General features: G+C 42.9%; 1 protein-coding gene, 1 non-coding gene and 1 pseudogene across 4 annotated transcripts; 2 read left to right on the top strand and 1 right to left on the bottom strand.

Annotated features, from left to right (window-relative positions):
* Positions 1 to 268,862: 268,862 nt before the first annotated feature.
* On the top strand, positions 268,863 to 956,224 carry LOC126187919 (nephrin-like). 3 transcript variants are annotated; one of them, XM_049929278.1, is made up of 15 exons: positions 268,863 to 269,535; positions 659,802 to 659,934; positions 701,278 to 701,489; positions 811,536 to 811,649; positions 837,915 to 838,118; positions 889,110 to 889,261; positions 907,619 to 907,763; positions 910,280 to 910,410; positions 914,626 to 914,785; positions 919,536 to 919,832; positions 923,759 to 924,055; positions 927,019 to 927,396; positions 931,106 to 931,239; positions 947,303 to 947,674; positions 954,373 to 956,224. In XM_049929278.1, the coding sequence occupies exons 1-15, from the start codon at positions 269,421 to 269,423 to the stop codon at positions 954,448 to 954,450; spliced, it is 2,922 nt and encodes a 973-aa protein (XP_049785235.1). In that variant the 5' UTR covers positions 268,863 to 269,420; the 3' UTR covers positions 954,451 to 956,224. The 3 variants fall into 3 exon arrangements, with proteins under 3 accessions (XP_049785235.1, XP_049785236.1, XP_049785237.1); XM_049929279.1 differs by having other exon boundaries at positions 927,022 to 927,396; XM_049929280.1 differs by lacking the exon at positions 268,863 to 269,535 and adding an exon at positions 437,507 to 437,740.
* On the top strand, positions 435,676 to 435,793 carry LOC126189734 (5S ribosomal RNA; annotated as a pseudogene).
* Trnas-cga (transfer RNA serine (anticodon CGA)) lies at positions 747,892 to 747,966 on the bottom strand. Its single transcript has one exon. It is a non-coding gene; the product is annotated as a tRNA-Ser (tRNA).
* Positions 956,225 to 1,153,433: the final 197,209 nt, after the last annotated feature.

Here is a 1,153,433-nt window from a genome sequence, read left to right on the forward strand (position 1 = left end):
TCAATAAAAGTGTCAGTTGTGTCCATATCACTGTGTATTTCATTCAGTTACCTTCTGTACTATATTGAGCCTTCCTACGTATGGTCCAAGTTTCATTGAAGCTGTGTTTCTTAGCAGTGACCTCATGCAAACGTTTTGTGGACCAGCGTGTACGCTCATCTCATAGAAAAATAGTTCAAATTAACTTTGGTATGTAGTCAAGCTGAAGAAAACCTCCGAATGCATATCAAAAGAAGCTAATATTAAAATAAAATTGGTCAGTAGTTCTATTAGAAGGGATGCCGGTGTGGCCGAGCGGTTCTAGGCGCTTCAGCCTGGAACCGCTGCGACCGCTATGGTCGCAGGTTCGAATCCTGCCTCGGGCATGGTGGCATGGTGGCATGGTGGCATGGTGGGATGTCCTTAGGTTAATTAGGTTTAAGTAGTTCTAAGTTCTAGGGGACTGATGACCTCAGAAGTCCCATAGTGCTCTGAGCCATTTGAGCCATTTCTTTTAGAAAGAACTAAGTGATTCAAGTGTAATATTAACGATGGTTATATACTGCTTATTTGCACTCATGACAGTAGATAGTCACTACGAAGTTGAGAACTTAAGGAGCTTTCATCAGAGTGATTCATGTCGCAAAGCAGTAGATGAATTAGTAGAACGAAACAGACTGTGCAGAGAGAAAAAAATAGAGTGAGAAACGGTTTGTGCAGTAAAGAAAATGAAACAGAGGTGGGAGAGTCATATAGCAAGGCAAACGGATAGTGGACGGGCAAAAGAAGTTGAATAGTTGTTTCTTGGGTGGGAGATGGTCCACGTCTGCCAAGCCCTGTTGGTAAGCAGGCTGCACTTAACCCCTCTGAGGCCAACAGAGGAGCTACTTGATCGAGAACTAACGGCTTCGGTCACGATCACTGACAGCAGCCGGGAGAGCAGCGCGCTGACCACGTGCACCTCTATATCAGTATCCACTGACGCCTGTCGGCTGAGGGCGAAACGGTGGTCGGCCGGTACCATTGGGTCTCCCGAAGCCTGTTCGCACGTAGTTAGTTAGGAGGTAAGAGAATACTGGAATAAAGGGAAAAGTGTACATGATGCTCTGTTCAACAGTGGATGACACGTGGTCGTTGTTGTTGTTGATGATGATGATCATCATCATCATGATAATAAATCATGAAGTGCGAAACTACTTTCACTTGTGCCTGACAGACGCATTTCATTCCACTTATACGTCGGGTCTGCTGTTCCGCACGCACGTAGTTTAGTTTACCAGTGGAAACACTAAATTGTACCCCTCTTTCCAGAGACAGGAACGTACCATCGACTTACGTCCCGCTATCTCCACCCTCTGAAACTGAATGGATAAATAACGACCTACGTTTCAAACCTATCGCACAATTTGGGCAAGTTAGTTGATGTATTAAGTCTAAAATTTGTGAGCAATCTGATCAGTGCCCTGCAGGAGGAGTTTCAAATTGTTCCTCAGGTCAGGTGGACCCGTCTAGTCGCCCGGAACTCGTATTCCGCCGTTAGCTGCGCGTCATTACGACTCCGGCCCGCGCTAGTTAGGACCGCCGCAGGCTCTGCAGCGTCGCCTCTATCCAGGCGCCTCGCTCTTATGCCTAAACTGCCGGTCTGATAGCACCTGCTTCCAAAAAGGCGTTCTGTTATACTCGTTAAACTGTACAAATGCCGCACCAGATACTCCCAAATGAAGGTATTTTCCTTATCCGTAGAGCCCCGCGCGCTCCCTGTCGCTTGCACCACTCGTGATTACAGGGAGGAGGGAGCCGCAGGAAGGCCTCTCGAATCCGTGTGAAGCTGTCCGACCAGGAGCCAGGTTACCCCGATACAGATCAACAGTCCCCGCACCCGAGGTCGCCCGTGGCGGAGCGGCGGGCGCGCTGAAGATACAATCACAGACACATTGCCCTCCATTCTTCTCTGTTCCGGACGCCGGTCCGCCCGTCGGCAAGAACGCGGCCTGATAGTTACAGGCCACATGGCGTGTTTATCTCTGGAAACCGCATTCCCTTCTCACGCACTCTCGAAATCGTCACGCAATATACCACAGTAAACGATTTTACTACAGAGGCACGAATACTCGTACTACTCGCACGACTTATTGACGTTAGCATAAGCTCACAAATCTATCACCAAAAGTGCTATCAGCAACGTGACCAAGGTTTTATACTGTAAGGACCATCAGATTTTGTAGATGAAGTAACCTCAATATGATAACCGAGATGTGTTCAATGAAGAGGTTAGAATAGCAAATGCTTTTGAGTGTACGAAGTCTGTGCTGTGGAAGACTTGAAAAATAATGAACTATTTACGGATGTTCTATTCACAACTGTTCGAACTGGATTGACTTAACAACAGTTCAGTCATTTCGACTACTGTGACTTGTCGTCAGGGCCAGTATCTTCTTGCAAAAGAAATAAGTGAGACAGTCACTTAATCCCCAACTTCAGCACTTGACATCCAATCAGATCAAGTGACTGAGATGAGCTTTAGAAAACTGCTCGACGCGTTGATTTTCTGATGGTGGTTCATAGTATTCGAAGCTGGTCAACTTTTGTAAGTCCATCCAATGCGATAAACACTCTTCACATGTAATAAAAACGTAACTGGCCAATGTCTGCACGTAACAGATATTTAAGAAAGCTTTTATGAGCTATCTTTATAAAAGCAATAGAAGCCAAAACAATTATTTTTAGAATTTTTGTTGGTTTGTCTGTCTGTCCAGATGTTTGTACGTGCATCACGCAAAAACTACAGCATTAAATTGGATGCGGTTTTTACAGTTGTATTGTTGGAGCTCTAACCTTAAATCTGGTACATGTTTCGTCTGAATACGCCATTTAGAAGCCGAATTATCTGTACATACACAGTGTTTTCTTTAATTGGGTCAGTACGGGGAAATACGAGTAGTAATCCGTTGAAGATACTGCAAAAATGACTTAGGAATCTTTAGATGCTTATTTACGAAAACAATTTTACCATAGTAAAATTTCTGGTCAAGCCTGAGTTGTCCATTAAAATGAGTAAAATAGCCAATTTTTTTATGTGGCTCGACTCAGTTTCGTGTTACCATCATCTCTTAATACAGGATGAAAAAAATCTGGACAGAAAAGTTTCATAAGACTAAACTAAATAAGCCAGGGTAGAAATGATAAAATGCGTAAAAAGTAGTATTTTCGAAAGTTTTATCGTAGTGGTTATAATGTTAACAGTTTAATCCCATTATCCATAGACATTCTTCAATCCATTCTTGAATCGGCATAACTATTATTGTCGGTAAGTTTGTCGAGTTGACACAAAACATCACTTTCGTATATTTCTTCAGAGTCTTTTATCGTGTCTTGTCGATATAACTGAAGTGACACAATTACTATGATTTTGTATTAGTGCCCTCATTTGTTTAACTTCTTTCACTCTTGAATTCATTCTTCAATTGGTGTAACTGTTGTCGTTGATGAGTTTGTCGAGCAGTAATAATGGCTTTCCCGCGAATTTGTTTGCGTGGATTTCGAACGCTCATGAGTTTTGAAATTCCTGTACTTTATTATCGGTGAAAAAATGGATATTAAAAACTGAAGGTGAAGCTGTGAAAAGGGTGCAACGCTAAAGAATTGATGTTCTTGCAGGCACAGATTCTTTAATTTTCGTAATTTCTTTAAATACAGCACTTACTGTTCCCCCATCCAGGGCCATTACTATTTCATACATCAAATGTTTGTATCTATGAGTACAAACACATCAGTTCTGTTCCACTACGCCATTTTGACAACTTCACCTACAGTTTTTTATATTCTTTTTTCTCACCGATAATAATCTGAACGATTTTTCAAAATTTATGAGGATTCGAGATTAAAGCAGACGAAATGCAAGAGCTAGTTGTGAATAGAAAAGTACGAGGCTTATTTGAAAACTAAGTTCCGCTAATTTATATAAAAAAGCGCATACACCGAGTGGTTTTTTACTGTAGACAGATTAAAGCTATAGCTGTCAGCTGTTTTTCACATAACTGCCTCCCACCTTAAGGCATTTTACATGTCGAGGAATGAATTATTCAGTGCCCTCATAGAATTCTGCGGCGTATGAGCTAAGCCATGTTTTGACACTCTACTTTAGGTCGTCGTCATCTTCAAACAATTTTTCATTTACGGAAACAGGTGACAATCAATGATTGATTAATCAGGGCTGTACAGAGTGTGGGCAAACAGTTCCCACTCAAAAAAGGTTAAATAACGTTTGCGTACATGTGATAGCAAACGTCGAGCGTTATCGTGCACAGAAATGGTGCCACAGCTCAACATACCACGCCTTTGGTTCTGGACGGGTGCTCCGAGCTTATTTATGCTTTCAGAATAAATTTCGGAGTTCATTGTTGTACGTCTTTCCATAAAGTCAAAGGAGTACTCCCTTTCTGTACCAAAAAAACAATTGTCATTAATTTCGCTACTGAATAGCTACTGTACGGTTCTAGGGACATTTTCCGGCCTCACACGTTAATGAAGTACATATGGAAACCGAAGCTATTAATCAAAATTTGTTGCAAGGACGAGATTTGAACCCAGGTCTTCTGTTCATTGGGCAGATGCGCTAACCACTACCCCACTCTGGAACAGTGGATTTGCACAAGGTACCCTAGCACGCCTCTCTCCTCAATCCAAATTCCCATTCACGCCTCAACCCACATCGTATTCCCCCCAAAACTCAAACAGCATTGCAGAGGCTAGTTGTATTTTAATTGCATCTCAGCATCGAACGAACTGGCAATGCAGACTGAGGTGTGCTAGGGTAGTCTGGCAGGGATGTAAAGCCACTGTGCCAGGATGGTGTAATGGTAAGCACATGTGCTCAATGAGCAAGAGACCTGGGTTCGAATCCTAGCCTTGGTTCAAATTTTAATTCGTCGCTCATTCTGCATACATCACACAAGTAGGTAATTTCGTCTGCATACCACGTTCTTCACATTTCATCTTTGGAAGACGGAGAACGTTAACTGGATTCCGCGGTACTGTGTAATTCTGGAACCTGCACAGACATATACTGTTACATACAAGAAAATACAATGTATATCAATACAGTTTTATATCTCCACTGTTACCAGTTGTCAAAATTCGCTTTACAGATGTGATTGTCTTTTGTAGAAAATTCGCTTTACAGATATGATTGCGTTATGTCGTGTTACCTGTCTATCGATTCGCCCTTACCGTGTTGCGCACGCACAGTTTGCCACAGCTCTGGTAATAGCGTACGCTTTTCCAGCCACCAAAGGGTCAACAATTTTGCCAATTTTCACTATTTCGTAAACAATTATTACAGTTCGTCTTATTAGTTAAAATGTTGACTTTTTTTTTATATAAATATTTGGTCTCCGTTCTGTCGGGCTTGATCAGGGAACTTACGGCAACCATTCTTAAGGAGCATTTGCGTTCTAGAAAAATCTGACACAAAGTTTCAGCCTTCACCGTTAATTTATTTCACTGTCTCTATACCGGTGAAGTCATTACTTCTCGTAAAATAATACCCTTCTTTAGCGGTATACTTCCTGTATAAAAACTTTCGGGCTGGTTTCGATAAGTCGGACAGAACCATTCCCTGGTCAGCTTCCCCTCCTGCATCGCTATACATGGTTAACAAATTAAACACTCCCAGATCGTTATTAACCCTCCTTGCTCGTGGTAAGACATACTGCCCATATTAACCGGGTAAAAGCTAACGTTCGTATTCACACATCCCAGAACACGGTCTTATTTACTTGCCACACAACACACATGTAAACGAAATTAAACATCTGGCAAAAGATCGACTGACTCTCCATAGTACTTACAGAAAAAATAAGAAAAGAAAAGGAACTCCACTTCTTATCTAGATGCTAACAGACGCGGCTGTGTCGTTATGCTAGCTCCAGCTGCCAACGATAATCTCTTATCTGACATCAAATGTGAAGGCTCAGTTTGGACGACCTCTACAGTGGTAAGGTTGAGTTGAGGTGGGGATTTGTCTGAAACATGACCGATCACTGCTCAGAGACCCCATCATTATTAGTCGCACATTTTATTTAAGAACAAACAACAACAGCAGCGGCACTCTGTGGTGGCAACGCCCTGCAGGGCTTGTATTGCAGATAGCGATTGTGGTTAACGCTGAAATAACATAAGAAATTAAAATCAAAGATCTAAGACGATGGTCCTTGTCAGTTCTAGTCAGTAACCATTTTATTACTGTCATGCGATCACGTGTTCCACGTTCGTCCATAGTCTAATGGTAAGCAATAGGGACATGAAAAGTGTAGTACGACGAAATAAAAGTTTAGATTTTTCATTGTGGTTTGATTAGAGTCGAGTCAGTACAGCGGTGACGCCACGAGTGGCTTTGTGTAGGGGATAGCTGGTCACAGTACTGATTTAGTTGCGTAATTTAAAAGTAAAATTACAATCTAGAATTTATAGTTCATTTGTTTCGGAATTGTTAACAGAAAATATGTTGTTCTCAATGACGCTATGTCTGAGACATCGATCTGACACATCATAGCTGGTATATATACTTGCTCGTCAAGTCACGAACCTAGTGGTTGTCCCATAATTACGCAGGAGACCCAAGGAGGTAAGATCTCGCAAGCAAAGTGACGTCTTCTCATTTTTCAGTGTAGTAACGTGATCAATGTAAGTGTTGCACATCGTTTACTATTTGATGATGCATGAATGCAATAACTCAAAAATTATACAACTTGTTGTATATAAATTTGCATGTTTTGACAAATTAATGGGAATAGCTTCACGAAAATCAATTAAATGAATATAAATTTCATATTTTTTACAATTCTCATTCATTGAACATCAGTTTACTTAGAATCTGTGGAAGGAAAATTATCATTATTCTAAAGTTATGTGTCAAGTATGAAACTTCCCGGAAGGTAAAAACTGTGTGCCGGACCGAGACTCGAACTCGGGACCTTTTCCTTCTGCAGGAAAGTGCTCTACCAACTTTTTTTAATCTCATTTAGTTCGTTTCGTTCGTTTCATATGTTCGGGATGGACGTCGTAAGACACCCGTTTAAGTTCCTCGTTGATCCATTAACTGAATTGTTTTTTTTTTTTTTTAATTATTACCGAGAGCAACTAAACCTGTGACCGAACATGTTGAGCCACCGTGCCGGCTGCCAACTGAGCTGCCCATATAGTACTAGGGACAGAAAGTTGGCTGAAACCAGACGTAAACAGTAATGAAATCCTAAACTCAGATTGGAATGTATACCGTAGAGACAGGCTGAACAGTGAAGGGGGAGGCGTGTTTATAGCGATAAGAAGTGCAATAGTATCGAAGGAAATTGACGGAGATCCGAAATGTGAAATGATCTGGGTGAAGGTCACGGTTAGAGCAGGCTCAGACATGGTAATTGGATGTCTCTATAGGCCCCCTGGCTCAACAGCTGTTGTGGCTGAGCACCTGAAGGATAATTTGGAAAATATTTCGAGTAGATTTCCCCACCATGTTATAGTTCTGGGTGGAGATTTTAATTTGCCGGATATAGACTGGGAGACTCAAACGTTCATAACGGGTGACAGGGACAAAGAATCCTGTGAAATTTTTTTAAGTGCTTTATCTGAAAACTACCTTGAACAGTTAAACAGAGAACCGACTCGTGGGGATAACATATTAGACCTTCTGGTGACAAACAGACCCGAACTATTTGAAAAAGTTAACGCAGAACAGGGAATCAGCGATCATAAAGCGGTTACGGCATCGATGATTTCAGCCGTAAATAGGAATATTAAAAAGGGTAGGAAGATTTTTCTGTTTAGAAAAAGTGACAAAAAGCAGATTTCAGAGTACCTGTTGGCTCAACACAAAAGTTTTGTCTCAAGTACAGATAGTGTTGAGGATCAGTGGACAAAGTTCAAAACCGTCGTACATTATGCGTTAGATGAGTATGTGCCAAGCAAGATCGTAAGAGATGGAAAAGAGCCACCGTGGTACAACAACCGAGTTAGAAAACTGCTGCGGAAGCAAAGGGAACTTCACAGCAAACATAAACATAGCCAAAGCCTTGCAGACAAACAAAAATTACGCGAAGCGAAATGTAATGTGAGGAGGTCTATGCGAGAGGCGTTCAATGATTTCGAAAGTAAAGTTCTATGTACTGACTTGGCAGAAAATCCTAAGAAATTTTGGTCTTATGTCAAAGCGGTAGCTGGATCAAAACAAAATGTCCAGACACTCTGTGACCAAAATGGTACTGAAACAGAGGATGACAGACTAAAGGCCGAAATACTAAATGTCTTTTTCCAAAGTTGTTTCACAGAGGAAGATTGCACTGTAGTTCCTTCTCTAGATTGTCGCACAGATGACAAAATGGTAGATATCGAAATAGACGACAGAGGGATAGAGAAACAATTAAAATCGCTCAAAAGAGGAAAGGCCTCTGGACCTGATGGGATACCAGTTCAATTTTACACAGAGTACGCGAGGGAACTTGCCCCCCTTCTTGCAGCGGTGTACCGTAGGTCTCTAGAAGAGCGTAGCGTTCCAAAGGATTGGAAAAGGGCACAGGTCATCCCCGTTTTCAAGAAGGGACGTCGAAGAGATGTGCAGAACTATAGACCTATATCTCTAACGTCGATCAGTTGCAGAATTTTGGAACACGTATTGTGTTCGAGTATAATGACTTTTCTGGAGACTACAAATCTACTCTGTAGGAATCAGCATGGGTTTCGAAAAAGACGGTCATGTGAAACCCAGCTCGCGCTATTCGTCCACGAGACTCAGAGGGCCATAGACACGGGTTCACAGGTAGATGCCGTGTTTCTTGACTTCCGCAAGGCGTTCGATACAGTTCCCCACAGTCGTTTAATGAACAAAGTAAGAGCATATGGACTATCAGACCAATTGTGTGATTGGATTGAGGAGTTCCTAGATAACAGGACGCAGCATGTTATTCTCAATGGAGATAAGTCTTCCGAAGTAAGAGTGATTTCAGGTGTGCCGCAGGGGAGTGTCATAGGACCGTTGCTATTCACAATATACATAAATGACCTGGTGGATGACATCGGAAGTTCACTGAGGCTTTTTGCAGATGATGCTGTGGTGTACCGAGAGGTTGTAACAATGGAAAATTGTACTGAAATGTAGGAGGATCTGCAGCGAATTGACGCATGGTGCAGGGAATGGCAATTGAATCTCAATGTAGACAAGTGTAATGTGCTGCGAATATACAGAAAGATAGATCCTTTATCATTTAGCTACAAAATAGCAGGTCAGCAACTGGAAGTAGTTAATACCATAAATTATCTGGGAGTACGCATTAGGAGTGATTTAAAATGGAATGATCATATAATGTTGATCGTCGGTAAAGCAGATGCCAGACTGAGATTCATTGGAAGAATTCTAAGGAAATGCAATCCGAAAACAAAGGAAGTAGGTTACAGTACGCTTGTTCGCCCACTGCTTGAATACTGTTTAGCAGTGTGGGATCCGTACCAGATAGGGTTGATAGAAGAGATAAAGAAGATCCAACGGAGAGCAGCGCGCTTCGTTACAGGATCATTTAGTAATCGCGAAAGCGTTACGGAGATGATAGATAAACTCCAGTGGAAGACTCTGCAGGAGAGACGCTCAGTAGCTCGGTACGGGCTTTTATTGAAGTTTCGAGAACATACCTTCACCGAAGAGTCAAGCAGTATATTGCTCCCTCCTACGTATATCTCGCGAAGAGACCATGAGGATAAAATCAGAGAGATTAGAGCCCACACGGAGGCATACCGACAATCCTTCTTTCCACGAACAATACGAGACTGGAATAGAAGGGAGAACGGATAGAGGTACTGAAGGTACCCTCCGCCACACACCGTCAGGTGGCTTGCGGAGTATGGATGTAGATGTAGATGTAGGTGTACCCAAGCACGACTCACGAGCCGTCCTCACAGCTGTCTTCCAGGTGTGCTAGTTCTGCAAGGTTCGAAGAAGAGCTTCTGTGAAGTTTGGGGGGTAGGAGACGAGGCACTGCCAGAATTAAAGTTGTGAGGAGGGGTCGTGAGTCATGCTTGGGTAGCTGAGTTGGTAAAAAAAAATGAAAAAAAGAAAGAAAGTTGGTAGAGCACTTGCACGAGAAAGGCGTAGGTCCCGAGTTCGAGTCTCGGTCGGGCACACAGTTTTAATCTTCCAGGAATTTTCATATCAGCACACACTCCGATGCAGAGTGAAAATCTCATTCTGGAAGTATGTAGATGTTTTCTACCAAGTAACAGTATTGTAATTAAAGCACTACTTTCAGTAACGAAAATTAAGCTTTGTCTTCCGATTCCGAATATAATCTAAAAGCCTTCTGCCTTCACAAAACACAGGAAATGGCTATGGAATAGATGACAGGTCTGTTTATATTCATGTAATTCCATAGGTAACAAAAAACGTTATGAAAAGAACAGACAGAAAAATTGTTTAAGCATCAGTCATTTCACTTTATAATCAATATACAGGGTGGTCCATTGATCGTGACGGGGACAAATAACCCACGAACTAAGCGTCAAACGAAAAAACTACAAACAACGAAACTTGTCTAGCTTCAAGGGGAAAACCAGATGGCGCTATGGTTGGCCCGCTAGATGGCGCTGCCATAGGTCAAACGGATATCAACTGCGTTTTTTTTTTTAAATTGGAACCCCTATTTTTTTACATATTCGTGTAATACGTAAAGAAATATGAATGTTTTAGTTGGACCAGTTTTTTCACTTTGTGATAGATGGCTCTGTAATAAGCACAAACATATGGCTCACAATTTTAGACGAACATTTGGTAACAGGTAGGTTTTTTAAACTAAAATAAATACAGAACGTAGGTACGTTTGAACATTTTATTTCGGTTTTTCAATGTGATACATGAACCTTTGTGAACTTATCATTTCTGAGGACGCATGCTGTTACACCGTCATTATCTGTAAATACCACATTAATGTAATAAATGCTCAAAATGATGTCCGTCAACCTCAATGCATTTGGCAATACGTGTAACGACATTCCTCTCAACAGCGAGTAGTTCGCCTTCCGTAAAGTTCGGACATGAATTGAAAACGCGCTGACGCATGTTGTCAGGCGTTGTCGGTGGATCACGATAGCAAATATCCTTCAACTTTCCCCACAGAAAGAAATCCGGAGACGTCAGATCCGGTGAACGTGAGGGACATGGTACGATGCTTCGACGACCAATCCACATGTTATGAAATATGCTATTCAGTACCGCTTCAACCGCACGCGAGCTATGTGCCGAACGTCCATCATGTTGGAAGTACTTTGCCATTCTGTCATGCAGTGAAACATCTTGTAGTATCATCGGTAGAACATTACGTAGGAAATCAGCATACATTGTACCATTTAGATTGCCATCGATAAAATTGTGGTCAATTATCCTTCCTCCCATAATGCCGCACCATACATTAACCCACCAAAGACGCTGATGTTCCACTTGTCGCAGCCATCGTGGATTTTCCGTTGCCAAAGTACATATTATGCAGGTTTACGTTACCGCTGTTGGTGAATGATGCTTCGTCGCTTAATAGAACGCGTGCAAAAAATCTGTCATCTTCCCGTAATTTCTCTTGTGCCCAGTGGCAGAACTGTACACGATGTTCAAAGTCGTCGCCATGCAATTCATGGTGAATAGAAATATGACACGGGTGCAATCGATGTTGATGTAGCATTCTCAACTCCTACGTTTTTGAGATTCCCGATTCTCGCCCAGTTTGTCTGCCACTGATGTGTGGATTAGCCGCGACAGCAGCTAAAACACCTATTGGGCATCATCATTTGTTGCAGGTCGTGGTTGACGTTTCACATGTGGCAGAACACTTCCTGTTTCCTTAAATAACGTATCTATCCGGCGAACGGTCCGGACACTTGGATGATGTCGTCCAGGATACCGAGCAGCATACATAGCACACGCCCGTTGGGCATTTTGATCACAATACCCATACATCAACACGATATGGAACTTTTCCGCAATTGGTAAACGGTCCATCTTAACATGGGTAATGTATCACGAAGCAAATACCGTCCGCACTGGCGGACGAACGCAAATCACATGGGAAACATCTAGCTCCATATTTGGAGAATGGACAGAGAGTTTTCTTCACCAAAGACATCGCCAAAAAAGTTGCAACCGAACGACCTCAGAACACTACATTATCAGCATTTTACCAATCGTGCCAAGCGGATCGATTGACGAAACATATTACTATATGTGAGTTTCCCTGCCTCTTAAACGTGGAGCCGGCCGCTGTGGTTGGGTGGTTCTAGGCGCTTCAGTCTGGAACCGCGCTGCTGCTACGGTCGCAGGTTCGAATCCTGCTTCGGACATGAATGTGTGTGATGTCCTTAGGTTAGTCAGGTTTAAGTAGTTCTAAGTCCAAGGGACTGATGACCTCAGATGTTAAATCCTGTAGTGCTTAGAGCCATTTGAACCATTTTTTAAGCGTGGAACACGACAAGAAAAATCTTTCAACGACGAAACGAATGCGAGCAGATCATCCTGGAATCATGAAAACTGCCGCACTAGGCTCAGTATAAACCGTACATCCGAACAACACCGAATGTTTCTATTTCCCGATGTTGCTACACGAAAATGTTGACCAACAAATTCCACATATTTCAAGACTGTTGACGGATACCTACATCCGACGTACAGAGAAACATACCAACGCTTAGGACTTCTGGGAAACGACAACCACAGGAAATTGAGAGCACAATAAGCCCCGCTCACAATTTCAACTGATCAATTGAGAGACTTATTCACCATAATTCCAACACTATGTAACCCATCGATGCCAAAACGACTACGGGACTCCTTCAAAGAGAGTGGGAATGATGACCATCGAATTCAACGGCGACATCTCCGATGAAACACACATACGCCTAGAAATTAAAGTTTAACAACAAACAACCAGACCTTAGTACAACTTGAGATGTAAGCACCACGAAAAGATGCAATTATCGTGCTAAACGTCGACATGACAAGGGGAAAAGAGCTCCAGCATCAATGAACTACACTGAAGGGCCAAAGAAACTGGTACACCTACCTAACATCTAGTACGGCCCTCGCGAACACGCAGAAGTGCCCCAACACCACGGGGCATGGACTCGACTAATGTCTGAAGTAGTGCTGGAGGGAATTGATACCATGATTCTTGAAGGGCTGTCCATAAATCCGTAAGAGTACGACGTAGTGGATATCTCTTTTGAACAGCACGTTGCAAAACATCCCAGATATGCTCAATAATATTCTCACCTGGCGAGTTTAGTGGCCAACGGAAGTATTTAAACTCAGAAGAGTATTACTGGAAACGTTCTGTGGTAATTGTGGACGTGTGAAATGTCGCATTGTCCTGCTGGAACTGCCCAAGTCCGTCGAAAGAATGAATATGAATGGTTGCAGTTGATCAGACAGGATGCTAACGTGCGTATCTAGAGGTGTTAGGGGTCGCACATCACTCCAACTATACACGCCCCACACTAATTCAGAGCTTCCACCAGCTTGTACAGTCCCCTGCTGACATGCAGAGTCCATGGTTTCACGAGGTTGTCCCCATATCCACACACATCCATCCGCTTGATACAATCTGAAACGAGACTCGTCCGATCACTTAACGCCTTTCCACCCATCAGCAGTCCAACGTCGTTGTTGGCGGGCCCAGGTGAGGCGTAAAGTTGTGTGTTGTGCAGTAATCAGTAGCACATGAGTGGGCCTTCGACTCCGAAAGCCCATATCGATTATGTTTCGTTGAATGGTTCGCACGCTGATGGCCCAGCATTGAAATATGCAGCAATTTGCGGAAGGGTTCCACTTCTGTCACGTTGAACGATTCTCTTCAGTCGTCGTTGGCCCCGTTCTTGCAGGATCTATTTCCGGCCGCAGTAGTGTCGCAGATTTGATGTTTTGCCGGATTTCTGATATTCACGGTACACTCGTGCAGTGGTCGTACGGGAAAATCCGCACTTCCGCGCAGTCGGAGATGGTGTGTGCGCCGACTATAACACCACCTTCAAACTCCCTTAAATGTTCATGACCTGCCATTGTAGCTGCAGTAACCGATCTAACAACTGCGCCAAACACTTGTCTTATACAGGAGCTGCCGACCGTAGCGTCGTTTTCTCCCTATTTGCATATCTCTGTATTTGAATAACCATGTCTATACCAGTTTCTATGGTTCTTCAGTGTATTTCAGTACATTGCTCACAACAAACCACTCCTCAACGACAATCAAAAGAAAAATTATGTTATCATCGACCGGATCGACAGCAACAGCAGCGGAATTACTTACTTGGACGCACAAGGCAGCACCGGGAAAACGTTTCTAATAAATCTATTTCTGACACATCGCACTTGCATCATCCGGCACTGCAGTCACACTTATGGAAGGCGGACGAACTACCCATTCCGGCCTACAACTACTGTTGAATATAGCCGAAGAACAATTTTTGGTATGTAAAATGTCAAGAGAATCTGGACGGGGTGAACTTCTAATGGGAGCTAAAATCATCTTCTGTGACGAATGTACAATGGTACATAAAATCATTCAAAGCAATGGACACAACGTTGCAAGACTTGCGAGGAAACTCTGAAGTTACGGGAAGAGACGAGATCAATCCACGCTAACAATAATTCTACCTCTGGCCACACACACAAATATTGCGCCTAACAATGAATATGAGAGGTGAACTATCGAAAGACGAAACAACAGCACATTTTTCTCAACAACCGTTACAAACAGACGAAGGCACATATCCTACTGACCAGACGATCGGATCATTCAACAGTGATTTCTGTAACATAGCCACTGCTGAAAACGAACTCATCGACCATATTTATCCAAACATTGTTCACAACTATATCAATCCGGGCTTTATGTTTGAAACGTCAATCTTGTCTCTCATGTTTTGATATTGCTGTGTGAAATGCACTTCAAACCAAACTTCTTATCAAAATGATCATCAGAAGTCTAAACAGCTTTAGAAGATACTCCGTAACACGGAAAAAAAAGACAGAAAACAGAGTACACTACATACTGTCTCGCCTGCCCGATTGGCCGTGCGGTCTATCGCACGGCTTTCCGGGCGGGTAAGAGCGCCGGTCCCCGGCACGATTCCGCCAGGCGGATTTGTGTCGAGGTCCGGTGAGCCGGGCAGTCTGTGGATGGTTTTTAGGCGGTTTTCCATCTGCTTCGGCAAATGCGGGCTGGTTCCCCTTATTCCGCCTCAGCTACACTATGTCGCCGATTGCTGCGCAAACAAGTTCTCCACGTACGCGTACACCACCATTACTCTACCACGCAAACATAGGGGTTACACTCGTCTGGTGTGAGACGTTCCCTGGGGGTCCACCGGGGACCGAACCGCACAATAACCCTGGGTTTGGTGTGGGGCGGCGGAGGAGTGAAGTGGACTGCGGTAGTCGTCGTGGGGTTGTGGACCACTGAGGCTGCGGCGGGGACGGAGCATCTCCGCCGTTTCTAGGTCCCCGGTTAACATAACGTGACATACTTTCTCAAACACGTGAGACCATTTATAGTGGTTTTTTAGTTTTAAAGCTAAATAAGCGTGTTTTTATACTTACAAACCACTTTCGCAACCAAATTTCAGAACACCAAATCGAGAGCATTCGATAGTGATCACCCAGCTGCACTAGAGCACGAAAGCTAGTATTACAGGTGATTAAAAAATATTTCTGTTTCCTGATGACACCAGCTTGGCAGTGAAGGATCTTGTGTGTAATATTGAAACAGTATCAAATAATGTAGTTCATGAAATTAGGTCGTGGCTTGTGGACAATAATTTGCTGCTAAATCACAGTAAGACTCAGTTATTACAGTTTCTAACTCACAGTTCAACAAGAACCGATATTTTGATCAGACAGAATGGGCATATTATAAGCGAGACGGAACAGTTCAAGTTCCTAGGCTTTCGGATAGATAGAAAGCTGTTGTGGAAAGCCCATGTTAAGGATCTTGTTCAGAAACTAAATGCTGCTTTATTTACCATTAGAACAGTATCTGAGATAAGTGACACTTCAACACGAAAAGTAGTCTACTTCGCATATTTTCATACGCTTATGTCGTATGGTATTATTTTTTGGGGTAATTCTTCTGATTTAAAAAGGGTATATTTGGCTCAAAAACCGGCTGTTCGAGCTATAAGTGGTGTAAGTTCGAGAACCTCTTGTCGACCCTATTCAATAGTCTGGGAATTCTGACATTGCCCTCACAGTATATATTTTCTTTAACGCGGTTTGTTGTTAGCAATATTTGCTTATTCCCAAGAGTTAGCAGCTTTCACTCAGTTAATACCAGGCAGAAATCAAATCTACATGTGGAAAGCACTTCCTTGACGCTTGTGCAGAAAGGAGTGCAGTATTCTGCTGCATCCATTTTCAATAAGCTACCACAAGAACTCAAAAATCTTAGCAGTAGCCCAAACACTTTTAAGTCTAAACTGAAGAGTTTCCTCATGGCTCACTCCTTATATTCTATCAAGAAGCTCCTGGAAGATCTGAAAAATTAAGCAAATTCCAGTGTTACATTGTCGATTTTCTTTATTTAAACTTACGACTTGTCGCCTGAATATGTTTCTTATATTTCATTTTGTAAGTAGGCTGTTTAGGTTCTTATATTGGTAACGCCGCCGCCACGTAGCGCTCTCTGTATGAAAATCACTGGCTGTGCTGTGTGCAGTCTGTGGCTAGTTTGCATTGTTGTCTGCCATTGTAGTGTTGGGCTGCTGGATGTGAACAGCGCGTAGTGATGCGCAGTTGGAGGTGAGCCGCCAGCAGTGGTGGATGTGGGGAGAGAGATGGCGGAGTTTTGAAATTTGTAACACTGGATGTCATGAACTAATATATATATTATGACTGTTAAGGTAAATACATTGTATGTTCTCTATTAAGATCTTTCAATTGCTAACTATACCTATCAGTAGTCAGTGCCTTCTGTAGTTTGAATCTTTTATTTAGCTGGCAGTAGTGGCGCTCGCTGTATTGCAGTAGCTTGAGTAACGAAGATTTTTGTGAGGGAAGTGATTTGTGAACGGTACAGGTTAATGTTAGTCAGGGCCATTCCTTTGTAGGGATTTCTGAAAGTCAGATTGCGTTGCGCTAAAAAATTATTGTGTGTCAGTTTAAGCACAGTCATGTATAATTTTTCTAAGGGGACGTTTCATATGGGGACCCTGCCAGGATACTTCTCTGGAATCTTCAGATTTTTTTCTTGTAGTTTGTGTAATTAGTGTAGCTATTGTTTATTGCTAGTGCGTAATTGTAGAGAGAATCTCCTTTGTAGTTGCAGTCTTTCATTGTTGTACAGCAAAACAGTTATGTCATGCATGTAGATTTGCACCAAGTATTTCGCAGCTGTGCTTGCAATTAACTACATATTATTTTCAGTGCTATGTTAATGTGTTCTCTTATTTTTGCTCTTCAAATTGTGATTTTCTGTGTTATCGTGTGAAATATTGTGACAATAATGGCGTGTGAAAAACGTAACACTAGGCTTCAAAGTGAACTGAGAAATAATAGTGACGACGAGCGTAGCTTATCACCACCACTGTGTAGTGAATTAACAGACATTCGAAGTAGTAATTTGGTAATCGTGCATAGGGAAATGGAGCGGGCGGCAAATAATGGGGTAGACAGTGAAACAGGTAGTGAGCAAGGAAGCATTATCGATCGATCGGTCGGCAACAGCTCGCCTCAGGAATCCGAAATTACAGAACACAATATTGCAAATACTGTAGACTTAGGTTTTGGGTCCTCACCGTTTTCTCAAATGAGTCAAGACACATTTTCTGCTTGTCAAAATGTGAATGTTGCCGGTGAAAATGCACTGCCAAAAAGCATAGAGAAACAGTACCAGACACTAATACATTATTATTGCAATTAATGCAACAAATGGAACAAAATCAGAGACAAATGGGACAAAGGCTTCAAAAGTTAGACACAATGGAACAACACCAGAAACAAACACAGCAACAGTTAGACACAATGGAACAAAATCTTCAAAAGTTAGACACAATGGAACAAAATCTTCAAAAGTTAGACACAATGGAACAAAATCAGAGACAAACACAGCAAAAGCTTCAAAAGTTAGACACAATGGAACCAAATCTTCGGAAGTTAGACACCACACTTGAACAAACACGTGAAGATTTAACTACTGAGTTACATAACATTGAATCGAAATGTCAAAAAGTCTGTAATGATGTAAAAACACAAATTTGTGAGCATTTTCAACCTATTTTTTTTCCGGCATGAAAATGCATTACAGAATCACGAAGCAGCCATAAAAGAACTGCAAACCATTGTTCACGAAAATCATGAGACCTTGTGGGCTAAAATTGACTCAGTTGCATCTACCGATTCGGTTACGCAACTTGCAAAAACTCAGGAAAACTTAAAGGACACAGTAGATTCGATTTCAACACAAATGGACACTCTGAAACTTGGTTCAGAAAAACACACTGAGGAAATGTGTTCACTATCAGAGAAAGTAGCCGAACTTTCGGATCAGGTCACTAACTTACCTACAAAGGTAGATGATGATCTGAATGACACAAGACCCGTAGCCTTCACTGACACAGAAGAGTATGAACAAATAAGAAAATTCAAAAAAAATCAAAATCAAATCAATACACAGTACAAAACAGAAATCCGGGAAGTACAAGATCAGCTGTCACAGGTAATACGAGAATTACATATTTCAGAGGACACTCGCGACCCAGTACGGGAAGAGGGACATAGAAATACGCAACAGCCACAAAATAATAACACAGCGCATTTCGGAAATTATGAAAAAAATTGGCAAGGCGCATTGGATTTTGAGATGGAACCGCCGAAACGAAGTAACAATGAGCGATGTGCGACTCGCCGACACGATGATTTCGACTATAAGCTGTTCATTACTACAAGTAAATTCAAATCATTTAAGAATTCTGACTCCAACATTCATCCACAAGCATGGCTTCATCAATTTTCTCATTGTTTTCCTCCCAACTGGTCATTGGAGCACAGGTTAGAATTTATGTGTGGCTACTTGGAGAATGAACTAGCTGTAAGAATGTGATCGGTCATTCACGATGGTCAGAGTGAAGGAGAATTTTATCATACCTTCCTCTCAGCGTATTGGTCTCAAGCTACACAAGACCGAGTAAAACATAGCATCATAATGATGAATCGTTTCGAACAATCTGAATTTTCCAGTCTTATGAAATATTTTGAAGACATGTTGCATAAGAATCAGTATCTTTCAAACTCAAAGAGCCCCTCAGAACTCATCCACATTTGCTTAATCAAACTACCTGCACATTTGAAGTAGTGTCAAAGAATATGGTAAAGAATAATGAGTAGTGGTTAGGGATTCTAGTTTGCGAAAAAGGATGTTGGAAACCAAGAATCATACTTTAAGAGTTATGAAATGTGTGTAAATGCGTGAATGTATCACAATGCCGGCGAAAATTTTTTGGACACTTTTATATTCATAAGATTTTGATTCTACACATTTGCAACGCAAATTCTCGACCCGTGAAATTTTGTATATGAGACTGCCACTGTAGCGGAAACTGCTGTCGTAAATATTTCCGTAATAAAGTTAAGTGACCACCTGCATGTAATGCGTTGTGGGCACCCAGCTGCGTCAGACGTCTGGAGAAAAAGCCATTAGTGCGTGCGTTTTCAGAGGCACAGGTAGAAAACAAAAAGGGAGGCCCTTTTCCTCGCTATTGACATTCCTTTGTAGGAAGCATCCCAAATATGACACGCTCAAACTTGAAAACATATGATTACACTGTGGAGCTCTTAATTTATGATTTACTGAAATGCCTAATGAAATAACGAGAAATATTTTATGTCTATACACCTGATTATGACTACTGTCTTTATAATTGAGAGATTTTTTACTACATTATGAAATGCCATATGGCTAATGAATGATGTTTCATGCCTTCCTCTGTACATATTTTCATTTTTTTTAATATCTAGTTTCTAGCTGCACTGCAGCATTGGTTAAAATAGAATTTTATAGATGTACTAATGTAAATATTTTCTGTCTACAGATCCAGTAAATACTAATTTTGTAATACATTTTCCAAAAATGGGGGAGCACAAAGACATTTCCCTTCACAGGAATTGCATACGGAATTTTCTTTTCAACTACTTGGTAATTTTTTTGTAGAATAACTTCTTGTGGTGCACCACTTTAATTACATAGACATTAAGATGTGAATATACATTTCCCTTGTCTGCGTTGTTGTCTTTAGTGTAACGTTTTTTTCTGCTTGAGCTATGTCATGTTTAGATATAAGTTATTTCATTTGCTGCGGCTGTTTGCCAGGCATAGTGCTACTAAATTTCACTTTGTATTACTCTGTTAAGCTAGTTTTACTACTGATTTATTTTTCTTGATTACTGCACAGTGCCTTATATTAGTTGTAATATTGCAATTGCTTTGCCTATTTAAATTTTTTGTCATTGATGTTTGTGTTAATCGTTTTGTGCTGTTGCATTGCCTCATCCCTTAGTTTAGCATCTGAGGTCAGTAGATTAAAGTTAGCTTAAGATGGGGTAGCCTATAAGAGAATGAGTTGCGATGAATTTGAAGAAATGCACTGAGAGGTTATACGAGAAAAATACAGAAAGCATGCTTGGATAGGATTTTTTTGGCTGGAGCAAATATCGAAATAAGACGAAAGATCTATGGAATGAAGTTTTGGGTTGGACTGCAGTACCAAATATTATTATCCCACTATGTGTTTGTGTACCCGTGTGTATTTGTTTTCTTCCTGTCTCTGTGTAGTTTCATAGATTTTTTCTTCTTCTAATACTAGGCTACATTCACTATGATGAGGAATACTGTTATCCTCAAATATAATTGGCATTAATAATATGTTATTTACCTTGTAAATATGCTTAGACATTATTTATTCTGTTTTGTTTTAATGCTCTTTTGTAAAGTTGATGTTTCAAAAGTTGTTCTGATCTTTTATGTATTTACTTCTGTCATAATTCCTGTAACATTGATGTATATGTTTATTTCTATTCTGTTGTAAAGCCTGTACTACAAATGTTAACTGTATTATTATGTTTTTAATGATGTATGTTGTACCTTTGTAATTGTATTCTATTGTTATAAAATTGTAATTGACACCAGTTCATCAAATTAAGTAACTTGTAAGTTACATTTCACTGCACACATTTCTGTTGGTCATAGTATATGGACAATATGTGAGAAGTAGGGACTGTTAGTGTTTGCACGTGTGTTAATAATTCAGCAAGGGACTGGATAACAGCATTGTTGGTTCTAAGGACAATTCCAAAAACTTTGTGAGTGCACAAGTGGAGGTTAATGTTAGTCAGGGCCATTTCTTTGTAGAGATTTCTGAAAGTCAGATTGCGTTGCGCTAAAACAATATTGTGTGTCAGTTTAAGCACAGTCATGTATAATTTTTCTAAGGGGACGTTTCAATTTTATCTGTTTCTACTGTCGTGTTATAATTTCATGTATTGACTGGTTCCATGACCATGGAGACTTCTGCTTAATTTGGTCCCACGGAACAATAAATAAATAAAAGCTAAAGCTCGGGATGGTTAGTAGACCCGCAACCGAGTGCCTCCCCAGGTGGCGGATAGGGGAATGCCTCCTAGATACAGGCGGTACCAAGGAAATGAAATACTCGGGGCGGACCAAAACTACTAGTAGCGTCTGTTCCCACAGTGGGCGGCTACAAAAGGCGTCTGCTCCACATGTCAGTGGCGGCCTCAACCAACCTCCTGATCTGGAAAGTCAGGTTGTAGTCGGCAGCATGCCATACATCCAACTACTAAACATCATGATGGTACAATGAGAAAAATCTCATTACCCCGGGCCCCAGACAATAGACTGGGTTCGTCGTGAGTATCAGATTCCGGGGGCTCACGGACATCATGAGAAGAACACACTGATGAAGACAGGAAAGATGAAACAACTGACAGACACTCTCGAAAAATTTCTAATCAAAATATGTGCACTGCAAGAAACACGATTCATAGACAAAGACCATTTCAACACGGAGAATTTCAGAATATACAAAGGAAAATCATCGAGACAACTGAAAAATCTAAGGCTTTTTGGCACAGGATTTGCAGTACACAGGTCCATCACGGACAGCATAATCGACTTATCGTCACCAAACGAAAGAATCAGCACCATCACAGTGAAATCAGCCAATAAATCCTACACAATAATCAACGCACATGCAGTGACTAATGACTACAACAGGAAAAACCCGGACGAAATTGATGACTTCTGGACGACAATGGAAGAAACTATCAGAAAAATTCCTGCACATAGAGTCAAAATAATACTGGTAGACTTCAACGCTAAACTCGGAAAAGAAAAGATATACAGACATATCACAGGAAAACATACTCCACATAAGGACACCAACAAAAACGGAAAACATCTGATAGACTTTTGCAAAAGCCACGACCTCGCCATTATGTCAACAAAATTCAAGAAACCAACACTAAAACTTACCACATGGGAATTCCCCAGCGGAAAGCAAGAACTACAAATCGACCACGTAATAGTCCAGAAAGACTCACAAAAAGAAATTTTGAACATAGACACCCGTAAAGTTACTTCGACTCAGACCACCACCTACTACAGATCAGGATTCGTCTTTTGCCCAAGAAAAAGCTTCAGAAGAACAAAATTGTTAGACCAGATCCAGAATACGTTACTTTCAACCAGACACAAATGTTATACAAAATTAAGACGGAGAAAACGACAGACTGGACACAACTTTCACGAAGAATCCGAGAGGCCATGAAGCTAGCACTAGCACCACGCACACGGAAACACCGTTGGTGGAACCACACATGTGACCAAGCTATTGACCAACGAATCAGTGCATGGAAAAAAATTTAGTAGCCATAAATCCCAAGAGAATTGGATGAACTTCTTGAAAACACAAAAGTAATCAAGCAAAATCATTCGCAGTGAAAAACGACAGTATGACAAACAGCGACTGACAGAGATCGAATCGGACTTCATGAAGAACAATACAAGAAATTTCTACAGAACGTTCAGAGAAAATATGACTTGATATCAACCACCCAACTTGTGCTTCAGAAGACCGGATGGAACCCTAGAAACCAATACCAAAAACAATTGTGACATTCTGGCAAAGTACTTTGAAAAACTGCTCAACACGGACCCCCCTATGGAAGAAATGATGACAGAAACGAGCACATACAATCCAGACAGTGAACCTCCAACTCTAGAAGAAGTTAAAGAAATAATCAAGTCACTCGAGAATCGTAGAGCACCAGGAGAAGATGGCATCATCGCGGAAATCAGGAAGTTACAAGACCCAGAACTCAGCAAAGACATCCACAGGATCTTGGAAGACATCTGAAGCCCATGAAAATTCCTGACGACTGGAAAACTGCACTGATACACCCACTACACAAAAAAGGTGACAAGACTGACCCGAACAACTACAGAGAAATATCCCTACTACCGGTCACATACAAGATCCTCTCTAAAGCTTTACTGAACAGACTAGAATGCCAGACCGACCACTTGATTGGGGAATACCGAGCAGGCTTCCGTAAAGGGCGGTCTTGTGCGAAACAAATTTGGAACCTGAAAATGATTTTACAACACAAACAGAACCTGATCATTACCTTTGTTGACTTCAAAAAGGCGTACGACTCTATCGACCGGAAAACTCTCTTCAAAATTCTAGCAGAATACAAAGTAGACAACAAAACACGGGCTATCATAGAGCAAACTTTAACCAACACGACCTCCAAAGTAAAGTACTGTGGAGAACTATCAGAGCCCTTTGAAATTCGCACAGGTGTCCGACAAGGCGATGGCCTCTCACCTCTCCTGTTCAATCTGGTGCTAGATAAGGTCATAAAAGAATGGGAAACATCACAACAGGGGATAACCTTAGGAAACCTACAGATTAAATGCCTGGCTTTTGCAGACGATTTGGCGATTGTCACGAAAGGTGTAAAGGAAACAAAAGACGCTATTGAAAAACTGCACGAAATCGCTTCCAAAACTGGACTACAGATCTCTTACGAAAAGACACAGTTTATGGGCAAGAAGAAACTCTCATCTCTGGACACAAAGTATGGCACGATTTACAAAACGGCAAACTTCAAATACCTCGGTGAAACACTACAAATGAGTGGACATAACAGAGACAGAGACTCAACCGAAGAAAGAAAGACTAAACTGGACAAGGCATACAAAGTAGTGTGGAATCATTACAACAAGAAGTCTATCTCACAAAAAGCCAAATTACGCCATTACGACATGGTGGAGCTTCCCGAGGCACTATATGCAGCAGAGACCAACTAATCCGAGGGCATACACGTATCAGACATTTAGAAAAAGTAGAACGGAAAATGCTTAGGAAAATATTTGGCGCAACTAACAACAACGGAATATGGATCAAGAAACCTACAGAGGAACTGTACAAACATACGGAGACAATCACAGAAAAGATTAGAAAACGCAGACTACAATTCTATGGACACCAATACAGAATGCCATCACACAGACTGACCAAACAGATCTTTGACTGGGTAACCACTAGAAACAACAAATGGGTGGCAGAGGCAGAAAACGACCTGAACCAACTCAACATAACAGCAGACACAATAAACGACAGAATAAAATTTAGAAACATCATTAAGAAAAGTAAACTACATGAGATACAATGTGACAAACGAGCAGGCATAAAATGGACCGAAGAACGCAAGCAAAATCACAGCCAGAAGATGAAAGAAATATGGGCAACCAAAAAGGCAATCAAGATGAAGCCGAAGACACAAAGCCGACAAGAAGCATGGACAGAGGACCGGAAACAGAACACAGCGAGCGAATGAGGGAATTTTGGGCAGCAAGGAAGGCAGCAAAAGGAACTGGCCATGTAGTTTAGTCCAAATGCGCTCTTTAAGGGCAAAACACCAATAATAATAATAAATAAAAGCTAAAGCACAACTGTGCGTATCGACTAAGTCTATTCGCGGCTCATAGACTAAAAGCAATTACATTCCCATGAAATACGATTGTTCCAAACCGACATCTTTTCAGATATAATTTAAAGAAAGTAAAAGATTTATTACTTCATTCGGACCAAGACTAGCGAAGTGTAAAATAATCACTGAACAAATAAATTATAAATAGTTTGTTAGTTGCTTGATAACAGTTTCTTTGCAATCACACAAATTACTACAGGAAAATATATCCCTTAATGAAGGAAACAGTATAATGCAGCAGTTGGATTAGAAATGGAATTCAATACTTTATAAATGTCAAAGAATAATTGCGAGCTATTTCTGTTGTATTAAAAGCTTATGGTGTGTCTTAGCGCATGATATTGCCAACGAAACTGGGGATCTAGTCAGCTGAAAAAAAAATCTTTACCGTAGTTTTACTAAATATTGAAGGAGGTACTGATGTTGTGTAAATAATGTTGACCATAGTGCGTTCTAGCATTTTAGATTGAAGCTCAAACTTCTTTTGCAGTTTCTCATGACGTGAGGGTAAGTAACACATTGTATGATTGAGTGAAAGAATCCGTAAAGCAGGCGTCTCCCCTTGTGCTATTTCAGAGTAATAAAATGCGCACCGGCTTCGAATTCCACACTTGATTCGGGCGTTTAAAAATGTACACTCTTCTCAAGCTTATAACACTTTCAACGTGAAACAGTGACACACACGAGATGTAACATTCACTCAGCACGCAGGAAAGGTGCCAATATAGACGACGTACAAAAAGTCACTGATATCAGCAACTACCTTTTCCCGTAATCCTCCATCCTCTCCCACTCTCTCTCTCTCTCTTTCTCTTTCTCCCTCTCTCTGTCTTGGTTTAAAGGAGATATAACTCTTTGTTTCCTGAGGTCTTACAGCTCTTGTGAGCAGTAATTTTACGCCTGCGTATAACATAGAACTGTTGTATTAATTCCGAAGAACGTATTTCTCGTAAAAATCATTTATACACAGTAGTCGGGTATATATAACTATTACGTCTCAAATAAATATGTGTTGTGTAAATTGAAGTCCGTTGAATTCCATCTTTCTTCTTGTAATATACTTTTTCTCCCGACACCTTAAAATTATTCACCTTCCGTAAAATCCAAGATAAAGTTTAGTAACTCTCGGTAAGTAAGAGTGAGACATGTGTGAAGATATGCTGCTAAATACACTCCTGGAAATGGAAAAAAGAACACATTGACACCGGTGTGTCAGACCCACCATACTTGCTCCGGACACTGCGAGAGGGCTGTACAAGCAATGATCACACGCACGGCACAGTGGTCACACCAGGAACCGCGGTGTTGGCCGTCGAATGGCGCTAGCTGCGCAGCATTTGTGCACCGCCGCCGTCAGTGTCAGCCAGTTTGCCGTGGCATACGGAGCTCCATCGCAGTCTTTAACACTGGTAGCATGCCGCGACAGCGTGGACGTGAACCGTATGTGCAGTTGACGGACTTTGAGCGAGGGCGTATAGTGGGCATGCGGGACGCCGGATGGACGTACCGCCGAATTGCTCAACACGTGGGTCGTGAGGTCTCCACAGTACATCGATGTTGTCGCCAGTGGTCGGCGGAAGGTGCACGTGCCCGTCGACCTGGGACCGGACCGCAGCGACGCACGGATGCACGCCAAGACCGTAGGATCCTACGCAGTGCCGTAGGGGACCGCACCGCCACTTTCCAGCAAATTAGGGACACTGTTGCTCCTGGGGTATCGGCGAGGACCATTCGCAACCGTCTCCATGAAGCTGGGCTACGGTCCCGCACACCGTTAGGCCGTCTTCCGCTCACGCCCCAACATCGTGCAGCCCGCCTCCAGTGGTGTCGCGACAGGCGTGAATGGAGGGACGAATGGAGACGTGTCGTCTTCAGCGATGAGAGTCGCTTCTGCCTTGGTGCCAATGATGGTCGTATGCGTGTTTGGCGCCGTGCAGGTGAGCGCCACAATCAGGACTGCATACGACCGAGGCACACAGGGCCAATGGTGTGGGGAGTGATCTCCTACACTGGCCGTACACCACTGGTGATCGTCGAGGGGACACTGAATAGTGCACGGTACATCCAAACCGTCATCGAACCCATCGTTCTACCATTCCTAGACCGGCAAGGGAACTTGCTGTTCCAACAGGACAATGCACGTCCGCATGTATCCCGTGCCACCCAACTTGCTCTAGAAGGTGTAAGTCAACTACCCTGGCCAGCAAGATCTCCGGATCTGTCCCCCATTGAGCATGTTTGGGACTGGATGAAGCGTCGTCTCACGCGGTCTGCAAGTCCAGCACGAACGCTGATCCAACTGAGGCGCCAGGTGGAAATGGCATGGCAAGCCGTTCCACAGGACTACATCCAGCATCTCTACGATCGTCTCCATGGGAGAATAGCAGCCTGCATTGCTGCGAAAGGTGGATATACACTGTACTAGTGCCGACATTGTGCATGCTCTGTTGCCTGTGTCTATGTGCCTGTGGTTCTGTCTGTGTGATCATGTGATGTATCTGACCCCAGGAATGTGTCAATAAAGTTTCCCCTTCCTGGGACAATGAATTCACGGTGTTCTTATTTCAATTTCCAGGAGTGTATGTACATTAAGCTGCGTTTTTCTTTTATTTTAATTTCGTCGCGAGTGCAGAAACGTTTTAAGAATAGAGAAGGAAAGTCATGTATCGCAAGTCGTAGTTTGTGCAAAGAAATAAACAGGAGATGGAAACGCATAATTAAGTATAATAAGTGGAAGAGGAACGACTAAAAATGCAAACGGAATTCGGTGCAACCCTATTTCGATCCACGATAAGAAACCAGCGGGTGGGAAAATCGACGGTGAACAGATGGGTCCAAAAACGTTGTAGGCCAGTCTAACGACGGGAAATTCATAAGATTAACTGTAGATTTTACATTTTAATGCACTGAGAGGGATGTTCTATTTGCCATGAATTTCAGGATGTTTTGACCATAAATGTGAATGAAGCTGCGAATTTGGTGAGTGTATTCAACTTCTGTAGTATCTAACCACAATCTTTGTGAGACTGTATCTGAGACCAGAGATATTGAGCAGAATAAGTCAGAGAGTTGCAGACTCAGTGTGTGTTGGGCAGTCTGGCTATGTACTTGGTTTCAAAAGGACGGGAGCTGACCTGCCATGTTGTGGAGACAGCGCTATTTAAAAAAGCAATTTTGTAATAACATGTGTTGACGAAAGGAATGAAATTATATTGATGAAAGAATGACAAAAGCCAACTTTCAAGGTAATCCAGTTTTTTTGTATGTGTAACTGTGTAGCTTCTTATTTTTACAACGCAGCGTATGGGTGAAGTTTGCTGTAGAAATTTTATAATGCAATATGTAGTTTTTTGTCTTATAGTTGAAACAAGTGTCAAGGAAGGCAGTTGTACACAGTAAAGTTATTAAGGAATACTTTACAAGCTTGTCTAGGTGTGAGAACTTAATTAAAATGCGTAATGCTGTCGTGGTTTAATGAAGCCAAGTTAAGCTTGAAACCTTTATTCTCTTTTATATTACGTTAAGATTAGTTCCCTATTTTCGTTTACTTTCATGACTTTGTTGCACACTCGCACTGGACATCGCCAGTAGTGAGTGGTGAGATACTGTCTTGCACTGCAAATCGCAAGTACATCAAATGAAATTAGATTATTGACAGTCGCATCATAATTCCTAATAGCGACGGGTTGCAGAGCAGACGAGCGTGCCGTGCGCACGAATGTACCAACCAATTCAACAACTATCAAAGTTCATGTCCACTGTAAGGCACTGTGATTTTCTGAGTGCATTTGTTAAAATAATATCATACCAGTTCAGACGCTTTATACCAGTCAGTGGAGTGTCAGTAGAGTGTCGTCGTAACTGCCGTCTGCTTCACGTCTGCTGTGCAGCGAGCTACCTTAATTTAAGTATTAACTGTATTTTTCTTACTTGTCACTTCTTCTTCCGTGTGTATTTGCTTTAAGGAAGCTTTAATTTTCGAGTGCTCTTAATAGTGTTCCATAGATTTCGTGTTTGTTCTGAATACAGTCAGAGAGAGTCCCTTTAGTCAGCCATAGTCAGTGTCAGTGTCGTCGTAACTGCCGTCTGCTTCACGTCTGCTGTGCAGCGAGCTACCTTAATTTAAGTATTAACTGTATTTTTCTTACTTGTCACTTCTTCTTCCGTGTGTATTTGCTTTTAGGAAGCTTTAATTTTCGAGTGCTCTTAATAGTGTTCCATAGATTTCGTGTTTGTTTTGAATACAGTCAGAGAGAGTCCCTGTAGTCAACCATAGTGCCAGTAGTGCTAGTGTTTGTTTTCAATACAGTCCAGAGACAGGTAGTGCTATTTTCATTGTTTTCTACAAGAAGTGGCTAGCAACCACAGTTTAGTGAATAAGCAGCCGCCTTTAGTGAATTATCAGTCTAGTTAAAGGTTGATTAACTCTCTTCAGCAAATTGTTTCCTTAGGATGGATAGGATGTGTGACTGCTGTGTACGGACGCAGGAGGAGCTGGCCACTGTTCGCGAACAGCTGAGCGTGTTGATGGCCGCGGTCAGCCGTCTTCAGGCTGCTGCCTCGGAGTGTAGCGGCAGTGGGGAGTCTGGTGCGTCGCAAGGTACACCCCAGGTGTTACATGCTTCACCCACTGTCCCTGCTGTCGAGACATCTTCGCGGGTACCGGGCGCGGTTGGGCCACCCTCTCCCCAAGGGGAGTGGTGGGTTCAGCGGCGTTCGCGACGCACGAGGCGGAAGGTCAATGTGGAGGCTGGCCGTGTGGCATCGCCCGCTCTGCCTGTGAGGGGACATGTGGCTGCTCCTTCAGCAAGGTCCGAGCAGGCACACGGGGGGAGGGGTTTATTAGTTATTGGGAGCTCCAACGTTAGGCGGGTGATGGAGCCCCTTAGGGAAATAGCGAGAAGGTCGGGGAAGAAGGCCAGTGTTCACTCTGTCTGCTTGCCGGGGGGTCTCATCCGAGATGTGCAGGAGGCCCTACCGGCGGCGATAGAGAGCACTGGGTGCACCCGACTGCAAATTGTTGCTCATGTCGGCACCAATGACTCCTGCCGTCTGGGTTCAGAGGTCATCCTCAGTTCGTACAGGCGGTTGGAGGAATTGGTGAAGGCGGAAAGCCTCGCTCGCGGGGTGGAATCAGAGCTAACTATTTGTAGTATCGTTCCCAGAACCGATCGCGGTTCTCTGGTTTGGAGCCGAGTGGAAGGCTTAAACCAGAGGCTCAGACGATTCTGCGGAGATCTGGGGTGCAAATTTCTCGACCTCCGCTATCGGGTGGAGAAATGTAGGGTCCCCCTGAATAGGTCAGGCGTGCACTACACGCCGGAAGCGGCTACAAGGGTAGCGGAGTACGTGTGGAGTGCACATGGGGGTTTTTTAGGTTAGAGAATCCCCTCCCTAGGCCCGACAAGACGCCTCCTGAGACGCGGCAAGATAGGAGTATGCAAAATGCAACAGGGAATAACAATATTAATGTGCTAATAGTAAACTGCAGGAGCGTCTATAGAAAGGTCCCAGAACTGCTCTCATTAATAAACGATCACAACGCCCATATAGTACTAGGGACAGAAAGTTGGCTGAAACCAGACGTAAACAGTAACGAAATCCTAAACTCAGATTGGAATGTATACCGCAGAGACAGGCTGAACAGTGAAGGGGGAGGCGTGTTTATAGCGATAAGAAGTGCAATAGTATCGAAGGAAATTGACGGAGATCCGAAATGTGAAAAGATTTGGGTGAAGGTCGCGGTTAAAGCAGGCTCAGACATGGTAATTGGATGTCTCTATAGGCCCCCTGGCTCAGCAGCTGTTGTGGCTGAGCACCTGAAGGATAATTTGGAAAATATTTCGAGTAGATTTCCCCACCATGTTATAGTTCTGGGTGGAGATTTTAATTTGCCGGATATAGACTGGGAGACTCAGACGTTCATAACGGGTGGCAGGGACAAAGAATCCTGTGAAATTTTTTTAAGTGCTTTATCTGAAAACTACCTTGAGCAGTTAAACAGAGAACCGACTCGTGGCGATAACATATTAGACCTTCTGGTGACAAACAGACCCGAACTATTTGAAAAAGTTAACGCAGAACAGGGAATCAGCGATCATAAAGCGGTTACGGCATCGATGATTTCAGCCGTAAATAGGAATATTAAAAAGGGTAGGAAGATTTTTCTGTTTAGAAAAAGTGATAAAAAGCAGATTTCAGAGTACCTGTTGGCTCAACACAAAAGTTTTGTCTCAAGTACAGATAGTGTTGAGGATCAGTGGACAAAGTTCAAAACCATCGTACAATATGCGTTAGATGAGTATGTGCCAAGCAAGATCGTAAGAGATGGAAAAGAGCCACCGTGGTACAACAACCGAGTTAGAAAACTGCTGCGAAAGCAAAGGGAACTTCACAGCAACCATAAACATAGCCAAAGCATTGCAGACAAACAAAAATTACGCGAAGCGAAATGTAGTGTGAAGAGAGCTACGCGAGAGGCGTTCAATGAATTCGAAAGTAAAGTTCTATGTACTGACTTGGCAGAAAATCCTAAGAAATTTTGGTCTTATGTCAAAGCGGTAGCTGGATCAAAACAAAATGTCCAGACACTCTGTGACCAAAATGGTACTGAAACAGAGGATGACAGACTAAAGGCCGAAATACTAAATGTCTTTTTCCAAAGTTGTTTCACAGAGGAAGATTGCAGTGTAGTTCCTTCTCTAGATTGTCGCACAGATGACAAAATGGTAGATATCGAAATAGACGACAGAGGGATAGAGAAACAATTAAAATCGCTCAAAAGAGGAAAGGCCTCTGGACCTGATGGGATACCAGTTCAATTTTACACAGAGTACGCGAAGGAACTTGCCCCCCTTCTTGCAGCGGTGTACCGTAGGTCTCTAGAACAGCGTAGCGTTCCAAAGGATTGGAAAAGGGCACAGGTCATCCCCGTTTTCAAGAAGGGACATCGAACAGATGTGCAGAACTATAGACCTATATCTCTAACGTCGATCAGTTGTAGAATTTTGGAACACGTATTGTGTTCGAGTATAATGACTTTTCTGGAGACTAGAAATCTACTCTGTAGGAATCAGCATGGGTTTCGAAAAAGACGGTCATGTGAAACCCAGCTCGCGCTATTCGTCCACGAGACTCAGAGGGCCATAGACACGGGTTCACAGGTAGATGCCGTGTTTCTTGACTTCCGCAAGGCGTTCGATACAGTTCCCCACAGTCGTTTAATGAACAAAGTAAGAGCATATGGACTATCAGACCAATTGTGTGATTGGATTGAGGAGTTCCTAGATAACAGGACGCAGCATGTTATTCTCAATGGAGAGAAGTCTTCCGAAGTAAGAGTGATTTCAGGTGTGCCGCAGGGGAGTGTCATAGGACCGTTGCTATTCACAATATACATAAATGACGTGGTGGATGACATCGGAAGTTCACTGAGGCTATTTGCAGATGATGCTGTGGTGTATCGAGAGGTTGTAACAATGGAAAATTGTACTGAAATGCAGGAGGATCTGCAGCGAATTGACGCATGGTGCAGGGAATGGCAACTGAATCTGAATGTAGACAAGTGTAATGTGCTGCGAATACACAGAAAGATAGATCCTTTATCATTTAGCTACAAAATAGCAGGTCAGCAACTGGAAGCAGTTAATACCATAAATTATCTGGGAGTACGCATTAGGAGTGATTTAAAATGGAATGATCATATAATGATGATTGTCGGTAAAGCAGATGCCAGACTGAGATTCATTGGAAGAATCCTAAGGAAATGCAATCCGAAAACAAAGGAAGTAGGTTACAGTACGCTTGTTCGCCCACTGCTTGAATACTGCTCAGCAGTGTGGGATCCGTACCAGATAGGGTTGATACAAGACATAGAGAAGATCCAACGGAGAGCAGCGCGCTTCGTTACAGGATCATTTAGTAATCGCGAAAGCGTTACGGAGATGATAGATAAACTCCAGTGGAAGACTCTGCAGGAGAGACGCTCAGTAGCTCGGTACGGGCTTTTGTCAAAGTTTCGAGAACATACCTTCACCGAAGAGTCAAGCAGTATATTGCTCCCTCCTACGTATATCTCGCGAAGAGACCATGAGGATAAAATCAGAGAGATTAGAGCCCACACAGAGGCATACCGACAATCCTTCTTTCCACGAACAATACGAGACTGGAATAGAAGGGAGAACCGATAGAGGTACTGAAGGTACCCTCCGCCACACACCGTCAGGTGGCTTGCGGAGTATGGATGTAGATGTAGATGAAGAAAAAAATGGTTCAAATGGCTCTGAGCACTATGGGACTTAACTTCTACGGTCATCAGTCCCATAGAACTCAAAACTACTTAAACCTAACTAACCTAAGGACATCACACATATCCATGCCCGAGGCAGGATTCGAACCTGCTACCGTAGCGGTCGTACGGTTCCAGACTGTAGAGCCTAGAAGCGCTCGGCCACCCCGGCCGGCTCAGTAGAAGATTTCAGTACAGTGCTATATTGTGAATTCTCAAGCAGTGATATCAGAAAGTCAGATGCGTTTATTTTCATGTTCGTTTTTTGTGTAATTACAGTAACAGTTCTGGTACCGTGATTGTTTACTAGACGAAAGATTAAGATTAACAATATTTAGGGCCAACATTGTAACTGCAGTCAGATGGCACATGCAAAATTTCATTGAAAACGCACTGCTTTCTCTCAGCTTGCTTGCTTGAGTTTCATATACTTGTACTCGAAATTTAATTTTCAGGTAATTCTGCCGCCTACCACCGAGCCGAGTCAAAATTAGTAAAAAACTTGCAGCGTAGGAGGTTGCTTATTATCGTCTGTATCGTAATTAACTTTTCCCACAAATACATCTTGCTGTCTTTACAGATTACGACCTGTAAATATAAATAGCAGTGTAGAGCACTAATTTCGAAGGTCGACAAAATGCTGTTTGAAGAATTCTACAATTTAGACTACAATGCAGAGCCAAGCTTGGTGTGCATTGAAAAAGCGGATATCACACGCACGAAGACTGAGGAAGCCACTGCACGTTAACGCTTATACTTTTTAAGAAGAAATGAAGAACAAATTCAGGGGGTATGTTAAAAACCCATGTATATGTAGTACCACTGCCCACTGCACGTTAACGCTTATACTTTTTAAGAAGAAATGAAGAACTAATCCAGGGGGTATGTTACAAACCCATGTATATGTAGTACCACTGCCAGATGTCCGCAATTTCACCTAGAGAAGATAAAATTTGACGTGCCATTCGAAGACAGAAGAGGTAAGCATGAGAATCGTCCGAACAAACTGCAGGAGGACGTGAAGGATTTGACAAGAAACCACAATGAGAAGCTACCAAAACAAGACAACATCTAATCAAGATAAAGGAATGATTTCAGATTTGTATGTTATTAAACTTTATCATCTCTTTAAAAATGAGCATCCTACATTATTATGCAGTGAAAGAGCATCGGATATTTTCGTGGGAGAATAAATTTACGCTTTGGAGTACTATGTTAGGACTCATGCAGGTATTGCGACAGACTGTTCCTTCACTTAGTTAGCACTGAAAATGAAACAGAAAGAAAGAAAGATGAAGAAGAGAGCAAACTTCACCATACGCAGCGTATTCAGTGCTGTGGTAAGATACAGGAATGTCTGACATTAACAAAATTGTGTTTTCACATGCACCAATGTCCAGCAGGTTCTGTGCTATCTTACCTTTAACCATTCTTCAGTATTCTGCCAACATGAGCTGTAAATCTACAATCAAGCAACAAATAAGGCTGATTACAAGAATGTGTTGTTAAGTGTATGACTTGAAAATGTAGCGAGACAGGGATAAGCAGAAATTACCTCTTGCCTCTTGAAGTACATAACCTTTGAAGTTTCAGTACTAAAATAGAATGAAGAAGGTCTTTAGATTGCACAACAGTAACCAGTAAACTGTTGTTTGGTATCAGTATCTGCTGCTGAACTTACGGCAGATCACATCTGTGGAGCAATAATTTCTAATCAATGGGAATTCCTTTTGGCTTTGTAATACCAAATTGTGTATTAGCCATTAAAATGGGTCCAGGTTATAGCAGCTGCAAGTCCAAACAACTCATTTTTGGTCTGTTACAAGCAGCTAGAGGATTTCATTGATCTGAGCGCTAATGAAAAGCAAATTCGCAAAGATTGCCAACGCAAAATGAAGGATTGCGTTCGGATGAAGGTATCCTCAGACTCTCCAACAGTACTTCAGAGCCCCTAGAGTCACAACTACTTTCAAGCGTGTTACTTCGCAGACAGCAGAACTTAGTAGGGGTAATGACATCATCACCGTTCTATTTATGATGATTAGTTTGAGCTGCCTACCCAAACTGTGTGGAGACTCATTGCCTGTACCTTCGGAAAAGATAACTATTCTCATAGACATTTGTAGATAAGTTTCTGAAAAATATCGAGACTTTTATGAGAACCAAAAGATAAAGTGAAGTGACAATGAGATGCTTACTCACTGCAAAACATTTCTTGCAACAATATTTCAACTGTTCGGTGTGTTCTGTTAAACAATGAGAAGCTCTAACAACGATTGAAGCAAATCGAAATTATGTTTACTGCTTCATTATTTTTGTACAGAATGAAACCAAGAAAAAGTATTAAGAGCTGTCCAAGCCTCTTTAAGCATTTTCATTTAATAACGCTCGCCGTAATGGAGCTTTTCAGTACCATAGATGTAACCCGCAAAAATGTGCCACTTCCGGTGGTGTTCAATATTTTTGACGGACGTCCGACGATCATCTCTCATATCTTCAAAATTGTTCTACGATAATAGCTAGTGAAATTTAAACTGATTACCAGCGGCAGAATAAAAATTTAAATCTCATCGCTTGTTTGCTTTTTTTTTTTTTCTCTAGTGGTTTAAGGGTTACAACGTTTCTACCCTTTGATATTCAGTCAGGTATTCATGAGTAAATACTAACAGGAACATACAAAGACACATAATAAAATTTAAAATTCAGTCACATTTCCTCAATGCTGCTTACAGATAAGAGCGTCGCCTATATAAAAGTATTTATTCAGTACTGGTCATACCTAAGGCTTAAGCGTTTTCGCTTCTAATAGCTTGTGGTTTATGGTAGACTGTTCATTCCAGGAAACTATATCGTCCTATACAGTGTCCTTCCTTCGTATCTACATTTGCAACAACGCAAATAGACTTCCAAAGTTTTCAAAAACCGCAACAAAGTTTCGTTCGTAGAATCACAACTCTTACATGACGTTTTCTGTACTCGCTTCCTCGATACCAGCCACGTAAGCTAAAAATTTTTTTGTCTCTTTGACGATTATTCATCTAAAATAAATGCAGACAGCCCAGCTATATTTCCCGAGATCGCCTTATCTTTGTTTACAGTAGACGCCTGGTGAGGGCGCGTCCGCTCCCAACGAACCATGGAAATCGATTCGCCGAGCATTCTTCTTCTGTATCGCTCGTCGCATCTATAATTCAATGAAAAGCTCCATTACGGCGAGTGTTATTAAATTAAAGTGCCTTAAAGTGGCTCGGCCATCCCTTTGTACTGCGGAGCCGCCCTTTCTTTTATAGCCGCATTAATACAGAGGAGCTCGGTTATTACGGTAAATCGCCACCAGAATCACACCCCACACTGCATCCCGTGCTTCGCCTTACCTACGCTGCTATAAGGTCGGCTATTAGAGGCGTGAAACCTGCGCATTCCGTCAGTCATTAGGCGTGATGTGGAGACTTAAATAGGTGACTGATATACGCAGTGCCCGGTTAGTGTGTAGCTTGATTGATATCTTACCGAAAGCACGAGGCAGGTTTTATGACGCTGTTGCGACACATCCTCACTGGATACTGTTAAACTCTTCTTGACAAACTTCAGAGTTAAAAACACTTGCAACGAGCATCAGTCGAGAAGAGAAACGAAGACACACATGAAATTTGGAAACGTAACTTTTACCACAGCTTCCAGATTTTTCTTCACGTGATTGCATAGATCAATGACATATTTATTAAATCTTCAGCAGTAGGATAAGTGACCACACACACACACACACACACACACACACACACACATACACACACATAGACGATCCGCCTTATGTACTCACAGATAGGCCTGCTTATACAATTATTTCTCTGTACTCTCCCTTTAATTATGAGTTTCAGCAGTAATGTAGTATTATTGTCCGACCATGCTCCCCCTTCTTTTCATTTTTTTGTATACTGTACTTTTTCCCTCATTAACTCATTGCAGGACGTATTTCTTTACTCAATCAATCCGACTAGTCTTCTGCTGACATCTGTTATACCACATTTCACTGCCTTTTTTACGTGTTATTGCCTCCACCATTGCACATGAAGCTTACCCTTACAGAACTATCTTCTAAACACAGCTTTTCATGAATATTTTTCCACACTCGAAGTTTATAGTTTTTATGTTACCGGTTGTTTCTTTTTGCAGAGAGCCTTTCACCATTATGCAGTCTCTGCTACTGACTGAATGTGGCATCCTTCTGCGCTCTCTGTTCTGCTGCCAAGATAATAAAATTCGTCCAACCTTTCAATAATCTCTCGCCCTAGTTGAAAACTTAGTCATCCACCTTCATTCCACACCTTAGCCTTTGTTTGTGTATAACATACTTGTCAATAGAAAACTGCTGCTATCTGTTACAGTTAAATTTAGGAGTGCGTAGCAGTTACGGCTCCGGTATTAATGACCTGAAGATATTCCCCTCTGCATAAATTTACGCATGATTAAACAACGCAATCTGAATACTGTTAATGCAATGTGGGGTTGTAATAAATTTTCATAGAGCAACGGAATATGTAAAGAGGCTTTTAACATGAACTAAAGGGAACCAAATCATAACCAAGATTTTCAACCATCCCATTAAAACCTATTAGCAGAAATGTATCTCTTTTTGTAGAAAAGACGTGTGCAGTGCAGATGTTACTAGGCCTTGTATGGCTCAATAACTGTCAAGTAGCATGGACCACTAAAACGCAGACTCTCTATGTATTATGGCTGCAGCATGTCTCCTGAAGTTCTGTGGAATTTAAATCTATCTTGTTTGACTGAAAAATTGCGCGTAAAGGGGAAAATGCATGGCCTGTTGAAGGTAGGTTATAGCACTATTAATTCTGCTTAAGGTAGATCATTTACAATAAGTTTTGCTTGTGCCTCCTGCAAATGTGAACAAAGACTAAATGAGTATATGACAAACTGAGCATAAAACGTCATAAGACTGAGGGATGACATCAGGAGGAAAATAATTAAAGAGAGATTTAAAATTAACTTCACTTATTATTCAACAAATAGACGCGAGAGTACAGGAACGGTAGACACAAAATGTCCTCCTACGGACAACGTGGATGTACGATACCACATACTCACAAAAGCAAAACATTAAAACCGCATGCTTTAAAATCTTTGTAATTCTGTTTAGTGAGTCGGATAGTAAAATGAAAAACGACTTCCGTACGTAGATGATTCAATCAAAAGTAAATACCAATTCTTGCTCAGTTAGGCAAAGACGCGAACCAAACAAAGGCTTGACCTCAGTTGTATGAATACACAATTACAACGTGAAAATGTACAATTACCTCAAAGCAACGCTGTCGACATAAACGCTGAAAGTTTCAGTCTAGAAATACTTATCTTAAATCAGTTGCAAGACAGAAATCTGAACAATAGAGATCTATATAGATAGTGTCTGACTGGTACCAAGAGCGGCAAAAGAGGAAGAGCAAGTGTGCTTTCCCTGGACACCACGACATCTAACCGAACTCAGATCTCGTTACTTAACTACCTAATTGGCAGTCAGGCTTCTGCGTTCAAAATATTGCTTGCAGATACTATTCTCCGTACACAACCAAAGATAAGACTTCTCTACCAAATGAGAGCAAGGACTACTTTAGCCTTAAACCACTCGGGTGACTCACAACCCATTTACTAGTATATAATATGAAAGTCATTTCTAACAGATGGCTGTCACAGTTAGTACACATTCAATTTCAGTTAGCAGAAAACTCATTTGCCGACCACTTTCAGCGACAACTGATATATCAGCAACGTTTCATATCAAGTTGCTTTCCTGTCGTAAACATCAGACACCTTATCAAGACGAACTTTTACTTCCATACACATTAAAAATCAGTGGTGACAATGAGCAAAATTTGCCTTCTACTATTAAACACAGAGCTGATATAGTTTCAACAGTGCCCCTCGATCAGGTCCTTCTTTGGCTTCAACTTTCCGTTCCATTTTTTTCCACAAAGTACACTTGCGACGGTTTTTACGGATGTGATACTAAAGTGATAGTGATGTAGTATTCACAACCATCTGCTCATACTTTCTTCGAATGAGCAATACTTACTTTTGTTTCAAAATCTTTTGGAACTTCCCCATTTACATAAATTTCGTATACGAGCCTGTATTATCTTGCGACGCCCCTTTGCCTGATAACCGAAGGAGCTCCGCTGTTAGTCCATCAATAATTGAGAATTTCTCTTTCTTTTTTTTTTGCTGAGTTTAAGCTAAACCGAATGCGTCCTCAGTCATCTTCTTGCACTCATCTTCTTGCACCTTATCTTCATTTTCTATTTGTCCAATTTCTCCTGGACAGCTACGAAGTTTCACCAAGTATTACGAGGTGCATTCAAGTTCTAAGGCCTCCGATTTTTTTTCTCTGGACTGGAAAGAGATAGAAACATGCGCATTGTTTTAAAATGAGGCCGCGTTCATTGTCAATACATCCCAGAGATGGCAGCACAGTACGGCAGATGGAATTTTACCAACAGCGGTGAGAATGAGAACCTTTTTAAATACTTAAAATGGCGACGTTTTCCTTACTTGAACAGCGTGCAATCATTCGTTTTCTGAATTTGCGTGGTGTGAAACCAATTGAAATTCATCGACGGTTGAAGGAGACATGTGGTGAAGGAGTTATGGATGTGCCGAAAGTGCGTTCGTGGGTGCGACAGTTTAATGAAGGCAGAACATCGTGTGACAACAAACCGAAACAACCTCAGGCTCGCACAAGCCGGTCTGAGGACATGATCGAGAAAGTGGAGAGAATTGTTTTGGGGGATCGCCGAATGACTGTTCAACAGATCGCCTCCAGTTTTGGCATTTCTGTCGGTTCTGTGCCCAAAATCCTGCATGACGACCTGAAAATGCGAAAAGTGTCATCCAGGTGGGTGCCACGAATGCTGACGGACGACCACATGGCTGCCCGTGTGGCATGTTGCAAAGCAATGTTGACGCGCAACGACAGCATGAATGGGACTTTTTTTCGTCGGTTGTGACGATGGATGAGACATGGATGCCATTTTTCAATCCAGAGACAAAGCGCCAGTCAGCTCAATGGAAGCACACAGATTCACCGCCACCAAAAAAATTTCGGGTAACCGAAAGTGCTGAAAAAATGATAGTGTCCATGTTCTGGGACAGCGAGGGCGTAATCCTTACCCATTGCGTTCCAAAGGGCACTACGGTAACAGGTGCATCCTACGAAAATGTTTTGAAGAACAAATTCCTTCCTGCACTGCAACAAAAACGTCCGGGAAGGGCTGCGCGTGTGCTGTTTCACCAAGACAACGCACCCGCGCATCGAGCTAACGTTACGCAACAGTTTCTTCGTGATAACAACTTTGAAGTGATTCCTCATGCTCCCTACTCACCTGACGGGGCTCCTAGTGACTTTTGGCTTTTTCCAAAAATGAAAGACACTCTCCGTGGCCACACATTCACCAGCCGTGCTGCTATTGCCTCAGCGATTTTCCAGTGGTCAAAACAGACTCCTAAAGAAGCCTTCGCCGCTGCCATGGAATCATGGCGTCAGCGTTGTGAAAAATGTGTACGTCTGCAGGGCGATTACGTCGAGAAGTAACGCCAGTTTCATCGATTTCGGGTGAGTAGTTAATTAGAAAAAAATCGGAGGCCTTAGAACTTGAATGCACCTCGTATTTCCATCTTTTCGGCGTTTTTTCTGCTTATTTTAATCTGTATGCAATACATTTGTTCTTTATTAAATGCTCCTTCAAATGACTTTTTATTAGTCTGCAGCATCTACATTACTCTGTTTCCATTTTTCACCTACCTGACGACGTCCCTCTATCAAATTTCCTCGACCATTTCTATTTTTCTACATTTTCAGATAATTTGATTTCTGATTGACCTGTTCACATTCAAAACATTTCTGTCATTTATTTATTAATTCCTGTGACTCATCTGCCATCCATCTGTCCTTTTCTGCATTCTTCAGTCCAAGTTCTATTTGCAACTGATCTTTTAAGAGCATTCCAACTTTTCTACATAACAGCAACTCTTCTAATTCTGATTATTTATTTTGTCAAAATTTATTCCAGAGTAGCCTGCATATGATTTCTCCCACTAGTTTAGGATGGAAACTTTCAACTGTTTTATCTGTAATGTCTTGGATTTCAGTTGTCATTTCGTTCGTTCTAAATTATGGTCGCTGTTAGCTTCAACACCCGGTATGATGTTGTTGTCCTTAATTTGATTCATAATTCTTTATTCTACTAAGAGACAGTCAGTCTCATATCTTCTTTGATTCTCTACCCTCTTAAGGGTGTAGGTCCTTCTCAAGGGGTTTCCGAATAGTGGTTCACAATAAGTTTCTTGTGCACCCCACAAATTCTCTGAAACTCTCCTCTTATCACCCTTGATATATTGCAGTACAATGTCAAATACTTTTATCATCTATACGTGCAGTTGGCATTTATACCAATACAATTACAGTGTCGGTTGGATACCCATTCAATTTGGCATTTACATTTTTTCTGTGCTCTTCGGATAATCCTTAACTCCCCAGGCAATTTCACTATTTATTATTACTCCTACTCCTGCTCTGTCATTATCGGGGGTAGTGTTAATAGTACTCTGATCTTCTCTCCACAATACCCCTCTTTTGGCCATAATAGGCCTATCGCACTTTTTAACGGTATTTGTCTGTCATTTCCTTTCCTGCCTTTAGATTTGCTATTTTCCACACGGTCTTAGAGTTCTATCAGTCCAAGGGTCCACCCTAACCAACATTATCTTATCTCCTCACGAGCAGTACCTGCCTGAGATCTGAATGAGGGATTATTTGGTATCTGGGATACTTTATCGAAGACAATGCTCGCCACTACTTTTAGCAGCGACCTGCGTGGTTTCCCGTTGCCTTCCACATCACAATGTAACATTCAGCATTCGGAAACTGAGGATGGGTTCTCGTATTCACGCATCTTACATAAGAGACCTACAGGAAATGGACAAAAATGCGGGAACACCGAAAACGAAACACATTACGATGCCTAACACGGTGTTATAGACCCTTTGGAATTGAGAACATCTTACAATTGTCTCGGAATGGATAAATCTAGTTCCTGCATGGTTTTCAAGGGACTCTTGTACTATTCACCCAGCAAAATAGAGGCAAGCTCAATTGATGATGGATGAGGATAGCGATCACTCATTCTTCTACCCAAAGCAGATCACAATGACCAAATAATATTCAGATCTGGTGACTCTGAGGGCAATGATTCATCCTCACGTTCGCAAAACAGATCCTGAACGATAGGAGCTGTGTTAACAGGGGCCCTGTCGTTCTGGAACACAGCACCACCATTGGAATTTGAGTGATGGGACAAAACAGACACATAATCCTTGACGGTAATGCGACGTTGCAGAGCAACAATGGAGCCAGTGGAACATGTAAAGTCAACGCCAATATTTTGTGTCGACAGTGTATGCGACGGCGTTCGAGATTTACGAAGTGATAAGTGATGAATATCTTTCCAGAGCCGGCCGGGGTGGCCGAGCGGTTCTAGGTGCTTCAGTCTGGAACCGCCTGACCTCCACGGTCACAGGTTCGAATCCTGCCTCGGGCATGGATGTGTGTGATGTCCTTAGGTTAGTTGGGTTTAAGTAGTTCTAAGTTCTAGGGGACTGATGACCTCCGATGTTAAGTCCCATAGTGCTCAGAGGCATTTGAACCTTTTTTTTCCAGAAATGACTTTAAAGCTTATGTGTGAGAACTGAGGAAAGACTTATTACTATATTGTGACTTATTATTACATTATGCATTGCAGATAATGTCCAACAACAATATGTTTTATTATTTTTATAACCAGTTTTCTACACAGACTAATCATACAACAAAAGAAAATACCTCTAAAAGAATGTATTGGCATTGTATTGTCTATGAAAACTTTTCCTTCTTCTATTGTTCTCTATGATGTATGAAGCGGATGAGATCGAAGATAAACTGAGATCTGTCCTTTTAAATACTGTAAAAGGTAGTCTTAAGTGATCAAAAGATAAATATAACGTACAATTTACTAAATGGAATTCTGGTGCACAGACTTTTATTTGTAACTAGATAACCAACTATAAATGTTTTAAGATTTGTGTCCGCAGCAAACAGTAAGGAATACTCAGTCCAGATTGTGTTTCGTCTGCCGCCATTATGTGGGCGTATGGAGCGGCAATTTCAAACTGCAGAAATAATCAGACATTAATTCTTTCGATCGATATTACAATATTTGAACTCCGAGGACAAGAACCCATAGGAATTTATTATTTTTCTATTCTAACAGTGAAATTAACATTCCAGTAGAACAATGTTAGAATTAACGTAAATCAAATAATTTTATGTGGCTGGTGCGTGAGATTAAATTTTCTCACAGTAATTTATCAGTGACTTTAAATAAAAATATTTAGACACCGGTGTTGTTATGGGAAGAGGTTGTGGTGTGATATATCAATTTTGTTGCATACATTTTAATGTCACTTACTGAATCAGTGAAACAGCATTTTAGTGTTTATTTGTACTGATAAGCTATGACAAAATAATGCATTATAGTCGGGCTCAGAAGCATATAAATAAGAATTATCAGATATTATTTATTTCTTTCAAATAATGCTGTTATTCCTGCTGCTACATTTTGATGTGTTTTACAATAACAAATACATACCACCACATCTTTAAACATAACCAAAACCTGTTACAAACACAACGGTATTTCTGTCCAAATCATTACCGAGCCTGCGTCATGTTTCAGTCTTCGGATATAATCTGAGCTAGAAGTTGAAAATAGTGTGAACCAAAACTCATCGAACCAAATGACATTCTTCCATTAGTCCAAAGCCCAGGTTTTATGGCTTCGGCACCGCGTTTTCCTGTTACCGACATTTGCATCACTGACGAGTGGTTTAGGAGCCCCAGCTCGCCCGAAATTCCCTGCTTATGGAGCATCCTCTGAGTTGTTTTGGTGCTGACAAGATTCGTGAGTGCAACATTCAGGTCTCCAGTGACTTTGGCAGCTGTCATCCCCTCATTTTTCGTTACAATCCTTTTCAATGACCATCTACTACAATCATTCAACACACACTTTCTTCCGCTTTGTGACTTAGTGGATGATGTGTTTCTGTTTTGCCTGTAGACGGTATAAATCTTCGATATCTTGACTCCTGATATTGTGTTAGCAGAAGAGCCAACACCGTGTTACGAATGGAGGCCGAAATGCACGCGTTTTAGCTCACGCAGGCAGGCGTGAGGAGGGAATAACTATACTGACGTGAGGTCTGGTACATGACAAGGAATGAGAATTCAGAGAGCGGATGTCATTAGTTTGATACTTAACTTAAATCCATTAATAATGAACGTCGCTCTTGACGGTACATGACTTACAATACTGTCTGTTCAGAATACATTCTTGAAGTAATTAAAGTAATTGAATATGGCGCCTTGCTAGGTCGTAGCACATGACATAGCTGAAGGCTATGCTAAACTGAGGTCTCTGCAAATGTAGACAGTGAACCATCGCTAGCAAAGTCGGCTGTACAACTGGGGCGAGTGCTAGGGAGTCTCTAGAATAGACCTGCCGTCTGGCGGCGCTCGGTCTGCAATCACTGATGGTGGCGACACGCCGGTCCGACGTATACTAACGGACCGCGGCCGATTTAAAGGCTACCACCTAGTAAGTGTGGTATCTGGCGGTGACGCCACACCTGACACTTTATATCGGCTCCCTTAGTTACGTTAAGCACCTACCATACAGGTACCGCCTATTTGGCTCTGAACACTATGGGACTTAACATCTGAGGTTACCAGTCCCCTAGAACTTAGAACTACTTAAATCTAACTAACCTAAGGATATTACACACAGCCATGCCCGAGGCAGGATTCGAACCTGCGACCGTAGCGGTCGCGCGGTTCCAGACTGAAGCGCCTAGAGCCGCTCGGCCACACCGGCCGGCACCGACTATTTGCCCAGCTTCGAAGTCACTTACAGCAGCTTCAACATAATGCACTCACAACTACACAGATCACTGTCTGACCAGTACTGACACTTGCAACGTGTTGGTGCCGATGTTGGTCAAATACAACGGGTCAACCAGCAGGCTTGGTTATACTCTGTTTTTGTGTTAAAGCATGCATTTCTCGCGTTGTCTCCCTATTTTTGTCCAACCTCTGTATTTCAGTGTGCACTCATTTAGAGTGTTATTCAGTAGTGACATCTCTCCAATTCTACATCTAAAGGGTATATAATATTTAATATCGAAAATTAACATGGGTAAATTTATATTATAATGTAATCTCAAACCCAAACGTAGAAGTAAACATGGGGCCACCAATTACCTGTTCGTTCGACAATACCATCATCCTACTGGGGCCTTCAGGATTCCAATGGTGGCCTTGGACGGCTAAACCCTTCAGAATTCTTCGAGACTCGACGTTTCGACCCCTTTGCTGGAATTTACAGGTTTCCTCAGGTGTTCCTGGATCGTTGTTCTGTTGAATCCTGAATATCCCTGCAGATGAATTGATACATCAAGCACTTGTGAAATTCGAAGAGGAATACGGCGATGTCTAACAACTCACGAAATTTCACCATAAAATCAGTGACACCGGCTGCGAAAGCTAGTAGACTGATAACTTGGACCTGCTGCTGGTTTTAAGCTGTAAGACGTGCAGTGCAGCACTCCCGACGATAACTTCGCCGCACAGAAGCAGCTGTTGAAACAGAGAGCAGCACGCCTTTTGTATTTGTCAGCGCTACGTCGGCTCGACGAACACTGGGTGAGGATCGAGGATCCTATAACAACGATATAAAAGGGCCATCTTACAACTGCTGCCAAGCCATACTTTTAGATTCGATGCGTGAGTCAGTATTCAATCTTAGTTTTGAGCTTCATTCCGATGTTGTCTTATGAAATCGGAAGAATCTTTTTGATACACTCATGTGTGTGGAGAATAGCAGGGCATAAATACATTTTTATTTGCCTTCCCATACATTTAAGGCAAGAGAGGCGCTGTTATATTAAGGTAGCACGCCACGTCACACGATCGAACGCGTCTGCCTTTATGCTGTAGACGTCGTGTCCAGATGCAGTGGTGGTGGGCTCTGTAATACACCGATGTCGGGTTACCTTAATCGATATGAACTGACACAGATCGAATAAAGAGCCTTATTTCGACAAGACAGAGGACACGTATGTCCTTAGTCTACACATTGTTCAGAGATGAAACTGCTTCGATTATATTGAGTTCTAACAGAAATTGAAGAGCAGTATTAATGGCATTAAAACAGAAACAATCTCAAAAATAAAAGTTATGTCGTTCTCTTAATGCTCTTTTATACGGATTCGTTAAGGTGAGTGACTTCATCAGTTCATTTTTCATTGTCACTGCATTATCCTTAGTCGGACTTTAAAGACTTTAATTTGTTCCTCCCAGTACTAGTTATCTCACTAGTAATAGCTTACACATGCTTATTTTCACATTTGCCTCGTAAAACCTCCTTTAATTGTGACAACAAAATATTAGAAATTGGTAACAAAAATGGTTCAAATGGCTCTGAGCACTATGGGACTTAACATCTATGGTCATCAGTCCCCTAGAACTTAGAACTACTTAAACCTAACCAACCTAAGGACAGCACACAACACCCAGCCATCACGAGGCAGAGAAAATCCCTGACCCCGCCGGGAATCGAACCCGGGAACCCGGGCGTGGGAAGCGAGAACGCTACCGCACGACCACGAGATGCGGGCAATTGGTAACATTCAAGGCTCATTTCACGTAAGTATTTAATAATGATTTTTTCATCTATCATATTTTCCCGTTGAGTATGATTGTGGTGTGAATGTTCTGATACGAATAGTCATTTGTGACAGCGATTTTTTTCAGCTTTTCTTTGCCGTGTAGTCGACTGTTATTGCTGCTTTGAGCTGCGCTGGAAATGGCATCACCGTTGTTATTTCTTGGAATTTGTCTTATTCTAATATTCGCCTTTTCTTAGTAAACTCTGTGAAAATCTTAAGTGAATGCACAATCACCTAGGTGCCTCCCAAAACACAAACATTGAGCTTAATTTTGCTGAATCGAATTGTACCACACAGAAAACTGACTTAAGATTCTCATACAGTTTACTAAGAAAAGGTGAAGCTGATATTTACTTCACCTTTTCTTAGTCAACTGTGTGAGAATCTTAAGTGAGTTTTGTGTGTGGTAAAATTCGATTCATCAAAATTAAGCTCGATGTTTGTGTTTTGGGAGGCACCTAAGTTATTTTGCATTGCTGGTAACACTCCTCCCTCGTTTCAATATAAATTCTGATTACCACAAACAAAACCAGACCTACATTTGTGACCTTCTATTTGGAAACCAGCTCTACTCAAGCTTCACTGCTACTGTTCCGTAGATTCAAAATTACAGAATTAAGTATAATGGTAATTTATTAATACAGATAAAAGACTCCGGGTATGAGTTAGTGATCGTAATGAACTTAACGAATAATTCCATCTTGATAGTATGATAAACGTTTTTACTACTTTACTTCGTTTAACATTATTGAGCCAGTTTGGCGCTATCTCGATCTCGAGTGCGATAGCTCGATTTGATTTTAAGTCTGCTATAATTCGCATAAAGTTGGCGGCCGCCCTCTTGGATTCTTCTAGCGCTGACCTGAGGCGCTCGCAGGGAGTCGACCCGTAAAGCGAAACGGCGGCGTTACGCCCCATGCCAGTAAGTTGTCGCCAGCAGTCAGTGTTGTTTATCTGGGGAGTTTCGCGCAGAGTCCGTGAAGAGTATAGTGCCAGCCGTGTTAATGCTTATGCCCGAGTCTGCTAGGTGCAAAGAGCAGACCAGATTCTCAGTCAGGTATGGGCAGTCTGTGTGTTCTCGCGCCCGGCATCATTCGAGATTTAGGTGACGCGATGGTGTCACGATAGAGCTCAGTCATTTGTTGGGCGTCGAAATTTGTTTGACGTCGAACGTTCTTGGTCATTTTGGGACGAGGTGTAACCCGGGGCACTCTGCAGTTTGGTAGCCGCAGATGAGGGGGTCGTTTGGTAGGGTGCTGTTTGCAAGAGGTGAGCAACGCCCGTGTTGATGCGTGAGCTATTCGCTTGAAAACAAGCTGTTTGCCTTTACCACTTTCTCCGCGTGTTATTGTTTTAAGGATTCACCTTGAATACCATTAGTACATTTTATAGTGGTTTTAATTATCAATTTCTCATAGCAGTTTTGCTCTCTGCTTAGCTTCTAACTTGTTGGACACTAATCTTACCACGAACTATAAGTTGTAGGAAACAAATTTCTTGTTTACGTCATTGTGAACTGTTGCGCACTATCACAGCTTCATGATTTTGTTTATTAGTACGTAAGCTATTTGCTATAAATCATTTGTCTGCTGTGGTACAGCAACAGAGTTATTTGGCTTAGCTTAGTTAAATTCATGAAGTTTTCGAGTAGGACATTGCTATTTATATATTATTAAGGAGTTCATTACCTATAACTGGGATCACGAATCTTGAATTATTCTCGTTGCTTAGTTTTCTTTAAGGTTTCTTGATTGAAGATTTCGTGTTATCTGCAGCTAAACTAAAGGCTTTCATCATTCAAGGTCTTGATGCTCGGTCGTTGAAACGAATCCTTAGAATTTCACTATCTACGTTATTTGTGGCCGTTTCTGTTTGGCCTTAAGATTTTATGTTTTACGTCTTTTACAATGTACGTTCTCTCTGTTCTAATTGTGCCTTAAACGTTCAGGAGGCCAATCTGAGAATCCGTTCCCTGTGGGTCTGCATTACATAATTGTAAAATTAAATTTGAAATGTTCTTCCCGTTACGAAATGCTAAATTTAGTAATGAAATGTTGCCCTCTTTGCTCATTGATTCACTAGAACTACGTGTATTACATATTCTCTAGGATCAATAAATACACTTTTTTTTATTAAATATTTTCGTGGCGTAGACGCTTACCGCTAAACCTAAATTCTTGCTCCACGTCAATTATTCGACATTTGTCAGAATCCACCAAATTTAGAGCTTTCGAAATGTCAGTATCAATATACCAGATGACAAAGGAAGATGTTAACGAAAACCGAACACTTTATTCACTTCAGTAGATTATATCGCTTATGCTACATTAAATGCTGAACAATTGAGTTACATCTGGTCATTAAAGAAACAATATTAGGTTTACGTCACAGCGTCACTTACGTAATGTCTGGCGACTACCTGTTCTGCATGAAAGGAGCACCGATGACTTCTTTTAAGAAAAGAAAAAGTCACAATACAATGACGTAAACAAAATTCTTCCCAATCAACCACTGTACCGGTAGATTTCGTCTAGGTAGACCTGGAGAAGAAAGATAAGGCCTACTACCCACTGGTCATCTGACACTAAAGTCACAGTTGAACTGCCTCCTTCATTCGCACATTTTCTGCTATGAAAAAGTTACATCAAAAATTAGATGCCACACGCGGCAGCCGAGCTGTCTGAGGGGCCTTGCCACTCTTACTTTTGGTTGACAATACTGTTTGCACAGTACAACTGTAATCAAATTCATCCACTGTTTAATGTATGGACACTCGTTTCGCCTTTACATCTCACATTTAATTTTCGCGTAAAAGTGTTGCTTGAAACTATGTCATCTTGCCGCGAATCTCATAGCAAATTTTGACTGCAAGTAAAGCTCCTGCCGCAACATTCTACTGCGTCAATCGTGCTAACATATTAAGTTGTTCGGCGTGTGAAGTTACGTCGGATGAATTGCAGGGTAGAACTTAAGAGATCTGCTTACCTCACCTCCCGGTGTCCCATTGGTTACCTTCTCTAGTGGCAACAGATTCCTAGTTGACAAGCAGTGATATCTAGGCTGATAATGGAGATCACTATTATTATCTTGACTGCTGAACTGCAAGTCTTCTACTTTAAAAGAAGGGATGCCATCTCACTTTTATTGATGTACACTCCTGGAAATTGAAATAAGAACACCGTGAATTCATTGTCCCAGGAAGGGGAAACTTTATTGACACATTCCTGGGGTCAGATACATCACATGTCCGCAGCACGTGGTCGTGCGGTAGCGTTCTCGCTTCCCGCGCCCGGGTTCCCGGGTTCGATTCCCGGCGGGGTCAGGGATTTTCTCTGCCTCGTGATGACTGGGTGTTGTGTGATGTCCTTAGTTAGGTTTAACTAGTTCTAAGTTCTAGGGGACTAATGACCTTAGCAGTTGAGTCCCATAGTGCTCAGAGCCATTTGAGCCATACATCACATGATCACACTGACAGAACCACAGGCACATAGACACAGGCAACAGAGCATGCACAATGTCGGCACTACTACAGTGTATATCCACCTTTCGCAGCAATGCAGGCTGCTATTCTCCCATGGAAACGATCGTAGAGATGCTGGATGTAGTCCTGTGGAACGGCTTGCCATGCCATTTCCCCCTGGCGCCTCAGTTGGACCAGCGTTCGTGCTGGACGTGCAGACCGCGTGAGACGACGCTTCATCCAGTCCCAAACATGCTCAATGGGGGACAGATCCGGAGATCTTGCTGGCCAGGGTAGTTGACTTACACCTTCTAGAGCACGTTGGGTGGCACGGAATACATGCGGACGTGCATTGTCCTGTTGGAACAGCAAGTTCCCTTGCCGGTCTAGGAATGGTAGAACGATGGGTTCGATGACGGTTTGGATGTACCGTGCAGTATTCAGTTTCCCCTCGTACTGGTGTACGGCCAGTGTACGAGATCGCTCCCCACACCATGATGCCGGGTGTTGGCCCTGTGTGCCTCGGTCGTATGCAGTCCTGATTGTGGCGCTCACCTGCACGGCGCCAAACACGCATACGACCATCATTGGCACCAAGGCAGAAGCGACTCTCATCGCTGAAGACGACACGTCTCCATTCCTCCCTCCATTCACGCCTGTCGCGACACCACTGGAGGCGGGCTGCACGATGTTGGGGCGTGAGCGGAAGACGACCTAACGGTGTGCGGGACCGTAGCCCAGCTTCATGGAGACGGTTGCGAATGGTCCTCGCCGATACCCCAGGAGCAACAGTGTCCCTAATTTGCTGGGAAGTGGCGGTGCGGTCCCCTACGGCACTGCGTAGGATCCTACGGTCTTGGCGTGCATCCGTGCGTCGCTGCGGTCCGGTCCCAGGTCGACGGGCACGTGCACCTTCCGCCGACCACTGGCGACAACATCGATGTACTGTGGAGACCTCACGCCCCACGTGTTGAGCAATTCGGCGGTACGTCCACCCGGTCTCCCGCATGCCCACTATACGCCCTCGCTCAAAGTCCGTCAACTGCACATACGGTTCACGTCCAACGCTGTCGCGGCATGCTACCAGTGTTAAAGACTGCGATGGAGCTCCGTATGCCACGGCAAACTGGCTGACACTGACGGCGGCGGTGCACAAATGCTGCGCAGCTAGCGCCGTTCCACGGTCAACACCGCGGTTCCTGGTGTGTCCGCTGTGCCGTGCGTGTGATCATTGCTTGTACAGCCCTCTCGCAGTGTCCGGAGCAAGTATGGTGGGTCTGACACACCGGTGTCAATGTGTTATTTTTTCCATTTCCACGAGTGTAATTAGAGAAAAAAATACTGTATGCTTCAACACGATGCCAATTGAAAATTAATAAAGCCAAGAATGTGGTGTCAGTTTGTAATGTCCCCACATAAAATACCCTCTACCACGCACCAATTAATCATTTTCAATCAAACCATCCACATTCATTCACTTTGGAAAAGTTATCTGATCTGATTTTCTTGTAATATATGCGGCGACAGCTCGACGACGCCAAAGTATTTTCTAGTGCGTTTATTCTTTGAAATAACAGAGATGCATATATGCATTCTCCATGGTTGTTAAGAGTGGTAACTAGGACAGTTTCTGGAGTATCTTTTGAGGGATTGACGTGTTTCTGAGAGATACATATTCTGCTTTTCTTCTCGCTAAAGCGAGCCAATTACCATTTGTGCCGCTAGCAGTTTGTTTGAAGAGAAAGAGACTGCAAAAGGAAAATAATTAAGGCGTGGAATCACCGGAGATCTGGATATGTAATGGAGATGGATTTAATACACAATTTCCTCCATAAATAAGGTTTGTGACTTTTTTGTTCTGGAGTGAATGAACGAATGAGTTTTTTCTGAATCATTTGATGATCACGTTGGCCCTGTAATTAGTGGGGAAGTTTCAGCTGTGTCGAAGAGAGATTGCAATCACTAAGTCTGTGTTAAATCGTCCACAAAGGCTTCGTACACATCTGGAATTCGCAATCATTCGTAAAAGGAACAAATTGTCCAAACGATTGATTCTCCCGACTGACTGAAGTGTTTAACAGTAATAATAAATGTAAAGATCTCTTACAGCAAGCCAACCGCTGATTACCAAGACGAAGGATTCCACCAAAGATCCTATTTGGCTGATTTCACGTAATGAAATATTATATTAAAACTGTACGTAGATAAAGGAGAGAAAGGGAGAGAGAGCGAATGAAAATAGAGATAATACTAATAATCCTCCATTAGTCTAATATTTCGCCTGTCTTATCACGGATCAGCCAAGAACTGGGAGGGCCTTACTTTACTGTATAGATTTATGTGTGAAGGTGAAGGGATCTTAAAGGCAACAGATACACGCCTATACAGACAAGACATTACACAGAGATAGCGGCTAGCTGCATTCATCATCTATTCTTAGATAAAGAGACGGCAACTTATTATCCGAACATTTAAAAATTGTTAAAAGTTCACAGCTTCGAACACCGCAGCAAATTAAAAATGTTGGTGTGCAAACCTAAAGGACTAAAGTAACTTTCTTATATCATTTCCCTGCCAAGTAACGTAATACGATGAAGTTTCGATCATACAAAAAAAAAAGAGAAATGACATAGTATAGTATAGAATGCAACAGACAGAAATACGCACTGTGGCACACAGAAATTACAGTGTTCGATGCATTCGCGCCTCGTCATCCACATACATGAAGACTGGGTCGAGTTCATCCCTGAAGAGACGCGCTTGAGGAAGGAGTACAGCATCATAACAACATTTATCCGCGAGTACAGGCGGAGGAGTTCTAGAAACGAGAGCATTTTCAGTGAATGGGTCTGCCCTTCACCCCGGTTTAAACCCCATGCTTGGAATGCGTTGGGAAGACGTATTGCAGCTCATTCACATGTGCCTGCGATGATTCAGCAGTTGTCAACCGAGATGGTTGAGCAGTTGAATGCCCTCGCACAAGAACTTCAAAATGGTTCAAATGGCTCTGAGCACTATGGGACTTAACATTTGTGGTCATCAGTCCCCTAGAACTTATAACTACTTAAACCTAACTAACCTAAGGACATCACACACATCCATGTCCGAGGCAGGATTCGAACCTGCGACCGTAGCAGTCGCGCGGTTCCGGAGTGAGCGCCTAGAACCGCTAGACCACCGCGGCCGGCGCACAAGAACTCGTCACCAACGTTGTGGCCAGCATGGTAGCACGTTGAAGGGTATGCACCGCCGTCCGTGATGATAATACACTATTACGAACTATGTTCAGCCGTTTGTAATGTTGATGGGCCGGAATTAATCGCCCTGACTTCAGGGTAGGTGTTGTTGTTGAATAAAAATCATTTCAGCTCCTCTCATTGCGGTGACCGCTACGGTCGCAGGTTCGAATCCTGCCTCGGGCATGGATGTGTGTGATGTCCTTAGGTTAGTTAGGTTTAAGTAGTTCTAAGTTCTAGGGGACTGATGACCTCAGAAGTTAAGTCCCGTAGTGCTCAGAGCCATTTGAACCATTTGAACCTCTCATTGCGTATTCCTTTCAGTTACGTTCTGTAATATCTGGTTGCAACTCTTTCGATCTATAGTCCTCGAATCACTGAGCTGTGTTACTTGGCACTGACAGTTCATCGTAAAGTCAACGTACATCGTTAAATTTTGCACCCCAGTGTATTACCAGCAGTCTTTCGTCATATTACATATATCTGTGTCACTCCAAACAATGTCAAAGACACTTTAAACACTAAAATATTCACTACAATAAACGAATTGCAAGCAGAGTATAGTGAAGCCAGCCTATGTGGCTTATGGCTACGGAAGAGTCTTTGAAACTGAAGACTGTAAGAGAATCCTTTGCTCGCGCGAACTATAGTGTGCCAGCGCTCGACTATCACCGCCGAAGTTTGTTTCTTAACACGATTGATTTATCAATATTATCAGAAAGATGAAATGGCTTAGCTTACAGCCAGATCAGCTATCGATTTCAATGTGCTAAATGTGAATTACTGAGATTTAACTTTATCAAACTTGCCGTCAATTTTCATACTGGTGTTTTCAATGTACACTATGTGATCAAAAGTATCCGGACACCTGCCTGAAAATGGAGTTCACGGCACCCTCCAACGGTATTACTGGAATTCATACCCACACCCCGCCATCGGATCGCCACATTGTGTACCGTGATTCGTCATTCCACACGACGTTTTTCCACTGTTCAGTCGTCCAATATTTACGCTCCTTATACCAAGCGAGGCGTCGTTTAGCATTTACCGGCGTGATGTGTGGCTTATGAGCAGCCGCTCTACCATGAAATCCGAGTTTTCCCACCTCCCACCTAACTGTCATAGTACTCTGCAGTGGATCCTGATTAAATTTGGAATATCTGTGTGATGGTCTGGATAGACGTCTGCCTATTACACATTACGACCCCCTTCAAGTGTCGGCGGTCTATGTCAGTGAACAGAGGTCGGCATGTACACTTTTGTGCTGTGCGTGTTCCTTAACGCTTCCACCTCACTATCACATCGGAAACAGTGGACCTAGGGATACTTAAGAGTGTGAAAATCTCGCGTACAGACGTATGACACAAGTGACACCCAATCATCTGACATCGTTTGAAGTCCGTGAGTTGCGCGGAGCGCCCCATTCTCCTCTCCCACGATTTCTAATGACTACTGCGGTCTGATATGGACTACCTGGCAGTAGATGGCAGCAAAATGCACCTAATATGAAAAACGTTTGTTTTTGGGGTTGTCTGAATGCTTTTGATCACATAGTGTATGTTTTATTACAGTGTCACGTCTCGGCCCACTTATTCCCACGCTCCTGGTTCCTTTGCTTGAGCATACTTCGTGCTGTGCACGTCATCGTCTCCTCGTGAGAGGCTACATTTGAAATCAGACCCCATAGAACCACTTTCCCCCGTGTCCTTGCTACCTCTGTAGTGAACTTACGCACTGCAAAATCTGTAAACTATTAGCAATTACATTTCCTTGTATTCCTTATAATATCGCAGAAATTGTTGCCTCTTAACATATGTAGCCATACTGCTAATTGGACATTTATTGTAAGTATTTTTCTTCTTTTTTCTGGTAGGTAGTAAAACACATTTTAGCACCGTGTTGTGTTCCTTGTGTCGTAATTTTCACATCTTTGATTAACTCAAATTTAGCCATTTCTATACACACTCCGCCACCTTATCCAGCAGCACCAACACTCCTGCCCCCTCTTCATCGTCAAAAATATTGTGACATTAGAATCGAAGAGTCGAAGTAGCCCTCCACGAGGACATTTCGCCCAATTACTTTCCGTGCTCGCACTGCCAGCTAACAACGCACGCCACTTTGACCTGCAACGTGGCGGTACCCTGTCGCGTGACAAAGCTACGTTTCGCTGAGGGCGATTCTAAGAATTACTTCGTCGAATAATAACTGCTCTATGCACTGTGTACATCGTGAAACGAAAGCTGAGAAAACACATATACCGAAGTAACTCAAATAGCTAGCAGATGACGTTTAAACTGGTATCATTATTGGACTGTGGACGATAACAGCTATATATTGTTATCAAAACGTCCGGTGTAGTACTAAACTGTTTGTTGTTGTTGTGGTCTTCGGTCCAGAGACTAGTTTGATGCAGCTTCCCATACTGCTCTATCCTGTGCAAGCCTCTTCATCTCCAAGTAACTATTGCAATCTACATCCTTCTGAATCTGTTTAGTATATTCATCTCTTGGCCTGACTCTAAGACTTTTACCCTCCACGATTTCCTCCAGTACTAAATTGGTGAGCCCTTGATGCCTCAGAATGCGTCCTACCAACCGATCCCTTCTTTTAGTCAGGTTGTGCCACAATTTCCTCTTCTCCCCAATTCTATTGAGTACCTCCTCATTAGTTACGTGATCTACCCATGTAGTATTCAGCATTCTTCTGTAGCACCACATTTCGAGAGCTTCTATTCTCTTCTTGTCTAAACTATTTATCGTCCATGATTCACTTCCATATATGGCTACACTCCATACAAATACTTTCAGAAAAGACTTCCAGACATCTAAACCTATACTCGATGTTAACAAATTTCTCTTCTTCAGAAACGCTTTCCTTGCCATAGCCAGTCTACATTTTATGTCCTCTCTACTTCGACCATCATCAGTTATTTTGCTCCCCAAATATGAGAACTCAGCACTGCAGTCATAGGCTGTGCGGCTGGTCCCGGCGGAGGTTCGAGTCCTCCCTCGGGCATGGGTGTGTGTGTTTGTCCTTAGGCTAATTTAGGTTAAGTAGTGTGGAAGCTTAGGGACTGATGACCTTAGCAGTTAAGTCCCATAAGACTTCAGACACATTGAACATTTTTGAACATCAGAACTCATCAACCTTAAGTGTCTCATTGCCTAATCTAATTCCCTCAGCATCGCCTGTTTTCATTCGACTATATTCCATTATCCTTGTGTTGCTTTTGTTAATGTTCATGCTGTATCCTCCTTTCAAGATACAGTCCATTCCGTCCGTCCAACTACTCTTCTAGGTCCTTTGCTGTCTATGACGGAATCACAATGTCATCGGCAAACCTTAAAGTTTTTATTTCTTCTCCATGGATTTTAATTCCTGCTCCACGTCTTTCTTTTGTTTCCTTTACTGCTTGCTCAATATACAGATTGAATAACATCGGGGATAGGCTACAACCATGTCTCACTCCCTTCTCAACCACTGCTTCCGTTTCATGTCCCTCTACTCTTACAACTGCCATCTGGTTTATGTACAAATTGTAAATAGCCTTTCGTTCGATGTATGTATCCCTGCCACTTTCAGAATTTTAAAGAGAGTATTCCAATCAACATTGTAAAAAGCTTTCTCCAAATGCTAGAAACTTAAGTTTGCCTTTCCTTAATCAATAATTCCTCGGGTGTTCCAGCATTTCTACGGAATCCAAACTGATCTTCCCCGAGTTCGGCTTCTACCAATTTTTCCATTCGTCTGCAAACAATTCGCATTAGCAGCTGCTGGGGTAAAGCCTCCCATTCTCTCACCAGCGCATGCCGGATTTCCGGAACTGTCGTAGGGGTTTGAAGGTGTGCACCAATACGTCGACTGAGAGCATCCCAGACGAGCTCGATGGGGTTTAGGTCTGGAGAACAGACAGGCCACTCCATTCGCTTGATGTCTTCTGTTTCAAGGTACTCCTCCACGATGGCAGCTCGGTGTGGCCGTGCGTTGTCATCCATCAGGAGGAAGGTGGGACCCGCTGCACTCCTGAAAAGGCGGACATACTGGTGCAAAATGACGTCCCGATGCGCCTGACCTGTTACAGTTCCTCCGTCAAACACATTCAGGGGTGTACATGCATGAATCACAATCCCACCCCACACCATCAAACCACGACCTTCATACAGGTCACTTTCAAGGACTTTGAAGGGTTGGTATCTGGTTCCTTCTTCACGCCAGATGAAAACCCTGCGAGCACAGTTCAGACTATACCTGAACTCGTCCGTGAACATAACCTGGGACCACTGTTCCAATGACAATGTACTGTGTTCTTGACACCAGGCTTCACGGGCTCTCCTGTGACCAGGGGCAGTGGAATGCACCTTGCAGGTCTCTGATGAATAAACCGTGTCTGTTCATTCGTCTGTAGACTGTGTCTCTGGAGACAAGTGTTCCAGTGGCTGCGGTAAGGTTTCGAGCAAGGCTACCTGCAGTACTCCGTGGCCGCCTGCGGGCACTGATGGTGAGATATTGGTCTTCTTGTGGTGTTATACACTGTGAACTTCCCGTGCTGTAGCGCATGTTTCCTGTCTGCTGGAATCGTTGCCATAATCTTGAGATCACACTTTGTGACACACGGAGGCCCTGCGCTACGACCTGCTGTGGTTGACCAGCCTCCACTCGCCCTAGTATTCTACCCTTCATAACGTCATCAATATGTGTTTTTTAAGCCCTTTTCAACACACAGACACAATTAGCACGTCTGAAAACTTTTGCACACTTACTCACTGCACCGTACTCTGACAAGCACCAACACAACTCTACGTATGTGGACTGCTGCCAGCGCCACCGTGCGACGACCGCAGGTCAAATAGACCGCATGGTCATACCCGGAGGTGGTTTAAACCCGCAAACCGCCCACCAGAGCGTTGTTTCACCATGTATCGGCATTATCCTTAATTTATGAGCATGAGTGTATGTGAAGTCTTCCAGTATCTCCGGGCTTCTTCCACGTATATAACCTTCTTTCATGATTCTTAAACTAAGTGTTAGCTACGATTAAGGTATGATCTACGCAAAATTCTACCAGACAGCTTCCTCTTTCATTCCATACCTCCCAGTACATATTCCCCTATTACTTTCCCTTATCTTCCTTTCTCTACTATCGAATTCTAGTCCCCAATGAGTATTAAATTTTCGTCTCCCTTGACTATTTGAACAATTTCTTCTATCGCATCATACATTTCTCCAATTTCTTCATCATCTGCGGAGTTAGTTGGCATATAAACGTGTACTACTGTGGCAGGAATAGGCTTCGTGTCTCTCTTGGCTACAATAATGCGTTCACTATGCTGTTAGTAGTAGCTTATCCGCTTAATTAATAAAAACTAGTTCTTAAACCTACTCCTGCATTACCACTTTTTGATTTTGTATTTATATTAGTATTAAGTTTGTATTGATATTAGTAGTAAACTATAGATTACAAATTCAATGTTTTCATTTAATTCACAGCCACAGTGTAAGTATAAAATATTTAGTGTGTGAGACATCTGCTATGATTGGAAAACGGATTACCTACGAAAGTAAATCCGAATATGCCTTGAATAAAGATAAATGTCCCGTCGTAACCAATGCTTAGACCCATGACACGAACCAGTAACGCGATCTGACTGCACAAATGTTATAGAATATCACATAGGTAGAGAACGCTTATCTCAAGTGACGATTTTTTAAAAATGTAGTTTGTGTAGAATAAACAGCCGTGGCTTTGGTTGCTGCGGCAAAACCGAAATTTACGTTTCATCCCGAAAACTCATGCACAGAACTTGAAGTACACTTTTCACAGTAACCGGTGACAGTTTTTATGTTAGTTGCTGGAAGAAATCTGTAGAGTCCTCGCAGTTACTGAAGGAAAGTAGCGCGTTCCGCAACCACAGAAAATGTGTTGACTGCAAGTCTGCACGAACTCACTTCATAGGAAAGTGACTGGCAAGAGGAAAGTTATTTCTAAGAATACATAAATTGAAGTTCATATAAATGATTTTCGAAAAGTAATTGAATCACAATTTCACGTGCATTATAAGTGCTCAGAAAACAGGTGGCACACAGAGTTCCGACACGTAAGAAAATGAAACAAAGCACTTCAATATGAGTGACCAATCAGGGAGTGTGACAATATTAACTTTGCCACTATTCGGTTAAATTAATAATAAACGTATTCTGTAGCGAACTGTGAAACACTATATCCTCACAAAGAGAGAAATAGCTATTTTCCACACGTGAGATACACGTCCAAATCATTAAAGTTTCACGAACTTCGAGAATATAGTTATGCATTAACCATAGGCTCGCTGTGAATCATTAACAAATTCGTTTTCAAGCGTGCTCTCCCTGCACACAGACAACCATATTACCACCACAGTCCGCAGCTCGTGATCTAGCGGCGAGTGTTGCTGCCTTTGGGTCACGGGGCCCCGGGTTCGATTCCCTGCCGGGTTGTGGATTTTCTCTGTCCAGGGACTGGGTGTTTGTGTTCTTCTCATCATTTTATCATCATCATCATCATCATCATCATCATCATCATCATTCGTGACAATGGCTAGATGGGATTGTGTAAAAATTGAACTGTGTACAAATTGGGACTTTGTACGGGCGCTGATGACCTCGCAGTTGAGCGCCACACAAACCAAACATCATCATCATCTGACCACCACAACTTACAACAAACAACAAATACTACCATCAGACCCTAGATAAGCCTTCTCCCAAGCTCACCAGGTCACATAGAGTTTATTCAGTCTCCTGACCCAGAATTTCCAGCGAGGCAGGCCGTGACTTGATGGGTCGGCGCAGCAGTAATTCAAAATATAGTTCCTGAAAGCGTCATAGATTGAACCAAAGATCAATAAAGTTGCTCGCAATCGACGAAATTGGTGCAGAATTGCATCTTTGCATTCAGCCTGCGGCAGATAATACGCGAAAATATTAAATGGTGAAATTAGGTAGTTACGTATTGAAAGGTACAGTTGTAACAGCTAACTACCAAGTTGCGCGAAATGACAGTCTTGAGTTATATCAGCACGCCAGTAAATACTCAGTAATGTCTAAATTAATCCATCATGCGCTTTCAAACGCATGGAAGCGCTAAATGTTTATTCAAATATGTTTTTATGAAATCCTGAGGCAGTTATTTTGGCCTCTGACAGCGGTGCACGAACTGCAATTAGGGAGGGTGACTACCTTATCGACTTTAATCAAGATCGCTATCTTAATACCGAAGTTTTAATTGGACTAATAATGACTTAATAATGGAAGAGAGGCGCCCTCCTTGACGTACGGTCCAACTCGATCGGTGATCCCCGGAGGAAGGAGGCAGGCGCCGTGGCAAGAATGCGGGGGTGCGGGCTGATTGCTTTCGCTGCTTAACCGTGTCTGGCGCAGCACGGCCCTGATAGCTTGTCAGCAGCGGGAGCGAGTTTACTGTGCTACTGGCTCTCAGTTCTTAAACAGGATCTATATAAATAATCGTGTGTCCCCGTTTCTTAACCGTACACACAGTGGACGCTAACTCCACCGACAAAATTTAGGAGTAAAACCTTGAATTATAGTATCAATTCATGTGCTATATTTGTTGCTAAACTACGTGTTTCGAGAGAAGAAGGTGTCATCTTCAGGCTCAATGCAACTGAACCGCATTAATAGTTCGCTTCCCAACCCCTCCCCCTTCCCCCCAAAAAAAATCAATCCCCAGCACAAAAACAATACCACTACACGTACACTATGTGATCAAAAGTATCCGACCACCCCAAAAACATAAGTTTCTCATATTAAGTACATTGTGCTACCACCTACTGCCAGTTACTCCATATCAGCGACCTCAGTAGTCACTTCACATCTTGAGGGAGCAGAATGGGTCGCTCCGCGGAACTCACGGATTTCGAACGTGGTCAGGTGATTGGGTGTGACTTGTGTCATACGTCAGTACACGAGATTTCCACACTCCTAAACGTCCCTAGGGCTACTGTTTCCGATGTGATAGTGAAGTGGAAACGTGAAGGGTCACGTACAGCACAAAAGCGTACGTTGACTGAGACCGCCGACATTTGAAGAGGGTCGTGATTTGTAATAGGCAGATATCTATCCAGACCATCACACAGGAATTGCAAACTGCATCAGAATCCACTGCAAGTTCTATGACAGTTAGGCGGGAGGTGAGAAAACTTGGATTTCATGGTCGAGCGGCTGCTAATTAGCCAAACATCACGCCCAGTGCCAAACGACGCCTTGCTTGGTGTAAGGAGCGTTGACATGACGATTGAACAGTGGAATAAAGTTGTATGGAGTGAAGAATCACGGAACACAATGTGGTGATTCGATTGCAGGGTGTGTGTAAGACGAATTCCCAGTGAACGTCATCTACCAGTCTGTGTAGTGCCAACAGTAATATTCGTAGGCGGTGGTGTTATGGTGTGGTCGTGTTTTTCGTGGAGGCGGATTGTTGTTTTGAGTGGCACTATCACCTCAAAAGCCTACATTGATGTTTTAAGCTCCTTCTTGCTTCCCACTGCTGATAAGCATTTCGGGGATGGTGAATGCATCTTTCAACACTATCGAGCACCTGTTCATAATGCACGGTCTGTGGTGGAGTGGTTACACGACAATAAGGTCCCTGTAATGGACTGACCTGAACAGAGTCTTGACTTGAATCCTATAGAACACCTTTGGGACGTTTTGTAACACCGACTTCGTGCCGGGCCTCACCGACGGACATCGATACCTCTCGTCGGTGCAGCAAACCGCGAAGAATGGGCTGCCACTCCCCAAGAAACCTTCCAACATCTCATTGAACGTATGCCTGCGAGAGTGGAAGCTGTCATCAAGGCTAAGGTAGGGGCCAACACCATACTGAATTCCTGCATTACCAACGGAGGGCGCCACGAACTTGTAAGTCATTTTCAGCCATGTGTCCGGATTCTTTTGATCACTTAGTGTAGTTGTCAATTATCCTACGAATCACGGTCAGGTATGAAATAAAAATGTGAACGATATTTTAATCTTACTCCTGAGGTTTTATTAACATTTATAGCTGATATCGTCCATTACCCTTTTAACACAATAAAATATAGTCAGGCCTTGTTTTTATCTTACTGTAAGGCAGAACAGTGTCCCACTCTCAGTGAACGGCAGTATCCTGGCAGACCGCGCAGTTCTTCTTCCAATCTCCGCTCATGATGATTGCATAGTAGGCAGCGCCTGCCCACAAATCGTTGTTCCGCCGACCGTCAAAATATTGGAGATCCCACACGCCAAATGTACCACTGCAACAAACTAGCAGATATTAATCAGATGAAATTATATGTTCAAGAGACGTAATAATTCTCACCTTTGTAATGATAATGAATAAATGTCGTAGCAATGAATTACTTTTCGTACCAAGGCCCGAGTTCGAACTCTGTTATCCAGCTCACCAGGCACTGCCCCACCCTGGTACTGCGGCTACAAGGACTATTCCAGTACGTCTCATTCCGTTATACTATCTCCAGTTCATACGTCATCCCCTCCTCATGTTCCCCTTCTTAATACGTGTCGGTATTGCAGAGGCTGTCTAACACTGGAATTGCACCTCTACATTGAACGAAATGGAGATAATCCTGCGTGTACTTCCGGCGTAGGTAATCATTAATCTGGTGAAACTGTATGTTCCAGAGACATGTTATGTCTTAAACTTTGTCTATGATAGTGGATAGAGGCAGGTTTATACCCATTTTTTTCACTGTTATGGTACCATTCCAATGTTGGAGAGCCTCTGCAAAAGTGATACGAGTTGCGAAGGGGAACATTAAGATGGGCTGAATAAGGTGCTGGTGCTGCTGGGTAAGGTGACGTAGTCTGTAAAGAAATTATTGATGTCTGTGTTATGGAGGGGGACATAACATGATAATCAGTACAGGTGTTACAGTTACACTGCCAGGGCGGCGCGTTGGTTAGAGCGTCTGCCTAATGAGCTGAATACCCAAGCTCGAACTCCGGTCTTCGTACGAATTGTGATTCATTGTTTCGGTCTGTGTTCATGATCACAAGTAAATAGTAATGTTCTGGTACTTGACGACATCATTCGCCTTCTTTAGTCGTCCGCTAACCATATAAACTAAAACATAGTGTGTTACATTATTTGATTAATGGTCGTCCATCCTACGCTTATGTGTCCGCCCCTGTTAGCTGAGCGGTCTGCGCGGCGTAATACAACGATAAGAGGCCTGGGTTCGATTCCCAGCTGGGGGAGGAGATTTTCTCCGCTCAGGGACTGGGTGTTGTGTTGTTTTCATCATAATTTCATCCCCATATCCAACGCGCAAGTCACCCAATGTGGAGTCGAGTGCAATAAGTACTTGCCCTCGGCAGCAGAACTTTCCTGAATGGGGGACTCCCGGCCCACAATGCCGTACGCTCATTTCCATTTTTTTCCTGTCTTTTTTTAAATTCCTATTGACACGTGTAGTCAGTGGTGCTATAAAGGCCTTACGATCACAGATTGTTTGCTCTAAATGACTCAGAAAGCTCTGGCATGTAACTAACTGAGAGTTCTATGATATTGCCTTCTCCAGTTGCTTCTGCTCAAGTTATCTTTCAGGGAAGGCATTTAGAACTACTTTACATTGCTCCCTGTCTCCCTGCCTGCTACAATCTATAGGTAATAGTGATCATATTTTTCTCTATTTCGAATTATGACTTAATTTATCCAGCGTCTGGGGAGACTTCTACACCCAAAAAAATGTGCACGGCTTACGTACTGTGCGATTCAAGTAGTAGCTTTCTGTGTGCAGTACACCCCTGACCTATTAAGAGGAATCCTAAAATCCTGCATCCGATAGCGGTGAAGTTAAAGGGGGGGGGGGGGGCTTTTTTGTATGTGATCTTCTCAGTCCACGTATAATGATCCATTAAGAAACACAGCATGGTTCTTCGTTAATGGATGCTTCCCTGTTGGATATAAAGCTTAAACAACCAAAGAGGAAATGCTATACATTTCAACAAGCAAAAGTGGAATTTTCAGAGAGAAAGTTATAAAGGCCCTAGAAGTTCTAGTAGACGAAGAAACGTGATAAGATCTAATGCGCGTAACATTACTCTTATCACACACATGACGAACTGAATTACCGACAGTTAATTGAGAACCTACAGCATCAGTCGTGACATACGAACTTACACGACAGCAAGACCTGCCCATGTGTCTCGGTAGCGTTCCAGATTTAAAAAATACGGTAGAGTTGTGATGACATAGGTCGCACAATCCTCAAATTCTTCTGACACATTCCTTAGGAATACACCAAGTTCTTTGTTTTCTATGAGAAACATACGTATTACGTATGACAAGGAAGAAAAAATTACCGTTAGTAATTTTTATGAAGTACATATGCGCGGCATGTGCCATGATAACTTAATGCACGTTGACATAAGGCTTAGGTTACTACAGATATTCATCGTAGCACACTACCACACTTGGTCTGAAAATGTGTTTGTTCTTTGGCGACAACTGATTTAGTTTGTCTTTCGAAGCTCTTGCGTACGGCGAGCATGGTAGTCTGTGTTAATTTAATAAAAGTCCTGTATGCTGCTGGGCGTCGATGCCTATTCGCGTCTACGTAGGTCTTTGGAGTGAGACGGTGAGGGAGAGCCACGGAGGATCGAAGCTTGGTGCACGAACTGATAATTGGCCTGACAAGTAAATAGTAAAAGAGGTCTGTTACTGATAAATTATGCTGTAGGCGGTACATCATTGTAACACTATAGCAACAGCCTTAATACTCATAGAAGTAACCGTCTGGAACTATCTAAAGTAGAATGATATGAAACATGGGAAAGGAAAAGTAGACGATAGGCTGAAATTCATTGGTAGAATCATACTTAAATATAATTCATTCACAGAAAGAATGGCTTACGAAACACTTGTTCGACTTATTCCTGCATTTTGCTCGTCGCGTGTGACCTTTGCCAAATTAGAATAAAGAAGAGTTAGAGGAGATCCAACGAAGAGCGACGTGTTGCGTCACAAGTTCATTTAGTCGGAACGTGTGCTGTACAGAGATGCTCAACAAGCTGATGTGACAAGCTACAAGATAGGGCGTGTGCGTCACGGAGAAGCCTGCTGATAAAATTCTAGGAACGCATGTTCAAAGAAGAATCCCCACACATGTAAATGATGAGAAACATCAGAGAAATTAGAGCTCACACGAAAGATTACCGATAGTCGTTCATTCTACGTTCCGTTCGCATTAACGGCAGGGGGAGGGGAGTGTATGGGTGTATGTTAGTACGAGACTGGGTGGGGAGGGGGTGGAGATATCAACACTACAAGTACGCTCCTCCAAATACCGTAAGGTAGCTTGCGGAGTATAAGTTTAGATGTTTACAGGGTAATCAGAAAGACTCTGAATAGCTTGTAAGGGAGTTGCATGAGAGTTTGTGTTCAGAAACGATCGGTAAGAAAAGAAGTCAATACTTTGCCTCGTTTCGGAGCCAATAAGTTCGTCACGCGTGCAAATTCATGCACTTGCGTGCCCTAAAATGTGATAATGCTCAGACAACCCTAGTAGGCCTATGCGTTACTGCTAGTTAAAATGAGCCTTTACCGGATGTGAAAACTTTACGCTAAGTGACTAAAAGTTACGTTTGTTAGATTTGAGGAAATCAAACGAAGAACGCTATTGAGGAAACCGCTTCTGGCAGGCTACTTGAATTTGAGGACGCGATAACTTGATTCGCTAACTTCAACTCGGAAACGGCGCAAAGTACCGGAATTTTTTAACAGATATTTCTCGGCGTATCCAACCCTGAGACACCCTTACAAGTTTTTCAGACTGTTTCTAATCACACTGTATGCATAGAGCGCAATCTCACAAAGAAAAATAGGGTGTCTCTAATACGGGAGACACACAGATTTGTACAGATGTCTCAAATCTAAATACTGGGACCCACGATCTTTTTTTCTATTATTAAATATTGCTATAAAATAGAATCGTCAAACAAGTATCAGAATGCGCAATATAAGAACGTGAATGAGGCCGAAAAAAGAAGAGAGGTCAGTTTCGCCGGCCGATGTGGCCGAGCGGTTCTAGGCGCTTCAGTCTGGAACCGCGCGACCGCTACGGTCGCAGGTTCAAATCCTGCCTCGGCAGTGGATGTGTGTGATGTTCTTAGGTTAGTTAGGTTTAAGTAGTTCTAAGTTCTAGGAGACTGATGACCTCAGATGTTAAGTCCCATTGTGTTCAGAGACATTTGAAGCATTTTTTTGGTCAGGTTTCAGGAATTGTGTTTAGCATATCGTAACATCTTTCGGGTAATGTGATATACGCATGAAACCAGTGAATAGAAGATGTTTATTGTAGTATTGATTGGCTACTAGACCACGTAATGTCACTACAGAACAAATTGACAGCATTAGCAGAAACAGCCACTTAACTTCATCCACGTAGATTACTACGCGCTGCGCACTGCAATGGGTATTAACCTGATTGCATCGCCGGTTCTACGCCATCTGGTACAGGCTGGATTGATGGAATGCGTGTCATTGTGTCAGCGTCTATTGTCCATAATCCACAAATATCAGACTGCAACTGGCACGCCAGCACCATCGTTGGTATGGTGATTGGTTTAAGTGTTCTCGGACAAGTCTTTCCTTCGGTCTATCCTACTGTAATGACGCTATCTTGATGAGTGGAATCTCCCAATCTGCACTGTTAAGTGGCTTGCCAAGAGGCACTGATTTCGATGGCCACTGAATACCACACAGCGGCTCTAGCCTCTACTTAGAGATACTGTTCAACGAAAGGTTCGCCCTTCGTTCTGGTTATTCCATGTATAATACCTGTATTTCGGTATAAAAGTACCCAACTACATGTGATAACGAATGTTCATTACTTCTCCGAAATGTCGCCGCCCTGGATGCTCGTTCGTCTGATATTTCGGCCACCGAACGAGTCGGTTAGTGTGTATCATGAGGGTTCAGGAGATTCTGTGTATGACTGATGGACTAGTGCACAAACCAAGGTAGGGAGAAACCATAAGATTCGCGTTGCTATTCCGCGGTGTCAGAGATTATGATTGCAGTAAGCTTCACACCAGACTGCATTCTCAGGGAAACACCGCGCAAGCAGCTTTGTGTAACAAATCATTTCGTGTTCCCATGTCTGTTGTGCAAAGTTCATTTTAGTGAGATGTATCCACCTTGGGTTTTACGAAGGTTAGTTTTTACAAATAATCGTTTGCGTCGAGTCCGATAAGATTTACGTCGCATCATCACGCGAACTTGCTTCTGCAGCTAAAATAGAAAGACTTAATAACTGCAGTTACCTCTGTACTAGAAAGCCAGAACCGAGATACGAACGAATTTCTCTACGATTATTGGGTTGTTTCAGCACCTAAAATAAGTACTAACAAACAACTGACCATCTATACTTTACTCTCAGGAAGACTGAAAACTTGGCATCATATTTTAATTGTGTTTAGCCACCAGTGATGATACTGATCTGTAATAGTTAACAAAATGAACACATCATTGAATAGATGTTGGTGAAAGAAGCTCTGTTACAAAATGTTTAGTCATGCAGGTATGCTACACTAAGCAAAGTACATCTGTCTTACTCTTCAAGACTGCTTTCCTAGACAGTTACGGAATCAATTACCTTAGGTTCAAGACCACATCTGATAAACACAATGAGATTAAACAGCGGTTGTGCCCGTGCCTGACATGTATTTTTGAAGAAAGGAAAGAAAAATGGGTTATATTCTCTTCTTGGTTATTGTACAATTCACTAATGTAGAAGCAGTTCTACTTAAGTCAGCAGATTTCTTGTGAATATCTTCACTTCTTTATTGTAGCAGCTCTTCAAATTATCTTACAAACCTGAGTAATTTCGGTTCTAGTATATTATTTATTTATTTATATAATTATTTTTTTAACTCAGAAATCTTATGACCGATATGGTTTCTCCATCATTCCTACTTAATTAACTTCCTATTTAGATATACTACAACCAGTAGAATATATAATCCTTTTCATATTGTAAAATCAGTCAAACATCAACGTTAGTCGTCTATATAACAAATTAATATGAAAGCTAGGTGGTCTGATAAGTAAAGTAATTCTTTGCATATTATCGTAGTTCAAGGAAACTTTAGATATATGGATCACTCGCACAGATAGTTTGGCTTGAGCGGAAGAACATACGCGGTGAAATTGGCACACAAAACGATTAAACCCTAAATCTAGCAGGCATAAAAGCAATGCGATTCGCAGGCCTGTTTCATTGTTAATGAGCCAGGACGAAATTCAAAAGGGAAGGCGTTCTGCCGAGTCTAGGTGACAGTCATAACCATTTTCAGGTATTTAAATTCGATAAGACATTGCCGGGATGTCTGTGACACGATGGTTAAAGTGGCGAAAACCAAAAATATGAATGCAACAGTAATTAAAGGAGGCACATTCAACCTGAGGCCACCACGTTAGCAGCTTGGATAGAAGTGACATGACGTAGATCTAGTTTATACACTCCTGGAAATTGAAATAAGAACACCGTGAATTCATTGTCCCAGGAAGGGGAAACTTTATTGACACATTCCTGGGGTCAGATACATCACATGATCACACTGACAGAACCACAGGCACATAGACACAGGCAACAGAGCATGCACAATGTCGGCACTACTACAGTGTATATCCACCTTTCGCAGCAATGCAGGCTGCTATTCTCCCATGGAGACGATCGTAGAGATGCTGGATGTAGTCCTGTGGAACGGTTTGCCATGCCATTTCCACCTGGCACCTCAGTTGGACCAGCGTTCGTGCTGGACGTGCAGACCGCGTGAGACGACGCTTCATCCAGTCCCAAACATGCTCAATGGGGGACAGATCCGGAGATCTTGCTGGCCAGGGTAGTTGACTTACACCTTCTAGAGCACGTTGGGTGGCACGGGATACATGCGGACGTGCATTGTCCTGTTGGAACAGCAAGTTCCCTTGCCGGTCTAGGAATGGTAGAACGATGGGTTCGATGACGGTTTGGATGTACCGTGCACTATTCAGTGTCCCCTCGACGATCACCAGTGGTGTACGGCCAGTGTAGGAGATGGCTCCCCACACCATGATGCCGGGTGTTGGCCCTGTGTGCCTCGGTCGTATGCAGTCCTGATTGTGGCGCTCACCTGCACGGCGCCAAACACGCATGCGACCATCATTGGCACCAAGGCAGAAGCGACTCTCGTCGCTGAAGACGACACGTCTCCATTCGTCCCTCCATTCACGCCTGTCGCGACACCACTGGAGGCGGGCTGCACGATGTTGGGGCGTGAGCGGAAGACGGCCTAACGGTGTGCGGGACCGTAGCCCAGCTTCATGGAGACGGTTGCGAATGGTCCTCGCCGATACTCCAGGAGCAACAGTGTCCCTAATTTGCTGGGAAGTGGCGGTGCGGTCCCCTACGGCACTGCGTAGGATCCTACGGTCTTGGCGTGCATCCGTGCGTCGCTGCGGTCCGGTCCCAGGTCGACGGGCACGTGCACCTTCCGCCGACCACTGGCGACAACATCGATGTACTGTGGAGACCTCACGCCCCACGTGTTGAGCAATTCGGCGATACGTCCACCCGGCCTCCCGCATGCCCACTATACGCCCTCGCTCATAGTCCGTCAACTGCACATACGGTTCACGTCCACGCTGTCGCGGCATGCTACCAGTGTTAAAGACTGCGATGGAGCTCCGTATGCCACGGCAAACTGGCTGACACTGACGTCGGCTGTGCACAAATGCTGCGCAGCTAGCGCCATTCGACGGCCAACACCGCGGTTCCTGGTGTGTCCGCTGTGCCGTGCGTGTGATCATTGCTTGTACAGCCCTCTCGCAGTGTCCGGAGCAAGTATGGTGTGTCTGACACACCGGTGTCAATGTGTTCTTTTTTCCATTTCCAGGTGTGTAGTTCCATTTCATGGGTAAAGTAATACGAGAGCACTGTAGGGTTTGATTTAAGATTTTATGAATTGAGTAGAGATTAACAGATATACAGAATAAAGAGGATTCGATATCAGATAGGAAAAACACGAGCAAAAAATGGCTCTGAGCACTATGGGACTCAACTTCTGAGGTCATTAGTCCCCTAGAACTTAGAACTAGTTAAACCTAACTAACCTAAGGACATCACACACATCCATGCCCGAGGCAGGATTCGAACCTGCAACCGTAGCGGTCTCCCGGTTCCAGACTGCAGCGCCTAGAACCGCACGGCCACTTCGGCTGCCCAAAAAAAAAAAAAGAAAAAAAACACGTGCAGGGAGGTAAATGAGTTGGCAGTAATACTGTAGCACGGGTTGGGATTGCCTAAGCTCTTGCAAACAGCAGTTCCAAATGGGCGAATTACAAGCGCAGTTACATTGACTGTACTTATAGTTTTTACTATTCGCGTTTCTCACTTTTTACAGTTTGCTTCTCCTTTTCCATTTGGGTAATGCTTGTAGATCGCTTAATAATTTTCCGCACTTCACATAGCAGTTGACGGAAAAATAAGAAAGAGCTTGCTAACAGGATAAAACTGTTTGCTGGAGTAGGAATCAAACCCAGAACCTTGCCTGTCGCAGGCAATCTCACGACTCACCACCCACCCTCAGAGATTTCCTTCTGGTAGCCACTTTCACCTACTTTCCAGCCTTCGCAAAAACTCTGTTCCCTAACCAGTGGGACTGCCAGTCCTACGAGAAAGGTTATATTAAAGTGTTGTGTCTAGGAAATCTGGTTACTCGGTTAGCTAGATAAACTATCAGACAACTCGTATTAATGACTTCTATTTCAAAATACAGTTACAATTATTTAACTTTGAACTGTGTTGCAAGCAAAGGGCGACATGCAAAATAATCAGTCTTCTTCAGAACTGACGAACAGAAAGAAGTCTGTGACACATAGAGATAGCTAACAAAATGGCTAACGTTGAAGCTGCTATTGAAGTCGTTACACCAGTTCGGTGCGGCGCTTGTGTCGTCTTCACACCGGGGCCGCTGCTGTCACGTTGTCGTCCTGGAAGGAAGGTCGATCAACGTGCGATCGATTGACTTCTTACAGCCTTCTCTTCCCTGTCGTTCCTGACTGGCGTGCCGGTGCTGACTTTACGCCGTCACATAAAGAAATGGCTTAACCACATCCCAGGGATTGCAACCAGAATGAATTTTCATCGTGTAGGGACGTGCCTGAATAGCTGAGTCAGTAAGAGTGTTATTTGCGGAAAGCAGGTTTCCTAGTTCGAGACCCGGACTCGCGCACAGTTTTAATTTGCTCTGATGTTTCAGAAAAGCTCACACTTTGTTGCAACGTAAATGATTAGTTGTGGATGTAAGGAAGCATCCTGAAATGACAGAGTTACAGTGGGATTAATCAATAATCAAACAAGCCACACCGTCACTAATTAACCAGTGAATCGATCATCCCTTATCTGATATTAACTGTAACAGCACAGCAGGTGAATGAAACTTTATTAAGGAAGCTTGAAGACCTGACACAGTTCCTGCAGGATTAATCAGTAATCAAGCAAGTCACACTTGTCTGCCTGGGTGCTAATTAATCGATGAACTCAGCATCCTTCGTCTGATACTAAGTTTAATAGTTTAGCGAACGAATGAAATTTTCATCATACACTGACGCGCCGGGATAGCTGTGTCGGTAAGGACATTGTTGTAGAAGATAAGGTTCTTAGTTCGACTCTCAGTTCTGCAGACAGTTTTTACATAGCCTGAAGTTCCACAACAGCGCACGCTCCGTTTCAAAGAAAAAGGTTCGCTGTGGATCTGTATTGGATATCACTAGATTTCATATATACTGAAGAAAGCTTTCTAAGCTTTCTGGGTCTGTGCTAATATACTTTTGATATATTCCTAGGTTTCACCATCTTGTGTTATCCTGCTTCCTACTTCATTCACTACTACACTTACCACGATTTGGTCGTTGAGCAAGTCACTATTCGCGTTGGTTCTAGTTTTCACTTTACCCATATTGTCATTAACGTATGTTCAGTGCTAAATGTGTCGTACATTCCAATCCACAGATAGTTTTTCTACTTACGATCAAAAGAATGTTATAATTGATATCTCTTAGCATTCCACTTATCCTAATCTGAAAATTTTCTAGATCTTTTAAAATTTAGTTCTACGAGAAGCAACAGAAATAAAATGTTCGGATTCGTTAACCAGACATTGATGCTATCAAAATTTCATGAAAAGTACAAATAACTTCAGAGCGATCATTACACTTCATCCGCGGGTGGCTACTGCTTTGCATGTGACGATTTATATTTCCTTAATGTTTTTACTTGAGTAAAAGTTAACAGTAATCAACTATCACATCTAGTAGCTTCATTGTATTCCTTTGTGTTTTTAACAAACACTGGAATTAACTGTCCATTATTTACGTAACAAAATACTGCACCAGTCACGTTTTTTCACGCATAACAGGACGGTTTTGTAGAATTTATTCCAATTTCCAAGTGATACTGTTTACATTACTATTGTAAGCGATGTCTGCTTGTGTGATGTTTGCTTTTCTTGCCCTGCAGTCCTAGTTTTACTGTTATACTGTGTTCAGAGATTATCTCAGTCACACACACACACACAAACACACACACACACACACACACACCATCACTCACACTGCCTGTTACGCATAACTCTTTCCAAAGAATTTGCATGTATTCAGAAATGCTCCATTTTTCGTAGATTGCGTTATTCACATCAAATTGTCACTTATGTCACTAATGATTAGTTAATTTAATATTTATGCTCTACAATCTATTTTCATACACATTCTGAGTGGTATTTATGGAGGTGTGAACATATCCATGGATTTGTAGAGTTATCTACAGGAGAAACATCTGAAGAAATTAAACGAATCACTATACAGCTAGTCACTGAGAACTTTGTTTTCTGACCTTCTGTGGCCTACAAAAATCTTCAGCCCCTCCACTAAATACATTGTATATGATTTCTGGAAGAGATCAAATATCTTCAGATCATCTTCTGTGTCTGTGAATGTGTGTCCAGTATTTTCTAAATGTGTTGTTACGACTGATTCCGTAAAGTAGTTGTATGTGTAACTGTCGATGAGTTCAATGTATTTGTAGGAAAATTCCTCCTTAGGTAGTGGTTAGAGCAAGTTTTACATATGATTTTATACATCCTTGAAACTGAAAATCTATGTGTTTTCTTTTTTAAGGTGTGAACTAATTTCTGTAGTGGTAAGTTATTGGGGAGAAAGCTATTTTCCCTTTATGAGGCCCAAGTAGGTTTCCTTTTTTTTTTTTTTTTTTTTTTTGAAAATGTTACTTACAAAAATACGCTGCCCACACATTCAATTGAATTACTAGTTTTTTCCATAGCACCTGCAATCGGTTATCGGTTTTTGTATTTCCTGTCATGGAACTGGTAAGTCTCAAGCTAATGCACTTTACTTAATGACATCCAATTTCTTCTTCCAGTTCTCTTCGTAGGGAGGAACTTTGTTTGCTCTGTGTACGATTATTTTGTATGCTGCTTTCTTGGGTATATGTGGGTGCATGCTGAGGCCTGAATTGCTCTGGCGGAGGTTGTCTTTCTTCTCTTAATTTTGAAATAGCGCCTGCTGTCTTATTTTTTAATTTATAAATGTAGCAAATTAATGCTATTATTCTTCTGGTATTCACCTGGAAAACTTAATTTCTTGTGTACATTCTTAAACAGTTTATGATTACAGTTGTGTCATTGATGTCGCCTTTGAAGGACATTATGCTATCATCTGCAAATCTTTCGTAGTTACTATGATTTTAAGAAGAGTTCTAGGGTACTGAATATTTTCTGTACTGAGTGGTTAACGAAACTGTTTGCTGTAATGTCTTATGTAGATGAGCCCATGGCTAGACCATTTGGTCCTTGGTAAATATTACCACTGAATGCAAAGTAATTTAAGTTTAGAATTAGTTCTAAGAATTGAATAAATTCAAAAATTTCAGTAAATTGTTCTTTCGAATTTCAATGGCTTCTTTAATGTAGATACTAGAGTATAGGTGTGTGATTTGTAGCGATAATAGATGGTTACTATGTGGCTTATTTATTTGCTTCATTTCAATGATTAATTCATTACAGAACTAAGATTATCATATGGTTTGTGTGCAGTGTTGTTTATACGGCTCACTGTTGGTCTGATTGGACATCCTTCCTTAAGGGCTTTAGGATGGGTTTTAATACAAGAGCTTTAGCATTCACGTAGGCAATGTATTTCATTTCTAATCCAGTCTACAAGAAATGTACTTTCGTTAACTGTCGCTTGATTAAATTCAGAAATATACACCATTTGAGAAGCAATCAACTGATGATGTGAAAAGTTCATGCAGTTCATTTAAGACCTGTAAAAGCAAGAAACACAGCTTTCACGACATCAGTATTTACACAACATAAAGTGTGCAGTCACTGTTAGCACTATGGCAACCACCCACTTCTTTTAAGGCGGTAAATTTAATGAAAAGACTGGTGGAACGGCTACGGGATCTACATTGTCCTGAGCTGTGGCTTACTTCCTTGTGGAACAGGTCAGGGAACGTGTGTTATGTGGGTCTCCACCTTCATTTTCTTATTATGTTGACGGTACATCATAGTCATATGGAAGCAACACCTGGATTAATGCTTCAGGGAGCCACTTGGCACACAGCACAACCACTTCTGGTCTGTTACCATATCCAAACTGACTAAAATATCGTTTGGGCCAAAGCTAATTTGAATTTTTTTTTAATGAATGTCTCAGAGTTTATGTGATGTTCGCAGTGGTCATATAACGGAGACAAAGGGGCTTTAATCAGACTGATGTCGAACTGAGCTTGAGTGGCTTTTACGGGGACAGCATTCAAATCTGCATCAGCTCTGAGGCAGAGTTCTTCAGTCGCAGAGGATGTCGCGTGGCAGCATGTCAGTCTTTCAGTATCTCATAACGAGATGTTTTCAACGGGTTAGAGGTCTAAAAGACATGCTAGCTAAGGCTACTATCGAATAACCTTGCATTGACATATCAAGAGTTTAATGGCTGCTGTCCAAATTCCTGGCTACGCGGACCAGAGGCGGTTGCGTTGACTACCCAGTGGCTACCCATGTCATTATACCAGGTGTTGGGACATGTAAGGAAGGTAGAGAGATTATGGATTAACATCCGCAACACATCGATCTCATCAGAGATGGAGCACACGCACGACTGTCTCAAAGATAGGGAGAGAAATTGGCTGTGCCCTTTCAAAGGAGCTACCCTAGCATTTTCCAGGAGCAGTGCAGAGAAATCAGGTAAAACTAGTTCCGGATAGCCAAATGCAGATTTGGACCGTCGTCCTCCTGAGTGCGAGCCTGCTAAATGGCGGCGAAGCTCTTGAACAGTTCCTTGAACACAGAACAGCATGCACCCAAACAACCAGTTCACTTTCGAGACAGAAGGAGATCGTAAGTTTACAATTCTGGATGTCTTGGTACGTTGAAAGCCTGAAAGGTGTCTCGACCGCTGCGTATTCCAACGACCAGTCCAAACCAGAGTTACACTCAATACACCGATGACCACAACATGGATTCAGAAGTTAATCATCCCAAACAGGTAGTCTGGAATAACTGCTACCGTTCTCATGATATAAAGTCGGAGCTCTCCAAGAAAATATTGAATAATCGTGTTGAGCCACCTACTGTGCTCCTTCCTTTCTGCGTTAATGTATTTGACAAAATAGGCCAAGCCCTGAGAAGACAAGGAATAAAACTATTTTTCGACCACGTAAGAAGAAAAAGAGATCCTTTGCCCGGCTAGAGACAATCTCGGGCTCGAAAACTCACCACTCCTCCATTTTTCGCCCTCACCCATTCCTCAGTGTTGCTGAGCTCTAGTCGTTAATTTCAGTTCCACAGGGCATTATAGTCAACTTTTCATTCCACTTCCATCGTGATCAAGATCATTATTTTCATGCATCATCAGCATCACTAATACTCACAAAAAATCATGTATGAACTTAAACTATTTCAGAAAGGATATCCATTTATGCTTGTATGTGAAAATTAACAATTTGCAGCCACGGACTCTGCTGTGGCTAACTCTGGTTAAACGGAAAAGAAAGATTAAACACGGGATGGGATCGGATATACAGCATCATCTCCTTCTCTCTCCTGTTTCTGTCTGCCTCCTACTTCCCCTCTCTTTGTCCACCTCCTACTCATTCAGCCTCTCTCTGTCCATCTTCTCTTCCCTCACCCTCCCCATCTCTTCCTCCTCTCTCCCTCTCTCTGCCCATCACCTTCACCCTCCTTTCTATGTCCATCTTCTTCTCCCCACTGTCTCTCCATCTCCTCCTCTCCCCTTTCTATACCACTTCCTCCAATCCCTCCATCCATCTTCTCTCCTGTCCCCTCTCTCTGACATTTAGACTTGTTTGTAGTTACTGCAAATTCAGTTTCTGCATTTCCTTAGTATATATAGTTTGGTCCATTGATCGTGACCAAGCCAAATATCTCACGAAATAAGCGTCAAACGAAAAAACTACAAAGAACTAAACTTGTCTAGCTTGAAGGGGGAAAACAGATGACGCTATGGTTGGCCCGCTAGATGGCGTTGCCATAGGTCAAACGGATATCAACTGAGTTTTTTAAATGGGAACCCCCATTTTTTTTTTTACATATTCGTGTAGTACGTAAAGAAATATGAATGTTTTAGCTGGACCACTTTTTTCGCTTTGTGATAGATGGCACTGTAATAGCCATAAACATATGGCTCATAATTTTAGACGAACAGTTGGTAAGAGGCAGGTTTTTTAAATTAAAATACAGAACGTAGGTACGTTTGAACATTTTATTTCAGTTGTTCCAATGTGATACATGTACCTTCGTGAACTTATCATTTCTGAGAACGCATACTGTTACACCGTGATTACCTGTAAATACCACATTAATGCAATAAATGCTCAAAATGATGTTCGTCAACCTCAATGCATTTGGAAATACGTGTAACGACATTCCTCTCAACGGCGAGTAGTTCGCCTTCCTTGATGTTCGCACATGCATTGACAATGCGCTGACGCATGTTGTCAGGCGTTGTCGGTGGATCACGATAGCAAATATCCTTCAACTTTCCCCACAAAAAGAAATCCGGAGACGTCAGATCCGGTGAACGTGCGGGCCATGGTATGGTGCTTCGACGACCATCCCACCTGTCATGAAACATGCTATTTAATACCGCCGCTTCAACCGCACGAAGCTGTGCCGGACATCCATCATGCTGGATGAACATCGCCATTCTCTCATGCAGTGAAACATCTTGCAGTAACATCGGTAGAACATTACGTAGGAAATCAGCATACATTGCACCATTCAGATTGCCATCGATAAAATGGGGGCCGGTTATCCTTCCTCCCATAATGCCGCGCCATACATTAACCCGCCAAGGTCGCTGATGTTCCACTTGTCGCTGCCATCGTGGATTTTCCGTTGCACAATAGTGTATATTATGCCGGTTTACGTTACCGCTGCTGGTGAATGACGCTTCGTCGCTAAATAGAACGCGTGCAAAAAATCTGTCATCATCCCGTAATTTCTCTTGTGCCCAGTGACAGAACTGTACACGACGTTCAAAGTCGTCGTCATTCAATTCCTGGTGCATGGAAATATGGTACGGGTGCAATCGATGTTGATGTAGCATTCTTAACACCGATATTTTTGACGTTATCAATTTCGCGCATTTTGTCTGCTACTGATGTGTGGATCAGCGGTGACAGCAGCTAAAACACCTACTTGGGCATCGTCATTTGTTGCAGGTCGTGGTTGACGTTTCACATGTGGCTGAACACTTCCTGTTTCCTTAAATAACGTAACAATCCGGCGAACTGTCCGGACACTTGGATGATGGTTCAAATGGTTCAAATGGCTCTGAGCACTATGGGACTTAACATCTGTGGTCATCAGTCCTAGAACTTAGAACTACTTAAACCTAACTAACCTAAGGACATCACACACATCCATGCTCGAAGCAGGATTCGAACCTACGACCGTAGCAGTCAGGCGGTTCCGGACTGAAGTGCCTAGAACCGCTAGACCACCGCGGCCGGCACTTGGATGATGTCGTCCAGGATAGCGAGCAGCATATATAGCACACGCCCATTGCCCATTTTGATCACAATAGCCATACATCAACACGATATCGACCTTTTCCGCAATTGGTAAACGGTCCATTTTAACACAGGTAATGTATCAAGAAGCAAATACCTTACGTACTGGCGGAATGTTACGTGATACCACGTACTTACACGTTTGTGACTATTACAGCGGCTACCTATCACAAAGCGACAAAAGTGGTCCAACTAAAACATTCATATTTCTTTACGTACTACACGAATATTTAATAAAAAGTGGGGGTTCCTATTTAAAGAAACGCAGTTGATATCCGTTTGACCTATGGCAGCGCCATCTAGCGGGCCAAACATAGTGTCATCTGGTTCCCCCCTTCAAGCTAGACGAGTTTAGCTTTTTGTAGTTTTTTCGTTTGATGCTTATTTCGTGAGATATTTGGCCCGGTCACTATCAATGCACCAATGGACTACATCGTTTCAGCTGAACAGCAGTTTCATCTCCAGCCAGCCCACCCCTATACGGGGACTTGAAATGACATGAAACACGGCATGTTATTTCACATGCCTTTCTTTGAAATAATATTTCCGTTTTTTTATTACACATACTTAATTACATATCACATATATTTAATGTAAAATAAACTAGACTACGCCCGCGCAGGCCATGAAGGCCCAACGCTACCGACCGACCGCCGAATTATCCTCATTCCACAGGCGTCACCGGATGTGGATATGGAGGGTCATGTGGTCAGCACAGCGCTCTCCCAGCCGTATGTCAGTTTATGAGACCGGGGCCGCTACTTCTCAATCAAGTAGTTCCTCAGTTTGCCTCACATGGGCTGAGTGCACCCCCCCCCCCCCTGCCAACAGCGCATGGAACACCGGATGGTCACACATCCAAGTATTAGCCCAGCACGACGTCGCTTAACTTCAGTGTTGTGATGGGAACCGGTGTAACCACATTGCAGTAGGGCAATGCGCCATGGATTAAAAATAGGTATATAAAACATATGTGTAATCGAATGCAACTTTGTGTCAAAATTTGGAACCTACAGTTAATGAACTATCAGTGATTTAAGATTCTGAACGAATGTACAAATGAACATTTACATTTTTGCATAGATTTCCTTTAGTATATATTTAAACATTGTATGTACCACTCCCGTAACTATATAAAAAGATATAGAAATTGAATGTAACATTGTGTCAAAACTTCAAAGCAATCAGTAAAGAACATTTGGAGATTTATGATTCTGAACAAACGAAGACTTATGTTTTTACTCATTTGGGTGTAACCATTACTTGTTTAAAATCTTAAATCTCTGAAAGTTCTTTGCCAATTCCTTTTAAATTTTGATACATAGTTGCCTTAGAATACAATTAGGGGAGCGCCGTATTGCATATGAGTGCATAGATATTACACATGCACTGGAATGCAAAGGTTCTCTCAAAATTTTAAAGCAATCGGAGAACACATTTCGGAGATACACGATTTTTTCGTTTGTGTGGATTATAAATAATGTAGCAGTGTTTCCTTTTTTCTAAAAACTCATTCATTGGCATCTGCTTTTATGTCTTTTGAAACATCTTTCCAAGTCATGTAACCTTTAGCTGAGGGGTCTTTCATCTGCAGCTATCCCACACCTTCGTGGGGAACTGAAATGACATGAAACTCGGCAAGCTATTTCACACGCCTTGTTCGTTCTGTATGACATCGTTTAAGTGCTGAGAGAAAGATATCGGTGATGATTACATGTTCAATGTCTATTAAAGAGCATCAGATATCATGGACTAGGCATACTACACTCTTCCTAGCCTTATTATAAGTAATTTTCATTTCGTGCTAGGGCTGCCCGATTTCTGGGTGTCTTTTGATCTACATCTACATCTACGCGGTTACTCTGCTATTCACAATAAAGTGCCTGACAGAGGATTGAGTGAACCACCATCAAGCTGTGTCTCTCGAAATGCGCGCGGGAATAACGAGCACCTAAATTGTTTTGTGCGAGCCCTGATTTCTCTTATTTTATCGTGATGATCACTTCTCCCAAAGTAGTTGGGTGACAACAGAATGTTTTCGCAATCGGAGGAGGAAATTGGTGATTGAAATTTCATGAGAAGATCCCGTGGCAACGAAAAATCCTTTGTTTTAATGACAGCCACTCCAATTCACGTATCATGTCTGTGGCACTATCACGCCTACTTCGCAGTAATACAAAACGAGCTGACCTTCTTCGTACTTTTCGACGTCAGCTGTCAGTCCCATCTGATGCGGATCGCACACCGCACAGCAGTACTCCAGAATATGGTGGACAAGCGTGGTGTAAGCAATCTCTCTAGTAGACCTGTTGCACCTTCTAAGTGTTCTGCCAATGAATCGCAATCTTTTGTTGGCTCTACCCACAACCTTATCTATGCGATCGTTCCAATTTAGGGTATTGGTAATTCTTATCCCTAAGTATTTAGTTGAGTTTACAGCCTTAGGTTTTGTGTGACGTATCGCGTAATCAAAATTTAGCGGATTTCTTTTAGTACTCACGTGAATAAATTCACACTTTTCTTTATTCAGGGTCAACTGCAACTTTTCGCACATTACAGATATCTTATCTAAGTCATTTTTCAATTCGTTTTGGTCATCTGATGATTTTACAAGACGTTAAATGACAGCATCATCTGCAAACAATCTAAGACGTCTACTGAGATTGTCAGCTATGTCGTTAATATAATTCAGGAACAATAGAGGGCCTAAAACACTTCCTTGGGGAAAGTCGGATATCATTTCTGTTATACTCGATGACTTTCCGTCCGTTGCTGAGAACTGTGACCTTTCTGATAGGAAATCACGAATCCAGTCGCACAACTGAGACGATATTCAATAGGCACGCAGTTTGCTTAGAAGACGCTTGTGAGGAACGGTGTAGTTGTAGTAAAATACAGTGCCTCGGATTTGGGACAGGATGAATAGACTGCTGTGAAAGAAAGAGCAGTTCGTTGCCGAGGGCAGAGACTGTGGCCTCAGGAGTTTGTGATGGCGAATGTTGGGTCACCAGTGTGCAGCTAAGTGGCGCAGCAGCTGTTGTGTATTTTACAACCTGGTTCTGCCCAGCGACAGAACTGCAGCTGAGTCACCAAGCTAACAGTGGGAGAGTGCCGCTTTTCTATGTTTTCTAAAAAGCTTTTATAGACAACTGTTGCTCACTTCCCCAAAGAAATACAGATTGCATGGCGTCCTAATCTGAGACGACCTGTGATGTTAGGCTACCTTGGGGCGCGAAAATGTGCCATTGGCAAATTAGTCAGACATGTAACAGACATAAAGTTGAACCAACTGTGACTTGCAACGTGATTGGTTTGGTATTGTGACTCGTTACTTTGGCGGGATTGGGTCTGCTGGTGGGAATTCATACTGTTGGGCCATCGGATACACATGTTTTGCTATTGACGGGCCTGTACGCCTTTGTAGCAAAACACTGCTGGGAGTAGGACGATGCTACAAAATGAAGAGACGGTGGTGAGTGTTCGCGCTGGGTGGAGTCCAGAGTGCTTAGCCGGGACAGTGAAGTTACTGTTCAAAGAGCGCATCGTAGCGGGCCCCCGGGGCCTAGTCTTGCAGCTGTTGCATCGTGCCCACATCCTCTACAGCAGAGCTATCCGTACGCCAGCAGCATCTTGCACAGGTGACCAAGAATAATTACGGTCAACCTAAGTTGTAGCATCAGAATGATATGGCATTTGCTGCAATGAGTGCATGAACCTCTGGATTAACCAGCAGGTGTTCGTTTGATGTTGACGAATTTTCAGACCAAATTACTGTTTGATATTTTGCATTTAGAAGGGTTTAGGTATCCCAGTGGGGAAAGTAACTCTGTAATACGAAATACAATAGTTAAACTTACATGCACTGAGTTCATAAACAGCAATCTTGAATAATAAGATCGTTTTTCACTAAGTTTTATTGAACAAATTATTGCGTTTTCTGAAAGACTGTTTCTGTTAGAAGCCTTCCGCTCACATTAAAGTATAGTTTTGTGTAAATCACCACTTTACTTTGTCTAGCTAGGGCATCAGAAATCACGTTGTCTATAAAACTGCGCACCTTAAAATTCTCCACATCGATCTTTAATACGTTCGTGGGTCACAATTAGTTCCCCGATAAAGGATAGCCATTCTAGGTCAAAGATAGCCGGATGGAGTGGCCGAGTGATTCCAGGCACTTCAGTCTGGAACCGCAGGACCACTACGGTCACAGGTTTGAATCCTGCCTCGAGCATGAATGTGTGTGCTGTTCTTAGGTTAGTTGGGTTTAGGTAGTTCTAAGTTCTAGGGGACTGATGATCTCAGATGTTAAGTCCCATTGTGCTGAGAGCCATTTCAACCATTTTTGAAATATCTGATAAAGGATAGTTTGTCGCATGCAGTGGGTTTCGAAAACATAAAGAAAACACATCGACAACAATCAGTTGATGATGACAAACTTGACAGAGGGAATCGACGTAGCCTGGGAGTTTTAACGAGAACTTGAGAGGTGGCATGAGCCTCGTCTCATATTTCTCGTATTTCTATCTTACTCTGAGTAATTCGATTTTCCTCTCTAATTGCATGCAGTGATAACTTGCTATTCCTTCACACGCAGACTTCCCACGCAGCGTCTCTCGTCCCTCCGGTGACAGGCGGATTCTGCTGATATTGAAAGGGTTAAGCCGACGGGTCTGAGGGAGTTGAGTGGATGCTTTCCTGACGCCGACATTGTCATAAGAGTGGGAGCGACACGCTCACAGGGGCCTGACGGAGCAGCTGGGCTAGAGATTCCGTTATTCCGTTACTTCGCAGAAACTTAGTGAAAACACATTCGGGCGGGCTACCAGCGAGGTGTGGGAATAACTTGTGTCCCTAGGCAGTCTAGGTGGGCAAATTCGCGCGTTTTCTGCAAAATCATAACTGTGACTGGCTTGCTCAGGGCATAGCTCTGTGACGTAGCAAAATCGGCGCAGAAATTGGCGCCAAGTATCTCCACTGCTGGAATAGTAGTGCGTCGGCAATAGAGTGGAATTTTCCGCCGGTTTTCGAGTTGTTGATTGGCATGTTTTAACCATGGCCACTGTCGTGGGGGTGGGAATGTTCTGTGTTCGGCTTGTACGGGTGCTCTTGAGGGAGTCGGCTCTCGCCTTTTGGTCGGAGTAGGTTACAAGACTGAGCTCTCGCTGCTCTGGACATCCTGCCTTCCGTTGGCTGTCACTTTCATTTAATCGCAACTGTTTGACGAAGTTGCTCAAGTTTCGACTACAACATAACTTTCCGATTACAGTTGACAAATGAGCGTTCTGCGTACAAGCGACCTATGTTATCCATCTTTAGCACTTTCGGCTAAAGTTGTCTGTATTGGAGTTACTGTGTGACTTTGCTTGTTAAAATCAATCACTGTACCGTCAGTGAATGTGTGGCGAGCCTTCTTCATCTGCCTCAGAGGCGCATTTGTATTGATAGGAAGTCTTTGGTCTGGAACAACCTTACCAGGATAATTTGTTTTGGGCTATACTCGTGACATTATCACCACCACTATTGGACATCGAAGTAACCACCCATCGCTTCCGGTACGCCAGATTGTGTCCTTGCAGTTAAGAAGACAGCTTGGTAATGTATGTTCGCAGCACCGGCAGATTAGGGAACTTTTCTCTGTGATAATTAGAGCTCAGCAGAGCGCGCCTGTTCCCATTTTTTCTTACGTAGTTCTGTCTTGAGTGTTCATTGTCAGAGTTCTCACTGTTGCTGTGGTCTTCAGTCCTGAGACTGGATTGATGCAGCTCTCCATGCTACCCTATCCTGTGCAAGTTTCTTCATCTCCCAGTACCTACTGCAACCTACATCCTTCAGAATCAGCTTAGTGTATTCATCTCTTGGTCTCCCTCTGCGATTTTTACCCTCCACGCTGCCCTCCAATGCTAAATTTTTGATCCCTTGATGCCTCACAACATGTCCCACCAACCGGTCCCTTCTTGTTGTCACGTTGTGCCACAAACTCCTCTTTTCCCCAATTCTATTCAATACCTCCTCATTAGTTATGTGATCTACACATCTAATCTTCAGCATTCTTCTGTAGCACCACATTTCGAAAGCTTCTATTCTCTTCTTGTTCAAACTATTTATCGTCCATGTTTCACTTCCATACATGGCTACACTCCATACAAATACTTTCAGGAACGATTTCCTGGCACTTAAATCAATACTCTATGTTAACAAATTTCTCTTCTTCAGAAACGCTTTCCTTGCCATTGCCAGTCTACATTTTATATCCTCCCTACTTCGACCATCATCAGTTATTTTGCTCCCCAAATAGCAAAACTCCTTTATTACTTTAAGTGTCTCATTTCCTAATCTAATACCCTCAGCATCACCCGACTTAATTCGACTACGTTCCATTATCCTAATTTTGCTTTTGTTGATGTTCATTTTATACCCTCCTTTCAAGACACTGTCCATTCCGTTCAAGTGTTCTTCCAAGTCCTTTGCTGTTTCTGACACAATTACAATGTCATCGGAGAACCTCAAAGTTTTTATTTCTTCTCCGTGGATTTTCATACCTACTCCGAACTTTTAATTTGTTTCCTTTATTGCTGGCTCAATATACAGATTGAATAACATCGGGGAGAGGCTACAAACCTGTCTCACTCCCTTCCCAACCACTGCTTCCCTTTCATGTCCCTCGACTCTTTTAGTTGCCATCTGGTTTCTGTACAAATTGTAAATAGCCTTTCGCTCTCTGTATTGTACCCCTGCCACCTTCGGAGTTTGGACGAGAGTATTCCAGTCAACATTGTCAAAAGCTTTCTCTAAGTCTACAAATGCTAGAAACGTAGGATTGCCTTTCCTTAATCATTCTTCTAAGATAAGTCGTAACGTCAGTATTGCCTCACATGTTGCAATATTTCTACGGAATCCAAACTGATCTTCCCCGATGTCGGCTTTTATCAGTTTTTCCATTCGTCTGCGAAGAATTCGCGTTAGTATTTTGCAGCTGTGACTTATTAAACTGATAGTTCGGTAATTTTCACATCTGTCAACACCTGCTTTCTTTGGGATTGGAATTATTATATTCTTCTTGAAGTCTGAGGGTACTTCACCTGTCTCATACATCTTCCTCACCAGATGGTAGAGTTTTGTCAGGATTGGCTCTCCCAAAGCCGTCAGTAGTTCTAATGGAATGTTGTCTACTCCCGGGGCCTTGTTTCGGCTCAGGTCTTTCAGTGCTCTGTTAAACTCTTCACGCAGTACCGTATCTCCCATTTCATCTTCATCTACATTCTCTTCCATTTCCATAATATTGTCCTCAAGTACATCGCCCTTGTATAGACCCTCTATATACTCCTTCCACCTTTCTGCTTTCCCTTCTTTGGTTAGAACTGGGTTTCCATCTGAACTCTTGATATTCATACAAGTGGTTCTCTTTTTCCCAAAGGTCTCTTTAATTTTCCTGTAGGCAGTATCTATCTTACCCCTAGTGAGATAAGCCTCTACATCCTTACATTTGTCCTCTAGCCATCCCTGCTTAGCCATTTTGCACTTCCTGTGGATCTCATTTTTCAGACGTTTGTATTCCTTTTTGCCTGCTTCATTTACTGCATTTTTATATTTTCTCCTTTCATCAGTTAAATTCAATATTTCTTCTGCCACCAAAGGATTTCTACTAGCCCTCGTCTTTTTACCTACTTGATCCACTGCTGCCTTCACTATTTCATTCCTCAAAGCTACCCATTCTTTTTCTACTGTATTTCTTTCCCCCATTCCTGTCAATTGTTCCCTTATGCTCTGCCTGAAACTCTGTAAAACCTCTGGTTCTTTCAGTTTATCCAGGTCCCATCTCTTTAAATTCCCACCTTTTTGCAGTTTCTTCACTTTTAATCTCCAGTTCATAAACAATAGATTGTGGTCAGAGTCCACATCAGCCCCTGGAAATGTCTTACAATTTAAAACCTGGTTCCTAAATCTCTGTCTTACCATTATATAATCTATCTGATACCTTTTAGTATCTCTGGGATTCTTCCATGTATGCAGTCTTCTTTTATGATTCTTGAACCAAGTGTTAGCTATGATTAAGTTATTCTGTGTGCAAAATTCTACCAGACGGCTTCCTCTTTCATTTCTTAGCCCCAATCCATATTCACCTAGTATGTTTCCTTCTCTCCCTTTTCCTACACTCGAATTCCAGTCACCCATGACTATTAACTTTTCGTCTCCCTTCACTATCTGAATAATTTATTTTATCTCATCATACATTTCATAAATTTCATCATCATCTGCAGAGCTAGTTGGCATATAAACTTGTACTACTGTAGTAGGTGTGGGCTTTGTGTATCTCTTGGCCACAATAATGCGTTCACATGCTGTTTGTAGTAGCTTACCCGCACGCCTATTTTTTTTATTCATTATTAAACCTACTCCTCCATTACCTCTATTTGATTTTGTATTTATAACCCCGTATTCACTTGACCAAAAGTCTTGTTCCTCCTGCCAACGAACTTCACTAATTCCCACTATATCTAACTTTAACCTATCCATTTCCCTTTTTAAATTTTCTAACCTACCAGCTCGATTAAGGGATCTGACATTCCACGCTCCGATCCGTAGAACGCCAGTTTTCTTTGTCCTGATAACGACGTCCTCCTGAGTAGTCCCCGCCCGAAGATCCGAATGGGGGACTATTTTACCTCCGGAATGTTTTACCCAAGAGGACGCCATCATCATTTAACCATACAGTAAAACTGCATGCCCTCTGGCAAAATTACGGCTGTAGTTTCCCCTTGCTTTCAGCCGTTCGCAGTACCGGCACAGCAAAGCCGTTTTGGTTAGTGTTACAAGGCCAGATAAGTCAATCATGCAGACTGTTGCCCCTGCAACTACTGAAAAGGCTGCTGCCCCTCTTCAGGAACCACACGTTTGCCTGGCCTCTCAACAGATACCCCTCCATTGTGGTTGCACCTACGGTACGGCCATCTGTATCACTGAGGCACGCAAGCCTCCCCACCAACGGCAAGGTCCATGGTTCATGGGGAGGTCACTACTGTAACAGCAATTAATGTAGAGTTGGCTGGGTGTTTCTCTTAAGATCTGAGTTGCAAGGGATTGGATCCACATATCAATTGGTCATAAACTTCACAAGCTAGTTTACGGACAACTTCACCTTTATTTATTTGAGTATCCAATTTGACGTATTGTAAATGTTTCATGTGTTGTGTTTATTATTTTGAGTTTAGTTTCAATAAATCAAACTGTTATTTTGGACAGAACTTTCATTCTGTAGATCGGTAGAGCAACCCTTTCATATCTCACCACGTTAATGAAACTTACTTATCAAATTAATTTCTATCAAATTAAATTATTGCAGGTACCAAACTCTTAGAGTCAGTTCGCCCTTCATCTTAATACATGTGCAACAGCAAAAGTCGGTGTTAGGAAAGGGGAGGCTTAGAGCATCATTTCCATATGAAGAAGCCGCCCGCGGTGGTCTAGCGGTTCTAGGCGCGCACTCCGGAACCGCGCGACTGCTACTGTCGCAGGTTCGAATCCTGCTCGAGCATGGATGTGTGTGATGTCCTTAGGTTAGTTAGGTTTAAGTAGTTCTAAGTTCTAGGGGACTGATGGCACAGATGTTTAGTCCCACAGTGCTCAGAGCCATTTGAACCATTTGAACCATATGAAGAGTCTAGAAGAATTTAGTGTTAAATACACTGCTGGCCCCGGCACCTCGCAAACTGACGCTGCAAAAATTCCAAGAATATTTCGTACAAGATCCGTTGTTGTTTCCATACGTGTATACTCAACTTCGTATCCTGTATGCCCACAAATCATCTACGAAGTTAATCACGTATTCTTCCAGTTATAGTGTACACCCACAGTAAGTAATCTTTAGTTATTTGCTATTCCATGCTGGCGATGCACTTTTAATGACAGTGTATGTTGCAAAGCGGCATACGTTTCCCTCTTCCACTGCGGACTGCAATCCCGGCTCACAGAGGAATGCCGGCTGTCTCCACGCGGTGCGGCCGGTATTCGGCCCGAGACGTCGGCGCCGCGGGGGAGGGTGCGCTGCTGCGGGTTTAATCTGGGCCGGGGCCGGCGGCCGGCGGCACCCCGCCGCAGATCTGACAAATGAGAGCCGCGTGCTGGGCGGGGACCGCCGTAAATCCTGGCGCTGCCGCCGCGGCCGCCACCAGAAAAAGGCGAGTCCGAAAACATCGGTCAAGGGTCGGATATTGGCTGTAGCGGCGCGCGGCGTGCGACGGGCGCGCCCCGCGCTGCCACTTCATCTGCGGCCGCGGCTCCTCACTTCGGGATCCCGCCGACCGCCCCCACCTCTCCACGCTCAGTACGGCTGCGGCGGCGGCGGCGGCGGCGGCGGCGGCTTTGTCACACTGACAGTTTTTTTTTTTTTTTTATTTCGCTTCCATACCGACCCTCGACAAAAACGGTTGAATTCCCATCCACACTGATTTTTTATCACATGCTCGCCGATCATATCGTTTTTATCGGCTTTCCTTCCTAAGCTGCTTAGTAAATGTGTCAATAATAGATTCAATAACATGTTAGAGTCTTAATATCCACTTATCGTGCAGGGTGAAAAAAGGCTTGCAACGCGTTCCACATGGGAATAACATGAATCTGAACTAAAAAATGTAAATGGCCTGTGACTATAGTTCAATTCCTTTATCTTGGCGGATTGCGCGTGCCCGCCCTGACGCGGGAGACTGCTGCGTTGCCAGTTTGAAACGACGCACGTGCCAAGAGATGCAGCGCCATAGTATAGTATAGTTCGCAAACTTACGTTTAGGGGGGAGCGCGCAGTTTATGAAGTAAAGCCACCACAGCCGCATTAACCTTTTCGCTGCTACAGAGACTTGCTCCCCGCATTCCGCCCTGTGCGTGATTTTGTCATCACTGCACTGGCTCTGAGCACTATGGGACTCAACTTCTGAGGTCATTAGTCCCCTAGAACTTAGAACTAGTTAAACCTAACTAAGGACATCACACACATCCATGCCCGAGGCAGGATTCGAACCTGCGACCGTAGCGGTCTCGCGGTTCCAGACTGTAGCGCCTAGAACCGCTCGGCCACCTCGGCCAGCTCATCACTGCACTGCTCGGCTGTGCAGACACATGGTGTTCCGACTGCTTTGACACACTTATCATTCGATTTCACAAAAACTATTTGGCCCAAAAATTTTATTTTCATACATCATCTTGACTGATGCGTTTCCCCCGTAAATGAGTTAATTTTGTTTCGATATTCAACACAGTTATTGTAGTAAACCATTGTACGAAATTCTGAAGAGCTTTCAGAGGTAAATTTCCATAGCGTATACTTTCCGTATGGTCGATTTTAGTTGCCGCTATGTTGAGAATGAAATGTGGAGATGAAACCTAAATTTCATATAAGGTTTACTGTATAACAATATTTAATTTAATTTAAGTAACTGATAGGTGTCGTATATAATATTGAGAAATATTCCGTCTTTCGCGAGTGGAATAAAAGTTTTATTTACACTGGGCGCGTTTGGCTTTATTTTAAAGCACTTCAGTCAGTCAAAAGGAAGTAGGCAAAAGACAAGATATACAAACAAAACAGATAGCATGAATATTGTATGTGTACCCTTGCATTGTTTTTAATTGCTGTGAAAACAAGTATTGTAGGACAAAGTTAGAAAAACCGAAAACTTATTATGATTAAATGAAGAGAAAAAGCACAAGAAATTTCAAAAAATTACATTCAAACGAATAAAATTCATAAAGTAAGACACTTCGATATTGTTTTTAAATAAAAAAATATTAAGAACCTTCCACTTATTAGCCGAACACCTTTTTTTTTATTGACTGCGGTGCCTTAGTCCGCTTTTTTTTCTCACCGATTACGGAGCTTTTTTTTGCTGTAAGAAAAGAAATAAAAGGAAAATAAAAACGCGGTTCCTCCGCTTTATGGTCCAACAATGCGACCACTTTTTTTTGGGGGGGGGGGGGGGAACAGGAAGGAAGGGTAAACAAACAATCTTTATTCGTACAATTGTGCTGTCCTAGGGATAAGAAAAGTATCGAGACAGCAAAAACAATTTGGAAACTTTTTTTTTTGTAACAGGAATAAAGTAAATGACAATCCTAGTCACGGGCGGGAGTGAAAATGTAGTTATTATCTGCATCATAATCCCTGCAGCACGCGGTGTCGCATCATAAACCTGGCAGAAAGCCATATAATCTTGCCCATTTCTGCCAGTGTGGGTGGTAAGTATTTCTCCTGCGTCGACCATTCGAAGGACCATTATCTGAGGCGGTTTCGGTGTTTACCATCGTTGTGTGTGTGTGTTTTTTTTTCACGTTAACATAATCCAGTCATAACTGGCGCCAACAGGTAGCGGCCAGTTTTCTTCTTAGTGTGCTATATAATTGAACCGCGCAGTACTGTCTCCAGTCGTTCTGCTGCAGGAGTCTTCTCAGTTCTGGGACACCCCAGCTGTCGGGCGGATTGTGAAAAACACTTCCTAAAAAATTGGAAAAGTAAGTCCTGTATTTCGTATGACTCCGTATGAGCTCGTGTTGTTCTTGTAAATACATCCAGTAATCCATCACGGACTTAATATCGTACGAATATAAATATTTCGTCGCATGTCCAGCGATCTAATTGACCGCATACGTCTTTCGTTTGGGAAAAAAGATCTTGTCCGGTAGAAAAAGTACATCCGATGTGATTTCTGTGTAGTTAGTGCGCCGAAGGAAGGCCAGTATTCGACGCGTCAGCGTCCAGACGTCCCTCGCTGCGTCACACACTAAACCATGTTCTTCCGTTGCTAACAGTCCACAGTTTGTGCAAGGAGGAGAATCGACCATATGAATTGTATGTAATCGACTCCTGGTCAAAAGTTTACGGTTGATAAGAATATACCACATCGATCTCGCTGCTGTTGACAGTAATGCAGTATGTACTGCACACCAAATGTTCCACGTTCTCGACGGGTATTTGAATTCCATTACGTTGCGGCCATGGTGATCCATCAAGCATCTATAGATCTCCCGAGTCGTGGGTATTCTCGTCGAAGGTACTTTCAGACGAACATAACAGTAATCAACAAGAAATGAGGCAATGTGTGCAAGAGAAGGCGAAATATTGCCCACCGCAATAGGGGGTTCGAACGAAGGCGGAACAACTACTTTTATCAGAGCTGACGTTATGGTATGCTTTCTTTGTTGCCAATTTCGTATCATCGCTCGCATGTAAAGCGCCAGAGATTTGTTTCGCACGTTTGTGAGGTTGAGGCCACCGTTCCGGAACTGTAGCGTTAACGTATCATATTTGACCTTAAAAAACATCCCAGTACTAACATAGTAACCAAAGGCAGCCATGAGGCGGTCTGCAATACCCTTCGGTATTGGTAGGATCTGCGCTAAATGGGGCAGTCGTGACGCTATATGAACGTTGGTGTATGCCACACGTTGCATCATGTCAAAGGCTCTCAGTGAGTTGTAGCGTATCGTCAGACGAACATTATGCAGAAGCCGCCTAGAACTCGCCGCCGCTGACTGCCGTAGTGAACGGGTAAATGTAATCCCCAGACATCTCAGCGATTCCACCGTCTGAAACGGTCCCGGTACGTCTTCCAGACCCCGTCCAATGTGCATAATTTTCGATTTCGTCATGTTAACGACACTGCCTGCCGCCGTCCCGTAAGAGTCTAGATGTTGAACAGCCTGACGCACTTCATGTCCTGATCTGACAAGAAGGATCACGTCGTCCGCATATGCACGACAAACGAAAGAGTTCTCATTAAGCGCTATCCCAGTAAGTGAGCGCCTCATAACACACATCAGCGGCTCAAGCGCTATCGCAAACAGTATCATGGAGAGTGGGCGCATTTGTCGGACTGAGCTGTTAATAGGAATCGAGCCCGCTTCCCGACCGTTTACAATCACCTTCGATGTAGCCCCTCGTATTAGCCTCATAACGATGGAGATAAAAACAGGTGGAATCCCCATTCGGCTCATGACTGACGCCAAGAAGTCATGGTTTATCCTGTCGAACGCACGATCGAAGTCCACAGATATCATCGCTACTCGCATTTTACACGTTTCTGCAAGGGCAATAACGTCACGGTATTCACTTAACACCGAGGAGATGTTGCTTCGCACCCCTAGGCAAGCCTGATCAGGGGATGTTGTCCTGGATATCGCCAGCTTGAGACGAGACGCTAGTAGTCGTGTAAAGATTTTATAGTCGGTGCTTAGAATAGTGAGAGGCCGATATTGATTAACACTGCGACTCCCCGCCATCTTCGGGATGGGAAGAAGAAAGCCCGTCACAAAATCCAACGGTAGGCGCATGTCCGGACGCATCGCCTCATTGTACATCGACACCAACTGTGGCATCATGATGTCCACGAATTCTCTATAAAACTCTAGCGTAATCCCATCTGGCCCTGGTGATTTATGGGCCGCTCCTTTTGTGAGTGCCACCTTTATATCGTCTTCTGTGAGTGGCTCCATAAGCGCTGCCTTATTCGTCTCTGTCAGTGTCGTTTGCAGATGTTGCAGTATCTCTTCCCCCACCAGACGGTCCGTCGGTGTACCGGCATAGAGGTGGCGGAAACGCTCTAAAAATTCATTTGCAATGTCCTGTTGTGTTGTCAGTTGCGGCCATCTAAACAGTGGAGCACTGTTACCAATGCCCGGCGGTAACGTTTATGTTCCCGCGACACATGGTGCATCGAGGTACATTCCCCAGTGATGGTGTCGAGACATCTTGCCCGTATTGGGATGCCACCCAGTCGTCGTCGCGTAATCGATAGGATTTGCGCCTTGGCACGATGAACTTCCGCATGATGTTCTTCAGACGGCACCTGGAAGGACAGCTCACGAAGCATGGTGTAATAATAATCAAGAGTGTCTCTTCGCCATCTCGTCTTATCCCGGCCATACTGCATGAGAGCCGTTCTTATTGCCGGTTTAGTACACTCGAGCCACCATTGAAGCACGGAGGTGGACGGGGTTGACATGTGGCCCATACCTCCTCGACTCTCTGACGACATTCGGGGTCCACCAGAAGTGACGAATTGAGTTTCCATGTCCCGCGGCTTCTCCACACTTTGCCTAGGGAGTGACATGGTACAAATGTAAGCCAGATGATCAGTAAATGCCGCAGGCCATCGTTCCGCGGCGACTACCTTATCCTGTAGGCCAACCGAAACATACTGTATATTCGATCGAGTCTGCTCGCCGAGTGACTGGTATAAAAAGTATATCCCCCACGGTTCCTATGAATCATGTCCCAGGTGTCGCTTAACTCCAGATCGCTGCATAGCACATGCAATTCACGACAGGTATTGTAATGTGGGGTCTGGTCTATTTGGGCTAAAACACAATTGATGTCACCACCTATAATGAAATAATCGAATCTGCCGGTATATAAGAGCACAATCTCTTCCGAATAATATCTCGCACGCGCCCGTCTGTTGTCTGTGCCGGAAGGGCCATAAACATTGAGAATGCGAATTTCATTAACAGTTATCGCCATTCCTCGTGCCGAAGGTAGATAAGCCAGGTCGCGAACCGGAATCCCGTCCCGGACCAATATCGCCGTTCCAATGTCGTTGTTCGAGTGCGGCGAGGTGTAGAACATGTATCCATGGACTTCCTGGAACTCAGGAATGTAAATTTCCTGCACCATCAGTATATCCACATCCGACGCGTATATAATGTCCCTAAACAACTGCTGTTTCACGGGCGATCTAATGGTATTTACATTCACTGTCCCTATTCTGTATGCCTGGGGTCGAGTGGCTGTCATCTCCACATGATGTTAAAATGACAAAGTTTCACCGTATCGATAGTCCCTTTGCACATCCACAGAGGGTCGCCCAAGAGACGTGTCACTGCGGCATTAGGTTTCTTGAGATGCGGACGGATGCGAGTCCCCACCAGTAGAATGGTCCGCATCGGTGATTTCGTCGTCCTGCTCATACCAGCTGATATTATTGGGGTGATCCAAATTTTCCTGTGCGGCATTGATGTGTGACATCTGTTGTTCCTTCCCAGCTTTAGACTCCACCGCAGAAGGGGTAGCAGGCCCCTGAGCGGATGCGTCGTCTGAACGACATGACATCTTTACATTGTCCGAATTCATATGGTCTGTGACATCCGAAGCTTGTGGTTCCAAGTCAGACAGGTCCTTAGTGTTAGACTCATCTGGGCTCCCAAGAAGAGAAGGGAGCGTCTTCGCAGAGTTTAGTCGGCGCTTCTTGCGGCGCTTTGGCGAGCGTTGTTTGCGGGCCCTAACCTCGGCCTCTGGTGTTGGCGAATCTTGCATCATTTGCGTTCTCGCCGCCGCCACAACGCCCTGGGGCCGTTCCACTTCAGCTTCCATGCCTGTTGAGATGCTGCCATCCTCTTTCTGCTCCACCTGTAATGTCTGGGATTGGTGGTTGGTCGGAGTCATTCCTTCTTCAGTGGGGTCCGAAGGCACCTCAATCAACTGCGGCGTCGGTTGGATAGTGCGCTCCGACCTCGGCGTCACCTCCCCGCGAAGCGCCGCCACGTAAGTCATCGGCAGTGACGTTGGTGTAGTCGGATTCTGGAGGTCTCCGCTGGGGAGTTGCACGAGTCTCCTCTGCATACACGCAGATCGAAGATGTCATTCACCACCACACCTGGAGCATGGCCGGGGCTGTCCATCATAGATGACAATAGCTCGACAGCCGCCGATGTTGATGTACAATGGCACATGTTTCGTAAGGGCAATTCGCACCTGTCGGACACCATTGAGCACTGAATAGGTGCTAAAACTTGCCCAACGTTCGGCCGTATGACTGATAACTCTGCCATATGGCTGGAGCGATTCAGTGACCAATGATTCTGGTACCTCGAAAGGCAGCTCGAAGACTCGAATCGTACGCACGCCCAGGCCCGAATGAGCGACTAAAACTTCGCCAATATGACCATCGGAGTGTCGGATCTGGAATCCTCGTTTGGCGGCTTCAATGATCCTATCGCATGCTGCGTCGTCAATCATCTTTACGTAAAGAGTGCTGCTCCCGATTGATAAATGAATTCCAATAATCTCCGTGATGATGATGATTGGTGTTTTAGGGCGCACCCAATAATCTCCGTGTAATTAAGTTGCACTTCGTCCCTCAAGAAACGTTCGATTTCGAAAGCCTTCGGTCGTGCATACTCGTTACAGAACGTGAACTGTATCGTGGTTTTTCAGAAATTGTGTGCCATTGCGCTCGATTCAAACAGTAACACACGCGAGTGACGACGGTGTAAACACCGCTTCTTCCGCGAACGTTCGCAGCCGGGACGTAAACAAGTCCGAGCTGTTCCGCGGCTAAAGGCGGACTGTCACCCCTTAAACCATTACACTAACGCAGTTGGTCATTTTACAGAAATCCTGGAGGACTCTAAAATATCACGCAAAATACCGACAAACACTGTTGGTGTGACGATGAATTACTCACGTTTCGTCGAAGTACAACAGGAAATAAACAGTTACCGTTGTTCTTTATTGCGAAAAAGTGGTTCATGAGAATGATACAAAGACCTTTCCTTGATATCGCCTGAATTAGAAGGTTTATTGCTTGTTTGGTTTAATTAATTAATAGAAAATGAAGCAATTGTGAAAGAATGTATTTTCCAAACATTATATAAAAGAAAGTCTGCAATCAAGACATTACTTTTCTTCAATTACTTTATTTATGACTGAACGTTTCTAAAACTGAAGACACCCGTCCGTGCTCTGCACTGCAGTCGAGCTCTGGCAATGTTCTTCTCTGTTCATTGGCTGACTGTGTTTTGTGACGTCAGATGCGCAGAACGAACCTAAACTAGGCCGCCGTCGTAAATGACGCGCACTTCGGAACCTACCTTCGGGTAGACCGATAGCAACTTCCTAGTGTTTCGATTTGACGCCACTTCGGCGACATGCTCGTCGATGAGAAATGAAATGATGATGATTAGGACGACACAACACCCAGTCGCGGAGCGGAGAAAATCTCCGACCCAGCCGGAAATCGAACCCGGGCCCTTAGGATAGACATTCTGTCGCACTGACAACTCAGCTACCGGGGGCGGACAAATCTGAACTCATAATAAGGGAAGGAATAAACAATGCTGAAACCTGACAGATAAAAATAAGGTGCCCTACAGAAATTCGAAACCACAACCGTTGCACAATGAATGATTTTGTGCTAAAAATCTCTTAAATTCGATGCCCACAGAAAAGACTGACAGCGAATAGTTGATCTCTGTCTCAATGATTGTTTCTAGATGTTAGTTCTTTCTTCCAATGCCCTAACTTTTCACATACTGGAAGATCATCCTTACGTAATATGACACATACTTTCGACTGCACTAAGTACTTGAAATTACCTATTTTCATCCCAAATTTTAGAATATCTGTATTTTATTATTAATCATGACGTACGACTAATTCAAGTTTTTCCTTTTCGTTTTCTTTTTAGAATGACGGCTTACGTTAGTAACGTTAATTAAATGTCAGAATCACCTTTAATCCGCAGTAAAATAATAGGGTTTGTAGGGAATAGCTTCCCGAAATAATCACATCAATCACGTTATGGAATCATTGCAGCTTTTGTGTTTGACACTTTTTAGAAACTAGAGATCACTCTAGATGATATTTTACTTAGTATAAATTAAGTGCTTCAATAGCAAAAGATCGAATAAATTTCATGTTGACTTATTATCTACGTGACACCAGCTTCTAGATTTATGTTTCTCTGTTGTTTGGTACACCCACGAATGACAACACATTCAAGTTTCGTTTTAGCATTTTTACGGTGAGGTTAGTTCTTATGCATTGTATCGATTCTACACGGTCAAGTCACATTAATGTGACCACCTTTTGGATGCCCAAATAACCACCTTTTGCCGTGCTGACCGGAGCGAGACGTGCAGGAAGCGAGTCAGTCAGGTTCTGGAAGGCAGTGACATGGATCTAGATTCGTGCCGAGTCCAGTGCCTTGGCGAGCCACACTAGGTTTCTCGACTGAGGATACATAGCGCGAACACCATGATCTGAGTGGTCCCACAGAATCTCGATTGAGTTAAATTCTGGGAAGTTTGCTGGCCACAGGATTATCCCTGGTAAACTTATCCTGGTGCTCTTCGCTCAACGCGTTTACACTGCAATCTGTGCGACACGTTATGTTGTCCAGCTGGTAGATGCCATCGCGCTGAAGATAAACAGACTGCATGCAAGTGTTTATTTGCTCTCTAAGGATAGATGAATACATGTGTTGATCCATTGTGATTTCCAGAATGTCGAGAAACCCAGGGAATGCCACGAAAACATTCCGAGAACGACAACACTCCCTTAGTTACTGCACGGTGTTTGCTTTCAAACGTTCCACGCCGCGCGTCAACGGTCACCTGTCAGATGGTGCGTAACGTTTGATTGATCTGGAAATGCTACATATCGACTTTCAGTGCAATACTGGCGTGCCAATCCCAGCCTTCGTTGCCGATAAACAGCATTCAACAATGGCGCATAAACCTGGTAACTGCTGCGAAGGCTCATACGTAGCAACGTTCCCTGAACGGTGGTTGAGCAGACGCTGTTGCTAGCCCCTTGGTTCATCTCGGCAGTCAATTGCTAAACAATTATAAAGTCTATCGTACCACACACGTCTCCGCAGCCGTCGTAATCCCTGTTATCTACAGCCCGAGGGATACCACAGCTCCGGAACGGCGAGACTGCTACGGTCGCAGGGTCGAAACCTGCCTCGGGCACAGATGTGTGTGATGTCCTTAGGTTAGTTAGGTTTAAAATCGTTCGAAGTTCTGGGGAACAGATGACCTCAGATGTTAAGTCCCATAGTGCTCAGAGCCATTTGAACCAAATTCCACAGCTGCCTCGCCGCCGGTTTTGAATACCGCCATTTTATCATGGACGGTATACTTCAACCATAGCGGCACACGAACAGTTTACAAACTTATCCGTTTCGTAAATGCTTCCACCTATGGCCTGAAAAACAAAGATTATGGACATCACATAAATTACTCCGTATCCTCGTTACAGCATTGACTGGACTATCGTCCGCATGCCCCCCCTCCAAACACACCTTCCACTGCTAGTGCTGCTGTCTTATCTAGGAGTGGTTATTGCACGTTGACGTTGACGTATTCGGTGATCACATTAATGCGACTGGACCGTATAATAAATTACTAATTTACTGCACATAATATAAATATTTTATGAAAGCATACCCCCCCATGAACCATGGACCTTGCCGTTGGTGGGGAGGCTTGCGTGCCTCAGCGATACAGATGGCCGTACCGTAGGTGCAACCACAACGGAGGGGTATCTGTTGAGAGGCCAGACAAACATGTGGTTCCTGAAGAGGGGCAGCAGCCTTTTCAGTAGTTGCAGGGGCAACAGTCTGGATGATTGACTGATCTGGCCTTGTAACATTAACCAAAACGGCCTTGCTGTGCTGGTACTGCGAACGGCTGAAAGCAAGGGGAAACTACAGCCGTAATTTTTCCCGAGGACATGCAGCTCTACTGTATGATTAAATGATGATGGCGTCCTCTTGGGTAAAATATTCCGGAGGTAAAATAGTCCCCCATTCGGATCTCCGGGCGGGGACTACTCAAGAGGACGTCGTTATCAGGAGAAAGAAAACTGGCGTTCTACGGATCGGAGCGTGGCATGTCAGATCACTTAATCGGGCAGGTAGGTTAGCAAATTTAAAAAGGGAGATGGATAGGTTAAAGTTAGATATAGTGGGAATTAGTGAAGTTCGGTGGCAGGAGGAACAAGACTTTTGGTCAGGTGATTACAGGGTTATAAATACAAAATCAAATAGGGGTAATGCAGGAGTAGGTTTAATAATGAATAAAAAAATAGGTGTGCGGGTTAGCTACTACAGACAGCATAGTGAACGCATTATTGTGGCCAAGATAGACACAAAGACCATGCCTACTACAGTAGTACAAGTTTATATGCCAACTAGCTCTGCAGATGATGAAGAAATAGATGAAATGTATGACGAGATAAAAGAAATTATTCAGGTAGTGAAGGGAGACGAAAATTTAATAGTGATGGGTTACAGGAATTCGTCAGTAGGAAAAGGGAGAGAAGGAAACATAGTGGGTGAATATGGATTGGGAGGAAGGAATGAAAGAGGAAGCCGCCTTGTAGAATTTTGCACAGAGCATAACTTAATCATAGCTAACACTTGGTTCAAGAATCATGAAAGGAGGCTGTATACATGGAAGAAGCCTGGAGATACTGACAGGTTTCAGATAGATTATATAATGGTAAGACAGAGATTTAGGAACCAGGTTTTAAATTGTAAGACATTTCCTGGGGCAGATGTAGATTCTAACCACAATCTATTGGTTATGAACTGCAGTTTGAAACTGAAGAAACTGCAAAAAGGTGGGAATTTAAGGAGATGGGACCTGGATAAACTGAAAGAACCAGAGGTTGTAGAGAGTTTCAGGGAGAGCATTAGGGAACAATTGACAGGAATGGGGGAAAGAAATACAGTAGAAGAAGAATGGGTAGCTCTGAGGGATGAAGTGGTGAAGGCAGCAGACGATCAAGTAGGTAAAAAGACGCGGGATAATAGAAATCCTTGGGTAACAGAAGAAATATTGAATTTAATTGATGAAAGGAGAAAATATAAAAATGCAGTAAATGAAGGAGGCAAAAAGGAATACAAACGTCTCAAAAATGAAATCGACAGGAAGTGCAAAATGGCTAAGCAGGGATGGCTAGAGGACAAATGTAAGGATGTAGAGGCTTGTCTCACTAGGGGTAAGATAGATACTGCCTACAGGAAAATTAAAGAGACCTTTGGAGAGAAGAGAACCACTTGTATGAATATCAAGAGCTCAGATGGCAACCCAGTTCTAAGCAAAGAAGGGAAAGCAGAAAGGTGGAAGGAGTATATAGAGGGTTTATACAAGGGCGATGTACTTGAGGACAATATTATGGAAATGGAAGAGGATGTAGATGAAGATGAAATGGGAGATAAGATACTGCGTGAAGAGTTTGACAGAGCACTGAAAGACCTGAGTCAAAACAAGGCCCCGGGAGTAGACAACATTCCATTAGAACTACTGATGGCCTCAGGAGAGCCAGTCATGACAAAACTCTACCATCTGGTGAGCACGATGTATGAGACAGGCGAAATACCCTCAGACTTTAAGAAGAATATAATAATTCCAATCCCAAAGAAAGCAGTAAGTTGACAGATGTGAAAGTTACCGAACTATCAGTTTAATAAGTCACAGCTGCAAAATACTAACGCGAATTCTTTACAGACGAATGGAAAAACTGGTAGAAGCCGACCTCGGGGAAGATCAGTTTGGATTCCGTAGAAATGTTGGAACACGTGAGGCAATACTGACCTTACGACTCATCTTGGAAGAAAGATTAAGAAAAGGCAAACCTACGTTTCTAGCATTTGTAGACTTAGAGAAAGCTTTTGACAATATTGACTGGAATACTCTCTTTCAAATTCTGAAGGTGGCAGGGGTAAAATACAGGGAGCGAAAGGCTATTTACAATTTGTACAGAAACCAGATGGCAGTTATAAGAGTCGAGGGGCATGAAAGGGAAGCAGTGGTTGGGAAAGGAGTGAGACAGGGTTGTAGCCTCTCCCCGATGTTATTCAATCAGTATATTGAGCCAGCAGTAAAGAAAACAAAATAAAAGTTCGGAGTAGGTATTAAAATTCATGGAGAAGAAGTAAAAACTTTGAGGTTCGCCGATGACATTGTAATTCTGTCAGAGACAGCAAAGGACTTGGAAGAGCAGTTGAACGGAATGGACAGTGTCTCGAAAGGAGGATATAAGATGAACATCAATAAAAGCAAAACGAGGATAATGGAATGTAGTCAAATTAAGTCGGGTGATGCTGAGGGAATTAGATTAGGAAATGAGACACTTAAAGTAGTAAAGGAGTTTTGCTATTTAGGGAGTAAAATAACCGATGATGGTCGAAGTAGAGAGGATATAAAATGTAGACTGGCAATGGCAAGGAAAGCGTTTCTCAAGAAGAGAAATTTGTTAACATCGAATATAGATTTAGGTGTCAGGAAGTCGTTTCTGAAAGTATTTGTATGGAGTGTAGCCATGTATGGAAGTGAGACATGGGCGATAACTAGTTTGGACAAGAAGAGAATAGAAGCTTCCGAAATGTGGTGCTACAGAAGAATGCTGAAGATAAGGTGGGTAGATCACGTAACTAATGAGGAGGTATTGAATAGGATTGGGGAGAAGAGAAGTTTGTGGCACAACTTGACTAGAAGAAGGGATCGGTTGGTAGGACATGTTCTGAGGCATCGAGGGATCACAAATTTAGCATTGGAGGGCAGCGTGGAGGGTAAAAATCGTAGAGGGAGACCAAGAGGTCAATACACTAAGCAGATTCAGAAGGATGTAGGTTGCAGTAGGTACTGGGAGATGAAGAAGCTTGCACAGGATAGAGTAGCATGGAGAGCTGCATCAAACCAGTCTCAGGACTGAAGACCACAACAACACAACAATATGAAAGCATAAAAAACCGTCAGTCAGTGAGGGACGTCCCTTTTTTGTGATACATTAACTCATACGTTAAAGTAGCCATCAACACACATTGATATATACAAAATATTAACTGACTTTTATTTCTTGTCGCAGTTATGATGTAAAACTCGTTCCACGACCTAACAATGACGTCACAAACCATTATGTTACAAGAAACTGCCTAAGCTGAAAAACTGGGTGGCGTGAGGGGGGGACAGGATAACTGCTGCATCTAGTGTCAAAGACGAGTCCAGATAAAATGTATGCCACACCTATTACGTCAGTGCTTTCGTGTGACAAAACGTTTGATCGGTGCACAGATTTCAATCATTATCTGTGTTTGTGTATTTTTGGTCTACAAATGACAAATAAAAATTTACACAAAGTATCTTTTACATTATTCTTTGGTAACACAACAACGAAAAATGCTTCAAAACTTGGAGAGGAGAACTGGACTTGCACGTCTAGACAAAACAACCAGCTCAGAGGTCAAAAAGAAAAGCATAATACCCGCGCAAGCTGTAGATTCACCTAATCACATTCACCATGTCATCAAAAGTATGTTGACAACCCCCAAAACAGACATTCCTCATGTTAGATGCATTGTGCTGCTACCTACTACCAGGTACTCCATATAAACCACCTCAGTAGTAATTAGACATCGTGAGAGAGCAGAATGGGGCGCTCCGCGTAACTCACCGACTTCGAATGTGGCCAGGTGATTGGGTGACACTTGTGTCATACGTCTGTATGCTAGATTTCCATACTCCTAAACATCCCTAGGGTCACTGTTTCCGATATGACAGTGAAGTGGAAATGTGAAGGGAAACGCACAGGACAAAAGCGTACAGGCCGATCTCGTCTGTTGACTGACAGAGACCATACTCAGTTGAAGAGCTTTGTAATGTGTAGTAGGCAGCCATCTGTCGAGACCATCACACAGGAATTCCAAACTGCATCAGGATCCACTGCAAGTACAGTGACAGTTAGGCGAGAGGCGACAAATCTTGGATTTCATGGTCGAATGGCTGCCCATAAGCCACACATCATGCCAGTATATGCCAAAAGACGCTTCGCTTGGTGTAAGGAGCGTAAACTGACGGAACAGTGAAAAAACGTTGTGGGGGTGACGAATCACGGTACAAAATGCGGCGATGCAATGGCAGGGTGTGCAGAAAATTTGTCAAAAGTTATTCAACATCAGCTAGAAGGATATGGGCTAGATATTGCGTAGTACAGGGATCGAAGTTAGGACAACGCCAAGTCAGTGCCAGGTGTCCATGGTGGAGTACAGCAAAAAATTTGAGTAGTCACCGTAAAAGCTCTATTCACTTCCTGTGCTAAATGATTATGGGGTTCTAGCATTGTAACGCGTTTCCTCTCGCGTCACCAGTTTTGGAAATGTAGAAAAGTTACATTCATTCATATTGTTTGTGTTCTAGATATAGATAAGAGTGTTTGAAGAAAAGAAGAAATAAGTTAAAAGCATTGTCTGAAGCTCGCTACAGTATTTAGTTAAAGGTGTAAAAGAAAACATGAAAACAGTTGTGAGTACTCTGAAAGATAAGGAAGAACCATCCGAGGCAAACCTTGATAATAGACCTGCAGCGAGCTTGCGTCTTCCAGCTTCATGTGATTTTACCTGCCTGACTTAGCAGCTTTTGGCACACATACTGCAACAACATCTACAACTCCAGAAACGACTTTGGTTGCAGGCGTCGCCAAACTAAAAGCCCTGAATGAGGCTTTAGGGGCGCAATGAACTGCAATTTACTGACAATGCTGCTACTTTTGTCACTAAAAAGTGCAAAGATATGCCGATTAACAATCACCGACGAAGAAGAGGAGAGTAAAACAATTCCGGGTAAACTAGCACATGAAGCTCGATTATCGATTCAAAACGAAGTTAGTCGATCAGTTTTTGAACGCATAGACCAGTTTATATAAGTGTCACAAATACACGCAACTATGAAGGAAGTTACAAATATTTCCAGTTGTTGATTGTTTCGATGACGCTCTCGCTGCTGCACTCTAGAATATGGACAAATTTACGATGAATCTGATAAGGAGCAGGTGGTGAAAGAAATAAAAAGTTCTCGTAGGCATCTATGGGCAACCAGTACCAGTGTGGACGATGCTACTAGATGGACAGCCCAAGAATTCCTTTAATTTATAATGAAGTGGTACTTCAGTGAATTATTACACTGTACATCAGTCATTCCCTCTCCCTGCTCCCCTCACATGAACCAAGTGTCTAGCTGTGATGGAGTGGCTTTCGTGTCTCGACCATATAGATAGCCATACCGGGACTGGGAACACAACGGAGGGGTATCTGTTTGGAGGCAAGACAAACGTGTGGCTCCTGATGAGAAGCCCCAACCTTTCCAGTAATTGCAGGAGCAACAGTCTGGACGACAGACCGATTCGCTTAATAATAACACCCATTATGGCCTTTCTGTGCTGGTACTGTGGACAGCTGAAAGCAACCGGGAGCTATAGCCGTAATTTATTCTAAGGTTGTGCAGCTCTACTTGTGAGCTAACATCCCATAGATGTTCAGGCTCACATGCGGTTCCTCTTCGTCGAAATGTCTTGGCTCAAACTCATCTAGGGGTTGATCCGCACGTGTCGCATTACACGCCCTAAATTAGACACTTGTGACCTATTGGTTAAATTGTCTAGCTGATACAAAAATACAAAGTTAACATAACGTATAATAACAATAATAATAACATCGGGAACTAAATTAACGACTCATAAATTATGTAAGCCACACAGTTGCAATTTGGTTAGAATAATGTTTATTCAGAAAGCAAACTAATATCGAAAGGGGTCGAATTTAGAATTACTATTACACTTGAGCGCATATCCATTTGACACAATTCGATCGTTCACAACCTCATCCTGAATTAAAAGTCCAACACTCTGCCTCGTTAACTACGTGAAAAGTTAAGAGTTCACACCAGGCGCGCGGCTGCTTACCGCTCAGAGACTAAGTCCCGCAATACCACACAACGCGAAATTTTTCTAAGTCGTTTCACTTCCTATCTGCATAAGGATCGATTGTCCGCTTTAACTTCTCAATTCGAACTGTACTCTTTGGTGTCTCCAGCCGAACTGCACGCTCTCGCGTCTGCGCCAGCACTGTCTCTCCTCGTCCCCGGCCGCGTTTCCCGCGCGCCGAATATCCTCGCTCAACTGACTGGGACAGTTCCCTTTCTGAAGCCGTCCATCTGATTGGCTACAGCATATTCTACATTATTTTACATTTTAACATATTTAAATAATCAAAGCTAAACCACTTTCACGTTCTAAATAAAGTAACAATAATATCCATTACATAATAAACGTTAAATTCTTTTAAATAAAACCAATACAATTTCCATCTTAACTTTGAATGTCGCTTCCAGTGGCGTTGCAACAATGTACTTTTTGAGAAATAAATGAAGAACAAAAGTAAGTATTATGCACTAAACTTTACAACAAATATTCTGTTACCTAATGATTCAATAAGGTGTCATGCCGTCAGCGTTCAATGTGTTTTGTGTGGAGGAAAGGATGATCTGATGCTTAACTGAGAAATAAATGAAGAACGAAAGTAAGTATTACGCACTACTCTTTACAACAAGTATTCTGTTACCTAATGATTCCACAAGGTGTCGTGCCGTCACCGTTCAATGTGTTTTGTGTGGAGGAGATGATGATCTGATGCTTAACTGTAAATACTGATAATTTAAATTTGCTGTATCTTTCAAACAAATGAAGTTACACAGTTAATAGTTACAACATTTTTCATTTTATTCTATATGAAAAGTCGATCGTTAAGATCGACTAAAGCGTTCAGATTTTAGCATTCAGATCTTTGTTACAAAACTTGTGAATTTCACTTTAACAGTAAATCGTTAACTATTATAGATATGTTCAATATTCAAGTTTTGTTGGGATCACCATGAAAATTTATGAAGGATGGCAGATTAAAATTACTGTTGTTTCATTCCCTGCATTACTACAGAATTAAATAATTTCCATAATATTTCCCTTCATGGTCGATCTTTTGTCCGCCATCTTTAACACAGATACGTCTCCCTAGCCACAATCGGCTGTTACTGGGTTTTCCTATGACGTAGGTTCTCGTCTGTCTCACTCGCACATTACAGCGCTTAGACCTCAATGGACAATAGACGTCTGTGAGTTTCCCCATCTCGTGGTGAATCTGCACCCTTTGTGGCACCCGGTCCTTGACGACAGGGTTCTTTCCACAATTCCTGAAGGCTGACTTTTTGGGCCATATACTTAAATGAGAGCTAAATGCTCGTTAACCCACACACCGTATGATTAAATGATGATGGCATCCTCTTGGATTAAACAATTTCCAGAATGATGATCATTATCATCATAGACCTCATTCGGATTTCCATCCAGGAAGCACTCACGAGGGTGTCGTCTCAGGAGAAACAAAACTGGCATTCTACGGATTGGAATATGGAATGGTAGATACCTTAATCGGGCAGGTAGGTTAGAAATTTTTACAAAGTCAAAACCCACCATATTAGTACAACTTTCTCACCAAATAGCTCCATAAATCATAAGGAGATTGATGAAACGTGTGATGAGACAAACGAAGAATTTTTTTTTTATTTATGAGTTCGATGCGGTCCGCCACGAATTCGTCTCCTGTGACAACCTCTTGATCCCATAGTAACAATGACGTCCTCACTTATCTGCTGGATATATTCCACTCTCAGTCTTCCTCTACAGGATTTTCTCTCTACAGCTCCCTTTAGTACCATGGAAGTGATTCCCTGATATCTTAACAGATGTCCTGTAATCCTGGCCCTTCTCCTTATCAGTGTCTTACACATATTCCTTCCCTATCCGATTCTGCACAGAACCCCCTCATTCCGTACCTTACCAGTACAACTAATTTTCAACATTCGTCTGTAGCACCACATCTCAGATGCTTCGATTCTCTTCTTTTCCGGTTTTTCCACAGTCTATACGCCACTATGATACATACATTATCAAAAATTTATTCATCAAATAAAAGCCTATGTTTGATACTAGTGGACTTCTCTCACTACGAGTGCACTTTTTGCCAGTGCTGGTCTGCTTTTGATGTCCTCCTTTCTCCGTCCGTCATGGTTATTTTGCTGCGTAGGCAGTACAATTCGTTAACATCATCTACTTCGTGACCATCACTTCTGGTGTCAAGTTTCTCGCTGATCTCATTTCTGCTACTTCTCACTACTTTCATCTTTCTTCGATTTACTCTCAATCCATATTCTGTGCTCGTTACTCTGTTCATACCGCAGACCATGTAATTCTTCTTCACTATATTCAGGAAAGCAATATTATCAGCGAATCGTATTATTGTTTCTTCGAACAGTGGGGTTGAAATCCCCGTCTTACGCCCTGTTTTAATCCGAGCACTTCGATGTTGGTCGCCCGCATTTATTATTCCATCTTCGCTCTTCTACTTATGGTATATTTCCTGTCTCTCCATAAAGCTTAACCCTATTTCTCTCAGAATTTCGAACATCTATTTTTTTGCACCACTTTTTTTCTCTAACGCTTTTTCTAGGTCGACAGGTCCACTGAACATGTTTTGATTTTTCTTTAATCTTGCGTCAACAGCAACGCCAGAATAACTTCTCTGGCTCCTTTTCTTTCCTAACTCCAAACTGACCGTCATCTAACACATCCTCAATTTTCTTTTCCATTCGCCTGGATATTATTCATGTAAGCAACCTGGATGTATGAGCTTTGAAGGTGATTGTGCGATAATTCTCGCACTTGTCAGATCTTGCAACCTTCGGAATTGTTGTATTAAATTCTTCAGAAAGTCAGATGGTATGTCGCCTGACTCACACTTTCTACACAATAAGGTGATTAGCCGTTTTGTTGCCAGTTCCTCCAGTGATTTTCGAAATTCTAGTGGAATGTTCTCTATCCCTTTTGTCTTATTTAATCTTAAGTCCTCCAAAGCTCTTTTAAATTCTGATTTTAATACTGGATCCCATATCTCTTCTAAATTGACTCCTGTTCTTCGTCTCTAACATGAGACAAATACAAATCTTCCCCCTCATAGAGGCATTCAATGTACTCTTTCCACCTATCCGCTCTCTCCTACGCATTTAACAGTGAGGTTTTCTTTGTACTCTTCATCCCATTATATTTGCCTTTAATTTCACCAAATGTTATTTTGACTTTCCTATATGCTGAGTCAGTCCTTCCGACAATAATCTATTTTTCAATTTCTTTACATTTTTCTTGCAGCCATTTCGTCCTAGCTTCCTTCACTTCCAATTTATTTCATTCAGCAGTGACTTGTATTTCTATATTCTCGAATTTCTCTAAACATTTTTGAATTTCCTTCTGTCATCGATTAATTGAAGTATTTCTTGCGTTACCCATAGTTTCTTCGCAGTTACCTATGTTTCTCTTTCCAACTTCTGTGACTGCTGTTTTAAGAGATGTCCATTCCTCTTCAAATATAGTACATACTGAGCTATTCCTTATTGTTTTATTTATAGCCATCGAGAACTTCAAGTATATCTCGTCCCTGTTAGTACTTCAGTATCCTATGTGTATTCACTCTTCCTGACTAATCTCTTATACTTCAACCTAATCTTAATCACTACTACATTGTGATCTGAGTCTGTATCTACTCCTGGGTACGATTTATAATTCAGTACCTCATTACGGAAACTCTATCTGACCATGATGTAATCTAATTGAAATCTTCGCATATCACCCGGCCTTTTCGAAGTATACCTCATACTCTTGGGATTCTTGAACAGAGTATTCGCTATTACTAGCTGCAATTTATTTCAGAACTCAATTTGTTTTTCTCCCCTCTCATTCCTTTTCCCAAGCCCACATTCTCCTATAGCCATTACTTCTACACATTCCCCTACAACTGCATTCCAGTCCCGCACGACTATTACATTTTCATCTCCTTTCACGTACTGTATTTCCCTCTTAATATCCTCGTATACTTTCTTTATCTCTTCATCTTCAGCTTGCGACGTTGGCATGAATACCTGAACTATCGTTGTCGGTGTTTGTTTGCTGTCCCTTCTGATAAGAACAAACCTATGAACTGTTCACAGTAACACACGTTCTGCCCTATCTTCCTAGTCATAACGAATCCTACTCCCATTATACGATTTTCTGCTGCTGTTGATATTACCCTATACTCATCTGACCAGAAATCCTAATCTTCTTTCTATTTTACTTCACTGACCCCTACTATGTCTAGATTTGACCTTTGCAGTTCCCGTTCCATATTTTGTAGCTTCCCCACAGCGGTCAAGCTTCTGATATTCCACTCCCCGACTCGTAGAACGTTATCCTTCCGTTGGTTATTCAATCTTTTTCTCATGGTAACCTCCCCCTTGGCAGTACCCTCCCGAAGATCCGAATGTGGGACTATTCCGGAATCTTTTGCCAAGGCCCCGCGTCCAGTGGATGCACGTCATGTGTCTTTAATTCAGTGGTTTCCATTGCCCTCTGTATCCTCATGCCGTTGATCATTACTGATTCATCCGCCTATCGGGGTAGTTTCCAAACTAAAAGACAAGAGAGTGCCCTGAGCCTCTGTCCGCTCCCCAGCCCTCTTAGACAAGGCCGTTGGCAGAATGAGAGTGACTTCTTATGCGGGAAGTCTTCGGCCGCCAATGCTGATTATCAATCAAAATTTAAATGGCAGCGTGTTTCAAACGAGGTACCTGGGACTTTTTGGTTCGTAACCAAAGGCGCTACAGCAAACGAAGGTATTCAGATAGTAAAGGGAGATAAAAATTTCATTCTGTTGAGGACTGGAATCCGATAGGAGAAAAGGAAAGAGAAGGAAAAATACACTGAAGAGCCAAGGAAACTGGTACACCTGCCAAATATCGTGCAGGTCTCCAGAGATCACGCGGAAGTGCCCCAACACGACGTGGAATGGGCTCGAGTAATGTCTGAAGTAGTGCTGGAGGAAATTAACACCGCGAATCCTTCAGGGCTGTCCGTGAATCCGTAAGACTACAAGGGGGTGGCGATCTCCTCTGAACAGCACGTTGCAAGGCACCCCAGATAAGCTCAATAATGTTCAAGTCTGGAGAGTTCCGTGGCCAGCGGAAGTGTTTAAACATAGAAGTGTGTTCCTGTAGTCACTCCGTAGCAATTCCGGACGTATGGGGTGTCGCATTGTCCAGCTGGAGAGGCCCGAGTCCGTCGAAATGCACAATGGACATGAATGGATGCAGGTGTTCAGACAAGAGGCTTACGTACATATCACCTGTCAGAGTCGTATCTATACGTATCAGGGGTCCCGTATCACTCCAGTTGCACACGCCCCTTAACATTACAGTGCCTCCACCAGCTTGAAGAGTCCCCTGCTGACATTCAGTGTCCATGGATTCATGAACTTGTCCCCATACGCATACACGTCCATCCGCTAGATACAATTTGAAATGAGGCCCGTCCGATCAGGCAACATGTTTCCATCATCAATAGTCGAAGGGCGGTGTTGACGGGCCCAGGTGAAGCGTAAAGTTTTGTGTCGTGCGGTCATCAAGAGTGCACATGTGGGCCTTCGACTCCGAAAGCCCATATCGACGATGTTTCGTTGAATGGTTCGCATTCTGACACTTTTTGAAGGTCTAATACTGAAATCTGCAGCAGTTTGCGGAAGGGATGCACTTGTGTCACGTTGAACGATTCTCTTCAGTCGTCGTTGGTCCCGTTCTTGCATGATCTTTCTCTGGCCGCAGCGATGTCGGAGATTTTATGATTTACCCGATTCCTGATACTCACGGTACGCTCGTGAAATGGTCGTGCGGGAAAACCCCACTTCATCGCTACCTCGGTAATGCTGTGTCCCATTGCTCGTGCGCCGATTATGACACCACTTTCGAACTCACAAAAATTGTGATAGTCTGCCATTGTAGCAGCAGTAAGCTATCAAAAAGTTGCGCCAGACACTTGTATAGGCGTTGCCGACCGTAGCGCCGTGTCATGACTGTTAACATATCTCTGTATTTGAATACGCATGGCTATAGCAGTTTCCTTGGCGCTTCAGTGTAGAAGGTGACAGAATGAAATAAGAAGCCATGTGGGTGAATTTTGCACAGAGCACAATTTTATCATCGCTACCACTTGATTTAAAAATCATGGCAGAGTGTTGTGTATATGGCCGTGTCCTGATGGCATTTGAAGCTCTCAGACTGATTATAAATATAATACAGAGATTTTGAAACCCGGTTTTTATATGTGAGACATTTCCAGTAGCAGATGTGAACTCTGACGAAAATTTCCAGTGAACTGTGGATTAAAAGAGAAGCAATTGGAAAAAGGTAGGAAATTGAGGAGATGGTGAGTAAATTGAAGGAACCAGAGATTTTTTAGTGTCTCGGTGGGAGCTATAGGCAACGATGAACTACTACAGTGGAAACGAATATATTAGAAGACGAATAGAAAGCTTTGAGAGACGAAATAGTGAAGGCAGTGGAGGACCAAATACACGGTGTCTAAATTTAAAGGCCGGCCGAAGTGGCCCTGCGGTTAAAGGCGCTGCAGTCTGGAACCGCAAGACCGCTACGGTCGCAGGTTCGAATCCTGCCTCGGGCATGGATGTTTGTGATGTCCTTAGGTTAGTTAGGTTTAACTAGTTCTAAGTTCTAGGGGACTATGACCTCAGAAGTTGAGTCCTATAGTGCTCAGAGCCATTTGAACCATTTGAACCAAATTTAACGCAACAAACGGAAATTTTGCAAGGTTGCGATTATTTTGCCACGAAACAGTATAAACAGGCGATAGTGGAGTAGAAACAGTGTAAAGAATACAGAACGTAAACAACTGCAATAGATGTAGACAAAAATGTTTTTCATTTTTTTTCAACTTAACGGATTTGCACACACATTCCAACGGCTGAATAATGTTTTTAGTATAGTGTGTACCCATCTGTGGCAGCAGTACAGACCTGTCAAAGACGGTACACGCAGTGAATGATGTCATCAGTCTCATGTTGAGCCAATAACGCCCATTCATCCTGCAGAGCTGGTCGCAAGTCCTGGTGAGTGGTTGGTGAATGCTGATGTGGTAGAACCCTCCTCCCCAGTGCATCCCAGATGATGCTCTATGGGATTCAAATCGGAAGAGCGAGCAGGCTACACCACGGCTATAATCTTCCGTTTCTAAGAAAACATCAACCACCCATTGTATGTGAGGTTCACCATTACTGTCCATCAATAACAAGTCTAGCCCAACAGCACCTCGCAGCAACCACAAATGAGATATCGTCACGATCCTGACAGTTGTTAAACCTTGCCGATTCACCCGCACAATTTCATAAAGAGCTGTTTGAGTGGTCAACATTATCCCTGCCCCCACAATTAGGGATTCTCCTCGATATCGGTTTCCTTCCACAACGTTTGGGTCCCGAAATCGTGTTCCACGTTCCCTCCAGTGGCGAATCGATCCAGAATCACTCTCCAAACTCGTCTTGGAGTAGAACATTCGCCCACTGTTCGACCGGTCCAGGTGGTATGTTTTTCGACTCCACTCTAGACATTCCTTCTGTGAAGACGGGCCAGAGTTACACACATCAAGCCTCCGACAACGAAGGCCACTCTGCCGAAGCCTTCTACATACCGTTTGCTACGATACAACACGTCCAGAGGATGCTGCGAGGTCATATGTCAGCTGCCGTGCAGTACTAAGGCGGTACCGTTGTGTTCTTACTGCCAAATAACGGTCCTCTCTTTCTGGTGTCAAAAGTGGTCGGCCCTTTCCTGGCCTTTTGAATAGGGTTTCGGTCTCTACAAACTGTCGCTACATCCAAGAAACAGCAGTTTGCGACTGTCGTGCTTCCATTCTTCCTTCGGCTCTCCACTGCAAAGAGACTGGTAGGCGTCTTCTCTTTGTGATACTGCACCGTCTATGACAGTGCACACATCGATTGTGGATGTGGGACTACCCGAAAAAAACAACAATTTTTATAGGTGCCCTGACGTCATCGCTGACGTGGTTATCCTTTGACTGTAATGCCATCTTCTTGCAGGACACGATCGTGGTGATAGGTAGTATGATTATATAGTGACACACACACAGACCTGGAAGATAGCGATTTGTCATTTTAATTTTGGACACCAGTATAGATTAAAAGACAAGGATTGGTAGATATCCTTGGATGTGACAGGAAAGATTGAATTTTATTGATGAAAGAAGAAAATATAAAAATGAAACTAATAAAGCAGGCGGAAAGGAACACAAACATCTAAAAACTGGAGTGACAGGAAGGGCAAAATGGCTAGGCAGAAATGGTTAGAGAACAAATGTAAAGATATAGAAGCATATATTACTAAGGGAAAGGAAGATACTGCTTACAGGGAAATGGAAGAAGCTTTTAGAGAAAAGAGCAGCAGCTGTACGAATATTAAAGGTTCAGATGAAAAATCAGTACTAAGAAAAGAAGGGAACGCTGAAAGGTGGAAGAGCGTACAGTGAGTCTACATATGAGAGATGTAGTTGAGGACAATATTATGCAAGTAGAAATGGATGAGAACGTAGATGAAGACGAGATACGAGGATGCAAGAAGAATTTTACAGTGCCCTGAACAATGTAAGTCGAAACATGACCCCAGGAGTAGCTAACGTTCCGTCAGAAGTACTAATAACCGTGGGAGAGCCAGCCATGACGGAACATTCCACTTGGTGTGCAAGACAGGCGAAATACCCTCCGGTTTCAAGAAGAATGTAATAATTCCAACTCTGAAGAAATCAGGCGTTAACAGCTGTGAATATTCCGAACTATGAGTTTTATATATCGTGGTTACAAAATACTAACATGAATTTTTTGCGGAAGAATGGAAAAACTGGTAGAAACCTAGCTTGGGAATGATCAGTTTGGTTTCCGGAGAAATGTAGGAACTTGTGACGCAGTACTGACTCTTCAACTTCCCTTAGAAGGTAGCTTAAGAAAAGGAAAACCTACGTTTATAAAGTTTGTAGATTTAGAGAAAGCGTTTAACAATATTGACTGGAATACACTCTTTGAAATTCTGAACGCAACAGGGGTAAAATACAGGGAACGAAAAACTATATAGAACTTGTAAAGTAACCTGAAGGCACTCATAAGAGCCAAGAGGCATGAAAGGCTTGTAGCGTACCCCATGTATGATTCAACCCTTCCATTGACCAAACAGTAAAGGAAACCAAAGAACAATTTGGAGAAGAAATTGAAGTCCAGGAAGAAGAAATAAAGACTCTGAGATTTGCGGATGCTATTGCAAGTCTGTCGGAGACGGCAAAGGACTTGGAAGAGATGTTGAATGGTATGGACAGTGTCTTAAAGGAGTAAATAAGGCGATCGGAAAGAAAAGAAAACAGTTGTACTGGAATGTAGTCGAATTAAATCAGTACGTGCTGGGGCAATTCGAGTAGTAAACGAGACACTAAACGTAGATCAGTTTCGTTATTTGGGCAGTAAGCTAACAGATGATGGGCGAGGTAGAGAGGATATAAAGTGCAGACAAGCAGTAGCAAGAAAAGCGTGTCTCAAGAAGGACAATTTGTTAACATCGAATTTAGATTTTAGTGTCAGAAAGTCTCTCCTGAAGACATTTGTCTGGTGTGTAGCTTTGTATAGAAGGCAAATCTGAACGGTAAACATTTCAGAGAAGAAGGGAATAGAGGCTTTTGAAATGTGTTGCAACAGAAGTATGCTGAAGATTAGATGGGTCGATGATCTAACTAACAAATTTTGAGTATGGTAGCAGAGAAAAAAGATTTACAGCTCAAAACGAGGGGTACAATTGACAGGACACATTCTGAGACATCAAGGGATCCCACTTTGATACCGTAGAGAAGTGTGGAGAGTAAGAATTGTAGAGAGAGACCAAGAGATGAATACAGGGAGCAGTAAGTTCCTTAGCTATGCGGAGATGAGGCGGCTAGTACGGGATATTGTAGCATCGAGAGCTGCATTAAACCAATCTTCAGACTGAAGACCACAACAACACATATAATGCAATACCTCTTGACCATTTGCGTCTCTGTCACACCAAGCGGGAGACATTTTTCTGAACTGAAGCTACTAAAAAATTCACCTTCACTTGCGATAAAGCAAAAACGAATAGTCAGTCGTCCATTTTATCAACTGAAAGGAAAGTTTCAAATGAAATAGGTTTCAACGATGTTATGTATGGAGAATATCAGCAAAACAAATGCACAATAATAATATCAATAATAATCGCTACGTCGCACTAAAGATACGAAAGCAATCGATGTTATAACCGTAAAAGCTTTGTTTCGAGGCGAACAAAAAAAAATTAATTCTCTTACTCTGTTCTTTCCTTGCATTCTACTTAAAGGTCTCTGTGCTAAATGCTGACTTTTATTTTGAATTTCTCAATCGTATCTTTAAGTGTTGTACTATAGTTACTAGAGCGTACAGTTTATTCATTATATATACGTGATCTTGTTGCCAGACGTTACATCTACATTATTCATATTTTACAAAATGTTAAAGATATCCATTATGGGAGAACTATGTGGATATTCTAGAAAGGTGAGCTAAGCGAAAGGCACATATTGTTAATGACTACGTTGGGAATCAATGTAGGCTGAGTTAAATCAAAGACGTCGGCAACTATGACGGAAGGAATCAAATCAGCTATTGCTGGTATATTCTACCAATGTGCCAAGTACAAGAGTCGCCAGATGCCTGAGCATCAGTGATTAATGACCTGTAAATTGAAAGCCATCTGTTATTTAAAAGAAGAGTTGTACCACGAAATTGTCAAAGGAAACAAAATCCTTCACATAAAAGGGTCGCTGATAACCTTGGTTAATCTATATTCAAATGATACAGGGTAATCACCTGAAGAAGTAATATCAAGAAGAATTCGATTACGATACATTTAATTCACAAATATCTAAAGACGAGGAAAAGCTAAACATGGTGAATGTCTTAGTTCAAAATAACTAGAATGCTTGAAGTACGATATTAAATTGCCTCAGTTACAAGCAATGCACGTATGCTGGGTCCACGAGGTACTGGGAGAAACAATGTAAGAGAAGCGTTCCTTCCAGAGATCGCAACTGAAAAGACTTCAAATGTACCAGAAATAACGGCGTTACCCATGGTATTATAGAGAGGTTAGACATGCACCAGAATTAATTCGTGCACCAGGTGATTTAACGAGCAAGTCAACTGTAGCTAGATATTCACTCTAGCAAATATTGTGTCCCGAAACGCAAAAGATCTGAATTGGACACTTAAAAATAGTGGCTATGGTTGTGAAACGACTCTAAACTCATCACAAGTTTCCTAAACTTCAGACGACGCCAATCGTAATTAAATGCTAACACAGCAGCGTAAATGCTCACCATTCTGGCAGCCACCTCAGGTTTCAAATGAAGCCAGCAGCTCCCCTTTGTTCCTCTAACTCTGGCGTTTTAACAAAAATAGCTCCGCCAAAACCTCGCTCCAGCCAACCAGGGCGCGTGGTTATTAGTTTGCCCCGTCGAAAAGGAGAAAGTTTTCCACTCTCATGTTATAAGCTTCAGAAAGATCTGCGCCCCATATTAGCGGGCAATGAGAGCTCCAGCCAGTGAGACATGAGCAAATGGTCGTTTCTCTCCCTATCACCATGAATATTTTTCGACAGCGTCTTAACTCTTCCCATTGTTTTGGGAAACAATTATGTCATCGGTACGTATGCTATAGGGCAACTTCCTATTTAATCAGCAGGCTGTCAACTATCTTCTGGCGCCAGCGTATCGCCTGTCGGGGTACGTGGTCTTTAGTCTCTGGCCTGTCTTTTCAGGGCTGGAACCATCGCATCTTCAGGAGAAACGTCTCCACCGTTAATCAACGAAATGTCGTCCCTGGTCCATACCACTGAGAATGGACCATGACCAAGTCCTACCGGGCATGCAAAACGATCACACTGGACAGCGCCTCGTCTAAATGCATCACGCGAAGGCTCAACATTGGCCGAGTGCCGCCTTGCCGGAAAACGTGCGCAACTCAGCATGTAAACTCAGCCACCCTAACATAAACCTAGAAAAATTATTATTTCAAAAACATCTGATTTAGTTGTTTCTTGACGTGTTAATAGGAGTATCTAAATGTCTATCTAAACTCCATAAGAAAATACCACTTAAGAGGATGACTGCAATTGTTTCTGCTCTGTTTAGACTGAAATTACTTGTGGACACCAATCTTAACCGACTTCTTTTCGCAGTGGCGGATTTCTCTGTCAAAATGCAAGTAGTGGGACACCCAACCTCATCTTCTTGTATTATTTGAAGTAAGCCCTCTCTTTGCCGTTTGTTGTCGCATTGGATGTTCATATTAGTTGAAATAGGAAGGAAGTGAGGAGTGCGGCCTTAGATTATCACTTATCAAACATACAAACCTAAAGAAAACAGTTACACACTCCTTTCCGAGAGGTTGATTATTTTCGCAAGCATTTAGTAGGCCAATGGCAGGGCTAGCTCTCATTGGCCGCCAGTATGATGCGTAGATCTTTCTGAAGTACGAGAGGAGGACTTGTGTAGACAACTTTCTGTCTTCCAAAAGTCAAACAAATAAGCAGGAGTCATGGTTGTCTCAGGTGAGTTATTGGTAGAATTATTTTTGTCGAAATACCAGAGTTAGAGAAACTAACAATAAAGAGACATTCGCTGTCGGCGATCGGTAGACACCAGTTGGTTTCGTTCGAGATTCGAGGCGGTAGCAACAATTTGAGTATTCACGCTGCAGTGTTAGCATTTACTTGAGATCGACGTTGTCTTAATTTTAGGGAAGTTGCGACCAATTTAAATTTGTTTGAATGACGGTGTCGTAATTTTTGACTTTCCATACTAATTCTTTCGCGCTTTCGGACGCACCGTTTGTTAGAGTGAATAGTGGGTTACTATTGACTTGTTCACTAACTCGCCTGGTTCTCAAGAAAAAAATTTCTAGTAAGCATTGGCTCTAAAGTACGTGCGTCAAAAACTACTCGTACGAGCACCTGTTCATTTTCGTTAATTTCGACTTTATTACTAAGAACACTGCTCATAGCTCTTAAGATATGCATTTTAGAGCACATGTTTACGAGACCATTTTTTTTCTTGTTTTGGTCCATACCACTTCCAGCCAAAATATGGAAAGCACGTTGCTTGCAGCAGAACAGGTCTGCTGTCAGAGGTATCAGAACCATTTTCGCTTATAACTTTCATATCGGTCGTTTCTGGAGCAGGGTTCCTAATCTCGAATTGACACATTTAGCCTTCTCCATCATCCGAGAAAGTTTGTAGCACCATCATGGAATCCCCCTGTATAAGGATAAACGGGAAACTAAAATCGAAAGTAGGTACAGTGCGGGCGGCTGCCCTGTGAATGGCTGTCTCTCCTTAAGAAGATCCTGGCTACAAGACGTTGCCACCTGCCGATGATTCGTTTTCTCTTCTAGTGGAGTCGTGGTGGAGCTCACTTCTTACGTAGACTTGTTGACGATCAGTTGGAGCGTTGGTACGTGGACGATGTGGGATAGGCGAAGTGCTGTACAATTTTGGTAACTGCTGGTGATGCTGGAACTCGTCTCTGCCCTCAAAGTTTTAAACATTATTGATATTTCAGTTCCAATAAATTATGAGATATTAATGCCTAAATTGACATGAAGCCAACGGCCTTATTGCACTGATAAAGCCGGTTCGCGTCAGATCAGCGACGTTAAGCGTTGTCAGGCTTTGCTAGCACTTGGATGGGTCACCATACAGGTCTGCCAAGTACTGTTGGCAAGCAGGGTGCACTCAGACCTTATGAAGCTAATTGAGGAGCTACTTGACTGAGAAGTAGTGGCATTGGTCACGAAAACTGACAACGGCTGGGAGAGAAGAGTGCTGACCACATGCCCCTCAGTAACTGCATCCGGTGACGCCTAAGGCCACAGGATGACACGGCGGCCGGTCTGTACCGTTGGACCTTCAAGGCTTGCTCGGACGGTGTTTGTTTGTTTTTAACATAAGACACATGTATTTGTCATCCAGGAAAGCTCGTACGGCTAGGTGGTAATGTGGTGGCTCCCCTTCCTGTTGGTAGAAGACCATCAACTCCATAAAGCGCACGTATGCCTGGCAAAACTGATGTGCGAAACATTTCCAGGTACATTTCTGCAGTGACAGTAGCATCAATGATAAAGGGTCCTACTAAACCCCTAGATGATAATCCACACCACACATGTACCCCTGGCAGATTGACCGCTTTATCCACATAAACATGAGGATTTTCCGGTGCCGATTACACACTGTTATGCCGATTCACGGTTCCATCAAGTTCAAATTGTGCCTCAACAGCCGACACTACCATCGTCACAAATTTTTCGTCATCAGTTACCATTTGCTGATATCATTCGCAAAACTGCATTCGGCGATAAGGATCGTCATCATTAATCGTGTGCATTAGTCGAGGACTGTAAGGTTTGCACTTTGCAGCTTTCATAATTCTTCGTACACTTGTCCTGCTAACCCTCACTTCACGTGCACATTGTGTAGCAGACTTTTCCAACACGTGAGCCGACGAAGCAGGACTTGTAGCTGTAAGCTGTCTTCCTGATCTTCCTTTGTGAACAACACAAATCGTTCCATGTAATTGTTAATGATGGGTTTAATTGTTAGGTGGTTATGTTTCAAACTCCCGCGTCCACTGACGATTCACTTCAACGGCGTTATCAAACTTGAAAAACCACTTCACAATACGTTTTCGTTGCTCGAAAGTCAAGCGTGGTCCATCCATCCCGTTTTCTCGATACCGAGATGAAAGTACTAACGACTGTTGAGCCAAAGACCATACTACAACACATTCGTCACTTAAATCGAACGACAATATGCATATCTCGATAGAGCGTGACAAAGAGTGTATACATATTTCTGGCGGACTCTGTAGTCACTCCCATCAGCATCTGTGTCAAATGTGAACTTGATCTGCGCCAACAGTACGAGTTGCATCCAAGATGGCAGCTTCCAAAATAAATGCTATTTTGACAGTATAGCTTCAGAGGTTTTCACCCATTTCCTATCTCGTGCTACTTGACTTTCAGTTTCACCCTGTAGATACTGACATTGGAAATGCTCCTAAATGAATGAGAGAAGAGTGGAATAAGACTGCAGAAAATTATAATATGAAGCGATATTGGAGGCTAGGAGATGTACTACCCTTACTGGCTATTCTCTCTTCACCGAGCACTTCATGACTTTGTTCCAATTTATAAGAAATGCAACGGAGAAAAACAAGAAAGAGAACCTGCTGTATTCTGCGAATGCCGAATTACTGTCAGCCACATGTAGTTACATAACAACGTCATACGCAGCGGCTCAACAAAATAAGAGGATTGAAGCACAGCATGTTAATTTCGCGGTTTATTTAAGATCAATAATGGTGATTAACCAACACAATTGTGAATCAATTGTGCGCATCGGGTCCCATAAACCGCTCCAGCGCAGCGTGTAAGCCGGAAACGGCGTATGCTGTTTCGATAATGGAGAGTGCACTTTAATGAAAGCGGGCGCAATTCAGCGGCTGTGGCCGCCACTTCGGAGCCATATTGGCTGCGGTGACCCGCAACTACCGCCGCGAGACGCAAGACGCTGCCGGAAAGCGCTTTTATTACGGGCTGCGGGAGCCGCGGGATGGGCAGTTACGGACACAAGATTTAAGAAGCCCCTGGGATGCGGCGTGACTTACGGGCGATGTAATCGGTACCGCAGTTCCCCACAGAGGCGCAGCATAAAATACAGTGTGTGAAGCAAGCGTTATCACCTTTGAGCACGGAAATGTTAGATCCTGTTTTGGGATATTGTACTGCATATCGCAAGCAATAAAACCTGACTTGTGAACTCGTCTGGCATTAAGTTTAGCATCTTAAAAGTGGAAAGACTGCCAAAGGCATTACTGTTCCGCAGCAGTTAGTGAACGTGAGGTTGGAACTGAAAGCCATATGCAGTAGTATTTCAATAAAATTATTTGTCTTAGTCTGACACCAAAACCGGAGCACCTCTACTATTTGGTTTTCTTCTTTTCGAATTATCTACGGCTGGCGCTACTTCTCTGCCCCTCAGTCGGTATCTTCTTTTGCCTTAATTCTCCTCGATGTTCATATTCCTAGCCTCCATTGCCTCCTCCACATCATCTTGCCAGTTGCGTTGTGGAGGACAGCTTTCTTTCGACTGCGACGGTATCCATGGTATAATCCAATTTGGTATCCATTCAACATGGCCGAACCACACAATCTCTTGTTGTTGGGTGTTGTTACAGATATCTCTATCCGTTTTTATGCGTCATTTTTTTATCCTATCCATTCTATTATAGCTATAGGTTCGTCTCAAGTAATCCACCTCCGTGGCAAGGAGATATTCAGTTTTTTTCCATTTTTTTCTTTTTTCTAGCATCTACATTCTGGACTATAGCCTTATGCATTCCCTTCCTCACAGTTCTCATTTTTTTGTTCCGCGGAGCAGAGTTCATTGCTCTTGTTAAAGCTCGTCCTTCATTAATTTTACATTTGATTTAATTATTAACTGTGTCCTGTTTAATAAATACTATCTACAATTACTTCTCCTTCTGCCTCCAAATCATTTACTTTTTCGAGTCCAGCTGTACTCAAACTTCTTCGTGTTCATCTTCAGGCCAGCTTTATTGAACTCCATTTTAAGCTTTCTTGTCATGTAGCTCAGACCAGCTTCATCTTCTCCTATGACAATCCAATCAGGTGCAAAATACAGGCTTGCTGTGCTTTACTTACACTCCCATAACCTGACATTTTCTGTGCCTAATCTGCAAGACAGCTCCTAGGTACAGCTTAAAGGGTCCGGTGTCAGGCCACTTCTCTGCCGCGAACCCTTATTCACGACTAAATCTTCTCTCCACCTATTCCCAATCCTTACTCTCTCTGTGTTATTTCGTATAATTTCATAACAACTTTCAGCAGTCTTTGATGCAACTCAATCGCTTTCAACTTTTCCGTCTATTTGTTGGTGGATACATTACATACGCTTTTTCTAGGTCAGTCGATTCAACGTGCGTCTTCAAGCCGGCTTTCGTCCGTTTTTCACGTATTGGTTTCGTTGTGAAAATGTTATTCATCGCTGACCCTCTGTTAAGAACCCTGCTTGCTCTTCTTGCTGCTTGTATATTGTTTCTTTCTCTAGCATACCATTAAGTACCTGCGAGAGCAGTCTTCCAACGAAACGCATGACTGCCCCTATTATTACCTGGGTAAAGACCCTTTTCTTCTGCACCGGTTTTCTTCAAAATATCGTCCATTACGATGGCAAAATCTCCTCAATTTAACACTCTTTCAAACTGATTCCGTAGTACCTCCAACAATTTCGATAATCCATACTTCAGAACCTCTGGATATGTTAACCCATATCCTGGTGCTGTCTTCATCTTACAGCCTCTTGAATAACTTTAATATCAGAAGTTCATAACTCCTGTTGCACACACATCTCAGATCTATGAGAAAATTCAGATAGATATTCTCTGGAAGAAATCCTCAAAATAATCCTCAAAATAAGTTTTACTATTTATTATGTAACATAAAAGTACCCATTTTACTGTTTAAAGTCATATAATTTGATAGTTAGGTGTTACTTGGCAACTTTGATAAATAAATTTGCTATTTTCTATATTTCAGTTGTTTCGCGTACTATTCGATGCATATTCACTGCAGATATACAGGTTTTGTACCCATCGGACATGTCCGAAACAACAGATACCATCTTAGTATACATATATTTACTTAAGGCACACCGGCCACTTGACCATCTTGACAATACGTTGAGAATGTGGGTTTCGCGGGAGGCGTGCCAGAAATAAATCCCTGCAGTCGCGCTATCCTCTGTGTCCTCGGTGGCGCAGTCGTGTTCAGGCACTCGGCTTGTGCACATCGCGCGGTGACGGGCGGTAGCGCGGGCCAGTGTTTACGTCGCGAGCAGTGCTGAGGTGGAGAGCTGAGCAGCGTGAGCGAGCGCTGTTAACGTTTGTTTCTGTATAACGGTTGTAAGTAAGGTGTTGACAATTAACAGAGCGAACAGCGTTCAGTGTGTTTTCGATCGCGCTGCCTTGCGACCGACGGCTTTTGATATTCATGAGTGGATCTTTGAGGATCTGAAATTGCCTGAAGATATAGTCGACACGTTCCAGTTGGTCTTTGTCCAGTACTCGTTATTTATCAAATTTATTTCCAGTGACACTTATGAGAAATTCGTTGAGGAGCATGCTGGTGTGAGACCATTTCGTCATAATGATGGCAGTATTAGTAATGTCCAAATCGTGCCTTCGGGATACGGAGTGAGAACCGTCAGGGTATTGAATGTGCCACCTGAGTGCCCTAATGATCTGATTGCACGTTCTCTGTCACTGTACGGCGCTGTTTTGTCAGTTACAAATGAAAAATGGTCGAGTGCATATCGCTACCAAGTTAACAGCGGGGTGCGAAGTGTACGTGTAGACTTAAAAAAGCATATACCTTCGTATGTTGCCATTGGCGGTTGTGCACAGGTAACTTACATTGGACAGCCCCCTACCTGTTCGATCTGCCATTCAACAGAACATCTGCGGATGAACTGTACACGTCGACGTCCATTTCAACTTCCACGGAAACGTCCTGCAGACGGTAGTGAAAAGCTCAAATGGTTCAGATGGCTCTGAGCACTATGGGTCTTAACATCTAGGGTCATCAGTTCCCTAGAACTTAGAACTACTTAAACCTAACTAACCTAAGGACATCACACAACACCCAGTCATCACGAGGCAGAGAAAATCCCTGACCCCGTCGGGAATCGAACCCGGGAACCCGGGCGTGGGAAGCGGGAACGCTACCGCACGACCACGAGCTGCCGACGGTGAAAAGCTTGTTCCGCTATTGAGTGAGGTAGCCGCGGAACATGTTAGCGAGGCGGAGATGCCAGTTCAGGTGGAATGCAGTGCCAAAGACATTCGCGGTAGGACGGATGTCGATTCGGCACCGTCATCCTCACCGGGGCAGTTACCGCTGGATACCAACGATGCGTTACCCACCTCTGAAACTAAGCCGTGTGAGATACAGGAGCGAGTGCAGATCAGTTTGCCTGAACCACCCCTATCGGTAGAGACTGCAGTAGAAACTAAGAAAGGCCGCCGAAGGAGAAGCAAAGGGAATAGTAGCAAAGAGGAAAAGTCGGATGATTTGAGACCCGTACATATGTCAGAAAGTGGCAGCGAGACTGAACCTCAATCTTCTTGCTCCGTGCGCTGCGAGGACACCGCAAGAACGCATTCGTGAACAAACCAAACACCTGAAGGCACTACTGAGCGCTGAGAGGGAACAGGGCACCGTAACGGCTAAGAGGAAGAGCGAGCAGAGCAGCGAGCAGCTGCAGCAGCGCTCCCGCAGGAACTCGCTGACGTCAGTCGCAGCCCAGCTTGGTGGCCCGGCGGATGCGACCACGCTGACAGACTCAGCCGGCGGTGGCGGGCAGGGCGGCGCGCGCACCGCGCAGCACCCCGACAGCAATGAGCCGTGGTGGCAGCAGAACGAGGAGATGCAGCTGTAGCTGCTCTCGTGCATGACCATCGCGTTGCGACCTTTCCACTCCATGACCCGTTGTTGGTTTTGACATTTCGTTTCGTACTCCAGACGTTCCCAACGAGTTTGGTTCAAAGCCGTCGAAAAGGACGATCCAACACTCAGAGCTCATTGTCCACTGAACCATAATGTGCGACAGCCACACCTACAACATTACCACACTTAACGTCAATAGAATTCAAAGTGCGGTGAAACTTCGTTGGCTAACTGATTTCTTGTATGGTACCAGGGATGACATTGCCCTCCTACAGGAGGTAGTCACAGTCTTAGAAGTGCCCGGTTACGTTCTTATTGATAACATCAATCTCCAGGATGCTGTACGCACTGACATACTTCTGCGCGACGGTATACCCTTTACGGATGTGCAGCGGCTGCCTAGTGGTCGTGGCATTTCTCTTCGAGTGAATGGTGTGCAGATTGTTAACGTGTACGCCCCCTCAGGTAGCACTCATAAGAGATATCGTTCAAAATTTTATAAAAACGAGGTTCCCATTCTTCTTAGCGCTTATCGTGCACATCTCATCCTTGGTGGTGACTTCAGTTGTGTGCTTAACGACAACGACAGAGACCAAACTCCTATCACGAACCGATGTATCAAACTTGAACATTTAATTCATGGCATGCGTCTTCACGATACATGGGAACAACTGCACGGTGAACGGGTTGCGTACACCTTCGTAACTAGTCATTCTGCCAGTCGACTGGATAGGATCTATGTGTCCGATGCCCTCCAGCGACACACTGTGAACTGTGACATAGCTCCTGTCAACATCTCCGACCATTGTGGATATCAGTGTTACCTTAACCTACACCGCCAGCAAATATACCGCGGGAAAGGCTACTGGAAATTGAATGTCAGCCTTCTGCAGGATGCCCAACTAGAAGAGGAGGTGAACATAACGTGGCAACAGCTCCAGCGGCACCGACGTCGTTACGATAGCGTTCTCCAGTGGTGGATTCAGTGGGCTAAGCCTAAATTACTCCTCACCCTCACGAGCTACGCCCGACAAATAAGCTTTTGGTAGAAACAGACTACTGAGTTTTATTATCGCTGTTTGAGAGAACTGTACAGTCGCACTAACAATCCTTCTCGCGATATCGACGTAAAGATCAAACGATATAAAGCGAAAATCACGGCGATACAACGCCAACGAATGCAAGGCATCATCGTGCGAGCCCACCCCAAGGACGCTGCCGCCGAAGAACGGGCCTCTCTGTACCACATCCTGAGAACGAAGAAACGGTGTAAAGCCATGTTGATTGAAGCCGTCGTTGATGACGCTGAGAATGCCATCACGAAGCAAAGTGACATCATCTCGCACGTCTACGACTATTATAGCCAACTTTACAAGAAGCAATCTGTTGATGAACACTCGTGCGACGATTTTCTTAGGACCTTGAGCTGTCGCTTGTCACAACAGGATAATGTAAATCTCTTTTCACAGAGGACGAAATCCGACTGGCGGTCCACAGTGCAAAGAAAGGGAAATCACCAGGACCCGACGGTCTCAGCGCTGAGTCTTACCAGCGTTACTGGAACCTCCTCGGTCCGACACTCCTCGAGATAGCGAATGAACTCTGGCACCTGGAAGTTATACCCAAGGCATTTACGGAAGGTATCATCCTGCCCTTACCGAAAAAAGGGAACAGCAGGAAGGTCGAAAACATGCGACCCATCACACTCCTGAATGCCGATTTCAAAATAATCACCAGATCGATTAAGCTAAGGATGCAAACCGTTACGTACAAGGTTTTAGGCAGTTACCAGTACAGTGCAGTGCAAGGCCAAAGTGCAATCTCAGCCGCCTGCGATTTGAGGGACATCATCTGTTCATATGCTGAAACCAAAGGACAGGGCGCTCTGATCTTTCTAGATTTTGAGAAGGCTTATGACCGTGTACGTCATGGCTTCCTCTTTAAATGCATGAAGAAACTAGGATTTGGACCTCATCTCATAGAATTAATTTGCAAACTTACTACAAACGCCTCTTCACGGATTCTCATTAATGGCCATTTTACAAAAGAAGTTTCCATTGAGCAATCCATCCGCCAAGGATGTTCTCTGTCGATGATTTTGTACTCCATTGCAGTAGAGCCGCTACTGAACAACTTAGCGCATAGTGGGATCTGGCTTAGCGTCGAGTCTGTCACTGTCCCATGCAGTGCGTATGCTGACGATATATGCGTAACTGTGTCATCATCGCAACAACTTCTGTCAGCGGAAACTCTTTTACAAACATTCAAATTTCTATCATGAGCAATACTAAATAGAACTAAAACACGGCTTTGCAGATCGGTGGCGGTATCGGAGACATATCCCATGTTACCTGATGCAAGGTCAAGGATTATCACACAACCTTCGGTATTATCTTTGAGGCCAAACCAGACAACTTCCTGACGAAGAACTGGTCACACATGCTTAATAAATTACGTTCTGCTTTGATACTTCACTCCGACCGTGACTTGAACATACTACAGAAAGTTAAGACCATCGAGATCGCCATTAAGAGCAAGATGAATTATTTGGCGCAAATTCTTCCAATCTCCGACCATCTAGCCAAGAGTATAGAACAAGCGTTATGTTGCTTTCTTTTTAGGGGGCACATTTTCAAAGTTCAATTCAATACCTTAACCTTACCTTCGTCCAAAGGTGGCCTTAACCTCATTAAAGTACACAAAAAATGTGTCAGCCTGCTCCTAAATCGCATCAGGAAGGGGTTTCGCACCCGGAGGACCAGCATCATCAGAAACCTCATTCAGCGGTGGAAGCCTCATAGCCTTGACCCACCCATTAATATCGCCGGCATTCCACTTTCTTACCGACATGTGCGACTGTACTACATGGAAATGAGCTATATTCGACACAACATCGTCGATAACGGAAGCCTGACGACAGGAAGCTTTATGACCTTCTCATGACAACAAACCACAGGAATCGTCTCGAAGAAAAACATCCACATACACGTTGGAGTATAGTATGGCGGAATGTGCACAGCGACGCGTTACCATCACGCGTGATAGCCAACTGGTATCTAACAGTCAACGATAAAGTAGCAACGAATGAAAAGCTACATAAAATTGGCCTTCATCCAACATCCAACTGCGACGCATGAGGAAGAGTCGATACGCTTATTCATAGTTTCACGTGCGCACATGCAGAAGAAATTACAACATCTCTTCGTCAACGATTGTCGGTGATAGACCGTACGATGCCCAGTGGTGTAGACCTTTTAGAGATCATTCATCCACAAAAACTGAGATATCCACGAGCAAAAAACAACACTGCAACGTGGATCATGGGCCACACAGCATAGTTTATAATGCAGAATAGGCATGCTACTTTCCTCGACTATTATTCTTACATAGAAATTGAACACTTTCAAATGAGCCAACATTGTGACTACAGGAGGATATTTGGAAATATTCTGAAAATCATAATTAACGGTTAAATGCTTCAAATACAATATTTCGGATAGCAGAGGTTGCCAGTGACCTGTATGTATGAATCCTATTTGCTTCCTGGGACTTTAGTTCTTGTCGGAATCTTAAGATACTATTCAGATGCTCACCAATGCAGAAGGCATTTTTTCTTTCACATCTTCCTTCTCTCGCAGAGCAGCGGAGCAACTTTCCTTCAACTATGAAGTGATAGTCTTTTGTGCACCATAAAATTTTATGTTTACTACTTGGCCGAAAAAAAAAAAAAAAAGATGGATAGAGCGTCTGCCATGTAAGCAGGATATCCCGGGTTCCAGGCCCGGTCGGGGCACACATTATTTTCACCTGTCCCCGTTGACGTATGTCAACGCCTGTAAGCAGCTGAGGGTGTTCATCTCATTATAATTTCATTCTAACGAGCTGCATGGTCACCGATGGTATCTGTTCTTTCGGACATGTCCGAAAAGACAGATACCATCTTAGTATATATAGAGCTGTACTTTGTCTGTCGTCACGTCTCTGGCAAAAGTGGATAAGACCTAGGGAATGTAATGCCTGTCAGACGGGAAGTTGCGCTCTTCAAATATTCTTTCGGCTCCGGACCATGAAAGCGTCGTGTTTCTCCACTTACTGCAAGTCTTTCTCACCTAAATTGATTGTATAACTAAAGAAAAAGGGTCAGAGGGAAACCTACAGATCAGTAATCTTCAGTACATACGATTAACTTTAAATGTTTTGTGTAAGAGACACAAATGGGAGATAGTCTTGTCACAAAGTTTTAACCAGTCCCCTCATAATCCTGAGTGACTTGGTAAGCTGCCATCTCACATTACGACACGTAATGAGAAACAACGTCGAGAAACTCTTGGAAACTAAACAAGAATATGTCCAGTCCTAGAGAGAGTGAAGGTTGTTTAACCGAGATGTATGAAGATAATGAGGGATGGTAGCCATGAGTTCCGAAATACGACCCCAGACGCAGGCGCCGAATGACAAAGCTTACAGCATTACCATCAGTGGAGTCGTGATACCGTGACGCAAATGGCCTGTTTGCGTAGTAGCAACCAGTATAGTTGCTGCAAGCTTCCTATTGGACGGTTTTTGTACAAAGCTGCCGCCAAGGTAATGGAAGAGAATGCTTGCTGTGCGGTGTCAGTTGTGCTGTTTTGCACACCCCTATGCCGCTACATCCAATTTTTGATGACCAACAGAGTAGCGGACCACCCCATAAGATCACGTAAACCAAATAATGGAAATTATAACGTCGGATATCGAAAATGTCTTACCGGGAAATTAAGAGGAATGACCCAATAAAACATGACAAATTTGGGTGCCACACCATGCACACATACATAATTAGTGAGAGGAAGGATATTGTAATCTACCAGAAACAGGTGGTCACTATAAAAATTAGATTTATTACTGTCAAGTAATACAGATGACTTATCCACTGATATAAACAAATTAACCCTGGAAAGGTTGGACAAGGGAGTTCTAATGGTAAACTGTAACCTTGGCACGCAAGGATAGACACGATAAGTGGGAAGTTCTGCAGATAACACATGGATACAACCAGCGTCTGTAAGCATGGTCAGTAAATTACAGGAAGAACAAGGGAAAACAGGGTGACACGCCAGTGACATTTCCCATGAGCACTCTGGAAACAAACTAGCCGGCTTCGAAGTATTAAAACGGAACAAATGGCCTCTGAAAGGAGTGAACTAATTTCGCATCCCTACGAACTTGCCGACAGTAACAATGGCGCATTGTAGCACACTCGCAGCGTAATGCGTAAAGCAGCAAGAGTGGCTGCTGGAAGTATTGTGTTCAGCTCTCTCTCTGTTTACAGTACTCGAGTGGAAACATCTTCCTGTGCGACTGCAAGGCTCGCTTCACCTGTCTTGAATCCACCACCTCCTAACATGAAAAGTACTCTCTTCTCCCCAGCGGGAAGTGTTCTCTTCCAAAGCCTAAAGTGAAGAGCACTCCTCAAATGCGTAATGTATCGTGTGCAACTTGTGAACGCTCTGTAACTTAGCTGCATTTTCGCCAGAGTAGGAATTCGCCTCCGAATGGTGGCAAAAATTTCGATAGTCGTCCAGTAAAACTCAAGTAAAGATGTAAAACACTCTCCTGCTTTTGGTGACTTTTGCTGTTTTCAACCATTGCTGCTCTGAGGTGGGGAGGAAGACAGAAAATCTCTCCCATTACATGCCACAGTTTTGGAATGGACCTACAAGACAGCGGACACGAAGGCACAACCGAGAAGCTGCGTGCTCTACTAGAAAACAGCAGTAGGAATCAACCAGAACGCTATTTGGAGGCGTTGTAACGAAGATCATCTGGGAAGCAATGCTTGACCTGAGATCTCTTATGGTGCCAAAAAAAGTCGTGGGCAAACAGTTCTACGTTTTTGTGACAGGAGAGGAGACGAAATGAAATACTTCACTGTTTACGTGTGGCTGCGACTTCGCCTCTGATTCTGGACGATTTTATGGTAGCTACCTCCTCTGAAAAGGATTCTTATCTTTCGGTAGTCAGTCCATAGGCTTCCAGCTGAGCAGTTTCTTCACTGTACTAAAAAAGAGAAGTGAGCAGTAGTCAATAAAAGGAATAGTCAATCGGGGTACTGACTGTCTATTGCACCTCTTATATGCACTGTCAGTATTCGATTGTTTAATCAAAGGACATCACTAGACACCACTAGACATGGCCTGCACCTCAACAGGTATGGGAAGGGGAGGTTGGCAAAGCTTATAGGTGACAGCATAGGTGGGGTTGGTGGGATCACTCTTGGGAAAATTCCTACAGTAGTGGGTGCTGGAGCTGCACGTTTTTTAGATTGAAGTCAGCTGATATGTATTCCTGCTTAAGGGAAGGCTCTCTAACAAAGGAACCACTTTTGACAAAGCTTAGGTATCCGAGTAATGAGGGAATTAGTATATTTCATCAAAATATACAAGGTATTAGAGATAAAGTAATTGAACTGCTTATAGATGTTGACACTGAAATTATTGGTACATCTGAACACTTCTTAAATAAGGAGATGATTCAGAGGTTTCCTTTACCAGGATACAGGTTGGCTGGCAGCTTTTCGAGGAGCTCTTTGCGGTGTGGGAGAGTAGCCATGTATGTGAAAAACGGCATCCCATTTGAGTCAATTGATATTTCAAAGAACTGCACTGAAAAGGTGTTTGAATGTTGTGCAAGTGTGGTTAAATTTAACGGAGCTAAACTTCTAACTGTTGTTATTTATAGATCCCCAGACTCCGATTTCACAACATTTTTGCTAAAGCTAAAGGAGGTTCTTGGTTCACTTTATAGGAAATACAAGAAGTTAGTTATATGTGGTGACTTCAATATTAATTGTATAAGTGACTGTGCAAGGAAGAGGATGCTGGTAGACCTCCTTAATTCACATAATCTTATGCAAACCGTATTCTTTCCAACGAGAGTGCAAGGGAACAGTAGAACTACCATAGACAACATTTTTGTTCATTCCTCATTACTAGAAGGACATTCTGTTAGCAAAAAGGTGAATGGCCTTTCAGATCATGATGCACAAATTTTAACTCTAAAAGATTTTTGTGCTGCAACACGGGTTAAATATAGTCATCAGCTGTTTAGGAAAGCTGATCCAGTTGCTGTAGAGACCTTTGTACACCTTATCAAGGAACAAGAGTGGCAAGATGTTTATAGCGCTGATACAGTAGACGATAAATATAATGCTTTTCTCAAGACTTCTCTCGTGCTCTTTGAAAGTTGCCTTCCGTTAGAACGTTCAAAACAGGGTACTAGCACAAACAGGCAGCCTGGGTGGCTGACTAGAGGGATAAGAATATCTTGTAGAACAAAGTGGCAATTATATCAAAACGTTAGAAACAGTCAAAATCTAAATGCAGCAGCCCATTACAAACAGTATTGTAAGGTGCTTAAAAATGTTATTAGGAAGGCAAAAGTATGATAGATGCAGATAGAATAGCTAAGTCTCAGGATTAAATTAAAACCATATGGTCAGTCGCAAAGGAAGAGGCTGGTCTGCAGAGACAGGTCGAAGATATAGAATCAGTGCGTAGTGGGAATGTCCGTGTTACTGATAAGTCGCATATATGTACAGTATTTAATAATCACTTTCTGAATATAGCATGTGAACTATATAGAACCTTGTCCCAACAGGGAATCATTCAGCGCTCTTAGAAAAAAGTGTTCCGAGACTTTTACCTGAAATGTTCCTCCATGATACTGACAAGAGGGAGATTGATTTAATAATTAAATCACTAAAGACCAAGGACTCTCATGGATATGACGGGGTATCTAGCAGAATACTGAAGTATTGTTCTATGTATGTTAGCCCAGTACTTAGCCATATATGTAACTTTTCCTTTAGCAGTGGTCGGTCTCCTGACCGATTAAAGTACTAGGTAGTGAATCCACTTAATAAAAAGGGAGACAGGGATAATGTTGACAATTATAGACCTATTTCTATGCCATCGGTGTTTGCTAAAGTTATCGAGAAGGTTGTATGTGCAAGGTTACTGGAGCATTTAAATTCACATAATTTGCTGTCAAATGTTCAGTTTGGTTTTATAAATGGTTTAACAACTGAAAATGCTATATTCTCTTTTCTCTGTGAGGTTTTGGACGGATTAAATAAAAGGTTGCGAACGCTAGGTGTTTTCTTTGATTTAACGAAGGCTTTTGACTGTGTTGACCACAAAATGTTACTGCAGAAGTTGGACCATTATGGAGTAAGGGAGTAGCTTACAATTGATTCGCTTCTTACCTTAAGAACAGAAAGCAGAAGGTAATTCTCCGCAATATTGAGAGTGGTAGTGATGTTCAGTCCCAATGGGGCACTGTTAAGTGGGGCGTTCCCCAAGGCTCGGTGCTGGGGCCACTGCTGTTTCTTATTTATATAAATGATATGCCTTCTAGTATTACAGGTGATTCAAAAATATTTCTGTTTGCTGATGACACCAACTTGATAGTGAAGGATCTTGTGTGTAATATTGAAACAATATCAAATAACGTAGTTCATGAAATAAGTTCATGGCTTGTGGAAAATAGTTTGATGCTAAATCACAGTAAGACTCAGTTTATACGGTTTCTAACATACAATTCAACAAGAACCGATATTTTGATCAGACAGAATGGGCATATTATAAGCGAGACGGAACAGTTCAAGTTCCTAGGAGTTCGGATAGATAGTAAGCTGTTGTGGAAAGCCTATGTTCAGGATCTTTTTCAGAAACTAAATGCTGCTTTATTTACCATTAGAACAGTATCTGAAATAAGTGACACTTCAACACGAAAAGTAGTCTACTTCGCATATTTCCATACGCTTATGTCGTATGGTATTATTTTTTGGGGTAATTCTTCTGATTCAAAAAGGGTATTTTTGGCTCAAAAACGGGCTGTTCGAGCTATATGTGGTGTAAGTTCGAGAACCTCTTGTCGACCCCTATTCAATAGCCTGGGAATTCTGACATTGCCCTCACAGTATATATTTTCTTTAATGTCGTTTGTTGTTAGCAATATTAGCCTATTCCCAAGAGTTAGCAGCTTTCACTCAGTTAATACTAGGCATAAATCCAATCTTCATGTGGAATGCACTTCCTTGACTCTTGTGCAGAAAGGAGTGCAGTATTCTGCTGCATCCATTTTCAATAAGCTACCACAAGAACTCAAAAATCTTAGCAGTACCCCAAACACTTTTAAGTCTAAACTTAAGAGTTTCCTCATGGCTCACTCCTTCTATTCTGTCTAGGAGCTCGTGGAAGAGCTAAAAAATTAAGCAAATTCCAGTGTTACATTGTTGATTTTCTTTATTAAATTTACGACTTGTCACCTGAATATGTTTTTTTACATTTCATTTTATCTGTTTCTAATATCGTATTATAATTTCATGTATTGACTCGTTCCATGACCATGGAGACTTCTCCTTAATTTGGTCCCACGGAACAATAAATAAATAAATAATAAATAAGGAAATGTGCATAAAATATGCTATGGGACAGTTTCAGAGAAAAATTGCCACCTAACATTGTGTGTCAAAATGGCGGTAACTGTTACGGCGTAAGGTGAAGTGCTGGCACGCCAGTCGGGAACGATAGAGCACAGAGGGCTGTGGGAAGACGTCAGCCAATTACACGCTGATAGACCCCTCACCAGGACGACAACGCAACAGCAGCGGCCCCTATGCGATGAGGACATTAGCGCCGCGCCCGACTGGTCGCGGGATTTCTACAGCAGCTTCAAAACTACCAAGTTCTGTAGCAGCATCGAAACTAGTTACTTTGCTTGTACATTCTACACAGCTCAAACTTGGCTTTGTTATACTGAAGAAACATGCCACACATCTGTGTAATATTCAGATTTAAGTACTGTCATTTACTTTTTTGTAATAAAACTCATTAACATGATATTTCTGAATGTTGTCTAGCAATTCGAGAAATCAGGTTTCCTAGATACCCCATATTGACGACTAGGCTGGATTTAACAGTAACTGCTGCACTACTACTGTCTGCGATGTGAAGATGTCCAGAGGTCAGCAATGAGTGTCACTCAAGGCTGGAGGTGACTCTGCTGATGGTTAGGGGTGCATTTCTTTCTGTGACTTGGACTGATTCATTCAATTTACTTTGAACAGATGCAAGATATGTAAATTAAATATTCTCTGAGACTGAATGTTATCCTTTCCACTGATTCTTCAAGAAGACGGTGCTATAGACCAATTGTTCAAATGGCTCTGAGCACTATGGGACTTAACTTCTGAGGTCATCAGTCCCCTCGACCTTAGAACTACTGAAACCTAACTAACCTAAGGACATCACATACATCCATGCCTGAGACAGGATTCGAACCTGCGACCGTAGAGGTCGCGCGGTTCCGGACTGTAGCGCCTAGAACCGCTCAGCCAAAACGGCCGGCCGTGCTGCAGACAGTCCCGTCTTCCAAGACGTCATTAGCCATATTCACAGACCTGCACATATTTATCAGCGGTGTGATGGCCACCATCACTGACAGGCTTCAGATAAATACAGCACTCCTGAAGAGACTTCTGGACTCTCTTCCCCACTGAATTGAAGCAATCACACCTAGAAGTGTTGCTACAAGGTATTAGAGTGATGTGTCTTGCAGCTGACTAATTCGTTGTCTAGTGCGCTGATTTTATCTGTCTACATAATTTTTAACATTCCGATTAAGCTGCTTCATTTCAATAAATAGTTTTTAGAAATAAGTAAGAGAGCAATGGCGCCCAAGCTTTTGAAAAACACATGTCGCCTGTAAAATACTGAAAGGGCCGCTGACAGAAAAGTCATTCACAGAATGCAAAATGACTTTATTAATTCAGTATCACACATTTCGAAATTTGCCCTCAAAACATGGTCTAAAAACTTTCGTGTCAGCGCTCCAAACATGGTTGATGGTTGGGGTGCTGACACCAAAGTTTCCGATAGCCTGCGAAACCAGTTATGTTGGGCACTGATGCTGTATGTACAAGGATCGTGTCAACCCCTTCAGCTTCGACGGCAGTCTGAAGATGGTACACAGAAACGCCGAAACTGGTAGTACAAAATAAATAAAATCATAAGGACGGCGGTAGGCAATAGTAAACGATCGTCGTCTCCAAGACCTCCTGTCAAAAGGATGGACTTACAGAAACAAATTTTCACTGTCGTCATTCCATTATGCAGCTAATGGTTGTTCCTATTCGCAACTGCGAATATACAGGGTGGTCCACTGATCGTGGCCGGGCCAAACATCTCACGAAATAAGCAACGAGAAAACTACAAAGAACCAAACTTGTCTAGCTTGAAGGGGGAAACCAGGCGGCGCTGTGGTTGGCCCGCTAGGTGGCCCTATCATAGGTCAAACGGATATCAACTGCGTTTTTTTTAAAATAGGAACCCCCATTTCTTATTACATTTTCGTGTAGTACGTAAGGAAATATGAATGTTTTATTTGGACCACTTTTTTCGCTTTGTGATAGATGGCTCTGTAATAGTCACAAATATATTGCTCACAATTTTAGACGAGCAGTTGGTAACAGGTAGGTTTTTTAAATTAAAATACAGAACTTAGGTACGTTTGAACATTTTATTTCGGTTGTGCCAATGTGCTACATGTACCTTTGTGAGCTTATCATTTCTGAGAACGCAAGCTATTACAGCGTGATTACCTGTAAATACCACAGTAATGCAATAAATGCTCAAAACGATGTCCGTCAATACGTGTAACGGCATTGCTCTCAACAGCAAGTAGTACGCCTTCCGTAATGTTCGCACATGCATTGGCAATGCGCTGACTCATGTTGTCAGGCGTTATCGGTGATCACGATAGCAAATCCGGGGACGTCAGATCCGGTGAACGTGCGGGCCATGGTATGTTGCTTCGACGACCAATCCACCTGTCATGAAACATACTATTCAATACCGCTTCAACCGCACGCGAGCTATGTGCCGGACATCCATTATGTTGAAAGTACATCGCCATTCTGTCATGCAGTGAAACATCTTCTAGTAACATCGGTAGAACATTACGTCGGAAATCAGCATACATTGCACCATTTAGATTGCAGTGTATTTTCCTGCATGCATGTCCGAATTAACGTTGCATCGTAACTGGGAATAACAGAGGCACTGCAATATCGTATAATAATTACTTCTTGTAGAGGTAACAGGCATGAGCAGGCATTTGTGCTAGGTAAGGCACAAATACCAGGAGGCGGAAATTTCTTCTGTACGCGGTCCCACGCAGTGACTTTACAGCTGCTTCCACAAATTATTTCAGGGCATATCTAAATGAAATGAAATGAATATTGATTCCATGACCGGAGACTTGAAAGATGACAAAAATGGAGAAATAAAAGAAACTCATTACTAATTCAGTGTATTTTGTTAATATTGGTGAAGAAGCAGGAATTTAAAATGAGGAAGACACTTAAATCTGCTTTTCGTAGTTCAATATGCAAAGTGTCAGTTGAGCTCTTCAGCATACAAGATGCAGTAAGTCCAATCTACGGTGATCCCATAAGGACTTGAAAATTTAAGAAAACTGACGTTGCCCAAAGAATAACGACTTATTGAAGAAAAACTACTAGCATACGCTAATTAAATATGTAAGTACAGGTACAAAATTTCATGCAAAGATATATGAATGAAGGCGCTCATCTAACTATAAAAGAAAGTTAACGGTCACTATAAAAATTTGGTTTATTACCACAGGATGTCAAACAAATCATTTACCCACTGAAATAAGCGTGTAAACATTTAGTAAGCGATCAAATGGTTGTAATTATTGAATATAGTCTAGGCATACGTGGATGGACAAACGAAAGCATAAGGTGAAAATATGTTACAGATGCGGCAAATGACTGCAGAAATAATAAGTGATTTAAAGAAATAACCCCGGAAAAGGAGGTATGATAACCAATAGAATCGCCAAAGTGCATGATGGTAGCAACTAGTTGGCTGCGAACGTTAAAACTACTCAATTAAAGCCTGATAAATTAGTTAGCCTTGTGTCCTCCTAGGCTAGTTGACTGCATCGCCGGCTCCTGCTTACCACTCTTAAACGGTGTGAGTGTGAAAGATGGGAACAGTAGTGGCTGGAAGTTCTGAGTCCGGATCGACTTCCGTGATCTGCTCAAAGTCAGAGACATCCCTCTCTGCAGTTCTCTCAGATGATCTCGAGAATATGTTACCTTCGACCTCTCTACAGCATGTCTACTCATCAATCTGCTGACTGCAAGTCTGTTTGGACTTTAGTTACTCTCCAAAGCTTAGCTGGTTCTGTCAGTGCAGTAAACTCTCCGGCTAGTTGCAGCAGACCTTATGAGTTCCCGCCAATAATAATTTTATAAACAAGTTTAACAAATTCCTGCTCTCACAGATTTTGTTGGTTAACCGATAGTGGTGTGGCATTGGAAGGAGCGCAGGAAAACTCTCCTGTTGCATGTCAGGTTTCTAACCCCAGACAGCCAAACGGCTTGCATGCAACATGCGCACGAAAACGCACCTTCTACTGAAATAACTATTGTCAGTCAATCACAGACCGTGTTACTCAGATGTCAACGAACATTTCTTCATGGATTCATGGAATGGCAACATGACTGCAGACAATGGCTGATCCTACAGTCTCACGTTCCAAGTGCTATACGTGGTTTTCAGATTTTCTCAAGCTAAGATGTATACCTTCTAGTGTCTTGCACAATGCTGTTTTATGGCTTACAGGCCCTCTTCCTTGATGCTCACTATCCAGAGACGGGACACGGCAAATTCCTATCTATACGAGTAAGTGCTCGGGGGGCTTCTTTCCGTGATAAACAAGTTTATGATACTCTGATTGTCCTGAGTTAAATTTCATGTCATGAGCTAGCTAAAGAAAGCTCCAAAGGCTGCAGAACTAACACGTCCGCCAACCATAAAAGAAGGAAAAGCAGAAAAGTAGTAATAAAGTATCATACAGAACACTCTTGATCACATAAAAACACTTTTATTCGTAAGAAGTGACCGGCTTGACTCGCTGTGGTTCATCTTCGGGCCGCACTACACTGATAATTTGTGGATTGGACCTACTGTTGTCACTTATATGTAAAAGATTTTTCATTGGATCCAGATTGTTCTATATAATGTTTTATTACCAGCTCACTGCGATCTCTCCAGTTCCCAGTATGTTTACAAAGATTACCAGAAGCTGTCCAATCATTTTCAGTAGTGAATAATGTCTGCAGTTATCAAGCACAGTTGAAGAATCGACTATACGGACGGGATGTGCATAGTCCTCTATAAAATATGTTGTGGGCCAGTTTGAATATAAACTGCCATGTAACAATAATACACTTAAGTGTAAATGTACTATGATCCCCGGGCGTGTTTGCACGATGCAGTACAAGAATTAGGCGGGTTGAAACATTAACCGTAACTTTATCAGAGAAATCTTGAGAAAAGATAATGTTAATAATCGGGACATGTATTGATGTGACCCATATGAAAAAGAGTCATGAGGGCAACATAAAAGATGTTCTGCTATACATAACTATTAACAGAAATGTAGATTTGAAATAAAAGGGCCTGCTGTCGAGCGAGGAAACTTTATGATTTTGTCAAAAGCCGATTATTTTCTTTTGTTGAATGAAATAGTACAACGAACGCACACATAAAGTCACATTACTTGTAATAAGCAAAATGCAACGTATCTTATTGTAGCTTATTATAACGTGAATTTAGTATTACAGCTACGCTTTCATTTCCAATTATGCGGCTGTTTCTGTCCCTTGAGGTCACTTTTTTCGTATTTTAAATTTATACTTAACTTCTAGATTGACCGCGCTGTGTGTGGAGAGAGTAAATAGAGTACCAAGGACCACTATATATCACTCATGTTCTATTTTTGTGAGGTGCACAGACAGAAAAATTTTTCGGTACTGCTCTGCATATGCCCGAATTTTCTTTAAAATTTTACCCTCACTGGCGTAAGATGCTCTCAATTTGGCTCTTATTTTAATACTCCCTGTTTCTTTAATCCTCTCTGGTAATGCTCCGAGTGTGATGTGTAATGTTAAAGAACTGGTCCAACGACTATTTTATTCGTGGATGAATTACATGTCTATAGAATACGTTCGGCAGATCACCGTTCTTTGCTAAGATACCGGGAAAATGAGACGGTTTTAATAAAGAAACTGCTTCCGAAACACTAAGGCTCAAGTGCCCGATTCCCAAACCAGATAGGACTAAATGGAGATACTGACCACATAAAAAATGGACGGCACGAATGGCCGCCGAAATGACGAAAAACCCAAACTGGTAGACACTTGAAGAGAAACACCGACCAACACCCAAAGACTGGTTACAAAGTGCCAAAGAACGATGCTAGTAAGAACTTGAGGACTGTACTACAACCTCCTATACGCTATATCGATCATGTAGAGACGCTATGACAAGATTAGACTTACTACAATGAGTAAAGAGGCAATGAAGAAATAAATTGCCCCACGACCCCCACGCGAATAATATGCGAAAAAAACCTTAATACATGATGCAATGGGAAGTGCCTTCTGCCATTCACTACTCTTTTCTTTTTCAGAGAATAGATGTAGATTTAGACGCAGATATACAAATCAGTGTGGCACCCGACTTCTCCATGGGCAGACTTGCCTAACTCTTTCATGTATTCAACTGACATTACTTCCCACCGTCAAATCAAAGCGCATTAGGTAACATTTATTTAGGTTGTGTGTGAGCCTACACCATTTTGTTCCAAATATTTCGGCATTACGTAATTTTTAAACTCCACGATTTTCTAAACAGTGAATTGTTCCATAACAGTGATGTAAATTAGAACAACACACTTGCAGCAAGACCCTTAAACCATGCGAAACGTAAGACGTTCACTGACACTCTGCAGAAAGCTGGTTAGTCGTACTTTCAGAGCTGCCGCATGCCCCATTATCTCCACGGTGTTTGCACGCCGCAGCAGGCGCGACATCTGGCGATGCCATCACTGTACACAGGCACCACCCACGCACGAGGGGCTGGAGGCACCTGTGAGAACACGGCCGTCATGTGTTCTTGCAGCTTAAAAGGCAACCGCCGCGGCGGCAGAAAACCCAGGGCAGGGCACACCCCCTGCTTCTAATGCTTTTACTCTGCTGCCTCGCTGCCGGTGTTCCATCAAGCTCCCCAAGAAAACGCGTCGGCCGTCCTGTGTAAGCAACGCAGACCGGGGGGAGATGGATGTGCTGACTCTGGTGTGTTGGTTTCTTTGACAGTATTTAGTTTATTACTCTAAAATAATGATCTGGCGACTTGCGAATAGGACTCGGGCACTGAGTGTTCGGTACAAACTTAATTATGTATACAGATAGTTTATCCATTCCGAGAATCAAGTGTAATGACGATGTTTTCCCGTCTTATCGACATTCATACTGGGAAGATATCGATCCCGGTGATACAAAGACATTCCAAAATGTTCTAATTTCATGTCTGAAGTCGGATAACAAATAACAAAAGAAGTTTTTATTTCGTGTGATATAATTACAAATCAACAATTCCTTATTTTCCCCTTACTTATACTGTGAAACATTGACTCTTTCCGAATTCATGATTCTGGGCAACGAAAGGTCACCTATAGATTTTGAGGGGTAGTTTTCAAGTATTAAAATATATGACATTAATGGCCGTATGTTTTGGGTGAATTCACGTACAAGCTTAATGTTTTTACACCACCAAGTGACTTTCGGTTTTAGTATGTGACACAAATTTGAACTTGGCACGCCATCTTGTTCCATTGACAAGTGTCTTAACAGAAGGATATACACACAGACAGGCAGATAAAAGACGACAAAAAAGTATTTCTTCGGGTTATATAATTGCAAATAAAGAATTTACAATTTTTTCCGTTACTTATAGTGTGTAACCTTGTCTCTTGACGAATTTCATGACTACATATCAGCTGCAAATAGCCTACAGGTTTTGACGAGTGTGTTTTCCAGCCTCAAATTATGTCAGATAAACGGCTGCATTGGCTTAGAACCTTAAAAGTTTCACATCGCCAAGGAGCTACAAACCTTCAAATCTGATATAAAACTGGATTAGATGCGCCAAATTGTTCCAGAAAGAAAAGGGCCTTTGCAGAGGGACAGACTAGCAGACAGACGCACAAAAAAATGACAAAAAATATTTTTTCCCGTTATATACTTATAAATTAAGAATTTTCGAAATTTTTCCCCTTTACCTGTGCTATGAAACCTTGCTTCTTAACAAATTTCATGATCCTAGGTTAACGGGAAGTATCCTATACCATTTTTTAAGTGTGTTTGCGAGATTCAAAATTTTATGGCATAAATGGGCATATCTTTTGAACGCATTGACTTAGGGAAGGTACAGTTTTTACATCGCCAAGAGACCTTAGACCTTAATATTTGACAAATTTGAACTTGATACGTCTTCTCGTTGCTTAAGAAAAAGGTTCGTAACGGTCGGACAAAAAACCAGGTGTCAACAGACTCAACGGTACTGACCGACGGCCGTGTCATCCTCAGACCACATGCGTCACTGGATGCGGATACAGAGGCGCATGAAGTCAGCACACCGCTATCCCGGCCGTCGTCAGCTTTCGTGACCGGAGCCGCTACTTCTAAGCCAAGTAGCTGCTCAATTTGCCTCACGAGGACTGAGTGCAAACCGCTTATCAACAGCGCTCGGCAGACCGGAAGGTCATCCATCGAGTGTTAGCCAAGCCCGACAGCGCTTAACTTTGGTGATCTGACGCGAATCGGTGTTACCACTGCGGTAAGCTTTTGGTAGAAAGGCAACCAAGTGATCGTGTAAGGATTGCGTTTTTACAGACTGACGCTCGGAATCCTAAAAGCAGAACTATAGAAACATCGTGTTAGTGGGGATACTAATATGCTTGTTTACGTTGTGGAGCACTTAGTATCCTATATTTTGAATTTTAAAGTATCCCAAACCAAAACTCTTGAATTAGTTGAATACAAAATTATTTTACTCTTAGCGGAGCGTACTTGGGTATACAAGATAAAAAGCTTCTCGATCTATAAAATTTCTCAGTGTTTTGCGCGCGGTCTTCAGTGGTTCGTTACAGAGTGGTAACATAGGCCCGATTTATTCGGCTTGTTACCAGTCGCTTCTTTTTATGTAAAAATAGCTTCACACTAGTGAATAAGCTTGTAACATGTAAGCACCAAAACGTACAACACAAAATGCACAATAATGTAACAGACCCGACACAGGGCACTCTACGGCGGTGTTGCGACCGTCGTTGTGGAAAGAGCTGAGAATAGCGTCGTTGTGACGGTGCTCTTGCATTGCAGTGCGTGAACCCACATACGAAGTACAAAGAGACCAACTCTTCATTAGTAAACCTATCCATTACTGGATTCAAGTCTTAGAAACGAAGACTAAATTGCTTATTACTGCTGTCAGCAGCATATTCCATAAGTGAACGAAATAGCTAAACGAGACACACCGTATAACATCCTCATATGCCTTGTTGTGTAGATATTTTCGGTGTCGTACAAAGACAAATGGGGTAATAAATAAAACTAAATGTCATTAATGTGTTAGGAGGCACGGTAGAGCAAGTATCCCATATATACCAATACTTAGAAAATATCCCGTAACAAACTTCGAAAACTTGTCGATGAAGTTCACATGTGACAAAACTGTATTCGCATTATGAGACTGTTTTATGTGTGCAGAAGCTCTGCGCTGTCTACTCCCCGAGTGTTACTCCCAGTTAACTGCGGTACAGCCTATGTTATCTTTCAAACAAGGGGAGAGTCTATAAAGCTGAAGCACTTAGTTGATTTTCTCAGGTTTCCGAATCGGAACACCGCTGTCCTTGAGAGACAAAAATATCCAGGTTCTAACGTCAGTCTCGAACAAAATTTCAGATTACAAAAAATGATCATTTTCAAAGCAGGTCAAGAAAATTAGTGACCTGAGAATGTTACAAAATAGGATCAATACAAATGAGCTATATCTCACAGTTATCCACGATCGTTTGATCCCCATTAACAAACCTTGAAAGCCATTAGCCATTTGAAATAAGCAAGATGTGGACTGTACGAAATTGTGAGGTATCATAAATGACAGCTTCAAATAAGGTAAATAGTGATTGAAAATAATTGCAACAAGAAAGGGATCGACTTACTTTGGGAAGATCATCACAGGAAACTGCTTAACCAATGGAGTGCAAGTGACGACAGAACTGAATGAAGACTGTGAAACTACGTTAATGAAAGCAGTCTTGGGAGAATTCGATAAGTGCGGTGAACTAAATCGAGCTCCAGTCCTTACTGTTACAGAATGGCTTTGCGGCTACAGAACTGTTTATTGGGAGCAGAACACTGATCTCTGTAATGAAACACAGCATAGCGGTCTAATAGGTCGTATACCATGTTTTGGGTAACAGAGGCCATTTGCATCAATCCACACATCTACATACTTTCCTTGAATCTTCTTCATTCGCACATTCCACCGTGCCTGTGGGACTTAGAATCTATCGAACATTAAAGAAGTACATGAGTAACACTAGGTGCAACTTTTCGCTTACCCTTCTGAGTTACCGATTTCATTTGCACTGCTTCTGCATCTTAATCAGAAATTTTGTAGAATCCATTGGTTTTTAACTGCTTTTTAAGTAAAGCAGTCAAACATTCACTGTAGCATTAGGTTCTCCCAACAAGCGGCAAACGACAACGCACAAGACTGCACTTTCCATCATATTTTGAAAGGCATAGCAACTGACATCTCCTGTCGTCAGTGTTACCAGAGACGTCGGCATATCTCTGAGGATGTTATCCTAGTGCAGTGAAGACATATACACAAAAATATCTACCCATGCAATATATATCATAGTTGATACGTCCAGGGGCTATTTTATACATATACTGACGATATGAGGACAATTTAAACACAGCAAACCTACTTAAACTTCCTTCTGTTCAGCCATTAGCCTAACTTCTGTTGTCACCATAATTTTTGTTTAATCCTTCCCTATCTTCTCTATATTCAAATAAAGCAGTAACTCCTGCAATAAGATTTCTGGTCCAAACACGCATCCTTCGATCTCCAGTCTCACCCACTTATTGTTCAAGCTGAACAAATGTAGATGCACCATCTTCCTTGACTTTGATCACAGATACGGGAAATTCGGAGGTAAATAAGTAAACGAGTAAAAAAATTAAAAACAGAGTATTCCTTAGTAATAATATAACCAAGTAATTCATCATAGTCACCGATGGATGGAAAACGAGATTCTGTTAATACATCACCGATTGCTGCTCATAATCGCTCATCTAGTTCACACTTCGCTTGGAGCTCCTCCAGTTACAGGTTCAACCAGTTACTGTAAGACATCGAACCAAAGAAACATTCAACAGGTACGTTAGTAATACTAGGTACAGGTTTTACAGAACTCCAGAGGTTATTCCTCATTTCTGAATCCATGGGCCTAAATGACTAGCTCATGCGACTGCTGCTAGTAAAACTGTGGTCAAGCAGCAGCCCACATCAACAAGTGAAGGGCTGCCGGAATGTAAAACACGTAACTAGTCGAAACTCATAAGAAGACCGTCTTTTACTACAAAACAACTAAAGTCTCAACGAGGAAGTTATCACTGATGAACAAAAGCAAAAGAGCGTGTCACGGACAAAGCACTCGCTGTTGACGAACCTTATGCCAGGTTTTTAGTCCTGAAACGATATGAAGCAGATCGATATCCGGATCTCGCTTTAGCAAGACTTTGTATTCCAGTGCGACAATTATTACTCCTGAGCGGTCTGTTTCCAAGGCTTATGAGGAAAGAATTATTATTTGCCTATCATTATTCAGGCAAGCCTGAATAATATTTCAAGATTTATATTAAGAATTTCCTTCTGAAACTGTGCTTCAGCCAGGACTAATGCAAGATGTAATAACAATTGCTAGCAGTTTTGAATAAAAATCGTGCACGTGAGAATTTGCATGTCTGAATTTGTTTATTCAGTTATTCTTTCAATGTCACTAAAAGCGAGGGGTGCACATTTGTTGTGGCATACGATCGGATTTTCAACAATAAAGATAATGTGATACCGTTACGATTCCAAAGTAGCAAGGGATAGACACGATTTTCAAGAGATTTTTTAATTGAAAGAATGGGAAATTCAATTATTGAAACACGAAAGAAACGTAAGTAATGTCTAGTTAAAAACAAAATTAGGAGGCACAGTACGAGAGGTCTTAAAATTCAGGTTCCCACGAATGAAGATCATACAAGATGGCACCACGGAGGGATACACTATCAAACCAAGACGTTATGACCACTGCGCACCGTGACGTTGGATGCCGCCTGGTGGCAGTGCATGTGAGTGACGCAGTAATAAAACTGTGTAAGCGGAGCAGACACGGACGGGGGTAACCCTAGCGAAGATATGGGCTGCCAGTGGGGAAATCCATTGAGATAAGCGACTCTGACAAAAAGCAAATTGTTATTACGCAGACCCTGCGAACGACTATAAAGCAAACAGCGAAGCTGGTCGAATGTTCACGTGCTACTGTCGTGAGCATCTTCGAAAAGAGAAAGGACAGTGAAACCACCAAAAGGTGCTAAATCATTGGACTAGACGACTCGTCACGGAACGTCAGATTCGGAAGCTTGTCTGCACTGTAAAGTAGGATACATGGTGATCTGTGGCGTCTCTGCCGAGAGAGCACAGGAGCTCCGCAACAGACCATCCCTACATGTTCACATGTTGACCAAAATACATCGTCAGCTATGATTGCAATGCGCACGAGATCATCGGGATTGACCGTCGATCGATGAAAACATTCGGCTCTGCAGGTGAATCACATTTTTGCTACCCTAGGTCGATGGTCGTCTTCACAGAGTCTGTGAACGGTGGCTAAAAACGTGCAGCGCGTCACGCACGCAGGCTGTTGAGAGCAGTATTATTATGCTTTGGGAAACATTCTGCTGCGCTTGGATGGGGCCTGTGGTACTAATCGCAGATACGCTGACACCTGCATCCCTTCCTGCTTGATGTCTTCCCCGACGGCGATATCATTTTTCAGCATTAGAATTATCTGTGTCTCGGAACCAGAATCGTACTATAGTGGTTTGAGGAGCATTATATCAGTCCGGGGCCGCGCGACTGCTACGGTCGCAGGTTCGAATCCTGCCTCGGGCATGGATGTGTGTGATGTCCTTAGGTTAGTTATGTTTAAGTAGTTCTAAGTTCTAGGGGACTGATGACCACAGATGTTAAGTCCCATAGTGCTCAGAGCCATTTGAACTAAAAGATCTATGCGAGAAAAGAACTTACTGACTAAATGTGACAATACCAGAGGTTATCTTTTAAGATTAATTTTATTAAGCTTATCCATTACAGATGTTGTACAACATTTAACTGTGTATAGAAAATAAATGAGGCCAGACACTTAGCGAAACATTTGTCTATTCTCATGAAAGAGTCTTCGAGCCTTTTCAGGCTCCTTTTCAGAAGAGTCACATGGAAGTTACATCTGGAGTTCTTTATTTCCGTTCTTGATGCTTGATACTGCCTTGCAAAAACATATAGTTAATATGCACCTGTCAGCTTCTATTTCAACGGCCTGTTGGCTACAGATTAAATACTTTTCAATATAAGTATAAATACTGATTAATGCCATAAATTCGGCAGCTTTCAGTATGTGCTGACCAGCATGTTGGAACAACACCTCTGGTCCAGACGAAATATGGGTCAAAGTTCAGTGACTGGTATCCGTAGATTTCTTCTTAATGCAGCGATCGGCAAGTGATGATCGAAGGGATCGCTGTGTTAAAAAGAAATATATGTGTACCAGATATTGAATGTTAGCCCCTATTTTGACCCAGAGGTGGGATTCTCCTTACACGTCGACCAGAGGGCCTGAAGATGACGTAATGCAGCACTGAAACTGGTTGCTCAAATAAAATTAAAAAAAAAAAGGTTCAAATGGCTCTGAGCACTATGGGACTCAACTGCTGAGGTCATTAGTCCCCTAGAACTTAGAACTAGTTAAACCTAACTAACCTAAGGACATCACACACATCCATGCCCGAGGCAGGATTCGAACCTGCGACCGTAGCGGTCTCGCGGTTACAGACTGCAGCGCCAGAACCGCGCGGCCACTTCGGCCGGCCAAATAAAATAACAACTGTAAATTCACGCCACTGGAGATGTTTTGATTCGACATTTTATACTGAAGAGCCGAGGTCTTGCAACTACATGTATTAAGATGGACTCACGGGGACTCTCTATCAGGGCATTAAACGGAAGGGATGAGGGTGAGGAGGTAAGCGTAATACAACAGTTCTAAGGATAATTTTTTAAACGCTAAATTTTAAAAACACAAAATGATTGGTTTAAAACAATATGCCAAAAAACGTTTACAATGAAACGTTTAATTTAATTTAATGTGGTACCTTAGGCAAGGAAAACTCTACAACCTGACGTGAATATAACACATGTGCTCATCCTATCAAAATTACTGCAGTTCCTCATTCGTCTGTCTTTGCTCAATGCAAACAGTTACAAAAGAAAACACAACTATCGGAATATACACCATACCTGAGCCACGTAGAACACGCCCGGTATTCAGATCCCTGGGCGACGACCGTTCCAATCACCACAGCTCACTATAACTCAGAAACATTAATGATCGGAACTGTCCACGATGTCACCGATACCGACCAAAAGCATCTTCTGCCCGGAAGACGTCGTGTAGCAGGTTGACGCGGTCCGGGGCTCGCTCTTCAGTCTCGTTCCCTGGTTACAACCGTTCTCCCAGTAGCTGGCTCCGGCCGCCCCTCGTGGCAGTCGGCAGAGGGCGACACCTGAGTGACGCTGGTCGTACCACACTGTAGTACCGGCGCGAGAAGATTGCGCGCGGCATTCAAAGGCGTCGGACATGTGGCGATGATATCATCGGCACAACTTGAATAAGTCTGGGTGACGTAATGTGATGTTAGCGCGTTTTAATGTTTCCACAACTAATCTGGTCGTCGGTTTAAGGTTTACGATGTGTCTGTAAACCTGTATGGCATGTCTTTACAGTTCGGGAGATTTCCTCTTATATCTTTCTGTGGAACAGACTTGTATCATTTTAGATAGAATTTACATCTATAGCAATACTAAAAATAACTCACTAATATTGTCGTAGACGTCAAGTGTTCCTGCTACTGAGGATTTATGACTGAATAATAAACATGCAATTGAACGTATGTACGTTTTATTTCCGGTAACCTTATTACCGTTTTTATTTGGATGTCTCTCATGTCCTTAATAATTTTCTTAAACGCCACTGGGTGGAGTCAGTATCTGGATAGGCGATCGTCCGGATACGCCACGTACTGTTGACAATTTTCTTTTGGCCTTCACGGCAGAGAGGGCGGGAGGGCTGATAACATAAAGCACTGGTCGCCAGTCTATGCGTCAATGTCCTATAAGAAATTGCGAACCCCTCGGCAGTGTCTCATGAAGTGAGGGAATGTAACACTGTTGATGATCCGCCAGTTGGATGGAGACTTTAAGCTCGACGACCCCCTGTTGCTCTTCGGGAATAGTAGCCTCTGTGCCGGTAACATGTTTCGTTTTGCTTCATCTCTCATCGTTTCCAACACGAATACGATATCACACTACACATACACCGCTAGAATCACCTACTCTTAAAGGATGCACTTACATACACAGCTCTTATTCTGCGCAAAGGAAAAGAGTTTGCGGGTCTGGAGCAAGGGAAAACCTTTCCGATTAGGTGGCTGAACCTGTTCTTCGGGGTCTCCTAGCCATTCATGCCGTACGGCTACTTTCATGTATTTCTAATTCTGGTAGTAATAGCCTCTGGCCGCAATGCTGAGATTAACAGCTGGCACTTTGTAGAAACACTGATTGCTGATACCTTTTGTAAGTAAAAGAGCTTCATTTTATATCTCTCTCGAAAGTACTTAATGATTTTATACTTAACTAGTCCTTAGACATGTTGAAGTTGTTTCATATGTCCACTCTTACTGCTGAATTTAATATTCCTGCAAATTTTCCGGCACTGTAGCAAATTAGACGAAATTTAGTTTCGATCAGAAAATGAACACATCGTAGCACCAATGCGACTTTCTGTACTATTTTCCTGGACTGCATGTATTGTAGCAATTGAGTATTAGTAAAAGAATTTTAATAAATATTCAGTTAAATGATTTTCCAATTCAGCTTCTTAGTGCCATAGAAACACTGTATTGTGGTACCTAAAACGACGAAACAAGGAAGAGAAACTTTGGTGAATGATTAACCGTGAGCTTATGAAAAGTAACGTTCGTCTTACCCGAATAGAGAAACAGTAACATGGACCAGGATGGCCCGACTAGGAATTGAACACCGCCCTTAAACGTACACTATACGATCAAAAGTATTCGCAGTCAACTGCAGTACACCGTCTTTACTGAGGTTGTTGTCCGAGATTCTGATCTCGTTTATTACGCTATCCCAGAAGCGGTTTGTTCGTTTAAAAGCAGAAGTCCCCTTGAAACCAATTCGGTGTCTGTTTTCCAGCGCATACTACGCAACAGCTCATCATCGTGACAACGTGTGCGGAAACACCTTTCATGTTCTAAGCGGGGCTGCTCAATAGTGCGGACAGTCTGACCGGCATAACACTGCCCACAGCCACTCGGAATTATGTATTTTCCAGGTGTTCTGAGGCCTACATCGTCTTTCACAGGCTTCGTTACCTGCTGGGTCTTTCGTAGGGGCCAGAAGACTGTATATTTTACGTCTCGTCTGCCGGCCGCGGTGGCCGAGCGGTTCTAGGCGCTCAGTCTGGAACCGCGCGACCCTTACGGTCGCAGGTTCGAATCCTGCCTCGGGCATGGGTGTGTGTGATGTCCTGAGGTTAGTTAGATTTAAGTAGTTCTAAGTTCTAGGTGCTTATGACCTCAGATGTATAATCCCATAGTGCTCAGAGCCATTTGACTCGTCTTCTACATCACGTGATCAAAACTATCCGGACACCCCACAAAAACATTCGTTTTTCATATTAGGCGCATTGTGCTGCCATCTACTGCCTGGTATTCCATATCATCCACTTCAGTAGTCATTAGACATCGTGAGATAGCAGAACTGGGAGCTCCGCGGAACTCATGGGCTTATAACGTGGTCAGGTGATTGGGTGTCACTTGTGTCACACTTCTGTACGCCAGATTTCCACACTCCTAAACATCCCTTGGTCCACAGTTTCCGATGTGTTAGTGAAGTGGAAACGTTAAGGGACACGTACAGCAAAAAAGTATACTGGCCGACCTCGTCTGTTGACTGACAGAGGCCGTCGACACTTGAAGAGGGTCGTAATGTGTAATAGGCAGACGTCTATCCAGATCATCACACAGAAATTCCAAACTTCATCAGGATCCACTGCAGAGTACAATGACAGTTGGGCGGGAGGTGACAAAATTTGGATTTCATGGTCGAGCGGCTGCTCATAAGCCACACATCACGCCGGTAAATGCCAAACGACGCCTCGCTTGGTGTAAGGAGCGTAAACATTGGACGACTGAACAGTGTAACAACGTTGTTGGGATGACGAATCACGGTACACAATGTGGCGATCCGTTGGCAGGGTGGAAGTCATCTGCCAACGTGTGGTGTGTAGTGCCAACAGTAAATTCGGAGGCGGTGGTGTTATGGTGTGGTCATGTTTTTCATGGAGGGTGCACGATCGAGCACCTGTTCATGACGCACCGCCTATGGCGGATTGATTACACGACAATAACATCCTTTTAATGGACTGACCTGCACAGAGTCCTGACCTAAATCCTATAGAACACCCTTGAGATGTTTTGCAACGCCGACTTTGTGCCAGGCCTGACGGACCAATATCGATAGCTCTTCTCAGTGCAGCACTCCGTGAAGAATGGGCTGCCATTCCGCAAGAAGCCTTCCAGCATTGATTGAAAGTATACCTGCGACAGTGGAAAGTGCCATCAAGGTTGGTCAACACCATATTGAATTCCAGCATTATCGATGGAGGGCACAACAAACTTTTAAGTCATTTTCAGCCAGGTTTCTGGATACTTTTGATCACGTAGTGTACGTCTCGTCTTCTTCTTTGGTATATCTGCCTTACAGCAGGTATCTGCTAGACGATCTCTACTTACCTATGCCCTGTGCTTCTTCTTTAAACTGCCTGTAGCTTTGTCCTTTTTCAGTGCCTCACAGCGTTCCCCATCTTCTTCTTTCTCTATTCTACGTGATCTTTCCTTCAGTGACAACGCTACCTATAGCCTTCTGAAATAAGGGAATGTCTTTCGTTTCGAATTTATGTTTTCTGAAAGTGTAAGTCACCCTGCAGATCGTTTCTTACACTTGCAGTGCTATAGTACTATTTAAGTTTCCTCCCTTTGTGCCTCAGAATTCTAGTGGTGTTGTATTCGGTGCTTCATATGTTGGTAGTAGGTAGAAAGCTGTGGCGGGAGTCCTAGTACCCAGCTCCTAGCTGCACCAGCAGATTCAATCTTGTTAGGAGTCAATTAGCCGGCGACAACGCACACTGCTCCTGGGAACCACGCGGTCGGATTCTCTTCAGACGTCGCTAGAGCGTCGTCTTTATACCACCAACTTCATTTCCCTTCCTCCGTAGCTCTTCAGTGCTACTGAGAGTAGATGTCTCTTTCTCTAGCTCCCTTTCTCTGTCTGTCTCTCTGTCTCTCTCTCACTCACTCTCTCTCTCTCTCTCTCTCTCTCTCTCTCTCTCTCTCTCTCTCTTTCACACACACACACACACACACACACACACACACACACTCAAAAAATGGTTTTTCTGCGTTATTTTTTGTACGATATATTAACACCACAACTATTTCAGTGATCAATCAAGAAACCTAGAGAACGAAGAAAACAAAGGCCGTACACGAGACTTGTCGTCCTACACGTTCCTGGCCAGCGGATTTAAAGAAAATCATTTGAAATCTTAATCATTTGTACAACAAGATATACAAATAGTTCAGAAAAAAGTTTTATAGCTTATTAGTCGAGGTAATTTGAAAACATTATTCGTACTTTAGGCTATGCTGACTGAAAATGTCTATTGTCCCTCGATTGCTTCACTTTGTACAGTCGTAATTGTATGCACGATGAAGTGCTATATTGCTGTTGATTGAGATTATATTTCTGGAAAGAATTTCACATTAAAGCAAGTCCACACTATACATCACTCGCTGAATATCCCTATCAGTCCCATCTGGCCATTTCTTTTAGTCATGTCATATCATTGGTGTGAAGCGATCCGCCACCCCGCCACGAATTCTCCTCCTGTGCCCACCTTTTCATCTAAGAGTAGCACTTTCAACCTACATCCTCAATTATTTGCTGGATGTACTCCGATCTATGTCTTCATGTGTAGTTTTTACCCTCTACAGCTCCCTCTAGTAATGTAGAAGCTATTCCTTGTTGTCTTACACAGATGTCGTATCATACTGTCCCTCCTTCCCAGTATTTTCTTCGCAGATTCTGCAGAGAACCTCCTCATTTCTTACCTCACCAGTCACCTTATTTTCAATATTCTTCTGCATCACCACATCTCAAATGCTTAGAGTCTCTTCCGTTCCGGTTTCCCGACAGTCCATGTTTCACTAACATAAAATGCTGTGCTACAAATGTACACTCTCAGACTTTTCGTTCTCAAATTAAGGCCAATGATTGATAATAGTAGACTTATTTTGGCCAGAGATGCTCTTCTTGCTAGTGCTAGTTCGCTTTTTATGTCCTTGTTCCACCCGTCACGGGTTTTGTTGCCTACGTGGCAGAATTTCTTACCTTCATCTAGTTTCCGATCGTCATATTTGATATGAAGTTTCTCGGTTTTCTTGTTTCCACTAATTCCCACTACCATAACATTTATTCGATTTTCTCTCAATCCATATTCTGTACTCATTACACTGTTCAATCAAGAGATCGTGTAATTCTTCTTCACATACACCGAGGATACCGATGCCATCATTGATATCCATTCACTCGCAATTTTAATCCCACTCTTGATTTTTTTTTCCTTCCGTCATCGCTTCTTGGACGTATAGACTGAACAGTACGGCGGAAAGGCTATATCCTTGCCTTACACCACTTTTAATCCGAGCACTTCGTTCTTGCTGTTCATTTTTATTACTATCCCTTGGTTCTTGTACATACTGCGTATCACCCATCTTTCGCTATAGCTCACCCTAAGTTTTCTAAAACGTCTCACATCCTTTAACATTGTCTAAAGCTTTTTCCAGGTCGAACACTTTGCTCTGAAAGTCTCGCCGACTGAATGATCTGAGGAGAGCTTCGATTTTGTTAGGGGTTTAAAGAAGATTACTATGAAATTCAGAAACACAGGTGAGCGTATTGTGTCACCAGGAAGAGGAAGGCATCCTATTCCTGTGGAAGTAATTGATGAGGTTGGTATTGCTGATGGCTGACTACACAGTACGTGCCGCAGGTATTGCTAATGGTCGTGCAGTGTCACGATAATTGTATATCCCACAATCAACAGTAAGAAAAGTTTTGCGATCTGTTTTACACTGGAACCCCTACAAGATCCAGTCGTGCAGCAGCTGTAGCCTTATTATCCGCAGCAACTTTCTGAATATGCTTTTCGGTTTCTGGCATGGATCGAAGTTCATCTGTTGCAGGGCAACATTCTATGGAGTAACGAGTCACGCTGAATACACTCGAACTGCCGAATTTGCAGTACTATTAAACCACTTGTTGTGCACCCAGAGACACTGCACTCGCCGTGTAGGACAGTGTTCTGTTAATTCACAGGCACCTTTACTCTCAGTCCGTTCTTCTTTGAAGAGAATACACCCAGAAGGTCCGTGAAGTGTACCGTGACGTCTGCACCTTATTATAACCACCCGCTGTAAGAATGTTAATGAAATCTAGACGAAAACGTTTTGCACACTTAAAACGGAATAATATGAAGGAGAAACGGAGTTTTCTAATGTACATACATGTACAATCATACAGCTCCTTCTCAATACTTCTAAATGTTCTTTCTGCAGCAACGGTTTTCAGTGCAACCGTAGCTGCGCATGATTTCGTGTATGAATCTGCGTGCGTACATCAGGGAGACGAACCCGGTTTAGGTAGAATGAGTTGCGCCAGTGAGACAGCACGGCTCAATAAAGTAAGATTTCATAAGTCTACGTTGCTGATTGCTTGTACGATCGCTTTCAATAGAGACATGGTGTCCTTAACCCCGATCAAAAATATCAGAACATACTTGTTCAATCAGTATTCTGGACCAACCGCCAAATCAAGGTCTCTAGTGTGCAGCGGACAAAATCATATCGTTAGGACTGTATCATAAATCGAGGAATTTGACAGTACTTTGACGATTTCAGTTACTTTGTGAATCAATGTCTCTCGGGCAAGGTCTGAGATTAAAAATCGAATGGTTTGTGATTCAATCCTCACTCAGTGCCTCCATATAGTCTGTCCCTTATTCATTCAGTCATCTCTGGCAATGATTTCACTCTATGAAATATGGAGAAGTAGCAACACGGTCCTCAGTCTTTGTTGAATAATATTCCTAATATTTAACAGGCTAGTTAAAGTTAGGTAGAAGATTGGAGGAAGGCTATTACATACCACGTCCAAAACATCAGTGGCTACTATATCACAGTAGTGGTAAAAGCGGCGTCTAGATTTTGCTAGTAAGGAAGGTTGAGCGGAAACGACAACAAAACGTTTTCTATAAAACATAGAATATAAAAGCAAGGATAGTAACATTAAGAATGCAATAAGAATTCAACTGTTAAATACAGAGGTGAGAGCAGATAGGAACAAAAAGTACACTGAAAGCCACTACGAAGGGGAAGATTTGTCTAATGTGAACAAGGGGGAACAGGTATCGATATAGAAGCGGTAGGGTATCCAGTACCAGATTCAGAATTAAAAAGAGCTTTTGAAAACTTAAGATCGAATAATGCGGAAGGAAAAGATAACATTTAAGCAGAATTTATAAAATCAGTGGAGAAGTGGCAGAAAAACACTACGAGTCTGGCGATACACCATCTGACTTCCGGAAAACGTCGTCCACACAATTTTGAAGATTGCAGAAACCACAAGTGCGAGAATTATCGCACATTAGCTTAACTACTTATTCATCCAATTTGCTGACAAGAATAATATACAGAAGAATGGAAAATAAAACTGAAGATATGTTAGATAACAACCACTCTAGCCACAGTGAAGGCACGAGAGCGGCAGTTATGACTTTCTTGTTGATAATAGAAGCAAAGCTAAAGAAAAATCAAGAGACGTTCATAGGATTTCTCGACCTGGAAAAAGTTTTCCTCAACGTAAAATTTTGCAGTCTGCCTTAAATTGCCCATAAGGTTAAACTCCACGTTGTTCTGAATCTCACACTAGATCTGTTAGCGGTTTAGAGGTAACTGATGATACTATTCTGTTACGAGTGTTGAAATATGCCAGTTTTTTTTTTCTTAAGTCCGGAAAGAATCTTCTGAGTTTGTGACAGTTGTGAAGGGGACCCTTGTGCAGAGATGGAATGTGTTGACATTTCTTCGGAGTCCGAAACACTTCAGGTTGTGGACCTCAGAACAGGCTGTTCCAGAAGTAGGATCTATCCGCTACCTGCGACGCACTACTGGAAAAAGGCCACTTTGGGCGGACAGTTTCTACAGTTGTTTACACTTCATGCCGATCTTAAAAGTTCCTCGGAGGAAACAAACACTATTCCTGCTGTCTACACTTTGCTATGGAACGAAAAAGAGAGACATATGATAGTTTCGTAAACCATTAAAACCAACGTTCCTGGGTGGATTCCCATGTCTTTCACGATGAACTTCGAAATTCCTATCGTTCACCAGCTAGATTTTTATTTTCTGAGAGAGAGATTTTGGGTTACAATTATTTTAGTGGATCTTTGAGGAAACAAGTATGTTTTTGCATCCCTGTTTCTTCCAATAAGGGAAATGAAGAAATACGCTGTCACATAAGATTGTGCACTACCACATTTTCCCATGGAAATGTTGGATGACAGCTGGCTGTGTATTCAGGCGAGCATGCTGTGGCTCGATAACGAGCTTGTGCCAAAACATACGTGGAATTGCAGTGGAAGGCGCTATCGTGATAACGCCGTCTCTGAAGGATAGAACCCAAGGATAATATAATATCAGAAGTTCATCCAAATGTCGGGTCATTAGTAAAACAAACATTCGAGCAGACGCAGAGTCTTACGGCAACCAGTTTTAACTTTAAATTTCGTTGAGAAAAGAGAAAAGAGGCAGTACTTAAGACTGAGGAGACTATTGAAAATGTTTGAAAAAAGTTCAAATGGCTCTGAGCACTATGCGACTTAACTTCTGTGGTCATCAGTCGCCTAGAACTTAGAACTAATTAAACCTAACTAACCGAAGGACATCACACACATCCATGTCCGAGGCAGGATTCGAACCTGCGAGCGTAGCGGTCGCTCGGCTCCAGACTGTAGCGCCTAGACCGCACGGCCACTCCGACCGGCGAAATTTTTTGAACAAGACTCCAAGCTGACAGCTTAAAATAAGTTCTAAATTGTGCGGCTTACGTATAGACATTACAACGGTTGGAGATCATGTACATACTGAAAAGAAGTTTAAATGCAAGTCATACCCGTTGCCAAATATTGTAAATACGTTAAATGGTGACGAATAGAGACTACTTCCTCGTCGTCTTTCTTGGAAACGACATGAAATCGGCTATTTTTTTCACAATTTGTAAAATATTCACAAATGAAGATCGCCAGGACTACCTCAAAGACATACCTTTTCTAGGCAGTCATTATAGTACTCCCCTACATACTCTTAGAATTAAAGTCCGTATGGGGGTGGGGACATGGAATATAATGAACAAAAAGTACATTATTGCCTATGTTCTGTAGTATCAATTTGATATGTTATCCACTTCTTAGTTTATGTGGCCATCTTCAGACTGCTCTAAGCGAACGGTAATCAAACTGTTTTTTGTGAGTTTTAATTGTCTTATCCCGCGTTGTCTCGTGTGTATTCATCTATCCTTATTTCTGTAAGTGATATAACTCTCCGTGTTAAGTTACGTAATGTTTAATGTAATGATAGAGCCTAAGAGCTGCTCAAACCATGACAGCATCTGTAGTTTCAAACCACACGTCATTCAGTGTATTTAACGCAAGTGTATCAACACTACCCGGATGGAACACCGCCTCAGGCTGTCTCTCATCCCCCTACCCTCCTCAAAAGACGGGAGACTGCAAGCCTGAGTCCCGGTCGTGAGTCACTGCAGCTGCTTTGGCACAGCAGCGTCAACCGACTGGCGTTTCCGGCGACCCTTCGGCACTTCTGCTTCCTGCAGCCTGTTGTTACGTCAGCTACCTGTTTGGAACACTTCGGCGCACAGGGCGCGCAAAGCTGTTGAGCGACGTGATTGCCAAACACTGCGTCCGGGAAGTTGACTTTCACATCCTCTCAGTCTCCAAATGATACAAGCAACAGTACTTAGCCGCCATTCGACTTGTTTCACACTGGATGCTGAAGAAATTCGAGGTTTATTTCGAAAGACCATTAACAAAGGGGCGGGCGGGTTAGATGTACGTTCATTTAATTGTGATACCTTGCGAATTTTTTATTAATAAGACACTGCAACCCACGACAAAGCTACAGTCGGAAACTTACTTCTCTCTTCCTCTCTGATATAGCATCTGAGAGCTGTTTAAAGCAGAGAGTAACACATACGTGTTTGATTAAAAATTTATCGTAAGAAGGGTTCTCGAGGTGAAAACACTCCCAATTAGCTATTTTATCTTTGTCTACTTAAGGCCCTTACACGCAGATCATAGCGACGAGATGATTATCAGTGAGCGCAGCAATTCTGTAACTAATTCTTTTTTTCCATAAACGTGTGACATTCAGTGTACCTTCATTGCGACATTACAGTGCTTTGGCAGAGATTTCTTGTATTCAGGCACCAACGCCTCAGAACGACAATGGGCCGTATCTTCGGACAACCAAGCCGACTCCTCATGTTTCTTCCATCCTAATTAAACCTCGTAATTTAACCTTCTCGGAGGCAGTAATAGCTCAGTTCTACAAGTACGATGCAGAGTAAGGAAAGTAACAGCATTAGCTGGATACGATTTAGTGACTACCAAATTCAGCTGTGCCTCAGGAACATCCCCTGGTGCAATATCCTGCTGATTTTCGTAGTGGTAAATATCTGACTGGATGCAACGTATATTTCAAGGTCTCTGTTTTGTGTACTCTCCAAAATATGCTAAAGTATATTGAACGTAGTAGTTTATGTAATTCATGATGACTCACTGGTCTTTGTGGGAGACCACATTATTACTCTGCAACATCACATATGATGCGTAGTGTTCTAACTGGCACACGTTGAAGTGAATCTCTAGATTACGTCACATATAATGTAGTTATGTTGTTGTATATGACTCATGCTATCGAAATACTTCGAAACAGGCAATAGAAATCAAGTGAAATGATGTACTTGATTTAAATCATAATTAATTAATACTGTCACATGAAAACATTAATTACTCCATCAACATTCATCGCAGAAATCCCTTGTTATCAGACACAACCATTACACACATAAATCAAGTTAATCAAAATGTCCACGAACCCATTGGACACTGTAGACCGGCAGTTCACCCGTGGATATTTTGATTATCAAATACGCCGGGAGAAAGTCAATAATCACATAAATCAAAGTAATGAATTTGAGAGGAATATAGGTACTTCTAATTATAAATGTTACTTATATAGGCTTAATATTTCACATCCAACTCAATAAAGTAATTACAATTAGTGCCTGCATACCAAAAGAACAGACATTTTGCGAATTACACAATTTACAGTTGTATTTATTAATGTCGACAAGAAAATTACCGAATATGTTTCAACTCGTGTGTTCAAACTTAGTGGTATTTTGAAGTAGAATTTGTGTTAACTGAAGGTTTTGAGGTTTATACTTGAAGATACTCACTGTCATGGTCTTCAATGCAACCCTGATAATACTGAACTTGTGGTCTCTCTCCGTACCGTACAACTAGAATCACACACTCTCAGGAACTGGTGTCAAATTTCTTCCATTAAATATGGATTTTAGTATTTATTAATGATGAAAATGTCATCTCCTTTATTGCCGTGTCTTGTTTCTGTTTAATAAAATTTGACATCTTGAGGAAGCAGGTTCTAATGGCTCTGAGCACTATGGGACATAACAACTCATGTTGGTATCTTGGTCACCAAATTCATTTGATTTAGATCTAATGGAACACATATGGGTCTCTATCGAGGCCAATCCCTGCGTAAGCAAGTCAGAGGCCCGTTACTTATACTTACATGACCTGCGCATAGACATCTAATGCCACACACCGCTACAAACCTACCAACAAACTGTCGAATCCGTGATACGCAGAATGAGTGGTATATTTCGTTCCAAGGACGGACAAACGAGCTATTAAGGAAGTGGTGATAATGTTGTGCTCATCACTGTACACACGTACACGCACAGAATTTTTATACGTACAATCAGCGCAGCACGTGGTAACAATCTGGTTCAAATGGCTCTGGGCACTTCATCAGTCCCCTAGAACTTAGAACTACTTAACTCTACCTAACCTAAGGACATCACACACATCCATACCTGAGGCACGATTCGAACCTGTGACCGTAGCGGTCGCGCGGTTCCAGACTGTAGCGCCTAGAACCGCTCGGCCACCCCTTCCGGCAGCAGAATTTAAACTGTCATGAAGGCGAAATGTGGACACGCCCCATATCAGTGACTAGTAATCGGTGTCCAGATATTTTTGATCTAGCAGGTGTAATTTATATATCTTAGATAAATTTACGATACGGCTGTATTATACAAATAGACTTACTTGCAAGATTATTATATCACAAGCTGAACGATTCTGGAAACAAACAATGCACTATTCAACAGTATACGTCTTCGTGTTGTTCTGGTCTTCATTCCTGAGACTGGTTTGATGCTGCTCTCCATGCTACTCTAACCTTGCAAGCTTCTTAATCTCCCAGTACCTACTGCAACCTACATCCTTCTGAATCTGTTTAGTGTATTTATCTCTTGGTCTCCCTCTACGATTTTTACCCTCCACACTGCCCTCCAATACTAAATTGGTGATCCCTTGGTGCCTCAGAATATGCCCCACCAACCGATTCCTTCTCCTAGTCAAGTTGTGCCACAAATTTATCTTCTCCCCAATTCTAGTCAATACCTCCTCATTAGTTTTGTGATCTACCCATCGAATCTTCAGCATTCTTCTGTAGCACCACATTTCGAAAGCTTCTATTCTCTTCTTGTCCAAACTATTTATAGTCCATGTTTCACTTCCATACATGGCTACACTCCATACAAATACTTTCAGAAACGATTTCCTGGCACTTAAATCTATACTCTATGTTAACAAATTTCTCTTCATCAGAAACGCTTTTCTTGCCATTGCCAGTCTACATTTTATATCCTCTCTATTTCGTCCATCCTCAGTTATTTTGCTCCCCAAATAGCAAAACTCATTTACTACTTTAAGCCTCTCATTTCCTAATCTATTTCCCGCAGCATCACCCGATTTAATTCGACTACATTCCATTATCCTCGTTTTGCTTATATTGATGTTCATCTTATATCCTCCTTTCAAGACACTGTCCATTCCGTTCAATTGCTCTACCAGGTCCATTGCTGTCTCTGATAGAATTACAATGTCATCGGCGAAGATTTTATTTCTTCTCCATGGATTTTAATTCCTACTCCGAATTTTTCTTTTGTTTCTTTTACTGCTTGCTCAGTATAATACAGATTGAATTACATCGGGTATAGGCTGAAGCCCTGTCTCACTCCCTACCCAATCACTGCTTCCCTTTCCTGCCCCTCGACTCATAACTGCCATCTGGTTTCTGTACAAATTGTAAATAGCCTTCGCTCCCTGTGTTTTACCCCTGCCACCTTCCTATTATCTGTTATTTTAAAATTCTTGTCATTGTTTATTTAAAGCACCCAGAAGTAAAAATTGAAAATAAAGAAACAGTCGCTAGAAAAACGCACTTGATTAATTTTAGCACGAAATGTTGCAATAACCAGTCCGAGTTACGTATGAGTATGATCGCCTGGAATAACCATAATAATAATTTCGAAACAATGTATCACGACAAAATACTATCAACTTTTCTTTCCTGTATGAACAATGAAGAAGAAATTTTCTACAAAATAACGTAGTAGTTTTTGAAGAAAACATTGTACAACATTTTGTACTGACTAGAAATAAGATGAATTTTTTCTAGCATTTATTTTTCTAGCAATTTTCGCGTTAGTTGAATTTTCTGGCTGATTTAAATGCTCGCTCAAACAGCGTATCATTTTGTACAAGGATCGGCATAATTACGGTTTCGTATATGCTTTGTTTTGCACGATCAGACTTTTCGACAATTTTAACCATTGCTGAATAAAATCTTTGATGCAGAAACAAAGAAACGATAGTAAACTTCAATAACCAGCTCTTTTAATCATACCATATGCAGCACTTAAAATGCATCGCGTTTATACGAGACACAGTAACACGTGCAAAAGCGTGATTTTTCCCACGTATAAGCCGAACGATAAAATAGTATGCCAATGTTTCTTACAATAACCGTACGAATACATCCTTATGTCATCTGTAAGACTTTAAACAGTCCCATTATATACAATTCGCGAAAACCGGATTTTGAGTGCACTTTATGTGCAAATTTAGACTGCTGTATCGTGGCCATGTCTAAATCTACCACAAAACAACTTGACGACAGTTAATTGCATGTATCTGTCTCCTTCCCTACAAAATTTGAACCGGTTCGCAGAAGTTTGAAACATAGAAGTGGCGCTCGTAAAAATCTCACAAAAAAGTGCTTTTTGCATATAAAATGAATCTAGAATTTTGAAAGTGAGTTTTCAGTTTAATCGTAAGACTGCATTTTTTATTCATTGATCCAAATCACGTAACAACGAATTTTACATGTTACATTTAATTAAATTTATTTTAAAGCATAGTATCTCGACAGTGTATACAGATTATTGGATAAAAAAACTTCTTTTTTTACTTCATCTGTTTAACTGCCTTCGTGCAAAGTTTTAACTGATCCATACAAGTTCAACGTATCTAAGTGGCACGTTTCAGAAACGTTCCAGAAAGACGTGCTTCTTTGCACGTAAAATCCAAACGAAGCAAGATTTTTTTCGTTCGCTTAAAACTTATCTTTGACCAAGATCCAATACACCGTTGCACCAAATTTAAACCATCAGCTCGCTCCAGTCCGGAGTTATTTAAGGCTAACTGCTTTTTTCACATAAAATCCGAATGGTGAACATACAAATGATGCCATTATCTGAGCATTAATTTCGGCCTAATTAGAAGCTTTTCCAAAAGAAATTAATCGACTCGCAAAATCCGCCTGGACGCCAACTCCGATTCGTCGTTCAAACCTTGCTTAATATAATGTTACATAGGTACAGTAAGACCAATGTTCGAATGGCGATACAAATGTCCTCAGGACCGGGCTAAACGAAAACGTGCTAGCCCTTATTCCCAATGCAAGCAGGCGCAGAGCACCAAGACTCTCCAAACCGCGATTCCCCGCGTGGCCTGTTCACACATATTTGTTACAGTGCTTTCGCTCTGTAACGATTTATATGTGTATACTGAACAGCACAACGAATCCATGCAATTTTGCATTTGATCACATTGTAAGTATTCACCCTTAATGAATATAGGTACCTTCGATATTTTTTCCTTTACATCGCACGATTACCTAGCAGCAGTTAAAACACTTCTCAGAAAAATAAATACTAGAGCAAATGCATTTAACGCCGATAAGAAGGAGTTTTCACACAATACACAAAATGGGCTTGGACATTTCGCTTAAAGAGGTCATAAAAGAAAACGTTTATATAACAGTTTGAAGAGCGTTTGGAAACTAAAGGCTTCTTTCTGAATCAGTTTAAGTACTAAAGTCACTCGTCTTTGGGTATTCGTTGAAGTCACACGATGAAAGCCGTACATACCGAGGGTGACTCTGATGGATGCCTATGCTACTCCGAACAGGATTAGTAATCCTAGGTCTCATTCTATGTTTTGCAAAAACATGTACCGCAGGCTGTCTAATCAACACTTCCTCCGATATCGTTTTTCAGAGAAAGTAATAGATTTTCTGTCAGTATCTATGACACATAATTGGTTTCGCCAGCCGTTACAGTTGTTGACACTCTACCATGACTATTTCCTTTTCATCTTGAAAAAGCTTCAACCAATAATCATTACTTTTTCCACGGAAGGTTTCTGTTATGATACTTCCATGAACATCACATACATTTCGTTAGATGTTTTTCATGATTTATAAAAGGACCTGCTCCATTGTTCTTTGTCACGAATTTTCAAGCCTACTTTGTTTGACGAACTACGGGAGACGGATCTGGTTAAATCCTTGGCGGTGCTAGCCAACATGCCTGTTTGTCCAGGCATGCTTTTACCATATACACTGATGAGTTAAAACATTATGATCACTGTCCCCTGCGACGTTGGATGCCGCCTGGTGACGTTGCGGGCACGCAACGAGCTATGAAAAATATGTAAGCGTAACAGAGACGGATAGGGGATCACCCTTGCGCCGGCCGGAGTGGCCATGCGGTTCTAGGCGCTACAGTATGGAACCGAGCGACCGTTAAGGTCGCAGTTTCGAATCCTACCTCGGGCATGGATGTGTGTGATGTCCTTAGGTTTAATTACTTCTAAGTTCTAGGCGACTGACGACCTCAGAAGTTAAGACGCATAGTGCTCAGAGCCATTTGAACCATTTGATCACCCTAGCGAAGATATCAGCTGCAGATGGGAAAATTCATTGAGGTAAGCGACTCTGTCAAAGGACATATTATTATAATGTAGAGCCTGTGAAGTTGCATCTCGAAAACGGCGAAACCGGTCGAATGTTTACGTACTGCCGTCGCGAGCATCTACAGAACGAGGTAGAAGGACAGTGAAACCACTACAAGGGGCTAAATCATTGGACGTCCACGACTCCTCACAGAACGTGGGGTTCGGAGGCTTGTCTACTCTGTAAAGTAGGATAGATGTTGATCTGCGGTACCTCTGTCGGAAGAGCACAATGGTGGAGCACGCAGAAGTGCTCCGACGCACACGCTTCATTGTACACTGTTAAATCCGGAGCGCTGCAGAAGACCGCACCTGTGTGTTCACATGCTGACACAACGACGCCACCAGTTGCGACTGCAGTGGGCATGGGACCACCGGGATTCGACGATCCATCAATGGAAACATATCGGCTCTTCATGGGAATCACGTTTTTGCTACACTAGGTCAATGGTCGTCTCCACAAACGCCAACATCGAGGTGAACGGCAGCTCGAAATGTACTGCGCGCCACGGACGCAGGCTGGTGGGAGCAGTATTATGCTAGTGGAGACAATCACCTGCGTTTTCTTGGGACCTGTGGCAGTAATCGCAGACACAATGAAGGCTGCGCACCTCTTGCCTCCCTTCATGCTTGGTGCGTTCCCCGACGCCGATGTCATTTTTCAGCGGTATAATTGTCCGTGTCTCGGGGCCAGGACTGTTCTACAATGGTTTCAGGAGCGTTACAGTGAACTCATGTTGGTATCTTGACGACCAAATTCATCTGATTTTGATCTAATGGAACTCATCTGGGTCTCTATCGAGGGCCATCCCTGCGTAAGCAAGTCAGAGGCCCGTTACTTATACACTTACATGACCTGCGCGTAGACATCTAATGCCACACACCGCTACAAACCTACCAACAAACTGTCGGATCCGTGATACGCAGAATGAGTGGTATATTTCGTTCCAAGGACGGATAAACGAGCTATTAAGCAAGTGGTGATAATGTTTTGCTCATCACTGTACCCACGTACACGCACAGAATATTTATACGTACAATATGCGCAGCACGTGGTAACAATCTGGTTCAAATGGCTCTCAGCACTATGGGACTTCACATCTGAGGTCATCAGTCCCCTAGAACTTAGAACTACTTAAACCTAACTAACCTAGGGACATCATACAAGTCCATGCCCGAGGCAGAATTCGAACCTGCGACCGTCGCGGACGCGCGGTTCCAACCGAAGCGCCTAGAACCCTTTGGCCACAACTGCCGGCGAGGAAGCAGGTTATGACTGCTGATTATGACTGTTGATTCTGTTAACGCTACCTGATCAAAAGTATCCAGACAGCCCTTTGCAGTGCGATACTGACGACTGTTTGTAACGAGAAGCGGGCCTGCCATTGTAATAAAATGCGGGGAGCGTTGTGTTGACAGCAGAGAAGCAATTCACAGCAGAATTGATCGGTCAGAAGACTACTGTGACGCCGAACGAGGACTATTCGTTTTATGTCACCTGAGTAAGAGATCTGTAAGGCTGCCCAAGTGAACAGTTGGTCAAGTGATTATGAAGCGGGAAAGTGAAGTTCCAACCGCAGCTAAATCAAGACCAGGCAGGCCTCGTGTACGGACAGACAGGGGCTGCCAAGGATTACAGTGGTTAATTGTATAAAATCGCATGAAATCAGTCTCGGAATCATTTACAAGTTCCAAAGTGCTACCAGCGATCCAGCTAACGCAATGACTGTGCGTAGAGAGAACCAAGTTGTCGAGCAGCTCCTCACAAGCATCACATATCTGCAGCCAATGCCAAGCGGTGCTTCAGAAGGTGTAAGAAGCAACGCCACTGGACGTTGGATGAATGGAAACAAGCGATGTGATGAACGACGCTCTACCCTGTGGCAGTCTGACAGAAGAGCTTAGGTTTGGCAAATCCCTACCTGCCATCAGATGTAGTGCCAACAGTAAAGTACGGTAGAGAGTGTGTTGCGGTATGGCAGTCGTTTTCGTGGTTAGAGTGCGGTTCCTTCATTGCGCTTCAGAAAATATAATGTTGGAAAGATATGAACAAATTTATAGAGTTGTGTAATACGCACATTAGAGGAAAACTTCGTTTTTAGTTCATATGTATAACTGCCTTCGTGCAAAGTTTTCACTGATCCGTACAAGTTCAAAGTATATAAGTGGCACGTTTCAGAAATGTCCCAGAAAGGCTTGTTTCTTTGCACGTAAAATCCAAACGAAGCAAGATTTTTTTCAATCGCTTAAAACTTGTTTAGACCAAGATCCAATTCACCGTTGCACCAAATTTAAACCATCAGTTCGCTCCAGTCCGGAGTTATTTAAGGCTAACTGCTTTTTTCACATAAAATCCGAATGGTGAACATACAAATGATGCCATTATCTGAGCATTAATTTCGGCCTAATTAGAATATTTTGCAGAAGGAATTAATCGACTCGCAAAATCTGCCAGGACGCCAGCTCCAGTTCGTCGTTCAAACCTTGCTTAATATAATGTTACATTGGTAATGTAAGACAAATGTTCGAATGCCGATACAAATGTCTGATGGACCGGGCTAAACCAAAACTTGCTATCCCTTATTCCCAATGCAAGCAGGCGCAGAGCACCAAGACTCTCAAAACAGCGATTCCGCACGCGGGCTGTTCATACATATCTGTTACAGTGCTTTCGCTCTGTAACGATTTATATGCGTATTTAAGACAAGTAAACTGAACAACACAACGAATTCGCGTAATTTTGCACTTGATCACATTGTAAGTATTCGCCATTAATGAATACAGTTACCTCCGAGATTTGATCCTTTATATGTTAAAATTGTGCATATGTAATGAAAAGAATTAAAACCTGATTCTAGTAGATATTTCCCCATCCACTCATTACTCGCGCACACTAAGGTGACGATTCCCATACGAGTTCCGACATCCTGTGTACATTCGCGCAGACGAAGGTCAGTTGCTGGGTATCCTTTAACTGTATATGAAGATAGTGACTGTTCACTAAAGAACAGATACCATTGATGATCGTGGAGCTTCTCTAGAACAAATGAAAATTAATTTAAACCCTCAGCTGCCGACAGGTGTTATACCTCGATGGGGACAGCTGAAAATGTGGATGAACAAATAGCTATTAAAAATGGGACTTAACTTCTGAGGTCATCAGTCCCTAGAACTTAGAACTACCTAAACCTAACTAACCTAAGGACAACACACACATCCATGCCTGACGCAGGATTCGAACCTGCCACCGTACCGGTCGCGTGGTTCCAGGCTGTAGCGCCTAGAACCGCTCGGCCATCCCGGCCGGCAAATATCTTTTCGGTACATTACGTATGTAGATTGTGGACAGTTGTGAATGTGGGTCTCACTGGAAGCGTGCAAGGGACAAGTCCCTGCAGTCGTGCTATTCATCTGTGTACTCGGTGGCTCAGATGGATAGACCGTCTGCCACGTAAGCAGGAAATCCCGGGATCGAGTAACCGTAAGGGCACACATTTTCAGCTGTCCCCATCGAGGGCACCTGCCGGCAGCTAAGGGTTTCAATTAATTATCATTTATTCTAGTGAATCTGCATGGTCATCAATGGTATCTGTTCTGTCGAGAACTATTACTATATTCATATATATTTTTAAAAAATTAATTTTGTAAAATAATATATGCACCTCATTCTCAGAAACTATTCATGAGACTTCTACACAATTTTCTCTTTTTAATGTCTTTCCATACAATAACCTTCTCTCAAGATGATTCGTGAATATATCGAGTAAGAGATTTTTAACATTTTTTTAATTATAATACTGTAAGCATAATATAAAGTTCATGAAAAATTCCAAGAACTTTACCCCATTAACTTACACTCAGAATTTTGGAGTTTACCCTTGATAAAACATATATTGTGTTTATAGAAATTAGTGCACAAAATTTCATAGTTCTAGCCTTCAAAGACTCTGAGAGAAAGGTACATAAAACTGAAAAAACATTATTTTCAGGAAATGTAGTTTAAACTTTAACATTTTTCGTATGTCATCTCTACAGAAAGGCAGTTATTTCTACTCAGGGTCCTCATTCCCTGCATGACTCCTTTTCTGGTTTCTTGTTTTCTGCCTTGTTTCCCTTTAACTGAATTTTCAGCTGCAGAGAGGCGCTGTAAATTTACTCATCTGGATTGAGGGGTTTACCATGAAAACACTACTTGCCATGAACATACTACTTTAGAAGTTCAGGGTCGCCCGTAAACATTTAAGAGGGCTTGTCAATAGGCAGGCTACAATGTGGAAGCCTCTCTTCGTGAATGGAGGGGTTGTTACCCTCTGAGCGTGCAGACACTAACAAGAGTTAATGTGGCAGAGATGATGAATGCTGATTTGTTGCTGTTTCTCATGTCTTACATTCACAAACCTCTGCAAACGCAAATTTATCCTGTTTTCTGCACACTCATTGTGGCCGTGACCTTATTGACTGACGAGAGAATCGAACCCTTGCGTAAATTTCCGCCAGTAGCTCAAAGCAAAACAGGAACTGCTTCTTCATAAACGAAGCAAATGATTTGTTATTGTTTGTAAGTCGCAAATGACCTGTAAAACTAAAGAGAATGTATCACCGCCTTCTAGATTTATCCCGTGCAAGTTTACTGAAAGTAATCCACGGAGTCGTTGTTCACCGAGCTAGTATTGAAGTGTTGCGTCAAAAAGTGGCTGTGCAGGAAGGCCGCGTCACACATTTAATTATTTTTCAGGCATTTCTGATGTGATTTTAGCGTTGAAACTTTGGGAACTTATTGTCCATGAATTCTGCTGAAAAATAAACAGCAAATTGACATTTTCTGACAACTTCATGAACGTCCACCCTTAATGACAACAATAACAGAAAGCATAAAAAATGATCAGAACTTAAATACCGATTTGATACAAGATGTGAACACAATATGCAAATCACTGTGCGACATGTTCAGCCACTGATCCCTGTGTTTGACATGAAACTCTTCTGGACTAGCAGTGAGAGCAATCACGTAAGAGTGAGTTCCATCTTCCGCGGCAAGAGCGCGTTGTGGCGATTGATGTTGTAGCAGAGCGCCACCCACTAATTGACCGTTATCTGCGGGCGACGGTTCGGAATGAATGCGCACGCCCTACCCCATAAACGATATCTCCGCGGAACTGCCGTGGCAGCAGCGTCTGCCGTCGGATGAAACGTAATCCCAGGAGCGAAGCCAGACAAGCAGGCGGCGGTTTGTGGGGGTTGCGGGGTCGGCTCGAGTTCTGGTGGTGGCAGCAACGTTTACACAGGAAGCCGGCCCGACTTCTGTCTGAGAAGCGGACGCCGCGAGGTAGGGCAGCCGTGCGCGCGCCTGCTACGCCCACGCCACGCTGCAGCAGGATGGGCCGTCTCGCTTCAGCAGTGGGCGGGCGCTCTGTTTCTTCCTCCCATCAGTAAGCGATGATCCCTTCGTCCAGCTTCCTTTCAAAGCTATTCTAATCTGGCCACTTTTCCAAAATACTATACAACAAAACTTGCCACTGTCCAAATATATTTGTTTTCTAAATTTTCTGTTAGAAATGAAAAAGAAGAATGAACTCAGTTTGTAGTGAATTATCGAGAAAACTTCATTTCCATGTAATCGTGAAAACACCTATAAAATTACGGAACAACCGTGCAAAGGTACGAGGGTGAGACAAATGAAAACCATAAATACACTCCTGGAAATGGAAAAAAGAACACATTGACACCGGTGTGTCAGACCCACCATACTTGCTCCGGACACTGCGAGAGGGCTGTACAAGCAATGATCACACGCACGGCACAGCGGACACACCAGGAACCGCGGTGTTGGCCGTCGAATGGCGCTAGCTGCGCAGCATTTGTGCACCGCCGCCGTCAGTGTCAGCCAGTTTGCCGTGGCATACGGAGCTCCATCGCAGTCTTTAACACTGGTAGCATGCCGCGACAGCGTGGACGTGAACCGTATGTGCAGTTGACGGACTTTGAGCGAGGGCGTATAGTGGGCATGCGGGAGGCCGGGTGGACGTACCGCCGAATTGCTCAACACGTGGGGCGTGAGGTCTCCACAGTACATCGATGTTGTCGCCAGTGGTCGGCGGAAAGTGCACGTGCCCGTCGACCTGGGACCGGACCGCAGCGACGCACGGATGCACGCCAAGACCGTAGGATCCTACGCAGTGCCGTAGGGGACCGCACCGCCACTTCCCAGCAAATTAGGGACACTGTTGCTCCTGGGGTATCGGCGAGGACCAATCGCAACCGTCTCCATGAAGCTGGGCTACGGTCCCGCACACCGTTAGGCCGTCTTCCGCTCACGCCCCAACATCGTGCAGCCCGCCTCCAGTGGTGTCGCGACAGGCGTGAATGGAGGGACGAATGGAGACGTGTCGTCTTCAGCGATGAGAGTCGCTTCTGCCTTGGTGCCAATGATGGTCGTATGCGTGTTTGGCGCCGTGCAGGTGAGCGCCACAATCAGGACTGCATACGACCGAGGCACACAAGGCCAACACCCGACAACATGGTGTGGGGAGCGATCTCCTACACTGGCCGTACACCACTGGTGATCGTCGAGTGGACACTGAATAGTGCACGGTACATCCACGCGGTCTGCACGTCCAGCACGAACGCTGGTCCATCTGAGGCGCCAGGTGGAAATGGCATGGCAAGCCGTTCCACAGGACTACATCCAGCATCTCTACGATCGTCTCCATGGGAGAATAGCAGCCTGCATTGCTGCGAAAGGTGGATATACACTGTACTAGTGCCGACATTGTGCATGCTCTGTTGCCTGTGTGTATGTGCCTGTGGTTCTGTCAGTGTGATCATGTGATGTATCTGACCCCAGGAATGTGTCAATAAAGTTTCCCCTTCCTGGGACAATGAATTCACGGTGTTCTTATTTCAATTTCCAGGAGTGTATTTTTTTAATATTATTTATTGTGCAGAAGTGGTACAAAGCTGTATCACTTTTCAACATAATCTCCCCAATGCTCAATGCAAGTCCTCCAGCGCTTACAAAGTGCATAAATTCCTTTAGAAAAAAATTCTTTTGGTAGTCCGCGCAACCAATCATCCACCGCGTGGCGTACCTCTTCATCAGAACGGAATTTCTTTCATCTCATTGCGACCTTGTGTCATCCAAATATATGGAAATCACTTGGGGCAAGGTCTGGTGAGTATTGTAATATCTCTTTATATTCTATGAATTATTCTGATACAATTCTACCCTTGAATGACGTTGACTAATTTTCTATCTTCATACTCGCAGAATCCATGCGAAAAGTAGTTCATACAATAGCTATGCCATGAGCGCATTTCTTTGTAGTACTCTCTCTGGTGGTTGTTAGAAACAAAAGGAAGGGGAGCTTCCGAGATGGTCTTCGTGCCGATTAGCATGCGCTTGGTTTGGTAGAAATGTAATTTGATTATTGAGATTTATCACAGAAGATAACTGATACGAACTGTACGATTAAAAAGAAAAAATATATACATATATTGCTCCTTCAAAAAAAGGTGTGTATGTGACATTTGGGAATTAATGATATTTATCGATATATTGCGTAGTTGTTAATCAGAAGGGACTTCCGAAAGACTGGATACGAACCTGCATTTAATAATCCAAGAGCTCCATTACTGCTTCGGAAGGTTAAACTTCATCAAAGCCAAATATCCGCTTGATCTGAGGTTTTCCCGACTGATTATACAACGCTCCCAAAATTGCGAGGCATTTTATTCGTACAGATTAGCAGACTGCCGCAAAGCACGAGCCTGCAGAGAAGAAGAATCATCGCCTGATTTCATTCTAACAAGTAAAATTTCAGAATCATTTTGGAGTGACTGAGCTATGACTGTGTTTCCTATCATGAATGATTGATTGCTCGAACGAATTGAGAGCTACAGAATTACGTAGATAGGAGAGAAAAATTACAGTGGCGACCGTGACAGGACTCTCTTGGATTGTTATATAATATATGTATTTTTTGTTTCATGAAAACCAACGAGAACGAGAGGTAACTAATCTGAAGAGAGATTCGGTGCCCATAGTAAAAGATTGCTGATACCAAGAAACGATTTCAACTATTGGACAACACCGAGACTACAGAAAAAGGCCAGAGAAATCTAATTTTTTTATCCTGTAGTTAAAATAGTTTGAAATCAATTTAGAAAGAACTTTTTTCCAGATAGTAGTTAGATTGTAGAATTGTATATTGTGTGATTTTCGTATCTGGACATTGAACTTTATACCATCTGTGAAGTAATTTGAAGTTAAGTGTGTCTACGACAGTAAATTTGAAACTATATTTAATGATTAGAACCTGATATTGACATTTATTTAATGGTATTAACTAGAGCGGCATTTAAAATGTCATTGAATCAGCAACGAGACGTGCAACAGCCTTCAGCTGTTTGCACAGAAGCAGAGGCCACGGATAGCAATTGTGAGACTGTTGTGGCTAGCGATAGCAATATAATTAATCCCGCTAGTTCAGAAAACATTCATACAACAGCTGATCAGAGTGTTGTTGACACATTAGTTGTTATTAAGCAACAGTTGTCTCTATTAGCCGAAGGCCAAGCGGAGGTAAAACGAGACTTATCCGTTATAAAAAAGGACTCCAAAATCAATTAGCCGTAAATCAAACAGAATTACAAAATCAATTAAGAGCAACCTTTACCGAATTAGATCAGAGGTTAAATACCCAGACACAGGAAATAAAAGAACGGGCAGAAAAGACCGAACAGAATCTTATTGCTCAAATTGAGCAGGTCCGCCAACAATGCCAAGAAAACAATAGTAAATTACAAGCGGAACTAACCGAATATGTATCCGTCAAAATTGACACGATACAAAAACAAGTAGAACTGTTTCCTCAAGTAATACAAGATCAAGAGGACATACAGTGCTCCGTAGCTATGATACCAGAAATTATACAATCCCAAGATAATCTAAAGAAGCAATTTGACGAAGTGAAGGAAAACAGGAGACAGTGGAACATAGAATGAATGTACTTGTGGGAAAGTTTTCAGAAACGACATTAGAGCGGCAAAATTTTCCTTCGGAAACCATAGAAGAAACTGTGAAAGTAGCTTTACAGTCAATTTCAGAGAGTTCCGAGGAGAATTTTTTCAACAAAGGGTTAAAGGAAGTTCGAGAACAACTTGGCGAAGAATTCTCGCGTTGGAAAGAAAATATCTAAAGATCACTAAATCTCTCGCAGGTGGATTTAGAAACAGCGAGAAGTAGGAAACAACATTCTCAAAATGCGCGTGAAATTCCGTCCACGTCAAGATCCGATGTAGACAGAACTTGAACGTCACAAGTTAGATTCGATATAACGGATAGCCACAGGGAAAAGTACGCACAGGATGATTTTTGGAATCGTAGTACCGTTGAGGAGAAGATGATTAAACAGAGACAATTTCAAATCTTTAACCCTGACAAAAAGAATGGTCATCCTGTAGTCTTTATTCGAAGTTTCAGAGGTCTATTTCCACAATCTTGGACATAATGGCAAAAGATTAGTTTTGTATCTGGATATATACAAGGATCAGGAGCATTGTGGGCATCCGAACAAACATCTTCTTGTAAATACTATAAAGAATTTGAGCAGGCTTTTCAAACAAAATAATGGTCTGCTGGAATACAAGAAAGACTTAGGCAGGAAGTATTATATCCTGAGCCTTTCTCATTTTCTAGAGGATCTCTAAAGAGATATTTAGAGAAATACATTAATAAATCTTTGTATTGGAATGTACCGATTCCTTTGCCAGATATACTTAGGATACTCAAGTCCAGACTACCCACCAGTATAAAGAATCAACTGTTATATATAAATGATAAGGATATAAACTCATTTATGACTACGCTTGATCATATTGATATAATTGAGGAGGACAATAAAAGGGCAAGAGAAATGTCATATCAAAGAAGAGCAATAGAAGCGAATCCGAGCTGCAACTCGAGTGGGAATGGCAGTAATGGTAGCAGTAACAATAATCATAAACAACTACACTCTCCTAGGAGACTTAGCAATGGACAAAATGCAAACAATAATTATTACCATAATGGAAACTTTAGTAATGGTGCAGCGAGGGGCTATTTTAGGAACAGTAGGAATTTTAATCGATATAATCCAATTATGGCAACACAGGACGGTTCTACCAACACCAGCAGAACAATAACAATAATTACACGAATCAAGCAAGACAACATAGACAGAATTCACCACAACAACCGAGAATCACTGAAGTAGCTGAAGAGACAAATAACAATCGGACTAGCAATCAGTCAAACTAAACATGACCGCATCGTGCCCCGGAGGAGCGGTCAGGGGATCTGTTAGGGGCGAGACAGTAAAATTACAATTGTTAAGATATAATGATGGTGAGCTGTTGACTGAAGAGTTAACAAAGGATTTAATAACGTGTCATAATGACAGATCGAGTGTTCCGGTATCGGAAGTATTTGTTGAAATAGAGGAAGTTCCAACGAATGTGATATTAGACACCGCCGCTTCCGCCAATGTCATCTCAGGCGCTCTTTTTAGGAGAATTATTAGGAAGAAGAAGGTACCAATTTTGCCAGTACATAACTGCAAAATCATCGGAGCTGTTGGAGCACGCTCTCCCAATGTCAAAATACAAACACAATTAGAGATGAAAATGGAAAATGTAGCAATAAAATGCACGTTCCTTGTAGTGGAGAAGTTATTAGTGGACTGTATTCTTGGTATTGGGAGTATGCAGGAGTACGGTTGTCAGATTGATTTTTTGGAAGGAATAGTTAAATTTAGATTAAATGGAGAAGAGATAGCACTGGATTTAAATAGAAAGGAAACGCTGCATGAGAAATATTGTCGCGGTGCCATAATTCAATTAATTGACACTACAAACGGTTGTTGGAAGGAGCTTTTTAAAGGATTTGATACAACAGGAGGACTTTAACCAAACAACAATGATAAAAGCTAGTGAATCAAATCAGCTTACCGGAGAACAAAGGCAGCAGCTTCATTATTTGTTAGAGGTATATGAAGAGATTTTTGATGAGAAACCAGGAATTATTAAAGGGTATATTTGACACCTACAAGTGAAGCCACATCAGACTTACTGTTACACGCACTATCCGATCCCCTGGCGTTTAGAACAATCCGTTCAAAGGGAGATAAATAGAATGTTAGAATGGAACTTGGTTGAGCCATCAACTAGTCCATATTGTTCTCCGCTCTTAGTCGTCCCAAAACCTGGAGGTAACGTTAGATTAGTTCTGGGTGCGAGAGAGATTAATAAAATAATAGTACCTGTATGAACTCATCCTGAAAATATAGAGGAATTAATTCAAAATTTCCAGCATGTTTCGTACTTAACTAGTGTTGATTTTAGAAGTTCGTACTGGCAGGTCCAAATGGATGAAGAATCAAGGAAATATACCGCATTTATCTATGCTGGGACAAGTTACCAATTTAGAGTTGTCCCGTTCGGACTTAATATTAATGCCGGAATATTTATTTCAGCGTTGGATTATGTTCTTGGACCAGAATTACGTAGTCGTATAACTGTGTTTGTTGACGACTTATTAATAGCCACGAAAACATGGGAAGAGCATTTGCATATTTTGGAAAGGATTTTTGCTGTTTTCAAGAAAACCGGAATTACAGTAAACTTACAAAAGTCTCATTTTGCTTTACCACAAATTTAGTTCTTAGGACATATGATAGAAGCGAAAGGTATCCTGCCTACTGAGAAGATGATAAGTGCAATTCGAAATTTTCCATCACCGCGGAATAAAAGACAGCTGAAGGGATTTATAGGTATGGCATCGTTCTCCCGTCGTTTCATAAAGACTCAATCCATGAATTCTGAGGCATTAAACCGGCTTCTACAGAAGGATGTGCCATGGCAATGGACTGAAGAATGTGAACTAGCTTTTTGAGACATTAAAGACCAACTCGTTAACGCATCCTTATTATATCACCCTGATATGAATTGTGAGTTCTGTCTGTCCACGGATTCATCGGATGTTGGATTAGGTGCTTGTCTCTTCCAAATAAGGAAAATAAAAGGGGTGCCAACATTATGTCCGATAGCATTTGCTAGTCGAGTGTCATCGCCCTGTGAAGAGCCTATACGACCACAGAACTTGAAGCACTTGCGGTTATCTGGGCATTCAAGAAGTTTAACTATTATTTATATGGTTCGAAAACGATTGTGTATGGTGACCATCAATCACTAACCTTTTTGCAAACACGTAAATTATTACATCCTAGACTGTCACGTTGGACAATGACACTACAACAGTACCAATAAATATTATTCATGTGTCTGGCAAAGAAAATACACTCCTGGAAATTGAAATAAGAACACCGTGAATTAATTGTCCCAGGAAGGGGAAACTTTACTGACACATTCCTGGGGTCAGATACATCACATGATCACACTGACAGAACCACAGGCACATAGACACAGGCAACAGAGCATGCACAATGTCGGCACTAGTACAGTGTATATCCACCTTTCGCAGCAATGCAGGCTGCTATTCTCCCATGGAGACGATCGTAGAGATGCTGGATGTAGTCCTGTGGAACGGCTTGCCATGCCATTTCCACCTGGCGCCTCAGATGGACCAGCGTTCGTGCTGGACGTGCAGACCGCGTGAGACGACGCTTCATCCAGTCCCAAACATGCTCAATGGGGGACAGATCCGGAGATCTTGCTGGCCAGGGTAGTTGACTTACACCTTCTAGAGCACGTTGGATGGCACGGGATACATGCGGACGTGCATTGTCCTGTTGGAACAGCAAGTTCCCTTGCCGGTCTAGGAATGGTAGAACGATGGGTTCGATGACGGTTTGGATGTACCGTGCACTATTCAGTGCCCCCTCGACGATCACCAGTGGTGTACGGCCAGTGTAGGAGATCGCTCCCCACACCATGATGCCCTGTGTGCCTCGGTGGTATGCAGTCCTGATTGTGGCGCTCACCTGCACGGCGCCAAACACGCATACGACCATCATTGGCACCAAGGCAGAAGCGACTCTCATCGCTGAAGACGACACGTCTCCATTCGTCCCTCCATTCACGCCTGTCGCGACACCACTGGAGGCGGGCTGCACGATGTTGGGGCGTGAGCGGAAGACGGCCTAACGGTGTGCGGGACCGTAGCCCAGCTTCATGGAGACGGTTGCGAATGGTCCTCGCCGATACCCCAGGAGCAACAGTGACCTCACGCCCCACGTGTTGAGCAATTCGGCGGTACGTCAACCCGGCCTCCCGCATGCCCACCATACGCCCTCGCTCAAAGTCCGTCAACTGCACATACGGTTCACGTCCACGTTGTCGCGGCATGCTACCAGTGTTAAAGACTGCGATGGAGCTCCGTATGCCACGGCAAACTGGCTGACACTGACGGCGGCGGTGCACAAATGCTGCGCAGCTAGCGCCATTCGACGGCCAACACCGCGGTTCCTGGTGTGTCCGCTGTGCCGTGCGTGTGATCATTGCTTGTACAGCCCTCTCGCAGTGTCCGGAGCAAGTATGGTGGGTCTGACACACCGGTGTCAATGTGTTCTTTTTTCCCTTTCCAGGAGTGTATTATTGCGGATGCACTGTCAAGATCCCCAGAAGGTTTAACGCCGGAAATAGAATCAGTAAATACTTCGGATTTTCCAGTATTACTGTTGCAGGACAATATCTACAAGACTTATTATGTAAATCTTTGTAGATATATGGGAAATTTACAACGAAAAGACCCTCGATGGCAGAAGATAATTCAGCTAAAGGAACAACAAAATTCAAGGGCTAGTTTAGATCATTATAAATTAGTAAATGGAGTATTATTCTTCAGATGTGGGAAGGACAACAATCCACGGTGGTGTGTATGTATCCGAAAGGAATATGAGGAAGAATTAATTTGGTTTACCCACTTATCATGGGGACATTTTGGTGTAATTAAATGTGCCAATAAAATAGGAGCATACTGTTATTTTCCGAATATTCGGAGAAAAGTGCACCAAACAATACAAAACTGTTTACTCTGTCAAATGGCAAAACCGAATAATAGAGGTAGTAAGCATTTTCAGCATTCAATTATTCCACGAGATCCAAGGGCGTTAATTTCGTGTGATATCTGCAGCCCTCTCCCACGATCAAGAGGAGGAGTCAAATTCATTGTTGGATTCTTTGACGTGTTTACAAAATATGTAAAACTATATCCATTAAAGTGTGCTACTGCCAGAGCTGTTGTAGTGAGATTGGTGCGTGACTATCTTCGGCATGTAGGTTTACCGAAATCCATAATTACAGATAATGCCAGAATTTTTACTGGATTTAAATGGAAGCAAACATTAACACAGCTTGGTATGCGACAAATTTTGACATCATGTTACCATCCACAAGGTAGTCCAATAGAACGAGTTTTCCGAGAATTAAACCGATTTATGCGTACATACTGTCACAGTAAACAAACATCATGGGCTGATTATTTGTCAGAATTTGAAGAAATATTTGATAATCTGACACATACCTCAACTAACTTTACTCCAACAGAGCTTATGTTTAGTCAGATTGAAAAGAACTTCTGGATAAACCATCTGCCAAAGTATGAAGACCAGAATTTAAAATGGGAGGAAAAGATTCGACTCGCACTTGTCAATTTAACTAAAAAGGCAATACAACGGAAATTGACATATGATAAACGGATTCACCGGATTCAGACGTTTCATCTTGGAGAAAAGGTTTTATTGAGGCGACACATCCAATCCTCGAAACTGATGAAGAACATAAAGAAATGGAATCTTATTTATACCGGACCATATGTTGTTGTAAATATACCAAATCCTGGATCATACTTGTTGGCATATCCCGAATCGAAAAGAATAAAGGGATTATTCCCGCATAATGATATTAAGAAATGTTTTGAAGGATCGTAGATCTGTGATACCAAATATGGAGAAGAATTTAGAGTGTAATTTGAATATGAGTCGAATGTGTATATAAATATCAAGAAGTTTATGTTGTCTAGAGGTTGAGAGACAGTGAGATTACTCCTGTGATAGGTTAAGAGACAGTGAGATTGCTCCTGTGATAGGTTAAGAGACAGTGAGATTGCTCCTTTGATAGGTTAAGAGACAGTGAGATTGCTCCTGTGATAGGTTAAGAGACAGTGAGATTACTCCTGTGATAGTTTAGCACAAAAATTTTAAGATAGGTAGAAGAATTTGTTAATTACTAGTGTTTGTAAGTGTGGACTATGAGCAGAAGCCACAGTGATATACAATGAAAGTGCATCTACATTTCCTCAAGACACAGCACTTATGTGAGAATTGCGTGTGAAACTTGAACAGTGTGGGATATGTAGGTAAATACGCTGTGTGTATGATGTGCGCTGTTCGCGCAAGATACCAAATGAACTGTGAAATGAAGCAACAGTCGATAATGTCACTGTTGCAAACAATTGAAGAAACTCTCTGGATGCGCTAGAGAAAATTATTATAATTTTTAGATTTTTCATTATGCCTTCTTTACCAGGAGAATTAATTTAAGAATTTTAATTAACATATTAAGAATAGCAGTTTGTGTGTTTCATATTATGGACATAATTGTTGAAATATATTTCCATAAATGTTCATGAGAGGATGAAGAAGATTCTGCGAGTGGATGATTTGTTAAATGAACATACGTCATCATTAATAATATTTATTTGCAAGTGGATCTATAAATCAATTAATTATAAGAATAAAGAAAATTTTTCAAATTATTCCTTTTGTGGAGTCAGTGTCATATGCCTATGTTTAAAATTTTTCATCAGGTGTAAACTTAAATTTTATCCATAATTTCATAATTGAAAGCAAACCTCGGACAGATTCAATGCTCTACTTCCACCTGCACTATAACAAACCGAAGATTAGACCTAAAAACTTTTTTGAGAGGAATACATTCGATATGAGCTACAACAAAATTTAAATGCCCACAGTCTATTTGGCAATATTTTGGACAATCAGCAGTTGTAATTGGTATTGAGGACTACAAAAAAATTCGCAATTGTCAGGACTGATGGATGTTCCACTCTATTACAGATGGAAGAATATAAGAATCCACTCCAATTTTGAGTTCAACGATGAAATATGGACTTCGTTGCCTTAATCCACTCTCTTCCAGGGGTTTATTCAGTCAGAACCTTTTCTTATTCCACTTTAAACCTGTTTCATGTTCCTGAGATCATCTTCCTGTTTCTACGGCACATTACCAGCTTCTATCCTGTACCATAAGCCATCGCCTGTCCTCCGTGCCGCCTCCACTAAACGCTGTACGTCGCCTACCCGGTGTCCGTACCCAGTGTTCCTGTTCCATCGACTTCACAACGAGATCGCCGGCTACATCGTCGAAAGAAGAATTTTGAAAAATTTTTTTTGAGCAATATTGTAAAATTTTTTTGGCTATGAGGCTCTTTTCCTTTGATCTAATCTATGGAGCTTCTACATATTTCAAAATTACTGGATTTAGGCTTTCCTATCTTCTTTAATACCTGAGCTGGGGTCTATTCTTCTGGGTTTTCCAGGGTTTCCCTGTGAAGGCCAGTTCCCAAATGGGTAGACCTTTTCCGTAATTACACCAATCTACATCTGCCCTGGTTATGTACTCGGGATGCGGGTATACCTTGGTACATGTAAAAGCTACAGCTTAGGTATTCTCGTAACTTACTGTCTTAACATGATACCCATACTCTCTATAGTAAAATTCTATTAATTCAAAATATTCCTCTTTTGAATAAACAACCCAACAAATTTTTCCTGTTAGCTCGCAAAGTGTATTATCATTAACTTTGGTTCAAATGGCTCTGAGCATTATGGGACTCAACTGCTAAGGTCATTAGTCCCCTAGAACTTAGAACTAGTTAAACCTAACTAACCTAAGGACATCACAAACATCCATGCCCGAGGCAGGATTCGAACCTGCGACCGTAGCGGTCTTGCGGTTCCAGACTGCAGCGCCTTTAACCGCACGGCCACTTCGGCCGGCTATCATTAACTTTGCTCGCTGCGAGGGGCAATTGTAATTTCTCTTTATATTCTATGAATTATTCTGATACAATTCTACCCTTGAATGACGTTTAATAATTTTCTATCTTCATACTCGCAGAATCCATGCGAAAAGTAGTTCATACAATAGCTATCCCATTGAAAGGTCTCTGTTGGATTCCTTTCATGTTTAATTTCTTAAATCTGTTGCCATTTATGGAATAAATTCCTCTTCTAAATGTACTGTGGCGTTTCTGACTATCTGGGAGGAGACTGAACAGTGGAACGTGTTACTTTTACACATAAACAAGAACGATCTGTCACACTACTACACTTTAAAGCACAGTTTATACGTAATTCTTATATGTAATTCATGTCGCACAGTCTCATACGGAACCTACATCCGCTTTCTTTTATATACTGTATATGATAAGATACTGTCATCCCCCTTCCCTTTTGTGTGAGAGGATGAATGAGCATATGTATTTCTAGTTGCATGCTTGAGGGTAGCAGACAAGGCTGTCTGCTAGAGAACAGTAGGACCGACGTCGGAACAGGTAGCTACGCTTCCTAAAAGCAAAGAGGTTTCTATCCTTAGTATGGTCCTGTCCGTCCGTTGTCATGTTGGTATAGGAAGCTGCCCCTCTGGCCACTTCCGTTGGTCTTTGTGAGCCACCCTCAGGAAGCACGCTCGGCAGTAGGGAGTTGCAGTGTGGCCGTGGCGAGCGTCTGAAGTGGTAAGATCTCCGGCTAAGCGCGTGTCTGTTAAGTCCGTAGGACAATGGATTTCTTAAGTTCAGCCTAACTGAAAATTTAATCACCTTTATTTCGGGTTTAGGTCTAAAATATCCGATGTTATCTTAAATTGCAGCGCAGTATAATTCTCGTGTGAAGTTCAGATTATTTTCCGGTAGTTGCTTTGTTACTACTTTGTGAGTAAAGTGGAACTACGTGTTGATCAGTAACTCTGACTAAGATCAATCTTAAATGCGAATGCTTGTGTGATTATAACGTCTCGTCTTGTCTATATTTTCAATATAGCAACTTTTCTTTATGTTCAGCCCACGTGGGGTGTACTTTGCGAGACCACTACCACGTGCTTATATAACTGTTTGACCCATCAGGTTAATAGTAAGACGTTAGTAACCAGTTCAAGGTTTTTCTTTTGTCAATTGCTTTTCGATGTAATTTATTTTAATTATCAAAATTATTGTGGAGTTGTACGCTTTGTGTAAACCAAGTTGACCACGTGAAGCATGTGGTGTAATCATGAAAGTAGCCCTCAGCTATTCTTTTTGCGAAGATTTCACAAAGAGTTAATATGAATTTAGTATACCAGTGTGTGGTAATTACATGACGGACAGGATTGTGGTATGAACGTAATTTCTTTGGGTAAAAACTGAATCTGTTGGTTGTGATTAATTTCTTCTTGCTTATGTTTCAATGTTCTTCGTGTGTTATTTTATGAATGCAGTGTTGTACGCAGTCTCCCAATCTTGGCTCCATATTTTATGTGTTCCGTAAGATTACAATCTCACATTTTTTCAATCGTAAATAAGGCACCAGCTCAGTTATAACTCACGTATAATATGCTGAAATTTCAATGAACAATCTTAAAATAAATTTCCAAATATAAACTGATTTCTTTCTTTTTATTTAAATTCTCCTTTATATATATATATATATATATATATATATATATATATATATATATATATATATATATTACCGGTTTTGTATGACTATTAAAAGATTATCATTAATGTTAGTCTGCTTGGTAAACCTAGACTAAATATCTGATGAAACAGTTGCCCAGTAATCCACGGTTAACGTCCCCAGACAGATCACGGCTTTTAACCCACTTTCATTGACAATTAGCACCGATTTCAGCATACCAATTTAAAGTTACAACATTACACCATGAGCGTATTTCTTTGTAGTACTCTCTCTGGTGGTTGTTAGAAACAAAAGGAAGGGGAGCTTCCGAGATGGTCTTCGTGCCGATTAGCATGCGCTTGGTTTGGAAGAAATGTAATTTGATTATTGAGATTTATCACAGAAGATAACTGGTACGAACTGTACGATTAAAAAGGAAATATATATACATATATTGCTCCTTCAAAAAAAGGTGTGTATGTGACATTTGGGAATTAATGATATTTATCGATATACTGCGTAGTTGTTGATCAGAAGGGACTTCCGAAAGACTGGATACGAACCTGCATTTAATAATCCAAGAGCTCCATTACTGCTTCGGAAGGTTAAACTTCATCAAAGCCAAATATCCGCTTGATCTGAGGTTTTCCCGACTGATTATACAACGCTCCCAAAATTACGAGGCATTTTATTTGTACAGATTAGCAGACTGCCGCAAAGCACGAGCCTGCAGAGAAGAAGAATCATCGCCTGATTTCATTCTAACAAGTAAAATTTCAGAATCATTTTGGAGTGACTGAGCTATGACTGTGTTTCCTATCATGAATGATTGATTGCTCGAACAAATTGAGAGCTACAGAATTACGTAGATAGGAGAGAAAAATTACAGTATGGTGGATGAGGAAGATGTTGTGGACTGGCAAGACAGCCAATCCACTAGGAGGAAGCCGAAAGGCACGCGTTTAAGCTCACGCAGGCTGGCATGAGGTCTGGAACAGAACAAGGTAATGAGACTGGCAAAAATAATACGTAGCTGCTAGAATACTTAACTTTAATCCATAATTGGTGAACATCGCTCTTGACGGTACATGTCTTACAGCATCAATAGTAACTGGTAATGGCGCCTTGCTAGGTCGTAGCAAATGACGTAGCTGAAGGCTATGCTAACTATCGTCTCGGCAAATGAGAGCGTAATTTGTCAGTGAACCATCGGTAGCAAAGTCGGCTGTACAACTGGGGCGAGTGCTAGGAAGTCTCTCTAGACCTGCCGTGTGGCGGCGCTCGGTCTGCAATCACTGATAGTGGCGACAGGCGGGTCCGACGTATACTACCGGACCGCGGCCGATTTAGAGGCTACCACCTAGCACGTGTGGTGTCTGGCGGTGACACCACAGAAGACACTCAAAATGCAGGTCTGTGATTGTTGCAACTGTTGTACGGGCAGTGTGGGGCCTTGCATTGTCATGTTGCAATAGGACACCTGCTGGCAGCAATCCACGTCGCTTTGATTTGACTGCAGGCCGCAGATGATTTTTTTAGGGGATCTGTGTATGATGCACTGGTGACAGTGGTCCCTCTAGGCATGAATGCTCCAAAATGACGCCTTTTTCGTCCCAAAAGAGAGTCAGCATAACCTTCCCTGCTGATGATTCTGTTCGTACTTCTTTGGTTTTGGTGATGAGGAATGGCGCCATTCCTTGCTCGCTCTCTTCGTTTCCGGTTGGTGGAAGTGAACCTAGGCTTCGTCCCCAGTGACGATTATTACAAGGAAGCCATCACCTTCTCGTTCAAAGCGGCGTAGAAGTTCTTCACAAGCATCAACACGTCGTTCTCTCATTTCAGGAGTCAGCTGGCGTGACACCCATCTTGCAGACACTTTGTGAAACTGGAGCACATCATGCACAATGTGATGTGCTGACCAATGACTAATCATGAAACATGCTGCAATGTCATTGAGTGTCACTCGGCGGTCTTTCTTCACTATGGCTTCAACTGCTGCAGTGTTCTGTGGAGTCACAACTCGTTGTGCCTGACTTGGACGAGGAGCATCTTCCACTGAAGTCACACCATTTGCGAACTTCCTACTCCATTCGTAGACTTGCGGCTGTGACAAACACGCATCACCGTACTGAAGCTTCATTCGTCGATGAATTTCAATAGGTTTCACAACTTCACTACGCAAAAACCGAATAACAGAACGCTGTTCTTCCCTGGTGCAAGTCGCAACTGGGGCGGCCATCTTTATACTGATACTGCGACGGTATGTGTGCATGTGAACTATGCTACAATCTACAGCCCATTCTGCACGCTGTTTGTAGCACGCTTACCAACTTACAGGATAACGGAGCGAAATTTCGATTTGTTATTACAAATTTAAGGTTTCCATTTAACTCACCCTCGTGTATGCATAATGAACAAATTAGCAATAAACATATGTGTAAGTCCAGTATCCAAATTAAGAAACATGACACCGAAAGTCTGGGTACGTTGGGTGCAGCTGCTTCGCGTTTCCAACGTGATTTCGTAAACGACTCTATGGTAATGCCTCTTCATTGCTCTATATATGGCTATTGTTTTCGCCTAAAGCAGTTTGCATTTCGCAGTTGAAACCTGTGAAAGTGGTGCCAGGTATTAGGGATTTCCTTAAGTACACTCAACTGTAATAGTTACTTACTAAAATTAAAATTCCACGCATGATGCTGCAGTTTATCACATATATCGTTGCTTTTGATGTATCTCCTGGCCTACGTGTCGTATGAAGATATATATACGTACATTTAGCGGCATATGTGGGTACCGTCAGCGAATTGTGCTGCGAACAGCGTTAGCAGCAAATAAGCAATCAATTTAAACATCATGCACGAGCCGGCAGTTTTTCACTCATCTCAGAGTTTATGACATATCTTCTGAACTATGTGTGGTACATTGATATACATTTTGTACGTGCATTTAGCGGCATAAACAGGGTGGTCCATTGATAGTGACCGGGCCAAATATCTCACGAAATAAGCATCAAACGAAAAAACTACAAAGAACGAAACTCGTCTAGCTTGAAGGGGGAAACCAGATGGCGCTATGGTTGGCCCGCTAGATGCCGTTGCCATAGGTCAAAGAGATATCAACTGCGTTAAATAGGAACCCCCATTTTTATTACATATTCGTGTAGACGTAAAGAAATATGAATGTTTTAGTTGGACCACTTTCTTCGCTTTGTTATAGATGGCGCCGTAATAGTCACAAACGTATAAGTACGTGGTATCGCGGTATTTGCTTCGTGATACATTATTACCCTTGTTAAAATGGACCGTTTACCAATTGCGGAAAAGGTCGATATCGCGTTGATGTATGGCTATTGCCCAACGGGCGTGTGCTATGTATGCTGCTCGGTATCCGGGACGACATCATCCGAGTGACGGGACCGCTCGCCGGATAATTACGTTATTTTAGGAAACAGGAAGTGTTCAGCCACATGTGAAACGTCAGCCACGACCTGCAAAAAAATGATGATGCACAAGTAGGTGTTTCAGCTGCTGTCACGGCTAATCAGCACGTCAGTAGCAGACAAATTGCGCGAGAATCGGGAATCTCAAAAACGTCGGTGTTGAGTATGCTACATCAAAATCGAATGGTCTCGTACCATATTTCTATGCACCAGGAACTGCATGGCGACGACTTTGAACGTTGTGTACATTTCTGCCACAGGGAGCATGAGAAATTACGGGACGATGACAAATTTTTTGCACGCGTTCTATTTAGCGACGAAGCGCCATTCACCAACAGCGGTAACGTAAATCGGCATGATATGCACTATTGGGCAACGGAAAATCCACGATGGCTGCGGCAAGTGGAACATCAGCGACATTGGCGGGTTAATGTATGGTGCGGCATTATGGGAGGATGGATAATTGGCCCCATTTTCTCGATAGGAAGCTAAATGGTGCAGTGTACGCTGATTTCCTAAGTAATGTTCTACCGATGTTGCTACAAGATGTTTCATGCATGACAGAATGGCGATGTTGTTCCAACATGATGGATGTCCGGCACATAGCTCGCGTGCGCTTGAATCGGTATTGAATAGCATATTTCATGACAGGTGGACTGATCATCGAAGCCGCACGTTCACCGGATCTGACGTCCCCGGATTTCTTTCTGTGGTGAAAGTTGAAGGATATTTGCTATCATGATCCACCTACAATGCCTGACAACATGTGTCAGAGCATTGTCATTGCGTGTGCGAACATTACGGAAGGCGAACTACTCGCTGTTGAGAGGAATGTCGTTACACGTATTGTCAAATACATTGAAGTTGACGGACATCATTTTGAGCATTTATTGCATTAATTTGGTACTTACAGAAAATCTCGCTGTAATAGCATGCGTTCTCAGAAATGATGAGTTCGCAAAGGTACATGTATCATTTTGTAAAGGAACAATATTGTTACTATTGTGTGTGTATCTCATAGCGGACAAATTGCTGATATGTGTAAATGGATAGGTGTAAGGAGATGAAAAAAATTCCAATAATAATATTAATCAGTCTTAAATACCTGCTTCCTCTGACGTCCCTGATAAAGAGCATATAAAATAAAACTATCAGTGGTCTGCCCCCTCATCAGAGCGTTAAGAGAGTCAAATTGCCACGCAGAAGACACGGGTCTCACTCCATGTGTTGCCTGTAAGTGAAGGCCATTCACTCCGATGTTTGAATAGCTACTTGAATAAGATGCAGCAGCTCAAACATTGACATTACGTTTTAACGTCACGAAAAGTATTTCATAAACTGTACGTTCCTCTTATGTCGCTCCATAACGATGCCTTGCACACGTATTGAACTAAGGTTCCCTCAACATTCACACTACAGGGTTATTACAAATGACTGAAGCGATTTCACAGCTCTACAATAACTTTATTATTTGAGATATTTTCAAAATGCTTTGCACACACGTACAAAAACTCAAAAAGGTTTTTAGGCATTCACAAATGTTCGATATGTGCCCCTTTAGTGATTCTGCAGACATCATGCCGATAATCAAGTTCCTCCCACACTCGGCGCAGCATGTCCCCATCAATGAGTTCGAAAGCATCGTTGATGCGAGCTCGCAGTTCTGGCACGTTTCTTGGTAGAGGAGATTTAAACACTGAATCTTTCACATAACCCCACGGAAAGAAATCGCATGGGGTTAAGTCGGGGGAGCGTGGAGGCCATGACATGAATTGCTGATCATGATCTCCACCACGACCGATCCATCGGTTTTCCAATCTCCAGTTTAAGAAATGCTTAACATCATGATGGAAGTGCGGTGGAGCACCATCATGTTGAAAGATGAAGTCGGCGCTGTCGGTCTCCAGTTGTGGCATGAGCCAATTTTCCGCGGGCTACGCGTGAAAATTGCCCGCACGCGTTCAACCGTTTCTTCGCTCACTGCAGGCCGACCTGTTGATTTCCCCTTACAGAGGCATCCAGAAGCTTTAAACTGCGCATACCATCGCCGAATGGAGTTGGCAGTTGGTGGATCTTTGTTGGACTTCGTCCTGAAGTGTCGTTGCACTGTTATGACTGACTGATGTGAGTGCATTTCAAACACGACATACGCTTTCTCGGCTCCTTTCGCCATTTTGTCTCACTGCGCTCTCGAGCGCTCTGACGGCAGAAACCTGAAGTGCGGCTTCAGCCGAACAAAACTTTATGAGTTTTTCTACGTATCTGTAATGTGTCGTGACCTTATGTCAATGAATGGAGCTACAGTGAATTTATGAAATGGCTTCAATCATTTGTAATAGCCCTGTACTTTTCCACAGTGAAGCTAAGCACGCATGTATCATCTATCAGATGACCTACTATACTGTCCCTTCCTCTATCCGCTTTTAACGTCTTTCATAAGAACCGCTTTTCAAATGGTCACTTTCTTTCCTATTCTTTTCCCTCGACCGTCATTTCACTTGCAAGAAATACTGTGACACACACAAACTGTTTCACTAACGCATTTGTATTTCTACGATTCGGAAGAGTAGTTGCCAATTCTTAAGCAAAGTTTTTTCGCTCTGTCATATCTTGTTCAAATGTTAATTATATCAATAGCAACGAATTAGACTCTCTTCAATGTGATGAAATAACAATCCTTTTTATTTTCTCTTTAGAACAGCTTTCAAGGAGAAAGTTCCGGGAAAAGAGTGGATGTAAAGGATCACAGATTCATTCGTTACTAGCTTCACTAAATTGTTGCAAGTGGCAACGATTATAAAGGTAATAATGCAGTTCAGCTTCCACTGGATTAAGAAGCCGCGTTTGGTATTCTGAAAGGAATGCTAGCTGGCAGTAGCATTTCCTCATTTCATTAGTATATACTTTTTCGGTTTGATATGGCCCACCACTAATTCCTCTCCTATGTCAACCATTTCGTCTCACGGCAACAATGACAAGCAATCGCACCCTAAATCTTTAATTATCTGCTGGATGCATTCCAACTGCTGTTTTCCTCTACAGTTTTTACCCTTTATAAAAAATGTTCAAATGTGTGTGAAATCTTATGGGACTTAACTGCTAAGGTAATCAGTCCCTAAGCTTACACACTACTTAACCGAAATTACCCTAAGGACAAACACACACACCTGTCCATGACTGCAGTGCCCTAGACCGCTCGGCTAATCCCGCGCGGCTTACCCTTTATAGCTCCCTCTAGTACCACGAGGGATATCCCCTTGCCTTAAAAGATGTCCTATCATCCTGTCTCTACTTTTTGTCAGTGTTCTCCATAATTTCCTTTCCTCGCCGATTTTGCGGAGAACGTCCTCATTGAAACTTCCTGGCAGATTAAAACTATGTGCCCGACCGAGACTCGAACTCGGGACCTTTGCCTTTCGCGGGCAAGTGCTCTACCATCTGAGCTACCGAAGCACGACTCACGCCCGGTCTCACAGCTTTACTTCTGCCAGTATCTCGTCTCCTACCTTCCAAACTTTACAGAAGCTCTCCTGCGAACCTTGCAGAACTAGCACTCCTGAAAGAAAGGATATTGCGGAGACATGGCTTAGCCACAGCCTGGGGGATGTTTCCAGAATGAGATTTTCACTCTGCAGCGGAGTGTGCGCTGATATGATATTCTTCTACTACACCCCCCCCCCTCACAGCAGTATTCAAATCCCCCATGACTATTAGATTTTCATCTCCCTTTACTTACTGAATTATCCATTCAATATCATATATTTTCTTTATCTCTTCATATTCAACTTGTGACGTCTGTGTGTATACCTGAACGATTGTTACCGGTGTTGGTCTGCTGCCGATTCTGATGAGAACACCCTATCACTGAACTCAATCACTGTCCTTCCTTCCTATTACTGCGTCATAACATTTTCCCTTTTCAGATTTTCTAGCGTCCCTACCACGTTCAAACTTCTGACATTCCACGCCATTCATAGAATGTTATCCTTTCATTGGTTATTCCATCTTTATTTCATGTTCCCCTCTCTCTTGGTAGTCCCCACCTGGAGATCAGAATGCTAATGGAGAAATCATCATGACACTGTTTCAATTATAGGCCACGTGTCGTGTGGATACAAATGCGTTCTGCATCCTCATGCCTTTGGTCACTGCTGAGTCTTCTGCCTTTTTGTGCAGTTTCCCACCCCAAAGGCCAGTGAGTGCCCTGAACCTCAATCCGCTCCTCCGTTCTCTTCGACAATGTAGTTGACTTGAATGTGACTTCTTGCGCCATTAGTGTTGATTTGTATTCAAAATATAGGCGGTGGCGAGATTCTAACCAGGGACTGAGAATGCTTTGATTTCTCATTACAGACGCTACCCCTCCCCCACCCCAGATTTTCCCAGGACCTATTCCACTTAAGGCGTTGGCCCCTAAAAAAAACCCTATTACCCCCAAAAACCTATCTAATCTACAAACAGAAACAATTGCTAGTGCCACAGCCACTTTCACCCTAAAAGGAAACTAGGACGTATGTTAGCCACCATTTCAGGCTCCGCCCACGAAAATAATGAAATTCCCGCTGATCGGTTTGTTAAAAAAATTAAAAAAACAATAAAGGAAAGGGTGTAACAATTTTGTTACATTTTATTTGTTTCATTTTTTATTTATGTTACTTGTTTTTTATTTTTTTATTTTAATCTTCTCCGCAGCAGCCAGACGTTGGGATATCCAGGCCGTCTTCTCGTTCAACGAGAGTTTGACATTCTGTAACTACAATATTTTTAGCGCAACGCAATCTGACTTTCAAAAATCCCTACAAAAGAATGGCCCTGACTAACATTAACCTATACGTTTCACAAATCACTTACCTCACCAAAAATCTTCCTTACTCGAACTACTGCAATACAGCGAGCGCCACTACTGCCAGCTAAATAAAAGATTCAAACTACGGAAGGCACTAACTACTGATAGGGATAGTTAGCAAATGAAAGATTTTAATAGGGAACAAACAATGTACATTCCTGGAAATTGAAATAAGAAAACCGTGAATTCATTGTCCCTGGAAGGGGAAACTTTATTGACACATTCCTAGGGTCAGATACATCACATGATCACACTGACAAAACCACAGGCACATAGACACAGGCAACAGAGCATGCACAATGTCGGCACTAGTATAGTGTATATCCACCTTTCGCAGCAATGCAGGCTGCTATTCTCCCATGGAGACGATCGTAGAGATGCTGGATGTAGTCCTGTGGAACGGCTTGCCATGCCATTTCCACCTGGCGCCTCAGTTGGACCAGCGTTCGTGCTGGACGTGCAGACCGCGTGAGACGATGCTTCATCCAGTCCCAAACATGCTCAATGGGGGACAGATCCGGAGATCTTGCTGGCCAGGGTAGTTGACTTACACCTTCTAGAGCACGTTGGGTGGCACGGGATACATGCGGACGTGCATTGTCCTGTTGGAACAGCAAGTTCCCTTGCCGGTCTAGGAATGGTAGAACGATGGGTTCGATGACGGTTTGGATGTACCGTGCACTATTCAGTGTCCCCTCGACGATCACCAGTGGTGTACGGCCAGTGTAGGAGATCGCTCCCCACATCATGATGCCGGGTGTTGGCCCTGTGTGCCTCGGTCGTATGCAGTCCTGATTGTGGCGCTCACCTGCACGGCGCCAAACACGCATACGACCATCATTGGCACCAAGGCAGAAGCGACTCTCATCGCTGAAGACGACACGTCTCCATTCTTCCCTCCATTCACGCCTGTCGCGACACCATTGGAGGCGGGCTACACGATGTTGGGGCGTGAGCGGAAGACGGCCTAACGGTGTGCGGGACCGTAGCCCAGCTTCATGGAGACGGTTGCGAATGGTCCTCACCGATACCCCAGGAGCAACAGTGTCACTAATTTGCTGGGATGTGGCGGTGCGGTCCCCTACGGCACTGCGTAGGATCCTACGGTCTTGGCGTGCATCCGTGCGTAGCTGCGGTCCGGTCCCAGGTCGACGGGCACGTGCACCTTCCGCCGACCACTGGCGACAACATCGATGTACTGTGGAGACCTCACGCCCCACGTGTTGAGCAATTCGGTGGTACGTCCACCCGGCCTCCCGCATGCCCACTATACGCCCTCGCTCGAAGTCCGTCAACTGCACATACGGTTCACGTCCACGCTGTCGCGGCATGCTACCAGTGTTAAAGACTGCGATGGAGCTCCATATGCCACGGCAAACTGGCTGACACTGACGGCGGCGGTGCACAAATGCTGCGCAGCTAGCGCCATTCGACGGCCAACACCGCGGTTCCTGGTGTGTCCGCTGTGCCGTGCGTGTGATCATTGCTTGTACAGCCCTCTCACAGTGTCCGGAGCAAGTATGGTGGGTCTGACACACCGGTGTCAATGTGTTCTTTTTTCCATTTCCAGGAGTGTATTTACCTTAATAGTCATAATATATATATATCAGTTCATGACATCCAATCTAACAAGTTTCAAAACTCCGCCATCTCTCTCCCCACATCCACCACTGCTGGCGGCTCACCTCCAACTGCGCAACGCTACGCGCTGTTCACATCCAGCTGCCGCTGCCCAACACAACAATGGCAGACAATAATGCAAACTAGCCAGTGATTTTCATACAGAGTGCTACGTAACGTTGCCAATAAGAAAACATAAACAGCCCACTTACACGTTGATGTCTCTCATCATTCCACCATGTGCTATATCGTCAATCTCTTCTCACACACGGCACACCCCAACGATCTGGAGGGTGCGTAAACAAGACCCCTAGTAATTCGCGAAGTGCGAACCGTAAGACGCCTTGCGCCGTAAAACCATGCCGTTGCTCGTTAAATAGTGCCAGAAACCAAACAACTCTGCAACGCAATAACTAAAGAAGTAAGACAAGGCCACAACTTTAACACAAACCGTGGCATTGTGACGAGTAGCAGGGTCGGGACGGATCAGTTCGGTGGGCTCTACGGACTGAGGCGTCCGTCGCAGCGACAGTGCCAACATGCGACTAGTGAGGAGTCAGCAGTCGGCAGCCGTGTCACAAACGACAAGGTGTATGTCGATGGAGACAGCGGCACATCTGGGACAAAGAGGATCGTCGGCAAGATGTATGTTGTATAACCGTTGTCAGATGGGGAACTTTTCTTTCATTATCACATACCACAACGCCCTCATCGCGGTGGGAAGTAAATGCAAGTGCATGTTACTCCAAACCCGCTTCCAGCCAACCGCTGGTTATTGACGTTCAGTCACATTAGCAGGCAGCGTCCGTTGGAAGTAGCAGTTGAAGTCCTCAGATCTAGGAGTCCGAGTTTCTGGTAGGACATCCAAGAGATAACTCATGCCGACCAGACAGGTGCGAATGTGACACAGTGTTGGCACGGTATGTTCAACAGGAATCGGCGGCCGGAGGGATTGAGGCGCCACCTACTCAATCAGTGTACCAGTGAGCATGTCCTTATCCGAAGTACATAGGCGATGCATCATCCGCAGAAAGAGAGAGCGAACACTAACGTGCACGTTTAACATTCCAATGCCGTTTAAATGTATGGGTAACGTTAGTGTCTCGTAGCGGGTCTTGATCACCCTACCATTGGTGACGAAATGGCCAAAGGACGCCTGGAACTTGGCAGCCACCGTAGCGGGCATTGGGAGAACATGTTTGTTTGTGTGTGTGTGTGTGTGTGTGTGTGTGTGTGTGTGTGTTATGATTAAGTTTTGGGGCGAGGTAAACTTTCACAAAATGTACCCACGTGATCAAGTTAAAAAGGTATGTAGACGGTCCTGCATGCGGATCACATTAAGTAGTCTGCGATACGTAGCTGCTGCTGAAAGCTGCACGTTCTACTGGAAGATCACTCCCAAACATTTCATCACCGGGATCTTGGTAATGGGCACTGGCGTGCTGATATTCAGTCCTCTGCCCATATCCATGTAGTGTGACTTTTGCAGGTTGATACGGCCGCAACGGCGAAGACACGCGATCTTCGTACAGGTATCTTCTGCCGATCTCGCCAAGAAAACTACATCGCCACCGTAGGCAAAACATTTGAAACGCACATTGTAGAGGAGAACGCTCTGCCGAAATCGAAGGCGACGGCGAAGAGTAAGGCTAACACATGGCATCCTTGTCGCACTGAGCGCACAGTAGTAACGATGGCGAGCGGTAGCCATTTACCAGGACAGTGGAAGGGGCTCCATGGGCGAGACGGAGAACCACACTTGCCGATATTGGAAACCGATTCATCTTCTCTAAGACAGTCTGCAGGAAATCTTTCTCAAATCGGTAAAGTGTGTGGCCTAGGTTAACCGCCACGGGGGCGCCTTGTAAGCAACATGCCGACATGAGTTGTCTGTATATTACTGCAACCTCCCTGACGTGTTTGGTTGGCGTCAATGGCATCTTTGACAGTAGTGAGGAGGTGAGCACGATGTACGGATGCGAACAGCTTGTATTCCGAATCCACTAATGTCAACGGCGGAAAGTCGTACGGTCTGCACCCCCCCCCCCTCCCCCAATTTCGTTTTGGCACAGGGCTTACCATGCCCTCCAAGACCGCGAGGCAGCACATCTGCCGCCAAAATTTCCCCATCACATCAGGAAATATGCTATAAAATTGAAGCGGAAGGCCATTAAGATGGCAGGTGACGCAGGACGTCCTCTACGTCTTTGTCAGCTAGTTCACCTAGCAGATAGTGTGCACTAATAATCTGTGACAACTCGGGGGATGGCGTTGTGTGTCTCTGCACGTTGCCCGTTCGCAGCAATAACTGTCGTGATGAGTCGCCTCTTACGACTTCACCGTTCACTGACGATGTGGTAAAGAGAAGCACGTTCCTCCGGTATGAAATCTTGCAGTCTCGTCGAACACGGGTGCCTCCAACCCGGCAGCCATGTTCTGCAAAAGACTTGCCTGTGTCTGGTGGACAGCTGTTTGGCGCTCTGGCGAAGGTTGCTGCGGCGCTAGTTCCCTCAACTGTGTAGCGAAGCTCAGAAGTCGATCGCTGCCGAAGCGCTCTGAATCGTCCATACGCCATAAACGTGCAGTGCACAGATTGTTCACCATCGTATCGCGGAATCATAGGTACGAAGTCATCGCTCATATTATCAGAGACGGCTAGACGCCAAGCCTCTTCCCGGAAAATGTTGACGTTAAGAGCCCAAGGTCCTCTACTACGGGTCGTCTGTTGTCGTGGCAGGACCACGGCGCAGATGAAGGTACTTTTCACCATGTAATCCCTGAATCTTCTCTTCAAGATTTCCAGGAAGCGTCTAACCGGGGCCAGTACTCTATTTACTGCCCTTGCTTCTAGTACTAGGCATAAGCTACCTCATAGATTAGACACAGCTGGTGACAGACTGCTATGCAAACTCTTAGTGTGTTCGATAATTCTCCAGCCTAGCACTTTTCCTATCTCTTAGCCCAGGGAACACTGTAAGAAGCATGACAGAGGGTTTCGAGTGGATATACATGAAATCTGCATTCATATCCATACATGATACCAGGGCATTCGTCAACGTAGACGTTTAGTGCTCGCTCTAGTTCAGCTCACTATGAAGAATGGATGCAAACAAATTCATACACTCCTCATGGATGACACATGGAACATTTGCACACTGATTATCCTCATGTTGCTGTTAGGATTCGTGAACTCATCGAAAAAATCTCATCTTCATTCCATGGCTAAATTTAGCGTGGCTCATTACTGCAGTAATCAAATTCGTAGGCGCGTTACGACAGTTTACTTTAAGAAGTAGTTTCCTAGCAGGGAGTTCGATCATTGCATTTGTCTTGCTCCGAAAATCAGTATCTACGATGTGTTCAGTCATCATACCATCAAGGAACACATGAGAGAACATCCTGTCCCCTAACCTGATCTGCAACAAAGCCTGGATTTCCACAGATTCAGATCTGGGGCTCGCTGTTCCTACTATATACCACCACCTCACAAGAAGTGACAGTACTTTCTACGTCTAATTAATGTTTTTAAACAGACTGGGAGATACAGCACTTTGTCACACTCCAGTGTCGGGAGTAACTATCACAGGTAATCCATTAACAATGGTTGTAACTGCAGACTGCAATTAGTGTTCCCCGTGCTCATCACATTCGCTGTGCTCGTGGCACAACTCATCCCGCTTGTTTACGCGATTGATGTATCTAAGCCGGCCGGAGTGGCCGAGCGGTTCTAGGCGCTACAGTCTGGAACCGCGCAACCGCTACGGTCGCAGATTCGAATCCTGCCTCGTGCATGGATGTGTGTGATGCCCTTAGGTTAGTTAGGTTTAAGTAGTTCTAAGTTCTAGGGGACTGATGACCTCAGAAGTTAAGTTCCATAGTGCTCAGAGCCATTTGATTTGATGTATCTAATGAAATGCATGTTGTGCTGCACTGTCGTACTGCTCTCTGAGACTGGGCCAGTGATTACCTTCCTGGTCTCCTTTAGTTTGGTGATTGGTTGGGAGTAGCATTAGAGTGATGTTCAATGAGGCTCCTTCTATGCTCACGACTCCTGGAATGATATTCAAATCTGTCATTATGTCAGTTTTCCCGCCGACGGGTCGATTAGCAATAATGTTGGTTCTGATCAAGCGTGTTACCGCGATCATGATTTTCATTATGTTTGTCTCGCCTCTGACTCCATTGCTGCACGAGCCCTAGCGATTATTTGATCTTCGCTGCTCGCTAGAAATTCCAATTGTTTCGATCGTATGGTGGATTGTTTTTACCCCGTTGTGAAGGACGGGCACTTTGTGAATCAAATCTTGTTGTCTGTCATGGACAGGAATGAATCCAGTTCGTCATCTTGTGCATTAATTGACTTTTTGCCTATTCGAATGGGCAGTTTTGTTTTCACTAAGCGAAAGATATTATCACGGTTTGTGAAGTCCTCGTCCTAGTTTTTTGTTTATTGACATATCTTTCAAAGTAGCGCCTAGGCTACCTTGGCGCTCATTGTCAGCCTAAGGATTCAAAATGTCTTTTTGAAAGAGTCCCTGGACACCCCTCAACCAGCAGCACGCCAGAAACTACCTCTCAAAGTGTTCGTATGACTGGCATACATCTGCAGTCTCTGTCGCACAGAGATTTGCATCATCTTTAGCGATTAATGGAGCCGAGCCTAGCCTGTAAATGGAGTCATTATTTCTCCAATATTAGTCTGTGGTTGTGATCTCGGGGCACAAAAATGCCGTTTTTACAAAACAGATTGTTACCAGAATGCTTAACCTTAGTTATCTTTTTAAGTAAAGATTCTCTCCACTCTTTACATTCAGAGGTAATAAAATCTTTGATTTCCTCAATATATATGTTAAGATACTGTCTGTGAACCGTGCTCTTTTTTTAAGTAAATTAAATTATCTGATGACACCCTCACCTACACACTTACCATTTGCTTGTTTATAGGCTTGGAGCGTAGTTCTGCTCTTCGCCTGTGGTTCATTTTCCAAATGGAAAACTTTTATTCCGTAATATTACTTAATTGCTTATTCTTTTCAGTAAGCCCCTTGTCCATTTCGTGTTTCATACACTTTTGGTGGCAGTCAATTCTTCTTCTCTGTTTCGTTAGAAACTTTTTCGATTTTGACAACAAGGTCAGCCTGCGCCTTTGTGCTTGCTGCTGTCTATTACTCTTCTGAATGTGAGGACTCATGTGCACGAGAAACATTTTGCTCAGTGCGAAAAAATTTCTTCAGTTTTGATCTGTACTTCTGTTTTAGCCTTTGCATTATTTGTCAAGACAGTGTTCATAGCTAATGTATCAATTTCTAACTATTTTAATATCTTATCTATTAGACTAACAGGTGTTCTTCACTACCTGATTACATTTTGAATTAATATTAAAATTAATTACACATCCACAAGCAGATACACAACTGCTATTATACTAACCCTCACCAAGCGCTGTGGCTCATTGGTTAGCACACTGGACAAATGTTCAAACACCCGTCCGTCCATCGTGATTTAGGTTTCCCGTGATTTCCCTAAATCAGTTCAGGCAAATGCCCGGATGGTTCATTTGAAAGGGCACGGTCGATTTCCTTCCCCATCCTTTCCTAATACGATGGGACCAATGACCTCGCTGTTTGGCCCCCCTGTTTAGTACCCTCTCCCAAACCAATCAGCCAACTAACCTACAAAAAGCGATAATACCAACAATGACGCTTTTCCTGTAACTAGTTGCTACACACTGCCTGCTAACAGAAGCAAAATTAAAGCCAAAGCTTTTCTTCCACTACATTCTTGGCATACAAACCTGTTATTATATTCAACACGCAAATGGCAATCACAAATAGAAAAATAGTCTGAAAATTTGAGAAAGACTCTGTACACAAATATTTGAAAATGACATTACTCTGTGCAGAGATTCGACGATCAATAAAAGGAAAATCATGATTTCCTATATTGGAAAATCCTGATTTCCTATATTTCAGTCGTCGTCGTCTCTTAAATTGTCGTTCTTTATTGGTTGGTATACTCGAATTTCCTTCCACTTGTGTGCAGTCGTAGTTACAGGTTTCGCTAGATGGAAGAGAGAAGGATTACATGTATTAACACTCAGTAATTACTGACCTTCAAACGGTCACCAATCTAGCGTCGGCGAAATAAAAATAACGACTTTTTATATGCAGTAAAAATTCCATTAAATGCGAATAATTGTTAATGAAAATAATGATGAGCCTCAAAAATAAATCACTCACAGGCACTTTTATCACTGGAACAATCAACGCCATCTGGGAAGATCAAAGTTGCATCTGTTTACCGTTAGTTATATTCTCACGCAGTTGCTTAGATAGCCAACTCGTGGAACGGCACAATATTAAGAATAATAATTTTAACGGTGAGAGACACCTTTAAACAATGAATCCATTCAGGCGATTAGATGCAAACGAGACATATGCATTACTTTTTTTTATCATAATATTATAAAAACCCGTTCGCTCAGTAATACATGAATCTCTACGTTCCTGGACGTTTTACACCCCTCCGATATGTTATGCATGCAACCAGTACTCAACAGGAGCAGTTGAAAATTGTATTCTGCTCATATCACTGCTGAGAGTGGAAAGACTGAAGATATAACACACATAAATCCACAATACACAAATGATATACGACATTTAATCAGTAATGTAAAATTAAAAATTAGAGCAGCTTCTGTGCTTCAAAAATTAATCACTGACTAAAATAAATTAAAATTCGAAAAAATAGTAAATTATTCTTTGATACTACAATAGATACCGACAGTACACAATGTAACGACTGCTTCTTATTAGATTTTGAGCTTTACTTTAATATCTCAAAGAACGTACTGAGAATAAAAGGCGATATATGGAGCTTATGTAGTGCTTGCACGGACGAACTTTTGTATAAAATTGGACACAAGGATAGGCAACACAGGACAAATAAGCAAAGAAAATAAATTTGCCTTTGATGCAAATTTTATGTCTGACGCATGTTCCATGAATACAAAGAAAACTTTATTTATCCATTTTGGTTGAGTAACACCGCAACTGTTTTAATAAAATACACTGTAGGAAATACCGCAACCAGCCATAAGTTTTCTTAAAATGATTTTATTATACCATTACTAGTTTCGGGCCTGAACCCATCGTCAGTTCACTTCTTTGCAAGTTTACATTTGTGTCTTACTGAAAAGCTCTCCTTTACATATTATAGGATAAATCTCTGTCTTTTTAGGAAGACACAAATGTAAAATTTTTAAAGAAGTCAACGCTGCTGTCTGACTATGGGTTCATGACCGAAACTAGTAATGGTATAATAAAATCATTTCAAGAAAACTTGTGGCTGTTTGCAGTATTTCGTACAGTGTAATAAAGAATCAAATATGTTTTTGTAGCGAAAAGTCACGTCTAATCGAAAAAAAAAATTATGCACCTTCTAAATAGGTCCCAGGAACATAAGAAAAAGCGTTTTCGTAGCAAAAGGTTATGTCTATGTGAAACACTTTCTTTTGTAGATGTTAGCCAGAAAATTAATTTCTCTGTCAAGCGACTGTGGCTACAGCTCTCGTGAGAAGACGTTCTCAAGGCAACACAGTTGCTATACAGGGTAGATGAAATCTTCCCTTTGTGTGCCATCCAGGAAAAGATGTTCTCCCACTCTTCTACAGAGCTCACTTAGTTCACCATTCTTTTGTGTCATCAAAAATCAAATATCTGTACAGCAACTTCTTCCGCAGATCCTCCAGAAGAGCTGTCTCCAGATGACTTTTCGATGTGCTAAGTCCAGTGACTGCGTGTGCGCGCTTGTGAAGAGGAGATTTTCCTGAAGCTGCTGCACATCGAAAGCGGATTCTCTGATCCCCAGTCGATAATTAACTCAGAACAGGTAAAAGCTTTTGAGGCAGTAAATTGCGACAAATTATTAACGCTAACCTTTATCTTCATTTAATTCATGTGTATAACAATTCTCGAACTGCGTTTCCAATGTAATGGGTACATGCTTAATATTATTGGCAGAAGTGGGTTGCTGACATACATATAATCATTATAGACTGCCACTGGTATATACCTGTAACAACAGCACTTGCGTCTCTTTTTTGATAACTACATACATATTGTATACGTTTTAATTATGATTACATCAGTAGTGAAAAATTATTAATTTTTATCCAGACGGTTTTTTTCCATCAATAGCAACACTCGAAATTTCCTAAGGTATTGGTAAGTACTCGAATACTAATACCATTGGTATAGAATACCTAAGTAAGTTTCCTAGTTGGCCGGCTCGCTTACTAATAGGAAAGACGCACATCTTCCGTGTTTAAGATGCACGGCCGGATCGTGTGTAACAACTGGTGAAAATATGTCGCCCACCACCGCCGTTGTGGGACCGATGACCATCGCAGTATGGTCCCTTCAATCTCACAAACCAACCAACCAACCGCCGTAGTCAACAGCAATCAGACACGGTTCGCCGTCCCAGAGCGGTCGTCGCGTGCCGCCTGGCCAGCTGGTGCTGGGGTCGGATGACGTGCACCAGGTGTGCCAACCGTGCCTTCCCGTTTCGTACAATCTGTCGCCCGCAACCTCTGCGGCTTCCGTCACGCCCCGTGCCCAAGTAAACGATCCATATCGACTCCATACTCCTCCGTTTTCTGAGGGCAGTGAAAGATTTTGATGCTGAAGTGGGAACAAGGTAAACATTCCTGGTCAGCTGAGAATAGCCTAGTAACTAAGTTTTCAGTAAATGGCGTAATACGTGTGAGCTCTTTTATCGATTGTGTGTTGGTAATACGACATGACAGCCAGCACTATCTGTTGTTCCTAAGGCGCTGCAGTCATGGACTGTGCCGCTGGTCCCAGCGGAGGTTCGAGTCCTCCCTCGGGTATGGGTGTGTGTGTTTGTCCTTAGTATAATTTAGGTTAAGTAGTGTGTAACATGGAGGTAAGAATAAGGGGAGATGGTGCTACGTATCCCAGCCGTACTACGTTTTGAAGCCATGGGGGCGTGGCTCGCTGCCATGACACTCTGACCAAAACATTGCCAGTGTGCTATAGCGCTGCGTGTATTACAGTCGCTAATTGCATCATATACGCATATAACGTCATCAGCTTGGTTGTTTCAAAGTTTTTGTTTAAAATAAAATCTCGTAAAGGCGAAATTCCGTGATTCTTCTGATTAAAAATAGTTTTTAATGTAATATTACCAATAACTAGCCTTCAATGTAAACGATAAAATTTTGTTAATTCAGTAATAAACGTGTATCACAAACTAAATAATAGAAACTGAAAACTAAGTTAGCTATACCCTCCCTCCAAAGCCCCATAAATAGATCTTGTTTGTAATACGTACTGGGACATTTCAGTTACGTTACACTACTGGGAAACACTGTTCATTACCACCAATATTTACTGAAATACGGTACATAGAATGGCAAATCTACACAGTGTCCTGTTTAGGCCTATACTTTACGCCATTTAATGTAGTGTTAGCTTTTAATTTGGTACATGATGAAGACAAAGTGAGGTACTCAATACTTCGATTATCGACGATACGTACGTATTACGTGAACTTGAAAACTAAGAATTTAATTCTTTGAATTAACATACCTTTTGCAAATGTTTTGGGTGTGTAGGGAAAGCTGATGGTTCAGCATTTTCTCGGAGCATTACTGTTGAAAGGGAAGTTCGGTCTATGTCCTCTTCTCGGAAATGCTGAGAAAATATAGTGCTCCATTTAGTGGCACGCCAATTCTTCCTCCTCAAGGCATTCTCCCACAGAGCTTTCCGACGTTCATTTTTAGGAAATCTAAAATCATACAGGAGAAAAACACGCTATAGTACAAGTACCGATGTAGCACACCTTCATTCACAATGAAGTTGTAAAATCACACTTAACGAAACAACTTACACATGAAATGTTATTCCCTTCGATTTCGCATCACAATCAGAACGATTCGTACATCCGAACACCACACAAGTCACCATAATAGCGCAAAATCCTTCCAAAAGCGAGCGACAAGCCTATGCACACAAGCTTACAGCAGCAATGTTTTGGTCGGATTGAGATGGCTACCCTCGGCTTCACAGCTGTGACGTCACGGCGTCTCCCTCTATTCTTACCTCCATGGTATGTAAGCTTTGGGACTGATGACCTTAGATGTTAAGTCCCATAAGATTTCACACACATTTGAACATTTGAACTATCTGTTGTTCGTGCTGTACCGACATGCTTTCACGTAATTCTTCCATTTTCCGCAATGTAAAGGATGACTGTTTGATGAGGTTACAAACTTTCTGGGATTATGGAGGAGGATAAATGTATAAGTTTGAGGCAAAGGATCCTGGTCTGGAAACGGTTGAGTCGAAAGCTGTCAGTCAAAATCATTCTGATACCTCTAACAGTGGACCTCTTCTTCTGGAAGCTCTTTGCTAACCACATTTTTGGAGCAGGTACTATGGACGAAACATGAGCTCTAAAGTGCATACATTCCTTCTACTTTTGGTTCATACTATCTCCTCCCAAAGTATGGAAATAAAAGAGATTGCAATAGAAGACGTCCACTGTCAGAAGTACCAGAAAGATTTTCGCTTATAATTTTCGACTCGATCGTTTCTGGAGCAGAGTCCCTCACATCAAATCGACACATTTACCCTCTCTATCATCCGTAAAAAAATTATGACAGAATCACTGAATCACCCTGTATATCTGGTAGTGATAGTTGACTAAAACAGTAACAAGTAAAAACTCTATATTAGTTAGATTGTAATTTTTCATTATTTTTGTTGTTTTGACAATAGAATTTCCAGTTTCACTTCTTTTTAGCCGGTACTTTATCGACTGTATCCGTGATCAAAATCCTTTCCCGCCAGATGGCTAGTACGTAGAGAAACGGTCTTTGGCGCAGCGGAAATAGCGTTTATTTGCATTTATTCGTAGAGAAAATATAGTATTCGGAAATTTCTAAATAATTCATGATTACGCTAGATAGGGAAACGAAATTTAATCTCAGTGGAAAGCCGGATGATGTACTGAAATCTATTCCTAGTATGGTAGCGCACTTGAAGAGCCGCAGCGGAATTTTAAAACGGTGTAGCGGAACTGAAGGTATTTCGAAATTTTTAACTCCATTCGTAACTGATTTAAATGGACAGCTGGAAATTCACTATCTATGAATGCAGGAATCCTGATTAAACGGCGAGAATGGTACGTCATCATATCTCGTCAGAAAGATATGCTGGTTTGCAAAGATTTATTAGACTTTGAGACTGAATGTACATTGGGGGCTTGGTATTTAATGATCAGTCAAAATTATGGGAGACCCTTGTGCACTGGTCAAATAAGCCGGATTACCCACACACAGTTGCAGCTTCTTTTTTCTTTTTTTTAGGATTTCGTGGAAAGCTGAATATACGATGTTTTTATCAACGATCTGATGGATGTTGTTATCAGCTGTAATAGAGACTGAAATGTTGAATGACTATAGTGTAGTAATGTAGGTGATTATCTGAAGGGTTCGATCAGGTTTAGGTTCTCCCATCAGTTTCTTTTATTCTTTAGATAGCGTTTACTTTTCTTTATGAAACTTTTCTTGGTAGTCTGTTCTTCTAAACTATTTCACTGTTGTTGATCATTAAAATATATAGATTGGGTTACTGGAGCGACGGTCAGTGTCAAGTACTCACGAATGTGTAGTCGAGTTCATTCAATAGCCTGTTATTTTGAAATCATAACAACCTTTACTGCTTGAACTTTAATGTAGTTAGTTTCTGCAGTGGTATTCCCCTCAGTTGTGTTTATCACAGACCTTGCGGATGATACCGAGCGAGATGCCACAATGTTTAGCAATCTGCACTCAAAGACGACAGAACGGCGGTTTAGACCCCGGCCTGTCATCCAGGTTTGTGTTTTGCATGGTTTCTCCTTTCGCAAAGGGCACGGTGATGTCCTTCTTCATCTTACTTCCACCCCAAACAAAGGGTTCCATTCATAACTATCTCATCGTCGACAGGACGTTAAAACTCACACTTGTTGAAAACGTGGTTGACTGTTGATGGGACATTTTATTTATTTCTCGAACCAAAAACATACATCTTATAAATAATTATGACTATATTACTGTTACCCAAAACTTAGTCACAATGCCTCTTCTGTTCCTTGATGAAGTTCATCTGCTGTGCAGGAGGCACTGAAGTATTTGATGAACAGTATGGTCATCTCCACTGTCACACTGAATATCATCTTGATCTTGCCAAAGAAACCTTTCATCTGTCAACTTGAGGTCTCAGTCTATTCAGGGACTTCGACGTCGTCCATTCCTCATCATAGCCAAGAGGTAAAGTTTCATTAACTCTTTTCACGCCAGTCGGAAGGAAGGTCGTAGTCTTCCATAGTAGTAACCTAGCTTTCTAAGCAGTGGTTCTGAATGCTACTGATATTCTAAAGAAACTACTCGACGACTTTAGCCGTTGTGGGCAAAGTTCGTGTCCATACAGAGGATGGGCTCTCTCCTGCTCCACTGTCTTTCTTTCCTCATTAGCAGCTATTTCTCTTCGAACAGGGAGCGCAATTATTCCTGAGAAGTGGTAAAGCTAATCGACTGGAGTGGATCTCAAACAACCTGTTATGATTCTAATAATTTTTGTAGGTGACTTAACAGACATCAAGCAATTCATGAAATGCGTATTTGACCATCTACTGTTTTTATTGAAAACATTAAGCATCAATCGGTTTCTGTCCTAGACCATCATGAATGAATATCTACTCAAAAGTACAAGCGTAGACATATACAATGCACAGATATATTTTAAGAAATTATAAAGCGGTACAAAAGGAAGTTGAATACTTACAAGGTTAAAAACAGTTCAAGTAAATACATCTCTCGTGCCATTACTTGACAATGAATACATCTCATGTGCTATAATATGTAATATATTCCGGTATAGTAAGTTCTACAGAAAACATTTAGGGTGCACTCTGTAGTGATATCAGGTAATAGAATGGTATGTGCAATAATGAAAAGCAAGAGATGCAACTACTGCCATGGTACAAATACTGAAGATTTGGTCAGAGACCTTCACTGAAGCTTTTCATCATATGTCACAAAGTACATCGATTATTAGTTTAGTGCTGATTGCATCAAACTAGATTAACTTTGGTGAGGTTCTTTGATAATTTCTTATGTAAACAGATACTACCAGAGAAGTTCGCCAAAGATAATCTGGTCTCTTGCAATGAGCAGTGAAAATCCTTTCATGATATATTACAATGTATATCGATGGTGAGTTAACTGCTGGTTGCAGGAGACCAGATAATCTTTGACGAACTTCTTCAGTAGTTCTCATGTAAACAAAAATTAACCTTCTCATTAGTGTACATATTGCCCTAGTAACTGCAGTCATTACTATATGTACTGTGTAAAAATTACTATAATACAATTTGTTACATATTATATAGCACATGAGCTACATCCACTGTCAAGTAACGACATGAAAGATATATTTACTTGGACTGTTTTTAACCTTGTAGTCAGTCAAGGTCCTTTTGTAGCTCTTTGTAATTTCTTAACATATTTCTGTGCACTGTATTTATCTACGTTTGTATCTTTGGATGAACTCCGTTGATGCTTAAGTTTTGCAAGAAAACAGCTGATGGTCAAAATGCATTTGATATGTTATGGTACTGCCGGTGTCACTGAGAGCTATTTCCATTTGCCTGGCTTGTTTTGAATAATATCTGACAGGACATGCGCAGAATGGCATAGTGCCATTGCAGAAGTTCGTATACCTTCAGGTTGGTTACCACCTTACCCCTCACCCCCTCCCACCCCACATACACACACATACACACCAGTGTCTGTAGATTTTTCCTGGTGGAAACTTTTGCCTTGCAGTTTATTGCGGTGCTTCTTGAAAGTAAGAGAACTAACAGATACCAGTCTTAGATATTTTGGCGGCTCACAGTGTTCCAGCTGGACGCCTGATGATACTATCTTTAATTTGCCACTATCTTCACTGTTTCTCACACGAAAAGCACAGACTTGTGTCTTAGGTTGACGAACAGTCTTTTCCAGTACGAAATTGGTGGGTGCATTAGTGGCTATCTCATGTAGATTTGTAATGGGCGTCAGAATTCTGTTAATTGATAACCTCTAATAGATATAAATTTTGCTTGCAATTTATCCGTGATCTGTTTAAATCACATTCTTCTTGATTCTAGGAAGACATGACATGCGTCAAGTATTGAGAAAAGTGGCAGCAGCAATCACGAGAAGACTAATACCATAATTAAATAAGGTATCGATAATCGCGTTTTTTTCAGATACGGTACGTCGTCAGTTAATTAAACACCGTGTGCCCATTATTTACTACCACGACCCTCCACCTTCCTGTTGATAGTAAGTCTCGTTAGGAACCGGAAAGCACACCTGCTGGTTGTCGGCGGAGCCCCATCTGCTGCTTCAAGTGTCCGGCAAACTTGTTCATTGCCGTCAGCATGAGGTCCTCCAGTTCCGAAGCTGTAAAGGGAAGAAAGAGGAGTGAGAAGGACGGAGGGAGGGGCGAGGGAGGGGGCGAGCGGTCAACCGAACGTGTGAACAGAACAGGTCGGTCTCCGGCCATCCGATACGACGCGGCCGGAGAAATTATGTCTGTACACGGGAGTGGCCCGGTACTCTCAAGGGACCGATGGGGAGCAAAACAAAGAAAAAGAGAAGCAGGCCGAGGGACGCCGAGGGTGATAAACATAAAAGGAGAAGGAGCGGCGACCGGCCGAAACACTCGAGTGCTTGCTCACTTCAGCATGTGTAATTAAATGCTATAGAGCGCAGCCGGGCGGCCGGCCACCGGCCAGGGAACGGGTTTGAGCCGGGCTACTGAGGGCCGCCGCCTCCGCCTCCACGGCTCGCCACTGCCCCTCCACTCTGCTCCCTGCCCTCCCTCATCCCCTCCCCCCTCCCACCAGCGCAGCGACACTCTCCGTGCTCTTTAGCAAACTCAATTAGCCTTTGGAAATTGGGAGTGCCGCTCTCTACAGTCAGAGCGCCTCCTTTTCGGGGGCAAAACGCGTTCGTTTGCACTTGTAATTAAGATCGCTGCTCCCGTCCACTTGTCAACAAGGCCGGATTAAAAAGAAAAAAAGGGCCTTGGAAAGCCGCGGTCACTACAGTGTTTTCAGGGCGTTAGCTGGGACTTAAAGTTGATCCATACAGAAACAGACCCTCACAGTCATCAGCTGACGCTGATTATTTTTCAGTTTTTTGGACACAACCGCGCACATGAGTAAATAAAGCCAACGTATTCTCTTCTTCAGGAATGTTTCTGTTCATGACGAAGTCAATTCCTTTTGCAATTGAAATCCCTGAAAACAGGATGAGCTAAAAATGGTTCAAATGGCTCTGAGCACTATGGGACTCAACTGCTGAGGTCATTAGTCCCCTAGAACTTAGAACTAGTTAAACCTAACTAACTTAAGGACATCACAAACATCCATGCCCGAGGCAGGATTCGAACCTGCGACCGTAGCGGTCTTGCGGTTCCAGACTGCAGCGCCTTTAACCGCACGGCCACTTCGGCCGGCAGGATGAGCTAGGAGAAAGAAAGTATCGAAGGGCGAACCCAGAATACCGGAGTAATTTGTCGTTTGAATGGTTACATTTATTTAAGCACCACGTAATAACATGACTAAATAAATACAAGAATCACAAATAATTATGAACGACAGGGTAAGGTTAATAAGATGCTTACAGAAAATATCGGCTTAACAAATAATTTTACCTCACCAGTACACAAAACTCAGAGCCAGTTGTTGTTGTGGTCTTCAGTCCTGAGACTGGTTTGATGCAGCTCTCCATGCTACTCTATCCTGTGCAAGCTTCTTCATCTCCCAATACTTACTGCAACCTACATCCTTCTGAATCGGCTTAGTGTATTCATCTCTTGGTCTCCCTCTACGATTTTTACCCTCCACGCTGCCCTCCAATACTAAATTGGTGATCCCTTGATGCCTCAGAACATATCCTACCAACCGATTCCTTCTTCTAGTCAAGTTGTGCCACAAACTCCTCTCCTCCCCAATCCTATTCAATACCTCCTCATTAGTTATGTGATCCACCCATCTAATCTCCAGCATTCTTCTGTAGCACCACATTTCGAGAGCTTCTATTCTCTTCTTGTCCAAGCTATTTATCGTCCACGTTTCACTTCAAAAAAATGGCTCTGAGCACTATGAGACTCAACATCTTAGGTCATAAGTCCCCTAGAACTTAGAACTACTTAAACCTAACTAACCTAAGGACATCACACACACCCATGCCCGTGGCAGGATTCGAACCTGCGACCGTAGCAGTCCCGCGGTTCCGGACTGCAGCGCCAGAACCGCTAGACCACCGCGGCCCGCGTTTCACTTCCATACATGGCTACACTATATACAAATACTTTCAGAAACGACTTCCTGACTCTTAAGTCTATACTCGATGTTAACAAATTCCTTTTCTTCAGAAACGCTTTCCTTGCCATTGCCAGTCTAAATTTTATATCCTCTCTACGTTCCATCATCAGTTATTTTTCTCCCCAAATAGCAAAACTCCTTTACTACTTTAAGTGTCTCATTTCCTAATCTAATTCCCTCAGCATCACCAGGCTTAATTCGACTACATTCCATTATCCTCGTTTTGCTTTTGTTGATGTTCATCTTATATCCTCCTTTCAAGACACTGTCCATTCCGTTCAACTGCTCTTCCAAGTCCTTTGCTGTTTCTGACAGAATTACAATGTCATCGGCGAACCTCAAAGTTTTTATTTCTTTTCCATGGATTTTAATACCTACTCCGAACTTTTCTTTTGTTTCCTTTATTGCGTGCTCAATATACAGATTGAATAACATCGGGGATAGGCTACAACCCTGTCTCACTCCCTTCCCAACGACTGCTTGCCTTTCATGCCCCTCGACTCTTATAACTGCCATCTGGTTTCTGTACAAATTGTAAATAGCCTTTCGCTCCCTGTATTTTACCACTGCCACCTTTAGAATTTGAAAGAGAGTATTCGAGTCAACATTGTCAAAAGCTTTCTCTAAGTCTACAAATGCTAGAAACGTAGGTTTGCCTTTCCTTAATCTTTCTTCTAAGATAAGTCGTAACGTGTTCCAACATTTCTACGGAATCCAAACTGATCTTCCCCGAGGTCAGCTTCTACCAGTTTTTCCATTCGTCTGTAAGGAATTCGCGTTATTATTTTGCAGCCAGAATTAATATAAAACAGGTTTTTTTCTTCTTTTCTGACGTCAAGCTGTCCTGGAGAATATGTTGTAAATAGTCTTCACGGATCTACCGCCGGATGACGTCATGCAAATTCCACAATATGCCCTCAGAGCAACTGTCCGACATCTTCATGTGGTTGAACCTTGCTGGCGGCTACGTACGACTGACGGTATCCGCACGTCGACCCCCCCCCCGCACATAGACCACGCGCGCGAAGAATGCGCAGGCGCGGAAATCACGCATGCACGATGATTTGCAGACAGATGGTGCCCTCTGCCGAAAATCGCAGAGCGACCCTCCTGCACGTGTGCTGGAGGCTATGTTGCGCCTAGACATTACTCACTAAAAATCCGTACTGGCGGGTCTGTTATCGAAAAATCTTGGTTTTCTCGTCGTGATTTTTTTTTAGAAAAAGTCTTCTTTTCGCGTCACACAGAAGCTGCTCATAGGTCAACAGCGAAGATATTTTAAGACAATTTAAGGAAAAAACGTCATTTAAGACCTTCGAACTATTTTTTAAACACTAAGTTTCTTTCTTTTTAAATTAAACAGTGCCGTAACATACAAGAGAGCAAATACACTGCTATAATCAGCACAAAATCTACTGAAAATTTTATCAAGTACCAAAACGGCAAAATAAATATTGTCCACGGGTGAGACAAGTACAATCCTAATTTAGGCTCAAACCGGTAATTATGATTAAATGATTTGGAAATATTCTCGTACCTTGTGCTTAAGCAAGTTTAGAAGAAACTTAGCAATCCGAAATTCAAAACGCGAGCAATACAAGCATATTCCAAAGGAGATGTACAACTTCAAGCAAAACTTTAAATAAGGTTTCATAGATGAGAAGATTAAGTAATATAGCTACTACTCAACGTAAAATTTATTAGCAGCCAACGCGAACCTGCGCACTAAGGCAGTCGCGTACGATCCTCAAAGGCAGTGCGTAACAGCAGCAAGCCCTCGTGGCCACCAGCCACTGAAAAACTGGCCGCAAAGCCCGAAAGACTACGTAGTGCTGTTAACAAACACCATAGGCCAAACGAACAGGTTAAGCAAAAATTAATGGCCACCTTCTCGAGAAATGGTCAGCCAAATGCCTTTTAATATGCTACCAAGTCCCATAAATTTATCTTTAATCACATTTACAAAATATCAAGAATGCCTAGTAGTGGCGAGGGTAATGTCTCTTAAATCAATCAGCTGAATAAAATTTCATACAAGAAGACTTAATAAACGCCCAGAGAATAAGATCTGACAGCACTTTAGCCAAATCACAAGGCAAGTACCCATGCGTGAACCAAACAGTTACGTAATGAAAATAACAAGCTTACCTCTGTGAGGCGAATATTAATAATTACACTCCTAGAAATTGAAATAAGAACACCGTGAATTCATTGTCCCAGGAAGGGGAAACTTTATTGACACATTCCTGGGGTCAGATACATCACATGATCACACTGACAGAACCACAGGCACATAGACAACAGAGCATGCACAATGTCGGCACTAGTACAGTGTATATCCACCTTCGCAGCAATGCAGGCTGCTATTCTCCCATGGAGACGATCGTAGAGATGCTGGATGTAGTCCTGTGGAACGACTTGCCATGCCATTTCCACCTGGCGCCTCAGCTGGACCAGCGTTCGTGCTGGACGTGCAGACCGCGTGAGACGACGCTTCATCCAGTCCCAAACATGCTCAATGGGGGACAGATCCGGAGATCTTGCTGGCCAGGGTAGTTGACTTACACCTTCTAGAGCACGTTGTGTGGCACGGGATACATGCGGACGTGCATTGTCCTGTTGGAACAGCAAGTTCCCTTGCCGGTCTAGGAATGGTAGAACGATGGGTTCGATGACGGTTTGGATGTACCGTGCACTATTCAGTGTCCCCTCGACGATCACCAGTGGTGTACGGCCAGTGTAGGAGATCGCTCCCCACACCATGATGCCGGGTGTTGGCCCTGTGTGCCTCGGTCGTATGCAGTCCTGATTGTGGCGCTCACCTGCACGGCGCCAAACACGCATACGACCATCATTGGCACCAAGGCAGAAGTGACTCTCATCGCTGAAGACGACACGTCTCCATTCGTCCCTCCATTCACGGCTGTCGCGACACCGCTGAAGGCGGGCTGCACGATGTTGGGGCGTGAGCGGAAGACGGCCTAACGGTGTGCGGGACCGTAGCCCAGCTTCATGGAGACGGTTGCGAATGGTCCTCGCCGATACCCCAGGAGCAACAGTGTCCCTAATTTGCTGGGAAGTGGCGGTGCGGTCCCCTACGGCACTGCGTAGGATCCTACGGCCTTGGCGTGCATCCGTGCGTCGCTGCGGTCCGGTCCCAGGTCGACGGGCACGTGCACCTTCCGCCGACCACTGGCGACAACATCGATGTACTGTGGAGACCTCACGCCCCACGTGTTGAGCAATTCGGCGGTACGTCCACCCGGCCTCCCGCATGCCCACTATACGCCCTCGCTCAAAGTCCGTCAACTGCACATACGGTTCACGTCCACGCTGTCGCGGCATGCTACCAGTGTTAAAGACTGCGATGGAGCTCCGTATGCCACGGCAAACTGGCTGACACTGACGGCGGCGGTGCACAAATGCTGCGCAGCTAGCGCCATTCGACGGCCAACACCGCGGTTCCTGGTGTGTCCGCTGTGCCGTGCGTGTGATCATTGCTTGTACAGCCCTCTCGCAGTGTCCGGAGCAAGTATGGTGGGTCTGACACACCGGTGTCAATGTGTTCTTTTTTCCATTTCCAGGAGTGTAGATCTTACATGCAGTAGTTCCTTCTATGGTATTTCGACACGGAAATCTACAACACAATTTTAACACATATAATATACAACATATATATAACACATATATAACAAAATATAAAACAAAAGATTAAATGCAAATCCTTAAAAACACTTAAGATCACAATGCAACCTGCAAAAACTTTTTGCCACAGCTTATTCACAAAACAGCTTCCCATAATACTACTGCACAAAAAGGCGTCGTCTATACAAATGGTAAAATCTAGCATTAAGGTTAACCACTGAATTTAGTCTTTCACACTGCGTGTAGACAACACAGACACACCACAGTGAAGCACTAAGTGGTACACAGAAACCCCGAACGAATATTTCAGTAAGCCATCAAGTACAGGCAACGGAGTGTGAGAAATACTGACCATAAACGGATGATGTGGCAAATATTTGATAATCCTGGAAATATCCAGTGCGGCTTCCAATACCTAGTCCCATACAGCACGGAATTTCAAAGCCGCACAAATCAACGGGCTCACACATAAAGAAGCTGTACTCGGCACGGCGTCATAACTCTGACTTCATCAGTTACACCAGGCCCTGACATAAACTGAGCTAACGGCTGACTCACCCTTTACGTTCGGAACTCAGCCCGTGATTCCCTCTAGTCTGCTGTCATTAGCTGTCCGCTCTTACTGCCCCACCAACACTGCGCAGGGCCTATTTTAGAACTGGCTCTGCCAGAGATAATCATCGGCAACCTACAACGATTCGCGCTGCCGATAGTACTGCCAGTGAGTAATACCGGAGATCAAGCCCCCCGTGGCCGCGTATTAATTTACTAAATCAGTTGTGGTGCAGACAGAATTCTCTGTCAGAAATTCGTAAATTATTTTGAAATTTATCAACCAAAAAAAAAACTCAAATATGTATGTTCCACATTATTAATGTATTTCGTAAACCGGTTTTCGGTTTACAAGACCATCTTCACATCTTAAATGACTACCGTCTTCAAATATGTTTGAATAATGGCCCACGAAATAAATGAACGCTGCAGAACTTCCACAACTTGTGCCTTTCATTGATAAATAATACCCGTGATTTACTTTGGTGAAACAGATTCACAACTGTTAAGCTGCTGGGGGTAATGGGTGTTAACACTGTAAGAAGGAAGCTACTCTAGATAAATCTTTGAAACCACGCACACACAGAAAGAGAGAGAGAGAGAGAGAGAGAGACAGACAGAGAGACAGACACTCTTCACACACTCGCATGCATCACTGTTGCAGCCTTTTTCCTTTCATTATAAACCAAAGTTCGCTTTGGTTTCAGGTTTGAGTAGGGTTCTTACAGTACATCAGAAGAATTCCACCACCAAAACAACTGTTGACATCAAAAACTAAATGCTGATTAATATTTCACTTATGGAAAAGCAATAATTTGCAGAGGTTGAACAAATTTCACGTCACATTGGGAAAAAGAAAATTTTACTGAAGCTACTGTGCCGTTGTGCAGAGAAGGACAAGTCCATTGTTTCAGTAATAAATCAACAGATAAGTTTCCAATAGTATAATTTTAGATTACGTGAAACATAGTGACTACAAATAAAACCTTTTCCATACAAATAGCAGTCAAAATGTCTGAACATGGATGCAGTGATATAAACTAGCAAAATAACGTATTTTTAATTAGAGTGTAATTTCATGATAGTGATGACAATTTTCAAAGAAGAAACTAAACTTTTTAATACACACTGGAAATTTCAGAACAAAAGCATACAGAAATATCAGGCCAACGAATTAATACACGTTTCAGTGTTTATATAAGAACGACATATTTCTAACGTTTCGAATATATTTACCAGTTTATGAAAGTAATGTAGATACCTTAATTTGAGGCTCTGAATACTCAGTTACGAAATACTATAAATAGTTTGGCAGCTCCAGTAGTACAGTTGGAAATAGGTAAATTGGCAATGGAGTGTGGAAGGAAACTATTTTTCCACTTCAATACACAAACCTTGTAACATGAAATCTAGGAGTCTATAAGCAGAGAATTTTATCACTGTTGAACCTAATATTGACAGCGAAGGTAAACTACGTGGCTGCTGCCTCGTGAGGGGAGAGCTAAGAGAGATACGTTTAATTTCGCAATGCAAACGCCTCACTCTGTGACACCGACGAGGGGAACACGACAAATGCCATAACCCGATTTCTCAGACACTTCGCTCAGCGAAAGAACACTAAAAATAAGTGAGCATGTGTCTTGGATTATCTGTAGATGCTCGACCGTTTCTGAGAAAACGGCAGTCAAAGTTTTCGACTAAATTTAGAAGCCTCTTGGCGTGTAATAATGTCAACTGACATGGTGGCACAGTAAGCTGCCTAGCGCCCTTCATATTTATATCCCGTGTTCGAAACCCAGTATTTGTTTGTATTTATTTTATTTTATTTCGTTGACATAGTGTAATTCACGTAGCACACCCTTAAATGGTTCAATGGAATCGATGCACCGTCCGATAAAGAGCTTTCGGTAGTGCAGGGGTAATTTGACGTAACAGCACCTCATTTCCTTGGGACTGAACGGTTGGTCCAAAAATCGGTTCTTCTTAACTAGTGACTCAAATAACTTCAGCGGACTATGGAATCCTAATACTTCTAGGTCTTTACCCAGCGTAATCTCTTGCTTGATTCTTTCTTGCTTGTCCCGCGACCAATATGTGTTACGTTACGCATCCCTGAACTCCTTGTACAAGCGACAGCACTTAGCAACACGGCGCATATGTCCCGCGATTGACCTCTCTAAATATCCCCAGATAAATTCCAGCTGGTATTTCACTGGTCACGAAGCAGGTAGCATTTTGTCATATTGAGCCATCCAGTTGTTTGAATGTAATGCAATGTTATTCTCTTAGTACGCTTGAAAATTTTGAATGGATAAGAAAAACATTTGTGGTCTAGTGGCTCGACGTTTCCAGCAAACGGGTTTTCCCCCCTTTCTGCAGCACACGTCTCCAGTAATCAGAGTCCTAACGATCCGTGTGCACTGTTACGGCCTCCTCTTGTGTCGTCAGATTCCCGGAGTAATGCCTCTGTCCGCCGAAGACGTACACAGTTGTGTTCTGTTAGGGTTCCTGCATACTTTGCGTCACAAACGACGCCCGCTGTGTCGTACGCCCTATGGTGGCTGGTCTGTTCTCCTGCGGTATGTGCCTTTGTGCCGGTGACGTAGCCTCGGAAATATTGTAATACGAGCTCGTTTTTCTAGCAAGATCATGAAGGAGTACTGCCGTACCAGACTGTGATTCTAATTGCGCAATCTGGTTGGGTGTTTGCTGTACGTCTCTTGCTAGCTCGTTTTCTGGTGAGGTGATCCGGGTCTGCACTTCTACCTCTGATATTTCTCCCTGTTTATTCTCGATCTGTTCGATGCTCTTAAAGTTCTCGCTAATATTTCTTTTTTTTCTTTGCGTTTCCTGAACGATAATTCTTACCCGTTTCTGGAGCGTCTCAAGAACCTTTCTGGTTTTGCATATTTCCGTTTTGGCCTATATTACTTGTTCTTTAGCATACAAAGAGTCCTTGCGCACACCTTGGGCTACTAACCTTGCCTCCCTGGTATCGTGTTTTGCCTCCGTAAAGACGTCTCGTATCTATTGACGTATACTTGACGGTTCTGCCTCTTCTTTAAAACCAGGGATTTCCTTCTTAACCAGTTCTCTACTTTCAACAAGTTGCCCAACTACCATCTGCATCTCCTACGCCTCTTTAATGATTAATTCCCTCGTCTCCCATGTGGCTATCTTCCGTATTTCCTGCTTCTTTCTATCTGCTTCTTTTATATTCTTCTCCGCTTACTGCCTCTTCTGCTCCGCTTCCTGCATGAATCGCATGATGGCCTCAAATTGAGATCCTCCTCTTATACCTCCAGGCTTCGACGAACGCAATTCCATCGCTCTGTGACGTTTCGTTCGTGAGTCTGATCTCCCATTCTCACTAACAGTACGTCTTGCCATGCCGGCAGATTCCACATGGCGCTCTGCTGCGGTTTCAACTCCGCTTTCGTTGTCTAAATGGTTCACGTCGTCATAATCAGTAAATTCTGCTTTCGACATACCAGTAAGGTCAGATTCGGCTGAGACTTCTCAGTAACTTTCTCTTGATCAATATTACCAGTCTGCCATTGATCCATTTGTGACGAGATTTCCATATTCTCTCTACTCTTGAGCAAATGTGCATTGCTTCTAATAAGCATGCACCGACTTACACTTGTCTACTTGGCCATGTCTATGCTTAATCGATTCTGCCCTCTGACAATGGTTGTTTTTGCTAGCCGGTGTTGAATCAGAACGTTAAATAAAACTTGAATGCTGAAATGATTTAATGAAATGGTTACAAGTCATTTTTGTACTTAATTGTTCATGGTTTATATGAACAAGGGAGTAAGTTATTGTAAAATTTGCTAAAAATTTATTAATCATGAAATAGAGCAAACAACCGAAGTTATGGGAAATGATAAGTAAATCTTTAACTGTTGGCAACACAACTATAAGCAACAGGTAACTGGCACCCCACTTGGTGGCGTTTGGTTGGCAGAGACTAGGTTGATCTGTGTAATCTATTTACCCTGGCTCAAAACATAGGTAATGCAATCTGTAATTATCTGAACACTGAACAGACTTCGATGGATTTATTGTGCAAAGAAGTTATCCTACGTTGGTGCAGGTGGTAACAAGTGGAAAGGCTGTGATTTTGTTTGCCCTGACAAGCCGGAGCAGCGATATTATACCCCTTCCTCGATGCGTAGCACTGTCTCAGGTGACAGTCGTGGTCAGAGTAGCAATGTCCGGTGCCCGTAATTGATTATCGCGGGCACAAAATATGCAGAGTCACGGGTAGGCGATCTGTTAGACGGATCGCAATTAGCCTCTCATGATGGACTGAAATTTCGGTAGATTCACGCGTATGAATCTCCTGTTCACCTGTCATTCCATGGACCAATTTGAATCCCTTATACCGCAATGTGCACAAGGAGATACGATAAGAATTTCCTTTGTACAGTGAGTTGTTGAAGATAATTGAGGTCTAAATTGTTGGTACAGTTGAGACTTCATCACAGGTTCCCCAGTAAAGTCCAGCGCCAGTGGGAAGTCACACTCAGGACTGGTGTCCCACGTGCAACATGCTTATAACAAGAGTCAAGACCAGAATTTCCTCTCCAGACCAGAGCCTGCTTCAAATGCAGCATCCACCAACGAGGAGTACCGGTCAGTACAAGGATTCTCATTTTCAGATCCAGGATGCAGTACTCTTCAGCACCTTCCGACCCAGACAGCGATAGCACCTGGGGAGCATTTCGTGTTTCCTTGGTCACAACGTGTCCGTGATTTCTTCCCCTGCAGACTCGCTGTTCAAAAGCACAGAAACAAGCTTAGCCCTCTGACACTCTGTGATTCTATCGCTGTATTTCGTTTTACAGTTTCAGCACGAGCCAGGGGCCTGGGTCAATGCTATCTACCGCAGATCAGATGGCATCTCAGCTTGAGGCACTTCCCATGGAGGTGGACGCACCTTCATCACAGTTGCCCATGCCCTGGATGCAGGCGGGTGCTGTCTCTGCAGTTTGCCAAGCACTTCCTTGGGGGCTAGGGCACGGACGGGAGCCTGCACCCAGACCTCCACCTCGCCGTTGTTTCGCACTGCAACCATATGTGACCACAGCCAGGATATCTGGGGGGGGGGGGGGGGAGGGGGTAAGGAGTGTAATCTTATAAGTATAGCACGGACCATCAGGTAGCACCACAGGCGTCGATAGGTCGACATCCCACTCCAGAGATGACGTATACCCAGCAATTGCTGTACCCAGAAGCCGCAGCGGTGGGCGCCACCGGAGAAGTGGCACGAGCTGGTGCAACAACAGAGCAGGCAGTTCCAAGTCAGCTCAACATTCCAGAAGACCACTTCTATTTCTGTACTTCGCACCACATTGTCTGCTTCTATCGAGTCCATCCCAGCCCACCTACAGTGAACATTCTAGAGGGAGGATAACTGTTTATTATCCAACCTTAGCTTCTGGAATCGTAGCAGAACTTCAGAATCGGCTGCCTGAAGCGAATTGTATATAGCTGAGTATCCGTCATCAAATGTCTGTGTTCTTGTTACTAATCGTTATCGATGTTTCAGTTTATCCTCGTTCTCCTCTCTTAGTGCTTTCATCAGGACGCTATAAATAGTTGAGGTTGGAGACAAGTAAAAACCCTTTTGTGGTTGTATCAGAAGCATGACAACGCCATCCGCCACTGGCAACAGTTACCCACAGATCGCAGTACCAAAGTGATCAGGAATTACCATGATTAATAAAATGACATAAAAGAACTAAGCCCCTTTAACTAACATCATTTGTCCTTTTAACAACAGACATTTAATTTACAAACAAAAAAACAGGTCCCCATTATGAAAAATAGATAGGAAATTTTCAAGGTAATTTGCCATGATAAATTTACGCACTTTAAAATATTCAAAATGGTGAATAATACAGTTACTGAATTGCAATAATATCCTTTTAAGCGCCTTAAGCAAGATGCAAGAACATAAGACGTTAGCAATATTAGACTTTAAAAAATTGAAATTAAAAAAATTGAATAAACCAGTAAAATATTAAAACTGAGGTCTAGATAAAATTGTGCGAGAGAGCTCAAGACGAGGACATTAGGCAACCCCCCAACAACGCCACAAAAAAAGATAAGCATTAAATACTTAACAAAATATAACAGTTTACTTTTACAGCTTTCCCAAACGGTTTTTATCAAGTAATTTAAAATAAAATTTAGACCAAAGTTACAGTATGTGTTAAACAGAACAATAACACTAAGGGGAAAATTCTCTGGGTGTACCAGTTAAAGGCCTCTTGACCGATACCAAAATTTCATTTACATTATAAATCAGATAACATAAGGTATTCATCATCAGGGCAGACAGTCAGGACACATGACTGCAAACAAATAGCAAGGCACGCTAGGAAATGCTCCAGAGCCATCACATGGTCGCAAGCAAGTCAGGCCCATGTGGCAAGAAGCCACACACATGGAGCGCTATCCCAGTAACTTAGTTCGTGGTGTCAACAAACACTGAACATAAATGTCTCATCGAATTACACTACAACTGAAAGTTATTGTTTAACCACGATTGCACTTACCAAACCTTTCCAATAAGGTCATACGCCCTAGGAATTAAGCCTCACTAAAAATGTTAAGGGTAAAAGAGAAATACTGAAAGAGAGCTGTAAATTCTTCGAGGAACAGATATAAGTAACAACTTGGCAAGGTCTTGCCATTAGCTGGAGGTGGTAATACACAAAACTTAAAAGGCTGGATAATAATATTACCAGATAGCACACCAGCTTCCAAAACATACTGAAAACCAATAATAAAATTCAGAAACAGTTTATTCTATCGCATAAAATAATTTAAAAAGAAAACGCAAAACTTAAAAGAAAAACTAGATAATTTATAGGATACTGATATAATTTTTCATGAAAGCGGGGTACACTATATAATAACACAAACCGCCACAATAACCAAATATGATGGAAGGCACCAAATTTCGTACGCCACAAATGAACAGCCATGACGTTGAGTATACGTGTCGGTCCAATACAAATCGGGGATAAACCCTACAGCCTAAGGCCGGACTGAATATGGTAAATCCACATTACATAAACATGTCATTGCTAGAACAATTAATCACAGCAAATTTTTAGAAAGACACTGCCCAACGGATTGACACAAGTCTCTTCAAAAAACACCCAGAACAGGCAGCGCAACAATACTGTCCTAGAATCACGCAGACTCAAATAATGGAGCCGTGCATAACGATTCAGTGATATGAATTCGGAACATCAGCTCAAACAGCTTGCGGACCTGGAAGTTGGTGCACAGAGCTGAACAACCAGATACGCACAGCATATGCGAACCAAACCTTTACCTTCTAGCCAGTGCAGGCGATGGAGACTGAACGACGACACGGAAAAGACGTCGTGCCGACCCACATCGCGTGACCGTTGCTCCAAGCACTGCCACTGGCCCCAGTTCCACACTGCACGAAGACTACACGTAAACTGCCTGCAGTGCATTGTCGAAGGCCTCTTTCGACGCAGCTCAAGCGGCCGCCTTTGAAGCCTAACCGGGACAACGATAACCGCACAAGGGAGTAATACTCGCTACCTTGTGAGACGCCAGCTAGAAACTATCGATAGTGGGAAGGTGAAATGAGCCGCCGCAGCTCCGCTATCTTCGTGATGTGAGGCAGAAAGAATGCAGTAAAGGAATTAATTTACTAGACAGTCTCCCTATTCCCCTTAGTCAGTCTGTCTAATCTATAGTGCACATCACGACTGGATTTGTCGCATCTCTCGATAATCCCTGACTGAGTCCTGACTTTCAATAGAAACATGTTTATGGTCTGTACGCCGTACTCTCCTTGGAGAGTTGCAAAGAAACACTACAAAGAACAGTCACGGGAACCATACTACTTAGATTTTTTAGATCTGGCATCATTGATATTACGTTTTATTGTGTGCATAATTTCGGGCAGCATTAATAATTTATATGGATTGGATATCCCCAACGGAATAATTATATGTTAATAAGGTTACGGAGCAATTTTGGAAAATCTCTGCCGTAAGTATACCCTATCGCACTGGTAGTTCATACCTGCCGTCCAAAACCCACGTCTAATCGTACTTCATATACATGAATACATCAGTACAAACCATATAAATTGAGGTAACTGTGTCACAAGATACACTAAAATACGCATACGTTACCGTATGAAAACATCTGTTAGACAAACACTTAAGACGTCAGTATTTTGTCCGACTGCGCTCGAAAATACCCATAACGCTTGCAAGGTCTGCAGTATCACATTTTCAGTTAATTCAGCTGCATGGTAGTATCACATATATCATAAAAGTAGGTAACGTCCAACACACAAGTGGCTCTGTCATCAAACCTAGAGCATCGAATAATGTCGACCGACCTCTCCTTCAGTCTCTACCTTAGTAGCAATTGGAATCAACAAAGATACTCGTTGGCCAGCGTTCAATTCGGCTTTTGACATTCGGTACCAGAGGCATTATCAGGTACCTACTTAGTTCCCTTCACGAAACGTAGTTGATGCCTTTGCATTTCTTCCACCAAAATAATATTTGCCACTGAACCTTGGATAGAACACATTTTCTCCAGGCAGCAGCTACGTAGATGAATACATGAATACTTCATATTAGAAAATCTTAGCTAACTTGCGACTTCTAGGTTGTACTAAGGAACAGCCTTGCTTCATGAAATATTTTATTTCATCGCTGGAATTTCGAATACTAATAAATTACGTTGTTCACAGCTACGATACATTTGTACACCAAATGGAAATTGTTGCACAATTACCGAACACTCTTCATACTTACGCATTTTGAGCTTTTTTGAGAAGGAAAATCTTCTTTGAAAAAAATCAATACACATTCCACAGACAGAGAACTTCTGACACTCATCTTGTTCTGTTCCTCCACGAGATTGCATCCAAGCTGATACCATTTCCCTTCACTTTCAGAAGGCATTCGGCATAGTCCCTCATAATTATTTAGTGCATAAAATTTTATCAGAACAGATTTGTTACCGGATTGGTGACTTATCGCCAGTCGGAACTCAAATAGTCATCTTATTGAAATTAAAGTGACTTCGAGCAAACCCACAAATAATGGTATGGGGCCGTTACTGTCACAGTGTACATAAACGATCCTGTGGACGGTGTGGGCAGCTCCGTCTCTGTGAGACTGTTCACGGACGATGCCATTCAATACAGAATAGTTGCAACGGCACAACGCTACCCAAATGCAAGGCGATTTACAGAGGATCGAGAGTTTGTGCATGAACTGGCAGGGGACCATAAACATAAATAAATGTATTTTATCGTGACGAAAAGCCGAAGAGATCTGGAACTGTTTGATTACACTATTAGCGATGAATCACCGGAAACACTAACAGTTATACAGCAGAAGGCTGGGAAAAAAATTAGTATACCTTTTAGCGGTTTACAGTTCATTCAAGATTTATTGTTACAACAGCGCATATGGAATACTTGAAATGATTACATTTACAAATAAATACCACAAGCGGTTCTGAGGTACCAGCTATCGACCCAAGCTGAAACACTCATGTTAGCACGTGGTGTAGCCTCCACGGACTGCACTGCGGGAGCAGACTCTAGCATACAGTCTATCGAACAGATGTCGAATACTCTCCTGGGGTACATTATGCTACGACTGCGTAACCTGTTCACGTAGTTCTGTAAGAGTTGTTGGTCGACAAGTAGCACCAGTCACTTCTCGTCCCATCACACCCCACACTTGCTCGATTGGAAACTAGTCCAGAGATCGTGCTGGCCGAGGAAGTTGCTGCACGTCTTGCAGAGCACTTTGAGTTTCACAGACAGTGTGTAGGCTGACATCATACTGTTGGAACAACACATCAGCTTCCTGTTGCAAGAACGGCAAAAGAACTGTTCTAACAACTTTCTGCACCTCTGAGCGCTAGTTAGATTTCCCACCAGAAACAAAAGGTGAACGAGTGGTGTAGCTTATCGCACCCCAAACCATAATGGGACGGGGCCAGTGTGCCTTGGATGAATGCAGGCAAAGAGATAGCGCTCATCGAGTCTACGTCGTACTCGCAAATGACACTCACTCTCTTGCAGGCAGAATCTGCCTTCATCGCTGAAGGCCACGGCTTGTCATTTCATCTTCCAAGCGATCCTCTGACGGCACCAACCGAGCCGTGCATTAGATGCTGTGGCGTGAGTGGAACAAGGGGGTAGAGGTGCACATGCCCATAGTCCCACTGCATCGCGACAGTTCGTACTGACACGTCTGGGTTCACAAAGCCTCTTATCTGTGCTGTGGTAGCTGTACAATCTGCCGCTGCTGCCCTTACAATACCACTATCCAGCCGGGCGTCTGTGCTGTGTGGGCGTCTAGAGAGTCGTTTACGTGTGTGAGATGGTTCACGTGTTCACTAATATCAGCGTAATCGCACAAATGGCGCAACACATCAAACTTGTGTGACAATTCTCCGAAAGGACCATCCCGCTCCTCGGAAGGCCACAATCTGCCCCATTTAAAGCTCGCTCAGTTGGCTGTAGGAAACTAGAATGTGTCTCGGGCACGGCCGACATCCTTCCCCGTCCTTCCCTAATCCGATGAGACCGTTGACCTCGCTGTCTGGTGTCCTTCCCCAAAACAACCCAACCCCAAGAATGTGTCTGAGTGGTGTGGTTACCTGTTTGCTTCGCATGTTTGCAACACACTGGACCCTCTGGCTGTGACCATTCTCTGTTAAGGAGTTATCATTACGTCTACTACCAACCAACTATTCCGTTATCGGATCAAACCCGAAGTCGTTCTTCTAGCTGTACTAACGTTTTTTTTCTGACAGTGTAGTTAAGATTGACAGCCGGGAGCGACTTAAAGTTAAATAACCACACAGGACTAGTTGTAAAAAATGCAGGCCTTATGAAGGAAATTCCTCACAAATCAGTCGTGTAAAGTGACTGCATTCTGTGAAGTCTTTCTGCAGCACGGGAGAAGGAAAATCCAGCTTCCTGTAGGCCTACTGCACGACCTCGTTCAAACTCAGTGAGGTGTCGATAATGGTGTCCTTGTCGACTTAAAAGCGTTCTTGACTAACATCAACTCACCACGTCCAGTCTCAAAGATAACTAACCCTCGCAACCGTTACGGCGTGTATACAAAGCAATTCTGATTTTCATCCTCATAGAAGCGCTACTAGTGCCTCTCTCATGCAGTTGACACGAAATCTGAATATACAACATATTTCAGTTGTAGAAACACACTTATCAACCTCCGTTTATGATGTGTAATTCACTCATGGTGTTGAGATTTTTTCCCGTAAGTGTAAATGTAGATGCTAGCAATACCTGCAACTACACAAAGTCCTCAATACGTCGCAAGTGTCAGTTGTGATCATAAAATTGTTTTGTGTAGTTGTAAGTGCATTATGTTGGAGCTAACTAAATTCGAACGTGGACAAATCGTTTGTCGTCGTATAGTGGGTACTTCGTAATCAAGATAGCCAAAACGTTTCTAGTTTCAAGTTGCACCATATCGAATATGTATACGCATGATGAATGATCGTATCGGCGGTCGTTGAAGAGGACCGTGACGAAAAAAAAAAAAGAAAGAAAACGATAGCTTAACTCACTCCCACTCACGAACCCTCTCAATACCAAAGCAAAAGGAAGGTGGTTCCTCAAGGTGTGAACTGCAAGGCGAGATGGAATTCTGAAAACACACTGTAGTGATGTATATATCTACAACAGGAAATGGTGGTACCAAAGTCATAAAACGTGAACTGTGGAGCAATGGAAGAAACTCATTTGGTCGGGTGAGTATTGTAGAAAACTTTTTCCAAATTTTTGACCAAATTTAAATCCCAACGTGAAACATATCGTGGTATTACGGAAAAGAAAATTAAGGATATGTTAGATGATGATCAGTTCGGCTTTAGGAAAAGTAAAGGTACCAGAGATGTAATTCTGACGTTGTGGTTGATAATGGAAGCAAGACTAAAGAAAAACCAGGAAACGTTCATAGAATTTATCGACGTGGAAAAAGCGTTCGACAATGAGAAGTGGTGCAAGATGTTCGAAATTCTGAGAAAAATAGGGGTAAACTACAGGGGAGACGGGTAATATACAATATGTACAAAAACCAAGAGGGAACAACAAAAGTGGACGACCAAGAACGAAATGCGCGAATAAAGAAGAGTGTAAGACAGAGTTGTAGTCTTTCGCCCCCACTGTGGAATCTTTGCATCGAAGAAGCAATTATGAAAAAAAAAGAATCAGGAGTGGAATTAACATTAAAGGTTGTAACCTCCCCACAAAAATTTTGAAAGACAATAATTAAATGTTAGAAATAGCAATCTGACCCATGTATAAGCTGCCCACAAAATATGAAAGTCAACTTAATAAGAAATGAAATCTCATTGACAATGAAAACGCAAATAGACCGAAATGTCGATCCTTAGGCCCTGATTAAACTCAAATTCTTACCTCAGTAATACTGCATCTGCTCTTATTTTTCGCCATAGCTTGGAGGAAATGCATCGCAAATATAATTTTTTTGAATTTAAGGGAAACTTTTCTTTAAGGAAATGCAAGAGAAATATTACTTCAAAAAGGGATTCTTTGTTGAAATGCTTGGTTTGAAAACAAAATTATTATTGGGGCGATTCTTGAACAAATTAATTACAGTTAATTTACATTACATTATCAGATGTGCGCAAAGCTGCTTCATTACCTTATTTAACAATATACCTCGTCCTGAACCTTGACCAGAGCCATGTCGGCGCCCGCCGACTCCTCGCACACACAACCCGACTGTCTCTCGCGCGCTACTAGCACTGACTGCCTACATGCAACTGCACTGCAAACTCGCAACAAACTGCATACCCTCGCGGCTCGCTTCTAACTACTACTGCCTCGCAACAGAACGGAACTGTCGCGCGCTATTACTCTCTCGCAATTGAACTGACTACATGGTCTCTGGTCAGAGATTGTGCAATGCCTCACCATCGCTGCGTACGCGTTTCAAGGTGAAAGGTTATCAATAATACGATTTGCTGATGACACTGCTATCTCAGTGAAAGAAGAACTACATGATGCGCTGAATGGAATGGACAGTCTAATGAGTACTGAACATGGATTGAGAGTAAATCGAAGAAAGACTAATGTAATGAGAAGTAGAAGAAATACGAACACGATTTATGCTCACGAAATAGATGAAATTAAGGAATTATGAGGCAGCAGAATAACCAATGACAGATTGAGCAAGGAGAATATCACAACCAGAGTGGCACTGGCAAAAAGGGTATTCCTGTCCAAGAGAAGTCTACTAGTATCAAATATAGGCATTAATTTGAGGAACAAATTTCTGAGAATATGCGTTTGAAGCACAGTGTCGTATGGTAGTGAAACATGGACTGTGGGAAAACCGGAACAGAAGAGAGTCGAAGCATTTGGTATGTGTTGCTACAGACGAATTTTGAAGATTAGGTGGGCTGATAAGGTAAGAAATGAGGAGGCTCTGCGCAGAATCGGAGAGGCGGCGAACATGTTGAAAATACTGACAAGGAGAAGGGACAGGACGATGGGACATCTATTAAGATATCAGGAACTGACTTCGGTGATACTAGAGGGAACCATAGAGGGCAAAAACTGTAGAGGAAGACAGAGGTTTGATTACATCCGGCATGTAACCGAGGACATAGGATGCAAACTCTGAAATGAAGACGTGGGCACAGGAGAGAAATTCGTGGCGGGCGGCATCAAACCGGTCAGAAGACCAGTAGCTCAAAAAAAAGTGATATTCCGTGGGCCTCGTTGACACTCTGCATGGTTGCATTACTGTCAAGTATTATGTGACGATTTCGGGTGATCAGGTCCATTCCATGATACGATATTCGTTGCCCAATGGTGGCACTGTGTTCTAAGGCGAGAGGGGCCCCTGTTCACACCGTTCGCATCGTAAAGCACTGGTTTTGTGAGCACGAGGGTGAATTTTTGCATCTTCCCTGGCTACACAGTCACCAAATCTCTCGCTATTACTGAGTATTTGTGGCCTACTTTAGAGAGAAATTTGCATGAGTGATATGCACCTCCATCACTATTTTACACTATTTTGCAAGAATGGTGTCAGTGTAAGATTCTCTTGAAAACTAACAGGACCTCTATTTATCCCTTTCTGAGATGACTGGAAGCTGTTTTGAATACTAATGGTTTTCGTACACCAAACTCGGTATGGTAATGTGTTGTGTTGTTTGCATATTTTTGTTGGACTCCTGTAATTACATATTAGACCGCAGGAAAAAATGCATTTTCTTAATAAAACGAAATGATCTGTTGTTTACTTTTTACGTTTTATTCCATTTACATTGTTGTTATCGCAAATTCTAGTTGTTCCCTGACGCTTACTTGAAGCAGATCCACTGAAATCGCAGATAAAAACTGCAGCCGCTTGCGCTATTGCGGAGGTCTAGGTCTAGCTAATTTTCTGCCGTACCATTCAAGACACAAAATAATTTCTGCCACACAAACACATAAAAATACCTCTTGTGTCTGGTATGGTGTTCTACCGCTTCCCTTCTAGTACGGAGACCACAACCAGCAGAGAGCATTCATTATCTCGCAGGAAATCTGTGTTGTTAACGGGTGCTCATTAAATGCAGAAGACGAAGGCAAACACAATACCCATGACACCACTAATGAGCGGCTACTTGTTGCTCACGAACGCCATTACAGTATCGAAATACGAAACGGCCCCTCAGAAAGATTATAAATTACTGTGCTGGTAAACTTCTACGTTATTTGATACAAAGACAGCTGAGTAAAACTGAACCTAATCAGACATTTCTCTCTTTAATTATTCTGATCATCAATAAACGGACACACAATATTTTTAGCGCAACGCAGTCTGACTTTCAATAATCCCTACAAAAGAACGGCCCTGACTAACAATAACCTATACCTTTCATGAATCACTCACCTCACAAAAATCTTCGTTACTCGAACTACTGCAATACAGCGAGCACCAATACTACCAGCTAAATAAAATATTCTAACTACGGAAGGCACTAACTACTGACAGGCATAATTAGCAAATGAAAGATTCTGATAGAGAACAAATAATGTATTTACCTTAATAATGTTCAGAAGTCATCATATCTATATATATCAGGTGACGATATCCAGTCTTACAAATTTCCTCTTTCTGACGGACACACGTCCATATCTTCCGCTCTCAAAACTCTTGCATCTCTGTCCCCACATCCACCACTGCTGGCGGCTTACCTCCAACTGCGCAACGCTACTCGATGTTCACATCCAACTGCCCAACACTACACAAGTGAATATTCCAACAATGAGTCCATATGGCCACAGGCTGCACACAGCACAGTCAGTGATTTTCACCAACATAAAAACTAAACAGCCTACTTACAAATATATCTCTGCACAGATGTCTCCTTGAACTACTGGCTTCCATTAAGAAGGTATTGAGGTAAAATGAGGAAAAAAGCGCTTTAATATCATTTTTTTATATTCCTGATTCAGAATACCTGCATTTTTTTTAATTCAGTTCATAGTTACGCTGCATATGCTACTCAATCATTTTCATTTTAACCATGTTTTGATGAAAATATAATATGTTTCTCTAATATTTGTGTTTTTTTCTTTGTATTATCTTATTTTGGGACTCTGATACATATACAGAAAGGTAAATTTTTTATACGACAGGACATCACATATTACAGAAATTAATTCAGTAGCGGCATTGCGTCTGATAAAGATAACTCCTGAGAGAGAAGGCGTTATTTCCTGAGTAAGGGTGTAATTTTGAAACAAAAATGTGAAGACAGCATTTCCTACAACACTCGAGTTTCCTTAGGGACTAAAAAGAAGTAGCAGCCCTTGTAAAAATTATTTCATGTTTTGGAAAACCACGTGACACTTGGAAACTGTTGGTAGTTTCTTGCCGTTTGTCGTCAAACTCCTTTTGAAGCACTAAGCGTTTTAACGGGCAACTTTGACATTGATTTAGGCATTGCTGTAGTTAAGAACAGAACTTTCGATTCTTTGCACTATAGTTCCCAGGATATAATGTGATGCACACTTCTTAAATGGCAGCAAACGACCATTTCATATAATTCATACTGGCGCTAAAACTGATTTTACACAGATAAAGCAGACAATGACGTCATTTGAGAACCATAGTTGCACACACTGATATTTCAAATTACTCGTATTTAAATTTCCAAGAATGGATTAATTCTAATATCATGTTTATGTCTCTGTGCAGTTTCCTGGTGATGAGAAGGAATACAAGGTTATTAAAACCACAGCACAGAGTTGTGAAATTGTTGCCCTTTCTTATGGATGTTTGTTCCTTTGCCAAAGACTATATATATATGACGGTACTACTGAAGCAGAGCCACGAGTGACGCTGCGAAATCATAGCATCGCTGAATGTGCGGTCAGCCAGCGTCGGTTGCGGTTTGATGCTGGATGTGGTAAGCGGCATTCGGAACGCGGGATGAATTAATTAGCCGCGACCGTAAACCGTATGATTATTCCCGGCAATTTAATTGATGAAATACTTGATAAATGATCGCGACATTGGACACAGAACAGGAAGCATCAAGAGGATTTTTACATCGGTATTCCGCTCATCACTGGTGACAGGCCTTGATTGTAATGTAAAAGTGCCTGGTGTTCTGGCATTGTGAAGCAGAAGTCTACATTCAGTATTCCTAGGAATTGGATAATACTAACTGTGCCTCGTATATATTAACAAGGAAAACACGTCAGGTGCCATCACCCAATTTCCCAGGAAGCTCGCTAAGTGGACAAGGGGTCAAAATGAGCGACTTATCCGTAGGTATCCGCTCGTTTCTGAAAAAACGAGGGTCAAAGTTATCGAGGTACCCTATGAGCTTTTTGGTGAGTAAGCAGTTCAACCGAAGATTTGGTACAGCGGGTAGAATCGTGGATTCACACATTTGCGCACTCTGTTGAAAACCCGATTGTTGTTTTTAATTTTGTTTCTTATTTACCTACCAACGTCCGTAGAATACTACTACACGAATGTTTTCCTACGTATACTGTTCGTCTAGTAATTGTATTGCTGGTGAATTAACTTTAAAAATTTAAAGAAGATAATAAATGGTTCCTTGAAATCCTTTTCAGTGACATTACTGTAGTGTATCTTTACTCAAAATCAATTTCAAGGGTCAGTTTTCGGTAAAGTGATCCGTTATGTGTGGTTTAAAGTGAAATTATTTCCCTCGTGTGAAATCATCAGCAATGTTAACGACGTTTATTTCCCGAGTGAAATTTATAAAAAATGTCATGTGGCAAACCTGCCTTCACGCGATCTCGTGGTTTTCGTAATTTCGATGCATCCAAATTTTCTACGACCGGCTTCATCCAAGAGAATTCACAAACCCTCCTGAACAATAAACATAATAATAAAACATAAGAATTAATATAAGAATTCGTTCTTCCTTGGCAAGAACAAAGAAAAAAAAGAGGATGTGGGGTAATATCCGTGAAAGCATGGCTGAAAACGGCACTTGTAGGATCGAGATTGAAAGAGTTACTGGAGCACCACACTCCTGCTGACTTCGCTCTTCCCGGTTTATGGACGTACAGGTTGTTGTCGTTGTTTTCTTTACCCGCTAGGAGATCAATCATGCCAACGTCCTCACTTACGACTGCCACACTGTCAGAAACAGCAATTTGGGAAGTATCTGTTTCCACAGGTAATGAACCGGCATATTCTTCTGCATGTAGCACTTTGACATCTCCATCCTCGAATTTCCTCATGAGTATAAAAATCGAGTGGTTCTGATCGCTCTTACTTGTGAGAAATTTACGTGCGATTGCAGCCCTTGTATCTTCATGGAAAATATGTGAAGAAGACCCTGGTGTCTTTCAACGACGAGATCTTTCAGTAGACGTCCCCGTTGCGAAGCATCAATTGGGTAGAAAAAAATTCAGAGCTTGAACGTCTTCTTTCCCGATCAGTGTTTTGTCGGAGATCATAGCTGTGCATTGAGAGATTGCCATGATTCCTCCCATGGAATGGAAAGTATTCAGTTCGTCAATTGTGCAGATGTTAAAATCTGCGGTGTCAGAGATGAGCTGGACGAATCTTTGACTGGTTGTGTTAGAACGCTGAGGTCGTACAGTCGAGGAGGTCTCAAACAGGGAAGCTTCCATATATGGAGCTCCGAATTCAGTTGCACTACGAGCGTCGACAGTAAGTCTTGATCCGAACATTCTGTACATGAATGTACTGTCCAGTCAATAGTGAAGAAAAAAATCACTGCATGTGACAAGGCAACACACTTTTTTCCATTTATCTAGAGTTCATTTTGACTTACAAAACAACTACAAAATAGAATTTCTTTGACCAAGTGTAATAACGCTTAATAGTGTCTGAAAATGGAAAACTAGATGCATTTGTAAAACGAAATTTCACGCTCTGCAACTTTGATAACTAGGCATTTTTCATTTGGAGCAGCCGTTTTTGGATTACAAACGTTGGAGACGACTTTTTAGCGAAGTTGGTAAAATGAAGGAACTTCGATAACTCATTACAGCCAAACGACTGCACCGATTTTCATATTCAAATAGGTCATTCGACGAAAAATTTGAAGTTTTTCGTTTGGCACGGGAAACATGTTCAGTAGGATGCATAGATTTCGTGTAATAGGCGAATACCTGGAAGAAGTCCTGCCCCGAAATTTCTGAAGGCCGAAAAATTGGATTTAACATACTATATACACCAGGTAAAAAAATATGACAGAGGGAGGGAGAGAGAGAGAGAGAGGCAGAAACTGTAACATCACGTGAAATGTACTAACATTAAATTGTTTAATGCATTCGTAGATGAAAAGATGCTGAACCATATTTAATCAGCTCAGTTATGTATTTCGGCGTAACTGTGGGGATAAGTCATTGAATGGCTTTATTAGCAAGATGCTGAGAAAACGCTGTCAGGCTGCAAAGGTGTGTGCTTACAAAACACTTGTCCGTCCCATATTAGAATATAGTCCAAGGATAGTGAGACCCATAACGATCAGGACAAACAGAGGGAAAACTGAATACATTCAAATAAGGGTATAACGAATGTTCACATGTTTGTTTGACTCACCGAAGAATGTCACGGAGAAACTGTAACTGACAGCTGATAAACATCAGTTATTCCGTGAAAGAATACTTATATAATTTCAAAAACAATATTATTTATAATGTCGAGGATTATACTGCGGTCCCCTACGTATGACTATCGCAGTGGTCAAAGAAGAAATACGATTACAGCGTGCACAGGAAGATTCACGTCACTGGAAGTGGAAGAAACTCTAACATGTGACAGAATACCGTATGCAATGTACTTCACAATCATTTGCAGAGTACGTATGTAGGTGTAGATGGTAAAGAAGACCGTGAATAGAAGGATGAACTAATACGCATAAGATGTCTGTTCAGTAGGAATAAACCACTTGAAAAAAGGTGAAGTCCATGTCTGGTAGCATGTGGGCGCGCAACTGACCTGATTGCAGATAGAATACAGCTTTTTTCGCCCCAGCAGTCAAGAGGGAGGGTGGGCAGTTCATAGCACCACCAGCCATTTTCACCTATGGAAGATTTCCGGCACTCATTTGATAGCAGGATGAGTGGACCTGGGTCCGTCACCTACAACAGATGAACATGCAGACTGTCGAGGTCGTCTTCTCGTACGGTGAAGAGTCCTGTACCCTTCGTACAGAGGTTGGGATCAGTCGTGAATCCGTTAAGATCAGTCATTAACAGTGGACCATCGTTATCAATCTCTTCTCGCACCTGGAACACCCCAGCTGGCCTGTGTGTCCATAGAGAAAGAAACCCAGATAATTGGCAAATTAGGACTTGTAATTAGCCGGGCATTGCAATTCCGTGTGTTTGTCCATCAAGAAGAACCAGTAATCTAATACTTCTTTGACACCATCGTGGAAGAAATAGTGCAGCTCAATTTCTTTAAACCAACTGACTGCATTTCTCTAGGCGGGTGGAAAGTAGGCTGTATTCAGGTGCAGTAGACAGCCAGAAACAATGGGCGCGGGTGGCCGTCGTAAGAATAGGGTTAACATCCGTTCTGTGAGTAGCCGAAATGTAGCCGCCATACCACAGGTCAACCGATGTACGCAGGTATGCATCTGCAGTCAAGGTAGACATTGAAATCCTCGTGCCACGCTAGTTACACTGTGCTAGACGAACATAAAAAAAATGGCACGTAGTCCATCTCCGCTGTATCTATGGGCTGCACAGTAGCACAGTATTACGACAACGTGGCGGGGATTTCACTGTGCACCATGTCATTAGACATGTAACTACATACAAATTGTAAGGTGGCTATAATTTCGCACCTTACAAGCACTCATCTATCTAGTTTGCCGTGATCTACATCCACAATTAGGTATCATTTGATAGGTTGTACATATTATACATGAATATCTTAAGAAGACTGACATTGTCACGTACACCTTGTATATAATTGTTTACGCTTTTGCGTGGAAGGTGACGGAGTGTCTTCATTATCAAAACGGCGTTATGAATCATTGCCTATACTAGTGGAGATGAAACGGCACGCGGAACTCAAGCCCTGGGTGGAAGGCCCACACAGATGTGTTGATCCTGCTTAAACACAGGAAGTAGCAAGACGGACATTGGGACACCTGAGCGCTGGAGCACAATAGAGTCGCGGCCAGCCGGTATTGTAGCCGGACCGGAAGGATAACCAGGAATTCTGCAAATCCTGGACGCAGCTGAGAAGAACGAGGAAATATCACCTCGGAAATCACCCACGGTGGGTTATTTCCAAGGATTTTTACTCAGAAGCACACCATTGTACGAGTATAGTTATCTCCCCATAAACTTTCCGCGCTGGACGACAAAATACTAAAATATGGTTGGTGGGTGTTCAGAATAATCTGTAGAGAGGGAGAATATTCGATGGTTTCGTGAAGGAGATTCGCCCTCTGCAGTTACGAGGGAGGGGAGCAGAGTCTTGCTGCGAAGCCAGCGGTGGAGAGGAAGAAGTCTTCAGTTTTGAGCGCCCATGTGTGACAGCCGCTCAGTATCAGCTTTGTTGGTACATACCGACTTGCTGTCTTTGCTTTCAGGAAAGTTATAGTTAGAACGGTTAGGCACTGTACTGTTGCGAACTTTTTCGATTCTGGACTTCACCTCCGCAGCGATCAGTGATTGAGAGCACTTCTTCTGCCTGTACTGACGTTGAGACGTTATTTGAACTCCTTCCTTGTGGCTGGGAGTTCGCGTTTCTCGTCTGTTGAACACAGAGAGGAGAAGACAGTATTAGAGTATATTAGTCAGAAGACCACCTTTTGCGTCCTAGTGTTTGAAAGAGTTTTATTTTGTGTATGGAGCTCTTCCATCGTCGCAGACGTGTACGAGAACCATCACTCCGACGAACCGGACGCAGTACATACGGTGATATTGCTAATTGCTTGGGCTTATTAAGGCTATCAAGCTAAACAACTGTGATTACGCTAGTTAATTTCCACTGAGGTTCCACACAACCGTAGATCTTCTTTGAAAGTAGTGTCTTCTGGTGTTTGCTACGTAGATGTTATTTATGTTAGACTGCGTGGCCATAAAAAGGGGCAGAGTTAGACGATTGATCAGAAATTTTAGTTAGGAAATAAAGACATTTGTAATAAAGGGTTGTTATTTAATCTACAATAAATGTATAATAAGAAACAACGTTTATCATTTAGTAGTACTAGTTGCCGTAATCATTCATTTAAGTCGAGGTTGTAATTTATATGTTAAGGAGCATTAAGAGATCCTAAGATCTGCTTCATGGGGTAGCCAGAAAGGGCCAAATCATCATTTTAGCGGCCGGCCACGGTGGCCGTGCGGTTCTAGGCGCTTCAGTACGAAACCGCGAGACTGCTACGGTCGCAGGTTCGAATTCTGCCTCGGGCATGGGCGTGTGTGATGTCCTTAGGTTAGTTAGGTTTAAGTAGTTCTAAGCTCTAGGGGACTGATGACCTCAGATGTTAAGCCCCATAGTGCTCAGAGCAATTTGAACCATCATTTTAGCGTTCAATATCTTCCGTTGCGCACATGCATTCTTCACCCGCCTGGAGTAGCACCTTGGAAAATAAAAAATTAATTACGCAACTTTATTTCTTCGAGGTTATAATGACAACCTTATTCAGCGATCGTTCCTTTTATTAAACACGGTTACTTAAGTTGCTATTAGCGAAGATCTGTCAATTTATCTTATCTTCGATGCATCAGTTTAGTTCGCTAGTTTCTGAAGAATTTTTCTCAATCAGAAAATTCCTGAGTCTGGTGACATGCTTCCTTTGATGAAGTTTGTACGGAATCATTGTCTGCTTCGGGAAATACAACCCGCCTGTGCGGTGCTGTGGGCAGCTGAGAGGAGCTTCATTACGCCATCCCATGGCCATAATTCCTCCATAATTTCAATGAGAATTAAACGCTGAGCTTAATAGGCTAATCGAGCTTCTCGTGCACATCAGCCGAGATAATGTATCGCAATTACTGCATCGGCATAGCAATCTGTCAATAGACACGCTACATCCACTATTAACAATTATCAGAACACACAGCAGTCATAAATTAATTGAAATTAATGTGTGATACGCAGTTTTACGTAATCTACTACGCTATTAAGACAAACAGTTCTCGCTTCCTCTTGCTACATCCGAGCTGCCGTAATCCCATATTTATTGTAGGTTGCGTACCATCTTGGAAATATAACTTTCTCTCTACGTGTTCTGGTTTGCAATGCTGAAGAAAATCGGCAGAATACTTCGCAGAAAGGTAGAACGACAACGAAACAGCAATTATTCTGTTTGCCATAAGAAATTTCATGGTGTAAAAGTGTCATGTGAGACGGTGGCTATTGTAGAGCTACGTTATCTGTGTTTAAGTTTACGATTTTCAAGGTTGATTTATTTAATTTCCCAATAAAGAAGAACAATGTTTTTCCGCATTATAGCAATTAGCGACATTTAAAGTAACCATTAACAGTGTATAGAAGAAATGCTATCTATTTAAGTAAAATACAGCGTTTTTCATTAACTCTCTTGGTCCGGTAAAATGTATATAGTGATATTCGAAGGACCTATAAAAATTTGAAAGAGAGTTTAACGTTCCATCGATGATGAGGTTGTTAGGGACAGAGCCCAAGATCTGACAGTGTAGGAAACCACTGTGGTATGGTCCTTTAAACCTAAACCTGGAATATCGCTCGAGGATCTGAACCCTGCTCTTCCCGAATGCCGACTAAGTGACCCGAAAATTGCGTGACTTCGCATCAAGAATCAGAGTAACAGATGTTTCCTTACCAGTATTGATCATTTTAGTTCGCTAGAAAATAAACGTCTTTGAAAAAATCACGCACAGTTTTTTGGTTTCTGACTCACTATCTAAGGATCGACTGAACGTGACAGCTGCGTCTGATGAGATTGCATCTCCCCTAGCGAAATAGGATTGTATCTAGTTAGTTTTTTCATAACTTTCGCGAAAACTTCAGGTGTAGGAAGTCTACAAGTGGCAGAAAAGTCACATTTTTGGTACAGATCAATTAAAATGTCATTTTGAACATGATTTCGATATCCACCCACGAGCTACATTTCTGAAGATCAATGCATGGAATCAAAGACCTTCATGTAGTTTTTATAAGAGGACGCAGATCATTTGCACTGATTGTTGGAGAATCGTGGCGAAGTTTGTTTCTCAGACATATTCGACTGGTGAACTGACGGCTAGGGAAGACACAGCGTGCATGTGAATTCGTCGGCATATGGCTGGCATCGTCCTGTTGAAACAACACTCTTGTCGGAAAAATACAGGATGATGCGTGAGTAATTATGTGAGGATTTTTCTTTGAAATATGGGCTCCCCTCCCACCCTGGGTGAGGTTTGGTGAGATGTGATGCCTTCCCCATTTCCCGCCCCCCCCCCCCCCCCCAACCCTTCGAGGTTTAACTCCTAGTCGGGTAAATACATGTGTAGAACGATGTTTTTAATTTGTTTTAAATATTGGTTAAAACACGTTAATGAAATCATGTTTTGTTTACAAAGTGTGTCGAAAAGTGTTTTTGACACATGATTAAAAACACTTTATTTTAAAAATACCAACTCTGAGTAGTGATCGGATGGACAGACAGGCATAAGGACAAAAAGACTCCATGAGAATACTATCAACCATCTTGACGCGTCCATAAGACACTGACATTTTATTGGTATATTATATACATTAAATGTCAATGAACCCTTAACTTGATTTGCAGATGAGAGACAACAATGTAATCGCGTAGATTTTCCCGGCGTGTTATATGATTATGTTCTTCAAGTGTATGCTGCCGGATATAATCTTCTTCAATACACGATATTTCGGTAATCCATCTGGCCGCCATCTTCAGGTGCGATCACTGAGACAACCACGCCGGAACTATTGTGGCGTGATTGTGTCTCAGCGATCGTACCTGAAGATGGCGGCCAGATGGATTACCGAAATATCGTGTATTGAAGAAGATTATATTCGGCACCATACCCGTGAAGAACATCATCGAAAGACATTCCTTTGAACCATATGATTACGTAGCGTTTCATTCTCTTGATTTATATGGCCACTGAGGAAATTTTGTAGGTGATCGTAGCTTAGCTTCTTTCCACAAACGATTAACTTCTTGTCAAGATTAACTCAGTAGGGAAACAGTTATGCCCAGCGACTATACTCATGTCAAGCAGGGAAGGGTACAACAATCAGTCGCAGACGATGTTTATCGTGTATCTATATTTGGTCACTGGTAAGACCACATTTGTGTAGTAAATTTAAGTTAAAACATTAAAAACACTTGTATATGCACACAAATCCAAACGGACTATTCATGTCAGAGGTTGAGTTCGCGCTGTATGAGCGAATGTAGGAATGCCTTGGAAGAAGAAGGTATAATTTGTAGTATTCCGATTTCCCCGAAATTAAGAGATTTTTAACTTTCAGACTTCTCTGTCACAAATTGCTTCAGACAAGAGGTGATACGCAGCATGGACGACTGGTTTTCAGAACTGCTGTTAATATTGCTGCTGCCACGAAAATCTCCATATTCATTACACTTGCGTCCCTCAGAGAATTTATATTTTCCGGCGGCGGAAAGGTATAACTGACTTGATGTCTGTGTTTTGGGTGCCACGGACTGACAGAACTCAGATGTTTGTTGAAGGCTTGCCTCCTGACTGCTATCGTTGCCTTGTGCCCTTCCTTCATTATACGGTTTTCTAAATATTTTGCTGGCTGGGACAGATACAATCATGTTGCTAGTTTGTTATGTCGCCTCAAACTGAAGCTTAGCAACTGTGTGGGTCGCTGCAGGAAGCCACCAATTGCTGAGAACTGTGACGAGGTTCGTTCTTTACTCATAGAGGACAAGAGTAAAATAATCTCTACATAATTAAGATATCTATCCGAGGGTAACAGCAGGGGCGTAAGTAGGCTGGTAGCCCCGAGACCCCTGAGGACAAAGAGAACGAAGAAATAAAATGAAAAATTAAAATGGAATGGAAATGTGGAAAATTAGTAAAATCGATCTGTAAAATGAATTGTCTCGTTATGTTCAAATAATCAGAGATGGTTCTGGAAATCCTTCATAGGTAAAGATAAGCGAATTATTTACCTCCTTCGCCTAAGCCAAACGACAATCTATAGGAAGACTCTAACATAAGTTAATTCAATATGTAGAACGAAAGGGCCTAGATGTGAGCAAATTTTGCGACCAAAGCATTGGCGAGGCATCCGTCATGAGCAGCGTATACAGCAGCAAAAAAGGATACGGTCACAACTAAAATTTAGTTCCTAAAAGCATTGTAGAGGTTATTCAAGAAACAGCTTTTTATTTCGAAAATTGACATCAACGTATGTTCTGATCTCAAACCGTCAATGTGGTAGACTTAAAAATTTGCTTCGAGAGTATTTGTAAGAAAACGCTAGAGACACTAAAAACTTATTTTCAGGTTTTTCCGTTACTTCTTGGTAGAACAATTCCATATTGTAGGTTGACTAACAAGGGAACTGTTTTTGTTCTACTGATTTTTGTTTACTTCAGACTAGTTTTCGGATTATTGGACTATCTTTAGAAAACGACCTGAAGATGGCACAATAAGCCGAAAGCCAGTGTGAAACAAACAAAAATCAGTAGAACAAAAACAATGTACTTGCTATTCAACCTTAGATTCTAAAACTATTGCTTCGGTTTGGCATCTAGGCCTACTGGGGCAACTGTACACGTATATTCATTCGCATAATGCTGTACGAGTGTCTTAAAACATAACTGAGTCCCACGGCTTTGTTATTCAGTGTAACGTACTAGAAAGAATCGATGTTAAAACTTAGAGGGCGTTGGCATCAGAGTGAGGAGCCTTGCTGCCGCATATGACTTATTCCGAACTGTCAGAATTGATTATTTGACAAAGTGCTTGGTGAGACCTTCAGCATCCCTGAAAGTCGAAGCACTGAGAATAGTTTCTCTACCAAATTAATTACAACAATAAGCAAGGTTGACAAAACGCTTAGTTAAACTTAGAATGACATTTTATTTGCCCAATGATCATCAACATTTATTCGCAACTGAATAGGTGGGTTGAGTCATGATGTTAGCTACGGATGCATGCAATGCGGCGATGATGATACGAACTTCATTCAAAGTGTTCTATATGCAAGAGCTGATGTCGGGGTACACCGACGTATGCACGACCGTGATGATGTGTCTAATTGACCTTGTAACTGCTGCAAAACTAATTGTTTTTTGTTCCAAGTAAAAATGTTAAAAAAGTACAGACGCTATACACTGAGTCACAAATGGTTGTTTGGCTTAACAGTGCTGCCGTTAGGAGAAGGGTGGTGTGTAGGGTCACAAGATTATTTGACTGGCGAACGAGTGGAGCAGAAATCTAAGAAACATTAACTTGCAGAATTCGTAGATAGGCACCATAGATGTCATAAGAATGTACTTCTAAAATTCCGAGGCCCCTCTTTCGGCAAGGAAACAATGAACATTCCTTAGGCACCTACTTATCAATTCCGCTGAGATCTTTCAGATAAAACTAGATTTAAAATATCTCACACAGAGGCTACAATTAATCATTGAAACCACGCTGCTTTTTTCACGGAAAAGGGCAGGCTTTAATGAGTGATTCAATAAAAAGTATCCCCTGCTGTTCACTTTACAATGACTGGCAGAGTACAGATGAAAGTGTGGATATACACACACAAAAAATGAAAGAGCACGACATATTGGTTTTAAAAGAAAAGGAAGGTTGGGCGTACAGTCTATGTACAGTTCTCAATACTTACGTTAGAATAACTATTGAGCTTAGAAATTTGTGGTTTGTGACAAGTGAAAGAATTAATCACCAAGCTTTTGTTATTGTGTCAATAAGCCTTGCCCCTCCCTCCAGAGGTTCGTCCTCCCTAGGGCAAGGGTGTGTGTGAGGTTCTTAGCGTAAGTTACTTTAAGTAGTGTGCAAGTCTAGGAACCGATGACCTCAGCAGTTTGGTCTCGCAGGAATTCACACACATTTAAACATTTGAACATCAGTAAGACTTGCTCGAAGAATGTCTAATCTGTGAAGTCCTAAAGCATCGAGTGCACACCGACCAGCGCAACGTCGCGAAACGGCATCAAGAAGGCGCTGACCATCACGCCAGTGGAAAGAGAGGGCAGCGCCACACCTGCCAGAAGACAGAGTTCGGCCACAGACTTCGAGAGCATCAGTATTATTAGGAAGACGATACTTAGCCTGTGTTCTGCGAGTAGTAATGGCGACTAAATTACTTGCAGTTAGGAGGCACACGAAGCCACTTCATAAAGGGAAGTTACATTTCTTTTCTTATTACAAATAAAGTGCTATTTAATCTACAACTGTTATGTACAGATAATTTTGGATTCCTGCCACCGGCCATTGCAATTTCTCCCCTTCCTTTCTTGAGTTCGACCTGACTTCCGCAGTAGCCGACACAGCATAATCTATATTCGATTTCGCGACATACGTTTGACAACATTCCGCGTGTAATACCAGCAACACCATCTTTTATTCTTCTTTTTAACCTACCGTGGTAGGTACTTGTATAGCGAAAGCCTTGACCTTTGTTTAGCCCCACAAAACGAAATATTAAGGAGTTATGTCTGGTGACCTCGCAGAACGCAGTGGAATCATAACGCGCAGTACACCTGTGAGCAAATGTTTCATTAATAAATTATCAAACACGCAATCCCCTATGCGGTGGTTGCACCATCTCCTTGGAAAATCACAAAAAAAGTGGTTCACATGTCTCTGAGCACTATGGGACCTAACAGCTAAAGTCATCAGTTTCCTAGAACCTAACTAACCTAAAGACATCACACATATCCATGCCCGAGGCAGGATTCGAATCTGCGACCGTAGCGGTCGCGCGGTTCCACACTGTAGCGCCCAGAACCGCTCGGTCACACTGGCCGGCGAAAATCACATCAGGCTGCAAGCCTGTCAGCTGCGGTTCTGTAGACTGTTCTAGCAATCCTGACAGATGTTAGCTGTGCATGATTTTTAGACAAAAGGGAAGGACCCACGACTCAGTTATGCGCTGGAACAACCCCACATATTCATTTTAGAGAAACCCTTAAACGTGATCGACGACAATATGTGGACATCTCTAACTCTATATCCTTACATTTCGGTTGTTAACTTTACCTGATATGTGGAAAGTATCCTCATTTGAAAAACAAATTCATTAAATACAGCCTTTGCTAGCATCGATTCGATTCAATACCTCTGGCAAGAAAGTAACTCCCATTGAATTCTGCACTACACTTAAAAGTAACACAGACAGATGATAGCATTTTACAACTTACTCACAAAATCTCTGTAAAGAACGGTCGAGACGTTCTGCCAGTTGTTCAGTTCCTCTACAATAGAAGTGTGCTCATTGTTCACCGAACCATTCGAGGTCTGCTGTAAGACCATCCTCGTCGTTGGAAAATTCCTCTCCTCCCATACGTTCATTCAGGTTGCTGAAACGATAGAAATCGCGTAGTGCACTGAACTCCTCGATTAACAGCAGTCACGGTGGCGTTGGTCGAAGTGTTGGCACCATTTCACTACCGTGGACTCGAGGTTGTATTTGGTCCATACATTGCCAGAATTTCACGGTAAATCTGCGTCTAAATTTAGACGTTTTGCCGACGAGAATCACAATGTCTCGCGTATTTTATCTTTCAAGTACGTTCCCGATTGCCTTGGCACACTGTATTACACATGTTATCCCACAGCAGTAGATTGCGTCTGCAGGAAACCCGGAACATGTACTATCTTCCGCCAACGCACCGCTGTTTTTGTACAATGGTCTTAGCGCGATATGACGTGTCTAACTTATTTTCTGATGTCCGTACGTAGTATGTGAGTTGCGGTAAAAACGTAGCAGAAATAGTAGGATATTCTTGTCTATGAAGTACGTGTTTTATGGTAGATTCATGATTTAATTGTTGCTTAATTTCGACATAAAAATTATCTGGTTGTGGTACCGCGTCATAATGTAATAAATTACTGCTGGTGGAGAAAAACCAACGTTTCGGCCACGGTTGCAGCGGCCTTCTTCTGGGTCTATTGATGACCCAGAAGATGGCCGCTGCAACCATGACCGAAACGTTGGTTTTTCTCCAGCAGCAATAGTTTTTTACATTAAGACGCGGCACCACAACCAGAGAACTTTTATGTCGACTGACTTTGATTGAGGAAGCCTACGCAATTACAGTAGCTTAATTTCTTTGGCTGGATCTTTCTACGTTGTAAACAGCGTACCAAATTATTTATGACTGCCTTTTATAACACTAAATTAGACTAAACATTTATTTTTATTTACTCCAAATGATTGCCGTTTCTGGAACTTTGTTCTGCCATTTGCTTTTGAAGTCGGGCGACCGGTTTGGTGCGATCCTCCGTCTGTTCCTATGTCGTGATAACGTTTATTATCTCTTCGTCATTACAACACGCAATGTCATTCACACTAATCTGTTTTCCATTTCTAGACTTTGGCAGGTCTTACTGTTTTTCCTGCTCCTCCCGCTGCTGAGTGATGGATACCGTAACAGATTTCCGTCTGATCTATCCCATCTTCTACCAAATTAGTTCCACTAAAGGTTACGTGGCACTGAAAGGAAACCACTTTCTTGCAAACTGATTACACTCTTTCCGCGGGGCGGGGTATTGCGGTAGCGTTCTCGCTTCCCGCGCACGGGGTCCCCGGTTCGATTCCCGGCGGGGGCAGGGCTTTTATTTGCCTCGAGATGACTGGGTGTGGTGTGTCTTTCATCATCATTTCATCTTCATTCACTCGCAAGTCACCGTAGTGGCGTTAAAGAACTTGTGGAGCGGCGGCCGTGCCGCCCCGCGAGGGGTCTCCCGCGCACCAATGCCATACACTCATCATTATTATTATTCATTATTATTACACCGTGCAAGACAGCGAGCATGAAGTTCGCATGTCAGAATGACTGTGGGTGACACGCTGCTGGCAGCCTCGCTGGCTATACGTCGTGTAGCTGACAGCCGCTTTAAGCGGGCCGCCCCGCAGTGTCACGTCCTTTATGTGGTAGCCAGGTGTCCGGAGTGAAGTGTCCCCGATAATAAAGACATCTGGGTCGTACTTTACGATTACTGTTGTTTCCAGTGTTTTAGGGCCCCATTCCTTACGGCAGAGTGGAGGCGCGAGGCTAGAGGGAGGACTGAAGGAGGAAATATCCGACTCACTTACAGGAGAAGGAGCGGAACGATTACGGGGTCGGCCGTATAATTGTAGCCCATACGTAAACGTCGACTGTATCCAGCGTGCCGGCGCGTTTTTGTGCGACATGGCGGCGACTGGAATTTCTTGTTTTTGAAGCGGCGGCGCGGGAGACGATTAAAGGAAGGCGGCCCATTCATCGGGACAGCCGTGGTAAGGGGTGGGGGAGCGTGGGACTATAGAAACAGTGACAGCAAAACCAGGTGCTGAGTAAGGGATACAGGTTTCGATTTCTACGCCAGTAAGATAATTCCTTTGGTCCTAGTAAAATACTTTTGATACAAAAGCGAATCACCAGATTAATATACACTGACGGAAAAAGAATCGCAGCACCAAGAAGGAGTTGTGCGACATTAGCGAAAATTGGTAGGCGTCTTTTAGCATCTGAACGATGAATTATGTTCAAATTTCGTACCATTCGCAAACGAGAGGTGTAGTAGTAGAGAATGCAAATCAGGATTGAATTATACTCATGATGTAACGTTTGTGTGTTAGATACCCCTGCTACTGGACGTGGTGAGTTGATGTTAGACAAGAAGCCCTTTAGGGCGACAAAGAGGTCATGTAAAATGGCTACTATAAGCTGGATGTGCCTTTTGCGATACTGCAGGAGGACTTGGCAGGAATGTAGCCACTGTACATGACTGATGGCAGCGGCGGTAACGAGAGAGCGCAGCCGAAAGAAGACCTGGCTCTGGACGGCCACGTGGTACCACCGAAAGGAAGGGCGATCGTTTTCGATGTAGGGCATCGTACTGCATCTGCAGCAGCAATTTGAGCAGTAGTTGGCATCACAGAGACGCAAAGAACTGTTACAAATCTTCAAGGACAGCTTCTAGTCAAATGCTAAGTAGCATGCATTTCACTGACCCCAAACCACATGCATTTGTGACTTTAGTGATATCAAGCGAGAAGTCATTGCAAGGCAGAAATGAGGTCTATTGTGTTTTCTCGTGGAACCTAGCCCAGCATCGGTGGCAGTGACGGCCGTTCGTTGGTTAGAAGGAGGTCAGCTGAGGACCTGTACCCAACCTCTCTGACCTCTCTGTGTGCTAGACACACTGGACCTAACGCTGGATTTCATTTGAAAGCAGAAGCAGTCTCGTTGTTATCCCAAAAACACTGACTGCAAAACTGTACATCTATGAGGTGATTCGACCTGTTTTGCTGTCGTTCATGAACAGTTTTCCTATTGGAAAACACCCCTTGGACGCACACATACCACTGTTGTAACCCAATATGGTCCACAGAGTGGCGACATGTTCTCTTGGCCTGTTCGATCACCAGACCTGTCTCCAATCGAGCAAATATGGAACATCGTCGGATGTCAGCTCCAACGTCATCCACAAACATCGTTAACCGTCCTTCTACTGACCGACCAAAGTAACAGGCGTGGAACTCTATCCGACAAACTGACATCCGGCACCTGTACATGCAGGCTTTCATGCTTGCATTCAACATTCCGGCGGCTACATCCGTTATTAGTGTATGAGCATTTCACATGTGCAATGGCTTATTTCGCTCTTGCATTAACATGTGAGCTTTCAGAATCTCGCGCTTGCATTAACTTGTGATCTTGCGATGTTAATCATTTAAATAAGTTACCTAGATGAATGTATTCCCAAAATGTCATTACTCTATGTTAATTATATTTTGGTGTTTCGTTTTTTTTCCATCAATGCACTTTACTGAGTCAATTCTAAAGTCACAATGACGGTCAGTTGCAGGTGATTCTTTAGTATTTCAATGCCTGTGGAAAGGCCTGAAAATGATCGGGTCCTTGGCATAAGGGGTATGGCAGCAGTACCATCAGATCACTCAAAAAGTTGGTTGCAGTGCAGCGACTGAAGAATGAGTGATGACGCGATGTGGCAAGGCGAGTAGAAAATAAAACCTCATCAGTGGTCATTAATGGAAGATATTTACAATTAGGCTTATCTCCTAGATTGAAATACAGTTCGTAAAAAAATTTCGCAGGATATTTTATGGCCCGTTTTCGCGCACAGTGGGAAACGCCGTCTGCTTGCATGCGTTTGAAGTATTCTTTCGTTTTTACTGCTGTTTCTAGCTTAATCCCGTACTGATTAGGAGAACTACATATATCTTCAAGTGATAGACACTAGTGCTGTTTTTTATATATTTCTGGGTAAATAACTCTTCTGTGTTTCCTATAGTGATACTAACTTTACCATTAGTTTTTCCTTTGATCTAAAAATTTTATCTTTCGCATTTAATATGTATTTTACGTTTTTTAGTGGCGTTACTATGTATTTATTTAAATTCTACGACAAATAAAGCTGTAGCGGTGGAACTGAAGAGCTAAATTACGAGTACGTGATGGCGGTTTAGAGGAGGGGGGGGGGGAGCAAAAATGAGTAAACACCAATGCAACGTACTGGAATTAAGCATGTGTTAGAGGTAAAGGGATGAGAAGTAAGAGGTGAATTGAAAGTTGGGGGAGGGTATAGAGGGAGAGAGTGAAGGACAGGACAGGAAAAGATTCTTTCTTTCGTTACGTGTTTCTTCAGTTATTTAATATAGTGTCAGGATTTCAGTATTTTGATTGGTCACTGGCTAATTATTGAATACGTGTTAATGCATTGTGTATAAGGACATTTTCTTCAAAAGGGCGGAAGTGTCTGTCTCTACTGAGTTTTAAGATGCTCGTATCTTTTTCCATTGTGCTTGACCTATAGTATTCCTGTTTAAGGACGTCTGCAAATGTTGAGTGAATTCTACTGTTTTTCGGTGCCCAGATGTGCTCTTCATATCTTGTGTTAAATATCCTGTCAATGACAGCATTGTAGATTCTTTCGCAGACTATTGGCATCTGTCCGGTTTCGGTTTTAATTTAGGGTTGTGTCTCTCTATTCGCTATGTCATCATTTCACATTCGAACTCCTGCACTGACATACATCTCTGTGCAGCTGGTCCAAACCTGGCAAAAGCCTCACCATTCAAGTGACTGCTCATAAATTAAATTTGCTGGTGGATGTTTCAGTGACTTGGTAGACCAGATTTAAACTGGGCTAACCATGTTTTAATGTGGAACCTCCCACTGACACGACACATTAAAAACTTTCTTTATGAAAAGTAATGTTTCTCGTCGAGACACTCTGTGTTCTGGATGCTGACGCGGAAGCCACAGATTGTTCTCTAGTTATATTTGGTGGAGATAATCCAACTGAACCTCAGATTCACTGGATTCATTATGATTCCTGTTCCTACTCTGTACTAGCACTAAGTGCAGTACCGTCACTTGCGTTCGCCTTACTTCTTTCGTTAATGCCTTCATGTATGGCTTAACTGAGACAAAATCCTTTTATTCAGAAAGGGGCACTGGTTCAATCGTCTCTGAAACCGGACGCTTGTTTAAACTTTTCATTCCATCCTCAAGGTCTAAGTGCGAATTCTTTTTTTTTTTTTTTTTTTTTTTTACATGCAAGAGAAGTGTGAACATCTCCCTTCATCTCCCTTCAGTTACTTTCATTTCGGCCTGGCAAAGACTATCACTCCGCTCTGAACTGTTTTGCAAACATTACAGTACGTTTATCCATAGCTTCGAATTTCTAATCTATCACTGCTATCTTCACTGAAAATTACTTCCTATCTTTCTTCATTTCTGCCCTGTCCTCGTTTACCTCCTTCCTCTCGTTTTCTGTTGTTTCAGACCTTATCTTCACGTCAACTTCTCCTCTTCCAAACATTATTTTAACCCAAGGTGGCATACCTCCCATATCTTTCACCGTAGACTTACTGAACACCTCACTATTTTCACTTTCGTTTGGCTGTCCGTCACTAGTACATTCGCTACCCATAACGTCTTCCCGCGTTTCGAGTACGGTTTCCTTTTCTTACTAGTTCCTGTACTGGAGACTGAGGCAGCGCAGTTTTAAAATCTGCAGAATTTTCTACCTTCCTGATTTTTTTTTTGCTTCGAGGGATCGCGTTCTATATATAATGGAACAGGCAACGAAACAAGAAAAACGGAAAACTGACCGATGATCTTTAAATATTATCGAGCAAACACTGTGACTCAGAAACAAATTCCCTATTCAAATCTGAATAGATTTCACACTCTGAATATTTTTTCATCATTGTAAGAACACCCTCATAAAAACACACCTAAGACATTTATAATTAAAATTAAAAAAGTTGCTGCTGCTGAAAAGTAATTATTTAAGTACAGCGGTAGGCGATAGGTAGTCATCAAAACTCGGATCTGCACGCGAAAATGAGTCCCACTGTGCCATTGTGGTTGAATTTCAAAAGACTAACCAAAGGGAAGTATTCTGGATCGAAGCCGACGTGATACATTGCGGCTATCGGTGCTGTTGTAGGTGCGTGTGCGAGTCGATCGGGGTTCAGAAGTCATTAATGGAAGCTGCTTGCCACACTTGTGAGCTCAACACTTAAAAGACCAAACAATTGATTCCTTGCTCAGACACATTTCAACTCACTTGCACATCCGTTAAACTGATAATAAATCAAACTGTATGTACTGATGCAGCTTAAATTTCATTATCAACGAAAAAAATTAATTAAATGCATATAATTAAAAAAGACCCAGATAACTTTCAAGGTTAAAGAAACACATATGTTTCTCGTTAAGGCACCTCTATAACATTGGGAACACCGTTACAGTGAGACTACAGTTTAGTGAGTAAGAATCCACTGATGATATTTATTTTTTAAGCACTACCTCACCATTATCTTGTGGGAGAAAATGATGGAGTGAGAAAAGTTATTTTATAATACACTAATTTGCTTAGTCTCAATCAATATGGTTTAAATTGAGGTTCTATTTGTTCACAGTTAACTTTAATGAAAAGGGTAAGCAGCAATGTGCTAAAAATTCATAGGTCTTTTTCGACCGCCAAAATGATAATATTCAAATCAGTGAAAAAACTATCTGTGCAAATCCTGAATGCTCTCTCGAAGACTGTAGACTGACATGCAAATTAATTTCCAAAGTTTAGTAACTCACAAAATGCACATACACTAGATAACATCAGTCTAGATCCAAATACAGTAAAGCAATAACGAGAAAATGCAATCACAAGTTATGGAACAGACCAAAAATGCAATCACAAGTTGCGAAACAGACCCGAAAATTGTGAGTTATGCAAAGTAAAGAGAAATGCAAACGCTAAACACGACTCTTACTAGAAAACAGCTAAAGCAATTCTCCAAACAGCAATGAAATAGACTCGAGCAGCCACCGTCCACTCGCCCGGAAATCGACACCTCCACACTCCAAGTGAAGCCGACTAGACTGCCACCTCAACTTACCAGAGTAGGGTAGGAGATTACAAGTTTTACCACAGCAGCAACTGAAAATCTTCCTCTCTCTTGCTGCGTACAGGAAAAGCCTGCAGAATTTCCTTATGTATTATTTATTGTCTTCTCTGTTAACTAACTGATGTTGGCAGAATAACGCCTCTCACCTCATGATTGGGGGAATGATACCTGGGCACATAAATGAAGCTCGCTTCCCATACTTTTAACGGGAACATAGCAGTGGCCTTGCTTTCCTGCTTCCGTCTTCCGGACCACCTGAGGGGTTTGTTCAAATATGTCAGGACCTCTCGCAGCCAGCATGGCTCTGAAAGGCACTTTTATACCGTTCTGGCGCACTCATACTGGCTTACTCGTGTGACTGTTGCCGGTAACAATTTCTGTTGGGAAACCTCTCAGGATTCCATCAGTGTCAAGCCACTGCCGAAGCCTTGCAATTGGCTCTGAGCACTATGGGACTCAACTGCTGAGGTCATTAATCCCCTAGAACTTAGAACTAGTTAAACCTAATTAACCTAAGGACATCACACACATCCATGCCCGAGGCAGGATTCGAACCTGCGACCGTAGCGGTCTCGCGGTACCAGACTGCAGCGCCAGAACCGCGCGGCCACCACGGCCGGCCCTTGCAATTGCCAAGCTTTATCACATTCCATAAACTGAGGAAAACGTGAGCTAAGGTGCCATACATCATAGGTCCTACTTTCCCATTCAGAAAGTTTACGATAGTACAACATAAAATGATTAAATATATTGTCAATTAGTAAGATGTAACAAACCAGTGTCATTACTAGAATTATACAGGTCGAACCAAAACTCACACACTCGAACACCATAAAGCGATTCTTTGCATACTAAAAGTACAAAAATGACTAAAAATATTGTCCATCACATATTTTCGGTAGAAAATGGACATACAAAAAGATAACTTACAACACCGTAATCACATCTACGACAGGTATCTTTGTTCAGTATTACGAGCATGTAACTGTGCCGCTTGGTTAGTGCAGTGCGTGGAGTTTTGCTTTACAATACGGGAGTTCCAGGCTTCTAGACCGGGTCCTGATAAATTTTATGTTATAATTTTGGAGTGTGTTGTATAGTATATAGATTTTTAATCGTTATGTAGCAACTACAGTAGGTCTTATATAAAAAATGTGCAATTATTCAAGAGACATGATACTGGTAACCATGATAGTTGGTACTAATGGTCAGGAGCAAAAAAAGGAGCTTATACTCGAATCTGAGTTAGAATGTAGTTGAACTAGTGCGAAACAATGAAATTAAATGAGATGGCTATGTTATTTGAACAACTGCAGTGGGATTTCCCAGGATAAAAGAGGCAGAGATAGACCAAGGAGGAGGAAGATGGAGATTTCTTTTGTTTACCCCGCAGGTGAAGGGAAATATTTGTGGAAGAAGGAGGCAGTGCTGACAATGAACGCGATAGCAAGGAGCAGTGTAGAACATGGAAGTTCAAACAAAAGATGTGTCTTTTAACGATGATAGAAATGATCGTATTGTCACTTCGTGATGATACTGAAGAATTGCTAATGTAATGTATAATTCGCCAATGAAGAAGCCAAGTATTATATCACGCAGTATAAAATCTAGAACCATTATCGAAGCCTCGAGCTCTAGCATTGCAATGCAAAAATCTGCCCACAACACTAACTGGGCAGGACCATTTCATAGTACTGGATGGTTATGCTTATGGTATATGCCAAGAGTGTTTACCTCTTCAAAACATTTATCACTAGTTGCTGTATCATCCCGCCACGATTGGACGAAGGTTTGCAGCAGTTAGTTTCTTTGTCTGGTCCAGATTTTATTGAACTATTGTACTAGGCAGCGACAAATAATGTGGAAGTTACTTTGATCCGTAGATTTTGGACACCAGTGCATACATAAAAGGGATTATTAGACTATGTGGAACAGGGCGTAGTTCGCTACTTGCATCTGGCTTACAGCTGGTAGCAGTGGAAAACCGAGGCAAGTTGTAAAATTCGTCTGCGCTGTGGATCTGTCTATAATTCAGGTTCTCGGAAGTTTCAGACTTTTAGCTGTAGTCGGAATGAAGGGGCTGAAGAGGGAACACGGGGCTGAGCGCCGTATATCAAAACAAACGCCGACAGTAAGTTGCGCTCGAAGGAACAGGGGCACGGCCATTTTCATTAGAAACATCTGCGGCTACAAGGTCATTGATTTCTAGCGCAGCGCGTTTTAGGCGGTAAAGAAAATTTATAATGCCATTTTATACCTTCTGTGGCTGCCCTCGCGAGCAGAGTTTCCCAACTGTTGCCAAGTGTAACAAATGGCAGGGGAGGTTTTGGAAATACCGTAGTCTCCTCCGCCGGCCGCCTCTGTAGGCACGCTACGACGCTTCGCGCTGCTGCGCCCACAAAAAAGCTCCTTTTGTGGTGGGCGGCGTGACTTGACAGCGCCGGGACCGCCTCCCATTGATTGCCGGGGATGGGTGGCCCTGCGGAACATCTCCGTCCGACCGTACGCCCGTCTGAGTTGCTGCTTTACCAAACAACGGCAGCGAATCGGTCCACGGCCGTGAAATAAGGGGAAACTGTTTTCTGTGAAATTTTTCAGCACTGCTTCCAGTTAGTCGAGCTGTGCTCGTTTGGTCATTTTCATTGTTTCGATGTGGATTTAAAATATTTTCCTTTACAAATCAAATATAGATGTGAACGACATAATTCCGCTTCAGGCTATTTATAAAATCGCACAGCTTCCTCGTGAAATAAATATTGCTGCACTTCTCGTTAATTTAATAAAACATGACGTCACTAAATAAATGTGGGTATAGTAGCCATGGAACAGAGCGCGGTGAAGTTTTTCTCATGTGAAAATTTATTTTCTCCTGTTTCTATTCCACTAGTATATGCTCATAAGCAAAGAAACAGCATATCAGCTTTAGTATGTACGAAGGTGTTTGCTAGTTCATGGGCCACAATCCTTAACTGAATGTGTATTGAACCTGACAATATGTTCCTTGAACGCTTCATGACGTACAGTGATTTCCTGATAGTATACAACGGCACATTCGTGCAATCCAAATAAAACCACCACGTGCTTGTTTTAGAACTTCCCTTGCGAAACCCGCATGTGTGAACTTAGAAATCGTTAATGGAGCCAGAAAATAGACTCCGAAACACTCCTTAAGATCCACTGTTGATATACTTAACACAATGGGACTACGCTCCCTGAAGTTTGGGCCTAACATGAGATCCAAAGCTGTCCTCACAAAATCAAGTAATAACCACATTTTAAATACAATTGTTAATAAATATGAGATGAAGGGAACAGTATCTACTATAAATGAAATTCAAATTCAAATAAAGTTACTTTGTTAAAAGTTTCACTTCGCACAAGAAAACTAACATGTTGACTATACGAATATAACATGATAAAAAATCTAACATGATAAACAATTATCAGAATAGGTACGGTGTGCAAGGAAGGATATGGATTCAATGATGTGAATAAACACCACGAATCTGAGTTTGGTTACGCAGTGGTTGACTTCCGAACTAAACTGAAAAGAACACATCTCTTTAACTGATATCTAAAGACACTGTGGCGCCGGTGTATTCTAACAAAAAAGATAAACCCCAATCTAGCGAACCGGAGCTGTACAATAGGCTCCCCAATCTCTTGTCTTCTCGATGGACGCGAGGACGTGGGTCAGCACGCGATCTGCATCAGCCTGGAATCTGCAAATCGCGCTAAGTCGTCGGTACGACGTCCGCGCGCATAACACCGGAATGGTGGCACCCTCAGCCATCAATCACGTGAAGTCGCCTCTAAGACGACCGGCCCGGAGTACCCCGTTTGCACCAGAGCGACAGCAAACACCAATCACGCAAGTTGTTATTTACGTCTGCCCAATGGCGTGAAACTGAAGTGTTAAATAATGTTCAATTAGAGGAACAATCAGGGCACACTCTCCTCTGAAAGTCTGTGGCGGTAATTCCCGTCTGAACTAAGGAGGCGATGGACGAATCAGAGAGTTGTTTATACAACTCAGAATTTCCTACATGCCATGCGAACGCAACGGGAACTTCACTAGTTCCTGTCCCCACAGCAGCAAGCCTGGCCTCTTCAAGAACAGTGAGATTTCTACAAGTGATATCAGGTGGCGGGCCAGTCTTTTAGCCCCACAACCCGCTACCCAGCACCGGACAGTACCGTACACCATAACACTGAGAATCCTCTCCTTCTTTGAGTGACACGAGTGTCTCGCAAGGTTAACTCGAGTAGCTCTACCACCCACTTAAGCCAGGGATTTCATCCTCTGAGTGGCGAGTGATCTGCCCCGTTATTCCCAGTGTTGGGTACCTCGGCCGTTCCCCACCTTCTGGGGAAATGAACTACAAGGTCCCGACAAAGTTCCTCGACTGAAGCGACAAAAGTTTCGACAGACAACCTCTGTAAATTTTTGTCCATTACAGTTCTTAGAATCAAGTGCGCTAATCAAAGTGAAATAAAGTGATGAGAATTATGTGTCCTGCGTATCTCCAGTCATGGTAAGGAGCAAATAGAGTCAGCTTATTCATGGAAGGATGCAAGCCAAAGGGCTTGTAAGCTTTCACCCTTCGTCAGTATTCTGCACAAATCCAGGACGTAAGGAGTTTCCACTATTGACTGGATGATAATTTAAAAAATACATCTTGCCATCTTACCAGAATTACAGACATTTCAAACAGCACTGGGCAAACGAATTTTGTGTGGAAAAGGTCCTCTAATGGCCACTATTACTGCAACACCAAGAAGGATAGAAAATAATGAAATTTTACCTACATTCAATGCCACGTATAGTAGAATAATACATTATTATATTACGTGATTTACGCTGTATACAGAGTTCCAAACATAGTACACGGCTCTAATCTGACTGCATATCATACCGAACTGAATTTAAATAAAAATTACGGGGCACTATTCAATCGTGCTTCAGATCTATGTCAGAGTTCATCAAACGAAACGATTGGCGAAAGGTGGGTTACCTGTCTCACCAGTGGGTGAGAGAGATTTGGACGTCGTACTGGCCTGACCCGTGGTCGGACACCCTCTGTGTAGAAGTAGGTCAGGACAGCTGGCACAGCATTATATATTTCGTTTTTTGTTAAAGATGACGTCAAAGAGACCTCAAGGATAAAGATAGCCACTAACCTTACCATACCAAAGTTACTGACTATGCCAACCAGAGGTGATGACGTACCACATGTCAGGTGGCGTGACCGCACAACGACGACGAAATCAATCTACCAATATTCGTTCTCCCAGGAAGCTCCACACTTTCATTATGATGCTGTAATCTGAACTGTGACTCCTCTGAAAGAATGGAGTGGTGCCACTTCAGCGTCCAGTGCTAACGGTGGATGCATCGCTGTCGGCGCGCCACTGCATCGTCGAGGGTGGCCGCAACAATGGTCGTGTCGTTCAGACATTCCGTGTTGCTCCAGACGCTCTCGTACGGTTCACTTGGGTAGTTCATTTGCCGCAGACAGGTGCAGCCCCGTATTCAAAGTACATGACTTGGATGTACTACCTTGCACGGTCCAGTGGACTATATGTCAGTCCTCTCGGTCGCTAGGCATGTGAGGCCGCTGAGATTTTGTATAGCGTTGAGTACGTCCCTTCTGAACCCATCAGCACCATTTTCGCATTAGAGTCGTGATCTCAGACCAACGTGAGCAGCAATGTTTCGTAACAGCAAATCATAGCCTCCATAGACCATGTTAAATTACGACATGTTACGAAAGTGTGGCGTTCTTGCGCTTGTCATTACACTATCTTCTTACAACCAAACCAACATCCAAAAGATTTTTGTAAGAGAAACAGGCACCACAATCTTTCCTCATGTACAGAATGTAGATGGAGTAACTCTCACCTGCTATTATGGTTCTGCTGAAATGCTGAATGCATCGTGTGTCACGTACTGTATCTTCCAATATTAGTGACCAGCGATATGTAACGTTTCCGACATTATTGACAGCGTATCACATTTTATTTGTTTCGAACCATTAGTGGTAGATATTTGACCACCTTACACTGATGATTACAGCAACTCGATGTGAATTTGGATCGACGTAGGTATTTGTTAAAAATGAGGCACAATTATTAGTTGTTTCATCCAGCTTACTTAAGCTGCTCTTGACTTCCCAATTTTTCTTTGTAATACAAAAACGTGGCCTTATAGTCTCTCCTGTCCGCGGTCTCCCACATTGACAGAGTCACATTCATGTTTTTCCTATCAGTCTTCTGACTGGTTTGATGCGTCATCCCAAGAATTCATCTCTAGTGCCAACCTTTTCACCTCAGAGAAGCACTTGCACCCTAAGTCCTGGATGATACGTTGTGTACATTCTTCGTCTTAAGTTTAAACATTACAGCTAACTCTAGTATCACGGATTAATTCCTTTATGTGTTTACTCATGTACTATCACGTGTTCTTTCTTTTTGTTAGTATTTTCCGTGTGTTCCTTTCTTCATTCTTTCTGCGGAGAATTTCCTCATTCTTTTTACGCAGGAGAACTTGTCTGCTTTTGATATCCTTGCTTCGTGCATCACGTCTTCATTTTCTTCCCAGACAGCAAAATTTCCTCATTTCGACTAGTCTGTGATGACCAGTTTTGATATCTAACTTATCGCTAATTTTATTTCTGCCGATCCTCATTACTTTCGTCCTTCATCAGTATACTCCCAACCCACTGGTGTACTGATTAGACTCTTCATTCCATTCAACAAGTCTTGCAATTCTTCTTCACTTTCACTTAGGACAGCAACGTCTTCAGTGAATCTTATCATTGATATCCTTTCACGAAGTATTTTAACCCCCCTACTGAACCGTTCTTTTATTTCCCTCATTGTTTCTTCGACGTGTAGAGTGAACACAGGGATTCCTCTCAGAATATCGAACAATTTCCACAATTTTACACTGTCGATGTTTTTTACAGGTCGACCAATCCTTTGAAAGTATTTTGATTTTTCTTAAGTCTTGCTTCCTCTATTAACCGCAACACTCGAACTGCCTCTCTACTTCTGTACACTATTCTTGTCATGAACTTCGATGTATGAACTGTTAAACTGATTGTTCTATAGTTCTCTTACTTACCTGCCCGTGCTATCTCTGGGATTGTGTGGGAGATATTTTTCCGGATGTCTGATGGTATATTCCACTAATAACTCAAATAGTATTTTGGTTGACACTTCCCCTAACGATTTTAGAAATTTCGAGGGAATGTTAACTGTCTCTTATGCCTTATCTGAACACAAGTCTTTCAAAGTGCTGTAGAGCTGTGGCTATAATACTGGATCCCTACGTCTTCCACATCCACTCCCATTTATTCTTCTCTCACGTCATCAGACTAATCCTGCCTGTGGTAGTCAAAGATTTCTTCCTGATGATGATGATGATGATGATGATGTTTGGTTTGTGGGGCGCTCAACTGCGTGGTTATCAGCGCCCGTACAATTACCCAATCTTTGCTCAGTCCAATTTCGCCACTTTCCTGGATGATGATGAAATGATGAGGACAACACAAACACCCAGTCATCTCGAGGCAGGGAAAATCCCTGATTCCGCCGGGAATCGAACCCGGGACCCCGTGCTCGGGAAGCGAGAACGCTACCGCGAGGATTTCTTCCTCGCATTAAGACTTATGTTTGATATTCCAAGACTGGATTTAGAGAGGAAACTCTTCTTGGCCCCTGTTAACGCGCTCTTTATATCCTACTTGTTGTTTTGCTTCCAAGACAGCAGTATTCTTTCACCTAGTCTTGGCCCTCAACGTCAGTATTAACTTCAGAACTAATCTCACCTATTCTACGTCTTTCTGATTTCGACTTCCTTGCTTCATTGTCAGTCCATATTCTGTGCTCACTAGACTATTCAACACATTCAACAAATCTTGTAATCTTCCTCGAGTTTGTCGAACGCCAATATAAAATCGGACAACATGTTCGAAATTCTCGGGAAACTACGGGTAGGCTGTAGAGCGAGACGGGTAATAGAGTGAGACGGATAACATACAATACAATGAGGTGATGATGATGATGATGATGATGATGTTTGGTTTGTGGGGCGCTCAACTGCGTGGTTATCAGCGCCCGTACAATTACCCAATCTTTGCTCAGTCCAATTTCGCCACTTTCCGGGATGATGATGAAATGATGAGGACAACACAAACACCCAGTCATCTCGAGGCAGGTGAAAATCCCTGACCCCGCCGGGACAATGAGGTGACAAAAGTCATGGGACACCTTCTAATACCGTGTGGACCGCCTTTGCCCGGCGTAGTGCAGTGGCTCGATATGACACGAGCTCCATAAGTCGACGGAAGCCCCTTGCAGAAATTTTGAGCCATGCTGTCATGCTGCCTCTAAAACCGTCCATAATTGCGAAAGTGTTGCCGCTGTTTGATTTTGTGCGCCAGCAGACCTCTCGATTATGCCCCTTAAACATTCGACGGGATTCATATTGGGTGATCTAAGTGGCCAAATCACTCGCTCGAATTGTCCAGAAAGTTCTTCAAACGAATCGAGAACAACTGTGGACGGTGACATGGCGCATCGACATCCGTAAAAGTTCCATCGTTGTTTGGAAACGTGAAGTCCGTGAATGGCTGCAAACAGTCTCCAAGTAGCCGAACATAACCATTTCCTGTCAATGATGGGTTCAGTTGGACCAGAGGACCCATTCCATTCCATGTAAACGCAGCCCATACCATTATGGAGCCACCACCAACTTGTACAGTGCCTTGTTGATAACTTGGGTCCAAGGGTTCGTGGGGTCTGAGCCAAACTTGAACGCCACCAACTGAAATCGGCACTTATCTGACCCAGGCCATGGTTTCCAGTCTTCTAGGGTCCAGCCGAAATGGTCACGAGCCCAGGAGAGGCGCTGTAGGTGATGTGCTGTTACCTAAGGCACTGGCATTACTCCTCTGCTGCCAAAGCCCATTAACGTCAAATTTTGCCGCAGTATCCTAAAGGATACCTTCGCCGTACGCCCCACATTGATTTCAGAAGTTATTTCACTCAAACTCTAAGCAAGCGCCGCTGCTCTCATTCGTTAAGTGAAGGCCGTCGGACACTGCGTTGTCCGTGGTGAGAGGCGATGCCTGAAACTGGGTATTCTCTCGACACTGTGGTTCTCGGAATATTGAATTCCCTAATAATTTCCGAAATGGGACATCCCATTCGTCTAGCTTCAATTACTATTCAAAATCTGTTAATTCCCGTCGTGCGGTCATATTCACATCGGACACCTTTCACATGAATTATCTAAGTACTAATTACAGCTCCTCTCTCGCTGTTGCATGACAGATGGGCACCTATTGTTCGATGGAGTCCAAGCGGGAGAGCTATGCCTCCAAGGTAGCGAGCGTTCGTACGTTGTCCTGACTTCATGGTGATGTCCTTGCAGTCGGCTGCGACGGTGTCTTCTTAACGGATTTGCGACTTATTAGTCGTGAAGCAGGTGGCGCCATTTGGCTGCGTTAAGTCACTGCACCGGTGACCCAGTGCTCGGAGGAGCGGATTTGTGGACTCAGTGGACTGAGCGGACTTCTCATAGAAGAGCCGTGCAGCCTGGCGGAACCTATCACGGACAGTAGGTATGTTTGAGACCCGGCTGAGGTCAGCTGACGGGAAGTCCCGAGGCAGGTGAAGTGTCAGCTGCAGGATCCGGTTCTGTAGCCGTTGTAGTCATCCGACGTGAGTCGCTGCAGCGTTACCCCAAACCACAGCGGCGTAGTCGATGAGCGGGCGTATAAGGGTCATGTAAAGCGCAACACCCAATTCAGGTGGTAGTGCAGTCGACGGATTTAGGAAGGGGTATAGTTGTTTCATTCTACCCCTGATCTTTCTGACGACGCCGCCAACATGCTGTCGCCATGTGAGTCCTCAGTCAATCGTCACACCCAGGTACATAGCTGTAGTGCCCCAAGGTACGGCGGTTCCTCTGATGGTGATGAGGGAAGTCGGCTGGGATGCGCTTCTTTGTGATGAGTAGGGCTTGCATCTTAGCCCCATTAAAGCTAAGGCGCCACCTTTTCGCCCACTGACTAAGTGTGTCAGCTGCTGCCTGCATGCGTCGTTGGAGCAGATCTGCATTCATACTTCTTCAGCGCCGTATCAGCTGGATAGAGTACGTGGTGGACCCTGTCCATCGCCGGCCCTGCGATTCTAGGCGCTACAATCTGGAACCGCGCGACCGCTACGTTCGCCGATTCGAATTCTGACTCGGGCATGGATGGGTGTGATGTCCTTAGGTTACTTAGATTTAAGTAGTTGTAAGTTCTAGGGGACTGATGACCTCAGAAGTTAAGTCCCATTGCGCTCAGAGCCATTTGAACCATTTTGAACCCTGTCCATCTGTGGCATGTCCGCAGTGTAGAGGATGTAGAGTACAGGGCCAAGGACGGAGCCTTGCGGAACTCCAGCCCTGAATAGACGGCGCATCGACATGTCGTCTGTGCGTACATGGAAGCTTCTGTCGACGAGGTAGGATTTCAAGAGACGGACAGGAGTACACCGAGGTCCAGGAGTTTGTAAAGAAGCCGCTCATGCCATACAGTATCGTACGCGCGCGAGACATCCAGGAAGATAGCCCCAAAATACTCCCGACTTTCGATGGCATCAAGGGCCTCTTCAACCAGATCAAGGAGCTGGTGCGTCGTTGCGTGACCAGGGCGAAAACCATATTGTTCGTCCCGCAGCAGATGTTCGTCCTGAACGCGGCGCAGGAGGCGTCTCAGATATAGTCTCTCCAAGACCTCTGGCAGCACATTGATGGGCCTGTAGCTACTAGGCAGATTAAGGTCCTTCCCAGGCATCTGGATGGGGACAGCCTCGGCGTGTTTCCACTCCTGAGGATAGTGTCCTGTGCGGAGGATGGCACTGAAGAACCGAGCCAGGTGTTCAGTGGCCGGCGTGGCATCTGTCTGAGCATTTAGTTGGTAAGCTGGTCAGGGCCTCCTGCCTTGCGTTTATTTAGCCGTCGAAGTCGATCAGCGACTTTAGCAGCGTCCACTTCTTCGATGGTTTCTTCACCCACAGGAGCATTTAAAAATACTGCGAGACGTTGGGGAACTAGACGGACATGATCTGGATCTATGGGGTCCATAACAGGCTGTAAATTTTGCTCTAAAACGTCAGCAATGGCGTTGGCTTTGTCCGCAGGCCTGCTGACGATGGTGTGACCAACTTGTAGCGGAGGTATCCTCTGTCTTCGACGGAGGAAGAGCTGTGTGGCTTTCCAGGCAGTACCATCATCAACTAGAAGAGTGGCCAGGTGGTTTGACCAATCCTGATGGTGGTGGTCGGCAATGGCTACCTTTATCTCCCTCCTCATCTGGTTGAGTGCCCTCTTCGTTGCTGCATTTCTCGTCGGATGCCACTCACGAAATAAGCGGTTTTTGGCCGTTATCGCCTCGAAGATGTGTGATGGAAGTTGGCTGGATCGGTCAGGCGGTCTAGACAGCGGTCGCGGAGTGGCCCGGTGCACCGCCTGCAGAGCACTGTCGTGAAGGAATCGGGCACAGCCATCAAAGCCTACATCGTCTGCAGTTGGTGCATCATGGAGACTCTCTTCTAACAGCTCCTGATATCAGTTCCAGGTGGTATTCCTGGCCTGGATTCCTCTTTGCTTCACTGGCTGTGAATCGACGTCAGTATCAAAGATAACTGGGACATCGTCCGAGGACGACACATTGCGCGTTCTGGCGGAGATAACATAAGGCACCCCTTTGACCACTGCAATGTCAAGCACACCCGGAGGCCCACCATTGTCGGGAAAGTGGGTGGGGTCGTGAGATCCGAGGATGAGGGCGTTCCACCTTTGGGCTGCGTGGATGAGATTTCTCCCATGGTTGCTGGTAACACCGGCATGCCACTCAGAATGTTTGGCATTAAAGTCAACGCCAACAAAAGCATTTCCAGGTAGAGGTAGTAGCACTTCAAAGTCCTGGAGGAGTAACAGTCGTCGGAGCGGACGGTAGACCGCCACAAACCTGATGCGCCATTGCGATGTGTCGACAGCTACAGCAGTGGCCTCCAGCGCTTGTAGGGGCGGGAGTGGAACTTGATGGTGCACCAGCCAAGTCCGGACACAGATCTCCGTACCTCTGCCATGGGTGGGTCTGTCATTCCGGTAACACACGTAATTGGCAGCTCGAATGTGAACACCAGGTTTGAGGAAAGTCTCTGAAACCAGGCAAACATCAACGGCTTCGTCTCGTAGCAGCTGCTGAAATTCACCATCTTGGGTGCGGATGCCCTGGGCATTGCACACGCAGAGTGTGACTCCTCGTTGACTACGGACCATGTCGGGTGGGCAGTGGTCCAGTGGAGATTGCCTGAACGGCTGCAGTGATAGCAGCGATGAGTTGTCGCGGGATATCCTTAAGAAGCTCCCGAGGTTCTTGTAGGAGAAGCTTCATTTCATCCGTACTGGAATCGGCCGCCTGGGTGGGTGTAGTGGCAGCGCGTGGGCGTTGAGCCGTTGTAGTCACGACATCGGCCTGACGTCCCTGGTTGATGCGGTCGTGTTTTCCCTGGTCTTCACCCTGCTGCTGACCGGAGGCACGCCTTGCTGGTAGTGGCGCTGGGTCCTGCGGACGACGGTCCTTCTGGACCGCATATAATGTTCTATCCTCAGTGAAAGTAAGGAAGGCTTATAGGGATGTTGTATGAAATGAACAGTACAATGAGCGCACGCTATGGATTGACAGGTAACCGAAAGAATGTGATAAAAATGAGATTAGTGACAAACTTCATCAAGATTGAGAGGGACAGTACAAACTTAAATATACAAACACCAAAACAAGTTTTCCATCAGGCTAGTTCCTAGAACTTCTGAAGATTGACGTTGACTATGGATATTGTATTAGAGACACAGGGCCTTTGACTGGTCAGAGATTTCACTAATCCCCCTCAAAGATGTCAACAACCATGCATGAGCAGCGCCTGTTAGAGTATGGGGTCCGTCAGTCGATCAGTTCCAGGCAATCCACCAGGAAGGAGGTACATGGCTCCTGTTGTCTGTAGTTCAACCCCGCCTAGACGGTCAATACTGCGGTTCTTTGCCTTTTTTTTCTAATGGGACTTAACTGACAAGGTCATCAGTCCCTAAGCTTACACACTACTTAACCTAAATTATCCTAAGGACAAACACACACACCCATCCCGAGGGAGGACTCGACCCTCCACCGGGATCAGCCGCACAAATACCGCGGTTCGATCGCGTCCGCGCTGTTACTTTGTGCCAGAGAAGAGCTCTCAACAAGGCAAGTGTCCAGGTGTCTCGAAGTGAACGAAAGCGATGTTGTTCGGACATGGTGGAGATAAAGAGAGACAGGTGCTGTCGATGACATGTCTCGCTCAGGCCGCCCAAGGACTACTACTGCAGTGGATGATCGCTACCTATGGATTATGGCTCGGAGGAACCCTGACAGCAACGCCACCATGTTCAATAATGTTTTTCGTGGATCCACAGGACGTCATGTTACGACTCAAAGTGTGGGCAATAGGCTGCATGATGCGCAACGTCACTCCCGACGTCCATGGCGAGATTCATCTCTGCAACTACGAAATCCATGCAGTGCGGTACAAATGGGCCCAATAACATACCGAATGGACCGCTGAGGATTGGCATCAGGTTCACTTCACGGATGAGTATCGCATATGCCTTCAACCAGACAATTATCAGAGACGTGTTTGGAGGCAACCCGGTCAGGCTGAACGCCTTAGACACACTGTCCAGCGAGTGCAGCAAGGTGGAGGTTCCCTACCGTTTTGGGGTGGCATTATGTGGGGTGGACATATGCCGCTGGTGGTCATGTAAGGCGTCGTAACGGCCGTACGATACGTGAATGCCATCCTCCGACCGATAGTGCAACCATATCGGCAGCATATTGGCGACGCATTCGTTTTCATGGACGGCAATTCGCGCCTACATCGTGCACAACTTGAGAATGACTTCCTTCAGGATAACGACATCAGTCGACTAGAGGAGGCAGTACGTACTGCCGTACTACAGATATAAACCCTATCTAACATGCCAGGAATAGACTGAAAAGGGCTGTTTATGGACGTCGTGACCCACCAACCACTCTCAGGGATCTACGCCGATTCGCTGTTGAGGAGTGAGACAATCTGGACCTACAGTGCGTTGATAAACTTGTGGATAGTATGCCACGACGTATACAGGCATGCATTAATCCAAGAGGACATGCAACTGGGTATTGGAGGTACCGGTGTGTACACCAATTTGGACAACATCCTCCGAATGTATTGCTGTATGTTGGCACAACATGCAATGTGTGGTTTTCATGAGCAATAAAAAGAACGGAGATGATGTTTATGTTGATCTCTATTCCAATTTTCTTTACAGGTTCCTGCCCAAATCTACTGTTAGTAATTTACGATGCAACTTCAGCAACTAAGTTATGTTTTATTGTTACCAATGATGTTGATGTAGAACAAATTAATAGCTGAATTCTTTGTTCGTCATCGGCATCTGTTCCTCGCTCCTGTCTCCTCTAAGGAAACACACAAGTTTATTAAGGCACTGTTGGTCCAGATTTCCCTCTCCTCAACAGCGATTCGGCGCAGATCCCTCAGAGTGGTTGGTGGGTCACGACGACCATAAACAGCCCTTTCCAATCTATTCCAGGCATGTTCGATAGGGTTAATATCTTGAGTACATGCTGCCACCCTAGTCGAGTGAAGTCGTTATCCTGGATGAAGTCATTCACAAGATGTTCACGATGTAGGCTCGAATTGTCGTCCATGAAGACGAATGTGTCGCCCATATGCTGCCGACATGGCTGCATTATCGGTCGGAGGATGACAATCACGTATCGTACAGTCGTTACGTCGCCTTACGTGACCACCAACGGCGTACGTCGGCCCCACATAATGCCACCCTAAAACAGTAGGGAACCTCCACCATGCTCCACTCGCTGGACAGTGTGTCTATGGCGTTCAGCGTGATCGAGTTGTCTCCAAACACGTCTCCGAAGATTGTCTGGCTGAATACATGTGCGATACTCACTGGGGAAGAGAAAATGATGCCAGTCCTTAGTGATCCATTCGGCATGTTGTTGGCCCCAACTGTAACGCCCTGCATGGTGTCGTGGTTGCAAACATGGATCTCGCCATGGACGTCGGGAGTGACGTTGCACGTCATGCAGACTACTGCGCACAGTTTGAGTCGTAACATGACGTCCTGTGGTTCCACGAAAAGCATTATTGAACATTGTGGCGTTGCTGTCAGGGTTCCTCCGAATCATAATCCATAGATAGCGGTCATCCACTGCAGTAGTAGCCCTTGGGCGATCTGAGTGAGGCATGTCATCGACAGTTTCTGTCTTTCTGTATCTCCTCCATGTCCGAACGACATCGCTTTGGTTCACTCCGACACTCATGGACACTCCCCTTGTTGAGAGCCCTTCCTGGCACAAAGTAACAATGCGTAATCGATCGAGCCGCGGTATTGACCGTCTAGGCATAGTTGAACAACAGACAACACGAGTCGTCTACCTCCTTCCTGGTCGAATGCCTGAAACGGATCGGCTATCGGATCCCCTCCGTGTAATAGGCGCTGTTCATGCATGGTTGTTTACATCTTTGGACGGGTTTAGTGAAATCTCTGACCAGTCAGAGCGACTGTCTCTGTAATGCAGTATCCACAGTCAACGTCTATAGTCAGGAGTTCTGGGATCTGTCTATATACAGGTACGAAACATTTATAGATCAGTCGCTCTTCAGTACACTGTCTACGCAGAAAATGCCGAGGCCTGGCGACTATGAAAGTTTGTAAACGTTACTCATCTGGCAAACACACAAGTAAGGGGACAGCGCATGAATGATGGAACTTAAAATACACCAGCCGCTGGAGCACCGGAAAACGGATAGTTACATCTCATTGGCAGTGGCGTAATTGTTCGTGGCAGCTCCCTCGTGCCGCTGTGGTGGCTGTAGGAAACGCGGCGACGTAACTTGCTGCGCACGTATTTGAAAGTGCGGCCTATACCGCAGTTCACAACGCAGAGGAAGAGTGAAAAACTAGTAAGAAGTAGTCTGCAGACCGAAGAAGAATCACGTTTAACAGACGAAGAAAAGAATGGAGAAACGAGCAAGGAGATGAAACTGGCCTGTCGTCCTTAGTTGGCCCGTCCGAGAAGAGAAATAAAGTAAACGAAGTGAAGGAACTCTGCTGCCTTGAAAGAAAAATATTACATGACCAACGAAGCAAAGCAGACTAGTGTAGACAAAGAGGGTACTCCTCTCCAAAAGAAGCCTCTTAGTATCAAACATTGGCCTTATTTTCAGTACGAAATTTATGAGATTGGAGCCTGAGACCACAGCATTGTATGGGGGTGATTAAGAGGAGAACTGAAGGGTTCCGATGCAGTGGTTTTCAATGTTGTTGAATATTAGGTGGGCTGAAAATGCAAGGAATGAGGAGATTCTCTGCAATATAGAGCGGTGACGAAAATTTTCAAAACACTCACAAGAAGAGGGGACAGGATTTTGCGGAAACTGTTTGGCCTTTGCAGAATAACTTCTGTGGTAGTAGAGGGAGCTTTAAAGGGTACAAACTGTAGGGGAAAACAGAGAGTGGAATACACCCAGGTGAATAATTGAGAACGTTTGGCGCAATTGTTATCCTGAGATGCAAAGGGTTTCGTGGCGATCCACATTAAACGAGTCAGAACACTGTGACCGCAAAAAAGAGACCACTTTACCTAGATTTGTAATCTCAGATAGTCCTTACCTTCTTTTCGTAGCCTAGCCATAATGACAATGACTAAGCAAGGGCCCGAGGATAATTATTTAATTATGATTGTTAGTACGACTGAACAGGACAGGGCAAGTAGTAATTTTTGCAAGGTCACACGATATCTACATCTACATCCATACTCCGCAAGCCACCTGACGGTGTGTGGCGGAGGGTACCTTGAGTACCTCTATCGGTTCTCCCTTCTATTCCAGTCTCGTATTGTTCGTGGAAAGAATGATTGTCGGTATGCCTCTGTGTGGGCTCTAATCTCTCTGATTTTATCCTCATGGTCTCTTCGCGAGATATACGTAGGAGGTAGCAATATACTGCTTGACTCTTCGGTGAAGGTATGTTCTCGAAACTTTGACAAAAGCTCGTACCGAGCTACTGAGCGTCTCTCCTGCAGAGTCTTCCACTGGAGTTTATCTATCATCTCCGTAACGCTTTCGCGATTACTAAATGATCCTGTAACGAAGCGCGCTGCTCTCCGTTGGATCTTCTCTATATCTTCTATCAACCCTATCTGGTACGAATCCCACACTGCTGAGCAGTATTCAAGCAGTGGGCGAACAAGCGTACTGTAACCTACTTCCTTTGTTTTCGGATTGCATTTTCTTAGGATTCTTCCAATGAATCTCAGTCTGGCATCTGCTTTACCGACGATCAACATTATATGATCATTACATTTTAAATCACTCCTAATGCGTACTCCCAGATAATTTATGGTATTAACTGCTTCCAGTTGCTGACCTGCTATTTTGTAGCTAAATGATAAAGGATCTATCTTTCTGTGTATTCGCAGCACATTACACTTGTCTACATTGAGATTCAAGGGTAGAGTTTTACTACCTGACTAATTGAGCTATAGAAAATTGAAAGAGAGATGTTAATTCACCGTTCCATCGACAGCGAGGAGATTGGATACAGAGAGCAAGCTGGGATTACGAAGTGGTGGGGAAGGAAATCGCCCGTGTCCTCATCTAAGAAACCATCCAGACATTGGCCTGGAGTGAGCTAGAGAAAGCACAGAAAATCTAAATCTCGAAGGCTAATCTATTTGAACCGTCACCCTCCCGAAAGTGCGTCATGCACGCTGACCTCTGAGCCAGCCCGCTCGGTATTTAACTACTGTGCCACCTGTTGGGTTCTTTTTCTCGCTGGTACGCTGCGGAGAGCCACGATTACTTTGCTGTATTTGCTACAACGTAGGTATGAGGTAACGAAAGCTCTTGCAACTGCTGTATTACCATTTTAAGATAGTTGTGGTAGAATTACGCGTTTTCTTTCTTTCTGGTAGAGAGAAATGTATAGAGTTGTTCCCTGCAGGCGTTATCTCATCTGCTGGTCACTTTTCTACGAGCTACGTGTCACCAGACAAGGCCCCCGAATGTGTACCTGTCCTGGCGGCAGCTAGAATGCGTCGTCTCCAAGGATCACGGACAGAGTGCAGAGAAGGAAAGAGGCGAACACACCACGCCAGTTTCTTCGGGACCTCTCGGTAGCCCCGAAAGCCGCCTCGGGCGGCACTCGTTCGGGCCAGATCGGCAGCACTCGTCAGCACTCGTGCAGTGGCGGCGCGTCCGAGCTACCGAATCCGGCGAGCCCCGCCAGTAACCGCATCGCCTCCGCGCCGAGAGGTGCACGCCTCGAGTGGATTCGTTGGTGCGACGCCGCTGTGCAATAGACAGAGAGGGAGCAACTGCAGTCCCGCAACACACCCAGACACTGGTACAATATGTGTGAGCCCCAGGGCGGAAACTGTGGAACCGGCAGCAGTGCTCTGACCGATAATGACAGGTTGTCACGAAAATCAGGAACACTTTCCTCTCAAATACACATGGTGATTGACAACGTGATGTGCATCATACCCAAAGAAAAACGTTCCCTACATTTCCATCTCAATCCTACGATCACTTACATAGATAACAGTATCTGAATACAGACAATAATATCGCTTCGCACGTTTCGTTTGACACCAACAACTGATGGACTTTGACCTAGTGTGCAATGCATGAAATGACACACTTTCATCCGTATCATGTTCGGGTAAATCTTTCCTATCGTACAATTATCAAAATAGCTGTGTTATTTCAAAATAAAAACAAATGATATGCTGTCTATGAGTGCCGTAAATTTGGACTGATTTTGCTGGTGATTAAAAAATACGAAATGAGGTTGTTAGCTACCGACCGTCACGCAAGAATGAGATGGCGGTGGGTCTTCAGCATCGGTTTGCTGTTTTGCTGCAGTGCTGCTGCGTCGAGGGTTACGGAGGAGGAGACCGGTGAGTGATTCATAGCGACCACGAGGTTGCTGCAGATTTCATCTTCGCAATCTCTATTTCCGTGCCCACTGCTTGTTATGGTAACCGATGGTTGCAGTTTGCCATTAATATAACAACTTTTTCTTCAGAGACATCATGTTTCATCGTGTACTTTGCGGTTGTACAACTTTCCAGACTGCAACACACAAACATACTTAACTGCCAGTGATTGGAACAGCTTTCAACACGTAATGCGATCAGTTATGACAAACCTTTATTGTTGTTTATTGTGCTACGTCTTGATGTTATTTATCCAACAACTTCTGCAAGACGTAAACTAATAGGGACTCACATTCCTGAGTACATGTCCGTGCTGTATATTATTTCTGAAACCTTTCACATGTGACCTTATTATATTGTCATATTCAGACACGTTTGGCAACGATTTTAGCCAAATCGTATATAGCATTCCAGTGTCCACTGGGATGCGAAAATAGTATTACTTATATCATTCACACAAAAGTGGAACTTGTTCTCCCCAGATGCCATTTCTCTAATAAGCCTCAGTTTCGGTCGGATACCAGTATTTTCTTCAACGAAATTAAAGTACGAATTCATTGGACGATCCATCATGTAATAACGCATACTGCCCACTACCGTATAACTGTTCACTACTTTATTACAGTTCAGCTGCCTCAATGCGACTCCATAACGATGACAGCAATAATGATTGCTTTCATACTGGCGTCCTGGTTTCATTAGATTTTGCGAACCATTAAATACTGAAACATGGCCATGTAATGAAATCTGAATTACTCTGTAAAGGTCATCTGCTGGTACGCGTAACCAGCAATTAATTATAAATGACGCTGGCAGACAGTATTCGCTTCTGCAGTGTTGTCCTTTGACCAAAACGATCCTCGGACTGAAAATATTGAACACATGTCACGTACTCGCTCGTCATCGAATGCTCGTCATTTAGATAGGTTTGGTGTCGATGAGCATCTTTTTCCGACATTAATTTTTAATTTTTTAGTATGCAACTGAAGAGTTATTACTTTTTATATCATTCCTTTGAGCTACGGCAGTGACTAGTGCTATCTATGGAAAAATAAAACATTATCACTTTTCAACAAAACCGCCTATGATAGTGTACTGACAACATTTTCGATCTATATTAGTTTTCGATCTAGAGAGAGAGAGAGAAAGAGGAAGAGTATGAGGGGGAGAGATGGGGGCAGAGGGGGAGAGAGAGAGAGAGAGAGAGAGAGAGAGAGAGAGAGGTACAATAAATGTCACAGGTTGACGATGGTTTTCCAGATACCACAGACACCAAAACTGGCAAAAATATCGTAGTCTTGTTCTCCTTGAAAAATATATACGCGTTTGTGCGTAGCCATTAAGTGAATAAGTGCAGTTTTGTTCGTCATTAGGTACTAAAAGACCGATGCACTAATGATACGTAAACACAACCGATGTCCGTGACAGGATGCTGCGAGAAAGGAGAAGAGATGAAAAGGGGTTCCGAGCTCTTTGAGAAATGTCCTAATTAAAAGAGGACCCTCTCATTCTGTTTGATCCAAAAAGCTCATTTTCCTTTCGGGTCGAAATTTGTCACAGGCTGGACACCGTTAATTAGGGACTGGAGTTCAATCTAACAGCGGCGCCTGCGACATCTGAGGCTTTACAGCTTGCGTGTGTGCGTGTGTGTGTGTGTGTGTGTGTGTGTGTGTGTGTGTGTGTGTGTGAGTACGCTGTCTGGCCGCTAGCGGGCGGCGCCACCTGGGCCGTATAACCTACCTAAATATTTGCCTTCGTACCACCTTTGTGGGAGTCTGGGTCTGCGACAAGTGCTTGCCCCTCGGGTGGTCAGGTCCCCTTTCAACTACCGAAAACCGTTCCACGTTCCACGAGGACGACTAAATCTGGATTCACTGGTCTTGATGTTCCTTCCTACCGCTTTCAGGATTCGGTGTTATTCCCGCAACTTTAAATCAAATAACTTTAATTACAAAAATCAAGCCTCATCCGCAGTAGTGACTTACAACGACGACGTTTCAGGTGAAACTGCATGATATTTGATTTTTGCTGAAAAGTCAAGTCATAATCATCAATGTTATGTTCTAACCACATAATCAAGTTTCAACTGAACAGAACTCGTAATCTCCAACTTTTATCTGGGAATGACAATTAGCACGTAAACCACAGTCTCCAGTTTATCAAACGATAGCACGTACAGGATGCTCAGTTACCCGGAAGATTTCACTTTCGAGTGAGCATTCTATCCCTTCTCCCCTAGCCTCCATTCCCTCTCTCCCACCATCCTCGCCCTCCCCTTTCCCCTTCTACTTCCCCCTCCTGTCACCGCGAGGCCCCTGCAACACAAAACAGAAACATACTAGCTAGCAGCTGCTCAGTGATAGTTATTATATGTAAGGCATGTTAGAAATAAATTCGCTACTGATCTACATACATTTATTTAAGTAGATCCTTTAGATTCTTTCTTTCGTTACATTTTTTTAAATTTTGTAAAAGTTGTATTTGACGAAAAATGCTTGTTCTTACGGTATCATACGGAAATGAATCCCTTAGAGCGGCGTTGATTCGTCCGTAATGGAAATTCCTGTTTGGAAAAGAGTGGGCGTGGTAGGGGCAGGGGGAGGGGTAGAAAGTCATGTGAAAGTAATAGCTGATTCTCTTGCTTTGGAAGAGAATGCGTCTGAAACTATTGTTCACTGAACATGAAGTTCATTTCTCCACGAATCAGGCCAGTGCAATTGAGTTCATTGAGGTCCCATATCAGAATGCCTTATGGACACTCCCAAGGTTCCATTCTGACACAGCTTCTCGCCTTCCTTTCCCGAAATCTGTGGACAATGCTTTAGGCCTGCATTACGCTGTAAGAGAGAACTGAAGAAAATATCTTTAATAAAAGATGTTTTATAAAATCTTTGACGGTGTATTGGGGGTACATTTACTGTACTATAGCGCGGTGAAAGACTGGTCAGAGAACTCTGACAGTGAAATACGGGAATTTGACGCCAATCTGATATGAGAACTGACCAAAACGGCGGAAAAGTTCGAACTTTGATCCAGCAGTCCGGTAACCTTTCGGAACGGGGAACATTCGCTTATCTCCAAATGTTACGAGGGAATCTCCGGCTCCTAAGGAATATATACGTACAAGAGTTTAGTTGTCAATCGTGAATTCCGGTTAAGACGAAATGTGTTTCTAGCCTACAGTGTTAGTGTAATTTATAATCCAATAGATGAAATGAAAGAACTGCGATCGATGGAATCACTGAGATAAAGATCATGAGCATCGAAAATGAAATCATGTTCAATCTGAATAAGTTACAGCACAGGTACTGTTCTGAACAACGTCACCATCTACTTTTTCGTCTCCTTTAGTTTTCCTTCAGTAAAAGCAGGATTGTTCACAATATTAAAAATTGTTTTACATTTTTCTATTATTTATAATGTCATTTATATAGAGTGCTTGTTAATACATAATTTATCATGATGTGATGGTTTATCTGTATGTCAGCGACACACGCAAGTACACCTCACAGTACCGTTGTTACCTACCCACCTACAAATGAGTCGCATTTGTATAAGCGCGTTGCAGGACTACAGATCTAAAAAAATTCTTGACGACGTATTCCGTTGTATACCCGAAAGACTTATATTACACTGCATGCTTTGCCAGTGCGATGACGTGATCATATTTTCAGAGGATGCCGCTGACCGACTTTGTTTGGAAACACGCACCCTCAGTGCTTTGAAAAATTCACGTGTTTAGAAACTGAATTAACGTTTAACAAGCGTGCTCAAAACCCAATATCGGTTCCGAACATGGATTATCCATAGTAATTAGTTTACGCAAAATTGAAGCTATTATTGTTAATTAGACAAAGAGTTCATTATATTCTGTGACATTAACGAAAATCTAATTACCTCTGAAGGGTTTGCTGATGACACAGTCGAGCGTTTCCAGTCGCAAAAAAAGCTAACGAGTAGGTTAAGCGACGGGAAGCGTTGCCCGTCGCCAGGTTTTATTATCACACTTGCTTTAAATGCAGTCTTTTTTTTTGCGTTTCATCGTCTGCTTAGCACTAATGCGGCGAAACGTAAACTAAAACCAAGGAACCGAAAAGCTGATAGTTGCTGCAGTTATTGTAGTGCATTTACCAGTTGACTTCATGGGGAATACCATGTAAATGTCAATTTTACAGTCTCTATCGTTGTCACTTTCACGGCAGTGTACCTAGCTGCATTAGGACTCTCTGTTGTAAGCCTTACTTCTGTAGCAGTTCTGCAAGGAACATTTTCAGCTGGTGGCACGCCTTGATACTCATTTCTATGTTAGTCGTGCATCCAACTATTTTAACATCATTATAATGATCACAGGATAAATCAAGAATAAAGACAAAGTGAAAAGTTCATTTCTTTCACTTCAGTGGCTGGATACTTAGAGAACCAATTCGTATCCATCCCTACAGACAGCCCCTTCATGAAAGTAATAACTTCATGGTAAACTAGATAAGTGTGAAATTTGATACTGTCGTTAAAAGTTTAGATAAAGTTTTATTTCTGCCTTTAGATTTAATTATATTTTGCTTATTTGTAGTAATTTGTTCAAATAGTTGACAGTAAATGTTTTATGATCAAATGTTGTACATGGACAGACAGTTTCCGTGTTTTCATGACGTTTATCTATTTACCACCGCAGAAAAATCTATATTTTATGCGTTGTAATTGATTCCATCTCGCGCCGAAGACTAGTTTGGTGCACCATTCTGGGCTGGTCTATCCTAAGCTAGCATCATGATCTCTTCATAGCTACTGCAACCTACATCCACTTAAACCTGTTAATTGCAGTCAGTCGCTGGTTTCCCTCTACAATTTCTACCTCCGCCCTTCCCTCCCTCCTCCCCCCCCCCCACCACACTCACTACCATGTACAATTGAAATGCTGAAATGCTTGTTCCTTAGTGCCTCAGGATGTGTCCACTCAGTGGGTCCCTTCTTTTAGTCGCATTGTGCCATATTTTTTCCCCAGTACGGTGTCGTTCCCCTTCATCACTTATCCGATCTACTCATCTAATATTCAGCACTGAACTATAGTACCATATTCCAAAAGTTTCTATACTTGTCTTTATACTGTAATTTGTGCAAGTTTCTTTTCGTACAAGACTAAGCTTCAGATAAATACTTTTGGTAACTACTTGCTAACACTTAAACTTACGTTAGATGTTAAAATATTGCTGTTCTAAGAGAAGTCGTATGGTCATTTTTTTCTCACGTGTTTTTACGTATCTCTGGAAATTAAACTGATCTTACCCGATGTCGGCTTCTAACAGTCTTCCTACTCTTCTGTAAGTAGTTCTTGTTGGTGTTTCGAACCTTGATTTATGAAACTGTTGGGTCGGTAACATTCGCAACTGTGGGCACCTGCGTTCTTTGAAATTGTGTTTATTACATTCTTCTCAAGGTTTAGGGCATTTTACGTGTCTCCTACATCTCACATACCAGGTGGAAAAGTGTTGTCATGATTCGCTCTCTGAAGCACCTCTGTAATTCTGATGGAATATCATCTACTCATGGAGCCATATTTGAGCTTAATTCTTTCAGTGTTCTATCAGACTCCTCTGGCAGTAATATATCTTCTGTCTCGTCTTCATCTGCCTCCTCTTCTGTTTCCATAATCGTGTCTTGAATTTTTTCGCCTATATATTCACCCTCCGCCTATTGCTTCCACTTTCTTTGTTCACTAAGTGCTTACCATCTGAGATCTTGATATTCACATAGCTGTTCCTTTTATTTCTATCAAATGTTTAAATTTTTCCTCAAAAAATAAACATGTGTTGGAGCACGCATGAATACTATGCAACTTCGTCATCAGTTCCTTTGCTACCTCTGAAAAAAATTTGCCGTTTCAAAGGAACAATCCCCGTTTATGACTTACGGAAATCACGAAATACCTACAGCTGGATGGCCTGACGGGAATATGAATCACCCTCCTCTCGAATATGAAGCAGTCCTATGTCTTACAACAGCTGTGCTTCGTTCGTTGCTTTTTTATTGTTTCGGCTTCGTCTTCATTATGTCGTTGTTATATGACAGCTGATATTACACTGGACCCCATGGGGATCGTTGTCAGGAAAATATTACCTGCTACGCATGTTTCATTATACACTAATGATAAATTGTCAGTTTTTATATTACAAATTTCAGTGCTTACCAATTTCTGGTCGTGCATGCTTGTGAAATTAGAGTATAATTTTATTATGTTATGTTTAATATATCATTCTTACACACTTCGTATCCTAGTAAAAACAAATTTTACGCTTTATTAGAGATTAATGTGTTGACTCATACAGAGTGTGTGTGTGTGTATGTTTGTGTGTGTGTCATTGCGCGGTGAGAGGAGGGTGGGTGGTGGGGGAGTGGAGACTGTTCAAGATGACTTTAGACACAGATAGTAACTTAGTACATGTCATTTTTGAGCTAATTCTGTCCGAATGGGACTGACGGGGGGCAGTGGTTACCGTTTCGTACGTTGTGGATCAACACGGATACTGTATAGGTCGACACAAGGGCAACGTGTAGCGGCTTCCAGGGCGAGACACCTTTTTAAATCGGTTTGCAATATTATTGAGTTACGTCTGTACTGAAAAACTTGTCGAGTTTTAAAATCAACAGTAATGAGAGATAATTTGGCAACTACATTAAAATCCAGATATTCCTTTCCAACGTTACTGAAAATAGAATCTTAACAAATCTTTTTCTTTCAATGTTCCATCAATATGTTTGTTAGAATTTAAATGGGAAGTGTTTCACCCGACAGTTACAATACGCACTTTGTTCGCCATATTGAAATTTTGTCTACTCTTGCAGGCAGAAGTAACCGTTTTCAGTTCAAGCTAATAATCCATTTGCAGGAACTCTGAATACGTCGCCATCGTATGACTGCTTAGTAAGACGTAATTTTTACATGTCATTAATAAAGGCCAGATTGAAACAGAAGACATAATCAATCTCCCTAATTTGTAAATTTCCTTCTCAAGGACTTAATTCTCCTACTTAAGAGTGCTACACGAATACTGAATACATGATTACGTAATCCAATTTACTCCCTATAATATTACAAGTTCTTTAAATACCAAGTGTTACTCGTGATTTAACAATCCATTGTTTTCCTGAATCCTTATCGCTATGAAAGTTTCTTGTATTTTCAGTAAATCTCGAGCCCAATTCATGGTAAACTCTTGAAATTAACACGACGAATATCATCTTTGCAGAGTGAAGGAACACCAAACACTTCACTGTGAAAGCAATATTTGTATCCTCTCTTACAAAAATAAACGCACAGCTACGTGAGCATCGGATTGCAAGATGAACGAATGGTTTTCGAACGTCGTGATGAAACGAGTTTGGAGACTGCGAACTGGAACTGGATTCCGAATAAAATACGACGACCGCTGTAATTCTGTAATTGGCAAAGGCTTGCAACTCGCGATACTGGGACCATAATTTATTGGACATCGAACGCACATTGGCAATCAGCTAGAAGGGACGAAAGGCACTTAAACCTCATCCACCATTCAGCAGCTCTTTCGCCTACAGCTGCCCACAGTGACTAACCAAATGCCTCGTTCTGCGTCGACCACCTCGACAAACGAAAAATCAAAACTGTAAGACGCTTTACATTCAAAGTGTTTCATTTAAAAGAAATAGAGGACCACATGGCTTTCCTTTACAACAGACTATGTTACTCATTTCTTTTCTTTTTTTCTAAACATTTCCTTTTGATATTACATATCACGACAAAAATAAGTTAATTTTTAACGTTCCCCTTTCTTTTTGTTCATCCGTTCAGCTTTAGTTATTCATTTCAGATTTATACGCTGTCGATTTCAGAGCGAAGTGGCTCAGTATTCAGCTCGACTTACAAGGAGAGATCACAAAGGACTGAGGCTGTGGTCCAAATTAAAACGTTAGAACTGCAGTCTTTCCAGGCTTCTGTTTACTTCTCTGGTGACATCTGCATTCTGGGATTTGGTTACACTGTTTAGCCTATTTGTACAAGTAAAACACTGAATACATTCGTCCATGTTGCAGTACATGTCTGAAAATTTGATGATCGAACGCGATGATGCTCCACACAACAGGAAATGAAACGTGACAGAAAAATACGCCTATGGCCAAAGACTAAGGCACAAAACTAGACGTCACGTAAGATATAGATACTAGATCATACATAACCTACGCACTAATGACTACCAACTCCTATTTCATCTCTATAATTACTGCAATACTATCGTACATTTCCTGAACAAATACAACCATTCTATTAGGCGCCACATAAATTAAAATTTTTTGGGAATATATGAATTATACTGTCGAAAAACTTTATTGATTTACTTCTGTTAATGAACTTTTTCGTAGGCACGATGCAAACTCATTGATAAACTCCAAACTTGGAAGCACCAAGAGAAGAAGCTATGCAGAGCGAGCACATCAGTCACCGGCACTTTGCAATATCATACTTCTCCTACATATACTACTTCCTCAAATTCGTTGCAGGCCAACTACGGAGCAAGTCAGTATAAATGTTTATTTCTCTTATCATTCATCTTTCTCCAGAACTCTTTCATGTTCTCAGAATGTGCCCTTTCCCACTCATATGACCATCAGAGAACAGGTTTTTCTGTTTTAGTTACCTGAAAACCTTTGAATGTCTTCAATCCTAGTCTCGGTTTGTCTTTCCTGAGTGAGGTCTTCTGTTCGATCCGCATTTCTTCTAAGTCATTCTTTGTCTTGCCTCCCTACACACTTTCTTTGCCTGTTTTCTTGTTTTGGGAAAACGTGTCGATCTCCTTTGTTAATCTGTCTTCCATCTCTCCGTCTAGACATCCATAGATGATTGTATCATGTCTTTACCTAATCGCTTCTATTATTTTAGTCTAGTATTCTGTTATAATTATACTGTCCTATTATTTTATGGTGGAATGAGCATATTTGAATATTTCGTCTCAAAACCAAATTGCCGTCTGTTTCTCTTGAGTGTTCCTACTATTTTTCACAGGAGTGTTCTCTCTATCATTTCCAAATATTCTAACGCCCTTTTGAGTCCGGATAAAAGTAATACTTCCATTTCTTAACGGAAGTCTGGTTTCACAACTGCATTATAAAGGGTTGAGAGCAACCTGGGTATTTAAAAGAAAACAACCAGCACGCGATATTGGGTTTTTATGAGCTTTTTGAATTTTTTATTTTCGTAGTGACGGTTGAGTAGTTCAGTTTAGATCCCTATGATTCATTTATTCAGAACACTAACCCTTTGTTACAACTATGTTCTTAGTGCATCTTTTCTTGCCTTGCATACATTGATAGAATCCCCTCCACCCACTGGCCTGTTTGTCCAAAATGAAGAAATAATTCAGGAGAGAAAAGACCCTAGAAATTAGTCCAGATCTATATTAGTGCAGATCTATTCCTTTCTGCATGCTTTCAAAAAGTAATAAATTGTACTTTACAGTCATTCGATTCTACTTCACGTTAATTTTTTCTTTTTCTGGAAGTGTTAAAGTTATTTTGCTGTATTTCTTACATTACAAGAAACGGGAAAACACAAGATTAATTCTTGTGACAATAAATATTTTCCGTCGATAAATATAATGACTCTTTTTCATTTGTGTAAGGCTAACTATGTATACTTTGGATGTTAATCAAATTTTAGTAATTTAATTTAGTTGGATTTTATTGGTTTTTGATGAGTTTTTAAATGGTTTCCTTTTAAACCCATTTGGGGGTTTTTTAGTAGATTTAAATTACAACAATCATTATTTAACACCTTCAGAAAAATATTTTTTTTTAGATTTCTCGTTTTCATATATAGGCCTACTCTTTTCATTCCTTCGATCCTGATTTTAATTGTTTCGTACTTTAATTGCTTTTTACGTCTATATTTTCACCCAGATTCTGAAGGTGGCTGGGGTAAAATACAGGGAGCGAAAGGCTATTTACAATTCGTACAGAAACCAAATAGCAGTTGTAAGAGTCGAGGGGCATGAAAGGGAAGCAGTGGTTGGGAAGGGAGTGAGACAGGGCTGTAGCCTCTCCCCGATGTTATTCAATCTGTATATTGAGCAAGCAGTGAAGGAAACAAAATAAAAATTCGGAGTAGGCATCAAAATCCAAGGAGAAGAAATAAAAACCTTGAGGTTCGCCGATGACATTGTAGTTCTGTCAGAGACAGCAAAGGACTTGGAAGAGCAGTTGAACGGAATGGATAGCGTCTTGAAAGGAGGATATAAGATGAACATCAACAAAAGCAAAACGAGGGTAATGGAATGTAGTCGAATTAAGTCGGGAGATGCTGAGGGTATTAGATTAGGAAATGAGACACTTAAAGTAGTAAAGGAGTTTTGCTATCTGTGGAGCAAAATAACTGATGATGGTCGAAGTGGTGAAGATATAAAATGTAGACTGGCAATGGCAAGGAAAGCGTTTCTGAAGAAGAGAAATTTCTTAACATCGAGTGTATATTTAAGTGTCAGGAAGTCGTTTCTTAAAGTATTTGTATGGAGTGTAGCCATGTATGGAAGTGAAACATGGACGATAAATAGTTTGGACAGGAAGAGAATAGAAGCTTTCGAAATGTGGTGCTACAGAAGAATGCTGAAGATTAGATGGGTAGATGACATAACTGATGAGGAGGTATAGTATAGGATTGGGGAGAAGAGAAGTTTGTGGCACAACTTGACTAGAAGAAGGGATAGATTGGTAGGACATGTTCTGAGGCATTAAGGGATCACAAATTTAGCATTGGAGGGCAGCGTGGAGGGTAAAAATCGTAGAGGGAGACCAAGAGATGAATACACCAAGCAGATTCAGAAGGATGTAGGTTGCAGTAGGTACTGGGAGATGAAGAAGCCTGCACAGGATAGAGTAGCATGGGGAGCTGCATCAAACCAGTCTCAGGACTGAAGACCACAACAACAAAATTAAAAGTTTCTATCTTGTTAATGTTGCGGTACTTGATTTTTAAAATTCTTAGTGAGATACTTTTATAGATCACGTATTCTGTCGTTTCAAATGATATATATAGACCCGGATTCTCAGCTGTTTCCTTCAGAGTTCTGATTTTTTTCTTTGCAGTCTCTGATGTTCCTTCTATTGTTAAGAGATCGTCTGCAAAGGTCAAACAAATTACTGCTGCTTCCGATTTACACAGCTTTATGTAGTTATTAACTGTTTGTTTTCCCTCCTAAATAATAAAGGTGACAAAATCACCCCCTAATCTGACTCCTAATACAATGTGGAAGTGACTAGATGTTATTCCAAGAAATTTATGTTTAGATAATGTCTTCTTAGGTGTTTATTTAGTTACTTCCAGAGTTTTCGTACGTACTGCAAATTCCATCTGGATTTTGCGAAGGAATTCTCTGCCTGTTGAATCATATGCCTTTTCAAACACAACGAATATTAACGCTACCTTTTTATTTGATAGTTTAATATACTTAATTATTTGTTTAGGGCTTAGAATTTGTTCTGGACAGGATCTGTTATTCTTAATTCCCACTTTAGTCTCTCCAATTTGTTTATCTAATTGAAGACATAATGTGCCCAGAAAAGATTTTGTATTCTAATGATAGTAATGAAGTTCCTCTGTAATCACTGGTATATGTTTTGTGCCCTTTCTTCTGAAGTGTGTGAATGAGTGAGACCTGTCACATTGTGAAACTCAGTCTCCCAGATATTATACAGCATTTCTTTTATTACTGTGACACCTAGACCTCCACTAGCTTTTAGAATTTTTCCTATGAGCCCATCTTCATTGGGACTTCGTAGTGTTTTAATTGTTTATGTAGGTCTTAATCATATCGATGCTTGGTGGTTTTGAATTTTCATTTGGAATTTTATCGTGGAATTTCAGTTGTGTGGCCGATGTTCCTCAGTTCAATAGCTTTTCGAAATAAGCCGCCAATAACTTAGTTTCCTTCATTGTTAAGTGCATGTTTTGCACTTTCTTTCTGGAAGCATAGCAATTGCTTTTTTTGTAAAAATCTCTTATATTTTATAAAGTGTCCTCTATACTTTTAAACTGCTCCTTTTCAAAGAACTTCTTTTGTGCCCTAATAATTATCTGCACGCTTCTTCTCAAACAGACACATTTTTAAATTACTCTTTGTTTTCCTGCTATACCAGCTGTTCCAAGCTTTCTTTTTTGTCTAAGTGCCTCTTCACATTTACTATTCCACAACCTGTGCGTACTTTACTAATTCAGATGCAGTATGTTTAACTGTTTCTGTGAAGTTTTTGGCATCAGTATTCGTCTCCTTCAGCATCTTATGAAAATCGTATTCCTTTTCTTTCAGGGTTTCGTTATAGATTTTCTTAGTCGTACTGATTTTTCTATGACTTTATGTTTTGTAATAAATCCCACGTGGATGTCAGATGGGCAGTGGCCGTAATCAACTTCCATTCCTCTCTTGATTCTTCTGTTCTTCTTGCTTTTGTTATTACTTTTAATAATAATATTTTAGGAAGATTAAGAAAAATTATTTCCAGGTTCTAATGACGCATCCTTACATGATTCGTGACATATTTCCACATCTGTATCAATATCTATACTCTGACAGCTTACGATGTATAGCAGAAAGTACTTCCGATACCTCTCTCTTTATATCCCTATCCTCTTAACATTCGTGAAGGATACACGGGAAGAACAATAAAAGTTGCATGAGGTCTAATTTTCGTAATTTTCTCGACGTGGTATTTTCTCGAGACATATATGGGAGGAAGTAATATGATACCCGAATCTTCTCTCGAAGCGTCCACCACTGGAATTTGTTGAGCATTGTAACGCTCTCGCACCTACTGAATCATCCCACTACAAAACACACTGCTCTTCGTTGCATCTTATCTCTTCCCTTAATCCAAAGTGGTAAAGACTATATATGGATGACCAATACTCATGAACAGATCGAACATGAGTTTTGTAAGGCAGTGCTTTCACGGATGAATTAGATTTATATAGGTGAATAATCAGTGTTTAGCTAACCGGTAATAGCAGAAACTCCTGAAGAAGAACCCAGCACAAGTCTCGAAACGTCGACTGTGTAGAGGAAACTGAATAGGAAAATGACACGGCTTAACAGTCTAGAATATTTGATCTTGTTGATCTTTACCTGCTGGTACGATACTCGATAACCTCATATTCTGTCCAATAACGACAGGATGTCGTAGGGGAATGGTAAGTCTTCAGGGATATGACAGACCGCTCGTTTGAGGCAGAAAACTTTTTGTGGACCAAGGTTCCTTAGATAGAACACATTTAGTGCATTTGATGCTTTACTTTACACACGACTGGTTTGAATCATCCTTAACAAAGATAATGAAAAAGTTGTGCCGAATAATTCAAATGACGTTGAGGAAGTAGGTAGTTTTAGTGACTGGGTAGAAACCACGAAGTGAATCCAACAGGGTTCAATTTTTGGCGCACTCCTACTCATATGGCAGAAAGGTATTCCGAGATAAGCGGCTGAGAGCAACGAGGTAGATTGGGCTGGACTAAAACGTGAAACTGGTTGGGTGGGTAAGACAAAGACGTGCGTGCCACCATTCGGAATAGAGCGTACGTCCATACGAAGTTTTTTACTTCGAATGAGGATGCCTGTCATATCACTGGGTATTGATGATTCCTCCTGAAACACCCAGTGTGGAATGCAATACGATAATAAAGGAATAGAGTTTCTTCTAAGATGGCGCTTTGTCAGAGTGAACTGTGTGCCGATACAACGTCAGTTTTTGTAAATAAGAGATTCGTTGTCGAACACGTTATAACGCTCAATATAAAGCGGGTTCCGCACTTCTACAATAAACTGACGATAGCTTTATAGGCGTGCAACTATGTGTATTCTTCCGACGATCTTTCTTGAAGACGCGACCGACGTTCGCTTCTTGCCTTTGCTGCACCAGCGACCTACTATAATATGCTGATAGAAGTGGAGTAAGTTCTTCTGCATAATCACTATACAGTCGACAAGGTATCTCATCCAGTCCGAATGCCTTTCCACTGTTGGTGATTGTAATTGAATTTATTTTTATGTTACGACTACTAGGCTGTCTAGAAGCCACGACGGTTATGACAGCACATACATGTAAATAGCAAACAAACATAGGATTTTAACTAAGGTACGAGCGGTGTTACGAGACAACCTTCAGCACAGAGCCTGTTTGCTGATAGCGATTTGCATCCGCGCCCAAGCAGCGTCGGCTGGCGACCTTGAGCGGGACAGGGGAGCAGCGCCCTCTCCTGCCAAGGCCCCGGGCAATCTCCAGACGCCCCGAAATTGAGCAATATCTCTTGCGGTCCCGCTGCAAAAATCACTCGTTTCCGCTTATACATTCCGGACCAGTTACGGCCAGACACGTGGAGAGAGAAAGGAGGGCATGCGGCCTCCTGATGTATAATGCACGTGACTCTTACTTGAGGCCGCTCCGAGATGCTCTGCTGTCGATCTACACGAACAGCATCCATGTTGATACGCATCGTACGAGTAAGGGAAATTCGTTTGCTAAGAATGTACAACTGTTGTCTAAGTAAAGGACAGCAATCCTTTATCTCTCTCTCTCTCTTTCTCTCTCTCTCTCTCTCTCTCTCACACACACACACACACACACACACACACACACACAAATCAATCACAGGCCCACACTACTATATCTTCTACATCTACATCTACATACATACTCAGCAATACGGTGCGTGGCGGAGGGTACCTCGTACCACAAGTAGCATCTTCCCTCCCTGTTCCACTCCCAAATAGAACGAGGGAAAAATGACTGCCTGTATGCTTCTGTACGAGCCCTAATCTCTCTTATCGTATCTTTGTGGTCATTCCGCGAAATATAAGTTGACAGCAGTAAAATTCGACGTCACCTGAACAACATACCCCGTGAGTGTTCATCGGAGGTGAGGGTATCATCTGGAGTGCCCCAGGGAAGTGTGGTAGGTTGTTTTCTATCTAGATAAATGGTGTTTTGGATAGGGTGGATAGGAATGTGCGGCTGTTTGCTGATGATGCTGGTGTACAGGAAGGTGGCGTCGTTGAGTAGGAGGATACAAGATGACTTGCACAGGATTTGTGATTGGTGTAAAGAATGGCAGCTAACTCTAAATATAGACAAATGTAAATTAATGCAGATGGATAGGAAAAAGAATCCCGTCATGTTTGAATACTCCATTAGTAGTGTAGCGCTTGACACAGTCACAACGATTAAATATTTGGACGTAACATTGCTGAGCGATATGAAGTGGGACAAGCATGTAATGGCAGTTGTGGGGAAGGCGGATAGTCGTCTTCGGTTCATTGGTAGAATTTTGGGAAGATGTGATTCATCTGTAAAGGAGACCGTTTATAAAACACTAATACGACCTATTCTTGAGTACTGCTCGAGTGTTTGGGATCTCTATCAGGTCGGATTGAGGAGGACATAGAAGCAATTCAGAGGCGGGCTGCTAGATTTGTTACTGGTAGGTTTGATCATCACTCGAGTGTTACGGCAATGCTTCAGGAACTCGGGTGGGAGTCTCTGGAGGAAAGGAGGCGTTCTTTTCGTGAATCACTACTGAGGAAATTTAGAGAACCAGCATTTGAGGCTGACTGCAGTACAGTTTTACTGCCGCCAACTTATATTTCGCCGAAAGACCACAAAGACAAGACAAGAGAGATTAGGGCTCGTACAGAGCCAGATAGGCAGTCATTTTTCACTCGTTCTGTTTGAGAGTGGAACAGGGAGAGAAGATGCTCGTTGTGGTACGAGGTAACCTCCGCCACGCACCGTATGGTGGATTGCTTAGTATGTATGAAGATGTAGATGTAGACATTTCAACCATTCCCATACTGCCCAAGTCGACTGTGGCAACTTAACTGTGAAGTGGAAACGCGAATTGACGACCGCAGCTAAACCATGACCAGGCAGATATCATGTACAAGGACCGACGAACAGCGTGGCGGGTGGGGTAGGAGTGTGACGTAGAAAAGGATTTCAAATCAGTGGAAGGAATCACTCGTGAGTTCCAAAGTGCTGCAAGTAGACCAGCTAGCTCAATAACCTTACGTGGGGGGGGGGGGGGGGGGATAAAAAAGAATGGCCTATAATGGATGAACAGGTCCTCATAAGCCAATCTTGTGTAAAGCCAGTGTTAACGGAAGTTAAAAATGGTAACAGTAGATGGCTGGAGATAACTGTTTTGTTTTCATGCTATAACCTGTACCAGACTGATGAAAGGATTCTAGATTGGTAAACGCCTGGAGAACGTTATCTGCTATCACGTGAAATACAGAGGAGCTCCTGTTACGGTATGGATGTGATTTTCGTGACTGGGGTGTGCTCCCCTTATTTCGTTTAAGAAAACGCTAAATTCAGAAGCCTGTGAACACATTTTCACATCATTGTGTAATGCTTACAGCGGAGGAACAGTCGGAGACAAGAACTGTATCAGCTTTGCATTGCACCACATCAAAAAGGAGCAGGTATGATGCAAGGCTTGTAGACAATGTCGTTGTGGTCTTCATTCCAGACTGCTTTGAGGCAGCTCTCAATGCTACTCTATCCTGTGCAAGCCTCATCATCTAATCATAACTACTGCAACCTACAGCCGTCTGAACCTGTATACTGCATTCATCTCTTGGTCTCCATCTACCGTTCCATCACCCCTCCCACCCCCAACCCCTACACACATATATACACAATCCCTCCAGTACTAAACTGGTGGTCCCTTGTCTCTCGATGTCTCAGAATGTGTCCTGCCAACCGATCCCTTCTTTTAGTCAAGTTGTGCCACAAATTTCTTGGCTCCCCAATTCTATTCAGTACCTCCCACATCTAATTTTCAGCGTTCTTCTGTAATGCCATATTTCAAAAGCTTCTATTCTCTTCTTATCTAAACTCCTTAGTGTCTATATTTCGCTTTCATAGGTGGCTGCGCTCCCAAAAATACCTTCAGAAAAGACTTTCTAACACTTAGTTCTATATTCAACGTTAACAAATTTCTGTTCTTCAGAAATGCTTTTCTTACTATTGCCGGTCTACATTATATATCATCTCTACTTTTCATCACCAGTTATTTTTCCGCCAAAATAATGAAACGTATTTATTACTTTAAGTGCCTAGTTTCCCAATCTAATCCCCTCAGCATCGCCTGAGTTAATTCGACTACATTCCATTATCCTTGCCTTGCTTCTGTTGATTTTCATCTTATACTCTCCTTTCAAGACAATTCCGTTCAGTTACTCTTCTACATCTTTAGCTGTCTCTGACAGAATTACAGTGTCATTGGCAAACCACATAGTTTTTATTTCTTCTTCCTGAACTTTAATTCCTACTCCAAATTTTCTTTTGTTTCCTTTAATGCTTTCTCAATGTATAGACTGAATAATAACGAGGATATGCAGCAAACCTGTCTCCAGCCCGTCTCAACCACTACTTCCCTTTCATGCACATCGACTCTTATAATTGGCGTATGGTTTCTATACTAATTGTAAATAGCCTTCTCCTCTACTTTAGCCCTACTACCTTTAGAATTTCGAAGACAGTATAGCAGTCAACATCATCAAAAGCTTTCTCGAACAATCGTTATAAACATAGGTTTGCTTTTCCAATATTGCCTCGCGTGTTCCTACATTTCCTCTAAATTCAAACTGATCATCCCCGAAGTCGGCTTCTACCAGTTTTTCCAGTCATTTGTACAGAATTAGTGTTCGCATTTAGCTACCATAACTTATTAAACTTATAGTTCGGTAATTTTCACATCTGTCAACAGCTATTTTCTTTGAAATTGGAATTATTACATTTTCTTCTTTGGACAATACCGTTTGTGAAATTGATTGTCCTGATCAGAGTCCCGTCCGGAATCCAATCGAACACGGTTGAGGTGGATGAGCTGGAACGTCTAGCAAGTTTCAGACCCGGTTTTCGTCTCCCGTTCTGAATCTAATCGAAGATGGCTGAGGTGGATGAGATAGAGTGTCTACCTCGTTCCAGACCCGACTTTGGACTCCTAAGAAAGAACGGGTTGCTATTCCTCCACAGCATTTCAGACACGTAATTGAAAGAGTCCCAAGAATGTTCAATCCGTCATAATGGCGATCGGTGGACGCACACTATAAAACTGTCCACTGATAGGTGTCCGGATACTTTTGATCGGATTGTGATATAGGATAACTGTAGCTTACTGCTGGATGGCCCGGACGAAATTTCAGCTGGCATCTTATACCTGAAGTAGTAAACTTCAAGATCGCACTGTAAAATAGGATATTTAGTCAAATGTTTCAACACCATCTCACATCTAGATAAATAATAAACCTAAATTCGTTGTGAAAATCCATAGAATCATGCTGTATTTGCAAAAGAAAACGCGTAAGACTCCTGTACAACCCACAAATTCATTCTGCAGCAGTGTCTGGAATCCTCGTCAAGCCTGTTTGAAGGAAGAGGTTCAAAGTTTGCAAATAATGTTATGGCTGTAAAGCTAATTAGACCCATTTAAAAGCCACACGAAGATGATCAAGAATTTTAAATGAGGTTCAAGGCAGAATACATGAAAATTATTAATCGCAATAAGGTAAAAAGAGAGGTAACATTTCAAACCCCAGTACAACCTACTGTAGTAAATTCTCCCTTAATTCATCTACCGAATTCAGCATGTTATCCGGTACTGATTTGTGAATTGTGAACTAATCACCAGCATACTGGATTTTAGAGAGTTAATAAGTGGCAAGTTAGAAGAAATGACATGAAGTGTTTCTTAAACCTGCGTAATACGAGACTGATTAAGTGGCAATATCCATTTCATTACTATGAAACGCCGAATACGGGAACGTTACAACATCATCTGCCCTCTAAGTACTGATAGCCTATCAATAATGGAAGCTCCTTCCCAGACCAGACACCCGTGGATAAAGCACCAATGTTCTATCATGCGTTATTGATCTCGTCTGTAAATGTCAGAATTCCAGCATGTTATCTGGAGTTGATTTGTGAGCTATGAACCGACCACCACCACGCGGTGTTTCAGAATGTTGATAAACGTCTAATCAGGAACTATGACATTTATTCATCCATATTTTTCTGAAACTTGCGTAATAAGAGACTGATCAAGTAGCATTACCCATTACATTACGGATCAAGTGGCATGATCGATTACGTCACTGATCAAATGGGATTATCCATAACGTTCCGGAAAAACACTAAAAGTAAGAGAGAAGACACCAACCAAAAAGAGATGTTAATGGTAAGTAGTAATATTACAAGCACTGGGCAAGCACCAGCACGTGCAGGTACACATATGGTTGGGAAGAGAATTAAATCTGACGTACCGTCGGCGATGACGCAATTAGAAGTAGAGCAGAAGCTCTGTCAGGATGCTGTATGAGAAGGAAATCGGTTGTTTACTTTGCAAACCAACTACATCATTTCTTCATAGCGTTACGTACGCGAAACAGGAAGTTTTCAGTAATTTATTTTTTTCGCAAAGCCTTAGTGTAATTGTGATACATGTGAACCGAAGACAGAGAAATTTCGCATGCCATTTAGCACAAGCATGATGAGTTTTGTATAATAAGTTAATTTTGACTGCTTTCTCTGAAGTTAAACTTCGTGTTACGTGCACGCAACATTGGGAAGAAATGGGTTAATTTATGTTCGGAAATTACAAAAACCTTTACTCTGGATGGTCGGACAGGAATCTGTACTTCCAGAAGGTGACTCCAGTGCCTTTACTCGACTAAAGAGTATCATAAGGCAACCATCAACGTGAAGTTAACAGGAAGCACTAATTGTGTGACTGGCCGACTCGTTTCAATTGTTTGTGTACTCACTGCTGTCGTAACTGACGGAGCTGTACGCCACGCATACAGGACGGGTCAGCGACTGTGAAGTGAAGCACATCTGCAACCGTATGGGATGAACAGCGTGCTCCGAAATATTTGAGGGTTTTCTAGCACCGTTCTCTGCTCTCGCTCTCGCCTCATACTGCAGTCTGTTATAATTCAGAGAGCACGATTTTTTTTTTAATGTAAGTAACAGGCGCCTTACTCTACCAACCTTTGCCTCACATTCATATACTTCCGATACATTCGAACAAGCGGCCAGCGTCGACATCTCTGCAACACTTATTCTAAGCCAACAAGAAATAGTAAAATATCCGGAATAAAAATCGCTTACACGAGTAGCTTCCCTTACTTGCTGTGCACAGATTCCTCCAAGTGTTTCCTTTCGTCACAGCTGTTACATGCCTTGAGTAAGCGTTACGTGACTTCAAAGAGTTGTTATGATATGGTTGCGTCGGTTTCCTGCATTTACATTAATGTAGGTTATGAATGCTGACAGCACTTTTGATAGTAAAATGTTCAACATTTGATTGGTCCATAAGATAACGGTACGAATATTGCAGTGTCACTTTTCACTGTCTTTCCATAGCAGTTACCATCGGAAGCCACCGTTCATCTGAGGAGTGAAATACTATATTGTGAGTATGAATCTGCATTGGGAGAACAGTAATGCACTCTCACGTAGATAACTTACCCATAAAATCTGGAGTCACATGACTGAGGACGATATGTGAGACGTAAAACAAAGAGGTCCTCCATGAAAAAGAGCAAACAAGGTAGAAAAACGCTCTAGTAAATTGTAGCTCATTTACCAGCACCGCAATTTTATGGTGAGAGAGAGAGGAGGTGGGAGTACAATAATTAAATTGGGTTTAATACGACCCACCATTAATCTTGGGTTGCAGGTTTTGTGTAATCGGCAAAAAAAAGAATTACATCTATTGTGCGAGTAAGAAGCAGAGCCACTATAACGTTTCAACGAGAATAAAGTGTCTAATTAAGAACATAACGTAACGTTTGGCCACAAATTACAACAGGAGTCGTTTCTGAAAACAGTAGCTCAAGGGATGGCAGAACGAAAGAATCGTATAGGCACGTCTGGATATGAGCACATGAGGCACATCCTCGATGATATGGGATGGAGCAGCTACGCTGAAATGAAGACCTGAATCAGACAATCATACGTCTACATATTGGGACGCGTCATTAGTTACCGGATTCAAAATAAATGTAACGTATTATTCAACCTTAGCGAGCAATGGAAAATCTTTCGCACCGAACACGGAATATCAGATAACGTACAGACTGCGTGCAATATGTTTTCGTTAAACCCCTCCAATATAGCTAAGATCACTCAGATTATTTATCGTTTATGTAGACTTTTATATTCATTACGATTTACCAAGGTTGTCTGAGATACTACCTTGGCCAACAATCTTCTCCAGTAGGCTTTTTAACAGGCCAGATTTAGGCACAGACCATGTTGGCCCATGCCTAGGGCACCGACAAGAAATGACACGCCGATAGATCTCGATCAGCCTTTAGATTTTCGGTACACTTGATCACAGAAGCAGAGAGAGAGGGAGAGAGAGAGAGAGAGAGAGAGAGAGAGAGAGAGAGAGAGAGAAAGAGAGAGAGAGAGAGAGACAGACAGACAGAGAGAGAGGGAGAGAGAGATAGAACATGGAAAAACAGTGCAGTATCACTGCATCTAATATATAGTTTGGTTTGTTACGGCGTTCAATTGGGGGGCAAGTGTTATTGTAGCAAAGGTAGTAAGACATATTATTAATTACCGACCAGCCTCCCTACATACCTCTTTTTGAAAGATACTGCTAAAAATGTGGTATGTAAGAAGCATAACACAGCTCACATAACACAGCTTTCTCAAAATAAGATTCACATTCTCAATTTTGATTTCAAAAGGTTTTCAACATTATACGCTGTTTTCCAACTTACAGTCACATTATACAAAATTTAAAGGACAAAATACGGCCTAATGTCAGAAGAATTTCATCGTGCAGTTCACAGGCTTCTCCTACAGAAGCTATAATATCATGATATCAGTGGTCCCGACGATAACTTGTTTTTATCCAGTATAGCTGAAAGGATACAAACTGCTACGTTATGAAACCCAGGGAGTGTGTGCAACGAAACAGTAGCTTCATAAAGGAGAGTAATCTCTGCAGGTGTATCACAGTGACCGATACTGCGTCCACACTTGTTATACATAAAAGATCTTTCATTACATATCTAAGAAGAAGCAATGCTTCTCTCTGCTGACGATGCAAATGTTATAATCGAGCTCAATAAAATCAACAACTGAAAAAGCAAACAATATTCTAAGATTTTCTGATTCTCTGCAAGCAGCTGTTGTGACACTGTTAGATAGGTAAGCCCATCCACCACGGCAGTATTCTAGTACATCAGACGCTAAAAATTGGTTTTAATTGTTCTTAGGCCAAAAAGCGCATAAAATGCAAAATTACAACGGTTTTCTAATGTCTGTGGCCAAAAACCGGATGAAAAGCAAGGTGACATCGGTTTTTTAATTGTGCTGAGACCAAAAACCGCAGGAAACAAAAAAAATTAAATAGGTTTTTAATTGGCATAAGACTGGCGCAAGGCGTGTCAATATACCGTCCGCCGTTTTTTGCCACAAGCTGAGATCGAGAAACAACATTTCCATAACAGATCGGCCGGCCGGTGTGGCCGTGCGGTTCTAGGCGCTTCAGTTTGGAACCGTGTGACCGCTACGGTCGCAGGTTCGAATCCTGCCTCGGGCATGGATGTGTGTGATGTTCTTAGGTTAGTTAGGTTTAAGTAGTTCTAAGTTCTAGGGGACTGATGACCTCAGAAGTTAAGTCCCATAGCGCTCAGAGCCATTTGAACCATAACAGATCACAGCATCTCGAGACTCACGTTCAAAATGCTTTGCGCAATACATGCCTTCAGTTTAGCTACATTCGTAATTGCAGTACTGAACACCACATCTTATCACCCCACAGCCAGAAGTCAACTGAATTATATCAGGTAATGTGGACGACCAGGCTATAGGGAAACGACGGCTGATAATTCTAGCATTTCCGAAATGCCTCTGCATCAGCTTCTTCACTGACTGTACAACGGTCGGAGTAGCGCCATCTTCCACAAAATGATTCTACCGACACATCCAAGCTGTTTAAGTGTAGGAATGACGGTGTGCAAAAGACTATCATAGCGTTTACCAGTGATGCTACGGATAACAGGACTCACAGGACTCATCTCTTCCAAAAAATACTGCCCTACGATAAGCGACGTCGTCAACACGTACGACACGGTCACCTCCTGTAGAATGAAGTGTTATGTGCAGATTCTCTGTTGCCCATATCCTCAAATTCTTCCCATTGACTTGTCCTTGAAGGTTGAAATGTCCATTTATCGTCTACTTCCATGAGAGCAACATATTCCAGAGCGAATGTCTTGACGGCGGGTCAACAGGAAGCAACTCCTGAACGTGGGTGATTCTTCATCGATATCAATGCAGGATGTTTCGTAGCGCTTTATACACCGTGCACGCAGGCATGTCCAATGTTCGGGCATTCCCCGTGCACTGCATGCTTGCAGTCCTTCGTGCAATGCTGTGCCCACATCTTCAACAGACGTCGAATCATCTACTTTCCTCCCTTTGCCACACTGCAATTCAAAGAACTTGTTTTTTCGATTTTTGTAATCATTTTCTCCAGTTCATTAGCAGACGTCAGACGAATGCCGTCTTTCAAACCCTCGAGGGAACCGAACCTTAGCTGCGCTACTGGCGCGCAGTCATTGTTCTTACGAAAGAGCTTAGCCAACAGCGTGCGGTCTCCAGTGGTTAGGTAGGGCCTCTCGGACGCAAACTAAGAGACAGCTGTGTACCACGCCTCTCTTGCTAAGCGTATTCTAACGCTTACACAGCCAAGTACTGGTCAAATTTTCGTTAAACTCGTGAACTGAAAATTCGACATCATAGCGAGAGTTGCATTTCACATCGATTCGTGTGCAGTTTTATATTGCTGGTTGTCAGATGTCATCATCGTCCTGATAAGGGATACAGTAGTTACGCTGAACTGAAGAGAGTAGATGTGAAGTGACGAGAATGGATAGCAGTTCAAACCGTCCTTCGAGTTGACGATCAAAAAGTAACGCATCTTCTTCCTCCTCAGTAACTCGCTAAAAATAGCGCGCCAGAGCCAAGTGACCAACAATAAATGTAGCTACAATACAGAATTCAGTGTATATGTAGCCAAGTCTGTCTACCACTGTAATAAAGATGTAGTTGCATACCGTATTACATTATTGGCCATTTCCAGACGTTTTGCTTTGTCGTAATTAAGAAACGGCCACCACCATACTCGTATTCGAATGAGATCTGTAACAGCTGCTTCGCGGAGCGGAAGCAGCTGCTCTGAAGTTGAGTTTCCTCATTATGATTACCTGAACGTTGCTGCACACAAAGCGCTCTGCCCTTTTGTTCCGCCTCTACGATTGCGTACGCAGACTTTAACGTGAGGACTTCCGGAAGTTAAGTTGAGAGCGAGCCGATACGGAGAACAGTGTGCGAGATAATCTTGACGTGTGTACTCGCAGTTGTGCAGGCCGCCCGCCCGCCACTGTGCGTGCCGCTCGCAGCCTCCGAGGGCAGAGCAGAGGCGGCGCTCAATGGGAGAAGCGTGAATGAGCCGGCCCGCGGCTCTTCCGCCCTCATCGCGCGTCCAGAATACCCTCCGCCACCCACCTCCCCCCTCCCCCCTCGCGCTGCAGTAAGCACCGGACGGCCTCGCAGCACTTTTGCGCGTTTCCTGCTTCCCCGCCAGTACTCTACCTGTCTGGCCCTCCGGAGCCTAATACGGCGAACGCGGAAAGGAAAAGCCCTTCTTAGTGGGCCCTTCCGCAGAGACCCTCTCCTCTGCTCACAACGCGACCGCCGCCAGCTGCAAGAAATACTTCATTCGCGCGCACCTTGTTAAACTTCACTGCCTGAATAATCCTTTGCAACCTTTCAAATTCGTTTGGTCGCTCATGCTCTTCTGAACACCCGGCTGCACAGCTAATTTTACAGATTCTTCTCTATAAGGACGCAGCTTATTCCAGTGAATTATGACGAACTAGAGTCGCGCCTGCAAACACACTGTATGAAATCGGATTTTCCGATTTTAAATTTTAGTGGTGCGTTGTGAAAGAAAGTAAGCTAGAGTGAAGATATCAATTCATAAAATAAGTACACACAATGCGGTAAAAATTTTCGACAAATGCACTTGTGTACATTCCGAAGATGCCAGCTATAACTATTAGTAGTGTGCCTATTTGTTGCTGTTAGACCGTATCAATTATATTTGATCCATCGTAACGAAAATTATGCTATTAATTATGAAACTTGGTAAGCAGCTGTCGATATTCGCCTGACAATGGATCATATTGCCACTGACGTCTTCTGCCTGGTACAACACAAGTGCTCTGCAGCTGGCAACAACACTAGACTTGTAGTTAGTTCAGCAAAATAGGTTGGCGGTATCTGTCACTTGATTTCTCTGATCGACCAGACCGATGATTTACTGTCGTGCTTCCCTTGCGTTCCCAATTCAGTGGAAAACTCCCTAACAGGCGCATTTAATTCACGTAAAACTTCTCTAAGGAAACCACCAAACTGGTCCCTTTTTGTAAAATTTGGTACACCCAACGTCCTCGTTTTCTTGCTGGATACATTTTAATCATTGGTTTGATCTGCAAAGCACAAGTCGTATCATCTTGTCACTACTCAACAATCAAGCTTTTCCATAAATTCCTTTCCCCGTTGATTGTGCAGACGACTCTTCCACTTCTTGTCAGTCCACATAATTTTCAGAGCACCACATCTCAAACGCTTCGATTCTCTTCTCATCAGGTTTTCCCACAGTCCATAGTTCATTTCCATACAGCGTATATTCTCAGAAATTTTTTCCTCAATTTAAAGCATATCTTCGGTACCAGAAGCTAGTCCGCTTCTTAAATTCTCCTTGTTTCATCTCTAAAGTTTTAAGTTTTTCTTTGCTTTCATATAATTCCTTCATTCATATAATTCCTTCATCTAATACGTGACCCCATTTTCTTGTTAAGTTTATGGCTAATTTCATTCCAGCTATTAAAGATTACTTTCGTCTTTCTTTCAGTGTGTGTGCTTCCTACGCTGTTCATTCAATTCAACAGGTCCTATACTTATTCCTCACTTTGATGAAGATAACAGCGTTATCTGTGAAATTCATTATTAATATCCTTTCACTCTTAGCTTTAATCCTCCTATTGTTCCTTCTACTATTTCCATCATTATTCTTCATCGAACATGTTCAACGGTAGAGCAGAAAAACTGCATCTTTGTCCTTCTTAATGCGAACATTTCTCTCTTGGTATTCCAGTGTTATTCTTCGCGCTTGTTTGTTGTTCATATTGTATACCATTCGCTTTCTTTATAGCTTAGTTCTGAGAGAATTTAAAAATCTTGTCCCATTTTACACTGTCAAAGGCTTTACCTAGCTCTAAAAATCCTAAGGTCAAGGTTTACTGTAGTTAACCACCCAGTTGCCATTTATGATGTAATCTTGTTTACTCGTCTGCTTTCGACTCTATTACAATTCATTCTAAAGTGTCTTAAGTAGTTACGCCGAGGACAGTACAGACACGTAATGAAATGTATAAAATTGGACGACAGGTGTCGTTACCTGTTGGAAACAAAATTTTACTTAAATATTAATTTATTCCAAACAGTTTGCGCACAATTTACCGCACCAGAATTGTAAACTGGGACGCCTGATTTTAGCAATAGGCAGTCAATAACTGCAGATTAGCTCTGGCATTCGAAGAGTGACAGCTCAACCACACCGTTATGAGGGAGAGAACAGCATGGAACTTATACGCCTGTACAATCACAAGCCACCCAAACCATTTCTGTCCTTTCACTTATTCTGATAGAAAATTTTTGCGAGAAATGCGTGAATGATAATTATTTTGGTGTACATACAGCAGATTTACTTAAGTGACCGAAAAAAATTGTCCACATATTAGTAGTGGTCATCAGAAATGAACGGCAACCTAAATTATTAATAGAGTTACAATAGCGAGAACTGTATTTATTATTGCTTGTTGTGATTATTCCTCTTAAACTGTGGTTTTAGTCCCAACGACACTTTCTAAGTATCTTCTTCCGTACTTCCTATTCCCTATCTATTTGTAAGGATCTCTGAGGATTATTATGAAGATGTTCTCAGGTGATACTCAGTGGTACTGGTAATTAAACTAGACTCCTCGCTCCACCTGGCAGACGTCTATGCTAACCACCCAGCGGCGGAGGCAGACCAAAATGCAGGGTGTTAGGGCTACAGGTGCAGCTATTGTGAGTGTTGGTAACTTAATAAGTACCCACTTCAATGCGTTAGTAGTTTCTTCTCTGCATCTAACAGTCTTCCCACATACACATCACACAACTTGCTATCTGATGTTTTCTTCATGGTCGTGACTTCAGCATGAAATGGGCTACACCAGTCAATATGGACTACCCATTTGTGTTCGTGTGTGTACACTCCAACACGTGACCTCCTGCTCAGGGAAATTAAACAGTAATGGCTTGCTTGTGTTACGCGTAGGGGAAACCGGGGCTAGTTGGCATAGTTCTTACTTTACGATTTTGCTATTTTCTCCTTATATGATCGATGCTGCAGGTAGTGGTATCCCTCTGCTATTAATTAATGATGAAAATATCACTTAGAATTGCATGCTGAATTCGAAAAAATATGTTTACTGAAACGTTACATCTAAGCCAATTTACACCATATGTGGGGCAAGTTGGCTGGACTAGGTTGGCATGGTTAACAGATTCTAAGGAATAAACACAAGTTAATAAATAAGACACTTTTATTTCAGAACAATATGAAGAACAAATGGTGTTGACATTTTCTTACTTTTAAATCCTCCAACTACACTCCTGGAAATTGAAATAAGAACACCGTCAATTCATTGTCCCAGGAAGGGGAAACTTTATTGACACATTCCTGGGGTCAGATACATCACATGATCACACTGACAGAACCACAGGCACATAGACACAGGCAACAGAGCATGCACAATGTCGGCACTAGTACAGTGTATATCCACCTTTCGCAGCAATGCAGGCTGCTATTCTCCGATGGAGACGATCGTAGAGATGCTGGATGTAGTCCTGTGGAACGGCTTGCCATGCCATTTCCACCTGGCGCCTCAGTTGGACCAGCGTTCGTGCTGGACGTGCAGACCGCGTGAGACGACGCTTCATCCAGTCCCAAACATGCTCAATGGGGGACAGATCCGGAGATCTTGCTGGCCAGGGTATTTGACTTACACCTTCTAGAGCACGTTGGGTGGCACGGGATACATGCGGGCGTGCATTGTCCTGTTGGAACAGCCAGTTCCCTTGCCGGTCTAGGAATGGTAGAACGATGGGTTCGATGACGGTTTGGATGTACCGTGCACTATTCAGTGTCCCCTCAACGATCACCAGTGGTGTACGGCCGGTGTAGGAGATCGCTCCCCACACCATGATGCCGGGTGTTGGCCCTGTGTGCCTCGGTTGTATGCAGTCCTGATTGTGGCGCTCACCTGCACGGCGCCAAACACGCATACGACCATCATTGGCACCAAGGCAGAAGCGACTCTCATCGCTGAAGACGACACGTGTCCATTCGTCCCTCCATTCACGCCTGTCGCGACACCACTGGAGGCGGGCTGCACGATGTTGGGGCGTGAGCGGAAGACGGCCTAACGGTGTGCGGGACCGTAGCCCAGCTTCATGGAGACGGTTGCGAATGGTCCTCGCCGATACCCCAGGAGCAACAGTGTCCCTAATTTGCTAGGAAGTGGCGGTGCGGTCCCCTACGGCACTGCGTAGGATCCTACGGTCTTGGCGTGCATCCGTGCGTCGCTGCGGTCCGGTCCCAGGTCGACGGGCACGTGCACCTTCCGCCGACCACTGGCGACAACATCGATGTACTGTGGAGACCTCACGCCCCACGTGTTGAGCAATTCGGCGGTACGTCCACCCGGCCTCCCGCATGCCCACTATACGCCCTCGCTCAAAGTCCGTCAACTGCACATACGGTTCACGTCCACGCTGTCGCGGCATGCTACCAGTGTTAAAGACTGCGATGGAGCTCCGTATGCCACGGCAAACTGGCTGACACTGACGGCGGCGGTGCACAAATGCTGCGCAGCTAGCGCCATTCGACGGCCAACACCGCGGTTCCTGGTGTGTCCGCTGTGCCGTGCGTGTGATCATTGCTTGTACAGCCCTCTCGCAGTGTCCGGAGCAAGTATGGTGGGTCTGACACACCGGTGTCAATGTGTTCTTTTTTCCATTTCCAGGAGTGTACTAGTACATTTTGTATATGTGTCTGTCAAAAAGCCAACAATATTAAAACATAATTAAGTCAGTAAATGGACATGATAATAAAATAAAAAATAACAGAGAAATTATAGAATTACAGATTCATGTCCACCAAGAAAGTAGCACGATTGCTCCTTGAACTGGTGGTTTTAGTTTTCACACAATTTTTCTTCTGTTATACCAAACCGAGTCAGGAACGTCAGGCCATCTCCAAAATTTCTTTCCATCCATCACTGTGGAAGCAAATATTTCATCACCATCCATTTCCATTATCTTTCCAGGATACCGACGTGCACTATACTTCACCATCACGAAGTCTTCCACTTGACACTGCTCCGAGTTGTCTTCTTGAACTACATTCATGCTGTTCTCTTTGGTAGTCTCTGTTCGTGGGCACTCTCGAGATGGTGGAGGCTTGGGCCCTTGCTCCTGTTCAGTGTCTGTACTTAGTGGGAAGTCGAGGCTATCGTCAGAATCAGCATAGCTTATTACATTCGACCTTCCGTCTTCAGATTTCGTCATTTCTGAATCATTTCCCCGAGAAAGTTTCCCCTTCTTCTTTTTTGAGTTGCAGCCCTTTTGCCTTTCTTCTCTAAAGTAGGCCTACTAATTGACACTTGCTTACTTTTTGTCAGTACATGTTTCGTAGGATTGTCTGTCAAGATAGCAGTGTGTCTCCTTTCCTGCCACGGCTAGACAGTTTTCGTGGGCCTGCTTTTGGAAAAGGGCGAATTTCATCTGGTGTTACAATTAGGGACAATGATGGTGTGCTTGGAGTAGGTGCATCAGTGGAAGGCCAGATGGAACGTCTATATTGAGGACGCGGATCAGTTAGAACGTCGCAATTCGCAGTCGGGACACCATCAGGAAGCGGGCGATCAGCGACAGATGATGACAGAAAGTTGAATTCATGAAATATGTCAGGATTGGAAGGGCAAGTCGAGCTTACTCTAAACCCTGCGGTGATATGGGATGGAGTTGTTGCAAGCGGAAAACCTGTGTGTTAGGTATATCATAAATTGAAAGCATTTGGCCAGGATGATTACTCATCCAAGTATCACAAGCATACTGATATATTTTGTAAGTGGCCCAAACACACCACGGTCCAGAGGCTGCAATTTATGGCTGCATAGTGGGGGAAATGCTAGGACAACGACCCCGCTTTCTTTCAATAAATCAAGTGCTTCAATACACAAAAGAGAGTCGTTTTTGTCAAGTAGTAGAAGTGTTGGGCGATTCTTAGAGCTCCTAGAATAGCGAATAAAGTGCTTGGAGAACTTAACAAAATTTGTTTCTACTATACAACCTGACTTAGCAATACCATCAGAACCAGCTGGAGCGTTTCGAACAAAATGTGGTTTGTATTTTGATCTAGGAACTACAAAGAATGGGTGGATAGCATTACCTCCAGCTGATACACATACGTGTGCTACCACTCTGTCTGGTTTCTGTACAGCTGTGATCCCCGTTTCATCCATATTCCATATATATTGAGTTTGCAACTTCAGTCTATCCAAAATCTTTTTAAGCAAACTGAAGAAATATTCACATCGTTTTTCGTTAAAACTGGTGGCCCTGGCTAGGCTTGTGGCTTCAGGTGTTCGGATGGATAATCTCTGATGCCTCTTCATAAAATACGTGTACCAGTCACGGCCCGCCATATTCTTTTCCTCTCAAGAAAGTGGTGCGTTAACTTCATTTTTGATGGCGTATTGAAAGGCAAATTTTCTAACCTTCTTCGGGCTTAAGCTGAAACAAACATGTTAGGCTTCTTTATGGTATTCACTTAACAGATACTCCTGTTTAAGGGAGGAAACCTGTAACACAAAATAGGAAGTATGTCATCAGTTGCGAACCTGATATTATGACAAGCGTGTGCCGTTGCTAGATATGTGTCACTTGGCCGATACATACCGTCCTAGGAGTTTTATATCCACTTAGAACATCAGGGACTTTATCAGTGGAAGCATGAAATTCTCTCGCTTTTTGGCAATACCAAGCTAAGCTCCGTACAGGGATGTTGAATTCTTCTACTGTGACGGTTAGGCTCCTTTTGTTGATAATATGAGCACGTATGGTATTCTTTATGTTCCCAACACTATACTTTGCTTGTTCGCTCTTTCTCTTGTAATTGCTTCAACGAAATGTATCAGAAAGTAGTTAGAAAATGCCAGCAGATACCTATGTGAAGTGAAGGGTATTTGGCATATGCCACGTGGTCTACGCCAACATGCCCCTAAGCGAAGACGCCAACTTGCCGAAACAACACATAATAGACAAGATGGATACCTCACTGTAAACAAAAGTCTTACGAAGCAGTTCCATCTTGAATGTAATTATTATTGTCTACTCTATTCATCACAGCTGCTTAAAATTCCCAGACATATTCTAGAGCTTCACGGAATAACAAAAACGTAGAGTGAAAAAAAAATATTCACCTGTCTGAAAACCAGTAACACAATGTCTTCCTTACTGGGAGTTCTCATCAGACTGAAACTGCAGTGGAAGGTACAACGTCGTTTGTGAGTTCAACTGTTGCGACACTAGCGCTCAGTCCTTATAGCGGTAGAAAAAAGAATCAGTGTGCCAACTTACCCCATATGTCAACTAGCCCCCGTCTTCCCCTAGTTGAGGTTCCAACCAACCTAAAAACATTCTACTCGCAATAGCTATACCTATTACTCTGAAAATGAGGAAAATGCAGATGTAATGTTATTTAGTACAGTGTCCTCATTCATGAATAGAAACATCTGAACTTACACCACTAACATCCCGAATTTAACCAGTGAGCAGAAAATAATTGCAACGACGAAAGAATGACAATCTAATTACATTCCTGGCCACTTCACCATACATTTCTGTAACTACAGTCATTGGACTGTGTTTGACGCGATTTTCCATCGCCACATGACATAGTAGCCTGTAATCTACAAAAATGACGGGCTCACACTCCTGAACGACATATGCTTGATGTCACGACTGTCTGCGTCTACAGCTTACTCCACTGCACGCCAGCCTGTCCTGGTAGCACTCAAGCGTTTGCCACGACCGCCGCGGGTAACAGTTGGTGTTACGGCAGACACTTCAGTCTTCTAGGCAGAGCGTATCATACCACAACGCGCGTTGCTGCTCGACTCCGAATTAATCAAAATACCTGATCAGGTAAACTTCCGAAGCTGAGGTACATACTTATAGAATAAAAATCCGCTTCGGTTGCTAATAACTTCGTAAATTTATTCCACAACTGGCTTCGAGGTTTAAAACCAACTGGCCTGACTGCCACGCATTTGAGTTTTTGTAATTATTTGGTGGCACCTAAAGATCGAGCTTCAAGCGTAGAAACTAGTCGCAGAATAAATTTTGAAAATTACTGGCAACTGAAGCGGCTTTTTATTCTGTAAATTCGAGGTAGCGATTTAGAATGTTGGAGGAAAAATGAATTTTCATTTCTAATATTTGGCTGACAGGCGTGGTGGTAGCATATCCTTAACGTCATCGTTCTGTGTAAAATCTCAAAACTATAATAGTTCTATGAAGTTACAGCCACCGTCACGAAACTAGGCGACTGAAGGTCACAAGTAGCCGCTGACGTCTCGTTCGCGTCGCACCTAATCCTATGAACATGCTGTAGAATGTACCGACTGGTCTGTCTTCACAGTCTGCTACATCAATGTGTTTCGTTTCGCTTTCTTTTCATACCTTTGCTCTACTTTTCGTATACTTATGAATTATACTGAAGAGCAACGTCCTCAACGTACCCCAAGTCTTCTTAGTGTATGTCGGTACCAAATGGACATCATTCGAAAAACAACGCATGTAATATCTAATATTTTAAAGTTTTTCAACAAGTTTGCTCTTGATGAATATTCTAGACGAGACACAAAAAGTACAAAATTACGGCAGAAACGTATGTGGTCCCAGAAAAAAACAATGCAACATGTTAAAGCCATCGTAACTGTTGCAAAGCTGTAGTGCGATTTTCTGTTCGTCACGAAATGGGTATAAACGTGAAAGGATATTTACCAAAATGAACGTTTTTAATAAACAAGTGGTCAGCAAGACTTTGTTAAAACAATACAACGGTCGGTAAAGTCCGTACCTAATTGGGACACAAAATTGAATGTGACGGCTTGGAAGCATCTGTTAATCGCCTTTCAGGAGACATTATGAATTCAGGAATTGTATCGGTGGACACACATTTCTTATGGGACGAAGGGATACTGATGCATCGACAGCTTCAGTTTTGCGGGCTATGCGTTTACCGGGAAATGGGCCCGTCATTTATCTGGAAGAAACTGGCCTGAAAGAACCTACAGGCATTTTTGTATAGCGAATATCGGTGTGTTCGTGATGTTTGCAATGATGAAGAGTCTGCAACAGCTGCAAGTATAATCTCTCGGAGAGGAAGGGAATATCCTCGGCCCTATTAAAGAGAGCCGTCGGAACAAGAATCCTGGTGGCAGCATATAAGTCTTGCGCTGTCGAGCACGGAGCTCCTCGAAAATAAATCGCATTCGTAAGAGACATGATACAACAATAATATCTCATATAGGTTACCAAAATTAATTTTATAGTTTTCTTTAAAACCGTATCGTTGTTAGTCTCTACGATGTCTAACAGAAAGCAGTTTCATCAGCGACGACATATTTCGTTACACGGCCGAAACAGTTTCATATATCTTATGGCATTGAATTTTTTTTTCTCGGAATAGTTCTCCGTTGTAACTAGAAACTTTGTGTCGCATACATCTGTTATAATTGATAATGTTCATTTAGCTTCTCAATCCAAATATATTACTGCTTCTGGGCTTTTCTATGCGTTGAAACAAAAAATAAATGTCTTGAAAACTTCTTGTAACGTCAGTGTTTACTTCTTTCCTGATGACTGCAACAATTCTCTATCTGAAAGCACCCATTGTATTTTATTTGGTTACAAATAATAATAATATCTTCATTCGGAATTTTACTTACTTTTGATATTACCACTCACTGCTGATGTTGTAAGTAAGAAAGATACTCTGAACCCGCCTATTTTCGTGGCGACCACTATAGGAAATGCAAAATTGTCCATCTAAATTATGGTGGTGACGTTTTCTCGGCGTCCCACTTTCCCGTTATCATTATCAACAAAATCACCAACCCACTGCATTCCACGTAATTATCACAGTCATTTTTCCATTCGAAAATTATTATTTGCACCAAAGATCGCTGCTGGGATGCCTCTTTTGAATAGTTTTACTCTGAAAAGGGCACGCCCGATTTCCATCCCCATCCTTTGGTAATCCGAGCTTAGGCTTTGTTTAGAACGACTGCGCTGCCGATAGGACGCTAAACTGTAATCTTCCTTCCAAGATCACTGTCTCCCAAATGGCAGCCAGTACATAGCCTCATAGATAACACGATCCCCTCTCACATCTCATGCTACTTAATTACATTTCTGTTTATCAACCTGGAATTGTTTGGAAGTGTGGTTCCACCCTTCTACGCTTCCCTGTACTGTGACGCTGTTGTCAGTAAGCTTAGCTGCTTAAAGAGCCGTCTACAACTGATCAGCTGATTCTATAGTTGACATTACTCATTATTTGTATTGGACGCTTCTGTAGTACAAACATTGACTTCAACAATGACGAGAGACGCCACCTACGACGTCATTCGTATTAATGAATTAAAGTTAAGGAGAGAGAGTGAGAGAGCGGCAGAGAGAGAAATGGAGACAGAAAGAGAGATGTTGTTGTTTCTTCTGATGTTTACATTTCCAGAAAAGCTTGTCCTATTTTAGCTAACCGCAACGTGGACCACGGCAGAAGTCAATTTAAGCGCGGTCTTGATAGTACCTTGAAACAGTGTCCGAGAGTCGTCGTTGCCTTCCGTGCAGAGTGTCTTGCGGCAGAATTTAGGTTTACACCGCAGGACGGCAGTAAACCTCAGAGGCGGTCGTATCTGAGGCGGTCCTCGAGCTGCGCTTGCGGGAGCACCTTGTTACGGTGGCCAATGGGAGGAGAGGGAGCGGGCGCGCCCCGCTGCCGGCATGCACTTGTTATCTGCGGCTCCCCTGCCAGGCAGTCGCGGTTTCACGGCGGCCGCCCCCTGCGCAAATATTAGCTCGCCAAATGGGCAACGCCTGTGTACATTAATGCAGGAAAATATATGCGGCTATTTCCACTTCGCCACGCGGACCATATTTCAAAAGAAGGGACGTGAAGCTTGTTAGGCGATAGAAGCAGTTTTCTCCTGCACACTGGCGCCCCACTTCATTAACAGAGTAACACAATCCTTCTTAAATGTACAGGGCAATTTGAAAATAATGAGAGAGGTAAAAGTGTAGTACTCGAAAAGGGTCGTAGTTTACTCTACTTTCTCACAAATTCATAATAACCTTAGTGATTATTTTTCTCGGAAGTGGACGTTTTACTGAATGTGTGCACCTTTCGACTTTTGATGGCTTGAGCTCTGCTGCTAACACTTTTGCTGAGATGTCTGAATCCCTATGGATAATTTACAGCTCATTATTCCTCATGAACAGACACCAGAGAAATATCACATCAAATCAAAACATGAATTTCCAGTTTAATTTCATTCGCGCTATCAGTTTCAGCGTTACATTACGTCATCTTCAGGAACCATGATCGACGTATAACATGAATCCCATTTCTTGTGCAGTCGAAATGGGGGCAGATTTCTTCATAACATAGCGATCCCTTTGATCATCACCTGGAGTCTACAAGTCTACGGATATCAGCTATTGGACGCTACCCCTCGTTCTATTGTACAGGAGGTGGGATTCGTCCTACACGTCGATCGGGGCCCTGAAGATAGCGTGATGTAACGCTGTATTTAGAACAAAATAAAATAAAACTGGTAATCTCAGCTGCTTAAGATGTTTTGATTTGACATTTTATATTTCGCAGCCGGAGGTTCCGCGACCATCTTGTATAAAGATGGACGTACAGAAACCAGCAGGTAGTGTAGTTGAACGCTAGGGTCTGTAGCGAAGTCGACATCCTAATTAATCACAAAAGTTTTCCACTGGGTTCAGGTCTGTCCATTTCAGGATTGCCACAGTGTCACACATGCTACTTTATGACAAAGGGCACTGTCATGTTGATATAAACTATCGCCTTCTCCCAGGTGTTCCTTTGCTGTACATGGTACAAAACGCCGTAAAATGTGTTCATATCCTTCTGCATCTAGCGTTTTCTTAAACACGATAAGGGGACGAAACCCAATCCACGAAAAACGGTCCCAGACTGTAACGTCATCTCCTTTGTACTCCGCACAACACATGGTGGCATCTAACGTTCTGCAGGCATTCCCTACACCCAAACCCTCCCATCGGCTGGTACAGGGTATAAAGAGATTTATCCCTATAAACACTTATTGCCAGCCACCCGCGGTCCCGTCACGTCAATCTTCACACCACCTTACTCGATAACTTCACCCCATTCTTTTTAACTACCTACGCACACTGTTCTGGTTGAATTCCGTCCGCTCATTTCATGCGATGTTTTACAAACACTTTTCGCAGTGAAACTTCCTGGCAAATTAAAACTGTGTGCCCGACCGAGACTCGAACTCGGGACCTTTGCCTTTCGCGGGAAAGTGCTCTACCAACTGAGCTACCGAAGCACCACTCACGCCCGGTACTCACAGCTTTACTTCTGCCAGTATCTCGCCTCCTACCTTCCAAACTTTACAGAAGCTCTTCTGCGAGTTTCATATCAGCGCACACTCCGCTGCAGAGTGAAAATCTCATTCTGGAAACCTCCCCCAGGCTGTGGCTAAGCCATGTCTCCGCAATATCCTTTCTTTCAGGAGTGCTAGTTCTGCAAGGTTCGCAGAAGAGCTTCTGTAAAGTTTGGAAGGTAGGAGGCGAGATACTGGCAGAAGTAAAGCTGTGAGTACCGGGCGTGAGTCGTGCTTCGGTAGCTCAGTTGGTAGAGCACTTGCCCGCGAAAGGCAAAGGTCCCGAGTTCGAGTCTCGGTCGGGCACACAGTTTTAATCTGCCAGGAAGTTTCATATCAGCGCACACTCCGCTGCAGAGTGAAAATCTCCATCTGGACTTTTCGCAGTGCTCGATGTTCGACGTTCCCTGTCCGTCTGGACGTGATGTCTATCTGACCTTCGTTTAGCAGTGGCTGTTGCTTCGCGTTTCCACATCACAAGCATAACACCAACAGACGAATTGGACAGCTTTGGAAGAATAGAAATGTCCGTGATGTATGAGGGCCTGCCTCAGTATTTTTTATGAGAATATTCTTAAGACGTTTTAAATAAAACAAACGTCATGAACATTCTACATCTTTATTCTTCAGATCTGCATATTTATTTCTCAACAATGTCATCCTGCCGACGAACTCTCTTCTCTCAAAGAGAGACTAGTTTGTTGATACCGTCACTGCAGAATGTTTGACTCTGTTGCAGAGCCACAAGTTCACCTCTAATAGCATTGTTTCACCATTATCAAAGTGACGTTCTTGAAGATTTTTGTTAAGGTTTTGGAAACAAATGAAAATCGAATGGGGCCAAATCGGGACTGTATGTAGGATAATCGAAGACAGTGAACCCAAGATGTCGGATTGGTGCAGATATAGCAGCGCTTGTCATGCCAGTGGAGCGAGTGCCTCACGTTTGGACAGACTCTTCGAATTCGAAACTCTATTGCATCACGCTGTTTCTCGCGCACCGACATAGTTACGTTACACACCGCTATGTCACAAGCTACAGCTGGCAGCCCTCTAGCGGCAGAAGACTGCAAATACATACATAAGCATTAAATGTAAAAATGTAGAATGTTAGTAACATTTGACTTAGTTAAAGGATTTAAGAGTTTTCACATTACATTTGGGCATGCCCTCGTATTTGGAACTCATTTGATTTCCAACAACTGAGCCAATTTGGAAGTGACTACACTCTCTTGGTCGACCGACCCAGTCCGATGATGAATCTCGTTTGTTGGGCGCTCGACGGCGTAGTAATCAGCGGCCGTGCAAATTCCCAATCTTTACACTTTCCAGCCTCACCAATTGCTGTGTGATGAGGAAATGCGAGGACAACAAGAAAACCCAGTTTCCGGGCGGAGAAAATCCCCGACCTGCCGGAATCGAAGCCGGGACTCTGTAATCCCGAGGAAGCAGCGCTAACCACTAGCTGCAGACCAGGCCCAGTCTGCTGTAACTGCTTCCCTACTAACAGTACAATACTTCCCGCCCTCTTTTACACTCTCAGATTCGTCACTCGTGAGATCATGGTGTGTATTCCGCATTACATAGGGGTGTCTGGCCAATATTCATCAGGTAATGTATGTTACAAACTTTTATCGGAGGACTGTCAACTAACGCAAACACCTACGGCTATCTCGTGCAGGACGATTCCAGATCACACGCCGCCTATATGTCTACTACAGTATTATCAGGACTTCTTGACTGTAGTTTTTATTGTCTATATTTCGAAGACTGGCTTGATACAGCTCTGCTCGCTAGTCTGTCTCGTGCAATCCTCTCTGTGCAATTATCACAAACTATATCCATTTGAACCTACTTGCTGTAATGAAGTCTTTGCCTCCATCTAAAATTTTACCCCTCAAATTTCCTTTCACTATCAAGCTGACAATTCATTAGGGCTTCAGGACCTGTCCTATCAACCGATCCCTTCTTCTGCTCGAGATGAAACACAAAATTCTTTTTTCCCAATTCTATTCAATACTCCCTCTGTACCTATTCGATTTATCTATCTAATTTATAACTTTGTTCTGTAGCATCGCATTTTAAAAGTTTCTTTTCCCTTCATGTCTGAACTGCTCATGGTACACGCTTCACTTTTGTAGAAGGCTACACTCGTTACAAATACCTTCAGAAAACACTTCCAAACACTTAATTCATATTCTAAAATGATATATTTTACCTGTCTGGAAAGGCATATCTTGCTATTTCCTGTCTGCATTTTATATTCTCTTTGCTTAGGCTATCGCCAGTTATTTTGCGGCCAAAACAGTAAAAACTCACAGCTACTTTTCCAGTCTAATACCCTCGGCATCACCGGATTAAATATGACTAAATTTCATAGCTCTTGTTTTACTTTTGTTGGTACTCATCTTACAGCTTTTTCTTTTTTCAGGATACAATCCGTTTCGTTCAGCAGCTCTTCCAAGTCCTTTGCCATCTCCGGTAGAATTGTAATATCTTCGGCAAACGTATTTCTTCTCTCAGAACATTAATTTCTTTTCTAAACTTATCCTCGGTTTCCACTGCTGCATTCAGAAAACATAGGGAGACGGTAAAACCGTGTCTTACTTTTTTCTCAACTACTGATTTAGTTTTATGCCCTTCGACTCCTATAATGTCAGTCTGGCTTCTGGAGAAGCTGTAGATAACTTTTCGCTCCTGGGATTACGCGCTCGGTATTTTCAGAACTGAAAATATTATGTTCTAGACAACGTTATCAAACGTTTTCTTTAAGTCTAAAAAAGCTATAAACACAGGTTTTCCTTTCTGTAACCCATATGCTAACATGTGCCATAGAGCCAGTATGGCATTGTGTTCGTACATCTCACTATCTCTGATCTTTCGCGGATCGGTTTCCACCAATTTATCCAGTCTTCCATAAATAACTCGTGTCACTATTTTGTAACCATTGCTTGGTTCAGTAATATTCATAAGTTTCAGTAACTGCATTATTTGTAATAGGCATTATTACATTCTTATTGACGCCTGAGGCTGTTTCACTTGATCTTACACTGTAGATTTGCTTTGTCGTGGCTGGCTGCCGCAAGGGTCTCATTAATTTTGAGGGAACGTCACCTACTGCAGGGGACTTTTTTCGAGTATGGTCTTTCACCTAAGTCAAATTTTTCTCACGTTATTATAGCTCCCAGCTCATCTCCATTTATTTTCTCTTTCAGATTTCGCTTCTATGCATAGTACCTACATCTCGTTCGTGTGCTTTATATTCATATAACTGATTCTGATATCTCCAAAAGCCCAATATCTCTATAGACGTAACTTGTCTTTCCCTTAGTTGTTCATGCTTCTACAGCTTTTCATTTCTCGTCTAGACATTTCTGCTTCGCCATTTTGCACTCTCTCCCAATATCATATGTTAGACGTCTGTATTACTTTTTGTGTGCTCCTGGAGTTTTATATTATCACCTTCCACCAATTAGATTAAGAACCTCTTGCGCTGTGTATGAATTTCTACTCGGCCTTGTCCTATTGCATTCAGTAATTCATTTCTTAAGGCTACTCATTTTTCTATAGAGTTCCTTAGCCCTGATTCAGTCAACCGTTACCTAATGCTCTCTTCGGAACTCTCAATAATCTCCCGTTCTTTCAAGTTTTCCGGGTCTTGTCTCCTTAAATTAATACTTTTCTGCTATTTTTTTCGTTTACTCAACGAGCCTACAACTCAAATTGAATCAAAACCACAAATGACGCCAGAAACAAGCTTACTATACCGTGTCTGGTGAAGAGCGGTTCCCTCTTCTTGGACTCTACTGGGATACTAAATTTAGACTGGCCAGATAGGATGTGAAACCGCAGATCTGCTTCCGCTGCAGCACCGAAAGCAATCCCAGGCAGTTTAGTAGTGGCTGTTGAGCGAGATAACGAGGTCAAACAGAACCACTCTGCGACTCCCCAGTAGAATTCCCCGCAGTGCGCCTGAGAGGTATGCAAACCTCCACTCATGGCTGTTGTGCACTGCAGCGTGAACATATTGGGTCTAGCGGGGTACACCAAGTAACAGGCTCGGCCTGATACAGAAGACAGAAAGTATCAGTTTAGTCAGCTATTATATTTCCGAACGCTGTTATATCTATTGTTAACATAATATGATAGCGGCAATATGACCCACTAGCAGAATTGTCCGTAAGCGGGTTAATGTTAACATCAAATTAAGGAATACAATACGTGGACTACACTTTTATTTATATCTTTGAAGTTTTCATAATAGTTAAATGAAAAAAATATGTTGAATAATGGCGCAGTCATGTAGAAACAAACATTTTATTTACATAATGATGAAAAAGTAGAGCTGTAATCAACTGGAAAATTGGTTTGAACACACACTGGTTTACTAGGCATGGTCCTATTGGTGGTATGTTGCGCGTTTCTTCGACCTTTAAAATTACTTCCTCAGTGTAGCATCAAGTAAATATTAAATCGGGAGCCCGAGTAATAAGAATCGCTGAGATCGATAACTTCCAAAGAGTTTTAAATTCGCTGTCGACTGGTTGCCTTCTTGCGTCTTTAACGAAAATTATAACATTATCCATAATTTTTCGAGTCTCTCTCACTCTTACTGTGTCTCGCAATCGCGGTAATACAGAAGTCGATGACTGTATTTACAGGAGCATTGCTGCCAGTTTTTCTTGCGTTTTAATTTAACAAATGATCTGGTTGAGTCCATTCTCATTTGACTTCGGAGTTATTAAACACTGCCCCTAATATGAGCTCTGAGTTTTTCTTTTGAGAAATGAAATTTTCATTATATGTTTTAGAGAATCAGCAACGTATAGGATGTGTTCAGATGAAAACGAACTACAGTTAAATGTAAAGAAATGTTTATATCAGGCCGGCTGGAGTGGCCGAGCTGTTCTACGCGCTACAGTCTGGAACCGCGCGACCGCTACGGTCTCAGGTTCGAATCCTGCCTCGGGAATGGATGTGTGTGATGTCCTTACGTTAGTTAGGTGTAAGTAGTTCTAAGTTCTAGGGGACTTATGACCTCAGAAGTTAAGTCCTATTGTGCTCAGAGCCATTTTGTTTATACCAGTATAACAATTACAGTTCATGTACAGCAGTGCACATCTGCATCTACAAACATACCCCGCAACCCACCGTACGGTGCGGGGCGGAGGGTACCCTGTACCACTACTACCCATTTTCTTCTCTGTTCGAAAAGCAAACAGAACGAGGGAAAAACGACTGTCTGAATGCCCCGTATGAGCCCTAATTCCCTGTATCTTCATGATCCTTACGCGGGATGTATGTTGCTGACAGTAGAATAAAGCTGCAGTCAGCATCATATTCCGGTTCTCTAAATTTTCCCAATAGTGTTCTTCGAAAAGAAAGTCGCCTTCCCTGCAGGGATTCCCATTTGAGATCCCGAGGCGTCTCCGTAATACCTGCGTGTTGCTCGAACTTACCAGTAACATATCAAATAGCCCGCCTCTGAACTGCTTCGATGTCTTCCTTTAAACCGAAATAGTGTGGAGCCCAGATACTCGAGCAGTACTCAAGAATAAGTTGCACAGTTCACCTTCCCTGCCGAAATTCTCACAAGCTCGTTCAATTTCATGTCGTTTTGTAGCGTTACGCCCAGAGATTTAAAAGACGTGACTGTCAAGCAGGACTCTACTAATGCTTTATCTGAATATTATGTTTTGTTTTTTGTTACCTACTCAACCGAATTAAGTTACGTTCTTTTATATTTAAGGCCAGCTGCTATTCAACAACAGTACAACTATATTGTAAGTGCCACTGACATTGACATACCTATCCCAGCACGTAGCAAGGCAGTGGATGGTTGCTGATGGACCTAGCTTCCCGTGGTGCCCTTCACTTCCTTGTCACAAGTGTGCTGATGACTCTTCTGAGACTGGTTTAAGGGGCCGAAGAAATACGAACCAGCTGGAGAAATATCGGGGTTGTAAGGTGGGTGTTTCAAGACCTCCCACCGGAATTTCTGAAGTGGCTCTAGGGTCTTCTTAACCACAAATACTGCCTCATAACGCTGCCACTATTTGAATATTGTGCATCGTCTCCGTAATCCTCTTTCATCTTGCGATAGCGAAGCATGCTCCCTTTATGCGGGAAGAAACTGGATATTCGCTCTTTGTGCTGATCGGGAGGAATGTATCATACAACCAGCTGCAGTAAAAATTCTCCGGAAATGAGAAAAATTGCTTCTAGTCCATTAACCAGATAAACACACACAACGGCCTTACCTGTGGGAGCGAGAAACCACATACCTATAATAGAGCACAGGAGTGACCTTTCAAAATTGAACGTTTACTCTGAGGTGTCGTGCCAGTAAATGACAGCCCATTTTTCTTCGAAAAATTGTTGTGAAGACTACATTTTACAACTGGACGGTGTTCCACCCAATTTTCACTGGAATTTACGTGAGCTTCTTAATGGTCTCACAAGCTGCGCCAAAGTCGCGAATTGAACGAGACCCGAATACAGGATAAATTTCCTTCACTTTACGTCTATGGTCACAAATTTTTTGTCATCAAACTACCGGTTTCGGTCTGTAATGACCATCTTCAGATCTGTTTTATAAAAACATGTCTCAATCGTGTTCTTCACCAACGCTGGATTGGACGCGCTGCAACACCAGACATCTTTCTCCCATGTCCATCCCGTTCACCGGATTTAACACCCTGCGATTCTATCTGTGGAGGTTTCTGAAAGACCGAGTGCCAATGCCCGTGTTCCTTGTGGATGTGTGTTATCGGATAAACCATGATCTGTAGACCGCACGGAGGACTTGCTACACCGAGTTTGGGAAAAAGTTGATTACTATGTAGATGTGTGTCGTGTGAGTAAGGGTGCACTTATTGAAGGACTGTGATTAATACATCGAAAACCTGGACAAATGCCGCTGCTTACCCTGTAATGCTTGCTCATATTATATAATATCGATTTATTATTAATTTTAAGACTACACCACTCATTTATAAAAAAAAAGTTCAAATGTGTGTGAAATCTTATGGGAATTAACTGCTAAGGTCGTCAGTTCCTAAGGTTACACACTACTTAACCTAAATTATCCTAAGGACAAATACACACACCCATGCCCGAGGGAGGACTCGAGCCTCCGCCGGGACCAGCAACACAACCCATGACTGCAGCGCGTCAGACCGCTCGGCTAATCCCGCATGGCACTCATTTATAAACGGCCAGTATTATTACATTAAATTATTCAAGCCATTTACAGGAAGGACATACAGTCTGACGCGATCCTCGAAACACGAATTGTTAAAATAACCCTGCTGTATTTTTTTGCGCAGACTGCAGCAGTCTAACTCTACAGAAACAAAATTTAAAAATATAAAATTACCAGGGCATAATTTGAGTAAAATCAGTTTGGGTATTGGGCCGCTCATGATGAAACATTAAAACAACTAAAACACCGACGTTTCGCGTGACATTGCAGCGGTTCTCCTCAGAGTGAGTATTCAGTTACTTGATGATTTTGTTCATACTGACACTGGCCATCGTACCTAGGAAGTTACGAAGGTTGTAACCGAATTAAGTTGACATCGGAATTTAGGATCTTCTGGATGAAGAGAGGATGCTATTGGACAGTACAATTATGGGCCAAATCAATATGATCAAAGATTATCGGGAGAGTGAATGCAACCTGGTGGCGTAGCGGGTACTTAACGCGGTGTGGAATGTATGTAAGTGCTCTCTCTCTCTCTATCTCTCTCTCTCTCTCTGTCTCTCTCTCAGTCGTCTTATTTGTACGCACCACTCCAGGATGTGATCAGGCCGCCTCTAAATCTGTGCTCAGACATAACCGTACAGCGACCCCGCATTTGGATGCGCCCTTACGCATGCGAACCCAGCGGAACGTTGGAAGTAATATTGTCGGAGTATCGGTTACATATTTTGTGGTTCAAAAACACCGACAGGCTCATCTGTGTACAGCGGCTCTCGGACGGTGACGAATCGGCGAACGAGAGGCCGTGTTCGCCGCTTCGCGTGTCCCGCGCTGCCCCCGGCCGGTGCGGGCTGGCGGGCGCGTGCAGCGGATCGAGTGCGCTTTTGTGTGCGGCGCGCTATTGCAAGCCTGCGCCACTGCACGCCGCGCCGCACCGCCGCCTTTGTGCCGAGTGCGCCGGCAAAGCGTCGGTGGCCCTTATTCTTTCCAGCGCGCACACCGCTGCTCCGCTGAAGAGCTGGCGAAGGCAACGCCGGAATATTGCTTTCGGTGCTCCTGTGTTTTCTGTGTTGCTCGTTTTACTAGGGTTGACAAAAACCCCTGCGCGAGAGCATCTCTTGTTATTGTAGAGCGGCAAAGCAGCGCCGCTGTCAAACCGCGCCGAGTGTCCCTCGGATCAGACCCTGCGTACGTCTTAGGCAGCGCCGGCGCATATTACCAGGACTTTTTTCTGTCGTGAACTCGAAACATTTTACAATACAAACTAGACTTTAATATTCACCGTTGTGTCTGATGCGCTATGTAGCAATGTTGGTTGAGTTATGCCGGATTTCCCCTTTCTAATTAAGATAAGTCGAAACATCGCCATTCTGTTGTTGTTGATGTTGTGATCTTCAATTTGTTTTCTGTATAACTAGCCACCATTCTTTATGATTCCACAGTATCTATTCGAAAGCATCTGGGCACCTATTACAGGACATTAATATGAGGTTGTCCACCCTTCGTGATTTGCCTAAATTGCTCAGGCAAATGCCGGGATGGTTCCTTTGAAACGGCACGGTCGATTTCCTTTCCCCTCCTTTTCCATGCCCACCCTTCGTCTTTGTGACGAACTCTGCTGGGGACACTTTCAGTGAGCTGTCTATTTGTTTGTAGAGGTCGGAAGAAGAGAGGGCAGGAATGTTGGGCACTGAGGTCTGCAGCGAAGTCGACATTAAAGTTACCTGCGACTTGCTGCTGGTCTACAGTTTCCGTTTCCAACGGTTGCTGTCCCCCTCCAGGCGATGCCTATGCTCCACAAACGTCGGTTTTTCCTTCTGTAACCTACCTCCTAAGATACGTAGTATGCTAAGTATTTTCTCGCGTTCCTTTGGAACCCATACTGATTTTCCCTAAGGTCGGCTTCTACCTGTCTTTCCATTCTTCTGTAAATAATTCGTGTAAGTATCTAGCAACCATGTCAGCACCTTTCTTATTTGCAGTGGGAATTATTGCATCTTTTTCAAGTCTGACAGTATTTCGTCTGCCTCATATTCTTTGCAGAACAGCTGGAATATTATTTTCTTGAGAATCTCAAAAATTTTAATGTAATGTCGACTACATTTTGGGTCTTGCATTGTCTCAGAACCTTCAGTGTTCTAATTCTTTCCCATGTCATTTTCATGTGTTACCTCTTTTTCTGCAACATTGCTTTCAGGTTTGTTTCCCTTACGTAAAACTTTCGCATTTTGCTTCCGTCTGTCAACATTCCTTTCCTTGATAACTATCGGCCTGCCACCTAAGCTCTTAATATTCATACAGAAGCATATGTTTCCTCTTCACTTTTCCTATAGACGGCGTCAAATGCTTTGCATTTTTGTAACCATTCTTGTTTAGCCATTTTAGACTTCCTGTCAATTTAATTTTTAGACTTCTCTATTTCTTTTGCGTGCTCCATTCGTTGCATTTATATATATTTGCACCTTTCCTCATTTAAATTCAGTACCTCATATGCTATGTAAGGACTTTCACGGGACCTTCCTTTTTGCTTTTTGGATCCTCCTCTAACTACACAATTTAATCCCTCAAAGCTAAGCAATCGTCTTCTTTTGATTGTTTTCCCTGTTGCGTTGGGTAATGCTACCTTTACACCTCCCAGCACCACCTGATATTTTCAATTTATTCACGTCCCTTCTCGTTAATTTCCTAGCCTTCTGCGCTTTTACGTACTGAGTGCTGGCTATTCTCTCCGCATCTTCGATCGACGTGTTTGATGACTTTTCTGGTTTTTCCCCGGCATTAGTTGCTTTCATCGTCCAAAATTCACTCTCCATTGCCGGCGGTGCACTGGATTCGAAACTGGCGCTGGACATCATGTGTTTCTTTCGTGCCAACTTCTCAGTGTCGTTACTCTGTCACCTGCAACGTGTGTTTATCACAGGACAGAATTCAGAATCCGTTTACCTTGAAAGTTTCTTCCTTTTTGCTACAACTATTGCCGTGTTTGTGAATTTCTAGGTCTTTCCTGAACAAGCGAGCTTGGGAACTGTATTCACAGCGTGGAACTGCATACCGGCGAATTTTATGTTGCCAATAAGAAAACATAAACAGCCTATTTACAAGTTCATTGGTTACAACTTTATTTAAGCTGTAGCAGATAACGAAAAATCTAATAAATAATTCATTGTCAAAGAAAACAGTACACAGCATAATGACACAACAGAAAACCACACAAAATAGACCATTTTCAGTTATTACATTCATTACTCTAAGTAATTTCACTTGCGGAAGTCATACACATGTCGTACTTAATCGTTTCCTGCACATTCAGTTTACGCCCACATTTCGCACCTTACACACATTACTCTTTCTTCCACTGTCTTATCCTGCGAAAATTAACCTGAGCAGAAGAGACAATCGTCGTCTTCATTAGTGGGCACACTGTTGTCCGAGACGCTGCTCAGGGTGGACATAATACCTCTCAAACTAGAAACATCAACCTCAGAACCAGATCATTCCTAGTTCCTAGGCTTCGATGGTCTCTAGTTCCTTGCTCCAGTTTATTTGTTGCTGTCACCGATACTTCAAGAGATCTGTCATATGCAGGCATATTTTGAACTTGTGAAGAACCTACCTTTCTTTCGCTGGTGCCTGGCATCTTGTTTATTTATGGAACGGATGCTGATTTGCCGAGGTGTAATTTCAGATGTTCTTGCCTAGACTTCAACATTAGCCATTGCGTTTTCTGAAGCCACAGCTTCTGCACATGGTTCATTGACTGCGTGTCACTGTGTAAATCCTCAATTATTCCTTCATTGTTGGCAATGAAATCTTTATCCAGAGATATACTTAGGTTAACAGGTATATCCCTCTCATCATTATATCGTTTACTGCTATCTCCTCTGTCTGTCATTTGAGATAGGCCTTCCCAAACAGTTCGATCACATCCGAGTTTGTTACTGGACGTACGTTTTCCCTCCTCCATAAGCATTCCATTCCGGCGTAACAGGCTTTCAAAGGACTCACGTAAGTTTCATTCAGTGGTTGCACCTAGTGGGAGGCACGAGGAGGTAGACACAAGATGCTGACATGCGATATTTGTAACATCTAGATTTCAGGTGTGTCTGTAATACCCATCCATATTCAGAAGCACCGGTGATTCTGTTTTTGTCTTCATCTTTTTATGGAAATAGGGATGGCATGCAAGAATGGACCCAGGTGGTGCGCCTCTCACTAGCTGACTGCTGCGGTTCTTACGAAGGAATGTCATCATGGGCGCGACAAAATTTCGGGTAGCATTCTTACATGTGACAACGGTCACCAGTGATCCACGCTCTGCAGATGAGATGGATGCTGCTTGTTGCTTTCCCTTTCTTACAACAACAGGGGGAACTTTCTCTGCAGAATGCTTCGACCAATTTCCTCGACATTATATACTGTGTCCGGTGGAAAGCTGTTTTTCTACATCTCTTGTGAAAGCAATGAAAGTATTAAACTTCCTGGCAGATTAAAACTGTATGCCGGACCGATACTCGAACTCAGGACCGTTACCTTTCGCGGCCAAGTGCTCCACCAACTGAGCTACCCAAGCACGACTCACGCTCCGTCTTCACAGCTTTACTTCTGCTAGTATCTCGTCTCCTACACATTGTCATATTTTCTCTTGTGGGATCTAGACATCTGTTAAATGAGGTTGCTGTTGGTTCTCAAAATATCATTTTTGAGCCGCTTCAAGAAAATGCGTAATCAACCTCTTCCAGCCCGTTCACCAAAATATGTATTCTGGATATTAAAGGTTTTGGCAAACTAAAACGTCATCTGTTGTAGATCCTTACAGGAAAGTCCAAAATATTTACTTTCCATTGCCGTACTATATTCTATCATCTGTTTCTTTCCAGCTAAATAAGCTGGTAAATCTGATTTTACTAGCCTAAATACAGTGGCCGTAGAAGCGTGGGAAGTTGCCGCCTTCAGAAAGCTCAACTTCTCGTCTCTAACAATTTTAAATGCTGTTTTCAAGCAAACTCATCCCACTGTTTTCCAGCTCGTGAAGCCATTCCTGAAGCAATCTTTACATAGAACAGGTGTGAAAGCACAGCACAAACATGGAAAACTGCTGTCAAATATGAAATACTGCTATTCCATGTCAGTGATACATCGACCTAGAAATCTAGAATTGAAAATTAAACTGAACTAGGCAACAAGCACGCCAATTTAAAGATCACTCTATTAGCTAAACGTCTGTTTACAAAATGTATCAATAATTTATGTATTACGACAAGATTGAAAATGTAAACAACCAACCTGTAACAATTATTCCTCCTAGTGAATTCGTTGAAACAACTTCACTCACTCGTAATATCTGTCAGTTGCAATATGAATGCATCTCAAACCAGTCTACAGTTGCTGAAGGTGGATCTCAAGCAGCTCACCAGAGTACAGCACTTAGAAGGCAAGAATAATAATAAGAAATACTAGTTTCATCTCACTACCCGTATTCCACACTTGTACCTCTCCCTAGGCACACATAAAAAGAGTTTTGCATCACCTTGGTTTCAAGAGTTCCGGAACCTGTACAGAAAATTGGAATAGAGATCAACATAAACATCATCTCCGCCCTTTTTATTGCTCATAAAAACCACATAATGCATGTTTACTACCACACAGCGAGACTTTTAGAGGTGGTGGTCCACATTGCTGTGCACACCGGCACCTCTAACACCCAGTAGCTCGTCCTCTTGCGTTGTATGCCTGTATTCGTCGTGGCATCCACAAGTTCGTCAAGGCACTTTTTCTCCAGATTGCCCCACTCTGCAACGGCGATTCGTCGTAGATCCCTCTGAGTGGTTGGTGGGCACGTCGTCCATAAACAGCCCTTTTCAATCTATTCCAGGCATGTTAGATAGGGTTCATGTTTGGAACACATGCTGGCCACTCTAGTCGAGTGATGTCGTTACCCTTAAGGAAGTCTTTCACAAGATGTGCACGATGGGGGCGCGAATTGTCGTCCATGAAGACGATTGCCTCGCCAATATGCTGCCGATATGGTTGCACTATCGGTCGGAGGATGGCCGTTACGGCGCCTTCCAAGACCACCAGCGTCCTACGTCAGCCCCACATAATGCCACCCCAAAACAGCAGGGAGCGTCCACTTGCTGAACTCGTTGGGCAGTGTGTCTAAATCGTTCAGCCTGACCATACACGTCTCCCACGAGTGTCTGGTTGAAGGCATATGCGACACTCATCGGTGAAGAGAACTTGTTGCCAATCCTGAGTGGTCCACTCTGCATGTTGTTGGACCCATGTGTACCGTGATGCGTGGTGTCGTAGTTGCAGAGATGGACCTCGCCGTGGACGTCGGGAGTGACGTTGCGCATCATGCAGCCTACTGCGCACAGTTTGAGTCGTAACACCACGTGCTGTGCCTGCACTCCGAGACGCCTGGACACTTCCCATGTTGAGGGCCCTTCCTGGCTCAAAGTAAGAATGTGGACGTGAAAGAACCGCGGTATTGACCGTCTAGGCATGGTTGAACTGCAGACAACACGAGCCTTGTACCCGCTTCCTGGTGGAAAGATTGGAACTGATCGGCTGTCCGACCCCCTCCGTCTAATAGGCGCTGCTTATGCACGGTTGCTTATATCTTTCGGCGGGTTTGGTGACATCTGTGAACAATCAAATGGTTCAAATGGACCTAAGCACTATGGGACTTAACATCTGAGGTCATCAGTCCCCTAGACTTAGAACTACTTAAACCTAACTGACCTAAGAACATCACACACATCTATGCCCGAGGCAGGATTCGAACCTGCGACCGTAGCAGCAGCGCGGTTCCGGACTGAAGCGCCTAGAACCGCTCGGCCACATTGGCCGGCTGTGAACAATCAAAAGGGAGTGTGTCTGTGATGCAATATGCACAGTCAATGTCTGTGTTCAGGAGCTCTGGAAACTGGGGCGATGGAAAACTTCTTTGATGAGTATATTTTCATTCGGTATTGATGGATCGTCCTGTCATTTCAGCACAGACGTTTCACACGAGCGCGGTATACATTATATTTCCGATATTGCGAAGGGATTCCTTTTGTCATTTGCCGATCTGAAACACTTTGATCTTTTCGGGTGGTCTTACAAATAGTCTTCACTCGATGTTAGCGCAATATAGCGGAGGAGAATTTGTGCGTCGCGTTCACCATGATTAATGAAAAGTCGACCGAAGATCCCGAGACGAAAGCCAACTCGTTAAGAAGTGCCATGAAAGCCTCAACAACTTTTCCTCTGCAATTTATTCAGTTTTAATCAATGATCGATAACCAATAAATTATGATCAAAGTCCCCATGTGCCCCTGGGAATATTGTGCCGAGAATTATTTAGCATCGAGGGGTTGGGTTGTTTAGGGGAAGAGACCAGACAGCGACGTCATCGGTCTTATCGGACTAGGGAAGGATGGGGAAGGACGTCGGCCGTGCCCTTTCAAAGGAACCATCCGGTATTTACCTGGAGTGATTTAGGGAAATCACGGAAAACCTAAATCAGGTCGGCCGGACCCATTTAGTATCGAAATCTCTGTTACGCCATTACAGAATATGAAAGCTTCCGGCGTTTCCAAGTTCCTCCACATACATAATTTGTGTGATGTGAGAGGAAATTTACGTAGATGCTATACGGAGTGACAATGCGCAAGATTACAAGAGACTAAGGGGTGCGGCGACGGCTTAAGAACTGTTTCGTGTCACACGGAAAGTCCACGTTCACCGGATATAATACTGGTGTGCCCCTTGTTGGGAAGACGATCGCTGCCCACGGTGTCAGAGGATGCCAACCCGAGGTGGCAGGGCAGCTATTACCGACACGACTGGCGTTGGCGCCAGCACGCAGTGGGACGCGCGCGCCTGTGTTTTGCCCGGACCGCGTAATAATAACAGCCCTGGCCGCCCGGTACTCGCTACCCCTTGAGGCCGCGCCGAGACGGGGCGGTGCGTTTTTGTCGGCACTCGCCGCCGCCGCCGCCGCCGCCGCCGCCGCCTCCGCATCAACAAGTCGCCAGCCCAGCCAGGCGGCTTCCCGTAAACAGGGCCACCGCTCGAGGCAGCGGCAGCCCGCCATTATATCGCCATCATCTAAACACGGCGTGGCACACACCGCCTCCTACCCTTCCCACCGCCTCCCCACTCCACACCCTCTATACTGTTTGATTTTTCCCTGCCCGGCTCTGCTGTTGGTTTTATGCGCTCTGATGACTAGCAGCTCCGAAATTTCCAAGCAGAATTGATTCGTGTTCCCTTGCGAGGAATGTGAATCAACATGTACATGAAAAAGCGTTTTCCGCACACTGTGCAAAGTAAAAGTAACGGGACGGAGTTTCAAAATCCATTCAACGATCAGTAATCTCAATTCTCTGGTGCCAAAATATATAAATAAAATTAAAAAATTAACAAATTTTATCGAGAGAAAGCGTCCAAGGCATTGTAGTTGATCTTAAACCGAAATATAGTGATTACAAATACACTGACCAGTCCACGTTTTCCAGCACGGACGTCTGCGAGACATGCAGAATGAGAGTCAATGAGGTTCTAGAAGGTACCGACAGGAATAATGAGCCACGTCCACACCAGTGTCGCGGTTAGCTGCGCTAGGTTTTTCGGCTGAGGATCCATGGCGCTAAGAGCCCGACCGAGGCGGTGCTACATATTCTAGATTTGGTGTAACTACGGGGAATTTGGTGGCCAGGGGGTACGGTAAACTCGTGCTAGTCCTCTTCGAACCAGGCACGTACAATGAGAACTGTGTGACTCGGTGCATTAGTCTGCTGGTAGATGACATCGTGCCGAGGAAAAACAAACCGTTTGTAGGGATGGACATGGACCACAAGGATAGAAGTATGTGTTGGTCCATTTTACCTTCCAGGGAAAGCCACGAAAACATTTTCTGCACCATAACGCTTCCGTCTGGAACCGCGCGACCGCTACGGTCGCAAGTTCGAATCGTGCCTCAGGCATGGATGTGTGTTAGGTTTGAGTAGTTCTAAGTTCTAGGGGACTGATGACCTCAGATGTTAAGTTCCATAGTGCTCAGGGCCATAACGCTTCCTTCTCCGACCAGGACGTCTCTACGATTGCTGGAAGGGCGTACACCCCAACAGCCATCTGTCCGACATAGAACGCGGTTCATATGAAAAGGCCACCTGAGCCACTGACCGGAGTCCAGTTGCAGTATTGGCGTGAAAGTAGCAGCACTGGTAGTCCATGAACAGCAGCGAGGGTGCATGAACCAGGCACTTGCTCGGAGGCTTTTATGCAGCAACGTCGGCTGAGCGATGGTTGAGGAGACACTGTTGGTAGACCCTTTCTTCATCTGGGTTCTCAGCTGCTCAACAGGTGCCCTTCTATTCGCCCGTACACATCTCCGCAGCCGTCGTTCACACCTGTCATTTTCACCCCTGTCATTTATATACCATGGTACGCCGCAACAGCCTCGGCGCGGGTAAGCGAACAATTTAAAAACATAACCGTTTCGGAAATGTTTCCACCCGCGGACCGTCAGATAAATTTATGCGTTTCCCCATTACGGCAACGAACGCACCGTTTCCCGCGTCCCCCAGATCGTGCCGCGAAACTTTGTTGGGCGTCTTCGTCTATTTACGTGAGAATCAGTTGGTATTATTTACACGAAAAACAGACAAATTAACGTCGTCCTAAACTCTCTTAGCCGGCCGGTATGGCCGAGCGGTTCTAGGCGCTTCAGTCTGGAACCGCGCAACTGCTACGGTCGCAGGTTCGAATCCTGCCTCGGGCATGGATGTGTGTAATGTCCTTAGGTTAGTTAGGTTTAAGTAGTTCTATGTTCTAGGGGACTGATGACCTCAGCTGTTAAGTCCCATAGTGCTCAGAGCCATTTGAACCATTTTTAACTCTCTTAACAAAGTGACCTCCTGTCAATTACTGAACTACTTGCGCAAGAGCTTCAAATTGCCGAATGTTTACAGTAGTGTATAGTGAACAGTAAGATCCTACTATACTTCTCAGAGGAGATTCCCCAAAAACTGTTGAAAGCATTGACACATAGCAGTATTGTGTTGTCCCAAATTTGTCCTATTCCCTAACAAGTAAACCTGGTATGTTATCGCGAGTCAGATCAGATTTCAAAAAGCAGCTCTTTGTAAGCTCTAGAAATGTGAGATACGTATGTGTGTGTGTGTGTGTGTGTGTGTGTGTGGACGTTTGATGTAGTTCCCCACTGGTCAAGAATCTAGATCTTTGTAGTTCATATTGTTGCCAAAAGAGGACCGCAGTGATATCAGTCGCGTGGTCTAGGTGTCGACACGGTAGCTCAGCGTGTTCAGCCAGGTTAGCTGCCCTCTGCAATAAAAAAACTGAGTTAATGGATGAACGATGAACTCCGACAAGCATCATGAAATGTCCTCCCCGAACAAATACAACGAATACTAAGGAATAAAAGTGGTTAAAGAGGGCGGAGGAGCGGACGGAGTTTTAGGGCACTTTCTTGACCTAGGGGTTGGAAACTGCCCCTAAAGGCGGAAGAATCAGCAGTGATCAAGGGTATGAGGATGCAGAAGGCAATGCATTAAAGACACGCAACGTGTATCCACAGGACATGTGGCCTGTAATTGAAGAAGTGTCATGATGATCTCTCTCCATTGGCAAAAGATTCCGGAATAGTCCCCCATTCGGATCTCCGGGAGGGGACTGCCAAGGGGGAGGTTACCATGAGAAAAAGATTGAATAATCTACGAAAGGATAACGTTCTATGAGTCGGGGCGTGGAATGTCAGAAGCTTGAACGTGGTAGGGAAACTAGAAAATCTGAAAATGGAAATGCAAAGGCTCAATCTATATATAGTAGGAGTCGTTGAAGTGAAGTGGAAGGAACACAAGGACTTCTGGTCAGATGAGTATCGGGTAATATCAACAGCAGCAGAAAATGGTATAACAGGTGTAGGATTCGTTATGAATAGGAAGGTAGGGCAGAGGGTGTGTTACTGAGAACAGTTCAGTGACCGGGTTGTTCTAATCAGAATCGACAGCAGACCAACACCGACAACGATAGTTCAGGTATACACGCCGACGTCGCTAGCTCAAGATGAACAGATAGAGAAAGTGTATGAGGAAATTGAAAGGGTAATGCAGTATGTAAAGGGCGACTGGAATGCAGTTGTAGGGGAAGGAGTAGAAGAAAAGGTTACAGGCGAATATGGGCTTGGGACAAGAAATGAAAGAGGAGAAAGACTAATTGAGTTCTGTAACAAGTTTCAGCTAGTAATAGCGAATACCCTGTTCAAGAATCACAAGAGGAGGAGGTGTACTTGGAAAAGGCCGGGAGATACGGGAAGATTTCAATTAGATTACATCATGGTCAGACAGAGATTCCGAAATCAGATACTGGATTGTAAGGCGTACCCAGGAGCAGATATAGACTCAGATCACAATATAGTAGTGATGAAGAGTAGGCTGAAGTTCAAGACATTAGTCAGGAAGAATCAATACGCAATGAAGCGGGATACGGAAGTACTAAGGAATGACGAGATACGTTTGAAGTTTTCTAATGCTATAGATACAGCAATAAGGAATAGCGCAGTAGGCAGTGCAGTTGAAGTGCCATCACAGAAGCTGGGAAGGAAAACATAGGTAAAAAGAAGGTAGCTGCGAAGAAACCATGGGTAACAGAAGAAATACTTCAGTTGATTGATGAAAGGAGGAAATACAAACACGTTCCGGGAAAATCAGGAATACAGAAATACAAGGCGCTGAGGAATGAAATAAATAGGTAGTGCAGGGAAAATAAGACGAAATGGCTGCAGGAAAAATGTGAAGACATCGAAAAAGATATGATTGTCGGAAGGACAGACTCAGCATACAGGAAAGCCAAAACAACCTTTGGTGAAATTAAAAGCAATGGTGGTAACATTAAGAGTGCAACGGGAATTCCACTGTTAAATGCAGAGGAGAGAGCAAATAGGTGGAAAGAATACATTGAAAACCTCTATGAGGGTGAAGATTTGTCTGATGTGATAGAAGAAGAAACAGGAGTCGATTTAGAAGAGATAGGGGATCCAGTAGTAGAATCGGAATTTAAAAGAGCTTTAGAGGACTTACGGTCAAATAAGGCAGAAGGGATAGATAACATTCCATCAGAATTTCTAAAATCATTGGGGGAATTGGCAACAAAACGACTATTCACGTTGGTGTGTAAAATATATGAGCCTGGCGATATACCATCTGACTTTCGGAAAAGCATCATCCACACAATTCCGAAGACGGCAAGAGCTCACAAGTGCGAGGATTATCGCACAATCAGCTTAACAGCTCATGCATCGAAGCTGCTTACAAGAATATTATACAGAAGAATGCAAAAGAAAATTGAGAATGCGCTAGGTAACGATCAGTTTGGCTTTAGGAAAAGTAAAGGGACGAAAGAGGCAATTCTGCCGTTACGGCTAATAATGGAAGCAAAGCTAACGAAAAATCAAGACACTTTCATAGGATTTGTCGACCTGGAAAAAGCGTTCGACAATATAAAATGGTGCAAGCTGTTCGAGATTCTGAAAAAATCACGGGTAAGCTATAGGGAGAGACGGGTCATATACAATATGTACAACAACCAAGAGGGAATAATAAGAGTGGACGATCAATAACGAAGTGCTCGTATTAAGAAGGGTGTAAGACAAGGCTGTAGCCTTTCGCCCCTACTCTTCAATCTGTACATCGAGGAAGCAATGATGGAAATAAAAAAAAGGTTCAGGAGTGGAATTAAAATACAAGGTGAAAGGATATCAATGATACGATTCGCTGATGACATTGCTATCCTGAGTGAAAGTGAAGAAGAATTAAATGATCTGCTGAACGGAATAAACAGTCTAATGAGTACACAGTATGGTTTGAGAGTAAATCGGAGAAAGACGAAGGTAATGAGAAGTAGTAGAAATGAGAACAGCGAGAAACTTAACATCAGGATTGATGGTCACGAAGTCAATGAAGTAAAGGAATTCTGCTACCTAGGCAGTAAAATAACTAATGACGGACGGAGCAAGGAGGACATCAAAAGCAGACTCGCTATGGCCAAAAAGGCATTTCTGGCCAAGAGAAGTCTACTAATATCAAATACCGGCCTTAATTTGAGGACGAAATTTCTGAGGATGTACGTCTGGCGTACAGCATTGTATGGTAGTGAAACATAGACTGTGGGAAAACCGGAACAGAAGAGAATCGAAGCATTTGAGATGTGGTGCTATCGACGATTGTTGAAAATTAGGTGGACTGATAAGGTAAGGAATGAGGAGGTCCTACGCAGAATCGGAGAGGAAAGGAACATGTGGAAAACACTGATAAGGAGAAGGGACAGGATGATAGGACATCTGTTAAGACATGAGGGAATGACTTCCATGGTACTAGAGGAAGCTGTAGGGGGCAAAAACTGTAGAGGAAGACAGAGATTGGAATACATCCCGCAAATAATTGAAGACGTAGGTTGCGAGTGCTACTCTGAGATGCAGAGGTTGGCACACAAGAGGAATTCGTGGCGGGGCGCATAAAACCAGTCAGAAGACTGACGGGTGACGCCGCCCCCCCCCCCCCCCCCCAAAAAAAAAAAAACGTCTTAACGTCTAACTTGTCAGTCTACACGTCCCCCTTTACTTTTTTCCTTACAACACTGGGTGCCTAGCGGTTAGTTTATATCAAGCGCATCAGGAGTAAGTAATAGATGAAAAGAGAAGGAATTTCGTTGCGTACTTAGCACATAAATGACAGGAACGACAGTTTTCAATTGTAGCTGTTGTCTCTTTAAAATATGTATCCCGTAGATCTCACGCTTTCGGATATAAGGTGTTTGAAACAACTGTTTCCTTATCAAGTTAGCTGCTGTTCTGTGCTGTTACATAAATTGAGTTTCGGTTTATTATAAACGCACTAATTACCTATTGTGGTCCCTAGCAAGAAGGATCTGTGAAAAGCCGAGCATATAAATTTTTACTTCAGTCCGCTGTCTTCTGTATTCAGACAGGACCGGTCGATGAAGTGGTTTGTAAGAATCTTTGTAAGCAACTGAAGTTTCCCAACTTTCCTTTTGTGAAGACTTTTCAGTTTCTTTTACGGAAATTCGGTACCTGCAACTTCTCCTTCCTTTTTCGCTTTTGTACTTCACCTGTTTCGTTTCTCGCCTAATTTCATTGTGTAATGCGAACTGTTTTAAAGTGCCTTTGTAATGTGTTATCTCATTATTCTCTTTGTGACCCAAACCCTTATAACACCCTTCGTTATCACTTCAAGCATAATATTAAGTTTATTAAACTATGAATTTGTCACCAACTAACCTTTCTTGGCAGCTCTCTCAATTTTCGGAATCTTGAATAATGATTTGCAACATAGCGCAAATCTTTCACAATAATATGTGACAGTCAGTGAAATTATTACAGGTACTTGTGGTTGTGTATGCTTGTCGTAGCACTGTTAGACAAATTCCAGGCGGTAATTATTATCCAAAACTAACCATCTGTTAATGTGCAGTAGGTCCTTTTCAATATTCATAGGGTAAGACACTCGGTGAATGATTTTGTAGGGGCAGATGTTATATAATAATCAGAATGTTACGAATTAAGCTTCATCGCTGAGCAGTAGATCATAAAAATTAAAAGTGTTTTCCACATTTTGTGATAAAAGGTAACATGAGGTTTTCACACGTTTACTACAGCATGGATATTTGAAGAGACTCGAGGGACAGCATTTGCTCCAGGAACCCTTACAATTTTTGCCGTGGCATGTAGCATGCTTGGCAAAGTTTCGGTCTCTGTGTTCTCTACACAGTTGCTTTGCATTTGTTTGTAAAATGTTCTTATTTTACTTTCAACTCATTTGGTGATAAGAATACCATTCAGCTTCTAAGGAAATATTTTCCTTTGCTACGAATATTTCTTTTTCATTATGCACACATTTTCACTGCACAGGACACACACATTGCAGGTTATGTAGCTTTGGAATTTTTCTTTCTGAATGTCAGCAAATGACCACCTGACAGTCCTTTCCTTACACATGTACGAAGAAACAAGGTCCTTCACTGTACCAATAGTACCTATTGTCGCTTTACAAACCAAGATCGTGTTTGGTTGTTGTCGTGTGTAGTGCTTATTTCTTTACAATTCTTATAGTTATTGAACTACTGTTCAACTTACAACAGGGTCCTCACAGCAAAAACCAATTTTTTTTAAATGGTAACAATCTGTCGCACTGGCTTTCAGTGAATGGAGTGACACATCTTCCTGTTTTGTAATCACCACTAATGACTAGTTTCGATGTTCGTAGCTACTTTCGTATAGTAGTAGAATCCATTAAATGCTCTTTCACAGATTGTGCTCAAAGTGTTCATACAATGGAAAAAGCCGTATAACAGGAGGATACGCTGTTCAATCGAAGCCTTACAACAGTGCAGCCTCAGATGAGCAGTCACAACAGAGTGGGTCCATTTGTTACAGTTTTAGCCCTAAAGTAGAAAACGAGAAAATATAAGTGCAAATGTGACCTTATAAGTAGGCTGTTTAGGTTTTTATGGTGGTAACGCCACGTAGCGCTCCGTATGAAAATCACTGACTGTGCTATGTGCAGTCTGTGACTGATTTACATTGTTGGAATATTTGCTATTGTAGTGTTGGGCAGTTGCATGTGAACAGCGGGTAGCGTTGCGCAGTTGGAGATGAGCCGCCATATATATATAACAGAAGAGAAATTTGTTAACATCGAATATAGATTTAGGTGTCAGGAAGTCGATTCTGAAAGTATTTGTATGGAGTGTAGCCATGTATGGAAGTGAGACATGGACGATAACTAGTTTGGACAAGAAGAGAATAGAAGCTTTCGAAATGTGGTGCTACAGAAGAATGCTGAAGATAAGGTGGGTAGATCACGTATCTAATGAGGAGGTATTGAATAGGATTGGGGAGAAGAGAAGTTTGTGGCACAACTTGACTAGAAGAAAGGGATCGGTTGGTAGGACATGTTCTGAGGCATCGAGGGATCACAAATATAGCATTGGAGGGCAGCGTGGAGGGTAAAAATCGTAGAGGGAGACCAAGAGATCAGTACACTAAGCAGATTCAGAAGGATGTAGGTTGCAGTAGGTACTGGGAGATGAAGAAGCTTGCACAGGATAGAGTAGCATGGAGAGCTGCATCAAACCAGTCTCAGGACTGAAGACCACAACAACAACACATATATATATATATATATATATATATATATATGATTTTTGAAGATTATTAAGGTAAATACATTGCTTGTTCTCTATTAAATTCTTTCATTTGCTATTTGCTAACTATGCCTATCAGTAGCTAGCGCCTTCAGTAGTTAGAAACTTTTACTTTGTTGACAGTATTGGCGCTCGCTGTATTGTAGTAGTTGGAGTAACGAAGATTTTTGTGAGGTAAGTGATTCATGAAAGGTATAGGTTATTGTTAGTCAGGGCCATTCTTCTGTAGGGATTATTGAAAATCACATTGCGTTGCTCTAAAAAAAATATTGTGTGTCAGTTTACTGTTGATCACAATAATTAAAAAGAGAAATGTCTGAGTACGTTCAGTTTTGCCCAGCTGTTCTAAAATCTAATAATGTAAGAGGTTTACCAGCACAGTAATTCATTTATAATTTTCCAAAGGGGACATTTCAACCTGCGGAAATGTAGAACTATGGAGAGATAAAAAATAAGGAAGAAAGCATTGTTTGTTGCTGAGGGCTTAGTTTCTCTAAAAACTAAATGTTTGAGAAGTGTCTGCGCCAGTCTATATGTGATGTGAAAACATTTGAGATCGCCTTGACTGCTTTGCTAGTAGCATCATGTCTCACTGTTGTAGTGGTGAATATGTTACGTACTGTGCAGAATTTTCGTAGCTATACTAATTAATTGATGTTTAAATTAACAATTTTCCAGTAATATATAACGCTCATTATTAAGGCGAACACTATACGCTGATATGTTGAAAACCATTTGAAGTGAGTAGGCCTACAATCCGAGGCTCGTGAAGTACTGTGTATTTACGTCCCTGGTTACAGCATTAACTACGATATTTTGAAATGTGTTGTGACAGAGACAAGTAAATTTGTTGAACGTGGACATTGGATGTGAGAGATAAATGGCAGGTTTCTCGCAGTGTTTACGACATAACGGGAGGCGAGGTGGTAGGGCAGGCGTAAGGGGATAGCTCCTTCTCCGAGACCGCAGCGATGCTATCTCGACTGCCGGGGGCTGCGGACCAAGTGGCCAGGCTGAGTGAGACGTTCAAGGGCTCGGCCGGGCCCCTCTGAGGCTGGGAGGAGAAGGGGGCGGCTCCGACTGGACCCGGTCGCTAACGAGAGGCGAGGCGTGCTGTGTAGGTCTGATAGCGGCGCCTGCTGTCGCCGCCTGTCGGCTCCACTCCACCGCCGCTCACGCTGCCGCGCTCATCACGGTTATGCGTTAAGAAGAGGAAAGGCCTTCTCAGCTTATAACATCTGCCACGCAATTCCGCTTAATCTTCCTTATTCTGAGAACAGCGTTGTTAACACAGCGAGCGCTGGTACAATGAGCAAGTGCCGGGGAGGCGGAGCTTACATTCCATCCTGCTTATCCTGATTTACTTTTCCTGTGTTTCCATTGTTGTTCTCCTGCTATATCTATAGCATTCTCTAATTACTGATATGAACAGTTTTAAGGTAGTATAAATAGGGCAATTCCTCAGCAACTATCTGATATTTGCTTATCTCCTTTTTTATTTACTGGAATTGTAACACTTTCTTTCTCTTGGTATCCTACCTTCCTTCAAAACACTGTTAAATAGGGTACTAATATGTTTATACTTACACTATTCTTCTATCAATTCATTAAATATGCCTTCTGCCCCAGCAGATTTTCTGTCTTTAACTCTTTTTATTGCAATGCACATTTACTCCATTCAAATGTCAATTTGCTTCTCATTTTATGTACTTTTGTGCCTGTTCAGTTTCCATTTGTTATGTCCTTATACTCTACTTTAAAATAATTTTCCGGAGTGGCCGAGCGGTTCTAGGCGCTACAGTCTGGAACCGCGCGATCGCTACGGTCGCAGATTCGAATCCTGCCTCGGGCATGGATGTGTGTGGTGTCCTTAGGTTAGTTAGGTTTAAGTAGTTCTAAGTTCTAGGGGACTGATGACCTCTGACGTTAGGTCCCATAGTGTGCAGAGCCATTTGAACCATTTTGAAAATAATTTTCCCATTCAATTTTGTTTACATTTTGCTTCTGAATGATTTTAATGCATCCAGCACACTTTCTTTTGTACGAAGACAGTAACTTGTTCTCGAAAGAACAGTTACTGTCAATGACCGTGCAGCTTTTCCCTGGAATAAATGATGACTAACTGAAAACCTCAGCTGTAGACTGGTGTTGTTGATATACCTCGATGTGGACAGCTGAAAATAGGTGCCCCGACCGGGAAACGAACCCGGGATCTCCTGCTTACATGACAGACGCTCTATCCACCTGAGCCACCGAGGACACAGATGAATAGCACGACTGCAGGGACTTATCCCATGCACGCTTCCCGTGAGACTCACATTCCCAACTGCCCACAATTCTACATATGTATTGTACCTTATAGACATTTGCCCAACCACTCATTACTCGCGCACGCTTTGGCGATTCCCTTAAGAGTTTGGGCAACCTGTGCGCATTCCAGGGAAAAGCTGCACGGTCATTAACAGTAACTGTTCTTTCAAGAACAAGTTGCTGTCTTCGTATATATAGTTAAAGGTTACCCAGCCATTGACCTTCATCTGTGCGAATGCGCACAGGTATCCCAAACTCTTACAGGAATCGCCGAAGCGTGCGCGAGTAATGAGTGGTTGGGCAAATGTCTATAAGGTACAATACATATGTAGAATTGTGGACAGTTGGGAATGTGAGTCTCACGGGAAGCGCCGGCACGGTAGCTCAGCGTGTTCGGTCAGAGGGTTAGCAGCCCTCTGTAATAAAAAAAAAAACTGAGTTAATCGATCAACAACGAACTTAAACGGGTGCCTTACGATGTCCGCCCCGAGCAGATACAACGAACGAAAGCGAACAAAATGAGATTAAAAAAAAAAGATGGATAGAGCGTCTGCCATGTAAGCAGGAGATCCCGGGTTCGATTCCCGGTCGGGGCACACGTTTTCAACTGTCCACATCGAGGTATATCAACAACACCTGTCTGCAGCTGAGGTTTTCAGTTAGTCATCACTTTCTTTTATGTTCCATGAAGATGTCATTTCATATCTTTGTACATCGCTCCCAATATACCTCTTTTTATTTTTCGAGTAGCCGAGTTCACCCTATTACGAATGATCTTATACCTCCTGTAATCGTTTGTTGTTATTTGACACTGTGAAATATGGAGACAAGCGATCTGTCATGTTAAAATGTATGGATTAAAAAATGTACGTCAATATTGCAAAAATATCTTTATCGATACCTGGTTTCAACTCATTGATGAGCCAGCTAGATATCAATATGAAATTATTGCTTTGCTCACTGTGTATCAGTCACCAGGCATTACATATCGTCGTAATCTGTTGATCTGAATCGCTCTTATCTTTGACCTAAAAATGGTTCAAATGGCTCTGAGCATTATGGGACTTAAATTCTGAGGTCATCAGTCCCCTAGAACTTAGAACTACTTAAACCTAACTAACCTAAGGACATCACACACATCCATGCCCGAGGCAGGATTCGAACCTGCGACCGTAGCGGTCACGTGGTTCCAGACTGTAGCGCCTAGAACCGCTCGGCCACTCGGACCGGCTATCTTTGACCTAGAATTGCTTTATATTTTATGAATACTTTCTGCTTCTGAACAGGTAACTCTTTAATATCTTGGTTAAACCATAGTGTAGTACTGCCTCCTAGTATATTTACCATTTCCGTACCCAAAACAAGGATTTAGAAAAAAAGGAGCATAATATATGCTGTTTTCGCACTAAGACAGACTATTGAGAAAACCATACAGTTTAATACCCCAGCCTACCTGCGTTTTGTTGACTTGGCAAAAGCTTTTCATAAGATTAGGAGAAACCTTAATTCAAACCTTAATCGACGAGAGTGTCAGTGGATATAGTGAAACATCATAGACAGTATACATACAGGTAATAAAATGAAAATTAAAACACAAGAAGGATTGAGAGATGAAATTACGAGAAAGAAATTAGACAAGGAGGCTCATTGAGACCACTCCTCTTCATTTAATAATGAACCAAATCACTGATGCTATAACAAAAATGCTACTGTGTAAAATTGGAAATAAAGTGGTGAATATTATATGCTATGCTGATGATGCTATACTGACAGCAAATAATGAGGAAAATTTACAAAGGTGAACCATGGACCTTGCCGTTGGTGGGGTGTCTGTTGAGAGGCCAGACAAACGTGTGGTTGCTGAAGAGGGGCAGCAGCCTTTTCAGTAGTTGCAAGGGCAACAGTCTGGATGATTGACTGATCTGGCCTTGTAACAATAACCAAAACGGCCTTGCTGTGCTGGTACTGCGAACGGCTGAAAGCAAGGGGAAACTACGGCCGTAATTTTTCCCGAGGGCATGCAGCTTTACTGTATGATTAAATGATGATGACGTCCTCTTGGGTAAAATATTCCGGAGGTAAAATAGTCCCCCATTCGGATCTCCGGGCGGGGACTACTCAAGAGGATGTCGTTATCAGGAGAAAGAAAACTGGCATTCTACGGATCGGAGCGTGGAATGTCAGATCCCTTAATCGGGCAGGTAGGTTAGAAAATTTAAAAAGGGAAATGGATAGGTTAAAGTTAGATATAGTGGGAATTAGTGAAGTTCGGTGGCAGGAGGAACAAGACTTCTGGTCAGGTGACTACAGGGTTATAAACACAAAGTCAAATAGGGGTAATGCAGGAGTAGGTTTAATAATGAATAGGAAAATAGGAATACGGGTAAGCTACTACAAACAGCATAGTGAACGCATTATTGTAGCCAAGATAGATACGAAACCCACACCTACTACAGTAGTACGAGTTTATATGCCAACTAGCTCTGCAGATGACGAAGAAATTGAAGAAATGTATGATGAAATAAAAGAAATTATTCAGACAGTGAAGGGAGACGAAAATTTAATAGTCATTGGTGACTGGAATTCGAGTGTAGGAAAAGGGAGAGAAGGAAACGTAGTAGGTGAATATGGATTGGGGCTAAGAAATGAAAGAGGAAGCCGCCTGGTAGAATTTTGCACAGAGCACAACTTAATCATAGCTAACACTTGGTTTAAGAATCATGATAGAAGGTTGTATACATGGAAGAACCCTGGAGACACTAAAAGGTATCAGAAAGATTACATAATGGTAAGACAGAGATTTAGGAACCAGGTTTTAAATTGTAAGACATTTCCAAGGGCAGATGTGGACTCTGACCACAATCTATTGGTTATGACCTGCAGATTAAAACTGAAGAAACTGCAAAAAGGTGGGAACTTAAGGAGATGGGACCTGGATAAACTGAAAGAACCAGAGGTTGTACAGAGTTTCAGGGAGAGAATAAGAGAACAATTGACAGGAATGGGGGAAAGAAATACAGTAGAAGAAGAATGGGTAGCTTTGAGGGATGAAGTAGTGAAGGCAGCAGAGGATCAAGTAGGTAAAAAGACGAGGGCTAGTAGAAATCATTGGGTAACAGAAGAAATATTGAATTTAATTGATGAAAGGAGAAAATATAAAAATGCAGTAAAAGAAGCAGGCAAAAAGGAATACAAACGTCTCAAAAATGAGATAGACAGGAAGTGCAAAATGGCTAAGCAGGGATGGCTAGAGGACAAATGTAATGATGTAGAGGCGTATCTCACTAGGGGTAAGATAGATACTGCCTACAGGAAAATTAAAGAGACTTTTGGAGATAAGAGAACCACTTGTATGAACATCAAGAGCTCAGATGGAAACCCAGTTCTAAGCAAAGAAGGGAAAGCAGAAAGGTGGAAGGAGTATACAGAGGGTCTATACAAGGGCGATGCACTTGAGGACAATATTATGGAAATGGAATTGGATGTAGATGAAGATGAAATGGGAGATACGATACTGCGTGAAGAGTTTGAAAGAGCACTGAAAGATCTGAGTCGAAACAAGGCCCCCGGAGTAGACAACATTCCATTGGAACTACTGACGGCCTTGGGAGAGCCAGTCCTGACAAAACTCTACCATCTGGTGAGCCAGATGTATGAAACAGGCGAAATACCCTCAGACTTCAAGAAGAATATAATAATACCAATCCCAAAGAAAGCAGGTGTTGACAGATGTGAAAATTACCGAACAATCAGTTTAATAAGCCACAGCTGCAAAATATTAACACGAATTCTTTACAGACGAATGGAAAAACTAGTAGAAGCCGACCTCGGGGAAGATCAGTTTGGATTCCGTAGAAATACTGGAACACGTGAGGCAATACTGACCTTACGACTTATCTTAGAAGAAAGATTAAGGAAAGGCAAACCTACGTTTCTAGCATTTGTAGACTTAGAGAAAGCTTTTGACAATGCTGACTGGAATACTCTCTTTCAAACTCTAAAGGTGGCAGGGGTAAAATACAGGGAGCGAAAGGCTATTTACAATTTGTACAGAAACCAGATGGCAGTTACAAGAGTCCAGGGTCATGAAAGGGAAGCAGTGGTTGGGAAGGGAGTAAGACAGGGTTGTAGCCTCTCCCCTATGTTATTCAATCTGTATATTGAGCAAGCAGTAAAGGAAACAAAAGAAAAATTCGGTGTAGGTATTAAAATCCATGGAGAAGAAATAAAAACTTTGAGGTTCGCCGACTACATTGTAATTCTGTCAGAGACAGCAAAGGACTTGGAAGAGCAGTTGAATGGAATGGATGGTGTCTTGAAGGAAGGACCAGAAGAAGGGATCGGTTGGTAGGACATGTTCTGAGGCATCAAGGAATCACCAATTTAGTATTGGAGGGCAGCGTGGAGGGTAAAAATCGTAGGGGGAGACCCAGAGATGAATACACTAAGCAGATTCAGAAGGATGTAGGTTGCAGTAGATACTGGGAGATGAAGAAGCTTGCACAGGATAGAGTGGCGTGGAGAGCTGCATCAAACCAGTCTCAGGACTGAAGACCACAACAACAACAACAACGTCACTAATCTAATAAAACAGCTAAGCAATATAACTTGGAAATATCATCTAAAATATCAGAGAGTATTGAAATATCAAAGAGACCTGTTAGATGTAAATTATAAGTGGATGGTGTATCAATTGAGCAAATGATGAGTTTTTATTGTTTAGAAACTGTTATCACCCGCTATAATTGCTTAACCATGGAAGTGAAATACCAAGTGATAAAAGTAGTAAGGTTAGCCACATGCCTGCAGAATATTGTATTCAGAACTGAGGTGAAAGTGAAAATATAGAAGACAAAGGTGTACCTGGAACAGAATCTAGGGTGACACGAAAAAGACAAAACAAAAGCTAACAGAAATGGAAATGAAGGTACTAAGTCGTATCCAAGAAATGACCATGTGGGACAAGAGAACAAATGACTCGATAAGGGATCCGTGTAAAATACAAACATGGATTCCACAAGACTATTTAACATTTGTAAACATGGACAATCAAAAGGAAAACGACTGCCCGGACGACCACACAAAGAGAATGCGACAACAGTTGGTCCAGTGCAACCACGGAATGAGTCCGACAAACAGGGGAGACCCTAGTCTCCCCACAACTATTTCAAGTCATTGTCGATCCTGTCGCCAACGGTCTTGCAGCAGTGGTAACACCAGTTCCCGTCAGATCACCGAAGTTAAGCACTTTCGGGCTTGGGTAGCACTTGAATGGGTCATCGTCCAGTCTGCCGAGCTCTGTTGGCAAGTATGTTGCACTCAGCCCTTGTGAAGTAAACTGAGGATCTGCTTGACTGAGAAGTAGAGGCTCCGGTCAGGAAAATTGGCAATGGCCGGCAGAGCGATGTGGTGACGACATGCCCCTTCATATCCGTCTCAAGTGACGCCTGGGGGCTGAGGATGACACGGCAGTTTGCAAGTACCGTTGGGTCTTCCGCGACCTGTTCGGAACTAGTTAGAGGCGATCCTGTCAGACATCTACGGCCAACTGAGAAAGTGATCCGTCTCTAACGAACCTGTTGTCTTCGAGACTTTATAACTTGGAGCTCTGTCTCAGGCACGTTAAATTGACCGGTGCCACACTGCAGACTGTTAACGAAGGCCGGAGCTTATGGGATACGTTCTTATACATGTGAAGGACTCTAAGACTCTTTAAGGAATAGAACCCAGTACATTATTCCTGACAGGGAGTACTCATCGGAAACATAGGTACCGTCAGGAGCGCCCCAGAGCAACGCGATGGAACTACTCTTCTTCTCTATATACATAAAATGTCTGTGATTGTTAGCTGCTGACGCTGTGATGTGCGAAATAGTGTTATCTCTGACTGTAGGAGGAAAAAGGAATACTTGGACAAAATTTCTATTTGATGTGATGAACATGGAAAAATGTAAGTTAGTGCGAATGAGCAGCAAAAATAATCTTGAGCTGAGCCGCTAGTGTTAAGTACGGGTGTTCAATGATGACTATATACTGTGTATCCATTATGATTTGAAGATACTGCGTAGCTAAACGTGTCAGAATTAAACAATAATATTGCGACTACGACAAAAGGAAATTATTTAAACCAAACTTGGTCACGGATCCATAGAAGGATTTCGTGTCCACAGTAATGAGAAACAATCTTAAAATGTTCGACTACGGTGTCAGTGGGGTACTACTGGCAGAGTCACGTCTATTAGTTATCTCGGAGAAACGATGCGTAAAGACATGAAATGGAAAAAGCACGTAAGGTCGGTTGTAGGGAAAGCGATTTGTCGATTGTGATTCCTTGGGAGAATTTTAGGAAAGTTCAGCCCTTCTGTAGAGGAAACCGCTTACCTAATTTCATTTCTCCACCTAATGCGAAAATATTTTTTTCACACCGACCTACATATGGTGGAACGATCACCACGATAAAATCAGGGAAATCAGAGCTCGTACGGAAAGATATAGGTGTTCATTCCTTGCGAGCGCTATACGAGATTGGAATAATAGAGAATTGTGAAGGTGGTTCGATGAACCCTCTGCCAGGCACTTAAATGTGATTTACGGAGAATCCATGTAGATATAGATGTAATATTGAGCAACACGCTCGTGAGTACTGCTTGAGTGTTTGGAGCCCACCCCATCGGACTAAACGAAGAAACCAAAGCAGCTAAGAGGTACATGTTCTATTAACACACAAGTATTACGGAAATGGTACGTGAAATCAAACGAAACTTACTGGAGGAAACAAGACTTCTTTTCGCTAAGCACTATTCATAAAGTTTAGCAGAACCAAGCTGCTGCAGAAGGCTGCCGCTACCTCATAATACATCTCGCCTATTGACGACGAAGATAAGATAATAAGAGAAATCAGAGGTAGTACGGAAGCATAAAGACAGTCGTTCTCCCCTCGTCCTATTTGTGAGTGGAACAGGAAACGGAATGTCTAGCAGTGGTACAAGGAACCTTCTGCCATGCGCAGTATGCAAGTTTGCGGAGTATGTACAGGGTGACTCAAAAGTCCGTTAACATTTGGAAGTTCAACACTTCACGGAATAATGTAGATAGAGAGCTAAAAATTGACATACTTGATTGAAATGAAAAGCTGTTTCATAGAAACCAAAAGAAAAGTGCACAAAATGACCAAAAGATGGAACTTCATATTGTACAAAAGCAGTAATTGACATAAAAACTGGTTTCTAGTTAACACTTCTTTATAACAAAGGATCAGCGTGGCGGCTGTCATTCATTAGCAATACCTGTAGTGAGGGACAATGTTGTGAACAGCACTGTGCAGGTTATCAGCAGGTATGGTGAAGAACTGACGTCGGATATTGTCTTTTAGCAACCCTAATGAGGTAGGACGATCACAGTAGACTTTTGACTTCTGGTAACTCCGTAGCGTATAATCACACTGTCTGAGGCCTGGGGATCTGGGAGGCCTTGCACGAGTGAAGTGGTGGCTCAGCATGTGATCTTCACCAAATTATGTGCGCAAGAGATATTTTACAAGTTTAGCAATATGGGATGAGCGCCATTCTGCGGAAAGGTAGAACCTTCCAGCAAGCGCTTATCAGCCAGATTACGGATGATGCGGTTCTGTCACATACCAGCATACCTCGTGCCCGTCACTCTGACAGTGTCGAAAGCAGCCACCCGCATATCCTCGAAGGAAATGTGTCCGTTCATGATTGATGTGGCAACCTCATATCACACCGAGATATCCTCGCCACACGAAGCAGTTTCCATGAGAGTTCTTGGATTTTCGCTATCCCAGATTCCGCAATTGTGGATGTTGATAGACCAATGGACTGTGAAATGGCCAACCATCGTCTTCCCACAATTTTTGAAGCGCCCACACCGCAACAGTTCTCCCCATCACAAAATCGGTGTTAAGAATTCATGATGAGCAGGATTCTGTACGGATAACATTGGAGGGTACGCCTTAGTGCTCTCCAAACAACAAAGAATGGAATGCCGGTGCGACTGCACGAGCGCTGTTTTCACCAAAGGGCTTTCAGTAGAAGAGACGTGTTTCAGAGTATCAAAAATGGACAAGTGCTCACAGTTCTTAAGGTATGCTTTTTAGAGCCCACATTTAGTGGTCAATTTTACCGTCCATTCTACCACTACTTAAAGTTGTAAAATAGTACCAGCACATGTGTTCCCCTATCAAAGGTACCAGAACGATTTTCGCTCGCAACTATTGACTCGGTCGTTTCCGGACCACATTCCCTTACCTCAAAAACATACATTTACTCTTCTCCATCATTCATGTGAGTTTATAAGGTTATCAGGGGATCACCCTGTATATGCAGATGTAGATTTTCATGACCCTCGATCTCATAGACTGTTAAAGAATGGACCTTATACCATATAAGGTGGAGAGAAACAACTGGTAGTAGGGTCAGAGTACTTCGGGGACGTCGAAATGAGCGACATTTTCCAAATAACGGCAGTTCGGAACTGTAGCGTTGTGGAGCTACGGCTTTAAAATGACAGGCAATCAGCGATGGGCGTGTGAAAGTATATCCGGTGAGCGGAAGTGTCTGGATGTGTCTCAACAGTGCAACTCTGTCCCACTACGCTGCTGTATTTACTATGAAAATGAAATTTGAGGTAAAATTTGTGTTTAAAATGTAATATATGTTTCCTTTTTCATCGTTGTCTTAGTTCTCGGTTACTGATATACTGTACTTGTTAGCATAAAAGTTCATTCATTCTCTGCATTCATTAGCAAAAACTGGAAAACGTAGGCTTCACATTTCATTATTAACAACACCGCGCCTAAGAGTATCGGATGTCGACTACCTTACTGTACTCTTGTTGCTGTTATTGTCTAGAGAAATTAATGACGTTCCAGTATTTTTATCGTAGTTCATTCCTGAGGCTGGCTTTCCCCAGGAAAAATCACAGAGAATGCGAGACTAAGATCACAAGCTATGGTCAGTAATTTAGAGCTTGCCAACCTTTGCCTGTTCCTCTGAGACTATTATCTTCAGCTAATTACTGACTGCGCTGTTTAGCAGAAGTATTAGTTGGCGCTCGCCGCTGACGGACTAGATATTATTTTTCCCCACAACGTGCGTTTCCGACCAACGGTCATCCGGATGCTCGATACGATACCTGCAATCCTGCTCTGACTTTATTATCAATCTGTTTAATGTACATCTACATTCACATCTGGTCGAAGCGTTCAAGTTAACCGGAAAAATCCGTGTTCGAGTCCCAGCCCGGCAATAATTTTCAATTTTTCCCACTGATGAATATCAACGTCCACTGACAGCTAATGACATTATTTCACTTGGAGAGTAATTCCACTTCGTTTCGCCGACAGTGCATTCATCGCGGAGGTCCTATTCCATGGAGAGCTGTATCACAAGACGTCAACAGACTTCTTCTTCTGGGGACATGTGAAGAGACTAAGCTACGAGACAACGGTCGATACTGACATGGACTTTATGCTAACACTGTCTCAGACCTCGGAGTAGTACGCCAAACTCCTGCGATCCTCGGGGGTGTGAGAAGGTGCTTCCGAGATCGTCGTGGTAGACAATTTGGTCAGTACCTGTTCGGAAACGTTTCTGTATTTGCACGTACTGTATTGTACAGTGACAAAATAGACTGAAAACTCTGCGATAAAGGGGTACGTGTTTGATCCGATGCTTGTTTTCTATATCTCGCCGCTGATGGGCATGTGACCCAACTATTTGTTTGCCATTATAAATGATTATTCATATGAATACTATGCAACTGATAGCAACTTTTAGTCATAAAATTGAAAATTCTTGAGATTCGTGAGTGCTGTAGAGCGTTCTGTGTATAAAATATTTGGGAAGTTCATGTTTCATTTTTGTAGCTGTAATGCTATTGTCCCGCACAATATTTCAGTCACACATGCGCAGTAATCAGTCAAAATAATATTGGATACGATTAGAAATAATGGAAGCAAAGCTAAAAACAATTTATCAAAGGAGTTTTCATTGGCTATTTGCAGTTGCCAGATTTAGCACTTTTGACCTGACTGATAATTTAAAACTTGTGCTGTAGCAATAAATAAAAACTATTACTATTTCTTTCGTTTCAGAATGTTTGCTCAAAACGCCAGTAGCATCGTCCGAGTCGACACTGCGAACATTACTTCACGAGCGAAATGCAGCGACATCGCGAGGACGTAGTAATTTATAGGCGGCGTGACAAGTTCTTTTATGAGTGTTGGGCTCCCTGAATTAGCTAAATGCAGTCGGTCTTTCAGAAGCCGCTTACTGCGTTTTAATACGCCGGTGTCATTAGCCCCATGCCTCGGCCGATTACTGAGGCTGGGATGCAGGCGTTTATACAGGGGTACAGTTTTCCACAAAGGAAACGACTCCTCCCCAAGTTTGTTTAATGAGGTTAATTGCATGTCATTTATGGAGTGGCAACAAGGGTTAATTTTTACTGCAGTTCATTATCTCGCTTCGGCGTTTATTGTTATTGCCCTACCCGTGCACTTCTCGGAAACATAGAGGGAGCGTGACAGACATAAAACACCTGGCGTCCAGAGAATTGCCCGGGGCTTAATGTGAAGGGCTGTTGTTTTCTGAAGGGAGAGGGAAATCTCACCGTAACTGCCATTATCACGGCACCAACAGTTCGTGAGAAATTTCCACTGAAAATAGCTGAGATCGTTTTAAGCATAATAGCAGAAACGTCGTTAGGACAATATTGTCGAATGGCAACATCCAAAGTTTTTGGCTTCCTCCTTCAAAAATACTGAAACACAGTTTGTTCATAGCGTCTGAGATGCCCGTTACTTTGGGATGGAAATGAATTATTCTCTGATATTTAGCTGGAAGTATTTACATATTCCTCCATAATTAATAATCTGAACTGTTTTTCTTTTTCAGGAATTCACTTGCTCAAATGAAATATGTTTTCTATTCCTACAACTCAACGGCATCTGTCGTAGCTAACTGGAAAAAATAGCGAAGAAAACGTGTCGCCTCGACAGCAGATGGCGACGATTATCCCTCCTTGCTCATCGCTCACATCATCATACAACCGTGGTGCCACCGTTTATAATCTACAAGTAACGGGTCAGTTAATATCCAGCCAACATCGATCGTAACATGAGTAACCGTTATTTTCCCTGTCAGTGCGAAGGAATGAGAGACCGCATTTCAGCTACTGTTTTCCCTTGAAGACACTGCTGAAAGAGTGGCATCACCGACTACTCAACGCCTGAGATTTCATAAGGTTTCTGTGCCTGCTGATCGGCAAGTGAATCACCCAAGAAATCCCAGGTCATACTTATATCTCATCCAAAGTTAATCAGCCGGTACTTTCGCGAAACAGTCCCTCAAATACTCCTCAATGGTACTCAACTACCATACCAAAAAACAGTAAAAGACCTTGGAATAATCTTGGATGAACACCTAAACTGGGAAGAACAAACAGTCACTGCTTGCCGGAAATCGCTCTCCTCCCTACATGCAATTCAAAAATTTAGAAAAATATTTCCAACCCATGTTAAACAAAAATTAGTCCAAACACTAGTCTTGCCTAATCTTTACTACTGTGATGTAGTTCAGCACGGCACAAATAGTGAAAATTCGAGATGCCTCGAGCTAGTGATGAATGCTTGCGTTAGATAAGTGTGCAATATACGGTTGTATTATCATATCAGTCCTTCATACTCCCAGCTAGGTTGGACACGCCCACATAAGGCACACGATCTCCACACGATGTGCTTACTTCATCGGATTCAGATCAGCCGAAATGATGGCCAAGACGTAAGTGAGTTCGCTATAGTGCTTCTCAAACCATTGCAGCACGATTCTGGCCTTATGACACGCTGGAAGATACCATCGCTTTGAGGAAGACATCAAGCATATGGGGGTGACAGGTGGTGTCTAACAATTTTCACGTCGTCCACAGCTGCCTGGCGCCTTCGATTATTACCGCAGGTCCCATGGAAGCCTAGGTGAACGTTCCCCGTAACATAATACGCTCCCACCGGCCTCCGTCAGTGGACCGCTGCATGTTTCTAGCAGCCGTTCGCCTGGGTGACGGCGTATCTGGACAAAACCATCGAAATGGTTTAACAGTAAACGGGATTCATCCGACCAGGCGACATGAATCCACTGATCCGCGATCCAATCTACACTCCTGGAAATGGAAAAAAGAACACATTGACACCGGTGTGTCAGACCCACCATACTTGCTCCGTACACTGCGAGAGCGCTGTACAAGCAGTGATCACACGCACGGCACAGCGGACACACCAGGAACCGCGGTGTTGGCCGTCGAATGGCACTAGCTGCGCAGCATTTGTGCACCGCCGCCGTCAGTGTCAGCCAGTTTGCCGTGGCATACGGAGCTCCATCGCAGTCTTTAACACTGGTAGCATGCCGCGACAGCGTGGACGTGAACCGTATGTGCAGTTGACGGACTTTGAGCGAGAGCGTATAGTGGGCATGCGGGAGGCCGGGTGGACGTACCGCCGAACTGCTCAACACGTGGGGCGTGAGGTCTCCACAGTACATCGATGTTGTCGCCAGTATCGGCGGAAGGTGCACGTGCCCGTCGACCTGGGACCGGACCGCAGCGACGCACGGATGCACGCCAAGACCGTAGGATCCTACGCAGTGCCGTAGGGGACCGCACCGCCACTTCCCAGCAAATTAGGGACACTGTTGCTCCTGGGGTATCGGCGAGGACCATTCGCAACCGTCTCCATGAAGCTGGGCTACGGTCCCGCACACCGTTAGGCCGTCTTCCGCTCACGCCCCAACATCGTGCAGCCCGCCTCCAGTGGTGTCGCGACAGGCGTGAATGGAGGGACGAATGGAGACGTGTCGTCTTCAGCAATGAGAGTCGCTTCTGCCTTGGTGCCAATGATGGTCGTATGCGTGTTTGGCGCCGTGCAGGTGAGCGCCACAATCAGGACTGCATACGACCGAAGCACACAGGGCCAACACCCGGCATCATGGTGTGGGGAGCGATCTCCTACACTGGCCGTACACCACTGGTGATCGTCGATGGGACACTGAATAGTGCACGGTACATCCAAACCGTCATCGAACCCATCGTTCTACGATTCCTAGACCGGCAAGGGAACTTGCTGTTCCAACAGGACAATGCACGTCCGCATGTATCCCGTGCCACCCAACGTGCTCTAGAAGGTGTAAGTCAACTACCCTGGCCAGCAAGATCTCCGGATCTGTCCCCCATTGAGCATGTTTGGGACTGGATGAAGCGTCGTCTCACGCGGTCTGCACGTCCAGCACGAACGCTGGTCCAGCTGAGGCGCCAGGTGGAAATGGCATGGCAAGCCGTTCCACAGGACTACATCCAGCATCTCTACGATCGTCTCCATGGGAGAATAGCAGCCTGCATTGCTGCGAAAGGTGGATATACACTGTACTAGTGCCGTCATTGTGCATGCTCTGTTGCCTGTGTCTATGTGCCTGTGGTTCTGTCAGTGTGATCATGTGATGTATCTGACCCCAGGAATGTGTCAATAAAGTTTCCCCTTCCTGGGACAATGAATTCACGGTGTTCTTATTTCAATTTCCAGGAGTGTAGATGCCGCATGCCCACTGTAGTCATAACTGTCGATGTTGTTAAATCAACATGGAAACACGTAGGGGTCCTCTGCTGAGAAACACGAAGTTCAATACTGTGAGGTGAACAGTGTCCGCCAAAACACTTCCGCCTGCGCCAGCAGTGTATTCCACAATCAGATCTGCCACAGATCGCCGCCTATCCTACTCCGACCCCATGTTCTTCTCGTGTACACATGTCTTGAGCATTCCTCAATCACTTTGCGCGGATACTCAAGACAGCTATTTCCGAGGTGCTCGCTCCCAGTAACTGGGCCACAACAATATGGCTTTGGTCAAAGCCGCTTTAATTCGGTGGATTACCGTATTTGCACCACTTATCGTAGTTAGAATGGTTCCCCATTCGTCTCTGTTCCGCTCACATACCTCTCTTACAGCGTTACATTCCGTCAGCGCTACCAGGCAACATACAACCTCGACACAGGCAGAGGTTACGATGTTTTGGTTCATCAGTGTACATGAATATGAAATCTTGGCATGCTTACGCATCGAAACCAAAGGTTAACTTGAGCCGGTTCTAAGTATGTGGTCCATCTGGTTGCCAGCAGAGATTTCCCTGAAGCTCACTCCGACCATTATCCAACGAGCGTCAAGTCGAGATGGCGACTACAGAGCAACAAAAGTTTTTTGTTTACCGTTTCAGTAGGTGCAGCTCAGTTATCACTGTGCTGTCAGATTTTCGTGTAGAGTATGGCAATGTAACTCCTAACAATCGCTACGACGGATCATGCATGAGGATCATATGGATGTACATTGCATCACTGGCCTCCAAAGTCGCTACATCTCATGGTAATTGGTATTTCTTTGCGGAGATTTGTGACTGATTCCATCCTAAGACACTCTTCCACTTCTAACAACTTTGGATAAAATGTGATACCGCATGACAGCTGTATCATTTGAATGCTTGTCGTGCGTCCGGTGGAGGCATGTTGAATATTTGTGATTATGAAGAATGACCATGCTTGAGATCCAAATGGATTGCCCATAGAATTGTTCAAAAGCAGATCAGGTAAATTTCTCAGACTGATGGTTGTTTTTCCTCTACGTGAAAAAGTCTAGCTACGAACACATCACATAATTTACTACCTGATCTTTTATGCGCGACTAAGTGGACTACGTCCGAAGAATAGACTTGCCATTTTCGTCCATGCGTCCACACTTCAAAATCTCATGTGCTGCCCAGAGTAAAATTAGCATTTGTGGTTTGATCTCGCCAAATGTACTTGAGGTGCTAACCAACCTAAAAATTAGAATTTTTGGCTTGATCTCGCCAAATGTACATTTGCAGACTAACAATTATATCTGAGTAGAGGTGCTCACCAACCCAGTAGTTCCTGCATATAAACGGTGACAGAAAAAAAATTACAAACTATAGAGGACTATGAGTAGAGAATTCGGTCCGTAGATTATATGGGAAAATTACGAAGGCGAGAATCGAATCACAGATTGTGGACGAAGAAGAACAGAATGAGTTTGGTGCCTGAAGACCATGGACAGACGGTATCTTTTGCCTAGGACAAATCGTGAAGAAAAGACTGGCCAGGAATTTCGAAATCCAAATGTTTTTCATTGATCTTGAGAAAGCATATGATAGCATTCCACCTGTAAATAGTGGACTGCAATATTAGAGAACAGAGCGTGTATTTTATGTGTTAAAGCAATTATAGTTTTACATAGTGCTACAAATTGTCTAATTAAAGTAAGTACAATAACATCTAGATAGATTCATCGACCAAAGAGTCGTGACAAATATGTGTGTTAGGACCTATATTATTTAAAATACACTTGATTTCTGCTTTAACGTCATGGAAACGTTCCAGGCATAGCATGGGTGTGTCTACACATCATGATAAGCTCTTTGCTTTGCATTTTGATGTGACCAGTATCAGAAATTAGGTTCCACCATCAGTTTAGAGAAAGTGGAATGTTTGGCTACTACAGGAGTGTGTCAAGACCTAAGTTACATTTTGATGTAGTAAGGTCTACGACCTCTTATAAATATTTGAGAGTCATCATTAACAAAAATGGATGCAGCAAAAGCGAAATTAATAACTGCATTGCCCAGCATAGGCAAACAACCGAACAACTAAATGGCATTTCATTGAGCACACATATTTTATCAGAAACGAAGATTTGGATGTTTAAAACTATTCTAAAATGTATAGCAACGCATGGAACAGAAATAGGGTAAATTCATGAAAGAATTGAGAGGAACTATTTGTCAGTGTAGATGGCATTTGGAGATGTTGCTGCAAGTTGACACTGTAATGGATACAATCGAAGAAAAACAATTCAATGGATTCCAACTTGTAGTAGAAGAATAGGTCACCCAGTAACAACTTGTGAAGAGGGGGTCAGAAGAGCTGTGTCACAGAGAATTTTGCAGGCGGTGACTCGAAAGAGAGGAGGCTTTTGAAACTAGAGTGTGAGAAACGAGTGTAATGTTGTGTAAAATCGCAATAAAGAATCCTCAGCGAGTGTTATGTGCATCCATGTAAAAGATATACATTTATTTTGAAAATAAAACCCTTTGCTGTCCAATCCGCAACTTAAAATTCTCTCCAAGTCTCTACCTTCATTTGCGTAGAGGATATAGTTTTGTGAAATGGGATGAATCTTTTTTAGCTCCCTGTGTTATATGGTGTTTCACATGATTATGTGGTTTCACATACGTTCATGCTTTTCAGCGTGGGACTGGGAGTGCGTGGGTTTACTGAGATGAAATCTTTTGACACATGTGTATTTCCCATTACTGGTCGGGAAAACAATGACTTCAGCCTGTGCAACGTCAGCATGTTTAGAACGCTCTCGCGTGACGTGCAGCAGTTTGCAGCTCGCCTCTCCAGATCAATGACGTGCAGATAGTAGCTTTGCGATAGGACTGGCATTAAATTGCTTTGAAGTCCATATGCTTAATGGCACCATGCACTGTTGTATTTGCTCTGTGTCGCTGATCAAGGCACTCACAATCTGCAATGACCGAAATTGACACGTCCATTTTCCACACGAATTTTTTTCCCTTTCAGTTCGACTATGTACTTGATCCTTATCAGTTTGCTTGGAGTGTACAGTATTTCCTTTGTACAGTATTTCCTTTCCATTTTTTCCGTGGTCACGAAGGATTGTTCGCTGCCGCTATCCGTACGGTGAAGACGATGATCAACACGCACGATTTCACTAGCCGACGCATTTATGCTGCGCTACTGTGAGTAAACGAGTGTTATCGTGACATGGATCAACCACCTATACTCCACAATTTGTATTACATTTTGCATGAGGATCGTCAGTCACGATTTGACCTACACGTCGAATGACATTAGATTCCGCTTCATTGTCACTGCTCGGTTACAACGTGAAAGCATTTTTACTTCCAGATTCGACCACTAAACCCGAAATAATAGTCATTAAAGGGAAGAGATCAGTATTAATGGTCTGGCCGATGACGATACTATACAAGACAAATCACGTTTGACAATAATTGGGATGGACATGGGCTGTGTCGATTTGAAGGTACAGTCCCACCATTTATTTCAAGTGATTTAAGAAAAAAAAATCACAGAAGAGCTAAATATCTCGGTGAAGATTACAGGCATTTTTCACAAGGTATAGGTGCCATGAGCAGTTCTGTGAAAGGTCTTACATGAAAACATCACTGTACAGTATCGGCAGGTGATGAGGGATGTTCATGCCTTTCTTCAGTCTGGTTTAGGTTCTCATATATTTCTTCTAAGCTCTTCTAAGAAAGAGAGACATTTATGTTTGTCTGAAACTGTCAGAATTTCCTACTAATACGTGATTGGAGCCCAACCCACCCAAAAGACAAGTGCTTTCGTTTTTCAGTTTGAGGGCCATACCGAAAAACGAAAAGCCCTTGTGTCTTAGGTGGACTGTGCTCCAATCAAATATTCCGTATCCTTTTTGCGCACAGGCCAAGATATAAATTCTCCTCGTGTTAAATCATTTTGCACTTCAGCATCACTGGAGGTCATCTGAGTCGCGTTCGGCTCAATCGTCTAATAGAGGGTGCCTAGAAAACTGTTTTCTCGGATAGCTGGACAATATTTCAAGCAAATCTTATTAATGGAGTTTATTACAGGATATTAAATAGACAATACTTAACTTGCGTATTTAGGAAGATGGGTCGCAAGCAAATGGCGACATGCAAATAATCAGTCTCCTTCGAGATATATTATTTCCATGCAAGCAAATAATACAGTTCACAAGTCGCTGCTATAGTGTTTATATCACGACTCGTCTTCTAGTGCGGCCGCGGCTGGGAGGAGAGGCACTTGTATTCTCTTCGTATAGGGGCCGCTCCTGTCGTGGTGTCGTCCTAGTCATCGTACTATTGGCTGTCGTCTCACAGCCTTCTCTGCTGTAACGTTCCCGGCCGACGTGCCGGTGGTTAATGTTGCGCCGCAACAATCTGTATGCATGACGTATTCCTAGTGTGACAGAGCCAATGATTCGTCATTGGCGTACAAAATAGGAAATTATCGGACCTATTGACGACCACTGCGAGACGCCTGCTATCAACTGTTTCTATGGCGCCCTTGTGGTCCCAGACATGATATATTTTTAACGAAATCTCAGCTCGAGCGAAACAGTTGCACTGCATTTGAAGAAAAAGAATTAGGCTACTGATTCCTATTAATTACAATATTTTGTTATGAAAAGTTCGTTTTACGCCTTGGGAAACACACTGATGTTGAAGTGAGCTCAGAAATTCTATTATCAACACCGAGATAGCATAAAGAGTCTTCCCAGCTTTACGTATCTAACGCAAAGATAGTCCTATGTTAAATGAAAGCACTTCATACATACCGATGGATGCATGTCCCACATTCTACTCAACTTCTGCTGATTGTCTTAATGGAAAGAAAACTTCACTGAAGCTGTGTTGCCTCTCAAAGTGTTCTAATCGAGCATGCAAGCACAATTAAAAAGGCGTTGATTGCTCCGTTTGATCCACTCTATCCAAACAGTCCGAATTATTTTCTTTTGGGATTAAGGTCAGGTGATTTATTGACTCAGCTGGGGTACGATAGGGCGCCTCAGTGTTCGTCAAACCAGGAACAGACCTGTGAGCATGACTATTGTCGTTTTGTAAGAAGGGAAAGTTCTCGGCTTACTCTCCAATAAGACGTAGGAGAAAGGATAACACTTGGTCAGCGAAAACCTTGAAATACACACTCTGGTGTCATGGTAAACAAAAAGCTCCAACATCTCACATCACAGCCTCTTGTCTGAACTACACTCTTCACGCACATCGGCTTAAACGTGGGAATTGGGCCGTAGGTGCAGTTGGCGTCGTGCACTATTTGAAAAGAGGCAACTTCGCGATTTATCACACCCCTTTTTCCCTTTCAGATGGTGTGGTTTCGTTTCATATGTACAATAGCTACACCTATAGCCACCCTTTATGTCTCCCGTAGATGCTGCCCTGCAGTGGCTGCAACTTGAACAACTTCATATGTTTCGAGTTTCAGCAGTTGCAGGAGCAAATGCAGGAGCAATTTTTGAATGTAGTGCACGATTCTCTATATTTTTATATTGTCATTGAATTTATATCTATAACGCATATTTTGCCCATGGATTAGGTAGAGAAAACTGTCCTGTTCCAATTTATACTCTGTTTACTGCGATAATAATTAAATTTATGTACTTATTTTCGTAATGATTGCGGTAGTTTCCTTTGAGACCATTGAGGCTTTAAGGGCAACATGAGTATCGGTTGTTATATTTGCATTTTTGCACGATGTACTCTTGCAGGATAAAAGAAGAGGGAATTCTGGCGTGCCTTTCGGAAAGGATTACTTTTGATGCCGACACAAACTGATAGTAGCAGTGAAAGTGGAAATGTATTAGCTGAAGACAGTGATCTCGATTTTCTAACGAAAGAATCGGTGTTGTCTTCCATTTTTTCAGAGTGTGAGAGCAAAGAACTATCAGTAAAAAATGTGAAACTGTTGTCTCAGTTGAAAAACCTGCACCAGAGGCAAAGAATCTACCAATAAATGACACTTCATGGTACTTGGTACACTGTAGCACAAAGAAGCAGAAGTGTGCGCTCTGTCAAGTAGCCCTATGACTAAGTGCAGAAGCAAGGAAGTGTATTTTACCTTATCATGAAAAATAACATTTCATGCACAGTGGCTCCGTATGGGTTCAATTAATGTATATAACACTTATTTTCACCTTATTCCGTCACTATGTATGTCTAATACACTCCTGGAAATTGAAATAAGAACACCGTGAATTCATTGTCCCAGGAAGGGGAAACTTTATTGACACATTCCTGGGGTCAGATACATCACATGATCACACTGACAGAACCACAGGCACATAGACACAGGCAACAGAGCATGCACAATGTCGGCACTAGTACAGTGTATATCCACCTTTCGCAGCAATGCAGGCTGCTATTCTCCCATGGAGACGATCGTAGAGATGCTGGATGTAGTCCTGTGTAACGGCTTGCCATGCCATTTCCAACTGGCGCCTCAGTTGGACCAGCGTTCGTGCTGGACGTGCAGACCGCGTGAGACGACGCTTCATCCAGTCCCAAACATGCTCAATGGGGGACAGATCCGGAGATCTTGCTGGCCAGGGTAGTTGACTTACACCTTCTAGAGCACGTTGGGTGGCACGGGATACATGCGGACGTGCATTGTCCTGTTGGAACAGCAAGTTCCCTTGCCGGTCTAGGAATGGTAGAACGATGGGTTCGATGACGGTTTGGATGTACCGTGCACTATTCAGTGTCCCCTCGACGAACACCAGTGGTGTACGGCCAGTGTACGAGATCGCTCCCCACACCATGATGCCGGGTGTTGGCCCTGTGTGCCTCGGTCGTATGCCGTCCTGATTGTGGCGCTCACCTGCACGGCGCCAAACACGCATACGACCATCATTGGCACCAAGGCAGAAGCGACTCTCATCGCTGAAGACGACACGTCTCCATTCGTCCCTCCATTCACGCCTGTCGCGACACCACTGGAGGCGGGCTGCACGATGTTGGGGCGTGAGCGGAAGACGGCCTAACGGTGTGCGGGACCGTAGCCCAGCTTCATGGAGACGGTTGCGAATGGTCCTCGCCGATACCCCAGGAGCAACAGTGTCCCTAATTTGCTGGGAAGTGGCGGTGCGGTCCCCTACGGCACTGCGTAGGATCCTACGGTCTTGGCGTGCATCCGTGCGTCGCTGCGGTCCGGTCCCAGGTCGACGGGCACGTGCACCTTCCGCCGACCACTGGCGACAACATCGATGTGCTGTGGAGACCTCACGCCCCACGTGTTGAGCAATTCGGCGGTACGTCCACCCGGCCTCCCGCATGCCCACTATACGCCCTCGCTCAAAGTCCGTCAACTGCACATACGGTTCACGTCCACGCTGTCGCGGCATGCTACCAGTGTTAAAGACTGCGATGGAGCTCCGTATGCCACGGCAAACTGGCTGACACTGACGGCGGCGGTGCACAAATGCTGCGCAGCTAGCGCCATTCGACGGCCAACACCGCGGTTCCTGGTGTGTCCGCTGTGCCGTGCGTGTGATCATTGCTTGTACAGCCCTCTCGCAGTGTCCGGAGCAAGTATGGTGGGTCTGACACACCGGTGTCAATGTGTTCTTTTTTCCATTTCCAGGAGTGTAATTCAATAAAAGCAAGAAAATTTAAAAACAAATTATTTTTAAAATTTGGAGGGTGAAAAGGTTATACGCCTCCAGTGAGCTATTATCCAGTTTCTTTGCTGTTTGCTCCATTAAAGGCATGCACTTTTAGGCGCTACCATGAAAAATGGCTTTTTTTTAGAGATGTTGCGTGTAATTCCCTTCGCAATTTTCTCTCGGAAACGACTTGGGATGTATCTGCCTTCATAGATGGCAGCGATACCTCTCGCGCTAGAAATCGCTTGTCCTTGAGATGGCACGTCCTTAGTCTTTGCTGCGCGTCAGGATAATATTTTACGACCATATCTCATACAGTATTTCACATGGCTACGAATGGTACGCTTTCAGTTGTAGAGGCGCTGGTCAGTCTGCGATTATACATCAACAAATCGGGCAACTTCATTCACGGTGTAATCATTCGCACGTCCTTTTCGCCTTTCTGTCACGGCTGCACGTCGACCCATCTTACTGTGATGACTCCATACAAACCTCATATTTTTGTAAGTAGGCTGTTTAGGTTTTTATATTTGTAACGCCACGTAGCGCTCTGTATGAAATTCACTAGCTGTGCTGTGTGCAATCTGTAGCTGGCTGGCATTGTTGTAATACTCGCCATTGTAGAGTTGGGCAGTTGGCTGCTAATAGCGCGTAGCGTTGCGCAGTTGGAGGTGAGCCGCCAGCAGTGGTGGATGTGGGGAGAGAAATAGCGGAGTTTTGAGAGCGGATGATCTGGATGCGTGTCCATCAGAGATAGTAAATTTGTAAGACTGGGTGTCATGAACTGCTATATATATTACGACTTTTGAACACTATTAAGGTAAATACATTGTTTGTTCTCTTTCAAAATCTTTCATTTACTAACTATGCCTATCAGTAGTTAGTGCCTTCAGTAGTTTGAATCTTTTATTTAGCTGGCAGTAGTGGCGCTCGCTGTATTGCAGTAGTTCGAGTAACGAAGACTTTTGTGAGGTAAGTGATTCATGAAAGGTATAAGTTATTGTTAGTCAGGGCCATTCTTTTGTAGAGATTATTGAATGTCAGATCGCGTTGCGCTAAAAATATTGTGTGCCAGTTTAGTGTTGATCAGAATAGGTAAAGAGCGAAATGTCCGAGTACGTTCAGTTCTGCTCAGCTGTTTGAAAATCAAATAATGTAAGAGGTTTATCAGCACAGTAATTCATAAATTTTTCTAAGAGGACGTTTCATTGTGATCAGGAGTACATGGACACAGCTCTGTAATGCGTAACTGACCACTCGATGTCAAGAGAGGCGGACCGCCAGTATAAAAGGAAGTAGGGAACATTGTGGTGTCAGTAGAGAAACAGTAACAGAGGAACTGGTCGGTCAGGAGAGTTCAATGATTTCGAACGTGGGCTGGTCACTGCATGTCACCAGAGTAACAAATCTGTCACGGACAATTCAACCCTCCTTAATTTTCCCAAGTCGACTGTTGGACATACTGTGAAATGAAAGTGTGTAAGATCGACCGCATCTAATTCAAGATCAGGGAGACCTCACCTACTGACGGACAGGCTCCGTCGAGCTTTGGTATGCTGGTTGTAAAAAAAAAATAAAAAAATGCATGGATTCAGTAGAACAAATCACACGCGAATTCCATAGTACTGCAGCAATCCACCTAGCACAATGAATTTAATTAGAGAGTTAAAAAGAATAAGGTACAATTGTAGAGCAGCTCCTCATAAGTCACACACTTATGTAGTCAAAGATAAATAACACGTGAGATGGTGTAAAGACGGACGTCGCTAGACGTTGGATGGAAACTAGCGTGATTTGGAGTGATTGATCATGCTGCACCACGTGGCAGTCCGATGGAAGTGTTTGGATTTGTTTACTGTCAAAAATAGTCTTGATCGCAATTTATTTATTACGGTGACCGGTTTCGACCACTACTGTGGTCATCTTCAGACCAATGACTAAGGACCTCCTTCTGATTCTTCAGCAGAAGGAGGTCCTTACTCATTCGTCAGAAGATGACCACAGTAGTGGTCGAAACCGGTCACCGTAATAAATAAATTGTGATTAAGAATGTTTTTGATAGTAAATATTTGAAACACTTCGATCACTGTTCAGTCCCACAATGTATTCAAAAGTAATTTGTTTGGATTTTATTATTTCCTGGGGAGTGCCAACAGGGAAATGTGGACGATGTGATTCTACGGAATGAGTGTGTTTTTCGTTGTTGGGGTATAGTTCCCTCAGTGCGGGTAAGAAAATGCTAAAGGCTTAAGGACATGTGCACTTTTACATCGTTGCTTACTATAGGCAATAAGATCAGATACGGCGATTATACAGTATAAGCATGACAATGCACCCTGTCATAAAGCATCATTTCTGAGATACTAGCCTGCGAACAGCAACCACTCTGAAACGGGCTGACTGCCCATTGTCCCGACCTGAACCCAATGGAATCCATTTGGAATGTAGAATAAAGGGCCCTCATATCCAGGGGCAAGGAGGCCGCTCCACTTTAGCTCTCAAAGAAAGGAAAATAATTCAGTGTAATCTGGCTGTTTTTCTTTCAATAAAATGATTTAAAAGTCGGAATAACGCAGATTTTTAACACGTCGGAACTAGAATTTTTTAATGGCTACTTAAAAGTCGCAACTCGTCTTCCAAAATATTGCAAATGCTCCCAGGTCTAGCACACCCCCCTCCTCCTCCGACAAATTGGTGCCCTTGGTCTGAACGTCGGATTCCCTGTAGTCGCAATCGTGAAACATCACTACCTTTTCTGCGTTTGGTTCATGAGGAAGAATGGGCTGGCATTCCTCAACAGACGTTCAGATATTCCAGTGAATGCGCCCCCAGACCTCACGAGGGTATGGGTGGACACGCCCCACATTAATGTGTGTCCGGATACTTTTGATAAGATCGTGTACGCTCCATTTCACAGCTATGAATTTTGTCACTGGTAGAGGGTCACATGACCTTCTCTTACCAGTTCAACATCAACGTACATCACTTCAAGGATGGCTCATTTCCATTTTTTCTGCCAATCTTATTTAATCCAGCTACTACTTAAAATACTTTGCGGCCGGCTGCGGTGGCCGAGCGGTTCTAGGCGCTGCAGTCTGGAACCGCGTGACCGCTACGGTCGCAGGCACGAATCCTGCCTCGGGCATGGATGTGTGGGATGTCCTTAGGTTAGTCAAGTTTAAGTAGTTCTAAGTTCTAGAGGACTGATGACCTCAGATGTTAAGTCCCATAGTGTTCAGAGCCATTTGATCCAAAATGTTGCGGATACTACACTGTGATGAAATCCCATACACACGCGGTAGTGACATGCTACGACTGTAGCTCTCACAAGTGGAGAAGTCAAGCAATTCTCGTGCAGAAGGAACCTGGGCCTCCTCCCTACCGCCAAGCCGACCGCGAGGTGGCCAGATGCGTGCCGCGCTCTCGGCCGGCGCCCCGAATGAAGTAATTGCCGACAACCGGGTAAGTGGCCTTCAACGGTTGTGCGCACGGGGCCGGACGGGCCCCGCCTCATCATCCTATTCACTCCCAATCACGCGTGCCCACCAGGACGTGCGTGCGTCGAATGAGGAGAGCGGCCGCCGGCAACCGCTCAAAACTGCATGCACATGCTCACGCCACGACTTCACACTGTGCATTGTTAGACACCCCATCCTTACCCTTTCTTTTATACGAAACACAAAGTCGCTTCTACAGCATTATGAGTCTATACAGAACGAGAACCCGAGGCAAAGAGGGAGATAAAACTTCTCGGCTATCCAGGTATTTCAGTTTCGAAAATTAAGATAAGAATCGTTGCGCTAACGAACCATTGGCAACAAAATTTAGAATCTGCAAAATCTGTCGTCCATCTGAAACACACACACACACTCACACACATACACACACACAACACAACAAAAATACGTCCGCCGCTCGTGGTCTCGCGGTAGCGTTCACGCTTCCCGAGCACGGGGTCCCGGGTTCGATTCCTGGCGGGGTCAGGGGTTTTCCCCTGCCTCGAGATGACTGGGTGTTTGTGTTGTCCTCATCATTTCATCATCATCCAGGAAAGTGGCGAAATTGGACTGAGCAAAGGTTGGGAAATTGTACGGGCGCTGATAACCACGCAGTTGAGTGCCCCACAAACCAAACATCATCATCATCACAACAACAATAATGTTTCACTCTTTGTGACATTATAATAGACCTTTTGTGAGGTTCAAGAAGTAGGTGGATACATAGGCCTTTTTCTTTTATACACTGAACAGCGAAAGAAAGCGGTACACCTGTCTAATATCGTGTAGGACCCCCCTCGAGCAGGCAGAAGTGCCCGAACACAATGTGGCATGGACTCAACCAATATATGAAGTAATGCTGGAGGGAATTGACACCGTGAATCCTGCAGAGCTGTCCGTAAGGCCGTAAGAGTACGAGGGGGTGGAGAACTCTTCTGAACAGGCCGTTACAAAATATCCCATATATGCTCAATAATATTGATGTCTAGGGAGTTTGGTGGCCAGCAGAAGCGTTTAAACTCAGGAGTGTGTTCTTCGAGCCACTCTTTAGCAATTTTGGACCTATGGGGTGTCGCATTGCCCAAGTCCGTCGGAATGCACAATGGAATTGAATGGATGCAGGTGATCAGAGAGGATGCTTACGTATGTGTGACTTATCAGAGTCGCATGTAGACAAATCAGTGATCTCACTTCACTACAACAGAACGCGCCCCACACAATTACAGAGACTCCACCAGCTTGAACAGTCATCAGGGTCCATGGATTCATGAGGTTATCTCCATACCAGTACGCACCCATCCGCTCTATACAATTTGAAACGAGTTTCGTTCGACTAGGCAACATGTCTCCAGTCATCAAGAGACCAATGGCGGTGTTGGCGGGCCCAGGCGACGCGTAAAGCCTTGTGTCGTGCAGTCATCAAGGGTACACGAGTGGGACTTCGGCTCCGAAAGTCCATATCAATGATGTTTCGTTGAATGGCTCGTACGCTGACACTTGTTGATGGCCCAGCACTGAAATATACAGCCAGATGCGGGAGGGTTGCACTTCGTCACGTTGGACGAATCCGTTCTTGAAGGATTTTTTTCCGGCCGCCGCAATGTAGGAGGTCTTTATGTTTTACCGGATTCCTGTGATTCACGGAACACTCGTGAAATGCTCATACGGGAAAATCCCACCTCATCGCTACCTCTGAGATGCTATGTTCCGCCACTCGTGCGCTAACTATAACACCACGTTCAGTCTCACTTAAATCTTGATAACCTGCCATTGTACCAGCAGTAACCGATCCAACAACTTCGGCAGACACTTGTTGTCTTATATAGGCGTTTCCGACTGCAGCGCCGTATTCTCCCTGTTTACATACCTCTGCATTTGAATACGCTTGCTTATATCAGTTTCTTTGGTGCTTCAGTGTATACGCCAGTGAGTTTATTTTTGTGTTCCGGTTTCAATCGCATGCATTTGAGAACTTCAAAAAGCTTTCTGGGTCGCAGGTGTTTCGACACGGAGACAAATTACTACGCTGAAATTTCCTAGGTCTTTTATCAGCTCCGCACTGCGACTGACTGAATTAGCATTTGACTGTTCTGGAGCAATGCTGTTGTGTTCGTGTTGACTCGTCATCGTTACTATAGGTGTTATAAGTGGCGGCTTTCTATTTGTAAAGCTGTTGATAATGTGTCAGTGGCTACATCTTCTAGAGTTTGAGCACAGGTTATTTTGCTGGGACCGACATTTTTTGTTGTTCGTGTCTTGAACTTCAGTGTGACTATGAGTGGTGAAGAGCAACATGGTGATGATTGGACAACTGCTGCTGTAGTTCGTTGTTCTGATCCCAAAAAGATTTCTGTTCTACAGAGCTTCGACAGTCGTGATATGACTTCGTATAGTACATTTCACATTGCCCAGGTATTTAACAAAGATATGGGTCGTTTCTAGTATGCCTTTGGTTTTGAGTACTAGGAATCGTCGTAAGATAAATGAGTCTGATGGAGTTTCCATTTGGTTTAAGGGTGATTTAAATTACAAAAGTATTAATATTATTCACTGTAATGCGGTGACCACTCATGAAAAATAGGCATAGAAAAATGTAAATCTGGCGTAAATTCAATAATAGAAACACTGCCTTGAACCGAATTTCTTATTTCCCCTCGTAACAATCACCCACGACAGTGAAAAGCAAATTTAAGCTGATACATTAATAAACTCGGAAACCACAAAATTACTTTCAGCATCCGATTACTTGAAACACTTAATGCTTTTTTGGTCGGAAAATACAAATTGTCTTCTCACAGAGACGATGCAAGGTCATTTATATCTTGGAAGGGGGTGTCGTACGATCATTTTTATTACTATGGTTTGCCATTAAACTTACTCACGCTCGCTGAACAACTACATGGCCTGATATACACATTCACTATAATGAATCACCAGTGCTAGCTAATGTTCAGTGTTCCCAACCAAGAGGAAAGGAAGTTGCAAAGAGACAACTCCTAACAAAAAAAAATTAAGTTGAAGTATGTATTCTATAGGCACATTAAGACACAGTTACTAAAAGCAAGCAGAAGTAGTTGCATCGATTCTTGAAGGGGGGGGGGAGAGGTTTACGTGAAGGAACATACTACACGCTACACAGTCCACGCAGTGCGCCAAATTAGCTCAACAAGAGTAAATGTCGCACGTTAATTCTTACGTGAGAATGGAGAGAGAACCCGGCTTAAAGTCGGTCTGATCCGAGAACACGAACAAAAGAACACGTGGGCGGCAAACTCACTCCACAAATGTTGATAGTCGATAATTAATAACCGAATGAGAAGTGTAAAACAGCTACATTACCAACATTCAAGCGGATGCTTTTGCTTACTGGACGAACCAAAGAACGCGCACAGGCACCGCAACGCAGGCAGTATACCTCTTCCAGAGACGGCGCTTTTCGAGAACTTAGGTAAGGTCGGGAAACAGCGGCAAAGTGCCTTTCAGCCAGTCTTTTGCAGCTAAGGCGACTTTTAGGGCGCCAGTTATTTGTTCGTGCTATCAAATCCCTAAACTGCTCTTTCGCTGTTGCATAGCGAAAATATGTCGCAGGCTGGGTGCACCAGGTCATGAAATATTCTTCCTGGCATTCCGCGCATTGCTCCAGCTTCTCGAAGTGAACGCTGCTGGAGACTTAAATTCATTCAGCTTTGTGGGTATTATATGGAACGTCCCCAACAGACTTGTATCATCAGTTCTGCCACATTGATACGTTTGTATTCCGGAAAAGAAAGTTCTGCAACTCGCTAATTTAGAGAAGAATGTTCCGACTAAATCTCAGTTCCAAAAAGAAATCAAATGGGAGTTACTAGATTCCATATACTTTTCCCAAAACTAACTTCTTCTTCAAGTCAGCAGACTTTCGATCAGTCTGATGCACACCTCCACCTTTTCCTGTGTTGTATACATTTATTGTGATAGCCAAGACCTTTATTCTAATTACTAGTTTCGACAGAATCGTGCTATCATCTTCAGATTGTCATTACACTTTGCGTATATATTCACATATATTTGCAGTCAACATTTTGAGAGAAAAATATAAATACATTAAAAAACTCTACATAGTTTGTCGTTTATAAAACAGAGTGATATCAGGTGGGTTGTCACATGAATAATAGGTAAAAGTACAACATCTATAGCAGCAATAGAGTTAAAACAACTCGTCATGTCGACTCCACGAGAGGTCGTCGACAAGGAAGGTATACAAGGCCTTTGTCCCGCAAAATTTGCATAAGACTGTTGACTTAGGTAAAGCTTACGATACCCATTCTACATAATTTCAATGCGTACAACCCTGTAAGGTCTCCAATTGCAGTATGATCATCGAACTCAAACAGCTATTAAAAATTCTTACTCTGAAAAAGAAAAATGGAAAAAGTCAATGTATTCAAAGGAGGAAAGTCTGTGACCCATATACTCCATACTTTCCTTCAGCTAAAACAACGGTCATGTTTATCAGCTGCAAAACAGAAAGACCCGTAGCCTATGTTGTCATTTCTTCCTCAATAGAAGAATGAGTTTTATAGTAAAATTTGTAACATCTGGTCCAAAGAATGGAATTGTGTAAGAAAAAGGAGTCAGTTTTGAGTTCCTCTGTATGACTGACAATAGGAACGAAAACATTCTTATTTCTGAATGAGATTTTCATTCTGCAGCGGAGTGTGCGCTGATATGAAACTTCCTGGCAGATTAAAACTGTGTGCCCGACCGAGACTCGAACTCGGGACTTTTGCCTTTCGTGGGCAAGTGCTCTACCATCTAAGCTACCGAAGCATAGATCAGATTCAGTGATCAAACAGCCATCTCCGCCGAGATCCTGGCGCAGTAATTAATATAAACTGTACGCGCACTAAGGACATGGGTCCAGTATTGTTCAGCAGATAATCTTGGGGAAATGCTAGGATGTCTCCTTAAAACAAGGACGCCTGATTATTCTCCACTATTCTTCTGTTGGTTACTCCTATAATTATTCAGCAGCGAGAGAAGTGAGAAACGGTGTTCATATCAGCATCCAGATTCAGTGTTTAGATAGTTTTCCGTAATAGACTGGGTGATTTCTTTCCCCTTCCTTGTCCTGTTCCAGCTTGTGCTCGGTGTCTGCTGGCCTCGTCATCGGCGGGACGTAATACCTTCATCTTGAGCCCTTCCTTTTAATACACGAGACAACGACAAGACGATGATATCGAAACGGAGAGGGAGGCTGTGGTATGACTGATTCTACTAATCTGGAAACGAAAGGATTTAGAGAAACATCGATCTTTTGGCATATACTTGCTTACTACTGAGTGTTGTGTTATAAATTCATAGGATTCCATAGGGAGTATCAATTTGAATTAAATTATTTTGGGTGTTAGTCCACGCCACTATGTAAAACAACTAAACCGCCGACGTGTGCTTGCTCGGTAACCGTGGATGCAGCAGCGAAAAAAAAAAGAGAGGCTATCGAAATAATTAAACGACCCAACAGCAAGGGACAGAGAACGTGACTACAAGTTACCGACGGCCCGGCTGCTAGCGATCCCAGTCCCATGGGCAGCTGGTGTTCGCTGCCGACCAGCACCTCCTCATGACCAGAGTTCAGTTGTATAAAGAAGCGGGCGCAAGTCAACTGCCGTGTGGCATCGACGTCTCGCCGCAGGAAACGCTACCGCCGGCCGGTATGGCCGAGCGATTCTAGGCGCTACAGTCTGGAACCGTGCGACCGCTACGGTCGCAAATTCGAATCCTGCCTCGGGCATGGATGTGTGTGATGTCCTTAGGTTGGTTAGGTTTAAGTAGTTGTAAGTTCTAGGAGACTGATGACCTTAGAAGTTAAGTCCGATAGTGCTCAGAGTCATTTTTGAAACGCTATCCCAGGGTACAAGCTGCCGATTCGCTGTTGTGTACCACTTAACCGCCAGAGTAGCAAGGGAAATAGCTTACTGTAAAGCCGAACACTGCACACGAAATATAACCTGGCCATGGCAATGGCATTCCAGAATGAGACCTGACAGCAGAAATATAACAGTATACATGGAAGGCCATCCCCAGAATTAGAAATTGATTACTCTGAAGAGGGATGCCACAAAATCGGTGGAAACGTTGGTGGATTATATGTTTTAGTGTTTTATAATGACGGGGCCTAATGAAATTAATCAAAGAATATTGTACGCATCAGTAAGCTTATGGAACCACGATTGTGACTATGAAAGAGGAGACAATTGCAAAGACTAAAGGGCGCCAATGTGTTTATTGTTAACCCTATTTTGAAAAAGTGCTCATATACAGGGAATCAAACAAAAACTTGTGAGCAGGTGTACGATGGACACTTCTCGTTCCCATTCGCTCCTTTTTTCTCTTAAAGGAAGAAGACTTCGTCTTCTGCATTGATCCACCAGGCAACTCACAAACAATCAAACAATAACAGCAGTTCGCACGTTGCAGTCGTGTGATTTCATTAAATTTTTGTAGCAATCGCGCGGGGAAAAAACTAATACAGAGCCTCATCTCTCATTCCTACTCCATCTTCACGAGCTTAACTCTTGGTGGTAAATATTACTATATTTATTACAGTATATTTCATTATACGTAAAAAAAAAAATTCTGTTTTCCAAGCTAAATCACTGACAAACTGTTAAAAGCAACAGACCAATTGTCAACTAATTTCGCCCTACATTTCATCTGCATTACTTGATTTGTTTTAGAGATTACAATTATTTTATATATGGTTGGCACCATCTGAGTTGGCTTACATAAGGTAATGAAACGAACATTCTTATTTTGAGACAAGAATCGCTGATGCTCCTAAACTGATATTGATCTGCATTATTTATTTACGATTCTGTTTCCGTGGTCAGGATTATTTTATTGATTGTTGACTCTATACGAGTTGACTTACGTAAGGTAATTAAATGTACATTTTTATTTTTAAACAAGAATCGTTGCTGCTCCCAAAGTGATGTTGATCAGCTTCATTAATTTAAGAAACTGACAACCGAATGGAATAAATCAGTTGTTTGGGGAAATCGAGAGCGTAAACTTCGTTGTCTGGAGTTACTCCGCGATTTAACATACGAATTATCACCGAAGCTACGTCTAAAATAGTGAAAGATCAGTCAAAACTTCATAAAATTGATTTATACATATCACATCGCAGACATCGCAGAGGCGATGCTTCCTCTATACAAAGCTGATTTTAAACACAGCTTCTCTAAAGTTGATTAAACTGCACCAGTTTCATTCAACGCCTTCATTTGCTGACACCTTGTACTCACAGTCTACGCACGCCGTGCGTTGTTTGACTTCAAAATCGTCATCCAGCTGCACGCATATCTCTACTCCATGGTGTCTTATTACTATACCTAGTGTAATGTTCAGTAAAAGAAAGATATGTGGCTCTCTCTATCACAGAAGAGAGGAGGGAACCTTGGGTCAGAGATGCAGCGTAAATTAGGAACTTTTTCCGATCGAGAATTCGATGGCTACAGTGGCCCGGTTAGGAATTTGTATGGATGTGTGTTATGACATTTTTCACGAGTAGTGTGTAAGGTCAGTTTTCAATTTATACTCACTAGATCTTTAAAAAAATTACTTATTTTAATAGTATGTTATGAAGCACGACCCTTAGTTGGTTTTTCAATATATGATTATACAAAGATACCATAGTATCCATATGCTGCCCTTTTAAATACTGATGTGTACATAATGTACATAAAATCTTACCACAATTACATTTCGTATAGAGCAGGTGACGATCAGTTTGGCTTTAGGAAAAGTAAAGGGACGAGAGAGGCAATTCTGACGTTACGGCTAATAATGGAAGCAAGGCTAAAGAAAAATCAAGACACTTTCATAGGATTTGTCGACCTGGAAAAAGCGTTCGACAATATAAAATGGTGCAAGCTGTTCGAGATTCTGAAAAAAGTAGGGGTAAGCTATAGGGAAAGACGGGTCATATACAATATGTACAACAACCAAGAGGGAATAATAAGAGTGGACGATCAATAACGAAGTGCTCGTATTAAGAAGGTTGTAAGACAAGGCTGTAGCCTTTCGCCCCTACTCTTCAATCTGTACATCGAGGAAGCAATGATGGAAATAAAAGAAAGGTTCAGGAGTGGAATTAAAATACGAGGTGAAAGGATATCAATGATACGATTCGCTGATGACATTGCTATCCTGAGTGAAAGTGAAGAAGAATTAAATGATCTGCTGAACGGAATGAACAGTCTAATGAGTACACAGTTTGGTCTGAGAGTAAATCTGAGAAAGCCGAAGGTAATGAGAAGTAGTAGAAATGAGAACAGCGAGAAACTTAACATCAGGATTGAAGGTCACGAAGTCAATGAAGTAAAGGAATTATGCTACCTAGGCAGTAAAATAACCAATGACGGACGGAGCAGGGAGGACATCAAAAGCAGTCTCGCTATGGCAAAAAAAGGCATTTCTGGCCAAGAGAAGTCTACTAATATCAAATACCGGCCTTAATTTGAGGAAGAAATTTCTGAGGATGTACGTCTGGAGTACAGCATTGTATGGTAGTGAAACATGGACTGTGGGAAAACCGGAAAAGAAGAGAATCGAAGCATTTGAGATGTAGTGCTATAGACAAATGTTGAAAATTAGGTGGACTGATAAGGTAAGGAATGAAGAGGTTCTACACAGAAGCGGAGAGGATAGGAATATGTGGAAAACACTGATAAGGACGACAGGATGACAGGACATCTGCTAAAACATGAAGGAATGACTTCCATGGTACTAGAGGGAGCTGTAGAGGGCAAAAACTGTAGAGGAAGACAGAGATTGGAATACGTCAAGCAAATAATTGAGGACGTAGGTTGCAAGTGCTACTCTGAGATGAAGAGGTTAGCACAGGAAAGGAATTCGTGGCGGGCCGCATCAAACCAGTCAGTAGACTGATGACAACAACAAAAACATAGAGCAGTGGCAAACATTAGTATGTTTGCACGTTGCACCTACAATACTCATAGTAGCAATAGAAACGTGAATTGTGGTTTAATATGTTTGTTATAATGTAGTTACTTATTAAAGTTTTATATTTCCTGTAACTGATCCGAAGATGGTTCATAAGCTACCAATGACTGAGAATAATTATAGTAAAAGTGCCTCTACGAACATGGGTTCATGTTTGATACTATTACACTTCATTTGGCCAGGAATAATCAATTTGCATCTTATACTGTGCTTTTTAAATCTTTCTTTACTCATCCGTAACATTATTTTGCTTCCAGGGTTGCAGAATTTCTTCGTGTGTATCATAGTCTTCCATTTTTATTTAAAATTTAACGTTAATTTCATTTTCTGCTAATCCGCAGTTCTTTTGTTTTTATTCGGTTACTCTCAGTCCGTATTCTGTACTCGAAAGGCTACTCATTCCACTCAACAAGTCCTCTCAAAAACCACTCCGAGTGAGGGTAGTAATGTCATCAGCTAATCTTATAATGTATATCCTTTCAGTGAATTTTAATCCTCGTCTTCAGTCTTTCTCTCATTTTCGTATTACTTTTTTAATATATAAGTAGATTGACCTACCCCATCAACCATGCACCTTGCCGTTGGTGGGGAGACTTGCGTGCCTCAACGATACAGATAGCCTTACCGTAGGTGCAACCACAACGGAGGGATATCTGTTGAGAGGGCAGACAAACGTGTGGTTCCTGAAGAGGGGCAGCAGCCTTTTCAGTAGTTGCAGGGACAACAGTCTGGATGATTGACTGATCTGGCCTTGTAACACTAACCAAAATGGCCTTGCTGTTCTGGTACTGCGAACGGCTGAAAGCAAGGGAAAGTACAGCCGTAATTTTTCCCGAGGGCATGCAGCTTTACTGTATGATTAAACGATGATGGCGTCCTCTTGCGTAAAATATTCCGGAGGTAAAATAGTCCCCCATTCGGATCTCCGGTTGGGGAGGACTACTCAGGAGGACGTTGTTATCAGGAGAAAGAAAACTGGCGTTCTACGGATCGGAGCGTGGAATATCAGATCCCTTAATCGAGCAGGTAGGTTAGAAAAATTAAAAAGGGAAATGGATAGGTTAAAGCTAGATATAGTGAGAATTAGTGAAGTTCGGTGGCAGGAGGAACAAGACTTCTGGTCAGGTGAATACAGGGTTATAAATACAAAATCAAATAGGGGTAATGCAGGAGTAGGTTTAATAATGAATAAAAACGTACGTGTACGGGTAAGCTACTACAAACAGCATAGTGAACGCATTATTGTGGCCAAGATAGACACGAAGCCCACGCCTACTACAGTAGTACAAGTTTATATGCCAACTAGCTCTGCAGATGACGAAGAAATTGATGAAATTTATGATGAGATAAAAGAAATTATTCAGGTAGTAAAGGGAGACGAATATTTAGTAGTAATGGGAGACTGGAATTCGTCAGTAGGAAAAGGGAGAGAAGGAAACATAGTAGGTGAATATGGATTATGGCTAAGAAATGAAAGAGGAAGCCGTCTGGTAGAATTTTGTGCAGAGCATAATTTAATCATAGCTAATACTTGGTTTAAGAATCATGAAAGAAGGTTGTATACATGGAAGAACCCTGGAGATACTAAAAGGTATCAGATAGATTATATAATGGTGAGGCAGTGATTTAGGAACCAGGTTTTAAATTGTAAGACATTTCCAGGGGCAGATGCGGACTCTGACTACAATCTATTGGTTATGAACTGTAGATTAAAACTGAAGAAACTGCAAAAAGGTGGGAATTTAAGGAGATGGGACCTGGATAAACTGAAAGAACCAGTGATTGTACAGAGTTTCAGGGAGAGCATAAGGAAACAATTGACAGGAATGGGGGAAAGAAATACAGTAGAAGAAGAATGGGTAGCTTTGAGGGATGAAATAATGAAGGTAGCAGAGGATCAAATAGGTAAAAAGACGAGGGCTAGTAGAAACCCTTGGGTAACAGAAAAAATATTGAATTTAATTGATTAAGGGAGAAAATATAAAAATGCAGTAAGTGAATCAGGCAAAAAGGAATACAAATGTCTCAAAAATGATATCGACAGGAAGTGCAAAATGGTTAAGCAGGGATGGCTAGAGGACAAATGTAAGGATGTAGAGGCTTATCTCGCTAGGGGTAAGATAGATACTGCCTACAGGAAAATTAAAGACACCTTTGGAGAAAGGAGAACCACTTGCATGAATATCAAGAGCTTTGATGGAAACGCAGTTCTAAGCAAAGAAGGGAAAGCAGAAAGGTGGAAGGAGTATATAGAGGGCCTATATAAGGGCGATGTGTTTGAGGACAATATTATGGAAATGGAAGAGGATGTAGATGAAGATGAAAAGGGAGATACGATACTGCGTGAAGAGTTTGACACAACACTGAAAGACCTGAGTCGAAACAAAGCCCCAGGAGTAGACAACATTCCATTGGAAATACTGACTGCCTTGGGAGAGCCAGTCCTGACAAAACTCTACCATCTGGTGAGCCAGATGTATGAGACAGGCGAAATACACTCAGACTTCAAGAAGAGTATAATAATCCCAATCCCAAAGAAAGCAGGTGTGGACAGATGTGAAAATTACCGAACTATCAGTTTAATAAGTCACAGCTGCAAAATACTAACGCGGATTCTTTACAGACGAATGGAAAAACTGATAGAAGCCGACCTCGGGGAAGATCAGTTTGGATTCCGTAGAAATGTTGGAACACGTGAGACAATACTGACCCTACGACTTATCTTAGAAGAAGGATTAAGGAAAGGCAAACCTACGTTTCTAGCATTTGTAGACTTAGAGAAAGCTTTTGACAATGTTGATTGGAATACTCTCTCAAATTCTGAAGGTGGCAGGGGTAAAATACAGAGAGCGAAAGGTTATTTACAATTTGTACAGAAAGCAGATGGCAGTTATAAGAGTCGAGGGGTATGAAAGGGAAGCAGTGGTTGGGAAGGGCGTGAGACAGGGTTGTAGCCTGTCCCCGAAGTTATTCAATCTATATATTGAGCAAGCAATAAAGGAAACAAAAGAAATGTTCGGAGTAGGTATTAAAATCCACGGAGTAGAAATAAAAACTTTGAGGTTCTCCGATGACATTGTAATTCTGTCAGAGACAGCAAAGTACGTGGAAGAGTACTTGAACGGAATGGACAGTGTCTTGAAAGGAGGGTATAAGATGAACATCAACAAAAGCAAAACGAGGATAATGGAATGTAGTCGAATTAAGTCGGGTGATACTGAGGGAATTAGATTAGGAAATGAGACGCTTAAAGTCGTAAAATAGTTTTGCTATTTCGAGAGCAAAATAACTGATGATGGTCGAAGTAAAGAGGATGTAAAATGTAGACTGGAAATGGCAAGGAAAGCGTTTCTAAAGAAGCGAAATTTGTTAACATCGAGTGTAGATTTAAATGTCAGGAAGTCGTTTCTGAAAGTATTTGTATGGAGTGTAGCCATGTATGGAAGTGAAACATTGACGATAAATAGTTTGGACAAGAAGAGAATAGAAGCTTTGGAAATGTGGTGCTACAGAAGAGTGCTGAAGATTAGACGGGTAAATCACATAACTAATGAGGAGGTACTGAATAGGATTGGGGAGAAGAGGAGTTTGTGGCACAACTTGAATAGAAGAAGGGATAGGTTGGTAGGACATGTTCTGAGACATCGAGGGATCACCAAATTCGTATTGGAGGGCAGCGTGGAGAGTAAAAATCGTAGGGGGAGACCAAGAGATGAATACACTAAGCAGATTCAGAAGGATGTAAGCTGAAGTAGGTACTGGGAGATGAAGAAGCTTGCACAGGATAGAGTAGCATGGAGAGCTGCATCAAACCAGTCTCAGGACTGAAGACCACAACAACAACAACAGGTAGATTTAGCAGAATTGGGGGAAAGACTGCTACTCTGTTTTACACCCGTCTTAATCCGAGCAGGTAGTTCGTGATCTCCCATTCTTATTTTTCAACCTGGAAAAAAATATTTCATACGGCGTTTTACTTTTGGTTGGGAACAAATTAATTAAAACAGGAAATACACTCGTCTCTTCTTCTGCTTCCGATGCCAACGTGTATGGTGTACAGTTGTCGAATCGTTTCGAGAAACTGTCGAATGTTCTGTCCATAAGAGCAGTTCCGTTTGTACACTGTATTTTCTCCGCTTGTTCAAAACTGATTGGCTCAAATGGTTCAAATGGCTCTGAGCACTATGCGACTTAACTGCTGAGGTCATCAGTCGCCTAGAACTTAGAACTAATTAAACCTAACTAACCTAAGGACATCACACACATCCATGCCCGAGGCAGGATTCAAACCTGCGACCGTAGCGGTCACGCGGTTCCAGACTGAAGTGCCTTTGACCGCACGGCCACACCGGCCGGCTTCAGAACTGAAAACAAGGATTGTCTTGTCAGGAGGAGACACATTAGCAGTTTTCAAAAGGACTCTTACCTTCGGAAAAATAAGATTCATGGTTGTTCACCGAAAACTGCATTGTTAGGCTCTGAAATGGTTACAGTTACAGCCATGAAAACAGTGTTCCCCGAAATATCCACTTACGGTTGCAATATCACTTCAGCCAACGTCTATGTAAGAAAATACAGGAGCTGGTATCAACGAAGGTGTAGAGAATAATAATTAAAGATAAAACATTTAAACATGCGTTGTTTTGTGTACTTAGTTAGTCCTACGCTTGGCTTGTCCTTATTACTAAACGGTAGGCGGAACTTTCTCACCGTTGCGGCTTTCTTTGACGGTCGCAAAACCCACTGCTAAAATACTTGTCGGAATACAACGGCGAGATCAGTGGTCGCAGAGCCCACGGTGGGCAAGCCCACGACAAGAAGGAGGCGATGCGACTGCGGCGACCTTGGCGGCTGCTCCGCATACTAGGAGCGTGGCCAACGCAAGGGTCACGGCGCTCCATTGTGTCGGCACCTTTTTGTGGGACAGGTAGGCGCTGCGCTTCACGGCACCCCCGGCTTAACCCTGTCGGGCGCGGCTGTTCTCCTTTGAGGCGTAATCTGGCGCAGCCTTACGGCGGGCACGCGCGCCCGTGTTCGCCAGCCTGCCGGCGTGCAGGCCCGGCCCGTGGCTAGTGGGTGAGCTGGAGCTTATACGTACCGTATTAAGCCTCCGAGGCTTGTCGTCGCCTTCACCTCCTCTGGTCGCCCTGACCTGCTGCGTCGCAACGGAGAGCAGCAGATCATACTTCTCTATTACCTACACAATCTACATCTTCTTTCTGCTGTCATGCCTTAGACCTTGATCGGTCTGTTCCAGTGACATTTCATCTTATAGCTGTTCTTCCAGTAGTGTTAGTAGTCTTGACTCCTCTGTCCGCGACATTTGGGGTATTTATTTTTTGCCCTTTTTCTTCAAACTTTCCATTTATACCAAATGTTTAAAATTCCTTCTTAATATCTATATTTATTTCACAATATACGTTCTCGAGGAATTTCATTTCACTGGCCTTTAATATTATTTTATCTCTCATATTTTCATCATCCAAGATTCGCTCCCAAAGTGGCGGTACGTCACATAGTGTGAAAAAATAAAATAGAAGAACAACAAAACTGACGTCGTAACAAAATAAATGTTATCGCAGAAAAATCACGAAGACTATGTAATCAACTAATACGATCTGCAAATGTAATTGTAATCTCTGTTCCTTTTTAAAAAGGATCGGACTCGCTTCTCTTTTGTTTCTTGTAGTGTAAGAAGCTATTTTATGACGAGGGACGAAAACTTGTAAGTTTCATCTAATATTTAGTCTAAATATAATCAAATAGTACTTAAAAGTGTTGATAATTTTTTACTCTAACAGATCTATTTTCATGAAGTGAATGCTTTATGTCAATTTTTCAGGGGAAAATTGGTGCAGAGGTTAACGCCATTGTTCTAAATGAGAACGGCCGAGAGTCGTAATAAATATTTGCTAATTTTGGCAAATAACAATAAATGTAAATGTAGGAGGATTCTCTTGATTAGCGGTTCTTCCATTGAAACAGTAAAATTAAGCCGTTTTTCCAACATTGAATAATATTTAAGTGACTTTCGTCCCTACTTAAGGGAAATTGTGGGAATCTCCTCATATTGCAATTATACTTACGTCAAAGAAATAATTTACATAAATGAATTGCAGTAATAATTACAACTGATTATAAACGCAATTTAGGGTGTTGATAGAGACTTGTAGTCCGGGGTGATAGGTTACAATACAGCATCACCGGTCTATTGCGGTCTAACTGTGTTGGTGAGCCAGTAAATTTCCACTGTGCAGTGACTGCGTCACTGCAATTCACTTTGGAGGTGTGGCGGTGGGACTCGTGGTCCCGTACCACCCTCTGACGGTGATAGTACTACATGAGTCAGGCAGAATTTATTGCCTAACATGTGCAGGTGAAGGTGTGGCGGTGGGACTTATAGTCCCGTACCGTGCGATGAGGGTGTTGATTTTTTTTTTTTTTTAATGGACTTGTAGTCCGAGGTGATAGGTTACAATACAGCATCACCGGTCTGTTGCAGTCTAGCTGTGTTGGTGAGCCAGTAAATTTCCACTGTGCAGTGACTACGTCACTGCAATTCACTTTGGAGGTGTGGCGGTGGGACTTGTAGTCCCGTACCACCCTCTGACGGTGATAGTACTACATAAGTCAGGCAGAATTTATTGCCTAACATGGGCAGGTGCAGGTGTGGCGGTGGGACTCGTAGTCCCGTACCGTGGGGGGAGGGTGTTGATGGTTTCCTTTACTACAAAAACAACATGTCGGGCAAAGTAGCTGCGAGAAGTACCACAAATGAGTAACTGGCTTAAATAATTTTCCAGTTGTGAAGCAGGCAGAGTAATACTAAGTCCAATTCGTCATAACATATAAAAACCAACACATAAAAAATTAACCACCACACCATAGAACAGCTTCGTAATATTAAAGATAAGTTCCTATTCTTAATTTCTAATGGTACCGTTACCGTAACTGAACTTATCAATTCTGCCTCCTCAGTACGTTAGCATGGCCCATAAAAATTGATAGCTGCTTGCTCTGTGTCCTTGTTTTCTATTACTATTTCAGGCACGTCTCTGCAGTCCATCTACACTGTTCCAGATGAAAAGCTGATCATCTACTAATACGCCCCAAGACAAAAATAAATAAACTAATTAATTAAAAAAGCAACGCTCCACAAAAGAACTATCCGAATGCAAAGGAAATCAGTAGATGCCATTCACATCTACAGACAAACAAATGATTACAATTTTAGGAAAATTGGATGATTCGCTTCACACCTTCTGCAAGTCAGTAACGCGTTGGTCCACCTCTGGCCCTTAAACAAGTAGTTATTCGGCTTAGCATCAGTAGAGTGCTTGGATTTCCTTCTGAGGGGTAGCGTGCCAAATCATGACCAACTGGCACGTTAGATCGTCAAAATCCCAAGATGGTTGGAGAGCCGGGTCCATAATGCTCCAAACGTTCTGAATCGGGGAAAGATACGGCGACCTTGCTGTCCAAGATAGCATTTGGCAAAAGCATAGACAAGCAGCAGAAACTCCCGCCGTGTGCGGGCAGACATTATCTTGCTGAAATTTAAGCCCACGATGACTAACAATGAAGGGCAACAAAACGGGGAGTAGAATATCATCGACGTCCTGCTGTGATGTAAGGGCGCCGCGGATGGCAACCAAAGGCGTCCTACTATGAAATGAAATGGTACCCCAGATCGTGACTCCTGGTTGTCGGACCGTATGGCGGGCGACAGGTTGGTATCCCATCTCTGTCTGGGGCGTTTCCAGAAATGCCTTCGCTGGTCATCGTGGCAAAATTAGATGCGGAACTCACTGAAAACAATTCTGCTTCAGTCATTGACATTCCAGGCCGAAGTCATATCTGGAGACGCTTCAGACAGCGGTGGGATACCGACCTGATTGTCGCCTCTTGTATACGGTTCCACTACCAGGACGGGTGATGTGGGTGCCTTTTTCACAGCATCCCTTTGGTTGTCATCCGTGATACCCTTACTGCACAGCGGTACGTCGACGACATTTTACGTCCCCTTTTGATGCCCTTAATGGCAAGCCATCCTGGGCTTACATTTCAGCAAGATAATGCCCGCCCGCACACGGCGAGAGTTTCTATGCTTCTCTATGTGCTTGCCAAACCCTTCCTTGGCGCGCTAGACACCGGATCTCATCCCAACTGAAGCTTAGAGCATTATATGCAGGGCCCTCCAAACAGCTCTGGTTTTTGATGACCTGACGCGCCAATTGGACAGAATTTGGTACTGTATCCCTCAGGAGGACATCCAACAGCTCTGTCAATCAATGCCAAGTCGAATAACTGCTTGAAGAAGAGCCAGAGGTGGACCACCGCTTTATTGACTTGCTCAATTTGTGAAGCTGTTTCTCTTGAATAAATTATCTAGGTTTCTGAAACTGTTATCATTTGTTTGACCGTACATGTACATCATATCTACCGGTTTCCGTCCCATTCGGATTATTTCTTCGTGCTGCAGTTTTTTTTTAATGGAATGTAACTTGGTCATTATATAATCGTCTTGGTTAAAATCTATTATACTTTACTTCCTTATATGATATTACTACCAGAGACCCAGACATGGAGATCATAAGGATAAACAACAACAAAGCCGGCCGTAGTGGCCGAGCGGTTCTAGGCGCTTCAGTCCGGAACCGCGCGACTGCTACGGTCGCAAATTCGAATCATGCCTCGAGCATGGATTTGTGTGATGTCCTTAGGTTTAAGTAGTTCTAAGTCTAGGGGACTGATGACCTCAGATGTTAAGCCCCATAGTGCTCAGAGCCATGTGAACCAGTTGAACAACAACAAAAAAACTCCTCCTTAACTTACAGGAAAACTACCACATCCAAAAAACCATAACACAAAGGAAACAACTCATAAATCATCAGATCAGCTTGGCAAATCACACACTCTTCAAACTGATTGACCAATTAATATAACATTAAAAGTACAAATATAACCAAAGGCTCTATTTGCCATTACCATTTCCTCCCAGATGTGTCATATAAACACTGTCCAGGCCATCCCTATCGTTCCTTCCCACCCCCCACCCCCTCCCCCAGCCCCTTGACGAAGAAAAAAAATCGTTTCATAAGTTGGCAACACTCACAACCCGAACGAAAACAAATGAATAGGCATAAACACTGTGGCAGTGATGAATAAAAAACAGATAAGAATGCCAATCATAAATAGTGCAGCGCTGTAAACAGCGCAAAAAGCCAAAAACTGCAGATGTGAAATGAATCCTGTTGACACCGACCACTGCTAGCAAGAGGGGAAGATCCAGAGTATGTAAAGAAACACCGTAAGTAGCTTGCAGACCAACTTCATAAAGAAAACGCCGTCTTTAACATAAGATAACCAAAAAATAAATGTACAAAGGTCTGTATCCAGTTTACAGAATACCACAGAAGATGCTTTGAAATTAAAAGCGAAACGCGTCTGGTGTAATATCTTTAAATTACATTTCAATTAGATCAAGAGAGATAACCTATAATAACAGATGTTAACAGCTACTGCGGAAGATGGCCACACAAACAAATGTATTATTTCTGAACGGTATTTCCTTGATGGCATTGATAGAGATAAGTCCAACAAAACGTGAAAATGATTGTTTATAACTCGCAAAATATCGAGAGAAATCGGGTGTGTTATAAACCATTCAATGGATCGACTTCTTAGCTTACCAATGGTATTTAACATGTCATGCCATCTATTAAAAGAGAGGCCGAGGACTGTTGGCACATCGGGTGCACTCAGCTCTTGTGAGGCCAATTGAGGAGTTATCTGATTGAGCAGTAGTGGCTGCGTGCACGAAAAACTGACAACGGCCGAGAGAACGGCGTGCTGGCCACGTGCCCCTCGGAATCTGCATTCAGTGACGCCTTTCGGCTGAGGATGACATGGCGGTCGGCCAGCATCGTTCGGCCTTCCGAGGCCTTTTCGGACGTAAGCTATGAAAATATCATGTTTCGTTGTTGTATTCCTTGTGTTTCACGGTAATTTGTTCTTGTTTAAATTTATTGTCTGTACAACTTATTCCTATTCTGAATCCATTTTAGTTTTTCCTTTCAAAGAATGCTCTCGATTTGGGTTTCTGTGTTTTGGTTATTATTTTTGTGTACGTGTTATACGTTGAGTTCAATAAGGACATCCTTTTATAATTTTTGGGATTTCATCTTCACCCTTCTGGAATACTGGTCTTATAAGCGATATCTTCCGTTCTTTTGGTACTTCCTTCCTTCTCCAGTAACGATCCAGATATCGAAGAACCTTGGTTTCAATACCACTGAAGAGGATTTTATCAGTTCGCTATTTACACCGTCAGTTCCTACTGCCCTTCAGATCTTTCCGTATCTGATGACATGCTCTACTTGTTGGTATTCAGTGTCATCTGGATTTCATTCCAAAGCTTCTTGATTTTGTATATTCATTTCATTAGTCCAGATTTAACAGTAATAATGCAGCTGGTCTTTCTTCTTCATTATGAAACAGTGTGCCTAGGGTATTAAAAATAAACGAGTAAAATTTTATGTGGGCGGTTAGTAATAGTATAACGCAGCTTTACATTAAGTTTCCGAAATTTTTCTTCGAGTTTAGAAAATAATATAGAAATGCCAATTTTAATGCATGTACAGTTATTAATAATCCTTTTCCTCGTAAGCTATTAAACCTATCAATGTCATACTTAAACTGAATTATGTCTACATCCATATGAACAAACAAACAATTGCAATTTTGGATATATTTGACAAAAAAGACTTTATAAGGTTGTTCATCTTTTGTATAGGAATCGGTATAGGAACTTAAGCTCCTTTATCTATATATATCTCATCTTAAGCAAAACATTTGAAAATTTAACTGACTGTTTTTTTTAATGCGCTGTGAGAAGTATTTGGGCCAAATATCGAGGCATTATATCTCAGATATCCTGAGAAAATGTACGTAAGTGACAGAAAATGCAGTTTCCGGGAAAATGAATATAAAAATTAAATTTCTATTTTCTTGAATTATAGCTTCTCAGAATCTTCCAGACTTGTAATCAGGAATTTTTTTGTCTTAAAAACTTGTCTTATAACTTCTTTTATTTCGTCTTGTATTTCTTTACTAAGTTCTGCATAGACATTTCATCTCTATATACATGATGACTGTTAGAACCGTTAGAATGAAGGCCTCAGGCCTTAAGCTCAAATACTGTTAACACTTCCACTCCCCTTGCCTAACAACGATTAAAAACAATTACAGCATCGTATCTTCCAAGTTTTACAACAGTAGATGATGAATATATTGGGGCAACATTTCTAGAGAATCACATTCAGAGACTCATTTTTAATATTTGGAATTTCGTCTGAAGATACTTACCTGCTAGTAAAGGAATCAAAATGCGGACTTGATATCATTCGTTACATATTCAGGAACTCATTTCTTGGCGGTACAGAAACTGTTATTCCGCAGACATTTAGGTAAGGGAACGTGGACAGAAAATATCGAACAAAATAGATTTTTTTTATCTCTTCCATGTGATTTCGAACTTTGGGAAATAGTGGTCAATCATCATACATATATTATTACTCAAGTCAACATTTCTTTTTCTCAAAACGTGTAGTACAGGGATGAATGAGGTATCGTTAGAAATTTTTTGGAACCGGCTTTAGACACTGAGTTCCGATTTTGCCCTGAAACTTACGATTTGTCATAAATTTTAACATAAAAGATAGTTTTAACTATCATAGGCAAAATGCCATCATGGATGCCCGGACTCATACCTGTATTTTAAGAAGCTTATTAATCACCTATGAGAGACTCCCTTTTCATATTATCTTATTACAAATACCATTTTCTTTGTTTCATAGTACTGATTAAATAGATAATTCGTATGCAGCGTTGCCACAGTTAATAACCATGACCACAGCGGTAGTCTATTTTCTCTGTCCTTCGTACAAGCTATCTTTTATAAACGATTATACTTTCCGAAATGACAAACATATCTGCCTTTATCGACTTGCATTGTGATTTACCTTTTGCTACTACGGCGTAACGTGCTTACTGTAACTGACAGTCCCTGATCTCTGCCCGTCATACAAGCCGGGATAACCAATCTGAATGCAAAACATATTTTTGGACACATGGAAATGTATATACAAGGATGGGTCATAAATTATAATTTCACGTCGTTCCGTATATTTTTGAAGATGTGTTATTTTTATTCCCATAACTACCCTTATCTCCACGACCACACGTATTCCAAAACCTATCATTATTTGAAACTATAGAAGTGCGAAAGTTTCACACGGGGCACCTGATAAATTTTTCTACTGAATGGAAACAAAATACAAAAATGAAACTTTTGGTCACATTCCACATCTGCCTCATCAGAAATTATGTCAGTGAAATTCGTGTGAATGTGTGACCGATTCGTTATTTGATTAAGCTCCCGAGGTTTCAGCTGCTATCGCAGGAACCCATCCGGGTGATCACATGTGTGTTAAAAATTGCTGATTTTATCAAATCATGATGCGGTCACACACACAAAAGAATTTAATCGAACGTCCGCGAAAGCCTACGATCATATACAGCGTGAACCCGAACTTGGAGTTTGTTGGCAGATATAATCTAAGCATCGAAACGTGCCTTTTGTTCGTGACTGGGAGCTTGCGTAGCGTCGCGCGAGGTCACATTCGGTGGCCGCAGAGATAGTCCACACGCCTTTTGCGATATGTGGGGCACGAGAAAAAAATACGTGACGTATTGCTAGACATATTTAAGCGGCAATTTCTACTGAACGGCCCAAATTATCTCTCTGTTCTGCTACACACGTAAAAGCGCTCTAAATAAAGGTCGGCTGCCTCACTTTGACTGTTAGACAGCATTAAACTTTTCATTGCTCTGAAATCACTAATTGAGAGCCCTGTAGCTGTATAAATATTCTCAAGAAGATTCGGAGATCTGGTCACAGGACTGGAATACTTACAAAGCTTACTGTGCCTACACCGCCGCCAACTGACTGACAACTTCCTCTAATAACCTCGTCACAGGAATATACACGGTCCAGTCACATTAACGTGACCACCGCCTATGTTCGACGTTAACGTGTAATAACCACTCACAGACGGAAGATGGCAGCACTAGAGTGGAGGATAAGTAAAGCGCGTGGGGGGGAGGGGTAGACACAGTCGTTGTCGTAACACGGAAACAGAGCGATTTTTCCGACGTCCAGAAAGGCATTATCATCGGATTTCGAGCCAAATCTGGAAGCAGTTCAGAAACTGCTAAGTTTTTAGTCTGTGCTGCATGGTTGAAGTATTCCGTGCACAGAAAAATAACGCTATCCAAGACCGGCGTCAAGCTAACTGTGGTGCACCATGGCTCAAAGATGACAAATGTGAACGACAACTGCAGATAAGTGTACCAGAGAGTAGACGTACAACTGTTGAGCTCCTAGATGAAACAAGGGGCTACCAACACTGTCGCCGCAACGAGCGTTCAGCGAATGTTGCTACGTATGGGCTTCCGCCAGATGTGTACAAACTACCCTTCCAGCCTACTTGCCCTAACCTCCGGCGCAACCATTAAAGTAGCTCAACCTGCGCAACGGAAAGCCAAGTGGTTAAAGCACAGTGGTTGAAGCACAGGTTGTGTTATCACTCCAAGGTGTCTAGCAGGGTATATGTTCCCGTCGGTAGTTTCACTGAATCTCGTTTATCATAACGATGGCAGCAGCAGAATGAATAAACCAAACTTAAAGGCGACGAGGAGAAATTAAACATTTGGTAACCCATACCAGTCCGGGAACAGAGCTCAAGTCCAGCAGGGGAAACGTTTTCAAGTGTTTATGAGGCAGCTTCAAGTATATCGGTAGGTGTCCCGCAGTGAAAATTGTGTAAAAACATACTAAACACTCATTAGAGTATATTACCATATTGTTAAAAATCATTCAAAAGCCAAGATCGCACAAAATATTCCTCTTTTTTATTCAAGGCAACAGGTTTCAACAGTCTTAGCTGCTCTCTTCAGGTCTGCAACTGATTACAGAACATTGCGCTGAGTCGACGAGGCACTTTAAATAAAGAGAAGTAGACAACACAAGATTCCAATGAATGACACAGATACTTTAGTACATGCGACACCTCCAAGTATTAGGCCACTGTCATCTTGAAAATTATTCAGGTAGCAATTTAACTGGACAGTTTTGAAATGTACAGTTGCACGCAGTGAACAGGAGCCAGTAAGCTTGGAGGGCCCCTCTCCCTATCCTCGATGTGTCTAATGACCCAAAACGGGATGGGGCTGTGCCCGATGCGTCACTATTGTTTTGCTGGTAGTGGGAAGAATTACAGCTATAGCTTAATTGTCTCGAGCAGCCGGACCAACTGGCAGCGCTGCTCACACGAGGAGGTTATTTGGTGGTAGCACTGCAGAAAATTGTTCTGTACATGTGAAGTGGGACGGTTCGCAAAGGTTTTCATAGCAACATGGCGGGGATAAATACTTCAGGAATACTCTTTAGGATGCCATCAACTCTCATGTAACTGTGACGTAGAAGGAAGGTTAGGGTTCAACGTCCCTTAGGCAACGAGTTCACTAGACATGGAGCTCACGCTCGGTGTGTTTCAAGGATGGGGAAGTAAATGGGTCGTGTCTTTCCAAAAAACCATCTCGTCATTTGCCTGGAGCGATTTAGAGAAATCACTAGAGACAAATATCTGGATGACCGAACTCGAATTTGCCTCGCGGGATTAGCCGGGCGGTCTAAGGCGCTGCAGTCATGAACTGTGCGGCTGGTCCCGGCGGAGGTTCGAGTCCTCTCTCGGACATGGGTGTGTGTGTTTGTCCTTAGGATAAGTTAGGTTAAGTAATGTGTAAGCTTAGGGACTTATGACCTTAGCAGTTAAGTTCCACAAGATTTCACACACATTTGAACATTTTTCGAACCAGGATTTGATCCGTCGTCCTCCCTAACGCAAATGCAGTGTACTTACCGCTGAGCCACCCCGCTCTATGATATTTGTTGGAGACAGAAGTGAAGTTTAATTTGAGTAACAGCACTGCCTCTGTTCCTAAGACAGCTGGTGTGTTTGACCTGTCTGGTACGCATTTTGTGGCTGATAACTCCACTGACACTAGAAAACTGTTGTGGCGTATCAAGACAGCCACGCCACTCGGAAGTAGCCGAAATGCACGCGTTAAATTCAAGCAGGCTTGCTGAGGTCTGAAACAGGATACGTAATGAATGCTATAAAGAAAAGTACGTAGCTTCTGTAATACTTAACTATAATCCATCATTTGTATACAGCATCTTGATGATACAAGTGAGACTCTCTCTAGATATTGTTAATGGCGTCTTCATAGGTCGTAGCCATGGACTTAGCTGAAGGCTATTCTAACTGTCTCTCGGCAAATGAGAGAAAGGCTTCGTCAGTGTAGTCGCTAGCAACGTCGTCGTACAACTGGGGCGAGTCCTAGTACGTCTCTCTAGACCTGCCGTGTGGTGGCGCTCGGTCTGCAATTACTGACAGTGGCGACACGCGGGTCCGACATGTACTAATGGACCGCGGCCGATTTAAAGCTACCACCTAGCAAGTGTGGTGTCTGGCGGTGACACCACAAAAACAACGTGTTCTATAACGCAATATACTATGCCAGACCATAAAAATGACTTCCACGAACGGTGCATCGCAAGAGCAAGTTTCGTCCGGCTCTCAGCCAAAAGCGACAGTTAACCGTGTTCAACCTCATTGTTCAGGAAGTGACTGAAGACAACATGCAGATACAAGTAAACATTTCTTCCATATGAAAGATGCAGGAACGGGCGACTAAAAGTTAATGACCGGTCTTGATGTTTTCCAGCACGTTCTCTTTATATTCATTTACTTTTTAGCTTATCTGTTTCCATCTATGATAGTACTGTATTATGAAAATTTTCTTGAACTCCGTTTCTAAATCAGACTATCTATGCATCAGAACTTTTTAAAGTTGTTCACCAGCGTTGTATCCTCTTCGATGACGATAGACATTGTGTTTAAACGGCCCTGTAATCGCAAAAATCTGTTTACTGAACAAATTCTGAACAACATTTACGGTTTCTGTTTTTCATTTATGTTTTTTTCCTTTAATGAACAGGTAAAATGCTCGTACATTCCTGGACTGAGTGTGTATGACCATTTAGTAACATCATTATTTCTTTGAACATAGCTGCTAAGGTTTAGTGACCGTGTCAGAATTATATTGGAACAAATAAGCCCTCGGTCACAAATATTAAGTCAAAATTGACCTCGGTTGTGACCGAGGGCTTATTTGTTCCAATATAATCATTATTTCTGTTAGTGAAACTGTCTGGGCTACACTCCCCTCGTGAGACTGAGCTTGAAGGTAGTAGTTATGTTCTAGGAAGAAAACCTGATAGCACTGAAATATCTGCAGGGTGAAATAAAGCACATCGCATAATATGTTGACTGATAAAAGTGAGAAACAAGATACATTAATCGATCTACCTGATACTGAACGCAGGTAGTGCCCCTGTTCAGCAGCAACACACACTGATCAAAAATTTTAAGGTGCTAAAAGACGTTACTCGTCTTTTAAATAACGTGTGTCTTTACAAGGAGGAAAATTTGGGGGTGGGGGTGGGGGACTGATTAGGGGGGAGGAGAAGAATGATGATGACTTGAGAGGGAGAAGCACAAGGGCGCAAAAAGAAATACGTTACATTTACCCCTTACGCAATTGGTAGGGGTTTCCCCGAGAATAAATTGCAGAACGGGATGACTTTCATGAGTAGTATAGGTCCTACAACCGGAAAGACCTCGTACGCGAGTGTGCCATTCTGTAACATTTGAATCTTAAGGAGTTAGAAAAGGAATGTCGCGACGTTTGGATTCATCAGGCTACGCCTATCTGAGTGCTGCCACTATACCACGTAGCACGAATATTCCCATCTCTGGTGGAAGAGTTGTTGCAGCGTCTTGACTCAGAAATATAAATCCTTGGTGGGCTTTCTTGTTGTAGTAATATTCCAGACTGTCGAATGCTGTTATTGGAAGAAGTCTGCGCATGTCACGAAGCAAGACAAAAAGGGAGAACAGAGACTGAGATGGAGAAGTTGGCATCCGGTTGGCTTTTAGCGCCGTTACTTCGACTATCAAAAAATAAAAGCAACGAGGCGACGAGCGTCGGAAGTGTATTTCTGGCTGCCTCCTACTTGGCGGCTGCTGAATATTCACTAAGAAAATTGCTCGAGAGAAGAGCACCGTTATGGCGCAAAGTGTTCTCGGATAATGTTGTCGAAGCCTCTTACACCTAGCGATGTGCATTAGCGCCTGTCTCTTCTCTGCTGTTTCTTCTAGGGAAAATAGGTGCCACATGTGGACTGTTTGTGAAGTCATTTCAGTCTTTCAGTTTAATTAAAGAAGTACGGTTCTATCACTATATATTTTTTTTCATTAAATCGTACGCGTTATTTTCTCTAACCTAAGCGTTTGAAATACACAAATTACCTACTAGCAGTACATACACAAAACATATAGCTGCTTCTAGAACCATGATTAGCGTAACTCCCTGAGAATAGACGATATAAAGAGTTATTCTGATCACAAGCACCAAAAATTGCCTAAAGGACGAATTGTTCCACTGGTACTATTTTCCCTAGAGGAAACAGCAGAGAAGAGACAGGCGCTAATGCACATTGGTAGGTGTAAGAGGCTTCGACAACATTATCCGAGAACACTTTGCGCCATAACGGTGCAGGTTAGGCACTTCTGATCATAGTATAGGTTCGTAGCACTAAATAACTATGAGGGAGTGATATTGGGAAGATGCGTTGCTTCATTTTCAAATTGTACTAGACACACAGACCAAATAACTTATTAACTATCGACACTATCATGACTCGCCTTCAGCACATTTTTTCCCCAAGCATTATTGAAATCCTCGAAACAGAAGCACATATTTCTACATCTATTTAGAAATCATATACTGGTATGTCGTTAAGGTCAGAAAGCAGGCAGTTGGTAGAAGTGCGTTGTTTCGACGATGATCGTATGATGGATGACATGTCTCAATAAATGGTACCGCACTTAGATTACGAAAAAAGAAAAGTGAAAATAGAAGCCTATGTCATTCGCTTTTAATGAATAATGACTATTAATTCACCACAAAAGAGATGGATTACAGAGAAAACTTGAAAATGAAGTTAGCGATAGTACAAGTTTCTAAAAGCACACTAGGAGGTAACTCATTACTTGGGAATACAGTAAATCTTTTACAACTACAACAAGTATTTTCCATTGTTACTTACCAACATTGTTTATTGAGATACAAGTAAAGCCTCTAAGGTCACTTGATTATATCAATCTCGTTTTCCTTCGTTCAGCCAAATAGATTAAATATTACGTAAAATATGTTTTAAAATCAATCCCTTTACTGATCCCTCCGATTTCTTTACAAATATGATTATTTATTCTAGGTCAAGTAAATTTTTGAATCCATTACGTATCTCTGCACTTGGTAATTGCATCAGTTTTTGAATTTCTTAGTTTAAATGGTTTATTAATTAGTATTTTATTTGTGTTTGAGTCGAAGTATATTCCATTAATTGAAGAACGTTTGACTATAGTTTTCTGATCGGAAATCGAAATCTGACCAGTGCTCTTGCCATTAAGCATCGAAGAATTACCTGTAAAGGCTACAAGAGTAATGCTCACCAGCCTTTTGACTAGTGTGATGCTATTCGTCACCAGTTTATCTCACAATTAGAGGGGCAGTTGCACCTAACGTCTTCAGTTATTTGTTGCATACGTTCCAACGTCTATCTCCCCCCCCCCCCCCCCCAGTCTGTACCATACAGTATAATTGAAGATATTTCTTGATGTCGTTGCACGTGTCCTATCATGCGATCAATGTTTTCCACGTATTCCTCTCCTTACATACTATGCGAAAATTCCTAATTTCAGTCAACTTAATTTTCAATATCCTTCCACAGCATCACGTCTCAAATGCTTCGATTATCTTCTTTTCTGGTTTCCCCACAATCCACGACTCACGTCCATACAACGCTACCGAACGAGTGTGCGCAGTGATCGGCACACTTGACTCACATTCGGGAGGACGATGGTTCAATTACGCTCCCAACCGTCAAGATTTAGCTATTCCGTGATTTCCCTAAATCGCGACAGATATATGCCGAGATGCTTCCTGTGAAAGGACACGGCCGATTTCCTTCTCATCCTTGAATTACTCCGAGCTTGTGCTCCGTCTTTAGTGACCTCGATGTCTACGTGACTTTAAATCCCAATTTTCCTTCTTTTTGTTTACAACTCTGTGTTCCACACGTAGACCATCAGTAATTTTTTCCTGTATTTAAGCCATATGTTTGATATTAATAGACACCTTTCAGCGGGGAATTCCCTCTTCTCATGTTTTTAATGTTGTAGTCTGCTTCTTGTATCGTCTTTGCTTCGTCGGCCATGCATTATTTGTCATCCAACGCTGCAGAATTCCTTCACTTTCTGCACTTTGTGGTCCACAATTTAGTTGTTATTGTACGCTAGTCTCATCTCTGCTGCTCCTAATGACTTTCGTCTTCCTTCGGCTTACTCTCAATCCATATTCAGTACTCGTTAGACAGTCCATTTCATACTCTGAGGATCGCAATACCATCAGCGAATCTAATCATTGATACCCTCTCATCCTGAAATTTGATACCCCTGCTACACCTTACTTTTATTTCCGTTATTACTTCTTCGGTGGATAGATTGGGTAGCAAGAGTCAAAGATTTAATCATTGTCTTATACATTTTTTCTAATTATAGTACTTTCTTGGTCTTCCAGTGCTACTTTTTCCCTTTTGGTTCTTGTCCTTTTTGCGTGTTACTCGTCTTTCACTGTTTTTCTGATGATTTCGAACGTCTTCTGCCAGCTACACTATCGAATGATTTTTCTAGGTCGACAAAACCTACAAACATATCTTGATTTTTCTTAATTGTAGCTTCCATTATCAAACGCAGACACAGAACTACATTTTCCGAAAGTTAAACTGATGTGTCACTTAATAAAACCTCAAATGTCTCTTCTATTCTCCTGTGTATTATATTTGTCACCGACTTTGACACGATAGCTGATAAGATGATTGTGCGATGATTCACTCACTAATCTGCCCTTGATGTCTCTGGAATTGTGTGAATATTATTGGTCTGAAGGTCTGATGTTATGTCAACAAACTCATGGATTTCAGCACCTCCGGAACCTGTACAGAAAATTTGAATAGAGATCAATATAAACATCAATCCCTCACCCCCCCCCCCCTATTTATTGCTCACGAAAACCACACATTGCGTGTTGAACAACCATACAGCGAGACCTTCAGAGGTTTTAGTCCACAACGCTGTACACACCGGTACCTCTAATACCCAGATGCACGTCCTCTTGCATTGATGCACGGCATACTATCCACAAGTTCATCAAGGCACCGTTGATCCATAATGTCCCACTCCTCAACGGCGATTCGGCGTAAATCACTCAGAGTGACTGGTGGGTCACATCGTCCATGAACGGCACATTTTCAACCTATCCCAGTCGTGTTCGATAGGGTTCCTGTCTGGAAAACATGGTGGACACTCTAGTCGAGCGATGTCGTTATACTGAAGGACGTCATTCACAAGATGTGCACAATGAGTACTCGAATTTTCGTCCACAAAGGCGAATCCCTCGACAATATGCTGCCGATGTAGTTGCACTATCGGTCGGAGGATGACATTCACGTATCGTACAGCCGTTACAGCGTCTTCCATGACTACCAGCGGCGTACGTCGGCCCCACATAATGGCAACCCAAAACAGCAGGGAACCTCCACCTTGATGCATTCGCTGGACAGTGCGTCTAAGGCTTTCAGTCTGACCGGGTTGCCTGCAAACACGTCTGTTACGGTTGTCTGGTTGAAGGCATATGCGACACTCATCGGTGAAGAGAACGTGGTGCCAATCTTGAGCAGTCCATTCGGCATGTTGTTGGACCCATCTGTACCGCGCTGCATGGTGTCGTGGTTGAAAAGATGGACCTCGCCATGGACTTTGGGAGTGAAGCTGTTCATCTTGCAGCTTATTGCGCACAATTTGAATCGTAATACGACGTCCTGTGGCTGCACGAAAAGCATTACTCAACATGGTGGCGTTGCTGTCGGGGTTCCTCCCGTTATCCACTGCAGTAGTAGCCCTTTGGCGGCCTGAGCGAGGCATGTCGACAGTTCCTGTACTGATCGGCTGTCGGACCCCCTCTGTCTAATAGGCGCAGCTTATGCATGGTTGTTTACATCTTTGGGCGGATGTAGTGACATCTCTGAACAGTGAAACGTACTGTGTCTGTGATACAATATCCACAGTCAACGTCTATCTTCAGGAGTTCTGGGAACCGGGGTAATGCAAGATTTTTGATATGTGTATGATGTCAGTGAACAGTTTCTCACTTTCGTATGCCTTCACGATGTACTTTCCAGCTACCTGCTCTCTTTTCTCTACTTTATAATGTGTATTCATTTTGCGCTCTTAATGCTTTTCCTTTTAATTTCACCGAAGATTACTTTGACTTTTCTATATGTGGAATCACTTCTTTCTCCGACCATTTGTTCTTTGATATCTTCGCGTTTCTCCTGCAGCCATTTCACCTTGGCTTACTTGCACTCCGTGCTTATTTCACTCGGGTATTACACATTGCCGGATTCCTGAACATTTTTGTACGTCGTATTTCCGTGGATGAACTGAAAAAAGTCGTCGTTGCCGAAAGTTTCTTCGCTGTTACCTTCTTTGTACCTATGTTTGTTTGTCCAATTTCTTTCTGTTATCGCCCTTTTTAGAGACATCTTCTACTCTTCAACTGAACTGCTTACTGTAGTACTCATATCACAGTGATCTCTGTCTGCTTCTGGGTGCGGCATACAATGATTTCGGAATTTCCTTCTGGCCTTGAGTAACCCATCTCTATCACGTGTACCTCTCGCTCTTGGGAATTTTGGATAGTGAATTTGCTTACTATCTGAAATTTATTGTGGAACACAATTAGTCGTTCTTCTCTCTCACTCTTTCTGCTGCATTCTATTCTGATACTTCACCTGCTAAAGAGTTTCAATCAGCCATGTCCCTATACATACTTAATTGCATTTTGATTATCATCATATTCTTTCTTTACGTTTTCTGTTTGTGACGTCGATAAGTTCCCCTGGTGTGTCCTTGTTGCCGTCGTTTTGCTCTCGATTCTGAGGAGATTAATCCTATCGCTGAAGAGTTCAGATTAATTCACTCTTTGCTCTGCCTTCCAATTCATTATGAATCCCGTTCAACCTTTTTCTACTGATGTTAATATTACCTTATTGTCATCTGATCGGAAATTTTCATCTTATTTCCATTTCACTTAATTGATTTCCATTGTATCTAGACTGAACTTTCACATTTCCCGTTTCAGATTATCTAGTTTCCCTACCACTCTCAGACTTCTGACATCCCATGCTCCAATCAGCAGAATATTACCGTTCGGTTGACTATTTTGTATTTTTATCTGGTCACCTGACAATTAGCGCCCCTCTCCAGGAGCGGAAGTAATCAGGAACATCTTGTCATTGTAGAGACTTCATGATAGTTTTTCAGCAACAGTTCACAGAAACAGTTCACATGCCCTGTGCACACACGTTTTGTCTTCAACGCATAGATTATATTATCTTCTGCATCTTTATGCAGTTGATCACTGCTGATTCTTCCGCCTTTTGGGGACAGTTTCACACCCAAGCGCAAGATGGTATTTCGAATCTATGTCTTTTCCTGGCCCTCTTTAACTGGGTCGTCATATGCTATAAACACACAATTGTGGTGTTTGATTTTATTTCTTACCCTCGTGGCGCAGCTCTTTGAAATATTTACCTGTCACTTCCGTGGAATATCTGCTTGTAGGTCGTTATAACTAAAGGGAAACGGAATGAGTAAGGACTGACTGTTAAGGACTGACTGTACTTTCTAAGTGTGTTACAGTCTCATGACGGCATTTTTCTAGTGATTAAAAAGATACTTATGTTGTATTAAATCTGTAAGTAGTGCAACAAAGTTCGTACCACCCCACATTGCATTTTTGCCAAATTTATTCAATATAGTGGATCCAAGATGGCGGCGATAGAAGTGGCAATGTCACAATGACTTCATGGCGAGGAGTTCAAATTTTTGCAGGCAAATAGGTCAATTCGGCTACCTCCACTAACGTAACCCCCTCCTCTCCCCCCCCCCATCCCCCCCCCCCCCCCAGATAATGGCAGGAAGTTCAAATTCCATCAGGACAATGGAACATACCACGGCTACCTCCACTAACCTAAGAAAACGGCGGGAAAATAGGTCAGTTGGGCTATCTCCACTAACCTGTCATCCAACAGCCACCTTTTCGTAGGAATTGGCGGGAAAAGGACTCAGCCTGTGCTTGGTTGCTGGATAGGATGGTTGTAAGTCTGTATTTTGCAGACAGTCTTTATTTAAACAATTAAAGACAGAGCTCCATCCAGTGGCTTCAACATGAGGTCCGGATTCCAACGGACCTGGTACACAGTACTACCAAAAGAGTGTGTTTTCATCCCATGGTAGTCTGTAGGAAAAATGGCGGGAAAATGACTCAGCCTGTGCTGGGTTGCTGGAGAGAGGAAGGATTGTACTTTATTTATTTTGGAACAACTTTTTATGGACAGATTTCACGTGGTTTATTTATTACACTGATACAAAACACATGATCTGACGTGCTTGGGGTCACAAATCACAGCCTACAGACCTGCAAACTACCTGTGAATCACTGAAATAATGCAGTACACTGATGTACAGATACGCAAACAACTCGTAAATTGCCAAACTAATTCATGTATAATGCTCTGCAAACACTCTTGCTAATTGTAAACTATCGGAATAATACACTGAACAGCCTACAGAACTGCAAACTAAGCATAAATCACCGAAATAATGCAGTTCACTGATGTGCAGACACGCTGTCGAAATAATGCATACAATTCTTTTAGGGGCGGATTTTACCTACTTTGTTTATTACACTGATACAAACACCTGGAGTGCTTGAGGTCGCAGTAAATAGTCTACAGACCTGCAAACTAATCGTAAATCTCCTAAATAATGCAGTGTACTGATGTGCAGAAACGCAAACAACTCGTAAATTTTCAAAATAATGCATGTAAAAGCCTCTGCAAACACGATTGATAATTGTCAACTACCAAAACCATGCATTGCACAGCCTACAGACTTTTCACAAAATAATGCTACAGACACGAAAGTAATGCATATATAACAGTCTGCCAACACGCTCACAACGATTAAACAGCCTGAGCCACGGCGGGACAGGCGCCATTAGTATCTCTGACATGAATACGATCAATTTCCTAGTGCAGAGCTTTGTCTTTAGGCTTGGGCTGGCTCGAGATATATGGGTATGCCTTGAGCTTGCAATTTTTCAGAAATAATTTCCATGAGGGGACCTTTAGCTAATGGAAGCAACAGTGCCAATAACACAGAATGTTCTACCTTTAAAGCATCTGAGTAATTTTGCAACCACACTAATAACCACAACACCGATTGAATTTGATATAGCTGATCAACCATCAATTCCTTTATACCATGGAACAACACAATTATCAGATTGGACAATTTGGCAAGCTGGCCGTTGTGGCCGAGCGGTTCAAGGCGCTTCAGTCCGGAACCACGCTGCTGCTCTGGTCGCAGGTTCGAATCCTCCCTCGGTCATGGATGTGTCTGATATCATAAGGTAAGTTAGGTTTAAAGATGGTGGAGCACTTGCCTGCGAAAGGCAAAGGTCCCGAGTTCGAGTCTCGGTCCGGCACACAGTTTTCATCTACCAGGAAGTTTCATATCAGTACACACTCCGCTGCAGAGTGAAAATCTCATTCTGGAAACATCCCCCAGGCCGTGGCTAATCCAAGTCTTCACAATATCCTTTCTCTCAGGCGTGCTAGTCCTGCAAGGTTCACAGGAGAGCTTCTGTAAAGTTTGGAGAAGTAAAACTGTGAGGACGGGGCGTGAGTCGTGCTTGGGTGGCTCAGATGGTAGAGCACATGCCCGCGAAAGCCAAAGGTCCCGAGTTCGAGTCTCAGTCCTGCACACAGTTTTAATCTGCCAGGAAGTTTCATACCAGTGCATAGTCCGCTGCAGAGTGAAAATCTCATTCAGGTTTAAATAGTTCTAAGTCTAGGGGATTGATGATCTCAGATGTTAAGTCCCATAGTACTTAGAGCCATTTGAACCATTTAAGCAATTTGGCAAAATTATTTATAAGGTTAGAATTTCCTAATGTCTCAATAGGTGGATTATTGACATTGGGTTCACAACCCATTCTTTCCCCCTCTAAACTTAAGGCAACCACGCGAGACTGCAAGTGTTGAGTTTTACTGGTAAAAACCGAACGAGCTTTTGCCTGAACCGCAGTAAGTTGGATGGTGGATAAATCCGAGAGACAATTTAAATAATGCGCCATATAGGCTTGTAAACGAGCAATTAGCCTGTATGTCGCCTGGACTGACTCAAGGAAGGAAATGGTGGTTTGAACTTCCTCGGCTGAAGTAGTCAAACGAGCGAAAATTCCACCCACCTCTTGAGATGTTGTAGTAGCTAGCGAAACCGGGGTGCCAATAACTGTGTGAAGACGGGCAGCCAATTCAATGACACTACTGTCCGTCGGTGCGTCCCTGACTTTTAATTCTTAGAGAAGGAGTTCGCGCCCTAGGACAATCTCGTGAGAGTATGATGTGCTCGCTTCCTGAAAGTTCAAGTCAATATTAGAATTGCCAAAACAACATACTTCATATCAGGGCACATGAAAATTAACACAATTCAGAAATGAAATGTTCACACTGCCCCCCCCCCCTCCCCCTTCATAGGTCAAAGCTCTGCTACCATTGGTACGCTTATACTTAAACCTGTTTGTTTAACCTTTAAATCTAAAGGGCTGGGTGGAAGGGCTGACTCAATAAAGTGAACACTTCAATTCCAGTGGGTTTATTAGCTACCCGAAACAATTACATAAAATTTGACAGGCGCCATTCAGGCAAGATTATTTAAGAGACTTAAATTACATAAAATCATAAGCAAGTTAATAAATCACTAGGCAAACATTGAGAACCGCTACTCAGGTAAAATATTTAACACATTTTCATTACATAAAATCATAAGTTAATAAATCGGTAGCCAGACATTAAGAACCGCCACTCAGGCAAAATATGACCATAACTTTAAGAAAGCAAGGTCCACGTTTGTAAGGCCAAAGTTTAATCACGAACGGTGGAACCGACTGACAGAAGTAATAATTAACTTCGAAACAAGACGTGGCTTCGTTTGCAACACCACGTCGTGTAGGGCACCAAAATGTGAACCAAATAAACCAAAGAGGAACACACGAGCTCAGGCGAAGTCCACCGCCCATAAGCCAAACTTGTAATCTAAAGTGAAGCTCTACGCTTCGGTTGCCCGCTGCCTCATCTTACTGAAACACAGACCACACCCGACAACAGGAGGCAGGAAACTTTTATTAACTTTAACATTTAAAATAGACCAGTAAATTAACTATATAAAATCAAGGCTAAACAACAACTAATTTCACTCGCAAGTCCTTCAAGTGAAACAGTACTTGATAAACAAATGAACTGGCTCGCGAGAACTGACACTGACTACAACCTAAGGACACACATCTGCAAATACATCGATATTATGTGGAAGCAGAGCACACGCTTAGCAAGAGGCCTCAAATGAAATCAAGAAAACATATCATCACACGTGTTGCGATGTCTTACTGTACCAAGAGCAATCAAAATGACAGTTAACTAAGCGTTCTTAGTAAATGGCGTACTTAACTTGGTGTCTTGATGCTGGAGCGATTTTGCGAAGAAGTCAAACCATCGGTTCACAAGACCATAACAGCGTGTCCCTACAAGGAAGCGGGCACATCCACAGCTCACGAGGTTGCCGGAGAACGCACAGCCCAACTCCCGCAGACTCTAGTACAACCACGTGACAACCGCCGCTCGGCCTCAGGCACGCCGTCTTCGCTTCTGTCCGCCAGCCAATCGCTGACTCGAGCACAGCGGTGTAACGTTCTCAAAGCGTTGTGTCCTCTCCCCTACTCGCGGTCGACACATGGAGGAAACTGATATTTCCACCGCAAATATTGATGTCGGTGATGTAACAGGTTCCAAATCATCCATATAATTTCTAGTGTCAACTAAAATGTTTCTCATGGCTAGAGAACCAGCAAATGTGTCTTCCACCTGTCTTTCACCTGCTAGATGCACACACCACAATCGCTGTTCCCTCAACTAAATAAAGGTGCGAAATGTGCAGAAGCAGTCAACTGAACAACTTACATGTGAGGGAATAACGGTCTTACTGAATTTTTAAGTGATCACGAAAGCTGTCCTACACATACTAAGTATTAGTTCGCTATTCAGCCATCCAGAGAACGACACGGTTAAGTCAGCTACATTCCTGCACCCCCAACAGGCCTTTCCATTCGGACGCTCCTGCAGTTAACGGGATACGTGTATCATTCCCGCCATAGGCCACTAGCACTGCACGCCAAGCACACATTGGAAGAATCATCACCCTATGAAATCAGTCAAATATACACAGGGTGGCGCACGAAATGTGTTACCATATTGTTTTTGAATATAAACTTTATTGTCAGAACAATCTGATATTAACATATACTACAACGAAGAGCCGTCCATGGAGATATGTTCTAACTCAGCACATGCTCAATATGTCCAACATTTCGTTTCCTAACTTCCTTCAAACGAACACTGAAGATAGTGATTACCCTACGGGACATGTCTTCCGTAATTTCACTGCAAGCTTGAAAAGTAAGTCTTCTGAGCTCTATTAAATCTCATGGACGTTTCGGGAAAATTTTTTCCTTTTGGTACCCCGAAAGAAAAAAGTAACTTGGTTGAGGTCTGGACTATTGGGGAGCCAATTTTGTCCGTCATTGAAGCGACCTGGAAACTTGAGTGAAACGATCCGCATGTCGAAATGCTCGTGTAAAAACTCCAACACAGTGTTTGCAGTATGTGTCCTTGCTCCATATTGCATGAACCACTGCGTGTTGAAGGTCAGGCAGTAGGAAGAAGCTGTGGAATGAAGCTATTGCGAAGCATGCTCAAATAACGCTCGCTGTTCACAGTTTCTTCAAAGAAAAAGGGTCCAATAAGTCCGTGACTGGGAATTGCTGCCCACGCTGCAATCCTCGGAGCATAATGTTGTCGTCAATGAAGCACTTGTGGGTTTTCAGTGGCCCAGAAGCGTACATTTTGTTTGTTAACCACACCGTCTAAATGAAAATGCGCCTTCTCTGAAAACCAAACGTTGTTGAGAGTTTCTTCCCTATCCTCCGCCCACTGAGCAGTCTGTGCTGCTTGTGTTCTTCAGTGAGCTTCTGTGTACAGGTCATCTTGTACGGGTACATATGGAGGTCACTTTTAAGAATGCATTGAACGGAGCGTCTGGATATTCCCAGTTGCACTGCTGCGTGTATACACGATTTCCTGGAACTTCTCTGTACAGCAACTCGTACCACTTCAATATTCTCCGCCGAACAAACAGGCTTAGGCTGAGATCACTTCGCTTCCAGTACTGTTCGTTCCTGTACAAATTTATCGTACAACCTGTGGATGGTCTTCTGGCAAGGGACCCATAATGTGTTAAACTGTTGCCGAAAACGCCTCTGAGTCACAACAAGGCTTTTCGTTTCATGAAAAAGTAACGCAATTGCCGATCGTTGCTGTGTTAAACTGTTGCCGAAAACGCCTCTGAGTCACAACAAGGCTTTTCGTTTCATGAAAAAGTAACGCAATTGCCGATCGTTGCTGTGTCGTCAGTCTTCCATTGTCAACCATTGCTGCTTACTAGTCTCCTAGCGGCAGTAAGGTGAATTACACGTCATTTCGTAGCTCATTTTTTTTCCAAGCTTTGCTGGTACTGCTGTAGAGATCCCAGCGTGATATCTAATGTGCGTCGTAAATTGGAAAGAAACTGTTGGTAACACATTTCGTGCGCCACCCTGTATTTGATCGCTGTACTTACAATTAAATGTTACGATTGCTGTAACAGTTGAACAACATTCGACAGTCAGTGAAGTATCGGAAATACATCCTGCTGAAAGCTGTGGCTCTGCAAATAGAAATATCTGTACCATTATTATGACTCGACATACTTTCCCTCTCGCTGTCACAGTATTTCACGTCACGTCCGCACCTTCCTTACAATTGGACATAGTCATTTCCTTTGCACATGTCGAACACAAACACACACTTTTATAACCCTGATGCTCAAGGCGAACCAACACACATCCCCTATACCAAGTATAATACCCTGCCAATAACTGACTGCTGGCGATACGAAATAATACTGAGAGAAAATCAGCGATGGGTGGGCATGTCCCATAAGTTTTTTTTCTTGAGAGTGCTCCCACCTTGTCTTAGAAAGAGAGGCATAATTGTCTCACAACCCGCCATATGTTAAACAAAAAACATGCCCATATTACTATCACAATCGGTCTTGGTTCTACAGGTGCATACAAGTATTCATGTTAAAAGCTATACTGGCATTATAATCGAGGTATGGCATTACCTGCAGACAAATACCGAGTCACTGAATATACAGGGTGTTACAAAAAGGTACGGCCAAACTTTCAGGAAACATTCCTCACGCACAAAGAAAGAAAATATGTTATGTGGACATGTGTCCGGAAACGCTTACTTTCCATGTTAGAGCTCATTGAATTGCTTCTCTTCAAATCACATTAATGGCTTGGTTCAAATGGCTCTGAGCACTATGGGACTCAACTGCTGAGGTCATTAGTCCCCTAGAACTTAGAACTAGTTAAACCTAACTAACCTAAGGACATCACAAACATCCATGCCCGAGGCAGGATTCGAACCTGCCACCGTAGCGGTCTTGCGGTTCCAGACTGCAGCGCCTTTAACCGCACGGCCACTTCGGCCGGCAAATCACATTAATCATGGAATGGAAACACGCAGCAACAGAACGTACCAGCGTGACTTCAAACACTTTGGTATAGGAAATGTTCAAAATGTCCTCCGTTAGCGAGGATACATGCATCCACCCTCCGTCGCATGGAATCCCTGATGCGCTGATACAGCCCTGGAGAATGGCGTATTGTATCACAACCGTCCACAATACGAGCATGAAGAGTCTACATTTGGTATCGGGATTGCGTAGACAAGAGCTTTCAAATGCCCTCATAAATGAAAGTCAAGAGGGTTGAGGTCAGGAGAGCGTGGAGGCCATGGAATTGGTCCGCCTCTACTAATCCATCGGTCACCGAATCTGTTGTTGAGAAGCGTACGAACACTTCGACTGAAATGTGCAGGAGCTCTATCGTGCATGAACCACATGTTGTGTCGTACTTGTAAAGGCACATGTTCTAGCAGCACAGGTAGAGTATCCCGTATGAAATCATGATAACGTGCTCCAATGAGGGTAGGTGGAAGAAACTAAAATGAGCTCTAACATGGAAATTAAGCGTTTCCGGACACATGTCCACATAACATCTTTTCTTTATTTGTATGTGAGGAATGTTTCCTGAAAGTTTGGCCGTACCTTTTTGTAACACCCTGTAGATGGTGATCGCCGGAGTGTATAGTATCAGACCAACGGTGCGGTTACACATCGCCGACGGTGCAGCCTCGTAATAAAATTACCGAATTTTGAAAGTGCTTCGGCTAAGGAACGTGGTATGAAACTAGTATTTGCAACTCCCTCACGCGGCCGTCGCTAGGTACGTCTCCAGTATTTGTAACACATTATGTCTCGATGCCATGTCAGAGGTTCGGTGATATGTCGACTGGGTTATAGGCAATGGTTTATTGAGAAGGATCACAAACAGTAATAGATGGTATACTGATTGAGGTCGTAAGAAATGTGTACTAGCTTGTTAGATCTCCAGTATTATGCTATCCGTTACTAATGCTGTCTGGGATTTGGAATCAAGTCGCTCCATTCAACCACATACCTGCATTGTGTCCAATGGAGAAGTCCTTTAATGATTACAGCCACTAGTGAATCATATTTCTGGCACTCTCATATCTCGAAACGAGTCACGTCTTTCGAATCTGTCAGCCACAGTAAAATTTTAGATAGTTCCTATGCCTCTTGCAACTGCCGCCATTTCTGCAGCTTTATGCATGTCATCGTTCCAATTTAAATAGGAACTGAGCAGAAGTCGGAAAGTGCGGTATCTACCACCTTCTGCAACAGAGTGACCTGAGTCAGTGTGACAGGACCGTGCTTTGACCATTCGGTGGAAATAGGAACATGTTGTCGTAGCTCTGCCAACATTGTACGATGTGTAAGGTCAGCGCCAAACGAAGCATCCTCCTGCAACATGAGATAGTATAAAATACAATATGGGAACTGGGGGGAGGACGAGGATTTTCCTATTGCATTGTGGTACGCTCTAAACTAACATAAAAGTGCTACAGATTCGCACCCTCAGGGCCCATTCACGTCTCTCGCCCCGGCATTCTATCATCGTTATTCTGTACCATCCACCAGAGAAAAATTACGGATTATAAAAGCTCCACTAACTTTATCTGACAGAGAACCCTATAAGACATTTACCGCATCTCTCCTCCCATATACGGAAAACAAATACCGTCTGTCTGCCGGCATCAAGCACATGTAACGATCCTATTAAATATACAGCTATTGATCGATTGCACGGACCTGCGTAAAATTTCATCGCCTGTACTGTAGGAGGATGACAGCAGTTTGGAGACTCCCCAAACTCTTCCAGTTTCCTTATGTTGTAACTGTCTTTTACTTAAAATCATCCTGTGTGTGTGTTGTGTTATGGTAGCAGTGGTAACAACATGACTTACACCGTGTGACGTCCAGTTTTCTGCGAGAGGCAATGGACCAGACCGTGTCAATGTCAGTTTAGAAACTGACACAGACTTCGAAGTCGTGGTGAAAAACAAAATGTATGGCAGTGTACAAAGCGTTTTATCCACAAAAAAATGTATCAAACAACGACACAGGGTCATATGGAGTGTCTCTTCGACTTGTAGTATAGTTTGCGGGATACGGTCATCCTCTTCAGCCCATGTAGCTTCCATTATGGTTGCGAATACCACTATACTTTCTTGTTTTTTTGAGAAAAGTAGAAATCAGCTTTACATTTAGTGAAAACCTGTATTCAAGCTGTGTCTTTTGCTTCACCTCGCAACCACAAACCAACTTGCAGACAAAGACATTTGAAGAGCTTGGTAACTTCCAGCCCTACACATTTCTTTGTAGTGTTCTACCAAACCAAAAAAATTTACATTTACCAAGTCCTTACAGTTTTGAACATGGTTGCTACTCAGCAACCGTATACTAGTTTCAACGTAGGATTCAACAGCCAACCTGTTGCACGTAAACGGTAGGTACATTGATCTCGGTTTCGACACATACTAGGGGTGTCTTCATCGGAATGAAATTACAATTACATTGCACAAAGGCAATAGTCGGAATATGGAGCAGCTACGCTAAAGTGAAAAGTAAAATAAGACATTCTAGCCTTCGCCACATGTGCTCAGTTGGGAAAAAACATTAGCGATTCCCAAGGTTCTCTCTCGAGCAAATGTTGATTTCACTTTTCTGCCCGTTATTTCGACGAGTGTCCCAGTCATCTTCGCTAGGTGCAGCCAATGGCAGTCTTGTGAAGGAATAAGTGATAGCATATCACACTCGATCTAGACGCTCCAGAGATGTAGTTAGTGCCCAACATGATATTGAGACATGGTCTCATATTTCGTTGTGTTATTCCCGTTGGTGGTTGCCGCTAGCCTGGTTGATAACACACTTATGCTGCCACAAAGGTACAATATCTAATCTGCTGCGCTCTAGTTCAATTTCATCAGTCAGAACTTATGAAGCGGCCTCCTTGTGGTATATAATGGCTATTTGTAAGATACGGCTGTCCATGCCTGAATCTATTGCTTCCGTCGACAAACAAAATGGCGGGTATCTTCATGCCTCTTGGCCATTGACAGTGTAACTAATACACATCTAACAATTTACGGGCAGCCTGTTGGAACATATTCTGGAAATTACCTGAAACGCAAGACCGCAGCAAACGACCGCAGAAGTTTGGTTTATTGGATGGATTGTGGGCGTCTATGTTGTTCTGACACGACTATAAGATTTCCTGTCTATCTACAATCTTCAATGGAAGAAGCAAATGTTGTATTTAAACATACAAAGACATTTATTAAGCGTTCTTTGAATTTGTATTGTAAAGGTACAGATATCGATCCGGCATTCGACGGATAGAATCTGCCCCTTACTCTTCTTTGCTGCAGTACAGCGCGCCTCTCTGCAACGGTATCGCTTAGAGGGATGAGCTGTAGTTCTGGAAGATGTGAATGGCGGCTTTAGAGACGGTTGGCGGGAGACAGTAAGTCAGTCGCACTCGAAACATACCCAGAGCTGTCACGTGAGCAGGCCACATATAATGTACTGTATGGGAGCGCGATCGCAAGCTATTGTGTTAAAAATGTTAATTTGTCGACTATGAAGCGTTTAATACTGACCGTACACAAAAAGAGTGGCAGTGGCTAGTCATACTACACTCCTGGAAATGGAAAAAAGAACACATTGACACCGGTGTGTCAGACCCACCATACTTGCTCCGGACACTGCGAGAGGGCTGTACAAGCAATGATCACACGCACGGCTCAGCGGACACACCAGGAACCGCGGTGTTGGCCGTCGAATGGCGCTAGCTGCGCAGCATTTGTGCACCGCCGCCGTCAGTGTGAGCCAGTTTGCCGTGGCATACGGAGCTCCATCGCAGTCTTTAACACTGGTAGCATGCCGCGACAGCGTGGACGTGAACCGTATGTGCAGTTGACGGACTTTGAGCGAGGGCGTATAGTGGGCATGCAGGAGGCCGGGTGGACGTACCGCCGAATTGCTCAACACGTGGGGCGTGAGGTCTCCACAGTACATCGATGTTGTCGCCAGTGGTCGGCGGAAGGTGCACGTGCCCGTCGACCTGGGACCGGACCGCAGCGACGCACGGATGCACGCCAAGACCGTAGGATCCTACGCAGTGCCGTTGGGGACCGCACCACCACTTCCCAGCAAATTAGGGACACTGTTGCTCCTAGGGTATCGGCGAGGACCATTCGCAACCGTCTCCATGAAGCTGGGCTACGGTCCCGCACACCGTTAGGCCGTCTTCCGCTCACGCCCCAACATCGTGCAGCCCGCCTCCAGTGGTGTCGCGACAGGCGTGAATGGAGGGACGAATGGAGACGTGTCGTCTTCAGCGATGAGAGTCGCTTCTGCCTTGGTGCCACTGACGGTCGTATGCGTGTTTGGCGCCGTGCAGGTGAGCGCCAAAATCAGGACTGCATACGACCGAGGCACACAGGGCTAACACCCGGCATCATGATGTGGGGAGCGATCTCCTACACTGGCCGTACACCACTGGTGATCGTCGAGGGGGCACTGAATAGTGCACGGTACATCCAAACCGTCATCGAACCCATCGTTCTACCATTCCTAGACCGGCAAGGGAACTTGCTGTTCCAACAGGACAATGCACGTCCGCATGTATCCCGTGCCACCCAACGTGCTCTAGAAGGTGTAAGTCAACTACCCTGGCCAGCAAGATCTCCGGATCTGTCCCCCATTGAGCATGTTTGGGACTGGATGAAGAGTCGTCTCACGCGGTCTGCACGTCCAGCACGAACGCTGGTCCAACTGAGGCGCCAGGTGGAAATGGCATGGCAAGCCGTTCCACAGGACTACATCCAGCATCTCTACGATCGTCTCCATGGGAGAATAGCAGCCTGCATTGTTGCGAAAGGTGGATATACACTGTACTAGTGCCGACATTGTGCATGCTCTGTTGCCTGTGTCTATGTGCCTGTGGTTCTGTCAGTGTGATCATGTGATGTATCTGACCCCAGGAATGTGTCAATAAAGTTTCCCCTTCCTGGGACAATGAATTCACGGTGTTCTTATTTCAATTTCCAGGAGTGTATATCGTGAATGATGAATCTATCCAAATGAAGTGCGAGTGCGATTAGAAACAGTGTTAATGTGATTTGCAATCAAGGAAAGAATAAACTGGAATGTTACAAGTGTGTCAGCTAATTTATAAGCCAAATTAATTTGATAACTTTTGGATGGAATTGTTTTGTGTTAGAGTTAACGGAGTAGAGAGGACATGTGTCGTAGGCTACACGGTTCAGACTCTAACTAACGACGGTTGTACAAGTTTTCCCCTCAAGAAACTGGCTAATCTAGATGCATGATTTGTTTAAAAATATCGAAAGTGAGACTGTAGCTGAAGCTGGAATAATTGCAGGTCAGCAACTTTTGTTAATCGGTACAATAAAAAACATGACAAAGTGCCAAATTTCACTTTTTTGTATTTACTCGATGACTAGTTTCGGGCCGGGACGTATCTTTAAATCATCGTGCCTGATAGCCAAAACGATGTTTCCAAAAATACGAAAACCATGTCAAAAATCTATACGAAGTGCAAATGAACAGTTACAGAGTATTGATATACAGATAACGGTTCTTTTGCACTTCATACGTATGTGTTTTGACATGGATTTTGTATTTTTGAAAATACTATTATGAGCCGTGGTAAATATTGCTGTTTTGAAGAGCGCGCCGCAGCGCGTTGTGTGAAGCAGTCGCCCTCCGTTTCTGGCAGTGGCGCCGCTGTGGCAATCGCAGCCTTGGTGTCTCTCTCTGGTGGGAAAGGGGAAAGGTTGACTGTTCACGTGCATTTAAGGGGCGCTATGAGCGCGGCGGTTGGTCAGTGGGGGCGAGTCGGGCTCAATTGGTCAGCCGGGTCAGTGTGGGGCAGTCTGTCTGTCGTCGGGAGTGCTAGTACGAGTTAGGCCGCCAGTCTGCTCGAGTTTGCTCAGGCAATGACTATAGGCGGTTGGATCGATCGGTTGGTCGGTCGCGTACTGAGACACCAGATGACTTGACCGTTTGGAGCGTCACCACGTGAGACCAGTGGGCCGCGCCGTATAGCGAGGGGTAGTGGCTTCGCGGCCGACACTAGAGAAACAGGAGCCAACCCACGACATCGGTGTGGCCGGGGCGAGATGCGACACCGTGAGACGGGAGATCGGCGCGCCTTCCTGCGTCCGTTGAAGCGGCTGGCAGCGGACGGTTCGGGAGAGCGTTTTGAGGGTGCTGCGCCAGGTCTTCGCCAGACATCACAGTTTATTAGAAGTTATGTGATTCGTGATATGTTGTTTCATTTACTTGTTAAATTTTACTTGTTTTTTTTTGGTCAGTCTCTCGTCCCCAGCTTGCTCGTCTGTCTCCCGTCCGCTTTTGTTAGGCAGTTAGCGTCTGTCATTCGTTAATAGCTGCCTTTGTCATGTTTGTCGGATTCGGTGTTAACGAATTTAATGCTTAAGGTGTAAAGGCCGAATCCCTGAAATATGATTTTGAGAGGCGGTATATGTGTAATGTAGAGCATGTTTGTACATTTTATGTAAGACTGTATTTGATGGGTTTTTATTTATATGGTCATTTTAGTATATAAAGTTGCCACCCTTCCACCGTAAGGGTTTTATTTTAAAAACAAGTTGCACTTTCGGTGGCAAGTAAATTTTTTTAAATGTGAGTGCTTTGTACCATTTCCGTCCCTCCTACGGAGTTTATAGTTTATGTGTTTGTGTGAGTTTTTAAAATTTTTAGTTTAAAGTAATCTGGTGTGTTGCAGATTTGCAACAGTGTAGTCTTTCAGAGGTTGTGAGCGGTCGTGATTACGGCCGTGTGAAAAGGGAGCGGCAAGCTTCTCAGCCCGAAAGCTCATACTGCCGGAAAAAAAGAAGTTATTTCTGTCTCTGAATAAAGTGATATTTAGAGGGTGCTTTGTGACTATAATTTTTAAATCTGTTTTTTTTTATTTTTTAAGGGAAAGGGTTTTCAGGAATAAAATTTCCATTTGTTGAAAGAAATTTGTTTTCATCAGTTACCCACTGGCAACTGGTTCCACGCTCAAATAGTGTGATTAAATGTGTTAATGTTCTTGATGAATCGCTAGTAAATAAAGTAAATAAATTCTTTAACAAAAGATTTTGAAAGTAAATCCACAGTTCAATGACTATTTGGGACGATGATTCGGAAAATAAGTCCTGACCCAAAACTAATATTAGAGTAGAGTGAGATTTTCACCCTGCAGCGGAGTGTGCGCTGATATGAAACTTCCTGGCAGATTAAAACTGTGTGCCGGACCGAGACTCGAACTCCGGACCTTTGCCTTTCACGGGCAAGTGCCCTTCCACTGAGCTACCCGCGCACGACTCACGCCCCGTCCTCACGCACCAGGAGAGCTTCTGTAAAGTTTGGAAGGTAGGAGACGAGGTACTGGCAGAAGTAAAGCTGTGAGGACGGGGCGTGAGTCGTGCTTGGGTAGCTCATTGGTAGAGCACTTGCCCGCGAAAGGCAAAGGTCCCGAGTTCGAGTCTCGGTCCGGCACACAGTTTTAATCTGCCAGGAAGTTTCATATCAGAGTAGGTCTAGGAAAGTGAAATTGGCAGCTTGGGCTGGTTTTTCGCTGTACTGAAACGTTTTCAGCAACTGATATAAAAAAGGCGGAGCTCGCTATACGATTCCAATGAAGCTCACACCTCTGCCCTTGAATGCTCTAGAGGTAATGGAAAAGGTGTGGAGTGGGGTGCGGGGAGGGATGACGCTTGTGACCTCAGTGAAACCGTCCTACCCTTCCCGTGAACTAATGGGAGTTGGTAGAAAAAACTCTGGTGATAAAACTACACGTAAAAGTGACAAATTATGAACAACAGTAAGCAGATAAGTTTGCGACTTTGCCTAAAACTCCAACGTTGACTGAGCACGCTCGCGTTATTCATTGTCAAGTGAAATTAATCTTCTGCATGTAATCACCACCGCGTGGAACACACAGCTGCAAGAGATCACTGCGACGGGCGAAACGGCGCGGCTCACTTAGGCGTGCGTGTAACAGCGTGACGGCGGCTTGGCGTTTCCCCCGCTAACGAGGCGTGTGCGTGCCGCGTGCGTGCCGTGGCCCGGCGGGCGGCACGCGAAGCCCTGTGCTGATCGCCCCGCCAGGCAGCGATTACGGGCCTCGGGCCGCCGCACCAGATCTGCAGCTATCGCCGCAGAACGGGGCCGGGCGACCTGAGCGACACGGCGACAATGCCGCGCAGATTTACAGCCGGGCTACATTTGTAACACAGCTGTGACAAATGTACGCCTGACTCAGTGATACTTGTTACTGTTTATGATGGCGCGATACATCACCGCGATACTAAATTGAGTATTTCCGTGCAGGTAGCAAGGACAGATAAATGAATCTGAGAAAAAAATTTTTTTCGCCTTTGAAATTTACTGGGACTGTTTCCATTGCTGTAAAAACGTGCTCCATGCTTGTTTCGTCTGTAGATGATGCACTACACACGTATGCGTTTGGTGATCAACCACACTGATGAATAGGAGACAGCAAAGTCAATACAAAGCAGTTGGATGGGCATACGGTAGCACTTCTTCTTAGTCGTCTACAATATTAATATATGCATAAGAAAGAATTTAGTCAAAGAGAGCTCACAAACTAGCAACTCAATCGGCTTTTCTCTTTTATTTTATAAGCCAAGGGTTAACCAGAACAACACCGAAAAAATATCAGAAACCCTTCAATGATTTGGGAGCACTGTAGTATAAGGGACACAAGATCTCTCTTGTCTTCTAGGGAATAATAATTAAAGTGTGATTCTTTCGATATTTTAACCACAATCACCCTTCTCCTGTAACACTAGTGAAAATGCATTACTTCTTAAGTAATAGAACCCAGTACGTTGTACTCGATGGTGAGTGTTCATCGGAGGTGAGGGTATCATCTGGAGTGCCCCACGGAAGTGTGGTAGGTCCGCTGTTGTTTTCTATCTACATAAATGATCTTTTGGATAGGGTGGATAGCAACGTGCGGCTGTTTGCTGATAATGCTGTGGTGTACGGGAAGATGTCGTCGTTGAGTGACTGTAGGAGGATACAAGATGACTTGGACAGGATTTGTGATTGGTGTAAAGAATGACAGCTAACTCTATATATAGATAAATGTAAATTAATGCAGATGAATAGGAAAAAGAATCCCGTAATATTAGAATTCTGCATTAGTAGTGTAGCGCTTGACACAGACGCGTCTATTAAATATTTGGGCGTAACACTGCAGAGCGATATGAAGTGGGATAAGCATGTAATCACAGTTGTGTGGAAGACGGATAGTCGTCTTTGGTTAATTGGTAGAATTTTGGGAAGATGTGGTTCATCTGTAAAGGAGACCACTTATAAAACACTAATACGACCTATTCTTGAGTACTGCTCGAGCGTTTGGGATCCCTATCAGGTCGGATTGAGGGAGGACATAGAAGCAATTCAGAGCCGGCCGCTACATGTGTTACTGGTAGGTTTGATCATCACGCGAGTGTTACGGAAATGCTTCAGGAACTCGGGTGGGAGTCTCTAGGGGAAAAGATGCGTTCTTTTCATTAATCGCTACTGAGGAAATTTAGAGAACCAGCATTTGAGGCTGACTGCAGTACAATTTTACTGCCTCCAACTTATATTTCGCGGAAAGACCACAAAGATAAGATAAGAGAGATTAGGGCTCGTACAGACGCATATAGGCAATCATTTTTGCCTCGTTCTGTTTGGGAGTGGAACAGGGAGAAAAGATGCTAGTTGTGGTATGAGGTACACTCTGCCACGTACCGTATGGTGGATTGCGGAGCATGTATGTAGATGTAGATGAATGTGCAATCAACAACACGTACCTCACAAAATGCCAAGTAATGCAGGGAGCCTCGCGCGCAAAACTCATGTGATATTTTTGCCACCGCTGTAGGATAATCCCTCGGTTGTCTTGTTTTGCCGCTCATCTGTTGTATTCAGTCAATCCACACACGACATGCGTGTCGGCCAAATTTTCAGTATTAAACCTGCCCACACTGCTGCTTTTCACTGTTAACGTACTACTAAAATTACCAGAATAGCATACCCGAGACAGGACCGAGCAGTACTGAATACAAGTCTCAGGGTGAAGAGTAAACGTGGTAGTTACTGTTGGGGATATTAAGCAGCGCGAGTGAACGGAGCAATTCTTTCTTTTTTAACCCCAAACGACTTACAGCGTATAGTGTTGAAATTTGTAATGTTGCACAGAATTTTCACTTCAGAACGAATACAACATAAATGTGAGTAAGTACTCAAACTAGAAACGATTACCCAGTAGCTAGATCATGGTTACCTTATGACAAATTACCCTGAAAATGTCATTAATGGCTTCAAAACATTTTGTCGGTGGAGTTCGGTATCGCCCTAAGAAACTGGTTAGTTACGATTTTTATTATAGTTGTGGTGGCTATTTGAAAGCATATTACTTCACAAAATAATGACGGCACAATTAAAATGATTTGTGTAAAATAACACTAGTTAACAAATTTAAACTTTTTTTCTGCATCTGGTTTGTAAATGGGTGGATTTACCTAATTTTGGGGTGCTGAATGCACTGGTAAAATTAGTTTTTCTCTATGACGTCACATTTCCTAGATACTCAGCAGTATAAAAAATGTTAATAGGGTAAATTGACCCAATTAAGTCAAACAACAATACTCACTCAGAACGTTTGAAATCAGTGCTATTTTATATGTATATATGGGCATGATGCCAATAAAAAGTTCAAATTAGTTTAGAAAGATATTTTCGCCTTTAATCGTCTTTGGTTTTTGAAAAATGCAACGACGGAGCTCTTGTTTTGTTCACCGTGTCATCACTCTCCCTAACAAGAGACCAGTAGTAGTCACCCATCATCGAAGGATTGCAATGGCCTGGGAAGAAATCAAGGCGAAAAAGTGAAATGTGAATATCAAGCGACATTCTACAGCCCATGTTCTTATAGTTGTCCAACAGACCATTCACAGTGGTAACATAGTTTTTGTCTTTTCCGTTACCCAAAAAGCCTTCAAAAAGCCCTTCGCAATTGCTTTAAAAGGAGACCAAGCAGGTAATTGGATATCTTTAAGTTTGGTATCAAAGGTTGAAACTTTCAGCAATTTTCTTATTTGTGGTCCAACAAATATACCCTCTTTCAGTTTTGCCTCACTTAAGGTGGGAAACTTTTCTTTTAAGTGATTAAAGGCCTTACCTTCTTCATTCAGAGCTTTTACAAAGTTAATGATAACGCCCAACTTTATATGAAGGGGAGGCAAAATGACTTTATCGTGGTCAATCAATGGGGTATTGCTCACATTTATGTTTCCAGGAACATATGACTTCCTTATACGCCATTCCTGTGTAGTGGTTCTTGGTGTCACGGCTGTCCGAAAGGCACAAAAAGCAGCAATATTTCGTGAATCCAGCCTGTAAACATGTAAGGAGTACAAAAACTTTTAAATCCAGTGAAGCTGCCATTCATGATACTTATATTTCATTGCCTCTAGCAGCAAAGCCATGGTTTCATAAGTTTCTTTCATGTACACTGCGTAAGCCAGAAGGTACCGACGGAAATGCATCGCCGTTATGCAGCAGTACCTCTTTCAAGCTGGTTTTGCTGGAGTCAATAAATAGTCGCCACTCTTGTGGATTAGGTTGTACACCTAGCTGCATCATCAGACCATTGACATCCCTACATATACACATTGAATTCTGCATATCGAAATAATGAGCGAAGGAAGCACCTCTTAATCTGAAACAGGAAATTTTTGTCCCTGGAGCTAAAAGGTTCCGTTGTTGCAGTCTCGACCCCAAGAGTTCAGCTTGATGTTATGAAAGTTTTAGATCGCGAAACCAAATCGTTCAGTTCCTTTTGATTAAAGAGCTGAGGCCAAGTTTCATGAGACTCAGGGCGGTACCCTACCATATGTTCAATACTTTCTGATTCACTTGACATCGTGTCTGGTTCCGTGGTTTTCAAGTTACAGACAGGAACAGGCAACCCCTCATCATGGGGCACAGGCAAATGCAATGGAGATACATTTGGATACTTTATTTTATGTCTAGTTTTGCTTGAATGTCCCGAAATATTTGTAAGTAACAGTCAGAATAATGGTCATTAGGCTCACACCACACCACCAGAATAGCGATTAGCATGGCTCGGCGTTTTCCTTTCAAACACTCGGTTATGTTTGTAGTAAAGGTTATGCAGGCAATATGAGGTGCAAAATTTTTATCTTGATCACCAACAGGACAATCAAAATACAATTTACTTGCCTTCTTAACTAAATCAGAGATTGGTTTTCTTTGGGCTTTTGGAGTGGATTTCCCACACATGTAACAATAGTTGTCGGGGTGGCTTGGACAGCAATGAGATTTACTAGTTGACATTTTTGTTAGTGCAAGTTTCCACTGTCTTTCACAGGAGACAGTCACGGAGGATTTCTTTCACACCACTGGATAACCACGCCAACCATTTACTGACGATTTGCAGATCTTCTAACTCTCCCCTGCAAATCAAAAACAAACAACTGAACATCAAAACAGAACAACAAAAATCGAAATATTGAATACATAAAATAAAAACCTTTAAAAACTCAAAAATGGTGCTTGCTAGAACATTTTGAAAGGCATATTCGTATTCTACACACCAAAATACAAAGTAGTAAATGTATCATATCCCAGACGGCTGTTTATTAGTGTAACTGGTAAAACAACTGATGAAGTAAAAAAACTTGATAGTTTTGGTAAAGTGGAATCCTACAGTAGCAGACAGGAACGTCTTCAAATAGAGGTAATCCCCTGCTGGAAAACCAAAAAGTGTTTCAGTGACAGTGAAGATAAAGGGAACGAAAAATGAAAAGGAGGTATGAATTACACCACATAACACATTAAGACGATTTAGCCACCAGATATTGGCCGGAAAAGGGTACTCGATGCGGGTAAATATTTCGAACGTTGCCTCGCTGTTAAGAAGTATAAGGAACGAAAAACAGACGGAGGTGAATGGGAAACTGCTGACGGGAAGCTCAGTGCATTAAGGGCAGTTCAGACGAAGAGCTATGGAATATAATGATGAACGAACTAATTAATTAGAGAGACCGTCTGAAGTACTGGGAAGAGAGGTAACCGTCATAAATAGCACTTAACCAAAGTAAGAAATACTAGAACTCGATGTACTTTGTCTGTCTCAAACATTTTTTGAAATCCACTTTGAAAACAAGTACAGTATTTCTTTTCGAAGTTGTCCTCTTTAGAGTCTGTATATGGAGTGCAACGAATTTATTACTCTACGATTGGCTTGTTCTCTGAAGTTTAGGCGGTGTTCCTTCAGTATCTTTCTCTCTGTCTTTCCTTATCTCATCTATCAGAGAACTGTTATTGTTCCTGGTTGAGCAGTAATTTAGTATGGCAACAAAAATTAACAACAAAAGTACATAGTAACAAACAAGCAATGGCCAATAAAAGAACCCATTCCGATGTATATGACAACTATCTGAATATTCATTACGATTACACAAAATATTAACGAAAATCGTAAGCTATACACTGAGGTGGAAAAAAGGGTGGCGGAATAGCGAAGTGCAGGTATACAGATCTCGTACACAAGGCACAAAAGAGCAGTGCTTTGGCGGAGCTATCACTTGTATTCAGATGATTTGTGTGAGAAGTTTTCCGACGTGATTATAGCCGCCCGATAGGAATTAACAAACTTTGAACGCGGAATGGTAATTGGAGCTAGGTGCACGGGACATACAACTGCGAAAATAATTAGGGAGTTCAATATTACGACATCTACAGAAAATACAACTTTCAGGCATTACTTTCCACCAACACAATGGCCGACGGCCTTCATTTAAGATCGAGAGCAGCTGCGTTTGCGTACAGCTGTTAGCGCTAAAAGACAGGCAACACTGCGTGAAATAACTGCAGAATCAATGTAAGTCGATCGACGAACGCATCCATTAGGACAGTGTGGCGAATTCGGCGTTAATTAGCTATGTGCAGCTGAGAACGACGCAAGTGCCTTTGTTAACATCACAACACCGCCTGCAGCGCCTCTCTGGGATCGTGTCCATATCGGTTGGACCCTAGATGACTGGAAAACCATGATCTGGTCGGAGGAGCCTCTATGTCAGTTGTTAAGAGCTGATGGCAGGATTCGAGTATGGCGCAGAACTCACAAAGCTACTGACCCAAGTTGTCGACAAGGCATATGTAAAATGGTGGTGGCCCCCTAATGGTGTGGGCTGTGTTTAGATGGGATGAACTGGGTCTTCTGGTGCAACTGCACCGATCCTTAACTGGAAATGGTTATTTTCTACTACGTGAACACCACTTGCAGGAATTCATGAACTTCATATGCCTAAACAACGATGGATTTTTTTATGGATGACAATGCGCTACGTCACGAGGCCACCATTCTTCGCAGTTGGTTTGAAGAACAATTGGACAGTTCAAGCTAATTACTGGGCCACTCATGTGGCCCGACTTCATCGAACATTTATAGGATATAATCGAGAGGCCAGTTTGCCCCGGCAACACTTTCGCAATTATGGGCGGTTGTGAAGGCAACGTGGCCCAATGTTTCTGAAAGGGACTTTCAACAAATTGTTGAAGCCCATGGCACGCCAAGTTGCCTCACTACGCCGGGCTGAAGGAGGCCCTACACGATATTGGGAAGTATCCAAGCACTATCGTTACCTCAGAGTACATTTAGCGAGGATTTCCTTAGAGGTATTTGTTTTGCAGAAAGAAGAAAGAACAACAAAGTTTCGATTGGCAACCCATATAACCCGATGTTCTGTGACTTCATGAAAGACTTTGCTTGTCCGTGTAAGAGATAACAATCAGCAAGATACATAGTCGGTACCTGTCTTTCCCAGTCAGACCTGGCCACTGCTGCAACACTCGGCCATCACCACTCACAATTCTTACTCTTCTCCAGAACCCTGAAGGGACATTGTCAACCAATGGTACTTTACATGGTGATGACAGACGCTTAAACACTTCCGTGATACCGTGCTAGCGTTCCAATTGTCCCACAGCAATACTGAAACGCAGAGGAAGCTGTCTTGAGATGGTGTTATTAATAAAATGGACATCGCGTTTCTTCTATCAAACATAGTAATGTAATGATATTGTTTTGTAATTGCGTTTTGTCAACAATAACTGAAAGCAACTAGCTGTGGTCGAAAACAGAACACTGAAAATTTTAAGTAATGAAATGTAAGCTAATGGTATCAAATCGCCTTTTTAATATTAACTGGGAATTCTTCAGTGAACTGCAACTATTTTATAATTAATAACTCAGAGTAATATTAACCAGCGGCGAACCTTAATCGAGATCCGCCGCTACACAAGTGATATCAAATGTAATCTGATAAGACTTCATACGTGAAACACTGCAAGGTCATATTTATCTATATTCCTCGTTCAAATTCGTATCCTTGAGAGAGTGGGTCTTTACGTTCTCAAGACGTGTTTTCGTATCTCTGTATCGCTAACATAACTGCTAACTGTTCAGTTTTCAGTCTGACGAGCCATTTATTTTGCTCCAAACGACACAAGTATTTCACAATTCATTATATGGTTTATATATTGGAACGAGGTTTGTCTGCATGATTTCTGTTGGGATTACGTCTGCGTATTTTACAACAGGATACCATCGTCTTCAGGCTAGTTTGTTGACCCGAATGCTAGATCGGGTCCTTTTAAACTGTTATTTGCGTGTCTGCAGCGAAACAGCTGACTTGAAAGAAAAGTCTGTACGACGATTCACAGTTTGTTATTTACATGTCGTATAGATCACATGTGGAATATAATCTACGATACAAAATGTGAAATTTAGACGGTGGTTGAACTTCATATGTTTGGCATTTACAGATATCTAACAGGCAAATTATTTCAAACAGACAATTCTTCTATCGTACAGAAAGAAATTCACCCAGAAACAACTGTAACCTGCGCATACGAATCCCTTAGGTCTCTGTCAGAACTTTGTATTACTGTGGGCAGATTTTTAAGTAGCTTCATTCTTTTCTTTCTGGAACTAAGGTACACAGATCGTGATTCCTTCTAGTGTTCTATTTGCGAATGTCACTATTATTCTCACAACCGAATGGGTGTTGACAACATGTTTCTACATTGACTAAATACTCTGTGTTACTCCGTATTGATCAAATTGTTGCTTCCGCGTAATAGCAATCCTAAGAATGGTATCGCTGTAGGATTTTTCCCCAAAGGGCTATAAAACTGAGCTTCGACTATGTTGTGCCTTACATAGGCTTGGCCTTAAGGGAGTTTCCTTGGCCCGAGGTATCGAGCATGTCGAAAACCACAATTCCAAACAACGGACGAAAGCAACTAGGTCAGTGGTACATACATCGTTAACTTTTCAAGCATGTTGCTGTGTGAAGCAACGTAACAAGTGTGGTATGTAGCTTTCTTTGACACCATACAAAGCAGGTAGACAGGTTGAAAGGGAGCTCTGTTTCAAATTTCGTAAAAATTGAAGCTAATTCTGAACGACGCATGCGGGCAAGTGTCACACGAGAAGAATAAAACTGGAAGAGCAAGAACTAAAAGGGACAAATTCCTAGCTGGAATTAATTTCCACGTGAGTAGAACTTTATGAAAAGGGAATCTGTCTTCGCAGCAGCAGATGTGCAACCCACAATAGCGCGCGGAAAACGCCCACGACCAAAGGCCGCGTGTAAATGAATACGAGCCCCATTGTCTCAGCGGCGGCCGTGACACCCGTATGGGCATAAAACCTCATTCTGCTGTCATACGTCAGGCCGGAGCATATGCCGGAGGGGAGAAAGGGGACTCACGGCGATGTTCTCGTGTACTGCGACCCTCGCTGGGCCAACTCCCATCCCTTCAGGAGAGTCTCACCCCCCTCTACGCCACACACACACACACACACACACACACACACACACACACAAGCCCGCGCACGCGCGCGCGTATTTACATAAGTACATATAGACACACAGCCACTGCGTAGCGATAATCTGCTTCTATATAGATCTTAAGGGACATCAAGTATATTGCTCAACATGTAACTTGATTTCGTGAAATGCAGAAGATATAAAGGGATTCTGACTGGCTCTGTCCGACAGATAATTTGAGACTATCAAATGGCTTAAAAACTTACTAAGTCGGATAACAAAACAAATTACCAGCTGCAGTGAACCATTTTAAATACATAATGACATTTTTCTTGTGCCCGGACGTGGCAAGGATTCAACAACTCATTGGGCGTCCCCGGCAGAAATACTGAGCCACGCTGCCTCTGTAGTAGTCCATAATTATGGAAGAGTTGCCGGTGCAGATTTTTGTGCTTGAACTGATCCCTCGATTTTGTCGCATAAATGATCTCTGCTAATCTGGGTGGCGGAATCATTAGCTCAAATTTTCCAGAATGTTTCTCAAACAAATCACGAACAACTGCGACCCGTTGGCGTGGCGTATTGTCATCCATAACACGATCTCTAACATAACCATCCTGCGTTGGCCTGTCGTATGTGCAAAGCGTAAACATTTTATTTCATATCATATTTATCAGGATAAGACATGACAAGAGCGGACCAGTTCCTTCTGAAAAAATTACGGATTCTAAGTTGCTCCACTATGTAATGACACGGGTAGGGGCATGCGATCTCTCGTTTATGCCATCGATTTCCTTGTTACACATACTTGGCCATTGCGTTGTGGCTGGAGTCGTGGAGGAGGCAGTCTGTTTCCTACTAGCGCTGTTTTCGCAGCAGATATTAACCGCAACGAATCATTCAGTCAACGCTAAATGGCCCATCTGGCTGAGGCAGACAAGGGCGCTATAATAGCACTCCATGCAGCGGTATGTTCAAATGGCTATGTAGCAAGAACTATGGGTCTTCAGTCGACCTTAGCCAGGTGGATTAGACGAAAGGAAGAGGGTGGTAACCTGAATCGAAGGCCTCATGGCCGTCGCTGCAAAACAACAGCAGATCAGGATCGGCAGATACGCCGTTTCAGTGAGAACCAACCATTTGTCAACGCACGAAAAATTCAGCAGACTTTGGGTCTCATTGTTAGCAATAAGACCGTCACTCGTCGTCTAAGGGAAGGTGGACTGAGAGCAAGAAGCGCTGCTGTGAAAGAGACTTGGACTGTTTCCCACAGAGAAGCCCGTCTTGCTTTTGCTGCTGAAAATGTCGACAAACCTCTCCAGTATCGAAGACGAGTGATTTTCACGGACGAAAAGGTTTTCTGTACGCCATCAACTAGCAAAGTACTTGTTTACCGGCCAAAAGGTGCTAGGTATAATCCAAAATATATTTACAGTTGCCGAAGGAGTGGCAGGGAGTCGGTATGAGCATGGATATCGGCCGAAGGGTGTGGGCTCCTTTGGGAAGTGGAAGGAAGGCTCGATGCGCGCAGTTACATATCAATTCTGGAGAACGAGATGCTGCCTTCTGTTACAGCAAGATTTGTCGATGATCAGATTATGTTCGCTCGCCTATTCATATGACACGTGTGGTTAAGAGGTCGTTCGACGACCATAGTAATATTACTGTAATGGATTGGCCACTTAAAGGAGCTGACATGAATCCCATTGAGAATATTTGGATAGAAATGGTGAGAGTAATACAGAAAAAGGGACAGTCACCGTTGACTCGCCGGTATATCTTATATTTACGTGTCGTGTTTAACACACTAATCAGCATTAACATGATTGAAAACAATCTCACAAATTTCTAATAGTTTTTCAGTTTCACGCCTGTGCATAGTATGTTGGTAGCACTTCGTCGCCTTGCCTGTTATGCTGTGTAGCAGACTTTAAAGCTGTGCGGATCAGCATAACGAAAAGGCGAGGGGTCTCGCTTGTTTTGTCCACGACTGTACAATGCCTTGTTGACAACTTGGGTCCATACCATTGTGCGATCTGCGCCATACTCAAACCGTTCCAACTCTTAATAGTAATTCATCTGACCTGGCCGCTCTTTTTCCAGTCGTCTAGGGTCCAGCTGACATAACACGAATCCAGGACAGGCGATACCATGCTGTTACCAAAGACGCTCACGTCGGTCATCGGCTGCAACAGCCCATTAACGCCAAATTTCAGTGTAATGTCGTCGCATTTCCCACATTGACTTCTGCGGGTATTTCGTGCAGTCCTGCTTTTCTATTAGCACTAACAGCTGTACGCAGACTCCGCTGCTCCCAGTCGTTAAGTGAAAGCCGTCGACCACTGTATTGTTCGTGGTGAGAGGTAATGCCTGAAATATAGTAATCTCGGCGCAGTCTTGGCACTGTGGAACTCGGAATATTGATTTTCCTAACGATTTACGATATGGAATGGCCCCATCGTCTAGCTCCTGTTGTGTGGCCATGATTGCCTCGGAAATCTTTCACATGAATCAACTCAGTGCAAATGACAGTTTCGTCAATGCACTGCCCTTTTATACCTTGTGTGTGCGACACTATCGCCATCTGTATACACGCATATCGCTATCCCATGACTTTTGTCACCCCAGTGTAAATGCCACCACACTTTACCCCGGTTTCCATGAATTTGTTTTAAAAAATGGCGCTAACTCAGGAATACGTGACGTAAAATGAACGTAAGTTGTAAGGACAGAAGTGTTACACAGAATTAACGTTGTCAAGTATTTACGTGCATCTTATCTTCGTTCCGTACAACTCGCGTGAGCAGCCGTGCGTTTTAAAGCGTCAGCTCCGGGACGGTGTAGTGCGCCGGCTGCGGATCGAATCCGTACGGCGGATTAACGATGAGGGTCGCTGTCTCGGACGGCCTGGGCGTGGTTTTTAGGCCGTTTCCTACACCCTAAATGTGAATATGTACTGGCGACCAAATCCTGCCTCAGTTACACGATTCGCTAACATTTCGAAACTTTCGCATGAATAACACTGGACGCACATTGTTGCGGAACGCACTGCAGCTTCTGTGACTGAACTGCAAAGGGTGATGATAGTTCTCAATGTGGATCCATCTTGCTTAAGCTTGGAAAGTGAAAGCGTGTGTGTGCTACATTTCCGCCTGATTTTAGTATGTTACTGTTGGTCAAATGCTTGTGAAAGGAATACCAACGATGATGACAGCGTTTATGTTATGGGCCATATACATCTTTAGGTGAATGTGTAAACAGTGTCCATGGAAACACTGCAACAAATTCGGCAGCGTCGTTGGTTGACGTGATGAGGGCTCCACTTCAAACCCAACAACCGCCATTTATAGTAATTACCGTTCCTGGGAATTTCTCCAAATTCGTGATATGTATTCGCAATTACGAATATGGAATGCCATCAGCTGTATAATGGAATGACGACAATGACAATTTATGCCGGACCGGGCGTCGAATCCGGATTTCCCACTTATCGCGAGCGGTCGCCTTACCATGTGGCTACTCGAACACGACTCACGACCAGACCAAAAGTTCCATATGTCGTCAACCATGTGTCCACAACGTATACTCGTACATCCACTGTGTATATTCCCATACAGGGGAGACATTTTACTTCAAAGTCGCTTTCCCGATGTCGGCGGATAAAACGATATTGTGTTATTCTGAATTACGATGCAAAATTCCTTCGGATATGCATGCACTGGAGTTTTGGCTAATATTATGGATTAATGTGAACATATGTGTGCAATGTCACACGTAATGAAACCATTGAAGGTGGTAACTATGAGCTCGGCTATCAACTTGTATATCGACAATGCAACTTCTCGCTTTAATCCGTATCACGTACAAAAAATGAGTTACCACCGATTCAAAGTTATTTGTTTATAACACCATTTTTAAAGTACTCGTGATTCATTATCCTTACGATTTGGCTAAAGCTATAATAAGTGCTCTCGATTTCTGTGGCGCAAATTATACTATTATACTAACCAGCCTCTTTTATGTATTTACTAAGTTTCCACGTCACTGCTGTGTCGTGGACTTTGCTGGTGCAGCCATAATGAATGAATGTAAAAGTCTCCCATAAACAGATTTACCCAGATATCCTCAACAGAACCATCGGAGACCACGATTCGGACTGACACACAAGCACCCTTATTTCTATTCCACAATGGAAACTTGACTTGGCTCTTTTTGAGTAACAAAGCGAGCTAGAACAGGGGTTCTCGACACTGAATTCACATTCTAGAAAAGTAGGACTCAAAATGATGATGATGTTTGGTTTGTGGGGCGCTCAACTGCGTGGTTATCAGCGCCCGTACAATTACCCAATCTTTGCTCAGTCCAATTTCGCCACTTTCCTGGATGATGATGAAATGATGAGGACAACACAAACACCCAGTCATCTCGAGGCAGGGAAAATCCCCGACCCCGCCGGGAATCGAACCCGCGACCCCGTGCTCGGGAAGCGAGAACGCTACCGCGAGACTACGAGCGGCGGACAAGGACTCAAAATCTTATCCGGCCACCTGTAATTACATTACTGGTAGCTTGCAAAAATGGTGACACATGAAGATCATCCGACGACAATACTTTCGTAATAGTGCCGCCCTACACACACCGCCTACCCGAAATTATTCCGACGTTTCTTGTCAGATGTTTTCTATATGTATAGGTATATTTCTTAAGTACCTGGAAGAGTGTCGTGTGTCATTGAAGCTCGCATGTTATTAAAAGATCGCGAACGGGACATTGCAGTCGTAGTTCGCAGTATACAGAACATCATCCTCCACTGCAGCGTCCAGCTAGGGAGAAATATGTGATCGAAGCCCGCAAGCTGGACTGTAGTGTGATCACGGATGTGTGAGAACGAAAGCTACAAATGATTATCGTTAAATACGAAGGCCGGCAGGGGTGTCCGAGCGGTTCTAGGCGCAAGAGTCTGGAACCGCGCGACCGCTACGCTCGCAGGTTCGAATCCTGCCTCGAGCATGGATGTGTGTGATGTCCTTAGGTTAGTTAGGTTTAAGTAGTTCAAAGTTCTAGGGGACTGATGACCTCAGAAGTTAAGTTCCATAGTGCTCAGAGCCATTTGAACCATTTGAATACAAAGGAAGAGCGAAGCGAAGGAGAGGGATCATAGGAAAAGTCTGCTAATGCTAGTAATCTGATACCACTTATAGGTAACAGTCTCCTTAGATTATTGAAATTTCGACTTACAAGGGTAAACATATGATTGCTCGTTATTAGTCCTCAGAGTACCAAATATAGTCAGTCTGTCTTGAGCGAGGTGTTCTGTATCTCTGTAGTCATTATCATACAGACTGTAAAGATCAGAAACAGTATAATGTGAGATAAAACATCAATCGGCAGTCGACAGTTGGATGGAATTCACTCGCAGATGTACGCCGCGTGACTGTAATACCACGTAAAAGTACTATTATGACTTACACTAATAGCAAGTATGTCCACCTTTGGCACAGATAACTGCGGCGACGCATCGTGGCGTGGAAGCAATGAGGCCTTCGCAGGTAGCTGGAGGAAATTGGCATCACATCTGTACACGCAAGTCACCTAATATCAGTAAATTCCGGGGACGTTGGAAATGAGTTCTGATGCCACGCTCAGTCACACCGCAGATGAGTTCGATAAAGTTCAGATCTGGCGAGGTGAAAGGGCCATCACATCAATTGCAACTCGCACTGTGTTCCTTGAACCACTCCACAGCAATCCTGGCCTTCTGACATGTCGCATTATCTCATTGAAAAATGATCGTCATTAAGTGGTTTACGTGGTCTGCAACCAGTGTACGATACCTCTTGGCAGTCACGGTGCTTTTCCACGAGCTCGACTGGACCCATGGATGCCCACGTGAATGTTCCGCAGAGCATAGTGGAGCTGCCGCCAACTTGTCTCCCTCCCGCAGTATAAATGTCAAGGAGCTGCTCCCCTGGAAGTAGTCAGATTGGAGCCCTCCCATCGCCATGATGAAAAAAGTATCGGGATTCACTGCTCTGTCACTGCGCTGATGTCCGATGCCGATGGTCACGTGCCCATTTTGGTCGCAGTTGCCAATGTCTTTATGTTAACATTGGCATATGTATGGGTCGTCGGCGGCGGAGGCCTATCCTCAGGAGTATTGGTGCACCGTGCGTTCAGACATACTTGTACTCTGTCCAGCATTAAAGTCTGATGTTCGTCCTCCACAGTTCGACGCCTTTCCTGTTTGACAAGTCTACAACGGCCGACATCTGTAATGACGGATGGTCGCACCACCCCACGACGTCTGGACGCGGTTTCACCTTGGCTTCGACTGGTGTTGAATACAGTCACCACAGCTCACCTTTGATGTTTCTGGAGGGGGTGCTGACCAGCGCTCGGCACGTGCAAAATGTTATTAGACCTGTTCTTTTGCCGTTGTTGCAAGAGGAAGGTATTGTGCTGTTCCAACAAGATAATGCTTGCCCATACATGTCCGTGAAGTACAATGTGCTATGCAAGACGCTATAATGAAAGTGGTCTGACTACATCATGCCCTATGTACCATGTGTAATTTTCGATACAGGTGTTATATCACTCATTCTGCGATGCCCTTTTTTGTCATAACTTTCGTAAATATTTCTTATTAAAAAAACATGATGATGATGTTTAGTTTGTGGGGCGCTCAACTGCGCGGCTATCAGCTCCCGTAAAAATTCTCAATCTTTACTAAGTTAAATCTCGCAACTTTCATGAATGATGATGAAATGATGAAGACAACACAAACAACCTATTTTCATGAATGTAATAAATGTCAGAGAGGTACGTAAGCATGGAGAAATTTAATAATCTGTGACCAAAGTGTTGATATCTTTGTATCTACGGACTATCAGCGGGTAAAGTAATTGAGTTGCTGTGATGTAGTTTGTCGAGAGAGCTTGTGTATGGCAGTATGTGGTCAAAGTGGGCGAGTGTTGTTCATTATATCAAAATAAAAATGCTAAAAATCGTCTTTGAAGATGGTGAAATGCAAAGGAAATGTGTTATTTAAAATTTGTGAAATAATTTTAACAATATATCAACAAAGTGAAACCTGAAAAGTGATCATATTTTTGACTAGAGTTGATGCAACAAGATAAAACACGTGAACTCCTGCAAACCCAAATATTTCGTGAATATTCTACAGGAAAGCGAGAAAGAAGGCCCCTAGATGTGAACCACGAGCAACAGCAAAGAGGAATTGTGCCAGCTAACTACCAATTATTTTGATCAATCAACATTTCTGAACTTTCCATCCTATTTATGCTGTGTGCTCTTATAAAGGACGAAGTATATGTCCTGAAAATCAGCAGAGACAGAATTTAAATAGTTAATCAATTATTGTAGGGTAGGGGTCAGGTCGTACAGCAACTTCCCCGGCCGGCACAATCGAGCACGTGTCTGACATGATAGGACGAGAAGAGACTTGCGTGACTCGTCAACCAACAACTTACAAAACTACGTGAACAGGTCGAGCAGGCGCGGAATAACGATCGACTGGATGCCAGATTCAGCACCTACATTGCTCTCTGTGGTGGCTACATCATGTATGAATATGATTGTTTCAGAATGAGTCGATACGTCGTACTTCAGAACCGCCTCTGCTACTGACCTGTAAATGTAATCATTGGATGTACTCCATATGCACTGTTGCAACAATAAATCTTAAGTGAAATAGAAACAAGGGCGTACTAACTTCTTTCCGGCAATGTGTGTTACCTATGGCTGTCCGAATTTTTATTAGGTTATCGCATAAATGTCTGAAATAAAGCGATTAAAAACTTCACGAGACTTTTGCCAAAAAAGTTTCCCCTTTATTTAATATATGTGTATTTACACACCACACATGTTACAAAACATGTGGCCTATGTACGTCCGAACGTTTATTAGAGTATCGTGCAATAATGTGAAGTAAACCGGTTAAGCACATTTCAAGGTTTATGGCAACAAATTTAAACAACGACGTCTTTATATGGTACCATATATACAGATAAATATTTCAAAAACATTCAAAATTTATGACGTACACATGTGTAATAAAGCCAATGGAAGTTCTGCAAATACTATGAGGTTCATTCGTCAATATATTTACAAACTTGAAATAATTGCAAGTAATTCGTGTCTTGATAGTGCAGTTTCCGAAATCTGTGAATACGCCAGACGCCTGTCACTTTGGTTTAGGGGGAGATTTCAAATTTCATGTCAGTGGCGTGTTTACAGGAGGGTGGCAGATTAGAGGCACGATAGGTCTGGGACCTCATGTATCCGGATCCTAACGCGCACACTAATTGGTGGTTTGTGTAACGATGCGCTGAACGGCGCTTTAACTCAGTGAGCGGGCAGGACGCCAGCTGGCGTTGGCGGCGTTTGCCGTGTGTCAGTCCGCTTTTTATTTCGAGAGTTCGAGGGCGTAACTTCATCAGCGTGGTCACACTGACACTAACTCATTACTGAGCGGCAGGACAGCTCAGGCAAGAAGTGTGTCCTACACGGTACTGAGGTTTTGCCACGGCGTCAGAGAAGTCTGCGGAACTCTATGATAACCACCTCGTATTTGTCGCGAGTTGATTCAGAGTGTGGGTGAAGCGTAGAATTACATTTTGATCTTTTTTTTTGTCATCAGTCTACTGACTGGTTTGATGCGGCCCACCACGAATTACTTTCCTGTGCTAACCTCTTTATCTCAGAGTAGCACTTGCAACCTACGTCCTCAATTATTTGCTTGACGTATTCCAATCTCTGTCTTCCTCTACAGTTTTTGCCCTCTACAGCTCCCTCTAGTACCATGGATGTCATTCCCTCATGTCTCAGCAGATGTCCTATCATCCTGTCCCTTCTCCTTATCAGTGTTTTCCACATGTTCCTTTCCTCTCCGATTCTGCGTAGAACCTCCTCATTCCTTACCTTATCAGTCCACCTAATTTTCAACATTCGTCGATAGCACCACATCTCAAATGCTTCGATTCTCTTCTGTTCCGGTTTTCCCACAGTCCATGTTTCACTACCGTACAATGCTGAACTCCAGACGTACATCCTCAGAAATTCCTTCCTCAAATTAAGGTCGGTATTTGATATTAGTAGACTTCTCTTGGCCAGAAACGCCTTTTTTGCCATAGCGAGTCTGCTTTTGATGTCCTCCTTGCTCCGTCCGTCATTGGTTATTTTACTGCCTAGGTAGCAGAATTCCTTAACTTCATTGACTTCGTGACCATCAATCCTGATGTTAAGTTTCTCGGTGTTCTCATTTCTACTACTTCTCATTACCTTCGTCTTTCTCCGATTTACTCTCAAACCATACTGCGTACTCATTAACTGTTCATTCCGTTCAGCAGATCATTTAATTCTTCTTCACTTTCACTCAGGATAGCAATGTCATCAGCGAATCGTATCATTGATATCCTTTCACCTTGTATTTTAATTCCACTCCTGAACCTTTCTTTTATTTCCATCATTGCTTCCTCGATGTACAGATTGAAGAGTAGGGGCGAAAGGCTACAGCCTTGTCTTACACCCTTCTTAATACGAGCACTTCGTTCTTGATCGTCCACTCTTATAATTCCCTCTTGGTTGTTGTACATATTGTATACGACCCGTCTCTCCCTATAGCTTACCCCTACTTTTTTTCAGAATCTCGAACAGCTTGCACCATTTTATATTGTCGAACGCTTTTTCCAGGTCGACAAATCCTATGAAAGTGTCTTGATTTTTCTTTAGCCTTGCTTCCATTATTAGCCGTAACGTCAGAATTGCCTCTCTCGTCCCTGTACTTTTCCTAAAGCCAAACTGATCGTCACCTAGCGCATACTCAGTTTTTTTTCCATTCTTCTGTATATTATTCTTGTAAACAGTTTCGATGCATGAGCTGTTAAGCTGATTGTGCGATAATTCTCGCACTTGTCAGCTCTTGCCTTCTTCGGAATTGTGTGGATGATGCTTTTCCGAAAGTCAGATGGTATATCGCCAGACTCATATATTCTTCACACCAACGTGAATAGTCGTATTGTTGCCACTTCCCCCAATGATTTTAGAAATTCTGATTGAATGTTATCTATCCCTTCTGCCTTATTTGACCGTAAGTCCTCCAAAGCTCTTTTAAATTCCGATTCTAATACTGGATCCCCTATCTCTTCTAAATCGACTCCTGTTTCTTCTTCTATCACATCAGACAAATCTTCACCCTCATAGAGGTTTTCAATGTATTCTTTCCACCTATCTGCTCTCTCCTCTACATTTAACAGTGGAATTCCCGTTGCACTCTTAATGTTACCACCGTTGCTTTTAATGTCACCAAAGGTTGTTTTGACTTTCCTGTATGCTGAGTCTGTCCTTCCGACAACCATATCTTTTTCGATGTCTTCACATTTTCCTACAGCCATTTCGTCTTAGCTTCCCTGCACTTTCTATTTATTTCATTCCTCAGCGACTTGTATTTCTGTATTTCTGATTTTCCCGGAACATGTTGGTACTTCCTCCTTTCATCAATCAACTGAAATATTTCTTCTGTTACCCATGGTTTCTTCGCAGCTACCTTCTTTGTACCTATGTTTTCCTTCCCAACTTCTGTGATGGCCCTTTTTAGAGATGTCCATTCCTCTTCAACTGTACTGCCTACTGCGCTATTCCTTATTGCTGTATCTATAGCGTTAGAGAATTTCAAACGTATCTCGTCATTCCTTAGTACTTCTTTGCGTATTGATTCTTCCTGACTAATGTCTTGAACTTCAGCCTACTCTTCATCACTACTATATTGTGATCTGAGTCTATATCCGCTCCTGGGTACGCCTTACAATCCAGTATCTTATTTCGGAATCACTTTCTGACCATGATGTAATCTAATTGAAATCTTCTCGTATCTCCCGGCCTTTTCCAAGTATACCTCCTCCTCTTGTGATTCTTGAACAGGGTATTCGCTATTACTAGCTGAAACTTGTTACAGAACTCAATTAGTCTTTCTCCTCTTTCATTCCTTGTCCCAAGCCCATTTTCTCCTGTAACCTTTTCTTCTACTCCTTCCCCTACAACTGCATTCCAGTCGCCCATGACTATTAGATTTCCGTCCCCCTTTACATACTGCATTACCCTTTCAATATCCTCATACACTTTCTCTATCTGTTCATCTTCAGCTTGCGACGTCGGCATGTATACCTGAACTATCGTTGTCGGTGTTGGCCTGCTTTCGATTCTGATTAGAACAACCCGGTCACTGAACTGTTCACAGTAACACCCTCTGCCCTACCTTCCTATTCATAACGAATCCTACGCTTGTTATACCATTTTCTGCTGCTGTTGAAATTACCCGATACTCATCTGACCAGAAATCCTTGTCTTCCTTCCACTTCACTTCACTGACTCCTACTATATCTAGATTAAGCCTTTGCATTTCCCTTTTCAGATTTTCTGGTTTCCCTACCACGTTCAAGCTTCTGACATTCCACGCCCCGACTCGTAGAACGTTATCCTTTCGTTGATTATTCAATCTTTTTCTCATGGTAACCTCCCCCTTGATCAGTAGTATGAAAAGGGGGCACTTCAGAGTTTAGACCTCTACTCACGAAAGAGGAGATAGGGCGCTGGTAACTACAGCCCCTATGACTGATACCTGCATTTTAATTGCTGTCAGAACAGCAATGCACACTACAGTAAAGTTAGTTACCTCTTTCTCTAAACACAATGTATTGGCTGCTTCACAGTAAAGTGGTGGTCTTCAATGATATAGCTGATTACCAGCTCTTTTTGTGCACAACGAAATTTGGAAGCGCTTTGCTATACTGTAGGCAGTCCACACGACAACTGACTCCGCAATAGCCGACGGTAACCATTAACACGTGGTTTCCCCCATCATCAGATTCTAGCCGCCACTGTTCTCCGCTTGTCGAGGCAATCTCAGTACATCCTTTATGCAGAGTACCGTGAAAAGCCTATTGACTACAAGACCTCAGAGGTGAGAGTATGCTACTCGTTGGCCATCGCAAATATTAACACTGCCAACTGCTCTGATGTAGTGCGTCTTCACCCTGCATTGGACTGCTAAGCCGACGCCTGGTACAGTTACCACGTCCCAGTCCCGTGACATGCCAAATTATTCCACACTCTGTGGCGGGAAGAGTTCAGACATCTTGAATTCATTTGCTCGTGGGTGTAATTTTGGTTACAAAATACAAGATGCTCTCTCGTTCTCTATAATGTAAATATTCACGTCGTGTTCGAGATTACAGCTGCTAACTGATCTCTACTTCTTGAAGCTTTAATCACTAGTAATTGGTATAACAGTAAGCATTTTTCATGTAATATTGAGAAAGTATAATTTTGTCGTTCTCAACATTTGCAAATAATAAATTCGTTATTACGCCTCGCACCTCACGATTGTTTTAGTGCACTGCTCGTCCTGTTTCGAGTATGTCTCGATTCCTCGCATATTTAAGCTTGAAGAAACCAACGGTATAAACATCGATATACACTGAATGAGATATTCACTCTGCAGCGGAGTGTGCGCTGATATGAAACTTCCTGGCAGATTAAAACTGTGTGCCCGACCGAGACTCGAACTCGGCACCTTCGCCTTTCGCGGGCAAGTTCTCAAACCGTCTGCGCTACCGAAGCACGACTCACGCCCGGTCCTCACAGCTTTACTTCTGCCAGTATCTCGTCTCCTACCTTCCAAACTTTACAGAAGCTCTCCTGCGAATCTTGCAGAACTAGCACTCCTGAAAGAAAGGTTACTGCGGAGACATGGATTAGCCACAGCCTGGGGGATGTTTCCAGAATGAGATATTCACTCTGCAGCGGAGTGTGCGCTGATATGAAACTTCCTGGCAGATTAAAACTGTGTGCCCGACCGAGACTCGAACTCGGGACCTGTGCCTTTCGCGGGCAAGTGCTCTAACCATCTGAGCTACCGAAGCACGACTCACACCCGGTCCTCACAGCTTTACTTCTGCCAGTATCTCGTCTCCTACCTTCCAAACTTTACAGAAGCTCTCCTGCGAACCTTGCAGAACTAGCACTCCTGAAAGAAAGGATACTGCGGAGACATGGCTTAGCCACAGCCTGAGGGATGTTTCCAGAATGAGATATTCACTCTGCAGCGGAGTGTGCGCTGATATGAAACTTCCTGGCAGATTAAAACTGTGTGCCCGACCGAGCCTCGAACTCGGGACCTTTGCCTTTTGCGGGCAAGTGCTCTAACCACGTGCCCGCGAAAGGCAAAGGTCCCGAGTTCGAGTCTCGGTCGGGCACACATTTTTAATCTGCCAGGAACTTTCATCGATATACACTGTTTTCCATCAAAGTGTTTCATTAATAGTTTCGTACATCAAAGCATGTCTTTTAAAAGCGGTAGAACGCAAATAGGCGAATTGGTTGCTGCATGGTTAATATTTCTGATGTTTGCATTTAGCAAAGCAGTGAGGGTGTGCTCTCTTAAAATGATGTTGTACTTTTATTACCGACGTTTTGTATCTGCCGGAGAGAATGGAACTGTTGTATAAGTGATTTAATATTTGGGTAACAATTCACAAAAGTAGCCTGGAAATTTTAAAAAAGTGAAAAACAAATTTGATTACCCCGCCCAAGTTTCATTTACGTTGTTAAGTAAACATACGATAACGCGAGTGAAACTGCCTTGCAGCTCTGACTTTCGCATTGCATTTTTCACATTTCCTAGTTCTTTTAGCGAAAGCGTTCACTGCTGATATCAACATGAGTTACATCACTACATTCTTTTTCTAAATTTTGGATTTTTTTTTATAAACACGCAGATGTAATCTGGAAGTGTTGCGCCATGAAGCGCCACTCGGAAATTGACCAAACGTTATGAAAATATTTTGTCCATGACTTACCAAATTGTAACTGCTTCATTCCATTCGGAAGTTCGTCATCAACATCAGTATCAGATATGACACTGATCACATAGTCTGTAAATGTCTGCATGTCACTTAAACGTTGAGCGATCGACAGGTCGCGCCACGTTTCCTAAAACAAGATCTTTGGCGTTAAGGGGGCGTGGCATGTTTGCCGCGACTGGCTTGAGACCGTTTTGCGGGAGAGGCATTGTGTGAAGCAGCACGGAGAGTGCAGGTCTGTGGGGCAACGGGCTGGCTGTTTGTTCTACTGCCCGTGTGACTGTCAAGTATGTGTGGCTGGGCATCATCCGAACGCGAGAGACGTGCACCGGAATAGGGACCTATTATTCCTTTGGCCGACCAGATTTGGAGGCGAGCGGCGGGTCGTAGTCATGCACACATCTCGTGGCGACTCCATGCTTTTCCGATGTTCGTCGCCGCACAGCGCCTTTGGATGCTCGGCAAGCTACTCCTACTTTCATTTCGATACGTTGGCGCCGAGACCACGCAGCATTCGTAATGATTGACTTTGCTCTCCTCTTTGAGCGTGATAATTGTGACTGGCTCGCTTGCTGGCGTGTTTGTGTATTGCTGCTTCTATACCGGAATCGGTTCAGCCTCCCGTTGTTGTTGTTCCCTGTTCCTGTGTCTGGCCAGACGATTTAAGGAGCGTGTTGCCGTATGAAAACGTAATGACAGTTGTGATTTGATTGATTTTTTTAAATTATTGAGGTTTTGTAATTTTTTATTATGGTCAATGTGTCATTGTTCGTTACGTTCAAAATTTTGTTTCCCGGTACACTGTCTACTAAATTGTCAAGTCGTTTTCTTTAGATGTTTGGAGCCCTCAAGCTTGTACATATTACGGGGGAAAAATCTTGCTGCATGTATTTTGGTGAGTTATTATTCCAAGCCAAACCTGCGTTTAACGTAGGTGAGGTTCATCAGCCAACCGTTGGCGTCTTTCTTCCAACCAAGCTTTTAGTCGCGCGTGGCGGTTAGGTGTTTACTGTTTCCTCATTGATTTGAAGTTGAACCTCGGGTGGCCTCTGAACTTTTTTACAATCAGGTTTAAGTGGGGAGATTGCCTTGCCCAGTTACTTTACTGCCTATTCACGACTTATCACAAATGTTTTCTCTACGCTGTCAGGTTGTAATCTGATAACTTCAGTTTTTACTTATCTCACTTAGAAGTTACTTCGCTGTTTATGTTTGTCCCTTGGGGCGTGTATCCACTGGTCGCTTATAAAAAGGGAAGTGTAGCGAGTAGCATATGTCGGGGCCGTTCGTGCAGACCACATTTCCCGATGCTTAGTGGTTTAATATGAAACAGCTTTGTTTTTCTTTCTTTTAATGTACATTTTAACTAAGCCTGAATTACAGGTAGAGACGTTTACACCCTGCCTGTTTTGAAGACTGTTTTTCTATTTGGAAATTTGTGTAAGTTCCTATGGGACCAAACTGCTGATGTCATCTCCCTAGGCTTACCCATTACTTAATCTAACATAAACGAACTTACGCTAAGGACAACACAATAACCCATGCCCGAGTGAGGACTCAAACCGCCAACAGGGAGGGGGGAAGGTGGGGAGAGGGAAGGGGGTGCCTCGCGAATTGTGGCAAGGCACCCTAGATCACGCGGCTACTCCACGTGGCTGTTCCTCTATCACGCTAAACTTAGTTAAAACAGGATTATTTGCGGCATTCAGCTGCAAGTACTGAATGCAGGGATCGCTTTGTCAAAAATCTACGGATACCAGTGTTGTATGCTGGCTCTTACTCCAATTATACAAGAGGTGGGATTCTTCCAACCCATAGGTGAGGGAACCTGAAGATGGCGTAATGTAATGATGAAACTGGTAGCATGCAACTTTTCCGCGTTGCATAGGGAACGTCAGGGCAAAACTCTTGATATTCTCGAAGAACTAGAGATTTACCTTGTGTTAAACAGCCTCTTAGTCGTTCTCTCAACACCTAAGTTGGATTGAAACATAAATCGATCTTAGCTAATATTTAATTAAACGTTCGTCTGTTTGTCCATTGCCTGATTCTTTGTGTCTCCCTCCCTACCCCTCTCCCCATCTTTGAGTCTTTTGACGGTTCGATATTTTGTGGGTCCCTCTCCCAGTTTTTTCAAAGAGTTTCAAGAATTTTAGTAATTCCCCACACTACGTCATTTACGCCCTCCAACAATATCTAGTTTATATTTTATATTGTAACCCCGTATGCACGCTACTCCTAAGATTTTTCTCACTCTCATCTTTGAGTCTTCTTTCGATATCTGGAACCGTTTACGAAACATGAGGAATGTTGTGGCTATTTCACTCTGCCTTTATCACTGGCGCGGCGCGATCGTAAATGAGTATGCTCATTGTTGGTGACAGATAGATACCTCTAACCAAGTCTAAACAAAAATCTGTATGTTAGCTAAATGTCATAAGCAACAACATGTTATGTAATACGCACCAAACGCAAAATCATAGTGGCCTCGGTTTTTCATTCCACAGTTTTCCGAATTTCGCACAATGTATTACTTTCACGTAAATATTACGAAATGATGGGCACATTACCATGCATCTGACATGTAAAGCTATAAGTAAAGCAAAAATGAATATTTTTTACTGAATAATTTCTGTAAAATCGTTTGAGACAGATTGCAGGGTCCGCTTCTCGATTCTGTCATCGCTGACCGGCCGAAAGGTACAAAATACGTATCGGCCTCCCCTTCCAAACAAACGAATGTACTCGGGCAGCGCTTTGTACGAAAAGTGGTTATTGCGCATCGGACACAGTATCCTGCTCGAGCTATATCCGCCGGCAGATCCCCGCCGAGGAACTAAACCGAGCGACCCTATTTCAGGTTGGTTACATAGTGAACATATGGTGAAATTGTAGCAATCGCTTTGGAATTATCATACTCCGATCCTAGTGGCGCGGACAGGTGCATGAGTAACATTTATTGATGTTCTCTTTTTCGTACCGTTCACCCAGCCAACCTGATGGTACAAGCTTCTAGCGGCGTTTGGTAGTCGGAAATTTTGAAAGGTTCGACAGGGACAGATTTAACTTTCCGATACTGTTCAGTTCTTTGTTCTGGGTATTTACCAGTACATTTCCTATTTCTCGTTAATTTAATAACCAGCGAACCCGTGCGAAACTTCCACACTTTTACAGTTTTAGATAATGACAGTATTTAGAATAAATGCAATCGTTGCTATAAGGTACTTGTGAGAATCAGCACAAAACCGAACGACGTGAAGGTGAAATAATAATCATGAATTTATGATACATTCTTATATATACATTTCCATATCTCCAAAAATGTGCTTTGCCTTCGGAAAGTTTGTCCCGCCTTGTACGACGAACAGAGTTAACGGACTGTAAGTGGGCCACATAACCTGTAGGATTAACTCGAGAAACATCTTTAGTTACAGCAAGCACGTTAGAGCGTAATAGCAGTAGGTAAACCACAATTGAAGGCGAAAATGAAAATACGGTTGTAGTTTCGGAAATATATTCATTTAGAAAAGTCAACTTGTACGATGGGCAGAGATAATGGACCACCCAGTGTTCACGGTTATTATTTATGACAATGTTGTGTAAAAATTATCCTGTTAATAAGTACATTAAACAAAAAAATGGTATTTGTAATAAGATAATATTGACAGATAGTCTCTTATTTGTGATTAGGAAGTTAGCTTCGTAAAATATAGGTATGAAGCTGGGCATCCAAGATGCCCTTTTGCGTTTCTAGTTAAAATTTTCCAAAAATAGAGTTTTAGTGAAAAATCAATTTGCAGTGTCAGAAGCCGGTTGAAAACCTTTCTAGCGATATCACATTCATCCTTATAGGATTAGTACGTGTCGAGAAAAAGAGATGTTGACTTGAGAAACAATATGTATTACGAACTTTTGTGCATTATGAACGTTTGGGGGTTACGTAATTTGTGTCATCTCTTGTGAATTTTCTGCCAGTCAAGATTGCCTTCTATGGTGTCAACAACTTTTTTCCGCGTCCGACTTGTTAGTAGCAAATTCCTTATATTAAAAGTTTGCCCTATATTTGTAATTTTTGCTGATTTTCTGGTTGGTCATTAACCGTTTAGAAATTGTGGAGGAGTTGAAATTTAAGTGACTGTGTTATTTTGAACGTGAGAGTTTGTAAATTGGTCTTTCTTAAGCTGTTTGCTCACTGGATGGATCGACTCGTGTTTCTTTTTCACATGTTTGGGATCTGTTTTTGGAAACACCTTCTGTATTTATTTTAGAAGTACCCAATGTTGGCATCACTGGAACAGTGTGTTTTCAGGCGTGTCCTGACCAGGAGAGTAATCATAGTTTATGTGCTGTCTCTCGAGTTACAGTGGATCGTCTTGATTGTTTATAGCTCGATCATTTGCATTGCACCTTGCTACTATACTGTTAAAGTTGTTCTGATTGTACACCACACCGGGAGGTAAATTCTGTTGTTGTGAATGATGTTCAATTCACACTGCCGAGTCCTTCGACTTCCCAAGTATCCACTGATGGGCTGGCTGTGTATCACAAATAAAATGCAATTAGCCTTATCGAGCAATCAGACACTATTGTTCCCTCACATTAATAATACTAATATATTCGGAAAGCATCTCCGAACAGCTTCTAAAATTTTATATTTCTTGACATGTCAATTATTTGGAACAGTTATCTTGATTCTCATTGCCACATTTATTTGTGCACATCGCGAATTATAAATTAACAGGAGTGGTTTCGATTGTGCTAGCAATGATATTCATAATATATCGTTCCAGTATTAAACGTCACACGTTGTACAATCAAGTATTAAGTCACTACAGCGCTAAGATTCTGTCGGTGGGGTTCTGGTTCACACTGTTTATGAAAAAATTGTAGTTATAAAACATTTACTAGAATGCAAGAGGAATGTTTAATTTGTATTTTGTGGCAATTTTTTGCGTTACTGTGAACGCTGTTACAAATAGTGCTGACTCCGTATCACGTAATTTTCACCTTTACTTACATTTGTGTTTCATGTTACTGTGTAGTATATTACAGATGGCGCTGACTGTCATATCACGTAATTTTCATATTTACTTACATTTGGTTACGAGATCTCTCGTCGTAATTATCTGCATTGCTTCTGATTCGGTACGTACAGGATCCGGTAGGCAAATGTTACGTTTTAGAGACCACCATAACTTCAGTGGCTGGGAAGCAGCGCCTGCGCAATGTTTGAGATACATTCGTTATTAGTTGCCATTTCATTAACATGGAGCGTATTTTTCTACAACACATATGTTTTAACCGGTCATTTGGTAGTGCATACGCAGCGAAGACTTCGCAATCAGTGCAGTGTTGGTTGACACGGTGCTGCCCATGTCGCCCAACAGTAATAAAAGTCGTTCAAAAACTTCAGAACATGAGGAGCAGAGAGACCTGAAACAGTTCTGACAGTTATCACAGCAGAAAACGTCGAGGAAGTTCGACAAGCTGTGGATGCCAATCCTCGGCGTTAAGCACTACGACAAGGTCACGCTTTGCGCACTTCAGACAGGTCATTTCGCCACATTTTGCAGTTATACCTCACTTTCATCCTTTTAAAATCGTGATGGTTCAACAATTGAAGCAGAATGACGGTGGAATATGTTTGCAGCAAGGATGCTGGAAATCTTGGAAAATGACGCTATTCTGATAATGTGTCCCATGGACAATGGAATTCGCCGTCCGTGGGGTGGCTTGCGTGCCTCAGCGACACAGATAGCAGTGCAGTGGGTGCAACCACAACAGAGGAGTACCTACTGAGAGGTCGAACAGACGTGTGGTTCCTGAAGGAGGACATCAGCCTTTCCAATACTTGCAGGGTCAACGGTCTCGTTGGTTGACAGATCTGGTCTTGTAACATCAGCCAAAACGGGCTTGCTGTGCTGGTACTGCGAACGGCTGAAAGCAATGGGAAATGCAGTCCTACTGTACGGTTAAATGGTATGTTGTCTCCTTGGGTAAAATATGACGGAGATAAAATAGTCCGCCATTCGCACATCCGGGCGGTGTCTACTCAGGAGGATGCAATCATCAGGAGAAATAAAACTGGCGTTCTACGGAACAGAGCGTAGAATATTAGATCCCTTAAATGGCATGTAGGTTAGGAAATTCAAAAAGGGGAATGGATAGGTTGCTGTTAGATCCAGTGGCAGGAGGAACAAGACTTCTGGTCAGATGCATACAGGGCTATAAAACAGCACAGTAAACGCATTATCGTAGCCAAGAAGCCACGAAGTCCGTGCCTACCACAGTAGTACACATTTGTATGCCAACTATCCCCGCAGATCACGAAGACACCCAAGAAATGTATGACGATATAAAAGAAATTATTCAGATACCTAAAGCAGACGAAAATTTTATTCTCATATGGGACTAGAATTCGATAGTAGGAAAATGAAGAGAAGAAAAAATGTAGGTGAATGTGGGCTCGGGGAAAGGAATGAAAGAGCAAGCCACCTGGTAGAATTTTGCACAGAGCATAATTTAATCATCCCTAACACTTGGCTGAAGAATCATAAATAAAAGGTTGTATACTTGAAAGATACCTGGAGACACCGGAAGGTTTGAGACTGGTTATATCATGGTAACACAAAGGTTTCGAAATCAGACTTTAAACTGTAAGACATTTCCAGGGGCAGATGTGGACTGTCACGGCAAGTTATTGGTTATGAACTGTAAATGAAAACTGAAATTGGATAAAGTACGAAATTAAGGAAAGGGTATCTGGATAAGTTGAAAGAACCAGAGGTTGCTGGAAGTTTCACAGGGAGCATTAGCCAACAGTTGACTAAAACAGGGGAAAGGAATACAGTAGAAGACGAAGTGGTAGCTTTAAGAGACGGAATAGTGAAGGTAGCAGGGGATAAAATAGGTAAAATGATAAGGCCTTGGAGAAATCCTTGGATAACGCAAGAGATACTGAATTTAACAAATGAAAGGAGAAAAAATAAAAATGTAGCTAATGAATCAGGCGAAAGGGAATACAAACGTTTAAGAAATGAAATTTACAGCAAGCGCAAAATGGCTATGCAGAAATGGACAGAAGAAAAAAAATGTAACGATTTAGAAGCAGATTTCACTACTGGAAAGATATATGATGCCAGCAGGAAAATGAAAGAGGCCTCTGGGAGAAAGAGAATCAGCTGTATGAATGCCAAGAGTTCAGATGGAAAATTGTTCCTAAACAAAGAAGGAAAACTCAAAGGCTGAAGGAAAATATAGAGGCACTATACAAGGGAGATGTAGTTGAGGACAACAATGCAAAAGTGGAAGAGGACTGAGATGAAGATGAGAAGGGAGTGCGTGAAGAATTTGACAGAGTACTGAATGTTCTTAGTTGAAATAAACCCTCGGGATTACATGACTTCCTGTCAGAACTGCTAACAGCCTTGGAAGAGCCAGCCATGGCAAAAGTTCCATCTGGTGTGCAAGATGTATGAGACAGGCGAAGCCGCGCGGGATTAGCCGAGCGGTCTGGGCCGCTGCAGTCGTGGACTGTGCGGCTGGTCCCGGCGGAGGTTCGAGTCCTCCCTCGGGAATGGGTGTGTGTGTTTGTCCTTAGGATAATTTAGGTTAAGTAGTGTATAAGCTTAGGGACTGATGACCTTAGCAGTTAAGTGCCATAAGGTTTCACACACATTTGAACATTTTTTGAGACAGGCTAAGTACCTTCACACTTCAAGAAAAATGTAATAATTCCAGTCCTAAAGAAAGCAGGTGCTGACAGGTGTGACCACTACCGAACTGTCAGTTTAATAAATCGTGGTTGCAAAACACTAACACGAATCCTGTACAGAAGAACGGAAAAAATGGTAGAAGACGACCTCGAGGAAGATCAGTTTGGATTCCGGAGAAATGTACGAATACGCGAGGCAATATTGACCCTACCATTTACATTCGAGATAGGTTAACGAATGACAAACCAACCTATGTATCATTTGTAGACTTATAGAAAGGCTTTGACCATGCTGACTTGAATATTTTCCTTAAAATTCTGAAGGAAACAGGGATAAGATATACGGAGCGAAAGGTATTTACAATTTGTACGGAAGTCAAACAGCATTTATAAGAGTCTAGGGGCATGAATAGGGAGCAGTGGTTGAGAAGGGAGTCAGACAGGGCTGTAGCAATCTGTACGTTGAACAGTAAAGGAAACCAAAGAAAAATATTGAGTTGGAATTGAAGTTTAACGAAAAGAAATAAAAAACTTCGAGGTTTGTCTATGACGGTGCAATTCTGTCAAAGACAGCAAAGAGCTTGGAAGAGCAGCTGAACAGAATGGTCATTGTCATGAAAGGAAGCATATAAATTTACGTCAACAAAAGCAAAACAAGGAAAATGGGATGCAGTCGAATCAAATAAGGCGACGCAAGTGATTTAGATTATGAAAGGAGACACTTAAAGCAGCAGATGAATTTAGATATTTGGGCAGAAAAATTACTTATGATGGCCGGAATAGAGAGGATATAAATAGAAGACTAGAAATGGCCAGAAAAGCATTTATGAGAAAGAGAAATTTGTTAACACAGAAAATACAATTAAGTACTATGAAGCTTCTTCTGAAAGTATTTGTCTGGAGTGTAGCATGTATGGAAGTGACACTCGTACAATAAACAATTTAAACAAGAAGAGAACAGAAGCTTTTGAAATGTGGTACTATAGGAGAATGTTTAAAATTAGTTGCGTAGATCACGCAACTAATGAGGAGGTACTCAACAGAACGGGAAGAGAGAAGAAATTTGTGGCACACTTTGACCAAAAGAGGCAACGGCCTTGCCGCAGTGGATACACCGGTTCCCGTCAGATCACCGAAGTTAAGCGCTGTCGGGCGTGGCTGCCACTTGGATGGGAGACCATCCGGGCCTCCACGTGCTGTTGCCATTTTTCGGGTGCACTCAGCTTCGTGATGCCAATCGAGTAGCTACGCGACCGAATGGTAGCGGCTCCGGTCAAGGAAAACCATCATAATGACCGGGAGAGCGGTGTGCTGACCACACGCCCCTCCTATCCGCCTTCTAAACTGAGTATGACACGGCGGTCGGATGGTCCCGGTGGGCCACATGCGGCCTGATGACGGAGCGCTTTTGAACAGAAGAAGGGATCGGTTTATATGACACATTCTGAGACATCAAGAGATCACCAGTTTAGTACTGGCGGGAATGGTGGAGGAGTAGAAACTTAGAGGGAAACCAAGATATGAATACTGTAAACAGAAGTATGTAGGTTCCAGTGGATATTGGGGGATAAAGAGCCTCACACAGTATTGAGTAGCCTGGAGAGCTGGACCAAAAATCTTCGGAATGAAGACCGCAACAACAAACACCGCGTGGTGAGGCTCATTTTCACATATGGGATACAGTGAACAAATGAAGATACCGGTAGTGGCAGGAGAATAATTGACGGAAACTCCACGACAGGCCCAATTTGTCATCATTGGGCCCTACTTTTTCCGAGAAAATGGTCGCATTGTGACTGTGTACTCACAATGTTACCTTACGATGTTGCGATAATTTTTTATGTCAGAATTGAGGAGATATCACATTTACTTTGATTGTGTTTGCTTTCAGCAGGACGGGGTTGCTTCCCATACCTCAAAACCACCCAAGGCTTCTCTAAAGAAACATCTTCCAGATCGCCTCATTTCTTTGCGTGGGCACGTTAAGTGGCCTCCTCGATCTCCGGATTTTTCTCTGTGCTTATTTCTTATTGAGCTACCTGAAATATTTGGTTTACTTTGGCAAACCACCGACTCCTGACGATCTTTCAGACGTCATTCGTCGAGAAATTCCCCTTGCTGTGTTCGAAAGGTATAAGGACAATTTTTTCACTCGCCTTAACAATGCCTGGATATGAACAGCTGCCACTTTGATTATGTCAGTTCTGGCTCCTGAATTTCAACGCATTCTTGTTTATGCTTTATGTTTATTAAACAGCGTTGTATTTGTAATCTTTGAGAAATACAAAAACTATAATTAATTTTAAAAAAATGTGTTAAAATGTTATCCTGCCACCGGATCCTGTAGTTTGCTGTTGTCAGGAAACAGTGGATACGTTATAATGGAACTGAAAATCAGAATCCCGCACACCACAATAATAAAGGAGCTAGTGTGAGAAACAAAGATCGCCCTCCTCCCAATTTGGTAAACAAGAAGAAACGAAATCCCTGCTTCTTCTGCATCTGACGTGGGCTAGTGGTTGAGGCTACCGTCGGGGGAGCTGCGCTTACCCTTTTTACGAGGAACACGATACCGTGCTACTAATTTGGGCAGCGCTCTAAGTCAGGCCGGGAGAAGTCCGTAGCTGGGGAATGCCGGCCCGCGCGGAACGGAGCCTGCAACGTGATACCTTTCCACTCTGGACACGCCGGTCGTAGCGTCCGGGTTACGGCGGCTCTGCAGTGGACGTACCGGAATAGGGCCTTCCGCTTCTGTTTCCATTTGCCGCGGGCGCCGCTGGAGAGAAGGCGAGCCACAGGGCTGGCGTGGGAAGGAGACGGCAAACGGGGCCGGGCTCTGCCGCTATGCTGGTGGTTTCGTTCCTGGAAGCCGCGGCTATTTCCGCAGAGGGCGGCTGCGGCGGCGGCGGCGGTGGCGGCGGCGGCGGCGTTGGCGTTGGGCAAGCGGCTTGTTTGTGACATCATTGAGCCGAGCGGATACGCCAGTTAAAAAGTTCCCGTCCGCCTAGCCGTGGTCAGTTTGTGGTGGACCTCTGAGCGGCCGCGTGCTCGCAACGACCGCTCCAGCGCTTGCCTGTCCCAGCGCGATGACGTCATGGGGTGGTTCATGCCACCGTACAAACGGTTGCCCACCCCCTGGACAGAGGACGAAGGTTTGTGTGCAACACAGCTGATTTTCACCTCTCGGCTCAGCTTTCATTGCTTATTTTATTTGCTTGTGCCTCTAAGTACGAAACTGCTAATATCCACTCAATTTTCTAAAAAAAATGATATTTCCGGTTTTTCTTATTAAACTATCCGCTACTCATGGTGTTGTGGTAGTGTTCTCGCTTCCCAAGCACGGGGTTCGATTCCCGGCGGGGTCAGGGATTTTCCCTACCTCGTGATGACTGGGTGTTGTTGTGTCGTCTTCTTCATCATCATCATCATTCATCCCCATTACGGTCGGAGGAAGGCAATGACAAACCACCTCCACTAGGACTTTGCCTAATACGGCGGTGCGGGTCTCCTGCATCGTTCCCCTAAGCTCTGTCACGGAGTATGGAACTTTGTCATCTTATTAAACTGACATCCATGTTACAGTGTATGTACAAGTGCTTTATATTTTATTTTTATCTTGACACTTACCAGCATAAAGTCAGACTACTTTCCACGTGGTAAATGGAAAATACGGTCATCTGTTATGGTGTGACGAATGGAAGCATCCTTGTAGCTCGTGACCTGTATGCTGAAAAATATCCAGAACGGACGATACCATCTGCACAATTATTGTTCTTTTTTGTTAGTTCATTTGTTTACTGCAACCTGTAGGTCTCTCGTAATAGCAAAGAGGTTGCACTAGAAGAGATCAGTTTCACAGTAAGATGGACAAGTGCTCAAAGCTCTTAAGACATGTATTTTAGAGTTCAGTTTATTCGTCATTTTTTTCTTATCGTTAGAAATAAGAAATACTTCTTACTACAACTTGCATAAGAAGTTATTATGTCAACATCGCCTAAATCCTACAACCATCAGTTTCAGCAATTCATTGCTATCTTCAGATATCGTAATTAATCCTCACACAGCTTCAGACTCCTCAATCATATGACGACATAATTTGTAGCATTTCGTGATGATTTGAATGTGTGTAACTTGAGTTTTATTTATCATGGCAAGCTGTTATTTGATTAATTATTACATCTGACGATGGCAATAAACTGCCGCAATCGGTAATGTGAATGTAGTAGTAATTTGGCAATCTTGAAGTAATAAATTACTGTAGAAACATTTATAACGTCGTATGTTCCAGTTTGACAATATTTCAGTTTCTAAGCAACAGGTTGAAGCTATGAGTCGGTCCATGAGAGCTATCGGATATATCAGTTGCCTGTGTACTGCTCGACAAGAGGCTCATCAGATACTTGTCCTCCCATCCAGAACAAGGTTTTGTTGTTTCCCTGTATCGCGTGAGGCAAATGCCGGAACGGTTCCTCGCGAAAGGACATGACCTATTTCCTTTCCCACTCGTACTTGTGCCAGCTCAAAGTTCACTTCCAATTACCTCCTCGTGGTCGGAGCTAAATCTCCAGCTTCCATTTTTACGAAAAGCAAACGACTTGTTTCTAGTCCCGGTCTGGCACACAGTTTAAACTTATCACAGATTCTGACCGCAGCGTATATGCCACTAATATGAATGTGTGACCTCAGTTTGACCTTATTAGAGGCAAAGTTACGAAGAACGAAACGCAGTATTTCGCACACGCAAGTGTGCTTCTTATTCGATGATTGTTCAGCTTAGTATTCAAGATGTGCTACCATTAAAATTCTACTTATGTATTTCTTCCATACACATTTTTAAATAATATTTGATAAATCATGACGGCAGCACACTCTAAGGAACGACCAAGTCTGGTCCATACAAAATAAACGAACACGTGGTTAGTGCGGTCTAGGCGCTTCAGTCTGGAACCGCGTGACCGCTCCGGTCGCAGGTTCGAATCCTGCCTCGGGCATGGATGTGTGTGATGTCCTTAGGTTAGTTAGGTTTAAGTAGTTCTGAGTTCTAGGGGACTGATGACCACAGATGTTAAGTCCCATAGTGCTCAGAGCCATTTGAACCATTTTTTGAACACGTGGTTAATAAATTTCATAATAGCAATTGAAAACGTGGGTAATCTATCACGATAAAATGCGCTCCCGGTTACCAAGTACCTTTTTGTCCTAAAGAACAGAGTAACAAAGAAGGCAAAGACAACTACGCAGTATGATAGAACATCAGAGATTCACATGTATGAACTCAAAGTGAGTGAAACATAAAACTGGGCAAAACTATTGAATCCTATAAACCAGTGTCAAAGATCATCTTCTTATGGTAGAAGGTAAAGGATAAAAATGAAAATCATTCAGACGTTATTGCCGCCATGCCTTATTAACTTCGTAGAGCGCAACATTATGATGATCTTTGGTTTGTTTGGTTTATGGGGCGCTCAACTACTCGGTTATCAGTGCCCGTAGAAATTCCGAACATTTGCTGAGCTCAGTCTCGCCACTTTTATGATGATGATGAAATGATGATGACAGCACAAACACCCAATCATCTCGAGGCAGGTGAAAATCCCTGACCCCGCCGGGAATCGAACCCGGGACCCTGTGCTCGGGAAGCGAGAAGGCGACTGCGAGGAGCGCAGCATTATTCTCTATGTGTGTTTATAGGGCTGCGGCTTGTGACACAGCGAGAGACCTCAAGTGTTTTGTTTACAGTGATGCCGAAAGCGGTTCCCGACAGGCTCGGCTATTTACTGCTGGAATTTCCCAGAACAAAGATGCACTCAGTGGCAAACACTTTCTGCAACACACGAGAAACACGTGATTCCTAAGCAAAGCTACTGGCTAATGTTCATGAAAGTCCATTGCGAACGACAGGGAATCCGTAAAACAGCTAAAATCAATATTCACACGTACTGACTGCAACAAACTCTGAAATGAACTCAGAACAGCTGAGTCGTTCACGCGGCATTTTCATCCATTTGACTCCACGAGAACTTTCCAGTGTTTTTGAGTTAGATTTGTTTACTGATGAGGCCAGATTTATTCTAGATGGTCAATAAAATTCATATTACTTCAGTGAAATAAACTGATGAAAGTAAGTTATCGTACAAATGTACATGGTTGAGCACCCTGTGATGAAAAACTCAACTGGAACTGTTTATTTACTTATTTAATTTTTGGGCCATTCAGTTTTCTGACTGGTTTGTTGCGGCCCGACACGATTTCCTCTCTCGCGCCAACCTCTTCGTCTCAGTGTAGCACTTGTCCTCAATTATGTACTGTATGTACCTCTGTCCCTACAGTATTCACCCTCTAAAGATCCCTCTAGCACCATGAAATTTATATCTCAATGTCTTAACATATGTCATATTATCCTGTCCCTTTCCACATCTTCCCTTCCTCTCCGATCCTGCGCAGAACGTCCTTATCAGTCAACATAATTTTCAACATTCGCTTGTAGCACTACATCTCAAACTCTTCGATTCCCTCTGTTCCGTTTTTCCCACAGTCCACGTTCCACTACCATACATTGTTATATTCCAAACGTCCATTCTCATAAATTACGTCCTCGAATTAAGGCCCATGCTTGATACAAGTAGACTTCTCTTGGCCAGAAATTCCCTTTTGCAGTGATAGTCTGCTTCCAATTTATCTTCAGATGACCATCGAAGCTCGCATGAATATGATTGGCAGACGTCTGTTCGACATATCATAGTATGAATTAAACGACGACCGGATGCAAGCCAGAAATTTGTTTCAACATTCAATTTGCTGGGAAAGTGTTCATGTTCATTTAACAATGAAATAAATATAAATAGCTAAGAAGTGGAGGCCTACTTGTATTTAAACTATCTGCGAAGATTCTTGTTGTGGATTACGATTAGATAATGAAGTTGTACTAAAAAGAAAGATCACCAATATTGTACTGGAAAGTAACCTGAAAGATCAAAGCACTCTGATTTTCAAAGAACAGTAGAGTTATTGGAAGTTAAATTCAAAATTAGTGTTGCGACAGTGTAGGTGATTTACAGTTATTAATGCATAGACGACTTTTAAATGCCTTTAATACTCAGAAATTATGAAGTAGATACTTGTCAAATGTAAAAGTATCCATAGTGTTCCATATTTATGGTTACTGCATTGGATATAGTTTCGCGCTGTAGTCTAGAGTGGCGTGGGGAAGAGACGGGTGTTTAAGTTTTCTGGTGGTGGCTAGTTATCTTTGATCGTTTCTCTACGATTGTCTGGGATCGAGTTTACGTTCGCCATTAATTAAAGTAACTTATTATTTTTATGCGTGATGATAACTATTTATTTATAATCTACAGGCATCGGAGGGGAGGAGTTGGAGAGAAGGTGGCACCATGTATCGTATGTCATTTTTAAGTTCATTAAATTCCCTCCTAATCACGATTCCTTCTGGAGAAGTATCTTAGAATTTAAGATACACATATAGACTTCATGGGTATGAACACAGCACCAATTGGGAAGAAGGACTGTGCAACGTGCGGGTGCGTTAGAGTCAAAATATATTTATTAATCACAACGCAAATTAATTAAGCAATAATGAGGACTCGAGTCGATAAACAGTCAAAAGAACACTTCTCTACACATTGCCATACACTTATAAGGACAAGATGTGCACATTGTTAAACAAACACAAGAATCATGTGACAAAGTATTCTTTAAGTGGTCCCTTAATACATATTTACACAAGGCAAATCAGAAATATACTATAAAACATAATCACACACACAGCCTGATTCCAGGAGGTGAGAGGCCTAGGGCAAGGGGAACAGAGAACGCTCAATTCACTTGCATGTGGGTGCATAGAGGAAGATGCATAGAGGAACCCAACAACTTTTACGAGAGTACCAGTACAAGACACGCTGTATCTTTTGGCCCAACAGTTTACACCTAGAATCGTCAAGTTGTTTCGTCATGTTCTAACGACAACATGCTTCTTGTACCGCGATGAATGTTATGAAATGACGGATAGCACAGCAATGGGCTCACCACTGTCTCGTGCAGCCGCGAATTTTTTCTTGGAGCACCATAAAAAAAAAATTGGTTCAAATGGCTCTAAGCACTATGGGACTTAACATCCGAGGTCATCAGTCCCCTAGACTTAGAACTACTTAAACCTAACTAACTTAAGGACATCACTCACGTCCATGCCCCAGGCACGATTCGAAAGTGCGACCGTAGCAGCAGCAGCGCGGTTCCGGACTAAAGCGCCTAGAACCGCTGGGCCGAAACGGCCGGTGGAGCACTTTGAGGAGCAGGCTCTGAACTCTGCGGTGCTGCGTGCGTCTTGTTTCCTCAGGTACGTCGATGACACCTTCCTGATATGGCCTCGCGGTGAAAGTACACTTCAACAGCTCGTGGATCCCAACATGAAATTTACCATCGAGATGGAGAAGGATGGCAAGCCGGCGGATTTCCTGCCATACTGTTGGGCAAGTTATGACGCGTACTGAAGAGACATGGATGGAGACCATTTTAACAGAGACCAGGTGTACACACTGTAGTCGTGGGGGCGGGCTCTGGATGTCCCAAGGATGCAACGACGGATGCTTAACGCCTGTAGGGAAGCAGGAGCGACAGTTTCTAACGTGGCGCCTCCTCGCGCCACCCGAAGCCAGCGGGCCGTAGCTGCTATGAGCTGGCCAACTCAACTTCCGTGTACGCGTCGTCTCGGCCCTCTGTGATTGGTGCCGGAGGCCGTAACCGTAGGTATGTAACCGAGAAATCGTGCCAATCATGGCAGTCATTAGTTTTACTCCTGACGACGATGGCGGAGTCAGCCCAACAAAAGCTCGACAGTTTTATTTAGAATTGCAGTTGTTTGTGACACACGGCACCGCCACCGAAGTGCATTAATGTTCTACGTGATTATTGTTGTCACCATACCTGGTAGGCTATATAAGGGGCGTGAACAGTGTCAGATGTTGAGTGATGACTGTGAAGGACTCGGAGATACGTCATAGTCATGTGGAGAGCGTCAGAAGCAACTGAAGTAGTGACATTTTGGTTCAAGATGACTCTGAGCACTATGGGACTTAACTGCTGAGGTCATCAGTTCCCTAGAACTACTTAAACCTAACTAACCTAATGACATCACACACATCCATGCCCGAGGCAGGATTCGAACCTGCGACCATATCGGTCGCGTAGTTGCAGACTGAAGCGCCTAGAACCGCTCGGCCACCGCGGCCGGCGACCTTTTGGTCTGCAATATCTAAACCTGTGGGGCATTCGGAGTGACTGTGGCCTGTTGTTGCAATGCATGGAAATGTGAAGGCATGCATATTCTTCATCAAGTTTCCGGTCTACCAAGTCTGGCCACCACGAGAGTGGGTCACAGTATTGTGTACCACCCACACTGTAACCTCTTCACATCGGTGCCTGTCATCCTAGAACAAATAGTGGATTCACTACAACATTCTGTGACATACCGTACCGTTGGGTGGAGACTAGCTGCAGCCGGGCCGGGGTTTTACCAGCCCAAGGATAGGCTTCGGTGGCGGCTGACCGGAGAGCGTGGCTTACTATTGAATAGCGTGGCGTTCAGTTTAGTGAAGAATCGTTTTCTGCACCGCCCCGGATGAACACCGTCAGTGGGTGAGGCGGCGACCGGGTACTTCGTTTTTTCGGCCAGGCAGTATATTTACAGTCATATATTATTCTATTGTTGTGGACCTTAAAACTAGCATTGAGATTACATGCTACTGTCCATGGAATAACACCTTAGCTTCGAACAAAACTGGGGATGCTGCCTTAAACCCAGACAGATACGTGTTCGCTCGTGACAGTCTAAACAAAAAGCTATAGAGGGATTGTCAGCGCATTTTCAAGCGCCCGAGAAAGAAAATGTGCCCACCAGAAACCAAACGTTGATCTGCGCACTGTCATCAATCAATAACAAGCTGAATAGTCTACGGACAGCTTCTTTCCTGTCCTCTCCCTTTTGTCATTCTAGAGCCAAAAATATTTCACGAGTGTGGCTCGTTGACACCGATCGTGTGCAATAAACAGAGGCTCCTTCCCTCCACCAAAACCAGTCTTGACCTGAGGAAGGTCGTTGTAATACGGTCGAAACATCGGTTCTACAGTCTTTAATCAAAGTATTTTATAAAATAACGCGGTACAGCTGTAATTATCATGGCATCGACCTCGGAAGCCCGTGTAGTACAGTTTTTACAGGTTTTGTAAGTGTCTAACCAGCGCCGATCTGAGCGAGGTCGCCCCTCGCTACCAACAGCGCACAGTGCTGCAGCGCCCCGCGGCCACGCGCCATTTCCCTCGCGTCCTGTGCCAGTGGGCGCGCGGCTGGCGTCGGCCACGCGCTGCGGCGACCCGCATTGTGCTCACAAAGGCGGCCCGCTGCAGCAGGAAGCGGCGCCAGATGGCCGCGGCGCAGCCCTTGTCTGCGCGCAGCCGCCGGGATGCGCGCTAGTGCGCACTGTGCGCCTCCGCCGCCGCCGGCACCTTCTGCTAGAGATCAGAAGTGAACTCCGTGTACTCGCTTTAACCCTTTGAGTACCAACGTGACGTGTGTGTCTCACCATAAGTCATGATAGAGGCATATAAAATTTGTTACATGTTACTGCTATGTATCAGTGTCCCACTGGCAAGGGAAGCCTACTAATGGTTAGCAAAATTCTTATAACTACTGACTGCACCTGTAGGTTGTGCTGTCCTCTAGTTTCATCGTTAACCCTCGTCTCTGTATTGTCACATCGAACTAGTTCGCACCTGTAGTTAGGCAAACCAAACAGCAGATTCGCAAAGCGTGCTGCTTTCGCGCCTTTCCGGGCACATCGGTCACCGACTTCTATCCACGGTGAAGCTTACCACATCACAAATAAAGCCCATATTGAGCAGCTGCAGTGTGCGCTACATACTTGGAGACATACTCTGCCCTCTGATATGTGTCTCTTTTCAGTGTGTCATGTAGTTTTTGCGTAGTCGTCTTCTGAAACCCTAGAAGTACTTACGAGTAATCCTTTATGTCATACCCCAAATCCCAACCCCTTGGAAAAAGAAATGTCGAGAACTATATTGCTTCTAAGTAGGACTTTAATTTAATTAACCGTATATTAATGTTTTCGAAATGAAATTGGTAGCAAACGGTTAAACTTGCCAGCGAGACATGTGGCGTCATCTCCAAGCTCACCGCCTGTCTCCGCTGCAGTCCACTTGTCACATGAGGCTGCTGTTGGGTACAAGTGGACTCGGTTCGCTCAGAAAGGAGTACACGAGCTCGCAGGTATAACCGTCGACTCGCGAAATTCCTCCTACATACACCACAGTTTTGAAAGAAATTTCGGCCATTAGACTGTAAATTACTATTTCTTTAAGTTTCCTTTAGTTTACGTCTAAGGTCACAAACGTTTGTTAACAGATTCCCGGTTTCGGTCTTTAATGACCATCATCAGAACTGTTTCATAAAAACGGAGTCCTAATGTACTGCAGCCATAGTGGCATCGTCAAATGTTAAACGCGGAATGAGCACCAGCATCGTCAAATACATATAAATGACGTCCGTCCTACCTACAGAACAAAAGCAACCATAAACGGAAATGGTAAATGCCATTGATGTGCGGTTTTTACAGAACGGATTGGTAGTCAAGGCGCTCAGACTGTAATAGCACTTAGAAATTCAGTTTTTGAACATAACAATGCCTGTTGAAATCAACGAGCTAAAATACGATGTCATGTAAACGACTCGCACAGGAATCCTACAAAAAACCACTGACATTCTAATTTATCCTACTTTTAATCTGCTAGTGTCAATAGGCATTGTTCTGTTTACAAAAAGTGTGTGTTTGCACAAAAAGTACACTTTTAAGTATTAGGACAACCTGTTGATTAGATAACAATACGAGCCCCCTGACTGAGTCCATCCTGTGAAACACGTACGTCGATACCACTTCCGATTTCCGCAATATTAGCGGTGCAAATTTTGGGTGATTCACCCTGCATACCTATATAACGACTGACTGGTTTGCAGTGAATATTGCTCTATTTATACATGCATTTATACATATGAAACTGTTTCGAAGAGTGCCGTTAATTTATTTTAATATTTAATACATATTCAGAGAATTTCAGTTAACATATACAGACTTTCGAGGCGTTACCAGTCTGCAACGACAGTACCAGAAAACATGACATGAGGATGAAGTGTAATCTCTAAATGGTGATTAATTATTGAAATAAATCAAAGAAATGAGTGTTAAGCGACTCAAGTTGCTGTTAGTCCATAAACGCAAGCTGCCGGGACCAAATAAATACAGAAATAGTGAGCTTTCCATGAGACAGTGACGTTGCAATGAGCCCAGTTTCCGTTTGACGCAGAACATATGTTTTGTCGTGGTGGTGCTGGAATAAACAAAAACAAAACCTTTGCACCAATCACTTTGTAAGGGTGTGCATAAAGTCCGGGAACATCTTCAATTATTTATTGCACAAGAACTAAATATTGTACAGATGTCATACATATTGCATTTTGAAGAGAAACTCTGATAGTTTTTTTTTTTTTTTTTTTACAAACATTCGATAAGCGAACCATGAGTGACTTGGCAGACGTCAATACGGTAATGGAATTCTTGCCATACCCGTCCCAGCATGGCGTCGCCGACTGTGGCAGTCGCTTCCCATATTCTCTCCCGGAACTCTACTACATCACATGGTAGAGGCGACACATTTACCAGATCTTTAATGTGTCCCCACAGAATAAGGTCACACGAAGTAAGATCTGGTGATCGGGAAGGCCATTTCATGAATCAGATGTCCCCTTCTGTAGCGCGGCAGATCCATCGATGCGGCAGTTCGGTGTTAAGGTACCCACGAACTTGACGATGAAAATGGAGTGGAGCCCCATCCTGCTGAAAGATCAACGGAGAGTCCGATTGCTTCTGAGGCATCAGACATTGCTGCAAGATGTCTAAATAGGAATGTACGCGCTTCACATTCATGACACTCACACTAGGATGTCCGCTTCTCTTCGCCGGGCAAAAGCAACCCGTCGTAACGAATTTGTTGTGCCAGTGGTAAATGGCCTTCCTTGGTGGTGGCTTCTTACCATCCTTGGTTCTAAACCTCCGTTGAACAGCTGTAGCACATTTGTTTTTGTCAAACTCCAAGACACAGAGAGCTCGCTCCGCACCTGAACTCGCCATGTCTGCGACTAGCGCTGACTATCGGCAAATTACCGAACTACGCTGTGTTGGTATACATGGGAAAAAAAAGAAAACGTTCAAGGATTCTCTTCAAGATGACATATGTATGATATCTGCACAATGTTTGGTTCTTGTGCAATAAATAATTGAAAACGTTCCCGGGCAGTGCATTTGCACACCAGGCTCGAACTTTTCACGGCAGCCGACGACATGTCGCTAGTAATGAGGGTAATGCCCGAGGGGGCCTACATTAGTAGCGTGTGGATAAGTTGAGAATTATGGTCTGACAGAAGATACGTGGTTGTGATGGCCACTGTATCCAGACGGCGCAGTGGTCTGCACATTTGCCTGCTACGCGGAAGACCTGGAGTCAAATTACGGTCCGGAACAATTTTTCAACTTTCCCTATTGACTTAAATCAATGTCCTCTAGCAGCCAATGTATGTAATTCCTTTTTGTCTCAAATAATTTGCGTTAAAGCCCAGCTTCGTTAACGGCCATCTGATCTTGACAGCTGGTCATTTCCCCCAGTCAGTGGTCCTTTACAGCAGCAAGATCGTATGCTCGTCATCCGTACAAGTAGTAGGTCAATATTGGGCTTACACACCTGCTTGCTTAAGAAGAGAAAACAAGTATGAAGCGACCGCAATGCCACAGCTGTGTGACACACATTCTTGGAACTATAGCCGGAATGAAGGAAAAACGATCAGCGGCGCCTTGATTTGTGAAGTATGCAACCCGAACATCAGAGACGCATTAGGTCCGTTTTGGATCTCTACTTCCTGGTGGAGTCTCCATATCTGTCTGCCCCTCCATAGGGCCAAGCGGAACCTAACTCTATCAGTTTGTCGACTCAATAGGCTATGGCTTCGGTAACAGTGGCACCGTCATAGGTAGATTCCATCAACAATCGACGTCAGCCGAAGACCACCGATCTTCTCAACTCAGTTCGCTAGCGGGCGGCAGAAGGCAGCCTGTCTCATTGCCCGAACATACAGGCTTCGGACGACAGCCGACGAAATTAAAATTAGGTCTTTTTTCGGTCGAATCGGCCGACGTTCTCAAACACGAAATAAGGACTACGAGAAAGTGTTGAGTATAATCAAAGGAAGGAGGAGTTTGTGGCATCCTGAGAATAAAATATGTCTTAATCTGGATATAGATCGGGATTCATGGACTACATCGCAGTTTTATTGGAAACCACAAGTAGGAAAACCTTACGGCGTAAATTGTAAGCCAAAAAAAAAAAATATGTTCAAGTGAGAAAGCTGTCGTATCTTACGCTTACAGTTACATTAACGATTCACTTTTGAGCTGTGTTAGGTGAGTATTAGGTGCCTACAAATTATAATTGTTACTGATAACTGGCGTTTTTATGCTACTAGTGTGGCGATTCTGTTATACGAAATGGCTTGTAAATGTGGTGTACGTGTTTTCCACTTTTCAGTGCCTTAGATGTTCATTGCATTTTATTCTAAAATTAATGTTTGTCTTCCACACATATGCTGAAGGACACTCACTGAAGGTTAACTGACATACGTCGTTTGGCTGGATTTACTTGAAATTGTGCAGAGTGTTTGTAATCTTGGATTGCAATGTCACCAAGAATCATCTGTAATATGCAATAGAACGTTTCCCTCGTCACCACATATACCGAGCGATCAAAAAGTCAGTATAAATTTGAAAACTGAATAAAACACGGAATAATGTAGATTGAGAGGTACAAATTGAAATACAAAAGTTCAAAAAATGTCCGACAGATGGTGCTTCATCTCATCAGAATAGCAATAATTAGCATAACAAAGTAAGAAAAAGCAAAGATGATGTTATTTACAGGAAATGCTCAATATGTCCACCATCATTCCTCAACAATAGCTGTAGTCGAGGAATAATGTTGTGAACAGCACTGTAAAGCATGTCCGGAGTTATGGTGAGCAATTGGCGTCGGATGTTGTCTTTCAGCATCCCTAGAGATGTCGGTCGATCACGATACACTTGCGACTTCAGGCAACCCCAAAGTCAGTAATCGCACGGACTGAGGTCTGGGGACCTGGCAGGCCAAGCATGACGAAAGTGATGGCTGAGCACACGATCATCACCAAACGACACGCGCAAGAGATCTTTCACGCATCTAGCAATATGGGGTGGTTCTAATAAAACCCCATGTCATTCCAAACATGTGTGTAAATTTTTACCTCTCTATCTACATTATTCCGTGATTTATTCAGTTTTCAAATTTATACTGACTTTTTGATCACCCGGTATTTGTAAAATTTATAGTTATTCCAGTGACTGAGGAAACGATGCACAGCACTCACCACGTTCTTTAGCAGACAGATGTCACTCATTCGCATGCATTCGGCGCATTTTAATAGCAACACCTGCTATGCAGCAACTTCTCTCCAAACACTGAGGTGTCGAGGCGTCCATATCGCCCAAGATGGTTACAGTAGTTCACAACCTCGTTCATAGAGTAGATCAACCAAACTTCTTTTATCCCGCCAAAAAATGACGGAAATCGGACGTATTGCAGCTAAATAGTCGCCCTATCGGACGGCCTCTGGCGATTAAGTTTCATCTGAAAAGGGAAGCATGTACATAACTGGGCATCGATTCCTCTCATCTTTCGCAGGGTTCTTCTTGTGTTCGTGGAAGGGGGGGCGAGGGAGGGGTGGGCTCTTTTACCTCCAGAATATGTTACCTAAGCGGTTGTCATTATCCTTATGCAGTAAAGATAAGTACATTCGGCCAATACAAAAGCTGTAATTCCACCTTTCTGTCAGTCGTTTAAAGAACCAACGTAGCTAACCAATACTGCTAATGTTACAAGACCAGATCAGTCATTCAGACTGTTATCCTTGCAACCGTTGCAGAGAGTGCTGACCCTCTTCAAGAACCATACATTAGTCCCGGCCCTTCATAGATACCCTTGCAATCTAAAGGAAGTGGCAAAATGGGAACACCAATAACACAACACATTATTTTGCCTCATACAACGCAGAAAACAGTTGGCATTCAAAACAGCTCACAGTCGTTTAGCAATGGATAAATACAGGTCCTGTGTGGTTCTCAAGTGAATCATATCTTCCTTACCGCATAATAGTGGAAAGTTAAGGTAACGATGATGCACGTGGAGAGAGATCACGTGCTCTTCTCCACAAAGTAGACCACGAAGGCTCGATAACGTTGAGTGAAATAATACTAGTGAGCAGTGGACATGCGAAAATTCTCCCTCGTGATCACAAAACCAGTCCTGGACGATATGAGGTCTGTGAACAGAGTCCTTATCGACTTGTAATACGGCATCGCCAATGGAGAACAAATACTGGATGGACCTAATCAGCGAATGCAAGGTAAAGTATAAGATAAAATGTTGTAAGATGTGCGCTGTTTTTCATTTATAAGTCAGAGACATTAAAACCTGACTCATAATATGTTACGTACTCAAAGGTTGTAGTTAAAATGCAGTAACACCTTTCAGGGTTCAGCGTCCAGTCAGGAAAATGACATAAACTCGGACGGAAGAAGGATGGCAAAGGAAATTAGTAGTGTATTTTTCAAATGTCTGTCCGAGTATTTGTCTTAGGCAATTTAAGGAAACCATTCAAAACCTAAAGTTTTATGGCCGGACGGGGATCTGAATACATGCCCTTACGAATGAGAATTCACTGTGTTAACTATTTCGTCACATCTGCTTCCACATGTGCTTCATTCAGCATTTTGCTTCCTAGCGATTACATTTTTTTCCTAAACTATAAAGGATAAGGGTTCATGTCAAGGGTTCATGTCAAACTTTGAGGTTAGAGTTGGGATAAATGCTTATTTTTAAAATTTGTACGATTGTTACTTTTATGCACCTATTAAATAATTGGAAAGTCGTTGGAATGAACGGTCGTGTGTAGAAGAAAAACAAACCCTTCTCACGTCTCGTGTTTTGCAAAGGTCATTTTGAACGCTTCTCGTGGTTCAAAGGGCTATGGTACTGGTGGCATGGACTTCGAAACGCTGTAACTACACACTGACTCGACTAAGGATAGTTTGTATTACGTCGTTTACTTTCGTTAAATCTTAGCTGAAGGACAACGTAGCATGTTCACCCTAAAGCGGGTATTATACAGCTGTGGCAACAACCACCACAAAACTTTGCAATTTTTAAGATCGAACTATAGGGAGCTGAAGTCTCCAGACTAAACTGTTGCTATTCTATCCGCAACCTGCGAGGAGCTTCAAGGCTCTGATGCAGTTCCGGAGCCGCCCATGGATTCGCTTCAGTATGCACTGGCAGCGAGACCCGTGTGCCGAGCCAGAAATTCCCACGTGCTGCCCTGCCCGACAGGAAACGTCGCCACGCTGTAAGTTGTGACCCTGCATCGTCACGCAGTGAAGTGTGCTGCCGATTGAAACTATGTTAATACAGCGGGGAAGTAGTACTGTGACATGGGTGCGCAGCAGAAATCACCGGAAGGGCTTGTACGCATGGAAAGAATCGTGTGTTGTGTGTGGAACATGTACACGTATTTGAAATGTAAATCTCACCATGTGAGCGCATACAGTGAGTAAGCCAGGCGGAACTTGGGAATCTTCCCTGTGCTGATAATAGCTATGTCGAACTTTGCCTGTATGCTCTTCAGACACCAGGGTTTTTTTGTTCTTTTTTGTTTTTTTTGTTTTTTTGGAACTGGAGTCCTATTGTATCTTTATTATAAGAATTATTTCGGTCTATATTGGAACCACCTTCGGCTAACTATTCAACTGTGCATCCTTTACATTGTTTTAAATGTTCCGTTGCAGGCAAAAAATCTAATTACAATGTTCAAATGTGTGTGAATTCCTAAGGGACCGAACTGCTGAGGTCATCGGTCTCTAGACTTACACGCTACTTAAACTAACTTATGCTAAGAACAACAAACACACCCATGCCAGAGGGAGGACTCGAATTTCTGGCGGGAGGGGCTGCGCAATCCGTGACATGTTTCCTCAAACCGCGGGGCTAAAAATCTAATTATTGAAACCAATCTTCACAAATAAGTCTGCCAAGTGACTGAAACTAAACTATGTGACCTGTCGATTATTTGTTAGTATTTGTTTTTCAGTATTTTGTGATGTGAGTTTGACTATCATCAAACTTCTGTAGTACTTTACTTATCTCACATTAACAATCCCTTTTATTAATTGCGTAATATAGAGTTGACTCATTTCCCTTTCATGGCAAGAGTCTGATTATATTGTTAATGTTCATACTCATGCAAAACCGTCGTTACGGTACTTGTGTACTGCCAGGTTAACCATATTTCTTTATCTGCTGTAGTGCTGCTTATGCTTATGACCCACTGGATGCCATGTAGCCCTATAACTTGTATTGGACACCAGACTTCAAACACGCTGACTACGGCGCCGAAATTTTTTCTTTTAGGCCCTGTATATACACTGAGGTGACAAAAGTCATGAGATAGCGATATGCACATATAGATATGGCTGTAGTATCGCATACAGAAGGGCAGTGCATTGGCGGAGCCGTCAGTTGAACTCCGGTGATTCATGTGGAAAGGCTTCCGACGTGATGATGACCGCACGCTGGGAATTGAGGACGGAGCGGAAGTTGGAGCTAGACACGTGGGCCATTCCATTTCGAAAATTGTTAGGAAATTCAATATTCCGAGATACACAGTGCCAAGAGCGTGCCATGAATACCAAATTTCAGACATTATCTCTCACGACGGACAGGCAGTGGCCAACGGTCTTCACTTAATGACCAACAGCAGCGGCCATTGCGTGGAGTTGTCAGGGCGAACAGACAAGCAACACTGTGTGAAATAAGCACAGAAATAAATGTGGGATGTACGACGATCACATTCGCTAGGACAGTGCGGCGGAATTTGGCGTTAATAGGATATGGCAGCAGATCACCGACGCGAGTGCCTTTGTTAACAGCGCAACATCTCCTGAGCTCGTGACCACATCGATTGCATCATAGACGACTGGAAAACCGTTGCTTGGTTAGATGAGTCCTGATTTCAGCTTGTAAGAACTTATAGTAAGGTTCGATTTTGGCTCAGACTCCTTGAAGCCATAGACCCAAGGTGTCAACAAGGAATTGTGCAAGCTGATGGTGGCTTCTTGAAGGCGTGGAGTAAACACTCATGTCAAACAGAAGTGATCATTGATTGGAAATGGTTACGTTCGGGTACTTGTAGACAATTTGCAGCCATTCATGGACTTCATGTTCCCTAACAACGATACAATTTTTGTGGCTGACAATGCGCCATGTAACCCGGCCACAATTTTTCGCGACTGAAGGACATTCTGTACATTTCAAGCGAATGATTTAGCCACTCAGATCGTCCGATATGAATCCCATCGAACATTTATGGCACATAATCGAGAGATCAGTTCGTGCAAAACACCCTGCACTGTCGATTCTTTCGTAATCATGGACTGATGTAGAGGCAGCATGGCTCGGTACTTCTGCAAGGGACTTATAACAACTCGCTGAATCCATGTCATGTCCAGTTGCTGCAGTACCCACGATAAAAGGAGATCCGGAGATCTGGCACGCTATTATTTGATATCCCATGACCATTGTCACCTCAGTTTATTGACCTATGAATTACAACTTTGCAGGTATTCCCTGTCAAGATATAATACAAATCAGCTACTGACGATTCTTAGTTTGTCGATAAGTATGTTCTAACGTTGTGACTGCTCGTCATTGGTTTGTGTGGCACAGCTCCAGTACCATTCCAGCACAGGTCCGATACCGTTCCAGAGTAATAACTCCTAACATATGTTCGGTGACGTCTTTTTAATTACCATAATGTTCTCGATTTATGAAAGTGTTTCAGTTGCTTATTTTTGCAGTAATATCCTGTGAATTGGGTTACGTCATCATTATTCACATCCTTGGTTAATTATTGTTGTTGCCCCATCATCTTAAGAATCTGCGTACCTGGTACAGTGAAACACTTTCACAATGGAGTCCACTTTTATGAAAAGCAGCAAATACGAGAACGTATGTGGATATAAAAGGAAAATAAATTGGCTATTAGGCAGGATTTATCGTCGGAATCTAGGTGGAGACTTACACTTGTATTCATAAGGCCCTGTCATTTACATGAGCGCTCATGTGTTAGTTTACACCTTGGTGAAAGAGTGAAGTTCCCATGAATGAAATAGGAGGTGGGTGAAAGATGTAGTCGTGGTCGAGAGACAACGAGAAAGTAAATTAAAAGAGATAGAGGAACTGCGACTATGGAGAACAGCTGGAGCAAACAAAGTTCACAGAAATCTTTCCCTTCATTTTGGAAACCGACACTTTTGACCGAACATTGTGGTTAATTTTCTTGGTCTCCCTTATCTCAGTCAAATGTCAGTTTGAAAAAGGCGCACTACGCATGTGACATTCCTCAATAACTTCTTCCGTACTAGTATGATTGTTCTTTGAAGTGCACCTGTTGGAAAAACATTGGCCATGCAGTCTAACCGCTGAAGTAGAAGATTTTCTATTGCAGCTGCAAGTCACAGGTAAAAACAAAATATGATGACAGATAGCTTCTCTGAAACAAATCTCAGGAGACGTAGTTTAAGGGGGATAAACATTTAAATCTTTGGAGACTGCATTACTTGAGACAGTGTGTGCGGTTCGGGAAACTCCTTATTCGAAAGGCGCGCCACACAGCGGCCTTTACTCGTTGTTGGGTGCATTTTTTATTTTGAAAGTTAGTTTATTAGTAATAATGTAGTGGGTGAGAGAGGAGCTCACGTTCGCCTTTGCTACTTACTTTCCCGACGGCCGTTCGGTCATCGCAGCCTAGCGTGCATTCAAGGAACAGTTTAATACTGTGCACCCAGGTCATGTTCCTGATTGAAAATCGATTGTTATGTGGATGGACAAGTTTCTGGATGTGACTCTTCTAGCTTACTTGTTTATGGATACTAGTAGTGTGCAGAAAAGGAAACCAAGGACCTTCAATAACCACCAGATCAGGACGCGAACGCCTGAGAAGAGCATGAGGAATTCCTGTATATAGAACGTGTGAAGGTTTGGATTCCATTTTCCAGAACAGGAGTCATTGTCCCACAGTTTCTCAAAGTGAATGGTACCGCGGTTACGATCACTATTAATTGTTATCTCCAGATGACTGAGGAGTTTTTTTCTTCTCGATCTTGAAGATAGTGATGGAGGGTTGTCTGGTTTCCAACAAGACGACACCACAGCTCAAATGGCTCGAACGTCACTGACACTCTGGCGTGAACGCTTCCCCGACCGTCTTATCTGCTTGAGGGGCGATCTTCAGTGGCCAGGCGTTCGCTAGGTTTAACCCCCCTGCAATTTCTTCTTCTGGGGCTATCTTAAGTCCTTGGTGTATGCCACCAATCCAAGGACCCCGGGTGAGCTGCAGAACAATATTCGTACTGCTCTGGCCAACACAGACTAGGACATGCTGGACAAAGTGGACCGTAACTTCCGATTTCATCTCTCCAAATGCATTGAGCGGAACGGAAGCCGTCTTCGAGATGTCATCCTGAAAACCTAGTGATATAGAGTTTTAAACGTTCTTCTATGTAAAGGAAAGATAATTAAATTGATACATCCAATGCGCTCTGATTTATGATTGTTTTAAATAATGAAATTCCCACGCCGCCCCTTCTACTTATGACCTGCTATTATGAAATGAAACTGATCAGTTTAGAATAACTCATACAAACACTGAACCACCATCATACTGTTTAACAAAAGTGGACCCATCGTCAACATGGACACAAGTTTCAGCGCAACGTATCAAAAATGGTTCAAATGGCTCTGAGCACTATGGGACTCAACATTTTAGGTCATAAGTCCCCTAGAACTTAGAACTACTTAAACCTAACTAACCTAAGGACATCACACACACCCATGCCCGAGGCAGGATTCGAACCTGCGACCGTAGCAGTCCCGCGGTTCCGGACTGCAGCGCCAGAACCGCTAGACCACCGCGGCCGGCGCGCAACGTATCCTTATCAACATGTTCCTTCTGGATGAAATGGTTCAAATGGCTCTGAGCACTATGACACTTAACTTCTGAGATCATCAGTCCCCTAGAACTTAGAACTACTTAAACCTAACTAACCTAAAGACATCACACACATCCATGCCCGAGGCAGGATTCGAACCTGCGATCGTTGCGGTCGCGAGATTCCACACCGAAGCACCTAGAACCGCTCGGCCACACCGGACGGTCATCTGGATGAAGCATACTTTTCTGCGTACCTTAGAGATTCACAGGTTGACACTTCTTAGAAGAGATTCACCTAACAAATACAACCATTCACAGATTATTAGTTGACCATTGGATGTACTTCACGCAGAGTGTATAATGCATAGTTCTATCGTATAGCCTCTTCTGACTATTTTGATAGAAACTTTGAATTTACAAATACCCACTTTCTCAAATTTTTACCAAATATTTACGGCAAAGTGATATCTTAATTTTGGAATTTCGTTGCTGAACACCTTATAGTTCGGATTAATATACAGCCTACTAATTTTATAGTGTGTCGTAGTAAAAGGGCCCTTACCTTCCAAAACTATGTTCATGTTTTGTGAATCTATTCATTACGCGTGAACATCTTGAGTTTTCATAGCATTATGTTTGCATGCAATAGAAATTTGTTTAACGTCATGTTGCTGTTTGCTTTTTGGCTATTGTACCAGTACTTTCTATTCAAACTTTCTGGATACTTCAGATGCTGTGGCCTGCCACTGCAATAACTATAGGACCTATGTATGCTGCTGAATACTTCTACACTATCAAGTAAGGAACCCTGAATCAAGTATGCACGTGACATATTACGAAAGCATTTAGTTTATGAGGCATAAACGACACTAGTAAGACTTGAGCTCTGTGCACTTAATTTTGGGCAGCTTACTAGGTATTAGAAAAAAACTGCGACTAGTCTTTGAAAGACAGATACTCCATAACTTCTCTGTACCGTTTTTGTGTGAGAAAGTTTGTGCAAGAAAGAGTTTTGAATCCGGAAAAATGTAAGTGTGGCGTAGACCAGTTCGAATTACAATAGAGGCTTTAAAATGTTTAGCCGGCCGCGGTGGTCGTGCGGTTCTAGGCGCTGCAGTCCGGAACCGCGGGACTGCTACGGCCGCAGGTTCGAATCCTGCCTCAGGCATGGATGTGTGTAATGTCCTTAGGTTAGTTAGGTTTAAGTAGTTCTAAGTTCTAGGGGGCTGATGACCTAAGATGTTAAGTCCCCTAGTGCTCAAAGCCATTTGAACCTTTAAAATGTTTACAAAACGTATCGAAATTTCAGTCTCTGGAAACATTATGATGAACAGGATTTACTTTGTTTTCACTTATCATTTGTCTCACTGAGCGTAAGAATACAAAAAATCTCTTGAAATTCAGAGTCGTGGCCACAGACGTACGAAAAAACCAGCTGTTACATCATTTTCATTCTGTCTGAAGCATCTGACACAAAGCAGAGATAATTATAAAAATTTTTAAAGAAAAAGTAAAACCTTTTAATGCCTAGACCACAATTTTCCTGTTACACTTAAAGTTCGTAACCATCTTCAGATCTGTAACACGTGTAGGAAACTTACCCTAAGAAAATTATGTACAATCAATTAGAATACAAAAACACTGTACAACACCTGAGAAAAAGTTGTGAGCAGCCAATTCTAGATGTAAAAGTGAACAAACATGATAGGCATTACCATAGTTTATACTACACTGTTAAGTTGCTTTGTCAAATGTTAACTTTTACATCTAGAATTGGGGACCCATTATTTTTCCTCAGGTTTTGTAAATGTTTTTGTACTCTACTTGATCGTACATAATAATTGTGATAGGAAAGCTGCAGTCTAAGCATTAAAAGCTTTTACTTAAAAAAAAAAAATTATTTAATAAACCACATTAAGACCGCCTTCGCTCCCCCACCCCCGCCCTTCCCCCGCCCTTCGATCATGTCAGGCTTTACTGCCGAGTTATAAGAATTATAAAGAGCCAGAAACAGAGGTCGTTTCGACAGACCGTCCGCCTATGATAACTTCGAAAGTTCTGTGATTTTAGATTGAGTGTGGAGCAAAAGAACAGGTTAACGGTATAGTTATTGAAAAAAAATTGTTCTTGTTTTAATGATATTATTAATATCAACCTTTCGTATATTTGCTATAGGACTACGAGAAAAAAACAGCTTGTAAGTTTGGTTCCCTCCAAAAAGCTAATCTAACGTTTAAAATAACTGATGAGAGCTTTACATAAAAACTGTCACAGCGCATCCACTAACGACGATGAAGCTAAAATTACAGGAAAACAGATTGACACGAACGCTTACCGTTTATCTCAATCTTTGCTAGGGAGCACTCGTACACGACTGGAGCTCGTAACGTATTTGCTTACGGTACAAGGTCTTAGAAAAAGTGAACCAGTTGTCTGTCCTGACGATCACTATACCTGCTGTTCGCAAGTGACGCGGTTGTCTACAGGAAGATAGCAACTCCAGAAGATTGTAGCGAATTGCAGGAAGACCTACAGAGAACTGGTGAATGGTACACGGACTGGCAGTTGACCCTGAACATGCATAAATGTAACGTTTTGCGCATAAGTAGAGGGAGATGTCGGCTTCTGTTGATTCATTACTGGCTTCAAATCACTGTGAACTTTAACTACCGTAAAACACCTATAACGAGTTCGGTGGAAGATGATCCGTGGCGGTTTCAGAGGCCTTGGCGGGGCTGTTTGCCGCCTCTACTCAGTCACATAACAGGACTGTGTGTGCTCTTATACAGAAATACTTTTTTAAAAAACGAAAAAAAGCACTGTGCCATGTATGGTACAATTTTTGTTTGGTAACAAGGTTGGCACCGCTCTCATTCATTGAGTCGTTGGGCAGAGGTGGTGATTGATTCCTCTGGCGGAACCGATTTCGGAAGGTGGAAGGGGGACTTCGCTGTGATCCGAATGGAGTGGTCTTGACTGAGGGATGCGGGAGACAACTTAAGCCAACAGTGATGGGAACCCCATGCCCTATCGCCCGAAGTTATGCACCCAGTCGGTGTTTGGAATGCATGGCTCGCTGGTGTTGTGCTGTACTTTCTGACATATTGTACTTGCTACCTTACAGCGAGTATGGAAAGTAAATGCGGTTACCCAGTGCCTATAGAGCAATGCTTCGATTAGATACTGTAAGTTCACGTTTTAATAACCTTGCTAGCCTTTCGCTGCAGTGATTGCAGTTTTGGTTTCATGGGAACTGGTGTAACGTGTTGCTGCTGTACTGGCCAGGATATATACCGCACGCTGCCTTGCAAGTTCAGTGGGTGTAATCCTTTACAATCAGTTATTAATTAAATCAATTTAAACAGACGATGCAACGTGTTCTTGTGTCGTGTAGCTAATGAATTGTTCAGATGAACATTTTAGTGGTTCGTTACGAACTAAAGTACATATGCCAATGAAGACTGGTTGTTTACCACTCCACGTGGCAATGGAACCAGGTGGATGTCAATAGCAGCCAGGGTTTCAGCAACCCTGTCCATGATCCAAATCTGGAGAAAGCCAAGTTCATTGCAAAGGAAAGGTTTTAAATGTTCGATTTTTAAAATTGTGAAGTCCTGCGGTTTTACTGACATTGAGTAATATTTTTAAAAATGCTCTGTTAATCATTCCATTGGCAGGTGCTAGAGGAGATGTGCTGTGCATCGCTGAGAAGTGTACTACGGAAATTACGAGAGAGTACGTTCCGGTCGAGGACAAATTTATTCCGCCTGAATACTTCTCGGGAAATGGTCACAATGGAAGCATTACAGAAATTAGACCTGTTACGAAGGGTCGCCGACAATCATTTGTTTCACGCGCCATTCGTGAATGAAAGAGGAAAAAACGGTAGCAGGTAGTGGCATCGGAAGTACCTTCCACCACATACGGTACGCTAGACTGCCGAGTGGAGATGTAGATGTAGAAACAATGAACATAAAAACTAAAAGTAAGTTAAGGAGTCCATATTTTGGAAAAGCACGCATTTAACAAAGACAGAATATTGTGCGCGATTCATAAAATGTTTGCAATAACGGGAAATGAAGGAAATTTGTTGCATGATTATGTAGTAATTCAATACAAATATTTCTTATTTCGAGACAGTGACATTCCTTTACATTAACTTGCTGCACCAAAGCCTGTGTGCTCTTTGTGAATATCGGAACTTCAGGAAACTATTTGACGTCAAACTTTCTGGGGCAAGACATTTTACCTGTAAGTAACTTCAACTGACATAATCAAATACACTACTGGCCATTAAAATTGCTACACCAAGAAGAAATGCAGATGATAAACAGGTATTCATTGGACAAATATATTATACTAGAAATGACATGTGATTACATTTTCACGGAATTTGGATGCATATCAATACCCAGAACAACCACCTCTGGCCGTAATAACGGCCTTGATACGCCTGGGCATTAGTCAAACAGAGCTTGGATGGCGTGTACAGGTACAGTTGCCCATGCAGATTCAATACGATACCACAGTTCATCAACAGTAGTGACTGGTGTATTGTGACGAGCCAGTTGCTCGGCCACCATTGACCAGACGTTTTCAATTGGTGAGAGATCTGGAGAATGTGCTGGCCAGGGCAGCAGTCGAACATTTTCTGTATCCAGAAAGGCCCGTACAGGAACTGCAACATGCAACTGCAACATGCTGAAATGTAGGGTCGAATGAAGGGTAGAGCCACGGGTCGTAACAGATCTGAAATGTAACATCCACTGTTCAAAGTGCCGTCAATGCGAACAAGAGGTTACCGAGACGTGTAACCAATAGCACCCTATACCATCACGCAGGGTAATACGCCAGTATGGCGATGACGAATACACGCTTCCAATGTGCGTTCACCGCGATGTCGCCAAACACGAATGCGACAATCATGATGCTGTAAACAGAGCCTTGATTCATCCGAAAAAAAAAACCTTTGGCATTTGTGCACCCAGGCTTATCGTTGAGTACACCATCGCAGGCGCTCCTGTCCGTGATGCAGCGTCAAGGGTAACCCTAGTCATGGTCTCCGAGCTGATAGTCTATGCTGCTGCGAACGTCGTCGAACTGTTGGTGCAGATGGTTGTTGTCTTGAAAACGTCCCCATCTGTTGACTCAGGGATCGAGACGTGGCTGCACGATCCGTTGGAGCCATTCAGATAAAATGCCTGTCATCTCGACTGCTAGTGATACGAGGCCGTTGGGATCCAGCACGGCGTTCCGTATTACCCTCCTAAACCCACCGATTCAGTATTCTGCTAACAGTCACTGGATCTCGAGCAACGCGAGCAGCAATGTCGCGATTCGATAAATCGCAATCGCGATAGGCTACAATCCGACCTTTATAAAAGTCAGAAACGTGATGGTACGCATTTTTCCTCCTTACACGAGGCATCACAACAACGTTTCACTAGGCAACGCCGGTCAACTGCTGCTTGTGTATGAGAAATCGGTTGGAAACTTTCCTCATGCCAGCACGTTGTAGGTGTCGCCACCGGAGCCAGCCGTGTGTGAATGCTCTGAAAAGCTAATCATTTGCATATCACAGCATCTTCTTCCTGTCGGTTAAATTTCCCGTCTGTAGCACTTCATCTTCGTGGTGTAGCAATTTTAATGGCCAGTAGTGTATTATCACACTTTTAATTATCATATTGTAGAGGGCATCCATATATCCACGTATGTACTACCGTTTCTACTGGCATTAACTTACTGCACGCACCTCGGGGCCCAACCTGGCGCTCCTCCGGCGCCGCTGGTGAGTGCAGGAAGCCGTTCCTCGGCGCCTTTGTTGACAGTGGTGTTGTAAAAGCCCGCACTGCGCTCGCCACAGCGCCTGCCTCGGGCGGTTAATGCGGAAAACTTCCTCTTGAGCTACTCTCATCTCTCTTCGTAGCTCGCGTTAAAATTTCATCGAATTTTCCCAGCAGCCTCACAAGTGGGAGAGCACAGAGTGCAGGCTGAGGTGGTGCGCGCCTGCAGGCAACCTGCGCCCTGCTGCGCCGCACCGCGTTCTTTCGCGGACACTTGGCGCCCGCCCTCGTCTTTTTCTCCCCTTTGTAGATCCACGCGGCGGTTTCGGTTCAGGCACGAACCACTGCTTAGAGTGCACTTTATCGCCAGGCGCTATACACATATAGCTTGCTTCCAGGGCAGACTCGTGTTAAATAGCACTCTCTGGACAACTCCTTCGCCTTATAGCGAGTGGAGCCTAGATTGTCAATGATTACCATCTGGATTGCCATAAACTCGCACGAATTTTTTTACTTGTATGATACTGGATTAATTTTTTTCTGGGTTTTCTCTGTGATTGGGTAAAAGAAGTTAAAGTTTCTGTCATTCTTCTCAAATGTTGGGACTACGTAAAGGAAGTTCCACTCTTGCGCAATAAGCAAGACAAAAAATTGCCTCAAAAAATGGTTCAAATGGCTCTGAGCACTATGGGACTTAACCTCTAAGGTCCTCAGTCCCCTAGAACTTAGAACTACTTAAACCTAACTAACCTAAGGACAACACACACATCCATGCCCGAGGCAGGATTCGAACCTGCGACCGTAGCGGTCGCGCGGTTCCAGACTGCAGCGCCTAGAGCCGCTCGGTCACCACGGCCGGCAAGAATTGCCTCCCCTACCGCGTCAGCACCGACTGTAGCCTTCGAAATGGCCTCAGTTCGGCGACCAATAGAATCAACAAGTTTTTTCAGTTATGCCCTATTCAGTAAAAGCAACATTTTCATGATTATTTCCCTTGGAGATACCAAATTGCGAGATATTGATACCTACGTTCTACCCTCTGTTACTAATACTCTCAGATACTTTTATAAGCTGTTTTAGCGAGACAGGAGAGGTTCTATAAATCGAGTGTACGTCAAACCAGGAAAGTGTGAGTGTAGCCCTGTGTTCACAGCTTTTGTTGTCTTGCTACACAGACGAGTTGACTGTCTATCCATTACGAAGGTACAGAAGAAAAGGTAACCGTCAGTCAACGACAACGTTGAAATGAAGGTCCTAGTTCATGTTCAAGGCAACCATAGAGAAAGAAACATTCCCAAAACACCGCAGTAACACTTTTTGCCTGACGAGATGCAGTGGGTATCACTCTGGACTCGTATGCGAGTGGAAGACGGTTCAAATTCCCGTGCGGCTTTTTGTACTTTTCGCGATTTTTCTGACTCGCTCCGTTCAAATACCGGGATGGTTCCTTCCCCGTCCTTTAGTAATCCGATCTTGTGTTCCGAGTGTGATTACGGAGCTATCGAAGGGGCGTTAATCTTCGTTCTTTTTTTACCTCTTGCCTGAAACTAGAACCCTCTTGACACTGCATTTTAAATTCACTGTTGTGCCATGGGTAGCACTCGCTGCTGAGCGTCATTCTAGGACAAACAAAATCGCCACTCTTCGGACCTCACTACACTCGTCGCACCGGGTAATGTCTAATCTCTCTGTTGTAAGGGACATCAAAGACGTATAGCTTTATATAAGGCTTTGGCAAATTGCCTTTTGCGAGGTATAAGTCTCCAAATGTCCTATATAAGCTGTTGCTTTCGCTATGTCCTCACTGAAACGGATCTGCATTCATTAACAGCAACAACTCCTGTTCCGATTAAAGCCGATTGTCATTAATAAAGCGTGAAACTCGTACTGTCTGTCAATATCTTTGTACGACCACTACGCCCCGTGTTTCACGGCAGGCATGTGGTACACCGTTTCTTCTAAGCGTCTTGGACATTCCGCGGTCAGACAAACAAACATTCACGACGTGTTCATGAGGACACTAGGTCCCTTCTACCAATCTGTCTCTTCGCCATATCATCACCACCCTGATATCATACAACCCATTGGCTTGTACAGAGTGTAACGGGTGTAAGTGCAGATATTCCTATTGGTGACTGAGAACCGTGTACTGGAAAACATAGCATCAGTATTTACATCATTTCCAGACTAATAAAAGTCGTATGTTTCTAGGTCGGTAAGTCCTCGGGCGTCTGTTTGTAAACAGAGGCCGGCTGGTGTGGCTGAGCGGTTCTACGCGCTTCAGTCTGGAACCACGCGACCGCTACGGTCGCCGGTTCGAATCCTGCCTCGGGCATGGATGCGTGTGCCGTCCTTAGATTAGTTAGGTTTAACTAGTTCTAAGTTCTAGGGGACTGATGAACTCAGATGTTAAGTTCCATAGTGGTCAGAGCCGTTCTTTTTGTAAACAGAGAGTGATAAACGGTTACGTCATCACTGAAATAGGCTGAGACAGAGTGTATCCCAGAGTGCCCCAGAGAGCTCCAACACCAAGAAAAAGCGCTTCTCGGATTTTGGCAAGATAAGTGTGTAGTTCTTTTTTTTTAGATAGCGATAAGGTATAAGGAAGACATTAAACGGAATGTCTATTATAATGAGTGACATCACTTACAATTTTTATCTTTTAACAGTTGCCAACACCTTTGACCTATACTGACACCCACGTGGCAAGAGCAAAAGCTTATTCTCTCCTGGACAGCATGTCAGATGCTTAAGTGTGGAAGGCGTGGATGCAAAACTATACTGACAGACGTAATCCACTTAGTGGTGCAGTGCGACTGTGCAGAAAACATCAGGTCATAAAGTTCCTGATATGTTTGCTGGAAGACTGTTCGTGGCAGGGAAGAAACATTGATGTGGCTACATATTAAGGCACTACGTATACAAATGTTTGCACTTATACCTGTTACTCCCTCTTTGTAGACACACACCAATTTATTACTATGACTTATGTGAACGGTGCGGAGTATCATGACCTTCCGGTACCAGCTCCGCACCATCGGCCGCACAACAAAGTGACTACTGTACACCTTCACGGGGATGACGAAAATTTAGAACGGTGAAATGAAGTATATGCATTCACAATTCAGTCATTCTGGCATTTTACCGTCACAGTCTTACGCCATACAGAAAATACGTTTCTTCCTTTGAAAGGGGGGGTACGCGAGAGGTTGTCATCATGAAAAAGGTATATATTTACTTTACAGAATTTACTGGCGTGGAGGGTTCGATTTACGACAATCACGCGGAATTAGTATGTCGTGAGAAGGTCTGATAAGGTGTGCATTCAGCCTCGTAAGGCTGATACGGAAATTTTTTAATAAAAGATTTTCTCTGTCTCTGTCTCTCTCTCCCTCTTCTCTTAAATGAAGAACTGCCTCAAAATTGTCTGCTGACATCGTTAATCACTTTCGTTCAGGTGCGACCATCAGTAATTCAGCACGAATTGTGCAGAAAATACAGTCTCAGCTTCTCGGCAGAAAAAAAAATTCTTCGCTATCAAAGGAAAGAGCCTGTCGTCAAAAGTAAAATTGTAGTAATTTATGAGGTCCTTGCTCAAGTGGTATTTCATATGCCTCGCTTGTGTGTTAAAATCCATCGTCATTTGTAAAAGAAAGCAACACTCAGATAAACATTACACAAATTTCACGAGGCAATGAGTACAGGAAAAACTCTGCTAAATATGAATTAAGGACAGAACTGTCAAAGGCGAGATTCCCGTGAAATACTTCAGTGATATAATGATTTGATCTTGTTGACAGCAAAACATTCAGAGAGAACTCAGGATCTGCTACATAAATGATAATATTCCACAGAACAGAGAATAGTGGAAACACCACATTCACAGAATACAGGCCCAGGGGTAACCACAGCAAACACTGCCACTCGAACCTGACAGGAAGAGTCATCAGGGATTCGCGGAGACACACTGTAACGATCAGTATCCGGAATACCACATGGAGCCGGAAAAAGAGTTTTGTCCGCAGCTCGTGGTCGTGCGGTAGCGTTTTCGCTTCCCACGCCCGCGTTCCCGGGTTCGATTCCCGGTGGGGTCAGGGATTTTCTCTGCCTCGTGATGACTGGGTGTTGTGTGATGTCGTTAGGTTTAAGTAGTTCTAAGTTCTAGGGGACTGATGACCATAGATGTTAAGTACCACAATGCTCAGAGCCATTTTTGAACAAGAGTTTTGTCTTAGTTCTGTCGGCAACGGCTACTAGCGAACCCCTTCATAAAGCGCAGCAGCTTCGCGGTAGCGAAAATATCAGCAACAGGAGTAATATTAATTTTCACTGAAGTATGCCTATCAGTAGTTAAGGTCTAAAACACCGGAACCAAAGGAAATTCTTGGGATGGGCGGCAGCGTGAACATAAGCGCTACCTGCTGCCTCATACGTCGCTGCGTGCCGTATGCAGCATTCCGTATCGTTCCTTGGGGAAGGCCGTGTTCTGCCTTGCTGCTGTTTCTGCTGACGTCATACTCGACATGTCCGACGCCGCCACTGACGCAGCGCTTTCAGGCGACAGACGATGTTTTACATATAGATAACTCGCGCGCCTTCAATACGCTCCGCGATAAATATTAATGTCAGGGTTTTGTTACCGAAAAAGGCAGCCCATATGAAGCTTCATGCGACGTCCTATGTTTCGGGATTAAGCGAGCGAGGTAGACTGGCGCACTGAAAAGAACCATCAAATTACACATCTTGAAACACAAGGCATCAGGCGGAAAGATTACCAGTTCATCCACACTGTTGCTGAGTGACTTACAAGAGAGGGAGATAGAGAGATATCAGTAATCGGAAATGTGAACTCCAGAGGCAATAATGGTGAAAATACTTTTTCCTTTTATTTTATACGCAAAGGGTAAACCAGAACGCCATCGACAAAATTTCGGAAGCTGTTCAAAGGTTTGAGAGCACTGTAGTATAAGGGACACCAAGTCTCCGTTGGCTTCTAGAGAATAGTATTTTAACTGTGATGTATTCAGTTTTTTACCGCTGTCACCTCTGTTCCTGTAACAATGATCTTACCAACATTGAAAAAGCATACAATACGCAATCACCAACACGTACCACACAAAATACAAAGTAAGGCAGCAAGCCTCGTGTACAAAACTACTGTGATATTTTTGCCGCCGCTGCAGGATAATCTTTGCATTGCCTTGTTATGCCGCTCTTTTGTTATATTCAGTAAATCCATACACAAGGTGCAGAACGACCACGTTTTCAGCAATAAACCTGTTCATAGTGCTGCTTTTTACTGTTAACGTACTACTAAAATTACCAGAATAACATACCTAAGACAGCTCCGATCAGTACTGAATGCAACCTGAAGGTGAAGAATTTTACCATTGTCAACAGAAAGTAGCGTGAGTGAATGTAACTTTTTTTTTGGCCCTAAATGACGTATAACATATGTCGTTGGCATTTTCACTGTTGCACAGATATTTTCACTTCAGTACGAAAACAAAATAAATAGAGATAAGAACTCAAAATATGAGTACTTAGTAACGAGCCACAGAGGTCAAGGTTACCTCATGAAAAAACACCCTAAAAATATCGCTTAATAACCGCCAAACATTTTGTCCGTGGAGCTACGTATCGTCCCAAGAAACTGGTGATTCACGATATTTATTGTAGATGTGAAAATTATTTGAAAGCATATTACTTCATCATATTATGGCGGCAAAATTAAAATGATTTATGAAGAATAATTCGAAAACAATTGAGAAACTATAAAAATTTGATAAGAAAGTAGAATCCTACAATAGCAGACAGAAGACAGACGTCTTCAAGTAGAGGTAACAACAATGTAGGAAGAGATAGAGCGCTACTTACGGCAAAGAAAACACGTTAAGTTGCAAACAGGTACAACTGAAAGATACTTACATATAGCTTTCGGCCTCAGCCTTCATTAGCAAAAATAGAAACCATATCATTCATACACACAATGAAGCACACGTGTTACACACATGATCACCAACTCCAGCATCTAGGGTCGGAGAGCCCTATTTGTCTATTGCAATTTGCTTCTGGAGGACCAAAAAGTGTTACAGTAAAGATAAAGGGAAGATAAAATGAAAAGGAGGCATGAATTACACGACATAACACATAAGGACTGTTCAGCCACAAAATGTTGACCAGAAAAGGGTACCCGATGCGGGTAAGTATTCTGAAAGTTGCCTCACAGTTCAAGGAACGGAAAGCAGACTGTGGTGAATGGAAAACTGCTAACGGCAAGCTCAGTGCATTAAAGGTAGTTCAGACGAAGAGTTTTAGAACATAATAAAGAAATAATTAATTAATTAGAGAGATCGTCAGAGATACTGGGAAGGGAGATCGTAGTCACAAGTATGTACTTAAGCTTCTCCATCGTAAGAGATGCTAGAATTCGGTATCTGTCTATAAGGCATCGAGAATGAGTGTAGACAAATCCTTTATGTGAAATCAGCTTGGAAAACAAGTATCATTTTTCTAAATTCTCCTCTTGAGAGTCCATCGAGGCAGCTCAACGAATTAGTTTGGCTCTGAGCACTATGGGAATTAATATCTGAGGTCATCAGAGAACTTTCTTTTTTTTCCATCAGTCCACTGACTGGTTTGATGCGTCCAGCCCCGAATTACTTTCCTGTGCTAACCTCTTTATCTCAGAGTAGCACTTGCAACCTACGTCCTCAATTATTTGCTTGACGTATTCCAATCTCTGTCTTCCTCTACAGTTTTTGCCCTCTACAGCTCCCTCTAGTACCATGGAAGTCATTCCCTCATGTCTTAGCAGATGTCCTATCATCCTGTCCCTTCTCCTTATCAGTGTTTTCCACATATTTCTTTCCTCTCCGATTCTGCGTAGAGCCTCCTCATTCCTTACCTTATCAGTCCACCTAATTTTCAACATTCGTCTATAGCACCACATCTCAAATGCTTCGATTCTCTTCTGTTCCGGTTTTTCCACAGTCCATGTTTCACTACCATGCAATGCTGTACTCCAGACCCACATCCTCAGAAATTTCTTCCTCAAATTAAGGCCGGTATTTGATATTAGTGGACTTCTCTTGGCCAGAAATGCCTTTTTTTGCCATAACGAGTCTGCTTTTGATGTCCTCCTTGCTCCGTCTGTCATTGGTTATTTTACTGCCTAGGTAGCAGAATTCCTTAACTTCATTGACTTCGTGACCATCAATCCTGATGTTAAGTTTCTCGCTGTTCTCATTTCTACTACTTCTCATTACCTTCGTCTTTCTCCGATTTACTCTCAAACCATACTGTGTACTCATTAGACTGTTTATTCCGTTCAGCAGATCATTTAATTCTTCTTCACTTTCACTCAGGATAGCAATATCATCAGCGAATCGTATCATTGATATCCTTTCACCTTGTATTTTAATTCCACTCCTGAACCTTTCTTTTATTTCCATCATTGCTTCCTCGATGTACAGATTGAAGAGTAGGGGCGAAAGGCTACAGCCTTGTCTTACACCCTTCTTAATACGAGCACTTCGTTCTTGATCGTCCACTCTTTTTATTCCCTCTTGGTTGTTGTACATATTGTATATGACCCGTCTCTCCCTATAGCTTACCCCTACTTTTTTCAGAATCTCGAACAGCTTGCACCATTTTATATTGTCGAACGCTTTTTCCAGGTCGACAAATCCTATGAAAGTGTCTTGATTTTTCTTTAGCCTTGCTTCCATTATTAGCCGTAACGTCAGAAATGCCTCTCTCGTCCCTTTAATTTTCCTAAAGCCAAACTGATCGTCACCTAGCGCATTCTCAATTTTCTTTTCTATTCTTCTGTATATTATTCTTGTAGCAGCTTCGATGCATGAGCTGTTAAGCTGATTGTGCGAAAATTCTCGCAATTGACAACTCTTGCCGTCTTCGGAATTGTGTGGATGATGCTTTTCCGAAAGTCAGATGGTATATCGCAAGACTCATATATTCTACACACCAACGTGAATAGTCGTTTTCTTGTCACTTCCCCCAATGATTTTAGAAATTCTGATGGAAAGTTATCTATGCCTTCTGCCTTATTTGACCGTAAGTCCTCCAAAGCTCTTTTAAATTCCGGTTCTAATACTGGATCCCCTATCTCTTCTAAATCGACTCTTGTTTCTTCTTCTATCACATCAGACAAATCTTCACCCTCATAGAGGCTTTCAGTGTATTCTTTCCACCTACCTGCTCTCTCCTCTGCAATTAACAGTGGAATTCCCGCTGCACTCTTAATGCTACCACCGTTGCTTTAATGTCACCATAGGTTGTTTTGACTTTCCTTTATGCTGAGTCTGTCCTTCCGACAATCATATCTTTTTCGATGTCTTCACATTTTTCCTGCAGCCATTTCGTCTTAGCTTCCCTGCATTTCCTATTTATTTCATTCCTCAGCGACTTGTATTTCTGTATTTCTGATTTTCCCGGAACATGGTTCTACTTCCTCCTTTCGTCAATCAACTGAAGTATTTCTTCTGTTACCCATGGTTTCTTCGCAGCTACCTTCTTTGCACCTATGTTTTCCTTCCCAACTTCTGTGATGGCCCTTTTTAGAGATGTCCATTCCTCTTCAACTGTACTGCCTACTGGGCTATTCCTTATTGCTGTAACAATGGCGTTAGAGAACTACAAACGTATCTCGTCATTCCTTAGTACTTCCGTATCCCACTTCTTTGCGTATTGATTCTTCCTGACTAATGTCTTGAACTTCAGCCTACTCTTCATCACTACTATATTGTGATCTGAGTCTATATCTGCTCCTGGGTACGCCTTACAATCCAGTATCTGATTTCGGAATCTCTGTCTGACCATGATGTAATCTAATTGAAATCTTCCCGTATCTCCCGGCCTTTTCCATGTATACCTTCACCTCTTGTGATTCTTGGACAAGGTATTCGCTATTACTGGCTGAAACTTGTTACAGAACTCAATTAGTCTTTCTCCTCTTTCATTCCTTGTCCCAAGCCCATATTCTCCTGTAACCTTTTCTTCTACTTCTTCCCCTACAACTGCATTCCAGTCGCCCATGACTATTAGATTTTCGTCCCCCTTTACATACTACATTACCCTTTCAATATCCTCATACACTTTCCCTATCTGTTCATCTTCAGCTTCCGACGTCGGCATGTATACCTGAACTATCGTTGTCGGTGTTGGTCTGCTGTCGATTCTGATTAGAACAACCCGGTCACTGAACTGTTCACAGTTACACACCCTCTACCCTAACGTCTTATTCATAACAAATCCTACACCTGTTATACCATTTTCTGCTGCTGTTGATATTACCCGATACTCATCTGAGCAGAAATCCTTTAAATAACCAAAGAAGAAATATATATAACAAAAGACATGAAAATAAGAGACATTCAATCCAAAATGTCTTCCTTCCACTTCACTTCACTGACCCCTACTATATCTAGATTGAGCCTTTGCGTTTCCGTTTTCACATTTTCTAGTTTCCCTACCACGTTCAAGCTTCTGACATTTCACGCCCCGACTCGTAGAACGTTATCCTTTTGTTGATTATTCAATTTTTTTCTCATGGTAACCTCCCCCTTGGCAGTCCTCTCCCGGAGATCCGATTGGGGATGTTACGAGTTCTCGTGCGAGATGCTCTCAGGGAGCAAATGTACCGCCGGTCACTGGTCCCCTGTAACACAGGAGTCCCACATAAAGGCGTTTGCGGAGAGAATTCTCGGATACAGACCGGCCATAGCGGCCACATTGCCTGCACTCTGTTTCTTTGATGTGGCGCGCCTGTTGCTTCGAGCACTCGTGCAACATGTCTCTCCCTCAACCACTGGCTGTTATCAAGCGCAGCTCGCTTTACTGTTGTCACAGTAGATCTATCGCGTTGGATGGAATTCGTTGCAACCAGCCAAAGAACAAAATTTCAGAGGCTCTGCGTTTGCTAATTATTTGATCGGAAAAAAGAAAAATGGTTCAAACGGCTCTGAGCACTATGCGACTCAACTTCTGAGGTCATCAGTCGCCTAGAACTTAGAAGTAATTAAACCTAACTAACCTAAGGACATCACACACATCCATGCCCGAGGCAGGATTCGAACCTGCGACCGTAGCGGTCACGCGGTTCCAGACTGAAGCGCCTTTAACCGCACGGCCACACCGGCCGGCGGAAAAAAGAAACTTTGGACATATTTCAGTTATTTTTCATATACGAAAGGCCCGGACAAGCAGTATGTTCCGTCACACTAAGTAGAGGTTTGTGTAACCTTCACTATCTTAACATGTCTGTTGGGGAAACTTTGTCAGAAAAATATCACATACCTACGCTAGTCACTAATTTGTAGTAATAACATCTCTATTTTTCTTCCGAATAATCACAAGTTCAATCAAACCTTTTGTTTCCAAAGGTGTGAATCATTCATCGCACTAAATTAACATTGCAGATCTCGTTCTCGTACTGAATGTTAGACGGTCAGCTTGACTATTCTGAACAGAAGTCTTGTAGCATATCATTTTCTGGTCTCCCGTATTACTGCAGTGGTGCCGGCTAATTTCCGCTTGCAAGGGGAAGAAATGTTTATGCGGCCTCAAGTCGATGAGCCAGGCTTTTCCTAATCCTCCTAAGTTGGTGGTGCTCGAAGCTACCAAGGCTGACCTTAAGGACGAGTGAATTCTCCATGGCGGCCGGTGTTTTCGGAAGCGCTTGAAAGAAAAGTTTTAAAAAGTCGTGCTGGGATGCAGCATCCCACAAAGGCTCTATTATCGGGAGCAGGAAATTATGACTGAAAATGCCTACATCTTTATCCTGGATGAAATTTTCACTCTGTAGCGGAGTGTGCGCTGATGTGAAACTTCCTGGTAGATTAAAACTGTGTGTCGGACTGAGAGACGAATTTTGGGACTTCTGCCTTAAGCAAGAGAGCTTTTGTGGAGTTTGGATGGTAGACGATGAGGTACTGGCGGATGTAAAGTTATGAGGACTGGTTGCGATTTGGGTAGCTTAGTCAGTAAAGCACTTGCCCGTGGAAAGCAAGGTCCCGAATTCTAGTCTCGTTCCGGTACATAGTTTTAATCTTCCAGGAAGTTTCATTTCGATCCTGACTCTGATTGACCCGAAGGCCAAAATTTTAAATAATTCCGTGGAGCGGTTTGGAGTTCGTGTAATGGAAATTCTGGCAGCAGCCCTCGTGGGGCCATCTGGGCGGAGTTTGTATTTTAAAGTCGTTAATATACCGAAATACTAGCGTTAGATATCCTTAATGAACAACTAAGTTATTTTTTCGGTGTGAAAATACTGGAAATCATTCAAAAGTGCATTCCCGTGCACGGTGCAGAATTCTGCACAGGTGCTTTCCTGTTTTTCTCGGCCACCTTTGTCGATTAGTGAGAGTACGCTTGCAAAGAAAGAGACCAAGAGCAGAGAGTGGTGCATATTAGCTTGCCGAAGGTGCGGCTGGATAAAGGTGACGGTCTTGGCTATGGTCTATTTATGCCGATAACTTTGATTTGTCTCTGTGCAAAACTGAGAGTGGTGTTTTTGTGTGATCCTTTTCCTAACTACTTTCTGCTGTGTTTCTCTCTTGTAGTTTAGAATATCGGCGAAAGTTGTTAGATATTTGGGTTTGTGTATGAACTGTTAGTGGTAAACATATTACACTCCGTTAGTGGGATTTTGGACTCTTTCTTGAAAGTACATAGCTTCAGGGCTTGTAATTTATTCTGGAATTGCGAGAAGTTTAACCCTGTCTCGTGGGTTAAAGTGAGCGTGCAGATCTTTATTTAGAATGACTGGTAGTGTAACAGAGCAGAGGATTAAGTCGTTTCCAGTTCAACCTGTCAAGCACTACATCGCGTAATTTGACCATACATCGCTAAGAGCAACTGTTTCTCGCCTCGGCTGCGATTGTAATTCCGCGCGACGCGACAGAATCTCCAAGGCACGGAATTACGGGACGCTTCTGTGTCAGCTGACCTGAGAGTGGCATTTTTAACGCTTGCAGCACTAATGTTGATGAAATTTCCTGATTGGCTGAAAATGTACGTGGACCGGAGTCTGATTCTTGGGTAATGCTGCTACCAACAGAGTTACTCAAACACGACGCGCTAACCACCCGTAGCTTACATACCTGTCAGTATTTCTTTCCTACGAATTTCTCATCTCAACTGCGTACCGAGTTCGCTCAGCGCTTATACTTAGCGGGAGATTACAGAGTGACTTCTTCATAGCTAATGGTTTGTTTCCATAATGATGATATCACTCCACGGAAGAGTGAATTCGGTTATTAAACTTTCTGACACTCGAATACAGAATGAACCGAACTCTTGATTGTGCAGAAGTAACTCCACGGAATACGCTCTCTTCCACAAATGGGGTGGCGGATACTAGTCCAGCGACGTAAGCAGAGCAGCTTCTTAGGAGTTTATAAGTTAATGATGAAATACCGACTAATGGAATATTTATAATGGATCGTGGGTCGCTTTATACGTCCGTCGCATAGGACACAGAATTTACGCAGGCCTTGGATGAATCACAAACGCATGATTCTCCATTCGGGCGTGAATGAAGGATGCCACCAACTGAGAGAGGCAGCAATGTGAGGAAGCATATCCGACAAACACTTAGCTAAAAGTGAAATCAGCTGCTGTTAAAACTAAAGGAAACAACACCGACAAATGAAAACTAATTTACAAAGTTAATCAACCCTTGAGAAACACCGAACTTTTCAATATACTGAGAAAAACAAGGTGGTGTATATATTTATTTGCATAAAATATGTCCGTATACGCCAGTGAGGTCAGCTGGAAGTGGAGTTGTGAATAAACCTACACAAGAAACATAGAAATAACTGAAATTTTGAGTCTAGGAAAGAGATGCTGTCCTCTAAACACTAAACGCTATACGATGATGGGAAGCTACAACATGAGCGAAACCGATTAAGACAGTTTTTTAAAGTGATTGTTAAGGTATTACTTTACCGAATTTTAATGAAAATAACCTTTAAATTACCTCGAGACAGATTGGAATTATGTTTCTTCTTCTCACGAGTAGATATTTATTTCTCCTTTTTTGTTGTTGTTGTGTCCTTAACCCATAAAAAAGAAAGCATCTCATTCTCAATTGCATTTTCTGTAAAAAGCAAAATTTAGTGTTCGGGTTCCGGCCCGATGTACAGTCCACCAGAAAATTCCACAACATTGTGAAATCTACTGCCGATCAGACCATTAATTTTAGAATTTAACTATATTTATTAGTTGTAACAACAACTACTACGTCAAGTATCTTTTGCTGTAATTGCAACAAGTAGGTACACAGAAAATAGCTTCCGTCGTTTTTGTTCAATCAAGTGTATGATGTGTTCCTACACACTAAAAGGTATAAATGGTTTCAACTCGTTAATGTGGTAAATTCGGCGTATTCAGATTTTTTTTAGCTTTCTTAGGTCAATTAATACTTCCGGCCCTTGGTGGCCGCGATTGGTAATGTAGACAGGTGTAGCAAACGGCGAGTTTTCGCCGGAGTCCACATGAACTGGAACACAATTTTGAATATTCTATGGTCCGTCTGAGTAGCGTTATTCTGTCTGCGAACTCGACTTTAGACAACTTCTACAAAATCAACTATCGTGCAGCGGTAACTCAAAGTAACGGAGTTAGATTGTGTTAATATCTACTATTTACTTTACCATTGTCCTTTTTGTTCCAAAACTGCATATGTATTCTGAAAAAAAAGCTGCGGTTTCACCTATACTTAAAAATATTTGCTTTTTGCTGTAACTGTGTAGTCGTATCTGACGCTAAGTACCAGCATAAAATGAGTCCAACTGCCGAGAGATGGCGTGCACATTTGCCCAGTAGCTAATTCTCCTGCATGACTGGGAAAGTCAGTAACACACCAATATCAGAGGATGAAAAGCTGTAAGACGTAGCCTAACATGGACGGCAGCGCTTCCATTCTTCGTAGACGCTTAAGTGCACAGTAACAGCTTGTGAAAATGTGACATGTTGTTACGACAGCGATAATGTCGTAGAGCTAGCGCATAGATGGGGCCTGTTACCTACGCAGAAATAAACATGTGTTGAATTGTCCATTGAGACTACTGCACAAGAACCCGACGTTGAAGCAGTGAAATTGGTGTGGACCTGTTCACGTCGACAGCTCCAGACCGTCCTCTCTGTGTTACACTGGTACTACGCATGCTGTTTCGTCAGTTTTGGTTGTCCTTAAGAGTCATTTTCGCTAATGTTCTAGGTGGTTCGGGACACCACAGAACACAACCCATCTCTACTCCTAAATACTGAATGTTTTAGAACGCTGTATCAGACAATACTTTTCGACAACTGCAAGTACTATATATCCCATTAGTGCCCACCACTCGCGAAAAGGAGACTGCAAACGTTCTTCGGAGAAAAACTGCTAAAGCTGCTTTCTTCGCCTGGAAGATCCACCTACCTGTTGCTCGTTGAACGTGAACAGGATGTCTTCAGTCGGCAATTTGCCTGTCACAAGTCATCCGAAAATTGTAATAGATACAGCAAACGACTGTAGCATGTGCTGACTCTTGTAGTTACTCTCAGTAGGAATTTACCTGTTTTCTCTCCCCAGTTGAGAACGTCGGAGCATTAGTGGCAGTGTCATCCTATCAGATCGGGATTTTGATGATCTAATTGTTTATTTTGAACTTAATTTGGCACGATATTCCTCTGGAGGACATCCAACAACTCAATCGATGCATGCCGAATAATTGCTTGCATAAGAGCCCGAGGTGGACCAACGCTATGACACTCTTTTTGCTGAACAACTCATCCAAATTTTCTGAAATTGTAACCATTTATTTGTCTGCACAGGCACATCAGGTCTATTGATGTCCATCACATTCGGATAATTCCTCCGTGGTGTGCAGTTCTTTTTAGTGTAATAAGCCACTGACCTGGTCTTCTATGTTAGGAGTAGTCATGGACTGCGCAGGCATAAGCTTGTAGTGTGTAGCCCTGCTAGAAGTACTGCGTATACTGAGAGGTCAGACACAGTCTGCGAAGTTTGTGAAGGTGTTACAGAGTAGGCCGTGCTGAATTATCACTGTTAAGTAAAAAATTCGATACGCTGCGGTGTTTACGAGTTAATTAGCCTTGAAGTGACACCATCAGGCTGTTTCGCGCGCAAATTCAAGCACCGGCCGTTGTGCCCAAGCGGTTCTAGGCGCTTCAGTCTAGAACCGCGCGATCGCTACGGTCGCAGGTTCGAATCCTGCCTCGGGCATGGATGTGTGTGCTGTCCTTAGGTTAGTTAGATTTAAGTAGTTCTAAGTTCTAGGGGACTGATGATCTCAAATGTTATGTCCCATAGGGCTCAGAGCCATTTGAGCCATTCAAGTGGCCCGCCTCAGACACGATCAGTGTCATTTACCCTCATAACGTAGATGATAGCGGATGAGTCAGCATTTGGTTGGGGTTCGATCTTTACTACCGCCCCAAATGCAATTTTTGTACCGCGCTCTTGTTCCGTTTCAGGAAACCAAATGAAGAATACGTTTGGTGACACCTTGTCTGGTGGGCTGATTAGATTAGCGCGTGCAACGGCCTGATTAGCTAACTTCAATGCTAACTAACTCGGAAACGGTGACACGTTTCCAATGTTTTCTTGACTAATTCTTTCTCAGCACATCTACCCTGCAGCTCCCTTACGAGCTTTTCAGAGTGTTTCTGGCCGCTCTGTACAGAGAGCAGATCTTCGACTTTTGGACTACGAAATTTAGCACGCCTTGAAGAAACTGTCCTGGATAAAACAGTTTCAATATGGGACGTTTCCTGAAAAAGCCAAAAAGTCGATTTCTGCAGTGGAACTCTAGAGAAGGGCTAAGTTTCATGGACTCATCTTCATTTTCTCGAGGTGATAATCGAAACCTTATGACTACCCATCGTAGATCAGATCGTGTACAGCGAGGGGCCCAGGCAGTAGGTAGCCGCCCGAGAACACCGGAACGAGCCTGCACAGCCCTAATCAGCCGCCCGAGTTCTCTTCATCCTGAGCCCTCCCGTTAACGTGTGGATCGTGCCTCTCCCTCCTCGTATCGGAAAGACCTTGACGGACAAGGTGGGAACGCGCTGGAGGGCTTCGTGCAGGTTGCGCGGGGATTTCCCGGCAAAGGTGATAATAACGGCGATGAAAGGGGGCGTGGCCGACGCATTCCACCCCAGAGCGCCAGGGGGCAAGCAGCAGCGTGAGCGCTGACGGCTGGCACGGCACGGAGGCGCGTAGGATGTGCTGGCAGCAGACCACCGCCACATCAAACGTCAGCCCCAGGCGCTCCCTTCCCGCCTGTTTGCTGCGCCCTGTCTAACTCGCCTCACGACAGCTGCTGCATGCTAGAGCGTCTGACTGATAACATACTGGTTTGCTGGAATGTATTCGCGCAGTACATACACCCACCCAAGACGGAGAACATGTTTCCAGGAAACTTCCCCGACATTTTTCCACCGTAACCACGAGAGTAAGAAGGTTAGATTTAAGAAGTGCTCAACTGTCTCTTTATGTAAACTGAAGGTGAAGGGAGGTAAAAGGAAGGAAATCATAATGTCAACTGCATCGGTACTTGACAGGGAGTGTGCGGCGCCGAGGGATTTGAACCCATCTCCTCCTGCTTACTAGCCAGCTGCATTAACCACTGCGCCACCCGGACACTGTGTTTATTGCAATTGCGCGGACTGTCTCTGTACGCTCCTTGGCCGACCCATATTCCCACCTAGAGCCACATATCCTCAATCTCTGTCCACGTTGCTATTTTGAGATCCCCGCAGAAAGTCGAACGCGATTTTGCATTCTCAGTGAAGGTCGTGGGTTTATAGCCCATCGAGGAGACTCAGTTTTATGAATATGTGGTGTCTGTTCTTTCAGACATGTCTGAAAGAACAAACAACACGCTTTCATTTAATACCAGTACTCTTCTTCGTCACACTTCTCCGCGCTATTCATGAGGGGTGGAGGTCTTTTTGTCATCAGCAGCATGTGCACGACAGTGGTCACATGTTTTACGTGGTGCATCCTATTAGGACAGTCGACGATAGATACGAGGAATATCAGATGCACGCCCTACTACAACAGAGAAATCAGCTGTCGCTGAGCACAGCCTCGAGTATAATCATGAAATGAAATCCGATGAAATGAGAATAGTGGTGCAAACACCAATTTCCTAGGGCAGCGTAGCTGTAGGTGGAAATCAAACACAAAGGTTTCAGATAACCTAATAAACTAGAACTGATACTGCACTTTAAACGAGGCTGGGCATCCGGATTCAGTTTATTGAGGTGTCTGTGGACATCACATCTTTCACAGCTGTGAAACACTCAGAGAATGCGCATCACACGGAATTTCAGGGTGGGTTCTGAAAAAACAGAAGAGCATCAGAAGGCGTAGTGGGCGCCGGGAGTGAAACTCTCCTATAAATAAAGTTGCGAGACCAGCAAAAGTTCATAGTCAGTTTGGAGTCCAGCTGGCTAGTATACGTAAAAGACTGATGGGTCGGTTGTCGAAATATTGTGCATAAAATGGATGTTTCCGAAGAGCCGGAGGCACACCATTAATCACTCACGCCGAGAGAACCTGACGTTGCTTCACTGATGGTTACAATGTATGTGTTTATAACTGGCTGTATCTTCACACTGCAATTCTCCTTAGACACCATACATGTCTGAAGAACATTGTAAAGTGAAAACACAGACACTGTATAAAAACAGTCATTGTAACCATCAGTCCTGAACGGGCAAGAATGATAAAATATTTGTCTCTAGCTGTGCGAGAATCACGAAATGTGGGATCGTAAGGGTTTGTGGGCGTCATGAAACACGAAAATTTGGGTCGATCCTGGATACGTGATCGGACATCCGAAGTGGTTAAGGCGACCGCTCGCAATATGTGAGATATCTAGCTTCGAGAACCGGTCCGTCACAATTACCAAGAGTTACAAACAGATGACGTCAATACACATTCGCAAAATGCGATTCCATTTCGTAATATTTGCAATGCTGCTGGAAATGAGTCATCACGCGGTGCTCCACTTCGCAGCGGGCAGCGTCATTCTGTTTTTGATCCTCTGTTTATTTGTTTAAGTTGATCTGATTAGGGCCATCAGGCCCTTCCTTACATCGGATCAGGGTTTCACAAAGACATTACATCATAGTTTCCTAAGATATAACAATTTTAAAATGAAAAATAGGATTAAAGTGAATTGAGTGTCTGTAGTGGCTATGAAGTAATAAAGTTACACAAGCAGTACTTGTACTGTTCCAGCTTCTGCCACTGATAGTACTACTACTGCTAATAATAATAATAATAATAATAGTGGCAGATATAAAAAGTGTTTTCTGTATAACGAGTTCTGGAGAATGCAGATTTAAGGAGACTGCACCAGCTAAGAATACTGGGAAATGAGGCAGATTTGGTCAGAAAGTAGGATGTACACGAGTAACGAGTGCATACAGGGACAATGGTAATCCTTGTTCTTGCTTTCGTTGCTATGTCATTAACTGTCTTCTAAAGCTGGAGATGTTATTCAGTTCCCTAATATAATGCAGAAGCTTTTCTAGAGCCGTGTTGCTACTTGAGAGAACTTCGAGAATGCGGCTGAACATTGTGGGACACAAAAAAAAATTTTTTCTGATGGGAACGGGTGTTTCTGCCATGTTGTTTGGCTAAGAGCTTTAATCTCGAGGAGAGTTGTGAGAGACTATATTCATTGATAACACAGTTGAAAGACAGCGGGTATGGAAATATCTGCATTTGTCTGCAGTCAGCCGGGATAGCTATGCATATGATGTGAAATATGATCAAAGAGTCGAACATCACAGATGTAACGAACACAAGCATTCATAAACAATTCCGGGCGCCGTGAGCTTTCCTGAGAAAGACCTTGCAGGATAACATCACTGTAATCAGTAATTGGAAGTGTAAGTGCTTGAACATGTTCCTTTTTCAGGTCAACAGGGAACATCTTTTTATATTTTTGTAGTGTATGGAGAGAAGATGCTTATGCCTTCTTGCATCTGGCAGTTCGTCAGTCCAATTCATATTTTCTTCTGTTATTACTCATAGGCTCTTTGCTGAAGGAGAGAAGTTCATGATCGTCCCATAAAGGGTTAAAGATAATAGGTCGGTAACCAGAAGGTGCTGCAGCAACGTCCTTTTAAGGTAGTGGCTTAATTAGCCCCTGTTTCTGGGCCTCAGGGAAAACGTGTGGGGTTAAGGAATGATTGAACAGATCTGTTTTAGTGGGCAGTAGTGGGTCAATCACAGGCTTCTATCATTTGGACTGTCCTGCTATCATGTTCAGCACATGCTGATCTCATACACATGATAGCTTCTTGACGATATTTGAAGTAACGTGCTTTAGACAGAATGTTTCGTGGCTACAGTCGTTTACCCCTTGAAGTTTCCTTTGTGGTTCAGTTGTGATTGTAGGTAATGTGAAGTAGTGGTTTGATTCATTGGCTGGGCCTTGGAATCAGTTGCAGCTTTTACTTTGCCTGTGCCAAGAGAACGTAGGTTTTTCCACAGGACAGTTGGTCTGTTTCTGTTGTCGGTTAATGTATAGACATATCTGAGTTTTGCATCTGTCACACCTTGATCGATTCTGCTCTGCTTCTGCTTATAAGCAATAAGATTTTCAGGCATGGAGGCGTCTCTGTGATTCATGAATAGTTTAAGTTCCTCAGTTAAGCAAGGTGCAGATTTCCTTCTTACTTTCCCGGTCTTTAGGGGAGCATATCATATTTGTCGTGTAGTTCAATAAGTTTGTTAGTAAATCCATGAAGTTTTTCGCTTATGTCCGAGAAGGGAATAGAAGACTCCCCAAAACTGATCCTTGCGCCTAAGTTGAAAGTTCAAATAAATTAAAACTTTCGAAGAAAGGTATGTAGTCTGCTGCAGTTTCTTTCTGGGACATTAAAGCGAGCACGTCTTGTAAGTTATGTTATGCGAGGACATGCCAGGTGCAGATATTTTAGAACTACGAATTATTCTGTTTGGGTATTTCGTTGCAAATATACCTATGAGAGTATGACTATCGCTCGTATGATGGGTAGCAGCAAGCTGAAGTGGCAACATGTATTTCGTGCAGGGTACTGCGAAGTGGTTACGTAGGGCCTACACCAGGATTGCACATTCGTGGGTACTTGCAAACGAAAAAGATAACTACTCAGCTTTAAATTCCGAGGTGATAATTAAAACTTAATGATTGCACTTGTATACATTATCTATGCGGCAGTAATAAAAATGGGAAATTATAATAATTTTGCTAATTATGTGAGACAATTATTTAATTAGCCAGATGGAGACGCACTGAATGAAATGACTGAATCTGCGGACTGAAATAGCAGTGAAAAAGTGACGTAGCTATAACAAAGCTAACGTTTCAGGAGTAGATGGAGACTTCGAAGAATTACGAATTTGACTGAACAGGTTATTTAGAGTAGGACACGGTCTGGGAAAATAATAATAAACACGAAATTGATTACGACTAGTACGAAGAAAAAGCGCCAGATATTAAATACTACATAATTCAGCAATCATTATTACAATAACTTTCTAATTACGAAGCAAGTCTATGTATGTTCAGAGCTCTACTATTTTCAAACTACGACATGAGTTAGAAGAAGGTATGTGTGATAAAACGCCTGGGACACTGCGTTCCATTGAAGCGAATGGATACGTGTGAAGTCCGAAGAACTAAACTACGGGATATCCTTGAGAAGTAAGATCGCTCGTCCGCGGCTCTTGGTCTAGTGGCTAGCGTTGCTACCTCTGGATCATGGGGCCCTGGGTTCGATTCCCGGCCGGGTTGGGGCTTTTTCTCTGCGTGGATACTGGGTGTTTGTGTGGTCCTCATCATTCCATCATCATCATCGTTCATGACAGTGGCTAGACTGGACCGTGTAAAAAATTGGATTGTGTAAAAATTGAGACTTCGTACGGGCGCTGATGACCGAGCAGTTGAGCGAACCACAAACCAAACATCAAGAAATATTGCTCTTATAAACCATCAATGAAGGCACATGATATAAAAGAACAGAAAAAAGACTAAATAAATCACTTATCGCCGGAAGGACAACGCCAACAGAAATAGCGAGCTCGACATTAATCGGAGAAACATAGTGATTTCAGAATCTGCCAGAGTATATAGTATCTATGCGGCAGTAATAAAAATGGGAAATTATAATAATTTTGTTAAGTATGTGAGATAATTATTTAATTTGCCAAATGAAGACGCACTGAATGAAATGACTGAATCTGAAATTTTTTTCTGATTAGCAGCTGAAACCTGAAACCTACATGTCAACATATTTCAACGGTGTAATTGGCTGCAATCTTCTCACGAGACGCTGTTACTGAATCTTGTCGAACTCATTCGAAACCAGAGATGGCTCCCTACACTGGAAGCAAAAAGGGCTTGGCGCGTAAGCTAGAAGCAGAGTAGCGCCTGAGACATGTATAAACTGGGCGGATATTGATACGAAAACGATCTGCCGACCTAAGAAGAAGCACTGTGGCTTAAATAAGGTTAAAAAGTGGTCCGCGACTTGCTTACAGGGAAGCTTTTTCATACTGTGCAGCGCATGTGGGTGATAGGCTACAACCACAGTAGAAATTACTGGTGTTACTGTTAAGTCGTTGTGCACACCCATCCACCCCCCCCCCCTCCCCACCCACTCACACACACACACACACACACACACACAATCAGCGGACAAAGTTGTTATCGGATCCTGTAGACCAGTTTTTAAGGATAACAAATGAAAGTTTATGTGGCGTTTATCCTTCTGGGTGCAATGTTACTTTAGAAATAATACTTTGCTTCATGCTGCTACATCTGTACTCTTAACTGATACAAACGAATATAAAGGTATCACTAAATTAAAGACATTATGGGGATAAAACTGAATCCTAACAACGTTACTCCCTCCCCATCCTCTGAAATTATGTATATGATGTAGTTTTTAAAACTAGCGAGGATTTAAAATTGATTTTTAATCAGTCAGCTTATGGAAGAATTCACAAGAGGGAAAGAAAGACATTTCTTCCTTAATGGAGACCACCGTGTGATTTATGCAATTACATTTCAAAATTGTTTATTTACTGACAGAAGTTCACATGACTTCTCTGATAATTAGAGGCAGTCGTACATATCGGTCATCTTCAGACCGTATACAAAAAGTCACAGCATTCATAAAACCACGTACGAAACGTCATTGTTAATTGACTATGTGGTTTCCTTAGTGATTTTTTGAGCACGAGTACGATCTGAGGATGGCAGATGCCGGCTGACATCATTTTGTCTGTTAAAATGATATGGGATTTCACCATAGTGCACGGCGACCTACTGTAGAACGACGAGCAAAGTACGTATCCAGTATGAGCACGCGAACATGTTATTCTAATTTGCTTGAAGTTGTGATGGCAAATCTTTTTTGCACATTATGGACTGTGGTGATAAAACTCGTGGGATACCTCCTGATGTCGTGTCGGACCTCACTTTGCTTGACGTAAAAAATGGTCCAAATGGCTCTGAGCACTATGGGACTTAACATCTGAGGTCATCAGTCCCCTAGAACTTAGAACTACTTAAACCTGACTAACCTAAGGACATCACACACATCCATGCCCGAGGCAGGATTCTAACCTGCGTCCGTAGTGGTCGCGCGGTTCCGGACTAAAGCGACTAGAACCGCTCGCCCACACCGGCCGGCCGCTTGGCGTAGTACGACAACTCGACGTTGTATGGACTCAAAAAGTCGTTCGAAGTCCTTTTCAGATATATTGAACAATTCTGCGTCTACAGCCGTTCGTCACTGCGAAAGTGTTGAGAGTGCAGGATTTTGTGCACGATGTGACCTCCCGATTAAGTCCCATAAATGTTAGATGGGGTTTACGTCGTGTGATCTTGATGGCCACATCACGGGCTCGAATTGTCATTAATGTTATTCAAACAAATTGTGCACAGTTGTGCCCCGGTGACGTGACACATTGTCGTCGATAAAAATTCCAAGCAACATGAAGTGCAACAACATGAAGTCCACGAATGGCTGCAAATCGTCTCCAGGTAGCCGAACGTAAACACTTCCATACAATGTTCGGTACTGTGGGTCCAGAGGAGCCAGTCAGTTCCATATAAACACAGTCCACAACATTATAGAACCACTACCAGCTTGTACAGTGCCTTATTTACAACTTGGGTACATGACTTCGTGAGGTCTGCTCCACACACGATCCCTACCACCAGCTCTTAACAAATGCAATCGGGGCACATCTGACCACGTCCCGATTTTCTAGTTGTCTAGGATCCAATAAATATGCTCACGATCCTAGGAGGGGCGCTGCAGGCGATGTGCAGTTAGCAAAGACACTCGCGCCAGTCGTCTGCTGTTAATGTCAAATTTCACCGCAGTGTCCTGACGGATACGCTTGTCGTACGTCCTGCATTGATTGTGGTTAATTCAAGCAGTGTTGTTTGTCTGTTAGCACTGACAAGCCACGCAAACGCCGGTGCTCTCGAGAGTTAAGGCCATCGGGCATAGCGTTGTCCATGGTGAGAGATAATAACCGGCTGCAAGTCGAGATGACCTTTAAGGCTAGATTCTATAGACTTGTTGGCGAAACGCTATTCACCACCGCTAAGGTATCCGGAAAAGTCAGTTCATCACTTTATAATTGAGGGCTCACTTCCAGTGTTTCGAAATGAACGTAACCGTAGACATTAACGATGTTGTGGCAACGCCTTGTCTGCGCTTGCACATACAGTACATCGTATCGCGGAAACCATTGGTTTTCAGACTTGTGTGAATTATGATTATTTCCTTAGTGAATTGTCCTCTGGTCGCCCCTTTCGTTTGTACCCATAATAGTGAGACACTTTGTATAGTTTCGAAAGTCTGTTTCAGTATATTTCGTAAGTTACCATTTACGAATAAAATGTACTTTGATAAATTTCATTTATTCCTCGTCTCGCAAGATGGGTGGTCCATTGATAGTGACCGGGCCAAATATCTCACGAAATAAGCGTCAAACGAAAAAACTACAAAGAACGAAACTCGTCTAGCTTGAAGGGGGAAACCGGTTGGCGCTATGGTTGGCCCGCTAGATGACGCTGCCATAGGTCAAACGAATGTTTTTTAAATAGGAACCCCCATTTTTTATTACATATTCGTGTAGAACGTAAAGAAATATGAATGTTTTAGTTAGACCACTTTTCTCGCTTTGTGATAGATGGCGCTGTAATAGTCACAAACATATGGCTCACAAACATGGTTCAAATGGCTCTGAGTACTATGGGACTCAACATCTTAGGTCATAAGTCCCCAAGAACTTAGAACTACTTAAACCTAACTAACCTAAGGACATCACACACACCCATGCCCGAGGCAGGATTTGAACCTGCGACCGTAGCAGTCCCGCGTTTCCAGACTGCAGCGCCAGAACCGCACGGCCACCGCGGCCGGCTATGGCTCACAATTTTAGACGAACAGTTGGTAGCAGGTAGGATTATTAAATTAAAGTACAGAACGTAGCTACGTTTGAACATTTTTTTTTTCGGTTGTTCCAATGTGATACATGTATCTTTGCGAACTTATCATTTCTGAGAACGCATGATGTTACAGTATGATTACCTGTAAATACCACATTAATGCAATAAATGCCCAAATTGATGTCCGTCAACCTCAATGCATTTGGCAATACGTTCCTCTCAAAAGCGAGTAGTTCGCCTTCCGCAATGTTCGCACATGCATTGACAATGCGCCGACGCATGTTGTCAGGCGTTGTCGGTGGATCACGATAGCAAACATCCTTCAACTTTCCCCAGAGAAAGAAATCCGGGGACGTCAGATCCAGTGAACATGCGGGCCATGGTATGGTGCTTCGACGACCAATCCACCTGTCATGAGATATGCTATTCAATACCGCTTCAACCGCACGCGAGATATGTGCCGGACATCTATCGTGTTGGAAGTACATCGGCATTCTGTCATGCAATGAAACGTCTTGTAGTAACATCGGTAGAACATTACGTAAGAAATCATCATACATTGCACCATTTAGATTGCCATCGATAAAATGGGGGCCAATTATCCTTCCTCCCATAAAGCTGATGTTCCACTAGTCGCAGCCATCGTGGATTTTCCGTTGCCCAGTAGTGCATGTTATGCCGGTTTACGTTTTCGCTGTTGGTGAATGATGCTTCGTCGCTAAATAGAACGCGTGCAAACAATTTATCATCGTCCCGTAATTTCTCTTGTACCCAGTGGCAGAACTGTACACGACGCTCAAAGTTGTCGCCATGCAACTCCTGCTGCATAGAAATTTGGCACGGGTGCAATCGATGTTGATGTAGCATTCTCAATACCGACGTTTTTGAGATTGCCGATTCTCGCGCAATTTGTCTGCTACTGATGTGCGGATTAGCCGCGACAGCAGCTAAAACTCCCACTTGGGCATCATCATTTGTTGACATTTGACATGTGGCTGAAAACACGGTCCGGACACTTGGACGATGTCGTCCAGGATACCGAGCAGCATACATAGCACACGCCCATTGGGGATTTTGATCACAATAGCCATACATCAACACGATATCGACCTTTTCCGGAATTGGTAAACTGTCCATTTTAACAAGGGTAATGTATCACGAAGCAAATACCGTCCGCACTCGCGGAATGTTACGTAATACCACGTACTTAGACGTTTGTGCCTATTACAGCGCCATTTGTCACAAAGCGAAAAAAGTGGACCAACTGAAACATTCATATTTCATTACTACTACACTAAATATGTAATAAAAAATGGTGGTTCCTATTTAAAAAAAAACGCTGTTGATATCCGTTTGGCCTATGGCAGTGCCATCTAGCGGGCTACCATAGCGCCATCTTATTTCCCCTTTCAAGCGAGACAAGTTCCGTTCTTTGTACTTTTTTCATTTGACGCTTATTTGGCCCAGTCACTATCAATGGACCACCCTGTACATATCCGGCTAGTTTCGCCAGAAAAAGGTGGTGACGCGAGGAACAGCAGTGGTGTCCGCCAATCATATGAGTCAACAAAACAGAAAAACACTATAAATGAAAGAACTGCTCGACTATTTGGAAAAGCTGGTTTCGATGGAGAGTATTGAAGAGTCCCTACTCTCTCCGTGTCAGCGACTGCGGCTGGGATTAAGGAACAAAACTGGCCATATCGGGGCACTCTAACGGCACAGTACTCTCCCACTGCACCTTCTCCACCAACGCTTACCTTTTTTTCTTTTTTTAACTCCACCGCCCGTGCATCCAGATCGGACAGTGACGGCTCTCGCCGCCACACAACAGCCCTGGTGCCGTCCACTTACCGGCGCTGATCCCGCACTCTTGGCCTGTGTTTTTATTTCGCCACTCCGGCGTACTTTCCTATTTCCACGTGCCCGCTGGTGCGCGACAGCGAGCGCTCTGCGCCAGGCGAGGCGAGGCGAGGTGCGCGCCACGTGGCCGGCTGCAGCGTGCGGGGGCGGAAATAACGGGGGCGGATTAACGCCCGGCCGCCTGCGCGTCCCGATAAATCTGACGCCGCCACTACGGGCCGGGCCGACACGTCGCGTCGCTCTGTGGCACTCGCCGGCATTACTGACTCTGTCCGAGGGATTCGCGCCCCAACTGCTGCCGCCAGACACGTGCAAATTTCATTTACGGCGTCGTTCCGAAGGCACGTCTCCACTTCCGAAATTACGGACCGGTTGACAAACTGACTTTAAATTCTCAAGACACGTCATCCCATTCGTCCTTCTCAATTCAGTGACCATAATCCCGTATTCGTGGCATCACGCTAAGCTGTTACGATAATAACTCACCACGTCGAAAAAAAGGTACCTTTCTCAAACCACTATACAAATGGACGCATCAAATTAATTGTTGCACTAAAGAGATACAAAATTGTGGTAGGACAAAAGATTTTTTTTTTAAATATGTTGACAATCGCAATCACAGAAGGATTTGCCATGCGGTAATTCTTTTCAATTATCCAGTGGTCATCACGAGTATGAAATCATATGGTGCCGACTGTGATATAAGGTTTCCTTCGCTTTCTTAATATTAATATCAAGTACCGAAATGTCTTTTGATAGTCATCAGAAACGTTACATCATCATTATCAAAACGTGATTTCAGTTTCGTTACGACCACTTGCTGGTCTAAGGCAGGCCTTGTTTTGAGAAATTCGTTCCTGATTCTTTTCACAACGAAACAGGAGAAGATAGCCGTGGTTTAGTAGTTCAGTTTCACGAAGTGCTTTCTTCTTATAAAGTATTTTTTTATTGTTGAATTTTTGACAAGTTCTCATTTTTATGGTGCAATCATAACGCATGAACAGCTTCTGCGGATGGCCTTTGGACGGCGAAACCGTTTATGACTGTATTATAAAATACTGATTGCGTCAGAAATAAAAAATAGTACCCTGTATTAAGTCAGTCACCACCTAAGCAAACGGACTGTCGTTTAGTCCATAGCTTTATCTTTACTGAAGATCAGGTAATGCTACATGAGGTGGCCTACAACGAACTACCAAAATGGCTCTGAGCACTATGAGACTTAACATCTGAGGTCATCAGTCCCCTAGAACTTAGAACTACTTAAACCTAACTAACCTAAGGACATCACACACACCCATGCCCGAGGCAGGATTCGAACCTGCGACTGTAGCAGTCGCGCGGTTCCGGACTTAAGCGCCTAGAACCGCTAGGCCACCGCGGCCGGCTACAACGAACTACCCATCAGCTACTTAGGACATGTGACGTAACCCAAATATTTCAATGGGAAGATGCGTAGAAATACGAGGACTGAATGAAAAGGGCTCCACCTTCGTTAATTAGGTTTGGGTGCGAATATTTTAATAAATCAAACGCAGAAATAATCCTTAGAATGTGATCTTTAATTACCAGTACTGACTTACCCACATATTGTTCAAATGGCTCTGAGCGCTTTGGGACTTAACATCTGAGGTCATCAGTCCCCTAGAACTTAGAACTACTTAAACCTGACTAACCTAACGACATCACACACATCCATGCCCGAGGCAGGATTCGAACCTGCGACCGTAGCAATGGCGCAGGTCCGGACTGCAGCGCCTAGAACCGCTCGGCCACCACGGTCGGCCTTATCCACATAGTCACCCGCCAATTGGATACATTTCTGCCAACGATGAACAAGTTTTCTGATGCCGTCGCGGAAGAAGTCGACACTGTTTCCTCAACCACAGTCTCACAGTTCTCTCAACGTCTTCATCAGATGCATAATGATATCCCTGCTGATCGTCTTTAATTATCGGCAACAGATGGAAGTATTTGTCTGAATTCTTTAAACAAAAAAGGAATATAGCAACCAAAACAAGAGTATTTCTCCGTACGGCGCTTCGTGAAACAGTCGTCAAGGAGGTGGCATGCTCTTGCCTTCCTCCTACCATTGCACTGAATTTCTGAGCCGTTTATAAGGGGCCCTGTTGGTTAACATGGATTGCAAGTCACCCATAAAAACCATTGACACAGATGGGAAAACTGATACATGATGGAAAAAGAATGCTCAGACCATCTGATGATGGAAACTTTGATAATTAACCTCACAGCAATCGAGCTAAAGGAAAATAAGTATACTAAGCGACATGAGCTGAATTTTATAACATTTTCTCTGAGTTTATTCTGTTATTCATAACTAAACATGAACCACTCAACAAGGGGGGGGGGGGGGTGAAATGGAAGATAAGATAGCAGGATCGAGATATCGAGAGTATAAGCTCTTGAACACCATTTTACACAATAATGTAAGGGAATAAATAACTGTGAAGTCAGTGCAAAACCAGATCACAGCAAATCAAATTGGTTAGCTATAAAAGTTCCAGAGGATCGGATAGCGATATCTACTTACAGCTATAGTAACACTGCGATGAAACAGAATAATACACTGGTGTGCAACATTGAAGATCGAAGCTAGCTTTCGCATGATGTGTCACTGCCAAGTAATACGGTTCGATATAACTTGGACCATACATAAAGACATTGCAGTTATAAGCAATGAGACGAACAGAGACTGCTGGCTCTGAGCACTATGGGACTTAACAGCTGTGGTCATCAGTCCCCTAGAACTTAGAACTACTTAAACCTAACTAACCTAAGGACGTCTCACATATCCATGCCCGAGGCAGGATTCGAACCTGCGACCGTAGCAGTCGCGCGGTTCCGGACTGCGCGCCTAGAACCGCGAGACCACCCCGGCCGGCACAGAGACTGCACTTTTATTCAAAGAAAATTATTACTCTGAAGTCATAACGATTTGTGACAGTCAACTAGACGTTAGAAAGGCGGGACCTGGTTCTTAATAATGTGCATGATCACCACGGGCAGCAATGCATGTTCTGCAGTGTGCTCCCACGGTGGCCACTATATAGGTTGACCAGGAGTTCTTCTGGTAGGTCATTGCATTCCGCCACCAGCCTGTTGACACCAACTAGCTGGTCACTGGCGCACGTGTACCTGTTGCAATAAGTCTGCCCAACGCACCCCACAGGTACTCGATGGGATTTTAGTCTGGGAACCGGCAGACTAGTCCAGTTGCCTAACTTCCTCTCGTTCCAAGAGCTATACCGTCGCGCATTGCCATCGATAAAATTCTTGAGCAGACCTCGTCGCTACTGCCGTGGAGGCCGAGTTGCCACTGTTGTTACAGTACGCCGAATTTGTGAGTTCGTGAAACGGCTAGGGTGCAGTACGCCACTAAGACAATTTCTCTCTGCCACTAATACACAGCTATGCCCCAAGGTGAGGTAACAGGATAGGAGAACAAAGGTTCTACAAGACTACAACTAATATTAGTAACAAAGTCATACGAATGAGTTAAAAAGGTTTCCTTATCTTTGTGACTTGTCGAATAATCAAGTCTGCAACACTGCAAGTAATATAACACAAAAAAGGTCCTCAATGGCTAAGTGCTAATAATCGTAGATAAACGTCACAGTACATAACAAATCGAATTTGCAACAAATGTCTGTTCACTAAACGACTTTCCCAATCTAACGCAGCCCTGGACGATGATTTATAACCAAGTTGGCGAGAGCTGCTCTTCCATCTTCCGAGTAGGCTTTTGTCCGTTGTCGTCCACTCATTGACGGATTGTACTCGGCCCACAATTGGCCGAGGTGAAGTCGTTATCTTCATCCTCAGCGCCGCCCGCGGCGCTGGTGGAACTTGCACAAGTGGCGAATCTCTGTGGCACTGGCGCCAGCTCGCATGCTTGCGCCTGTGCTGCTCATGCCGCGGCCGTGTGTTGTTCGGATAGGACACAGCAAAAATTAAGCCAGGCCCGAAAGCACCGTCGAAAAGATGCGCATGATTAAGTACATCTACATCTACATCTACATTTATATTCCGCAAGCCACCCAACGGTGTGTGGTGGAGGGCACTTTACGTGCCACTGTCGTTACCTCCCTTCCCTGTTCCAGTCGCGTATGGTTCGCGGGAAGAACGACTCTCTGAAAGCCTCCGTGCGCGCTCTGATCTCTCTAATTTTACATTCAGCGACACAGTGAGTGTACCGTATTCAGGGGTTTGGAGGTCAGTACGGCTATTCAACATGATACCTCTACACTACATAACTCATGGACCACCATAACGATCATGTGCTGATATGACCAACAAGCTTTGTCGGATGCAGTCCAGCGTCTTAACCGTGTATCGTCTCATTCGGTTAAAAATTAATTGCTAAGACATCACAGAAATTTAGAGAACGTGTCTTTCTGTAATTGCGTGAAAAATTGGAAATTTGTGCTAAGGACTTATGGGACCAAACTGCTGAAGTCATCGGTCCCTAAGCTTACACACTATTTAATCTACGAGGGTAATCTCAAAAGTAAGGTCTCCTATTTTTTTATATGTACAGAACTCTGTTTGTGTGGCAGTTGATCACACTGTTCTGAATAGTGTTTCACGCGCTGTGTGTAAACATGCACACGCCGCGCTGAGGCGCTCAGTCTTGGCTTGGCAGCCGTTGAGAATGGAGCTCCAGTTGGATGTTACCGCCAAGTGCGAATTGCACGCAGTTATTCGGTTTATGAACGCAAAGGGCAGTGAACCGATTGAAATCCATCGCCAGTTGACAGAAGTGTATGGTGAGTCGTGCATGGATGTCAAAATGTTCGTAAGTGGTGTAGACAGTTTGCAACTGGTCGGACCGAAATTCACGACGGACGAAGGGGCGGGAGACGGTTAATTTCTGAGGAGACGTGTTGAAGGTTGAGCAAACCATGCTTGAAGATCGGCGGATCACCCTGGATGATCTATGCACGATAGTTCCTGAGGTTTCTCGAAGCACCGCTCACAGAATTTTAACGGAAACATTGTACTACCGGAAGGAGTCTGCAAGATGGGTGCCACGCGTGCTGACTGAGGACCACATGCGGCAAAGAACTGATGCTTCCCGCGCATTCCTTCACAGCCTTGCAGCCGAACAGCACAACTTTCTGGACTAAATTGTTACGGGTGACGAAACCTGGGTATACCACTTTACGCCTGAGACCAAGCAACAATCACGCCAGCATGGTGGCGAGCTGGTATGACATGGGGATACAAAAACTGCCACAGCGTCTACAAAAATGCATCGACAGAAATGGTGATTATGTCGAAAAATAGTTAAATGTTCAAGCTGTAAACTAATGTAAACCATTGTAGAAATAAACAGGTCTATCTACTTATAAAAAAATAGGAGACCTTAGTTTTGGGATTACCCTCGTGACTTAAACTAACTTACGCTAACGACGATACATGCACCCCTGCCCGAGGGTGGACTCGAACCTCCGACGGGGGAGCCGCGCGGACCGTGACAAGACTGCCCAGACCGCGCGGCTGCCCCGCGCAGCAATTGCATGATTCACGTGTTAACTACTTGACGTAGCGTTTTGACGTACGGAGCATTATCCTTGCATAGTTTTGTGGATAGCAGTAGTGGGATGTGAAACGGCCAAAACTTGAAACGCTGTCTTCATCTTAAATCAGATTCCCTCCCGTGTTACAAGCAGTTATCACCAAGGAAAGTCTTCTTTCCACAACAGTTTACGAACAACAATTTGCTCCATCCGCGTCATTTCGCACAAAACTTCCGACGGTAGAGGCAATTGTTAGTTTTCTTTATCGCCTGGCCGTTTCAGAGAACTTGTCGCTTGAAGCAATGTCATAAAAACAGAAGGCCGTTAATGTTGCTGTAAAATTTTCACTAGCGTATCAAAGAGTTTTATGACCACAGTTGTTTCCTCTTCAAAAAAGTTGCACAAATAGAGCAATACTCCATGCAGCCATAAACTCCTGGATTATCTTAAATCAAGAAACATCTTCATACTGAAACAGCGTAATAGAGTAATACTTAAAACTGATAAATGTTGTAGTAAAGTTCTCAAATAATCCTAGGCATTTATCACACGAAAGCATTGATTCTTTTACAATGTTGTCGACTGCGTGCGAAAACTGTGTGATTCATTACTAGTTATACATTCTGCATATTGCTCGGTAGATAACTATGATTTCTGAAACCACCTTTTCAAGTAAACTATCAAATAATACGATGAAAAAAGTTAAGTATATAGCTTGATAAGAAGCATTCGATAATCGGCAAACAAATCGGCATTTGAAAGGCAGCAAGGAAAAGTAACTACCATAGTTTTTTTAATAATGGACGTATCATAATATGTCAATAAACGTTTAAGGTGTGTGCACACATTATCTCTAATCTTCGGTTTTCTACTGTTGCTTTCTCTTGCTATAAAAAAGAAATTTTCTGTCGAAAGTATAGTTAAACTGTACTTTTTACCGCTCTAACACATTCATTCTGGTATTATACCTTTCCATCATAATCATTTCGTTTAAAGGAAATCCACGGCTGCCCGTTGAATGTAAGTTCTTAGATTTTATTGTTTGGGCAATGAACCGACGTTTTTCTATTAATATACGGGCTTTCACCTCTTTGATGAATCTTCGATCGTCTCTAGAGCCTTAAATATTTCGTGTTCTATTACATACCGATCCATTCCCCTTTCATACACCTTCTTCTCTTTAATTAAATAATTTTTCACTGTCGTGCATAATTTTTTCACTTCATCTTATTGTTTTCTAATTTGTCAAATATCCTACAGCCTAATGCTCCTTTTCTATATCACATCTCCCAATTGTAAGACTGAGACTTGTGTCTGTATCCATTCTTAGTGTGTTTTGAGATTAGTAAATTATTTCCGAATCTTTGATTGAGGCAGTCACATACCTATGTGCGATGTGCGATTATTTTTCTGTTTATTTATTGACAACTCAAGAAGAAGGCTTCTCGTAATCTTGTTAGGGAGGGGCGGGTCCAGATTTTCGTAATTTGACCTGACTTCACCGCAGACCAGTGACAGTGGCTTTAGAGAAGGGACCCCCAAGGGGCTGAAGTTTGCGAAACTCAGATGCACTAAACCTCTGCTTCACGCTTTGTAGGCAAATGCCAGCGATATTCTCTTTGGAGGCAGAGTGCCGCGAAGGGACGCAGAACCCAAGCTTCCCACAGTCAGACAAATTGGACCCTTGCCTCTCGGATCTTATAGTGAGCGCCTGGGGCGCAGAACCCAAGCCTCCCACGGTCATAGAAGGATCCCAGTCCTTCGGGTCAAAGAGAGTAGTTACATACATATTTGTAGTCCAGGCCGTAAAACATTTTTTATGTGTAAGTAACAACCGAAAACGCCCTGATTATCTTGCTACTCCATAAATGTGAATTAGTGATTTTTGTACTAGTTCATTTAGCCTTAACCAGGATGCACTGCTAGAAGGTGAACTGTCTCAGCTTTACTTTATAGGAGACTTATTTCAAACATTGCATTCCTGTAACTTTTCCATCTTTGAAATTGCCACCTGTTCCTTCCTGAAATTTAAATCCAGACAAGAACTTTACTTCTTCCTGTTTCTTGAGGAATTTGTTGCACTTTTGATGTTGAGTTGAATTTGTTTCATTACCGCTCTATCTACCTGGGCTGCAGGAGCACTGTACTATTGTATTAGCTGTGGAAACTTTCGCAAGCGTCGGTAGATTCTGTCTGTTACAATTTGGTCCTTGACACACGGACGGAGGGAAGGGCGTGTTTTTGTCTACATTAGCATCTGCTAAGTAGTCGCAGGACGTTTGTAGTTTTTTACACATCGGCATCACTGACATTAATTAAAATAGTCACCAGTCATATCAGGACCCAGCTCTGGCAAACCAAATATGTAAGACAGAAAATTCCCGATTTTATTTCTAGAACAGGAGTGAAGTGCAAGTCCCAAAGTTTGTATCTTTCGCCACCAGCTCTGTGCTAGATGAAATTTACAGCCTTGGATTCTTACTCACTTCCACCTTTCATCACACTTCCTTCACACTCGGAGAACATTGTTGAAGAAGACAATGTCAGACATAGATTATCACATTTATCAACGACTGTTGGAACGACGCACTAATAAGGGGAAGTATTCATATTGTTCAACAAAGAAAAAGCCATTGGAATATAATGTCCATTAGCAGCCCGTAAACAGCTGACAAAAACCTTTGGCAATATTTCAAAATTCCGTCAACATACATTGTGTAATATTGACGAAGTATCTTATGGTTTTTAGCTTCACAAAATATTACGTTGTTCTTGTCAGCGTCAATATCCAACAACAAAGCAGCTCAACCTGTGGTTTTTACACTTAATGTGTTCATAACAGCATGAATACTTTTAGGAACTTTCGCTAGAAATTTCCACTTTGCTTTGTAAATGGATTTACGAAAGATGTCGACATACTTAATGGTTATCTCTTCCGTGTGTCCTCGTTTCGGTTGTTTATACACTGCCGTTTGTGCAAAGTGCAACACCGAGAAGGAATTACCCGAATAGCGCCACACTTGGTGGAAGTGGCGACGGGTGTGCAAGCAATACGTGATACTTTTTGTAGCGAAATGGGGCACACGTAGGCTGAGCAGAGCCCTCTCGTGTCGGTCCGACAGGGTCGGTGTTGCGCCTAGTGTAGTCGGTGCAGAGCTGTCACACAAGGTGGAAACAATACAGTGAGTGCCAGTATGCATCGTCGACGTCAAAGGGCGGCATGTGAGTGAGTTCGAACGGGGCAGAATGATCGATCCTCGGGAAACGGGGTTGTCATACCGTGACATTTCGGCTCGCACAGGGCATGCTGCTACGATAGTGACGCGTGTGGGAAACAATGGATGGAGAAAAGTCGTACGCAGCGACGAGCGGGAAATGGACCACGGAAGATGTCCACAGCACGGGATGACCGTCATCTTGTCCGCATGGCCATTACGGACCGTACAGCGTCGTCCACAGTGTTGGCTCGTCGCTGGAACATTGCAACAGGCGTGACCCTGTCTGCATCGACGGTTCATGGCCGTCTGCTGCAGGTTGGATTCGTTACACGCATGTCATTACGTCGACTTCCATTGTCCAGAAACCACAAACTCCTCCGACTGTAATGGGCACGTGATCACCGTCACTTGGGTTCTGAGTGGCAACAAGTTATCTTTTCGGATGAGTCCCGCTTCAACGTGTCCTACAGTGATGGCCGCATACACGTCCGTCGGTACCGTAGTGAGCGCAACCTGGAAGGCTGAATTGTGGAGAGACATAGATGACAAACACCAGGTGTGATGGTTTGGTAAGCCATCGGTTACAGCAACCGACCTAGCCTCGTACGTATTGCGAGCTTGCGGGCACTTTGAACAGCAACCGGTACCTATCGGAGGTTGTGGAGCCTGAAGTACTCCTCCTGCTTCAGGCATCTGCACAGGCCACATTTCAACAGGACAATACCCGGCCACATATTGCAGGAATGTACGGGTCTTGTTCGAAAAACAACGAGTACCATTGCTTCCCTGGCCTGCACGTTCGCCAGACATGTCGCCCATCGAACATGTCTGGGATATGGTTAGTCGGCACCTGGTGCGTAACGATCCTCCAGTAACTGGTGACACGGATTTGTGGGCTCGGATAAAAACTGCATGGAGGGAAATCCCTCAGGAACGTATTCAGAACCTTATCGATTCAATGCCACGGCGTATAGCAGCTCTAATTGCGGCGCATGGTGGCCACACGACGTACTGAAAAGAAGGGCTCAAAGGACATGTACAGATTTGAAAAGGTAATCATTTGTTACTTGTCATGTATATAACCTGTGGTATTAAATTAATTGAATTCATGTGTTTCCTTCTTGGTGCTGCAATTTCCACAACAGATGGTGTATGTAGGTTCTAAAGGTGTCTCGCATTTACACTGATGACCCAAAACATTATGAGCACCTGCTTAATAACTTGTTTGACGGTGATTGGAACAAAATAAATCACTTATTCTGCGAATTAGGGATCGGACAGTTCGTTAGTAGGTTTGTGGAGGTATGTGGCAGTAGATGCATACGCACAGGTCATGCAATTCGCGTAAATGACGTGCCACTGATTTCTGTACGCGGTGACGGCGCCCGATAGCGACCCAGATTTGTTCCATTGGAACTTGACGCCGAGACATCAACGCGAGTTCACTACAATGCTCCCCAAACCATCACAGCGCGGTTCTGGCTCCGACACACAGTTATACTGCTAGAAGCTGACATCGCCGAGGAGAGAGACATAAAGCATGAAGGGATGCTGGTGGTTTGCAGCTGTCAGCGTATCTACGATTGCTACCACATGTCCCACGCAAGCGCAGGAGAATGACATCCATAGAATAACACTGCTCCCATCAGCCTGCGTCCGTGGCACGCTGCACGTTTCGAGCCGTAGTTCAACACGACGACGGCGTTTGTGGAGACGACCTCGACCTAGTGCACCAAAAATGTGATTCACCCGAGTAGATGACACGTTTCCATTGATCGACGGTCGAATTCCGATTGTGCCGCACCCACTAGAATCGCAACTGACGATGACGTTGGGTCATCATGTGAGCACGCAGAGGTAGTCTGCTGCAGAGCTCCATGTTAAAAAACGTACGATGAACGGTGCGCTCCAAAACACTTGTGCATGAACCAGCACTGTGCTTTATCGGCAATTATGCCACAGATCACCAATTACTCTGTTACCATTTTACAGAGCAGACAATCCTCAGAATCCCAGTTCTGTGAAGTGTTTTGGACATCCAACCATTTAGCGCCTAGTGGTAGTTTTACTGTCCTATTTTTTTCCGAAAATGCTCAAGACAGCAGCACGTGATCGATCTACCAGCCTCGCCGTTTTACAGACACTCGTTCACAGGCTGTACGTAATAATAATCTGCCCTTTGTCAAAATCACCTACTTCAACGGATTTCTTTCATTTGCAGCCCAAATCTTCACTAGGGTGACCCCGTCCGTGTCTCCTCCGCTTACATGCTTTTGTTACCGCGTCACGTGCCCTCAACGTCACCAGGCGCCTCCAGTGCCGCGGTATGCTGTGGTCATAATTTTGTGGCGTCTCAGTGTATATTCTACATAGCCTCCTTCTTCAAATCACGAACGATTTTCTGCCTCTGATTTTTATCATCATCTGTTTCTGCGTGGTTGTGGCCGTCTTGACTCTCGAACACATCGGTCTCTTCAGCTGAGGCAGTTTTAGTAAGACTCGCAATTCATAATGCTGCACGACCACCGCACAACACCACATTTTTTGGAATGTTTGGAACTGTAAAGAGTAGCCTTTCTGAAGTAGCATTTTCTTTCTCGTTCTACTCACAGTAACTGCAACAGCGTTGGAGCACATATTTACTATGAAGCGATCTGATGTAAACAGTAAACAGCTCACAAACTATCAACCCGAGAGGGCACGGTGGGCGCCTTGCAGGAGGCTCGCGTCCTGCGCCCCAGCGGTCACCTGCAAGATCCTAGTATACCACTGAGTGTGACGAATTCACCTCACTGCACGCACATCTAAGAACGAACCGCAGCTGCTCCGCTCGACCGCCCTCAGAGATTCGCTGCCTTTCACCCCATATTTCGTTATCCAGTGAAGTGGGTCTTGCCTACAAATGTTGATCAGCGAAAAGGGTCGGCCGATGAATGGAAAACCTCTCTTGCATGTTGAGATGCGCTCTGGATGGCGAGAATGGGAAATATCTGCAGGGTTTCCCTGTATTCACATAAATAAAATCTCGCTGGTCACTTTCGGAATGCCAGAGAGCCTTCCCTCCACGTATTTTCGAAAGGCGTGGACTTGTATTTGATAAGGGAAAACTGGAGAGAATTGTGGTGGTGATGCAATCTGGTGCACTCGTGGTCCTTAGATGGTCGGGGGCGGACGTTTTCTGCTGCCGTTTCGGCCGTTCTTATCCGGTGGTGATATGTGTACACACGTCAGAGCCAATATCTGTTAAATTAAATAAATCAAATTACTATCAAATCCACCTTTATCAACAGTATATCACCATCAAATCCATTATAAACAAAAATCCGCGCTGATCGACGCATGCTTGATGAGTTTTAAGAGTTCTAAGTGGCGCTCTTTCACATGGAGGCGTAATCAACTTTCTGAGCAGCTTACACCTTCAAAGATTTTACTTATACCACTTGTGTTGCTTGATTAGTTGTATTTTTCTTTGAGTCTTGTAATGGTTGAAATTGCATTTGCAAGCTCCACAGTTTAGGAAAGCTTGTTGCATTTTCCCCTGCAGTCTTCCAAGTAACTTGGTATCTCCACACAGTTTTAAAGAGATTCTGTAATTCCAGTTGAGATTCTAGAGAGCCTTCAACTCCTATATTGCATATGTCTTGGTACTCATTCACATTGTAGAAAATTGTCTTTCATTAATTGCGATACCTCATTAAGTGTAGTATCTCATTTTTGATATACTATGACATGCTGAATTTGGTTCGATCATGAGTGACTGTAGAGTATGTAAATTATTTTCCAGTGTTATTTGAATCAAAATAAATGCTTAGGTCACACAAGCAATTAATGTTGCATGAAACAAATTAAGATAAAACAATATTCACTAATTAGATAAAAAGAATTCATTTAGTTTCATACAGTAAAAAAAATATATAGCGACTTCATTAAATTAACCATACTGAAAGAAGTCAATAAGCTTTAGGAAATTCTAGTCATAATCAAAATATGTAGCTTTTTTATTTATTAGTGACGTGTTCCTTTCCTTATGAGTTTTTATTTGTTATGTTGTACAAGATTAGTTGTTTGTATTGTAATTATTGCTGGTTGATCTTCTAATTCAAATTATTATTTATTAGGCTCTTTACGTTACATAACAGTTTTTGGTGTTTTTATTTAGGCAAAAAGTATCATCGAACATATGTTGTGATTCACATATGTTTGCAATGTTAGTTTATAGTCAGACTACTAGGAATGCCACACTCTCTGGAAAATGTTTATTATACGAAGATGTATATCAACTCATTGTATATTTGCGTACGATATTTTTTCAACAGAGTAATTACACTTGTTGTTAGATTAATATGCCTGTTGTGAAAATTACTTGTTTCATACCTCAATGCTAATCAACAACATGAACAAAAAAAGTGTCACTACTATGCCATCAGCACAACTGAATTTCTTCGCGTTCCTCTGCTGCAGGAACAACACGTGCAGCTCCTATTTTCTTATTCTGCCTCAAACCTCTGCAGCGTAGACTGTAGCTCTGTTCCGGCAGACAAATACTGCGTTTGTTTGATGTGGCAGTTCTTTTCTCTGCTCGCTCTCGCTTTACTTTGTACAGGCGTCCTTAGCGACGTATTTGCTGTGAAATGCTGTTGGAAAATGCACTAACGTCACAGGCTCGACTTAACTTTTAAAGTGGCCTCCTTTGTGCAACGGCTTTACGATTCTCTTTGTAAACGCCCAAGTGATTTGGAACGTTTTTCTTTTGATAACATGACAAGCGCTTAGCCTTTCGTTGCGAAAGGCTTCAATTTTTACCTTTCGTCGGATTTGATGTGATTCTAAGGTTATGAGGCCTTTTTAGAAGGCTAACAGAAAGCTTCTGAGGTTTACATGTTTACGTAATATCCTGCGTTTCTATGCGCTGCTTTCCAAGTACATACTATTTTTCATCTGCCATACCACTCCCACAAGTTTGATATTCACAGAACTGTTGCATCATATATCTTTTCTTATATTGTTAAGTGACTCGAATTTGTGTATCGAAGAAATTGTATTTCGGTGTCATATAACTGTATGGACTAAATTCCAGACTATATTCCAGACTATATCTCCCAGGGAAAAATCTACGTTCGTTACCAGCAATCGAACGAACTACGCCAGGAACAAAAAAGGGTCAAATGGCTCTGAGCACTATGGGACTTAATATCTGAGGTCATGAGTCCCCTAGAACTTAGAACTACTTAAACCTAAGCAACCTAAGGACGTCACACACATCCATGCCCGAGGCTGGATTAGAACCTTCGACCGTTGCGGTCGCGCGGTTCCAGACTGAAGCGCCTAGAAGCCAGGAACACTAGCTATTACACCATGGACTTTATCACATTCAAACTAGAACTAGTACCTGAGTCACAATTCATTCAGAAAATACCAACAGAGCTGAACAAGTGAAGGGCAGTCTGGAAGCTGTAACTCGTACACAACGGATTTTTTTTTTCGTATATGAAGTAGCAGGACTGTTTTTTTTTAACTTTCTGACCAGATATCTTTTATTTTCACCTGTACAGCTAAGCAGCCGACCCGTCACTGAGTGAGGTGATGCAGTGGTTTCAAATTGGACCAGTTCAGAAGCTGAGTTTAGCCAGTGTGTCATCATGCTCCATAATTTGTTTATTGCATGTAAAGTGGTATTACGGGTTCATAGTTCGTTTGAAGAGAAATTTCAGTTCATTGAGTTCATATTCAACTTTCTCTATTGTCATTATTAACTCAAACGTGTCCATCATTTTTTTAATCACATTCCCATGTCTCTCTTGATATTTTGTGGAGGTACTTATAATATTTAAGAAATCATAATCACGCATGTTGCTCTGCTTTCAAACAACAAATAATTTTGGTCTCCGGTACACCCTGTACTCAACAATTTTAAATGTATTTCGGTTATATTGCGCGTTTATGTCAGACGATCCAGACTGAAGCGCCTAGAAGCCAGAAACACTAGCTATTACACCATGGACTTAATCACATTCAAACTAGAACTAGTACTTGAGTCACAATTCATTCAGATGCAATTTTTTGGACAAAGTGCCACTCAACAATCTACACCCATCTCCTAAATCTCGGTTGAAAGTGGGCTGACAAAGACGATCATCCAACGCCTTCAGAGTGACATACGAGCATCTGTTCATTGTAACAACCATTCCGTTTCCTACGGAGCACCATCGACTAAGCCCGAAAGAAGAAACGAAAACGTGATGCTGATGCTATTATTGTCTAAAAACTGTAGCAAGGTTACTATCTTCGTTGCCATTCAATAAGTTTTCTTGAGGCTCAAATAATTCTGTATAAAATGTAGCTAAAACACCAGGAATAAGTAAAATTAAATTACGAGGTGCCACTCCTCAGATGACACTATATCACACCCATTCCCATACTTGTCGTCAATCAATAAATTTCACAATTATCCAGGTGATTCACTAAAATTTACTGAACGTAGATAATTCTGAGGAAAATGTACTTACATCATAGTTAGTGAGCATAAAACAGTAAAACGATGCCACCCGTCATATCGATATAACACTTTCAATCTTATATTTATTATCCATCACTAGAAGGCCTCTACTTCACCTGTACATCTCTTTACAACTGCTGATATAACTAAATCACGTCATTACGTCCTCGCACTCTTGGACACTATTGAGAGAGTTTTCCGATTGGCAAACTATGGGGCAACATCTCCCAATGGCCCCAACAAATTCATCAGAAGTGTTTCACTTCATTATACAACACACGGGAGCTAGGCACCAGCCATGGATAAATTTCTTCATCTGTGATGTTCTCCGTTTTGTCCTTCCATCCGCACGTTCTCTGCGTATGTAGCTTCAGCTTGTGTCATATTTCCCCCTAAGAGTTGGAAAGCGATTACGCATAACAACACAAAGCAGAATATCTGCGCAATGGTATCATTGTCAATAGCGACAAGACACACGGAGGTGAAAAGACACTTCTGTACCTCCTATTTTAAACCTCCAACTATCTACCGTATTAGTCTTAAAAAAATGGCTCTGAGCACTATGTGACTTAATATCTGAGGTCATCAGTCCCCTAGAACTTAGAACTACTTAAACCTAACGAACCTAAGGACATCACACACATCCATACCCGAGGCAGGATTCGAACCTGCGACCGTAGCAGTCGCGGGGTTCCGGACTGAAGCGCCTAGAACCGCACGGCCACCGCGACCTGCTATAAGTCTTCAAATGACTAGACAGAGTGCCAACCAGGATAGTTTTTAAGGCACGTTGTATAACGAACTCTCGACATCTCACTAGTGGATGGAGCGTGCGATGGCTTCCATGCATCCATGCATTTGTGTAAACCGCAACTAGTCTTTATCTTTACTTTTTCAAGGGGGTGACTACAGCATACTTACAAATTTCTCCAGGAAACCGACCGGAACTATTTTCCAAGTCGGTATTCGTGGGATGTTATGCGTGTTTTCTAGACTACTTCAAAGTGAGATGTTGAAGGATTTGCTTCACACTTGTGCGCCAGTCGAAAGTGCTATACCGTTGTCGTATTTAAGCGGTGTAGCTACATCAAGAAGGATCAGGATCGCCATTTGAGCCTTTGATTCTATAAACTGCCACAGCGGTCCATTCTATTCTTGTATAGACTGTAATTGGTATGCAACATTAATAGTTGACACAACAAACGTGCTTGCACATGATAGAAAAGTTTCTGTTCAAAGGCCATGCAAGATGGGTATTGACATTATTTTAGTTAGCTTGATCGGCTAGAAAACATGCAGTAATTTGTGTCAGCGAACAGCAATGCAGCAGTGTTACCACTGGTTCGCATCCGGTCGCCGAAGCAATGCAATTCCGCGCTTCGCTAGCACTTCGATGGGTTACTGTCCGGGTCTCCTGAGCGCTGTTGGCAAGTGGGGTGCAATTAGACCTTCTGAAGTGAATCGAGGAGCTACTCGACTGAGAAGCAGCGGCTCCAGTCACGAAAACTGGCAAACGGCCGGGAGACCGGTGTGCTGACCACATGCTCCTCCATATCCGCATCCAGTGACGCTTGTCATCCGGCTATGACACCTTGGTCGTTCAGTACCGTTGGGCTCTTCGTGGCCTGTGGCCCTTCGAGGCCTGTTCAATGGAATTTAGCTTTAATGTGAGTTTCATAATATTTCATGGAATTTCTTCTACACTCATGCTCATAAATTAAGGATAATTGCAGAATGTGGTGCTACACAACGTGGTACTACACAAAACTGGCGCTATTAGCACAGGCACATAGGGAACACACACGACACAGATCTGTACGTCCACGGTATTGGTGATAAGTTGAGAAAACCGTCCCGAAACACATGTGCTACAAAACGCCACTGTTTCCGGCACATGTACCCCGACGTCAATAAGGGATATCAACACCATGCACACATACACAGGCTGCACAAGGGGTTAGCATACTCTGGATCAGGTGGTCGAGCAGCTGCTGGGGTATAGCCTCCCACTCTTGCTCCTGAAGTGTCCTACGGGTTTGAAGACGTGCAGCGATACATCGACCGAGAGCATCCCAGACGTGCTCGATGGGATTTAGGTCTGGAGAACAGGCAGGCCACTCCATTCGCCTGATATCTTCTATTTCAAGGTACTCCTCCACGATGGCAGCTCGGTGGGGCCGTGACGTATCATCCATCAGGGGGAAGGTGGGACCCACTGCACCCTTGAAAAGGCTGATATACTGGTGCAAAATGACGTCCCGATACATCTGATCTGTTACAGTTCCCCTTTCAAAGACATGCAGGTGTGTACGTGCACCATTATTAATCCCATAAAATCACGACCTCCATATGGGTCCCTTTCAAGGACATTAAGGGTTTGGTATCTGGTTCCTCATTCACGCCAGGTGAAAACCCGGAGAGAATCACTGTTCAGACTATACCTGGTCTCGTCAGTGATCATAACCTTGGACCAATGTTCCAATGACCATGTACTATGTTCTTGACACCAGGCTTTACGGGCTCTACTGTGACCAGGGGTCAGTGGAATGCACCTTGCAGGTCTCCGGGCGAATAAACCACGTCTTTTCAGTCGTCTGTAGACTGTGTGTCTGGAGACAACTGTTCCAGTGGCTGCGGTAAGATCCTGAGCAAGGCTACCTGCAGTAATCCGTGGCCGCCTGTGGGCACTGATGGTGAGATACTGGTCTTCTTGTGGTGTTGTACACTGTGGACGTCCCGTACTGTAGCGCCCGGACACATTTCCTGTCTACTGGAATCGTTGCCATAATCTTGATATCACACTTTGTGGCACACGGAGGGCCCGTGCTACGACCTGCTGTGTTTGACCAGCCTCCAGACGCCCTAGTATTCTACCCCTCATAACGTCATCAATGCGTGTTCTTTGAGCAATTTTCATCACCCGGTCACCATTAGCACGTCTGAAAACGTTTGCACACTTAACTCGCTGCACCGTACGCTGACATGCACCAACACACCTCTACGTATGTGGACTGCTGCGAGCGTCACCGCGATGACCGCAGGTCAAATGCAGCGCATGGTCATACCCCGAGGTGATTTAAACCCGCAAACCGACCACCAGCGCGTTGTTTCACCATGTATCAGCATTATCCTTAATTTATGAGCATGAGTGTAGTTACTGAACTGAATTTCTGCATGGTGTTTAATATTTACAGAAAAATACACGGAAACTCTTCGGGATACAACTGACTATGCACTTCTCAGTCTATGCAAAAAAAAAAAGCGAGGAAGGGAAAAGTTATGTCGAATTCAATTTTCTGGGAAGAAAACAAAAGGATATTGTTTTTCTTATGTCCATGCATATGTGCTCTTGTAACATTACATGTGGTGCAACAAAATATCTGAATCATTTATTAAATTATAAGAGGAGAACATGCCACTAAACAATAGAGGCATCTGTAACAAATGGCGTCACTAATCCGAACTCAGCGTATGATTTCCATAGATTCTCTTTTAGCTATACAGTCAAGGAGGTAAACGCACAGGAATACATGACCACGTAGCTCTTTATTCCCTGACCACACATTTCGAAAGTAACCTTCTGAAACCTGAAAGCGGCTTCGTCAGTGGAAAGAGAAGTGTCAAACTAAATCTGCAGATTAGTATAGAATGCATCCTTTCACAGATGTTACTCTGTGTAAAATAAAAACTTTTGCCTGCTATATTTCATCTGAGTTTATGTATGTATTTTCGCGTTTGTAGCGCCTACGCAACTCTTTCATAGAGAACAGACAACGCACATAGAGTTCACCGCATTCAGCGATTCATTAAGCCTGAAGCAACCTTATTTGTATGGCATTGTTTTATGTTACTACATTACTGTCGTCGCATTGAGCAGGGTTTCTCGGATAAAAGATTCAAATCGCGCACATTGAATCACTGGTACAAGAGCTGCAGAATTCAGCGAAACTTCATTGCGGGGAACGAACAATCGTTCACTGGTGTGTTGGAATCAATTTGAGGGATGTTAGCGTCACGAAATTCCTCCGCATAATTTGAGGTAGCTTACTTTTTATGTTCTTCAGAAAAAAAAGGAGGTCCTTGCTTTGAGCTGCGGCGTTTAACTCTTCCATCTCCCTTTTTTTCCCCCCCAAGTCTTTCTCCTCTTCTCTGTCTGCCTGTCCATTTTTTTTAATATGAAATTTTTCCCATGTCCGCGCCCAGGCAATGGCGCTTTGTTACTCCGAGGCCAGGCGGAATGGTCTCCCGAACAGAGAGGACAGGGAGTAGTCGCGAGGAGGAGGAAGGACGGAGGGAACGCGATGAAAAATGGCGGCGTGGACGTTCAGAGTTACAAGGAACATCCGCGTATTTTCATATTCGCTCCTGCAGGCACGTACAAAGCTCTGCCCGCCGGCTTCGCCCCAGGCCAGCCCTTCCGGGAGCCTTCCTGTGCCGTCCGCCGTTCCGTCCCGCGCTGTCCGCGGCCGACCGCGCATGCGCGCAGCCAGCGCGACGTAGCGGCAGCGGCGGTCCTTGTTTGTAACGTACGAGTGCCACAGAACAATATAGCACTCGCTGGAATAATTTTCGCTGCTGCGGACTCACAGACGTACGTACGTCCCTCCGCTGCGCTGAATTATGCGGCCGCTCCGCGTTTTCTGCTGCGACGATTTACGGTGGCTCCGCTTGCCGGCACAGCGGGCCGCGGGAATATAATTTTATTCTCCGAAATGTTCGACGCCACGTGCCGGCCGCTGCTGGCAGCGCGGAACCACCGCGCTGATGGAAGTCAGCGCCTGTGAACGTGCATCTGCGATTGACGGCGGACAACGGATGGTCCAGTTGAGGAAATACCGACAGCGGCGGACAGAGTTTGATGGACAATTGGAATGTTGTCGATGTTTTCCCCACAACACGAGTTTCTGCAAACAGTTCAAGCAAGAGCTGTCCCATTCTTTCCGTTTTATTCAGAAGGAAAACAGTATGCATCACAAAGACCAGTAACCGCTCCAGTTGCTAAAATGTTCCTTTTTTTAGTCAACGACTGTTTTTGCCTTTTACATTGAGGCCATTTTTAGTGGTTCTCAACCTAATATTGTATATGCATGATCTATTGATATTTAATTGAATTACAAAGCAGTACATGAAAAACTTTATGTTTACACATGCGCAGTACAAGTACAAAAAAGTGAAGGAAGAGAAGAAAAAAATTTGCATTGTGCTTTGGTGAGGCAACGTCAAAGGATTACGATACTAAATGTCAGGTAGGTTTAAAAGTCATGCACCCAAAAATACTTTAGGAAACATGGACACTTTATAATCATAAAAATTGTGTATTTTGATAAGTTAGAACACTGGTATGCTTCAGCATTAAAAGAATTAATATTTTGACGCGGTTGAAACTTTAAATTGCAAACTTTGCCAATGAAAAGTAGTTATTTAGGTTAAGTAAAATTTCAAAGTAAAGTACGTCACATGACGTTAACGCAACGTAAGTCTTAGGCGCAGTACCAAAATTTGCTGCTCTGACTGTAATGCGACCACCACTGGATAAATCACAAATCTTCACTGTCCTTTTTATTGCACGATATTTACATTAGGATTTTTATAAATTCTGTACATAGTTAGGGAGTGGCAGCGCCATCCAAACGTGGAGAAACTAACAACCTTTTGTGCTACTCAGCTACACGCCACGACCCTTTCCGCCTTATCTATCTTCCATTACCAGTTATTTGTTTTACTGTATTTAGAAAGGAGTAAAATAAATGCATATTATGAATCAGTCTTAATGCATAAGAAAGAAGTATATTTTACGATGGAGTGGATATGTGTACCAAAGTCTGAAGTGATAACCAGCAGATATAAAGATTCCCGTCAAAATATCACAAAGTAAAATGTATAAGGTACTTAAAATGTTTGGTGACAGGAAATGGAAGCTCTGTAGAAGAAATAAGAAGAATATCTCTCTCAAAAAGAAGAAAAAGTCTCATATTTGTGTTTAGCATTGAATGGTGGCGATCAGCGATTCGAGGACACTCATTCCAAACCTATCCAGTTATTTTTCCTCTTTCTTCCTGTGATTGTGGACAAAATTAAAATGGATCAAAGTGGAATTAATATTTAGCATCACAGTACTCCGTGTAGAGATGAAATTCGATTAATACGCGTCATACAACTATGCCCAGCGACATCATTTTGTGCAAGTAGAGGTATCGATCACAGCGTAATTTTCAATGATGACACCAACACTAGAAAAGAGTATGATGTTTATCTCTACCGATTCTAGTCAGTAGTCTATTGTTCGCTTTGGCGTTATTTCGTTATAACGCGCTAAAAACTCATATAAAGGTCTTGTCAGTCTTTGATCCTTACTTGTACGTAAACTGAAGGTGAATGGGGGAAAAGAAAAAGAAAAGGAAGGAACTATCGATGTCAGTTGCATCGGGAATTTACGCGGAATCAACGGCGACGAACGAAAATGCATCCACACCGGGACTCGAACCTGTGATTTCCTCCTTACTAGGCAGTTGCGCTAAAGACTGCGCCACCGGGACACACTGTTCATGGCAATTGCGCCGACTATCCCTGCACGCCTCTCGGTCGACACACACTCCCGTGTGGCGCCATCTATCAGCAGTCCGTGTCGATGTCCCCCGTGCTCACTACTTTCAGATTCCACAGGAGGTCAGACGTAATTGTGCCTTCGCATTGAAGAAGGTGGATCCGTGGCCCGTAGAGGCGAATTAATTACATGAATTCAATGTGCTATTCTTTTGGACATGTCCGAAAAAAACAGACACCAGGCATATTTACTTCTAATGACTTTTATTGACATCTTTTAGTAGACTGTTTAATCAAAAGTATCCGGACATCCCTATTTAATGCGGAAAAATAATACGTGGTGTATTGTGTCGCCAGTGGGCACGAAGCTTAGCCCCGTCGTCACGTAGGCTGAGGTGTTGGCGGAGCTCAACTCTCATCCCAACATCGAAATCCGCTGGGCCTGTTGCAACTTTAATGATGCCGGGCCGACTTATGCGGATATTCACCGAATCCTCCTCCTCCATTGACTGCCTCCTTACAGAGGGAGCCCCTATATACAGTCGCCATCATAAAGTGGACCCCTCACGTTCCCCGGTCCAATCCTACCGCTGCCAACGTTGCCTCAAGTACAATGACCATGTTACCTCCGTTTGCAAAAGCCCCCCCCCCCCACCTGTACCCACTGCAGAGCTTCGCACTTCTTAAAGAACTGCCCCAACCCCACCTCTCCCCCCTCCTGCAATACCTGTAATGAACCCCATCCTACCTTCTCCTCAAAGTGTAAAGCGAAACCTCCTCCTGTCACCCCTGAGCTCACTATCCCTGTCCACCCCGTTGATGACCCCATCCACCCCAACAACTCACTCCGCTCTCCCCCTACTCCAGAGGACATCATCCGTTTCATCACCATTGTGCTCCAAAACATCCACCCATTCCAACGCTCCCCCACCCTTTCCCAAATCGCCCTCACTACCCATTCTATCTTTCATCTTACCAAGTATGCCACCTATTCCCACAACCAGGCCCACTTCACCTTCACCTTCACCTCCCTCACCACCTTTGTCTAAATCTCCCCTCCCATGGCGCGACAACATTACAGTATCGTGTACCATAATATCCGCTCCCTGCTCACCCACAAACTCCGCTTCCTCCACACCCTTCATCAGAACCATATGGACGCCTTCATCAATGAAACCTTCCTTCAACCCCGTATCATCATCTCCACAGCTCCTTATACCCTTCACTACACCAATAACCCGTACACTCTGGCGCATGGCAGGGTTACTATCGGCCACCTCAAGCACCTCCCCGTTCGGCCCCAACCTCTCCTCAACAATTCTACCGAGCATCTCACCCTCAGCCTCTTCTTCCACAACCTTATCATTACCTATGCCACCATTTATGTCTGCCCTCATACCTTATCCCATACGATTTCCTGGCCCACATTGTCTGCACCTTCTCCACATACATGATTGCCGCTGACCTCATTATCTACAACTACATCTACATCCATACTCCGCAAGCCACCTGACGGTGTGTAGCGGAGGGAACCTTGAGTACCTCTATCGATGCTCCCTTCTATTCCAGTCTCGTATTGTTCGTGGAAAGAAGGATTGTCGGTATGCCTCTGTGTGGGCTCTAATCTCTCTGATTTTATCCTCATGGTCTCTTCGCGAGATATACGTAGGAGGGAGCAATATACTGCTTGACTCTTCGGTGAAGGTATGTTCTCGAAACTTTGACAAAAGCCCGTACCGAGCTACTGAGCGTCTCTCTTGCAGAGTCTTCCACTGGAGAGTATCTGTCATCTCCGTAACGCTTTCGCGATTACTAAATGATCCTGTAACGAAGCGCGCTGCTCTCCGTTGGATCTTCTCTATATCTTCTATCAACTCTTCTGGTACGGATCTCAAACTGCTGAGCAGTATTTAAGCAGTGGGTGAACAAGTGTACTGTAACCTACTTCCTTTGTTTTCGGATTGCATTTCCTTAGGATTCTTCCAATGAATCTCAGTCTGGCATCTGCTTTACCGACGATCAACCTTATATGATCATTCCATTTTAAATCACTCCTATTGCTTACTCCCAGATAATTTATGGTATTAACTGCTTCCAGTTGCTGACCTGCTATTTTGTAGCTAAATGATAAAGCATCTATCTTTCTGTGTATTCGTAGCACATTACACTTGTCTACATTGAGATTCAATTGCCATTCCCTGCACGATGCGTCAATTCGCTGCAGATCCTCCTGCATTTCAGTAGAATTTTCCATTGTTACAACCTCTCGATACACCACAGCATCATCTTCAAAAAGCCTCAGTGAACTTCCGATGTCATCCACCAGGTAATTTTTGTATATTGTGAATAGCAACGGTCCTATAACACTCCCCTGCGGCACACCTGAAATCACTCTTACTTCGGAAGACTTCTCTCCATTGAGAATGACATGCTGCGTCCTGTTATCTAGGAACTCCTCAATCCAATCACACAATCGGTCTGATAGTCCATATGCTCTTACTTTGTTCATTAAACGCTGTGGGGAACTGTATCGAACGCCTTCCGGAAGTCAACAAACACGGCATCTACCTGTGAACCCGTGTCTATGGCCCTCTGAGTCTCGTGGACGAATAGCTGGGTTTCACATGACCGTCTTTTTCGAAACCCATGCTGATTCCTACAGAGTAGATTTCTAGTCTCCAGAAAAGTCATTATACTCGAACACAATACGTGTTCCAAAATTCTACAACTGATCGACGTTAGAGATATAGGTCTATAGTTCTGCACATCTGTTCGACGTCCCTTCTTGAAAACGAGGATGACCTGTGCCCTTTTCCAATCCTTTGGAACGCTACGCTCTTCTAGAGACCTACGGTACGCCGCTGCAAGAAGGGGGGAAAGTTCCTTCGCGTACTCTGTGTAAAATTGAACTGTTATCCCATCAGGTCCAAAGGCCTTTCCTCTTTTGAGCGATTTTAATTGTTTGTCTATCCCTCTGTTGTCTATTTCGATATCTACCATTTTGTCATCTGTGCGACAATCTAGAGAAGGAACTACAGTGCAATCTTCCTCTGTGAAACAACTTTGGAAAAAGACATTTAGTATTTCGGCCTTTAGTCTGTCATCCTCTGTTTCAGTACCATTTTGGTCACAGAGTGTCTGGACATTTTGTTTTGATCCACCTACCGCTTTGACATAAGACTAAAATTTTTTAGGATTTTCTGCCAAGTCAGTACATAGAACTTTACTTTCGAATTCATTGAACGCCTCTCGCTTTGCCCTCCTCACACTACATTTCGCTTCGCGTAATTTTTGTTTGTCTGCAAGACTTTGTCTATGTCTATGTTTGCTGTGAAGTTCCCTTTGCTTCCGCAGCAGCTTTCTAACTCGGTTGTTGTATCACGGTGGCTATTTTCCATCTCTTACGATCTTGCTTGGCACATACTCATCTAACGCATTATGTACGACGGTTTTGAACTTGGTCCACTGATCCTCAACACTGTCTGTACTTGAGACAAAACTTTTGTGTTGAGCCAACAGGTACTCTGAAATCTGCTTTTTGTCACTTTTTCTAAACAGAAAAATCTTCCTACCCTTTTTAATATTCCTATTTACGGCTGAAATCATCGATGCCGTAACCGCTTTATGATCGCTGATTCCCTGTTCTGCGTTAACTTTTTCAAATAGTTCGGGTCTGTTTGTCACCAGAAGGTCTAATATGTTATCGCCACGAGTCGGTTCTCTGTTTAACTGCTCAAGGTAGTTTTCAGATAAAGCACTTAAAAAATTTCGCTGGGTTCTTTGTCCCTGCCACCCGTTATGAACGTTTGAGTCTCCCAGTCTATATCCGGCAAATTAAAATCTCCACTCAGAACTATAACATGGTGGGGAAATCTACTCGAAATATTTTCCAAATTATCCTTCAGGCGCTCAGCCACAACAGCTGCTGAGCCAGGGGGCCTATAGAGACATCCAATTACCATGTCTGAGCCTGCTTTAACCGTGACCTTCACCCAAATCATCTCACATTTCGGATCTCCGTCAATTTCCTTCGATACTATTGCACTTCTTATCGCTATAAACATACCTCTCCCTTCACTGTCCAACCTGTCTCTGCGGTATACATTCGAATCTGAGTTTAGGATTTCATTACTGTTTACGTCTGGTTTCAGCCAACTTTCTGTCCCTAGTACTATATGGGCGTTGTGACCGTTTATTAATGAGAGCAGTTCTGGGACCTTTCTATAGACGCTCCTGCAATTTACTATTAGCACATTAATATTGTTATTCCCTGTTGCATTTTGCCTACTCCTACCTTGCCGCGTCTTAGGGGGCGTCTTGTCGGGCCTAGGGAGGGGATTCTCTAACCTAAAAAACCCCCATGTTCACTCCATACGTACTCCGCTACCCTTGTAGCCGCTTCCGGCGTGTAGTGCACGTCTGACCTATTCACGGCAGTATCCACAGCCGTGCTCCTGCCGAACGCCAGCGGTGGCATTGGTTTCTCACCGCCCTCCGGGGAGACCTGGATCCCCCTCCCCCAGCACACCCGACCTGAATCCAACACTACTTCCGACATGATCCTCTTCCAACCTCCATGGGCGCATCACTGTGGATGTCCTTCACCTCACTGGCAGTGACCATGCCCCTGTTCTCCTCACTATCTCTAATGGTCACCATTCCCGCCCTGCTCCTCACCCTAACATCCCTCCTAAACTTTTCCATGATTCCTCCTGTGTCAACTGGGATGCCTACTGGGACTCCATCCTCATACAGGTCGAGCGCCAAGACCTTACCCTGCAATCTCCTGATGATATATCCCACACCACTGCCTTCCTGCACCAGACCTTGTTTGACGCCATCACCACCCATATCTCTACCAAAGGAATCCAACCTCAGCGCCCAGCCCTGCCCCCACAGGCCATCCTTCTCCTTCATGAATCCCGCTGCCTCTACCGCTCTTTTCTCCGAACTTGGGACCGGGATACAGTCACCCACCACCGGCAATGACAATGACACATCTGCACCATGCTTACTGTGAAGAAACGCCACTCTTGGTGACAGACATGTACAAAACTGAACACCATGCTCCCATAAACTCTTCCAAGTATTGGTCTGCTTTCCGCTGCCTTCCTGGGACCCACCCTACCTCCCAGTACCCTCTCCTCGTTGGTAACCATCCCTTTCCTGACAACCTCAATAAGGCCAACGACTTTGCCTCTAACCTATCTGATGTTTCTTCCATCCCAGATGATCCCCAATTTGATTATTCCCTCTTCCCTGACGTTCATACCCCATTTATAGAGGTATCAATCCTCTCCTTTTTAATGCCCAACAACTCTAAAAACTTCTCTTCCTCTCAACATTAATGATAGGAACGATCCTGTGCATTTCATCAAAGTCCTGATTTGGGGTTTGAATGGGACTTGAGATCAACTTACTTTCATTTATTCCACTTCAAACAAGAAATGAAAATATAATGATAAATGAATCATCAATTAAATATTTTATTGTGTGTTCCTCCCCTTGCTCTAGCTTCCAGTACTTGGGCCACACACCACCATCTGAACTTAACACTCACATCACTACACACGATATCAGCTTCACACTCCGCACTAAACACAAAACTGCTCCCGGCCACGACCGCATTACCTACTGCCACCTCAAACACTGCCCTGCCTGCTTCCTTGCAGTCCTTGCCACCCTCTACAATGAAATCCTTGCCACTGGCTTCTAACCCGACCTGTGGAAAACCTCCTGTATCCTGATGTTCACCAAACCCAAGAAGCCTCCATCTGATGCCTCTTCCTATCACCCTATATGTATTACCTTCGTGTTCAGCAACCTCTGGTATCCATCCTTACCCAGTGCATTCATCACCACCTCCACCAACACCATCTCCTCCCCTACACCCAATCTGGCTTTCGACCTTCCATCTCTGCTGGTGACCAACTCATAAACCTCCCTCATCTCCTCTCCCTCCGGCTTAACTCCTATCGCTCCACCATCTTTGTCTCCCTCGACATCAAAAATGCCTACAACCGTGTCTGGCATCCCAGTCTCTTGTTTAAACTCCCGACTTATGCCCTTCCTATCAGCTATGTCCATACGATTGCCTCCTTCCTTTCCCACCGCCTCTCCTGTGTTACCATCCATAACACCGATTCCCACACCTTCTATGCCTCCGTGGGCATGCCCCAGGGCTCAGTCCTCTCCCTTCTATCTCCTGTACACAGCAGATATGCCCCAATACCCTCCCCTCCAGTACACCTCCTGCAGTATGCCGATGACACCACCTTCCTTGCCCTCGCTCCTACCCTTCAACGGTCCCAACGCCTTCTCCAGAATCTCCTTGACCTTTTTGCTGCATGGTACAAACAGTGGTTCCTGAAAATCAATCCTTCCAAGACCCAGGCAATCATCATAGTTTGTACCACTCGCTCCTTCCAGCTCCTTGATTCTCCCTTACCATCTGCACCCATCCTGTCTGCCTCTCCCCCACTCTCACCTACCTTGAACTCATCATTGACTGTCACCTCACCTGGATCCCTCATCTCCGCTCTATCCAATCCAAAGCCCACCACTGCCTCCGACTCCTCAAACTCCTCTCTGGCTGGACATGGGGGTTGAACACCTTTATCATCCTTCACATCTACAAATCCTTAATCTGTCCCATCCTCTGTAATGCCAGTCCAGCCTGGATATCCACCCTACCCCCAAATTCTATAAGTCCCTCTAGATCCTTGAGCGCCATGCCTTCCACCTCGCCTTCTGTATAAGGCTCCCATCCCCCACGCAGATCCTCTACGATTTGATGCCCCCATCTGCTCTTCTTCCTCGACCATACCCACAACCTCTACACCTCCAGCCGCCTTGACCCCTCTCATCCCCTGGTTGCTCCTCTCCTCTCCAACCCCTGCCCTCTGTTACACCTTCACCATTGTGCCCACACCCCCCGCCCATCAACTCTACACCCTTTCCCAAGGTGGCTTCGTCGCCCCCCCCCCCCCCGCCTCCTGGATGATGCCCTCTCTTTTTTATATTGTTTGTTCTCTCGTCATTGTTTTGTTTAACTTTCTCTCGGCTGTAGAGTAGCTTATGAAGCTGCTTATCAGCCCGCCCCCCCACAGGTGTGAGGAATCGAAAATGAATAAAAAAAATTGCCAGTGCAGAAGGAGTAATAACAGAATGGACCGGTCAGAAAAGCTCAGAGACAACGAATGTAGACTGCACATAAATTGTCATCTGGGTAACATATCCATCATGAACTATTCAAACCACCTAAAGCTGCCCAAGCCGACTGTTGGTGATGCGACTGTGAAGTGTAAGCGTGAAGGAACAGCCACAGCCAAACCAAAACGGACAGTGACCGTTGAGGAGAGAAGGGGGAAGAAATCGCTCGTGAGCTCCAAAGTGCTACCATACGTCTTGCTAGCATGACGATTGTGCGTGTGGGGATAAAAAAGAATCGAGTACAGCGCTCGAGCAGCTCCTCGTAAGCCATATATTTATGTTGTCAGTGCTAAGCGATGCTTGAGGTAGTGTAAAAATCGACACCATTGGACAGTGGATGAACGGAAGTGAGTGATTTTGAGAGATGTGTCACATTGTACGCTGTGGCAATCCGATGGAAGAGTTTACGTTTGGCGCGTTCGGGGAGAACATTAGTTGCTATGGTGTGCAGTGTCAGCACAGATGTACAAAGGAGTCCGTATTATAGTTTGGGCGTCGTTTCCGTGATTACGATGTGGCCAAAGTATTACCCTTAAGAAAAGGCAAAATGCCGAAGGATATGAAGGTTTTACACCATTGTCTACTGCGACGGTGATCATATCAGCGTGCCAATGCACCCTGTTATAAAGCGGCATCTGAGAAGCAATAGTTTACGGACAATAGCATGCCTGGAATGGACTGGCCTGCCCAAGTCCCGATCTTAGGTCAAAGGAACGCCCGCGGAATGAGTTAGAGAGAAGACTTCACTCCAAATCCCAGCGTGCGACATGACCACTTTCTCTGGTTTTAGTTCTTGAGAAAAAATGGCCTTCCTCTCCTCCACAGATGTTTAGACACGCCACTGAATGTGTCCCCAACAGAGCTCAAGCCATTATAAAGATGAAAAGTGGACACACCCACACCATTAACAGGTTCCCGAACACCTTCGTAAACCACTGCATTGTTAATTCATCCTGTTCCCATTTGACGTAAGAGTGACAACGGGAGCACACATAGACAAAATTATCAAAAAAATGGTTCAAATGGCTCTGAGCACTATGGGACTTAACAGCTGAGCTCATCAGTCCCCTAGAACTTAGAACTACTTAAACCTAACTAACGTAAGGCAAACACAGACATCCATGCCCGAGGCAGGATTCGAACCTGCGACCGTAGTGGTCGCGCGGTTCCGGACTGAAGCGCCTAGAACCGCTTGGCCACACCGGCCGGCACAAAATTATCGCTCGTTGATGTACAATGAAGACAAGTTGCCAAAGTTGTCCAGTTAATGGTATTTTCTCGGGTAAAAATGCTTCTGTAAAGAGCATAATTACTCATTATTCGTAAGGGGCTTCTTAGCAGCAGCTTTTTACCGTGAAGTACGATGTTAAAGAACAGTTTCAATGATTCCTTCTGAGGATATTACTTTCAGTGATTGGTCCTTCCTATTACACCATCTCTCTCTTTAATTTACCGAGCGAGGTGGCGCAGTGGTTAGCACACACAACTCGCATTCGGGAGGACGACAAATCAAATGCACGTCTCACCATCAAGATTTAAGTTTCTGCTAATATCCCGGGATGGTTCCTTTGAAAGGGTACTTTCCTTCCCTCGATACAATGCGATATTGCAACAGGTTTCTAACGATGTCGACGCCGATCGGACTTTAAATCATAATAATTTTTCCACACTTCTCTTTTTACTTTTTCCATCCACGAATATTGATTTACGGTCACAACAGAGAGCAGCTTTCTTTTGTACTAACTCTTTTTGTCGTACTTATATTTATCGAAGTAAATCTCTTTAACCATGAAACGCGGCTTTCAGTAAGTAATGCAATACATTTGGTTTTATTCAAGATTACAATATACCATATGATTCCCCACTCTTTTGGCTAGGAAACCCATTTTTCAATATAGCCTCCGATCAATGTAACAGCCTCATGCCACCTTACTGGCAGGAAGTGTATGCTCGTATTGTACCACGAGATGTTTGCTTGTTCGTTTTGCGCCAAAAGAACCTGAATGACAGCTCTCTGTTCGGAGCACACCTCTGTTACAGACGCCATTTGGAAGGCTACGTATAGCGTCACCACCTGTCAGAACTTCATGAAACTGTAGGAGCTGAAGCGGGTGTATTCTACGATGCCTCACAACAAATTCCGAATTTTTTAAATCGTCACTGGCCGAGGAAAAAAATGAGTTGCATTGCTTACTGAACGCCCCTCGCATATTCATACTATTTGGCCTCCAGAAGCACTAATCACCGTATCCAGTAATATAAGGCAGTAAAAAAATTATGCTCCAAAAGATAGAGAGGGAACAGCTGGCAATACAGTTAACCGGAACTAAATCAAAACGGAGAAAAAAGACGACCGAAAATTCAGTTTTTAAAATTGTGAATCCCGGACACGCATGCTGCTTATGCACCCAGCACTGCGGCGACCATTGTTCGGGCAATCCATTGCAGGCGGGGTTCTCTTTATGGGCGCGTCATTTCCTATCGCAATAACACTTTTCCCTCGCCGCTTTTGGCGAGGGGTGGGAGCGGGGGCGGGTGCGGGGGCGGCAGAGCTGGCCGGGAGCCAGGGCGTGTGTCGCGCGCCCCGCCGCCAGCCACCGACCGGCCGGCCGGCGGGGAGTTGCCAGAACTGCAACAGGGGCGGGACTCTAATCTGGGACTCCATGTCGCCGTCGCTATCTGTCTGCCCACGTCCCCATTTTTACGGCTCTTCCAGACCGGCGTCCATCCCCATCTCGGAAACTACATACAGGGAGTTTCCGTGATGACTACATAATCTTTCATGCATAATGCAGCAGGGAAAAGTATTGATTTGAGGTAGGGAGCTCTGCACCAGGATCGGCCGAGTCGGAAGTTATAAATCGAAAAGAGAAATTTTCAAATTTGCTATTGGTCTAATGAATCTAACACGAACCCTAGCACACATAGTTTTGTAATAATTAATCTACACAACTTCAGCAATATGTTACATAAGGTAGGTGGGGGTAAAGCCCCGGGTGCGTTAAAAGCCCTCACCCGAGTTTCCCGGCGGGGTCAGGGATTTTCTCTGCCTCGTGATGACTGGGTGTTGTGTGATGTCCTTAGGTTAGTTAGGTTCAAGTAGTTCTAAGTTCTAGGGGACTGATGACCATAGATGTTAAGTCCCATAGAGCTCTGAGCCATTTGAACCATCTGAATCATCCGAGTTTTTTAACTAACTGCCATCGCCTCAAAGGTGAGAAAGTAAGGCAAGTCTGTTTTTTACTACTTTTTTGCTGAATCATCAGCCTTACGACTTGTTTGATGAGGCCCGCCAAGAATTTCTCTTCCGTGCCAGTCTTTCCATCTCAGAGCAGCAGTTTCAATCTACGTCCTCAATTATTTAGTGGATGTATTCCAATCTCTGTTTTCCTCTGAAGTTTTTACCTTCTATCGTTTCCTCTAGTACCATGGAAGCTATACCATGATGTCATATCATCCTGCCCAGCCCCTACTACTTGCTACTTACACTTTATTTTTCTGATGCTTTACTCGAACATTGTATAATGTTGCGTTTGAAAAGAACAATGAACGAATTACTCATTGATACTGTTGCATTTAACCTTCACTTTTACGTGGAAATAATTGTCCGAGTTGGTCCCGATATAAACACTGGCGCATTTGTCAGAAAATAGCTAAATGGGGCCAATCTGCGCGGGTGTTTTGGGTTAAATCCCCATCGCTCCAACACTTGCAGTAGTGGCCAAAACGTTGGACGATTTTCTATATTGACAACGCGGTCAACTGCCCAGGACAATAACACTGACAGTGACAAGTGCCGCGGAAAACTACGCTTACAAACGATGACAGTTTAGCAATGACAAACCAGCAAAAGATGACATTCATCTCACACTGCGCTAGATTACGCGAACTGATAATATAACCCCCCTGTCTAACCATCTGGCAAAGAGCTGAAACCTATTCTTCTAACGTCAATACACAGTAAAGAACGAGCGAGATGGCGCAGTGGTTAGCACGACAATTAACACCCGCGCCTGGCCATCCTGATTTAGGTTTTAGGGCACGGCCGACCTCCTTACACATCCTTTCGTAACGCAATGGGACTGATGACCTCGCTGTTTTATCTCCTCCCTGAAATCAACCAACCAACAAAAAACAATAAAGACGAATAGAAGAAGAATGTGTAGTATTAGAAAAGCTTGCTACTGAAAAAGAAAGACGCGCCAAACAAAGAATCGGGTGTGGTACAGAAACAAAAGGACATAAGCTAGATTTTACTACACCAATACCAGAAAAGGAAGAAAACGGGTCACACAGTCAGTTCATTATTCTTCGGAGAAAAAATCAGATTTCTCATATCATGACAGTAACTCAGATACAGATATGGAATAAGTAAACAAAGAAAGAGAAGAACGAGACCTTGGACTTCAAGAAAGACTCAGATGACCTACAAAGTATTCCATTTACTAGCTACATGGTCAAGTTAGCCTCCGTAATTGCGCTTTTTGCAGTTAGTCTAATATCCTTCTTTCGTAAAGAAGAAAGTATATTTTTTGTTCAAGTATTCATAAGCATTATGTTCAAATCTACGAGGCTTTCCAGCTCAGCAGTGTGTTGAGTAGCTGGATTATAATATCACAGTTTTACAAGTACTTATTTCTAGTGTTTTTACTATGCAGTAACCCAATTCTATCAATGTTTATCTCAAATGGGGCAAAGAAGTATTTTGCAAGATTTTATCTCATTTTCTGCGGCAAAATCTTGCAATTTTTGTTTTAGCTAAATTGTAAATTTCTCTGTAATTAATAATTAGAAAGAGTTGGAATTTGGATGGGTTATAGGTAACAGCCCAGCCTAGGTTTTCAATTTGAAATCGCAGGAAAATCTACCCGCCGTTGAACACAATATTAGAAAAACTGAAAACTGTGAGCTTTATCGCACCTACTCTACACAATACTTGTTCAGAGTGTCAACCCTCAGATCTTGTTTGGTCATGACATTGTCGCGTAAGATCCACCATACCCGTTAGAACATCACTGGTGTCATTCGATCAATGGCAGAAGCAGTGGTAGTACTTTTGAGGAGATCCACTCCTGACCCCACAGATATTTTCTACTATAGAAAATCGGTATGGCTCTACCTCAGGCGAAAGAAATGGTTACGAGACGATATCTTCTTTTCCTCTATTATTTACTGGTTAATATTGCTTGTCTGAAACGGTTGGCGCCAGTTACAGTTGACACGGAATACTGAACGCTGTCATGGAATGCTATATAATGACTGATGTGTGGCATAATATATTAAGCAACTGTAATTGATTGCGTTAAACATGCAGTCTAGATGGAACGTAAGTCAGTACAGGTGTACAGGATATAACGAACGCTGGACTTCACGGAATAATGGACAACAAGAGGTGGGTGTTCCCTTGTACTGCTACCACTATGGAGCATGAGGATCAGGTGGGACGTCTTCCAGTAACGTGGACAGTAAGTCTCTTAGCACGCTTGTGGAGTTACGGGTAGACCACAGCCTGTGCCCGCACCTTAGTTCGCAAGAAATCTGTGAGATGGTTCACAACTCTTTAAAAGACATTATTTCTGCTTGAAGCTGTATTTCAATCAGTTTGTGATACTACACATACAAATGCAGTTATAAGTAATGAGACTTCTGGTACATTATGTCACTTCATAAAACCATAAGAAACTACAACTGAGACACTTAAAATAACAGACCTTTTTACTTCACCGTTCGTCAACTTAAAAAAGGCGATGACCCCACAGATAGAGAAAGACTCTCCAGCACACTGTGAGAGATAAAGGTGTACAAGACCAGAAAGGTAATCCAGGAATGATAAGAAATACACATCCAAAGTGAAATTCATGGGTGAGATCTCGGAAGCATTCGAAATCAAGACGGGAGTGAGGCAGGGACATGCATTGCTACCCATTCTACTTGATTCAGTTTTAGAAAAAATAATCAGGATATGGTACAGTGGAGTCAATGGGTTAGACATAGGCATACGCAAGTAAAGAACCGTCGATGTCAAGCGTCTGACAATTGCTGATGACACAGCCAGCATAACGCATAAGAGGAAAGAATCCAAAGATCTAGAGACAATATGCGAAATACAAGCCAAAACAGGGTACAAATTTCGTTAGAAAAACTTAAAGACTAAAGAAAAATTAAGACACTTTCAAAGGATTTGTCGACCTGAAAAAATCATTTTACAATGTCAAGGGTAAGCAATAGAAAGGCGGATAATATACAATGTGTACAATAGCCCTCCCAGGGGACACCGTCTTATAGTACACACTTTCAGTGCCGGGAGGGAGGTCTTGCGTGCTTTCATGAAGTTGAGAGCTGCGCCGGCGGTAGCGTAGCTACTGGCAGGGTCACCCTAGCCGGACTGGTCTCGACTGAGGGACCAGACGAAGTGTGTCGCATAGCATAGGGCAGGGAGGGCTCTGGAGGCGTACTGAAACCAGCTTCCCTTGGGGAGTTAACCTAATACAAATCGTGATCCTCCAGGTTAGGGGTCGGGCGTGGGGCTAACAACCCCGCCTCGTAAAGATTTTATACCAATACTGAAACCCACAAGAGAGCAAACCAGACGGACACCTCGCTGATGAACTTTGGCTTTAACACAAGGAAAAGAGTGGGGTTTTGGAACGTAAGAACATTGTTCGAGTCAGAAAAACTGAAATAAATCTCGAGGAAGATGGAACGAGACAAACCGGCGATACTTGGACTAGTAGCGACCATGAAAATGGGGCGGGTACACTACTGACAAGAGAAGCAAGGAGAAGCTTGTTAGCGCGGAAGCCACTCTCAGAGCGGATTATTACAGCACATTTGAACACACGAATAAGAAATATATATCTTGTGTAGTGCTTTGCACCCACAGAACAAGTAGACACCCAAGAAAAGGACTTCTTCTATGGACAATTGGGAGACGTTCTAGCCAGGATAAAAAAGAAAGTCATAAAAATAGTGATGGGAGACCTCAGTACCAAGACTGGTTATGAAAATGAAGGATTAGAGAAAGTTATGAGAAAAAACGGTGCTTGAGTCCAAATGACAACGGAGAGCGTTTTATTGTATGTGCCTTAACAATAGGCTGGTTATTGGAGGATCGGTGTTCCCACACAAACTCTGCCATAAATTATCATGGCTCTCACCAGAAGGCAAGACACAACATCATACCTACCATTTTGCAATTGTGAGATGTGGAGGCGTTCCCTTCTTGATGTCCGAAACAGAATAGGTGCTGACTGCAGAAGTGACCACTGTCTTGTAATAACTGAAGTACGATTAAAGATTGCTGCTACTGGCCATCAAGATGCAAATTGCAGGCCGAAAATATTAAATATTAGAAAACTTTTAAAACAAGAACATTACAAAAGAGTTTGTGCTGGAGTTGAAAAACGATATAGTCAGTTGGAGGTGGAGGATCGAAGTGTGGAAGAGGCAAGTACACAAGTGGAGAGGGAATAAAATCAAGAAAACCTTCCTGAATTCTAGTGAGAAATGGAAATCTCTCACAACCATTCACTCTACATTCTGGAGTAAGGCAGGGTTGCTTGCTTTCACCACTGCTGTTTTTGCTGACATTAGGTGGTGTCATGAAGAAGGTAACCCGATAGAAAAGGAGAGTTATACAGAGGACTTTATATGACAGCGTGGAGTTCCTGGACTTTGCAGATGTCGCGCACCGAATCTGACGAAGTTAAAACAAGAGTACAAACCTTCATCAATAAATGTTTGGGGATTGTACTGGGAGTACGCCTTAGAATGGAACCCACAAGAAGCAAGGAGGAAAGGCAGACCGAGGTCGACCTGGCGCAGGACTGTTGAAGCTGAGGTAGCAGCCATTGGCCACTCCTGGAGTAACATCAAGACGATGGCAACGAACAAGGTCAGATGGAGAGCTCTAGTATGTGCCCTACGTTGAACATCGGAGTAAAAGGAATTAAGTAAAATAGGTCACAATAGCCATTAGGGAACAAAAAGAGTGGAAGGTCAAGAGCGAAGCGCTCGGATTAAAAGGGGTGTGAGACAGAGATGTTAACTTTCAACCTTTCCGTTCAATTTTACATCGAAGAAGCAATGACGGAAATAAAAGTAGAGTTCTAGAGTGGAATCAACATTCGAGGCGAAAGGAAATCAATGATATCTCGCTGATAACATTGTAATGTTGTTGCATTAATTTGTTCTGAAAGCGGTGCTGATATTCAAGACCATAAAAGTGGGTTAAAAGCTGTGAGCTATCTGAGGAAGTTAACCTTGCATTACTGCACAACTGTTTCACCAGGTATCCAGTCTAGCTTACCAAATTCCCAACCAGACTAATGTTAATTATAATCTTTTAGTACTCATTACACAAAGACAATTTAAATAAAAAGAAATGAATCAGTTTATATTCGGACATTTATGTTAACATTGATCATTGTTCCGTTAAAATTTCAGCATATCAAACTTGATTCATAACTAAACTGGTGCCTCATTTAGGATTGTGAAAATGTGAGTTTGTAATCTTACAGAACACATCAAACAGGGAGCCAAGATTGGGAGACTACATACAACATTGCATTCATAAAATAACACAAGGAGAACGTTGAAACATATCCAAGAGGAAATTAACCACAACCAACCGATTCAATTTTCACCCAAAGAAGTTAAGTTCGTAGTGCAATCCTGTCCGTCATGAAATTACCACACACTGGTATACTAAATTCATACTAACTCTCTGTCCCGAAAAGAATAGCTGAGGGCTACTTTGATGCTTACACCACATGCTTCACGTGGTCAACTTGGTTTACACAAAGAGTGTAACTCCACAATAATTTCGATAATTAAAATAAATTACATCGAAACGAAATTTACAAAAGAAAAACTATCGTCTTACTATTAACCTGATGGGTCAAAACAATTGTATAAGCACGTGGTACTGGTCTCACAAAGTACACCCCACGTGGGTTGAACATAAAGAAAAGTTGATATATTGAAAAATATTGTCAAGACGAGACGCTATAATCTCACGCACATTCGCATTTAAGACTGATGATCTTAGTTAGAGTTACTGATCAACACGTGGCTCCACTTTACTCACAAAGTAGTGACAAAACAACTACCGGAAGATATTCTGAACTGCACACTCGAATTATACTGCATTGAAATTTAATCTAACATTAGATATTTTAGAGCTAAACCCTAAATAAAGGTGATTAAATTTTCAGTTAGACTGAACTTAAGAAATCCATAGTCCTACGGACTTAGCAGACATGCGCTTAGCCGGAGATCTTACCACTTCAGACGCCCGCCGTGGACAGACTGATCTGGGCCCCTACCGAGCGTGCTTAACAGATACAAACGGAAGTGACCAGAGAGGCAGCTTCCTATACCAACATGACAAGGGACGGACAGGACCATACTAAGAATAGAAACCTCTCTGCTTTTAGAAAGCGTAGCTACCTGTTCTGACGTTGGTCCTACTGTTCTCTAGCAGACAGGCTTGTCTGCTACCATCAAGCATGCAACTAAAAATAAATTTGCTCATTCATCCTCTCACACAGAAGGGAAGGGGGATGACAGTATCTTATTATACACAGTATATAAAAGAAAGCAGATGTAGGTTCCGTATGAGACTGTGTGACATGAATTACATATAAACAGTGTTTTAAAGTGTAGTAGTGTGACAGATCGTTCTTGTTTATGTGCAAAAGTAACACATTTCACTGCTCAGTCTCCTATCAGATAGTCAGAAACACCACAGTAAATATAGAAGAGGAATTTATGCCGTAAATGACAACAGATTTAAGAAATTAACATGAAAGCAATCCAACAGAGACCTTTAAACATTGCTATCCTGAGAAGAAGTGAAGAAGAATTACAAGATGTGTTGAATGAAATAAGCAGTCTAATAAGTACAGATTATGGATTGAGAGTAAATCCAGGAACACGAAAATAGTGCGAAGTAGCGGAAATGAGAGCAGAGAGAAAATAAGGATTGCTGATCACGAAGTAGATGAAGTTAAGCAATCCTGTTACCTAGGCAGCAAAAAATACATGACAGACAGAGCAAGGAGGACACAAAAAGTAGACTAACATGGGTAGAGAGGGCATCTACATCTACATATACATTTACATTCATACTCCGCAAGCCACCAAATGGTGTGTGGCAGAGGGGACTTTACGTGCCACTGTCATTACCTCCCTTTTTTGTTCCAGTCGCATATGGTTCGCGAGAAGAACGACTGTCTCAAAGCCTCCGTGCGCGCTCTCATCTTTCTAATTTTACATTCGTGATCTCCTCGGGAGGTATAAGTAGGGGGAAGCAATATATTCGATACCTCATCCAGAAACGCACCCTCTCGAAACCTGGACAGCAAGCTACACCGCGATGCAAAGCGCCTCTCTTGCAGAGGCTGCCACTTGAGTTTGCTAAACATCTCCGTAACGCTATCACGGTTACCAAATAACCCTGTGACAAAACACGCCGCTCTTCTTTGGATCTTCTCTATCTCCTCCGTCAACCCGATCTGGTACGGATCCCACACTGATGAGCAATACTCAAGTATAGGTCGAACGAGTGTTTTGTAAGCCATCTCCTTTGTTGATGGACTACATTTTCTAAGGACTCTCCCAATGAATCTCAACCTGGTACCCGTCTTACCAACAATTAATTTTATATGATCATTCCACTTCAAATCTTCCCGCACGCATGCTCCCAGATAATTTACAGAAGTAACTGCTACCAGTGTTTGTTACGCTATCATATAATCATACAATAAAGGATTCTTCTTTCTATGTATTCGCAATACATTACATTTGACAATGTTATGGGTCAGTTGACACTCCCTGTACCAAGTGTCTATCCGCTGCAGATCTTCCTGCATTTCGCTAAAAGTTTATAATGCTGCAACTTCTCTATATACTACAGCATCATCCGCGAAAAGCCGCATGGAACTTCCGACACTATCTACTAGGTCATTTATATACATTGTGAAAAGCAATGGTCCCATAACACTCCCCTGTGGCACGCCAGAGGTTACTTTAACGTCTCTAGACGTCTCTCCATTGATAACAACATGCTGTGTTCTGTCTGTTAAAAACTCTTCAATCCAGCCACACAGCTGATCTGATATTTCGTAGGCTCTTACTTTGTTTATCTGGCGACAGTGCGGAACTGTATCGAACGCCTTCCGAAAGTCAAGGAAAATAGCATCTACCCGGGAGCCTGTATCTAATATTTTCTGGGTCTCATGAACAAATAAAGCGAGTTGGGTCTCACACGATCGCGGTTTCCGGAACCCATGTTGATTCCTACAGAGTAGATTCTGGGTTTCCAAATACGACATGATACTCGAGCAAAAAAAATGTTCTAAAATTCTACAACAGATCGACGTCAGAGATATAGGTCTATAGTTTTGCGCATCTGCTCGACGACCCTTCTTGAAGACTGGGACTACCTGTGCTCTTTTCGAATCATTTGGAACCTTCCGTTCCTCTAGAGACTTGCGGTACACGGCTGTTAGAAGGGGGGCAAGTTCTTTCGCGTACTCTGTGTAGAATCGAATTGGTATCTCGTCAGGTCTAGTGGACTTTCCTCTGTTGAGTGATTCCAGTTGCTTTTCTATTCCTTGGACACTTATTTCGATGTCAGCCATTTTTTCGTTTGTGCGAGGATTTAGAGAAGGAACTACAGTGCGGTCTTCCTCTGTGAAACAGCTTTGGAAAAAGGTGTTTAGTATTTCAGCTTTACGAGTGTCATCCTCTGTTACAATGCCATCATCATCCAGGGTGGCTGGATATGCTGTTTCGAGCCACTTAGTGATTTAACGTAAGAACAGAACTTCCTAGGATTTTCTGTCAAGTCGGTACATAGAATTTTACTTTCGAATTCACTGAACGCTTCACGCATAGTCCTCCTTACGCTAACTTTGACATCGTTTAGCTTCTGTTTGTCTGAGAGGTTTTGCTGCGTTTAAACTTGAAGTGAAGCTCTCTTTGCTTTCGCAGTAGTTTCCTAACTTTGTTGTTGAACCACGGTGGGTTTTTCCCGTCCCTTATAGTTTTACTCGGCACGTACCTGTCTAAAACGCATTTTACGATTGCCTTGAACTTTTTCCATGAACACTCAACATTGTCAGTGTCGGAAGAGAAATTTTCGTTTTGATATGTTAGGTAGTCTGAAATCTGCCTTCTATTACTCTTGCTAAACAGATAAACCTTCCTCCCTTTTTTTATATTCCTATTAACTTTCATATTCAGGGATGCTGCAACGGCCTTATGATCACTGATTCCCTATTCTGCACTTACAGAGTCGAAAATTTCAGGTCTGTTTATTATGAGTAGGTCCAAGATATCATCTCCACGAGTCGGTTCGCTGTTTAATTGCTCGAGGTAATTTTCGGATAGTGCACTCAGTATAATATCACTCGATGCCCTGTCGCTACCACCCGTCCTAAAGATCTGAGTGTCCCAGTCTATATCTGGTAAATTGAAATCTCCACCTAAGACTATAACATGCTGAGAAAATTAATGTGAAATGTATTCCAAATTTTCTCTGAGTTGTTCTGCCACTAATGCTGCTGAGTCGGGATGTCGGTAAAAGGAGCCAATTATTAACTTAGCTCGGTTGTTGAGTGTAACCTCCACCCATAATAATTCACAGGAACTATCCACTTCTACTTCACTACAGGATAAACTACTATTAACAGCGACAAACACGCCACCAACGGTTGCATGCAATATATCCTTTCTAAACACCGTCTGTGCCTTTGTAAAAATTTCGGCAGAATTTATCTCTGGCTTTAGCCATCTTTCTGTACCTATAACGATTTCAGCTTCGGTGTTTTCTATCAGCGCTTGAAGTTCCGGTACTTTACCAATGCAGCTTCGATAGTTTACAATTACAATACCGATTGCTGCTTGGTCCCCGCATGTCCTGACTTTGCCCCGCACCCTTTGAGGCTGTTGCCCTTTCTGTACTTGCCCGAGGCCATCTAACCTAAAAAACCGCCCAGTCCACGCCACACAATCCCTGCTACCCGTGTAGCCACTTGCTGCGTGTAGTGGACTCCTGACCTATCCAGCTGAACCCGAAACCCCACCACCCTATGGCGCAAGTCGAGGAATCTGCAGTCCACACGGTCGCAGAACCGTCTCAGCCTCTGATTCAGACGCATTTTTGTCCAAGAGAAGCCTACTAGTATCAAAGATAGGCCTTAATCTGAGGAATAAATCTTTGAGAATGTACGTTTGGGACACATCATTGTATGTCAGTGAAACATGGACTATGGGAAAACCGGAAAAGAAAAACTCGTAGCATTCGAGATCTCGTGCCACAGAAGAATGTTGAAAGCTGGTTGGACTGATACGGTAAGCAATGAGGAGGTCACGGGGAATCGGTGAAGAATGGAGCATATGAAAAAAATTGACAAGAGGAAAAAGAATGATGACTCAAAGAATAAAAACAAGTGAAGAAAATTAAAACCACAGTACATGGACGCAATATCCTCAGACGGACACTCACTGCAAATTAAGAAAAATTAAGAACGGAAAGATAACAAAAGTAGAAAGTTTTAAATACCTGGGAGTGATTAGACACGAAACAGGACTGAACATACAGTGAAGAAAGGTTCATAAAACCTCAGAAGGTGTACAGTCTTACATGGAACCACTATAACAGAAGAAATACCTCCGTCAGTCCCAAATTAAGATACTTACAAAAGACCTTTTAGGGATAACGAAGAATAGCAATCGTGACGACAGCGAAAATCAGGGAGACAGAAAAACAAGAGAGGAAAATAGTGAGAAAGATCTACCGGCCAGTTGTGAACTCTACGACACAAAAATCTACACGGGCAGACAGAGATGTTTGCAGACAAGATCTACAGACTAACGCACGGGAAGAACGAAGACAGACAGATTAAGAACTAATACACTTAAAACCAATTCTGTAAAGGAAGCGATGGAATACTTTAAGAAAATAAATATATTCACAGAAGACACGACAGACAGGAAAAATTACAAAGAAAAAATCAGAAAACTGAAATTTGAGAAAACGTCCGAAGAGAAAAAAAAAAAACGCGACAAAAGTAGATTACAAGAGTGGAGGAAGAAACAGAGTGAATATACAAGAGATTTTTGGGAAGAAACAAGAAAGAGACAGATAAAAAGTCAACGAAAATTGATTACGTTAAACGCCGTCAAAATGTTTCAATTCGAATGCCTTACAGTCCGGAATCGATATGCCAATCAAGCAAAATCCCGTTGAGCATTGAGACAATCATCCCACCGGCGCAGCAGGATGAAGATGCCCTTTTGGTAAAACACCGTGCCCTGCAGTGAGAAGAGGTCTGGAACTAACTGCTGCACAACACTGTTCGACAGCAATCGTTGATGCAGCCGGCCGCGGTGGTCTCGCGGTTGTAGGCGCGCAGTCCGGAACCGTGCGACTGCTTCGGTCGCAGGTTCGAATCCTGCCTCGGGCATGGATGTGTGTGATGTCCTTAGGTTAGTTAGGTTTAAGTAGTTCTAAGTTCTAGGGGACTGATGACCACAGCTGTTAAGTCCCATAGTGCTCAGAGCCATTTGAACCAATAGTTGATGCATCAAGGCGTTTTTCGGGGACATAGGGCATGATAATCGCATGGGGCAGATCAGGACAACAGTACGGGTGCTCGAGTATCTCCCAATCGATATGGAGTAAATTTTGCGTTACGACATCTGTGATAAGGTGAAGTGAGTTATCATGAAGCAGTAGCAGCCCATGTCGCTCACCGTTTAACAGCGGTGGCCTTCGACAGATCTGCTGCCCCATACACATTCTTCATTCTCCGATGGATGTCTACCAGTGTTTGTCTTGCGGTAACTGAGAAAAGAATATCGGCACGTTGGTCCTGTTTGGACGCATTTGGTATTGAAGTCCCCATGGGTCACGTTTCCGCATTTACTGCATGGACATCGTAAAGATACGAATGCCATACTGATCCCAAGCTACAGTATTGGAAATCAGTATGAAGGCATGGAGGAGTCTGTTGGAATAGTTGCCAACAGTGTATATGCAATAGTATGATTGTATGTTGACAAATGGAGTAAAATGTTGTCGGGTTTGATGGCAGAAGTACAGTATATAATCAGACATTAATTATTCAGGTGGCAGAGGATGGAATTCGATATAAAGGCAGTCGGTTCTGTGCGATGTTAGTACGGGCCTGTCCTGCAGACAGGAAACAGACACCATTAGTGACAGTGCGTACTGTGTACATTAACCAAGAATGTGATTAGCCACGTGGAGAACAGTTACCATGTGAGGAAAAAGCAAAAGTCATTGCGTAGAAGGAAATGGAGCTCCCTAATCGGCAAATCGCCAAGAAGCTCAACCACTCTCCTACAGTGACTTATAACTTCGTCAGATTCGGTGCGCGACGTGGACAGACGGAGACATGGGGAAATTAGAAAATTATCTGAGGTATGGAAACGGCTACTTTTGAGCAAAACAAGGGTCACAAACTGCTGTTCTTCTGATTTTTAGTTGCCACAAAGTACCACACATGTGCAATACATTTTCTCAAATGGAAACAACTTCCATTCCAGAAACGACTGCAGAAACCTGCTCTGATATCCAAACACAAACGGGCTAGATTGGAGTTTGTTGAAAAACATATGTAATATACTTGTGAGTGGCAAAAAATGATATTCAGTCATGAGAAAATTTTTAATTTAGGCAGCCCGAATGGGTTTTAATACGACTGGCATGGGCTGAGAACACAGCAACAGGTAACAATAAGCAGAAATTTTGGTGGTTGAATGGTATGATTTGGGCATCGTCCTGCTCTAAAAGTGTATCACGCATTACTTGGATGAACACTAGAATGAACTACAAAATGTACACTGAGATTCTAGAGATAGTAGGGATTAGAATGTATGAGGACATAGGGGACGAAAGTTTAATGTTTCAACTAGATAATGCATCTGTGTAGGTTTCTGCACAACAAAAAAGTTGTTTTAAAATACAGATGTAGATGTCTTACCCTAGCCTGCAAGTAACACAGATCTGAATCCCGAGGAAAACCATTGTGGAGTACTTGCAAGGCGTGTTTATCAGAATGGAAGGCAATTTGAGGCCGTACGTCAGTTGGAAGAGCAGTACGAGAGGAGTCGGCAACAGCTTCGTTGCAAGAAGTACAAACATAATTAAGTCAATGCCGATGAAATTTTTGAGGTAATTCGGAAGAACAGAGAATGGATAAAGTACTAACAATGTACACTATTGGCCATTAAAATTGCTACATCAAGAAGAGATACAGATGATAAACGGGTATTCATTTGACAAATATATTATACTAGAACTGCCATTGATTACATTTTCACGCAATTTGGGGGCATAGATCCTGAGAAATCAGTACCCAGAACAACCACCTCTGGCCGTAATAACGGCCTTGATACGCCTGGGCATTGAGTCAAACAGAGCTTGGATGGCGTGTACAGGTACAGCTGCCCATGCAGCTTCAATACGATACCACAGTTCATCAACAGTAGTGACTGGTGTATTGTGACGAGCCAGTTGCTCGGCCACCATTGACGAGACGTTTTCAATTGGTGAGAGATCTGGAGAATGTGCTGCTCAGAGCAGCAGTCGAACATTTTCTGTATCCAGAAAGGCCCGTACAGGAACTGCAACATGCAACTGCAACATGCTGAAATGTAGGGTTTCGCAGGGATCGAATGAAGGGTAGAGCCACGGGTCGTAACACATCTGAAATGTAACGTCCACTGTTCAAAGTGCCATCAACGCGAACAAATGGTGTCCGAGACGTGTAACCAATGGCACCCCATACCATCACGCCGGGTGATACGCCAGTATGGCGATGACGATTACACGCTTCCAATGTGCGTTCACCACGATGTCGCCAAACACGGATGCGACCATCATGATGCTGTAAACAGAACCTGGATTCATCCGATAAAATGACGTTTTGCCATTCGTTCACCCAGATTCGTCGTTGAGTACACCATTGCAGGCGCTCCTGTATGTGATGCAGCGTCAAGGGTAACCGCAGCCATCGTCTCCGAGCTCATAGTCCATGCTGCTGCAAACGACATCGAACTGTTCGTGCACATGGTTGTTGTCTTGCAAATGTCCCCATCTGTTGACTCAGGGATCGAGACGTGGCCGCACGATCCGTTACAGCCATGCGAATAAGATGCCTGTCATCTCGACTGCTAGTGATACGAGGCCGTTGGGATCCAGCACGGCATTCCATATTACCCCCATGAACCCACCGATTCCATATTCTGCTAACAGTCATTGGATCTCGACCAATGCGAGCAGCAATGTCGCGATACGATAAACCGCAATCGCGATGGGCTACAATCCGCCCTTTATCAAAGTCGAAAACGTGATGGTACGCATTTCTCCTCCTTACACGAGGCATCGCAACAACGCTTCACCAGGCAACGCCGGTCAACTGCTGTTTGTGTATGAGAAATCGGTTGGAAACTTTCCTCATGTCAGCACGTTGTAAGTGCCGCCACCGGCGCCAGCCTTTTGTGAATGCTCTGAAAACCTAATGATTTGCGTACCACAGCATCTTCTTCCTGTCGGTTAAATTTCTCGTCTGTAGAACGTCTTCTTCGTGGTGTGGCAAATTTAATGGTCAGTAGTGTAATAACACAACATTACAAAAGTACCTTTTACCAATTTCCATCCAGGAGATGCAAAAGTCTTATTTCGTTAATAGTGTTATGAAATAAAGTATGTAAATCCGTCATTGCTTTTTATGTCTAATACTTTCATAGTAAATTCGACATATTTATGCTTCAGAGATTGTGTATTACTTTCATAGGATTGTGGTTGTTTTGGGGGGAGGAGACCAAACTGCGAGGTCATCGGTCTCATCGGATAGGGAAGGATGTCGGCCGTACCCTTTCTAAGGAACCATCCCGGCATTTTCTGAGGTGATTTAGGGAAATCACAGATAACTTACATCAGGAAGGCTGGACGCGGGATTGAACCGTCGTCCTCCCGAATGGGAGTCCAGTGTGCTAACCACTGCGCCACCTCGCTCGGTTTACTTTCATAGGGACCCTGCCTTTATACTCCTTTCCAATACAGCATACCCACACCGGAGTCGCACTTCATTGCATACACGCTGCAGCAAAGCCATAAAGTGGAAACTTTTTGATCGCCCCTTATATAATAATACGGTAGATGATTCACAGTGAGTTTTCATTATCACTAAATCGGATAAAACATTTCGACGAATGTTGTATGTGGGTCAGATCCAGCCGCAAAAGATCTAAATTTGAGTTCATCCACAGCGCTAGTAGCCATTTTCGCTGGATTGACAGTTGCCTTTCCCGACTTAACGATTCAACATCGGAAAAAAGACTCGCATTACATAGGAGTGCACATGACCCGGAGTGGGTGCAGAGAGCAGTATTGGATCAAAGTCCGATAATTTCAGCCAGCAGGTCACGTACTGGCCGCTACTCTTTGCGGCGAGCCGCGAGCCGCCGGCGCACGAGCGCACGGCCCAGCGGGCAGCGGCGGGCGCTGTGAGGCGTGCGCCCTTTGGCGCGTGCTGCCACCGGGCTCCGGCCCGTGTGTTGTGGGGCACGCACGCGTGCGGCCGTGACAGTCCGCCGGCAAGCAGAAAACACGTGCACCGCAGCAGCCGCTGCTCCGTTCCCGAACTTACAGCGGTCGCCGCAATAAACGTCGCTGTAAATTTCTCTGGCTCCGCAGCAGCTTGAACGAGCAGAGAAAAGTGGCAAGAGTAAATAAAGACGGGAGAATAACGCCCCGGTGGGCCACGATCTGCGTCAGTTTTCCTCCGAGCTGCATATTTACTAATCTCCCGTATTTGATGGAATAATACAGTACAGCATACCATATTCTTCAGGTGTATCAAATACACTGTTCGGCTTCAAAATTCCAGCCCTGTGAGTCGACACACAATCAACTTCTAATTAGCTCGCAGTGAAATGAATGCAAAAACGCCATTTACTAGGGTGTGCTGAAAAGAAATGCCTTTTTACTAAAAGAAACTTTGTTATCATTCTGCAATTTTATTCTTCATGTTTATATATCTGTAGCCCTCTGCATCTAGAATGTTCCGAATCGTTCCGCGTATTGCGTTGGTGCACAGCCTCGTGGTGTTTTTGCGTAAGTTTAATCAACACAATAGATGGTTCAAATGGCTCTACGCACAATGGGACTTAACATCTGAGATCATTAGTCCCCTAGACTCAGAACTACTTAAACCCAACTAGCCTATGGACATCACGCACATCCATGCCCGAGCCAGGATTCGAACCTGCGACCGTAGCGGCCGCGCGGTTCCGGACTGAAGCGCCTAGAACCACTCTGACACAGCGGCCGCACAACACAATAGACAAACATACCAGAGACTTCAGTCAACAGTAACATATTCTCCTTCATTATTTATAACAGTCTACCAACGCTGGAGTAAATTTTCGATTCCACGATTACAGAAATCACGTGGTTTTGAGGCGAAGAACTCCTCTAACTCTGTTCATTTTTATCCGGAAAGTAAGATCCTTTAAGATTGTTCGATAGAGGTCGGAACAGCGCGACCGCTACGGTCGCAGGTTCGAATCCTGCCTCGGGCATGGATGTGTGTGATGTCCTTAGGTTAGTTAGGTTTAAGTAGTTCTAAGGGACTGATGACCTCAGATGTTACGTCCCATAGTGCTCAGAGCCGTTTGAACCATTTGATAGAGATTAGAAAATGTGAAAACTGTGGGCGCAAGATCACGTGAATAAGGTGGGTGCGGAAAGACTTCCAAACCCAACTCCTGCATAGCGTTTTTGACTGTCTAGCAGATGCTAGCGGATGTTATCCTGTAGCACCATAACTTCACGCAGACTTCCTGGTCCTTGTTCTTGAACTGCGTCTGCAAGACGTCTCAGTTGTTGACAATAAATGTCAGGACTGACGGTTACACCTCAGGTAAGCAGTTCATAATACACCACATCGTCGCTGTACCACCAGATGCATAAAAATACCTTTTGTGGATGCGGGCAGGTTTTAATGCGTGTGAAATCTTATGGGACTTCAGTGCTAAGGTCACCAGTCCCTAAGCTTACACACTACTTAACCTAAATTATCCTAAGGACAAACACGCACACCCATGCCCGAGTGAGGACTCGAATCTCCGCCGGGACCAGCCACACACTCCACGACTGCAGCGCTTTAGTCTGGAACCGCGCTACCGCTACGGTCGCAGGTACGAATTCTGCCTCGGGCATGGATGTGTGTGATATCCTTAGGTTAATTAGGTTTAAGTACTTCTAAGTTCCAGGAGCTGATGGCCTCAGAAGTTAAGTCCCATAATGCTCAGAGCCATTTAAACCACTTTTCAGCGCCTAAAACCGTTCGCCTAATCCCGCGCGCCAGGGCAGGTTTTTGTAAGGGGAGTTGCCCCTTTGGCTCAGTCATTCTTTTTTCTCCTTATATTAGAATTAAGACATCATTTCTCGTCACCATTGACCATGATGAATGCGAATGTTCGGTGTTGTTCACAAGCCAGTTGATGCGGTTGAACGATGTCCATCAAACCCCGAATGTCTTCCTAAACGTAACTAATGTTAAAATTATCCCCCCTTAAAAAGAGAAAACCATTTTCTTGCTGTGTTCTGTCCAACGACATTTTCTTCATACGAGGAGTACAAAAAAAAAAAAAGTACCGGAATAACATTGCCATGGCCGCAGCTTGTGTAGTACGTATTTCTGCCACTAGGCGTGTATAGCGCAACTCACTGCCAGTTCAGTACCGCCTGTGTTGTCGACCAGGCTCATTGTGTTCATCTACAGTGACTACTTTTGCTAGCGTTGTTTTGTTCTTGTTTGGTTTTCTATGATGACAAGTTTACGTGAACAACGTGAAGCAGTGAAATTATGTTTTCTACTTGGTAAAAATGCTGCTGAAACAGTTTTAACATTGAAAACAGTTTACCAAGATAACACTATGGCAACGCCTCAAGTGTACGAGTGGTTTGCTCCTTTCAATAATACAACGCAATAAAGCAGACTGTTCATGCTATCCTTACCTACCTGGATAAGTAGTTTGTACGACTGTAGCTCTTACCAGCACTCAATGAAGACACCTGATATTCTGTTACCAAGAGACAGGCACGCCACCACTAGTCAGCCACTGTCACTGATGAATCGCTGTCACAGCTTCGAATGACATACATCTATCTAATCTAAGCGCGTTTCGAATCGATGTCCATTCTGGTTAGAGTTTCTGTTACTGTCACAGATGGCAGGTCTTTGTACTAAATTGCACACCGTATACACTCCCAAATCGTGAAAATGCTTGATCATATTTTCTTCCTACTATGCTATACGAGAACAGTAAGTGAAATTACGTAATTTCTATCTTTCCTGGTACGGTATATTTTAATGGACAGCAATGTGCGAGGGGCGTTCAATAAGTAATGAAACACTTTGTTTCTGAACGCAGATTGGTTTTATTCAGGAAAACAATCCACCATATTTATTCCCTACTCCTTTTTGGATATAGAACTATATTTTTCAGCATAATTTCCGTTCAAACAGCCTTACTCTACCTTACTGGGAGGATCTGTGTGCTACCGTGGTACCACTCTACTGGTCGAAGTCGGAGACAAAGTCCTGGTGCATTAGTAATCTCCCCATCATCCGCGTACTGCGCCGAACAGATGGAAGTCGGAAGTTGCGAGATCCGCACTGAAGATTTGAGACATCGTCTCGGGTGCGCAGACTTGTGTGAGGCCTTGCGTTCTCACAGAGAAGGAGAAGTTCGTTTGCATTTTTATAGCGACGAACCCGCTGAAGTCGTTTCTTCAGTTTCCTGAGGATAGCACAGTACACTTCGGGGATGATCGTTGGATTATGAGGGAGGACATGGAACAGAATAACCCCTTCAGAGAGGCGGAAGACTGTCGCTGATGATGCGCCTTGAAACTTTTTCTTCGGAGGAGATGAGTGGCGCTACTCCATGGATAGCCGTTTTGTATCGGGCTCGAAGTGATAAATCTATGTTTCATCGCCTGTGTCGGTGGTCTACAAAAAAATGTCGTGATCGGCCTCGTATCGCGCACGCAATTCCACACAGATGGTCCTTCGTTGCTCTTTACTGTCTTCTGTTACGCGGCGAGGAAGCCAGCGGGCGCACATCCTTTGAGTACTGATGGACAAGTGTGAAGAACAGGCAACAGGAACATCCAGTTGTACTGGGAGGTGCGATCCGTCGATCGCCTCGAACGGGAGTGTCACCACGTTCCAACACTGCAGGAGTTAGAGCTGTGTGCTGCTGGCCGACACGCGACAGCTCGGACAGGTTCGCGCAACCAGATGTGATAGCAGACGACATGTCCAAAGACTCACCTTGCTTTTTTTCACTGCCAGGTCACCGTAGACACTCTGCAAGCTCCTGTGAATGTCTGCGATGCCCTGGTTTTCCGAAAAAAAAGAACCACTCAATAACAGCTCTCTGCTTGGAACGCATATCTGTAACAGATGCCATTGTGAAGGCTACCTATAGTATCACCACCTGTCGGAACTTCATGAAACAATAGGGACACAAGTGGGAATATTTCATGATGTCCCACAACAAATCCATCATTTTTTCAAGCGCCGCGTGTGATTAGCCGAGCGGTCTTGGGCGCTGCAGTCATGGACTGTGCGGCTGATCCAGGCGGAGGTTCGAGTCCTCCCTCGGGCTTGGGTGTGTGTGTTTGTCCTTAGGATGATTTAGGTTAAATAGTCTGTAAGCTTAGGGACTGATGACCTTAGCAGTTAAGTCCCAGCCGGCCGGAGTGGCCGTGCGCTTCTAGGCGCTACAGTCTGGAGCCGAGCGACCGCTCCGGTCACAGGTTCGAATCCTGCCTCGGGCATGGATGTGTGTGATGTCCTTAGGTTAGTTAGGTTTAATTAGTTCTAAGTTCTAGGCGAATGATGACCTCAGAAGGTAAGTCGCATAGTGCTCAGAGCCATTTGAACCATTTTTGAGTGAAGTCCCATAATATTTCACACATATTTGAATATTTTGTTTCAAGCGAAATTGGCCTTGAAAAAGAGAAGCTGTTGCATTACTTATTGAATGCCCCTCCTATCTGTGGGAGACGTAAGTAACTCGAGATAATCAATAAATACGCAAGGCACTAAATCCACTAAAAGAAATAACCATGTTGGACGGTACACAGTATGCTCGTCATACGTCCATACAACAAATAAAACGAAAAAGAACAATACAAGCATTCAGAGCTACAGAAAACTGTAAACAGTGTGAAGAAATTTGGCGAATAGTGTATTAAAACGGAACTGCATTTGGACAGCGCTTGACTGCGCACAAACATATCGTAACTAGCATAGACTACAATGGGCATAATGTACGCGCTGCGCCTAAGGAACCTAAGGAACGTCTGTTCACGTTTTTGGAAGGACAAAAGATTTATGGGTTAGGTAACGCCACCCTTCCACACTTCTTAATGAAAAGAACGAATTTTCACCGAACGCCTACTTTTCATAACGTGCCAGGCTGTTGTAAATCTTGCAGACGGTGGTCAAAACAGCCTGAAAATCATGTAAAGGTGCTGCGGGGGAAGTTCTGCTGAGAAATAAGTCAAGAAAAAAATTCTTTACATTGCATCGCTTCTGAGTTAATTATCACTGAAGGTAGCTTGTCAGGTCGCTGTGCACGCAAATTCAGGCCCCCGACAGAGACTGTATCACCACACGTGTTCTTCGTTTGGTTTCCTAAAACCGAAGAAGAGAACGATACAAAAATTTGTAATCGGGTGGTAGTAAGGTTCGAAACCAGCCAAAGACTGAGCAGTCTCGTGCGCTACCGTCTACACTATGAGAACCACTGACACTAATTGTTTCTGCCGGGCAGCTTGAATTAGAGCACGCAACGACCTGGCTGGCTACATTCAGTGCTAATAAATTCGGAAACGGAGCAACATGGTGACTGCTTTTCTTCATAATTATTTCTCAGGACAACCTACCCTGTAACATCCTTAAAAGTTTTCAGACTGTTTCTGACCGCTCTGTGTACTGGTGGAGCTTAATATCTACCGCGGCCCTTTGCTGCTCACTTTTCCTTGTCTTGAATTCGGCGAGTCTGCCGTGCTCGCAGCCTTTTTATCGTCTTTTGATACGCTGCTATGAAGTCACTTAATAATGCACTCTATACGTCACAGACAAGCACAATAAACCAGCTTTTATAATTTTGAATGACATATCATTATGATACATTTCTTGAAGCTTTACAGCTTTTATTAATTGTATTTAAGATCGTGTCCATTCGCATTTTGTCTTGACCCCCCGTCACCCGCGGCTTCTTAGATCCGTTCTTGGTATGCAAGTCTGTGCCTGTGAATTTTTTGGTCCTTTGGGATCCTGCTGTCAATTATCTTTTGTTGATGTTTTTTTACAACAGTAGGGGTGGAGATTTTCATCAATCCTGAGTATTACGACTATCTAGTATTGCGACTCTGGCGAAAAAGGTTTCATGCGTGGAATGTACTTACGCAGTAAAATGTGGATCGACTGTAAGATACTGCAGGAACCATTGGCTGAACAAGACACGAGGTCCGAAGGCAGCAGGAGTCAAAACATGCACTTTCTGTGGATGGCATGGGTGTGTCTGCATTTCCCGTAATCCTCGCCACACAGTTCTCTGCGGATCACTCATTTCACGTGAAAGTCATCGACTGCTGATCCAAGTGCCTCATCCGCTCGAGAAATAGCATCATGTTCTAAGTCGGGAGTCCGTGTAATTCGCCGTTCTCCTCGGTCGTTGTACTGTAATACCAGTTTCCTTGCTCCACTTAATCAATGGAAAAGTATTCGAAACACGATGCGAGCCGGATGCCTTCTACTCAGTCGCTGATTACGTCCTGCAAAACTTCTCTGCATTTCTGCTGCTTCCATTTGCTTACCCATATACGAAAATCATGTCTGCAAGCTTCGTCACCAGGTACGACTTCATCTGCTTAGGACTACAGTCTACTACAGTTCAAAAATCAACACAACGATTGCTTATGTCAGGAAACATACAGCATCAGCATTCGATTAGTTGTGTTACTATCCCAACTTCTACATTTAAATGCTCGTCGAGATTGCGTGCCCTGTAAATTTAGCAACAATAACGTCGGTAAATGTGCTACTCTGTCACAGATATCAGAAAGATTTTCGCTTATAAGTTCCAATCAAGAACGAAGTGCACAGGTTAAAAAGAGTGTAAAACGAGGATATATTCTTATGCCTGTGCTGTCCAACCTATAAATCGAAGAAGCAGCGATATATATAAAAGAAAGATTCAAGAGCGTGATTAAAATTCAAGGTGAAAGGATATCAATAACAGCATTCACTGATGGTATTGCTGTCCTCAATGAAAGCGAAGTAATATACAGTACGTGTTGAATGAACGAACAGTTTAATGAGTAGGAAATATCGATTGACTGTAAATCGAAGGGGTACGAGAGTAATGAGAAGTGGCGGAAATGACAACAGCAAGAAACATAGCATCATAATTGGTGATCAGCCGGCCGCTATAGCCGAGCGGTTCTAGGCGCTGCAGTCCGGAACCGTGGGACTGCTACGGTCGCAGGTTCGAATCCTGCCTCCGGCATGGATGTGTGTGATGTCCTTAAGTTAGTTAGGTTAAGTACTTCTAAGTTTTAGGGGACTGATGACGTAAGATGTTAAGTCCTATAGTGCACAGAGCCATTAGAACCATTTGAACTAGAGGGACCTGTAGATGGTGAACTCTGTAGAGAAAGACAGAGAGTGGGTCACATCCACTAAATAACCGAAGACATAGGTTGCAAGTGCTAATCTGAGATGAAAAGGTTAGCACAGAAAAGGAGTTCGTGGTGGGCCGTGGAACCAATCAGAGGGCTGATGACAAAAAAAAGAAAAAGTCTTGACTCGTTCGTTTCTGGACCAGACAACGTTTCACCTGACGTATCCACTTTGTAAACCTTCGTCTCATATTCAATAACATTCTTCCGAGTACGTGATTGCATTGTTAATGTGTAAAATTCTCCCAAGTTTCAGCTACTGTTGCAAATGGCAGTCCTCACTGTGTTTTTGCTAACTGAAAAATTCCGCGGAGGCCTATGCTCGTACTTCGTCGCATAGATAAAAAGAATTGCGTCAGAATAATTTGACACACGAGAGAAATTAGAGCTCATGCGGATGTTTTTCCAGAGCCACTCCTCTAGGAGCCATTCACCAATGGACCACGGAGAGTGGGGAAATATCTTCCGCCACACCCGGCCGCAGTGACCGAGCGGTTCTAGGCGCTTCAGTCCGGAACCACGCGGCTGCTACGGTCGCAGCTTCGAGTCTTGCCTGGCGACACGGTAGCTCAGCGTGTTCGGTCAGAGGGTTTAGCTACCCTCTGTAATAAAAAGAAACTGTGTGAACGTATCAACGAACAACCTCAACGAGTGTCATAGGATGTCCGCCACGAAAAACTTCAACGAACAATATAGACCAAATTAGATCAACGAAAAAAAAAATCCTGCTTCGGGCATGGATGTGTGTTATGTCCTTAGTTTAGTTAGGTTTAAGTTGTTCTACGTTCTAGGGTGCTGATGACCTCAGATGTTAAGTCCCATAGTGCTCAGAGCCATTTGAACCCTTTTTCTAAGTTTAGGGTACTGATGGCCTCAGATTTTAAAACCCATAGTGCTTAAAGCCGTTTGAACGTTTTTCTTTTGTACCTCCGCGACACACTGTAAGGTGGCATGTCTTTCTCTCTTTGGGTCATCTTCAGGTCTATGTGTTACTCTGATATGAGACTCGGACACAGGCACGATGGGTTGCTGACAAAACTTCATGCTCTGAAAACGATGCAGAGAGACCTAAACATTTAAAAATGTTGCGGATTCGCCACCAAGAAGTTCTGGACAAACAACGTTATTTTTGTTGTTCTTAAACTTTATACCACGATATGTCCAATATCCTTGTAAAGGGACCTACAGATGAATAAAACTACCAGTACCACTGCTACTATTACTACTACTACTACTAGTAATAGTAGTAGTAGTAGTAGTAGTAGCAATGGCAAACTGCTAAGCAACAGCCACCAGTCACAGGTTGCCGTGACTGCGCCTTTGTCAGCCACTCAACCCAGGCCGCTTAAAATAAAGCTGCCGTCAGCCGCTTGCGAGTGGAAGGGAAGGGAAGGGTGGCGCAGTTGACAAGACGCGCCAGTTGACGGCGGGCGGACACGCGAGAATTAGCCTGATTGGGACTAACAACGTGGCGGCTGCTGCTCCGCGTGGCAGGTGTACTGCTGGAGTGCCTGTCTCTGCCCAACACCGTGGGACACTGGCCGGCGCTCGGTCCAGCGGCCTGTTCCGGCTGCACGTGGCGGCAGTCTGGCTCGCCACGCGTCAGCAGCCAATCGCTTACAAAAACTAACGGCCGGGACTCCTGTCACGCCTCTTCCCTCGCTTCCCGCGAGGAGGAAGTGCATTTGTTTAGGGCAGAGTCGCCAGTTAAGCGACTCGACGACAGACGAGAAGCAAAGTATCAAGCGCCACCTCGACTGCAGCTCCAGAAAAGATCTCACGCAGTCCGCGTCTCTCCACTTCACGACCGTCAATCAATCATGTCGCTTAAGTTGGCCTAGTTAACATCAGAAGCTAAGCTTGCGAATCTTACGTTATACCCTGCCTTATTTAACTGCCACTCACGATCTATATGTGACATATTGGGTCGCTGCATGAGTTCGTATCGTTATTCTATACGCTTAATGCACACAGCATATCCACATAACATACTTTAGTGATCATTATTGTATTCTCCTTCATTATTTAAAACAATCTGCCGACGCTGGGGTAATTTTTCGGTTCCGCGAGTGTACAGGTCTCATGGTCTCGCGGGCAAAGGACTCGTTGTGCCATGTCCGGAGTCTATTTTCATCCGGAGATGAAGTTCCTTGAAGCTGTTCGATAGACAGCGGAAAAGGTGAAAATCTGATGATGCAAGGTCAGATGAATAAGGTGAGTGCGGAATGTGTACATTTTTTGTTAGTGTAGCAGAATGCGGGAATACATTATCGTGGAGTAGCAGCACTTCGCGCAGTTTTCCTGGTCGTTGTTCTTCGACTGCCTCTGCAAGAGTCTCAGTTGTTGACTATAAATGTCAGCGGTGATGGTTACCCCTCGGAGAAGCAATCCGTAGTACATCACGACGTCGGTGTTCCACGAGATGCTGTTCAATATCTTTTGTGCATGCGGGAAGGTATTTGTACTTGGAGTTGCTGCTTTTTTTGAGCACAATTATTCCTTTATTTACCTTATGTTTGTTTAAAGACACCATTTTTCGTCACCAGCATCGGTACAGGATAGCAATGGTCGGTGTCGTTATCAAGCCAATTGATGAGGAGCATACGAAGATGCATATACGGCCACCAGCCAGGCTGAGAGCATTGGGTAGTAAACGCCCGATATTTGAACCTTCGCCATTGCTTGCAAATGTCGCACTATGGTGGAATGATCACAGTTCATCACATCTACCGTTTGTCGAATACAGTGACGTGTATCATTTTGGATTAAAGTGCTTAAACGATCTTCATCAAACTAGGACTGTTGATATTTTTAAAAATATCGTTAATCTGATATAGCGATATTTAAAAGAACCATAGCAGCCTTTGGATGTATTGACATAGAGTATCGATATATCGAAGGGAAACTATCGACCTATCGGCCTGTACAAATATCGGTTGCACATTGTAAATATACTGTCAGTTTTAGACTCGTATATTTAAGTATTGATTTATTGTTAGATATTCTGTACATCAACAAGCTAGCAGCCTGCCGATCCCCCTTAGAGGAAGGACTGGAAGAAAAACACTTAATCTGAAAACCTTTAAATTATGAATGGGTTATTCTGTAGATGAAAAGCTTGTATTACAATCTTTTTTTTTTTTGGTCGGCTGTTGTGTTGTTATTTACCAATTGTGTACATGGTGCACTGTCATGCAATATTTCACTCCAGTTAATATCTGATACCTTGTTTTCTTAATTTGTTATTGGCTACATGACGAAATGAACCTTTGTTCATGCTGATGTAGGAAAATTGCGTAGTGAAGGTTAATCTTGCACTTTCTGTTGGTAGCGCCGAGCGCCGATACTATCGACATTTCCCATTACATGTCTCCACCCGCCGCAAATATCGATCTTGTCTTTTAGATTTTTGTTCATCATTTTCAGTAACTGCTTTTGAAGAATGCCGGTGTGAAGAAACAGCAGGGTAGTTCGATTAAAATTGTTTTTAACGCAGCCGGTGTGCTATTGCATTTCTCGTTATTCCATCCCCACAACCAACCAACCACACTTCCCCCCCCCCCCCCCCCCCCTCCAACAGTGCATCCAAAATACTTCTTTTCTACCTCCTATACTTGCTTCGCACAGTCAAAGAGAAAGACTGGACGTGATGAAAGCTGAAAAAGTAGTAAGACCCCTTCACACAGTGAAAGTACTATTTTGTTCTACTGCAACTTCAAAAGAACAATTTCAAATATTAACCGAAAACATTCGAAATATACTTGGACCATCGAAAACTACAGAGGTATGGAAATTAAGAAGCATTGAAAAACTTTATCGCAACATAGAAAACATAAATGAAACACTACGAAAGAGGCGACTGATATTTTTTGCATACTTACACAGGATGAACAGCAACAGGTTAACCGAACAGATTTTTAAATGTCTTTGGGACAAGAAATCAACAACAGCCTGGATACAAGAAGTTAGGAAAGATTTGGAAAGAAACAACATAAGTGAAAAAGATGCAACAGAAAGAGAGTGTTTCAAGAGGAAAGTGTTAAAAATGGAAGGATTCCAAGGCAGGAGGGAGAAGAAGACAGGGTCAAAATGGTCCGAGGAGAGAAAAAGGATACAAAGTGAAAAGACGAATCAATACTGGAGGAAAACAAAAGAAAAACAAAGTAGGAAGCATTGAAATTGGTGCGTGGTCCTTAGATGACCCAAACGAAAAAAGAAAAGGAAGAAGAAGAAGAAACAAAAAATGTCAGCACTCGATACTGCACTTTTGATATCGATGTATTGGGACTAAAGTATCTTCGCCATTAACCGATATTTTCTTGGGGATACATCGATATTTTGCCAACAGCTCCACATCAAACCCCAAAGGTCTTCCTGAACGTGGAGAGTCAGTTACATCAGAACGATCCTCCTTAAAACGAGAAAACAAGTTTCTTGCCGTGTTCTGTCCCCATTATGTCCCCATTATCCCCACATCCGGCGCAAATATTTCTGGCTGCCTACACTGCTGTCACCCCTTTATCGAAGACAAACAAACGATTTCTCCATTTGACACTCCATTTTCTAGCGTCCACAGTTCCACTCACTATCCCAAATGACTGAATAACAACATGTAAACTCAGGTAGCAACAGTGAACTACAAATAAAGAACGTCAGTAGATTAAGAAACCCATAGTAACCGGAATAACAACAAACAAAACAAAAACACCACGAACTTACGCTACAACCTAATAGAATACACTACCTGATCAAAAATATCTGGACACGCCTATGCAATGCGGAACTGACTACTAAATGTCACGTGCGGCAGACTCGCCAATATAAAAGGAAACGGGGAGAAGCAGGAACAGCAGAATGGGTCGCTCGGGAGACCTCAGCGACTTCGAGCATACACTAGTGTCAGTGGATGTCAGTTGAGTAAAAATCCACCAGAGACATTTAAATCCCTCTAAAGCTGTCCAGTTGGCTGTCGTGATTCCGAAGTCGAGATGCGGAGGAACAACCACTGCTGAAGCAAGACCAGGCAGACCTCATGTACTGACGAACACGGACCGTCAAGCAGTGCAGGAGACAGTTGTAAAAAACATCGAATTACATATGTAATTCGGACCTCCAAAGTGCTATCAGCTGTCCAGCTAGTACAATGACGTTGCGCATACAGTTTAAAAGAATGGAATACGACGATAGAGAAGCTCCCCACTTCCCACACGTTTCCGCAGTCAGTGCTAAGCTGCTCTTGAGACGCCGCTGAACAGTGGATGACTGGAGTTGACTGATATCGAATGCTGATGTGGCAGTCTTACGGAAGGACTTGCGCTTGTTCAATGCCTGAAGAACGTTACCAGCCATCAAGTGTAGTGCCAACAGTTGAATACAGAGGAAGTCCTGTTACGGTGTGGGGGTAGTTTTCGTGATTAAGGTGGGGTCCCTTTACTGGGCGTAAGAAAACGCTAAATGCGGTACGATAAGAACACATTTTGCAAAATTTGCTCTGCGTCAGTAAAGGAACAGTTTGGAGCCAATGATTGTATCAACGTGTCAATGTATCCTGACACAAAGCAGCGTATGTGAGGTCATGGTTTGACGACAAAAATGGACTAATCTGACGAGAGTCCCGGTCTGAACGCAGTGGAACAGCTTTGGCATGGTCTAGGCTCTTGAGGCAGGATGTGTTGCTATTCCTCCAGACATTCAGACACCTACTGAAAGTCTCCATACCGGACTTCAAGCCGTCAGAAAGCAAAAAGGTAGACACGTACCAAATTAATCTCCACTAATAGATATATGGGTATTTTTGATCAGGTAACGCACTTTCTTCTTATACCCTGTTTCAATTTCTATGCTATTTCGGCACCTCTACAGCATTTCTATTCGAGGGAGAAAGTGAAACATCTAGAATGGTCCATTATTATCCTTAAGTTGTAAATCAAGAAGGAGAAATATCTGGGTTTCCTTAAAGTTCGGAGCAAAGGCATACGAAATTAGCTGGCCGCTGTGGTCTAGCAGTTCTAGGCGCTTCAGTCCGGAATCGCGCTGCTGCTGCCGCCGCAGGTTCGAATCCTGCCTCGGGCATAGATTTGCGTGATGTCCTTATGTTAGTTAGGTTTAAGTATTTCTAATTCTAGGGGACTGATGACCTTAGATGTTAAGTCCCATAGTGTTCAGAGCCATTTGAACCATTTTGAGCGTACGAAATTATTAGCTGTCCGCACAGTTACTACATAGATTCAGACTGGGTGTCATATCATTTACTCCTACCTGTGAAAATCCATTTTGCGTCCGACTGATCACAGATTTCAGGAGACTATGAGGCAGACTTGACAGATGATAGACTGAACTGTGAAAGTGCAGCACCGGATCGACTTGTTTCGTGGCATTGGCGGCAGATAGTTTTCTGAACGTGCGTTCTCCGTTTCTTGTACTTAATTTGTTGTATGTGAATACTGTTCTTGGCGAGATCTAAGCTCAGAGGAAATTACCTTCATATCGACTCCTCTACGGAGTGCGTAGACCATATGAATAAAACTTCAGCAAACATGCCATATGATTTACGATCCATTACAACACAATCTCCGACTAGTTCAGCTGGGAAGCTGTGGGTCGTTGGAGCCTTGTCAGATTACCAGACGGATGGTAAATGCTTTTTGTCGGTGCCATAAAAAAACCTTGGGTCCAGCATGAAAACACGAGACGAACGAATTTTGCTGTACAAGGTGTATTAAAATGATAACTGGCTGTCTTCTTAGAAACATAACCTTTATTCATGTACATCATTGTTACCCCTTCACACACTTCCGATTACATGTAATGAACTTACGACAGTTCTTTTTCCAATCGTCGAAACAGTTCTGGAACTTGAGCTTCGGAATAGCGATACGTTTTTAATCTAGTGTGCGCGTTCCATCTGAAGAAATAGGTTAAAGACAGATTGGTCAGGGGTTAAACTGCAACACTGTCACACTCTAAAATACCTAGGAAAACACGTGACGGATCTCTAACGTTCAAAAAACACTGCATGAGTCTCAAATCAAAAGTCTCCACCACGAAAAACCTACTGAGAAAGATGGCCGCAACACAGTGGGGCAGTCAAGCTGAAACCATCCTCAATTTGCAATGGCATTATGCTACTCCGCTGCAGAGTACGCCTGGCCCCATGGTCATGATTAGAATTGGCCAACCTGGAAGTCCTTGATTAGGCTGAGGTCAGGAGTGGGAAGATCAAGGATTAATCTGTAAAAATGGGGCACACTGAAAAAAACAAAAACCAGTTGACAGCGGGGAAGGACAGACTGTTCAACATATGCTTCAGTTCGTGTGTCCAGCCACGTGCACAGCAGATGACCTTCACCAGGCAACGGAAAACGCATTGTAAGTGACCAAATTTAGGTCAAATATTATATAAACTGTTTTGTTCCCTCAGCAACTGTGTAAACTGTGTTTTATGTATGTTTCTGACACGAGAATAATAACAATCTTTTGTATGGCTGTTAAGCGAAAGACAGTTACATAAGGCCACGTATGGCAAATATGCATTATTGGAATATTGTTTTTGGCCGAGAATTCACGAACAAAGAACGATGCCTGAGACGGTAGAAAAGCCATGACTTGCAGTGTCACAAATCCGGGCTTTTTCTTTCTAATTGCTCCACGCAAACGGCGTTGTTGTTGTAATTAGTACTCCTTATTTAACATGCGAATTTGTGGCAAGAGCTTAAGGTGTACAAAATCTAAGCACACAGGAGCATAATCTTTACTTCTAACGGCAATTGTCGAATTTTTTTTCTCCATTGGAACGAATGTGTCGTAGTTCCGAAGTTATATCCGTAAATCCAGATTTCGTCGCCTGTTAAAACAGCTTTCAGTAATTCCGCATCAATGTTGGCTTCAACTGGCGGCTCCGAGAAAGTTGCGTGCGCCGCAGTTTTCATTGGAAATTCAGCAATTTTGGAAAAACTTCGTCACACATTTCACGAGTGAAACCTCCGAAAAGAAAAATGGTATGAGCCAGGTGTTGGGCCAATATCATTAGCGAATTCTGTGAATGAGACTCGACATAAGTATTCCTTTCACTTTTGCTACGATTTGATTGGTTGTTGATGTGCTGAGGCTTACAAGGTGCTCATCATTTTCAAGGTGTTCATGGCCTGTTCCGGAACACTTATACCGCGCATAAACCCTTCTTTTAGTCTTCTTTTAGTCTTCTTTTAGTCAGACTCAGCAAATGCGTTAATTAATGTTTCTAAAACTGTGGTACAGTTTATTCCTTTCTTATAGCAAATTTTAATGTCAGTTCTCTTAATCGTATTCATTAGTAAAATAATAAACGCTGATACTATCAAAGCGAAAACTTTTCCACAGTTGACAACAGACTAAATGTCCGATAAGGGTAACATTATACAGGTACTTGTCAGCCATGTTTACCAACATAGTTACGAAAAAGCGCGCAAATCCGGCTAAACAAGAGACGAAAATTTAAAATTCCTGTTACATTTTGAGCATGTCTAGTATTCTGTAAAACTAACTTATAATGACGTCACCAGGTTCCTTAATTAGTATCTCTCTGCTGGGGAACCAACGCGTGCAGAAAGAAAAGACCTACATTTCACAAAAGCATGTCCATAATGATTATCTGCCACACTAGAGAAAATTGATGCTTCTTAAATGTTAGTGTTATATTGCCTGGCAACAGACGTTATTAACCGGGATGACGGCTTCGAACTGAACAAGGCGATATCGGACCTGGTGGTGTTCCGCTAAGGCGCATGCTTGGAAACCAAGATCGAATCCCGATCAGACCTCAGAAAATCTCAGTCTGCCTTTCATCTATCCTTCACCTCTCAAGGAAGCGAGAAGCCACCAGGAACAACACGTGGTTCCAGTTCAACGTTACACTGTAAGTCCCCTTTCCCCGGTTGTATAACTGGGGTATGTTATGGACACGCAAGTCACCGAAATGGCATCCAATTGAAATAGTTATACCCAGCTACTGAGCCACAAGAAATTGTCACGATTAGATAAGGTCAAAGAGAAAATTATAAGGTTTACTGCCACGTCCAGCGACAACTGATCATTTCTATTTGACTACGGCGTTTAACACCATGGATGCGGAACCGGACAGAAGATACGCGTGACATAGCAGTGTCATGCATGTGCCGGCGCATCAGATTGCAACACATTGCAGAGGGCCCTAAGTTCGGAAAGGGTATTAAGGCTGACAAGGCGGATTTCTCCTACAAACTTGGAGACTCTCGCTAGTGTTCTCCGCCAGTAAAATTCACTTGAAGATGTCTGCCTGGTTGTCAGCCTAAATAGCGAGGCAAGAAGTCAGTATCATTTAGGTGCAATCCCGAATTCTCGCGGAGTATTCATTACCCCGCAAAAATGTCATGATGCGCGACTAGTAATTCTATATCTCAAGTTCCTGGCATAATTGCGCTCATTTAGAACGACATATGAATGACTGGCTATTAATTTAGTTATTTTCTCTCTGTAATACTTGTGCAGTATTTAACTGCGAGTAGTGAAGAGACAATATAACGTTCAGTCTTAGTATAGATGCGGACACAGTTACGTCTCAAAACGGCCTTGAAGAACTGAGAGACGAATATTGTCATCTGTGGCACCGGAAGCAGAATCCAGTTCGGTAAAGGGCTCCGGAATCGAACAATGACGCGCGATGGGATAAAATTGTGGGTAGAAGTTTTGGCTGAAAAAGAGCAGGGTTGTACAACTGCCAGCTCTGCACTCTTTGGTGCACAAAGAGAAAATAAATCGCCTGCGTCCACTCAGTAACCGAACGAAAGATCGAACAAGGATAGAAAACAATACAGATAGAGGAATGTGTGATGGCTTTGCGTAATGCAAGAGTGCTTTTGAAGAGATATCCGCCGATGACTCAACATGAAGCATGGCCAAAAGAAAACAAAATGCTCGACAGAAAAAAGAAAAGAAATTCTAAAGTGGGTAGTAATCGTAGCCTGTCAGGTAGTTAACTTTGTAAGAAGTCGCGGATCCAGTTTATTAAATGAATTTGTATTTTTACAGATATCAATTTCTGAATCTCTCAGGAAAAATTGGAAACTAATGGTAAGGTCTTACGGAACCAAACTGCGGTGGTCATCGGTCCCTAAGCTTATGCTAAGGACAACACACACACCCCCATGCCCGACGGAGGGCTCGAACTTCCGACAGGGGGGGGGGGGGGGCACACGGACCGTAATAAGGCGCCCGAGACCGCGCGGCCACCCTGCGCGGAAATCTCTCAGGAAGCTTTTGGAGAACTAAGTGTTACGAAAATTAAGAATCTCGGAGATTAGATTGGATTAGATGAATTTTTCGTTTCAATAGATCAGTGAGAAAGTTCTGTAGGATATAGAACATGTCATACAAACAAGAATACACAATAAACATTTACAAAGAAAAACAAATATCCCATTGTACCTTCCACAGATCCCAAATGCAATGGTCCTCATGAATGTAGAATATGTCAAAAAATCGTAAGCTTTTGTTTCATTTAAATGGTAATCAATAATGTGTCACAAATTAAGTAAATGTTCAATACACTGAGGTGCGCCGGCCGCAGTGGCCGAGCGGTTCTAGGCGGTACAGTCTGGAACCGCGCGACCGCTACGGCCGCAGGTTCGAATCCTGCTTCGGGCATGGGTCTGTGTGATGTCCTTAGGTTAGTTAGGTTTAAGGAGTTCTACGTTCTAGGGGACTGATGACCTCAGAAGTTAAGTCCCATAGTTCTCAGAGCCATTTGTGCCACTGAGGTGCGTATAATAAATCTTACGCTTTATGTAGCAGTGCATCATCAAATAGAATTATTATTTTACAACACTTATTTACAATGATCTCGTTACTGCACTGAATTTGTACAGAAGTCAGACTGTGCTAATGCATTATTTTATATTAACAGTAACAAAAACACATCAACTTGTTCTACTTAAAAATACATCAGTGGAGTAGAAGATGTTCACCAGCAAAAAACCTTTAAGCTACTCTTAAACGGAGCTGAAACAACAAGGATTCTAGAAAAAGCTAGCCTGGTGGCATATATACGTGTTTATACTTTCGGCCTGCCCGGCTAAAGAAACCATTCCACCTAGGAAGAGGCCACCTTCGCAGGCTAACCTTACCTGCCGCCAAAAACAAATCCGACATTGCTCGTTAGTCCAAGGCAGAGCTGGTAAACTACAGGAAGACATAAAAATAAAACTGCCCAATTACAAAACATAGTAAAAAGACTGGCTTTCCCTTTCGTGGCCGGACCATTTACGCACAAATGCTTACATTGCTACACTTCGCAGTTCCGTGTTCATAGTCATGGTGATAAAATATTGAAATTGGTAAGTGCTCGTATGGGTTTCGTATATTGTAAATTACGAAGTAGCCGAATCTCTGGGAGTCTGTTTCTCATATAGTTCTTAAATCAATTGCATGGCACGTGTAAATTTCAATTTTTCGGACAAATGTTTTTCAAATTCTGTTTTTCTCGAAATGACAGTTTCCTGATAGTTATGTTAATGTGATATACCAAGCACTGATTTAAACGAATTATTACTGTTAAACTACAGCAGAAGATACAGGTCACCTGCTTATATGCCTTCTACTGGTATAACCTTTCACAACACACGACTTGATCGATGCAAATAACTGACCAACCAGAGCGTCTATGTTCTCGAAATACGTATGAGATATTGAAATGAAATGAATGGTTATTATTATCGTGTTAGAACAGGCACCAGAAACATCTGATGATCCACGGTCTGCATTCAGATACACTATGCAATCAAAAGTATCCGGACACCTGGCTGAAAATGACTTACCAGTTCGTTGCACGCTCCATCGGTTATGCTGGAATTCAGTATGGTGTTGGCCCACCTTTAGCCTTGATGACAGCTTCCACTCTCCAAAGCATACGTTCAGTTCTCCTCTTGGGGAATGGCAGCCCATTCTTCACGGAGTTCTGCACTCAGGAGAATTGTCGATGTCGGTCGGTGAGGCCTGGCACAAAGCCGGCGTTCCAAAACATCCCGAAGGTTCAAAAAAATGGTTCAAATGGCTCTGAGCACTATGGGACTTAACATCTTAGGTCATCAGTCCCCTACAACTTAGAACTACTTAAACCTAACTAACCTAAGGACATCACACACATCCATTCCCGAGACAGGATTCGAACGTGCGACCGCAGCAGTCCTGCGGTTCCGGACTGCAGCGCCTAGAACCGCACGGCCACCGCGGCCGGCATCCCGAAGGTGTTCTATAGGTTTCAGGTCAGGACTCTGTGGAGACCAATCCATTACAGGGATGTTATTGTCGTGTAACCACTCCGCCATAGGCCGCGCATTATGAACAGGTGCTCGATCGTGTTGAAAAACAGTGGGAAGCAAGAAGGTGCTTAATACATCAATGGAGGCCTAAGCTGTGATAGTACCATGCAAAACAATAGGGGGTTGCAAGCTCCCTCCCTCCCTCTAAAACACGACCACGACCTAACACCACAACCTCCTAATTTTGCTGTTGTCACTACACAAGCTGGAAGACGACGGTCACCGGGCATTCGCCGTACCCACACCCTGCCATCGTACAGCCACATTGTGTACCGCGATTCGTCACTCCACATAACATTTTTCCACTGTTCAATAGTCCACTGTTTACGCCCCTGGTGTCGTTTGGCATTTACTGGCGTGATGTGTGGCTTATGAGCAGCCGCTCGACCATGAAATCCAAGTTTTCTCACCTCTCGCCTAACTCTCATAGTCCTTGCAGTGGATCCTGATGCAGTTTGGAATTCCTGTATGATGGTTTGGATAGATATCTGCCTATTACACATCACAACCCTCTTCAATTGTCGGCGGTCTCTGTCAGTCAACAGACGAGGTCGGCCTTTACGCTATTTTGCAATAAGTCTGTTTTCACGTTACCACTTCACTATCACATCGGAAAAAGTGGACCTAGGGATGTTTAGGAGTGTGGAAATCTAGCGTACAGACGTATGATGCAAGTGACACCCCATCACCTGACCATGTTCGAAGTCCGTGCGTTCCGTGGAGCGCCCCATTCTGCCCTCTCACGACGTCTAATGACTTCTGAGGTCGCTAATATGGAGTACCTGGCAGTAGGTGGCAGCACAATGCACCTAATATGAAAATCGGATGTTTTTCGGGGTGTCAGGAAACTTTTGATCACACAGTGTACATACCTAACCTCAAGGGCAGACTTGCCACGTGATGCGACAGCAGCGCTCCTAGTGCATAAAGTTAAAACTGTAGCGCCAGTGGCGTTTAATGTTTATAGAATAACGCACCGACATAAATGTAACCCCTTTCCCGACACTCCACGCCAACAAATTAAGCCTCAAAACATGCGTTTTTCAGCGTTCATTCATTCTGTGTTTACACTATTGTCAGCTGTTTAAAATTAAAGTTATTTACGCGTCGTGAACACTGTTTCTTTGCTTACGACGTTTTACAATGACAATTTTAAAAATTTCTGTTGTAAAATTCTGCAATGCCATTGGTAAAAAGACGGTGTTCACAACAGCAAATAAATGCAAACAACTGAAAATGGGAGGCTATAAATCTTGAAATTCCGTCATAGAAAACTAAACTCTTACTAAAGCAAGCGGTTGCAGCTAACTCGTTATAAATGGCCTTCAGTTTCAGCAACTGCATCGTTCTAACAGATCCACAAAGCACAAGAGTTATTTACTAATGTTAATACGAGAAAGACACATAAACATAATCCGGCAGTGAGATACGGCAATCCCAGTCGACAAGCAATTAGGAGTACTTTGCGATTTTTGGTCACAGGTAAGTCTTTAAAGTGTGTCAACATCCGCTAACATTACTAGCAAGCATATTTTAAACATTTGACAAAAAATACTTTTGATGACTGATCGCATAGACATGGGTTGCTTTTCTAACACAAAATTAATGAAGCCACATTTCTTTTTTAATTTCAAAAGTTTAAAAGTTCTAATCACTTGAACTTAGCATATAAGTTATCGGCTGTATTATACAGACGACAACCTGGAAGAATGCGAAAAACAGGAGATTAAGTTTTCAAACCGATAATAATAGCCCTCACAAGCTCGATATGTATTGGTAATACTGAGAATACTAGTGGTAACAGAGATAATATTTTAGTCGCCACCAGTACCGATTGTCAATATCTCTATTGATGACAACACGACAAAACCTCGCCGTCAGACGTTCATTACGTTGACTAGTTGACTACAATACTGAACGTGCGAAGGTCCGTAACTCGCTTGTTCTCTCTCTCTCTCTCTCTCTCTCTCTCTCCCTATTTTCTTCCACGGGCCGGACTGATACAAGTCACGGGCAGAATCTGACCCGCGGGCCACTGGCTGACCACCCTTGTTTTAGAGTATATTATATACGGGGTGGGCCATAAATCCAACAACAATATGTTGTTCAGGGATACCTTCTGAGTATTTTCGCACCAGCGACCGACAGTCTTCAGCGGGTCGTAACAGAGTTACTGCATTCCCTTTTGGTTTCTTGCCCAAGTTAGCTTTGAATCAATACTGCACTGACGATAGGAGACATCAGTGCAAATATTGACAGTATTAGTCGACCTCCGTATTATTGCACGTGGGAGTGAGGGCGCTCCAGTCACTTATCGTGTTTATCGTGATACAGTGGTGGTAATTTATATTGGTTATTTGTGGAGACAAAGATGTTTATTACCATGTTTGATATACCACGCATTTTCCTGTACAATTTACAACAAAGCAAAACAAAATACATTTTCGTTTTACCGCCAGGATTAGGCCGAGTACTTAAAAATTTAAAAAACGCTGGTCTTCGGGGCAGGAAGGGGTGGAATTTGCCATTGTGATAACACCCCGCGAAATGTCTCAGTGGCGTGAGGAGAAAGCAAATATTAAGGCGTACCAAGAAATGGAGTTGTATTATTGACAGTTTTGTCAAACTGGGTGCGCAACATGGCGAATATGCCAAATATGGCAGGGGACGAAAACTGTCAGCATCAAATACTATATTCTATGTAAAGCAAACGTCAATGATTTGTGTACCTCTCAAATCGTAGCTGATTTGCGGTTATCAGTCACTTCCAGACCCGTTAGAGAAATCCTGGCTAAAGACACAAGCTCAGCTGAAGATTGCGGAAAGACGTATGTCGTGGGCTATAGAATGGAACAAAGTGATTTTCAGTGATGAGAAGAATAATTTGGATGGATCAGATGGTTTTTGGTATTACTAGAGTTATTTCCGTACGGAAGAATATGTTCAGATGAGTAGAAACTTTGGCGGTGGCAGTGTTTTGAGCTGGGCAGCATTTCTTGCTAAGGGCAGGTCCATTACACTGATTATACAGGAATGCTGGAAATTAAATTGGTCCATATGTGTGAGACACTTCACGATGGTAATTTAGTATTACAACAAGACGTCCTTGGGATCCACGGTTCTGCCAAAACAAAGTCGTAGTTTCAAGATAAAAGGATTCCATTTCTGAGCTGGCCATCGAGATTTCCGGATTTAAATCCCATGGAGAATCTATCGGGCATACTAGCACGACGTGTTCAGTACAATGGACGACAGTTTAAGACGCTGACCTAGCTGAAAACTGCAATTCGATTGGAGTTGACATCAATCTCCGAAAGAAAGTTAACTTCCCTTATACAATCAATGCCTAAGAGGATTTTCGCAGCTTTTAAGAACAACGGAAGTTCGACTAAATACTAGGTTAAAGTTGTGATATATTTACTGTATACGTTAGGTTATTCTGACAACGATTCGTAAGTGCCTTTATATCACTTTCCACCCCCAAGGTTGCCTCATTTCTTTAAATTTCTTAAGTACCAGTGCTAATGGGAAAATGAGAATGTGTTTTGTTTTGCTTGTTGTAAACTATAAGGGACAAAGTGCAACACCAAATACGTAACAAAATTTTTTTATACAAATGCGTTTATAATAATTTCTACCATTGTATTTCATGACGACGCGCTGAAACACTTGATACTATCAAGCACAACTGTTTAGAAAGCATTCACTGGGCGATGCGCTATCCTGAGTCACCACCGTACTGGTTTACAGTATCGTCACTACGTGTTTCTGATCCTAGCTATTGGAGCCCAAGTGCAATAATATCATGGTCAGGTAGTATGCGCCGTGAGTCTTTCATTCATTTACGGTACCAGCTGTTGACAGCAGCAATGCCCTCTGTAACTCGTTGCCATCAAGTCTGTATTCAGAACTGCTCGATTCTGTTTAGAGTTTTGTTTTCCAGCAGAGTTAGTTGGGCGTCAACAGTGATACACAGCAGAACTGTTTATAGGTTTAGTAATGAAGGCCACCGGCCTTGCCGCAGTCGTAACACCGGTTCCCGTCAGATCACAGAAATCAAGCGCTGGTGGGCTTCTCAAACACTTGGACGGGTGACCATCCGGTCTGCCGAGCGCTGTTAGCAAGCGGGGTGCTCTCAGCCCTCGTGAGGCAAATTGAGGACCTACTTGATTGCGAAGTTGTGGCTCTGGTCACGGCTGGGAGAGCGGTATGCTGACCACACGCCCCACCTTCTTTGCATCCAGTGACGCCTCTTGGCTGAGAATGACAGGGCGATCGGTGACTACTGTTTGACCCTTTCGAGACCTGTTCGGACGGAGCTAAGTTTAGCTTCCTAAAGAATTTCCTGATGAAGAGTTGGCCGGTATGCACCCCATCTGAAAACAGTAGAAGATCAGCGCTACAGCCAATGCTGAGCTCTCCGCCCTGATGGCAACACGTGACAGCGTTTTGGTAAATGAAGGTTATTGCACTTCTCTCTGTTTTGTCTTGTGCGTTTTTATTATTACCTGTTACAAGGTTCTTGGCTTGTTACCGCAGTCTAACAAAGCAGTCGCGATACTCCGTTCGTTTCTGTTACCCGCTGCGATAGCAGCGCACGAAGCAGCCAGCAATCTACACTACTGAATATGATTTTGGATGAGTGCGAATAATGTGGTTTATACAGATTTGTAACTAGTTTTAGCAATATAGAGCGTAATTAGTGCTGTAAAAATCGACAAAAAAAGAAAAATGGCACCACATTTGCCTTCCTTTAGTTTCCAGAGGACTCTTGGAGGTGAGAAAGGGTACTATACATTACAGGGCAGTTTATTTACTATTCTCTTGTGCCGTTTACTGTTAAGAATTTTAAAAAAATGCTAGTAAATGCCAGAAGACCTGGCGTTTTACAGAAAGATGGCGTACATCCACTCAACAACGAGAAGTTTTGTTCAGTACACTTCCAGCCAAGTCAATGAATGTGGATGGTAGGACACTTGAATGGAGTGTAATAACTACATTATTTAATGTACCACATAAGTCACTACATATGTAGCACAAGGAAAAACTATAGAGAGGTATGATAAAACGTCAAAAGCAGTTTCCCACCACAGAAGAAACAAATTCCACAATTATAGCTACATTTGAACCACAAACGGCAAGAATCTTGAACACATTCGCTTTTAAAGCAAAAGTAATTACATTTACAAAATGTATTAGTGCACTTGGAAGTAAGAATGAAGTACACTTCATTTAGACTCCTTGCAGCTTCTCATGCATAAAATATGTATTTATTTTCTCTTACTTTCAGCGGAGTAAGCTGCAGTTATACACATACTCGGAAGTTTTTCCTCAAGAATAAGTTGTGGCTTTTGTCATTGGACCAGTGAGATTCGGCTCGTTTTACATTTATTTCACCGATAATTCATATCTCTTGGTAATTTAAAATGCATGGAATGCACAAATATAATAACTGTTTCGTTGATTAAGTAGAAAAACACATAAAGAGAAACGTTATCCTATTGTCGCATGTGTGCCTTCTCACCGCTTGGAGCGCTAGTATGGCTCGCAATAGAGAGTTTCTCATCAGACTGTTATTACTCTGCAACGATCCGCCAGAGACCTTAGGTCCTTTATATCAAAATAGTCAAAAGATATCCCAGGACAACCTCTGAATGTTTATCGATAGAGTTCTGGTTCTCCTTGTATATTATTATTATTATTATTATTATTATTATAGACGTCTGTGGAGTATTAGAGCGAGGATGACTGCATTTGCTTGTCTGGAGCTTTAGATTTAAATAAAACTCACATGTGTTCATGAAGAGACCCAATGACACCAGAGAAACATTCTCATATTGCTTGAAACAGTAATAAGTTTAATAAACGCAATATTCATCAGAATTGTGAAATTACTGTTCCATGTAAACACTGGATGTAATAGCTACGCGATGTACAAATTACACGGTGCTCCATTCCCTGCAAACATAAATTTCAATTCGAAGAGGATGAGCGCACAAATAAAAGTATGAACCGTTCCGTAAATTATCGCATCACGGATTGAATTTCTCCATCAGCAGAGCAAATAGTTGTATAACTCATTTCGGGCGCGGGTGGGAAGGTGTTAATAAACAGTACATTCAGATAGAGTGAGCGCCATATAATACCGGAGCGCATCGCCGCAGACTGTTAAATTAGCGATTGTACGGGCTAAACACTCTCATCGACATACAAATGTGGGTGATAGCCGGGCTGTGGCGGCCCTCGCAGGATAATGGCGCAATTTCCGGTCCGTCCAGCATGTGTGGCGCGCCCGCCGTACCTGCGCGCCTGCTTGTTGTGACGTCACACTCACCGTGCAGTTGTCCACCAGGGCGCAGCACGGTACTCCGCTACTTTCAGTTTGCATGGATAGCTCCGGTCGTAACAGTTATTGAGTTGTACGGGAGTTACCTCGACAGTGTTACCAAATCGCATAACTCTTTAAAGACGTTTATGCCATACAGTTTATTCTGTTTAAGCCAATCACACTTACACGTTGCCTTTTATCGTCGATTTCTGAATCAAGTCACCCAACCGCCAGAACAAGTTTTCTGAAAAACATCTTCACCATTGGCTACATGTATTTATCAAATATCCCAAAGCTGCTGGTACACCATACGATAACGCAAGCCGAGGAAACTCATATATGCTCGCCTCCATTTATTTCTTTTGCCTATTTTGACAGTTCGCGTTAGTATTTTGCAGCTGTGACTTATTAAACTGATAGTTCGGTAATTTTCACATCTGTCAACACCTGCTTTCTTTGGGATTGGAATTATTGTATTCTTCTTGAAGTCTGAGGGTACTTCGCTTGTCTCATACATCTTCCTCACCAGATGGTAGAGTTTTGTCAGGACTGGTTCTCCCAAGGTGTCAGTAGTTCTAATGGAATGTTGTCTACTCCCGGGGCCTTGTTTCGGCTCAGGTCTTTCAGTGCTCTGTCGAACTCTTCACGCAGTATCACATCTCCCATTTCATCTTCATCTACATTCTCTTCCAATTCTATAATATTGTCCTCGAGTACATTGCCCTTGTATAGACCCTCTATATACTTCTTCCACCTTTCTGCTCCCTTCTTTACATAGGACTGGGTTTCCATCTGAGCTCTTGATATTCATACAAGTGATTCTCTTTTCTCCAAAGGTCTTTTTAATTTTCCTGTAGGCAGTATTTAACTTACTCCTAGTGAGATAAGCCTCTACATCCTTACATTTGTCTTCTAGCCATCCCTGCTTAGCCATTTTGCACTTCCAGTCGATCTCATTTTTGAGACGTTTGTACTCCTTTTTGCCTGCTTCATTTACTGCATTTTTGTATTTTCTCCTTTCATCAATTAAATTGAATATTTCTTCTGTTACCCAAGGATTTCTACAGACGGATGGAAAAACTGGTGGAAGCGGACCTCTGGGAAGATCAGTTTGGATTCCGTAGAAATATTGGAACACGTGAGGCAATACTGACCTTCAGACTTATCTTAGAAGAAAGATTAAGGAAAGGCAATCCTACGTTTCTAGCATTTGTAGACTTAGAGCAAAGCTTTCGACAATGTTGACTGGAATACTCTCTTCCAAATTCTAAAGGTGGCAAGGGTAAAATACAGGGAGCGAAAGGCTATTTAAAATTTGTACAGAAACCAGATGGCAGTTATAACAGTCGAGGGACATGAAAGGGAAGCAGTGGTTGGGAAGGGAGTGAGACAGTGTTGTAGCCTCTCCCCAATGTTATTCAATCTGTATATTGAGCAAGCAGTAAAGGAAACGAAAGAAAAATTAGGAGTAGGTATTAAAATCCATGGAGAAGAAATAAAAACTTTGAGGTTCGCCGATGACATTGTAATTCTGTCAGAGACAGCAAAGGACTTGGAAGAGCAGTTGAACGGAATGGACTTTGTCTTGAAAGGAGGATATAAGATGAACATGAACAAAAGCAAAACCAGGATAATGGAATGTAGTCGAATTAAGTCGGGTGAACCTGAGGGAATTAGATTACGAAATGAGACACCTAAAGCTGTAAAGGAGATTTGCTATTTGGGGAGTAAAATAACTGATGATGGTCGAAGTAGAGAAGATATAATATGTAGACTGGCAATGGCAAGGTCAGGAAGTCGTTTCTGAAAGTATTTGTATGGAGTGTAGCCATGTATGGAAGTGAAACATGGACGATAAATAGTTTGGACAGGAAGAGAATAGAAGCAGAATTCATTCTGGAAACATCCCCCAGGCTGTGGCTAAGCCATGTCTCCGCAGTATCCTTTCTTTCAGGAGTGCTAGTTCTGCAAGGTTCGCAGGAGATCTGTAAAGTTTGGAAGGTAGGAGACGAGATACTGGCAGAAGTAAAGCTGTGAGGACCGGGCGTGAGTCGTGCTTTCGGTAGCTCAGATGGTCAGTTGGCCTTTGGCTGTGCTGCGGTGAGGACGCGCTGTTTGTGTTCCTGCCGCGGAGCGAGCGCTCGTGTTGTTTACATAGTACTCGGCCGTTTCGCGCGTGCCGTACTCAGCATATAGATCACTATGGCGCACCAATACAGAACATCGACGCTCAAATTTACGTTCCGCAACGAATTTGCACGGCCCAAAGCACTCGAAGTCGAACGATTTCTACAAGAAGAAGTTAAAATCCCGGCTACCGACCTTCTCGGCATTCACTTGTCCATTGTGAGTAGTATCGTATATGTCAAGATCATCAACGACGCAACATGTGAACGGATCCTTCGGGACACGAAACGGGCGTCCGTTTCTGCCATGCTGATGGCAATGTGGGGACTGTGCACGTCGATTATTCTGGGATGGGCCTTCGCACGATCAGAATTTTCGAACTTCCTTTCGAACTACCTGCGGAGGACGTCGTGACGGTGCTGCGCCCCTACGGCACGGTCCATGATCATATTGCGGAAAAATGGACGCAATTCCAGACATATACGGTGCTGAACGGCGTCCGCCAGGTCCGAATAGAACTTAAAAGACATGTACCTTCCTATCTGAATATCGGTGGCTGCCGTGCCATCGTCATCTACGATGAGCAACCGAAGACCTGCTCTGGTTGTGGGAAGGAGGGGCACGTCAGATCAGAATGTATGCAACGTCGAATCACTCAACTGCCGCCGGTTGAAGCGGACCCGCCATCGCAGCCGACGCTGCTTCCTGTGACTCATGCAGCAGCCCTCGCGACAGCTACCACTTCACCACGACAGCCGACATCCACTGTTGGGTCGCGGCTCCATGTTCCAATACAGGACGATGATGACACACCCGTTCCACAAGCTACGGATTCAACTCCGATGTCGCCGCCCCCGTCGACGGATCATAACATACATGACGATAGCATGGCCGTAGAGTCGCTTATTGTGCCTACGGCTGCCTTTGTGCCGGAACGTCGTGAATCTTTGCCATCGTCTGACACAGAAGGACACACCAGGAAGCAACGCTCTCCGAAGCGACGGAAGCGGAGGCGTAGAGCAACTTCCGAACGCGATGCGACACAGCCTCCAGAGGATGACGATTCCACCTTCAATGACGACGCTACCACAGAGGCAGCAGCCATTTGTTGCAGTGTGGTACCATCGAACGAAACTGCGGACAAACCACATCTATCTACAGTGGCAAAATCGGATGCTGAGATGCAGGACAGCTGCTGCCCACCACCTTCTGGAGTGCAAGCACCCATGCCGTGTCCTGCGGAAGCTAGGGAGGCCGATCTTGCTTTCAGTTCCCCGACGTGGGCGGACGACCACGACGACGATGGAACCATGCAAGTTGCGCCAACAGGGCCCACGGCATTGGCGCCGGCTCTCTAGAAAGGACTGCAGGTGAGGTTTGGGGGAATGCGGAGGTGTCAATACAGTCAGAAGCGTCATAGGTACTTCCAGGCTTAATGGATAACTTAACACCTGCGGTTCGGCAACAAGCTTATCGTATCGCCACGCTTAACCTCAACACGATACGAACGGCAGTGAAGATCCAGTTGCTGCGTGAGATGCTTCGTTCTTCGGATGTTGTCATTGCCCTGTTGCAAGAAGTATATATAGCGGCCCTCCCCGTTTTCTACGGTTATGTGACATATGTGTCACCGGCGGGCCGGAATGGCAGCGGTACGGCAATACTAGTGCGCGACGGAATTGCCATCGAAGAAGTGACTTACCTTCCGTCAGGAAGGGGGCTGGCGATCACAGCACTGGGCACGCGCATCATTAACATTTACGCTCCATCAGGAACTGACCAACGCCGCGAACGATCGCTGTTCTACTCGGAGGATATCGCCCCCCTCTCTATCAGCCGCTTCGAGCGATATATCTTCGGCGGCGATTTTAACTGTGTGCTCCACCCCAAAGACCAAGTCCCACATTTCTCAACTTGTCAAGAACTTCGGCTCCTGGTTCGAGATCTGCTTCTCACCGACACGTGGGAGACAGTGCACGGTGACCGTCCCGGGCCAACATACCTTACTAGTCACTCCGCCAGTCGCCTAGACCGCATTTATGTCTCACGAGCTCTAGCACCGGGAGTATTGGACGCCGAGCGTTGGCCGCTTGCCTTCTCCGATCATAGCGCTTTCATATGCACACTCACTCTACAACAGCAGCGGATATGGCGCAGCCGAGGACCCTGGAAGCTGAATGTGGCACATCTTCAAGCCCCGGAATGCCGTCAGATTATCGCCAACACATGGCTGGATTGCGAACGTCGTCTTCCCCGAAACCCATCGACTCTAGCATGGTGGGTGGACTATGCAAAACCAGCTTTTCGGCGTGTACTAACACAATTCGGAAAAGATATCGCAGCTTGGCATCGTCACACATTGGACTTTTATTACACGATGCTTCGCGAACTCGACAGCCAACCACCATCTCCAAACCGACAAATGGAAAGCCGCCGAATTAAAGGTAAAATATTGTCTCTTACGAGGAAACGTTTGGAGGGGGTCGTAGTGCGATCGCGACGTCAAGACCGAGTGGAAGGAGAAAACCCGTCTATGCATCACATCGTACTCGACAGCCGCCGACGCTGACAGCAGCTGATCACGGACCTCGTTCTGCCAGGTGGTAGGGTCGTAATGACTCAGGCGGCTGTTACAGAAGCCTTCTCAGATCACTATCGCCGGTTTTACGAAGAGGTGAATACAGAGGACGAGGAAGCGGCCGATCACGACATACTGCAGCACATGTCGCACACCCTCGACAATACAGCAGCGGCGACGCTGTTAGGTGGAATTACACGAGACGACATCGAGGAGGCGCTTAACAAGGGTGCACTCAACAATCTCCCGGGCCAGACGGACTGCCGCTCGAGTTTTATCGTACTTTCCGCGATCTCATGATGCCCCGATGGATCATCATGTACCAAGAACTGATGACCCCCGGTTCCCACGTGCCACCTGCATTTGTGGAAGGTCTCCTTATACCGATACACAAGCCTTCCAGAGGTCGGACGGTCGAGGACTACAGGCCAATTACAATGCTCAACTCGGACTACAAAATCTTTGCCCGACTACTCGCCAGCCGCATAAAGAAGGTTCTGCCCCTACTCCTCTCAATGGAGCAAACGACACAGGGCGGAGTGACCAACATGCAAACGGCAACCAGTGAATGCAGGGATTTAATAGCCATCGCCACATCCTGTCGCCTTCGAGCTGCTCTGATCTCCATTGATTTCGATCACGCCTTCGACAGAGTTCACCACGAGTTCCTTCTGTCCGTTATGGCCCGCATGGGCTTCCCGCCTGCCTTTCTCGACATCTTTCAGCGCCTTTTCCGTGGAGCTGCATCCCGTGTACTGGTGAATGGACGGATTGCGGGTCCCTTTCTAATCAGACGGTCAGTTCGCCAAGGATGCCCACTCTCCATGATCCTTTACGCGATTGCACTCGAACCACTTGTCGGAGGGTTGAAACACAGGCTCTCGGGCATGTCATTGAGGGATCACACCTTTCACTGAAGGATATATGCTGATGACCTTCTATTACTTGTCCGATCTGGTGACGAGGTACGGTCCGTGATACAATGGATCAATCGCTATGGTTTGGCAGCGGGCAGCCTCATGAATGTGGCCAAGTCGGCAGCGATGCCCATTGGGAGAGGTCTACAGGAGGACGCTTTAGCCCCACTCCCACTAGTTAACAAGATCCGGTTCTTGGGCATAACATTTACACAGGATGTGCGCCGCACGGCTGCCATGAACTATGCACGGTTACTACAGACAATACGCACAGAAGTTCGCCGGAACTTATTTCGACGGATGGACCTCCTACAGCGTGTAGAATACCTCAACCTTCACGTGGCAACTAAGATGATCCACATGGCCCAGGTCCTACCGATATCTACAGCGATGGCACACAGACTGCAAGCAGCGTTTGGATATTACCTTACCGCCGGACACCTCTTTAAAGTCCGCTACGAAACACTCACCCTGCCTCCGCTTGATGGCGGACTGGGACTTATAAATGTACGAGCGAGGGCTACAGCATTATACTTGTGCACAATGATGAAATTGTGGACCCACAAAGATGCTTCCCTTACGGGTCGTCTGTTAGAGGAATTGCTGCCGGCGTCTCTTCTGCCACCTGTCACGGTTGCGCACATTACACCCTCACTCTCGCACCTCTCGGCATTTATTCTTGAGTACAGTTACGTGCACCCCGACCTTCCCAACACTCGCACTCCCAAGGCGAGAGACTTTTACAGACTGCTGCTAAGGTCCATCCCTCCCAATGTGATTGAGAGGAAGAGCCCTACGACCCTATGGCCTGCGGTGTGGAGAGCGGTCCAGAAGCCGTTCCTCCCCACGCGGGTACGAGCCACGTGGTACCAGGTGGTGAACGGGAAGGTTGTAACACGACAAAGGCTGCACGCTGTTGGGATGGCGGATTCCCCCCTTTGCCCACATTGCCACCTCGTGGATACTGACGAACACCGTTTAACATGTGGATCGGCGTCAGAGGTATGGCTGCTAGTGCAGAAGATCCTCGCCTGCTACCTACGTATCGCGCCTCGCACAATTGAGCCACGGCTCCTCCTTTGTCCAGAGGATACTTATTTCCCACCTGCGAAGACTCACGCTCTCACATGGTTTAAAGGCATGTCCATATACTACCTCTTTCGAGATGATGAGAAGATGGTACTTGATTATTGGCAATTTCTCCAGGATAGTCATAGCACACTTGAGTGTACACCCCGATACCGACAACTATTTGCCAACTATTTGCGCAGTGTCTTCGATAACCCCCCGCACAGTTGGGGAGTACCGGGCAGAGGATGACCGCCTTCATGGGGCTCCACACGCTGCGAAATGTTGTACCAATTTGGAACATGGAATCTGTACGCAGATGGGCCATGCTTATGGAATGGCGTGCGGGATTTGGTTACATTTTTTTTTTCTTTATTATCTATCATCACACTATTGGTTTCAAATTCTATTTCATAGTTTAGAAGGAGCTCTTGTTCTGTTGTTGCTACGGATGTGCATTCTAATTTTGTTTGTCGTAACTGAAAGACGCCTTTTTCCATCTATTTATGAAAAAAAGATTGGCCGAGGGGAAAAAATTTAAAAAAAAACACAAAAAAATAAAATACAAAAAACAAAAAAAGAAAAAATTTATTAAAAAAGTTGGTGGAGCGCTTGCCTGCAAAAATACAAAAAAAGATAAAAAAAGATGGTAGAGCACTTGCCCGCAAAATTAAAAAAAAAGTTGCTAGAGCACACGCCCGCGAAATGCAAAGGACCCGAGTTCGAGTCTCGGTCTGGCACACAGTAAAAATCTTTTTTTTTTTTTTAAAAAAAAAGATGGTAGAGCACTTGCTCGCGAAAGGCAAAGGTCCCGAGTACGAGTCTCGGTCGGGCACAAAGTTTTAATCTGCCAGGAAGTTTCATATCAGCGCACACTCCGCTGCAGAGTGAAAATCTCATTCTGGAAACATCCCCCAGGCTATGGCTAAGCCATGTCTCCGCAGTATCCTTTCTTTCAGGAGTGCTAGTTCTGCAAGGTTCGCAGGAGAGCTTCTGTAAAGTTTGGAAGGTAGGAGACGAGATACTGGCAGAAGTAAAGCTGTGAGGACCGGGCGTAAGTCGTGCTTCGGTAGCTCGGATGGTAGAGCACTTGCCCGCGAAAGGCAAAGGTCCCGAGTTCGAGTCTCGGTCGGGCACACAGTTTTAATCTGCCAGGAAGTTTCAATTCTGAAGTTGTTCGCTAGTAATCACTAATGGTCAACAAAGGGATTTTTACTTTATGGAAAATCTGTGAAATTACGTAAGAGCTTGTAAGTTGGCAGGTTGGAATATTCGTTAATCATTTTCTTGTTATCTATGAGGGCGTGCTTAGAAGTAATGCCTCCGAATATTTATTTGAAAACTCTTAAATCATTTTGAAGAAAATAGACGTCATTAACATTCTACATCTTTATTCTTCATGTCTGTACATCTGTAGCCCTCTGCCGTTAGAGGTCTCCGAATCGTAGCGAATAACATAGCCTTTTGTAACGAAACTATAGTACGTCAGTGCGTGAGAAACAGTGTACTGTAATAGCGTTTCGGTTCGAAGAGTTCATCCACACACGGAGCACCCACTCCTTGATCGACACAATGCCGGACCACACACTAGCGCTGCGACATCTGCAACAATCCGACGCCCTGGACTCAATGTCATCGACCATACTTCATACAGTCCCGACTTGGCCCCATCTGATTGTCATCTGTATCCAAAATTTAAAGGATAGTTTTGAGGACCGCTCCTGGACAGTGATATAGGGGTGCAAACAGACGTGAGGGTATGGTTCAACTGGTTCCAATGGTTCTAAGCACTATGAGACTTAACATCTGAGGTCATCAGTCGCCTAGACATAGAACTACTTAAACCCAACTAACCTAAGTACATTACACAAATCCATGCCCGAGGCAGAATTCGAACCCGCGACACGATTCGAACCCGCGACCGTAGCAGCAGCGTGGTTCCCGACTGAAGCGCCTAGATCCGCTCGCCCACAGCGGCCGGCCGTGATGCTAAGGCTCCGTCAACCAAGTCCAACATTCTAAAGTGACGATACCAACAAACTGGTCTCTCTTTGGAAGAAATGTGTTCGTCACCAGGATTACTATGTTGAGAAATAAATATGTAGACGTGAAGAATGAAGAAGTAGAAAATGATGTTTGTTTTATTAAAAAAAAAAAGCGTTAAGTGTTTTCACATAAGAAATTTGCAGGCATTACTTTCCAGCACGCCCTCGTAAACGCTTGTTAAGCTTTAGTGTGTGTGCTCATTCTCGGTAGGAAGAGGCCTCATACTAGAGCTGCGGCCATTAGTTAATTGGAGTTGGTGTTTAATAAAGGTGCAGAATTCGTACCTGTAAAACTGAAGCCCCAAATGACAGTTATTTCGGTGCAAATTTAGCTTGTGACTTCTGACCTATCGACGAACAGTTATCCTATAGCTGCTGGTCCTGGGTGGCAGGTCCATTCCAGCCGACAGAGGGGCTCCTATTGTTCACTTGGGACCGGTTGTTGCTAGCACAGTTGCAGGCAGTGTACTGGTTGTTAACGGTTCACATTCTGACAGTATGCAGTCGAGTGGTTGACTCTCGGAATATCGCTGAAATACGTTAGATAGCTCAAAGACATTAACCTCTGGTTTTGGACAACTTCAGTTAATCCTTTTCGCTCGTCAAAGAGACGCTGGTGATCTGATTTAAGATGGTTTTCTAGAAAACAGAAGTGAGGTGAACTAATCCGGGGATCGCCAACGAAAGGGTCCGAGCAAATAGGAATCCATTGCGTCAACTGCCTCGTGAGTCATGAGACATGAGCGTGTAGAGTGCAGCCACGGCTGCTAACTTATAAGGATTATAATTAAATATAAAGGAGCTACAAAATAACACAGATATAGTAACTAGTATCTTTCATTTATTTTCTTACTTATGGTGTGCATGACAAATTTCTATAACATACAGCTCGTCATTGTAACAGCTCAAGTTTTACTAAGAAGTGACCTGTCTAGAAACATAACGTACTACCTATACGTAGTGAATAATGCATTCCTCGCAGAAAATGGGCTGGTTCAGCACACATTCAAAATTAAGGGCGCTCTTGAGGAAACTAGTCTCTGTAAACCCTGACTGAACTTGTTATTTTCCTGTATTGGACCCTTCCCGTAGCTTCGACAGCTGCGACGAGCCTCGCAGGTTGCTGGCAGACGTATGAAATGCGACGGAGGCGCCCAGGTGAAGCTGACAGCGCTCGGGAAACTTTATTGCATTTTGGAATCCGATTTCGAGACGCGACGTCGTACCTATAACGTTCCGAGAATCCCTCTAAATTTAAGACGAAGGCTTGCTCTTCAAAACAGCACACTTGGGTGCACTCTCCCATGCATCTTGACTTTGAAAACACACACACACACACACACACACACACACACACACACACGCACAGAGAGAGAGAGAGAGAGAGAGAGAGAGAGAGAGAGAGATGGACTGAATATTTTTCACATTGTTTGCGTATGTTTGCCGTTTTGCGAAGGCCGTGTGGCTACGAACGGCCTTACAAAAGTAGTAGTAACACCAAAAGCCAGTATGTCTTCTTTATATTACATAACTGTTCTTTCAGTCAGACGGAAACCGTGTCAGACCAGTATTCACAGTCATTTAAATCTTTGAATGGAAACATTTCCCGCTGTAGAATGTAAATATATACAACTTCACTCATAAATAAAGAAATTTACAGTGTGTATTGGGAAATATTTTCATTCAATCATTTCAAGTTGTGTAATCGTCAGGGAAGAAAATATTTTTATCCTACTTTCTCTTTCCGTATAGTTCTAACTTAGGAATACTATCACATTTCCATTCGCCTAGGTACATTTTATCTACTGCTGTATTTCCTGAATATGAACATAGCTTCATCATGATGCACTTAATATGGTGCATGATGTTGGCAAGTGAACATCAAGAATACTGGTTGTCGCTTCGTACCATTCAAGGTCACTACGTACAATGATTCCGTAGCGTCTTAGCTTCGCAGTCACAAGATATTCCTCTCACACATTATATCGAAGCCGATGCTTTACTTGAGACGCTAGCCTATTATGTTCGAGAAATCTGGAGCTGTTTTTGATGATGTCATCATCAAATTCGTCGGTTAGAGCTGCTGAATAAATGAACGGAGTGAACTTTATTCGGATATTGCCAGATCAGCAGCATAAGAATGATATAACTTAAGGATTAAATTTATACGAATGAAGAAAAATCTAAAGAAAGTAGTTAAGGATAGGGATGGGAAAAACCGACACGTTAAAGTGATACCAGGTATAATCAGTATTTTTCGGTATTTGTTCGGATTTTGTTGTAACAATTTTTTTTCATTTTTTACTAATAACTGGGTAAAAAACCGGCATACCAATGTTTCATACTAGCAGTGGTAAAATATTTTGTTTTTATATAGGACTCTTTTTAAAAACAAGTAATGTTTATTCGTAAAATTTCCAGTGCTATCAAATATTGGGTTAGTAAAGAAATTGGGAAGAGCAATCAGCACTACTTTAATAATAACGCTTACAGTTAGAAACTAGCAACGAACACATGACATAAGAATGGGTCCAGTATTTCAGAGGCGATAACGTGCCTGTTCCGTGTGGCGTGGCCTATTACACCGAAAGTGTGTACGTGCAATGTGCAATACTTGCCTCCTCCTGGTAAGTAAGATAATCTCTCGCTGTCGTCATGGAACATCACTTGTAGTGCAGTATGGTACCACTCCTAGTTTTGAAGTATTTTACGAAGCGAGTTTGCAATGAAGTACAATGTTCCCCATTTACATTAAAAGATTAAAACCTGGAGGAGGCAGTACAAACTTGGGAAATCATATAAGGAGAAAACATCCGCGGTTTTCCTTGGAAGTAAAGGTAAATTTAATTGATGTACCTATAATTTTACTAGCATCCCGTGAACGTGGGATAATAAACGAACCCTTAATTTTGTGGTTGCTTCAGGGTGAAAAAGGGTCAAGAGTGACGATGTAGCGAAGTCGTCAGTTTCTCACTTTTAGCTCTCGCTGTCACCTCTGCTTTCGCTATCTTTGCTGGAAACAATGAGACCGATTTCTGCCTGTATCGATAGTGATCTACTACTCCTTCACATTACAGGTTTTCAATCTTTTTCGAAGTCGTTGTTTATTACTGGGAGTTATAACAATAAAAACCAAAATCATTTATTTCAGAACCCGGTTATTTCGCGTAGTTTTAATAGTAGGTGAAATTGGAGAAGAAAAGAACTGATGTAACCGAAAATCAATTGTTTCGGCAGTAACCGCCATTCCTATTTCTGGATAAGTAACAAATGACCAGAAAAGGTTATTTAGTGTATTGATGACGCTAACAACTTACATTAATCCCAAAAACTTAAGATCATAACAGATGCGCGAAAGGATTTTCCCACCTCATAAATAGACATTTATCCCCAATTACAGAAATAAAAGAAGAGAAATTTCTATGTGAAAACGGTACTACCGTGGCGCTGCCAGAGGCATCTCTTTCGACTGACACCGGCGTCACTCTTGGATCCATATCAGCGCCCCGGGCCATAATGTGATTCTGGTATGCAGCTTCACGCGACGCGTGCCGGACACTGGTCATTACGGCTAGGAGGGCGAGCGAGCAGCTAATTAACGGTAACGAGCGGTTGGCGACCACGGTCGACACTCTTCCGGGGTGTCCTTCAGTGGGCTCTCCTCTGGAGCAACCAGCGCGCACGCACACACACACGCACACGCGCACACACACACACACACACACACACACACACACACACACACAGGCACGCACGCACGCAATGAGAGATGACTGGAAAGTCAACGTCTCAAGACTGTGGATTGCTTCTCTGCTTATAAATTAAGGAGAACTACTCCGTTTGCTTTTAATCTCTTTATCTTTGTATCAGGAATCTCGCGTCAATCGAGAAAGACATAAAGAATCTAGACGTGGCAAGGAAAGCTGAGAGAGTATACTACTTTTTTAAATCGCTGACTGTACTGAGACTGAATGACCAAGAGATGTTAGGGGAAGAGGAAGAACTACAATTTACGTTCAAGGGGCTCGTAAAAATAGAAACAGAGCATGAAATGACGATAAATGTAGGAAAGATCAAAGTGATGAGAATTGGTAAATATAAAGGTTTTAAAATTTGTCGATAAAAATCCTAGGTCGATAATGGTAAAATTCCTTTATTTGGTAACTAGTTGCAGCCCATTGACGAGGCATCTTCAGAGTAATAAAAATTTTATCACTTCATTCCGTGTACGCGAGCCACCAGGCAGTACACTTCGTCATAGTCCATACAGCTGCATCACTCTCATTGTCATGTACAAACTAAAGTAGGTCGTCATGTTTACATACAGTCTACTTATTACACACGGAATCAACTAATAAACATTTTATTCATCTGAAGATGACTCGTCAGTGAGCTGAAAGTTATTATTACATAAAGGAATTTTAGCTATCTTGACCTAGGATTTTTTGTGCAGATATTTTAACACAACAGATTGCATGTCTTGTCGTTTGACAGTGTCAAGAAACAACGATGAATGTTTCGTCAAAATGTCCACGGAAGGAAAAAAAAGTCTTTTAGGTAATTAAGGCGTTTGTTGAGAAGAAATGGAAGCTGTGTTGATGAAATGATTCAAATGGTTCAAATGGCTCTAAGCGCTATGGGACTTAACATCTGAGTCCATCAGTCCACTAGAACTTAGAACTACTTAAACCTAACTAACCTAAGGACATCACACACATCCATGCGCGAGGCAGGATTCGAACCCGCGACCGTAGCAGTAGCGCGGTTCCGAACTGAAGTGCCTAGAACCGCTCGGCCACAACGGCCAGCTGTTGATGAAACGAGGAGCAGATTATCTATGGGTAATACAGCTTTTGAAGAGGTGAAAAGTATGTAGACATCAAAAAGTCTTTCAATAGAATTTAGAAAGCGTTTCATCAGAAGTTCACTATTTTAAAGTATTTGAACACCACTCATGGATTAGGCCTTAGACGTGTTCCGGCTGGCAGACTCCTGCCTATAAGGCAGTACAAGGAGCGATCCATCATCATGTGACATGTCATCACCATGTTGCCAATCCCTCAAGAGGTCGAATGGACCCCGTACCAGATCCCACTGTCTCAGAACAAGCCGACAAGGTACTAGGAATCGAGCCCGAATCCTTCCGCAATGAATGCATTGACGCTGCCGTATCGGCTTCGGAAACGGTCGATTATCCTATGAAACCGAATCGTGGAAACACAAAGATAAAACTGAAAAATAGTTTAATAGTTTTGAAATGTTGTTTTGGAGAAATATTTTGAAAGTGAGGTGCACAACAGGTTGACCTGTTATCTTTGTTGTCGTTGACATACCGTCTTGGGGTATTTGTATGCCCATAGGCCATTATCCCAACAAGATTACTTACAAGGGAAATACGTACTCTCACTGTGCATTTAAGTCATATTCTGCAAGGGCGCTGATGAGCATGTCATTGAGTGACGTTAAACAGTCATCACTATAATAATCATCACTATCTGCTGATAGAATAACAAATGGAGAATTGCTTCTAAGAATAGGAGAGGAAAGAAACTAGTGGTAATCGTAACAATGAGGAGGCAGAGCCATTTACTGCTAATACATTGCCTGCAACGAGGAATTCTTACACAGGAGATTACAGAAAGAGACGGAGAAGAAGGAATACTGGATAACATTAAAAATGACGAAATAACCAGCAGATGAATCAAGATGTGCAGGACAGAGGAAAGTGGAAGGAACCCTGTCGATATTTGTCATACTACATATATGCCAAGGAAAAGTTTTGAGAGAAAAAGCTAGCGAAGACAACGTCTACCTTCAGCTAAGAGCAGAGAGCTACGCACTTCAAAACATTTTTTTCTACAGTAGAACTGAAACTTCTAACAAAATGTTGCGTTCCAAGAAAAAATGGCCATAGTTTCAGCACTTGCTCAACAATTATTAAAAAAATCACATCCAAAATAGGTAATACATTCAAAACACGGGTCATAAACATTGGCTGCAGAACGAATATTGCAATACAAAAGCAGGAATAAAAGTAGATAGACACGAACAGTCTGTTATCTACCAGCCCAGTTCCAGAGACTGTGATAAAATCTATTTCGGAGTGACTAATAGGACGTTTGATACAACGTATGACGAACACACCAGGATATGGAAATACAGTAGAAACCAGTCAACATTTGCGAACCATTTAAAACGGAGTATGTAAATTGTTACGTAATGACCAAACACTCTACCTATCGCGTACATTTCACTTTTATGGCTTGCCCTCCCCCGCCCTGTCCTCCTCCCGCATCTATCTATTTCGTAATGAACTGGTTTTAGATACAAAAACAAACCAAATTGTAAGTTTTATGTAAAGAAAAGGGAATTTTTATGAAAGAATAAACACCTTTTAACGGATTTAAAACACGTTTAGAAAGTATTATGTTGGCCTGCCAAACGAAGACAGAACTATTTAAAGTTCAAAGTTATTCAGGTGGTATAGCATCCTAACCACAGTACTTCGGGATAAGAAACAAATGTTCAGAAAAGGGCATTTAGTTTTTTGTTGACATTAACAAATTACCCCTATCACAACAACGTAAGTTCCTAGTGACTGTTCAATGTGACAACGGCCAGTTTTACCTCATGCACTGCAAAATAGTCATCTGAAAATACTGAATTCTGGATTCATAATGAATTGTCCCACTGCATATACATGTTTATTTACGTCAGGAGCATAATTACCGCTGCATACCATATTTTTCGAAGTGCACTCTTCAACTGTTAGTCGGTAGTTGCACTCTTCAACTGTTAGTCGATGGTTCATTATTCTCACCATAGAACACATTGCCCCAAAATCTACTGGATTAATTTTTTTCTTTCGAGAGCCCTGGTGCTACTCATACAGATTCTCAAAACTCTTTCCCTACAACTAATAATTCCTTCCAATTAACATGATAACCATTTCTAAACTATATTTTTTGGCTTTTCAGGCACTACATTATGCTACTCCAACAATAAATGCAAGGCTGTAAGTTACTGTAACGAGTAATACTGTATATTCGACAACCACTCACGACCTATAGTCAGTGGTAATATTCACCATGGACACATCTCAGACGATTATTAGCTAAGGCACGGACCCAGAGTCGATGTTGAGGTGGTGGTGGTGGTTTATTACGAAATACAGGGGTAGGAAAAACAAAACGTGCACGGGAAATATTTCAAGCACCTTAATCTAGACAACCCACCATCTGCCCCTAGGTAAGGAAGACGTAGTTCGGTTGCCTATCTTACAGTGCATGAAATATTTTCATCTACACTGTACAATCCTATTCCAAACATCTGTGTCACACACATGTCCCGTTAAATGTCACGCACTGCATTTCAAAATTCTTAATTTCGGATCCCTCACTATCTCAAGAATTTATCCTAAGGGTATAGGACAGTCTGTACAGCAATGAAGAATAAAAAAAGCTACATGTGACAGTTTAAACCTGTGCGCTAAGCACGAACTTTTCACATAGACTCTACGGAGGGCATTCTCGGCACAAACAAATTTCTTTCTTAAGGTAGTTACAAAACTGTGAAAGGGATATCAGGAGGTATTAGGCATTAGAACTATGGGTTTAAATGGCTCTGAGCATTATGGGACTTAACATCTGAGGTCATCAGTCCCCTAGAACTTAGAACTACTTAAACCTAAGTAACCTAAGGACATCACACACATCCATGCCCGAGGCAGCATTCGAACCTGCGATCGTAGCAGCCGCGCGGTTCCCGACTGAAGTGCCTAGAACCGCTCGGCCACCGCGGCCGGCTATTAGAACTATATCTCAACAATATCCATGACAAAAAGGTTGGGAAACCCTCTCAGTATTTTCCATAGTTATTTGTTATTTAGAGCCAAGAAAGTAAACGGTGAAAAGCAAATGAAAATCTGAAATGTTTTGGTAAGTGGCGATGAGCGTTTCTTTTGCTTAAAGAGAAGCAAACACTGTACTGTAGGGTGAACTTATTTATAGGAAAGGCATCGATGTGCCGTCGCTCTTTGTAAAACCGGGGTACAGGCACAATGGAACCCAGCCATTCTTACCAATAGGTTATTTAGAAAAATGGTTCAAATGGCTTTGAGCATTATGGGACTTAACTTCTGGGGTCATCAGTCCCCTAGAACTTAGAACTCCTTAAACCTAACTAACCTAAGGACATCACACACATCCATGCCCGAGGCACGATTCGAATCCGCGATTGTAGCGGTCGCACGGCTCCAGACTGTTGCGCCTAGAACCGCTCGGCCACCCCGGCCGGCGGCTATTTAGAGGAAAGCAGAAATGCTACTACATGGTTCGTAACCAAATCATAAAGGAATCCCCTAAGGACATTTTTCTGCTTCAAGATTTTTCAGTTTTACAGATTTCTGTTATTCAGTTTATCTGTCAGGTAACGTTTTGTAGAATCGTATTCTCTGGTAGTGTGGCAATGAAGTCAAAGCATGTTCCATAAGATCAGATGATAACAAGATAAGGCTGTTGAATCCGGTCATCTTCGTACAGTAAAAGTTTCAATACCGCTATCGAAGCGTAGGAAGAGTGTTCCTCATTCCAAAGCACGTTTCACACGATGCGCAATAGATTACGAGTTCTGTCGAGCCACTGACGATTCGGAAACTGAAATGACACAGAATGAAAGCCTCAAAAAGATAGTCCTTTTGCCCTATACGAGGCACTTTCAGCTAAGATCTATCAAGTTTTAAGGAAAAACAGTGTGAAATAAGCTTCTCAGACTTCGTCGAACAGGTCCATACTAGGTTACGGCTGCTTTTGGTTTTCACAAGCGTTAAATTTTCGTGGTTGGGCAGTTTCAGATTCATCCAAGCAGCTGAAAACACCAGAACTGTAGACGATCGGTGCAGGAAACATAAGCAACATAGTCCTTTACAACAAGCGAACAAATCTACAACTGCAGACTACTGCGTCACTAGGGTTTTTCAAATGCGGAAACATTGGCCTTAGTTTCAAGTTACCAACTCAGTATAAATAACGAATCGATTTACATTGGTTTACAAAAGCGCCTTACGAGGGGCAGAGGGCACTGATTAAATTCTGGATGGGTCTGTGTTAAAACAATGTAAGGGTCAAGAAAACATTTGGATGTGACAACCTTTGGCTCAGATCGTTGGATGATGCCTGTCAGTAGTATTTCGTGTTCTCGTTTGCTTTTTTCCACAGTCTGCACCGATGTAGTCTCACTCACACTAAATTTAAATCGTGGCACATCAGGCTTTTCCCTTGCAGTTCGTGCTTTGAAAATGAGTATGTGTTGGTCACCAGAAGTCACGGCCGTCTCAGACGTTTTCATCTAGTTGCATTCCTGCAATCTTTTCAAGGAGTAGATGTGCTGATAGTGATTTAAGTATTATATTGTCTAGGATATAACTGCCGTACTAACTGAAAAATTATAACAGCCTAGTAAGAAACAGCATATGTTGTAAGAACCACTGGCAAGTTGGAGTCACATTGTTCAGTCCAGCACACAGTTTTATTCTGACGATAAGTGGGGAACTGGGCTTAGCAGAATAACTAGTTAACAATTACCCAAAATTTGGATTCCTGTCCAAGTTAAATTAAGAACATTTTCCAGTTAAAGCTGCGTTGTGATGGAACTCTGAATGCTCCACAAAAGGACACCTCATAGAGTAGTGATTTTATCGACGCATAATTCTTCGGGACTTCTGAAGTCTAATGTATGTCAGAAGTGATCATAGTATGGATTTTACTTTTATATAGATCCACATACGGCAATTTCAACAACCTACAGTATATCTGCGCATGGAGATTTATCTGTTCTTGTTGGAAGTCCTGTATGTATATCGTTTCATAAAGTGTTTCTTGTTCTTCATTGTACGTATAAAGGAAACTGGGTTAATCAGAAAGAAAGGTTTGATCAGGGTCAAATGCTATAGATATAAAAACGTCAAGAGGTGCGCCCCATTCTATCACGAAAGTACTGCCTGTACGCTACCGGAGAAAGGTTTCTGTGATGGATTAGAGTTTTCCTCAGACTGAAATTCTTTCGCTATCGACGTTCCTGCTACACACACTGTTTGATTTCCCAAGGGGTATCTAGGTACGTGGACGACCGGTATATTGTCCGTACCCTCTTAAATTGGCCGTTCACTTCTAAATTCCTTATTTGATTCCTACCCGCTTACTTTTTCATATGTTGTATCTAAATTTTTTCCTCCACTGAAATTGGTTGCTGATGGTACTATTAAAAAAAAGCGGTATTACAGTCACACTAAATGTCTGTGGCAGAACGTGGTCGATCAGTGAGCACATCGTCTCCTGTAATATCTCAAGTACAATTTTTCTGTTGTACACGTTACGATGGCATGGATGTCACTGACTTGATGTTCACAGTTGCATATTTATTTTATTTTTCTGCTTTTTGTCTTTGTAGCGCCATCACACCGGCATGTGTCACACTGAATCTTTCTGGGAGATTAAGACTGTGTGCAGGACTGAGACTCGAACCCGGAATCTTCACATTCGCGAGTAATACTCTATCTTCTGAGCTACCCAGGTTTGAGTCAAAACCCGTCTTCACTGCTTCAATCCTTTTCTTTCAAACGCTACAGAACCTCTGCTATGTACCTGGAGGCACTTCCGTTCTCGGAAGGAACCATAAAGCGGGGAGATTGCTAAGCTGTTGTCTAGAGCGTTATTCCAAGATTTTTCATTCTCCAGTAAATGTCAACCTAGCGTTACGATTCGAGCTAATTTATCACATCCTTCCTTTCCTGAAGGTATCTGTTTAGAAGATTTCATATGTGTGTCGTGTGAAAACAAAGAGTTCAGCTAAGTGGGTCCTTCTGTTCTGAACTGAAGTCTACCACATTACAGCAGTAACATCCATTCCTTTGTACAGGCTTTTTTTCTGTATCGTAGTGTTTCCTGACGTTGTATGTCCTCATCGGAAGGTGTCACCCCACAAGTTTAGTAGAAGTGAGAATCATGTACAGCTTCTGTTTAAGACTTCTTCCATAACTAACAACCAACCCCCTGTGAAGTACGCGACAAGGTTTCATTCTGAGCACCTGAAAAATAAATAAGAAAGCCTATTCCTCCTTATCTAGATTCTAATTGGGAATCCTCCGTTGATAACACAGTTACCGGTATTGCCGAAGTGACGTGGCGTGTAAACTGAGAAAATTTTAATGGAAGTTATCCATGACTGCATTTATGTTCAGTAGCCGAAACATGGATTGTTTAACAGGGTCGAATGGCTTGTCCATCTCTAATGACCTACCCTTAGCTGGTATGTTTCAAGTTCCTGTCTCGCCAAATGCGGCTATGTTTACCATTGTGTCATTAACTCGTTTCAGGCGAGGGACGGAACAAATCCGTCCTTAAGGCCACAACCGTTTGTCAGCCGTCTCTTTACAACCCTAGCTACTGATCCATCACTAAAGGCGTCTGTCACGAAGGTGCGTTAAAGCCCTCCTTCCATCCTGTATTGGCACTTTTTGCACGCAACTGCTATAAGCTAAAAATACAACTTCTGATTTCTTTTACAAGTTTTGCTCCTTTCAGTTCGTATCCATTAAAAAAAGTATGGCAATTGTATGAATAATTTACACAGAAATATAAATGAAGCAAATGCAAATGACTGCTTCAATCATTTCCACAATGATCAGCTGCAACGTCAAAACGTTCTTCGTGACAATGAGACATGATTTCACCTAGACATTAAAAGCAGTATCGCCAAGAAAATATACAATAGTGTTTTATTCTCTGATATATCAGAACTCATCTACAATGGAGAGTTTTCATCAGCCTTAAACAGGGATACAATGAAATAGGAATTCAGTTAGCTGATAATAATAGGTATTCTTGGGCGACAGTGAACTCACAAGATCGAGGGCTTGAGATTAACATCGCTGTATGGGCCCGGGCCAGGAGGGACTGGTAGCGTTATAGACCCGCCAATAAACTCAGTTAATATGGGCGCTATCCCCCGGGCGTCCACGACAACTTAACTCATAACGAAGTTTCCTACCGATGGTGGTCACTCCGGGCAGTTAGGCTCTGCTATCCCACGGCCACAAGAGCTGGGGAACCCACAAAGCGCCATCGGATCCATTGCCCGATCTCAGATGGCGCTTTCAGCGTTAGACCTGCACACACACACACACACACACACACACACACACACACACACACACACACATCACCACGCATCGTATATTCATATACACTGTTTTCAAGTGGACTGCTATAGAAAAAAATCATCGAACTACGTTGTCACTAAACACCTCCTGCACCTCCTAAAGCAAGCTCCGTGTCCATGCTGAGTGTATATGTGCTAGGCAAACAGCATAATTTCTTACCAAAGGAAGTCTTATAGGTACGAATGACTTTAGTTACAAATATACTACCGGTCTAAGGGTTTTGACTATCTACCACTACTATGGATCTGTTGTTCAAACGGTGATTTCTTTTTGGTTATTCTATCATACCCTCGTTCTGGTAATAAAACAAGTACAAACATGTGAAGTCTAAGCGCCTCTGTTGAGTATTTGACTAGCTGTTTACAAATAACATATAGAGTATCAACTAATACAGTTCCAATCGAATAGATCGTGTTCCTTCAGCTGCTTGTGTAGCAATCAATTCGCGTTAGTTTACAGTACACTGTGTGCATCTAGCAGTGTGTTTGTATACCTATACCATAGTACCTCGTAATGGGTCGTACACAAGAGACAGGACATGAAAAATATGCCGTAATTGTAGCTCTGCACCGGGAAGGCTATTTTAGTAGGAGTGTAGTAACAAAAGCGTAGCCCAATGTACAGTGGTGGTTTCATTGCAGCGGTTCAAGCAAACTGGTGCCACTGCAAGTGTTTTGCGATCTGGAAGACTCCGAGTAACATCGTACAGGAAAGATGAATTCATAATTATGTGTACAGAGTAAACGTCAGAGCACTCGTATTGCACCTGAAATTCGCGGAGAAGTAAATAGTGTGTAAGCTGCTCGTACCTCTGTTTCAGCCGTGCAACGCCGCCTTCGTGAATGGGCTTTTAAGAGATGCATAACGGATAGAAGAACATTATTACGCCAACAAAATAAGGTGAAAATACTGCAGTGAGCACAGCAACATAAAAGCAGAAGCGAAAAGTAATGATCTAAGATGTTATTCACGGACGAATCTAAGTTTGTTAATCGACTTCATGGAGAACGTGTGAGGAGTTAGTGTGCGACGCCAGAGGTGAAGCATGGTAGAGGGTCCACGATGGTGAAGGGACGTTTTACGTGTGATAAAGTTAGTAGTATAGTAAGAATTAATAGAGCATTAGAGAAGAAAAGATATCACAGGATGTTTGTTGACCAACAGTGCAGTTCCGTCTGACAAGAGACATATTGGTCTTGGGTTTGTTACGCAACAGGACTACGATTCCGACTGACTTGGGCAGAGGGCATGTCAACAGAAAATAGAAATGTGGGGAAATGAAGAACTTGATTTGGGCAATTCAGTCATCTGACTTAAATGCCACTGACCTTACGGTTTGAACGTGACAGGGAGAGCAGGAAACTAAGGTCGTCTAATGGCGAAAATCAACGGAATAATTTACAGTTGTGTTGGACTGTGATATCTGCAAAATCGCAACAGTATCTTATCTCCACAATGCCAAAAGTTTGTGCAGCTGTTACGAGGGCAAAGGATGCATACTTCGAAGAGCCTAAAATATAAACCATAATGTACTGCACTCAGTAATAGAGTAAGTGGTTCAAATGGCTCTGAGCACTGTGGGACTTAACATCTGTGGTCATCAGTCCCCTAGAACGTAGAACTACTTAAACCTAACTAATCTAAAGATATCACACACATCCATGCCCTAGGTAGGATTCGAACCTGCGACCGCAGCGGTCACGCGGTTCCAGACTGAAGCGCCTAGAACCGCACGGCCATACCGGCAATGATAGAATAAATATTTATTTTGTTGGTCTATTTAGTTTGTACGACATGTTTGCACACTCAAAGGAAGTATATAGTTTTTATCATGGGTGATCGAAAACTTTTGATCGATATTGTATAGGTCTACTGAACTGGGCTATTCTTAAGGTTTTGAGAATCAAATTTGTACTAATTTATTGACGTCTTCACAAATATTGCTGCGTATATCGCTACATCACCCAAAAACTGTTCACGAATTGTCAACGACGAGTCTACTTGGGAATGTTACTCAAGAAGTAGTTGTAGATGTACACAAGTGCTATTCATAACACAAACTGAAAAAAATTAAGGCTGGAGATTAACGGTTCATCGCATGCAGGTCATTAGAAGCAATGGCATTTGCTCTGTCGCAAAGGAATCAATAGGACAGCATTATTTTACTTGCAGAGAAATGGGAGGGATGATGCTGGCCGCAGATCTTTTAAAGGAACCAACCCAGTTTGCACCTCAAATGAATTAGGGAAACAACAAAATTCGTTTCTTAAGTGGTTCAACTGGGTCCAGAACTCCTCCCGAACGTGCGCCACTGAAATCGGAGGACCGTTATTGGAATGATGTGTCAATTAATAGTATTTCTAGTTCTTGCGTGATCAACAGCTCTGAAGTATGTGGTTTGATAACGATTAGAACCGTACTGTGTTTCACTGAAGGACCAAAAACTTGTTAATTTGCTGTCATGTTCTACACCAACTGCCAGCATTGATCCCCATCACGTACCAATTGATCTCATTCAGCCGGCCGTTGTGGACGAGAGGTTCTAGGCGCATCAGTCCGGAACCGCGCTGCTGCTGCTGTCGCAGGTTCGAATCCCGCCTCGGGCATGCATGTGTGTGATGTCTTTAGGTTAGTTAGATTTAATTAGTTCTAAGTTCTAGGCTACTGATGACCTCAGAAGTTAAGTCGCATAGTGCTCAGAGCCATTTCTTCCTGTTCTAAATTCTAGGGGACTGATGACCTCAGAAGTTAAGTCCCATAGTGCTCAGAGCCATTTGAACCATCTGATAAACTTCCACGGCAAGTGTTTACATAGCTGAAACTTTGGAGAACACATTAAATTAAGAGCAGTTATCATATCAGTTTCGTAGAAATTCAGCAGTAGTATACCTTTGATTATACAGAAAATTTGCACAACTTCGCGTTTTTTCTCCAAGACTGAACCGAATGGAAAACGAAGCTATGTTGGTCCCGGTGCCTGTCCTATTATGAGCTATTACTTCAACCCGTGAACAAAGGAGGAGCTATTAGTATTTTCAGGCTGTCCACCTCTTTTTGATGTGTACGTTCTCCAGTATGTCAATGACCCTTCGTTGCAGTTTGTCGAAGTTGACCATCTCAGTTGACTTCTCTCAATCTCAAAGTAGTAAGTCTTCCTGAAATCGCCGGCCGGAGTGGCCTTGCGGTTCTAGGCGCTACAGTCTGGAGCCGAGCGACCGCTACGGTCGCAGGTTCGAATCCTGCCTCGGGTATGGATGTGTGTGATGTCTTTAGGTTATTTAGGTTTAATTAGTTCTAAGTTCTAGGCGACTGATGACCTCAGAAGTTAAGTCGCATAGTGCTCAGAGCCATTTCTTCCTGAAATCTGGAGAAAAACGCAGATTCCCAACATGCCACCAACTACAGAGGTGAAGTTTCGCTGTTCTACTTTTCTGAGCAGCAGTGAGGAATTATGTGGCAGTCCGTGTGACCTCCGGATACGCTGCCAGTGGTTTCCGCCGGCGACCTGTCGGCTGCGGACGTTGCAGCTCTAAAGCCGGAGGCCAGTGACGTCATCGCCGGACGCGCCGCAGAGAACCGCCCACCTGCCGGCTGGACCTCCTTCCTGTGCAGGTTTCCTGCACAGCCTCCGCTGCCTCCGGCCGCGGCAAAAACCACAGCGCAAGGCGGTCAGCGGATGCCGGTGACGGCAGTCAAGGCTCCAGAGACGTCCGCCTTATTTTTAGCTGTGATCTCAGCTTCTACGTCATTCACACATTATAAGCGATACTGAAGTTCGCAAGCTCTGCATGATGTCTGACTTCATTTCGAGTAAGAGATAAGTAATAACAACAGAAATATGCTCTCGCGGTTACATAAGTCAGTGTAACCTCCCAGATGGACTTAGAACGCATATGCATGAAGTGTAAATTTTCGCACGTGTAACTCTTCTGTGCAGAGTGCATAAAAAGAATAGAAAGTAACAAAATAATACTAATTATCTGTGTATTCCGAATAGTAGGAGACATACTTGATTAAATTTGTAGTTAATTTGGGGACATAAAGGATGAAATGTAGTGGACACTTCTGCCACCTCCGGCAAAAGCAACGGCTCAAATCTGGATGAGCATCGATTCGAATCGATCTTGGATGGCAGATACGTGTACGTCGTTGCATAGTTCTTCAGCTCTATGCCAGATTTCGTGCATCATAGTGGCTGGCAGCCGGTGGTATGCCGGTCCCTAGGCAACCCATGAACACATATTTTCAGTGGGTGAGAAACCTCTAGCGAACCTGATCACGTGGGCAACAGTTAACACCCTCTGCACAGGGGCATGTCAGGACAGCAAAGGCAACATCCCGTCTCATTTGTTGAAGGAAAACGTGACGAAGTCCTCGAAGAGACAGCACAGACTTTAGAAAAGTGGCGCCTAATGTCTAAATTTTCTCTTGAGCGAATCAAAGACGACAGTGTTGTCGTTGTACGCAATAGCAACTCACAATATCATTCGGAATGTTGCCCCCATATGGTGATGGCAATCCGGCAACGGTCGTTCTCCTCGAATTTTCCACACACGGGTACAACTGTGCGCAGAAATGGATTCATCTGAAAACAAGACGTAGAGCCACTGCTACGTCCAGTGTTTTCGCACCACTATGTGCTCGTGTCTCTGTTGCCGGGTCAGAGAAAGCCGCGACAATGGTCACCATTCGTGGTGTTCCAGAGTACGTGAATTCTTGTCTTGCAGCAAACGAGCAGATTTCCTGACCCCAGGACGCTGATATGGCTGACCCCGCACGGTCGAGCGTTTGGGATCATTGAGATCCTTATTTGCGTTCTGTATGGCCCTTCTGACCCAGCCGTATATATTTTCGCATGGCATACGTCGAAATTCAGCCAAGAGCAGCAATACAGCGGTGGGATGTCGATCGACCATAGTCTTGCCACTGCCAATTTCGGCATGCTCTGGTAAATTGTTTTCTTTTGTAGACGACGCCTCACACGACCTTCTCATAAACAAACAACGTTCTTAATAAATTTATGAATGAGATGGCATATCACTATTTATCTTACGCAGGAGCGCTGTAGCACCAATTATTTGAATATCGAAGCGTGTGGAACTATTCATGACAGTTTGTTGGTTGATGTACGCCACATTCATAGTGTTGTAGTTTCAATGGTCAGCAGTGTTTCGAAGGTTTGGATTCTGAAGAGCAGGTGGCACGTGAAACGTGAAATATGCATCACCTCTGAATTATATCAAGGAAACTTAAGTAGCGGAGTGGGAGCTCTTTCCGAGATACTTTCATTGTATTGTGATGATGGAGGTCTGTGCTGACTGAGATCAAGTACGCTCTTAACCCAGGCGTCTGATGACCATCGAGTGATCATCATACTGATTTGTCACCAATTAGATGGGTAGCTCGGTGAACGATATGACGTCAGCGAAATAACATTACGAATATGATGATATCTCTTAAGATACAATTACAGAATTCACCGTAGCGTATACATCTCGATAGCTGACAATCTAAGTATATCAGTTTATCTCAAATGACAAGTGTTTGCGCATAGCGAAAAATCTGTCGAGCATAATTATGGTTTGCCACATTTCGCCCCATCAGCGAAAGATCTTTGTTCCGCAAAAGGATGATTGTGGGTTTCTAGAGATGCCTCAGACCGTTGTGTCGTTGACAGAAAGACGACCTCTGCGAACTGGTCGACGCCTTCATGTTTTATTTGGTAGCTGCAGTTTAGTTTCATAAAACTACCGAATGTCTGGCATTACTTAATTAAAAATGACATAGGATGAAACTATAGAAAATACAGAAATATAAACTAGATGGCCAGAAATTACTGGACGGTAATACGTTGTTATTCTGTCTCCGTTTCAGAACGTACGTATTACAAATCTAGTATATTTAAATGAAAAATAAAGGCTACTTCAACTAACTTGTTCTTACAAAAAAAAATGTATCACACAGAACAGTATATTAGAGAATGTCAGAAATTTAGTTTTTTCCTACAAAATATATTTTCTAACGAAACCCTGGATTCACTTCCTATCTGACAGAGCAGGTGTGGACAACCTTTGATTACTCACGTGCCTGATTCACATACTTAAGCTCGAGGGCCACCTCGGCAGAAGACGCTACACAGAGCTCCTAGTGCATGAAGTCAAAACACTAGCGTCCATGATGTTGACATTTGTGTGGTGACGCACCGATATGAATGACACCATTTTACCAACACGACACGTCAAAAAACTATGCCTCAAAATACGTGTTTTTGAGATGTTTACATTAATTTGCACGTCATAAACGCCGTTTCCTTTCTTACAACGTTTCAGATTGGTACCTTAAAAACTTCCGTTGTGTAATTCTGCGACGCCGCTCTCTCCATTTCATGAATTTCTTCCGCAGGCCGGATTAAAACCAATTTTTCGATACTCTACAACACGTCAAAAGTCTCAACAATCACAGGCGGATGCTAGGATAGGAGTTTGACGTCAAATTGTTGGGGCAAAACACGGTTAATATAGTCGCTCCTTCCGGGTTTATTTCATCAGAGTGGGTACATTTATTTTACTGTTCACAAACGATACGTAAACTCTGCGAATGGCCCGAACAATTGGTCAGCTTCCGCAGTTTAAATTTCAGTCGATTACTTGAATGCGTCCTTAATACAGCCCTGAAGAACAAATCACAGCCGACCGCTGTGGCCGAGCGGTTCTAGGCGCTTCAGTCTGGAACCGCGCGACCGCTACGGTCGCAGGTTCGAATCCTGCCTCGGGCATAGATGTGTGTGATGTCCTTAGGTTAGTTATGTTTAAGTAGATCTAAGTTCTAGGGCACTGATGACCTCAGATATTAAGTCCCATAGCGCTCAGAGCCATTTGAACCATTTTTTGAACAAATAAATCACAGTCGATACGCTTCTGCATCTAATTAAAACAGTTCACACATCTCATCAGAAATTCTTAGTTATTAAATGTCCACCTCTCAAATATTCATATTTGCGAGCGTATCTTTTAATAATATTCATGTTTAAGACAGCAATTACCACCATATTCTTAATAATGTGGGGTAAAAAAGTAGCAATCCACAGCCTGCACGTCATTATCACAGAGTGAAGAACAAGCAAAGGTTCTCTGCGGAACCCGTTCCTAACCCAGGGCAGCCCACTGCGCGCTGAACTTCACGCGTGCAGCATGGGCGGGCTGCGTGCGCGCCAAGACCCGGGCTGTCACTCGGCTTTGCTCGGACCTTCTCGGAAGTACCCAGAACAGCGCCGACATTTCATGTTGCATTGCGGTGCGGCATTTTCGGTCGGCGTAACTGTCTTGAGTTCGGCAGAATCGTAGTGTCAGCGCTGTTTACTCCTCGCTGTTTGTAGTGGTATGAAGGACGTTCACATTCAGTGGTTGTTTCCCCAAAAAGAAGCAGAAGAATTGGCAAGCAATTTATTGTACTGCTGTGGTGATTTTACCTCATGTGACTTACTCAACGTGGCCTTTCCACCACGTCAGGCCACTGGGTGTGGATTGCATATTTGCATGTAACGCTTGAAATGAAATTAAAAATAACAATGCTGTAATAAGAATCACTCACAACGAAAATTCCTGTGCCTGCACTGTTTAGCAATGCTTCACATGCGAAAGATGTGGCTACGAATCAACAAATTTGTTTATTCTGTATGCATCAAACATCCATAAGACAAGGACATGTTATGAGAACATCATAGCCATGTTATAATTATCACCTAGGTGACAGATGTTCTAGCTCTTCGACATGGCAGCTCCCTCAGTAGTAGTTAGTTGTGAAGCTAGCAATGCTAGATGCCTTGTGAAAGTTCAGATGTGAACTGCGGGAAATGAATTCCACCAAAAAGTGATGACAGTTCAGCCGGCCGGTGTGGCCAGGCGATTCTAGGCGCTACAGTCTGGAACCGCGTGACCTCTACGGTCGCAGGTTCGAATCCTGCCTCGGGCGTGGATGTGTGTGATGTCCTTAGGTTAGTTAGATTTAAGTAGTTCTAAGTTCTAGGGGACTGATGACCATAGATGTTAAGTCCCATAGTGCTCAGAGCCATTTTGATGACAGTTCATTATATCTATGTAAACAGAGAAAGGTCAGTTAAGGGTTAGTTGAAGTCATCTTCCACGTTGCTGAGATGTTTATGTACTTGTACTGTGTAGCCACAAAGCAAGGACACTACCATAGTTTTGATAGCTGGGCACTACCCGACTCCGAAAACACAGCAATTATTGCTTATAGCTGGTCATTCTGGGACTCACAGAAGGTAGACCTGTAGCACACCATACAGGAAATTCAAAGAGATACAGCAAAAGAGTCATCGAGCATCGTGGAGAGCTTAACTTCTAAGTGTATGTTCCCATAGAATCATGTTACAGACTATGAATTCCCAGATAAATTTCGTGAAAGGACTGTAATGTGGAAATTAGTGTTAATATGGAGGTTTATGAGGCTTAATCAGTATCCCGCGCAGCCATTCGCTAATGGAAGAGGAAAAGGAAATAGAGAAAGAGAGGGAGAAAGTGTGTGTGTGTGTGTGTGTGTGTGTGTGTGTGTGTGTGTGTGTGTGTAAGAGAGAGAGAGAGAGAGAGAGAGAGACAGAGAGAGAGAGAGAGAGACAGGGTGCATGAAAGAGAGCGTGAGAGGGATAGGGGGGCGGTGGTAGAGGTACCTACGATACCGACGATAATTCTGCCATCGGCATTTTGATATAGACGTTATAGTGTTTTCAACACAATGCCAACCTTGCTGACTCAAGGTACGCTGCTTCAGAATGGTCGGTACGCAACTGTATAATGTTGTTGTTGTCTTCATTCCAGAGACTGATTTGATGCAGCTCTTCATGCTACTCTATCCTGTGCAAGCTTCTTCATCTCCCAGTACCTATTACAACCTACATCCTTCCGAATCTGCTTAGTGTATTCATCTCTTGGTCTCCCTCTACGATTTTTACCCTCCACGCTGCCCTCCAATACTAAATTGATGATCCCTTGATGCCTCAGAACACGTCCTACCAACCGATCCTTTCTTTTAGTCAAGTTGTGCCACAAATTTCTCTTCTCCCCAATTCTGTTCAATACCTCATCATTAGTTATGTGATCTACCCATCTCAGCTCAACTGTATAACAACTTTTATAATTTTTCTTTACGTTTTTATTTGATTGTGTCGTTCTCGTAAAACGGTAGACACATGAATTGGTATATTAATGAGCATATTGGTTGCTCACAATTCGGATTTCCTTGTATGAAGCAGTCCGTGCCTTTAGGTGCCATGTCGTGTTAATAGTTACGGTTAATAAATAGGTGTCTGACTTGAGAACGAGCGAGTCAACCCGTAGCACGTAACCAATGCAGCAACATCTGTATATTCATGCAACTGAGACGGATAAAATAAAAATTTATCAAATTTTCCTCACAATGAACTCCTCCAAACAGCTAAAAATGAGATGAGTGTGCGTGTGTGTGTGTGTGTGTGTGTGTGTGTGTGTGTGTGTGTGTGTGGATTTGTGGTACTCTACGGCGTGATTATTAGCGCTGAAGTTAAGGAACTCCGCTCTTTACGACAGCAGATGACACTTTAATTTACATAATTTACATATTAAGAAGATTGATAAGATATATTGTCTCATTTTCCATACAGTGCATTGTTTGATACTGACATATCATTAGTATTCCAACAAACCTCGGTTGACGGGTATTTGTTTCGTGAACTCATAACTTGTGTTCTAGCCAAGAGTATTGATAGGTGAAAGTGTGCCTCAGCAGATATTACGTACTCAGAATCTGAAAGTCGTGTCTCTGATTAATGTTACAGCCTATACAAACCTATATCATATATAAATAAAAGTACAATCCACCAGGTTTCCGGCAGCTTTGATTAAATAATTCTGATAGTCTTTTTCTCCTTTGTACATGCCACCAGCCTTCAATAGACGTAATCCGGTGTAGTGCCTGCACGTTTGCCTCAAAGAATTGCAGACAAAAATATGTTTCAAAATAATTATAACACTTTACATCGCAAGGAACATTTATTGAAAGGTGACTAGTTCCGATCATCACACGATCATCTTCAGACCTACAGCAGTTTTGATGGACAATGGACGTGTTCAGTCTTCAGCAGTTGACTATCGTCATTCAGCTGTTCCTGCTCCAGACACAGCCATTGTCCATAAAATGGCTATAAGTCTAAAGACGACAATGCTATGATCAAAATCTGTCATCATTCAATAAATGTGCCCTGCGATATAGACTGTCATGATTATTTTTAAAGACTGGGTTTGGATCGATGACATCTCCAGTAATGTTTATAAAAATAAAAAAAAAGTCACTTAAATTGGGAAAGAATCACTGCGTTCGTACTAGTTACTGCTACTGGAATTCATCAGTACTTGCTCATACTTCTCGTTTCAATCCTCCGAAGAAGATGAAGACAAAAAGAAAGTGTTTGTGTTCCATGTGAGACTTCCACACTTGCCCCCGGAGCTAAAACAAGTGGCGTAAACATCCCGAACACTGCAGCTGCTCGCTCTGTTCCTGAACTCCTTCTGGGAACATGTACACTACTGCTTGCTGCTGTCGGGAGACCAGAGCCACGGGCGCATTGGCCGATGGTGGTAACTGGAAACAATGGTTACTGATTTTGCGGAAGTCCTAAGAATGCGGGACAATATTTTTTTATTTCACGCATTTCCCTGTAACGTTTTCAGAATTATTATATTACGATTGTTTTACTGCCTTCCTGATAAATGAAACAGGCGGCACAATGTTATTTACCATAGATTTATAAGCTGTGAGGCGTAAGTGCTGCAGTCTGAAATAATCCGAAGTTCTTATTAACGAAGTTTATGACGAGGCTTACACCCTAAATATTGTCATTTTGATAATGAGTGTTTATGTATTGATTCTTCACTCATATTGGCACATAATTTCAATTCCTGAACTGAACTGAACTATAGCGTTTCACAAGTTCACCTAGCTTTGCAGTATAGAAGCATTGTTTACTAACTTGATAGAGTACTTTCATGTACACGCAGCTTATGAACATATTCGTTCTACAACTTTTCGATTGAAATCTTGAATCGTTGACTAAAGTCAATGTCTGAGTTACTTTAGAGTTATGAGAGACGTTTGGTGATACGAACATTAGGCCGCGGTCGGTGTCTGTGCCTAGTGCTCCTTATTATAATGCTGGAGACGTCCTCAGAAGCTACAAATACTTCGTCAGTTGACTTTAGAATTCATACGAGCTCAGAAAGGTGAAGTACTTATTGTTCATATTGAGTGTGTTCGAAAATCAGCCAACGAAGACGTTATAGCCTCTAAGGATGTTTCCTGCATTAGTAGACGAAACCTTACGTACAGACATATACACCATCCGTCATGCCCTGTGCCCATATAACTAAAATCAGCAAGAACGTAAACACCGGTCTTGAAATCCTGCATAGTATGATTCTGGGAGATTATTGTGAAAGCACAGTGGCGGAACACTTTCAATCGTATCCCTATAAAGAGACTTTAATGCTTCGTCGTTGTTGTTTTAACGATTTGTTTCAGTAAATTTGTTGTTTGTTTGTACTTATCCCCGCGTTGCTGAAGTCCGGGATTTCTCTTGCTTTTACCGTTGTCATCGCCTACGACTCTTTTTGTGTTTTCTTTTCACACCGTTTTGATAACTCTTTGTCTTAGAGTTTGCTAAATTCGGCGGAGACACTATCACCATTGTCTTGTCGACTTTCCATCAGTCTAACAGACATTTATCCACGCTACAGCCTTGTCCCTTCTCTCTAGTCATTTGATTCTTCTGTAGTGCTGTCATACCAAAACGGCTCTGCCTACGTAACAAGCCATGTATCCACTGCAGATGACTGGCCGAAACTTTGTAATAGTCAACTTCTGTCCCCATTATTTTGTTTATGCTCAATGTTCTCTTTGCTAATTGAAATCTTTCCACGATATTGCATTCTTTACCGTCTAAAACTCACAGAATCAAGAATGTACAACAGCGTCCGCAGTCCGCACTTCACCCGCTCGAATACAGTATCTGAGGTAACTTTGTCCAAAATTGTGTGTGGATCTTGCACCGAGTGGAAAGATATATCTTGAAGGAAGTCTTCACCGATTATTCTCATTTCCTTGCGCCATTTAGGCGATACTTTATGCTCTAATTTTCGTTGTTCTTCCTGTCTCCTGCCTGTATACTAGTGAATTACTTTTTATGTCACACAGAACAAGAAAGTGTCACCGGCATAGTGAGATGTAAACACTATTCATGAAGGTGAGACTGGTAGTATGACCATAATTTATTATTTGTAATTTATTAAGTTCCAGGAAATTCTCGATACAGGCTGATGAATAGAGCAACGTATTTCTGTGTAAATAGTAGCTATGCAGAATATTGCGTTTTGTCCGTGTATAGTAGATAACCAATGCCTAATAACAATGTGAGATTGGCATTCTTTGCATACTTCTTCATTGACGCTGTGTTGCTCAAGATCAATGAGTAGCCTCGTCGATGGGAATTAAGTTACATCACTTATATTAGACTGCGGCCCGCTCTGCTTGAAAGGAGAGATTGATTTCTGAATTGTCGGATTCATTTCAGTATTTTCAGCAAAGTTGTAATATTGAATGTTTACTTTCTCTCAGAAGTTGATCATTGTGGTTCTGTCCACATGTAAATTTAGTCATATACGGTAATGAGGGGGGACACACAGCAGCCACTTTACAGATCTATCTATTTTGACGTTCGCGCCAAAGTTTTATCGTTAGTAGTATGAAATAACGCCGGGCGCCTTTTTGTAGTCGCGACGAAGCAATATTCAATTTGCATACTGATGAAGCGGCAGAAACAAAACTGTGAAGGGAAGAGAATGAGATCGAAGGTATCAGAGGAAACTGCAGGTACGTAAACGAGTTCGTTAGGGAAAAAAAAATTAACAAGTGAATGAAAGGAAGTTTTTGGTTGTACAGGGAATCGAAAGGCAATTAAAAAAAGGAAACAATTTATTGCTAATCGAGCCAGACGTAACTGCGTCAACAAACTGCATTAAACGACTATCACAGGAGAAACCTGAATTAGTTTTTTTGTGAGAACAGCGTGATTTTTCGAGAACAACAATGTTTCAATAGCACTTGAATACTGAAATAAGACGAGGTAAAATGGAAATGAGCTTATGGAATTGTAGGCCAGGAGGCCTCGTGCGGGAAGTTCGGACGCTAAGTGCAAGTCTTATTTCAGTTGATGCCACATTGGGCGACTTGCGCGCCGGTGATAAGGATGAAATGATGATGAGGACAACACAACACCCAGTCCGTGAGCGGAGTAAATCTCCAACCGGGCCGGGAATCGAACCCGGGCTCGCTGCACGTTAGGCAAGCACGTTATCATACAGCTAACCAGGCAGACTAAAATTAAGTCATTAACTGATTACTAGCAAAACTTTGTCATGCGATTTTTTTTCCGGGTCAGAAATGCAAGTAGGCCTACATTATTACTCAAACTTTAGACTGTGAGAATGGCAAGAATTGTAACTTTTGTTTCAACACTAACCTTACATTTAACGTATGCATACTGTGAAAGTCACTGTGTATAGTTATTTACGCAGACAGTGGTGCTGTTTCAGTCAGTTAACTACTCACAACTTACATCTCACTGTTAAATCCAGCCTGGTCGTCAGTATGGGGTGTCTAGGGAACCTGCTTCCTCTGATCGCTAAACAACATTCAGACACATCATATTAATGAGTTTTATTACAAAATGAGATATTACAATACTTAACTTTGTTTTACACAGATGTGTCGCAAGCAAAGGGCGACTTACGAAGTAAGTAAGTTTCTTCAGTATAACAATTCCAAAGTCTGATATATAGAAGGTTCAAGCGAAGTAATGAGGTTTGTCGCATCTATCCAAGTCGCTAGTCTTGAGGCTGCTGTTCGACTCGGGCGCGATAAGTCGGGCGCGGCGCTTGTGTTCTCTTCACATAGGGTCCGCTGCAGCCGCGTTGTCGTCCTGGAGAGGGGTCGGTCGGTGTGCAATTGGCTGACGTCTTTCCAAAGCCATCTCTTCTCTCTGGCGTTCTGGTGCTTGACTTTATGCCCTAACATTTACAGTATACACTACTCAGTAACCCATGTCTACATTTGATAATACTGCAACATCTTACGTTGCGAAGTACTTACGAGATTTCAAAGAACTGAATAATAACATTGTACTATGATTTATTTCTAGGTATTTCAGTGTCTTTGGGTTAGTTTAAGATTTTTACTTCTTTGCTTGGGGTAAGGTCTTGATGGTACGCAATTAAATAGGTGCTACAACAGTGTGATGTTTTAATGTTAGCAAAAATATCTTTTTCCCTTCTAAAATCTGTAATAAAGCTTCCTGCGTCGGTTCAGCTGCTTATAAAATTCACACCTTAACTTTCATAACTTGTTAGGCTTTGAGACTTTAATTGAAAGTTATGACCGTGAATCAACTGTAAATTAACTGCCTTAACAATGTATTTTTCCACTTGAGGGTATAGGTTTCGTATACCGAACTGAACGAAGTGCATTAGCCAGGAGGAATTCATATCATGTTAAAACCTTCTAACCTCCGATACAAACTGATGGGTGTTACAAGTTTAACATGTGTATCTGAACATATCTGTAGCTCAACCACATGGGTGTTACAAGCTTAACTTTTGTATCTGCGTGTCTGTCTCTAGCACAGCAGGTAGCAAACGACAGGCGCGATTTTAGTGGAGTTTTTTTTTTCTTTTTAATTTGAAAGCTGATCTAATCGGTATTGTTCTCAGCTATGCTCCACAAAAGTCTGTTCAGCCGTTTAAATTTTGTGAGCTAAACTAAGTAAAAATATTTTCCGCCAGTGCGCTCTCTTGATATACACTGCGTAATACTGTGTGCTGCATCTAGTTACGTAGCACCAAATTGTAGAACTCAAAAAGATCAAAATAAAAGTGCACAACAACATGAGTTTATCTTTTACAGTTGATCAAGAATGATGACTTTTGTCTTTTGAAGTCGCTCGTTTCTGCACCTGCTAATTAGAAAAAGACTGATTGTGACTCAAGAGCAAGATATAAACGTACGCTCTCACAGACTTTTTTCTAGTTCTTTTGGGGTCTGTAATTCAGTACAAAATCAGATGATTTTTGTCCTAGCAGTTGAGGCAGCCTATTGTACGAGAGTGCAAAGGCAGTCCGCTGTCTTCAACTTGATTTAGAACTATCGCTACTGCTTATTGCCTATGTTACCTAAATTAGCTAAATATGTACTAAAACACAGTCAATGAATTGCTGTGTGTATTAAAAAAATAATAAATCGCGTAAGTGAAAAGTTCTCTGGACGCAATTTCGAGTTTCGTCCCGGGAAACATTTGCGTGAATGTGGGGTTAGAGTGCCGATCTCACCGAGTCTACTAGTCAAAGATAAGGTTTAAACAGCATGAAGTCAAACTTAAATTAAAAATTTAAAAATCTGACACAAGAAACCGGTAAAAAGTAAAAACAATAATATACATTGGACCCTTAAGTTTAAAATAGGTAGTAATATTTTGATCCAAGCGTCAACGTGCTGAGGGACCCTTAAGTAAATAAAATGAAAACGGAGTACATCTAAAAAGATCAAGTATGAGACTTAAATACAAATAAGCTACCTAGACAACGCAGCTAAGTATCTAAACAACAATAGCTAATCGTTAAGTATTAATTAATTTACTCCGAAAATTCGCAATACATACACAACCGTCAACCACGCCCTTCCTCACGCGTCTCCCCGTTAGGGTCGCATCATATTGTCACTATTCGGAAGACGCATACTGCGCACCCTGGGACTTGCATTTGCGGTTTAATGAAGCCTGAGTTAAAACGCTTCAACCCACTGCAGGACATAGGTCTCGTAAGGCAGAATAATGCATAAAACTAAGTCTGTATGGAATTATTTAAAAATATAAATAGGTAACTCTATTCTTTAACAGCGTTATGCTAATTAAAGACTAATTGGTCTCATATTTTGTAAAATAAGTAATTATAACTTCACTACGTATTCTGAGGTGTGGATTCGGGACGCGCAGGACTGGAAGAGATGACACCAAACAGAAGAGACTTATGATCAGCAATAAAGAAAGCATGCTGTTCTAGAAAGGGTAGCTGATTCTTATTTCTTTCTTTTTAATTTTTTCTTATTAGAAGTCTTCCCACTCGACGACGCTTGGATCAAAATATTAATACTTGTATTAAACTCAAAGGGGCAATACGTATGATTTCTTTTAATTTTAAAGGTTTTTATGTCGGTCTTTTAGAATTTTTAATTTAAGTTTCATCATAAAACATTTCAGAGGAATGCTGCTAATTTCCATACATTAATGAACCGCAGCTTGCATTTGTAGTTTATAACTACAGTCGATCCAACAGTTTCGATGTTAAAAACATACACCTGTTAAAAGAAATAATCCGCAATGGCTGTAGAATACTTTTAATTAAAAGTCACGACCGGTTTCGGGACACTAGAAAACACATCCGCAGGTGATAAAATCGCAGAAACGTAACTGCCTTAGAAGCACTCTCCGTCATCCACGCCATGTTGTAAACAAACAGCACGCTAAAAGCGGTAGCCCGTATTTAAAACGAAGGGGATAGAAGAACCGCGCCACCATCACGTAGGTGGTTGAGCGGCAGGGTAGACAGCACGAAATCTGTGCATTGCCTGCTGTCCTTCAACCATCTTGGTGCTTGTGATGCGGTTCTGCTATTGCCTTTGTTTTAAATATGGACTGCCGCCTCTAGCGTGCAATTTGTTTACAACATGGCATGGATGACGGGGAGTGCCTCTACGGCAGTTACCTTTCGGCGATGGCCTGTTAAAAAGAATTTTCCGGAACCGCGCTACTGCTACGGTCGCAGGTTCGTATACTTTCTCGGGCATGGATGTGTGTGATGTCCTTGGGTTGGTTAGGTTTAAGTAGTTCTAAGTTCTAGGGGACTGATGACCTCAGATGTTAAGTCCCACAGTTCTCAGAGCCATTTGAACCATTTTCACCTTAGGACGCGTCTTCTAGTGGCCGAAACCGATTGAGAATTTTAATAAAAAGTATTCTACGGCCTGTGTGGATTATTTCTTCCAAAATGTAGAAGTGTGGCTGCGGTTGCCCTTAATTTAAGTTAAAATGCACTTGTCCCCTAGAAACAGATTATTTCTTGCTCTTAGATACGGTTAAATAATTTTATACACCATTATTGAGTTTAGTTATCAAGTTGATCTATCTGGGGGAATACAACTGTGACTCCATTCCAATAATAATCCCTTTACTTCCTCCTCTCCAACCCTTCTGGAGTCACGAATTGTTTACCTGTGTTCGTTCTCTTATGGCATGTCATGGTTTTGGTGTCTCCAGACAAAATTGGATCAGACCACTGTAATGTCTTTAATTAGGATACTATATTTACATTCATCAGACATAAGCGCGAATCGTCGTTATAGTTGTCTGTTTTTCCTGCAGTTTGCACGCATCGAAGCAATCTTTGTTATTGACCTAGGAGGTAAACAATAAATAGCTTACTGGTCATTGTATGATATCGAGAGTTGTGTGACTCTTGAAACGCAGCACGGAAGACATGGGTCAGTATACCATACACGACGAGATTATCAGGGATGAAGCATGACATGATAGGGCAAAGATGGGGAAGGAAATTAGCGGTGTCCTTTTCGAAGGAAACGTCCTAGCATAAGTCATAGCTGATTTAGAAAAACGTTTGATAACATACATCTGGGAGACCGAAGAGGGATGTGAACCTAGCACTTCCGGAACAGAAGGACGTGTACGCTAATACCAGCGGCATCTCTCTACACTCACCACACCACAAAAATTTTTCGGTAGTGGTAACACAAATAGTAAAGTGTATAGCTTAACAAATATTATTCCAACATTCACGATGTCTGGAAGTCGACAGAGGAGAACCATCTTCATTGGAAATCCATGTCAGGGTGAGTTCTCCACATTGCTCCCACATGTCGGAAAATGAAGGAAGTTTGCCAGAGTTCTTATGCACTGTAACACCAAATGCAAAACTGAAATAATTAAGGCAGTACTTCTGTTCTGTGTCAAAAATTTTCAGGTATAGACGTTTCATTTTGTCAGGCGTTCGTGCTAAAGAATTAGCCAAGATTCTAGAGTTTACTTTCTTCGAACTTCGGTCCCTGTTAACGTATAATTATAAGGGCCTCGGAGGCATCTACTTGCTACCAGCACTACCCTTTAAAATTTCACACATACAAATTCTTATTATTCTTTCTCTCTATTCTCTTCATTACAGTTTTGATAAATTTAATACAGCTACTTTTAAGTTGGATGTAAAACTTGCGATGAATCAGAAACGGTAAACGTTTCGGAATGTTGATGGAAAATTATTAACTTCTGCATTCAATATGAAAGGCGGAGATGTTTATCGGTTTTACTACCAGCAGTGCTAGTAAACGATACATAGTATGGGCCCTACATTGGAAGAAGCTTTAAATAACAATACGTTTGCGGCAACATTTCGTTATATGAGTTTGGCTCTCTCGGTCCACGTTTGTTTTGTTGCCAACATAATTCCATAATATGTAAATGATAGCTGTCAGACTCGGCACTGCCTGGGTATTCATTATTCCATATTTATATCATAAATGAAACAAAAAAATGGACTGTGTATCGAAAAAGTTTCATTTCCTTGTATTCGTGAAAACAGCTTTGAAATGATGAAAGTCGTACTAAGAAATATGTATAATGTACAAAAGTATAAGTACGGTATTCAAATCGAAGAACATGATCCCGGACAGTTTCTGCAGGTGGGCGCAACTGCTTCGGGTGCCTACAACGCGATTTTGTAAGTGTCTCTATGGCTACATCTCTTCAGGGCTCTATAGACGGCTACTGTTCTCGCCAACAACTGTTAGCGCTTCGCAATTGAAAGTTGTCAAAACCGGTGCGAGGTGTCAGGGATTTCCTCAATTTGGCTCAACTGTACGAGAATCTAAGCAGGAAGAATAAACGTGTCAAAACTTCATGCAAGATACGACAATTTTTCACGCAATTCGTGTTAATGACGTTATATCTCTTGACCTACATGTCGTGCAGTGGGTCCGCAGCTCGTGGTCGTGCGGTAGCGTTCTCGCTTCCAGCGCCCGGGTTCCCGGGTTCGATTCCCGGCGGGGTCAGGGATTTTCTCTGCCTCGTGATCACTGGGTGTTGTGTGATGTCCGTAAGTTAGTTAAGTTTAAGCAGTTCTCAGTTCTAGCGGACTGATGACCACAGATGGTAAGTCCCATAGTGCTCAGAGCTGTTTTGTCGTGCAGTGGTGTATTTGTGTAGGTACATTCAACGCCATGTGTGAATACTGTCTGCGAAATATGTCGTGAATAGAATTAGTTGCAAAGAAAAAATAAATTTAAACACCATGCATGATGCGGCTGTTTTTCAAGCGTCTCAGTGTTTGCGAAGTCATGTTTCCTGATCTATGTTTCATACAATGATATAATTTTGTAGATACATTCAGCCGCGTACGGGGATACTGTCTTGTAAAATATGTTGGGAACAGAGTTAGAAGAAAAGTAATAAATTTCAACGTCACGCACACTGTGGCAGTTCTTCACGCATCTCAGTGTTATGACGTCATATTTCCTTAACTATGTGTGGTACAATGATATATTTTTGTAGGTGCATTTAGTGGCATATCTGGATACTGTATGCGAATTTCTTGCCAATACAGTTAGTAGCACAGAAGTAATACCTTTGAAGGACACGCATGATGTGGCAGTTTTTCAAGCATCTCATGGTGTATGCAATCATATTTCCGAACTATGTTAGCAGGTGCTTCTTAACCGCACAGCAATTGTTGCGTGGCGGCAAAGAATATTTGTGCCATGTTTGGTTGCAATCACTCCAGTGGTTTAAGAGGAGTTATGGATCACAGACACGCACACACACACACACACACATACACACACACACACGCACACACACACACATACGTATACACATATACACACCTGCACGCATGCACGGCACACCCAAAAACATACATACACACATTTTTATAACATTTATGGAATACAGACATTCGAGTGGATGTTAAAAGCTTTTTGAGATTATGTTCTCTGTCAGCTGACACCTTACACTAGATATTCAGTATGGATGCGTTGCTGGGAATTACATCGAATTGTTTCCAACAGGCTTGGAACGTGAGGCCGTGTGGCCGGTATCGGAGCGTCCGCTACGTCGCTCCGCCCCTGGAGCGATGCCTCGGCCGAGCACTTGTTAAGTGTTTGTAAATGTCGGCGTCTTACTGGAATTAGCGCTGACTTTAACTTGGCTATTAACGCTGGAGCGTCGAGTGGCTCGAGAGACGGAGCGGGATGGGCGAAGAGAAGAGAACAGACGAATCCGGGGCAACGAATGGAATGGGGAAGTAAGAAGGCGGTGAAGAAATCCCCGGAACATTTTTGGCCCGCCGCTGTCTTTCGCTAGCTACTCTCCAGCCCTGCCCTGCCCCCCCCCCCCCCAATCGCCCCCTTTGCTCCGGAGGCTTTTGTCGCCTGACGACGAGGGAGGTCGCGCTGGAGAGGCGCTCCAGCCTCCTGGAGTGGCATACGCGTGCTACAGGGGTGTGCGCGGCGCTACTTTCTGGGCTATCTCATCGCAAATCTTGAACTCCGTGCGAGCCGCTGTGGTCGCCTCGTAAGTACTTTCCTATATTATTAATACGCATTCAGGATAGCGAAGGACCGCAGTAAGAGACAGGGATCCTCACGTGAATGACAGACATGTTTCATCCAGTAGCTGATAAACGAATGAGTAATTGAATATGCTACATTTTATTCTTGTCGAATTTGAAGTGTTTGGTGCAGAAACCATATTCTGTGAGTCGCAAAAAATTATACTTTGACTTGCTGTTTGTTGCCTGTCGTTTTGAGTGTCTTCACCGATGACTGCTCCCCGACGTTTCACCACCACGGAAGACTACTACTGTCACAGATTCACTGCAAGCAGAAGAAGCTGAGCAGCAAGAGATCGTTCAAACATCTGTTTTGTTGTACCTTATCATATACAGTCAGTCCCACAAGAAAGTGTTGGCCATAATTTTAAATATACGAGTAATATCCGCAGCGACATCTCCGGTAGTGGTCTATAATCTGTATTCAATTTGTTTTTGCATAGGGTATAGATAAACAACGTGAGAGTGGAATGTTTTATTTTGTCGGTTGGAGTTCAAAACGAGTGCAAAGTATCTGAAGAGTCACGAGGCAGTGTTCCATGTAAATCATCGAAAGAGACCAAAGTTTTCTATGGAGCTGCTGCTGAAATTCTGAAGAAGTCAAAAATTCGCTGTGAAGTGGGTAAAACGATATTTAGAGGTTAGAAACGTGGATGATTCAGCAGAGAGAAGGTTAAGGTGCCAAACAAAATTCGATAACGGCGAAGATTGGATTAACTATTAGGTAATTGTACAATTAGTAATAATATGTATTTTCATATAAACATATATAATAGTGTCTTTTATTTCGTACAGATAACGGTGTACATTTTCTTGTGGAATTGACTGTTTGACGCTTATTTTCTTACCGGTTTGAAATAATATAACTAGGGCACCGAATACATGTAAAACTTTTTCGTGCTTCCTATGATCACTTTATGTATAAAACGTTAATAGCAATCGTTCAAAGGTACTATTATCCAGAGGTTAAATCGAAGAGAGTTACACAAGTGGAGCAAAACTTTTTGTGGAGTTTCTGTAAAATCAAATATGAAATGGTATATAACTCAAAGTACCGGGTGATCAAAAAGCCAGTATAAATCTGAAAACTTAATAAACCACGGAATAATGTAGATAGTGAGGTAAAAATTTACACACATGCTTGGAATGATATGGGGTTTTATTAGAGCGAAAAACAAAAAACAAATTATTGCTAGACGCGTTTGGTGATGATCGTGTGCTCAGGCGCCACTTTCGTCATGCTTGGCCTCCCAGGTCCCCAGACCTCAGTCCGTGCGATTATTGGCTTTGGGGTTACCTGAAGTCGCAAGTGTAGCGTGATCGACCGACATCTCTAGGGGTGCTGAAAGACCACATCCGACGCCAATGCCTCACCATAACTCCGGACATACTTTACAGTGCTGTTCACAACTTTATCCCTCGACTACAGTTATTGTTGAGGAATGATGGTGGACATATCAAGCATTTCCTGTAAAGAACATCATCTTTGCTTCGTCTTACTTTGTTATGCTAATTACTGCTATTCTGATCAGATGAAGCGCCATCTGTCGGACATTTTTTGAACGTTTGTATTTTTTTGGTTCTCATAAAACTCCATGTCATTCCAAGCATGTGTGTACATTTGTACCTCTCTATCTACATTATTCCGTGATTTATTCAGTTTTCAAATTTATACTGACTTTTTGATCACCCGGTATAATAAATGTCTCTTTACTTAAACGACTACTTCGCATATTTTTGTTACATAATCTTAGGTTGTGTGTGCGCGTTAGAAGATTAATGACATTCTTTCTTGTTAACTGATTCTGTAGTCTGTATTTGCCTTCTCCAGTTAAGTCGCTGTTGCATCTAGAGCGTGGACAGTTCTTGCCCGTGTGTGTCCTTATACTACTATAACTGACTCTAACTGTTACTATTTCTAAGTTCGTTCATCAGTAGGTACCACGTCGCACAACCAACTATATACATTGATACTGCATCAGTTGAAACTTTTGTAGCCTGGTTTTCAGCAAATTGGAGCACTTCTACTAGGCTTCCGTTAGTTACGCTTTGTTACTGTGCATGTAATTATAAATAATGCATCAAAGTACATATCTCAAAGATATTCATCTTCTTGAATTGAAGTTTACCTTTGGCACCCAGGTTGACTAATGACAGTCTTCTCTTCGTGAATTTCTTTAGCAGGTAACGACATCTGAAGTTTGTTCGAAAGTTTTCGCAGTCACAACCAGTTTCTACTAAATTCCTCTCCATCATTCTGTAAAATGATGAATAATCGGTTGGGCTGCTATTAAATTTTGTAGTATGGTGCAGTTTACATTCCAGAAGATTCAATTGGCTCTGAGCACTATGGGACTTAACATCTGAGGTCATCAGTCCTCTAGAACAGAACTACTTAAACCCAACTAACCTCAGGACAACACACACACATCCACACCCGAGGCAGGATTCGAGCCTACGAACGTAGCGGCCGCGCGGTTCCAGACTGAATGGCCTAGAACCGCTCGGCCTCACCGGCCGGCCATTCCAGAAGAATTTTAGGGAATATGGCATCATCTGTTGTCAGCAGCCCTTGTTTTCTCATGTACACATAGATGATTCGTCAATTTCTTGATGTCTCTTCTAAGAACATAGTTGCGGCCTTTCACTGCAAAGAGAATCTCTGTTGTGCGATTTGGTAGTTGTGTTACACTATCACTTACACAGAAAAGAGTTATCTGGAGCAACCGAAGACAACGTCTAGGTTCCTCTGCGGTTGGGAAGTACCGCACGTCATGCTGTGTACGAGACATTTGTGCGCTAACAGTCAGCGATATTGGTATGTAGGTGCAGGCTCTAATAGCAAGGCCACCAATGCGCAAACAGTTCCATCTCACAGAGCTCTCATAAAAACGAATAAGGGATATCAATTACGGCACTTGAAAGTCGGTAAATAAAAGATATGACCCTTTTATATTTTCTTAGTAATTTACAGATTACATTAGCACTTCTTGAGATCGTGGAAAAACTTTCTACAGATAGTTGAATTTCATAGCAATTATACGTCCAGTTTTTCATAAGCTAACAACAAAAATTCATATCAATATCTCTTCTTTCTCAGTGCGACCAAATTTGACAAGACAATTGAACGCTAGCACCGTCGCAGATACAATACCTGCTCTTTGCTTTACACTCTTTGCTGGATCGGCTGATAAACATACACTCTGACTAAACCAAACTCGTAATTAATATAAACAGACATTATAATGTCCTAGGCGTTGATAAGACATTTAGTGATTTTTAAAAGTTGTAAGAGGTTCGTTTCAGAGTCTACTCTGGTTATTTCGTAACTAGCGATGCATGTCTATCAACTGAATAAATAAATACAAGTCTTGTCACAAGCTGCGGGCGCACTGCTAACCTGTACGTGTGTGAAACGACTTGTCACTGCGTATGTGAACTGTCTCTTTATTGCGTCCGCCTAAGGAGCTAAACTCATTACAGGGAAATCGCAAGTTCATGGCATGACGCAATCTTAGTATGGATAAAATGTATCTGAACTAAATCTATTTTTTTGCTACGAAAAAAAAACCAATAGAAATAACAATCATAAAAGCTCTCTGAGGGCTCGGAATAATTCTCCGTCGATACCAGTGCCCCTGGCGGCTGACACAGAAAACCGACTGACAGCGGCGCCGTAACGATACTTAAGACGTCAGCACACGGATCGTGCTGTCGATCGTACACGTTGTGTGTGCCGAGTTCAGCATGCTGCATAACGTTCAGAAACGACGCAATTTGTGCATACTGTACGTGGGCCCCAACTAGATATATGCGATATCAACGCACCTCAGCGGCAATTGTCGGCGGTATCTGGCTCGTAAATCACACTGTTTACGTAATGGACTGGCGTGAAATTCCTGTAATAGTTTTATTAAAACGTACTTTCCTCCTTTGTCCACATGCTAGTCAGGTTGTTCTATCTGAGTATACATGTAAACTACAATATATATAGAAGCATGTTAAGACAAAAAGGAAATTACCATGTGCAGCCAATAAGTATATCGTCTTACAAATGTTTCATTACAATTACTGTGACACAAATTTATAGTAGGTATCCAGATAAAACAAAAATTATTTCATCATGCTCACGTTTTAGTAAAACCTTAAGGTCATTCTTACTTGATCATTGTTCCTATTGCGTAGCAGAATCTGTATAACGAGTCTACTAACAAAAACTTAAAGAAAAAAAAGGGCAAACTATCTTACTGCTAGTAGTGCAAGGTGTCCTGTAGATTAAGCCGATCGAACAAACTTACCCCTCAAAAAGAGCGCACTTATATTTACGTAACATCGAATATTGTAGTATATACTTATACTAAACAAATAAGAAAGTATCAGAACCTACTACAAAAGCGAAGACTAGAAAAAAATAGGAATTAAGTGGGACACAAACCGCCAACATTTCATTACTGTCACCACATACTAATGACGTTGCCCAGTGCTCTACAGCTACAACCGATTCTGGTTGATCATATCTAGCTTATTACCATGTCTTGAAAGTTTTAATTGTAGCTGTACTACTAACTGAAATTTAACTATAACAAATTGTACGAGGAACAAAACGTTTTTAATGAATCTTCAACATACCGTTGCCTTCAAATGGCATACTCTCATAACATGCAAGTTATAACAACCCTTTTACCACGATTATGATGTTACTCGTAATTTTATTACAACGAATCATATAATTAACGGGGGCTTTCGAGAGCTCCTCAGTTTGCAGGTACTCAAAAACGGCATATATACATACGGACTTCAGCTGAAAGCCAAACTGACGCTTTGCAACTCTGCACCGGCGGGAGATGGCTTGCTTGTCAAGTAGGTTACGTTGTGGCATCTCATTCATCAACGCTCAAAATATCTGAAATGTTCGATATTGATCTGCAGGTTCGGAAAGACTCGCCGAAGTGCTATTCCACGGTGTGACGTCAGAAACGCAGCACGCTCAACGTACAACGTTCGGACGCACGGCCCTTGTGCCGACTTCGCAATCACACCACACAACTCTGCACTGCACTACAATGCAAGAAAACTGAAGTTCGGATGCTACAAATCTTTTCAAGTTGGCGCCGTTTTGGTGGCTAGTGTGCTAGTTTCGCTTTTTGATGAAGCGTCTTCTCATTCTGCTTCACCACAAGAAAGTCTCAAGAAATCAAACCCGAAATCTCCAAGTCAGCAGCCAGTTTCTCTTATCAGTCCATCTGATTTTCAACATTCTTCTACGGTACCACATCTCAAACGTTTCGACTAACTTCTGTTCCGGTTACCCTATGCAATGTAGTACTCCAGACGTAAATTCTCAGAAGGTTCGTCCTCAGATTATGGTTAGTAGAATTTATCGCCCAGGGATGCCCTCTTTGTCTGTGTTAGTATTTTCTTTTATGTCCTACTTCATTAGTCCGCCATCTATTAGTCTGCTTCTAAGATGGCGAAATTTCTTCCTTCGTCTACTCCGTTGTACCTTATGTTGTTAAGTTTATCGCTAATCTCATTTCCACTACTTCGCATTACTTTCGTTTATTCTGTCCTCATTGGGCTGTTAATTCCATTCAAGAGCTCCTTTGATTCTTCATCATTTTCATTGAGGATTGTAATTTCATCAACGAATGTTATCATCGATGCCCTTCTACTACGAAATTTTATTCCATTCCCGAGCCTTGGTTGCTGCTTCGTGTATAAAGAGAACACTGAGGTCAAAAAACTACATCCTTGACTTACACTGTTTTTAATCCGAGTATTTGGTTTTCCATTCTTATTGTACCTTCTTGGTTCATGTACGTATTTTATATTACCAGTTATTCCGCATAGTTTACATTTCATTTTCTGAAAATTTGGAACACTTCGCACTATTTTACATTGTCGAACGAATTTTTCAAGTCAACAGACCCTAATTACGTATCTTCATTTCAAGCCGATCATTACGGTCTTTCCTTAAACTTGTAACGTTTTACATAGTTCACAGTGTGTTCTTCACGGACTTTCACCACAGTTTCCCGGGCTATCGGGCGTTGATATCTCGACTTAACTGTCGGATGCCGCCGCCTGCGGTAGTCGGATCAGTGATCGATCGGTCGCAGCGAAGCGCAAATTAGGTGGTGCTCCCTGCGAATGGCTTCTTCCGCGCTCTCAGCCCAGGGCTCTCCGGCGAGTAATGTGCATCCCGCAGAGATAGCGAATCGGGATTCCCATCAGTGATGCTGACTGTCGAATATTGAATAATGCGCGCCGACTCATTTGGAAGGCAGATTCAATGTTTGCCGGAGGACGGCGGGCACTCGCTGTGACAAACTGCATAAAACTTTGAAATGGCCCGCTCGTGTATTATGATATCTGCGCATTAGGAATTCCTGCGCTGTTAACTCCGATTTGCAAGTACAAAAAAAAGGGGGGGGGCAGGAAGTGAGGCTACTATTTTTTCAGCCAAAGGAAGCAGCATGCAATGTTTCTAGTGACACATCTTAAGTATTCAGAACCGCCGTGCTTAAATAATGTTCTCTCGCATGAAGAACATCAGCATTCTGCTCGTGATGGATCAACGAGCAACAAAAATACCACAGTGTTGACTGCTTACCTACCATTTGCTTTCAGCGGAGACACAGTGACATGAAGAACGTACTCGACTGCTTTGTTCGATGCACCCTTTACTTCACATTCGTCCAAACTCTTTGTTACGACGCAGATTATGTAACAAAAATACTCGTTTGCACATAGCTACTGTAAAATATCGCACTATATCACGAAGTCCTAAATCACGATCTCCTTTTCGGATGCTTCAGAGGTATTATTGTGATATATATATATATCAAAATAATACCTCTGAAGCATATATATATATATATATATATATATATATATATATATATATATATACCGAATCATGGCAAGGTGCCATAGGCCACACGGTCGACTTTATCTTTCCCAGACCAAGGTCCCATACCTCAAATTGATCTCAACCAAGCTTGGAAGCTTGTAAAATCATCACGGAATCACCCCGTATAGTGAGACTATAATGTGATCATCTTTCCGAAAACCATTAATCGGAAAAATGTATTTGTCGATCTGATGATAAGTTGGAAGAAACTATATATATATATATATATATATATATATATATATATATATATATATATATATAATAGTAATACCTCTGAAGCATCCGAAAAGGAGATCGTGATCGTGATATATATATAGCCGCGTGGTCTATGGCACCTTGCAACGGTTCGCGCGGCTCCTCCCGTCAGAGGTTCGAGTCCTTCCTCGGGCACGTGTGTGTGTGTGTTATACTTAGCGTAAGTTAGTTTAAGTTAGATTAAGTAGTGTGTAAGCCTAGGGACCGATGACCTCAGCAGTTTGGTCCCATAGGAACTTATCACATATCATACGTCTAGTAAACACGGGCTCTAAAACGCCTACCTTTAGAGCTATGAGCTCTTGTTCACTAGAAGAGATGTGTTTCACAGTAGCAAAGATGAATGAGTGCCCGTAGGTCCTAAGATATGCACTTTTTGAGTCCACGACGTTTCAGGACCAGAGTCCCTTATCTCAAATTGATAGATATACTCATTACCCTTAAAAGTTTGTGACATCATCACGGAATCACCCAGAGTAATTACTTCAGCTCTTTACGCTCTCCATCTTTTTAATCTCTCTTATCGTCTCCTCATTTGCTTCCCCTCCACTATATTATAGGGTACATCATCAATACAGTAACTGCGAAAACTGACACGGGTGGAAGTATGAGGTAAAGAAGCGAAGACGTTCCAGTAAACATGGACCCGCCAACGAGCTGTCTGAAAGTTAATTGTGAATCTATGGTTATCAGCCACTCTAACTGCGCTGTGAAATAATGTCCTACTCCGTAAAAACGCATTTGAAAAGTAAAGTTTTCGAATAAGTTCCTACCGAGAAGGATTGAAATTTCAGCCATGCCCTACGGTTCCGCTATACCAGTGCCGGCCACGGCGTGTCAAACTTCACGCACGCAGCGTATGCTGGCCGAGGCCCTGTCTGTCTGTCTTCGCTGGACTCTTCTCGGAAGTAGCCGGGGCAGCACGACATTTCATTCAAGAGAGCGGTGGGCATTTTTCAGTCAGCGCAATTTCCTGAGTTCGGATAAATCGTGGTGTCATTGCAGTTTACCCTTTTCTATTTGCTCAGGTCCTGTCGCTGTATGCACACAAAGAGGATGTCTAATGATCTGTCGCTGCAATCCTTTACAATAAATGGGAATGATAGAAGAGAGCAATTAGAATTCTGAAATTGCTGCGAAACGACATTACGATACGATGCAGAAAGTATTTAAAGACTTAATTCATAATGAAAGCGCAAAAAATTACGACGATCAAAAGGCAGGATTCACTGTTTTGTACATCGAGATACATTGTTTGCTAAATTTGCAAACGTGGAGCACGTGAAGAAGGTAATGGTACGAATTGTAAAATTTCTGAAGTCGCATGAATTATTCCATTGTCAGCTGAAAGTCTGCAACAGAACTGAACAAAGTATGGAGACCCCATGTATTACTGCAAAGTAGGTTGGCTAAGTCAAGGGGCATGCCTGGAACAGTTTTTCGATTTAAAACTCGCTACTGTTGATCTTATGAAGAAGAAAGGAGTACAGGGACGAAAATTAGAACATCCGTAATAGAGAGCAGACTTTGCATTTTAGGTGGACTTGATTGCACACTGCCACAGTAAGACATTGCAATGTAATTTCTTTCTGATTTGATGAGGATGAATTTTAAAAGAAAGTCGCGCTATAGAAGGGAGACGTTCTGATAAAAACAGCCCACTTCCCCAAGATCACTGGGGTTAAAGAAAAGGGGGTTCTGAAGAATTTATTGTTACCTTGAAAGAAATACAAGAATACTTTAATAAAGTTTTTGAGGACATTGTCGTTCGTACGTCTGTTTTGGAGGCCGTTTTCCATTTCAGTTGAAAGGGCCCGTGAAAATGTGCAGATATATTTCATTGATCTGCAAGTTAATTTCAGTTTTAATGACAAACATTTTTACGTTGAAATTGTGCAGGATGTCTACACTGCTTTTCTCTGGTAGAGTGTCCAAGTCACCACAATGAGGTTCAAAAAGCACTACAATATTTCGATCAACATATGTTTCTGAAATATATTTTTTCGATTAAGAAACTGAATAAGTCACAATTATGTAGCAACTTTAGTACATAAGATTGTGAAATTGTTTACATCTATCCATATGTCAAGAGCTTGTAGCCCCTACCAGATAAAAATTGTATTATGTATTCAACACGCCAAAAATAATTAAACAACACTAATATTTTCTCTTGAGCCGTACGCGCAGCAGCAGTGCTTATCAATAAGTCCGCTGTCGTACCATCTGTGGAGCGACCGATAGTATTTCCGGGTCGTCGTGTGTCCGGAAGCCAGTTGGACGCAGTTCGCTTGCAGACGCGGAAGTGTTAAAGACGTGCTACGCAGTCGCTCTTCCGTGTGACGCTTGTGTTTACCTACTAGTACACGCGCGTAACAGCTTTCGTTTGGTACGGTTTTCTGTTAGGCACATTAACACCTAACACTACTAACGGTGACGGCAAGCCCCGCCATGTATGGTGGGGTGTATGGAGAAGGGGGTGGTAACTTCGACGCCCCTATGGGACAACATCAACAACAACCATCTGCCCAGCGGCTACATCCAGATGCAGGAACTACATTGGACAACACGATGGATGTGATCAGCCACTCGTTAGCAGTTGTTCGGGGAGAATCTGGAATACAGCCGGCAGAAGAGCATATGGATTTATCGGAACAGGATTCCTCCAGCTTCTCCGCTACGAGAAACAAACGACAAAGTGAGGTCAGTCTGGATTAAAGAAATTCCAAAACCTTCATAGCAGACGCTAATCAACTCTTACCTGTAACTGACGTTTCAATTGTAGATGACCCCCTGTAGCAACTCCTTCTGGGCTCACTCCTAACCAACATGCTGCAACTAAAACCCCTCCTGTGGGACCTGCACCTACTCCGAGGTCTCTCAACTTTAACAAACGTACAGATAGGGGACCATTCGTAGTTTACATGGAATGTTTGGACAAAAACCTAGGCCGCTTGCACCCTATGGCACTAGGGAAATTATTGCATATTTCCTTGCCAGAAATGAAGAATTCTATACTTAACATCTCTTCAGCAGGAAAAACAAAAGTTAAGGTAGAACTGAAAACCCCAGACAAGGCTAATTTCCTAGTTACCAGTGAGTTATTAAAGTCAAAAAATATAGAAGCTTACATTCCTTCCTTTGTTGTCCATAAGCTGGGATTAATCAGGAAAGTAGACACCAACCTTGAAGAAGGGGAGATTTTGGAAGTCGTACAATCTTCCTTCACTGTTGTAGGCGTTCGGAGGTTTACGAAGAGATATGGTAAAGACCAAATCGTTAAATTGCAGACCTGTTTGTTAACCTTCGACTCTCAAACCTTACCGGAAGCCGTGTCTATTCAAGGAACAAGATGTCCCGTAGACCTTTATGTACCAACTGTCAGGCAGTGCTTTAATTGTCTTCGTTACGGGCACATCAGCAAACAATGTCGATCTCAGATGAGATGCATTAAATGTAGTGGTCCACATAATGTTGAATCCTGTGTCTCACCTATCACTGTTTGCGCTCATTGCGGGGGACAACACGCATCCACGGACCGTTCCTGCCCGGAATAACATATACGGCGACGAGCTCAAGAATTAGCTACGTTCAACAACATTGACTTCAGGGATGCGCTGTCTATTGCTCGTATGCCAACCTATGCATCCGTCACCGGGGTTCATCAACATCACTTGCCGGCTCCGATCATTCCTGCTCCAACAAATTTGAGCTCTCCGGACTTTCAAAACCCACAACTCTTCCCGCCGCTGCCCGCCGCAAGCATGCAGAGTCAACAACGCGGAAGTGGGGACGCAACTCAGTGTGCAACTGTGCCCCAGCAGACACACGTCGCTTACCGGCCTCCCCGGCGGCAGGCGCAAGTAAACAACCAACAACACGTGAGTGGTCTCAGTACCGCAGCCTGTTATATCCCATGCAACATTCATTCACTCTTATCATCCAAAATCCATACCAGCCTGCTGCTCACAGATTAGCAACCCGACAAGCGCCGAATCAACGACAGCCTCAAGGTCATGCTGAACTTATAGATAAGATAATAAATGTGATTGATATTGTCATGCAAAACAGGAGACAAAATAGTGCTATGAACAATTCCGATATCCGGCACCTCGTTACTGGCATATTTAAATCTCTCTCTCCCTAAATTATGACGGCTTTAAAAGTATTGCAGTGGAATGAAAGATCGGCTAATTCTAATAGAGAAAGCTTGCAACGAGAACTGTTCGTAATTCAGCCTGATATCGTTCTGTTATGTGAAACTTGGTTCAAATTCGAACGAACTGTTCGCTTTCAAAATTATTCTATAGTAAGGGAAGACCGTTTCGATGGGTGGGGCGGCGTAGCTATACTGGTAAAAACTTCGCTGCCGCATCGACCATACCCGTTACACGTACCTGTCACCAACCTTGAATTAGTTGCTGTGGAGATACGAACTGCCCACAAAACCTTTACAGTTGTCTCGTTGTATAACGCTCCCCACCACAGTATCGTGGAAGATGACTGGAGACAATTAATAAGTCAGCTTCGTCCTCCCTTTATCGTAGCTGGAGACGTACGTGAATGCCCACCATGTAGCGTGGGGAGCAGACGTGACAGACAGGAACGGCAGGATCTTGATAAGCGTTATCGAAGATAATACCCTAGTGATACTCAACGATGGCTCTCCTACTATGATAACTTCACCTCTCCGTAGACCCTCCGCAGTTGATGTAACTCTTTGCACCCCCTGCTTTACTGAAATATCTAATTGGTGCGTTAAAACGGATTCAATGGGATCCGATCATCTCCCAATAGAGTTTCACATTAACATCAACGTTGATACTACACACATCTGTTACGCTAATAGTTCGTGGAAAATCAAGGAAGCCAATTGGGCCTCTTATAAGGAAATGGTTCGGCGGGCACTCGCAAATACGAGACGTGACTTGCGGGACGAAGATGCATACCCAGTTTTACTCACTGCTATGAACGTCGCAGCTGGCATCAGCATCCCTAAGAAAAATGAGTTTACAGTAATGAAGCACCGTTCTCCTCCTTGGTGGAATTCTGAATGCTCTCGGGAAGTTGCGAAGCGACGACTCGCCTTTGAAACCTATCGTCAGAATCCTTCATTGGACAACTTCTTGCCGGCCGAAGTGGCCGTGCGGTTCTGGGCGCTATAGTCTGGAGCCGAGTGACCGCTACGGTCGCAGGTTCGAATCCTGCCTCGGGCATGGATGTTTGTGATGTCCTTAGGTTAGTTAGGTTTAATTAGCTCTAAGTTCTAGGCGACTGATGACCTCGGAAGTTAAGTCGCATAGTGCTCAGAGCCATTTTTGAACCACTTCTTGGCTGTGCAAAAAGTGAATGCGCGAGTTAACAAATTCCTGAAGAAAACCAGGAAGGACAGTTATAAACAATTTTGCCTGTCCCTAAATAATGAAACCAGTATGGCAAGCATCTGGCATAAAATAAAAGCTTTTATAACAAGAAGACTGTCTTCCTCCCCTCCTGCTACCACGGCCTGGTTAGAGGAATCATAGATACAATCGCTCCTCCCACGGTGTCATTTTTAAACCATCGGTTCCCTGCTGAAGAAGTCCGCTATCATGTTCTCCTTCGTCCTTTCTCTAAAGAAGAACTCAACGAAGCTATTAAAGTATCGAGCGACAGTTGCCCTGGCATTGATCATATACACTACTGTATGCTTGCACACCTGCCTATAGAAGCGAAAGACTTTCACTTGAACATTTTAATCAGTACTGGATGAAGAAAGACCTCATATCAACATGGAAGACGCAAGTAATAATTCCAATTCTCAAAAGTGGTAAAGATCCAAATGTCGGTACTAATTATAGACCTATTGCCTTGTCGTCGTGTGTTGCAAAAACACTGGAACTAATGGTAAAAAGGAGACTAGAATAGTGGCTTGAAAAAAGTAATTTGTTGCCTCGGAGTCAATACGGCTTCAGAAAAGGCAAAGGGACCATGGATAACCTGTTTTTGCTTAATATGGACACCACGTCAGCCTTTCAAACGAAAGAGACAGTAAAGTGGCAGCTTTTCTTGACGTTAAGGGTGAATATGATCACGTACAAATACCGATACTCTTGGACAAGCTGGCAGGATTCGGAATTCCTTCACGGATGATCTACGGTATCAGTACCCTGATTACTCAAAGAACGATCTACGTCAGTTTCAAACGTACCATGATCGGACCTTTTTATGTCTCCCAGGGCTTGCCGCAAGGTGCAATTTTAAGTCCTCTCCTGTATACTCTATATACGCACGACCTAGAACGCATACTTACTCCCCCCACAAAAATCCTACAGTATGCTGATGATATATCTGTTTATTCTACTGCTGCTTCATATCTTCAGGCCAAAACGGCATTAACCAAAACCATCGCACACATCGATGAGTGCCTCTCTATCAATGGGCTGGAGATCTCGGCTGAGAAATCAGCAGTCGTTCCCTTCTCCAAGTCGACGACAGCTCGCACTGAAGATCACATTACCTGTGACAAGTACACCTTCCAAATAAAATCTCACGTTCGATTTCTGAGGATGATTTTTGACTGTCGGTTAAGCTGGGCTCCCCACATCCGATCCACCGTTACCAAGTGTGAAGAGGGTTTAAATGTAATCAGATCACTCACTCGTGTCTGGTGGGGAGCCATGTACCGAGGGATAATTCGATCTCGATTAGACTATGGCTGTCAATTCTACCACACTGCGTCAAAGATTCATCTCTCCAAATTAGATACTCTTCAATATAGAGCCATTCGTACCCGTCTTGGAGCCATGCGATCGACGCCCACCAACGCCCTTTTAATAGAAGCAGGGGTTCAAATGGCTCTGAGCACTATGGGACTCAACTTCTGAGGTCATAAGTCCCCTAGAACTTAGAACTACTTAAACCTAACTAACCTAGGGACATCATACACATCCATGCCCGAGGCAGGATTCGAACCTGCGACCGTAGCGGTCTCGCGGCTCCAGATTGTAGCGCCCAGAACCGCACGGCCACTCTGGCAGGCAATAGAAGCAGGGGAGATGCCCTTGAGCATTAGGCGCCAAATGTTATCGGACAAATTCTACATTCAAGGCATGGCCATTATGGACAGTTCCGTCTATCAAAGTAGAGACTGCATTTATCGACTGTGGATTGCATCCCACAGAAGGAATAAAATGCCAGCCGTTTGTGCCAGCTTTGACACTTGGTCATCTGTCATATATTCTATACTGCGTTCTAAGCATCTACCTGTTTTTTAATATGATCTTCAAACGCTCTGCTCCCAGATCCCAATCCATTATTGAAGTACGACCTGGATGGACAGTACTAATGTCAACGTTGGCTTCAATCGTCTCGTTCAAGCACAATGGCCGGGTTTTCTCTGTGTATATACCGATGGCTCCAAAATTCCGCAATAAGAGTGTACAGGATGCGCTTTTTTCTGCCCTCAGATCCAGATCCGCAAGACCTTCAAAGTGCCTTCGAGCACTTCTATTTTTACGGCGGAGAAGTGGCAGTTTTGGAAGCACTTAAGTTTGTCTCTAGCACTTCCTCCCCCAAGATATTGATAGTATCTGACTCGCAAAGCGTTCTTAAAAAATTCAGTACAGTCGATGGCACAAAACAACCAACAGTTATATCTTGGATGTGATATCTAAATATATTCGCAGCACACGCACGGGTCTGACGATCCATTTGTTGTGGGTACCTTCCCACTCAGGTATCCTCTATAATGATGAAGTTGATGCATTAGCGAAACAAGCGGCAACCTTAGGCATCGTCCTGGATCTGCACCTTCCTTATACAGACTACTTACGTGAAGTCAAGGATCACGCAAGACAACAATGGCAGGAAATGTGGAACGTTTCTCAACAGACAAAAGGCGGTTATTACGCAGTGCTACAACCTCGGATTCCTTCACAACCGTGGTTCATGAGGACACATCTGGACCGATCCAAGATTTCTACCATCATAAGACTCCGCTTCAATCATGCCTCTTTCCCACAACATCTACATCCGATCAACGTTTACAGTTCACCAGCATGTGAGTGTGATCCTGAGTCGGAAGCTGATGTCAACCACATCTTATTTATGTGCCCCAAATTGGACCGTGAACGATTGGTCTTTCTGAAGACATTGCTGAGTATGGGCTACCATCTTCCTCAATCAGCTTCTTCTCTTTTGTGTACTAAAGACGTTCGTCTCTATAAAGTGACAGTTAACTTCATCAAGAGTACTGATTACAATCTGTAGGTTTTAATGGTGTACGTAAATTATAAATATGTCTTGCTGATGAAGATATTTCAGAATTGGTGTGAATTGTAACCCAAGACACTTTTAACTATTTTCCAATTCAATTCAATTCAATTTTTAAAACATTATGTACAAAACTGTAACAGTTAAGCTTTTTATTCTTGTAATTATCCATTTCTGTATTTGCTTATTCAATTATGTGTACATTGTCACTATGTGTTGCCGATGGCTAAATTGAGTACACACTCAAAGGCCAAATAAACAAAAAAAAGCCAGTTGGAGACGGACCAGGAGTGCAGTGGGGCATGGAGCAGCGTTGGGGACGGAGCAGTGAGGTGCTGACAGACAGTACTTGCCGACCGCTGGGGACACTCATGCACTGTCCGTCGGAAGGAGACAGGAGTGAGAACGACCGTTGGTTGGTCGTACGGTCGGTCGTCTCGTTGGCCGACGTGAATTTGGTCTTTTGACCGTTTCCGTGTGTGTGGCAGTCGGTCGGTTGGGGCACAGAAGCGAGGAAGTCTCCGTGGCGCGTCGTCAGGCCGGAGCTGCTGGCGGAGTGCACGCTCAGTTGGAGTTGTGAGGCGCTTCTTGGGAGAGTTACGAAGTTCATCGCTCACCGATCTTGGACTCTAAAGTTGAGTGCTCACTTAACCTAGTATCAAGCCTCAACTGCTATCACATCTCTTCGTTTGATCCTGGTTGTCGCTTTGTGGGAGATTCCCGCGAGCAACAACATGTGTGCATTGAAGTCGGCTAGAATTGCAGCTGTCTTCCTGTGTCGTGTTTAACTTAAATTCATTCTTTCCTTCATTAGCGAAGTATACCAGTGGCATCTTCTGCCTTATGGCCGTTGACGTTCCGGTGACCTGCCCTGGTCGTTGTCACAGTTTTTGGCAGTATATTTTCCTCGTAGCGTTGACGCTATTCAGCATACCGTGTAGATCGACAGCTGAGGTGCTGTTGGTAGTTTTGGGAGTTTATCCTGACTTTGCTGGATTGAGTACCAGTATCCAGAACATTGTGCTATTGACATCTTGTTGTCATTTTGCTGGTTGGGCGGAGCAGAACTGATCTTGTTGGTTGGTTCGTCAGCTGTCTTTCGGTTCGGCTGCCTTCCGATTAAGAGGTTGTTGGTCTGGTTGCTTGTCTCACCTAAACGTGCGTTAGTGTTACCTTCCCAGGCCGACCTTGGAACTTTCTGAGCGCCGCTCCTTGTGATTTACATAGTGATTTCCTTTTCAGTCTTAAATACTCTGTGTGGCCTTCAGCAGAGTTTTAGCTTATTAAAAGTGTAAGGCTTCTTCTTAGTCCTTAAGCCGAAAATTTGTTTCAAGTTGGTATGTGGCCTTCAGCTGAGTTTTCAGCCTTTTCAAATCAAAAGTTAAAAAAATTTGTCTAGGCCTTAAGCTATAAGAAATAATTTCTTGTTTGTGTGGCCTTCAGCCGAGTTTTCCAGCTTAAATTATAAACTGGAAATATCTTTGTCTGGGCTTTAAGTCGTGAGATTGTTTGGGTTTCATATGTGGTCTTCAGCCGAGTTTTGTGTGAAGCATTTTAGGATAAAGCCTTTAGCCTATTGTGGTTTAAATTTAGAAGCTCTTCCCTTTAGGCCTTTAGCGGTAAAAAAGTTTTCTGTATGGTGTGTGGCCTTCAGCCGAGGTTTAATTCTCTTAAATTAAACATTCAAAATCCTTGTCTTTGCCCTTAAGTCATAAGATTGTTATTCTTTAGTATGAGGCCTTCTGCCGAGTTTTACACGAAATATTTTAAGATAAGGCATTCAGCCTTCTCAAATTGAAAGCTCTTCTTCCTAGGCCTTAAGCCATTAAATCGTTTTGTTGATATGCGGCCTTCAATCGAGTTTCAGCCTATTTACACTAAACATTGAAAATCTTTGTCTCGGCCTTATGCCGTAACACTGTTCTTGATTAATGTGTGGCCTTCGCCGAGCTAAATTAAATCAAAGGAGATCTTTCGTTAAAACCTTGAGAGTTTTTGATTATTGCTTGTGTGATTGTGTATTTAACAAATACAGTTTGTACGCTGAATGCAACTGACAGTAACTTATTTTGGCCCCTTTCCACATATATAACCTCATCCACTCTGTCTTGCTAGTCCAGGGAATTGAGCTCTGTTTGTGATCTGTGATGTTGAGAAATGTGAAATATAAAATCAAGTCATCTGCTGTGCGACTGCACTGCCATTTAAATAAGACGCGTTCGCAGTATTCCTCTCTTCCCCTTCCTCGCACTCAGACAGCGTGGCATGGCGGTGGGGAAAACGTGAAACGAGGCTGAGCCGTTTGGCACTCTGGCCCTGGGAAGGCGTGCGAGCTCAAATCTTGGCAGCCCCTGTGCTATATGGTAGATGCATGGTGGTGCACGAGCACATTTTGCTGCTAATGTAAGACGACATTCAATGGGTCAATATGATCCAAAATGGACAAGCCGAAAAGCGCAGCATGGCCTCCGAGATCATCTGGCATCCAAGACCACCTCACCTCAATCTTCAAGATTTGTCTTTCTGTGGTCTTCTCAAAATTTAAGTGAACAGCACTTCCTTTAACACTTGAAGACCTGGAGTGGCTAATTTTGTAGTCAAGATTTATAAGATGATTTGGAAGTGTTTGAGGCCAGAGCAGTATTGCATCCAGATGCGAGGACGATACATGGAGTGCCTTCTTAACAGGAACGAGAGTACAGTAAATTGTAATAAGTAATATGCTAAATTAGTATCGTAAGGTAGCCTATGAGTGAAGTATGAACCAAGGTAAATGGGAAATACTCGAATGGTTTGAGTTCAAGTACGAGGGTGTGTTGAAAAGTAGTGCCTCCGAATTTCTTATGAGAAAACTCTTAAAACTTTTTCAATTAAACTAACTAAAGTTAGTTTACACATGTCTACACATGTCTACACATTTATTTCTCAACATAGTCACCGCAGCGATGAACACATTTCTACCAACGAGAGAAACGATCAGCTGTGAAGAGTGGGAAAATGGCATGTTCAGAGATACGTTAAAAGCATTTCTCCGACCGGCTGTACGATATACATTATATATATTGAAGGCATGATTAAAAATTTTATGAAATCTTGTAGCAATAACAAGGTCCCTTGTAAAATATGTTTCTACCGAACCACCTTTTGGTCTTACCTTTCGTAGGACATTAGTTTATGATCGTCCGATAGTATCTGTTCATACTGAAACAGACAACTGCTTATCTAAGAACGACAGAATCTTCACTTTAAACGGCATTTAGGTTCTCCTCTTCTGTTTATTGCTTCTTCGTGAATAAAACTATTAAATCTAGTAACTACAACATGATAAGCCGAAATTACCTTTTTCAAAACGAGATACAAATTTTTTTGTGAGAAAGAAACAAGATTACGACATCACTTTAGATATTTAGAATGGCAGGTTATTGTATGGGATTAAAAATAAATGAGACGAATTATCCTTGGAAGGCTGACTATGATGGAAGCCAATTTGTTGGCTGTTTCATTTAATCGCTTGGCCACAGATCACAGAACATTCTATTGAATCTGATGCCAGTGGACGAAGTCTAAGATCATTTATCCTCTTTCAAGCTCCACGTGGAAGGGAAGTTGAAAAATCAGTACAGGTAAGTTGTACAACAGGGAGTAAATATATCTTTTCACCAGATAGAGTCAAAAGGGCTGTGAAATGTACGCGTGTGCAGTATAAAGTGCTTATGTCTATTTAGTTCCTCCCCGTTACAAAAACTACATAAGGTGTAACTGGTATTTCTACCATCACAGGTCTGATGACGTTCGACGTTCCTCGGAAGAGGACTTCTGGGAGTGTGAATCTAACGTTAGGCATTTTCATTTCGTTCCGTTCTAAAGCACTGTTTTTCTAAACAGAAAGAGAAAGCTGACTGCAGTTACGAAAGCGTAGGTTCATAATAAGCATGCAATACGGAAAGAAAGACACGCCAACAGTCAGTGCTATATAATCACAATCCCAATGGGTCCTCCTCTAGCTAGGAAACTGCACTGCCAATTAATTACACTGTTTGATGGGACTTTGTTCAGAAAAGCAGCATTCCTAGATAGCTACAGTGTCTTACCGACTTGTGATCGTGGCCGATATCATTACTCCTGTTAAGACCGTGACGCGTAAGCCGTCTCACCAATGCTTTGGTTGAATTTTCTCATTTTGAGAGAACTTAAGGGCAATCTGTTTAATTTTTAAAAGCCATTCGACATCCAAGATGGCATAAAATATTTTTTTATCGAAGAAAACTGGTTTCAACAGACCATGCTATCATTTCAAGGTTTAAAATCTTTTGTTGTAAAACGCGTTCATTTTACGCTGACCTCACGCACAAGATGTCAAGTGGATAAAAATAGCACATTATATAAGGCTTTGAATCACTAAAATATTTAAAAACATAATGCGCCTTGTGCGACACGCTGAGTCCATACACAATTTGCTCACAGTTACTTGATGCAACAAGCATATATGAGCAATACATATGTGGACATACCCTGTTGCACAAGGTTCTTTAAGTTTTTAAATATTTTAGAGACAACAAACCTTGTATTATGTGATATTTTTATGCACTAGACATCTTGTGCGTGAGGTCAGTTAAAATGAACATATTTTTCAACCAGAGATTTGGAGTCCTAAGAATGACAGCGTACTCTGTTGAAACTGGTTGTCTTAAATAAAAAAAATATTTTATGCGATCGTGGAGGTTGAATGGTTTTTAACAATGCATTGGTCATCAATCTAGGTAGATTCGTCTACTTACACCAGTCGTCGGGCTGGCCGCGGTGGTCTCGCGGTTCTAGGCGCGCAGTCCGGAACCGCGCGACTGCTACGGTCGCAGGTTCGAATCCTGCCTCGGGCGTGGCTGTGTGTGATGTCCTTAGGTTAGTTAGGTTTAAGTAGTTCTAAGTTCTAGGGGACTGATGACCACAGCTGTTAAGTCCCATAGTGCTCAGAGCCATTTGCACCAGTGGTCGGAACACCCACTAATGTGTTTTATTATATTTCAAACACCTCGTGTCCTAAGGAGTGATGTGAGATGACGTTGATAGTGATACATTTCATCTATCACCTATAGTAATTTAGTTTCGCACATTATCCATTGACGCTTGGAAGACAAACGACAAAACGGTCCCATATTATATTGTCATGAGAGTATTTTTCTTATCGTCAAACAATGTGTTCATGTAACGGTTGGATTAGCTTTCCCGTTACGGCAGCTCACGTTGAAGTCTAATATTAATTTTGAAATTTTCGGTAATGAGTTGACGCTTGGAAGGAGGTGCTGGCACAGAAACTGTCAAATCACCATACACGGTGGTCCATTGATCGTGACCGGGACAAATATCTCACGAAATAAGCGTCAAACGAAAAAACTACAAATAACGAAACTTGTCTAGCTTGAAGGGGGAAACCAGATGGCGCTATGGTTGGCCTGCTAGATGGCGCTGCCATAGGTCAAAGGGATATCAACTGCGTCTTGTTTTTAATATAGGAACCCCCATTTTTATTACGTATTCATGTAGTACGTAAAGATTATGAATTTTTTAGTTGGACCACTTTTTTCGCTTTGTTATAGATGGCGCTGTAATAGTCACAAACATATGGCTCAAAATTTAGAGGAACAGTTGGTAACACGTAGGTTTTTTAAATTAAAATACAGAACATCGGTACGTTTGAACATTTTATTTCGGTTGTTCCAATGTGATACATGTACCTTTGTGAACTTATCATTTCTGAGAACGCATGCTGTTACAGCGTGATTACCTGTAAATACCACATTAATCCAATAAATGCTCAAAATGATGTCCGTCAACCTCAATGCATTTGGCATTACGTGTAACGAGTAGTTCATCTTCAGTAATGTTCGCACATGCATTGACAATGCGCTGACGCATGTTGCTAGGCGTTGTCGGTGGATCTCGATAGCAAATATCCTTCAACTTTCCCCACAGAAAGAAATCCGGGGACGTCAGATATGGTGAATGTGCGGGCCACTCCTCCTGTCATGAAACATTCAATACCGCTTCAACCGCACGTGAGCTATGTGCGTGACATCCATCATGTTGGAAATATATCGCCATTCTGTCATGCAGTGAAACATCTTGTAGTAACATCGGTAGAACATTACGTAGGAATTCAGCATACATTGCACCGTTTAGATTGCCATCCATAAAATGGTGGACAATTATCCTTCCTCTCATAATACTGCACAATACATTAACCCGCCAAGGTCGCATATGTTCCACTTGTCGCAGCCATCGTGGATGTTCCGTTGCCCAATAGTGCCTATTATGCCGGTTTACGTTACCGCTGTTGGTGAATGACGCTTCGTTGCTACATGGAACGCGCGCAAAATATTTGTCATCGTCCCGTAATTTCTCTTGTGCCCAGTGGCAGAACTGTACACGAATTTCAAAGTCGTCACGATGCAATTCCTGGTGCATAGAAATATGGTACGAGTGCAACCCGATTCTCGCGCAACTTGTCTGCTACTGATGTGCGGATTAGCCGCGACAACAGCTAAAACACCTACTTGGGCATCATTATTTGTAGCAGGTCGTGGTTGACGTTTCACATATGACTGAACACTTCCTGTTTCCTTATATAACGTAACTATCCGGCGAACGGTCCGGACACTTGGATGATGTCGTTCAGGATACCGAGCAGCATACATAGCACACGCCCGTTGGGCATTTTGATCACAATAGCCAAACATCAACACGATATCGACCTTTTCCGCAATTGGTAAACGGTCCATTTACCACGGGTAATGTATCACGAAGCAAATATCGTCCGCACTGGCGGAATGTTACGTTGTACCACGTACTTACACGTTTGTGACTATTACAACGCCATCTATGACAAAGCAAAGAAAGTGGTCCAACTGAAACATTCATATTTCTTTACGTACTACACGAATATGTAATAAAAAATGGGGGTTCCTATTTAAAAAAACGCAGTTGATATCCGTTTGACCTATGGAAGAGCCATCTAGCGGGCCAACCATAGCGCCATCTGGTTTCACCCTTCAAGCTAGACGAGTTTCGTTCTTTGTAGCGTTTTCATTTGATGCTTATTTCGTGAGATATTTGACCAGGTCACTATCAATGGACCACCCTGTGTACTTCTCATAGTGCATTCTAAAATGCAAAATATGAATTGAAGGAAAACTTTTGACTGCTTAAGTGTCCACGAATCTTTCATTTCGAACGTCTAATTGAGACGGGATATTCACATTATTTGCTCCGTTGTTTGGTTTTAATCTCTTTCACGTTGGTTAAAATTTTTTAATTAAAATCTCGCGGGTGGCTTCGTTATGTTTTTGTTTCCATTATCTGTGCTCTTTGAATTGACTTACCAGAGAATTAATGAAAAAAATCAGTCTCTTTGACTTTCAAACATGCAAATTGGTTCATTCTGCAACTGTCAGCAAACAATACATTTCTAGTAAATCAATTTAGTTTTAATAAATTACAGCGGCGCTGTTGGTCCATCTTTCATTACTTCGTTATAGAAGCCGTCTCAGAACAACTTGGTTTAAGAACAGAAATGGTTGTGTGTAATACATGTATTACCGCTACCTAGCAGGGAGCTTAAACGACTCACAACACACACAATATGTTACTTGATTATAAAATTTCTTCCTTCCATTGTCGTACATGTATATTGACGTCTAAATCTAGGAACTGTCTCCTTAAATGCAAAATAAATGTTGAGAACCCTGTGGTAGCGTAAGGAATGTACCAATAAAACATGTCCTTCAGTTACCAGGTGGTGAAATATTCGAGACTGGTACTTTCTTACCAGTGCCAGTGATACAATTGAGACATCCAGTAACGACTGCCGAATTTCATGACATAGTAAAATAGTTTGAGGGACCGGAATTCAGGCCGGCCGCTGTGGTCGAGCGGTTCTAGGCGCTTCAGACCGGAACCGTGGTGCTGCTACGGTCGCAGGTTCGAATCCTGCCACGGACATGGATGTGTGTGATGTCCTTAGGTTAGGTAGGTTTAAGTAGTTCTCAGTCTAGGGGACTGATGACCTCAGATGTTTGAACCATTTGAACCATTTTTGAACCGGAATTCAGTTGGCGCGCGGATTACGGGCAAACGCACAGTTTTTTTTTTTTCTTTTTTTTGTCATCAGTCTACTGACTGGTTTGATGCGGCCCGCCACGAATTCCTTTCCTGTGCTAACCTCTTCATCTCACAGTAGCACTTGCAACCAACGTCCTCAATTATTTGCTTGACGTATTCCAATCTCTGTCTTCCTCTACAGTTTTTGCCCTCTACAACTCCCTCTAGTACCATGGAAGTCATTCCCTCATGTCTTAGCAGATGTCCTATCATCCTGTCCCTTCTCCTTATCAGTGTTTACCACATATTTCTTTCCTCTCCGATTCTGCGTAGAACCTCCTCATTCCTTACCTTATCAGTCCACCTAATTTTCAACATTCGTCTATAGCACCACACCTCAAATGCTTCGATTCTCTTCTGTTCCGGTTTTCCCACAGTCCATGTTTCACTACCATACAATGCTGTACTCCAGACGTACATCCTCAGAAATTTCTTCCTCAAATTAAGGCCGATATTTGATATTAGTAGACTTCTCTTGGCCAGAAATGCCTTTTTTGCCATAGCGAGTCTGCTTTTGATGTCCTCCTTGCTATTATCCCGTTCCTCCCATTTCGCAAGCAAAGAAGCTATATTGGTTTTTTGGTATTGTTTTTGGTAATGTTATTGTAGGATTCTCACCGATATTTGCCCCAAGCGATTCTGTCACGCCTCGGATGTTTATCCGCTTGTATCCATCTGCATATGAGCAAGCACCAATTCTCATGCAAATATTATTCTTTCTTTCTTATGCTATGTAGTGTGATACGAAATGTGTTGATGTAACTCAGTCACACGTTAACAAATACTGGTATCTGTGGAAACATTAATTCGTCGAGTAAAATAGGCATGGTGTTAGAGAAGGTAAATGACTCCTTGCACAACCCCAGTGTACTGGGTACAGAAGGACAGCAATCCATTTTTAGAAAATAATGTAAAAAGAGAGAGCCAGAATTTCATTTATAATGGATGTTTATTTAGTAGCTAACTTGTTTCGGGTTACGCCCATTCTCAAAACAAGCTTTGCACAAAAGTCTAAATTACGGTATATCCAAACACATGTTCACATTAAGCACGAGTGCAAAGCTTAAATGGGCTGCATATCACAACCAGCACATACCAACGTTTTCCAAGCAACATGCCCATGCAAAATAGCGGTAAACAAAGTGCGTACATATGTTTGAGGTCCCAAATAACGGTAGTTTTCCTAAAATTATTTTATGTGTATTTACTGCAAATATTTATTGTAATGCAGAGGCTATATTTTTTTGTATTTTCTGCTCATCATTGCTTTGTACTTTTTTAAGTAAGCATTACAGCTTAATTTGCTGGAATTCTCAAATTTAGACTCCCCATTGCCACCTTTGGCCCCCTCCTTAGCGCCTCTCTCCTCCTGGGTTTTCCCACCCCTTTCTAATCCTTTCATGCCATCTATCTCATCCACTTCCTTTTCTTACTGCTTTTGTTTCCCCCTCCCCCTTTCATTTCCCTTCACCCTCCTCCCTCCCCCCTCCTCCCACCGCACCCTTCCACTTGTTCTTTACTAGTAATTGTATTGATGGTTCAGATGCTATTGTTTATATAATTACTGTTTGTTTTATTTAATTACTTCTGCAAGTGATCCTACTCTTGTACATCTCTTTGTACACGACGTAGACTGGTCTACTTTTTAATTCAAAAGTGTAAAAATAACTAGGCTTATGGATATCTTTTAATGACACGTTTCTAAAAGTTCTTTTAAACATTTGTTTGCGATTTATGCTCGTGTGTGGCGTCGTTGCCCCAATAGTGCGGCCGGCCGTTGTGGCTGAGCGGTGCTAGGCGCTTCAGTCCGGAACCGCGAGACTGCTACGATCGCAGTTTCGAATCCTGCCTCGGGAATGGATGTGTGTGATGTCCTGGGGTTGGTTAGGTTTAAGTAGATCTATGTTCTAGGGGACTGATAACCTCAGATGTTAAGTCCCATAGTGCTCAGAGCCATTTGAACCATTTTGAACCCAATAGTGCTAGGAAAGGGCAACGCTATGTAGACTAATATGTAGTAATGTTGCGTCGTAATTCTATGGTGACGTATTGACGTTTCATGCTTTACGGCACGTAAATCTTACCCTCTCTGGATCTGTAAGTTAAACTTTAGTATTAATCTTGTAGAAATAGTGAACAAGCAGTCAGTTGTAAGCTGGAAAATTTGTTAAGTGGTTTTAATAAACATTCCAATTTGCGACTGCTGGGCTGTTCAATATTCCTACAAGAAGGTTTGATTCTATGGTTACTGCTCCAGCCTTGTACAAAATTTTAAAACTTTAGGATTAAATTGTATTTTATGTGTGTAGATTAGCACCCTTACAAAACATATATATGGGCCATGTACGTTATTAATCGCCTTGTACACTGTTCGTTTATTTAAGAGTGTGAACTGCTGTGGAAACAACCTTTCCAAAATAAAAGAATCATGGCTCGAAGAGGGCAACACCTCTCCTAGGTTTTCTAGTAGCTTCCAGCTTGACCAGTATCATTCGTTAACGAGCATAAGTTGGGACCATTCACAAACGTACGCACTTCGTTTACTGCTATTTTGAACGAGCATTTTACTTGGCAAACATTGGTATGTACTGGTTGTGATACGTTATCCATTTATGCTTTGCACTTTTATTTAATGTAAATATGTGTTTTCATATATTGTAACTTTAATTTTTGTGCAGAGGTTGGTCTGAGAATGGTCATCGGGTAAACAAACGTCCATTTTAGTTGTAACTCTAGCTATCTGTTTTAGCATCATAAATGACCCCTGTTTATTATTTTTTTTAATTTACTTAATATTACGATTATTTGACGTGTAAGGAGAGAGTTTCTTTAGGTCATCATGGTGTGGAAATCTTCCAAGCAAAAAGAGCACAGTACAGAGAGAGATAAGTTATCCATAATATCTACAACAACCAATAAGAAAGTAGTTAAGTGAAGAATGAAGTAATGTCCACCGTAAGACCTTAACAAGACTGGTGTTATCGATTCTTTTACACGCACGTCGAAGAATGTGAAGAGGAAATAAATAAAACATTTATTGAAGAATAGAAGTACAACAGACATTCGTGCTAAGGTTTCCAGATCATGCAGTTTTTTTCGAAAGTAACGAAAATGGAGCAGACAGCTTGAGTACCACAGCAAGTGATTTAGCTTTGAAACAATACATAATCGTAATGTCTGAAAAACAATTGGAAACTGAAGAGCAGTTTTACGAACATAGGGGGAGACAAAGTAGAGAGAGGAAGGGAAAGTATTACGTCGAGGAAAAGAAACACGTGCCGGTACCTTCGACGATGAACTGGAGAAGTTAGAAACGAACTTCGGGTAATGGAGAATGCTTACATTAACCGAAGTAATTAAGAGAGTACCAATATGGTACTAGAATTGAGGAGATCGTTACTCAAAATGTATGTCTCACAGAGTGTGGGAAACCAATGAAAAATTAAGTGCAACTAGAAGATATTGAAAACATAAGATGTTGGTAAACTATGAAATGGACCGATTAAACAAGGAACAGGTTTCACAATAAATGGATTAAGTTACAGGATAGTGAGACAAGTGATAATATGTACGGAATATTTTACTTGATAGCCTAAGGAGCTTCGAGATCATGAAAAAAAGAAAGAATGACTGGAGTGTACATAAAGTGTATATGACATGCCAAGTAAATTAGAAGTAGTAGGTGTAGATCGTAACAAGTGATAAGATAATGACGGTAGAAGAGTTTGTGAATGCTCTGTCCATGAAGAAAAAATAGGGGCAGTAGAAATTTTAAAGTCCCGGTGCTCAGGTTGGCGCCTGACGACGATGGCGTAAGAAATGAGCAGTGACCTTGTGGAAAACATCATTCCTACATCAGCTTCGAAAAGGATCATCAGCCGGCAATAAGAAGAAGAATGCGAGTTCATTGTCTTCTCTCTCTCTCTGCCTCTAACCTGGTACAATCACTTACTATGGAAATTACTTAGCCTACTCTGAAATCTAATTCTACATTATAACCAACACACTAACTTACAATGTGCAGTGGAGTGAACTTCGAGTACAGCTGTAACTGTCGTCTTCTCCACCCCTCCTCCCACCCCACCCCACCCCCCAAAAATAAGTACCACCAACACCACCACCACAACAATTCGCTGCACTGCAGGACTGATTGATAGCTTCCGTGTGACAGATGGCGTTCATCAAAGCTCAGCCCTACCTCCGCTGGTCTTTGTTATCCGTTTCAGTCATCAGCTATGGTTCAAATGGCTCTGAGCACTATGGGACTTAACATCTGAGGTCATCAGTCCCCTACTTAAACCTAACTAACCTAAGGACATCACACACATCCATGCCCCAGGCAGGATTCGAACCTGCGACCGTAGCAGCGCGCGGTTCCGGACTGAGTCGCCTAGAACCGCGCGGCCACACCGGCCGGCATCAGCTATCAGCTACGAATCAAGCACAGGAATAACGGTTGTTGGCAATCCTCCGTGCGAGTATCTCATGGTCTTTTCGCGGGATAAAATTAGGATCGTACACTCTCTCAGTTTTGACAGTAAACCACTCTGTGATGCACTACATTTCTTTTGTGCCTGCCCAAAGGTTTGGATTAGCTTCCCCGTGAAGTTTTAACGTTCATCAGACATACCTGTTACAAAACGAGCTACCTTTCTTTTAAGCCTTCGAGAACCTCTGGCTACAATTGTGCACATTAACTTTTACTGTGTGTTAGCCGCAACAGAAGTATTTTTTCCCAATGGAAACCTGAGGTACACATTTGTCAGTGTTCAACCTTCACATCACGCAAAAGTGCTGCCAACTGTTGGGCATCACTATGAAAATATCCACTAGACAATGTAACAGTGCGCAGCGGGCTCGTAACCTCGCATTCGGGAGGACGACGGTTCAATCCCGCGTCCGGCCATCCTGATTTTGGTTTTCCGTGATTTCCCTGAATCGCTCCAGGCAAATGCTGGGATGGTCCCTTTGAAAGGGCACGGCCGACTTCCTTCCCCATCCTGCCCTAATCCGATGAGACCGATGACCTCGCTGTTTGATCTCTTCCCCCGAACAACCCAACCCCAACCCCAGGCTCGTAACCACCGGAATTCACGGGTGTGGTTGGTTCACTATATCCCACTGTATAATTGAATATTGTTATTTTGCATGGTAATTATTGAATGATCATTTTACCATTTATTACAACGGAGAATATTTGATTATTAGTTATTTTAGTCCATAAAAGGAAGCCAAATTTAGAAAGTATGTTTTGAAAACGGTTACTTATTTTTGTATAAATAAAAAATCATTAAAAATAACCTAAAGGCATTACCACACAAAGGAAAGATTTTTTTTCCTACAGAAAAAATTCTTGTCTGACAGGATTAATTGTCTCTAATTCCTCTAGCAATCCTATCTGCTAATTTTGCCAGAATGGCGAACAGTATTCAAGCATGTTTCGAACGAGGGTGCATTACGCTTACTCTCTCGATGAACTGAATTTTCTCCTGTTGAGAAATCAGAAGGAGCGATCTGTTTTACTTGGAAAAATTTTAGAAAGCCAAGATCACATAAATATTTCATTACTTACAGCAACGGGTTTCTACAGACTTTGCTACCATCTTTAGAACTTCAAAAAATTTTGTGATAAAACGTGTTCATTTTGAGTTGGAACCTCATGCCAAGTTGTCATGTTAGTAACTAAAATGTGGTTCTTACATAAGGCTTGTCATAAATAAAACATTTAAAATGAAAAAGCACCTTGTGCACATGGCACTGAACATGTACGTAGCGCTTACAGATGATTGTTACGGTATAGAAATCAACATCAACATCATCAAAGTGCATGTTGGATCTTCGATTATTAGAACATCTCCAGCTAACGTAAACAGATGTGTTACTATGCTTTCTAAGGTGTTCTGTGATTTTTATGCCTTAACAATCAACTCTGAACGCTACATACATGGACATGGCCACATGCACAAGGTGCTTTTTGATTTCAAATGATCTATTTACGACAAACGTTTCTATAATGTGCTACATTTTAGTCACGAACATGACAACTTGACGTGAGGTTCCAACTCGAAATGAATACGTTTTACAACAAAAATTTTTTGAAGACTTGAAGATGACAGCAAAGATTCTCGAAGTGGGTTGTTGTAAATTAACGAATATTTCGGCGATTTTCGCCTTATAAAACGTTTACTGTCGGTGAATCTGAGTCTGGCATCTGCCTTTTCTACGATTAGTTTTTTATGCTGGTTCTACTTTAAATTGCTCCATAAGCTTCCTCAGGGGTATTTAGTGGAAGTGGATGCTTTCAGTGATGGTTCGAAAATAGTGCAGTCATAACAGGACTTCAAGCTTATGTGAATGAACGGACGGTAAATTCCATGCCCACGAAGAGAAAACATCAGGGACGAGAGATCCAGAAGGACAGTGACACGAGTTTGGTTATCAGCCAACTGGAACCGCGGCGCAATCTCGACGCGAGCAGCCGGCGTACACGGGAGGCCGCGGTAAGTCTGCGCGCTCCTCGACGTTGGCGGCCGCATCGATACCCCGCGGCCCACCCTGGGCTGAATATTTCACGGAAACGCCGGCTGTCGTCGTGGAAGCCATCGATTGGTGCGTCGCGAACCGCCGCGGCCTGATAGCCTCGCTTCCAGCAGCGCCTCCACCCCCGCCGCCTCCGTCTCCAGGGCAGTAGCCCCGGCGGCGGCCGCTGTAAATTTCCTAACGGGTCGCGACAAAAACCGGCGCGGGACGGAAGCCGCCACTCGGCCGCCCGGCAGGGGCCGCATCGCCTCGTTACGGCCAGCCTGCCAGCTCCGGCGGCGGCTCGCACTTGACAGTAATGAGCTCAGCCCGAAGTCAAGTCCAATTTCGGCCGCGTTCCTACGAGTCGCAGTGCGACTGCGCTACGATTGCCTGTCAAAACAAAACTTTCTTTTAGTTAATCTTTTGGTCTCGTAATGTCTCCTCTCCCACATAGGAGATTTTGGTTTTTCGACGATCGATAAGAAGACAGACAGCTCGCCAGCAGACGCGATTCCACGAGGGAAGTGGTCGTGATGGTCATCACTATGTACTGGCTTGGAATAAAATCCTGAGAAATTTTCGTCTTATGTCAAAGCGGTAGGTGGATCAAAACTAAATGTTCAGACATTCTGACCGAGCGAGGTGGCGCAGTGGTTAGCACACTGGACTCGCAGTCGGGAGGACGACGGTTCAATCCCGGGTCCGGCCATCCTGATTTAGGTTTCCCGTGAGTTCCCTAAATCGCATCAGGCAAATGCCGGGACGGTTCCTTAGAAAGGGCACGGTCGATTTCCTTCCCCATCCTTCCCTAATGCGAGCTTGTGCTCCGTCTCTAATGACCGCGTTGTCGACGGGACGTTAACAGTAATCTCCTCCTCCTGCAGACACTCTGTGACCAAAATGGTACTGAAACAGAGGATGACAGACTATAGGCCGAAATACTAAATATCTTTTTCCAGAGCTGTTTCACAGAGGAAGACTGCAGTGTAGTTCCTTCTCTAGATTGTCGCACAGATGACAAAATCGTAGATATCAAAATAGATGACAGAGGGATAGAAAAACAATTAAAATCCCTCAAAAGAGGAGAGGCCTCTGGACCTGATGGGATACCAGTTCGATTTTACATAGAGTACGTGAAGGAACTTGCCCCCCTTCTTGCAGCGGTGTACCGTAGGTCTCTAGAAGAGCGTAGCGTTCCAAAGGATTGGAAAAGGGCACAGGTCATCCCCGTTTTCAAGAAGGGATGTCGAACAGATGTGCAGATCTATAGACCTGTATCTCTGACGTCTATCAGTTGTAGAATTTTGGAACACGTATTATGTTCGAGTATAATGACATTTCTGGAGACTAGTAATCTACTTTGTAGGAATCAGCATGAGTTTCGAAAAAGACGATCGTGTGAATCCCAGCTCGCGCTATTCGTCCACGAGACTCAGGGCCATAGACTCGGGTTCACAGGTAGATGCCGTGTTTCTCGACTTCCACAAGGCGTTCGATACAGTTCCCCACAGTCGTTTAGTGAACAAAGTAAGAGCATATGGACTATCAGACCAATTGTGTGATTGGATTGAAGAGTTCCTAGATAACAGAACGCAGCATGTCATTCTCAATGGAGAGAAGTCTTCCGAAGTAAGAGTGATTTCAGGTGTGCCGCAGGGGAGTGTCGTAGGAACCGTTGCTATTCACAATATACATAAATGACCTGGTGGATGACATCGGAAGTTCACTGAGGCTTTTTGCAGATGATGCTGTGGTATATCTAGAGGTTGTAACAATGGAAAAGTGTACTGCAATGCAGGAGTATCTGCAACGAATTGACGCATGTTGCAGGAAATGGCAACTGAATCTCAATGTAGACAAGTGTAACGTGCTGCGAATACATAGAAAGAAAGATCCTTTATCATTTAGCTACAATATAGCAAGTCAGCAACTGGAAGCAGTGAATTCCGTAAATTATCTGGGAGTAGGCATTATGAGTGATTTAAAATGGAATGATCATATGTAGTTGATCGTCGGTAAAGCAGATGCCAGACTGAGATTAATTGCAAGAATCCTAAGGAAATGCAATCTGAAAACAAAGGAAGTAGGTTACAGTACACTTGTTCGCCCACTGCTTGAATATTGCTCACCAGTTTGGGATCCGTACCAGATATGGCTGATAAAGAGAAAGAGAAGATCCAACGGAGAGCAGCGCGCTTCGTTACAGGATCATTTAGTAATCGCGAAAGCGTTACGGAGATGATAGATAAACTCCAGTGGAAGACTCTGCAGGAGAGACACTCAGTAGCTCGGTACGGGCTTTTGTTGAAGTTTCGAGAACATACCTTCACCGAGGACTCAAGCAGTATATTGCTCCTTCCTACGTATATCTCGCGAAGAGGCCATGAGGATAAAACCAGACAGATTAGAGCCCACACAGAGACATACCGACAATCTTTCTTTCCAAGAACAATACGAGAATGGAATAGAAGGGAGAACCGATAGAGGTACTCAGAGTACCCTCCGCCACACTCCGTCAGGTGGCTCCTCCAAATAATTCTCGGTAGAAGTATTTATATTTTTTTGTACTAGTCAACTTGGCAATGTGCCAACGGACTTGCGCAGTTGTAACACCGCTTCTGGTCAGATTACTCAAATTAAGCGCTGTCTCGACTGGCTAGCACTGGGACGGGTGACTATTCGGGTCTGCCAAGAGCTGTCGGCCAGCAGTATGCACTCAGCCCTTGTGAGGGCAATTGAGGAGCTACTTGACGGAGGAGTTGCTACTCCGGTCACGAAAACTGACAATGGCCCCGAGAGCGGTTTGCTGACCACATGCCTGCCCCTCCATATCCGCTTCCAGTGACACATATCGGCTGAGGATGACATGGCGGTCGGTTGGTAAGGTTGGGCGTTTCGAGGCCTGTTCAGACGGAGGAGAGATTCCGTAATGCTTCACAATTGCTAAATGTGTATAGTATTTGGGCATACGTCATAATCAACTTCTCCCCCATATCTCTGTACAAAAAAATGGTTCAAATGGCTCTGAGCACTATGGGACTTAACATCTATGGTCATCAGTCCCCTAGAACTTAGAACTACTTAAACCTAACTAACCTAAGGACAGCACACAACACCCAGCCATCACGAGGCAGAGAAAATCCCTGACCCCGCCGGGAATCGAACCCGGGAACCCGGGCGTGGGAAGGGAGAACGCTACCGCACGACCACGAGATGCGGGCTATCTCTGTACATCTCTTCCTCCCACTGTCAACACAAGATATGTAACAGACGTAACCATATAGGCAGAAGGTGTAAAGAGGAGAATTGTGACGTCACATGTAAGTCAAATTTCCATCTCTTACTTCTACCATCAAATACACTTTGGATTTTAATTTAAAATACATCCACAACATATTATGTATCTTATTTATTATCATTATCTAAGTTAACAACAAATTTAAACGAAATTGTGGATATGCATTTGTACTTACGTACAGGGTGAGTCACTAACTATTGCCACCAAGAATAACTCCGGAAGTATAATTGGACCTGAAAAGTTTGTGGGACAAATTTTGCATAGGACAACGTTTGCCATAATATAACGTTGGTTTTTTGTTTCTAGTTGTGGTCGCGTCAGAGATATGAAGGTCAACTTTGTTTTTTTAAATGAGATGGTTTAGATTGGTACTTATTTTCTGATAGCGGCTATCGAGACGCCTCCAATTATATGTAACAGTAAGGTCTTTGAAGGTCAACGAAGGTCAGGAAGGTGGCATGAACGTCCATTTACAGAAGGTGTTCGAAGTGGTGACCATTGGTATTAATGCAGTCCCGCCATCGTCTATCATGGATTGAGTGATATTTCTTATTACATCGGCACTTATAGAAGCGCATGTCCTGACAGTTCTCTCTGGTATATCTTCAGGTGTAGATGGCACGTCTTTATAAACAATGCCTTTTACGTATTTCCACAACAGAAAATCCAGAGACGTCTGGGAATTGTCTCTGAAACTCATTCTAGCCATCAGCGAAAAATGTGCCAGACACCCATGGTGTTGATACCACATTCTGTTCCTTGTTCCTAAAGGTATTTCTTCCAATAACAGACCTAATGTTTCTTGCAGGAATTTTGTGTACTACCTACCATTAAGATTTCCTTCGATGAAATAGGGGCCTATAATTCTGTCCTCCAGAATCCCACACCATACATTCACCGACGACGGTTTTTGGTGTGCAACTTGCTGCAGCCAACACGGCTTTTCAGTTTCTCAGTTATGCATGTTACGCAAATTAACATTTCCATGGTTCGTGAATGTAGCCTCGTCGATAAATAAAATCAAATTAATAAATGTGTCATCCTCTGAATCTTAACTTGAGCCCATCAGCAAATTCAAATGCGATGCATACAGTCCATACCAGTACACTTATATGGTAAGGATGATATTTATGGCGATGCAGAACACGAACAACACTACTCTGGCTCATGCCAGATTCCCTTGCGATTTGACGCGAACTAACACAAGGATCTCGAACCACAGTAGCAAGAGTACCAATTACCGTTCCCTCGTAAGTAACTTTCCTTTTCCGGATATGTTTCCGATGCGTTAAAGATTCATTTGTTCTCAATTTATCATACCAATATTTAAATGTACGACGTGTAGGTTGAGTACGTTGAGGATATCTTTCAGCGTAAAATCCTCTAGCTCTCACTGAATTTCGTTGGCATTCTCGGTAAATGAGAACCATATCGACTTGTTCTTCGATGGAATACATGATTCAGATTCGCTTGATTCGACGATACTAGTCTTATCGTTCCTATTAGAATTGTATTGCGAAACCATCGAATGGTGTTTACACGTCAATGGCACGTTAGATGGATACGTCGTATTCGGCGAATATTTACTATTTGCACGATATACGGGAGAGAATTGTCAGAGCATATGCTTTGATAAGTGCCGAAGTGATAAGGAATACCACTCAATCTATGATAAGAAGATTGCAGCACTGCACTGATAGCAGTGGTCATCACTTCGAACACCTTCTGTAAATGGACGTTCATGCCACCTTCGTGACCTTCGTCGACCTTCAAAGACCTTACTGTTACACTTCACTGGTTTCGTCTCTATAGACGCTATCAGAAAATAAGAACCAAACTATAGCATAGCATCCCTTAAAAAACAAAGTTGACCTTCATATCTCTGACGCGACCCCAACTAGCAACAAAAAACCGTCATATTATTTCTCCCGTGGTCCCATGCAACATTTGTCCCACAAACATTTCAGCTACTATTATATTTTTCACTGTTCACCTATTCCTCCTCCTCTCTCTGCTCTTCAGCCTTGTTTATGGTTATTGCAATTTCAGATTCCGTAGTATTATTCTAATCACACGCTGATAAGCCAAAAATACAACTCTGATTGTTGTGAAAACCGACTGCGAGGAAGAAAACAAAACAGGACTCTGTTGTGTATACAATTTTTGTTTAAAAAACTTTCGGTAACAACGTTTCCCTCTTATATATTAGATATTTATTTACATATTACGTGTACTACAAAAATATAACCGAGCCAGGTGGCGCAGTGGTTAGCACACTGGACTCGCATTCGGGAGGACGATGGTTCAATCCCGCGTCCGGCCATCCTGATTTGGGTTTTCCGTGATTTCCCTAAATCGCTCCAGGCAAATGCCGGGATGGTTCCTTTGAAAGGGTACGGCTGACTTCCTTCCCCGTCCTTCCCTAATCAGATGAGACCGATAACCTTGCTGTTTAGTCTCTTCCCTCAAACAATCCAATCCAAATCCAATCCACAAAAATATATAGCTTATCTCCGCCGGAATGCTCGCTGTAAAAATGTGAAGTAAATCGGTCAAGTATTTTTCGAGATTTTTTCCTCTTTCTATATTACAAATGGATCTTAAGACATATAGACGGTGCTTCAGTAGGTGTATACAAAAAAAAAAGTATTCGATTGCAGCATTGTGTCAAAATATCAAAGCAATCGGTGAAGAGTATCCGAAGATTTAAGATTTTGAACAAACGACCATTTAAATTTTTATTTATGTGGATGTATCTGTACTTATATTTCACAGCTTTCAGAAAAATTGTCGTGGAAACTAAGAGTCTCGAAAATTTTATCAATTGCAATCTACGTGTAACACAGTGTAGTTTTGAGTTGCCTGCATGAGGGCCTTGCTGCAACAAACACGGTCATACATAGCTGACCGTATCTGCCACCAAGAATAAATCCCAGGTAGAATATCTGACACCAACAACAAAATACCAGGTAGAACCTGCAAATATACCAGAAAAACTGACATCCTGACCGTAGGCGGAGCTGTGGCCAAGTGGTTGTAGGCGCTTAGTCCGGAACTGCGCTGGTGCTACGGTCGCAGGTTCAAATCCTGCCTCGGGCATGGATGTATGTGATGTCCATAGGTTAGTTAGGTTTAAGTAGTTCTAAGTCAAGGGGACTGATGATCTCAAAAGTTAAGTCCCACAGTGCTCAGAGCCATTTGTACCATTATTATTAGCGAATTGTTCCAGTAAACTGAAGACGTTAAGCAAATAACACAATCAAGTTTTCTTTAGGTTCTGCTTGCAGTGCCAACAGGCTTTCACTCTTTCCGAAGAGATTTGTTTCCGTTCTTCCGACCACTTGGGTATGTAATGTTTTTGTTTTGGTTGTTTTGATGTAATTTCCTATTTGTGTACTTTGTGTCTTGTGGTGCATCTTATTATTGTTATTATTATCATTAGTGTCATTATTAAAATCACATCTTTGGCACGTTAAAAGCGGGGGTGTAGGTAAGTTATACGTATCAAGAAAAAAAAGAAAAGAAATTAACCGAATTGGACGTGACTGATGGTTGTGAAATACATGTACAGATGTAAAAATTTGATGATTTATTGAAGAGAAAAAGGTTCAAAATTTGAATAAGTCAATAACGCGCTGCTCCATCTGAGGTCCTTAGGCAAGCAGTTATTCAGCGGGCGGGCATTATCTTTCTGAAGTTTAGGCTCAGGATGGCTTGCCATGAAGGGCACCAAAAAGGGGCCTGGAATATCGCCGACGTACTGCTGTGCAGTAAGGATGGCGCTTAGGACAACCTATGAGATGAAGTGGTACCCCGTACCATCACTCCTGGTTGTCAGGCCATATGGTGGGTGAGACAGCTTGGTATCCCTCCGCTGTCCCTGGCCTCACCAGACACTTCTTCGGCCTGGAATCTCATTGACGATCGTAGAATTGTCGCTCAGTCGCCATTGTGGCGTCAAGTGAACGAGTGCGTTATGATATCAGCACAATGTGATGTACGTTTTATGTTTATGGTATTTTTTGTTTAAAATGGTGATGTTCCCTGCCACCTTTTATTATAGAACGACGCAACATTACTACCTGACTTTCAAGTTTGTAAAGACCATGAACTTCTGTTACAAAATCCAATGACGACAGCACAAATCTGTCGAAATCAGCATTCAGCAAAAGATTTACAAGAGTTGTTGGCGCACCTGATATTCCAGAATAATAGAGAAATCTTGAGTTCCAGCCTTGGTACGGACCAGAGGCCTCTGGTTTTCAGGCGGTGCAGATAGCCTCGTGCCGCCTGCTTCCGTCTCTACTCCCTCCGACGGTCACTTTCTGTATTTCGCTCGCCGGCTCTCCTAAAATCCAACCCGGACGGACCCTTCGGAATTTCGTAATTTTCATAATACACCACGAGTTTCCTTTGATTCTCTCGTTGCATTTCGAATCGGCCTCTGTTAAATTCCTCTTCCATTATTGAAATAGGCCACTTCCGTTCCAGATGCGGTCTAGACGTACGTTTTCTTAATGATATAAGGGTAGTGACAATTTAATCGTTCCTTTCAGGTCAAAGCGAAACAGGCGATCCGTATTTAGAGTTATTTTTTGGCGTAGCAATGCAGAAGATTACTCCGGGTCCGCTAATAAAAGGTTGTGATTAAATCTGTGGAGTAATAAGTCGCGAAATTTATCTTGCACGTCACAGTTGCCTAAGAGTCTGTGGACACCCGCCGCGACCACAATTGGAACCGTGCGCGCAGTTGCGGAAGCTACGATAAGAGACGAAAGGAGCGTTTCAACAAGAATGGGAGTGCTGGAACATATGTCGCGCTGTGGAATCCTTTTTCCTTCTCTGACCTGATGTAATAATTCAAATGTCGGCTACCGGGATCGTATGTGGCGTGCAGTACCATGGGGCACACGGACGCTGCCGTCGGGGTGTTTTATAGTGCCCTTGCGACGAAAGTGTGAGAAAGATGATTGCAACTGGTCCATGTTTCGCAGTTAGGCCGAGACGCCATCATCAGGTGCCCCTAGCGCATATTGCTGGCTCCTCTGTCTGATAACAAAACATCATGCCTTTTGGAAACTTACATCCGGCGTGATATAAAGAACAGAGTATATCATCTCGCGCAGACTGCTAGAAGTAAACCACACTGCTTTGGTGACGTAGCAGCAGACTACCACCACTCTGCGCTTCTGTAGTCTGATAGCTGTGCACTGACGGGCAATCGCACGATGCGGACGCCAGGGAGCCAAGTGCGTGTTGTTTTCGTCGTCAGAGAAGCATGTTCTGCTGCACTGCGCTACGGGCGAGCGGCGCGGAGGGGCTGTTTCATTAGGAGCGGCGGCGGGCCTGGAAATTGACTTAATTGCTACAGACCTCCGCGCGTGAGTCACCGAGCCACGGGCACTGGCTGCGGGGAGGGGAGCCTCTACCCCTCTCTGCTCGCGCGGCCCTTCTAGAGCTCCCGGGCGCGCTTTATTGGCGTTTGCAGAGGGGGACGAAAAGTGGGCAAAGGCTGGTAAAATATTTATCGCCCCTCTGGCGGGATGTGCCGGGGGGACTGTCGTCAACCAGATGCTGGCTCAGCGGCGCTGGCTGGTTAGTGCTGCGGTGTCCGACGCATGATGGCTGCACTCTACCGGAATGGCCGGACACCATCTCTGTGAGGCACTTCAGGTACGCTTGGCAAAAAACTTCTAAACAGCTGTGCTACGAGCAAACTCTCATCTTGTTGCTAAAATAGGGAGTCAGCTGACACAAGCTTGTTGCAGAGAATTATTTTATTTTATTTTTCGTTCAGTCCTCTGACTTGTTTGATTCGGCCCGCCACGAGTTCAGCTCCTGCGCCAAGTTTTTCGTCTTAGACTGTCAACTTCAACCTACGTCCTCAGTTACCTGTTGGATGTATTCCTATCACTCGCTTCCTCTAAAGGTTTCATCCTCTACAGCTCATCCTAGACAATGGAAGTCATGAGGGTCGTTCAATAAGTAATGCTCCACAATTCTTTTAGGAAGCCATTAATATGCATAGACAAACGTCCTTGTTGATTCTTCACATATTATGTTTGTACAGTGCACCGGTGAAGTTTCGAATCGTTCTGCCAGATGGCAGAGTCATAGTACAGCATCAAAATGGCGTCTAAGTACGACTCACGTTAGCCGCGAGGGATTAGCCGAGCGGTCTAGGCGCTGCAGTCGTGGACTGTGCGGGTGGTCCCGGCGGAGTTTCGAGTCCTACCTCGGGCATGGGTGTGTGTGTTTGTCGTTAGGGTAATTTAAGTAAAGTAGTGTGTAAGCTTAGGGACTGATAACCTTAGCAGTTAAGTCCCATAAGATTTCACACATATTTTTGAACGACTCATGTTACATGTAGCGTGCTGTTATTGAATTCTTGTGTGCAGAAAAAGAAACTGTAGTGAACATCCATAAACATTTGTGTGCAGAGTATGGCCACGCTGCAGTTGATAGAAGCGCAGTTGGGCGATGGATAAAGAAAGTTACAGCCTGAGAAAATGCAGAAAGAGAGCTCTACGATCGGCCACGCTCGGGACGTCCCGTCAAAGGCACTGCTCCAGACATGCTGAATGGTGCGGATGCCATTATTCGTGCCGACCGGATTATCACAACTCGACAATTAGCTCTACAGTTGTTGGTCAACATTGGAAGCACTTCTGCAATGATCGAGACTCTAGGATATTCAAAGAGCTGCTCACGATGGGTTCCACCAATGCTCACAGCGGACAACAAGGTTCAAAGAAATCTGAATTGTTGGAGCGTTTTGAGATCGACAGAGAGGCCTTTCTGTCAAGGATCGTTACGGGGGACGAGAACTGGGAGTACCACTTTGTGCAGGAACCAAAAAGGTAGCCCATGGAGTAGCATCATCCTCATTCACCATAAAACAAGAAATTCAAGACAACCCCCTCTGCCGGAAAAGTCATGGTGTCAGTCAGTCTTCTGGGATTGTGATGGCGTCATTCTCGTGGATGTGATACCAAGAGGGTCAACCATCAATTCAGAGGCACACGTCAGGACTGAATAAACTCAAGAACCGTTTCCGACGTGTTAGATCGGACAAGACTTAAACAGAAATCTTGCTCCAACACGATAATGCACGCTCACACACAAGTCTGTAAACCCGGGAACACATCGCCAAATTGGGTTAGACATAATTTCCTCATCCACTCTACTGCCCAGACCTGCCACCCTCGGACTTCTATTTCTTTGGACCGGTTAAATATTCTCTAGGGAGAACACACTCGGAAGAGGACGAGAGTGTCAGTCATGCAGTGCAAACATAGCTACACCTACAGGACAACAGCTTTTACAGCAGGGAATACATGCTCTTCCACAACGTTGGCGTATTGCCATAGAACGCGATGGAGACTAAGTAAAAAGAAATAGGACATGGACATGATGATTTATATTGTCACCATATTCTGACTCTTAACAATAATTATGATCTGAGAAAAAAATGTGGGGCGTTACTTATTGATCGAGCATCGTATTATCTGATGTCTTAAAGATGACATATCATATTGTCACCACTGTTTTACATAAATTCCTTTCCTCACCAATTCTGCGGGGAATATCCTCATTCCATACCTTATCCAGCCACCTAATTTTCATCGTTCTTCTGTAGCACCACAACTCAGATGCTTCGATTCTCTTCTTTACCGTCTTTTTCACAGTCCATGTTTCAATACAATACAATATTGGGCAATAAACGTACATTCTCAGAAGTTTCTTCCTCAAATTAAGGCCTATAATTGATACTGGTTGACTTCTCTTGGACATGAATGCCCTTTTTGCCATTGCTAATCTTCTACTGAAGTCCTCCTTGCTGCGTCCGTCATTGGTTATTTGCTGCCTAGGTAACAGAACATTTTAACTTCATCTACTTCGTGACCGGATGTTAAGTTTCTCTGTGTTGCCATTTCTGCTACTTCTCATTACTTTCATCCTTCTTTGGTTTACTCACAATCCATATTCTGTACTCATTAGACTTTTCATTCCATTCAGTACACCCTGTAATTCATCTTCACTTGCACTGAGGACTGCATGCCATCAGCGAATCATATCATTGATATCCTTTCACCTTGAATTTTAATTTCACCCCTGAACGTTTCTTTTATTTCCATCATTCCTTCTTCGATGCATGGGTTGAACGGTACAGGGGAAAGACTGCATCCCTGTCTTACTCCCCTTTTTAATCCGTGCACTTAGTTTTTAATATTCCACTCGTATTATTCCCTCTTGGTTCAGGTACATAGAGGCTTTCAATGTACTTTTTCCACTCATCTGCTCTCTCCTCTGCATTTATTCATGGAGTTCCCATTGCGATCTTGCATTCTTGAGCTATTTATTATCTGTTTTGTGAGATCCAATTCACACACTTCCTTTAATGTTGTTTCTTAATCGCTACAGATTTCAAAGTGCTCAGTGCTTCATCATCCAGCACATGTGATGACCATCAACGTATTGTGCAACCACAAGATAAATTATCGTTTGTTTAATGATTTTTCTGATGTTACGTCAGCACGAGTAGCTGGCATTGTCAAAGTTTTATCCTCCGGTAGCGGCCGCTTTTTTACCAATAATAAGGGGCCTCTTCAGGTCTTCTCGACCGCGGGTTTCTCGCAGTGGCGTGAAATGTCTCTTGCAACCATATCCAGGCTATTTGTTCTAACGTTTGAGATATCTTGACTCATCAAGTCGCTGCTCAATACCAGCGAGCCTTTTACCCGAAATTATCCGTGACTGCCTGGAGACGTGGTCACAACAGGAACTACCTGCACAAAATCCCCGTTTTATCTCGTTTCCACATCTCATTGATCATTTCTCCAAACCCTTCCCGCTCTCTTCCCCCCAACGAATTTCAGAAGCTTTAAGTACTTCTTCTTTATAGCAAAATCAGGTTTTATAAGGTTATGAGTTCATTCTCCTATCTGACTATTCCAAGTTAGCAGAAACGAAATAAAATGGAGACGATCTGTAAAAGATAGGGCATCCAATACCAGAGTCAGAATTTAAAAGAATTCTGAGACTGGCAACGTACCATCAGGCTATCGGGAAAATATCATCCACATAATTCTGAAGATAGTGAAACGTCCCCTAAGAAACAATTAAAAATGACAGTGCTGGAAAACTTCTTACGTTATTTCAGCTGAGCAAAACTGAACGTGCTCAGAAATTTCTCTCTTTGCTTATTCTGATATTCACTAAACTGACACACAATATTTTTAGTGTAACGCAATCTGACTTTCAATAATCCGCACAAAAGAATGGCCCTATCTTCGTTACTCAAACTACTGCAATACAGCGAGCGCAAATACTGCCAGCTAAATAGAAGATTCTAACTACTGAAGGCACTAACTACTAATAGGCATAGTTAGCAAATGAAAGATTTTGATAAAGAACAAACAATGTATTTACCTTAATAATGTTCAAAAGTTAATATATTGTACACCAATTCATTACCTCCATCTTTACAAATTTCCTTTTTCTGGCGGACACTCGTAAAGGTCGTCCGCTTATAGCAACCTCTCAATAGCAAGGGCAGATAAGTTCGGGAACTATTGCACAATCAATCTAACAGCTCATGCATCCAAGCTGCTGACCAGAGTACTACACAGACAAATGGAAAAGCAAATTGAGGATTTGTTAGAAGATCGGTTCGGCTTTATGAAAGGTAAAAGCACCAGAGGAGTAATTCTCGCATTGTGCTTCATCATGGAAACGAGACTGAAGAGAAGTATAGACACACTCACAGGCTACATCGACAAAGAAAAACTGTTAGACCGTGTAAAATGATGCACGATGCTCGAAATTCTGTGAAAAATGGGAGAAAGCTACAGGGAAAGACGGATAATACACAGTATTTCTAAATCTTAAATACAAATTCATCAATTGAACGATAGTAAACATAGAGAAAGTCAACCAACTAGTTCAAATAAAGGCTTTTTATAATATATGCAGGTACCATAGTACGTTTAATGCGGAACTGGCCGCATATACACACTCACATACACAAAATCCGAGAGCTCACGTGTAATATAAACGTTTGCAAACAGTGTGAGTACAGCAGCAGCGTTTTGGTGTTGTTAAAAGAGAGTAGCCGATGAACATATTTACTTCGATTAAGCGGTAATTGGAGTCTGCAAATATGCTAATGCGATAGTTACATATTGCCCACATCAGAATGAAAGTAATTTAAACGAGCGAGCGAGTTATGACGTGGGCATAATAAATTTGTTCATGTTTTATCCGTAATCGATAAACACAGGGTGTTCGAAAATTATCATAGTATATATTGCTACTCTCTCATCATAATACTTGCACTCTGCAGATTCACATTGATCAGCACCAATTAGCTGTAAAATGCAGGATTCGGAAGATACACCTTTCCTGTGTTTCTAAGGACGTCGTTAGAGTTCCTTCCTTTAATAAAGTCGAATGAACAAGCGTCATATGAGAACTGCGCAAGAGAGAGTAAACGTAACTCCGTGATATGTGTAACGTAAATACTTTTTTCTACTTTTTTTAGAATACTGTTTTTAGCATTCTGTGCTTCCACTTAATGGTCCCTTATCTTACGAAGAAACATATAAGTCCAGGTATTTTCATAAAATTGTTGTAAGTATTAGAGGTAGTACTGTAAAGGGATCACCCAGGTTCGTGCACAGTCAAAAGTGGCGTTCACTGAGATATGTAACATTGCTGACGCTACACGGTATAAATACACTCCTGGAAATTGAAATAAGAACACCGTGAATTCATTGTCCCAGGAAGGGGAAACTTTATTGACACATTCCTGGGGTCAGATACATCACATGATCACACTGACAGAACCACAGGCACATAGACACAGGCAACAGAGCATGCACAATGTCGGCACCAGTACAGTGTATATACACCTTTCGCAGCAATACAGGCTGCTATTCTCCCATGGAGACGATCGTAGAGATGCTGGATGTAGTCCTGTGGAACGGCTTGCCGTGCCATTTCCACCTGGCGCCTCAGTTGGACCAGCGTTCGTGCTGGACGTGCTGACCGCGTGAGACGACGCTTCATCCAGTCCCAAACATGCTCAATGGGGGACAGATCCGGAGATCTTGCATCTTGCTGGCCAGGGTAGTTGACTTACACCTTCTAGAGCACGTTGGGTGGCACGGGATACATGCGGACGTGCATTGTCCTGTTGGAACAGCAAGTTCCCTTGCCGGTCTAGGAATGGTAGAACGATGGGTTCGATGACGGTTTGGATGTACCGTGCACTATTCAATGTCCCCTCGACGATCACCAGTGGTGTACGGCCAGTGTAGGAGATCGCTCCCCACACCATGATGCCGGGTGTTGGCCCTGTGTGCCTCGGTCGTATGCAGTCCTGATTGTGGCGCTCACCTGCACGGCGCCAAACACGCATACGACCATCATTGGCACCAAGGCAGAAGCGACTCTCATCGCTGAAGACGACACGTCTCCATTCGTCCCTCCATTCACGCCTGTCGCGACACCACTGGAGGCGGGCTGCACGATGTTGGGGCGTGAGCGGAAGACGGCCTAACGGTGTGCGGGACCGTAGCCCAGCTTCATGGAGACGGTTGCGAATGGTCCTCGCCGATACCCCAGGAGCAACAGTGTCCCTAATTTGCTGGGAAGTGGCGGTGCGGTCCCCTACGGCACTGCGTAGGATCCTACGGTCTTGGCGTGCATCCGTGCGTCGCTGCGGTCCGGTCCCAGGTCGACGAGCACGTGCACCTTCCGCCGACCACTGGCGACAACATCGATGTACTGTGGAGGCCTCACGCCCCACGTGTTGAGCAATTCGGCGGTACGTCCACCCGGCCTCCCGCATGCCCACTATACGCCCTCGCTCAAAGTCCGTCAACTGCACATACGGTTCACGTCCACGCTGTCGCGGCATGCTACCAGTGTTAAAGACTGCGATGGAGATCCGCATGCCACGGCAAACTGGCTGACACTGACGGCGGCGGTGCACAAATGCAGCGCAGCTAGCGCCATTCGACGGCCAACACCGCGGTTCCTGGTGTGTCCGCTGTGCCGTGCGTGTGATCATTGCTTGTACAGCCCTCTCGCAGTGTCCGGAGCAAGTATGGTGGGTCTGACACACCGGTGTCAATGTGTTCTTTTTTCCATTTCCAGGAGTGTACTATGACTCCCTCTACTCTGAAAGCCCGCAAGACAAGCGTAATCAAAATACGTCTCATGATGAATTTTTAGAGGTAGGTTAGTCGAGGGTATTTGAGACGGGTTTGTTGCTTATAACTTGTGTTACTAGCGCTTAACTGGCAGACAAAATTGAGGGCGAGAATGATCTGTGGCGTGATGCTGTTCTCGCGGAGTCCGATGGCGATTAGGGTGCGTCGCAGGACTGTTTGCGTTATACAAACTTGGTATTGGCAGTGCGTGGGTTGACAGCCTCGCGAGCGGAGTCTCTCTTCACTCCGGCTTCTGCTGGGAAATTTGATACAATTTCTTTATCGATTATCCATTATCGAGGTAAAGCCGATCACGACACCTGACAACAAACCGTTTGACCCAAACCAAATTATATCAAGTGAATTCCCATTTTTTTCTTGTGCGTAAGACATATTTATGATGTTTGCAGAAAATTCTGTTTGCTTGTTGATCTCACTGAAACCACATGATCCCACTGAAACTGTATTTTAGGATTACTATAAGAAATCCGTATTTTGTATGTTGAAAGCAATTTAATGCATTATCCAATTTTTCTCTACCATGAATTGAGGAAGTAAAGACCATATCAGGATAAAATATTTCATTAGGAACCGACTCATTTAGTTAATGTGAAAACTGTAACATATATTTACAAAAGAATATTCAGATTAAATCTTTTTTATTTGGGTCATCAGCTGGCTTGATGCAGCCCGGAAAGAACTCCTTTACTGCACCAGCCTCTTCATTTCGGAGTAGCATATACAGTTTACGTCCCAAATTATGTACTGGATCTATTATTAATCCCCGTTTTACTCTACAGTTTTTACCCTCTATAGCTGCCTCTGGTACCTCGAAGACATTTCCTAATCATTTAACACATGTCTTACCACACTGTCCCTTCTTCCTGTCAGTGTTTTCTATATATTTCTTTTCTCGCCGATTCTGTGCAAAATCTCCTTGTTTCTTGCATTACCAGTCCACATAATTCTAAACATCTGAAATGCTTCGATTCTCTTCTGTTCCGATTTCCATACTTTCAGTGTTTCAGTACCATACAATGCTGTGCTCCAAATGTACCTTCTCAGAAATTTCTTCCTCAAATTAAGGCCTACTTTTGATACTATAAGACTTATCTTGGCCAGCAACGCCCTCTTTGCCAGAGTTAGTCTGATTTCTATGGCCTGCTTGTTCCGTCTATCATGGGTTATTTTGCTGCCTAGTTAGTATTCTGCTTTTAAGTTTCTCGTTGTTCTCATTCCTGCTACTTCTCACTACTTTAGTCTTTCTTCAATTTACTCTTAGTGCATATTCTGTACTCGTTTGAGTTAAATTCCTGTTCCTTTTCATTGAGAATAATCAGTAGGGTATCTTATCACTGATATACTTTCAGTTTGAATTTTAATCCCCCTCTTTAAACTTTGTTTTCTTTCCGTCATTGCTTCTTCTATATACAGATTGAACATTAGGAGGGAAAGGCTACATCCCTGTCTTACAACCTATTTAATACGAGAACTTCGTTGTTGGTCATCAGAATCAATAAAAAGACCGTTTTTAATAGCAACAATTTATCAGAAGATGCTGATAATAAAAGATCATATTTTACACATATAATTTTAATACAAATGGAACACCTGAATTAGTAATGCTAAAATATAAGTTATAGTATTACATTCACCATAACATCGGAAGTATTACTTACTGACAGAATGTAGGACCAGTTTTGGAATCAGTCCAAAACTTCCTTTCAAATGAGTTATTTTAAATATTTTGTTTTAAATTTTATAAAAATTTTACTTGTTATATTTTTAAGATGGCAGACATGTCTGTGGAAATAACAGTCGACTCAAGTACGACTGCTGCTACATTAACATACACTGAAGTAAATTTAATGTATCACAGAAAACTTTTTTAAGTTAATGCTAACACAAAAAAACCGCAAGCCTTTCAGGCGGCTTGATTCGATTATGTAAAACTTGTTTACACTTCGTTTTGTGACGTCACAGCCCTTAAACTGACGGGGAGGCGGATATTTTAAAATACATTTCAGAAAGACGCTAAGCGTCCCTTGAGATTGGATTGATGTAGAGATACGGCACGTAGATATACAATAGTTTCAGTTTTTGTGAATGGCAGCTAGTTATAAGTTGACAACAGTGTATAAACGTGTCGGATGTCATCTGTGACTTTGAGCCTGTTTGTGAGTTGTTTACGAAGTAAATAATGAACTACGAAGACATGTTTTCGGTTTATTAAAAAGATATTCAAATGGTTCTGAGCACTATGGGACTTAACTCCTGAGGTCATCAGTCCCCTATAACTTAGAACTACTTAAACCTAACTAACCTAAGGACAGCACACACATCCATGCCCAAGGCAGGATTCGAACCTGCGACCGCAGCTGTTCCAGACTGTTGCACCTAGAACCGCTCGACCACCCCGGCCGGCTCAGTATTTCAATACCTACGTTGCACATACTTACAAAGGCCTCATAGTAAAAGTGAACATTGGGAGAGTCGACTTCAACTTTGCCGTAATCACTGGGATCCAGACTTCCTCTTTGTCAACCCCAGGTGTATATATATATATATATATATATATATATATATATATATATATATATATATATATATATAACAGAATTTAAATAAAAAGAAAGAAATCAGTTTATATTTGGAAATTTATTTTAACATTGATCATTGAAATTTCAACATATTAAACGTGAGTCATAACTAAGCTGGTGCCTTATTTAGGACTGTGAAAATGTGAGTTTGTAATCTTACAGAACACATCAAATATGGAGCTAAGATTGGGAGACTGCATACAACACTGCATTCATAAAATAACACACAAAGAACGTTGAAACATATGCAAGAGGAAATTAACCACAACCAAACGATTCAATTTTCACCCAAAGAAGTTACGTTCGTAGTGCAATCCTGTCCGTCATGAAATTACCACACACTGGTATACTAAATTCATACTAACTCTGTGAAATCTTCCCGAAAAGAATAGCTGAGGGCTACTTTGATGCTTACACCACATGCTTCACGTGGTCAACTTGGTTTACACAAAGAGTGTAACTCCACAATAATTTTGATATTTAAAATAAATTAGATCGAAAAGCAATTTACAAAAGAAAAACCTCGAACTGGTTACTATCGTCTTACTATTAACCTGATTAGTTAAACAATTGTATAAGCACGTGGCACTGGTCTCACAAAGTACACCCCACGTGGGTTGAACATAAAGAAAAGTTGCTATATTGAAAAATATTGTCAAGACGAGACGTTATAAGCTCACGCACATTCGCATTGAAGATTGATGATGCTAGTTAGAGTTACTGATCAACACGTGGTTCCACTTTACTCATAAAGTAGTGACAAAGCAACTACCGGAATATATTCTGAACTTCACACTCTAATTACACTGCGTTGCAATTTAAGATAACATTAGAGCTAAACCTGAAGTAAAGGTGATTAAATTTTCAGTTAGGCTGGACTTAAGAAATCCATTGTCCTACGGACTTAGCAGACACGCGCTTAGCCGGAGATCTTACACTTCAGACGCTCGCCACAGACAGACTGCCCTGGTCCCTTCCTGAGGGTGGCTCACAAATACAAACGGAAGTGGCCAGAGGGGCAGCTTCCTATACCAGCATGACAAGGGACGGACAGGACCATACTAAGGATAGAAACCTCTTTGCTTTTAGAAAGCGTAGCTACCTGTTCCGACGTTGGTCCTACTGTTCTCTAGCAGACAGGCTTGTCTGCTACCCTCAAGCATGCAACTAGAAATACATTTGCTCATGATTCCTCTCACACAGAAGGGAAGGGGGATGACAGTATCTTATCATATACAGTATATAAAAGAAAGCGGATGTAGGTTCCGTATGAGACTGTGTGACATGAATTACATATAAACTGTGTTTTAAAGTGTAGTAGTGTGACAGATCGTTCTTGTTTATGTGTAAAAGTAACACGTTCTACTACTCAGTCTCCTCCCAAATAGTCAGAAACGCCACAGTAAATTTAGAAGAGGAATTTATGCCGTAAATGACAACAGATTTAAGAAATTAACATGAAAGGAATCCAACAGAGACCTTTCAATATCGAATCTTTTCTCAACAGTTGTTTCTCGGTACAGCCTACGCTGCAGCACCTTTACCAGTTTTTCAGACTATTTCTGACAACCTAGTATTCTCACACTGAAATATCATACTCCGCCACCACACAAATAGAATATCTACTAAGCATCAGTTTGAAGGAAACCATAATTCGTAATAAATATTATATACGTGTGACGAGGGCCTTCCGTCGGGTAGACCGCTCGCCTGGCGAAAGTCTTTCGATTTGACGCCACTTCAGCGACTTGCGCGTCGATGAGGATGAAATGATGATGATCAGGACAACACAACACCCAGTCCCAGAGCGGAGAACACCTCCGACCCATCCGGGAATCGAACCGGGGCCCTTAGAATTGACAATCTGTCACACTGAGCACTCAGCTACCGGGGGCGGACGTAATAGATATTGATAAGTAGCAAGTGTACCGAGAGTCATTTGTAGTGCAGTCTCAAAACCGTCTCGCAATTCACCACTGATCTCTTTACACCTGAAAACGGCCAAAGGCTCCACGTTCCAAAAGCTACCAGTAACAATGTGCTTTCAATTCCTCACACTACTCTCGTCTTATCAGATAAAAAAGTACTGAAAAAACGAATACAAAAAGTTAATAAAAACTCTTGGATTTCAAGCCGCCTCAAGTGGTGAACAGTTCACGATATTTCGGCGGAAATGTCATCTGCCACAGTCAAGTGGTTGATTGTCGTATAGATGCCGCTGCCGTTCTTATACAGCCGCGGCATCCCCAGTGAAGTCGCTCAGGTCCGCACTATAGATGGTAATGATTCGGTGGCGCGACCCTCACACCCCCATCAACTCCCCAATCACAGGACCCGAGACCGTACTCATCTGCAGTTCAAACCGTTCATTGAGGGTAGCGTCCAATATTTTGATCTCTATTGCTTCGTTTATTGCGCTATCCCAGAAGCCGTTGGTCCGTTTAATAATAAAAGTTCCGTCGAATGCAATTCTGTGTCCGTGTTCCAGTGCGTGTTCCGCTACAGCTGATTTTTCATGGCAGCGGTCAATAGTGCGGGCAGTCTGACTGACATAAAACTGCCGACACCCACTCTGTATTTTGTATATTCCATGTGTTCTGAGGTTTACATCGTCTTTCACAGGCTTCATTTGTTGCCACATCTTGGCGGGGAACTGTGTTGATTTTTTGCCTCTTCAGAAGCCGGCCAATCTTTCCTGTTATTGAGCGACAAAACGGTAAAAACGCATTCTTATTCGTGTCTTCTTCGAAGACCTTCAGCTTTCGTGAATTAGACGAAACTGCTTGCGGAATTTGTCTGTTGTAGTAACCGTTTTTCTTGAAAGCTTTTCGTAAGTCATTTCGTGGACAGTTAATCACTTGACGCGGCTAGAAACCCGAGAATATTTTGTTGATGGATATTGCCGCGAGAGCAAGCATCTTACATAATATAAAAAGTATTCTCATGTACTGGAACGTAGCATGCCCTATAGCAAAATAATATAAATAAATCTCTTTCAAACTATACTGTCTCAGTTAAGCACATTGTAGGCAGTAGGTACCTATTATGAAATGGTAACATTAGTAGCCCGCATCTCGTGGTCGTGCGGTAGCGTTCTCGCTTCCCACGCCCGGGTTCCCGGGTTCGATTCCCGGCGGGGTCAGGGATTTTCTCTGCCTCGTTATGGCTGGGTGTTGTGTGCTGTCCTTAGGTTAGTTAGGTTTAAGTAGTTCTAAGTTCTAGGGGACTGATGACCATAGATGTTAAGTCCCATAGTGCTCAGAGCCATTTTGAACCCATTTAACATTAGTATGTTTTCTGCTTAAGCTTCTGAATAGCTATGAGTTTTATTTTATAAGAAATTATGCTTCGTTTGCTGTTAATTCCTAAAGCTCTCATCCTGGCCCCACACTTCTTTCTATGATGCATGTTACAGCAAATCGGTTTACACTTCAGCTGAAGCCGAGAACAAAATGTTACACAGGTCGTAACGGTAATAAGTGCAGATATTTTCGTATGTGTTACTTTAATATGCTCACACACCACTGTGTTGGTTATTTTTCTGTGTGTCGAACGGTCATACCGCAAACACTGCACATAATTTACTACATGATGTTTTCTGCACTGTCGTAACTGCACCACTAAATGAACTACGCCTGACGGTATAGATTATCCGTTTTGTATCTACGTGTCCACAGTTTAATACCTGACCTGTTGTGCAGGGGCAAATTAGTATTAATAGCTTGTTCTTGTAAGTGCTACTCAATTTAAAAACATACAGCTTGTAATAGCTATAGTTGTTGGTCTGCAGATGTAAATCTAATGTTGTTCAACACACCGTGCTCAGTCACTAATAGAAATATCTATACTTACGCTTGTCACACTCTGAATAAGAGCACTCATAAACTTTATCTCTCGGAAGAAATATAAAATTACCTGATTTATTTTCTGTTTGTTTGTTCATACACATCCGCAATCCTGGTTCACGCTGAAATCACCACACCACAGTACCACAGCACGCCGATAGAGGAGGTAAAAGCAAATATTACAGCCCACCTTCATTTTATCATTAGGGTGCAACATTTGGTTTTGGTTTCTCTAGCTGCCTGCTACAGTACTGTGGGGAGGGGATTTTAATGTGTACCAGGACTGCAGACGTGTACGAGCAATCAAACAGAAAATTAATTACGTAACTTTATTTTTCGAGGTGATAATTAAAACTTCGACATTCCCGCCTATTTTTACACTGGTTTAAGAGCTGCTTCTCAGTCTTTCATTTTATTTGATTACCAGTCATTGCGGTGTGTTAGTGAGCTGGTAATTCTGTATCAAACAACAGACACAGAAAGTTATTCACACTCAGAATACACAAACCAACGATTCTGTAAGGTTTTTTTTGAGAACTCAGCACCTTTAAACGGGAATTAAAAGCAATAAAAAAAAAGCCTACAGTGTTTAGCAGCCTAAGCAAGCAGAAACGCGAGGAAAAAAAGGTTCCAAATATTTTAGTAAAGCGCAAGGACAGCGTGTAATTTATAGGCAATTTCCGCTCGCAATTATACGGGAGTGTTAGCGAGCTCTCTGGCAGCGCCGTGTATGCAATAAGAGCAACACATTCTCAACTGCGCGCCGCCGGGCCGCCTGGAATTAGGCTATAAATTGCGGTGCACGACTCGTGTGGGGGCAGATCTCGCGCAGACTCCGCGTTAAGAGCCGCCGTGCTGCGGCCGCACACCTCCTCCACTTCCGGCTCGCCGTAGCAGGTGACGCTCCATCGCCGTACCGCCCCGTGATTTCCTTGCTGGAGAGTCGCCAGCCGCTGCGGCCATAGCACATGCCTCTGTGTTTCACGTAACCGGCGATACCGTGTGCACTATGATTTCATTTGTGCGTGCGTTTTAGAGTTAGCCCACTTAACACCTACGGATTCGCGCAGGTCTTTGAAGACTGGGTTGCTGCTTTGTTTGGGCTCAACCATTCCTTTCTTTTCCTTCTGTTAGCATAAAGACGCCACTTTCGTCACTAGTAATGATACAGGATAGAAATAGTCGGTGTCGTTCACGGTCCAGTTGATGACGAGCAAGCTGCGCTGCACATAGGGCCATTCGCTGATTTCTATGATTTTTGCTTAGAGCATGCGATACCCGTACAGACGATTTCTGAACCTTCCCTACTGCATGCAAATGTTGCACGATGATGGAATGATCACAGTTCATCAAATTTGAAAGTTCTCAATTACAAGGGCGTGGATTATTGTAGATTAATGCGTTTAAACGATCTTCATGAGATCCCGAAGGTCTTCCAGAAAGCGGGGAATCACTAATCACAACGAACCTCCTCAAAACGAGAAAATCATTTTCCTTCCGTGCTCTGTCCAATGACAGTACATGGCGCAAATGTTGTCCCTCTACTGAACTGAAACAGAAGAATAAGTCTGAAACATTCAGATTTTTTTCCATTTGGCACTCCATTTTCTAGCGTCCACTGCTCCACTCACTGTCATCAAATGACAAAATGACAATACTTAAACCAAAACTGCAACAGCGAACTGCCAATAAAATATGAAAGTCAGTATATATAGTCAAAGCAATCGGATTACCAAATGCAAAACACAAACGCTACGAAGTTACGCAGCAACAATAATAAATTTTCACATTTTCATATAACACCTGTTTGGATCAAATGACACGAGAATGGAAAGGCTTTGATCCTCCAGTGATTACCCCGAACGCCGCTAATTGCGTAGTGATCACCCGAAATAGGGAAGATGGACCTTAAAATTCAATGTTTACTTGATACAAAGTTTGTGAGATATACGCCGAAATAAGGTACTGAACGAAAAGACAATTATTTTTGCTTCCGAAACTATCAAATGATAAACTGCAGTTAATGGCCACATTCTTAAACAAGTGTCCCATTTCAAATATCTCTATGTGATATCAACTGCTAATGAAGGAAGGCTTAAGCCAAAAAGTTAATACGTCAAAGCATGTATGTGGGACTAGCCAACATCATCTGAAAAATTAAAGACGCAAACAGACAAGAATCAAATTTTGCAATGTAATGGCAGCTTTTTTTCCTACTCAACGGAAGCGACTGTTTTACTCTTACAGAGAAAGCTTAGTTAAGAATATAGTCTTCTAAGATGAGTGTGTCGAACAGGAATATATCAGACACGGAGACAGTCGACGGGTACAAATTGCGTGTTCCATAAATCAGAACATCTCAAAACCCGAAGTGAACACACCACATTGACAGAATGGAGGCTCTGAGATGCCCCAAGTAAATGATGCTTCACCAGTCTGCCGGAAAGGGATCAGGCCCCCTGAAATGGTGGAGTTATCAATAATGGGTACAAATTTCCTTTAGTTCACGTCTATGGTCACAATTTTTTTTTTGTCATCATACTACCGGTTTCGGTCTATAATGACCATCTTCGGATCTGTTTTATAAAAATACGTCCTAATGTTTAGCGCTGATTTTATGTTTAGCATTTGACGATGCCACTAAGGCTCCAGTAATTAGGATATGTCTTTATGAAACAGATCTGAAGATGATCATTATAGACCGAAACTGGTAGTCAGATGACAAAAAATTTGTGACCATAGACGTGAACTGAAGGAAATGTATTCTCTATTCGGGTCTCTGTTCAATTCGCGACCATGTCGCAGCTCGTGAAAATAACGAGTATGTCACTTGAGTTTATAACAAGCATTTTTATAGCCTTATAAAAAATAATATTCCTTCTACGGACAATAAAAATGGCAAAATTAGCGCTGTTTATGCGCTCCCGGGGAATCCTACGTAGAAACGAGGCACTTACACCTCATTTGTAAGATGAGTAGTGTGTATGATGGGTGAAAAAAATATTCGTTTTGAACTGTTCTGTCTACCGTTTCAAGTTACTAATGCAACAACCCAACCACAGTGCAAAAAGTGGTAGTAAATAGAACTTGCTAGACCACTAGAGATGAGGCAAAAATTCTACTTTGGTTGGTTAGCTAGCTGTAGATGAATGTTTAGTATTTATGAGGCCTCCTAGATAAGTGGACAAAACCACACTTACACAGTCGTCAACTTTTGGGTCCACGGATACTTAGGTAAACTTTGGTGTTGCTGTAGATAATGACAGAATATCAATGTTATATTCGTTTGAAGCTTTCATTTCTTCTCCTTGAATTTTTAGTTCCTTTTCAGAAATAATCCTTAGTTTCCTACACTACACGCTCTTGCTACAGACACAGTTACATGAGAGGGAGGCTACAACAGTATCTCATTTCGATATCAACCATTTGCGAATTTTCCTGTCGTTCGCCTCTTATATGTCGATATATTTTGAGAAATGTGACGTTCAGTATGCTCTGTGAAACCGCGTGTTGCGAAATATCAGTGTAGTTATTTAACTATGTTTGCAAGAAGTACTGTGCCTCCCAGTCATGTGGTGAGTAATGCGCGTCCTTTCTGTGTTGCAGTGGTGGTGACGGATACACAGGCCGTCCAGGGAGGAGTGGCCAAGCTTCCGTGCGACATCGTCCCACCCATCGCCAACGATACGGTCCACCTCGTCATCTGGTACAAAGATGGGCTCAACTCGCCCATTTACAGGTGAGTCAACATCACACAAAAAGCGAACAACTTGGCCGTCAGCGTCTACCTCGCAGGGAATCCATCCGAGAGCCGCTACGCATGACATTATCCAGTTCCAACAGTGCCTTTTCGTATAGACTACGTCTTTCCGTCATTTCCTTAACACTGAATGTCACCGGAAGAAAATGAATACGAAATGTTTTCGGACCATTGTCTCTAAAATTTACTATTACCGTTGCCGAGGATACTACGCCAAACTCCACAGATTCCGCTGTTTTAAGGTTCAATCATGATCTAATATACATTTTGTGAGTAGCATGGTAAGGGACGATGAAGTACACGGCGTATCATCCCTATGTCGTCCTCGATGATGTCATCGGAGATACGCTCTGTGCTTCAGCGTCCCTTACTACACCACTTATGTGGTCCCAGGTCTCACGGTTCCATAATGGCATCAGTTAGGAAATATGCAGGAGTGCAGGTATAACGTTCCATAGCAAAGATTTTTTTTGTTCAAGTGACACAAGAGTGTATGAGAGCCACAGAGACTTAACCCAGAGAAACGTGCTGCAACTAATCATTTCGGTAAGAGCCCACACACGTTTCGCTACATTCAGTGCACTGCAGTTGCACCTACTCACAGTAACGGAGAAGTTTCTGCGAAGTGGAAACGGTAACAAATAAGTAAAGTCCAGCATCTCTCTGGAATGATTCAGAAATTTATTGATATATAGCACAATCATACACTCCTGGAAATTGAAATAAGAACACCGTGAATTCATTGTCCCAGGAAGGGGAAACTCTATTGACACATTCCTGGGGTCAGATACATCACATGATCACACTGACAGAACCACAGGCACATAGACACAGGCAACAGAGCATGCACAATGTCGCCACTAGTACAGTGTATATCCACCTTTCGCAGCAATGCAGGCTGCTATTCTCCCATGGAGACGATCGTAGAGATGCTGGATGTAGTCCTGTGGAACGGCTTGCCATGCCATTTCCACCTGGCGCCTCAGTTGGACCAGCGTTCGTGCTGGACGTGCAGACCGCGTGAGACGACGCTTCATCCAGTCCCAAACATGCTCAATGTGGGACAGATCCGGAGATCTTGCTGGCCAGGGTAGTTGACTTACACTTTCTAGAGCACGTTGGGTGGCACGGGATACATGCGGACGTGCATTGTCCTGTTGGAACAGCAAGTTCCCTTGCCGGTCTAGGAATGGTAGAACGATGGGTTCGATGACGGTTTGGATGTACCGTGCACTATTCAGTGTCCGCTCGACGATCACCAGTGGTGTACGGCCAGTGTAGGAGATCGCTCCCCACACCATGATGCCGGGTGTTGGCCCTATGTGCCTCGGTCGTATGCAGTCCTGATTGTGGCGCTCACCTGCACGGCGCCAAACACGCATACGACCATCATTGGCACCAAGGCAGAAGCGACTCTCATCGCTGAAGACGACACGTCTCCATTCGTCCCTCCATTCACGCCTGTCGCGACACCACTGGAGGCGGGCTGCACGATGTTGGGGCGTGAGCGGAAGACGGCCTAACGGTGTGCGGGACCGTAGCCCAGCTTCATGGAGACGGTTGCGAATGGTCCTCGCCGATACCCCAGGAGCAACAGTGTCCCTAATTTGCTGGGAAGTGGCGGTGCGGTCCCCTACGGCACTGCGTAGGATCCTACGGTCTTGGCGTGCATCCGTGCGTCGCTGCGGTCCGGTCCCAGGTCGACGAGCACGTGCACCTTCCGCCGACCACTGGCGACAACATCGATGTACTGTGGAGGCCTCACGCCCCACGTGTTGAGCAATTCGGCGGTACGTCCACCCGGCCTCCCGCATGCCCACTATACGCCCTCGCTCAAAGTCCGTCAACTGCACATACGGTTCACGTCCACGCTGTCGCGGCATGCTACCAGTGTTAAAGATTGCGATGGAGCTCCGTATGCCACGGCAAACTGGCTGACACTGACGGCGGCGGTGCACAAATGCTGCGCAGCTAGCGCCATTCGACGGCCAACACCGCGGTTCCTGGTGTGTCCGCTGTGCCGTGCGTGTGATCATTGATTGTACAGCCCTCTCGCAGTGTCCGGAGCAAGTATGGTGGGTCTGACACACCGGTGTCAATGTGTTCTTTTTTCCATTTCCAGGAGTGTAAATCGATCTATGTAAACCATTGGTCAAACATTCCGGTCAGTTATTACAGACGTCTTGCTTTGCTGCTCAGGTACAGATTTCAGGGCCAGTAGGATCCGTTTGGCGCTAAGAGGTCTTTGTTTTCACTATTTGCTGGCTGTTTGGAGAGCGAGACCGACCTGTGCTATAGCGATGGCGGAATCCCTTGCAAGTGGTACAGTAACCAGTGGTTTCCGTCTACTATTTGGCCTCGGGCCATTAGTTTTGCCCGATGACCGGAAATGTTTAGGAAAACATTTTAGATAACAGCGTAGTTCCCATTTGTGTACCGTTTGATATCGTATCGATTATATGTCAGTATGCTAATTTTTCCGTTACAAAGCAAAGACTGCTGCTCTGTGTTATAAAATGTAGCCCAGTGGGATTGTCGATCAGCATTGCTAAAAACTTCAAAATGTATTTCTTTCAACATCTTAGGCGTGAGTAGCCGCGCAGGTTTAGCCGAGCGGTCTGGGGCGCTGCAGTCATTGACTGCGTGGCTGGTCCCGGCGGAGGTTCGAGTCCTCCCTCGGGCATGGGTGTGTGTGTTTGTCCTTAGGATAATTTAGGTTAAGTAGTGTGTAAGCTTAGGGACTGATGACCATAGCAGCTAAGTCCCATAAGATTAACACACATTTGAACATTTTTATGGATGAGTAATAGCGTCGACTGTGTGTGAGGTTATCCACCAAAACATGCTAGTAACTAATCACAACGTTTTAGGTACAATAGGTACAATGCTTATTAGAACTGAATGAAACGCCTACCGCAGGGTTTTTTTTTTTTTTTTTTTTTTTTGTTACAGAATACGGAGAGCTGACACTTTATAGGTCTTAGCTACACGGCAGATGTCTCTGGAACAAACAACAAAAAATTCTGGATGGCCGTCTTGCATATTAGGTATACTCATATGTACGAGGTGCATTCAATTTCTAAGGCCTCCGATTTTTTTTCTCCGGACTGGAAAGAGATAGAAACATGCGCATTGTTTTAAAATGAGGCCGCGTCCATTGCCAATACGTCCCAGAGATGGCAGCACCGTACGGCAGATATGAAACATACCTCCTGATACAGCCTTGTCTCGTACTAATTTTAATTTATTTTATTAGTTTATTAGTTTTGTTTATTAATAGAAACTGTTATGTAGGCATGCTGTTCCTGTTTTGTGCTAAAGGTTGTCCTGTCTTCTCCATTGTTATTTATGTAATGTTCAGTTTTTACTTTTTCATTGGAAAGATGTTACTTACTGTATGTTTCTACTTCAGTCTAGATGTGTTACTTCTCTTCCAATGTTGTCTGCTAACATTTAACTTCTTTGGCGATAATACTCAGTAAATGTCTGAAGATGACCTTGTAAGTCGAAAACCGGTTAACGGTAAAAGTTATATTGCAGAAAAAAAGCAAACTGGTGCTTTTCATTTATTATAATGCTGTTCTACCAAGAACCGACGGAAGATTCTGTTAATAGAGCCTTTATTACTTATTAAAATCTGCGGAAGTGTTAGAAATTTGTGAACACCACTTTATGCGTCCTTCAGCTGAACGTTTATGTCCTTCCATATTTTCGGTAACTGATTACTTATTTTATTCATAGGTTGATGTCAAATAAAACACTTCGTCTCCCAAACACAGACATTTTACTTACATTGTAAACGGTAATCAGTCACAACATCGAGAACACACATTAAAACGGTTAATGTTGATGTACGTAAATGAAAACCAGGTGGCGATTACGTTAAGACACTTCATTCACACTCGTGAGGAGCGGTGTTGAAATGCTTGTCAGTTCATACGAATGCAGGGTTTCTGTTGTTTCCCTGAATCGACTGAGGCTGACGCATGAATGGTTCCTTTGTGAAAGTGTCAGCTGAGTTTGTGCTCCATCTTTGTTGACCCCTTTCTTCTTTTTTTCCGAGTGTATGGTATCGTCCACACTTGGCAGAGCAAACATAAACGGGCTGTTAGCTGTCTGTCAGTTGGTTAATTTTGAACGACTTGTGGATGTCAGTATATTTAGTATTTGAAGCTCGTTGGGAATAATCATTTTGGCATGTTTTGCTAACTCAAAATCGTGTTTTCCAGCTGTAGCCTTAAACTTACTTTTTCGTGGTTACGAATATAAACAATGGTTTTGTCTTATTTTATAGGACTTGGGAATACTGATGTAAATTATTGTCACTGATTTATCCCTCATCTTCTCTACACTATACAAACGTGGTGAAACACAAATGGGACAAAAAATTAAACCGTTATTCATGGCAGAAAAGTGACCCTATTAGTCATCCTTTCCTCAAGTTCCGAGGACTTTTGTTGAGTACCAATTTTCTATTCAAATATACACAATATACCGTTTCTATTGAATAGAAGAACGAGCTTTGGAGGGTTGTGTGTCATAAAAACGAAGATTTCTATAGGAGTTAATTGTTCAAAAAGTACAAAATATTTAACAATATTTCTTGTAAGTACTATGCCTTGAAAAGTTACGATTTGGGTTAGCTGTTAGGTGAATCTGGAGAAGAAAATTAACTTCTTTCTATACATTAATGTAGGAATGTTTAAATGACTTCTGTTTCCTATGTATTGCCCTCTTTACACTTGGTTTTAATGCTGTAGATTGATGCCTCATATAAACGGGCGCTAGCCATACGAATAATCTTTCCAACCCCAGCGAAGACGGGATAATAGCTTAACTGGAAACGTTTGTTATAACGAGAAAGAACTCGGTATGGTAATTTATGTATGCTCTTTATCGAAAAGTGGGCTAAATGCATTGACTCGTCGAATCAGGTTTAACGTCTCGTTATGAAATAATTTAAAGACCAACATTACGGACACTTTCTTTGAACTCGCTCTTGTTTTAAAGTATGATGCAACCATAAATATGCTTGCAGTATTTAGACTGTAGTTACACATTTCATATTTATCCGGACCGAAAAATTCTGGTAAAGCACGTTATTAGGCAGTGAAATAATAAGAAATGGCTTACAGAGTGATTCGTATTCAATAAGCATCTAGATAACATTCATTAATCACTTCCGAAGTAATGCGGGTTGATAGGATAGCTCGTACCGCAGGTTAGCACCCATTGTCAGCGTAATTAAAGCGAGGCAGTGATAGTATCTGTTCAGTTAAAGTGGAAGGACTGACAAAGCATTCTCCTTAGTCCTTGCTGTAAGTGAAATTTCATTTACAAACATTAATCAACTTCGCTGCACGTTTATCTCGTCCCTAGAGCTTACTGCAGCCTTAGCTGCGAGCTGCATAGCAACATATATTCCTATCTGCTTTTCGACTCAGATACAAAACAAAATAATTTCGTTGTATCACGGTGCTTTGCTGATATTCACATATTGGTGGAGTACATTGTCGCATGATATCACTGATTATAAGAAATCACCGATCCAGGAAAGTACATAAAACAAAATTTAAAAAGAGAGACGTGAATGGGAGACTGGAGCATAATGGAATAAATTACAGCTGTGTATATAGGTCTCGTTTTTAACAAAGAACTCAATCTCCTACACTGTAGCTGAAAAGGTCAATAGAAAAGTAGTGCAAAAGATTTTCATCAAGGTTCTTTTCATTAATTTCATGCAATCATCAATGTCGTTAATATTCTAATATTCAATTTTATCGTATTAATGAATTTCTGTAACTTTTAGGAAACGTTTTCTTGCAATATTCAGTCCTCGCTTGTCGTATATGAAATGCCATTTTTTATGTTTTTGTACAGATGATATCGAAAAAGGGGGGATATGAAATGGTGAAAGTTTAGGAATGGTATTGCCATGTAGTGTGGAACTGCCCACAGTGCCAAACACATCGCTTAACAGACAAAGAAAACCGACACAGAAAACTACAGATATGACCTGCAGACTACAAAGAGTAATCACAACTGTCACATCTCGTGTTAATAATGACGTTCCTCTTAACAGAAGCAAAATGACGTATTTGAGATTTATGTTAGATGTTACTGGGATCTGTGAAGTTAAATGCAAAGGTGAGTAAGCCTTCTGCTCAGCGAAAGCATGTGACATAATGTGAATAGACGTTATCTTAAACAGGAAAGTGATAAACGAAACGACTGAATTCGAAAAAATCTGTCGTGTGTAAATTCCTGATGTAGCATTTACTGGTAAAGATTAAGGCTACCAAGATGCAGTAAGGTGAGGTATTTAGAAGTGACATGTAAATTTGAATACCTGTGAGAATAAAAATGAAAATACTGAGGACAAGTTTTTCAAGAAGGAATGAAAGTTACTGAAAAACAGAAATAAACGCTGTACTAAAACAAAGGTAGTAGCGATAGAATTTGATTTTTCTCTATTATTGCCTTCCACGTGACACCTTCACCACTAACAAAAGCAGCCTGCACTTAGTAAACATTATTATTAATATGCAGATTGTAATTGAAGCAATATCCTCCGGTAAATTAGTGTCATTGGTACGAGATGAAAGGGGTAATCATCTTTGGAGCCGTGACAGTTTTTGTGGCAGGCATCTGGATTTGTTTTCGATAAGAAATTCCTCCTACTGTGTGTTACTTAGCTGAACATTTTTTCCTAGTTTTGGAAATCGTAAATTAAATTATCTTGAAAACCGCTAGTAAATTAACCGCTTGTTGCAAAGACCCCTCACGTCCACTCTTTACGCAAATTGAAATTATGTGATCATATGATAGTTTGTGAATATACGCTTGAATTTATGTGAAAACCCTCGTATCAGCGGTACACAGTGGCTCCAGTAGCTGCTGGAAGTTTTCATTTGATGCAGGAACAGCTAATGTGAAACAGATAAGGGCTTCTCATTCCTGCATTTTTACCTGATGTACATTTCAGGATCTGGGCATCAATTTCGAGTGAAATAGCGTCCGGTAGTGTTGAAGTCAGTCAGAATAAAAGGAAGAAGGAATGCAAAGTGTTACAAACCAATGGATACGTGTAAAAGAAAGTAGAGTTAAAATCACAGAATATGTGAACTATAAATGTGAAACAGTTAAGCCTAAAACCGGTGTTTTGATTGCAGGTGAGCAGTTTGCATTAACAATGCCTGTGAAACTAATATTATTGTCTGGTTTCTTTGTTACTGTTTTTCATCTTACGAATGCACTGATCTGTTATTACTGGTGCAAGTGGAAACGCATGACTATTAAAATTACTGTAGTACAGTATGATGAACTTATATTCCAAGTTCTCAAGTTTCGATACTAAAAATGAGCGAGAAGGTTACCTACAGAGTCCAATACAAGTATATGACATTGTAAGGAAACTTCCAAGGTTGTCAGACGGCAGCAGGCTACCTGTCAAGAACAAACCCAATGGTCAAGTACAAATATTGGCTCTCTTCCTCTGATGGCCGTGTTCAAGTCTGCATTTTTATCCATGTTTGTAGTTTATAATGACAGATTGTTGAGATTAAGAAATGTACTACTCTCTGGTAAGTCCCCCAAAAGATATGCGACGAAAACAGCGGTCAGCAAATGCATACACAGCTGACGTAAAATTGTTAGTTGAGAACCACATCAATAACTATCCAGTTCATGAATAAAATTACACAAATAGAGACCACAAATACTTGGCTTCAGATCATAACGTGAAGAAATTTGAAATTTTGAAAGTTTGAAATTCGGTCAACCGCTGATTGATACATTTTGTGTCTTCGAAGAATAAAGTGTGAATATAAGAAGTCCCACCTTAAATGACAGTGTGCTCTCTGCCGCCGTTGGATAAGCAGCTGCCAGCAGAAAGTCGTATACTCGTAGCTCACTTATTTGTTACATAGTTTAATTAATTTTTTTGCATGTTTTTGGTACTTGCATTGTTTAATTCATAAATTTCGGGCGTATTATAGTATTTGTAAGTTGTGGCATCGCGTTTTAGTACCTGAATAGTGTAAATTCGCGTAGTCGTCTGTCTTCTGTTTTTGTTTTGAACGGCCAGTGTCGGGTTGGTCACAGCCAGTGTGCTCTCTGCCGCCGTTAGATGAGCAGCTGCCAGCAACAAGTCGTATACTCCTAGCTCAGTTATTTGTTACATAGTTTAATTCTTAATTTCTTTGCGTGTTTTCGGTACTTGCATTGTTTAATTCATAAATTTCTGGCGTATTATTGTATTTGAGAGTTGTAGCATCGCGTTTTAGTACCTGAATAGTGTAAAATCGCGTAGTCTCCTTCCGCCGCTGAGCAGTGTGTCGGCAATGCGCAAGTAGCAGCATCACTGCATATACTAGGCAATCTTGTATTTTACTAACCGTTTTAATTTTGTGTCGATTTGTTTGTGCTCTCTATACATTAGTTCAGACGTTCTTTGCACAACAGTTTTTAGCATGGATAGGGACTGCAACTGCTGTGTTCAGATGCAGGCTGAGTTGGCATCCCTTCGCTCCCAGCTTCAGGCAGTGTTGGCTTCGGTCACACAGCTTGAGGCTGTTGCCAATGGGCATCACTGTGGGGGTCCAGATGGGGATTTGTCGGGGACGGCCAGCTCGTCCCACGCATCCCCCGATCGGGCTACGACTGTGGTTGCCCAGGATACTGCCCGCATTGAGGCTGATCCCTCACCAGTGGTAGAGTAGGAGGTCGTCTCGAGGTGTGGCAGGGGGCGAAAGACATTCCGGAGGGCTGAACGGAAGGCCTCTACAGTCTGTCTGACGAACCGGTTTCAGGCGCTGTCTCAGGCCGATACTGATCTTCGGCCGGACATGGCTGCTTGTCCTGTTCCAGAGGTTGCCGCTCAGTCTGCAAGATCCGGGCGGTCGCAGAGGGTGGGCCTACTGGTAGTTGGGAGCTCCAACGTCAGGCGCGTAATGGGGCCCCTTAGGGATATGGCAGCAAGAGAGGGGAAGAAAACCAATGTGCACTCCGTGTGCATACCGGGGGGAGTCATTCCAGATGTGGAAATGGTCCTTTCTGATGCCATGAAGGGTAAAGGGTGCACCCATCTGCAGGTGGTTGCTCAGATCGGCACCAATGATGTGTGTCGCTATGGATCGGAGGAAATCCTCTCTGGCTTCCGGCGGCTAACTGATTTGGTGAAGACTGCCAGTCTCGCTAGCGGGATGAAAGCAGAGCTCACCATCTGCAGCATCGTCGACAGGACTGACTGCGGACCTTTGGTACAGAGCCGAGTGGAGGGTCTGAATCAGAGACTGAGACGGTTCTGCGACCGTGTGGGCTGCAGATTCCTCGACTTGCTCCATAGGGTGGTGGGGTTTCGGGTTCCGCTGGATAGGTCAGGAGTCCACTACACGCAGCAAGTGGCTACACGGGTAGCAGGGGTTGTGTGGCGTGGACTGGGTGGTTTTTTAGGTTAGATGGCCTCGGGCAAGTACAGAAAGGGCAACTGCCTCAAAGGGTGCGGGGCAAAGTCAGGAAATGCGAGGACCAAGCAGCAATCGGTATTGTATTTGTAAACTGTCGAAGCTGCATTGGTAAAGTACCGGAACTTCAAGCGCTGATAGAAAGCACCGAAGCTGAAATTGTTATAGGTACAGAAAGCTGGCTGAAGACAGAGATAAATTCTGCCGAAATTTTTACAAAGGCACAGGCGGTATTTAGAAAGGATAGATTGTATGCGACCGGTGGTGGCGTGTTTGTCGCTGTTAGTAGTAGTTTATCCTGTAGTGAAGTAGAAGTGGGTAGTTCCTGTGAATTATTATGGGTGGAGGTTACTCTCAACAACCGAGCTAGGTTAATAATTGGCTCCTTATACCGACATCCCGACTCAACAGCATTAGTGGCAGAACAACTGAGAGTAAATTTGGAATACATTTCACACAAATTTTCTCAGCATGTTATAGTCTTAGGTGGAGATTTCAATTTACCAGATATAGACTGGGACACTCAGATGTTTAGGACGGGTGGTAGGGACAGAGCGTCGTGAGACATTATACTGAGTGCACTATCCGAAAATTACCTCGAGCAATTAAAGAGAGAACCGACTCGTGGAGATAACATCTTGGACCTACTGATAACAAACAGACCCGAACTTTTCGACTCTGTAAGTGCGGAACAGGGAATCAGTGATCATAAGGCCGTTGCAGCATCTCTGAATATGGAAGTTAATAGGAATGTAAAAAAAGGGAGGAAGGTTTATCTGTTTAGCAAGAGTAATAGAAGGCAGATTTCAGACTACCTATCAGATCACAACGAAAATATCTGTTCCGACACAGACAATGTTGAGTGTTTATGGAAAAAGTTCAAGGCAATCATAAAATGCGTTTTAGACAGGTACGTGCCGAGTAAAACTGTGAGGGACGGGAAAAATCTACCGTGGTTCAACAACAAAGTTAGGAAACTACTGCGAAAGCAAAGAGAGCTTCACTGCAAGTTTAAACGCAGCCAAAACCTCTCAGACAAACTGAAGCTAAACGATGTCAAAGTTAGCGTAAGGGGGGCTATGCGTGAGGCGTTCAGTGAATTCGAAAGTAAAATTCTATGTACCGACTTGACAGAAAATCCTAGGAAGTACTGGTCTTACGTTAATTCAGTAAGTGGCTCGAAACAGCATATCCAGACACTCCGGGATGATGATGGCACTGAAACAGAGGATGACACGCGTAAAGCTGAAATACTGAACAACTTTTTCCAAAGCTGTTTCACAGAGGAAGACCGCACTGCAGTTCCTTCTCGAAATCCTCGCACAAACGAAAAAATGGCTGACATCGAAATAAGTGTCCAAGGAATAGAAAAGCAACTGGAATCACTCAACAGAGGAAAGTCCACTGGACGTGACGGGATACCAATTCGATTCTACACAGAGTACGCGAAAGAACTTGCCCCCCTTCTAACATCCGTGTACCGCAAGTCTCTAGAGGAGCGGAAGGTTCCAAATGATTGGAAAAGAGCACAGGTAGTCCCAGTCTTCAAGAAGGGTCGTCAAGCAGATGCGCAAAACTATAGACCTATATCTCTGACATCGATCTGTTGTAAAATTTTGGAACATGTTTTTTGCTCGAGTATCATGTCGTTTTTGGAAACCCAGAATCTACTCTGTAGGAATCAACATGGATTCCGGAAACCGCGATCGTGTGAGACCCAACTCGCTTTATTTGTTCATGAGACCCAGAAAATATTAGATTCAGGCTCCCAGGTCCTTGACTTCCGGAAGGCGTTCGATACAGTTCCGCACTGTCGCCTGATAAGAGTCTACGGAATATCAGACCAGCTGTTTGGCTGGATTGAAGAGTTTTTTAGCAAACAGAACACAGCATGTTGTTATAAATGGAGAGACGTCTAGAGACGTTAAAGTAACCTCTGGCGTGCCACAGGGGAGTGTTATGGGACCATTACTTTTCACAATATATATAAATGACCTAGTAGATAGTATAGGAAGTTCCATGCGGCTTTTCGCGGATGATGCTGTAGTATACAGAGAAGTTGCAGCATTAGAAAATTGTAGCGAAATGCAGGAAGATCTGCAGCGGATAGGCACTTGGTGCAGGGAGTGGCAACTGACCCTTAACATAGACAAATGTAATGAATTGCGAATACATAGAAAGAAGGATCCTTTATTGTATGATTACATGATAGCGGAACAAACACTGGTAGCAGTTTCTTCTGTAAAATATCTGGGAGTATGCGTTCGGAAAGATTTGAAGTGGGATGATCATATAAAATTAATTGTTGGTAAGGCGGGTTCCAGGTTCAGATTCATTGGGAGAGTCCTTAGAAAATGTAGTCCATCAACAAAGGAGGTGACTTACAAAACACTCGTTCGACCTATACTTGAGTATTGCTCATCAGTGTGGGATCCGTACCAGATCGGGTTGACGGAGGAGATAGAGAAGATCCAAAGAAGAGCGGCGCGTTTCGTCAGAGGGTTATTTGGTAACCGTGATAGCGTTACGGAGATGTTTAGCAAACTCAAGTGGCAGACTCTGCAAGAGAGGCGCTCTGCATCGCGGTGTAGCTTGCTGTCCAGGTTTCGAGAGGGTGCGTTTCTGGATGAGGTATCGAATATATTGCTTCCCCCTACTTATACCTCCCGAGGAGATCACGAATGTAAAATTAGAGATATTCGAGCGCACACGGAGGCTTTCAGACAGTCGTTCTTCCCGCGAACCATACGCGACTGGAACAGAAAAGGGAGGTAATGACAATGGCACGTAAAGTGCCTTCCGCCACACTCCGTTGGGTGGCTTGAGGAGTATAAAAGTAGATGTAAATGCAGAAATCGTGTGGCCACAGTCGTACTGTTAATTCATGAACGAAAATCTGAAAAGTTCCACAGGAAAATTCATGATGTGCTGAATATGTGCAGATATTCTGAAGATGTTGCCGGCATTTGCATTGATAAGACGCAAATTCGGATGCTTCTAGTTATCCCATTTCAAGATACATTCTATTTGCTTCTGCATACTTAAAATGTCTTTAATATATAATATTTAAATTCTGAGAAGGCTGTATTCTACACATATGATGAAACAGCAGCTAAAAAGAAAGTTACATAAATGAATGCGTTGCCAAAAATGTCCTGCATTTCCGTATTTTCTCTGACGGCTGCGCTGACCAAAACAAAAATCATCGTGTAATCTGACTCATGTTAACATTGATAGCCAAAGAAAGACTTGATTCAGTCCGTCAATATTTCCCCAGCGGAGGGTACAGCTACCTGCCTCGTGATAGGCACTTCAGTGTTGTGAAGGGAATCGTGAGAAAGACTGATAGAGTTAACGTGCCAGTGGACTATACAGAATTAATCATCTCTTCTAGTTCTAAGAGATCTTTCACGGTGCACATAGCGAATAAAGAACAAATTCGTGCCTTCAAACCAAGGTGGCCAGCGTATTACAAGAAAAATGTGGTGTCTGTGAAATCACAGGGAAGGCAAATTCCTCGAGAAAGAAAGCAGCATTGCTCAGTTTCAGACTTCATGGAGTTTTCCTGCAGCAAACTTACTCCTGATGTGGTGGAAACTCGAACTTCATTGGTCGGATACAAGAACATACCTCGAGACTTTCAGATGAAGAGCAAATTCCAGATATTCCATCACAATCACTTTCCCATCTGAAGCGTCAGCGTTTATTGACAGAAAATGGCAGATTAAAAAAAAATCAAACCTTACCTACCGCATTCCGAAGAAATTAAGCGATTCTACATTAATTTACTTCCGTCCGAAGTACATTTTTGCACTCTCACATCTGCATAAAGAAATTGGTAGTTGGCATCCACTAATGCCAGTAACACACGTATGTGGATAAAGAAAAGTGACTAATGCAATACTGTGGGGAAATATTTACTGTTAGTAATGGTTTTATATGAAATTGTTTAATTCACTGGGGATCAAGATGAATAGGTTTTCGTAGAGCACGAAAACAGATGACAGTATCACAAAGACATTTTCGACGACTCTTCGGGCTCTACAGAGTCTGTAATTATATACTTTTTCTTTGCTGCCTTTTTTATGGTTACCAGGAAAGGGTCTCGCTATGTTTTCGTATAGCGCAAACACGTCGTCAGCGACAATTACATAGGTGGTGGACACTTCTCTTCCAGAGAGAGGATCTGATACAGCCTGAAGGGCTTTGTTAAAAGTTGTTCGGTTAAATACACTTCCGTCCGAAATACATTCTTGCACTCCCACATGTGCATAAAGAAATTGGTAATTGGCATCCACTAATGCCAGTAACACAATGCTGAAAGTACTTTTATAGTTGTAATAAGTGCTTCTTGCATGAGCGGGGTTAACAATTCGTACATGTATTCTATCTAATGCCCCTATGCAGTGAGGGAAATTCCACCAGAACTTAACTTCTCGTGCAGTTTGTTTCCGTTGTGCTTCGGTTTGCGGTGCCTGAAAAAGTAAACAAAGATTCTGAACATTTTTTTCCCATTTTTTAGGGTACATCAGAAGAAGTAAGAGATGACGATGACTCACAACCGGAAGAAATACTAAGTATGAGTACTGCAGTACTTGTAGTACTTCTAGTACACATTTGGAGCCACCCAAAATTCCACCGCCGAAGAAAGCGAAAATGACTCAAAATAATTCGTATGCCGATGCTGCACTTAAAGTTTTAAAGAGGAAAAGTGAGCTCCTCCTCACGAAAAAAGAACATAAATTGACATCATTTTCAAAATGTATTGAATGTGAACTATGAGAATTTCGTAATAAGAAACGTCTTACCATTCTGCAGAAGAAAACACAGGACTTAATTTTCGAGGCAAAACTCGACGAAGTAGAAGAATTTGAACAGAGTAAAATTAAGGAAATAAACTTAATGCCAATAGATGTTCATGAGGGGCAGCAAACGGAAACAGAAAACGTTTTTATTTTAAGAGAAAACAGTTAAATTTCTACATCTGTGTCTTAGCTTCAGTGGTATTTTGATCTAAGTAATCAATAAAAATAAGATCTTAACTCAGTTTCTCTTTGAAGTGCCTTTATAATAGCCTGACACACTTTTGGTATTAATTCACTGATTTTGGGTTGGAAATCCTATGCATGTACATTAAGGAGCTGTACGAATCTCCAGTAGCTAAAAAGCGTAATGTAACGGCAAGTTGTTCAGCAGGGATTACAACCTCTCGGAAATTTGTATCCTTCATTGTCTAGTACTGTGCCGTCACATTTAGTAATACTTCAAAGTCCGTCGTAGACACAAGAACAAAATTTTTGAAGTCGTGTCTGTCTGGAAGTTTACGCATCACAGAAGTGTAAGCTCAATGACTACCCAGTTTATTGAGAACGTTATGCACCCACCACCTACGTTCCTTTCTCCGCTTATTCTCCGTATTCACTGCAATATTCACAGCGCTAGCGCAAAGAAATAGAAGTTCTGCTTCGGATGGCATGTTCCGTGAAACTGACTGCCTACATGTCGCCAGTGAGAACGCTCACGTTTGCTGCTTCTGCCAGGCAGTGGTCCTTGAACCAAGTCGCGAGATACATGTGCCGAGAAACTTTTCTCCTTGACTTGTGCCGGGCACGAATCTCCGCGACAAATCCCTCAGTGTGAACGTAGCTTTAATCTGCCAGGAAGCTTCAGTGTTAAAGACACTCTCCAATGGACCTGCTGACGATGGCGTTGTCTATAGGAAATTATCGACGCTGGATGATAGTAACAAAATGCATCATGACTTTGGTAGTCTGTCCCGCAAGTAGACTGAATGACACTAAAAACAAAAATCCGCCCGAACAGGCCATAAAGGTACCGATCGGCAGCCATGGCGTCCTCAGCCCACAGGCGTCATTGGATGCGGATATGGAGATGCATATGATCAGCACATCGCTCTCCCGGCCGTATGTCGCTTACGAGACCGGAGCCGCTACTTCTCCGTCAAGTAGCTTCTCAGTTTGCCTCACAAGGACTGAACGCACCCTGCTTGCCAACAGCGCTTAACTTCGTTGATCTGACGAGAACCGGTGTTACCACTGCCGCAAGGCCGTTAGCTGATTGATTGACAGCTCCCTTCAGATATGAAGACACGCTAAATAATTCTGATAAACATGTGAAAGGATCCGACAGCATCCAACTACAAGTGGACGGGAACCACTCGTTAAATACCTGTGGACAGTAATGAGAAATGATATGAAATATAACTAAGATGTGAAGCATCTAAACTGGTCTGCAGCACCTATATGAAACTGTATGGAGTATCGTCAAAAGAGACCGGACACTGTCTTCACGAAGCTTGGTTGGGCTAATTTAAGGAACTGGTTTTCGGCATATAGAGTGCTACAGTCCTATTGTGCCCATCAGATACCTCCCATAGGGTCATGAGTATAGGAACAGGGTAATTAGGAGCACAGGCATGCAAATATACATTTTTCTCTTGACTCTAACGAGAACGAAGGATACTGTAATTAGCAAGCGTGATGTACAGTGTTATATAGTCAATGTTTACTTGTAAACTAACGTCGAATGTCCACGAAAATACTACAAAATATTGTTAAATTTCCTTGCCATGCCGATGTGATGGATTAGGAATTGGCTTCAAACAAATCAAAAGACGTCTACTGAAAAAGCGCAGTTAATTTTATAAGAATTTCACGATATAATCTACTTCTGTCTTAGCGTCAGAGTCAAACGTCCCGATGTATAATAAATTATTGTTACGGTTGCGGCCGAAAGTCTTGCTTGTATAGCATAAGGCCCAGCGCTATAGCTTGCTTGACAATGCGTTGACCAAGTCTCGGATCAAAGCTGCGCAACAGTTTAAAGACCGTGATACAGTACAGTGACCAGGCTGAGTGAGGATTTTAGGCGATTTCCCACGCTTGTTGGAGAAAATGCTGGGCTGGTCCCCAAGTTCTCTGAGAATACGATGCATAACTTGTTAAAATACGGGAATACACAGAACGAAGTTTGCATGTTTCACAGTCAGATGCCGCGCGCAACTTCCCTTCCTTAGATTACCTAGACGACTGTGGCGTCCGATCACAAAGTTAGATATGAAAATGGAATTTGCCATATCATACCACTCACGGGATAAACTCTAGAAAAGAGAAATAAAGAAGAATAACTACGACCGAAAGATGATATTACGGAAATTACATGGCAAAAAGCATCTCCCTTGGAAGATAATTATTCCTTCAATATGTGTCTACCTGGAAATTATTTCGTGTTACACGCAGATATTTTTGTGGATTATATGTAGTTCATTTCGCTCGCACCGATAAAGGCTAGCGAGGAAAACTATTCAGCACACGTATTCCACATAGATTCCGTTAATTAGTTTGTCGACTTTTTGGACTAACGATAGCTTAATTTGTTATTGAACTAACATTTATGTAATTGAATTATATTGTTAGTGAATATCTTAACTTCCAGATAACTGACTCTTCTAAAATTCTAATTTTACCTGTAAGTATGGAGGACATTATCAATTCTTGTAAATTTGCTATGACCTATATTTTATAATTAGAAATCAGCGCATTATGTCGGCCTTTTAGACACTTTTGACACGGTTATAAGCACTGACTGATAAACTAGGAGAAACACAAAGGTAGGTTGAATATGCCTATTTTGCCATTGACGCTACCTTAAATTTACCGTCAAGGACAGACTTACCTGCTGCCCTTCTGTGGACATACCAGTTGGAACCAAATAGTCCTTTCGGTAGTTAAGTAGCATGATAAGGCTACTGACGCCTGTCATAACCAGACATCGTTTAGGAATTGTATTCCAAGCATATGTGCGGCAGTTGCATGGAGCGGACCTCTGCATAATCCACGCCATAGAGTTATCAACTTCCGCAGGACAAGAGGCATGAATTGCAACTGTTGTGGTTTTGTGTTGCATTTATCTTCACAACTTCCTAAGACGAAATCGAGAAGCTCGCCTTATTTATTCACCACCTGAAAACCTTGAAACAGGGACTGTAGGACCTGGGTGATGGAGAGACCATCCACCACTTATATCGCTATCAAGAATCGGCAGAAATGTTGCCGAAGACGCAAAGCAGGTGAGAAATGAGTTTGCAGCATATTTTGTCACCACTGAAGGACAAGTGGAGTGGCAACATTTGTTTGCTTAGTGTCGAAGATAGTTCAGTGATTGTTCATCGAAAATACTTTTTTTCAGGCACTATAGCAAAGAACACATTTACATTCATCAGAGTTACGTAAATAAAAGTTTGTGATAAAAATCATGAGAAGTAAATATGATCTTACTTATGTCAAACGTGGATAAACTCCTTCTTGGTGTGTTTATGTCCATCATGAAGAGCATTTTTTTTTTTTTTTTTTTTTTTTTGTCGTTGTGTTAGGTCGTTGCGGACGTCACATGACATCCGTTCCAGTTGGTTTGTTGATTCTTCCACTCAGTTTTTTTTATTACGAAGGACAACCAGCTCTCTAATCGAACTCGCTGAGCTACTGTGCCGGCATGTAGATATATAAACATCTTCTCTGCCCGAATCTGATGGCTTTGTCGTTGATTTATTATATTCCTGGAGGAATGGAGATCTTAAATTACGGAGTTTACGGTCCACTTATTTCTCAAAAACGCCAAATAAACACGCTAACTGATGAATTTAGTCCCGTTTGGCGTTGCGATTTTTATAATCATGGGATGATGGATCCCACAAAGAGCGCCTTTCACGAAATTCTTCAATTAAGTTCATTGTGCTGTTCTTCGTCCACTCTATCTGCGCAAACGAAAGCAAAATAGGACGATATTACAGGCTATAACACTAACTGCTACGTAGCGTACACAGCTGATCACGTGTACCTAACATGCAACACCACGCATCTGCCTGTGAAATGCGCACGTGCAGTAGAAAATGTATCTGCGATTTGTGCCGTGTTATCGCTCGGTGAACGGAGACAGGCACATGTGCCGGAACAGAGTATGTATCGGAATTCTAGCGTCGATGTTGCAGGTAGAAGTCGCAGGAATTTGCGACTTGTGCCACACCTCATCAGCTACATGTGCCGGGCACGACAAATCCCTCAGTGTGAACGTAGCTGAACACTGCGTGCCGGATCGTGACTCGAACTCGGAATCTCTACCTTTCATGACCAGGTGCTCTACCATCTGAGCTACCCAAGCACGATGCGACCTGTCCTGACAGGTTTACTTCCACTAGTGCAGGTCGTTAGATGTCAGTTCAGTTGATCTCCGGAGTGCTTTCCGCAACACCCCAAGCGGCTGAATCGTCCACGTTAGTAGCAACTGACATACGTTCCATTCCACCATTTTACAGATTCGATCCCAACGGTTATTCATACACACTTGCAACAAGACGTGCGTCGCTTATCTGCTGATACGTCGCCGCGACGCGAGTTTTATCCCGCTGCTTTCGAAGGCGAATGCCAGTCTTCGCGAAGACGTGCTAGAGCGACAGAGATGGATCAATACTAATAAAATATAAATAAAATATAAACAAAACAAAAATAAAAACAATTTAAAGAAGGTAAAGAATTTCCTTGCATCCTTCTATCACGTTTAGTAGACGTTCTTGGGGGTATTTATTGACTAGGGCCAACGGCTGATATGGTAGAGCTATTTTTGGGAGGCTTCTTCTTAAGTTTAGGATAAAAGTGGCGGTGGCACTAACTTCTCCTGTTTTTTCATGGACTTTGGTATATTCAGGAACGTGGAAAAAAAAAGAAATGAAAAAAGCAATGAAGACCCAAAAAATTGGTAGGGCAAAGGTCCCGATTCCGAGTTTCGTTCCGGCGCACGGTTTTTATCTGCCAGGAAGTTTAATATCAGCGCACAGTCCGCTGCAGAATGAAAATCTCATTCTAGTTTTAACACTATCCGATAAATCTTCTATGCATTTTGTTAATATGTCCCTATCATCATTTGCAATTCGGGCTCGATGTTTTTGTCTTTTCCGAAACCAAACAATTGAAATCTGATCGCACTATTTGCTTCCCGGTCGTTGAATCCTTATTTTACCCTTGAGTCTGTAGTCGTTCACGCGGTTTCCGGGTTTTTATCCATACGTAGTAGATGGTCGTGCAATTCTTTTCAGAAGTATTGGATCTCTTCTGCTATTCCCGAAACATGGAGCTCCTCTCTTACCTTATTGTTTCTATTCTGATTTCTGCCCAACCAAAGGTCTTGGACGTCTCATTCGGCTGCTTCAGTTATCTTCAAGTGAAATTTCCTGGCAGATTAAAACTGTGTGCCCGACCGAGACTCGAATTCGGGACCTTTGCCTTTCGCGGGCAAGTGCTCTACCATCTGAGCTACCGAAGCACGACTCACGCCAGGTCCTCACAGCTTTACTTCTGCCAGTATCTCGTCTCCTACCTTCCAAACTTTACAGAAGCTCTCCTGCGAAACTTGCAGAACTAGCACTCCTGAAAGAAAGGATACTGCGGAGACATGGCTTAGCCACAGTCTGGGGGATGTTTCCAGAATGAGATTTTCACTCTGCAGCGGAGTGTGCGCTGACATGAAACTTCCTGGCAGATTAAAACTGTGTGCCCGACCGAGACTCGAACTCAGGACCTTTGCCTTTCGCGGGAAAGTGCTCTACCATCTGAGCTACCGAAGTACGACTCATGCCCGGTCCTCACAGTTTTACTTCTGCCAGTATCTCGTCTCCTACCTTCCAAACTTTACAGAAGCTCTCCTGCGAAACTTGCAGAACTAGCACTCCTGAAAGGAGCCATCTCTCCGCAATTTCCTTTCTTTCAGGATTCTAGTTCTGCAAGGTTCGCAGGAGAGCTTTTGTAATGTTTGGAAGGTAGGAGAAGAGATACTGACAGAAGTAAAGCTGTGAGGACCGGGCGTGAGTCGTGCTTCGGTTGCTCAGATGGTAGAGCACTTGCCCGTGAAAGGCAAAGGTCCCGAGTTCGAGTCTCGGTCGGGCACACAGTTTTAACCTGCCAGGAAGTTTCATATCAGCGCACACTCCGCTGCAGAGTGAAAATCTCATTCTGGTATCTTCAAGTGTTTGGTTCGTTAAAATCCATAACCCCGATGCACAGGCAAGTAAAAGTACAGTCATAGCAGTGCAGAAGTTAAGTACATTCTGTTTCCTCAATTTGTTCAGGAAAGTCCTCTAAATATGTTTTAGTCCATATTTCAAGGGACATCAAATGAAAACGAGACATATAGAAAAAAATAAGTGAACTGTTTATTATTTCAAAATCAATCGCCATAAGTGTTTATACATTTATCTCACTCTGAGACAAAACTGTCTTAGCTCACATGGATAAATGTTCGCGGATGCCTATGGAACCATGACTGTGTCCGAATCAAATCGACGGATGCGAATGTTTCTTTTCACGGCTCCGAAAATATGGACATCTCACTGGGAGAGACCGTGACAGTATGGAGGATATGTAGAGGCTTCCCAGCGAAACTTTCGCAGCGTAGTAGAAACAACCTCGGCAACACGTAGGTGGGCATTGTCTTGCAACAGAATTATGCCGTACGTCAACATTCCTGGACTTTCGGACTTGATGGCGCGCTTCAGTTTTTTCAAAGGGTCCACGTACTGCTGTGCGTTAATTGTGGCGCCGTGGTCCAGAAGTCAACGCGCAGTTGGCCCTTGCAGTCATAGAAAAAATGTCGCAATGACTTTCACGGAGCTGGCGTGCATGGCTTTGTATTTTTTGCTGGGGGTAAATCCGTGAGCTTGCATTGGTGGCTCTGACACTTGCTCTCCAGCTCAAAATGATGATGCCCTGTTGTATGTCACGCGACAGTCCGGGATAGTAAGCGATATTCTTCGTCATGATACCGTTCCAGGTGCTGCAGTGTTGCCGACATCCTAGTCACCTTCTGCCTTTTGGTGAGGTTTGGGGATTCCACTACGCACAGATCTTCTGGAGCTTCAGATGCTCCGTCCTGATGGCGTGAGTAGTCCCGTGGCTGATGTGTAACATGAGCCGAATATCTTTCACCGTCCATCGTCGCTCAGCATCCACCACAGGAACGGCAGAAGGAGTGATAACCTGATGAGCCTGTTTTGACCGACTGCTGTCTTCCGAAGACACCCGGCCTTCTCGAAATCGTTTATTCCACGGAAACTCACACGCGCTCGACGCACTGTGTTCGCCATCGACAGCAGACATTCAGGCATGAATATCACTTGCTGACATTCCTTTCACAATAAAAAACCGCACTAGACTCGGTGTTTCTCTTTCCCAGGCTAAACTGTGAGGTCGAGTACGTCTAACAAAGTAATTTTGGAAATTTGTGGTAAGGTTCAATGGGACCAAATTGCTGATGGCATCGGTTCCACGCTTACACATCAACTAACGTAACTTAAACTAACTTACGCTGAGGACAACACACACACACCAATGCCTGAAGAAGGACTCCAACCTTCGACGGGAGGAGCCGTGCGAACCGTGAAAGGCGCGGCAGACCGCGCGGCTACCTCGCGTGGCTAACGACGTATAGCACAGCGGTGAACGTTCGCTGTGTTCCTTACTGATTCCCAATAGAGGGCACTCGTACAACCCACACCTACCTAACTTACCAACGTCAGCGACCTGCTCTTTATATGGTCTGCCTCGTTTCATCTGACTGCTCCTTATACTAAGTGACTATATCAGAATCCAGCAGTCGGAAAGTGGTATCCATTATCAGTTGAAGGGCGTCCATCTACGGGCTTCCAGAGGCAAGGGAAATTAGAATACCTATATTTCGCGTAATATTCTACCGAATTTAAAAATAAAAATTAACTGCTGTCGTAATCTTCTCATTAAGAGGTATATTCTTACGTTAAAACTTTAACACAACAAGACAAGCATGACAGAAATTCTATGTCTGTCGTGATGTAGCGTAGCTGACAGTGCGAAAATAACTGGAATTTATTCATCCTGTATTTGAGAGTGAAAGCACTTAGCAACTTGCAACCAACTTTACACATAAATTCAAGTCTTTACGAAACTTGTTCTCGCTGACACTCCGTTCAAAATGATGAAGGGAAAAAAGTGTATCTGTTTTGTTGTTCATGCAGTATAACTTCAGCAATAGACACGCCAAACACAGTTTGTACACAGTATCTAGACACACCACTGACTGTATCTGCAAAATTATATCATTGTACGACACATATTTCAGGACACATGTCGTCGCAAACATCGAGTTGCGTGAAAAAGTTGCTTTCGTTTAAAATGGTGCCCAAGTTATCTAGAGTATATTCAACCAGCGTTTCATAATAAGAGCCTAGCGACTTCCAACAAACTGTAAACATAATTTCAAATATTTTCTGAACTTTCTTCGGTTAAACGCTTAACGCCAAATATTTAAAGATTAACTCATCTGTAAAGTAGTCAGACCTTTAAAGGTGTTTTTACAAAACGGAGTTTTCAAGGGTTTATTGGTATATCCTATTGCACATAATTGTGTAGAGTGGATGTAACTTAGTTCTGTTAAACACTCCTCGTCAAGTATTGACGCGTATCAGTCAAAAATTCTTAGAGCCTATCGTATCTTGGGTAGAGATAGTGTGCTCGTACAGTATATTATACATATATCTTTAGCTAAAATAAACAGAATCCCCTCTTGCTAATATCCCAGATCATGTTAACGTAACAACAAAAAACGGTTCAAAAGGCTCTGAGCACTATGAGACCCCATAGTGCTGAGGTCAATAGTCCCCTAGAACTTAGAACTAGTTAAACCTAACTAACCTAAGGACATCACACACATCCATGCCCGAGGCAGTATTCGAACCTGCGACCTTAGCGGTCTCGCGGTTCCAGACTGCAGCCCTAGAACCGCACGGCCACTTCGGCCGGCTAACGTAACAACGTAAATAAGTCAACAGCTCATCTGAAGGTTTGTCATTAATTAAAAAAAAATTAAATATAAAGGTCCTAGTCAAACAGACAGCTAAATCACATTGCAAGTACAATAACTCTGTATCATTGATTCTTGGGTATGCATGTTAATGCCAATCATGATTAAAATATTTCCTATAAACAGCCTGCATTAGACGTTAATATACGAACAGAAATAATATATTAGATTACCTGAAGTTTGTTCTTGAAGTAATTTATTTATTTTATTTTGTGCTCTCGTGTTATCGCCAGTATGATGAAAATATTTGTCCTTATATCGACTATAATACATGTAAAAAAGAACAAATTACATCTCTGTGCAAAGTAGGCCTATGCCATTTCTTTTTGTCAACATCATTGTTACAAGCAACAGTTGTAAAGCGCATACTGAATGCTGGAAAAGTCTCGGTGTCAGAGTGTAAAGTAATATAGATTGTGTGGAAGTCTGTGTAGTGATATAACAACTGGACATCAAAATGGAGGCAGACAGATGGACACTAACCGAAAAAAGCCGCCTATAACTTTCGCAGTAGGTAAAAAACTAAATTTACTTCCATATCGACAGATAAGCAATAGTCATGGCGGTACATTAAAGCGTGTTACATCTTTTTGTCATAGAACCAGCACCCACCATTATGCTAGCTGTAATGATGTAACTTCCTGAAACCATCTGAAGATAAAGCTGAAAAGGTTCGGAAACCGGTTCATGGAATAAAACATAATTATTAAAAAAAGTTACATTTTGCAGTTTTGTATAACTTAAAGTCACGGTTCTAAAATATCCGAAATGGATAATATAGCAACACACAAATGTGTCTGTTACCCAGAATGATTTTTGTTTCACGTGAATGACGTTGACCTAATTCATATTGACTTTTTGCTGTTAGAGGCATACACTTGTAACTCTATTTGGCTGTTCTTTCATCCTGCTTATAGTCGAGAGTAACCAGCACTCCACAGGCAACTGCTACCTGCCCCTCTCGATCGAGGCCACGGAAGGGAACCTGCAGTTACAATTAGCTTCGACGCCCCAGGTGACCAATGTTTCGCCCAACAATCTTTCGAAGATAGGGTCGTAAATTGACATTGCCGTTAGGAAGCGCAATAATTTCACGGTCAGTGGCTCAAAGAGAGAACATCTGTTGTACCGTAAGGGTTGCCGCCTGCGTGGAACAAAAGAATTATATTTTCGAGACGATGTAGCAGGACGGCGAGCGCCGGTGTGAATGAACAACAGGTCATTACACGCTTGGGGAGCCATGGAGCCTCGCCTGCCTTGATCCGTCGCCAGCCGCCTGGCGCCAGCCATTGTGAGCCGCCCCAGCCAGTTCATCATTCCGCGACACCCTTCCCTGCTCCCGGCCTCATTCCTCCAGGGAGGGCGCGTTAATCCGGATTTGCACACAGCGTGCCGCGTCACGTATCTTCCAGTAGCGAGACTATCGAACATAGAAACGGACGAACGAGGAGCCCTTATCGAAGTTCCTGTTAGATCCTTTCAACCATTTTACTCCAGTTCTTCCGTCCACTTCGATCTCGGCTGGATGACAAATTATTACATTCGTTTCTACAGTTTAACAATGCCAGTGAACTTTTGTCTTCGCTTACGTTCAGAGACAATGTCTTCTAGTTCTTACCATTTGCACAGCATCGAGAGTAACGACCAAAAAATCAGGTCAGCCGATAATATGGGTGCAGATTCCGGATAATATATTTTTCAGCTACGGATTTTAAGGAACAACGTGACTAGAATGAGATTTTCACTCTGCAGCGGAGTATGCGCTGATACGAAACTTCCTGGCAGATTAAAACTGTGTGCCGGACCGAGACTCGAACTCGGGACCTTTGTCTTTCGCGGGCAAGTGCTCTATCAACTTTCTTTTTTTTTCTCGTTATTGATCGTTGTGTTTGGTCGTTGCGGACGTCGCAGGACATCCTGTTCAAGTTCGGTGGTTGATCCTTCCACTCAGTTTTTTTTTATTACAGAGGCCAACCGGCTCTCTGACAACTGAGCTACCCAAGCACGACTCACACCCCGTCCTCACTTCCTTTCTTTCAGGAGTGCTAGTTCTGCAAGGTTCGCAGGAGAGCTTCTGTAAAGTTTGGAAAGTAGGAGACGAGGTACTGGCAGAAGACTGTTTCCTCTTACATGAGGACAAAATTTCTGGACCGTGAAGAAATTTCTTTTTCTAAAGAACACTGCTGATGATCACCGGAATTTGTTTGTAGATAACGTACAAAGAGAGGACCTCAAGGCAGATTGCCAGATCTAGTATTCAAATGTAACTATATGGTTCCAGGGCCTTTTCAAGTCTCAAACATCTGCGATTCATGTATGCACACTGAAGCGATGAATGACAATTGATACTAAGACCGGGATTGTAGCCCAGGTTCACAAGACAGATGGGCTAAATACTACGTCACCCTGGTACAGTGGTTTTACACACTTGCACTGCCTGCCGTAGTGTGCCTGCCTCCTCAATCCAAATATCCACTGACACCTCAGCCCACTTCGTATTTCCCGACCAGCATTGCAGAGGCTCTCAAACCTTATTGCAATAGCGAGAGATCATACCTGAAACGCACACATATGTGCTTTCATCAAATGAAACTACACTCCTGGAAATGGAAAAAAGAACACATTGACACCGGTGTGTCAGACCCACCATACTTGCTCCGGACACTGCAAGAGGGCTGTACAAGCAATGATCATACGCACGGCACAGCGGACACACCAGGAACCGCGGTGTTGGCCGTCGAATGGCGCTAGCTGCGCAGCATTTGTGCACCGCCGCCGTCAGTGTCAGCCAGTTTGCCGTGGCATACGGAGCTCCATCGCAGTCTTTAACACTGGTAGCATGCCGCGACAGCGTGCACGTGAACCGTATGTGCAGTTGACGGACTTTGAGCGAGGGCGTATAGTGTGCATGCGGGAGGCCGGGTGGACGTACCGCCGAATTGCTCAACACGTGGGGCATGAGGTCTCCACAGTTCATCGATGTTGTCGCCAGTGGTCGGCGGAAGGTGCACGTGCCCGTCGACCTGGGACCGGACCGCAGCGACGCACGGATGCACGCCAAGACCGTAGGATCCTACGCAGTGCCGTAGGGGACCGCACCGCCACTTCCCAGCAAATTAGGGACACTGTTGCTCCTGGGGTATCGGCGAGGACCATTCGCAACCGTCTCCATGAAGCTGGGCTACGGTCCCGCACACCGTTAGGCCGTCTTCCGCTCACGCCCCAACATCGTGCAGCCCGCCTCCAGTGGTGTCGCGACAGGCGTGAATGGAGGGACGAATGGAGACGTGTCGTCTTCAGCGATGAGAGTCGCTTCTGCCTTGGTGCCAATGATGGTCGTATGCGTGTTTGGCGCCGTGCAGGTGAGCGCCACAATCAGGACTGCATACGACCGAGGCACACAGGGCCAACACCCGGCATCATGGTGTGGGGAGCGATCTCCTACACTGGCCGTACACCACTGGTGATCGTCGAGAGGACACTGAATAGTGCACGGTACATCCAAACCGTCATCGAACCCATCGTTCTACCATTCCTAGACCGGCAAGGGAACTTGCTGTTCCAACAGGACAATGCACGTCCGCATGTATCCCATGCCACCCAACGTGCTCTAGAAGGTGTAAGTCAACTACCCTGGCCAGCAAGATCTCCGGATCTGTCCCCCACTGAGCATGTTTGGGACTGGATGAAGCGTCGTCTCACGCGGTCTGCACGTCCAGCACGAACGCTGGTCCAACTGAGGCGCCAGGTGGAAATGGCATGGCAAGCCGTTCCACAGGACTACATCCAGCATCTCTACGATCGTCTCCATGGGAGAATAGCAGCCTGCATTGCTGCGAAAGGTGGATATACACTGTACTAGTGCCGACATTGTGCATGCTCTGTTGCCTATGTCTATGTGCCTGTGGTTCTGTCAGTGTGATCATGTGATGTATCTGACCCCAGGAATGTGTCAATAAAGTTTCACCTTCCTGGGACAATGAATTCACGGTGTTCTTATTTCTATTTCCAGGAGTGTATATGGTTCAGAAGACCTTTTCAAGTCTAAAACATCTGTGTATGTATGCACACAGAAGCAACGAATGAAAATTTATACCAAGGCTGGGATTCGAAACCGGGCGGGGCGTCATTGGGTATTCGGATTGAGGAGAGAAGCGTGCTGGGATAGTCCGTACAGCTGTGTAAAGTCACTGTGCCAGGGTGGTGGAGTGGTTAGCGCTTCTGCCTGGTGAGCACGAGACCCGGTTTTAAATCTGGGCCTTGGTACAATTTCTCATTCTTCGCGTCAGTCTGCATATATGAGTCCGATACTGACTAGTTACAAATGCGGACCGATCATTTGAAGAACTTAACTGTGCAATGGCTGTTGCAGAGAAACTCATATATTTCACAAATTTTCTGATAAGTATATGAAATTATCTAGGCAGAACATAATTTGACACATTTAAAAGAGACCATGCAATTGCCGTGGGATAAGAGCAGCGAAAACTTCAAAGGCTTAAAGAAAAGGAAGATTTTGATCTATCGTCCGGTCCATGTCGAGCTCATTAGAAATGGAGCATAAGCTCGGATTGTTTTAAGGACATGAAGGAAATAGGCCGTGCCCTGCCTACGGAATCATCCCAGCATTTGCTTGGAGCGAGTTAGGGAAATCACGGAAAACCTAAATCTTGATGGCTGGACGCGGATTTGAACCTTCGCCCTCCTTAATATGCGTCCAGTGTGCTAACTATTGTGCCACCTTGAAAAACCACACAGCTTTTGAATCAGTTCTAAGAGTTTCTCGAGTAAATACTCACCAACGTTGTGAAACTGAAATGCTTCCCCTCCCGTGCTGTCAAACCCTAATGTAACACAATATTTTAACTTTATGAAATAGGTACGTGCTGAAAATTTATATTCGCATAAAAACTATACATTCACTGCGACCTTGAATTGCTCACATGGACTTAGGCTATAGGGCTGAAGAGTTCGACCTCGTGTAGTGTTAGAGTAGAGTAATAACGTAATTCCTGTTTGCTTATACAGTAGTTAGAAGAGAGTCATGTAACTAAACACAAAGAATTTACAATAGTGTGAAAGCACACACAATTATAATAATATTTGGAAAAGTACGAGGTGCATTCAAGTTCTAAGGCCTCCGATTTTTTTTCTCCAGACTGGAAAGAGATAGAAACATGCGCATTGTTTTAAAATGAGGCCGCGTTCATTGTCAATACGTCCCAGAGATGGCAGCACTGTATGGCAGATGGAATTTTACCTCCAGCGGCGAGAATGAGAACTGTTTTAAATACTTAAAATGGCGACGTTTTCCTTACTTGAACAGCGTGCAATCATTCGTTTTCTGAAGTTGCGTGGTGTGAAACCAATTGAAATTCATCGACATTTGAAGGAGACATGTGGTGATGGAGTAATGGATGTGTCGAAAGTGCGTTCGTGGGTGCGACAGTTTAATGAAGGCAGAATATCGTGTGACAACAAACCGAAACAACCCTGGGCTCGCACAAGCCGGTCTGACGACATGATCGAGCAAGTGGAGAGAATTGTTTTGGGGGATCGCCGAAAGACTGTTGAACAGATCGCCTCCAGAGTTGGCATTTCTGTGGGTTCTGTGCACACAATCCTGCTTGACGATCTGAAAATGCGAAAAGTGTCATCCAGGTGGGTGCCACGAATGCTGACGGACGACCACACGGCTGCCGGTGTGGCATGTTGCCAAGCAATGTTGACGCGCAACGACAGCATGAATGGGACTTTCTTTTCGTTTGTTGTGACAATGGATGAGACGTGGATGCCATTTTTCAATCCAGAAACAAAGCACCAGTCAGCTCAATGGAAGCACACAGATTCACCGCCACCAAAAAATTTCGGGTAACCGCCAGTGCTGAAAAAATGATGGTGTCCATGTTCTGGGACAGCGAGGGCGTAATACTTACCCATTGCGTTCCAAAGGGCACTACGGTAACAGGTGCATCGTACGAAAATGTTTTGAAGAACAAATTCCTTCCTGCACTGCAACAAAAACGTCCGGGAAGGGCCGCGCGTGTGCTGTTTCACCAAGACAACGCACCCGCACATCGAGCTAACGTTACGCAACAGTTTCTTCGTGATAACAACTTTGAAGTGATCCCTCATGCTCCCTACTCACCTGACCTGGCTCCTAGTGACATTTGGCTTTTTCCAACAATGAAAGACACTCTCCGTGGCCGCACATCCACCAGCCGTGCTGCTATTTCCAGTAGTCAAAACAGACTCCTAAAGAAGCCTTCGCCGCTGCCATGGAATCATGGCGTAAGCGTTGTGAAAAATGTGTACGTCTGCAGGGCGATTACGTCAAGAAGTAACGCCAGTTTCATCGATTTCGGGTGAGTAGTTAATTAGAAAAAAAATCGGAGGCCTTAGAACTTGAATGCACCTCGTAATATCGTGGAGCGCAAAACATTTTGCGCGTAGAAACGGACCATCAGTGTCTTACAAACGTCATATTTAATTGTAGTAAGGTAATTTGCACTAGGCCCGCTCTGTGTGACGTGTTCTAATCATGTTTACTGTCGAATAGACAAACCTGCGGACCAATGTGGGAACTGGGACAGCTGCTTGGAATGTGATAGCTGAACCAAGTGAACGACGACTATAAACACGTACAGCGCAAAAAGGTGCAGCATGAAGATGGCTTAGGAAATTAATTCTCAGTAATTGCAATTGTGGAAAACTGGCAAGGATTATCGCCCAGGCGTGCAGAGCAAGTCTCGACAACACAGAGAAGCCCGAGAAAGGGCCCACTAATCCCCCTACTCGACTCCTCAACTTCCCTTTTTAGATAAAGGAGTGCGATTTCCGGCAAACAGGTGTGTCCGGCAATGTCACCTTATGCAGTTGGAGACATAGATGAAAACAGAAGTGTTGAATCTAGTGCCAAAAATGAAAGTTACTGAGAAGTTATGTTAGACATGTGGGATAACGAACATGAAAATACAGAATAATGTGCAGTACAAGGGGCCAGAGATTCCTCCTTATCGAAACAAAATTTAAATAGGAAGTGACTTTTGCACTGAATCATTTCAAAATTTACAATTTTACAAGTTACTCGAGAATAGTACGATCTAACTATTACAATCTGATAAATAACGTCGGCTTTCGTTCACTACCACAAACCCAAAATAAAAAGAAAACTAACGATATAGGAGTATTAAGCCAGAACAAAATTATACGGTGGAAAAATGGACAGAATATACTCTCTGAAGTGTGTTTCGCATTAAGCTTAAATATAGACATTGTCATACGGTCTGTGGGCTTCTGACTCGATTACTCCGACCGAAGCTTGTTTGATGATTTTTCTGACGTTTCGACAGCACGAGTAGCTCGCACAGTCAAAGCTTCACCCTCTGTTGTTGGTGGTGAAATGTGGTCGCGCTCGCAGCCGTAGATTACATATAAGCCCTTGGACGTTGGTGTACCAAGTACTTATAATCTGAGGCCGCGAGGTCGACTCCTGTCCGCCACCAACGATGCTGTTGAAGCTTTGACAATGCCAGCCACCCGTGCTGCCGAAATGTTGGCAGAAGAAACCGAGGCAGAAGCCCCCAGTCAGTTTGTCAACTGGAAACGAAATGGTTAGCAATTTTGTATTTTTCGTTATCAGTTATGACACATAAGACAATAATTTACATTTACATAAATTTTGTAATAAACATTTGTTAGAAATTTACCATTAGGTTAGAACTGTTTTCCTTATACAATACGGTTTACCGACTGGTTTCGGAGAACAGTCGAGTGAAATAGCGTCTGCTCCTTGTTGTGGGATTCGTGCATTGACGATAAGGGCAAGCTTATACAGTTACGGAGTTCTTGTGTCGTGCAGATAAAATTTGAGTAGTTAATGTGAGCCGACAGAGCACTTGCGTAGGGACGGACAACCACTTTCTACATAAACAAATTAAAATTCGAGTAGCACAATTTCAGATGTCTTGGCCGGGTGGGAATCTTCAAACTTCGTAGCGGCATAGGATAATGAATATTTTACAAGTATAAGACCCTCAAATTAGTTCCAACAATATCTCACAATAAGGGATAATTTGGTTTTATTGCTCATATGAGATACCAGGTTTGGGGCTGACAGCCTTGGCCTTGAGCCTCTGAGAAATGTCGGATCGTCAGATCCTAGGGAGACACACCAACAAAATGATACATCGTTTCGAACACTTCCCTCTCAGCATTAAATACGCACTCCTTAGCCAGATTGTCTATTTATATGTTCTTATGACTATAAGGAAATAATTAATGCATTAGCTCTCACAGTACAGGAACTGTTACGGTTCTATGAGAGAATTCCTAAATTTCAGTTATTCGAACTGAAATCACAGGGACAAAAAGTGCTCTCGGAGAATTTGGGAAATGATTGTAGTTTCACTGCGCATCTTAATCTTGAATTATACGTTTAATTGCTAAATCCTTCAGTGCAATCGTTATTCCTGAAGCTGACATCTCAAATAAATGGGCAGCGGTGTGGTATAAGACAGTCAGTTTAATGATGGGATGTTAAAGTATTCATCAACCCGGGAAAGCGCGCTGGAGCCCTTGAAGCGGGTCATTAGAGTCTGTGACTCATTCGATGTGCTCGCACGTCCCCTTGGGGACCTTTCCCCTTTGCTATCACCACAGAGACCCCCCCCCCCCCCCCCGGAATTATTCCTCCCGTTCCTTCTGGTGCAATTACGGCCCCTGCTGTGAATTTTTCTTCACCCTGTCGGCAGCCATCCTGCTGCGTAGCCATCATTTCGCCCCACGGAATTCATCTTCCAGGAGAGTCTCGCAAATAACAGTACTGCTGCAGTGTCATCAGATGTATAGCCCACGTCCTCTGCAGTATGCTCGGTATAAATGCTGGAAAATGGCAGATATATACTAGAAATATTAGAAGAACTCGTTAAAAGCTCCACGCCAGCAATACTGATCGTCCTAGCTCTCATAACTTAGTAAGAGTCCACCTCATTTTGTTTTTTATTTCACTTTAACGTAGCAGCACTGTATTTATTCTAAAACTTAAATTTCATGACATTTATAAGCCACGAAAAAGTCATATTATTTAATTTTTTCCTCAAATAAGGAAATCTGTTCGATAGCCTGCATTTTCACTCATTTAAGTCCAATATAGACTATTGTCAAGTACGAGGGACGTTCAGTAAGTAAAGCATTACATATTTTTTTTCGCCTAATTTCGGTTGCAAAAATTCGGAATTTTTTTGTGGGACATTGCGCTTCGGCTCTTATAGGTTCATTAAGTTCCGATAGATGACGACGCTGTACATAGCTTTCAAAAATGGTGTCTGTAGCAGATGTGCGTTCCAAGCAGAGAGCTGTCATTGAGTTTCTTTTCGCAGAAAACCAGACCATCGCTGATTTTCGCAGACGCTTGCAGAAGGTTACGGAGACCGTGCAGTGAACAAAAGCACGGTGGGTCGTTTGGCGAGGGCATCTGTCATCATCGCAACAAGGTCGTGCAAACCATTTCGATCACCCGCGGACCGGCTGGCCGCACAAAGATGTGTTCTTCCTCATCTCGCACCATTCGACTTCCATCGGTTTGGTCCAGTGAAGGATGCTCTCCACGGGAAGCAGCATGTTAACCTTCCAGTAAGGTGTAGTAAGGCTATCGTATTAAACGGAGGTTTTGTTGAAAAATAGGGTTTTGTCACCATAACAATGAGAAATAATATTAAGTATTGGAATCCTGAATAAAACAAACCTGTTTTCAGAAAAAGTAATGTGGTGCATTATTTACTGAAATACCATCGTACTTTCCAAACCCTACTATATACACTGTCGTTCAAAACTTAAGAACGAAAATAAATTTCGCATGATGTGTCACAGCTACTTAACATAGCTCCATGAAACATGAAACACACATGCGAACAGCTAGTACAGAATGGTACAGAAAGGAACGGAAAGAAATACGCAATGAGACCAGCAGCAATGACACTTTTATTTAAAGACAATAATTACACTGAAGTCACCGCGATTTTTATCGTCCCCTTGGCATGACAAAACGCGGGACATGATTATTAATACAGTCTGTGACATCTCGGATGGCAAAGCATGCTCTGAAACATGTTGCCATGCTGTCCACAGGTCTGGTAAGAAATTTTTTCGTCAGGGCGTTCAGTTCCTTAACCAGTGCGTTTGAAAACTGTTGGAGGGTCGTTTGTGCGTGTCGACATGGTTCAGAACGCCTTCCCAACGCATTTCATATGTGTGCGATGGGCCTTAAGTCAGGAGACGGGGTCCATTCGTCGAATACCCTCTCGTTCCAAGAGCTGCTCCGCCAGCAGTGTTCGGTGCGGTCGCGCATTTTCATCCTTAAAAATGAAGTCAGGCCTAGCGCAACCCTCAAAAGACACACAATGGCAACGAGTACAGTGTCGCAATAACGTTGGTCATTGGGTATGCCATGTTCAAAGAGATCAGTGCGGCATGCAACATTAATAGGTCCCACGCATCATGACACTTGGACAACCAAAACGATAATGTTCGACATCGTTCCTGGGCACACTGTTCCTACTTTTCGCCTGTAAGGGTACGCAATGCTCGACTGGACCAGCGGCCCACATGGAGACCACAATGACACCCCATTGAAAGTCCCTAAGGTGCTGAAAGTGCTGCCTCTCACGAATCAGTCAACACCTGACCCTGTTCAGCCTCTCTAACGTGCCTGGTAACAACACAAAACACGAACAACACTAACATACGCTGGTGGCCGTTCTACCTGTCACAAAGAATGGCTACTCTAATTATTTTCATAGCCGCCAAGGGTATGTACTTCTCTTCTAGCTGCTTAATTTATTTGTTGGGTAGTGTAAGTTTAATAATTTTCACTGACTGGACGAAAGTAATGAGAAGGCACTTGATGTGATTTTGGTTACCATCTGCGGAAGCTAATGCGGCGCATTTTTTTCCGTGCATTCATGGTATAAAAGAGTTTCTGACGCCCACATTTCAACTGGAGGCAATTACGATTTACAGAGGGCTGTCGATCTTTGTGCATACTGCACTGCGGAGGTAACTAATTTCCGTTCGTCAGACGCTTTTGGTCGACTTTGTGGCTGATTACACGTGTTCCAACACCGTCTCTGTGAAAATGAAAATGAATCGTATGCACTGTTGACCACGGGCACCCGAAGTCTTATGTAATCTACAGTATACTATGACCCACTCATCGTGTACCGATTATCATCCCACGTTCAATGTCGGTTGTCTGCCGGCGTACTGCCATGGTAATAACTGTAGCTACCTGTCTGTGGCAGGTTGCCCAGATATCGTATCAACATTCACGTCATTCGCCGCATCCAGCCACAACATTTGGACGTCATGTACAGCACATCTTCAAATGGGGCGACCTTTCCCGTGGCTTTTTATTATAGTTTAGGTCAACTGAAAAGTATGCTATGGTATCAGTAGTTCGGTCGTGTTGTGCTAACACATGTGGAGTACGCTACCAGTGAAACCCAGTTAACTATAATTTACTTTGTACTGTTCAAATACAGCTGACCCCCACATCTCCTTAAATTCTTTCCTTATTTGCCGACACAACTTTGCAGGTAACCAGTTTCGACCGTTTTGAGCAGTCCTCCTATACGGCATCTGGATTTGAAAATGGCACTATGTTAAAATGATATGGTCGAAACAGGTCGTCTGTAAATATTAATGTGATTGTGTCGGATAAGGAATCATTTTAAGCATTTTAGCAATCACAGACGATTTAAAAATAGTGTCGTACCTCATCAGTACCTCCTCCTTTGTGACGTGTCGTACAGGGGACACATCCGCCACACCGAATAGAGCACGTAAAACAAAATCAACGTAGGAGATGAGATATCGGTACTGGCAGAAGTATAGCAATGAGGCGTGAGTCTTGGGTCGTCCCTGGACATATCTGTCGGTAGAGCAGTTGCCTGCGAAGAGCAAACGTCTCAGTTTTGAGTACCGGTCCGTCACACACTTTTAATGCCAGAAAAGTTTCAACATTGCCTTTATTAAAGTTACCACAAACAATTGAAAATAAATATCCACAGTTAACTTTGTAGAGACATTATTCCTATCCTTATCTACCCTAAAACGTCTAGACCATGAATTGTTTCCTAACTGGCAAAGAAAGTAAATCGTACACAATGTCGTAATAATTTTGTATAATGCAACACCTATCCTGCGTCTGCCGGCCGAGCGTCTTCTGCTTCCGCCGGCTGCGAATCCTAAGGGGCAAGTATCATGTGGCCAGCTCGAACATCGAATGTTTATGTCAAGCAATAATGGACCGTTGCCTCCCCTCACGTCACTTTTGCTTTTAATGCAAGTTCTGTGTGGTATATAAAAATCGGTTAACGTTCCCAGATGATCTGATGAGACACCGACTTTCTTCGCCTATTTGTCCTGAATTTAGGAAACACTTTTCCATAAACAGGCGATACACGATTTGAATGCAGCGTTGTGGTTCGTTGACTCAGTTTTTGGTGGACTCTTTGTGTTTGTAGGTGCACAGGGCCTTTTGGACCGTTGGTAGTCACGGCAGAGCGGCCAACTATTTTGCCTGCCACCAGCCCATCGGCGGCACCCCCATCTCCCGCTTCATATCCTTGGCTTACATGCGGATACAATTTTTGAGTTAACTACAGCATGCGACATTTATCTCTCTTTATCTTAGTTACGTGTTTCGTTCGATTGCAAATGACATTTTACGATGGTTGTCTAGAAATTAAGCTTTGCTGTGGCCTCGTTTTGTGTTCGTTTTGATTTGGTGCACTAGAATAGACAGAAAGTGTTTTGTTCACTCATTAATTAAAATTTCCGGGCTGAATTGCCGTGGTCCATATATAAAACTGCTTCTCCGTTCTGACGTTTCGTTGCCTACTGGGGGCAACATCTTCTGAGGTGAGTCGCCTCACCTCAAAAGATGTTGCCCGCAGTGGGTAACGAAACGTCAGGAAGGAGAAGCAGTTTTATATATGGACCACGGCAATTCAGCCCGGAAATTTTAATTAAAGAAGACGCCGGCCGTGAAAGCTTACATGGTTTTTTGTTCACTATTTGGTAAATTTTACTACATATTTAGCTTTTTTGACCTCTGGCAAAGCATTCATAGAAAGGGTTTAATATTTTGAAACGAGAAGCACGTTGGAAACTTGCATGCCGTATGATTCTGCGCAACGAAATCGCTCTGTGTTTTGTTATGGATTTTAAAATCAACAGATTTGTGGGCGTGCACTATGTAAGTGCTGTTCCAAGCATTATAAAATACTTTACAGCAAATGATTCTCTTTTTAATGGCAGCACACACAATAAACATTTACAAAGCGTGGTCAATCTTCATATGAGTAACATAAACAGTATTTTCAAAGATTCTGTAGTGGTAAAGATGTTAGGTTACCGATGCTGTGAGAGTGTGTGGGCGTAGTAAAATACGTCTCAGCTAGTGCAATGGAATTAATTCTTTGCTAATGCAATGGAATTAATTAAAAAGCTAAACGATAAGTTAACTTATTTATAATAAATTCTAATATGATGAATAGTTAGGATTACACTTAAAAAGGTTATATGTAAGTAATACCAAACGCTGTGTGCAGTACCTGCATCAAACTATGAGTATCATTTAAAGGTGGATTTGATAACTAAGTTATAAGCAATGTATGCTGCTTTCAGACACGATGGGAAAAAATATTTTTATGACACTACTTTTAAATTATTGTGGCTATTTTAAACGTTGGGGAAATTGCATTGATTTAAGCAATGAAATGATTTCCCGGAAATTATTTAGGAAGGAGGTGTTGAGCGACTCTGTTTATTCATTCATAGTGAGATCAGGGAAAGTGTTCTTATGCTTACGAACGTCAACCGCCTACAGAAGACAAACCCGAAACCGGTCATAATTTGATTCAAATAATTATTTTTAAACCATACTTGTAGCTAGTTGTCGTTTTAGTTATAAGCCTTACTGTATTACAGCCACGGTCCTCAAAAAGTGAATTTTTGATAAAATTGCTTTAAGCTCCCTACTTGTCTTAAGTAAACTCAACAGAGCTATAAAGTAACAATCAGTGCTGCAGCTATGGCTGAAATTGGCAGCTTTTATTCTTTTTCCTGTCGGCTACAAGTTTAGGTCAGTGATAAAGTTTCTTAACGTACGAATTGTAGCGCTAATAGAAATGTCTCGTCAGCTGTGTCAGTTGTAATGGCCGAAAGCCCTGAGCTAACACATGCTGCAGCACCGGTGTAGGCATTTTTCTGAAGATCACCAAAGGATCCAAACTGAAAAGGGCCGTAGGTGATAGTCCCTTCAGGACGACCTTGTGGATCTGGTATGACAGTGCATCATGAAGAACCATCGCTCCACGATTATGGATCTCAGTAGGCATTTTCCACCAATATCCAGACCCTCGCTTTATGCAATTGATACTAAGCACCTGGTGTCGTAAGAAAGTATTTGTCAGTTGGGTACTGAAACACCTGTACTACGAATGAAGAATGAATCATTTACGAGCAGCACTGACATTTCTGCAGCCGTACAATGACGGAGTTAGTTCCTCGATATGATTGTCACAAGCCATAAGACATTGGTTGCTCTCTTTACCCGCAAACCAAGCAGCAGTCGTTACATTTTTACAAAGAGAAAGCGCCAAAGACGCTTGCCACACCCTAGTTCCAGTCTGAGGCAGCATACTTCTGCGATACAGTAATAAAGAGGTATCCCACGCTATGGCACATGTCTCAGTTTTGGCAGTATATTCTCTGAGTTGACTAAAGTCGTGGGACAGTGATGTGCACATATACATATGGCGGCAGTATCGCGTGCACAAGATATAAAAGCTGTCTTTTGAGCTCATCTGATCCATGACGTGATTAGGGCCGCATGATGGGAATTAACAGATTTTGAACGAGGAATGGTAGTCGCAGCTAGACGCATGGGACACTTCATTTCGGAAATCATTACGGAATTCAGTATCACGAGATCCACAGAGTCAAGAGTGTTCTGAGAATACCAAATTTCAGGCACTGCTTCTCACTACGGACAACGCAATGGCCGACAGCCTTCACATAACGACTGAGAGAGCGGCGTTTGGTCGAGTTGTGAATGCTAACAGATAAACACAGAAATCAATGTGGGAGGTATGACGAACGTATCCGTTATGACAGTGCCGCTCAATTCGGCGTGCATGGGCTATAGAAAATGAACAGCGACGCGAGAGTCTTTGCTAACAGCACGTCATCGCCTTCAGCGCCTCTCCTAGGCTTCCGACCATGTCGGTTGGACCCAAGACGGCAAGAAGACCGTGGCCTGGTCAGATGAGTCCCAATTACAGTTGGTAAGAGCTGGTGGTAGGGTTGTTTCCTACCCCACGAACCCATGAATCTAAGCTGTCAAAAAGCAGCTTGCAAGCTGGTGATGGCTCAGTAATGGTGTGGGCTGTCTTTACATGTTTAACACCCCACATGTCACTTATCTGGTTTTGGCGTGTGTTCACCCCAACTAATTGACTAACAGATCAACGGAGAGTGAAAAACTGGCGCAATATCAGATAAAGCAAAGAAAGTAATAAGGCCCTGTGACTCCTGATTGAACTGTGGTGGCAGTGTTGACATTAACTGATTCAGAATTGATCCCTTTTAATTAAAATGGGTGCACATTGATGTTATATTCAGCTATTGAACACAAGATGCAAATGTTGAACATAAAATTAATTAAGGAAGTGACTTAGGATGTCAACTATTACATTGAAAACAGATGCAGTCGATTAGCGCAAATTTATTTTAACTCACGACCTTCGATCATCACATTACATGACTCTCCTAACAGGCAATGGGAATAAATTGCATTTACATGGAGTCAAGTGCGATAAATCAAAATTAATTCCTATCGACTGACCCAGGCGTAATGCAAAGTGCGAGAAGAATTCTACAATACACGGCCCATGAAACCCTCATGGAAACTTCGCCAACGTGATCCAACAAATTAATCAGTAGCCTAACTCAAGCTGGAGTGGGCGCAATATCACCGAATTCAGCGTGGCGGGCCGACGCCACTGTGCGGATGTCGGCCAGCCTCGTGGTGCGGCAAGGCTGCGCTTGTCTATTCACTCCTAGCTATCTTGCTCAGTACATAGCTGAACAAAAACTTTCTATCTCCAAGCTCAATAGTTCCATTTGCTAAGTCATAAACTGCCGAAATGCTCACTCTCTCTCAGGCAAGCTGAGTAAAGAACGCTACATCCGCACTCTAGGCAAGCTGGGAATGGACAACCTCTACAGAGACTTCAGCCAGTCCGCTCTTTGCCTCGGTTTCCCCTCCAGCAAAATCACTTGCACCAATTGCAGCGCAAGTCATGTTAATTATGCGCCACTTCCCAGCGCCGACCAATGCCTGCTCTGGGAAGTGAACAAATTCCCACAAAATATCCCTTCCTCTCAACGTCAGCTATTTACCTCCTCCCAGGCCACCCATCAAGGTTAGCATCTGCATAAAACACCGATTTTTCCTAAATTCTGACTCCCAGGACAGTACTTGAAATTCCTTGGTCCTACGTTCCCATCGGAGGCCGGCGTATTTCATTCTGCCACTCTTCACCTGACTTACTTAAGACTCTGCAGACCGTCAATTCAGGGTGAAGTTGCTATAGTCACGAACACACATATTCCGGCCTCTGTTGACCGCTGAACCATAGCTTTGCGCGGCTTTCGTGCATGTTTCACTGAAAAGGGGACGATGAACATTTATCGACAGGCATATAAATTCTCTGTCTGCTTCCTGGTACACCAGCACGGGGTAAACCACACCCTCACTGTCACTCATCTTTAGGGCAGCTGGAGGCCATGCCCCATTACCGCTTTCTCAGAGTTAGAGCCGCCCTAAGCTGCCTATTGTCGCTTCCCCAGCCGCCTGCCGCCACCCGGCTGTGGTCAACTCTGAATACTTCCCTGGGATAAACTAGCCTCCAGTAAATTGACGCATTTCCACAAAGTTTTCATGTCACGTGAAATACTTTAAAACCATCACCCAACATTAATTATTCGAATATGTCCATACTGTACCCTCTACAAGATGCATTGTGCCGTGGCAGTCATTTTTGCTGCCCTACTGTTCGCTCAACGTGAGTTAGGTGATCTTTAATGACTTCATGTAAGGGGCATAGTTCTTGCCATCTGCCAGCCAGAGTGGCCGAGCAGTTCTAGGCGCTTCAGTCTAGAACCACGCGACCGCTACGGTCGCAGGTTCGAATCCTGCCTTGGGCATGGATGTGTGTGATGTCCTTAGTTAGGTTTAAGTAGTTCTAAGTTCTAGGGGACGGATGACCTCAGATGTTAAGTCCCATAGTGCTCAGAGCAATTTTTTTCTTGCTATCTTACACATGGAATGGACTGCGTCCTTTGGTCCAACTGAACCGATCACTGACTGGAAGTGGTCATACATATAGACCTATTTCCCAAACAAAAAGGGAATTTTTACGGGTGACAGTGCGCCATGTCACCGTGCCACAGTCTCTCTGATTGGTTTGAAGAAGTTTCTGGATAATTCGAGCGAAATACTTGGCTATCCAGATCACCCGAAATAAGTCCCATTGATTATTTCTGGGACATAATTGGGGGGTTCGTTCGAGCACAAAATCCTGCACAGGCAACAGTTCCACAATTATAGACGTATTTGCAGCAACATGGCTCAATATTTCTGCAGGTTATTTCCAACGACTTGGTAAGTCCATGTCACGCCGGGTGAAAGAAGATCCGACACCTTATTAGGAGGTATATCATGACTCTTGTCACCTATATGTGTTGCCATTACACTATATCATGTAACTACGTCTTATTTTTTAAACAGTGAAACATAATTTCTGGATTATGGCTGTAATTCTGGAGGTAAAGTACACATTTAAGTCAGCAGATGAGAGAAAGCGCGGCTGTGGTCTTCTGCCGGCAGCTTCGACGCGCGCGGGAAGAAGAGCCTGGAGCAGGGGAAGCACTGGACGGACGCGCAGGCGCTGGGCGGCCGCGCAAAGTTCCAGCCGCGCGAGTCGCCCGCCAAGCTGGCCGTGGAGAACGTGCGGGACGCGGACGCCGGGGTCTACCGCTGCCGCGTCGACTTCCGCAAGTCCCCCACCCGCAACTCCAAGGTCAACCTCGACATCATCAGTGAGTACACACACACTGCCTTCCGACTCAGTCCAGTCGCTCTCTGCCGTGCATCCGCTCAGCAGAAACATTTTCTTCTGTCGTAAAGAGTGAGGCGATGTTCAACGCAGTAAACGTGTTGCCACTGTTACAAATTACGACAATCGGTAATGTCCAAAGACCTTAGTCTGGTAGGGAGAAACTTCTTTTTGTCATCATTCTTCTGGGTGGTTTCATGCGACCTGCTAGGACGCCCTCTTCTGTGCCATCTACTACATCTCAGAGCAGCAGTTATATGGGGATTATTTGTTGGAGATATTCAGATCTCTCTGTTCCCGTACAGATTTCACCATCTACAGCTTCCTCTAGCATAACATGAGCCTATCTCTGACGTCTTAACACATGTCGGTCGTATGATTCTTTCTCTTCTTCTTGCCAGTTTTTTCCACATATTCCTTTCCTCGCCGATTCTCTGGAGAACCTACCTTTAACACCCACCCCCTTCCCCACTAATTTACAACATTCTTCCATAGCATCACATCTCAAACGCGTCCATTATCTCATTCAGCGAGATGACGCAGTAGGTAGCACAATGGACGCGCATTCGAGAGGATGGAGGTTCACACCCGCGTCCGGTCATCCACATTTAGATTTCCCGTGATTTCCCTAAATCGCTGCAGGTAAATACCGGGATGGTTCCTGTGAGTGGGAAAGGCCGATTTCTTCCCACATCCTTGACACAACCTGAGCTCGTGCTCCGTCTCTAATGACCTCGATGTCGACGGGACCTTACACGCAATCTTACTCCCGTCGATTACCTCCTTTTTCGGTTTTCACATATTTCATGACACGCTTCGATACAATGATGTACTTCAACGAATTGTTGTGAGAAATCTCTTCTTCAAATTAAGACGCTTTCCAATGCTAGTAGACTTCTGTTGGCTATGAATGCCCTCTTTGTCTTAGTCAGCTTTTTATGTCCTCATACCTTCATTCGTCATGTGTTATTTTCTTTTCAAGATAGAATTCATTCACATCGTCCAATTGTGCTCCCCAGTTTTGATGCCAAGTTCAGCGCTAATATCATTCCAAATAATTCTCATTAAAACAAAAACAGTGATCAATCTGAATATGGTTTTGAACAAAGTGCTTTACTAGGCATGATCCTTTAGGAGGTGGCGTGCCGTTGCTTTCCTCCGACCTTTGAACTAAGTAATGTAATCAGATATAGGAGGACCTACGATCTGAGTGGGATTCCGATCCATGGAGCAAAACAGCGTGTTTCAAATCAAGAAAGATTCCTAGAAGTGAAAGAATTAGTAAATGACAGAAAAAAATCTTTGAATCCGTGGGAGATCGATCTGGACGCCTCTGAATTTGTAGTCTGGCCCTTTACTACCGAGTCACACTTTTTCTGCCTTTGTCCTACTTACTCTCAAATCATATTATGTGCCCATTAGACTGTTCATTCTGTTCAGCAAGTCCGGGGAAACCTTCTTACCTTAAGTTAGGATAGCAGTTGGTAACCGCGTACTGAACAATTTTACATGAGTATTTACGTCATTTCCAGACTACTATTCGGAGTATTAAGTTTTTTGGACGGTTACAACTTCTAAGTAAAGACGGCAGGAGCTTTTAATGGTTAAATTCGCCTGGGCAGTAAATCAGGTGTTGAAATATGAACACATGGAGATGTAAAACGGTAAGTCTGTACTGGTCTGCAATAAAAAACGGTGGTTCCCATTGAAGATTTCAAAGTTTCCCCTTGCCACCCACGCAAGAGGTGCTTAGTGGTGCTATTACCACCGTGCGGAAAACATCTGTAGCAAACCATACGACGTGTCTGTGGGAAAACTGCTGAAAGCCTAGAAAAAAACAACCAACACACTGAGGCTTTGTTCATATTAAGGTACTCATAAAAAAATTTCCATTCATACCTGTTACACCTTGTATATATACACTCTAAGGCAAAAGGAAGGGCACACCCCTAAAGACTTATCCCAATGGCACGGAAGTCAGTAGATGTGATGTACATGTAGAGACAAGTAAATGATTAAATTTCGGAAAAATTGGACGACTTATTCAAAGGAAAGAGGCTTCACAAATTGAGCAAGTAAATAGCACGTTGAAACATGACTTTCTCCTGGTGTATACAATTTTCAAATAACTTCCGGGAATTCTGCCAGGTAACACTTTCAGCGACCGCCGATATTTCGGCGGGAGGACACCGCGCCATTTTCAAGGCAAACTGCAACGGACAGACGATGTACATGCAAATTTAAAACGTCGGTTCTCGGACTTTTGCAGGAAAGATATCACACACACTGAACACTAGTGTCACCAAAAATGACCAATGTCAGAGATATCAATAGACTACGAACTCGCATGTGAGTTAGCATTGACTCTGGCCCTCCGTTTTTTTTTATGATAATTCTGAGTCGACACCTATATCTACTGCCTTTTTGCTTTACGCAGGAAACACTTCCAACAAGATCGGTCGTATTTTACGGAAATACGTTCTGAAATGTGTTTTCCGAACTCCATTTAAAATTAGAGTGCTTTTGAGTTATGTTAACGTTGATCTCGGTCTGTGTAAGGGGGGTGTATATCGCATTCCTTGTAGCTGCGGCATGGCATATATTGGTCATACTGTCAGGACCGTGGAGGACCGATGTACTGAGCATAAAAGGCACACACGATTACAGCTGCCAAGTAGATCTGCTATTGGCGAACATTACTTGGATACTGGTCACCCCATGTTATATAATAACACCGAGATATTAGCATGCACGTCCAGCTATTGGGATAGTGTTATTAAGGACGCAATTGAGATTAAATTAGCGAACAACTTCGTTAACAGGGATGGAGGTTTTTGCTTAAATTCTGTTTGGAACCCGGCTCCCTCCCTTGTCAAAAACTGAAGGACAGAGTCAATGCTACCTCAACTGCGAGTTCGTACTCCATCGATATCTCTGACTTTGGTCATCTTTGGTGGCATTAGTGTTCAGTGTGCGTGTTATCTTGCCTACATCAGTCCGAGAACCGAGGTTTTAAATTTGCATGTACTAAGCCTGTCCGTTGCAGTTTGCCTTGAAAATGGCGGGTGTTCTCACGCCGAAGTATCGGCTGCTGTTGAAAGTGTTACCTGGCTGAATTCCCTGAAGTTATTTGAAAGAACACGTTGTTCCCCCTCGGCCTGGAATCTCATTAACTGAAGTAGAATTGTCTTCAGTGATCGGTCCCGCTTTGAACTGAGCCCCAACGACCAGCGAAGTCGTGTCTAGAGAAGCCCTGGAAAGCGGTGGGATACCAACTCGACTGTCGTACGCCATACGGTCCGACAACCAGGAGTGATGGTCTGGGGTGCCATTTCTTTCCACAGCAGGACCCCTTTTGTTGTCAACCGCGGCACTCGTATAGCAGAGCGGTCCGTCAATGATACTCTACGCCCCGTTTTACTGCCCTTCATGGCAAGTGTCCTAGACCTACATTTCAATGAGTTAATGCCCACCATCACACGTCGAATTTCTACTGCTTGTCTTCGCGTTTGCCAAACTGTACTGTGGCCAGCAAGGTCGCCGGATCTCTCCTAAAATGGGAACGTTTGGAGCATTATGGACCGGGCCGTCCAACAGGCTCCTGATTTTGACGATCTGAAGAGCCAGCTGGAAAGAACTTCGCTCTATATCCATTAGGAGGACATCGAATAAGTACATCAGAAAGCGTTAAGTCGAATAACTGCTTGCATAAGCTGCGCAGGTGGATCAAAGCTTTATTCACTTCCTGAACTTGTGAAGCTCGTTTTGTTGAACAAATCATTCAATTTTTCTGAATCTGTATTAATTTATTTATTTGTACATGTACATCTCATCTAACTATTTCCGTCCCATTCGGATAATTCCTTCGTAGTGCGTCATTTAACTGAACACAATAAAACTTCTCGAAAACTACACATCGAATGAAAAGGAAGTTATAATTCCAATTTGATTGTCTTGGAGAGGAACATCCAATGATACCACACTCGACACGCCACCCCACCCCGTACTTGGGTGGCGAGGGGAAACTTTGAAATCTTCAATGGGAACCCCATTTTTTTAATCGCAGACTGCGATTCTATGGAAAAATCTACATACGTTTTATCTGAATCATTTTCTTCGTTTCGCCAAAGCAATAGAAACGGGAACACAATAGTGATTTACAACACGCTACTCAATCGCCCTTGAATATACAGTGGCTCGTGGGACCCCACCGCTATGCTGCGAGGATACGACAGGCCAGAATTTCATAACTTCTAATTGGAAACGCCATTCGCAACGTTGTATTCCTCTGAGATATCGAACAGGGGACTACTCGTCTCGCCATCGTGGCCGTGTAGCGAACTACGACGTGTCACAATAGGCAGGACACCTATCGTGAAAATATAGAACAGAGAGCTGCTCCAAACATTACAATACTTGCGCACTGTTTGTTGCCTGCGCACCTGTCTGAACAGACGTGCAACTGGACAATGAATGTAGCAACCACTGAAGAAACAGTTGAAATGATCGTGATTTACGGAGAATGTAGAAGAAATGTTGAGGCTGTTGTTGCCATGTGTGTCGAGCGTTTTTCAGAGAAATCTCGCTCTCGTTCGTCCTTTTACAAGATTGTAAAGACCGTTATATCTGGTGGCAACAGAACGGCGAGAGAAAACAAAACAGACGTGTTACTGCAGAAGCTAATGAAATATCTATACCAGCGGCAATGCATCACAACCCATGGATAAGTGCCTGCCAATTCTTCAGCGACTCCGGAATGTTTGTAAATCGTACTATCACAATACTGCATCGTTGTAAGTACCATCCATATCACGTGTCACTGCATTAAGAACTTCATTGCGCCGATTTCCATAACCGAATAGTGTTTTGCGAATGCGCATGTCAACAAATGCAAACGATCCCAGTATGCTTTGTCGAGACACTGTTTTCTGATGAGTCTACATTCACAAACCATGATAGCGTTAACAGGAATAACACGCATTACTGCAGTCTAGAAAATCCCCACTGGTTACGGAAAGTTGACCATCAACGTCCTTGGTCTGTTAACGTAAGGCGTGACAGCATGGGAAACAAACTCACTGGTTCGTATTTTATCGACGGCAAGTATAATGGACGCAAATATCGAACGATTTTGGAACAGGAACAATCGGTACTACTGCAGGAGATTGCCCTGGACGTTCCAGATCGTAAATGGTTTCAGCATAACCGTTGCCCAGCGCGTTATACAATTGAAGCACGGGAGACCGTATTTACACTGGTTGGTGGATCGGCACAGGTGGCCCTATTAATTATCCCGCTAGGTCACCGGATTTGACGTCGCCAGATTTCTTTCTATGGTGATATTTAAAAGATAAGGTGTACCAGCAAGTGGCAGAAGACATGATCGATCGCATGAGAAATACCTGTGCTGACATTTCCGCAGATATGCTTCTGCCCCGTGTATGGTCATTTGAAAAGCAGATCACTAATTGTATTGAAGCTGCCAGTAATAAATTTAAAACCTTACTATAACTGGAAAGATACAGTAGCGTTCACCACGAGCCACAGTCACAGTGTCGCTTCCAGCAGTCCCCTGTTTGAGATGTCGGAGGAATACAACGCAGCGAAAGGGGTTTCCAATTAAAAGTTGTGAAATACTGGCCTGTACTACCCTCTCAGCATGGAGATGGGGTCCCACGTGCCACTGGATATTCAAGGGCCACTGAGTAGCATGTCGTAAATTACTATTGTGTACCCATTTCTATTCCTCCAATTACAGTCCCATGTTTGGCGAAACGAAGAAAGTGTTTCAGATACAACATATGTAGATATTGTTGTAGAACTGCAATCTGCAATAAAAAATGGGGGTTCTCATTGCAGATTTCGAAGTTTGCCCAGGGCATGGGGTGGAGTGGAGGGTCGAATGTAGTGTCATTGGATGTTCCCCTTCGAGATAAGCAAATTAGAATTAGAATTTTTATTTCATCTGACGTGCATTTTTCAAGATATTTCAGTGTCTTCTGTTAAAATGATCACCCTTTATATGTGGGTGTTTCAAAGTTCATTAATTCATGTTACACACTCCTAGAGGCTGTAGAGTGTACGTAGGAGACAAAGTTTTAAATAGGAACCCATGTCCGGAAATGTCATCAAACAATGCTATAGAGCGTCAAAGTTGTAAACGCCATCGCCTGTAAGTATGTGCACATGAAGGGCGATTCCGTGGTGATGTTACAAACTTTCAAGGATGACGGTGATTGATAAATGTATCAGTCTGAGGCAAGATTCCATGATTTGGGACGAACGAGCCGAAAGATACGAGCGAAATTCTTTCTGATACCTCTTATAGAAGAATACATGTAACGGTACTCTTGTTGCCAATAATATAGTGCATGCATCTGTCGGTGGTGGCACTATGGACCAAGGCAAGAAAAAATGTCTAGCAAACATTGGCTCCAAAATGTATGCCTGAGGAAGAGTACTTGTTCGTCTTCGTTAGTGTGAAACATCTCGGCTATTCAACAAGTACTCATAACTCATAAAGTAGGCATTTTAGAGCCCATGTTTATGGAACATTTTTTCTTGTTTTGGTAAATGCTATCACCTCTGAAAGTTAGTTACCCTACAATCTTAGTAACAACAGCCCCAGTACATATCTTCCACTGTCAGAGATAACATACCAGAAACCATTTTCGCTTGTAACTTTCGACTCATTCTTTTCCAGTACAGGGACCATTTCCTCAAACTGATACATTTTTTCTTCTCCATCATCCTGGAAAGTTTGTAACATCATAATGGAATCACCCTATATGCATACACTTACAGGCGCTGGCGCCTTTAACTTACAAACTCCGTAGTGTCATTGGATGACGTTTCCGGATACGGCTTATTATGTAAAACTCGATCCACTAACTCTCCTCTACCTACCTCTTCCTGCACGTTGTTAGCGTTAATCAGCAAGATATTTGTTTATTAACGGCCCAGCAAGCGAAATGACAGCTTTGTCTTTCGTTATGACTGGAAACAGTGTACGCCGTGGAAAACGCTCCTTGCACTTGTCTACATTTAGAGCGAGCAGTCTAGAGGGAGGGCGAAGTTTTTGGATTTACCCATCTGCATCAATCTTTAATGAACTATCTTAACTCAGATTTCAAATTTCTCTATGACTTGACATCTCATTTATGCCACTCTTAGAAGATATCTTTTAGGTAATGGCTGGCCTTAATTTAAAATCAAGGCCCTAGGGGAGATAAGGATATAATCACAATTTATTTGTTATCTCAGGAACATTCTTTATATTCGATTCGCTTTCTATGCTTGCAAAATTAGTGGTTAATCGCTTTAGATCTATTGTCAGTGTGTCTCCCGATCCTTAATTAAGGGCATCACACAGTAAAGGAATCAAGGGGAGCATTTTATCATGTGAAAGATATTGTTTCGGACTCAACATCCAGGCATGTAAACCGCGCGGTACTGCGCGAACTGCGGGAACTACAGGACTTGTCGGGTGTTTTGGCAGAGTGTTGCACGGTCTGATGAAACCCAATACCTTCTTCATCAAACCGATGGGAGCGCGCAAATGTGCCGCCTTCCAGGGGAACAGCTGTAATGCGAGACGGAGATACGTGGCGGCGGCTTTATTTTGCTCTGGGTAAATTCACGTGGGCGTATATGGGTCCAGTGGAACTCGTGCAACGCACCATGACGGCAAGGAGTATTGTACACCGATTGCCTACCACATACACCCCTTCACGACGATCATGTTCCCTGCAGGCAGTGGCATTTTTTAACTAGATAATGTGCCATGTCACCAAGACCAGGGGTGTGATGTACTGGTTCGAGGAAGACATTGGCGAGTTCCAATCGATCTGCCTGGCCCCAACTCCCCAGATATGAACCCCACCGAATACATCTGTGATCTGATTGAACGTGGCGTCGGAGCCCATCGATCCCACTCCCAGGCATTTGCGAGAATTAGGTACTTCTGTGTGCAGACTTGGTTCCAACTCCTTCCAGCGACCTACCAAGGCCTCATTGCTTCCATGTCATGACGCGTTACCGCTGTTATCCTTGCCAAATATGGATATGATAGCACTTACGTAGCACGACAAACCTCAGTTATGTCAATGTAATGGAAAGAAATTTTTATTATCCTATGGTTTGCATCTGATTGGTTATGCTATCATCTGGAACGCCACCAGTAATCGTGGATTGAAAATTATTCTTAGTTGCATCTACATCTACATTGATATTCTGCAAATCACATGAAAGTGCCTGGCAGAGGGTACCTTCACAATTCTCTATTATTCCAATCTTGTATAGCGCTGAAAGAATGAACACCTATATCTTTCCGTACGAGCTCCGATTTCCCTTATTTTATCGTGGTGATCGTTCCTCCCTGTGTAGGTCGGTGTCAACAAAATATTTTCGCATTCGGAGGAGAAAGTTGGTGATTGGAACTTCTTGTAATGATTTCCAGCCCATATCCTGCATCATTTCTGTGACACTCTCTCTCATATTTCGCGGTAATACAAAACGTGCTGCCTTTCTTTGAACTTTTTCGATGTACTCCGTCGGTCCTATCTGGTAAGGATCTCATACCGCGCAGCAGTATCCTAAAAGAGGACAGACAAGCATAGTGTAGGCAGTCTCCTTAGTGGGTCTGTTACATTTTCTAAGTGTCCTGCCAATAAGACGCAGTCTTTGGTTAACCTTCCCCACAACATTTTCTACGTGTTCCTTCCAATTTAAGTTGTTCGCGTTTGTAATACCTAGGTATTTAGTTGAATTTACGGCTTTTAGATTAGACTGATTTATCGTGTAACCGAAATTTAACGAGTTCCTTTTAGCACTCATGAGGATGATCTCACACTATTCGTTATTTAGGGTCAATTGCCACTTTTCGCACAATTCAGATATATTTTCTAAATTGTTGTTTTGCAGTTTGATTTGATCTTCTGATGACTTTATTAGTCGATAAACAACAGCGTCATCTGCAAACAACCGAATATGGCTGCTCAGATTGTCTCCCAAATCGTTTGTATAGATAAGGAACAGCAAAGGGCCTATAACACTACCTTGGGGAAAGCCAGAAATCACTTCTGCAACAGGCAATATTATTATTCTGAAACACTGAAACTACTGGGAGTATTATATGCGTCTGGTGTCCATGAGAACAGACTGACACAAGTGCTCAAAACCTGCCCATGAATTTTACACACGACAAAAGTAGCATCACCACATCGATTTATTTTCTCTATTATGTTCTCATAGCTAAAGCCTTTGCCCAGAAAGCGAAAGTGATTGAAACAAACTGACTGGGATGTAACTATCTTTAAACAGTGCCTAAACTTACATTAATAGACACACTGGAGGATGTGAGCAAACTCAAAATAAGTAACGGATGTGGCGCGAAGTGCGCTTGCATAAGTTAAGCGCATAGAAAATTCTATATCAAGTTGAGCTTGAATTCACAGCTATTTCTGCTGACTGCTCAGCTAATCAGCACCCAGGACAAAGAAATTCTCCAGAAATTTCAAATCTGCTGCATTAAACCAACGATAATTCCTTTTCTCAAACATGTAAAACCTTTCTAGTGCAGAACAGTTAAAGAAACTTTAGAATTTCCGTGGCTTAAGGCTCCTGTCCGTTTTCGTGCCAGTTGTTCTCCCTGCTATGATACAAAGAAAAATAAGTAAAATTATCGTTAAATCATTACAAAACGCGGCACGAGATAGCACCACTTCAATTGTTCTATGCATTGAAAGACCTTTAGTTATTAATTGACTTACCCGAGTACCAAGTTGGTAGGCGGTACTCCATCTCAACCACCATATTACCATCAATTAATTACCACAAAATTGCCAAAATAATCACATTATCACGTGTTTCTTCATTGACACTGACTGCAAAGCACACACTATTCGCGAGATTAACGATACTTTGGTTCACTGCCGAAAATGGCGAACCCCGCGGCCAACGTTCTCTGCTCCTTGGCAGAGCCGCCTGACTCCCTCTCAATCTATCGAGACTCGATACCCTTAAAGTCTGCCAGTTTCTTTGCCCAGTCTTCCCTAAACTTTCATCTTTCCAAACCATCACCCTCGCTGTCTCTGGTTAGTCTTTCTGCTACTAGTACAAACACACTGTCATTTATACTTTCATGTGGTAGGAAGGACAAAAGGGACAAGTAAGTGTGACCATTGAAATAAAACAACACTCTTTGCCTTTCCACTTGCTCATGGGGCTGGAATGTGAGAATCTTTACGTGTAGCTACACATTCTGCCATTAGGAAATTATTTCCACACATTGTAATTTAACTTCATATGCAAATAGCCTCACGAGCTTTAATAGAACGAAACATGCAATTACGTTTCGTCTGCACACAGAAATAATCTAAACTTCATTAATATAAAACTGATATCAGCCGAGGAATCGAAAAACTTCATTAAATATATCTCTTACAGTTATTTGTTTAGAACGTTAGCCATGTTGGAATTTTTTGTCACGACCCACAGAATTGATAGCAGACCTTAAAAGCAACGTTTCAATGTTCATCATGTTGTAACTGCGGTCTACTTCAAAATCTGTCAATTCTGAAGCAGGGCTGCAGAATTTCCTTGAAACCACAACAGTTTCACATTATTCCGTTTTCGCAGCGGCAACCTTTGTATGAGGACCAGTCAACAGTTTTAACAATAACAACAACAAAAAATAAAATAGGATAGTTACTTTTTTGATTATTTTCTGGTACGTATGTACATTTGCGGTCGCACTAAAATATGAGTGTCACATTACAGTAGTTCACCGTCACACGAACGAATGCAGTATAAGTGAGCAGCGTGCTACGGCACTGTAGCTGTAGGATTTCAATGAGTGTCGTGTACCTGCAAATCAGCAAAAAATAAATAAAGACGTAATTTCCTTTTTTCGAAATAATAACTAACACGTAATTAATATTCCTCGTGGTTTTACTATGAAAGGAACCCCAAAAGATTTAACCAAAGCACGTCCGTGTACTCTTGTCTTGTTTCTGGCCTCCTATACCATTCAGAAAATACTGAATCCCTCAATCCACAATAGTGGGACGAAAATACATCTAAATTTTTACGCACACATCAGATGCTTAACTCTGTGTGCACTTTCTGGGTTCGCGTAAGCGCTGCTGTATATTCTGGTGCCCTGCATCATTCTGTAAAGCATTACCTTCACATCATTCTCATTTACACTCTCCGACTGTTTATCTCCACTGTTTCCAAAAAAGAAGGCGAGAAAAATCCGCCTTCGTGTATTTTTTATTAGATTTCTGCAGTCATTTTAATAAAGCATTAGAGGGGAAACCGCATACACTATTCTTTAAATTATAAATGGAGCCGAAAACATAGTGACTCTTGCGGGCACCAACCGATGATCCGATTAACGACTTTGTATGGCGCAGTGAGTTCCAGCAAGCGGATTCTATATTGACGGTGAAAACTAGTGCACAAACTGTTTGTAAAACGTGACACTTCATTGTTGTCGCAGGGTCTAACTGAGTAATGTTTTTTGGAATACCTCACCAGCAGTCAGCAGTAAATTTTCATATAGCTGGTTCTGTTATGTCACTTGCAATGATAACAGAATGTTGTTCTGAAAGCCTTCTCAGCAGTTCTGTACCACTCCTATAATATTTCATCCTCGTAATTGCTGAGGTGCGCATGTGTTATTAAATGCATCATATTAAAATCCAGCGATGTTTTTCCTTAAATTAAAAACGGTTTCTCTCTTTTTATTCTGATAAAACACGCTATTATTTTAACATTTGACCCCTTGATTTTAAATTACGGTCTCTCGGAATGAGAACAAATCGGAAACATATCATTGTCTTTTTCCTCCCAGACGGGTAGCGATATTGCAGTACTGAAAATGGTTACTTTGCTGTTCACTGTTAAAAGCATCGTTCACGAAATGGAGAAAAAAGTGTTTTGCAGCTGAAGTCATTGTTGATCATGGCTTCTGCTGTTTTACAGCTCGTGTGGCTACAAAACAAAACCCAGTGACATTTACGCAAATGCTGAATGCTTAGACCTTATGAAAATATCAACGTAAATACAGTCACAATTTCTGCTCGTCATTAGGAGATTGAATTCTATGAAGGACAAGGTCAGAGTACATACAACAGAGAGATATTTTTATAGATCCGGTATGTTGCAGAACATTAACCCATTACTGGCCAAAACTCTATCGGATCTTTTTAACTTTTGTACATAAATACGTTACATTGAGTGATTAACTGAATAAAAAGTTGTTTTGAAAATTTTCAGTTTGTTAGATCAAAAACTACAGACTGTCCCATTCTTGCTATCCAAATTCAGAACCTTATTCTCCATGCATAATATTGTAAGAAAAAACACAAACAATAAATAAAGAATGTTTTAATATTATTGAATGTGTATTCAGTATGAAATGAAGCAAAACACTTGTCGTGTACACCAACATTGCACCTGTCACAAATTTTTGTTGTTTTTTTCTTGCAGTAAGTACATCTCTTCTGTGTTTTAATCTGTTCTGTGTTTTACTTGACACAATGAAATGATTTCCTGGATCTAGTTGTACATCTGTGCTCACCCGTTCTTCCATCAATTTGCTTCCTTGTGGTCCTCTGCGTTTTGGTACTGATGCTGTTTTCTTTGATAGGTAAAACATCACTGTTCTCTGTCGGACATTCAAAAGTGAGAGATTCTCTCTAAAGTGCCGGCTACATCTTGTACAACAGACTCATTGTTCAATAAATTTTTGTCAATGTCTTCTTCATCTGCTATTACATCTGCATCGGGTTGAATAATCGCCAATTCTACGTCATCATCTTCATCGTCACTCTCTTCATGGTTCGCTAGTTCTGCTAGAATTTCTTCAAGTGTAAGTCCACGCGGCATGTTTTTATCCTGTTGGAATCTTAAAATTCGAATAGAACATGAAAAAAAGCAGATATAAGGAACGTAAAATGCAATTCTTCTCTGTATAATACATGTATACAAGAATAGGGCACATCAACAATAAATGATAGTGTGACATGCCACTGTCCCATTATTGGGACGCATAAAATATATCGATATTGCACTTACTTAAAAAAATTTGAAGTATACTTAATCTTACATGAACATTCATATGTTCATAACAAACACGCCCAGACAACTAAATCACAGTTCATTGTCGTCCAGGAACTACCAGCAGACAGTGCTGCCAAGTGCGAGAACAAAAAATCGGCGAAATTATAATTTTCCTGACGTGAAGTACTTAGAAAAAAGTTATTTATTTTACATTTACAGGCATTACAGCAGTTAATTGAACCTACAGGTGCAACAATAAAGGCTAAAAGCTCCATTGCTTACGTAGAAGTAAGTAAAATATACGCGTCCAAGAAAAGGGACAATGGCCAGTAATGGGTTAATGAAGCTCCCAAGCACTTGGCCAAAAGTTGGAGAGCAGCCTACACTTGACCCATTTGTTTAGCCATCAATGTAACCCGTGATACAGGATGTACTAATTTTGAAGCTATGCATGAGGCTGGTAGGATTCGTAATAGTGAGATATACCTTTATGTTCGGAAGAAATAACAGCAACGCTAATAGGAACGTTGACTGTGGACATCGGATGAAGCGGCCGCAAAGTTTTTGAAGGAGCTATTGCGGCTGTCATGAATTATTTAAAGAACATATAATGCCAAGTTTTAACCTCAATTGAAACCCATATTTTTCTGTCCAAGAGATCTGTCAGATAGGAGTAAATTTCCTGAGATTTGTAACATCTTGTCCATTAAAGTAATTTAAAGCGTTAATCATAGCATGGAACAAGAAAATACCCAAGTCCTGTAAAAAAAAATCCGCCTCCTTAGCTGGGTGGTGACGTGCTTGCCTCCCATTCAAGCGTCCCCTGGTTCGATTCCCGGCCATGTTGGAGATTTTCTCCGCTCGTGGACTGGGTGTTGTGTTGTTCTCATCATCATTTCATCCCCATCACCGGCACGCAAGTCACCCAATGTGACGTCGACTGAAATAAAATTTGCACTCGGCGCCCGAACTTCTCCGGATGGGGCCTCCCGGCATGCCACACTGTCATTTTATTTCTGTAAAACAGTTACAAGTTTCACTTTACCTTGACGAAACTGAACAGTTAGTAATATAGAAGGATTCTTTGCCGAACATTTTACACATAATTACTCTCAATTCGACTCGTTACCTCTTTGTGACTGTTCTCTCAACGTGAATGAAGGTAAAGATATAATCTGTTTCACCAAGTAGAGTAAAAAACCATGCCAGAAAAAATCAAACTATATCTTCATATTTATTTACAATTTCCCGGAGTATTCGTGAAAGTTAAGTACTGGGCTAGATCCTTCCACGTAAACAAGCTGAAACTAGCCTTATAGACCATTACTATCACTTCTTGTGCTATAATATTAGGTTAGTGCATGACTTCGTAGCGTTTTCGTTGTGCATGTTCGTAATCGGATTGCTAATGGATTTTTTATTCGATTTTCATTTTTTATTTGTAGTTCACTATTGCCATATGAGTTTACATGTAGTCATTTTGTCATTTGGAGATAGTGTGTGGCGCTGTCGACGCTAGAACATGGAGTGGCAAGTGGAGAAATCGGAGCATTTCTGACACTTTCTCCTATTTGTGTTCAATAGATGGGTGACAGCAGCGGAGACAGCCATAAACACTCACGCAGTCTATGGGGATAATGCTTTTGGACAGAGCATGGCAAGGAAATAGTTTTGTCGTTTCCACAACGATCGTTTTGTCATTAGTGACTCTCCAGGTTCAGGAAGACATTCTGGATATAATGAAGATCGTTTAAGCGCATTAATCCATGATGTTGATCTTCAGTGTATTCGAGAACTGGCAAACGTAATGAACTTTGGTCATTCCACCATCGTGTGACATTTGCTTGCAATAGGGAAGTTCCAATAATCGAGTGTATGGGTACCGCATGATCTAAGCCAAAATCACAAAAATTAGCGCTTGGCCATACACGCACCTCTGCTTCTTCGTCATCATCTGACTCGTGAACAACGCCAACCATTCCTATCCTGTATCGTTACTAGTGACGAGAAATGGTGTTTTAATGCTAACATAAGTAAACTAAAGGAATGGCTGAGCCCAACAATGCAGCAACTCCCCGTATAAAGACCTGCACGCATCCACAAAAGATTTTGTCAATAACTGAGACGTCTTGCAGACGCAATCCAAGAACAACAAGCAGGAAGAATGCGTGAAGTGATGCTATTCCGTGACAACGCCCGCTAGCATTCTGCAAAAAACACTATGCAGCGATTGGGTTGAGAAGTCATTCCGCACCCACCTAATTCACCTGATCTTGCGCCCTCAGATTTTTACCTTTTCCTCTCCCTGTCGAACAGCCTGCAAGGAACTTTCTTTTTCGGATGAAAATGTGCTCGGAAGATCATTCGACGAGTTCTTCGGCTCAGAACCACGTGATTTATACATTCGTGAAGTCGAAAAGTTACCCCATTGTTGGAATATTGTTTTAAATAGTGAAGGGTTATTGTAAATGATGGGCCTATTTTTAAAAATTCGTATGTATTCAAATACAAATCCAAAACGAACAAACTTTATATCAACGAAAAGACGAAGTTTCGATGTCTTTGGCGGGCGGCGGCGGTGATGGTTTCAGAAGCAGCCGGTAGAGTTCTCGCTGCAATAGGGCCGTCATTCTGTTTCACTGTGCGTTGTGAGTGAGACGGCGACTGTGGAGTGCAAGGTTTTCTGCGTTCTTGAATTGCCGAAAATTGAGTCGCAAATTACAGTTCAGCGGGCATTTCTAACCAAATTCGGTATTCAACCAACAACTCGCAAAAGCCTTAGCCGTTGGTTTAAGCAATTTAAACAGACTGGGAGTGAGTGCAAAGGAAAAAGCACAGGCCGACGGCGTGTGTCAGAGAATGATGTCCGATGGATCCAAGAAAATTTTGTGCGCAGTCCCACGAAGTCAACCAATAGAGCCAGTCGAGAACTTGGAATACGCCAACCAACTGTATGGAAAGTTCTTAGACGGCGTTTGCTGTACAGGCCCTACCGATTACAACTTGTGCAGGCTCTTAACCCCAACGACAAAGACAAGCGTCTCTCATTTTGTGGTTATGTGCTAGCAAAGATGGAGGATGACGTATTTCTACAGCATATAGTTTTTAGCGATAAAATGACATTCCACCTTAGTGGAAAAGTCAACAGACACAATGTTCTCATATGGTGTTTGGAAAATCCACATTCACCATCGTAACACGAAGGAGACTGACCGAAGATCATTTACGGACCATTTTTCTTTGCGGAAAGAACTGTAATGGCAATAACGTAAGTGGACATGTTGGAACAGCGACTGTTCTCTTAACTTATGGGAGATTCGCAGGACTTCATTTTCCCAACAGGATGGAGATCCATCCCATTGGCACTGTGGTGTACGAGGCTTTTTGAATGACTCACTTCTTCGGCGCTGTATCGGGCACAGGGGAGTTGAGGACCTGGCTCTGCACTTCTGGCCACCGATATCTCCTGATATCACACCCTGCAACTATTTCTTATGGGTTATGTTAAGGAAACTCTTTAGGTCCCGCCTCTACCAACGACTCTGAACGATCTGCGGAACCGGATCACAGCTACCGTGCACTCAGTAAAAGAAGATACGCTTTCGCGTGTGTGGAGCGAGTTTGGCTACCGCAGCGATGTTTTCCGTGCAGCCAGCAGTGGCCATATTGAACATTTATAAGATTTATCACATTTCTAATAACTAAATAATTATTAAAAACCAATTTCTTACAAATTATTAAATTGATATCTAACATTATGAGCCGGCCTCGGTGGCCGAGTGGTTCTAGGCGCTTCCGTCCGGAACCGTGCGACTGCTACGGACGCAGGTTCGAATCAGGCCTTGGTCATGGCTGTGTGTGATGTCCTTAGGTGAGTTAGGTTTAAGTAGTTCTAAGTCTAGGGGACTGATGACCTCAGATGTTAAGTCTCATAGTACACAGAGCCATATGAACCATTTGAAACATTATGAAACAAAACTTTCACACTTCCTCTTTGCATCGGTTTACAGCTTGTTCATTTTGGATTTTTTCTTAAATAAACACGAAGTTTTAAAAATGGGACAATCATTTAGAATAACCCTGTATTACTGACGACTAAAGTCTCTGTTACGTGTATCTGTTATGGAAAAACGCTACGGATTTATGCAGCAATCCAGTATTCTACACTCCTGGAAATGGAAAAAAGAACACATTGACACCGGTGTGTCAGACCCACCATACTTGCTCCGGACACTGCGAGAGGGCTGTACAAGCAATGATCACACGCATGGCACAGCGGACACACCAGGAACCGCGGTGTTGGCCGCCGAATGGCGCTAGCTGCACCGCCGCCGTCAGTGTCAGCCAGTTTGCCGTGGCATACGGAGCACCATCGCAGTCTTTAACACTGGTAGCATGCCGCGACAGCGTGGACGTGAACCGTATGTGCAGTTGACGGACTTTGAGCGAGGGCGTATAGTGGGCATGCGGGAGACCGGGTGGACGTACCGCCGAATTGCTCAACACGTGGGGCGTGAGGTCTCCACAGTACATCGACGTTGTCGCCAGTGGTCGGCGGAAGGTGCACGTGCCCGTCGACCTGGGACCGGACCGCAGCGACGCACGGATGCACGCCAAGACCGTAGGATCCTACGCAGTGCCGTAGGGGACCGCACCGCCACTTCCCAGCAAATTAGGGACACTGTTGCTCCTGGGGTATCGGCGAGGACCATTCGCAACCGTCTCCATGAAGCTGGGCTACGGTCCCGCACACCGTTAGGCCGTCTTCCGCTCACGCCCCAACATCGTGCAGCCCGCCTCCAGTGGTGTCGCGACAGGCGTGAATGGAGGGACGAATGGAGACGTGTCGTCTTCAGCGATGAGAGTCACTCCTGCCTTGGTGCCAATGATGGTCGTATGCGTGTTTGGCGCCGTGCAGGTGAGCGCCACAATCAGGACTGCATACGACCGAGGCACACAGGGCCAACACCCGGCATCTTGGTGTGGGGAGCGATCTCCTACACTGGCCGTACACCACTGGTGATCGTCGAGGGGACACTGAATAGTGCACGGTACATCCAAACCGTCATCGAACCCATCGTTCTACCATTCCTAGACCGGCAAGGGAACTTGCTGTTCCAACAGGACAATGCACGTCCGCATGTATCCCGTGCCACCCAACGTGCTCTAGAAGGTGTAAGTCAACTACCCTGGCCAGCAAGATCTCCGGATCTGTCCCCCATTGAGCATGTTTGGGACTGGATGAAGCGTCGTCTCACGCGGTCTGCACGTCCAGCACGAACGCTGGTCCAACTGAGGCGCCAGGTGGAAATGGCATGGCAAGCCGTTCCACAGGACTACATCCAGCATCTCTACGATCGTCTCCATGGGAGAATAGCAGCCTGCATTGCTGCGAAAGGTGGATATACACTGTACTAGTGCCGACATTGTGCATGCTCTGTTGCCTGTGTCTATGTGCCTGTGGTTCTGTCAGTGTGATCATGTGATGTATCTGACCCCAGGAATGTGTCAATAAAGTTTCCCCTTCCTGGGACAATGAATTCACGGTGTTCTTATTTCAATTTCCAGGAGTGTATTAGTAGGCTCTAACAACCGGTGGTGACGATTGGTGTTATGCCACGAATCCTTTTTTCCCTTTTTTCATATTTGCCTGGTATACTACCGTCGACAGCAGACAACGTGCATGCAAACAACCTCAACCTTGCACAATTTGACAATCGAGGTTCAATTAGTAGTATACCAATAAACCCCCACCACTGATTCTTTAAAGATGCGAACACTTACGTATAAAAAAACTACTAACGTCTGGTTACTTTAAAAATGAGTTAACGTATTTAATATTTGACGTTAATAATATAAGAGAAAAAACTTATAAAATATTTGAAATTATGTTTAAAATTTGTTGGAAGTTTTTCAATGCTTTCATAATCAAACACTGGATGAGTAAAGTCTGGGTAATTAGCGCACAGTTTTAAGCAAAAGCTAGGTTTCCTTGTATAGCACTGTTTATGATGTCATATCTCCTGAACTATGTATCGTAGAGTTGTATAATTTTGCAGGTACATTCAGTGACAAATGTACATACCAATTGGAAAATGTGTCTTGAATATATTTAGAAGTAAAGAAGTTATCAGTTAACACATCATGTCTGAGGCTTATGTATGAACGACGAAAATGTAGTACAGTAAGTGATAACCTTCTTCCCTTTCATCTTTTTGTCCTGAGATAGGGGTGGTGGTGAGGGCAGGGGGAGGGAAGGGGAGAAGGTCGCTGTCAGTGAGAAAACGTTTCTTAAGGGTTTTGAAACTGTGTGTAAAGTTTGTTGGAAGTTCAGTTACATGTTCCCATCCTCAAACAGTGGTTGAATATATTCTCGGTAATTTGGAGACCTTGAGTTGCGCTACCCCAAGACGTAGGCTAAACACAACTTTTAAAAATAGTGCTTTTTCCTACTTTGTTAAACCTTCAACATAAAATTGTACCTCCGAATGAGAAAATTACGATAACATCTTAAATTTTAAAGTTCGGTCAGCGATTATACGAAATATTGGTAATCAAATTTTTGTCGCTACTGGAAGCTGATAGACGGGCAACCTGCAACTGGACTGCTGCCCCGGATTAGCCATTTAATAAGCCTGGTTAAACATTCGTAGTCGAAGAAAATATGTAACTTTCCGTTTGCTACTGCCCACATTAGATAGACAGTTCCGGTGCTCTGGAACGTTACGCCACCATAATTGCACCCTTCGTCTTTCAACGAAAATTTTATTGCTACCAGGCAATTCTAATCGGTTACCATTACTCAGAATACTACCGCACAAGGATGTGTTAGCATCCCGGTATGTGCCGGTGAATTTCTGAGAGTGGTATCAAACTTCGAAATGGAAATTTTCCGTCTACCACATCCCGACACTTTTAGTATACTGAGTGTAGTCTTTCACTCCACTGCTTAGATGTCTGCAATTAATTGAAATTATAGTTGAAGTTCTCTGCTTTTTAAAAATATTTTGTACCTCTGTGGGCAACTATCTGTAGATCTGTAATCAGTTTCTATGTCTTAGCGGGTGTAGTATTCAGATTAGGTGGTTTAGCAGGAAGAATTACTATATAAAGATCAAAACTATTTAATAGGAAATGAGGTAACTTTAGTCCCATCTTTTAGCTCCAACGGTCGGACAGAATTGAGAAAAAAATTTGACAAGTTTTACAAATGAGAGATTTCCTTCTCACATGTGGAGTTTACGCGGCATCGTACTCAGAGTAAAACTACAGCCACTTCTAAATAAAATCTCGCATCAGTACGCAGCCACAGCAGAGTGCTTGCTGCACTTGATGAGAAGTTGTTTTTAAATTTATGTACGTAACAAAAGAAGAAATATTATATTATTCTTCTACAGCATGCACCTATTTAAAATTGTCTCCTGCAATGGTGATGTTCTCGGAAAAAATTGGTTTCTTCTCTTTACTGTCGGAGATTTTTTGAGATAGTGCTTAGTCATCATTCTCACATGGTGGTAAGAATGAAGATAGGAAGAAATGTGTAGTAGCACGATACAACATACATTTGTGCTTTAGTACGCTCACTGGTTCAGTAAGCAGTTTTCCATTCATGACAGTAAATTTCATTTCAAAAATTCTCTATGTTTGTGGCCTGAGATGACAAGAGTGAAACGTACAAGGCTGAATAACACAGTAAAAATTCCTGTGCCATTAGGACAGAATTATTCAAAAAGAAATAAAATTATTTGTTGATTAAACACTTTTCTGATAATGTATCTATTTTCACCTTCAGAGTCACTTTCACCTGTCGAAAGCTTTTTCTGTTCTTTCCGCATTTGAAAACAATATGTTAGTATGATTTTTAAGATACAACGACATACAGCAAGCAGTAAAGGAAACCAAATAAAAAAAATGCAGTAGGAATTAAAGTCCATGGAGAGGAAATAAGGACTTTGAGGTCTGCCGATGAAATTGTAATTCTGGTAGAGACAGCAAGGGACTTGGAAGAGCAGTTGAACGGAATGGACAGTATCCTGAAAGGGGGAGATCAGATGAACGTGAACAAAAGCAAAATGAGGATAATGGAATGTATTCGAATTAAATCAGGTGACGGTGGGGGAATTAGATTAGAAAATGGGACATTTACAGTAGTAGATGAGTTTTGCTGTTTGGGAAGCAAAGTAACTGATAATGGTCGAAGTAGGGAGGACATAAAATGTAGACTGGCAATGGCAAGTAAAGCTTTTCTGAAGACGAGAAATTTGTTAACATCGAGTACAGGTTTAAATGTCAGCAAGTCTATTCTGAAAGTATTTGTATGGAGTGTAGCCACATATGGAAGTGAAACTTGAACGATAAACAGATTAGAGAAGAAGAGAACAGAAGCTTTTGAAATGTGGTGCTACAAAAGAATGCTGAAGATTAGTTGGGTAGATCACGTAACTAATGAGCAGGTAGTGAAAAGAACTGGGGAGAAGAGAAATTTGTGACATAACAGGACTAGGAGAAGGGATCGGTTGGTAGGACACATTATGAGGCGCCATGTGATCACCAGTTTAGTACTAAAGGGAAGCGTTGGAGATAAAAATAGCAGAGAGGGAACAAGAGATGAATACAGTAAGCAGATTCAGAAGTGTGTAGCCGGCCGCGGTGGCCGTGCGGTTCTGGCGCTGCAGTTCGGAACCACGGGACTGCTACGGTTGCAGGTTCGAATCCTGCCTCGGGCATGGGTGCGTGTGATATCCTTAGGTTAGTTAGGTTTAAGTAGTTCTAAGTTCTAGGGTACTTATGACCTAAGATGTTGAGTCCCATAGTGCTCAGAGCCATTTGAACCATTTTTTTCAGAAGTATTGAAACGTCCCCTTAGAAAAATTGTACAAGACTGTGCTTAACCTGGCACACAATATTATTTAGCGCAACGCAATCTGACTTCCAAAAATCCCTACAAAAGAATGGCCCTGACTAACATTAACCTATACCTTTCACAAATCACTTACCTCACAAAAATCTTCGTTACTGGAACTACTGCAATACAGCGAGCGCCACTACTGCCAGCTAAATAAAAGATTCAAACTACGGAAGGCACTAACTACTGATAGGCATAGTTAGCAAATGAAAGATATTAATAGAGAACAAACAATGTATTTACCTTAATAGTCATAATATATATAGCAGTTCATAATATCCATTCTGTACTCAAAAATCCGCCATCTCATTTCCCACATCCACCACTGCTGGCGGCTCACCTCCAACTGCCCAACGCTACGCGCTGTTCACATCCAGCTGCCGCTGCCCAACACTACAATGGCAGACAACAATGCAAACTAGCCACAGGCTGCACACAGCACAGCCAGTGATTTTCATACAGAGCGCTACGTAACGTTGCCAATAAGAAAACATAAACAGCCTACTTACATAAAGAAAACATAAACAGCCTACTTACATAAAGAAAACATAAACCGCCTACTTACATAAAGAAAACATATACAGCCTACTTACATAAAGAAAACAAATACAGCCTACTTACATAAAGAAAACATAAACAGCCTACTTACATAGCCCCCATGCTCCCCACAAAAAATTTTACAAATTTTTTTGGGTAGTGGCCAATACAGATTTGAAAATTTTTTTCATAATTACAGTAAGAAAGATATCAAATGCACACACTTATTAATACAATGTTGGTCAAAAGCTAAAATTTTCTCACAGTCCATAAAGGTAGTCCTGATCATTCATCATAATAGTAATTACAGTTTTTGTTTTTCACAAAGTCTCATTAGTAAAAGAAATTGCACACAGAAGTAGTGGATTTCCATGCAGTCTTGAAGAAGTAGTGTTGTCCTTCCAACAGAAAGACAGTGCTGACTCTTGACATGCAGACAGGTAATGGGCCAGAACAGAGCAAACACACAGCAGAGTCATTTGACGTTTTGAAGAAGATTGGTAGGTAGGTCATCACAGAGCAGACCCACTGTAGTCCTGGTAGAGAGTATGCTATTGGTGGGTCATTAGAGATGCAGACCCACTGCAGTCCTTGTAGAAATAATGGTATTGATGGGTCATCAGAGGTGCAGACCCACTGCAGTCCTTGTAGAAATAATGGACAGACCCACTGTAGTCCTGGTAGAGAGTATGGTATTGGTGGGTCATTAGAGATGCCGACCCACTGCAGTCCTTGTAGAAATAATGGTATTGGTGGGTCATCAGAGGTGCAGACCCACTGCAGTCCTTGTAGAAATAATGGACAGGCCCATTGTAGTCCTGGTAGAGATGGCCAGCAGCCATCTGTTGTGACTGTGCGGGTGCACAATCACCATTGAAGAGTCTTGCAGTTAATATAGCAAGTCCATGACCACCACTTCTGCACTCACAAAGTTTTTGGAATTGTCCTTAGAACCAGCAATGCTGTTATCCAGTCCCTTGCTGAATCATCAACACATGTGCAAACACTATCAATCCCTACTTCTCACATATTGTCCATATACTATGACCAACAGAAACGTGTGCAGTGAAATGGAACTTACATGTTACTTAATTTGATGAACTGCTGTCAATTACAATATTATAACATGAGAATACAATTACAAAGGTACAAAATACATCATTAAAGAACATAACAATACAGATAACATTTGTAGTACAGGCTTTACAACAGAATAGAAATTGACATATACATCAGTGTTACAGGAATTATGACATAAGTAAATACATAAAAGATCAGAATAACTTTTGAAACATCAACTTTACACATGAGCATTAAAACAAAACAGAATACATAATGTCTAAACATCTTTACAAAGAAAATAACATATTATTAATATCAATTATATTTGAGGACAACAGTATTCCTCATCATAGTGAATGTAGCTTAGTATTAGAAGAAGAAAAAAATCTATGAAACTACACAGAGACAGGAAGAAAACAAATACACAAGGATACACAAACACATAGTGGGATAACACAAAAGGAAAGGACAGGGTTCGTTTTCAGTGTAACATTTGGTACTGCAGTCCACCCCAAAACTTCATTCCATACATCTTTCATCTTATTTCAACCATTGTTTCCACCAAAAAAAATCCTATCCAAGCATGCTTTCTGTATTCTGTTCATATCCTCTTTCAAAAATTGTTTTTTTGGCCACACCATTTTCTCATAGCTTCTCAATGCATTTCTTCCAATTCATCATAGTTAGTTTCTTATATAGTCTACCCCCTCTTAAGCTAACTTAAATCTACTGAGCTCAGATGCTAAACTAAGGGATGAGGCAATGCAGCAGCATAAAACAATTAATACATACAGCAATGAAAAAAATGGAAATTGTCAAAGCAAGCTGCAATAAATCTAAATTACCAAGCAATGCAACATCACAACTAATATGAGCCAATGTGCAGCAACAAGAAAAATAAATCAGTAGTAAAACTAGCTTAACAGAGTAATACAAAGTGAAATTTAGTAGCACTATGCCTGGCAAACAGCAGCAGCAGAAGTATTAACTTATATCTAAACATGACATAGCTCAAGCAAAAAAATAGTACACTAAAGACAACAATGCAGATAAAGGAAATGTATAATCACATCTTAATGTCTATGTAATTAAAGTGGTGCAACACAACTTATTCTACGAAAAATATTACCAAGTATTTGAAAAGAAAATTCTATATGCAGTTATTGTTATCAGTCCCTTCTTATTGTTCTTTCCATTCCAAAAGCTCCTTTTTCGAAGAATGTGGATCATAAAATAATTATTTAATAGATCTGTTGACAGAAAGTGTTCATATCAGCAAATGCATCTAAGTTTATTTTATAAAACTAATGCTGCAACACAGCTGGAAACCAGATATTAAATGAAATAAGCAATTACGCAAACCAAAGCATAAAAATATCATTCAGTAGTCATGTGACATTTCATAAGTTAGTAGAAATTCTCTCAACTCTCGTAGAAAGATGCTTGTCATAATCAGGTGTGCAGATGTAAGTATCTTTCCAAGTAATGAGGGTGTCGCATTTGCAATGTTTTCTCTAAAGGAATGTCAATGGCGAGGATAATGGCCTCCCTTTTTTTTTTCACCTAATGGCTTTCTTTTGTGAGATGACTACCTCTCAGCAGGGCGCCCAAAACGCATTACGTCAAGGTCACTTACTTTTCTTACTGAAATATTTACGACAGCAGTTTCTGCTACAGTGGCAGTCTCATATAAAAAAATTCACAGGTCGAGAATTTGCATTGCAAATGTGTAGAAACAAAATCCTATGAATATAACAGTGTTAAAAAAGTTTTCGTTGGCATTGTGATACATTCGCGCATTTACACACATTTCATAACTCTTAAAGTACGATTCTTGGTTTCCAACATCCTTATTCACAAGTCAGAGTCCCTAACCGCTATTCATTACTCCTTACCTTATTACACACACACACACACACACACACACACACACACACACACACACACACACACACACACACACATATATATATATATATATATATATATATATATATATATATATATATATATTCGTCGACACATCAATCTTGTGACGTCACTTCAATATTTCATCCTAATAATTACATAGCATAATCAAATTCCTCATATAGCATCAGCTTATTGATCATAAACATACCTCAAGAGCATAATTCACATCGTTGTCATAATAATATCATAACAGATCAATCACATCTCAAAATCGTCGTAGCTTTCTGAATATTTTAAAACCTACAAAAAATTCTCTTCTCATTTCAAAAGTGTCATCTACCTCAAACGCACTTTAAAAATCATGATCTCATACTAAATACATCATTCAAAGCGCTCATAGTATCACAATGGTTCCAAAAAAATATGAAGAGTTCTCAAACTACAGACAAAATACAATTTCGTAAGTGTGAAGTTATACAATGGTGTAATTACGTAAACATCTGTCACTGATGTAGTAAAAAAAAATGTTTATCTCTCAGTTAAATGATCAGATAGCTGTGTAATTTATGTATTAGAGAAATATGGTACCGATGTGTAAAGTTGTATAAGCAAATACCATATTAGCTAGGGCTCCTTGTGCTTGCCACACACATGGTACACAAAGTAAGCGTGTACCCCCCTGAGGATTAATGTAATTATACCCTCAGGTGTTACAGATTACAGCAATGGAATGAAATGTATCACGAAAACTTTCTTTGTAATTCAAAAATCTTTAAAAATAAATGTTTTAAGTACAAAATTAATCACTCAAATACGTGTCCTGTAGCGCTAAATGTGCGTCTTGCTGTAAGATAATCTCTGTGGAAATGTCGTAGTTATCGTCCTCCAAAAGCTAAGTTCTGCAGAAGTCAATGTACTGACCTAATGATAAACAAAAGTGAAATGCTTTGCGTATAGATATCTTACTTATTATGCTTATTGCCGTGATGAAGAAAGTACTGTGCTGTAACGTATTGTTGTGCTACGGAAAAGGCTGTCTCATTGTAGCTGTACCACAAAAGTTACTATTAAACATGTTTTACTTTCCAGAAGAATTCAGAAAAACTGTGCAGATATGAAACAGAAACACCGCAAAAGCAACATTGTAAATTGTCACTCATTAGTAGAGTCGTGATAAAATCGTGTAGCTGTCGCATTAACTAACCACTGTGTCATCTGGTATCTCCCAGAAAGTACTTTAATTCAGAATGTATTTTCAAGTAAACCAAAATGTTGCATTAAAATCTCATTAGCAGTACTGGTAAATGTTCTAAGTATGTGAGCCTTATAGTCGTTACGTAATCGTGCAACTAACAAGCAAGAATGTACACACACAATAACACTGTGTCGCCTGTTCGCAATAACAATGCATTCGTAATTTCTGTTTGAATAAGTTCTCTTGGTTCTTGACTGGATATTAAATTTAAACATTGTTGCATGGTAACAGTTTCTAAAGCATACTAGTAACGTGAAGTGAAACGTTTTATGGCAAAGACAAAGTTAAAAAGCAGATTATCTTTCAATAAACGGTTTTACATGTGAAATGTGGTGTAACCCTTTGCTCTTCTCAGTACGCGAGTTTCAACTTGAATGCAATTATCATGCGGTATTCGTCCGTAAAGAATACTGGAATTTTGCTCAAGGTTAGCGTCAATGTTATTTTTCCCTGAGCCAGCAGGCGCAAGTGGCTGCCTGCGATGTGAGTCATTGTCTGTTTCTTTGTTGACGCGCGTCGTTACTGGGATTAGGAGGCCTAACTTCTACAAATTCGCCTTGCCGAGAGGGCTCAGCTCTGTTTAAATCCCGCCAGTTCTGATGCAATTCAGGTCTGTCGTTACGATCACATCGTCTGTGGTCATGTCGGTAGTTCCTGTAGTTTCTTTCTTGTCGGTTAAGTGGTGGAGAATTTCTCCCTGAATCGTAACTGCACGCTGGACCGTTGCGTCTAAAGTTATTCTGTCTCCCATTATAATAATTGTTTTGGTTCCCATATTGTCTGTTTCTATGAGTGTCTCTGTCATATTCATTACTACGGAAATGCGATCTCTCTCTGTAACTATTACTCTGCCAGTAGTTGTCATACGGGTGGTGTCTCTTTTGGTCACGATTTACGTTGTAAGAATAGAATTGTCGTGTCCAGTTATTGTTTCTATCGTCACGGAATTGTGACGGATGTGACCTGTAGTGATTGTTTTCCTGTTTTCTCATCCCGCGACTATCTGTGTCAATTTCTAATTCTTGTAAGAGTCCCTGAAAACCTTCAATGTCGTCTTTGCAACGCCCTACCAAAATAATATTTCTTAAATGTTCCGGCAATTTCATTAAGCAAATGCGGATGAGTTCTGAAGGGCTGTATGGGTTTGAAAGTTATTGATTCTTATGCAACATGTCTTCAAAATATTTCATAAGACTGGAAAATTCAGATTGTTCGAAACGTTTCATCATTATGATGCTATGTTTTACTCGGTCTTGTGTAGCTTGAGACCAATACGCTGAGAGGAAGGCATGATAAAATTCTCCTTCACTGTGACAATCGTGAATGACCGATCGCATTCTTACAGCTGGTTCTTTCTCTAAGTAGCCACACATAAATTCTAACCTGTGCTCCAATGACCAGTTGGGAGGGAAACAATGAGAGAATTGATGGAGCCACGCTTGTGGATGAATGTCGTTGGCAGAATTCTTAAACGTTTTGAATTTACGTGTAGTAATGAACAGCTTATAGTCAGAATCATCGTGTTGGCGAGTAGCATATCGGTCATTGTTACGTCGTGTCGGCGGTTCCATCTCAAAATTCGGTGTACCTTGCCAATTCCTTTCATAATTACCGAAATGCCATGTGTTATTATTTTGTGGCTTTTCCGTATTTCTAAGTTCTTCTTCCCGTGTTGGAGCGCGAGTGTCCTCTGAAATATGTAATTCTTGTATTACCTGTGTCAACTGATCTTGAACTTCCCAGATTTCTCTTTTGTACTGTGTATTGATTTAATTTTGATTTTGTTTGAATTTTCTTTTTTGTTCATACTCTTCTGTGTCAGTGAAGGCTACGGGTCTTGTGTCATTCAGATCATCATCTACCTTTGTAGATAAGTTAGTGACCTGATCTGGAAGTTCGGCTACTTTCTCTGATAGTGTACTTATTTCCTCCATGTGTCTTTCTGAACCAATTTTCAGGGTATCTACTGTGTCCTTTAAATTTTCCTGAGCTTTTGCAAGTTGCGTAACCGAATCGGTAGATGCAACTGAGTCAATTTTAGCTTGCTAGGTCTCATGATTTTCATGAACAACAGTTTGCAGTTCTTTTATGGCTGCTTCGTGATTCTGTAATGCACTTTTAATGCCGCGAAAAAATTGGTTGGAAATGCTCACAAATTTGTGTTTTTACGTCATTACAGATTTTTTGACATTTCGATTCGATGTTATGTAACTCAGTAGTTAAATCTTCACGTGTTTGTTCAAGTGTGGTGTCTAACTTTTGAAGATTTTGTTCCATTGTGTCTAACTTTTTAAGATTTTGTTCCACTGTGTTTAACTTTTTAAGATTTTGTTCCACTGTGTCTAACTGTTACTGTGTTTGTCTCTGGTATTGTTCCATTGTGTCTAACTTTTGAAGCTTTTGCTGTGTTTGTCTCTGATTTTGTTCCATTGTGTCTAACTTTTGAAGATTTTGTCCCATATGTTGCATTAATTGTAATAACAATGCATTAGTGTCTGGAATCTGTTCCTCTACGCCTTTCGGCAGTGGATTTGCACCAGCAACATTCACATTTTGACGAGCAGAAAATGTGTCTTGACTCATTTGAGAAAACGGTGAGGACCCAAAACCTAAGTCTACAGTATTTGCAATATTGTGTTCTGTCATTTCGGATTCCTGAGGGGAGCTGTTGCCGACCGATCGATCGATAATGCTTCCCTGTTCACTAATTGTTTCACTGTCTACACCATTGTTTGCAGCCCGCTCCATTTCCCTATGTACAATTACCAAATTACTACTTTCAACATTATTTAATTCATTACTCGGTGGCGCTAACACATTGCTTTCGTCTTTACTGTCATTTCTCAGTTTACTTTGGAGCCTAGTATTACGTTTTTCATACGCCATTATTGTCACAATATTTCACACGACAACACAAAAAAAAAACACAATTTGAAAAGCAAAAATAAGAGAACACATTAACATAGAACTGAAAATAATATCTAGTTAATTGCAAGCGCAGCTGCGAAATACTTGGTGCAAATCTACATGCATGCCACAACTGTTTTACTGTGCAATAACGAAAAACCACAACTACCAAGGAAATTCTCTCTATAATTACGCGCTAGCAATAAACAAAAGCTACACTAAATACACAAACTACAAGAAAAAATCAGAAGATTCCAGTGAGGTATCCTAGGCTAAGGGTCGACATATGAAACGTCCCCTTAGAAAAATTGTACAAGACTGTGCTTAAACTGACACACAATATTATTTAGCGCAACGCAATCTGACTTTCGAAAATCCCTACAAAAGAATGGCCCTGACTAACATTAACCTATACCTTTCACAGATCACTTACCTCACAAAAATCTTCGTTACTGGAACTACTGCAATACAGCGAGCGCCACTACTGCCAGCTAAATAAAAGATTCAAACTACGGAAGGCACTAACTACTGATAGGCATAGTTAGCAAATGAAAGATATTAATAGAGAACAAACAATGTATTTACCTTAATAGTCATAATATATATAGCAGTTCATAATATCCATTCTGTGCTCAAAAATCCGCCATCTCATTTCCCACATCCACCACTGCTGGCAGCTCACCTCCAACTGCCCAACGCTACGCGCTGTTCACATCCAGCTGCCGCTGCCCAACACTGCAATGGCAGACAACAATGCAAACTAGCCACAGGCTGCACACAGCACAGCCAGTGATTTTCATACAGAGCGCTACGTAACGTTGCCAATAAGAAAACATAAACAGCCTACTTACATAAAGAAAACATAAACAGCCTACTTACATAAAGAAAACATAAACAGCCTACTTACAGTATGTATACTGCAGTAGTTATTCGGAGAGGAAGAGGCTTGCACAACATAGAGTAACATGGAGAGCTGCATCAAACCAGTTTTTGGACTGAAGACCACAACAACAACAACAATAACAACAACAGCAATTCATTTATAAAACAGCGGAAATAAAAGATGTGTTGTATACTACAGAAACATTACCAATCAAAAGTAGTAGTGTTGAGACATACCTTCGGGATGAGGAGTTGTTCATTATTAGTAAGAGTACCAAAAATAACAGTACTGATACGTCTAAGAAAATCATTAAGGAAGCAATGGATGTGCGTCGTTATTCCAGTTCATCGTGTCGGTCGTTGACTTAGCGAATTGTCTTGAATTATTCAGCTGCTGGAAGACTCTACCTTGCCAAAGTACTCAAATTTCACCACAAAGTTCGCCACATAGCGTCACTTTCTAGAAGGACATGCACTAATAATAAACAGATTGTTGTTGTTTACAAGCTACAGTATTTCGTCGATATCGCAACTTTAGGAGGTTTGCCAATCGGAGAAATTTCGGCTTAATTTCACACGCCGTGTTATTAATTCGGAACGCACTGGCATTACCGGCCGTAGTCAACCGTAATTTGCGTCTGCTGACAACATGTTGCACGTTTAATTGACCATTAATTCGGGCGTTGATGTACTACTGTAATTTAGGCTTCGATGTTACTTCAAAATTACAACCTCGGTGCGCACCCGCTGTTAATGACAGTGACTTACGTTATGAGATTCGATAAAACGTTATTACGCTTGAGGCATACTGCTGACACCTAACACGCGTGAGGCCTAAATGAGGTAAAGTTCACTACGGCACTGACTGTGACGTGCGCATCTTCCTGAGCAGTTGGCCGAAATTGCCTGGTGTATCCCAAACACTGCTTAAACTGAACTCTCCGACGTGGCATTTGCTACCCACTTCTTACTTCGATAGACAGTAACACTATCGGAGGGAGTTAGAGCCTTCACTCCGATACAAGTCTTGACGTATTTTGTTCCTACATTATATTTCAAACAGTGGTTGGCTGTATCGTAACAGTTCTGCGGAAGCCTGTTCTAGCGCAGGTGAGGTAATAAACTTTCATAAGCAGAATATTGTCGCGAAGAGATGACGAAGTGGTCTACACTTGATGGACACAGTACTGTATGCGAATGCCGTGGTAATATCCTCGATCTCTCTGCAGTATATTGTGAAGTGTCGTTGGCAGAATGAATTCCGTCTGGCAACACAGCCTGGAAAATTGAAGGCAAACTAAATCGATTTCCTCTCCGTCGTCCGCATGGGACAGCTGCTCTCTTCCACACTACTAATCTGTCTTGACTCTTGGTTATCAAGTTGATGTTACCTTTTCCTATTTTAGCTGTAATGATCGTGTACATACGAATGCTTTACTCACTTACGTGCCGAGGTCCTGTTACCTGTTGTTAGGTACCCAGTTTTCTCTCAAACTGTCACCCATCATATTCCCATATATTTTTATGTTCATTTCTCTTGATCAATTAGTCGATCGCTAACACTACATAATAACGCAATCGAGTTTGAGTACCTCCAGTGAATGTACCTTTTTATTGCTTTCTTCTCTTTTTTCGTACTGTGAAGCTGACTAGCAAAAGATAAGAGTTATTTTAACAGGAGCTGGCTGCGATAAGCTTCCCTTCTCTGCAGGTCACCAAACACAGGACAGTAGCACCATCGCGTTACGCGAAACAACACAACAGACTCCTCACATTGTGAATGAACTCGCGGTACTCGATCTTCTATTAGGATGTGATCTCTCAGATTTTCTGAGCCTGACAGATTAATGGTGTGCTTCCGAGTAACCTCGGCGGTCTCCTGGGAGCACTTCCACTGGGATGTTATTTTAGATGTCTGCGTATTATAAGAATACATCTACATCGATTACTTTCTTAATGATCAAATGTCGAAACCCATCAGCAACACAGAATAAAGCTTTTATTCCTAATAAACAGCCTGAATGAAAACAGTTATAGCTTTCACTGCCTATTTTGGTGCCATTCGGTGCGAGCAGCGTGTATAACAGCACACATGTTCCTTTCTTTCATTTGCATACACTAACATGAAACAAAAACCAAAACTACGTCGCACGCAAATAATACCACCATAAATGTTCTTCTGGCTCGAGGAAAACAGCTGTACATTAACAACAAATGTCGTTTGTCATTATCAGTTAACAATTTACAAACAAAGGCACTAAATTGCTTCTTTAGCCTTCGTCGATACTGTGCTTTTCTGGTATTTATCTAGCCCCCAACTTAATGTCAACTAGAGAACTATCCATTACGCTGTCAGACACACGAGTGCATACATCCTTATAGTAAGGAATCTATGCCTATCATGGTGAATTATTGTGTGTTTTTTGTTACGTTTTCTAATTATGTTGGCCTTTATTATGATTTCAGTTTTGCCCTCTTACACTGAACATCGCAAATTTTTTTCCCCTTTCATTACTCACTTTCCTCCATGTAGTGGGTACTTTTATAATGATGTTGCAGAACAAAGTGCGCACACAAGCGAGCTGTCAGGATAGCGTGAAACGATACTAGTTCTCTGATTTCGAGATGAATTAAAGGCAACGACCGGTAGTAGACGTGCACGATTGGCTAGGAATCATACATTGAAATGAGTAAAGTAGCTCTAGAAATGTGAAAACTGCTGTTTTGTAAGTGTGTAAGAGAGTGATGGCGGGTACAATGTTTTTGTAAAATTTTTTAATAAATGTCAGGCAGTTCTGAATCAGTGCTTTATTTAATAAAACCATCGTTACCAAACATCATGGAAATTATAAAAATTTTGAATTTCATGCCACGGTTTGAACTAGTAGTTCAGTGAGTTATGAACCTTGCGAGGTAACGGGCGAATTGCGGCGCCCTGGAAATATTCTAAGTTCAGAGTTGACGGCCACCGCTCACGCCGTGCGGCAGGACCAATCTCGTTAGCAAACACGTGGTGCCAAACGTTAACTGGACGAGAGGGGCAGCCCCAGGGCATGGTCCAGCCGCGTGGCTGAGAATTCCGCTGTGACGAGGACGGTGCTTTGTGTCGATGAAGGAGATGTCTATGCCGGGAGTGCCAAAGATGGTGTACTTTGTGAAACCTTAATGGCAGACATTTCACAGCTCTTATAGATATTAATAGTAGCCAGAATCATGATACCTCAAAAAGAAACATGTACATTACCATTATTATCACGACGATTCTGATGATGTAATCAGATTTTTAAAACATCTATATTAATTTAAAGTTTAGAATATGACTGTAAATTATACAAGTAACACGCAGCAACGCATTCCCAAAATATAAACGCTTCATGAGATTTTGTCGATCATCGTGTCTTTAGAAAGCTATTCGTGTAAACCTAAATTGGTACGAATTACAGGCATGTAACTTGAATAGTACTTGAGTTATTGGAGGTCAAAGTGGCCGATTACTATCGATCGCGTCCGGCCATAAGTCCTCCACAGTTCCACGAAAAAACGGTAGCAGCATGCTTATAAATATATGTATTCGTCTATTTCTTTGTTTATATCCGATATATTCTACTCATCAAGAAATTGGTTAAATATTTAGTGTGTTTTAGAAAGCACAGAGACATTAGGCTACTGGCCTACCTGTTATTCTATTTCTTTTGATATATGTTTATTTAATTGGTTATGTGTTTAATGATGTGTATTTAGAGCGTGTTTATGGTCCAGCGGTAGGAATATTTATTTAATTTCAAGTTATTTAAATGTAAATCCAGTATTTAGAAAGTGTTTTATGTTTGTGAGTGTACGTTAGCTTGGAGACGTGGAGGGAGCGCTCTAGCCAGTCACAGCGCTCGGTACTTAGGGAGGCGACTACTGAAGTGAATGGTAGGGAGTTCGGGGAGAGTGCGACACAGGACGGGAGTGAGTGGAGGGCACGGACAGTACAGCGCGATGGACGCACAGTCGTGGGAGAGACTTGGAGAGTGTGAAGCGGTTTTGCGAATGGTCGCGGCATATAGAAAAACTTTGGAGTGCCGACTTGTGCACTTGTGAGATTTCTGTGGCTTCTACAGTGAAGACGTAGTGTGCGTTTAAAAGTGAATATCTCGCGACCTATGGCGTTGTTCACGACTAATTACGTGCTGTAGGTATCTACTATTTCCCTGTTATTCAACTTACATTTTATTTAATTGCTAGACCCTCGACACCAATAAGTGTTTTGCAGAAACATACCACATTCTCAAAAGTACTTCTACTATCGTACTCATCATTTAAAGTCGGTAAGATAGTACCTGCAGATTTTATTTAATTGCAATCTTTCATTTATAAATTTATATGTTACATCCATAATTCGCAATTGCCGAGTGATAGAAACCTTCAACCATTAGATTCATGTGTGCATTCTTATCGTATACCTTAGACTCAGCAGTATTGCCGGCTTTCAAATAACTACGCACCCTCCGACTCAGAGTTCAAACATTAAAAGTTTTGGCTGGTTACATTGTCTAGGGGTTGGGATACGTAGTTGCGCTTTACAGGCCAAATACTGCTGAGTCTACAGTACACGATACGAATACACACATGAATCTAATGGTCGAAAGTTTCTATCACTCAACAGTTGCGAATTGTTAGTGAGGCTTATACTCCTGAATTATTCCTGAAGTATTAATTAATCTCGACGCAAATTAACACAACACCAAAGTAAAATAACTGAAGCTCCAAACAAAATATTTAACGGCACTACTTTATCACAGTTTGTACCACATTATCTTGTAACAAGGTGCCAAGTTATAGAGTGAAGAATATAACAAACAATGTTTTCTCAAAGTCTACAAACTGCCAAGTTCAGAAGTGTCGTTTGGATGCGTTTCCGAGTTAGAAGTAACGCTACCAGAAATGACTTCATCCACATTCGCCGGGCTCTGCTTTCAAGTCTGTCGGAGCCATTCAGCTGAATGCCCGCCGCAAGCACGTGTACTTTCTTTCGAAGGTACTCCCAGTTCTCGCTTCGATGCCCCCGCGAGAAAGTGGACTGCGGCAGAGCGCTACCTTTCTGCCTGGTCCCAACCCCGACCGCCGGCCAGGAAGGTAATCTTGGAAGACGTAATATCCGGCCGGCCTTATCTGGGCAGTTGGAACTCGAGACGCCGGCCACCGGCCAGCCGATAGGGGCGAGGACGTGACCCGCGGGGGCGGCCGCCCCTGCCCGCCGTCCCGGCGCCGCGGCCACCGCCGCCGCCAAGGACGAGAGGCTCTCGTGCTATCTTGCCGCGCCGGCCAGTTGCTGGTCAACTGTGGCATCACAAATAGTTTGCTTGTGGTAATGTTCATTATTATTTTATCGTAAGAGATCTTACCGGATTAATGCCAATAGCACTGTTGCTCCCCTAAGTTTCCCTGAATCAGTACTACTTTATAAAGACAAATTAATAGCTTGAATACACAGTATTAATAGTCCATAATAATATCTATTTCATACTTCGTTATGAACCGGTTTTCGGCTTTTAATATTAAGTTATCTAATAACGTAACATTATACAAATGCTTCAAACGGCTCTGAGCACTATGAGACTTAACTTCTGAGGTCATCAGTCCCCTAGAACTTAGAACTACTTAAACCTAACTAACCTAAGGACAGCACACACATCCACACAGCGCCCGTAGCGGTCGCGCGGTTCCAGACTGTAGCGCCTAGAACCGCTCGGCCACACCGGCCGGCGATATATTATACAGATAGTCCATACAACTGCAACGAGAAATCGTAGTTTTTCAAAGATTGTTGTACAAACCTACCCTCCTCCTTAATAAAGTTGCAGCAGTCAGTTATTATTTCTCGCTCCATTAGATAATAAACTGTCCACACCCATATCCCATAGACTTCTCTCTCCCTCCCTGCCCCCCTCCCCCATCACCCACCCTCCCTTTTTCTGTTCATCACATTCACCAGTTTCGCCATATGACATGACAACCTGTGCCATTACTCACTTGCACAAAATTTTTGGATTATGCATACATATAATTTTAAAATCTGGACGTATTGTACTACAGGATTTATTTGTTCAGAGTCTCTTTAGATATTAAACAATCCCTGTGTTTCGTATCGATGCACCCATAAAATGCCCCACATCTTTGTACAACAATCTCTGTACAGTTAAGAAATCTCGCTGAAATTGTGTGGATTATCCTTCCAGCATTAAATTGTCTGACGATGGCCTAAGAAAACCAAAACCGGTTCATAATAACTGTTAAATAAATATCATTGTGTAACATTAATACTGTGTATTCAAGTTATTAACATGTCTATGTTCCTTCAAGAACCTACGGAATATTCCATAGATATTTAAGACAAATTGTAGGTTAACGTGGTTACCGCCGGCCGGAGTGGCCGCGCGGTTAAATGCGCTACAGTCTGGAACCGCGCGACCGCTACGGTCACAGGTTCGAATCCTACCTCGGGAATGGATGTGTGTGATGACCTTAGGTTAGTTAGGTTTAAGTAGTTCTAAGTTCTAGGCGACTTATGACCACAGCAGTTGAGTCCCATAGTGCTCAGAGCCATTTTGAACGTGATTACCAAAAATTTCGAAAACTACTTGACCGATTTGCTTCACATTTTTTCACGATGCTCTGACGTACATTCGGTTGGACACAGACTACACATTTTTAATGTATGTGGTATATAAATATTTATATATTACATAAAAAGGAAATGGTGTTAGCAAAAAATCTCGAAAAATTCTTACCCAGTTTAATTAAAATGCTTACATGATACTCTAATATGAATTCGGCTGGATACTGACTATTTATTTATTTTATGTATGTGGTATATGAATGCAAAATAGTACATAAAGGAGAAATCTTGTTAAAAAAAAGCTCAAAAAGTTCTTGAGCGATTTACTTCAGATTTTTATGCGATAGTGTTACAAAAGTTTGGACAGACAAAGGCTACTTATTTTTGAAAAATGTACGGTAAATAAATAAGTATGTAACACAAAAACGGAAATGCTGTCAGCAAAAGTCTCCAAACGTTCGTGACCAATTTATTTCAGACTTTTCTACGATGCTCTGATAAGCGCTAGGACAGATATTGACTGTATATTTCTTAAATATAGGTCTTTATAATATACCAGGTGAACGTTAATAGAACTCCAGTGGTGGATTCCGGATTGGTATTGGAAGAAAAAAGATCCGACGAATATGTTTCCGGAAGACCCGCCAGGATAGCCGAGAGCGCTGGACTCGGGTAGGCGCGCCGGCCCCGCATCGGATCCACCCGGCGGATTAACGACGACGGCCGGTGTGCCGGCCAGCCTTCATGTGGTTTTTAGGTGGTTTTCCACGTCCTACTAGGTGAATACCGGGCTGACCCCCATGTCCCGCCTCAGTTACACGACTCACAGACATTTGAAACACATTCACACTATATTACGATTTTCACTCGACGCATTCAGCTGGGGTACACGAATTCCGTCCTGCGGGGTACGGGGTGGCGGTAGGAAGGGCATCCGGTCACCTCTTAAAATTAACATGCCAAATCCGGTTAACAATGGTCGATCCTGCGTAACCGCAGGACAAGGCGCAAGTGATAGAAATAGAATATGTTTCCGGAAATGGACGGTGTGCGTGAAACAACAGTAAACAGTCCCAGAACACAGTACAGAGATGAATCGCGTCCACTTCACAACAGATGTTGAAACAGGCCTGAGTGCAATGCAGTTCACCCTTTCACACGTCGCATCACGGATTGCCACACTCTTTTGTACTTTCCAGCCTCTCCCCGAATAGTGTCGCAGACGTCGTAAATACACCATGAAAGGTGTGCACTTCAGGAAATAGGTCAGCATACATAACGCTTCCATATAATCCATGAGGAAAATTCGAGGCCATGCTACAGGACCTCCGTGCCGTGTCCCCTGTCCAACGCCCAGGAAAGATGTTATTGAGGTGTGAGCGAACTGTGAGGCGGAAGTGTTGTGGTGCTCCGTGATGCAGAAACCACATACCCTGTCGTACTGCCAAAGGCACATTATCATGTAGTCTAGGCAGAGTATCCCCCAGGAACTCTAGGGACGTTCCTCCAACGAGGCATTGTAGAATAACAACCGATGCAAATGTGTAGTGGCCAAGAAGGCTATTCCCACACAATAATGCTGAACAGATGCTAATGAGACTCCTCAACCATTCCCTGAAGATAGTCTATCGCCCACAGATGACGATTATGCAGATTGATGATGCCTGTTCTGGTAAACGTTTCTTCGTCGCTATAGAAGAAATTCCATGATTGTGATGGTCTGGTGCAAAAACCATCCACGAAATTCTATCAGCAGAAGGAAATCTGCCTCTGATAATCCTCCTACTCTTTGCAGGTGATAAGGATAGTAGCGTTTGTCATGCAGAGTACAAATAATCGTATTTTGGCTCATACCATGTTGGCGATCCATTTGCCTGGAGCTTGTACTAGAGTTCGTCTCAATATCGTGTAGAACCCGGTCCTCCAAATCTGGTGTACACACAATCTGCCGCCCACCTGCATGTTCTGTCTGAAAGGATCCATGATCACGCAAACGCTCAAAAATGGCTTGAAATGTCACATGATGTTGTTGGTGTCTGTGAAGGTACTTGTTTTGGTACGGCCGTGTTGCCTCCCGACCATTTCTACTTGCTTGGCCATACATAAACACCATTTCGGCATGTTCTTAACTTGAATACCGGACCATTAAGCTGCTTACAGCACGCTGTGTCAATCACACAACCTGCAACACACAAGGATACACACGGCACGTGGTTAGAGAAACTTTCATTAAATAGCGCCATCTAACGTTGCTACGATGCATTTTGGACACACATTCATGGGACCTTTTTTCCTCCTTTTCCAGTCAGTATTCTGTTCTTGCAGTTTGCATGATTTATTAATGTTCACCCCATATAAATATATATTATTTACTATATAGCAAATACTTGGTATATAGCAAAAATTTAGAAAAAGTGCTTGATCGTTTTACTTCAAATTGTTACATGATGGTCCACTAACATTCAGAAGGACATTGTCAATGTATTATTTTAAACAACAATGCACATATTTTCTGTTAGAAAGGACTGTGAGAAAGGAAACGTTGTGCTGCGAAAATCTGTAGTTTCGTTTCCTGTCTCGCATTAGACAAACTGTTTTTCCCCATATATTCTTCCTCCTTATATGTAATTGTAAACAAAAACTGTATACGCAACAGCGTGCTGTTTTATTTTCTTCGTCACAGTCAGTTGTAAGAGGAAAGCTGTATCCATGCCTTACCAACTTATGATTAGAATACTGCGTGGAATCTGAATCATCCGAAGCTTTGCAGTCCCACCCGTTAACAGCTTAAAACTATTAAAAATACTGTCACTGAAGCTTCTATCCCCACAGATCCAGCAGCTGGCGATGTCTCTCTTGTACCTTTTATTTTAAGAATTCCAACTGATTTTGCCATTCATTTTAAGTGACTTAATTTCTTCATTCCCCAATTGTGATTTTGTTTGCAAAAACAGTAAACAAGGCTCGAAATAAGAGAGTCAGAGAGAGGAAAATGAGTTGGACAGAGAGGGGGAAGGGGAGAAAATGGACAGAGAGAAGAGAAGGGAGGGGATGGACCGAGAGTGAGATTAGGAGGAGATGGAGAAAGATTGGAGGGGGAGGGAGAAGGAGATGGACGATGAGAGGGGGGACAAGGAGGGTACGGGCAAAGAGAAGGAAAACGTGGACAGAGAGAGATGGAACAAAGATACTAGGGCTTCTAAACAATTTCTGTACATATCGGTCCTCAAGTCTTTTGGAAAACAATAGAGACAGATTCTACTGAACTCATTACACTAATTTTAGCTACGAGAAGTGTTATGGTTACCGAAGACCAAAGTGACTGCTTTGATGAATACGATAGCTGCAGCTAGTTCTTCGATCTTCTGTAGTTTTCCTTTTTATCATGAATGAAATCTCATAATCACTGTAGCCACTGCAATCGGGGGTAATCTATTGCTCTGATCTTTGAGATTTTTTTCTCTGGGAAACAACAGTCATCCATGTTATGTTGGACCTACTAAAGAAACTGCTTATGATTTAAGTGTGAGTCTATACCATGAATGCAAGGTAGATTAATCTACCTTGAAAAACTAAATAATATGGTTTTCTATGGTTGTAATCGACTCTCTCCTTTATCAGTTGATAAATTTTGGGCCACAGTTTCATAATGTTTCACAAGTGAACGTCTCCCGCCGGAGGTTCGAGTCCTCCCTCGGGCATGGGTGTGTGTGTTGTTCTTAACATAAGTTAGTTTAAGTAGTGTGTAAGTCTAGGGACCGACGACCTCAGCAGTTTGGTCCCTTAGGGATTCACACACATTTGAACATTTTGAACAAGTGAACGAATTCTCCTCCACTTAAGTACTCCTATACAGCAAACAGTTAATGTACAATGTTATCAGTTTCTGAAATATTATATTAATCTAATTCAAAGATTTTTGAGTCTGTATCGATGTAAGATTACTCTGTGATAGTAATTGACATCTAAGGATGGATCTTTCTGATTAATAAATAGTTTGATTAAATAGACAACTATTTTTACATACATATTTGAAAGTAGTATAAACCAGTGACAGTCTTTTGATACATTGTAGTAGAAGCGCCTTTCACATTTCAGAGCACATACGCATGTATGTCTCTCTCTCTCTCTCTCTCTCTCTCTCTCTCTCTCTGTGTGTGTGTGTATGTGTGTGTGTGTGTGTGTGTGTGTGTGTGTGGTGTGGCGCTTGTAAGTGTACACGTGTGTAGAGTGTCATGTTAAACTAACCTCGTTAATGGCGAAAATAGTATTAGAGAGGCATTCTTCTTAAATAACCCGGTCCACAGGAAATCTAGGGTACTCCCAGGGGGCCACTGAACGTAACGATTCCATCTGGCAACCTGATGACTTCCAACTGAATGACAAGTAAAATATGGAGTTTCAGTCTTCGATCGCTATTCTTTATTTTCAATTACCGGTTTCGGGCTAGCTGCCCATCTTCAGATCATATGTTGTAGTTACAGAGTAACTTGTCCGTACAGAACACACAGTTCACTTATGACAGTGAACTGTGTGTTCTGTACGGACAAGTTACTCTGTAACTACAACATATGATCTGAAGATGGGCAGCTAGCCCGAAACCGGTAATTGAAAATAAAGAATAGCGATCGAAGACTGAAACTCCATATTTTACTTAATGAACGATCGCGGAATTCCCAGTGAGACAACTATGTCTAGTTTTGAATGACAAGTACTCACTCCATGAGACTGCTTATCTACAAAACACTGAATATTTGAAAATAAATTACATTTTCAAGCCAGTGCATTGCTTTCCGGGCGTGAATATTTCTTATCTTCTCTTTGAATGACAGTTATTTCCTTATGTCTGACCATTCTGAAAATCCCTTTTGCATGATGTTGAAGTTCGTCATATGTCCCAATAATGACGTTAATGAAAAGTGGGTAAAGAGTCTGACCCTCATGAACCAAGAAACTTCATGCGTCATATTATCCCATTTCCCATGAAATTAATAATGTTAGCTGCAACTTTCCTTCATGCTTCATATGATATTACAGGCGTAATACTACAAAGCAAAGGGCTCTGGGCTTGTCTTAACAAGGAATGCGTTGCATATCTCGGTTGCGAAGTGAAAATCACTACTTCTCCCCCTTTCCCTATTCCAATTCTGGTGAATTGAGGAATATATAGTCCACAACGTTGTCGGACGATACCCTGCGCCTCCCTCTTCCTTTTCAAAGCGTGTGCACTGACCTGGTAGTCAACAGAACATTAAGTAACTTTCTTCTGTAGGTTATGTCAAACATTTATCGCGACCACTAGATACCTCTTCACTTTTCTAACCTTACGTTCTAGAAAAAGAAGAACTGTAAGGTGAGGACTCATATTTGCTGCGTGTAATGTAAATTACCAGTAAAACAAAACCACAGATCAAGTGAAGACATGAAGTCTTTATATGAGTCCGCGATCATTTTATTTTTAGCACTTTTATTTTCACAAATCCGTCTTCATCACATACATTTCTTTACACTTTGTATCAGAATATTTTAACGATTTGAAGATGGCGAAAGGCCGAAACCGGTCATAAAGTGTAAAGAAGTCTATGAGATCAAAACGGACTAATAAAAGTGCTAAAAACGACAGATAATTATTCACTTTCTCTAGAACTACAGTCTTATGAATACATATGTAAGTTAACAGTAGATAAAAATATTTTAAATCGTAGCGTGCCCACAACGCTGAATGAAGAGCAGCAATTAGTTCGACCTTTATAAGAAGCTTTTTTTGATAAACTCAGCAACTGATCATTTTTAAAACCATATACGAATATACACTTATGTGATGAAACTCATGGAATAGCGAAATGCATAAATGCAGATGGTCGTAGTATGGCGTACACAAGGTACAAAAGGGCAGTGTATTGGCAGAGCTGTCATTTGTGATCAGATGACTCATGTGAAAAGGTTTCCAATGTGATTGTGGAAGCACAACGGAATTTAACAGACTTTGAACGGGGAATGGTAGTTGGAGCTAGAAGCATGGAACATTCCATTTCGGATATCATTAGTGAATTCAATATTCCGAGAGTGGGCCGAGAACACCAAATTTCAGACATTACCTATCACCACGGACAACGCAGTGGCCGACTGCTTTCACTTAACGACCGAGAGCAGCAGCGTTTTCATAGGTTTGTCAGTGCTACCAATCAAGCAACAATGCGTGAAACAAAGACAAAAAAGAACATGGTGGGAGGTACGGAGAACGTATCCTTTCGGACAGTGCGGTGACATGTGGCTTTAATGGACTATGGCAGCAGACAACCGACACGAGTGTCTTTGCTAACAGCACAACTTCGCCTACAGGGCCTTTGCTGGGGTAGTGACCCTATCGGTTGGACCCTAGACGACTGGAAAACAGTGAATTTCAATTTCAGTTGGTAGGAGCTGATGATCGTTTCGAGAGTGGAGCAGACTCACGAAGCTAAGGACCCAAGTCGTCAACAACGCAGTGTGCAGGCTAGTGGTGGCTACGTAATGGTTTGGGCTGTATTTGCATGGGTTTTACTGGGTCATCTTGTTCAACGGAACCCATCAATGACGCGAAATGTTTATGTTCGCCTACTTGGGGACCGTTTGCAGCCATTCATAGACTTCATGTTCCCAAACAAAGATACAATTTTTATGGATGACAGTGCACCGTGTCACGGGGCCCCAATTGTTCGAGATTGCTTTGAAAAACATTCTGGACAGTTCTAGCGAATAGTTTGACCACCCGAATCATCCGACATGAATCCCATCGAACATTTATGGGGCATAATCCTGAGGTCAGTTCGTGTATAAAACCCTGCACCGGTTACACTTTCGCAGTCATTGACTGCACAGCTCAGTATTCCTCTACAGGACTTCCAATGACTTGTTGAGTGCAAACCACGTCGAGCTGTTGTACTGAGCCACGGAAAGAGAAATTCCACACGATATTAGAAGGTATCGCATTACTTTTGTCGCGTCAGTGTATTTAAGCGGAACTTTGGCAGTGAAGCCCAACACCACCGTCACAAACATAGGCAGCAGGAAACTTCATAGAAATTATCTGTTTTTTGAGAACGTTTCTTCCTGCATCGTCAGTGGTCTTATTTTTATAATCTGGAAGTTTTCGATTAACGCGACTCTGATGGTTATTTGTCTTCATTTGATTAATGTTGGTGTTGTGCGTCTCACTTTGTAGCTCTGGTACTTTTTTGTAGTTAGATACGCTGTTGAACGCATTTTGCCTTTAATCCCTCACACGTCTTTAGAGTCTCCATTAACAGAGCGTTTGACGGTCATCGTGTGCAGTTTAGTTTCGGGGTAAGTTAATACAGAAGGAAGTACAGAATGTGACAGAGATTTCTCATTTCAGTAACCCTATTACAGAAGCAGAAGCACCGAAATCAATCAAAGCGAATGTCTGACGTGGCGACATGGTTTAAATTTGGAGTAATTAAGAATGGATGAGGTTTCGTAACCTCTTCAATCGATATAACCAAGGCTTTTCACTCCTTTGTTTCTCTATCGACAAAATGCCTAATTCTACAGTACATTCTCCCTAAATATTCCGCTGACCATTTCACTGTTTACTTCACTCGCTCTCTCTCTCTCTCTCTCTCTCTCTCTGTCTCTCTCTCCCTCTAACTCACTGACTTACGCACGCGCTCGCACACACACACACACACACACACACACACACACACACAGAATATTTCAGGGTACTACACAGAACATTCCAGGGTACTAATTCCCAAGAGTTCATCACCTTAAGAAAGCTATTACATCTATTTAAGAATCAAAGGAATAAACGTGCAGCATAGCTTTTCATGTTACACATATTACGCTGAAAAAAATCGCGACCGACGACATCCTGACACTTCGCCTGAAGATGATGGATTCGCATTCCATTGAAACGCTGCTACGAGACGACGACGACGCTACTCACCTGACAACCCGTGAAGACGTCATATATGAAATTCGCCGAGAAAGCCTGCACTCACATACAATATATGCAGTCTCCCAAGCTCCTTCATTAGGTGTTCACAAGGGTTTGAAGATGTATGATGCAAAGACAAGACAGGTTTAATTTTCCAGTTGCGTAATGTACGCAACCAATGCTGTAACGAGAACTGATGTTCATATCAGATATTACTTTCTCTATGTGACCAACTTCCTTCACAATGTTTTTAACAAATGTAGCAGGGAGAAATTTTGCTGTTGCTCTTTGTAGTGGGGTAAATGACACACATTTCGATTCACTGCCAAAAAAACAAAAGAGCAACCCTAGTTTTTTCTGGGAAGGGGTACAAATGCCTGACTCGGGCATGGATGTGTGTGATGTCCTTAGGTTTGTTAGGGTTAGGTAGTTCTAAGTTCTAGGGGACTCATGACCTAAGATGTTAAGTCCCATAGTGCTCAGAGCCATTTTTTTGAACACTATTAGGACTCCTATGTGTGAAAAGAATATTGTTCTGCATCAGATAAAATTGTCTCACAGTTACACTGTCCATGTCATTCCATTTCTCTTTGATTTCCCTCCATACAGGATCCTTACCTTGTTGCTTACAGAGGTCAGCAAGTCTAAGTTGATTGTATTTCTCAAATACAACCTTCTGAATGTATTAGATACTAAAGTCATTTTCCTGACAATCTTATTCAGTTGCTTTGAAAAGACCAAGAGGTCAACGAGACAAAGTGTCAACAACTGTGTTTTGTGTTCCCAGATTGTAAACAATGGTAAACTGGAACTCCTGCAAAGTTAAGACCCAATAATTAAGACGATCATGATTTGACTCAGATGTCATCAAAACTGGAGGGCACAGTGATCAGCATATGTCTAGGTATGCTTGCGATAGAGGAAGTAGCGAAATTTATCAGATTCCCAAACCACATCCAATGACTCCATTTTGGTCACTGAGTAATTACGTTCTGATTTACCAAAATGCAACTGGCAGATGCAATAGCCATTTGGTAATGACAGCATTTTCCTCATATTCTGGAAAAACGTGCATTCCTAATCGTAATTTTCAGATGTCAGTAGAAAAACAAAAGTCACTTGAGAGATCTGAATGATATAATATAGGCACTGCAAGAAGTGCATCCCCAAACTTCATAATTCATCCTGAGCAACCTTGTCCCAATGCCACACAATATTCGTACCAGTCAACTCATACAACATAGGAGCGGTCAGGTATATCAAGTTAATGAAATGAGGATAGAAATTGAAACTTCCTGGCAGATTAAAACTGTGTGCCCGACCGAGACTCGAACTCGGGACCTTTGCCTTTCGCGGGCAAGTGCTCTACCAACTGAGCTACCGAGGCACGACTCACGCCCGGTACTCACAGCACTCAGAGCACTTGCCCGCGAAAGGCAAAGGTCCCGAGTTCGAGTCTCGGTCGGGCACACAGTTTTAATCTGCCAGGAAGTTTCATATCAGCGCACACTCCGCTGCAGAGTGAAAATCTCATTCTGGAAACATCCCCCAGGCTGTGGCTAAGCCATGTCTCCGCAATATCCTTTCTTTCAGGAGTGCTAGTTCTGCAAGGTTCGCAGGAGAGCTTCTGTAAAGTTTGGAAGGTAGGAGACGAGGTCCTGGCAGAAGTAAAGCTGTGAGTACTGGGCGTGAGTCGTGCTTCGGTAGCTCAGTTGGTAGAGCACTTGCCCGCGAAAGGCAAAGGTCCCGAGTTCGAGTCTCGGTCGGGCACACAGTTTTAATCTGCCAGGAAGTTTCATATCAGCGCACACTCCGCTGCAGAGTGAAAATCTCATTCTGGAAACATCCCCCAGGCTGTGGCTAAGCCATGTCTCCGCAATATCCTTTCTTTCAGGAGTGCTAGTTCTGCAAGGTTCGCAGGAGAGCTTCTGTAAAGTTTGGAAGGTAGGAGACGAGGTCCTGGCAGAAGTAAAGCTGTGAGTACCGGGCGTGAGTCGTGCTTCGGTAGCTCAGTTGGTAGAGCACTTGCCCGCGAAAGGCAAAGGTCCCGAGTTCGAGTCTCGGTCGGGCACACAGTTTTAATCTGCCAATAAGTTTCATATCAGCGCACACTCCGCTGCAGAGTGAAAATCTCATTCTGGAAACATCCCCCAGGCTGTGGCTAAGCCATGTCTCCGCAATATTCTTTCTTTCAGGAGTGCTAGTTCTGCAAGGTTCGCAGGAGAGCTTCTGTAAAGTTTGGAAGGTAGGAGACGAGGTCCTGGCAGAAGTAAAGCTGTGAGTACCGGGCGTGAGTCGTGCTTCGGTAGCTCAGTTGGTAGAGCACTTGCCCGCGAAAGGCAAAGGTCCCGAGTTCGAGTCTCGGTCGGGCACACAGTTTTAATCCGCCAGGAAGTTTCATATCAGCGCACACTCCGCTGCAGAGTGAAAATCTCATTCTGGAAACATCCCCCAGGCTGTGGCTAAGCCATGTCTCCGCAATATCCTTTCTTTCAGGAGTGCTAGTTCTGCAAGGTTCGCAGGAGAGCTTCTGTAAAGTTTGGAAGGTAGGAGACGAGGTCCTGGCAGAAGTAAAGCTGTGAGTACCGGGCGTGAGTCGTGCTTCGGTAGCTCAGTTGGTAGAGCACTTGCCCGCGAAAGGCAAAGGTCCCGAGTTCGAGTCTCGGTCGGGCACACAGTTTTAATCTGCCAGGAAGTTTCATATCAGCGCACACTCCGCTGCAGAGTGAAAATCTCATTCTGGAAACATCCCCCAGGCTGTGGCTAAGCCATGTCTCCGCAATATCCTTTCTTTCAGGAGTGCTAGTTCTGCAAGGTTCGCAGGAGAGCTTCTGTAAAGTTTGGAAGGTAGGAGACGAGGTCCTGGCAGAAGTAAAGCTGTGAGTACCGGGCGTGAGTCGTGCTTCGGTAGCTCAGTTGGTAGAGCACTTGCCCGCGAAAGGCAAAGGTCCCGAGTTCGAGTCTCGGTCGGGCACACAGTTTTAATCTGCCAATAAGTTTCATATCAGCGCACACTCCGCTGCAGAGTGAAAATCTCATTCTGGAGGATAGAAATTAATGGGCACTGAAAACGCTCTGAGTTGACGGGTAGTTGTAGGTAATTTTTGCGATAGCTTCCAACTTTCATGAATCAGGTTGAATTCCTTCTTTAGATATGATATGACCAAGAAATTTAATACATGTAGCAGTGAACTGAGAAGACTGTTATGTTCTAACCATGAATTTTCTGCAACGAGAATATCATGAACATAGGTGGTATTTCTCTTCTTCAAGTGTTCAGGAAGAACTGAGCTTAATCCACGAATAAAGGCAGAAGATCAATTGTTAAGTCCAAAGGCCAATTTACAAAACTGGTAACAGGTGCCAAAGCAAAGAAAAGCTGTATATTTCCTACAAGCAGGGTAAAGTTGTACTTGCCGAAATCTAGATCTTATATCGGAAGCAGCTAACACCTTTACACCATGAAATTTGTGTAGTAATTCCTAAAGTGTCTGAGGACGATCTGTTTCAGGAAGAAAAACGATTCTGATCTGTCTGGAATCTAACACCAAATGTATTGACCCATCTCTATTTTCAACAACATGAAGTGGACTGTTGTAAAAACTCATGGTGACACTTTGAGCTAACATGGGCTGGATCTAAATCTTTACTCTTTCCCAGGATACGAATGGAAGAGCACAAGGAGGAACAAAAAACTTCGTATGGTTCAAAAATGGTTCAAATGGCTCTGAGCACTATGGGACTTAACAGCTGTGGTCATCAGTCCCCTAGAACTTAGAACTACTTAAACCTAACTAACCTAAGGACATCACACACATCCATGCCCCAGGCAGGATTCGAACCTTCGACCGTAGCGGTCACGCGGTTCCAGACTGTAGCGCCTAGAACCGCATGGCCATTGCGGCCGGCAAAACTTCGTATGTTCCTTGACATTAAATTCATACAGAAAATTTTGTATGGTACCAGGTTTGTTGACAAAGGCTTCAAAATGTGACCAATATCGAATGACTCATGCCTATATACTTCAGAAGCATCGTCTACACTATCTGCTATATCAAGTATAATTTCAGAGATATCAAAAGACAATTCCGTTTCCTAAGAAGTACTTGATTTATGACGAATAGCATCACTGGAAGGTTATGATTTGGACGAAAATAAAAATTTCAAACAATTCATGTCTTCTTTATGTTTTGTTATCCAATCCTCGAATTGGAAACACATAAACTTGCCATCGACTACAGATTTCGCCTGAGCAATGTTAAAATTCAAAATGGCTTTGCATTCAGCCATGAAATTGACACCCAGTGTCATTTTTGTAGTAAGCAGTAGCACAATTAAGAAGTTAGCAGATAACTGATGACCTTGGCAAATGAAATCTAAACGTATTTGGTTCATAACTTCTACAGTTTTACCGGTTTACCTTAAGTTCTGTTCAATGCAATGGAAATGTTGGAGAAAAAGTTGGCTCCTGACATTTACTGAAACCTGCCTCACTGTTAACTGTAATAGGACTATCCGTGTCTAATACCGCTGATAAGGAAACCTGTACAACGTAAACTGACAGTATGGGATGGATTAAGGTGTTCTGATTGTCTACTTCCTCTTCCAACAAGGTTTCTCTGATATCATCAAACTGGACATTTATTCGTCTGTTCTCTGAAACCACGTCACAAAATGTTTTTCCTAAGAATGTGTCACCAAAATCAACTACCATATCATTAGTTATGTTCTCTACTGTTTGTGGATGTACACTTGTTTCACATTCACTGTTGTCATATGGCAAAGTCATGCAATTAGTTGCCCATTCAAAAACACCGGTTTCCCTTAAGTTGAGTGCTTGGTCCTCAACGGTCTACATATTAACAGGATTATTGTCGGTTTCGCTTAACGTCTGTTCCTTATTTTGATCACTAATATGCTCACACTGTTCATTTAGTTCAGTAATGGGTTCAAATCGTATAATTTTTATGGTATAGATGGAGGAATGCTCTGTATCGACAAGCGAGTCTTTTGCCACATGTGCCATCAATCATCCCTGTGATGGCCCGTCACGTCTAACATTAGCACAAGGATTAGGCGGTCTAATGACAGCTACTTCAGCACGTCGTTCAGGACTAAAATTTCCACAAAGCGCCCCTTCTGATTATTTCGTTTGTAATAAATGTCCCAATCACGCGAACTATCTCGTGTTTGGTTGTGACGATAGTCATGTGATCTGAAATCAGTGTAATCAGTTTCTAGATTTAAAGTTTCGCCTTTCCCAATTAGCGTTATCTTTTCGTCATACTGACCTCTGTAGGAATCACAATTGTTGCCGTAACTTCCATTTTTCCTAAAGCCACGACCGCTGTTTCTCTCTCTGAAATTGTTGCGATTGTACGACTGATCTCTCGAATGTCAATAATTATGATCACGACTAATAAATAATTGATTATTCTGTTCATAGTTGTACCGATTCGCAAAATTCCCGTCATCTGATCTGCTTCGTTGTGACTGAAAACTTTGTATGTTACCGCCTCTGTATTTATTTCGTGAATAAAATTCCTCATAGACAACCTTGAGTTCTGGCAGTACCGTAAATTTTGAAAAGTCATCTTTACAGCGTCCTGCCGAAATAATGTCACGCAAGCGTGTCGGTAGTTTAGTCAAATTCTTGTTAACTCAGAGGGCCCACAAGATTTCTTTAAGAAGTGGATCTTGACTATAATGTGCTGAAAATAGTCTGCTGGGCTGGAAAAGTCTGATTACTCAAAATTATTTAGCATAATAACACTGTTCCTGATTCTGTCTTGTGTTGCTTCAATCTAGTATGCCAATGAAAATGAAATGATCGTGTGGCATTGATGGCCGGGAGTCCCCAACCGGGGAAGTTTGGCCGTCGAGTGCAAGTTTTATTTCAGTCGACGCCACGTTGGGAGACTTGCGTGCCGGTGATGAGGATTAAATGATGATGGGGACAACACAACACCCAGTCCACGAGCGGAGAAAATCTCCAAGCCGGCCGGGAACTGAACCCGTGCCCGCTGCATGAGAACCAAGCACGTTACCACCCAGCTAAACAGGCGGACAGTATGCCAATTCATCTCGCGTGTGGCATTCTTGTGCGATTGCTCTCATTCTTGGAGCTGGTTGAGGTTCTAAATAAGTACACACACATTCGAGTTTGTGGCCAAATGGCCATGAAGGTGGCAACGGTACTGGAATAATTGTAGCCACTCTCTGGTGTGCACATTATTTACAGAATTTCGAAAACTTTAAACTTTCGAACTGTAAGAAAATGTTTGTAACCAAATGAGTCATTATGATGGGAGGGCAATTTTTTTTTTCACACTGTGTAAGGCTCCATACTATTTTGTTTGCGTATCGTACACGGTTCGCGTGTCAGTATCCGCACTATTTTGTTTGCGTAACGCACTGCGTTCGCGTGTTAGTACACATACATGGCACGAATCAGAAAGTTCGTCAGGAGTGTAGTTAAAAAATGGCTCTGAGCACCATGCGACTTAACTTATGTGGTCATCAGTCGCCTAGAACTTAGAACTAATTAAACCTCGCTAACCTAAGGACATCACACACAACCATGCCCGAGGCAGGATTCGAACCTGCGACCGGAGCGGTCGCTCGGCACCAGACTGTAGCGCCTAGAACTGCACGGCCACTCCGGCCGGCCAGAAGTGTGAAAACGCAAACTATGGCTATCGGTATCATCATGCCCTTGACTGGTTTTCCGTTCACTGCGCTACAGTTCGTCATCCACTTTCCTTACTCCATACTTGTACTATTCGTTAATGGTCATCTGTCTGTTTAAAACAAAAAAGACATTCTTCCGACTCTGCAAAGGAAACAGGCTGTGTAGCTTGAGAATTTTTGTCTGCACTGCTAGTCAGTTGGGTCACGGTTAACGGAAATTCGTCTACCTGTTTGGTAACTGTCTTTAAATGTTCTAGGGCAACTGTTTTTTAGCCTTAAATGATCCGCTTTGCTGTTGAAGGCCTTGTATCTTAGTTTCAAACTGACTAGCCTTTCGGCCGTTTCAATTGGTTAAGCTCTCGATTTAGATTATTTGTTGCTGGATTCAGCTACTCACGTACATCTTGTCTAATCTGTTTCATCTCATCCTTGAAATGTTTAATCTCTTCCGTAACAATTTCTTTAATCTCTTCCTTAGAACTTTTATTGTTTTCCTTAACTCTTTTAAACTCCAATAATAGTAGCCGCAACACATCGTTGTCCCTATCTTTGGCACTTCATCGGAAGAAGTGGAGACTGGTTCAGTTTGATTAACAGCTGTGGGTGCAAAACCTGAATCTTGAACCACAAGAATTTACTGTCGCAATAAATTACGTCCCACGGACTCGCTGTATAAAGCAAAATCCCCAGCTGCACTTTCTTGTTCCACGTTCCTACATCTACATCTACAAAGGTACTCCACAAGCCACCGAACGGTACATAATGAAAATTTACTCTGATCAATAGTGTCAGGCACTGTTCTATCTGTATCAATTTAATCAGTATTGTGAGAGGATCCCCATTCAAATATCCCTTCTGTGTCTATAGAATTACCAAGAGCTACTTCAGCAGAAGCTCTATCATTTGACCCAGCTCTTGCAGCCTTTGAGGTTTTAATACAATTACCGTACAACAGCAAAAGAAAGGCGATCTCGGACTGAAGAGGAACACTGCACAACTACTAAAAGAACTTCCTATAAATTTCAATAAAAGCATAAAAATATTCAATTTCCCGCTGACAGAGTTCATCCTGTAAGTGCAAGTTAAGATTCTAGTAGTATCACTGTACAGTAAAATGACTCTACTTCAATGTAGGACACACAATAGTGTACCCCATAAAAAATCAGTCTACCACAAAAACCTTTTAAATGTAGATATATCATCAGTAAAAGAAAAAAAATTGTGTCAGAAACTCTTATTTTAAACACATACAGAACACTATAAATGAACGAAAATGAAAGTATCTCAGTTGCACTAAACCCTGTAAAATACTGGTCACAAATCGGTATTCAAAACTGCAGAAAATACGCAAAACTCAATTCGTTTTCAAACAAACCTTCCTGGTAATAAATATAAAATCTAACTGAGTTGCTGCAATGGCATACAGTGTATAATTACGGCAGTTGGTACGCCAAATATCTTTAAAGTAACTTGAGATTTTAATATGTTCATGGTTGCAAAAAAAAAAAAAAAATAAAATAAAATCCACTTTATCTGACTGCAAAAATCAGCTGACTACAATGTGATTACGCATCATGGAACAAAAAGACAACAGGTGAAAGATTCTTATTTATTTAAACTCGTATTCGTAAGTGTCAGGTTGGTATTTGAGAAATGTGTAAAATTTATTTTTGATATCGAAATATGTGAATCTGAGTGCAGAGCAACACAACTACCGGTGTGTGGAAATTCAATTTCGAACAGAAATATGCGGAGCTCATGCTACACGAAGTGAAATCCAGCCAAGCCGGTACATCAAACAGTTCGTCTACGAAAAAGCAGTTCGCTTTCAATGAAATTTACATATGTCATGTGGCCGCAAAGAAAAATGACTCAGTTTAAAATGTAGGTCCTGAATATTGCTAATATTTGTCTTAGTCTTGTAAACAATTACTGTACCAGAACTGTTGTAATTACACAACAAATGAACATAAAAATTAATGCTTCTGACTTTCTGATAGAGCTGTTTGAAAATTCACAAGACAGCACTTCTGAATTCTTGTATTGGTATGAAGCCTCTGAACTGATACTGATACTGTTTTCAAACCTACGCATTGCCAATCACTCTGCCTTACAGTGGATACGAACTCTGATGGCAATTAAATTTATTGGTGTACCATTGCGCACGGAACGCTCGTCTGCTCTGCTGCTTGTTGCTATTACGAATACTGATGTGACTGTCAAAAATGGAATTTCATTTGCTGTACTTGCTATGTACAATACAAGGAAGTACCTCACTAAATGTCGTAGATGCTTGTCAGTACACAACTAGTAATGTGCAATGTGGGTCTTGGAAATAGTCATGAAAGTAAACTAAATTGCGGAAATGATGTTAACTATTGATAAATACGACGAAAGATTCCAAGTTTAACTGTGCGTCACTAAGCAGTAACAACAATGCTCCTTTTCACAAAGTTCCCACACTCAGACAAGTTAGCAAAATATTTCTTAATAACTCTCCTTGTACAACTACCTCCCTTGACACTTGTTTCAACTATAAGAAAAGACCTTACACTTCATTACAAAATTACTACAGAAAACATGAACCACATGCTATGTTCTAACAGTGAGAAGCTACAGACTTACAAATATAAAACAACTGGATTCTCTTAAAAGGTGGCGTTTATAATTCTTCCATTAATATAATCTCATTTTCTCAATGTTCTTCCTCAAAACATATTATTACAAAATCCTATTTAAATAATGCTGTCTCCACCAAAAACATTGCCAGACTGTCCAACACACTCTGCTACTGCTACTCTTTAACTTACCCTGACAAAGGAAAGTTAACCACCCTGACCAACACCTTTGGTCTCAAATACTGTCTTACTAAGATTATGGGTATATCGATATTACAAAGGTTGAGTTCATTTATCACATTCGCCAATTCATTCGCACTTATGGCCGAAACTTCCTGAAAACCGTCATCGCAAATAGAACAGCCGCCTTTCATCTGTCCAGTCGAAAACGTTATTAGTACTAATCACATATGGCTCACTTTCTTACTGAATGAGTGCACTGACAAACTGATAAACCGGAGAGTTGTTTAACATTTTTACATGTTAAAGACCTGCTCCACTCATTTTCGACTTTCACTACTGATTCTAATATTTGATTCAGAATTTTTCTTTTGGTATATCCTTCAGTTGTTTATTACGCAAGAAAAACTGGAGGCACGTAGGTTAAGTTATTAAAACTGGTACATCAACTGTATTTTGAAAGTTGAAGAACGACATGTAATTGTCTCCAGTGTTAAGGGACTTGTGTAGCACCGAGCAGCCACAAGATAAACTACGTCTGCTGCCGAGTCTGACGTTGTCTATAATTGGACAACTGTCAGTCTTCAACATATTAAATTTTTATTTTCCTTGGTAAGTAAGAAATTTTTCTGTCGGGCTGTGGAACTAGACAAACGGGATATGTGGAAAACAACACTACTATTTTTGGTACCGTGTATTAAGATATTTGTCCACCTCCTCATATGTGAAAATCGCTTTCGTATATTAAGATATTTTTCCACTTCCATATGTTGAGATGTGTCTCTTGTGGCCGGCCGCGGTGGCCGTGCGGTTCTGGCGCTGCAGTCCAGATCCGCGGGACTGCTACGGTCGCAGGTTCGAATCCTGTCTCGGGCATGGGTGCGTGTGATGTCCTTAGGTTAGTTAGGTTTAAGTAGTTCTAGGTTCTAGGGGACTTATGACCTAAGATGTTGAGTCCCATAGTGCTCAGAGCCATTTTTTTTGTCTCTTGTGAATGAGTGCACAATTACTGGACCAAAGTACCAATTACATCAACCATACAATCCATTCCGCAACCAACTACATTGCTAAAGAAGGGCAAGACATAAAAAAGGAAACCCAATAGCGAGACAAGTGTAAAACTGAAAGCAAACTCTTTCTGTAGGTACTGGAAAATGGGGACCATTGGTAAGTTGTGTAAAGAAATTTCCAACTTCTGAACTTAAACGGCTATGACGCAAGTGATTAATTCAATCCATGGTAACAATAGTTAATTGCTGTCACCACTTTAAGTAAAATTATGCATGTGTACGTGCATTTCGGAGTGTACCCATGAAGACGAGCACGTCACTTATTTGTTACATTTTAATTGTATAATCATGTTATCCAGATGAGCATGTGAAAGCAACAACATCCTGAGTTCGTCACAGGTATTACGCGAAAACTGACAAATAGAAGAGAAAAGTGTTGTACATCAAAACTGACGAGACATCTCTGGACGGAGATTTCAACAACTCTTTCTGTGTGAAAAGTGGTATCAACAGGACGACTAATAATTTTAATACCATTGGACCATAGCTCAGTCTGGCAACTGTTTTCTCTTGGTTAAGCCAGAAACGACTTTTAAATTCACCTCTCACAATTTTTGAGGGAATTGTTTTACATAATTCTGAAACGTTATTAACAAGAAAGGAGACTACATAGAACAGTTATCAGATGCAAGTGATAAGAAAATGTGAACTGACTTGCAGTATAAAATAAAGACATGTGTTCGAGGCAGTAAAAAACATGAAATCAGTTAACGATTTTGAAAAATCTGAAGCAAGTATACACGAAATGACTATTTTCGTATGGAAATCTCGTAAGTCAGCAGAACCTAGCTTATGTAATATATTAAATGGGTGCTGCCTAGATAATGATTAAGAAGAAGCACGGAATATCATGTTAAAGTATGTATAGGTAACAGAAAGGTAGGCAACACAAATTGCTGGGGTACTGTAAGTAGAGGGGTACTGAAGGATCCAAACATAGCCATAACAAATGATAGTAATGACAACGAATCCTCTATCCTGCTTTAAATAAAACTCGACACGGTAATTTTTCTCGTTTATCGATAAAGACCAATAAGTAAAACATCTGAAGCCATCTCAAGTACGATTATTATACAGGCTTTCGCAGCGGAGAACGCAATTAAAATTTCGGTTACGCTCTGTGAAGAGAAAGAAGTAAAACCAGCTGTTGGCGAAGACGTTGAGAAATCTCAGAACCTTGGGTTCTTTACACGATTTGATGCGGCGTAGTAGCTGAGCAGTTGTTACTCTTTTACGTACGTTATTTATCGTATTAATAATGCAGCATCCCTAACGTTTTAGAGTAATATGGAGTGTTTCACTGTTAGAGGGGTAACTTTGCTGTTGAGGTCTTTTTCTCGTAACGAGATAGCAACCGACTGAATGCACTAGTATATGCCTCGGTACACGGAAATGAGTTAGCGCTACCTTCATGCCATTCATTTTGAAATGGATTCGTAGTTCGCTTACCACCTTCATAATTTTATCTTTCTTTGAGTTGCTATTGTTTTATTTAATATTTCTGTCAGGCTCATACGTTTTTGTCAAATGCCGAACCTTGGAGGAGGAATCCTTCCGGACATTTAAGTTTATTTTATTTTTCATTTCCTTATTGGGATCAGCAGCCTTATTCCTTTACATATACTAACTCCCAGACCAGTCAGATGCAAAGATGAGAACATGGCACCGCAGCTTCAAATTCGAAGCAGTTCCTTTATTTTTCTGGGATGGAATATGTAAGTAAGATGTTAGGTCGGGTTGAGATCTGTATGTCAGGTCACATTTAAATCTATTCGTGACCGAACCACCAGAAGTACGAAGCGATTGACATTATATGCATTAACTTTTGTGTGAAGTTTAATAATTTTATGACGAACTTAAGATCAATCATTCACAGCGTTGCACCGGCCTGTAGCCGCTCACGTATTTGCAGTACGAAATCCGTGATTAGTTTTGCATATATTCTGTCCTTGAGACCATCAGAAGTATCTAATTGACAGAGACATTAATTCCCTTTGCTCTAGGGATAGTGTTGGGTAAATATGTGATTTCTCTTAACATGATGTCGGACGCCTTGTGTTCATAGGCCACACCAACTTTATCCACTTAGCTGGAGAGAACTTAGGCCCGTGAGTCTAACGACTGACAACATTCGCTGTGTTATATGAATATCAATATGATATTAAGTTTGTAATAAATAACCATATTTCTGGAAACAGATTAATTTTCATTCAAGATTATTTCAGATCGCTTGTAAGATGCAACTAATCTAGCAAAGAAAATGAACACACTAAATGAAAGTAAATGGATGCGACACTGGATGGTCGTGCCGGATTTTTGAATATCGGTTTCGTTCGTTTTCTTCTTTGTCAGATGAGTGAGAAAATGTAGGGCTGAAATGTTTCATTTTTGTAAGTACGATCCTTGCATTTACTGTACACGAATTACCCGACCGCGAGGCGAACTACGGCGAGTGAAATCATTCCCTGTGTGTTACTTATAACAGAAATTCGCTCCCTTCCCGTTTTCATGAAAACTGCGCTTGCTAATAAGCAGTTAATAAAAGAAAATGGTAGAATTAGGATAAAACCCTTTGCATGCGGCTACAGCTGATTAGGCTTACTTTATCATCAGTGTTTGCTAATGAAGAAATTAAGATACCTCTCTCTGTCACGTAGCAATGCTTTATGTGATAAACAGGCGTGCCTTACGTCAAATTAAGATACCCCCCTTGGAATTCAACCATTGATGAGGGTTGCTAGTAAATCAATCAGATCAATGGAATTAATTCTTTCGTAACAATGAATCAGTATCTGAATAAATGTAAAAGGCACTGAAAATATGAACATTTAACCAAACCGGTACTTTAATTAGAAGTAAATAAATACTCAAAACTTCTTAAAAGAATACGTTGTGAGCTGTACGTGGCTTTCCGATACTTAGAGCCGGTAGTAGATTGTTTAACGTCTCGTAGACATTAGCAATGGAGCTATGGACGCAGGTACAAGGATGAGAAAGAAGAAAACGACCGTGAGCAGTTTCAGAAACCATCCCAGCATTCTGCTGCTGTAATTTAGAGAAACCACGGAAAATCTGAATGAGGAAGAACAGATGGTGCCTCTAATTTTCACAGTCCAGTATCTCAACCAGTTGGCAAACTTTGTTATTTAATTGCAACATGTTAAAGTCACTTGCAGAGTCAGGACACGAACACATTCTAACTTTTCAAGAGTACTTGACCACCACTCATGCTTTCCAACATGGCGCTTAAGCCATAAGGAGCACCGTAATTCGATATTGCCTTGTTTCGTGAGCTTGAGACACTCCCACAAATGTAAAGAAAAAGCGACGACCAATTTCCACTTCCATAATTTATCCGCCCTAGCTTGTGCTTCGTTTCTGATGACCTATTTCGGTGAAACTCTGAACTACAGCCATCAGTCTTTCCCAAGATATGATATTGCAAAACATATCTATTCAACGAAAACGTTATTAATAATGTGTTTCCAACATAGGATGTTAATATTCGTATAGGAACACAGAGGTACAACACCATTACTTACATGTAATTGATTTTAAAATAAACTAATCTATACGATGAGGTGACAAAAGACATGTGATAGCGATATGCACATACGCATATGGCGGTAGTATCGCGTACACAGGACGTAAAAGTGCAGTGCATTGGCGGTGATGTCTTTTCTACCCAGGTGATTCATGTGAAAAGACCTCCGAAGTGATTACGGCCGCACGACGGGAATTAACAGCCTTTGAACGCGAAAGGGTAGTTGGAGTTAGACGCTTGGGATATTCATCTTCGGAAAAAGATAGGGGATTCACCATTCTGGGATCCACAGTGACAAGACTACGCCGAGAATACCAAATTTTAGGCATTACCTCGGAGTTGCCGACGGTCTTCACTTGACGATCGAAAGCAGAGGCGTTTGCGTGGATCTGTCAGTGATAAGAGACAAGTAACGCTTCTTGAAACTGATAAATGTAGTACCTACGACGGACGTATAAATTATGACAGTGCTGCGAACTGTAGCATCAATGGGCTATGGCAGCAGACGACCGGCGCGAGTGTCTTCGCTAACACCACATCATCGCCTGCAGCGCCTGTCCTGGGCTAGTGACCATATCAGTTGGACCCTAGACGACTCGAAAACCGTAGCCTGGTCGGATGAATCTTGATTTCAAGTTGGTAGGAGCTGATGATCGGTTCGAGAGTGACGCAGTCTCATGAAGCAAAGGACCAAAGTTGTCAACAATGCAGTGTGCAAGCTGGCGGTGGCTCGATAATGGTTTGGGGTGTGTTTGCATGGATTGGACTGGGTCCCCTTGTTTAACTGAACCGATCATTGACGGTAAATGGTTACGATGGGCTACTTGGAGACTATTCGCAGCCATTCATGGACTTTATGGTCCCAAGCAACGATAGAGTGTTTATTGATTACATGTGGCCACAGTTGTTCGTGATTGGTTTCAAGAAAATTCTGGACAGTTCGAGCGAATAGTTTGGCCACCCAGATCGCCAGCCATGAATACCATCGAACATTTATCGGAGATGATCGCGAAGTCAGTTCGTGCACAAAATCCTGCACTGTCAACATGGCTCAATACACCTGCAGGTGACCTCTAACGACTTGTTGAGTCCATGCCACGTCGAGATGCTGCACCATGGCGAGAAAAATGAGGTCCGACACGATATTAGGAGGTAACCTCTATAGTAAATGAAAGTAAATATGCCGGCCGAAGTGGCCGTGCGGTTCTAGGCGCTGCAGTCTGGAACCGCGAGACCGCTACGGTCGCAGGTTCGAATCCTGCCTCGGGCATGGATGTGTGTGATGTCCTTAGGTTAGTTAGGTTTAACTAGTTCTAAGTTCTAGGGGACTAATGACCTCAGCAGTTGAGTCCCATAGTGCTCAGAACAATTTGAACCATTTTTTTGAAAGTAAATATCAAAGCATTACATTGATATTTAGTTGTTTCCTCGCTGGTTCTATTTGCCCCTGGTTTAAGTTTATACCAATTTTCCAGTGTGTTGATATTTGTCACTCACCTTCCATTTCACTGATTTGTCTAATTATACTTTAGCTGCACCTGAAAGTAGTGCCACACTGCAGTTTTCTTCCTTCCTTCGGTGACTAAATAGTTCCTTTTACAAAGGTTTGTCAGTGCACATACAGGATAGTAAAACAAGTATTCAGCTCGATGCAGACGGAATACGACCGCCACTCGGCGTCAGCAGACGGGGAATACCCTGCAGACAACGCAATCAGTGGCGGCTTCCCACAGTCTTCGCCTCGCTGCGTAACAATGGCACCAAGGAGCGCAAGCCGGGAGCGGAATCCTAACTACCTGTTTTCCATTCCCCGTAAACGTCTACGCCGTTATCTAACTTAATTCCAGCCGAGGACATTAGAACGAATGTCGAGGCGAGGCCTAGCGCGGTGTTCTTCACAAACTTGGCTCTCTCCTCGCAGTCTCGCCGGTTGCCACCAAGTCCGCGATAAGCCTCTTGGAGACGAGAACGTGTAAACAATAGTGCAACGTCGGCTGCGAAGGTGTTGCGCAAAGTTGCCCTCGCACTATTACTTGTGCTAGGGGCGGGAACGTACCCAAGCGAGGCCTCAGAGCATCTACAAGAGGTTGTAAACTGGTCCAGACATGGACTGCGTCTTTCTGCTCAGTAATGGGAAACCTACACTTTTATCCCCCCGTGAGTCCAAACAGTTTCGAGACTCGATTAATAAAAACCCTAGAAATTCTGATAGTGTGGTTTTAATGCTTCACAGGTTCTACGTAGCCTTCTCCCCCCCCCTCCCCATCACTTTGTTACAGTGCAGAGAACTTTCACATAACCATGTTAAAGTGTCATGAAAGTTCTTCTTTGACATGTTCTTCAACTAGCGCTCGGATACGTATGGGATACGTCGTCAAAGCGTTGAATCTCCACATGAAGCTCTGCACTTGCTTTTGGTAGATTCTTATTGGTAACGCCAGTTTTCGTTACCCATGATAACTTTCTCCAGAAATGAATGGTCCGCGTTTTGCATTTCAATGAAGCGGTGGTAGGCGTCCACGCGTCGTTGTTCTTGTTTAGAGTCAAGGTGTACGGGACAGAATTTGCACAGGCACTTCTGGAGAATGTCTTGAACACTTAATTTAGAGGCGTTGTCTCGTTTTGATATACGACACAACACTGTTGCACACTACGGCCTCACTTACACTACTGAACCTCCTCACAAGTAACTAATCAACTAACAGACTGGTCGAATGCACATCTGTGGCTTACAGTTGTTAGTTCAAGCTGCCACCGTAATTTCTGCGATGTCGTCGCTTGTACGCTAGGAATAAAATGAGTCAAGAATTTTTTTAGACGGATGGTGTGTTAATAATAGGTAGTTAATAATAAGATTCGCAGATGATTTTGCTGTTTTCAGAGAAAGTGAAGAAGAGTCACAGGATCTGTTGAATGGGATGAACAGTCTAATGTGTACAAATTGTGGACTCGGAGTAAACCGGAAAAAGACAAAGGTTATGAGACGTAGCAGCAATCAGGATAGCGAGAAACTCTACATGAAAATTGGAGATCACGAAATAAACGAAGTTAAGGAATTCTTCTACCTATGTAAGCCATTATGGACGGAGCACGGAGTACATAAAAAAGACGGAGAGTGGCACTGGAAAAACGGGTATTCCTGACCAAGAGAAGTCTACCAGTACCAAGCATAGACCTTAATTTGAGGAAGTAATTTGTGGGAATGTATGTTTGGAATACAGCATTATATGGTAGTGAAACATGGACTGTGGATAAATGGGAACAGAAGAGAATCGAAGCATTTCACATGTGGTGCTGCAGAAGAATGTTGAAAATTAGGTTGACTGATAAGGTAAGAAATGAGGAGGTGACGACAAAAGGGACAGGATGATAGGACATCTGTTAAGATTTCAGAAAATAACCTCCAACGTAGTAGAGGGAGCTCTAGGGGGGTAAAAACAGTAGAGGAAGACAGAGACTGGAATATATCCAGCAAATAATTTAGGACGTAGGCTACAGGTGCTACTCCGAGATGGAGTGGATGGTAGAGGAGCGGAATTCGTGGCGATCAGCTTCAAACCAGTCTGAAGACCGATGACTCAAAAAAAAAAATACTACCTTTATTTCTACTTTATACTGACCTTCATATTTTGCAGCATGAAAGGCTCCACGTTCAGAAATGACAGATTTCACTGGGGATCTTCAACATCGTCTGGCGGACTAGTCGCTCGCAAGGCAGGTAGTACTGACAAAAAGGGGAAATGGATCTTCGTGCCAATGCTAACGAATTGAAGTGCTGTCAAAGACCAGTATTTTACCAAAATCTGCTTAAGAATTCGTATATGATGCTTCATCAACAGCACAGACATGTCATCACAACAAATTCATGCACGGAGTTTTGGTATTAGTAATTACGAGACTGCGATTACAAATATTTTAGTTATTGTGAACAGTGACCTCTTCATCAGCGAAGGTTTCCTTCAAGTTATGTGGTGCATTTAAGGTTGCGTTTGCTCAGTAATATTGGCTGTCAAACAAACTGCCCGTTACGTTCGTACTACGCCAGCAGAGCTGCGGTTGATAACTATTTCACCATCTTTTTACAGGCGTATGTAGCGAGATTATACGACGGTTGAAAAGGTATTGCTTTCATCGTTGTAGTATTTTCAAGAGGTATTACTCAAACATAATTCATCATGTTCTTTTATTATAGTGTCTGATTGCTGATGGGGCTGAACAAATAGGAGATCTTCGGGTGAGAGCCCTATACTTTTTGCACAACATGTGTCTTAGTGTTCACCACACCTTGCACAAAGTCAGTTTTGAATTGCTAGATCAAATATTATGTATTGCCTGTTATCTCTTACGAGTGAGAAAACTTTCGTCAAGTGAAGGGATCGTGATGGAGATGAATACATTCCATAAACTGAAGGAACAACGGGGTGAGTAATATAAACATCTGTCAATACGCGAATCAACAAATTTCCTAATCTGAAGAGCTTGGTAGATTTATTACGTACTCTTCTGATTTTTTTTTTCGTTTATGATTTGTTATGTTATGTTTTGTTAACGATTTAATTAGATGTTCAAGTCTGATGCAGAAATGGAGAGAAATTCAAAGGAATTTCCGTTCTAAGTTGCTGATGAGTCCCTCGCTCATACAGGGACATTACCGAGAGTGGTATTACAAAGAAAAAAACAATCAAAAGAACGTAAGTTTTAGGGGTTACGGGGATAATGTAAACAGAACAATATCTTAAAGTACTGAGTAAATGTTTTAGTAATTACAAGAGCCAAAATAACGAGGTATCCTCTGGAAAGTAGAGTGATTCCACTACTGTAAAGTGCGTTTTCTATAATGGTACACAAACGTTCTATCATCGCACCGGTACCACGACTTGTTTTTATAAACGTGTGGATTCACAACCAGCGAGAAACATCAGATGAAAACAAAAGGTTATTAAACAACTGTTGCCTACAACCTCAGGAATGAAAGCGTTAAGAGAACTGCAATTATTTGTACACACGTTGCAAAATCTTATGTTAATCATATTACAACAAACGGCCACTTTAGCACTACTAACTAAACTGCCTGCTATCGCTACAAGATATATTGTTTACTTTTTCTTCAGAGTAGCTAATCCTCCAGTAAGGTACCTTCATTAATAAAGCGCTCCATATCTTTAGAAGCAGAGTAGAAGTTAAAGTCAAGCAGGCAAAGAAGAAGTTGAGATGAAAATGCCTCCGGGCATTAGAAAATCTGATATTGAAATTCCCGAGGATGCTGGAATGTGTAACGAAGTTCCAACTCTACAGCAAATTGTTTTTCATATGTGAAATATGCCGCTAATACAGTTCACAAAAGTCAGTCTTTCTACACTTGGATTTCATTTCGTATCACTGTGTATTTTGATGCAATACACAGATACATTACGGCTTCTATGAACCTTTCTAATTGTGTATACGTTAAGGTCACTACAGAGACAACTCTTTCTCCTTTCACATCGTTATTTGGGAACCTAGAGACCTTACTTTGTCGTATTAAGAACAGTCACATCATAAATCAGAAAATATTGAACTTTCGCCCCGTTTAAACCTCACAGACGATAAAATGGTTGCGTTAAATGTGAAAGCAGATAACAACTTGCGGAGATATGGCCATAGTTGTGTGGTGTCAGCGCTGAGGTGTACCTCCTACAAGGGGCGCCAGCATATGTTTGCTTCAAAAAATATTCCGATTTCTTTCTCTTTTTTTTGGGGGGGGGGCGGGGGGGGGGGGGTGACGAGACACCCGATAATACATCAGGGAACGATTCAGAGCTTCTGTGATACGTTTAGTAGTGTGTCCTTTGTCCCGGCTACACGTTCGTACAATACAGGACGCGTACTAATTCATTACAAATGATTCGAGATGCCGATTAAGAAAAAACTGCTACTCCAACATTATTTTGACTTGGATCTAGATGCTCCAATATACTTACTCTAAACCGACCAGTTCGTGACTGGTCTTGCCATAGACAGGAAATATGTTGGTCTGCTGGCAGTGAAATGAATACTGATTACGCGTGTTTATCGTTTCGAGAAAATAACAAAACTATTTATCTGAATATAGCTTTCACAAAGATTAGTGTCATCGATTCAACTTTTATGAGAATGTCGAAGGCCAAACGGTAGCATTATTGCACGGAGAAAGAAAGCTTCAACATTACACTACCAGAAAACATATTTGTAGCTCAATCTTCGTATAGTCCAATAAGATATTCCAAACGTATTCATAACTTAAAGTAGCCATTTTTACAACGAAATGTATATAATTACCTATCCTTTAACAGCATCAGTAAAACATCATAGCATTGAAACTGTTCTCTCAACAGCCGTGGGTTAATAGTGCAAAACAAATTGCTTCTATGAGCGAACGGAATGAGGTATTTTAAAACAGCAGTGAAAGATAGTCCATTCGGCTCTCTTCTGTCGTTCTGAATGACTAAAAATATCGCTTTCCTTGCTCTTAATCTCTCTTATGGGATGTAAACCATAATTTTTCTTTACACATACAGTTACCGTGACATTTCATTTAATACCGGAATACTTCATAATCGTACTTATATCCTTCAGTTCCATGTCCTCCAATAACCTCGTACCTCAAGTAGAGCTATTTTTCCGCATCTACGTCTATTATTTTTGTACAAATTATTCTTCGCCTCTTCCAACTTGAAAAGCAGCTATCTGAAATGAAAATGCAGCTGTTGAAACAACGCTTTGAATCTTATTTCATAAGTACGAGGATCATTTTAAAAGTAAGAACCGATTTGTAATGGAGTAAGAGAAACTTTATTTATGTACTTCAGTTGTATCACAAACTACAATATAGACATTTTTCCACTTTCAGTATAGTCTCCATGAACTTTTAAACATTTGTCAAGTCGTGGCTCTACCTTTTGCATCCTAGCATCGAAGAAGTCTGGTGCCTGACCATCAAACTACCTACTAACAGTTTCTTTCAACATGTCATCGTTTTCCAAGTGTTTTCCACCAAGAAATTCCTTCAGTTTTGGAAATAGATGAAAGTCTGATGGTGCTAAGTCAGGGCTGTATGGTGGATGATCCAGTAACTCCCAGTGAAACTTGTCCAGCTGCGACTTTGTTCTTGCCGTAACGTGAGGCCGAGCATTGTTGTGAGGCAGAACGACGCCACTAGAGAGCAGTCCCCGTCAGCGATTTTGAATAGTGCCCCTAAACTTAAACAATGATTCAAAGTACCTCTCAGCTTTTATTATCACTCCTCTTGGCAGAGAGTCCAACAGAAGAACGCCTTTCCGGTCCAAAAAAAGCGGCCACGATTTTCCGTGTTGAAGGTTCTTGTTTGGATTTTCGTGATTTCTTCGGGGAGCCTGAATGATGCCATTCACTAGATTTTATGTTTATTCTCTGGACTGTAGGCCGCAATCCACGTTTCATCACGAGTCACGTTGTGTCTCACGAACTCGTCATCATCCTTGTAATAGCGCACCGAAACGTAGAAAGAATGTGCCATTCGCTTTGTTCTGCGTTCTTATGTCAACAATTTCGGTACCCATTTTGCTGCAGTGAAGTTTGTCCCTAAAAATATGATAAACTGCTGATCTTGAAACTTGTGGAAAATTCTGATGCAGCTCGTTAATAGTGAAGCGCCTGTTTTGGAGAATTGCCTCACCAACTTTTTGTGTCAAGTCTTCATTCATGACAGTAGGCCGCCCAAATCGTTCTCCATCATGAACATTTGTCCTGCCTTCATCAAACAGCTTACACCATTTACGCACATTTCAGTCATCCATTACACTTGCACCATAAACTTCAACAAGCTTCAGGTCAATTTCAGCAGGACGAACTTGTTATGCATTTAAGAACCGAATAACCGAGCGCATTTCACAATCGGAGAGATTACTGACTGACATGGCGACAAACGAAACAGTGTAACCATATACCCAACACCAGCATAGACGTGAAACGTTTTGACGGCCTAGAGAGAGACTGGCTAAGAATGGCCGACCTTGAACGAACAGCACGTGACAGGACGCGCGGACACGATATGCTTTTGCTGTTTTCTTTAAAAATGACCCTCCTGTATTGAAAAGAGATAATTCTTTTAGCATTCGGCTCATACCTAATATGAGTACGGTGTATAACGTTAACTGTCCCTCGGGAGGAGGGGGGTGGAGGGGTGACCACGAAATCTACAGTTAAAAAAAAAGTTAACCACTTTCACAAAGCGCAATTTCACGTCATACAGGAAATGATAAATGGTATTGTTTAGGACTTCACCTTTTGGCAGCACCAGTCATTACATTAGTTAATGGTTTCAAGGTGTATGCAGCTAGTTGCGGAAATCGAAAAATCAGTCATGGAATCGGACCGCTTCCGTATCCAAATAATTAGCGTCGTTGCCTATGATAAGGAAGGACCCGTGTTCGTCTCCGGATACCTCTTCAGATTCTTCTGATTTGAGAAGGTCAGGAGGGGGGGGGGTCCACTCTGCCTTGAGAAGTCAAATGAGGAGCTGCTTGATTAAAGAAGCAGCGGCGCCTATCGTGATTCATATACTGGCAATAGCGGCTGCAGACATTGGTGACCTGCTCATCATATACTCCACGATCACCATTCACTCGTCGGAACAGGCCGATGGCCCCAATCCGTGAGTGGTTTTACTCTCACTACTGAAATCACATTTCACTTTGTTGTCCTGCCGGATATTTCACTCTGCTCCCTGCAACAAGACAACCGAGCATCCTGTCCTGGTCATTTTGAAACCCGAACTGCCTTCAACACGGTCATAATGTCGCAAAAAAATACAATAAATTTACGCAATGTTTTAATTGCTAAATTAAGTTTCTTCTTAATTAAGCACGATTATTCTTTTCTGCTCACGAGAGAAAATTCCCCCAATTTGTGGCACAAGAATTCAAATCACGCACAGTACATCAAACAGCCGGAAACCTTTCGGTGGAGGCAAATGGATTCTCGACGGTAACAACTCTGTATCGACTGCAGATTAGCAGGACCAGAGAGTATATTTTTCCGGTATGCTCAGGGCAAGAGAGAGGCGTCTGCGGTGGTGTAACATTAGACAAATGGTTCAAATGGCTCTGAGCACTATGCAACTTAACATCTGAGGTTATCAGTCCCATGGAACTTAGAACTACTGAAACCGAACTAACCTAAGGACATCACAGACTTCCATGCTAGAGGCAGGATTCGAACCTGCGACCGTAGGAGTCGCGCGGTTCTGGACTGAAGCTCCTAGAACCGCTCGGCCACCACGGCCGGCTTAACATCAGACTCTGGATATAATAAGTGGAGATGGTGCTATAGGCTTACACAGTACTTTGCTTTGAAGTCAGCGCCGCCTAGGTGCATGACCCAAACATTAGCTTGCTCTTGTTCTTAATATCTGTCGAGTGCACGTAATATTTGTTTTTAACAGAAAACGTTACAGTGCTTTCGTGAATAACCAGCGTCTCTGAGGCATTTTGAGATGTTTTTCGGGTCTTAAGTGCAAATTTGATCCAATAATGCAATTCATTTTGACTTGTTAACGCAAGTTTCCTTTCCGTTATACGTTTCAAATAACGAAAGAGAAGCATGTGATACATAATGGCTGCTTTCGTAATCTAGCATTTTCCTTAAAACAAGTCTGACGAAACTGTGTTCCGTCTATGTCCTCATCCTGAAACATGCTGAGAACATATCGCACCCCGTCAGGAACAGTGACGCAACTTCGAAATGGAATACTGGAAAGAACTCGACTTAAAGAATTAATTCTATAAAACTTATACTGATATAGTAGAAGCTTCTTTTAAATTTCTAGTACCGGTAAATATTGACGGCAGTAAATTCCATTATATTTTTCGTGCACATTGGAACAACTCAGACGTTTTTTTCAGTGACGTTCACTAAAGAAGACGTTTTCCAATTTGTGTCATCTTCTTTTCGGGGTGCAACATTTTGCTATGTCTAGTCTGTTTCCAACCTTTCTTTCTCACAGCTTTCACCCAAAGAGTTTTTCGAGTCAGACTGACAGAAAATCTAAAGTTAAATTACGGGACTCAAACCACTACAGTTTACGTAAACGGCGCAATGAAAATCAATGTATATAAAAGAAGATATCACTTGAACGACTTCACTTACGAATTAAATGTGATTCCTTTACAACGTAGGCTATAATCAGAATGGTGAACACACCCGTCAACGGCACTACCTGGCAGTTTTGATGAAAAAGCTTCTGACGGGAGCTAAATATGCATTCTGATTTGAATGAATTATTTTCCTTTTATGTACAGTTGTAAATGTACAGTTTATATACAGTTGTAAATGTTACTAACATTGTGGACGTCAGCTTCAAGTTTCTGACGTAATGACAGCTCCCCCTTGTTACACGTCAAGGGCAGCTTCTATCCAAAGCTAGCCTAAGTCTACCTGAAGCAATGGCTTTGAACTTAACATGTATATTGACATGTGAAGTAATAAGCAGATGTCACAGCCACGTGGAAGTCAGGCAAAAACAAAAAACGAGCGTCTTTGTCCGGCACACTAAAAAAACTTGCGTTCGACATCCTGAATTATTCAGATCATCCGCTAGGAACGTAATATCTTGCGGAAAAGTTATAGTTATCTCCGTAATTACGAAATCTTTACAGAATTTGTATACATAGTGAAGAGTTTTGTTTGTGCTAATGAAAGCAGATTTGCGGTGTCTCTCGTGTAGATAGCAAATTGAAGATCTATAGATGATGCAGTGCATCTGAAAGTCCGGAAAGACGACATGGCCCCAAAGAAAATTTAAAAAGTGTTTCTCAGTTTAGACTAAAAAAATTATAAAGGTGAATATCATACGTAGAGCTTATTGCTGAGTGTCCTATTTCTATTACTCGCGACCTTATTGTTTGGCCTTGGCTTCTTAGATCGCGTAATATTTATTGTTTGTTTTTGATATAGAAAAAATGATCGACTGTGCCGTTCTGGACTGTTTACAACTTTATATTGTGCTTTGTAAAAGAAAACATTTCATTCAAATCAGAATGCGTATCATAATTTTTCATTTGGCTTCACGGAATATCCGCGTCCTAACTATCAAACGCTGTCGCAGCATTGTGTACATGGATCACCATTTATTTATTTTAGGTCTTTATTGATTCACATTGTTTCTTTTGTAATCGAGTTAAAAAAAAGTACAGAAATAAGTCCTCATTGCAATAGTGACATAAATATTATCCGTATTTTTAAGAAAGGAAAAGCTACGTGTTGTTTTACTACAGGTAGCTATATTCCTGTTACAAAACAGAGACGGAAAGGCAGAAATAGAACAGTTTCACAATCGCGTGAATCGAATCCCCACGACATGCAATCTGTCGCTACACGAGCAGTTGCTGGGAGAGGACGAAGCCTGTGACGCAGAGCGCGGGCGGGGGGGGGGGGGGGGGAGGGCGGGGGATGAGGGACGCAGACACAGTTAATCAGAGGACTGTGTGCGGGGCGTGTGCGATATCGCTGATATTGCAAATGTAAACATAATCCAGCGAGCACGCGCGGCGTATGTTAAACCGAGCTATCTCTCTCTCTCTCTCTCTCTCTCTCGATCTCTCTCCCTTCCTCTCCAGTGAAACCTGAGGGTTAGCAACTGTGTTGATGTAGGACTTCCAGGTACCGAACTTCATCAGCGATATGGTTAGGACGCAACTGTTACTTGCGTCCATTCTAAATACAGTCAAAATTTAAGGTGCTGTACGTGAAATAGGCTTGCAGAAAGTGTGTATTCAAATTGCAGCCACCTCTTCCTGTTCGGCTCCTAACTAACGTTTACCTGCAGAGCCCTTACCTCAGACTTTATCATTAGAGAAGCTTTGGTTTAGTATTTGGAAGAATGAGAATTCCATCCTACGTTTGACTGTCCCGATGTGTCGAAGTTTTCCTCATCTCTTCAGACAGATAATCAATGTCGATTTCTTTCCCTTTCCACGCACAGCTACGTACAGCATCTACGACTTATCCAACATCAGTCCTAAGTCGAGTAAGAAATTTCTGATAATTTACGTTTGGAGTGAATCACGGGCTGTCGGAAAATCGAAAAGTAAGAGAATCGAAGGGCGAAGGGTTTGAATGTGGGAATCCAGTTACCCAGTTGTAATGTGTTTCGTGTTTCTTAAATCATTTCAATCGAATGTAAGTGTGGTTCTTTCAACAATTACAGTTCTTGACATTTTCCTCATTCTTGTCAGATCGGAGGCCACTGTATCTATCCATTGTCGTCAGTCATGGGAACTAAAACATTAAACTTAAATACTTCTCATCTCTGTTACTGGCGACGCCAAAACAAAGGTTGAATCTGTAGAAACAAGCGAAATGAGTGTGGAGAGCAAGGGTAAGTACAGCTTTAAAGTGACGAAGAGCAACTTTTAAGGTTTTTTGTACTACGTGGTTTGCGATGGACATGTCTGTACTGTCTACGAATGCGAACTGCTTTCCCAGGTGCATATTGCTCGCAATGTCTACTACACTCTTAAATTTACTAGAGCTTTCATGTAGTACGCAAGTATGTCAAAACGACATACGTTCGGTAGATTTTATTTAACGTTAGCACCACAGCACATCCTAATCATCAGAATATATTTCTGGAATTTTCATTGTTGATTTTAATATTATCAACTGCGCCCATCAACTAGAAAGGTATTGCTCATCTCCGTTCATGGAATGATATGCACCGGAGTTTCAATCAGTACTGCACACAACCAAGTACGAGCGGTTTTGACGTCTGCCTGTGTATCAAAATACTCGTGCTAAAGTGTGTCACGTTCGTTTTCCATTATTTCATTATAATGGATAATTCGCACATGGGAAGGTACAAGAAAGCGAAGGGAAAATCATAGGAGAAGTTAAAAATGCATTTTCTGTGTAACATAGGTCGATGAATTCAGCGAAACGTGAGACTATGTTATACAGGTATGTTTGGCATACCAGTGAAAATGTACAGCTAAGTTTCTGATAACTTCATTATTCTGTATATATTTTTGTTTTACCTCATAATTGGAAAGGATTTGGTTCCTCGCACAAAGTCACACCTTCACGTAGGTGACGGTGGTAAGTCTGCGTGGATTTCAGCGTCATATTTAATTTGTTTATGACGGTTAGAGTGAGACAAAAGGGCCTGGGTGAAAGCCATTGCCGGTGCGTAGCAATATCCGATGGACAGATAATCGTCAACCGAGATGTCCTCACTCCGTGAGGCACTGCATAGAGGTAGTGAATCTAACTCAGGACATTCGCGCAACCTCATATTAGCACCAACTTTACAGAACCATCTTTTCTCTTTTTGATGTCCAAGTATTCTTTCTTCACCAACAAGACTCGGGCCGTGTATCTCTAAGTGAGGGACAACGTACTACCATGCCTTAGCGTCTTCAACTACGAAGTCAGATATGTATTACGTATGGAAGGCATTCGAGCAGGCAGCGAAATGTACTATCTATAACTCGTATTCCGAAACCAAGGCTAGTTAAGCTTTTAGTTTTTTAAATCACTCTTTGCTAGCGACTTAGTGATGATACCTGAGGAAAGGCGAAAGGGAAATTCCGTTAAAATCGCCTTCATCATAGCACATTATTAGTGCCAATTGTCTGTATTATTTATACACAATATGTCTGGCATAACACAGCACCTGATGTTGCCGAATTTAATGATTTTAATTGAAGACCTGTACTGTAAATATGGCCCTTAGCCCATTGACGTGGGGGACAATCAAAGCGCCCTTTTCTTTCTCTTTTTCACTCCCTTTCTCTCTTCTACCTAAATCAACAAATGTATCTGTCGCAATAGACCATTTACAAATTTCTTCTTGCTCTTCTTTATCGACAATGCAATAACGCTGTCAACGTGGAAGAAGGGAGACATGTAAGTTTTTAGAATATTGTACAAGAGGACCGTTTGGATACGAATCTCTGTGTACAACTGTCCCTTATTCCAGTCGAAATTTCGGACTAAGTGTCCATGAACTGTCTACCTTTCAGTACAGACCCAAGGCCGACGCGCAGTTTGCCGAGAGCTAGCTGACAGTACCAGTTTCTGTTGCCACAGGGCAGCAAAACCGCAGACCTAAAGAAACAATAAAAAGGTGAAGTCCGCGGTGCAGTTTTTTTTACTGCTGGAAGAAACAAGAGGCTGTCAGAGCAGTTCGTATATTAATGGCGCTTCTTTTGTAGCACCCACGAGCACGTAATTGGCAGAAAACGCTCTACAGAATCAGACAGCCGGGTAGTAACTTTTCTGTTTGGATTTTTTTAACCTATCCCTGTACCAGTTCTAAGTGATTTAATGTCAAGATACTGAATAACCATTATTTGTTGTAAATCACATTAATTCAGCCATTTTCTCTTGTCGGTACCGAATGCTAACGTCTTTCGTAGGTATTTAAGATTCACATTTTCCACTTTATTCGCCATAATTTAAGAGAAAATGAACAGTAAATGCTTCTCAAGGAATGCCAAGGTTCCTTGTTATTTTGTAGGTAAAAAAGTTTGAGTATAACTTTCTGTAGCTAAAATATAGAAAGACAATTTCAGGAACCCTATTTAACCGTGAGAAGAACAGTTTTATGCACCAGTTGCTAGGAAATGAAGTCACAAAACGTATTCGTTACGAACAGGTTCAAGAAATTATGACATGCATCTTGAGTGTAACTAATTGCACATGACAGCCGCATCTGGTTCCATTACTCTTCTCGCTTAGGTATGTCAAAGACAACAGTTTGGGGTGAATAGCTTCACTTTCATCTCATTAAAGGTGTAGTTTGAGAAAAAAGTTTATCTTACTTACGAAGTCTTCCGTTGCTTCTTGGTAGAAAAATTCCATATTTAACTTTGTTTCCTGAAGAAGGCCCAGTAAGACAAAACTAGTTTGAAATAATCAAAAAACAAAAATCAGTAAAACAAAAACAGTGTACTTGTTATTCAATCTCAAATAAAAAGTTTTTGCACTCGGTGAACTTGGTACGTTACTCATCCAGAGGGGGGTAACCTAGTACGTTATGTTCAGTAATGCAACCATGGTGGTAACTATAGACTTCCAGATCGTTCATCAGTTGTGAACTGCACAATAATTCAAGTATATATTATGAATAGTACGTAGGTATGAAGAAATAAAGACTTGATATACAACACCTTCGCAAGTATTATATATTCACTGTTGTTATTTCTCGTAGACAGCTTGCGAGCTACAGGGTGTTTTACCTATGATGCAAGTGCTATCCCCGGCGTTGAGCGCGAACCAGTACCCTCGCAGATAACACTGCTATCACTGAATCATGCTTCGTCCCATTGTTAATACAGCGTGTAACGTATCAAGTTTATTCTCGCTTAAAACCGAAAAACCGAGTAAGCAGTGTTTTTGAAAAGAAATCGTTCTGTAACTTAACACTTCAGCCTGGTATGGAGGCAGAGCCAGTTCGCAAAACCACGCACACAAAGTGACGGCAACGCCTAATAAAGGGACTACACTACTTTTTAAGACACATATCAGTGCACAATATTATGAGGCTTTTCACACGGCCTGCACTCTGCTAGGACATGTATGGGGTGTCTGAATGTCTGAAAAGGAATCATAGTATAGTCTTCCATAAGGGCCGAAATCTGGTAAGTTCATCGCTGGGGTCGAGAGCGAAATCGACATTCTAACTCATCCCAAGGATGCTCCATCGCATTCAGGTCGGTACTCTGTGCAGACCAGACCATTTCGGGAATGTAGTTGGCGACGAAACATAGTCTCACAAATGCTACTTGATATCAGGGTGCACTGTCACGGTAATGTAAACAGTCGTGATCTCCGAAATGTTCCTCTGCTGTAAGCAATACACAGTGCTGTAAAATGTGTTCACGTCCTTCCACATTCAGCGTGTTCTCACGGGATCCCAACCTAACCTCGAAAAACACCGCCATACAGCAACACCACCACCTTCATACTTGTCTATTGCCACTACAAATGATTGTAGGAAACTTTCTCTAGGCATTCTCCAAAAGCAAACATTTCCATCGGATTGGTACAACGTATAGCGCGATTTGATCTCTCCAAATCATTCGTTTCCAGTAAGTGGCATCACACTTTACTGCACCTCGAGGGTCGCACATCTCCAGTGAGACCGAGGGCTGCCCTAACGTAGTACTCGACAGTTGTACTCCAAAATTCTAAGCACAGTCATTGTGCTAGTGGAGTGCTGACAGCACATTCGAGCTCACATATGAATCCTTCAGCTGATTTCATAGCGATTTTCTACAACCACCCTACGCATTGTCCAAGGTTGATGATGAGTTGGGTTGAGGGGGCGCACGACATCACGGCCATCAGTGACCTGAGAAAAAGTCAACATGAAATCTCATGTGTGGGGACGAATGCTGTCCCCCTATGCAGAGCAGTTTATAACATACTAAAGTCTGCCGCTCTTCCTCACCAGTTTAGGGATGAAGCTTGATAGTTCACAAAATTTCACCACTCTTTTAACACTCGTATCGGTATCTGCGAGGACGGTGGGCACATCTCCAGTGAGACCGAGGGCTGCCCTAACGTAGTATACAGGACACACTTAACCACAATATGCTATACTGAAAGCGGCACGCCACAAACTTCACAGAAAGGTGGATCTTCCCCCCAGGAGCAGGAAGCAATGTGTGAAAGGGCTATACCCGATGCGCAGTCTGGTAAGCAAAACCTCCTTCCAGCGTCGAGACTAACACGAAGTCCGCCAAGCTTTTGTGGTCGGTTTGAGCGACCGCAGTTTGTTGTCTGACACCTGGAACCATTCAGTCTCCCACTGACGCATGATACATCTGTCAGAAAATGAGATAATGGCGTGCAACGGGATGGGACATCGATGAACAGCACCATCCCAACATGCTTCCTTGGCAGCTTTATCTGCCATGTCGTTACCCTGTATCCCAACGTGGCCAGGTACCCAGCAAAAGATCACCTCCTTGCCACGGTACTGGAGCAGCTGTAACCAGTCATGGATGAGCTGAATCAGCGGGTCTACCGGATACATTTAGTGAAGCACTTGCAGTGCACTAAGAGAGTCGGAACAGACAAGAAAATTCGTACGGTGATGTCTGTCAACCCTCTCCTGTGTGCCATTGGAATGCCATATAACTCCACATCATAATTTGTAAATTGTTCTGGAAGACGCACTTTAAAAACCCAATCAGGGAAAACCACAGAACAACCGATAGCATTCCCCTCATTGCCCAAGGGTCCCTGTTCTCCAGTACATGAGATGTGCCTGGTGCTTGTTTAGCCGTGGTTGTTGCTTCGTGTTTCCACTTCACAGTCATATCACCAACAGACGACTTGGGAAGCTCTGGAAAGGTTGAAATGTCCCTTATGGATTTGTTACTCAGGTGACACCTAATCACTAGTCCACGTTCGAGGTCACTCAGCTCTCCTGGCCGACACATTCTGCTGTCTCTGCTTCTCTACTCACACGACAGTATTCCCCGCTTTCTTTTACAGTGGCGGTCCACCTCTCGTAACATCTAGTAGTCAGTTTCGCGTTACAGTCTGCCCACATACTTTTGATCAGCAATGTAAATGCAGTAACGCTTTATAGAAAAGAAAACTCATTTTTGGCTCAGCTTCTCCATCTGCAGAGGCTACTGTAGCGACCCAGGCTGACCAAACTGTACGGGTCAGGGAGCCGAGCGGTCGTGTGGGGCTGATCGGACGCTACACCAGGAGGAGTCACAATTTAGTGACATTTTACTGTCTGAATGAATACGCAGAGTAAAGTAGCTCCTTCATAGCGTAATGCAGCATGTATGTCTGAAGGGCGCACTAGGGAAAAAGTTAATGCGCCTCGTCAGCGAATCGTCATGTTGTTGTGGCTGGTCAGTGAGTAGCAGCCAGGAGATGTTTTGTGGGCTGCTGCGGAGGAAATGAGTAGGCGTAGTCCCTTATCGGTCAATTTCGCAGCACAGGCCAGCTCTAAACCCCAGCACTCTCGTGGGCTTCTCGTTGTGGTGAGTGTAGCCGACAGCACGGTACAGTTGACGTTTGTCTTGAAGGATGGACTCAGTCTCATACCATGTGAGGAACAAGACTGCAGCAGGTGCTCACGAAATGGCCAGGGGGCTGCGTGGAAATGCCACCCTGTGTGGGGATGACAGCTTGCAGACTATCCATGAGCAACCCACATGGGCTGACACCACACCAGTCTACTCCTCATCCGCGATGGCCAAGGAGGCAACAGCGACAGATCATGGCTGTGGCTTGCATCGGAGTGGCTGCGTCTTGACACTGAAGTCAGCAAGCAGGAAGCAGGCAGACCATACTTCATCGGATTGTAGTGGTTTCAATCAAACTCAAGAGACCATCATCCCCTCTGGTACTAATAATATGGACAGAATTGCGGCAGGACTGAATGTGTGTGGGAGCTCCGAAAAAACAGCTATTTAAGCAGCAGAGCTGCTCCTATGACACAGTGACTCTAAGTGGTTGAGAGAATTTCCCTGGGCTACTGGACTCCATGGTCGTGCTTGCCTCTATCCTTAGTTGTCAAGCTCAGGCCTTTCTGCAATGTTTGACTATTACAGTGGCACTCAGATGCATGGATCAAAGGACCTTCACTTCATACTGTCCTGTTACGAAATAATAAAATGTTTGATCTTTTCCTTTTCTTGTTCGGGGGTTGTGTGGCAACACTCGACTAGTGCCTTGCCTTCTCCTACACTGGCGGTATACCATGTTCACATGGCACCATTCTGAGTTGGTCCCTTGGTTCTGAGCTCACCGAGTAAGAAAAGATTTCGGCGTGCACACTGCATTGAACTTGGGGTGCAACACTGCTGACACAGGACTATGAAGCCTTTAATTGCACAACTGTTTTCTCGGACCTTTTTGCAAGGCCGCTGTTGGTTATAAGCGCGAGTAAACTAGAAACATGCCACACTGTCCGCTGTCCGAGTAAAGGCCCAGGCGTCATGCAGTGATGGCAGCCTGCTTGCGGGGGAAATATGGTTCACGTGCAGTGATAGAGAAAGCTCTTACAACATGCGTGAAGTACCCCGTATTTTTAGCAGATGTTGCCACCAGGCAATGATTACACTGGCCAGCAAAATTCGAGTGTTTTAATGTTAACAGAAGTATAATGGGCGAACTTACTACGTTTTTGTGCTGATTTCAATTTTTTTTACAGAATTCTTCCATGACCAACAGTTTGTGAGGAATCACATTACTAACATGACTGGTAGCTATACATTTGAGTATAAATGTAAAAACTTAGCTAGTATCCATTTTACGTACCTAAAACGTATGTGAAGTAGAGTTGCTTGAGGGACATCTCTCATGAGAGTCCGACAAAAATCAAGCAGATATTTGGGGCCCATTTTCCCCGATAGCGTTTCTCCTTGTGAAAACGTTCGCCATATTCGTCGCTGACAGCATCGACGTTCTCAGGGAAGAAATGAGAGTGCAATATGTGTATTTTCAGCGACATTTGCATCCCTTGACTTTGGTAGTTCTCAGTCAACTTGTTCTCTGTAATGTACTGACCTGTACGTTCCTAGAAAGTTCATGACAACATTATTGAAAGCGAACCACGAAGCCAATTCGTGCATATTTAACATGCTTTAAGACCTTGAATCTTTCATAAGTTCCCTAATTTGAAGGTTGACAAATATTCCCAATTTTAGTTGCGCTTCGCTATCTTTGGGAACATGATTTCTGGGAAGAGAAAAGCGCTCCTGTCACGATCCATTGATCTCACAAAAATTTTAATCGAACCTCTTCTGATATTTATGAAAGCAATAAGATTATGTCAGCAGTTACAAGTATGTGATGAACACCATTTGCCTGTGCTGAATTAAACAACTCTATCTTTGACCAACTTAGCTTACTATAATGACTGTTTTGATCTTTGCTATCCCACATGCACAAGAAGCAGCAAAAGTTTGTATAACCAAGTTGTAATCCAAGCAGAATAGCTACTACTTTAAAATCTGCACATATCTGAAACGAATAGTCATCATATCGGATACTCGATAGCAAGAGATGAATATTCATATAACTTTCCTTCATACCAATTGCGTGAGCTATAATAATGGTTGGAAACTTAATTCCATTATATTACAAGAGCCCTTTTTTGTGCGTTTCTTAGGAGTCAATGAACAAACATAAATCGTCTGGTTCATGTTCAACACCCAATGACTCCATCAAAGAATCAACGTTATTATAGCAAACTAGGTCCTCCTGTTTAGAAAAGAAATGCTCGAATTCCTTTTGGCGTTGATGGAAAAACCTTTTTTGGTGCCGTCCTGGAGGAGGTGCAAGCCTTTCTGTCTTGAAGCAGGTAACTCTGTTTTGGATTTTAGGTAACTTGAGATCACAAGCCCAGTCATTTGGATCCTCCAGTTTTAGGAAGTGAGGTTCATTTGTAATAGTTCCTTGAAAAAAATCTGAGTCACTCTGTTGTGCACAGGAAGGCCTATTCCATGAGGCGCTGGTCGAATTACATGAAAGTATGGAGTCTGACTTTCTGACATGTCCAAAAGAACAGATACCACATATACATGTAATTGATTCGCCTCGGTGGGTAATGAATCTACAGCATTCAGTATGGATGTACATTTACGTTCGATCTCCAGCAGGAATCTGAAATTATCCAGCGCAGAGGACATGAACAGCGACTGTGGATAGGTGGCGCTAGGTAGAAATTTGGTTCCGCTGGAGAGTGTGCCTAAAAAGTCCGCACATTTGCGATTAACAATGTGTCTGGGTGACGCAGTGGTTAACACACCTAGCTAGCAAGCAGCAGATCCCTGGCTTTCCTTTCCCCCTCTCCACCTTCAGTTTAAATTATATATCACAGCTGCAGATCCTACGTGGTGTCTGTTCCTTGGGACACGTCGAAAAGAAGAGACACCTTGCATTCATATAATTGATTCGCCTCGATGGACAATGAATCCACAACATCCAGTGCCTATGCACATTTACGTTCGACCTCCTGCGGGCATCTACGTAAAACTGGCTGGCGTGGAGGACATGGTAGGATATTCTGGATAGGTGGTGCTACGTGAAAATACGAGACGGCCAGGTAGCCTGCCGAGATAGTCTGCACATTTGCGATAAACGCTGTGTCCGGGTGGTGAAGTGGTTAACGCAGCTGTCTAGTAAGCAGGAGATTGTAGCTTTGAGTCCTGGTCTGGCACACATTTTTACTCGTCGCCGCTGAATCCGCATAAAATGTCGCGATGTGGCTGGTATCATTCGTTCCTTCTCTTTCCCTTCCATTCAGTCCCCTCCATCTTGAGTTCACACAACTGGTCGAAATTTTGATCGTAAAGATGGAACTTTAACAGTATGTTTCGACTTTGAACTAATACGAGATACGTTTCTCAAGCAGAAGAAGCAATCATTTACATGAACCTTACGTTGCTGCCATATCTTAGAAACAGCAAAAGCCATCTGGTTGGACCCTACTGTTACAGAACACACTTCTGGGACCCAAAAGTTAGTTCTGGTCGATTTCATTATCAGAATGACACTCGTAAGCTCTCTTAACTTGAGGAATCAAATTTTGCCTCTGCACTTTTAAAGTGTATTCGTCACAAAGGTAAAAAAAAACTGTTTTCATCGTTTAAACATTTGCGAATCATGTTCCTTCTTTTAAAACGTCATGTTAGAAAACACACTACTAGCAGACATACGGCTTGTCAGATGATACCTGAAGAACACACTTGATTAGTCCCTTTCATTAAAAAAAGCTTCTACTCCTCTGGCAACTACGCGGGCACTATGTATCTGCAACAGATCTTTCTCTTTATCTATTGTCAGAGAACACATTGAATTACGCGGGAATGTCATTATTTTGAGGAAAAGTTCGTTGTTGACCACTGTTGTCATACCTGAAGTTACAGACAACAATCGCCTATATAAAAAATGTCAGTTGCTGACCTTATTAAGTAAAAATTAACTCTTTTAGTCACTGCGTTTAGCACTCTATGCTAATAAACGTGAAAACAGTTATTTAATATCACACAAAAACTGATGGGTGATGGAAACTTTCCGATTTCATTTTTGGATATGGCAGATGTAAATACATAACGAACCAGCTAAACTTATTTAATCAACATTTTCGTTGTTGACCAGTGTTATCTCATCATTCTCGTATTGTACGAACGAAAACGATAGTGGTGGATGAAACTGCGGTAGTGGTGCATCAAACTGCTCGAGACACGTGGCTGTTTTCCTCGAATACTGAGTAGTCTATGTTCAGACTCATTTTAATAAATTCTCAGTACAAATGTGCATCTTTCGCTAGTTCGAAACTCGCCAAAAAGTGATAATACAGTCACCAAAACAGGACACTCCAGTTACTTCCCCTTTCTCCGATAAGCATGTGGTTTGGAGCAGCATGTAGCATAGCATTCGGTTAAAATGGTACGAGTTTCTGAAGAAAAAGCTTCTGGTATTTTACTGTTGATTGTTTCACCAAATCGTCCATTTTTGCCACGTTTTCTTTACTGTCTGTTCGGTAGAAATATGCAGCTGATTTGAAACCAAGCCCCCGGTGAGCTACAGGCATCAAATTTTAAACATAACTCAAACCTGGATGACAGTGCAATATTAGCACTCCCCTGTCTGGCATGTGGCAAAGGTTACTCTTACCGCCACTGTCATTTCCCAGTGAGTTAGAGACTTGAAACTTGTAACTTACCTCAGAACTTTAAACAAGGAAAATCGCCGAACAGCCGTGAAATTTGAGACGTTATTTTATTTTATTTTGAATACCAGTTTTGGCAATTCGGTAAGCCATTTCCAGGTCTCATATGCACTTCATGTGTAGACACTGGGCCCGCATCTCGTGGTCGTGTGGTAGCGTTCTCGATTCCCGGCGGTGTCAGGGATTTTCTCTGCCTCGTGATGGGTGGGTGTTGTGTGCTGTCCTTAGGTTAGTTAGGTTTAAGTAGTTCTAAGTTCTAGCGGACTGATGACCATAGATGTTTAGTCCCATAGTGCTCAGAGCCATTTGAACCATTTTGTGTAGACACTGAAACATATCGATATTAGCATACTGGAGTCGTCAGTATCTGGATACAATGAATTCGTATTTCGAGTGTTTCCTTCGAAGATTAGACAACAGAAGCTCAGAATGCATGACAATGCAACATTATTTCGCTTTCCTGTCTGGTGTGTTCCTGTTCAAGTTGCGAATGGTTCGAGAGAAGGATGATTACTTGTGATTCTTGGTGTGAACTCGAATCTCTTTAATTTATCTTTTCTCGGACTTTTCGAGAGATATACGTAAGAGGGAGCAAACTACAGGTAGGTTAAGGTGAAAAACTGAAACAAAACTGAGACTTATCACATCTCTGTTGTAATCTCGTCAAAATGTTTGAAGTTGATTGAAAAGTTTTGTACATGCGAGACTAAAAAGCAGAAAATAATTTGAATAAGAGTGGATCTTTAATATATCACTTTTTAAAATCGGATTAAAAGGCATAAATAATTTTTCCTAGCACCATACAGATTAATAATCCCATACAGAGAGTCCTGAAAATTTGTGACTGAGAATTTTTAATGGCTATGAAAATACTTGTATGACTTAAGACGAAACACGTTGGGCACATTCAATACATAACTGATGTATGAATAGTTCACTCCCTTACAACATTACAGTACCCACTAAGTGATGTAAGAGTAGTTCACCTCCTTACTCTTATCTACTACACACGCCCCACGCTTTTCGTTTTAAACTGTTTTTATAGCTATTAAAAATTCATAATCACACTATTTCATGACTATTTGTGTGGGTTTAAGAATCTGTGTGGGGCTACGAGAAATTACTTATTCATTTTACTCCGATCCAAATCGCTGTACACAGTGTGTCCCAGTTCTGTTAGGACTGCTTGTCTCTAATTTCTAACTGCATTGCTATCGCGTCAAGATGCTTAGTTTCAAAAATAACTGTGTTGAAAGTAAAAGCGCAGCAGGTATCCTAGCTGCGGGTTTAAAAGTATACACTATGTGATCAAAAGTATCCGAACACCCCGAAAAACATACATATTAGGTACAATGTGCTGCCACCTACTGCTAGGTACTCCATATCAGCGACCTCAGTAGTCATTAGACATCGTGAGAGAGCAGAATGGGGCGCTCCGCTGGTCAGGTGATTGGGTGTCACTTGTGTCACACGTCTGTACGCGAAATTTCCACATTCCTAAACATCCATAGGTCCAATGTTTCCGATGTGATAGCGAAGTGGAAAAGAGAAGGGACACATACAGCACAAAAGCGTGCAGGGCGGTCTCATCTGCAGACTGACAGAGACCGCCGACAGTTGAATAGGATCGTAGTGTGTAATAGGTAGACATCTAACCAGACCATCACACAGGAATTCCAAACTGCATCAGGATCCACTGCAAGTTACGCGGGAGGTGAGATAACTTGGATTTCATGGTCGAGCGCCTGCTCGTAAGCCACACTTCACGCCAGTAAATGCCAAACGACGCCTCGCTTGATGTAAGGAGGGTAAACATTGGTCTATTGAACAGTGGAAAAATGTTATGTGGAATGACGAATCACGGTACACAATGCAGCGATCCGATGGCAGGATGTGAGTATGGAGAACACCCGGTGAACGCCGTCTGCCAGCGGGTGTAGTGCCAACTGTAAAATTCGGAGGTGGAGGTGTTATGGTACGGTCATGTTTTTATGGAGGGGGCTTGCACCCCTTGTGTTATCTCAACACAGGCTTACATTTATACTTTAAGCACCTTCTTGCTTCCCACTGTTGAAGAGCAATTCGGGGAAGGTGATTGCATCTTTCAGCACGATCGAGCAGTTGTTCATAATGCACGGTCTGTGGCGGAGTGGTTGCACGACAATAACATCCCTGTAGTAGACTGACCTTAATCCTATGGAACACCTTTGGGATGTTTTGAAACTCCGACTCCGTGCCAGTCCTCGTCAACCGACATCCATACCTCTCCTCAGTGCAGCACTCCGTGAAGAATGGTCTTCCATTCCCCATGAACCCTTCCAGCACCTGTCTGAACATATGCCTGCGAGACTGGAAGCTGTCATCAAGGCTTAGGATGGGCCAACACCATATTGAATTCCAGCGTTACCGATGGAGGGCGCCACCAACTTGTAAGTCACTTTCACGCAGGTGTCCTGATACTTTATATTACATAGTGTATGTCAGGTACTCGCCGCAAAATCATAGTGGAGCAGTGAGACAACATCAACGTTTCTGTATCCTCGAGCATTTGTGGGCGAGAATTCGATGCGAGTACTCAAAGGCAAGTTCCTGATTATGCCTCCATGACGACATACCAGCCCACAAAACGAACATTATGCACGAGTTTATGAACAACAAATGGATCGCAGTCCTGAATTACTCACCGTATTCACCGAATTCAATCGACTTCAGGTTGTTTCCCATAGTGAAGTTGGCAATGAAAGTACATCGTTACGAAGCATTTAACAACAACAAAGAAAAAACTGTGCTGCATTATCAAGAGCGACTCCAATAAAGGACTACAGTGACAGTTTCAAAACACTTTTAAAACGATTTCAGCCGTGTTTTGATTCAGTGTGAGACTATTTTGAATACATACAGTGATTTTGTGAACATAATCCATACTTTTTATTTTTCATAGGCGCAATTCTAACTCAAATGGGGCGCACTGTACATCTCAATTTTATTTAAATTGTTATTTCAAGTTGTTTCCATGGAGATCGTGAGAGTAAGACAATGTTGTTCCTCATTCACGAAAATTCATAGGCAGCGATTACGTAGTGACGTTTTGCTTCAGCTCATGGTTGAGTATTATATTACAGGACTGACAAAGACCGCGACCAAGTGTGCCGTCAGATGGCTCTTTTGCAGACAAACGTGTACTCGCCGCAGGACGAAGCGGCACATAATAACGCTCACTTACCACTCGAGACCAAATTACGAGCTCAGCAGGGCGACACGAGGCAAGAAATACGCGCGCGGCCTTGATTCCCTCTACCGTAGGCACGGGCTTCCGCACACGAGCGCACACGCGCTCTGCGCGACTAACTAACCCGCCTCGCCCACAGCGGTAGGGGCGTTTGCGCACGCCGCGCGTGGTCCGTGCACGGTGTTTGCACTGTTTGGGGCGGCGTGCGGCACGAATTTAATATTTCGGGCGGTAAACTGTCGCGGCGCGCCGGCGAGTGTCCGTCGGCGCCGGCCGGTGTAAATAATTGAATGGCGGCAGAGCGCGCGCACACAGCGCACAGTGGTGCACGGCGGGGCGCGGCCGCCTCTATCGACTGCACACTGTGCTTGTCACGCACCCGCCGTGTTCAATACATCATAACCCAATTCACACGCACAAAAGGCTCGCCGGCCGCCGCCAACGTGCGCGCCTCCACCGATATATTGCACTGTTAATTTATATCCCCTGGCCGTCACCTCGCGCCGGCCCGTCCACACCCGAACCATCACGTATCTCTTCCCTCTTCCCCTCACCCCATTTCCATACAATCCCCTCTCCCCCCTTCCCACTACCTGCCCCAACCCTCTACCGTTCCACAGTGTACACCATAGTCGTTCGTCCACCGAGCGGTGCTTTGTCGCGCTGCTAAAAATAAAAGAGGGCTCGAGCCAAAAGCGTCCACGCGCGCGAAATTATAAATCGATGAGGGGATTGTTTTTGATGTGGGCGAGAGTCGCCGCCGTCGCAGGCACGTCGCGTTTGAAGGACGACCCGCCAGCAGCAGCAGCAGCGTGGGCAAACGTCCGCAGTTTGCCAAAGTCGGCGTTCTTTCACACGAGCGGCCGGCGGGACGCTGTCACTTTTGAGACGCGAGCGCCCGACGTCATACACTGTGGTTGTCAGACGGATTATTGATAAATTGTGCTCATAGGTTAATTTCGCCTCAACGCCGGGCGTATTTTAACAATAGCCTCCCCACTCCTTTCGTTTCACATCCACCACTTCAACTCCTTCCCCTCTCTTAGCCCATTGTACGAGACCACTCATACTGCTCCTGCTGGAAGCCTTTCGCTGCGCCTTCACAGTCAATAGCCGTCGATCGCTATGGTACGGAGTTAAAACATTCACAGACCAGGCGTACTGCTTTTGTGAAACATAGCGCCCGCCCTGTAAATTTCTTTTATTACTAGCAGGCTGGAGCACGAAAAACGGGCCCCGAGTAGTAGACTGCTCATTGTCGCCTGCCAGTTGTCGTCTGTTGTTTCGAAGCTGTTGCGACTACGTTTTGTACTGGCAGTACGAAATCCACCGCGATTTGGTTAAGACGTGTGAAGTAAATATCTCTCCGAGATACATCCTCTTTTAAGGAATAATAGCAATAGTGAAAGCATACGTGACTACCGGTTCATTTGCCGGCCGCTGTGACCGAGCGGTTCTAGGCTCTTCAGTCCAGAACCGAGCTGCTGCTACGGTCGCAGGTTCGAACCGTGCCTTGGGCATGTATGTGTGTTACGTCGCCGGCCGCTGTGGCCGAGCGCTTCTAGGCGCTACAGTCTGCAACCGCGCGACCGCTACGGTCGCAGGTTCGAATCCTGCCTCGGGCATGGATGTGTGATGTCCGTAGGTTAGTTAGGTTCAAGTAGTTTTAAGTCTAGTGGACTGATGACCTCAGATGTTAAATCCCATAGTGCTTAGAGCCATTTGAACCATTTGAACCGGTTCATTTATGGAAGCGCGGGACATTTTTGTAAGAAAGTCTCGTGGTATTTCCATACCATCAAAGAGCAGTATATAGGCTTTAATGACAAAGTAACATACTACACGCTCAGCTGTAAACGAAAAAAGAATTTAAAAAAATACAATTAAATCGTGCCTCCTCCGTTCGTACACCTGCTGCGATAGCGGATATTTGAACACGAATGATCCAAAGAATAATAATCAATTAAGTTCGCCAACAGCCCTCTATTTGAGATGTTATTTTACTTTATTTTGGCTACTAGTTTAGTTATTCCACTACACCATCTTGAGGCCCCACATGCATCTCTCAAAAATAAGCGATATTGTCATACAGTGCCTGGATGCCCTGAATTCAAAACCGTATCCCAAGTACTTCATTCGAAGACTTGATTGCATTTACGCGCTGTTGATCCACATGATCATAAGTATGCTGTCTTTCAATAGCATAGGGTGTCCTGTCACACTTAACGCGAGTTACTCTCACGAATTCGTGAAAGTTTCGCAGAAGAAAAGGACTGCGGCCACCGCGCTCGCTGGACCTAACCACTACTGACTTTTATTTGTGGGGCATTATAAGGTATACACAAAGAATACAGTAACTTCAGAAGACTCGAAGGACGATATTCGTAATGGAATTTTGAAAACTGGTGCGGAATAGTTGCACGAAGTATATGTTAACATGCTAGGGCACGCGCAAAAATGCATCGAAGCACAAGGAGGTCATTTTAAGCACCTAATGTAACGTAATGTGAAGGACAAGAACAATTCAGTAAATACAGACATTGGCAGTAGCTTATTTGTTATTTCTTTATTATATAGTTTCTACATGTTTGTCAATTACTCTTCAATTATAAAAGGCGCGCAGAGGTGCTCCACAATGTAATCATTTATGCGGTGAGGTTGTTGGAACTGAGGGCTACAGCTGACTATGGAGTAATATTATATTTGTAAAAATTATATCGCAAATACAAAACAGAGAATATTTGTCGTAATCATTTTATACTTCCGCTAGTTTTGTATCACAAAAATATAGAAACCACGACAGTATTACGGTTTTGTTCGTCAAGTCAGGCCGGTGATCATCAAGTAGTGAAGGTTGACATACTGTTCACCTGAGTTTGCAACTGAGTAATTGCTGGCTATCATATAACCACTCATAGGAAACTGAATGTTTTTACATACCTATTTCACCTCTGCCTGGCATGCATTTTACTCATCACAAAGTAAGAGCTTCTTTTAAACAGTAATTGTTCCTCAATATCGATAAATACCGTAATGCGCAATGTAACGTTTAGATCCTGTCTCTGTTGATCCATTGTGGACGTGGGACAGCGGCTGGTCAACTATTTAACAATGAAATTCGCAACAAAGTTGCAGTTGAGATGTTATTTTATTTCATTTCATGATTAAGTTGCAATCAATTCTTCGAAGGAAGCACATTGGATATGGTTTAGAGTTCACAACATCTAGGAACATATAGATGGCAAAGTGGAATGCCGAAACCGGTAGTAAAAATAAAATATAAAAACATCTCAACTGCAAGGCCGTTGGTGAATTTCAATGTTAAATTTGCATCCTGTTGTTAGTAATGATGGCGTGTAGTGACTCCCGAAACACGACGTATGATTCTAAACAAACGAGAGTAAGAGATAAATCATGCATTCTAAATTGTCCTGTTTGTGCATCAAACTGAATGGACGCTTTTCCATAGTTAATGAAACACTGCTTGTCGCATGGTTTTGTTTCCATACTCGTGATTCCTTTGGTAAAGGTTCGTTCCTGTAATGGGTTCCTTTCCAATTGGATACCGACGTAAAACATGCTTCGGCGGTCAAGAGAGCGATGTGTGGACCGTTCAGTGACTACCGTAGTAGAATATTCTCAAAAGATCTTTCACAAAACCCTAAGAAATTCTGGTCGTGTGTAAAGGCTGTTAGTAGCACCAAAGTTAGTGTCCAGTCACTTACGGACAAGACTGAAATTGAGAGTAGAAATTCAAAAGCAGAAATATTGAACTCCGTTTTCAAATTTTTCTTTACAAGGGAAAACCCAGGGGTATTGCCCTGAAAAAAGGAGTGTAATAGGTAACTGTGTCAGTGGGGCCGAAATCGTTAAAACCGAACAAAGCTCCAGGACTGATGGAACCCCTATCAGATTCTCCACGCAATTTGCGACTGGGTCAGCCCATCTGTTAACTGTAATTAATCTGTCGCAGATTCCTCGAAAAAAAAAACAATGCCCAGTAGCTGGCAGAAAGCCTAGGTTACACCTCTCCACACAGAGGCTAGCAGTGGTGGCCCACAAAGCTACCGTAGAATATCCTTGACATCCATTTTCTGCATAAACTTAAAAGACATTCTGAGCTAAAACATAATAAAACATAATGAGGTATCTCGAACAGAACGACCTCCTCCATGCCACACAGCATGAATTTCGAAAACATGGATCGTGTGAAACCCAGCACCCACTTTCCAGACATGAAATCCTGAAAACCATGAATCGAGGCAGTCAGCTAGACGCAGCATTTCTCGATTTCCGCAAAGCATACTACTCAGTACCACATCTATGCTTTCTAGCAAAAGTACGATGGTGTAAGGTATAAGGTGAAATTTGTGAATGGTTTGAGCGTCTCTTAGTAGAGATTATCTTGGATGGAGACCGATCGTCAGATGTACATATAACTTCGGATGTACCCCAGGGAAGTGTGTTGCACCTCTTGCTATTCATGTTGTAATGTTCTCCCCGGCAACATTAATAGTAACCACAGACTTTTCGCAGATGTACAGTCTGAATGAAGTTGCACAAACATTCAATCCCACCTTGATAAGATTTCAGAGAGGATCAAAAACTGGGTACCTGCTTTAAATGTTTGAAACGTAAAATAGTTCACTCCACAAAACGAAAAACATAGTAACTTAAGAATGTAATATTAGTGAGTCACAGATGGGCTCGGTAGAGCGATACAAATACCTAGGTGTGACATGTAGTAGGGAAATAAAACGCAACGATCATATTGGTTCAGTAGTGTGTAAAGCAGGTAGCAAACTGTGGTTTGTTGGTGTAATACTAGGGCAAAGCATGAGGCTGCAAAGGAGATTACTTACAAATCACTCGAGCGATCCATCCTAGAATATTGCTCAAGTGCGTGGGACCCGTTCGAATATTGGACTAGCATTGAATATTGAATGTATGGAGAGAAGGGTAGTGCGAAAAGAGTTTGTTTGACCCACGGAAGAGTGTGACGGAGATGTTGAAAGATTTGAACTGGCGGACTCTTGAAGACAGACGGATATTATCCCATGAACGTCGGCTCTAAATGATGACTCGAGGAACATACTAAAAATCCTGCACATTGCTCCCATAGGGACTGTGACGTAGAGATTAGAATAATTACAGCACACACAGAGGCATTTAAACAATATTTTTCCCGCAGTGCAGACATGAACGGAACGAAGAAAAGCCCTAACAACTGGTACAGTGAGACACACCCTCTGCCATGGACTTCACATTGGTTCACATGGTATAGATGTAGATACAGATCTCGACGTGGAAATTACTGCTTTGGAGTTATTCACTAAGGCGTCTCTAGGATTTTAGCATTGCAAAGAATCCTTCTTATTTCTCGTAGGTCCAATATCAACCACAGAATCATCAAGCACATCACCAGTAAAGTTATTGTGTTGAGCTGTCATCAAGCACATTATTAACTGAATCACAGAGGCTCTAGGTCCGGGATGAATACTTGTATCTTCTGCATCTTTATCAGCCACTTATCTAAATCAAAATATGAACAGACGTTTTCAGAATCTGCAGCATCTCCGCTTCACTGTATCGCTCTGCAGTCATTACGCTACGAAAGAAATGATGCTAATGTAACCCATTAACGAAACAAAATGCCATAAAAATGAATGAACGCTCCTTTATTGCATGCCCTTTTTAAAGACAATCGTTCGGACCACGACATCAAGTGAAACCTAATGATGGAGTGTATCCGACTATGTAACGTAACAGAGAAGATGTGTATTTTACTTGAACCTAATATCTCAGCGCACATGTTCCTGGTTACATGTTGTGCATGTCGCACTATCTGAACATTTCACATTCTCGAAGAGCTGCAATAAAGTGGTGCTTGTAGAACAGCCTAAATGGAACGCGTTTATATCATGCCCGTCATATTCTGATTTCAAAACAATGCTTACACATTTCCGATGAGAGCCTCTTATGTTTTCTTTCTCAAAAATACCATTTTGATTCAGTACGAACAACTTCGTAGCCAACCGTTAGTGCACTAAACTGTCTCAAATGCAGTTACACTAATTTTTGTCATGAAGAAGTTTCCTGCTCTTCTTTACAATGACACATATATCCTATGACTTTCCTAAATAATACTATACGCTGATGGGATAAAGCCCTGCAATATCATTACAGCTACACAGCAGATATATCTTGTAGTAGGTGTAGCTGCATCGATTGAAGTTACCTGTATGGACTGTTTGCACACACCAACTTAGTTGTATAAGTGCAACACAAACTGAAATTATGTCAAGAACTAGAGACCATTATTTGAAAGAATATTTATAGAAAACGCTTGGGCTAGTGACGAATAGCAGCACGTTTCACCACTATGCTTAAGGGCAACATAGACCTAATCGTGTGAGAAATGGGAGTCACTAAAATCCCCCCTCGAACACGCAACACCTGTTGCTGTGGTTTGTTACTCATTAGGGCAAAACATACTCTTTCTGGCAACTGCATGCGTATAAAATGAAGCAGGAATTTATCGGAGATGCAAGGAATTTGCTATTGAAAATCCAATAGCCCTCACCACATTACCTGTTTGCCTCTGCCAGTATTTTACATTGTTTCGGCGGAAGTGGATTTCGTGACAGAATAGCTGGCTCGCTTGTTTACTGATACAGTACTACAACGGTTATTGAGGGAGTTTGAAAACAAATAGCTTCATCTTAACCTACAATTCTCTTCAATATATTGTTCATGACTATAATTTGGTCACTCCGAAGTGTGGACAGTGCGAAGAGGTAAGATAATCCTTTTTAAGATTTTGATGATAGGCCACAATAGAAATAAAATATTGCTTTGTAACGTCGAATTAATACAAGTAATCGGCAGGGTGCACTTTTCTTCCTCAAGATGTGCCGCCACCTTTTATTAGTAATACATCAGTTATGTAATTCGTATTCGCTGTCGCGGAATCATAGCAAAAAAATGCAAGTCGTGTAGAATCAGAGAGATTTAAGCAAGCCTCCAACTCATCTCACGTTTCTAATTTTGCTATCAGCAATATTTGATTATAATCACTTTCAACGTTTCTTTTGATGACGGTTTGTCTCTGTAGTTCCAAACTTGATAGAAACCTTAACGAAGAGGGTGCATAGATTCATCGTTAGGAAACACCGTACTGCTGTATAGAGAGCTATCCAGACTTTGTCTCTTCGACCTCGTTAAAAGAGCTGACGAGGAAAACTCACCAGCCACAACGGGTTAATTTAGAAATTTAGTCACTCTCAAACGGTTCAGCAGTCAACCGCGTTCCTGCTCTCTACTTTTTTTCAGGCTGCATGCAGCCTACTGCGTCAAGCCACTGACAGGTGAACATGACGGCCTGCACGTTCCTCGTACTGTTCTACTACTCGAATCTACATTGGTGCTAAGGAAGGCTTGAGGCTCATTCGTTTACTAGAAGGCATTTTTTGAGAGATAGATAGGAATGAAATTTTAATTCCTTCTTCATTGAACTTAAAATTTAATTTTAGTGCAACTACACCGACGGGAAAAATTCACAAAACCAAAAAGGAGTTGTGCGACATAAATTAAAACTGGTAAATGTGTTTCTACATCTGAAATTGGGTTTCTATTCAAACTTCGCGTCAGTCACGCAAGAGTGGTGCTAGTAGCGTCACTATGAGGAAGCAAAAGAGGTTTACTTTAAATACACGCTGTAACGGTGGTGAGCATTAGTTACATTTTAGATTGGACGTGGTGGGTTGATGTTGGAACGAGGTCGTATATAGGGCTACGAGAAGCTGGATGTGCCTTTCGCGATAGTGCCGAAAGGCTAGGCAATAACGTAGCCACTGTACAGCACTGCTGGCAGCCGTGGTCACGAGATCGTACTCTCGTAAGTACACTCCTAAAATGGAAAAAAGAACACATTGACACCGGTGTGTCAAACCCACCATACTTGCTCCGGACACTGCGAGAGGGCTGTACAAGCAATGATCACACGCACGGCACAGCGGACACACCAGGAACTGCGGTGTTGGCCGTCGAATGGCGCTAGCTGCGCAGCATTTGTGCACCGCCGCCGTCAGTGTCAGCCAGTTTTCCGTGGCATACGGAGCTCCATCGCAGTCTTTAACACTGGTAGCATGCCGCGACAGCGTGGACGTGAACCGTATGTGCAGTTGACGGACTTTGAGCGAGGGCGTATAGTGGGCATGCGGGAGGCCGGGTGGACGTACCGCCGAATTGCTCAACACGTGGGGCGTGAGGTCTCCACAGTACATCGATGTTGTCGCCAGTGGTCGGCGGAAGGTGCACGTGCCCGTCGAGCTGGGACCGGACCGCAGCGACGCACGGATGCACGCCAAGACCGTAGGATCCTACGCAGTGCCGTAGGGGACCGCACCGCCACTTCCCAGCAAATTAGGGACACTGTTGCTCCTGGGGTATCGGCGAGGACCATTCGCAACCGTCTCCATGAAGCTGGGCTACGGTCCCGCACACCGTTAGGCCGTCTTCCGCTCACGCCCCAACATCGTGCAGCCCGCATCCAGTGGTGTCGCAACAGGCGTGAATGGAGGGACGAATGGAGACGTGTCGTCTTCAGCGATGAGAGTCGCTTCTGCCTTGGTGCCAATGATGGTCGTATGCGTGTTTGGCGCCGTGCAGGTGAGCGCCACAATCAGGACTGCATACGACCGAGGCACACAGGGCCAACACCCGGCATCATGGTGTGGGGAGCGATCTCCTATACTGGCCGTACACCACTGGTGATCGTCGAGGGGACACTGAATAGTGCACGGTACATCCATACCGTCATCGAACCCATCGTTCTACCATTCCTAGACCGGCAAGGGAACTTGCTGTTCCAACAGGACAAAGCACGTCCGCATGTATCCCGTGCCACCCAACGTGCTCTAGAAGGTGTAAGTCAACTACCCTGGTCAACAAGATCTCCGGATCTGTCCCCCATTGAGCATGTTTGGGACTGGATGAAGCGTCGTCTCACGCGGTCTGCACGTCCAGCACGAACGCTGGTCCAACTGAGGCGCCAGGTGGAAATGGCATGGCAAGCCGTTCCACAGGACTACATCCAGCATCTCTACGATCGTCTCCATGGGAGAATAGCAGCCTGCATCGCTGCGAAAGGTGGATATACACTGTACTAGTGCCGACATTGTGCACGCTCTGTTGCCTGTGTCTATGTGCCTGTGGTTCTGTCAGTGTGATCATGTGATGTATCTGACCCCAGGAATGTGTCAATAAAGTTTCCCCTTCCTGGAACAATGAATTCACGGTGTTCTTATTTCAATTTCCAGGAGTGTAGATCGGACACCACATGGCCACGTGGCACTACCGAGAGGGAAGACCAACGTGTTCGGAATATGGATCAAGCGCATCGTACTGCATCTGCGGTTGGCGCCACAGTGACACAACAACCTGTTACAAATCGTGTACTTCAGGAGCAGCTGCGAGCCTGACGCCCTATATTCCACTGATCCCGAACCACCTCCTTTTGCATCTTCAATGGTGTCAAGCAGGAGCTCATAGGAGGGTAGGGTGGAGGTCTGTTGTGTTTTATGATTAAAGCTGGTTCTGCCATGGTGCCAGCGATGGCATCAGTTGAAGACTTGCACCCAACCTGTCTGCTTCTTAGACACACTGGACCACAGCTGGAGTCGCTGCCTTGGGTGGGATTTCCTATGGCAGCAAAAGCAATCTCGTGGTTATCCCACGTACCCTGATTACAAATTTGTGCATCTATCTGGTGACCTGTTGTGCTACCATTCATGAATAGCATTCCAGGAGTCAAACTTCCTGGCAGATTAAAACTGTGTGCCGGACCGAGACTCGAACTCGGGACCTTTGCCTTTCGCGGGCAAGTGCTCTACCAACTTAGTTACCCAAGCACGACTCACGCCCCGTCATCACGGCTTTACTTCTGCCAGTATCTCGTCTCCTACCTTCCAAACTTTACTGGCAGGAGTAAAGCTGTGAGGACGGGGGGTGAGTCGTGCTTGGGTAGCTCAGTTGGCAGTCTGCGTTCGGCAGGGCAGCAGTGCGCACCGCGCTCGGCCGTCCACGCCGCTGCGCGCGTGGAGTGTTTTGTTTACTTCCTCGTCACAGCGCTTCTCAGTCGAACAAGCTCTAATGGTCAACTCTTACAGGAAGAACACTCTTAAGTTCACCTTCTCAAATGAATACGCACGACCCAAAGCACTGGCCGTCGGACGCTTCCTACGCGAAGACGTGAAGATCCCCCGTGACGAGCTCATCGGCATACACCTATCGATCAATTCCAGCGTCGTTTATGTTAAGATGACTTCCGACGCTGCCTGCAACGAGATTATTCAAAGGACGCGACATGGACTAAAATTTCGGCACTCCGACGGAAACGTTGGGCCTGTGGATGTCGACCATGCAGGACTTGGCCTTCGGACGATCCGTGTCTTCGAACTTCCCTTCGAGGTGAATGAAGATGAAGTCATCGCGGCGCTAAGCCCGTTCGGAAAAGTCCAGAGCCACGTAGCCGAGACATGGGCACAGTTTACGACGTATCCGGTGCTTAATGGTGTGAGACAAGTCCGAATCGATCTCAAACGGCACGTTCCATCGTATATTTCTATCGGCGGCTGCCGTGCGGTGGTCATTTACGACGGACAACCTCGAACATGTTCCGGTTGTGGCAAAGAAGGCTACGTCCGTAATGAATGCCTGCAACACCGCATCACACAACTCAGGCCCAACGATACGAACACCGACAGAACCACGACCACCCTTCCAGTTACCTATGCGGCGACACTGCACGTCCAGCCCACACAACACGCCGTTCATGAGCGTCTCTCTGGTCCGATACACCCGGAGGCGTCCCAGCACCTTGACACCGGCGATGCCGCCCGTGAACGTGTCCAACAGCCGGACACACCCACGCAAGAAGATCACAAGGATACCAATGAGAGTGTTCTGGAGAATGACGACCGCATCATAGCACCCGCGGCTTTTGTACCGGAACGACGTGAATCTCTTTCTTCTTCAGACACCGACACTCATTGCCGAAAGCAGAAGTCGCCCAAACGACGAAAAAAACGCCCAAGACATCAGAATCGGCCATTGAGCCCCCTCCGCAGGACGAAGAGATGGCACATCACTCTGACGGAGAACACGACAACACTTTCTCCTCTGCCACGGAGGCGCGTCATCCACAAGACGGTGAACCGTCTAAAAGAGATCGTACGCGAGCCCCGCGCCCAGAAGCCATGGAACGTAGCGCGCCTGTTGTCACCGACGCAATTGAGCCGACTCGGCCAGCGCTGCCACCTCTCGCCGGTGTCAAACCTGTCGGACATTTTTCATGGGCGGGTGACACAGATTTCCCACCTCCACCTGATGCGGAAATGAGATCTGTTCCTCCGTTAGACCAACACTAAAATGGGGGAAGTTTCTACGGCGGCTCCTGCGACTTCTATGAACTTCCAGCATCCACCACAACAATCTTCACCAGTTACGAACCTATCGGCAGCACGGATCTCCCATCAGGCGTACCGAATAGTTACTATCAATACTAATAATATCGGCTCCCACGCTAAACTTCAACTGCTCCGTGACACGCTAAGAGCAGCGGACATCGACATCGCCCTGTTACAAGAACTGAGGACAGAAACTTGGACTGGGTGTTATGGATATGAGACGTACGCCGCCCCTGCAGCTGTGGAACACACAGGCACAGCTATCCTCCTCCGAGAAGGGATTGCAGTTTCCGATGTCGCATACCTCCCAACAGCGCGAGGGGTGGCCATAACAGTTGAAGGACTCAAAATCATACATCTCTACGCCCCATCGGGCACTGATAAACGGAGGGATCGCTCCCAGTTCTACGCAGAAGATATCACGCCTTTATTCCTCGGCCGATACGATCATCTCATCGTAGGTGGAGATTTCAACTGTGTTCTCGAGCGCACAGACCAATACCCCCATTTCATCACATGTCCGGAACTTCGCTTCCTCGTCCGCCGCCTTCGTCTCCTCGACACTTGGCGAGTGGTACATGGCGACCGCCCGGGGTATACACACATCACGAGCCACTCCGCCAGCCGACTTGATAGAATATACATCTCTAACGCTCTAAAATCAGTTCTCCTCGACGCGGAACGTTGGCCGTCTGCCTTTTCGGATCATGACATCTAAATCTGTACCATGAACCTACGTCGACAATCTATATGGTGCAGTGCAGGACCTTGGAAACTCAATGTCGCGCTACTGCGGGACCCTGAATGTCGACAACAGGTCACCGACACGTGGCACACCTGTGTTCAACGCATTATGCGTTACGAGACCAAACTGCAGTTGTGGTTGCTGTGCGCCAAACCGGCCATCCGACGCACATTGACACACTATGGCAGAACCAAAGCCAGGTGGAATCACCATAAAACTGATTTCTACTATAGCGCTCTACGTGAACTCATGGATCAACCTCCATCCCCGGATCGTCTAAAAGAAGCTCAACGCATCAAGGCAAAGATTTTAACCTTGACCAGATGCCGTCTAGAGGGAGATATTGTACGAGCACGCAGCCAAGATAGGATTAACGGTGAAGAACCTTCTATGCATCATATTATTCAAAATGTTCGTCGACGCCGACAGGCTTTAATGACAACTTTAGACTTTCCTGATGGACGACGGCTGACTTCGCAAGCTACCATTGCGGATGCATTCAAAACGCACTATAGACTTTTCTATCAAGAAGTACCTGCCGGTGCAGAGGCCATTGCTGAGGTTGCCCAGGAGACACTTGGTACTCTAAACGCAGCAGCTGCGACCCTCCTGACTTCAGAAGTGACCACCGACGACGTCCAAGGCGCTGTGGCCCAAGGGTCTCTGAATCGATCTCCCGGCCCGGATGGTTTACCTCTCGAATTTTACAGAACCTTCCAAGTTCGATGATGCCACGATGGAGGGACATGTACTGGGAACTTTTGTCCGGCGCGGCGAACCCGCCACCAATGTTCATGGAAGGCTTACTTGTACCAGTCCCGAAACCCGCAGGAGGAACACGACAGTTATCGGCCGATCACGTTACTCAATTCCGACTTTAAGATTTTCACACGCCTTCTAGCAGTGCGACTCAAACATGTCTTACGAGACATTGTTTCCCACGAACAAACATCTTTAGGCGGCGATCATAATATACGGACAGCCCTCAGTGAATATCGAGATGTGATCGCTGTGGCAACACACTCGCGACTGCCAGGCGCTTTAATCTCCATCGACTTCAAACAAGCGTTTGACCGCATCAATCATGCATTCCTCAACGCAGTGATGGACCGAATGGCAATTCCCCCGACGTTCACGCAAGTGATTATGCGGCTCCTTCGTGGAGCAACGTCCAGACTTCTCGTCAACGGCAGACTTACAGAACCCATACGGATTGAACGCTCAGTACGGCAGGATTGCCCTTTGTCGACGGTGCTTTATGCCATTGCGATGGAACCACTCATTTGCGGATTACGGCGACGTTTGACAGGTATTCCACTCCGGGATCATATGTTCCGCTGCGGAGCTTCCGCGGACGATTTGGCCCTCGTCGTACTTTCAGCGGCCGACGTACAAGCCGCAATGCAGTGGATTACCCGTTACAGTGCAGGGGCAGGGAGCGCTATGAACGTGGTAAAATCATGCGCCATGAAGATCGGCCGCTGCCTTCCCGCAGACAGCGTAGTCCCATTTCAACTGGTGGACACCCTTCGTTGTCTCGGGTTGGTGTACACGCGAGACATTCGCCGCACCTCGGCGATCAATTTTCGGGCGCTGCTGCAACGCATCCGGGCCAACATACAAAATCACATACTACGCCCGCTGAATATGTGCCAGAGAGTCACCTTCGTCAATACCCATCTGGCAGCCCGAATACCCCACATAGCGCAGATTCTGCCCATCACTGCGACAATGGCGGCCAGATTACAGGCGACTTTCGGCTATTTCATTTGTTCTGGACACATCTTCAAAGTCCAGTATGAAGCTCTCACCTTACCGAAGCGGGATGGTGGCCTCGATCTGGTTAATGTGAGAGCCAGGACTACGGCACTTTACAACAATACTATGCTCCGGTTATGGAAAAGCCAAATTGCTAGTTTTACTGGAATGTTGACCACCGAGCTCGCACCTGTTTCGAGACGCCCACCGACGTCTTTGGCACACATCCCACCTCCGATGCCACATATCGGCCGTTTCTTTTTGGAGTGCGGCTACGTATGCACCGAGCTCCCCAGGACCAGGAAGACGGCCACCCGCGACATCTACCGCCTTCTCAGAAAGTCTCCACCCCGCAACCCCGTCGAAACACGTCACCCCCAGGGTTCATGGCCTACAGTTTGGAAAACGATCCACCAACCATATCACACCACTGACACCACCTCTATGTGGTACCTTATCGTCAACGGCAAGTATACTACAAGACAGAAACTGCATCGCATCGCACTGGTGGACTCACCCCTGTGCCTCAAGTGCAATGTCGAAGATACAGATTTACGTCGTTTTGAGTGTGGGCCAGCAGCAGCTGTCTGGACCCTCGTACAGAAGATTGTGGCTTTCTACCTCCGAGTACCACCACATCACGTTTGTCCTACCATGATGATCTATCCCGACACGACCTACTTTCCATCGGCTAAGTGGCACGCCATCACATGGATCAGTGGCATGGCTGTCAACTACCTCTTCCGGGACGACATCGTCGATTCGGCGGACTTTTGGACACGCCTCCAAGTACATCACCACACCCTTCGCCGACATCGACACTATCGGGCCACTTTCGCGAACTGTTTGCAGAGTATTTTCACCAACCCGCCTCAAAGCTGGAATCTCAACGAACCGTGCCAGCCAAGACTGGAAGATCCCACGTTCCCCTTCAATGGTCAATGACAGAATGCATTTTGTCCTGATGGCGCGCCAAAGTGGAGCATGGTGCGGAAAGTATTCCTATTTTATTTCACTTCTCTTTTCTCCTCCTCTTCTAAGTTTTTTTTTCTCCTTACACATGTTTATCCTTTTCACACACAGCTCTCTATCTGCAGCCTATTTGTTTTTCTTTCTGCTGTGCTCCCAAACAAAAAAAAAAGGTTGCCGCTAATGGTGAGGCTGTATACACATTTATGTTAACAAAAAAATAAAAATAATAAAAATTAAAAAGGAATAAAAAAGAAGGCCGTTGCGGAAATATAGCTACCTTTTATGGTTTCCGTTTTCAAAGGATATTGTGTTATTTTATGAAGAACGTCGTCTTTTATTTTCATACTCAAGAGGTTTCTATTTGTTTTCTTATAAGCTGCAAAAAAAAAAGGGAAAAAAGTTGCTAGAGCACTTGCCCGCGAAAGGAAAAAGCCCCGAGTTCGAGTCTCGGTCCGGCACACAGTTTTAATCTGCCAGGAAATTTCATATCAGTGCACACTCCGCTGCAGAGTGAAAATCTCATTCATTCCAGGAGTGTTTTCCGACAAGATAACGCTCGGCCACATACCGCTCTTGTAACCCAACATACTCTACAGAGTATCGACATGTCGCCTTAGCCTGCTCAACCACTAGATCTGTCTCGAATGAGCATGTATGGGACATCATCGACATGCAAGTTTGCAGACTTGCATTTAACACTCTTTATACCAGTTATCAATCTACCAGCATTTTACTTTTGCAGTGGCTCATCTCGCGCTTACATTAACCTGCGGCCTTGGAATTTTAATCGCTAAAATATGTTACCTAGACAAATGTATTTCTAAAATTTCCATCCTCTACATTAATCATTTTTTGGTGTTACGAATTTTTTCCAGTCAATGTAGTTCGATATTCCTAACCCCCTATTCAAGTGAATTACTTTCCATAATAATCGTTGTTGGGACTGTTCAAACAAACAAGTTTCGAAAACATTTGGGTACTGATTCACATGTACACAAATAGAATAAATTCCTATCAAGTTGGCTTTCATCTGCCTGATAAGTATTCTGTTCCGTATGTGTACAGTGTATAGTGTCGTATACATTTTTCCAATGTCCTTATCTTGCAGCATTAATACCAAGGGTGTACACTGAAATTTTACCGGGGAAGGAGTAAAACTGCAAAACTGCAATTTTGGAAATAAATGACTTGATCATTTTCTAGATGTGTCATGCCGCAAGATCTAAATTTTGTAGCTAACACAAATTGAATATTCAAGAAGTTTAGCGGAATCACGAGAAATCACTTAGAGAAGTGTACGAGAATTCAGTAATGAATAAAAACTCTGTACTTCAGATTCCAAGAGGTGGGGAGAGGGTAGAAAGGACACCTATGAGTAATACCACTGTATTTACCCTTTACTGTGGCCTTAATTATGAGGTGTCATCATTTCGGCTTTTGAGACGACAGAGTGTGAAACTAAATTGTCAAACGAGTAGCCGAACTGAGAGACAGTGGAATCTTATGACCTAAGGCAAACATTGTGAGTTAGGGAGGTACTCTATAAAAGTACACTGTTGCACTTCGAAGAAAAACATGCAAAAACAACAAGCAATACAACGTAATGCTGAAAGTGAAGCAAAGTATGTCTGTTTAACCTTTGATACTTATTCTGAATTGTAGGCTATTCACTTGCTATCGATATTTTTTTAAGTATGTTCTAGTGCCATGTTGTGGGTTAAGGTATTTTATTTGACATTTCGGAATTATTCTCCTTTCAGACATGTAGAGTAAATATTTTTTATTTGAAGAAGGAAGTCGCCTCCTTTGATTCTGAGGTGTCTTTACTACAGAGAATACATTAGTTGTCGCACTAATGAAAATGGGCACACATCTGTCTTCGTGAGACAGGAGTGGTAAGATCTTATTGGAACGATGCCGATCACTAAGATAGTTATATAATCGAATCCTCGTTTTAAGTCGGCTTCGGGGCTATTCAACAACTGGCGAATATACAGACAGTGGGGTCAGTAGTTCGTATCCTTATGATACTTACTGCAAAGTAAGGTTGGGCCAACAACTTGTTAAGATGGTTGTTATGTTTCGCTGCTGTTGAAATATGTCAATAGAAAATCAACCAGGCCAAAACATAAGTAAATCAAAGTAATGAACTGATGAAAAATATTTACAACCCAAGAAATATGTAAATAACGATTATAGTATGTAAGAAAAATGTTATGTATAATTTATTTAAGTTCTTTGCATATCGATGGTGACAGTGAACTATCCGCACCAAACTACTTGTTGGCGGGAGAACTTGCGCATTGATACATAGAGAGGGCGGCGAGAACGGCGCAGCATTGTCGATAGAACACTCTTGAGTCAACCTTTGTGCAGTGAAGTGGTGTGTAGAGACAGAGCGGTGTGCAGAATATTATAATTATATCATCGGTAATTATTAATGAATTATTAAAAATCGACGTCAGGAAGACATCAAAGGTATTTAAGCGCTAATTGCATACTGTAAGTTCTTTGTTACATTTTTAATCTGTTTTATGTAAACGAACCCCAAACTAAAGTTTTATAAATTGAATCTTAATAAAGAGTTCAAAATTTATAATCTGTCATTTTCAGACTAGATCAGTTTATCTCAGTCAATTTCGTATAATTTTACATTGCACCCGGTAACCACAAGATTTAACTTTTGTTGAGTTTTCTCAATTTTTTTATTTAACAATGACATTTAATTTAGCACCAGTAACTTCAATCTAAAAAGCAAATGAACAGTATGTACAGTTTTAGCTCACGTAGTTGATATTCTAGTAAATAACTGCCAACCCAAATAATTATCAACAATATATCAGAGTGAGTATATTCATACATGCAGTCAGATGACGTTATACAGAGGCGACCCAGTAAAATAAAAGGTAAGGAAAATATACACTCCTGGAAATTGAAATAAGAGCACCGTGAATTCATTGTCCCAGGAAGGGGAAACTTTATTGACACATTCCTGGGGTCAGATACATCACATGATCACACTGACAGAACCACAGGCACATAGACACAGGCAACAGAGCATGCACAATGTCGGCACTAGTACAGTGTATATCCACCTTTCGCAGCAATGCAGGCTGCTATTCTCCCATGGAGACGATCGTAGAGATGCTGGATGTAGTCCTGTGGAACGGCTTGCCATGCCATTTCCACCTGGCGCCTCAGTTGGACCAGCGTTCGTGCTGGACGTGCAGACCGCGTGAGACGACGCTTCATCCAGTCCCAAACATGCTCAATGGGGGACAGATCCGGAGATCTTGCTGGCCAGGGTAGTTGACTTACACCTTCTAGAGCACGTTGGGTGGCACGGGATACATGCGGACGTGCATTGTCCTGTTGGAACAGCAAGTTCCCTTGCCGGTCTAGGAATGGTAGAACGATGGGTTCGATGACGGTTTGGATGTACCGTGCACTATTCAGTGTCCCCTCGACGATCACCAGTGGTGTACGGCCAGTGTAGGAGATCGCTCCCCACACCATGATGCCGGGTGTTGGCCCTGTGTGCCTCGGTCGTATGCAGTCCTGATTGTGGCGCTCACCTGCACGGCGCCAAACACGCATACGACCATCATTGGCACCAAGGCAGAAGCGACTCTCATCGCTGAAGACGACACGTCTCCATTCTTCCCTCCATTCACGCCTGTCGCGACACCACTGGAGGCGGGCTGCACGATGTTGGGGCGTGAGCAGAAGACGGCCTAACGGTGTGCGGGACCGTAGCCCAGCTTCATGGAGACGGTTGCGAATGGTCCTCGGCGATACCCCAGGAGCAACAGTGTCCCTAATTTGCTGGGAAGTGGCGGTGCGGTCCCCTACGGCACTGCGTAGGATCCTACGGTCTTGGCGTGCATCCGTGCGTCGCTGCGGTCCGGTCCCAGGTCGACGGGCACGTGCACCTTCCGCCGACCACTGGCGACAACATCGATGTACTGTGGAGACCTCACGCCCCACGTGTTGAGCAATTCGGCGGTACGTCCACCCGGCCTCCCGCATACCCACTATACGCCCTCGCTCAAAGTCCGTCAACTGCACATACGGTTCACGTCCACGCTGTCGCGGCATGGTACCAGTGTTAAAGACTGCGATGGAGCTCCGTATGCCACGGCAAACTGGCTGACACTGACGGCGGCGGTGCACAAATGCTGCGCAGCTAGCGCCATTCGACGGCCAACACCGCGGATCCTGCGTGCGTGTGATCATTGCTTGTACAGCCCTCTCGCAGTGTCCGGAGCAAGTATGGTGGGTCTGACACACCGGTGTCAATGTGTTCTTTTTTCCATTTCCAGGAGTGTATATGTATGTTTTCAGGTTTACTGCATAGACAACCAGTACTAAGGGCCACGGCGAAAGCTTATGTACCCGGCCAATATGGACGAGCGGTTCTACGCGCTTCAGTCTGGAACCGCGCGACCGCTACGGTCGCAGGTTCGAATCCAGTCTCGGGCATGAATGTGTGTGATGTCCTTAGGTTAGTTAGGCTTAAGTAGTTCTAAGTTCTAAGGGACTGATGACCTGAGTTGTTAAGTCCCATAATGCTCAAAGCCATTTGAGCCATTTAGGCTTATGTGTTCACGTCGAAATAATCGTCTTTTGATCAGTCACATTAATATGGTTACCAACAAAGGCACAAGGCGTACAGCACTGTGTACGCTAAAGACTATAAGATCAGACACGTTGTCAAAAGCAAGTCCCGAGAGGAAAGCTGCAAGGCACAAAAAATTCTATTCTCTTTCTCTCTTTCGTTAGACGGAAAGTAAGGTAAATTATTTTATTCTACACGCGAAGGTTATCGTCTAAACGCATTAAGTTCAATCATTATTTCTTTTATTTATTCGACGGGAAGGTTTCACTGTTAATGAACATTATGCATGAATTTTAATGTATGATGTGCTTCCAACAGAAATGAAGAGAATACAGAGTTGAGGGAACAGATAAATGTGCACTTCTTACGCCACCGGACTAGCTGTCGCAATGGCGTTTGAAGAAAGTGGGATACTAACCACAAAGAGGTGACTGTTTTTAAAATTTTTTGAAGGAGCATCATCCCTCCTCAGCGACATGGTACGCGATAGGAAGGCCAAAAACTGACATGTTTTCCAACCTTAAAGATACAGGCTCGCACGTTTCAGCTTTGGTGCTAAAAGTTTATTTCGCGTTACTTCACAAATGACACTGTAATTATGCAACGCTTTTTTTCTAAAAAGCGTTTGTGACAGACAGTAAAAAGTTAGTTCCCTACAATATTTTCATACTAAACACATTATGGACACTTCACTGCTACAGAGATCATCAAGAAAGCGCGCCCCTTTAAGTGTACCTCTTTCTACCAGAGTTAAAGTGGTCTTGTTAGGTCTCAATTCGGGCCTCATAAACAAGTAATAAAATTTCACCACTTTTGGCCCAAGCACAGTGGAAGCTCATAAGCTTTCTGTGCGACGTATAAATTTCAAGGGATATTATTATGTATCGCAAACTTCCTGCTTGGTGTTGCAAATTTTTTCTGTCAGTGTATTTTCTGCTCGGAGAAAACAGTTGTGGAGGAATTTGGGTCAGTTTTCTGACGATGGCGTTTTTCGTAGATAAAAAGATAGCCTGTTGACTCTCAATTGGATAGAAAGCGGGCAGATTACATTTTGGAGGCGACACTACGAATTGTTATGTCAGCTGAAACGATATTACTATCGACTGAGCGAATCTGCTTAGTCAAGCGACAAGAGTTTGATAGGCGTCTGGATTTTATCATATTTTCTTTCGCAACTATAAATGCCAGCGAAAACTAATAACAGAGGTTCGATGCGGGAAATTAAATCCATCATTTGCTGAAGGCGAGGAAAGTGTGTTAGCGCCGTCGTCACGCCTGCTGTGACGAGAGAGGAATGGCAGACGCTACGCTGTTTACGGCTGTTTGGCGGTAAGTGTCAGATTTCCATAGCAAACGGGTACTACGAGCTGGTGATCACCGCCCTTTGCCCGTCCCCTAATTGCAGGGTCTGCACTTTCTCGTTAGCTTGCTAATTAGCTGAAAGCTCCGCAGGCGGATGTTCCACAGCGTTCTCGTTTATAGAGGTATTAACGCTTCCGCTCCACTACTCGTGCTTGAATGTCGAACCACTCTTCTTCGACAGCAGAATAAACTGAAACGTGTTGCTTGGAAGCGGATGTACGTCGTCTGTGCTGCCTGTCGCCTACTTTGCGTTAGACCAAACACGTGAACATTTATTACTAACATAATAGAGAAACATAATATAAGAAACACGAAGTTGTTCAGAATTCTATGAAATGTGAAGACAACATCTTACCAAGTCGCAGAAATAATAACAGAGAACAGCAGAGAAGGACAAGTACTATTTTAAGATCTACATAATGAGAGCTCGCAGCTTATCGCTACTGCTGCTTTATTGCAGGGGGCGTTCAATAAGTAATGTAAAACATGCTTTTATGAAAACAGGTTGATTTCATTCAGAATTCCAATCATGGTATTACTCCCCACTCTTTCGGCTACAAAACTCTGTTTTCTTTTTTTCTTTTTTTCAAAATAATCTTCGTTCAATGTGACGCCTTACGCCACCTTACTGGCAGGATCTTTAGGTCCGCATGGTTCCACTCTACTCGTCGACGCCGGAGCCAATGTCTTGAGGCGTGAATAACCTCCCCGTCGACCACGTGCTGCTTACTGCGGAGAGCATACTTCATTGGGGCGAACAGATGGAAGTCGGAAGGTACGAGGTTTGGGCTATAGTGTTGTCGAAACAGAAGAATCCAACAAAGTTTTGTGCCCTTCTCTCGGGTACGCAGATTTGTGTGAGGTCTCGTGTTGCCATGGAGGAGAATTTCGTTTGCATTTTTGTAGCCACGAACTCGCTGAAGTCGTTTTTCCAGTTTCCTGTGTATGTGTGTGCTTGTGTGTGTGTGGGGAGGGGGGGGGGAGGGGGGCGGCGGTACGGGGGAGATCGGCCAGGTTAGCGCCACCTTGTTGCGATGGTGACAGAAGCCTGGCCCAACAACTTACTGTGCTTTTGTTCACTGTCAGATCTCCGTAGACATTCTGCAATCGCCTATGAATATCTGGGATGCTCTCGTTTTCCGTCAAAAGAAACTCGTTACAGCTCTCTGCTTGGAACACACCTTAGCTACATACGCCATTTTGATGATTAATTATATTGGTGGCACCTAACGGAACTTCAGAAACTAGGGGCTGCAGTGTGAATATTCCACGATGCCACATAACACATTCTGCACTTTTCAACCGAAACTGGCCGAGTAAAAAGGTATTGCATTACATACTGAACGCTACTCGTAGAATACCGAAGGAATTATGGAAAGAATAAATCTAAAAATCGGTAATATTGTAAGGTGAATACGTACCATCGTTACTAGTCACAGAAGTAAAAACATCTATATAACGTTATCGGGAATGAACATTTTCCATAGCACGGAATCTCAGTAAATAGATAAAGTAAGAAGAAGACTAATGAAGAGTAGTAGCAACAAAACACCGTAATTAGGAATAATACAGTACTAGTGAAATAATTGTGTACGTTGGGTGCACGAGTACACAAACAAGCTGAAATAACAGAAACATCAGAAGCAGACTGAAATATCAGCAGAAGGCTGTCTTTATCAAATTCAACTCTGCTGGTTTGAAATACTACGAGGAAATTCAGGGAGGGTTTTGAAAGGCCGATATTCTGTCCATGGAGAAAAGTAACTGAAACTTTTTATATATTATTTTTAAATCTTTTAGACAGCAACACCTTAAAAAGTCTTTAAATTTGAAGGGATTGTCTATCTATTAAAATCATAAATCTTACGTCGCATATGGAGAATATGATGTACACGACTTTGTTAAGTCGCATATGGTGAATGTGATGAACACGACGTTCCTAAGTTGTCAGTATGATAACGCACATCGAGTTATTCAAAGATGTTTTGAGTGAAGGTTAATGAGACGACCAGTAGAAGTAAATGGCCAAAGTACTGTCTCGTAAGCATATTTCAGAGTTCAGCTGGGGCTGAAATAACTTTTTCTAAGTTCTTTGATAGAACATCCCCAGTGTAGAAGTGTCTAATTTAACACAGTTTTATGGTAGATGACTTGCTATATTGTCGGTATTAACCATATGTACTGAAGCGTAGAATATCTTATGTGCTTAAGAGACATTTGAGAAACAAAATACAGTCCTGTATCCAAGTATATACACTGACAGAATAGAATGAAAGAGGAGATTAGTGTTTAACGTCCCGTCGACCACGAGGTCGTCAGACAGGACACAAGCTCGGAATAGAGAAGGATCGAGAAGGAAATCGGTGGTGCCTTTTGAAAGGAACCATCCGGGCATTTGCCTGAAGCGATTCTGGGAAATCACGAAAAAGCTAAATCTGGATGGCCGCACGCGATTTGAACTGCCGTCCTCCTGAATGGGAGTCCAGCGTGCTAACCGTTGCGCCACATCGCTCAGTACAGAACTGAATATTTCTGTCATGAATGTTACAAATTGTGACATTCGGAAAGATTATCTTAACATCAAAAATCTAAGTGAGCAATCCATATATCAGCAGATCTCAAGAATTCGTTTTTGTCGCTGCCAGAAGAGCAAGTGACTGATCCTTATTCCGCCATATAACAGTTCCACCGAGATCGTCATATGCCAACTCTTGGCTAGTTTCACATATGTTGCATTATTTGGCCATAAGCTCCTGGACAAAAGGAGGAGGGGGCAAAAACTGACATTCTTAATTCTGCGAATTGTGGCTTATTTTCACCTTGTGTTATGTGCTTGGTACGGTTTATGTGACACTTTCGATCTTACCGTGTTTTACGAGAAACATCCTGTCGGATTAATACTGTGTGACGAGCCGGGTTTCGGACCTGGGACCTACCGGCTGAGCTACCCGTGTTCATCTGCGTAACTTGCAGGACCAGCTCCTGGCTTCGAGTCCCGGCAAGCAAATTTACTCTCCCAGAGGGTTCACATCAACATACACTTCGCTGCAGAGTGAAATATCTTGTCCCGGAATTTTTCTCTAGGCTATGGCTAAGCCATGTCTCTGGAATATCATTTCTTCCTGGAGCGCTAGTCGTGCAAGTTTCGCAGGAGATCTTCTGTGAAACTTGGAAGGTAGGAAATGAGCCACTGGCGGAAGTAGAACTCTGAGAAAGGATCGTGAGTAGTGCTTCGATAGCTCAGTAGGTAAAGCACTTGCCCACTAAGGTGAAGGTCCATGTTTAGGTCCCAGCAGGGCACACAGTTTTAATCTGCCAGAAAGTTTCTTGTCAGCACAAACTTCGTTCTAGATGAAAGAAATCATTCTGTGCCCTACATTATATGTCCCCACTGCCTCTCCCACCACCTCACTTACCCCTCACAATGTAATATCGTTTTAAACTAAAGTTCACAGACATTTATAGCACTTAAAGATTTTATATCGTTTTTCCCTGGCAATGCTTGTGTTCCGTGAATCTGTTAATAAAAATTCTGCTCGTCTGTTTAGTGCCGTCTGAGCTACAGGCAGCAGAGTCAATGCCACCTTCCTGTCTCTACGTTCCAATGGATCTCTTCTGCGTATCTTACTGGCTTAGCATTCCATGGAGAAAGGATAAAATTGAGGAAACTCTTAGGCACATTGTAAGGATTGACTCCAGAATGGGTCTTGCAGTGCGCAACGGAGTGAATGCATTCTTTTTAACCGGTACTGGAACCCAGACGCTAGCATTTGTGTTATGGTAAGGTTTTCTGGAGGTGCAGAAAACATAATCGTTTAAATAAAGCGTTCTGTTGATATTTTCCTTTTATACATTTCGTCCAAAACACCGACAAACATTTATTGCTTTTAACTAAGCGATAATACTGTGCTGAGTGTGTTGCGTTATTTCTTGTGAATTATAGGTGACTTATATTTTCTTCAATAAGTATTCATTATGTTCTTGTGTGTTGTTGCAGTACCACCTGAGAAGCTCGTAATCATGGAAGAGAGAGGTTCCAACATCCCTCACTACATCCTAGGGCCGTACAACGAGGGGTCCAGCGTGAACATCACGTGTATCGCCACCGGAGGTAAGTACCGTGTCCAAGCCTCTGCTTGATTCCGTAGTGATCGTGTTCCCACTCGCCTCCGGTTACAGATGTACTCATTAGTGGATAAATTTACCTGCATATTCTCGCTGCCTTTTACTTTTTATGGACTCACATCTCTGCACTAACTTCCTTCATGCAAGTTTCTCAAAATTATCCTCACATGCAACAGCCTAATCATCATTTTCTTCGACGTTGGCGCGACATACTTTACACACTTTTGAGGGGAAAATTATGTATAAACCTTTTTAAATCCTCACACGACTATATTCATTTGGTTTTCCATTGCTTCCCTGTTTCGAATAAAGAGACGTAATGGTTCGTTAAAAACTTTACTGATGATTTACACTCTCCCCTTCATCGCTCCTTTAATGTACAAATCAGTCTGTGCGGTCTCAGCAACTAGCCAGATTCTAACGGAATATCAGAAAAAGTATGACCTGTCCAGCTAATTACCAGATCATGTTAAAAAAACCTCCTCATTTCGTAGAGCCTTTACTCCCTTAATAGTGTCACGGAATGGAACATGTTTTACAGAATTTCTCTTAAAGGATGTCCACAAAATGCAGGTTTTGTTGTGTATGGTTTGGCAATTATGTTTTAGCGCAATACCACATGCTCGAAAAGCTGTTACAAATTTCATTTTCTGTTATTGTGGTATGTTACTTTTTATGCGATGAACAGGCAAAATGAAAATCAATTCGGAAGTTTATGGACGTTAAACAACCTTACAGATTATAAAAAAAGAAAAAATAAACACCTAATTATTCGATTGAATTTTCTCATTTTGCAATCAGTCTAATAGTTAAAAACCATATATGGACATGGCCTGTGACACAACGGTAGTTTACGTTTTAAATATTTTAGCGACGACCAACCTTTTATAATGTGCTATTTTTATCCACTTGAATTCTTGTGCCTGCGGTCAACATAAAATTGTTTACAACAAAAGATTCTAAGACCTGAAACTGGTTGTCTTAAATAAAGAAATAATTCAAGCAATCTAGGCTACTGGACAGCTTTTAACACTTCCTTATTAATCAGGTTGAGTAGTGGATCCGGATCCATGTTTCTGTCATAAATGTAGAAGACTGTAAACGAGCTTTCAGCGTGCATGCCAAATTGTGACAAGGTAGATATAGATGGTATAGAGCCACGAAGCACCAAGTTTAGAGAATAGTTTGAGCCCAGCAGTAATGGCTCAAAAGAGATATTCATTTTGTTAAAAGTATATTCAAGCAGCAAATGCTCTGGGATAGAGCAAAGATATGCTTACAGGTGTAAAACCTCTTTCTCTGGCGCCAAAGCGTGTGACGTTTGGAACTAATGGCGACGATGCACTGAAATTGTGAACCTTTGAATAACGTAGCTCTGAAAGGCAGGTAATTAAGTCAGTGCGACACACATTTAAAACTTGAGAAAAAGCTGCATCGCAGTGAACATGGTAGAAGATTTTATTGTTTTATCTTGTGTATCTGGTTGAGAGTATGCTGAATCCAGATTTTCAACCTCCAAAACCCTCTTTTTGTGGCCAAAAAACCAAGAAATTTTCGCACTTTTTTCAGGTTTTCGTCTATTACTCGAAAACCATACATCCTAATGAAAATGTTACCCGTGCCACAACGAAAGAGCACTAAAATAATTTATTTAAACTTAAAAATTGGTGCAGCCGTTTGGCTGCAATCAATTGTCGAAGTTGGTTCAATTTTAACGATTTGTCTAAAAAGTCGACTCTATCGCCTGTAACTCAAAGACGGTTACTCCAAATGAAAAATGTCAAGTTATCAAACTTGTAGAGCATGAAATTTTATGTTACAAAAGCTAGTACTTTTTCACTTTTAGGCACTATTAAGCGTTCATACACTCGAAACTCAAAGTTATTCCTTTTTGTTGTTCTTCTTTTAAGTCAAAGATAGTCAATGAAACGAAATTTCCAGTTGGAAGACTGCTCTCTAATGAGAGCATATGTGTTCTCTACGTATATCTATCTAATTTTCTTCATTCATGTGCGTTTTTAATCGTTTTCATCGTTGTCTTAAATGGTAAGAGTGGGTTGCTAAAATGAAAAGCAAGTAAATGGTAACGGCCAATATATACACTCCTGGAAATTGAAATAAGAACACCGTGAATTCATTGTCCCAGGAAGGGGAAACTTTATTGACACATTCCTGGGGTCAGATACATCACATGATCACACTGACAGAACCACAGGCACATAGACACAGGCAACAGAGCATGCACAATGTCGGCACTAGTACAGTGTATATCCACCTTTCGCAGCAATGCAGGCTGCTATTCTCCCATGGAGACGATCGTAGAGATGCTGGATGTAGTCCTGTGGAACGGCTTGCCATGCCATTTCCACCTGGCGCCTCAGTTGGACCAGCGTTCGTGCTGGACGTGCAGACCGCGTGAGACGACGCTTCATCCAGTCCCAAACATGCTCAATGGGGGACAGATCCGGAGATCTTGCTGGCCAGGGTAGTTGACTTACACCTTCTAGAGCACGTTGGGTGGCACGGAATACATGCGGACGTGCATTGTCCTGTTGGAACAGCAAGTTCCCTTGCCGGTCTAGGAATGGTAGAACGATGGGTTCGATGACGGTTTGGATGTACCGTGCACTATTCAGTGTCCCCTCGACGATCACCAGTGGTGTACGGCCAGTGTAGGAGATCGCTCCCCACACCATGATGCCGGGTGTTGGCCCTGTGTGCCTCGGTCGTATGCAGTCCTGATTGTGGCGCTCACCTGCACGGCGCCAAACACGCATACGACCATCATTGGCACCAAGGCAGAAGCGACTCTCATCGCTGAAGACGACACGTCTCCATTCTTCCCTCCATTCACGCCTGTCGCGACACCACTGGAGGCGGGCTGCACGATGTTGGGGCGTGAGCGGAAGACGGCCTAACGGTGTGCGGGACCGTAGCTCAGCTTCATGGAGACGGTTGCGAATGGTCCTCGCCGATACCCCAGGAGCAACAGTGTCCCTAATTTGCTGGGAAGTGGCGGTGCGGTCCCCTACGGCACTGCGTAGGATCCTACGGTCTTGGCGTGCATCCGTGCGTCGCTGCGGTCCGGTCCCAGGTCGACGGGCACGTGCACCTTCCGCCGACCACTGGCGACAACATCGATGTACGGTGGAGACCTCACGCCCCACGTGTTGAGCAATTCGGCGGTACGTCCACCCGGCCTCCCGCATGCCCACTATACGCCCTCGCTCAAAGTCCGTCAACTGCACATACGGTTCACGTCCACGCTGTCGCGGCATGGTACCAGTGTTAAAGACTGCGATGGAGTTCCGTATGCCACGGCAAACTGGCTGACACTGACGGCGGCGGTGCACAAATGCTGCGCAGCTAGCGCCATTCGACGGCCAACACCGCGGTTCCTGGTGTGTCCGCTGTGCCGTGCGTGTGATCATTGCTTGTACAGCCCTCTCGCAGTGTCCGGAGCAAGTATGGTGGGTATGACACACCGGTGTCAATGTGTTCTTTTTCCATTTCCAGGAGTGTATTTACGTAAGGGTAATATAAAATTTGTACAAATGATCAGTTAAAAGGGCATCAACATTAAAAAACAATTTAATTATCAGAGATTCACATTTTATTATATTTCAGTTCCATCGTGGTCGTTTGGGAGACTGCGACAGGTCCCGATCCAGCATTCGCTATTGAGGATCCATAGCGGCACCTTCAACAACTTCCTTCTCCTGGAAGGTACCTTCTATCTCTTCCTCATCCTTGTCGATTCCAGTTTCTGGAGCGTTCTCGCTAGATAAGACACGTCGAGGAGCAAGTCAGTCCAGATTTGCGACATCCACATATTGTTGTGCATCGTTTTGAATTCGTATGAAATCATTTTCAGTAGCTTGTGTGGTGCCTCATCTTTCGTAATTGTCACGGGAAACAAATCTGTTAAGTTTTTCTTCCAGCCCCAGTGGCATGGATCAGTTTTCTGACGCAACCAAGAATGCACTTGGTGGTGGGATAGCAATGGGTGCCACCTTGCTGCTTCCGATGTTAGCGGTAGTCTTTCATGTTTGAAAGATTTTCTCGGGGCAGACTGTACGACAAGCTCGTACCTGATCTGATCCAAAGACGAGCAGTTGGAATTCCTATGCAGTGCTAACATCGGCTGTTTTCTTGCCTGTGCTATTAAGCTTGAGAGACTGAGATTTCAACAAATTCAACAGCTTCCACTTTGAGGTGTGGCTGTTGGTCTGTCAGGTTTATTAATTTCCCTTTTTCTTGGCCAAGAAAAGAGGATGTGGTATCACACCCCGTGAAGGTATGGCTGAAAAGGACATACGCAGGATCGAAATTAAATGAACTGCTGGAGTACCACAGTCCCACTGATTTCGCTCTTCCCGGTTTATGGAAGTACAGGTTGTTGTAGTAGTTTTTTCGACCCGTTAGGTGAATAGCCACACCTATATCCTCGCTTACTATTGCCACACTGCCAGACTCAGCAACTTGGAAATAACTGTTTCCACAATTAATGAATCGACATCTTCTTTTGCCTGTAGCACTTGAATATGTCCATCCTCAAATTTTCTCAAGAGCATGAAAATCAAGTGGTTCTTGTTGCACTCATTTACGAGAAACTTTCCCTTTGCGATTGCAGCATTTGAATCTTCATCGAAAATGAGGTGTGATGAATAATGTGGTGTCTTTAAACAACGAGATCATTCAGGCTTTGGTCTCCTTTGAGAAGCATCACTTGGGTAGGTAAAAATTCAGAAGTGGAACGTCTTCTCTCCCAATCAATGTTCTTGTCAGACACCATAACTGTGTATGGACAGATTGCCATGATTTCTTCCATGGAAAGTATTCAACCCGTCAGTGGTGAAAAAGTTGAAATCGGCTTTATCAGAGATGAGCCGAATGAATCTTTCACCGGTTGTGTTAGGATGCTCAGGTCGTACAGCCGAGGACGTCTCCAACAGAGAAGCTTCCATAACCGGAGCTGCGATCCCATTTGCAGTAAGAGCGTCAACAACAAGTCTTGATCCGAATCTTTTGTACATGAATGTACCGAGCCCAATCGATAGTGAAGAGAGACGTGACCGTGCCCCTACTGCAGGAAGGAAGATTGGTGAACAGAACAAAGGGAAAAAAGAAGGAAAGACAGATAGCCGTTCCATCCGACTGTTTATTGCTTCTCGTCAGCGATAAACGTAGATTAAGGGTCTTAGCCAAGCGGACTGGAGTCTCAGATATCTGATCCTAATAGCTGAGACGGTACAGATCTCGAATATTAACATCAACGTGGAACTTCGCTACAGGTGTGACATCTCCTTAGTTCGCAGCCGTACACTGCACGAGTTCGTTATTTCAGCTAATTTTCACTTTATATTAGACAACAGAAGTGAATGAGAGATCTTGATGAGGCACGGAGCGAAATGAATTTTACCAAAGTAAGTTCTGCTCTGTTGTAACCGACCAACATGTAGTCTTATGTCTGGTGAAACGACATGGCTTTTACAGTCGGCCTCGGCCGTTCAGAATTGAGTGTACTCTTCACATCGACCGTTACGCCAAACGCGACGAAATTAAAAAATAGCCTAATAATACTGCGTCTCGAATGAAAGAAGATATTAAAGACAGTCACTAAAGACGGAAGAACATGCTCGGATTGGTTGTTAAATCTCGAAAAACATAAAACGTATGAAAAGAAGCCATATACCAGTTTTTAAATGACGTATAAAATTGAAATACTACAAAAGAAGTCACTCCTCCTCTAAATGTCTGAAACGTTGGATATAGTGTTTTCGATACCGCGTTTCAGGATACTTGTGAGTGAATTACCGATTTTCGTAAATGGAGCGTTATTTAAGGATTGGTGTACATTCTCTTAAACAGCTTTATCTTTTGCTGTTAATACATTTGTATTACGGTAACAACGAAGATTTTCCGTTTATAATGGCCTTGAGTTCATAAAAAAGTTATAGTCTGACATCGAGAAGTATAACCAGGGTAACCAGAAACGTCTTACAATACTCAGATAGAAAAATTCCCTAGAAAACAACATAGTGCTAAGCACTGTGCGTGCAATGTATGCAAGCAACTAAAACTCGATTTAACTAACAACACAGACGTGGTTTATTTCAAAAGAAGTGTCAGAACTTGAAACTGAGGTACATTTGAATCCGAACAACAAGTTTACTCTCGCAGATGCGTCATCTTTCACGAAGTTTCTTTCATACGATAGCGATGAAAGCACTTCAAGACGATATTTCAAGATAATCCGTTAAGCATCTACACTCCTGGAAATTGAAATAAGAACACCGTGAATTCATTGTCCCAGGAAGGGGAAACTTTATTGACACATTCCTGGGGTCAGATACATCACATGATCACACTGACAGAACCACAGGCACATAGACACAGGCAACAGAGCATGCACAATGTCAGCACTAGTACAGTGTATATCCACCTTTCGCAGCAATGCAGGCTGCTATTCTCCCATGGAGACGATCGTAGAGATGCTGGATGTAGTCCTGTGGAACGGCTTGCCATGCCATTTCCACCTGGCGCCTCAGTTGGACCAGCGTTCGTGCTGGACGTGCAGACCGCGTGAGACGACGCTTCATCGAGTCCCAAACATGCTCAACGGAGGACAGATCCGGAGATCTTGCTGGCCAGGGTAGTTGACTTACACCTTCTAGAGTACGTTGGGTGGCACGGGGTACATGCGGACGTGCATTGTCCTGTTGGAACAGCAAGTTCCCTTGCCGGTCTAGGAATGGTAGAACGATGGGTTCGATGACGGTTTGGATGTACCGTGCACTATTCAGTGTCCCCTCGACGATCACCAGTGGTGTACGGCCAGTGTAGGAGATCGCTCCCCACACCATGATGCCGGGTGTTGGCCCTGTGTGCCTCGGTCGTATGCAGTCCTGATTGTGGCGCTCACCTGCACGGCGCCAAACACGCATACGACCATCATTGGCACCAAGGCAGAAGCGACTCTCATCGCTGAAGACGACACGTCTCCATTCGTCCCTCCATTCACGCCTGTCGCGACACCACTGGAGGCGGGCTGTACGATGTTGGGGCGTGAGCGCAAGACGGCCTAACGGTGTGCGGGACCGTAGCCCAGCTTCATGGAGACGGTTGCGAATGGTCCTCGCCGATACCCCAGGAGCAACAGTGTCCCTAATTTGCTGGGAAGTGGCGGTGCGGTCCCCTACGGCACTGCGTAGGATCCTACGGTCTTGGCGTGCATCCGTGCGTCGCTGCGGTCCGGTCCCAGGTCGACGTGCACGTGCACCTTCCGCCGACCACTGGCGGCAACATCGATGTACTGTGGAGACCTCACGCCCCACGTGTTGAGCAATTCGGCGGTACGTCCACCCGGCCTCCCGCACGCCCACTATACGCCCTCGCTCAAAGTCCGTCAACTGCACATACGGTTCACGTCCACGCTGTCGCGGCATGCTACCAGTGTTAAAGACTGCGATGGAGCTCCGTATGCCACGGCAAACTGGCTGACACTGACGGCGGCGGTGCACAAATGCTGCGCAGCTAGCGCCATTCGACGGCCAACACCGCGGTTCCTGGTGTGTCCGCTGTGCCGTGCGTGTGATCATTGCTTGTACAGCCCTCTCGCAGTGTCCGGAGCAAGTATGGTGGGTCTGACACACCGTTGTCAATGTGTTCTTTTTTCCATTTCCAGGAGTGTATTATGACGCGTGTGACCGATGGCGTTTAAAATTATTTGAATTCGGTGACTAGCAATGTCACTGCGTTCTTTCCATTCGTGTATACGCTGGCACGAAGTATGAAACATGCTGCGACTTCTGGATGAGGACTGCGCCATTAACATTAACTGATAGAAGAACACAATACGAATATGTAGCTCTCTGTGGCAACATTATCAAGATGTAAATGTGAAAAAGGCCATTGTACTCGATACAGCTCACAACAGCTTTATTTGCAACATTCTACGCTATAAGACAGCAGCAGCATTCCTACCACAGCCTGTAAGGTTTCGTATCCTTCTTATGTACCCTCAGCTCACAAATATTTAGTATAAGTCATATGGTCAGGAAGAATATGGTGCTGAAATGAAATACTGTTCTTTTCAGACACAGTTATTGCAAATCCAATACTTGAATTCCCAGAATTAGTATACAGATCAAATAAAAAAAATCTAAATAAAACACACAGTGACAGATGATGCTAATGGCTGGCGAAGTTGTTAAAGTGGGAGGGAGTCATACTAGAATTATGCCTCCATCAAGGTAACAGCAACAACGCTTTCTGGTTATATGTGAGGAATAGACCGAGATTGTGAATCGATAGTCGAACGTCAGTATGACAGGTTGGTTGAAACTCAGGGCTTCAGGTCAGGTGTACTCGCTGCAATGGCACTGAGACCTAGGACAAAGATTGCTGATACTCCCAGGCTGCCGCTATGCTCATCACTGAACTGCCCGATGGGTGATGCGGAGACTGGCCGTAGGTAACGAACTACAAAGACCACGGCCGGCGTGCTCTCGCGCCGAGATGTGCAGAGAATCACAGCCGGCGGGCCGAAAAATACCAAGACTGTCCTCTCCGGTGGCTCTCCGCCGATTTTTCGAGCGGACAGGGTACCTCGGCCGAACGGCCTAGACTGTCTTTACGGTGGACATGCACCAAATGCCTCCAAAGACTCTCCTCTCTTCCCACCTCGACACGAAATCCTTGTGGAGTCCCCAAAAACTGTCCCCTCCAATGTCCAAGCTGCCCACTCAAATTGTGCCAATGCCGTACTTACAACACCGCGCCAAAACTCCCGGCTAGACGCAGCATAGCGGTATTCCTCCGATGAGAAAGTTTGCTGCCAAAAATCTATGCTCTCCGCCGCTGAACTTTGCGCCAGAGAAACGCGCATGCATTCCACTCCTGTGGCAGACATTGCAGTCATTCCTGGAACAAATCATAAAGCTTAGCGCCCGTCTGTCATTCTCACGCTTGAGGTGGAGAACACGCCTGCGGAATGCAGGCTGCTGGCCATTGTCCTGCTGAAAACTGGGCCGCCCCCGTGGGCCGACTCCATAGCGAGATGTCACCGCCTGCGCTCACAAGCAAAGTGGTCACACTTTTGTAGAAACCCGGATGATTTCCTGCAAGAAAAGAAATGTGTTCAAATGTATGTGAAATCTTACGGGACTTAACTGCTAGGTCCCTAAGCCTACACACTACTTAACCTAAATTACAAACACACACATCCATGCCAGAGGGAGGACTCGAACCTCCGCCGGGATCAGCCGCACATCCACGATTACAGCGCTTAGACCGCTCGGCTAATCCCGCACGGCTTTCCTGGAAGAGCCTGCAGCTGTTTCTTTGATTTCTGCCGCCCTGGTCACGTCTTGTCAACGTTCTAATTATACCTCTTATGCTTCAGTGCGTGGTTACCGACTAAGATGGATGTATCAAGTGCCCTGGGGTGACTGCCCTGGGGCTACATAATTCAAGTGCCCATTTATATATAAGCTGACGATTTTCTCAGCATGGCTTCCCCCCCCCCCCACTTCTTTCCACTTCTTTTATTTCTGAAACTCACACAGCTCATTTAGCCAGATGCTTCATTTTCCTAATTAATTAAGATAAAATATAGCGATCAGACATTACAAGTATCAGAGGGGGTTTTCATTTATGCAATACAGTAAATGCTCCTCCTTCCAGGGGAACCAAACGTCGTATTTCTCATCTTGGTCTACCTATTTTTCTTCGTTCTTGGTTTCGTGGAGTGAGAACTAACGGCGGCTGCACTCAGTGTGCGATAAACGGTGCTTATAGGGAGAGAGAGAGAGAGAGAGAGAGAGAGAGAGAGAGAGGGAGAGAGAGAGAGAGAGAGAGAGAGAGAGAGCGACAGAGCGATCTCCTTGCACGCGTATTGAGACGTGGGGTGTTCACAGCTCTCTCATACATCAACAAAAACGGGGTCAGACCCTTATCCTTGCGGGGACCAAGCTCTTTAGGCTCACCTCGAGTAATACGCGCTCCCATGGCGCGGACACATCACAGCAACGAAGAGGGGGATAAGAAAAACCAGAGGCAGACTGCTTTAGTGGCGTCGTCACCCACATTGCCACGAAACAAAATACCAACCATACTGACTATCAGCGAAAAACGATGAAGTCTAGCCCTTTGGGCGCATCTTGAATAATATGCGCATTCCTGGCGCAGACACGACCGAAGACACCCACGAAAATTACAGAACAACGCCTCAGTGGCGTGGCAAACGCAACAACACAACAGCAACACAACGCTGTTAGCGGGAAGACCACCAAGTCATGGAACCTGAGCAGTTTGGAACGCGGGATATGGATCAGGGCAACAAATTCCTTCACATACCACGCAACATGGTTTAATTCACTTTCTGAATCATCTCTCCAAAAAAGTAACAACTATGACGTCTGGTTCTGATTTCTGCAACCTTTTTTTCTGTATACAATGGACAACATAGCCACAATTCACAAGTACAGCGCTGAATTTTGTGCACTGATCAAATCTACAATTTATTAATGACACAAATACACACTATCATTCATAATGTTGCTCTAAGGAGAAATCTCGAAAAAAAAAGTTTTCTTTATCCCATACAAGCTTGTTGAACAATAATGTACGCTACAACATTTTTCAAACTATTTGTCAACCAGACAGCAAGAAATTCCATCTTTCACTTTCTCCCTTATTCTATAAAATGTTTTGTGTGGCTAACAAAGTGGACGTTGATCGACTTCTTATATTTTAATGTTTAAAGTTCTACAGCTCCATGGCGGGCAATTCTTTCGATGCGTACTGGTCCACTGTAGACAGTAAAGCATTTGTGACATAGGTGCTTTAGTTCGTTGGAGAGTCGAAACGCTTAAAGCAAAACTTTTTATCCAGTGAAAAGTTCTCACTCTCGGGCTTTCCTGACAGAGTGTTCCTTCCTTCTCCTTCCTGCAACCGGTAGCTTGCACAGTGCGTCCTCTACTATCTTCTTGTGCTGTTCTCGAGTTCTTGGGAGGAAGTCAACGATTTCTCGTAGCAGGTCCTTGGGCTGATGATTCTTAAGTATAGTAACAAGGGACATCATAGTTGTTCCATGAGGTACCTCGTTAATAATATCTTAAAAATCATACAGGAAGATATCCAACATCGTATGCTGTTTTGAGAAATATGTCCGACATAGATTGCCCAATTACTTCTTCACGCGTTCCGCCGGGTCTAAGCGCAGATGATTTGATGATATATACGTAGATCGGCTCGATCCGATGTCTCTTACGCATCGCCTGCCACGTTTTGGATCGATATTTGGCCCGTTGTCGTAAATTTTTCTGTCCACTTGCTCTACAGGTGGTAGGAATCCTTTTCTTAAAGCCCTCGCCACCGACAGTCACGTTGCCCTTTTCAGAGGAGTAAGTGTGACATACTTCGATGTCAGTACGACGGCTATCATAATGTAGCAGAATTATCGTCGGGTCTTCGGGAGGGGCCCGATCAAGTCCGTCGCGGCTAACAGTTTCAATTTTTTTTGGCATTATCATATACAACAGGGATCGCAACCTCACCGTAGTGTGCGTTGTCTTCTAACAAGACTTACACATAGACAATACCTTTCTTATCCTTGTTTCTGTGCTGTTAAAGCAGCTTAGAGTCCGCAGCTCTAGGTGACACTTTCTTGGCCCAAAATGGCCACAGCTGAGACGCCTAGGCCGAATAACTTTGTTTATTAGCTCCTCCAGTATATATAGTCACCTAACCGATACCTCAGTGTTGCTGCACTGGAACAGAACTCCCTTCCTCAAATGGTAAAACCTCCGAACAGAGGCTTGACTATTGTCCTTCCACTTTCTTTTCAATGCAACCAACGCAGGGTCTCTGTGCTTAATATCTTTCATGCTATTGAAAACATAGTTCTCAAAAGCAACGTTCCGCAAATAGTGTATACCAAAATGGTTCCTTTTGGGTCACCACTACAATTTTCAAAAATGCCAATAGGCGATCTTCTCACTGCAAAATTAGCCCACGGGAAGTTGGCCAGGTGGATTCTCGTCCTCCAGGATTTCGGCTTTACGATCATGCACGTACTGGCCGAAAGCAACTTAATTCCGGGTGCGCTATCTCCATACACCAATTGCTTCCATTCTAGCAACACGAACGCTCCTTTTTGCTTCCGTTGTGATGTGGTTTGCTTCTCCTGCTTGCGTCTTGCACGTAACTACCTCTCCTAACACACCCTTGATACTTTGTGCTAAACTATCTTCGAATTCTGCACTCGCTCTTTTTGTTTCTTCCACTTCTCTGCACCTTTCTTCTGCTTATCTTCTCAAATGATGGAAAATACTGTTCGTTGCAATGCGGCTTTCATTATTTGCTCACAGAGATGGGACCGCAACTTCTTTCGTCAGCCACTGACGGGTCTCTACTGTGACCTACTATATCGTCGTGAAATGTCACCCTCACGTACTTCCTGTCGGCTGCTGAGTCCCCTAAACCTGATACGGAACCGTGCCTATTAGCAGCCTCTGAATTTGTTTGTTCCGGAGAAAGAGCTACCACCTCTATATACTCTGTTCTCTAAGTTAAGGGAGCACGCTACTTCGCGCTTTGCATTAACGAGCCTCGCCCTGCTCCTAGTTCTCAGTCATACGTCAAGAAAAGCATATCAAAACACGAATGTACGGTTAACATATTTCCTCTAAATGCCTTCGCTAGTCAAATGCACAAGCACATCACGAAAATAACCCTCCAAACATTCACAACGCCATTCAAATCCAATAATAAAAGAAGACACGTGATGTAGAAACCACAAAACACAAAAATAAGAAACACAATAAATTATACACCTGGGAAGAGAGTACAAATATTATTGCGTACCGCACCAGCAGCTTAAGACTATCACGAGTCTAATTTGTTCACAATCTCTTTCTCATATGAAATGTTAAAAAGCAAGTGCTTCATACCTGACTGTATATCGGTAAGATCCTGGCAGGCGTCGACAATTTGTGAGGTTTCCTACCCTTATTACGTACCCACACGTCACAAAAATTGATTGTAATTAAAATGGTCAGGATGTATAGGGGATTGAAATGGAATATTTATCTTTCCAGACATAGATTATTACAAAGCCAACACTTGCATTCCCAGAATTAGCAAACAGATCTAATCACAAAAAAATGCGAAATAAAATATACAGTGACAGATGATGTTGATGGCTGGCAAAGCTACTAAAGGGGAGTGGCTCAAGCTACAATGACGCCTCCAAGGTAATAGCAACAACGCTTTGTGGCTATATGTGAAGCAGTGACTGAGATTATCAATCACTAGATGAACGTCAGTACGACATAGGTTGTTTGAAGTACAGGGCTGCAGGTCAGATGTACTCTCTGCAGTGAAGACTAAGTCCTCAGACAAGGATTACTAACAAGCCCAGGCTGCAGATACGATCACCAACGAACTGCTCAGGGGCCATGTGGAGTCTGGTCGTAGGTGTGCTAGTAAAAAGGCCGCGACTAGCGTACACTCCCTTCGAGATGTGCAGAGAATCACAGCTCGTGATCCGGAAAACCCAAGACTGTCCTCTGTGGCAGCTCTCCGTCGATTGGTCGAGCATTCACCTTACCTCTGCCGAACTGCCCAGACAGTCCTCTATGGTGGACATCCACCAAATGCCACGAAAATCTCTCCTCTCTTCCCTTCTCGACACTAGATCCACGTGGTGTCGCCAAAAATTGTCCACTCCAATGGCCAAGCTGCCCACGCAAATTGCTGCGCCAATAGTGTACTTATAACAAGGTGACAGAACTCCCGCCTTGCTCCAATGAGAAAGTCTGCCGTCAAAATCTATGCTCTCCCTCGCTGAACTTCGCGCCAGAGGAACGCGCATGCATTCCGCGCTTGTTGCAGACGAAGCACTCCTTCCTAGAGCAAATCATAAGGCTCAGCTCCCGTTTGTGGGTCACACAAATGAGGTGGACAGTACGCCTCCAGAACGTAGGCCGCTGCCATTTTTCAGCTGAGGCCAGGCCGCACTCGTGAGCCAATTTTATGGCGAGATGCTACCGCCTCCACTTACAAGCAAAGCGGTCACACTTTCGTAGAAGCCTAGATGCTTTCCTGGAAGAGCCTGTAGCTGTTTCTTTGACTTCTGCCGTCTTGGCCATGCTCGCTGCTTTCCTCACCGATAGATAAAAAAAAAACTAGTGGCACGACCATTATTGCTAGCGGCAAACAAACTCAGACATTCCCAAATGGTTCAAATGGCTCTGAGCACTATGGGACTCAACTGCTGTGGTCATAAGTCCCCTAGAACTTAGAACTACTTAAACCTAACGAACCTAAGGACATCACACACATCCATGCCCGAGGCAGGATTCGAACCTGCGACCGTAGCGGTCGTGCGTTTCCAGACTGTAGAGCCTTTAACCGCGCGCCCACTCCGGCCGGCCTCAGACATTCCCCCTCATACATACAATTACTCATCCTGATGGATTGATACTTAGTTCAGATGGTTGTAGTGCCTCTGCAGGGGCTACGTAATTAATTAGGGATGAAATATGGTGTCCCAAAGGGTCGCAAAACTTCAAGCCCACCTTCCCCTTCATTAATAGCCGCAGACATAAGGAAATAGAAAAACTGGCTCTAGCTATTAATAAGCAGAGAATGCATGTACCATATTGGAGGACAAACCTGTTTGGTCCCTTTCCTCCCTTTAAACCAACCAACCACTCTATCGTATGGTATTCAACAGCGAAGGATCTATTGTACTAACAATACAATTGGCACATTTTTAAGTGTTTTTAGAAACAATTTCTTTTTCTAAGGTATTATTTTTCCATTTTGGCTCAATAACTTTTTATATGACACAATCATACCAGCCTTCGGCCTTCAAAAGACATCTTCAGAGGGATCAAAACAGATTAAATTAAGATCTCAAAGAAGTGTAATTATTTTCACTAGATCTACCTGTTATCTTAGAGTGCATTTGGTCCATAACTATGAGAGTATTTGATGAACAAGTGTTTACGCATTATCAACTAAACATAAAATCAAACACACTAGTTCATCAAATGCCACTCATATGTATGACCCATATACATTGTAATACCGCGTTACTGAGCTCACAAGTAAATATTTTGAAAAACACTTATCTCTGTTCTTAATTTAAGCTTTTATGTTCTCTGTTCTTGCATCTGAAAATGGTCTTCTAAAGCCGAAAGTGATTGTTACTGTATCATAAAAAAGTGATTAAGTCAAAAATAAAAAATAATACCTTACAATAAGTCAGCCACCGTCTCCACAATGAAAATGTCGCTCTTTCCATTTCATTGTCGTCCCACATATGAAATCAATATAGAAATAGTTCTTCAGGTTTTATTTTAAATATTGACAATCAACAGTCTCTAAAATCCTACCACTTTTATTTAGATGCCGACAGGTATACAACTTACTTTCAAATGCAATAAAGGAACGATAATGGCCATATACCGATATCCTGCTATTGTTTGCAGCGTGGTAACAAACTCGAGTATCGACGACAATTTCAAGAATTTATCTGTACGTCTTACGCTAACCCGAAGTTCATCTTCTTCGACCAAGTTCAAGGGAACATTGTGTTGTTACCTACAGTACCGGTCACTGTCTCTTATGATGAAAAGAGATGTCGAATTTTGTCTCAGGCTAGCAAAACGTCACATTAAAGAAAGAATAAAAAAAGGAACGGAAATCGAAAAGCGAAAGCCGACAGCATAAGGAGTGGCTGGATGGCAGCTTCAAACTGCAAAATGTCTGTGAACATCACGTAGAGACAGGCAGATAAAAGTTAATGCAAAATATTTTTTTGATCATGACATTATGATTAGTACCAGAAATACAAATAACCGTAATAGGGAATAATTACGGTGTTTTGTGGTCTTCAGTCCGAAGACAGGTCTGATGCAGTTCTACTCCCTAGTCTACCCAGTGCATGTTCGAATAACTACGACAACCTGTATGCATTTGAACATGTTTACTTTATTCAACCCTTGATCACACTCTATGGCTTTAAACCCCCACATTTCCCGTCATCACCAAACAAACGATTCCTTCATACTTTAAGAAGTGTCTTATCAACCAATCCCTCCTTTTAGTCAAGTTGTGCCGTAACTGCTGTTTCCCTCAAATCGGTTCAGTATCACTTCATTAGCTACTCGATCTATCCATCTAATCGTCAGAATTTCTCTGCAGCAGCACATTTCAAAGCCTTCCATTCTCTTCTTGTCGGACTGCTTATCGGTCACGTTTCGCTTCCCCACAAGCCTACATAGCAGACAAATACATTCGGCAAAGATATCCTTACACTTAAGTTTATATTAGATGTTAACAAATTCCTCTTTCTCAGATATACTTTTCTGCTTATAGTTATTTTCCATTTTATACTTCTCTACTCAACCACCATCAGTTGCTTTACTTCCCAAATATCAAAACTGATCTACCAATTTTGGTGTCTCATTCTCTAGTCTAATTCCCTCAGCATCGTCTGAGTTAATTCGACTGCATCCTACCACCCTTGTTTTACTTGTGTTGACTTCCATCTTACAACCTCACCATTCAGTTCGGCTAAACGCTAATTGCATCTCTGGCGGGATTACCTTATCGTCCACAAACCTTAAAGAATTTGTTTATTCTCTCTGAACTTTAGTCCCCTTCTAAAATTACTCCTTCCTTTCCTTCACTCCTTGCTAACCACTGATTCCTTCTCACGTTCTTATGCTCTTACTACTGTAGTCTAGTTTTTGTTCAAATGATCTTGCGTTCCCCGTATTTTATTCTTGATACTTTCATAATTTCAAAGAGTGTATTCTCGCGAACATTGTCAAAAATTTTCTCTGAATCAAAAAATTCTGTAAACATGAATTCACTGTTTTTAACCTATATTCTAGAGGAAGCCGTATAGTCAGTAGGCCTATCGCCTCCTGTGTTCCCACATTTATCTGGAACCAAAACTTACCTTCCCCAAGGTCGACTTCAACTGATTTTCCATTCTTCTGTTAATAAACCATATACATATCTTGCAAAAACTCGATGCTATTCACCCCTGACAGCAACATCTTTCTGTGGAATCATTACAATTATAATTAAAGTTAAACTTTCAAACCGCTGTACAAATAGCACCTCTGAGCAGAGCGACGACTGAACGGAATATTATCGGAGAAGGGGGAAAACGTATGTCAGAAGAAAAATAAATAGTTACAAAATGTAGCAATAGATGCCACTGTAAGCATCATAATTTTATAGTGGTCGACTACAAGTGACAAATGAATCATATAACAATGCCTAAGGTTTACGTCTGACGTTAAACCATGTGTACTAAGTGTACCACTCAGTGTGCATGAGTGTACAGGTGTGATACTATTAGTTAAGTAACCTCATCCACCACAAGATCATGCTACATCGGATGAGAAAAATAGGTTTATAGTTGTCCCGAGGCCAAAAATCGCATAAAAAACATGTCAAAATCAAATTGGATTATTAATTTCCGCGTAAATGGCGCAAAACACGTCCAATAAGCTGTCCACCGTTTTTCTGCAACAAGTTAGTCTGGCCTATCCATAGATAACCCTCCGTTGTGATTGTACGAACGATACTACTTTTTGTATCGCAGAAGCATGCGTGCCACCTCTTCTTGGCAAGCGCCGTGAAGTGAATAATTTATCTGTCGTGTTATTATGTGTTCAGTCATTTGATACTGCTGGATATTGTATAAAAACGTAAGGTTATTATAAATTAGGATTATTTTCGTACAGCAGCCACTGTTGACACTACAGTTCATCTCTGTAGCTTCCATTATTACAACTCTGTACAGATACCATCGTCAATAACAAAACTTATAGCATTCCTTATAGACACACAAAACGGAAATATTGAAAGCAGACAGTAAAAAAACTGTTACACCTATGTTTACAATGCAAATTATGTGAGAAATGGTTTGTGAAATACTTACTCAGCCCTGCGTTTTGCAATGTCTCGGAGATTACAACCAATTTTGGCCTTTACAATTCCTACGTGAAATAATTTTTATTTTAACCAACAGATGACGTTACTACCAAATGGAGGCAGTTGCACAGGAGCCGTGGACAAAAAATGTCAGTGTATCAGCAAAAAAAACTCTGCATACAGTTTTTAAAACTAAAATTTGGTAATAAAAGAATAGTGATTACATCTTCGTATTTCTAATAGTAGTTAATGGGAAACGGTTTCTGAAATATTTGACCAGTCTTACTGCATCTTACAGTGTCTCGTTAATTCCAAGCTAACTTATTTCTGCCGGGAAGTTATTAGTTTGTAGGAGGCTTCTACCATTTCTGTAACCTTTATGAATTTAAAGTGCACACTCATTTATTTTCATTTCTACACTAGATACAACTGTGTCACTCCAGGAAGTCTAATCGTATCTCTTGACAGCACAAGCAGTGATACAGTTGTGAAGAAACTGAATTCATATCGGCAGGTCTTCAGACCTACGAGCGACCAGTCAGATTAAGTTTTCTATGGTTTCTAGAAACCAATTAAGACAAGTGCCGCAGTTGTTCCTTTTAAAAGACCAGTTCCATTCCCTACCCCGTCCTTCCCAAATCTGAGTACGTGCTCCGTCTCTGATAACTTCCTTGTCGAACGGCAGGATATTTAGCTTGAGTCCTTAAAACTTCCTGCCAGATTGAAACTTTATGCCAAACCGAGATTCGCGCACAGAATCTTGTTTTTGTGGCCAATGACCTTATCGGCTAAGTTCTCCATGTAGTCTCACAACTTGCTTCCACAGCTTTACTCCAGCTAATAGCACTCTCCTAGCTTCCAAACTTTCCAGAAGTTCTCCTGCACGCTTGTGGTACTGGCATTCCCGAATGAGACGGTATAGTAATGACTTAGACACTATCAGCGTAGTGTTTCCAGAATCAATCATTATGTTTTCAAGACAGCTTAGTGTATTTTTGATATAATTCTACATTATGATTAGCCATAACCTGATGGATTGTTTCTAGAATAATTGACACCGGAAAGGATCTTCTTTGTGGCTAACTCATTTATTCGCATTATCGTTTCTTCGAAGAGTGATAGTGTCGCAAGGTTCAAACTGTGAAGATTGTAAGGTAGGAGAGCTACTGGCGAAAATGAAGCTGTGAGGGCGAATCGCCAGTCGTGACTGGATGGCTCTGTCGGTACGAGCATTGCCTGTGAAAAACAAGGATCCGGGTTCGAGACCCTTCCGGCACACAAATCTACTAGGAAGATCAAAACAGCACACACTGAGGTGTAGAGAGAATGAATCACTCTTAAATCTCCCTTTCTACGTTCCTTCATTCGCATCCTTATCTCTGATTTTCCCGAACGTTCGTTAAGCAAAGCGCTCAGTTTGCACTACATATCTCTGCCAAACGGCTTCGAGATATAAACTTTTGGCTGGCAGTAGGGCTGCCCGGGAGAACAGTGCGATAAGTCACATGGCTCACCTGCTAGGGAAAGGGCATGTCGATTTCAGTTGACTGAAGCTGGAGTTACGCATCACGAGCTAAACAGTTATTTGTAGAGGTAGTACACACAGGGAATGTGAGAAGAATGATGAGACTGATATTTTTATCTGCCAAAGTTTTTTTTTTTTTTCAGGCAACGTATTGACCCCTTCAAAGTAGTTCCCTTCAGCAGTTATACACCAGCGGGGCCGTTGTTTCTAGTGTTGGCAGCAGCGCTGAAAGGCTTCAACTAGAGTCAAAAGTGACGTTTTGAAGACATTTTTCAATTTCGGGAAAGGAAGAAGGTCACAAGGACTCAGGTCAGGTGAACAGGAGGCTGTGCAATAACAGAAATGCCTTTCAAGCTCAAAAATTCTGGGTTGGAAATGATCGTATGACTTGGGGCGTGGTTATGATGCAGCATTCACTTATCTGTAACGTCCGATCTGACACGATTCACTCTTTTCATGAGTCTTTCAAGGACATCTTCGTAATACTCTTGGTTGACCGTTTGTCCTGGAGGAACAATACCCCTACTGTCAAAAAAGCAAATCGGTATTGTTTTGATTTGTGATTTGCTCATTCGAACTTTCTTCGGTCGAAGAGATGTCTAAGTGTGCCACTCCTCACTTTGGCACATTCCCTCGGAATCGAATTCAGAAATCCAGGATTCATCACCTGTATTACACAACTGAAACATTCATGGTCATTGGCAATCCTCTCAAGAAGATCGACGCACACGTCTTTTCTGCTCAGTAGTGAGGTTTTTCGGCACTGTTTTGGCAGAAACCTTTCGCATGTACAAAACTTTGGTCAATATATAATGTATGGTGGAAGTGCTTAACAGGTCACCCATCATCCTTGTTATTAAACGTCGATCTGATCTCACAAAAGCAAGCGCAAATGCGATGTTATCGTCTGTTTTTGAAACTGAAGGCCTTCCTGAGCGATGTTCTTCTTCAACGTGTACTCGGCCTTCCAAAAATGAGTTGTGCCAGCGAAAACTTTGGCGCTCTCAAAAATCACTTGATGGCTGCGTGGAGCTGAAACTCGGATTGAGCAACTGGAAGGGATGAACACAGCGGTCTATACAAGCAGAACAGCACAGCGTTTCCAGATCGCTCACAGTGTTGTCGGTATATGAGGAAAATTAAATTTAGAATCGTGGAAAGCAAAGTTTTATTCCCACAACAGATTCAAGAATAAAACATACATGAGTTACTTGCAAAACCTTAGAATAATTCTGTTATGGCGATTGTGTATTCTAAATTATCTCCTGCATTAATCAATGAGTTAGTTAAATTGCAATTATTAGCCAAATAATAATTACTGAACCAAAATTCTGTTTAATCGGATAATGGGACTTAGCAATTGTCAGACACGTAATTGGCGGTTACGTTGAATAAATAAGCCCTTTCGATCCTGACTAATTTTCTTTCAGGTACCCGTTGACCAACTGAATATGATAATTAACCAACACATGATATTAGAGAACGTGGTAATGAGATTATACTTCTTATACTGAGATACGTCACCGTATCCGTAAGGCCGGTCTTTGGAAAGATGCTTGCAACATTACTACAAGAATTATTAGAAAGTATTCCCACAATTGCGAAAAAAATCGGATGTCCATCTGACTATCATATTGGATAATGGTTAGGTTCCCTCTTCATAGCTGAAGCAGTGCTATGAGCTGATGATAGGATATTTGGGCGACAATATTGCGTTTTCCTGGTAAATCCCGTCCTTCCACGTGTACTTGACAGCACGTGCCACGCCTGTGGCTCGCATACATTTTTTTATGAATGTAATGGTTACTTGTCACAAAACTCCAATTGCAAATGATACCAGGGGAAGCGACAGTTACTAACAGCTTCCAATAAAATGCTCACCTTCTGCACAATAATTGTCTCGATTTCAGCATCCCTTGGCGTGTGTGTTTCGACATTTGTTGAAGTAAATTATAGAGAGGGCACTAAAAGGAGAGCACTACACAATACAATACGTGGAATGTATACGTCGAAAAAGCACTCTTGTCTCAAATAAGCAATAAGATATTTGACTGTCGTGTCATCACCTCAGCGAGTCACGATGCCGATCTACGATGAAAAGAGGTGAACGATATGATGAAGAGTTAGGGCACCCACTATTAAACGTTACTGGATGGAATGTCATTGTTGTTGACATGAGTCAGTAATAGCGTCCTACTAGTGAGTGAATTGTGGAGGGCAGAATGGGGGAGGGGGGTATTAGTCGATCCTGCACGATTCATTTAAGAGGATCTAGTCCAGTGAACAAATTTACTAAGCTACAAAACTAAATTTATTTGCCCAAAAGTGATGAAAATGGGAAGTGTTACACCATGAAGCAACAGTATGGTATAAATCAATCTTTATAGAAATGTCATTACATAAGAAATACAAAATTATTGAACTCTCTTTTCCTTCGGAACTGATGCCCATTATCAACATCAGCATGAAGTGTGCCACATACGGACAAGAATATACTTTTGTATACATTGTCGGAGAGCACAAATGGCCTTCAAATATCAATTTGAGAATAACATACCATCCCTAAAATGTATCGTCAGTTTATGAAGATTGCTGGCTGATGTGAAAGTATACATCTTCCCATTGCACGCCAGACATGTTACATGGCTGACGAATCAAGGGGATCAAGAATCCATACATTCCTCAAAACACTTGTGTTGTGATTGTTTTGCAGCCTGGTCACGAAGAGTGAGACATTAATGTTTAAAATCCTTGCAAAAGTAGCCGAGCGTTCTGCCTCCCATCAACAGTTACGAAATACGTCCTGCTGTCATCTTCTCAACCAGCTCCCTGCGTCATGATATCAGGAATTGGAGACACATCTCTCGAGAATCGCTGCTTCCCATTATCCTTCACCACGTCGTCTATGGAAATGTGAGCGTGGATCTGAGAGCTACAAACAAAAGCGAAATTCTCGCTGAACATCATAGAATGACAATGTCCCCAGATCACTCTTGTACCCTAGCACCTCAGGAGACTGACAGTGGAAGGCCCCACACAGTCTGCTTGCCTGACATGTAGGAGGAATGTGCTGTGTTCTGTGGAAAAAAAAAAAAAAAACCTGGGACGCATTTGCGACGATTAGTAGCAGCAGAAGGCGTGTCTCACTATCTTATCTAGGGAGATACTTCATAAACAGTCTCTGCAGCCATATCATCTACAGCATGTTCAGGCCCTAAGACCTCAGGATCGACTTGGCCGACTGCAGTTCTGTCAGTGGCTGTTGCATAAGTAAGCCACAGATCCAATGTTCACATCCAAGATTTTATGTATTGATGAGGCAGGGTTCTCAAGAGATGGTACTATGAATTTCCATAATGAGCATGTATAAGCAGATGTAAACCCCAAGCAATTCAGGAAGCAGGGCATCAATACCAGTTCTCAATAAATGTATGGGCAGGCGTACTTGGTGACAGATTATCAGACCGTAAGTGCTACCACAAAGGTTAACTGGCGTGCATTATCTGGGCTTTCTCTTTAATCTTCCCATTGCACGCCAGACATGTTACATGGCTGACGAATCAAGGGGATCAAGAATCCATACATTCCTCAAAACACTTGTGTTGTGATTGTTTTGCAGCCTGGTCACGAAGAGTCACCCTTGCTGGAGGGTGTGCCATTGCAGCAAAAATATAACTGTGGTTTACGCATGATGTGGCACCAGCACACTTTCATCACAATGTGTCCGAAAATCTCACACAGACATTTCAGGACCATGGGATTGGTCAGGAAATGGGGGAAGGGAGGCCGCACATCTCGGCCTGCTAGTACACCAGACGTCAACACTGTAGACTTCTGGTTATGGGGACATTTGAAGGAACTGGTCTACGCCACGCCAATTAGCAATGTGTGCACACTACAGGGTCGAGTCCTCAGTATATGTCAGCAAGTACAGATCAGCAACCAGGTATACTTCAAAGAGTGCATCATTCCCCATGCTGGAGAGCAGATGGATGCATTATCATGAACGGATGCCACGTTGAACACCTTTTGTAAACACGCGTTTATCGCATAAAGTGTGCATTTCTGTACCTATTTTTACTGGACTTAGAAAGTATGCATTTCCCGACACATGTTTATTGTACTTATTTTTCTTGTTTGTATTCGACACTTGTTTTGGACACCCTGTATATTGTCAGACAAGAGTGGATCACCTCACAGCTCATCAAGCCGTTTCTTGGAAGGGGGGGGGGGGGGGCAGCCGTACAGTGGTCAGTGGTATTATGGGCAGACAAACACGTGAACTACAATTTGAACCCAGGAAAAACTTACAAAAATGAATAAGAAAATGTGCATTTGGCCGCGCAGTGAACCTGCACACATTCGGGTCACCAGCTAGGACATGTGGGCAACCGCACTGATCCACAATGATCCTACACATGTCAAGAAAGCAGCAGGTTACGAACTCTCCAACTACTGAGCGAGGAGACGGGGGTGGGGGGTGAATGTTGGTCACACTCTGCAAATACTTGGCAGAGGTACGACGACATGTAGGCGAATGTTTTGGGCGTACTGTGAGCTTCCAGTATATGGCATCAAATTCAAGTATGGTTTGTGGGTGATCACGGAAAAGATAGACGATAGCCTGGCCTATGAACCACGTGACAGCATAGTGTTTAGCTGGGGGACATGAGACGTGTGTGGGGAAAGCAGGAGATCGGTGCGGACTACTGCTTATGTGGTGCCGATGTGCCGAGGTAGCACGGCAATATACGTTTTGTGAAGAACCAGTCGCTGCGTTTCGTAATGGATGTAAGGCAGTGATTCTTGGTGTCTTTGCATAGACAACTTACGCAAAGTGACGATGCAACCAGACTGATACTGTGTAGTCATTGGGCAATATACAGGGTGTTTCAAAAATGACCGGTATATTTGAAACGGCAATAAAAACTAAACGAGCAGCGATAGAAATACACCGTTTGTTGCAATATGCTTGGGACAACAGTACATTTTCAGGCGGACGAACTTTCGAAATTACCGTAGTTACAATTTTCAACAACAGATGGCGCTGCAAGTGATGTGAAAGATATAGAAGACAACGCAGTCTGTGGGTCGCCATTCTGTACGTCGTCTTTCTGCTGTAAGCGTGTGCTGTTCACAACGTGCAAGTGTGCTGTAGACAACATGGTTTATTCCTTAGAACAGAGGATTTTTCTGGTGTTGGAATTCCACCGCCTAGAACACAGTGTTGTTGCAACAAGACGAAGTTTTCAACGGAGGTTTAATGTAACCAAAGGACCAAAAAGCGATACAATAAAGGATCTGTTTGAAAAATTTCAACGGAGTGGGAACGTGACGGATGAACGTGCTGGAAAGGTAGGGCGACCGCGTACGGCAACCACAGAGGGCAACGTGCAGCTAGTGCAGCAGGTGATCCAACAGCGGCCTCGGGTTTCCGTTCGCCGTGTTGCAGCTGCGGTCCAAATGACGCCAACGTCCACGTATCGTCTCATGCGCCAGAGTTTACACCTCTATCCATACAAAATTCAAACGCGGCAACCCCTCAGCGCCGCTACCATTGCTGCAAGAGAGACATTCGCTAACGATATAGTGCACAGGATTGATGACGGCGACCAGCATTTGGTTTACTGACGAAGCTTATTTTTACCTGGACGGCTTCGTCAATAAACAGGACTGGCGCATATGGGGAACCGAAAAGCCACATGTTGCAGTCCCATCGCCCCTGCATCCTCAAAAAGTACTGGTTCAGGGCCGCCATTTCTTCCAAAGGAATCATTGGCCCATTTTTCAGATCCGAAACGATTACTGCATCACGCTATCTGGACATTCTTCGTGAATTTGTGGCGGTACAAACTGCCTTAGACGACACTGCGAACACCTCGTGGTTTACGCAAGATGGTGCCCGGCCACATCGCACGGCCTACGTCTTTAATTTCCTGAATGAATATTTCGATGATCGTGTGATTGCTTTGGGCTATCCGAAACATACAGGAGGCGGCATGGATTGGCCTCCCTATTCGCCAGACTTGAACCCCCGTGACTTCTTTCTGTGGGGACACTTGAAAGACCAGGTGTACCGCCAGAATCCAGAAACAATTGAACAGCTGAAGTAGTACATCTCATCTGCATGTGAAGCCATTCCGCCAGACACGTTGTCAAAGGTTTCGGGTAATTTCATTCAGAGACTACGCCATATTATTGCTACGCATGGTGGATATGTGGAAAATATCGTACTATAGAGTTTCCCAGACCGCAGCGCCATCTGTTGTTGAAAATTGTAACTACTGTAATTTCGAAAGTTTGTCTGCCTGAAAATGTACTGTTGTCCCAAGCATATTGCAACAAACGGTGTATTTCTATCGCTGCTCGTTTAGTTTTTATTGCCGTTTCAAATATACCGGTCATTTTTGGAACACCCTGTACATTGTGTGAAGAACCAGACGTTGCGTTTCGTAGTGGATATAAGGCGGTGATCATCGGTGTCTTTGCATAGACAATTTACTCAAAGTGGCGATACAGCCAGACTGATACGGTGTAGTCGTTGTGTTCTTGGGAACTTGTCTACTCAACTACGGATGCTGACGTTTGAGGTGAGTCGCCGTGTTTGTGTGGTGCCTATAACCGAGCAGTAGTCAGCAGCCAGTGTGTCAACACTTAGCGCCAGCTGACTGACGTCAGATGCCAAGTAATTTTAATCGGACTATAGCAGTACTGGATGTCTGATGTCGCTGTTTCCCAGACGGATTCCCGTGCTCACAGGCCGCCCTCCGCCGCGGGTGACGTGGTGGCAGGACAACGCGCTGCTGGACGACCAATGGGAGGCGCTGCCAGGCCGGCGCGTGCGCAACACCCTGCATCTGCGCAAGCTGGCGCGCCACCAGCTGCACGCCGTGCTCACGTGCCAGGCAGCCTCCAGCCCGCTGGCCGCGCCCCTGTCTGGAGCCGTCACCCTGGACCTCAACCGTGAGTACCTTCGTCCACAGCTTGTCATACTAAGTTCATTTTGTTAGGAAACTAAGCAGTTTATTAAAATAAAAACGCCCTAGCTCACGATTTTATGTGTGTCCCCGAGACGAAAAGGCGGATATCACTTATCATTATACACACTGTAAGGGTTTACATATGTACTACGTTAATTTGAAGTCAACACCTTTCAAACTGCGGTTATTGGTGGCCACAAGTTGGCTTTGGCTGTCAGAGCAACTCCTCGGTTTGGAGAAGGACGCCAGGAGCGCAGGGACACATTTCTAGGAGGTAGCTGGCGGTTAGGAACACTCCGGTAATGACACGCTATTAGACGTAGAGAGTTCCCTCAGAGCTCGCTGATAAGACAGGCAAAAGTTTTGCACGAATGGGACAGAAATCGTTAGATATGATATAGTTGTATAGACAAACAAATGATTACAATTTCAGAAGAGAACGATTTATGCAAGAGAAAGATCTTCACAACCTGAGCACTCCAATAGTGCATGTGTTCACCAGTGGCCCTTATGCAAGCTATTATTCGGCTTAGCAGTGATTGGCAGTGTTGCTTGATGGCCTCCGGCCAAATTCTGTTCAACTGGAGCATAAGATTGTTTAGGTAGAAATCCGACGACCTTGTTGTCCAAGGTAGGGTTTGACAAGCACGCAGACAAGCAGTAGAAACTCTCTCCTTGTATGGGCGGCTATTGCCTTGTTGAAAAGTAAGATGGCTTTCCATGAAGGGCAACAAAACGTACCACTGTGCTGTAAGGCTGCCGCCGATGTCAACCAAAGGGGTTCTACTGTGAGAGGAAATGGTATCACAGTCCATCACTCCCACTTTCAGGACCATATGACAGGCGACTTCTGGGGCGCCGCCAGAAATGTCTTGGGCCTGATTTCCCATTGACTGGAGTGGAGTTGTCTACAGTAATAACTCCCGCTTCGAAATGCGCTCCAGTGACCATCGAAGTGGCACTTGGTGACACCCCAGACAGTGGAGGGATGCCAAACCGACTGTTACTCGCCGTAGGGAGTGATGGTTTGGCGAGCCATTTCATTTTGTAGCAGGACCAGTTTGGCTGTCTTCCTTGCCATCCTTAACTCACAGCTATACATCGATGATATCTACACATCGTTTTCTTGCCCTCTATAGCAAGCCATTCTTTACTTACATTTCAGCAAGATAATGACCGCTCGCACAAGGCGAGAATGTCTATTATTTGTCTTCGTGCTTACCAAACCCTACCTTGGCCAGCAAGTTCTTAAGATATCTCACCATTTGAAAATGTCTGGGGCATTATGGACAGTGTCCTCCAACTAGCTCGGGATTATCACGATGTAATGCTCCATCTGGACAGAATTTGACCGTATATGCGTCAGAAGGACATCCAACAAATCTGTCAATCAATGTCAAGCCGAATTTGTGTATGCGTAAGGATCAGAGGTGGACCATTGCTCTTTAGACTTGGCTGAATTTGGGAATCTTTTACTCTTGAGTAAATCTTCCAATTTTTCTGGAATTCTAATAATTTTTTGTTCGTACTTGTACGTTGCATTTGCCAATTTCGGTTTCATTCGGAAAAATCCTTCGTGATGCGTCTTTTTTTTTGCCTTGAAGTGTAACTCTGACAGTCCTCTGCTTTTCTGCTAGAACAGGGTTTCTAGGTAGCTTTGTCACTCAGCTTCACTTTTGTCGATGTACTGGTGCAGGCAACAAGCAGCGTCTGTGTCCATGTGTCCATCACACGGGTCCTGCTATGAAATTTAAAGGCTCGCCAGACCGTCTCTCAGTATGGCGTGCGGCAGTCGGGTTAGAATCCCTCCGTTGTCTGGGGCGTCTCCAGACGTCTTCGATGGTCTTAGGAACTCATTTCGTTTTGCTTGCAGTTTTGCAGTTTGACGGAAACACGCTCACATGGTGGGTAAGAATCGAAATGATTATAGAGATCAGACTTATGGGACAAAATTATTTCCGTGACCGAGAAGGTAATTGGTTTTTATCGACAATGTGAGGAACTACTTCAAAAGAACTTGCTCACTGTCCAAAGGGACGGCTGCCATTCCCTGTATATGCTCTACATGTCACATGCTGATGGCTGGGACCAATACCATGCAGCTGAGGCAAGATCCATTGGTTTGTTTTAATCGACTAATGCTTCCAATCGTGTCTCCCCTTGTATACTGTATGTCACATCTGTTCTAACCCGCTATCCACGCTGTAGTGTAGTGTTCTCGAGCAGTATAGTCCCTCCACTGCTAAGTCATCCTTTCTCCTAACTCGCAGTTACTTGGTGTACCTATTACATCTCTATTTTGTCATTATATGTCAGTTTAATGTTTAATATGTTTATGTTGAACGTTATTTTAAATACACAAAGTGGCCAAAATTCGTCGGAAGTCACTGTGAAACGAGTCGGTCGTCGTTTACTGAAGTCTAATCGTAGAAACAGCTTCCTGACACCAGACGTTCATATCGCTGTACCGTGAATTGCATCTTCTGACCCTATGGAGGTGACGTCACCTTCTTGCAGTCATACTGTGTGGTAGTTTATGCGTGTCACATCTAAGATCTGGTCTACACACTGTTGGCCAAGGAATCCTGATTTATTGCGTTGTCTCTGACAGGTTAGCACCGATGCGTCTTGTACAGATTACTCGTCCGAAGTCGGTTAACTTAACACAGGTTGCTTTGTTCACTAGACTCCTGTATACAATCGACTGCTCACATCTCGCTATAAAACACATCTAGCCACAATATTCTGGCGGCGTAAAGGGTACATCCTCATAAGGCAGAACACTTGCCGTGGCGTTTGATCGCTCATTTTGTCTGCAGTTTATTTCTCTCTGTTCTCCTACAGTTCATTTACTGGTATCACACGGTGCTGTAGCCCTAACGTAAAAGATGCAGCAACGTCTTTCCCTGTTGTATATGATATCAGATAGTAGTAGATTTTACCAGTCGAAGAATCTGTTATCCACTTTGGCCGTTACGCACCTGATTCCTCTCTTGCGCTATTCCTGTGGCATAATTCTATTTCAGAAATATTCCGTAGCTTAAGCCATGTTCTGCATCTCAACTGACAGTACTGATAAAGCACATTCTTTAGTGTGCTTTATTTTCCCAAGCAAGCAGTGTTTTCTTTCTGTCGAACATAACATTAGCATATATGAGTTTTCAGCCACCTTTAGTGAACTCGAAAATAATTTTGACTGAATGAGACGAAAAATAAATGCATTTGTTAACATACTGTTTTGTAAACATTGTTCGTTTTATTCAACCTTTTGAACACTGTATCGATATCAACTGTTAAATGGTTTTCATGACGAACTGACTTCACGGGGCCATTATACTTGACAATGGTAGCCTGTAAAGAGGTTGGCGATAATTTTTGGCACTTAGACACAGAGTTGTTTAGATGCGATACTTTTATATCGTTATTATGACGCATTTCGCCGTCAGCCATTATCAGACCTAGCCTTGTTGTATAATTTGGTATGTCTTAATAATTATCATGATTACCATTTTCTACGATATCGTACTTAGAGTGCACCGTGTATATATAACGCGTCATATTATGGATGCTGCATGAGGAAAGAACTGAAGGACCCACACTCGCAGGAAGAAACAAAATGAAACTTCAGTGATTACAATATTGAGTTAAATTTACAAAGAAATTTACATTATGAGCCGACTTCTCAGTATGAGTTGCACCCTCTCTCGTTTCGATACTTGCACTGATCCGGTTGGGAAGACTGCCATAAAGTCATCGTATACTCTCCTGAGGCAAACTGACCCACAAGTGTTTAACCTGGTCATTGGTATCCTGAGTAACAGCACTGGAGCGTAGCTCACGTTCAAAAAATGGTTCAAATGGCTCTGAGCACTATGGAACCTAACATCTTAACATCTATGGTCATCAGTCCCCTAGAACTTAGAACTACTTAAACCTAACTAACCTAAGGAAATACCACAACACCCAGTCATCACGAGGCAGAGAAAATCCCTGACCCCGCCGGGAATCGAACCCGGGAACCCGGGTGCGGGAAGGAGAACGCTACCGTAGTAGCTCACGTCTCAGCAGGACCCACATAATTATGTTCTATCCGAGAGAGCGAGAGAGATCATGGGATCTTGCTGGTCACGGGAATACGTCTTCAAAGTTCAGAATGACACGTCCCATGTCTGAACGAGCATTGTCCTGTTGGAAAACGGGTCCACGACACTGTAGCATGAGTAGTCACGGTGTACGTGACAAACCATTCTGCGGTCAGAGTTCATCCAATCACTGCCAGCCGTGATCTGGAGTTACATACGATGGCTTCCAACACCACTACTCTAAGAATAACACTGCTGTGCTTCTCCGAAACACTGGAAGAATGGAACCTCTGGCAAGGTCGCCGCATACCCGCCGCCGATGTCCATTCGCAGTAGTGCAGAAGCGCGTTTCATCGCTGAACACAATGCGACGCCATTCAGCAATAGTTCATAGTTCGTGATGATGGCAACTCTCCAAACGCAGCCATTTAGCTCGTAGTGTTAACACCAGCCTACACATAGATAATAATTTCCTAGACCAATTGCGGCTATTGTCAGACCAACAGTGGTGCGAAATGACACATAATTTTTCAGGTAGTTTACATGTTCTCGAATGGGATGGTTGGAGCGGATGTGAAAGGGTTACGATGTGCTTGGTGCAAAGTACGGCGACCCATACAACGGTCAGACGTGTTCGACCGGAACGCTGAGTACGCTTGCACCTCATGTTCTCATGTAGTACAGAAGAGAGGTACTGTTACATCCGAATCCCACACAAATCTGGATGAAGACCGACAACGAAGGGGGGGGGGGGAGCGCCTTTAATACTATGTTAGCTGCTGACAACGCTCTCACACGAGATCGTGGCATCTCTATATCCTTCCATCTGAGGCTGTTCACGTTACTGATATAACCTACCAGGCCTGGTGGAAACATTAGACTAAAAAAACTAGCGCAATCTGGTGGTCGTTCTTTCTGTCACTGATAATTGCAACTCTAATTATTTACCTTTCTTCCCATAGCATGTACATGCACCAAATTACATTGAAATCCGACCATGTCTTCTGAGTACTTCATTTTGATGTTACGCAGTAAAAGCAACAAACGTAAGTTACTGCTTATGTACCCTTTAATAAGCATCCAATATAAAATATGAAGTGAAAATATTGTATACACAAGGGTCATTACAAACGTCCTGCACAATAAGATAAAACTGAAGAAAATAATTTATTTTACAAAATACCTTTACAGGCCTTCAATATTATCTTCACTCTTGCTTATGACAGCTTCCGAAAGCTCTGGCAAGCTCTACGTTCCGGATAGGGCACCTTAATTGCTGAGCTGTCTGATTAGTCGTTTCACCTCACTGGAAGCTTCGGCAATTATATTACAACGTTTCCCACATAATTGTTCTTTCAGTTTGGGAAGCAGCTCGAAGTGTTATGGGTTCATATCAGGACTAGGCGATGAAAGGGGAAGTATTTCCCATACATATTTGTCGAGCGTTTCTCTCACTTGTAGGATAGTATGCGATCTTATATTATCGTGAAAAATGAGGACACCAGCTGGAACCAGTGAGGTCTTCTTTGACGAATTTTCGGGCGCATAACGTTTTGCAGAAACAGCTCGTAGTACGCGTCTGTTATAGATCTCCTCTGGCGCAATCCATTTGCATCTATGACTCCATTCATGTCATGCGCAAAAATCATCGTCAGTTTCACTTTTGGTTGTTGGCGGTAGAATGTTTTCGGCCGTGGAGTGTCGGAACGTATCCATTGTGATGACTGAGACTTCAGTTCTCACTCACAAACTCGTATAGAGGCTTCATGAAATGCAACAATCCTATTCAGGAACTGTTCTCCTTCTGCTCGATAACTTCGTAGCAATTTTTCTGCGACTCCTCTATGACCGTGCTCTTCAGTCAGTTCATGCGGAACCCATGTGGCAGAAACATTTCTCATCTTTAACTTTTCAGTTATGATACTGTAAACTGAAGTGACAGACATTCTGGTATCATGTGGTATTACCTCTCTCAAAAAGTCATTAACAGTAACCTGAGAGGTTTAGTCTGTTGCAGTTAATGGCATTCCACTTACCGGGTTGTCTTCAATGCTTACTCAACCTACACGGAAACAAGCAGACAACCTCGATACTGTGCTACAATCCATTACAGTATTCACACACATCTCTCTCATAACATTGTAAATTTCCGTTGCGTTCTTTCCACGTAGGAATTCGATTTTGATGTGGGAACGGTGGTCATTACGTGTTATCCTACCTGCCTCGATTTCAACTTCCATTTTAAAACTAAATTCTCCACGAAACAACCACGAGAACAAGCAAAAACGTATACGAGAGTCACACATAAGTTCTGCTCACAACTGGCATGAATTGCAACTTGATGACGCCACCCTTCGAAATGACCTTGGTCATTTGATGATCGCAAATTAAAGTGTGACCTACAATGAAGGAAAGAAGGGCAAAACCCGGTAGGAGTTTTGCGACATAAAAGAAAGTTGGTAGTCGTGTTTCTACATCTCAAAGATGTTGTCTACTGAAATTCCGCGTCAGTCGCATAAGAGTGGCGCTAGTAACGCTACTATGAGGATGCGAATCAAGTTGGCTTTAAATACTGGCTGTAACTGGCTTGAGAGTTTGTTACGTTTGAGACTGGGAATAGTGGGTTGTTGTTGTCAGGAATGTCTTTTTGGCGGCAGAGACGTCATTATAAATACTTCACTTAGTTTAAACGAGGCACTGTAATAGGGCTAAGAAAAGCTGGAAGTTCCTCCTGCGATATTGCAGAAAGACTTGGCAGGAATGTAGCCACTGTACATACTTACTGGTAGCGGTGGTCACGAGAATGTACGGTCGCAAGAAGACCGGGCTCCAGACGGTGAAGTGGCGCTACCAAGGGGGAGGACCGTTGTGTTTGGTGTATGGCACTGGCGCATTGTGCTGCAACTGCAGCAGCAATTTGGACAGCAGTTGTCACCACGGTGACACATCGAACTGTTGGAGACTGGTTACTTCTAGGGCAGCTCAGAGCTAGACGCCCTTTAGTAAGCATTCTGCAGAACCCTAACCACTGCCTATTGCGACTTCAGTGGTGTTGTTTACATAGTTCCACGTAGTCAGCGCGTACACAACTTTCCCACTAGAGCGCGCCCCGCTAAGCACAACAGCGCAGGCGCAGCGCTCGTCCATCTCCGCACTACGAGATGGCGCTGCGTTAGAGACAGACCAAATGCTGCTTCCGCCGATCCACGTATTAATATGTAACGCAGCCAATGAGATTGCTGCCAATGTAGAACCTTTTCTCCTCACGGATCACACTCGCGCAGTGATACCTGACGCGCGAGGTATTATAATGAGTGTACAGACCTCCGATTAGTCAGTCTGCATTAGTCTGTACCAGTTTGCATTAGTCTGTACCAGTCTATAGTCAAGTTTCAGTCTGCACCTAATAAGATTATCATATTCCTGTACATAGCTATGAAGATAAACGTATTGACACTTTGTATCAGAGATATGTGAGAGTAAGATTAATGTACCAAGACCAAAGGAACTTCAGATTGTCAATTGTAAATAGCATCCAGAATCAAGTTAAGTAATTTTATGCTTTTTATTATTTTAATAAATATGTGTGAAAATTAATCAAGTTCTGTTTAAAGTTGGTCACCATCAATCTGCTATTCTAAGCATGCAAGTGGCATTTCTATCATCTGACCTAATGGAAGAAGATAAACACACCACGATAAGACCACGAGACATATTGCTGACACTCGCCTACTACGTTAGAGTGACAAGTCAAATAATCTGATGGTGTGTGTACCGAAGGTCTTAAAGTATGCACACCACAAGTGGTTTCAAGCGAGAGTTTATTGGAGGGCAGGGTGGAGGTCTGTTGTGTTTTGTGATGAAAGCTGGTCATGTTTCGGTGTCAGTGATGACCAGTGTTGGTTAGAAGGAGGCCAGTTGATGGCCTGCAGCAAGCCTGTCCTCGTGCTAGACACTCTGAACCTACACCTTGAGCTATGGTCTGAGATGCGATTTCGTACGACAGCAGGATCATTCTCGTGGTTATTCCGCGCACTCTTTCTGCAAAATTGTACGTCAATCTGGTGATTCATCCTGTTGCGCTGTCAGGAACAGCAGTCCAAGAGGTATTTTTCAATAGGACAACGCTCGTATGCATATCGCTGTTGTAACCCAACAACCTCTGCAGAGTGTCGACATGTTGCTTCGGCCTGCTAGACCAGCAGATGTCTCACCAATCGAGCATATTTGGAACATCACCGGATGATATCTCCAACGTCGTCTTCAAACAGCACTAACCGTCCATGTACTGACCGTCCAGATGCGACAGGGATGGAATTCCATCCCACAAACTGACATCTCGCAGTTGTACAACACATCGCATGCACGTTTATATGCTTGCATCCAACATTCTGATGGCTACACCGGCTATTAATGCACCAGTATTTCACATTTGCAATGACTTATCTCGCACCTACATTAAACTGTAAACCTTCAACGTTAATCACTTAAACGTATTCCCGAAATTTCATAACTCAACATTAATTATTCTGTGATGTTGCGATTTCTTCCGTCAGTGTATTTTCAAAACTCTAGCTTCTAGCTGGTTAATAAACGGAAAAGGGAGAGCGACAGGAGCACGCTGGAGAAAATTTTAAATAGCAGGGCAGTGGCTCGTGGACCGAACGGAAATTACCCGCGGGCTGGTGGCCATAAATCAGCGGTGGCTGTCTTGCGCCATGGCGAGAGCAGAGCCGGTCACAGTGGCACGGCCGGGCCGCGCCACGGCTGCGCGCCTTTAATACGCGGCCGGCGGTAAACCAGATAATTTATTACCACCGGTCGGCGCAATTTCGATGCTTACTTGGCGAAACCTGTTAATGAATAGATAATACGGCGTTCAGCGGTCACTGCATCGACTGTTCGTTGTACCATAACGGCGTTGTAGCTTGCTGTGTGCCCTTAGGTGCTTCGGAGTAGCGTAAAAACTTTCTCGTCGTTTAAAGTCAACAGCAGATATACACGTCCTGTACTTTGTGATCACTTCTGTCGACCGTCATCGTTCTGGCTGTTATCTATCAAGTGGTTTTATTCCGGAGACTGCGTTCTTGCACAGGTTTGTGTATTTGATATGGACTGCAAATCTAAATGGCAGACTCATTTCTATTATGTGAATTGAATGTGGAGGGGGAAAAAGGAAAGGCACTTATGGTATCAGCTACATCTGGACTTTATACAGAATCAGCGACGTGTAGTGGAAATGTGTGCTGGACAGGTAATTGAACCCGGCACCTCCTGCTTGCCAGGCAACTACGTTAACCACTGCGCCACCCAGACATAGTGTTTATCGGAAAAGTGCGGACTATCCCGGCATGCTCCTTAGCCAACACTCACTCCCACACAGTGCCACCAATCCATAGCCCACGTCCATTTCCTCCATGCTCGCTACTTTGAGGTTCCCTCTGGAGGTCGAAAGCAAATCTGCGTCCGCACTGAAGTTTCTTTTATTGCTCCTCGAGACGAATCAGTTGTATGATTGTGTGGTGTCTGTTCTTTTGGACATGTCAGACTTTATGTGGACTGCGGTTAATGGCAATGTGTATGAGTGTGAAGTCAGTCGGGGAGCATGCCGACATACTCTGGTGATATGCGATAAACACTGTGTCTTAAAGAGCAGAAACCACGCGTTTATATAAATTTTCTTTGTTACTAGCTGACAAACCAGCCATTTCCCAGGTATTCATTTTATAATTTTTTTAAATCATAAACGAAAGCAAAAAAATAAAAAAAATGAACTGTGTATGTACGAGGGCAATTCAATAAGTAATGCAAAAAATTTTTTTTCTGAAACAGGGGTTGTTTTATTCAGCATTGAAATACACCAGGTTATTCCCCAATCTTTTAGGTACACAACACTATTTTTCAACGTAATCTCCATTGAATGCTACGGCCTTACGCCACCTTGAAATGAGGGCCTGTATGCCTGCACGGTACCATTCCACTGGTCGATGTCGGAGCCAACGTCGTACTGCATCAATAACTTCTTCATCATCCGCGTAGTGCCTCCCACGGATTGCGTCCTTCATTGGGCCAAACATATGGAAATCCGACGGTGCGAGATCGGGGCTGTAGGGTGCATGAGGAAGAACAGTCCACTGAAGTTTTGTGAGCTCCTCTCGGGTGCGAAGACTTGTGTGAGGTATTGCGTTGTCATGAAGAAGGAGAAGTTCGTTCAGATTTATGTGCCTACGACACGCTGAAGTCGTTTCTTCCATTTCTGAAGAGTAGCACAATACACTTCAGAGTTGATCGTTTGACCATGGGGAAGGACATCGAACAGAATAACCCCTTCAGCGTCCCAGAAGACTGTAACCATGACTTTACCGGCTGAGGGTATGGCTTTAAACTTTTTCTTGGTAGGGGAGTGGGTGTGGCGCCACTCCATTGATTGCCGTTTTGTTTCAGGTTCGAAGTGATGAACCCATGTTTCATCGCCTGTAACAATCTTTGACAAGAAATTGTCACCCTCAGCCACATGACGAGCAAGCAATTCCGCACAGATGGTTCTCCTTTGCTCTTTATGGTGTTCGGTTAGACAACGAGGGACCCAGCGGGAACAAACCTTTGAATATCCCAACTGGTGAACAATTGTGACAGCACTACCAACAGAGATGTCAAGTTGAGCACTGAGTTGTTTGATGGTGATCCGTCGATCATCTCGAACGAGTGTGTTCGCACGCTCCGCCATTGCAGGAGTCACAGCTGTGCACGGCCGGCCCGCACGCGGGAGATCAGACAGTCTTGCTTGACCTTGCAGGGATGATGACACACGCTTTGCCCAACGACTCATCGTGCTTTTGTCCACTGCCAGATCACCGTAGACATTCTGCAAGCGCCTATGAATATCTGAGATGCCCTGGTTTTCCGCCAAAAGAAACTCGATCACTGCCCGTTGTTTGCAATGCACATCCGTTACAGACGCCATTTTAACAGCTCCGTACAGCGCTGCCACCTGTCGGAAGTCAATGAAACTATACGAGACGAAGCGGGAATGTTTGAAAATATTCCACAAGAAATTTCCGGTTTTTTCAACCAAAATTGGCCGAGAAAAAAAAATGTGTTGCATTACTTATTGAACTGCCCTCGTAGTATAATATCCCGGACCGTTTCCGTGCGCTGGGCGCACCTGTGTCGCGTTTCTACAATACGACTTTCAAGCGACTCTATGGGAACGCCTCTTCATAGCTCCATAGAGGACGGTTGTTTTTGTCTAGCGCCTTTTTCCTCGCAGGAGTCAGTGATATCCTAAGTTAAATCGACTGTAGGAGAGTCAGGGCTTATGTGTAATATCTCTTGAACTACGTGTCGTATAAAGATATTTGTGTAGGTACATTCAGTGGCGTATTTGGATATTGTCAGCAAAATATGCCTCGAATAGAGCTAGTAGCAAGGAAGTAATAAATTTAGTCCTCGTGCACAATTCCGCAGTTTTTCCTGCATGCCAATGTTTATGACGTTATATCTCCTGAATTACGTGTAGCACTGTGATACAATTTTGCAGATACATTTAACGGGAGCATTTAATGGAATATGTGGATAGTATCTGCAAAAATTTATTACGAATAGAGTTACTAGAGCAGAAGTAATAAATTTAAATGTCGTGCATGATGCGGTAGCTTCTCTTGCATGTCGTTGTTTGCGACGTGTAGTGGTTTAGTAGATGTGGAACACACGCACACATACAGACACACACACACACACACACACACACACACACACACACACACACACAAAAGCCTTAATAAGCATCTCATTTCAGCGAGGAAGAGAGTCCAAAAAATTTTACAGGTGTACTGAATCCAGTAGAAGTCACTCATTGATGATTATGTCCCGCAGAGCTACCAGATTGCCGCGGTGTTGACTGATATGTTTCAGTCGCTGTTTCAGACTGTCTCAGTTACTTTGAATGGAAAAAAGATCGGGCGATTCAGTCGGGGTGCAGTAGCACACCAAGATTTTCATCAAACGACGGATCTTCGCGTACAGCTCTGTAAACACTAATGTTGTCGTCTTGGAAGACGATGCCCAACTTCATGCCCATATTTTACGAAGCTAACTTATTATTCACGAGCAAGAGACTTTCATATTATCTTAGTGCAAATACCATATTATTTGCTTTGAAGTACTTCTTAACTGGATAATTTGCATATAGCATATTGCTAGGCCATCATATCTGCCCATCGTACAAGATGGCTTTTCTAAACGAATATACTTTCCGAAACGAGAAATATATCTGTCATTGTTGCCTTGAATTGTGATTTACCTACTCCTGCTATGACCTAAATTGGTTCCATAACTGAAAATATGAGTCGAGATAAAGTAACACGTTCTGTGGCCTAACTGACAGTCCCTAATTTCTGCCCGTCGTACAAGCCGCGAACATTCTTAATTTAAAAACACATGTTAAGATATGTATAAGGATATATCGTAAACTCATGATTGTTGTTTTATCTCGGTTCATTTTTAAAGATGTTTTCTCTTAATTCCCATGACTACCCCTACTCAACGACTACACTTACTCCAAACACTGTCATTATTTAAAATTATAAAATTTCGGAAGTTTTGCACTAGTCCCTGGTAATAAAACTAATTATAAACAGTTTGCGGGAGTCGTTAGTCATAAGAGTTTGCGCGTGTCGTTAGTCATATTACTAACATAGTACTAAAAAGGCAACGAAAGAAAATGACGACAAACATAAACTATAATTGTTTGAAGTAGTATGGGAAAATAAAGGAAATTCGAATTACTATGACTAGAATGGTAACTTTCATGAGTCTTTGTCACGTTTGTAACAATTGTAAAATTCTTTTCATATCATAACACTCACAGTTATTTGCTCCTTGGATAACTGTGTGAAGAGAAGATGGAACTGAGTACATTTTATACTTTGCTGTAACAGCGTGACAGAAACAATCACATGCTTATCAACTCGTTTAACTCGTTTCACGAAGGATTCTCGTAAAGGTTCAAATGGCTCTGAGCACTATCGGACTCAACTGCTGTGGTCATAAGTCCCCTAGCACTTAGAACTACTTAAACCTAACTAACCTAAGGACATCACACACATCCATGCCCGAGGCAGGATTCGAACCTGCGACCGTAGCGGTCGTGCAGTTCCACATAGTAGCGCCTTTAACCGCTCGGCCACTCCGGCCGGCGATTCTCGTATTCAGTGATTCATGAGATATGGCTCTGTTACTACAAACACTGTGCTCCTTATTGAAGATGCCTGGTGGAAGAAAAATAAAAAGATTAGGCCGGGAATACCAGACAAACACCCTAAAAACAACGATATATTTGAAAAAGAACGCACACAAATTATTGCAGAATAAGGCAACGATAATTTAAAAATCATATATATATATATATATATATATATATATATATATATATTGAATCCATGAATCCATATAGCTCAAACGAAGACAGCGATACCAGACTTTCCACCTCCCCCACCCCCCGCCCCAAAAAGCCTCATAAGCAAAAAACTGCGCACTGGAATTCATCTAAAATAAACCGAACAAGAAATGCCAAAACACACAACTGCATTCGAATATTTAATTTGATCTCTATATCTTAAACGAAGTAACACAAAAATTCCCCCAGAATAAACCGAAAGAAAATATGAAAAAGGGAACAACTGCAATCGCATTGTAACCGGACCAACATACCTCAAACGAAGAGATACCAAACATTCCCAAAACACGACCACATAATCGATAATTAGCAGACACGAATTCCTCTAAAATAAAGCGAACACATTATACAAAAAGCAAATAATAGGAGTCGAATATTCAAATTAATTTTGTAGTGTAAACGCCGACAGATTTTCACGACATAGCCCACTAAATAACGACTTAATAAAAAGAAAATACAAATTCCTTCAGAATAAACCGAAAAAAATACGTAGTAATAATGCAATCACACTACAAATAAAAGTTAACAATAAATAAAAGTTAAACAATAAATACCATAGACATCAAATGAACCATTACTACAAATCACAAGGCAAAAACAAACATTCGTCACAAGAGGGAGCTACCAGTAAACAAGAAAGGGACACCTATAAGAACAATCGACTTCATATATGTGGCACCTCCACGATGTTACACTAACAAAAAGAAAGAGCACATAAAAAAATACCAGCCAAATGTTTGTGAAAGCCATAGTTACAAATAACATATCTACTCGTTTCACTCTGAGCTGCTGAGTTAAGTATTTAGGTTCCTGTTTAACTCCACCCTCTACAAACTTGTCACAACGTAGAAAAGAAAATACACGGTAATTATAATCCATAATAATTTCACTCGCAACAATTTAATTTCCTGTCTAAACTAAATAGTACCAAATGCAGTTAGAAACAGCCAAATAGTTGTAAGAAAAAAATAAAAATGTAATCGCAATAAATTTCTCTATTAACTATTTAAGCTATGGCCTTAGGTACTCCCACACACCCTCGTACACTAGTTTACTAACATCATAGATTACACTGTTGATTAGGAAAAGCAGAGACAACATTTAATAACAAGCCACTTACATCCCCAGCAACATAAACTCACGACGTCACGTAAGACGTCAGGGTCAAAGCAAGCGAATGGAATCGGATCGTGTGGTTGACCTGAAAAATGTTTGCACAATAAATACTAAGCCAGCAAGTATGTAACAAATGTTGTTTAGCAGTTAAGGTGACTAGACTTTTTATTTTAAATATACTAGCTGTCACACAAAATGAGCGGCTTGGTACAGTAATAAACCAATGTAAGAGCATTCTTAAAGAAAATAGTTCTAAAACTAGGGTGTGTGTCCGAGTAAGGTCGTCCTAAAGGATTATAAAAGATTGTCGGTCCAAAGATTTCAGCGTAATTAACTCTGATTTCCTCCATTTGCGTCATCCAGCTAAAGCAGGGTTTAATTTTTAATAATATCTCTAACATGGCGATTAGTTCCAACATAAAGAAAGTTATGAAATTATAAACAGCCGACCAGTTGCAATGGATAGAGAAATTCTTTACCTAGGTTTCGACAAATGTAAATTGAGTTCTTCAGAAGGTAACAATCGAAACCTAGGTAAAGAATTTCTTTATCCATTGCAACTGTTCGGCTGTTTATAATTTTATTACGTGAAACCGTTACTGTTGTGCAGCTATGTTTAAAATAATAAAGAAAGTTATTAATAAAACTACAACAATGAGAATTCATAAAGATAGCACAAGAAGGGTTTGAATCTATTTTACAATGGCACATTAAACTAGTAAGTTCCAATTTTTTTAAGGTATTTCGTGGCAGCTACAACGGAAGTATGAATCGGAAAGCGAAAAGAGCACAAGTTCATTGATTATATAGTTTTATTCCTGCCAAATACTTATTATCAATTTATTTCCTTATGTGCCACTTGTCGAACTTTCAAAGTATGTGGCCAAAAGATTAAAATGAAAGGAATGAAATTCATCTACGTGACATCAGGATGTACTTTCACAAGTGTTAATTAAAAACATAAAGCTCCAAATGAAAAAGTTCCAAATACACTTCATTCCCACAGTCTTTTGTTACAACTAGAGGTTAGCCTCAGTCACTATGAAGGTCAAACTGGTTCTTGCCGGGGAGGATCGTAATCATCAGTATACAACATGTTCCGAAGAGATATCGATGAACTCTGAGTAGCGCATCCAAATCTTTCGCCAGTTTGAGTAGTCTATGCCGGTCGAAGCTGAAAATGTACTCCTAGATGTTGCAAGACATTCCAGATGTTCGTGGCACGTCAGGGAGAAAATCAGCGCAATTCACCAGACAAAGATCCGCATTGGCTGGCCACTTCATCTATTGATGGCTTTGAGCACTATGGGACTCAACTGCTGTGGTCATAAGTCCCCTAGAACTTAGAACTACTTAAACCTAACTAACATAAGGACAGCACACAACACCCAGCCATCACGAGGCAGAGAAAATCCCTGACCCCGCCGGGAATCGAACCCGGGAACCCGGGCGTGGAACAGTGAGGAGGGTAGGCTTCTGCGACTACCTAGTGGACGAGATACGCAGTCAATTAGCCGACACTTGGATACCACGAAAAACGAGCATTCGCTGACGACATTGCTATCGTGAGTGAAAGTGAGGAAGAATTACATGATCTGCTGAATGGAATGACCAGTCTAACAAGTACAGAATAAGGGTTGAGAATAAATCGATGAAAGAAGAAAGTAATGAGAAGTAGCAGAAATGAGAATAGCGAGAAACTTAACATCAAGATTGATGATCACGAAGTGGATGAAATTAAAGAATCGTACTACCTAGACAACAAATAACCTATGGCCGATAGAGCAAGGAGGACATAAAAAGAAGGCTGGCACCGCCAAAAACGGCTTTCCTGGCTAAGATAAGTCTACTAGTATGAAACATAGGCCTTAATTTGAGGAAGAAATTTCTGAGTATATACGTTAGGAACACAGCATCGTATGGCATGAAATATGGACTGTGGGAAAACCGGAACAGAAGAGAACCGAAGCATTTGAGATGTGGTGTAACAGACGAATGTTGAAAAGAAGGTGGGCTGATAAGGAAATGGCTGAGAATATTCTCCCCAGAGTCGAAGAAGAAAGGAATATATGGGAATCAGTGACGAGAAGAAGGGACAGGCTGATTCGACATCCGTTATGACATCAGGAAATGACTTCCATGGTTCAAGGGGAAGCTATAGAGGGCAAAAACTAGAGAGCAAGACAGAGATTGTAACGCATCCGGCAAATAATAGAGAACGTAGGTTGCAAGTGCTTCTCTGAGATGAAGAAACGCACAGGAGAGGAATTCGTAGAGGGCCGCATCAAACCAGTCAGAAAACTGGTAACTGAAAAAAAAAAGGAAAAAATATCTCTCTACTACTAGTAGGACCAGTTAACAGTACTAATTATGAGGGCAGACTAATTTGCATATTGCATAGACAGACAGAAAATGTAAGATGAAAGCCATCTACAATATGCCTTTGGCGTCCACTGATTTCAGCAAGAAAATTGTGCCAGATACCTCGAGTATCTTCTATAATTACAACTGAAAGAATTGCGATAATAGAGGAACCGATGTTTGTTCGAAGAATACCGGTAATGAAAGTACTAACATTAATATACTCGACGTTTGTAGTGAAATCACCGGAAGCCTGGAATTGGCCCAGAACAGACGATCACTTCTTTATTAAAACAAAACGAGAGATTACAGAAAGTAGAAACCACAGTTTGACAGTTGATGTAGTCTGGGTTAACAGCCAGAATGGTACAATCAATAATTAGATGACTGAGCAGCTGGCAAGGTACAATCTACCATAAAGCCCAAGATCTGTTTTACAGATCGCAGTTGGTCAAGGTGAACCATCATCGTGATTTCCAGGATAAGACTTGGACATTGATGTTTCCCGTATCACCTGTACAGTCTCTACGTTAATACAGCGCCTCCTTGTGACCGTGACAATGAGTCAGTCGGGGATGTAATAACATCTGTTGTCCTGTTGCAGCAAGTATGAAGTTGCGAGAAAAACTGTGTGCAACGATTGAGTTTATCATATGTCCAGTTTACTTTTACAGAAAGCTAATTTCAGCAAACAAGCAGGATGGCTTTATGAGGTTATGGATCGAATGCCCATCAACTGAGAAAGAAAAATGTGCGCTGTCACCATTATTTGAAGAGCAAATCAATGCTCTCCAACAATCATTATGTTAAGTATCGAAAACTGATGACAATACACTATCACACATACGTAACGAAAGCTTCTAGTTACGGTCACATTATTTTACAAGTCTACTTATTTTGTGGATAATTCTGAAAAACGTGAGGGATGAGGGCGTACAGTTAATAGAAATGTCTCTGTCACTATTTCAGCGGTTTTGACGTGTGGGAGATTGCAGTGGAAATAGTTTCATTTCCTCATCGCAAGCTGTAGGCGGGACATATATAGTTAACTGCAATAAAATTCTCCAGCAAAATCCTTTTGATTATTGGAGTTATCAGTGGAAATCGGTAACGTTTCTGTTATTGTGAAACAGATCACCATCAAAAAGTGGTGGCAGTTAATCGCTGCCACATTATAGTGTGACCCAAAAGTCCACTGATATTTGGAAATGCAACAGTTAATGGAAACATGTAGATAGAGTGATAAAATTTGACACACGTGCCTGAAATGAGACGAGGTTTTATTGAATCGGAAACTAATGCAAAAAGTGCCCAACAGATGGCGCTGGACAGGAGCACATCAGTGAGGCTGCATGAGAATCGTGTATAAAATGCGCTGTAGTAAAACTGAGAGTCATATTATCCCTAGCCTGGCTGATAAACATCTGCTGGAAAGTACGACTTTTATGCAGGGTGGCGTTCCATACCATATTGCTATATGTGTGAAAGATATCTTTTTACCTACTGATGTGCTGTACATTGCTGTTCACAACATTGTACTTCGACTGGAATTATTGTTGATGAATGACTGCCGACATGTTTAGCATTTCTTATACAGAACATCGTCTTTACTAACATGTGTATCTATGTCTACATGCTTACTCTCAATTCACAAATATGTGCCTGATACATGTTCATCGAATCACCTTCAAGTTATTTCTCTATCTATCCACTCTCGAATGGCGTGGGAAAATCGAGCAGTTAAATCTTTCTGTGCAAGTTCTGCTTTCTCCTATTTTTTCATAAATTTTTTCGTATAAATTTTTTCGTATGTAGGTGGGCGCTGTCGAAGGAGAAAGCTGGTAATTGTGATTGCTATCCCAATTCACGTATTATGTCTGTGGCAGTATCTCCCCTATGAGCTGCCCTTCTTTGAATCTTTTCGATGTCCTCCTTCAGTCCCATCTGATGCGGATCCCACATCGCACAGCAATACTTCAGAAGAGGGTGAAGAGGCATGATGTAAATAGTCTCTTTCACAGTCGTCGTGTTGCGTTTTCTAGGCGTTCTCTCAATAAACCGTAGTCTTTGGTTTTCTTTCCCCACAACGTTATCTATACGATCATTCCAGTGCAAGTTCATCGTAATCTATAAGTATTTAGTTGAATTTAAAGCCTTTATATTTGTGTGATTTATCGTGTAACCGAGACATAACGGATTCTTTTACTACTGTGAATGACTTCAACTTTTCCTTATTTAGAATCAGTTCCCACTCTGTCGCACCATGCAGACATCTTGCCTAAATCATACTGCAATTGGTTTGATAATCTGATGACTTTACAATATGGCAAATGCAGCATCATCTGCAAATAGTCTATGATGGCTGTCCAGATAATCTACTATGTCATTTATGTACATCAGTAACAGCAGATGACAGCATCATCTGCAAATAGTCTATGAGGGCTGTCCAGATAATCTACTATGTCATTTATGTAGATCAGGAACAGCAGATGACAGCATCATCTGCAAATAGTCTATGAGGGCTGTCCAGATAATATACTATGTCATTTATGTAGATCAGGAACAGCAGATGGCCTATAACACTTCCATGGGGAACGCCAGATATCACTTCTTTTTTACTGCATGACTTCCCATCGATTACTACGAACTTTGACTTTTCCGACAGGAGCGCACGAATCCAGTCGCACTACGAAGACATTACTCCGTTAGGCACGAAATTCAATTAGAACTCTCTTGTGAGTAACAGTGTCAAAAGCTTTCTGGAAATCTAAAAATATGGAATCACTTTGACTCCGCTGCCGAAAGAACTCTTTACTTCATGAGAGTTGTGTTTCACAAGAACGACACTTTCTCAGTCCGTACTGACTATTTCTCAGTGAATCATTTTCTTTGAGGTAACTAATAATGTGCGAACACAATATATTCCAAAATCATGCTGCAAGTCGACGTTACTGATATGGCTATGTAATTCAGCGGTTTACTCATATTTCCTTTCTTTTGTACTGATGTGATTTGAGCAATTATCCACTCAGTCGATACGGATAATTCGACGAGTGAAAGGTACCTGACTGGTACACAATCTAGAGCGGGCGCGTTGTCTTTGTTAAGAGATTCAAGCTTCTTCGCTACGCCGAGGATATCTACTTCCAAGTTTCTCATGCCGGCAGCTGTTTTTAATTCGAACTCTGAAATATTTACTTTGCCTTCTTCGCTAAAAATCAATTGGTATGCCAATTATTGCTTTTGTACCACATCAAGCGCCACCTGTGGGTCATTTCAAGCGTTTGTCTCAAGCGTTTGTCTCAATATTTACGTTTATACCTACATTGTTCCGTGAAGTACTGAATTTTCGTTTTTTAACGGACTTTTGGGTCACCCTGTACAATTATGATAAAAAAATAACTTTTGATGTGATCCTGTTCCACTGAACAGTTCAATACATTTCAACAGCCTCGGGTTCATTCAGTATCTGCATCATCTCCGACTGACGATTATTTTGTTTCGTCACTGAAGTACCGAAATATCTTTTTAGAGGTATTGAGCTATTTGATGATTTGAGTATACACGATACCACAATGTGCAGCAGAGAAAATGGTCTTGTTGCAGATGCAATGGAATGCGTATTATAAGAAATAAAGAGAAGACATGGAAGTCAACCTGTGGTGTGTCCTATTTAGGGCTGACTGATATATTTGTCAATATGAAAAGGGGAAAACTTTCATAGCACCATTCTCAACCGGATGCACGCTGATACTGTGGAGCAAGGATTACCGAACGTCAGTTTACTTCGGCCCTCGTACTTAAACCAATCAGATGGATAACTTATTATAAGTACAACTGCTACAGAAATTATGTGATAACTCCTCCAAAACATGGAGCTGCGTAAGGAAGTTAATTTATAACCACGAACCAAGAAGCTAATATGCCAAGCTGTAACAACAGATTTATTTGTCTAAGGACAAAATTAAAAGTTGGATCATGACACAGAATAATAGAGTGGCTGGTTGTATAAAAATCACAAACATGAGGAGGAATTGCTGCTGGTTTGCTAACAATATACACCTGTAATCCTAGTTTGACTACAGAAAACGTGCTGTGGACTCCATCGTGAGGAAGAATCGTTAATACTAATGCAGAATATACCTAACTTAAAACTGTGATTGACCACTAATAGAAAAGACGTGGCTTTGCATGCAAACAGATACGTGCTGACTGCGGCAACTGCAGATGGCAACAAGTGGCGGCAATGTAGCTTATAATTTGCTATTAGCAGTTGCTGGGACACTATACCAAAACTGTGGTAGTATGACGTGAAGTCTACGGGTATATGGTGACGATATCTTAGCTGCAAGAGTCGTCATGTCTAAGCTGCAAGAGTCATCAACTGCCCAGCGTCCCTTCTGCCCTCCTCCGGAGCGGAGCACGATTAATTCGCGACCGCGAGGAATGTTAATTATCGAACGGGTGTACGGAAGAGCACCATTATATGCAATCTCTCTGTGGATAAGGAAAAGGTTAAACAACTTCACCTTACGACCCTCCAGAAGCGAGTGCCCGATTTTCTATCTTTCACGCCATAAGATGGGCACAGATACCGTTGCTCTCGAAAATTGCCAGTCCTGGCATAGGAACCAAACCCGTCATCAATCATGAGCCCGAAACAGACGCTCTCTGCTCACACCACATAAACAGAAAAACACTGTGTGTCTATCTGAAGGCGTCCCGCCAGATCTAAAAGGCGGCTTGAACGTAGTCCACCGACCAATCACAGGCCCCGCCAAGTCTGCATACGGGACAACTCAAGCGTTGAGTGCAGCGCAATTACCGAACATCTAAATTAGCTCATCTATGTGTGGTGCCATCAATTTGGCATCCTGCAGAACTAGAGGACAGTTAATGCGAATTCTAACACACCAAGCTTTGTGGTTACCACAGCCCAGCATTATACGAATGGAAAGAAAATAAGGCTTCCACGAACATATAGACCGAGATGTATAGCGATTTTGCCGTTGCCTAGCCGCGGCGGTGCGGTGGCAACTTGAAAGAACAGATGTGACTGTGAGGTCCTTCGCCGCTTTTACTTATTGCGTCGCTTCCTTCCGGAAACCTCTCCGACTCGCCACACTCACGGGTACTGCCTTGGCCGAGTGCAGCCATGGCTTACAACAAGCGAAACATACTGTTGAGAAAAGAGACCCATCCCTTCACCGATGAAATTCACCAGACGTGCACGTATTGTGAGCTCAATCACCGATTCATGCCTTGTATTACATAACAGAAATAAAATGAGAACATGTAAATTATGACCTATTTGTATGTTGAATTACTAAAAGAAAAGAAATGGATGGGAAATGACCTTATGAGGCTTCCAACGAGAGTGGGTGGGGCAGAGGCGGCCTGTCACCTTTAATACGTTAGTAAGGTAGAAATATGTACTGGAAACAAAGAGCAACATCTTCGTCGTTTTCGATAATACACTTTAATTCCTGTGCGATCGTCCACTTACAGTGCTAAAACAAGGCTTCACCTTACAGTTAAATTCATAATACTCGTGGAGGTATGCGGTAGATTTTAATTCAGGAGGCATACTGTAGAAGTTTGAAACATTTCTGTGTTCAGCTACCAACGTATTCAAAAACTTGAACAATTGATGTTCAATCGACCAGTCAGCTGTTACCAGGCTGTGTTAAATAGTGGACGTGTGGCCGTAATGTGTCAAAGTTGTTGTATCACAAATCGCAGTGATCAGGTGTTCAAGGCATTGTATAGAACGTTTTACTGAATTGAAGGGAGACAATGTAGAACACTTGAAACATTAAAACTATCCTCTCAGCGTTTCTCTTTTTCTTTTTCGAAATTCAGTTTCTCTTTTTGTACTGACTGAGTGTAATTGTACGCCTACTGTTTTCAAATCGAGAAACTATACCACAAGCCTCGCTTCTCAGGGCAACATAACTACAGCTATGATGTTGTTGGTGCAATTGAGAACAGAGATGACGCAGACAAAAATGTTACTAGCGCAATGTGTCAACAGAATAAAAATGTTCTCTGGTGAAGTGTCTTGTCACAGCTGAAATGTATGAACGTAATTTTTTACCAATTAATACTATTTTATTCTCTATCAAATAATTCATCTACAAATCTTTACCGAACAAAAATTAATATCTTGCCTCTCATGACCAGACGTAACTACACTCGTCTGGCCATATCTGTGGATTATTTGTTGCTCTGGGAGATGACTCATTGGAAGCTCAACAAATGAAATTTTAGTTCACTTTTTTACATGTGTGAATAAAATGTTATGCATACATTTACATCTCTTCTCTTGAAATACAGTGTTGAATAATTACGAAAGTCCCATTTCTGTGTGAGACATGAATAACTATGGATTCTTACTCGATCATGCTGACTGCTTCATCTGAGGTCACGAGCTCAGCTTATGTCTTTCATTCTCGGTTCTACACTGACCTCCATGCAAGAATACTTATGTGCTGAGAGGAAAGGCGTGTCTCCTTCAGCTTCTCCCCTTCGTCGTCAAAACATAACCTGGAATGTAAAGTAATACATTTCCATATCTTTGTTCCTTTGGCGGTATTTTAGGATTCTTGCTAAACGTGATGTTTGGATGGATCTTCGTTGTTAGAACCACACCGCATGATGTAAATGATTGACTTACGAACGTATGAGAGGAACTCAATAAGTAACGCAGTAAATCTTTTTTTCTGAAAGCTGGTAAGTTCTATTCAGGATTCCAATAATCCATATTATTCCCCCCTCCTTCGGCTACAAAATCCTATTTTTCAACATAATCTACTATGTGCTTGTAGGCCGCTCTACTAGTCGATCTTGCAGCCAACGTCTTGCTGCATCAATAATCTGCCAATCATCAATGTACTACTTCCTGTGGAGTACATCCTTCATTGGGTCAAACAGATGGAAGTCGGAAGGCGCGTGATCCGATCTGTGGGGTGAACAAAGAAGGACTGTCCAATGAAGTTTTGTTAGCTTCTCTGGTGGACGCACACTTGTGTGAGATGTCTCATTGTCATGGAGAAAGAGAATTTAGTTTGCATTTTGTGGGGACGTGGACGCTGAAGTCGTTTCTCGAATTTCCTGGGGATAGCACAACACACGTCAGAGTTGATCGTTGCACCATGAGGGACGACATCAAACAAAATATCCCTTCAGCGTCCCAGAAGACCATCGCCATGAATTCACCAGCTGAGGGTGCAGAGGAGTGGTGGTGTGGTTCCAGTCCAAGGACTGTCATTTCGTTTTCGGTTCGAAGTGATGAACCTATCTTTCATCGCCTCTGACGACATTAGACAAAAAAAAATTCAGAATCAGCCTCGTAAAGCACAAGGAGTTCCGCGCAGACGGTCCTTCGTTGCTCCTTATGGTCTTCTGTTAGTGGACGAGTGTGGTGGACGTGTGTCAGCACTATGGACAGAGTCAACCAGTCATGCAGCGAGGAGTTTGATTGTGACCTATCGATCACCTCGAATGAGAGTGTCCGCACGTTCCAAAACTCCAGGAGTCACAGCTGTGTGCGACCAGCTGGCCGCGGGAGATCGGACAGGTTTGCGCGACCTTGTTGCGATGATGGGTTGCTCAACGACTCACCATGCTTTTGTTCACTTGCAGGCCTCCGTAGACATTCTGTAAGCGTCTATGAATATCTGCGATGCTCTGATTTCCGGCCAAAAGCAGCTTACTAACAACTGTCTGCTCGGAACCCAAGTCCATTTTGAAGCTTTTTTATAGGGCCGCTACCTATAGGAACTTCATTAAACTGTAGGGTTTTGAGTATTCCACGATGCCCCACAACAAATTCCGCACTTTTTTCGATCGAAACTGTCCGAGAGAAAATAAAATATCTTGCAGTACTTATTGAACGCAGTTTGGAAAAGATTTTATGATAGCGTGTAGTGCGAAAACAGTAGAAAACGAAATTTTATCGAAGCTGAGCCCCTCGACACGTTTCACCAGCACTGGAAAGAGAGTGCAGGACAGTAGACAGAAGAAGACGAAAAACGACAAAGAAGGAACAGCCAGCTGCTCTGGCATTTCTCTCTCACTTTCTGCTGTTTTTCCGGTGGCCTGTGGGCGAGAAGTGGGCAGCAAAGAGAAAGATAGGTTAGGCCGAGAAAAGCTAGAGACCGTTTCGTTTGTAAATGCAAGGAAGTTTAGGTTACTGGCAGCGAGACGGTTTTACCCGCGATTTAGCGGCCGCGAGAGGGAATAATGCGAGTTTTATGTCGGTGAGGAAGGACGGTTACGGGATAGCTCTAGGTGCTCCATCTCCGTTACGGGTGGGGAGTGCTGCAGTTAATCTGCATTAGGCGCCGGGAACGGACGGCGCGTCCCCTCAAAAACGTTCGCCGGGCCCCCGTAGCCTGGCCACCGCCGTCGCGCTGCCGGCCGTCCCTCCCTCCCTCGCCCGAAAATGGGCCGCCGGCCATTAAGTTAAAGGCGTCGCAAATATGCAGCAGCACTGGCAGTAGCGGCGGCGGTAAAGGCGTCGGGCGCGAGAGGACGCCGCCGCGCGTGAAAAACTGTAACGGCGCGGCCGGGCGTCGCATCGGCCGCTCTGGCCGGCCCCGTCCTCGAGAACGGCCCGCCGGCGCCTGCCAGCGGCGCCCAGCCACCGGCCGCTGCGTCCACTCGGCGCCTTCCTATCTGGCGCACGCTGCCCTGCCTGTCACAGTCGTCAAGACCGTTAAAGCCCTTGTGGAATTGTGAGAGGACCATTCGAAAAGTCCACTGGCAGCAGTCGTCACTCCACACGTTTAATACACGGGGGTCATTGTGCGGCTATATTCACCAAGAACGTTACTGGAAGATATGAGAAGTAATGACAATATCGTCAACCCTGTGTCTGTACCGGTTTTTTCAAAAGCGACCGATTTTGGTGGTCCACTCTATCGTCCGTCGCCAGGCTCCTACGTACAGGGTGGGCGAAAACTTTCCGTACCCCCTAGTATCGCATGCTAATTGATTTAATTTGTTTCATTACAAGTACTTACTTAAATATAATATGTCCCAAAGGCGGTTCTTCTACAGGTTTGCAGGTGTATGTTACCCCCGACAATTCTGTTAAACTGTTTTTGCTTTCTGAGATTTATATACAAGTGAAGTAAAGCGCCATCTATCGCTTTTGCAATGACCGGGCTTTGAGCACTGAACGCAGCCGATTGGGAAGAAAACGAGTCTGCAAACGCGAACCTCGGTATCTCAGTGGGTGTGCAGGCTACGGAGGCAACGCTTGGCAAATCAGTTCTCGCATACGAGCCTTGTGCGTGTCAAGATTCCCAGCGACTCAACCGGGCGTGGAAGTTGAACCCGGGAGCGAGCTGAGCAGCATTTGACCCCGACAGGTGGACGGGGCAACAAGTCCTCGCCGCTCTGCGGGGACGACAGGACGGTCGGACGCGAATAGTATAATCACATTCAGGCGGAATAATCAGCAGTGATCAACGGCGTGAGGATGCAGAAGGCAGTGAAAACGACTTCATTAAAGGCGCATAATGTGTATCCACAGGATCCTGTAATTGAAAAAGTGTCGTGATGATAACTTCATTGGCAAAAGATTCCGGGATAGACTCCCATTCGTATCTCCAAGGGGACTGTCATAGGGAGGTGACCATGAGAAAAACACTAAATAACCAACGAAAGGATAACGTTCTACAAGTCGGGGAGTGTAATGTCAAAGCTTGATCGTGGTAGGGAAGATAGAAAATCTGAAAAGGGAGATGAAAAAGCTCAATTTCGATATAGTAGGGGTCAGCGAAATGAAATGGAAAGAAGACAAGCATTTCAGGTCAGATGGGTATAGTGTAATATCAATAGCAGCAGAAAATGTCATAATGTGAGATTCATTCGTTATGAATAGGAAGGTAGGGCACAGAGTGTGTTAGAGTGAACAGTTCAGTGAAAGGGTTGTTCTTATCAGAATCGACAGCAAACCATCACCGACAATGATTATTCAGGTGTACGTGCCGACGTCGTAAGCTGAAGATGAAGAGATAGAGAAAGTAAACGAGGATACTGAAAGGTTGAAGTGAGATGAAAATCTGATAATAATGGGGGACTGGAATGTAGTTGTAGGGGGAGGAAAAGAAGAAAAGGTTACTGGAGAATATGGGCTTGGTGTAAGGACTTAGAGTCGAGAAAGACTAACTGAGATCTGTAATAAATTTCAGCTAGCAATAGCGAATACTCTGTTCAAGATTAACAGAAGGAGGAGGAGGTATACTTGGAAAGGACCGGGTAATACGGGAATATTTCAGTTATATTGCATCATGAGTAAAGAGGGAATCAGAAATCTGATACTGGACTATAAGGTGTGCCCAAGAGCAGACACAGACTCAGATCACAGTGTAGTAGTTGTGAAGAGTAGGCTGAAGTTTAAGAGATTAGTCAGGAAGAATCAAACCGGAACGAAGTGAGATACAGAAGTACTAAGGAATGAGATACCCTTGAAGTTCTCTAGGGCTATAGACAAAACAATAAAGAATGGCTCAGTAGGCAGTACAGTTGAAGAGGAATGGCTATGTATAAAAAGGGCAATCACAGAAGTTGAAGAAAGAAAAGGGTGCAAAGAAGGTAACGGTGAATAAATCATGGGTAACAGAAGAAATACTTCAGTTTGATCGATGAAAGAAGGAAGTACTAAGACGTTCAAGGAAATTCAGGAATACACTAATCAAATAGCAGAGGAATGAAATAAGTAGTATGTTCTGGCAAGCTAAGACGAAATGGCTGTATGAAAAATGTGAAGAAATCGAATAAGAAATGATTGTCGTAGGGATAGAGTCAGCATATAGGAAAGTAGAAAAGAACCTTCGGTGACATTAAATGCAAGGGTGGTAGCATTAAGAGTGCAACGAGAAGTTCACTGTTAAATGCACAAAAGAGAGCGGATAGTTGGAAAGAGTACAATGAAGACCTCTATGGGGGGAGGGGGGGGAGAGAGAAGATTTGCCTGATGCGATAGAAGAAGAAACACGGGTCGATTTAGAACAGATGGGGGATCAGTGTTAGAAACAGAATTTGATAGAGCTTTGGAGGACTTAAGATCAAATAAACGGAAGGGTTAGTTGACATTCCAACAGAATTTCTAGCAACAAAACTACTATTCACGTTGGTGTGTACAATGTGTGAGTCCGGCGACGTATTATCCACATAATTCCGAAGACGGCAAGAGCTGTGAAGTGCTTAATATGTAATGCGTCAAAGTTGCTGACACGAATAACGTACAGAACAATAGAAAAGAAAATTGAGGATGTATTAAATGACGACCAGTTTGGCTTTAGGAGAGGTAAAGGCACCAGAGAGGCAATTCTGACCTTGCGGTAGATAATGGAAGCAAGACTAAAGAAAAATAAATCCACGTTCATACGATTTGTCGACTTGGAAAAAGCGTTCGACAATCCAAATGGTACAACAAGTTCGAAATTTTCAACAAAATAGGGCATACTAGAGGGAGAGACGTGTAATATACAATATGTACAACAGCCAAGAGAAAATAATAAGAGTGGGCGACCAAGAAGGAAGTGCTTGGATTAAACAGGATGTAAGACAAGGGGGCTGTATTTCCCCCTACTGCTAAATCTGTACATCGAAGAAGCAACAACGAAATTAAAAGAAAGGTTCAGGAATGGAATTAAAATTCAAGGTGAAAAGATATCAGTGATATGATACGCTGATGACATTGCTATCTTGAGTGAAAGTGAAGAAGAATTACATGATGTGCTGAGTGGAATAAACCGTCTCATGAGTACAGAATATGGACTGAGAGTAAATCGAAGAAAGTCGAAAGTAATTTGAAGCAGCAGAAGGAGAACAGTGAGAAACTTGGCATCATTACTGACGGTCATGATGTAGATCATGTTAAGAGATTCTACTGCCTGGGCAGCAAAATAACCAGTGCCGGGTGGATCGAGGAGGACATCACTAGCAGACTAGCACTGGCAAAAATGGCATTCCTATCCAAGAGATGTCTTTTAGTATCTGACATAGGCCTTAATTCGAGGAAGACATTTTTGAGAATATTGTATGGTAGTGAAATGTGGCTTGTGGGGAAAACGGAAAAGAAGAGAATCGAAGCATTTGAGACGTGATTCCTTAGACGACTGTTGAAAATTAGGTATATTGATAAGGTAAAAAATGAGGAATTTCTGCGCGAATCGGAGAGGAAAGAAATATGTGAAAAACACTGACAAGGATAAGGGAATGACATAAGGGAATGACTTCCATTGTATTAGAGGGAGCTGTAGAAGGCAAAAACTGTAGAGGAAGACAGAGACTGTAATACATCCAAATAATTGAGGACGTAGGTTGCAGGTGCTACTCTCAGATGAAGAGGTTGGCACAGGAGAGGAATTATTGGCGGGATGCATCAAACCAGCCAGAAGATTGATGACTTAGGGTAAAAAAAAGAAACACACATGCACACACAGCATAACGTATAAAGTAGCTAGAACCTTAGGTCCTGTAAAGCGGAGGTTCTCAGCAGGCTCTGTAAAGCGGAGGGTCTCAGTGGCCTGCCAGCCGCCCTCTTCCCAAAGAGAAGCGAATTTGTCAGATCTTCGAAATAAGCAGGATTCTCGAGCCTCTTTATGAGTTCACGTGCAGCTGCGAGCGAAGTAATTATTTCCTATGAATTTTGTCATCTGTTTTAGGGTGTTCTACAGAGAATTTTTGGACAGCAAGTAAACATCTGAAACAATGAATCAGTTTCCTTGCTCTAAGAACTCATCAAATTACGCGAGTTTAAGGAAAAACTATATATCCAGAAGTTACGTAGGCCAACTCGTACTTTATTAATTTCGCAGACAGTTATAAAGAAAAGTCGTCAGTTCAATAGAAAATTTAACTCTTTCGAGGACAGCTTTCGTGGACTGAACAGGGAGTCTGTGACATTTCACACACCCTTCCTGTCATTTTTCGTTCATTGCTAAGTTTTAGTGCAGTATTAGATTTGGTACCGGTATCAAAATCGCATTTATAAAAATAAATAGTTTTCAGAGGCACCTCTAAGGCTATCCAGAATGAGCACTTCTAAAGCGTGCTTCAAGCCTCCCAAGGGGAAATCAGAAAGGATATTAAATGTGTGGAGTTTCTGGCTGCAATGCTTGGTGGTTATTGTGTATAAGTACACCATCAATGGAAGAAGAGTTGATTTCAGGACGTCATACCGCCAGAATGATGGTGCCCAGATTTTGGCAACGTACGTCATAGAACAGATAAATTACCACTTGAACAATTGTTTACACAAACTAATAGCGCAAATATATGATTATGTCACAGTTATGAGTGGTTCGTCACACGGTATGCAAACTCGTGTTATAGAAAAGTTTTATAATTCGCCTCACATACATTACTGTGTCTATCAGTTGAATCTGATTATTATTGGAACCGTTTCGATTAATAACAATGGGCGAATATTTTTCACCAAAATTCAGGGACTTTGTAGTACCTTTACAGCAATCCCACAAAGAACAGCAATTTTCGACGAAATAGAACGAAAACTGCTGTCATGTTGAGGTCTGCTCCTTGGAATTTACAATCAAGGGGTGTCAACACGATTCCCAAATATAGGGAAGATGGTATCAAGTGCATGAATAATAGGACAAACGGGGGAAAACTGTGTAATGAAAGTACCATCGTATAAACCTATGGCTTAGCAATGACTTCTAAGAACAATAGTTTATTTTCTGTCTCTCGTTTTGTCGTAAAATTATGATCCATGTACATATTTTGTATACAAGCTACGGAAAAAGGAAATTCACCCAACTTACGCGCAACATCAGCTGATAGCTTTTGAGCATAAAATTACAAACATTGGGAAATGCGTGACTGAAAATTCAACATATTTGCGCAAGTATCATATACAAGAGCGAGAACTGCAAGTATGTGGACGTTTTAAGTTACGAGGCGAAAGAAAAATTTGAATTTACTGTCCATCTAGTCTCAGCCTCTCTCTTTCTAACAGAGGAATTCACCAATTACCCTCCCAGTTTTCCAGAAACTTCTTTCGGAGCTGTTTTTGAACGCTAATCTCTTTTGGAAGCAAATACACATCGAACGGTACTTTCTGTTGTGTATGGAAGAGTGGAGTATAAATGTATGTCTGGTGTTTTGAGCTTTATGGATTGCGTTGCTCTCTATGGGACGTAAATCCTGAGTTCAGAAAATGATTGAAAAGTTGGCAGACATAAAGGAAAGAATAATAGAATTTCTAAGCAAGTTATCACCACAATATCAAACGACAGAGACACAATCGGATGGCGTTAACATCAATCCTGCAGAGAGAGAGAGAGGTTAGTAGGACAGGCCTATTAGTTTTTACATTCATATAGTGGCAGTTCATCTTAATTTCATCTATTCAACAAAGTAATATTTTGTACTGTGTATACGTTCTGGTGTTATTACGAGTTGATGCTGCATTGACATGAGCTAACGGTCTGTTCACATCGTGAATTACGTCTACCAAAAAAATGAGAACTCTGCTTACTATCTGTCCTTTGTTAATTGTTTTCTTGGTGAGCATAGTGCTCGACCATCATTGCTGGTCACGAGCCGCCTCTTCAGTGTCCAATATATCGGCATGTTCCTCATCATGCTGTAAACACATATCCCTACGCTTCCATGTTCTTCTTGACATATTTTTGAGCATGTCCAGAGTTTTAGTGCGAAATACATCCTCAAGATCAATGAGCAGGTCTTCGTTTGTATCATAACGATGTGCAGACACACTCTCCTTAATAACTCCCAATAACGAGTTGTCAGGTGTGGTGGGGTCAGGACTTCTTGGTGGCCATTTCAAGAGCGTTGGTGTTGATGATGAACCACGACCTACCCACCGTCCTGCAAGTGTACAATTAGTAACTCGCTCACTGCTAAAGCATAGTGAAAAAGTGTTCCGTCTTGCCGCAACCAAATGCGATCTATGGGGCTCCTTTCCTGAAGCTGAGGTATTATCAATGTGTGTAACGCATCCCTTCAAGAAAGTACGTTTAAACCAGATGTTGTGATGCCATTGCTGCCCAAATCACTACGTTAGGCTACTTTAGGCAGGTTCCTTTATAACTCGACTGTGTAATGAGGTTTACTTTTGGCTCAAACGACAATATTTATTGACATGTGAATTGCGATAAATGGCAGTTCATCTGAAAAAACAAATTACCTTGGCACGGCTCACTGCATTTGGAAATCGAGATAAGAAAGCACGGCAAGCTAAGACGCGCTTATTCTGATCTGTATGCGATAACTTGTTTACGAACGTCGGTCTCAAAAGTCTGAAATTAAGGTTTTATTTCATGGGACCTCTCACTGTTGTCTTCGATATACCGACTTCCGGAGCACGTTTACATGTCGAGTTCATAGGAGATGGTTCAATCGGCGCAGAGACTCTGACACATGTTTCTCCTTGCGCCTTCTTCCTTCCACTCCATGGCCTGTGTTTAACACTGCCAAAAGCAAACGCATGTCTTTCCCAGTCCAGAAGTATTGCCTTTCACGATGGAGCCTTATTAAATCGTTTCTGAAAAGCTTCCATAGTCAGTCTCATTGTCTGCCCTGTGTGCTGTGGGTCGCGCACCCACACACTTGTCACTAATCGTTCCTCAGTAGCGTAACTATTACCGGTCACATCTGTGGTGGCTACAGCTTAAAATTCGACTGTCACTGCGAAAATCTTTAAATATGAATTCAAAAAATTGATGAGGAATAACGTAGCTATTAAAGTGCTCAAAAATGGTTCGAATGGCTCTAAGCACTGTGGGACTTAACATCTGAGGTTATCAGGCCCCTAGACTTAGAATTACTTAAACCTAACTAACCTAAGGACATCACACACATCCATGTCCCAGGCAGGATACGAACCTACGACCGTAGCAGCAGTGCGGTTCCGGACTGAAGCGCCTAGAGCCGCTCGGTCACAATGGCCGGCTATTAAACTGCATAATAACATCGGATACCAAATAGGGGTTTCAGGTCTACAGGGACTTCTCACCCACCCTATTCAAATGAGATAATAACATGACATCCAACAAGTAAAAGATCGTAGTAAATGCTGCCAAGCAATCTTAGGGATCGAAATCAGAACGGTGAGAGTATTGTTGAGTACAAGACGGTACACAAGTTGGACAAGAACGAGTCAAGACATCCAGCGACCTTCCCACTCTTCCTCCTTTTGTGATTTCAGGAAAGTGGCTCGCAATTGGAGAACCAGTGATAGAATCAGCTTTTAATCAAAAGGAGCGGACTGGAGTTTTAACACAGCACTTCCTGAATGCTGGTCTTGTTCCCTGATCCGTGAGCAGTCTGGTACGATGTCTGGGATCACAGATGTTACGTTTCAAGTATGGAAGTGAAGAAGATGTATTTATCAGGATAAAATTAAGACCTAATTCGCATATATATATATATATATTTCAGGAGTATTGTAAATATTCAGGAATGTAAAACTTCCTGGCAGATTAAAACTGTAAACTGTGTGCCCGACCGAGGCAAAGGTCCCGAGTTCGAGTCTCGGTCTGGCACACAGTTTTAATCTGCCAGGAAGTTTCATATCAGCGCACACTCCGCTGCAGAGTGAAAATCTCATTCTGGATTCAGGAATGTGTCAGGAACGACTATTCAAAGCAAAAATGTCTAGTAAACATGGACTGTAAAAGGCATACCTTAAGATCCGTGAGCACTTGTTCATCTTCGATACTGTAAAACAAATCTCTTTTATTGCAAGCTACTTGTGTTCCATTTTTTGAGAGGTGGTAGTGTGGATCAAAACAAGAAAAAAGTCCAATAAACTATGGCTGTAAAGAACATACTTTAAGAGCTATGAGCATCTGTTCATCATCACTACAGTGAAAAACGTCTCTTCTACTGAACAACTCCTCATAGCTCTTAAGATGTGCAATTTAGAGCCCACGTCTACGAGACTTTCTCTCTCCGAATCATCGCTTCCGTCATATCCCTGAATATCGAGGATATATCCTGCGATACCTGTATATGTGTTTCGTGTACTTGAGGTGTCACGAAAACTGGGACATTTTATTGTAAACAATACTTCATTTTCTTGGCGAATGGAAATGAATATCAATCTCCAGATTTGATTGTATAAGTTCTTCTTTCTACCATCGACCTCTATGATGCCGAGTTTCTTACATGAAACCATGTAAAATTCATTCGACGATTCTGACTGTGCTGTGCTCGTCAGATGACACAATGATTCGTTTCACAGCTGCCTATGGCGACAGAAATTGAAATAGATTCTGAATATGTTTATTTAGTGGCTTACCGCTGCATTACAGATTATTTATTTCTGGGCGTCTATATGAAAATAAAATACTTACAGACTGTTATTTTCCAAGCAGTTCTCCTTAAAGTAAATTCAGATATAAACGTAGAATTGTTCCTTTTTATAGCATTAGGAGCTTTACGATGTCATGAGGAAAATGTATTTAATACAATAGTCGTGTATTAAAAGTATCATAGGAAAGTGAACTGGAATTAATAAGACGATGAGGGGCCACTCGGCCGTGTTTTACGCATGTATCTGTTTCACATATTCTGTCATCTGTTTCTCGACTCATTATCTCATCGAGGACAAAGCACTTCATTTCTTGATGAATTTAATCTTAGTGAGATATTTCAAAGTTGTAAATTAAAGAATAGGACTGTCACACCTGTAAAAAACGAAACCCTTGAAAAAGCTCGGTTCCTTGGCATTAGGAAATGGTGCTATCTCAGACAGAACGGACTTGTTATTTTGAATAAGCTTCCTGAGTCCCTCTCTTTTATAGGGTGAACTCTTTACTTGTTACATAAAAAGTCCTCCTGAACCCACAACAACTAGAACTCTCTGTAAGTGCATCTTTGTACAGATGGTGCTGGAACTTGGCTGTTCGGTATAAAATGTTGACTCAAAACATCTTCAACTGTGTAGAAGGTGTTTTGATTCGACATTTTATATTTGGAATGTTTATTACTCCAGCTTCCGACCAGTGAAATAAGCTGCAGACATGAGTGGAGAACTTACTGAATTTGATCCACTGTAATTTAAAATAAAAAATTATACTTTCTGTACAGTGGACAAAAAATATTCATCGAAGCAAATGAAGGCAACGTATTTCAGTACTGTTAGTAACGTATAGCCTGACTTCAGGGGAGCGTCTGATTACTGAAGCTAGCGGTCTGTGCTCCGACCGACACATATATCTATTCGATAAGTTTATTTTCTTTTCTGTAAGACGAGAAGCGAGATACTGTAAATCTTGTTGCATCATCTACGTTGACTTCAGAAGCTACTAATATCCTTATCGGGTTTGAAAGCAAGTAACACATCACGCTCTGCTGTTTCATCTATTCCGCGGCCTGACTCTCCACTGCCGATAAAATCGCATATGAGAATAATTCCAGAAAACAAAGCAAAGGCTAAAACAAGCACAGTGCACACCTCGTCAAGGTAGAAGCAGCTCCTGTGAATGCAGAGGTAACAATTGAAAACCACGAAAACCAAGGACGTTTTCTCGAAAGGAGAGTTTCAGCCTGCGCTATTGAACGGTTTTTGGAGGGTCTAGGCTGGATTGTAAAACGACATTTTATCAGTTCGAAGCATACACATGCACATGAATTAACAAAATCTGACGGATAAAGTAATACAGTTGGAGCACTGATATTACTGTCATGGTTTCACTTAAAGCCAAATATTAAGGCATGCACAGGCTTTACGAACCTGTGAATTAAATATCTAAATGTAAAAAAAAGACGTCACCAGCCTAAAGTCGAAAAACTTGCATTCGTTTAGAGGTAAAATATCGCTGTAAAAGTCACTTCTTGGTTCAGCTGAGTCAATCAAGACCGGACGAAGGTCTTGACCTGTGACGTAATGGTGTTTCGGAGTAACTTGATACGCGCGCATTTAGAGAACGGGAAACTGTATTTTTCGACACCTCTGTTATTTTTCGGAACGTATGTTGAAGTGGGAGACTATTCTGTAGCGTAGGCGGAGGCGTAGGTTACGTGAATGGTGATAATTTGGTCGTGAGTTGAATAAGCCCGCAAATTTGAGCACGAAATCTTAGTTGTGATGAGGTACTGATCTGTAATGTCGCTCGAGTCTAGGTCACCTTGAAAAGTGACTTTATGAGTCGGTGAAGCTGTATCGAAGACCTCAGCTACACTCAATTTCTTATTTACACTAGTTTACCAGTCAAAAAGAAATACGAATGCTTTTAAAAGTGTATCCTTCCATCAAGAGTAGTCTAGATGCAAATCCAAGAGAAAAGAAGGTTGTATACCTGGAAGAATCCTAGAGATTCTAAAAGGTATCAGATAGATTATATAATGGTAAGACAGAGATTTAGGAACCAGGTTTTAAATTGCAAGACATTTCCTGGGGCAGATGTGGATTCTGACCACAATCTATTGGTTATGAACTGCAGATTGAAACTGAAGAAACTGCAAAAAGGTGGGAATTTAAGGAGATGGGACCTGGATAAACTGAAAGAACCAGAGGTTGTAGAGAGTTTCAGGGAGAGCATAAGGGAACAATTGACAGGAATGGGGGAAAGAAATACAGTAGAAGAAGAATGGGTAGCTCTGAGGGATGAAGTAGTGAAGGCAGCAGAGGATCAAGTAGGTAAAAAGACGAGGGCTAATAGAAATCCTTGGGTAACAGAAGAAATATTGAATTTAATTGATGAAAGGAGAAAATATAAAAATGCAGTAAATGAAGCAGGCAAAAAGGAATACAAACGTCTCAAAAATGATATCGACAGGAAGTGCTAAATGGCTAAGCAGGGATGGCTAGAGGACAAATGTAAGGATGTAGAGGCTTGTCTCACTAGGGGTAAGATAGATACCGCCTACAGGAAAATTAAAGAGACCTTTGGAGAGAAGAGAACCACTTGTATGAATATCAAGAGCTCAGATGGCAACCCAGTTCTAAGCAAAGAAGGGAAGGCAGAAAGGTGGAAGGAGTATATAGAGGGTTTATACAAGGGCGATGTACTTGAGGACAATATTATGGAAATGGAAGAGGATGTAGATGAAGACGAAATGGGAGATAAGATACTGCGTGAAGAGTTTGACAGAGCACTGAAAGACCTGAGTCGAAACAAGGCCCCCGGAGTAGACAACATTCCATTGGAACTACTGATGGCCTCGGGAGAGCCAGTCATGAAAAAACTCTACCATCTGGTGAGCACGATGTATGAGACAGGCGAAATACCCTCAGACTTCAAGAAGAATATAATAATCCCAATCCCAAAGAAAGCAGGTGTTGACAGATGTGAAAATTACCGAACTATCAGTTTAATAACTCACAGCTGCAAAATACTAACGCGAATTCTTTACAGACGAATGGAAAAACTGGTAGAAGCCGACATCGGGGAAGATCAGTTTGGATTCCGTAGAAATGTTGGAACACGTGAGGCAATACTGACCTTACGACTTATCTTAGAAGAAAGATTAAGAAAAGGCAAACCTACATTTCTAGCATTTGTAGACTTAGAGAAAGCTTTTGACAATGTTAACTGGAATACTCTTTTTCAAATTCTGAAGGTGGCAGGGGTAAAATACAGGGAGCGAAAGGCTATTTACAGTTTGTACAGAAACCAGATGGCAGTTATAAGAGTCGAGGGGCATGAAAGGGAAGCAGTGGTTGGGAAAGGAGTAAGACAGGGTTGTAGCCTCTCCCCGATGTTATTCAATCTGTATATTGAGCAAGCAGTAAAGGAAACAAAAGAAAAATTCGGAGTAGGTATTAAAGTTCATGGAGAAGAAGTAAAAACTTTGAGGTTCGCCGATGACATTGTAATTCTGTCAGAGACAGCAAAGGACTTGGAAGAGCAGTTGAACGGAATGGACAGTGTCTTGAAAGGAGGATATAAGATGAACATCAACAAAAGCAAAACGAGGGTAATGGAATGTAGTCAAATTAAGTCGGGTGATGCTGAGGGAATTAGATTAGGAAATGAGACACTTAAAGTAGTAAAGGAGTTTTGCTATTTAGGGAGTAAAATAACCGATGATGGTCGAAGTAGAGTGGATATAAAATGTAGACTGGCAATGGCAAGGAAAGCGTTTCTCAAGAAGAAGAATTTGTTAACATCGAGTATAGATTTAAGTGTCAGGAAGTCGTTTCTGAAAGTATTTGTATGGAATGTAGCCATGTATGGAAGTGAAACATGGACGATAACTAGTTTGGACAAGAAGAGAATAGAAGCTTTCGAAATGTGGTGCTACAGAAGAATGCTGAAGATAAGGTGGGTAGATCACGTAACTAATGAGGAGGTTTTGAATAGGATTGGGGAAAAGAGAAGTTTGTGGCACAACTTGACTAGAAGAAGGGATCGGTTGGTAGGACATGTTTTGAGGCATCAAGGGATCACAAATTTAGCATTGGAGGGCAGTGTGGAGGGTAAAAATCGTAGAGGGAGACCAAGAGATGAATACACTAAGCAGATTCAGAAGGATGTAGGTTGCAGTAGATACTGGGAGATGAAGATGCTTGCACAGGATAGAGTAGCATGGAGAGCTGCATCAAACCAGTCTCAGGACTGAAGACCACAACAACAACAACAACAACATTATAAGAAGTTGTTGACACAGGACGACTTGATAAACATGTTTGGTATCAGAAGGAATACATGTGCATCCCGTAGTTCTGTTTTTGACAAGACGATAGTCTCAATGAACAAAGCTGCTGGTAAAATTAGCTAATTCGCTTTGCAGCTGTCGGTAAAGTTCACACAGCACATGAAAGAGTAAAAATTCTCGATTACGTCAGGCAAGTAGTGCATATTTATAAGCACGCACACAGTTTAACATGAGATGGTTAACAGTGATTAAAAAATAAATTAGTCACAGACAAATAAATAAAATGTGAGTAACAGAAGGGGGCAGGCGTAGCAGAGCACCAATATCAATAGTTGAACTACGAAAGCAGCACTCAGCAGCCCGAAATATGCGACGTCTCCGGTGATGCGCAAAAATTCCCTCCGCCGCGCACTAGTTGCTTTTAGTGGGAGCAGCGCGCTGGCTTTTGAGTGCCGTGAGTAATCTCGCTCTTTCAACTGTGTGACGAGCCCCTCCACGCTCTTCCATCGCCGGCCTCTTCCCTCGCGTTGCGAATACTGACAAGATCGGCCCGCTATGAATGACTAAATGGCGGCGTAAATCGGAATCCATCCACCCTCTCAGAGAACGGCTATAGATGCGCGGCGAATGAAAAATGAGATCGTTAGGGACAGAGCGCGGCTTGGAAGCAGCTGATGGAGGGTGCGTGGGGGGAGGGGGACGGGCTATCTGTTTTTACGCCCGCCCCTCTTCTTTTCCCTTAAATCTGTAAGCAGCTCTCCGATACCGGATCGATCCGACCGAGTTAGAAACAATTCTCGGAAATGGTTATGTACATTACCGTTTTATATCGATTCTTTACGGCAGCTTTATACCATGCGCGTACTCGTCGCCGCAGTTTAATTTGCCGTTTCGCAGAAACACGGAGAGGCGTTCCCTGTCACTGCCCACCGGCAAGGACTTCACTTATTTTTATCCTCCGGTCCGTCTCGAAAGCTGAGTGGTCAGCGCGGGACTGTCATGCCCAAGGGCACGGGTTTGATTCCAGGCTGGGTCGGATTTTTTTCTCCGCTCAGGGACTGGGTATTGCGATGTCTCCATCATCATCTCATCCCCATCGACGCGCAAGTGGCCAAAGTGGCATGAACTAAAAAGACTGGCACCAGGCGATCGGTCTGCCCAATGGCTGGCGCTAGCCACACGACATTAGATTTAATTTTTTTGTCCTTCGAATAATAAGAAAGAAACATTCTGCCACATTGCGTCATTTTAGACTGTTATCGTCAGAAAGTAAATATCACATATTGCTTACAGTATACAAATCCTTTGTTTTATATTCCCCAGCCGCATTGTGGAACAGAATTGCCTCACAAATGTCGGCGAAGTGAATTATTTTCCGAATGAGTTAGTGCGTTTATACGGACATGGATCACTGTACACAGTTTGTCAACATTCCGAAAAAGTATAACTTCCTATAGTTAAAGCTGTGTGATGCAACATGATTCGAATCCATGAGCCTGTCTTTCCTCGGCAGTATACTAACACGTGTGATACCAGGGCATCCCCCCCCCCCCCCTCCATCGCCTCATTCCCTACCGCGGACCGACTCAAAGCCGCGGCTGAGAGGGAAAAATTTCGGCCCAGTAACTACACAGACTTTGTGGAAAAGCCATACACGACACCAGATCTAATCTCTTGGACTTGCTAATCCCACAGCAGGGTCCCTGCAGAATCTGGAAGAAACAGGCGAGAAGCTACGAGAAGCAGAGGCCTTAGATTAGTTGGGTTGATCTGATGGAAGAAACCAAACGGTGAGGTCATCGGTCTCATCAGATTTGGGAAGGAAGTCGGCCATGCCCTTTCAAAGGAACCATCCCGGCATTTGCCTGAAGCGATTTAGGCAAATCACGGGAAACCTAAATCAGTATGGCCGGACGTGGGGCCGGCCGGGGTGGCCGAGCGGTTCTAGGCGCTACAGTCTGGGACCGCGCCACCGCTACGGTCGCTGGTTCGAATCCTGCCTCGGGCATGGATGTGTGTGATGTCCTTAGGTTAGTTAGGTTTAGGTAGTTCTAAGTTCTAGGGACCTGATGACCTCAGAAGTTAAGTCCCATAGTGCTCAGAGCCATTTTTGAACCGGACGCGGGATTGAACCGTCGTCCTCCCGAATTCGAGTCCAGAGTGCTAACCAATGCTTATATTAGAATTATATATTAATTCATTATACTTCTGACGGACGTTGATATATATCAACGGGGACAGGTGAAAATGTGTGCCCCGACCGGGACTCGAACCCGGGATCTCCTGCTTATATTGCAGACGCTCTATCTGAGCAACCGAGGGCACAGAGGATAATGCGTCTGCAGGGACTATCTCGCACGCGGCTCCCGTGGGGCCCACATACTCACCATGTATGTCCACACACTACATTCGTAGTGTCCCTACCCAACACACTCATTACTCGTGGAAGACATTCTTACTAAGTCCCGTAAGAGTTCGGGTAATATGTGTGCATCCGCACAGAAGAGAAAGGTCATGGCCGGTCTTGCCAGAACTATGTACTTATATGGATACGGTGTCTGTTCTTTCGGACATGTTAGAGAGAACAGACACCATAAGCATAAAAGTATACTGCTTAGATTAGTTTGTCAGATATTATCGGGTGTCGACAGCGCACTGTCCCTCATCCCTTAAAGGTAGGTATGTAGCTTTAAGTTTCCTCCTGCCAGACGTATTTTTCTTACCTATCACAGTGCAAACAACGAAAAGATAGGGAAAGTTCCATCTAAAACAACTGTGTAACTGACTGAAGAAATTCCGGAAACACTACGTCTTGAGTGCTACATTGTGTGGAAAAGAAGCGTGGACATCTTACTAGTCGAAAGACTATTGCCTTACAAAAGTCGTCTGTATTCGGATGTATCGCCAGAATGACGAAACCAATTTGCAAGGCAATATTGCAACTTTCGTAATACACTTCTTTAATACTGATCTAATGTATCAATTGAAGACATAAAGTCTGTAAATGAGTTCGCGTTCATATTATGGCAACTTATTTGTAAAACTCCTTCGTAAGCTGTACAATAAATAAATTACCTGTTTCGGCTGTCTCCATCCTCATATACCCGTACGTAACAAAAATGAAAACAACGGTGTGTCAAACTAAGTTCAGTTAAGTGAAGCTAAATCTACAGCAGGCATAGAAAATTGTAAGCGCAAAAAAAGAAAAAAGAAAAATGGAATATTAACATGATTAACAGCCTTGTTTACGAGCCAGGCATATCATAAAAATATTCCGGTATATCTGTGTACCTGAGCAGGTAATAAGTGCTGGTGATGGCCTGGCTGCGTCCTGTATTAACACAAATAACTGAGACCAGTAGGAGGTGCTAATGATAGGGTGCTTGAGTAACCATTATTTAAATTCAGTATTTAAAATGTAGTATGCATAGTCGTTAATTAAAGTAATTTCATATGGAAAAATGGTCGTCTGACAATAAAAAATAAACTGACATACAGTATGTGGTAATAAAATCCATACTTCAAACTCACGTAGAACTTATAATGAGTAGTACTTACCTGTACAGATCGCTTTCTTTCTACCGTCCCCAGTCGTTCCCGCATGTGGACTGCCGTTACTTCGCGCAATCATCTAGTCTTACTCTGGGAGAGTGTATGAGTGTAGAATGAGATTTTCACTCTGCAGCGGAGTGTGCTCTGATATGAAACTTTTTGGCAGATTAAAACTGTGTGCCGGACCGAGACTCGAACTCGGGACCTTTGCCTTTCGCGGGCAAGTGCTCTATTAACTGAGCTACCCAAGCACGACTCACGCACCGTCCTCACAGCTTTACTTCTGCCAGTACCTCGTCTCCTACCTTTCAAACTTTACGGAAGCTCTCCTGCGAACCTTGCACAACTAGTACTCCTGAAAGAAAGGATATTGCGGAGACATGGCTTAACCACAGCCTGGGGGATGTTTCCAGAATGAGATTTTCAGTCTGCAGCGGAGTGTGCGCTGATATGAAACTTCCTGGCAGATTAAAACTGTGTGCCGGACCGAGACTCGAACTGGCAGAAGTAAAGCTGTGAGGACGGGGCGTGAGTATGTAACAACAACAAAGCTGTACTATTGTACATATAAATATTTTTTTTTCCATCTGAATTTTCGTTAAACTTGAGTAATTGATGTTCTGATTTCATTTGTTTTCCTGTTTCATGTCACTGTGATAAGAAAAATGTAAACAAATTTCAATGTGAATATTAATGTTTATGTCAAATGTCAAACAATATTGTAACAGAATTGAAATGTAAGAAACGTTGAAACTATTGTAAGATGTTTAAAATTGTAACTGTGCGTCTGGTCCATACGTAGCCAATGTATTAGGATAGGTAGAATGCAAAACCTCGGGTGAATACCCTGTCTGTAAGGGAGCGGTAAATGGTGGATGGCAGGCGAGCACGGGAAAATGTGCACGGGCGCTGCACGGCACAACGGGCTCAGCAGTAGTAGTTGGAGTTTGGCATTGATCTGAGCAACACGTTCTGGAGCGAGGAGGCTCTTCTGGAAGAAGTAGTTTCATTGAGCCTCGGGTATGCCGTTCCAACGCCCATACAGCATGGCAAAATTCCAAAGGCACTAAATGGAAAAGTATTGCGACGCTATGAAGAAATAAAGTGCCGATACATCTAGAGCCATAGCTGTGGTTGTATGTGTGCTTTGTGCCTCGCCATCTCGCCGCCTGCCAACCGCCGCATCGATACGAACAGGTTGAAACTTTTAGTACTGTATTCGTATGGACCAGTGTTACTTTTGTTCCATACTGTTCAATAACAACTTAAATTTTACCAGAACTTTCCTATCATTTAATTATCCTCACAACTAACCTAGATAGGGTCCTTTACAAATGTTGTGCAATCAGAGTATCCCGAGATGAAAAATTAAAGTTTGTGTTAATAATAATTATCTGCAGACCTAACTATGTTAGAATGGTGTGTAAAGAATTGTTTTGTTAATGAACCAGTAAATGAATAACGAAGGTCTGACAAAGTTGGAAGATAACTTTAATATTGATTTAGTAATGAAGTTTAATTATTTCAAGACAGATATAAACGTATTTAAATAAGTAGGAAATAAGATAAAGAGAGTAGTAACTCATATATTGGAAATGTTGAGCGCATAATGATGTCAGTAATTAATTTTTTTTAATACAGTGATCATAACAGTTTCAAGGTCCCTCCCTCTTTTTTTTATTCATTTGAATTCTGAAGTGTTCTAAATTGATTTGACCAGCAAAAGTTAAAGTCAATATAAAAGCCAAAATTTATCAGTGTTTTATCTTTATTAAAATTGACATTTTGTTTGTGGCTCGAAATTACTATTTCTAGGGTAACCTATGCCCAATTTTAATCAAATCAATAGACAGTACCAAGTTTGGTAGTATACATTATAGTGTAGTGTTATGTATTTATGGTTTATCCATATCAGTACAGAAAGTGAAATTATCAGTTCAATAGATTTTCTGGTTCTAAAATTCTACTATATTATGCAGTGTTACTACTTGTTGCGTTGCACGAATATCTGCCAACTTGTACAGGGAAGAAACTCAGTTAATGCCTAATTAGGCTGGCGACCGTATTATTAACAAATTGGTAGTATCTTCTGTGTTGCTTTTTGTCCGTCCTGACGTGTAGTTGCATTTCGGACTAATTTGACGTATCATTGTTATTACAGAGTGGGTGTAAGTCTGATTTGCCACCATTCTGGTACACGCGGTCAATATATATACAAAAATCCTGTCCCGTAAGGTAAACCCCACTCTTTTACCATAGTACAGGCTTTGAAGAGTATCGTGTGCTACACGCGCGCGTTACAAGTAGTGCTTGGGTAGCTCAGTTTGTAGAGCACTTGCCCGCGAAAGGCAAAGGTCCCGAGTTCGAGTCTCGGTCCGGCACACAGTTTAATCTGCCAGAAAGTTGTATGGGTGTAGTTCCTCCAGAATCACCTGTTCCCCACTGGGGTCGGTCTTGTGACCGGTCCCCCTACGTCCTAAAGCTGTGGCGCGTTGTACTGGCCGTAGACTCCCTGGTATCCTGTTGCCGTCGATAAGACACCTCTGTCCTTGGAGCATCATCACGGGAAGGTCGTCCCGCCGTCCCGTTGGCCACCCCTGCATCCATGCTGGGCAATTCTTCTCTGTCCATGATGTGCTCTGTACGCGGAAACGCCTCAGCCTTGCATGCTGGATCTGGTTGGTCGTTCTCCAACGTGAGGCGGCGCTTCTTCCAGCGTTTTGGTGACCGCTGTTTCCGATGACAAGCCTCGGGGTCAGAGGTCAGTAGGCCTCTTGATGGTCTTGGGAGACTTTGGAATTGTGCGCCGTCGATTTATAAACATCCGTAAGTGCCGTATGCGAAGGAGCCGCGAGCGGCACCGAAGAAAAGGCGTCCTGTAACTGCTGTAAGCGGTCCAGCGTTACGTCATCCTTCCATGATTCGCCACGATCTGCTTCTGTCTATACGTTCTGGTACTTTTCTTTCCTGCATTCCTACGTCATCGCGTAATGCCGCAACATATGTTTACTGGGAGCATCGACGGATGCGGCGTGAGTGGTGGACTATCTCGTGGCAACTGTAACAACCTCCACTGCGTACACTCAGAACGTACGTGTCCCTCCTTTTCACACCCAGAGCACGTTCATGATTGTTCGTCATAGATGACAGTTGCCCTACAACCAGCGATGCACAGGTACGACGGCACGTATTTTCATAGTTCGACCCGTATTTGTCTGACGCCCTGAGGATAGGGTACGTTTCGAAACTCGTCAATTTTGCAGGCACAAGGGATACAACCGTTCCGTAAAGACGCAATGCTTCCGTCACCAATTCTTCTGGAACTTCGAATGGAAGCTCAAAGACGCGGATCGTTCTTAGTCCTACGCCGGCGTGTTAAATTATAACCGCTCTAAATATTCCCGTCCGAACGACAGAAACGACGTCCTTATCGGTGTCGGAGTAGTAGTTCCACATATACCGTCTTATTAATGAGCTTGACGTAGACTTCGCTGCTGACTACGGAGAAGAGTATTCCCACTAAAACGTCAGGTTCAATTTCTGCCTCATCCCGTAAGCCTTCGGTGGAGCATATTCGTTAATAAAACTTAAGTTCGGTGTCGATTTGCGGAACCACAAGACCACGATTCGTACTGTGTAGTACCACGGCACACCGCTACACAGCGTAAACACCTATTGCGCGTACGTGAGGCAGGGACGTAAACTCCGTAGGAACCGCTGCGCCGCTGAAGCCTGACTTTAATTAGGCTCTCCAAGCAACTTAACGGCCAAACCCAAACTTCCATATGGTGTCAACCAGTTGTCTACAACGTGTACTCATTCATTAATTATGTACCGTATATTCCTGTAAGGGCGAGATATTTTACATGAAAGTTGTTCGTCCGGTGTCGGCGGATAAATGCGATATGGCACATGCCTGTGCAAAGCAGTGCGATGATCCTTTCAATACGCATGCACGCAATTCGTTATAAATTCGTAATAACACGGGCACTGCAATATCGCAAAAATGTTTAGGATACCTTTCTCTTTGGTTAGTGTACTGCCCAATTGCTTCAAGTTAACTTGTAACTCTGAATAAATAACAAATTAAAGGTCAACACAAAAGAATCGAGTAGTTCAAATTTCTACAAACCCTACACAGATAAATCTTCACTTATTCCAAAATGGTACTGTAAACTAGCAAAGCTTCATCTACGTCAATAAATGTTGGTGTGATATTGAATAGTGTCACTGTTATCGGATACAGCTGACACTCTCTGTGCATCAACCGAAAAAGATCGAATTCGTGGTCCTGATTGCTTTACACGTTCGCGGTCGGATCGTTTGGATATGTTTTGGGTCGAGATTTCCATTTCGTGTCTTTCTACTGCACGAATATTTACAGAATATACACTGATAAGCCAAAACATGATGAGCACCTGCTTAATAGCTTGTTTGTTGTCTCTGCAACGAAATAGATCACTGATTCTGGCGTCACGGATCCCGCAGTTTGTTCGTAGATTTGTGGGGTATGTGGCATTACTACGCATACGCCATGTAATTCGCGTAAATATTGGTCCGTTGATTTGCGTACGCAAATTACATCTGTGCGTAGACTTGTTCGTAGACATAGTTTCGGTTCGCTTTAATAACAGGCCACTGATTTGCCTATGCGATGGTGGCGCTCCATAGCGACCCAGATAGTATCCATAGCACTTACATCAGGCGAATTTGTTAGCTGAGACATAAACGTCAGTTCACTATAATGCTTCTCAAACACTGTAGCAGGGTTCTGGCTCCGAGATACTGACAGATACACTAGTGAAAGATGCCAAAGGCCGTCTGGGAAGACATCAAGCATGAAGTTATGCAGGTGGCTGCCAGCTATCAGCGTGTCTTCGATTACTAGCAGGTCCGACGCTAGCGCACGAGAATGTCTCCCACAGCATATACTGCTCCCACCATCTTGCGTCCGTGGCGCGGTGAAAGTTTCGAGCCGCCGTTTACCTCGGTGACGGCATTTGTGGAGAAGACTATCGAACTAGTGTAGCAAAACTGTGATTCACCCGATAAGCCGACACGGTTGTATCGATCGACGGTGGAATCCCGAACGTCTCGTACCAACTGGAATACTAATTGACGATGTCGTTGGATCAAGATATGAACACGTGGGGATGGTCTGCTGCGCAGCTCCGTGTTCAGCAATGGACGATGAACGGTGCACTCTGAAAATCTCGTGTGTGCACCAGCATTGTGCCATTTCAGCAGAGATGCTTCAGATAAACATCTATCCTGCTTTGTAGAGCGGAAAAGCCTTCGCTGCCACGTTGTGTGAAGAGGTGTGGACATCCATCTATTTAGCGCCTAATGGTAGTTTCACTGTCCTTCTCTCTCTTTCCATAGATGCTCACGACCGTATCATTCGACGAGCTTCACCGTTTTCGAGATACTCGTCCACATGTTCAGCTTAATAATAATAATCTGCCCTTTGTCGAAGACCCTTATCTCAATGGATTTCCCCGTTTGCAGCCCATATCTTCGCTAGGGTGATCCGACATCCGTGTCTGCTCCGCTTACAAACTTTTGTTACCCGTCACGTGCCCGCACAGCCACCGGGCGACATCCAACGTCGCCGTGGGCAGTGGTCATAATGTTTTGGCTTTCAGTGTATGTAAGCTTCATTTAGTTGAAATTTTCAAAGGCGTCCCTATAAAGAGAGAGTCCTAACTCCACCGACAAGATATCATATCCATTCAGTTAAGCTGTAATCAATTTCGTTTCGAGAACAAAACAGGAAGTGTCAGTCTGTGTATTGTGTACTACTCATATGTTGTCCATCAGACCCAAGGTGTCAGGTGGCTTCTCTTTATCGAAAATGGAAACGAGTTGTATTTAATTGCTTTACTCTGCGCCTTACTTAAGCGGCTAATGTGATTCCATTTTGAGAATGAGGAATGTGTAAATACATATTTTGCGAGCTTTGCGGTCACTGTGGTTGTGCTTAGTGAGCCGTGGCGGGGTTGCTGGCGTCGCCTTTCGAATTCGTGGCGCCACTAGCTCAATCTGTGCTGTCATGACCCTCTGGTTTGAGGCCACTACGATCTTTGCTCGAGGTTGTTGATGGGGACGGGTCGTGTAATTTGCAGTGGAGGGGGGGGGGGGGGGAGCGAGTTGGGGAGCGGTAACGGATCGAGGAGGGCGGTGTGAGAGGTTCGTCCGGCGTATAAGGCGAGCACTTGTGCAAACGTCTCGGGCAAGAGGTCCAGCGACTGGTTGCTGGGAATATTTGAGGGCCGATTTCAATCCGAGACAGTTCGAGTGCCGTCTTCGTGCGTAGCCTGGCCAGCTAACTCTGGAACGAGGCACACCAATAAACAGCTGAAGCCAGTCTCGCTGCGCTGAATTCTGGGCCACCTTTGGACCCGCAAACTTCAGCTTCGATTCTTGAATATCAGTTAAGTTTTGGATTTTGGGCTCTTAATTGTTATTTTCTTATTAATACCTGTAGTTCTGTTACGATCATTGCGATTTCTTAGCTAACTTACTTCACCAACAGTTGGTTCCTTGATTTGTGGCTGCCGTTTGCTTTTCATGGATCGATACTGGCGTTGGTTGTTTGTTAACAAGATATCTTAAACTCTGTGAGCTGGTGTTTCCTGAGCCGGAGTGATAACGTGCTGTGGCCGGACCCCGATCCCGCCTCTCCGACGTCACGCAGTAACTAGATGGTTGGGTGTTAGCCGGCCTCCTTGCCAAACGTATTCGAATAACACATAAGTACCTTTCTCTCGTAATACGGACGGGTACTAGTTTCGAGACACCTTCGGGCATTGCAGACGTCTTTGTTCTGTTAATTATATTGGTTTTGAGGGTGCCTGGATCTAAAATTTGCCGTTGCTGAGGCGTGTAATTGGGTTTGGCGGCCTAGTTTTCTTTCGGGCGTTTTGCCGTCGTTGTAGAGACGGTATCTTGCAGTGACGCGGGTATACGTTTTGGCTAGTTATTGTTGCTTTCACGTAATTAACCTTGCTGTGTTAATATTTCTTTTTCCGGTCTTTACTCAACGAAAAGGGCGTTGGAAGGCCGATTCGCTTGTTGTAACCTTTCTTAGCCTTCGTATTTGACGTAGTCTGTGCTTCTTGCGACAAGGCTTCTGGTGCATTGCTTCTGATGAGGAAATTCAAACTGTTGGTTCCTTAACTGAAGCAGTTATTCATGAAGACCCGCCTGTTTTTGTTTGGTAGTCTTATTTAACTGAAGCTGTTATTAAAGAAGGCTGCCTATTTTCTATTTGGTAATTTCACTTAACTGATGTTCTTATCATTGGAGGCATGCCTGTTTTCTATTTGGCAATTTTATTTAACTGAAGCTGTTATCATTGAATACCTGCCCCTTTTCTATTTGATAATTTTATACTGAAGCTGTTATCATGGTAGGCCTGTTAACTCAAGCTCTTGTTACTGAAGGCTTGCCTGTTCCCTCGTAATGAAATAAAGAACTATTTCGTAATTTGGTTTAGCTGAAACTCTTGTTAATCGTGGCCTACTTGTCTTTATTGACCTATTATTGAGACATGGTATCTTACTCAGTTTGTGTTGTAATTAACTGAAATTGCGACTGCCAGAGGCCTACCTGTTACAGAGGTATTTATGTCAATAAGGCAATACCAGAAATGACTCATGATGGTACATGGTGCCCTAACTTTCGTCTTACATTCCTTTACCTATTAGTGTAGTTGACGTGTAGAGTTATTACCGGACCTGTTACAGTTACAACAGTGTAGTTGATGAGTGACCACTGCGAAGCACACGTGGCTAAGAGGCATGTACATGTGGAACCTTGTTGTCAGCGATTGATACACTTTGAAAGGGGCCTGATTGTGGCTTTCTATTTGGCTGCCTGATCGAATCGTGCAATATCTACATCCATGGGGTATTCGGGTGTGACAATGGCCAGCGTTTGAACTGCATGTGAATATGTGAACACGAGGATCAGCATACTCATCGTCAAAATTCCAGACAACCAGGCCTGACCACCACAAAACAGGATCGCCGTATTGAGCACCAAGCATATCGTAACCGGGACCCATGATATGCTGATGCATGGTGTCGCACTGTGTACAACCATGAATCAGAGGTCTCTACTACCTGGGATGATCCAGTCTACCACGCCTGATGACCACAATGGAGAATCGCCCTAATGAGCACCAAGTATATCGTAACTGAGAACCATGGATGAATGACATCGGATTCAGTGATGAATTACAATTCTGCACTGCCCAGGATGGCTATCATGCGGCATCGACCTGGGAAGACGATCTATACTTGCAGTGTTTTGGAGAAGAATGGTGGTATTCCTCCTGGTGTGGGAAGTCATCGTGTACGACTTCAGATCACAGTTTGCTGTAAGTGACGGAACTCTGACACAATGGTATTTCACGGACATCGTGCGTTCTCGTGCGTTACCTCTCATGTGACAGCATCGTGGTGCCATTTTCAACAGGACAATGCTCGTCCACAAATGGCACGTGTCTGAATGAACTGTCTATATGATGTTGAGGCTCACATTGTCAAGTGCTTTGTAAATTTTATTCGATTTTTTTAATCACTGAAATAATATTACGCACCCTCTCAGCCCTTGAAGTATCATTTCGTTTCGTCATACCTTTCTGGATGCTTTACTGTTTTTGGCATGCAGTGTACTCGTATAGGCACGTTACAAGGCGCGGACTGCACAGGCACCACTGTTCTTTGGTGTTGTGTACATGCTTTGAGATGTTGCTCTGAGAATAACACTAGCGGCCCGTTGCCTGTTGCAGTGCGTCCGCTGTGGGTGCAGCTGACGAGCCAGAGGCGGCCGCTGTCGGCGGACAACACGTACGAGATCAGCTGCGAGGTGGTGGGCACGCGGCCGCCGCCCGTCGTCACCTGGTGGAAGGGAGGAGTGCCGCTACGGAACACCCGCGAGATGGTGAGTCCGGCGCCGCCCCGCGCACCGCTTACAGGGGAGCGAAACTACGAATCATGATTAACAGGCTGCAACGTTCCAGGTACAACCAGGTGACAGGTTCCAGAAGCGTGCGGTAAGTACCATGTAGGCTGTGACGTACAACGAAGCATCCGCTAAATTTCGGGCATGCAGCCGTGTAAATATAACTTCTTCCACTGTTATTTCAGCCGCGTATCGTTCGGCCAAGCTTAGACTGACTAGAAAGACTGTCGACAAGGTAAGGCGCCAAGCGCGGCTTTGTATACTCCACCGCGGCGGTACTGCGCATGCGGGTCACAGATGCCAATCGGCGGCAAAGAGCTATTTTAACACAAGCGTCACCTGTGGTGAAAGCGTTCAGACATTCGATTGCTTATCGTCGTATATTCGGCAACGGGAACAAATTGACTGCTTCTCTGCAATTTAATTACACCAAGAGCAAGATTCCATGCCTTGTCGTTGTTCTGGTCTTCAGTCCAGAGACTGGTTTGATGCAGCTCTTCATGCTACTCTACCTTGTGCAAGCTTCTTCATCTCCGAGTAATTACTACAACCTAAATCCTTCTCAGTCTGTTTAGTGTACTCATGTCTTGGTCTCACACTACGACTTTTACCCTCTGTGTTCCCCTCTAGTACTAAAATGATGATCTCTTGATGTATCAGTACGTGTCCTACCAACCGATCCCTTCTTCTAGTCAAGTTGTGCCACAAATTTCTCTTCTCTCCAATTTTACACAATACCTCATCATTAGATATTTGATCTACCCATCTAATCTTCAGCATTCTTCTGTAGCATCACACTTCGAAAGCCTCTATTCTCTTCTTGTCCAAACTATTTATCGTCCACGTTTCACTTCCATACATGGCTACACTCCATACAAATACTTTCAGAAAAGACTTCCTGACACTTAAATCTACTCTTTATGGCCGGCCGGAGTGGCCGTGCGGTTCTAGGCGCTACTGTCTGGATCCGAACGACCGCTACGGTCGCAGGTTCGAATCCTGCCTCGGGCATGGTTGTGTGTGATGTCCTTAGGTTAGTTAGGTTTAATTAGTTCTAAGTTCTAGGCGACTGATGACCTCAGAAGTTAAGTCGCATAGTGCTCAGAGCCATTTTTCTATTCATTAAGTTAACAAATTTCTCTTCTTCAGATACGCTTTCCTTGCCATTGCCAGTCGCAACTTCGACCATTATCAGTTATTTTGCTCCTCATATAGCTGAAACTCATCAACTGCTTTAAGAGTCTCATTTCCTAATCTAATTCCCTCAGCATCACCTGTTTTAATTCGATTACATTCCATTATCCTAGTTCTGCTTCTGTTGTTCATCTTATATCCTCCTTTCAAGATATTGTCTATTCCGTTCAACTGCTCTTCCAGGACCTTTGCTGTTTCTGACAGACGTACAATGTCGTCGGCAAATCTCAATGTTTTTATTTCTTCTCAATGGATTTTAATTCCTACTACGAATTTTTCTTTTGTTTCCTTTACTGCTTGCTCAGTATACAGATTGCATAGCATCGGAGATAGGCTAAAACCCTATCTCACTCCTTTCTCAACCATTGCTTCCCTTTCGTGACCCTCGACTGCTATAACTGCCATTTCGTTTCTGTACAAATTGTAAATAGCCTTTCGCTCCCGGTATTTGATCCCTGCCACCTTCAGAATTTGAAAGAGAGTATTCCAGTCAACACTGTCAAAATCTTTCTCGAAATCTACAGATGCCAGAAATGAAGGTTTGCTTTTCCTTAATCTATCTTCTAAGGTAAGTCTTATGGTCAGTATTGCCTCACGTGTTCCAACATTTCTACGGAATCCAAACTGATCTTCCCAGAGGTCGGCTTATAACAGTTTTTCCATTTGTCTGTAAAGAATTCGTGTTAGTATTTTGCAGCCGTGACTTATTAAACCGATAGTTCAGTAATTTTCACACCTGTCAACACTTGCTTTCTTTGAGATTGGAATTCATATATTGTTCTTGAAGGCTGAGTGTATTTCGCCTGTGTTATACATCTTGCTCATCAGATGGTAGAGTTTTGTCAGGTCTGGGTCTTCCAAGGCTATCATCTGTTCTAATGGAATGTTATCCACCCCCAGGGCCTTGCTTCGACTTAGGTCTTTCAGTGCTCTGTCAAATTCTTCACGCAGTATTCCCATCTCATTTTCATATACGTCCTCTTCCATTTTCATAATATTGCCCTCAAGTCATCGCCCTTGTATAGACTCTCTATATACTCATTCCACCTTTCTGCCCTCCCTCATTTGCTTACAACCGGTTTTCCATCTGAGATCTTGATATTCAGAGAAGTGGTTTCTTTTTGTCCATAGGTCTCTGTAATTTTCCTGTAGGCAGTATCTATCTCACCCCTAGTGATATGTGCCTCTGCATTCTTACATGTGTACTCTAGCCATTTCTGCTTAATTGTTTTGCACTTCCTGTCGATTTCATTTTTGAGACATTTGTATTCCTTTTTGATTGCTTCATTTACTGCATTTTTATATTTTCTCCTTTCATCAATAAAATTCAATATCCCTTCTGTTATCCAAGGATTTCTAGTAGCCCTCGTCGTTTTACCTGCTTGATCCTCTGCTGTCTTCTCTATTTCATCTCTCAAAGCTACACATTCCTCTTCTACAGTATTTCTTTCCCCCGTTCTTATCAATCGTTCCCTAATGCTGTCTCTGAAACTCTCTATAACCTCTGTTCTTTCAGTTTCTCCAGGTTCCATCTCCTTAAATTTTGACCTCTTTGCAGTTTGTTCATTTTTTATCTACATGCCTTATCCAAATTAAAACTATTATTTCTCTTTATGAAGTTACTGTTTAATCTAATTCCTATGACTTCCTTGAAAACAGAATCCCAAAAGGAAGAGGTGGGTGTTAAAATCTACACGTTAGTTAATCGAATGAACCGTATCTGTACAATTTTCTACCACAACTGAATTATTTGTCTGTAGTAGGCGTGTGTATCTTCTTTGTTCCACGCACCTCTCGTGGACGGCGCGTTTTGTCTGATCAGTATAAGACTTATCACATTTTCCACAAGGAAACTGATGCACACCCGCGTTACAAAGAAATCAGTCATCCTGTTTTGAAAATGACTGACTTTCAGCAACCGTTTGTAAGTTTCAATGGAGAAATAACACAGGCAAACGGTTGCAAATATAATTTAATGCATTTACTTAGGTTTCAACTCTTCTAAGTTAAAGCGGTTATTAATACCCAAGATGACGTCTACGGATGTATTCATCAGAATGAAAATGTAGAAGCCATAAAGTTTCATGGCGAGAAGGCGATAGTCAAAGTTTATTTGGTAACCTTACTTAACTGAAGCTGGTATCAATGAAGGCCTGATTGTTTTCTATTTGGTAACAAGGGGACATGCTCATGAAAATGACCAAAAATTTGAAAAAAAAATATTCTTAGACTGTAGAAAAGAGCATTTCATGCTGATTTCCAAAATGTATAGTTCATGGGCATTATCATTTTCCGTCCGTTATAAAATTGAAGTTGAACGCAATGTTGCACAGGGGCCACGCCCATCTGTCAGTTTGAAGTGCGTCAGAATACGTGATACGTTATTGTGTTCTGTCGTTACTTACGGATCGTTAACACAGGTGTATTCTAGAAGGCACTGACTCCCAGAACCAAAGTACAGGCATGTCTAGAAGGATATGGTTCGAATGTAAACAAAGATCTGAGACTATATGATTTCGAAATTTAATACGCGTGTGGTTTTGTAGCTTTTGTGTGTTGTTTTGTGTCTGTGTGTGTGTTTTCTGTGCTGCAAATGCCGAGAATAAAGAAATTTACCCCCAAACGAAAGTTTCGCGGCAACCAGTTCAAAACAGAACCGAATAATGCACATCTGTTGCTTCAAAAGTAGCCCGCAGAAACTATGTCTACAGGCAATGCCTCTAGACGTAAACTATCGCTTTCTGAATGTAATAATAACAGGCGTAGTAGTATTGTGAGCGCCAATAAAGACGGAAATGTTATTGGGAACCTAAATATGCTTTCAAGACTTTTGAAGAGTGCTATGAAACGTAAGTACTGCAATTGTGAAGAGAGTATTGACCATTCTGAGGACATTTCAGCGAGGAACGGTCTTTCAAGTCGGTTAGTGATTGCCTGTAACTCGTGTAAGACGAACAGTGATACTATAACATCGCCAGTAACTGCTAGTCGACATTACAGTGTAAATTTTCAGCTCGCTAATGCAACACGAGGTATTGGAAGGGGAAGGGGAGCTGTCCAGACGTTTTGTGCAGTGACGGATTTTGCCTCCAACTGCACTGAGGTTTGACAGATACAATAAATTAATAAAAAAAGCTTTATGCGGTGTAAGTGAACATTCAACGAAAACAAACAGCAAAAGAAGCAGTAGCCTTGTCTGAGAATGCAGACATTCTAGCAGCATTTGACGAATCTTGACAGAAAGAGGTCAAACTTCTCTGAATGGCGTTATAACTGCCACATTTATGGAAACTGATAAAGTAGTAGATTATGAATGTCTAACAAAGCACTTCCAGGGTTGTTTAAGTTAATTTATTATCACCCATGTTTGTGTAACGAACTTTGATGGCCCAAGTGGAAATTAAAAAAGTAAAGGGCTTCTAAACATTTTTAGAATATCAGAGGTCAGTCGTGGTGTGAGGTATGCAGGCTACCTTGGGGATGGAGACTGTAAAGGACATACTACTATTGTTAATGGCAGACCATATGGGGTCACTCTGATAGAAAATCTTGAATGTGTTGGGCATATACAGAAAAGAATGGGAGCTCGGCTGACAAAGTTGTGTAAGGACTTTAGTGGAAAAAACTGTCAGACGGAAAACACATAGGTGGTCCAGGTCGTCTTACAAAAAGTGAAATAGATTCTTTGACTCAGTATTATGGATTAGCAATAAGGAGAAACGTAGGAGATTTGGTGAACATGAGACGAGCCGTTTGGGCAACATGGTTTCACAGAGTGTCAACAGATGAAACCCCACAGCATGCTTTGTGTCCAAAAGGCGAAGATTCGTGGTGCAAGTACTTGTTGAGCAATGCTACAGGCATACAGTATACCCACAAGCATTACTTACCACTTGCTGTAATGGCGGCAATTAGGCCTATATATTGGGATCTGGCAAATAAAAATCTACTTAGGAAAATTATGGTTGGTCTCTCTCAGAATGCAAATGAAAGCTTCAACAGATGTATATAGGAGAGAACACCCAAAGCTGTATTTGTTGGGCTGACAATGCTGAAGATGGTGTAATGGATGCAGTAATAACATTAAATGATGGTGCACTTTCAAGGATCCATGTTGTGAAGAATTTGAACATCCTGACTGGAAGGAACATGGCTTCAGCTCATACTGCTATTGACAAGCGGCGGGTAACCGAAGCAGAGACGCTGCAGAAGCTGCTACCAAGGAGTCAAGGATAAAGAAAAGAATGAAGAGAAAGAGTAGGGAGGATAAGGAAACAGGGGGACAACTGGAGTATGCACCTGGAACGTTCTAAACGAGCAGAGTGGTAAGTTACTAAATCTGTAAACCTTCTTTTGCGATTTACCGAAAACTTGAATTTTCATCATTCAGGTAAATTTTTCGCCTAAATGACTGAAGTTAAACTCACAAAAACTGGTACAGATATTTAAAATGACCTCTTATATATCCGTTGCCTACTATTTCCTAAGAAATTTATAACGTGATGATGATGTCAGAGATATTTGAGCTACATTTTTAAATATTTTTGTCCTAGTAAAATAAATTACTTGTCTTTTTCACATATCAGCATCTGGAAAGGAAATAGAAGGCATAAAACACTTATGTCAATGTTGTCTGTACGCTGACTCTTTTCAAAGCTCTGCAGTCAGTGGATCCAAGAGGAAATGGTAATGCGGAGAAATAGTGTTCCGTTTTTTATACTGTTGTAAACACTGTTGTCAGTACCAAAACATAGTAAATATCTCAATGATTGTTTTGGGAAATGCTTTGAATAATTGCCCTAACTGTGTGTAAGAATTTTGTGCTACCTCTCATTTATAGATAAGTTGCACTATGAGGCTGAAGATAATGCTAAAAATGCAGCCCGTTCAGGGGCGTGTCCCCTTAACTGAGGCTGTTATTAAAGAAGGCTGCCTGTTTTCTATTTGGTTATTTCACTTAGCTGATGCTGTTATCATTGGAGTCATATCTGTTTTCTATTTGATAATCTTATTTAACTGAAGCTGTTATCAGTGAATGCCTGCCTGTTTTCCATTTGGCAGTTCTACTTAACTCAAGAATTGGATGTAATTCAACCTTCCCGTGAGGCCAGATTACAAATGTGTCGTCCACATACCTCTAGAAGACCGTTGGTTTAAAACTTTCGCAATCGAGTGCTTTGTCTTCGAAATATCCCGTAAATAAATTAGCCACCGGAGGAGAGCGCGGACTCTCCACAGTAAACATACAAATCTGCTCAGAAACTGCATCACAATGAAGCAGATCAATTGTTTCGTTTTACTGAAGCATTCTGTCTCTCAACTGATAAACATAATGTTGGATTCCGTCGCACCAGATGTTTCCTTAGGGTTCCTCCCAGCTGACTGGTGCATAATCTTTCTACTTCTCCATGACCAGAAACACCGTATTGGATCACTTTGCTACTTTAGACACTTATAAAAATATCCCCATATATAACTACACTTCGATCTTTTATTCATTGCTAACAGCGACACACAGTTACAACAAAACTGAAAGAAAAACTTTCGTACTTCAGTTTCCTGTAGTGTATTTCACTTGCGTTATATGCTAGTGTCCGCCCCTCGTGGTCTCGTGGTAGCGTTCTCGCTTCCCGAGCACGGGGTCCCGGGTTCGATTCCCGGCGGGGTCAGGGATTTTTCCTGCCCCGAGATGACTGGGTGTTGCTGTGTCATCTTCATCATCATCATTCATCCCCATTACGGTCGGAGGAAGGCAACGGCAAACCACCTCCATTAGGACCTTGCCTAGTAAGGCGGTGCGGGTATCCCGCATCGTTCCCCTACGCTCTGTAAAGAAGCATGGGACTTCATTTCCATTATTTTATATGCTAGTAAAAGACTGCACAATTCCGAAGATATGAAGGCCAGAAACGGCGAGAGTTGGTGCACCATCACCCTAATATCTTACTCATTCAAGTTACTGACCTTAGTAATAAACAGAGCATGTCTTACGTGACGATCAATTTGGCTTTAGGGGAGGTGAAGGCGAAAGAGAGGTGGTTCTGACCTTGCTTTTGTTGTTGGGAGCAAGATTAAAGAAAATTAGGACACCGTCATACGATTTTTCAACCTAGAAAAAGCGTGAAACAATGTAAAAATGGTGCAAGATGTTCGAAATTCTCGGAGAATGGGTATAGGCTACAGGAAAGATGGATGATATACAACAGGTACAAGAACCAAGAAGAAACAAAAAGAATGACAGATCAAGTATGAAGTGTTGGAATTAAATCGTGTCTGTGGCTTAGAAATTAGTTACACAAAAGTAACCTTTAATTGTGAAAAGGATAGATAACTTACTGAAATGTTTTATACAGCACTGAATCCAATACATCTTCAAGCTTTATTCCTGCCTAACACCGATGCTTCCCAACGTTCCTGCCAGGTGGAACGCGCGATTGAGATATTCGAACAGTCATCATGGAGTCATATGACGATGAAGAGCATGGTCATTGTTGTTTATAGTTTCATGAATCCAAATCCGCTACTACAGTTCAGAGACAATCCACGACTAAATATTGCAAGTCAGCACCTGTTATTAATAGGTAGAACCGTTTCACCGAAACTGGCTGCGTATCACATAGGACGCAATGTCAGGGTCGGCCTGCAGTCTCTGGCGCAGCAATTGAACAAGTTCGACAGCCTTACATTCATAGTACAGGTAAATCAACGAATGAGCCAGCTTAGAATTGAATAAGCCTAGTGTTACATAATGGACGGTATTAGGGCAACGCCTTTCATTCAAAGGCACTGTTGGAGACTTGAAGAGAAAGTGGCAAAGAAAAACGAGCTGAGTTTTTTGTGTAAATGTTTAACAGAATGCATACTGAAGGTGATTTTTATCAATAAAATTGTTTTCAGTGACGAAGCGACCTTCTGTACCAGTGGTACAATTAATAGGCATAATGGTCGGATGTGGGGTGAGCCGAAGCCACGTCACGTAATCGAACTTGTACGGAACTAGGTAAATGTTTTTTGCGCTGTAAGTTTTAACAAGATTTGAGGTCCCTTCTTTTTTTATGCTGAGTCAGCTATAACTGGAATATCGTAGCTGGATATGCTTGAACATTATCTAATGCCTCAGTTGCATTAGGATATTGACACAGATATATTTTCTAGCGAGATGGTGCACCACCAAATTATCGTCGTGAAGTTGTCGCGCATCTGCTTAGGAGTATGCTGACTTGGACTGGACTTGATGGGTCAGTGTCCTGGCCACCACGGTCACTTGGTTTAACCCCAACGGACTTGTGTTACATGGGGTTACATTAAAGACAGAGGGTTTGTCCCTCCGCTTCCTGGAAACGTCGACGCGCTGGAACAACGGATGACACATGCAGCTGCCACCATACGTCAAGACTTGCTTCACAGGATATGGCAGGAAACTAATTACAGATGGGATCTGTCGTGTTACAAAACGTAGTCACATTGAAAATTTGTAAATAAAACTTGAAGGTATACTGCATACAATGCTGCAGCAAATATTTCTGTAAGTTTGTTACCTTTTTCACAATTAAAGGTTATTTTTGTATAATTAATTTATAAATACTCTGTATATATAAGGCTGCTTTTTTATTTATTTTTTCCTGGACCCGTATCGAAGCTTCGTCGATGTGCTGTTAGACTGCCGACTGTCAACGCACACGGCGGTATACCCGACAGTTCGAGCTACACAATCAAACGGGGCTCAGTACACCACAGTTACTGACATGATGAAGATGGCATACATGAACAACGAGTACGTTGACATGTTGCTGATGCTCGGCTAGTGCCGACACGATGCTACTGAAGCAGCCATGGCGTACGCCGTGAGATATCCTAGGCGAAGAGCTCAGGCAGCCATTACGTTCTTACGTGGCGAACAACGACTTCTGGAAACAGACAGCTAGGTAATGCGCCGCAGTAACAGACGAAGAACTGCAAGATGTGAGGAGACGGAGGTGTTTGTTTCAGCTGCAGTACACCACGATCCTCAAGTCAGCTTACGAACCGTTGCTGCAGTCGCTGGTGTCAGTCTCACATCTGTGTGGCGTGTAGTAAACAGCCACAGGTTTCACCCGAACCGCCTGTCACTGACGCAGGAGCTGCATGGGAACGATTTCCGTTACAGTCTGTGAATGGGCCAAGCGTAATTTCACGCTGGAGTCTTTACAAGGTGTTATATTCTCTGATGAGTCCACGTTCACAAATTGGGGTGCAGTGAATCGTCATAACGTCCACTACTGGGCCACAGGCAATCTTCAATGGGTACGACATCTCCACCGTCAACGTAGGTGGTCTATTTATGTATGGTGTGGAATCCTTGGGGAAGAAATCATCGGTCCACACTACTTCCCAGATACACTGACAGGTGAGTTATATCGCGCGTTTATAGTCGAAAATTTGGGTGGTCTCCTTGAATATGTGTGTCTGCACACGGGAGTCCATATGTGGATGCAGCATGGTGGTCACCCAGCCCATTCTGCGCGTGCTGTTGTGGAAGAACTAAACAACAGTCTTGCAGGAAGGTGGTTGGGGCCCTCAAAGTCGCTCGATTGAACACCATTAGATTTCTTTTTGTTGGGATATCTAAAGGATTTTGCTTATGTCACTGATCCCACATCCCCAGATGATCTAAAACGGCGCATCGAGGACACATGTTGCTCCGCGACACCGGCGATGTTGCATCTCGTCTGCAGATTTTTTAGGAGGCGCATCGCATTGTGCATTCACGAACATGACACACATTTGAAAATCTCATTTAAATCAACTTCCCACCCCCAGAACATCCATCACCCACCACACAGCCATGTATTATGCACAGCGTGAGGTATCTGCCCCAGAAACTTGGAAGGGTTGTAGCTCCCAGACTAAAAGTAATATGAATGTAATTTAAATTGATGTATACACAGCTGGTGTTACTGATTCCAGTGCATGATTGAAACAACTATTGTTCCATTTAAAAAATGTATCTTTTTGCTGTAACTCCTTGGATAATAACACAATAAACTATGCTCATAGCTCCGCAGACAGTCTAACGTTTCTTATGGTGACCTACCGCAATAAATATTTCGGTCGCCTATTACTTCGTAACTGACAGAGGCAAACACATTCAGTGAAACACACTGTATGTATGTGTGTGTGTATATGTATGTGTGTATTTGTGAGTGGAGGTTGGGGAAGGACATTCGATGAGGATACATTGCGAGAAGGTTATTATAGCGAGACTGTCAAAGCCAACTTTGCATCAGCTACACATCCGGCAGTGGCCAGAGAGTGCACAGCTCTCTGACCGGAAGCCGCGCGGCCAGCGGCATTATTAACTGGCGCGGCGTGCCACCGCTTCCGGTTCATTCGGCGCGGCACCTGTCACCTGTCAGCGCGAGACCGCCCGCCGGCCCCGTAATTAGCGGTTATAATGTGCGCCACGCTGAAAACTGTTTGCGCGCACTTGCCGCCGCCACGACCCATTAATTATTAGAGCGCGCGCTACCGGGATTAGGCGGGTACCCGTGGCGTCGGATTACGTCGCTGCTAGCGGTCCAATCATGGCGGCGGCTGCGGATTTCCGCAGTCACATGAGCAGGCATGCGCTGCTGTGGGCGGCTCAACCTGCCCTTGTGACTGGAGCCTCTCACGATACGCGTGAGCTTTTCTCCCACTCAGTTTGTGAATACTGCTTCTTGCTATGTTGCAGTGGCATTCACAGCACAAATTTATGTTTCACCTTTGGCACACGAAACAAAACTTTCACAGCTCAGGACTAGCAAAATACTACAGTGGTGACATGGTGCACTGTTTTGGGCATGTGGCTGATTTCGTTTGCCAAGTACAGGACACACACATGTAAAATAAAATAAAAATGGATGAAAAACCTTACTGAGGATGCCGCATCTGTGATGAAACATATTTGGATATTAAAGCAGAACAACAGTTTATGTACTTGAAAAAGGCGGACACATCGTTAATTAATTATCAAATCCAACAATTCTGTATCTTACGAAACCAAAAAGTCCAACTCTCTCTGGCTTTCGAAGTATCTGCAAAACGATGCACGATTTTTGTATGTAATATGATAGCCAATAGTACGTCGTCAAATACCAGCCCGTCAGCTATGTATTATGTGTGGTTACAATGATTATGGTTGTCATATTTTGGATAAACCTTAAGTCCAATATTATGTTCGATATGATAATGCTTGCCATATTCCACTGCTGACATATTTCTGAAGATAGTACCTTTCTACGGAACATTTCACTCGCAGTCTCCATTCGAATGACGCGCAGTTTCTTTCACTATATGGGGTGGTCTGAATGGTCGAGACATACTCCAAAATTACTTCCAGTTCACACGTCTACTTTTGTAACGTTGCTCTAATATCAGTTAGTTAGTTATACGACATACACGAAACAATAAACAATGAAATTTAATATTTCGGATGTGAATAAAAATATCGTGATAGTATCTTGTGGGAGATTATAACTCTCTTCGTAAAATATTAAGTCTCCATCAGTTGGCAACTAAAAATTGAAAGATCGCTGAGTGAAGGTTAGAAACCTTTATATGTCGAGGCAGAGGGGACGTGATGCGAACGATTCGCGACGGCGGGTTGTCTGCATGCTGTTTCCCGTTTTTATTCATTAACCGGTAACACCAGTCGCTGCTCCTCATCTAACCTTATCACATGTTTGCCCGCTCCTGCATTGCTCTGGCTTTTAGTACAGACGCTGACATAATGGAACTACGTGACTTAGCCGTTAGGTCCGACTCCCTCAATCAAGCGTACCGCACCACCCCCCGGACAGAAAGCCAGCGCAAGCTTACTGATGGTCCGGTTTGCACGGTTAACGCCCACCGGCCGCCGGCTCGCGGAATGGGGTGCGGCTGCGCACCGCCGGGGACATGCAGCCTTTCCTTCGGCTAACCCCTCTCCATCCCCAACCAACAGACCGGGATTTATGGCTCAATTACCAGCGGGATTATCTTGGCGTGGGATCACACTCCCCGCCTCATTTATTTTCCCGCAACTGATATCACTGGCAAAATATACCACTGCCATTTAGGAGGAAAATAAATTGCACATTATATCTTTGATCGTGGTGACAAATCAAAATGTAATAACGGTTTTTCTCTCCCTTTCCGAATTTAAAGAAATAATCTAAACTCTCTTTTTTTGACGTGCTGGCGGATTACTCCCGAATCCAAAACGGTGCTGAATAAAGTAAGATTTAAAGTAACCTACGATGTGCATTTTACTGCGTGCAGATTACTGGCGTGGAATTCGCTTAGGGGCCCGACCTGGAAAATTGGACTGAAATTTAAAGCGTTGAATTTAATCTCGCAAGTGAGATTAATGACACGGCGTGAAATCTCAGCTGCTTCGGCGTGTCCACGTAGAAACACCTGATGAAAAATTAATGCACTGACTTCGGACCAAGTTACGAAACAGTCACAGAAGCTCTGGAAATATATATAGGCGTATATACACGTTAATATTGCTGTTTTCGGTATGGCCACATCTTTTGATATACAGAAGGAAGTGTGCTTTGATTCTATGTGGCGTGTAGGAATAAGACTATGTTTTATAAATTACCCTCTCGTGAGTATTGCTCATCAGCCGTCATGAGGTAATTCATCCATTAGTTCAGTAATACGTTATTCTATATTAACACTGCCTACATATCTCCTACGCAACACAGTTTTACGGCATTTGACTAAGCTGTTACCCGAGCAAGACGAACTATCTCACAGTTTCTAAATCGATTATTATCCACTATCTACTATTATATCTTGATTTAGATCCCCTTTGGCACAGAATACTGTAATGCTTCCGCCTGGTTTTTAAAAACATATGATGATTGAAAGGTTCTCGGGCTTTAGGTCGGATAGTACTGAGGAATCTGCACAATATTTCTGTGAGAAACGTGCTCCTTATGTGCAGGTACGACTGAAGATGACAAGTGGCTGACTCACAGAAACACTGTGCAGTTTCCTCAGTACCTTGCGATGCAACGCCCGACAACCTTACCATAGTTATTATGTCCAAAAGCCTCAAAGAACACAACAGAATCCCAAAAACAATGCGAATTACATACCGATAGTATTCTCGCGTCGGACGGACCGCCAATCTCGGACACATGAGGAAAGCACTTATCTTCGCTTCCCACACGTGAGTTCTATTCAACTATTCTGTCTTTCGAGCTTCTTAAGTCCTGTTTATTTTTGTGGTACCAGTACAACTAAATTAAAAATAAAATATAAGCTGAGGAAAAGTTCCAGAAGTCTCGCTCTGCTTCAAGGGTGTTAGTGAATATTTAAATGGTACAAATGGCTCTGAGCACTATGGGACTTAACTGCTGAGGTCATCAGTCCCCTAGAACTTAGAACTACTTAAATCTAACTAACCTAAGGACATCACACACATCCATGCCCGAGGCTGGATTCGAACCTGCAACCGTAGCGGTCACGCGGTTCCAAACTGATGCGTCTAGAACCGCACGGCCACACCGGCCGGCCGTGAATATTTATCATTCAACAATAATTTGTATCACTCAGGGCAATGTTTGATGATTACGATCAGAAAATGAACAACTCTGGTCTTCTAGAATGTTTCACAGTGCCACTCTGTACAGGACTGTGCAGTGATGTGAAACTACCAAGGAGATTAACAATGGACAGGTTTGATTCCAGTCTGACACAAAGTTTCCATTCTTTAGCTGTGATATCTATCTAAACCAAGAAAACATCAGCAATGTATGGCGTAAGCGGTCTTTCGTTGGGGTAATAGCGTGCCCACTCCCCAAACCTCCTACTCCGTGGTCGATTTCTCCTAACATCCTCTACGAATGATTAGAGAGCTCTGCAGTATCACTCTTCAGTTACAGTTTGACCATTGCATAGGGTCTGCTGGTAAGTACTTTAGTCAGTGTAAGTAACTTCGTCAATGAAAATTGAGTTTATTGTGCTCACTCAACGCCTTTTTTCTGTGTAGAGAAAATTAAAGCTTTCCCACCGCGACGATTACTGGTAAGTTGCAAGTTCCCAGGTGCCCATGACTTACTAAATCTTTGACATTATATCTATGTGAGTCTCTCTCTTTCTGTCTTAATCTCTGCTTCATGGTCACACAAGCGCACACACACACACACACACACACACACACACACGTAACACAGTGTGTGTGTGTGTGTTACCCGTGTATGATTTAACGCAAGTGAATGTACTTACATCAGACTGTAGCTTTCATACTACATCTTTCTGGAATTCATCTGCTACACTAATCTACGTGTCTGAAGGCCAAAAACATCCTACATGTTTCTTAAGCAATGCATGTTTCGTTTCGGATCTAACTTGGCCTCAATCCATCTCTCGTTTAGCTCATATAATAAAAGTGATCAACATATACAGGGTGGTAGGAAATAAACGTTACAGAGTTCTAGGACTTGTAGAGGGGAGTGAGTAAATCGTATTTTGAATAGGAACCCATGTCCGGAAACGTCATCCAACGAGACTACAGAGCGTGAAAGTTGTAGGCGCGGGCGTCTGTGAATGTACGTATACACGGAGTGATTTCGTGATGATGTTTCAGGCTTTCATGGATGATGGAAAAGGGTAAATGTATTAATTTGAAGTAAGGATGCCTGTACTGGAAACGAACGAGTCGAAAGTTATAAACGAAAACCATTCTGATACCTCTGACAGTTGAATACATGTACCGGTTCTTGTGTTGCGAAGAGTGTAGGGTTGGTAACTTTCAGTGGTGGTAGTGTGGACAAACACGAGAAAAAAATGTCCAATAAACGTGTTCTCTAAATTGCATACCTGAGGAGCTATGACCATTCGTTCATCTTCGCTACTGTGAAACACATCTCCTCTACTTAGCAAGTGTTCATAGCTGTTAAAGTACGCACTGCGCCGCCTATCACGTGGCTGTTTTAATCGTTATGAGACTTTTCATAGTCCTGCCATACTTGGGCTTGTGTCTGGCTCTGTCTTTTAATTCTCACTGTGTGTAGTTCTTGTGTAAAAATGTTTTTCTTTTTTCTTTTCTTTATCTCCATTTTATAGTCACCCCTTTTTTGTATACTTCCTCCCATTATGTTCTCCTTGTTTATATCTATGAACGACCATGTTTACTGTTTTTATTGTTTCAAACGTCCTCGTGACCTATTGTAAAGTCTTTCGGCTGCACAACAGCGCCTATGCTGCTGCCAGCCCACCCCTGATGGGGAGTTGAAACTACAATAAAGGAAAAACAAAAGCGCAGTTGGTAGATCGGTTACTTCTGCTACAATGGCAGCTTATCAAGATTTAAATGAGTTTCAACATGGTGTTAGAGTCGACGCACGAGCGATGGGACACAGCATCTCCGAGGTAGCGATGAAGTGAGGATTTTCCCGTACTACAACTTCACGAGTGTACCATGAATATCAAGAATCCGGCAAAACATCAAATCTCCGACTTCACTGCGGCTGGGAAAAGATCCTGCAAGAACGGGACCAACGACGACCGAACAGAATCGTTCAACGTGACAGAAGTGCAACCCTTCCGCAGATTGCTGCATATCTCAATACTGGACCCTAAACAAGTGTCGGCATGCGAACCATTCAAGGAAACATCATCGATATGGCCTTTCGGAGCAAAAGAACGAATCGTGTACCCTTGATGACTGCACGATACAAAGATTTACACCTCACCTGGGTCCGTCAACACCAACATTGGACTGTCGATGACTGGAAGCATGTTGCATGGTCGGACGAGTCTCGTTTCACATTGTATCAAGTGGATGGTTGTGTACGGTTATGGAGACAACCTCATGAATCCATGGACACTGCATGTCAGCAGGGGACTGTACATGTTGGTGGAGGCTCTATAATGGTGTTGGGCGTGTGCAGTTGGAGTGATAAACGCTAATACGGCTAGATACGGCTCTAACAGGTGACACGTAAGCATCCTGTCAGATCACCTGCATCCATTCATGTCGATTGGGCATTCCGACGGACTTGGGTAATTCCAGCAGAACAATGCGACTCCCCTCACTTTCCTTTGATTAAACACTTCCGCTGGCCACCAATCTCCCCAGACATGAGCATTATTGAGGACATCTGGGATCCCTTGCAATGTGCTGTTCAGAAACGACCTCCACCCCCTCGTACTCTTGCGGACTTATAGACAACCCTGCAGAGTTCATGGTGTCACTTCCAGCACGATTTCAGACCTTAGTCGAGTCCATGCCATGTCGTTTTGCGGCAATTCTGCGAGCTAGCTGCGTCCCGCGCTATATGAGGCTGGTGTACCAGTTTCTTTGGCTCTTCGGTGTAGCAGCATTGTCATGTTGATCTTCAGTATTTTAATAAAATGTCAACATATCTTCAAAAAACGATTTGTATGAACTATTATATTTCTTTTAAATTAATTATATAGTGTAGCACATAACCACTACGATACCAGCGACTATACCAATGACTACGCTGGATCTTAGCTTTGACGATTTTCATTTGGTATATAACTATATTTTATCAAGACGATCTTCAAGAAACCTTAATTTACATGTCTATTGTGATGTAACAATTCTATTTAATTCAGTAAAAAACGCCCACAGACGCCTGTTACACTGAGACTGAATGGATATTGGGTACTTAGGCGACATACGTCGGGGTTACCTTGGACAAACAATTCTTCCTCGATAAACATACAGACGATCTTAGAAACAAAGCCCTTGGAATAGCTATGACACTTTTTTCCCCTTTTTAAAAGCTCGGACCTAAGCACCACAGCCAATTTACCACTGTATAACGTCACAGTGCTTTAAAAAACGCTCTACGGCGACTTTGTTTGGAGTGTGGATAGCCAAACACAGGTAAATCACCTCCAAGTATACAAAATATGATACTTCGATGGATACTTGGTGCCAGCCATTACACCAGAATAGCTGTTCTGCGTAAGGAACACCACGTGGACACAATAAATGAAGCGATCAGTGAGCAGTCGACGAAGTTACATAAGAAAGTAGACAACATAAGAAACTCAATGTATCACGTGCGAACATTGGGTTGGACAATGCCACTCCAATATCACCATTATAAAGTACCAAGATCATTAGTACAATGAAAATACGAACTACTACATTAGCAGGAGGTAAATTGCGGACCAATATAAAAGCCCTGGAAAGTTAACACCAAAAGTTTTTTTTAAACAAACAAACAAACAAAAACGTGATAGTTCTGGAAGGGGCAGTTTTATGAGCCATTTAATGATCTTTTCTGCAAGATTTAGTGGAGCGGTTCGCCATTAACAAAGGGACAACCACAATGTAAATCGTCGTTTCTTTATGTATTTTAATGTTGTTATGCAAATATATTTGCTGATTTCATTTAATAGAAACTGCGTTTTAACCTAGTGTATAGGAAAGGAACTGGGTTAACTGGCTTTGGAATACCGAGAGACCTTACGTATACTACGTCACGCAAACTGAGGCTGTACTTGTAAACAACAACACATTTTCCTTCTGCCCGTACACAATTAAGTGGCATGGTGACATATACTGCTGGGAGATTGTTGGATTATAACACATTCAGGTGGTACGTTGACTAAAATTGACATTTCTATTGAATAATGTGGTGTTTTAGTTATTGTTTTATGTAAATCAATTCTGATTCTGCAATTGCCTTGTAGTTTAGCACTGAAGTTGGCAATTTATAGCCTAAATTTGGACATACAGGAATAATAAAAAAACTCAAAGGGAATGCGACTGATTGCAGTGTTCCTATCCTTCCGCATAATTCTGCAGAACTGTGTTCATCGCAATGACGTTCACAGTCACATAAACTATAGGATGTCAAATTGCTCAAATATACAAACATGTTTACATTTAACGACAATTGATCGGTTTGGCCCTCCATACGGTGTGATATCTCAGCCACCTTGAGGCTAGGTACATAGACTAAAGCTTGGCCGTTTATTGCTTAACAACTCCGAATTTTCGGGAAGCGTATAAATGCTATATTTCCTGCTATACAAACTCTCAAATTACTCTACAGGCTCTCTGTTGCTAGACCACTCTGAACGGCAGCATATCAGCAAGCAGTGCCAAAATGACTCACAGTTCTTCAATCGCCTGCGTTGCAGACTAGCCCCGACGGTAACACGACGACCAGCACGCTGACGTTTGTGCCGTCCATGGAGGACAGCGGGAAGCTGCTGACGTGCCGCGCCAGCACGCCTCTCATCCCGGACAGCACTCTGGAGGACTCTTGGAAGCTCGACATCTACCGTGAGTCCACCTATTTTCCTTTGAAAGAACAGGAACTTTTCAGTATTCGACATTAAAACCTTAGACGTGAAGCTACTTCAAGAATATATCTTTCGCTCTGCAGTGTTGTGTTCGTTGATTTGAAACTTCCTGACATGTTAAAACTGCATGCCAGACCGGAACTCGAACCTGGAACCTCACTTTTCGCGGGTACGTTCTGCTGCGCTGTGTGGCAGGCTCACCACACGCCTCACAATGCTCTGAGGACATTGTCCCCGAAATGCAAGGTTCTGGATTATATCTGCGGTCCGGCACCAGTGCTGCCACAAGTTTCCCCAAGTAAAATACCCTGATCTTTCCCTGATTTCCAGATAAGTTTTAGCATTTTTTCCTGACAAATTCTGAGAGAGTGGCTGCAAGTTAAGACGTAACTTGACAATCTCTCTTTGCAGCTACGGTATAAGAAACAGTAGGGTAAAGAGGAAATATCTAAAAAAAAAAAAAATTTGCAAGCAGATGACGTTCCCTGAAGTGACCAAAAATCTTAAGTACTAACATCAACATCTTTTGTAATGAACTGTTTTTAGATGGAGAAAGCAAGGCAAATGGTTTATGTGTTTCATTAACAGTGCTGATTGTTACTGGAATAAAACGAAACAAATTTGGTGACAAAAATACGCATTTGCTTGGAGTCACAAGACAGATTTAAAATACCTTCACTGATATCAGAAATAACCTCAGAAAAAAAAATTCGGCCTCTTGAAAGGAGTGTATAAGGCGGGGAAGAATTGTGTAAATTAACACTGTAGATGAACGCCAATAAAATGTTGGTTCTCCTATATTCGTTATCGTCCGTTATTACCCACTGTGTCACATCTATTATTTTGCAGGTATTGTGCGATTTTTCTTTCGCAAAATATATGAGTACATTGCGTACAAACCGCCATTAACTGACACAATTTCCTTCTTCTTATCGCCCATAATTTCTAAGATATAAACTACTCTTGAAGTGCCAAAATGTACTAGATCAAGTAAAATGTCTATAAAAAGCCTGACTGTACAACGTATGTGCAGCGAGACAGTTAACTGATGAAATCTATCAGACATGACGTCTGATCCGCTGAGGAGCACCGCAGTCCTTGGTCCATGGATAAACCATGAAAATCCGCTGCATTACGCGACACACAAACAGACCCGGTCTGGGGCAGATCGACGAGACGAGATATGACGGGCAGGGCCTGCACATTAGTGGGAACGCAATGGCTTCGGATCTACAGGCCTGAACCATTACAGATACCTGCAGAAATGGTTTGCGTTTTTGGCCCGTCGCGGAAATCCACTCATGTTGCCAGCTATTCACGAGCCACAGACAGGATGGAGCCCACGGTGATCAATCCATGCAACAGACAACTTTTTCAAATACTCTGAGGATCAATAATAATGAGAATTGGTAGCGATTCACCGTAAAGATAATTGCTGATCCGCAGACAGGCACGTAGAAAAGACAATCACACCCTCACAACTAAATTTTCGTAAAAAAAAAATCATGTACTGAGAGAAAAACGAGATTTTTGCAGTGTTGTTTTCAAATTTTCTCCCCTGTGTGTATTATATACAAGGAGAATCCTTCAGAGCAACCTGAAATAGTGTAAGATTTTTGAAAAGGAATAGTTTCCTCGAAACTAAATACACGCTCCCATACGCTCCCATAAGCAGAACGTTGTAGCTCTCAACTGCCAAACACTCGTGGACACGTAGCAACGTTATTTGATAGTGTGGATCTCGTTAACCATTAGAGCGCCAGTATAAAATCTAGTTAACAAAGGAAAGTAGCGTACATTACTGAACAGTGCGTCAATCGTGTGGCGAACATTAAACAGTGCCGGAATGCGTATTCGTAGGTCTCATTCCGAGGAGGCTATCAGTAAAATAGTGTTTCACGATACTTGAGCGGTGGAAATAGGGATTTCTTGTCAAGCCAGTGGTTCCTCTGACACGACAGAGGAAACTATAGACACACTACATTGTATGATAATGTCGCAGCGGTTTCGTCATGGTATTCCATGATAAACTGTGACAGCAGATTCCAGAAGTCAATGGGAACGAAGAGCTGAGAAATGATTGCTTCTACACCACGGCACAGGAGTAATCGTTTCTCCAACACATTTTTCATGTTTTGTTAAGTACAAATATTTACAACTCCTTGTCCCTCATGTGGAGGATCTTGGTATGGGTTTTGCAATTGCAGCATTTGTTTGGAATAGACTGTCAGCAGCAGTTTCACTCGAAAAAGCAAAAAGAAAAGTGCAACTGGTGCTGACAGTGTGTTCAAAATATTCACATGTCGTATTAGTTATGAACAACAAAAATCAGAGGTGTACAAGATAGTCTGTCGAGGAAATCTTATTTTCTCCGTGATGAATTTAAGTATAATCTATGGTTTTACTCTGTTATTGCACACTAAACTTAGTTTTACCACTTTCACATACAAATACCTACTTCACAAACAGTTGTAATTTATGAAATGTAATTTTTAGATGTCCCCATCGTGACGCTAGAGCTGGGAAGCAACTTGAATGCCACCAGCATCAAGGAGGGATCGGATGTTTACTTCGAGTGCAACATCAAGTCTAACCCGTGGGTCTACCGAATAAGCTGGCGACACAACGTAAGTATGACGAAGCTCAACTTCTTATTCGACAAAATGGTATATTTTCGTATGAGCTGTCTTTTGCAATCAGCTGTCATATGTACAATGCGCGGCCACTACCAAGAAATGTTGTAGTGAGCTGTTCTGTAGTGTACGCGACATAGTTAAGTGTTGATCAAAAGGTATATCCCAGACCATTATGTGCTCCTGCATTGATTGATATACTTTCGATACTAATAGGCCAGTAAGAGTGAGTAGAAACAACATCAACTACGCACAGGTCAATAACCTGTTTATTTAAGAGGAAATCTATGTATTAATTCTTCGATTTGCTCGTTGCTGGTTGGCGTATTTTCATTGTACACGTATTTGACGTCCAGTTATCAGCGTACAGTGGATTGACGAACTGCGCCACAACTTTCTTGTGCACGTCTTGCAGTCGACCATAGGCTAAGTTCGCAATAAATCGGGTGGTACGTGATGCGAACCAGTTCCGTAACGATATTGACATTATGATGCGTCCCATTAAACAACAGACATGCTGCTTGTCTACGACAATTTTGGTGACCAGGTCGAAGTTTCTGCACGATTGTGCGTGTGGAAAGGATGTAAATCAGGAGTTAGTTGCTCTTTTAGAATTTAACAGCCACTGCGAGGATGCCAAGAGGAACAAGAAAGGACCACGCACGTACCCTGTATTCCTGTTGGATTTACCGAAGTGAAGCATTTTTTGTCACGATTTACTGTACTTACAGTAGAGTGACGTGTTTCGGGGAGCCTAACGTACGTATAGTACGCCTCCTGAATGCTCTGTCAATTATATTGTAAGTTACTTGTAAGCTATGTCAGCTGTCAAACACTGATACAGGCCGTCGGCTGTCGCTTCGAAAAATTTGCCTTTGAAGAGGTCTTACGGAGAACCGTCCACAGGCGATCGCCACGTGACGAATATCATGCTGAAGTCTGGAGCTGCCCCCATTACCAGTAACTACATCCCTACCATTCTACAGAGATGCTGGGTAAAACAAGTGGACAATTTCCCAGGGTCAGTACAATTTGCGAATTCAGCCCTGTATGCTCTGTCACATTTCCCAGTTTTGGTACTATCGACGAATATACATTTTATCTTATATATGTTCCTCAAATCATAGAGGTTCCACTGTGGGTCTGACACGTAATGATGTTGCAGAATGCAAAACAATGGATATTAAAATCACTTCGATGCGAATGCGAGGCATCGTCTGGAAGCCACAGACATTGATGAACCTGTACAATGATATCTGGGCTGTCTCCTATGACATACTTTTAAGATCATTGTGCAGTTTATTATTGTAACATGAGAAGAAGACCACATCGCGCTAGTCCACGCGCTGATTGAAATAACCCACAGCAGCGTTTACATTCATAACTTAAAATATTTGGATCTCTGCCCACCGCTAGAATGAGTGCCACCTAGCGGTGCTGCAGGCAGGTGATGTGACAAGGAAAGTATATAAGGGGAGCAGAGTGAATGCCCGTTCTAGCGATCAGTCGTAAAGGGGGGAGATCTTCAGATGTAATGATAGATTGCTATGACCTGCCGCATGGGAACGCGCGTCTGGGATACGACGAAGCTGGTCGGCTGTTCGCGTACTACTACTGTGAGCATCTGCAAGAAACCTTAAGTACGAGAAGAGTGTTGGATGTCCACGCCTGAAAACAGGAGTTGGACGTCGGAGACTTGCCCGTTCTGTAAAGCAGGGTAAGCAGCGGTCTGTGGCAGATATAATGACAGAGTACAATAAACGATTTTTGATGTTGCTGAGCAACAGCCACACAATAATTTTTAAATGAGCATACCGCCATTTCACTGTATTGTTGTTTATTTAATTACGGCCCAGGTTTTGGCCTTTTATGCCTTTTCAAGTGACTGAGTTTATGTCAGTATATGTTAAAGACATAAACTCAATCACTTGAAAATGGCATAAAAGGCCGAAACCTGGGTCGTAATTAAATAAAAAAGAACACCGTCAAATGTCGATGTGTTCATTTAAAAGCAGAGTAAAATGCTGGTGCAGGTTCACTGTTAGTCACACATTCCTCAACGTGAGACAAGAGAGAAGACGACCCCTACGAGCACCCTTGCTAACTCAAAGACATCGTCAGTTGCCCGTTTCTGTGGGCCCGATATAATCGAGTTTCGACGTCTATGAATGGAAAACGTGTTGCCTCGTCGGATGAGTCACGTTTCCTGTTGTGCATGATCGACGGTCAGGTGAAAGGCTGTTCGAAACGCAGCGCGTCACGGACGTGAGCCAGTGGGGACAAATGGTGCATTATCCACCGTGTGATCAAAAGTATCCCGACACCTGGCTGAAAATGACTCACAAGTTCGTGGTGCCATCCATCGGTAATGCTAAAATTCAGTATGGTGTTGGTCCACCTTTAGCCTTGATGACAGCTCCCACTTTCGCAGGCATACGTTCAATCAGGTGATGGAAGGTTTCTTGGGGAATGGCAGTCAATTCTTAACAGGGAGCTGCGCTGAGGAGAGGTATCGATGTCGGTCGGTGAGGCCTGGCACGAAGTCTAGGTTCCAAAACATCCTAAAAGTTTTCTATAGCGTTCATGTCAGGACTCTGTGCAAGACAGTCCATTACAGGGATGTTATTGTCGCGTAAACACTCCGCCACGGGCCGTGCATTATGAACAGGTGCTCTATCGCGTTGAAAGATGCAATCGCCATCCCCGAATTGCTCTTTAATTGTGGGAAGCAAGAAGGTGCTTAAAATATCAATATAGGCCTGTGCTGTGACAATGCCACGCAAAACAACAACGGGTGAAAGCCCCGTCCCCCCATACAAAACACGACCACATCATAACACCAAGCCGGCCGCGGTGGCCGTGCGGTTCCAGGCGCTCCAGTCTGGAGCCGCGCTGCTGCTGCGGTCGCAGGTTCGAATCCTGCCTCGGGCATGGGTGTGTGTGATGTCCTTAGGTTAGTTAGGTTTAAGTATTTCTAAGTTCTAGGGGACTGATGACCACAGCAGTTGAGTCCCATAGTGCTCAGAGCCATTTGAACCATAACACAAGTGCCTCCACATTTTACCGTTGGCACACACGCTGGAAGATGACGTTCACCGGTCATTCGCCATACCCACACCCTGCCATGAGATCGGCACAATGTGTACAGTGATTCGTCACTTCACACAACGTTTTTCCATTGTTCAGTCGTTAAATGTTTACGTTCCTTACTCCAAGCGAGGCGTCGTTTGGCATTTGCCGGCGTGATGTGTGGTTTATGACCAGCCACTCGATCATGACATCCAATTTTTCTCACCTCCCGCCTAACTGTCACAGTGGATCCTGATGCAGTTTATAATTCCTGTGCGACGGTCTGGATAGATGTCTGGCTATTACGACCCTCCTCAACTGTTGGCGGTCTCTGTCAGTCAGCAGACCAGCTCGTCTGTACGCTTTTTTGCTGTACGTGTCCCTTCACGTTTACACATCACTATCAAATTGGAAACAATGGACATAGAGATGTTTAGGAGAGTGGAAATCTCGTATAGAGACCTATGACATAAGTGAAACTCAGTCACCTGACCACGGTCGAAGTCTGGGAGTTCCGCGGAGCGCCCCATTCCGCTCTCTCCCAATGTCTAATGACTTCTGATATCGCTGATATGGAATACCTGGCAGTAGGTGTCACCACAAAGCACCTAATATGAAAAACGTATGTTTTTGGGGATGTCCGAATACTTTTGATCTCATAGTGTATCTCCGGAAACTACCAAGGATCTGTCCAAACCATAGGATGCAGTATCGCTGCCTTAGTACGTTAGTAGTGTGGACCGAAACCCTGCTGAGCAGGTATAGTCACAATGTTTCGGTTTAACAATATTGATGAATACTGAACCCAGTCTCAGATGAGCCCACATACGGCCCTTAGTGGCACAAGACGACTAAGTTTTGAATGCATTTTACAATTTTCTGGATGGCGTGAGGCCCTAATTGGGTTTCAATCCGTGCAAAACACACACATTTTCGTACACGGATTGTTGTCACACTTCAGCTTTTCGCATCAGCTAATCTATAAATTTCCGAACTTGGTTTTCGACATGAGAAATGATCACGGTTCTGTCTAACTTACAGAACGAGGTAGGTTTTCCATACAACCTGTAGGATAGTCGTCAACTTTCGATGCTGCTAAAAGGCCAATTGTGAAATAAAACTCCTAACTGACTTTTCCAGGGCCAGCCGCTATACAACAACGCGACGGCGGGCACAATAGTGAGCAACCAGAGCCTGGTGCTGCAGGCCGTCACGAGGGAGCGCGACGGCTTCTACACGTGCGTCGGCAGCAACCAGGAGGGCGACGGCGAGAGCAACCCCGTCCACCTGGACGTCAAGTGTGAGTGCAGGACTGCGAAGTACTCAGCGCTTGCCTTTTACAATGCCTACCCTTCACGATCAGTATACGACTACTGCTAACCATATTTTCAAAATCTGAACTTGAGATTTCTAGGTGCACCATCATCAGGAGAAGGAGAAGACAGTCTCAGTGACGTTCAATAATTCTGGATTTGCACTTGCGTATCTCGCTCCCACCCTCCTTCCTTTCACGTGACTATAACTACTGTTAATCAAGATCGCTATTATACGGAAAAACAAATCCTGTCCAGCAGTAGCCGGCCGGGGTGGCCGTGCGGTTCTAGGCGCTACAGTCTGGAACCGCGTGACCGCTACGGTCGCGGTTTCCAATCCTGCCTCGGGCATGGATGTGTGTGATGTCTTTAGGTTAGTTAGGTTTAAGTCGTTCTAAGTTCTAGGGGACTGATGACCTTAGAAGTTAAGTCCCATAGTGCTCAGAGCCATTTGTCCAGCAGTAAGTCAGCACAATATGATGAATACGGCCCATACTTGCGAAAACTGAACTTTCTATTCAAGTATTAGAGGGTTTGAATATCGGGTGAACGTTAATGTCGCTAAATTATTTGGGGACATGCCTGATGTCTTTTCTGCTCGCAGCTTTCGTGCTATTTGTCGACGTTGAGCAGATACAGATTTTGCTACTGATTATCCGGAGAGCCTATCCGTTTCTGTAAAACACTTTTACACCTGTTGACTAACAATGACCCAGTTTTAGTCATAGTCCTCTAAATCACGACGTTCCTCATTCTCTGCAGAATGGACCTCATGCTTTCAAAGTGCCCCAAACACGTGCAGTTTGTATTACTTGCAGGCGATCATGGAATGGGTTTCCCAAGCAGGAGATTTTGCTCAATTTCACTCGGAGCCTCCGACCAGAAAACACTGTTGAAACTGGTGGATCGAACTGACTGCTTCTGTTTTCATCAGTAGGTGTTGATACATATGATGCAACGAATCTTCAGAAACAATCGTTTTGTGTGTGATTCTGAGCGATCAGAATGCACAGAAGATGAAAATTGTCAGAAATCTGTGAGTGTCTACCGAAAACACACGAATAAAACTTTCAAATTGGTAATGTTTTGTATAAAATTAGTATCGTGCTTATTAGGATCTAAGCAGACGTTCTTTTCGAAAAAGATTGAACTGTTACAAAGATACGGAAACGTATGAAGATTGTAATGAATATTAGGATCGTATTAGTTTAGACAAATGAAGCAGGAAAAATAAACTATGAAAAGTGAACAATTAAACAGATGATTGTCTATGTAACAAGAAAATAAAATCGCCTCAGGCGAATTACTATGAAGAACGAAAGAAAGTGGTAAACCTGTCTAATACCGTGTAGGCCCCCCGCGAGGACACAGAAGTTCCGCTATACGACGTGGCAGGATGTCTGAAGTAGTGCTGGAGGGAATTCACACCATGAATCCTGTAGGGTTGCCCAAATCCGTCGGAATGCATAATGGACATGAAGGGATGCAGATGACCAGACAGTATGTGTACTTACGTGTTATCTGTCAGAGACACATCTAGACGTATCAGGAGTCCCATATTATTCCAATTGCGCACGCCCTACACCAGTACAGAGCCTCCAACAGCTTGAATAGTTCCCTGCTGACATACAATGTCCATGGATTTGTGAGGTTTTCTCAATACCCGTACAGGTCCATCCGTTCGATACAACTCGAAGCGAGACTCGTCAGACCAGGGAACATGTTTCAAGTCGTCAACAGTCCAGTGTCGGTGTTGACGGGTCCAGGCGAAGCATAAAGCTTTGTGTCGTGCAGTCATCAAGGGTACACGAGTGGGCCTTCGATGATGTCTCGTTGAATGGTTGGCACGATGAAACTTATTGATGGCGCAGCACTGAAATCTGCAGCAGTTTACGGAAGAGTTGCACTTTTGTCACGTTGAAATATTCTCTTTGGTCGTTCTTGATTCGGTTCTTGCAGGATTTTTTCCGGTCTTAGCGATGTCGGAGATTTGATGTTATACCGAATGCCTGATATTCACGGCACTCTCCTGAAATGGTCGTACGGGAAAATATCCACTTCATCCCTGCCTCGGAGATACTGTGTCCCATCGGTCGTGAGCCGATTACAACACTACGTTCATACTCACTTCAATCTTCATACCCTGCCATTGTAGCAGAGTAACCGATTTAACAACTGCGCCAGGCACTTGTTGCCTTATATAGGCGTTGCCGACCGTAGCGCCGTATTCTGTCTATTTACAGATCTCTGTATTTGAATCGCATGCCTATAGCATTTTCTTTGGCGCTTCAGTGTGTATTAAAAAAAACGTTTCACTAACATTACACTTACATTACCTTCGAAATAATCATCGATTCCCTACAGCAAAGAAAATACATTTGGCACCAGCGATATTAAAACAAATTCTACACATTTCAGTATCTTTTCTTGCGTGGGGCTCAGAGGCATATGAAATTTGTTCACCATTTCACCTTCGGTCATTGTGGAGTGTGATAATTCTGTGGTTTAGCCTGTGTTAAAATTTAAATCTATTAGGCATCATATACAGGGTGGTCCATTGAACGTGACCGGGCCAAATATCTCACGAAATAAGTGTCAAACGAAAAAAACTACAGAAAATGAAACTTGTGAAGGGGGAAACCAGATAGCGCCATGGTTGGCCCGCTAGAGGGTGCTGCCATTGGTCAAACGGACATCAACTGCGTTTTTTAAAATAGGAACCCCCATTTTTTATTACATATCCGAGTAGTGCGTAAAGAAATATGAATGTTTTAGTTGGACCACTGTTTTCACTTTGTGATAGATGGCGCAGTAATAGTCAGAAACATATGGCTCACAATTTTAGACGACTAGTTGGTAACAGGTAGGTATTTTTAATTAAAATACAGGACCTAGGTACGTTTGAACATTTTATTTCGGTTGTTCCAATGTGATACACGTACCTTTGTGAACTTCTCATTTCTGAGAACGCATGATGTTACAGCGTGATTACCTGTAAATAGCACGTTAATGCAATAAATGCTCAAAATGATGTCCGTCAACCTCAATGCATTTGGCAATACGTGTAACGACATTCCTCTGAACAGCGAGTAGTTCGCCTTCCGTAATGTTCGCACATGCGTTGACAGTGCACTGACGCATGCTGTCAGGCGTTGTCGGTGAATCACGACAGTAAATATCCTTCAACCTTCCCCACAGAAGGAGATCCGGGGACGTCAGATCCGGTGAACGTATAGGCCACGGTATGGTGCTTCGATGACCAATCCACCTGTCATGAAATATGCTATTCAATACCGCTTCAACCGCACGCGAGCTGTGTTCCGGACATCCATCATGTTGGAAGTACATCTCCATTCTGTCATGCAGTAAAACATCTTGTAGTAACATCGGTAGAGCATTACATAGGAAATCAGCATACATTGCACCATTTAGATTTCCATCGATAAAATGTGGGCCAATTGTCCTTCCTCCCATAATGCCGCACCATACATTAACCAGCCAGGGTCGCTGATGTTCCAGTTGTCGCAGCCATCGTGGATTTTCCGTTGCCCAATAGTGCATATTATGCCGGTTTACGTTACCGCTGTTGGTGAATGACGCTCCGTCGCTAAATAGAACGCGTGCAAAAAATCTGTCATCGTCCCGTAATTTCTCTTGTGCCCAGTAGCAGAACTGTACACGACGTTCAAAGTCGTCGCCATGCAATTCCTGGTGCATAGAAATATGGTACGGGTGCACCGACGTTTTTGAGATTCCTGATTCTCGCACAATTTGTCTGCTAGTGATGTGCGTATTAGCCGCGACAGCAGCTGAAACACATACTACGGCATCATCATTTGTTGCAGGTCGTGGCTGACGTTTCACATGTGGCTGAACAGTTATTGTTCCCTTAAATAGCGTAACTATCTGGCGAACGGTCCGGACACTTGGATGATGTCATCCAGGATACCGAGTAGCATACATAGCACACGCCCGTTGGGCCTTTTGATCACAATAGCCATAGATCAACACGATATTGACCTTTTCCGCAAATTGGTAAACGGTCCATTTTAAAACGGGTAATGTATCACGAAGGAAATACCATCCGCACTGGCGGAATGTTACGTGATACCACCTACTAATACGCTTGTGACTATTACAGCGTCATCTATCACAAAATGAAAAAAGTGGTCCAACTAAAATATTCATATTTCTCTACGTACTACACGAATAAATAATAAAAAATGGGGGTTCCTATTTAAAAAAACGCAGTTGACATCCGTTTGACCTATGGCAGCGCCATCTAGCGGGCCAAACATAACGCCATCTGGTTTCCCCCTTCAAGCTAGACAAGTTTCGTTGTTTGTAGTTTTTTAGTTTGACGCTTATTTCGTGAGATATTTGGCCCGGTTACTATCAATGGACCACCCTGTATAAATCATCGTCACATGGCCACTCTCCAATACCACTGTATACAATGTTTTCGGCATTCTCTGCCGAAATGACTGCGAGCCACTGTACGCATTTAGTCTTCGAGAGCGACGCATTGGCGATGTTGGTCTATTTTTTCTTCCCTGTCGCTCATGGAATGCTTGAAGTGAGTTGGTATTGCTGATTCTCATAGTGAACGGTTTGCCCCAAAGATCCGATTTACAGCCTGTACGAAATGAATAAAACAGCGGGGTTTATGCGTCGAATAACGGCTGCTTAGTCTGGGTACGTTCGTGCCCCTCACTGGCGGCGGATTCGTGCCCGCAGTTCGGCCGGTGTGCGCCTCCGGCCAGACGCAGACGTACGGCGTGGCGCGCCAGGAGACGGCGCGCGTGTCCTGCGAGGTGGAGTCGAACCCCGGCGAGGGCCTCAGCTTCAGCTGGCGCTTCAACAACTCGGCCGACTCGACCGACATCGCGGCGGCGCTGGTGGTGGTGGACCGCTCGCGCAGCGTCGCCCTCTACACGCCGCACACCGAGTTCGACTACGGCACGCTGCTCTGCTGGGCCAAGAACGACGTCGGCGAACAGAAGGCGCCCTGCGTTTTCACCCTCTTCCCGGCCGGTGAGTGATCCCAGTCAGCTCAGGCACACCCGCTCATGGATATGTGTAAATACGGGACGTACAGTGGAGGTACGTACCATCTAAACCAGTGGTTCCCTGCCTGTGAGTAGCTACCTCCTGACAGGTAAAATGAAATTTTCTGAGAGATAAAAACTAGACAATTCGATTCTATTTCAGACACAAAACTAAATTATTTTCAAAAGATCATTACTAGTATCACAGTTTTGTAAGTGTCTAATAATGAAGTTGGATTACTTTTTCACAAGTAGTAGCATTAATGCGATGGACGTCACACTCAGTAAACACATATGCTGTGCTTTGTTCCGTACATATCTGATGATAAAAGTGAAACATATGCGTAACAAATGTTAAATATCTCAAGAAAAGTCTTCTCGAAATTGTAGATAATACCTGCAGTAATCCATAAATTGCTTCATTACTATCTTCGAAACAGCTAAACGAATTAATTGATAGCGCGACGCAACTGTTACTACATAAGGACTACTAAAGTTCTATACCCTGTATTATTATTATAATTATTATTACTGTTAGTGGCTGTGGTCAGACTCAAAACATTAACAGCCTGAAGCTCCAATTTCTGTCACTTCAGAAGTAAAGAGATCAGCAATCAAGTGATTTACCAACAATAAGTATAGTGCACACTTTTTAACTTGGTTGATTTTTAATGGGGTTGGAGTGTGCAGGTCAAGCGAGTGCCACAATGGAAAAGAATAATGCAGGGAAAATATGTTTTGTAACAGGTGTCTACACTAGCCGGCCGTGGTGGTCTAGCGGTTCTGGCGCTGCAGTCCGGAACCGCGGGACTGCTAGGGTCGCAGGTTCGAATCCTGCCTCGGGCATGGGTGTGTGTGATGTCCTTAGGTTAGTTAGGTTTAAGTAGTTCTAAGTTCTAGGGGACTTATGACCTAACATGTTGAGTCCCATAGTGCTCAGAGCCATTTTTTTTGTCTACACTAAATGTGGATTGTTAGGTTTCTTATCTGGCAAGAAGTTGTGAGTTGCACTTTCGGTGCTCCCCGAAATACTTCGTTATTCGTTGTAAAACACACACACACAAACTAAATATCATTCATATTTCATCATTTTAAAAATAAATATTTTCCAAGAAAGGTCTTTCGTTCTACAGTTTATTTTGGTGCTAAAGGTGAAGACAATGTTGTCGAGGGGGGGAGGGGGCACAGACGGTGGGGGCGAGGGTGCTGGCTAATGTCTAATTGCACTCAGGGGTAACGCTCTAAAAAAAGGATGGATACCTCCATCCCGAACCATTGTATACAAAGTTATTCGTAAGCGTCAATACCTGACTAAGTTGTAATCCTCAGATCTGCAAGCTTACAAACACTACAGAAATATTTACACTGTTGTGTCTGCAGTCAAAAATAAACGATTTCACATAAGTTCTTTTTGACGTTCCCACTGTGTACAGGTTATGAAATCATGCGGTGCCATAAATCGCACTTTTGTTTCCGTATCATCTTAATGGACTCTGAATTTGAAATAGAAGAAAGTTACCTTAACATAGGTTATTAGAGTAAATATACAAATTCCGATATGTGAATAAGATAACATTATCCCGTAGTAAAAAGAGAGAAGAATATTACAACTGTCTCTTATGGCAAGACGGAGTCGTAGAACTGACCCTTAACATAGACAAATGTAATGTATTGAGAATACATAGAAAGAAGGATCCTTTATTGTATGATTATATGATAGCGGAACAAACACTGGTAGCAGTTACTTCTGTAAAATATCTGGGAGTATGCGTGCGGAACGATTTGAAGTGGAATGATCATATAAAATTAATTGTTGGTAAGGCGGGTACCAGGTTGAGATTCATTGGGAGAGTCCTTAGAAAATGTAGTCCATCAACAAAGGAGGTGGCTTACAAAACACTCGTTCGACCTATACTTGAGTATTGCTCATCAGTGTGGGATCCGCACCAGATCGGGTTGACGGAGGAGATAGAGAAGATCCAAAGAAGAGCGGCGCGTTTCGTCACAGGGTTATTTGGCAACCGTGATAGCGTTACGGAGATGTTTAACAAACTCAAGTGGCAGACTCTGCAAGAGAGGCGCTCTGCATCGCGGTGTAGCTTGCTCGCCAGGTTTCGAGAGGGTGCGTTTCTGGATGAGGTATCGAATATATTGCTTCCCCCTACTTATACCTCCCGAGGAGATCACGAATGTAAAATTAGAGAGATTAGAGCGCGCACAGAGGCTTTCAGACAGTCGTTCTTCCCGCGAACCATACGCGACTGGAACAGGAAAGGGAGGTAATGACAGTGGCACGTAAAGTGCCCTCCGCCACACACCGTTGGGTGGCTTGCGGAGTATAAATGTAGATGTAGATGAAGTGTGGCACACGGATAAGCGCCGCATTTGTCAGGGTTGACTGCCGGCAACATGCAGCCGGATGCCACTAAGGCCAGCAGAATAATATAGAGGAGTACCACCACATGGCAGCAGTCTCATGAATAATAATAGTAGTAAATGTCTCTCAGGTTTATTTTTTGTAAACCTACATGTGACAGTACACGACAGAGTGCAATGTGAAACATGTAACATGGGAAACAGTAAAATTTCAGTTATATAAAATCGAAAATACACTAGGAGAAAATACTTCGTCAATTTTTAAGATCCATAAACTATTTCCATGAGGTCAGTTAATATTGAACATCTGCTACAAGCTAAAAATATGATGTAAATGAGACACGACGTAGATAACAATAAGAGGATCATTAAATTTTTCTGTTTGTGGGGATCAGTAGCCTCCAGCCTCCAGATACTTAATATTCGTAAACATGGTCCGTAGTAGGCTCTAACGCGATGTTCATTTAATCGTGTTACTAGCTAATTTCGACTAAGCGTCATTGTCAAGCACATTTGCAACATGTGTGTATCATATCATTTTAAAATCACTCTTAACTGCAAGTAAAAAGTAGGTATATTCTGTAATTTTTACCAAAGGATCCACTCAACAGTGAAAATTTTTAAGTAGTATTCTGAACTTTGCTCTGGGCACAACATGTTGTACATATAGCGAAGTTCACTTATTCAGCTTCAATAACAAACCGTCCTCGAAATTTCGACTTGTTGCGTACGCCATTCAGCGTCCACGACCGGTATTTTATAACTTTCTTGTATAATAAAATTGAGACAATAAGACTGTGTTTATAAAAACAAAATACACATAATTTCCACTTGAGAGTTCACATATAATGTTTGTCAATGGCAATGTTACAGTTCGCACGTGTAGTACGTTCTAAGAATAGCTAAAAATAAAATTTCAAAATGAAATAAAATGAATTTACCATTTCAGTCACCTGCAATATATGCTTGTTTTTTTATTGGAGTAGAGTGTCATCACATTCATTTATGAATCTTCATTTTAAAAAATCGCTATACTTTTTATCCGCTATTCTAAATTGTGGTTTTTGTAGGGAATGTTGCTATCCTATTGGGACAAGGATAAAGGGGGGGGGGGGGTAGAAGAAGGAGCGTAGCTGCACCCTTTCCCTCTTTAAAGAAAATGATCTTGACGAATTTAGCTCGCAACATGTATCTTGACCCAAACATATCAGTGCATTAAGTCCAAAGCCAGGGGGAACATGTAATGGATACTGAAAAATAGCAAGCAATCTCATAACTATTTCACCGTTCACTGTGAAAATAATGTGAGTGGAAGCGAGAGAACCTCATACTTCTGTGCCTAATATAAAACTTGCGTAGGAAAATATAAATGAACTGCGAGCATACAAAAAAACACAGCATATTTCACATTTATAAATAGTTTCCAAAGGTCCGTAGCAGGCTACTGTCTATGAATTTACTGCATCTGCCCCTTCTCACAGTTCCGCATGTCATCACTCAGAAGACACTGACGGTTTCACCTTCCGGTGGTTACAGGTCGTCCCGACCCGCCGCACAACTGCAGCATCGTGAACCAGACGGCGGAGTCGCTGCACGTGGAGTGCTCGGAGGGCTTCGACGGCGGGCTGCCGCAGGAGTTCGTGATGGAGGTGTACGACGCGGCGTCGCAGGCGCTCGTCGGCAACGTGAGCTCGCGCGCGCCCGCCTTCACCGTCAGCGGCCTGCAGCCGGGGCTCGGCTTCGACGTGGCGCTGCTCGCCGCCAACAGCAAGGGCCGCAGCCGCGCCGTCACCCTGCACGCCTACACGCTGCAGCCCGCAGAGCGGCGAGCAGGTACTCCAGTCCCCGAGCTCTCCCCAACACGCTTATTGCTGATTGACTTTCCATTCACACGCTTAATTTTCAGTATCAAATTCGTTTTTACACACTCGGCACCGCAGAACAAACGTATCATCCATGGTCACATCTTTGGGTTCATGCTTTGGCTACTGCGTACACAAGAGCTGGTGTTCTGTATCTGGAAGAAGGTTACTTTGCTCAGCCTCGAGATGCTGGGTCAATCTTTTCGTAATCCTTCTACATGGGTGTCCTCCGGCTTTAAGCACGGTGTTTTCCATCACACTTCGCCAGAATCTTCTGAAAAGTTCTGGCAGGAGGCAGCACGTTCCAGAGAAGTTCTACTAGTGGTAGCAGGAATTATCCAACGAAATGTCGGCATTTTGCTCGAGAGTCTTATTTTCTGAAAGACCAGTATGTTAAAACAATTTTTAATCTCGTGAAATCTGGAGTTGCTGAGAAGCTCTGTGGGGTGTAGGAAAGATAGATTCGTCGTCCTTAGGATGCGGAAGTAGTGTTTTGAATGTTACGTCTGTCAAGTCGGGAGTGAATAACGCTCAGCGGTCAACACAGTTATTCTGCCTGTGATGAAAACTTTGAAAGATTTTGGAAGTGGGTTCCCAGGCGCCGGAGTCGAATTCGGCTCCGTCATTTGCTGGTTCCCTAGCTAACATTGGTGTGCGTGTGTGTACTCGTTAGAAAGAGGTCGCAGCAGAACGGTGGGCACATAGACAGCTGAAGTTGTTGTACAATGAAAGACGCGACCTTGCTGAGGCCCGGTAGAAGATAACAAATTCCACTTCTCCAGTGGAAACTTGAATTGTGATGTTTTTACTTGTCTCAGTCTCCTGTTCGACTTCAGACCGTTATCCTGTTTTGATTCCGCTGCTGAATATCGGCATAAAATGTTAAAAACAATTGTATATCCTGTAGAGACTGTTTCAAGTTCTCGTTATTCAATCTAGGGTTCGGATCTGAGAGTCTTTTGACAGTTCTTGGATACATTCAGGACAAATTTCATCCTGTATCGCGTCTCAAAGCGAGACTGATGACCCCTTATTTACACTGATTTAAAAGCAAAGCAATGCTGACGATTAGTCCGTGTCCCAGAGTCAACGTTTATGAGTAAACCTGCGTAACATTACGTCACCCAATTCGTCTCGAGCGCCTGCCGGCAGTAAGAGTGTGAAGATTCTGGACGACAATCGGACGCCACATGAGCCATAGAAGCTCCCAGGTCGAGACTGAAGATGCGTTACAAGCCGTTGTCTAATTCCCAATGTTGACATTAGGGCATTAAATAGAACGAACTTATATGTCCTGTTGGAACCTGTGTTATTGTCAGATAGCCGTCTTCGAAAATTTATGAATAGTAACGGAGCATAATAAGTAATTGCGAGTCAGCTGAGTCATTAACAGCGATATTGAGTTTGTTAAATTCTGTTACGCGTGCAATTTTAGAGGCTTCATAGAGGATAACATTGCTATTCCCTACTGTCTGTTATGACTAACATGATATGCTCAAAAAATTTGACATTTACCTATTTCACTTTTAGTGTGAACGTTTGTCATGGTAAACGACGCATTGTGGGAATGCGTTCTGTTGAGGGTCTTCTATTTATAAATGTTGACCGAATGCAACTTGTGAACATCAGTTTTCTCCGATATATGTAAGAGATCTACAACCTTAAAATGCATGTTGATATCCCATAAATAATGTGCAATTCCAATACGATGAGCAAAATTTTTAGTATCCTTACCTTTTTATACGCTCTACTGGATGAACTGATTATGTACCTAAATTGACATTTGTGAGTATTCACATAATTCATACAGCGTGGTTTCTAAGCTTTTCTTTACGTCGATCACACAGTATACTAGCCTGCTATTAACAAATGTTTCAGATTTCCATCAGTATTATTTGCCCAATATCTTTATGCATACTGCTTCTGTCGTTTCATCCATATTATCACCACCTGAATTTATAAATCGAAGCATGTACCTGGCAGTATATTCTTGAATTTTCTTGAAAACGTATATTGATTTGAATTACAAGCGAATATCACATTTAAGGCTGGCTCATAAAAGGTGAGATTTAACTGGGAAGTAACAGTTAAAAGACAGAACGTAATTTATAAAATAAAGTGAATCCGAAACTTTAAGGTTTCAGTTTGTTTTCTGAAAATCTATATCTGCAGTACAGGACGCTTAGACACACAGACTAAATGTTTTGGAATAATTAATGTAATTTCTTAAGTAATTAATGTAATTCTTCATAACCGAATTCTAGTAAAGTTAATTAGTTCTTAGTTTTAATTATTCTGCTACAGATTCTCATATTGACCGATTAGTTGATTTTCCTGTCAACAGAGTGCCGTTTTATAATGTTTAGTAACTGTTAACATTCTGATTGTAGAATAATGTTGTTTTTAATAGAATTGCAGCTCATTGTGTTACTATAATTATGTAATTTATAGTCCATCATAGGAGGTAAAGTATGTAAGTACGTATTGCGTCCATATTCATTGGAGTTTCTTTTGGCTACGTTCTTTGGCTGTACTTCTTCTAGAATAGTGCACAATCTTTGTCAGTTCTATTTTTATAAACGGAATAAGTAATATAATTAAGAACTTGGATTTTAAATACACTTAATATTATAAATAGCAGATGAAATTTACCTTGACGTTTAATCATTCGTATTTGTACATACCTGGCAGTAATCAATTAATTGGAGCAAATTCACAGATTGCCGATCGATAAAACATATTTCAAGTAAATCTAGTTTGCATAAGATCCTGTAAGTCGCTAGGAGTTCTAGTTCAAGAAAGGACTCGTCCATCTATGAGAATAAAGATAAGCACTAAAATGCCTCTAAAACACGTCACACATGATGCTTAATAAATTACAGTCAATGATATCGTAGGATGATCAGCGCTTATTCACATGATTTATTCCCGCAGCAGCAACGACGCACGTTCTGGAGATCACACCCATCCTCGGGATCTTGATTGGAGTCGTTTCGGCGTTGGTGTTGGTCGCAGTCGTCATAGTAATCGTGATGCGGGTTCGCGGACGCAGCGGCGCGGAAGGCGAGAAGTCGCAGAGCGTGACGAGTGGCGGCGACAACGACGACGACGACGACGAGGACTTCGGGCTGAAGAGCCGCAACGGCGAGATTAAAGCCGTGAAAGCGACCAGCGGCACTGCGGTCGCGCGCGACGGAGGCGTCGGAAACGGCGACGGCGGCGTCGTCAACGGAGGCGGCACGCAGAAGGACGCCGAGGGCAGCGCCGAGGGCAAGGACGAGAGGGACCCCGACATCATTCCACAGAGCAGCGGTAAGGGCGGCCCACACAGCTAGCGCGTCACCGGTACGACGAGTATGTCCGAAAATACACAGATGAGAAGTGTTGGGCCACGAGCTTTCGAACTTTGTCGATTGAATTTTCAATTTTATTCAGGAATATTTTCGGTATTTTCTAAAGAAAGGAACGACGTTCCTATAGGTGTACTTGATTTTATTGTGTATATCTGACGTTAAAAGTTTTCCATTATTTGGAAGGCTATGTCAAAAGAAACCGTCCTGGCAGGGTCACCTAAATTAAAGGTTACTGCCAATTGTGAATTGTACGATCCTGGGAAAGGGACACAAATTAAAGGCTACTACTTTGCATAATATATGTCCATAGAAGGTAACCCAAAAGAATTTGATTATTCTGTGATAGTTTTGGCATCCTGGGAAGGCAAGCCCAATAAAATGTTACTGTTATATGGAAAGACTGTAATTTCGGCATGAGTCATGTAATGAATATGTTAACATTGAAGCATCGTAATAAAACAAACTGTTTCTTTAATTTATTCAATCTTTTTGGTTAGATAAATAACTCCGTAGACCAGTGGCTCATGAGAAATTCTGCGGATAACTTTATCTCACTTACATGTAATGTATTCGTATTTGCTAATATGGTTAACGATCAGATGTATAGCGGAATGACAACAATTAAAATGTGTACCGGACCGCGAATTAACCTGTGTATCCCGCTTATCGCGAGTGGTCACCCTTACCATTCGCCCATCCGAGCATATTTCACGACCAGACCCAAACTTCCATATGTCGTCAACCATGAATCTACAGCCTGCACTCGTAAACCCATTATATGTATTCCCGTACAGGGCAGACATTTTAAATGAAAGTCGCTTGCCTGGTGTCGGCATATGTAAATGATAGCGCAGTTTGTTCAGAAGTACGATAAATGTTGCTTTAGACACTCCCACCGTGCACTACCTGTCCGCTGTACCCGTCCATTTCCTCACTGCTCGCCAATGATAGATTAGCGCTTAAGGTCGAAAGTGAATGAGTATCTGCATTGAAGATTGCGGATTCATCCCCCATCGAGGCGAATCGATAGTATGAGTGCCTGGTATCACGTCTTTCAGACACGATTCTGGTTTCATTAGTTCATTCTCTTTCCTTTCACTTCTCCCACCTCCACCTTCAATTTACCTAATATGTACCGCAGCTGCGGAGTTTGAGTGGCGTTTGTTCTTTCGGACATGTCAGAAAGAACAGATACCACGCATTCATACATTCGATTCACCTCTATGAGCAGTGAACCCTCAACCTTCAGTGTAAATGGGCATTTAAGTTCCACCACAGTGGGAATCTAAGATCAGCGAACGTGGAGTATGTGGACGGAGCCTGCAGATAGATGGAGCTAGGCGGGAATGTGAGTCGGCTGGAGAGCGTGCCGAGATAGTCAGCGCATTTGCGATAAAATCAATGTCCAGGTGCCACAGAGATTCACGCAAATGACTAGTAAGCAGGAGATCCTGATTTCGAGTGCTGGTCCACCACACATTTCCAGTCATCGCCGTTTATTCGGCATAAAGTTCCACTGAAGATGATATCATTAGTTGCTTCACTGTTCTTTCTTTTTCCCCTTCCCACCTTCAATTTACGTATTCACAAGCACTTCCACTAGACGATACTGCTTTCACGTTACTACGAATACATTACTGTTGATGATGATATCATTCCTGAATGGAATAGACGTCGCATCATTTACTATCCATTATGTGATGAATATCGTAACGAAGTTTGAGAAATATCGGATACGTCTTTCATGGTGTAACTCTTTCCATTTATGTGAGTGTACATGACTGACGTAAATAATTTTCAACTTAAAGATTGCAGTACTTTTAAAAAGTATTTTTGCTTCACACATTCATTTTCATCTTTTCAAAGCCGATTCACCCATAACTGCTCATCTCAAGATCATACAAGCTGTAACATCTCTTGTGTGGAAAATCTGCGCGTACGAAAGATGTTGCAGAATGTTACTTAAAATATATTACAAAATATTACTTATTATATTTGGAGATTTTCAGTCTTGGTCGACACCAGTCCGACCCAAAAGTGAACAGATTGGAAATAAATGTGTCTGGCTGTCAAAGTATTATCACATTTCACCAATTACGGACATCTCCTTCGAGGATATGTCGGTCTTTCCACGTGCCAACACGTTACCAGCCCGTGAATGTTGGTCCAAAATGTCAAGAATTTCCTAGTCGTGACAGAATCGCTCATTATACAGGAGGTGTCTACAAAGCCTCACAGAGTTGTTACTGTTTTCGTGCTTTAGGAAAATACTTCGATTCTCGTATAATACTGAATCATGCCATTGAATATCTGCAAATTAGCTATTTCAAAATTGTTGCTAGCACCAGTTCTGAACGGCTTCACAGAGTCTTATCTACAAAAACCGTACAACTGGGTATGGGTAACTTCTTTGGTTAAGATCTTCAAAGTAGGCAAACTATTCATGAGTGGGTTAAGTGTTTTGTCGAGACCGCATTCTAACACTTGGTCGCGGCTCAGATACAGTCGTAATGGGTCTAGGCGCAAGGTCAAGTTTGGTATGCGATCCACCATACAGCCTTTGAGCAGCGGGTTCCAAGCGTAACTCATTGCTGACTACCGATAAAACGCTTGAATCTTGTGCAAGAGCTAAAGGACGAGTTGTATTTTACTGAAACGTAAAATAGGCTGGATGAAGTTAAAGACTCTACAGGAAACAACAATCTTGGCCGAAGGGTAAACTTTATACTTTGTTGGTGTAGTGGAAACATATAACAGACGGACGTAAACGAATGACATTCAAAAGTTGCACATTCGTCACAGCCGAGAAATAAATCGCCTGTAAGTTTCAGGAAAGAGCAATGTATTACAGTTCTTTTTTTTTTTTTTTTTTTTTTTAAACCGCAGCAGTTAATATTTCCAAGTTCCAAAACTGTTAAATCTGACACTCTGATGAGGACAATTCACAAAGCTTTATAAATTTTCCACAACCTTCCACTGACCGCACAGCCTGAAACAATGGCCTGGTTTCTGAGGTCAGTGGACAGCTTGATCTGCAATTAAAGTAAAGGCACTTCCCTTGCAGGATCTCAGCTTCCACGTATCATTCAAAGGGAGAACTTTTACATTTTTCCGCTGAGCTCGGACATAAAGTTGCAAGTGAAAGTTTGATCAGTCACACAGACGTGTATAACAGGGAGTTGAGAGGAAAACCCGAAATCGTTAGTATGTAGCTCAGTTGATGCATGCTATTTATTGTGACCACTCTTGCGATGTATGGTTATTAATGTGCTAGATGTTCTGAATTATTGTTCGGGTATTTGTGATTCTTACTGACTGGACTCGAGAAAAGACGTCGAACGTAGTGAGAGTCGTTCTGCTAGATTTGTATCCGACCTGCTCTATCTGAACTAGGTTGTTATAGAGATTCACACGAATCGTAATAAAAATTGAGGACCTGTTCGCGAAATGCTGCTGTGTAAGGTTAGAATCAATATTCGAAACTGACTGTCAAACGGTCGTTTACAGTATACCTTTCAGGAAGAGCGATAAACCGAGTTTACGATATTGAATACTTCTGCATTTAATTCTCGAGTGAAGTACAAATAGAACAAAGAAATCATTTCAAATATCTGTTATGTATATGACAATACATTTATTTCTCTTTAATAAATTTGTTTTATTTTCAGATAAAGAGCCGAACGAAGATCAGAACAAAGCATTGGAAAACATGAGGGAAATTCAGAGGCAGATATATGACAATAAGATACCTAACAGGATGTACTCGCCGCAGTTTCGAAATCTAGCTAATCTACCTGCTAACGTAAGTACGACTGTTATGTAAATAACTAAATACAATAATTTCTAAATTAGTATATCTTATGGATATTTTTAAATCCTCTTGCAAACTTCAAGCTACGTGGCAGGTAGTCAATATTGGAGGAAAAAAACATGTATTTCACCCTCACAGTTTTCTTTTGTAAAGGTCCACTTGTAATTAAAAACTTCCCACCAGTTCCCGACAAGTGATTGACGTATGTGCTGCGTACATTCTGTTACCTCGCTGAGGGGGAAAGGTGAGTCGCTTCAAAGCTTATTAATTTCCATTTTTCAGCCAGACGAAATTTCTGTACTTAAAACCCTTTGTTTTCAAAAGTGACGGTTACTGACAATAATTTTGTGTTTCGTGTCACATTGTTCAGCACGCACTTCTCTGAAACAACCGTGGTGTTTGCTCTTGAGGGCATGAAAATGTGAATTGATCTATTCAGTAATTTTAATAGCTCTTTATTATAATGGACAATCATGACTGAAGTTATGTTGACGAACAACCCTTAATTAGGACTGGTTTCGGTCTTCGAGCATCATCCTGCAGACATCAGTAACCTCACAGTATATATATTCACTTATGAAATTTGTTGTTAATAATCCAACCGAGTTCAAAAGTAATAGCAGTGTGCATAGCTATAACACCAGGAGAAAGGATGATCTTCACTATGCAGGGTTAAATCTGACTTTGGCACAGAAAGGGGTAAATTATGCTGCCACAAAAGTCTTTGGTCACCTTCCAAACAGCTTCAAAAGCCTGACAGATAGCCAATTAACATTTAAAAATAAATTAAAAGAATTTCTAGATGACAACTCCTTCTACTCATTGGCTGAATTTTTAGATATAAATTAAGGGAAAAAAAACAACTTAAACATTAGTGTCATGCAATATTTTGTATAATGTAATATCTTGTAGAGACATCTTTTATTAACCTGACACGTTCCACATCATTACGAAGTGTCGTATTCGTGATCTATGGAACAAGTATTAATCTAATCTAATCAAATCTAATCAGATTAATGTTATTTTTCGAGATTGTCTATGATCAAGCGTAATACTAAAAGGCAAAAAGTTTCCGCTTTTCCTCTTCGCAAATTTATGGCCATTGGATTAGCACGTTTCGCATTTAGCATGCGAAAGTATGCGATAAATCGTCATGACGAATTTATCAGAATTCAGGTAATCGAGTGCAACTCATTGTATAAGGTCGATGGGAGTGACGTCATCTACATCTACGTCTACATGGCTAGTCTGGAAATTACACTTAAGCGCCTGGCAGGGGGTTCATCGAACCTCCTTCAGACTAATTCTCTATTATTTCATTCTCGAACAGCACGGGGAAGAAATAAATAATTGTATCTTTCCGCGCGAGCTCTGATTTCCCTTATTTTATTATGATAATCGTTTCTCTCTATGTAGGTCGGATTCAACAAACTATTTTTGTATACTGAGGAGAAAGTTGGTGACTGCAATTTTGTGAGAAGAATCCGCCGCAACGAGAAGCACATTTATTTTAACGATTTCCACCACAAATCCTGTGACATCTCCATGTCGCTTTCTTCCTATTTCTCGATAATACAAAACATGTGGCCCATCTTTGAATTTTGTTGAAGTACTCCAGTAATCCTGTTGGTATGGATCCCACACCGTGCAGGAGTACTCCAAAAGTGGACGGAAAAGCGCAATGTAGGCAATCTCTTCAGTAGATCTATTGAATTTTCTAAGTGTTCTGCCAATAAAACTCAGTCTTTGGTTCGCCTTCCTCACATTTTTTCAATGTGTTCTTTTTAAGTTAAGTTGTTCGTAATTGTAGCTGCTAGGTATTTAGTTGAATTTAAGGCTCTTAGATTCGATTGATTTACCGTGCAACCAAACTTAAAGGGATCCCTTTTAGCACTCACGTGGATGACCACACATTTTTCATTATTTAATGTCAATTGCCAATTTTTGCACCATGCAAACATCTTATGTAAATCGTTAAACAATTAATTTTTTCTTCTGATGAGGATAAACGTCAGCATCATCTGCAGACAAGCTAATACGACTTCCCAGATCGACTCCTAAATCGTCTCTGTGGATAAGGAACAGCAGAGGGCCCATAATACTACCTTTTCGAACGCTAGAAATCACTTCGGCTTTACTCGTTGACTTTCCGGCAGTTACTACGAACTGTGACATTTCTGACAGGACATCACGAATACAGTCACATAACTGAGACGATATTCCATAAGCAGTAATTCTGTTACAAGCCGCTGGTGAGGTATGGTGTCAAAAGACTTCTGGAAATCTAGAAATACTTGAAATTGCTCGTCGACCGTACTCATCATGGTGTGAGTAAAGATCTAGTAATGTTTCACAAGAACAATGTTTTCTAAAATCGTATTGACACGTGTCAATAGATCGTTCGATGTGATTCATAAAGCTCGAAAATAATATTTATTTCAAAATCCGGCTACCTATCAACGTTAATGACTGGGGTGTAATTTAGTGGATTACCCCTGTCACCTTTTTTGAATACTGCTGTAATCTGTGAAACTTTCTAGTCTTTGGGTGCAGATCTTTCACCGAGCGAGCGGTGGTATATGACTGTTAAGAACGGAGCTATTGCATCAGCATACTCTGAAAGGAATCTATACAATCTAGACCGGAAGACTAGTTTTCATTAAGTGATTTAAGTTGCTGCAGTACTCCGAGGATATCTTTTTGCCACGCGGAGTGGCCGCGTGGTTAGAGGCGCAATGTCACGGATTGCGCGACACTTTCCGCCGGAGGTTCTACTCCTACTTTGGGCATGGGTGTGTGTTTCATTGTGCAAACTATTATAAGAACATCGCATTGATGTCCGAACTAAATTTCGAGCTTCTATAAATGATTACCAGTCTTGGAGATTTTGCGTTCATTTAAATTTGGCATGCGTTTCTCGTTGTTTCTGCAAGAACTGTGTCTGACATGTTTTGTGATATTTCTTTTGTAAGTTATTTGGTGTAAATCTCTCAATTGCTGCTGATACTCTTTCTTTGAATTCGGGTCCATCTGATCTACTCTTACGTTGGATTGGAGACTGTCTCTCAGGAAGGCGTCAAGTGACCTTTTTTGAACAGATATATTTTCCGCTAATATTTGGTGGATTTGGGAGTTACCGTATTCAGTCTCGCTAGGGCAACCCTGAGTTAACAAATCCCTGAATCCGTTTTGATGCCAGTTATTAGCACATGATTATATGTTGCTGAGAGACCAGGCGCGTTTTTACAACCGTTAATTATTGAAGTGGGCTCATGAACTATCTGCTCGAAATAATTTTCATAGAATGCGTCTAGCATAATTTCGCACTGTGTTTTATGCATACCTCCCGATACGAATATTATTCTCGCCAACATATCGAGAGTAAATTGCAGTCATATTGTATGAATCGGGCACTTGTTTGAAATTAGACTCAAGTTTTCTTTGAACTTTTCAGCAGTTGTATCACTTGAGCTGGGAGCTCGGTAAAAGGATCCAATAATTATTTTTCTTCTGGTCAAGAATGACCTCTACCCTTACTAAGTCACAGAAACTATCTGCTTCAGCTTTGTTACAAGATAAACTCAGCAAGAAATACGCCACCGCCAACTGTATTTAGCCTATCGTTTCTGAATACCGCTGGGTCTTTCGCAAAAATTTCGGCTGAACTTATCTCCGGCTTTTGGGGCTCCCAACTATCACTAAGGATCTGAGCATCAGTGCTTTCTATTAGTGCTTGGGGCTCTGGTACGTCTCCAACAAAGTTACGACATTTGACAATTCCTATACCGATGGTTCCTAGTTCTACGTCTCCTTTGAGATTCAAGCCCTTTTTGTATTTCCTAGAGACCTTCTAACCTGAAAACCGCCGAGTCCACGCCACACAGTCCCCACTACTCGTACAGCCTCCTCCTGCGTGTAACGGACTCCTGACCTGTTTACTTATTTAGCGTAACCCGAAATCCCACTGCCGTATGGCACAAGTCGAAGAATCTCCAGCCTACACGGTAGTAGAACCGTCTGAGCCTGTGATTTAGGCCTTCCATTCGACTATGTACCAGAGGTCGGCAATCGTTCCTGTCGACTGCTGCAAATGGTGAACTCTGCTTCTCGCAAGCACGACTGGCAGCCTTTACCACTTCAGACAACCGCTCGAAACCAGAGAGAACCTCTTCCGATTCAAAATCAGACACATCATCAGTATCAGCGTGAGCGACCACCTGCAGTTGGATGCACCCTGCGCTCTGATGGAATCCGGAAGGATTCGTTTCACGTCTGGAATGACTCCACCAGTAAGCACACAGAGTGCACACTGGCTTTATTCTCCTCCTTAGCAGCCATGTTCCGAAGGGGCCTCATAATTCACCTAACATTCGAGCTCCCAACTACCAATAATCCCACATTCTGTGACTTTTAGGATGCTCCATCTGAGAGGTTTCCTCTGAAACAGGACAAGCGACTGCATCTGGCAGAGGGGACACTGTCACCCACAGATGGCACCTGGAAGTTGTTTGTCCGGTTAACCAGCGAGGCCTTGCGCTCGGGCGCTCGGGAAGTCTTTCGTGGCCTGCCACGGTCCGGACCGATGTGCGGATTCTTGGGTTGTTCCGGACCTCCGCTGTATCCCTGCGCCCAGTCAACAACAGTGCAGCCCGTCTATCGCAGCCTCAAGCTGGTACGCGAAGTCAACACAGCCTACAACTGCGAGTGAAGTGTCGCCAACTCATCTCGGATACACACACAGCAGTCGCAGTCCCTGTCCATGCTAAAGATGGTGAAAGACTACACTACACAGACAAACAGACCACTATCGACCGGAGCTACGAAATTCTACTGCAGACACTGACGTAAACGCAAGAACTGTGTCTGCCAAACTAGATAAATACGCAGAGATTGAAAAACTAAATTACTTTGGTTACTAAATAATTCGCTCCTGGTTAGTAACTTGTAGAGGCTCACACAATCGGTTACTTTCCGACATAAACTAAAATGCGTGAATTGTGTCTAGAAAATATTAAATTAACACGCAAAAATTCAAAAAGTAAACTAATGTTGCACGCAAATGAGTCTCATAGTTCGCTTCTGGTTAAGAACTTGTAAAATGTCACCAAATCGGTTACTATCCTACTATTGCTTGTTCGGCGGCTGCTTCCTGACTGACATTGCCACAGTATCTAAATGTTACCAGTAGTGGTCACGCGCAGATGTAGGAAACTTGCACAAATGCTTGGGACTCAAAGCCATGAGATTGTTTAAAGACAAGGTATTTCAGTAATGAAAACTGGAGCTGATCTAATGGTAGTAAAGTAGTGGAGAAGTTAACACACGGCACATAAATGGTTGGTGCCTGTGAATAGTAACTGGGTTGGATCGTGCGTGGTTTGTTAAAACAGAAATTGACACAACTAAAGACAAAGAAAACAGTGCTAACACACCCAACATCAAAGTCTGGTATGCTATTAAAGAATAAATGAGGATGTTCTATTTATTTATAAAAGACGTATGTTGAATAGTGTACAAGGTATAACAGCAAGCGAAAGCTGTTGACTCCCTGAACATAAAATCGAAAGCAAGCGCAACGAAGAGAAAACTGATACTCAAAATTAAAAAAAAAAAAAAAAAATGGTTCAAATGGCTCTGAGCACTATGGGACTTAACATCTATGGGCATCAGTCCCCTAGAACTTAGAACTACTTAAACCTAACTAACCTAAGGACAGCACACAACACCCAGCCATCAAGAGGCAGAGAAAATCCCTGACCCCGCCGGGAATCGAACCAGGGAACCCGGGCGTGGGAAGCGAGAACGCTACCGCACGACCACGAGATGCGGGCGATACTCTAAAACAGAGACGCGAAGATACTTAGAAAGTGATTGTCTTTTTTATACGATGGAAATTCCATAGGAGCCATAATTGCTCAAATGTTTAAGTAGTTTTTCTGCTTTAGTCACTTTTATTTACCAATATGTATTAGCACGAGGCGTTTCGGCAGAATGCTGCCATTATCAGTTTCATTACCGTTAAATGTACATTTATTTGTAATTACAGATTCCTTTGAAATGAGATGAGGTCTATTTGCTTTTAGTTTCATTGAAGTTGTGTACCGAAATTTATCGCAGTCCACAAAGAATAATTTATTTCACAGTGCACTTAATGTATGTTGCGTAATCTCAGACACACATTTATTCACATTGCTAAATATATTCTCGTTTGGCAAACAGAGAATGGAAATAAACACAATAAAATAACGTCCAAAACATGTGTTACAGAGCTACGTACACAAAATTTTAGGATTCGAAGGAATCGTAAAGAAACGCATTTTTACGTGACAAAAACATCACAGTGGCACCCTTTTCACTGACGGGGTTCAATGAAGGCTTTGACGCTAGTGATGGTCAGAGACGGTGCTCAAACTGCTCTGTGATGAATACTGTTTTAGAATTGTTGCTGAAAACGTTGTCCGTTTACATCAGTGCACAACCACCACCTGCATGCTAAAGGTTGCCCAACACGTTCAAAACAACAAGATGTTTCACAAATAGCCACAGCAGCTTCAGCCAAACGTGGAGTCAGTTCTTCTGGACACACCTGTTAGCATACAAACACAACGGACGACATTTTCGGCACCATCTCTCAACATGTTCATCACACGGTGGTTTGAACACGATCTCTGAACATCACTATCGCCAAAACCTTCATGTATCTCTGCAGGCAAAGAATTCACCAGCAGTATTCCTGTTATATAAAAAGTGTTTCTTTTTATGTCCTCTAAACACTCTCAAATTTTATAGACCCCTTTAGTTGGGGTATGCTGCATTATTTACCTCTGTTATTATTATGTTAACTCTGTGAAATTAATGGTGCAATCATTCTTCATTGGAGAAATGCAGTAACTGCTATTTAATTCAGCACTTCCAAAATTTCTCTTCAGTTTTATGCTGCAGTTTCAGTTCGTTCGTCAGGTCATTTATCTTGGATAGGCTTCCATTGGTAGTGTTGTTTTTCCCCTAAGAGGAAATATGCTGGGCGAGCGCTTCTTTTCATTTTGGACGACGGATCTGGAACTTGTGATAGTTTAAACATTTACGTGAACAATTTGTAAGCTAACGATCGAGTACTTAGCGAAGGTATCGTTTTTAGAATCCAATCAGTGTTTTCCGCTAACATTGACAACAATAAATAAGTAACGCCGAGTAATACATAATACGTGCCGCTCACTCCGAAGTAACGACTAACCTTAGTGTCTCAGACTGAATATAACGAATTGTACGTTATGGAACACAAACATGAATTATTGATGACCTTATCATAGAACACAAGCCAGTACTCGACACCGATTGTAATAAGCACGTTTGGACTATTGGCGGATTGTTTTAGGAAAGATATAGCAGTATGGTATAGTAGAGAAATATTTGTACCTCAGTCATGTAAGATATTCCATGCTCACTTCACTCGGCTATAGCAGTACACTCGTTCATGGAAACATTCGACGAGAATAACCTCCCTACGACGCAGCTTTTATAGTGCCCGCATTATATGTATGAAACATTTATTAATTTTGAAGCCGGGTCCCACGATCTACAGCTATCATCTTACGAATGTGAAACATAGGCCTAAAAACAAGAAACGTGGAACACAATAGAGCCCAAAACTTTTAACTAAAACAGTGTTGGAACCGAAGAAATATCCAGAAATAAGGGCAAGATCAAGAAGTTACTTTCAGCAAGAGAACGTAAAAAGGCCTGACACAGCGTTGTAATATTAATTAACACTGGCAAGAGGTACTACAATCACAAATATCACATATCATGTACCTCTTTACACACGAAGACTATCTTGAACTTAATAAAAATGTGCAAAGCAATGCTCATAAGCCCACAGGACTAATGCCAACATGGTTGGAAACTCATGGATCTAAGGAGCTGATCTTCATTATCTCAGAATCATATACCCATACGAATTAAATAGTACTCCTTTACCATAGAAGAGATGTTCAGTTGACTGTCTCTCGATCTTTTACAAACTTTATTTGAGAAGTATACAAATTAAGAGTATTGTTTTTGTCAGTACATTCCTACACCAGTGTGATGCACTTGTCTCACCTCCGCTGCTATTCCTGAAAGACGTGGCGGACGCCGCTCTTTGAGACGCACTTCAAAATCGCCTCGTAAAGCTTACACTGCCAGCAATTCATTCTCAAAATGACGCCCTATAAGGTAGGTTTTGGCAGAGGGTTGGAGGAAAAAGTCACAAGGTGGTAGCTCTGGACTTAAAAGGTAAGAGGTACCGTATAAATGCCATTCTCTTGAGTAAGTCTATCGCAGTTTAGTTAACATGAAGAATAGCATTATCCTAATAAAGCCTCCTCCGTCTCCTTTGGAATGTGGTCCTTCATCAGCTGGCCCAATATTAGTGTGCATCACACTGCAGTGACTTCAGTAACTCTTGGAAAGGTATGAATGTAAGCCATATCTTTGAAACCGAAGAAAGGAATGACTACGACCTTATTCACAGACTTGTGTACACATGTAGTTTTTGGGGGGTAGCCGGGTACGTGGCACCCGCTAAGCGCCACTCCGTTTCATTTCTGGGTCATGTCGGTATACCCCCATTTTATCTCCTGTGATGACGTTTTAACTCCGTACACAACCCTCAGGTATCTTCATCATTCTGTGATCATTTCCATCAAACATCAAGAGGATTATTCTTTTTCTCCAGAGAAAGCAATCGCAGTATCCTAAGATTCCTTTAAAACAGCATGAACAGTTCCACTTCTCAAAAATTCGAAATAATTGTATGTGAGATAACTGCGAATAATGGTCGGACTCTGTGCCATGTCCGTAACATGAACGCCTTACCCCCCTTGAAGTCAGCAAATTCACCAGCCATCTTGAAATGTCTTGAATATTTTTGTCCTCTACTGTTATGTTATCCCCCGCGCCATATGGGCTGGGGACTATCAGCGTCAGCGAAGAGCACATTTTAAAAATATAAAAAGAAGAGAAGAACAGTTACTGAAGAACAAACGTTGCAAATGGTTCAAAAACAATGAGTAGGACGATTTTTGGTGGCGCCTGCTTAAAAAGAACATTAGGACCGTTTTATTTTTTTAAATTAAAAATCAAAGTATCGACAAATACAAAAAGAAAATTTGCACATCACAGAACGATGAAATCTAGGAAAAGGCAGCGCACTCTCACTACTGTACTGGAGGGAAGTATTTCTGGAGAGGAGAATATGTTCGATAGCTTATCCACACAATTCTGAAGATTGCGAAAGCCGAGAAGTGGGGGAGGTATCGCACACTCGGCTAAACAGCTCATGCATCCAAGTTGTTGACAAGAATAGTATACAAAAGAATCGGAAAAAATTGGGGACGTGTTAGATGACTATCAGTTTTGCTTTAGGAAAAGTAACGATGTTAGAGAGGCAGTTCAAAAATGGCTCTGAGCACTATGGGACTCAATTGCTGTAGTCATAAGTCCCCTAGAACTTAGAACTACTTAAACCTAACTAACCTAAGGACATCAAACACATCCATGCCCGAGGCAGAATTCGAACCTGCGACCGTAGCGGTCGTGCGGTTCGAGACTGTAGCGCCTTTAACCGCTCGGCCACTCCGGCCGGCTAGGCAGTTCTGGCGTTTCGGTTGATAGTGGAAGCAAGGCTAAAGAGAAACCGAGACACGTTCGTAGGATTTATCAACCTTGAAAAAGGATTCGACAACGTAAAATGCTGCAAGATGTTCGAAATTCTGAGAAAAATAGGGGTAAGCTATAGGGAAAGGTGGATAACATGCAATAAGTACAGAATTCAAGATGGAACAATAAGAAAGGAAGACAAAGAGATAAGTGCTCGGATTAAAAATGGTGTGAGGTAGGGATGTAGTCTTTCGCCACTACTGTTCAGTCTGTACACTGAAGAAACAATGCCGGAAGTAAAAGAAAGTTTCCTTGATAAGATTCGCCGGTGACACTGCTATTCCTAGTGCAAGTGAAGAAGAATTACAAGATGTGTTCAATGGAATGAACAGTCTCATGGACACAAAATATGGATTGAGAGTAAACCGAAGAAAAACGCAAGTAGGGAGAAATAGCAGAAATGAGAACAGAGACAAATTTAACATCACTATTGGCGATCAGAAAGTAGATGAAGTTAACTAATTCTCATACCTAAGCGGCAATATAACCCATGATGCGTGCAGCAAGAAGAACATAAAATGTAAACTAGCAATGGTAAAAAGGGCATTCCTGACCAATAAAAGTCTAATAGTTAACAAAATGGATCTTAATTTGAGGAAGATATTTCTGAGAGTGGATGTTGTGCTACAGAAGAACGTCGAAAATTAGGTGGACTGTTGGCGTAAGCAATGGGAAGGGTTCCCACAGAAACGGCGAGCAAAGGAATGTATAGAAAACTCTGACAAGAAGAAGGGACAGAATGGTTAGCCACTTGTTACGAAATCGGGAAATAACTTCCGTGGTACTACAGCGAGCTGTAGAAGGTGAAAGCTGTAGAGGAAGGCAGAGATTAGAATACATCCAATAACTGCCGAAGTGAGTTGCAAGTGCTACTCTAAGATGAAGATGTTGGCACAGGGCAGGAATTCGTGGCGGGCCGTACCAAACGAGTCGGAAGACTGATGATTCAAATAAAAGAAAGTTTTTACGGATGTGAGTAGAAAAGGTAGGGGTCTGTTAGGTAGGAAAGTATGGAGACGAGGGTAGATGCTCTAGTTATTTGTGGGAAGACAGTAGTTGGGAAAGACAAATGGCGAGGAGAAGTTTGCTGTATGGGTAGGGCAGTGACATCAAGGAGAAAAGGATGGAGAGGGATTTAGGGGGAAAAGTAGAGAGGAGTCCTCATGGGGAGGGGGTAGATGGGGAATAGTTATGTGGTTATTGGAATTTAGTTTTCAGATAGTACAGGAAACGCAGAGGTGTTCGATGTGGTTGAGGAGGAATGGGGATTTCATGAGATGGTAGAAGATTTATGTGCGAAAAAGTAAAGGATGCGGAAAACGAGACGATGTGCATGGCTTTCGAGAATTTGGAGGGACATATGGAGTGCGCCAATGAAACCAAGCTTGACAGAACATAAGAGTCTTAAAAAGCTATCCTGAGTACATCACAGCCACAGAAGAGTTTCGGTTTAGACACAAAATTTTATCACGTAATGCTGCTCACGAAAATCAGATATGTTGAAGTTTTTGTAGCACTGGAAATGCGCTGTCGCTACTTCACTGCAGCAACTACTGACACAAAAGTAAATTCAACACAGAGGGTATCTGCAGAGTCTTACATGTAGATTTCTAAGTCAGCAATAGATGGCTCCTCTCTTCACTGCTCACTATTCAGAGAATTAACGACAGTCTTTATTTAACATCTGTGGCACATTTAGCTTAGATGAACTGTGTAGGGATAACTTGGCATCTACATTGGAGGCTCATGTCTTCTTCATGAGTTTTGCTCGTTCTCCGATTACGCTTAACTGTAGGACCGTATTACACCTAAAAGAATTTTGTGGAAGATCCTTTAGGAAAGATTTTTTATAAAATATTTGGTTTTAAGCTTGGTAATTTTTACAAAATCTTTTATAAACGTTGGGGCTTGTAGTTAACGTTTATAGAAGATTAGTTAAAGACGTTGGGCAGAGTAATAAAGGCTTTTCTAGGTCTGGATGGTTATTGTAAAATACAAAGCCAAAACTTCGTTGGACTGGACCCATTTTTACTTTCTGTATTAAGATCAATGAGCAAAATATTAGTCACCCATACGGAATACCACACTGTTCGTTTCGAAGGGCTGTAGGCGTCAGCTTTGAATATGCCCATGACTGCACCGTGAACGAACTTCCTCAGTTTGTATACATAAGCAGGCTTTCGAAATGGTCTTCAAGGGTCGGTGTACCATTTGCAGCAATGCAACAGGGAGTATGAACAGTGGTTATAGGAAGATCCTAACCTACATGGAACAGAGACAAGTGTAAAACCTGAGTTGCCACCACAAAACCCACCTGTGTGGCAGGTAGGTCGTTCTTACCGTCAAAGTACAGTAGTTCCTGATACTTGTAGCAATTCCGGTTGAAATCAGTGACAGTCAGTTTTATACTCGACAGGAAATTCTGCTGTTAATGAATGTAGGTCCAGCTCAGCCATTTCCTTAGGGAACACTTTGAAGGGTATTTCATCCAATGGACATGCAAAGCAGGAATTTCCAAACGGAAATTTCTCACAGTGACACATAAATCTACACAACTTCAGTGAGTCTAACGGCACGTAAATTGGAAATAGCTGATTTGAGGCGCCTCGTGTGCTCTCAAGAACTGCAGTTTCCCCTGTTTTCAAATGATGGAAGGCTTCCAGTGCACAGACGGTCCAATGAGGTGTTTAACTCGCACTGTATGGAGGGTGAAGCTCAGCCCGATGTATTCTGTGATGTTTCGGCTGTGTTTTTTGTAACATGAATTGGGTGCTTTGGTTCAGGCTACCGTGAAGATGAGCAGAGCTTTTATTTGAAAATTCTCCACGACCAAGTGTTAGCTTATCTCCTATATTTTCTATATGACTATGCTGTGGACATTCCTACCTTCCAAGAAAACATCTACTATATTCACAAGCCTATACGATTACGTTCCTCGTTCAATGAACACCCATGCACTAAATCGCAGCTCAACTGGCCATTAAATTAGCATAACTTAGTGTTACAGAAAATGTCTGGGACTGTCTGTAGCAGCTGGTGAAACATAACAATTAGAATCAGCTCTACGGGATCTAGAACTAAACATTAATACGGGTAAGTCAGAAACAGGCGGGAAAATGGAAAATAGATATAATGGAAAATGTTAAATACCTGAGCACCTGGTTGAACACGAATAATAAAGTAAGACAGGAAACTGATCAATGTATTGTCAGTTTATCTAAAACTTATTTCAGTCTGGTGCAGATAAAGTCATCAAAAAGTGTGATTTCTGACCAAACTTAATGCCTATAATGCAGTTATAGGGCCGGTATTTTGTACGGGACGGAAACCTTAACCCCACAAAGAAGTATGAAGAGAATCTGAACGGAAGATCATGAATATCATGAGAATGGTACTAGTACCAATTCGCGAAGGGAACATCTGGAGACACAGAAAGGACCAGGAACTGTTCGACTTGATTAACATAGCGAACATCGTGCAGGAAAACAAAGCCCGGAGAATAAGCCTGCCAGGGCACGTTGATAGGAGGCCGGACAGGTGCCTGGCCAGAGTTGTGCAACCGGAAAAACCTGATGGAATTCGTTCATTTGAAAGGCCCCATGAAGCGAACGGGTGATGAACTGCAGCTGTGTATCAATAATAGCAAGATCAGAAGTGTACATTATCTCCTTCTATGGAGGAACATCGTAAGGTCGGCACATGATCTTCAGAATCCCTGGTCGCTGATAAGTATGTATGCAAGTATGGGATCTAGTCATCAATGAATAGATAAGCTGGATGTGTATTATCTGAAAAGTGTGTGCTGGCTTCTGCTGGTCAAGTTGAGGTTGTTACCAAGGCTATAACGGATATTTCACGCCCTGATAGGCATACGTCACAGTTACCTCTTCTAACACACACACACACACACACACACACACACACACACACACACAACATACACTGATGAGCCAAAACATTATGACCACCTGCTTAATAATTTGTTTGTCCGTCTTAAAATACATCACTGATTCTGCTTATTAGGGATCCGACAGTGTGTTTGTAGGTTCGTGGTGGTATGTAGTATTAGATGTCAATGCACAGTCGTGTAATAGCCTACGCGTAAACAACGGGCCGCTGATTTGCGTAGGCGGTGATGGCGCCCGATAGCGACCTACAGGGGTTCCGTGGGATTTACATCAGGCGGATTTGGTCGCTGAGACAAACTTGATTCACTGTAGCGCTCTCAAACCACTATAATATGGTTATGGTTCTTGATATGGGCAATTATACTGCTGAAAGATGACGTCGCCATCTGGAAAGACATCAAGCATGAAGGGATGCAGGTGTATTGCAGCTGTCACCATGTCTTCGATTGCTACACTACTGGCCATTAAAATTGCTTCACCAAGAAGAAATGCAGATTATAATCGGTTATTCATTGGACAAATATATTACACTTAAACTGACATGTGATTACATTTTCACGCTGTTTGGGTGCATAGATCCTGAGAAATCAGTACCCAGAACAACGACCACTGGCCGTAATAACGGCCTTGATACGCCTGGACATTGAGTCAAACAGAGCTTGGATGCGTGTACAGGTACAACTGACCATGTAGCTTCAACACGATAGCACAGTTCATCAAGAGTAGTGACTGGCGTACTGTGACGAGCCAGTTGCTCGGCCACCATTGACCAGATGTTTTCAGTCGGTGACAGATCTGGAGAATATACTGGCCAGGGCACTAGTCGAACATTTTCTTTATCCAGAAACACCCGAACAGGACCTTCAACATGCGGTCGTGCATTATCCTGCTGAAATGTAGGGTTTCGCAGGGATCGAATGAAAGGTAGAACCCCGGGTCATAACACATCTGAAATGTAACGTCCACTGTTCAAAGTGCCGTCAATGCGAACAAGAGGTGACCGAGACGTGTAACCAATGGCACCCCGTACCATCACGCCGGGTGATACGCCAGTATGGCGATGACGAATACACGCTTCCAATGTGCGTTCACCGTGATGTCGCCAAACACGGTTGCGACCATCATGATGGTGTAAACAGAACCTGGATTCATCCTAAAAAATGACGTTTTGCCATTCGTGCACCAAGGTTCGTCATTGAGTACACCATCGCAGGCGCTGCTGTGTGTGATGCAGCGTCAAGGGTAACCACAGCCATGGTCTCCGAGCTGATAGTCCATGCTGCTGCAAACGTCGTCGAACTGTTCGTGCAGATGGTTGTTGTCTTGCAAACTCCCCATCTTGACTCAGGGATCGAGACGTGGTTGCACGATCCGTTACAGCCATGCTACTGCTAGTGATACAAGGCCGTTGGGATACAGCACGGCGTTCCTTATTACACTCCTGAAACCGCCGATTCCATATTCTGCAAACAGTCATTGGATCTCCACCAACGTGGGCAGCAATGTCGCGATACGATAAACCGCAATCGCGATAATTTACAATCCGACCTTTATCAAAGTCGGAAACGTGTATACAAGGATAGGGCAGAGGTAGACATATATGCGGATTTTCCAAAATCTTTATTGGCTAATTCTGCAATATGATAGGTGCGGTAGGCGATGATGTCTCTGTCGACGAAACTTTCCAGGCCGGGAACATTGGGAACTCCAGTGCCACCACGTACAATTGCCACTGTAAGCCATCCGTTACCATGTGAAAAGGAATCATTCAAATCAATGCTAAAGTTAAGTCTACAGCCACAGAAAACAGCAGGTCCGTCGAGAAGTGCAGTTGAAGCAATGTTCTTCACAGCGTTTTTCTTCTTGTCTGCAGCAGATGTTGAGAATTCAATGTTCTCAATGGTTTCTTCTCCTTACACGAGGCATCACAACAACGTTTCACCAGGCAACGCCGGTCAGCTGCTGTTTGTGTATGAGAAATTGGTTGGAAACTTTCCTCATGTCAGCACGTTGTAGGTGTCGCCACCGGCGTCAACCTTGTGCGAATTATCTGAAAAGCTAATCATTTGCGTATCACAGCATCTTCTTCCTGTCGGCTAAATTTCGCGTCCGTAACACGTCATCTTTGTGGTGTAGCAATTTTTATGGCCAGTAGTGTGCAAATGATACAAATAATATATGCTCACAATTTGGTAGAAATTTCTGGAGATCTTCCGTATCTGTGCTTTCATGTCATGACTTTCCCACTTCCACCCTTCACCTCAATAGGTAGTTCTTACCTTCACAGTAAGGTAGTAGAATTAATCTTATGGTTTTAGAGAAGATGTGGAACGACCACACATACATAAAATGATTTGTATGATTTTATAGATTACCGTGAGGACTAACCATCTTTCCAGTGTGTTTATGAGCAGTATGTTGGTTAACGGGACCTCGTGTGTCCGCAGCGTGTCGTGGGGGAGGTGACGTACGCGGAGCTGGCACTGTGCGGGGCCGGCGCGACGCTGCCGCGGCCGGTGGAGCGCATGGCGCGGCCCGAGCCCACGGTGTACGCCCAGCTGGACGTGGTGCGCCAGCAGCTGCTGCAGCAGCACCAACAGCACCAGCAGCACCCACAGCACCAGCAGCTGCAGCAGCACCAGGCGCTGGCCCAGGCCCGCAGGAGCCCCGCCGTCCAGCTGCGAGACCTCTGCCTGCAGCAGCCGCCCACGCCTTCCCTCTTCCTGCACCCCGCCTCGCCCCTCCGTCAGGACGACGAGCAGTTCGTCAGCGCAGCGACGCCGCTCATCGCTCAGCAGCACGCCCACCCGGATAGCAAGGTAGACAGCGTCTCCTTCCGTCGTCAGTAACTTACCCAGAAAACATCCATCACCATCATCATCATCTTCATTCTTAGCGTGATGTCTGTTCCATCTTCGTGAGCTAGTCTTATTCTTGCCATGTTTTCTTAGGTCTTCCAAGACTTTTTGCTGCTTGTAGTTCATATTTCCCAGGAAACATTCTGAGAAATTTATCTTCGTGCCAGACCTACCTCCGTCTGTGCGTTGACTGCTGACCATACGTCAATTTTTACATCATCCCTCCAGTATCCATCTGTCGTGGAGGTTTCACGACTTCATCCATCCATACCTCCGACATTTACCAGGTAGTTTCACCATCAATATTTACATATTCTCTTCGTGTGTTGTATATATTTCCCAGAAAATTCGTGACAAATTCATTTTTTATGTAGAACTTACCTACACCTAGACGTTCATCAAAGATCATGTGATAATCTCTCAGTATGATTCCAAAAACTTGAGCTTGAACTCAGATGTCGTAGATCTTCCTCGATTTCATGCACACATGCCCCACATTGGTCAAGCAGAGCTGTTCCCTCAGATTTTTCTACTATCAAAATTGTGGCTTGAAGATGACAAGCAATGCAAGCCACATTGATTGCTGATTTAAATCTGCCCGCCTTCATTTTTTGGGCATTATTAGTATCATCCTTTGAAGTACCCTGTTTTAATTTTTTTCCAGCCATCCATATATATTAGACCAAAACCTTTCTTGGAAACCTACCTGATCCGAGGACGCCTTGGACTTAGCTCATTTACCAGCCTTTCCAAATGCTTGACAGTAGATGCTGCTGCCACCCCAAGTCGTCTGTTTTCCTGTCGGGATAGTCTCCCTTAGGATGACCTTCTCCCGTGTGCTTCACTCCAAATTAACTCTACTGCTTGGCGTTCGTTTGGCTTTCGCTTTCGCAGAATTAGTATTTCATAGCAGAATTGCTGAGAGAGCGCAGCAACAAACCTACCTGTAATGGACTAGGACACTTGCGATGGCGCCATCTTTAAAATGATACCGCAGTTCCACCAAAAAGCAAACAATAAAATAAACGTAGTCCAGTATATGACGATAGATAGAAGACTGAAATGCGAAACTCACATAGAAACTGTACTGAATTTCTGTGGAACAATGTCAGTAATTAAGATTACACACGCACTTGAATTGTGGTGTGGAGAAGAAAGAAAGGAACGAAACTAGAAATTGTAGAAACGGAAAGACTAAGGCCTGTCATAGGTAGTAGGAGATGAGACGGTATTAGAAATTCCGATATTTGCAAGGACTCAAATACTGTTTCATCGATCGGTACAGTAAAACAGTTCAGATAAATGACGCCCTAATCTACAACGAACGAATGACAGAAGTCCGAATTTTTTGAACAGTAAAAAGCAAATGTCAAAAGATATATGCGTCAGCTAAGGAAGCGATGGACATTGTAACATACAGCCTTGCCTAGCCTATGGCTGCAAGTAAATGATACTAATAAATATTGGTCACACCCCTTTCTTAGCTTTACCTACAGCCGTTATGCATTATATGCCATTATTTATTTTTGCCGCGAACGGAGCATTAAGGCGAGTAGGACGTCAAACGGGCCGACTTGGAGCAGGAGATGCATCACAGGACATTTTAATAACCAGTGTCTTTACTTTTACAAATAAATTCATACAACTTTGTCAGCGTCACCAGGAAGGATTCAGGATTCACACTCATTGCAGTGGAAGTTCGAAAATATAACAAAATAAATTTTTTACGTGTGAAATTTCATCATTTTTCTCCCTTACTAATGGCAGAATTTGTTGCTACAGGTACACTTTTCTTCATAAGTTAGAGAGATTCTTCGATGAATTTTGCACAGCATACATACCATACTTACAGGTTTATGAAACTCTAGAACTTATTTAATTTGTGAACAATCGAATGAGCTGTTATATTTTAAACTTCATGATTAGAAAACACACAAATTTTATAGTTATTTACCTCAAGTTTTACGACAGTTTGTAATAGATTTGGAAAATTCTAGACTTTCATACACATTTAAGTATGGTTTGTATGCTGTGCAAAATTCATCGAAGAATCTCTCTTACTTATGAAGGAAAGTGTACCTATAGCACCAAATGCTGCCATTAATAAGTGAAAAAAATGATGAAATTTCACTAGTAAAAAAAATTATTTCGTTATTATTTTCGAAGTTCCACTGCTAAGAGTGTGAATTCTGAATCCTTCCTGGTCACGCTGACAAAGTTTTATGAATTTATTTGTAAAAGTATAGACAGTGGAAATTAAAATGTCCTGTGGTGCGTCTCCTGCTCCAAGTCGGCCCGTTTGACGTCCTACCCCCCTTAAGCGGTAATCTGTCTCAAACGGTAGTTATGCCCACCTAATAGTCAGTTGTTCTTTTTATAGCGTACTGCCATTGTTAAACCAAGTCGTCCAGTTACCTAAATGTTGTGTGCCACAACCAGTACAGTAGATGTACTCTAACCTGAATATTTGACTAAATGAGCTCTTTTCAGCCGTTGAGATTTTGAAGAGACTTTTATTGTCCCCCAGAAAGCTTCAGTCTCTCATAACTATCACGCAGCTCCTATTTTGTCCAGACCATCATGAGATAACTACTGTTTCGGCTGTAGAATATCCGCCGGAATGACTTTCTCTGCGTCCACTGTGAAAAACAAGGTAAGAATACAAAGTCATGTCGTAACAGTGTGTTGCTAGTTCGTCTTCATTCTCAAGCTGTAAGCCTAAAGAGAGATAGAGAGCTAGCATATGACATCTAACAGCTTGCTAGCCCTGCGTGGTTGTCACACTTCATTAGACGCTGGGCTGCATCTGAAAAATGCCTATAAAAGACCTGAGGCTCTTAGTTGAAGGCAGATATTCGTTCACCTGCAGAGAATAGTGATCAGATTTCCACAGCGCTGTGAGTTATAATGACAGGCGATGGTATCACTGTTTGGAATAGTTCCGTAGTGGGATGACAGTCAAGGAACGAGACAAGCCTTCGCCTGACACAGATTAATGGTAATAAATATTTGCCCTCAGTTATTGCTATTTGCTGCCTAAATAGTGACAGCATCATCAACTAGTCCATCCGGACTGTAAGGCTCAGAAACCGCGAAAACCTCTCTGATGAGGAGGAAGCTGTGCTCAGATCACCAGTTCTCTAATCGAGAAAATGAACAGCTGTAAGTAAATCTTACATAAAGAATGGATTATTAAAGCCGAATGACACACACACACAAATTTTGAGTATTTGTTGTGGTCACCGACAATTTTTCCCTGCAGAGAGATACTTATTCCATATGTACAAAGCCTAAGTGGCGCGAATATGGATTGTGATCCCATCCAGAATTTACACTATGGTCCCAGTAAGAAACTGAAAACGTTGTGAACAAAGTTTTCATTGGAATTTCTTTGTCTTTTCCTGCTTCCGAGGAGACAAGGCAGAAGTCTTCCCAATTGGCAACGAAAGCGGTGTGGCTGGGTGAATGGTGAATGGTAGAGCGGTGGCGGGGGGCAACTTTTTTTCCCTTCTGGTGTAGCGATGAGCATTGACTCAGGGAAACATCCAACATTTTAGTGTGTGTGTGTGTGTGTGTGTATGTGTGTGTGTGTGTGAGTGTATGTGTGTGTCTGAGACAGAAAGTTTTTAGTGACATATTCAGAATATTTTCTTTTTAACACTTTTCATTCCCTGTTCCTTATTGGGAAGAGCTACGGGGGCTTTTGAAGAATGTTCTTTTCAGCCAAATATCACAGAAGACTGAGAATGGAGCGAAGAGCGTTCAAAATACTTAGTATTTTGGAGGATATTTCAAGTCCTGGTGATCGCATGATCTTGACCAATGGTATCTCTGGTAGGAACCAGGGATTGGAACTACTTTTAAATTAATTTCGGAGTATGGATGTCCACTGTCGCAGCAAAAAGTTAAAATCGTGTGTATGAGTTAAGTGTGACTGATATTTTTTACGATATTAATTGCCTACTCTTAAGGAGCGAGTTCGACAGGTTCACAATAGGGTCAGTGTTCTTGTCCATTGCCTCAACTAGTAATTAAAATGAATTTTACGTAATAAACAGAATATAAAGCGAAGTGTTAGAATATCGCAATTTCGTTCCTCGATGTCTGACACAAAAGGCGAGCTAGTTAATAGTCTGCCCTAAATAACTCTTAGAGAGGCAACTATCGTTTGACGCTGTCAACCTAGATATAACCAGCAACACTTGTATGGTCTCTGATTCTCATTCAACAATAATTTCTGAACGTAGCCCAAAGTAAAAGGCTTAACCGGTGTGAAAAGTAGCAACTGCCACAAAGAACTCGATTTGCAACCCCGTTTCGACCGGTATAGCTGTATCAGGAGAGCGTTCGCGGATGGCTGAGACAACATAAAGCGTTTTTTATTAAAATGGTATAAAATTACACTCCTGGAAATTGAAATAAGAACACCGTGAATTCATTGTCCCAGGAAGGGGAAACTTTATTGACACATTCCTGGGGTCAGATACATCACATGATCACACTGACAGAACCACAGGCACATAGACACAGGCAACAGAGCATGCACAATGTCGGCACTAGTACAGTGTATATCCACCTTTCGCAGCAATGCAGGCTGCTATTCTCCCATGGAGACAATCGTAGAGATGCTGGATGTAGTCCTGTGGAACGGCTTGCCATGCCATTTCCACCTGGCGCCTCAGTTGGACCAGCGTTCGTGCTGGACGTGCAGACCGCGTGAGACGACGCTTCATCCAGTCCCAAACATGCTCAATGGGGGACAGATCCGGAGATCTTGCTGGCCAGGGTAGTTGACTTACACCTTCTAGAGCACGTTGGGTGGCACGGGATACATGCGGACGTGCATTGTCCTGTTGGAACAGCAAGTTCCCTTGCCGGTCTAGGAATGGTAGAACGATGGGTTCGATGACGGTTTGGATGTACCGTGCACTATTCAGTGTCCCCTCGACGATCACCAGTGGTGTACGGCCAGTGTAGGAGATCGCTCCCCACACCATGATGCCGGGTGTTGGCCCTGTGTGCCTCGGTCGTATGCAGTCCTGATTGTGGCGCTCACCTGCACGGCGCCAAACACGCATACGACCATCATTGGCACCAAGGCAGAAGCGACTCTCATCGCTGAAGACGACACGTCTCCATTCGTCCCTCCATTCACGCCTGTCGCGACACCACTGGAGGCGGGCTGCACAATGTTGGGGTGTGAGCGGAAGACGGCCTAACGGTGTGCGGGACCGTAGCCCAGCTTCATGGAGACGGTTGCGAATGGTCCTCGCCGATACCCCAGGAGAACAGTGTCCCTAATTTGCTGGGAAGTGGCGGTGCGGTCCCCTACGGCACTGCGTAGGATCCTACGGTCTTGGCGTGCATCCATGCGTCGCTGCGGTCCGGACCCAGGTCGACGGGCACGTGCACCTTCCGCCGACCACTGGCGACAACATCGATGGACTGTGGAGACCTCACGCCCCACGTGTTGAGCAATTCGGCGGTACGTCCACCCGGCCTCCCGCATGCCCACTATACGCCCTCGCTCAAAGTCCGTCAACTGCACATACGGTTCACGTCCACGCTGTCGCGGCATGCTACCAGTGTTAAAGACTGCGATGGAGCTCCGTATGCCACGGCAAACTGGCTGACACTGACGGCGGCGGTGCACAAATGCTGCGCAGCTAGCGCCATTCGACGGCCAACACCGCGGTTCCTGGTGTGTCCGCTGTGCCGTGCGAGTGATGATTGCTTGTACAGCCCTCTCGCAGTGTCCGGAGCAAGTATGGTGGGTCTGACACACCGGTGTCAATGTGTTCTTTTTTCCATTTCCAGGAGTGTATATGGAGCGTAGACTTAAAACGAATACTGTAGTTCGTTCTGATTGAAAAGGTCAAGCAGGATAAATATAAAAAAAAATAAAATGCTTAATTTAAAATTGCAGAACTTCCTTTGCATTACATCAAACTGTAAGATTGAATGCAGCAGTATTTTCGTTTCGGAATCGACATATCCAACTGGGGAAAAATATTTAGAGCTTCTCCAGTGACATGTACGACTAGAAAATGTAAGCCTCTGGGCTGTTGGAGCACTGCTCTCTGCGATAAGAGAAACGCTTCAGCATTTGGTTCTTGATGAGGGAATGGAGTTCCGATCAAGATGAGAATGATATCTTTTTAGTGGTCTTCGAAATAGTAGAAAATACTATCTAATGCTTTGATGCCATTTAAAATCTCAAATATCAATCAGAAATAGAGAATTTTGCGATATCTTTGTATCATTTCTCTCTTGGTAAGAATTATTGAAAAATGATCTTCTTAGTGTTGGAATGAGACCTACACCTGGAAAAACAATTGAAAACTATCAGGTGAGAAAAATGGGACACAATGCACGAAACTGCAATTGCGTTGCTCTTGGATCGTTACTTTCATGCTTCCTAGAAGGAATGATAATGTTCCATAACTTATTTCGGTAGCTAATACGTGAGAATTTTCTGAGGCACAATTAAATCAATAAGTGGGACGAGGTTTTCCTACGTACTTAAACAGATTGTATACACTGTAACATAATAGCCATCCTTTTCAAAGTATCAGCTTTTTAGGTTGTCGCATTCTGTGTTACGGATATGAAAACAAGCCGTCCATACTAATGACCTGATCTGAACTTTAATTTTTCAGGTAATGCTGCAGTCCGTATCTGACAAAGCAAGAGGGAGCGCCATCAAGACTCCACGCGTCACAGCAACGAGATTTTGACGTGAGCATGCAGAAACGCTGCCTGTGGACTGCGCCGCAGAGGGTACACCTGATGCAAAGACTTTCGTCCGAAGTTACGGCTGAAGACTGACGAATTCTTCTTGCGAATACTGCAGTTCGAGTAGGCAGTTTTACGGCTGTACTGTCAGTGTGGAGAGAACGAGGGTATTGTGGTGTAGCGACTACACAGTGACTATGCGAAAGCGACAATGCACACGGTTCGCAAATGTTCTTGTGTAAATTATCAGTATTAATTATTTGCGAATAAATGAGTGTTTTGCGTGTATTGGAGAACGTGACGAACATTTCTTGCAACTTTATGAAGGAAACGGCACGGTTTTCGTTGATTTGGTCTCTATACAACACAGAACTTTTGCAATATTTAAGATTCTACAGATAGGTGCAGGAAAAGTGCCCGCAATTAAATCGGACGACGGCTTGGTTGAGAACTTCATCGGGAGAGTGGAATTTCTGAAGCTAACTTTAGAGAGAATAATTAAGCAAACAATGTGCCTAGCAGTAAATTTCAAGACTCCAGAGTGCAAACTACAGTCGTTGTGAAAAAACAGATATGTCTACGTGCAAGCGGAAAGTACTACTTGTGGTTAATAGTACGTGACAATAATGAGCACAGCATCAAGAGACACTGTAATGTTCTGATACGCTGAATAAGAGAAAGACAACATTGTCCAAAATCATCAAAGACAACTAGCTTATTATAAGTACCGCCAACTTACCAGTGTTCGCTCTGTGGTGAATCGTTTCGTGACAGTGGGAAATACGCACCCTTACGTAACAGAATACTACTGTGCCTGTGAAATTTTATCAAAAACTGCAGTACGAAAGTGGAAGTATAGAGCTTATCGTAAAAATCAAACAAGACGTCAAGAAGTCCTCAAGAGTTCCAGGAAACTAGTTGTTCCTTGCAGATTCAGTTACCGCTCGGTTAAAATAGAATAACTGCTGTTAATTTGAACGTGCCTTTTGTACATGCGTATTTCATAATCCGAATCTTCAAGTAACAGTAATTGTCAGAGTATTAGTACTACTAAAAGTTTTCTATGAATTTTGAAAGGAATTGTCAGAGCATAGTCGGTAGAATATCTGGTCTTTTGAAGCAAAATTTGGCACAGGGTTTAAACGAAAGAAAGTAAGTGGCTTTACTAAATATTGACACATTAGTAATGTGTCAGAAATTTTCCAAAATTTGCAATTTGTAAAGCAGCAACCACGCAACATCTGGTCAATACAATTCCGTCCTGCGTAAAATTAAATTTAATTAAAGTGATCTGACGTAGTCAGTCCAGCAAAAGGAACGTTTTGGTGCAAGCATTCGTTACATTCAGGTGTTTTGTATAACATTCCACAACTTGTAAAACTTTTCTATTAGTGTGCGGCTAGCATTATAACTGTTTCCAATGGTACTGTACAATTACTCGGCGAGAAATTACGGACTGCTAATTTTGATCGACAAAGATTTTTGTTTAAAATAAAATTTTAATTACCTTATGGCCACAGAAATGAAGAAAAGCGGTATTTACATGACGATAATGTTTTGTCACGTGTTAAAGTAAATAGATTTCGAACGTGACGCAAAACTTAATTAAGAGGATGAATTTTTGGGTCGTTAATGGAAATCTCCAGTCCTGTAGCTGTGCTTGATATTGTTCATAAATACAAATAAAATATAAACCGACGTAACTGAAACTCTACAAAAATTGTGTATGATATACTAGTTTTATACAAATATTTTGTCAGTTATTGTGAATAAACATCTTTGACATTTGATGCTGTGTTGATACCTCCTTTGTCCATGGTCAACGCTGTGTTGCTTATGTTAGTAACGTTCAGTAAATAATCACTGGGCAAATTTTAGGGTAAGGCGTGGAAAGAAATCTTAATTATCTCCAACTTCTAACAAATATTTGGTCTGGAAATATCTGAAATGTAAGAAAATAACTGAGGTAAGTCTGATTGTCCAAGAGCTTACAGCAAAGAAGTAATGGTGACCATAAAACTTAGTTTCAATAATGATCTGAATGTAGTGATGGTAGATTCTCACGGCTCAGTAGTGCAAAACCTTCTGGCAGAGGTTCAACTGACATACAATTGGCCATAATTTCATTACTGAATGAGGATCTACGACGAGAGGAGGGGGGCGGGGGGGGGGGGGAGGCGTCCAGTCGTAAATTCACAAGCATCTTTGTCCTACGTGTGCAAAATTTTGTGACGTGACCGTAAGACTCTTCCAGAGAGACCAATCACATGCCACATGGACTTTTGTGGATGCAGTGAGGAGATGCAGGGTCATTTATTTCATTTCAGAATCGAGTACCGACATCAGGCCAGTGCAACAAAATATGCAAATCGTCACCACGTTACTGCTCTCCCCCATCAAGGCCTGCGCTGCCATTTCGTAAATCGAATTTCGCAGCTTTCTGGTATCGTATGTGTGTCGACGTGTATTTGTGTGTGTGTGTGTGTGTGTGTGTGTGTGTGTGTGTGTGTGTGTATGTGTGTGTGAGGTGCAATAGAGCATCTGAACAACGGTGAAAGAGTTTCTAGCTCCACTCTTCTTTCGAAGTGTGGTGGTGGTCAGTATCAACGATTGAAATCGTGCCATGCTTTTTTAATTTAATCTATGACTGCTTAAGAGACTTTGAGCTTTTTTTACCCTGAAATGTAAACGCTTTATACAAATCTGACTTGTATGTGAACAATGACTAGCTTTACATTTTGTAGTGGCAAGATCTTTCAAAAAGTGCAATGCAATAGTTAAAGGAAGGTTTAACAAGAGCTAACCAATACGAGTCATATACCATGAAACAACACAGACCACATGCAACTACTATCAGTTCATGTGAAACATCTGCATCTGATGGCTACGTGGTAAATAGAACAGTAATCTCTGCTTAAGCCAAGTTATTCCTTCGCGGTTAACATAGTCAAATGACTGTAGCACATTTCGAAATTGAGTTCTTGAGTAAACACATGGAGAGGTATGGAAGATGAGGAGGGTTAATCTGAATAAACACCGGGGCAAATGAAAATAAGCTCACACTTAATATAATTTCTATAATTCAATACAACATATATTTCATATAAAAATTAAGTTCAGCGGACCATGTGCCTTTTTATATTACAATTCGGTTACAACAAACAAACAAAAATTATAACATATAATCAATAATGCCTGAAATGTTATTTGATGAGTGGAAGGGCAATGAAATAAGGTACTTGGAAACATGGATCAATGAAATAAAATTAGATATTTGTCAAAAAAATCTTCAAATGTGTGCGAAATCTTGTGGGATTTAACTGCTAAGGTCATCAGCCCCTAGCTTACACACTACTTAACCTAAATTATCCTAAGGACGAACACACACACCCATGTCGGAGGGGGACCCGAACCTATGCCGGAACTAGCCGCACAGTCCATGACTGCAGCGTTTAGACCGCTCGGCTAATCCCGCGTGGCAGATATTTGTCCCACGAGTTCTGATAAGACAAGGACTTGGTATTCGATTGCAAAATGCGTTGCAGCAAGAAATCTAATGCTCTGCAATCTGGAAATCCACCTAATACACAATTACGTAAGTAAATTCCTAAGCATAAAGGCCAACAATCAACTCACCATAGTTCAGAAGTAAGTCAGTTGAATATGCTCGGTTCCCCTCCACTAGACACAGCGCCCATGCTACGAGGTAGGATCAGCACGTCGACATCACGGCAGCGAGCGGAAGGCAGCCACAATTGTCTACTGTTCCCTATTCGTCAGTACATGAGGTAGTCTTGTTTTGAGTTAGCTGTGATTGTTCACTCTCGTTCCCACTTCACAATCACATTAAGAACAGTCGACCTTGGCGGCTTTAAAAGAGATATATTGTCAATGATGGACACTATCAATGATGAGGTGTCTGTCGGCAGGAAGGTAGACACATAGAGAGGTGGCGGAGGAACGAAATTATGACTAACGGTAGCACATACAGGCCAAGTCAGAAGGCTTATTGCGTGAGTAGACAGGTCTCATAGGCCATGGTGAAGGCAACCTGTCTAAGTGAAGGACACTAAAATAAAAATCCGTTGTCAACGAGGCTGAGGGTTACACGATGGGCTGGTACGTCACTTACGTAAAACACTGAAAGACCTTTTTACGCACAAGACATGCGACTCCTATGCGCCCAAGTCTTTCCTCACGGTTTAGCTATGTTTAGTTACCGAGCATTCATTGACTGAATACCAGACGCCCTAAGGAATGTAATCCATGCATCAACCATACCTTTGCTACGACATCTAGATTGGTCTGCCTGCTTCCCTCAACGATCAACGATAGGAGGAGGAGGAGGAGTTTAGTGTTTGACGTCCCGTCGACAACGAGGTCATTAGAGGCTGAACACATGCTCGGATTAGGGAAGGATGGTGAAGGAAAGTGGCCATACTATTTAGAAGGATCCATTTGCTTTGAGCGATTTAGGAAAATCGCCGAAAACGTAAATGAGCATAGCCAGATGCGGGTTTAAGCCGCCATATTCCCAAATGCGAGTGCAAGGTGCTAAACACTGCGCCACCCCGCTCGGTACGAACAACCATATGCATCCTTTTAACCTTGGTTACATTTCTGAATCCTCGACTAGTGCAACACGATTTTCTGTATTACGTGCCTGATACTTCGTCCTCTGTCAGTACCTAATTAATTTCCATTTCTTGGGACAATGACTCGCTTTGCAGCGCGTCTACTTGTTGTGCATGCACATAATTCCGCAATTCCAGTGCATGAAATTTTATGTTCCCTGTTGCGTTAAAGTATGGCGTGTCGTGTTTGTATCGTATTGCTACATTCCACTAACGTTCCGAGCCCTCAAAATGTCTTTCCCATCTCTTGCCGTGTGACGAGCATGGGTATTTCTTCTCGCATTTTAAGCCTGTCTGTCATGTTATTCATACTCTTTGTACTCTCTCGCATCTTCTTTAACATCACATTAGTGTAGACCCGTTTATCTTCCCACATGGATCCCACTTGCCGCAGAGTAACTAGATATGTTGTTAGGTCAAGTCCGTGCAATTTACCTGCTCATATTTCGAGTTAATTGCACTAATTCCGTTTCTATGCTTCCCGTGTGTGCCTGCTCTATACTATCGAATCCTGAACGCTTCACATTATTTAAGATGTGTGAAACATATTTCTTTCATTTAACCCTTTGAGTCCCAACAGCACCAAAAAGTTAATTTTAGAAGTGTTCATGATGTTAACCTTGATGGTCACAGTATGCAATGACTACAAGAAGAAACTGACCAAAAGTAAGGAATCAACTGTTTTAAGGTTGTGGTTTCAATTTGGAACCAGTGGAAAACACAGTATTGAAACACCCATCATTTCATGAGACACATTTGAAAGAAATTTCTAATTTTTCCTAGACACAATCCCACATTCCGAAAAGTCCATGAACTCATAATGCCTAAAAAGCTTGTAGTCCTATAACAGGCCCACAGGCCTAAAATTTAGTACATTTATGTAACAAGTGCTTGCTCCAGTGGTTGGGTTTCGAAACCACACAGCCTCAAATTTACGTTACGTCGCTTTACATTACTCACGTTGTCAATGATCTCATTATAATCCATGTAATAAAAGCCACACGTCACAATACCGTAGCACAATTCCACGCCTACTATTCTTCTGAACACTACAAATAACTGTTAAGATGCGCTACATTCGTAGTTGTACCTCAGTGTACTCCTAGGTATCTCAGTCCTCCAACAACATCGCTAGTTTCATGCAAAAGGCAATGGCACTTAAAATTAATTAAATAGTAGTGTCAGGCAGAAAACACTGGTACTCAAATGGTTAAGGTCGTATGTCGACATGTAATTCCGTTCCTTTGGCAACAAAACGTTTGGTGAATGAAAGAGAAAAAAAGCACGACACCAAACAGCAACATCAAACAATATAACAGCTCCTCCTATTGGCGCTGGCAGGCCCCCATGTATTCTTCTAGGAATGGAGGGCTTCAATAGGACGCGATATGAAGTGAAATGTGAAAGGATATCACTGATAAGATTCACTGATGACATTGCTATCCTCAGTAAAAGTGAAGAAGGATTACAGGATCTTTTCAGTGGAATGTAACAGTTTAATGAGATCGGAGTATGGACTAAGAGTAAATTGAAGAAAGACGAAAGTAATGACAAGTAGCAAAAAATGAGAACAGCGAAAAACATAATATCAAAACTGGTGATCACGGTAGATTGAGGGAAGGAATTTTTCTATTTAGGCAGCAATATAACAATGACGGACGGAACAAGCAGAACATAAGCAGATTGGCACTGGCTAAATATACATTCCAGGCCAATAAAAGTCTACTAGTATCAAACAAAGGCCTTAGTTTGAGAAAGAAATTTCTGAGAATGTACGTTTGGAGCACTACATTGCTCGATTATCAGACATGAACTGCGGGGAAGCCGCTATAAGACGGAACAGAAACATCTGAGATGTAGTGTTACAAATCTTTTCCCGATATCGACAAATGTCTTAAAAGGCTGTCGTTCTAGGAATATGGAGAGCATTCAGAAGAACGTGTTCGAGATGTTAAAGGCCCTACCAGTTGTACGCTGCTGTCAAGGCTGGGAACAACTCCACCGGCTTATGGATGCCGAAGGGAGTTGCTTTGAATGGAACAATATTGTTGTTTGATATAAATAAAATCTTTGGTAGAAAAAAATCTGTCTCATTACTTTACTCACACATTTCGTATACTATGCATTTAGACTTTCTTTGAACATTACTTGTTTCCTTGCAATGTGATAGTGCTAAGTGTGAAGAATGAGCTGAAAATAAAAAGGGTTCATATCAAGGATCCAAAAGCAATCTTCAGTTAAATCAGAGACAACTCCATGGACCCAATTTAATTTCATCAATTGGAAGCTACTGTTGGGCACTGACGCCAACCTCCTGTTAAGTAACAATATACTGTCTTTTCTTTAAACTACATTACAAATATTGCAGAATTAGTGTGCAACACAAAATTGAAATATGACCTTAACTTGAACACGAATTAGCTCAGAGTGATTTTATAGGTTCCATGACCAGTAGCATTTGAAGAGGTCTGTTGATACCGTAACCAGTTGTGATTCTGTCATAGAATGTGAACTTAAATAAACAAATGTTTGTTATAAGTCGTCACTGAATTCCTTCAATCAAATGTCATTTTTACCGAGAGCTATATTCGTAGAAACGCGAAAGATGCTTTGAATATCCTCAGCCTCCAGATTTAACAGCAGACATATCGGAATGTCCACACAGGATTCGTGGGCGTAGTAGCAACGAATGCTGGAGAGCAGAGGCGTATTCCCGACAACAGGGAAGCTGCGGCAAGAATGCTTTTTGTCCGCCCGAGCCCTTCAGTTGGGGAGGGAGGCGAGGTTTATTATGGCGAATCGGCAGAAGGCGGACAGGCCGTTGCCGTCGGTACAAAGCGAACCCCCTGCTGGCGGGTTGCCTGCCTGCAGGCGGGGCACGCGGCCATTCAGCGTGGGGGGCGAGCGCCCTTGCTGCGTGTCGCAGGCTCACGGCCCAGAGGTGTGTGGCTGCTGATTGGGTGACGCCTGTCTGCTGCGCAAAACTCGCGACAGTTCCGTGCGAAGAGGTAGATCTTAAATCCTGTATCTGAGTAAGAATTGGAGGATTCAAAATTAAAGTGAACTGTGTACATCAAACTCGGTTTTGAGAGTAAGGCTGCTACATGCAGACGTGAGCCTCGATCTAACTTATCGATTTACTTGGACTTACCTGCAGTCATACCGCTCCGCATACATTTAGATAAGCAATTTAAAGTTAGCTCAGTGGATTAAAAGGAAATGACTCTCGAATTGAACACTTGGTGCCAACCTTGCAAACTTGTTAAGCCTTTCAGGACTACAGACGTGCCCTTGGGATTCCGTGCTGGGGTGGCTTTTGTTACGGCTATTTTTCTCGCCAAATGCTGGTGCCCTGTGCTGAGAAACGGCGTACTGGCCGATATGAAATACCTGTCATCTGATATTGGGAAAACTAGTAGCTGATAAAAATTGTTTTTGCTCATCTTACAGTCTGATACCTGTACTCGATAAAGAATTGAATTTCTTTTCGTTATCCGTCATACTTACTGCGCTGCATCACATTAAGTAGTTTAATGCCCAAAATTTTAAGGAGTTTGCAGAGGTAAAAACGTATTTCGTAAAGTTTACTTATGATTAATCTTAGCTCATACACTACAATAAATGAAATATAGATAACGCATCGAAATTTTATTTAAAATTGAGAACTGAGCTAAATCTCATTTCGTTCTCGAGTTGTTGGGTTGTATATCCAAAGGACGGTAGTGCCCGAAGGACCCAATTCCGTCCATGCGATCTTCGGGCTGCTATGAAACACTTTTCACTCGTTTTAAAGAAAAATATTAGGTACAAAAATTGCACATCTTACAGTCTGGTATCTTCTCCCAACAAATGGATGCATTGAATTTCATTATAACCCGTGGTTACTGTGCTATATAAAATTGAATAAAACGTCGCGCGAAATTTTAAAGATTTCACAGACGTAAAAACGCACTACGTAGACTTTGCGTCGGGTTGATTTTAGTTCATACATTTTAGTGAACGATATGTCGAGAGGATGTCGAAATTTTATGTAAAATTGAGAGAAAATGATATCTCGTTTCGTTCTCGATTTATTGGGTTTTAATTCGAAGAACGGTTGAGCGAAATGCCCATTCACATCACTCTGCATCGCGAATGGTTTGGTCTTAACAAACGTCATAGCTCATAATAGATTCGAGATATCGAAACGAGGTCTTTTGTAAATGATGGCACGCAATGAGAGACGTTTACTGCATCACAAATACTCGAAACCCTTTTATTCGACCGTTTTATTCACCGAGATATGGCAGTAGCTTGTCCACAGCAAGTGGAGTTCGGCGGCACAGGACACATTCCAATTTCCATAGCACTGCAGGAAACCCATGCGGTGTGGAGAACGGGGAATGGCGTAGCAGGAGAAGCCCACAGCAGCGGAGGTGTTGAATAATAGAGGGAGGGAATGATTAGCTGCAGCATTAATAGAAAGAGTCCACTCATTGCCAGGCTTATCAACGCTAAACACACCCACATGGAAAACTGAATATAGGGAATAGTTAGATACCCCTAGAAGCATTCCACAGTATAAATGGGAAACAATTAACTTATTCTTATCATACTTTCGACACTTGTGAGTAGGATGCAATGTATGGGAGGAACAAAACCAAAATTCCTGTCTGCAGGAACCGTACTTGAATCTAAATTCACTTATACTACAGAAATAAAAGCATTGACCATCCTGTGAGATGGTTTTGCTAACCAGGTATGTAAAGGAATTAGCGATACACATTTGGCACTGTAATGAGAACCATGGGTATGTATGTACACAAGTGTTCATTAAGATAAAGTTCATTCGTGAAACGACAACAGTAGGGAAATGGTTAAAGTAGTAGTAAACAAATCAAAAGCCCCATGAGGACGCTAAACACAACCAATGGTTGATAAAAGATACTGAAATGCCCCAGGCAGGTGCCACATGGCCGTTGCCATTGCCATTGATTATTCTTCCGTCACATGACAGACATTCCTCTTTCCATTAGTTCAAACTTTGGTATCAGAATGGGTGATACTAATGACTGCAACTCCTGACTATTTGGTTTACGTGTAGAACCGGGCTGTAGAACTTGGGTGTTGTGGGGAGCCATACAGCTAGAAACCATGTGTTAGCTAAGTGCCAGCGAGGAGTCCCATGGAGTATCTAAAAACCCTCACCGCAGGGTGCAGGGCAACGATCTGTAGGAGCCAGTCACGAAGGCAGGCAGTCACCATACCTTTGCTATTATGTGTTCGGCATTATTGGGGCACAGGCGCTGTGGCCCCAAGGTCGGCAATGACGTCACCCACGATGAAGGCTGTGACGTCATTCAAGATGGCAGATTTTGGCGGCATGTTTGAATTTTGGCGGTAAATTTCCATGCCCCCTCCCCCAGAAAAAATGATGTGAAGTTCAAATTCCAGCCACTTCCTCCTATGAACTGGCGCATGTTTGAATTTTGATGGTAAACGAACGTTACTTGGGGTTTCGCTGCTGAGGTAAGAAAATGGTGCAAAAGAAAGAACACTTGCACTAACCTCAGTCGCCCGACCGCCACCTCTTCCTCAGGATTCATGGTAAAAAAGGGCTTTGAGATAAGTATTATTTAAACAATTTCATCCAAATGTGCTCGCCAATAGGTCTAGAGCCCAACTGCCTTAGTACACATCGCCACCACCAGAGGGTGCTGTCATCTGTGATGTAATCCAAGATGGTGACACCTAGTATGTTCACCATGAGGTCCAGAGCCCAACTGACTTAGTACATTTCGTCGCCGCCAGAGGGTGCTACCGTAACGGTAGGTGATGACGCAAGTACCGTTATTCGAGATGGGTGGATACATTTTGTTCGGTATGTGCTCTAGAACACAGTCACTGCAGGGATCCCATTACATAATCCAATATCATTTGCTTTCTCTGTCACACATTTATAATGGGATACATGGAGTGTTTACAGCCAGTGAGCCAGTGACTACTGACATCACAGCCTCTAGCCCGCACGTTTATACGGGCGCCACAGGTAGTCTTCTGGAAATATTGTAATGAATGTAACTGAACACATGTGATAACCACATCGCGCATCTAACATATGAATTACCTATGTACTTAATTCCAATTCAGTTTTAATTATATTCAATAACTGAATGTGCCATTTTGTTATTCACTAGTCAAATGAGAAGTTCAAGCTCTTCCCACTAGGAGCGCAGTGTTTATTCATTCATGATTTATCAGCCCGCCCCCCCCCCCCACCCCTATAAAGATGAACTCCTATTGGATACTACAGTAGTTACGTGATTCGGCGTCATAGAACCTATATAAACCAAACCACAACCCAACTCGCTCTCACTCTGCTTCTGTACTTTCTGTTTCACCATGAAGCGATCAGGATCCACCAGCAGTGGCAACAGTGGTAGCAGCAGCAAACGCTGCTCAGTAGATGAAGTTCAATTAACTGGAAAAATACATTTTCAGTGTTCAAATATCTGTTTTAGCCACAGTCCACTGAATGCTGCCTCCTTTAACTGACTGTATCCCGGACCTCATGGTGAACATACTGGGTGTCACCATCTTGGATAACGTGACAGACGAGAGCGCCCTTTGGTGGTGGCGATGTGTACTAAGGCAGATTTGCTCTGGACTTGAAGGCAAGCAAATTTGCATGAAATTGCTTAAATAATAAAGACTTATGTCAAAGTCCTTTTTTCCAACAAATCCTTAGGAGGAGGTGGCGGTTGGGTGACTGAGGTCCTTTCTTTCACTCCATTTTCTTACCTTAGCAGGGATACCCCAATTGACATTTGTATACCGCCAAAATTCAAACTTGGCACCAGTTCATAGGAGGATATGGCCATTGGGTGATTTAGGTTAGTGGAGGTAGCCCAAGTGACCTATCTTCCAGCGATTTACTTTGCTTAGTAGATGTGCAAAGATTTATCCAGTTGGGATTAGAACTTCCTGCCATTTTTTCTGGTGCAGGGGGGGGGGGGGGCATGGAACTTTCCTGCCAAAATTAAAACTTGCTACCAATATCCGCCATCTTGAATCACGTCACATCTTGGATGATGTCATCGCAGCCATCTTGGATGACGTCGTTGCCGTCATCTTCAGTAACGGTACTTTGGGGCCACAGCGACCCTGTCGCAATACTTTCGGCGACAGGGTGGTATTACACGGTGGCTTTTTGGAAAAGCTGCAGAGGTGGAGGGCAGACAGGCATCCCCAAATAGCCATTAGCAGTGGGTACTAAAGAGAAAGCTGAGACAGTACGGGAGCTGTGTGGTGTCCTACTCATCTAAAATAGGTATCACGCAGAGCTTGCTGTTTGCAGGCCTGACGCTGGTCTTAAAAGGACATTATGGAGAAGGTCGCAAACATAGATAAGATATTATTCCTCTTGTGAGAAAACCGAAGTCATATTTGAGAACTGAATGTTGGCCACTTTCGAAAGAGCCATTACGCACCCCATTCCGATGTCAAGGAGAGCTTTCAACCGAGTTCTTCAGAAAGTCGTGAGAAGAAAGACGATTAGACAGTGCCAAAAAAGTGCAACTTGGGTGATAAATTTTCGAGAAAAAACAGAACAGTTGCTGCTCGTAGTGTCTTTTGCCAACACTTATGTCAACAGTGGGAGATTTTGCTAAATTGTTAATTCTTTGCCATCTTGGAAAAACATGATATTCGACAGCTTTATAATAGGTAAGCGGGTAAGTTTTGTTATGAGGTATCCCATTGGGAGACCTACTCAAAAACTTTGTGACTGGAAGGTAAGTGCGTTTTCACGTGGTTTCTGCGAAGAATGTGGAGCAGAGAAGATTTTTCAGATGTTTAGCCTTTGGATTTTAGAAGATGAAATATCAGGACAGAAGATAAAAGCACTTCACTTGGCTCTTTTAAAAGAGTGAGTGGCGAAACGGTTGACAGAGACTTCAGTTTCACTCCGCTCTTAGGTTATGGATGAATAATTATCGGGGTGGTGGAGGGGAACGCATCAGAACTGCAGTCTAAAACGCAGGTATGAGAGGCAAGGCACCAAATGCAGTCCACATCACAGCAAAGAGGAAATACGGTAAGATCTTGGTGCTAAGGCGATGTGGAGATGAGAGCGTTAGGAATATATAGAGACATTTCTGTAACGTAATGGGATCTTGTTTCAGAATTTTACTGAGTAACTGGAAGATCACTAGTGATTTAGGCACACCAGTATGCTTTACTCAGCAGCCAATAGAAGCGATCCGCATGACTCTATCAGAATCGTGTATTGTGAGTTGTGAATTAATAATGTGAGTCTCTTCTTTATGTAACCCCCGTGGGCTTTGTTGTACTACAGACACTTGTGGCATAGCTTGTTTAGAAATTTTGTGTTTCAATTTCCTTCTATTTCTAGTCATTCAGAGTTGATGCTGTGCTATTATCAAACCATCTTTTTTCCCTTCATTGAACCCAGGTTTATAATAAATTTTGGGAACTTTTGACAGCACTTAAATTGCAGTAGCTAGATGAACACCCCAAAATACCCTTCTTTATATTGATTTTTGTAAACGTCATATCCTGGACTCATTAGTTATAGATATTAATCTTCTATGGTTTTCACTGCATGACAGCTTTTCATCTAACATCTGAGTCTGTCGGGAGCTATTAGAACCTCAGTAGGGTAAAATTTACGCACGTCAGAATGGCAGCTACTAGCAGTCACGAGCTCGGTGGGATGTAACATCAGACTGGCGGACTGTATCAATATTCATTGCCATGAAGTAATCTCCTTATCGCATTCTCAAATTGCCTATTTTGAAATTTATTTCCTTTCGCAGATGATGATCTCCTCTGTTACGATTCTGGTTGTTGTAATGACGTTAGAACTTTACCGTTGTTGGGAAATCTGGAATTTTGTTTTATAAAATATATTTAGCATCAGTTTGGCATAGAGTAAGTGGAAAAATTAATTGCGCATTGTTCAGGACAAATGGAGAAATTTTAAAAATGGTTTTGAGGAAACTCGTAAAAGTTGGAGAAATTCTTCAAATTGATAGTGCAGTTTATGTAATTTATTTTTATTTGTTTGATGTTTGTGTGTGTTTCGTCCATTTCCTAGACGTGATCTGTGTTAATATGATGTTGCTATTTTGGAAAGGTTTCTTTTAATGAGTTTTGTGTGTGACTGCAGATGTGATTAGGACACTTGTTAGATTAGAACAGTTGTGGCGAATGTCATTCTCCTTTTCATTAAATTAGTATCGAACGTGAATGCAGAGCCAAGTTGGGAAAAGAGGCGTAATAAGAGGAAAAGACGTAGTGACAATCATGGAGGAAACAGGCAGAGAAAGTAAAGCTGCAGAGGTACGCAGGCCGGTAACTTTGCTCTCTGCTGGGAGAAAACGTAGCGATGGTTGGATGATGTAGTGATTCTAGTGTGCAGAATAGAGACAAAAATGCGGACAGCACAACTAGTGGCATCGTGCGTGAGAATAAAGTGGGGCGCCAGAATTCGGATGCGAGGGTATCTTCAGCAGATTTTGGTATGGGAGGCATTGCTGGTCCAAATTCTGCCAAAAATAATGACACTCATTTGGGCCAACGAAGCACAACATCACAAAGGCAGCTAAAGAACACGAGAAGGCCTCTGCATTCGAATTTCTGGAAGAACTGAGATAGAAATAAGGAATCACAAAGTGAAATAAAGGAAATATTGAGGTCCCATCTTCCGAGTAGCGTAGGGGACGATTCGGGAGACCCACACCGCCGTACTAGGCAAGGTCCTAGCAGAGGTGGTTTGCCATTGCCTTTCTCCGACCATAATGGGGATGAATGATGATGATGACGAAGACGACACAAAAACGTCCAGTAATCTCGAGGCAGGGAAAATCCCTGACCCCACCGGAAATCGAACCCGGAACCCTGGGGGCGGTAAGCGACAACACTACCGCAAGCCCACGAGCGGCGGTAGAGCAGGTGCTACGAAACGAAAGAGATGTCGGGAAAGCAGATGGAAGAGGCAGCAGGAATAGTACTGTAATTGGAGCAAATTCCACAGATGTAAGGAACTAATCAGTGACGTGGAGCATTGTCAAGATGATCAGGAAGACCATACTGAATATTTTGGAACAATGTGCAAGTGTTTCAGAACAAAAAATAAAGTAGAGGGCAGGAGAAATCAATCACCACCTGTGCGAAGCCACAGATAGGCTTAATATTATCAGGATGACATGAGGATCACATATGTGGAATTGAACAGTACCTGTCCTTTATCAGTTGGTCAAATGTCAGAAGTTCAGTTACATCTTGCTTTACACGAGCACAAAGAAATCTTAATAAACAGCAACAAAGGAAAGCTGAGCACTTAACAAACGATTATAGAGGTTTTGAAGTGAAGGTAGTGGAAGAGTTAGGCTGGCATGGAGATGCCAACAGCATGAGAAACTGCATGCCACTGTGCAGATATGGTGGACGTGGGATCAGATGAGGTACCCTGGAACCAAGCGATGAGATATCAGATTCTTCTGTGTGATCAAGAATTGGAGAACATCAGGACACAGCTTATGGTCGGATTATGACAGCAGAGACTGAACAGTTTGATTTCAAACACTACCTGTTGGCAGATAAGGTTCGTGTATTTAACGGTAATGACAACACTCAGCACCGCCTAATTGGACATTAATTCACAATTTTGAATTCATCTGTGGGTATCTCGAAGGCCCACCTACTGTAAGGATGCATCCTATTGTGATACAATGTATAACATATTTCTTGGATAACGTCTGGCCAAAGACCGTTTAGGACAGAGCAATTATGGGACATGATCGGCATTTTCAGGAAGAATCAATTTCTGGATATTCCGCGTAGTCTTTTCAAGATCGTTAGTTTTTGCTGTCAGACGTTATGTGTGGATTACTAACACGTTCTTACTGGAGGTTGTGGTGAATATATTGAAAATTTTAAGAGTTTTACTGTAAGAGCTGGAATTCTTCGAAAGACGAGACTACAGTTGGAAGAGACAGTACGAACTGGGGGCATTTTTCTGGAACACAGTGACCTCATGATGAATGCCATAATAACCATTGACAAGTGTGTAGAGGACAGATCTGCCTGTACCATCTGTACCATGGAGGATGCAACAGTTATCTGCTTAACAGGAATCCTAAATTCAGACTGAGTGTGAATGAACAGGAGCTACTCAGGCAGTGTATAACACTACCGTCTGCTACTGCTATACCATAACCTTAAATTTGGAGGCTGGTCGTGAAATAAAACTATCTTGTTAAAGCAATTATGGTATAAAGCAACAGAGCAGTGTTACCCTCTGAGAGGAATTTTATTGTTGACTGAGTTGTACCTAACAGAGGTGGCGTACCGGAAACGAAAGTCAGAATTACGTAAATATTTGAACAGTAATAAACAAAATTTTTGCCTATCTGCACTGTTTATCGGATAAAGAGAATGGTTAACATTCTTGTTCAGGAAAATAGTTATTAGTAACTTCAATGGACAAACACAACCTAGACTTGGCCACACACGAGTGCAATGAACTCTGACACATACATATGTTTACGGTAAGATTGAAGCTAACAACTAGAGTAGCACAAACTATTTGCAAAAATATAACAGATACCGAAATACACTATTACTTTCAGGGCTTGTTCAAACTGAATGGTCTTTATATCATTACTATTAACATTCACTGCAGGATCATAAATTGGACATAGGTTAAGTCTCTCTCAGTTAAATACTTTACTATTTAAAATGAGAGTTAATTGGAATTCTCTCTATCATTTGAATAAAGAAATTACGGTTTTCATAAATAGTGTTTTTCCTGTTACTTGTTACCTAGCATTAGCGCAATAGACAAACTGTGGATCCTGTTATACTATTAATATGCACTTCCAGTACACAAGAGAGACAAACACGTAGCAATCATGAACATATAATTTTCTAGTATTGCAGTTTTCCACTTTTACTACAGTGAAACAAAATGTTGAGAAATTTGCAAGAGACTGACTCACCTTTTAAAATTTACTACAGGTAGCATTATGATCATTACCTAAGCAAAACTTTATAAGCCTCAATTTTAAGAACTTTAATTTATAAAAGAAACAGCAAATTGTCTTTATTACCGCAATCTTCTACTTTCAAGTAAATGGTTAAATAGGTGACCTTGAAACTTCACAAAACTACATTTACTGCCTCCCACAATTTCACTAGATCCACAGTAAATCTGAATATTCCCATCTCATCAAAGATCAAACAACATTATGTAATAAGGTGCCTAACTTTGAGGCTTTCATTTTTTCCACAAAATAGGACACTCGGTAATCATAGTTGAAATGGAGAGGAACCTGAGAGGTGTTGTTATAGGGAAAAAATCGAGGTAGGTACATACGTAAATTCAGTTATAAGTTACCTTATATTTGTGCACACTAAATCGCCCAATAAGCTGATCCTTCACTGTACATTATTATAGTACTCCTTTACAGTGATTGTACAACGTTGTGGCAACTGCATGTCGGTAGGCGGATTTGCAGACAGAATTGCTGGGCTCTGTCCCTTCTTGGTGGCGATGATGTATACCAATTCCAGAATCGTTCCAGCTATTTATCCATCCATTCGAGGCATTGGAAAGCGGCAGAAAAAGCCTCTCACGGAACCAGCACAATATGCAACTTGTACATGGCAGTTCACAGTTTGGTAGCTCGTCCCCGACTGACTCTTGGTTCCACCTTTCCTACCTAGCCAACCACAATTTTCGTGCGCTACACAGTTCCGTTCCCGAGGGTAACCACTACACCTTTTACATGCAAAAGAACTAAGAACACTAAGTGAGGATCAGCGGTTTACATAACAGCAATGAAACACATTAAATAAAACAGAAAATTTGCACATATTGACATTTCTACAAAAAATTATTCACACAGAAATAACAATTATATACAGTAACTTTTGTTCCCTCCAATTGGGACAATGAATTTAAATGACAGATATACTACATTGCATAGAATCAAATCATGGCAACAAAGTTTCTACAAAAAAAGGAGTATACAATTTTATGTTATCGATTCAAACACATTTACAGATACTCAATGTTATAACATTAAACCAAAGCAAAAGGCAAAATACATCCGTACAGCATTAGAGCTATGGTGTTACAAGTGGTGGAGAGTATTCAGATTCAGTTCCCAGGTCTTGATTAAACCACAATGCTGGTCCTTCTGTCAACACAATGACAACGAGTCAGCACAAGAACTGTAACAGAGAAATATTTAATCGACGTTGGTATAGAAGAAATAAATATGATCGAGTCATAAGACATAAAAGAAATTTCATTAGAAGAAAAGGGGAGGGCAATCTCGACAAATCTACGCCAAATAGTTAACATATTAGTAGATTTTGGTCTAGTTGTCATTTTATATAGCAGAAGTCTGGTCAACAATAACTGGCAGACATTGCACCCACAAAAACGAAGGTTAGAGGAGCAGTCGCTGGAAAGAGCATGGATACGCACCAGGTAGTGCTGTTGCAGTTTTGTGGCAAGGAAATAGACTGGAGTGGAGCCAAAGTTGTCAGTCTGGCATATTTTTGGGATGAACTGACTGAGAGATAATCTGACTGTGTTAGGTCTAAGGAATGGAGAAATAATATTGCGGAGGATTATGCGGGTACAGATACGTTTTGAAGAACAGGTGACTCATGAAGACTTACCAGACAATTGTTTATAACTGTTCGTTGAACAGACTAGTTTAATACGGGAACAGGAGGCCGATAGGAAGATAGAGGGAGGCGTTTTTCAAGTGATCGATCACTAATTGAAAACGAGATGAAACAGAGAATTCAGGAGAACATACACATAATTAGAGATGTAGGTACAAGGGAAAACAGAACAGAAATTCTCACTAGCAATACGTCTGTTTTTCGGCAGAGTTAAATTATATAAAGAATTTCCACAATAAATTTACTGTGAGGAAGCACTCAAAGTTTTTGTGTGACTGTGTTCCATTCTCTGGCGTACAAGCAGGTGTTTGAAGAAATGTGGGCAACATTTTGGCAAGTGGTGATTGAGCCCGTAGAACAGCCTCCTGCTGGTCATGAAAGGATAAGCATGGTACAATTCGTCTGGTACTGGAGACACAATGAATGAACATCATCGCTTCACCTGAGCCTGATAGGCCACAAAACTTCTAAGTAATATACCAGACAATCAATAAGACATACTTTCCTAGTCATTGGACCTCCTTTCAGACTACTGGCGGATCGAGTTGCAGCTTTTTCTATGCTGTAGACAGACTTTATGGTCTTTGGCCAATGCCAACCTTTCTGACTGAACATTCTGTCTGCCACATTTATCCGCAAGCATGTCAGTGTGCTAGACAGGTCGTTGCGCTGCCAAGTGACACTATATGTAGTTGAGATCATAACTGTACAACACTCATGGGAGATAAGCCGGACCAACTCGCATGAGTTGACACACGTGGGCTATGGCCAGCGATATCCGGCAGCTATCGATAACTGCAGCCAGCAGCGATGGTTTTTGATGGATCGTTTGGCGCGGATTTTAGGACTTGAAAATACCCGGCCCAATAGTACGGTGGGCAATTGACCAGTGGGGCAGTTCGAGGCAGTGGTTCCGAGGAGTGGAATGTGCTCGACGTGTGTGAGCTACCAGCGAGAATACGGAAACCGGTCGTCGATATGTCTTGCACGGGGCTGGAGGCTGATTACGCAATTACTACAGTGACCCATAAAATTGCTCTTGGAAGTAAATGCACCTTTGCTGATCTAAACTACTGGATGATGGGAGAGACTTCTGTGACAAGGTCGTTTGTTGAAGGAAACTGAAAGTGTAGCTCTGGGTACTGTGTGGTAGTACTCATGTGCTGTTCATCAGTGTAGGGTGCCAGGTGGATCCGTTTATCGAAAATGCAAGCCAGTTGATTTAATTGTTTTAATCCACCACCTTGTTCAAGCGAGTCTTGTGTTTCAATTTTTAGACTGGGGAATGTGTAAATACTGGTTAATTTGCGTAATTTGCGCCTGCTGTGATTATGCTTAAAAAGAGAAAGAGAGAGAGGAAAGAAAAGAAGAAGAAAAAAATAGAACATTGGTGATGTGTGGTTTGGTTTAAACATTTCCTGCACTGGTAGCATGCACCTTAAAGACGGTTCTGTTCAGTGGAATCTACCGGCACCTGAAATCTATTGAGAGATTAACTGAAAAAGAAACCGTAAGTACTCTACATGATTCGCTTAAGGACTTGGCAGGCTGGGTATATCCGTATTAATACCTGGGCATTAGTGCGCTAGGTTAAGCATTTATATTCTTAAAATGGTGCCTTATTCAGGGTTGTGTTGCAATATTTATTGGACTATTTGTTAATGTATCTTGTGTCATAAATGAAGTCCGTCTGTCTTTTTAAAATGACCACCATATTCACGTTACAATTTGTCAGTCGTGAACACTGTTGTTTTAAAGTTGGGTGATAAATTCTCCAATGATTTCTCGTGAAGGTAATATTTCATCTGATGCAAGCTATAAAAAATACACCATACAGAAACGGTGGTCCAAAACTACAAATAAAATCACTTTCACCATATTGTTTTGGCGGATAAAAAGTAAGACACGGTCGACAGCCCGCGAATCATTTGCTAAAACGACCGAGATCTCAGATGGCAAAACCAAATGGGAACGTATAAGGTTAAAAAATGGACATTCCATCAGGGGTCCACTAGGGTGAAACAGTATCTCGCGGTCAACAAGGCAGTTCGAGAAGCAGTTCCATTCCGACTGATGTCAGCACCCAGGCCACGGCTCGAAAGCAGGATCGGGAAGTGCAAGCTTCTCTACGTGGAGAGACATGTGCAATATCCGGCATGTTAGCTTCCTGATCTACATCAACTGGACCTACTGAGAGGCAGATGGTTCCTTGAAATCCAAGTGCTTAGTGAAGTTATACAATGTAATTTCGTTTAAAGCAGTTTTAATGACAAGGTGCCCTCGCAATGAATTTGAAGTATGGACATTTCCACAATAATAATACTGAATAATTTCATGTGAGGAATCTACAGCTCAATAAATGAAATGCATGGTCCAGGTAAACCCAAATTTTATTATAAGTTATTCTGTGTGCGCAGATTAATGGAGAATAATACAACATTTCGTTACACACACGTCAAGAATATTCAACTCAGACATGAATTCAATGGCAAAACGAAGTACAGTAAGGGCCTGGGAAGGTTATCTAATAAGAATGCGCCCGACAATGATAAACCAATTCCTAACAGATTCATTAAACGAAATGGAATAGCATAAATACATTGACTGCATGGTTGAGAAAAAGGATTTTTCTTCCTTCTTCGCAATCATGCACTATCACTACGAATTCAGTTATGGTGAGCCTGCGTGAATTTGATTGGGTCTAGCAACGTCATAACTCTGTTGGAATCTAATCTGCTCAACTTGCTGTGCAGGTTTCCCATAGCAGTAAACAGATAAGGTGGCTGCAAACGTGCTGGTGGAGGTCAGCAAGCCGTAGATATTTCCTTGGTCTCTCCCCGTCTCAGTGTACATGACAGTCCACACTCCAAGCGTCTGAAGTGACGTGAAGCGCAATCTGCAGAGGAGTCTGCAAGCATCTGTCTGCAAAGTGATCTTGCTGAGACGTCGTCTGGCTAACAGTTCGTCTGTCCGGTAAGTGAAGACGCGGCACTCGCGGTGTCTGCTCTGTGCGTGGCTTTGTGCTACAAAACTTTTCCCGCCAATGACAAGATTTCTTCTAGCTACCGCTAGTAGTATTTGTAGTTTCACTCCCACCATGAACTGCAAAAAATCGTAACTTTCGGAGTCTATCGGCCTGCTCTGTACTGCGAATTCTAGGCCTTGGGTCTCCGTCAGGAATGTATGATTTTAGTCAGGCAATGACCAGTTGTTTCGCATGGAAAAATACTGAAACGGCACGTTGTTTTTTCACAAGTTTTCTGCATACACCTCTGTGACAGTGTGAGGTAAAGTTTCTCCCATCCAGATCTCGTGGCGTCCGCTAGTCGCTCCTGCCCCTGCTGGTAGAAAACGATACAGGAGATGTATTTCTAATGTTTTATTCGATTTCAGACCAGCTGAAAATACAGACATCCACTGAAATGTGGCCTCTCAGTTCTGTTTTCTGCGACTTTGGTGGACGTCTAACCGTGCTTCAAAAACAGACCATGTTTTCACAGGAACGCTGTACAGTAGAAGGAGGTCTCTCTCTAGCTGGGCAGATTCGCTACAGTGTAGGCTTAATAGCAGGAAAGTCTGCCAGTTTTGTCCCTTAGCTGGAGAAAGTGCGGAATTACGTCACACGTGAATGTATTCTGTTGAATACTCCTGCGGTGTCCTGCATCCGCTCCTCTGACGGCCTACATCCCATGGGTCAGCCGTTGCTATGAGTAGCCCTTAGCAGTCTGGTCAAAAGACAAAGCTGAGACAGTGCGGGACTTGGGAATTTTATTTGCATGATGCATTTTCCAGCTATAACGATACGATACGGCGCTCGCTGGCCACATGCTCGATACTGCTCGTAAAAGAATAGTGTGGTGGTTGACGGAGAAGTAGATATAAACGTATTTGGCCCCTGAGTGGGAAAAACCCTCGTTTGAGAATGCAACTGGGCCAGTGTGCCGTCGCACCGTAGCGAGGCCATGGGGTTTGTTGGTCTGAGCACTGCAGAAAGCAGTGGGAAGAATTATGATCGGACAATGGTCAAAAGGGAGCTTGAAAACGGAGGGGGGATTGGACGTTGTTTTCCGAGAAAAGTCAGAGCAGCTGCTGCTCGCACTGGCTACTGCTGAATCTTTTCTCAAGATTGGGAGTTTCTTTTAAGTTACTAATGCTTTGACAGCTTGGATAAATAAGAGACTGGCCAGAATTTTCGCAAGTGAGAAGGCAAGTTTTGGTACGAGGTATCCCATTTAGGGACCTGTTTACAAACTTCGTGACAGGAATGCGAATCTGTTTCGGCGGGGTTTCTGTGAGAAGCTGGGAGTAGGGAGGATTTTTCAGACACTTAGCCTTCGGCTTTTAGATGAGGAAGTATCTGGAGAGTTTCAGAGACACTTCGCTTGCAGCTTTTAGACGAGAAAGTGGCGAGATGATGGAGAAAGACTTCAGTTTCATTTGTCTCTTAGCTTTTGGACGAAGACGTATCGGAACTTTGCAGAGAGGCTCATTCGGATACTGCAACCTTCAGATGGGGCCCATATCCTTCACGTTTTCAGTGGTACGGTGGCGTAAGCAATCCACTGCACAACGAGCAGGGAAGATGGTAAGATTCGTTGGTTGGTTGATTTGGGAGGGGGTTCGAACAGAGAGATCACCGGCCCCATTGGATGAGCGATGGATGGGAAAGGAAAGTGGCTGTGTCGTTTCAAACGGATCGTGCCGTCATTTGCCTGACGCGATTTAGGGAAACCACGGGAAAACTAAATCGTGGTGGGCTGAAGCGGGTTTGAACTATCATCCTTGCGAATGCGAGTCCAGTGTGCTAAACACTGCGCCACTTCGCTCTGTGAGATGGTAAGACATTGTGGCCGAAACATGGGGAGATGAGGACGATTAAGGATACAGAGAGACATTTCTTTAATTTAATGGGATCATCATTCAGAATTGCGGTAAGTAATTGGTGGATCACTGATGAATCATGCACTTCGTTCCCCTCTACCCGATGGCAGGTCAAAGAAATCATCATATCCTCATCAGAACTGCGTATCTACTTGTTTAACGAGTTTTAATTAGTAATCTTATTATTTCCTTTACCCAACCCCATAGACTTCGTTGTACTCTTATTGAGCTTCTTGAGACATTTTATGGCTCAAATGGCTCTGAGCACTATGGGACTTAACATCTGAGGTCATACACATCCATGCCCGAGGCAGGATTCGAACCTGCGACCGTAGCGGTCGCTCGCCTCCAGACTGTAGCGCCTAGAACCGCACGGCCACTCCGGCCGGCCGGTTCTAGACGCTTCAGTCCGGAATCGCGCTGCTGCTACGGTCGCAGGTTCGAATCCTGCCTTGGGCATGGATGTGTGTGATGTCCTTGGGTTAGATAGGTTTAACTAATTCTAAGTCTAGGGGTATGATGACCTCAGATGTTAACTGCCACAGTGCTTAGGGCCATTTGAACCATTTGAACACCCCAAAAACATACTTTTTTCATATTAAGTGCATTGTGCTCTCACCTACTGCCAGATACTCCATATCAGGAACATCAGTAGTCATTAGACATCGTGAGAGAACAGAAAGGGGCGGTCCGCGGAATTCACGGACTTCGAACATGGTCAGGTGATTGGCTGTCACTTGTGTCATACTTCTGTACGCGAGATTTCCATACTCCTAAACATATCTAGGTCCACTCTTTCTGATGTAATAGTGAAGAGGAGAGGTGAAGGGACACGTGCAACAAAAAAGCGTTCAGCCGACCTCGTGTGTTGACTGACAGAGACAGCCGACAGTTGAAGAGGGTCGTAGTGCGTATTACGTAGATATCTATCCAGACCATCACACAGGAATTCGAAACTGCATCAGGATCCACTGCAAGTACTATGACAGTCAGGCGGGAGGTGAGGAAACTTGGATTTCATGGTCGAGCTCCTAAGCATCACATCGCGTCGGTAAATGCCAAGCGGCGCCTCGATTGGTGTAAGGAGCGTAAACGTTGGACGATTGAACAGTGGAAAAACATGTGGAGTGCCGAATCACGGTACACAATGTAGCGATCCGATGGCAGGGTATGGGTATGGCGAATTCCCGGTGAACGTCATCTTCCGGTGTGTGTATTACCAATAGTAAAACTCGGAGTCGGTGGTGTAATGGTGTGTCTTGTTTTTCATGGAGGGGGCTTGCACCCCGTGCTGTTTTGAGTGATACTATCACAGCACAGGCCTACATTGATGCTTTAAGCACCTTCTTTCTTCCCATTCTTGAGGAGCAATACGGGGATGGCGATTGCATCTTTCAACACAATCGAGCACCTGCTCATAATGCACGGCCTGTGGCGGAGTGGTTACACAATAACATCCCTGTAATGGACTAGCCTGCACAGAGTCCTGACTTGAATCCTATAGAACACCTTTGGGGGGTGTTTTGGAACGTAGACTTCGTGCCAGGCCTCACCGACCTCTACTCAGTGCGGCGCTCCGTGAAGAATTAACTGCCATTTCCCAAATACCTTCCAGCAACTAATTGAATATATGCCTGTGAGAATGTGAGCTGTCTTCAAGGCTAAGGGTGGGCGAACACCATACTGAATTGCAACATTACCGATGGAGGACGCCAAGAACTTGTGAGTCATTTTCAGCTAGGTGTTCGGATACTTTTGATCGCATAGTGTAGTATCTGTTGGCAGTTTGCACGAATTTCCATTTTCTAGACATGTAAAAGTGTTAAGACATTGAAAAAACGCAGTTTATATTCAGGTATCACATGTTTCATGACAGAAGACCTTTCCTGCTCCAAGATAAGTATGGTTAACGAACAGATGTGCAGAACTATAGACCTATATCTCTAACGTCGATCAGTTGTAGAATTTTGGAACACGTATTGTGTTCGAGTATAATGACTTTTCTGGAGACTAGAAATCTACTCTGTAGGAATCAGCATGGGTTTCGAAAAAGACGGTCATGTGAAACCCAGCTCGCGCTATTCGTCCACGAGACTCAGAGGGCCATAGACACGGGTTCACAGGTAGATGCCGTGTTTCTTGACTTCCGCAAGGCGTTCGATACAGTTCCCCACAGTCGTTTATTGAACAAAGTAAGAGCATATGGACTATCAGACCAATTGTGTGATTGGATTGAGGAATTCCTAGATAACAGGACGCAGCATGTTATTCTCAATGGAGAGAAGTCTTCCGAAGTAAGAGTAATTTCAGGTGTGCCGCAGGGGAGTGTCATAGGACCGTTGCTAGTCACAATATACATAAATGACCTGGTGGATGACATCGGAAGTTCACTGAGGCTTTTTGCAGATGATGCTGTGGTGTATCGAGAGGTTGTAACAATGGAAAATTGTACTGAAATGCAGGAGGATCTGCAGCGAATTGACGCATGGTGCAGGGAATGGCAACTGAATCTCAATATAGACAAGTGTAATGTGCTGCGAATACACAGAAAGATAGATCCTTTATCATTTAGCTACAAAATAGCAGGTCAGCAACTGGAAGCAGTTAATACCATAAATTATCTGGGAGTACGCATTAGGAGTGATTTAAAATGGAATGATCATATAATGGTGATTGTCGGTAAAGCAGATGCCAGACTGAGATTCATTGGAAGAATCCTCAGGAAATGCAATCCGAAAACAAAGGAAGTAGGTTACAGTACGCTTGTTCGCCCACTGCTTGAATACTGCTCAGCAGTGTGGGATCCGTACCAGATAGGGTTGATACAAGACATAGAGAAGATCCAACGGAGAGCAGCGCGCTTCGTTACAGGATCATTTAGTAATCGCGAAAGCGTTACGGAGAAGTGGAAGACTCTGCAGGAGAGACGCTCAGTAGCTCGGTACGGGCTTTTGTCAAAGTTTCGAGAACATACCTTCACCGAAGAGTCAAGCAGTATATTGCTCCCTCCTACGTATATCTCGCGAAGAGACCATGAGGATAAAATCAGAGAGATTAGAGCCCACACAGAGGCATACCGACAATCCTTCTTTCCACGAACAATACGAGACTGGAATAGAAGGGAGAACCGATAGAGGTACTCAAGGTACCCTCCGCCACACACCGTCAGGTGGCTTGCGGAGTATGGATGTAGATGTAGATGTAGACCGAAGATGTATGGCTCCTGTCCACATTTTGTACAAATAATAGTAATAATACATAGCCTTTTACTTACGAAAATCTCTGTTTTTGGGAGTCAATGATATATTGCAAATAAATTTAATATGTTATACAGCCCGTAAATGTGTAGAACGTGGAACATTTACAAATGCAGCACAGATTACATCATGTCTAACAATGACAAAAGCTGCAGAAATCCCCTTATTTCGGTGTCTAGTTGACATTCCTTTATGTGATTCCACAATCAATCACTAGGCTGACGTACCGACCAAAAAATATCATGTGTTGTTAGGCACACTATCCTCTTAGTACAACACTCCCAGCATCGAATAATGGGTACTTCATTTCTTGCAGTTTCACTTTAAATTTTTTCCTACATTCGTCACGAATTTAATTTTGTTCAACACTTAATTTCTGTAGTTAAACCAGCTAAAAAAGTTGAACAATTATCTTCACATCAAATACAGTAAATTAAATTCTCGTGACGTTTCAGTGTGTGATCAATGGCAATATAGTATCAAAAAATCATCACATATAGTATTTCAATACGTACAGCAATATTCAGCAACGAACATCTGAACAATGTACCTTGGAACCAGACGATAATACAGAATTATAAATATTCATAAATGCATTTTCTCCTTCGCATTCAATGTTGGCCAGACTGCTTAAACACTGCCGTCGATGCCTATTCGTACCCTTAGAGTCTGAAGCTATTTTAACACAGTTGTAATATAAAATGCAGCGCTTGTCCCATTCGCCTGCGACCTCTGCATCCCGCATGAGTGAAGAGAGATGCGGGATGCATTCATCACAGCGAGCGAAACTAAAGTAGATGTTTACGGTACCCCCGAAGCCGCTGCCGGAGAAAAAACACGGCTCTTGTTTCAGCCAACGGCCGCCAGGGTCGAGAACCGCGGTTCGACAGTAACACCAAAGTCACGATCAACAAGCGGACTATTTTCCTACGCCAGTCACGTGATCGGAAACAGTCGCAGAAAATCCATCCGCCAACAGACCTTTTAAGCTGCATACGTCGCCCGGATTTGTAGGAACCTACCACTCCGGCCACAACAGCCACGTGTCACGTCTGCTGATAGTCCCGGATCGTCAGGTGTAGAAGCGACGGATTGAAGCTCAAGAGCGTCGTATAACAGTGGACTTGCTTCCCTGGACAGTTTTCTGCTATTAGTTGTTTCCGTCTTCTCTTTGGTAGACTTTCTAGAGCAAGAGACCTATGAGGAAAACATTTTATCTCGTTATTCTTCCATTATAAGCTCCTAAGTGTGATTTATACTTAATTTCTTGCTTAAATTGTGTTATATTTCCACTACTTTGTCGACATCAGCATTTTTCTTGTTTATTGGTTTATCCCAGTAAAAACAGATCTAGGAATGTCGTTCGCGTTTTGTCTGTGCTACCGCAGTTGCAGCGTAAAACATAAACAGTATACTCCGCAAACTACTTTACACTGTGTGGCGAACGGTATTTGTGTTTGCACTCGTGTATTGAGCGATAGGAAAAGTATGTTTATCAACCTAATCTCTTATCATATTCTCATTGTCCCTGCGATGGTTGGAGTGGTAGAATTATTGCACAGATTTCCTCAAATGTGTATTGTTTACATTTATCCACTTGGGTTCCGAAGGATTCCACTATCGTTCCCCGACCATCTTCGTTAGATCTGTATGTAAACTATATTAGTTAGATAGGTTGGATAATGAAGATGTACTGGATAGAGAGAAGACATTTATGGCACAAGTTGACTAAAAGAAGAGCTATTTCTACAAGACACATCCTGGAATATAAAGGAATAGTTAATTTTGTACTGACGGAATACTGAGTGCTTATCGATAGTGAGTAGGTCTAAATGGATGTAGACAACAGCACAGGCTAGACTATAGATCGTGTGTGGACCGCTACATCAATTTTGCACTGAAGGTATAAGGTTCAGTTTCCACTAAAGTGAGGCAAAATGCAATACTACATATTGTAACGAAGGTCGCGCGAGGTGAAGCTTACCTGTGCGACACTCCTGTTCTGACTGCAGCGAAGCGACGAGCAACGAGACAGCACCAATCACATTTCCACGTCAGCTGCAATCATGAACTCTTCTGATATGGATGTTATTTTGGCTGATGATTATTTAAAGCTCAGAAAACTGACAATGAAAAGGAAGCCCATACAGTGCTATAAATATCAATCATAATCCGGCGGTAATTTCTCTTGAGCTCTCTCAAAACGAACAGAAATTCCAGGAAGTATGCCGAATGAGTCCAAACGGTTTTCATCTTTTGAACCAACTATTATCAGCCACTCTGACAAATCAGGACACAAACTTTCAACTTATCATTTCTTTTGCAGAGAAGTTACTCTTTGCAATAAATTATGTTGGTGCAAGTGTCAGGGTGATTTTCGAAACTTTACACACAGAAAAGTTTATCTTTAGTAAGACCACTTCGTATGGCGCTTCATTTAATGTAGTACATACATAAAAAAGGTTACAGGTTAATAAAAATAGGATAGTATTTCTGCAACTGCTCAGAGTCACATAGATTGGTATACTCGAAATAAATTACCCTGGATTTGAAGTGAGATCAATTCCCATCGGTGATTTAGCAGCGGGTGATGAACACTGTGCATGTAAAGAAATCTTTCCAGCTTGAAGCCACTAGCTTCGACTAGCATCGGTAGCATATGAAAAGGGATAAAAAGGAAGCCTCTCTGCGTAGCAGTTTACAATAGTCTTGTATGTAGCATGTCCCAGCTCACAATGTACGACATTGTGCATCACATACTTATTCGAGACTGGAAAGAAGGATGGGTCACATCTCAGCATAAAAACAACTTCTATATGTTACCTAAATTTCGTATGCAGCAATTTATGGCTTAAAATGCACCATATTTAAACAAGACATCGACTAAATTCTCGACTGTAAACTTCCGTTAACTGTGGGCAACAACGAAAAGAATAACAGTTCATTTTCAAGCTTCCATGAACCATGAGATTATTTTATTTGCCAAGTAACTTTATTAGAATCGAATATGAAAGACTGTATAGTGGAGAACACTTGTGAATGTAAAAAATTGTGTGTTTTAATTTTTCAGCCAAAAAGCGAAAGATTTACTGAGAAACTAAGTAGTGACAGATGCACCTTTGCTTCAATTATAAAAAACTGAATTTATATACAAATGAATTGACATTTGGTTCTCCTGTACCCTCCCCTCCCTATGTATCAAATGACAGTGTTGTGTGAGGGAACCAACAGTCATTGTTGTGCGAGGCAGCATCACAGACATAAGTGTCGGTGTTGTTTAACTGTAATCCCTGTGTGAGTCAATCAAGTCGTTACAGCTACGTTTTCATACTATTACCCAACGTGAGTTGGTTCTGCATTGTATTGTGAGCTGCATCACATATCGTATCACATGTCATACTGCATATTGTATCGCCTCAGTGCCAAACGCTACTAACGTGACATAAAATTGCACAAAATATATTATTGTACAATGTAGCGGTAATCTCTCAGTTAATTAAATATATATAAAATTGAAGTTAAATTACATTCTACTGAACTCAACAGTTTAAGATACTATTCCAAACGATTGAGTTGCTGGTAGATAGCAGTTTCTCTGTAAGGTGTCACGTCAGGATGATACTAATTACAACTGTCGGAAAAATAGAACAAAGTTTGTAAAATGCATTTGATGTAATTGCTGGCCGCTATATGAAAGCAAAAGTCTATACCATATAAACGTTTAATCGTGTTCTACATAGTTAAAAAAAAAAAAAAAGAATGAGAAACGCTTAAAACGTTACCTCCCGCTGTCGCCAGAGAGCGTTGGGTGAAGTCACGCTTGCTGCTGCTAGAGGCCATGTAGTGTTAGCGCTGTGCGGTGAGTGGGATAAAGTAGACGACTTACTCCTCCGCACATTTCCTCGAAAAATCTTTCCTACGAACACCACAGAATCACACACTAAACCTAAAAGGTATGGGGACTCACAGGACCTCCATCGTGAAGCCACCACTGGAGCAAACCGGTAATGATTATCTTACAGTAAGCCTAGTATAGCCCATATCGTTCGTTAAACATCACCTCTAGTTAGCTGAGGTAGTACCTTGATAAGTCGACACAAACTAATTCTTTGTAAACTTTGTACACGGTGAGAACAACTTTCAAAATACACTCCACAACACTACCTAAACCTAAGAGCACCTCATGAGGTCTGCCAGATGACTTCTGTATTTCATGATCTCCAGAAACACTTAAAGGAATAATTCAGCATTTAGGCCTTTAAACCAACCACAATCAGAAGCAGAATGTGGACAATTTCATTGGCCATTTTCTGCTTCCACTAACAGTGCATTCGTAACGTGCTGCTCCTTGGCAAGATTTCTGCGGTTTTTGTGTCACGGAAACTGGTAATCGCCGACCGTCGTAGTGAAACTACTCGCCGTTCCAATCATCCTAGCAGGCTCATATGGATTAGACCATCACATCATCATCAGGGCGAACAAAATTCCCTCGTACTGCAATCATAAAATAGCCGAGGCGACCTCAATAGCCACTAGAACTCATGGGCAGCCTGGAAATCATATGTCAGACACTTTGGTGTCTTGCCTTATTAACACATCGACCGATATGCTCGTTTCTCTATCAACGATGACTGAATTGCAGTCCTAAGAAATGTTAGAAAAAATGGTTCAAATGGCTCTGAGCACTATGGGACTCAACTGCTGTGGTCATAAGTCCCCTAGAACTTAGAACTACTTAAACCTAACTAACCTAAGGACATCACACACATCCATGCCCGAGGCAGGATTCGAACCTGCGACCGTAGCGGTCGTGCGGTTCCAGACTGTAGCGCCTTTAACCGCTCGGCCACTCTGGCCGGCAAATGTTAGAACCTTTACCATTTCATGAGTATAGTATTCCAGCATCTGAACCGTGCAGCGATAAGTAGTTGCTGCTGATGGTATGTGTGTGTGGATATGTGAATTCCTAAGAGACCAAACTGCTGAGGTCATCGGTCCCTAGACTTACACAATACGTAAACTAACTTAATGTAACTTATGCTAAGAACAACACACACAGCCATGCCCGTGGGAGAACTCGAACCTCCGGCGGGAGGGGCCACGCAGTCCGTGACATGGCACCTCTCACCGCGCGGCTACTCCGCGCGGCAAACTGATACTATCACATTGTATTGGCAGTGTCGAGCCCCCACTGTGTTACGAATACCTTGATGTACAGTGTTTGAGATGTAACATAAAGCACTTGAGATGGTGGCAGTTCGGAGTCAGTTGGGCTCTGTTCTGGAGGGAGGTGAGCCGATAGCCCGCAGCTGACAGTCGGCGGCCAGCGTGACACTGATGGAGCGGCGCCTTTCAGACGAGGCCGGCGCGCGGTCGGCTCCCGCTGGGTGCCTCCATGGAGAACCCCCTGCCTTACTCCTCCTCCCGCCCCCTCCCGAAAGATCCACCCGCTTTTCACGGCCACCCTCGTGGGGGCGGCACCAGCTGTCCCCCGCTACAACCACTTGGCTCTGTTCGAAAGCCCAACAGTCAGAGGGAGCTTACGCTTGACCCTAGAGAATATAGTGATTACTAGTTTTTCGGATATCATTCTGCGGTTCCTGTATTTTTCCAGTAATAATTAGGTAGCGCTCATGTACTTTCACTGTACGTCTCAAAATATAGTGACACATTTCGAGAGACTCCTCTCCTCATCAGGTTGTCAGCACTGAAGTCATATGGCTAACAGATTTTAATATTACAACGATTTACATCTACAGCTGCTTGATTACTCTGCAGTTCATAATTAAGTGCCTGGCAGAGAATTCATCGAACCACCTTTAAGCTACTTCTCTACAGTACCACTCTCGAACAACGAATGGGGAAAACGAACAAGAGCGAGTTCTGATTTCTCTTATTTTATAAGGAGGGTCATTGCCCCCTATGCGGCTGAGCGCTAGAAGAATATTTTCACACTTTTAGGAGATAGCTGGTTACTGAAATTTCATGAGACGGTCGTGCTGCAATGAGAAACGTCGTTGTTTTAATGACTGCTATCCCTGTTTATGTGCCAGATCCGTGCCACTCTCTCCCTTTTTTCATGACAATACGAAACTATCTGCCCTTGTTTGACTTTTTTTAATGTTCTCTGGCAATCCTATCTTATGTGGATCACGCACACCACAGCAGTACTCCAGAAGAGGGGTAGAAGCGTAGTGATCGCAATCTCCTTAACACACCTGTTACATTTTCTAAACGTTCTGCCAATAAATCACAATCTTTGGTTTGCTTTCCCCACAACATTATCAATGTCATTGTTCCAACCTAAGTTGTTCGAAATTGTAATGCCTAAGTATTTAGTTGAGTTTACAGTCTTTACATTTGTTTGATTTGTGGAGTAACGGAAATTTGGGAGATTGAGTTTAGTGCTCATATGGATGAGTTTTTTTTCATAATTTAGAGTCAACTACCACTTTTTGCAACATGTGAATTACAACGCAGTAATTAAATCAGATGCCTAATTTGGAACATGAAAATGGACACTGAAAATACTGAGAAATATGAACGCAAAATCGTAAGAAAAATTCTGGGCCCAGAGTGTGTACATGAATAATACCGACACAGAAGAAATCAGATCAAGCAATACAGAAAATAGAGAAATTAGAGAAAGCGAGTTAAGATTATATGTACATTTTAAAAGAACGAACACAAATAGACCTACAAAACAGCTGATTTTTTGACACCAGGAGAAAAGCCAAATGGCAGAGCGAATCTAGGCACTTCAGTCTCGAACAGCGCGATCGCTACGGTCTCAGGTTGGAATCCTGCCTCGGGCATAGATGTATGTGATGTCCTTGCGTTAGTTAGGTTTACGTAATTCTAAGTTCTAGGGAACTGATAACCTCAGCTGTTAAGGCCCATAGTGCTCAGAGCCATTTGAACCATTTGAAGAAAGCCAAAACAGCCACTATGCGCAGGGCAGGCGAGATCAGAACTGATCTGAAAACGGCAGGAATTACTTCAGAAGATGTCCAAACTGCGAAATTTTCAGGCCCAAAATTCAAAAATGGCGAGTAGACGAATAGAAACAGCCGCAGCAGAAAACTGGGACAACATGGTATCAAGAGAGTCAGGAAGCCCACAGGAAGAGAATGGAAGAAATATGGACACAAAGAAAGCCATATCCTCATCTCAAAGTGCTCTGCGCAACTCTAGTCGGCCTATTCGAGAATAATAATAACATACTCGTATGAACTGAGTGTTAACCTTACGATGAGGACATTCTCTCTCGAAATGAGTCCTTGTGTGTTATGAAGTACATGGAAGTCGTTGCTTATAACATCGTTATTACTGACTAAATACCAAAGTACCCACACAGAAAGACGAAACCTGTTTTCAAAGCTCTCTTTGTTTACAGCTCTGGAACAGAAATATTGTATTTTGTATTTAAAAATAATTTCCATTAAATGATGTTTATGAAGTACAGAAACAGTCAGCCAAATTATTGTTTTGATCCATTTTATAAAAACAACATCGGTTATCAAAACACATGGTATGCTGATTTACGTGTTTACAGCTCTGGGATGAACAGATATTAAAGGTATTTGCCAATGATGGTGGAAATAGATCTGACGCTACGAGATCCATGTTAGAGTGCAACTCTATCGATGGACTACTTGGAACATTAGTTTCAAGAGTTTCTTCAGAGAATAACTTTCACGTTGCTCTTGATGCTGGCACAGCTGCAAACATTCATGGTTATCTCCGTTTGTCGAACAAAAACCCTGGTTATCGAGACGATCCAACTAATTGTAAACAAACACGAAGTACTTACAAGATTTTCGGCAACCCAAAGGTTTGAATATCACTGGAATTTGCTAGCCATGGCGCTATTTGAGTTGGTATGCACTTCTCAACTCCTGATCTTTCAGCTGGCTGAACAATCAAGTTTTTGGAGACCTTCAGCTTAACGTGGATAGTGAACCACAATATAACTAGATTGTTTTCCACATTAACAAATGTTGCTGGAACTGAAACACGTGATAAGTGACGGACAAAAATCTTACGACTAATCAGCGATCGAGACCTACACCTTTGGATGCAGAGATATATTAGCTTAGAGATAAGGAGATTTTGCGATATACCACGAAATGGTAGCACTTGAAGAACTGCCAGGATCGCCATGATACTGTCACAGCACGAAGATAAAACTGTCACTCGCCTCTTTGGTGTAATTGTACCGTAGCTGGGGAGTCAAAGAGTCGCTTGCCGTCTGTGTCGCTGTCTGCCTAATGTAGCGTGTACGGCATATGCCCATGTCGTTATTAAAAGAGTTACGATGAAACAGTCAAGTTTCAGTGGCAACGGAACATCATTTTGTCCGTTTGTTCATTTCTTCCACAGATTTCATTGATTCCCTCAATCAGTTAGTTGGTAAGACACAGGAACTACGTCACAAGAACATTAAATTTAGGTTTCTATGGGGGATTGAGTTGGAGTGAATATTGTGAAGTTACTAATCTGTGTATTTGGAGTTAATTGACAGGTGACAGATGTATCTTCTTCGAAAGTTCTTTGTGTACCGAGAGGAAGTGTGTTCCATGATTACGATTCTGTTCGAGTTGCGTTAGGCACGATACCCACTGAGGCTATGTGATGTGTGATATGACAGTGCAATGAATGTCACGTACGTATCCGTGTACAACTTGTGCTCCCAGTGGAGTGATACAGCATGCTACAAGACACAGCAAGTAGCAATAGAGTGTGGTGCCACACTACCAACCTCGCTGTGAACACTACGAACAACCTAAAATATCACCTGTTTACTCATACCTAGATGTATGGCTGTGCTTCCAGAGTTAAAAACTAATTTAATATGTTAGTCAGATTTAGTCAGCAGCAATGTGTGACCTGAAATGCACCGGACAAAAACTGGCGAGTGACTATATATTTCACCGCAAAATCTTCAAAACATGTGGGTATTTTACTTCAGGGGGGTAGGATGTCAAACGGGACGACTTGGAGCAGGAGAGACACCACAGGAATTTTTAATTTCCACTGTCTATACATTTAAAAATAAATTCATAAAACTTGGTCAGAATGACCAGAAAGGGTTCAGGATTTACACTTATAGTGGTGGAAGTTCAAAAATATAAGAAAATAATTTACTTTTTGCATTTGTATTTCACCTTTTTTTCACTTACCATTGGCTGCACTTGTTGCTATAGCTGCACTTTTCTTCATACGTAAGAGATATTCTTCAATGAATTTAGCACAGCATACAAACCATTCTTAGATTTTCCAAATCTATTAAAATCTGTGGTAAAAATTGAGATAATTAACTATAAAATTTGAGTTTTTTCTAAACATGAAATTTTAAATGTAACAGCACATTCATTTTTTCATAAATTAAATAATTTCTAGAGTTTCATGCACCTATAAGTATGGTTTGTATTCTATGCAAAATTCATCGAAGAATCTCTCTTACTTATGAAGAAACGTGTACCTATAGTAACAAACGCAGCCAATAGAAGTGAAGAAATGATGAAGTTTCACATGTAAAAAAAAATTATTTTGCTATTTGTTTGAACTTCCATTGCTATGATTGTGAATCCTGAATCCTTCCTGGTCGTGCTGACGAAGTTGTATGAATTTATTCGTAAAAGTATAGACAGTGGAAATTAAAATGTCGTGTGGTGTCTCTCCTGCTCCAAGACTGCCCGTTTCACGTCGTATTCGATGTATGAAAATAACTATCGGCAACGGTGGAAAGGAAACCACTTCGTTATCACGATGTGACGTGAGAGGGTAATGTGCGGGAATGTTTTTTTTTTTTTTACCTAATAGTTTCGTTGGAGTAGAGCGAAGAAGACTGCAATGTGAAGAACATATGCGAACCTATATCCCGCAGTAAACAGATATTTATATGAAAACCATCTGGTGAGGGTAGGTTTCACACTTCTGTATGTATAAACTTTCATTGAGTTCTGTACTATAAAAGAAAGCTGTCAAAATTGTTTCCATGTCATCCTGACGTAGTGAGGTGTGGCCTGTTAGTATGTCCTTTCGTTAAGCATAATATCACACCTGGAGAGTGAGTTTACACTTATGTAGGTACACATTTAATTGATTTCGATACTATGTTACACTGAAGGGTCAAAGAAACTGGTACATCTGTCTCATATAGTGTAGGGCCCCGTGAGGTCGCAGAATTGACGCAACACGGCGTGGCATGGACTCAACTGATGGCTGAAGTAGTACTGCAGAGAATTGACACTATGAATCCTGCTGGTCTGTCCATAAATCTGTAAACATAGGAGGGGTTGGAGACGTCTTCTGAACAGCACGTTGCAGGACATCAGAGACATGCTCAATAATGTTCATGTCTAGGGAGTTTGGTTGCTAGCGGATGTGTTTAAACTCAGAAGAGGTTTCCTGGAGTCATTCTGTAGCAATTCTGGATGTGTAAGGTGTCGAATTCTCCTTCTGGAATCGCCCAAGTTCGTCGGAATGCACAGTGGACATGAACAGACAGGATGCTTACGTACGTGTCACCTGTCAGAGTCGTATCTAGACATATCAGGGGTCCCATATGACTCCATCTGCACACGATGCACACAGTTGCAGAGCCTCCACCAGCTTGAACAGTCCTGTGTTGACATGCAGGTCCATGGGTTCATGAGGTTGTCTCCATACCCGTACACGTTCATCCTCTCAATACAATTTGAAATGAGACTCGTCCGAACAGGCAACTTGTTTCCAGCCATTAACAGTCCAATGTCGGTGTTGACGGGCCCAGGCGAAACGTAAAGCTTTGTGTCGTGCAGTCATCAAGAGTACACGAGTGGGCCTTTGGCTCCGAAAGCCCATATCGATGATATTTCGTTGAATTGTTCGCATGCTCATACTTGTTGATGGCCCGGAATTGAAATCTGCAGCAGTCTCCGGAGGGGTTGCATGTCTGTCACGTCGAACGATTCTCTTGAGTCGTCGATGGTCTCGTTCTTTGAGGATCTTTTTCCAGCGGCAGCGATGTCGGAGATTTGATGTTTTACCAGATTCCTACACAAGTGATATGGTCGTACGTGAAACTCTCTACTTCATGGACGTCTTGGAGATGTTGTGTCCCATCGCTCGTGCGCCGACTCTGTGGGGTGGGGCGAGTAAGTTACTTTCCTGGATTAAAGTTTTGATGCCGTCTTTAATCACGTGAGCATGGCAACTAATTTGGTGCTCAGCCAGAAAGCGAAGGGAAACATACTGGCCTTAGTTTCCAGTCTGCACGGCCACATTCCGGCCCAGCCCACTGAAAGAAAAGTGTCTATTTCCAATTTCTTTGCGAGGTCAGGACTATGACTTCAATAAAAGTTTAAAGTTCCAATCAAGATTTAATTTAATTAAAGTTTCTCATAAACAACACTTAAAACTGCGTTATGTTCAACTGAAAACAAGTCTTTCTAATCTAACAGCACCTTTAGCAGTTCAGAGGCGACCTCTACGGTAACTTCCTACCAGATTGTTTTTCGCCCTGACTAACGTCACCCAACTGAAAGTTCGCAATAAATGTTCAAAAATTAATGCTAGCCATAAAAGTGGAAATAAATTCACCACTTGCCACGCGGAATTGAATTTCACACGGACGGCACACTAACAGTTATTTTGCAGAATTCTAAACGATCTAGGACGGTGTACAGTCCTCGCGAGTTCATTATCCGTTTTCACTGCCAAATACGCGCTTGTCACAGCTCGGCTCTGAAGTCATCCGAGGCAGAGCGCGACCAGACGTTTAACTTCCATGGACCTCACAGTTTCTGAGAGCGAAGTGAACCTTCGTACTGCTTCAGGGGCTGTATTTATAAGGTGCAGATGCGGACTGCCGAGAAAACATCTGTTGTCTCTGTCTATTTGCATACGGCGGCAATCTACAAACGACCACTATCTCGGACACATAATCTTTAATAATATAGTTAACAATTACTTCAGAAACTTCTTAATTTTTGCTGGTATGTAGATATGCAGTTTGAAAGCAAGTAGAAAGTTTCAGCTCGCTAGAATGTAAACTTTGCTTAATAGAATTTATTTAGTGGAACTAATGGTAGATTTAACAATTTGTCCATTATATTTGGACTGTTGAGCTCCGTGGCCGTGGATAATGATACTTCATTGTAAAAATACAGCGACCAGCCACTTTTTAACAGCAGTTTGGATGCTGCACAGGCCTGCTGCAGCATCCAAACTGCTGTCGAGATTGTACTACTGTAGTAACTGAAGATCCATGTAATTTGCTAGCTGAAGATGGGTGCAAACCCGAAATGCATATTGGCATAAATAAAACGCATTAAAAAGTGGCTGGTTGCTGTATTTTTACAATGAAATAACGGTAGATTGTTACCTCTGAACCATACCTTTGCTAAGACTTATATCAGTTGCTATGTATGTTATAACTCTTAAACTTGGTGGAGCTCTATTATTTGATATATTTGATCATCTGGTTCAACTAAAATCCTCTATCATTAAAATTTCAAGTACTTAATCAACACTTAGGTACATTTTAGTTACAAAATTAGTTTTTATTTAATTACTCAAAAACTATAAGAGGTAGATTAACTTGGGCTCTCTGTTATTATTTTTGGGGTGTACTGAAGCATAAAATAAATTTTCAAGTTTCTAAGTCAATTATTTAGCGCCTCTGATTTTTCCGAAAAACGTGGATTCTGGCGTTAATTTTTATTTTATGGTTTTGGAAACCAGCAACACTTAATTATAACTTCTAACTGCACCTTATGACCAAATTCTGGCTTCCTAGCGTCATTATTTAGCGGCTCTGATTTTTCTCTCAAAACGGCATTTTTCCGTAAACTATTAAGTTTAGAACATCAAGACTTGGTATTTGGAACATTATTACACTAAACTATAATTTAACAAAGTTTTAAACATAAATTTTGATTTTTATTTCATACTAAATTGTGGTGCGATACTTGTGCGCTATATGCAGCGCGTTAAGGTGACGTGGCGCTGCTAGCAGTGAACTGGGGTAAGTCCCGGCGCACTCGCTCGCCTCTGTATCTCACACATGATACAGAGCTTGGTTTGCTTCAACTATAACACAACGTTCAAACTCACTTAAATCTTGATAACCTGTCATTGTAACAGCACCAACCGATCTAACAACTGCGCCACAAACTTGTTGCCTTACATAGGCGGCTTCGACCGTAGCCCCGTATTCTGCCTGTTATCTCTGTATTTGTATATGCCTGTCTATACCAGATTCTTTGGACCTTCAGTGTAGCTATCTGCAACGCAAAAGTTTAGTGTTGCCGGTACAATATTCGTTTGGAAAGCGTAAAACCACTCTTGCAGAGCGACTTTAGGTGGAATTTTCATTGATTTCGGCACATTATTCATCGATTTGATCATAGAATTGATGTGAAACTCCAATGACATTTAGAAATAGTGTGGAGACGACTGAGTTTAAGAACGCAGCGTAAAAGATACTTAGATGTGAAATTTCCGAGTGTATGATGGAAAATTCGTTTGGCTGTGGACAGCTAGGCTAGACGCCTGCTTGTGGAGTAACGCTGCCGGCCGCCACCGGCCGCTGCCTGCCGGCCGCCTGCTCTACGTGCTGTGGTGTGTGACAGGTACAGCTACAGTGTGGTTCTGGAAACACGATGCTTTTGCTCATACTGAGGCAGCATGCTGGGGGACTCTTGCGTACGTATTACGACTCCTTGACAGCGACGGTTTAGGCTGGACATGACATTTCAGTTCTTCCATGTGAAGTGTGCTGTAGAAGCATTTTATTGACCACTTTTGTCGTAGCAAATATCGTAGGTTCCTGGCATATGTATGCGCCGTATTTCGATGGGTACGAATCAGCTTGTAAATAAGTCTAAGCGCGTTTCGACTTGTATATAAACTCCTGGAAATGGAAAAAAGAACACATTGACACCGGTGTGTCAGACCCAACATACTTGCTCCGGACACTGCGAGAGGGCTGTACAAGCAATGATCACACGCACGGCACAGCGGACACACCAGGAACCGCGGTGTTGGCCGTCGAATGGCGCTAGCTGCGCAGCATTTGTGCACCGCCGCCGTCAGTGTCAGCCAGTTTGCCGTGGCATACGGAGCTCCATCGCAGTCTTTAACACTGGTAGCATGCCACGACAGCGTGGACGTGAACCGTATGTGCAGTTGACGGACTTTGAGCGAGGGCGTATAGTGGGCATGCGGGAGGCCGGGTGGACGTACCGCCGAATTGCTCAACACGTGGGGCGTGAGGTCTCCACAGTACATCGATGTTGTCGCCAGTGGTCGGCGGAAGGTGCACGTGCCCGTCGACCTGGGACCGGACCGCAGCGACGCACGGATGCACGCCAAGACCGTAGGACCCTACGCAGTGCCGTAGGGGACCGCACCGCCACTTCCCAGCAAATTAGGGACACTGTTGCTCCTGGGGTATCGGCGAGGACCATTCGCAACCGTCTCCATGAAGCTGGGCTACGGTCCCGCACACCGTTAGGCCGTCTTCCGCTCACGCCCCAACATCGTGCAGCCCGCCTCCAGTGGCGTCGCGACAGGCGTGAATGGAGGGACGAATGGAGACGTGTCGTCTTCAGCGATGAGAGTCGCTTCTGCCTTGGTGCCAATGATGGTCGTATGCGTGTTTGGCGCCGTGCAGGTGAGCGCCACAATCAGGACTGCATACGACCGAGGCACACAGGGCCAACACCCGATCTCCTACACTGGCCGTACACCACTGGTGATCGTCGAGGGGACACTGAATAGTGCACGGTACATCCAAACCGTCATCGAACCCATCGTTCTACCATTCCTAGACCGGCAAGGGAACTTGCTGTTCCAACAGGACAACGCACGTCCGCATGTATCCCGTGCCACCCAACGTGCTCTAGAAGGTGTAAGTCAACTACCCTGGCCAGCAAGATCTCCGGATCTGTCCCCCATTGAGCATATTTGGGACTGGATGAAGCGTCGTCTCACGCGGTCTGCACGTCCAGCACGGACGCTGGTCCAACTGAGGCGCCAGGTGGAAATGGCATGGCAAGCCGTTCCACAGGACTACATCCAGCATCTCTACGATCGTCTCCATGGGAGAATAGCAGCCTGCATTGCTGCGAAAGGTGGATATACACTGTACTAGTGCCGACATTGTGCATGCTCTGTTGCCTGTGTCTATGTGCCTGTGGTTCTGTCAGTGTGATCATGTGATGTATCTGACCCCAGGAATGTGTCAATAAAGTTTCCCCTTCCTGGGACAATGGATTCACGGTGTTCTTATTTCAATTTCCAGGAGTGTATATGTCAGCGTGTTTCATTCTGAAATGTTGCTGATCCTGGTACATGTAGGTCTGCATATTTGACGACTCTGTGATATCTGGTTCTGTTACTGTCTGTAAATAGCCACCATCCATTGATTGCAGAATTTATTTGTTGTCAAGTTAACAGGTTCAGCATGTCAACATAATTCTTTTGGCTTGACAGCCTTCTTACAAGTTTCAACCACCAGGAGGACGAATGTGCATCTGCAAACTCTTCAGTTTCCCTGAAGAATGTGTGTATGGGTTATAGGTTAATTTCGATCTCCCTCTACTATTCATGTTTCCTGTCATTTTATTTCGAGTCACGTAAGTTGTGGCTGCAGAAGTGCCACAACAGCACGCTAGCGTTGAGAATCGTAACTTCTACTGTCGATTTCACCCTATGTTATTGAATCGGTAGTATTCTGTTTATGAATGAGGATCAATTATCAGTTATTTCCTGACATAAAAGAAAGATCAAGATGTCGTACTTACTTCCTACCAAGAGAACTATACGCTACCCGTCGGAACACGGTCTATATCCCAACTACTTATTGAAAATACGACAACGCACCACGGACATTTGTGAATGTTGAACAATCGCCATCCCAGACCATATCTTCTGAGCATGTGCCACTAGACAAAAAGTTGCAGACCAGAATAGTAACGTCTTTTGTATTACAACAGTCTATAAAATAATATGGAATGAAGAGTTGTGACAGAAGCTGAACATGCTGACAACCAATACGTTAGCTTACCAACTGGAAGCCTACATGGTTAAGAGACAACCAGGAAGAGGCCACACATCATGCTAATGAGACGCACCAGGGCAGAATATCCACTTTGTACAACCTTCAGAAAGCACTGAGAAGGTGAGCTTGGAAGAGGACAATAAAGGATTTCTTGAGCTGCTGACAGCATCACCTAATCTCTACACTTGGGTGGCACGATGGCACTAAACCTGTAAATCCTGAGCTGTGCTCAGCGCGCCAGAGGCTAATTATCCAGTGAAAATGAAGAAATTTGGTTTCGTTCTAATGCCAAGTACAGTACGACACAGTAGTGCTGTATTGTGCCGTGTTGAATAGTACACTGTAGTCCAGAATTAAAAATCAGAAAATTAGTGATGTAGTAGGTAACGTAGAACAGTAATTATGTGCCTTCCGGATTGCACAAAAAAATAAATGTGCACCAGATGATCAAATTTCAGTAAGTAGATTTTTAAAATTATATACCGCCCAAGGATGTAAACAACCATGCATGAACAGCGCCTATTAGACGGAGGGGGTCCAGCAGCCGTTAATTTCCAGTCATTCCATCACGAAGGAAGTACGCAGCTTGTGTTGTCTGTAGTTCAACCATGCCTAGACCGTCAATACCGCGGTTCGATGACGTCCGCATTGTTACTTTGTGCCAGGAAGGGCTCTCAATAAAGGAAGCGTCAAGGCGTCTTTGAGTGAGCGAAAGCGATGTTGTTCGCACGTGGAGGAGATACAGAGAGACAGGAACTGTCGATTACATGCCTCGCTCAGGCCACCCAAGGGATATTACTGCAGTGAATGACCGCTACCTACAGATTATGGCTCGGAGGAACCCTGACAGCAACGCCACCATGTTGAATAATGCTTTTCGTGCAGCCACAGGACGTCGTGTTACGACTCAAACTGAACGCAATGGGCTGCATGATGCTCAATTTCACTCCCAACGTCGATGGCGAGGTCCATCTTTGCAACCACGACACCACGCAGCGCGGTACAGATGTGCCCATCAGCATGCACAATGGACCGCTCAAGATTGGCACCACGTTCTCTCCACCGATAAGTGTCGCATATGCCTTCAACCAGACAATGGTCAGAGACGGTTTTCGAGGCAACCAGGTCAGCCTGTACTCCTTAGACACATTGTCAAGCGAGTGCTGCAATGTGGACGCTCCCTGCTGTTTTGATGTGGTATTATGTGGGGCCGACATACGCCGCTGGTGGACATGGAATGCGCAGTAACGGATGTACGATACCTGAATGCCATCCTCCGACCGATAATGCAACCATAACTGCGCTCCCATCGTGCACATCTTGTGAATGACTTCCTTCAGGCTAACGACATCGTTCGACTAGAGTGGCCAGCATGTTCTCCAGATATGAACCCTATCAAACATGCCTGAGATAGATCATACCATTACATATCAGTACCATTATCGCTACAAAAGGGGCTCCGTATGGCGCCATCAGTGTCCAGAAGAATCTGAAAGCGCAGGATTGCTCTCTACACAGCAGAACGAAGCATGTCCGTAGGTGTGCTGGCTACCTCTCTTGATATGCTGAGAACGGTTTGAAACACAAACTGTACAGTGGACCACTCGACGTTCAACTATCCTGACAGAGCACGCGCATTGCCTTGCGATCGGGAACTGCGCGCAGCGTTGTCTACATAGCAACACCGATTTCATCAACCACCTGTGGTGCAACCACTCGTCCTCCTCTTCCTGGAGCGACGCCCAATTCACTAGGTAATTCCAATTTCTCCGTCATGCTCCGCACAGAAGGTGGGGAAAGGGGACCCTTCCGTAATCCTTTCAGCCGGCGTTATAATCGAAGTGCAGCTGCAATATTACTGCTGTTTTGATAATAGAGTTTCACCAGTAATGCCCTGCTCCTTTTGTCCTAGCTCATGTCGACATATCAGCAAGTTCTCTGTGACTGGTCATGTCTGTGAGACTTTGAATCGCGGTGACTGATCACGACACCTGCTGGCCATAGCTGGAACTGGACAGTGGCGCTGTGACGCATGGAAATCATCCAGCCCATACTCTGAAAATTGATGCTATCAAGATTGTTACTAATGCGGTAATTAGTTTCCGTGTTATAACATGTTAAATAGAGAAAGTTTAATTATAACCACCCGGTAGGTATTCTCAGTAGATTCTTTCCCTTAAACGCCGTAACTCTTCGTTGCGCTAACACATTTGAAATCATTTTAAAATATTCATACATCAATCCATGTGCAACAATTGATCTATCTTTGTATAAATGTAACATACTAAAAGAAAATATCAAATCTGTAAACAAATAAATGATGTATGCGTCTCACCGTGTCCATTACTCTTAAATATGTCCTTATGTGGTTGAGCTCCCTTGGCAGGCTTTCTTTGCCTGATATTACACGGGATCTGTGCACTGTTGTACGAAGGACACTGTCACACTGTGGAAGATGATGGCAGTTGGAGGCGTGCAGATACAAATCTGCCGGCGCGGCTTTCCTGTACACACAGTGTCGCAAAGTGTCGTCCACTTTGCACTTGACTACGACATCAAAAACGAATTCGCCATTCTCGTCTACATCAATGGTGAAGTTGATGGTGGGGTGATGAGTGTTCAGATGTTGTAATTAATGAAGCTTTTCACGTCTGTGGGGTTACACAACAAATGTGTCATCAGATCAACGTATCTAAAGAAGCTTGTGGGTTTCAGTAAAGTTTTTTCTATAGCTTTCTCAACGAAGTCCAACGTGAATAAGTTTGTCACAAGAGATAACAGAGGGCATCCCAAGCGACACCATCTGTTGTTTCGTACGAGTTGTCATTCAAAAGAAAGAAGATAGGTGTGTGGACGAATTCAAATAGGTTGGTCCTTGAGGACGTAAACAACATCCCGATCAGCTCAAAGGAATCAGAAAGCGACACTATTCTGACGAGAGAGGTCACATGAAAGGTCCTCGTTATGAAACTTCTGAATGAATCGTCAACTGGCGGCCGCTGTGACCAAGCGGTTCTAGGCGCTACAGTCTGGAACAGCGCGACAGCTACGGTCGCAGGTTCGAATCCTGCCTCGGGCATGGATGTGTGTGATGTCCTTAGGTTAGTTAGGTTTAAGAAGTTCTAAGTTCTAGGAGAGTGATAACCTCAGATGTTAAGTCCCATAGCGCTCAGAGCCATTTGAACCATCTGAATCGTGAATTACGTAATGTGGTCCTGACTTTTGCCGACGTAGGGGCTCATTACTGCTGTTAGATATTTGACCAGATGCTAAGTAGTCACGCATGTATTGCTTGGAATAGGCTGTAGAGGAATGTCTTGTCTGTGAAACTGTAGTAAGGCGTGTTGTAGTAAGGAGTGTTGGTGGTGAAGTAGCGCATAGTCGTAGCTTCTTCGTGATTTTCTTCGGCAGGTACTGGCAAAAAAGTTCGATGTAATTGTTTTTTTCTCCGTTGATTTGGCGTCCTTTTGATTTCCACTTTGCAGGATTCTCGAGAAAGACGTACATTATGTGACTGTGGTATGACAGCGGAAGTAGTACAGCGACATTTCCTTTGTCCGCAGTTAAATGACTATCTGTGGCGCATTCCGTAGTTCGCGAAGAACAGTGCGTCTCTAATGGCCCTAGTGTTGACAGGAACGGAACGTTAAACCCCAATATACCTTTCTTCGAATGTCAGCTTTTTCCGTTTTCGGAATATTCGTATTCGAGGGAACAGGTTTGATGAGCGCGAGGTATGTTTCCCAATTATCTCGATACCGTCGACAGGTGTAGTAATCGGTGTTGGTGCACAGTTCAGTCTCTAACCCAGAACTGATTTCCCTGCGTCGTCGATTTCTTTTTCTGTGAGACTAATTACAGTTCATCGTCGCTCTTCATTTGACTGTCGTTCTATTGACGCCAGACGTTCCAGCTTGGAAACTCGTAGAACTACTTTGAGATTTGTACAGCTGAGATGAAGAAGCAGCGCCAAACTACTCCATAGAGTCAAGCGAGAGTGAGAATGTCATCTCGAAAAGGAGCATGAGCAATCTCGCAAGTGCTGTGCCCGGTCGCCATGTCACGGATTACGCGGCCCCTCCAGTCGGGGGTTCGAGTCCTCCCTCGGGCATTAGTGTGTATGTAGTTCTTGACATAAGTTAGTTTAAGTAGTGTGTAAGTCTAGGGACCGTTGTCTTCAACAGTTTGGTCCCTTAGGAATTCACGCATTTGAACATTCTTTTGTTGAGACCAAGAAATGTTTCCTTCGAAGTTTGCGAGTAATCTTAATAAGTTCATTTCCGACTAACGGAATGGCAATATTACTTCTGAGGTGCTCTATATTTTATCTCATTTTCAGTTGTCATGCCTGTAGGTAGCTCGATAATCGTCTGGAAGCTGTTTGTTCTACTGTATCCCAATCCAACCTCCGATTTTAGCACACTGTCTCCGACTATTGACGTTAAAGAAATAATGGGGGACAATACTGTCCCCATCGTCATAACGACTCTTGCTCCAGATCAGGAGCAACGTTTTGCTAAGCAATGGTCATCCAACGTGTCAAACAGGTTATTTATTTATTTATTTATTTATTTTTTGTATAATCTGACCAGTAAATGTAGTTTCCTTTTCCCTGTCGGCAAAGAATCTGAGTTTTCGATTACGTCTCCTCGTACCGTCCACATTCGATAGTGGTGATTACAGCTTCCTCTAGATATCCTGCGTTTGGTATTTTCCAAGTTATTGTTTCACTGGATACCTTGCACAGTCTTGGATAGGGATTATCATTTGACATGAGTTAATCACTTACAGTAATGTCTCCCTCCAGAAACAGTATGCGGCAAACGAGATGTCATTCTCGCTCGTTCGTGGTATAAGTCCAACATTCCTGTGCGCCTCGGGTTGCTCGCTACTGTAAACGCAAACAAGTGTACGCAGCAAACATACCTGTTCGTCAGGCGCCGAAACATGTGCTGCATGGGGCAGCTAAACTTTACGGCTGGGTAGTCACTGTGAGTATACACCAATGAAAATGTATTTTGCGTCAAAAAGTCTTTAGGTAATACTATGGCAAAATAATTTTATAACAATGACGAAAAAAATGAAAAAGATAGAACTAGTGTGACATCTGCTGAAACATATGTGAGACCAATGTTTCAAAGAAAAAATATTTGGAAAAAAGAGGCATAGATAGGAAAAAGTTCTTCGAACAACTAAGTATTGAGAAACCACAACTATAAATAGTAAATTGGAGGGTGGAAAAAACGAGAGCTCCGCATCATCCCAGTGACTGTTATGAACTAAAAGTTCTTTCTACTTTTTCAGAGAAATGTCTGTGTAATCTCCTTAATTTTTCTTATTACATGGTCTCTTCTTGAGGTAACGGAATCGTTGGCCAGTCGTCTTCGAATATCAGATCACTGAAATCCATAAATCCTTAACAGTACGAGGGGGTGGAGATACATTCTGAACAGCACCTTGCAAGGCATCCCAGAAATGCTCAGTAATGTTCATTTCTGGCGTGTTTGGTCACCAGTGGAAGTGGTTAATCTCAAAGAGTTTTCCTGGAGACACTCTGTAGCATTTCTGGACGTGTGGGGTGTCGCATTGTCCTTTTGGAATTGTCCAAGTCCTTCAGAATGCACAATGGACATGAATGGACGCAGGTGATAAAACAGGATGCTTACATGCGTGTCATCTATCAGAGTGTCGCATCTAGACGTATGAGGGCCCACTATCTCACCAACTACACATGCCCCACGAGATTACAAAGCTTCCTCCAGCTTCAACAGTCTCCTGCTGACATGAAGGGCCGTGGATTCATGAGGTTGTCTCCATACCTGTACAAGTCCATCCACTCAATACAATTTGAAACGACCCGCGTGGAGTGGCCACGATGTTAGAGGCGCCATGTCACGGATTGCGCAGCCCCTCCAGCCGGAGGTTCGAGCCCTTCCTCGGGCATGGTTGTGCGTGTTTTTCTTAGCATCAGAGTTTAAGATGTGTTTAAGGCTAGGGACCGATGACCTCAGCAGTTCGGTCACACACACACACACACACACACACACACACACACACACATACACACACACACACACACACACACACACAGAGAGAACTAGAAACGAGACTCGTCCGACCAGGCAACATGTTTCCAGTCATCAACATTCCAGTCGAATATCGGTGTTGACGGGCCCAGGCGAGGCGTAAAGCTTTGTGTCGTGCGATCATCAAGGGTACACGAGTGGATCTTTTGCTCCGAAAGCCCACATCGATAATATTTCGTTGAATGGTTCGCACGCTGATGCTTGTCGATGGACCAGCATCGAAATCAGCAGCAATCTGCGGAAGGGTGTCCCTTCTTTCACGTTGAACGATTCTCTTCAGTCGACGTTGGTTCTGTTCTTGTAACTTCTTTTCCGGCCGCAGCGATGTCGGAGATTTGGTGTTTTACCGATTCCTGATATCCACGATACACTCATAAAATGGTTGTACGGGAAAATCCCTAATTTATAGCTACCTCGGAGATTCTGTGTCCCACCGCTTGTTCGCCGACTATAACACAATGTTCAAACTCACTCACATCTTGATTACATGCCATTGTAGCAGCTGTAACCGATCTAAAAACTACGCCAGACACTTGTCTTACATAAGCGTTGGCGCCCGCAGTGCCGCCTTCTGCCTGTTTACATATCTCTGTAATTGAACACTCATGCCTGTACCAGTTTCTTTGGCGATTCAGTGTACTTTCATATGGGCTACATTTGCCTATAGTGATTCCTGCAGCACAACCGCGAATTTGTTAAATTTTTACTATAATAACTATTTGATAAGAAGGTCAAACGCAGCTGCAGTCCTCTAAAATGGATGACTCCGGTGTTTCGTATGCGAGTTATTAATTGAAACACTGCATATTCCCTTAATCATCGCAGCCTCTCCAATTCCTATAATCACTTTGACCCGAGGTATTACTTCAATTTTTCATTTCTCGTTAGTATTACCCCTGGTGTTTAACTCTTTGAGCCATTTCTGCCTCAAAACGTCATTTTTTTCCCATTTTAAGGACCAGTGTCTTTCCAGTGAAACAACGGATGTCGTTGCAATACAGCCACTCCGTGCGTTATACAGAAGTGCTTTGACGAATGCAGTACAATGCAACAGTCGCTTTCAGGTTTCAAAGAAACATTCGGCTCGGAGTGTTTGCTACGTGATTTTAGGACATCTCTATCTGCAAATTTTTGCTACACAGCTTATTGCAGTATTGGTTTTGCATATTCATCAGACTGAAGAGATCACTGACAGTGAAAATAAAAATATCTAACATTACTGTAACGTATATTTGAGTTTGTACTGCAGATTTTGAGTGGTTTCGACCGGAAAGTATTGGGGCTGTATGTGCTTCTGTAATGAATATCTTAATTGGATGTAAAATGTGAAATTATTAACTCTTATGCTCGTTTTTTGTGTGTTATTTAGGACTATAATTTTTTTAGTCGTTATGATTTCATGGAAGTTTCGAAACATCATCACCCATGAGCTATACGGCCGTCATTTAGAAGAAGAAATTTCGAGTGATTTTAATTCAAAGACAGAGTCAGAAAGTGACCCTGAGGATGCTTCTGTAAATGTTCTCTTTCAGGCAAGTGCATTAGGTACTTCGCATCCCTTTCCGTGTCCTGTAGTACTACTCATTGAAAAGGCATTTCATGACGATGTTGCGGACAACAGCGAAGATGAGCCTCCCACGACAAACGCACGAATAGGAGTAAGACGGTTCACAACGTATAAATTAGCAGCTGCGCATAACTTCTCTGAAGACGTCAGACCAAATGTTGAGGTAACTGTGAATGTCCAGTGAAAGCATATCTGACGTTGTTTCCACAGGATATGATTAGAGGTTGAGAACCGTATGTCCCGGAGGCTTCAAAGTGAAACCACCACCATAAAGTCGTCCGTTGTTTAGTTTTCGGCAAGTTCTTGTTGTATTCGTTGCTTAGGATGACTAAAATATTTTAATTGTGTGAAAATTTTAAAATTATATAATTTTTCATATTGTTGGGGCTCAAAGGGTTAAGCAATGGCACAGCTTTTTAAGATTATCACTACCACTGTAATCGGGTGCTACTGTTTGTTTGAGAGTTAAAAATAGCTGTAATTCAGTAGTCCGCATGGTAATTCATGTATTGCCTTAGAATCGCCAAGTGATGAATTTCCTTGTAGGCAACAGCATAGACCTCCCTAAGAGGCTCAAACCTCTTGGTTTAAATCTTTTGCGAGTATGTGCATAACGAACATGGTGGGCCAAGACATTTCCGCATTTCTTCCCTTCGTGTGCCGTCCTTTTACTCTCTGACTACATCTTTTGTCAGACTTATTCTGTGGGACGAAGATCCGTATTGACCACCTAAGTAGGTGGCCGTAGATTATGGCTTTCCCTTATTTTTCCTCAATTTGGAACCACACTTTTCGATTAACTTACGTTTGATCCACACACCTAGGTTTGATGTCCACCTGTTCAGTATTTCAAACGGAAGTGCGGGTCATGCGGGGAAGGTCGCCCAGTACCCCGTGTAGTAACCAGTCCATGTATGATTTAAAATGGTTCAAATGGTTCTGAGCACTATGCGACTTAACTTCTGAGGTCATCAGTCGCCTAGAACTTATAACTAATTAAACCTAACTAACGTAAGGACATCACACACATCCATGGCCGAGGCAGGATTCGAACCTGCGACCGTAGTGGTCACGCGGTTCCAGACTGAAGCGTCTAAACCGCACGGCCACACCGGCCGGCCTCCATGTATGAGGCGGGAGGACAGATAGTTGGCGGTCGTTAACTACCCGTACTGTGGTTGCCTCCTGACCATGCAAAGACCGCACTATTCATGCCCGAGCTGTCACTCCATGACGAAGAGAAGGTGTCTGTCAGTTTGGGCACTTATGGATGACAGACACCGACCATCACAACACGTGATATTTGTTCTGGCAGTGTCGTGTGCGTGGGGAGAACCCTTGTTCGGAGTATCCGGCATCATTGCGCATATCTGGCGTCATGAAAAGTCCGAATTAATCAGCCGATGGCCCCGAGGGTGACAATTTTTTAGACTGCAATTCGGTGGAGATCGACACAACCCTACGCACATTCCTTCCTTGGCCACGTCAAGGAGGAAACCAAAACTAAGTACTAGCAGTTCTTTAATGCCCTCTGTTCCTGCTTTGCATTCGAGGAGACGGAGAGGCGTTTCTCCCTAGTAAGCCAGTTTTCGTTTTAAAGAATATTGAAAAAGCATTTTGCAAACTCTCTTCCCTGACAAAACTGCGAAGTAGTTCTATCTTTAGACGGTAAATCCTACTCATTTCCGGGCGTAACTCTCTTGTAAAAAGCTAGGGGATCTACGTATCGCCATATGCGGGTGCAAGATTACGTCAATACTTAGAGAAGCGCTGGATCCACTCACTACGTGGTCTACTTCGAGGTCCTCCTGCCAACAAGACGGACAACGGAGCATTCATCCTCGCTTTTCAGAGCTTTTGCTTCTACAGGACATCAAAATGAGGGTATACTCCTGCGACGTAATAATGTATTTTCCACCTCCAATGCGGAGCTGTTAACTTCAGCGCTTAGATTATATGCTTGCTGGGGTACATACAACCTGATTTTCGTATACTGTGGTTGGCCACTTCACGAAAGCTCACCACGTGCGCTGCCACCTTTCTTTGTCAATTGTGGGAACAAGCACTCTCCTTGATTAACAAAGTAAATCCCTAACACATCGACTTTTGCCACTACTGTGGCCAGGTCGTCTCCAGTACCTGGCGTATTTACTCCCTCGACGTCGACCTCCGATAGGCGCACGAATGAACTTGATTGTGACAGCCATATCCCCTCGACTCTCGTAATTTCTACAGCACTCACTCCCGGCCAGTGAGCGACCATCCTCCTGCGGCGATCACCGGCGACTCCCCAGAAAGCTACAGAGAGTAGCCACGAACTGTCTGTCCCAGGGCTGCCTGTTCCTCTTCCACCTACGCTCAAAGTGAGTAAGCTATTACAATGTTCTCGACAAAAACCACTGATGGTCCCGGACATGCCACATTCCCCCATGACGTCCAACATCGAACTGATGTTCTCCGATTTTGATCCAATCCCATAGACAGTGATCTGGGGCGTGACTTGTCCTCATGCTCCATTCATGCCTAACCAGGGCATCCATAACGTAGCGACTCAATGGAAGTGCAATGGATACTACTGACAACAGCCAGAAATGTAACTAACTTCCTCTCTACTGCAATTTAGGTTCCTCCCCCCCTCCAAAAAATTTTTTGGGAACTCTTTAGGCCTAGAGAGATAATTTGGTGGTATCTGTACACTGACTCGTACAGATGTCGTAATTGAGTGCATTCCCCTTTTTTCTAAATTGGTATTAATAGCAGTGCGAGTGCGAAAGACCAAAGTGAAGAGCATTTGTAGTGTTTATTTACCCCTGGGAAGTACAATACACACTACTACCTGACTGGTAGTGCTTATCAATTATCCAGCTTCTTTCCAATCTTGATCTGCTTCCTCAAAGTCTGAACTACTGTCCACTTCAACGGTAGCTTTCTGGATTGATACAAAAGTCAAGTTACGTCTATACGTCTACAGTGACAACTTTTCGCCTTTTCTGTCACTTTTTTGTCATCGACCGACAGACCAGTTAGTATCTTAGCCCGTTCGAAGAGCCAACTGCAGTTGTGTATCTCGGCTGTCACTTTTGTCTCCTGTTTGTCAGATTGCTTCGTCAAGGTTATGGGACACACTTCCGACACGATCACCTCTGCCTCTTTCTAAAGGCCTCTTCTTTCGCTGACCGGTGCCATGCTGGACCACAGACGCGAACTATTTGATGGGACGGTGTCCCGATTAATGAGCTGGGTTATTGAATTTTGGGCCCTTTGTTCCCCTATCAATGTCGTTTCCTGGAGGGGCGATGAACAACAGAACATCGAGTTAGGCTGGAAACAACAATCCAATCCCATAGGCTTCTGCTAAATACAAATATGTCAAACTTTTTTGCCTTACTTGCGTACGACATCATTTGGCGCTATCACATTTTGCTGCACTATTGCAGCATTTCCCGCACAGGGAGAGAAATATGACAATTGTCACGGCCTTATTGTAGTATGATATACTGCGATGTCCTTTAGGCACGCTTGCAAAAGAAAAAAAAAACAAAAAAAAGGAAAAGTTTCCTTGGTGAACAATGCTGAATGGTCTTGTATCTGGTACTATTAATACTACGATCAGCTGTAAGACTTGTAAAGGAAATTCTTACTTTTTGAGTCTTTAACCTTCTGACTGGTTTGATGTGGCCTGCCATGACTTCCTCTCCTGTGCCAACTCTTCCATCTCATAGAAACATCTGAAATCTGCGTCCTCAATTGTTTCCAATCTCTGTCTTCCTCTACAGTTTTTCCCTCTACAGTTCCATCTAGTACTATGGAAGTTATTCCTTCATGCCTTCCTGTCAGTGTTTTCCATATATTCCTTTCTTCGCCGATTCTGCGGAGAACATCCTCTTTGCTTACCATATCAGTCCATCTAATTTTCAGAATTCTTCTGTGGACCTATAGCTCAAGTGCTTCAATTCTCTCCTGTTTCAGTATTCCCACAGACGTGTTCTACTACCGTACGATGTTATACTCCAAACACACATTCTCACAAATTTCTTTCTTAAATTAAGGGCTATGTTTGGTACTGGTAGACTTCTGAGACTACATCTCTTGCACCGTTTTTAATGTGAGCGCTTCGTCCTTGGTATTCCAGTCTTCTTGTTCCCTCTTGATTTCTTGTATGTATTACTTACCCCTCCTTGTATTATAATTTCGAACAACTTGCACAATTTTACTTTGTTGAACGCTTTTTTCAGATCGACAAACCTACGAAAGAGTATCGATTTGTCTTCAGTCTTTCATCCCTTATCAATCGCAATCTCAGAACTGCCTCTCTGGTTAAATGTAAGCGTAGGCTTCCGCGGCCGTTGTCATCTTCAATAAAATTCTTCAGGGTATCGGACCGCATCATAATTTAAAATGCGCCAACGTTTCGGCCAGCGTTGCAGCTAGCCTTCATCAGGGCCTTACGTTAAACTCAGTAAGGCCCTGATGAAGGCTAGCTGCAACGCTGGCCGAAACGTTGGCGCATTTTAAATTATGACGATGCAGTCTGATACCCTAAAGAATTTTATTGAAGATGCCTCTCTGGTGTCTTCACCTTTGCTATAGCCAAAGTTAATTTTCTTTTCCATTCTTCTGTATATTATTCTTGTCAGCAACTTGAATGTGTGAGCTGTGGCTTCATCCTGGCACTTGTGAGCTCTTACAATCTTGGGAATTGTGAGGATGACAATGTTCTGTCAGTGTGATGGTACATCGCCATTTTCATATGAGGTCTGATCAAAAAAACTGAGACTGATTTTTCGTTATCGCTGGTACAAAATATGCAAATCGAGGCTTTCAATCTGTTAGACAGATCGCAGTTACTCTCTAATAAAGCCCTGAAATCTTGGCAGATTCCTGTATGTGACAATCCAGCTCGTCGTTCTTAAGATTGCCCTTACCACAGCTGTTTTTCCGAGATGACTGAGGTCTAAACTGTCGGTACACCTTAAGCCCACACCACAGGCTTCCCAGTACAAAGTGACACTCAGGACTAGTGTTCCAAGTGCAACCCACTCATAACAAGAATTAAGTCCAGAATCCTCTCCGGATTGATGGATGAATCAGAAGACCAAGGTTCTGCACTCCTCCCTTTCTATTAACCCTCGGTAAACTCCCAAAAAGCACTCACACAACTTCCCCCGCAAGGGTTTAGTGCCAATCGCATGACTCCATGTCTCCCCTCTAATTTGTCTCCTGTACCCATCAGCCAATCCTAATCAAAGATAATAATGAAACTTCCTGGCAGATTAAAACTGTGTGCCGGACCGAGACTCGAGCTCGGGACCTTTGTCTGCGAACCTTGCATAACTAGCACTCCTGAATGAAAGGACATTGCGGAGACATGTCTTAGCCACAGCCTGGGGGATGTTTCCAGAATGAGTTCTGCAAGGTTCGCTGGAGAGCTTCTGTAAAGTTTGGAAGGTAGGAGGCGAGATACTGGCAGAAGTAAAGCTGCGAGGGGAGCGGGAGTCGTGCTTGCGTAGCTCAGGGGTGAGTTGGCCTTTGGCTGTGCTGCGGTGAGGACGCGCTGTTTGTGTTCCTGCCGCGGAGCGAGCGCTCGTGTTGTTTACATAGTATTCGGCCGTTTCGCGCGTGCCGTACTCAGCATATAGATCACTATGGCGCACCAATACAGAAAATCGACGCTCAAATTTACGTTCCGCAACGAATTTGCACGGCCTAAAGCACTCGAAGTCGAACGATTTCTACGAGAAGAAGTTAAAATCCCGGCGAGGGACATTCTCGGCATTCACTTGTCCATTGTGAGTAGTATCGTATATGTCAAGATCATCAACGACGCAACATGTGAACGGATCCTTCGGGACACGAAACAGGGCCTCCGTTTCTGCCATGCTGATGGCAATGTGGGGACTGTGCACGTCGATTATTCTGGCATGGGACTTCGCACGATCAGAATTTTCGAACTTCCTTTCGAACTACCGGCGGAGGACGTCGTGACAGCGCTGCGCCCCTACGGCACGGTCCATGATCATATTGCGGAAAAATGGACGCAATTCCAGACATATCCTGTGCTGAACGGCGTCCGCCAGGTCCGAATCGAACTTAAACGACATGTACCTTCATATCTGACTATCGGTGGCTGCCGTGCCATCGTCATCTACGATGGGCAACCGAAGACCTGCTCTGGTTGTGGGAAGGAGGGACACCTCCGATCAGAATGTATGCAACGTCGAATCACGCAACTGCCGCCGGCTGAAGCGGACCCGCCATCGCAGCCGACGCTGCTTCCTGTGACTTATGCAGCAGCCCTCACGACAGCTACCACCTCACCACGACAGCCGACATCCACTGCTGTGTCGCGGCTCCATGCTCCAATACAGGGCGATGATGCCACACCCGTTCCACAAGCTACGGATTCAACTCCGATGCCGCCGCCTCCGTCGACGGATAACAACATACAGGAAGATAGCATGGCCGTCGATTCGCTTATTGTGCCTACGGCTGCCTTTGTGCCGGAACGTCGTGAATCTTTGCCATCGTCTGACGCAGAAGAACACACCAGGAAGCAACGCTCTCCGAAGCGACGGAAGCGGAGGCGTAGAGCAACTTCCGAACGGGATGCGACACCGCCTCCAGAGGATGACGATTCCACCTTCAATGACGACGCTACCACAGAGGCAGCCGCCATTTGCTGCAGTGTGGCACCATCGAACGATAATGAGGACCAACCACATATATCTACAGTGGCACAATCGGATGCCGAGATGCAGGACAGATGCTGCCCACCAGCTTCTGGAGTGCAGGCACCAGCGCCATGTCCTAAGGACGCTAGGGAAGCCGATCTTGCTTTCAGTTCCCCGACGTGGGCGGATGACCACGACGATGACGGAACCATGCAAGTTACGCCAACAGGGCCCACGGCGTTGGCGCCGGCTCTCTAGAACGGCCTGCAGGTGAGGTTTGGGGGGATGCGGAGGTGTCAATACAGTCAGAAGCGTCGTAGGTAAATCCAATCTTAATGAATAACTTAACACCTGCGGTTCGTCAACAAGCTTATCGTATCGCCACGCTTAACATCAACACGATACGAACGGCAGTGAAGATCCAGTTGCTGCGTGAGATGCTTCGTTCTTCGGATGTTGACATTGCCCTGTTGCAAGAAGTATATATAGCGGCCCTCCCCGTTTTCTACGGTTATGTGACATATGTGTCACCGGCGGACCGGAATGGCAGCGGTACGGCAATACTAGTGCGCGACGGAATTGCCATCGAAGAAGTGACTTACCTTCCGTCAGGAAGGGGGCTGGCGATCACAGCACTGGGCACGCGCATCATTAACATTTACGCTCCATCAGGAACTGACCAACGCCGCGAACGATCGCTGTTCTACTCGGAGGATATCGCCCCCCTCTTTATCAGCAGCTTCGAGCAATATATCTTCGGCGGCGATTTTAACTGTGTGCTCCACCCCAAAGACCAAGTCCCACATTTCTCGACTTGTCAAGAACTTCGGCTCCTGGTTCGAGACCTGCTTCTCACCGACACGTGGGAGACAGTGCACGGTGACCGTCCCGGTCCGACATACCTTACTAGTCACTCAGCCAGTCGCCTAGACCGCATTTATGTCTCACGAGCTCTAGCACCGGGAGTATTGGACGCCGAACGTTGGCCGCTTGCCTTCTCCGATCATAGCGCTTTCATATGCACACTCACTCTACAACAGCAGCGGATATGGCGCAGCCGAGGACCCTGGAAGCTGAATGTGGCACATCTTCAAGCCCCGGAATGCCGTCAGATTATCGCCAACGCATGGCTGGATTGCGAACGTCGTCTTCCTCGATACCCATCGACTCTAGCATGGTGGGTGGACTGTGCAAAACCAGCTTTTCGGCGTGTGCTAACTCAATTCGGAAAAGATACCGCAGCTTGGCACCGTCACACATTGAACTTTTATTACACGATGCTTCGCGAACTCGACAGCCAACCACCATCTCCAAACCGACAAGTGGAAAGCCGCCGAATTAAAGGTAAAATATTGTCTCTTACGAGGAAACGTTTGGAGGGGGTCGTAGTGCGATCGCGACGTCAAAACCGAGTGGAAGGAGAAAACCCGTCTATGCATCACATCGTGCTCGACAGCCGCCGACGCCGACAGCAGCTGATCACGGACCTCGTATTGCCAGGTGGTAGGGTCGTAACGACTCAGGCGGCGGTTACAGAAGCCTTCGCAGATCACTATCGCCGGTTTTACGACGAGGTGAATACAGAGGACGAGGAAGCGGTCGATCACGACATACTGCAGCATGTGTCGCACACCCTCGACAATGCAGCAGCGGCGACGCTTTTAGGTGGAATTACACGAGACGACATCGAGGACGCGCTTAACAAGGGAGCACTCAACAAATCTCCCGGGCCAGACGGACTGCCGCTCGAGTTTTATCGTACTTTCCGCGATCTCATGATGCCCCGATGGATCATCATGTACCAAGAACTGATGACCCCTGGTTCCCACGTGCCACCTGCATTCGTGGAAGGTCTCCTTATACCGATACACAAGCCTTCCAGAGGTCGGACGGTCGAGGACTACAGGCCCATTACAATGCTTAACTCGGATTATAACATCTTCGCCCGATTACTCGCCAGCCGCATAAAGAAGGTTCTGCCCGTGCTCCTCTCAATGGAGCAAACGACACAGGGCGGAGTGACCAACATGCAAACGGCAACCAGTGAATGCAGGGATTTAATAGCCATCGCCACATCCTGTCGCCTTCGAGCTGCTCTGATCTCCATTGATTTCGACCACGCCTTCGACAGAGTTCACCACAAGTTCCTTCTGTCCGTAATGGCCCGCATGGGCTTCCCGCCTGACTTTATCGACATCTTTCAGCGCCTTTTCCGTGGAGCTGCATCCCGTGTACTGGTGAATGGACGGATTGCGGGTCCCTTTCCGATCCGACGGTCAGTTCGCCAAGGATGCCCACTCTCCATGATTCTTTACGCGATCGCACTCGAACCACTTGTCGGAGGGTTGAAAAACAGGCTCTCGGGCATTTCATTGAGGGATCATACCTTTCAGTGCAGAATATATGCTGATGACCTTCTATTACTTGTCCGATCTGATGACGAGGTACGCTCGGTGATACAATGGGTCAATCGCTATGGTTTGGCAGCGGGCAGCCGCATGAATGTGGCCAAGTCGGCAGCGATGCCCATTGGGAGAGGTCTACAGGAGGACGCTTTAGCCCCACTCCCACTAGTTAACAAGATCCGGTTCTTGGGCATAACATTTACACAGGATGTGCGCCGCACGGCTGCCATGAACTATGCACGATTACTACAGGCAATACGCACAGAAGTTCGCCGGAACTTACTTCGACGGATGGACCTCCTACAGCGTGTGGAATACCTCAACCTTCACGTGGCGACTAAGATGATCCACATGGCCCAGGTCCTACCGATATCGAGAGCGATGGCACACAGACTGCAAGCAGCGTTTGGATATTACCTTACCGCCGGACACCTATTCAAAGTCCGCTACGAAACACTCACCCTCCCTCCGCTTGATGGCGGACTGGGACTTATAAATGTACGAGCGAGGGCTACAGCATTATACTTGTGCACAATGCTGAAATTGTGGACCCACCAAGATGCTTCCCTTACGGGTCGTCTGTTAGAGGAATTGCTGCCGGCGTCTCTTATGCCACCTGTCACGGTTGCACACATTACACCCTCACTCTCGCACCTCTCGGCATTTATTCTTGAGTATAGTTACGTGCACCCAGATCTTCCCAACACTCGCACTCCCAAGGCGAGAGACTTTTACAGACTGCTGCTAAGGTCCACCCCTCGCAATGTGATTGAGAGGAAGAGCCCTACGACCCTATGGCCTGCAGTGTGGAGAGCGGTCCAGAAGTCGTTCCTCCCCACGCGGGTACGAGCCGCGTGGTACCAGGTGGTGAACGGGAAGGTTGTAACACGACAAAGGCTGCACGCTATTGGGATGGCGGATTCCCCCCTTTGTCCACATTGCCACCTCGTGGATACTGACGAACACCGTTTAACATGTGGATCGGCGTTAGAGGTATGGCTGCTAGTGCAGAAGATCCTCGCCTGCTACCTACGTATCGCGCCTCGCACAATTGAGCCACGGCTCCTCCTTTGTCCAGAGGATACTTATTTCCCACCTGCGAAGACTCATGCTCTCACATGGTTTAAAGGCATGTCCATATACTACCTCTTTCAAGATGATGAGAAGATGGTGCTTGATTACTGGCAATTTCTCCAGAACAGTCATAGCACACTTGAGTGTACACCCCGATACCGACAACTATTTGCGAACTATTTGCGCAGTGTCTTCGATAACCCCCCTCACAGTTGGGGAGTACCGGGCAGAGGATGATCGCCTTCATGGGGCTCCACACGCTGAGAAATGTTGTACCAATTTGGAACATGGAATCTGTATGCAGATGGGCCATGCACATGGAATGGCGTGCGGGATTTGGTTACATTTTTCTTTCTTTATTATCTCTCATCACACTATTGGTTTCAAAATCTATTTCATAGTTTAGAAGGAACTCTTGTTCTGTTGTTGATATGGATGTCCATTCTAATTTTGTTTGTCGTAACTGAAAGACGCCTTTTTCCATCATTTACAATTTAAAAATAAAAAAAAAAAATAAAAAAAAAATAAAAAAAAAATAAAAAAACGGCCAAGGTAACTGGCTACGACTTGGAGAACCCGGGTTCGAATCTCCAAGAAACCTAGCGGATGTTGTTCTCTTCGTTTGTCAAAAAAAAAAAAACGGGTGAAAAATTTAATTTTTTAATTTTCAGCACACGTTCAGATTTGCTTGGACATATGCTGGATAAAATAAAAAAAAAAAAAAAAAAAAAAAAGTTGGTAGAGGACTTGCCCGCGAAAGGCAAAGGTCCCGAGTTCGAGTCTCGGTCCGGCACTCAGTTTTAATCTGCCAGGAAGTTTCATATCAGCGCACACTCCGCTGCAGAGTGAAAATCTCATTCTGGAGGTTAATAATATTCTTCCCTTTTCTGGAGATGCAGCCAATTCCCGCGCATAGAGGAGACGACATTGCACTCTTGACTCGTTTTTTTTTTCCTCAGTGACCTTCGTAGGATGTGCGTTTTAAGTTTCTGTTTAGCACTAAAGTGAACATCACATTTCTCACGGAGATCGTTACAGTCTGTCTGAGAAAGTGCCTCGGCTAAACTAAGAGATGTGTGGTTGTGTCCCAACACAAACCATTTCAGAGCCGACATAAATGCTGTGTTCCATTCTAAGATTGTTTTCAAGGCCTGAGGTTTCCCAAAAGACTTGGCAGGCAGAGGGACGACTCCATCTGATGGCTCCCTAAACAGCGCCCTATCCAAGGTGAACGTGGAATCCGCGAACTTTTATGGTGACATCCCTGTTCGCAAACGACGTTTATGACACTGTCAAAACGCCTTGGCCAGGCGACCCACATTTCTCTTGCATCCTTGCTCCTGCTGTTGCTAGGTGTGCCTAACAAATCGCTCCATATAGGCAGTTTTTTTGTCTCTTTGACCAAACCAATGTCTGCACACCAGTGTGAGAAATTCTTCTGCCCCCGGTAAGTGCTTCGAAATGTTCCTTTCCCTAATAACTGCAAGTGGCTTTCAAGCCTTAAACGTCCACTGCTAGATTTACTGTTCAATGACCAAACTTCCTGCTTGTTCTCAACACCAGAAAGTACTAATCAAAGAAGAGACACATAAGGTTCCCACAAGCGTTCACTGGCCGGCCGCGGTGGTCTAGCGGTTCTAGGCGCTCAGTCGGGAGCCGCGCGACTGCTACGGTCGCAGGTTCGAATCCTGCCTCGGCCATGGATGTGTGTGATGTCCTTAGGTTAGTTATGTTTAAGTAGTTCTAAGTTCTAGGGGACTGATGACCTTAGATGTTTAGTCCCATAGTGCTCAGAGCCATTTGAACCATTTTTGAACAAGCGTTAACAGTGGAAATACTACCATGAATGCCTCCTCATGTTGGTAACTTCCTGTTGTCTCACGAAAACGATGTCTTGGATGTAAAAATAACCTTGAAGTGTAGCCTTTAAAATGAAAAATAGTGAGAGAGAGTTTGAAAAATGCAAGTTTTTATTTATAATGACCATAGCAGGTAGCATTCTTATATCGGTAGCTTTGTAGCACAGCTCGATTTTATAGAAGCTCTTTGAATTTAGCGTTCGAATCCTGCCTCGGGCATGGATGCGTGTGATGTCCTTAGTTTAGTTAGGTTTAAGTAGTTCTAAGTTCTAGGGGACTCATGATCTCACATGTTAAGTCCCAAAGTGCTCAGAGCTATTTGAACCATTTTTAACAAAATAGATATATGTTTCAATGTTTTACTGACCTTCAAAATAGTCACCAGCATTCTGTATAACACGTTTCCAGCGATGTGGAAGTCGTAGGATACTCTCTGCAGTGCCAGTTGTTTTGACAGTTCAAGCGGCGCGGTCTATTGGGCGACGAATTTGTAGCAGTTCTGAAGCGATTGCCGTGAAGTATTTCCTTCTGTTCAGAGATCGGGTTGAACTCACGAGGGCCTAAGTCAGGGGAGTGCAGTAGCTGGTATAGCACTTAGCAGCCCCATCAGTCAAACAAATCAGTAACAGCTTGCACTGTACGTGCTTGAGTATTGCCCTGCAAAATGACGGTCAGGTACTGCAGAAATTGTCATCACTTCTGTCTCTAAGCTGGTCGTAGGTCGTGTTCCAAAAATGAACAGCATTGAGACAGAAGTGATGACACTTTCTGCAGGACTTGACTATCATTCTGCATGACAATGCTCAAGCACGTACAGTGCACTCTGTTACTGATTTGTTTGACTGATGGGGCTGATAAGTGCTATACCACTTACTGCACGCCCCCGACTTAAGCCCTCGTGAGTTCAACTCGATTTCTAAACAGAAGGAAACACTTCACGGCAATCGCTTTAGAAGTGCTACAAATTCGTCAGCCGGTAGACCGCGCCGCTCGAACTGTCAAAACAACTGGCACTGCTAAGAGTATCCTATGACTTCCACATCACTGGAAACGGGTTATACACAATGCTGGTGACTACTTTGAAGGTCAGTAAAACTTTGAAACACGTATCTATTTCGTACGAGCTGTAAATAAATAATTGCCGCTATTAAAGCTCCAACCCGCGTACGTAAGGTTTGGTCGGGTTTGGATCAACGCTCCCGTTGAGCTTCTGTCTCGCTCTCAGCATTTTAATAACTATTATGCATGATTTACACGTTTGCTTGCTTTCTCTCGGCCCTCCGAGCTGTTCGTAGCGTTTGGAGGCGCTGCCTGGGGTCTTACTTGTTACTCGAGTGTCCCCCGGGCATAGCCTGTCCGCGTCGGCTGTAAGTGCGCGCAGACTGTGCGCCGCTTCCCGTCTCACAATAGCCTGTGAGACGTTATGGCCTCCTAGTTTGCTACGGCATCCTTATAAGTTGAGTTTCTATCTCATAGCGATCAGACGTTAAACTACTCAGTAGTTCGTGTTATTTTTCCATCTTATTGTGACCTACTCTGTTGCACCTTCCCCTTCAGTTGTTTCCCTGTCTCAGGTTTGCTTTTTTAACGCAATACTTTTAATATTGACTTAATGCTCAGTTGTTAAATGGTATTTTATTATTTTTCCACGCCAGTATCTTGAATATGCCAAAGAGCCTTCCCTGATTGAATAAACATATTTTCAAAATTATGTGATTCACTTTGGGCAGGCTTATATGAAATTTATCTTGAACCTATTGTGTGTTGTTTATCTGTAAATCTCAATTTAGCAGTTTCCATTTTTAATGTATGTTGGAGGAATGCTCTTTGTTTATGTTGGTATGACAGAGTAAAGAAATACAGAAAAACGTGTTCTGCCAGGTAACTTTCACTAGTCGATCAAATATATTTTCTGAATTGTGAGTTAGCTTTGACCAGTGTTATAAATAATTCTTTTATTTATTTATATTGAACCTATTGGTGTTCTGTTTTCCTGTAAGTCCAATCAAATGGTTAAAATGGCTCTGAGCACTATGGGACTTAACATCTGAGGTCATCAGTCCCCTGGAACTTAGAACTACTTAAACCTAACTAACCTAAGGACATCACACACTACCATGCCCGAGGCAGGATTCGAACCTGTGACCGGAGCCATCGCGCAGTTCCAGCCTAGAATCACTCGGCCACACCGGCCGGCTAAGTCCTATCGAAGTGGTTCCATTTTTAATCTATATCTGAGCAATGCTCTATATTGATGGTGTTAAGAGGTTTCAGTGGGAATGTGTTTTTTTTTCAGGCAGCTGAATTACAAGATTTATCTGTGGATTAAAATATTGTTGAATTTCTGTGAAGGAAACGAATGACTTGTGATGAACGACCTGCACATTTCTATGCCGGTTTAGTTGTTCCTTTATTCTGAGGCGTCCACTGAAATTTCAAAAGTCTTCCTGAGAGAGTGCACCAGTTTGCAAGACACATAATACATAGGCTTCTGTAAGATTTAACAAAACCATTGTTTCCTGAAAACTGAGCCCTTCGTCGAAATTCTGAAATCATATCAGCATTTAGTAGCGAATTATTCTCCCAGAAATCGTGTATAAAATCTTTGTAATAGAAATAAGTTTCTTGTTTACCTGAGTAGTTGCGGAGAATTTATTCAATCTTTAGGAGGACACCTGGTGCAAGTCATAATGACGTAACGACCGCGGTAATTAGAGTGATATCAAAACACTGATATCAAGAGTGTAATATTGATAACTTTATAAAACACTATCATTTTTCTCCTGTGACATAATGACGCCTTTCTGTTTTAGCATTTGTCACGTTGTAGTGACAACACAGAGAAATATGTTTATTACTACATGTTCTTTCCATTTCTTTTTATCGCTGCCACGTAGAGAACGCCCAGCGTGTGGGATCAGCACTGTCGAAATGGTGGACATTACCTTTTGTATACGCGATTGTAACTCCGACAGACAGAACATGGTCCGTCGACATCACAGTAACATGTTGCAAACTGTAAGTCCCTGTAAATAGTTGGATGGTTCGTATCATAGGCTTGAGGAAAAGGAGGCTATACCGACTGGAGTAAATTAAGACAGTGTATGTTTGCGTTCATACAGTTTCGGGTTAAGGACGTTTCAATTATAAAAAAAGCAGCTGAAATTTGATTACACCAAGTAGTTTCAATAAAGAGGAAGCAAACTTTCTTAGCAGAGCATGAGGGGGGAGTTAGACGGCCGAGAAAAAACAAAAGAATGATTGCCAACGACTGGAAGGAGGCGGGAATGACTGCTGCGGCCGCTCGCGCTACACGTTCCGCGGTAATGAGAGGGGCCGAACGCTGTCTGATCCATCTTCCTAGATGCGTGTTCTTGCGCACCTTCCGGTAGTTCCGGACCCTGTTGCTTCACTTGAGTAGGAAGAAACCATACAATTCAAGTACTCAGTAATTCTGAAAGTGATGGTGGTACTAGCAACGGAATTTTATTCCATTTTATGGGAGAGAGTACAATCTTCTCACCTGATAAGAATGTTTACAATCGATAGTTAAAATATTAAGTGTGCTTTGAAAGCAAAGTGGTAACAAATGCTGACAGTGAGAAGTCATACTAGTGATATACAATGATTATGGTGCACCCAGTTAGTTTTGTCTAACAAACCATTTCATTTAAATAACCAGAACCAAGTGACTGTAGACTAGTAATTTAAAATGAAGAAAGAGATTTAGTATGTATATTCAAATGGCCAGGTTAAAACTTTTCTTCCCACATAGTTATTTATTTGAAAAAAAAAGAAAGGAAGAGCCAGTTATACTAACAACAATTAGCACAGGTATTTTGAAATAAAAGATATTTGTAACTGCTTATAAAACAATGCTTGTGAAAGGGAAACGTAGCTTCTTACAGCAGAACTGAAATTTTTTAGAACAGCATGGAGTATGGGAAAAGAGAAGAAATAACTGTACCTAAACGTATCTATCACACAAGGGATAAGAGAACACCTACATGGCTATGTAACAAAGTGGATACATCGCTTAAAATGACCAATTATCCTTCGAAATAGATATTTTCTGTCAGTTAAGTCGAAAGATCATTTGGACGAACATGAACACCAATATTGAAAGTAAGAGGTACGTACTGCATTAACTTCGCTGATCAGCACATGACGTTAATAAAATAACTACAGAAACTGAATAAATACCATTTTACACGTACACACGTTAACCATTTCACTTAATTTCAGTCGACGCAGATATAGTTAGATTCTTGGTACAGTGGATAGTTATTCCCGACAGAAAGAGTACTGAGGTTCAAATGGCTCTGAGCACTATGGGACTCAACATCTTAGGTCATAAGTCCCCTAGAACTTAGAACTACTTAAACCTAACTAACCTAAGTTCATCACACACACCCATGCCCGAGGCAGGATTCGAACCTGCGACCGTAGCAATCCCGCGGTTCCGGACTGCAGCGCCAGAACCGCTAGACCACCGCGGCCGAACGAGAGTACTGAGAATGGTCAAAGAGTTGTTGAAACTCTGCTGTAAGTTATCATCATCAAGACGTTGAACGGGAACACCTTCAGTATTTTCAGAAGGAGAAACAAATATCACGAATAATAGCCCGACCTCTGACAATTTTCTCCAGTCGTTATCCTCAAACTGCATTTTCTGACTTTATCTCGATTCACAATTTCGTCGCCATGGACTCCCCCCCCCCCCCCCACACACACACACAGTTTACCTTGAATGCCACAGTGCAGCCCACACATTGCCTGAAAACTGAGTTCTACGCACTACGCTTTACCGTCGGCAAGAAGTTAATTAGCCTCGCTGATTCATAATGCTATCAACGTTAATCGTTTTTGCGGTACGCGGTAAAAATTACATTAAGCTAGTGCCTACAGCTTTTCCACGATTTATTTTAACCATTTAGTCATTTGAATGTAATTTGGCTGACTGAACTTTCCAGAGTTTTAACAGCACCATCATAATGGTCATCATGGCTATACCATATCTCATTCTATTGTTCCTTGCCAGGTTTAAATGCAGTTAGCCGCTGTCGGGAATTTGATAACTGCTGACAATCGTACAGAATGGAAATTGACACTTCTGCATTCACATTGAAGTTATGGCTCACATTTTTATCCGTGCTTGCTTACAAATAAATATGTTCTGTAAAATGGTTATGCCTTAAGCAATCGCTATTGCTTATAATGATCCGTGCGTCATTTATTCATTAATACATTTTATTGGTTTCAGGCAAAGTCCGTTTCATCGGATAAGTTATGTAACTTGATGATACAACACAACATTTTGATATAGTTACGAAATATATAACAAATTTGCGAGGTAATCAGTCTACAAAGCGCATTAGTCTGACTGCACCACTACACTAAAATGTCATTACAGTAAAAGGCACAAATTTATAACATAAAATCCAGTTACTTATACATAATGAAACATTAAAAATGGTCCTTACATTTTGAGGTTCATTTTCACAAAGGCACACGAAACGGCAAATTAATTTCGGAACCGACATATCCATGGAACTAACAGATGCTCTGAGAGGAAAATAAGCCTTTATTCTTGCAATGCTGTAGAGTCAAACTGTTCTTGAATGACCGAAATTATCTCCTTGAGATAGTATACGTACAGTGTCCTCTTCAGTGACGTAGGGATCGCAACTTGGAGAGTGTATTACATTTTAAGAAATGTCTTCTTTTAGCAGTATTCATGAACCTCCTCATAGTCGGTTAATACTAACAACTTCTATTCTCGTGAGCGCCGGATTGAGAAGCCAATTATGATACGTAACCTTTTGCTGAATCGCCCAATACCACGTACCTTTTATGTTACAGTTCATGTCCACTAACATCGTCCATTTCGTTTTAAATGATTGACGAGTTTAGTGTGAAAATACGGATACGTCAAAGGGAAATAGATTCTGCGCTATTACCGTAAGTTGGTCTGTACGTCCGTTGCCCTTAATAAAAATATGATTCTATTCTTTGTCGAATAACAGGTAAAACTTTGCGTTACACATATGCAGTCTTACAATTGTGGTCATTATATTCGAAACATTTTAACGCACCATCTACCTTAATACTACATAGTGACGTCTATGTAGCTGTTAGTCGTGTGCAAAATAGCTCATATTTTCGTAAAATTTGTTATCTGCAACTACTAAGGATATCTTCATAGTGCATTCCTTCTGCTGAACCAAAATCAAATTATTGAAATTTTGGGTTATTTTTGTCCGATAAGCGATGGCATCCAGGCTGTTAAAACTTTCTAGCTCTGGCACTTTGTCGACTTTTCGTCGACGGACGAGGGCCACGGTTAACCAGCCATTACCTTGCTGCAGGTTATCAGTGTTGCTAATGGTAAATTTAATAACTCCACCACAGCAAACTGCTGGACCATGCAGAACGACTTGTGCACTTAAGTAGTTAGAGGTAATAATAGCAAATGGTTCAAATGGCTCTGAGCACTATGGGACTTAACTTCTAAGGTCATCAGTCCCCTAGAACTTAGAACGAATTAAACCTAACTAACCTAATGACATCACACACATCCATGCCCGAGGCAGGATTCGAACCTGCGACCGTAGCGGTCGTGCGGTTCCGGACTGTAGTGCCTAGAACCGCTCAGCCACTCCGGCTGGCTATTAATAGCAATATTGCTTTATAGACCGTAAGGCGCGTACGCCTTGTCCTCCTGTAATTCAGGACCGCATTGGACCGCTCACACAGAAGGTGCCACGATATTACAGGACAAGGCGTACGCGCCTTACAGTCTATAAATCAATAAACAATATTGCTATTAGTACTGAGAATTATGTTGGAGCACAAGTCGTCCTGCACGGCCCAACAGTTTTCTGTGGTGGAGTTCTCAACTTTATCATTAGCAACAATGACAACCTGCAGCAAGGTAATGGCTGGTTAACCGTGGCCCTCGTCCGGGGACCAAAAGTCGACAAAGTTCCAGGGCAAGAAAGTTTTAACAGCCTGGACCTCATCGCTTATCGGAAATTTCATATTGCAGAGGTCTAGAATAAAGACATGGTTAAATCATATTATCTGCCGTCAATGCCGTTCGTTCTGAGGACCAGAAATCATCGTAAAATAAATGAATCCGGATCTGTGTCAGTGTGGGTTAAAGGTGCTGACGATTGTAAAAATGTTAAACTTGTTGGTGATCTCACCCATTAATATAGAAATTAAATGAAATCTTTCCCTTTCCTACTCCTTCCCAAAAAGAAATATTTATTACAATATTGCATCAGCCACATGTGAGATACTCTGTGTGAGCGATGACCTTTGTTGTTACGCAAACGCAATTATAATTATTAATATTATTATTATTATCATTGTTATTTTAATTGTTTACTTACAGTTCCTGCTATTCACATTATTAAGTCCGTTAGCTTTTAAAGTTATTTTGCTAGGTTATTGTTGTTGTTTCCAAAAACATTCCTCCTCGTAGGTTCGTGAACATGGGGGAGTGCTGTAATTTGTTTTTCCTTTGTTTATTGTCCACTTTGACGTGACTATGAAACAGTATACGCAAACACGCACTGTGCTTCTGTTTAATAGGGAGAGAAAGCGATAGCTTTAGTTTTATTTTGTAATGAATGTGGCTGGATCTTCTTATAATACTTGTTTGTTGCTTTGCTTCTACTATGGCTTTCTGCTTGTGGTAATTTCCTTCAGTTATTATTTTCTGCGGGCAGCTGTTAGCGTATTTAAGAATTCTGGCTCAGAGTTAATGTCAGATGGCTTGTGTTCCATTTCCCTAAGGTGTTCTGCAAATGTAGAATGACTGCTGTTACTACATTACGGTGTCAACGCGATACGAAATACGGGATGTTACAATTCAATTCCGTGTCGTAACCTTGGTGATCAAAAACAGCCAGGCACAGTTGAATAAGGGGTGAAGGAAATTTCAGCAAAATTTGTTTAATTCGCCTTAGCTGGCTTGAGGCGTAGAGCGATAAATGTATTTCACTTTCATCTCTAGAGACAGCGAGTTAACCTAGCTTGGCACTAGAATTAGTATCATCGGCGAAAAATTATGGAAAAATCTAAAATTATTCTCATGCACATCTGAACGTAGCAACAGTTATTTGGGAGTTAGAAGAGAGGAAAAGTACTCACAAACGACCCGAGTTCATGTATAGTTATCTAAACATTCAGAACTTCCTGGTATGTACTTACTAGCGAATTAAACACAGTGTCTTTCTAATGTTTAATAAAGGGATTGTTAAGTCTCTCTCACCGGTATACAACTTTCGACAACAGTTATCAGCAGCTCCAATACCGGAGAGAATATTGCTTTTGTTTAACGAAAACCAGATGGGCGGCTCAGCCACTCTGTCTAACTCAAGAGGGGCAGACTGATTTATTTCGGGGCACGAAGTTTTCCCCACCCTTTATAACACAGATGTTTTAAATACATTAATAATGTGTTTGAAATCTTACGGGACTTAACTGCTAAGGTTATCAGTCCCTAAGCTTACACACTACTAAACCTAAATTATCATAAGGACAAACACACACACACCCATGCCCGAGGGAGGACTCGAACCTCCTCCGGGACCTGCCGCACAGTCCATGACTGCAGCGCCCTAGAACGCTCGGTCAATCCCGCGCGGCAAATACATTAATATACAGAGTGTTCAGAGTATAAGTACGGTTATTGCGATCATAGGTACCTTAATATGTACTGACTGCACTGTGATCGTTGTTCTTCCTCTGCGTTTAAGTCTTCCCACAAACACACCACATAATTTATTACCTACTGTTTTCTGTATGGTCTTAACTACGAATGGCTTGCTCTTGCCACAAGTAGTTCGGTGATACTAACCAACCTAAAATGTACTCATTATAGCTGTAATAATTACTCTGTAAGCGAAGTAAATACTGATGTAATGTTGTTCAGTACACTGTATTCAGTCACGAATAAAAATATATGCAGCCCTACGCCAAATACTCTATATATTTACACAGGTGTTTGTGACAAGTAGCACCTGGAATCCGAGATTAATTATCTTAAGTATACTTTCCGAAGAATGTCTTCTGTTGGCCTTCAGATGCAAAGTTAGCGCTGTCGAACAAATGAAAACGTTGAACAATCACGTGACGATTTACCTATTGCATTTCCTTCTACGTTGCTACATTTTCAAATTAGGTAGGATCATGGGGAAAAAAGTCATGACACATACTTTCCGACTGCACAAGAATATAAAGGGATGCTGTGCTCAGTTATGGAAACTTTCGGTCTCAGGATTCCTTCTTGGGAGTGCTGAAGCAACTTCATTGGTCATTCTATCCCTACCGTTATCAATAGCTATACAGATCACCAAGGACATATTGAAAATCGAGAATTTGAGAAATCAGCGCTTGCTGAACTCAATCTCACAACTAAACACACAGTAACGATTCGTGAAACTGTACTGTTTTCCCATAGTACATAACTGGATTTCACTATTAAAGAAGCAGTAGAAAACACAATGCGTGAGAAGGGCTTCAGCAGCGGCTATAATGTCAAGCGAGCTCTTGATGCTGAGAGGACCCGTAGACTGCGCTACATTGTTTACGTTACACGAGAGCTCTGGCACCACCGGTGCAGGCATCGACAGAATCTCTCGCAGCGTGACATAATTATGACTTACGCCTACCAAGTATCAGTCGTCTGTGAGCTATAAATGACTGTTGTAACAGCAGCCACGGCTGTATTTACCTGACGAAGATGGAGGATTTCATCGAAAGCTCGAAACTGTACCGTACCCAGTTTTGAGGCAACAAGTAAACCGAGACGCACTATTCAGCACTGCATTTTAAGCTCCCTGCCTCCGCATCTGGACATCGCATTCGTATGAGCCATTTGCAACAAAATATAAGTAACATAACACGCAGATCCACTACTGCGAGCTAAATGCGAATACCGACGTATTCAAAGAGAAAGCTGGTAAAGGACTGCTTCAATGCTACGGACGACTGTTACGCGAGAATTGAAATGTTTCAAGCAGAAGTCTTCATTGGCTCTGAGCACTATGGGACTCAACATCTTAGGTCATAAGTCCCCTAGAACTTAGAACTACTTAAACCTAACTAACCTAAGGACACACACACACCCATGCCCGAGGCAGGATTCGAACCTGCGACCGTAGCAGTCCCGCGGTTCCGGACTGCAGCGCCAGAACCGCTAGACCACCGCGGCCGGCGAAGTCTTCATTACTAAAGGGCGCACAGACGGCTCGCTGACTCGTTATCAACGTTTTCATGAAAGACTACTAACAATTCGCTGTGCGATACATTACATTCTAAAAGAAAGACTATGTCGTAGCTGCTGGAAAGCGGCTGCTGTTTAATGAACACTTGCGAGTGTCTCTTCCAGGCTTCACACTGCATCCTGCAGAATATAAGACTTATCAAAAAATATTAAACCTTATATCACATTGCACAATAATTACTGGAAGTACTAAAGTGAAGGATAAGTGACAGTTATGTAGTAGTCAATTGTATGATTAGTGATTGCCTCTGTAGTTGTAGGACTTGTAGTCTTTGGACGTCGGTGAGGCACAACATTGTCTCCGTGACGGAGTACAAAAGGTAAAAGAGCTGCTCTTAGTGTTGTTGATGTGATCTTGAGTTAGAAGACTGGTTTGATGCAGCTCTCCAGGCCACTCTATCCAGTGCGAGCCTCTTCATCTCCAAATAACTACTGCTACCTTCATCCTTCTGAATCCGCTTGCTGCATTCATCTCTTGATCTCCCTCTATGATTTTCATCCCGCATACTTCCTTCCAGAACTAAATTGGCGATCCCTTGATGTATCAGAACTGTCCTATCAACCTAACCCTTCTTTTGGTCAAGTTGCACCAGGAGTTTCTTGTCTCCCCAGTCTTCATTAGTTACGAGATCTGCCCATTTTATCGTCAACATTGTTCTGTAGCACCACATTTCAAAAGCTTACATTCTCTTCCTGCCTAAACTGTTTATCGTCCATGTTTCACTTCCATACATGGCTGCACTCCATACAAATACTTTCAGAAAACACTTCCTGACAATTAAATCTATACTCGATTTGGAAGGTAGGAGACGAGGTGCTGGCAGAAGTAAAGCTGTGAGTAGCGGCCGTGAGTCGTGCATCGGTAGCTCAGTTGGTAGAGCACTTGCCCGCGAAAGGCAAAGGTCCCGAGTTCGAGTCTCGGTCGGGCACACAGTTTTAATCTGCCAGGAAGTTTCTATACTCGATGTTAACAAATTTCTCTTCTTCCGAAACGCTGTCCTTGAAACTGCCAGTCTACATTATGTATCCTCCCTACTTCGACCATCATCAGTTATTTTGCTCCCAAAATAGCAAAGCTCAATTAGTACTTTCTCATTTCCTAATGTAATTCCCTCAGCATCACCCGACTTAATTCAACTACATTCAATTATCCTCGTTTTGCTTTTGTTGATGTTCATCTTATATCCTCCTTTCAAGACACTGTCCATTTCGTTCAACAAATCTTCCTGGTCGTTTGCTGTCTCTGACAGAATTACAATGTCGTCGGAAACCCTCAAAGTTTTTATTTCTTCTCTATGGATTTTAACCCCTACTCCAAATTTTTCTTTTGTTTCCTTTACTGCTTGCACAATATGCAGATTGAATAACCTTGGACATAGGCGGCAACCCTGTGTCACTCCCTTCGCAACCACCTCTTCCTTTTCGTGCCCGTCGACTCTTGTAACTGCCATCTGGCTTCTCTACAAATTTTAAAGAGCCTATCGATCATTTTATTTTTCCCCTGCTGTCTTCGTAGAGTATTCCAGTCCATATTTTCAAAAGCCTTCTCCAAGTCTGCAGATGCTATAACCGTAGGTTTTCGTTTCTCCAATCTATCTTATAGCTCCTTGGGTTAGTATTGCCGAGAGTGGTCCCATATTTCCTCCGGAATTCAGCATTCCACGTTCTGAATGGCGCCTACATATTGCTTTAACCTGAGTATATAAGGGATACACCCTCGGTATTAATAACCTGGAATATTTTTTATTACAAACTTGGCCCAGAAATATACAGGAACGCCATCTGACTCCAGCTCATGAAATATCAGGTAGGAACCAGGATTTCACAGTACAACGATCTGTATGAAGTGGCCTCTAACATGTGTTAACAGAGTGTCAAAATATAACGAAAATGTGGAGTTACTGTAGTGTAACGTCTAAGTGTGGATGAACTCTCAAAAAGAAAACTCATGCTATGTAGACGTAAACCACGCCTTGTATTACCTAACACTCGAGAATAGACTGCACGAGTCTCAAAGTAACTAATCTCTTTGTGTTGAGAGCTGCACGACCTGTCTCAAATTACTCAGCACCTGATAACTATCTTATACTGGTTGCAGTATGCATGCAAGGAAACAAAGATTTTACCTGCCAATGGCGCTTTATCTTAATAGAACTTTCGCTGATGGCAGAGTCTATTTGTGGATTTTACTCGCTTCAACTGCGAATTTATACAAAGAATAAGATAGCACAAGGGAACTGAGTACGAATATCACAGAATTTTATACGTGTAAATTACTATACGATGAAATAACTGTCTAAAACATAGAAATGTGTTACTAATATGGTTCAGTAAGTAAGCACCAAAATTCGCTAACAAAGTAGGATATGTCCTACGGATGGAGGTCCTCCCTCTGTCTAATAGTTGATTCTGTAACCTAGCAACAATTACTATAGCGTCCCGTCAGAGTGCACAAATTGCCCCTTCTGATAGCTTTTAAAGTGATGTTGGCACCGTTTTGTGATCAGTTTGCGTTCCTCTTCAATTAGCTTCGCGTCTGTTAGCGCTACAGGTGACCAGTGGAGACGGCCTGACGGTGATCTCCTGTGGTGGTCTGGCAGTCACGCTGTGAATACCAGTCCATTGGAACAGACGCGCCCGCTCCACTGCATGTTTTGGAGACATGCTGTGGTGCGAATGGTTCAGCTAGTGACATACCGAGGCCATCTGAATCTAACGAAGTAGCTGCTGGTGACGTCGTCCAATGCACCACCAGCAGACGACTGAAGACAATGTGGTGAGAATAGTCTTAATGTACTCGCATTTGGCTATTTAGTATCCCACAGACAGTGACTGGTGCTTTGGCAGAAGATAAATCTTAGCCAAATTTATTTAAGTTGGCAAGATTCGTTTGCTCCTTCTGTGTCATGGCACTATGGTCTAGCTCCAGCTGCTTTCTTAATATAATCTGCACAGTTGAAAATCACTGCCAGTGGGTTTGATGTATGTATACCCAGCCTAGGGTAGGTGTTATCTTACGTTCTGGCTTCTCAACAGAACATTCCCTGTTCTACAGTTTTCAATCTTAATAGCTTTTGGTTTTTTTCCATCAAGAACAGCGTGCTCTACAACTGTAATAATGAGCTGGAAGGTAGGGTGGAAGGGCCGAATCGGTCGTATATTTTAATTTGTTTATTGTAGATCGATTTCAGCTACTGTGTAGCTACCTTCAGTGCGACATTAATAAAAGAACATAATGAGAATCAGACATTTAACTATAAATTAAAACTGGACCACAAATACATCAGCTTGTAAAACATACATTTAGACCCCAGTCATATCCAAGTCTTGATGACACATGGTACCACGTTGCCAATATAGATAACAAACAGGTAAGCTGAGCTTGCTGCTTACTTGCTGCTTATTTCCATGCAGCTAAATTCGGTATGTGATGTTGGTACTAACTAGCACCCACTTTACTACTGTCATTTTTTCAATACATTTAAAAAATTAAATATGTATCAACTTTACATAAAATTAAAGTGGTACCCTTAAATACTAAAATGCATTCGATAATTCTGTTAAAACGAGAAGGAAGATCCGAAAATAGGTGGAGCTAATTGAAGTAATGACAACATTTGTTTTTACTTTAAACTTAAAGTCAGTACTAATATTTTAAAAAAAAACAAATTATATGTTGTGGATATATATCGCACACTGAATGCATAATTATCTCTTGCAACGTGGCATACATTACGAAAAGCAGCTTATATTGTTGTCAAGTGGGACTAAAATTTTCAAATTAACTTACGACACTTTAGTGAAGAAACATGTGTAACTCGGTTTGGTGTTAATATAGATGCAAGCACTGTCGGTTGCTACTGGAAACATAGCTTGGTTCGTGAGCTCTGAATTTTGGTCTCACTTGATGAGCCATCGCACACCACTTCCTGTGCTCACGACGTGTTGCATGTCATTCTTTGGATCACTGGAAGTCCCTTATTTTTGGCAACGAGGTGGCTTTCGAAGAGCTCCCAAACTGGGTGCTTCTCATTGCTACCTGATCATTGAGCAAGACTGAATGGGGAGATGTTTGAGAGCAGAATATCTCCATTTCCTCGTGGAGATCCAAGAATCTACCCTTTTCCCCTCTTGTATCAGCTTCAGTTGCGAGGTGAGATGGGGAGAACCAAGTTCATTATAATCAAGACGGGCAGCAACTTTTGACTTTTGTGCTACATCCTGCTTTCTAACGCCATATGCACACGATATCTAATCTCAACCCTTTTCCCAGTTTCCCCTACGTAACAGGTTTTGCAATGAGAACATTGTAATTTGTATACTCCTGAATCATGGAGAAAATTAGTTTTATATGTATTATTAGCTAACACACGACCAAGTCTACTTTCATTTGAAAAATAAAATGAAAAAATTGTTTCTTAAAAATGTATGCTATCCTTGTACTCATAGTGCTGTAATACGGCAACGTAATTAACATCTTGTTGCCATTATTTGTTGTTTCCCGTTCTCTAGCCTTTCCTATTTTATTTAAAATGTTATTCACGTAACCGATAGCATAGTTGTTCGTTTCTTCAATGTATTAATAATCTGAAGTTCAGTTCTGTGCTCAGAATCTAGGTCAGAATGACTTGGATAAAATTGTTACGAAAATCTATCTTTTACAAGATGATGTATTTGTGATATGGTTTTAATTTATATTTAATTCATGATTCTCGTTATGTTCTTTTATTCACGTATCACCGAAGATAGCTACACATTAGCTGACATCGATCTGCAATAAACAGATAGAAAATTTACGACCAATGCTGCGTTTTCTCTCGTGTTGGATCTTAATAGATTTTATTCAACAATTACAGATTTTCGTAAACAGTTATTCAGAGCTCAGAAATTTCTGTCGTTTTACATGATCCATATGTAACCTTAAGTTTTCTGTGTTCATGTTTTTATTATTGCGCACTTTTTTCATTTCTATGTTTAGTGAGAACTATCATTTCAGTATTATAGATAGCGTGTATCGCCAGCTGTGTGAAACTGTCAAGTGTGCAAGGCAGGGTCCTGGTGACAGGTCAGTACCTAACTGTATATTGCCTGCTCTAAAGCACTCGTTACACATTATTTTGTTCATTTTGGTTTGAGAGCACAGCAGCTGTTTTCGTAAATTACGCGTTACGAAATAGTATAGCCAGCCGCAAGATTTTTAGATTTTGTTTTATTGCACTATTACTAGTTTTGGGCCTGAGCCCACCGTCAAACGGTAGCTATGATTTCTTAGCGAGTTTTACTTGCATGTTCTAAAATGCAACAAGCTCTTTGTGATAATATAGTCCTATAAAAGATTGTACATACAATATACTATATACTGTACTTAAATCACTTACTTATACACTGTACTTCTTGAAAACCTCTCCGTTATGGATTATAAGTGAGAGGTATGATTTTCTTTATAGTTCCATGCAGATCCATGAACGAAACTAAATACAAGGTGGTAGATATATTTGTTCACATCGGCTGCTGATTTGATGTGCTGAAGAATATAATGTATGTACAGTTATGGCACATTTCTTCATAGTACAGATTGTGTTATAGGGTCATATAATCAATTATTTAAGTTTGAAAGCTGCTGGTAATGGCCAAAGAAGAACATTTACTCTGACAATTAATTATTATTTCTGTCATTTCAAATTATAGGAGCTGTACGAAATTTTTAATTCTAATTGATCTTTCGGAGTGCAGCAAGATTTACAGTTAATGTGGCTATATATTTATGTTTCTGCTAACATATTACTCTCTACTCCTTTTTCAGCAAAATGTAGTACCTAAGTTTTCGTCGATGCTTCTTTCTTTCCGTGTGGGGCGAAGCGAGCGAAAACATAGAAAAGAAGACTTCGAGATATTACTTTTTTTCCGAAGAAAGAGTACAGATGAATTTGCAACAAGAACCAGAAATGTACAGCCTCTTTCACAGGAAACCTGACTTCATTCTGAATGAGCAAACAGGAGTAAATAATTTGAAATAATAGAAATAATAATTGACAGGAAAGTATTCAACAATGGCTGTTATCAGCAGCTTTCAAACTTAAATAATTGAATGTATGACGTTATAAAACGATCTATACAATGTAGGAGTAGCGTTGCAGTAGTTCCAGAAGTGTGCCATATCTGTACACATATGATGTTCCTTGGTATATCAAATCAGCAGCCAATGTAAGCAAATGTATCCACCATCTTGTCTTTAGCTTAGCTCAAGGATCAACTCGTATCGAAAAAGAAAATGCAGTCTCTCTCTTTTAATATGTAAAGGAGACCCTTTCATGAAATAAGTACAGTGTATAGAGCATATATACGATGTAAAATCTTTTGTAAAACTATGTAATCACACAGTTTCTTACCTTTTGGAACACAAATGTGCAACCTCTTGTGGACTATGTGATCACAGCAACTGTGTTACACTTTAGGACCTGCCAAGAAATGAACGCTATCGTCTGAGGATGGGCTCAGGCATGGAATTAGTAGTGATACAATAAAATAATTTTTAAGAAAAGTTTGTCTGGTTGCAGTATTTGCTACAGTACAACTCTTCGTAAATTCTCTGATGTCTCAGTCTGACACAGGATTGATTCCCCATATACAGCGTGAGTCACTAACTATTGCCACCAAGAACAACTCCGGATGTATGATAGGAGGTGAAACGTTTGTGGGACAAAAGTTGCATGGGACAACGGGGCCATAATATGACTTTCGCATTTGTTGCTAGGTGGGGTCGCTTCATAGATATGAATATCAACTTCCTTTTTTTTATATAAATAGAATGCTATAGTATGTTACTTATTTTCTGATAGTGGCTATCAAAAGGAATCCAATGATTTGTAACAGTAAGGTCTTTGAAGGTCAACGAAGGCCACAATGGTAGCATGAACGTCCATTTACAGAAGGTGTTGGAAATGATAACCACTGGTATCAATGCAGTACTGCAATCTTCTTATCATGGATTAAGTGGTATACGTCATCACTTCGGCACTTATGGAAGCACACACTCTGACAATCCTCTCTCGCATGTCTTCACGCTTTATAATCATGTCTTTTACGAATCCCGACAAGAAAAAATCCAGAGGCGGCAAGTCTGGCGAACGAGCCGGCCACGACAAATCTCCTCCGCGCGCTATCCCACGATTTGGGAATTGTCTCTGCAACTCATTTCTAGCCATCAGTGAAAAATGTGCCTTATACCCATCGTGTTGACACTACATTCAGTTCTTTGTTCCTAAAGGTATTTCTTCCAATAACAGACCTAATGTTTCTTGCAGCAATGTGGTGTACTTCCTACCATCAGGATTTCCTAAGATGAAATAGGGGCCTATAATTCTGTCATCCAGAATCCCACACCATGCTTCTACCGACCACGGTGTTTGGTGAGCAACTTGCCGCAGACAAAATGGTTTTAAAGTTGCCCAATAATGCATGTTGTGCAAATTAACATTTCCATGGTTCGTGAATTTAGCCTCGTCAATAAATAAAGTCAAATTAATAAGTGTGTCGTTCCTCTGAATCTGAAGATGAGCCCATCGCCAGAATTCAATGCGATGCATACAATCCGTACCAGTTAATTCTTGATTGAGACTGATATAGTAAGGATGATACTTATGGCGGTGCAGAACACGAACAACACTACTCTGGCTCATGCCAGATTCCCTTGCAGCTTGACACGAACTAACACAAGGATCTCGAACCACAATGGCAAGAGTACCAATTTCCGTTTCCTCGTTAGAAACTTTCCTTTGTAGGATATTTTTCCGATGCGTTATTATCAATTTATCATATACATACTTACAAGTACGATGTGTGGGGTGAGTACGTTGAGGATATCTTTCAGTGTATGTCTCTGAATTTCGTTAAGATTCTACGTAAATGAGAAACACATCGAGTTGTTCTTGGAAGTAATAATATCATTCACATTCGCTTGATTCTATGATACTAGTCTTACCATAACTGTTGGTCTTGTATTGCGAAACTGTCGAATCGTGTTTACATGTCAATGTCACTTTAGATGGATACGCCGTATTCGGCGAATATTTACTATATGCTCGATGTACGAGAGAGAATTGTCAGAGCATGTGCTTTGTTAAGTGCCGAAGTGATAAAGAAATTCCACTCAATCCATGATAAGACGATTCAGCACCGCATTGATGCCAATGGTCATCACTTCGAACATCTTCTGTAAATGGACGTTCATGCCACCTATGTGACCTTGGTTGACCTTCAAAGACCTTACTCTTACACATTATTGGATTCATCATGATAGCCGCTATCAGAAAATACGTACCAAACTATAGCATCCCATTTAAGGAAACGAAGTTGACTTTCATATCTCTGACGCGACCCCACCTATCAATAAAAAGCCAACATCATATTATGGGTCCGTTGTCCCATCCAACATTTGTCCCACAAAATTTTCAGCTACTATCATACTTTCGGAGTTATTCTAGGTGGTAATAGTTAGTGATTTACCTTGTATATTGATAAGCCTCGGGGCAATTACAATGTCCAGTTTTATTCTTTACGCGCAGCACTCCCTTCAGGAAATAAAATAGTTAGTTTTGTTGGTATAAATATTTTCCTGGCCTGGCAACTTTCATTCGCAGCTCTTCGCTCTCAATCTTTCATCCTCCAAGGGACCATGTGAAATACAGTACTGTGTATTACCAAAAAGGAAAAAAACTCTATCTGTTCTTAAATCCCACCGTTATTATTAAATAATTGGGAAAATATCGCAAACTGTGGCTTGTACCCACGGATGAGTTAGTGAAAGATCCTGTTGAGCCATGTACAATGAACATAGGCTCGATCCCAACAACAGATCTAACATTGGTAAAATTTACAAATTTTCAGAACTGAAAAATCTGTAACAGAATATTACGCAAAAGCACGCTAGCAAGCAACGCAAACGCCTTGAATTCCTGAATATTGCAGCTGTGATCACCTCCGCAATACGCAACACAGAAATGTATGAACTCAGAAAATAGAACCACGTTAGCTGGGAGGGGCGGTCACAATAAGAAGCTGCTTAGAGTAAGACACAGTGAAAGCGGAAGAGTAATTTCGTGTCCATCTGCATGGCGAAGCAAACTCAAAATATAACGGCTTCGTTAGCTGGTTGTTCATCTGTGTTTTACCTTCAAAGTATACCGTGCAGATATGGTAGTACTATGTAGCCAAAGATTTTACTTCCCTAGCAGACGAGAAAAGTACATAGTAAGTCTTCGTAACATGTTAGAGTAACACAAAACACACAGCGATGCTCACTGTGAAAGGCGTCTTTTATCAGACAGATTTTATTTCAAACGACTATTTTGGGTCATCTGTCATACACTCCACCACAAATCCTATAAAAGTAGTTTCATGGAAGTAATTCCTCGATGCCTTAGTAAGTATACTATCACTCAATCTCTTATTATAGTTAGTATTTTCCCCAAACTCCTTTCCTTGCCAGTTCTGCAGACATCCTTCTCGATTCTTACCAGTACTATCACTTTTCAGCATCCTTCTACAACAACACATCTCAAATGCTTCGATTATCTTCTTCTCCAGTATTCTTACATTCCGTGATTCTCTTCCACACAATGTTGCGCTTTAAATGTACATCATAAGAAATTTATTTCTCAAAATAAAAGCTTGCTTGTGTGATACAATCTCTTTCGGCATTGAATGTTTTATTTGTCTGTGCTGTTTCATTTCTCACGAACTTCTCACTTCATCTGTCGTGCATTATTTTGCTTTCAAGTTATCAAATTCGTTCTCTTCATCTACTATGTTGTCCTAAACATCCCTTTTTCCGAAAATATCAATTTGCTACTCTATTCTTTCTGTTTTAATTTACTCTCCGTTCACGTTCTTTCTTCGTAAACAGTTCGTTCAATGCAGCAGGTTCTATCATTTCTCCTCTCATTTACTGAGGATAATGAAAGAATGACTGATCTGCTAATCATGTTACTGATATCCATTCACTCTGAATTTTAATCCCAATTTGTTTAATAATTAGCTTCTCCGATATGCAGGTTGTATAGAGCAGGAGACAGACCGCGTACATACCTTATTCTCAAAGGCGCTTGCCCCCTTCTGGAATCTGTGGTGGACATTTTATTATTTTCAGAATTGTTCTCTAGAGGTGATTCTCATATTCTACTCAACTGCACGCAGGGGATAATTCAGTAGCTTTAGTAAATACTGCATTGTTTGCCGATGTTAACAGAACGTTGCCGAAGGTGTGTGCATCTGAACACAAGCACCAGTCACTGTCAGATGTAATTATGTGCAAGCCCTGGTAATACAGTGATATGCAAAAAGAAAATTATGACTATGAAAAATTATTGACGCTACCTGACTCGTAAATCTGTTTCAAATGTAGTTACACAGCACATACTTCCATGTAACTAAGCGCAATGGATAACAAGGGACGTGCTCGTCTCAGTATATAATGGAATACGCAATGTAACACATCCATGAAAGCAACAGGTATTTCTAGCCTGTGTTTAGCTTCACGCTTGGAACAATCTGTTGTGCAATGGGGTATTTTCGGGGTTATGTACCAATTTACTCGCAGTAAATGCAATAGGTAACCATTTGAATAAGAACCATTCCAAAGCACTTCAAGATATGTAAAAGGAATATAATTCCGTAATGCCGTGTTTCCACACATAGCAGCCATAGGTTCACCAACAGCAACTCACGTCGCCGTATCTTATTCGACTGCTGAAAATAACTATCACGGATGGATAATGCTCCAGAATCTATCTTCAATTCCATCTTGAATCCGTGGTACATAACAGAATGACTTTCTTCTCCGCCACTATTCATCTAACCTTGGTTCGACAAGATGGCGGCACCCTGTGTTCAGTGTATTTAAACACGATATGAATGAAGGACGTAATCTGTCTAGAAGTGATTGTATAACACGTACTGTTAAGAACGATTACATTGTTCTTCAAAAACACAGACACAAATTACAAGTGCGCGGCATTCACTCTCACAAAATAAGCTTACATCGTCGAAAGAACAATCCAATTTCACCTAGTAAACTGACATATTTTTTACAAAATTTGGGATTTGAAGAGTTACATACAAAATAGAATGAAATGAAGTGAGAAATAATGCAGCAATCAACTTCAGAATACTTCATAAATTCAAACCCTCTCTCAGCCTACACCACTGCATATGAATATGCATGAGTGAAAAACTATTGCGCAGAGGAACACAACGTAACACACCTCAGACGGTACCACACAAGGCCGTAGCCAAAGCGCGGGAGGAGGGAGGTCGCCTAAATGAAGTTACACAAGTTGTTGTGTAGTGAAATTCAAAAATATAAGTTGCTGCAGGGTATATGCATCGAAGCGCGACTCTGGTGCGTGTACACTTATAAGTACCGACATGTAGGCAAGGGTTAGTGTGCCATTCGCCTCTTTCCGATATGCGTGCGGTAAATGCTGAAACGTAAACTATAGCGATGTAGTTATTAAATGCGTCTTGTTTGGAAAAGTACTGTTATTTTCTTGGCTGCCGAATTACAGACATCCATCGGAGAATAAACAATGTGCATGGGGCTGCATGTCTGTCGTAAATCACTATTGTGAAATGATGCGACAAGGAGTGCTGCTGCTTCATGATAACCCACGTTCCCGAATCGCATATTTTAAAATAACGCAGAAGTTACGACCCCTCACGTGAGACACTCGAAGCATCCTACCTACAGTTGTTATCTCTCTCCATCAATTTCCACGTCTTCGGACCCTTAAAAGTAAAGAACTTGAAGAGTCTACGATTCGGGTCAGACGAGGGTGTGTAGCAGGCAGTTATGGACTTCTTTACGACCCAGGACACAGCCTTTTACAAACAGGTATCTTAAACCAGGTGCGTCGATGAGGTGATTGCTTCAATGTTCACGGTGATTTTGCCTGAATAGCATTCAGATTCTGGACTATATCGCCTTCGAAAGGAAGCTTTTTGATCGCCCATCATATTTTGATTTTCGGTCATACGAAGAAAAAGGGATACGCACCATCGCCACTCAACAGATTTTAATGACCGATATATCAGTAGCACTATCGGCTATCTCCTGCATCTACTTTAGCCAAGAACAATTACTACACGTTGTTGGCATTACTTGAGTTCATTTGTTGTTTTGTTAATCATTTCAGTTCTTATTTGCAGTTGAATTAATGGAAGTGCTACCGTTTATTGTTTTTGAGCTGCGTGTTGTTCTGGTAGTTCTAATTATAGATAACTTTGTAACAAGAATGAACAGGAAACCTGATTTTTATTCGTCCACTAGCACTGTAAGTTAAAAACATGTACACACTACTGTAATAGCCTAATTATATTTCTATAAGAGTTTAATATTAGCACTGGAGCCGTTATATGGAAACTAGTAGAATACTGCGGTTTCAGTATTTCATAAGGTAGCGGAGAGGTAAACATCATTAAAAATAACATTCAATTAAAATCAATGCATAAAATTGTACAGGGATTGGCTTGTGTGGCCCAAGAATGGCGCTGATCGACAAAAATGTCGCCAAAGCGGCGAAGGTTGCATTTCTTCAAGAAAATGTGTTCATAATTCTATCATTATTAGCCCAAATGGTAAAGTACTGCCTAGTCTTATTACCCTGGCGGTATTCAATTACAGAAAGAACTTCCGATACGAAATAAGTCGAGAAAAACGAAACTTCCTGGCAGATTAAAACTGTGTGCAGGACAGAGGGACCGAGACTCGTACTAGGGACCTTTGCCTTTCGCGGGAGAGTGCTTTTTTTTTAATCTCATTTTGTTCTTTATTGGGAAATAAAATACCCACTGTCCGTAAAATATACGTACTTGAGCAACAATGCGCAAAGCACGATAGACCGCATATATCTCGCATCAAATTTACATCTACATCTACATGGGTACTCTGTAAAGCATATTTAAGTGCCTTCACAGTTTTCTATTATTCCAATATCGTATAGCGCGCGGACAGAATGAACACCTATATCTTTTCGTACGAGCTCTGATTTCCATTATTTTATCGTGGTGATCGTTCCTACCTATGGTGTTCGATGTCAAAAAGTATTATCGCAGTCGGAGTAGAAAGTTGGTCATTGGAATTTCGTGGCAAGTCTCCGTCGCAACTAAAAACGCCTTTCATTTGATGATGTCCAGCCCAAATCCTGTATCATTTCTGTGACACTCACTCCCATATTTCGCGACAGTACAAAACGTGCTGCCTTTCTTTGAACTTTTTCGATGTACTCCTTCAGACCTATCTGGTAAGGATCCCACACCGCGCAGCAGTATTCGAAAAAGAGGACGGACAAGCGTAATGTAGGCAGTCTTCTTAGTAGGTCTGTTACATTTTCTAAGTGTCCTGCCAATACAACACAGTCTTTGATTACCTTTCCCCACAACATTTTCTATGTGTTCCTTCCAATTTAAGTTGTTCGTAATTGTAATACCTAGGTATTTAGTTAAATTTACCGCTTTTAGATTAGACTGATTTATCGTGTAACTGAAATTTGAGTTCTTTTTAGCACACATGTGGTCGACCTAACACTTTTCGTTATTTATAGTCCACTGTCACTTTTCGCACCATTCAGATATCTTTTCTAAATCGTTTTATAGTTTTTTTTATCTTCTGATGACTTCATTAGTCGATAAACGACAGTGTCATCTGCAAACATACGTACACGGCTACTCAGATCATCTTCCAAATCGTTTAAATAGATAAGGAACAGCAAAGGGCCTATAACACTACCCTGGGGAACGCCTTAAATCACTTCTGTTTAACTCGATGACTTTCCGTCAGTTACTACGAACTGTGACCTCTCTGACAGGAAATCAAAAATCCAGTTACATAACTGAGACGATATTCCATAAGCACGCAATTTCACTACAAGCCGCTTGTGTGGTACAGTGTCAAAAGCCGTCCGGAAATCCAGAAATACGGAATCTGAAATCCCTTGCCCGCATCTCGTGGTCGTGCGGTAGCGTTCTCGCTTCCCACGCCCGGGTTCCCGGGTTCGACTCCTGGCGGGGTCAGGGTTTTTCTCTGCCTCGTGATGGCTGGGTGTTGTGTGCTGTCCTTAGGTTAGTTAGGTTTAAGTAGTTCTATGTTCTAGGGGACTGATGACCGTAGCAGTTAAGTCCCATAGTGCACAGAGCCATTTGAGCCATTTTTGAAATCCCTTGTCAATAGCACTCAACACTTCATGTGAATATAGAGCTAGTTGTGTTTCACAGGAACGAAGTTTTCTAAACCCATGTTGACTGTGTGTTAATAGACAGTTTTCTTCGAGGTAATTCATAATGTTCGAACACAATATATGTTCTAAAATCCTGCTGCATATCGACGTTAACGATATGGGCCTGTAATTTAGTGGATTACTCCTACTACCTTTCTTGAGTATTGGTGTGACCTGTGCAGCTTTGCAGTCTTTGGGTACGGATCTTTCGTCGAGCGAACGGTTGTATAAGATTGTTAAGTATGGAGCGTACTCCGAAAGGAACCTAATTGATATGCAATCTGTACCAGAATTCTTGCTTCTGTGAAGTGATTTAAGTTGCTTCACTACTCCGAGAATCTTTACTTCTACGTTACTCATAATGGCAGCTGTTCTCGATTTGAATTCTGGAGTATTTACGTCGTCATCTTGGGCAGCACTGTCTTCGATAGTATCTCCATTGCTATCTCGCAGAGAAGGCATTGATTGTTTCTTGCCGTTAACATACTTCGCATACGACGAGAATCTCTTTGGATTTTCTGCCAGGTTTCGAGACAATGTTTCGTTGTGAAAACTGTTATGAGCATCTCGCTTTGAAGTCCGCTCTAAATTTCGAGCTTTTGAAAAGATCGCCAATCTTGGGGATTTTGCGTCTGTTTAAATTTGGCATGTTTGTTTCGTGGTTCCTGCAACAGTGTTGTAACCCGTTTTGAGTACCAAGGAGGATCAGCTCCGTCGTTTGTTAATTTATTTAGTATAAATCTCTCAATTGCTGCCGATACTATATCTTTGAATTCAAGCCACATCTGGTCTACACTTATATTATTAATTTGGAAGTGGAGTGGAGATTGTCTCTGTGGAAGGCGTCAAGTGAATTTTCATCTGCCTTTTTGAATAGGTATATTTTTCGCTTATTTTTCGAGGATTTGGGGATTACAATATTCAATCTCGCTACGACAACCCTGTGTTCACTAATCCCTGAATCGGTTTTCGTGCTCGTTATTAACTCTGGATTTTTTATTGCTTAGAGATCAAGTGTGTTTTCACAACCGTTTACTATTCGCATGGGCGCATGAACTAACTGCTCGAAACAATTTTCAGAGAATGCGTTTAGCATAATTTCGGATGATATTTTATGCGTACCTCCGGAATTAAACATGTATTTTCGCCAGCATAACGAGGGTAAGTTAAAGTCACCACCAAGTATTATCGTATGAGTCAGGTATGTGTTTGAAAAAAAAACTCAAGTTTTCTTTGAACCTTTCAGCAACTGTATCATCTGAATTGGTAGGTCGGTAAAACGATCCAATTATTATTTTATTACTAGCTCACAGGAAGTATATACTTCAATTTCGCGACAAGTTAAACTACTTCTAGCAGCAACAAACACGCCACCGCCAACCGTGTATAGCTTACCTTTCCGAACACCGTTAGGTTCTTCGCAAAAATTACAGCTGAGCTTATATTCGCATTTACCCAGCTTTCAGTGCCAATAACGATTTGAGCATCAGTGCTTTCTATTAGCGCTTGGAGCTCTGGTACTTTCCCAACACAGCTATGACAGTTTACAACTGTTATACCAATGGTTCATTTATCTACGTTATTCCTGTGTTCAGCCTGCACCTTTTGTGACTGAAGCCCTTCCTGTGTTTTACTGAGACCCTCTAACGTAAGAAATCGCCCAGTGCACGCCACACAGCCCCTGCTAGCCTTGTAGCCGCCTCCTGGGTATAGTGGACGCCTGAACTATTCAGCGGAACCCGAAACCCTACCACCCTATGGCGCAAATCGAGGAATCTGCAGCCTACACGGTCTCAGAATCGTCTGAGCCTGTTATTCAGACCCTGCACTCGGCTCTGTACCAGAGATCCGCAATCGGTCCCGTCGACTATGCTACAAATGGTTAGCCATGCGTGCGGGATTAGCTAAGCGGCCTAAAGCGCTGCAGTCATGGATTGTGCCGCTGGTCCTGGCGGAGGTTCGAGTCCTCCCTCGGGCATGGGTGTGTGTGTTTGTCCTTAGGATAATCTAGGTTAAATAGTGTGTAAGCTTATGGACTGATGACCTTAGTAGTTAAGTCCCATTAGATTTCACACACATTTGAACATATTTACAAATAGTTAGCTCTGCTTTCATCTTGCGAGCAAGACTGGCAGCATTTACCACTTCTGTTAGCCGCTCTAAACCAGAGAAAATCTCTTCTGAACCAAAGTGACGCACGTCATTGGTACTGACGAGAGCACCCAGCTGCAGTTAGCTGCACCCTGCGCTCTTCGTGGCATCCGGGATGACCTTTTCCACATCTGGAATGACTCCACCGGGAATTCACACGGAGTGCACATTGGTTTCCTTAGCCTTCTTGTCAGTAAATTCCCTAATGGGCCCCATAACGCTCCTAATGTTGGAGTTCCCAACTACCAATAATCCCACATTCTGTGATTGCCCGAATCCTGCAGGGTGAGTGCTTTCCTCTGAAACAGGACAGGCGACAGCATCTGACTCAGTGACAGTGTCAGCCACAGACAGCACCTGGAACCTGTTTGTCAGACAAACCGGGGAGGTCTTACGAGCGGCCGCCTGTGAAGTCTTTCGGCGCCCGCTTCGCCCCGAGGGGACCTCCCACTCGACCACAGGTGAGGGATCAGCCTCAGTGCGAACAGTAACTGAATTGGCCACCGGTGAGGATCGATCGGAGGACTCGGACGTGCTGGACGTCCGTTGGATCCCCACGGCTGGCCCACAACAGTGGTGCCCATCCGCTGCATCCTCAAGCTGTGTAACTGAAGCCATCACAGCCTGACGCTGAGAGCAAAGTGTCACCAACTGAGCTCGCATCCACACACAACAATCGCAGTCCCTATCCATACTCAAGGCCATGGAAAACTAAACTATGCAAATAAACGGACTATCGGCACGTGCTGCGCAACTCTACTGTAGATCCTGACGAAAATGCAGGAACTGTGTCTAACAATACGCAGATATTAAAAAACCTAACTATCACAGCACTCAGGTGAAGCTAAATAATTCGCCCCTGATTAGACACTTGTAATATGTCATAAAATCGGTTTACTTTCCCACGCAAACGGAAACACGAGAACAGTAGCTATTAGATATTAAATTTATGAACAGAAATTCGAGAAACTAAACTATGAAAGCACACAGATAATGTTATAAAATTCGCTCCTGGTTAGGAACTCGCAAATGTCACAAAAGCGGTTACTTCTCTGTTGCTGCGTCTGTCTCGGTCGGCTACTACTACCTCACTGCACATGAAATTACACTCCTGGAAATGGAAAAAAGAACGCATTGACACCGGTGTGTCACACCCACCATACTTGCTCCGGACACTGCGAGAGGGCTGTACAAGCAATGATCACACGCACGGCACAGCGGACACACCAAGAACCGCGGTGTTGGCCGTCGAATGGCGCTAGCTGCGCAGCATTTGTGCACCGCCGCCGTCAATGTCAGCCAGTTTGCCGTGGCATACGGAGCTCCATCGCAGTCTTTAACACTGGTAGCATGCCGCGGCAGCGTGGACGTGAACCGTATGTGCAGTTGACGGACTTTGAGCGAGGGCGTATAGTGAGCATGCGGGAGGCCGGGTGGACGTACCGCCGAATTGCTCAACACGTGGGGCGTGAGGTCTCCACAGTACATCGATGTTGTCGCCAGTGGTCGGCGGAAGGTGCACGTGCCCGTCGACCTGGGACCGGACCGCAGCGACGCACGGATGCACGCCAAGACCGTAGGATCCTACGCAGTGCCGTAGGGGACCGCACCGCCACTTCCCAGCAAATTAGGGACACTGTTGCTCCTGGGGTATCGGCGAGGACCATTCGCAACCGTCTCCATGAAGCTGGGCTACGGTCCCGCACACCGTTAGGCCGTCTTCCGCTCACGCCCCAACATCGTGCAGCCCGCCTCCAGTGGTGTCGCGACAGGCGTGAATGGAGGGACGAATGGAGACGTGTCGTCTTCAGCGATGAGAGACGCTTCTGCCTTGGTGCCAATGATGGTCGTATGCGCGTTTGGCGCCGTGCAGGTGAGCGCCACAATCAGGACTGCATACGACCGAGGCACACAGGGCCAACACCCGGCATCATGGTGTGGGGAGCGATCTCCTACACTGGCCGTACACCACTGGTGATCGTCGAGGGGACACTGAATAGTGCACGGTACATCCAAACCGTCATCGAACCCATCGTTCTACCATTCCTAGACCGGCAAGGGAACTTGCTGTTCCAACAGGACAATGCACGTCCGCATGTATCCCGTGCCACCCAACGTGCTCTAGAAGGTGTAAGTCAACTACCCTGGCCAGCAAGATCTCCGGATCTGTCCCCCATTGAGCATGTTTGGGACTGGATGAAGCGTCGTCTCACGCGGTCTGCACGTCCAGCACGAAAGCTGGTCCAACTGAGGCGCCAGGTGGAAATGGCATGGCAAGCCGTTCCACAGGACTACATCCAGCATCTCTACGATCGTCTCCATGGGAGAATAGCAGCCTGCATTGCTGCGAAAGGTGGATATACACTGTACTAGTGCCGACATTGTGCATGCTCTGTTGCCTGTGTCTATGTGCCTGTGGTTCTGTCAGTGTGATCATGTGATGTATCTGACCCCAGGAATGTGTCAATAAAGTTTCCCCTTCCTGGGACAATGAATTCACGGTGTTCTTATTTCAATTTTCAGGAGTGTAGTTCAGTTGGACTGATACCTACCTCTTTCTCTGATCATCTTTCTGTGAGGTGTACTATTGCACTACCAAAACAGCTAACATATTGGGGGAGTCCATTATGGAAATTAAATACTGATATGCTGAACGATAATGCGCTCGTTGAGCATGTCGAAGGAGCGTTGCAAGCTTCTCTACGACAGCGTCATAGATACAGGTCCACAACTGACTGGTGGACACCATGTGCAGAAAAGAAACTTTGATCAACTTTGATATCTTATGGACGGAAAAGAACGATGTGGTTTGGAATAACGGTGGAATTTCATTACAGTTGTTTACGTGAACTTCATGACCAGCCGATAACCGAGGAAGTTAGAACAAACGTCAACAAAACTGAGGCTCAAATACTTAGTCTAAAAAGAAAACAACTAGAGGGTTTGAATATATAATCCCATATTCAAACTGCAATTGAAGAAGAAACCCCGTTACTCTACAGTCTCATACAACATGAGAAAAACTGAAGAATAATTGTTATAGCGATAATGCGAGCTGAAAACCGCCACGTACTGACGTATCAAAAAGACATTTTAAATGATGCCTGTAGATTTTATGATATTTTATACAGTGACAATCAGTATAACCCTTCCTCTGCAACAGAACTGCTCCGTAACAGGGGTGTAGAAAATCACATAACTGACGAACAAAACAGGGATCTGAATAGTGCCATAATATGCGCCGACGTATATCATCAAATGTGCAAGCTCCAAAAAGTCACCAGGTCCTGATGGTTTACCCTCAGAACGTTACTTAAAATTCTGACACATAATTGGTGATAAAATTATAGAGATCATTAACAAAACACTGAATGGAGTGACTATCCCTGAAGAATTAAAAGAGGTCATTACCATTCTAATTCCTAAAGGGAGAAATACGGAATGAAAACACATAACCAAAATGAGGCCAATTACTTTAATGAATAACTGCGAGGGTAGTGGAGGACAGACTTAGAAAAGTGTTGGATACAGTAATTGGTTCCCATCAAACATGTCTTCCTGGCCGGAATATTTTTAAAACGGTCTGTGAGTGTAGGGATATAATCGGACTGTTTTCGATTACTTCTTCAACAGCCAGTCTAGCCTACATTGATTCTTCGAAAGCATTTGACAGAGTCAACCACGAATATTTATTCAACACAATGACACAGATGGATTTCACAGAAAGTTTTATTGTTGTTTTACAAAACCTCCTGCTGGGAATAAAAACAAGAATTTTAGTCAACGGTCATTATACGAGACCCATAGAGATTAAAAATTGCGTCCCACCAGGAAGTCCACTGCCAATGCTTTTATGCATCGTAGCTTTAGAACGTTTATTGTGTCGATTGAATAACGAGCTACAGGGCATAACGATCTCAGGTGAAAGTCATCGAGTGACCAACGGTTACGCCGATGACGTCGGAGTAATTGTTAGAAATTACGAGGGTATCCAAAGACTGGCAGCACTTGTTCGGCTCTACTGCAGCGCCACAGGAGCGAAAATAAATGATACTAAAAGCTCGTAATTAAATCTCAACGGTTTTCGACACGTAGACATACAGTGGGCGAAATTGGTTGACCAACACAAAGCGTTAGGGGTGACGTTTTACAGAGACCTATTAAAAGCATAAACGTTCAACTGGAGGAAGGTCTCAGCGAATATCCGAGGCCCTTTAATTCTTAATCTTATCGGAGATTTAAACGTGACACAAAAGATCAAAGTAACTAACTGTGTTGTGCTCTCCAAAGTTATATATGTGGGGGAAATATATCCAATACGTAAGGCAATATAAAAAAACATCATGAAAATTATTTGCGAATTCATCTGGCAGGGCGAGATTTCCAGAGTGAATGTGGGTACGCTCACCCTAAAACCTGAACAAGGAGGTCTAGGGTTGATCGCAAGAACACGGCACTATATGTTAAACGAATACTTGAGCTGATAGAGAACTATCACAGTAGTATCACCTCCCAACTATTCAACATACTCCAATCGGAAAGTTTAAAGCCACCTGTACATATAGGTAGAATAAATTATAAATTAAAGCACATCCGACAGTTTTACTTAGAGCACAGTTACTTGGATGGAATCAGCGAGGACAAACACAAAAGAACTTGCAGATATATAATCGATCGTCTTTCAACTAACGAACGGAAAAATACGATGGAACACAAGTATACGCACCAAAACTGGGAAAGCATCTGGCGCAATATACATAATGAAGTCTTGCCCACAGACGTACAAGGTGCGTGGTATAAGGTTGTAAATAACATCGTTTTTACGACAGACAGACTTTGTTCCATCGGTTTAAGTAACACAAACGTGTGTCAGACATGTAATGCAGTTGACTTTAACAGTCATCGTTTCCTATGCAACGGTGACCAGCCTGTCTGGGATAATGTACGAAAACAAATAGCCTTCATCAAAAGGACCGATGGCTGACATGTAACAATTAATACCATACTTTTGCCACAAAATGTCTCGTCTCCTCCAGAGAAGCACAACGTTATCTTACGGCTACTTGGCAATTTCGTCCAATATGTCATTGGAAAAAAAGGCGCCTGCGACGTTCTGGAGTATTACTATTTACGAACACAATACTACCAAATAGGCCGTAAAAATAACTATCAAAAGCAGTTTGGGAACATGCTACACTTGCTTTTCGAAAAGCAAGGAATCGGATGACGCTTTCTAGGAAACACTGGATGCATGCTGAAGTAACGGATTGCTTCTGGGGGTGACGTATTGTGGGGACTTCGTGGGCTCCGAGGTCGCTGCGGTAGCGCTGAAGGCCTTAGTAGAGCCCTGAAAAAATTGCTTGCAGTGCCTGAACAAGTTAGTTAACATTTATGTTCGACATCAGAATGAGATACTTCAGAAATCTGAGAAGATGTCAGCAAAAGCAGCTCATTGGCTTTGGAAGCATATTTCATTCTATTATGAAGGAACTCACATCCTAGTTTCAGAAGAGGACTTATTTATTCTTTGGAAGAGAATTACGGTATTGCTTCGGAAGATACATCGTCTTTAAATTATTGTGAAATGCAGAGGCTCTTTATTTTACATCTAAGAAGAATTTGATTGTTCATATCAGTGACGAGAAGTACTGCTTAGTATTCCTTACAACACCATCGAATATAGCACATGAACCTAGCCGAAGAAGGCATTTATGGAGAGAGACAGGAAGGCTATCAGGGGAGATGGGAGGCCCTAACAATAAAGAAAAGGAAAAAAAATAAAAGGAAATAAAAAAGAAAAAAATATCGTAGAGCACTTGCCCACGAAAGTAAAAGGTCCCGAGTTAGAGTCTCACCCCGGCATACAGTTTCACTCTGCCAGGAAGTCTCATATCAGCGCACACTTCGCTGCAGAGTGAAAATCTCAGTCTGGAAACGGGGAGGCCTTTGTGGAGAGCGGGAAGAGTATTTGACGACAGCTAATTCTATAGCTTTTTCGTTTCCGTAAGATTTTTCAGCAGGCTGCTTCAAATCGTCCGACCCGACTACGCCCTGCAGCACCCTGCCCTCCCCCCCTCCCCCCCTACCCGTCTCCTCGCCACTTTTCGTCCAAAATCTATGTACTCTTCTGTAATACTATATAATAACTGAAGCCACGAATAAATTCACTATCAAATGACGAAACAAGCACAATTAAAGGAGAAATATGCAATATCAAAATTCCATCTTGTGTTGTGATATATTTTCCTTTTTTTGTATGGGAATTCCATCAGATATTGCGTGCACCACAACATTTTATTTTATTTGAAAACAATTTACAGCAACCAGTTTTTTCAAAATTCTCGACATACAGCTAGCAATTCCTGGTTTAGGGACTCGAGGTGGTTCGAATCCATCCCCGGAAACCTTGAAAGTGGTTTTCTGTAGTGTGCCGGTTTCAGTTTAGGCAAATGCCGGGGTTCATTCCTTACTATAGGCCACAGCTAATATCTTCCAAACTCCTTTCTTTCCTGACAGATTCCAATTCCCTTAGAGGTGAAAAGAGCTGCACCGAAGGCAAGCTGAACATTCCCAGCCCTAACAGCCATATTTAAATTGGAAGGCAGCTAGCGATTGTAATTTTGTACTGTGTGTCAGTGTATAAATATGGCTCGCTTGTGGAACGGCGATTTATCAAGTCTTGAAGTTTTACTACAAGAACGATGCTCTACCGTGAAATGTCATATTCGTAATATCCTTGGAACAGTGAGTCCAACTGCCACAACTGTAACGTATATACAATGAAACTTCATGTAAATGACAATGTATGTTGTAAATCGTAAAGGAGTTTATTACCATCTAAGACTGTATATCCGTATTATCATGGATATATACCAAGTCACTTATGAGGTAACAATACTTAGAAGTTTAGCTGAAATTAATGCTTGAATCAATGTTAAGATCCCAAAAAATTTTATAAACCAAATACTGTTTGTATGAAGTCCCCCGTAAGCATGTTATGTGTATGAAATTAATAAATAAAAAAAGTGTTTTCAGAATAAAACAAAAAACACGAATGTTTTTGAAGTTCTTTTTAACAGATCGCACCTCCACTACTTCGACAAAGTTCTGGCTATGTCTCTGTATCACAGAAGTCAGCAAAATAAAATAACTCGGAATTTTTTACCGGCAATGTTGCACATTATATAAATTTTTGGACATCATAACCCTCCATCAGGCAAAAGTAATTTCAGGAGAACAGCATGCTCCATCAAATATAAGTCCAAGGACAACCACGTCTTAACACTACAAACACTGTACGCTTAAGGTAATGCAACAAGAACCAAAATGCAAAATGGAGTCGCTGACATCCTTCCAACAACGAAGGCCCTCCAAGTCCTCCCTTCTATGCCTCCACTCAGTGGAAAAAAGCAAACAATAAAAAAAAGGACACAAGGTAACTCTAACGCCAAGACGCGTGCTTGCCTGATGGTCAACGGATACCAACTAAAAGTTTTCCGATACAGGGATCATGCGTCAGAATAAATATGTCATGAAGCTGGTTGGCTTAATATATCAGAAATAGCTGTCAAATAAGTATCTGAAAAAGAGAAAGTAGTTGGTGATTCAAATGGTTCAAATGGCTCGAAGCACTATGGGACTTGACATCTGAGGTCATCAGTCCCCTAGAATTAGAACTACCTAGACCTAACTAACCTAAGTGCATCCCACACAGCCATGCCCGAGGCAGGATTGGAACCTGCGACCATAGCAGCAGCGCGGTTCCGGACTGAAGCGCCTAGAACCACTAGGCCACAGCGGCTGGCAATAATTGGTGAGAAAATGATAGTTGACGGTAGGCACCTTTAAAAAAGGTACCCGATTTTTACTATTGTCGCCCATGAGAGCTACAGAACGGGGCTGTTCGAAAACCTGGAGCAATGTAAACATGGCTGAAATAAACTTATCCGATTGTTGTCCCGATTTCCACAACACCAGCCGCTTGAGGACACGGTAGGGTGGTTGCGGCGGAGTAAATAGAGCACTATCATGTTGCACTCGAAATTTATTCACTATACTTTACATGCGGAGCAAATATAAAAAAATAAGATTTTATGCACTTGACGAGAGCAAAAAATTGTGAAATATCATGGTCGAAAAGATTTTTGGATTTTCGTAACCACTGTGTTGCATACCCTATATGTGGTGCATGCCTGCGCGTCATCCAACCATAGGGCTACGAGTTCCGTACTCAAGTGGTCATATCTACAAACTAACGTGGCAAACCAGAAGAACAAAGACCATATTGGTTGAGTCCTAGCATGTTAAGAGTTGGTTCTACCGACCAATTTGATGGTAGTTTTTGAAGGTTTCCCTCGTCCAAATTCTTTTTAATGTTATAAAAAGGTGTACTTTGAGTATGCTAATGAAATCCTCCAACTTTTAATTTACAGCTGTAATCTTCCGTCAGATATACTGACCAGATAATCATCAAACATTACAATACAATATTTGCGTATTTCTTTGCAAATTCATTTCTTGCGGTGCAATATTTTCTCAATCTCAGCTGATAAGTTGTATAAAAAAAAATTATTGAAATCTTTCCCCCTTTTGGATAAATTTCTGCTGATGCCCACATCTAGTTTAACAACATAGCCGTTTATCAGTCGTCTGAGATACAATAAGTTTTGTTTACATTGTATAAAATTTACTTTTTTGGACACAGTAAGCACTCAGACTCACAGAACAAGTGACATCAAAACTGGCAATCTCCGAATCTCGACCACTTGGAAGAATTTCTACATGTGTCCGTGCCTGCACTCTTTTTACTTAGTGCCCTTCTCTCTCGATTTCCATTATTGTCGGTCCATGTTGCTCCTGTATGTGTTATACGTTACCCGAATGTCTCCATAACCTATGCTTGCTTTCCTGAAGATTTCAAATATCTTCAACGATTCTTCGATGTCGAACGCTTTTCTTAGTTCCACAACTCCTGTGCAGGCTTGACAATTTATTTCGTGTCTTAACAACAGGCGTAGCATCAGAACTAATGTTCTGAAGCTTTATCTTTCCTGAATCGAAACTAAACATTATCTATGACAACCTCATCCCTCTGTATAGGTTTCTGATCAGCAAGTAGGATACACGAATTGGGCTGACTGCATGACGGTTCTCGTATTTATCCGCCTCTTCTGTCTTCAAAGTTATGAGAATGAGATTGTTCCATAAACCCAGTGGCACGTCTCAAATTTTTCATGGTTTTAGAAATTTCTACAGATTCATACATTTTATATTCTTTGGTCGTTGGCCCTCTGAAGGTCTTACACTCGAACCTCGATGTCCTTTAAATGGACACCCACTTCCTTTCTTTCGAGTTAGCAGACAATTCCTTTCACTCGTAGAGGCCTTACACCTTTCCGATCATTTCTCTGCCATTTAAATTTGACACTTTTTGTCTGAAATTGTAGCGTTATTCTCTGAACAAAAGTTCTTTCAAATACGATACACTGAAATACTTTCTTCGCGACAGTTGAGACTAGTGTAATCGTACAATGCGCGGACTGGAAGTACAGCCGGATGTTCATAAAGATACGTGTCAACTCCAAGTGATTCGTAAAGGACGAAATGATTGTTATTATGGAGTTCGTTACGAAATTTATTCTGTTTCAGCCATAATTACTAAAACCAGCCGCTCAATGCTATTTTGTCGTAACCAGTTTCTTATGGTTACCGCGGTAGATATGAGCGCAAAGTTTCTAAAGATCTGTATTTGTCATGTAAGCTATTTCCAGAATGAATATTTCACTCTGCAGCAGCGTTTGTGCTGATAGGATAACTCGTCGTAGATTAAAACTGAGTCGGACCGTAAATCGAACCCGGGATCGTTGCCTTTAGCGGATTCGAGTCCTGGTGCGGCACACACTTTAAATCTGCCAGGAAATTTTAAGTAAGCTGATACCTGTGTTGAATGATTCAATATCTGTAGGGCATTAATATAATCTCATAAATTTATAGACTAATAGCTACATCAAACTATGTATTAAAGAGCTAGGAAAAAAAGTTACCGCTTGGATGTCTGACGAAGTTGCTCTAAAGAGTTTTATAAAATTTGTTGTGACATGGGCCGACAAAAAGGGAGTAATTAGCCACAGTTTCTTTGTGCTTTTAAATGAAAGATCTCCTTTATAAAGCTAACCTGTGTGACTACTTTTTCGCTTGGTGAGAAAGTTAATTAGATAAAATGTAAAAATTATATCTCGGTGGGCTGTAATGCGGCTACCTTCTGGAAGGTATATAGAAATAGCGGTAAACCCAGTGAAGATTAAGAGGAGACATAACTATATAATCAACAATCTGCGCGCGCAGGACACTGCTAACACGGCAGGAACTCATGGCTGCAACCGCAAATATATAGTATAGATTCTCGACTCTCTCACTATAGTCCGCCTAATACATGCTTCATTTCTGTGAATGTAGTAGAGCCTCTGCTGGTATTCTGGTTTTCCATCATGTAAGAGCGTCACTATATCACGCTGTCTGATATATGTATATGTCTTAGTTCCAGTCTAATCTCATATATCTCGCGTAACCAACTGCTTTAAAAATTCAAATATTTGATTACTACTGGAATATACACTTAAGCGTCAAAGAAAGTAGTATAGGCAAGCGTATTCAGTTACAGAGGCATATAAACAGGGAGAATACTGCGCTGCGGTCGGCAACGGCTATGTGAGACAAGTGTCTGCCGCAGTTGTTAGATCGGTTACTGCTGCTAAAATGCAAGGTTACCAAGATTTGAGTGAGTTTGAACGTGATGTTAAACTCAGTGCACAAGCGATGGACCACAGCATCTCCGAAGTAGCGATGAAGACGGGATTTTCCCGTGTGACCATTTCACGAGTGTACCGTGAATATCAGGAATCCGGTAAAATATCAAATCTCCGACATCGCTGCGGCTGGAGAAAGATTCTGCATGAACGGGACCAATGGAGACTAAAGAGAATCGTTCAACGTGACGGAAGTGCATTCATTCTGCAAATCGCTGGATATTTCAATGCTAGGCCATCAACAAGTGTCAGCGTGCGAAACATTCAACGAAGTATCATCGATATGGGCTTTAGGAGTCGAAGGCCCATTCGTATACCCTTAACGACCCCACGAAACAAAGCTTTACGCCTAGCCAGGGCCCTTCAACATCGACATTGAACTGTTGACGACAGGAAACATGTAGCCTGGTCGGACGAGTCTCGTTTCAAATTGTATCGAGCGGGTGGAGACAACCTGGTGAATACATGGACCCTGCATGTCAGCAGGGGACTGTTCGAGCTGGTCGAGTCTCTGTAATGGTGTGAGACGTGTGCAGTTGGAGTGATATTGGATCCCTGATACGTGCAGGTACGACTCTGACAGGTGAAACGTACTTAAGCATCCTGTCTCATCACAAGCATCCATTCATGTCCATTGTGCGTTCCGACGGACTTGAGCAATTCCACTAGGACAATGCAACACCCCACACTTACAGAATTGCTGCAGAGTGGCTCCGGGAACACTCCTATGAGTTTAAACACTTCCGCTGGCCGCCAAACTCCCCAGGCATGAACAGTACACAGGTCTGCGACTAAAAAACTTCATACGATTTTTTAAAATTTGCTTATAGATTTTGACCTCCCAAAAACAGGAAAAATATTCAAAAGATTGTATCACATAGGTTTTTATGTATATTGCAGTATTTATGTTCATTAGTAATAAACGTATGTGGTTTTTTTAATTTAATAGTTATTAAAATTATATCAATTATAATTGGTAAAACAAACTTAAATTTAAAAAATTTAATATGTTAACTGTTCTTTGTTATCACTTGCAGATTTTACCGTGAACTTCTGGGAGCCAAAAGCAAACGCAAACAATCTTTTTGTTCAGTTGTATCGTGTTGCGACAAGTCAAATGACGATTTGTATCTTGCATGAAATGAAGAGAAACTCTCAATAGATATATTGCTATTCAGTTAACAGTGCTGTGCTTTCTGTTTAGTCATGGATACAAGAGGTTGTGTTATTTCTCGAAACGTTTTTGTTATGTCTGTGGTGAATACACTAGTAAAAGGCAACAGTGAAACATAAGTGATTTGCGAGGAAAGATTATTTTGCTTACTTTAAGTTAAAACTTGGTGATCAAGATAAACCATGGGCCCCGCATAAGGTGTGTAGAAGATGTGAAGAAGATCTTAGTTTTTGGTTTGAGGGTAAGAAAAGTGCATTTAGGTTTGGAATTCCTGTGATATGGCGTGTGCAGAAAAACCATACCACTGTTTGCTACTTCTGTTCAGTTGACGTAAAGGGGTAAAATTCAAAAAACAAAAGAAGCATAAGTTATCCTAATCTTTACTCAGCTATACGTCTAGTGCCCCATAGTTCCGAAATACCTATCCCACAGCTACCTTCCAGTTTGGATGAATACCTGCGTGAGTTGGAGAACGAAGTTACATTACCTCCTCAGGGTTAATCAAGCTCATATCTTTCTTCAGACGAAGATAAAGGCCTCAACTATTTTCTCAAAGTGAGCTCAATGATGTAGTAAGAGATTTAGGTCTTTCAAAAGATGCAGCCAAACTGTTAGGTTCCAGATTAAAAAATAAAAACCTTTTATCATCTGGCACCTCATTTCATGGTACAGACACTGAGAAAAAGAAATAACCCAGTTTTTCTCAAAAGAAGGAAGTTTAGTTTTTGCAATGATGATGAAGGACTAGTGCATTGCTTTGATATGAAATCTGACTTACTGAATGGCGCCTATTCATTGATTCATCCATAACTAGTCTTAAAGTAGTATTATTGCACAATGGAAATAAATTTGCATCGCTTCCGATGGGACATTCTGTGCATATGGACGAAAACTTCAACGATTTGGCCATCATCCTGGAACAAATCAACTATCAGCACCATCAACGGATGGTATCTGGGGACTTCATAATATTTACGATGCTTTTGGGTCAGCAGGCAGGCTATACTAAATACCCATGCTTCTTGTGCTTGTGGGATAGTAGAGCCAGAGAACAGCACTGGACTAAAAGTGGTTGGCCACCCTCAGTAACTTTAAAACCTAGAGAGAAAATGTTATCAGTACTACTTTGGTACCACCAGAAAAGGTTTTATTGCCTCATCTCCATATCAAATTAGGGTTGATGAAACAATTTGTAAAATCGCTGCAAAAGGATGGCGAATGTTTTAAATATCTATGTACAAAATTCTCGAATCTATCAGAAGCAAAGTTGAAAGAGGAATTTTTAATTGGCCCCAGCATTAGGAAACTTTTAACCGACACACTCTTTGTGGAAAGTATGAATGAGATGGAAAAAGAAGTTTGGGTATCGTTCAAGGATGTATTGCGAAAAGTTTTGGAAAATACTAGGCATCCTGACTACAGAACAATTGTTTAACTGATGCTAGCAGCATACGAAGCTCAAGGCTGAGAGATGAGCTTGAAGGTCCATTTTTTTATACTCGCACATAGACAGTTCTCCTGAAAACCTGGGAGCTTACAGAGTGAAGAACAGGGGGAGCGGTTTCACCAGGATGTCCATGATATCGAGAGACGGTACCAAGGAAGATGGGATGTCACTATGCTTGCTGACAACTGTTGGATTCTTAAGCGGGAAACCAAAGATGGAAATCGGAAAAGGGCTCGGCGAAGTATCAAGGAAGAGAAAAGGTTTAATGAAAAACATGAGTAAGTATAATGTTGGTTACTATATGTCTCAAAATAATTTTTATTGGTTGTAAAAAATAGTATGTTTGATAATTCTGAAAAAAACTAGTGCTTTTACCAATTTTTTGTGTTTGAATTTGCAGAAAAAAACCTAATGTGATGGAAAAGAATGGACATCACTTCTGAAATCAGCGCATTCTAAAACATATAATTCAGAAAATATATCTCATGCAGCATTATTGTGTTTTTTTTGTTTTTTTAGACATGTGTTATTGAGCATGTCAGAGATGCCTTGAAAAGTGCTGTTCAGAGGATATCTCCACCCACTCGCACTCTTACGGATGTATGGATAGCCCTACAGGATTCATGGTTTCAGTTTCCTCCAGCACTACCTCAGCCATCAGTTGAGTCCATGCCACGTCGTGTTGCGACACTTCTGAGTGCTCGCGGGGGCCCTACACGATATTAGCAAGTGAACCCGTTTTTTCTTTTTTCTTTTTGGCTCTTCAGTGTAGTTTCTGCTTAGTAATGTGATTTCAGGATCCATTACAACATATACGGAGTATGAAACATCTAACATGTCAAATATCCTTCCTATCTTTTGCCAAGTTCTGTTCTGCTCTTTGTTAGGGGCGGCGTTTCGCAGATCTTTGCTTATGCCGCTCCAATAGTTGTTGTTTTCATTATTGTTATTTATGCGTTGGTGTTAATTCCCGTTGTTATATTCTATATACGGTCGGGACCTCGACAATTATTAAAAAAAATTGTTTAAATGGCTTTGAGCACTATGGGACTTAACATATGAGTTCATCAGTCCCCTAGAACTTAGAACTACTCAACCCTAACTAACCTTAGGACATCACACGCATCCATGCCCGAGGCAGGATTCGGACCTGCGACCGTAGCAGTCGCGCGGTTCTGGACTGAAGTGCCCAGAACCGCTCGGCCACCGCGGCCGGTGCCTGTCTACAATTTAAGACAAAAATAAACTACGCACCACGAAGAAATTATCTCAATGTGACATAGATTTACGAAGAAACAAATGATTACAATTTCAGAAAAAACTGGTTGATTTATTCAAGATAAACAGCTTCATCAGCTGAGCAAGGGATTAATGCGTCGGTCCACCTTTTGGCCCTCATGCAAAGTGTTATTCGGTTTAGTTGGGCCCAGCTCTATAATACTCCAAACTTTCTCAACTGGGGAGAGATCTAGCGACCTTGCTGGACGAGGTAGGGTTCAGCAAGCACGAACACAAACAGTAGAAACTCTCGCCATGTGGAGTTTGGTATTATCGTGCTGAATTACAAGCTGAGGATGGTTTGCGATGAAAGTCAGCAGAACAGGGCGTAAAACATTGCTGACGTGATGACAACCAAAGGGGCTCTACTATAAAAAGAAATGACTCCTCAGACGATCAGTCCTGGCTGTTGGGGGTACGGCGTGCGACAGTCAGGTTGGTATCTGCAGCGCCTCCTATACGTCTTCGGCCTGAAATCTCATTGACTTGAATAGAACTGTCTTCAGTAGTGAGTCTGGCTTCAAATTGAGCCCCGATGACTAGTGAAGACGCATGTGGAGACAACCCTCACAGCCATGGAATACCAACCTGACGCCATGCAGCACGACAACCAAGAGTAATGGTGTGGGGCGCCATTTATTTCCACAGCAAGACTCCTTTGCTTGTCATCCGCGGCTCCCTTAGAGCACAGCGGTACGGCGAAGATATTTTAAGCGATTTTATGTTGCCCTACGTGCCAAGCCATCCTGGGCTTATATTTTAGCAAGGTAATGTCCGTTCACATATTGGAAGAGTTTCTATTATTTATACTTGCCTTGGCCAGCAAGGTCGCTGAGAACATTTGAAGCATTTTGGGCAGCGCCCTCTTACTGGACCGGGAGTTTGACCATGTAACACGCCAGTTGGCGAGATTTTGTCATCCAACAAGTCTATCAATCAATGCTAAGCCGAATAACGGCTTGCATAGTTGTCAGAAAGGGCCCTACGCGTTATTGACTTCCTCCATTTGTGAAGCTCTTCCTCTCGAATAAATTATCCAGTTTATTTCTGAAATTGTAATCGTCTGGTTGGCTGTATATGTATATCACATCTACCGATTCCCATCCCACTGGGATGATTCCTTCGTGGTGCATCGCTTTACTACAAGTTCATATCCCTTGTAAAACCCCTTATATATTCCTTCTACTTTTCTGGTTTCTTTTCCTTGCTTATTAATGGCTTGTCAACTGAACTCTTCATTTTCATAAAGTTGTTTCTCTTTCATCGACCCTCCACGGTAGGCTGAAATCCAATCTTACCACTCTGATCAGGATGTCATTGCCATCCATCAGACGATGAAAAAGGTACATTCCTCCTTAGTGCCCACCTGCACTCTTTTTCTCACCTTTGATAGAGTGGTGCTTCCGTCCAAGATCAAAGCAGGCAATGAAATTATCGCAGTCCGACTGTACATTCTGAAACCGATGCGCTGCTACTAGTGTCATCGTTTCAACCACATTAGAATGTCTTGACGACATCTAGGCAGATGTGTAACCTGTGGTAGGGATGCACACAAGGGCGATTGTCCGCCTCCTTCTCCACGCTGTATCAACTGAAAAGGCGGCCATGCTGTCTCCTCTCGGGATTGTACCGTGTATCCTGATGAGCGGGCTGTGCAGGAGATCCGGGTAAAGCAAAAAGTGCCTTTCCCAGTCGCTCGCAAGTTATTGGCTAGTTGCAAAACGTACGTTCTCCCGTCTGGCACCTATAGCTCTGTTCTTGTTACCCATCGCTCCATGAAGGACATGTCCACGCAGACGTGCCACCTCAAATTCAGCTCTGAGGTTGTAAAATCTCCCAGTGTCAAGGCAACATCACCATCTCCCCGTCCAGCTGTGCAACAAACCATCCAACTCTCGGCTCAAGAGGCGAAACCACCAGCTACACAACTGGTAGGCCAGAAAGGACGGAAGGAGTACTCCCATGAAGACTTTCTACTTCTCTCCAGCCAAACAACACCTGAGTCTTCCTCTGCTCGAAGAAGTCCCCTAAAGGCAAACGGTCTTCTCCTTCGCCGGCTCGAAGATTCTCTTCGACGGTGTTGCCGGCCAAACTCCGTGTCACCGGTTCCAATGGAACATTCGCAGCCTTCGGTCCCACAAAGAGTACTTGTAGCTGCTTTTAGCATATCGGGGTCCCCTTGCACTCTGCCTTCAGGAAACGAAATTGCGTCCTCACGACTGCTTTCAGCTTTCACATTTCTTCCCAGTTCAGGTTTATCTTCCCCTCAGGCTGGCATTCATCCTCATGGGGGTGTCATGCTACTCATACAGGATGATGTTCATAATGAACCCATCTCCTTGATCACTCATCTTCAAGCTGTTGCATTTTCTCTTCCTTCCCCACCTGAGACTTTCCCTCTGTACCATTTATGTCCCTCCGTCATTTGATGTCACCAGGCAGACTTCCTTCAGCTTATTGGGCAGTTACCTCCCTCATATTTGCTACCCGGTGACCTTAATGTGCATTATCCCCTTTGGGGCTCTCCCAGGACCTGTCAGAGAGGTGTCCTCTTGGCCGATCTTCTTAACCAAGTTAACCTCTTCTGCCTTAGCCCTGGAGACCCCACTTCCCTTTCGACTCCTTACACACCTATTCCAATTTGGACCTATCCTTCTGCACTGTGCAGCTTCCCAATCGTCGTCAGTGGTCCGTTCTTTGTGACACCTACTCGAGCGACCATTTCCCATATGCTATCTGTTTGCTGAGTCCTACACCACCTGCGTGCACACCCAGATCGCAGCTTATTAAGGCTGACTGTCAGCTTTACTCCTCCCTGGCAACCTTCAAATAACAAGATTTCCCCAGTTGTGATGACCAGGTGGAATATCTCACAAACGTTTCCTCACTGCTGCAGAACGTTCCATACCTCGCACTTCCTCTGTATCATATCGTGTGCCAGTCCCTTGGTGGACTGAGGCATGCCACGACGCAATTGGAGCACGGAGACGTGATCTCCGTATTTTTAACCGTCACCCTAAGATGGCAAACTGCGTTGATTATAAACAGATGCGTGCAAAGTGTCGTTGAGTTCTTCAGGATAGCAAAAGAGCTAGCTGGATTTCATTCGCTAGTTCTATTGAGAGTTCCATCCCTTGCTCGGTCTTGTGGGCCAACCCCCGATGGCTCTCTGGGACCAAGATCCCTTCCCCAATTCCTGGCCTGACAGTAGCAGACTATGCCATCTTGGACCCTACTGCTATCTCAAACACATTGGGCTGCCATGTTGCGGTCATTTCGAGCTCTTCCTACTATCACCATGCCATCCTCCATCGAAACGAGTGGATTTGGATCAAGCGATACGCCTCTCTTCTCCAAATAATGAGTGCTACAATGCCCCCTTTACTATGAGAGAGCTACATCATGCTATCAGTTCATCCCAATCCGCTGCTCCAGGGCCAGACGCCATCCACATTCAGATGTAGCAGCCCCTTCCTCTGGGGCATCTGAACAGAGGATACATTCCCTAGACATTTGCGTGAGGCCACCGTCGTACCCATACCTAACACCATTACGTACAAAATCCTTCCTTGTGGCTACCCCTCCCCCCCCCCCCCCATCGCCCTCACCAGCTGCATTTGCAATATGATTCATGCCCAGCTGGTATGGTGGCTCAAGTCTCGCAATTTCTTGACGAATACACAGAGAGGATTTCAAGTGCGGCGTTCTGCAGATACCCATCTTGTTATTTTGTCCATCCACTTCATGAATGATTACCTAGACTGTGGCTGTGGTTTCCGATTTGGAGGCCTATGACACCTGCTGTAGAACGGGTATCCTCCGTACTCTTTACACATAGGGTTTCCGTGTCCGCCTGCCCTGTTTCCTTCAGGAATGTTTAAAACATCGTATTTTCAAGGTGCGTGTGGGTTCTGCCTTGTCGGACACCTTTATCCAGGAAAACTGTGCGCCTCAGAGTTCCGTAGAGAGCGTCGTCCTCTTTGCTATCGCCATTAACTCTATAATGGCCTGTCTCTCGCCGGGCATCTCCGTTTCCCCTTTTTTTTGACGATTTTTTCATCTATTGCAGTTCTCCACGGACCTATATCACTGAGTGGCATCTTCAGCGATGTCTTGATCGTCTCTACTCCTGGACATCGACAATGGCGTTCTCTTTTCCACTGACAAGACCGTCTGTACGCATTTCTGGCGGCGCAGTTGGTTTCTCCCACCATCTTTACATCTTGGGCCTGTTGCCCTTCCGTTCGTTGAAACTACGAAATTCCTGGGGCTCATGTTCGACAGGAAACACTGTTGGTCCTCGCATGTGTCTTACCTTGCAGTCCAATGTACGCAGTTCCTCAACGGCCTACGTGTTCTCAGTGATACTTCCTGGGGTGCCGTTCGAACCACCCTCCTCCATTTGTACTGGTCCCTTGTCTATTCGAAACTCGAGTATGGTTGCTTTGTTTATGTGTCTGCACGTCCATCCTTCTTACGCTGTCTCAACACTATCCACGTCGTGGCATCCGTTTGGCCACTAGAGCCTTCTACGCTAGCTCAGTTGAGAGTATGTATGCTGAAGCTGCTGACCTACCACAGTCCTACCGTAGTAACTTTCTCCTCAGCAGGTATGCATGTCGTTTGACTGCCATGCGTGGCCACCCATCCGATGACTCCTTCTTCGATGATTCCTATGATCGCCAGTGTGGGGCGTGTCCCTCTTTTCTGTTACCTCTTGGATTCCAATTTCGGCACTTGCTACGATGGCTTAACTTCACACTATCTGCAGATTTCCTGATGGGTGTGAACCCTTCTCACCTTGGGTTCATGAAACGGCCCATGTTACCCTTGGCCTTCATTCGCTTTCCAAGGACACTACTCCAGCTTCGCTCTCCCACGTTCAGTTTCACGACCTTCGCATGAAACTTCGCGACAGTACCTTTGTTTTCACTGATGCTCTCGAACTGAGCATGGGTTCGGTCGTGTCTTAGTCATTTGCACTCGTGTCTTTTGGTTAAAATGGCTCTGAGCACTATGGGACTTAACACTGAGGCCATCTGTCCCCTATAACTTTGAACTACTTAAACCTACCTGACCTAAGGACATCACACACATCCATGCCCGAGGCAGGATTCGAACCTGCGGCCGTAGCGGTCGCGCGGTTCTTGACTGAAGCGTCTAGAACCGCTCGTCCACTGCGGCCGGCCGTGCCTTTTGATATCCGCTTCTGGCACATCGCTCAGTATTTACAGCCGAGGCCACGGAGTACATCTGACGACACAGACTTTTCAAATATGTTCTCTGCTCAGAATCACTTAGCGCACTTCAAAGTCTATGTGCACTGTACACCGCGCATTCCTTAGTGCAGTGGGTCCAGGAAGACTGCCACTTGCTAACTCTTGGTGGAGCCAGTGTGACGTTTATGTTGGTCCCTACTCATGTCGGTCTGCCAGGAAACGAGACTGCTGGCACTCTTGCCGAGGCTGCTGTCCTCGTACCTCAGCCCTCTAGTTCCTATATTCCCTCCGATGATCTCAGTATTGCTGAGTGTCAGGAGACGGTGTCCCTTTGGCATTCTGAATGGTCTTCCCTTCACAGGAACAAGCTCCGGCTTATTAAACCTCTCCCAGTGGCTAGGACGACCTTCTCTCAGCCCTCCCGCCCGATGGGGGAGGGAAGTTATTTTAACTAGGCTGCGTGTTGGGCACTGCCTTTTTAGCTATCGTCATTTGATAACGGGCGCTACGCCATCACTCTGTACACATTGCGCCCAAGTATTAACTGTCCGTCACTTCCTGACGGAATGCCCATTTTTTAACCGTTTACGTTCCCTCTTGGGTTTGCCGTCTGAGTTACCGGCCGTTTTCGCAAAGAACGTGCGGGCTGTCGACCGCGTTTTTCTTTTTATCCGCCAATGCAATATGACGAAGGGCATTTAATTTTTAGTTTTGGACCTCAGTTTCTGTATTGTGTCTTTTTTAGCCCTTTCTCCATATGCCTGTTTCTTACCTGTCTTCTCTTATGTCAGTTGGCACTGACATATGGTCGTGTTTTGTCTCCTCTCTGTTTTCGTGTTCTATAGTTTTGAGTTGGGCGCTTATATTCCCAGTTGTTTCTAGCGCCCTAAAGCAAAACAAAATCAAACCTCTGTTCTCGAATGATTTCTTTAATCGTCCTTTGTGTGGTATCTACCTTCCCGTTAGTTATACATGCTTTTATTTCATTTGTCCTCAAACCACTCCTGCTAAGTTATTTTACACTTTTTACCAATCTCAGTTTCAGACGTATTTATTTCCTTTGACACGCTTTAGTTGCAGCGTTTTTACGTTTTTCCTTCCGTCAAGTTCAGTTTTTCCTGTGTTATCACAAACTTTATACTTGACCTTGCATTTTTATCTACTTGGGCATCTGATGCCCTCACTATTTCATCTCTCAAAGGTGAATGAGTATTCGTCTTCTATGGTGTTCCCTTCACCTGTTTCACTCAAGAGTTGCCTAACGCTCCCTGTGAAACTCTTAATAATCTCTAGTCTTTCAACTTATCCGGGTTCCATCTCCTCAATTTCCTTCATTTGATCAATTTCTTCGAGTTTTAATCCATGTTCCATAACTAAATAGCAGTCAGAGTCCAAATCTAACCCTGGAAAAGTTTTGCTGTTTCAAATTTGGTTTCGAAATACCTGTTTTACCATTACATAATCAGCCTGAAATCTTCCATGGTCTCCAGACCACTTCCACGTAAACAAACTTCTTAAACGATAACCAAAGTAATTATTAGCAATTACTGAATAGCGCTCTTTGAAAATTTCTATCTGCGGAGGCAGAGGGGTGGTGGGGTGTGTAGGAGAGTCCATCTTTCATACCTTCCCCCATTTCATATTTTCGTACTATTTTTCCTTCTCGTCCCTTTCCTGCTATCGAAAACCGATCTCCTGCACCTGTACAGTTATATTTTTCTCTGCGTTAAGTGTATGAATTGTTTATTTTGTCACATTATGCGTTGTTTCAAATTCTTCATTATCTTCGGAGTTTGCAGGCATATGTGCTTGTAGTACTGTGTTGAGTGTTGGCTTCATGTCTGTCTTGACAATGCTCTTCCTAAACGATTTCCCACGGTCTGATATTCTTATTTAGTATTAGACGCACTACTGCAGAGTTCTGTTATTTTGTATTAATAACCATATACTCACCTACCAAAAGCCTTGTTCTTTCTCCACCACACTTCATTAATTTACGCTACATTAACTTCACCCTATCAATTTCTCTTTTTATTTTCTCTAACCTCCCTACACCCATTAAACTACCTAACATTCTATGCTTCGACCAGTAGAAGGCCATTTTCGTTTTTCTTGAGTAGTCCATGGCCGGAGATCCGAATAGGGTGTTAGTCTACCTCTTCAATATTTTACGAAAATTGATGCCATTATCATTCAATCAAGCAAAAGAGCTGCATGCTCTCGGAAGGAATAGTCACTCGAACATCCCAAGGCCAAAGTGTCTTGGGGGCGAGCAACGAATATGGGTTGTGATATCTTTGACGTGTTGTGGATCTGCTGGTCGGTGACATAACGCAGTGAACGATGTTACTTTGAACAGGTTTTCAGAAGTGTCGTTTCCTTAAAGTAATTTTTGGTCTTGGACTCCACACAAAATAGAAAGGCTAGCGATCTAAATTTGGTAATCGATTTATTTATATGGATGAGCAGTATTCCTTTTGCCATTAACTGCTACTAAATACGCAAGAAAAATTTTTGTGTCTGACGAGAACTGATAAGTCTAAAAACAAATGATGAAACTAGTGACAACCTTATTATTTCTATCTGTCAGAAAATTCAACAAAGCTTTGCTTACATCTAGGTCAAGGAAGATCCTCATGCTCCACTGGACATGGTTCGGAAAGATATCGGCAGAAGGGATTTTACCAGTGTAACCCAGGTAGCACCATAGTCACAATGCCCTTTACCACTGTTTTGCTGGGCTTGGGAGCGGGGTGACTTGGTCGATTATATTGGGTTCGTTTGTAAGTTCGCAGCGGTTTTCCAAAAGTTTAATGAACACAACAGATACATATAAAAGGTACTTTAGTCATCTATAATTCTTCTTAACAGTCTGCCAACGCAGGGTAGCTTTTCGCTTCGAGGACTGTAGAAATCACGTGGTTTTTAGGCGAGGAATTCGTTGAACCATGTTCGGAGCGCTCTTTCATCCGGAAGGGAAGTAGCTTGAGGACTGTTTGGTAGACAGTGGGAGAGTTGAAAATACGACGGCGCAAGGTTAGCCGAATAAGGTGGGTGCAGAATGACTTTCCAGACCAACGCCTGTATAATGTTTCTTATCAGTCTGGCAGGATGCGGGTGGACCTTATTGTGGAGTAATATCACTTCATGCAGTCTTCCTGGTCGTTGTTCTTGGATTACATCTGCAGGACGTCTCAGCTGCGGACAATAAATTTCAGTTGTGATGGTAACACCTCGGGGAAGCAATTCGAAGCGCACCACACCATCACTGTTCCACCAGATGCAAAATAATATCTTCTGTGGATGCGCAAAGGACTGTGTACCAGGAGTTGCTACTTTGTTTGTTCTCAGCCATTCCTTTCATTTCCTTATGTTAGCATAAAGACACCAATTCTCTTCGCCAGCAACGACAGAAGACGTGAATGGTCGGCACTGTTCACGAGCCAGTTGATGTGGGACAAGGAGAGATGTACGCATGGCCACTCGCTGATTTCTATGATTTTCACTTATAGCATGCGGTAAGCATATACTCGATTTTTCTACCTTCTCCATTACATTCACATGTCGTACAATGTTGGAATGATGACAATTCATCACAATTGCCAATATCGGGTACACTGACGTGACTCATCAAACCCCGAAAGTCTTCCTAAACATGTTGAGTCACTAATGTCAAAATGATCCTCCTTAAAAAGAGAAAACCATTTTCTTGTCGTTATTTGTGCAAGGCAATTATCCACATATACTTGACAATTTTTTTTCTTCTTCCGCTGCTGTCACGCCTCCATCGAATTCAGACAGAAGAACATGTCGGAAATGTTCCGGTTTCTGCTCTTCTTATTAGTATCCGGTTTCACAATGAAACATTTTACATTTTCTGTTATCCTAAGATTACACGTCAAATTTGATTTTCATTCACCATTTTTGTCTAACGGTCCATACATTTCCTTAATTATTTCTTCTTATTGTGAAGGTATGAATTCCTTAAATCAATGTGATCGGGGTCTCTCTCTTTTCTTTCTTCCTGGTGACTCCCATTCCATAACTCTTTGTGGTAATCTCTCCTTTGACATCCTTTTTCTATGTCCATACCATAACAGTTTTTTTCGTCTATAAAATCTGCAGTTGAATTTTTAACGTCCATTTCCTTTCTCGCCTTGATAACCCTGCGGACCGCCTCCAAAAGTCCATTGACATCAACCTTTTTACTATTTGAGATTCAACTGTTCATACTTCTGATTCAAATGTCATTATACTTCTGTTAATTGTGTTCGGGATTTTTTTTTTGTTTCCTTTCCAATCTGTTGGTCCCATAAAATACCATTTACTGTTTCCAGCATTTACACTTGAATTAATTTCCTTGTCTTGTTTTCCATCTTGTGTGATATTGACTCCTAGATATTTGTACTCTACAGTGTGTTTAGTAGTTCCCATCCATTCTTCCTGTGTCAAATCTTGATCTGTGTCTCCTATTAGCATATATTTTGTTTTATTCCTGTTGACCTGAAGTTCCCATTTTTTTATACTCCTCTAATAGTTTCCTGGTAATGTACTCTATATCTTCTTTATATTATGCCAAAATTATTTGGTCGTCAGCAAATTGTAATGAATATATCGTAGTATTATTTACTGGGTTACCTATGTTTTTACATCTTCTTTTCCAGTTTTCCAATTCTTTTTCTGTTTATATTTCGTAAAGTGTATGTGAAAGACGGCATTCTTGACGTAAGCGTCTTCTAATTTCAAATTTTGTACTTTTGTACTTCTGTTCTTGCCTTAATTATGATGGAACTAATCTTAAACGCTTTTAAGGCTTTCCATAAGTTACGTATGGACACACTGTCATACGCTTTTTCTACATCTACAAATACTAAATGAAGGGGTTGACTCCTAACATTTCTCTTTTCAATTATTTGTTGCAAACAAAATATATGATCTATAGTTGATCTCTCTGTTCTGAAGCCAGCCTGTTCCTCACCCTGCATTTCCTTAAATTCTGTTTCCAAAAAATGTTTGATAATCCTCCCATAATGAGTACCAAATACATTAGTTACAGTTAATCCTCTGTAGTTCCCACACTCATCTTTTCTTCCTTTGTTGATATAAATCCTACTTCAGTCTTATGCTATGGCCTAACCATATAAGTATTGTTCAAAACGGCTTCTCAAGAGTTCGTGAATTCATCTCTACCATATTTCACCAGTTCAGTTGGTACTCCTCCAGTTCCAGTAGAACTTCCTTTTTTTAAAGTTGTAGTTGTTTTTTTACTACTTCTATGTCCAGTGAAATGCTGTTTCTTCTGTATCATTACCAATAGTATCCAAAAAATTCTCCTCTGTTTTCACTCAATAATTCTTTGAAGTATTTTTCTCAAATCTGGATACTAATGCAGTTAATTTGTTAAGTTTCTTTAGAGTTTCTTCTCAGTTTTTCAATATCCTCCATACCTCTGAGCTTCTCTTACCTCCAGATAGATTATACACTTTATTACATGTGTTATCACAATTCTTATTTTTTGCTTTTGTCACCATTTTCCCAATTTTTGTTTGTCGTGCTCTTAATTCTATCTTGACATGAATATTTCGTGTCTTTAACCATTTTAAATATTTTTCTTTCTTTATTTGTACCTCTTTCTACGTTTCTGTATCAAAATGGTATAAATATTTTTTATCATACTTAATTTCTTCGCCCAGGGCTTTTTTGTCTGCCTCACTTAGAGCATTAACGTTATATTTGTAGTGTATATCTGTATTGTCAAATTCTGTTTCAGTTTAGTTTTAATCTTGCCTTTTTTATTAATGGAGACACCATACCCTCATCGTTTTGGGTTATGTTCATTATACTTTGTGATTTTTATTTAAGTTTTAAAATATTCTTCGTCATTAACAATTTCTTCTTTACTTTTTATGTCTACATATGGAAACATTTTACGTTAACCAGATGATGGTCACACTGTGTTCTCCTCTGTACTCTCTGATGTCTTGTGTTTTTAAAACTGTTTTTTGCCTGATTATTATGTAATCAATTACTGATTTTAAATGAAGTGTTTTCTGACACCATGTATATTTAGGAATTTCTTTATGTGGCTAGAAACAATTCTAAATTTGTTGCGAAATTGTTCACATATTTTAATTAATCTTAGCCCATTCTCATTTACTATATCTTCTCCGTGTGGTCCTACTATTTTATTTCCTATTTACGCCATGTTCTACTACTGAAATCTCCAGCAATTATTATTCCTCTTGTATTTCCTATCCCTTCTGCATTTAATTTATTGAAGAATCTTTCTATGGTATGTTCTGGTTAGTCCTCACTTACTGCACAGACTCCTATTATATTAGTTTTGTGTCCATCTAAAGACATGTTTACTTCAATCAGATGTTCATGAATAGGTTCCCAACCAGGAATATAGTCCTATGACTTTTTCTTTATCAGTATTGACAATCTTCGCTTTGCCCTTTGATGTTTTTGCATCCCACTGTATAAGTGTATATTGGATTCTTTATTTTCTATGCCATATCACTTCTTTCGTGTTTCCGATAGTAAAATAATGTGCTCTTTTCTGTTTTCTAACTCTCTGAATGTTTCCCCTTCTTTATTCCCTAGTCCTATAATATTCCATGACTGTTAAATATGGGGCTATTCTATCAGCACACTCTGAAAGGGACCTAACTAATATGCTATCTAGACCGGGAGACCTGTCTTTATTGAGTGCTTTAAGTTGCTTCGTTACGAAGAGAATATCTACTTCTACGTTACTAATGTTAGTTGTTGCTCTTTACTCATATTCTGGAATATTTACTTCGTCTTCTTTGATGAAGGAATTACGGAAAACTATCTTTAGTAACTCACCTTTTGTGGCGCTGTCGTAGGTAATATTAACACTGATATTGAGCAGTGAGGATACTAATTACATTTCGTCACTGATGTAGCTTACATACTACCAGAATAGTTTCGGAATTTTTGTCATATTTCGGGACAGAGTTTCCTTGCGCAAGCTATTAAAAGCATCTCGCACAAAGATTCGAGTGTCTGTAAAACATCGCCAAATTTGGAGAGTTTGTTTTCTTTCAAATTTCGTATAGTTTTTAGTTGCTTCTGCAGTAGTGTTCTGGCCTGTCCTGTGTACCATGGGGTCTCAGTAGCATCTTCCGTTAATTTATTCGGTATAAATCTCTCGACTGTTTCAGATACTATTTCTCTGAATTTAAACCACATCTGGTCTACCCTTATACAGTTACTTGGGACGCAGCGGAGACTGTCCGTTAGGAAGCCTTTCGAAGCCTGCCACGGCTTGAAACTACCGCCCACTCGACCACAGGTAAGGGGTCATCCTCAGTGCAGTCAGTAATCGAGGGCAGTCATAGCAGTGGACCGATCGGGGGACACGTTGGAATGCTGGATGTATCTATCCACACTAAAGACAGCAGGGATTAATTAAAACAGATATCTGTGGCTAGTAGACACACAAATGCGTATGAAATTTAAGGATTTAAACTGAAACGCACACAGTAAATAAAAATGTAAATGATTTCTAGTTATTAGAAGCGCATTAAAACTCACAAACGAGACGCTTCGTTCTGATGTGCTCTGATGTGCTGCTGCCTAGGCAGGGCTGCTGCTCAATTAAAGAGATTTGCAAATGTGGTTGACAGCTCACACGTAAACAAACGCCTATCGAGATACAAACTGACGAAATATACGCTGCACAGTAATTAAAACGTGGAATTGGGCTGATAGATACACAAATACGTAAGAAGTTTAGGAATTTGGACTAAAATTCTACACTACAGGAAAGGCGACTACCCCAAACATCAATGCTCGTCGCTCTTCAGTTTACAGGTAGACTATATTTCCCCATCATTTCCTTCCAGATGACTTACGGTATAGACAAAATAACTTCGCTAAACACGTATTTATATAGCGGAGTTATTTTAAATTTATTAAATAAGTACTTATATGCAGTACTTCAGTGAGCTTTTATGTATAATACGTTCGTGTAAACAATGAGTGAAAAGTATATAAAACGTTATGTTGTCAATGAAATTCGTAGGTCTGGCGCGAAAGGGATTGGATTGGTAAGTGTGGCAGCTTGCTGATGTCTATTATTGACAGTACATTGTGATGTCATGTAAGTGTGTTGTGGTGGTGAATTAATGATTGACTAGAAAGATACTGTAATCTCTTACGCTCAGAAATACTTGACACTTGTAGAGTGGACTGCACTGAGTGGCGTCACTCACCACACACTCACAGTATATCTTCCAATGTGGGTGTCAATAAGTCTGATGGAATGGGACTTCTCATGCTCTAGAATAGTAATATGCTGTAATACACTCCTGGAAATGGAAAAAAGAACACATTGACACCGGTGTGTCAGACCCACCATACTTGCTCCGGACACTGCGAGAGGGCTGTACAAGCAATGATCACACGCACGGCACAGCGGACACACCAGGAACCGCGGTGTTGGCCGTCGAATGGCGCTAGCTGCGCAGCATTTGTACACCGCCGCCGTCAGTGTCACCCAGTTTGCCGTGGCATACGGAGCTCCATCGCAGTCTTTAACACTGGTAGCATGCCGCGACAGTGTGGACGTGAACCGTATGTGCAGTTGACGGACTTTGAGCGAGGGCGTGTAGTGGGCATGCGGGAGGCCGGGTGGACGTACCGCCGAATTGCTCAACACGTGGGGCGTGAGGTCTCCACAGTACATCGATGTTGTCGCCAGTGGTCGGCGGAAGGTGCACGTGCCCATCGACCTGGGACCGGACCGCAGCGACGCACGGATGCACGCCAAGACCGTAGGATCCTACGCAGTGCCGTAGGGGACCGCACCGCCACTTCCCAGCAAATTAGGGACACTGTTGCTCCTGGGGTATCGGCGAGGACCATTCGCAACCGTCTCCATGAAGCTGGGCTACGGTCCCGCATACCGTTAGGCCGTCTTCCGCTCACGCCCCAACATCGTGCAGCCCGCCTCCAGTGGTGTCGCGACAGGCGTGAATGGAGGGACGAATGGAGACGTGTCGTCTTCAGCGATGAGAGTCGCTTCTGCCTTGGTGCCAATGATGGTCGTATGCGTGTTTGGCGCCGTGCAGGTGAGCGCCACAATCAGGACTGCATACGACCGAGGCACACAGGGCCAACACCCGGCATCATGGTGTGGGGAGCAATCTCCTACACTGGCCGTACACCATTGGTGATCGTCGAGGGGACACTGAATAGTGCACGGTACATCCAAACCGTCATCGAACCCATCGTTCTACCATTCCTAGACCGGCAAGGGAACTTGCTGTTCCAACAGGACAATGCACGTCCGCATGTATCCCGTGCCACCCAACGTGCTCTAGAAGGTGTAAGTCAACTACCCTGGCCAGCAAGATCTCCGGATCTGTCCCCCATTGAGCATGTTTGGGACTGGATGAAGCGTCGTCTCACGCGGTCTGCACGTCCAGCACGAACGCTGGTCCAACTGAGGCGCCAGGTGGAAATGGCATGGCAAGCCGTTCCACAGGACTACATCCAGCATCTCTACGATCGTCTCCATGGGAGAATAGCAGCCTGCATTGCTGTGAAAGGTGGATATACACTGTACTAGTGCCGACATTGTGCATGCTCTGTTGCCTGTGTCTATGTGCCTGTGGTTCTGTCAGTGTGATCATGTGATGTATCTGACCCCAGGAATGTGTCAATAAAGTTTCCCCTTCCTGGGACAATGAATTCACGGTGTTCTTATTTCAATTTCCAGGAGTGTACATTGCTTGACTTGTGTTGATGTATCTGAAGCTCTATTACACTTGAGAGATTTATACCACATAAAATAAGAAACAACAGAGTTTATCCCTCATGCTAACAGAACGGGTCAGAACACTGCTGCAGAAACAAATAAAAAATCATGCGAAATTCAAACGAACGCAAAATCCCCAAGATTATCGATCTTCTACAGAACCTCAAAGTGTAGCGCGTACTTCAATGCGAGATCCTTGTAATAGTTTTCACAACTAAACTTCGTCTCGAAACCTGGCAAAAAATCAAAGAAATTCTGGCAGTATGTGAAGTATGTTGGCGGCAAGAGACAATAATTGCCTTCTCTACGCAATAGCAACGGAAATACTATCGCTAGCATTGGTACTAAAGCAGAATTACTAATACAACCCTTCGGAATTCCTTCCGTAAGGAAGACGAAATAAATATTCCAGATTTCGAATGAAGAACAGCTGACAATTTGAGTAACTTAGAAACAGATATAATCATAGTACTGAAGAAACTTAAAACAATGAAAGGAAGTCTTCCGGTCGAAGCTGTCTACCAGCTAAGTCCCTTAATAATATGCTTTTGCAATACCTCCGTACTTAACAATCATTTAAAACCGATCGCTCGATGAAAGATCCGCACCCAAACACTGAGGAGTTGCACAGATCACCCTAATATTCAAGAAAAGCCGTAGGATAATCCACTAAACTGCAGACCGATATCATTAACGTAAATACGCAGTGCGATTTTGGCATTCTGGCACTCTGGAAACATCCCCCAGGCTGTGGCTAAACCATGTCTCCGCAGTATCCTTCCTTTCAGGAGTGCTAGTTCTGCAAGGTTCGCAGGAGAACTTCTGTAAAGTTTGGAAAGTAGGAGACTAGATACTGGCAGAAGTTAAGCTGTGAGGACCGGGCGTGAGTCGTGCTTCGGTAGCTCAGATAGTAGAGCATTTGTCCGCGAAAGGCAAAGGTCCGGAGTTCGAGTCTCGGTCGGGCACACAGTTTTAACCTGCCAGGAAGTTTCATATCAGCGCACACTCCGCTGCAGAGCGAAAATCTCATTCTGGAAGGCTTTATTCATTACAGTTTACAATCGCGTAGTCTCCTGTGTGTTGGAGCCCAGGCCAGCGTTGGTGCAGCGTCGCGGCCTCTGAAGTTACTGATGGTATCTCAGGCGACTTAATAGGTACGCCTCGGATGTTCGAGGTTGACGTGGAAAGAGTTGTGCTCGGCGACATAGCTTCCCTCACACTTCTACCATCCACCCGTCAGCCTCCAACCTGTCACACCCCAGATCGCAATTTATCTATTAAGAAATAGCTGTATATTTGGAACTGTAATGAATGTTACCGAACTGTTGTTGTTGATTCACTGAACCGTGAGATGGGGCATTACCTTGCAAAATTTGCACCCACCTATCATTTAAATTCTATTTCATTGGGTTATTTCAAGAAAGTTGTTTTTGATTTTGTTCTGTATCGTCGTCATAGTACTGGATATTTAAAAGAGGTGCCACTTGACCTGCAGACAACTCATTTACGTTTCTAAATTGTTTGGTCCATTAACAGTGTGAGTTGACCCGAGTATTTGCATTTGTTATATGTGTTTTAAAATATTTTTGTATGTGTGTTCTAGAAGTGCCCAGTGCTTGCGTTACGCAACCAGTGTGTGCTGCGGCGTATCCAGACTGGTCGGCGACGCTGGGTTTGAGTCCTGTTGAAGGGTATCTGTAGATGAAGGATCATGTTGGAGATCGGTGATCGTGATGGTGCCCGTAAAAATGAGGTATTTGTTAACATGTAAGGTGGGAAGACTGTATCTGGATATAAATGAAAGAAAAATCTTTGTTTGGATGAACTGAGTTGCCAGACCAGTACAGTATGATAGTTGAATAAATATTAAATAAAGAAGTTGGCTATATTCATCTGTTGCAAAACCGATAGCTGTAGGACGTAAAATGGAAATTTGCGAGGTATAACGTTGCAGCTGTTTACACTGCTGCAGAGTTTTGCAGTAAGTTTTATTCCGTTAGGACAAACTGTATTTGAGGCTGACAATGAAGCCTCCAGCCGCAGCTGTTGTGTAGTTGGCTGCTCGCGTCAAAATTCCATCTGTTGCGGTGTGCGGACCGTGAGAACTGCGCTGTGTGGAGCCTACTAAGATCACTTGTCATCTCACGTAAGAAACTAAATAACTATAACAAATATGATCTGTTTGTTTTCAAATTTCGTATAGGAACCTTTTAAATTTTTAAAGAAAAGTGTGAAAAATTTTCATGCGAATAACTTTAATAATTTTGAAAATTAAAAAAAAACTTTAAAAAAGTACTTAACCGACACTTAGTAAAGTAAATTCAGATAGGAATCATGACAGTTTAACTTCCTTTGTTATTTGAAAACAATAACAGCACTCTCAGTGCACACAAGTTTTGTTTAAGGAATTTTGGTTCTAAACTTGTAATAATTTTGCCTTCGTAATGGAAATAATAGTTTGTGAGTTGATATTTATATTTTGTGTTAGCGTGGAAGTAGATGGAAGTGAAGGTGAGTGTGTATGTGGGGACATACGTCAAATTTCAATTTTGTAATGTATTACACCATCCATAACTAGCAAGTGTTACATAACCAGGACGTCCTGAAAACCGTGAATTCCCATAACTGGTAGATATCGTATGTCTAGGAGCGTTCGCTTTTGTAATACGACAGCCAGAAAGATAGTAAGAGGATCCTAGTTCTAAAGCATATTTCAAGAATAGTTTTCTTCTGATTTTCGTCTGGTTTTGCGGAATATTTTGTGAAATTTTGCTATATGACATGACGTAGATGCATCTGCGAATGCTGGTTGCAGTAAAGCGGTTTGCGCGTGCAATTTATCATGAAAGGTTAATCTGACTGGATGATAATTTTGATCAACCAATGAGAGAAAAGTCTTTCCCGCGTAACTGAATGATTTATATGTCCTGTGAGCGACGGCATTCGAGCAGTCGTGGACTCGCTGTCGGACGAGAAGGTCATTCAAATGTGTCCGAAAAAAAAAGTATAAAATGAAGAAATGACGGTTAAATCGCGCACGGCGTATATCGCCATGTTAGCACATGCAATTACGGCATTTCGGTGAAGTATGGAGAGGTTTTCGAATGCTGGTTGCAGAATAAACGGCGTGTGAAACTATCGGCCTTTTTGAATATTCCGCGTGGCGTGTTCCGTATGCATGTACTGAACATTTTTGAGAGCACCTTCTTTCGAAGAATCCACTGAAAAGGATCGAATGTGAACTCGTTTTGTAACAGTGTGTTGCCTGTGCGAATCTCGTAATATTTCGGGTTGGACTTAGCACATTTCTGGCTGTATTACGTGTGATATAAGCTGCATGAACTACTAGTAGATGTACTACCAACGTAAATGTGGGCTTGGTGACACCATAAATGAAAAGGACCGTAATAAAACATCAGTATCTACAAACAAACTTGTTCAGTGAAGGGATGAAGCTCACAATTTGCCCCTTATTAATAGGGATTTACAGGTTTATCTTGTTACTTTACTTACGTGAACTTTGTAATCGTAAGTATGGACGGAGGTTTCCCCCGACCCTGCTTTTCTCATCGTCTATATAGTACCTAAGAATGCAGAGCAACGGGTGGTGATTGGACGCTATACTGAGGTAGGTGGACATCAATAAATAAATCACAACGCAGCGCAACAACCCCGCCTCGCCGCAGAGGGAATACGTTAGCACGTGCTCTGGTAAAAATGTAACGTTTACTGAAGACACAACTGAACACACTAATAAACTAAAATACTAATAAATGAGTGATGGCTGCTGTTCTTCACAACACTCTCGGCTAAGTTACAAAATTACATTTACAACTACGTCTCCGTGACCCCAGCACGATTTATCATTGATTATTAATTATGGAAGGGTCAGAGGACTCATTCAGTGGCAACATTCACGCACGTATACACATAATACAGGTTCACGACAAATACACTCCTGGAAATTGAAATAAGAACACCGTGAATTCATTGTCCCAGGAAGGGGAAACTTTATTGACACATTCCTGGGGTCAGATACATCACATGATCATACTGACAGAACCACAGGCACATAGACACAGGCAACAGAGCATGCACAATGTCGGCACTAGTACAGTGTATATCCACCTTTCGCAGCAATGCAGGCTGCTATTCTCCCATGGAGACGATCATAGAGATGCTGGATGTAGTCCTGTGGAACGGCTTGCCATGCCATTTCCACCTGGCGCCTCAGTTGGACCAGCGTTCGTACTGGACGTGCAGACCGTGTGAGACGACGCTTCATCCAGTCCCAAACATGTTCAATGGGGGACAGATCCGGAGATCTTGCTGGCCAGGGTAGTTGACTTACACCTTCTAGAGCACGTTGGGTGGCACGGGGTACATGCGGACGTGCATTGTCCTGTTGGAACAGCAAGTTCCCTTGCCGGTCTAGGAATGGTAGAACGATGGGTTCGATGACGGTTTGGATGTACCGTGCACTATTCAGTGTCCCCTCGACGATCACCAGTGGTGTACGGCCAGTGTAGGAGATCGCTCCCCACACCATGATGCCGGGTGTTGGCCCTGTGTGCCTCGGTCGTATGCAGTCCTGATTGTGGCGCTCACCTGCACGGCGCCAAACACGCATACGACCATCATTGGCACCAAGGCAGAAGCGACTCTCATCGCTGAAGACGACACGTCTCCATTCGTCCCTCCATTCACGCCTGTCGCGACACCACTGGAGGCGGGCTGCATGATGTTGGGGCGTGAGCGGTAGATGGCCTAACGGTGTGCGGGACCGTAGCCCAGCTTGATGGAGACGGTTGCGAATGGTCCTCGCCGATACCCCAGGAGCAACAGTGTCCCTAATTTGCTGGGAAGTGGCGGTACGGCCCCCTATGGCACTGCGTAGGATCCTACGGTCTTGGCGTGCATCCGTGCATCGCTGCGGTCCGGTCCCAGGTCGACGGGCACGTGCACCTTCCGCCGACCACTGGCGACCACATCGATATACTGTGGAGACCTCACGCCCCACGTGTTGAGCAATTCAGCGGTACGTCCACCCGGCCTCCCGCATGCCCACTATACGCCCTCGCTCAAAGTCCGTCAACTGCACATACGGTTCACGTCCACGCTGTCGCGGCATGCTACCAGTGTTAAAGACTGCGATGGAGCTCCGTATGCCACGGCAAACTGGCTGACACTGACGGCTAGTGGTGGGCAGGAAATCGCGTATCTGTTAGAAATCACATTGACTGAGAATCACAGATATCACAGTAGCAACTTTACAGAATCTAACTGCGATTTCAGTCACAGTTAGCAGTCGCAAGTAGTATTTCATATTCAAAGACGTGAGCCACCTATTGGTCGAATTTAGCACTGCTTTCTGCGATTTCAGTGACAAGTCGCAACTAAGAGTCGCAAGTAGCAACTAAAAAAGCGCGGTTAACAGTGGCATCTGTTGGCCAAAGTTCGTACTACGTCCATCTCTGCGGTACGCTATGGAGTCCAACTGCGATATCAGTGACAAGTCGCAACTAAGAGTCGCAAGTAGCAACTAGAAAGCGCGGTTAACAGTGCCATCTGTGGGTCAAAGTTCGTACTACGCCCATCTCTGCGATACACTATTGAGTCCCAACTGCGATATCCGTGACAAATCGCAACTAAGAGTCGCAAGTAGCAATTAAAAAGCGCAGTTAGCACTGCCATCTGTTGAGCAAAGTTCATACTACGCTACTCGCTACCGAGTCAAACTGCGATTTCTGTGACAAATCGCAACTAAGAGTCGCAAGTAGCAACTAAAAAGCGCAGTTAACATACTTTTCCTAGTGTCATCTGTTGACCGACGTACGTACTTCGTTATGAGAGCCTTGTGCCTCACGAGATCGATGTGCTGTGTGTGCATATGAAGGGCTTATTTCAATAGTGGTGCAAGTCCATTTTTGTTCATTTTGAGATACAGAGTCGTAAAGTTAAATGAGCGCTGACAAATCTGAATTTGAGATACCAGAAATATTCAAGCATATGGCTTCTTGCTAGAGATGAAGCTTTATTTATGTTTGTTTGGATCACTAATTTCAGAAGCATTATAGACAGAAAAGTGGAGGTAATGGACTTGTACCACTATTGAAATAAGCCCTTCATATTATATGACGACATGCACATTCAGCATCAGTTATGGTTGGTCAAATACTGCTGTGACTCTGAATGTATTATATTAATAAGAAGCAACATTGCCTTTTTCTCCTGAAAATATCAAGTAACGTAACAAATGTGTTTGATTCTGCTTCCAGTTTGACAGTTTTGGTTAATACTCCACATGCCTACAGGACTTTGCAGTGTTAACACAGCAGAACTCACACATCTGTATAAGTGTAGAGAAATGAAAACAGTCATATGAATGCCTCACTTTTGTTCCGACACAGTTCAAGACTCGGGAGAAAAGTTTTACACCTGGTGTTCTACAAGGCAACTTCACACAAAAGAACTTTTTGCCGACACTACTACCACCTACATAAGTAAGCTTTTCCTGTGTTACTTTCAAGGAATTCACTTAAGCTATTCCTGATTTAACTGTAAGATCTGTACTTCCCACTTTCGTATCAACAGCCTCAAAATGCATATTGTAGACTTCGGGATATGTTACAGGTCAGTGTCACAACAAGATTGTGGAGAAAGAGGGGGGGGGGGGGGGCGGCATGTCACTCTCCAACAAGTGTTTACCAATAAATATGTGGTGGAAAATTACGGGTATAGGACGGCTTAACATATGGAAAATGAGATTTTCATTATTCGCTCACTGTATTTAACATTTATTATTCCTTTAAAATCGCACAACAACTTCAATAAAACATAGTTTAATCACTCATCTGCACACTTATTTCGCAATAATGTCACTTTTAAACTGCAAATCCTCTAAGAGATCTCTTGAATCTTCACGAGTCTCTCCCTACAACCTTGATGTAGATAGATACGTACAGCAACCAGAACTGTGTCTGCAAAATCATAAGGATTATTAAACAATTTTTGCTGTCACTAATTACAAGCAATATAATTGGCAGAGTAGATTGCTAATATTTGCTGTAATGAAAGCCACTCAATGGGGTATATTTCACATTTGCAAGAACGATCTCACTTAAGTAATTAAGTCCATCGAAACACTTAGAAACTAACCTCTTGTCTGACGAAAACGGTCTAAAGACGCAGTGGCAATTTCTCCAGATCTGCTGACAATGATATTTTGAGTTATCACTTTACTGAGTGACTGAAATGTAGTTCGGGTACCTGAGAACATAACAATACGTTAGAATTCATTTTCTAAACACGAACTATTAAGGTACTGTATGGCTACTTACATATTAATTACACTATTAATATTTTCACAGTTGTTTCTTTAATACAAGATTAAAGACAACGGAAGAACAAACGTAAAACATACTTACCAATGACAGGTTTGTTGACATGCAATTTTCTGTGTGGACAGATGTAGCTTTTTCATGCGGTGGTAAGTCGCAGAAATCGCAGGAGTCACAGAAATCGCAGAAGTAGCAGAAGTCACAGAAATCGCAGAAGTAGCAGAAGTCACAGAAATCGCAGAAGTCACAGAAATCGCAGAAGTCACAGATGTAGCAGAAGTCGCAGAAATCGCGGAAGTAGCAGAAATCGCAGAAATAGCAGTGGCGGAGGGATACGCGACTTAGGTTCCTTAACTGCGACTCTTAACTGCGACAAATCACAGTTAAGAATAACAGATACTGAAAAGTAGCATTCACAGAAATCACTGATATCGGAAAATCGCAGTTTTGCCCATCACTACTGACGGCGGCGGTGCACAAATGCTGCGCAGCTAGCGCCATTCGACGGCCAACACCGCGGTTCCTGGTGTGTCCGCTGTGCCGTGCGTGTGATCATTGCTTGTACAGCCCTCTCGCAGTGTCCGGAGCAAGTATGGTGGGTCTGACACACCGGTGTCAATGTGTTCTTTTTTCCATTTCCAGGAGTGTATAAGAATGAAGAAAAGCTTCGCCCGTATGCATGTGGTTGGCAAACAGTCGTTCCCCTGGCTTGAGAGCACGAAGCGAGTTCACAAGAAATCATCGATAAGAATAAACTGTTAACAGTCGCATAATAGAAGAAGTTCTGAAAGTAATTTGGAAGTCTTACCCCGATAATCAGTAACTGTGACACGTAACAATTCTCGTAATCCGCGAACACGTAGTCATCACAAACAATGCGTAAAAGCCGGCCGCGGTGATCTTGCGGTTCTAGGCGCTCAGTACGGAACCGCGCGGCTGCTACGGTCGCAGGTTTGAATCCTGTCTCGGGAATGGATGTGTGTGATGTCCTTAGGTTAGTTAGGTTTAAGTAGTTCTAAGTTCTAGGGGACTGATGACCGGAGATGTTAAGTCCCATAGTGCTCAGAGCCATTTGAACCATTTTTTTCTGCGTAAAATCAGTGGTAAAATTCAAAATAGCTAAGCAAATCGGACAGCATATTATGTTTGAGTGAGACACAGCCTGCGAACGTAACACTCACAGATCTATACTCAACACATGCTGAGACTACAAAGACACGTGGAATCTAGATTACGAACTGAAAACTAAATAAGCAAAAAAATGTTCAAATGTGTGTGAAATCTTATGGGACTTAACTGCTAAGGTCATCAGTCCCTAAGCTTACACACTACTTAACCTAAATTATCCTAAGGACGAACACACACACCCATGCCCGAGGGAGGACTCGAACCTCCGCCGGGACCAGCCGCTCAGTCTATGACTGCAGCGCTTCAGACCGCTCGGCTAATCCCGCGCGGCACTAAATAAGCGATGTTTCAGAAATCTGTTCAATTATACTATACTCGTGAGATCAACAATAAACTAAATCAGACTAAACTGGGAAGATACGTCGCGCATCCACGTGGTTGAACACGGGTAGAGCAAAACAATAGCTTCATGCATGGCTAAGTGAACAAGGGTGGAACAGAACAATAGCTTGCATGCTTGGCTAAGTGCAACTGCTCATAACGTTCCGAAATTAGCAAGAAACATTCCGTATACCACTCTACGAGCAATGAGCGATGAGAGCAAGACGTTAATTTTGACAGGAGATGAAATGTACAAAAGTGAGATAACGAGTTAACTATGAGTAGGCACACTCACACCTAGTCGGTGTCTCCAGTCCCGCGTCTCTCGGAACACTGCCGAGCGATTCCTTTTGGAACCCATGCGTCCCGTTACTCCGGAGGTGTCCGGAGAGCTCCATCTTGTCTGGTGCCGACCTGAACAAGAGCTATGTCTAAGGCGAACAGTAACCTGTTTGCTACCTGGTACGTGCTTTACACGATTGGCTACTGCCACAGATCTACATACTGAAATTTGTCTCTTACACCCTCATTCACGCCTTTTATTCATTAGGTGCAGGAGGAAAGGATGTATGTGCTGACATATTGCACATAGAAGTACTGACTATGGTGTGCGGCTCCGATAATTACCAAAAATCTTAGTAAAATGTGAAGTGAAATAAAGACAGTATAGCATGTGGCCATTATAGACACACCCAGCTGCTCAGACTTTTTTTTATATAATTAACAGCTGGCGCCCAGAATTGAGGTGCCAGATGTTGGTACATTAAGTTAAACGTTACACAAAATGATGAAGAGGCTCATTCAGAGACCCTTCACTGTCTCCTTACGTGCCACTGGCGAGCGGGCTGTGCTATCTGAAGCAGTTGATGTTAGTTGCGACGTTATTAAAATTGTCATCTTGCTTGTCTATTTACCACTGCACTGAGAGGTATAATAAACTGTGTTATTGCTACGAATGATGTTCAGTTTCCCACTGTCTGGTCCTTTCACTCCTCAAGCAGCCACTGACGACTAACCTGTAACACGATTTTTGACGTTGTTCGGCCATTTTTGGCTTAGTTGACTGGAATATATGGTCTACTGTGTATTATAACGTACTTGTGCCACAATAATTTCACTCTGAAATGCTAACAAACCTAGCCAGATATCGTTTGTCGATGTACTCTCATATCTAACGACAAAAGCCTTTCAGCGAAACTGTCGGACAATCTAAATATGCACAGTGAATGATATTCATTTCATATTTGGGTTACTGACGATTTATTTCATTTTGTGCTGTTTTTATGGCCATGAATTTCGTTTCCTGCAATACTTTCGAAACCAAGCTCATTGTGTCTTTCCAACAATTTGTGCTACCAACTTCCAATTACTCCCGTAGTGTTCCCATGCAGGCTGCAATTATTAACCAATTCATTTCTGACAGTGTTCTCATTCTCTCTCATTCTAAATTGCAGTGGTAGGGATCCAGTTTCCAACAGTAAAGACAACGTATATTAGCATTTTCTAGCCAGTGTGTCGCCATTGTAGTGTGTGACATCGAATTGGGGAATGCATCTCGAAATTTGGTTCTAATTTATAGATGTATGATAAGATCCATTTTATTTTTAACGGGGACTGTAATACTTTACAACCGCTTTAGAGATAGCCTGCATACTTCAGCACCTGCAACGACGAGATACTATGAGTTCTGTTTGCAGGTAATAAGAGCGACTGTACAAGATGTGGAATAGTGATACCGCACCCTCTTCGTGAAAATATGAATAAGAACACCTTATTCACTTTGTCAACTTCAGTGAACGCATGACCTCAGTCAGTTGTGTTTCAAAAATTTTGTTTTGATATTGTGACACACAGGTATCTTACTTGTAAAAAAAAATCTGTGACTATTATTTCTAGTGTCCTGAGTAATGCACATTATATTGTTCAGATAAGGGTGCAGAAACACTGCTGATATCATCCTCTGGGACTTAAATTATTGACATAAAAATTTCGTTACATTACCGCAGCGTATTGCATGGAAGAGACATACGAGGTGCGTTACTGAAGTAAGTACCATTTTAAAGCAAAATAAAAATGGAGAAAATATTACATTCATTTTTACATGAAAGCGTGGACCTTAATCTTGCATTCAACAAAATGTCCATCTACACTGTTATAAGGTATCGCTTCATCAGCTTCTGAAATCCACCCTCATATATATCTGCTGCCTGACTTTTTTAACCAGTCCTCCCCTGACTTTTGGACATCGTCATCTTCCTCGTAGCGCTGACCGGAAAGGTGTTTTAAGTCCAAGAGCAAATAACGATCACTAGATTGGGTCGGAGGTAAGGAAGGGTGATCAAATAGTCCCAACTGTACGTACGACGCGATGACAACTTGAGTGCGACGAGACGTGGGGACGTGTATTGTTGTACAACAAAACCATGCCTTTGTTTCGATTGGAATGACGCTGTTTCCTTAAGATGTCACTCTGCATTAAATGTGCTAACCAGACGCAAAAAAAAAAAAAAAAAGCGACGCATGAAACACCCAGACTATCCCAAAAATATAGTACACATAATTTTTCGCGCTAAAATTCTTTGCTAAAACTTCGCTTTCTTGTGGAGTCTTGAGTGCCTCCATTCCAAGTACAATGCGAAAGATTGTTAGACCATTAGCTCAAATTTGTTAAGGCAGTCCGAAGTACGTAAACACGGCTAACACATGTCTTTAAAATGTAACTGTCTAAGATGTAAATGATTCTTTGACAGTTACATTTTAGATATGTATTAGTCTTTTCTTTCCTGCTTTGGCTTACCTTAACAAATATGACTTAATTATGGTCTATCAGCCTTTACCATTGTACCTGATAATGGCATAAAAGCCGAAATCTGGATGGTTCAAAAGAGAAATATATTAATAACAGTAGAATGACGGTTTTCTCGTTTAAAAGATATTGCTTGACTGTGGTTCAGCGCCATCGAAAACTCTGGTTATTGTTCCGCTGTAAGGTGGGCATCGTCCTTATCGTCATCAATGACAATTCGACTCAAATATTTATTCCTTTCTACGTAGTACCTTTGCAGGAAAGTCATTGCACGGGCTAAATGAATAGGTTTGTGCAACTCAGTCGTAGCTGTTACAAGCGAACGTGCGCACGACGTACGATGCTTAATCGTTCCCTTACAATTCCGTGCAGAAAATTTCTTGAAATGTGAAGAAAGGCATGAGATGTAAATGCAATCGTGTAACGTGTTTGTTCTCAAACTTATTTTTCGACTTGATATTGTGACACACAGGTATTTTACTTGTAAAAAAAAAATCTGTGACTATTATTTCTAGTGTCCCGAGTAATGCACATTATATTGTTCAGATAAGGTTGCAGAAACGGTCACGCACATCATTCGTCATCGTGAACATTTGTGCGGCCATCTGTAAATGATGTACACCATTCCCTAACCATTCCGGCACTCATAGCGTTTTGTATCTACACTTCACTAATCTGTCGATGAGTATCGGCAGCTTTGACATAACTCGTGTTTAAGAAACGAATAACAGCTACTGTATTTCCCAATCGGCGGAATTTTCTATTGGCTGAGCCATTTTAAGCGTGTTTAAATAAGAGTCCATGCAAGAGAAAGCTACTGTAATATGGTTTGTCGATAGACAACAGTTGAGGGTACTATGTGAGCTTGCGCTCTGCGGCGATCGCAAACCTCCGACGACATATTTCCAACCATTACGCTCCTCGTTAGACTTTTAAATAAAATGTGAGCATATAATCATATTATCATAATATAATCATATTGCTGAATAGGGTGCTCGCCTTTCATGAGTGCTACAGCCCACGCAGCTCAAAGCCGGCCCTGGATTTCAACTTTCGATTTTCTGAAGATATCGACGTGGTGATTGTCTTAAATGGTCCAGGAAAAGAATGAGGGAGTATGTAAATGACGTTGCCTTGTCTGGGATTTGTTCTCTTTCCTCTCGGATATGAGTCCCATGTCTTGTTGTTGTTGTGGTCTTCAGTCCAGAGACTGGTTTGATGCAGCTCTCCATGCTACTCCATTCTGTGCAAGCTTCTTCATCTCCCAGTACCTAATGCAGCCTACATCCTTCTGAATCTGCTTAGTGTATTCATCTCTTGGACACCCTCTAGGATTTTTACCCTCTACGCTGCCCTCCAATACTAAATTGGTGATGCCACGATGTCCCAGAAGATGTCCTACCAACCGATCCCTTCTTCTAGTCTAGTTGTGCCACAAGCTCTTCTTCTCCCCAATTCTATTCAATACCTCCTCATTAGTTACGTAATCTACCCATCTAATCTTCAGCATTCTTCTGTAGCACCACATTTCGAAAGCTTCTATTCTCTTCTAGTCTAAACTATTTGCCGTCCACGTTTCACTTCCATACATGGCTACACTCCACACAAATTCTTTCAGAAACGACTTACTGACATTTAAATCTATTTTCGGTGTTAACCAGTTTTCCTTCTTCAGAAACGCTTTCCTTGCCATTGCCAGTCTACATTTTATATCCTCTCTACTTCGACCATCATCAGTTATTTTGCTCCCCAAATAGCAAAACTCCTTTACTACTTTAAGTGTCTCATTTCCTAATCTAATTCCCTCAGCATAACCCGACTTAATTCGACTACATTCCATTATCCTCCTTTTGCTTTTGTTGATGTTCATATTATATCCTCCTTTCAAGACACTTCGATATCTCAATCAGTCTTATTATCAAAGGCAAATATTTTTTTCAATCAATGTGTACCACGTGTGGCTACAATAATTACCTTCTTTCTCATCACTAATGTAATGTGCGTGAAAGTGATCAGTGTTACCGATTAAAGCTTAACGGTATTAATGGTCAGATTTCATTGTCGAGAAGAGTCTTCCTGTGTTAGGCAGATGATATTTTGTTTCGTGTGTTTGACTTACAACACAATAGTGCAATATTGTGTTTTACGCAACAGGCTAACTTTCTCGCTTTTCACCTTCAAGTGCTTAACGACAGTCAGCATCCATCCTGTACTTTCCGCAGTTGCAACCTGCTCTTCGTCTATTCGCTTGGAATACACGTCACAATGCAGTACTACTGGGACTGTAGGTACTTCACCGGCAGGACGTAGACTGCACACGACTTTACGATTTCGACCTTTCGAGCTCTGACTGGTACGGGCAATGTGTTTATTTACTGAGCTTTCCGAAGTGTAACTGCACTTTGTTTCCCACTGTCGAGAACGGACAGACGAGTTCTTCCAGCTTCATTCGGGCTCTTCTGGCTGTTTTACTGCCGCAGTCAAAAACGCCAGAGCTGTGAATAAATTGTGAATGCGAACGACCCAGACCGCCAGAGGGGAAGAGCAGACGAATTGGTCTAACTCATAAAAGTAAAAGACAGAGAAAGCAATCAGGCTAAGTGCGCAAGGGTTAAGGAACGTCTGCCCCACCCTGAAGACTGTCGGGATTCTGAAAGCGGTACAATGTTTACTCAGCTGCGGCGCCTACGGCGGCCAACGGAGCGGTACGAAACACAATATTCAGTTTTCTGAGCGGCGGGCTCTTGAGCCCCGCCATTAGCGCGTCGATGAGGGTCGATTCGAGATGCTGCACAGCCTCGAAACTGATATCCTCGGCAAGAGGATCATAATAGAGTGTAAAGGGGCAACTGGAATTTCTTAACGCTAAGGAGAACCTCAAAAGCGATCGGTACCTCACCCGGGTCGATTGGCCGATTTGAGAGGGCCGGAAAGTTAAAAATTGGGAGTATCGCCTCTTTTATTTGTCACTGAGAGCCACTTCTTGTAGCACTTTCAAGAATGTGTGATGAGAAGGGAAATATGTCACACACTCATGTTGTTTTCTGTGAGTGAATCGGAATTATATATATCAGGTATGATACTGGTACTAGACTATATAAATACATAACATCGCTCGCTGAAGGAATTGTTTGTCTGCTAATTTCATAGCAACCGTTTGTGTATTTCTTAACACTCAACCTAAGCGTCGGATTTTGCCGATTCGAAACAAGATCATGAAGTAAAAAGATCAGAATGACTTCCAATATTTCAACGTAAATCCAGCGATAACCTGCTGATACAGGCTTCTATATACAGCGTGTTCTAGTACAACTAACAGACAACAAAATTCGAACAAGGATAGGAAAATAAAATTCTGTTTTACATTTAAGGTACATGGACGAGCAGATGCAGTATATGAAAGGAACTCATTTCTGGTTCATCATGCAACCATTTATCGTAAAGTTCATAAATATATCATAATTATACAAGCTGAACATCGTAAGCAGCACAACTGGGATTGACGAGGCTAAATTGGCAAGAAGAATAAAACGTTAAAAGTACCTTTCTAAGGCAAAGATTAATCGAGCTTTACATATACCACTATTTGTTTCTGTACCCACAATACATCAATCACTTATAAAAATTGAGAATTGGTGACAAATTTCGCACATAAAACATTAATAAACAAGAATGAGATCGTCTCCGGTAAAATTAAGGTAAAATTGGGAAGACGTACAGCCGACGAAAACTGAAATTACAGGAGCCCTGTCGAGCCACAGAAAAATTCGCATATACCATCAAGAAATTACAGTTACAATGGTTCAAATGGCTCTGAGCACTATGGGACTTAACGTCTGAGGTCATCAGTTTCCTAGAACTTAGAAATACTTAAATCTAACTAACCTAAAGACATCACACACATCCATGCCCGAGGCAGGATTCGAACCTCATACCGTAGCGGTCGCGCGGTTCCAGACTTAAGGGCCTAGAACCGCTCGGCCACCTCTGCCGGGGACGGTTATAATGTAATGACTCTTACATGAAACGGAGAACGGTGAGATCATGGACGCAAAAACACTTCTTACTTAGAAATAGTAAAGAAAATACTTAATGTCTGAATTTATTTGGAGATGTCACCATGATACGACGTCCGTTGGTATCGTGGCAGGCCATTGTGTAAAGATAAAGACAGACGTTCTGCTTGATATTCTTCTTGAGTGATAAAACTGTTGGTTATGGAAGATAATTTACACGATACGTAATGAGCTAACTCCGTTACCTTGTGGTAACGAAAGTCATATTCCAAAACGTCGACGGTGCGACAAGAATCAGAATCGGGGAATTGCTGGTGGTTTGTGAGGTTTAGTACTAGACATATAATTAACGTTACCTAATTGTCAGTTTATTTCCTAACGCCGAGGACAACTTTCGTTAGAGGACAATTTTCAAAGATAGATGGACGTTCGACCATAGCTGTTGGTGGAACTGCTGCCTTGTGACATACTCTTGCGAGTGTACTGGTATCAACGTCGACAGTATGTTGGGGTGCGTCATGATCTCTCAGCGTTCGAAAATGTTCATCCAGTTGGTGGACGTACAGTTTATGTGGGATCCGAAGACAGACACAAGTTTCTTGCCTTTACAAACTCCTGAAGCATAGAGAGAGGTAGAGCAAGGAAAAAAATATGATTGTTCATCACCGAATGTCTGTATTCATAGCTTCTTCTAGTGAAAATCAACATCCACGTTAAACTGTAGGCTCTTATAATTCGTCTTAGGGAAAATTAAAGATTGGAGGAAGGCAATGGCGTACCACTTCCATTGGGAATATTACTAGTGGACAAATGTGGTGTTCAAATCCATTTTTAGGTTATCAACTACTTTCTTTGCCCTTAAACACTCTTCTGGTCGCATATCTTTGCTCATTTCGTGCATACATAACATCGTGAGTCCTTCCCCAATCCGTACTTCACACAGATATAATATTTCTGTTAAATTAAAAGGATTTCCGTTTTGCTTCCTGTTTAACTGGATGCTTGGAATTATACATGAATTACAAGTCGCAAATAGATGTAAAGTGCAGTGTGGTAATTACATATAAAAATGTTTGGGAAAACAATGACAATCCTGCACCTTATTATATGAGTACAAGAAATTCACACGTCACCATAAACTGTAATGAAATAGTGTATTCTTTGCAGGCTTTATCTATCAAATTAAAACTAAACAGATCAGGGTAGCAAGTGATTGAGAGGCCCTATCGAACATTCTTAAATGATTTTGAGGTGGAGAACATGCACTAGCCAATAGCTGAAGAGATAAACAAGATGTAGATGCTCAATAAAGTAGCTGCATTCCTGAAGACGAAATTCTTTGAATAGTTAAATGGCCTTTCACGTAGTTACGACTTTTTTTCAGGAGCGTTAATTCGTCTGATTCGCCTAGTGTTCACGTCGCAGTAAAGCAACCACTCCAACCAGTCCACGGTAGAAAAATCCACGTCAGCCACAGCGCTACCAGTGGGTGACGCCTGGATCATTAATCATAGTCAACAACGAGAGCCTTACTTTTATACTCACTCTTTTGAAGTTGTGAGAGCCAGGACGATTTATGTGCATCTGGTGTGAGGTGTAATTAATGGAACTGAGCTGCGCCCGTCGGCGGGTCAGCAAGGAGGAACACACACGACGTCCCGGCGGCTCAGCAACGCCGACCACTGGACGCTGGCGGCCTGCGGCCCTGACTCTCACTAGTCACACGACTTGTGGATGCACGGCGAAGTGCGGTCGGCGTCCCGTTCACACATGCAAATTGAGACTATCTTCAGAGTTTAAGTCGGTTGCATTCACATCTTCTAACGGGTGAGACGTGAAGGGTAGTTGGGCTTATTAATGATAGGTGCCAGCTAACGGTAAAATACCTTTAATTATGGGCAAATATATTAGGCTTTATTTATTTCAGTTGTAGCCGTTACGCAATGTAAAAGAGCATGAAGAGGCAAAAATGCATAGATGCCGATTTACTGTCATACGAATGGTCAAGCTGTTGCAGAAAATTCTTAAAGCTTGCCGTGCTTTTACCTCAAAAACAAACACCTAGTTAAGTTAAATAAGATGCGTACTAGATGACAGGAATGATATATAAAGATGAAAATCACAAAATTTTTTTATTATCACCTAGTGGCAGTGTAGTCACACTTCCCTTCCCTTACCTTACATTCTGGTCAAACCCTCTAGAAAATAAGATGATAACACATGGGGGAATAAATATAGCAACAAATCATATTGATGAAACCAGCCGTCTCCCTACCTTAATCATTCTTATCGGTTTTCACATATCACATATCCGCCAAATTATGAAAGCAAACGCCAGTCTGGAATGGCCCACGAAATAGGAAATATTAACGACATCCTTCAAACCACTACAAGTGCAGTTTTTCTGGGTTGTACTTTATCCGGATCTGTGCGAAAGCCTACAGAGGTAGAAGTAGAATTTTATAAGTACCACACTTCATTTAAAATTAATTCACCGTAATTAATATTTTACCATGTCCAATAAAATACCTTGGTGATCACTAACATTAGCAAGACCTACGAGATGTACCAGAAAATAAAAAATAATGAGTGGAATTAAATAAAATTGTTGCTGTTGAAAAAAATGTTTAAGGGACGGTACTATCGGTTGCAAAAAAATATCAGATTATACAATACCATGCTATGCTAGATAGAAACTATATCTGTTAGGTCATAAAACCGGAAGCAAGAAAAACAGACAATCCAAATAACACGTAGATAAAAGAGGACGACTGTTCAACAAGTATGCTACAAGAAGCAATAAAAATTAGTAAGTAATCAATATTTATTATATAAATTTACAATATGCGTGCCACTAAAACTCAGAAACGAGTCCAACTACGATCAAGGGAGTTTTATGGTGTGGTACCCCACTATCGCCCATCCATGAAGAAGGTTCCCCTTTTTACCTGCAGGGTATACTTTTGGAGACATAAGGGCTGGGAAGTTACACCCTCTAGAAATTTTTTGAAAATTTAAGAACATTCGAGAGTATCTGAAAACATTCCAGAATATTCGAATGTATTCGAGAGCATTCCTCAACATCTTTGTATGTTCCAGAATATCCCACAATAATCCAGGATGTTCTGGAATGTTCAGGGAACAATCTGGAACATTTGGGAAAATTTCAGAATGTTAGGAAACATCCCGGAACATACCAGGTCTTTTTGGAACATTCCAGAGCACACTAGAATATCGTGGAATGTTGTGGGACATTGTGGACACTCGAAGCCGTTTTCCTATGTTCCCGAATTCGCTTCTAGTGGTATAGCCACTGGTAGGGATATATAAAGCAAGACCCGTCGTAGGTTCGAACGTCCGTTTCTTATCAGTGACGAAGAGAGGAACCGACAAAGTAGTGCAATGAATGATTAAAAACAGTGAAGCGTGAGTAGTCACAGTGGTACATTCTTTGAATATAAATCGAAAATAAAGTGCGAGAAGCATGTACTTAGTGTACTTGTTGATAAAATGTTGATCTGATTTGTATTTTAGACAGTTTCAAAACGTAAAAGAGGAGGATATGTTGGCAGTTGTGAAGAAAAACGATGAAAGCGAAAAGAACAGCGAGAAAACTAAACAAACGATGACCAGGAATCACGGTTGAGTTCCATAGGAACGACAAGAAGAGGAGTGAGAAGCAGAGAAATCGAACAACGAAATGAACTGACTGAAGAATCAAGAATTGCGACACAGTCTTGTAATAGAAGATTGTGAACTCAAGCTAGCCATGATAATATCACCCTACGACAACAGTGGACGGGATGAGTAAACAGTACAACCTACCAGACGAAGCATTCCACTACGACGCCAATTTTGCAAAGCGAAAAAATTCACCATTCTGTTGCACGAATGGAATAATTAAATTACCATCGCAGGAATTTTTACAATACATGGCCGGGAAAACTTCAGAATCAAAACACTTTCTTCGAAATATAAAAGCGCACAAAATCTGCTTCCAAATGAATTCTTTCGGTGTCACTTCGATCAACACTAACAGAGATGAAATCGATTACATTTTTTCCATGCAAGGACAAATCTATCACAGCATGCGATCATTGCTACCACTACCCAACGAAGACCATAAATTTCTTCAAGTATATTTCAACGAAAATGAAGAAAAAGATATTGATCGACGATGCACAAATATCAGTGGATAGAGACGATGTACAGAACATCTAACAAAAGTACAATCAGCTGATTCACATACACAAAACAGCACTAAATCGAAAGATTTCTGATTACTAGAAAGTTATAATTCGAGCCGACAAAAGACCACCTAGAGAATACGAACGTCGATTTAATACACCTCAGAGAGACGAAGTCATTATCGTAATTTTGAATAGTGATAACACATGCTGTGATGTAATTGTACAACTAAGAAAGGGACTACAACGCATCGCAGAGACACACCGCTCCCATGATTCCCTCCACTGCACAGAGAGGACGGATATCATGTTAATGTGAAACATATCCAACTTGAAACAGGCGTAGAAATAATGAGAAAACTCAGTTCCAAGGAGTTCTATGCTTACCGCTTAGTGACCAGCTGCAATGAAACATAAAATCACATACTCTACGGAACGGGTGCTTCACATAAGACTGAATCAGAAGAAATTACGCACGGAAGAATACATTCGCCTTTGCGAAATAATCATAAACGACGGAAACATGGCGACATTGGAAAAATGGTAATCTTACCTTCATCATACATAGAAAGACCGAGACACTTACACGTATATACTCAAGATCCCATGATCTTCATAAGAAAATGTGGACGACCTGACTTCATAACATTCATATGCCACCCGTCGAGGCCAGAGATCAAAGAACAACTAAGATACGGACAAGTCCTCATACATTGGCACAACATAATGATCAGAGTTTTCCGACAAAAGCAAATGAGATTTATTGAAGTCACATCTTTGGAACAGTCAGAAGCTGGTTGTACACAGTCGAATGGCAAAAGCGAGGACTGCCTCACACACACTATCTGATATGACACCAAGACAGAATTCGTCCCAAGAATATCGACAAAATCGTCGAAGTGGAATTTCCCAACCCACACGAAGACCCGGAACTGTACGATATAGTAGTGAAAAACATGATTCACGGACCAACCTGGTTATCTCTCCCCATTTCACCACATATGAGTGATGGAAAATGAACAAAACTTACAACGAACCATATTTGTACGACACATAAATCGCAGTTGAGTGCTATCCCAAGTACAGAAGACGATCACCCAAGAGCGGTAGTTTCACAGCAAAAATACGAATACGAGGTAGCGACGAAATGGAAATACTCGATGAGTTGTACTACACTCCTGGAAATTGAAATAAGAACACCGTGAATTCATTGTCCCAGGAAGGGGAAACTTTATTGACACATTCCTGGGGTCAGATACATCACATGATCACACTGACAGAACCACAGGCACATAGACACAGGCAACAGAGCATGCACAATGTCGGCACTAGTACAGTGTATATCCACCTTTCGCAGCAATGCAGGCTGCTATTCTCCCATGGAGACGATCGTAGAGATGCTGGATGTAGTCCTGTGGAACGGCTTGCCATGCCATTTCCACCTGGCGCCTCAGTTGGACCAGCGTTCGTGCTGGACGTGCAGACCGCGTGAGACGACGCTTCATCCAGTCCCAAACATGCTCAATGGGGGACAGATCCGGAGATCTTGCTGGCCAGGGTAGTTGACTTACACCTTCTAGAGCACGTTGGGTGGCACGGGATACATGCGGACGTGCATTGTCCTGTTGGAACAGCAAGTTCCCTTGCCGGTCTAGGAATGGTAGAACGATGGGTTCGATGACGGTTTGGATGTACCGTGCACTATTCAGTGTCCCCTCGACGATCACCAGTGGTGTACGGCCAGTGTAGGAGATCGCTCCCCACACCATGATGCCGGGTGTTGGCCCTGTGTGCCTCGGTCGTATGCAGTCCTGATTGTGGCGCTCACCTGCACGGCGCCAAACACGCATACGACCATCATTGGCACCAAGGCAGAAGCGACTCTCATCGCTGAAGACGACACGTCTCCATTCGTCCCTCCATTCACGCCTGTCGCGACACCACTGGAGGCGGGCTGCACGATGTTGGGGCGTGAGCGGAAGACGGCCTAACGGTGTGCGGGACCGTAGCCCAGCTTCATGGAGACGGTTGCGAATGGTCCTCGCCGATACCCCAGGAGCAACAGTGTCCCTAATTTGCTGGGAAGTGGCGGTGCGGTCCCCTACGGCACTGCGTAGGATCCTACGGTCTTGGCGCGCATCCGTGCGTCGCTGCGGTCCGGTCCCAGGTCGACGGGCACGTGCACCTTCCGCCGACCACTGGCGACAACATCGATGTACTGTGGAGACCTCACGCCCCACGTGTTGAGCAATTCGGCGGTACGTCCACCCGGCCTCCCGCATGCCCACTATACGCCCTCGCTCAAAGTCCGTCAACTGCACATACGGTTCACGTCCACGCTGTCACGGCATGCTACCAGTGTTAAAGACTGCGATGGAGCTCCGTATGCCACGGCAAACTGGCTGACACTGACGGCGGCGGTGCACAAATGCTGCGCAGCTAGCGCCATTCGACGGCCAACACCGCGGTTCCTGGTGTGTCCGCTGTGCCGTGCGTGTGATCATTGCTTGTACAGCCCTCTCGCCGTGTCCGGAGCAAGTATGGTGGGTCTGACACACCGGTGTCAATGTGTTCTTTTTTCCATTTCCAGGAGTGTATGTAACATGCAACTTTCCAAAATGTTTCGAGCACACATAAACGCAAATTATATGAAGTTACTGAAATGCATAAAACATGTAGGTAGGTATGTGAACACGGCAGTATTTCAAATAGCCAAAGACAGTGAACAACAAAACAGAGACGACGAGATCCTCACGTAACGAATGGAAAAATACATTAACAGTAACGAAGCAGGGTGATGGATTTGCAGTTTTCCCATACACGAACGCGAACCAGCTGTGCAATGTCTGGCGGTACATTTGGGGAATGGACAGAGAGTTTACTTCACAAAAGACACCGCCAGAAAATTTGCAAGTGAACCACCTCAGAACACAAAAATAAAAGCTTTTCCCAACTGTGTCCAACGGATCCAATTCCGAAAACATTACTGTAGGTCGACGCCCATACCTATTATACGTGGCACTCAAGAAAAATCCTTCAGCGACGAAAACAAAAAATTCTAGTAGATCATCAAGGAATCATGAAAACTGGCGCATTAGGCCGAGTATATATTGTACATTCGAACAGCGCCGAATGTTTATATCTCCGGATGTTGCTGCATAAAACATGAGCACTAACAAGTTTCACATCTCAAGACTGTAGACGGTTACCAATGCCAAACGAACAGAGAAGCATTCCAATGATTAAGACTATTGGGAAACGACAAACATTTGGAATTAACACTACAAGAAGCCTCACTCCCAGCATCAGAGAAATAAATGAGAGGCTTATTCTCCATAATTCTAACAACATGTAACCCATCGAATCCAAAACAGCTATCCGACTTCATCAAAGAGAGTATGAGTGATAACATAATGCATCAAATCCGACAGTCTCATCCTGAACTGACCATAGAATTCAACGACAGTATCTTTAATTAAACTCTTATTCGCCCAGAAGATAAATGTTTAGCAACAAACGACCAGACCTTAGTACAACTTGGGGTGAAATCACCAAGAAAAGACGCTACCAGTGTGATAAATTTCTAAATTACAAAAGAAGAAAGTTAAAACATCGGCATACTACATCGATACATTGCTCACAAACAACCAGTTCTCATTGAAAATCAGAAGGAAATTTACGACTTTACCATGGGCCGGATCGACAAATATACTGGCCCAGCTTTTACTTGGACGCACCAGGCGGCAACGTGAAAACGTTTCTAATAAATATATTGCTGGCGGAAATACGTAATAAACAGCATATCGCACTTGCACTGGCATCATCCGGCATTGCCGCCCACTTACGGAAGGAGGACGAACTGCCCATTCCGCCCTATAACTATCGTGAATATAACCGAAGAACAATCCCTGGTATGTAAAATCTAAAGAGCATCTGGTCGGAATAAACTAAAGCAAACTAAAATTATCTACTGGGACGAATGCACAATAACACATAAAAATGGCCACGAACAGAACAATAAAAGACTTGGCAGGAATCTTTGAAGTGTTGGGAGGAGTTGTACTCATACTCTCAAGAGATTTTCGACAAACACTTCAGTTACCTCAAAGTCAACACCAGTAAACGAGACCAGTGCATGCTAAAAAGAAATCATATCTGTAGCCACACATAAAAATACTGAGACTAACAAAAAATATGAGATCTGAACTATCGAAAGACAAAACAACAGAACATCTTGCTCATCAACTTCTACATAAAGGCGAAGGCATATATCGCACTGAACAGACGACCGGTCTTATTAAACTCAACATATCACACCCGAAAAATATCTTATTGACCACATTTATCCAAACATTGTTTGCAACTATACCATTCCGCACTGGCAATTTGAAAGGGAAAGTTTGACAACTAAAAATAATATTGTCAATTGCGAAGACAGAATATACAAATCGATCAACACGATGGTAAACATTGTCAGTGTGTGGGTGTTACGTTGACAAGTTGCGCAACAGTTCGATCTGGCAAGTACCCTTTGGTTCCTGCACGAAGCAATTTCCACCCCACACTACTACAGAAGTCAGACAGACGCTCCTAACGTTTCCGAAAAGAAATGCCTGAAAAACTTTCAGCAATAAATATCTTCTGGAGTCGTCCACTGTAAGGAAAAGACACTAAAATATTCTATTTTTTTACGTAACTAATCGGATACTTGGGTACTGGAGTATTGTTAGTTAGTGTAAGAAAAACATTAAACGAACGGAAAATATTATTTAATGCAAAATTCAAGAAAATCAAGTGAAATTTTATTTATAAACTGATACACAAATTTCCATGTTCTTTTCGGAATAAAGGGTTACCTCTTAAGGATAGGAATTCTGTTAATGACATTTACATACAAAGTGTGGGAAAGCTCTTTTTTACCCCTTTTCTTTAAGAATGTTATTTACTCGGCAGAATGGCTGAGAGCCACGCCTACTCAACTTGAATAACTATCCGGCTGAATTTTTCTAAGTACGGTCGGGCTGTCGCGTGAGAAATGTAATCGAGTGACGTGTATGAAATATGTTACTTCTAATGAAGGAAAGATGGGCTCACCTACGTTACAGCGCACAATACCGTGAGCTGAGACGACTGCTACCTGCGTCGCTCGTCGCTGAAAAATTACAAAACTATCCCGTTATATCTGAATTGAGCTTCGCCAATGGAACTCTCACTACGCCTTGATGAAGTCAAGGACTCCTATCTGCCCCTAGTCTAACTACTGGCATGGTACACCGCTCAGATAACCAGTCCACTACGATGCCGCTCAACGTTCACTTACAGGCGCTAATTAATACTCTGTGTGTATACACACTACACTTTAAGTGTCGTTGCCAACACAGTGAACAAACACTTAATCGCGAGTGAGTCAGTATAGAGTGTCACTCAAATTCGCTAGTGACAGATATGCTCTCTCAGTGCAGTACTGAGTAAAGGCTTTGTTCCTCGCTCTCTGCGTACACGCACGAGCGCACTTGCTCCTGCTACATGTTCCCACTACAAGAGCATCACTGGAACTTTTACAAACCAGAGAATGGCTTAGCTGACCAATTTAGAAATATATAGCATCTGCATTAGGCGTTTACTGTCCACCTGTGAGAACTCTGAAACTGCACACTAGGTCCGTCAAAAAATGCATATGCTAGAGCTCTCCCAAACAACACTGCAGGTTTTGGTTTAAGGTGAACACGCATGCCATTATCCATTTTCTCTGGCAAAAAATATTTTAGTCCGTGGGCAGTCAGCCGGTCAGCCCAGCTGTGTGCTAACTCACACTCCTACAGACATTCCAGTGGGCTGGTTGCCTCCACCGAACAAAAACTTCTGTGGCCACCGTGTCTTGAATATTTGTGTATGCCAGCCTAGACTTTTTAATCTCTGTGCGCACTTGTGATTTATTTATTGGATTTGCATATCGATTAAATGGAAATGTGTAGAATTGACTCTACCCTATCGAGTTGGGGCTCGAATGGTACGTCTTGATACGCAGAATACGATGGTGAGGTCGTAATATGTAAGAAATAAAGGTCAGGAGACCACACAACCTTACAACACTGAAGAAAGGATGAGCTTCCTTACAGAATTTCCGAACTCTTTGCAAATACCAGGAATGCAGTTACACTGACTTCAACTTGAAATTGGATCCAAGATCATACTACTGAGAAATCTCGACTCACCAAAATTATGTAATGTTTCAAGGATGATCGTCAAACAGCTACTGAGTAACATCATTGAATCCGAACTTATGACTGGAAAGTACAAACGACATATACTATAACGGCCCTTCAAAAAGAAACGAGCCAGTGGGATAATTTCAGAAACCAGTACCTGTCTGTTAAAAGTATTGACCCTAGCTGTTGAGACACTTGTCCCAAAGTGGCACAATACTCTGAATGGCTGTCTCATAAAATTCCCAGGACAACGAGTTCCACACACATGGATGGACGTCGTCATTCAAGGTGAATCGTTTGCCCCTCACAGCCTTTTTAAGGGGACCAAAAAGGCGTAATTACAGGGAGAGAGGTCTGGACTATATGAAGGGTGGCAGAAAACTTCCCATGTGAATTTCTTCAGGAGTGCTGCGATTGTGTTGATCATATGAAGCTCTGCGTTGTTGTGAAGCAGAATGAACCCACAGGTGAGATTACCTGATCGTTTTTACTTGATCATTTGGCGAAGGGTGGACAAGGTTTGCACGTACCGCTGGGCATTCACTGTTGTCGCATGCTGCAGGAAGTGAAGGGGGCCATCGTGGTCAAAGAAGAACTCCACCTCGGATGACAATGTCGAGCTTTACGTGCAGAACTGGTTAACATCGCAGCCCTGGCAATTTTATGAGACAGCTGTTCACCACCCTGTGCCACAGTGGGACAAGTGTCTGAACAGCCAGGGTCAACACTTACACAGGTAATGGTTTCTCTAATTATGCCTCTGGCTCTTGTTTTTAACACCCCTTATATGTAGAATTAAGCTACCATCTGAAAGGACACAATGACCCTGCACACTTGTGATGTTATCTTGGAAACACCAAACTGAACACAATATCTTACTGTGCATGTATTCTGCAAACTTGGACCATAATCACCATGCCACAGTATGGTTCCATCACTTCAAAATATTCTGCATTCGACAGCTCTGACAAAGAAGGGATGTCATTAGTCTTCTTACTGTTTTGATGCGACCCACTGCGGATTCCTCTGTTGGGCCACCCTCTTACTGTCAGTGTAACACTTACATCATACATCTGCAGTTATTTCTGCTACTCCACATTAGTTTCGTCTTGCTTTAGTTTACTCTCAGTCCATGTTCTATGTTCATTAGATTATTCGTTCCATTGAGCATGTCCCGCAGCTCTTCATTGGTTTCACTGTGGGTAGCAAAACCATTAGTCAGTGTTATCACTGATATCATTTTACCAAGAATTTCAATACTACTCTTGAAACTTTATTTTTTCTTCTGTCATTGCTTCTAGGATGAATTGATTGGTCTGAAGAGGACGAAGAACTACATTCCTATCTTATACCCGAGAACATCTGTCTTGGTCTCCCATTGTTATTGTTCCCTCTTGGTTGTTGTTGATGTTGTACATTAATCCTCTTTCCATATAGTGTACCGCTATTTGCCTCGGACTTTTGAACATTTTGCACCATTTTAAATCGGGGGAATATATCCAATGAACGTGTTTTGCTATTATTTTGACTCTTGCTATCACTGTCAGTTATTACTCTTCTAATAGCCGAACTGATGATCATATAACAGATCATCTATTTTTCCCAATTCTTTAGTATATTGTTCTTCTAAGAGACTTAAATGCATTAGTTTTAAGCTGATTGTGCGAATTTCTATCTTTTGTCTGCTCATGCTGTCTTTGGAATAGTGTGGATGATTTTTCTCCGCAGTTCGGATGGAAAGTCTCCAATCTCTACACTCTGAACTGAGTAGTCGTTTGATTGCTACTTCCCTAACGATACAAGAAATTCCGAAGGAATATTTCCTACACATTTCGCCTTTGTAATCGCATCTTCGAAAGCTCAGTCAAACTCAGACATTAATACGGAATACCATATGTTTTCTAAGTCGACTCTTATTTATTCCTGAATCACGTCATCACACAGCCTCCAACCCTTCCCCCGAAAAGGCCAACAGCGTACTCTTCCTATCTATTCGCTCTGTACTATTCCTATCTATTCGCCCTGTCCTTTGCGTTACCACGAATTTCACATTTATGTCTTAATGTTCCCACCTTTGGTCTCAAATCCACAGTAGGTTGTTTCTATACTTTTGCAGGGTGAAGAAAAATTCTCGCACTCGGACTTCCCAGAGCGATTCCTCATGTACTAGCGATACAAAAATGTCTACCACAAAATTCCATCCTACGCACATTTTGGGAAGTAAATGGGTGTTAAAGGTTTGCAGTCTAACACTGTAATCACATTTACAGTAATTAACTCTGATAGAATACCGTGCTTCTGCTGTGTATTTGGTCCAGTGGATAGTGTTTTTGGTTAGCAAGCAGGGGGCAAGGGGTCGATTCTGGGTGGGGAGTTATTTGTTTTTCTTTGCTGTATGTAGTCTGCGTTGTACGGTATCTGGCGTCTTAATCGTCATATAGCGGTGACACTGGGTCTTCTACACGACGTTTGCAGTTTCATAATAAAACTAAGAAATGGAATTACAATCGTTTTCTTTGTTCAGCTTTTAAAGAAGCATTTTACATGTCGTGGACACAAATTCTTTCGCACCACTGCATCTACTAGATTACAAACTTATTTTGTGTGTACCCTCCACTAATGGTTCCATTGGTTAATACCGACTGTTACACTTACTACGCTCCGGTCCACAAAATTTTGTTTGGGCCCTGTGTCACAAATAGGGTGGCAAGTGCTTTGCAAATCATTTCGATTACCATTGAGGGAGGGTACACACAAAACAAGTTGGGAATCTACTAGATACAGTAGAGCAAAACCATCACGTCCATGACGAGCAAAAGGTTTCTTCAAAAGCTGAGCAATGAAAATAACAGCACAGTATCGCTCTGCAAGCTGATGGAGGTAGCCACCGGACATGTGATTACTGTGTTACCAGATTGCCAATCTTTAACGTTCGTTTATTGCCTGAAGTGTGCCCAGGACAAAATTTTTTGAGAGACATTTTTGTATAGCTAGTGTATGAGGACTCGCCCTGCGAAGTCAGAGTGAGCGAAATTTTCTTCACCTTGTATATGCTAGATCTGTTCTTCCGACGACCAATTCTTTTTCGCTGTCTTCACATTTATACTGCAGCTATTTTGCCGTAACTTACTACACGTCCCATGTGCGTCATTCCTAAGAAACTTAAATTCCTGTATTCCTGAATTTCCTCGAATATTTATGTATTTCTTGCTATCGTATATCAATTGAAGCATTTTTTTCTGTTAACCAGGACATTTTCGTAGTTACGTTCCTCGTATCCACAATAGTCTATCCAACTTCGGTGATTATTCTTTTTAGAAAAATCCATTTCTCTTCAATTGAATTACTTTCTGTTGTTTCGTTATCCCAGTATTTGTAGCCTCGGAGAACTTCTAATGCATCTCATCATTTCTTAGTACATCAGCATACTATTACTTGTCGCAGGATCTACAGATTCAGAGAACTTCAAGCGTATGTCTTCATTCTCAGTATTTCCTTTTCCAACTTCTTAGCACACTGATTCTTCCAGACGGTTGTGTCAAACGTCAGCCTGCTCTTCACCATTACCAAAGTGCTATTCGAGTGTATATCTTCTCCTGGACTTTAGAACCAATACCTGATTTTAGAATCTCCAGTCCTTTTCTGAAATACACGTCCTTCCGTTGTAATTCCTGAACAGTGTATTCGTCATTTCTACCGGAAATTTACTGCAAAACTCGTCTTTCTCTGGTCTCATTCCTACTGACAAGTGTAAAGAAACTTAATAATTATTTCTTATTGATAAATTTATTGATAATCATTCGACTCTCATACCAAAGATTCATTTGAAAAGTATTTAACACTGACGGAGAAAGGAAGAATTGCGCCCTTCATTTATTAGTAACAATTACCTTTCGTTGTTCTCATCTTCTGGTGATAAGACGTATAAACGGAGTGCTGTGTAATTTCAGGTAAAATTGTGCTAAATAATGAAAGCAACTTCTGAAACAATGCCATTTTCTCATTTACGATACCATGGATCCCAGCTCCTGTAACTCTGGAAGATCGTTATTATTTTAATTTTGTATGGAGAATTTAGATGAAGGTGACGATCTTCACGACGGCGCTGCTCAGGAATAATTCACCTCTTTCCCTTCGTGGCCACCAATGTCAGTTTCAATATTTAGGTCACATTTGCCGCGGTATTCAGAAATTGCAGTCTTTCTTTTCATTTAATTACGAAGTCCGATTATTCTCTTTCTCAGAAGAATAACTGCATTTTAACCGAAATTCAATGACAGTACTTAAAGGACACTCCTGGAAATTGAAATAAGAACACCGTGAATTCATTGTCCCAGGAAGGGGAAACTTTATTGACACATTCCTGTGGTCAGATACATCACATGATCACACTGACAGAACCACAGGCACATAGACACAGGCAACAGAGCATGCACAATGTCGGCACTAGTACAGTGTATATCCACCTTTCGCAGCAATGCAGGCTGCTATTCTCCCATGGAGACGATCGTAGAGATGCTGGACGTAGTCCTGTGGAACGGCTTGCCATGCCATTTCCACCTGGCGCCTCAGTTGGACCAGCGTTCGTGCTGGACGTGCAGACCGCGTGAGACGACGCTTCATCCAGTCCCAAACATGCTCAATGGGGGACAGATCCGGAGATCTTTCTGGCCAGGGTAGTTGACTTACACCTTCTAGAGCACGTTGGGTGGCACGGGATACATGCGGACGTGCATTGTCCTGTTGGAACAGCAAATTCCCTTGCCGGTCTAGGAATGGTAGAACGATGGGTTCGATGACGGTTTGGATGTACCGTGCACTATTCAGTGTCCTCTCGACGATCACCAGTGGTGTACGGCCAGTGTAGGAGATCGCTCCCCACACCACGATGCCGGGTGTTGGCCCTGTGTGCCTCGGTCGTATGCAGTCCTGATTGTGGCGCTCACCTGCCCGGCGCCAAACACGCATACGACCATCATTGGCACCAAGGCAGAAGCGACTCTCGTCGCTGAAGACGACACGTCTCCATTCGTCCCTCCATTCACGCCTGTCGCGACACCACTGGAGGCGGGCTGCACGATGTTGGGGCGTGAGCGGAAGACGGCCTAACGGTGTGCGGGACCGTAGCCCAGCTTCATGGAGACGGTTGCGAATGGTCCTCGCCGATACCCCAGGAGCAACAGTGTCCCTAATTTGCTGGGAAGTGGCGGTGCGGTCCCCTACGGCACTGCGTAGGATCCTACGGTCTTGGCGTGCATCCGTGCGTCGCTGCGGTCCGGTCCCAGGTCGACGGGCACGTGCACCTTCCGCCGACCACTGGCGACAACATCGATGTACTGTGGAGACCTCACGCCCCACGTGTTGAGCAATTCGGCGGTACGTCCACCCGGCCTCCCGCATGCCCACTATACGCCCTCGCTCAAAGTCCGTCAACTGCACATACGGTTCACGTCCACGCTGTCGCGGCATGCTACCAGTGTTAAAGACTGCGATGGAGCTCCGTATGCCACGGCAAACTGGCTGACACTGACGGCGGCGGTGCACAAATGCTGCGCAGCTAGCGCCATTCGACGGCCAACACCGCGGTTCCTGGTGTGTTCGCTGTGCCGTGCGTGTGATCATTGCTTGTACAGCCCTTTCGCAGTGTCCGGAGCAAGTATGGTGGGTCTGACACACCGGTGTCAATGTGTTCTTTTTTCCATTTCCAGGAGTGTATGTGCCTCTATCCCGATCGTACATTCGCATACAACTGAGTGTGTACCGCCGTAACTATACTTATAACCCATTTTCATTACAGTATTAATGCTTATTTTGTACCACTCACTTGCGAATGTACGTAACATTTTTTTGTGTAGTCCTTAGTAACGTTACTCTTAACAACCAGTGGCTTAGTTTTCACAGTTGACCTTTGCCTATGTCGCAACGGCGCTTCACGCCAAATATTCACCACGAGACATTCATACTAACTCTCATTTCTAAATTACGACACCGGCTGACTGAGTTTCAAACAATTGAACATGGTGATTACACAAGCGAATATTCTCCAATACCTTTCTCTTCTAATCCTTCCTCCACTATCGCGTTTCAATCATCCATGCTTATTAGATTTGCATCTACCTCTCTATATCGAATTAACCTTTCACTACCTTCACATTGATCCTCTGCCTCGTCATCCTCTGCTATCGATGTCGGCATTTACACTTGAAGTCTGCAGGCGTCGGTCTGCATCTACTCTGATGAGAACATCCCGGTCACTGAACTGTACGCAGTTGTCCAGATTTTGGCATTATGATTTCTTTCGGAAGGCCGGCCTTTGCCTAGCGTGAGGAGTGAGTCTGCCACTGTTGGCACTTTGATTTCTTTCACAAGGTTTTTATTCGATTGAGTGTGGGGGTGAGAGTTGTCTCTGCCAGGTGTCCGTGTGTACAGCCTGTGAGAAAACCAACTGAGGGTTGCTAATTGACGGTCAGCTTGTGATCATTGTGGAGTTGGAATCGTTTCTGCAACGTGGGCAGTAGAGCGAAAATTTGAATGCTCGCCTGGTTGTTGTCTGCTTTCCTCTTGTGAAGCGACGTTAGCACTCGTGACGCTTAGCCTATAATGCAGACACCACCTTACAAGGATCCTCGCAACATCCTTTTTGAGTGTATGAACAAGGAAGGTTGTGAGACTCCAACTTCCCTTCCTGCAGCACCATAGCAGAGTACATAACTCATTTGTGAATTATTGCCTGCCGGAGTGGCCGTGCGGTTCTAGGCGCTACAGTCTGGAGTCGAGCGACCGCTACGGTCGCTGGTTCGAATCCTGCGTCGGGCATGGCTGTGTGTGATGTCCTGAGGTTAGTTAGGTTTAATTGGTTCTAAGTTCTAGGCGACTGATGACCTCAGAAGTTAAGTCGCAAAGTGCTCAGAGCCAATTGAATCTTTTTTTTTTTTTGTGAATTATTATAGGAGCTTCTATCTAGAAGTGACCTATTTTCATTTATAGTATTAGTTAAATTATTAAGTTTATTGCGTGTTTATGTATTTGCTAGGCACAGCCTGCGTTTTAATAACTGACAAGTGGAGAGTTCCGCCATCTTCAATATGGGTAGGTACCTCAATTGTTCTGTTCGGATGCGATCTGTCACAGCAGCTGCCAATGGGCATCACTGCTGGGGTGCAGGGGTGAAGACCAACTGGACATCTAACACGTCCCATGCGTCCCTCAGTTCGTCTATTACTGTGCGCACCGAGGCTGACAACGAGAGTTTCATTCCAAGGTGTGATGGGCAGCAAAATGTTTCCTTGGGGGCCGATAGAAAGGTCTCCAAAGGTAGTCTAACAAAATATTTGCGGTGCTATCTGTAGCAGATAAAGATCCTGAGCCAGATGCAGTCGTTTCTACTGTTTCAGACGAAGCCTCTCAGCCTGCAAGATTCCCAGAAGGTGGGTAACAGGTAGTTCGGAGTTCCAATGTTAGGCCTTTGGGATGTTGCTTGCAAGAAGGCGACGAAGTCCATTCTGCTCTCTGCATGCATACCAGGAGTGAGTCATTCCAGATGTTGAACGGGTTCGTACGGATTCTATGAAGAGCTGATGGTGCCTGATGTCGGTGCTAATGATATGTGTCGCTTTGGATCGGGAGAGATTCTCTTTTAGTGTACTCATAATCTATGGTTTCCGGCGGCATCTGAAGTAGTAAAAGCTGCCAGTCTTTTTTGCGAGATGAAGGCAGAGCTCATTATTGGCAACATAGTCGACTGGACCGACTACGGACCTTTGGTATAGAGCCGAGTGCAGGGTCTGAATCAGAGGCCAGGGGGCTCTGCTGCTGGTTCCTCGACTTGCGCAATGAGGTGGTGGTATTTCGGATTCCACTTAATAGGTAAGGGGTCCACATGGGTAGCAGTGCTCTAGGCTGAGTTTTTCGTTAGAGGGTCTCGGGAAAGAACAAAGAGGGCTTCAGTCTCAAAGTGAACATGTCAAACATAGGGCAAGGGTAGGTATAGAAACCACAGATATTGTAGTCGGAAATTTGTCGTAACTGTGTTATGATAGAACCAGACCTCCAAGCTCTAGTAGAACGCATTAAAACTCAAATTGTTATATTTTTGTATCTCTATCTTTTTGACTGAAGGTCTTTGGGACCAAGGGCGTTCACTATTGTAAGAAAATAAAATGTCTGCAGCCGTCCTTATCATTTTGTTTATTGTTTAGCTACCAGTTTCGGCGTTTCAACTAAGGCCTGAAGATGGCGGATGGAAGTGCCGAAACTGGTAGCTACACAGTAAATAAGACCATAAAGACGGTTGTAGGGGTTTCATTGCCATACAAATATTTATAGTTCTGTAAGCTGGCTAAAATCAGAGATAAGTTCAGCCGAAATTTTTCCAAAGTACTTAACTGTACTCAGAAAGGATAGATAAAAATCAGTCGGTGGTAGTATGTTTATCGCTATTGAAAGTAGTCTATCTTGTAGTGAAATTGGCGTAGATAGTTCCTGCGAGTTAGCATGTTTAGAGACTATGCTTGACAACCCCAATAAATTGATTGGTTACTTTTACCGAACACCTGGCTCTGATGATACAGTTTCTGAAAGACTCAAAGAAAATTTCAGTATCATCTCAAATAAGTATCCTCAAAATGTTGACGTAAATAAGTACTGAAAGTCTATGGTAGGCATAATCGTACCAAATGGCTTCTCCGAAAATTATTTTGAGCAGTTGGCTCAGGAACTGATTCTGAATGTAAATGGTTACGAAATTATACTTGACCTCTTAGCAACAAATAATCCCGAGCAAATAGGGAGAACGATGGCGGAATCAAGGATTAGCGGGGACATGAGACAGACGTGTAGGTTCAACACTACATTTGCGTCACCTTTAGCTCCTGTTGTTACCCTAATAAGTACCTCCAGTCACTCGTTCACGTATCATGGGACCCATACAATAACTAGATGCCATGGTCAACTACTTATCACAAATTAATTTTAAAAACCCGTTGATCTCTACAATTTTAGAGCGCCTTAATACTGCATGGGCGTACTGAACTCCAGAGCTCTGATCACGGTACACTTATCTGTCAACGTTATTGTGACACTGTATTCATTCCCCATTAGGCCTCGACATTATTTTTTCGATGACAACGCGCGACCGTATTAACGGCGCTGGTGGAGCAGCTTACGGAACGTGTGGATTGCTACATCTACTTCTACGTCTACATGATTGCTCAGCAGTTGACACTTAAGTGAGTAGCAGAGGGTTCTTCGAACCACTTTCAGACCATTTATCTATCATTTAACTCTCTAACAGCACACGAGAAAAGTGAACACTAAATATTTCTGTACGAGTTCTGATTTATCTTATTTTATTACGATGATAGTTCCTCCCTACGTAGGCTGGCGACAATGGTCTCAGATGCTATTTCTTCAAAATTAAGCCACATCTCACCTAAGCTTACACAGTTAATTGAGAAGGGATGGAAGCTGTCTCATACGAAGGCTTCAACCAATTTTTAAGTGGATATATTTTGCGTTTGCTTCTGTTGGATGTGGATGCTGCGGTGGTCAGTCTCACTACAACGATTTTGTTGAACGAAAAGAATAAGAAGCAGTTAAGCCAGTAGAAAAGAAATAAAGAAAAAAAATTAAACAATTAATTAAACCCTGCATCCACCACGATTCTCCCGAGTTGCTCATCATTATCTGTTGCTAAGAGGTCAAGCATGTTTTCACAACCATTTATACTTCGAGTGGGCTTCGGAGAAAACATGCAGTGCAATTTCGGACGATATCGTATACATAACACCGGCTTCGAATACGTATTTTCGCCATAAAGTCGAGGGTAGTGTGAAATCACTACCAACTATCATTGCATGGCAGGGCTATTCATTTGTGACGAGACTCTACATCTACATCTACATCTACATTTATACTCCGCAAGCCACCCAACGGTGTGTGGCGGAGAGCACTTTACGTGCCACTGTCATTACCTCCCTTTCCTGTTCCAGTCGCGTATGGTTCGCGGGAAGAACGACTGTCTGAAAGCCTCTGTGCGCGCTCTAATCTCTCTAATTTTACATTCGTGATCTCCTCGGGAGGTATAAGTAGGGGGAAGCAATATATTCGATACCTCATCCAGAAACGCACCCTCTCGAAACCTGGCGAGCAAGCTACACCGCGAAGCAGAGCGCCTCTCTTGCAGAGTCCGCCACTTGAGTTTGTTAAACATCTGCGTAACGCTATCACGGTTACCAAATAACCCTGTGACGAAACGCGCCGCTCTTCTTTGAATCTTCTCTATCTCCTCCGTCAACCCGATCTGGTACGGATCCCACACTGATGAGCAATACTCAAGTATAGGTCGAACGAGTGTTTTGTAAGCCACCTCCTTTGTTGATGGACTACATTTTCTAAGGACTCTCCCAATGAATCTCAACCTGGTACCCGCCTTACCAACAATTAATTTTATATGATCATTCCACTTCAAATCGTTCCGCACGCATACTCCCAGATATTTTACAGAAGTAACTGCTACCAGTGTTTGTTCCGCTATCATATAATCATACAATAAAGGATCCTTCTTTCTATGTATTCGCAATACATTACATTTGTCTATGTTAAGGGTCAGTTGCCACTCCCTGCACCAAGTGCCTATCCGCTGCAGATCTTCCTGCATTTCGCTACAATTTTCTAATGCTGCAACTTCTCTGTATACTACAGCATCATCCGCGAAAAGCCGCATGGAACTTCCGACACTATCTACTAGGTCATTTATATATATTGTGAAAAGCAATGGTCCCATAACACTCCCCTGTGGCACACCAGAGGTTACTTTAACGTCTGTAGACGTCTCTCCGTTGATAACAACATGCTGCGTTCTGTTTGCTAAAAACTCTTCAATCCAGCCACACAGCTGGTCTGATATTCCGTAGGCTCTTACTTTGTTTATCAGGCGACAGTGCGGAACTGTATCGAACGCCTTCCGGAAGTCAAGAAAAATAGCATCTACCTGGGAGCCTGTATCTAATATTTTCTGGGTCTCATGTACAAATAAAGCGAGTTGGGTCTCACACGATCGCTGTTTCCGGAATCCATGTTGATTCCTACGTAGTAGATTCTGAGTTTCCAAAAACGACATGATATTCGAGCAAAAAACATGTTCTAAAATTCTACAACAGATCGACGTCAGAGATATAGGTCTATAGTTTTGCGCATCTGCTCGACGACCCTTCTTGAAGACTGGGACTACCTGTGCTCTTTTCCAATCATTTGGAACCTTCCGTTCCTCTAGAGACTTGCGGTACACGGCTGTTAGAAGGGGGGCAAGTTCTTTCGCGTACTCTGTGTAGAATCGAATTGGTATCCCGTCAGGTCCAGTGGACTTTCCTCTGTTGAGTGATTCCAGTTGCTTTTCTATTCCTTGGACATTTATTTCGATGTCAGCCATTTTTTCGTTTGTGCGAGGATTTAGAGAAGGAACTGCAGTGCGGTCTTCCTCTGTGAAACAGCTTTGGAAAAAGGTGTTTAGTATTTCAGCTTTACGCTTGTCATCCTCTGTTTCAATGCCATCATCATCCCGGAGTGTCTGGATATGCTGTTTCGAGCCACTTACTGATTTAACGTAAGACCAGAACTTCCTAGGATTTTCTGTCAAGTCGGTACATAGAATTTTACTTTCGAATTCACCGAACGCTTCACGCATAGCCCTCCTTACGCTAACTTTGACATCGTTTAGCTTCTGTTTGTCTGAGAGGTTTTGGCTGCGTTTAAACTTGCAGTGAAGCTCTCTTTGCTTTCACAGTAGCTTCCTAACTTTGTTGTTGTACCACGGTGGGTTTTTCCCGTCCCTCACAGTTTTACTCGGCACGTACCTGTCTAAAACGCATTTTACGATTGCCTTGAACTTTTTCCATAAACACTCAACATTGTCAGTGTCGGAACAGAAATTTTCGTTTTGATCTGTTAGGTAGTCTGAAATCTGCCTTCTATTACTCTTGCTAAACAGATAAACCTTCCGCCCTTTTTTTATATTCCTATTAACTTCCAAATTCAGGGATGCTGCAACGGCCTTATGATCACTGATTCCCTGTTCTGCACTTACAGAGTCGAAAAGTTCGGGTCTGTTTGTTACCAGTAGGTCCAAGATGTTATCTCCACGAGTCGGTTCTCTGTTTAATTGCTCGAGGTAATTTTCGGATAGTGCACTCAGTATAATGTCACTCGATGCTCTGTCCCTACCACCCGTCCTAAACATCTGAGTGTCCCAGTCTATATCTGGTAAATTGAAATCTCCACCTAAGACTATAACATGCTGAGAAAATTTATGTGAAATGTATTCCAAATTTTCTCTCAGTTGTTCTGCCACTAATGCTGCTGAGTCGGGGGGTCGGTAAAAGGAGCCAATTATTAACCTAGCTCGGTTGTTGAGTGTAACCTCCACCCATAATAATTCACAGGAACTATCCACTTCTACTTCACTACAGGATAAACTACTACTAACAGCGACTCCAGTTTCATTAGAACAGTCCAGCAGAGGTTCTTGAGTCAGGAGTTTTTAAAAGGAACCAATTATTTCTTTATTACGGTTATAAGTATACATCAGTTTCTCTAAAAGATAAACTACTTCAAACAGCGACGAAGACACAAACACCAACTTAAAAGAATTCTTGGACTGGACTGGCCCGCCCACCCTCCCGACTTTAATCTGACCGAAAAAAGTACAGGTTGCGTTGGGGAGACGTAATGCAATACGTCCACATGCACGAACGACCATCCAGCGCCTGTCAGCCGCTCTGGTGGAGGAACGAACGCCCTACTAAAATAACTCTTTAGCAACCTTTTTGGCAACATGGGAGCACGTTGGAGAATATACATTGTCGTCTGTGGTAATATCGCAACGAATTTTGATATCCAGGAGATCATCATGAACCGCAGTGACTTCACTGCAATTATCTTTGAATAAAAGAGGCATTTCAGTTCGTATCAATGCGCATTTCTTTCAGGAACTTCCTGTACTATGCTGTAGCTCTTCTTTGTTTGTAAGGTCCAACATCCATCGAGATTTGTTACTGGCAGAGGCGCGGTATGCGGAAGTTGCATTCATTCTAACGTTCTGCGTAAGGATCGTGAAGCTAATAGACATCAGGGCTTATGGACAGTCATTTTTCCCTAGCTCTGTTTGCGAATCTTACTGAAAAGGAAGTGACTAGTATCGGTACAGGGAACAGCTACCACGCACCATTCGGTGGCTTGTATGTAGATGCAGATATAGATAGGATGGTGGACATGTGTTGAGACATCAGGGAATAACTTTCCTGGCACCAGAAGGAGCTATAAGCGTGAAAAAAGCTCTAGGAACAAATAGGGCTTGAAATATATCTTGAAAATTTTTGAAGCTATTAGATGTAAGTGCTGCTCTGAAATGAGTTTGGGAAATTAAATGAAGTCGGGCTGCGTGTAACCAGTCTAAAGACTACATCCGAAACTCAAAGCCCTGTAATTACAAATATGTACTAAGCATTTGGGACGGGGGGCAGAAATGGCGCGCTCAGCATTTTCACAGTTTCATGGGCAGTACGTTGCGGTTGGCGGACCACCCAATGTGTGTCGCCTCTGACATGAAGGCCAAAGTACGTTCCATTTTAACTGACTGTATGTTACATTCACGTTGGTTTGCCCGGTAATCTGTCTACTATTTTAAACCGTCAATCAGACTTACGTGGAATTTTCAAAACGCCTGACTCGCTGCCAGACCAATTGGAGAGAAGGTTTTAATGTGTTACCATGATGGCTGGCTATCCCTGGTATTATGTAAGTGAGACCACAGCCACACTTCCCTGGTTTTCACCAGCTTCGATTCCATCAGGAACCGTTGCGCACAGCAGTCGCAAACTATTATCAGGAAGGACAGTAACACAGAAATCAATCGAAATCCCATTAGTTTTTATTATTCTTGCTTATCTAGATTTCAGCTGTAAATAGCCATCTTCGATATGTATGAGTGAGTTATAACCCAACAAACTCGCAGCTGTGCGTGTCACCATATGACTTTACTGCTGTAGAGGGAGAACCTGCAATCTGGATATGCAAGAATAATAAAAAAAAAACTAATGAAATGGCGACTGATTGCTGCTTTTCTACTCTTCCTGTTTTTCTTTCTTAAACATTTTTCAAATTTTGTAGTTAACTTAGAATTTTTATAAAACATTTTGACGAAGGAAGATATGCAAATTTAACGTTCTTCCTGGTTAGGTATGACTGACAAGATGAATGTGATTCAAAATGAGAGAGAAGGGTTTAAACTCTAAGTAACATTATACGAGGTTCGTTCAATAAGTAATGCAACACAGATTTTCTGAAAGTAGGTTGGTTTTATTCAGGATTCCAATAGACCATATTATTTCCCGCTCTTTTGCCTAAGAAACCCTAGTTTTCATTACAATCTCCGTTCAATAAGACGGCCTTACGCCACCTTACTGGTGGCATGGTATCACTCTACTTGTCGACGTCGGCTCCAACGTCTTGAGTTGCCGCCGCACCTTTCCACCATTCACGTACAGCTTCCAGCGGAGTGTTTTCTTCATCGGGCCAAGCGGGAAGCAGGAAGGTGCGAGACCTGGGCTTCAAGGTGGACGTGGAGGAACAGTTCATCGAAGTGTTGTGAGCTTCTCTCCAGTGCGCAGACTCGAGCGAGGCCTTGTCATGGAGAAGGAGAACATCGTATGCATTTTAGTGGCGACGAACAGGGTGATTCCGTTTCCTCAGCTTCTGAAGATAAGCACAAAACACTTCCGAGTTGATCGTTGCACTGTGAGGGACGACATCAGACACAGTCACAGAGGACCGTCGTCTTGAGTTGAACGTCTTAGGTTGGGGATGTGATCAGTTTGTCCTGAGGAGAGGTTGTGTGGCGTCATTCCGTAAACAGTCGGTTAGTGCCCACAGCATTTTTGCGACGGTGACAGTCGCCTCCCCTAACGACTCATCTTGCTTTTGTTCACTTTCAGATCTCCGTGTTTATAAATATGTGTGATGCTCTGGTCTCCCGCCGAAAGAAAGTCATTAACAGGTCTCTGCTCGGAGCGCACCTCCGTTACAGACGCCATTTTGAAAGCCACATGCAGTGCGGACACCCGACCGAATTTCAAGAAACTATAGGGGGTGAAGCGCGAATATTTCACGATGTCTCACAACAAATACCTCATTTTCTCAACCGAAATTCGACGAGAAAAAGAAGTGTGGCATTACTTATTGAACGCCCTTTGTACCTTAGGCCCATCTAGTTTTTATTTTTTCAACGACATTCGTCCCGAAGTGGCGCTAATAAACTCCTGTCGAGCGCCTCGACTCCACACACACACACACACACACACACACACACACACGAACACTTGGCAGCCTCTCCCGCTGCGCCTTCTGCATTTCAACCGCCACCCGCTGCCTCTGACGACTCGGCAGCGCATCTTGCGTCGAGTGAGGACACAATAACGTCGCGCAGCTCCGTCCCGGTGCTGCATAAAACAAAGCACGCCAGAGGCTGCGGAACATGCAAAAACTTTCAGAGCGAGTGCGGCCTGCGGCCCGCTTCATACCCGCGTCACGTCGCGCTCCCGGCCGAGTGGCAAGTCGTAAGGGCGGAGGAACGGCGACTGCGCCCTCTGGCCACTGTGGTACTGCACCTGCTGGCTGATGAGTCGCCAAACACTGAATGCGGATGCAGTCGGCAGCGCAGGTCTGAGGAAACACCATCCTGCTCGCATGTTCCTTCAAGAGACCGCTTTTCCTGGAACAGGAATATGTTTGCCTGGGAAGCTGAGTCATCCAGCGTAGTTACCGCAACCGTCTGTAGCCAAATCTTGTACGTACAGTGTTGTTGCGGGGAACTCTGGAGGCACTGGGATACTGATGCAGAAAAGGAGGCTTCGGTAATAGCCAAGTAAAGTATGGATTCTGAAAAAATAGATCTTGCGAAACTTATTCTTCTTGTGTTCGTTCATGAGACCCAGGGACAATTATTACTGGTCCTTGGCTTATATCGTTTCTCTTCATTTTGTAGCTGATGCAGTTCCGTAATGCCGCTTAGGGACCGAATTACTAGCTAACGGAATATGAGACTGGGTCTAGAATTTTGTAGCAATAGGTAATCTACATGCCCACTTTAACTGGACGGAATCGTTAGACGTAAATGGAATTTAGGTAGTACCGTAACGAACGTAACTGTTCACAACATTTATTAACGATCTAATTTACAACTTTGAGAGCTTCTGGAGGCTTTTCATAGTTGATCCTCCTCCATGTGGCAGTTTCAAAGACAGAAAACTGCAGTGAACTGCAGAAGATTGTGCAGAGACTGGCAGCCTGGCGCAGAAACTAACAATCCCCGTTTAGCGTTAATAAAAGTAATGTACTGCGGTAAAAAGCAGGGGTGGGAGGACACAACCCAGTTAGATTACACTACTAGCAACCCAAAACTGAAAAAGTAAGAGTATATAATTTAGGAGCATCCGATCAACGTCTAGGGCGAGTTAAAGTGAAATGACGACGTAAACTAATTGCAGTACAATCATATTCCAGCTTGAGATTCATTGGAGAAATACTTGGGAACAATATGCCAACCACAAATGAAGTTGCTTACTAGCTGTGGCTATAAAATGCAGAGACTAGTCACAGAGTAAGTACGACCCACAGCTTTGAAGCGTGCAGGTTTCTGAGCCGATTGAGAAATCTCTACGAGTCTCGTAGTGTCTGCAGACAAATCAATGTAGCGTGACCTTCGTTTATGTAAGAGTTGGTATTTGCTTTGCTAGAATAATAGTAAGTATAATAATAGAGCAACGAACTGTCGAGAAGTTTCACATGAAACTTGTTACAAACTTTACTGGAACCCATATTTTATAAAAAAGAAGTATATGGCAAAGACTGCTTATCACGTAAACGAATTTTTGAGTGTCTAACCGTTTCCAAGATGGTCGAGATGACGTTGAAGAGTACTCACGCCTGGGACGCCCTTCAACACAAAAAACAAATGAAAATATCGAAAAGTAGGTACCTTGATTCGATTTGACCGTCAGTTCAGTATTCGATAGATTGCCGAAATCGTGGGAATTGACAAAGAATGCGCAAGGAAAATTTTACATGACTAACTTCAGAACAGTGTGTGCGAAACTCATACCTAAAATTCTCACGAGTGAACGGAAAGAAGCTCGTGAAAATTTTGGTACTGACACTCCGAGCACCACTGAAAATGATTCTGATTTCTTGGAAAGAGTGATAACATGTGACGAATCATGATTTTTCACCTTTGATCCAGAAACTAAACGCCAGTCCAACTTCACCGAAATCGGGAAAACATGAATGAGCAAATCAAGACTCAAAGCGACGACTTTCTTTTTTTCTTCGATATTCATTTAATTATGTATCTTCACTGCATTCGTGAAGGTTAATCGACGTTGGGCTACTTGCACAACTCCGAGGGAAAATAAGAAACTGCCAGAATTGTGGGAGAAGAGTTCATGGGTTCTGTATCAAGGCTACCCACTGGCTCATACCTCACTGTCTGTTAATAGGCTCTAGCGGAGTACTGCATGCCAGTGTTAGACCATACACCTTATTCGCCTGAGGTAGCACCATGTTACTTTTATTTATTCCCGAACGTCTCATCTGCATTAAAATGAAGACTATGTCAGTCCGCTGAAACAGTGAAAGAAAAAGTGGCACTCGTTACCGAGGAGCTCACAGAGAAAGACGTCCAGCACTGTTCCTGTCAACGAAAAATTCGTATGTAGGATTTCAGGGATAGAGGAGAAGAATATATTAAGGACGAGAATAACGAAATACACTCCTGGAAATGGAAAAAAGAACACATTGACACCGGTGTGTCAGACCCACCATACTTGCTCCGGACACGGCGAGAGGGCTGTACAAGCAATGATCACACGCACGGCACAGCGGACACACCAGGAACCGCGGTGTTGGCCGTCGAATGGCGCTAGCTGCGCAGCATTTGTGCACCGCCGCCGTCAGTGTCAGCCAGTTTGCCGTGGCATACGGAGCTCCATCGCAGTCTTTAACACTGGTAGCATGCCGTGACAGCGTGGACGTGAACCGTATGTGCAGTTGACGGACTTTGAGCGAGGGCTTATAGTGGGCATGCGGGAGGCCGGGTGGACGTACCGCCGAATTGCTCAACACGTGGGGCGTGAGGTCTCCACAGTACATCGATGTTGTCGCCAGTGGTCGGCGGAAGGTGCACGTGCCCGTCGACCTGGGACCGGACCGCAGCGACGCACGGATGCGCGCCAAGACCGTAGGATCCTACGCAGTGCCGTAGGGGACCGCACCGCCACTTCCCAGCAAATTAGGGACACTGTTGCTCCTGGGGTATCGGCGAGGACCATTCGCAACCGTCTCCATGAAGCTGGGCTACGGTCCCGCACACCGTTAGGCCGTCTTCCGCTCACGCCCCAACATCGTGCAGCCCGCCTCCAGTGGTGTCGCGACAGGCGTGAATGGAGGGACGAATGGAGACGTGTCGTCTTCAGCGATGAGAGTCGCTTCTGCCTTGGTGCCAATGATGGTCGTATGCGTGTTTGGCGCCGTGCAGGTGAGCGCCACAATCAGGACTGCATACGACCGAGGCACACAGGGCCAACACCCGGCATCATGGTGTGGGGAGCGATCTCCTACACTGGCCGTACACCACTGGTGATCGTCGAGGGGACACTGAATAGTGCACGGTACATCCAAACCGTCATCGAACCCATCGTTCTACCATTCCTAGACCGGCAAGGGAACTTGCTGTTCCAACAGGACAATGCACGTCCGCATGTATCCCGTGCCTCCCAACGTGCTCTAGAAGGTGAAAGTCAACTACCCTGGCCAGCACGATCTCCGGATCTGTCCCCCATTGAGCATGTTTGTGACTGGATGAAGCGTCGTCTCACGCGGTCTGCACGTCCAGCACGAACGCTGGTCCAACTGAGGCGCCACGTGGAAATGGCATGGCAAGCCGTTCCACAGGACTACATCCAGCATCTCTACGATCGTCTCCATGGGAGAATAGCAGCCTGCATTGCTGCGAAAGGTGGATATACACTGTACTAGTGCCGACATTGTGCATGCTCTGTTGCCTGTGTCTATGTGCCTGTGGTTCTGTCAGTGTGATCATGTGATGTATCTGACCACAGGAATGTGTCAATAAAGTTTCCCCTTCCTGGGACAATGAATTCACGGTGTTCTTATTTCAATTTCCAGGAGTGTACACTGATGGAAAAAATAACAATAAATATTATTAATGGAGAGTAATGAAATGTCGAGAATACATTCGTCTGGCAAACATATTTAAGCGATTAATATAGCAAGACCACAGGTTAACGTAAATGCTAGATAAGCCATTGAAAAAGTGAAATAGTGGTATAGTGATAACCAGTGTAACGTCAGACTGTTGAATACAAGCACGCGAACGTACATTCATTGTGCTGTACAGGTGTCTGATGTCAGTTTGTGCCTTTTGCACTTGGTCGATCAATACAGCGATAGTTAATGCTCTTTGTGTATGACGTTGCATTTGTCGTCCAATGATTTCCCATATGTACTCGACTGGAGACAGATCTGCCGATCGAGCACGCCCAGGCAATATTGCAAGCTTCTGGATTCTATCAATTGGAAGAGTCTGTCAGTAGTTCCCAATTGTAAGACGGTGGTTGTTTTCGTCAACGCTTGCAAGTTGTTGCTTGGTGTGTGAAAGAAAAGGATCTGACTAACAGGGTGCCGTTGAAAATTAATACCTCGGAAAATATAAATTCTTGCACATTAATCAAAATAGGAGGGTTGGAACTTTAATTGTGGCAACTATTTATTTACAGCTCGTACAAAATAGATGCGTGTTCCAAAGTTTTACTGACGTTTAAAGTAGTCACCAGCATGTTGTATAACCTGGTGCTAGCGATGTGGAAGTTGTAGGATTCTCTTAGCAGTGCCAGTTGTGTTGACAGTTCGAGCGGCGCGGTCTGTTGCTCTAGGAATTTGTAGCATTTCTGAAGCGAATGCCGTGAAGTGTTTCCTTCAGTTTATAAATCGAGTTGAACTCACGAGGGCTTAAGTCAGGGGAGTGCAGTAGGTGGCATAGCACTTAGCAGCCCCATCAGTCAAGCAAATCAGTAACATCTTGCCCTGCACGTTCTTGAGCATTATTCTGCAAAATGATAGTCAGGACCTGCAGAAAGTGCCACCACTTCTGTCTCTATGCTGTTCATTTTTGGAACACAACCTACGACCAGCTTAGAGGCAGAAGTGACGACACTTTCTGCAGGACCTGAATATCATTTTGAAGGAAAATGCTCAAGCACGTGCAGGGCAAACTGTTACTGATTTGTTTGACTGATGTGGCTGCTAAGTGCTTATACTACCTACTGCACTCCCCTGACTTAAGTCCTCGTGAGCTCAACTCGATTTCTAAACTAAAGGAAACACTTCACGGCATTCGCTTCAAAATTGCTACAAATTCTTCGGGCAGTAGATAGCGGTACTCGATCTTTCAACACAACTGGCACTGCTACGAATATCCTACGACTTCCACATTGCTGGCAACAGGTTATACAACAAGTTGGTGACAACTTTAAAAGTCAGCAAAACTTTGAAACACGTATCTATTTTGTAAGAGCTGTAACTAAATAGTTCCTGCAAATAAAGTTCCAACCCTCTTATAGAAAAAAATGTTAATGAGTATATTCAGTGTCATTATGATTAAACCATGATTTTGGACAAGTCCATGGCTTTAATAAAATGGCAAATATAATGTAAATCAGAACAGTGGGAGGAGTTGTGGCCCAAATAACAATTGATTTATCCTTTCTTAATATATACGGACAAATAGTGGCTACAGAAATGCCACATAAATGTTTTATCTGACAATCGCTCTCAATAATATGAGATCTATGGTTAATAAAGTGATCATCTGGGGATCAATGCACCCGCAGTAACCAGAACTAATCGCTTTCTCTGACTTCATAAAAGTGAATCTGTGGTATGGCCCAAAAACTACACTACTATCGAGCTTTTATACTGAAGTATTCCATAAAGAAAAATATCGTTCCAAAGAACAGGGTTCTGAGAAGCATATATTGGAGCCCTACGCCCTAGCAGTGAATACTTTACTCTTCGTGAGGTGAGGGCGGCACAGCACGACGCGCTCGCCGAGAGCGATGTCGGACAGCCGCAATCTGTTGTTAATGGCGAGCGCCCGGAAATACGCAAGTACGCGGTCTTGCGTTCGTCTGATTCGGAACGCAGATACTTCACTAAGAGCCTCTGAAATCCCGGTGGATTGCAGTGTGCAGGTGGACCCGTATGCTGGTCTGCCAAACCAATTTGACTCCGTAACACGACTATGCGTGACGGTATATGCCATACGTTTAGACAGCTGAATCCAAACAAATAAGTACACCCACGCCAACTCGTTGTGTGCGTGATACAAGAAGCAGTACCTCCGACGGTTCAGATGGTGACTGGCACAGGCTATAAGTGGCACACTAGCAAAGGACACAAGTCTCACCGTCTAAGTACAGACCTGCCATTCTTTACTACCGAAGCACCAGAACAAGAGTGATCTCTATTGTCTACAGCTTTCTTTCGCAGCTCGGTATCGTGGCACATTTGCATGTTTAGACAAACCCACTTTAGCACAAGCCAATCACGAGCTAGATCTCGGCATTCAAAGTTGGGAGCCCTCCCGCCCAGTGCTCTGCATACACAGATTTGACCAACCAGCGACTTTAAAAATTAATTGTGAGAAAAGGAGAAAAGATTCAGCTCTGTGCCCTCTTTCCCACGCGTTTACACCATGTCTCTGCTAAAAGCATGACTTGGATGGAACCAGAGCCCTCCATAAAAAGATCGTTATCTTCCTTGTTGCATCCATTTCAAACTTTCTAAAGAATGGTGATAAACTCGCTAGAAGCCTCGTGCCTTCACAAATATGTTTTGTAGCAGAGTCTGGATGCCTAGGCACCAATGCCCTGTCCCACGGAATTCGCAAAATCTCTCAGTCACCTCATCCATTTTTTACCCAACAAGTGCCCATACTCTGCTTTATTGCCGGCCATCAGGTCATAAAATACGCAGGTCAAAACTGCAGTGACTCCTCGGCCATAGTCACCCTACCCGAACGCGCCGCTGACTGACCAAGCGCCAACCCCTGTGTCTGCACAATGAGACAGGGAGACGTGGCTGTCGGCAAACGTTTTCACTCAGTGCCACAGAAAAAAGCTCACATCGGCTCTCAGCTGCTGTACACTTTTACTGCTGTCAACTATCTCGGTAACCTCTTCCCTCAAACACATGTAAATCCTACCGCTATGCCTTCTCTAGAGTACACAAGCAAGAGCGTTAACCACTGCCAAGAATTTTATCATATGAATGAAGTCAGATCATATCAAATGTAGAAACCAAGTAATGAGGCCACCTTCCCTATGAACCTTAAGCAGCATAACACAGTACCTAACGTGAGAGTGCCTTGTCATCTCTTAATATGTCGACACTCTGTAGAGCATGTTGGGTTACGACAGCAGAATGTGGGTGAGCGTTATCTTGTTGGAAAAAACTGCACGAAATGCTGTTCATTAATGGTACCACAACAGATCGAACCATCAGAGTTACGTACAAATTTACATTAATGGTGCATGGGATAGCCACGAGAGTGCTCCCATTGTCATACGAAATCGCACACCAGACCACAACTCCATATGCAGATCGAGCGTTTCTAGCTCACAGGGAGGTTGGTTGCAGGCATTCAACTGGCCTTCTGATAACCAATACATGACTATCACTGGCACCGAGTCATAACCAGATTTCATCAGAAAACATAACAGATCTATTCCCTGTACTCTAGTTAGCTCTCACTTGACACCACAGAGTCGGAATTGACAATGATTTGGGGGTCAGTGGGATGCACGCCACCAGGCTTCTTGCTCGGAGCTGTCCTTGAACTAACCAACTGGTAACAGTAATTGTGGTGCCAACTGCTGCTACAGGTGAAGTACGATGCGCCAGAGCTATACGTCTAAAATAACTTTCTTCCCTCTTGATAGTTCCACGTGGCCGTCAAGAAGGAACGAGCGAATGAAGGAAGAGTAGGTTTAACGTCCTGTCGACATCAAGGTCACTAGAGACAGAGCAGAGCTCGGATTGTGCTAAGGATGGGGAAGGAAACTGGCTATGTACTTTCAAAGGAACCATACTGGCATTTGTCCAGGTAATTTAGGAAAATCATGGACAACATAAATCTGGATAACCGGCCGCGTGTTTGAACCACCGCCCCTCCGACTGCGAGGACAGTGTGCTAACCACTCGGTAGTGGCCGTCTGAAGCCCGGTCTACTTGCGACCGGACATTACCATGACCACCGCTGAGAGGAAACACGTGCAGTGGTTACATTCCCACCATGTCCTTCTGCAGTCTCGCAAAAGGGACATCCAGCTTCTCGTAGTCCTATTACCCCCAGTCAAACTCAGTGAGATGTTGATAATGGCGTCTTTGTTGCCTTTAAGGCATTCTTGACTAACATCAACTCAATTCGTCGAATCTCAAAGGTAACTAACGCTCACGGCCGTTACAGAGTGAATTTAGAGTAAACCTGACTATCATCTTCATATTGGCGCTACTAGCGCCACTCTTATGTGACTGGCACGAAATCTGAATAGACGTCACCTTTCAGTTATAGAAACACTCATAACAACTTTCGTTGATGTCGCACAGCTTCTTGGAGATGCGATTTTTTCCATCTCTGTATGTATGTTTTCGAAATAAAATGTTTTACAGCAATAGAACGGTTATTTTATAGCCACACTTCGTATGAAACATGCGTCTGATCGATGCCTCGAGTAAATTCTGCAGTCTAGTAACTCTATAAGGTATAGTTAGAAACGGAGATGCATAATCTCGGATAAGAGTAGTGCATTGGCAGATGGATTCGCTTAGTAGACGGAGTCACCTCAGAAAGTTCTCAATAAAATCTAGTGCTAGGTGCTACAAGAAATACGTTGTATATCAGACTGAGTATTACTGCTAAATTTTGAGACTTAATGTCCCAAGAAGAGACGGGCAAAATACTGTTTCCTGTTGAACAAGTCTCGTGAATTTGATTTTATGCAAATGCTTTATAGACGTTTTTCCCTATCGTCATCGGAATTGAATAGAAAAGGGAGGAAATGACAGTAGTATCAAATTATTCGCCGCCACACATCATTAATGTGCTGCTGAGTAAAGGCATAGATGTAAAATAATGCTTCCGTCTATACTTCAATGGCTGCTGTTTCTTTGTGACTATTTGGTAATCGGACACAGAACGGCATGGATCGTTGAGAGTAGCATTTACTGTTTGTAATTGTCAAGAAATATAATTAGCAGAATTGATGGAAGAAATGAAATAAGCAGTCATTATGTCAAAAGTATTCTCCAAACTGTTAACACATTTATGCCACTGTGAGACAAGACGGTCAATACCTTCATGGAAAAAATGTTTGCCTTTGCCCATGGAATCATGATTGTATTCCGGCGTGCATCTATCCGTCCGAAGCAAATCGACAGCTACAACCTTCTTCAGGGCTACAAGAATATGGTAATCGCATGGGGAGCGATCGGGACACTGTGAAGCATGTGTAAGGGCTTCCCAGCGGAACCTCTGCAGTGTAGTAGAAACAGTCTTGGAAGAATGTGAGCCCGCCCACGGACGAACAGGAAGTACTCTACCGAAACTAGTTCTGAGGTCAATGAGAGATTTATTTTCAGTTTTTGCTTCAACTCTGTAATGGCATTAGATGTGCATGTTCTGTCTACCAACCATGTTTATCGTAACGCAGGGTGATAAACATGGGGAAGCGGACTGTGTACTGTGGGTATTGTAGCCAGAAGGAGTCACTGCAGTGGCGTTTATAACAAGTTAACTGCTGTGTAAGTAGGTAGGTAGCTTGGATTCAGTAATTTTTATGTTGAAGAAGGGGTGAAGCCTTCAAGTAGGCCTTATCAGTGTATTAAAGCATTCGCGATGTCAAAAATAAATTAATGTATAGTAAGAAACACTTTTTTGGAAATGTCTGGTAAGTTGATATGGGACCAAACTGCTGAGGTCATCGGTCCCTAAGCTTACACACTACTTCAACTAACTTACGTTAAGGACAACACACACACACACACCCATGCCCGAGGGAGGGCTCGAACATCCGACGCGGGGGTCTGCGCGAACCGTGGCAAGACTCATTAGTCCGCGCGGCTACACCGCGCGTTATTGTAGACTGAGGAAATTACGAGAACAAATTTGACTAAGTAACATATGTGAGTGATTATCGTTGGAAGATCGTAGGTTAATGTAAGCACGAGATAAGCCATTGAAAATGTGAAATACTAATACATTAATAACGGGTTTAACCTCTAGAATGTTGAATACAAGCATGCAGACATGCACACACTGTGTTGTACAGTGTGTAAGTAGGCTGTTTATGTTTTCTTTATGTAAGTAGGCTGTTTATGTTTTCTTATTATCAACGTTACGTAACGCTCTATATGAAAATCACTGGCTGTGCTGTGTGCTGTCTGTGGCTAGTTTGCATTGTTGTCTGCCATTGTAGTGTTGGGCAGCGGCAGCTGGATGTGAACAGCGCGTAGCGTTGCGCAGTTGGAGGTGAGCCGCCAGCAGTGGTGGATGTGGGGAGAGAGATGGCGGAGTTTTGTAATTTGTCATGAACTGCTATATATATTATGACTATTAAGGTAAATACATTGTTTGTTCTCTATTAATATCTTTCATTTGCTAACTATCCCTATCAGTAGTTAGTGCCTTCCGTAGTTTGAATCTGTTATTTAGGTGGCAGTAGTGGCGCTCGCTGTATTGCAGTAGCTTGAGTAACGAAGATTTTTGTGAGGTAAGTGATTTGTGAAAGGTATAGGTTAATGTTAGTTAGGGCCATTCTTTTTTTGAAAGTCAGATTGCGTTGCGCTAAAAATATTGTATGTCAGTTTAAGCTCAGTCATGTATAAATTGTTTTAAGGGGACGTTTCAAGTGCCGGGTGTCATTTTGTTGGATCAAGTTCAGTGCCATTTGCACTTGGTTGGTTAATGCTGGACGACGCTGGAAACTGTGTCCGATGACGTCGTCGTATATGTGCTCTAACGGAGACGGATCTGGTGACGGAGCAGGCCGAGGCAGTATGTCGACACTCAGCAGAGCAGGACCGGCCACGTTGTGCCAGACTTCACGCGTGCATCGTAAGCGGTCAGCGGGCGGGCCGAGAACAGACCTGTCTCGCTCTGCTCGCTCCTGCTCAGAAGTACCCGGAACAGCGCGACATCGCATTAAGTATATTATGTGGTGTCTGTATTGTTTTTTAATAATTTCGAAAGCAAACACATCGTTTTGGTAAGGCAACCACTATGAATCAAGATACAGAGGAATTACATACATTATTTGCGACTAAGCATTGATTTAAATCAATGGAGAAAGCTGAAAATCTGTGCTGGACTGGGATTCGAGCCCAGGTCACCTGCTTACTAGACAGAGGAGCTGACCACGCGACATCCGAACACAGGGATCATCACATCTGCACGGACCACCCTAGCATACCTCCTGTCACACCATAATTCTCAAATTATTCACACTCTCGTAACGTGGCGTCCTTTGCCATTTATCCTTATTATTCGTGGCTTTTTCGCCGTTTCCTGGTCTACATCAGCAAAAAGGAGATCATTAGCCATCCTTGCCTGAAGTAAATATATTGTGTGTCTCTTTTTTTCGTTGGCCGTCCTCTCCTGAAGTATGAATGTTTGGTGTCTGTTCTTTCGGGCATGTCAACGCCCACTGGCAGCCAATGCCCACTCACAGCACAATTCTTGTCAGTTCGGCAGAATCATGGTGTCAGCGCTGTTTACCCTTCGCTGTTTGTTCGTGGAACAAAGGACTTTCAAAGGTCCGGTGGCTGTTTGTATAAAGAGGCAATCTAGCGACTGGATTCGTGATTTCCTGTTAGGAAGGTCGCAGTTCGTAGTAATAGACGGCAAATCATCGAGTAAAACTGAAGTGATATCAGGTGTTCCCCAGGGAGGCGTCCTGGGACCTCTGCTGTTACTGATCTATATACAAGACCTGGGTGACAATCTGAGCAGTTCTCTTAGGTTGTTCGCAGATGATACTGTAATTTACCGTCTAAAATGGTCATCCGAAGACCAGTATCAGTTGCAAAGTGATTTAGAAAAGATTGCTGTATGGTGTGGCAGGTGGCAGTTGACGCTAAATAACGAAAAGTGTGAGGTGATTCACATGAGTTCCAAAAGAAATCCGCTGGAATTCGATTACTCGATAAATAGTAATATTCTCAAGGCTGTCAATTCAACTAAGTACCTGGGTGTTAAAATTACGAACAACTTCAGTTCGAAAGACCACATAGATAATATTGTGGGGAAGGCGAGCCAAAGGTTGCGTTTCATTGGCAGGACACTTAGATGATGCAACAAGTCCACTAAAGAGACAGCTTATACTACACTCGTTCGTCCTCTGTTAGAATATTGCTGCGCGGTGTGGAATCCTTACCAGGTGGGATTGACGGAGGACATCGAAAGGGTGCAAAAAAGGGCAGCTCGTTTTGTATTATCACGTAATAGGGGAGAGAGTGTGGCAGATATGATACGCGAGTTGGGATGGAAGTCATTAAAGCAAAGACGTTTTTCGTCTCGGCGAGATCTATTTACGAAATTTCAGTCACCAACTTTCTCTTCCGAATGCGAAAATATTTTGTTGAGCGCAACCTACATAGGTAGGAATGATCATCAAAATAAAATAAGAGAAATCAGAGCTCGAACACAAAGGTTTAGGTGTTCGTTTTTCCAGCGCGCTTTTCGGGAGTGGAATGGTAGAGAGATAGTATGATTGTGGTTCGATGAACCCTCTGCCAAGAACTTAAATATGAATTGCAGAGTAGTCATGTAGATGTAGATGTAGATACTCACAAGCCTTTAGAAATCAATGGGCATGACAGAAGATAGGGATGAAAGTTCTCAATATGTATTACGCAGTCGCATAAGCAACGGGTACTGGAATTTTGCTTTTATTTACTTATTTCGTGCCAGAAGCAAACTGAAACATTACTGCATACATTTGTATACATTACTGCATTACATTACTACATACATTATGGTTTATAAATTAAACAATTCAAAGAATTGTATATATATATATATATATATATATATATATATATATATATATATATATATATATTTCGGTTGTTCCAATGTGATACATGAACCTTGTGAACATATAATTCCTGAGAGCGCATGCTGTTACAGTGTGATTACCTGTAAATACCACATTAATGCAATAAATGCTGAAAATGATGTCCGCCAACCTCAATGCATTTGGCAATACGTGTAACGACATTCCTCTCAACAGCGAGTAGTTCGCCTTCCGTAATGTTCGCACATGCATTGACAATGCACTGACGCATGTTGTCAGGCATTGTCGGTGGATCACGATAGCGAATATCCTTCAACTTTCCCCACAGAAAGAAATCCGGAGACGTCAGATCCGCTGAACCTGTGGGCCATGGTATGGTGCTTCCACTTCTTACCCACCTGTCATGAAATATGCTATTCAATACCGCTTCAATCACACGCGAGCTATGTGCCGGACATATATCATGTTGGAAGTACATCGCCATTCTGTCATGTAGAGAAACATCTTGTTGTAACATAGGTAGGACATTACGTAGGAAATCAGCATACATTGCACCATTTAGATTGCCATCAATAAAATGGGGGCCAATTATCCTTCCTCCCATAATGCCGCACCATACATTAACCCGCCAAGGTGCTGATGTTGCACTTGCCGCAGCCATCGTGGATTTTCCGTCGCCCAATCGCGTATATTATGCCGGTTTACGTTACCGCTCTTGATGAATGACGCTTCGTCGCTAAATAGAACGTGTGCAAAATGTCTTGTCTTCGTCCCGTAATTTCTCTTTGCCCAGTGGCAGAACTGTACTCACGTTTAAAGTCGTCGCCTTGCAATTCCTGGTGCTTTGGAATATGGCACGGGTGCAATCGATGTTGATGTAGCATTCTCAACACCGACGTTTTTGAGATTCCCGATTCTCGCGCAATTTGTCTCTCATGTGCGTATTAGCCGCGACAGCAGCTGAAACACCTACGTGGGCATCATAATTTGTTGCAGGTGTTGGTTGACGTTTCACATGTGGCTGAACACTTCCTGTTTCCTTAAATATCGTAACTATCCGGCGAACGGTCCGGACACGTGGATGATGTCGTCCAGGATCCCGAGCAGCATACATAGCACACACCGGTTGGGCATTTTGTTCACAATAGCCATACATCCACACGATATCGACATTTTCCGCAATTGGTAAACGGTCCATTTTAACACGGGTAATGTATCACGAAGCAAAGACCGTCCGCACCGGCGGAATTTTACGTGATACCACGTACTTATATGGATGTGACTATTACAGACCTATCCATCACAAAGCGAAGAAAGCGGTCCAACCAGAACATTCATATTTCTGTACGTACCACACGAATATGTAATAAAAATGGGGGTTCCTATTTATAAAAACACAGTTGATATCCGTTTGACCCAAGGCAGCACCATCTAGCGGGCCAACCATAGCGCCATCTGGTTTCCCCCTTCAAGCTAGACAAGTTTCGTTCTTTGTAGTTTTTTCGTTTGACGCTTATTTCATGAGATATATGGCCCGGTCACGATCAGTGGACCACCCTATATATGTATACAGGGTGAGTCACCTAACATTACCGCTGGATATATTTCGTAAACCACATCAAATACTGACGAATCGATTCCACAGACCGAACGTGAGGAGAGGGGCTAGTGTAACTGGTTAACACAAAACATACAAAAATGCACGGAAGTATGTTTTTTAACACAAACCTACGTTTTTTTAAATGGAACCCCGTTAGTTATGTTAGCACATCTGAACATATAAACAAATACGTAATCAGTGCCGTTTGTTGCATTGTAAAATGTTAATTACATCCGGAGATATTGTAACCTAAAGTTGACGATTGAGTACCACTCTTCCGCTGTTCGATCGTGTGTATCTATGTGGTGGCCATCATTTGCTGCACACAATTGTAATCTCTGGCGTAATGAATGTCGTACACGCCGCAGTACATCTGGTGTAATGTTGCCGCAGGCTGCCACAATACGTTGTTTCATATTCTCTTGGGTTGTAGGCACATCACGGTACACATTCTCCTTTAACGTAACCCACAGAAAGAAGTCCAGAGGTGTAAGATCAGGAGAACGGGCTAGCCAATTTATGCGTCCTCCACGTCCTATGAAAGGCCCGTCGAACATTCTATCAAGGGTCAGCGTAGTGTTAATTGCGGAATGTGCAGGTGCACCATCATGCTGATACCACTTACGTCGACGCGTTTCCAGTGGGACATTTTCGAGCAACGTTGGCAGATCATTCTGTAGAAACGCGATGTCTATTGCAGCTGTTTGGGCCCCTGCAATGAAATGAGGACCAATGAGGTGGTCGCCAATGATTCCGCACCATACATTTACAGCCCACAGTCGCTGTCGCTCTGCCTGTCTGAGCCAGCGACGATTGTCCACGGACCAGTAATGCATGTTCCGTAGATTCACTGCCCCGTGGTTTGTGAAACCCGCTTCATTGGTAAACAGGTAGGACTGCAACGCATTCTCTGTTAATGCCCATTGACAGAATTGCACTCGATGATTAAAGCCATCACCATGTAATTGCTGATGTAGCGACGCATGAAACGTGTGAAAGCGGTGACGATGCAGTATGCGCATGACAATACTTTGACTCAGTCCACCGGCTCTCGCAATGTCCCGTGTACTCATGTGTGGGTTCATGGCAACAGCAGCTAACACACCAACTGCACCCGCTTCTCCTGTGACGGGCCTGTTACGGACCCGTTTGCGTGCTACGACCACACCTGTTGCATACAGTAGGCGGTAGATGTTTTGCAATGTGCAGCACGTTGGATGCTCTCTGTCCGGGTACCGTTCTGCATACACCCAGCAGGCTTCAACAGCATTTTGTCGACACTCTATAAAATAAATAAAATAAAAAATATTATTTAAATATTAATTATTCTATCTGTATGATGGTGATTGTGATTGTAATAAATATTTGCTTATCTGGAACGTGGACGTTTAATTATTCGGTATCAGACGCTTGACAATGGCTTTCTCATAAAGGCAATGTTACTCGTAGTTGACCATGAAATAAAACTGAAATAATCGGACTTCGTAAATAAATCGTTTCCAAAGACTGCTGCGGTAGGGGCGGACTCATAATCTAAATCTCAATATTTCAATAATTTGCCAGCCATGCCAATACGTCGTACAGAGGTGATTGTCTACTAAACATAAAAAAATTACACAGTTAGTTAAATCAGATATATTCAATGAATAAGCCTACAGTTCATAATCCTACTTACTTTTATAAATATAAATTCTTTACAGAATCGAGTGCCTAGTCTGGTTGCAACTCGCAGTATTCTTCAATAACATGAAATATGGCGGTGTGCCAGACAATAGAATAAAATACGTGCTTCTCGCACCACTTCTACCAGAGCTCTCCCATTTCTTAATCAAACATAAGAGTAACGTAATTGTGCTTTTGTTTTATCAGCGACACAGCGCTGCAGTTGTGTGCCATAGGCTTTATTTATTTGTCACTGATTATTTATTTAATTAATATTTCGCGTTTCCAAGGAAACTCACGCTCGGCATGCAAATGTGCCTTTATATTGCCCCCTGAATTGCGAGGCGAAAGGACACACCTGCAGGCGAGCAATTCACCTAAAGGCACAAGAAAATCTAAGTTATCTACAACTATTTACATGACCTACATTATACACATTATATACAAAATTTGAATGACGCGGGTGCGCCGTAAAAGTTCTTATGTTGGCAGATAGAGTGCGCGCATGCGCAGAAGCGTCTGTGTGACTCCGGCACTGCCGTTATATCGTACAGTTAGATCGCGCGGCACAGTATTGCAGTTCATATTGTTCATGTGCGCGCGTTTCTCAGTCGTTGCACAAAGAAAATATTCAGCCAAGATTACATATGAAGACTACATTCTATGACAGGTAACTTAGTTTTAAATTTACAATATTTGTTATAACACAATACAACTTAGATTGTTGAATGCTCTTAGTTACATAGTATTGTTTTGAAATACTTCAAAGAAAAATGTCCGTATGTTTCAGGTGCGTTGACCTATACACATCGTGTCGTTATTACAGTTCATATTCATCTGCTGCACAATAATTTTTTTTTACAGGTTAGTATCGTCGTGGTAAAGTTTTTTTTTTTTTTGATCACAGTAACATCATTGTATAACAACGTGATTAATACATAAGCATGTCCATTACCCATTTCCATTATAGTCGTTGTGACGCAGTTCGTTGTGACTAAAGGCATTGCTCATTACAGATCAGACGTGACCCGTCGAGTAATTGGTCCACATGCAGTTCGTTTTTTTTTTTTACATTCCGTGGAAGCTTGGTTGCAGAACCTCGGACGGCACATAGCTGGCGTCGATCTTTGGACAGTCCAGGTAAGAGTGTCCGTCACATTTCGAGAACATTTCATTCCCTGAAGTTCCAACCAAAATTCTTCCACCCGTCGTGTTGTTTTCTGGACAGGCACTTTGTGTCCAATTTAATCCAGTTAACATCTTGAAGTTAGGTACTGTAGTAATGTCACTAGACGATGCACGAATTATGCCCTTCACATTTTCAGTTTTTTGCTGAATATAGCTCACCTAAATGTTCGTAGTTATTAATCAAAGAAATCATTCATCGCGTTTACAATGATACGCTGCATAATGAATGGCATTAACCGTTTCTTTCACATAGGTTTCTGCGTAGTTGCAGAGTTAGTAATGTTCGTTAATGTCCGTGAACAGAGGTTCACTATGCAATGTCTTTTTGGCACTCGTTTTGTTCAAATTTTTTTTTACATAGTAACAGTTACATGATACATCAGTTAAAAAAAATAAGTAATTATACATACACACGTCACATATTTTCTTGGCATAAACATAATACAGTTGCACATAAACATGTTTGCATCATCATTACATAGCTATAGGTTATTACATTGTGTCACGTGATGTCATCTGAAATTAAGATAGGTTAGACACAACATTCATTACATCAGTAGGCAAGACCAGGCGTTTTCACTACTCAATAAATATTCAAAATAGTAAGAGAGAGAAAATGTTCGATTCCTCGCGTTTTGTGCGTGTGTGTAGAGTGTCTGTGTGGCCTTGACTACTGATAGATGCTTTTCGTGTTGAGAGATGTGCGTCTAATCTATTTCTCAAAGTAAAAGATCGCTTCATAGATGACGTCTGTCGGTTCGTCAGGTGTCATACCAAGTTAGTGGTACCTACAATAACAAATGTTCCGTGAAAAATTAATATATCATTCACTGCTACGTAATCATAAATTTTATTTTGATATTCAGTCTTCCAGGTGGTGGCGCGCGCTGAAAGAAGAGTTCTTCTGCCTTCAACTGCGACTCTGGAACCGCTGAAATGAAAATTTCTACACTACTTATTATCTGTGTTGTAACAACAGTGTTTTTCGAGTTGCTTAGCAATTTTTTGATGGGTATGACCTTGACATTATTCAGCATGAAATGCTCTAAGATCTCGGTGTGCGTATTTTTTTAAAATTCTTTGAAGTGTGTCAACGTGTTCCTTCCAAAACTGTGTAGCTATCAGTATATCATCTACATAGTGTGTGACTGTCTCAACTAAATCATCGCCAAGCACGGTATCCAGGGCTGTAATGAATACCCCAGAGCTGACCTTCAGTCCGAAAGGTAGAACACAAAACTGATAGGTTCGCCCCCCGAACATAAATGCAGTATATTTCCGTGAATCAGGAGTGATACCCACCTGCCAAAACGAATTAGCGAGATCTATTGTGGAAAAATATTTTGCATCTAGAAATTTCTGTAATTGCTCTTCTAAATTTTCGGGTTTTGTGTGAACCGGTAAAATTATTTCATTAATTGCTCGTGCGTCTAACACCAACCTAATGCTTCCATTTAATTTTTTCACAACAAGTAGAGGACTACAATAAGGTGAGGTGGATGGTTCAATGACCTTCCAGTCTAACATTTGTTTTAATTCTTGCCACACAGCAGGTCGTTGAGATAACGGTACGTTATATGTCTTGTGGTAGAAGATCTTGTGAGGCTTAACTTCAATCTTGTATACATACGTGTTGATAACACCTAATCGTTTGGTAAAAACTTGTAAATATTTGGATAACACTTCCTGTAGTTTTATATGTTCATGTACACTGAGAGCTGTAGCTTCACTTATCTTATGATCAAGCAATGTTTTCAGGGTCCATTAGCTCTGTGTCAGATGAGTGTGTTTGCATATCTTGAATGTCATTGTCAAGTACTAACTGAACCTTGTACCCTGTACAGTGTTTGTCATGCTTTAGAGTTCTCCTGTCCAAATCAATAATAATTACACTGCCTTTATCATTTAAGATACATTTACCTTTGGAGAAGTCTATAATAGAGTCCTTCTCGCTCATAATATCTATTCCTAATATGCAATTTGTCGCAAGGTTTTGTACAACCAGGAATGGCCATTGTACGGTTCCATTACCTATTTTAATGTTTACAAAAACTTGCTTCTTAACCCTACATGACTTATTACCTAGTGCAGTAGTTATTTTACAGTTTTGGGCAGGAAACTCAGGCACAGGTTCCAATTCACACATCTTTTTATAGAAATTAAAAGACAAAACGCTCACAGCTGCACCTGTATCTAGGATAATAGTAGTTGGAATCCCACCTACTACACCAGTAGTAGATGCTAAAACAATTTCATTTGTGTTTGAACGACATTGTGTACTGTCTTGTAAAAGTTCATCTGATATATTCTCATTGTGGTTGTATCTTATAAATAAAACAGGTAATTTTTGTTTAGAATTATTCGGCATATCATTATTCTGTTGTTCAAGTGTGGTGTCAAATAACTGATTAACATTGCAGTCGCCCCGCAAGAATTCTTCAGCCACGACCTAGGGCATAGAAGTGACTGTTTCTAGTTTGTCGGATTAGCATTTGTACTAGGTACTGACACAGATTGAGGTTGTGCATCAGGTGTCATTTCTATTATATTCACATTCGGATATTGCCTATTATGATCTCCAAACTTTTGCGGTTGTTGTTGCTGTTGCGCATTATAACTTACCTGTCGGTCGTAAGGTATGCTCCAATTTTGTCCTGGTGGCTGCTGTGGTAAAGCAGAGTTTGAATGGAAGTACTGATCGTTACGAGTCCAACCTTGATGCTGTCTTGGCTCGTAGTTATTATTATTTCTATTTCTGTTTGTGTTTTTGCTGTCGCCTTTGTATCCGTTGTTACCGTTGTAGTTATTACCGCGGTGCCTTTTGTATGGATTGCCGCATGAAGTGTTATTACTGTTGTAACTATTGTTTGTATTGGAATACGCGTGTTGATTTTGATTTTCGTATTGAAACGGCATGTGAGTTTGCTGTTTTTGCTGTACCGCGTATCCAACTGTGGGCGCGCCAGAATTGAGTTGGCAAGCCTGCATGTTTTGCATACCACTAGTGTAAACATTGTGGCTGCTGTTTTGCCGCGCGAAGCGCTGATCTTCAAGTAACATGTCAACCGAATCTAAGGCTGTTAAAAAATAATCTGAATCGTCATCCGGGATATGAAGGAGTTTTTCTTTAATGTTGAAAGGCAATTTGGCCTTCAACGCACGGAGTATATCACGCGTTGCGACTGGTTCGTCTAAAAAGTGTCCCATGTTCAAGTATTTTTCAAAATATCTGCGTAAGTTGCCATTTTTACTGTTAAAAGTTTCAGGTTCTAAAATTTGTCTTCTGAGTCGCTCCTGGACGGATTGCGACCAGAATTTGTTCAGAAAAGCACGCTCAAACTCACTGTACGTGGTACATACGTCAGCTTGACTGTATGCCCAGACAGCTGCATCGCCTTGGATGTAACCGACAATATATGAAATCTTTTTCCGGTCACTCCAAGTGCGTGGAAATGCGTTACTAAAAGATTTAAGAAAAATCACCGGATGAATGGTTCGTTTTTCTGGGATAAAAATCTGAAATTGCCTGTGTTTCATTAAGCTTTCTTCTTCCTTCGTATTGTGATATGGATTTATTCCACTGTAATTACTGGTATGTTCAGCTGGCGAGTAATTACGATAATGTTGCTGTGGTTTACCATGATAATAGCTTGTGTTTGTGTTTGCACATCGTGGTATGTGTTGTAGTCGTGGTGTGTTTTGTTCTTGTGTGTTTGTCGTGTGCGGTATGTGTGTGTCATACTCGAATGTATATTGGTTCCTGAACTGTGCATTTTGACTGATATTTTCGTTACATTCAGACTGTGGTCGATCGGTGAATTGTCTCATGGGTGCAGTGACGGATTGTACTGCGTCACTGATCAGCTGTTTGTTATTAGTAATGTATTGCGCTACGGAGTCGTGCACAATTGTTGGTAAATTTTCACGTAAGCATCTATCAAAATGTTTGTCTTTGTTCACTACCCAATCATGAAATTCTTTATTAATATTTTGAAAATGAGCTGTGGCATCAGATTGTAAGATGTCAGTCAGGTGTTGTTCAACATTGTCAAATTTATTCTGTACGTCAGTAATTCGTTTTTCAAGGTTGTCATGTACTGAAGGATATGTTTGAATTTGTTCAGTAAGAACTTCACACGTGACATTAAGGTTTTTTACTTGTGTCTGTAAAAGTGCTACGTCAGTTGTAGTCTTTTCTTGTCTCGTATTAAGCTGGGAAAATTTAGTACTGAGTTCAGTCATCTGTTTGGTCAGTGTGGCCTCTATAAGTTCCACACGTTTACATAAAGTGTCATTACCTGTCTTGAGTGCTATGAGGTCAGATTTAATTGCGTCATTTTGTGTCTGTAAGGTTGCCATGTTTTCGGCGTTCTGTTTCATTAGCATTTGTAACATGTCGGCAATGTTTACTGTTTGCAAGGTCTGTGCCCCCGTCGCGTCATTAGACGTGACGTCATGCATCAACATGGGCTCTGACTGAGACTTTGAAATTTTTGTAGTGGACGGCCTATTGCCAAAATTTCCGTCAACACTTGCGTCAATGTTTGATAAATCGTCACTACCGGTTGCTGTCGTAAAGTCATTTTCTAACATTTGTCTCTCGTCCGAGTCGGATTGCGTCTGAATAGTACGTCTTTGCTGTACCATTTTTGCGTATTGATTTCTAGTTATTACCATGCCACACGTGATATATGTTTCAAGAAAATATTTGACACTGATTTTAAAATAAAATGCAGTTGAGCATGAATCGCTCGTAGCAACAATGGCTGTCTGTTAATTTAAAAATATAAACTGAATTTGAGATTATTGGTAATGGCTGCTGTCCATGTTACTATGTATCGTACAGAAGTCGGCCATATTGTACACTCGTGTATTGGTATTGTTGCATACGTTATTGTTTAAGGAAAAGTACTGAGAATGAAATTTATCACTGAAAACTGTTATGCACGAAAGAAACACTACAGAATCTACTGAAAAGCTAATACACTGAATTATACGTCTGGTCAAGCCTGCTAATGCAAAGATGCTGCGTCTTACCTTATTTTGCTGGAAGTTTCATTGCGTCTTCCAGCAAAATTTTAGAATTGGAAAATATCTTCAGATTTTTTGTTATCTCTCATACATTCACGTCCAGGTCCAGAAAGTTGATTTTTCACATGAAACAAAGAGAACAATGTCACAAATGACAAAATAACAAGTCCGACACGCAGTCGCCAATATAAAATAAATAAAATAAAAAATATTATTTAAATATTAATTATTCTATCTGTATGATGGTGATTGTGATTGTAATAAATATTTGCTTATCTGGAACGTGGACGTTTAATTATTCGGTATCAGACGCTTGACAATGGCTTTCTCATAAAGGCAATGTTACTCGTAGTTGACCGTGAAATAAAACTGAAATAATCGGACTTCGTAAATAAATCGTTTCCAAAGACTGCTGCGGTAGGTGCGGACTCATAATCTAAATCTCAATATTTCAATAATTTGCCAGCCATGCCAATACGTCGTACAGAGGTGATTGTCTACTAAACATAAAAAAATTACACAGTTAGTTAAATCAGATATATTCAATGAATAAGCCTACAGTTCATAATCCTACTTACTTTTATAAATATAAATTCTTTACAGAATCGAGTGCCTAGTCTGGTTGCAACTCGCAGTATTCTTCAATAACATGAAATATGGCGGTGTGCCAGACAATAGAATAAAATACGTGCTTCTCGCACCACTTCTACCAGAGCTCTCCCATTTCTTAATCAAACATAAGAGTAACGTAATTGTGCTTTTGTTTTATCAGCGACACAGCGCTGCAGTTGTGTGCCATAGGCTTTATTTATTTGTCACTGATTATTTATTTAATTAATATTTCGCGTTTCCGAGGAAACTCTCGCTCGGCATGCAAATGTGCCTTTATAACTCGCGATAGATGAGTATCATCTCCGCCTTTTCAGAGTTCGAATACACCATGGTCACAGTTCCTACAATACTACACTATCACAGACGTCTGGTAACACGGTGTACTACAGTTGGTCTGCGTGCGGAGACGAATGCAGAATAACAATAGCAGCAAGCGCTACATGCGGACACTGCGACAGCAAGACCAAACTACAACAGTGCACTACAGCCAAACTCGTAAACACGGTCGTCATCGTAAACATGTCCCTGCAGATGCTGCTCGCCGACCGTGGCCAGTGTTTGTTACAACACGCAACTGAACGTCGGAGGTTTCAAGCGTCAACTTTAGGTTACAATGTCTCCGGATGTAATTAACATTTTACAATGCAACAAACGGCATTGATTACGTATTTGTTTATATGTTCAGATGTGCTAACAAAACTAACGATGTTCCATTTAAGAAAACGTAGGTTTGTGTTAAAAAACATACCTCCGTACATTTTTGTATGGTTTGTATTAAACAATTACACTAGCCCCTCTCCTCACGTTGGATCTGTGGAATCGGTTCGTCAGTATTTGATGTGGTTTACGAAATATATCCAGCGGTAACGTTAGGTGACTCACCCTGTATAAACAAACACTGGTTCATTTAACTATGTAATGGATGCCCAAAGTTAGCGACGTCCAGTGCATTCTGTGTGGCATTTACAAGATCTTCCATAGTGTACAGAGTTGGAGGTAATGTGCATTGTAACAGATGTGATGATTTCTACGCGGCAGCTCCACAGTTACACTTGAGAGAGTCCACATGGAATCTCCATATCTGCAGGTTGCTCTTCGATCTTGTGACACAGGAACGCGGGGGATTAAGTGATTTCCATGTGGACCATTTCCCTGTGTGGCCTGGGGGAAGAGCTTCTTCTGGAATCAGCCAGTCCTCCAGGTGCTCGCAAGTGGCCTGCCATCTCTTCTCCCGGTGTTGTTGTGGAGTGTCAGAGAGTGCTTCTGTGCTGCGAAGAAAACTCTTTTTAGACAGAAGTCTTTACTGTGTCGGTTAATGGCCATGTAGTGGATGGGCTTTAGATGTTAATGCCCTTTCAATTCATTTTTTGTTGTTTTATCCCGTCGGATGTTCGGAGGGGCTATGCCGGATAAGCAGTGCAGTTCTTCCACAGGTTTCCTCTCAGACAACCCGCGATGATACGACAAATCTCGTTCAGAGCAACATCAACTTTCTTGGTATGTGTGGATCTGCACCATACTGGTCAAGCTCACTTAGCTGCAGAGTAGCATAAGGCTAATGCTGATGTCCGCAGTGCATTTGGTTGTGCTCCTCATGTTGTTACTGTCAGCTTCCTAACAACATTGTTCCTGGAAGCCAGTTTTTGCTTTATTTTTAAGCAGTGCTCCATGTACGTGAGAGCACGGTCCAGAGTGACCCCGAGGTATTTTGATGAAATGACATAACAATACCATGCAGAAATAATTTAAATATTTGATTGGCAACTAAAAGGCAATATAAGTACAACGCTTGACAGACAGGATTCATTGTTCCAAACAATGCAAGACGCACTTTGTGCTGCATTTGCTGACATGGAGCACGCGAAGAAATTGGTGGTACGAGTAGTAAAATTTCTGAAGGCAAACGCGTTATTACGCTGTAGCTTACAACAGTTTTCGATGGAACTGAACGGAGAGGGTGGAGAACCAATACATACTACTGCAAAGTACGTTTGTTAAATTAAGGGCCATGCTTGGAACGACTTTTCGATTTAAAATTCGCTATTGACCAATTTATGAAGGAAAAAGGAGCATTGGAACGAAAATTCTAACATCGGCAATGGACTGCAGAACTTGCATTTCGAGCAGACTTGACTGAGACTGACCACAGTAAGACGTTACAATGAGAGAAACAACTTATTTATGATTTGATGGTGATGCATTGAAAAGTAAATCACCTTGTAAAAGGGATGAAGTCTGACATACACAGTACAATTCCCAAAGCTCAATTGTGTTAAAGAAAATATGAGATTTGATGAATTCATTGTGGTCTTAAAAGCATTACAAGGATAGTTTCCTGAGGGTTTTCAGGACACTGCCAATCGTACAACCATTTTAGACAGTATTTGTCGTTTCAGCTGAAAGCTCCCCTGTGCAGTGTCAGATGTAGCTGACTGACCTGCAAGGTAATTCTCGTTTTAAAGGGCGTTTACATTGCTCACTCAGGTAGTATTTTCACCTCTCCATAATGATGTTACTGAAGTGGGAAAATATTTCTATCAAGATTATGAGTGTGGAAGACATTTTTTTTCGATTATGACACTAAATAAGCTGCAATTACGTGGCAATTTGAGAGCTCAAATCTGTGAAATTGTCTGTGTCAGTCTGCATGCCGTCATTTTGAACCAGACAAAAATTATGTCTTCAGCGGGCCAAAAATATAAACAACACTGAAAATATAAATAACACTGAAAATTTATTTCGTTTTAGATGTACGTTGTTGATGAATGTTAAATATAAAACCAAGCAGAAACCTTTCCAAATACACTGCAATTGAAATGCGGCGCGTTCGCTATTTCCGTGCTCTCACTTTCAGGCATCCTGACAAGGTGGACGAGCGTTACCATGTTGAAAAACAGCCAATGGAATGCTGTTAATGAATGACAGCACAACAGATCGCATCTTCAAGCTGACTTACGAATTTACCGTCAGGGTGCGTGGGATAACCACAAGAATGCTCCTGCTGTCATACGAAATCACACTCCAGACCATAACTCCAGGTGCTGGTCCAGCGTGTCTAGCACACAGGAAGATTGGTCGCAGGCCCTCAGCTGACCTCCTTCTAAACAACACATTACCATCACTGACAACGAGGCACAACCTGCTTTCAACAGAAAACACAACAGACATCCGCCCTGTCCGCCAACGAACTCTCGCTTGATACGACTGTAGTCGCAAATGGCGATGGTTCAGAGACAGTGGAATACTCGCTACAGTATGTCTGGTTCGGAGGTCTCATTTAAGTAACCGATTTTTAACAGTTCGTTGCGTCAGTGTGGCTCCAAACTGCTGTTGCAGATGCAGCGCAATAAGGCAGCGTCATACGCCGAACACGAATGTCATCCATCTTGGTAGTGCCACTCGACCGATCGGAGCCTGGTCTTCTTGGGACCGTACAATCTCATTGAACCACGACTGCGAGCAATCGTATATAGCGGCCAGATTCGTGCCGAAACTTACTGCAGTATCGCTGAAGGAACATCCAGCTTCTCGTAGCCCTGCTACACGACCTGGTTGAAACTCTACAACGGCGTCTTTGTTGCCTTAAAGGCATTCGTGGCTAAAATCAGCTCATCATGTCCAATCTCAAAGGTAATTAACGCTCATGACCGTTACAGAATTTAAAGCGAAACTGATTTCTAGCCTCATGTGCGACTGGCGCGAAATTTAAATATGCATCTTTCAGATGTAGAAATAAGGCTACCAACTTTCGTTTATGTTGCACAACTCCTTCTCGATGTGTTTTTTTCCGTGAGTATAGTAGCCATTCTATTTCCCTGTAGTTTTAGATGAATTCTATCAACTGTTACAGATTTTTATTGTGTAGGAGAGTTAATGATCTGAAACACATCTTGATATTAATAATCAAGAATAACCTGGCCTAGGTTTCACATGTCAGAGGAATACATTCTTCCATTACATTCTGGTGTTAAACGTAAGAGAGTTTTCTGTCCATTCAAAAATAATGGTTCTACACTTTTATGGACGTTCCATACGAACCTTTTGAGATAAATTAAAGGGGTGCAGTTTCTTTAGACCATCTGAATCGAACTACTCTATGCGTCACATCGGAATCAATGTTTAGTAGCAAAATTTCGTGATATCACACTTCAAACATATATTTGACATTCGCGGAAATAGCTAAGAAGTCTTCTGAGGAAATGTTGTGGGCAAATGTTGTTCCACAAAATACTATAAATTACTCTTATCTCTGAAAGCTTGTTTGGTAATTGCAAATCTTCTTTTAATATGAATAATACTTCTCTTTTCGTGTGCTATTTAACCTACCAGTAAAAAATTTCATTTACTTGCGATAATGCTGCATTCTTTATCTAAATGTTTGTCCTTAGTAGTTCCACTAATATTTTATCATTGCGTTGGTCTTGTTTGCGTCTATTTTCAAACTGTGATTGTCAAAGACATTAGACATAATTTTTAACTTATAGTTATAATTTGTTACGTTCACTGCATCAACAGCAATCATCAGTTTCATTAATTTAGATACATTTGACGTCGCTTTGCATCAACAAATTGAACAATCAAGGAGAGAGATGACATTTATATCTGTATCTTTGCTCTGATATGTATGGACAGAGAATCAATATTTCATCTCTCCAGTCTATTCTACTTTTATTCACGTCTCCCAAAATTTTCTTCCAGTCCTCTCTATGAACAGCTGCTTCTAAGTCAAAGAATACGGCACTGTTCATCTCAGTTCAAGTCTTTAATCGTTTATACTGCCATTATAGCTTCCCTGATTTCTTTTCCCATTTAATGTGCCCTTTATTTTATTTGTAATTTCATTAATCTTTAGTACGGTTCCTAGATTTTGTAAAATAGAGGAGTGACGACTCGTTATTTGTTTTTACCTACATTTTCAGACTTAAAAACACATATTACGTCAAACAAAAAAATTGCCCTTCCACATATTTAATAGAGTGCTCAGAATATTTTGTACATCTAAAGAACACATTTTCATGGGCAAGTGAATCTCATTCCAACTGCATTTCACTTAACTTTTGGCACTTTTTAATAACAGAAAATCTCTTTGCATCTTTAAAAATATTCTGAACTGGGCAGGCTTTCGTCATTCGCTGTCACCTGGAGTTCTTCCTTAATTAAATTTGTTAGACACGTGTTTATTGTGTCACGTCCCTTATTATTCACGAATAAAAACATTCACTCCACACATGTATTGGGATACTGAACAAGAACCCTACCACTTTGTACATATTTGGCACACGTTGCTCAGGTACTGAAGAAAAGAATTTAAGCCAGTCGGCAACACAATCACAGTTTTCGTTCATATTGATGGTAAGGTAATCTCAATGACTGCTGAACTCCTCATACACGTCATACGTGCAAATTTTTCACAGTTCTACAGTCTTTTCAAAATCTTTGAATTCAATCCCTTCCTTAGAGAAAATTCTGCAAAGGATATGTAAGGGCTGCCGTCTATCATATTATACAAATTTGCAGATACTTTGTGACAAAGGAAGAAGTTAAGGAAGGAATATTCAGTCATATGCTGGGAAACGACCATGTAGCGCCCCTGAAAAAAGCCAAATCATTCATCTACCAAAACTTTTGCCGACCATGGGGATTCTTAATTCCAAATCCACATTTTCTTTACCAAATGGCACAACGCATGTACCCTACATCCCAAAGAAAAACAAATGTGTCATTCTAATAACAGGAAACATGAATTATTTGAAACTACACCCCTACAGAAGGGGCTGTGGATACACTAGACAAAATGGGGGTGACTTACACAGTTAAGAGGGAGACAAACAGATGGCCTATTGCGGAGTTCTCAGACATCATCAGAATATCTGCATGTACCTGTTAAGTGTTGTTCTGGCAACATACCCCCAATGGAGAGCAAGCACACAACGGTGAAGATGTCTGTTCCTAGAAACCCTTGCCGAGCAGCTGATTGACGGAGAAGTGGAGAAACGAGGACGTCTTCCAAGTGGACTCGCTATAAGAGATGCTGCAGACTGAAGAACATAGTTGCAATTTGCACTCTACGTCAGAAGAAGAGGTTTTAGAAGTAAGAAGAATGATAACAAAAGTTAATTGAAGTTTGCTAAGTGTAAAAAATGCATTTGCAAATATATGTAAAAACTTTTAGCAAAAGTTAGGAGTAGGACAATAAAATCAACTCTCACAATATTATAAAGTTCGATTATTGTATTGTTGTACTATTATATTATGCAGTTTCAGTGACTGATACATTAAACTATCTTATTAATTACTTTATTTGTGATGTCAATACACAAAAATTTGAAAGTACACCTTCTGGAATTAGTTAAGAAACTGAAACCTTTTTTTTGTTTTGACCAAAACATCCTGAGTGGATGCGCCAAACAAACACCGCAGTAGTGTTAAATTAGACTGGAGACATTGGAAAAAGTAGTATAAATAAATATCTTTGGTTGTTGTTTCGTTACGGAAGCGTCACCAGCTTCCACGAGTGGAAGGAACTATATCGGAGTCATTTTACTAGAAGTTAATTTTTAAGATTATATTTATTCCATAAAATGTAATTCGTAACAAACTTAAACACAGATACGGAGAATTACCCACTCCAGGCAAAAAAATTAATGGAGGAGGATAATTTGTGCATAAAGACGGATGACTGTTAACAACGGGGTAGCTGGTAACCACAATCGTGAGTATATTAGAGTTGGTGCAAAATTCACAGCCCACGAAAGAAAGACGAATACCCTAACAAGAGTAACAAATAATTGCCACATTTAACCGCTTTTATAAACTTTCATCTGCACTTTAATATTCTGTTTCCCGGGGACACATAAGCGAATTAAAGACAGTTTACATAAAGTGTTCCTCCATAATAGCAGAGTATTAAAATCCCATTACCCGGAGTCGTGCAAGACAGAGAATGCTGCAACTATCCGAGAACAATCAAAGTCTTATCTCTTGATGAACTCCGGTAAAAAGACTGAAGCAAGGAACAGGAAGAGAGAAACTATACAACTGTCTTTAGCCCTTATGCAGAAGTTTCTGAGTCGTGAAGTGTTCCGCTGAGCAGAAATAATTGTTCAGAAAGTTTTTGACTTCCCTATCTGCAGAGATTCGAGAGGATTTAACCTGCCAAGAATTTCTGCTCTTTGGGACGCTGAAGTTCAAGATGCTAAAAACTATTTTTCAGTTTTGCTAAGGAAGCAATTTTTGTTTACATAGTTTACATGAGGTGTCTGTTGGTTAGAAAAAGGTTTCAAAGTAAAAAGGAACTTGCTGTAGAAAGTGATAGATTAAGTATTTCGTAAATTAGTTGGAAGTGGTTTAACGGAATTCTTTACCAGAAATGAGTGGGAGTTGAGAGGCAGTAATACTATGCTGTCTTTGGCAACCAGACATTTTAGCATGCTATGGTGATTAATTCACGTAGTTAAGTGTTAATTTTAGTAATTTCGCTGATATTTAGAAGCATAAAATTCAATTGATCAATCAAGCAAGAAAAACTGATAAAAAATAAATCACGATTTTGAGAAATTTGTAAACTAATGAAGCCTTTGTTAATCATCTTGTAACAAAATTCCGTCCTGAGCTAAAATTTCAATTCCTTACACGACGTATTGCGCTTACACCCATTTCATAACATATAGTAAATTTTAAAATTTTGAGCCTGGCTGGAGCAGAAGTCGTAGGCTGAAATATTTTAGAAGAAATAACAAATACCTAATTAGGTTTATTTAAAACCCTTTATTATGGCTTCAACGTTTATAAAAACGTTTTCTTCAGAAGGAAGTAGTGAGTACTCGTTTACGTGTTGTGGCAGAGTTATGCCATAATGTAGCCGAAAGAGGCCAGTAAAATTTAAAATTTCTTCTCTATAACAATCAAAACATGCACAATGTCGTGGTTGTAATTTATTATTGCCTCACAAATGTACAGCTAACGCACTATCATTTTTTAAATACAATGGTCATCTCTCTGGTAACTAATTAGGTTTATTTAAAACCGTTTACCATGGCTTCAACGTTTATAAAAACGTTTTCTTCAGAAGGAAGTAGTGAGTACTGGTTTACGTGTTGTGGCAGAGTTATGCCATAATGTAGCCGAAAGAGGCCAGTAAAATTTAAAATTTCTTCTCTATAGCAATCAAAACATGCACAATGTCTTGGATGTAATTTAGTATTGCCTCACAAATGTACGGCTAACGCACTATCATTTTTCAAATACAATGGTCATCTCTTTGGTAACTAATTAAATATCCCAGAAAGGCACTAAAATGCTTCAACTTCTTATAAGAACGATGGAAGGAATATTGAAGTTTAACACACCGATAGCAACCGTATCATTAGAGATGCGGCATAAGCTCTTACTGCATCAGGAAGAAACGGACATCAGCTATGGCCTTGTCCAATGACTCAGCTCCACTTTCACCTGAATGACTGTGGGAAACCACACGAACCAAATTCTGGACAACTGGACCAGGATTACAAAACCTTTTCGACGGAAAACATCGCTCTGTGCTTCAGATATAATTAACTGAGCGTATGCAGCACACATAATGCAGTGGTAAGTTTACAACAGGTATAAAGCAACAACGACATCGTTACTAGCAATTACATAAGGACGCTCATGCATAAAACTTGACATCCGTTTGCGATTTTGAATGAAAAGAACTAACAGCTACCAGAAGCAGAAATCAATTAGGCTGTATATGTTATGTTCCTTGACAATCCTGCTAGTATCGTAACGAAATTTTAACCTGTGTACCTGTGATTTTATATATATATATATATATATATATATATATATATATATATAATGAACTAATTCCTTCATCCTCCTTGCAAGAACACAATTTTTGGTTTTGTTTAGCCAGTGAGAAGATGACACCCAAAGACAACGAACTGAAGTCATACAAGGCAATGATAAGAAACGCAGACAATGGGAGAAAATTGGTCACCTTGTGCAAGAGTCACTGTACTGAGAAAACAATGAGGTTCATTACACAGATCCAAATAATAAGAACGAAATGTTATTCCAAAGAAAAACACAAAAACTGAAAAAAAGCATTAAATGTGGCACCTCACGGAGCCAAATAAAAAGAACAAGAATTAGTGCCCCAGAGCATCCACACTCAGAAGTTTACCAGAAACTCACAGGCCTGGGCGTCAAATGACCAGCGATAAATTTGAAAACTGCACCATCTTAGCTTTTAGCTTTTAGCTAAACACCTATAAACTTTTCTACATGAACACCACACATATACAAACAACAGATGCTTACAGAACGATGTTGACCTAATTCACAAAGTGAAAGAAATGAGACGAAATCATTAATACACAACAGATATAACATCCCACAGCACATAAACAACATAGCCGCAAGTATCTTCTGCAGCATCTGAATCGATTTAGAGTGGATAAAGATAGCTACAAACAAGAATTAAACCTAGACAAAGAGACTGCCACAGAAAATTTTAGCGTACTAAACGTAATAAAAATATTGAACCCTAAAATAAAACACAACTGCTATAAAACATACATAACAGTATTGTAGCACAAAATACAGCAGAGATCCCGCAAAGCACACAAGATAAAGAAACCACGAACATCAGGGAAATATTATACACACTGACACTTGACAACAAAGCAACCCATAGAACAGGAGATAACATGAAAGAACAAGGAATACAGTTAGCGTACAAAATAAAAGAGCGAATCATAACAGAACAGATAAAAGCACACGAACTATCACAGATAAATTTACAAAAGGAGGTATATACTAGTTAATCTGTATATGTGGCATAGACATGTAGAAATTTCCAAAGAAAATATGCTGAACATATAAAAGTAAACTATGAAACAACACACAATATTCTCTCTCTCTCTCTCTCATACACACACACACACACACACACACACACACACACACATACACAATTAAAACATATCCGACCCACTGGAACTTTGCTGCCGCTACTATTAAAAAACCAGTGAAAAGAGTTAATGAAACGTAAATGTCCCTTCAAAAGTACGTCTGAAACACAGCATTATAGTTAATATCCGAATGGGCAGAAGAAGCGTAAGTAAATGCTGTTATAAACTCGACCCACAATCTATAAGTAGTAAACTACTCCAAATAGTTTTCCAAACCTCACAAAATTTTTCCAATGCCCACACGCTACATTAAAAATATAATGATGTTGTTTTGTGGTCTTCAGTCCGAAGACTGGTCTGATGCACCTCTCCATACCATTCTATCCTGTGCTAGCTTCAGCTCCGAAAACGTATTGCAACCAGGATCCCTCTGAATCTGCTTACTGTACTCACCTCTTGGTCGCCCTCTACGATTTTTTACCCCTCCCCTCCCATTCTTCCCTCTAATACCGAATTGGTGATCTCTTGATATATCAAATGTATCCCGTCAACAGAGCCCTTCTTTTGGTCAAGTCGTGCCACAAATTTCTTGTTTTCCCAATTCTATTCAGTACCTCCTCATTAGTTACGAGATCTACCCACCTAAACTTCAACATTGTTCTGCAGCACCACATTTCGAAAGTTTCTATTCTCTTTTTGTCTAAACTGTTTGTCGTCCATGTTTCACTTCCATACATGTCTGCACTCCAGACAAATACAATCAGAAAAGAGTTCCAACTACTTAAATCAATCCAGAATAAAATTTTCACGTTGCAGCGGACTGCATGCTGATATGAAACTTCCTGGCAGATTAAAACTGTGTGCAGAACCGGGACTCACTTTCACGGGTAAGTGCTCTACCAACTGAGCTATCCAAGCACAACTCATGACCTGTCCTCATAGTTTTACTTTCTGCGAGTTCGAGTCTCTATCTGGCGCACAGTTTTAATGTGCCAGGAAGTTGACTTTAATCTATATTAGATGTTAACAAATTTCTCTTATTCAGAAATACTTTTCTTACCATTGTCACTCTACATTTTATATCCTCTTTACTTTGGACATCGTCAGTCATTTTGCTGCCCAAACAGCAAAACTCTACTACTTTGTGTCTCTTTCCTAATTTAGTTCTCTTAGCATCACCTAATTTAATTCAATTGCATTCCATTATCCTTGTTTTGCTTCTGTTGATATTCATCTTATATCCTCCTTTCAAGGCTCTGTCCATTCCATTCAACTATTCTTACAAGTCCTTTGCTGTCTCTGACAGAATTAAAATTTCATGAGAAAACCTCTAAGTTCTTATTTCCCCTCCCTGAACTTAAAATCCTACGACGAATTTTTCTTTCGTTCTGTTTACTGCTTGTCCAATGTACAGATTGAATAACTATAGGGATAGTCTAAAACACTGTCTCACTTCCTTTTCAGCCACTGCTTTCCTTCCATGGCCCTCGACTCTTGTAATTGCTGTCTGGTTTCTGTACAAGTCGTAAATAGCCTTTCACTACCCGCTCCCTGTATTTTACCCTGCTACATTCAGAATTTCAAAGAGAGTATTCCAGTCAACTACGTCAAACGTTTTCTCAAAGTCTACAAACGCTATAAAAGTAGATTAGCCTTTCCTTAACCTACCTCCTAATGTATATTATTGAGTCCGTATTGCCTCAAGTGTTCCTACATTTCTCCGGAATGTAAACTGATCTCGGTTGGCTTTTACCAGCTTTTCAATTCGTGTGTAAAGAAGGAATTTAGCGGAGAAATAATAATGAAGAACAGGTCAGAACAGGTCAACTATAGCAATGGTAAGCATGAAAAAGGAGCATATGCCTCTAATTTAATGGAATATATAGTTCAGAGGTTATGTTATACATGAAAAGTGAATAAAGATATTGCTGGAGTATCCCAGTGCTACAGATGAGATAACATATGAACATTGATTTGGGGCTGATATCTGTTGGCAGCCATAGGGCGCGCACAATGTTTAAAAAAAGGAGAAGTTCATATGGAATTTAAATAATAATAAAATCAGATATAAACATATTCCCTAATCTACATCAAATTTGTTGTATATGTTTTAGAAACAATAAAGGAAGAAATGCACTGCAGATGCCACAACTGCGTTGAAACGTGTTTGGGGATTCACCAAACAAAAAGGAAGAAGGCAGACACTATTTAAATCATTGTTAATCATGATATAACATAAACTAAGGTGTCATCAGCGTTTGAATAAGATAAGCCAAAAACCCAGTTCTGTGTGCTTTGTACATATAAATCTCTCTCATTGTGTTAACCAGCAGAGCGGATTATTAGCTTCTGTCACATATTTTCACTCAATATTGTCCTACAGCATAATCTTCTGCAGGAATGCAGCTAAGATAAAAAATTTGTAAGATTCAGAAGCGTTCAGTAAGGATGTTGTGTTGAACATCTTGTGTTGTACATCTTGCAAAAGCCGATTCATGGACTTTGTCATTACTACGCTTACATGCTACTGAAACAGAACGCGTGAGAATACACTGCGAGCCAAGATTTGATTGGATTGAATTGTTTGGAGGAAGAGACCAGCGAGGTTGGTTCAAATGGCTCTGAGCACTATGGGACTTAACTTCTGAGGTCATCAGTCCCCTAAAACTTAGATCTACTTAAACCTAACTTACCTAAAGACATCACACACATCCATGCCCGAGGTAGGATTCGAACCTGCGATCGTAGCGGTCGCACGGTTCCAGACTGTAGCACCTAGAACCGCTCGGCCACTCCTGCCGGCAACAGCGAGGTCATCGGTCTCATTGGATTAGATAAGAACGAGGAAGGAAGTCAGCCGTGCCCTTTCAAAGGAACCATCCCGGAATTTGCCTGGAGCGATTTAGGGAAATCACGGAAAACCTAAATCAGGATGGCCGGACGCGGGATTGAACCGTCGTCCTCCCGAATGCGAGTCCAGTGTGCTGACCACACGATCCAAGAGAGCACAATAACTTCAACTGTGTTTTATCACAAGGATAAGAAAACTTCTGTATTTTGAAACTGAAGTTTATTCGTGAGTGCCGTTTGTTGTTCTATATATGCTAAATGCATAAAGTACACGTTTATTCCAGTAAATATTTCTTTCCACTTAACCTACACTGCAGATAACGGCCCATACTTGCCCTGCTCTGACTGCAGTCAAATGGTTCAAATGGCTCTGAGCACTATGGGCCTTAACATCTGAGGTCATCAGTCACCTAGAACTTAGAACTACTTAAACCTAACTAACCTAAGGACATGACACACATCCATGCCCCAAGGTGGATTCGAACCTGCGACCGTAGTGGTCGCGCGGTTCCAGACTGCAGCGCCTAGAACCGCTTGGCCACACCGGCGGGCGACTGCAGTCAGCTCTAAATCTTTATCAAGAGCAGTCAAGGCATGTGCAGATTTGTGCAGTATACTCAAGAATAAATTTCAGTTGTAGAAGACGAGGGTTTTCTTATATTTATGATACAACATAACTGAAGTTATTATTTATAACTGTGGACATTGGCTGCAAATATTAAAAAGACTGAAATAAATTTATTTCAAGAAACTGTAATGAAGAGCTAATACCACAAACAATTTGTACAAAAATAACAGTTTACACCATAACATTAGTTACACGGCGGTTACCGGAGGTAGAGAAATCAATGAGGTTCGCTGGTGTAGAGGGTTGAACACGAACGTGACACTACCAGAAAGGCAGCCGATGGAAGACGGGGCGGCTGATTGCTTCCTCCGAAGAGAAAAGGCGACTTCGGGGAGCGCCCGACACATTTCAATGCGCCTGCAGCCTCTCTTTGACGGTCCCAGGCGCCGGCGGCAATAGTACCCCTGGTCGATCACTTTGTTGTCCTTGGGAAGTTTTCGGACTGTCGCAGGCGGAAACTTCGTGAATTAAATTCCCCGGGCTCCGTTTAAGTCGCTCCCGGGAGACAGAGGGACGCGAAAGACGAGTAGCACCAGCACTCCAGCGCTCGCTCTCTGTCGGCCACCCTCTCTGTGGGAGGAGGTGGGGGGGGGGGGGGAGGAGGTCCAGAGGAGCCGGCAGCCAGACAGGCAGACGGCCTGCCGGACAGAAGAGGCGCCGCGCCAGAGCAGGGAGGAGCGGTCTCTGCCAGGCAGAGTCGGCGCCGCAGAAACTGCGAGCGACGCACCGCGCCGGGCCGCGACTCCTGCCGGCCGCCGGCCGTGAATAATGTATGGGTCAGCGGGCCAGGGGTCGCCCGCTCTCAGCCGCCCGGCCGCCGCTTTGTTCTCAGCGCCGACCGAGCCAAATCTCCAGCCTCCGGCCTCTCTGCCGAAACCTCGGCCGGAACCGCCCAGAGAGCAGTAAGGAAACTGCCAGGTGCCGCCCATCTCTCAGAGCCCCTTGGCCTCTGGTCGTCAGACTGATCTTTCGGCCCGCCGTTCCCTCTCATTTTTATAATAATATGCAGTAAGGGACTAACAGAAGCATCCAGAAAGTCAACTAACTTCAGATATTTTTAGAGTGTTCTTTTCATGCTCAGTAAAAAGCAAAACTACAGAGACACAAATATTGCAAGACTGATGTTGGTTCATTTGGCCATGAGCCGAGTAACACGCTCGGCGCTTACCTCAGGGCAGGCTAAGTAGCACAGCTCCTGCGGGGTGTGAGAAGGGGACTTGCAGTGTAAGCTTTCAATAAGAAAATAAAACGTGTCTGTATGTGAGAAAATCGAATACATAATTTCAACATCTTTCTCTTCATGCAACGTGACCTTTAGATATCTTATTCAATTGCTGAGGAATACTGATTGTAGGGCGGCCTTGTGTTGCACATATTAACAGTGCCGCGAGAAAAAAGAAAGGCTCTAACTTCATGAAATGCAAAATTTGAAATAAAGAAAATCAATCTAATTAAAACGTCCAAAAAAACTAATTGTGTGCTCAACAGAAACTGTATAACTAAAACGCAATACTTGACGAATAGTCCGCAGCTCATGGTCTCGCGGTAGTGTTCTCGCTTCCCGAGCACGGGGTCCCTGGTTCGATACCCCATGGAATCAGAGATTTTCACCTGTCCGGAGATGACTCGGCGTTGCTGTGTTGCCTTCATTGTAACCCTTCATCCTCATTACGGTCGGAGAAAGGCAACGGCAAACCACCTCCATTAGGACGCTCTGTCAAGAAGAAGGGTACTTCATTCCCACTTTATGAATGTACTCCTGATGTGGAGTGCAATATTTGACTTAGAATGTCTACAAACCAAACTACTGCTCTACTCGGAAGACAACTGTTTCAAACTGCCAATACCGCCCAATGAAAATTAATCTGCTTGTTAACATGACAGTGACTACAAGTTGTTTGCTCAAGAATGCAAGGTTAAATCTGTCATGAAATAAAAGAGACTTACCTCTTGCTCAGAATGCTTTTTTATATCTAATGCACAGACGTTCTCCAAACCAAACACAAATCAGAAGGTACAAGAACTAAAGAAACAATCTGTGACTTAGTGTGGCGTAAAGTGCAATGCACACACGACACAATATTCAAAACTTTACGAAGAATCGTGGAGGTGGGTTTCACTTTGAAGAAAGAGATTCTTGAAACATTAAACTCTTATTATGGACAAAAAGGTCTATGTAACATAAGAACACCCCAACAATAGCGAAATTCTCTCATTACAAAAATTACGAACAACTCTTAGAAATTCCTTATTTGTGACATAATGAAAACGAAATGATCAGATTGACACTAATCATGGAAGTTATTAGTTATCGGAGGGACATAACTTTCCTTCAATTAGTAGTTCTGACGAACAAACCTTTCATCTCGCGCATGCCTTCGCTATCTTCAAAATCCCTACAAAATCTTCTATATAGTTTCATCTCCATAACAGAGCATTACAGATGCACAATAAAAGGATGCCAAGAAGAAACGCCGACACCTGCAACTAATAATATACAGTCAGTTAAGAAGAGAACAGGGTATAAATAATAGAACACACCAACTCAGGTTACTGGTTACTGACCAGACCACTTATTAATCAGAACAGCAAATCAGTGAACGCCAGCTGTAAGGGCAGATGAAATGTATAC

Source organism: Schistocerca cancellata, chromosome 5 (genome assembly GCF_023864275.1).
Source record: "Schistocerca cancellata isolate TAMUIC-IGC-003103 chromosome 5, iqSchCanc2.1, whole genome shotgun sequence".
Classification (NCBI taxonomy): domain Eukaryota; kingdom Metazoa; phylum Arthropoda; class Insecta; order Orthoptera; family Acrididae; genus Schistocerca; species Schistocerca cancellata.

Excerpts from the sequence above, each read along its gene's own strand:
- LOC126187919 (XM_049929278.1), top strand. The coding sequence starts at position 269,421 with ATGAGGTTGTTAGCTACCGACCGTCACGCAAGAATGAGATGGCGGTGG. Across the intron at positions 838,119-889,109 it reads CGTCACCCTGGACCTCAACC|TGCGTCCGCTGTGGGTGCAG; the intron begins GTGAGTACCTTC and ends TGCCTGTTGCAG. Across the intron at positions 907,764-910,279 it reads TTGGAAGCTCGACATCTACC|ATGTCCCCATCGTGACGCTA; the intron begins GTGAGTCCACCT and ends TGTAATTTTTAG.